The sequence below is a fragment of the Prinia subflava genome, chromosome 4, assembly GCF_021018805.1.
Source record: "Prinia subflava isolate CZ2003 ecotype Zambia chromosome 4, Cam_Psub_1.2, whole genome shotgun sequence".
In the NCBI taxonomy this organism is placed as follows: domain Eukaryota; kingdom Metazoa; phylum Chordata; class Aves; order Passeriformes; family Cisticolidae; genus Prinia; species Prinia subflava.
In genome coordinates, this window is record NC_086250.1 from 67775630 (window position 1) to 68869821 (window position 1094192).

Sequence of the window (1094192 nt, forward strand, 5' to 3'; positions counted from 1 at the left end):
TTCCGGAGCAGCATCAGTGTAAAGCAAACAACACTCAAGACCACAGCTGTTCTCTGCTGCCTTCCCTACCACGTAGCAACCTCAGATACTGGGGTTTCTGCTTATGACAGAAAGAATTTGGGCCAATCCCAGTGAGGAGGTGGATTATTGGTGTCACACACAAATAGGAGGAGCCAGGTTTTTAGTGCTGGTCTGCTCCCACGGGCAGTGAAAGCAGTGCTGTTGTACACAAGTGTAGACCTTGGCAAGAAACTCAAATCAAAATGCCATCTTGGATGCTTCATAGCCTCAGAGACAGGCCTGAGATAAAGTAAAATCCTGGGGCAAGGCATCTTCAAATTTGGCAGCACAGGTCTTAATTTTTTGAGATGCCAGGTCTGACTAGCACGGTAATAATTCCATCCAAACTCACAGCATTTCTTGGCATTTCCAGTGATGGGAGTGCTGCAGCTCCAGCCTGTGCCCCATTTGGAAATTTGGAGGAAATCCTCTTGGGTGTTATGCTTAGTCATGAGAAAATAAAATTATGACAAGGTCTGCTTGCATAAAAGAGACAAAATTGCTTCTCTTAAATGACAATTTCAAATGTTTATTTAAATGATAAAATTGCTTATTTTTAAAAAAATAACTAGGTGCTATTTCTTTAATTGGATAGTAATTTTAAAAACTGCAGTTGGAAAGGTGCACTTTGATGGGGAACCACAGGTTTGGGATTTTCACCACAGGTGAAACTGGTGGTCATGGTTGCCTTTTAATGTTTTCTAGATCAGTTTTGACACCACAAGTTCAGTACAGAAATGATAAACTTGGCTCTAAGAATGTCCACAACAGAAGGCTGAACCTGCTGCTGCTGGTGCCAACAGCAGTGCTCCTTTGAGCTAATTTAAGACTTCTCAGTGATTTTAGGGGACTTTGACTTGGTCTGCACATCAAGAGGATGCACGTGAAGAAAGAAACACAAATTCATGCCAAATAAGAGACTTGTGCCTGTCTTAGGTACACCGTTGTTTGTGGGTTTTTAGGGTTAAATATAATCAACGTCCTTCCACCACCTTTAAGCACATTACAGCCTTAGATCAGTTTAAGCTCTCTAAGATGACCTAAGGCCCTTACTCATCTTAGATGAGTAAAACACTGTCCTAAAACATGCAAAAGCAAGGGAGAGGAGGTGATAGACAGTTGCTGCCATTGCTGCTTTTCTCAGAGAGGGAGGAGGGAGTTTAAATTTCTGTCAGGTTTTTAACCATTTCTGTGAGGAGGAATGAACAATAGCTGATGTAGATGTGAATCCTCAACCTGCAATTAATTGCCTGAAGACCATCTGGTGCTTGGTTAAGCTCCCATGTGCTTATATTACTTGTGAGGTTTACAGATGCTAGCCAAACTCTTTAAGTTGCTCCACTTCCCTGGTTTTATTCTCATCAGAATAAACCTCAGAAGTTAGAGGACAATAGTTTTGACAACATGAGGCTGCTTGTTTCACTTTGGAAAAATTGCTATATAAGAGAATAATAACCAGGCTAAATACATCGCTTAGAGGCTGCTGTGCCATGTGTACATTGCAATAAATCTTTAAACCCAAGGTCGTAAATCACGGTCATATAAAAGTGTAGTGGGAGAAAAAAAAGCCCTATCACTGCCAAAGCAGGAGAGAGAGGAGTAACAAGGGGGTGTAGATGGATTTGGGCAATGGGAGAGCTGGCAGGACACAGACAGGGAGCAGGGAATAGATGAGAGATGGGCAGGAGGGGACAGGAGATGTTCCCAGGGACAAAAGTTAGAAAGGGCAAAACCACACAACCCACTCAGTTCCTGATGTTGAGCTCTGGGATCCCAAATGTGGTGCCAAGTCTCTGGTGCCAAGCACCCCGTGTGAAATCACTGAATATTCCATAACCTTAGGGAGCTGCATGGGCAACACAAGCCCTGCTCACACACTTCCTCTCTCAGTTGCTGGGCTGTGAAATTTGAGATTTGGCTCGGGATCCAACAGGCTGCACCCCACCAATGAGATAAGTACTGGTAAAATTCAGACCTGGAGCTTTGTCTAGTTAATTCGGCAGAATTGGCTTTGCACACTTGGGTTTTGAGGGGAATACTTTAAGACTTTACATCTCCAGAATTTATATTGGAAGAATATTGGGTGATGAAGTAAGGATGGAAAAGCTGTAAAAATATATTTTAAAAAAGGTTCCCAAAGACTTCCAATATGACACTGTAAAATCATTTAAATTGGAAAATATCTTTAAGATCATCGAGTCCCTGCACTCTCAAGGCCACCACTAATGTCCCCAAATGCCACATCTACATGTCATTTAAATACCTCCACGGCTGGTGACTCAGCCACTTCCCTGGGCAGCCTGTTCCAGTGCTTGACAACCCTTCAAGTAAAGAATTTTTTTCTGATATCCAATCTGAACCTCCCTTGGCACAACAAGAGGCCATTTCCTCTTGTTGTGTACCATATTACTTGGTGGAAGAGACAAACCCCCACTTGGCTACAGCCTCCTGTCAGGGAGCTGTAGAGAGCAATAAGGTCTTCCTGAGCCTCCTTTTCTCCAGGATAAACACCCCCTCAGCTCCTCCTCCTCCTCCTCAGACTGATGCTCCAGACCCTTCTCCAGCTCTGTCCCCTTCTCTGAACACACTCCAGCCCCTCAATGTCTTTCTTGTTGTGAGGAGCCCAAAACTGACCCCAGGATTTGTGGTGAGGGCTCACCAGTGCCAAGTGCAGGGGGACAATCACTGCCCTGGTCCTGCTGACCACACTGATGCTGATGTAGCCAGGACACCCTTTGCTTTCTTGGCCACCTGGGCCCACACTGGTGGCCAGTACAGGTTTGATTGGTTTTTGTTTGGTTTTTTTCCCGCAGGATTTCTCCCTTGCTCTGAACCGTTCAGCACAGGAAATACATCTGCACAGCAAAGGAACTGCCCAAAAAGTTCTCCTTCCTATTCCTGCTGGCCCACACGGGGCACTCAGGATGGATCTGCCCGGGGAGACAGGAACAGGCCAGCGGGAGCTGCGCTGCAGGCACACCGAGCCTCAGCGCTCGGGAAGATCAGATCCCCGGCGCCGCAAACCGAGTGCCCAAAATTAGCAAGCACGTTTGATCATTCTGGCCTTAATCTCTGTGTGGCTGAGTTCCCCAGCTGGGGATACAGCAGGAGCTCTGTGCAGATAAACCCATTAATATTGATCAGGCGCCGGGCTCCGCGCGGGCGCTCGCGAGGAAATTAACGTCGAAGGCAGCGTGCAGTTTGAGCAGCGTGTGCTAACGTGGCCCGCAGCAGCTCGCCAGATTAAAATAACCCCAAGTGATGGGGGATCAGATAATTAAAGGATGCTTCACTTTTGATGTGCAGAAAGGCCCGCATTGTGGCTGTGCAGGCTGTTAGTTCTGGTGTTTCCTGGCTGCCAAGAGTTTGACTTTATGACCTGACAGTCTTCCACAAGTGGGGTTACCCCCACGCCCTCAGGAAGGGAGGATTATCTGATCACACCTCTCTCTGCACCATCTCTGTGCATGTGCCTGCTGGTCTTCTCCACCCCCAACAAATTTTGGCTTTTGTACCCATTTCCATCACAGACCAGCCCAAAAAGAGGAGTCTGCTGAAAATGAGGAGTCTACTGAAATAAAAAGTCAGAGTAGAGAGAAGAGATACAGCTATTCCTCCCTGGAAAGACTTTCTGCCTTGTTTGGACATCAGCAAGCCTGGAGAGGATGCAAGTGCAGAAGAGGGTCCAGTGTGTAGGATGTGGGGCTCGGCTGGTTTAGCTGCCCACTGCACTGTTCTTCTTCCAATGGATTATCCAACAGGGAACTTGGCCTGTGAACCTCAAAATAGTATTTAGAAGCCAGATACTACTGCCTGTGAAGCATTCAGTAGTCACAGTTATGCTGACTGGAACTGTGGAAGAGCCTCTCTTCCCTCTCCAGCCTGTCCCATGCTTGCTCTGGATCCACATTCCCCTGAGGATGCACCACACCTCCTTAGCTTTGTGTGATTTCACTGTTAAGGCTGTAAATGCACTGTGAGCTCTCATCTTCCTGAGCTTGATGTGTTTATCTGAGCCATGTGAATGTTGCATCAACACAACTCACTTCCAGGGGTCACAGGCCAGAGTCATCCCCTCCAAAGGAGGTGACTTATTCTGGATGTCACCTCCACCTGCACGGAGGAGAAATGTCAATAGCCTCCAGCACCATCTCAACATACCAATGGAGCCAAATAATGAAAGTGGAGAAAAAAAATTAAATGACAGAGGCAGGGGAAGAAGATACGGAAAACAATTCACTTGCCTGCAAAGTAATCACTTTTTTCATTTAAGCAGAACACTCAGCTATCTTTCATATTGTTGTTGGTAAGGTCCTCTTAGAAGCTGGAAATTGATTTTTTTTTAATCTCCTCATTTTCTCTTTTTCCCATTTGGTGAACATTGCTATTTTTCCGGGTTTTTCACATGACTGAAATGAACTTGGCTCATTTTGTTCTTTCCTTCCACAGACATTACATTGGTGTATAACAACAGGAGAAGGAGCTTTGCTAATTAACTTCAGTCACCACATTAAGTCCAGGCTGACACATGTGAGGAGCAGCAGTGCCAACAGCCAGTGGTGGGCACATGGGACAAGAGCCAGAACAGAGTCCTGTTGCCCAAATCAACCCAAAAGAGGTGTTTTAGTTTTTGTTAATGGGCAGATTCCCCATCCCAATATGTTGTTTAGGTTTGCAACAGGGCTACGTTGCAGGGATGACAGTGGAAATGTGACAGAAATGTGACAGAAATGTTCCTGGGTATATCCTGTCCTCTTCCAGCCCTGAAATAGCTGAGTGAACCTTAGCAGGCCATGGGAAGCTGGAAATCCTCAAATCCAGGGAAGGACCAATTAAAATCTCATGAAGAAGTTGAAAGAAAAAAAAGCTAATGGGTAAAGAGCACCTACATGAGAAAGAGGATCCACTGGCTTGGAAGGGCAAAGTAGAGTTTCACATATGCATGAGCTTATTCAAATCTGAATTTCTGTTCTCTACATAAAATGTGATTTTGCAATGGGTTTAGACCATAGTGCTCCCTGGCAGACAGACCCCAAATTCTGTGGGTGCTTCAGGAAAAGCATGGGAGCTTCTTTCCTCCAGAGCAGAGCTGTGCCTGGAGCTCAGCTCTTCCTCCATGGAGGGTAAATATCTGATCTCAAACCCACCAGCTGCATTGACAGAGGACAACTAACACAGGGGATAATCCTATTCACAGGACCAGGCATTACTCAAGGAGCAGCTGTAAACCCGGGATGAACTTTTGGATCTAGGCTTAATCACTGTCTTGCTCCACACAGAGCAAACATCCCCATCAGCAAACAAGTGATGGAGCTTAGCTGAAGCTGCTCATGGGCTCAATCTGTGCCCTCCACTTTTTGGAAGCCATACTCCATTTACACAACATAATTACCAGATGAGCTGCCAAGCTAAGAAGAGATCCAGTTTTGTAATTGTAGCCAAAAGCCTCATTCACTGCCAGATCTGAAAAGAGAAGTTGCCTGTGTTTAGCAAAATCAAACATTTTTTGGAAAGTTTTACTGGAATTCCTGACTTTCAGGATGCCATGGCCAGTGTCAGCTGGTGAGATTCTTCCAACTGTGCAAATTCATGCCTGCTGGGATGTAAGCAGACTGTGAAAGGATCTCCAGAGGGTAAGTTATGCAGAGTTTGATGGTGAGGGAAAGGTTTTAGTAGAAAGGTGAACCTCATTTTTCAGAGCTTTATAATTCAGCTGGGAAAATGTGCTTTCACCTAATTGTTATGAAAGCTACAGCCCCATAAATGTTGTTACAAGGTGTTTAATCAAACCTGTGTCTCCAAGCATTGTGCCACTATGCAGGTGTCTTTCTCTGATGGAACTGGAGTTCACTTTGTGCTCTTTGAAAACTCATTTAATTGAATGGCATATTTTAGGCACTCTCCCTTAATTAAATTTGCACGGGCATAAAAAGTGAGGAAAGCCAGAATGCTTTATCCAGCTTTGCTCCTTTCATTTAGCAATACCACTTTTCCCCCCATCATCAAGCTGCCAAACTGTCTCTCAAGTCACTTGTGAGCTGAACAATGCCTTCACAGGTTCTTGTTTTCTTGCCTTCCCTCTTCTCCTACACATGCACGGGACTATGAGCAGTGGCTGCTGTGAACACTCTGCTCAACAGGCACATCAAACCCCAGCTGCTGTCACAAACAGGCTCCTCACTTCAATTTTGTGGTTATTTCTGCTGGAATGTGATGGTCTCTGTCCTATTTGCCATCAAGGCTCTTGATTTATCCTCGCTGCATGCTCTTTGATAAGCATCATCATCATCATCATCATTACTGAGGGGAAAACTGAGGTGCAGAGGAGCTGGTGGCCTCATCATCCCAGTCACTGGCATGTTTTAATCTGGTTTAATCTCACTGAGGTTCATGGGCCTTAACACAACCCTTCATAGACACCTGAACTTCAGTCCCTGTGTCATTTTGTCTGTGTCTCCAGCTAAACCAAAATCCTGGAGTGAATGTTACATGTCTTCACCAGCTGTTCTTCCACCTCACTCTGTCTGAGGTTAATTAAACAGTGGTGCCCCACGTCTCTCCATGGTTCTGGGATGTGCCTGTGAGGCTCCATGGTTGGGCTGGGGCCTTGCTCTGTGCAGGAGAGGTGAGCCAGGTCTCCCAGAAAGTGAGCACCAAAGCAGCTGTGGAAAGAGCCAGGAATCACTGGGCAAGAGCAACCTCCTGCCAGATCCCTACACTGCTCCAAATGCATCTCCCAGACCCATCTCTGTATTCCCACCACCTCATGAGGACACCACCTGACTGCATCCTCTCATACCTTCCTCTGCCCTTGTCTTCCTTCCTCTCCCAGATCCTAAATGGAGTAGTGTTTTTTCTCTTTTCTCCACCCACTGCATCTCCCAGCTGATCACCATCCCACCAGGCAGGAATCTTCACTCCCTGTTCCCATGGGTCACATTTTGAGTGGGACTGAGCAGTGTTTTACTGTGTCTGTGTCTTTCCAGTGCCTGTGCAGTCAGATAAGATCTAATCTGGGCTCTGCAGGCAGCAGAACACAGCTAGTGTGAGGTTTTACCTTGTGCAACACCATCTTCCTCACTGAGTTTTGCCATGTCCCCTTTACTAAATTCAGTCCCCTTTACTAAAAGCTGTCTGTCCTATGTGGCCTTTGTTCTGTCCCTGTTTAACCACACTTCAGAACTTGCCTGCTGGAGAGCGAGTTCTGTCCTGGTTCCATCTTCATGGTGAGACTTCAAATACTTGAGCAAAAGCTTCCCTTACAAAATGGACCTTGGTGGGCATTCTGCAGGAGAACTGAAGTGTGAACCTCACCTGTCCAACTGCCTTAAAGTACCAGGGCCCATCAGCTTCAGTGTCATTTGCAGACATGGTTTCACTTGAATCATTTCCATCCTCAGAAGTCAATGAACAGGTTGAGTTTTGGATGTCAACTATCCAGTTGTCAGCTGCTGTTGTCAGCTACTTCTATGTTTTAAAAAAATCATAGGGAAAAGTGGTAGTGTTCACCTGTTTATCTCCCATGTAAATTCCCATGCTCAAAGCCTGTTTCAAGACTAATGATGGCCCAGACTGCAGACCCTTGGAAACATTATCCTGCCTCATCCAGCTGGATTGTGTGCACCACAGGAATGTCATATAACTGGTTTTCACAGTTTAATCAGCCTTAGCTAAGAATGCTGGGCTGGGGTCAAATGATAAGGACCTGACAGGAGGGTCAGTATCTGACAGAGATACCTGAACAAGATAATCCCAGATCTGTGGGCAGGTGACTTCACCAGTGTGAGAAAAGCCTTGAAATTAGGGTCAGCTCATCCTACCCTTGTACACTTGCTTCCAGCCTTCTGCTAACTTGGGAAAACAAACATCACCCAGCATTGCAGGGACTGCCTGGAAAGATTCAGATTTCAGACTCCTTGGAGATGGTGCATGCACTGTTCATGTTCAGCCTTAGTTTTAGGTGTATCTGCTGTGCAGATAAGACCATTGCTCCCTGTCACAGTGGAACAACTGGGAAATCATGCTGTGGATGAAGGCCTGGAAAAAACAAAATGCATCTAAGCCAGACCCTGTGCTGACACCTACTGCTGCCTGTTCCTTAAAAACCTTGAATATCAGAGTCTGTTTGACCCAGCATATTTGACTCTTAATTTATGCAAATTGGAAAATGAACTTTGGAGCAGGCAGGGTTATTTTCCAACAAGAGCTCCTTTAGGTAGTGAAAAGGGCTGTTCCAGAAATGCCTGCCATTCTCCTGGAGAGGGATGCAACTCAATGATGCCACATGTCTTACTATAGCACTGTGACATGGGTCTGCTCATACCCTGGGTTACTCTGTGTTTGTCAGGGGCTGAGCACACAGGGTGGCTGTTCAGACAAACAGTTCCAGGAACCCACTGCACCAGCAAGCCTGGAATAGCCACATCTGTGATGTTTTTGAACCAACACAGGCTCATTTATTTTTCCTGTGACCTCCCAGCACAACAGCCCCATCTGCCCTGCCATTGCTTCCCACCCTCCAGCTCTGTGTCACTTCTTCTTCTAGGAGGAGCCTCTGCACTAACACACACAGCGCCTTGCTCTCCTTAAAAATCACCTCCCAGACAGAAAAAAAAGGTTCCTTTTTGCCAGAGAATCAGGTTGCCTTCAGAGAATATACTATGTGAGTGACAAAAGGGCTATTTTCACTTCTTTCCTATCTTTTCCTTACTCCTCTTAACATTCCTCCCTCATCTGCCTCTACGCTGTCATAAGAAAAACAACAACTTCTCCCTTAAGAGAAGTCTGGATTAATTTAGAAAAACCAAGCTGATAGCCACGTGGGCATGCATGTGTATGAGCAGGGGAATATTTTCCTGTTAGGGAGCAATTTTTATTCAAAAACCCCAAGGGGTGGCTGTGGTTTGGGGGCAGTGGCTGCATGGCCTGCCAGTGCAGGGGTAGATCTTGTGGGTGTCAGTTTGAGACTGCTTCTCCTTATGGCACATAGGGTATATATGGTATATATGGTAAATATGGTAAATATGGTATATATGGTAAATATGGTAGAGATTGTGGCTGGGGAAGTTCAATACCAGGCAACTTCCCATCCTGATTTTATCCAGCTGTGCCTGATGGTTCCCAGCTTCAGCATTCCAAGTGTCAAGCAGTGCCCAGCAGGTCTGAAGGTGGCACATCAACATCATCATCCCCTTTCCAGTGTCAGTTTGAAGCCAACACAGTGTGATCATGGTAAAATTCCAGTGGAGAATTCAAAATGCAGCCATTCCCAGTCTGGCATGGTGGAAATTTTAGAATTGTAAGGATCTAAATAAAGAGAAATTATGGAGATATTCATAACTAGTGCTACCTTTTACATACTGTACAGGAACAAGGGACATTTTGGGAAAGTTAATTAAAATTTAGTAAGAAAACACAATTCTTAGGACAGAATTCAGCATTTTTTCCATCCTTGGCTGCTCAGTCAAGTAAAGTGTGGCTGTGTGGGTACTCGAAGGATTTTCACAAAGTGCTGCTGCTCAGTATGGCAGGAGCAGAAAGGACCCTGTATTTATGGGCTTTAAGATAAACGCTTTTCTACCCATTTTCCCCTTTTCTAGCAATGCACTTTTTCACCATTATGACATTCTTTGGTTGGGCTTTTTTCAGCCTTGGTAAAATGGATTTTCATCCAAGGAAGCATCTTTTCTGCTGAATGGCTTGGCAGTGTGGCCTTGCTAGGGGTGCTCTGCCACCCTGTTACTTATTGATGCTAAAGCAGTATTAACCACAGCTAAAGGGTCCCACACAGCCTGTTTGTGCCTCTGATGTGCCCTGTGCTGAACTGAGAAATCAAGGACTTGCTGTGCTTCACCCTGCCCTCCCTGCGGGAGTGACGCTCCCAAAAACATTCCTCATTCAGCAGTTTCCTCAAAATTCTGCCTCCAGGCCTCCCTTGCTGCAAAAGCTACAACAAACATCATCTTCATTTTGCAGCTGAGGTGAAGCAGGGCTGTCCAGCCAGGATTGCTTTATATGAACTGGCTGCATGCTCCTCTTGTCCCCTGGAAATGCCTTGGGGTAAAAACATCACCTTTCTGATCATCACAGAATAGAGGGAGGAAAGTCATGGACCAAGGGCTTGTTCCTACACAGCAGGTGGCATTGCACAGGGAAAAAATAAAAAGGGATTTTTTTTTCAAACTTTACATAGATAAATTGCAAGCAGGAGCCAACAGCTGTGGTCCCAGCATCCCCCAAACACAGCCAGGCACCAGCATCCGTGGAGGAGATGATGCCAGAGGCAGCCAGGGCAGAGCCCTGTCACAGGGCTGGGGAAGGATGGATCCTAAGCAGGTTGTTTGAATGCAACACAGGGCTGCCTTTGAGTGCTTGGTAGATCAGCAGGAGGGCCTAAGGTTTATTTTTTATGCAAAAGCCCTGGTTTGCATGGAGAGCAGCCCCAGGTGGCACCGAGATAAATGTGAGCTGCTTCCCAAAACCATTTCCTGCACCTCCCCTGCTCCCCTCTGGCCTTCAGCTGGTGTTAAAAGAGCCACAGTGCTGCTCTTTGAATCACTGCTGCCTGTAAGGCTGTGGTCAGCATCTCAGAGCTGTGCTGATTTCTATCAGCAGAGAACATGATTCTTTAGGGGTTTTCTGAATGAGAGAAGACACGTGCTAAGAAGCACATTTGTTTCCACTTTTCTATCTGAAAGGCAACAATTCTTGTTTGGGGAGAAAGTCTAAAGCCCTGTTGGCAGCTCTTTCCTAATGCATAAAATAACAGTTTATTCTTCTAACCATAAGAAAATATTGTTTTGTTTTGGTTTTAGTTTTTTTGGGTTTTTCTTGTTGTTGGGGTTTTGGTTTGGTTTGTTTTTTTTGTTGTTTGTTTGGTTTTCTTTTTGTTTGTTTTTGTTTGGTTTGGTTTGGTTTTGTGTAGTTTTTTGTTTTTTTGTTTTTTGTGGGGTTTTGTTTGGGTTTTTTTTTTTCTCTTTATCCTGAGTGCCCAACTCTCACAGCAGGGACAATGAAATGACATCTCCTCTGATCTGCTCCCCAAGGAAGGCAGGGCAGCAAGTGTTGCCCATGCACTCCTTAACTCACTCTACAGGAAAAGTCCTGCTGCTGCTGCCATATATGCAGAACTCTGGAATTATCATGGCTACAGCCCCAGGAAACTGTGCTGGGGTATTGCTCAACAAGGATCAATATTTCTTTATAGATGCCATCAAGTTTTCCCAATGTTTTAGAGCATATCTAAGGAATGATGATGCTTTAGTAACTCAAGGACTGTGGCTGATGCAGATTCCAACAGAACTGATGCAGAATAGCTGTTCTGTTAGAAATCACAAAACCAAGAGCATTTATTAAAAAATCATTGGATTCTGGATATCTAAAACCTACGGCTGCTTTAGTGATTTAGTCCTTCTTCAGCGAGAAAAGCAGTACAACTGGTGCAGTGGTGCAACATCATTATATTTATATTAATTTCAATCAGAAAGGGAAAACACCCATCTGAAAGCTTTCATACTCCTATAAAATCTGAGACCAAGTTCGTGAACCAAACCTGAAATCTCCATGTTCCCAGCCTGTTCATGGGGCCTTTGTGCTGTGAGAGCTGTGCTGTGAATGCAATTTATTAAACTCAGTTCGTAGGACAGAAAGGGTTCTGTGGAACGCAGTGAGGGAAGGGTGGGAAAGGGGGAGGAAGGCACAGAGGTGCACAGACTGGGAGCATGAAAAAGCCAAAGAGGAAATTTTAAGAACTTGCAGAGATTTCAGACTTAGAAACAGCCAGAGGGGAATATCTGCTTCTCCCAGTTAGCTTTTGGGAGTTGTTAACTTATTGGCTAATATTAAACTGCTAAGTTATTGCTTCCCAAACAGGCTCCAGGAGCTGTGACAGGAGTGGTAGATGTGAAAATCTGGTCTGACACACCTGAGACCTTTGCAAACAGGCTCGATGCTGCAGGAGGAGCCACAGAGAAGCAGCAGTGCCAAGGGTGAGGGTTTATTCCAGAATGGTGAGGCTGGCCTTGCTCTGAGGTGAGCAGCCACCCTGCAACACCCCAAACTGAGGGCTCAGCCCACACCTGACTCTGTGGGAGTGACAAACCTCTGTGAGATGTCCAAGATGCCAGGGCAAGCATCACACTACAGAGCAAGCTCAGATCCAGACGCTGATGTGCTCCCAAAAATCCGTAGCTGTGGCCAGCCCCTGGCCACTCTGAGCCAGAAGCTCTGACACTGCTGTTGAGGGCTGCAAAAAGAGGTCCAAAATACATTCCCTTAGCAAATTTGCTTTGGCAGCCTCTTCCAGCACAGTCCCAACTTCTGGGATGTAGCCATTGCTTAGCTGACCTTCATTACTGTTCTCTGGGCATTAAGATTTCTGGGCATCAGGATTTCTGGGCATCAGGATTTCTGGGCATCAGGGTTTCTGGCTCCCTCTCTTTCCTCTCTCATCACTCTCCAGAGCAGAAGTTGGCTCCACACACACCTAATTTGCCTGATCAAGCGCAGAGGAACAAATCAATCACTTTAGACTGAAAATATGCTTTGCTTTCTTGTTTTTCCTGCCTTTTTTTTTTTCCCTTCATTTTTTTGGCTTATATACCACTGCACCAGGAATCACCTTTGTAGCACCTGTCCTCACCCTCAAGGACAGGTCAGTTCCCAGAGACTTTGGACTGGATGATGCCATCTCGTGGACAGCACCTCCAGCTGTGGAAATAAATTGGATTATTGCAGCATTCATTTACATCACGTAGCATGGTACCATGTAAATCTGCTCCTTCTCCCCTTGGGAATGAATCTTGGAGCAGGTGTGAGGTTTCTGCAGAGGGGGTCTGCTTCTCCAGGGTGGGTGGGCTGTGTTCTCTCCGTGTTTCCCGGGATTCCTCTATTTAAGAAACAAGCTCTTGCATAACTGTGCAGGAAGCCACGCACACATTCATAAACCATCTCCTCCCACACACCCCAGGCACAGCTAAAACACGCAAGCTGGAACAAGCAGCCACCTTACACTACCCTGGAGATACATAACTGCAAGGATATAGGCAATAACGCATATTTTATGCTTCCTTTTTAATTTTTTGATGTCAGAGCACCAAACCTGGAGTAATTAGGTTTGTATCCAACTCGCAAGAAATCTCGCTGTTGGGAAAGCTCAGCTCAGTAATTAGAAATTCATCACAGCAAAATGCACGGTGCCATTGTCTGGGACAGGATCCAGTTCAATAAAAATCTTCAGCAAAGTCAAATCACACACAAATATTGCTTGGACTGAGTTAACCATCTCTCTCTAGTTCCACTCTTCATTTTTACTCCTACATGTCATTCTACTAACTCTCTGTTCCTTATTTTTATTTCTCCTCTACAATCCCTCTTAATCCTAATAAACATCATCTGAATTTCAAACTACAGGAATTTACTGAAATGTGGCATTTGACAAAATTCAGCCTTTAGTTACCGAAGTACTAAATAATTGTCCTAATTTTCCCCAAATTTGTTATATTTATTTTTGCCAAAAGATGGTTTTATGGTACCAAAAAGAAAAAATATATTAATAGACCTGAAAGCTATTGTAAGAAAAATCATCAGGTAGGAAGAAAAATGTATAGGCTAGGATCTAAATGTCATAAATTGTACTTTAGTTAGTGTGGAAACCCAACATTCTGAAGATAGCAGGTATGATATTATCTCATCCTAATAGTATTTTGGGTTTCTTACTTAATTTAAAAATGTCTTTCACTTTATTGAAGGCAAAACATATCCAAACTGGGAGAATTGCCTTTAATTAGGAGAAGCAAGTGCTGGATCTATGAATGGAAGCATTTGTAGGAAGTATGCAGCCAGGATTATCCTATTTAACAAGCTGTTGGAGGCTCATGGAAAACGCTGTGAAATGTTATGGGCTGAGCACCAGCTCTGTGCATAGGACTGGGGGCAGAGTGATGGATGCAACTCCAGTGGGGGACAGGGATGGGAGAAAGGTGTGTGCAAAACACACCCCACATTTTAACCTCAAGGGCTTTTGTGACTGCTCTGCCTCCATCTGTGCCCACAAGTGGCCAATTTCTATCAATTTGGACAGCTAAAAATCAAATACATCAAACAGCTGCACGTTTTGTGAAAAACAATGGTTGGGCAGAGGAAAAGGAGAGCGTGGGATCAGTGCCTGCCCTAAGGAGCAGCAGTGTAAGGGCAGCAGGTGTCAGTTTTGCTTGTCCCTCTGGCTGACCAGAGAGCCCAGGCACAACTCAAAATTATCCACAGCACGTTGTGCCTTGCCCATGGCTGAGGGACACAGGGAGAAGTCTGAGGATGAGTTTAATACAAAAGACTCTGTGTAGGTACTGAGGATGCCAAGTTTGGAAACAGGAGTTTGTTTTCCTGCTATTTGCAGAACAATTTAGTGGGCTTATTTGGTTTAGCCTCTGTTTTGGCTCCTTCTGGTCTCTTTTCTACAGGGATACTCAGTCCTGCAGTTCTTGCCCCTGAGGATCCTCTCTCTGCACAGATTGTGGTTCTCTGGTGCAAGGTGTGTGCTGCAGACCTGACTCCCATAAAGGGATGGATATCACAGGAGATAAAAGCAAGCTGCAAAGTAATATCCCTTTAGGGAAGACCTCCTTTTCCCTGGTTTTAGCTGTGGTTTTCAGCCCATCACCACGGAGTCCCTGGAGGTCATGGATGCAATCTCAGCTGCCTGTAAGGGGTGACCAGAGCAAGCAGCACCAATTTCTCACCTGAACTACTGCACTTCTGCTGGAGAAGTTTCTGTGATTGAGAAAGGCTGAAAGCCATTATTTTTCCACGTTCTACAGCAGCCTCTTCCAGCCTGAATCTCTGTGTAACACACTCATCCTGCCACTGTGCCTCCTCCCTCTCCCCATGCTCCTTCCAGCCCAGAGATGGGTGGGAGAATGTTGGAGTTCTTGTCTCTTTCCAGCTCCAAGGCCAGGATAAAGATACACAGGAAATGCAGATGTCCAGTTCAATCTTGGAATGTTTATTATTTCATATCCAAGTTACAATTTCACAAGGTGTGAGCCCTGTCTAAGAAGGCAAGAAAATGGCTACTTCTAACTTGTTTCAAGGACTTTTAAACCATAAGCCAAACCAATTAAAGCTTGACACCTAAGTTATTTTTATTTATAATCCAATTAAAGATCATTCAATGTCCACAATGCGGGCTTTCACTGACCAACCAGAAAAGATCACCCAAACCTGAGAAGAAGGAGGAGGAAGAAAGTGAAGAAGAAGGACAAAGACAACACCCAAAGTCCTCCATCTTAACTCATGTGTATCACTACACACTAAAACCCCAAATCTAAGTTTTCACCCTGTGAGATCACACAATTCTATCCAAACTATACACACACACTGTTTCTGTGCTGTCACTCAATTCTTGAAGCCTTTTCCAAGGTCTTAGGTCAAACGAGGTGTTTACTTGAGCGTTGGCACCCCTCAACTCAGAAAGCTCAAAGTTTTCAGCCTTCAGGGTTCCAACAGGAGAAAACCACTTGAGCAGGCTCCTGTTGCTGAGGGAGACCCCTGCAGTGAGCACAGAGCATGAGGAGAACCTCCTGCCCAGGGGGAACCTCCTGCCCAGGGGGAACCTCCTGCCCAGGGGAGAACCTCCTGCCCAGGGAGAACCTCCTGCCCAGGGAGAACTTCCTGCCCAGGAGAACCTCCTGCCCAGGGGAACCTCCTGCCCAGGGGAGAACCTCCTGCCCAGGAGAACCTCCTGCCCAGGGGGAACCTCCTGCCCAGGGAGAACCTACTGCCCAGGGAGAACCTCCTGCCAAAGGAGAACCTCCTGCCCAAGGAGAACCTCCTGCCCAGGGAGCCCCTCCTGCCCAAGGAGAACCTCCTGCCCAGGGAGAACCTCCTGCCTGCGAGAACCTCCTGCCCAAGGAGAACCTCCTGCCCAAAGAGAACCTCCTGCCCAGGGAGAACCTCCTGCCCAGGGGGAACCTCCTGCCCAAGGAGAACCTCCTGCCCAGGGAGAACCTACTGCCCAGGGAGAACCTCCTGCCAAAGGAGAACCTCCTGCCCAAGGAGAACCTCCTGCCCAGGGAGCCCCTCCTGCCCAAGGAGAACCTCCTGCCCAGGGAGAACCTCCTGCCCGCGAGAACCTCCTGCCTGGAGAACCTCCTGCCCAGGGGGATCCTCCTGCCCACGAGAACCTCCTGCCCAAGGAGAACCTCCTGCCCAGGGAGAACCTCCTGCCCAGGGTGTCCCTCCTGCCCAAGGAGAACCTCCTGCCCAAGGAGAACCTCCTGCCCAGGGAGAACCTCCTGCCCAGGGGGAACCTCCTGCCCAAGGAGAACCTCCTGCCCAGGGTGTCCCTCCTGCCCAGGGGGAACCTCCTGCCCAAGGAGAACCTCCTGCCGAGGGGGAACCTCCTGCCCAAGGAGAACCTCCTGCCCAGGGGGAACCTCCTGCAGTCAGAAGTGCTTGCTGAAGAAGCCTCAGAGGAAGATGCCTCAGCAGCAGCACAGGGAGCTGTTCCCAGGCTCCAGAGGTTCCCAGCAGCTGGTTAATGCCATTCCAAACAGAAATTTGCCTCTCCAGCTATAAATGTCAGGCACCAGACTGATGGTTACACGTGGCAGTTGCGGGTCTCTAGAACAACTCAGGTTTCAGGGCTGAGTCCTATTTTTCTCCTGTATTAAATTTAAAGAGGGCTTTGCAACCATGAAGTCAATACAGCCCTGATCTCCTGATCTCCTGACACATGAAAGCTGCAGGCTGAATAACTTATTAGCATTCTCAATAATGAAAAACACTTCAATATTTAGGACTAGTGCAGATTTCCTACTGAAAAAAAATGTGAATAGCATTTGCAGCCATGTGCTCAAGGTAATAATTAAGGAGAATTATCTTGCTATATGTATTAAAACAACATAATTGAAGATTATATGTCCATATTAAAGAGAAGCAGATAATCTTTTGCTTAGAAAATTAACAGCATCTGCAGTAACTGACTCCATACCTGGAAGAATCTCAGGCTGAATAAGAAAAATGGGAACCAGATGCCCAAATATTACATACCAGTTTCTGTTCTCCACCTTGAGACCCCAGTGTGGAGCAAACTCAATCCTTGGGCAGTGCTCCAATTTCCTTCTCAGGTGCACATGGCAGAGGCTGTGTGCAGTGGGGGTCTCAGATGTTCACAGATTTGGGAAAAAATCCATTTTAGGAAAAAGATTTATGAAAAACCCTTTTTCCTAAAACACCAGGAGAAATGCTGAGCATGATCTGAGGAGCCAGATATAAAAAACTGGTTCTATTACTGATTGTCAAGGTATTTAAGATGTCGAATATTTTATTTAGAAATCCATGATGCTTCTCTAATGGCTTAGCCGGTAAATAAATCACAGGCACTGGAGGAGCCATCATCAATCACTGCTTAGGGCTATACAGGCCCGACTAGTGAAAAAGCAGCAATTAGCACTCATTACTTATTTCCAAGTCTTCTCCACGAAAAAGGGTCATCCAAAGCAAGTTAAAAGTGTCCAGTGTCAAAGTTCTTTGGCAGTTTAATGTTTCTGACTCAAACTCATTTGCAGTTTACCTGCAAGGTAGCAGAATGTAGGCAGGGCTTGTGCAGACTTGGGTTTGGGGGCTTATTTCTATAGTGACTCAGAAAAGAAATTTGTGCTGAAGGCGTTCCTGCCCTCGGGGCATTTTCAATACATATTTCTCATGGATTCATTACCCACTGCTACAGAAACCACTACAGCAGCTTTTCCTTCAGGAAAGCCTTTCAGAGCATCGCACTCCTGCCCATCTCTCCATCGAGCTGCCTGCTTTCATGATATTTAATACATTTGAGAAAGCTCTTGATGGAATTAGGTTAAAAATGGAGATCCATGATATATGATTCCATCATACTTTTTTGTTGTTGTTGTTCCTTTCTGGGGGTATTCACACTCCAAAGAACACCAAATCCCAAAGGGCAAACACTTTGAGACAGAGGCCTTTCAGCACGACACCTCCCTCCCTCTACGTGCATGATCCCATTGTGCATCTCCTTTTCAAAAGCTCTGCTATCCCTTTCCCAGGTGTATGCAAGTACAAAGGATACCAGACGAGCTTTCTTCCCCTTGCTGTGAGATGAGAGAGAAAAACCTGTCTCCAGGCGATCAGAATCTGTCACCAAGCCCACCGGGTCTTTTTGCAGCTCAGTGATGCCAATCAAATGGTTTCTATGAGAGACAAACTGCTATTCCTGGACTCTGGCTGACTTCTTGCCGTGGATCACTGCCTTCTGAAAAAGGAGAAAACCCAAATCCAAACCCAGTGCTGGGGCTGAATTTACTTTCCTCTTCAGCCCTGTGCATCGAGAAGGGTTGAACCAGCACATCCCCAAAAGAGAGAGGAAAGCACCGAGGGTTTCCACCTGGAGTCAGTGAAATCAAGCATGATTTCTAACATTTCAGCCTCTTTGAAAGGGCATGTGGCACCCCCCGGTGAGAACTGAAGTTTGGGGAAGGTTGTCTCACTGGATAAAGCAGAAATTTTCACACCTCACAGAAAGTGAGGGAATAGGATGAGGAAGGGTCTCAGGTAAGAGTGAGCATAATCAGCATTATTCCTGCAGATTCCTCAGACTCTATCTGTAGCTTGACTTAGAGCTGGGATTATTTTCTCCTCTGAGGACTCTCCCTGCTCACCTTTGCTATGTATTGGCTGATTTCTTTTAGAAACAACACAGAGCTCAGCCCTTTTCCCACACTGCAGAAGTTCGATTTTGCCTTTTCTAATGAATCACATTTTCTTGTGATAACAATGAACTGTCCCATGAGCAAAGATCTCACAGAGAAGAAAATCCTTCCTGACCCTGGACCCAGGGTACAAGTGGCAGGCAATAATTAGCCAAAACACACATTCAAGTGCCTCAGCAGTCCTGGATGGGAAGAAACATGAATTTGCAGAACAGCAGGGAGTGGAGGCAGCTCTTAGTACATTCCTGACCCCAAACCCAGCACACAAGGGACATCTTGCTGTCACAGAAGCAGCAGGCAACAACTTGGAAAACACAGCCAGAGGAGGCAGGTTTGCCCCTTCTACCCTGCACAGGCCTTCAAAGATGGTATCACAGGCTAAGCTGTTCCTTCTGGGATTAGAGCCTGACATCCAGTGCAGTTAGAAAAACATGTTTCATGATTACAGTCGTTTTTTCTAAGCAATTTGAGTTCAGTTGTCCACCATTTCTAGGGTGCTCCTTGCAGAAATCTGTCTGGCACTGGAGCATCTCTCCTGTGAGGAAAGGCAGAGAGAGCTGGGAGTGATCCATGTACAGAAGAGAAGGCTCAGGGGGGTCTTACAAATCTGCATAACTGTGGAAAGTGAAATATGAGTCAGCAATGTGTTCTGGCAGCCAGGAGGGCCAACCATGTCCGGGGATACATCACACACAGCATCACAGACAGGTAAGGACAGGATTGTCCTGCTCTGCTCTGAACTGGGGCAGCCTCACTTCAAGTCCTGGGGGCAGTTTTGGGCACCACAATGTAAGGAGGACCTCAAACTATTCAAGTGTGTCCAGAGGAGGGTGAAAGGTCTCAAGGGCAAGACTTCTGAGGAGCAGCTGAGGTCACTTGGTTTGTTCAGCTTGGAGGAGACTGAGGAGAGACCTCCCGGTCTGCTCCTCCCTCAAGGGAGGAGATGGAGGTGCAGGTCTCCCCTCTGGTGACCAGCAACAGCACATGAGGCAATGGAAGGAAGCTGCACTGGGGATGCTGCCCAGTCTGGACTCTGGGAGAAGCACTGGGGCACTGGGAGAGGCTCCCTGGGGAAGTGGTCACAGCACCAAGCCTGGCAGTATCCAAGGAGGGTCTGCATGATGCTCTCAGTCACACAATTTAGCTTGAAGTAGTCCTCTGAGGCACAGGGAGCAAGACTCAATGATCCTTGTGAAATCCTTCTAACTTGAATTATTCTGTGATTCTTTATTCAGTCTTGGCCGCTCTCCAATGGCCGATGTATTTCTTGCAACATTGTGCCCAAAGCCACGCATCTCACTCCACCATCCTCTCATCAAACAAAATAATCCCTCATTTTTTCCATCCCCCTCTCCTGCTAGCCCAGAATGACACCTGCCTTTATCCTCCCCCAACAGCTTATTATCACCTTGCATTTAATGGTCTCTACTGTAACTTATCCACTCCCACTGCACTGCTGCTCTGCCAGCTCTCACCCATTTAGACTCGAATGTCTGATTTCTCCTCCTAACTGCAGCTTTTTGTACTTGCCTTTATCAAATTTCTTCTCGTTATTTCAGGCCATTTTCCCTGTGTATTATGGCCATTTCAAATTCTGATACAAACCTCCAAAGTGCCTGAGTGTATTCTCAAGTCACTGCCAACCATGGATTTTTATACAGGCTATTTATTTCACCGCTCCAGCCACTAATGAAGCTATGGAAAAATACAGACCCTGAAATAAAATGTATGGTGGTCCCACAATGCCCTCTCTGGCTTCATACCAATAGCTATTCCAAGTGCAATTTTTTCTGCTAAATTGTGTTAATTTGCTTCATTTCTTCTTTTCCTTGAAAAAAAGAAAAAGTGTATAGTGAGGCAAAGAAAACATTAACAGATCAGTTTTCTCTGAATCATCCATCATTTTTTCTCCATCCACTCATTTTTTCACACTTAATCATGTGCCTTTCCTTGAGATTTCCGCAGTTTTCATTTTGATTGATCCTTACAGACCCCTGCTGTGCCATTTTCCCTTCACATTAGGACACTGCTGACGGGCCATTAAAAAAGCACCTCTCTTCTGTTATCCCACCCACCTCTCCCAAATGGATCCAGGCATCGACACCCACACTTAGCAAAACTGCCTTTTGAGGTCCTTATTCTGCTTCTCTCATCTCCCTGCTTTCTCCAGAGCACCAAATGCCAACTCCACAGCCATTTCCACCTGAATTACTTCTGACTTTTAAAGTTTTAAACTTCAAATAAGCCTGACTGCAACCCAGAACAGTTAACTCTAGAATAACAACACTCTGTACCTTCTGAAATACAAACTGTCCTCTGTAAAAAATTCTATTAACTCTCTGTCTTTTCAAGTCTTCCCATGTTAGGCACTTGCCCAACAGATTCTCAAGTATTGTTTGGAAATACTGGTGGATAAAAAATTGAGCACAAGCTGGCCACATGCACTTCCAGCCCAGAAAGCCAAACTGTCCTGGGCTGCATCCCCAGCACCGTGGGCAGCAGATCAAGGCAGGGGTTCTGTCCCTCTGCTCTGCTCTGGTGAGACCCCACCTGCAGTGCTGCATCCAGCTCTGGGGTCCCCAATACAGGAAAGATCTGGACCTGTTGGATCAGATCCAGAGGAAAGCCACAAAAACGATCCCATGGCTGGAACACCTATCCTTTGAGGAAAGGCTGGGGGAGGTGGGAAAAGCTCTGGGTAGACCCTATTGCAGCCTTTCAGTACTCAAAAGGGGCTTATAGAAAACATAGATTTGTACCAGGGCAAAGGGCTTTCAGTTTTAAACTGAAAGAGGATCACTTTGGATTGACATTAAGGAAGAAATTTTTCAAGATTAAGTTGCTGAGACACAGGAACAGATGCCCAGAGAAGTTGTGGTTGCCCCATTCCTGGAAGCGTTTGAGGACTAGAAGACATTTACCAGTCCTTTCCAACCCAAACCATTCCGTGATTCCCAGGCTTTATACACTGTTGGTGTTCAGCAAAGTGCCTCCGGCCTTTCCTGAGTGACAGTCTGTGATCCAGTGCTGCCGTTTATCTCCCCAAGTCACTGAAATGCACATCAATCATTTCTGACACATCCTGACGCTGAGTTCCTCCTGTGTATTCCTCACACTGGTGTACAGATGTTTTAGCTTCACATGTTCATTCTCTCTCCTGGATGTTACAGTCCCAGCTCCCATGAATAATTCATTTACGTCAATGAAGTGCTACAGTCTGTCAGGACAGTTGCACAGCAGAAACCAGGAGAGAACCCAAAATTTCAAGCCCCTCCACCAGCTGGATTTGAGCCCTAAAGACCAGAACCAAGCATTGATTATTCTTTCTCTTTTGGACAGAAATGCTGTTCAGGAGCCACAAGTCTCTCCTGGAAGCTCTTCCCTGAAGAAAGGTCCTGAGCAGTCAGTGTTTATGAGCAACCAGCCAACCAACCTTTCCCTACAAGCTGCCAAAGCACATCCTTGGCAGACGTCTGGCCAGCTGTTAGGAGGACCTTAGAGCAATCAAAACACTCTTGATACCCAGGTAGGACACCCATTGCAGCAACAGTTCACATGAAGAAATGTAGCAGGATACCTCCCTCCCCAAAAGAAAGAACCAAAAAACCCCAAACCAGACCTACTGCAGTGCCAATGTCATTATTGCTACAAAATCCTGTAATCACACAAAACTGCTTAAGGGCTCTTGAATCTTTGAGAAAGATTCAAGATTACACAAAATATAACAGCTATGGCAAGTAGTCTTATTTTAGCTCTATATAATGTCAGGATGACCACAAGTTGGAGATTTTCTCTTTACAGAAGTCATCAAATTCAAATAGAAGACACTTTTAATTCAAGATCCAGACAAGCTTTGGCTAAGGTAGATTTATTAAGCCTCTAAATACCAGTGTTGTTACCAAGTGTCCTTCATGAATCAAATGAATCAAGCTCTGTTTCTGTGTTACACTTCAGGTCCGCCTTCTCTTTGCTAAAAATATGTATTTTAGTTTAATATTACTTGTTGAAATAATGTTTAAAATGTAACATGTGTGAAATACAACCAGAATTGGTACTTTTGGCCTCTAAGGTTGCAATCAATTACCAGTTGCCAAGCTCATTTGTCTAATTCTGCCCTGTGCTCCTCTCTGGCTATTGGACCCCTCAAATTTGGAACATTTGTGAAAGCTGAACTCAGCCATGCACAAAGATACAGAAGGATTTTTACCGAGGTTTGTGCCATGCTATCACCCATCTCCACGCTGTCACTGATGTGTTTTGGGATCCTTTCACGTGGCAATGCTCACCTGAAAGGCTGAAACCAGGAGTGTCTAAGGGTCTCTGGTGCTCAAAAGAGCACCTGAACTGCATCTCACAGGGCACCTTTTCTCTGCATCCTGGACATGAGCAACAGGTTCGTGTATCTAACAAGGAGATAGATGAGATTTCTAGCTAAAGGTGCATTTATGTGGATTTTCACAATCTGTGCTCAGCATCCAAGTGCTACTGATTTTACTGAGATTCGGACCTGGATATTACTCCCCTACTTTTAGAGTTTAGGAGGGGGTTTTTAGGTATTATAAAGCACCACTCAAAAACGTGCCTTTGAAAGAGGGAGAAAAAAGTGGATAGAGAGAGGTTTTAAAATTCAGATCAGTATTATCCATGCTGCTGCTGCTGCTGCCACCAATTCTGATTTTAACATTTATCCAAGTAAGAGGCTGAGGGATGAGGAAAGGCCTGGACAATAGGTCTCCAAAGAGAACAAACAGCACGGACTGTCTGTAGTCTGAACCCCACAAGGACAGGAATATTACTCCAAATCCTGAACTAAGCCAGGACATGTTAACAACTGCTACTTATGGGGTTACAGGAATCCTGATCCCCACTATCCATCTGGGAGATTAAACATCACAAATACTGGCTGTGAAACAATGAGGACTTTTCCTTGGCACTCCTGGCAGAGCTGCAGCCCAAGAACTGAATCTCCCTGCTGGAGCCATCAGACACAGCCAGACTTCTGCAGGCTTTGGCAGGCACAGGAGCTGTGTAAAATGACTGCGTGTTACCTCCCCCTAAAACTTCTGTTTGTCATCTAGATGAGACTGCAAGCATCTTTACACTGTTTTAAGCATACAGTTATGAATATATAGTATACAGTTGGCCCTTACTCAGCAAATGGTGATGATACAATTTAATCCCATAAACCTGAACAACTGGAAATTTGTATTTTCAAATTTCTGCATCTGATGGCTAGAGGCAGAGACTGCTTTTATGATGGAATAGAAAAGTGTCATGTACTACTCAGTGTAAAATTGATCTGAAGCCTTTTTAATCTATCAACATCAGCTCCCTCAGCTCCCCAAAGGGAATATGTTTGTTAATTATTGTAGGAGATCAAAAGGGCATATAGAGTGAAAATTCTTTTAGAATAGGAATCTTTAATTTAACAGCCAAATAAAGTTCATTGTCTGGTTACCTGAAGTTGGGGAAAAAAGCAAAGTACATCTACATATTTAAATGGTAAGGATATGGTACTTTGGGGGACCTGATCCTGTAGATCTTATTTTTATATTGGGAATTGTTTCTGTACCAGTTCTGAACTTGGGATCACTATTTTTGCTCTGCTACCTTTCATGGTTCTTCACTACAACTAAGCCCAAAGGAAGCAGGACAAGTTCCTGTAACTCTAACCTGCAGTTCATTATCAGTGTTGGACAGCTTGGCTGAGCAGCCCGTGAATTCAGACTGGGCATCTGTCAGCATTTCACAGAAGAGGAAAACTCCAGCCTACCCACCTAACTGGACACTCCAGACTGCACAGGGTCCCAGCAAAGGGTCCTAAATATGTGAATATTCTGCCAAGACAGCTGAGAAAGTGGTAAATTAATTTGTAGAGCCCACGTGGAAGAGGTGGGAAACTATCTTCCAGGTTTAAACTAAGACTCTGTGTTTTTAAAGACAATACTTTGTAGTTTAGAAGAATTTATGAATCTATTGGAAGTTCCAGGGCATCATCTGTGTAGAGCAAGCGTAGTTAGATCATCACAACAGTAAGTTATCAGTAAGTTATGGCTAGAAACCTTAAAACAAAGATGAAAACTGTTAATTTTTTACAATATGAGGTTCCTACCCCCTTTAGAGAGATTTATACTCAAATTATCCCTCTGATGAGGGTGAGAAACACTCATCCAAAATCCTGCAGTATGGCAGCATTGGGTATAGCCCAGCCCTGAGTTAATGATCACCTAATGTGAATACAAAAAGCTTTTGAGAAGCAGGTTCCAATGCAGGGCAAACCTGTTCTGACTCCAGGAGCTTTCAGCTGTGATGTTTCATCAATGTGTGGATTCTTAATCTGCATAATCTTTAACTCGAGTAAGTTTTCATTCAAAAGTGAAGCTAAATGCAGTAAGTAATAATTTAACAACTCAGATTTAACATCCAAGAACAGATTGTAACCAAGCACCATTCCAATCTGACAGCAAAAGCAAGGCAAAGAAACACAAACAGCTTTATACACACACACAGAGTATCACATAACCGGTTTGAAATAGGAACCAATTTCCAGGGGTTATGAGCTCCTTCAAATGTCCTTTTGTTTCAGTGGGAACTCTGCACTGTTAATAAATTACTGATGCCATACAAACACCTATATCCAAAAGTCAGCTGGTGATTCACCTAAAACTGTCCTCCCCCACCTCCCAAACAACAGCAATTGGTAACAAGAGCTTCTGTTTCCCCAGATTTAGCCATGCTTCCCTTTATACAAAAAACATGAAGTACCAAATGAATATAGAATTTTAAGAGCTGAAAGAATAATTGCTTTCATAAGGAATTCGGAGATTTGACACAAAAGAAACAAGACTGAGTCTGCATATAAAATTATAGGTTGATGTTAATTATGTATATTAAAGTCACAGATGATGTCTAGTATGTAATCATGTTAAAAAAACATTTCAAGAAAGATTTACTATGAAATTAAATGAAATTTGGTGAAGTTAAATCAATTTTGTTGCTTTAGCAACTGTGAAAATATTATTTACTTTAAAAGCATTCAGAATTTCAAATTCCCAATATGTAAAATTTTCAAACCTTAAGTAGTCTGCTATAGCTATAGCTGTTCTCTGAAATACTAGCCCTTGAAACAAAGAAAAAAATCTCTTCTCCATTTTTTATTGTTTTTTTTTTTACATAAAGGATGAGAAGTGCTCCCAAAACAAAATCAATTTACAGTTTTCAAAGGTTACTACAGATAAAAATGTACATTCCTTTTTCTTTGTGACTACATATTAAGCAAGACTGTGCCCAAATTCAGAGAATGCTCCATGTTTTTACTGCACAAGCATTAGGTGTTGCCATATTTACACTGGGGAGTCCAAAGGCGTAGCTCAGTGGCATCAATCTTCACATTATGAAAAATGGAAAGGAGTTGTTCAGTTGCACTCAGGCTGTTGCTTCTTTGCACCTGGAATCCAGTGAGAACTCACCCTGACCTTTTGTGTTTCCCTGAAAAAGCTTCCCTACACTTTTGTATAAGCCAACAGACACAGAGGATGAACAGCTCTTCAGTTCTTTCATTGACTATAAAAAGCAGGTTTTCTTTAAATCAATAGTTTAATAGTTATGCTAAATACAGCTTATGCCACATTTCGTGCTTGTAATTCGATGTGATGCTCTTGGGTACCTCAGTCATCATCTTGCTGATTTCTTTTCTGTCAACAGAACAGGAGAGTTCAGCATGTTAGGACACAGTTATCTCAAGTAAGAGCACTAATAAATCATGACAAGTGTTCCAGATACAATGGATTAGACAGTGACTGCACTTCTAAGTCATTTTTTGGAACAGTAAGAGATAATGTTTCCAGCAAATGGAACAGAGCAATATCAACCCTCACTCTCACCACAGCTATAGGATTTTATTTCCAGTAAAGAACAAGATTTGCTTTGTCCATTAACTCATGGAATATATAAGAACCAGAAAATATCATGGTGGTGGCAAGAGTCAGTGATCCAGATGCAGGTAACCTGCCCTCCCTTCCCTGCTTTACAAAGATGTCATGTTTTCATGTCACTGTGCAATAAAAGAATGAAGAAAGCAGACTGAAAAAGGAACAACTCTTTCATGGTTTTTCCTAATATATTTTTCTTGTAACTTTTAAAGAAAAAAGTTAAAAACATTAAAAGTTAAAAGCATTAGCTCCAGGAATTCAAAAAGCACATTTTCATTCATACTACATTCATATTTACATTTCAGTAAGAAAGGAAACAGCTCAGTCCTACAGTACTTGTCAAACTACATTCCTTGCTTCCCATAAAAATAAAATTAATTAAGAGAAATGAGAGCAGTAAAAAGCTTGCTCTTCTTCACTTCAGAAACAATTAACCCAACAATACATTGTGTGATGGCTCCATACACTACTTTTTCTGTAATTATGTATTCTTTGTTAGTAACAAAAGCAGAGATCCAGGGACTTTGGTGTTTCCATCTGACAAAGGTGCAAGGTCAGAGATTTTTTTTCTGCTACCTCTTACCAGTTTCAGAAAGTCAATCAATTTGTGAACGTCCTCTCCTGTGGAAAGGTCCACAAAGTCCTTGGGCAGGCGGTAGCTCAGATAGGGACTGGGCTGGACGGTGACTTTGCTGTTTGTGCAGCGGAACACTGGATAATCCTTGGGAGATGAGACAAGAACAGTGGACATGAATAAAGTTAGAAATGTTTCTGGGACTCCTCCGTGAGACTGAGTCACGTTGCCAATGAGTTTATTTGGCATTCACTCAACTAAACTTGTGCTTTCTAAAAATTGTAGCTTTCTTATAAAACCTCTGCCCACTTAGGAGCAATTTAAAATGTCAAACATGCTAAACAGTCAAATAATGGCTTTCATTACCTCACTTTAAAGTTTCTGCAGTGCATCAGTTATTAATGTATTTAATAAATCCATGCTTATGACAGTGCTGTAATAATGCAGCTATAAGGAACTTTGGGCAATAGTATCTACATACATGTCTGGATAGAGAAAAATCTTTTTGATAGAATCCCTAAACTTGTCTTCAGTTTCCTTGCTTAAACACACTTGCAACTATAACCTTACTGAAATGATAATTTAAGCTTTCCAACCAATTTATTTACTGAAGGAAAAAATACCTCTATAAAAGGGCCAAAAATATCTCTAAATGCTCAATTGTAGCAACAGGTTTTGGGGAATGATATCATTTTCAGTTCAACACATTGACAAGCCATGCAATTGCCAGCTGTACAGCAATAAACAGCTTCATTTTACAAGAGATCAGCAACTTTGCACCAGATTCTGTGACTGGATGCAAGATGAAACATGAAGACAAGTTATTCTACTTTTCATCCAGGATTGCACTACAGAAAACAGTGTAAAGCATCTGGCAAAGAGAAAAAGAAATCCCAAAATGAAAATTCACGTGTCCCACAGACAGCTGTAGAATTTGGAATGTGTTTTAACAAAAGAGACAGCTTTTAGCAGGAGGGTTCATGGAATGGGTTTTTATACAGCAAGAGCCCCATGGTGAGACAGAGGCAATGGCCTGAATGACAGCCTGAAGTGGGGTTTGCCCTGTCAGTGTGTTATGAAAAGGGCCACAGGACTAAAGAAACTCCAGAATGTTAAAATCAGCTCAGTGAAGTTTGTCATTTCAGTGACCTGTAATGCAGTTCAACAGCTAGGAAATACAGAAAAACCCACACTGGCCAGCCAGCTCTCCTCAGAAAACAGCCAAGTGTTTCCCAAGATCCACTAACACAGCACTTTCTATCTCCAACCCAGCTGTCCAAGGACTCGTTGAGATGTCAGGACACAGTCTCAAGATGCAGTGAGAAAAAAAAGTTGGAATACAAAAAATGAAGAGTATTCCTCCCTTTCTGTATTAATGAGAAGTTACTCATTTTTACAGAGGAAATGCTGCTTGGAAGAGGGATGGAAAAGCCTTGTTCTGCAAGTCCTGGGAGTTCAACCAGAGGACAAGGCTTTGCCAAGGGTATTCCAGATGAGGCAGAGACAGAAGTTAAGCTTCTGCTTGTCTCCCCCAAGCATAAAACTGGAGATGTGAGGAACTGCATGACAGATATCAAGAGCCAAGCAGAAATTTAAATTATTATATAGAAAAGTAACAGATTTAAAAAAAAAACTGAAAGGAATGCATCAAAACTGAGTAAAAGCAGGTTTCAGGGCATCTTCTTTGCAATGGGGTCAAAGCTGCAATATGGGCTTGTGCTGTTTGAACTAAAAATTCCCTTGCAGGCATCTAAAACTGGCAGGTGATACTTGTTGAGATTAGCTACTAAGGTAGATTCTACTTACAAAGAGTTCACATTTCACATTTACTCCAATAGGATTTGCATCACATTTTGATTGTAACAGCAAAAGAAAGAAAAAAATAAGGCCATAAATCCTGTTGGATGTTATCCAGCCTCCCTCACCTGTTCTGTTGCTTCCCCTTCACTCTGGTCTCCTTTCAAGTTTTTTCCAGAGGTGAGTTCTTCCCATGTAAAGAGCAGGGAGTCTGTTACTTCCCCAAATGGGTTAAAATCTATTAACCAAATCTTACCCTGCAAAGGAACCACAGATGAATTAAAACAAACCACAGAATTAAAATAAAGCAAAAAAGGTAAAAAACCCCAACCAAAACACACATTTACTTAGATTATTGTATTATGCTTGGTCTTTAGATAAAAAAATGTCAAAATTGAAATTATCTGGTTTTAAGTACTTAAATTATTCTAACATCCTTTTCCTTATAGAGTTTTATATCACAGCAAGCTATGATGTGCTAATTTACTTTGATTTTTTTAAACAGAAGATCAGACAGAGCTCAAACAAACTGAGTGCAGATCTGTGCCAGGTGCTTTCAGACGAGCCCACAGAAGTTCTGGCTAATTCCCATGATCCACCAAGATCCCCAGAGAGAATGAACATGTAATAGGGGAGAGGCCCAATCAAAAACCACAAAAAACCCCAAACCCAAACCAAAACCAAACAAGCAAAAAACCCCTAAACCACCTAAATAGGGATTTTGCTTGTCATGAAAAACCACCTCAGCAATGCTGTACCATCCAGCAGTCTACAAAGCTGCTGTTCTTGGTCTTAGAAGGGACCCTAAAAACAGAGAGCAGGGTCTGCAAAATGCTAGTGGAGCTCATGAAAGCTCAAATATGCTGTACAGACATAGATAAATAAAGAATAACTTAAAGGCATTTTTAATATAGCCATTACTAGTAGTCCACACTAGATTCTACCTCATCTGTAGCAGATCTGTGTTTCAAACAGTTGTGGTAAGTGCACAACAACCCAACTGCTTTTCAACTGAAAAATGAAAGCAGAGACTAACAAGACATATTAGAAGTAACAGACGTGTGAGGGAGGCAGAAATAGTTTGTGTTCCTTGAGTCACTCCAAGATACAACCCCCAGCACAGGGCCATCTTCTCTTGCCCAAGGAAGTATCAACTATTCTAATAAAACTAAACGTTGTAATAAATTATAAGGAAATATGACTACAGCTGCTAGTAAAAATTTGCAAAACCAGTATTACATCTGGAAGAAATCAGTTCTCTCAAACAGGGAAGGAAAAAGTCAGGGAAGGAAAAGCTGAAGTAACATAAGCAAGGCTGAAGAGTTTGATGTGCTTGATGAACTGGAACTGGAAAACAAACCTGAAGACTCTGTAGCTACTAAACATTAATTTTGCTTTCTCCTCTTTTCCTTCATTTCTGAAGGATGTTCTTTCTTTCAAAGATCTTGCCTATCTTGACACAAACAGTAAATACATTCAGTTATTTACACTACAGCCATCTGGTTTCTAAGACACAAAGACACTTCTGAAGCATTGGCAGAGTAACCTGGAGACTGCCTGTCCCACCCACGCCACCTGAGCTACCCCACAGGCACTGACACACTGGGGAACCGATGGAAACCTGTGAGAGCCACAGCAGAAATGTTCTGCTGCCTCTGCTACCATTCACAGAGAGCTGCTTGTGCAGGTGTGGGGAGTCCCAGCAGAGATGAAACCAGTGGTTATGACTTGCAAACTGGAGCGTGTGGTTGCACACAGGCGTTCACAGGTGTCTGTCTCAGGGCAGGTCCACGGGGGACACCTCTCACAGAGCACATGGGAAGAAGCCAAAGCAAAGAAACAACAGTGCTGAAACCAGACAGCTACAAAAGAAACTACAAACTGGGGGACACAGACCTGAGTGTTTTTTTATTTGTTCTGGAAGGGTGAGCAAGCTCAGATCTGCATGGTTGAGCTGTAACACCTCTGCACTAATACTGCCACCATCAGAGCAGAGAGCCAAGCTCTGCTGCCATTTCCCATCCCTGGTCCTCCTCAAAGGCTGTCACAAATTCTCATGATAAGCAATCTTTTACTTTTGCTAATGGGGGTGTCTTGTTAGCTCCCAGGCAGCATGAGGAGGAATCTGTGGGTTTAGATTCATTCTATCACTCTAGAAAAACAAGTTAATGAACCAATTTAATCACAGACAGAAGCAATGGCTGGCAAGGTTCATTCTGCAGTTCAGAGAATCTTTCCTTGCATCAGAAAAATTTCTACTTAATACTTCCCTACGAAAAGCTTTCACAGAAATTCCTCTTCACTCCAAAAACATCCAGCTCAGTTTTTTCAAATGAACATTAACATCATTTCTCTAGACAATAAATGTACCTGGAAAAAACTGAAAATTGATTTTGAGACTACTGAAAGCAACACTTTTTTGTGAGCACCCAGCAGTGTTTCTCCACCTCTGCACACAGCAGTGCACCATCTACAGCAACAGCTGTTTCCTTGAGAAGGTCTTAAATCTGCACTGAGCTTTGCTAGCTGCAAATTGATGAGAAGTAGCAAAATAAACTGAATGTCTCTTTTCAGGGCTCATTAAAAGGAGTGTATATAACCCTGGGTCAGTAACCAAACTGCCTTTTCTTTAGATTAAATTCTGTCTCATGTCTTACATGCAATGTCATGATTTAAATACAGTTTCAGATAACTTGCACTGTGTATCTAAAAAGCAGCAGTAAGGCTAATTAGCTGCTATCTTTTGCCTGCTAGTAGTAACCTTTGTCATACAAGAGCACAGAAATGCATAAGCTGGGAAAAAAAGGTTGTGCATAAGTGGAGGGGGGAAAAATGCCCCTACATGTACTACATGGTGTTTTCTTCTCATTCTAAAAGAAGGAATCAATAGATTTACCACACCCTGTCAGCTTCATGCTTTGTTTTACTAAGGCAGGGTGCTGAAAGGAAATGCCCATGACAAAGCCTGTTTAAAGGAAGTTAAAGATAGGTAAAATGCAAACTTAACTGTTACATCTCCCTAACTCCAGCTGCACCTTCTTGCACAGTGACAACACTCACAAGGCACTGACAGAAGCACTGGTCTGCTCCTTAACAAGAGCTGAGAGCCAGCAGTGGTCTGGAGGCACTCCCTGCATTGCTCTCTTACCACAGTGACTTGTCTTGAACTTGGTTTGTTGTTCACACCTGGGAGACAGCAAAGAGCAACAGCAGAGCTGAGTCTCAGGCTTTTGTGAACTCCCACCTCCAACGCAGCCAGCAGGACCTGTGGCAGCCAACTCCAGTCTCTAAAGCAACTCAAGTGAGCAGGGGGAGGGGGCTGCTGTCGTCTACAACCATAACAACAACCTGCTTCTCCAAGCAGCATATTTAGAATTGAAAGGATTTAAAACAAGTAGACAGTGAACACTTCTCTCCTTCTGGAGGTGAGGTTGCTGTGCAACCAGCCTGATGAGGAGCACGGGCTCTGGAAATTAATCATGCTCACAATATTCTGCTGCTGCCTGTAACTCACACGCCGAGGGAGCGATGAATAACTCAGTTGCAAACCACAATAGTACGTGTGAAAGGAGGAGCATCTGACACACAAAGGGCTATCTGGCAGTTTACAAGACCTGAGGGTAGAAGGCACGGAGAGAAATCTACAAACAGATATATTTTATCTTGACAGATGAAGAAACACTGCTCATTTGAGATCCCACAGGCTGAAACCTTTTACTTAAATAATCTGTCTTCATGCCTGAGCTATGAGGCAGAGCACCTAATGGCAGAATCTGGTTCATTGCTCAAGTGCTGCTCCTCGTTTTCCCTGCCAGCATCCTCACACCTGTCTATCTGAGCCTGGGCAGGTAATTTCCATTACAGCATAGCTGCTCTAGCCCACAGCCTCGTTTTAGGTATCTACATTAAAAGCTGGGCTGAGAAATGGTACAGTCATTGTTTTCCACATGAGACACATTCCTGTTTTGTAAACTATGGCATGATTTACTGTTACACAATTACAAAATAGTTCAGCAACACTCAAAATGAGAATCGGGACTTACTACCAATACACTCAACTCAACTCTAATAAAGATTTTCTCCAGTCAAGCCTTTCAAGCACAATTCATCTGACCAAATATTTCTCTCCACTCACACTAAGAGAAGTCAAGGTTACTAGCTCTGATACTGGCACCTTCATAGAATTACTTAGGTTGGAAAAGTCCTTTAAGATCGTCACATCCAACCCTTAGCCCAGCACCTCTGTGTTCACCACTAAACCAGACCCCAAAGCACTATACCTACATGTCTTTCAAATATCTGAGGTGGGATGTTTCTCCCCAGCTCCATCACTATCTGGATGTTGAGGTCTCTGATCTGCCCAGCTCTCAGAACCACAGCTGGAGCAGATTGAAAAGAAAAAACTGGCTTCTATCTGTCACAAACTGGGCACATCACATTCATAACCTCTGCTGACAATTATCCCTTCCTATCCTAGACATCCAGATATGAACCATTTTCCAATCTTACAAGGATAATCTGAAGAAAGATTAAGGATAATTTTGATGAGTTCAAATGATGAAGTGAAAAAACACACACAGGGAAAAAGAAAGCCCAAGGAAATATTTGTCTTAAAAGAAAATGCCCCAAACCTGTTTGTGTGTTTGAAAGCTATTTGGATCATGCCCTTAATGAAGAGTCACAGAATGACTGAGTCCAACTCCTGGCCCTGCACAGGACAGCCCCATGAATCCCACCATGAGCCTGAGAACACCACCCATAACCAGCCCTGGACTGGCCAAGCAGTAGGACTTGATGACCATTGCAGGTCCCTTCCAACTGAAATAGTCTATTCTACTTTAAATTACTGCAGCAAGGACTCTCATGTCATAACAAAAACTAAGTTGCCTCTTGTAGATTCACAGAACTGAGAAAATTGCAGTCGAATCCTAAGTTCTGTGCTTTAGAACAGACAACTTCTCTGGAACATATTAATTAAGTAATTACTTCACTGGCACAGACATATTTACACCCCTAATCCTATTATTCTCCTACCACAGACAGCATTTAACATAGAAAAAGACCTGTGGAACAGAATAACATCAAGTAGGTTTTGCTTGGTGTTTTTTGTTTGGTTGGGGTTTTTACAACAGTGGCATTTTTTTGTTTGGTTGGTTGTTTTTTTCCAGGACCACTTTTAGGAAGACAAAGCTATTATTACTTGTTTCATTTTTGTAGCATTTCAATTTTTCACATAAGAAACAATTATATACTACCTATTGTTCACTTACCCTGCTGTCTCTGTACACATCAAAAACAACTGAAAAGGAGAAAAAAGAGTTAATAGTAAAAGATATATAATTTCACATAAGAAGTCTAAATCTGAATAGATACTTGTGTACACAGCACAATCTGCAAAGTCAATATGTCTGAAGAACTGCAAGCCAGAATTGGATATACTTCTAAGAGGGAGCTGAAATGTTTCAAAAACTACTGTTAATGCACTGGAAAATCAGCTGCTGGGTTTTTCCATTTAATGCTGGTTGCTTCTGTTGATTTTTCTCCCATGAAGAATATTTGATAAACTCTTAGCCCACAGAGCTTATATTTGACATTACTGCTGTTTTGTTTACAGCACAGCAGAGATGTTTCAGGGAAGGATCAAGGCTCCATTGTGCTGGACATGGCACAGTTAATAAGAGAAAGTTCCTGCTCCACACACATTAGGATTTCAGCAGCTAACAAGACAAACAGGTTGTAGGAACAAAGGGCTCGGTGGCAGTGAAATGGCCATGTTTGATGTCACCCAGAGCAGACACAGCACACCTAATATCAACAACTCCTTCACACAACCCCCTTGCCACTCAGTGACTGACTCAAAGCTGCCTTGCCTGGCTCCACTGTTGTTCCTCCCCCTGGCTTAATTAAACTTGACTCTGTATGTGCAGCTTTTCATCAGCTTCTGTTCTGTATGGTTAAACAAACTTTGAGTTGTCTTTCTATTGAGCTAGGGAAATCAACAGGGAAGCATTCAGGCATGGCTACATGCAAAAGTTTACCAGTTTAGCAGGAAGAAAGGGAAAAGAAAAAAATGAAAGATTTAGAAAAGCCTCAGACAAATGCTATATTGTTACTTCCTTCACTAATAAGGGAATATTTCAGCTAAGAGATTTCCCAATAGATGTGGATAAACTAAACTCAGGATATGACTGCAGAACACTTGAGTCTCAGGAAGCTGCCTGTCAGGAACAGGGATGTTGACTGATCACATCCATGCATGTAAAGCTTAATCTGACATTTCATGTGAAGCTGGCTGGGCTAAGGGCAAACCACAACTCCACAAAGCCAAAGCCAGTCACGTAGCTGGTTTTTACCATGCAGCCCAAAAATCCACACAGCCTTTGCACAGGCTGGGCTGCATCAATGTCAAAGTCACTCCAGGATTAAGTGCTCCATTCTCCCAGGAACACAAGCCCTCAGTGCAAAGGGGGGTACAGGAACCCCAGGATTTCTTCCCCAGCTGTTCAACTGAACTTAGTGCCTGCACCATATCCTCTCCTTAGTCATATCCCAAAGACATCCCTGCAACTGAGAGTTTCTATAGTGAGGCCTGTCAGTCCAAAGCAAACCCATGGCAACCACTGAGGTTAATGGATTTATTTGGATTCACTGGGATTCAGACTGATTACACTCTGATGACTGGTTCAGGACAGTCACAAACACTGAGAAAGAAGAAAACCTGAATTGTTCCCTCTCTTTAGGGATCACCTCAGAGCAGGAGTGTCCTGTGCCAGTGAGACTGTAGTGAAACTTCACCAGAAACTGCTCTCAACAGAGGGAAAGCCAAAGCCCAGCTCTGCACTATCGACACCTCCAGAGCACTGCTCTTACTGGGCTCTTATCAAAGGTATTTAGAAGGTTCTAACATAATTTAGAAGTATTTATAAAGCATTCACCCATCTGTTATCCTACTGCTCTGACTCTGCAATGCTTCAGCTGCTCTGACTCAACTCTTCCATCTGGAGATGCTACCAGACCAACTGGAAAAAGCAGAGCAAACAGCATCAAAATCCCCAATGAAACAAGAAGTCAGGAAAAAAGCTGTAATACCTTTCCTTTTAAAAGCAAACAAACAAGCAAACCCAGATTTTTACTGTTAACAACACATACGCTACCAGCAGTGGATCAAGGGAGATGATGGGGGATAAATGCAGCATGGTAAAAAAAAAAACCCACCCACAAAACCACAGAAAACATTTTCTGCATGGCATTTCTCTGCAGTTGGACCAGCATTTAGTGCCTAAGAATAAAAGGTTAACAAACCTTCATCCCAGAAGGTTGCCCTGAAACCTCCTTTTCCCTCAAGGCAATTCAGATGGCATCCTTTACATAAGATGACATTTCAGACCTTTCAGTTCACCAGACAGCCATTTCAGAGCCCAAATCTAGGCATAAATTTCCAAAAATAGTGCCCTGAATTCTTATCTATCAGTTGATTACATACCAGCTAAAATTACACTGGAACACAGAAGAAAATTAAAAGGCAGTAATCAGAATGCCAGATCTATATGACTGATCTTACTTCAAAATGTAATGGTCTTATTAAATAAGTGCACTATTCTACTGATCTTCTCCAAGCAGCAGTTCATGAGAACTTCTCTGGACTGAAACAGAGCAGCTTTGCTGAGTCAAATTATTAAGAATTTCAATATAACAGACTGGCACTTGAAGGTACCTTTTACAGACAGTTAGAAAGGACAGATTTATCTGACTGCTCTGATATCTCAGTAAAACAATTAATAATGTTAAAAACCCACCTAAAGGCTGAATTTTCATAGCTCTAGAGATGGCAATAGAACTGCCAGAAAATTCTTATGTTTATGGGTTTTACTAAGCTGAGGTTTGGTCCATGGCAGAGCTAATTTAAATTTCTTTATGCTGTTGTTCACCACTATTGATCACCCATCACAGTGCAACACCATTCAATTCTCACTAAACCATGTTAGAAAACTATTTCAAATCAAATTTGCAAAGGACTTCACATTTAAAGAACAAGACAATTTACTTGGACTGATTAGGTTTTATCAAATACTGTGGCCTTTATTCAAAGGTTTTGGCACCTAACCTGGTGTGCATTGATATTCTAAGAGAAATAATTAAAACTTCTTGAAAAAGAACTTAAAAATCCTTTATTCAAGGAATACATCAATAATTTAGCAGCAAACATCTGACAATATCTTTATAAACAAGTATTCCTCTCACTACTGAATGCCATTTGTCAAGGATCTCCTATCCCGCTTTTCTGGTATAAAAATCATTTTCAAGTATCAGGGGGAAAAGCCTGGGGGGAAAAAAAAATTGTGCCTTCTGAAAGGATCTTTCACTTATGTCTTGTGTTTTCTTGAAGAGCTCCAGCCTATTCCTTCAGGATTTTTTTGTTGCCAATGTAATTCCAAACCTTTGCTGTTCAACGTGCTGTAGCCACAAGAGCTTTTGGACTCTCCTAAGCTAAAGAGAACCAAGCCCTGTGAAAGCAAGAGCAATGAAGAGAGAAATGCATACCCACAGATACCCTCAAGATACTCACAGTCTTCATCCAAGAATTTATACTGTATGTGTTTCTTGAAAAACTCCTGTATGGATCTACAGATCTCCTCGTGTTGCTTAGAGATATGATCGTAGTACTGGGTGTAGTCCCTCTGTGATATACCTGTCAATAATTTCAGGTAATAATAATTATAAAGAGTTCTAAGAATGCAAAAAAACCCAACCAGGAAAAAAGCAGTTATCAGACACAGAAGATGGGGTTTTCCCAAGTTTTTACCATTATTAGTGACTTACTGTTTGGCTTTATTCTGCTATACTTGAAGTACTTCCATTAGGAATCTCTTCCTTGAACAGCTCTGTCCTAAATTTTGTAAACCTCATTTTATATGTACATATTTAGACTATTTTAAAGTGAATTTCAGGAAGAAATTTTGCCTGTGTTTAGGTTTCCAGCTCCTGTCTTTTCCTTTCAGTTTTATTCCCTTTGGGTACTCTGGTCAAAAACCTTGTTCTGCATATCACATGTAGGGGCCACAATTTGGAACCATGAAATGCCAGGCTTTGCTAAGCTTGCACATTAGCAAAGGTGATCCTTGGATAACACAGATTCTCATTTAACTGATTTTTTAATCAATTGTTTAATCAGCCTGTTTGATAAGGCACTGCAGGTGAAACTCTAAACCCCCAAACCAGTAGGATGACATGCAGGCCAGTACCTTAGTGCTCCCATTTGCTCCCTCAAGGGCTTTCTTGCCTATCTAGACAAACCATCCCTCCTACAAATTCTTAATTTCATACATTTGTCTACAAGACACTGGTGTAAAATGACATCAACAGGATTATACACTTGCATGCATGCTGAGTGACAAGAGTTCTCATACACCATGTGTCAACATAAAACATTGCAATACCCTGCTTGACAAATGCCAAATCCAAGACCTGCCCCATCACTGCAGAATGAGTAACTCAGGCTATTTACATACAAAGAGACAGAATTCCCCAAGGAAGATGTATCAGTGACATCAGTCTGCTGTTTTAACCATGCACAAAACATAGTTTTATTGTAAGACAATGCTGACTACTGCCAAAGATGTGTTCCTTTTTAAAGAGTTCACATAAAAAGTTTATTCTGTCAGTGGAACTTTGGATTCTTAATACCACTGCAAACCTTAACTTGAGTCTAAAAAACAAAAACCAAAATATGATGGCATCTAAGGGGATGCAGATGTGTAACAGGAAAATCATTCACTATACTGCAAGTATCATTCCTTAGTTTGACTGACAGGGTAATTAATTTTAAGAGTATGGGAACATATTGTGAAAAATCTTGGAACTATCTTCAGAAATGCAGCTGGAGTGCTAGCTAAGAAAAAAACCATATTGGCAGATCTACTAGGTTTCAAAACCTGGTCATGAAATGTACAGAGTGCTCAATTAGCCAATATAGAAATGCTTTGATGTACTTAAAAGTAAATATTACTATCTATCTATCTATATATATATATTCAATAATAAATCTGCATTCAAATGTTTTAGAGGTTATCACAGCAATGTGCATCTCTGTCAGTTGTGGTGTTCCAGCATCACAAAGCAGGACAGGATTCAGATCTCCTCCCTTCATAAAGCTGTCAGGGGCCATTAAGCAATGCAGACTTAATGGGAAATCTCTGCTGTTAGGAAGATAAACTCTGTTACAGAGAGCTGTAATACACTTGCAAGTGGCATAAATGGAGAGAAAATGGGAAGATGAGCATAGGAACACCAGAAGGAACAGCCAAATAAAACTGCTTAGGAGAATGGTGTGTGTTGACAGCACCTGGATTATTAGCACAGCTCAAATATCTGTGTGCAGCTCCACAGGAAACCCACATCAGGAAACCAAAAACAGGAGTGTGCTCTTAGAGGTTCACAGAGGTGGGACTGGATGGAGCAACAAACTGCTGACAGCTCCCAACAGGTACAAAAAGGCAAAACAAGCCCACACTCACCATGCTGAGAGAGGAGAAACAGTGAGAACTACATAACCAATAGCCCTGGCCTTCCATATCATCACAAGGAACCCTGGACAGACCACTTGTGGATATGGAGCTTGGTGCTTGTGAATTTGTAGGCATGAGAGAGCCAAAGTGAGCAAACCTGGTTTTATCTTAAAGAAAAAAAAAGAAATCACCTTCCTTCCTGTAGAGTCTCGATTTGCTCCATCACTGCTTTAACACTTCCTTGTTAGAAGAGTTCAGACAGAATGATTCAACCTTGCTCAGAACAAATGTGCACTAATCCTGTGCTATTTGAGTTTCTGTTCATCTCCAAAGATTTCGTGGTAGACCACACCAAAATCAAACTTCAGAGTAGTAATTAGCCTGAAATCAAACCCCTCAATTCAAGCACCTGTATGTGCACTGGGTATCTCATTTCCTGCTATAGTCAGCAGAGAATAGTCAACACAACCAGAGGAGTAAAACTGAGCTAAATTTACCCTAAAGTACCCTAAATTTACCCTACTCAGCTCCCACAACACATGCTCAAGCACAATCTGCCTGTTCTCCAGCTGCCAGAGGGGCTCTGTGCATGCTGTGGATGGAGACCCTGGCTCTTCAGTGCCACTTGAAATGTTTTACATTTAGGATTCTGCACCTGAGTAACAAAACAATAGGTTCCAACTAAGCTACACTGAATTTAATATGAGCTCAAGACACCTCCTGCACCTGTGGAGATGTTCTGACCTCCCTAACTTTCTGCATGTAATATCCACATGGGGTCATGTATTTGCAGCACAACTGCCTCTGTATTCATTTTGCATGTTGGAGATGATGCAATTTCCTTCTGAATATAAAAGACTCACTCATAAAACTGCCTTTGGTTGAAGTTTCTGAATTAAAAATTAAATTAAGAATATTCCTACTGTAATGGCAAGCACGCTGTGCCTGTCAGGCTTTCAAATACAGTGGAAAGTGAGATGTGGTAAACCACATTTTAAATTACAGAAAGAATAAACCATTAATTTTAGAAAGGAGGGGTGAAAAGAAAGCACTCTCTTTGGACTTAGCTCTCATTCAAGGAATCAGAGAAACTCCTCAAAATCCAATAATTTTGTTTTTAAGAAATTCCTTACCTAAAAGCTTGTTTTCCTTGACAAAGCATCTGAATTCTGCACCAGGGATTAGTTCACACCATTTGCGAAGAACAAGCTGTGGAGGAAAAACAAATGACAAAGCATTGTTTCAGAAAAGTAACAGCATCCTTTTGTCAGCAGGTCTGCCTTTTAGAGCTACAGTTTTCCTGTAATGATAAGATGACCACTGCTACTAGAAAACAAAACAATCTTAAATCTGCAGTTCACATCATCATCTTTGCCAATATTTCAAAACCATTAGATTTAATATTAATTTCAGAGAATCACAGAATGCTTTCAGTTGGATGGCATCTCTAAAGACCATATAGTCTAAAGTAGCTTTAAGTAGAAAGGTTCAGATTGGACATAAGGAGCCATGAGGACCATCAAGCACTGGAAGAGCTCCCTCAGAGGTTGTGCAGCCTCCACTCAGAGATTTTCAGACCAGACTTTATAAAATGCCAAGCAAGACAATATGATCTCATTCCTTACCCAGCTTTGAGCATGAAGATGGACTAGACATCTCCTGAGGTCATTTCCCACCTTAATTATCGTATGCTCTTCCACTTTGTACAGTATTTATAAATGTGAAATCATTTATGAAACAACTTCCAAGTTACATTAATGATAAAGCATGGAGAATAAAAACCCTGCTGTACAACACAACAAGTTTGTCATGGAATTGGCAGAAAGTTGCTCCCTAGTCAAAGGAGCTGATGAGCAGAATTAAATTTATCCAAATCAACCTCTATTCTGGTACACACCCAAGCAGAATTCTGTGACGCCTTTGAAGGCGCAAACCAGTTAAAATAAGGACACAGGACAGAAATAGAAAGCAAACTATTATAGTCAAGAGGACAGACTGCCTGGGAATTAAAGCATCTCTCTGGCACTTTCTCAAGTTTCTGTATTTCCTAAGCTGAAATATTCTGAAGGATTCGTGTTTTTGAAGGCCCCAGTTACAGCTACTGGATGCTGGAAACTCCTAAACCCTTTAAACTGCAGCAGAAAGCTTCAGTACCCAGAGATGACATTCCTAACTACAGTGTTAACATTAAACTCTTTGTTCCAACTTCTCAATGTCCTGTATCTTTAAAGCACACTTGCTAGTACTTTAAAATAAAACAAGGTTCATTCACTTTCAAAAAGCCCTTTAAGCCTACAGCATGATGACAAATGTTATATTTACATAAAAACTATTATTAGAGAGATGACTAGATGTTACCGTAAGAGCAGTAGCTCCACATTAACAGTTTAAAGCATCTCTAGCTGAACATTTTGATCTGGTAACAAACATAGGAAACAAGATGTGACAGACTAGTTCAGGATGTCCCCAGCCACTGCAGCAAGCCTCACCCTTGGTAACCTCAGTGTGATGTTCACAAGCAGCTCACCATCAAGAATATATGACTCTGAGCTACTGAGCTTGTCCTTCCTGTCACAACCTGACAGAAATGAGAGAACATTGCAAGGAAGCTTCTCAAGTCTGCCCTTTAGCCCACCTGATCTGCAATTAAATGAACTTCTTGTGACTTGCAGTGCTGAACCAGACTTCCCTTCATATCCAAAACAACATGAATAAAACAAACGTAACACATTTCACGGACAGAAACCCAACCACAAATGTCACCCAGCCTGTGAGCAATTCTTTTCAATTACTTAGGAATAATGCAAGGAGTCCTACCTCATAGTTCAGGGAAGGATCAGGGGAATCATCAGTACAGTGAATAAATCTGGAAAAGTAAGACACAAGTTTCAAAATCTACTTTACATGTAAGATTTTAGCCATAGTGAGAAAAATAACCCCCAACTGTGAATCTAAGAACTACTGTTAAATTACTTCCAATATGTACAAAGCAAGTAAATGCAATACATGACAACAACTCTCCTTCTGACAATTATCATGGGAAAAAACAGTATCATCACCTCTTATATCCTAGTGCAATTTGGAATCTGGACAGGGATGTGCCCAAAACATGTCTTGATTCACTGTTGATTTATTTCTGTTTGACTCAACAGTGCTGCTCCTTTCCCCTTGTACTGTTATGTTGGCATAACTGAATTCTCAAAAAACCCAATAAACTTGAGCAATCTAATCCAGTTTCACTGCAGCATGTTTTCCCAAGTACTTTTAATGTTTAACTTTGCAAACCACACAACAGAGACACATCATCATGCCTTACAGCAGCTCATTTCCATGAATAAAGGATGCAAAACAGTGCTGCTGCTCGGCACTCCTGATTCCATAGCATGGTATCTTTCTAAATTAAGAGCCTTAAGAAATATTCTTACAAATCTCTTGGGAGTGGGAATAAACAAAAACTGTTTCCACAACTTCAAGCAGATGTCAAGGGTTTGTCCCTTGTGAGGAGCTGACTCTGTCGGTTTCCTTTCAGGAGTTAGCAAGAATAGAGGCAGTTATAAGCCAAGTCAACTTCCATGTACCTTTTTGTCATTTTACAGTAAACCTTGCAATAGATTCTGTAATTTTCAAAAGGTATTCGCAGAAGAATACGTGGTTTTCTTCCAGTTCTACTCCCTGACCTTATTGGCAACAAACTACTTGGAAGCACAGAACTGTGTTAAGGGTCACTGCTGAGCAATAGTCCTAAATGCAATATTTATAGGATCTCCTTTTGGCAGTGAACTTCATTCAACAACCCAAAAGTCTCACATAAACACTGCATTTGTAGGACATGGCTGCCCAGCCCTTGGTTTGAAGTGAAGAGCTATTGTGAGGGTTCATTTTGTATGCTGCTAGCAGAAATAAATTTCACACATTTTAGTTTAGACTTTAATATCCACAACGCACAGAAAAGTAGGGCAATACAGGCAGGCTTTCCAAAAGCACAGTGATCAAACACATCATATATATATCTGTAAGCCTGTGTAAACAGATAACATCCTTCAACTACAGTTTAGATTCCCCGCAATTTTAAGATCTGGCAAGGCAACAGAAACAAACCCATGAGAGCTCACAGTTTTGCTAGACTCAGAATTCCTCCCTTACTAGAGTACATGCCTATCATGCTGAAGAAAATATCCCCCCCACACACAAAGCCAGTAATAAACTCTATCTACAAAGGCAGCTGAAGTCCAGCACATGGAGTTTTACAGTGCCTGCACACGAGGAGCTGAATTACCTCTCACAGACACCTTATCTGAAATTCGGGTACTGCAATCCACTTTATTCCAGTACCAGTCTTTTCCAGCAGTCAAAAAACCCAGCCTTATAATCAAAATTATTCCCTAACTCAACCCTCAAATATTTTAGGTAAGAGCTATGTGAGGAAGGATGGTTCCTCTTTCCTTGTAAGTGAGAAAATTAAATCCTTGGGTGCCATCCCAAGCCCCACAGACTGTGCAGGTATCACTGCCAAATCAAGCAAATAGGCAAAAATACTGCAAGACACATTAAGAGGGGTTTTTTTGAGCCTTAATGACACAGGAATGAGTACAAATAAGGAAAAAATGGCTGAACACTGCACAAGACAAAATAAACTCATCTTTTTGTAATCTAATTTTCCTTCTTAATATTATCATGAGTTTTCATTGACAAAAGGCCACTTTTGTTGGAGGAATAAATTTTGGGGGACAAGAGGTTGCAATTTTGTATTTCTTACCAGCTCATTGTAACATTTATTGCTGAGACCCATCTGAACTCATGTATTGGAGATGGGCTTTTGATCTCTAGAGGCACAATGCTAAGTGGGGTATCTTCAACCCACATCCTATTCAAGTTTGGATATACTTGTAAGAACAATCAGAAAGAAGTCAGGAACCCCAAATTGAGAAATGCCTGGGCTGTATTTTCTGAAGCATCTGCAAACTGTCATATTGAATACTGTGGGTGCAGGGATCAAACTCTTTTGCTGTGTTGTGGTCAACAGCAACTCTTTTTAACTTTTTAAAAGAGTTATACTTAGAAGTCAAGACCAGAAAGATCAAGATCTCTTTATATGTGGCAGCTCAGTGTCAAACTCCAAATGCAAACACTTGACCACAGGACATGCTACAAAAAGCCATTATGCAGGTCAGTTTTCAACACTGAGAAAAGCAATTTAATAAGGTTGGCAAGTTTCTCCAGTACCTATCCTGCTAAGAAAGCCATGAACTCATCTGCAAATCACTGAGATAATTGGGAACTATTATGAATATGATGAGAATTGTAAAATTTATTCTGTGCCTGATACTTTCCCGCTATTATCTCACAGTTTATTTTAAAACCTTATTAAATAAAAAAAAAAAAAAGGAGAAGCTTTTAACAGCCTTTGAACTGTATCTTTATTCCTTGAATATTAAACCTTGCTGGAACTTTGAGGCCTAAAAGATATAGGAAATTAATGCACCACTCAAAAGAGAATCTTGTACTACACCATAAATTGCTAGGAAAAATGGGCAAGAGTAAAACCTCAAGAAAAAAAATTGTCATCAAAGGTCTCATTTTTTACATCCTCTCGTGTGGAACTGCCTACCTTGAAACAATTTATGTTAAAGCTTAAACTAACAGCTCCTGCAAAAAGATACTGGAGTGCTAAGGCCCATTCTTCATGATCCAACACTGCCTCCTATGTTCTATTAGGAGAATGCAGGCTGTTGTTCCTCCACATCTCAAAAAACTTTGAAATTTCCCTACAATTCAATATTAAAAACATTAAATCTGGCATCAGAAATGTTGTCAGAATGCAGGGACATTATCACATCATTAGAAATACTGCTAATATTTCTACCAGTCTCAAGGTGAGCAATCAATCATGTTTTAACAAAACATAGTACACTCAATCTAATAAGGAAGAAAATTGTATTTTACACCAATGCATCCATCAGGGCTATACAGACCTTTTCACTCAAAAGTTTTAATCACTTAACAGAAATCCCAGTTAGAAAGGGATTTTTTTAATCACACATACTCAACACTAAATTTCTGAAAGCCTACATTACTGCCTGAAAAATTAACATCACACCACCCACAAGATTTTTTGAGAACTCAGCTAAGTAAAATACAATGCTGACTTTGAAGCAGAAACAACATCAACTGCATTAATGAGTACATTGCTCTGAAGTCTTTGTTAATTTATTTAAAATTAACATGCTGGAAAGGGAATTCATTAGTCTGAACTTTTCAACCAAGGTGTCCGCATTATGAGAGAATCCAAACTTTTAAAACAGTCAAAGCAATTTATTCATGCTCAGTATATCTGCACTGAGCCCATATTTTTAATTAGTTTGTATTAAAGCATTACACGGTTGAAGTTTTCTTGGAACTTGAGACAGTTGAGAATTACAACAAGGGTATTCCCTGACATGAACAATGTTTAGAGGCAGATAGGAAATGGGAGAGGAAGAAAAAGGCAAAGAAAGTGGTTTGCCTTAAGTCACTGGCTTAAATTTCTAGGTTAAAACTCAGATCGACAGATTGCCATTGCAGCATGTTTACCATACTATGACCCATGAAGTTGATATTTAAGTTCAGACAGTTGAACAGGACACAAAACAACAATAAAAAAGGGTATCCAGCATTTCAGCTGCTACTTAGGCAGCAAGAAACCTTTAGGCCATACTGAGTATTACTGACGAAGTAGAAATACAGTGTACTTCTCCCTCCAAGTAGTCCTTCCAAAGGATTTGGATGCATTATGTATGTAATTTTCATTTGTTCAGCACTTCAGGTTCTCATGCCAGCTACATTTTTAATTTCTGCTTGCTAAGGACTAGTGAACTGGCAGCTAATCAATAGTATAATTAAGGACGACCACTGTAAAGATTTAGCAATAATCATTGCACTGCTTGGGGACATTCTGTACAAATAACTTTGTAATTTAGAAATATCAGGTAGGGACTGGACAATAATATATGCTTTAATCAAGTATGACATATTCATAAATTACCAGATATACACAGAGACCAAGATGATTTCCCACAATCATGTCATAAGCTTTACTTAGTTGTGCTATCTGGTGGTCTTTCTCTGGACATCTTTATGCATGAGGACAGTAAATACAAACTTCATATTATTTAACATTCACAAAGGGATGATGCAAAGTGTACAGTTCTTTTCAGAATCCACAAGAATCAGTTCTGAAAGCCATTGTAACAAAAATTTTACTGCTCAACTCTGTGAGCAAGCTATCCTACAGACAGCTCACCTCTCATTAGGGGAAACCATGAAAAGCAACTCCTTGGGAAGGCACCAAAGGCTTCTGAGAAGTCACTCACCTCTGGCATGTAAACTAGAGATTTCTCATCTCCCCCTTTCCTTTCATCCTCTGTGATTCCAGAATCATGAATTCTCATTCTTCACAATTGTTTCCCAAGCCAAACATATATTTCAAACTGTTTTATCACTCCAATATCTTCTCCCCTCCTCCTCAGTCTCTTTCCCTGACATTGTAGGTTAGGGATGATGTAAAACCCAACATCAGAATTGGACTTACAACCTTGCTGTCATCAACCTCCCCTTTTTTATTTTTCATGTACCAAAAACTGGGGGATGAGAGTCTCATTAGAGTTGCAGGAATAAAAAAGAAGGCAGTTGCACAGCATTAATGTAACTGGTTTCACACTTAACAAAGGAAACTTTTATCAAGACATAAGCTACTTGACATGAAACTTATACCTGTAAACCCCCTATAAGGCACCTAGAACAATGGCTCTGCATTTGACTGAGTCTCCTAAAAAATTCTGTAATGTAAATAAGCATTGAATAATGACTGGAAAATAATCTCTCAGATACCAAGCCATGAACTTCCCCTTTCCTTTGAAATTCTGCTTGTCTGGGGGGAAAAAAAGTAACCATAGTAACAGAAATATTAACTCCAGTAATCTCATTTTCTTTCAGAAAAATGCTGTATTTTAGAAATGAGTGACATAAATCAATGAGATGCAGGTACTACAGGAGGAAACTGTTCCTATACAATTAAGTACTCCCTTATTGTGAGCAGATAAAAATCAACCCCAAGCACATCATATTTTTAATTTTATCTGTAATTGCTATCCTTATTCTCCCAGAATGTATTTGTTCCAAGAACTACAAGAACTTGGGTTCAGAACAAGCTCTAGAAATATGTCAAAAGAAGTCTTAAGCATCTTTGAGGCAGCCACACCAACCTCAACAGCTTTAAAATATGAAAAGGACACAGTAAAGTCACACTTATTAAAAAGTGGCACCAATAAGGAGGGTAACAGGTAAACTCCAAGAAGGGTGGGAAGACAACAAATCTCAAGAATACAACGTGACTTGCTGGAAAGGTAGTAAAAAATATATGATCTAATTCCATAGTGTCAAAGCACACTGATTGCATGTGCTACTTTAATGTCTTTGTGGTTTGCTTTTGGATTTTTCTGGCTGTGTGTAACTGGGATTGTCTGCTGGAAATCTACTTACGGCTGAGTGAGGTCACGAGTGATGAAGTCTGAACTCTTGAAGAGGAGGAAGATGTCACTGAGAGCTTTACATTTCAGAGAGCTGTTCATTGCTATCCAGTAGGCATCCTAAAGAAACACAGAGACTACCTGAAACACACCTTTATTAGCAGGAGGGACTGCAAACTTCAAGTCTATCTAAATATTATGCAACATTTGAAATACAAGCAGAAAAGTTTTTTTTTTTATTTTGAGGAAAACTTCATCAGTGGTTAAAAAAGAAAAATAGTTATTGTTTTTCCTATGAATACTCTGATGAAAGCAGTGCAAATTCATTTGCAAAATTAAGTTTTTGCCTTACTGCTTCCAGGAATTTTCTTGGAATGCTTGATTGAACACAATGTCTCTTGAGAACACAAAACAACATTTAGCTGCACTCATCCTTACGGTAAGAGTGCCTAAAATTAACTAGAGGAAAGTTTATTGCCTTTTGTTGAAACTGTGGCACTTTTCATCTTTATACCAGGTAAAGTCTTCAACTAGTATCCTGAACAAGAAGAGCCTGCTCATCACACAACCATCAGTGAGCAGGATACAGGTTTTAGATAAGAATCATCATGCATCAGCCTCCCTAAAAATGCACCATCACCATCTAGTGATAGAAAAGATATCAGTGACGTGGTGGATTCCACCTAGATTAAAGAGTATCATTTATCCTGTGTATCATTTCTTCCTTCATCAGAACCACTAGTCTCTTCTTCCCAAAGCATTGAGAGAAAACAAACACCAAACATTCTGTATGACAACATCTGTTACAAGTGTTGGGAGTCAGCATTCTTACCCTTGGAGCACTCCAGTTGAGTTTAGGAAAAACACTGCCACCCAAGGAACTTATTGCCTCCTGAACTTTAGCTGTGAACTCGGGAAATTCTGGTGCCTGAATGAAGAACAGCAGCAAAAATATAAATTTCAATACATTTAACAGTGAAGTGTAGCCATCTTCTAAATACTATCAGAAATACATATTGCATTAGAAATAAATCCAAAATCAGTGTGAACCCCAGATACATAGCATTCAATAAAATCACTGAAATAAATCACTTAATCAAATCTCAGATTTGATGGATTTATCAAATCCGTCATTTTTTCAATCAGAGAAAACTGGAAATGCTCCCAGTTCTAACTCTCATTACTAGCAAATATTGTGAATTTCAGGAGAAAACCCAAAAAGTGTAACAGTGACCATGACATGGCAAAAATACAAGGCAAATAACCAAACCTTAAATCCTTACCTGTTGGTTTATGTGCTATGGTAGATTATTGTAGACAAGTAAGATCCAGTAATATTTAAACTTACAAAGAGTGATTTCAGAATTAAACATACCTTTATCAATTCATAGGCAATTTGAGTGACAGTTGCTCATTTAAACTCCAGTTTTATAAAATGTTAGAAATATATTAATTGATCAGCTCTTAAATTTGGTCTTAAAGTAGCTGCTTAATAATATTGATGCAAAATAGAGGACACACTGCAAAGGCTGGACTAGAAAACCTTGCCTTGTAAAGAACATTGAAAATGTAAGACTGAGGTAAAAAGAAACCCAACTCTTCGGGTTGCTTCAAACTCTACCCTGAATGTGGTGCTACAGAAAAGAACAGGTTGCTGACCTTTAAAATAATATGAAAGCATATGTCAGATTTTTCATGTAACAGCATTTATAGAAAGAAGTATATAGGAACACTATTTCTGACTATTTTCAAACTCAATTCAAAAGTAACTTCTAGGCTAAAGCTAATTGATGTCTCTTAAACAACAAAACTCTCACAGCCATATGAGTGAATAAAAAACCTCATACATTCTGGCATCTCCTCACTGCAGCTTCCCAAAATGCAAACACTTAAAAAAACCTTCTCACATTTTAGTGCAGTGACCTAGAGTGAACTTCAAGCATTCTGAACCTTTCCTTCGTACACTACCTAGTCTCCATGGGAAACTACACTTGAAAAACTCAAAAAAACGCTTCTCTAATTTTATTTTTAGACTTTCAGTCCATTCTAGAAACTGTTTCTGCAAGAAGTAAAACTCTTCATCCACTGCATCCTGATCCAAGCTTCTCTTGTTTTGACAGGAATCAGGAGTCCTACTATATATGTAATACCAGCACACACTAAGCCTCCTTGGGAAGATGTTACCAATGTGGCATTTGATGAACACAAGGGGATAAATATATATATATATATACAAGAGGAAAGTTCTACAAGTGCATAAACAAGCTGGACTCCATCATTTCCTGAATTTTGAATGCCTGGCCTTGTAACCATTAATATTAATGCAAATTATTCTAAAAACAGAATTTTCTGCCCATTTCCCTCAAGAGGAAGATGTAGACTTACCTAGATACACTAGAGTCATTTGCCCTGTGCTCTTCTGACAGGTAAATACCTCTTAATTATTTATCTCCTTCTTGTGTTCTACATTATAACAGAACCTGGTGCAAAACTCTGGTTTATTACTTATTTAGCATTGTTACCATGAGCTTTGCAAACCATATGATGGATCCTAAAATCCTTGTTTGAAGTAATATACAATTTAAGGAATCTAGGTTATCAAAGGTTAAATATTTGAACTGAAGATTAATCAGAGTGCACAAATTTGCAATGTATTAGTTTTAAACTCTAGGCTATAAACTCTGTGCTAGCAGAAGCACCACTCAAAGGCACCTAATGCACCATGAGCTATTCCACACCCTGATGAACATTAGGGAGCTAAAGGACTGAAGTCACAGCATCGATGGCAGAAAAGTGCCTTAAGTATTTTAACTCTGACACTGACAGGGCAACAGCAAATTTCAAAAATAGATTCAAAAGAAAGACCAGGAAAGCCTGGTTTGCATTCATTATGATCTTGATTTCACATGCAAGGAGACCATAAAGACAGGAAAAGAATAGAGAGACAAGTACTTAGAAGAAATAATGGCACATCAAGAGAAGAGCTGTGAAGATTGAGCTGCAGGGGCTTCATTTCTTCTGCATCCAGTCTGATTAAATAATTTGGAGATACTTAAAGTGGTGAAAATGAAAGACAGCTATATTTAGAGCTGTACTGCAGCTCATTTCCTAGACTCTAACAAAAGTGTATGATTGTCAGCCATGAAGTAAAATGTTTTATTTTAGTTAAACAAAATTAAGCCAGTAAAGCTTTTTTGAAGTTACAGACATCTACACTGCCACCCATCTAAAATGGTCTGAAATATGTTAAATACACCAAGAAATATCTCTAACCAGCAACAGGTTTGTATCACAAAGCTGCAGAAAGGAAACTGCTGACAAACCACACTGAGCTTTTGCAGGACCTTACCTTAAGTGTTGTAGTGTTCTCATCATCTGACCACTGTTCAAAATAAGAACAAATGAAAGGTTACCCATTTCCTGAGCCATCCTACATAATTTATGAGAACATCAGAATTCATGCAGCCTTTTACAACATGTAGATCAAATCATTGCCCCAGACAGCATAATATCACCATATTACAATTCTTTTGGCTGTAAAGTAAGACAGGAAAAACAGTGTATATTCAGCAGAAATACTACTCTGAAGTACTGCTTAAAAGATACCTGTATGTATATTACAATTGTGATTTATGTCAGAAAGATGGACATTTCAGAACTCAATCTTCCCTATCTAACGCAGGTCTCCAGCTCCAGCACTTGCATCCTTAGATCCATGATCCATTAGTTTCACTTTTATCTCTTTTTCATCTCCTTGTTGTACCTTCTATCACCTTGTACTTACAGCATTTTTCAGTGTTTTCCCTCTAGAATTGTTTTCTGAGTTATTACAGCCTCAGAAACTTTCTACTCCAAATCTACTCCTAACTTTTTAGGGCATGAAACAGCATTAAGTTCAATTTCAACATTCCCCATTCATTATTACAAATGCCATTATCAGGAAATGAAAAATAAAAGCAGTCTTCTCTGAAAGAACATAGAAATATTTTAAACTTTCCCTGACTTCACAACACAAGTGTTCACATTTCTACACTTTTCATGGCAACTACCACATGATAATTATTTCTGTGAAGGACTCTCAGCACCTATAAATTACACAGAAAAAGTTATACATTCATATTTTTCTCTGGAGACTTGACATTAATTTGCATTTTACACTGACCTGTATCTCCTCTGCATCATCAGTCCCCTCCTGAGCATGACTTGGTGGATCTTCTCTGAAACAAAAAATTAACAGGAAAAAAAATTAAGCCTTGGAGTTTGACTTGAACATGTCCATTACATTTCCACAGCATTTCCAGCTCTTGATGTCTTCATAAGAAAATTAAACCTCAAGACCCTGTCAGAGAAAAATCAGCAAAATCAGTACTGAAAACTGAAGACCAAACAGCTGGCATTAGGCCTAGGTCTTCCCTGAACACTTTCCTTCTTTCAAATTAGCAGATCAGTTTTTGCTCTAAAACATCATAACTGAAGCTTTTCAACACCCTTTTAATGATTCTTTTCCAACTTTACTGTGCTCTGACACAAACAAATTTTGAACTTGTTTTTTTTTTCAATAAATTCAATTTAAATTATGCTTTGCCTCCATACTCCTTTTCCAAGTAAAAGATTCATAAACCTTGAGTATCAAATGTTGACCTGTGAATTTCTGGCTCTGAAAAGAGAATGTCCTCACACTCAGCACACAGACAAAAGAAGATCCTATGCAAAGTGGAGAGTGTAGCAAACAGGGCAAGGTCAAATGAACATCCCTGCCAAAAGTCAATTCTTAGCCAAGCTGAGTCTCTGCAGTCCCTCAATGCATTTCCATAGGGATTAAACCATCAATCCAGTTTTTGAGATCTGGAGGTCAGACAGGGTTGCACTGAAGGTTAGAAGAAATCTGGACCTTGACTCCAAGAAGATCACACTCATTTATAGCTAAGAAAATTCAACTTAAGAGTAAAAATGGTTTCTAAAAGGAATTTTAACTGCAAACATCTTAAAAATGTAATTTAAGTCAATCATACAGCTGTCCATTACTCCACTGAAGACAGCAAAATTGGAGAACACAGCTGTTAAGTCAAACCCTCAATTTCAGCTTTTCTGAGGGCTTATTAAAATAAACAGCTGCTGCTAAATAGATTGCACAATTCTGCAGAAGCAGGTAACAATACTATTTCTGATTCAAAATGGCTTAAAAAACAATTCTAATTTTCTGGATACCCTTTAATAAGAAAAAGAATTTAGAAATTAAAAATTAAAATTTAAACCCTTTCATCTTTACAGGGCATTTAAACAGCTTCAATTCTTGTATAAATTGATACCTGATAAATCAGACCAAGCTCCCTTTCACTCACAGCCTCACTGGTTGCTCTGCAAGGGGCAAACTAGCAGTTAGGGAATCATGGAGTGAGGACTGATTTCTGAGTTTGATCATTAACAAGATGCATGCAGCAACCATTTCACAGGGAAACCACACAGCGAGATCCTAGGCAGAAACAAAGAGCAAGGCCTGTGTTCTTAGCAGCTGTTCCTGCTGCTTATCCACCCCATTCCTCTCCATCCAAAATCCTGCCATGGATGCACATACAGGGCATTCAGCTGTGTCATATGCATGGATTACCCATATGCAAATGATTATGTAAAATGTTACTAATTATTGAGTTTGTATAGAGCTTTTTTTATTGAGAATTAAGCTCAGGTAATGTCACTTCACCCCTGGACAGGTCAAGCAAGTGAATTGGACCCAACCAGATCCAAAGAACCAAACACAAACTCAGCAGCTGAGCATCCCAGAGACTGCTACACCCCCCAAAGAAAGGTGGAGAAAAAATGAAAGGACTGTGCCCACTTGGTCTAGAATGAATTGTAGTTCAAGGATTTTAGGATCTGCTTCAGGCACCAGCAAATCCAGCTCTACTAACAACAGTCAGCCCATTCACGTGCTCACACAGTGTGAGGTTTACTGCAGTCACACTGGTCATATTTAAAAACTCATTATGCTCAATACAAAATGGCTTTAATACTTGGAAGCTGGGGAGAAAACACACTTTACCTTCCAGAAACCACCAGTGTTCCATCATCCAGCAAATATTCTTTCACATTCTCTGGCAGGGGAAGTATAACACTGGAAGAAATGTGAAAATCTCTTTATTACCTTATTATTACTTCTATAATAAAATCCTAGTAGAATGAAAGAATTTGGTTTTTTCATAGCACATACCTCAACAATACTATGTTTTATTCTCTAACATTAAGGAAGAGAATTCTCTTTCACCCATCTCTCACCCTCACCCAAAAAAGCAATGCCCATTTTCCCTCCAGGGAAGTATAGGACAAAAATTTTAGATGAAATACACAAAAAATGCCCCACTCCTTCAAAGCCCTAAGAAATTACAAGTAAAATTGTGTGCAGCTTGCAAGGAGAAAACATGTCGCTCAAACTAAAGGTTTTCCTTCTGAAATTCAAATCAAAATTTGCCTATGCCACCCTAAATGTTCCAAAAATGCAGGACTATCACTAAACTTACCAAAAACAAGCCTGTGTTAAACGCTAAGAAAGATAAAAGATGAAATGCTTTGATTACTAAAAGCATGATGTCAGCACTTTTTGATCCAACAGAGCAGCTATCTTGACTTTGCTAAGTAGTTCTTGTAAGTGTCTCATGACCTGCAGCAGCACCTCAGAAACTGCAGAATTTCCTATGCCTTCCAGAAATACACAGAAACACCAAGCTGGCCACTTGGGTTGGATCTAATCAGTCACAGTTTAAGCAGGAAAGTGGGAACAGCAGTGTGGATAGGAGGATTTGGATAATAGGAACAGTGTGGGTATCTCCTGACACTCAGCATGGAGTCCCACCAGGAGAGCAGGGAGCACAGGGGTACCTGGCCTGCCCCAGGGCTTCCCAAAACACTCCCTTGGGATGTAGAGACAAGACCCCAGCTCCTGGGACTGCAGCTGATGGCTCAATCAATCCTTCATCATCTCCACCTCTCCATCTCACCCAACCCTGCCCCAACACATGCTCATTTTTAGCCCACAGAATCCCAGAATGGGTCAGGTTGGAAGGGACCACAGCGCTCATCTGCTCTGGCCGCCCTGCTCAGGCAGCGCCATCCCAGAGCACACGGCTGTGTCCAGACACTTCTGGAATATCTCCAGTGAGGGAGACTCCACAGCATCTCTGGACAAGCTGTTCCAGTGCTCAGTCACTGCCCAGGACAGAAATTCTTCCTCAGGTTCAGGTGGAACTTGCTGGGCATCAGATTCTGCCCTTTGCCTTCTATTGCTGGGCACCACCAAGCACAGCCTGGTCCATCCTTTAGCACCCCTTCTTTAGATTTTTACATGCATTAATTAAGTCCCTCTCAGGCATCTCTTTTTCCTTCCAGTACCTGAAGGGAACTTGCAGGAAAGATGGAACAACACTATTTACAAGAGCTTGTAGTGACAGCACATGGGTTCAAATTGAGAGAGAGAGTCGGTTTACACATTAGGAAGAAATTCTTTCTTGTTAGGGTGGTGAGGCCCTCGCACAGATTGTCCAGAGAAGCTGTGGCTGCCCCATCCCAGGATGTGGCCAAGGCCGGGTTGGAAGGAGCTTGGAGCAACCTGGTCTAGGAAGGTGTCCTTGCCCATGGTAGCAGACTGGAACCAGATGATCTTTAAGGCCCCTCCTAACCCAAACCATTCTGTAATTCTCGAGGCTGAACAGGCCCAGTTCCCTCAGCTTTTCCAGTCCCTTAATCATGCTCGCAGCCCTGCACTGGACCCATTCCAGGAGCTCCGTGTCTCTCCTGCTCTGAGGAGCCCAAAAGCGTTCAGAGTACGCCAGGTGAGCCTGAGCAGGGCTGAGGGGAGGGCAGGACACTCTCCCTCGCCCCACACTCCTCCCCAGCCTCGCCCCACACCGCTCCCCCCCGGCCCGCACCGCCTCTCCCGGCCCCCGCCGCCCCTCACCGCCCACACCTGCGGATGGTGACGGCTTTGAAGAGCGGGTACCACACGGAGAACTGGCAGTGCGCCACCTGCTCCTTCTTCATCCTCCTCTTCCTCCTCCTCCTCCTCCTCAGCCCGGCCGCTCCGGAAGCTCCCGCTCCGCCCGGAACCTCCCGCGCAGCTCCGGGCGCCGCCCGGCGCCATCGCCGGCGCACAGGGCCCGGCTCCGCCCCCGCCGCCTCAGCGCTGCCGGCGCCGGCCCCGCTCGGCGGCCGCGCCCCGGAGCGTCCGCAGCGCTGCCTTTGCCCTGCCCTGCCCCGAGGAATAGCTGAGTAACGCGTTATCCTTTGAGATTCTGCTGTCCTCCCTGTGCCCGCGTGTGCCCTGCATGTAGCTGTTTCATAATCTCATAGGATGTTAAGGGGTTGGAAGGGACCTTAAAGATCCTCCTGTTCCAATCACCCCCTGCCGTGGGCAGGAACACTTCCCATGAGACCGGGTTGCTCAAGGCTTTGTCTGACCTGGCATCCACAGCTCCCTGGGCAATCTGTTCTAGTGTCTCACCACTCTCACAGTAAACGATTTCTTCCTAATATCTCACCTAAATTTCCCCTCTTTCAATTTGTTCCCGTTACTTCTTGTTCTATCACTACAGTTCTGATGAATAGGCCCTCTCCAGCTTCCATGTGGCTCCTTCAGGTACTGGAAGGTGCCCTGAGGTCTCCACAAACCTTCTCCAATTTTCTCAGCCTTTGTAGCAGAGTTGTTCCAGTTCCTTATCAACTTCTTGACCCGCTTTGGACTTGCTCCACCAGTTCCATGTCCTTGTTATGTTGGGGACACAGAACTGTGCACAGTGCTCCAGGTGGGCTCTCACAAGGCCAGGGGAGAGCGGCAGAATCCTTGGATGCAGCCCAGGACACCTTTGGCTTTCTGGGCTGTGAGCGCACATTGTCGGCTCGTGTTTTACCAACCGCTCTTTCATTTTTCATTTTCTTTCATTTGTTCAGTCCCAAGTTAAGCATTAACAGAGCAGTCTGGGGGATTTCTAAGCCCCGTGGTTCAGCTGTTGTGTCTGTGTGTCCCCTGCATGGCGCTGTTCCTATGTGATCTTTCCTCCTGTGCTCTCACGTCTTCCCTTTGGGGATGTCTCCCCTCAGCTGTTGGGGAGTTTGATAACACCTTGGAGCTGCCTCTAACCCTCTTCTGCTTGTGTGAGATAATCCTTGTTTGCTCTGCAGTTACTTGTCCATATTTTGTTTGGCACTCAGTGGGTCATCTATGCTTCTAGATAACCATGATAAAAATGAAACATTCTCCCCCTACTTTTCTCCTTCTCCTCAACTTAGTTGCTACTTAATTGATGTTGTTTCTAGAATCATAGCGCTAAAGTGCAAGTAACAAGTTTAAAGTACCAGAGGAGTTTTTATTGATGTGTATCTTGGAGTGCTGTTTGTTAAATCGTGCTTAAAATGTTGCCTGTGTCTCTTTTGCACACCCTTTATAAGAACATTTGTGTTTTGTTTGACCTGGAGTTTGCCATGGGATCCCCACCCTCAGTGCTGAGCTTCCATTAAATCTGGTTGCTGTCAGCTGGAATGTGTGTTTGGATCAGAGAATGTCTTCTGAAAAGTGATTTAGGAAAGCTAATCCATCTAAATATTAATATTGCAGTATAGGTCTGGTACTGATTCACAGAGCTCAGCTGACTTAAGATTTTAACTGTTGGGAAAGATAATTTGGAAACTGTAGAATGGCTGAAGGCTGCCTTGGAAGGAAGCCACTCAATAAAGGAATTAGGAATGGGAATAAAGTTACAGGTCTTATACATGGCATGGCTTTCTCAGCACAGAATTTGATCTCAGTTTGAAATAAGTGGAAGGAGCAGCATGATTTGCAGCAGTACACTGTAACACTGGGCACAAAAACTCTAGGCAAAGTAGAAAACATTATTTTCCCCCGTAATTGATAGTTTGAGTGCTGTTGATTCATGTTAAGGCAGCTGATGAATGTGGGCACTTTGACATATTCTTAGGATTGTGTTTATAACCATTAAAAATGTGTATTCTTAGAGCTCATGTAATCCTAAATCAGGCAGCCAGGTTCCCTACATTGAATTTTTAACTCAAATGAACTCATATTTATATGCAGTGGGAATTTTATGAGACAGAAGAACTGCAAGACAAGGCATGTTCTGAAAGCTAAATAGGCCTTTAGAAACCTCACATTTTAGTGTTAAATTTAATTTTCAGTTGCAGCTAATTTTGTTTATGAACAAAAGATGTTGCCATCGTTGACAGCATGACTAACATGAGATGCCAGAATTGCAGCCTGCGTTTATCCAAATGGTCTTTCAGCTTTCTGACAGCAGAAATTCTCACTCCTATACTGCCAACTGAATCTGGACAAAAATACTTTTTGGTGGAGCTTTTAAAAATGTCACTATACGTAGAGTTACTGCACCCACTTGTGGAGGAGACCCAAACTACAGAAGCTGGGATAGATCAGCGTTCCCCTCTCTTTGAAATGTTCACCCATTTTAGGTTTTAGTGATAATTCAAACCACTGAAACTGTATTTTGTTGTTGTTGTTTTAAGTAGCAAGTTACCACTGAATCTCTCAGGAGAGAGCAAGATGTGTTGAAAACAGGTTCTGCCATGAGATGAGGTTCTAGTATTTTATTTTCATGATACAACTATAGTAATCCATGTTTGAGAAGGATACACTGATATTTCTGCAGAAGGATTAGTGTGATCAATGGAACAGGATTTCCTGTGAGGGGAGAGTAAAAGAGGAAGACTTAGCCCAATCCCAAGACAACTTTAACAAGGCTATGGTTTACTCTCTGCTTCTTTGATATATTTATATTGACAATGCAAAAGGCTATAAATCTTTCCAAATGTAAGAGGTGAATTTGCTGTAGCTGGCTATGTAAGGTTTTTGTGTTTTTAAAGACATCACACAGATCCTCCTTTGTTTCTCCTGGGCTGTGCTTCTTTTGCATACATTTGGTGGAAAGCCTGATCTTGTGTTTGAGAGTCTCAGCATGAGACCATGTCCAGATAAAACTCTTCAATCCTAAGAGAAGGGAGTTCCAAACATTGGAACAGCTGACTGAACTGGAGTGGGATAGAAACTGGAGTATAAGCAACTGAACAATTTTTCATACATATAGTGGTAAGGTAGATAATAAAACTATGCAGTTTTGAAAGGGAGCTTCATTGCTTTAAGAGACTATTACAGAACATATTTTCAAAGGAACAGATTTTGGTTTAACAGGTCAGGGTTTCTTTTCAAGACTTACATTACATAAAACCAACCTGCACATTTTACCTCTATGACCTACTTCATCCAAAACCACTTTTTTAAGGCTTAACAAAGAGCCTGCCTTGTGTACAGACCAGGGAAATGGTTTCATGGACTTTAGTTTTACTCCTGCTGATAAACAGAAATATTTAGTTCCTTTTAACTACTTCCTGCAAGTAAATGTCACTCCAGTGTGTAAGAAAGCTGATTGTTCCTCTTTCGTGTTTCACAAGTGTGCAACAGATGTTACCATGAAAGGATAAAGATGAAGTAAAAAATGAAAGTGCAGAAGTTGGGTGTGACAGAGAAGGTTTTCACACACTTTGGTACTGTTCATTGCTAGAGACCACACAGAGCCTTATTAATCCATAGTCCATAGCTGAAGTCATGGAAAGATTCTTTTTGACTTTATGGAAAGTTTATGACCATCAATGCCATGGGTGATCGAGATCTTTAAGATTATCTCATCTCTCCTGGTGTTTAAACTGATTTGTTTCTTTTCTCTGGCTTTTGCTTATGATTCACAATGATTTTCAGGACTTCAGAATTGAGTTAATATCAGAGATGGTTTCCCTGGAATAAGTTCCTGTGCTGAAAGTGCCCTGTAGTTCCACAGTGACACAGGGTCAGTCTCTAATACTTTTTTTTTTCTGCTGCCTGCTATGTTTAGGCTGGAACTGGATGGAGAGAGTGCATAATTTCACTTTCCTGGAGATGCTAGCTGAGGCACTGGGCTGCAGGGGCAGAGCCTTGCTTTGGGCATTTTTTATTGCATTTTAATGCATTTTTTGCATGGTGCTGGGCACATCATGCCCAGTAAGAGACTGACATGCCATGGTCACACCAGCCCCACGTGCTGCACAGACTTGCAACAGACAGACGTGTAGATTTTTGACCTTGTTTTTTTTAGTGGAAGGGTTGAGTCATTTACATGTTTATTTGTGATGTAAGGTGGAGGTAGGTTCTAGTTCTGATTTTTAAGAGCAGGGAGTTTTTACCACTGAAGTCCTCTTGGTAGAAGGTTTTTTTTACACTTTGACAGAGGAGTGCACAGTCCTGTTGTCCAGACACTGTTTACAGAGCATTTCACCCAATTTGAAATGGATTAATTGTCTCTACAAGTGTCTGACATTTGAATAGTTAAGAAAAATAGTTAAGAAAAGTGTCTTCAGCCAGCATAGCTACCTGACAGCTGACAGGACTATGAAAACTACGCAAGTCAGGAATTTGACCCAAATTCACATTTCTCCTTTGAATTATTCAACTCTGAAATCACTGGGTGGAGCTCAAAACATGAATTGAACTTGCCATCACAAGTCCCTGACTTTCTCCAACAAGCTATATTTGTTAATTTACACTGCAGAAATGAACCTTTTAACTTTACACTGAAAGCAAATATTGATTTTGTTTCCTATATATCTGGACTTTGCACAGGAGGAGAAAAACCTGACATTCCTGAAAATGGCAGCTGAGACATCCACAGAAGTTGCAAAAACAGCTAAACAATCCGTCCTTAAGGAAGAGGTACAGCATGCTTGGGTTTGACATTTTGTTGTTAAATAACAATTATTTGTTTGTGAGTGCAGAGTACAAAATGCTAGAGTCTGTATGTTCATAAAAACCTATTCAGTAGACATTTCTTCCTGATTGTCAGAGAGGTTAAAAGATGTGACACTCCTCTTTATTGAAATAATTATACAAATTATCAATGAGGGGAGAGAAACCTACAGTGTTGCATTATTTTAAGCTGCTTCTCTATTTTTTAGATTTTGTATCTGTTTCTTGTATTGTCTCTTCAGGAGGTTTTTCAATGTTCAGAAATAATGTAGATAATCTCTGAGAGACTTTACAAATTGGTGGGTTATGAAACTCAACAGCAGTTTTCTCTTTCAGTTTTCTGTTTTTTAAGCTGGTGAACCACCAAGGGTTAGGATTGTGCTACATTATATGTTTTCTGAAAGGATTTGAATTTAGATAGTTGCTGTTTCAAAGACATCAGTAAGGAAGTAGTGAGAATAATATCAGTCCTAAGAAAGGATTCTGGAGGTACTTCATTCTTATTAGAAGCACTTTCACCCTAAGCTGCCTTTATTTGTTTCTGTTCCCTTTTAAGTGAACTCTTAAAAGTTAATCTTTGGTGCTAAGGCAGGTTTGGCAGTGTCCTGCTCTTGTTATAACACAAATGTGGTTTCTTTTATTTGTTCCTCATGGAGTGAACACTCTTGTAATTTCTTCCAGGTACCAAGGCATAAGGGAAGAAGAGATTTGTTTGGATTATGTTTTTTCTCTTGGGCATTTTTTAAATACAAATATTTCACAAGCATAAAGGATTTAAATTTTGTAATTTTTTGGGTTTTCTATTAAGAGCTGGGCTTTTTGCAGGCAGCATTTTCATTTTATCCTCTTTAGTTTGGTTTTGTATAGGTTCTTTATGGTTTTCTTTGGTTTGCTGTTGTTTGGGGGTATTTTGTAATGTTTCTTAGTTATTATCTTTTAAAACAATATACTCTTTGGAATCACTGGAAATTTGTAATTAGATCTTATATATTTTAAGCTATTTACTTTTTTCAATCATTTTGCGGGCTTAATACAGAGGAGTCTTTACCCTCTTTCTGCCAGTAGCTCTTATATCAGAAGTGATTCTGTAACTGTGCAGTAACAGTGTGGTCTGATGCTGGAATATGTTCCATGAAAGTAGGAGTTGATTTTACTTCATTCTTCCTTTTTCTGGGAAGGCACATTTATGTAGTTACATACAGATGGGTTTTGCCCATCAAAGTAATAGACAAAGCAATAAAAAGAACTCATTTTAAAACAAGTTACAGTAAAAGAAGACTAATATCTAAGGATTTTTCTCTTTTAAATTAGTTACATAAAAGAGGAGGAAATATCATAGGGAAAATAAACTCATTTAGTCCAGAAAAGACATTTAGTCATGGTGTTCATGCCAAGCACTCACTGAGCAGCTCTCAGAATCCTAAAGGGGCAGGTATAGATCACTCTCACAGCTGCAGAAAATAGCACTTACACAAAGCCACAGTCTGGGATCAGGGCAGAAAAAGTTTCAGGGTAGTTTGGTTTTCAGCGTTGTATTCTCAGCTTTTGGGCTGTGCTCTCTGCTAAGGGGGCACTCGTGAGCACCAGTGTAGCTAAGTCTGTGCAGCCCAGAGACCTTTTGGCAGCTGATGTATTACCCTTGCAAAATCCCACTAAAAAAGGAGGACTTTGCACTACATAAAATTTCACTGAATTCATCAAAACTTGGTTATAAAACTCATGTTAAGAGAAGCTACTGTCTTGGGGTTATTTTTTTATTCATATTCAAAAATTTAGAGCAATTTTTCTTTTCTGTATTAGGGACAGGAATGCTGTTGCACATTCCTGCATGTGTTGTGATACTGCAATTTGTCTTCAAAAGAACCTAAAAATACTTGTGTTGTTTCTCCCAATTCTTTCAGATTAATTTTATAATGTATTTAACAAAGAATTCTTTATTTTAGGTAATCGTAGAAAGACAATGGTTGAAGCTTGCAGAAACAACTTACACTGATCCCTTTGGGAAACCCAGGTAATTGCTTCTCTGGTATTCCACATTCCCATGGTACAGACTGGCCCCAGGCAGAGAACATGAGCATTACAAACACATCACTCCAAACAAGAGCTGTTCCTTGTGAGGTTCCTTCAGAGTTCCTTGCTGTTCAGAAGAGGAGAGAATCTTACTGCAGCAGATGTGCAAGCATTGGGATTGAATTTGGCTCCTAAATCCTCTTGGGCACACTGGACCTGGATTGTGCTGCATTTCCAGTTCTTTAGAAAGATGCTACACAGAAATTCTAGCTCTGTGACAATCAGAGAGTCCATCCTGTGGTTTTTCTGATTCTTCACTACAGGCTCCTTTTTCTCTGCTGGTGGTTGGTGCTGGATCTTGCATATTATTGACAAATTAATGTCCTCTTGTATGTAATAATTTCTATCCAATTCTTTTGTACTCTTCAGTTTTGCTGTATTTATGTAGGTGTTACAACATGGTTTTAGTTCCCTCCCCTGAATGTGTTAGGTTCTGTACTGATTGCTTTCTGTAGTAACTCCCAATCTATCAGCAGAGTATCCTCTTAAAATTAGCAAGATTGGATCTTCTGTGTAACTAAAATTTAATATTTTCTCTCTCCCCCCTTAAGCAGGCAAAAGAAAACTATGCTGCAGACATTTTGCAGTGCCAGTGTATCTCAGGGCCTGCCTATGGCCTGCTGCTTCTTACAGGACCTCACTGTGTGATGGTGCATTTTGCTTTAAATGAAAGTAATAAGAGTGGATGATAATTTACATATTCATTTGGGTTTTTTCTCTGTTTAAACAGAACTTGGGAAACTGTGAAGCGTACTGGCAACAAAAAGGGAGTTACAGCTGATGGTAAGAATTGGTGGCTTTTTCTGTTTGCATTTTTTCCCTGTGAAATTCCTTCTGATAAGCTGACAATGCAGATTTCGAGCTGATCTGTTCCTGAATGAATGAGGATGTGGAACAGGTGGCTTGGCAGAGCAGGCTGTACCCCTGAGCTAATGAAATGCTAACTAAAGTGCTGAAGAATCAGAACCTTACTGGTGGGATTGCTTGCCCAAGATCCTCATGTTCATTTTAAAATGATGGGGCACTTCCAGAGACATCAGGGGTGCCCTGACACAGAGCAGCTCACACACTGGTGATTGGGTCTGCTGTTAGGGGCCAAGGGCTCAAGGGGCTCTTTGGGACATGATTTAGACATGAAGAGTGTAGTAGAGAGTTCCCTACAGAGGCTTTCAGGCAGTTTCTGTAGGCAGGAGAGCCCTTCCCTGAGGCTCAGTCTTCCTTGGTATGTGTGCCTCCGGCTTGCTGGGGAGCTTTGAAGATCTCTCACCATGCATGATATGAGAGCTTCAATTCATCATCCAGGATTCTGGGGCAGGCACCAAAGCATTTAATGCTCAGAGTAGCAGTGAGTGGGTTCCTTTCCAGGTCTGGCACTAAAATCTCACTCTCTGCCACACTCACATTGCATGTGCTTGTGTCTCCCATGGCTGTGGTAGGTGTAGCAGTGATAGCAGTGCTGCAGAGAACCCTGCACTACGACTGCATTGTCCTGGTCAAACAGTTCAGGCCCCCAATCAATGGCTACTGCTTGGAATTTCCTGCAGGTAAGTGGCTGAAACACTGGGAGGAGTCACATATGGTTCAGTGTGTTTAGATGTGCCTGGAGTATCAATCTTTATGTATTTTATAGGTTAGGCTTGGTGATCTCCAAGGTCTTTTCCAATTTAGTTGATTCCATGATCTGAATGAAGCTCTACCTGGAAAACCATGCTGAGCTCCACATGCTATTCCAAAACAGGAATATTTGATAATGAAAAAACCCAAAAAAACCTTGGAGTTTGGGAAGATTGGAGAAAAATTCCCTCCACTTCTCCTTTCTCTAAGAGTCAAAGCATTCGGCTTCTTTCCCTCATGAGAATATTTAATGCCATTTTTGGGGAAGGCAGCATGATTCTGTAGATAATTGGTTAAGGATGTTGGCAGCAGCATAATGAATCCAGAGACTGGAATCCTTCCTAACACTTATCCCTCTATAGAGACAGAGTAGTTAGGATGTTTCCACTCTTCCATAAAGCTTGATTAGCTCTCAGGATGGATATTGCAGTTAAGTGGGAAGCTTTTAATTGTTTTTGTGTATTATGTGTCTCCCAGGCCTCATTGAGGAAAACGAGTCAGCAGAAAGTGCTGCCCTTCGAGAGCTGAAGGAAGAGACTGGGTACAAGGGGGAAGTCATTGAATGTACTCCAGGTCTTTGCTTTTTCTTATTTTTTCCCACCAAAACTAATTCTGTCTTGATGGCTGCTCTAAATGTCTGAAATGCTCTAAACCAAAGGGAAAATCCAAGCAGCAAAGCCTATGCAGATTAGCAGGGTAGCATCTCATGGCTGTAAAAGTGAAACTTTGGTCCCTGATGTGAATCAGTTGCTGAACTTCTGTCTGAAATAAGTTTGATATCTGTAGGGAGGAAATTGCTATCAATAAGGATCCTTTACACAACACCCAATTATTCAAGCTGTGATTTGGTATTTTAGTGTAAAGGTCTAAATTGCTGGACTTCTGTGAACAGCATCTGTGAACTTAGAAAGAAAGAGCTGCATGATGCAGAGGTCACCCTTCCATCAGCCATGAGGAGGTGACAATACTTGTGGAGAGGTGACAGTACTCAGGTTCTCCAGCTGGAAAGGAGGAGAGTAATGGGAGTAAATTCAGAGATCCTTTGGAACATGATTGTTCCAATCCTATGCTTCCCACATAAGATAAAATGAAGGCAAAATGAGGATCATAAATCAAAGTTGAGAAGGTAGGTGAGGCAGCTTAGGATTTTGAGGAAATGTCATTGCAGTTGAGTCTTGTCTCTCAGTTATAGGGTACAATTGCATGCTGGGGATTGGGAGAGGTTGGAGACAGGTGATGGCAAAATTAGACTCCAACAGACTGAGGAAGTCTGTAGGGATAATTTACAGTAAACCTTTAGTCTATTGAATGGCAAGTAAATTTGGCTGTGAAAACAAGTCTTGCCAGAGATCTGTAAAAGAGCTGAGAGTTACAGAAATTACTACTAAGAATATCTGAAGACAAAGTTTTTGCTATTCTTACAGCAGAAATGCCTGCCATATATATATTCTATTGTCTCAGATACATTTCTGTGGAAGCTTTTGTTAAAATGTCAAGGGGCCTGACTCCTGCTCTGAAAAATGAACCTCTCCTTGTGCTCGTTGGCAGCTCTGTGCTTGGACCCAGGAATGTCAAACAGCACAACGCACATCGTGAGCGTCATCATTAATGGAGACGAGGCTGAGAACACAAGGCCTAAGCAAAACCTTGGTGAGTCTTGTACCAGTTATTTGAAAATTTTGAGAAGATAACCAAACAATGGGTTTAAAACAACCCCACCACTGCATCTCTTCTGTCCTAGCTGATTTTGATATTGCACATCCTTCCAATCACATCCTGCAGTCTGGATGAGCAGAGTGTCTCTGCTGAATTCACTGGGGAAGCTCAGATGTGAAGTGTCAACTGTGGCACACTCAGAATAAAACATTTTGGTGCCAAATTTCATTGAGGGCCATGAGCACTTGTGAACCTAGATACTGCTCTCAGTTGTAGCTTCACTCTGGAAGTAATTGCACTCACAGTCAGCCATCAAATGCTTTTTAATTGTAATCTCTAGTGTATTTCAACCCCTTAACTCACTGCTTTTTTCACTTGCAGATGATGGAGGTACGTAATGTGACTGTGATCTCATTGACAATAAGGGCAAGCGTGATTCTTCGTATGGCAAGTTTTACTTAGAAAAAGTCAGTTAAAACTGGTTTCTATTTGTGCTTGGGTCATCTGACCCTAGTCAAACGTGCCTGAGGTTGACTTTGGCCTTGATGCAAATTCCTGTGGGGCATTATTGCATCAATTATCTTTCCCAGTATTGCACCTATAGCACCAGTCTTTCAGGAAATACAGATTACTGACCCCCCAACAGCTGTACGTCAAACCCTAAAGACAAGAAATCCAGAGAGACAGTGGAGGGGTAAACCAGCATAAATTAATTTTGAACAAACCCTTAGAGATGGTTTGGTCTTGAAATGCATCTCCAATCCATTTCTGTACCAGGAGAAGCCAAACAAGTTTTCTTCAACAATTTATTTTTGATTCTCAAAAGGAAGGTTTCTCTTTTTGGGATTCCTATCCTTCATAGCTACCAGCTACACTTTTTTCCCAACTGTTTTTCCAGCTTCTTTCTGCCTAACATGTTTTTTAGTAAGCCCAGTCACTGCCTTCCCCCATTTAATTGACCTTTTTTTGATATATGAAAGCTCACAACTTATGGATGGTGATGAGTATTCAGTCATTTTCCTTTCTAAACTGCAAGAAACAGGAAACAGAGGTAAATTTCTCTACTGTTCACTAATTTAAGGATGTGTAACCCTTTTTTCTTCTCTCCTAGAATTTGTGGAAGTTGTTTCACTTCCAAAGAATGACCTGCTGCAAAGGATTGATGGTAAGAGCTTTCAGACACGTTAAATGCACTAACATGAGCTTCAAGAATCCCTTCTCTTCTCAGGGCTCCTCATGTCATTTCTCACCCTAGCATACTGTATGTTAGGCAAAAAACATGAGAGACCTGGCCAGGTACGAGTCAGTGATAGCAGGAGGAGTTTGCAGTGTCTGGAATCCTACACATCTTCATTCTAGCAAGGACTTACATTTCTGTAAAGGTGAGGTTTTAACATCATCTCAAAATTGTTTTATTTTCAGAACTAGTGGCAGAGGAACATCTGGCAGTAGACGCCAGGGTTTATACGTACGCGTTGGCTCTGAAGCGCGCGGCAGAAAAACCGCTCCAAGTTCCTTTTATGAAGTTCTAGAACTGGACAATGAGAGATTTAATTGAAAACTGCCCAAGTTGGATGGCTTAGAAGAATAACTCTTTGTGTAATCAAGGTCCTTTGCTTAACATGTAGAGCAAAAAAAGTGTTTGTAGTAACAGTTCTGGTATTTTTATTTCGAATTATGTAACTGACAAAAGCATTTTTTTTCTAACTGCTCTATCAAGCCTTGACAGAATATCCATAATAAAAATACTGTTTAATTTTCAGAATGGCTCATTTCTCACTAGATTCCTCTCTGCACTTAAAATTCAGTATAGGAAAGATGCTCTAGGTAACTGTGGTTGGTGCTGTAACACCGTGGTTCCAAAGGAGGCAGAGGCAGAAGGGTGCGGGTCTCTGTCACTCTCACAGCACTCACACAGCTCCTAACACCTGGAGAGGGGAGAGCTCCTGGGGGTCTGCAACTTCCTTATGATGGGCAGCAGAGGGGCTGGAAATGATTTCTTCTCTAGTGGCCAGTGATAGGACCCAAGGGAATGGCCTGAAGTTGTGTCAGGGGCAGTTTAAGTTGGATGTTGGGAAAGAGTTCTTCACCCAGAGGGTGGCTGGGCACTGGAGTGGGCGGCTCAGGGAAGCGGCCACAGCGCTGAGCCTGACAGAGCTCAGGCTGTGTTTGGACAACACTCTTGGGCACATGGTGGGATTCTTGGGATGTCCTGCACAAGGCCAGGAGTTGGACTCAGTCTTGTGGGTCCCTTCCAACTCAAAAATCATATAATTTTGGAATATCCTATTAAGTAGTAATTTTCTGTGACAAGAGCAGGGACAGCAGCACAGGTACACTGTGTGCATGCTCTGGCTAAAGTAATTGAAATGGAAATTTTAGGAACTTCCTATTATGACTTAGACATGAAGATGATGTCTGCTTCTCCCAGCCCTAACTAAACTATGCAGAAAGAGAAAACTGGTTTGTTTGGTCTAAAATAATGATGGTGACACCACCAGCCACAGGTGCAAACCAGAACTGTGCAGGCCCAGCCAGGGGCTCCTGCTGAAGGATGAGGTCACTGGATGTGCCCTGAGAGGGCACAGCCTTGCAGTTTTCCCTCTCCCAAGGACACGTGTGTACCCAGGCTGCACCTTCATTCTTATCCCAAATAAACCCTCAGTGCATCTGCACACAGTGGGCTGCACTAATAATGCAAACAGCCACCACTGCTTAAAGGTTGGGATCTGAGAGTTTTAATAAACACACCTCAGAATCAGCCTTGCCTCTCTCTGAAATAGATGAGGATGAGTGTGCATAATCAGGGAGACTTTCTGAAACAGAAAATTGCTTAAGAGTTTCTTACATTCACAAAGAACACAAAGTTACTTTCAAGTTAAGAGTGAAAGAAGGCAGAAGAAATATGACATCAAAGGGAAAAAGTGATTACAGCAGAGGGAGGAATCTTTGGGATTTTTTTTTTTAAATTGTGGCAGCTAAAAATTAATTTGAATTATATCCTAGAAAGAAAAAAAGAGGAGAAAAGGGAGCCTTCTGGACCTACCTCCCTATCAAGGCATTGTAGAAACTACCAAAGAGTGCACACAAATTACAGCTGGCAGAGACAAGACTCAGGAGAGAGTTTAATTAAATAAGTTTATTGTCTAACGCGTACATTTGTTACATCGCCGCTGTAAAGTGCGACAAATTTTCAGCAGGAACTCGCCGTTCCCCCTTTTCCCTCCTACGAACCGCTTTAGGAACTCGTCCTTCAGACTCACAAAAGCAAGGTGGACATGGAGTTTGAGTGGCACAGTTTCCACAAGGACATGGTTGAACAGACCTGCTGGGCTGGGCCGCCCTGGCAGGTCCGGGACAGCCCAGGGTGAGATGAGTATCAGCCTGGTAAAGCGTTTGCCTGCCCCCCTCAGAGCTCAGAGAAAGGCGCCTGGCTGGAGGCACCCCAAAGGAACAACGAGTGCTGAGTTCAGTGGTGGGGAAATGCAAGTTAAAAAAGTACAAAAAATTAATGTCAAATACAGATATAAATCAATTTTGTCAGGGATACTGGCATGTGGCAATCTGAACTCAGGTATCTTTTTCTCCTATTAGGGACGGGGAAATTAATTTAACACTTTACTGCTGTGTGCAAAGACATTTACCACTCTCAAACTGATACTTGTTACCATCTCACCGTAGTGTCTGAACAGCAAGGTAGATGAATTGTTTCCAGCATTACAGGCAACACTAGATAATACTTAAACAAGATAATGTAAACTTTATTCTTAAGGCAGCTGGTACTAATGCTGCACACAGGCATTGCTCAATGCCCATTACAGTAATGGGACACGTAGCACTTGAAAACAAGTAAAAAGAAAATAGCATTATTGGACTAAATGACGCACGTTGTCAAAATACTTTCCCTTTCACACAAACCGTAAAATATTTGGACATCTAGAAAAATAATGCACCTACTCCTCCAACTTCAGCCTGTTCTTTTACAAATATTTCAAAATACTGATAAATAATAGTGACTGCAAGCAGAATGCCAGTGCCAGAGCCAATGGCTCCTAGAAAGTCAGCCAGTACTGAAAGGGCACCGATGCACAGACCACCAAATGCAGCTGCTGTAGGGATGTATCTGTAAGAAAGGGAAAAACAGGAAAGGAGAAGGTAATAATAGGTTTGTTTCTTTTACAAACATAGAAAAGATTCAGCTCAAAATCCCTCATTATGTCACTCAAAAAAAAGACAGTATAGGTTAATCTCTAATCTGCAGCTATAACTTCTTTAGCATAAGGAAGGCAACAGCTGAATGGGAAGGATCTTCCCTTTGGCAGTGCAAACAGGTATCAGACTCTTCTGACTGTCTCTGCTCTAGCTGACACTTCCCCAGCACTCTTCACCATCCAGCTGGAAGTCAGCATTTCCTTACCTGTTAAGCTCATGAACCATTGATGTGTCCCTGTGGCCTCTCATCACCATTTGCTGTTCTTTGAGTTGCTTGGCAACCTGCAAAAACCATTATTTTATGAAACTGCTGCAGTGTTTCACAGTCACTTGATGTTTACTGGGACAAACTGATCAGTCAGTAGCTGGTCAGTTCTAAACTAGCACTGTTTGAAAATGATTAAGGTAGAACACCTACATCTTTTGCTGATGAGCCAGACACCTCGATCCAAGTCTTGGAGAAGAATGCACAGGATCCCAACATAAATATTATATAAACTATTACATGGACAGGGTCCTCAAATATTGCACCCATGGATTCTGGAGGAGACAAGTAGTAGCACAGGCCACCAACAGGGTAAGAGCGAGCAGGGCCACCTCCACTGACATCCTGAGAGGGGAAGAAAAAGGCACTAAATTATTTTTCACAGACTTCCCACATTCCTATCCTGTCTTAATAGAGGAATTCCTCTTTGATGTTTGAAACAGCTTTTATATACAAACATTAAAAAAGCAAGTATTCCAGTTGGTTAAATACACAAGGATTCACATCAAAGCAAAAATGCAAATAATTCTGTGCAGATAAAATACTTACTGCCCACTGTCCCAGTAAGTTCACCAAGAAGTTGCCACTGAAACGAACAGACAACATCTGGGAAATGACGTAGAGGTTTGACACCAAGGCAGACTGCAGAATGATGGGAATGTTGGAGGTGTAGAACAGCTTGATGGGATAGCTGCTGTACTGCCCACGGTATCGTGCAGACTTGATGGGTAAATCCACTCGGAATCCCTGTGGGAAAGAACACAAATGCACCAGGGTTCACTTCTGAGACATGAGGTACTCCCAACAGGCACCAAAGCTATTCCTCACCATGCAGTTCTTGCTACATAAACAAGAACTGCAAGGTCTGAGATGGTAAAGCCCAAAGGCTTTCTGCTACAGTCTGGATTACAAATTTTAAGGATTTAAAAGTGTTACTGCTTGGTTGTATTACATTCTTTTCACATAAACATGGTTTCTCCTCTGTTAGCTGGTACTCCTGTAAAATACATTTTATAGATTAGAGGTTGATAAAAGCCTGTAGTGGCTCCCAACTGAACTAGACAGTTACCAGCAGGCTCTTCTGCAGAAAGCCCAGGCTCTGGTGTAGTTTTCTGGGGCAGGATCTTTTCTGAGTAGACTCAAGAAAAGCCACATGAATTTGAAAACCTCATGTTTTCTTTTTTTCTTCTCCCCCCTCCAAAACTCAGACTCAACAACTTAACAAAAAAATTTTTAAAGATCCCATTTTAGCCACCTACACCCTCTGAATCTCCATATGGATCCTCCTTTAGTGTTCATTTTAGTAGACACTTAGATTTAAAAAGAGACATTAATTAAATGTTTCAAGAAAATTAGGGAAAAACTGATAAGCTACAAACCCCAGAAAAGCAAAGCTCTCCAGCTCTGTCCAAAAGTATTATTTTCAGCCCATGATGAATATTAAGAATATTATTGGTGTGATGCAACCACTGCAGTACCGGAATCCATTTTATTAAAATATTCTCATAGTGTGTATGGCATTCAATGGAATGTGAGATTACACACTGAGTGCAAGTAGGCCTGGCTGTAAAATATTACAGCTTTACTGTCACAGAGGTAATAATTACTGAAATAACAACAATGGAATAAAAAAAAATCATTACTCAAAGCTAAGACACCTCAGTTAGCCTGGCTTAAACCTTCCCATCTTTTCCCAATGACTGCAGTGTCCAGGCACATGCACTCCTAGCTCTGCAGAGCTGCTCTGAGGGTTTTACCTGGAAATAGATGACTACAGCAAACACAAACACTGTGGCAATCAGGTTCATGAGGTTGGGCAGGTTCTGTCGGTAAAAAGCCTCCCGCAAAGCCCGGACCTTGTCAGTTCGTGTGGCCAGGAGATGGAACAGTGCAATCACAGCACCCTCAAACTCTGTTCCTGCATGAAGCAAGAAAGTGAAAGAAAGGTTCATCTCCAAATTAAAAACTTTTTTTTAAAAAGTACTTTTCTTTTGGAAATTTTAAGCATGACAAACAAAATCTGATACAATAGGACACGGATCCTGTTATAACAAATACGTCACAACACAGGACTCTTTTTTAGGTTATGGAATGTAGAATGATCTAAAAAACCATTATTCCTGGTTAGAAAAACAAAAATAAAAAAGCCCCATCATAGTCAAACACATGAAAGAATACTCTCTTCCTTTTTTTTCTGGGAGCAGGAGGATCTTCAAAAGGCAGAAATAATAAACAAGGTGAAAAATAGCTTTTAGAAGAACAATAATAAAAATGCAACAGAACTACTAAGAATTAGATTCAAATGAAAGCAGACTTTTTAAAAGCATTCAGGATTTCAAATGAATGCAGTAAATGAGTTAATTTCTTGATGCTATATATTAAGGTGCTATTTCAGAACAACCAGATGTTGTCAAAGACTGGCTGAGGAATGAAGAGACTACAGCCTCTGAAGAATCAAACCAGCTTAAATTCAGAGGCACCAACTACAAAAGCATCCCACAGCCACAAACGACAGCTGGATCACAAACAATCCTCTGAATGTACAGCATTTCCTATCTTCTCTATTTCCATGGACTAAGTGATGCTAAAACAAGATGATTTCAGTTTGGAAATCCAAAAATTTTCATTCAAAGGGCCTGAAGTCCCATTTTAACAACTGCTTTTCAAATCAGCAAAGGCAAACTTGTATTAATTTCATGTAAGTCAGACATTTTAATCTTCAATGTTGATTGGACAATTGACTTCAGAGCTAGTCACCCCACATTAGAAGTTTTTTTCAATGCCATCCAATAAACATCTGATAGTTTCTGTGTAGTATACACCCACTGAAAATGCTGTGACTGATTGTAACAGCACACATACCTCTGCCAGTGTTGATGGTAGTGGGACTGAAAGCTTTCCAGACAATGGTTTCACAGATATTGGTAGCAATAAACAGGGAAATACCAGACCCCAATCCATAACCTTTCTGTAGCAACTCATCTAGCAGCAACACAATCAAACCAGCCACAAACAGCTGTGAGAAAAGAAACAAAACTGAGCAGAAACAAGAATAAATCAAATCAAGAGTTGTGTTTTAATTCCCTGCTTCAGTATTTCCATGATGTTGGAGAGTGATCCTTAAGTCTTTCAACTAAATGTCATTCATGCAGTGTTTCTGACCTCTCTCAATGAGCTCTGTGCCTTTTTTCAAGGCAGACAGATCCAAAGTAATCAAACAGATTACTCAGTAATAACTTTTTTTCTTAAAAAGATGTTTAGGTTTGTGCATTTACTGTTCTGCTCTACAGGAGAATGTCCCAAAGCTGCAGCAGTGCCATTTAGTGAGAATTTCTCCACAGCACTGAAGAGCAGCCACTGTTTCCAAAGTCCACCAATTCCTGCATTTTTAATTAAGAACTGTTCCTACCTGAAATAGTTTTGATATTAATTATCCCAGCATTCTCCTCCTTTTTGGAATTTTAGAATTTCTCGTATGTAGACAGATACAAATAATGATGTTTTGCAGCATTAAAAATAAATTGAAGTCACCCAGACACAGAAAGCTTTTTCCTACCAGCTATGCTGTCTCTAACCAGCCTCAATTACACACAAAATAGCTCTTTACAAACCTGAATTATAATAAGAAGACAAATTCCAGCACCCATTTCAGCAGGATCTCCATACATTCCAGTCATAACATACACAATGGCTTGCCCAATGGTAATAATCATCCCAAATACTAAAACAAGAGAGAAAACAGATCCTTTAAAAAAATCTGAAATCACCTACTAAAGAAATCTCATCTCTAGTATCACTTGGGCAGGGTGCTTTCCCAAGAATAAAAAGACACTCAGTAGTTTTAATTGGAACAGTGCTTACATTTCTGAGCTCCATTGAACAAGGCTCTGTCTTTTGGAGTGTCACCAACTTCAATGATCTTTGCTCCTGCCAGCAGCTGCATGATCAAACCTGATGTCACAATGGGTGAGATACCCAATTCCATCAAAGTACCTAGAAAAGAAGAAAAATCAAAACAACTGCCAGTCCAGCCCCTCTCCTAAAGCATTAGGTTTCTTTAAAGATTCCTGGCCTAGAATGATTATTTCTAATAATGCTTCCAATATGTAAATTCCTGTCCAGGTATGAAAAACCAAAGACAGTTATGGCCTCACAAAAGGCTGCTGTGTTAAAACCTGTCATTTTGAAGGCAGCATGGAAAACCCACGTCGCTTTTAATTATAAATATTTTTGTGGAACCACACTAACACTGAAGGCCAATGCACACTGAAGCTCAGCTTTTCTGGCATATCCTCAAGGAACCTTTCCCTGGACAGCATCTTGTCCCTGGCTGTTTATTCTGTCAGTGCTTCAATGTCACATTTTCCCAAAGTTTAATTTTGCAGACCACAAAAATATGATGCAGATCCACAGTTTCTGAGAACACTGCCCTTGGAATCACTGGCTCTAGTTGAGAGTTTAGGATTAAATTAGTTCTTAACAAAATAAAGACAGTCATTAAGCAGCTCTTAACTCTGCCAACTCACTGATGCTGTGTCACTGAGGTACCAACTCCCAAATGTATACAATTCAAAGAGGGAAAGCATTAAAGTAATTATTATAATTTGGTTTACATACTTGTATCGTGGAGTTTCCATGTTAAATATTACATGACCTGTCATGGAAATCTCTATTCCTCCAGCAGCCAGAAAATTAGAATGTCAAAAACTTTAGCATTCACCTCACATCCTCCAATGACTTCTAATCAGTTGATTTAAGTGAAAACTCACTTTCCCACTCCTGCTTTTGATTGCTTTCAGTCTCTCTAGCCTTTTCTTGGCCACTGTTACTATTCTGTTTGGGTAGTGGACACTGATATTTAGTATCATACACTGCTAGGGATATACCAAACTCTGCAAACTCTGCAGGAGAATTTGAAGCAGAGAATTTCCTTACCTTACTATCCTCACCAGTGAGGATACAACTTGCTGATACAAAACACAATTTGCTACTCCTAAGCAAGCAGTACCTTCACATTAGAGGGTTCCAGTGATTTTCTTACTTCCAGCCAATTTTCCAAGCTACAGATGAGATCAGTGTCCTCATTTAGAGCCAGGCATGACTGGTCACCCATCTTAAGTTTCAGACTTCTAGCATTCGTTTGAATCTTATACATTTGGTTGTGTTCCACTTTGCTCCTCTAAAATTCATGAGTTTGGTTTTGCTAAAGTTTATGCCTAACCATCTCTATTATGCCTTTAGCTTTCCCACCTAGAAAATTACTCACCCATACACTGCCACATTATTATGAAGTGTAACTGACCTGCACAGGGGAGGCATTTCCTAATCAACACCCTTGTACTGCACATTAGTGCAGCTCTTAACTGGAAAGTCAGAATATTCCCTGTCCCACATATTAGTTAGAAAGAGACTGATCTAAAATCCTGAATGGACTCATCCCCAAACTTGTGAATCAATACTAATCTCCCCTGCATCTCAGAGAAATCCCATTCCTAACACGAAGCACTGCTCAAGTGCTGATTTTAATTCCATCTGTGCTAAGAACTTTACAAACAAACTTTACAACTTTACAGGTGTTCCAACCTGACATCTGGGTGGGGTGGAATTTAGGAGCCAACTGTTTTTCTCGTGGTCTGTTTATCCCAGTGGAGAAAGGAGTGAGTACCAACCTCTGTTTGATGCAAGAATGACTCGCATCCAATAGAAGGGGTCTGCAGAATCTGATGACATGATTCCAAACAAAGGGATCTGTCAAAGTGCACAAAAGCATTAAACAAATACAAACAATTAGCATGTATTAATACAAAATCTTAACATGTAATGATTCAACTGTTACATTGTTTAATTTCATTCTAATTAAACCAGAGGTTTTGACACCATCTCTTTTAATCCTCCAATTAATCCTGGGACATAATAGAGGACTAAACTAAGAGCCTTCCACAGGAAAAAGCAGCAACCCCCAAAAAGAAGTTTAAATATTTCATATTTAATTTCATATTTAATTTTCATATAAGAAATATGTTTTGAAATATCCCACATGGAAATGTCAATACTAGACACGTTCATACAAAACTTCCAATATTCTCTATGTCAATATTTGAGGGTTTTGAGCTCTTTAAAACTCTTCCTAATCACCAAAACAGTAGAGGAGGAATCCGGGCAATCTTAGAGATCAATTTCTGAAAACTCTAATCGGCACCATCTGTTTTCCTTATTCAACTACTATTATCTCTGATATAGATGCAAAATTCTAGTTATGAATACAACCAGCTGCTAGTAAACCCAGATAAACTACATGTTCTTCTAGCTCTGGTATCATTCCCACTTCCCCCTTCCAAAAATCAGATAGGTAAAAGAGCTGAGTTTCAGCCTTTAAACAGCCCTTCAGATCTGAGAACAAAAACTATTAAATTACTGCTCTGCAGTCTGGAATGGCTGCATTCATAAATGTAAGCTAAAAACCCTGACTCTGATGTACAGTTCATTTTGAATGCTGACCTCTTCCAAGAGGTCTATAAATTCTAAAAAATGTATAACAAGTAATACATGGATTCTCATTTTCTCCAGTATCCAGGTATTCTTTAAAGAAAAACAAAAATCCTCCACTGTTTACAAGCCCAACACAGGTTCTAGGAACGCCTACAACTATGAGTAATAAAGATCACATAAATGTTTACAAAGACAGGGGCTTTGGAAGGGTTCTAGCTAACAACTTTACCAGGATATTCACAAAAAACAAGTTCTAAATGTCAACTTAAACACTTCACAAAAACATTTTCCTGAAATCCTTCCAATCCATCAGCTTGTTGAAAAGGAATTTGGTAAAAAGTCACTTGATTTAGTTTTCACACTTGTGAGTGCTAAAATTTAAGTGTAACTATGAACAGAGGTTAAATAGTGCATTGAATTGCTGTTTGTTTATGCTGCTCAATAAATAATTACCTTGGCTGTTTACCCTGCAGCCACTATCATCATTTGAAAGGACCTTTGTAACAAGAAAAAAACGTTATGTATTTCTGAATAATAAATAAAGCATTAGTTTCTAAAAACATCTATGATCAACACTAAAAACTATTTCAGAGAACCAGGTTTTTTTTTGAAATGAACTTTAAATACTTTAACATAAAAATAAAAGCTGAAACCAGTAGGTCAACATGAACCAAGAACATGTCAGGCTTTCAGGGAATTTTTCTGTACAGAACACACGTTTTCTGAGCACAGACAACATCAACACCTACCTGGCAGCACACTAAGAAAATGAAGAGTGTGATGGCTGTCCATAGTACCTTCTCTCTGAACTGGATCTACAGGACAGAGAGGAGACACAAACATGTTCACTGTATGCACAACTTCTACTGCACTCTCACAACAGTACTAAATGCTGTTATCATTCAGAATTCAGTGCAAAGATATTGATCCAGAAAGCATCACTCCTCATTGGAATTTATTTTTAATATGATTTCAGATTTTAGAGAGAAAGACAAAGGTAACTTATGTGGGACTGGCAGACATTCAGTCACTAGAATATATTTTATCTACACTATTCTAATACAGTGGGTATTTACAGAAGAGCAACAGCACGGCTAAAATCATGAATTTACCAGAGCAAACATGAAAGATGAATGCAAAAAATTTATCTTCAGTACTCAGTGCTCTAGGCTTCAACAGAAGTTTTGTAAGGCTGGAAGTTTAAACTAAAGCACTATAAAGTTTTTAGAGGGATTGAACTGTTGTGAAGACACATGATTCAAACCAGAAGAACTGTGAATTTTCGACAGCAATTCAAAATATTTAGAATTAAGTTCTTCAAAGGGTGTTAGAGGAAGCTTTAAATTCATCATCATGTTCACGGACATACACCACAAAATGATTTTTAAATATTGATATTGTTTTCTTCCAAAATATTTTTATTGATGTAGGTTATATATCACTTTAAAAAGAATGCCAGACCAATGATCACTAGTCATTAATTCATTGAAGAGAATCTCAGAGGCACAAGATTTGAGGTGCCTGTAATTAGTGCCAGGTGCAAGATGAGAAGAATCACAAGATTTGAGCCAGAGGATTACTCAAAGCATGAGACAGAAAGAAATGCACTTGGAGAGGGCAGAGAGAGCTGAGATGCAGGGTTATGTTCAAGTTCCCACCTCTCCTCCAGGGACTGTGAACCTGAGGGTTAAGTGTGTTCACTGCAGGCAAGGGCAGAGCAGCTACTAAAACATGAACTAACACATAAGAGAAACACAGCAGAAATGGTTGGAGCTCTCTGCCTCCAACCACTGAATCTGCCTGTGGAGAAGTAACAAGAAAAAGGATTAGTGCCTGGTTTAAGAGGTACTGAACACCCACAAATGAGAAATTACAAACCAGTGCAGCAGCAGCACAGGTCCTCAAGTGAAAGAAAACCCAGTCTACGTCTTTGTAAGTGAAACCATGCACTTAGAAGCAAAATAATCTAGGTAATTTAATTTATTTCCTGTTACTGCCTCACTCTTAAAAGAGGACAGATGCTAAAAATACTTACAGCATGGAGTTATAAAAAGAAAAACAGTGACAGCAGCAAATAAATCCAAACAATACCTTGTGTTTGACTATGCAGTGCTGACCCACTTTACCAAGTCTGAACTCCCAATTCAGATTTTAAGCACAGACTTCTAAAACCAAAAATGCTTAACCAAATTATCTCTACAGCCTCACAGTTACACTTGGCTTCAGAGGCACCAGTAAAGGTCTAAAGTTGCTCTGGTTCTCTCCATAACTGTGTTGAATATGAGCATTAAAGGAATTCTGCATCACCTAAATCATAGTTATTCACAAAGAAAACAGTCTCTATGAGTCAAGACAACAAGAAAGAAAAAGTAGTCATCCAAATCCATATGCCAGGAATGGCAAAATACAGAGTGGTACCAAAATATTCCAGCCACAAATGCTAACAAGCACAGGCACAGTAAATTTCACCATCTGATCTGATTCAATTGGACATTTTCTTCCTTTGACATTTTTCTTAAATCATGTGAAAAGGAAGGGACTTAAGCATTACCATCTTGGTGCTCTGAACAGTGTGTTCTACTTAGCAAGTCTGTGCACGAGAGAAATATGAGCCCATTCTACTAACTACAAAAGTAGCAATCACTTTTGCTAATCAAGTTGGACAAAACACAAAAGCAACACTCCCTAGAGACAGAAGAAATCATTTTTCTCATCAACAAGAATGGCAAAATGATTCAGTGAGAGCCCAACTTAATCAAAACATCATCTTCACTTAACAATCAATACATGTTTAATGAAAATTAATCTCCTTTTCTATTTGGTTATCTAAAGTTCTTGTCCTGGCCTTAAACCAATTCACTAAAACCATTACTGGTCATATCTGCCCATCACAGCTTGCAAGAAAACAATAAATTACAGAGAATTAGAGTTACATGGAATGACCTAAATGACTTGATAAACTACACAGAAGCAAAGAACATGACTGAAAATGGTCAAAGGGCTCCTCAGCCTAGGAAAGATGTTCCTAATTACATTTTCACTTTAAATTTATACAAAGCTGGCAACTGGCAGCCATTGTCTAGACAGCGACCTGAATAGCAGTAAAGACAAAGTGACCCAAATAGACAGGACAGGAATCTTGGCACCTCTCTGGGCATCCTTCATCTGCTGATGGACAGCAAGGACAGGCCAAGCCCCTCTTCCTCTCTGGCAAATAACATCTGCCACTGAGCTTTACAGAAACATCAGTATCTGTAGGTTTGTGTCAGCTTTCTCTTCTCACAAGATAAAAATGGGATGGCTGTAACCATCTAATCACAGCTGTGCCACAAATCAGCACCAAAAGCTTGCACCAAGGTTCCCCACTGCAGAAACAAAGATGGGCACCTGCCAACCAGACCTGGTGAATCCAAGCCTTAGCATGGGGGTCTGGCTCTGGAGATTCCTGCTCTGAAAACACCTTTGTCTGAACTAAATAATTTGTTTCTAAACAAATTACTGTTGTCCCAAAGCTGAAGTATGCTGGAAAGCAACTAGATGGAGCAAAGAGCCAGGGGGTAAATCCCAGTCTTTTTAAAAAAATCAATTCCAGAGGGTCATAATCATAATTTTTTACTCTATCTTCTCCATTCAGTTTGGCAAGCTCAGCTATGGTCACTGGCACAAACACCTCTGCATCCAGTCCTAACCCTTGGGAACCTCTCATTAACCAAAGAGGATTCTCTGATATGGTATCATGCTCCCAGTTAAGCTTTCCCTTTTAAGAATATAAACCCCAACATTTAGCTCTTAAGGAATTTTCATGGAAGTCATGACAGTAGTCATGACAAGCCAATTTGTTACTCTAATTAGATTGTCATGTGAGGAATATGTGCGTGCTTGAGTTTTGAAAGCAAAAATGGTGTTTGGGGTTTTTTTTTTTTTGGACAAGGCAGGTTTCTTTCTGATCTGTTGGAAATTTCCTATCTTTCCATCTAGAAAATGTGCCAAGAAATGGGAGGGGTTTCAAGGGCTGGAGGACTAGAGATCAGCTGTAAGTGAACTGAGTTCATTGATCTCAGATCAAAGAAAAACACCAGAGAATGTCATGTAGGAGGTGAACAGGGTAATTACCTGAACTGTACCACAGACCACTCTCCCACCTCAGCAAGGTCAATCACAACTGTGGGTGTGGGAAAAACTTTATGGGAAGGCAAGAATTAAATTTGTGTTTCCTAATCTACAGAACAATCCTTTTCCCAGTAATATACAAGCCAGCTCAAAGCCAACAGTGGGATCCACAGGAAAACAAAGGCTGTCTCCTAACATATTAAAATAGATCACATAGAGCTGAAACTAAATAAACTTAGTCTAGAATTAAGATTTTTTTTTAAAAAAAAATGAGTTAGCATAAATAGCAAAGGGAACAACTTACCAGAATGGTGCTCAGAATTCATCATCACAGTAATGTTTTACCTTAACATGGGCTCCTCCCTGCTCCAAAGAATGTTCTACTTTAGAGCCCACTGTCTGTATCTGTATTGGAGCCTGGACTAGAATATCAGAATATTCCCACCTCTGGGAACTAATATAAGTAAGAATATAATGTGGCACTCACTTTTCTTTCCGGTTTCTGGATTTCAGGTAACACCGCACAGAATGGCTTAATAACTTCTAAGAATTTTACTGTTCCAGAAAAAAAACCAAACAAAATAAGACAGAAAAATATATTAACAAACATTTATGAACTTATAAAACTTCACAGAACTTTATTTAGCTTCCAAAACTGTCTGAAAACTAATACCCTCTTCTTGAAACAGCTGAAAACCAGGCAAAAAATGTGAAATAGAATTCTTGTTCTAACCAGATTTGGCCCATTCTTTTTTCCACAGCTGGAATAATTTTAGAGAAGTGGTGCTGTGTGTATCACCAGGACTGAACTGAATTGTATTCCAGCTAAAAATAAATGACCTAGTATCAGTTTGTGCTAGTTAAACACAGAATGATACCGACATCAAAAGGTATCCATGCAGAGATTAGAATTTTGTGTTTACTTAAGTGTTTAGCTGAAAAATGATTCAATCACTAAAATATGTTTAGAAATTGTAATTTAAATGAGTGGAACACTTATTCTGATTGGAATTTCAGGGGATTTTATTTTAGCTTTTAACACATCTCTCTTCACAGTTTCCCCTTTAAAAACACAGAAAAGCTCAACAGTCTGAGCTCTTTCTCTGGGGAAAAAAATGAAATTAATTTAGAAAAAAAAAAATCAAAGCGTATGTGCTTGGTGGGGAATTTACCCTCCAAAACTTGAACATCATTTCCAGCCCCGACACACTGGGATAGACATAAAAATCCACCATTGGTTCCTTTTCAAAGAGAATGCATTTATTACACTGTAGAATGCATTTATTACACAGTAAGTAACATTTTGGCTGTAGTGCCATGTTTATATGTCACACTCTCATCTGACATCTCCTCTATTTATCCCAAGCCCTCACACAGCTCGTTGGAAGGAGCACCTCACTCCACAGAGGGTGGTACAGCTCCGCTGTGAAGAAGATACCAGAGCATCGTGGAATGGGTCAGGTTGGAAGGGACCACAGCGCTCATCTGCTCCGGCCGCCCTGCCCAGGCAGCGCCATCCCAGAGCACACGGCTGTGTCCAGACACTTCTAGAATATCCCCGCCGGGCCCGCCGATCAGGGAGACTCCACAGCCTCTCTGGACAAGCTGTTCCAGTGTTCAGTCACTGCTCAGGACAGAAGTTCTTCCTCATGTTCAGGTGGAACTTGCTGGGCATCAATTTCTGCCCCCTGCATCTTGTCCTGTTGGGTGGCATCACTGAGCAGAGCCTGATCCATCCTCTTGACACCCGCCCTTTAGACTCTTATAGACACATATGTATGTGTATATATGCTACATACCTATATATAGTGTGTATATATATATAGTAGGGCGAGAGTAAAACAGGACACCCCACCACGAAGCAGTGCCCGGCCTCACGCCCTGCCCGGCAGCACCGACCCTGTGCGGGGAGCGGGTGCTCGGCACCGCCGGCCCTGCCTGCGGCGGCCCCCGGAGCACGGAGCCCCATCACCGGCCACGGGCCACCGGCCACGTCCTCCCCGCGCTGCCGGGGCCGCTGTCCCCCAGCCCGGGCCCCGGCCCGCTCCCTCCCGCCTCTGTCCGCACTCACTGCCCATGGCGGTGGCGGCCCGGCCGCGGTCCCAGCGCTGTCACCGTCTCTGTCGCCGCCGTCACGTGACGCGCGCTGCGGACGGGCCGTCCCTCCCCGCCCGGGGGGACGCGGCGGTGCCGCCCTCACGGAGCGCCCCCCGCGCCCTTCCCCAGGCGAGGGCGGCCGGATCGGCGGGCCCGGCGGGGAGCGGTGGCCGCCGCGGCGGGATCGGGCTGAGGGCGGGCAGGCGGCGGGGGAAGGAGCGCGCTCCCGGAGTGCTCCGCGCGGCGCGAGGGGCGGGCACGGCCCCTCACGGCCACCCCTCAGCCCTGCCCGAGCGCGGGAAACTGCCCGCCCCTCACGGCTCAGCCTGCGGGGCTTTGACGTTTCTGTGATGGTGTTGGTACTGCAGTACCAGGTGAAAAGCACAGGTTGAGCGGTTTGGTACCGAAGTGTTTTGTTAACAGCCCAATCCACCCGTACTGACAGATGGATGTGATAATTTCACGTGGTGAAAGGACATTGGGACACTGGAGCGTTTCCAAAGAAGGGCAACAGGGCTGGGAAAGGGTCTGAAGCACAAGTCCCACGAGGAACAGCTGAGGGAGCTGGGATTGCTCATTCTGGAGAAGTGGAGGCTCGGGCTGATCTCACTCTCTACAACTCCCTGACAGGAGACTGGTGGAGGTCAGACTCTGCTCCTGGCTAAGCAGCCACAGGATGAGAGGACACGGCCTCAAGCTCCACCAGGGGAGGTTCTGGTTGGGCATTGGTAGGAATTTCTTCACAGAAAGGTTGAATAGACATTGGAATGGGCTGCTCAGGGAGGTGGGGAAGTCACTGTCCCTGCGGGTGTTTAAGGAAAGCCTGGATGTGGCACTCAGAGCCATCATCTGGTTGACAAGGTGGTGATCAGTCATAAGTCCAACGGTTTTGGAGGTTTTTTCCAACTTAATTGATTTCGTGATTCTGTGATTCTCTGAAGTGAACCTGGAAACCTATTCCAATATCATCCCACAATCACCAAATGGGTATCATACCTACAAAGCTCTCAGTTACAACAGCCAGTGGTCTATAAAATTAGAATCATCAGAATTTACTGCAAGATTTAGATATGACAATTAAAAATAGGGTTTATTCTTTCTGAATAACTGATCTGATGCACAAGCTTGAATTTGTCCTGTATTAGGCTAAGTTACCAAAAGAGAACACAAAATGTGTGAAGTAGTAGGGCTCCTCCAAAACTTTGAATCTATAATTTGGATTGCACTCTGCATTCCTTAACAAATCCTCTTAATCAAGACCTTGCTACAATACCTAAACAACTTTGTTCAATAGCTTCCCTTTTCTGAAATCACTTAGAACTAAGTTTTTTCTTCCAGTTTTATATACTCATAATTTAACAAATACTAACGAGCAACTCCATAGCAATTACTTTCACCTAGAGTTCTTGTACAGTCTGACAAAGGTCTATAATTAATGGGGCTGGCAGTGCACTTGTAGATCATAATTTCCAAATAGCTGGGTGAGTAGCTAAGCTTCAGGAAGTTTCTTGGAATCACCCTTCGTTCAGATTTTTAGCCATACTTATTTGACAAGTTCATTAAAGTACAGGTTTTGTTGGCAAACTCTCCTAAGTCACTGGCCACCGTTTTGGCAATTTGGATAAAAGGTCCAGGAGGTTTCTTCAATCCACACTGACAAAGATGCACCACTTCAGGTGTGCTGAACAAATGTTTCTGGGTCACCTTCTTCACTAACAGAAGCAAAAAAAAATTGCAGTATTGTTTTCCTTGCTTATTCAAAATACTACTGTGCTCAGAATTTTCCAGCTTCGAAGTTCAGATTGTATTTTTTAAATCTAAACTAACATCACTAAAGATTACTTAGTATTTAGTATGTTACTAAAATATTTGTTTTTCTGGTGTGTTTTCTTTCTGAGAGCTTTTGCTGCCTTTAATGTACTGCTCAATTTAACAACTCATTCCTTCAATGTCTTTACTTTTTTCCTTCTAGACTTGCACTTCTCTCTGCAAATGCTGACACACCCCAATGCACAAATGCTGTAAGTCTCTTTCTAGTTAGCTCCTTGCTATCTACCAGCACATAAAGGTTCACTTCTCCTTGTGTTAATGACTCACAGAATTTTCTGTCCAAGGACTGGGACCTGTTCTGTTAGCCACTCAACCTGTGAGCATCTCAGGCACATGGTGTGGCACTAGGGGTGTCCTCTGCAGGGCCAGGAGCTGAACTCAGTGATCCTTGTGGGTCCCTTCCAACTGAGGATATTCCATGGTTCTATTTTAATTTCTGCTGCTCTTTTCCCCAAAGCAAAAGCAATCCAGCACTGTGCAGAGAAGAGCAAGGTGCACAGATGGAAAACAGCCTTGTGTGCATCCAAAATTGCTGGGAGAAACAGTGTTGGCCCCTCAGTCAGCAAGTGCTTTGCCTTGCTCCTGGGATCTGTTATCCATCACACAAGAGCAGTGTTCTGCAGGCAGTCTGCACCAGCTGATGGAGAAAAGCTGTGCTCAAGCTCTCCCTTCCTACCCCAGATCCCTGGGGAGCTCCATGGCACACCAGTGGGGCTGGGGGCACTGAGCTGAGCAGCACTACAGAAATAGCTCTGTCTCCCACCAGGAGGCTCAAACAGGGTTGGAACATTTGAGCATCCTTTATTTGGTTGGATAACCAGATCTGCACAGCCTGTGGGGGAATGGTGTGTAACAAGGTCAGGTCTGGGCCACATGAAACTCAAAACGCGGGGTCTGGTCTTCCCTTGTGTTCACTGTCACAGTGGAAAAGCTGTGGGTTTATGTAATCATCAGTGTGCAGTCAAGGCTGGTAACTGCGCTCTACAACTTCCTTGGCTACAGCTGCAGCCAAAGCAACGTTACTCTTCAGCCTCCTTTTTCTAGTTATCAGCAGAAATTTAAAGCAGAATATGCCTTGATTAGATAAAGCTGTTCAGGATGTGCAGGAGGTTGTGCAGTTTGCTAGAGCAAAGTGGGAGAAACATGATTCATGTTGCTATGATGGATGCACTAAAGCAGTGATGTGAAACATCACAGAACAGAGGCTACAGAGGTAACTTCTGGGTCATATGGAGTTAATGAACGAATGAATATGTGAATTAACTAGGATGAAATACTAAAGCAGGCTTCAGAAATGATTTTGGGAGCTGTCTCCCCAAGTGAATGCACTTGATCTTGCCTGTGGTCTGCTTTTTCTCACCTACCATGACTTTCCATCTGCAAGGATCTGGTTAAACCCTACTTGTTTCTTTTCAGAAATCTCTCTGGCTCACGGTGAGTTTGGATTACTTAAGCATTGATTGCACAGGTAATTGAAAAGAGCAATGAGGTGCCAACTTCACCCTGAAACCAGGAAAGGAAAAATGCTGGAAGAAATCCTGTGGTGGTGGGAATGCCGCTGTGCGGCAGTCAACACTGGGGTCAGCCTGGGATGCCTGTCTTCCATTTGGCATCATTATTCTCCCACTTAACCTCAATATTTTGGTCCTTTATCCTTTGTTTCCCAATAAAGACTGATTTCTTTCCCTTCTCCAGATGACAGCTATGCTGAAACCATCCCTTAGGATTTCTCACCCTCTGGGTGAGAAAAACAGTGGTGTCTGAAGCCTTCAGGAGCCATCCTGCATGGTCCCCACAATGGGAACCCTGCTTTAACAACCCATGCACTGAGAAGAGCACCAACAGCCACAACAGATTGCATTCCTGGCCCTCCAGAAAAGAAAAAAGATATAATCCACAACATTCTGCTATAGAAATGGCTCATTCCCAGACACGGGGAAGCATTTATTTGCTCAAGCAGTACTAACACTTCAGTGGAAAGAGAAGAAACAGAACCTGTTTCCACACATGCACCATCCCAGCAAACTGTCAAGTGCAAATAAGCAGCAAGATACAAGGTATTCCACAGTCACTCACCAATCTGTCCCCTGGACTGGATTTTCAATTTTATAAAGACTTTTAGTAGAAAATCGTATAAGAGAACAAGAAGTATCAGGAGTAACAGGCACTTGTCATTGTTAGGTGTTCCCCAACATGAAAAAATTGCTTCATCATTACCAAACTTATTCCACCTTTTTTTTTTTTTTTCCATTTTGGAGAACTAAGAGTCTTAAGGATCTGGCTTTTGTTCTTCACAGGAGGAGGCACTAAACATGACTGACATCAGCAGCAGTCCATCCACTGAAAACTTAGATAAATGTGTGGGTCAGAACTTCTTCCTGCTGCTTGTTGTGGAGGGTTCCAATGCCAACTGCTGGGGCTGGTAGAGGAGGTCTGCTCACAAGACGGAGCTGGAATTTGAGTTGTGGGGAAATGATTAATGAAGGACAGAAACAATTCTCAAGGTCCTGATGCCACAGTGATATCTGCTGTCAGGTAACTGGGCAGTCCCAGCTGGAAGTAATGCAGGAAGTTATCCCACATCTCCCAAAGACCATGGCTCCAAGGATGTTACAGTGAATGATCTGCCAGAGCAAATGGCACCTTTGCATTCTCCTCCTACTCCCCTACCCGGGATCTTTCATTATCCTGTCTAATTTGACTGAACACCAAATAATGCTCCAGTCCTGCTCTTCACCAGTGGTGCCATGAAGAGCAGAAGCAGATGAAATTAGAACACATATTTGGTTTAGGCATCAGGATTAGGTTTTTTGTTGTAAGCACCATAGAATTTTGCATTCAAGGAGAACTTCAAAGTTCCTTTTAAAGACTAAAACACCCTGGGGACATCTTACCTTAAGCCCCAGCTGCTTTTCAAACCGTGGAGACACAAAGGACCATGGACCCATGTTCTGTGGTTCTTCCTGACTCCAGATGAAGGCTAAAGGAAGGATAAGGGTATATAACAAATATACACATTTATCTTTTCAGCGGAGAAAGAACAGGTTGGGTTTTTTTATACACCATTAGGGTATACTGTGTGTATATTCTGCTTTTCTACTGCTGTTTTCAAAAGCTACTAAAAGGATTGGACTGCAAAGACCAATACAAAAAATATCTCAAATGCTCTGATTTGCTCTGATTTTTAGTGCTGCTTCTTGGAAGCTAACAGTAGCAGAGAAAAGAGTTCTTTTAACAAAAGTGATAAACATTTCTGAAACATCCCACTCCAGAAACACTTGGGGATGTATGAGGGGAAGAACAAAGAGGGAAAAGCCACTACAGCTCTTCATCTTAAAAGATAGACAACAGATTTAGTTCAGTACCTCAAAGAGACTAAAAACATAAAGTAGAAACCCGGCTGACCTTTTGCATGGCTGTATTTGCTCAACTCTTGCTGTAGAGCTTCCAGGGGGAAAGGACAGAGCTCTTCAAGTCTCAGAATAGCTGTGCTGTGCTGCTTCTCTCCCAGTGTTTCTCTTTGCTTCACCAGAGCGTAGTAATGCTTTCCAGAACACAGCACCACTTGAGTGACTCTAAAACCAAAAAAGAATGTTTCCAAGTTTAGTGTTTTACAGAAAGTTAATGCAGAACAGCTTCACATTTCCTACCAAAAAAAAACCCAGTCAAACTTTAAAGACAACTTCATAAAGCTAAATTGCTTGCCTAGGCTATCTTTTTTCCTCTTTGCCTTCCCTTCCCTCCAACAGTTGACAAACTAACTTTTGGGCACAGTATGCCAGAGGTCCTGTTTCTTCAGCAATTCTGGGAAAGTTACCTTACAATGGGATTGATCTTTCTTAGCTTTGACTATTAAAAATTAAACACCCAGTCAAAGCCAGTCATTTCTGCACTCTCTGTAGAAAATAAACCAGAGGGAGAAAAGTCCCTCCAGAGGACAATTCTCTGCCATGCCAAAGCAAGACTGCCTGCTGAGAGACACTACACCCTCCTGCAATCACAGAGGTCTTGGCTGCCTAATCTTACTGGAAAAAGCAATGAGATAAATACACCCTTTGTGCCTCACCATCCCATTTAAAAAACCCCAAGATGTTAAGGTACTTCCAGCCTTTTGATTGGAGGTCAGGAAGTGAAGAGGAAGGAGGCTCAGACTTGGGGCAAGGAGCAGATAAGAGGAAAAAAATTAAGGCTGAATTGGTCGTTGAGAACGGGATTCACTGTAATATCTGAAGGGAGAGAGATGTACACACACTTTGTTATTGCCCCACCTCATCAGATCAGGCATTCTAGCCCCAGAACAAAAAATCTAGATTTAGTTTTGGGCCACTCATGACAAGAAAGACATTGAGGTGCTGGAGCATGTCCAGAGAAGGGAATGGAACTGGTGAAGGGTCTGAAGCACAAATCCTGTGAGAAGCAGCTGAGGGAGCTGGGGGCCCTCAGCCTGGGGAAAAGGAGGCTCAGCAGGTGCCTTTTCACTCTCTACAACTCCCTGACAGGTTGTAAACAGGTGGGAGTTCATCTCTTCTCTCAGGTAACACAAATAGGACAAGAGGAAACAGCTTCAAGTTGCATCAGAGGAGGTTTAGATTGGATGTTAGGAAAAATTTCTTCACTGAAAGTCAAGCACTTGAACAGGCCTCCCAGGGCAGTGGTGGAGCCACCATCCTGGAGGAATTTAAATATCTGGATGTGACACTTGGGACATGGTTTAGTGGTGGACTTGGCAGTGCTGGGCTAAGATTGGACTTGATGATCTTCGGGGTCTTTCCCAATCTAAACAGGTCTATGATTCTATGATTCATGTCACAGCTGCTCCAGTGACTGTCAGCTAATGGACATGGTAGAGAATAGGACCCATCAAGTTGGTAACTACAGTCACAAACTCCCTGTGAGGCCAAGGGGTGACAGCCTAAACACTTCACTGCTTTGCAGACAGATGTGGTAACTACCAACAGTTACCAGAGAAAAAGGAGAAGTAAAACTAACCACAGTCACCCACCATAAAACATTTTCCCCTCAAAGTCGCCTCTTTCATATCACCTCAAATTTGAGCTGTTGGGTAGGAGAAAGGGACAGGACATCTCTTGAGCTTCTCCTCTAAGAAAGCAGAGCTACCTTTTAGGATCTACTGAGGAGTCACCAATGACAGGCTTGAACGTTGTCCCTGGGGCCATTTCTTCCAAACTTGATACAGCAGCCTACACAGGAGAAGAATTGGAAGTTACCAAATCTTGCTTCTTTTCCCTCAGGCTGGAGTCAAAAGGAACACTGAGACAGGGTTTTGGTAAGTACAAAATACACAGTCTTCCCTCTCCCTCATCTTCCTATTCCTAGTGAAAAATGGGTTGATGAGCTTCCCAAGAGCACCATCAGGTCAGGAAGGAACCCTGCTTCTAGGTCACCTCCACCCAGCTTTAATCCTCAACCTGGAGGATTAATCAATCCTTTTTGGCCCCAAAAAGGCAAAATTCCATTGATTTGTCCCCAAAACAGCAATCAGAGATCACAGAGGAAAAAGAAAGAGGGGAAGAGAGCACAAAAGAGGATAATGAGGAAAAAAAAAAGATGAAGAACATTTTTCAGCTTACTGGGAGCCTGAGTAACACTTTGGGAGAAGCAACAATGAGGGGTTTCCTGAAGTTTCGGACCATTTGCCGCCGGAGTAAATGGAAATATTGTGCTGGGGTGGTGGGATGCACAACTGACATGTTGACTTGGTCACCATCAACTCCCTCTTCTGAGCTGTCACACATCTGTGCAGGGGGAATACGGCAATACTTCATCAAAAGCAAGCAGTGAGATCAATATGCAAGAAAGAATCCAGGCACACAAGGCACACTGACCTGTACAGGAGCAGATTAGTAAAATAATCTAATTCAAGAGAGGAACAACTTCAGAGAAGAAATGGGTTTAGCAGTTAACTGGTAAGATTGTGTGTGAGGTGCCTCCTTTGAGCACTGACTGCAGGGCTGTGCAGGGGATGTGACACCCTGAGAGGTGTGCTGGGTACCTGTAAGAACCGCTCCATCCGGCAGGACGAGTGCTCAGGGCCTGCACCATCGTAGCCATGGGGGAGAAGAATTACTATCCCACTCTGCAGAAGCCACTTAGCCTCACCTAGAAACACAGAATGAGGAGGAAGGAAAGGATGATTTCCACAGAACATAAAGCCACAGAACACATTACCTTGCACCAACTACGCAGGAAAAAGAATAGCCAATTTCCACATCATTAAATACAAGCCTGGAACATGCTGCTGGCATTTTGCCCTGAGGTTCATTACATTGAAATAACACATGTAAGGTGATCTGAAGTTTCTGAAATCATCTGGTAGCTCTGGGCTCCTAGAAGAGTTGTCTCCACATGGAGCACATGACACAGTGAAATTTTAAAACTTCATCTCTGCAAGTGTGATCCCAGCGTTATCCTGTGAGCCAGTCCTGGCTAACACAGCAGTGCTCATTCCCCTGAGCTCTGCCAAACCTCCTGCACTGTACAAGAGAGAGTCAAATCCAGAAGGTAATTCATCCCAGCTTCAAATACATGTGGGTGGGATAAGAGGGCCTCTGATATTCCATCTGTGACTACAGAGGTTTTATATCTGAGCACTCAGAAAACACGTTAGAGACAAACTTAGTAAGGTGTTGCTGTGGGGTTTTTTTTGGTTTCTTTTAAATAATCACTATTTTCCTTCTTTATTGCTTCAGGAATTTTTCAGATGCTATAAAGCTATCAACCATATATACACACAGTAAAATACATATGGAGGAAGAAAGGCCATTAGTATAATTAATTGCCCTTTTGTAATGACTGTACTCTGCCAAGCAGTCTTTCATTTTAGATGTACTTCTTCAGAGAAAAGCTGCACAGAAGTCAGGACCTCCAGGCAAGCTCATAGGACTTCTTGAGAAAACAGAAATCTTTGCACAACATGTTGCCCTTTTACTTGAAAGAGAAAGGATTTTCTAAAAATGTGCATAACACAAATGATTAATTCTTAAATATTTTAGTTGCTTGTACACTCACCTCCAGAGATGAAAGTGTCAAATATTATCTGGGCTCCATTAAAGAAGTCTCCAAATTGAGCTTCCCAAATTGGCAGTAACTTAGGGCTCTCAATACTCATTCCATATTCAAACCCAAGCACAGCTTCTTCAGACAAGGGACTGTTACTCACCTAACAAAAGGAAATTGTTGGCAGGGGTGGATGAAGAAGAAGACAACCAAGGGTCAAGAAGCACTTGAACCAGGCAATCAGTGCAGAGGACACACACTCCTAAAGCCAATTGATAGGCATTGATTTTTTGCTTTTGAATGAAGGCACTGAAGAGGAAAAGAATAATATTTGATCTCTCAAGGAAAAGTAAACCCCTTTGTTAAAGGTGTAATTTGTAACAAAAAAGAACAGGGATGCCCTGACAGTCTTTATGTCTCGGTGTCTCGGTTTTGCCAGAACATACACTGTGCCTACATATGTCTCAGCAGCTTAAAGAAATGCATTGTTTCAGCACAATTTGAAGAAGGTTGTCTTGTGGGCCACAGAACCTACCTCTAGGAAACCCTTCTGGTCTGGGGACATGTGGTTCAGAGGAACGTAGGTATCATCTGTCTCTTGGCAAACCAGCATCGCGTGTCGTTGGCTAAAGGTTCCTCTGCCAACATCTTGTCCACTTAGTCTGATATTAAACCCTTGCCAAGCAATAAACACAACACCAGATCAGCAAGTCATGTAAAAAGAGAACAGGCAGGAAATAATTCTTTCTCTTGTTATATCTCTTTCTGGATTTCCCCTCATCAGCAACATCAAATCTGAGATGCAATTCTTAACCAGCAACAGCTCCAACTCTCAAGCACACAGATGTTCTGACATTATTTTGGGTAAAATGGCTCAATTTACTGAAGCAAACTGCAAAAAAAAAGTGCATTCTGTATCATATGTAAATGAAGATTTGAGTTCAGGCTAGGGAGGAGGAAGAAGAAATAGCAGCATAAAGCATGCAAAGTACTTGGGAGCTCCACTGATGTCAGCTGCACTGCTCATGTCCTCAGCTCTATGCACAAATGTTTTTGGGGAGTGAGAGGGAGCTACAGTTGTTTGAAGATATTTAAGACTCAGTCTACAAATATTAGTGACACATAGGATTCATATTTATCTTCTCTTAGACCATGCAAATTGTCAAATTTATACATCATAGCAATCTTTTTACTTAGAAACACCTAAGAAATCTAATGTTATCCTTTACTGACATTAAAGCAAAATTATTTTACTGTCTGCTGTCTAGTTGCCTCTTACCTTGGCTCAGCAGAGAACCAAATGCTAAAGTTTCAGCTGTTGCCCAGTCCAGCTTTTTTCCTTCCTCCATTTTCTGAACTCTTGACTAAGCAAATAAAGAACAAGAAAAAAATGACTATTTTGTCTTTTTCCATCTGCAGCTCTTTTGGTGGCACAGACTAATATCAGAAGCTAGGAAAAAACCAACACACTACAGAGAGAAATGCTATATTCCTGCAGCCATCTTAGGCTGGGTTAGAATACAGAGTCTGATCTCAGCACATCCTGAAGAAGGTTGCCTGAGGACCACAGAACCATAGGTGATCCACGTGTCACCTCTCAGTCAACAGACTGTGGACTGATGAATTAATCCTAGTCTGAAAATATTTAAAATCAGCACAGCACAGAGAGTAGTCTTGACAGACTTCTGGTCTGTCTGGTTAGCAGTGATGAAAGATAGCAGCTGTAAGTATTTCAGTCTCCAGAACTCTTCCCTGTTCTGGCCTGCAGAATTGCAGACAAATGATCAAACTGAGCTGTGGAGTTCTTGCCTTGGGCTGGGAAGATGAAAACATCAATCTTTTGAAATACTTAACTCACAACCTCTCTCTGGCTGCCAAGCAGACACCTGCACACATTCATCATCCATCAAAGGGAAACACTCACAAACTCCAAACTGATCCAAACCAAACACCAGCTTAGGAGCTATCAAACCCTGACTGCCAAACTTGGCCACATGTTGTCTAGTGTTTATATGTATGTCATAAAACACTCACTACTGGCTTTAGAAAGTGTGTACACTGTTGCCAGGGTCCTGAGTCATTCCTTCACAAAGTATTCATTCTAATTATCAACTATATAAATGTTAGTAAGGTATCATAATAGTTTCTTTCTATTTGTAAGAATAATAAACTGTATTTTCTGTAAGCTTTTTTCTTCATTGCTGTAAAATATTGTTGAAATAACAAACTAAAGTACATGGTCAGACCTAGGGGAAGAAGTCTTTCTTCAGAATTGGAGGAAAAACGGCATCATCTCAGCCTTGAAACAGAGTGAGCTGTTTTCCCTAGAGAATACCATGCTATTCTCTGCTGTGTTTAGACTTTTTCCTGTAACAGGCTGTACCTTGGAGCCATGGGATCAGAAGTATCATGATGCTCTACTCACCTGTGCATAGGTCTTCAGCAGGTGGCCGTGCATCTGGAGCTCTTCAGGCACCTCCACAGACTTGACTCCAATGAACTGCAGCAGAGGCACGGGCATGCCCGTGTCCCAGGTGGTGATTGTGGCAGAAGGCTCCATGAGGCCTTTCCAGTGAGCCTGCAGGTTGGTGGGAGGTGGGCTGTACGAGGTCATGTTGGTGAGGTGATCGTTCAGCTTCGAATAGCACGCGGTCTTTATCTCAGACACCTCAGCCTCAGTCATGAGCCCGGCAGCCGTGAGGTGTTCTGCGTACGTGTCTGGGATGCTCTTACGGGATCTGCCAGGGAGGGAATCAAACCACACACACACTAAGCCTGAAAACAGCGTCACAGGAGAACAAGGAAATACCACCCTACTACAGTCAAGTACCATGGAAAAGTCAAATAAATGCCGTCCCGGTGCATTATACTTATTTGCTTGGAGTTCACTTTTCTGGCATTTTCAGAAAGATAACAGTTCTCTTAGAGATGTGTTTTATAGTCCTTTGTTAAAAAAAGTAAAATAAAAAGTGCTATAGTCGGCAGTTACAAGTTAAGAAACTCCCTCTGTGTTACCATGCATATTTTCATCAGAGAAATTCACAGTAGGATTTCTGCACTGGAGAGAATCAAGGCAACCATTCCATAAACGCTTCACCTAAAATACCAGAATTCACTGGCAAGTGAATTTCTGTGTGTTTTTCTTCGGGGATAAGGATGGAATCTGAATACAATTAAATGCTTATAAAGATGACTCCCCACTGGAAGCAGCAGGACAAGGCAGAGAAGACAAACATTCACGCTGGCTTCCTGCCCATTCTCCCACATCATGCACGCTTCCCCATGGCACATGGAAGGCAACTTTGCCCTCTGATTACCAGTGGTCACAAATTTGAAACCCAAGAGCTAGGTCCAAGATTGTTCTCCAGAAAGCACCAAGCCACACATTCAAGAGCCAAGAGTAATGACTGCTCATTGACATCTTGTATGTGTAACAACCTGTGGATACATCAAAGGATCCCACACAGAAACTTCTGCTGCAGCAGCAAGACTTCAGGTGATGCAGATATGTCTTGGTGGTGCAACCCTTACCTGATGATTTTGTACATGCTGGGGTTGGTGAAGAAGGGCTCATCGAGCTCGTTGTGGCCCCACTGCCTGTAGCACAGCAAGTCCACGATGACATCCCTGCGGAAGTGGCGCTGGTACTCCACAGCCAGGCGTGTGGCACGGACCACTTCCTCAGGGTCATCGCCGTTCACATGGATAACTGCACAGCCAATGATTTTACCTGCCCAGGGGTTCAAAACACAACAGCAGTCACACCCAACCCCTTCCAAAGAAAGCAGGCACACATCTGCCCTGCTCTGCTGAAACTACAGACAACCCATGCAAAGGAAGTATAAGAAAAATAAATTAAAAAAATATGTTCTTTGGGATGAGAACGGGGGTAAGGAGAGGAGTCTTGCCTGAGAGAACATGCAATTAACCCAGCCCGTTGTATTTGTCAGTCTGAGCACAACTTCTTTACAAGCACTTTGTTCCCAAGGACTTTTTATACACTGTTCCTGCATCATATTAATCTGGTAGTGTACAGGAACTGGGACAGAACTACTTGATTGCTTCTTTTTCAAACAGAAATTGAGTTTTATATCCTTCTTATCCTAAGCTATCACAACTATGAATTCATACAGGCCAAAAGCAACTTTCTCCCTTATTAGAAGGGAGTATCATTCTGTCCACTGCTCCTCCAGGCAGAAAAATCACTTCATTAAAGAGAACTCTGTAAAATGTCAATATCTTAACACCCTCTCCTGTATGACAATTTGGCTGCAAGCAACAATGCTCCTTTTGTACTTTATCTGTCCAAATTCTGAGAAACTAAGATACTCCAGCCATTCCTGTCTCGTGTCAAGTTTCCCTCCCTAGCAAAATATTAAAGCTCAGCTACATAACAGCCCCTCCTCACTGACAGGTAAGAGGAAAGGAAAACTAAGGATGGAGGCAAGAAAACAAACCCAAACAAAAACAATCCATAACACAAAACCAGCCCAGGGAAAACAGTAATAAAATATGCTATCTACCTTATCAGATTTAATGAATGTACTTGATTGGTTTGATGAAACCATAAGGCAAATGCTTGATGTTAGGTCAAAAGCATACAAAAGTTTATTTTTACTTGTAGGAGTCATGTCCAAGATAACTACTATGTCTCTGATCTTACTGATAATATATCTGTTTATCACTAAGGAAGATCAGTCCAAAACAAATCTTCTAGTTCAGGCATAGAAAGGTCTTGAGCTTCATTTTTAAACTGAAAGCTCAGAAGACTCACATGACAACAAACAAAACAGCAAAAATGGAGGAGTATCTGACCTAAAAATCTTGCTCAGAAAACACACTGGGATGATTTTTATAAAATTTAACAAGATATATTTAAAATAAATCTGTTATATACTCTATTGCAGTACCTTTTTAAAAGCTGTCAATAATATGACAGAAACTGAGTTATCAAGACTTCACAGAAATGTTGCAATTATTTTATCACATCCTGTAAAAATATGACAAGATTTTCCCTTGATGTTTAGTCTTTGCCATAAAGCAGATAGGGGAGGGCATATTTTTAGCATTGGAATTGTTGCTAGTAGGAGGAAATAATAGTAATAATAATTTTAATTCCTACTCTACCATGAAACATGGAGTTATAATAATCTCTCCCTAGAGCTGACAGGCAGTTGCTATAAAAAGTCCATTGCACAGCTTACACTGGAGTTAAAAATCCTTTCTGACACAACAGGCAATCTCCCTTGTGATTCAAGCCTACCTACCAATGTCACTGCAGTACAGGGACGACCTTCCTCGCTCTGGAGGAGTGGTATAGCCCAGCTGGTTATTAACAATCAAATGGATGCTCCCACCAACTCTGAAATGTGGCAGATTAGAGAGGGTCAGTGTTTCAGGAACAATCCCTTGCCCAGAGAAAGCAGCATCGCCATGAACCTACATCAGGGAAGATGGAAAAGTCTCATTAGGAAACATTGGAGGAACAGCAAAATGAAAACCATAACTCTTTAAGTAAGACTTGCTACATTGGGTACATGGAACAGATAAATCAAAACCATAACTCATTAAGTAAGACCTGCTAAATTGGGTACATCGAACAGATACAGTTCCAGCTGGACCCACTTCTCAATCCCTTTCAGAATACTGTTTCCATGATTTGAGAGTTTATGAGCCTTATCACTAACACAAGGTCATAGCAGCCAACATATACATGAATGCCTGATGTAATCCCTGCCTAGAACTGACCTATAATCTCTAAAAACTGACCCACCAGTGCCCAGGTGACTGCAAGTTTCCTGGCTATGGCAAAGCTGCAGCAGTCAGAGGCAAGCCACTGACCCCTGAACAAAGGGAGCCATTCACCACAGCATTCACTGCACCTTTGCTGAAGCTGAGTGCCGGTGAACTGGGACTTATGCCCATTTCCACCTTACCAAACAGATAAGAACAGAAAAACAAGTGGAAAATGAACCAAATGGAAGCATGCAAAAACAAAAAAAAAACTTTCAGAAGGAATTAAAACCCAAGTTCTTAGCTACACTTCAGAATAGCAATAGTAAATAAATATTGCAAATTAAAAAAATAGATTGGAAGAGGAAGGGAGAATACTGTGATATCCAACCTAGCTTTCCAAAAAAGGCCAGAGGTACTGGAGTGAATATCATCTAACATTTCAATGTTTTGAAATGGGAGATAGTTCTGCATTGATGAATATGACCACAGAATGCAGACTCAGTCATTTGCAGATCAAAGTCCCTATGCAGATTGATGTACTTGCTTATTGAAACCAGGTGACAGTTCTGCTTTCTAGCTATGGAATAGTGGTTTCAAGCCTTAAGAGACTTCTGCAAGTACACCAAGATAACAGAGGTGCCATCAACCAGTGAAACAGCAGCACTGGGTTTTATACCATTCAAATACAGATTTTTAAGAGGTATCACAGCAAAGCAAAGGTAACTACTGCAAGAGAGACAAGCCAGCATCCCAACTCTATCCCTTACCATGCTACACTTGCTCCTGAAGTGTTGGGCTTTCACTTTTCCCTCCTGGTTTCTTCTGCTGCCTAAGAAGGCTACATATCTCGGTGATAGCATTTGAGTGAAGACCCTAAAACATCTGAGAAAACTTTATGGCCTTTAGCACATCCCAAAGCATTAAAGCCTAAAGACAGTGTGACTATCCAAATACACAAGACTGTTCATATGCATCTCAAACCCCAGAGGATTCAAGTCCTGTGGTGCAAGTAGGACTTTACTCATTCTACCAAAAAGATAGAGACAGTTTTTGCTAGGGCACTTTTTTCTCTGGGCTGCATTAGCAAAAAGCTAAAAGCAAGGTAATCATCAAGTTTAGTTCACCAAATGATGACCCTGAGGGTGGAATTTATTTCTGTGAGATCTTACTCTCAGATTTCATTTCAAATCATAAATATCAGTAGTTGCCTGATGTCCAGGAAGTGGAGTTAAGGTATGTGAGAAGGTGAAAAATAAATCACTCTCCAGCAGAGACAGACAATTAAATACTGCAGAGATGTCCATGGTAGTTAACCAAGAAGAGTTTTATAATCCTTACAAATTCTGAGCACACTGAAGTTCCAGAAGAGGAGACCTTCAGATCCTGGACAAAGAAGCTCACCACTGACAATGGCACCTTAACTCATCTTTACTCATTCTCCCCTCAAGCTCTGGTACTGAGGCTTGTGGAAGAAGAGAAAAAATGCCAGTATAAACCTCAATTTAGAGTTCTGACTGTCTACACTTATGTTTCTCAAGAGAAAGCACTGTAAAAACAGAAAGTTCAAAGACAAACTCCCAAAATAAGATTCTGAAACACAAGATGCCTGCTCATCTTTCTTCTCAATTAACTGAATGAGAGCAGTTAACAATTACAACTAAAATTTGCCTGTTTTCAATCCCACTTCTGTACCTTTTAAAGACACAATCACAAGTAATGACAGGCAGGCTACATGATACATTTTCTTCCTTTAGGAATACTTTGAATCAGTTTACTAACATGGAGGTGTTTAGCACAGAATCAAATGTTTCTCTTCTCTGCTATGCAATCCTCCCCACCACTTACCCCCACAAACCCTAAGAAGTGAAATTCTTCTTGGATAGGGAGGGTGCACATATCCTGAAGAATCTTTGTTTAAAGAGTCACAGTACTTTCATTACTACATGGTGAAGATCTACCATTATGAGAAAGAAACAACAGTATCTCCTCAAACTAAGACATAACTGCACTGAAAGATGGAGACATATTGGGCAGCAAAAGTTGGCTGCACTTGCAAGCTCTAAAGACTTTTTTCAAATAAAAAACTAAGAACCTCAACTTGCCCAGATTTTTTTGTATTCTCATGTCTGCTTTTTGACAATATCTGCACCCTTCCAGAAGAAAGCAAAACATTTTTTTAACTGAAATACGTTTTCACTCCTCCATGTAACTTCCTCCATATTTTTTATACTTTACAGAACATTTCTGCTCAACTTGTTTTTACTCCTAGCTTTAAAATGTTAAGAGTTCAATTCACTTGTTTTTCCAAGTTGAGGTCAATGCAAGAGAAGAAATTTTATCAAGGAACTATTTAGGATTGCTTCCACAGCTATACAAGTTCAAGGAGTAAAAACTAATTCCAGCAGAGTCTTCAAAAATGCCATGACAAAATGACAAAATTCTATATCTTCCTGAACATTTTGCAGCCTTGTTGACAGCTTTTCTCCAAACCCATTAATTTGAAAGAAGGCTTCCAGTGGCAGTTTAAATGCAAAAGTGAGGAAAGGCACACATGATTCTCAGTGGAGAATATTGCTAAAGTAAAGGGAAGTATCAGAATCAGTTATTCAGAACTCCTAGAAGTGCAATTATTTTAATGCCAGCATCGTCACAAATGCCACCTGGAAATCTTCCTTGACCTCCTCTTTCCCCATAAAGAAGATCCCATTTCTTTATATCATACATTAACTCAGTTTTGTTTGATATTTCTATGTACACTTTTGTTCACACTCTAGCCCAGTAAGTCTTACAAATATAAATCACAATATGTGAGCAAAATACCTGCAGGCAAATAACTTTGTCCCCAGGCTGTGCAGAACTCTCTGGGGAGTAATCGCCATCGAGCAGGGTCTGTTGCCTGGCTCGTGTCTTGCCCACAGCCACTGGGTTGATGGCTTCTAAGTGTGAGGGGTTGGGGAGCAAGGTGACGTGCACAGGTCTGTGGGAGCCAAAGTCCAGATCTACTGAAGATGTCAGGTGAGAGAGAACATCCCCAATGGCTGCTGAATTCTCTGGAAACTCACTCAAACCACGCATCTTGCGGAACATGAGCTGCGTGGAAACAGATTTGGTTAAAACCCTTTTCTGATTCACTGACATGTTGAAAGAAAAACACTCTCCCACTCCTGAAATTGCAAGGATGCTTCTAAGTAACAGCACATAAAACCCTTCATTAGAGTTCTTTTAACAGTCTCTTGCAGACAGTTCACTGAAGTGTTGATAGGAAGGGAGAACGCTCTCACACAGGTAACATTTTATTGCTCCAGCACTTACAACATGGCAAACTTTCAGGGGTTTATTGTACTGCAGATAAACCAGGCAACTGCCTGTGGTATCCCCTGAAAAATGGTTTATTCCCCCAAACCCCATCCAGGGTTCAGACCCCATTTCTGTCAAACCCAACTGTTATCTCATCCCACGCCCACCCCATGTCCATCATCCCAGACCCACCTCCCAGTTCTGGAATGTTCTCCCCAACTCTGTTCCCCATTTGGCAACATGTTCAAATCACACCTTCGTGTTTTCCCTGATTGGTTCTCCCGCTATGGGGGGATCCCATACCCCACCCCTGAAAGTTACTGATTGGTTCCTCATTTTTGTACCACCCCTCTTTAAAAAGCATTTCTTTGTTCTCTGTCTTATGGTGCCGGTTGCCTTCGGACATTAAAGGTGCTTCGGAACTGCCAACCCTTAAGACCCCGCGTGGTCCTTTATCAGCCCTCTGTCACCACCCCACTTCTTTTGGACCTTATCACAATCCACTCCAAGGTTTAGGAGTCCAGGATTGTGATAACTGCCCAGAGATTATAAATCTCTTACCTCAGGAGGAAGCTGAAGCAAGCCGGCGAGCAGATTGAGCCTTCCGCGGTGGGGCATTCCGATGATGACATCCGTGACCCCGCTGAACGCGCACATCTTGAACAGCTCGTGGAAGAAGCCCATCATGCTCTCTGCCCCTTCCCCGCCATACCGCTTCACTGTGGCAAACTTGGTGGCCAAGAAGTGATCAAACTCCTATTAAAAACAGGACAACTTCAGTATTAGGCTATTTCAAGCAGCAGCTTTCTGTTTCTAAAATTGAAACGTAATTTATGTTTAAACCCTTGAGGCATACAAATCTAAACATACCCCTGAAAAGTCTCAGCTCACTCTCCACCCACACAGTCTGAGACCAGAAGCTATGACGACTGTAAAAAATCAGCTTTTATCTCCTCCTAAGCAGAAAAATGTTGCATTGAGGACCAAACTTTCTCTGTCTCACATGGAAAGTGCTTCAAGAAGAACTGTAACATCAGACTAATTTAAAAAGTCCTTGGTAGTTTACCAGTTTTAGGTTGGAATTTAGGAATGGTGTTCTTTTACAGAACAAACCATAATGATCCTGAGATACAAAGTGCTAGCAAAGCAGAGTTTCATTTTGATTTACATTTGGCACAGTCCTTATTATATAGGTAGAATGCTTGAGAGAAGAAAAACAAATGAATCTGTATTCAGTCCATTTTCTTCTCGCTTCTCTCCATTTACCTCCTTCTAGAAAGCTCAAATAAGTAACCAAGTTTTGGAAGCACTGGAAATTTCTTTAGTTTTTGCAGCTGAAGACAGAATCTAAATTAAGTCTGTAAGTGAAAAGGGAAGAACTAAGCCACACCCAAAGATCTGAGCTAACTGCTAGTTGAGCAATATTCAGTTCTAAGGAATAATATACACAAAACTAATTACATATAAAAGCAGGGTTTTTTTCTGTCAGGGTTAAATTCTATACTCTTAGTATAGTTCTGGTCATATTGAAATTAAAGTAGAGCACATCAGGATCCCATTATCAACCTCCTGTGTCACCATCAAATTCCTCTAACTGCCAAAGAGGAGACAAAAAATACAAAGTGGGCCATATACTTCCATTTAGCCATTGGTAAATGTTACATTTAACACTCCTTCCTCTTGGAAAACTGGAAACAGGGACACTTTCACAGATCCTGCTCTTCTACCTTTCCAACCTTCACAGATCCTGCTCTTCTACCTTTCAATCCTTCTGGATAGCATGGGAAGAAAAGGGGAAAAAAATTAAAACTTTTCACAGTACAGAAGTATTGGAATAAATTTTCTCTATACATTTCAAAAGTGCATAAATATTTCGTTTCCTTACAGAAGGCACTGAACAAAGGTTCCTTGCTGAAAAGCACCATATCTGCCAGTGCTATATGATAAAACCTCAGTCCAGCTCTGATTTGTTCTTCCAAAACCCTGAGGGGCAGCATACTTTGAGGGCAATAACACAGATCAGCATGAGGGTGAGAAGAAAACACAGAACAGCTAAGCCAGAGCACAAGATTTCACAGAGCTCTGCTCAACATTGTGCTCCCATTAGTAACATTAACATGAGCTGTCAGATCATTAATCTAAGAGTATCTCACTTTTGAAGACTGATTATTCATAGGTTTATAGCATCATTATTTCAGTAATGGTTGGTAAGTAAATTCAGCAACAAACTCCAGTGAGATTTCCTGCATTGCACTGCTTCAGGCAAAACCTTGTACTTCCTCCTTCTGCACACTGTCAAAGCTTTTCAGAATAGTGATTGTTCTTTTTCTGCATGAATCATGTCCAGAATAGCAAAGGCTCCATGACAGACTCCATGACATTACAATGCAGTAACAGGGAACAAAGTACCTGGGACTCCAGCATCAGTTTGCACAAGTGCTTTTTCTCTTCAGGTGTAAATGCTTCTTGCTTCAGCTCTTCAAACCTTTTAGCAAACCATTCTCTCTCCTCCAAAGTTGGAAGCTGGCTTGTTTCTATGGAAATATGCCCACAGTATACGTGGTCAAGATAAGCCATCACATCTTCTACAGAAGCCTCCTCTTTTCCCATGTTTATAAGTCCTGGTGGGAAATAAATGTTATTAGTCACTTTGGGGGATGAGGGGGAAGCACTAAGGCCTGTTTTGGAGAAAATAAAGCAATGAGAGAGACCCTCCTCCTTTGTTTAAGGCCACAGCAAGGCTCTAAGAGAGCCAAGAAAAAACAGTTCTTGACTTCTGCCCCTGTACTTTCAAACCTTCATTATAGTGTTAAGTATTATGGTAAAAAATAGAATGTTACAGTAACACAAGAAATTAATGTTTAACCCCAGTAGTTGTAAGAACAAGTACAAATTTTCATGGTTTCCAAAGATGCTAGAAGGCAGCCTCTCACAGCACTACAATTTCTGCAACAGACAGATGTATGCTGAACTTGACAATTTTCTGTCTAACAGTTTTCATCACTGGTTGAGCCACCACTCAGTATCTGAGAGGCCACAGCCCCTCAATGAATCACCCATGAACAGAATTTGCTGTGATAAGGCTGTGGACTCACCTGTAGTAACGAGAGGACCCTGAAGAACTTCAGCCAGCTCTTGGATTTCAGGTACCATGTTCATAACAGCTCTGCCAGCAAACAGTGGGTTTATTTTGGCTGCTTTGTGGCCATGTTCAGCATAGGCAGTTATTAAACGAGCAAGAGAATGGTCAACTGAAACCAAAAAGAAAGCAGAACATTATCACACACATGCTCACATTAAATCCACTTACAGCATCAACACAGGAATGTTTTGTCTGCTGCAACCATCAAGGTTCTGGCTGGGAAGCAAGCTTTTTTATGCAGTTGTTTCTACCTTATTACCCCACAACAGCTCCCATCAGCAAACTGCTAAATCTGCTCCCCTATCCAATTTTCAAGCAAGTACAGTCTAGATTTCCCCTGCAGTTCCCCTCATAGCTTAGGCTTCTGTAAACATATGCAAAGCCACTTCATTTTGCTTCGAATCTCTTTACAACGGTGGCAAACCAAAACCACTACAAACAAGTAGGTCCAAGTCAAGAACAGCACATTACCAGTGTATAGTCTTATTTCCTAAGCCAACTCAATCCGATCACTTATTCTTCCTTGTTCCTTGCTGGAATGACAGGATTGGGTCTTAACAACAATCCAGGTCCCATGACTTCAAAAAAAACCAAAGTCTGTCTTCAGGAGCCAAGAGCATGTGCTGAGCCAAATGCAGTAAAAATTATTGACATGGGCAGAATGTGACCAGCTGAGAGGTCACACACACATCACTGTCACGGAGCACAGCCACAGACCAGGCTGATAAACTGCAAACAATAAGACATACTGCAAGCACAACCTGCTACAAATTAATGGCATGAACCAGCTCATAAAGCATTCCTAATGTAGAGGCATTTTTCATCCTGGTAAAAACACAGCACTGACAGTAGTCATGTCTGAAGGCTTTTGTTTTCCAAAACAATGCAATTCTCAGACCATATCACAAGGTTATTTCTCTGACACTTGTATTTCTATTGCCAACACTGCTCCAGCGTTTACAATCACAGTCAGCCCATTCAAAACAGGCCCTTTTCTCTACTGGGTTCTACAACTGAGGGACATAACCCAGACAGAAGGCTAACACTGCCCACAATGCTCTCAGCAAGGAGGCCTTCAAAAGCAATTTTTAAAATGTTACATAGAAATATGTTAATCATTAACAAGGAGGTTACTTTGTGACTGGCCTCGGTGTCCAGGAGCTACAAACTGATTTCACTCCGGCTTCTGGGCAAAGGGTTTAATTCCTACCAGAGTCGCCAGAGTAAAGTTACTGCAAGGACCACACTCCTACCTAGAAGAGTTTGCGGCTTGAAATCACATTTCTGCACTGTAAAACGGAGCTAAAAGCAACACAGCATTGCTACAGGAGAGAGTTACCTGTACTTAATCATGGAATCCTAAAATGTTAAGGGGTTGGAAGGGACCTTACAAGACCATCCTGTGCAAACCAACCCCTGGCCGTAGGCAGGGACACTTCCCACTAAACCAGACTGCTCAGAGTTTTATCCCATCTGGCTCTGAACACCGTCAGGGCTGGGGCATCCACAACCCGTTAAGTGTCTCACAAGCTCAGCTCGGCTAGTTCAAGCACCAGGATATAAAAGGAGAATGACAGACGCGTGGCAGAGGTACTCCATGGGCAGCAGAACTCTCCGAGAGCCCATCGCTGACGAACTTCAGCAGTCGGTGCTCTCACAGCCGCCTCAGCCCGTGGAGCGGGGCCAGGCACCCCAGGCGTGCACAAACCACAGCCAAGAGCTCTCGGAGCGGGTCTGCCCCGCTCTGCCCCGCCGGGAACAACACACGCAACCCCTCAGAGCGGCCGCTCCGCGCCCCGGCCCCGCTCCGGGGCAGCCCCCGCCGCTCTCCCTCAGCCCGGCGCGGCCCCGGGGGTGTCCGACCTGCTCTGCCGGCGCCGCGCTGCTCCTCGGCCCGCCCGCCCGCCGCCTTCCGCGGTTTGTAGCCGTAGACGCCGCGCTCGGTGCGGTACCAGCGCCTCGGGCCGCCCCGGCAGAGCGCGCAGCGCACGGCCCGAGCCCCCGCCGCGGCCGCCATGGCCATGGCCGCGCTGCCCCCGCCGCCGCCACCGCCCCCGGACCCGCCCCGAGCCCCGGGGGCGGCGCCCGCAGCGGGGCCGCCAGGGGCTCCTGCAGTGCCGGACGGAGCCGGACGGCGTGCGGTGTTCTGGACTCCAGAGAGGCAATCCGCAGTGCTGTGCCCGGCTCTGGGCTCCTCAGCGCAAGGGAGACAGAGAACGGCTGCGTTCCTTGAGGGAACCAGCGGAGCCACAGAGATGAGGAGGCCTCTGGAGCATCTCTCCTGTGAGGAGAGACTGCGGGAGCTGGGCCTGTTCAGTCTGGAAAAGACTGGGAGGAGATTTCATGAATGCAAGGAAATATCTCCAAGGCAGGTGCCAAGAGGATGGTGGCAGACTCTTTTCAGTAGTGCCCAGCAACAGGACCAGCAGCAATTGCCATAAAATAAAACCCAAGAAGTTCCACCTCAACACGAGGAAGAGCTTTTTGTTGAGAGTAGCAGAGCACTGTGACAGGCTGCTCAGGGGTGTTGTGAAGTCTCCTTCCTGGAGATATTCACAACACACATGGATGTGTTCCTGTGTCACCTGCTCCAGGTGACCCTGCCTTGGCAGGGGCTTGGACTGGATCATCTCCAGAGGTCCCTTCCAGCTCTGCTGTGGTGAGACCCCACCTGCAGTGCTGCATTCAGCTCTGGGCTCCTCAGCATAGGAGGGACATGGACCTGTTAGAGCAAATCCAGAGGAGGCCACCAAGATATGAGAGAGATGGAGCACCATTCCTATGAGGAAAGGCTGAGAGAATTGGGATTGTTCAGCCTGCAGAATATAAGGCGCCCATGTGACTTAATTGCTGCCTTCTATAGTACCTGAAGGGAGTCTGCAAGAAAAGATGGAGACAGATTTTTTACAAGAGCATGTAATGACAGGACAAGGAGGAATGGCTTCAAAGCAAAAGAGTGTAGGTTTAGATCAGGTATTAGGAGGATCTTCTTTGCTTTGAGCACGGTAAGGTACCAGAACAGGTTGTGCAGGGAAGCTGTGGATGCCCCACCTGTGGACGTGTCCAAGGACAGGTAGGATAGAGCTCTGATCAACCTGGAATAGTGGAAAATGTCCCTGCCCATGATCTTTAAATGTCCCTTTCAATATATCAACTTTTCTGTGATTTTGTAAACTTTGTGTGAATGCAGGCCTGGGGTACTGGCAAGTTCCATAGGCTTGGTTGTGCTCCTGTTGCCTTTGAAATGAGGAAATCAAAGAGTCTTTTTTGTCCAAACCAAACCATGGTATTTGCCTTTGGAACAGGTGGAACTGGATTTCGGAACTGAATCAATTCCAACACCCCTGTTGGTCTGGGATTATGATATTCACAGTTCTTGCATAGGGGCCACTTGTGTTTCTTGAGGCCTGTATAGTTGGGTTTATGCATATATATAAAACCCAGTTTCGGAGAAAAATGTGAAAATAAATGACCTTTAATGCTTCAAGGAGGCAAAAGGATACAGCAACAGAAGGAGATGTAGACATGTGGCTCATACAGTAAAGTGTAGTAGAAATGGGGCTGTGAATATTCATATTTTTTTAAATTAGAATGAAGGAATCTTGAAAATCATGCTGCAAGATTATGTGATTTTTTTTTTGAAGCTGACAGTGGAGAGGGAGAAAATATTGATATAGTTAAATATTTCCATTCTGTGCTTGGGGAAAAAGACAAATGTTGCAGGCAGATTGCAAGATGATGAAATACTTTTCCACAGTTCTTAAGCAAATACCAGTCAAACAGCAGATATCAATGTGGTTTTGCTTTGAATCAAATAGGCAGTTAGTTGACTATTTCCCAATTAGCACTGCTAGAAATATGTTTGAACATTAAAAATTTTCCAGTTTGTCCAATGAGATTTTTCAGTTATACAATGTGGATCTCAGAGAACTAATTGAATGTTTGTATACATAAGTTCACTTAAGTAAGGTGTAATAAAGTCTAAGCAGGTGTTTATGAAACATATATCTCATCAAGTCAACTTGTTAGGGTTTTTATGTGAATTAGAATCCAGTTAATAAAGATTTAAAGTACTTCACAGATTTGCCAGGATAATCATCTTGAGTAGGACACGATTACAAGCGGCATAAACATTGCTGTAGCTGTATCTAGGTCAAGGAAAGGTTTTGTTGACTTTGGTTCATGTCTAAATGTGAGAAGGTGGTGCCTGTGCCAGCAGAAACACCACTGCTGAGGGTGTAGGCAGAGTGACTCTCCCAGCCTGGCTCTTCTGGCACAAAGCCTGTCTTGGAGAAGGCTCCTGTGAGAGGTTGATTGAGTTGTACATGATGCTATCACTAAAAAAAAATAGAAATGCTCCAAAACTGAGGCTGTACATACTAAATAGTAAGTGTCTGACTACCTGGCTGAATAGAAAATCAGTAGCACTGGGAATATTTCTAAAGGAATTATCCCCCTTGCCACTCTGTAGTTAGAGCAACCCCAAAAAAAGCTGCCTACACCTTGAGTGCTGATGAAATTTGTCAGCTGGAGGTAAAGAGAGGTGACCTTGAATCTGAGAGTCAAGATGGAGATAAGCAAACAAGACTTATTTCAACAGGATGAGGTGAAAGCTGGCACACATTGAAGGAATATGTGCACTAAAATGTAGCTCCTTTCCAGGAAACAGTGGCTATAAATAACCTCCAAAAATCATGAGGAAAAAGCAGATGGGTCTAAAAAAATTATGTGAATATCCCCTCACTTGGAAAAGAAGATAATTTGCTGGATTTGGCTACAAGGAAATATAGAGGACACCTACAGATTCTACATTAGGCCACTATTTGGCACAATTTGAATACTGTGTGCAAGTTTGGTGCCAGTAATTGAGGAAACATCAAAAAATTGTGAAGAAGAGCTTCAGGAGTAAAAAAAAAAAATACATACTTTATGTCTGAGAACCAAGAAATGACATCTACCTGGTTTTGGTTTTGGTAAATGAGTACAAAAGCTTGATTAGTATGTGCACAAATTAAACAGGCACTTTAGGAGGAGCAGTTTTATGAAGTAACAAAGGTAAAACAAGATTTCCTCGCATGGCCTTTACAAGAGAGAGCCCTAACATAATTATAGATGTGGGAGTCTGGTATAAACACAGAAGGAGCTTTTCCTTTCCTTTCAAAACTCTAATGATCCTGCCTTTTATTCATGTTGGAAAGGGCAGCAACATTGTGCTTCAAAAGAAAATAAGCCAACATCTCTTGATGTAATGCCAGTGCCACTGGATCTTCACCCAAGTGTGTCCTAATTCCCCCTGAAAAGAGTAATCCAAAGGCACCCATTGACAGGCCAAAGGATTGGGGCCTTTGGAAAATTAAATGCCAACACTAACATGGATTTCCTCTCCCCCTTTTTACTATGTTCTGCCATGGATCTTCTCCACTCCAGTGACTCAGTTTAACCAACTTGATAGTTTAAGATATTTTGGCAAGCAAATGAGATCTTTGTGAGCAGGCACATGTGAATGATCTGTGCCAATAACAAACATGACTCCATCCTTTCAAACTTGTTCAAAAAAGAGATTTTCAGATACGTCTGCAGCAGGCAGGAGAGCTCTTCTCTGGAAAAAAAACCCAAAAAACCTGTCTAGTCCTGTACCAGTTGGCAGAACACACCTAAAGCTCTGCATCAGTAAACAGTGTCTTCTGTTGGGGCTGACTCTTGCCTCTGAATAAAAAGCAACTTTAACAGCTGAATAATCTCATTATGGGCACCCATGCCTGTGCCTGCTGTCACAGTCCAATATTGCTGAAGGCTTGTTCTAAGCCCAGAGGGGTGTAAAGGCTTTCCCAACCTAAAGAAAAAGCTTCTGTCAGAAGCTGGATTCAAAATGTAAAATAAACACCAGATTCTTACTCTGCAGCTCTGGGCTGTGCCAGCTTTTTCCAGCTTAGGGAGCTTTAGAATTGCCCAAGAGGTGATGCCATGCCCAGACGTGTAGGCAGAGAGGGTTTCCAACAAACCCAGGAGTTTTGTGCCACTAAATTCACCACTGTAAGATATCCTCAGATATCCAGGTGGGAACAGTGACTGGACAGGAGGGCAGAGAGACCAAATTTAGACTAGAAAACACACCCAATGACAGAATCACAGAATGACAGAATGGGTGGGTTTGGAAGGGACCTCTGGAGATGATCCAGTCCGACCCCCTGCCAAGGCAGGGTCACCTGGAGCAGGTGACACAGGAACACATCCATATGAGTTGTGAATGTCTCCAGAGAGGGAGACTCTGAGACCAGCCTGTCCCAGTGTTTTGCCACCCTCAATGTAAAGAAGTTCTTCCTCATTTGAGGTGAAATCTCTCTTGTTTTATTTTATGGCCAATGCTTTGTTGCTCAGCATCACTGAGATGAGCCTGGCACCATCCTCTTGGCACCTGCCTTGGAGATATTTCCTTGCATTCATGAAATCTTCTCCCAGTCTTTTCCAGACTGAACAGCCCCAGCTCCCGCAGTCTCTCCTCACAGGAGAGATGCTCCAGAGGCCTCCTCATCTCTGTGGCTCCGCTGGACCCTCTGCAGCCGCTCCTTGTCTCCCTTGCGCTGAGGAGCCCAGAGCTGGGCACAGTAACGGAGGCGCATTAAACCCCCCCTCAGGCAGTAATTGGCGTTCAGACACTGTCACCCCAATGTTTTATCACGGCGACGCATTAAATCCCCCCTCAGGCAGTAAGTGGTTTTCAGACACTGTCACCCCAATGTTTTATCACGGCGACGCCCGCGGGCCCCACCCGCGACATGACGGCCGTGACGCCTGGAGGACACAGACACGTCACCGCGGTGACGTCACGCGGGGCAAGAGCCGAGCCCTGCGTGGGGCCACCCAGGACGCGACATTCAGAGGCTCTTTCCCCCTCTCCCGCCGCTGTCAGGGACGCGGGGCCGAACCCCGTTCCTCCTCCATTCCCCTTCTCATTCCCGTTCCTCTTCCCCTTCCGCCTCCGCACTCCCGGTAACCCGTCCGCCGGCAGGACCCCGCGCGGGGCTGCCCTGCGCGCTGCCTAACCCCCGCCCCTCGGGGAGCGCCGCTCCGCGCCGCCCGCAGCCGCGGCTCCGCCGCCGTGAAGCGGCGCCGCTCCTCCCTTCGCGCCCGGGCGTGGCGGGGCGGGCGCGGCGGGCTCGGTCGGGGCGGCGCCGTGGGTCAGGCAGCGCGGCGGCGGCCCGGTCGCCGTGAGGGGAGAAGCGCTCGGGGGCCTCGGAGGGGCGGAGGAGGCGGTGGCGGCGGCGCCGGGCGGGCCCATGTCGGCACCGGGCACAGGTACCGCGGGCAGCGGCGGGACGGGAGGGCGGTGCCGAGGCAGGTGTGAGGAAGGGGTCTCGGCGACGGCGGGAGGAGGGCACAGGGGCCTGGCGAGGGCACGGGGAGGGGGTTCCGGAGGCGGAGGGGCCATGGGGCTCGGAGCGGGGAAGGCTCGGGCGGCGGTGCCGGAGAGCACGGGGAGAGGGAGGCCGGGAGGAGCGGAAGCCGCTGTTCCCGAGGTGCTGGTGCCATCCGGGAAAGGGCCCGGGCTGCGGGAGAGCGGGCGATTGGGGTGGTAGCCAAGGAGTCTTTTTATATTTAGTGCCTTGTCTATAGGCCTCTGTTTCACGGTGGAAAGCGCGTTCCTGCAAGTCTGGCAGCAAAACATTCTCTCCGAGAGGTACAGAAGCGAAAGTAAAAGTGCCCGGCTGTTCGGCAGGCCGGCCAGAAGATGTGTCAGTGGCCTGGAGTTGTCTCAGGGGAGGTTTGGGTGGGATATCAGGAAAAGGTTCTTCACCCAGAGGCTGGTTGGACACTGGCACAGGCTCCCCAGGGCAGTGGTCATAGCACCGAGCCTGTCTGAACTCCAGGAGTGTTTGGACAGTGCTCTCAGGACATGGTGTGACTCTTGGGGTGCCCTGTGCAGTGTCAGTAGTTGCACTTTGATGATCCTTGTGGGTCCTTTCCAAGTCAGGATATTCTGTGATTCTGTGAACCTTTGCTGCTGTTGTGTGGGGGACTCCCCTCTCTCTCTGCACTATGTTTTTTGTTTTTCTTTGTGCTGTGTCTCATCTTCCACTTCTGTAAGTTTATTTTTTCCTCATTGACCAGGGTATTTTTCTTGTGCACCTTCCCTTGCATTAAGAGAACCTTAATTGCATTTCAGTTCTTGAAACTTAAAATCTTCTAGTGGTGTGCTAACTAGTGATGGAGTAGTTTGTTACTCTTTGAGATTTTTCAGCCAGTCAGAGGTGGGACATCCTACCTACATTCATTATCTCCCATATCTCTTTTGTAGTAGAGTAGCTGCAGAAAGGACTCCTTATGTAATCCATTTAACTTCTAGTGAAAAATCTCATTGTGTTTAGTTTAATAGAACTATATCTCCTTCCCTCATACTTGTGTTTGCAGGGATGGGGATTCTGGATCATGTCACTGCAGGCTTTGAGAGTTGAATGTTTTTAATGACTTGAGAGGATTGCTTTGAGGGTGTTGATGTTTATGATGTTTATTCTTTTATTCTGAACTGTGAGTAGATGCATGATGCTGAATACCTTATATTACTCTCTCAAGAGTAAATACATAGATGATTTTTCTCAAATGTTACTTCTGTATTTCAAGACTATTTCTTAAGTCTCAGAGCTCAGAGTATCATGAACCCAGTCCTGTTCTTTCAAATTCCAAGATGATTGTTAAAAAAAAGTAGAAGCTTAAGTACAGTAAAAGTTGACTTAACTGCAAATGCATCAATGTACTTCAAATACTGAAAAATTAAGAGAAATAACTCGCTCTAATAGCATATTATCTGTAAGTGCTGATACTGAGAGGAAGGAGTGTTAAAGAATGTGTCACTCCAGAAATGGGCTGCCGAGAGACCAAAGGCATAGGGATGTCTGTCTTGTTTCTGTTTTCTCTGTCCCTCCTAACTTTCTGTTGTGAGTCTTGGTTTGTCCTGTCTATTGGCTTATGGAGTTCATGCCATTATTATGCCTTTTCATCAGTACATTCATGTAAATGTGAGATATTAAATAGAATACAGTTTCTTGTAATGATTCCATGCCATCTTGAGCCTCGTTTCCTATGGAAATGAGGCCCAGGTGAGCCAGCTGTTTCCATTTTTCCCTGTTTCCTACAACTTCTGGGAAAGTTGCCTATGGGACAGTTCTGCTGTCACAGGGGTAGCTTGGAGGCACCGCCTCCTCCTGCCCCCGGGCCTTTGGTGTCCGCACAAAGGAGCTGGCAGAGCCATCGGAAAGGTTTGGGAGATAAGGCGCTGTACACGTAGCAGGGAGTGAGAAGTATTGCAACATACCTGTTCTGGGATACAGAAGAGAAACCTACTGTAAAATGAGATTTTTGGGGTTTTTTTGGACTCCAGTGTTCACTGGGGAAAAGTGGATAATACTGCCTTGTGGTCAAAACCATAATGTGCCCAATTATGCTCCATCCCTTTTCTTTTTGTCCCATCTTCTCTGTTTTACTTTTATACAAGCAAACATCAGATACATCTTTAAAACAGAATGCTGGGTTCCTAAATTTAGTAAGAGCTCAAGTACCATAATGATTGTGGTAAATGACCCTGTTGTTAAAAGTTGTGTGTATAGCTGGATATTTTGTTCAGAGTATTGGAACTGTGATATGCTGTTCCAGCATTTGACATTATTCCCTCTTTGGTTAAGTACTGATTTCATAATAATACTGTTTTAAGATCAGTGGTTTTGGAATTCAAGTAGTTCTGAGATCTTGAGATCTGAAATTTTATAGTTGTAGGCATGCATTGGGGAGCTAAATGTGTTACTGCTTGTTTAAGCAATGCTGATTTGATTTCCATAAATCAGTGTCAGAGACATTTCTCTGTTGGTGCTGTTGCCAGTTGCTGCCAGAGGCCAAGTCATGAATAGGTTCCCCATTGGTAAGTTGTCACTGCCCTGGTATAAATACTAATACTTTGAATTTTTGCAGACCATTTTTGCTTGAGAAGTCCTGGACTAGCACCTTAAATATTGTAATACACAGTTTCATTTGGGTGGTTTAGACAGTATATGAATCTGTCATTTTGTTGTTTGGGAGATGGCAGAGGCAATGTGCAATGCTTATGAAGAAACATATCTTCTTTATTGTGAAGTCTTGTTTATAAACATATTTCAAAATAGTTAAAATTAATACCAGAAGCACTCTACATTAGATTGGAATACAAGTGTCTCATTACCCTCTCTGAGTAGATACAGGGAATTGGTGAATCTGGCATGTTTTCATAATCCACTGTAAAATGTTAGAAAGGCAAAAGTAGGGGTGGTGATTGGCAATCAAACTGGTATTACAAATAAAAACAAACTGATGGCTCTTTAGAAGTCATCACATGCAATGGTGTCCTATCAGTCCCACCTATACATGCATTTAACTTGAAGAATTAAATAGGTGAAAAGTATTTTTGGTTTTAAGAAATTAATTTCGCTTGAAGTAAGAGCCTAGGTGGTTCTAATTGCCCCTTGTGGTCCTGCCTGGCCACCTGGCCTGACATGAGTCAGCAGAATGCCCTTGCATTCTAGGCTGCAGCACCAGGAGTTAGCTGTAAGGCTGAAGAAGGTGAGTCTCCCCTCTACTCAGTACTTACCACATCCAGGTGAGGATTCTCTGTTCCTAAGAAAGGCCTTGACACTGAAATACGTCTGGTGGAAGATCACCAAGAACACAGGGAGGCTGGAGGACGTGATCTCTGAAGAGAAACAGAGAGAACTGGGTTCTTGATCTGTAAGAAGAGAGGGGGAAATCTTATTACTGTCTTAAAACAGCCTAATGGGAGAGCATAGTGAAGATGAGGCTGGCTTCTCAAAGCTGTGCAGGGATAGCATGAAAAGAAACACAGTAATGGGGCATGGCAGTTTCCAGGTTTGTATCAGGAAAAGCTTTTCTCAGTGTGCCCAGAGGGGGCATTGCTTCTCTGTTCCTGGACATACCAAAGCCTTAGCCAAGCCTCTGATCTGCTTGGATCTTCTGCTTGGATCTCCTTGGAGCAGGGGCTGAAGTAGGTGCTCATCACAGTTTCCTCCTAATCAAAATTGTCCTGTGATTTTACCCTTTTGTGTTCAGTATGTGTTACCTCTTGTGTCTTTAGCCAAATGAAACCAAAGCTTAGAGGACTGGAAACCCCAAAGAGGCTAAAGCTCCTACAAAAATGTTGGTTGAGTAGAAGGAGAGAGAAATTGTAGCCTTTGATAAGTCTTGATAATTGCAGCCTTTCTGATATTATTTCCGTTTGCTCTGCTGGCAGAGAGGTTTGTGCGTACAGCTTAGTCAGCGCTGCTCGCTCTTCAGCTGCCACTTGTGCTGAGTGCTGGAGATGCTGGGGAAACCTGGGCAGGGGTGAGAAAGGAAGGAAGGAAACAAGTTGAGGCCTTTTCACAGTGAAGATAACCAAGCATTGGAGCAGGTTGGCCAGAGGGCTTGTGCACTTTCTTTCCTTGATGCTTTTTAAGACTGATACAGTCCTGTCTGAACTCCTTACTGACCCAGCCTTGAGCAGGAGGTTGAATTACTTGAGTCCCATCTAACCTGCATTATCCTATGATCCTAAGTAGTGGTAGTGGAAGGGGGAGATTCTTAGGAGATGTGTAGAAAGGTCAGTGAGGTGCAGATGCATGCTGATGTATCAAGTATGCACTTATTTTTAAGTTGGGAGTACTTTGTTTTCATCAGTCTTGACTTACTTTTTTTCAGATGGACTTGTTTATGTTCAAGATCGTACATTCCTTGGGTTGTAGAAACTTCAAGATGCTTTTACTTCACAATTTATCCTCAAGACAACTTTTCAGAACAACATGCTTACAAAAGTATTAGTTTTTACCTGTCAGGTCCATTCCTTAGTTCAAGAAAACATAAACCTTTGTTCTGATGAGTCACGCATTTGTGATTTAAGTGTATATGGGTGGGCTGTGAAAAATGACTAAAATGTCAACAGCAATTTAAAAGTACTTGTTTTGCTGTGGTTCTGCAGGTTTGCCTGGGTAACACGATGCCAGCTGAGCGCAAAAAGCCAACAAATATGGAAGAAAAAGAACCTCAGTTAAATAATAAAGAAAAAGAATTTAGTGAAAGGCGACCCGTGAGCACCAGGGAGAAGCCAAAAGAAGATGTGAAGGTTGGCATGAAGAGAGAGACTTTAAAGGTTCCTGAAGATAAAAAGAAAAAAATGGAAGAGGATAAAAGGAAGAAGGAAGACAAGGAGCGAAAGAAAAAAGAAGATGATAAAGTAAAGGCAGAAGAGGAGCAAAAGAAGAAAGAAGAAGAAGAAAAAAAGAAACTTGAAGAAGAGGAGAAAAAGAAACAAGAGGAGGAAGAGAAAAAGAAACAAGAAGAAGAAGCTGCTCAACTGAAGTAAGTGATCTTTTAAAGGTTTAATTGTGCCAACTCTGGAGTTCTTTTATCAGGATTGTGATCAGAGTTATAAAAGATGAAGTGTTGGAGTTACTTTTAATAAGTTGCAAGTAGTGTTACCAATTTTACATTACTGTCTGATTGTGCTTTGTCTTCTAACAGGTTTTGAGTTTTCACTTGTAACCTGTGTTACTTTGGTCTCTGTTGTGGGGGTTTGATAATGTTCTGCGTGTGGTAACCATGGAAAGCACAACTGTGCTTGAGTAAATATTCTGATTTAACCCCAGCTGGCATCAGCCCCACTCAGCCCCTCTTTCCCCTCAACAGGATGGGGAAGAGAATCAAAAGAGTAAGAGTGAGAAATCTCATGGGTTGACATAAAGACAGTTCAGTAAAGCAGAAGCTGTGCAGGCAAGCAAACCAAAACAAGGAATTCATTCCCCACTTCCCCAGCAATCCCCAGAACAGCAGGGCTCTGTCAAATGTAGCAGCAACTTGGGAAGACAAATGCCATCACTCCTGTCACCCCTCCCCTTCCTTCTTTCCCCAAGTTTGTGTTGACCATGATATGGACTGGGATGTCCCCTGGGTCAGCTGGGGTCGCCTGTCCTGGCTGTGTCCCCTCCCAGCTCCTTGTGCAGCCTCAGACTCCTCCTTGGTGGGCTGGGCTGAGGAATACAAAAGGCCTTGAGTGTGTGTAAGCCCATCCCAGCAACAGTGAGAACACCCCTGTGTTATCAGCTCTGATTCCAGCACAAACCCAGAACACATAAAGGATACTCTGAAGAAAATGTACTCTGTCCCAGCCCAAACCAGAACAGTAAAGAAGCACAGATGCATTTCAGATGAAGTGTTATTGTCCAAAAATCGAGAATCCAGACTCTCAATTTAGACAGACAAACAGGTCTGTAGACTACATAACAGGAGCAAATCTGATGTGAGCAATGTCATTTCTTTTAGTCACAGACAACTCATACCTGGATGGCAAACTCAGAATGTAACCTGGCAGTTTAATATGTGATATTACCAAGACCATTTTTCTTAGTATGATATTCAGCAGTAGTACAGTGTTGAAGGTGGTATCTTTAGGCCAGTAAAGCTGAGATTCTGGTCATTCTGGGGTCTGAAATATTTCACTTTTAAGACTGAGGCAATGTCATACCCAAATTCTAGCTGGGGCAGATATATTTCACCTGTTTCAATTATTCTGTGTAGTCTGTATTCCAAAACTTCAGTGGTCTGGCAATAAAAAATTTTCTTTAAATGTGTAATACAGTAACCTGTTGAAAGGCTGTTTCCTCTTCAGGTGAAGAGTCAGAACTTCATCTCCATCTGTAGTAAATGGAGTTTCGTGTTTATATTTTCAAAGTCTGTTGGGATTAATATGTTCTGCATAGAAATATTTGAGAAATTTTGTTTTGTAACAAGTAGTACTTGCCCTTTGCAACACAAAGCTTTAGCTTTCTAGGATTAACTTAGTAGAAATTTAAGAGGAGAGTAAGGTGAAATTGTGTTAGAACTCCCAAAGGTTTTCCAACAGTGACCTTTTTTCCTTTGAACTGATACCCTGAGATTGAGGCTTCATAACAAAAATGACTAATTTTTATGTCCCATAGGGAGAAAGAGGAAGCACATCAGCTGCATCAGGAGGCTTGGGAGCGCCATCAGGCCAGAAAAGAGCTCCGCAGCAAAAACCAGAGCGCACCGGAGAGTCGTCCAGAGGAAAACTTTTTCAGCAGGCTGGACTCCAGTCTGAAGAAGAACACAGCTTTTGTTAAGAAGCTAAAAACCATTACAGAGCAACAAAGGGACTCCTTGTCCCATGACTTTAATAGCCTGAATTTGAGCAAATACATTGCAGAAGCGGTAGCTTCTATTGTGGAGGCCAAACTGAAAATATCCGACGTGAACTGCGCTGTGCACTTGTGTTCCCTCTTTCACCAGCGATACGCTGACTTTGCTCCTTCATTACTTCAGGCTTGGAAAAAACATTTTGAAGCAAGGAAAGAAGAGAAGACTCCCAACATTACCAAGTTAAGAACTGATCTGCGTTTCATTGCAGAATTGACAATAGTTGGGATTTTCACTGACAAGGAAGGTTTGTCTTTAATCTATGAGCAGCTTAAAAATATTATTAATGCCGATCGAGAATCCCACACTCACGTGTCTGTGGTTATCAGCTTTTGTCGGCACTGTGGAGATGACATTGCTGGTTTGGTACCAAGGAAAGTAAAAACTGTTGCAGAGAAGTTTAACTTGAGCTTTCCTCCTAGTGAGATAATTAGCCCAGAGAAACAACAACCCTTCCAGAATTTGTTGAAGGAATACTTTACATCTTTGACCAAACACCTGAAAAGGGACCACAGGGAGCTACAAAATATTGAAAGACAAAACAGGTGACAATTGAACGTTGTTTTTTACTTATGAATAAAAATTAGTTTATTTATGAAGTGCCTAGATTTGTTGCAGTATTTATGAACAAAGTCTGTTAGCAGTGTGTAGAAGATAAGTGTTCTGCAGTGTTTCTAAAATAGTTCTAAATTTGTCGGGAATACTTAAAAAGCAGAGACAAAACAGACTCTTTGAATATCTCTTAAAGGAAGGGGAGGTTGACCTTTAGCTGTAATTCTCTTTACTCTATTTGGTGCTGTTTCATTATCAGCATGAGAGCAATTCTGCTTTCCCAGCTGGTACTGTCCTTTTCCAGTTGGCACGATCTGATTTCTCCCTTTCCACCCACATGTATCTAACAAAGCATATGCCACAATTGCTTTGGCTTGTTTACTTTTTTTAGTGTACCAGAATGAAGGAAAAAATAGGTTAAATTAAGAAGGTATCTGTTACACTCCAAGGTGGACAAATAGATATTAAATAAATGTATTAAAATGTTGGCGGGCATAGAACATTTGATAAAAGTCCTCCTAAATATTTGTATGGAGTACTAATATTGCAGGATATGAATATGCAGACCTTGAGATCTGAATATTTTTTTCTGCCATGTTCACATTGTTTAATAATTGTTGGCTTTAAAGCATCCTGACTTCTCATCATTGGAGCCAGCATAAACCCAAATGCTATTCTTAAAACAGTCACTCTTAATTTTCTCTGGAAGCGTTCCAGTCAGATAGAAATGAACACATTACTGTGTATAGACACACAGTTCAGCTAAAAGGCTGGACATCCATCCAGAGTCAAATGTATGCTTGGAATGCATTAAATTTTTATGTTTCCAAAGCAAGAATCCATTGTGCTGATGGGTTTTGTGCTGCAGTCCTATCTGGTCTCAGCTGAGTGTTGAATTTCACAGGATCATAAACTGACTTTTACTGTTATTTCTACAAGTACCTTACTACTTCAAACTGACTTATGTGTAGTTTTTTTCAAAGTGAATGAATATGAACCTTTATATTTTCACAATTATCATTGTTCTGAGCACATTGGTTCTTGCTGGTGTTTCAGTGAGTGGATGTTACAAAGTCTTTATGATAGAAAATAGAGGGAAAAAGTTTGTGAGAGGTATAAAATATGTTCAAAAACCAAGAAAGAATGTAAATGATCTGGGAGAGAGAAATATACTTTAATATTTACTTGTACAACTGGATGCAAATGACTGGACAGAGCCTGAGCACCTTGTCACCTGAGTTATCCCTGTGAGCTTGGGGACAAAGCTGTGTTTGGGGAAGGAATGAGAAGAGCTATCATTTATCACTGCATTAAGAGAACTCTGCTATTTCTCTCTCTGAACTTCAGGGTGTTTATTTTAACTCCTTAATAACAGTTGAGGAATAAATTTTGTTAAATAAGACATCAAAAAACTTTCCTACCAGATTTTATCAGTTTACAACATCTGTGATAGATTGTTGGCATTTGCTTGTTAGGGAAGTGCAAGGCATGAGGAGGACAAGACAGAAATTTACTGAGTAAGAAGTCTGTGAGTATTAGAGAAATCTTCCTGAACTGTGGATTTTGAAAAAGTTATTGTGCATTTGATTCCTGACTTGCTTTTAAATTATTTTTTGTGGGTGGCAGTTCTTTGCAGTATTTTTTGTTTGGTTGGGTCGATTTAATTTGTTTTTTTTTAACCAGTTAATTGGATGAAGCAGTTCTCTGTATATTAAAAATCTGATCAATTTTGCTGTAGTTTTTATTCACAGTATCATTCCACAATCAATGAAATGAATAGGGAGTGAATTGTTCCCTTTTGTGCATCAACTGTGTCACATGTTTTAGGTTATGATATTTTATCAGGTAAATAACTCATCAGTTTATCTCTGTCAGGAAAATTACCATGAAATAATTTAAGCTGTACAATTTGGTTGAATTAATTGAAAATTGCTATGCTAAATTAACAGTGCTTTAGTGCTGTGTTACCTCTGGAATCATTTAGGCAAAATTAAAGCAGACTCAAGCATTGCTGTTTAAGTGAACAGTTAGGAAACACTCCTTGAGTTACACTTTAATATAGACATGGCACAGAACCTGGTGGTCATTTGGTTACACAGCTGAGGGCATAACAAAACTTGTCAGGCTGTGTCATTGGAAGGAAACACCTTGATTCCCAAATTCTGGAGAGAGTTTTCAAAAATAAGTGTTAGCTATGGAAAAAAATTTATCTTTTCTAAATTAAGGATGTTTTTAAGATGTGCTGAACTTGCCTTGTGCTTTTAACAGATGTAAATTAAGACAAGTACTGTGTGCTGTACTTGTCATTGTATTCAGAGGTGAACCATGCTTTTTAAAGTTTGCTTCGTTTGCTTCAGCTTCTTTGAATTTGTTAACACTTGTCTTCTTGGAACTGAAATTGAGAACTGAAAGTCTTGTACTATTGTTACAGCAGTTGGCTTTTTCTGGTTTTTAATAATAGCACAGAGCTTCAATGCTCATGTTTATAAAGCTGCTGGTTTAAAATATGTATGCAGTGGACAGTGGTTTCTGTGGAAAAGCTATGAATTGACACTTCATGTGTTTCCTGAATCCAAACTGAACTGCTGCACTTCCCAAATAGTCAGTGGTTATTTAATTTGTTAATTTTTCTCTGCTGTACTTTGCAGGAGCAGGCAATACATGTTAAATAAGTGTGTTTTGTCAGAGAAATAGAACTTTTTCCAGCATTAATACTTCTTGCTCTCTATCTAGACGCCTGTGTCCACTTCTGGTTCTGAGCAGGGGTTTTGTGCTCACCCTGTGAATGTGTACAAAGAAGACTTTTGTTTTACAATTAACCTGGAACAAGAAGACTGATATCCCTCAACTTAGACTGCTTTAACTATTTCAGAATTCTTATGCCACAAAATGCTTGTGTCCTTTGGCAAGACTGTGGCTGTTTGCCTATTGCATAATAAAAGCCTAATGGTAATGGAATCCTACAGAGGATAATGTAATGTACAACCTGCTTTGGGAATTGTGGCATTTGCACCTTTTTTCAGACTTCTGATGCTTTCATCTCAGGGCAGGGTGCCTGCTCAGTGGTTCCAGCACTTGTAAGCAGTGATTAGATTCCTTCAAATGCAAGTTAATTTTGACAACAGATTTCAATTTTAAAAGTTATTATTTGAAACGAGTATGAATAGTTTTGTAAGAGAAAATCAAGAGCAGCTGAAGAAACAAATGTAACTGCTTGTAATTTGGACCAATAGCCTTAAAATAACTTGGTTTGTTGGAAAGTCAGTGGGCTGCTTGCAAATGTTTTGACCCTCCTGGTGATTATAGCTCATGTAATCATTTAAACAATACAGAAATGGATTATTACAGCTTTTATCTAGCTTATTGATAAAGTTGAATATTTTATTTTACTATGTAAGTCCTTTTAGGACTTTCACAACCTAATCATGGCAGAGAGTGAGTGTTCCTTTCTCTTTGGACATGGAAGCTGGAGCTTCTGGGACTGTACTGTCCTCAGTGGGATGGAAGATTTGGAAAAATAAGTGTCACTTAAATGTTTGCTATCACAGTCTAAAATTGTTACAGTTCCCTCAAAGAGGGCAGGTTTGCTTTGCTCAGAGAAATTCCTAATGATTCAGCCTAGCTCAAATACATTTTAAGGAAAAAGGTGTTCTTACTGTAAGTTTGGTTTTTGTAGACGCATCCTCCACTCCAAAGGAGAGCTGAGCGAAGATCGACACAAGCAATATGAGGAATTTGCAATGTCCTATCAGAAGCTGTTGGCAAATTCTCAGTCTCTGGCTGATCTTTTGGATGAGAACATGCCTGACCTCCCCCAAGAGAAACCAACGCCCGAGGGTAAGCCAGGTTCTAAAGCAGGTCAGCAGAACCCTGGACTCGGCTTGGATGTGGTGGAAAAACTAACCAGGCCCTCTTACCATCGTGTTCTTTCTGCTGGTTTCATTTCATTCAGCCTTTCCCCCGAAGGATATCAGTTATTGAATAATACATTTTTTTTAATTAATTATGCCTAATATGTAACCATAACTATTGTATATTCTGTGTAGTTATGGAAGCCTAAGTAATATCTCTTTAGGTTTGTTTCTAGGGATAAAATAATAAATGGAAAATTAAAAATGTTTTTAACCTGATCCTTTCCTTTAATATTATGCAGTTTTTAGTATTTAAAAACTGTTAGAGTTTTAAAGGCTGATACTGTTAAAAAATAGGTTTGAAGTTTATTTTGGGTCATGATGTTATGGGCAGGAACATATTGTTAAACCAGATAACTCACTGGGTGTGGCTGTCTGGCCTCCTGAGCAAAAAGGGAGCTTTCAGTGCCTTTAGATTTAAATTTTGAGGTTCATTGAAGTGTTATTGAAATCATGAGTTCTTTTGCCTTAAATTATCTTGAACTTAAAAAAGCTATATTCTTGAATGCCTCTATATTAAGTTGTTCTTTTTAAACTTCCTTCTTAAAACTCTGTGGAGTACAGTTCATCATACTCAAAGGTCATCATACTCTTACTTTTAATGTTAATGTTATTGAAGTCTGTTATAACTTTCTAATACCACATAATGTGCTGCTTAGTTTTTCTTGATTTGACTTCTTCTGATTCTGTCTGTATTTTCAATCAAAATGAAATTTAGGATTTTAAGAGAATTTCTTGATATGTCTAATAGTAAGATTGAAATGTTAAAAACACTTTAAAGTATGTGTTGAAATATTTAGGTGAAAATAGAGGTAGTAATAAATAGTTTAACACCTTCCTAAAAGGACTCTTAATCCTTAAGGTGCATCCCCATAGAAGATTGTAAATTTGTGTAAATAAGTTTCTTATGGTTTCCCTTTTTTTGCAGAACATGGACCTGGTATTGATATTTTCACACCAGGAAAGCCTGGAGAATATGACCTGGAGGGGGGTATCTGGGAAGATGAAGATGCTAGAAACTTCTATGAGAATCTCATTGACTTGAAGGCTTTTGTGCCAGCAATTTTGTTTAAAGATAATGAAAAATATTCCCAGAACAAGGATTCCAGCAAAGATGAATCAAGAGGTAGGATGCTTAGATAACTATTTTCTTCAGCATATCTTGTCCAACAGATAAACAAACTTGATGGAAATAGTGAGTCTCTAATGAAATAATTCATGGTAATCAGGACAATACATCAATTTGGATGAATTTTTAGGGAATAAACTAGGTGAGGTAGAGATTGTATCTGGTTATCAAGGAAGAAAAAAGTAAATGCATTTTAATATTGTTAGAATTGTAAATTTCAAGTAATTGGAGGTTAACCAGTGTGGGTAAATACCAACTTTTCTGTGAGAAATGTGAAAAGTTTTCCCTTTTTTGCAGATGATAGTGTTTGGGGTTTTTTCACAGTTATTTTGTTAATAAATTATTAATGGTAGGTGACTTTGCCAGCATAAAATTTCACTAGATTAGAAGGCCTGGGTGGTTCCTCACTTCTGACACAGCTCTCAGTTCACAGCCAGGCATGTGCAGTCTTCAGGTGCAGTAGGATGAAAAGTCACCATCCCTGGCTCAAAGTGTAAAAGAAGATGCATTTTTGGAGAATTCTGACATTTCCCTATAAGGATCTTTAGATATTGGAGCAGCTTGCCCAGGGAGACTAGAGTCTCTGTCTTACTATTGTAAAATAACTGGAAAAGTAGCTGAGAAATCTGGTGTGAATAGTGTCCATTCACTTGGACCAAAAGGTTGAACTGGAGATACCACCAAACTCCATCCCAGACTAATTTTGTCTGTGATTCTAAACATGTTATTTGTTTGTGAGTCTGTATTTCCATATTATGTGTGCACTGTTTAGAAGTTGTCACACTCAGCTTTGAAATATTTTAGAATTTTAGTAAGTTTATCTGCCTTGAAATTTACTTTTTTAAAGAGGCATAGCCCGGATATGCAATTGGAAGGAGGCCTGAAAAAACAGGAAAATTCTGTAGGTAGTAATCCCTTGAAAAAATGGTCAGTGTTGGACCAGTGTTGTGGTCCAAGAAAAATATTAACTATTCTTTTCTGAATTTTTATCAGATTCAGATATTGTGTTCAATGAAACTAATAATCTTTATTTGATCTTTTGTATAGGATGTTATTTCATCAACACCTTCCTCCAGTTCTGCTTTTTCCTTTTTTTTCTTCATCTGTGTAAAAGATTTTCCATTAAGACACTAAAGAGATGTAGGTTCAGCAGCATTAATCTTTCTGTGTTCTAATAATGACTGTGTATATTTAACAGTTTGTTAGTATTAATTTGGTATTTCTGCTTAACTTGTAAATAGATTCAAAAGATGCCAAAGATAATAAGGAAGCAGCTGGGAATGAGGATCTGGAATTGGAGCTGGAGAACCTGGATATTAATGATGATGCACTGGAGTTGGACTGTGGAGATGAGGCAGAAGATCTTACAAAGAAGCTTCTTGATGAGCAAGGTAAAAAGAATTGGTTTTAAGAGTTCTTTTTCTTACTGATTTGGGTTTTTTTTTTAACTTGTTTGTGGATTTGTATGTTGCATTAAGGGCTATTTATTTATTTATCTATGAAACTAGTAGCTAGAAACTGGTAGGATTGTGATAAATGTTTTTGTAGCAGGTCATTCAGATACAAGTGAAAGTTATTTTAAAGATGTTTATGTAGTGAAAGTTACCAGTTCCTTCACACAACTTTTAAAAGTAAGCAAATATAAAGGCGGTTGCCTGAAAAGTGACTATAAAGAATGAATACTTAACAACTAATACTTAACAAATGTACTGTTTGGGGAATGTGTTGGTAAATGATTGTATTTCATAGCTTAAAGATGTCTGCTGCTTGTTTATTTCCCTCTGTTAGAACAAGAGGACGAAGAAGCCAGTACTGGATCTCATTTAAAACTCATAGTAGATGCTTTTCTTCAGCAGCTTCCAAACTGTGTCAACAGAGACCTCATAGACAAGGTATGGTCATAGTTACAGGTTTTGCAGTCTTAAAAGCCATAATGCTAGATCAGATAGAAAGGAAATAAAGATTTCCAACGTTGGAGTCTGACAGTAGCTGAATTCATTTTTAATCAGTCTGTATTCCTCTCAGTGAACGTGTTTTCTAACTATGCCAGTTCTAGCCAAAACTGAAGATTTGTCTTTATGGATATTTTTAAAGCAGTTGCATGTAGTAGGAATAGCTCTGTAAAAGTTGTGTTTAAACACCATTTTCTTGAAACACCACTTTCTTGAAAACCCCCTGTATTAAAGTGAAGTATTGCATTAACTTTCCTCTTTATAGGCAGCAATGGATTTTTGCATGAATATGAATACAAAAGCCAACAGGAGAAAACTGGTGCGAGCACTTTTCATAGTTCCTAGACAAAGGTAAGAACAGAAGGGCACCAAGCTTGATCCACTCATTAATTATTTCATTTAGCATGTGCATATATTTTTTAAAACCAGTGCAGATTCCATTTTTTTATTCCTGATGTGCACTTTTGGAGTGGCTTATGCTGAAACACCAAAGAAATATTTAGAATCAATAATCTACACTATGATACTTAGTCAAAAATTAAGGGTTTTCATAAGGATTTTTTCTGATACTTGGTGTTTACAGCATATCTTTTTTCATTACTTTTTTTGAACTGTGAAAATGACAGTATACCAAAAAGGGAGGATTTATTTAATTCAGGGCAGCTTGCACTTTTTTGTTTTAGATCCTGTGGACAGTTAGAGCACAGTATAGTTTGGAGGGAGGATTTCTTGTGATATATTAATTCTGATTCAGTACATGGCCATTGTAACAGCCAGTTCTAGGCCAGCCACTTTGATCCTGTCCTCTTTTGTCTGTCTACATCTGCCTGTGTAAAGCTCTTGCTGTTTCTCCTTGCCTCTGTGTAAGCAGATTTTCTGCACTTACAGGAAGAGCCCTGCTTCCAAAAATGGTTGCAAATATTCAACTAAAAACATTGAATTCATTGGAGGAATAATATATTTCTCTGTTCTCTGGTAAACTTGAACCTTAAATAAGTGAAATTATGAAGAAGTTGCTTTTCTTACTTCATCTTGCCCTGTTTCTTATGATAAGCTGGGATGCTGGATTTAATTTAAAGTGAATGTGATCATCTTGGAATTCTTGTTAGGAGTTTACACTGCTTTGATTCCATTACCTTTTAACACTGGGGGGAAAAACATAGCTTAAATATCTGTTTTGTCTCAACACCTGTGTAGACTGGCTTTGAAGAAACAGCCTTTGGTGCTTTGTTTTCCTTAAGTTTAATCACTGCTTGCTCTGTGTTTGGAGACTTTGGCAGAGGTCTGATTGTGCCTATCATATGAATTAATGACAGAGGAGGCAGGCAACTGATGATTTGTGTTAAATGTAACAAGGTGCTCTTCAGCCCAAATGCAGGTTAGAGAGGAAGTGACATTTCTGTTTATCAGCCTGCTGATAATGATGAAATGATGGAAAAAAAAAGAAATGCATCAAAACACAATGTGAGCAGGATTTCCTTTTCACAGCTTAGAACATCTACAGCAATGTAAATCAGCAGGAGCACTTAGACTTCTGTCTTCAGCTCTGCCATAATAGAGAACTTTCCATATTTGTAAAATAGAAGTGGCTTTTTGGCTGTTCTGTGACCATACAGTAATGTTTGTACCACTGCCCTGCATTGTTTCCTGGTGCTGTAGGTTCCAGATTGCTGAAATTGATTATTAACTCTTGGAATGCTTTTGGAAATCATTTATTCTCTTTGCATAATCTGCTAAATTGTGCTGGGTGACAGTGATCTGGAGGAACTTGTAGATGTGCACAGCAAAAGGAGGTACTTTCAAACAGGAGCAGCATGATAAGGCTTGTAAATTCAGCAGTGTGGTTTCATAGATGGCATGAAAGCAAAAGTTAAATTCCTGCTATATTGCACTGTTAAAAATGTGTCTGTGATCAGGCTGTACTATAAACAGAGTTAGAAAACTCCTAGAAGCATACATAATTTCCTCATTGCCACCCATTTGTCATCTTCCCAGTGGTAATTCCATTGCCCTGCAGATTTGTATTAAAAGTAATATTAACTTTAAACCCAGTAATTTTTCTGCTGGAACTCAACAGAGCAGGATGGATGGTGAGGTTGCCTGGAGGAGCTGTTACTTTTGTGACGGTTCTGGTCTCCAGTAGTTGGAACTAACATTGAAATGAATGGCTCAGCTGATCTTCTCACTGTTGGTCTTTAATTATAAATATGAAATTTTCCTAATATTAAGAAGCATTAACATTTGATGTACAATTTTTTTTAGTTCCTTTTCCTGCTGTCTGCTGTGGGCCCTACCTGACTAACGAATACTCAAGCTACCTTGATTCTTTTAAGATCTTTAGTTCAGTTGTGTTGATGTGCCTGCATTGGTAAGCCCATCTCTGGGCTTCTCAGCTGGAGAACAGGATATTGACTGAGCTGCTTGTTCTGAACACAAGCAGCTGGAATGTAAATACCAGCTGAACTGCCTATGGATGCAGACAATTTGAAAGGGCAACCTATCCCAATATTTAAGTAAACTGTATTGCTGCAGTTGGTAAAAGAGCAGTTCTGCTGTGTGTCTTCAAATCAACATTCATAATTCTTTCTGATGTAGAAAATTCTATATATTCTGTAGCACACTGCTTTGAGACTTTGTGTACTGTGCATTAACAAGGATTTTGCTCTGTGTATCACTTCACTGAGCTGTGATATGGTTTTACCTTCCATTATTGTTGTTCCATACTTGTTTTTACTAATCCAGGATTTTTTTGCAATATCTCTCTGGGATACTGTGGGAGAACTGTGCTTGTTATGCTGATGTTTTTGAGGAGGGTTTTTTGTGAAAGCTTCAGCAGAGCAATGTCCTTGAGGATTCAGATAAAGCAGTATGTTTTCCAAAATCATTTAATTTCCAAGCATATCAGTTAATGCTGTTTATGTTTAGCTGCTTTATTTGCAGCCATAATGAGGGATTTCAGTGACAGAATAAATTCTCTTTCTTCTCCTGAGATCACTTTTGGGAAATGTGCAGGCACAACAGTTTCATCAAGAAAGTGTAAAACTGGTTTTTTGTTTGAGGTATAGAACAGACACTGTGAAATCAATGTAATTATGTAGTGTTGCCAGGGAGCTTTTCTTGCTACCACTAGGGTTGGATAGATTGGGACAAATCAGGATTCTTTAGGACATAAAACTTAATTTGACAAAAAAGGCCGTTTCTTCCTCAATTCACTGTAAATCAGTGTTAGAATACATCTTTGCCCTGCTCTGTTGAATACTGATGAATGGATCACATTTACATTTTCAGCTGTGATTTGAACCTTCAACCCAACAGAACAGAAGGCCTTTTAAAAAGATTTTTCAATGCCAGTACACGAGTGGCTTTCACATTTGCATTGAAGGATTGATTTAAAAATAAATATTAGTCTTTTAATCTAGGACTGCAGACAGTGATTTAACCCATCCTGCTCACAGCTTCAGGACTTGGGTATAGTTCTTTTCTGTCTAACTGAAACATCTTCCTCTACATAGAATTATTTAGCTTTACCAGAATACTGCAGTTCTGTAAATGGTTTTCTTTTACTTCAATATGAGAAATCTGAGATCTCTTCTTCGGCTTTAAATTCCAAACAATTCTAGAAAAGTGATAAGCAGTATATAGGAGCTGTTGTGGCTTATGATATTTTCTGATGTTCCCATCTATGGTGATCTGTGAATTTGCAGTAAGAGATCAGTTGTTCATGTGGAGTTTTTTAGTGTTATTATTGGTTGTTCTTAATCTAGAACTTAGCTGCTGATTTTAACTCAAAAGCTGCATGCCTCCAGTGTAATTACTGTCAGCTTTTTATCCTGAGACTTCTCTGTCCCAAGGTCTTTTTGTTCAGTTGAACATATCAGTGTTTCAGTGGCCTGTTTCAGTTGAGGATAAAATTGAGGGATGTGCTTGAGATCAAAGAAGTTTTATGTCCTTGCAAACAAATAAAAGCTGAAAGTGCTTCCCTGGGAACATTCCAATTCCACATCATCCTTCTCTTCCACTGAGCAGTGTGGGTGGCACTTAGTACCTGTTCAGGCCCTGTGAATGCACTGCTTTTATCCAGTATGATTATGCTTGTGAGGCAGGAGTTCTGGCTCCATTGCTTCATTTTTTAAGCTGTCTTGTCTTGTAGAATCACAGAAATTAGGAAATGTACAAAATGCCTCCTTCACTTTCCTGGGCTTAAAATTTTGGATGCATCCATTTTAGAGAGATTGCAATTAGGACTTTGAGGAAAGTTTTTCTGTAAGTTGGGTTATGATTGGTTTTGTTTGTTTGAGCTTTTTTGTTTTAATAAACTGACATTTTAAATGATAGAAAAAAGATACGCTCTTAGATATTTTACTGACGTGTAGCTCATGTGAGCCTGAGAGCCAGAGTTGACTAGATTTCAGTCTGTGCTATGTGGTCTAAATGACAGTGGTCAGAAGTGGTGCTTTTTGCTGTGCTGGTGAATATTCAGGTGCCTGACGTGGACTTTAGAGAGTGACTGACTCATCCCTGATGCCAGATCTTGCTTTGTAATCAGAAGAGCAGGAAGAGAAAGCAATCCTGTGGGGGTTTATTAAAGTTCTTCCCCCTTCTCAAGAGAAAGAAATGCTTTTGGAGGGAACAACCAGTAGATGGTGCCACTGATACTGGAATGTCTCCACTGCTGAACATGAATTTTTATCTCCCCTGAGAGGGAATTAACTCAATTTCTGATTGCCAGTTTCAGCATAATTAACCCAAGGCTTTTCCTTATTATATTTCACCTATTTAGAAATACCCAGTGTCAGTATGCTTCCCCATGAAGAAACCTTTTGTCTCCTGCAAGGGAATAACAACAATGTGCTCTAAGACTTTAATTTTCCCCCAGGTATACTCAGTTTACAGAGATGAAATTATTAGCTCTCAGCAGGCAGGTACTTGTTGAGACCAGAATAAAACTTTATGGTATTTGTCTTAAAAGAGTTGCAATGCAGAAATCTCCTCAGTTAAAGACACCCTCTTAGTTGAGCCACAGTCCTCTCTTAGTTTAGCTTTTGTGGGTGTGTGTGAAGCAGTGAGACTTTCACTTCTCTCAAAGTTAATGGCTAAATGCTTAATAGCGTGGTAGTAACTTGCTGTGGGTAGTCAGCCTTGACTGTGTGTTCCAACAGGCTTGAAAAATGTAAATACTACTTCAGTTATTGATTAACAAAAGAGATAAAAACTGTTAAATAGGTAACTGAGATACCCACAATATTTCACCAGGAGTCTTGTGCCTTATCAGGAGTCTGCCTGGTTATGCTTTTGGGGGGAGCTGATGCTTCTAACTCACAATTTAAATACATAATTGTCTCTTTTTCTCTAAGTATTAAATGTCCTGGAAATTTGCTCCAGTGACATAGAATCAGAAAGGAGCCAGTAGTGATTGCTTTGTTTTGGGGTTTTTGCTTTGTGCCAAGCTCTATGTACTGTGCTTTTGGATTTTTTTTGTCAGCATATTTTTTCTTTTTCTTTTCCTTTCCTGAGCAACAGGGAAAACCTTAATCCTTCATAAAGTGTAAACTCAAGATGGATTTTTTCCTTACAGGCAATTTCTCACTAGAAGAATGCAAATTTAGGATGTTCCTCTCCACTTACTTTGGCTTGTTCTAGAGTTCATCTGTTTACTGCATTTACTGAACATTCTGAAAATAAACTGAAAATACTTCCTTCAGCTTGTTAAATGATATTATGAGGCCTGAGAGTACAGTTGGATTCTCTGCATTTAAAACTGATATATACACAGCTGGTTTGCATAAATGTGCAAAGGAAATGGGTGTGAAGGCATGTAATTAAGAGAGCAGGAAATAAGGAAATTCTACAGAAAACTTGGAAATATTACCATTTGTGGGAGTACTAGCAGAGTTTTTGGGAAAAGGATGACCACATCACTTCTGCTCAGCTTTGTTTTATGTAATAACTACTACATTGATTTAGAAGTTTCCCATCCTAAAAGTACAGATATTCTCTACCTTTCTGGTTATGTCTGCTGCTTTTCAGAAAAAATAGAAATACCTTGCTATAACCCATGTTCTTGTCTGTAACAACATTTTTTTTTTTGCATGTTGAGATGGATCTGAATTTTCTTTCTGTTTGGTAATTTATTGAAGGTCAGATTCTGTAGTTGATGGTATTCAGCATTTTACCTATGGCAGGAGTTGAAGAGGGAATTAACTACGAAATATTCCAACAGGATGTGGTGGTTTACTGTCTTGTGTTATTTTTAAATGATATTGCATTCTGAAGTGGGCCAGAAAATAGCATGTATGTAGTACTGTCAGTGCATTGATTCTTTTCACAAGTAAAATGGTATCCATATTTGTACACATAAATACATTTTCCTCTATAAATTGTCTGTTTTATCCTCTCCTTTGTTTGCAGATTGGATTTGCTACCATTTTATGCAAGACTGGTTGCCACATTGCATCCCTGTATGTCTGATGTAGCAGAGGATCTCTGTTCCATGCTGAAAGGGGATTTCAGGTTCCATGTATGTTCTGGTGATTTAGTTTTTTACTAAAACCAAATTAACCAATCTCATCAATCATCTTCTGGGGAAAAAACCCATTTTGTGTTGTGCAGATACTACTTCTAAAATTCAGTAAATATTTTTCTGTCAGCTCAGCCGTTTTAGAAAAGAGAGGAGAAATGTTTATAACTTTGTAAGTCCTTGTAAAAGAGAAGTTTTTGCAATGTTCCATATATGCTTACATATTTATATAAATGAACTGTACAACCCTTACAACAGAAGTTACAAAAATTAGAACCTCTGCTCCATCTGTGTTAAGAGTTTCCTGTAAATCAGTAACTTGCTTTTAAAAGGAGACCTGACCTATTCTAACATTTCTCACTACAAGGCTGCTGTTGTACTGATCATGATAATCATATAGTATTTAATTAAAATTAGATATTACGATTTTCATCTATCAAAATTTTCCACACAAATGTATATTTCAGTTTTGTTTCCTTCACTTTCTTTCAAGTGTTGTATCAAACTTGTTATGGTGCACAGTGATGATTCCTTCACCATTTTCTGAGTTTTGTGGCACAGATTTCAATTTTTTTTCTAATATTGACAATAAAAGTGTGTATAAATTGCTCAGACTTACTTGAATCTTAACTATGTTAAGCTAGCTTTCTCAGAAAAACCTTTTCATGTTGGGGAAATAGAGTTTTCTATTTTGCAGATAATGTTTAGATGTAGAGATATATTTGTGTTTTGCTCCTAAATTTATGCTGAATGTCAGTAACTTTAAAGGTTTGCACATTATTAAATCTGACTTGAAAAAGCCATCAATGTTTAATATTTCCTTGAGGACAGTACAAGTGGTCCAATTCACATAGAGACTTCTTACTGATTCTGAAAATATGGAATCTAAAATACTTTATCAGTACTTCACTGTGCAAAGGAGGAGGATCTATGGTTGTAGGTATATTAGAGGAATTAATTGTTTTGTGGGATGGGGAGATGGAGAAAAGAATTAAAAATCTTCTGAAGAAACAAGTCATAGGGAGAGTTTCAGGAAACCCAATGAGAAGTAAAGGTGGAGCTCGAGGAACCAAACTGATACCAAACACTGCTCAATTCCCAAGTGGATTTTGTGCCTGTTCAGATCAAAGTAATTTAGAAGAAGTGGGGATTTTTGAGAGCCTACAATCAATTTTTTGGTTGTTTTTTTAGGTAAGAAAAAAGGACCAGATCAACATTGAAACAAAGAATAAAACTGTGAGATTTATTGGTGAGCTTACCAAGTTTAAGATGTTCTCCAAAAACGATACTCTCCACTGTCTAAAGGTTGGTGTTGTGATAGTCCTGCACTCCTGTGTTTGCTGATAATGTATCCCCATTTTATTCCTTTTCACTTACCTGCTGCTGATATTACCTGAATTCATTACATGGGATGTTTTAAAGCCTGGTGTCTGTGGCTGCTGTGTATGAGGAGACTTTTATAGCTGCTATAGAAGTTAGAATGTTTTACCTCTTCTAATGGGAGGAATATATTGAAATAAACTTCTACATTTGGACGTAACCAAACTGCTCATCATTTTTTGCTAGTATGGCAGACATTACTACTTAGTAATCTCCTGTACATTACAAAACTTCCACAATGTTGAATTCAGTGAATGTTTTTGTGGAGAAAATAACAGTAAGGGAGAGGGAGGCAAAAAGCATTTCAGTGATGCAAGGAGAAGCTTTTTTGCCATTTTAGCAGCTGCTTTTGTTTGTTGAGGAACAAAACATCTCTGGGAAGCATTAATCTCTAGGCACATCATCTCACTTTGCATGCTGATAAACATTCAAACCTTGATGTCAAGTCCCAAATTAAAAATAGGTTTTAAAAAATAAAAGTGCCTTTAATAAAAGATGCATGAGACTCACAGCTTAACATCTTGTTGTGCTTAACTGTTACGCTTAACTGTTGATGCTTAACTTTCTATGTGATTAGTTTCTATTCACTGACTTGTTACATATCAAAGCTGAATTCCTAAATAAATCATAATCACTCATAATTTCAATTTTCTTGTCTATAAAATGCTGTAAAATGAAAGCTGTATTAATTATAGTTATTGACTTAAAACAGTGCAGTTAGGTGTGCTCTGAGGTAACTGTGCCCTTGTGCAGTATTATTGGGTAGTTTGGGTGAGGTTTTTCTGCCAGTCTTTCAAAATAACTCATTCTTCAGAAGCCTAAATTTGGGATCTATAGACTGTTGTTATAAGATTTTCAAAATGAGAATAATCTTTCTGTAAATACATACTAGATGCTTCTGTCAGACTTCTCTCATCACCATATTGAGATGGCTTGTACCTTGCTGGAAACCTGTGGAAGATTCCTCTTCAGATCACCAGAATCTCACTTAAGAACCAGTGTGCTTTTGGTAAGAGAAAACTTATTGTCTTGTAGGGGAGGGTGTCAGGTTCTGACTTAAAGCAATTACTTCTTTTTGAAACTATTCTCGAGAACTGCAGTTGACCTAAAAACCTCTTCATGACTTGAAAGAAAATGTAAAAAAAAGAATTCAATTTCTGAAGTAAAAAGCTATTGCTTTTGAACTACTAATAATTCAGAGACAGGGCAAACCCAGAGGACGAGATTGAAAGAATATTGTAGCTGTACCTGAACATGCCTGAAATAGTGTTTGAGGGGAAAAATAGTGGTGAGTGGAACCAGACATGATTTCAACTGGAAATGAAGACAATTGTGGAAGAGGTGATTTCTGTGTCCTGTATAATCATCTGGGGCTTTAAATGTGAAAAAAAAAGTTTATGAAGACACTAAGAGAAGCGGTTTTAGAAATAGAGATTGGGAATTAAAATAAGATTAGAATTGTGATCTGTAAATCTGGAGAAGTACTGGCAAAGAATTATAAATAACAAGAACTGAATAATATATTTACTGACTTGGGAGACAATCCTAAAATTCTTTGTCCAAGGCAGGAGACTGAGTCAGATATGGTTGAAGAAGACCTTCAAAGATAGATTCATTTTCTCTTAAACCAGTAGTCTCTCTTCTCATTCTCTACTTAATAGAGAAGCAGTTGCATACTTTGGTATATTGTTGTACAATTTATTTCAACAAAATACTGGTTTTTTCTGAACCTCTCTGAATGTCAGAACATCTGTTGAGGTAGTACAGTCACGAGAGGGAAGAGATGGGCAAATAACCTGCCAGTTCCTTGACTCTTGCTTTTTATATCTTGAAAGGTTGGAATCTCAATTTTCTAAAGGTTTGTAGCTGATGTGTTGTATTGTGAAATATATTCCTTTCCATAATCAAGTATTTTTCCCTTGAAAACCCCGTTCCATTGTCTTTAAAAGACATTTCACTTGTTGCCATCACTTCTTGGTAGTTAATAAAAATTTTAGAAGTTAGGAAAAATGAAATACTTATACCAGAGCTGGTTTTTGTAACTGCTTCTAGTGTTATGCACTACAAAAATGCTGACTGTTAGCTGGATTGCTGGAATCTGCTGGATGAATGCTAAACATGGCTTAACTGTGAAGTGCAAGACAAACCACAAACAGTTTGAATTACTGAGCCTTAAACCTCACAAGGTTTTGGATAAATAGTCTTTTCTTATGCATTAAGGAACCAGGAGAAGGTGGAAGATGGCAAATAACTTTGGAATTTCTATTTATTGAGATGTAAAATAGGCTAAATAGATTTATATCCTGCATCCATCCTAATAGCTGCATTTTCTAACATTTCCCTAAAAAACCTACAGAGATTAATTTTGACTTAAATAGTCTTATACAAATTGGATCATAGTCTTATGGTACAAGTTACTGTGAACTGTGGAATAGATTTCTCCCAAAGCAAGCTGATGAAAATCTTGTGGTAAAAATCTAAGCAATTGTAAAGCTGATCTACTCTTATGAGTAGAATTAAGGCCTCTTGATCCTCTAAATAATTTTTGGTTCTAATCTTTTCTGCTGATGATGTATTTTGTAATAAGATTCCAAACAGGCTGCGTGTCTCCTATTAAAGACAATGTTGCTTTGTCCTAGTGTGGAAGAAAGTCATAGTTAAGAATGGATTTTAAAAGTAATTAAGGAAAAATTACTCATTGAGAAATAAAGTGCTGTATAAGAGTGTCACAAATTTAGTGGCACTAAGTAATTTTTCTAGAGAACATTTAGTGATCATATTCTGGTTTTGTGCAACTACTTCATGTTTTGCAAATTATTTAGGGATTCTTCTTTTATTAAGACAATGTTTTTTTCTAGTAATGGTCTTCTTGGCACATCTTTCAAGTTCAGTGTCCTTTTTGTAATTTAAAATACTAATGTCAAACTAGATTGGCTTTAGGATTGATTTGTTGATAAATGAATTACTTGAATTGGAGATTTGAAAGAAGATCAGCTTCATCTTGATCTATGTTTCTGTAACATAAGCAAATTAAAATGTCAAATTCTTATACTGTTGTGATCTTGCAGAAAGAATATTTGAAATTCTGGTGTCAAAAGCTTCCTAATGCATTTCTAATCATTTAACTTAGACAATTGTCTTAAGCATTAGGGCCAGATCACTTGTGTTGATAAATATACAGAACTTAAGCTACACGGTGACTTCCTTCTTAGTGTGACTGCTTTATTGGTGGTGTTGAAACCGTGGGAGATGTTTCTGCAGGCAGAGGTTGTGGTAAAGTAAATGCAGTTCATGTAGAACTGTGTTAATTCACTAATAATAATAACAACAATGTGCTTCCAGGAAATTAAAAATTTCCATTTTTAACTGCCGGAATGAGTAGCAGGGCAGAACAGTGCAGGTATTAAAAGGAAGGAGGAGCTGAACAGTTTCAGATACCATCATATCTGATGTCTGAATGTCAGCCATTCTGAAATGCTTTCCAAAATTGGAATTCTTGAATGTTTAGGTTTTGATTAGTTACTTTTTTCTTTTTTTTTTCCCTAATGGTCACCAGATTTTCTTTTGAAATGCTTCTGCAATATGTGCTATGTGCAGAGAGATTTTGCTACTCACCAAGAAGAAAAACCCAAACAGTTTTAATATTTTGACATGGATAATTCAGTGTTGTTTGTGGTCTGTTTTTATCAAAGGAAAGAGAGAAACCTAATCTACAAATGTAATTCTTTACCTGTGTAGTTCTTAATTTTAGCCTAGTAAAATGAGGACCCAAAGTAGCTGATGAACTTAAAGCACTTCGGAGTGCAGGTCTTGCTTTTTTCTTGTGAATTGCATCAAGGTTTTTGTTACTGCAAACAGTGTAGTCTTATGATTTCTCTATCCTGCCTGTCTGTCTGATGCCTTAGCTGAAAAAGGACTGAAACAGTTCCTTGAAATGCTGAAGATTTTTAATAAGTTGAGATTAAGGCTAATACAATCCACTTACAGTTAGAACACACACTCAAGACTGCTCAAAACCCAATAAATTACAGTGATGTTGAGACTTCAGTTAGTGCATATTGTCTCTTCTGGGAAGAAACATTTTAATTATAAACTATGCTTTATAGTATAGTGTATGACTTTTTATAACAGGAAAATACACAAACTATGTAGGTTTAGGGGTTTAAAATGTTATTTGCAAGCCCTTTTGCCATTTTCTCTGTTCTGCTTCACTTTTACCCACTGCATTTTTCAGTTTATAATACAGCATTATCAATGCCTTTAAGGCAGCAAAGGTATATACTGTCTTGCTCTACCTAGAGAAGGTGAAAAATTTTCAAAGGTAACATTAACATGTATGACATGGTAAAGTTTGGGAATTTTCTACTCTTAAGTGTGTTTTCCCCCACATAAAAGAATTTATGGACTCAGTTGTTAAGTGCTGTACATCTGTGAGGTGCCGGTAGGAAAATGTGCTGCCACTGACAGAAATTTCCCCTGTGGAAAGGAACAGTCTCCCAGGGAAGCAAAGGAAAGACCATTTGTGTCGTGGAAAAGGTTAAGAATGAAATGCCTTAGGGTTGGTGTCAGATGGAGACCTTCCTGGTGATAGATGACTAAAATCCAGGAAGAAAATGACATTATTTGTTGGGTTACTGTGTTACACAAAGCTGCTCTTCCTCATTGAATTAGCAGCTGAAACTCGGGGTTAAGGAGCTGTTTGAGTGCATTGACATTTCAGCTGAACTGAATCACTGCCTTGTAAAAGAAATTTTAAATTATTCAGGTTTAGTGGAAAGGCCACCAGCATGAAAAGTACTGCTTTCTCACCAATAATCAATGGAGGTTTACACTCTTAGTTGGTTTACTGGACTGCCTGAATGGATATACTAACATTTGTGTGGGGACAAAACAATACTTACATATTAATTTTGTTTATCTTTTTGAAGTTTTAAATTACTGTGTAGCCAGCTTCCAGTAAATAATAAAGTTTAAACAAGTGTGGTTTCCTGATGAACCACCACAGAATGATTAGAATTGTAGCATTCTAATATTTAGAATATATAGGATCATATGATGTACAACAAAATTTAATGCAACTTGCAGAATTACACCTATATACATATAAATACACAGATACATACTAGAAAGTATTGAATAATGAAATTAGGCTCATCCTCAACTGTAAAAATCAGCCAAATTAGATCTACTATTTTAGTTGTACAGAATTTTTAGATAGAAGAAATTTTTAAACCCCACAAAATAAACTTTAATTTACATATCTGAAATGAAGTATGGAAAAAAGATTGTATTAAGTGAGGAAAAGCAGGACAGTCCTGATAATTAAGCACAGTAGTTAATGTTGACTCTTACAGAGTCAAAAATCAGACTTTTGTCTGATTTTTTTCTGAAACATTATTTTATATACTATTTTCCTTACAGTCAATTCTGCTTGAGTAAGCAGCAGCAATGGAACGTGGAATAAGGAAAATTCTGTTGTCTAAACCTTTGGAAATTCATATGAAGCCATCAAAAACTCTCTGGAGTTACATGCTGATGTAAAAAGTAGATTGCCAGTTTTATGATTCACTGTGTTTATGCCAAGATATCAGTATTTCAGCTACTTTAGTTAAATAAAATCTAGTTAAATAATGTTTTAAACAGAGTTTCTAGTAGTTTTATGAACTATGTATCTGAACAGTAGCATTAAGATTTAAAGTTAAATCTTAAATACTTCTCCAAAATCTTTTTTATCACAAGTGAAACATGATAAAAATAGGGATCATAAAGAAAAATTACCATGGAAAGAGCAACACAGAACCAGATATATGTACTTGGTCTTTTTTTCTCACTACCCAAGCTTTTAACTTTCCTGCAACCTTTCATATTTACTGTATCCCAAATGTAACTCTAAAAGCCTTTGGCTTGAAAATGTGGTATGTCAGCATCTCTAACTGGTCATTTGCATTTGTTTCCAGGAACAAATGATGAGGAAAAAACAAGCAATGCATCTTGATGCACGCTATGTTACAATGGTAGAAAATGCCTATTACTACTGTAATCCCCCTCCAGCTGAAAAAACTGTGAAGAAAAAACGTCCTCCTTTGCAGGAATATATCCGTAAGCTTCTTTACAAGGATCTCTCCAAGGTCACCACAGAGAAGGTAAATCCTTTCAAAATCTTTAATGCAGTTTTGACTGAAAGTGATGTAGTAGTAACTTGGGAAAAGGTTTGGGCAGAGCTATGGTTTTTTGCAAGGAAGAGGTATCATTTTTGTATTCATAAATAAAGTGGTTTTATTTCTTTTATTGGGACACATAGAAGCTCCAATTGTGGACCTGTGTTCACAACAGCATCAAATGCTGAACAAAGGGAGATTGAGATGGGAATCCTTGTGTTCTCTACATTGTGTTGGATGGGTAAGGGACAAAAGACTTCAGTTAAATACAGACTGTAAGAGCAAGGAAATCATGGAGCAGCCTTGGACAGCTGGATCAGTAGCTCAGGGACAGCAGTTGCTCTTCCATAGCCACTGCAGGTCTGGAGGATGCCTGGAAGGGAGAACAAGGTTGTTTGCACGTGCTTACAGGGACTTCATCCCAACCAGGAGAGAGGGGGGATGGCAGGGAGCATCTTGATATTTTACCTGCTAAAATGTGAAGCTTGTCTTAAAATTTGGTTTAGGTGCTGAGACAGATGCGCAAGCTGCCTTGGCAGGATGCAGAAGTTAAGGACTATGTTATATGCTGTATGATCAACATCTGGAATGTGAAATATAATAGTATTCACTGTGTAGCCAACCTCTTAGCAGGGTTGGTCCTTTACCAGGAGGATGTTGGAATTCATGTTGTGGATGGAGTGCTGGAGGATATTCGACTAGGAATGGAGGTAAATGCTCAGTATTCTTGCTAAGCTATGCTCATCTATTTATGTGGAAAGGAAAACAAAACAATTGTGCTTAAAGAAAGGAACCCTTGGATTCTCTGATTTTTTTTTTGTGTCTGATGACTTTTCTACCTCAGTTATTTGCTTTGTGTAGGTTTATTTAAATTAATAGAATAACTGTACCAAAAAAAAAGCCAACAAAACCAAACGAACAACATTACATAAGACAATTGTTTTGCCTCCCTTATCATAGTAAGGCCATAGAATTTATTCTTTGTTAGTGTAGACAGATTTACACAACATCAAGTAACTTTGGAGACCAGTCCATATTTTAAAAGCTGTTATAATTACAAGAATTCTTTGGATGATGAAAATTCATCACAGATTTAAGATGGAGTATATGCTAAATGTATTGGAACTTAAATACTAGCTGACCAGCTTTCATAACTACTTTTTAGTGTTTACTTTCATGTAATGTATGTAGCCATAAATAACCATCTTTTATTATAAGAAATTCTGTCAAATTTTTAATACACTTTTTTCCTTTGTAAAAGGTTGGTTGGGTTTGGATTTTTTAATTTTCTGTTTTGTCTGCACGATCGAGTGAATTTTCTTGTTCTTTTTTGATAAAGGTTAATCAACCAAAGTTCAACCAACGGCGGATCAGCAGTGCCAAGTTTTTGGGGGAGCTTTACAATTATCGAATGGTGGAGTCAGCTGTAATATTTAGAACTCTGTATTCCTTCACCTCATTTGGTGTGAACCCTGATGGCAGTCCTAGTCCCCTGGACCCTCCAGAACATCTTTTCAGAATCAGACTTGTCTGTACCATCCTCGATACCTGTGGGCAATATTTTGACAGAGGATCCAGCAAGCGAAAACTTGATTGCTTCCTTGTATATTTTCAGGTATTCTAAATTTTATGCAGAACTCTAAAGTTCTTCAACAAGCTAACATAAGTCACTCTAGTACATATTTATCTCATTGTTCTCTAGCAGTGTAATGTGTAGAATCTTTTCTGTCTGGTAGCAGTTTTACTTTCAAGTGATATGTTATGTTGAGTTATGTAAAATGATCAGGAGCCACTCATTGCTCACACTGGGATTTGCTGAACTTGAAGAAGAGAAGATTATTTAGGTTGCTGTCCTCAGCTAATGTTTTTTGTAGAGAACGAGGAGTCATGCACAGTGAAAGGATGAGAGGTAATGGGCACAAGTTGCAGCAAAGAAAGTTCTGATTCAATAAATGTAATGAAGTGGGGAAGAGATTTCATAATGAGTGTTTAAACACTGAAATGAGGAATTCCAGGCCATGGAATTCATGCTAAAACTTGCTGGAATTTATTTCTTTTTCTTTCTGCTTTTCTCTATAATGTATACTAAAACAAAGGTATTAAAAAATTAAAATTAAGGTGATAACTTATTTCAAACCTTAAGGATACAAATCACTCATCTGCACACAAGGTGTAAAATGATGTTTGGAAGTGTAGAACCTCAGAATAGTTTGGGCTGGAAGGAACCTCAAGGATCACCTTGTTCAAGCCCCCTGCCATGGGCAGGGACACCTCCCCCTAGACCAGGCTGCTCACGGCATCATATGGTCTAATTTTTAAATGCAAAAATAAATGTTTTAGGGAAGACATCATTATATTTCTGTTACACCTAATAATTTCAGCAAGGCTTCCTCCTGAGTATGTCATCTTTTAAGTAAGAGTCTGTTACTCATACTTCATTTTCAGATGCAGGTTTTGCAGCACCTTAGTTCTCAAGATCTACTGTTAGGTTCACTTAAAATCAGCATTTATTTTTTACAGTGTCACTGTAAGAGTTATATGTGAATTTGTTATAAAGCAAACTGGATAAGCCACTTGAAGCTGGCTGCAGTCTAAATATTTCTTTTTATTATGTTTCCCCCCCTTTTCCCATAAAATGCCTTTGGGGAAATAATTTTTTGAAAATATTTGGGGGAAGTAGTCAAAAGCTGGCTGGTTTGTAAGTGGTCATCTCTTGTACAAGGAGTTTACCCTGAGAAGGCACTTCCTTGCCAGGGCTTTTTTGTTCAGTCTTCATACTTACAACAGTAGTTATGATTCTTAATGTTTGTGATATCCATTGTTATCAAACAAGGTTTAGTGCTATCAAAATATCTAATAATTATATGAAATAGGAGAGTAGTGACATGAAAGCTTTTGTATTTTTTACTGTACAAACATGACATTTTAAACTTTGTAACTTAAATGGTTTATAAACATCAGTGTCCATATAATTGATTTCAATATTTGGTATTCTAGCGCTACGTGTGGTGGAAAAAAAGTCTGGATGTGTGGACAAAAGACCACCCTTTTCCTATAGACATAGACTACATGATCAGTGATACACTGGAACTGCTGAGACCAAAGATAAAGCTCTGCAATTCCCTGGAAGAAGCTGTCAGACAGGTGCAAGACTTGGAACGAGAATTCTTAATAAAATTGGGTAAGAAAATGTGCAAAGGGAATTAGGCATTTTTGACAATTCCTGTAGTTCTTAAAGTTGTCTTTTTATGATGGTAATAGGTAATTATTGTTATTGTTATGGTCATTTATTCTCATGATAAATATTTTTGTAACTTTTTTGCATGTTTCGTTCTAATCATTATATCTATGTATTCTAATCATTGAATCTCCATAACTCTAAACTAATAGATGTTGTAAAAAATAGTCAATATGAATACTCTTAATATAATAGTGTTTGGAGAGCAGAAGTGTTTGTGTATGTATTGATTTATGGAGTCACATGGTGCAAGTGATGAGGAAGACAATCATAAATTTAATCAAAAAATGTGGGAGAAATTTCAGGAGAAAATAGTTGGGCTGGCAGCACAGCTTAGTTGAAAATAAACTGATTAGCGAGCATCTAAAATTGTTATCATATTAACCTTTAAACCTCTTGTACATATCCATTCTTACAAAATGTTGGATACTACAGTGTTCATTACTTGTTAAATGAAGTTGTTTTCTAATCTTCAATTTTTATTTGAAAACAAGCTTGTTCATTAAAAGATCTTATATGTAATTTTTACACTTTTTAAATGTTAATTAGAGCACTTCACCTACTTGGACACATTCAATTTTTAAGAATAATCCTTTAATTCTGTGGAATGAATATGTCTAATAACCACATAAAAGGCTGCAACTTCTGTTTTAAGGGGAACTCTTTTTTTAATATGCTGTTTATTTGGCATTGAAATTCCTTGAAATTCCCTACGTAGTAACTGAAAAGCAAAATAGAATTCCACTGTGATGTGATCTAAATGCATGATTTTTATGCTTTCAAAATGATAACCAAGAAGAAATACACAAAGAGTTATTTAAACTGTAATATTGTTTTGGAAGGTACTCAACATTTCCTTCCTACAGATAACAGGAGCTTCACAAAACTTTACACTGACATCTGACCCTAAGTGCAGTTGGTGTAATGTCAAAAAAGGAATGACAGCCTGAACAGTGACTGTGTTGACTCCTCAGTAAATTCCTGGGAAATCTAGTGGCCTAGAAGTCTGACATCAGTAATCCTCTGGAGGATTAATTTGCTTTGTAAATTAAGAAAAAAAAAGAATATGAGAGCAGTAGTGTATGCTGGAAGTTTGGGGGTTTTGCACTGCATGACTTAAATATTGCAATAGTCATTCTCTAAAAACAGATCCTAATTTTTTTCCTGAATCAGAACCATGCTCAATTCTTAAAAACATTCTGATTGAAATCTATATCTAAGGCTCAACTGGACACTGAAACACTGGAAAAAGCTAAAATTAATTTTTTGCTTCTGTGGAAATGGTACAGATAATGGTGTCAGATTGAAGGATGCCTTACTGAAAGAAAGGAGATATTTATGTTTGATACTTTACACACAGAGTAAACTAAAACATCTTGAAGGACAGAAGGCACACAGGTCAGCAAGAGAAAAACTGCAAGATGAACTAAACACAGTGTAAGAATTGTGAGACCTGTCTGCAAGGAGGACGAGCACACCAGAGTACTTTGCTTTCCCAGAGATTTCAGAGCGGCACCTACATCCTCATAGGTTCAAGTACAGCCTCAGAGCATTAGGAGAGAGTCACAAAGGTTCATTACAGGCTGAGAAAATTGTTGTTTCTAAACTGTTAATTGGCAGTAGAGGGAAGTACTGCAGCAAAGACTGCAGGGGCTTCGTGTCTCTGGGTTCTGCTGGTTTTGTGCAGTCTCTTGTTTGGTACTCAGATTTTGTTGTGTGTTTCAGTAGGGTCCACATTTAATTTGAGGATATTTTGAGGCAGTTTGCACAGCTCTTTCTGTTCTCTTGGAGATTTTAAACATTCTCTCTAATGTTTTCCTGTGTTTCTGACAGGACATTATTACCCTTTATGTCTCAGTTAACTATATAGGAAATGTTTCATTCAAAAGTCAATTATTATGACCAGTCGGAAATTTTAGTGCTCAGTAACATTAGACTTTTGAGGTGATCTTCCACATTGAGTGGTTATATGTGTTCTAATGTTCCAAATCTTTCTCTTTTTCCAAATTTCAGGAATTGTGAATGACAAAGATTCCAAGGATTCCATTACAGAAGGAGAGAATCTGGAAGAGGATGAAGAAGAGGAGGAAGGTGGAGCAGAGACAGAGGAACAATCTGGGAATGAAAGTGAAGTAAATGAGCCAGAAGAAGAGGTGAACTTAATAATTTACCTTGCCTCATGTAAAAGAAGTGATTTTGATTGCTTGTTATTTTCTGAAGCCTCTCTAAGTCAGAGTTAGCAGGTGAAATCTGGGTGTGCCCAGCCCAGTCAGTACTGTGAGGATATTCCCATCCCAGTTCTGTGTGTGTGGAAAACTGAGTGTCTGAGGTTTATTCCTTATTTTGGCAGAGACTTGAACCTGACAGTTTTGCTCAGGGTAAATCCTGCTTCTCAAGAAGATTCCTTTAGCTTTTGGCATGAAAAAAATGCACTTTCAGATGACTCTTTATCTATTGTAGAAGCAAATGTATTGACTAAATGTCAATGCAGTCATTAGGAAAAACAACAGGTGTTTAGGGTATGCCTATGCAATATGAATAAATAAAAGATTTATGGGGCACAGTAAACCTTCCTTGTTTACTGTGCTAATAATATTTTCGGTCAAAAATGGTGGAGCCAATTAAAAAAACCACAAGTACACAGAAATTCTGACTTGTCACTATGACACAGCAAAGTTGGCATGATAATGGTATTGTTACAAGAAAATGAGTTCAAGGAAATAGAGAAAAGGTTTTTTCCATGTCCTTGGGCTGGTTGATTTACTAATAAGCTTTCTTTCAATAAATGTCTCTCAGCATTAAAGGTCCTGAAGTTTGGCTGGGTTTGTGCCTTCACCCATAAATTAGTATCAATAGAATGAGAAAGTTGCAGGGTGAGGAAGGCACCTCTGGAGACTTTTGTATTTCCCTTCTTTGAACTTCATGAGTTCTTGCCATTCCATTCCTGCTGCTTGTGGAGTTCCCTCTGAGTGGCAGCATGTATCAACCACAACTCCCAGTTTTCTGCTGTACATTTGTGAAATTAATAATAAAGCTGAGTGAGTTCAGCCTGAAACATTAAATAAAAGTCAAACCAAACAAATTTACAAAGACTTAACTAAGCAACATGCACAGTTTAGGAAAATGTTTGAGGAATTAGCTGTCCTTATTGTTTTAAAATAATCAGCAGTTACAATTGAATTTTTCAGGAGGGCTCTGACAATGAGGAAGAAGAGGGTGAAGAAGAGGAGGAAGAAAACACCGATTATCTCACAGACTCCAATAAGGAAAATGAAACTGATGAGGAGAATACAGTATGTATTGAGCTGGAGATAAGTGAATTGAATTTGCATCTTTGGTTTTCTTTACTCAATGTTTTTTGCCAGTGCAAAAACATATCATATTCATAACATATCTGGGAAAATACAGCAAGGAGACTTCCTGTTACTCTTTCAGATATATTTTATAGCTTATTTTCATGTTGGCAAACTTTGGTTACTACCTTTTGAAATTTTTTATGCTGTCAAATTTACTACAAACATGTTTTCACAAGGCCATGAGCTTTCACACATAGCTAGACTGGAAAATATTGTGTAAATGATAGTTTTGCAATGCCAGCAAAGTAGCAAACTGATAGGATGTAACAAGGTAAGCCAATTACACTTCACTAGATCTCAAAACAGAAAAGGAGACAAGCCAAGAAGTGCAAAATTCCTACAATACAAATTTGGGATTGACAGATTATAACGTTTGCAGCTAAAGAGCCCATCTGGTTGAGCCTGAATTGCAGTTACATAAGAAGGAAATAATGAACATTATAGAACAATGTGTTGGGGTGCTGACATCTGACATTTTTGTTGTCTTGTTGTGCTTTCCAAATAATTGAAGGGTAGCTTTTGTCTTGAAAATACCATCTAAATGTATGGACTTAATGGAAAATTGAATTTAAAAAGGTGTGTTAAGGATAGAGAGTTTTTCTTTTATTGTTGCCACATCATGAATGTGTTCATGCACCTCCACACGCACATACATATTCTGAATTTGTCAGAATTATGGGTGTTAATGTTATGGGTGACCATAAATCAGGAAATATGCCTTGCAAGAAAATAATCAAGGCTGAAAACTTCTTTCTTAAACAATTTGGTTCTACAAATCTTTTGATTTTGTATGATATAGAAGCAATAAGGATATTTTCCACTTCTAGACTGAAAATTCATATTTCTGAAACTAATGGACAATTTTTTCCCTTTGCAATAGGAAGTAATGATTAAAGGAGGAGGCCTGAAGCATGTCCCTTGTGCAGAGGATGAGGACTTCATTCAGGCCTTGGATAAAATGATGCTGGAAAATCTTCAGGTATAAATAGCTATTTTCTTTATGTAATGTACAGTTCAGCGTAGTTGATTTTTTTTATTAAAGTAAATAAGTGATTAATGCTTAGGTTACCATACTAAAGGAATGAAGAGGTTTTATTTCTTTGTTTTGGCCTCTTCTGTGCAGTTAACTTGTTTGGCTTTTAGCAAAATAGCTCTTAATTACATTGTTTGCCCAGTGAATGTACGACATACTGACATATATTTTACACAATGAATAATGAATGCAGCAGATACTGTGCAAAACTTCTGACTTTATCTTAGGTGATAATAGGCTTAAAATGCAGATACATTTAAATTTACATAAGCTTTTAGTACTTTGTTTTCTTAGTCCCATCTGGTAAATATTTCAATATTGAATATAGCAAGCCCTGTATAATAAATATATTACTAAGATGTACAAAAAAAATCTTGAATTAAGAATGTACGTTCTACAGTGTGTCTCATCAGGTGTCTAGATTTCTTTCCCTAAGAGATTGCCCTGTTACTTTCTTCTTCTCAAGCAAGGAAAGCAAAAGGAAAATATAGTAAGCTTATAAATGTATTTATATATAAACTTAATTTTCCTGGAAGGTTAAACGTTTTCTCAGTTGTGAAACTCTGACTGCTGCCAGCCTGACTGACTGTGTCAGCATGTGATCATTTATAGAATTCACTTTTTTCTCATAGCAAAGGAGTGGTGAATCTGTTAAAGTGCACCAGCTGGATGTTGCTATTCCTCTGCATCTCAAAAGTCAGCTGAAGAAGGGTCCCCCTCTGGCAGGGGGAGAAGGAGAGGCAGAGTCTGGGGACACGATGCCATTTGTCATGTTAACACGAAAAGGCAACAAACAGCAGGTAAGGTACAGATACTGCTTCAATAAATAAAGGCCTTTCACTTCAGAAAATGTAACACAGCATTTTTTATTTCTTCTTTAATTTCTCAAAATCAGATACAGACAACTTCATTTTGACACGTGAAAAATACCATATATAATTTCTTGGAATTCTTGGTTGTTAATAGAAATGATGCAGAAAAATTCTGTGGTCAGATTATACCATTACTATTTACATTTGGTGTTTCTACAAGTAAGTCAGTGGTATGTCTTGCATGTATTTTAGATATAGGTGTGGAAGGTGAAGAGAATGTGGTTGGTGGACTACCACTGAATATTGAAAGCAGTAGAAAGAAAAAGGAATATTCCAGAATCTTTAAGATTCTACAGCTTTTACTGAAAACTTTCAGCTTCAAATCAAGATACATGGTCATTGCTAAATTCCACTTCCTAAGTAACTGCCACTTGGCTGAATTTATTCAACTTGCCAAAAGAAAAAAATGTCATTATCCCTGAAGACACTGTTAGAGGACAATTCCAGAATGCACAGAGGGAATCTCTTGGAGAAACTGAAATGGGAATCAGGTTGATAAAACAAACTCACTCCTTGCTTCATGCAGCTAAGCTGTATGTTAGTCTTGGCTCTTTTCTCCAGTGTATGTTTGAATTTTCCTAGCTCAGCAAATGCACAGTACACAAATCTCTACCTAACACATTCCACATGTATTTCTTGCCATGGTTTAGGGCTTTTAAAGAGACTTTTTCATTTTGGTTGTATAATTTGATGATGAAAATAAATTACTCTGAATTTATATGCAAAGTATACCCGAGGAATTGTTTCATACCATGTTTCTGGTGTTTAGATCCATGTCATTATTTGATTTTTACATTTGTTCCCTAAATTGTGACAGTAATGTAGCTGTTGGGGTGTATAAACCTGAAGTATGCCCCTTCTCTTCCTTCATGTGAAACTTATTTCAAACATCCATGTAGGAAGTGGTTATTCTGTTTTCCTGGAACTTGAATGTGGTGTACAAAGTTGTACAAAAGCTCTGAGTGGGAGATTTTTAACTGTGGTCATTGGTCTGAGAAGGGGTTTAAGAGATCTCCATTTTTAAAAAATGTTGTTGAGCTTTTTCAGGATAATTTACTAGGAGTATCTGTAGTTACAAGGCTCTTCATATTCCATGTAAAGGGGAAAATATTGCAGAAATGTGACTTAGAAAGAAAGCAGAACTTGTTCAGGAGTTTTCCCTGCTCCTCCCCCAATATTTGGTTTTGGGAGTAGGCTCTTCCTGCCAAAACTCCTCTCAGTGTTTCTAGAAATGTAGAAAACAGTTGCTTTATAGACTACTTCAACTCTTGAATTAATGAAAGGCTTCTTTGTCCATAGTTCTGTATTCAGAAAAAAAATGTGTTTCAGTACAGAGTTTTAATAGAAAAATAAGCAGGAAAGAAGAGGTGGAGTTGAAAAGAAAATAATTATTCCTTCTTATGGTGCCTTATTTTAAATCTGCACGAGCAGAATGTGCAATGAGTTTTGAAGTGAGGGATGCATAGTTCACTGGTAAGTTATAGCTGTAAACTTGCAGCTTTTAAAAACAGTCAAAAGAAGTTTGCAGCAACCTGGGAGGCTGTAACTTCATCTGCACAGTCACCAGAGTGATAAATGACATCAGCCTGCTTGCTTGCTCTGCTGGTAATGATTACTTTGTCACTGGTGCTCTGAAACAAGAAATATTAGAAAAATGGGTTGTGCTGTGCTTCCTTACTGAGAGTAATATTTGGTAGTGGAGGTCCAGTTGCCAAATGCTCAGTTCACATGTCAGTGTCCACCCAGATTTTAGTGGAGCATTGACAAATAGGGTTTTTTTTAAGTAATACAAGAGCAACTAACTGGTATTAACCAGCTGTGTGTATCCCAATTAATGGTCAATGCAGGCTGATAGTGACAAGGATACAATATTTTATCCTCAAAACTTAGAAAACTAGTAGCAGTAGAGCTATTTGAAATAAGGATGATGGCATTGTGATTTGTCCATAAGCCATAAGAAAGCAAGGGGAAATAACAGCATCATAAGGGACCAGAGCTTGTATCTAATACCATTTGGTATTTCTGAACCAATAAGTTCTGTGCCAGGTAGGTATGAACTAAAATGAGATATAGACAGTAAAAAGAAAGTCAAGAAATTTGGTTACTAAGACAAAAGAGTTCCTTCCCTTTGAACGATTTTTAACAAAGCTCCATAAAATATATATTGGATTGGAATGGTTAACTCTCTCCCTGAATGGGAAATGTTTTATCTCATTTATATCTTCACGTCTTTATCTCATGGCATTTTTATAAAATCTGTAGTCTAGTCTTCTGAATAATGATTTTTGATCTTCCTTCAGTTTGCCATCTTTAAAGACAAATCTTCTGTCCTGCCCCCAGCTCACAGATTTGATGAGCGCTTTTTGAGACACCTCTTCAATATTTGCAAATCAGAAATGTTGCAGTTGCTCAGTAATCATCATATCCTGTAGTAATTGTCATCAGTGACTTGATTTCGGGTGGCAGCTGATTGCCTTGAGATAGTGACTCAGTGGTGTTTTGTTAATTGCCAGGCTGTTGTTTTCCTCTATCTGTTTCTCTCATTTACACCCTTCTATAGTTCACTTTTCTTTTTCTACTTGAAGCATCCCGTCTGGAAACACCAATCCCATTTAGCTGATAAATCCACAGGACAGAGAAAATATAAAGGACATAAAAATTAAAATGGATGAGGAGCTTAATGGTGAAGCTAAGGAATGATTTTTATCATGAAGTGCTGCTAATGGATTAGTTATTTGTGTAGTTTATGTAAAGTTCATTTGATGATATCTGGGAACCTGCACAGCCTGCTCAGCAATGAGTAACCAGAGCTTACACTGCTCTTGGAATTTCAACTTTCATTTCTATTCTTCCCTGCACACCTCAATAACAAGCTTGTATTTATATTCAATATAATGTGCTATTACCCTTGCCCCCTCCCCCCCAAAAAATCTCATCTAAATACATCTTGTAGTTGGTAGGGTTTAGGGATTTACTGTACCCAGGTTTTTCTCAGGTCTTTGCAAGAGTCTTTGTTTCAAGCACAGTTTATTTTCAAGTGCTTCACCTGAGTCTTCTCACACTCCTCACTCTGCTGCTGGTGGGGCATTACTCTCTGAGATACCTTGAGACTGTTCAGTGATTATTGCATTAAATACTAACCACAGGTGGTGAGGATTTTGCTTTTACTCTAAAGCTTCTCAGCAGAGGTTTTGATAATTTATTTTTCTCTGCAGCTTTTGACAGTGGAACAGAAAAGAGCACTTAGGAATTTACTTCTGTTTCTTTGGAAATAGATCTCCCATGATGAGTAACAAGGAACAAGATTCAGAGTAGTTCATGGAATATTGAGAGTGATTATCCTTAAATTCATTAAATTCTTATGGCACAGAAATGCTTATTTCTAAAGGACATGGAGTTGAAGGAGGAAGTGATATTTTTCTAAATGTTTGCAAACTTTAGCATTAAGGATTTTCTGAGAACTGTTGTTTCAATTGTGATAAAATTAAGAATTATTTCTCTGTTGTGGAACAATTGTAAAAAAAATTAGATATATAGAAGTAACAAATTGGATTTTCTGAGTCTGGGCAAAAAGAAATCACCTTCCCTATGCCTTCCTGAAAATATCAGCTGGATTTCCAGAGAGAGGATACTTCTGTGGGAGTGCCAAGCTTACCTGGTGTGTCTTATGGCAAATCAGATAATGGGTGTTTAAATCAGAATGTGGTGGGCACATTTGGGTATAGGGGAGGAGGAATCTGACACCGTGCTTGTCTCTAGAATAAGAAGCAGCACTGGGGAGCCAGAATTATTCTTAAAAACAAAAGTACTGGGATTTCCAGGGAATGTCTGAAAAGCTTGAAATGTTTTTCCTCTGTTATCACAAGGGGTGGCAGTAGGAATTCTGCTCAGAGGGCTTCACCTCTTCGGAAGGAAGAGACCTGAAGAGGGAGGTGCAGCTTTCTGAGCCCGCTGTGGTGCTTTTGTCTCAAGACCAGGGCAATTCCCTGTAGGCAAATCAGCTGGTATGGAAATAAGAAATAAAGCATATGGCTGTGCCTTCCTAGGGAAAGAGTAAGTTTTGTTCACATGAGTACTGTGTGCAGGAGGTTTTGGACTCAGCATTTTTTGTGTGTTCTCTGTGTCTTTAGCAGGTCTTGCATTTTCTCCCACTGCTTAATGTGAAATTGAGGTTCAAAACAAACCAACAAAACGCTTCACAGTAGAAACTTCTGTAGAAAGTACCTCATTGATATAACCTAGAAAAAACCACAGCATTTCTGTATTTTGGATTGTTTTGTATTGGTTGCGTTGTTTTCTCTGATGGGCACTTAAAAACTTCTTTTCATTTGCAGTTTAAGATCCTGAATGTGCCGATGTCTTCCCAACTTGCTGCAAACCATTGGAACCAGCAGCAGGCGGAACAGGAGGAGAGGATGAGGATGAAAAAGCTCACTTTGGATATCAATGAACGGCAGGAACAGGAGGACTATCAGGGTAAAAAATCATCAAGTATTTTGGTTTTGTTTTTGGGGCAGCCTTTGTGGATCTGCAGAAAGCATTATTTGTGATGATTAAGCAGCTAAAGTTCTAAATATTGATTTGCAGTGCTTATGGGAAACCTTATTTTGATTTTAGTCATTCATTGTTTCCTCCCTGGTCTTTATACTTGAAGAAGTTTTTGTGGGTGTGCCATGAAAAGGAATTTGCTAGTGGGTCTCAAATTTCAGCATTTCCATTTATTTTGGGAAAGGGGAAGAACTGAGATTGTTTTTTTAAAATTAAGATAATACAAAATCAATGTGATGTTTACTGCAGGATAGTTGAGTTGGATACAAGATGAATTTTGTGTAATTTAGGATCTGCTTTTAAGCTATTAATAGGTATTTTAGATATTAATAATATTTAGACTCCTTGCTGAGACTTGAAAGTCCTGAGGTAACCTTCACGTAAGAAATACAGAATGTTACCTAAGCTTCATATTGTAAAGGTTCTAGGAGTCCTCAAATCTGGAGCGTAAGCATATATTAACAAAATGAGGATTGTATACAGATTACATGATGAATTTACTTTTTTAAGACGTGTGAGTCAGGCGTTTTGGAACCTGGACAGATGGAAGCAAACAGGTAATATAGCAGATCATACAGTCCCCAGACAGGTGCACTGGATGTGTTTCACTGTTGGATGATTTGGTTTGGGTTGTGGTTTTTTTTCAGATTCAATTTTCCTTGGCTTACTCAGATAATAAACAAAGCCAGACCAATCAAACTGATGTCTTATGTTCCTGTTACCATTTAACATCCATCTCAAAAGTTTCTGCTCTGCTTTTTTTGGGGGAAGATGTTGTAGTCTGGTACTAATCACACTGTAAGTAGTTAATTAGCAGGAAATCTCATGTAAAGTATTTAGTGAAAGGTCATTATTCATCAAGAAGTGGGAAATTAAAGCAGGTCTAATTTTAAAACACTGTGGAATCCAGTACTTCTTGCAGAACTTTGATAGTACCAGAACTAAACTTGTCATTGTAAAAATGAGTATCTTCCAAAATGAGTGTCTGCAGAGCTCTGAAGTGGTAACACAATATATTCTTAGTGTTAAACGGGGTAATTAGGAACTTTCCTGAGACACTCTGCTTTTAAAAAGCCACTTGTGAAAAAGGAAGAGAGAGACTCTAGAATTAGACATTTTAGTGCTTCTCTCAGACTTTTTGTGGGTTTTTCCTCATTAGATACTTCTCATATTTCTATTGGTCAAGGCATTTGGGTTTTGTACCCTGTTGTATGACTTTGTTGATATCTAAAATGAACCTGTTTGATCTAAAATTTTATTGTGAGCAATTGTGCTTTTTATCCAAAAAAGGATCACATTGATTTATTTCTGTTGGCCGAAATCAGACAACCAATATGAATTGATAAGTGGAAATTGGCTTTTCTTTATTTTCTCATAGATTTTTGTTTAGTTGATATGTATAAAACAATCCAGGAAGGAAGTCAACACAAAAGAGAAAGGTTTTTCCGTAATTGACGTCCCTTTTTAAAACAGCTGTTGATGCATCTTATTAACCTGGGTAATATACAGAGTAAAACCAAACTAAGAAGGACCTTTTAATCTGGCTAAATTAAACAGGCCAAATTACATTCACCTTTGGAACAATTTTTTATTTAGATTTTGTGCAGTTGATTGTAACTTTTGGAAGAGTCATCCTGTCTGTGACAAGTTGGTACCTACCCACTGAATGAAAGTGTTGGGTTTATATTTCAGTTTTAAGCTTTGAAGTTACCGAGGGAGGAAGAATTCTCAGTTTCTGGAGGAATGCCTCAGGGTTGTCCCAGCGTTTGCTCATGTACTTGTTGTTCTTTTCATGTGCACAGGGTAGCTAATAGATGGGAATTCACAAATGTGCTTCAAAGTAATATCAGATAATGATTTCATGTTTCAGCAAAGCTCATTATATTACAAACATTTTTTAATTTAAAGAACTGTTAGGAACTTGGGTGGTTCTCTTGTTTAGACTGGTACTTTTCTGTGCAGATTATTTTTTTCTTCACTAAAAAACCAAGGAGGTGTGATGATGTGCCTTCAGCCTAGAAAACACAGTGCTCCCCTGCCATCTCTGCCTTCTGTCATCTTCTCCAGTTTTGAATTTCCCAGTCCCATATTTCCTTTCATCTGCTGTATAGGAGACAGAAGAGGCAGATGGGCACATCCTTGTTTGTTCACTGCTTGCTGCTCATCCCTGGCTGGCAGGGTACCCTGATCTGGTTTTCCTCCTGAGTCTCCTCACTGCCCACCCCCAGAGCTCTCTCCTGGCACACGAGGTTGTTTGGGATGCTGATGTTTCATGATGTTTGCAAACTTGCACTGTCAGTGTGTGCAGTGCTGCCTTTGCCAGGTGCTGAATTCAATGTACAGAACACAAATACAGGGGTCACTGACTGCCTGCACAGATATTGAATATTAAACCAGTCACAGTTTCTCCAAGACTGGGTGATAACTTTACTAAACGTTTCACCTGCACTTTGTAAATGGTGAGGGAACCTCATTAGAGTCTCAGGTTTGGCCCCACTGAGAGCAGTGTGTGTGCAGCAGGTGATAGGTGTGTGTCTCCAATGAGATTACCAGAGATTAGAGAACCAGACTGAGCAGACTTTCAAACGTAATCTGTTTAACAGCTTATTCCACTTTTCCCCTTCATTTATCCCATCTGTCTGTTTGCTGAGTAATGCAGATCCCTGCTCAGGTGGACTGAAGGAATACTTTCCATTAGATGTATTAACAGATTGGCAGAGGTTACCTCCTATGATGTATCTGTAATTATACTGGCTAGTTAATAAGCATTAATTTAGCCTGGTAAAGAAAGTAAAGAAACTTTTTTATCATTAAAAGATTAAATAAAGTTTTAGAAATAAGGTTTTACCAAATGTCAAAATAGATTAAATACTATTGTAGTTTAAATTGGCCAAAAGTTGGCTGTCCAGGGCTAAACTGGGTAGTGTAGGCTGCTTTTTGCACCCAGATTATTCCCACTGATGATAAAGTGAAAAACTCCATCCATGGGACAGCTGGTGCAATGTAGGTCAGCTGAGTCACCTTCTTCAGGTGCCTGTCCTCCCTGGAAAAGGATCCAATTATGCCAAGCTTAGACTTAAATGCCCAACTGGCAATACCTAATTTTAGGACAGGTTTCTAGCTGAGTCTTTTAATTGGCAGCAGCATTGTCCAGTTGTTACTATTCCAGGGATGTTTAATGTTGAGGCTGCTGATGCTGCTGTGAGTCTTTGTTCCTGATCATTGGTGAAGAAAGTGGTGACTGATGTGTTCAGAAAGAAAAGGTCTCAGGCCTTTTCTGGAGCATCTGTGATGAAAACCTTTGCTGGCAGTTCCTTCTGCAGGAACATCTGGAAATACAAGTTCATATTGTGGGGTTGCTTGGGTTTATCAAAGCTGTGGATGAAATTTGTAATTTTTGTAATTAACTTTTGTGGAATAGCTTGAGTGTTAACTCTACAGCAAAGCTAAGTGTAAATGGCAGTGAAATGTGCATATGGAAATTCCTATGTAAAGTGATGCATAGAAAATGCATTTAACTTTCTTCTATTTACTTTTCTTCTGTCTGAAATCCCAGAAATGCTACAGTCTCTGGCACAGCGTCCAGCTCCAGCAAATACTAATCGTGAGCGGCGGCCTCGTTACCAGCATCCGAAGGGAGCACCTAATGCAGATCTAATCTTTAAAACCGGTGGGAGGTAGGACAATCTTCCTTTAAATGTGGTAATTCTGGTTCTAGGCAAGTAATTACCTTCATAATTGAAACAGATAATGATCTCTGTAGTGAGTGCTTGGGCAGTCGTTTCTATTCTAAAGTATTCTCCTAAAATACCAAGCAGTGTTTTGTGCTTCTAACACAGTGTCTGTACCTCCCTGGCAGTTTGAAGCCAAAAGATTATTTTTCGGTTGTGAAATGGCTGCTAGCATCTGAACCTCTTTTTGTAGGGGAAAAGATGCCAGTCTGCTTTCTCCATGAGAGAGGGAGTGGATATTTTTTTTATATCTTAAGAAATTCTCCCTATGCTCTTTCTGTGAGGTGAATTTGACAGCTATTCCTCTGTATTTGATGCCGTGAAGGGAAAGTAAATATGGAAAAGGTGGGGAAGATGGAGAGGAACTTTCAATTTATAGTGTGCAAGAGCATATAAAAAAACAGCATTATCATGAAAAGAGTCATTCCCTATAGCTTAATAGTTGTTTTGAGGCTTTAGTATGTGCCTGTTCTCACTCAGAGTAAACTGGCAAATAAACAATTATATTAGGCCTGCAGCACACATTTGAGTACACAGAGTTTTGGGTAAAATGCAGACTTGCTTTCATGTTTCTCTTTGCAAGTTAATTTTGAAGGTGGATTGATGGGAGCAGCAACTGGGAAGGGACAGTTTACCTCTTAATGGGTCTGTCTTTACTGCAAATAAGTTCATGTAATGTACTATTTCTGTGTTACAGTAGCATTTCCAACTTCTTCATGGTACATTTGATAATGTCCTGATGATCACTCACTCCTTTGAGACCTCATACAGACGCTGCTTGTATAAAAAAAATTTTAAAGATTGCAGTTTAAAACAAATGCTGTTAAAAAAGGAACCTGATGTAACTCAGTAAAATGAGCAGTGGTTTCCATTTAGCTTTTTCATATCACTGTAACCTAATGCTGTTTTAGGAATACAGTGTGTTCTACACTGGATGGCCACAATACTTGCAGGTCTTTCTTTAACATCTGCAGCCTTCTGTTCTTTCGGGCATGAGCTGCATGATGCAATTATTCTTTAAATACAACAGCCAGACCATCTGTAGATTTCTTTTAAATGGTTTTCTTTAGAAAACTTTTTATATTCTGATGTTGTAGGGAAAATACAGGACTTCCCTGTGAAGTAGGTCAGACGTTATCCAGCAGTTTGAGCAGTGTTTGCTTATTCAAATGCCATGCACTTGCAGTTCTGATGTAGTTTTGTTTTATGGAGTTTGTTCTTTGTTCCTCTCAATCCATAAGCTCCCTGGAACAGAGAGCAGGAGGTTTGTTTGAGCAGGTATATTTTATTTGTTGTGTACTGCAGTGCCCTGCCTGGCAGTCATGCATCGGTGGGGCCATCTCAGCCTGCAGTAAGGGACTGGTACTTTTCTAACTCCATTTATGTATTAGGGACTGTGGGTCCACCAGTGGCTTCCCACTGGCACAAATTATCTGTTGCCTACACTCTCAGAGCCTCTGATTTGTAGGATATATTGAAAATTGTCCTCTGACTTTCAAGGTTGCACTGCAGTCTGTGCCCAGACCCCCTCATGCTTTGTTAAAAAGTTCCCCAGTGGATTGTGAGGATCTCACTGAGCAGATAGGATCAGAGCTGTTAATTTTCATATCTGTGTAGAGATATTCTACATTTCACATTCCTGCCTGGTAGAACCAATGGTGTAACACAGATGTTATCACTTCCATGGGGACACTGTGCTGTGTTGTTGCTGCTGCTTTGTACATGAACACAACTGAAATGTTGTTTCCTTGCAAAATAACTCAGACTTACTGGAAATAATAGTTTGCTGCTTTCTTTGAGGTATATGACTTTTTATTTTAAAATTCTTGAGGTCAGGGTTAGTCTAAGTAAATAAATCTGGTTGATTCTGCTGTAATATACAATGTGACAGGTTCTGATAGCTGAGGTAGGAATGAGGCCTTTCTTGAATTTCAGGGAGTGTTGAGAGTAGAGAAACTGATTTATTGTTTTTACCTTTGCTTTTGTGTTGCTAAACGGGTCCTAAGCACTGTGTTTCAGACACCTTTTTGGAAGTTAAATCCAAATTTACCTATTGTAACAGTTAATTTCAGAAATTAATGAAGGTAGCATTGAGTTCTTCCATATGTTTTTGGCCTTAAACAACTGGATCTCTCTAAGCAATTAGCCCTCTATGTGTAGTTTTTTAAAAAAGAGAAATCTTGTGCAGTTTTTACTTCATTTCTCCTCTGTTAATGTCCATCTTTTGTGCTAAAGTAAATGCAGTGATATTTACAAGCTTTGTCAGATTTCTTATTATTTAATATGTGCAAAATGCTGGATCAGAAATTGGAGTTTATTCCTGTTTGTTTGGAATTGCCTGCTTGTATTGCCTCAGGTTTTGAGATCTGCTGATCCTGTAAGGGAGAAATTCTTTCTGGGATTTGTACATTTAAGGCTGACTGACCTTAAAGATAATTTACTGTGACTCCATTAAAAGTTGAGTTCCTTGATTTGCTTCAGCAGAACTGGAAAGAAAACAATTTTCTCTCTTGCCTCCAGTTCTGTAGCATTTGTGTGTTAAGAGAGGCCTTTGGCTCTCAGGCTATTGAACTACTACCTTCAGGAAACAAAATTTACTAAAGTTTTTTTTTTCTTTTTTTTTGGTGATGGGATGATCATAGAAATAGACTTTCACCATTATGAACCGCTTCTTAAAATTATAAATTGGTTTTCCTTTGTTTAAGAGGATTGAGATCCATTAAATGGCTTGGTTTTAAAAGTGAAATAGAAATAACCACATTACATAAAATCGTTTTAAAAACATTGATTACCAAGAAAGCCAAATTTCTCCTTGTAATTCATCTGTTGTGAAGCAGGGCCTTACCAAGGATTTTATCTTGTTAAACCTCTCTTTATTAAAAGAAGTAGCCTCAAAATTTGCTGCTGTTTTGAAAGTATAGTATAGGGCCTGCCTGTGTCCAGAGTTTCCCTGGGGATGCAGGTACAGGCTGGCAAAGCAAATCATACTCAAGTTAAATGTTGAGCTCAGGTCTGCTGTTTACATCTGATTCTTATTTCTCTTTAACCCATTTAATAAAGGAAAATGAAGCTTAACAGTAATAACAGGATGCTGGGATTTTATTAGCTGAATATTCTCATCATAAAGAATATTGTATTAATGCTGAAAAATCACAGTTTGGATAATAAGGAGAAATGTGAATTTAACCTGATTTCCTGTTTCAGCTACTGGACCAACACAATTCATACATCGCCTGTCATGCTGTTGATGCATTGCCAATGCTGCTTTCTAAAGCTTTGAATTCATCTTACTGAGATGAGCCTCCCAAACACAGCTAAGAAATTCCAAACCCCTTCTCAGCTGTTTCATGGGAGGGAAGCAAAGGGAGGGATATGGGAGGGGGGCTCCAAATCCTGCAGCTGCTTCTGCTGGGCTGCACTGGAGCTGAACAGAAAAGAACAGAAAAGCCTCAGGTGCTTGGCTTGGCAAGATGGTGCTTGTGGAGCTCTGCAAGCCCTGGGTGTGAGTCTAACCCAGACAGCAAAGCTGGAGAGACACCTGATCACAGTTCAGTTAGAGAGAATGGAAAGCAAAATTGTATTTATAAGCCATGCTCAGTTAGAAAGACTCCTGTGTTTGAAAAGGTTCTTTCAATATAAATAATAACAACTACCTATCAAAAACCCCTGCAGCTTTGTGGAAAGCAGCTACCAATCCCCAAAACACCTCCCTGCTCCCATCCTAGTATACACACAGACTTGGATTTCACTTCGCCAGAGCATTTTATTTTTGATGAATACATGAGAATATAAAATAACTTGCAGAAGTTAAGATTCTGTACTTAGGTGAGTCCAGCTTTTGTGGTTTATTTGAATTTTGATGTTCACAGTATGGAATATGATAAATCAGATGTGATAGATTTTTATGGGCATCTTGGTGTTTTCTGTTGCTTTTTTGTGGTTTTGGGTGATTAGGAGAGAGAGAGCAAAGAGCAGGGAAGCTGAGATGAGTTGAGAAAAGCAAAGGAGGGAGTGAACTGGGAGAGGAGGTGTTTGGAAGTTTGTGAGGAGATTTGTGAAGAAATGCAGAGTGCTGTGGATTGGAGGACATGAAGAGATTAGGGATACATGTGAAATCCAACTTCAAAGGTCTCACATGTCAAGAAATAAAGAGATTTTTGTGATCTTGTGATGTCAGCAGCCTGCAGAAAGGAGTTGATTATTGACATTCTCCTGGGCACTTCTCAGTTTAAGCTGTGAAATTGTCCTGCTGACTGAGCTCTCCCAGCTTCCCCCGAGCCGTGGCTTTGTGATTATTTCATAGCCTATGGTGTGATGTCTCTGTGTTTTCATGGCTTGCAGTTTTCTGCTCCAGCCGTGGTTTGTTGCAGAGGTTCTGTGTGTTTCAGTGTTGGTGCTCAGCAGAGGTGTGAGAAGCAGACTGTATGAATTTCATACAAATTAATGTGTCAGTGGCAGGAAGGGGAGTGTGAGAGGAGACTGCAAGGAATTGATCCATTTTACACATAGAGCTCAAGATGGTTTTAATTACATCTATGTACTGAGTTTGACCTTACCAAATACAGGTTTGGATCAAGTTTACTAGGTCAGACACAAACGTGAAATACCTGGTTTGGGAAAAGCTGCTACTGCTATTTCTGGCAGCAGCAGCACGTTGCTGTAATCCCCTGAAACAGGGATGAGAGTCATTTTGACCAAGCTGGAGACATGCAGCCAGTCCCAGCCTTTTTCCTTCCCTCCCCATCAGCAGTAGAATTATTTTTTAAGGGGAGATGGAGAGTTAAAAACATGATCCTGCATTTCAGTAATGTCTGCCCTCAGTTGTAACATTCTGCAGGTGAGATGTCAGTCTACTAAATAAATGAAAATTGAAGTTCTTTGCTATTGAAAGCACATAGCCAGTGTTCCGATGTTGAGTGTGCCACAAAGAATTGGAATATTACATTATGTAACACTAAAAGGTGGTTAAAACCAAATAATAGAAGCAGTGCTGCAGTGAGTTCTAATGATGCAGCAGCTCAGGACTTCCTGGAAAAAATACACCACATTTTTATATAAACAAATACTGGGTATTAGAACAAAGCAATTCATACAAATACAAAATCACTGTGAAAGCTTCATCTGGTACAAGGGATGCTGAAATTACTAAGTCCAGTTAACATATCTGTAACATTTTTCCTGCAAGATCTTCAATAAAAACCAGGTTTAGATCAAATGATGTTCAACAAACACTGGAGGATTATACACTGCTGTAAAGAAACGTGAACTGTTGTGTTTACATGGTAAAAACCTACAGGGTGTGTAGCCCTGGAGCTTTCTGGGAATTGTAAACGTTGAAGTTTTATTTTGCTGTCTATTATTAATTTTAATTTGCAGCCTAAAATCAGCAGAAAAGGAGCCCAGATGCAGTAACTGCATTGTGCTAAAGTTAGTGACACTGAAAGGGGTGACCTTTCTGCTGCATTGCCCTGGTCTTGTTGAATCCCCTGCCTACAGACTGGTGTCATTCTTGAATACATTTGTGTGTTCTTAAGAGAATTAAATTTTTGTGGGTAGGGATGTGTTTCATGAACGAGGGATGGTGGAAGATTTAAATGCACCTGTCAGCTCTAAAAAAGGTTCTAACCAATAATTTGCCTATTGATAACCCTTTGTAACATTTCTACAGAATTTCTAAGCATTAAGAAACTGCACAGAAGGATGAAAACTATTTACAGTAACTCATTTTTTCAGCAAATTCTGTGTTTTCAGCCAACTACTGTAGTAGTAGTTGTAGCTTCAGTAGTTCAGCATCTCATCTGGGATGATAAGGTGCACATTGTGCCCCTGCTTTTGTCTGGTGTGGCCTTTTGAAATGGTTGTGCAGAAAAGAGAATTTGTAACTTTCTGTTAGAGGGTAAAGGAGTATCAGGACGAGTGGCAGCTGCTTTTGGGGGGCTGCAGAGCTCTGGGCACCCCAGGCTGACCTGACTCTCCTCTCTGTCCCTGCAGGAGACGCTGAGGCAGCCGCCGGTGCCATTTCATTAGGTCCTGTATCTCTGGTGTTGTGGAGTCCTCCAGCGATTCAACGAGAGCAGTGGACACATCTCAGCACGTCAGTCTAGAGCGTTCAGAACCGAAACCTGCGACAGGCTGGGGCCGTGGGGCACCAAGAGCAGCCTCCCCTCTCCCCCCCACCCCCCCAAAAAAAGCTTTTTGTTCTGGGAACCGCCTTGAGGGTTCATCTCCTCGTGGGAGCAGAAGCCAGCGAGCGAGATGGGGAACTCGCCCTGCGAGCGGCTCGGCGAGAGCGGTTCAGACGCTGACACTGGAACGGGAAGGGCTTTGGCAGCTCAGCGTGCAGGGAAATAAAGCTCTGAACTCGCCACAAGTTACCTTGTCTCCGACTCAAGCACTTGGTGTTGGAAGGATGTTCTTTGGGGGCTGCAAATCTACAGTAGGAAAACGTAGAGCTAATGGCAAAGTGCAGAAGAAAACCCTGCCGAGTAGGATAACCTCTCAAACACTCCTCAGCGAGGACGTTCTTGGTTAAGGAAGAGCCTTTTGCTGCCAGACGTGCCAGAAAGGGGGTGGGGAGGGGTGGAAAGCTGAAGGGCCAAGGAGGTAAAATGTCTGTTAAGGTTTAAAATAGAAAGTGAAGTTGATGAACACGGGGTGTTGACTCGTACTGCTTGGAACAGCCTGACACCAGCCTAAGGACAGGGATATAGTTGAGCCCATTGTATGTATCATTGAAAACCAAAACGTGCCAGTCAGCATAACAGGAGGATGTCAAGGAGTGGATCCAAATATTTTGTTGATCTTCATGGGTTGATAAGCCTCTGTGTCTATTGAAACAAACAAAAAATTAAAAAAAAAAAGATTTAAGTCTGGAAACAAGTAGAATTTTTATTTTTTTCCAAGTAGAAATGAGGTTTCTTGGTCTGTTTCTGACAATCTGTTATTTATTAGTGTAGGGTTTTGTTTGCTTTCAGGTAGAGGTAGTTCATTGAGTTAAAGAGCCCACCTGTATGTTACTACTAATTCTTTTTTCTAGCTCTTTTAAAATCCTTTTTACCACTGGTTTTGGTTTCTGCATGTAGGAAGAGAGACTTGTAAAATTGTAACATTTCATACAGAAATGCCGCCCGATCTTCACCAGCTTCAGAAATCTGACCTTTGCCAATGCTGCAATAAAGTGTTGTAATTTAGAGTCGGTGTCTGCCTCTTGACATTCACTTTGTTCTTTGGAAATGATGTTTTCAAGGGTTTGTGGTATATTGTGGCCTGCAGTCTGGACAGGAATTCCAGGTCTTTGGTTCAAGTCTTACTTGATTTTTTTCATATTTTTTTCTTTCCACATGAAATTCATGGGTACATTTATTAATCATATTTGTAACTCTGAGCTCCTCCAGGAACGACTCCTGCACCAATGTGACCGTATCCAGTGCTCAGATGTAATTTCCACTTCCCCAAAGAACAATGCCTGCCAATTCCTAATAGCAAATTAAGCATCTAATTGTGGTTCAGACTAGAGTCAGCTTCCTTTTCTTAACATGTTGCTTACTTTCAAAAGCATTTAATTTATCCAGATTGAGTAACTGCATAAAAATAAAATATTAGCTCTGTTTTATATGTGTCAATCCAATGCCTTGGATGGAATTGGGATCAATGGAAATGTCTTTATAAAATTATTTGCTAAAAATAGTTTAGGGTCAGCTGGGGATTTTCCTGACTTCAGGCTGAAATCAAAAAACAGTTCAGTGAAACCTTCTGAAGTTTAATTTTTAAATTAGTTATTCGAATGTTGTGCCAAATAAAAACCTCAAAGATCACTGTGAGTGAAATAATCAGGGTTGAATGTACAGGGCTGGTTGGGCTGGTTGCAGTAGGACAAAAAGTGATGGTTGTAAACTAAGAGGGTTGACCTAAATTAGATATAAGGAAGAAAATTTTTACAGTGAGGGTGATGAGACTCTGGCAGAGATTTCCCAGAGGTGGTAGATGCCCCATCCCTGGAGACACGCAAGATTTCAGGCTGATGTATTTGAAAGTGTCCCTGCTCATTGCAGGGCTGTTGAACTGGGTGACTTTAGCTTCCCTTCCAGCCCAACCCATTCCATGATGCACAGAAGCAGCCCCAGTTTGCATCCCCTTTATTCCCTGCCTTGCCCTGTGCTGCCCCCACATCCTGTGCTGTGGCTGGGTGCAGGTCCTGCTGCCTGCACAGCGGTTTCACCGCCTGATCCACTGCAGGTTTTGCTGCAGGGGCTGCAGGGCTCCCTCTCGTGTCTTTGGAACCCTTTGCCTTTAGAGGGCGTTTAATTAAAGTTGTAGGTGTGCAGCCTGGGATTGATGCAGAATGGGGAACAGCCTGTTTTGGTCAGTGTCTGTCACCTGTGAATATCAGATTTATATCTGATATATCTGAATATCTGCTGCTTTATCAGATTACAAGATGTTTATTTTAACTAATGAAATTATGTTTAATGTCGTTGCTTCTCTTTCCCTGCAGTGCAGTGACCCACGAGTGTGTCTGGTCACTGAGGAGTCATCCCAAATTCACTGGCACTGCTGGATGGGCAGAGGACGTTCCCTGGGAGCCTGGCTCGTGGGATGCTGGTTGAAGGTGCCCTTCATTTCTGCAGCAGTGTTCCTGACCCTGCAAGCAAGGAGTTAAGTCTAGAAAATGTACATAGATGAAGGAGAAACTGGTTTATGTCCTTGATTACGTAAAAGATTTCCATTATCTTATCATTGTGTGGAAGGAATTTGGGCTAAAGTCAGGGCTTGGCGTTCGGAGTTGTCTCCGCTGATGTGAGGCTCCTTGAGCTGACAAGACAAAGTGTGCTCTAGGTTTGTACTCAGCAATTGTGCCTTGGTTTTTGATGGTAACTTCCCAGATCTCTCAGGCCTCCAAAGCTCAAGGCAGGGGGATAGGAGGACAATGAATCCTTCCTGTCATAGGAGACAGGTTTGTGACCACCTGAGGAACCGGGATGTGCCTGAGCCCCCGTGACCTGATGGCTCTGAGGCCATGCCAGGCTCCTGTGAGCAATCTGCTGGAAGGGGTCCCTGCCCATGGCAGGGGGTGGAACTGGATGAGCTTTGAGGTCCCTTCCACCCCAAACCATTCCATGGTTTATGGTGCATCCCTTGAAAGCCTGTTGGAGCTGAGGTGCTGTGTTGGCCCTTGCTCTAGGATGGAGCCAGGGTGTCTGGGAAGCTCTGCAGCTGGAATTTGACCCAGGAATGTCAGTACTCACAGGCAACACCTTGAACTCCAGCTGATGCTATGGGGCATTTATCTCTACCTGCAATGATGTAATGTGATTAAAAGGTATAAATCTTTTTTCATGAATTGCTGAGGTGGCAGACTGGCTGTAATCTCAATTTCCCAGGCCTTCAGCATAAGAAATCTTCTGGGCTGTTTTTGTTATGTAGATACAAATGCAAAGCCCATCCATGCACGTGTGCCACAGCACACACTATTTTATGTATATTCAGGCTTAGAAAACCACCTCTATTGTGGAGTCTGCCTGCTTTCCTCAAGCTCTCAGCATTTTCCTTTGGCTGTTCCAGCAAAGCAGTGCCTGTGTGCTTGGCAGGGCAGCAGGATGGGCTGTGAGGAGCTGCTGTGTCCTCTCCAGGCTGAGTGAATATTTTCAGAATCAATCCATCCACAATGATGCCACGGGCCTGCTGTTACCCCTGATAGATACATCCATTTTCCCCTCATTTTTTCCTTGCTTTGAGCTGCATCACTAACTTGCTCCAGGCTGAGGTTTTCACTCTTCTGCCCTGCTGAAGGTGCTCCTCTGAGGTGACTTCACTGTGTGTTCTCAGAGCTCCACTATAAATAGGGTTTTTTCCAGCTACTCCTAAGGAAATCCCAGTGTACTGGGAATAGGAAATTATTTGAGCAGGAATCAAACAAATGAGCAAATGTCAAAATATTTACTTGCATTGTTTGAACTATAAACTTTGCTTTTAAGTTATGATCGGGGTGTGATTGTGCCCTTAAAACACTTTGTGTTTATGATGCTTTAGAAGAGCAAACAGTAAAAAAGCCTCTCTCCCTCCTTCCTTCCTTCCTTCCTTCCCTCCATTACCTGGATCCAAGCTGTCAGGCAAATAAAAAAATGGTTGAGACACTTGAAGAGGAGGAAGACATTTAGTTATTGCTAATGTTTATTTGTTCTTTGACATTTACCTGCAGGAAGAAAGTTTCTGTTGTGCAGGGGATAAAGGTGAGTGACGTTTACTGCTGAGAGCGAGTCATAGGCAACAGCCCAAGAGCTTGAAAACTTTGCTGTATTTACCCCTTAATTGTTTTGAGGGTGTTTTTTTCAATTTTTAAATTATTTACACTATATATTAGATGCATATGCACACCCATCTATCTGTTCATGGTGAGCTGCAAATCAGAAGTTCTCTCCTGGGAAGCAGGATTTGAATGTGTCTGTGAGGCGTTCAGAGCCCACCTGGAGGGAGGTTTGGGCTCGCTGCTGTGTTAATCCCAAATTGAATTGCTACAGGTTGCTGGAAGTGAAGATAAGCAGCTCATGAGAGGAGCCCAGAGGCAGCTGTGGCTGTTCTTAGCTCTGCTCTGAGCAGCTTTTCAAGCTCTGGCTTCCTCCTTGGGCTCAGGGCAGGAAGAGCCTTTTCCTGGGAGGAAGACACAGCTTCAGTCCATTCTCTGGGAATCCAGCTGAGCTGTTCCCAGAGACGGCGGCTCCTCACCCCTCCTGTGGCAGACTTCCTCTTCCAGGAGAAAGATGGACACAGAGCAGGACTTACACAGTCTAACTCTCCTACTGAAATATGTGAGAGGGGAAAATAAATCGAGTTTATTACCCAGGTTGATCCCAAATCCCACACCCATGAAAAGCAGGGGTTTATTATTGGCTGTGTCTTTGTAATATAAAATCAGAGCAGCTTTTGGGTTCAGAGAAGGCCTCACTGTTGCTGCAGGGTGACAAACTGCAAAGCCTCTGCCTTGGCCAGCACAGAGCCGAGGGGTTTGTTACAGGATGCACCAGGAATTGCACACAGTGCCCATTTCCTGGGCTCGAGCTCACTGGAAAACTCATGCCCATAAATAAAAATTAAACCTGATCAGGCAAACTAAAATCCATTTAGGAGGCAGGAAATGTTCCACAGTAATGAAGTTTGTGTCGTGAAGCCTGAAGACCTTGTGGATCCTCTGCTCTTGTGCAGGGCTGGATATTGGAAGCAGAAATGTACTGACAACTGTTTCCTAATAGATGTTTAAGTATGAAGAAGTAGTCTCCCCTCCTGCCACAAACAGCTTGCAGGGATACTGTTTTCCTTCTGGTGTCATTCCACCCTCTGAGCATCACTAAAATGCGTGGCTGATCTTCATTAATCAGAGTTTGAACAACTCAGGCACATGTGAGTCTGAGCTTCCAGGCTCCTGGCTTTTCTCCTGGGCTGGCAAGGAAATGCTACCAAAGGGGCAGGTGTGGTGGTGGGAGAGGAAGGGTGATTCAGGACTTCTCCACAAGCCTGGAAACCCGAAGGTCAAGCTCATCTCTGCTCTTTTGCCTTGGCTTAACGTCACGGCCCTTGTTTCTCAGCTGGGAAATGCAGCCCTTGCCCTTCCTTGTGGGCATGGATAAGCAAGCAGAGAACAGATAAAAAAGTTACACAATTTTCTGATGCTGACAATAACAGAATCTCAGGGAGTTAAGAGCTTCCTTTGAAATTACGGGAAAAAAATACATCATGAACATTTGAGGGTGAAGTTGACCTTCCCAGCCCTGTGAGGAAATGAGCAATCCCATCCCAGCAGAGAGCTCTGAGGCTGAATCAGGCAGGGAAGGGACTTGCACGGGAAGCCCCAGGCAGCAGTGAGAGGGGGATGCTGTGGAGCTGCCCTGGGCACGAGTTGGGCTGTGCCCAGGAGGGGCTGTGGGCTCCAGGGCTCCGTGCTGGCTCGCCAGGCTCTGGGAGGACGCTCACAGATGCTGCCACAACTGCACTGAGCTGCTGAATCCCTGCAGGGCTGAACAAGGCCTGGCTCAGGGACGTGGGACCCGCCAAGGGTCTGTGTGGGGCTTTAGCAGGGAGTGTGGGGACACTGGGAGGGCAGGGACGTGGGTTTGTGCATCACCTCAGAAAGAGCAGTGTGATCTTCAGCAGTAACCACTGAAGCAGTCATGCCCCAGCCCTGTGCCCAGATGCTTTTCCAGTAACTCCTGTAACATTCCACTTGCAAAGCAGGAAAGGGAGAGGAAGGATGTCCCGGCTCCTCTGCTCCAGCAGGCTCTGGGAAGGCGGATTCACTGGTGAGTGGGATGAAAGGCCCTGCTGAGCTGCACGTCCCACCCGCGCCTGCTCCAGGTGCCTCTGAGCTCCTGACAGCAAACAAATCAGAACTCCACAGTAGATAAGGTGAGACAGAGCCCTTTCCTTGTGCCCCGTGCAGTCCCAGGCTCAGGTGGCTGCTGGGGCACGTGGCAGGGCCGAGGTTGGAGGGCGCTGAACTGGGCGCAGCAATCACCGGGGCAGGACCGAGGCCAAACCCTCGGGCAGAGCTGGAGCAGCAGCCCCGGGCTGGCTGCAGCAGAGGCTGGGGGAAGTGGGGCTGCTCCCTGACTCTGAGGTTGAGCAAAGAATTTTATGTGTTTATTTTCTTTTAAATTCAAACCTTCAACATACTTAAAAACAACAAAAACGGGGAAAACCCCCCCAACCCCAACAAACTTCGCCCTTCAGGTGAGGACACTGTAGCAGCTGCATTTCTTTATGATACCGAGACACCCCTCTGAGAAGAAAATAATGGTCCTGGGTAAGAGTGCCTCAGCAGCTTTGGGAGCCACTCAGAATCAGTGTGTGATTCCTGGGGCTCTGTGAAATATTCATTAAAGCTCAGGGGCAGGTGCAAAGACCCATGAACAAAAGAGAAATTGAAGCTGAGTTGCTCCTTCAAGCCTGCCAGCTGGTTTATCTACCACTCCTTGTGCCTGCTCAGTTTAATCCCAAAGTTACTGAAGCCTCTCCTGGTGTTCTTTTTTTGGCCAGTTGGAAGTAGCAGCAGGTAATTGTGGCCTAGTGGAAAATAATCTTTCCTGGCAGTTCCCTTGAGGTAAGAAGACATCTGAACATTCGGTGATGTAGTCAGGGATGCACTGAGGACTTTTCAGGGAAGGCATTTCCTCATCTGGGAGGAGTCACCTCACATTGGAAGAGAAGCCCCGTTCTGGGGAAGAAAAAAGACCAAATAAAAACAAAACACACAAGACAAGGGTGTGTTCCCTTGGAAGGGTATGGCTCCATCCAGTCTAAGGACCCTCCTTACTGCAGAGGAAAAGATATTTATAGTTTGGAAATCAGCACTGGGATGAAGATTTGTCTCCCTTTGCCTCTATAAGTTCCAGGAATTAGCTGAGAGCAAGAGCAGGTGGAGGAGGGCTGATGAAATAAAGGCCTCCTCTCATTGAAAAGGTTTCAGAGTCTCTTGGGAGGCAACACTGAAACACAAAGGAGTTCAAGAAGGCTGGATATGCTTGTAAAAAGGGAATTTTAAAGGCACAGGAGCAGGTGATCCCACATGCTGAAAAATGTGCCAGCAGGGAAGGAGTCATAGCTGAACAGGGAGCTTTGGCTGGAACTGAGGGGAAAAAGGAATGTATTTGGAAGAAGGGGCAGGTAACTCAGAAGGAATTCAAGGGTATCAGGGTTATGCAAGGCTAAAGCTTAACTAGAACTTAATCTGGCTACTGCTGCAAAGGCCAAAAAAAAGTTTCCATAAATACATCAGCAGCAACAGGAGGGCTAAAAAGAATCTTCTTCCTTTACAGGATGCAGGAGGAAACACAGTGATAAAGGATGAGCAGAAGGCTGAGGTAGTGCCTGCCCTCTTTGCCTCAGTGTGTATTGGCAAGACCAGTTGTTCTTTGGGTCCTGGGACAGGGAGCAGAAGGAAGGCCTCAGAATCCAAGTTGACACGCCCTGTCCATGGGGGTGGTGGGATCCACCACCCACTGTGGTGTGGGAACCAGGGAGGTGCTCCCCAAGCCCCTTCCATCACCATTTTCCAGCAGTCCTGGCTAGGTGGGGTCAAGGTTGTAAATTGGTAAATGCGACACCGCTGTACAAGCAGGGCTGGAAGCAAAATCCCTGGAATTACAGGCTGGTGAGCCTGCCCTCAGTGCCAGGGAAGGTCACAGAGCAGATCATCCCCAGTGCCACCACACAGAATATGCAGGACCACCACAGGATCAGGCCCAGCCAGCAGGGACTTGGGAAAGGCAGGCAGTGCCTGCCCCACCTCATCTCCTTCTGTGACCCACCTGGGGATGGGGGAAGGCTGTGGACGTGGCTCCCTGCCCTTCAGCAAAGCCTTTGACACCATCTCCCACCTCCCTCTCTTGGAAAAGCTCTCAGGCCAGGGCTTGGACAGGAGCTCTCAGGGCTGGGTTACTCCTGCCTGCATGGCCAGGCCCAGGGAGCGGTGGGGAACACTGCTGGACCCAGGTGGCATCAGGTCACTGTGGTGTCACTCAGGGCTGGGGCTGGTTAACCCAGCCCTGGTTAACATCAATACTGATGAACTGCAGGGGAGGATGAAGGGAGGCTGCTCCATGGAGTTGGGCAGGAGTGCTGATCAGCAGGAGGGCAGGGAGGCTCTGCAGAAGGATTGGACTCAATGATCCTGGAGGTTTCTTCCCAGGTTTAGTCATTCTGTGATGGGGATAGGCTGGATTGATGGGCCAAGGGAATGAGGTTCAACACCACCAAGTGCCCTTGGGTCCCAACAACCCCCTGGATCCCTCCAGGCTGGGGAGGAGTGGCTGGGAAAGTGGCCAGTGGAAAGGGAGCTGGGGATGCCCAGGATGGGCCACTGCTGTCCCCGAGCTGTCCCAGTGCTGCTCCCTGCTCCAAGGCCCTTCCTTTGTCGCTGCCTCCAGAGCAATCCCACTGCAGCAGGAGCTGCTGTGCCTGAGCTGTGCTGCCCTGGCTCCCCCTCGGCCAGGAAGGGCAGTGAGCAGCCAGCTAAGGAAGGGCTGTGATTTCCACTTTGCTGGGTTCACCTGCACAACGCTCTGAGCTTGTTCAGCAGAGCTGGAAGTTACTCTGTGCCGAGACACAAACGAGACTAAAAACCTGCCCAAGCTGCTGGGTTAAAGCTACCACCTCCCTTCAGCCTCCTGCCTTCCCTGATCCCTCTGTGGATAACACTTGCTGAAGGTCTCTGTTATAGGGGAAAAACCAAATTCTGTATGTGTGTGTCTAAAACAGGAGTCAAAACATCCAAAGCTGCTTCCCTAAGCTGCAGCCACTTGAAAGGCTGCAGGTGCTGGGGCAGCTGTGAGGCTTCACCTGCAGCACGGGTGAGGCACTGGAACCTCCTTTAAGTTCCATTACAAACTGAGCCAAGTTAAATTCTCTCCCTCTGGCTGGAGCTGGACACAATTACAAAAGGCCACCTGCCCTGCCATGGCTGAGCCAGGTAGCTGAGCCCTGAGGCAGTCCTGGAAAGCTTGGAGACAAGGCTGCTGCCCCTGCTGCTGCTTTTTGGCTGCCACCACATCCAGCCTCAGGGATAAAAAAAAGTAGCTCAAGCAAATGGGAAGTATTTCTTTTTTTCTAGAGTGATTTCTATTCTCTCTAACACATGAGGTTTGGACAAATGCTCAACAACACCTGAAAGAAATCCTTCTTCAAAAGACAGAAAAGCAGCAAACACAGATGAGGGGATGGGTAGGAATGTCCTCTGACAGGGAACTTTGACCTGTGCAACAAGGAAGACTTCCACACTCAGCAGGACCACACTCATTTATGGTAACAGCCTTGGAAACAAAGATGTTATTCTTCTTTCACATATGAAATATTCCTCTTGGAAAGGTCATTTTAATAATGCAAAACATTGTGAGAGAGGGGCTTTTGTCTAATTCAAACAGTGTTCAGGATGAATTTCATTCCAAGGACCCTGATCACAGCTGCTGAAGCCCAGCAGTGAGAATACACATCTCTTGGCAGACATAGCCTTTTTGTTTTTTTTGGTCCCTCCTCCAGCACCTGCCATGACAGGGTTGGGCTCTGGCTCACACACATCCACAGTTGCAAAATGAAAGGTTATTAAATCACTATTAGCCATTAAGAAAAAGTCAACTCCCTCCTCCAAGAAAGAGTCATGCCACTGGGTGGCAAAGAACACAATGGCACCTCCCATCAGCCATCATTTCATTTGGTTTATTCTAGTTTAATAGATGATTTATCAGATTTGTGCAAGACAGTTACCTCTAGCACAAAGGGGAAGAAAGTAGAATCACAGCAACATATACACACAAAACAAGATACACAAAATAACGCTAAATTTATATACAGGTTATTAGCAGCTAGACTTAACTTCATTTAGTACATGGCTTTACTCACTACAGTTTTAGGCACAGAGAAGAATTTATCTGCTATGATGAAGGGCCACAATGAATACCTCGTTCCAAGTCCTCCCTGGGCAGAAACTGCTTTACCTAATGAAGATCAAACTCTCACTTCCCACCAGTTGAGGACACAGCCCTGCACAAAGGATGAGAGAACATGATCCAGCTAATTCAGCATACAGCAACTTTAGATATTAAATATCTGGGGTATTTTTAAGTAGGGTGACATTACACAGTTATTGAGCTGGACTGAATTTCAATGAAACAGTGTCAGGGTTTTCTTCCCCCCATTTGCTTTGCAAGGACTCTCAGCTGTAAACAACTCAAAGAAGAGCTGGCAAGAAATGATTAGATGTGCAGATTGCTTTGTATGTACTTCACATTCATAATGAAGAATTTGGTTTAACAGGATTTAAAGCACAAAGGCCATGAAACATTAATTTTACTTAGCAGGCTACGTTAATAACTTATGATGCATCATCCACATGTCAGCCTCCACTCCAGCCTGCACTGCAGCACGTGCTTGGGTGTATTTTCTGTGCTCCCTTGTCTTTCTGATTTAGGACTACAGACTCAGAGCCCAGCAGAACAAGCCTGTGCTTTACTTGCAGCACACAAACAGCCCTTTTCGTGTCAGCAGCACCCCTCACGTTTGATTATGCATGCCCAAGTGCTCTGCCAGCCCAGGAATGGCCACATATTTTAATTACTGATTGCTTCTGTATAGCAAGCCTGTCACATGATCAGGAACATGATCACTTACCCAGTGAAAACGCTGAAAAGAATAACTACATAACAGAACCAGCCAGATACCGTAACAACACAATTAAAAATTTAAGCAGCAAGCAGATAATTAAAAAAAAAAAACCAAAACAACTCTTAACTTATGAGGCAGGTTGAGAATGACACAAACATTTTTCCTTCACGACAGCTTCGTTTACAAGCACAGCTCAGCAAGTTTAAAACACTTTATCACAAGAAGTACAAACTTGTTTATCACAGTTATGTCAGAGCTCCTCGCCAAAGGGTGTGTCAGTTTCTGCTGGAGCCACCCCTCCTCTTCTCCAAGGTTTATTGCTCAGCTACTTTGGAGAAGGAGTGGGTTGGTCAAGGCCTTAGAAAGTGCAGAGAGTAAGTCAGTTTTTCCCTTTAGAAAAAAAAACCAAACCCAAAACAGTGAGAGATCAAACATGAAGGAATAACAAAAAAAAAATTGAGAGTTTGGCATTTGATTTAAAGTGGCTATTCTTGATGTTTTCAGGTAATACAAAAAGGGAAGGAGTTTCAGTGTGGAGGGGCAGCTTTGCCATATAAAAACCCCCAAAAACATACTAACACACAAATGTATTTCGGGACCATCTTTACCATCTTGTCTATTGAACAAAGGCAAAATGCCACCAACTTGGACCATTCAGGAATGATGTGCTCCTACATGCAGCTCTCCTGAAACTCCACATAGCCTCCAACAATTTTGGCTCTAACTTCTGTTATGCATTGGCAGGGCAGAATCAAATAAGGCTGTGAACAGAGGATTTTAGGGCTGTGAAACTACAGGAAGACCAAATGAAAGTTTCAGAAATAACTGAACTTATAATTTGTGTAGTACAGCTACAAAAAGCAGCAGTTCCTTGCCAGTAAGCCTAATGTAAAAGAGAAGACTTTTGACATACAGGTCTGGCTTTTGGTACAAAGTTAACTTGTTCCTATGGCTTCTCTGCTGCGAGGTCCTCCCTGGACAGAGCAGTTGGGGTCACAGATTGTCAGAGACTCTTTGGCTGTCAGTGTGAAATGCTGTGCTCGGGGCATTTCCTTGGGGCTTTCCTGGTGCCTTTCCCTGGACACGTGGCTTGCCCAGGCGTGAAGGAGAAGCAGGCTGGGAAGGGAGGGGAGACTCCAGGTGCAGCAGCAGTGAGGCAGTCACCCACTCAAAGCTTGGGCTGCACTGCCCAGGACAAGGCTGAAGCCACCCTGTGCACAGTTCTGAGTCAAGGGCAGAGTAAGGGAGCAGAAGACTCCACCTCTGGCAGGGCAAGAAGCCAAGCCAGATAACACAGACAACAGAAAGTCACAGAAAGGTGTCACACTGTCAGAAATTTCAGCTGTGACATCATCTCAAGCTCCCATGGACAGACAGACAGACAATAGGGGCAGGACAGACAGAGCTCTTTGTTTTGGCTTCAGAAAGAGCAAAAGCAGGATCTACCATTCAGTTTGCTATGTACAACAATACTGCACTGTACACTTCATTAACGAGATGCTGCCTGCTACAGTCCAGCATTAATTAAATAAAATTCCTCTTCATCACAAAGAGCAACAGATGAGTATCTCTGTAGGAAGGAGAGCCAAACCCCACTGCTGTACATGACCCTTCGTGGTGCCAGTCCTTCTGGGATAAACACAAGTGGCCATTCCACAGTGTCTAATACCTTCCTGGCTTGCCTGAAGCAGAGAACTTTCCCTTTTTTCTTCCAATCCACTTGATCCCAGTCCTGTTGGGACTGTTCTAGCACAAAGCGATGCTATGACTTTCCCCCCACTGCCACAACATTCCCATCCAAGTTATGCAGTCTCTTTCAGCAGTCCCAGTTTCCGGAGTGCCTCTCTCCTGGCTTCTTCAGTGGAGCCACGGCCAGAGAACTTCACCGTTATCCCTTGGGATCGAAATCCTGAAGGTCTAGGCAGCGAACCCGACCTCCTCCTCATGTCCAGGCTTACAGCAGGTTGTTTATAATCATTACAACTTTTCTCTGTGCTCTGCTGTGCACTGCCGACTTTGTTAGTGGCAAGAGCCACCTCTGGTTTGATTGTTACAGTTTTGCCCATAGGAAGGAAAGGGCTGGGCTCACTTTTTAAAACCTCGTGGATGTTTTGATATCCATTGGTAACAGCATCTGACTGCTTGGGCTGCACATCAAGCTGCTGAGTGCTCGGGGCATGGTCCACTCGGTCCTGAGCTGGCTTTCCCTTAACTAGACCAAGCTTTGTCAGGGCTTCATAGCGTGTTTGCTCAGAGGAGAGATCCCGTAAGGAAGAACTTCTGTTCCGTGACAAGAAATCGTTTCTGTGCAGCTTCTCCTCCAGTTCAGCTGCCAGAAGAGCTCCCCCGTTGATGTTGGCCAGCACCTGGGCCCGCCGCTCCTGGACGTTAACCGCTGCTCTGGAAATGGTCTCGCTGAATTCCTTGCCACTCACATTTGTTATGTTGATGTTGCTTGGGAACCGGTGCAGTTTGGGGGCGGGGGCAGGAGGGTGCTTGGGTGCTGTGGGATGATCACCGTTGGCTACCGGGGCTTTCTTCCTGTCGGAATTCCCTTCCTTGAGGGCGCCGGGGAAGCGTGCCCGGCTCTCCACCTGCTGCTCACAGATCTTCTGGGCCACGATGAGAGGAGTGGGGATGGAACGGAGCAACTTTGGGTGCTGCACTGGGGCAGGGGGTGGAGGAGGAAGAGGAAGAGTCTCAGACACCGTTGGTGGTGGTGCAGGGGGGTGTGGGGGAAGGTCAGCAGGTACAGCTGGCTGAGGGCTCTCGGCTCTCCGAGTGGCATCCAACACTAAAAGGTAAACCAGCAGAGACTGTCATTAATTCTTCACACAGAGCAGAATGCAAGCTAAAATGCTGCTTTTAGAAGCATTTCTCCCTTCCTTTCTAACTCAACCTCAGCCCATATAGCCAGAAGAAACTCTAACTGAAGTCCCAGCAATGGCATCTCATAGGCAATGCTATAGCTCAAATCACCACATTTACACTGTGTCACTATCATGGCCATCTCTCTGCCTTTCACTCACAGTCTGCATGTTTCTTCACTGTGCTTCAATGGCTGCTCCTTCGTAGGAGTTTTGCAGTTCTTATTTTTTATTAAAACAGCCAGAGAGGACACATTGTGTCCCACTGTGTGTCCTAGCTAGATAGATTCATTGTCCAAACAGAGAGAATGCACTCTACAGGGTGACAAAAACAATGTGCTATCTTGTCACAAACTCACTGACAGGATTGTGTGCCTTTCAATCCCATACAGAGTAACACTGAAAACAATCTGCTATCTTAAAACCCTTGGAGAAAAATCATAAAAAGCCTTGGAGAAGAGCAGAGCATGAACAGGTTGGTGAATACAGTCTGCCTTGTGGCAGTGACTGTGCACAACAGTGACAACTCAGTCTCCAGGCAGAGGACTGAGACAGCAAACCAACAACTTCAATAGATGCATGACCCCCGTGAGGGAAAAGGAAAAAGGAGGAAAGAAGTTACAGTAGCAGCAAGAATTTCAAAAACCCTAAGGCAAATTAAAATCACAATCCTTAGAGCTCCTGATGAGTAACAAATTTATCAATTAATTAAATTGTCAATAAAATGGACAATGTATCTTGAGGTAGCAAGGAAGGTACAGAATTTCTTTAGTTGTTTCTGTGGACAACTGGAATAAGTCAGGTCTGGATCAAAAAGAAAACCCATACTTGCAAGAAACAACTACCTGGTTCTGTATCTCTGCTGGGAGGGCCTTCATGGTCACTGCTCTCAGGTGTTGACTGCACTAAGTCAATGATATCTTCAGTCTCTGAGTGACTGGACACGTTTTCCTCTGTTGACCTTGGGGACTGACAGTGGATGCCACTGTCACGTAGGGCCATCTCCTCCAAGTCATCTTCTAAGGCATCTATGGTTTCTTCAAAGAACATGAGAACATCCTGTTCTTCATGAGTTAAGTATTTCAAGCTTTCATCATCCTATGGGGAAAAAAGAAAAAAAAAGAGAGATTGACACCTTCCCAAAGAGACATTTAGATATTACAATGCTACAGGACAAAAAAAAATTAAAAATCGGAAGAGTAGCAATTGGTGTTGCATCCTTTAGTTTAGCAAAGAAGTCTTCATTTGAGCTGTACAGAAGAAATTACTAAAAGATTATAAAAGCCATAAGAGCTACAACTCTTCCCCCAAATAAAAAAAAACCAAAAAACCCCACTCACCTAAAAAACCCCAACAACAACCACCACCAAACCAAAAAACCACAAACCAAAGCAGCCCTACACTCACCTGTGCCAAGGTTAGGATGGCTTCTCTGATTCCAAACTGGGGCAAACTGTGTTCTGTGTCAGATTCAGGGACAAGGCTTGGGGAACAACAAGGGAGGGAAAGGGTGCACTCAGGACAGTCCCAGAAATGGTTTGATTCCCTCTCAGCTCAAGTCCAAAGAGTGACTTGGCTTCTAGAGGCAAAGCTGGAGCTGAGAAGTGTCTCTGCCACTACAAACTATAAATTATCCAGAGGTACATAAGAGATTACAAAGAGGTAATAGTAAGGAAGGAGATTATTTCCAAAGATTTGAGTTACAGAAAGGAGAACCCAAGAATAAATATGAAGATCTGTTCCCTACAGTATAGTGCCTTGGGCTATTTTCTTCAGCAGGAAATAATCCTGTAGACCACAGAAGTGATAAATAATCGCTTGGATTATCCAGTCTTCATTTTCTCTGAGTCACTACTCTTAATTAACTTGATTAACACATTGTCATTATTCAAAGCTGGGCAGCAAAGCACTAACTTTTCCCTCCACCCTGGGAAACACTCACTTTTCCAGAAGCTTGAAGATGACAAAGAATGATTAAGAAAGGCACTGCATTAAAATAATGGATACAGGGGAGACATTTCCCAGGAGAGCTGTAAGTTCTGGAATGCAAGTATATATTGTTGAAAAGCAAGTGAGGTTTTCCCATTTCTGGACTGAATTTCTCTCCTTCCAAGCACATACTGTAAACTTTGCTGTCTCTAACTCAACAAGAAGCACCAAGGACACCTCATTGCACGTGCAGACAAGGTAAAAAGGCTACTTCTCAGTAGAGGGCTAGGACAATTTAGGTAAATACATAAAAGTATGCAGTACAAATATCCAAGAGGTAGCACGTTCTTGCTAGGGCAGCACAACTTGCTTCAAACTCACCATGCCTGTTCAGATCATCTTACATTAGATTAGACTAAAAAAACCTGTGTGCAGCTTGACCTGTTAACTCCTTGCACAAACAAAGCTTTTATCCTCATTCTCAGCATTAAAAATAAAAACAACGTAGCTCTGTAGCAAAGTAATGCCTATAGATTAAGAAATATAATGTGCTGCATTGTACCCAGTGGCAGTTGATCTCCAAGCACTCAGATGAGAAAATAAATGCTCTGAGGTTCTTAGCTGCCTTTGCCTGTGTGGCCAATAGAACATTTGGTGGGTGGGAAAGATGTACAAAGGTGTGGTTATTTCTGACTTAGTCTTACTATCCACAGTGTACTGTCAAAATAAGTAACTTATTCCAGCTTGCAGCAAAAATGCTACAAAAGCTAAAATTTGGATGCCATTTGCCACTGCTGGTTTAAAAGATGAACTTCAAAGGGTGACGTAGTCCACAGCTCACACCCACCACATGTCAGTTTTCAAAGGCCAAGGAAAGTTTTACAGCTGCACTTGAAAAGCAAGAGACAGACAAGCCTTCCTTTTTTGTTTTTTGGTTGGGTTTTTTGTGTGTGTGTGTGGTTTTTTCCTTAATGCATGTTGCAATCTCCTTCCTTCCCCACCCAAATACTCATAGGGCTGCTATGTCTAGTAGGCGAGAGAATGACAGGAAAGGAGCCCTTGTTAGGTAGCCTTGAGCTGAGCTGAACAGGACTCCAAGAACCTTTTGTCGAGGGTGAGCTCATTGCAAGAGCCAGACTTACACAGGCAAAGGAAGAGAAGAGGGGGCTGTGTTTAAGAAGGCACAGTGGCAACAAATCCAGAGTATGGTACAGGAATTACTGTGTGCACCTAAAAAACTGCTCCCACATGACCTTAACTTGTTTGGTCAAGAGCTGAGCAAAGAATAAAGCAAGGAAGCAAAGACTTCCAAAAGCACTTCCTTCCATCCTTTTCTGTGCTGCAAGACTGAACATTTTTCCATGCCAGGTAAGATTTGCAGGAGAGCTTTGCCTGATTTAACCATCCCTCATGGATCTTGCTGAAATGAGCAGTGTCCTTTTAGGTAAAGGATCTAAATTGAGTAACAATTCCTTTGCAAACACATTTGTAATAAATAGCATACCAAGATGTGAAAGGCCAACTTCATCCCTGTTAGCACAGGGATGTTCCATTTGTTTCCTCATGCAGTTTCCCTTCAAGATGATCAATGTCACATTTCATCAGAAAAAAAAAAAAAAACAAAACCAAAACCAACAGCTCTGGAGCGTAGGCAGTGTTAGGTCAGGGCACTGTACTGAGATGCAAGGCATCCAGTCTGGATAGAAACTCCCTCAGGCAAGGCATGTTTCAGTCTGCCAGCCAAGGAAACAATCCCATTTCAGACACACAATCACGGTGGAAAAAACCTACTCAGGCTGGTCAAACCAAAGGAGCTCAGAGATGTAAAGCATGCAGTGACTTGCTTTATTCCCACCTGTATTACTTGTATTGTAGTAAAGCCTTCAGAAAGATGGGAGGAATTTTTGTAAAGTAAAGGTGGCGGTTTTAACTAAGGCTACCAAGTCTATTTGCAATTAGTTCATTTTCTATATATTCCAGGTACTGGAACAGATCATATTCTTTCCAGGCTGGTTTTCCAGGCTTCCTTTTTTCTTGATGAATCTGTGTTTTTTAATAGTCAAAGAAAAGTCTTTTCAGCTACTTGGGTTATTCACCTCATAGTTTCCATCTACTCCCTACTTTTGATACACAAACACACCTCCCTAAACTGAATCTCACACACTTAACACCACAAACTTTAAAACTACTGTGAAAAGACAGCCTGAATTTGAAACTTGAATATTGTGCCCCAGCTTAAAATTATATTAAATTAGGAGGATTTAAAAGACTGCTTGGATAGAAGACATTTGGGATGCAAACAGCTGAAATAGCTGAGTATGCTCAGCTGACATTAATATTTTAGATTTCTGTGCGGCTAAAATTTCCTGCTTATGCCAAACAGGAAAGAGTCTGTTATAACAGTGTTTGGTATAAAAGAGGAAAAAAAAAGTAATAAGAGAAAGAAAAGAAGAATAGATTCTATTTCATAGAAAAGATTTGTTGATTCCTTTCCTACCTGTTCAAAACAATGACTCAATATCCAGAGGCCCACAACAATCCAGATCTAAAATCCTAAGACCAGTACAGCTTTGACAGAAACAGAACACCACAGGAAATCCCAAGACATCTGCAGCGCTTAAAAAAAAATCTTCCAAAACCTGCTAAGGAACCAAACTTCACTTAGCAAAATACCAGGAGAATGCCAGATTCAACTGATTTATCAATCACTGAAGAATTAATAGGCAAATTCCATGGGAAAGAAGTGACTGGATGCTTCTCTAAAGGGCCATGAAAGGATCAAACTAATGTGTAGTACAAAGGCCAGTGTAGCACCACCTGGGCCACAGTCTGTTAATAACAAGGCAATTCTAATGTTAGAAGGGGTGAAAAGGAAAGCCCTGCATGCAGGAACTGTATGAGAACATGTATAAAAGCTTTAGCACAGAAGAAGTCAAGTACCTCTGACTAGATTTACAAGAAATGAGATGGAATGGATTGTACTGTGCTGTTACTGAAGCTGAAAGCAAGTGAATTACAGAAGAACATGAACTACTACACAGGATCAGACCAAAAAGCCCATTTAGCTCAGTAGCCTTCAGCAGCTACGAGCACACAAGACTAGGGAGAGAGGCTGGGAGGGGTGTTGTGTATATTGGATGGACGTATTCTTTCCTCCCCTAAATCCTTCCAGTTTCCAGCAATATATGGCTTAAAGACTTCCCAGATTCATCGGCATCTGTGTATTTAATAGCCCTTAATGAGCTTTTCTAGCATGAATTCATCTTATTGTTTGAGCCATGGAAATGACTGGCATTCACAGCATTCTGTGGCAGGGAGTTCCAGAGTGTAATTGTGTGCTGTGGCAAAAAGTGCTTCCTCTACAACCCACTATCTGATGGTTTTAATAATACCATTTCATTTGGTGAAGAAGAACTATAATATTGAGTGCTGTTTTCTTCGGTTTACGAGCATAATTGTACCCGTGTGCTTCATAAGAGGTAGCAAAGCATATAATCAATAGGTCCGAAGTGAGGAAACAAATTATCTACAAGCACTTAAAAGATAAACTAGATGAGCTAAAATCATAAACTGACTAAATTACTCCTAACCTACTTTTAAAGAAAGCAAGCTGAATATCTACTTAAACTCTGAACACATCTCTTTTACAAACAAAATTAGGCTGATCAGCCTATAGAAATTAAAGGGATAAAGAAACTGTGTTAGAACAACATTGAGAAAAATGAGGAGACATTTCAGCCAAAGGTCACTAAATCAATTTCATTAAAAAATCAAATAATTTCACACCAAGTTAATTTCTTATGAGAAGGTTATTGACTCGACCAATAGGTACAAGCACATACCTTGATCTGAAACCTTTATAACACGGCCCCCAAAAATAAACTCACAGATGAACAAAAAATGATGCTGAGATGAAGTTACTGCAAGGCACCTGCACAATCTGTGATTCTGTCAGTTTAAGTGCCATAAAGAGGGAAAAAAATCTGCTGTTCAGGGATGCAGATCTCATTCTGGGATATATTAACCAGGGTGATGACATGACAGCACATCCTCATTTGGAACACAGAGTTCAGATTCAGTTGCTGAACTTTGGAAAGGATGCAGCCAAGCTGGGCAGGGTCCAGAACAAAGCAGGGAGTGTTGCAAACCTAGCTGCACAGGAAAGCTGAAATAATGGAGCATGTTATATTTAAAACAGGGGAGAATGAATGGGTGGTGGGCAGATGCAGCCCTGTGTCCCTGTGTATATTTTAACATATAAAAAGTTGACCACACATATAATCCCAACAAATGTTCTCCACATTCACTGAAGGTGAGACAAGCAGCAGTCAGCTTTCACACTACAGAAACTTTAATGCAAGTATTCCATGAAAAGTAGTGGAACACACAAAGAAAACACTCTGGAAGTTCAGGAATGCCTATCAGCATGGTTTAAAAAGCAGATTTGCCCACCTGCTTGAATAATCTCTATATACCAGATCCTGCCTTGAAGCACAATGATACAGTTTGTGCACAGAGCCCAAACTGCCTCCAGGATCTATATTCTCCCTAGCACACTTTACAGCAAGATCATTCCTTGCTAGGAGTCAGGCTCTTATTTTTCCAAGGCACACTGCTTCCAGGTCATACTAGTATCAGTTTAAAGTGGATGAAGCATTGCATAGCTCTCTCCACACCCTGGAAGGAATGGCTTCCACCTGCCCCAAGGCAGCTGTATCCATACAAAGTAAACAGACAGAAATTCTTCTCATTTTTTTGTGTATTGTTATTTGGCAAAGTCCTTGGACATGGTGAAAGGTCTTGTAGTACAGTAAAGCCTGTGGAGTATCAGTGTCAAGGAGGAAAAAGGCATTCATGTTATGAAAGGAGTCCATCTCAGGTCTTTCCCTTGAATGTACCTGAAGTGCAGCTCAGCATCACAAGACTCATTCAAATTGTGAGGAAAACAAGTGGCAGTAGCTAACAGACATGATCTGTCCTTTTCCAGAACCCCTAAATCCACACTGGATTCCCAGTGGATTCTCTTTGGGGAGGTTAAGGTAAAGAGATACCAACATGGTGCACTTAGAATTAGGTCTGTTGCATCTGAATTATCTGTACTGAACCAAAAAAAGGACAAGGATCATAACAATGGATTTTTAGGCTACAAGAGATATCACAACTACAAAACAACCAGGTCAGCCCTGAGTTAAATGAATGGGTGTGTGAAACAAAACACTGAGCCAGCTCAGAATACTCACAGCATACTTGCTCTTCATGTCTATGTAACAAACGTTCAGAATGTCACCTGTACTACACAAGGGATCCAGGAGTGACAAACCATCTTCACTGACTGGCTGACAAGTCTTGTTAGAGCTAGAGAGGAAGCTTGTTTGAAGAAATAACAATCAGAACAAGCAAAACCTCTTTTTTAGAGTCATGGCCTCTCCCAGTTTAAGCCATTTGATTAGTGATCAAATGAAATAGTCACTTGAACAAATTCTAGAGGTCACCAAAGCTCCAAAAAGAGTGGTGGTGAACTATGGCATTAACCAAGGATTTATCTGATCCAAAGGAAAAAAAAATTAAAAACCCAACAATGTGATCCACCAAGAATAACAAGAACTCACTATCCCTCAAAGTTATCCCTCAGTAAGACATGTTCAGATACAGAAGGTAAAGTACCAAAGTTGTAGCAACAGATCCAAGGCACTGACACAGCTCATTATTAATGCAGTTCCAATTAGCACAGCTCACTTCAGGTACAACCAGCACCTCTGCCATGGTTTTCACAGGTAGCACAACTGTCCTAGCACATTATTCAAACGTAGAAACTAAAGCAGTTACTCATGGCTGAGAATAGATACCCAGGCCAATGATCAGAGAGAAGCACTGAAAGAAGGATTGGCTTTAAGAAGCTGGTCTGTGCCTATTCAGTCAGTGGAACAAGACAAATTGTTTCAAAAAAATCCAAGACCTAGCTTTATCTTCGAATTAAGTGTCCTTAAATTGCTGCAACTGTATTTCATAGCAAGTTAATTCTTTTACCATATGTCAGGCAGTGTCATTCCAGCCTGGGTTTTGGAAGCTAGAATTGCCAAGAACAGAGTGTTTTTGTTTGCCCTCACCCTTGGATAAGCACAACTGATTCCATGCATAAAGAAAACACATTTCTCTCAAGCAGATGTATGGATTCCCTCTTTGTTAAAAAGACCCCAAAATATATGTGCAAATTCATGTCCTCATATGTAACAACTTTTATGGTTACTAACGTTCATCTGAAATGAAGATATCAAGGCACACATTCCTCTCATCTCAACTCAACCTGCTGTGACAGATTTGGCAGAATAAATCCAGAACTGAACATCTATAATTCCTATGGAAATACTCCTAAAAATACAGGCAGCATCTTGCTTTCCATTTAAAAAAATAAGTTTGGCTCAGAGGCCTGCAGTTGTCAAAGATTAGCTGAAAGCATCACTATATAGGTAAGAGAAGCTGAGAAATCTGGCAAACTTAAACTGAAGTGACAACAGCTGACTGGGAAGGATCCCACACACAGAATTTTAAGACCTTTTTAGCACAAGGCAATTGATGTCCATCTCCTAGTCATTCCTAAACTGACAACCAGTTCCCAGCAAGCGATGCCAGCACAGACAGGATGCAGGACCAGCCAGGAGTCAGCTAAACCAGCTGTGAGCAGTCAGCAAAGGCTAAAACCAGTCCAAGTGTTTGTCCCTATTATCACATCCCTGGGTTTGTTTGAATTCCACAGATGCAATACAAAGGTTATATTTAGTGACTAATGCAGTTTGACACTGAGAAGCTTAAGAGCCTGGTTTTTTACAATCAAGTAGGAAGAAACCTGCAGCAGTATGGGCCTGTCACTTCTTTCCTTTACAATGCCATTACAAGAACCCAAAAAATCAAAGCCAACCCTGACCTTTCTTGCCACATCTCTAGGTGAACAGATCCAGGAAAATGATAAATGAAGAGGCAGTTAGGTCTTTAGTTGCTGCTGTTTCAGAACCAGTGAAGGTCCAGTGTGGCTGAAAATACATCCCCTCCTTTCTCAGAACTGGCATAATAGAAATTCTTCATCTACACAAAGTCATCTATCCCTTTCTTCTCATTAGGCCATCAAAGCTTCTGCATCTTCTGAACTTTTATAACAAAACTACTGAGGCAAGAAGATAACGTCTCTAGCAGCATGTTCCAGCAATTAGGCAGAACAGGCAGAATTTCCTTCATGTTCAGTTTAACACAGACCCCTTCTCAAATTCAGAAAATGAAATGATGCCTGTACTGAGAAGAGTTTATATCATCCAACCTGTTACTCCACACATGCAAGCTGTCAGCCTTGTTGGACATGGCACCTACTCCACTGCTGGAAGAAGAATCATGGAAGGGGATCTGTAGCATCACAATTAAATTTGTTGGTACACAATTCAGTGTCTTCATGCACAAACTCAAACAGGACAAACGAAAGGCTCTGTGAACTGCTAATTCACAGGTCTGATGGGAATTGCCTAAGCCTGCAGCCAACTTTTACTCCATCTATAAATTACTGCATTACAGAGTAGGAAGAGATTCCAATTCCGGCTGATGCATCATCATATGGGTTATCACATGGCAGCATCTACCTGGACTAAGGGAATTTACGTCATTTTCTGACACAGCAGACCTGGGATGAAGCTGTACAAACAGACTGATTTATACATAGCTTTGTTATTCAATGCTGATTTTTTCAAATGTCCAGTCTTGTGCTTCTACTGCAGCTAAGAATAAAACCCAAGGAAACATAATTGACTATTACTGTGTTAACCTGGAAACTAGTGGTAGAGTAATAAGCAAAATTAACTTGCAATTCTGTGTAAAATTAAATTGTAGTTCTCTAGCAAAGTACTACTTCCACTCTAAAATTCTCTAAAATTCAACCAGCTTTCATAAAATAAACAACACACACTAACTTCCTGATTTAAATTGTATACTTAACCTCCCCCATGCCAATCCTTCACAACTTTTTTCTAGAACAGATCAAAAACAGTTAAGGATCTAAATTTCATCATCCTTGTTTTGTGTTTTAACTAGCAACACAAGCTGAAGGATACAGCGTCATGTTAACAGTAAGTATTTTCAGTAGAAACAACAAAAAAAAGGAACAGCTTTAGAATTGCCTCCAGGTGCCAGAAAGCTCACACAGTAGCACAAAACCATGAGTGTGTCTGAGCTATATAAATAAATACAGGTTTTGCCACTCACTCTTTCACAGAAAACTACCACAATTAAAAGGAAACTATCAGGGAGGGCAGAGGGAAAGAGACAGAAAGCCTAACTCTATGTTGAAGGCAAGAGAGAAATTTAGATTTCCAGTTAGGGCAAGCACGTTTATCAGAGTGCTCTTTCCTCAATTAAAAATGGATGCTTTTCAAATGGTTGGGATGATTAAAAAAAATATGGAAGGAACCATACCTGCTTTCTAGGCTTAGCCTGCCACAGTACAAAGTGTACTGTTGAGTTCCCTACCTGATTCACCCTGCTAATTGGGAAGAATGCAGAAGTGCATCCTACTCCCTCAGTTACTCACTCACTATTTAAATGGCCACACACTCATACTCACTAATGCCAGCACGGCTTTGTTTATGGTGACATATTTGTTACTCATCTAATTAAGGTGGAATAAGCTGAGACCTTTATACAGAAGCGTCAACAAAGAGATTAAACAAAAAGCAGTGTGCAGAACAACCACTATTCTTGAGATTTTTATGAGCTATTTAAGAAAGCAAGGGCAGAACAGCCCTTACTGCCATTCCTGGTTGGAAAGGCTGGAGAGGAGCACTCTCCAAGCTCTAAGAGACAATCAGACCAGAATAACAAGCTGTTATACCGAAGCTGAGAAGTTATTTCTGGCCTTTGAGTTTAACAACCGAGACAACACCAGCAACCACTTAGGATTAGAAATGGCAAAAATCAATCTTAATAGAACAAAAATCGCGTGATGTGGACAGAGCTATTAATGTAATCTGTATCACTATGCACAAGGCTCATTAAACACTTACCAAGGCAGGATTTCTGCACCTAGCTTGGCTGCCATGATTCTCCACGCTGCCAGCCCTTTCCATGCTCCCATGGGTGTGCTCCGGAGAGATTTCAGACGCCATTTCAGGAGAATCCACCAGCAGATTCCTAGGCATCACACCTTCTTGACTTACTGATCCTGACGCAGCACAGAATGCCATCAGTGTGTTACGTGGGGCTGCTTGCTTTATTCATGTCTGGGAACAGAGAACAATGTGGTATGGGGTTAAGTCTGCTTGTTAAAACACTTGAAAAGGAATGGAAAATAAATGGCAAAAAAAAAATCCCACACAAGTTAATAAAGGGCATATCTTTATGCCCTGAAACACTCCTATTGCTTAATGGGTATCTTTTAAAAAAGTTCTTGTTCAAAAATATGACTAAGAATCCAACATAAAAAGTTTCTGTAGCCCATCTCTCGTGCTTCCAAACCAGATGCCCACGGACAGTTCGAAGCAAGGTCTCTGCATATACCCTTGTCCTACAAATTCAGTTTGTGTTTTCCATTATGGCACATCATTAACAGTAACAAAATCCCACTGGCTGAGATACCAACTGGCCCAGCTCAAGTACCTTTATCATTATTTGGTTTTAAGCAAGAATTCTATTTATTGGATCATATGAGGGAAACAGAACCCATTCATTTCCTAACACTGCTGCAGTTAACTCGTGCTACTGAAGCAGTTCTATGCCACCTGCTTATGGTGAAAGATCCATGAGCAGAACTTGGAGCCATTTTTGTATCAGCGCATTAAAAATTGCATTTTAAAGCTTCCAGAGCTTTTATTTCACTCAGCCATGAAGAAACAGTACTTGTACATTTGGAAGACACTTACTGAAACAGACGTATGCACCAACACTCACTGGAGCAAAAGCCCCTGGTATTTTAAGCTTTCCCTGTGCCCAGAGTTCTGTTAAACCTCTGAATTGTCATCATCTCCCAAAACACTCTGGTAGAACTTTTATTATCAAGGACACAAATACAAAAGTCAGTGCACTAACACCATGAGCAGGGGGTAGACAAAACACAGAACCCAACACATTAAACCACCCTTTGCAATGAGCAATTGCCTTGCTTGCTAACACTCCACCTTTCCACCCACCCTGCCTGTGACCCGTGGACAGCAGTGACACATTCCTCAAAACAGCTGGCTCTGAGGTGCCACCTTATATGCAACCAGCTGGGAAATGGACACCGTTCCCCTGACACTGCACAAATTAAATGAGATGCTCCTGCTTCCCAAGTGCTTCTCCCTTTGTTACAGCCCAAGAGGCGACACGACACGAGAAGCAAAGTCAAGCCCGCATTTCCAATTCAATCGGATTGCTTCTCCTTGCTCCCCACAGCTGTGGGCTGAGAAACCAGAGCCTTCTGGTAAGCTGATTAGTGTTTCATAGCAGTGAGATAACATCTGCCAATACTGAGCAACAATTCCATCCTGCTGATCCCTCCTCCCAGGAGAGGGCTATGACATTACCAGAGGTGCGTGGCAGCACCAACGTGTCCTGTGGGAAAGTTCCCACACAATGTAGCTAGGCTGCAGTCCAGCAAGTCTTGGAAGCACATCCACAACCCAGAGCGCTGGGTTGCCACAACAAAAACATCTCAGAGCCCTTCTTATGAACATTAGGTCTAATGATCAAATTTAGTCTTACTTTTACACAAAAAGAATGTTCTTCCTTTTTTTTCCCCTATTAAGAACTTTATCAATGATACAATGCTTCCTCAGGATAATGGGCTTTAAGTGATGCCCAGAGAGGTAGAAACATGGTCCTGGTTTTTAAACTCTCAGGACAGGCAGACACAGGAGCACTGAGGCAGCTGCTGCAGAAAGCTAAACAGGAAAACGGCAGCCCAAGTGTGGAACACATCCTCCAACAGCAGCTCCATCTCCAACAAACCCCATGGTGCTGAAAAGCCACACACAAACACACCCACACAAGAAAATATATGCAATTTTTAGAAGCCAACACTATCAGTGAAAATCTTGACTCCTCTGAAATCGTACACATGAACAAACACACACAAATCCATATATGATTTTTAGAAGGCAAGACTATGGGAGAATCTTGACACCTCTGAAATTCACAGAAAAGTCCCACTGACTTCAGATTCCATCCTTTGGCTGTCAAGGTGATGTTCAGATGGAAAAGAAAGACCAGCAAGAGGTGAATACTTCTACTGACATTCAACACAAGGCAAATATTTCTCTTCAGCAATTTTAAGCTGCAGCATCAAATTTTTATCCAGGTGTCCCCCAATATAAACTGAATATGCCATGTTTGTTCAGTTCTTCAGTGATGCTATAGACAACTATGAGATTTCTAGAATTACACTCAAAACTATGAAGATTTTATGGACTATATTATGAAAGGTCACTGCTGCAGATTACAACAGATACCATAAATAAAATCCACATTTAAAGATTAACCAGGAGAAGATATTAATCAATGTTACCAAGAAACAAATCAAGAGGCCCAGATTTTGAGGGAGAAGTATTTAAGAAGTATTCTGCTTTTTCCAACAGCAGTACTTCAGTTTAACCAGGACTAAGTTCATGGGAGGCTATCTGCATTCAGGACAGCAGGAACACTCAGATTCAGCAGCAATAAACATTAAAGCCACGAACTCTAAATAACAACAAATAACTCTGCTCCCAGCAAGCTCCCATTACTCATTCTGGAGCTCCAGTTCAGATGTTTCACAAAGCTCCTGAACAGTGACTAAAGGCAGTGAATGTGACTGGTTCAGAGAGCCGCCCACACAAGAGCCAGTATCAAACATTACAGCACTGGTCCTGCTTTTGTGTTGGAAGCTGGGGCTTCTTTGGGAGTTTTACTCATTTCAGAAAACTTGGGAGCTGTGCAATGGCCTGTGAGCCAGCAGAAAAGGTGTGGGGGATGATTTTATTTCTCTTCTACCTTTTGCATCATCATTAACACATCAAAGGTACATGTCAATAAAATCATAATCCATTCAGATACATTATTTCTTCTCCCCTTTTCTGTGTTTTTTATGCTTTGAGAAACTCCTACACCTTTGTACAGTGTCTAGAGCAGCTAAAGCTGATGTGAGGCTGTCCAGCACTGCTGCAATACATACAGCATGTTTTACAGACAAATTCCTCTCCTAATCATGGTGAACAGTGAAGTCCCTTCATCCTCTTTATGTGATCTCTATTAAGTGAAAGACTTTATAAGTTTAAGATTGAAATAGCCAAGAATCTAATGAATTTCCAGACCCCACTGTCTGTTTCAGTAGGATTGCCAAGGTAACAAGCAGGGTTCAAAAATAAGGTAACCTTGCTCAGAGAGAGCAGGAACAGCAGGACGACAGGCAGCTGTTCCTCCTGACCTTCAGAGATGCATTAAAAATGAAAGTTGCTCGCAATGGGATTTGTTATTCAGTCATTGTAGCTGGGTATTTTCTAGCTTGGCTTAAGAGATGCGTGCCTTTACCATTAGGGATTAATAATAGAAAAATATCAGACCATGACACAGGAGTGCAGAAGTGTGACAGGAACAGTACTATTTGGAGAAAGGATCCCAGATATTAAACCAGAAATGCATTTTAGGGCAGATGTGATTCTATCATCTGAAGTGATCACTTCTTGGTTACAGCAAAGATAGCCTTTATGAGATATTTAGAACAATACAAGTCACATATCATGCCTGTTTTTAAGAGAGTAGAAGGAGGAAATTGAAAGATTCTAAAGTTAGCACTGAACTTCACCTCCCAAGATTTAATTTTGCTTTGACAGAGGCAAATAATTCAGAGAGAATGTATTAAGTTACCATCAAAGATAAGGTGCGGTCTGTCCTTTCAAATAGGATATGTTTATAGTTTTGCTGACTAAGGTTACTTCTTCACTGAAGCTGAATGTTAGCATTTACAAGGGACTTTTTCTATAGTAGCAGGAGATTGAAAGAATTTTTTATTAACAATCCTGTTTGAAGACTAGCTTAATAGGCAAAAAGATCAATCCCACAAAAGTGCAAGACATTTAAATGCTAAAAATCAACTGCTACGTAAGCCAGGAGCCAAAAGTCAGCAGACAGCACCAGGCCATTAACTGCACAACATACTTAAGGTGAGTTGACAATTTTTAGAAAATTATCATACATTTTTAAAAGGGTACAAGACCAGTCTGTCCCTTTCACTATGCATACAATTTCTAGAACACTCTTTGCATGAAACATTTCTCAAGATAGATTTCTAAGCCTCGTTGTACTCTGAGCATCACAAACTTTGCCTTTGTTCTTAACCAGCTCTTTCTCAGTGATTCAACTGAAACAGAAGAAGTGGCCTGTGAACTTCAGGCTGGTTTAATCTGTCAGCTGTGCACAGACACAGCAAAGCACACACTCAGTGCTGCACACACTGTCAGCTCCTTGCACTCCATGGTGGTGCCTGAGTTTGGAGAGTTAAGCATCTGTTGTCATTAGAAGTGTTACTATGGGATGGGTTTTATAAAAATGATGGTACAGGGACAGACTGGAAACCTTTATCAGCCTCTGGCAGTCAGCAGCAGAGCAGTAAAACAAGGCAAAGGAGAGGAGGAATTAATTCAGATTCCTTCCCAAAACAGGCCAGGTATTTGTGTCTAATAACCTCATGAATTTTTCCTTGTATTAAGTGCTCCTGCAACACACCTTTGACCAGCTGCACAAGACCAGAGCTGAACAAAACCAGCTGGCCCATGACATGTTTTCACTGAGCTGCTGCTGTTCCAAACTCCTCAAAACCTTCTGATGGTTAGTTTTGGTGGACACATTTCCCCCTTCTGACCGGGACTATCAGCAACTGAATTCTTCTTACGTCCTTCAGTATGTGAGTAAATCCTTGAGTTTTAGGGGTAACCCTACTCCTGTGATATACAGTAAGACTGAAGCTTTCTGGTAGATAACAGACTAAGTAACAGTGCTGCCCACAGAGGCCAAACCTCATAGGCAAGCTGACTAATTCCAGGAGTGCACAGGATAAACTGATGAGGCTTTGCTGAACATATAAGACCCACACAGAATCAGACAGTAAATTTATAAGCTGTTCTTACAGAAAGAAACAAAACACAACTGAAGTAACAACAAACAGCTGATGTTTAGGAACCAAGGTAAACCAAAACTGGCCAACATGGTTAAATTCTGCCTTTTCTTCTCCACATCACACATGTAGAAGCTTGTGATAACATTGAGTATGATTCACAGTCTTTATCTGCTTAAGAAAACCCCATGTGTTTGAAACAGTCATGGCTGTTTAATATCCAATAACCTGGAAATGTTCCTGCCCTTGTTCAGAGAGGAACTGTCACCACAGTATGGCCAACAAATAGAAATACTGACCATTAATAGAAAAAGAACAACAACAACAAAAAATACACAGACAAAGAATCCATGACAGTAAGGTCTGCTAAATGAGAGCCAGGCCAACAGCATTTTTATAGATACTTCCTTGGACATCAATATTGATTTGCAGAACAGGTGACAAGTAGGACTGAACAACGTTTAGCCAAGTGTGAACTCAGGGAGCTCTCAGGGCAGCCCATGACAGATATACAACTACATTGAAGTAATTATAGAGTGACAAAAACCACACAAGTATCCCAGAATTCAACGTATGTAACCCCAATATTTTGTTTTAAACTTTCTGGTTTCTGTGGCACATTTGTGACAATTCAAACTTTCCTCTACAGGCTGGGGAGCTACAAAATCCGTTAGTTTTAGAGCTAAAAACAAAGATTCTCTCAGTGCTCTAAATCTGGAAGCTGGAGCCTCAAGAAACACACTGAATGTCATTCATGCAACTTGCACTAGAATTTGTGAGAGTTGCCAACAGTGAAATAGCTAATCCTGTGTACATACATTTTTTGAAAGAACTAGATGGGCAAGGCACCAATTCAGCAAAATTTAAATCTGTCTGACTTCACTAGGACATTCTATCACACACTGAAATGGTTCGGTGAATTGGACCTCAAATGTAGCAACCACTTAAAAAGAAAGGAAACAATCACAAACTAACATTTTTACCACCTAAGTAATAATTCAATTACTACACTGAATTCTTCAAATCATGCTTTGCTCAGAAACAATGCCTAAGGTCACACCTTTGACCACTTTAATCCAAGCCTGATGATACCAGAAAATGAGGATTCCATACTGTGCTTCATTCTTAACTGGTCTTTCCAGATTTTTAAGAACATCCTTTTTACTGTTTTGAGACCCTATGATTTAGAGACTTTGTTACATACAACCAAGCCAGCACAAGAGCACAGCTCATCACTACCCTCATACTCCTCTTTGCAGTGTTTGGGAAACGCTCCTTCTTTTAAGGCAGTGGAATACCAGTGCAGGATTTGATGATGCTAAGCACATTAGTCCACCCTCAAAACAGAATTTATCAGGGTAAAAAAAAGGCATCTGTGATGCATGTGCCCACATATCTTTGCCTTTTCCCTTGTAAATAAACTCTGTTCCCAGTTCACTACATCAGCAACAGCCTCAGCTGAATCCTCTTGCCCGACACGAAGGCCAGTGGCAAAGGCTCCTATACAACATTTTGGATTAAACCACCAAAGATCCTTGAAGTGCTCACAGTTCCCACTCATGTACAGTGACAGAATCCCTTCCTGCCCCAACTAAAAATAAAACTACAGCCAGTGACAGGTAGTTACTTTTCTGTAGATTAAGGCTTTACCCACGGATAATGATAAGGATCTCACTGGTACTCTCCAGTTGAGATTTGATGACCAGTGGCTGCTCAGGGGGAGAACTGCATGTGATACCCAGAGCTGCCTCATCCAGTCCTGTATGGGGCTTTAAACACATCCAGGTGATGGCTGAGTGCTCCTCTGACTTCCTATGTCCTTATGGAAATTTCAACAAGGAAAACATCCCATTCTTTTCAAGTCACTCTTTTTAAATCCCCCCTGTTAACATCAGGGTGGTGCTATCTGTGACAGCCAACGCTTTAGAACCATGAAGTGTACATAAACAATTTCAGGCACAGACGCCTCTGTAATTAGTCAACTTCTGTCTTGTTACAGGTGCAGCATTGCCGGGGTTTAGGGTTTCATTATGTAACTGCTGCTACAGTCATAGCAATGGTGAGCCAAATCCTGTTTTACACAGTATTTAGGATAGCAAGACAATTTTCAGCCCCAGTACATCTGTGTCACGGTCTCACAACTGGATTTTATGCTGCTCTCCTATGTTTCTTTTTGTGACTGCTGTAGGGAAGAAAGCAGAGGACGTCTGAAGCACAAAACATGGCTGTTTACTTTAAAAATTAACTAATTTAGGACGTTTCATTCCTATGTCAGTACATAAAGGTCTGCCTGCCCAAGGTAAACAAAGCTGAAAACAGCACTGGCAAAACAGAGCAGTAGGCTCTGGGCCCTGGACTTTACTAGGTACAGGGGTAATGCATACACACCCAATTGAAAAGAATATATTTAAGCAGTTAGTTATACTGGAAATTAAAAGCACTCGCTTTTATTTTTTAATTAAAAAAAAAAAAAAGGAGAAGGGAGGATTTGGTAACAGTAACAGCCTGTCTGGCTGGCTTTGAAAGCCACATTCATATACTCATTTATTTTCATGCTCCAGTATTTCAGAAGGTCAGTCAGCCTGAGACTTGTCAACTGCTCAGGAGTTAAGTTGTTCCAGTTACTATATCCAACCAGCAGTCTGGCTGCCAACATTCTCGGTTAATATTTCTCTCAGAGGCATGCAGAGAAAAAAAGCAGCTATAACTAACAGGATGACAAGAGTGTTACTACTGACAAAACAGAGATGCAATATAGAAATCTCCCCGTTCCTTTCTAATGCCAGGCATTACTTGCACTTCTAGTCATAAAACTTCATTCTACTCATTCACTCCCTATTGTAAAACCCCCAAACAAATCACTGATAAGAAAGACACTGCTGGGAAAATCTGTTTCATTTCTGAGAAATAAGCAATATCTTCATTTCTTAGAGACCCAAGCAAGCAATATTTTTCCCCTCTTATTGTTTAAACATCAGCTCCCCCCTTATACAACAGTAATTCCTGCAAAGGAAGGAGAAAAGCCACAATCATAATTCTTTTAAGTAGTACTTGTACAAAGAAGGCCATCTACAATGCTGCATTAGTCAAGGATCTATGTCAAAGTCTTAAAATAATACCTTTTTATTAGCATAAGCCAGAAATTGCAAAAGCTTTTAAAGCTAAGACTTATGCTTTAGGGTTTGGAAAGAAGGCTTTTCTTCTGTCTTTCATAAAAGGGAGGGGAAAGGAAAAAACTGTTACATTTCCGATACTTGTTACAGCTTAAAATCCTTGGAAAAAGTTCAGAAATATTCATCTTATCTCTTGTCTTATCTCTTTCCTATTTCATCTGCATGTTTGTTACCACAGAAATCATCTCTTGCTACACCCATGCACAGGACCAAACACAAGAGCTCCACTTCCAGCAACCTCCTCTCGCTGCCACACTGAAACAAAAACTATTCAGGAAACATGCCCTTGAGATCCTGGATTACTGAAAATCCCGAGAATGTTTTTAAGGCTGTGCTTTCTCTTAACACGCACTAAACCTCACCCAAACCACCTAAGATTAAGATATTAAGAAGCACAAGCCATCTCATGCTTACCACCTCCAGATGGAAAAGGCACCTGACAGGGGGAAGGGGAAGAAAAGTCTCCTGAACGGGAATCTGCTCCTGTTTACACCAGCAGCTTTTCCAATGGAAACCCGAAATTGCAGACGGCCGAAAAGCAAAGAGGAGGCACAAAGGCAGCTGTTCCTCATCATCCTTAGTCAGGCAGGAACAGCACACATAAAAGTTTTACAGGTATGAAACCTTCACTCAAATATTTTTTTTAAAGTTGCCGATTAGCAGAGGCAAATTTTAGGTTACGCTACGGAAGAACAAGAAATCCACAGGGGTAAAAAAATTCCTAACAGCTCAACAGTGGGAAGCCAAGCCTCACACACGGCAGGGCAGCAGTTTGCTGACAGTTTTTCTCTTCTCCCCCTGTGTACCAAAAGTAACCCAAGCCCAAAGCTGCTCTACGGGGCTGAGCCGGTCCCGGTCCCTGTCCCCGGTCCCGCCCGCCGCCCAGAGCCCGCGCAGCGCACGGAGCACCCGGCGTCCCGGCCGCCGCTGCTCTTGGAACAGGAGGGACGAATAATTAAAAATCCATTAGTGAGTAATAAGAAAAACGCCGAAGCACTGCCGTGGCGGGCTGGCAGGGGCCAGCAGCTCCGCGGCCTCTCCCCGCAGCGAGACCGAGCCGGGGGCCGGCGGGGCGGTGCGAGCTCGTCCCCTCACGCCAGCGGACCCCAGAGGCGGGAGGGACGAGCCGGGGAGCCGGGAGAGCCAAGACCCCCGCAGCTGGGGACCCCCGCAGGGCGACAGGAGACCCCGAGGAGGGACCGCACTCACCGGCTTTGCGGTCCGCGCCTCTCCCAGCCGAGCGCTGAACGAGCCCGGGAGGAGGGCGGGCAGGTGGCCGGAGCAGCGCCGCGGGCTCCGCCGAGCTGCCGCCCCGAACTCATGCGCACTGCGCCGGCCGCCACCCACGGCGGGCGGATAAAGCGGCCGGGCGGTGGCTCAGCCCGGCCCGGCTCCGCCTCGCCCGGGCGGGACCGCCGCCTTTGTCCCGGCGCTCGGGGCAGGGCGTGAGGGAGGGAGTCTGCTCTTCCGAATCACAGCTGCGGTGCGGTCGGGGTGAGGGGCTGCGCTGCCCCAGGAGCGGAGCCCAGGGTGTTGGAGCTACGAAGTTCGTCAAGGATGTGGAGAAACTCACTTGTGAGGAAAGATGGGCCTGATCAGCCTCGGAAAGAGGTGACTGAGATGAGACTCATCAATGTCTATCAGTGTCTTAAAGGGAGGGTGTCAGAGGATGGATAAGGCTCTGCTCGGCAGTGCCACCCAGTAAAACAAGAGGCAAAGGGCAGAAACTGATGCCCAGGAACTTCCACCTGAACATGAGGAAGAATTTCTGTCCTATTTAGTGACCAAGCACTGGAATAGGTTGCCCGGAGAGGCTGTGGAGTCTCCCTTACCAGAAATACTCCAGAACTGTCTGGACACAATTCTGTGCTTCACTACCGTGATCCCTTCTGACCTGACCGATTCTGTGATTCTGTGTCCCACCACTGTGAGGGGGACAGGGGTCTCCACAGCCCTGTGAGGGCAGAGAGCTGGGTGCCATGGTGGGGACAGTGACACGTTTGGCTGCCTCAGAGAACCCTGAGGTAAAACCTGCCTCGAACATGCCCAGGGAAGTTGTGGATGGCCCATCCCTGGAGGGCCAGGATGGATGGGGCTCTGAGCAACCTGGTCTAGTTGAAGGTGTTGCCTGTTGCAAGGAGTTGGAACTGGGTGATCTTCAAGGCTTCCTTCCAACCCAAACCATTCTGTGAAGCATAAATTGTCTTGGATCCAGTGTCTGAGGGGCTTGTCCGTCCACTAAACTACTGAGAAATGGTGAAGGTAAAGGAATAAATGACTGTCACAATTGCCTGAGTCTGCTTCCTCAGTGGGGAAAAGGTTTACATGCCTTGTTAATCTGTGCCACCCATATACTTAAGAGCTCAATAACAAATATTGCCTATTTGTACTCTTATTTATTACTAATATATTGTCACAGTCAAAGGTATTTATCAAGTGATTGTGTCACCCTTTTAATTGTGTAAGGCTGCGGCAGCCAGCAAATTAACAATTGGACTTACATTACACTATAATAATTTCAAGCTGCTCTCAGAAATCATTATTTTTCACCCATGCTGTGGTGGCTGAAATATTCCTAATGGAAGAAGTACCTCAAAGTGTGGAAGATGGGAATGTTTCAAAAAGATACCTACCCAAATAAATGGCATAACAGAACAGGGAAGGGGGAGCTGCACAATGTGGGTCAATGAGGGTCAACAAGGTAAGACCATTCCCAGACCAACTTTTTTTCTCAAGTGTTCTCCAAAGCTACAGGAGCAGTGTCCAGGAGGAAAGCAAATGATTAAGACTCCAGTTATGTAATTTTTTGGTTATGTTAAAGCTGGTGCCTAATCTAAGCTGTTTGGTCATTCTACAGCCAAAGTCTACAGACTTTCCTCTCTCTTTCCAGCTTAAGCAAGGCTGGAGAAATCACAGTGTGAGGAAACCTGTCTCTAGGGGTTGTAGTGGTGAAGCCTGACCAGTCTCTTGTGTATCTCTCTTGACTGGAGGCCCAGTTTAGAGCTTGCTGATGTTGATGAATCCCATCTTTCTCTTTCATTCTTGGCTCTGGCAACAACTTGGTACAGGATCATATGCCTGTCCTGTGTAACAACTGTTACACAACAGCACAGGAGAGAAAAGCTCCTTATTTCATCAAGGAGCAAAGTGGGAGTGGTGTCTATTGCATATAGCATGGACACCCCAGCTAAGGAGAGCATCTCTGTTCTGGGAACATTTAATTCAAGAATATACTTAAAGGCAGGCATGTACTTCATAGATTCCCAGTGTGGGAACATCAATACACAGAGGGAGAGTGTTTTGAGATTCATCAAGGTGGAATGTTAGATAACTTCAATGTATTATTTTTACAATGTATTATATGCTAATTCAACCTGCCTGAGCTAAAGTCCTCCTTGCTAAGTAGGACATCATTCTGAGGAAGATTTTACAGTTCCAGGGCTTTATCAGCTCCACAGTGTTATTTTCTTTATTCCCCGATTTACTCTCATCATCTTGTAATATCAGGTGTAGTCTCACATTAAAAATGTGCACTGTCAAAGTTTTTCTACCCCAGGTGAGTCTAAAATAGTTTTTTCTCCTTTTGATCATCATTTGCATGTTTTTCCCCCTCTTTCCTCATTCTTCAGCATTACTGATTACTGATCCTGGCACCGAGTTTATTCTAGGAGACCAACTGTGTGTTGACACATTCTGTCCTGAAGGTGGGGAAATTTATGGAGCACAATCCCAAGTACACAGCCCATTACTGTGTATCATAGAGAACTTCCCTCCTCTGCTTGGTGAAAACTCGTTATACCAGTTTAAAAATATGTCAGGTATGCATCTCCTTCCTCCAGCATTAATCATTAATTAACATGTGATACTGACATTTCTGGTTGCTACTTAATGTAGCAAAACAGTATTTTATGTGCGTTTCTAATTTCTTCTATCATCCTTCAGCATCAGTGGAGGGTGACACATCCAGCTGTCAGTGTCAGTGCACTGGTAATGCTGCCCAAAACAGAGCCATGAGAACAAGCCCATGTTTATAAAACTCCTCTTGCCAATCTGATTCCTTTGCCTCATGTTACAGGCCAAAATTCATGTTTCTTCTCACAGAATGTGCTTATTGTATTTGCTGCTGCAAATAGCTGAGAGTAGACACACTGAACTAAGCAACTTTGATCAAAGAGAATCTTATTCACCTGTTTTGGACTTTTTTCACGAACAGTTTTCATTTTAGGTTTGTCTTTTCTTTTTCTCTGTATGTGTCCTGGATTTGATAAGAACTGGTAGAACTGAGCATTCAGAAAGAAAACTTAGACTGATGGGATGCTATCTATTATTTACTTGAATTTCAGTAGGCTTAGAAAGCTCCACAGTAAAGTTCAGAGCCCCTTGTGTGAGGCAGTGCAAAGTAAAAGAACAGGCAACAGATAGAAAAAATAGGGAAATAAATATGTACTGAGATATGAGATAACCATGAAAGAAACAGGGTTTAGCCAAAGTGAAGGTCGGGTTACATTTACAGTCATTATGGTTGACTTAGTGTTGTGATAAACATGGTATTATCATGACTTGTTATTTGCATAAGAGTGGCCACAGAAAGCCTCCAGACAAGAGCATGGCTTGTTGTACAAAGTCCTGTACCAACAGCAGGTCACTATTATTGTTTACAGTCAGTAGTTCCACATGAAATGTGCTCCAGGACTCATTCACACAACTTTTCCCCGTGATTGACCACTTCCTTTTTTTGGCAGGGCACTTACAACGAGAGCCAAAGGAAAGCTTCAGTGTCACAGCACTCCCTGCTTTTCAGTGCCCAGCTGGCAGAAAGCAATGAGATAAACTTACAGTAACTAAAATTTGGGGCTTTGCCTATGACTCAGTAGCAGTCAGATATCCCAGCCCAGATGTCACTGCTCCCTCCCTCCTGCCAGCTCTGTGGCATTTATTTTGTGGTCAGGCAGGTCTGCGTAGTGAAACAACTTAAACAAGACAAGATTGAAAGCTCCCTCCCCAAGTTTGCTGATGACACAAAACTGGGAGGTGAGGTGGACATGTGAGAAGTGACAACAATATTGCAGAGACACCTGGAGGGGCTGGGAGAGTGGACTAGCAAGAACTGTATGAAGTTTATTCAACAAGACAAGAGGCAAGGTCCTGCACCTGGGACAACATAACCCAAGAATACATTAGAGGCCAGGCTACACCTGGAGTACTGTGTTTGGTCCTGTTCTATGCAATTCAAGACACAATCAGATTGGAGAGGGTCCAAAGAAGGGCCACCAAGATGATCAAAAGGCTGGCGAGCCCTCAGTGTGAAGAAAGACAGAACCAGTTAGGTCTTTTCTGCCTGGAGAAGATTTTGGGGAGAACTTAACAGAGTATTCAGCACTTAAAGGGTTACTACAAAGAGAGTAGAGGTTCTCTCTTCTCAAGGATCCACATGGAGAAGACAAGTGGCAACAAATTGCTCAAGGAGAGGTTTCATCTTTATATGAAAATCATTTTTTATAGTGAGAACTGTCACTCACTGGAACAAACTCCCCAAGGAACCAGGTGGAGCTGGAGGTTTTCAAGATGTGACTGGACAGGGTGCTACGTAATCTCATCAAGGCTCCCATCTCCATGAAGGACTGACTTGATGATGTTTTGAGGCCACTTCTAGCCTGGGCTGTTCTATGATTCAGTGATTATTTTTGGGAGGTGCTCCTATCTTTTTTTTACTGAGATGTTTTTGCATTAGGTTTGGACTGACTGCTGTGGGACAAAAACTTTAGGTTGAGGGAGACAGATCTGCAACCAGATCCACTGCTGTAGAGACAGGAATATCTGTGTCTTTGAGCTGCAGTGAGCAACTTCCATCCCTCCCTCCCCTGGGTGATCAGGGTACCTGTGTGGAGAGTGAGACATGAGTTTGAACAGTCTGGTGGTTCAGAGACAACAGAGTCTTCTAGATGGGCACTTCCTAGACAAGCACTTGAGATACCATCACTTGCTGTGAAAAAGAGTCAAGACAGGACCTGTGGAGAGCAGAGACAGTCAGTATTTATTTGGTACTCTTTAGGAATAGCTTTAGTGCTTAGCCCTGTTTGTGATTAAGCCGAAGAATATCTAATTTCCAGGTTATGTTATAAATTAATTGAGAAATGGCCCTGAGGCTGCTGTGGCTCTTTGCCTGTACAGAAGCAGAGCTGGAGGCACTGTGAGCTGTATTTATTAACATCTCTCCAGCCAACCTTCAGAGTTTTCCTTCTGCCCTCTGGATATGCAGATTCCCTGCTGTCCCTTCCCTCTTCAGTACCTTATCTCTCCAGCTCACTGTCCCCAGTCCCTTCTGCCTCCCCTGCCAGCCCCCCACCCCACCCTCGGGACCTACCCTCTTCCCCAGAACTCTCCCTACTGCCTCTGTGGTTTCTTGCTGCTTCTCCATGAAGCCATGCCCCTCTTCCTTGCCTGATCCCAAAGGCACAGTAGTGAGTTGTCAGGAAGTCAGACCTAATTTCTCTCCTCTCCTTACTTCTGGTGTTGGTGCACCTCACTGGTGAGACAAGATTTGCAGGTACCAGGAGAAGGCTGCAGAGGAAGTTCCCTAATGAGTTGTGCTGCCTTCAGGCTTTGTCTGTAGTTCACCTGGGGGGAGAGAAAGGGGAGCTGGGGTGTATTTTTGGCTCTTAGTATCTCACTTTCATTTAAATTCTAGTTTCGGCCCCATAATCCTCTATTAGATCTAAACTTTCATCTTTACCTTCAGTAGCTCTGAGAGCAACTTCCCTTTTCCTGTGTTTTGTTTAGAGGGGGTGGGACAGCTTTCTACTGGTGTTGCAGTATCTGGTTAAAACTGGCCTGGTTTTAATAGCTGTCCCTTTAGCTTCAGCTATTTCAAACACATGTTTTCTGACATTTAATGATAAGTTTGTTCTCCCATATGTCCCAACGAGTATAAACAACCGGTTATTTTCCAGTGTCAGTGAGTTTGAAATTAATGCAACTCATTTTCCTTTGGGGAATGGAGACATATGTCACTGAATTGAATTATATCTTAATTGTATTATTTCCAAAGGGGAAAAGTGCAACTAGAATCAAAGAAATATAGAAAACTATTTATTCCAAGAGAGCATAAAATCCATATACTTTAAAATAAACCTGCCTTTTTAAATTGCTGTGGGTTTTTGTGATTTCTGCTTTTTTCTTTTTCTTATTTACCCTTTGTTTTTCTTTTCTTTTCTTTTTTTAAAATTTTAATTTCTGGTTTGATTTCTCTTAGAACTGGAAGTTAATTCTTCTAATGGTATTCCATTGGCCCATGATATGTGCCTGGATGATCTTAATTCCAGTTCCCAAGGTCAGGGTGTCCTGTGATCCAGCAAGCTGTATTTTATATTTCAGCTGTATTTTCTGTTTCAGCAGGACTGAATGGTTTATGGAGAAGGAGAGCAGGATGGAGGCGTTCCCTGTAGATCATGTTTGAGGGAAGGACCTGCCATTGTCATTCAGGATATTCTGGAAAGGAGTTCTGGTGGGCTGTGGGCTCTGCCCAGGGTCAACTTCAAGTCAGTGGAACAAATCCCAGTAATTTCATTAGGAGCTGAATCAGGCCTTTACTAGATCAGGAAAGGGGTTTAGACTTCTGTAGCAGAATGCAGATGGACTTTAGACATTTAAATTTCTTCTGCAATCCAAACAGTCTCTGCTTATCAGCCATTGAAACCTGCTTCTGCTTTATCTCTTCAGGAGCCTCTCAGTTTTCCATGGAAGTCCAGTGGCTGCAGGTGCTGTATGAGGCAAACAGAAAACTTCAGCACAAACTTAACTTTGTCCAACAGAGTGGCTCACACATTTTCCATCCTCAGTGTCCCTCAAGCTCAGAGTGTCCACAGTGTGTTTGAGGACACTCAGGGATATTTACTTGTGAACTTGGGTTCTGTGACTGTACCTCCATAAAAACTGAATTGGGGGATACCATTCATGGTTCAAAAAGTGAAAGCAGAGAGAAAAGCTTCTACTCAAGGTGCTACAACAAGAAGATGAAAGGAGGAAAGAGGGATGGAAATCCTCACCTCCAGATCTTCGGGGACAAATCATGTATTTTACATTGCCATTGACGGATAAAATAATTCCCCATCGTGGCAAGCCCCTAATCCCACAGGACAAGGCTATTAGAGGATAATCCTAACCTAAATTGCAACCCTGTGTTTGAGCACTGGTTCTCCTAATGCTCCAGGATACAATTACAGAGCAAGGCCTGGAAACCACAGCCTTTGTTCTGCCTTATTGCTTAATTGTTTAATGAAGTATTCACTTCATCTAAGTGAGTGCTTTGTAATTTTGTACTTGCATGCAGCTGGCAAGGGCAAAGAACTGGCTTTTTTACAGAATAACTTGTTCTTTTGGTGGAAGAAGGTACCATTAAAAATACTAGGCTCCAACAGTAAATAATTTGAGAGATCTCTCCATAAAAAGGAAATCTCACCCTTGAAAGTGAGGAATGAAAGCACATTTGTTACTGCTGGGTTTTTGTCCCTTTTCCTCCTTGATGCTGTGCAAAGACAGATGGAAGAGGCAGTGGGACAAGCAGTACCAGATCTTGCACTAACAGGTCTGTTCTGAGGTCATGACACTGCTACCATGTGCATCTCTCAGACTGGCATGGGAGACACCTTCCCAAATCAGGAAAAAAGAAGTAACCAAATAAGCCTTATATCAAGACAAGAGCAATACTCAGGCCCTTAAATAAGTGCAAAGTCACTACATGTAAGTGAAAATAACATGAAAAAAGTATTCTAAAAACTTCTATGGATTTCAACAGTCTTCCTGTTCTACTCTTGATAATATTCCTATGCTCAGGACAATGTGTCAGGCTCCAGCTCTTGAATAGTTCCCTGATGAAGGTCAAGTGCTCTGAGACATCTATTCCCTACCTGAGCTGTGGGTAGGCAGCTCTGTACCTCCCAGCATTTTGGGTGTTTTGATCTTTTGAAGTTTTTCTTCCTCTTTATAACTATAGAAGAAGCTTAGATCATTAGCTCTGGGCTTGGATATAATTTTTGGCTGGTGACCTGAGCTTCAGACACAGGATATCAGATTTGCAACAAGCTAGGGAGAGAGAATGACCCTGGGAACAGGAGAAAATAATTTGAACATTGGAGGCTTTTTTGAGTTCCAGCCATGCAGGATCCCCTGCAAATGCTAAATACCACAGAAACATTGCCAGTCTGTAATACCACGTTTTTCTTCAATAGCTGTGGAAGTGTTTTATGTATAACATCCACACAGACAGAAGAGATGAGGTCACCTGTTCATTAATCCCTTCCTCTCTTGCCAGCCCTGCCTCTTGGGAGGGACTGCCTGTGGATCCTTTCCTGGTTCTCACAAGGAAGGGTGGTGCTTCCCTGGGAGCACCTTGCTGGAGGGGTACAGCAATGAGAGGAGGGGTTCACTTGGTGCTTTCCATGCAGACTCCGCTGTAGGTGCTGTTCTTGTCAAGTCCATGGAATGCAGATGATGGGAAGGAAACCATCACTCAGTTGCATTTGAGGTACCAACACACAGAACAATATAGGGTACCTGGATGTGTATGGTAGATGCAAATATATATAGTTAATACATTGTTCTTGGCCCCCCAGAAGTGACAAATAGATTACTTTTAACTGCTATGTTCCATTTGAAAGCAAGTACTGGGCAAACATTTTGTTTGTCAGGACACTTTGTAACTTGTTTTCATGCAACTACCATTTTCAACATCATTTAACAAGTCATTATAGACCTTTTAATAAATTATAGTCATTAACCTTGCCTAGGGTAACTGAGGGCAAGATTTTAATTCAGGCAGTGAAGAGTCTGTCCTCTAGGCCTGTGTTCAAGATCACAAGAGTGTCAGAGCCAACATCAATTCAAGGACCAACAGGAACACACCTGGCTCACAGCCATCTGTTGTACCTTGACAGTGCTGCTGGTTCCTGCTCATGCCAGTGCACAGACACTTCTCAGGCTGTTGTTATCCGTGCTCACTCCAAGCTGCCTCTGTGACCTGTTCCTGCAGCTGGAAATGCTAAAGCCTGGGAAGACCCTGCTTCCTTTGCCTTTAAGGACATACCTGGCAGCTTCTCTGCAGGGAGTTTCCTGCAGAAGCAGGACTCTGACTCATGGCTGCTGGAGACACCTCCTGGAAGAGCTGTCATGGAATAGCCACAGGCAGTTGTGATTCAGGCCCGAGCAGTCTCATTAGCACCTGATTTCTTAATGGCATCCCGTATACACTTATATTACCAGCTATTTTTGTATCCTCCATGCAGCCAACCACCCTAACAGGAACTCTCTGTCCACATGAAAGAGTGTTTTGATTTTTTTTTTTTTAATAGGGAAACGCTGGGATAAACTTTCATTTAAACCTTTTAAAATTTGTTTATAATTAAGATGAAAAAAACCCTTGGCATAAAACTGATATTCTGTACGTTTTTTCCTAAAACCAACACTTTAACTTTGTTGAAGAAAAAATTCAAAGCAGGCTGCAGAAGTATTTATTAGGACATTTTTTGATTAAAATACTGTCTTGCCAGGTCTGTTGTCACTACTGTTTATCATTCTGAGGTAACATTTGCTTTTTCCTCCAAAATTTCAGTTGTTTGCTTTTAGGGATGTTACTGGTGGTGGCTCAATATCTGTGGCTACAGATGGCCATAGTCTGAAATAGCTCCTGCCTGAACCAGCTTCTCCCAGTCAGGGAAAGCTCAAAAGTGGCAGGGAGGAAAACAAAACCAAGAGCACAGGTCACCCCTGGCTCTGTGGGAGCACACCTGTGCAGCAGGGCTGAGCTGGCTGGTGGAAAAGGTGTTGAATCACAACTGCCTGGTCTGAGTGGAGCCTTTGTAGTGAAAACTGGCAGAGCACTTAAATTACATTTTCCACTCAATCCACTGGTGAGAGCTGTCCAGAAGCTCTGGGCACAAAGCTGGCATAACCTGTATGCCACTGCCATGGGCTCCTGCAGGTTTGGCCTGGGCTGGAGCCCACTTGTCACCTTATCGGTGTCCTTGTTGACCTGGCTGGGCTCGCTGCATTCCAGGGCTGGTCGTTCAATGTTGTTTGTTTGAATTCCTCTGCTGCTCCAGCACAGCCCACTGTACTGGCTCTCTTGGGGATTGAAGTTGTAGATTTCCCTCACTGTGATCGCTTTGAATAGTGAATGTGCTCCCCATCGTTCTCCTACCCCATGGGAATCTGGGGAGAATTGGCTGATAACTAGTGTTGTCTAAAATTCCAATTACTAAAAGTATCATGCTAGGTGGTCAAGGTCTCTTACTTTTCATGAAGCCAGGAGTAAAACTGAGGCTCAGATAGGGACACCTGGCATTTGTATTCTTTCATATTTACAACAGTGTAATGATTACCTTCACAGACTCTTGCAGAGTGCTCACCTGGCCTGAGGGATGGAATGACTCAGTAGGATATCTGCATTGCAATTGGAATATTGTTCCTGCTGGGAGAGAACTTGAGAGAATATTTTTATTTTTCAACAGCTCCTGCTGTGCCTTGGCATTTACAGTCCATCTGGACTAACACCTTCAGCAGTTTTTTCTCTGCCCAGCAGACTCTGGGCCAGCAGTGACAAGAACATTAGTTCATCACCAAGCTGTGAGTAGCACAGTTGATTAATTCTTATCATTCACTGCTTTTAGTGTGTCACACAGAACTTTAGAACTTCCTTTACAGCTGGGGAAACTGAGTCACAGAGAGAAGAGACGTTGCCACTTGGTTCACCTGTTAAGGTGGGTGGAAGAGGCAGCCCTGACATTCTGGCTGCTGAGCTCTGGCTGGGAGGCCATCCTCTGGATCCTATTCCTCAAAGCCTGAGGCATGGAGGCATGACTGTCACACTTCGCTCACCTCTTCTACCTGGCTTGCTGACACAGCCTCCTTGGAAGGTCGTTCTGAATCACTTGTTCCATCCAGAACCTCTTACCAATCTACACAAACCCATTTGGATCTAAACTTAAGACTCCCCAGGAAAGCCAGAACAGACAGTCTTGCCCAAACTGTGCTCAGCTGAATGGTGCAGCTGCCCAGACACTGCTGTGCTCCTCACAGGTGTATTCCTTAAAGCAGAACAGGGTCTCCTCCTGCTTCCAGAGATCTCCCCGGAATATTTTACTGAATTGTCTGTCTTGAATCAGATTGCAACTGGTCCTCCAATGTAATCAGTGAGGACGCAAAGGCAGGAAAAATGGGAGAAGAAAGCTCAGACCTCTGACTCGCAGGGCTCCCGTGCTGTTCTCACACGTGCTGTTCGGATAAACCGGAGGCTCATTCCCTGGGAGCAGTCCAGAAGGAAAACAAGGCTGGCAGCACCGCCTGGCGCGGGTACCGGGAGCAGCTCCGAGCTGCGAGCTGCCACTGCCCTCTGCCGACAGCTCGGTGTACGCTGCTCTCCCTGCACTGAGTGTTCTCTGTGCTACGGCAAACCAGGAGTTCTGGGCATCAGACAGAGATTTTTGGGGTTTATTGCTTGATTTTTTAATGTCCTTTCTCACTGTCGTAACTTAGATGCTACACATCAGTCAGTCAGCCAATCAATCAATCAATCAATCAGATATCAATCATCCCACATCAAATCCAAGTCCAGTGTAAGCTGTTGTGCAAGGCATGGAGTGTACGAGGAGTGAGAGCCAAATTTCCCCTGTAGAGGTTATGGTGTACAGGGACAAGTCAAATAAAATATAGTGGCAAACCCCAGCGATCAGCCCCATTTTACCTGTGTATCACTGAGTTACTGAAAGGTCTACCCAAGCCCACAAGAAGGCAGCTCTGGTTCCCTGCTGGAAGTCAGGTTAATTCAAAGCAGAACCACAAGTCCTGACTGCAAGGAGAATGGATCACACTGTTGGCATCTTGGTTTTTTTTGCTTTTCAATTTTTTTTCATCATGACATTAGATAGCTCCTTAGCTCACCCAAAGCTACAATTCAAATGTTGTTTGGGGGTAAAGCAGGCAGAAGCAATGACCTGTGATCAACAGAAGGTTGGACTGGACGGTCACATTTCTGTTCTGCCCCTGTCAGTTTGACCAAGGTCATACTGGAGTTTTGTGAGAAAGCCAGGAAATGAATCAGTTTTTTATTTGTTTTGGATTTGTCTGTTGTTATTTGTTTCTTCTGTCCAGAGTTTTACATTTTTTTCCCTTTTATTTATGTTTCAGAATTATCTATATGTAATTATTTCTATATTTATTTCTAGACATAACAAATTACGTATAAAAATACATTTAAATATTATAATGAATGGGTCAGAAAGGTCTAGGGCATTTAACAGGTGGGTTTTTAGCCCATGAACTGCCACTGAGCACTTTACCAACTTTACCAGTGGTTAATTCACTGTTTGGGTTCGTTATGAGCACTGAATAAATTTGTGTTGCATTTCAACCATCCAGTACCTCATAAAGATTTCAGGCTGTCAATGGAAATATTCTTGCTGCTTGCTCTGAATAAATGCTCATGTGGAAAAAGACTAAAAGCTTACAGGAACATCCACAGACAGCAAAGAAAAAGGACTTTTATCCTTGACAACTTCCATTTTACTGTAATCAGTACATAGTGGGGACTAAGTGTTTTTTCATGGGCTCTATAAAAAGATGAAGTCTTCTCTTGCTACTAGATAAATGTTATTCCCCATTTCAAGCAGCAAAGGCTTCTGATTTCAGTGATTCAGACCAGTTTCCAAGCCCATTCATGGGGAGGAGATATCAAAATCGAAATTCCTGAATTTTAGTGCCATCATTTTATGAAATAGATTATAGCCTGAATTATAGCAACTGTGAAAATAAATAATAGTAAATAAGTAATAGTATTGATAATTAATAATAGTCTCAGGCTAATGAATAAGGGGCTGATCATCCTTTCATGGTGCCAATGAAAAAGGGGTAAATTAGTTTTCCAGTCCTCTGTGTGGGTGCTCTGGAGAGCACCTCAGTGTTTCTCCTGCTGGGTCTTCTTTCAGAGAGCCAAATTCTCTCATTACCCTACTCTTCCATCTGTTATGGCTCAGATTTGTGGACCCATGTAAGAAGGAGTACTTTAGTCATGTAAGAATATTAGCATTCATTAAAACAAAATTAACCCCCAAGGAGGGAGAGAAAAAAAATCCAGAATAAAAGTTCTGACTTCACACTGAGGTCTCAAAACCAAATCAACAAACAAACAAAAAAATAAAGCACACTAGTGAGGTCCTGAAAGAGAAGGGAGATTAACTCAGAATTATTCACCATGTCTATATTTATACAATATCCTAACCTTCAGAGTGGGGATTTTTTAAATAGGATTAACTCCCTTAAACACCAGATGATAAAGTTTTATTCACATGAAGGATGTCTTTCATTAAACAGGTACAAGAAACAAAATATATCTAGACTGAAGAGCACATTAGGAGAATGATCTCATGTGTTCATTTCCTTTTTCCTTTCCCCTGTGTTCCATATATGATTTACTAATTCTTTATTGTTTCTTTCCAGAAGCATCACTCACTGTCTACACAGAGAATGATTTTGGGCCAGGAAGTGGAGAAGACCAAAGCAGGTATATACATCACTTTATCCTTGATGCTGACAGGGCAGAGTGGACAGGGAAAACATCACTCATCTTTCCAAACATGATTTCATCCAGTATAATTGTTTATAGGAAGACAGGTCTGGAATAAAACCCGAGTGCCACTTTGGAAGACCTCACACCTTCTCTGTCATCAGCAGCTGAGGCAGCCTGAATGTCAACATTCCCTTATTGCATGAATGTGTCCTTAGAAACTCCTTCAGGAGGCAGAGCTGCTTCTTCTCCCTCAGACATGGCCCATTACATCAGGGCTCCTGATGGGGCTCCAACGAGCCGAGTGACAGACTCAGACACTGCCATCCATGCCTGTGCTGCATTTCTGGGAGGGGACGTTCCCTCAGCAGGACTGGAGGACGAGATGGAGACCTAAATCTGTGTTAAATCCAACTGGTTAATCTGCACTGCCATGAAAGTAAGGTTAAAGAGTTGGTGGGAAAGTTTATTTTTAGTTAGTCCACAGCATTACAAGTCTTGGTTTTGGTAGGCTGAAAACACCATTCTGGCTCTAGGAGGGAAAATTAAATTCTCTCATATTAAGTAGCTTATGAACATTAGTCATTAATGAAACCCATTTTAGTAGTAGAAATTCCATTAATTTTTAATTATCTGGTTCTGTTTTAATTTATTTGTCTATAGCAACCATAATCAATAAAATATCCTACTATCAAGACTCCAGGATACAAATATTTAAAATAAGTGTTAATGCTTTAAAACTCGTAGCATGAAAATTACTACAGTTGGGCACATCAAAGTTGCATGAACTCTTTTCCTCTTTTCAAATATACAGTGGCATTAGGGGTATATTTCTATTTTCTTTTTAGAAAATCGATGGTTTTGACAAAAATAATTCCTAATATTGACCATAAGCATCCAGGAGATGGTACATCAGACTGTGGGGAGTGAGAAAGGTACAACTCTGATGGTTTTTCCTCCCTTTGCTAGTGTAAAGCAGGATGGGAATGCATTATTCAGCAGTGAAATTCAGAATTAGTATAATTGAGGAGCAATGCCAGTGGAATCAAGACAAATGAATCCTACTCATTGCAGTATGAAATTTGTCCTATAGCTTTAGGTCTTCATGGAAATTTAACCATTTGTCTAGTCTCCTTATTGCTCAGATAAAGCAGCCAGCATTTCCATGAGATTATTTAAATGTAGAATTATTAGAAAAGTTTGCAGCTACAGAGATAGATGGGTTTCACATAAAATCCCTGCTCTTTGTAGCAACCCAGTGTGATATTGAGAAAGATAATGGTCAGAAAGTACATTGCCAGGCTCCTAATGAGAAACTGTTGACGGTAGAATTACCCCAGCATTCATCAAAAAGCCAATAAATGTCAAGCAAGAGGCCTTTGATGCAGTAGCTCATAATTCCTGTTCAGAAGCCTTTGCAGTCACTTCAGGGCACGCCGTCATCCTGCATTTCTGCTGATTTTACAGGGAACTTTGTTCCTGAAGAAATCCAAGGAGCAGGTGTCAGCATTCTGAGTGCCACTGCTGCAGTGCCACGGGCTCACCGAGAGACCTCAGGCACAGCACATTTGGCCTCAATTTCCCCATCTGCAATACAGGAATGACAATACAGGAATTACCCAGAGGCAGTTCCGTGAAGGACACGGTGCTCCATCCAAATGCTCAGAAATCATGAGCTACACGGTAAAAACTCTGATGCTGACTCCTGCCAATGAGGTAGTCATGTATTTTTAATGTTAACTACGTCCAGCTTTTTGGCACTTTGCAGGACATATTTTCAAGCTCTCCCCTCCACAACTACAGGAGATTACTTCAAACCAACCCCAAACTAATTCTTACCCAGGCTGCTGAATTTTGGGCTGAGTGGCCTTAAGAAAACTCTATGAAGTTTATGTAAAAGCTTATATAAAATGTTCTTGGGCTCTGTGGAGCACAGAGGGTATAAATACCTTATCCATTACCCAAGTCCTCTGTTTAAATCTACTTTCAGTACATATTCCCTGAGTGATGTGGTGAGGCAGGTCATTGCCTGGTCCATGAATTAGGAATAGTCTTCTGCCATGTGTTATTTGTCACTGCTCCCTGGCTTTTCATTTGCCTTGTTCATGAGGGCAGCCTGAAGCTACATCACAAGTGACATGATCATATCCTCTAGATTTTGCCTTTGTATCTTTTCTAAAATTTCCAGGTAAAGGCTCAAGGCCTTTCCTCTAAGGCCACCATGGACTCTGAGGCAGTTCATTCCATTCATGCTGGCAATTCCTCGCATATCATGACTGGTTTCCATTCCAGCTGCTCCTGTATGTATGGATAGAAAATGTGTCCCTGTTGGTCATTTCCAAGGATAAACTGCATCCTAGAGGCTGTATGCAGATAGAGTTGCACTTAGTTTCCAGAGCCACATGCTGTTAGGATGACTTGAAACCAGGCTAATTACCTGGCAGACTTAGCTGCAGAGAGATTCTTTAATAAAAATGGAGGGGGTGACAAGGGATAGGCTCCTTGCTATTTTGGGACAAGCTCTTCCCTCAGGCAGCAGTACCCATGGTGGTAAGGCTCCCAATCTATCATTTGTTTCTTGGCTGTAGTACTTAATTAACAGCTCTGGAACTGCTCTGTTTCCCAGAAATAGACTGTAAATCCATTAAATTAAACAATAAGGGCAGATGTGAGCAAAAATAAAAAGCCCATGCAAGTCAGAAATGAAAAATTAAGTTGTTTTGTCAGTCTTCAGGGGCCAGTGTGAGAACATTATAAAACCTTCTGAAGCTTTTCTGTCTAGTGTTCAAGCAAGAGGGAAACATTCCTGTGGATGCCAACATTTTTAGAACTGATGACTGCTAATTAAAAAAGCACTACTGACAGAACAAGGCAGAGTGGTTTGAAACTGAAAGAGGATAGGTTTAGGTTGGATATTAGGAAGAAATTCTTTGAGGGTGGTGAGGCACTGAAACAGTTTTCCTGGAGAAGCTGTGGATGTCCCAGCCCTGGAAGTGTTCAAGGACAGCCTGAATGGGGCTTTGAGCAACCTGATCTAGTGGAAGGTGTCTCTGTCATAGGGCTGGAATTAGATGGTCTTTAATGTCCCTTCCAACCCAAACCATTCTAGGATGATCCTATGATTCTATAATTACATAATTACTTTACTACAAGAAATAGTACAAGTACGGTGAAAACTGAGTTAAAACAAAAATATATTTTCTCTTCACGATCTGAATAGAGTTAATAATAATGCTAAACCCTATCTTGTGTAGATGGCAATCAACTGCAGAAGAATTTCTGAATATCTGAAAGAGTGTGCTCATCTAAACTGTCACTCATGCTTGAAGATGGCCAGTGAAACCATTTTATTCCTGCAGTTAGCTGGAAAGGACACTGTTCTGCAAAAATCAAATAATGTACTTATTTCTAAAAGCCTGGAACAAAAGAGCCAGTTGAGATTTGCTGAGTAGTTGCAAGATGGCCATTAAATATAAATATTTTTAAAAACAATTTACTCTTTCCTAATGCTTTTAGAGCAGCATGTGGGAACAGAGTCTAAGTGCAGCATCTTACTGCATCAGAAAGGACATGATGAAGGTTATTGGGCTCCAGATTTAACTCTTCCATCTCGCAATTGCTCATAACAGTTTCTAACCTATATAAACTATGTGAGTTTGTAAAAAACTCACCCATCTTTCCTGGTGGTAACAACAAAAATTTATATTTTTAAAACAGCTAGTGCAAATCACGCACATTTTTCACATTTAATTTAATGTGAAACAGTTTAATGGTGAATTAAAGTTTAAGTTTCTGTTCTTAAAATTAAAACTTGCAGCAGAAATGAAAAGGTTATTCTTTTGAACCTGGACATGGAAAAGAGACTTGCTTTGTGGGGCTGTATATATCTAATTGATATTTCCACATCTGGAGTTTTAGTAGCCATAGGTAGGATTAATTTGATCTAACTGAAGTCTGCACCAAGCCCTTTAGGTTACTTCTACTGTCAACAAAGAAGAAAGGCCCATCCATACTGTGATTCACATGGTCTTGCTTAGATGTCTATTTAAGGATGAGATGGATGAGCCCTCATGATTTGGCTATGTGGAACTTCAGAAAAAATGTGTTTGCTGGGAGGTCATCCCAAGCTGATCACCATGGACTGATACCAAGGCTCCTTTCATCCAGTACTGCCATCAAGAACACATCCTCAGCAAACCTGCAGATTCTGTGAACTTGGGGCAATGGCTGATGCCCCAAATGGCCTGGCTTCAGTCCAAGCCAACCACGATCCAAGGAGAAATGCAAGTTTCTTCACCTGGGAAGAATAACCAATACAGGATACCAGAAGAGGAGTGGACTGGCAGGGCAGTCCCAAGGGATGCCTGGCTGAATCCAAGCCAGCAGTGCACTCCCATCACAGAGCAGACAACACACTCAGCACTATTCACAGACCAGCACATGGAGGGCCCGTTTTGCTCTCCTCTGCTCCAATCTGGTGAGACCATATTTAGGGTACAGCCCAGTTTTGGCACAACCAGTACAAAGGGGATGTAGAGAAACTGGAACTGGCCCACTGGAGGGGTACCAAACTGGTTACCCAGAGAACATGACCCACAGGGAGGGTGGAGGAAGCAGGGCTTGTCAGTCTGGCACAGAGAAATCTAAGTGTGGTCTAAATGCTGCCCGTGACTGCTTGAAGAGAATTACACAGATAATGGAGCAAAACTTTCTCAGTAATGCCAAATAGTGTAAACAGGGGGAATGGCCATAAAATGCTGCTTGAAGGCTCAGACTAGACATGAATAAAAAATTCACCTGGAGGGTTGCAACTGATTACCCAGGAGAGCAGCTGAAAAATTTTTTTGGAAGTTGTCAAGTCCTTAAATCCATGGCTGAACTGCTCCAGTGCTGGTAAACGCCCAGCTCTGAGCACAAGGATGGATTTCCCAACTAACACACCAGCCTGAAAGACAGCTGGGGCAGGACACTGCCTTCCACCCCAACCCATGCTCATCTTCCTGGAGTCAACAAAAATCCTTAGAGCTGGGATAAGTGCTTGAACTGATGGTGGCAAATCAGGATTTGTGGAGGACAAACAGCTGACACATACCGTTCACAGGAAGAAATGAGGAGCAATGGACAACTGTTACAGGCTTCTGTCTGTAACACTCAAACAGTCCCGGAATCCATTATTATATGTACTACCATCATCTCTGGAATGTGTCCAAGCCCTTCAATTCTCTATTAATAACAATAAATAGCAATTCTCATCCAGAACTATGAAGGGGAGGTTCTGAACAAGGTGATCTGAGCTCTCTCTCAGCCCCTGTGACTCCCTATGTAACCTGAGACACATTTTTGCAGCACAGAATTACTTCCAAAACCACAGATTAAATTCACTGCTAAGAAAACCCATTTTCTTTGATTTTTCTTAACATTTATTACATACTTAGAGTAAATTTATTGTGTCTGGCATTTGTAAGAAGAGAAATTTAACTTTCAGTAAGAATAAAAATATAGTTCCCAAAGGCAACTGCGTGAAGAATCATAAAGCATAGCTAAGGTTTGTTTAGAGACAGGATTCATTTCTTCTCCTCCTGAGAGTGTGACCAGACAGGTTTACGCTTCTGAACAAAGGCTTCAATGCCTTCCTGCCCATCTCTCAAAGTCAAATTATCTACCATGACCTTAGTAGTTATTTTGTAAGCAGTGTCAAGGTCCTGGCTTATCTGTCTGTAAAAGGTGGCTTTCCCCAAGGCCAGGACAGATTTGCTGCTTTCACATATCTTCTGAGAGATTTTCATGGTCTCTTCTTCCAGCTTGTCTTCTGGTACCACCTTGCTGACAAGCCCGTGCATTAAGGCTTCATGGGCAGAGAGAGGTTCACCTGTGAAAAGCATCTCCAGTGCCACCTGAACAAGGAAAAATACTGTATTAGGTCAACCCAACTGCCTCAGTGCTTTGGTTTGTCTGGGGAGTTTCAGCCTCCTCCTTCAAGTACAAGTTACTCTTTTCACAAATGATTTAAACCTTTTGGTCTTTTAAACTGCCAAGGATCTGTTAAGAGGTCTCAGCAAAGAGAAGGACTGGTCTCTTCAAATCTGCCCACTGATTCCAGCTGTCCTAGGCTGACACCCTTGGATTTCTCTTCAAAAGCCCACAGTCTCTAGTGATTGGTGTAGGAATTAAAAGAGAGGTGGATCATCTACAAAGTCAAATGACTGAACTTGGTATTTTAAGCTGGACATATGTGCAGTTTTTGAAAACACCTGTCCTAGTTTTAAGTTTAGTATGAGTGGTTTTAAATATGGACTTTTTATAGCTACATTATTTCAGTCTCCTGCTGCTTTCAGCATTTGGTGCTTCAGGTTTGAAACAAAAAAAAACCCCAAATAATCAGTGACTATTCCATGTTATGTATCAATAAAGATTGTTTTCCAAGACTCCTGATGCAACTGACCAATGCCTGAATCATAAAAGTTTATTATCCTCATTAGCATCTTTGCTCTGGTATCTACAAGCACTGGCAACATTTCTTTTGTTAAAAGGCAAAAATAGCAATTCTGGAAACTGTAGGGAATGTTCTTATTGCTTTGAAAAGTGGCACGGAGAAAAGTATTTCCCACACATTTTAAAAAGGTAATCCTACAGCCCAGAATTACCAATTCAGAAATAGCTACAACTGCACAGAAGAGCAGACTTGGAAAAATCCCCCATGGACTCTCTTTGAACAGGATGTCCCTGCAGATGGGAAATTTCAATTGAAGCTCTTATCCAGCAATGGGATGTGTGCAGTTCAGTCACTGCATCTCAGCAGAACCCTGCTGGGCTTGGACCGTCTGTCTGCATGAATCCAACTGGATCAGAACTTAAAACTTCTATTCTCAGTTATGGAAGCTTTATAGATGGTATTATTTTTTATGCTCTGAGAGATGTGCAGCCACAATCAGTAGGACATAAACCAGGAGGGGTTTAGATGCTATTTAAAGCATCTTGATCTACAGTCAGGCAGATCCTGCTGGCAGTGAAATGTCATTGCCTGGCAAGAATTGATGCCTCGCTGGGATTGTTACCCTGAACTTGCAGGGGTTTCCTCCTCAGAGGAGAACATCATTGGCTAAAGCCCTGAGCTGCCTGTTGGAAAAAAAACCAGGATTGCTGAGCTGGTGGGCTGCTGGGACGAGCTCGTGCTGGTTGGAGTCACATCAGTAGGAAGCTGCTTTTCCTAAACAAGAGCTCACCCTTTATTATTTTTCCCAGTGCAAAGAGTTATGGAGATGCCTTTTGAAATACAGTATTATGAATGTTGCACCGCAGGAAAAGAAAGTTTGGGCAATGGAACTAAAACTCCTAACATGGGAACCAACTTTTTGCAAAATCATGAAGACTATCTGGAAAGGAAGCTTACCTTTCTTGGAAGAGATCTGCCCAAGGCCACAGCTGGTGTGGAGCAGAACAGCCCAATGTTTACTCCAGGAGTAGCAAACTGAGATTTCTCACTTGCCACTGCGATGTCACAGCTTGCCACGAGCTGGCAGCCGGCTGCTGTAGCCAAGCCGTTTACTTTGGCAATCACTGGCACTGGAAGTTTCTGGATTAAAGTCATGACCTGCATGCACAAAAGACAGCAGTCAGTACAAAAATTCAGGAAGACACAATCTTGTTTTGGAAGCCATCAAAAGTACTTTCCTCCCTATTCACCAAAAAACCCTAAACTGTTGGATCTTGGCTCCTTTCTGATGAAAGGTTGATGAAGGGCCTGTAGCTTTCACACATGGCTTTTACAGCATTCCTTAAATATGGGCTTGGCAATGTCTTAGAGATCATTAGTACTGGAGGAGCTAGAACAAAAGGTTTCAAAGTACTCACTGTTGTCACACTGAGGAGGATTAGGGGTTAAATTCTAGCTCCACAACTATCAGAGGGGATTTTGCCATTCTCTCCAAAGGCTCCAGGATTCCCCACCTCCCTGACCTGTGTCTTTAACAAGAACTTGGACAACCATGCGTCAGGTCTTATTTCCACATTGTCTACTTGCTGTTTAAGCTGATCCTGAACTTTTAACTAAACAAATGCAGGAAAGAACATTTGACCACAAGTGACTTGAAGCTGGTTATCCCTAGACTTCCAGAAAAGACGTTGCTCACATACTCAGCTCCAAGGAACACTGGCTAAACGAAGGAATACACCCTGACTGTGCCCATTGTTGGAGACATGCACACTGGCATTTTAGCCCTTCTATTTACACATAGAGAAACCCAGGGAAAACACAATTTCACCAGGAACAGGCATTAAAATAGCAGAGCAGCAAAAATCAAGGAATCTGAAGGAATAATGTGTGCTTTAGCAAGCAGATGACCAATGCTGTCCCTCCTTAAACCAATGCTTGCTCTTAACACCAGGCAAAGGCAGAGGCACTCAAGAACTGCTTACCTCTGCACATAATTCAAACACTTGGGAATGATGCTTCACATCATCTTCACTTGACAGCTCCTTTAAATCATGGCCGGAACAAAATACAGGTCCTTCAGCTGCAAAGAATTTCAGGAAAACTCAGTCTGAATTAATAAAGAAATCAGGGGTTCCAGCATATCAGTGCCCCAGCTAAAGGGATGTCAGTGACATGTCAGTGTTCAAAAAGGAGTCTGGGGAGGGAGTTTTGAACAGATTTTCAAAATATAACTTGTGGTAACTTTAAATTGCTGCAATGCAACATTTAAGCACAGTAACACCCATTATCACTTTTCAAGGTCTCATTTCACTTCCATTACACTTAACTCAGTTACAAAGAATGCATTTCACCCCTCTGAGTCCAGTTTCGTGTAAGGCTCTTCAAAACATCTCCTGGGTACAACACAAACTTATCAGCTAGAGCAAGGCTGGAGTGCTCTGCTCTCACACTGATAAATATACTTAGTCCCTATTTATTGTACCCAGAATTAATTATTAACTTTTGCTAAATAAGCATCAATATTTTTTCTGTCATGGTGTTGAAGGTCACAATGGAAAAATAAAGAAAAAAGTTTATTCTGCTACAGGAAAACCAGAAGGGTTGTTAGAGTGTTTTCTCCACTACTAAACTGTCGTCTAGAGAACCCCCAAAAGTATGTTCAGGGTTTGGGCAGAAAAAGAGGAGGTTTTTGTGGAACTAAACTTTGGATTTGCCAAGATCAAAACACTCTAGACAGGTACACAATCAATGACAAGTTTTCCTTTGCCATGAGACTACCTGTCATTGGAACCAACCAATGTGATGCTTTCCAATCCTTCAGAACTCAGATATTTGCATGGATGTGGCATTTCCAGCTACACCTATGCAGACCAAACCTTACCTATGGATTTGTTTCTCATGAATCAGATTATTGAGACACAGTCTATCCAGAAATAACCACATAACTGTCATTCAACTCATGGGGTTGGCAATATATATCTGGGGAATAATTACATCTGCATTTGAATGTCATTGAAGAATCTGCTGCAAAGTCTGTGTTAAAGGCCCAAAGCATTCTCTGAAGAATCTTTTATTTTCTTGTTTTTTTTTTCTTTTGCGTTTTATTCAGCAGGGGACTCAGAAATAAACAGGAATATGCAATTTCTAAAAAACCAAATGCAATTGTGCTCACAAATTCCCAGAGCACTGTACTCCCAACGCTTCAGTGTTTTGCAGAATTTCTAACTGTTGTTTTAAATGAGGAATATGTATATCTAAACTCACCCCTGTGAAATCAGCTCTCTTCCACTCTTGTGTGAGTGCCCTAACACACAGAGTTTCCCCCTATATATAGGAAACAGCATGATCCTAAATTAATAAACCAATTTATCTGAGATGTTTGGTAAAGGGGCAAAGGAAGGTTATCTTAAAATAGCAGAGTAAAAAAAAGGTGGCTTAAGTAGGGCTCAAGTTTCATAATCTTTAAGAACTCTACAACTTAATGGAAGGAAACTGTAACAGGCTCTGAGAGGGGCTGTTTTACACCCGTGGGTCATGGGTGTCTGTGGTATTGGTGTAGAGATCTCTCCTTTACTAGAGTGTTTTTAAAATAGCTCTAACAAACGATTGGCAACGATGATGCTGATCCTGGCTCAGAGCAGGGAAACGGAGCACTGGATTTGCAGAAACCCTGTTTTTTATTAGTCTGTACCTGTCAACAGGGTAACAAGCGCCATCCTAGCTTCGCCTGTTCCTGCACAAAACTCCAGGGTGTGGATGTTAACGTTTTACTTTGATAACTCTTAGAACTTTTTTTGGTTTTTTTGGCTTTCGTTCTGTTTAAAGTATTCTTTACATACAATCTTAAAACCAATTAACCCTAACCCGAAATTACCGAGTGTAAACACACTTATACCCAGACTGAAATGCTGACATTTTGAAACGTGTTAATGCTTAGACATGTTGGCTAAAACCAAAGGCGTAACAAACCCCCGGTCAGTCGTTCACGCTGAGTTAGGAATGAGGAATGAAATACAGGAGAGGGGAAGCTGGGGTGAGTACACAGGAAGAGCGTGACAAGGGAGCTCTGCCGGGTGCAGACAGCCGCGGGAGACACGGCAGCATTAGGGAAACACACAGGTCCCTTCCTGCCCCGTTTCCTCGTTTCCCAGCCAGGTTTGTGTTTCAGCTCCGCGCTGCCGGTGTGTCCCCTGCCCGCCCGCCCGGGTGCGCGGTACCCGCGATGACGATGACGCGGAGCTCCCGGCTCTTCACGTCGTGCAGCAGGTCCCGCCGCAGGCTCTGCAGCATGGGCAGCGACAGCGCGTTCCGCCGCCGCGGGTTGTTCAGGACGATGGTGCTGCAAAACCCGGGAAACACAGCGGGGTTACGGTCACCGAGCTCCGGACGCGGCCGCGTCCCGGAGCCCCCGGCGCCCCCGCTCACCGCACGCCGCCCGCCTCCCGCCGCTCCGTCAGCGGCTCCGCCGGCGGGGCCCGCCCGGCTCCCGCGGCCGCGGCGCTGCTGAAGGCGGCCGTGAGGGGCCTGGGCAGCCGGCACAGCCGGGCCGCCATCGCTGCGGGTCGGGCCGGGCAGGGCGGGGGCGGAGCGGGCCGGGCGGGCGGAGCTCCGCAGAACCGGGGGGACAGCGTGGCCCACGGCTGAGCCCGGCCTGGATCCCAGAATCGATCCGGCTGGAAAAGAACACTGAGATCATCGAGTCCATCCTGTGCCCAAACACCACCTCGTCAACCCGACCACGGCACTGAGTGCCACTCCGGGTTTCCTTAAACGCCTCCAGGGATGGTGACTCCACCACCTCCCCGGGCAGCCCCAATGTCCAGTCACTCTTTCTATGAAGAAATTCTTCCTAATGTGCAACCCAAGCCTCTCCTGTCACAGCTTAAGATCGTGTCCTCTCGCTTTGTCGCTGGTTGTGTTGAAGGTGAGCCTGACCCCGACCTGGCTACAGCTTCCTGTCGAAGTTGTAGAGAGTGAAAAGGTCCCCCCAGAGCCTCCTTTTCTCCAGGCTGAGCCCCGCAGGTCCCTCAGCTGCTCCTCACAGGACTTGTGCTCCAGCCTCTTCCCCAGCTCCACTGCCCTTCTCTGAACCCCCTCCAGCACCTCAGTGCCCTTCCCGAGCTGAGGGGCCAGAGCTGGGCACAGCACTCGAGGTGTGGCTCTGCAGTGCCCATTTCCCTGGTGCTGCGGGACACATTATTCCCGGTACAGACCATCCACACAGAGCCGCCCTCGGTCCTGCCCTCAGACCTGACTCCCGCACCCTCCTGGGTGGGCAGTGGTATCATTCATGAGCACCTGGGGTGTTGGAGAGCAATCAGATATGTGATCATTTCTTCAGATTAACCTGAAGACATTAATGTGATAATCTTCAGATTCCACTGAGCACTTGCATCTGTGACCATGGGATGGAGATTAGGACTGTGCTGAGTGAACTTGTCAGTGGCACTGGGGTGGGATCTGTCATGACAGAGACGACAGCGGTGTCATGCAGAGAAAATGACATCGCTTTGAGGCCCAGAGTAACTGGCATGAGATGAAATTCAGTTCTGCAGGGCTACCTGGGAACTAAGAAGATCATAATTTATTCACTGGGAACTCATCATCTCAAAATTGTCATGGGAAAGGCCTTGCATGTTCTAATTGGTTCTACAGAGTCAGTCTGTAGTCCATATGATGCATTAATGAAGAAAAAAAGGCAAATGTGATTTTAAGATGTGGTTCAGTGATTTTAAACCTCAAATGTAATTTTAAAATTCAGAGTATTTTAGGTACATACAGGTACATTCATAGCTCCTCTTGAATATTGCTTATGCTTCTGGTCACCTGTGTTCCAGAAGCTAAAAGAGGGGCAGCCAAGTGGCTGAGGCAGCTAGGGAGCAATCTCATCTGCCAGGAGATGCTGACAGGCCAAAAGACCAAGCAGCCTTTTTCCACACAATATAGATACCCTAAAATGAGTAGATTTATGTCCAGCATATGCTCCTTGTAAATGTAAATCTGTGCTCCTGCTTCCTGATCTCCCTGTTCTTGTGAGTTGGTGCAAAGTACCTGTAGATTCCCAGATATGTCTCCAGTTTTCATCAGTGTCTGTTGAATCCCTGCAGCTTTTTTGACTGTAGTGGCAATTGAGGCTTCTCAGTTGTGAGCATCAGCCTCATAACAGGACCATTTGAATTTTGTGTTTAGTAATATATTTACTTACACAGATATGAACAGCTTGGTGTGGGGATGCACTTTCTGCTTACTGAATTTATGTTGCCTAACACAATGCCCCCTCAGATCCCCGGGCTTTGTGGCTCTACAGTAAGAGACACAATGGGTTTATGCACATTTATGTACATTTTTCAGTGTTGAAGGTCACTGTCAGACCTGAGAGCTAATTCTGCTCTGGGCTTTTCCCACGTGACCATTTTCTTTTCTCAGGGTTGTTTGTACCTCATGGTCATTCACGAAAAAGTTCTTCCAAAATTTACTTTTAATATGCTGTAGGAAACTGTAGAAAAAAATCCCATTTAAAAGCAAATGAGATCACCTTATATAGATCTCAGCAGTTTCAAAGTCCCTGCTTGTTGTGGCAAAGGCCAGCACACCGAGAACACGTGTTTGCTTGTTCTGGGAGGAATTCCCAGTCCCCTGAAACTCTGACTACTGACCTCTTTCAAAGTTGTGAATATCACCTGATTTTTTTTTCTTCCAGTTCCTTCTCTTTCTCCATCTGCTTGTGCCTTTTCTGTCCATCTCCAAGGAAAGAGTATTCTTATGGTCTTCTCCAAAAAGCTTATTTTTTATACAGTGTTTCCAGCTCTCTGGAAATTCAGTTCTTTTTAACTTTGATTGACAACCTCATGTTTCCTTTCACACCCACCCCCATTACAGATTGTTTTTTGGCTGCAGCTTCCCCAATGCATTTAGCAGACCTGCTGCTGCCTTCTCTGAGAAAGTACTGAAAAAACTTTCTGAGTTCAGGCAGATTTCCTCCTCAGAGCATTTGCCAGCAGCATTGTGGTTATGGCTGCGCTCACAGGTTCAGCTGGAGACAGCCAGAAGCCAGGATTGCAGGTACCAGACAGGGCTTTTCTAACCTTTAGCTGCATTGATCCTCATAAAAAATAAAAAGGGAAATGACAAAGGACATGACGTGACTTCATGCTTAGATTATTCCAGAAACTAGCAGGGTATCACACTGTGCAGGAAAAGATGTTTTGGGATTCAAGTGTGCTTAGCTGCTGTAAAGCTCTCTGTGCTCTCCACTGTGATGTTGCTAGATAGCATGCATGGACAATAAAGATACAGGATCCCTTCCTTTATGAAGCAAGGCATTTATTTGGTATATATTATCTTTATTTCCTTGGCTTTCAGCAAGCCCAGATGGGATATGAATCTTGCAGGAGCACCTGCTGCTGTAAATAGCAGGTCCACCCAGGGCAAAGGCAGACCTTGTTGGGATGCAGCTGAAATGTAAAATACATCCACATACACGTATGTAAATTAGTAAACTTATCCATAAAGACATTTCTATTAATTGGAATGCTATGATGAAAACTTGGGCCTGTTTTATGGAACATGAGGCAGACATATCCTTAGCAGAGTTTCATGCAAATTATCTCTTGTCAAACGTTGGCATTCCCAGAGGATCTTGTGACCTGATTTCAACACTGCTGAAGGCATTCAAATCCCACTGGGAGCCAGAGGGGTTTGGCACCTTTAGAACTCAAAGACTGCTTAATTCTGCTCAGGTGTGTAGTAGTTCCAGGATAACAGGGAGAGCAGGGTCCTGTTCTTGCACCCAGGCCAAGGAAAATCATTTATTTCTCTGCTTTGTAAATCCTGCTAGCAAAGAGATAGACTAGTGCATCATGGTTTCTCTGATGTGGAACCCTCCAGGACTGACTAAAGAAAAGATGAAAAAAGATTTTGCATTTTTGTTTCCATTTAGCAAGGGTTCTGAGCTGAGTCCCAGCACCACAGGATGGGTGCTCTCTGTGTAACATTTTTGTTGTGTCCTTAGACAATTTATGTTTTCTATATTGCTATTAGGATAAAAATAGCACAAAAAATTCAGGAAAATACTTAATTGTGCTGGTGTTTTCTAAGGGCATGAAACCCCTTTACTCTGTCCACACCTGGAATTGCCATGACTCTGCTACCAAACCTCCTTTGAGTCCTAGCCCTGGGTTTTGTTCTTTGAAAAGTCTGAAAAAGGTAATTTATATATCATCCTTCTCTCTATAGAGGCTCTAGTTAATAATTATGAAGTAGTAACTAAAAATCAGTTACAGGTTTAATGCATAGGAGACTATCGGAAATTTTAGCATGTACTTTAAGAGAAAGTTATGTATTTTTAAAAATACTGATTATTCTGCTAAAAGAAAGGTTTGAATCCAGTTTTAACTCCACAACTGCCATCGAGAATTTACAGCAGCCTGTGAACCAGGCTAATCACCTGCCAGTCAGGCTCAGATCAGGTCCTTCCCTGGCAGTACTGCTGCCTCCTGTCCTTACACTTAGCATTTCTTCAGCAAACAATCCAGTGTCCTGTTTGCTCTTGGCATGAAACATGAAGCTCCCGGAGTCACCTCTGCTGCAATGTTTTACAGTCACAGCTCAGAGCTCTTTCCCGGACACTGTGTGGCAGCACTGCTCCGTGTAATGAGTGCTGCTTATTTTCCCTTCTGCTTGTGAACCTTGATCGACCAGAGCCCTTTTGTCATTGCACCCATTCCTGCTCCTCTCCATTTGCTGTCTTTCACTTATCCTCCCCACACTCATCTTTTATCCTATATTATCCTCACTGTTAAAGTGATCCATATTTCCCTGGAATCTATTTAACATTAGAATTTTTTTTGTATGTGAGATTCTTAAGCTATGAACAATAACCAGAATTATAAAATATGTGAGGCTGTAACAGGCTTGGAAAAAAAGTGATATTTATTCCTTCCCTCAGAGGATCTAACCTGAGGTTCCCAATGTAGATGCTTAATCCTGGAAGACTCCCTACACAATCAGTAGAGACGTTCTCTGCCCTCAGGGCTGAGCAGTGTCCAAATCAGCTCTCTGCTCCCAGTGCCTCTCCAGGCTCCCCCTGCTCCCTGTCATTGCAGTGTTCGGGTTTAACCCCAGCTGGCGGCTCAGCCCCGTGCAGCCGCTCGCTCACTTCCCCCAACAGCATCAGGGAGAGAGTCAGAAAATTATGGGTTGACATAAAGGCAGCAAAAATGGTGCACACAGGCAAAGCCAAACAAGGAATTCATTCCCCACTTTTCATGGGCAGTCGGGTGTTCAGCCATGCCCAGGACAGCGGGGTTCTGCCACATGTAACAGTGACTTGGGAAGACAAATGGCATCACTCAAAATGTCCTTCCCCCAGTTTGACGTGCCAGTCATGATCCCATGTGGTCTGGGGTATCTCTGGGGTCAGCTGGGGTCAGCTGTCCTGGCTGTGTCCCCTCCCAGCTCCTTGGGCACCCCTGGTCTCCTCCTTGGTGGGGTGGGGTGAGGAGCACAAAAGGCTCCTTTACCACAAGCCTTGCCCAACAAGAACGAAAACATCCCTGATCTATCAACACTGATTCCAGCACAGATCCAAACCAGCCCCATGCAGGGTACTGTGAAGAAAACCAGCTCTGTGCCAGCCGAAATCATGAGCAGGGAACCAAGGCAAACCGGTCTGATGCCTCTTGCAGGGCATAAGAACTTTCTCCTCACCCACATGAAAGGTACAAATACTGACCTAAGCCCAGGGACCTCAGTGGAAGAAGGGAGTACCAGAACCCTCTCAGCCTAATGATTCTCTCACTATCTTAGGATTCACTTCCAGATGTCATTGCCTCTCTGCTGTAGTTACAGACAAAAACATTGCTGTGAATGAAGAGGTGAATTGTGGCTACTGTTTGGGGCCAAGAGCAAAAGTTTGCCTAAAGTTGTCTGTACTTGAGAACACCCTCTGTTGTGGTCTGGTTTTGCTCCAAGCTCCTTCTGCAAATGACAGTTCTCACCACAAAATTGACTGTCTACCCAGCTTGTCCCTGCCTTTGCTAGTAACTACTTGACTCTAGCAAAATACATTGAATTTTCTGGACTCTTCTGGTTCACCTGTTTCCTGTCCCTTGGCCAATTTTCAACTCGTTCCATTTTTCCTCAATCCTTTTCATCTCATTACAACCATCTTAGAACCAGGGGAAATATTCATTTTTCAATTAAATTGGATTTTTATCCAATAAGAATCCCAGACTCTTACAAATGAGCATGAGAATGACAGAATCCTAATAGTTAATGGTTCCTTGGCACCACCAACATTAGAAGCTGCACAGGGATAACAGAGACAACATCCACTGTGGGTAGGAAAGTATGAGTCCCAGAAAAAATTAGTTCAGTCAGGAGCTGAAGCCAGTCATGTCCACACCACTCTGGGGCAGGAGGAGGAGAAGGGGGAGGTTTTTATGTGTCCTTGCAACATTTCTTGCAAGGGGCTTGACACAGAACGCTGCTCATTACTGTGTTGGTGGTGAGTTACATATCTCAATGGTGTGTATTTGACCTTACCTTACATCTTCTCTCTGGTGCTGTGTCAGACGTGGCAGGCAGGAGGCAGCACAAGGAGCCACCGGGGAAGCCGCCAACTTGTGCCAACTTGCAAAAATGCTTGTGTGCATTTTCTTTGTGGAAGGAAATGCCGGGCTGCAGGTTGGGCTCAGACAATCCAGCTGGCCCCGACACTCTCACCACACACTTTCATCTTATCGAGGCCACACATGTCAAATTCACAGTGTGTTGGCACGAAGGAAGGAGCAATGGCCTGATCCAACACAGCTGTCTGATATTGTGGAGAAACATCCTGTAACTCTCTGTGTCAAAGTGCTCGTGGTTCCTGTTTCCAAGCAGAGGAAGCAGTAATACATAATGAGCAAAGAAAATTATTCTGTGTTTAGGAAATACTAACCCACAAATTAAAAGGGGCATTTTTATAATCAATTATTTTAGTTTTGAAGGAAAAAGAAAAAGCTTCAGGAAATTATGTCTGCCAGTCCCCTACATCTGTCAAGGAGATTGGAAGAGATGTTAAAAGTTGCAGGAAAATGATTGCTGAACTAGCAGACAGAAGTGGATGCTTGCCCTGAGGAAAAGGCTGCAGAGATGCTCTCTCTGGTGTGACCTCCTGACCAGTCCATGGGTGTGCCAGTTGACACACAGCACTCAGAGCCAGCCCTGCTCTCACCCAGCCAGGAGCTAGGGGCTGTGGAAGGGAGCTGTGACACAGGGTATTTGTGTTTGTGCCACACAGACACACTGGAGAGAGGATTTACATACGTGGGCTACTTCAGGTTACTTTGACAGTGAATGACAGAATTAAAATTAGCTGTAAACTAAAAAAAAGTGTTTACTAGTCCTGTAGTTGAAGAAAGAACCCGAGTTGATTGGATAAAAATCCCTAACACTCCGTGTTGCTTGCCCTCCTGCTTGCTCCCCATTCCTTCTGTCCTCCTGAGCAAATGTGCTGTGGTGGGAAGAGAGCAGGCTTTTGGCAGGTCAAACAGCAGTGCCCAGTGCGGTCTGTGGCTCTTCTCTAATTTGAGGTGGTAATTTGGGTCTCCAGTCTCTGTCTGGCCTTCAGTGTTCTTAGGAGAGGTGGATGCTTAAGGTCACTGAGAACCCCATCCTGGTGTTAAATGCAGCAGGAGGCACACAGCCTGATCCTATTTCCACAGGAAACCAGGCTAAAATAACCTTCACAATCTTGTTAAACTCCTACATTTAAAATGATGCCGTTGATTTCATGAACTACCTCCTGCACAACAGCAACACTACAGTGAACTAGAGATTTTCATCACTGTCCATCTGTTTTATTGAGAGCTGAACCAATTAGTACTGGAAAGATTCTTAATATGGCAATGGACTTATCAATTATCAATGAACATTTTAATGAACTAATCCCATTAGTGGGTTTTTAGAGTTTCATTTATTTTAAACAGCTGACTGACGAGTTTATCTTTGTTTTTATTTTCACTTTTTCATTCCACTTGTATGAGAAATTTGGGCTTGGGCTTCACAAGACAGCAGGAGAGACGTAGATGCTGATTTCTCCCTCTCCTCATCAGAGGCAAGGAAATCAAATGCTTCCTCGATTTACATCCTGCTTAATCCCACTGACATTAATTTACTTAAATCTAGGTATGTGATTTGTTCAATTAGATCTGTACAGTATGCAAAATATGAGGGTTTGGCTAGGTCTCTTTGAAGTAATGTAGTTTAATTTATGACTTATTTTTAAATATGGCCACCTGCTTTTCTCCTTCATCAGTGTTTATATGCATAGTTCGGGAGGAGGCAAAAGAAGACTGTTCCCAGGTAATAAATTTATCTAAATTTGGACTTCAGCGATCCTTGTGGGTCCCTTTGAACTCAGGAAATTCTATGATTCTATGATTATATATATATATATATATATTTAATTTCTTCTTGTTTCAGGAGTACCTTTTGTGCTTGGCATGTTCAGCTGTTGGAACCTAGGTGCCTCAGTTAACATTACTATTCCCAGCAGGAAACCTTCAGGGAGATGCACAGCACATATTTGGACATCTGAGATAAATGGAATAGGATTCTATGAATTAATTGCAGCTGTGAAGTTTTTCAAGTTCTTCACGTTTTTCGTGAACATACAGATCTGGTTGTTGACAGTGGCACAAAGTTTCATTAGAATTGCTGAGAATGGAAGAGTTTTGGACTTTGAAAGGCAGCTAAATCCCAGTTCAGTTTGAAGCCGGTGGCTGGATTCTTACAGATTTCACTGTCATCAGGTCTCCATCTGCCAGTTTGCTGGACCTGGCACAGCAATTTTCAAGCATTGACACCAGTGGCAACTCATGACAGGTCATGTAAGATCTACTTTCAGCTTTGCAGTGCCATCCAAATTGGACTAGATGATCTTTAAGGTCCTTTCCAACCAACACATTCTGTGATAATATCATCTGTACAGTCTCAGAGCCACAACAGTACAAAATGGATCTTAGACAGCACTTTGAATCCCCAGTGCTCCCAAAATTACAGAGGTCTATAATTGCACATACTGGAATATTTTGATACTGGAAGACAAACTACTTCTCTTCAGTGCACATTAGCACTAATCAGTTGTCTAGATCTGGACCAATGCATAGAAGTGAAATTACAGGGACATTAGCAAGGTAGATCATGTTTATTACACCAGTGCCTAAGGCTGAGCAAGTACAAAGCTCTCCCCAGCAGACATTGTACTCCCTGCTCCAAAAAATCTCAGAGCTGGAGAAAAGCAACTGAATGTGTCTGTAAAGAGAAGGTTGTAATTTGAGAGCAAGCAGGTAGTGCCTTGGTGATGTTAGAGTCAGTTTGAGAATACAAACAGAAAGAGGAGAGAAAGAAGAAGAGACACTGAGAAGAGGATTGTTGGAGTAACAGTTCCAGGACTGGAATGAAGCTGATGTAAGAGATTTTGAGCACAGGGGCTGGAACAACCAACCATGAATGTGGGTGAATGTTGAGCCAGCACTGCAGAGTGGCTCTGGGGGTGGCTGTCACTCCTGCCTTGAGAGCTGCTCTCATGGCTTGCTTCTTCCCCATCTGAGAGCTGGTTCCCCCAGAAATGGGGATTGTTCTCAGTATAGGTGTGCCACAGCATCTATAGTTAATTTCTTTCTTTTTTTTTCCTGAACTTCCTTTTTAAGCCGATTTAAAGAGTGAAACACAGAGAGCACACAGAGGGACATTTGCAATATTATGTTGAAAATACTGCCCCAGATTTCAAGTTTAGGAACCAAAGGTGGATATCCCCATGCTAAACTGGAGAAACTCTAATGCTGGTTTGAAATGAGATCTGGCTGCTCACAGCCTCATTGATGAGATGTTTTGATGCCCCCTTGTTTCTTCACTATATCAGCTCTAGGCCACCTCAGGATCTGACCTGTGCTGAGGGAATTCTCCTGTAACACACTGAGCTCTCCATCAGTTTCTTCCATCTGCTCAAGCAGGGATTAGAATTCCTCTCGAGGAATCCCCATTTTCTTTTTATAGCTTCACACTGATTCACCATGAGAAGGGGTTTAGTTAGGAGGAATGTTGCAGGCTCTGAACTACATCCTGCTCAGCTGCACACCTACAGCTTCCACTCATTTGTAAAAAAAGACTAACATGCATCCAAGAGGGTAATTTGGTTCTGTTCCTGTTATTAGACCTGCATGACTTGCTATTACTCAGAAATAGTTTCTGGCTTTCGGACACCTGTTATTATCATTAGAAGTCTTTATTACTCTTTGTAGGAAGAGGCAGGCTTTAGATGAATAATAATTCACCATATCCCCAAGTTCTACTGTTCCCTTTCCAGTTATGTCCAAACAGACAGCTGGAACAAAAAGCCAGTCTCCTTTCTTTGTATGTGCAGGTACTTTGTAGCATTCTGTCCAAGATTACAAATATACTAAAAAATGTGGAGTTTTTTTTACCTATTTCTTTGATCCAACTCCCGTTCCCCAAAAGGAATTCAAGCAATATCCAATCCTGCAATAAAAACTATAAAGAACAAAGTATTATTTTAATGCATTTTTAAAAAGTGTACTTGCTTAAAAACTTTAGGTGTAGTTGATCCAGCTGGGGGTAGGAGAATGCAGCGGATGAGCCCATCTCAGTGTCCCTTCTAGTTCTGTTTTCTATGATAATATGATTGGGAAGAGGATAATTGTCAGCAATATCCAGTGTGAACACAGGAGCAGATTTGAAGTGCTGCCTGATTGCAATGTATTTGTCTGACACTCATTATCATTGCATGAGAATGCTTTAATAAGCATTGAAAATACTCAGTTACATGGACCATCTCTGGCAAAAATAGACTGTCTGATATTTTGTGCTCTGTATAAATGCTAAGTGTTTAACACATGAACATGCAATGCTACCAGCTGAAAACACTAAAACCTGTAAATCCTTGATTTTTATTTGCAATAGAAATACCAAGAACCTTTCTGTTTTAAGATTCTTTAAGAATCTTTAATGTAAACACTTTATTTTCAGTATGGAGGAACAATGGCAAAGGATGTTTTTTTCTGTTCAAAAATAGATAACAACCTTATAATCATGAAAAGGACTAATGAGCCTCATCTTTTTCTACAAATGCAGATCCTGTTCTGGCACCTGAACATCTGAGTAGGAGGTAAGTGTATATTTAAAGACTAGATACCACACAGACAGAGCAGATTCCTGTTTGGTTCTTGGACTGGTTTATACTCAGTTCTCAGCACTTCAGATTATATTTTCCAAACACTTTACTTCTCTCCCTTTACTTCATCAAAGTCATTCAAATCTGGATTTTAAACCTGTGTTTCTACCAAGTTGTCTGGAAGCAGATTCATTTACCTAATGTAAAGGTGAGACTCAGCACGCAGATTAAGACACCTAAATTTAGGTGTCTGCACGTAGGTGCTGACCTGTGAGGTGGCACTGGGGCTCCTTAGCTTGACAGGGATCCAGAGTCACTCATGATCATCAGATCTGAGCAAATGCTTATGGAGCCACTTGCAGTGTCATCTATGGGAGTCTGGAGAGTGGGGCTTGGGGTGGCATCAATGCAGTCACCTGTAAATGTTGTGAATGAGCTGCCTCATGCCCTTTGAGTGCCCTCCAGCCCCCAGAATGGGAACCCTGACACCTGCTTCACACACAGGCACGTGCACTCTGGACATAAGGACCTTAACCTAAGGTTGAGTGAGATCCACCCCACCCAAAGGGGCTCCAGAGGAAGGGATCCTCTCAGCTGACTTCTTGCAGGAACCAGGCTGTAGAGGAGAGTTCAGAACTCTGGATGAGCAGTCTCACAAAAGCCATGCTTAGATTACACCTGTGGCCCTGTTTGTCTACAGCTTGCCTGGAGCCTCTGCACATACCAGGCTTTTTCCAGCTCTCCCACAAAGTCTAGACAAGAAGAAAAAAAAGATTTCTTTATGTACAATAAGGGTGTGGGGTGTGACCAACAATTCCTTCTTCCTATGGAAAAGACCTGGGGATGACTGATGCAGGACACAACATGATTGTCCTTTCCTATCTCAATGCAGCTGTTTCAGAACTAAATTATCAAGAAAAGGCTGATGCAGCTTGTGTGACAGATTTTCCTGACTGTGTGGAAAGTCCAGGGTGTATTTTAGGTGACGCATTTTGTGTCATTTAATTAACTGATACTGTAGCTATGTTTGCCCTGCCAGAGGATTTCTAAACTCTTTGTATCAACTAATTTTAGTTGAGAGACAGTACAATGAACTTACTCCATTTTCTGCATTTTCCCAAATTCAGATTTCCCCCTTTATCTTAACTGAAGCAGCAGCAGCCCTATGTATTTTCCATTACCTCCTCCCCTGCTTCTAATAAAAATTCAACTATGGGTCAAATCCTTGGCTGGAAAGAGTCTATACAGTCCAGGATCTGCTTTGTATAAAAAAAGTTACAAAAACAGGATGTGTTTTATTTTACTGGAGTGAACTTAATGGTCATGGGTCGTTTTCATTTAAGAGACAGTTTTTTCTCATGGTTTTCAAGTGTATTTTGTTTCTTAAATGACAGCAAGAATAAAATGCATTTTTCTCAGCATTTTTTCTTAAGGATCTTAAGGCACTTTGCTGGCAGTAATTTGCCAAATATTGCAGCCTCCCTATATAGTGAATATGTCACTGCTGGCCTTATCTGCTTTCTCAGCTTTCAGGCTTATTTCCCTCCAGTGGGAGGGAAGACCTGGGTGCTTTCCAATCTAGAATTATTAAGAGGACAGAAACACCATATATTTTTATGTACTTTTTTTTGTTTGTTTTTTAATCACTTGTATTTTTCTTCACATGTCTTCCCAAACTGAAAGCTTGGTAATGAAGGCTTATTCCTTTATTTCACTGACATACTATTCTTTTCCCATGTATTTAACTACTCCCCAGCAAGTCTCTGCTTTGTGCTGCTCCATTCATTCCCTCTGGAAGGGTTTTCAAGTTTTGAAAGTTCACCTCAGGAAGATTTCATAATAAGAACTCAAGGAAAATAATATAATCTTGCTTTAAAACACTTCCTTCCTCTGTTTTGCTGATGAATTATAACAATTCACAATACCATCTGGCCAGCAAGTGGTACAGAACTTATTTCATTCTTTTAACTCTATTTGTTTCTTTTGGTTGTAGTGCCCATAACATGAGGATTCCCCTGCTGCTGTTCTGTCATCAGACCCAGGGTACAACATCAGATCAAGATGTGCCCAAATATCTGGCACTGGGCTAGAAATAGCTCTAGCAAATGATCTGTAGACTTAGAACTATAACGTGAGTGACGTGGTGGAGGGCAAAATGCATGTCTGAATTTTCCAGCTTGATCCATTTGCTAAAATCAGAGGAAAATCTGAAGAGAAATCTGACCTTCTCTTTCTTAGGAGGATTTTGTAGAAACTTCTTAAGCTCATAAATTGAATTCAAAAGGAGAAAGGAACTTGTTTGTGAATCCAGTTTTGACATAACTCAGAATAATGAAAATAGAACTGGACAAGACATTTTGAAGAACTTTCTACAATCCCAGTTTTGAAGCATCTCAAAACACTTCATAAAGTTGAGTAGTGCTCAAGTTCAAGTCTAGGAAGGACAGGCTTCATCTCAAAACCTAAGTGACAAACTAAACATATTCCAGCTCTAAATTTGATCACACATGGATTGGGAGCATTAGTGGTGATACAGAGGGGAAGTGCCACACCTGAGCCTCCCCAGACCACCTACAGCACTCAGTGCATGAGCACAATGAGACCTCAGGGTTTCTAGGTCCTCCCTCCAAGCACATTTGGAGCACTTGTGAGTATCAGACTTTCAATACATAATTTGAGGCCTGATTCAGTGTGGATCACAAGGTGGTGCAATTTCAGTGAAACTACTGCTTCTTATCCTACAGCTGTTAATTTAATTCACTTGTGTGATTTTGAAAGACTCTGAAAATGAAGAATTACTCAAAACAATCTCTAGTGACTATGAATGTTCTTACAGCCCTTACCAGAAGGTGAATGTTGTGGTGTAAAGATACAGCAACAGGAATTCACTGTCTGTCCCATGAGCAGGTGCAGTCCTCAGGGTCAGTGTTGCTCCAGGCACAACTTGCTGACCGGTGTCATGCTTGGTGTTGATGTTTGATATAGATCTCTTGATCACCAGCTTCTTCATGTAAGCTGAGGCCAGACAATCAAAGGCAAAGACCAGTGTCACATTAATGACAGAGGGCATAAAGTTCTTAGAATTTATTTTTAGTTCACCAAACCACTCTAGTCCAGAGGTTAGATTATTTAAAGCAAGTGTTGCTGTACACCCAACACATGATATTTTCTCCCATGGTGCCTCAGTTCCACATGCTCATGTCAATTCCATGTGAACTACAGCATATTGCAAAGCTGTGTCGTATTCTTTTAATTTTTACACTGAAGGATTTCAAATGGAACCTAACATAATTAGATTACATGTAATCTCTTCCCATTTTGATCCTATTCTCGAGAGTGTTTGCAAAGGAGCTTACTTGAGTCTTAAATGCACAACTTGAACTCACTCTGACGGAGATGAATAAGAGCGGCACACTCTTAGGAAAACATCCTGATGTGCAGGACAAAGCCTCATGGCTTTATCCAGTGAAGTAGGTATTTCCGTGGCCAGTGTCCGCTTCAAAATCCTCGACACACAATTTTTTAAACTCCTGCACAAAATCTATAGCAAATTGATTCAGAGTCTTTCCTTATCCATTTGTCTCCTGAATCAACGTGGACTCCTATTAATACCTGCTTGTCCTGGGGCTTCCAGAGAGCCGTGTGGTTTCTATTCAGGTGTCAGCCATGGAGATAAACTGCAGTTCAGAAGGGTTTTCAAACAGCCATCACCTTCCTGGGAGTACATTAAAAGAGATTATGCGTTGCCAGACAGCAAGTCTTGTCAGGTCAGGGCAAAACAACATTTTAAGCCGATTGGCTCATATATCTCAAGGTATGTGTGTCCTTGCACAAATTCACTTTCCCCTCAACCCAGTATTTAAGAAAATCCACCTTTCATGATGTTGATCGATCTGAAGTGTGGTCAGATTGAATCCTGCTTATTATCTCGAGGTTACCAAAGGAAAAACATCTCCAGATGTGATAGTAAATTACTGGATTGTAAGGAAACTTTGAGGAACACAGCCTGTTATTTGGTAGTCGATGCCTCACCTTTCAGAAAGCTCTTTCTTGCATAAAAAGGATAAAGCATGTTTACAGTTCAAAGGTATTTGCTGAAACCTTGTGAAGCTTCATCCTGCTTTACAGCCTCAAGCTGGCTTTGTTTGCCAAAGGTGAGGGGTGCCTTTATCAGTGATGGTGCTGTGTGCAGGGGCCTTGGCTTCCCTACAGGATGAAATGGGGTACCTGGTGTAAACACCATCCACAGCAGGGTCTGTGAGCACACCCTCTTCACTAGCTGGGAGCCTGAGTAACCCCATGTCCCTGTGTTTGAGCAGCCTGGCCCTGGGAAATGCAGCAGTGGCCTTTCCTGGGAAATGAACTCTGTTCCTCATGGTGTGAAACAGCTTGAGGGAGCATGCCCACCCTCTCGTTGGCTTGTTTCACTCTATGGTTGCCATATGGGCTTAGTTAGGGAGAAGTGCGACAGGACTTCCACTTCCTTGGCAAGCTCTTGCTGCAGTTAAGGAAACCTTCACGCTGCTTTACCCCGAACAGGAGGCTGACCGAACACAGATGGCTCAAGGCAGAGGGGGAAGAACGTGTTTAAATGCAAAGCTCGACTTGCATCCCCCACTTCATGTTGTGCTACATAAATTCTACATGAAGCGGAGCTGGGAAAAGACTCTAAATATCACATTGCTGGAAAAAAATTATTTTGATCTTTCACAAGGAGCTTTACCTGAACGAACTGAATATATTTCTGCTCCATCAGCCATTCACATTTGTCTTTCTGCTGGTTTCAGCAGCAAATGGAAAAGGTCATAAAGATTTAACTTTTGCACTACATTAAACAAGTAATTACACCTTTTGCAGGATACACTATCACAGCACAGAGTATTGACACATTTTATTACAGGCTCCTGTTTTCATTCGCTTGTAACTTCATGAAAATGATTCCCCTTGAGGCTTTTAGATTTGCTGGTGTCTAAGAAATGATTCTATTTCTGTTAACTTTGATTTGCTTTTGACATTCTGGTGGTTATGAGTGAGTGATAATAAACTTTAATAATGACTGTGCTCTGAATGCTGACTCTGTAAATACTGTCATGAGATTCTTGGTTTCCTGTCTTACTGTAACTCTACATCAGATCTGCACTTTATAAAAATGTATCTTTCAGCTACTCTCCTGGAAAATCACAATAAGGCACACAAAAGATGAAGCTGACGTTTTCTTTTGTTGTACATCATTGCCAATAAGACCCAATTTTCTGTCTTATCTCTTCTTTTTCTTCATTTTATGTTCTACTTTTCCTTGATTTGAAAGCTGTATGATTTGATTATAGCTTTTCCCTCTCTTTCACCAAATCCCTTTGCCTTCTGCTGTGGGAACAGGATGAAATCCTGTTAACAAGAATCCAAAACTCAGGTTCACGCAAATATCCGGATTCATGTTTTAAAGCCCATCCCGTGCTTCAGTTTAGATACAGCCCCACGTGTCTTCTTCAGCCAGGCTTTCTGGATTTTGCATTTGCTGTGCACAGCCAATTGTGCACTCTCTATGTACTCAAGGTAGAAAAGCATCTCTGGAAAGTTCTATAACATAGGATATACATGTAAGTAACATATTTTTGGTGTTATGATGTTTTTCAATGCACTGAAAAACTACTTGGTATTAAGGATACCTTTAAAAAGGGAGGTTTGTACTGTATGAGTGCATTAAATGTTGTTCTGTGTGTAGTTTTCATAGATAAAGAATATTGAAAGCTAAATCAACATAGAAGAGAGAGAAAGAAGGAAATGAGAGAATATTGAAGTAACAGAATAAGACAGAAAGAGCTGAATAGGAAAAGGCAAGAAAATGCTAGAGGAGATAGAAAATTTGGGGAAAAAGGAAGGAGAAGTAAGAAAATCTGTCTTGACAGACAGAGGGGACAGAAATAGCCCCTTTCATCAGGCATCAAGCACAGCACACATTCAAATCTGATTCCCATGGCAGGAGCCACCAAAAGCAGGAAGAGAGGCCTGAATGGGTGAAACCTGAACCTCAACAAATCAGCAGAGCCTGTGGACAGTGGCACTGGCTGAGGGCAAAGCAAACAATCCCAACCAAAAGGAAAAGTCCTTTAGGCAGCCAGAAATAGTGAAGCAAAGGTAAACCCTGCTACGCCAAATCCCACCTGACTCCTGATTTTAACACAGCCCTTCCCATGTAATGCAGCATCTCCATGTGGGCTGATGCTCCCTTGTGTGTACAGGCAAAACTGCCTAAAGAGTTCTGCAGAGCTCCTGGAAACGGCAATGCCATGATCAGCAAAGGGATGGGCTGGAACTAACACCTGAAACCCACCACGTTCATTTTGGGGAAAATAAACAAAAGCAAACCCCGCAGGTGGTACAGCAGCTGAGTGCATTTAAGTTTATAAAATATTGAAGTTTAGGACTAGCTTTCTTGGGAATAAAGAAGAGGCAGAGCCACTCTATTAAAAAAAAGGCTTGTGGTTTTCCTGAAGAGATTGATAAAGGATTTAATCACTCCAGATCGCCTGTAAATTGTGCTGAGTTCTATCTGATCTGTGTTTAATAAATAAAAATAGATTAATTAATTACTTGTATTGCAATTTTACTCCTGGTTGTAATGTTGATCCCTTGTTCTCCACCTTTTGTACAGCTCCAGGGCCTGGAGTTGTTACTCAGAGGCATGTGGCACTAAGTGGGTGCCTCATCCAGCTCGTGGGATGCCACCTCAGAGCTCCTGGTACCCCTCAGAGCTCTCAGTTCCCCACAGGCACCAGGGACTCTCCTCCTGTCACTTGGCTGCAGGTGTAGCCTTGGAGTTATGCCCAGCTCCTCCATGTTCAAGTCATGATGTTCTCCTGCTGTGATGTCCCAAAGACTCCAAAGATAACTTTTATTTTGCAGAAAGAAGGAACGATTAAATGTTTTCCTTTACTGCCCTTGGCTGGAGCATGGAGGCAATTCAGAGCAGAGGGAAAGGGCCTGGCTGGGAACTGTGCTGGTTTCAGTTGCCTTGGGGAGCAGAGAGAGTTTGGGGTCAACATCTGTCCTCATCCAGGACTGCGATGTCCCCTACTCCAGGAGGAACAGGAGAGGTTCTCCATTTCCATTCTGTGATGTGAAGCTGTGTTTTATCCCTCTCCATTTCTAAATCCTGCTTGTTTTCCAGGTTCCTCATCTCCTTACACAATGGCTAAGTGTCCCACACTGAGGAGTGGGAGCTGTACCTGATCTGCTGGCTGCGTGAGTGATCCCTGTCCCTCCTGGCCTGGAGAGGTTTGGACACAACATCATCCCTTCTGCTGTGCCTAGGGGCTTGCCCACAGGAAACCAGAGCAGCATTTATCCTCTAAGAACTTCCTGGGGTAGTCATTCCTCCTCTCAACTCACATACCCAGAAAACCCACCAGGGCAGAGGTGGGTTTTCCATCCCAGCTCCTCATGTCTTCTCCATGCAGGTAAAACCACAGGCTACCTCGTGGAGTGTGTCCTCTCTCTTGAGCAGGGGGATGCCTGCTCCTAATAGCAAAGACTCAGGTTTGTACTGGTAGGGCATGGAAAATTCCCTCTTTAAGCTCTTGTAAAAGTGTCTGGTGGCCCTCTTTAACTTCCTCTCTTGAATTCCAGAAATCCTCCATCAGTCTTTCCATGGATGAGATGTAGGCCCATAATGGGGTGGAGATAGTTTCTTCATGTGCCTGGAGTCTCCAAACCAGAATGCCCACTTCTTCCTCTTCCTCCTTCCATGCCAACACTCCCAATGACTTGGCACACGACCACATGTTTTGTGTACAGTGGACGCTGTCTGTATTATTAGGGAATCGCTCGTTATCTGAAATGATTATCGCCAGCACAGCTAATTCTCTCAGGCATCAGGTACCTTCCAAGTGTTCCACTTGTCTTGGCTCACTGAAAAGTCTTCCTTGCAAAGGTATCTTTCCCTCACACTTGACAAGTGTTGCCTCCAGAGGCTGAGAGTTCCTGGTCCTTTCCTGATCCTCTGGCATCCCAGGGCAGGGATCGCAGTTGCTTGGCTTCATCACCATCCAGTGCTGCACTGTCAGTCATGATAAGTCTTGCCAAATATTCAATGATTTAAGTGGAAATAATCTTAAGAGAAATAATTAAAATCCCTTCCAAAGGGAGGAATTGTTGGAAATTATATCACTTTCCTAATTAATTTTTTAAGTAATTGTTTTAATTAATCAAAAGCAGTGTATCAGTCTTTAACAGTGTAATTTTCCACTTTAGCCAGCACGTCACTATGTTTGACAGACCTCTTGCCAGATCACCAAAACTTTCAGTTTTGTTAAACTAACCCTGAGAAGCGTCAATGAACAAAGGAAAGCTGGACACCAAGGATCCAAAATTTATGGCCCTCCAAGGACATACTGGAGTAATCAGGAGAGACTAACAAAGACATTACAGCCTATGCACTGTAGACTCTGTCAGGGAAAAAATTGATACAAAGGCTGAAAAATGTGGACTAATTAGCACTAGCAGCAAGAAACCAATAACTAATACAATAGTAATTAAGGAAGAGAATTATGCAATTCAGAACCAATGAACAAGAATTTGTTCGCTGAAAATGTGTGAGTGAAAAGTTTTGGAAATGGAGTGCATGTGGCTAGAGTGATCTGCTATGCACCCCAGCTGGGAATACAGTAATGCCTACTCCCCAGTACTACAAAATAAAGAGTTTGGGAGTTTGATTTATCCCGATGTTTTTGGTGTCGTGCTGAGGAGCGCAGATCTGGACACAGCAGAGAGGGTGTCCATGCTGAGGAGGGTCTCGGTGGCTCACGCAGCGCAGCCGAGCAGTCCCTGCGGCCCCGGGCCTGCTCCGTGTCCTTCCCCCTCACAGCCCCGGGCAGGCGCCTCGTCCCCAGCGCAAGATGGCGGCGGCGGCGGGTCAGCCCTGTGGGAGGGGCGGGGGCGGGGAGGGTTTCCATAGCGGCGGTGTCACATTGGGGCACTTCCCGGTCGGAGGCCGCCGGTCCCGGGGCAGCGAGCACGGACGCGCCGCTCGGGAAGGCGGCGGAGGGAGGCCCCGGGAAGAGGAGGAAGCTGAGCAAAGGTAAGGACAAGCCGGGACTTTGCTCCGGCCATTGTGCGGCCCGGGGGGTTGCCGGCTGGACCCGTCCACTGCGGGGGGTGCGGGGGGGGCCGCGCGTGTGTGTGGAGGTGCCGCGCCGGACCCTCCATTGAAGCGGGCGGGTTCCTCCCGGCTGAGGGGAGGCGGGCGCTACCATCCTCCCCCGGGGGGGGGGCCTGCACCCCCCGCGGGGCCGGGGAGGTGGAAGTGGCGGGAGCCGGCTCCCGCAGGGTACTGGGGTGCTCGGACTGTTCCATTCCCAGCGGAGGGGTGTGTGTGTGTTTTTGGAGGCTCCCCGCTCTTTCTGCTGGAGGGGGTGGCGCGCGGGGGACTGCGGGGGCTGCGGGACGCGGCGGAGCCGGGAGTGCTGGGGGAGCCCGGGGGAAGCCCTGGGGAAGCCCTGGAGATGCCCCTGGTCCCGTTGTAAGGTTGGAGTGAGGTGTGGGGGTGTGAGGGGCCGCAGTCAGAGCGGGGCTGGGGGTCCTGTGTGTGTGGGTGTGTGCTTGAGAGAGTCACGGCTGTAGGTCGGACACTTGGGGCCTCCTTGAGGCCCCCTTTTCTGGCCATGTGGGAGGCGACAGTGCCGCCCTAGTCGGGAGTAGGGAGGATTTCGATGGCTGAACCCTTTAATGTGGCTTTCTGGCACCGCTGCTCTCCCTGCTCTACCTGCTGCCTCCTCTGCTTTTTGTAATACTTCAGGTATGTGGTGGAAAGTACCAGGCTGGGACAGAGGGCGTCCCCCAGCCTGTGCTCAGCCCTGGTCTCCGTGGCCCTCTCCCAGCATTCAGTCTCCGCTGGGACTGCCAGCAAAGAGCCAGTTATTTTCAGGTGTTTCAGGTTCTTTCTGTGCCTGTAGAACACCACCGAAGCCACTGAACTGCCAGCTGAACGAGAGTCAAGTGGTGACTTAAAAGTCGCTGTCTCCAAACTCCTGTACCAGTTGTTCACCCGCATATGCTCGAGAATAACTTTCTTTGTGGCATTTACTGCTTGGAGGAGGCAGCTGCACTGAAAGCTGGCTGTGAGGGGAGCTGCTTTTCAGCTTTCGCCGAATTACAGTGGGGTGAAAACAAATCCACATCTGTCCTGTTCACAACAAATGTGTCTTGTGGAGGATCATTTCAGTTAGGATAATTATATTAAATAATTGTTTTCTGTGGTTTTCTAGCTTGCTGCGTGCCCTGCAATCTAGAGCTGCTGTGTGACAGTCGAAACTCCACCACCACCAGGCGTGTGTGTATTAAACGCAGCGGCCAATCAGCAGTGCCTGAAACTAAAGGCGATTTGCCTCAACTCTTTGTAGTGTAAATATTCCTGCTATGAACAAAGGAGGGTGTGTCGTTGGGCTTGTTTCATTTGTACTTCCATGTGCTTCCTCATCTGTGGCCAGTCAGTGATTCTGTGGAGGTTCTGAAACAGTCGCAATTTCACTTTGTTGTGAATTGTGCATTTGTGCTGTCTTGGGCATTTTATTGAGCTGGGGTGCTCAGAGGCTTGGTGCTATATTAGGCATTTTTGTTACGTTCTTTTTAATAACTGTGCTCTGAAGTGACTTAGTTTTGCTCCTTTTTAACTTTTACTGTCTCTGATTATAACTTTTAAGTTAATTCAGCTGAGATGCAGTGTAAAATAAGTATTTAGCAGAACTGCCTTTAACCAGCTGTTCCTCTGCCCTCTGATTATACAGCACAGAAACCACCAATTTCAAACTTAATGTTTTGCCAGCCAGCTATCTGTGCAACTCTAAACCACAGTGCTTCTGAAATCTCTATTTTCTGTGAGGGCTCATAACGTTTGATTTAAAGAGGATGGGAAATGACACTAAAATCCTGATTTGTGCATAGCAGACTCTCTTTAGACTGTTTTATCTTTGTGTGTTTAAACAGTTTTATGCTGCTCCTGTGATTCCTGATTCTTGGAAACTGAGGGTATAAATTAATGTTAATACCTTAATTTCTAAGTTAAACAGATACTACAGTAACACACACACACAGGCTAGACCTGAATCTTTAATTGCCAACTTAAAGGAAAATCTCTTCTCTGGGTAGAGTCAGACTGCATAGGAGTACAGTATGCTGTAATTTGCTTGCAATCTGGCTCCTGCTAATTATCCTGAAACAGATATTGGGTAAAAAAGAGGCCTGGCACAGCTATGGAAACAGGTAATTTAATGTATTATCAGTGTGTGTGAATTTGAAGTTGCAAAGAGCTTCACTCACTGCAGGTATTCCTTTCAAATCTCAGCTAAAATGCCTGAGTTTCACAGCTACTGAAGGTGATACTCCCAAGAGTGAGTAGATGTGTGTCACTAGAGGAAACATGGGATGGAATACAAGGGTTAGCTCTTCAGGAAAAGACAGAGATCAAAGGTATGTGTGGGTGGGTTGTTTTTTTGGTTTTTTTTTTTAATTTTTATTATAGGCTTGTTGAGTGTAAGGGAAAACAGAAAGAGTGTCAGACAGTGTTTTGAATTAAAAGTTTTTCCAAGATGGTGTCTTTCAGAAAGACACTGAACAGGTAATAGATTCTGTCTTTCTGTTTTGTGGTACTTGGTATTTCTGTACAGGAGAAAACCCTGTAAGCATTGAAATAAACCAGATTTGCTGAGAAAGCAAAGTGAAGACAGTTTAGTTTCTAACACACATCCCTAGGAAAAGAGTTGCTATTGCAATGCAACAGAAATCAGGGACTACCTGCTATTTGATAGTGTTGACTTTCAGTACTGTTTGCTATTGCTGTACTCAGAATTACAGATGAAAGGCAAAACTTTCCTTTTTAAAAAAAGTTATTTACAAGGGAAATTATATAAAACACACATGTAGCATTATTTCAGAGAACAACACTTGAATCTACCAGAAGTCTGCATTTGCTAAACAGATGCTGGCAATATAATATTTGGACACTGAAGGCAGTACAGGAGTAGCACTTTAGGGCTGGGAGTCGGAGGTCAGGTTGCTCTGGTGCACTGGAGCATTCACTTTTCACACTCTGTTTGGGTAGAGCAGAGTTTCTGTGTCGTCCCCATCTCATTTCCTCAGTGTTACGTGACGAGATTTTTATAAGCAATGAGGGTGCATAATTAAGCTATTATTAGCCTTAAGTGGTTTTCAGAGCTGCTGTTTTGTTTTTTCCTAATGAACAGCCTTTTCCTGTACATACACACAATAAAATGTCATGTAACACGGTGTCTCAGAGGCAAAGTATTGTTGGTTCATATTTACAAAACTAAGGTGAGAGAATGCCTTTGGAAAATCAAGTTGAATGGGAGTCCCAGGTCTTCCAGTTGATTATGCATAAGATTCAAGAAGAATTTGGGCCCAAAGGTAGTGAGAAACTGGTCAGAAGTGCTTTGGACTTGGTTTAAGGAATGTCTGATCCATTTAGTGTTCTTAACATAAGAGGTGTTATTAGCCCAGTAAATAATTAAATGTCGTGGAAGTTATATTTGCTAATTTTGACACCAGTAATGAAGAGGAAGCTGGCAAGGCTGCAGTTCTAATAATATGTTTTAGCAGACACTTCATTTTTGATTGGGCTGTGTGTGCTTAAATATTTAATTTAGCAGAGGTTCATGGAAAGTTGACAGGGCCTGCAGTTCAGACTGTTCTTCACTGATTGTAGAATCTCATGGCTTTGTGTTCATCTCTGCTTATTTAGAATGTTTTTGTGTGCATTTTTTTCAGCTGCTTTCTTTCCCTGCTGAGTCTCTTCCCTGTGTTACTTTTTCAGTGCAAAAAAGTTGGTTGTAATTTTCTGTCTGCAGCTTTACCAAAGGCTTCCTTCTGGCAGCTGGATTTCTTCTTTTCATGGTGTGTGTGGCTTTGATGTTTAATTTATTTTTTTTAAATTGTTTTAGCTGTTGATAAAGGAACCTTCTTGTGATGTCCTGTGGTAGTTCCTGTACTACTTGGCTGTGTGCTGTAGATCTGTAACAGTTATGTGAAGTCATAATTTAGGAAAAGTTGCATCTCTTCTTATGTCTTTTTGCATTTTACTTTGCTTTTTTTTTTTTGAGAATGAAGAGATCAGGAGAGTTGAGACTTGAAATCTGAGCATAAGATAACTGGCTGGATTAGCACAGGTGGTGAGGTTCAGCAGGTTCTAAATGGTTTTGAAAAGAGGAAATCTATCACATAATATTCCATAATTTACAGATAGTCTCTGTGCAGATATTAGAAGAATGTTGTATAGGTTAGTAGATTTGTTGGATTTCTTATTTTTATCTGAGCTGTGAAGTTTCATTTAACTGTTCTATCAGACTTGTATAAACTTGCTTTTAGCAGCAGGAGGGAGATTATATAATAAAATTTTCAAAATGTACTTGCTGTGCTGTCATTGTTGGAGATTAAGTCCTCTATATTTGGCTTCAGGGAGGGCCAGGCTTATTGTCAGTGAATCCATCTGCCCTACTTGGATATTTTTTTGAAATCGATGAGGAATTGATGGATCTGTAGGTTCATAGGTGCTGGAAATGGTAGCTTTTTCAGGTTTTGTTTCTGAGAAGAAAATGTTGGATGTCAGTGCCAACCTGTGCTCGTTTAGTAATCTTAATTGCATTTCTTGTGTTTTAAAAAGGGTTTTTTTTGCATCATTTTGCCAGCTGAGGTTGCTGAAGGAAAACAGTGCTTTGGAATTTTCAGTTACTATATCCATGTTGTAGTCTTGTACTTTTAACCTTTTAACTGCTCCCAAGAGATAACAAACATTATATTTTATAGAACTTTTTAAGTACATATTCAAGTTTATAATGTGACTGTTAGAAGAAGGTGCACGTTTTGAGTCGATAAACAGCTAAATATATCCATAAGCAGTAAAGCTCCCCAGTCATAACAAACACATCTTTGTTTTCCTTTTTTTTTTAACAAGGAGGATGAGAAGAGAGTAGGAAAGACAGTTTTTGTGTAAACATACATTCTAGTGATTTGAAGTTGAAAAAATTATTTCTATTTTTATTTTCCTCCCACCTTCAGGACATGTATACCTCTGAGAAACCTTCTCCAACAAGATACCTTGCTTCAAGACCTGTCTTGGATTATATACAAAGAAATTTCCAGTCATGAGTGAGTAGATTTCTTTCTTTCAGAAAAAAAAAACAAACCCTAGGTTGTAGTTTAGAAGAACTGTACACCTCTGGTAGGTTTTGGGAGTGGTTATTCCTCAAAAATGTTCTTACTGAATTTTGTGTCTGGAGTCCTGTAAAAATAACCAAAAAAAGCTGAGATTTGGCAAATGCCATTTTTAATCTGTAAATTTTTGGTCAATGTGTGCTCTGTAAGACTTCTCTGTAGTTTGGTCTCATTTTCAAGAAGTTGGGTTCTGTAACAAGATGATGTTTGTTTTATTCAGTATAAATAAAACATGTAACTGAGGGGAAAATGCCTTGGGTTTGCTAAGAACTCCAAAATTGATGACTGCCTAGTAAATTAAAATAACTAGTAAAAATCCAACATAAAATGAATGGGCTTCATTTTATAGGAAAAAAAATACATTACACAAATTCTAGTATAGAGGTTTGATCCCAGAGGAGTTCTGGCATGTATTGGAATGATCTGAGCCATGGAAGAGTGTGACTTAATATCTGTTATGGTGGAAAAAACCAGATGAAAGACACAGGAAGTTTTGGTTTAGGTCATATCTGATGGGTAAGATAACCTCTTTTTAGTGAACTCTTTTGAGTATTTCAAGGTTTTCATAAGTTTTGTAGATGTGAGACTTCTTCATGCAACTTTTGTCAGCAATGTTACTTGGCCTTGCCTCACATAGAAATAAGGATAAAACTTCATTTGCACAGGAACTGTTTTTATAACGTGGCTCAGCTTCAACTGTACTGAACATGCTGAAGGAAAAGCATCTTGTTCATAGGATAATTATATCCTGTGTTAGTAAAATAAGACCATTTGAGTTTCTGGGAGGAAGTGAGTAAAGAAAATTGTTGGTTAAATTTCTTGTCAAACTAAATGAAAAATGATTGTTCTTGACATCTGGAAATAAAAAAGAATGATGAAGGAAATGCTTGCTAAATGCAGCAGAGGAAAAATTCTTACACCAAGAAAAGGCCTGGAAGAATTGCTGAACTATAGAGTTCATGCTAGTGTAGATAGAACTATTTTAGTTTTTATACAGATTAATTTCTATTTTCTTTTATATTGCTGTTCAAACGTATTTACTTTCTGATGTTTAAGAATTTGCTGTATTGCACAGAGGTCAATTTTCCTGGCAGTTATTGAAGTACTGGAATATCCTGATTTGTCAAACACTGTAGGTGAATCTTCATTTGTTTTATAGAGCTTTTCATGTGCAGTCATTGCCTTATGTACAGTGTTACAGAAAACAAATAATTGACTCATGGTTGCTGTGTTAAGTGTGACTTCCAGGGCGCTGCTTCATGATGGTTTAGGTACAGCACAGAGAGACAGTGCTAGAGAAAAACACCCTTGGGTTTGCTCAGATTTTGAGCTGATTCCAGGCTGGAGGGTTGAGCTGTTTCATTAGGAAGAATGAAGAGCCTGATTCAAATGCAAGGCAACATTTTGGCAGTGCTTTTTGTGGTGCTCAGTGAGATGTTCTCCAGTGCAGGATGCTGCATTCTGGTGGTGGAGTGGATGCTGAAGCCTGTGCTGTGGTGGGCTTCAAGGGCACCTTGAAAAATATGATTTAGAGAAGATGTTTTGTGTTTGGCTGATGTTGAATTTCTTAGTTTATGGTTTACTTGAGAGAAACTTGAACTGTAAGCACAATCCTTAGTTTTGTGCTTCTCTTTCCTAAATATCTCAGTCAATAAGGTATCATATTTTATCAAGCTGCATTTATTTACATAATTCTGTATATATGTGCTTATTCACTAAATCTGTGAGTACCTAGAACAGCTAGATATATTAAAAATGGTGGCATCCTCTGGTATTCCTGAACTGTGCATCACCTTGTGTCATTCAAACAAAAAATCCATCTGAGGTAATCTCAGCCTGCAGAAGGCCACTAACAACTCCAGAGTGCTGTTATGTGCAGGCTACATGATTGAATCCTACCTGTTATTTTCTTGTAATGTACTTGATTCAATATATATTTCCATTGCTCAGTGTGAAGAGCTATGCTAGATGCTAAGTCCTAAAATGATGTAATCCTTCTTCTAGTATCTGTTCTAAATTTCTTCACAGGCAGATCATATCTATTTGGGTTTTTTGCCAACTTTATTCGCTAGCTTAAGTCACTTTTACCATATAATATTTGTTCATTACTATATAAAATTTGTTTCGTTTGTTTCTGTTAATATCCTGATACTTACGAAGCATATACTTGCTTATTTTTAAGGCAATGATCAGTTAATTTCTTTTTGAAAATGAATGAGAACTACTATTTTTGTTTAGCTTTTTTAATAGTTACCAGGTGTGTAAGTGGATGCTTTGGATCCTGTTGTACTGGATCATCCCGTGTTGGGAATTGCAAAGTTCACCATTCATGGTGGTAGTTTGTTGTTGAACAGTACAAAAAGTCTGTTAAAACTGAGGCAGTCTCTCAGTTAAGGCTTTTATTGCTCTGGAATAGCTTTGTGAATGTCTGTTTTCATAAATAAGGATAAGACAGATTTTTATTTGAAATTGTGCTTTTCCCCTGTATGCCTTATAGGACAGTGAGGTTATATCCTTAAAGGATTTATATTAGTATCAAGTATAGCTAAGTGAAGTTGATTATTGATTTGTTTTGTATTCAGAGATAACTTTTCAGAGAAATTCTGGTGGATGCAGCCTGCCTTCTGCACCACAGGAAGAGCTGATTTAATCTACATTTTCTCCAGATATTTAGTGGCCAGAAAATGTGCAGTGTCATGATAAATTCTTAATATTATAAGCTCTGCTCTTTATTTTGGGGGATTTTCCTGTGCTTTTCTGCTTTGAGGAAAGGTCAGTACAATTAAATTATTTGAGCTGCTGCAGTGAAACTGAAGGTTAGTGTACACTATTGCAACAAGCTGCTGACATCTTCATTTTTTCCCCTTAAATGTGTAAGATACAGTGTCAACGTATAATACAGAATATTTCTTTCCTGACTTAGTCTTTCTGCTTTTAGTTTTATTTCTAACACACTAAAAATTATATGCTGCATGCAGTTAGGAAGGTCACCTGCTTCTTAATGCTTCACTCCCATCAATTCAGGTTTCCTTTTGGTTTGGCTGAGGGTAGGAACAAATTTTGCATGAGAGAACACATTTTGAGAGATGCTGTGCAATGTAATCTTGCATTGTGCAATGGTTGGTGTGGCCTGGTAACGACGGGGGCAGTTTTTGCCTCAGCAGTTCAAATCAAGCCCACAGTGGTGTGATTAAAGGCTGCTTCTGTTTGATGGTTGGGTACATACCCTGACCTCTCATTACAGCTCTGGCTCTCTAGTCTCTGTTCACAGAGGAACCTCATGCTTTTGAGATTTCTAAAAACATAGATTTTTTTTTCTTTCCTTCTGTGTTGTTGTAGTGCATGTAAAGAAATGGTTTTGGCTGTCAATTTCCATGTTCACCAACAACGAACTTGGGAATCGAAACAAATCTTAAGGTCAGCCCTAACAGATGAAGAGGCAGTGCTGTGGTGAGTCCCTCTAGGCCAGGCTGGATGGGGCTGGGAGCAGCCTGGTCTGGTGGGAGGTGTCCCTGTCGATGGCAGGGGAATTGGAACTGGTGATTTTAAGGTCCCTTCCAACCCAAACCATTCTACACATTATTATTTCTGTGCTTGCAGCTGAGGGAGGTGTTCTGGGCATCTGTAGAGCTCCCTGTCCTAAGAAAAATCTGAGTTAAAGCTGGCTCATTTCCCCCCCTCACTCCCAGTCTCCCCTCCTGGTGTGTCAGAATGAATCTGTAGTGACCTGAGGACCAAGTCAAACTGCTCATAAAGTAAATACTGGGAGACAGACTTTTTGTTTGTTTTACCTGAAGTGTAAGTGGCTGTGCATTTTATGTATTGTGGGTAAAGTGTTCCAAATAATTTTCAAGCTGAATGATTTATGGAAGAGGCTTTGTAGTCATCACTTCTTAGCAGTGAGCTGAGATTGAATGAAAGAAAGGAAAAATTCTGATTCACCAAGATGACTTCAGGCTGGGGAAGGAAGCCTTACAAGTAAACTAAAATACCTTTACAATACATAATAATGAATAGTAAAAGGATGTCAGATTATTATGTTATATGCTAGGTTTTTGTTTGATTTTTGAACCATGAACCCTGAAAACCTAGTCATGAAATGCAAGTTTGAAACTACAGTTAATGAAGTGTTTTCACAATTGTGATTTCACAGCACAGTTATCCTCTAATCTGTATAAATACTGTGACTTGAGAAACAGAGAAGGTATTGTGACTCCTGGGTTATCTTTCCTGAAACAGTAATTCTCTATGAAAAACTGAAACTCTGAGTAATAAAGAATTGTTGGATACAGGGGACAAAGAGCCATAATGCAGATTTGCAGAAGGTGGCTTTGAAGACTTGATATGTTTGTAAAATTTTTTAAGAGTTAAATAGTAGTAACCCCCCTGCAACTCAGCTGTGTGAAAAAGAAGGAAACCCAGAAGACTTAAATAGTAAACTACTGTTATAATAGTATATTAGTGACCCCCTAAAAGTTGCTTCATTGATAATATCAGTGTTTAATTGTTCTTTTTTTATTGAAGCTGTCAAGGGAATTCACCACTGTAACTGTGGTGACACATGAGAATTTGGATCAGTAGCAGTACACCATTCACAGTGGGGTGTTGAAGCATGAAAAGGACATGTTGTTGTTTGGCTCTGGAATCTTGTAGGAGAACTTGTCACTTGGTCTTGCTTCACTGTTACTCTTCTGTGTTTTCTTAACTTTTCAGGTCTGTTTTCTTGGGGTACTGCTACTTGCTGCTCTATCTCCTTTATAGTGCAGCTTGCACCTGGTGAGACTGTCAGCAGCTGGGCTGGAGATAATTTTCTGACTCAAAATACAGATTGAGAGGTCAGAATTAATGAGTTACAGGAACCTGTATGGTCTTGACAAGGAAATTTCGAATGAAGTTTCATTAGAAAGGTCTGGGCTGCAAGAGCCAAGCCTGAACTCAGAGTCTTAAAATTTCATGACCTCTTTAAAATGTTGCCCATGCCTGTACTGGGTCTGTGTCCTTTGCCTGACTGAATTCCTGCATTCTTCTCGTTGCATGAGGCTGGCTGCAATTGGGTGGGCTCCCCAAGCTCTTGCCTAGGTCGCTGCATCCGTGGTTGCACTGCTGCCCTGCAGGGAGAGCAGGGCAGGATCAGTGGGTGAGATTCTGCTAAATGCTGTTTCTCCCTTGCTGGAAGTGTGCATGGAACTACAGCTTAAGTTGTTCAGGAATGTGGTAATCTTGGGCTTCCTCTATGCTAAGCAAGGAGAGGCATCTCCAGAGGGCTAATCAGATCTTGGATGACCCAGTTTCTTACCAATACTGTAATTAAACTGCTCCTCTGAATCCACAGGGTGCATGAGTAGCAATAACCCAAATACTTTGCACAAAACGGATGCATAACATGGGTGAAATGCAAACACATTAGTAGAAACTGGTTGTTTTAATATTTACATTTATTATGTTCGATTTTTATTTATTTGACTGACGTAATGATGCAGCTTCTGAGACCTTGAAATTTTTTTTTGCTCATAGTACAGCTATTTAAATAAATCAGAAGACAAATGAGAGCTTTTTGAAATTTATCTGTATTTAAACAGATTTAAAATGAATTTTTAAATTTGTTTTCATAATCCTTCCTTTATTTTTGGTCACATTTTAGGATGTTTACAACTGGTAAGTTGTTTCTTTCCTTGCACTTAAAATTTATTTTTAGGTCAAAGAGGCAGATAAGCAGTTTTTGAATTTTTTTCTATCATGTATTTACTTGAACAAAGTAAGTCTTCAATCTCCATGGTCTGAAGTGAAGTTGCATCTTTGCAGGAGGTTGCAGTTACAAAAAATGTCTTCATCATATCCAGGAGCTGTGTTTGCAGGTGATAGGTTCAAGTTCAGTAATGTTGCTTTTTATAGGACGCTGCTAACAGAGAGGTATTGTATAATATTTACTGTTTATTGAAATTAATTAATGTGTAGTGAAGTTAAATTTGTAAAACCCTTTGCATGCATTTCAGGAACATTGACTGAACATTTTTTAAAAGATGTTACATTTATTTTGAAATTGATTTTTCCATAAAGGGAACTTTGAATCTCTCTTCTTTCATTTGGGCTTTTTCCTAGCAGGTTGATGGGGCTTCTCTGAATAAATTAGTGCAACATGACACCTGCTTTTATAGAGGTGTAATTTCTGTTTGTAAACCAAAATGTTGGCACTGGCAGGAAACTATTGTTGGTTTTGAGCTGACAGGAGAGCTGTGGCAGGAAAATTATCATCATTAATGTTATTGGAGTTCCAGTGTTTTCATATACACACACTGTTGCCCAGATGTGTCCTTTTTGGGCACTTGCACTTCATGTTTATTCTGCTGTTTGTAGTGGAAGTTAAGATTGGATTGTTTACAAAATATTTACTTCATGCTACTCTAGCTGTGTGTGTCTCTAAAACAGCAAGGATGATAGAAAGATGGTTATGATAGTAATTTATGTATATTTAAACATTCATTACATGTTTTATTTGTGATATATATTTCATATAATTATTTTCTTTTACAATATAGAATTATATACCTACATAAAGTACATTAAAATTCTTTTATTTATGTGTTTATAGATGAAGAATCATCTTCTGCCATTTATCTGCCTCAATATTTTGATTGATGGCCAGTAAGGAGTGCTGAATTATTACAACTAATTGGCATACACAAGAGTACATGCTTTTGGCATGATAATATTCTCCCATTACATTGTTTTTTATTTAAATCTTAGTCTTTGGGCCTCTCTCTGTGCTCCTTTATATAGAACATTGCACAATGATGCCTTTATCGTGGGTCTTTGGTGCTCCTGCAGCAGAAGGGGTGAGTAGCACAAGAACACTGTAACCTTGTTCTCTGGAGTGAGTATCGAGTATCTGCCACTATGGAAGTAATCCATATTTCTGGGATGCTATTCATCCTGGGATAAGTTGAGAGTGGTATTCAAGTACATTCCAAAGGGGAAAGGATGCAGACTTTATTCCCAAAGATTTTATTCCCAAATAAAATAGATGAAAAACAGCAGTTGTGAGTGTAGATGTTTGGGTGGGTATCCCCTTCCCTGCACAAGGCACAGTCACAGACCAAGGTTGCAGTTACTGCACGAGGGCTTTTAGAGGCTGCAGTTTAAGCTCCCTAATGGTGGTATTTCCTGTTGAATCAAAGAATTCACACAACAGCTGAATGGGATGAAGGGTTAGAAATGGATTAAAGAAGAACTTTCCCAACAGCAGTGTTAAATGAGGTGTTCACAGGACTTTCCTTGCCTGTCATGAGTCATGTTGATTCTCACTTTCCGTACAAATGATTTAATAATATGCAGCAATGTGTAGGAAAAGTGAAGTACTGCTGCTCAGTGGTATAACTTTATCAGAGATTTGAAAAATAATTGAGCTGCAGTCTTATTTTATGTTGTTATTCATGCTCATATTCAAGAAACAAAGCACCTGATTTAAAAGATGTGTGGTTATTTTAAGCTAAATTGACTGTGTTTCAAGAAAAACTATTTTGACATGCTTTATCCAGCTGATGTAGGAAACAACTTCTCTGATTTGTAACACAGTTGGAAAATACTTGGGGTTGTTGCCAGAAGTGGGGTTATGTAAGTAATGTCAGTGAGATTATTGGCTCCATATTTGTTTAAATTTTAAGATCTTTTCTTTATTTAAACTATCCAGCCTGTTATCCTTTCACTGTTTACAAGGATGGCTGCAGATGTTTGTAGTAACAAAGTGGCTTCACTTAGGTGATACCCTATTGATCAGCTGATTATAAGGTGTGTTTAAGCTCTCATTGCAAAGGACCCTCTCCCCTATAATTAAGATACTTTAATTCCTGAAACTATGTGGGAGATGGCAAGATAGCACTGGAATTTTTTCAAGGCTATTGGTAAACCTGGAGCTATCCTGCTTAAAATTTCTGAAGCAAGCACAAAGCTGTGTAGAACTCCAAAATTCTGGTTTGGGAAGCTGGTGTGATGTGTTGTGTTCTTTCTTCTCTTTCTTTTTTTGCTCAGTTTTATTTTGTGTAACACAATGGTCTCCAGAATGGAAGGCATACCAACACGCTGTAGAACCTCAGTGTTTTTGGCCAGGATAGTCTTTAATCTAACTGCTCACTAATGTAAAAGGGCACTTTGTTTTAATAAAGCACTTTGGTTTGCCATAGGAGAGATTCTTGAATGCGGTCTTTCTGTTTTAGCCTTGAAAAGCTCTTTGAAAACCTGTCTGGTTCTGTGGTGGGGTGCTGAAAGCCTTACTCAGAGCTCTTTTGAGCACAAGTCAGGCTTGCCAGAATTTTGAGGGACATAGGGAAGTAGGTCTCTCACCAGAATGTTCCATTGAATTCAATATAAAGCTTTTTCCTTCTCTTTATTTCTTTGTAGTAGAATTTTATCCAGCATTATATGAGGAGTTGAATTTTGTGGTGCTACAGTGTCTGAGTTGTACAAGCAGTAAAATGGCATAACTCCCCCAAATTTAGCTTTGGAGGTGACACTTGTGGGCTGCAGCTCTGAGTTCTTGGAGTGATGCTGTGCTACAGCCACGCTTGTGGTCAGGCTGCTCTACAGACCCTGTTTGCCTTGGGAGCTTAGGCACAGTTACAGCTCATTTTGTATCTGCCTGCAAAAACTAGACAAGCTTTTAGCTACTTCTCTTCCCCAGTTGCATCAAATTACTGTAAGAATGTTTGAAGGATGTCATGGTGTTGGAGTACAGGAGAAAATAAACTTGGTCTGTTGCTTGCTGTGAAAAGATGAGGTACAAATTGAAAAGTGTCAATTTTGCTTTTTATTTCTTCCTCAGTTTCTTCCCTGCCCACCCCTGCTTTTGTATGTTAGTGCAGTGATAAAAATATTTGTACATTTTGCTTTAAGTATTTGGTACTAAAGTTTTCTTATTAGAGCAAAGGCTGATGAGTCACTTTTAGTGACATTTCAGTATTTATTTATTCCTTGTGCATTAAAACAAACGAAAAGAAATAATATTTATGTCAAACTCACTGTAGGGCTCTTGAGAGGTTTTTTTCCACCCTCTTAATGCAATCAATCTTTAAGTGGAACATCCATTGAGGAGAACTAACACAATTTATGGTTTTGTTTAACGCTGTATATTCAGTGGACTTACAGGATGATACAGCAAGGCCAGGTTACCTGGGTGTTATTCAGTGAAATTTAACAGGGATAAATCCATTGGAAGGGGGGATGATGACACTTCTGCTCCTTTAGCACTGCTGTAGTGCCAGGGGGAGTTAAAGTGCTGGGTTGCAGTGCCTGAATGTGATACTGGGTAGAGTGATGACCCTTCTTGTCTGGACCATGGCAGTTGTTGGCTGAAACTTGGCGTGATTTTAAATTCTCTGCAGCTGCAGAGAATGTAGGGAACAGTAAATACACTGCAATTTTCCATCTGCCAAAACTGAGACAGTGTTAGTAAGTTCCTCTGTCCTTGTCCATGGAATAAGCAGGAAAGGTGCTCTTCATCTGGATAAATTGTCTTAAGGTGAAGCTGACTAAAGAAATCTCAGATGGCCAAATTTTTCCACCATTTTTTATTGATCAGGGAATAGGAGAACTCTTCGACAGAGGAAGCATTTGTATGTTTTTATGGGAAATAGGATTGGATATGAGGGAAGTGGGACCTGCACTAAATAAATCCAGATGTAAGAACAGAGGCAAACCAGAGATAACCATAAAGGTAGCCACAACCAGCCACTTAGAAAACATCTCAAATGTAGCTCTAGCATTAACCTTAAGCAGTCACAGTTAATGTCATTGTTGTATTCAAGCACTAAGCTTGGGTTTTTAAAACAGGTTAGTTAAAATCTGTTTTGAAAGGCTGCATTTCTGAGTGAACGTAGAGGAGAGCAAGAGGCAGAAGTCTGAAAGTGAACAGGTAATGAATGGTATCTCCCATTAGAACACAACTGCAGGAAGCAAACAGAGCCAGCTACACTTCCTTTTAAAGGAGGGTGGTTCCCTTCTGCTCTGTGTGACCTTTGGGTTAATTTCTGTTGGCTACTTTTGAAATGTTGAATTTGTTCATCCTTTGAATGTCTCTCCTTAATACTTTTTTCATCACTAAGGTAGGTTGCATTTGTGGGATTAGGTACCACCTTAGTGTTAGGTTAGCCTATTACAGAGTATACAAAAACTTGTTTTGAAAGTTTTGATTTTTCTTGCAGAGACAGAAAGCCACACCATGTACTATTTGCTGCCCAAACTATGGCTGCAAATACATGGGCTTAATAAAAGTAATGTGTATTTTGCAGTGGACTAATAAGGTTTGATGTTCTTCCTGGTGCCTCTCTACAGCTGCATTTTATTACTCGGATTAAATGTATGTGCAGTGAAGGATTTAATCACACTAACAGATAGCAGTGCATAGAATTTTCTAGTTTTTCTTTGCCTCAGGGAGGTACAAGATTATTAGTCTCATTCATATCCTCTTCAAAAGGAAACCAAGTCAGGGTTTAAATTAAAAGCAAAGTTTTTATGTTTTGTCTTTCTTTGAATTGAACACACATTCATTTTTATCAGTCTGTGCCTGATTAAACTAATGAATGTACTTTGACTTCAGTATTAGCACATGCAAGTCAGTAATAGTTTTGGTTTTTGTTTAATATTGCAAGACCAAAAAAAGTCTTTAGTGTGGCTTCTTTCTGTGTGCTTGGGTTTGACAGAACATTTAATGGTATCCTTTAGCTTAAGATAAATTTGTTGATCAGCACTACAGCCATGACCCAAATCCAGGCAGTGGAAAATTGCTGCGTATTCTGTTTGAAATGCTGCAAATGCAGGAAATGCTGCATATTATTGGAGAATATATTTTAAATAGTTTTTGTTCTCGTAATTGCAACTTCATTAATATCTGATTTCTTTTTGAGACTTCTGGTATGGAACTTTTTTTTTCTCAGAAAAATCTTGATTTGCAGCTAAAGCTATATGAAAACTTGCCATCCAGTATGAGGAAGACTGAGAAATCCTGTGGGTTGTGTGCATTCACTGAGATGAGATCTTGTACTGCCATCCTCTTTCTTCTTACTGTTCAAAGAAAACCCACCAAACATTATTTTATCAATAATTTAAAGTAGATTGCTTAGATACAACCTTTTTTTGGGGGGAGTGGGGTGGAATTTCATTTACTTTGTTGTTGCTTTCTTGACCATTTCATGAGCCTTATGAAGTGACCATTTTGCCTTTGAAGGACATGGTGTGAGCGTGAGGAGAAAGAAATTTAATTATTTGAGGAATCTGTGATTATATTCTTACTCATTTTCATAATGCTTTGTAGCTTGCACATAGACCCAAAAGACATGAGTACCTCTGTATCTAAAGGAATTCTGCATTGCAGCCTGAGCTGTTCCTTTTGCCAGGTCTTTGTGGGTTAAATATCTAAGAGCTTTTGGAACCCTTTGAACTGTTGCTAAATGATGCAGTTTAGATGCACTTGTATGTCTAAATCTACAGTTCTACAGAAAAGATATGAGCAAAGAAGTAGCAACCATTTTCTCATGGAGGAGACAGGTATTAAACACATTTGTTTAAGGGAAGAAAAAACAAATAGTACATCTATACATGCTTTTTTCCTTTTTGTAAATTTTTTTTTGGAAGAGTGGATCAAGACTTTGAGCACAAACTTCTGATACTGATCTCTGTTAGTGTCTGGTGTCTGTTATCAGGGTGATAAAAGTGATTTACAGGAACAGGTCCCTTGGCTTCGTCGTGGCTCTAGAGCCACTTGCAGAATGTTTCCTAGCAAGAGCTGAGGGGGTGAAAACTGGTGCAAGAAGGGTGACAGTGAGAGCACTGAGCAGGGGTGGCATTGTGCAATGTGTAGTTTTCCTTCACTGTGTGCAGTAAGGTCTGTGGAATGTGGCTCTGTGTTTTTCTGTCTTCCTTTTTTTCCCAGTTATAGCATTTGTTTTTCTGTTTTGGATTTATAGGTTTTTTCCTGGAACAGGTAGAATTACTTTCATTGACCATTTATTGAAGTTTTCCATCATCTGAATTTAATGAACAGCTTTCTTGTGTGTTTAAAGTGTAAAGAAAAACAGACTTAAAAAAAATAGCTTTCTCTTGAAATGATTACTTTTCTAGCCTTAGATCAAGATGTCTTCTAGATAAGGCTCCTAGATCTGCCTCAGTTTCTTTTAAAAACTGCAGCCATAGTTTCATGCTTTAAAATTGGTAGTAAACCTGCCAGAAATGAAGAAGAAAGTATTCCTAAGTGGATGCAAATTCCATTGGATTAAGCAGTTACTGACTCTGAAGGACCATTGAGAAGACTGTGAGGATGTTTATTTATTCTTATGGATGCTTTGCAAAATGCATAGCCAAAAGCAGTCCTTTATGAAAAATGAACTCCTTAATAATAAATGGAGTTGTCACTGATGTAAACATTTTTACAAGCAAGGCTATCAGAATTTCACATAGGAATTCTATGTGAGCATTAAGTTTTCTTCTTTTTGCCTCTTTCATGCTTCAATGAATGATCTGTAGAAAATAATGAAGATTAAGAATTTAAGGATTCAGAGATTTATGGGGACAGTTAGTTATTGATCTGGAACTCTAGAATTCTCATCCAACTACAATAGGTTATTGAAAACAGTAAAAACTGTAGGCTTCAGTTCAGAGATTGGAAAATTAATTCAAATATTAGTGGAAAACAATAGATAACCTACCTCATAGCAGCTGTAGTAATAATTTGTATTATGATATATTGCCTGTCTTAGAGTTTATTATCGTAAAACAATTAGGGACTAATTTTGAAGACTGGTTGTGACAGGAAAAGTCAGAGAGGAGTATCATGAAACAAAATGTTTCTGGGAATAGTTAAGGTATTCGCCTTAGCTTTTGGATAGACTTCATCTGAATTCATTGTTTTTGCAAGAAATTGTCAGGTTTTCTTGTGAAGGGACTATGCAAATGTTCTTATAATATACTCTTCCTTTTATTTGATAGTTAAAGACTTTTACCTGATGCCTGACTTGTATTTCCTTAATCCTTTAATCTATTCTTGAAAACTTTTATCCCACATATGAGCTAGTGGTTCCTGATGGGAAAATCATTTTCATTTTCTGAGCCCCTTTTCTAAGATGGGAGGGATGCTGAAGCAGTTGAGGCAGTTGTGCCCTGTGTGGTTTCTGAAACTGCAGCTTTCAAAGCAAACATTCCAGTGGGTCATTAAGAGCAGGTGCCCTCGCTGTGGATGGCACTGGAGTTTTTACAGCCCCTGTTCCAGAGCCCTGCTGGGACAGCCCTGCCCAGAGAGCCCTGCTGACTCCACGGTGCTCAAACACCGAAGGGTGTTACAGCCTAGGAGGGAGGGTCCAAAGAGCAAATGCACCCTGGTTTCTTCCTGGTAAATCTTCTTCCCCTGCCTCTAAGGTCAGACTTTGCTCTATTGCAGAACTAACGTCACCAGAAGTGTTTTGTGTATTTATTTGCTTTCTAGAGGACTTAAGGCTTGATCCTGCTGCCATTGAAACGTTAGTGATAGAACTGCCCTGAGCTAGGACCTGCCTGGCCATTTTGTTATGGGCTCTCCATTCCTGGGGGTGTCAGGCCTGAAAGCTTGGCACCTTAACCATGTGTGGAGTCTAGCAGGTAGGGGAGAGGACATGATTCTTGCCATGGGGAGCACAGAGGAGGATGATGCAGTTTTCTGCAGAGATGTTGGGAATAATCAATTTACAGAATATCTGAATTCTGGACAGTTCAGGTTGATCGGAGATGGAAAAAGAACAGTGAGAGTAACTTTGCATCTCAACTCAAAAGTGTGCAGGGCTGTTGTTGCTATGAATGAAAGCCCTTGGGCCATTGCAGTGGGTTGGGTTTTTTTCTGTTAGTAGCTTGTACATCTTTCTGTAAACGAGGACACAACAAGCAGGCGCTTTTTGGGAAGCTGCAATGCTTCCTGGGAAAACCCCGAGGGTTCTTGATGGTTTTTTAATAGCCTAGACAGAATGCTGTGAATATATAAACATTACAGATTAGAAGAAGACAGTGAAAGAGAAAATATTAAGTCTTCCTCAGACTTAAATTCTGATCTTCCCCACCCCCTGTCAAATACCTTTGACAAATACCCACAGATCCATCCTTCTGCAGCATCATTTGTGCTGTAAATGTGTTACCTCCTGGCAATATGCTTCATGAAGAAGAACTGCTTCCAGAGATCAGTTAATTATAATTATGTTAACAGAAGCATTTTTATTCTGAATTATGATAGCTGACTAATCAGGATGCAGGTCATTTTTTTTATTATGCTTGGGAGTGATCAAGGGCTGTACACAGTGATCCATAAAACCCAATCTTGGTTAACTGTTCCTTTCAATATCAATGTGTTTCATCAGGTTGATAAAGTGCATGATTTCTGTGTTCCCTACAATTTTGAAGTCAAGGAGGAAAAGCAAAATCCAAGAACATCATCAAGCACATATTGCTTAGCAAGCTCTCTGTTGAAGAGGAAAAATGCTTGGCAGAGATCCATGGTCTATGCATTGAATATATAGCACTACTTTTTTTCTCAAACAGAATCTACTCAAATTGTTACACTAAATTTATGACATGGTTTCTTTGTGGTTCACCTTGTGTGTCAGAATTGCTGTGAACTTCCATCTGGCATATCCTTGCCCACAGTGGGTGTTTCATCAGGATGTGTGGTCTGAGAGGTGGCAATTGTACTGATTGTATGGAAGTACCAGTCAAAGATGAGAGTGAACTATAACCAAATTCTGACTCATAAGTAACAGATGAAATTATACAATTTAACTAGTTAGTGTGTTTTATTTCTAGAAGTCTTTTTGGTGTTGCCTCTGTACTAAAGCAGATTTAGTGTTACTGTCTTGGTGCCTAAATTGATTTGAGGAAAGACAAATAGCAGGCACCAGGCTTACTGTGTAATTCTTCAAAGTTTCAGTGATTTGTTGAAATTTCTTATTTATCGTGCCTGCTTCAGACTTGTACCATTTTCTTGATGTTGCATATGGAATGTACTTTACGTTTTCCTAAATTATTTTAAGGCTTTGTGAGTTTTTTCAGTTGTTTTCTACATGCCAATTGTCACAATAAAGAAGAGAGGGAAACTACTGTGCATACCAACTTTGGGAACTGTTTCACATTAAGGAAGGCAGGTGTGTGTGAAAATGTCTTCCAGTCCTGAAGTTCTTGTGTGTCTCCCTTTAAAAGGGAGGACAGGGACTTGTACCAGCATGGTAAGGAACAGGTTGGAAAAAAAGGGATTGTTTTCCTTTTTGCAGTTGGGAATAGGTACTGAAGTGCTTAATTTCTTCCTTTGAAAATAATTTTTCACTGAAGTAGGTACAAGTCACGCCTTCTACTCCTTTCTTCCTCTGTTCCCCCTTCCCAACTGTTAATCTTTGTCAGTCCCCCATCCTCTCCCTGTTCCAGCACTTGAGAACGTTGCTGTAGCAATGAGATAATTGAGTTTATTTAAAAATCAACTGCTGGATCTGCAAGGTGTGTTCCTGCTTTACAAGGCCAAGTGGATATTATTACTGAATATTTTATTCAACCGTAATCACTTCTTTTCATTCCTTTCTCCTCCTATCCATGTGTCAATATAGGCACTATCAAAAATGTAGTAGTTCTGTAGCAGTTGTGTTTTGAGCACCATTAACTTAGAAGTCAGTTTTTTTAGAGAAAATTTGCAATGTAGTATAGTTGCAAGTAATGATATTCCCTTAGTTTTATATCTTTGACTTGAAGATAAGGTGTTTGATTGCCTAACTAAATAAAAACCAAATCCATCATGGTGAGATAATCATGGAATAAGTTCTTCCAATGGCAGTTTTGAGCACTGAATTATTACAGATCTCCAGGTAAACTTTACTGCACAACCCTGCATTTTACATCTTATTTAAATGTTCTGAAATTGTAGTTGTACTATAGGATCTGCTGGTAGTGATCGTCTTCAAACCTCTCTAGATATAAAGTCATTGGTCTTAAACCTGGAATTTAACTTTAGGTCCAGGAGTTAAAAGTTATTCTTGATATAGGAAAGTTGAAGATTCTATCTAACATTTTGAAGAATCCTTTTTCAGGAAGGGATAAGTCATAGTTGCACATTGTGCCTACAAGCTTCCTCTTGGGTGGACACTTGAATGTTTGCAGAGTGGGAGAAGAACTCGGACAGCCTGGCAGGGAGAAGGATTTTACTTGTCTTTGTTTTGCCTAATCAAATAGGATAGAACTTGGGGTTGCTGTTCCTTCTGGCAGAGATAAATGGGCAGGCTGTGAATGACACTGACATAACAGACATAGTTTGTCATTCCTGTGCTCTGTGTGATTCAAGAGACTGACATGGACATGGATAAATACGCCAGTAAATCCTAAAGTCCGAAATGCTTGTGATGAGCAGCTGGAAATGGAAAAATGGGAAGATACGACCTCTTCTCCCCACCCCCCATCTAACACTTAAGCAATGGGAACAGAAGGTCTAAAGGCCAGAGAATGTGGCCTGTGGTTTGTTTTCATGTTACAATTTTCAGAACACATAGTTGGCTTCCTAAATTCATCTCTGTGTGTGCAAGGCCTCATAGTGCTGCATAGGAATTCGGTTTTCTGAAGTGTTCACAGAGCCTCTTCAGGCCTGACAGTTATTTAAAGTGATCACATAAAACATGATTTCTCATGTTGTTTTTTTTTTTGGGTTAACTCTGCAGAGGCTTTGACAAAAGGCACTTTGACAAAGGGGCTTTGTACATTTTCCAAATGTCATTAAAAAAGTCGTGTGGCATATACAGCAATCTGTGCCTCAAATTACCTGACAGAAGTAATGACAATACCTTTGCTGAAATAGTTCTCTGGGCCTCTGGTGGTGGGTGAGAGAATGCCTGAAATTCTCCCAGGATTTACAGCATGCGAATTCCTGTCACGTACAAGGGTGTCAGAGGTTTCTCTTCGAGGGGGGAGAAAAGGAACCCCGTGAATGTCTTTAGCAGGAGCTTGCCTGTGCCTGATGGAGTTTTTGCAGGCTGGATTTAATTTTAGTTCTGTTGGTGGGTCTGACGCTGGCTCTGCGCTGCTCCGGAGTCTTTCTTTAAGCAGTACGTGAAATTTCATGAATTGAGACTGACTTGAAAAGAGGATGCAGCCACACGTGTTAGTTACTGAGCCTAGGGGAGCACGCTGCATCTGTCAGCAGTCGTTTCAAGGTTGTTGTTTTTTTTTTTCTTTAGCTACTTTGTGAACGTTTCCTTTAAACTTTATTTAGAGAAATCAGTATGCATTCTCTGCAGTAAAAAATTCTAAAATGCTCTGTAGAAATACATTTAGGACTGCTTGCGGTTTTTTGTCTCCTTGTGCTGAAGTCACTTTAAATCCATCACCCCAGCCTGTAGAGTCGTCAGGCAGAAATCTTCCTGGGAAGGTAGATGAGTTCTTCCTGCATCACTTTTGCTTCAGCATACTGAAGACAGCCATGTAATAAGGTGGAGTAATGAAACCTGTTGGAATTTTAGAGGGGCATCTCATTCCTTTGATCTTGCTAACGAGCAATGATTCAAGTGCTGCAGATTGTAAAGGATCTGGTGTCGCCAGCAAGACGGAGAGCAGATGCTGCCAGGAAAGGTAAGAGCAGTTCTGGGATATGCTCGGTGTTCTCAGTGACTTGCTGTGAATCAGAAATATTTTGGAGTTTGCTTGTAGTTAAATTGCAGACTTGATGCTTAAAAATGCTCTTTGTTGTGGCACATACAGCTGCCATAATTTGGTTTAGAACTATATTAAGCCTAATTATTATCGTTTTTGCAACTGCTGCTTTCCCAAAGTGAATCCCAGTGACGTTTATTGTGCTGAAAATTGAGTTTGTCAGCATCTGTAACTGCTACTGTTGTACTGAATGTTTTCCTGTTTTGTTTTGTTTTGTTTTTATGGTAAAAATATTTTTGTTGTCAGGAGAGCTCAGGTTGTGAAAATAGCAGTTGTATTCTGTGTAATCCCATCAAAATAGTTTTTAAAGTCTTAATGCTCTAAAAAAATAGGCTTCTTTAGTGCTGATGGAAATGAGACTGGAAGTACACAGCTGCACTGCTGCCTAGGTTTTACAATTAGATTTTTTCTAGATTGCAACTGACTTCAAAATTCAAAATGCCTCTTGCAAGTGTATAAAAAACTACTTGAAATAATCAATGATTGTTTGAATGCAATTGATGTTAAATGCTGTTCTTGTTTACTTCAGTGTGTTGAACGTTGGTTTTTTCTTTGCTAAAGTAATGCCATCTTTTGTAGTATCGGGCACACATATCTAATGAGGGACTGATTAAACACTTCTTTTGTCTTTTACATCTTAATTATTTGCAACTGCTAAATCTTTGGTTTGTAGAGGAACTAAGTAATTTGTAGGGATAACTTAAAAATTTCATTCCTTTCTTACTAGAATTAATTTTCTAGGACCAGTTTATTTTGTATTGAATAGATTGTGAATAATTTAGGATTTACAGCATCTGCCTGTTACTGTGTCTTTTTTTTTTTGTTCTGCTCTTACATGTAATTTGTGGCTGTAGGCCAGTACATTTATTTCAAACCAAGTAACATCAGGCTGCTCTAATTATAACAAGTCAGTTAATGAAACACCTCTGTAAGTAAACAAAAGGAGTGAAGAGAGAACTGGGCTCAGCTCTTACCCTCTTATTCTGAAAGAAAAAAAGATAAGCTTCCTAATTACTTCCTTAGATTTTGCAGTGATTGGTTGAACATCCCTCCCAAGAATTGTATAGTTTCATCCCAGTGAATTACTGGACTTGAGCACTGTTCACTGTTCAGTTCTGATTTGTGCTGCTTCCAGAGAAGGATGAAGGGGGTGGAAGTTGTACTTGTCTGTTCTGCAATACTTCAGTCAGGCAGGGTTTTTATAGAACTACTGTAAGGACTGTTAAAAAAGATACAACATGGAAACCAAAAAAAAATTTATTTATAGGAACAGATTCAATGGAGTTGAAAGGGAAAGCTTTGAAGAACATGAGGAAATGCTCTTTCTAAGTTCTAAAGCTTTCAGGATTGGGTTTTTTTTCTGTTTGTTTTACTCCCTTGGTGAAAGACATTAATTTTGGTCAATGTTTGGGTGGTATTCTCAAGCTGCTACTAACTGAGCTGATGAGGTGTCAGCTCTTACAGAATCTGGTTGTGCATTTTGACAAGCAGTAACAACATCTTAACATTAAAAACATTCAAGTATTCCGAAGAAAACATTTACAAAAGATGCAAAGTGCTGACAGGTTCTGGTGATCGATACAGTAATTTGAGTAGACATTAGGTTTTCTTCTTCACAGCATGCAGCGTTGGGCATCTGGTGTACATGAAGGGCTGTATTCTGCAGAAATGACTCATTCTCAGTATTGTTCTCAGTAAATGGAAAAATGGACTTGTAAAAAAAGAGTTGCTAGGAAGCCCACTGTGAATGTGAGGTGAGTCCGCTGAGAAGTGAGGGATGAGGTGTGAAGTATTTACCAAAGTGCTTTCAAATTGGTGTTACTAAACTCTAAAGATCTTAAGTCCCACACTTCAGGTGCATCCTCCTCTTTCCCTTTAAAAAGTGTTTTCATTAGAATATAATTTCTTGGGAGGTAAATAAATGTTACAAAGGAGCACAGTGTATTAATTGCATATTTCATATGTAGTATCAAGTTAAAAACTTCTTTAAGACTGAAGGTCCTAACCAAGTAACTGCTTTTGTAAATAGCACGTAAGGCTGAGGGGAAAGGATTCCTCTGCCCTCCAATTTTCCCAAGATTTATTTTCAGACTAAGGCTTAGAAGCACAGTTAATAGCTAAGAGAGTGTCTTTTTGCATCCATCATTCAAAAGCAGAAGCTTGTTATAAGGTTTGCAGTAAGCACAGCTACGATGGAGATGAAAATTCAGTCCCTGCAGAGGAAATTCCTGCAGAATGCAGTTTAAAGGAACCCCATTACTAATGCTTCATGAGTTGAAATGTGGATTTAATGGGGTAGCTGAAGAGCCTGACAGAGTTGCGCAGTCTAATTTTGGTTTTTTATGGGCCAGTCTATTTTCACTGTGGCCATGACCTATGCCGCAGGTTAAGTTTTAATTAAAAATTAAATTTTCTCTGTCATAAGAGATTGATAAATAGGTGGTTTACAAGGACTAAATCCCACAAATAGTCAAGCAGTGTGAGCATGAGTGTCCACCTTGTCTCTCAGTGCAAGACCTGTGGTTCTGGTTTTGTCTTCAGTCTTTGGCTGCTGCAGCTGACATCAGAAAATCCTTCAGGAGGCCTGGGAGTCTTGCTTAGTGAATACCTGAAGTGAGCTAAACAGTAGGTTTTGATTTATAATGTCTCACATTTCCATTCAATTTTTAATCTTGTGCTGTTTAAAAATTCAATTACGCATTTTTTTTTTAGGAAAGAAAAGTTCTGTAATTGTTTTCCATAGTCTTCCAATTGCAATGAAGCTGAGTGTGTAAAGTTTGTTGTTTGGCTTTTATGGATTTAGTTTTTGGGAAACTCCAGATCCTTATCATATTTAGATAATATCAGTTTCATTAGAGGAAAAAATTGCCACAAATCATTTTTTTGTCAGAGGGGTAAACTTTACATGTCCTGTAAGTCTGAAGGTAAACATGGTGAAGAAATTTAAGTGGCTGCCATTATTTTATTTATAAAATTGAAAGTCTGCTTAGAATAAAATGGTAAATCATGCCAGTATAAAATTCTCTTGACAAGCATTCTAATTTGAAGCCAAACATTTTATGAGATCTGAAACCTTTCTGAATTTTAAAAAGTAGTTCAAACGTTACTTGTCTTAGAGAAATCCATGTCGAGTATAAATCTACTAATTATTTTCTTCTTTTCCATCACTAAAATTCTGGTTTAAAATTATTGAAGAAATATTCATGTTTACTTCTTTACTCTCTTCTTCCTCTTACAGATGGCTTCAGCAGAACTTAATTAGCGAGCATCACCTTGATGTTAGGATATAAAAAGAGACATTGTATTAAAACACTTCTAGCAGATGGGACAACTAAATTGAACTCACAGAATTAAAAAGAGATGCAAGTATTTCAGTGTGAGAGAGAGAGAAACTTGAGAGAAAACTGTTTGATTTCTTCTTTGTAATGGAATGCAAGAGGAGGGGCATATGTTTGGTCACTCCACTGTTTGGGCCTTCAAGTTATGTAAGTGTTGGGCTAGCCAAGGATAACTGTGTTTAAATTCATTAAATAAATGATGCTTGGGAAGTTGCTGCCTGGATTCAGTGCAGACAGCACTGTGGTGGTACCTTGTATTTCAGACTTACCCTTGACAAGAAATGAGCAGAGGTTTGTGGTCTGTTTCTGTGAGCATGGACTAAGTTGTTCAGTTGCAAGATGGGGAAAATAAATAAAGGTCCCACATCAAGTAGTTGTCGTGTTTTCTCTTTACTTTGGTGATAGTAGAGGAAAAGTGTAGATAAATGAAGTGCATTCCATTGAGACATCTATTGAGATATGGGAAACTTTCTTCAATCCTTTGATTTTTCCGTTTGTTGTAACATCTTTGCAAGGAAGGCTGAGAGGTTACCTGAATTTCTTATTTTACTTCTTCATATAATACTGTTATAATCCAGGTTGAGTATTTTAACTGATAAATGCTGGATTAGAAGGAAAGGTTTCTTTAGACTCCTATACCTATCCTTGAATTACTTCATTTTTTAAAGGAGACTGGCCAGAAGAGCCAAGTTAATAAAAATTAATGAGCTCTTCAGTGAGCTGCAAGCAGGGAGTTAAATCTAGGTGGTTTTTTTTTTGGTCATTAAATAGGAAATTCTGCCCAGAGCAGTCAAGATAATGTATTGTAGTCTGCAGCTCATCAGCACCAAGTACACAGCTTCAATTCATAATTTACTGTGACAAAGTTTCTACAGTTTGACAGAATTTAACTGTATTTCAACAGTTCTGACATTATTTGTGCTGAAGTTTCAGCTGTGGTTTCACAAATAATTAATACTGGCAGAAATTACTCCTGCCTTGCCTCTGCTGCTCACTTGGCCTCTTCTTCATCCCAGTTCAAATCCCCACACTGTTTCTTCTGCGTTTGTGTAGCCATGCAGGGGTTTGGAGGGGGACACTGTACTCTGCATTCTTGTGGAGCTACTGTTGATCACTTTAACTAATCCACTGCTGGTGCAGCTCCCCAAGGCTGAGCTCCAAGGAGGGGCCAGCAGGGGGATGTGAGGGAATCCATGGGCACAGCCTTCCTTCACTGGGACCAGTGGCCCAGGCTAGTGGGAAATGCTGGTGGGACTTCCTTCTGCTGGACCATGAGGGATTCACCTCAGGATGATACAGTCACAAGCAAGTAATAATACAGCTGGATCAGTGCATAGCTGGACACACAGTGACTCATCCAGAGTGTTTTTACACTTTTTACATTTTAAAATTACCTAATATACTCCATTTCTATGGCTGGCATTTGTTATGTCTCACTTCAAATAGTAGTAACTTTCATGTGTTACACATACAATAGTGGCTTTTCTATTGAATGTCTTATCCTGATATTTTATTACCTTTTTACTTTGTTTGAAATTTTCTTCTCTTTTGTGTGATGCCAGCTGCAGTGATTAAGAAAGGTCCTGGTGCTGCTGCACCATATGTAGCTGTTAATGGCTTACTTTAGTGGCTGTGCATTTGGTTATTAGGTAGGTAGCATCATTAAACAAAGTCTGCTGATGTTGTGTCTTGGGAATTGGTCTGTGGCACAACAAAATTAATACAGACAGCTCGAATTCATTTAGCTATGGAGGAACTGCAGAGAAAAGCACTACTTGCACTCTCTTTGTGTAGTAATGTTAGTGACCTGAAATGAGCTAATTTACAGGCAGGTAAGCACAGCAAAGGCAACTCCTCTTCAACTTCTTACCTTGATTTGTTATTCTAGTGTGTCTTGGGGTTATTTTTGGGAAGGTGTGACTCCAAACCTGTGAACTGTCAACTGTCATATTGTCAATAATCCTGAAATACAATTTTAGTGTTCTTACTTGTAGCACGTGGGAAATGTGTGAGCTTAATGTAAAATATTCCTATACAAGTAGGCTTGAAAAAGAAGCAAGAGTAGGGAAGAGTGGAGTAGGGTAATGGGAAGAGCACAGCAGGCTTGCAGAGATGTTTCTGCTAGATGGGACAGAAATCCAGTTCTGTATACATCAGCACAGCTGTTTTGGCATCACTGAAGCTTATCTGATTTACTGTGTGGGATCTGCAAACCCTGTCCTGCTTTCACTGCAGCAGGAGGCACCTGGCAGCTGGGTGAAAAGACCAGCTGAAAACAAGGTGGATTTGTTGGGTTCCTTGAAAGAAGACGACAATTAATGATTCATTCAAGTTTTTGCTTAACATTTGGGAAGATTGAATTGCCTGGTTTTGAGCTCGAGCTGGTAGGATGAGTGTGTTTGGTTTTCTGGTTTCAGTGATACTGCAGCTGAGACAAAGATTCTGTGTTGCCTGAGGCGTTTGTCCGCTTGTTTGCAGTAGAGCCAAGATCTCAACCCTGGATCTGAACATGTTCAAAAAGGTGTTTGTACCCTGTGTCTTTCATTCTCTACTGGCCCTTGTACTTCTATCAGTGTATCAGTAGTTGTAAATTTTACAACTAAGACATTTTAGTTTTGGTTTGGAGACTTTTGAAAAAAGGCTGGGAAGCTCTGCCTGAAGGATATGGGAAAACCAGCCACATTCTCAGTCTTGCATTTTCATAGTTCAGGTGAACATATTTTTCTGATCTTGATTTTTGTGAGATGCCAGTTGTGCATATGCTGGTTTCAATCATGTAAAACATTTTTCTTCTTGTTGACTGTCAAAGGGTAATTCTGATGTTATTTTACATGAGCAAGTATATTCCTTTCCTTGAAGAAAAGCTTTTGCTGTTGAGATGTGCACACTTCAAGCAGTGAGGGATCATCTAATTTTTTTTTTTTGTGTTAAGTTCTTAAGTTTTCAGTGTTTTATCCTCATGCTTATGGAATTTAGACTCCAATGTTATATATGAATGCTGATGTCCATGTTTGTTAATTGGGAAGCTGGTAGAGAATTTATTTAAAAAGCTTAAAAAAGGACAGATTTTTTGTTAAATTGCAGTGGATACGACTAAGCAGTGGTGCAGATATAAATGCTAATGTTTGCCTGTTTGTTTTCAATAACTTAAAATGTGGTGAATATTTCAGAGTGACATGGTCTCAGCTGGACGTTTTCTGCAACAAGTAATCATAGCAGTTGGGTGGTTTAGGCAGTGCTTTGGTATATATTGACATTCACAACTTCCATGCACATCTTACCTGGCTTCTTCAAAGTACTTTTGTCCTGTTGAGCTTCTAGCTCTTTTGGTATGGCTTATAAAGAAAACATCCAGACTTCTCCAATTGGCTATCAAAACATTTTTTTTTAGTTAATCCTGTCTAACAGCAAATAAAAATATTGGTTTTTCAGTGAATTAGCTTCCACTATTTCGTCCTCCTCATTGCAAGTCCAAGCAGTTTCTTCTAAAGGAAATTATCTGTCAGCATTAGTATTAAACTATCTATAAAAATGTTAATTTGAACTGAATTTCCAGATCAAACAGAAAACTTAATTAATTAGTCAGTTAATTAAATTCTTGGTGGAAATGAGAAAATAAGTACACAGATGCCCAAGACTGCTGCTGTCTCCTTGCTTATAAAGCAGCTAACGAAGCATTTTTAGCAATACCTGGAGGGGGCAGCTCCTTGGTGCAAATAATTTCCTCAAGGAACACATTCTCTCCCTTCTGTTTCATGTCCCAGGTGATGCAGGTTTTTCCCCTGCTGTTGTTTTCTGTATCATTATTACATGTCAGCACAAATAAAAGGAAATAGATGTGCAGACACTTGATTGCACACTCTTCTCTCCAGGAGATGGGCACAATTCCTGTGTCAGGTGTCACGGTCACTTAACTCTGCAGCCCAGGCTGGAGTATAAATGTTGGGACCTTCCCCAAGGGCTCCATGTGTGCACGTGGGCTTTGGTGTAAAATGAGTCTGGGCTGACTGGCCACAGCTCTGTGAGCAGATTCTGCCCACGTGGAGAAGCTCATGGATACTCAGCTTGTGGACTTTGGATACTCCTGTTTGCCAGTTACCACTGCTGGGTTTAAGGTGCTCTCTACTTCCGCTGGGAACAGCTCGAGTGCACACTTCACATGGAATTGGTGGTTTGAGCAATAACTGCAGGATAAGATTTCCCTGTTCCTTTAATCTCAGGGCTCTGAAGACCTCAGGAGTTTTGTTGCTTTTAAGCCAGGTATCACCCTGATTGACACAGTTTAAACCGTACTTCCTTGGGCAGTGAGAGCTGTGTGCTGCAGTTGATATTTTTCCCTCACTTCCCACTGTGTGTGTGGTACTGGGTTTGTTGTTTGTTTAGTGTGTTGTTTTTTTCTTTGTTTAACAGTAATTTTTTTTGTGCGGCGCTGTTGTGCTTTCTGAACAACACATTATCACGATCTGGATGCTCCCCTCCTATGGCACATTAGACACTGGACAGTTACAGTCTAATGCAGATATTAATGAAATGTAAGCGAAATACTAGGAAAAGCAGACTCCTTATTTCCCTGTGGTTTAATGCATCATTGAAAAATAGGTTTCTGTTAAAGGATCTAAAAATCAAATGTCTTTTTCTTAGCATTCATGCTATGGTGGTGTAAGTGATGGCTGCACCTTTTCTTCCTTGCACCACTGCAGGCACCAGTAGTATCTGGAGTGTTCAAATGTAACCTTTCTGCCTCTTTTTTTCCAAAAGCAAATAGCAAAGTCCTGTAAATTTTGTGAGCAAATCAGATCACAAAGAGGTTTCTGCATTTATCAGCTGGCAAATATTTTTATTCCCTGGAAAATGAAGGGAAAATCAGTTGCTTTTTCTTTTCCTTGATTTTTAGATGAGACGTTTTTCTTTTGAGGTCTACCTGATATATCAGCCAAGGTGAATATGTAAGCACTGGAAGAGGAACCTGAGTGTGAACAGGCAAGTTTCACCGTATCACTATGTGCTATTTTTTCCCCAAAATATTACGACTACAGGGCACTCTCCAAGCCCTTTTTTATCTCAACTTAGTCAGAAATATCTTTCAGAGGTTAAGGCTGAGTTTCAGATTTATTTTTTTTGGAAAGAAAAATTCTTCAAGGTTTTAATTAATAATTTTGGTTTACTGATTCCTGTCACAGTTAGAATGGAAATGAAGTTTTTGTTGCTAAGCCTCATTTTTTGAGTGGGAAATAGCAGGAGTCTGAAGGACACGGTTATAATGCAGTTCACAGGTCTCAGCTGGAATGTGAGAAGTTGCCTTGATCTGAGACTTCCTCTTGCTGATAGAAAAGGAAATACTGTTTGTGCTAATGAAGGGACTTCGGTAACTTGAATATGCTGTGATCTCACCTAGAGAAATATTTTCTGTTTCATTTCAAGTGACATTGTTTGGATTGGTGGAACAATTCCTCATCACTTTCAAGTGTTGGGTATTCCTGGGATGCTTCCAGGGCTCCCCAGTGTGCAGTGTACTGCTGATTTCAGGCGTTGCACTTTGCTGTGTGATGTAGAAATGGTTGTACTATTGCTCTGTGTCCTAATTTTCTTCCTCCTATCAAGAAAAAACCTGACTAATCCTTTCCTTTTTCTGATGACAGCTGTATGTTGAAAAGATTTTTAAATGTTTTGAAAAATTTCCCCATCTATGCTGCAGCTGCATCAAGTCTTGAAGCCACCGTGTCACATCAGTGGGTAAAAGAAAATGTTGTATTCACAGACTGTAGTGTGGATCACACATGGCACAAATCAAAGATATGTTTTTGTCAATTCTGTGCCGTGAATTAGTACCCTGGCTAGGTTTTGAAATACGTGGGATGAATGCTACTCTGGAGCTTGCCAAATCTATAGATGAAAAAGAAAATAAGCTACACAGACTCCAATTCCCACTACTATTTAGTTTATAGGCATTGGAATGACCTTCTAATCGGTGCAGTGATAATTGCCTGTTTTACATAATGTGCAAAGCTTTGCAGAGGAGTGTTTGTAGTGATGGAACATGTATTAAAAATCATTGTCTGGGAGCTAATAAGAATGTAAAGCCATTCTATAAATAGTGCAGATAAGCTCTAAAAGGAGGAATGAGCAAATATACTTAGGCAAATCAAAGGACAACTGTGCTGGGGCCCAGGCTGGGCATTTAACATAGCAGTGCCTCATGAGCTGTGTCCATGCTGGCAAGGAGCAGAGTGCAAAGCTGGGAGTCCAACATTCCTCTGTATTTTGGCATTTTTTTCCAGGCTAGATCAAACCTTGGCCTTATCCTTTGGGTAGAACGTAACTTGGAGGTAGGAGTGCATCTCCCAGATATTTGAACCTGGAAGGAATCCAGGTTTGCATACTTCCAGGTCTCTTCCCAGCACAAAGTGGAGAACAGTAAATAGAGATGATCTGGAGCTTTGCTCCTAAGCGCTCTTCCAATTTAGACTGAAATGCTATTTATAGAATTGCGTGGAACATCAGTAGTCTTTTATCCCAGATTTATGATCTTGGCATTGGATAGAATAGCCTAATGTGGTTTTTCTTGGAAATAAGTGGAATTTCTGGTAGGCTTGATATTTCAGGGGCAAAAACGGGATCAAGAGATTATGCACTAAGGCAATGAAGACTGACATTTATGACTTGGGTTTCTATATGCTCTGCATCTTGAGATTAAGTGCTCATTTAATGGCAGAGTTTCTGTTTGGCCACTGTGCTGGGCTTACATGGCAAGGTTTTGGTAGCTGGGGCTGCCTGTGTGAGGAGAGGCCAGGATCTGTCCCGGGTTGGGCACAGCCAGACACGGCTTGCTCCAAAACAGGCCCATCCTTGGCCTTGGCTCATCAGTGAAGCTGCTGACACCTCTGAGATAAGATAGTTAAGAAATGCTAAAAACCACAGTGCAGCAGTTGTGAGAGAGAAGAGAGATAAAAACACTTGGGAATCAACCCTGCAGACCCCAAGGTCAGTGGAGCAGCAGGAGGAGGTGTTCAAGCACCAGAGCAGAGTCAGTGGCAGCTCTGGAGAAGCCCATGGTGAGGCAGCTGTGCCCCTGCAGCCCCTGCAGGTCCATGGAGGGAGCAGAGATCCACCTGTAGCCCCTGGAGAGCCCTTGCTGGAGCCTGAAGGGAGCTCCTGGCAGAAACTGTGGCCCTGGAAGAGAAGCCCACTCCAGGAGAGGTTTTCTGGCAGGAGCAGCAGCTTGTGAAGGACTGTGTCCCTTTGGAGGGACCCCGTGCTGGAGCATGGGAGAGTGTCAGGATTACAGGGCACCAAAGCCCAAGTGTTACGGGCTGACCTATACTATTTTTAATTGCCAGTAAATTAGTTTTCCCAAGCCAAGTAGGTTTTTCTCATGAGTGTAATTGGTGAGTGACCTCCCTGTTTATCTTGATCCATGAGCTTTTTTCCTCTTTTCTTCTCCCCCAGTGGAGTAGGAGTGGGAGCAGCTCAGTGGGCACCTGGCAGCCAGCCAAGGGTCAACCCACTGCAGCAATGCTGAGGATATGGATAAACTGAAACTGTTCAAGCCTCTGTTCCTGTGAGTTCTCCCCAGTCCAGGGTCCCTGAAGCTTCCAGTGATGGCAGCATGAGCAAATTCAGCAGCTGGGCTTTTCTGTCCTGGGTTGCAGTGCACTCACATGATCCTGTTTACCAGCTCTGCCCAGAGCAGTAACTTCCAGCAGAGCGGGAGACAAAGAGCAATGGTGTGGTCAACAAGCACTGTAAATCCAGGACTGGATGTCTGAATGATGTCCTCCTGCCTTTTCCTTTATGCTATTTTAATGTACTCCTAGGAAAAATCTGTGCTTATAAAAAAAAGTTAATAAGCTTGGTAACATTTCCAGCTACTGGTGTGTAGTAATTGGTTTTGAAACAGTATTTACTGGTATGCCAGTGGACATTTTTGAGCAATTTTGGCTGGTAAGTGTTAGAAATTCTAAAGTCATTGCTACCATTAGGAAATGTCAACAAATTATCCCTTGCATCCTAGCTGTGATATAATTTCATGATATGAGGAGCTTGGAGAAGAGATAATCAAGTTAGGGCTAATGAGAATCCACTTGAATGTGAGGGGGACAAGGGGACACAACATTGATTTGACATATCTGAATCATTCCTGCTGCTGTTGAATTCCTATTTAATAGTTTGGTCTGGGCTTTGTTTATTTGACTAAGCTGCTGTGGCAATTCTGATTCCTTTTTAATCTCAAACAACTTTTCTGCAGTATTTTTTATTTTTCCTCTCAAACCTATTTTTACCTGCCTTTTATCTGTCATGCAGCTTTCATCAGTTGAGTTCAGAGTTCTGATTGGTGGGGAAACCTTTGTTTCCAATTAAAAAACAAAACCAAAACAACAACAAAAAAACCCACCCCAAAAAACGTAGAGGTTCATATTTAGGAGTAATTTATTTTAATACAGAGACATTACAGAATGGTTCCAACATGAAAACTATTGCAGCTCTTTTGTAATTTTAAATTATTTTTTCTTGCAATTCAAAAAAGCCTGCAGATGAGCTTGTTTCCCAAGCATTCTTTTGCATTCTGAGCCAAATGTGAAATGGCCTTCAATTAAAATTTGGGCTAAATCCTACAGTCCCATGTGACAAGCTGTAAATATTTGGTATTCTATTTATATGAGCAAAGAAGCTTGAATTTAAAATACTGATGGCTGAATGATGTATCAGGGAACTGATATTGCACTAGTAGTGACATTCCAGTTTCACTGAGGAATAGTTACCTCTGGGGTGTAAGAAAAAGAAATTGTCCTTGCTTGCCCTGAAGTGGCCACTGCTGTATCTCGCAGTCACATCATTACAGTGGTTTATAAATGTGGCAGTTCCCTGTGTCATATCCATACATCCTTAAATCTTTGAGGTATCTGAAAGGTGACTCCTTTATAAAGTTTTTTAAAAGAAGCTAATTTATACCTCATCTGTATTCTTTTTGTGCTGGTAAGTCCCAGTTATGTGTTGGAGAAAATTGTCCTTTTCAGAGCTACTTACAGTTCATAGACCTTTCCCACTAACTTGTGCCATAGCCTATTCTTCTCCATTTTTTTCTATTTCTTCTTCCTCTTATTAAGAATGTGCAGTTGTTTTGCATCCATATTTTGCCTCCATGAGTTTTCCTTTAGACTTTTGATTTTTTATTTCCTTTTTTCTTGAATTTCAGCATTGCTTGTGTAAGCAGAAAGATACCAAAATAGTGCTGATGTAATATACAGGTGCAAAGGAGGAGAACAGGTGCAAGGTGGTGGGAAAATTGGTTCTCAGATTTGATGGAATGTTGTAATCCCATACCCTTTACTGGTGATGACCTCTGCATGCTTTAACTTGACAGCTAATTATATTCTAGCAATTTGGTACATCATCCTGAAATGTCATTCCTTAGCTGAAACGTCACACTTCCTCCCCTTGGCTTTCTGTGTCCTCTTTTCTTATTGTTTGCATTTGTACCATCACTGCGTGTGACTTCTAACTTCTCCCTACTCTGTTCTCATGTCTGGGGAGGTGTTACATTACCAGAAAACAGTGACACAGGTCACTGCCTCGGGTCAGTGACACGGTGCCCAGCACTGTGGGCTGTGTTCAGGGTAAAGGTTGCAGTGTCCAAGCTGAGCAGCAGTGCTTGGGCTGTACTTCCATCAGCCTTCACCTTCATCTGCAGCATCAGAATAGATTTGGACCTCTCAAACAAGAGGAGAGCCTCTCATTGCATTCCTACCAAAGATTTTTTTTTAAATTTAGTATAGCCTGATTAGCTGAGTTTCAAATCCATGTATTTGTCTTGTGCCTTTGCTTAAAATGCCGTCTGTTTATCTGAGGAAAAGTGAGTTAGTCTTTGTTGGAGCTGGTGATTCAGTGAAACACCACCTGGGCTCAATAGCACCTGAAGAATAATGGCTGTTTGTGATACTGTTTTAATTGAGAGAGAACATCCCCAGGGTGTGCAGCTGACTCATTTTTCAGAGAAACCTGGCATCAGTGTGTCTGAGGTGGCCTGACTGTTACCCTGGGATTAAGCAGCCTCTTGTACCTCAGGTACAAAGTGCTCTCTGATGCTTTTGTTTTTCTACATTTATAGCATGTTATCACAGTAATGTGAACCACTGGTTCCTGTTGTCAGTGCTTAGGTTTTGTGTGCTCTTCCGAAACAGTGGGTGGTGGCAAATAGAGTATGTATGAGTAATTTTATAGTGTTTAATAGTTACACCCCTGGATTTTTCTCTGCCAGGGAATAAAGTGAGCTAGAGAAGGAGAAAGTGTAGGAATTCTGCTCACTATTTAGGTAGAGTAAGGTTGATACTGATGACTAATGCGCCATAAAAGCTGTTGTCTTTACTGTGGATTATAATAAAACAAATCTAAATTGAAAATTATATTGCTTCCTTTCCCCCAGCCTTAAGGGAGACTGAGTTGTTTGTAAATTCTTTCAAGAACTTGCTGTCATAACAAGAAATTTATTGTTAGATACAATGGTTTCGGAAAACTCTAAAACAGGAGAACTATTTGGTAGTTTTCCTTCACTTTCAGACTTGTGTGACAGCAGATGACAAGCAGTATGTCTGCTGAAAGGGAAGAGTTGATGAGAGACTGCTGGATTTTCATCCAGTTGGAAGCCGTTGGAGTGATAGCTCCTTATCCTTCCAAAATGTTGTAATTGAAGGAACATTTATTATCTTCATCCTCTTTGTTTCCCATCCTATTGCTAGACTTTTCAGGAATATGTTTGCAGAGATGGTTTTGGTTTACTGCATTACAGTAATGCAGTAAACCAAATGCAGTAACCAGGAGGATTTGGCCTTGTTTGTAGTAAAATCAGAAATGCAGTGTTGTCATTTTAACATGTACTGAAGAAATGTCTTCAGTGGTAAGAGGGAACCACAATTCATAACCAAAATATGTTTTTCCCTTGCAAGTAATTTTGGGTTTAACTTCACTGATGAAAATTTCACTGATGAATTTACTGAATTTCCATGTGGGGTTGATGGATTTCAGAATGAGTGTTGCCCCGCATGGGAAGGTTTCCTGCCTGACCACTGTGTCTACCTCTCCAAGTCAAGAAAAGGATTTAGAGACCATAAAGGCTCACGTAGAGATCTGACCTCTAAGTTTTCTCTCTGCACCTGATTTTAGTAAGAGCTCAAAGCTGTTGTCTAGTGAAGATTGGGTTGTTTGGTTCATACCTGGGTAACCAGTCAGCCCTGTTGCTCCTGGTCCGTCTGAGCTGCACAAATGAGAACTTGAACCCTCCACAAAGTGCTGAGTATCTTAATTGCCTGTCTGCAGGCTCAGCAGACAGTGGGTGGATGTGTTTAAATCCCAGCTGGTGCCCTTCCTCCTCCTCTCTGGTGGAGAGAACAGCTCATGCCTGCCCTAGGGGAGGGTTCTGCAGTGGCTCTGCTTTTCCCAGGGAACAGGATCCTGTTTGCCAGGTGCAGCTCCACAGGCTCAACCAAGTTGTGACTTCCTGTGGATTTGATTCTGTGGGTGACATGAAATCCACAGAGGTTGAGAGGGATCTGCTGGGATTGAAATGGGTTATATGGGCTGGACTGGAATCCATAAAAGGCTTTGTAACCTTGTTTTTTGTAGCCTGGAATAGGGATTTCCGAAGTACTGCATCAGTGTTTGTATTACATGAAGTAGGCTTTCTCAGTTTACTGAGTTTAAAACTGCTTTTTAAAATTTCAGGTAATTTTCTGTTGAGATATGAGAATCTGTGACAGTCAGATTTTTCTGGGTTATGGCTGGTTTGCTTTTGTTTGGCTTGTTTCTTTAACAGAGTATAGTGGTTTTAAATCAGATCATCATTAGTAGGTTCAGTGCATTATTGACTTCAGCATAAACAAATGGATTTTTTATTGATGCCTGTGTACAAGGCTTAGATTAGCATTAACATCATATTTGTTTTGCAGTATGAACCTGTTAAGGTGTTCACAGCATATGTTTGTAGTTCTTCATTTTGCATTGGTACTGAAATAAAGGTACTGATTTTTGTGAGAAGTAACATTGAAAACTTGATGGTGAGTTCGTGTCACTGAAGTACCTCAGTGCTTATCTTCTTCTAAGCCTGTAAAAAGAAACTGTTACTGATATGCCTGCTAATGCACTGATTAATACAGTTATTGTTTCTGTGCAACAGCAGTATAAATTAATAATAATGTTAAATCAACACTGGATATTTGTAAAATGTTTTCAGAATATCCAAAGAATGATCCAAATGGTGCTTCTTGCTGTGATCTCATACTTGAAGGAGATCTAGAACATCTCTGGAAAATTCTGTTCTGTCCATCAGAATCAAAGATTCAAACAAATGACTTTGCCTTTTTGTTTTGTGGTCTTTTTCTGCTACAGCTTGATGCCTCCTCTCAGCGGTGCTGACATCTCAGTGTTGTCTGTACTAACTGGAGTCAAAGGTTAGGGAAAAGGACCAAGACCTTTTTTGATACACTCTCCTAATTTTAGGGTTAGGTTGCATCTAATCTCTAATTTGGTGCTTCCTCTAGCAAAAAAAAAAAAAAAAGGTTATGGATATAATGTAGGCAGAAGGTTTTTTTTACTGATACAGTGTTCTGTAGATACACATCCAGAAGGTTTGTGATCTTTTTTTCTTCCTGCTTTCTCTCCGCCTTTGGGTTGCTTTATCCAAATTCTGAAGTTATTTTGTATTGACCAAGGTTTTAACTGAGCAAACTAGGTGGAGATAAACAAATTCATAAAGGTATTGCTAATTAGCAGCATGGATGCAGCCTGATGGTGATTTGGTGGGCATGGCACTGGGATTTATTGCAGCTGCTCTGCTGGGTTTTCCCTCAGCTTGGGGCTGGGACAGGCACACAGGACAGCCTTGGAGGCCCCAATTCCTGTTTCGCATGGGAAATGCCGTGGCTGTTTGCTTTGTTTTGTTTACCAGTCCTCAGTCAGTGAAACTGAAAACAACAGAACCTCCTTGTCTACCACTAACTTCCTTTTCTCATAGCAAAGATGAAGAAACTTCCCCCGGTTCTGCTGCCATTTGACAAACTTGTTTACCTTTTATCTGCTTGTCTCTTGCTCCTCCAGCCTTTCCTATAACTGCTTTATAAACACAAAAAACATGGATCTACTGCTGCCTGACACTTAAGATGATTTTATATCTTCAGAGGGGATTTTGGCATTTCTCTCCCTCTCTTAAATGTCATTTCAGTTTTTAATTAAATGAATGACAGATATTTTAAGTAGCCAGTTATTCAATTATTCTGTGCTGTGTAGACATGACTGCTACAAGCAGGCAGATACCTAAATTTGCCTTGATGTCTTTCTGTGGACTTACTCAAACTTCCCTCAGAGCCACCGTGAGAAGGTTTAGTGTCATACGAGCTTCTATGGTGCTGTTCAGACTTTTTGGAGGATTCCCTTAGAGGATCCTATTTGTACTTAAGGTATTATTACTGCAGTTAAAATGTTTATCTGCTCAAAGATGAGTAGCTCAGAGACAAGAGTAATTGGAGAAGGGAGGCTCAGGTTTAGTTGTGGACAGAGGCTGCAGGAGGTTTTCTCCCGCTTTTGGGCGAGGACTCCTCTCTGTGCGCTTCATGTTGTCCCTTCCAGGGGAAGACAGAAAAGTCAAAGGCTGGTGGTACATGTGCAGCTGGGGAGTAAAAGCTGCTGCTTTCAGGAGCTGCTCATGTGTTTTTCGTGGAAGTTTCCTTTTCCATCTCCCGTGGGGCCAGCGAGGTTTGGGCAGTGCCTGTTCAGCCCTGAGGCTGTGGGCGCTGGGCAGCCCGGGGGAGCTGCTGCTGCTGCGTCCCCGTGGCGCTGTTCAAGTTCTGCTCCTGCCACCTTCAGTCAGAGCCGGCGTTTTTCTGTGCTGGCTTGGAGCTCTTAATTCTTGTTAAGTGGCAGAATAGCATCTATTACAAAAACAAACCCTCCTTTTCTTCCTGTTGTAATCAGTTAAATCGGCTGTGTAATTAAATGATGAGCTGGACTGTGGGTATGTCAGTGTATTCAAAGCGGGTCTGTGTAGAAGAATGAATCTCTTTATTTGAGCCAGTATAAAATGATACCAATATAGATGAAATTTTGTAACTTGAGACCTGTTGTAGCTCCTCTAGCCCCACAGAAGAAGTAAACCAGCTTCCTCAAAAATTAAGAACTGCCTTCTTTTAAAAAACTTCATTCAGAGTCTGTATGAGTGTTGTCTTGGTGATGTTTTAAACTGGGAATAGACTTCACATCATTAACGCTGAATTTTAAAATATAATTATTGTTTGCTTCATTAATTTTGACTAATGCAGAGAGAAAAATGATTAATCAGGAGACTTCACATAATTAGTGCAGTATGGCAACTGACTACTTAAATATGTCTGTTAACATGGGAAACATAGCTCTTGTTATGAAATGTTCTACTTTGTGTCAGAATTGAAAGTATTAGCACCATTTTACTCTTTAAATTGATACTGCAAATCTTAGTGCTGTGAAAACATTCATACTCTACCAGTAATTATGATGTTCAAAACAGGAAATCTGAAATTATGTCAGAAATAATGTCAGCATTTCAGAGAATTTTTTAATGTTCTTTTGATTTATGTTGCTGGGAAAAATGATTTTTATATGTCATTCTGATCTATAGCATTGGGAAAGCGGAGAAGAAATTTATTGCAGAGAGCTGCTATGTTCAGTCTTGCTGAAAGATGGTTTTGCTTGTGTGTTTAGTAGCCTGTCATGGTTAAAAGAAGTATGAGCAGCGTCAGTGTACAGAAGGGATATTTTAGTTCTCAAAAGCCTCTGGGAACTGCAGACATAATATACTTTTAAAGTACAAGGGATCAAAAAACCCTGGTGTTTTCAGCTAAATTTGCTTATAAAATCATAACTAGTACCTGAAAAGCCACTGGTGTAAAAGGATGCTTTGACTTATATTAAGTTGAGGGTAAAATTCCTGAAAAAATTCTGCTTTTCATCTGTCGATACTGCTTCTGAGGTCAAGTGTCTGATCTTACCATATAATGCAGCAGATGATTTGCAGCATATTTTATTAAGACATAATTGTAAGGGCTAGGGCTAGTGCTGGGAAAGGTCATGGATTTCAGAGGGAGTGTGGGAGTAATACTCATGAGCTGTAGGTGAAACAGATTGTATGTTACAGTGGGATCAGTTCTAGCCACAGTAGGAGCTGTAAGAAATGTAATCTTTTGGTGGAAGACCATAAAATGATTTGCATGTAGTAGAAAAGCTGCTGTGTTTTTCCATGAAGGCTCTGTTTGTGTTGTTCCATGGCTGCTAGGTTATAACGTGTTCCACACACAAGGCTGGCTGTGTCCCCTGGAACAGCAGGATGCAGATCTGCTCCCATGAGCAAATCCCAATTTTCCAGCCCTGGAACACTGCTTGGAGGGCTGACATGGCTGAGCTCAGCAGTGTTTGCATCTCCTGAAAGAAAAACATGTAGGTGAGTGACCACTTCTTTGTGGCCACAATGCTGCTCTTTCATAGCACTGAGGAAAGAGAAAAATTATAATGAAAAGGCCAGATGCCAGCTACACCCTTGGGAAGAGAAGAACAAAGGATGACTGAAGCTTGGACATAAGACATGAGCTAGTTGTGGCACAAGTCAGACCAGTCTTTACACACTGGCAAGCCCCAAATTATACCCAGCCTGAGTTTTTACATTAAGTCTTCTAAGAGCTGCCATAAATGTTTCAGGTTGTGTTGACAGAGGTCTGGGCAGGAGGGTGCGTTTGCTTTGTCCTTTTTCTCTTTCAAGAAAGGAGCATTGTTCAAAATTGGGCTTACTCTTTTCAGTGTAGCTTGTTGAAAATTGGCAATTATGGTTTCTTCTGGCATTGCAGCTGATTATGTTAACCTTCAGCAAATTAATTATCTTTTGGCTCATGACTGCACACAACACTTTGTAAAATGGAATTACAGTAGAACCCTGCCAGGTCTTGTCACTCCACTTTGTAACCCTTGTGGGAACTTTCAGAAGGCTCAGTGAGGTGATGACATGAGCATTCCAACTGCACCTTCCAGCTGGTTAGGTGTGGGCATTGCTGATGGAGTGATCTAATTTTAAGGTGTAACTATTTACATGAAACACACAGAAAAACAAATTGTAAATTATGACTAATTAAATGGCCAAGTTGTATTTTATTAGAGTATGTTCTTTTTCTGTTTTATTCTGAGTTTTGTGCTTTCATTGCTTCATTAACAAAAAGTATTAGTAAGACTATGTTATTAAAATGATAGGCACATTGCAGTAAGTGATCAATATTGGTAGAGTTTTTCTGTAAGCCCTTTAGTGCATTGTTACTTAAAAGCAAGATAGACTATTTGATTTAAATTCTATGCAATACATAGACTCCTAAATTCTCATTTCATGTTTTGACACAGGCTTCCCTCTGTGGAATATTGCTTAGCAGGGCTGCCTTGATTTCCCTGCTATTGCTTTGAGTCCTTTGGGGATCACTTTAAAATTGATTTGAGAGGGTTTTTAGTAGCAGTTAATTCTACTAATTTCCAAAGTGACCATTTTCCACTGGTGAATCTGCAGTGTCTCATGATGTTGCAAACCTACAGGAGTTCTACCCTAGTGAAACTTGATTTTTCATTAAGATGAGAGTTCAGTCATGTTTCTTCAGGGAAGTTAAATCTTTACTTTCATATTTTTCACTCATTATTCCTCATGCTCTAAAACTAAAATAGCATGTACTCTGAATGCTGATTATTAAGAGGGGGAGGGGGCATGTGTTTTGCTGTTGCAATGGGCTTTTTTTAGTGCAGAGCATAATGCAATATATTGATTTTACAGAGAGTTTGACTCTTCTAGCTTTTTTCTTTTCTTTGGAATAGTGAGAAAGTTCATTCAAGCCAAAATCTTACCTTTTCTGTAAGTCTACCTGCAAAACCAGAAATACTAAACTTGAGAGACATAAGAGAAGTACAAGTATAGATATCTCTAGTATATCTTAAATATATAGGTGTGTGTATGTGTCAGTAATATGGCTTATTGCTGCCTGGGGTTAGTGTGTGGTAGAAGAGCAGCAGTGATGTTAAAAAGCAAATTGTTTTCGAGTGGTGAAGGGGTGAGGGACTTAACCTGGGACAAGTGCTTGTGTTCATTGCGTGAGTTCTTTTCATCCTCACCACAAATAGGCTCACAGATAAGGAAACAGAAAGGAGCTGGCTTTACAAAACCAGTTCAGTGGTTCTGTTATGAGCAAAGTGGAAGATGATTTCTGTGTAGCAAGAAGATTGCTTTTGTGTGTGTCAGCAGTAAGAAAATGCTGCTTTTGAGGGAAATGTGGTATTGGACATGGCACTGGCTTAGTCTAAACTCAGACTGATTGCAGAGACTAAACTATTGACACCTGGGCTTGGGTGGGATCCATGAGCAGTAATCAGTGGGAAAGACAAAGGAGCTGCTGCTCCTTTCCAGGCTCGGTGCTCTGCCAGACGATATGGGGAGGAAGGTTAAAACAATTGAAGGAACTGTTCCTTTTTCAGTCTCTGGGGAAAAAAGAATAGTCCAACACACTTAATCAGATCTCCTGTTCCTGGCATTTTAACACTTCTATGAGTGCAAGAAAACCACAAAAGGGTTGAGGCTGGAAGAGACCTCTGAAAGTCATCTGGTCCAACCCTGTGGTCAAGCAGGGCTGTGCAGAGGTGGTTGCCCAGGACCACGTCCAGACAAGTTATGAACATCTCCAAGGATGGAGAGAGATTTCCCAGCCTCCCTGGGTAACCTGTGCCAGTGCCACTGATCTATTTTCAGCCGGCTTCACAAGGTGTCTGATAATGTGTGTGCCCTGACTTGCTTAGGTCAGCATATGGAATTGGCTGGTTCCTGGCTGCAGGTATTGCACAGCAGCAGAATAGCTCTGTGAAGGGAGCACGTGTGAGGGCCAAAGTCTGTGCAGGAGAATGGTTTTGTGTGTTTGTCCTGGGGTATTTGGTATGGAGGTCTGTTTTACAGGTTTTACTCCTGAATTTTTGTACTTTCATCAACGAAAATGTTATTGCCAAGTTCAGATGTCCTAGGTGTTTCAAGTCCCCCAAAATATCTTGAACAGTAAAAGAATTTTGATCAGAAAATATGTAAAATCTCCATCCTTTAAGCAGGGAATGCCAGTTACAGAAATCGAAACTGTATTTGTAGAGTTACCTAATTTCGTGGTTTCTTAGGTAACAGGCCAGAAAGGGGGTACTTCAAGCCCCATTTCCAGTAAGTCCTTTCAGTAAGATGCTTTTCCTACAGCACTTGGAAAACACCAGTAAGAATTCTTGCCCGAGAGTATAACAGTGATGTGTTACAGGAGCCCTGGCCTCTGAGGCTGTTTGTTCAAACCCTTTTGTTTATTATGAGCTGGAATGCAGGGCTGTGGGCTGGGCTGGAGAACACCAGCGTGGTGCCTTCATGACACTTGGCATTAACAAATGGCATCTTTGTTCCAGCCTCTGCAGCTCCTGGAGCTGTAGAGGGGCTGTGTCTGGAAAAAGGAGCACGTGTCAAGTGGCTCAGTTGTGTGGAACAAATGCAGCAAGTGGAGGAGGAGAACTTTTCCCCTGGACATTTTCGATAAACACTGATTTAGAATATGGTCTAGAAGCAAACAGATTTACTTCATGAAGACTAAAACAGAGCTCTGCAAGGACTGGGAAGAAAGTGACAGTCTAAAGACTGGTAAAGTGTTGTGTAAAATTTTATGCCCTGCTCTTCAATTGTTTATAATGTGCAATTTTAATTCTCATTTCAAATGAGTGATAACTGTGTTTTAAATACGTAGTAATATTTAAGAGATATAATTATGTTTAGTGGTGGAAGAAAAGTAGCTCAGTTAACTTCCGGAAATACGTATTTCAGAGAAAGTGTTGCTGTGCAAAAGTGATTGTTTTTCTAACTAACTAGTTTATTTTATGTCAAAACTTCTTCTCTGTGTTAGAGGTTCTCTCTGCATGAAGAGAAAGTATAATAAATGATGCTTAATGCCTTTAGTTCAGAGCAGGTTTAGTATTGATGTGCAGGTATTTACCAAGATTCTTCCTTTTGAACATCGTGTACTCACAACAAAATACTACTAAGTGTACGTCATGGCCTTTATTTCGTTGTTTATGGGAATGAACTGGAAGGAAAATAAACAGCCTGAGTATTTAAAGGACTTTCTGCTATGACCAGAGACTTTGTTTATTGCTCTGATATGTGCTTTGAATGTGTAGATGCATAGCAGCTGGTGGTAGTGCCTGCAGACAGGAATTTGTGCCAGTGCAGTGCTTTGAGCAGTGGGATGTGTAATGTGCAAACAAGCAAGAATTTTAGTAAAATAATGGGAAACAAATTAACATTTTCAATTCTTTTGGGAGTTTCAGAGTGCTCTGCGGTTGGAGAGGCAATGATGGTGGGTTAAAGGACAAAAAAGGAAGAACAGCTTTTCAGAATTTGGAATAAGGTTGCACAGGACGCTGTTAGTATATTGAGCCTCAGCCCCATGGAAACAGGCATCACTTCTGATGGTGCTGGTCCACAGTGGGTGAGCCTGGGCCAGTGTGTGCCCAGGAAGGCCAATGGCATCCTGGCCTGGACCACCAATGGTGTGGCCACCAGGACCAGGGCTGTGGTTGTCCCCCTGTACTCAACACTGATGAGGCCACGCCTCGGATCCTGGGATGAGATTTGGCCCCCTTGTGACAAGAAGGACACTGAGGTGCTGGAGTGTGTCTGGAGAAGGGGAGGAGCTGTGATAGGGTCTGGAGCACAGGTCCTGTGAAGAGTGACTGAGGGAACTGAGGAGTGTTGATCCTGGAGAAAAGGAGGCTCAAGGGGAAACCTAGTGCTCTCCACAACTCCCTGACAGGAGGGTGTAGCCAGGCGGGGACTGGGTTCTTCTTGCAGGTAACAAATGACAGAGTGAGAGGAAATGATTTCAAGTTGCATTGAGGTGGTTTAGATTGGATATTAGGAAAAATTTCATTCCCAAAAGGATTGTCAAGCACTGGAAATAGGCTGTCTGGAGAAGTGGTGGAGTCACCATCCCTTGAGGTGTTTAAAAGCACTTGGTGCTTGGGGGCATGGTTTAGTGGTGGCTTGGCAGTGATGGGTTAATGGTTGGACCCAATGATCTTAAAAGTCTTTTCCAATCTAAACAAATCTGTGATTCTTCTTAAATTTGTGGCACATCTCTGAGAGGCAGTTTATTATACTGCTGCTGATGCATGAGCACTGCCATGTATGTTGTACCTACTACTCCTGCAGTGTAAGGAACTCACTGAAGCTCTTGGTGGTACTCATTTCATACTACCCTCATGAGGGAGCTACTCCATGGGTGTTACCTTTGACAGGTGAGCTACAGCCTAGCTGTTTTTTAGGCTGTTTCTGAGAGAACTGCCCTAGTGAGTTTTAGTAACCCCAAAGGCCATTCCTGTAAGTTGTATGACTACTTTTGTAGGGACTAGAGATGTGTGCTCAGTGGATTGCACTGGAGATCACTTTAAAAAAGGCTGTGCCTTACTGGTTTGCAGTTATGTAGCTGAACAGGATTATAATGAGGATCCATGGAGGATTACACAAACAATTCAAAGTACAGCTGCTTAGTAAACCTTGTAGAGCAGCAGCTTTTCTTTTTGTGGGAAAGGGCAGTGTTTTACTGTCTTCTGGCCATTCCTCCCTCAGCAGCAGCTGAGTTCTTCCAGGCTGTGATGAAAGCCAGGTGTAACTATGGGTTCTGTGTTGGTCACCCCAACCAGGAGCAGCCAAGCTGCTGCCAGGCTGTCACAGGCTGTCAGCTCTTTCTTGACTGCTGGAAACATTAGGGATGGTGCTGCCAGTTACCCTCCTTTATTCTGGAAAACTGAGTTACTGCAGGGACTGCAAGAGGGATTCTCAGTGTTTAACTCAGTGATTTAAATGAGTACAAAATTACATTACTGTAAATGTTTTTCCCCCTTCCTTCTCCCTACCCCCACCTTAAAATACACGTTTAGGTGGATTATAAGGGCTCCTTGGGTTGAGATTCTCTGGTGTCTATAGGTGACTACATCTACAGCTACTCTTTTTCCATGTGAAACGGAAGAGAGAAGATGGCATGAAAGCAAGAGTAAGGCTGGATTTTTTTTTAGTTTCGTCAGATCATCAAACCATAGCTCTGTTTCTTGCAAAATTTTCTATCCTTGAGAATCGTTTTAGTAAAATTCAGAATTTAATTTTTACATCTATTTGTAAGCCACAACCTTATTTTTTCTTTACTACTGTTCATTTTTATTTGGATCTGTTGTTTTGCTGTTAAATGTCACTTATGACAGTTAATCTCTTCCAGATAGTTTAGCATTCATTAACAGAGCATAGTGTTACATATTTTTAGTTTGCATTATGAAGAGATTCAGGACTCTTGGAAGTTTTTACAGTGAGAACAGCCATGGGAATAATCTCCCTGGGGGAGTGGTGGATTCCCCAAGACTGGACACTTGGGGATTCAGCTGAGCAAGGTGCTGGACTTTGTTAGACTGTGCTTTTGCCAAGAAGGCTTGGACTAGATGGTCCTTGATCCCTTCCAAACTGTCATTCTGTGATTGATGCTGGGCAGGATTTTAGCCATGCTGCTTTTGAGCCTTGTAAGCCTGACTGATTTTGGGGTGACTTGAAAGAGCTGTTTAGCATGCCATTGTTGACAGAATTTATCATCAGGTTATTGCTAATATATTTCCATATTTTTTAGTTCACATCAGTTTTTCATACTACTTAATTGACTCCATGTTAATGTCCACCTCATTTGAGGTGGCATTGTTTCCTGTATCATCTGTAATGCTAACTTTTAATTAGTAAATTTAATTATATTTGTTTCATTTTTAACTGCTTTCGCTGAGATAACACTGAATAAAACTGATAAGACTTTAGAATACCAGTTATTTGTCTTCAGTTTCATAGTAATGTATTTTTGTGCGGAAGAATTTTTCTTGTTCCCATATTTTTATCTTTTAGCTTGTACTTTTATCAGGAAGTAATGCGTAATTTTTAAGTTGGAGATATTTAAATATTTTGTCTTATAAGAAAAATCATGTTGAATGCTTTTCTCCCAAAATAAAACCTCTTGCCCCCATCTCAAGCTGTTTTCTGGGTTTTCAGTATCCATGGATTAATGAAACATTGAACTATCTCAGTGCAGCTGGAAGGTTAAGATGATTCTGGCAGAAAGCAAAGAGGATTACTTTAAAGGCAATGAATATGATAATTTACACACAAAATGTAATTGCATTGTCATGAGATACAGAACATGCCAAACTTTGATTCACACATTGCTTATGCAGAGGAAGGGATGGTAAGCCATGGCTGTGTTTTCAGCATAAATCAGGAACTTGCTTTCTAGTGCAAATACAGTGTGGCATTCTTTTAAGGAAAGGTTTAAACTTTTTTTATCTTACATTGTTATTCTGTTTGGGTGTTTGAAGACTTCTGCATGTCCTTTTGAGTGCATTTTAAAATAAAAATAGAAACCCTTTTTAGTTCTGTTTAAAAATGTATCAACTACATATTATGTGAATGTACTGACTACTGTGTATTACAATGTTGTCTGCTTATATTCAGCCCCACTCTTTCACTCTTTCTCAAATTAAATCTAATCTCTTCTATTTGGAAATTTGTGATAGGACTTTTTACCTATTTCTTAAAGCTCAGCAGCAGGTGTACTTTAAACAAGGGAGCTTTTCCCTACAGCTGTGCATTGGAGAAGAAGAGATTAGGCTCAGTCATTACTTGAAGTTGCTGAAGGAATGTCGGGTTTCTAAGGAAGTTAAAAATTTACTTTTTAAAACCCCATAATTTGTCTTCTGTAAAGACTTGCTGTAAGCACAGATCTGTCTTACAGAGTGAAACACAACTTAATTTTGGTTACAGTTCCTTTATCCGCTCACTTCGCAAGTAAAACCAGGGTTCATGCACTGCTTTTTGTCAGGGTTGATTTGGTAGCTGTAGTGGATGTCGTCAGTTCAGCAGACACTCTGTGTCAACTAGTAAAGATTAGGGAGCAGATTGTTGTAATTGTGCTGGGGGAGTAGACAGTGCAGGCATGTCCTGGCAGTGCTGTGGTGTCTGTGCCCCTGGGTGTGACAAGGCTGGGGAGGAGCTGTGTCGTGCTCAGAGCTCACATGGGCAGCCAGGGCAACAGAGCCTTGTGATGGCTGTAAAGCTGTGTCAGAGAAAAGCAGACCTGAGACCCAACTGCTTCGTGTCTTGAGTCCTCCTTCAGCTCAGGAATAAGGGTGGATCCAGCACTGAACTCACAGGAGCAGCAGTGCCCTGCTTGGACACACCAAAATCTGAGCAATACGGAATGATTCTACTCACCCCTTACCTTACAGGGAGGAAATGATTTGTTAGTGTTGAAGCTTAGAGGTGTGAAGCTTCCAAATATAGCAGATTGAATTATTTGTTATTTTTTTTTTCCTCACTCAAATAACTGTGTAAATAAATGAGTGCTGGTTCTGCTGCACACTGGATAAAATGACAGAGCTCTATGTATTCTTAGTAAACAGGAGTAATACGATTGGCAAATGGTGGTGACAAAGGGGAGAAGGTGAGGGTAACCAAGTGTGACTTGTGGGGATCATAAATGAAAGCTTTGAAGAAGCAGCCAGACTTTCCTTAGGGGAGGCTTGGGACAAGCAGTGCTGTTGTCTGAGTGCTGGTGCTGATGTCTGTGCTGGGTCATACCGAGGTTCTTTTAGTGTTCCCCTGGAGAAAGCTGGAGTGAAAGCAAGCAGAGACCATGTTAAATCTCTAACAGATGGTTTAGAAGGCCACCTTGGCACGACTTCTTGTCTAAATGTTGAGAAATATGTAGGTAACCTTTATTAAAAAAGCATTAGGTTTGAACAAATAATTGTGTTAATGTCATATGATAGAAAACTGTAATATCTGATCTGTTTTTCTATTTCATGGCCCAGATGGTTGGCATGTACAATTCCTGAAGTTCATTATGTTGCCATGAACTAGATAGTGAAAAAAACCCACATACTTGGAGTTATTTTTATAACAGTGTTAAATTGAAATATATTTTAAACATTTTTCAAGCCTTGCTTCATCTGAAGTTCATTGCTTTTTAATAATCAAAAGAATTCGACTCTTGAATCTTTCACAAACGTATTAATTAAAGCTGATTTACCTCACTGGTTTGATACAGTGATATTTGGGATATTGAAGTATGTTCTGTTGTTGGATATTCAAAACAACAACTTTTCCTTTCTTGGTGCTCTCTATTCCTGTCCATGTGCTAGAGGTGGTTTCTGCTCAGGGAACAGACTGAGCAAAACTTGAGCTCCACTCAGGTAGTAAATGTTGCATCTGCAGTATTCTCATGTCCAGTGCTTACTCACACACTATTTTTTTTCTTGCCTGTCAACCTTCCTGTTGTCATATCCTTACACTTATTCCAGCTCTGGGTTGCCCAAGTTGCAGTTCTGACACTGAAATGACATCCTTCCCTGTTTTCTGAGAAATGAATTTTAGACAATTTCTAAGAAGCCCTGCAGTATTTCTTCAGTATTCCAATATCTCTACAATTCTGTAAATGTGTCACAATTTTGTTTTAAGCCAGTAATGAATGTTTTTGCTTTCTTTGACTATTAGAATATTTGTGGAATTGCCAATTAGCAGCCTTTAGTACTTTCTTCAGTCTTTCAGTTAGTGGGTTGTGCAGAATTATTTTTTACTGTATTTAATATCTACATTGGTGGAAAATCAGAAATATTCTAAGCCAACAATTAAGATGCTGTGCAGTAACTGTACTTTGCTTTGAGCAGTATTCAGGACATACACCAAGGTCATATTTTGCTGTGACACAGTAATTTTTGCATTTCTCCATTGAATTAGTCTCCCTGAAGTTGATTTTCCAAGTATTTGGCTGCAGTTCTTTTTTCACAAGGGAGAAAATCTGAACAGCATTATTTTAATTCCTCTACAGGTGCAGATGCTGAGCAGGATGCTGCTATCAAACTTGCCCAGGAACGAGCAGAGATAGTTGCCAAGTATGACAGAGTAAGTGAACTTTTTAGTCATTTAAAAGACCTTTTGTAATGAATCCTAGTAATATGTCTGTTTAAAAAGTGAATCACGATTCCAGCTAGCTGTTGTTTAAAATACTCTGTTGAGTACTAATCTGATGTTTAATGATACACTGTCCTTGGGGTGAATGAAACTCTTCCTCCATGGGAGATATTCCAGATAATGACTCATTCTGGATAATCAACTCGTTTTTCAGGTGCATAGCAAGTTACTTTGGGACTATTTCAGACAGTGTGTTGTGTTAGAAGTAGTAGAAGTGGGGTGTTTGAGCATGCTCAGTGTATCTATGAGATCAGAAGGACTCTGATTTTACTTTTTGTTATTTAATCTTTGGTTATGGTAGTACAAACACTGAAATCATAGCAGAAAAAGGAAAAGATGAGTGAACTGTATTGTTTCTGATATTGTTGTGGAGAACTAAAAGAATTCTCTGGTCATGCCGTGTTTGTTCTTGGACCCCTTGTCAGGAACAGCCTGGCACAGAGTATGCTGAGAGTGCTTACCTGGTAGTCAGGTATTTTTGTAACACTTGTGGACTTTTTAAGTGTCATTGGAGTACAGAACAATGTTTGTTTGCAGAGTTCATGAAATGTTTTATGTGCCAGGCTTACTCATGGTTTGCATAGTGTGCAGTAAATGAGCGACTCATCTTGGAATAAGGAGAAACCTGCCTGTGTGGGGCTTGTGTGACACCAGGTGCTCCTGAAAGCTGCTCGGTCACTGCCATCCTCAGCTGGGCAGAGGAGGGAAAATACAACAAAAGGCTCCTGAGTTGGGATAAAGGCAGGGAGAGATCCTTCACCAATGGCTGTTGTGGGCAAAGCAGACCTGAGTTTAGAAAATCTGTTTAATTTATTACCAATCAAATCGGAGCAGGACAATAAGAAAATAAAAACTTGGTCTGAAACATTTTCTCCCCAACCCTCCCTTCTTCCTGGGCTTAGCTTTGCTCCCAGTTTTCTCCACCTCCTCCACCTGAGCAGCACAGAAGGCTGGGGAATGGGTGTCACCATGAGATTTCCTAGGTTCTGAGCGTTCATATTAAAGTAGAAGGTTTTCACCTTCTCACGCTCTCTCATATAAACAAGGAGATTGTGTTTGTAAATACTACCATTGTTTTCACATTTTTCTCCAAGGAGAGGAGGTTGTGTGATGGTCCTTTTGACCAATGTGGTTGAGAGGTGGGGATTCCACTCTCCAATCCATGGTCACCTTTCAAATCATATTTAAGAGCATGTAATAAACAAAGGTCAGACTGGCTCTGCCCTGCTTTTCTCTCACAACTTCCAACTCTCTGTGTGGTCATTTGAGCGTGGCTAACAGTGACAGAATGGGGAATAGGGACCTTGGTCAGTTCATGCCACGTTGTTTCTGTGACTCCCTCCTGCTTGGGGGTTTGACTCCTTAAACTCTTCCTTTTTTTCCATTGTGGGGTCCCTCCCACAGGCTGAAGTTCTCCATGAATTTCTTCAGTGTGGGTCCTTCCCATGGGCTGCAGTTCTTCATGAGCTGCTCCAGCCCTGGTCCCTCCATCAGGGTCAGTCCCTCAGGCACTGGTGCCCCAGCATGGGTCCCCCACGGGGTCACAGGTCCTGCCACCAGCCCTGCTCCAGTGTGGCCTGGGCCGTGGCCAGTGGCAGGTCCATATTGGACCTGGCTGCCTTTGTCTCTGTTGGATGTGGGGGAGGCTTCCAGCAGCTTCTCAGAGAAAGCACCCCTGGAATCCTCTGCTACTGAAACCAGGCCACACAAACCCAATGCACTTTGTGGCCTGAATTCATAGCCAGCAACCTGTGCATAGCCCATACCAGAAGTAGATAGAGCTGAAATGTAAAACTTAATGTAGATGTTAAACTTCTGCAAGCCTTTTGCAAGATTGGGAATTGGAGAGGAAGAATGGGACATGAGTGAATGCATAATTGAGGGAAAACTCAGTGCTGCATTGTTTGACAGCTGCTGCAAGTCAGCATGGACATTAACTCAGGAGTGTCTGCAGGATGTGCTCTTGTAGGAAAGATGAACTTGGGAAATGAAACGAGTAGAGGCCACTCTGGGGACCTTGATGGATTATTGTGGAGTTTAACAACAGGTGTGGGATTACTGTTACTCTGGTTGAAATGTATTCTGTGTGTAGCAGTGGCCAAAAGAGATTTTCTGTGATGAAAATACTGTTTGTAAGGGCTGGGATAGGTGTTCTGCTCTACTTTTTCCTGGCTGGTTAGTTTAGGATTGGTGTTCTCCTCCCCCTCCTCTAACCTCCTGTCACCATGTCCCAAAGTGTACCAAAGGTTATGCTTTCAGTGATTGAATGCTCTCATATGTGTCTTTATTCATTGTGTCATAACATATAATTTGGCTTTTTATTTTTTCCTTTCCTCTTAGGGACGTGAGGGTGCTCAGATTGAACCGTGGGAAGATGCTGACTACCATCTTTACAAAGTCACAGATAGATTTGGGTTTCTACAGTAAGTAGCAAGCTTGTAAAGAAAATAAGATTAAAAGTTTGCCACTATTAATATTCAGGCTCTTTATTGTATTATCTATTTGGTTAAAGTATTATTATGCCTTTAACAGATATTTTGGAAACTGCTGTGTAAGTGTTACTGCTGGCTAATCTTTCACTGTGCTTTTCAATTCAGTTTTCCATCTGGGTTTTTATTTCTGTAATTTGATCTTGCATAGGGAGTGAAATGTTTTAAAATATTTTATTGCGAAATGAAAATTGATAGTCTACAAAAAACATGTTTCAAGCTGAATTGCAGATAAGATTTTGGTTGTGAATAACTTAGTTGGATGTAAACAAACTTGAAGTTCTTGGAAGGATTTATAAAAAATTTGTTAAAATGTTTAATTTTAAAAAGATCCCAACACATTACTGAGCGTTTGTATAGGAGCAACAATGTATGTCAGTCCATCAAAGATTAGTGTCTTTTGGCTTCATATATTTTTTAACCTTATTGAAATCTCTGCTGATTTGGGACCTAATGTTGAATCAACTTTAAGTCAGAAAATGCCAGAGTTCAGATGCAATTCCCCTATAGGTGCCTCCTTTGTAACATAATCTGTTCCTTTTTGGCAAATAGAAGATTAGAGTATTAAATTGTATTAGGGTTTTTGTGGTTGGGAGATGTAAATATCCAGCTTGCAGAAGCTGAACACAAGCTGACTTGCTACTTTTGATGATACTGGGACTCTCTGAGGTTCTTGGTGTTTGGCATTTTTGTTTGAATGTATGAAATGCAGTTTAAATCCAAAAAAAATCAGTGATAAGTGGAAAACTTAGTAATGCCGTTGTAATTCATAGTATTGGGAGGGGGGATGTATATATGTATTCTACTTTTGGGGGACGTTTTTTCCTTCTCTTCCTTCCTTTTTGCAAAGTTGTTGTTTTTACAAGCTGTCAGTTAAAAGTCATCTTTCCCTGCACACTGCTTGTGCTTCATTGGGGTGAGTTAGTTTGATGTGTGACATTCAAAGAGATGTTCCACACACAGAGCTCCTTGTGCTGGTAAACCCCAACTGCAGCAGCCCATGCCTGCAGCTGTAGCATTCCTGATGGAGAAGGGATGTCAGAGTTATTGTATTTCCAGGGCAAAGTAGTGGAAGCCTCTTCAGGGTTCACCTGACTTTGGTATCCTTGTGAAGTCCTGCACTTTTCCTGTTGCTTGTGATATTTGCATTTTTATGCATTAGGGGTAGATTGTTACTCAAGTCCTCTCCACTTGCTGCTGCTGTCCAGTCAATACCCCCAGACCTGTTGCTCAGGAGCATCTTTACTCACCAATGCAGAATTAATTCTCTGTATAGTCAGCTTCAAGGGATGAAAGCTGAAAGATTTAAAATTACATAAAGACTGCACAGGTTAACAGTGTGTGCAGATAATCTCTTCACTAATTGTGCCTATTTGTAGCTTATCCATGTCTTGTTACAGGGCAGATTTCACCTGGGAGTGCTCTCAAGGCTGCTTTAGGATTGCTTAAGATAAATTCAATGTCTTGCAAATGATGTTTTTTATTTTCCTGAGAAGTAAAATATCTCCTAATAGAAGAAATATAATTAGGATAAATATATCAGCTTGCCCTGAAATGACAGTTTATATTGCACTATAGATTTTAAGTATGATCTGGGTCATGTGTGCTGTCATACTGGGCCTGCTGTGTCTGAAAGAAACTTCTGTTTTATGAGAGTTTGGAATGCAGCAGGATGTACCAAAAGCCTCAAAATTTATCACTCCTGAGAGCCAAAATTCCCTACAACCTCTCAGGTGTTTACAGTGTAAATTAGCAAACAGGCTGGTGCACATTGAAAACAAAATCTGGGAGCAGTACTAAATTTAGTGTCCCAGTTAAGGTCTACAGGGATTTGTAATCTTTTTAGTGACATCTTAAAATACTAAGAGGTGTCTTTTGTATCAGAAGGGTGCTGGGTGTGAGGAACCTGATACAAAATCAGGGTTTGTTTTCTCAAGTACAATTGTCTTTGATTACTATCAGTAGTTTTCTCTTTTTCCTTGTCTGCGTGCTGTTTGCAGCCTTCCTTGGCTCTGTGAAAGGGCATTCAAAGTTCAGCTGATTGTTAATAGGGCAGAAAAGATAATTTTGAGGGAATGAAGCACTCAGGCTGCATGTGTAACTTGGCACTGGGTAGGAGATGGGAGAATGTGGGGGCTAGAGACATTCCAAGAATAGTTTTGGTCTAGATCTGCAGTTCTTCTGGTGTCCCAGTGTCCTTATTTGTGTGTTAAACTGGGAATTTGTAAACTCGAGGGACGTGAAGACTTAGCACTTCTATTGTCTTCCTGTCATACCAGTAGAAGTGGGCTCAGGTTTTCTTCAGAGACCAGACTGAGAGGTAGAGGGAAGATGCCTTTTTATTTAACAGTGGAGAAATTGGATTGTGATTGGAAACAGATATAAAATTTCCTTTCTAGTAAAATATGTCTCTTTAACATATTTATAAGACCCTCAGTTGATGTATCTGGCATCTTTGGTCAATTCTAAGTGATGTAGTAGTTATTGTTTACAAGAGTTGGGTCCATCTTTACCCAATATTGTCTTAAATTTTTAGTAGCTGCTGCCTTGAAAACACAATTTAATTTGCTTGCTGAAGTACTTTATCTTGCAGTTCTGCAAATGAATGTGAATGTTCTAGTTAACTTTGGATATTAAAAGTAAAGTGGTGTGGACAGGCTATTAATATAGCTATTTAAAACAAACAAAAAAATAGCTGAGTTTATATTTAATGAATTTAGGGAACAAGAAAGTGTGTTCAGGGAGAAGTACCAGGGCATTATAAAAATGAGACTTATTTGAAATGCATAAGGGAAGTTTTAGAAGGAAGTTGGATGTGGGAAGAGGGTTTCAAGCAAAGCTAAGCTGTGAAATAACCTGTGGGGAGCCCAAGGGGACTGTGTCTTGAGGTGTTTAACATCAGATTGTACAAAACAAAATCCAGCTAGGAGGAGTTTGTTCAGTGGCAGTGACTAAATTGTAGCAGTTATGAGCTATTCTATTGAAAACATAAATTGTACAGTAGAGGCATGCAGGAACCAGGAAGATAAAACTCCCATTTTGAGCTAAATTGGAGAAAATTTGGCCTTTACCAGCTACTGTTGTTGCAAGGCTATAAGGAAGTGGTGAGTTGTGGTTTATTTAAGCCATGTGGTGTTGCCAGCAAACCAGACTCAACGTAGAGAATTTTTTTCATAATTTACTGCCAGATAACATGACATTCTGATTGCTGACTGCGAGGCTGGGTAGGAACCCTCCAAACCATAGCACTGTAACAGGCACCTAGAGGAAACACCTGTCTCCCCTCTGCCTCCCCTTCTTCCCTTGCTTTTTGTTGTGGGTTGGCCTTGGATCACCCCAGTTCCCTTGGTGAGGTGACAGGAGCTCCTGCACACAATGCCTTCTTTCTGCTGCTCCTGGTTTTTTACTTACTTTCTCCCTCTGCTCCTTGTGCCTTACATGTCTCCCCCACCCTGATGTGGTGTTCCTCCCACTGGGAGTCCATCTCCAGCCATGTTCTCAACATCCCCTTCCATGTGCCTCTCCAATTAGTGTTGTTCCTCTTAATTAATAGAGACTTGTTTCTACCAAGCACTGTTGATCTTCCTCGGTGTCACCTGATATACATGGTATAGTATATTAAATTAATTCATCAATTAAATACATTGACTATTCCTGTAACATGAAATAGCCTATGAAAAAAAAAAAAACACCTTCTTCACTTTTTTGATATTTCTTTCAGAGAATCCCATGTCAGGAAGCTTGTCTTACTCGTGACCACGAGTATTGACAGAGCAGACTGGTATATTTTATACAGGTGCAATGTGGTTACCAATAAACCTAAAAATATTTAAAGAAAAAAAAAGGGCAGCAGTATCCCTTCCCAGAAAAACCTCAGGCATGATCCTTACTCAATGCAATTTGTTTTCCTGTACAAATCTTGCTGCTGATTTCACATGATAGTGCAGGAATGCTGAGCAGTCAGGCTGATGTGAAAAGTGCCATTCAGTTTCAAAATGAACATTTTTTTCCTCTGAAGTCTAGCACCAGTGTCTGCATATACAATCTGCCAGTGTCTTGATAAGATTGGGTATTCTTTTCTAGAAAGGGCAGGAGTTGGATGCTTTGAGCTGTGGCTGCAGCTGATGGAAGTGCAGCAGCCCATCTCTGGGGACTCCCATAGGGCTCAGATAAGGCTTAGCCTGTAATAGATGACTTCTGCAATCAAGTATTTTAGGAATGGGAGAAATGCCTAAGATCTCATCACAGATAGTCATAACAAAAACTGTCTTAGCTGGTTTTGGAAGTGAAAATGGTGGAATGTGTTTGGTATTTATGAAAAATTAGGGGTTTGTTTGCTCAATTTTTCCCTATTTTTTTTTTCCCCTCTTGTTGGATATGTTGTATCTTTTTGGTCAACCCTGTGTGAATGTTGGCCCTGCACCCCACAAAAAAGCAGTTCTTCTCTGTCCTGTCTTGGAACCTGGCTAAATTTTAAATTAAATGTCCTCAATATTTTCAGTTTGGACTGTTCTTTCATCAGCCCTTTTCTTTACCTTGTAGATAACTTCTATTTGTGTTTTGTCTATCAGCAGTCATTGATAAGGGAATAACTTCAGGGAAAAAAAACCCTAAAGGAGTAACTGAGTATCTTGAAGCTCATAGCAGGCATTCCAGTAATGCCTCAGGATCTGGGATTTCCCCCTTCCCCCTCCTTGAATTATTTAGTTGATTTGGTGCTGCTTTGGAATGGCTAAAAAAGCTATTAAAATAAATACTTTATTCCTTGGGTGGTGACAAGTTCCCTACTACAACTAGGAATGTTCTAAAAGGTATTTTACTTATTTAAACTGACAGTTTATGTAATATCTATATAGATTTGTCTATTTAGAAGTGACAATTTTATGAGTTATTTTTATAGCTAAAAATTAATAAAGGTCTTAAGACAGTAAAAGAAAGCAAGAAATTGAAATGACACTGTTTTTGTAAGTAAATAAGTATTTAAGCTTTAACTGACTGTCGTTGAGGCACATACTCAAAGATGTATTTTTCATGAATATATCCTTGTATTTATTTTTTATGAAACTCTCCAGTTAACTACAAGGACAAAATAACTTGATTCCCTCCCCTTCCTCCCTGCCCCACATAATGTTAAGGTTGAATGGTCACAAGAGCATTGGCTGATTGAAGTTTGCAAAACAGCCCAAACTTTGTACGTGATCCTGAAGTGGGGTAGAAGCTGAGAACAGCATTTTGCAACTGTAAAGGTCAACACCAGTTTAAAGAGCTGATCCTCTTTGGGGCCTTTCAACACCAGGCCAAAAGTCAGAGCAGGATAAGCCAAACGGCCTTGGTGTCTTCCTAGAGTGGCACAGAAAGCTGAAATTTGAGCAAATCTGAGCAGCATCTTGCTGCCCTTAGGTCACCACACCAATACACCCCTGGTTGTTGTATCCACGTCCTGAGGGGCTTTGTACTGAAATTTATAAAGTGTTGAACAACATCCCTCTGAAGAAGAAAATTCAGCCAGGTTCATTTGTTTGGTGCCTGTTGGAACTACAGATTTCAGTCTTTCAATCATTTGGGGACCAAGCAAAAATATTTTTAAAAAATGTCCCACACTTTTCATTTTTAGCTGTAAATTAGGATTTGTTATCTGATCTTTTAAAGCATCCTTGTGTATATTCTTGATGATTCTTTTTTATTTCTCTCTCCATGTATCACCCTGCTGAGAGGGAGGTGTCTGTTTTCTTTTATAAAAATCGGTTCAAGAACACAGGTTTGCTTTTCTAAGTAAGATAAAAAAAGGGTTTTTGGAATTTGGGGCAGGTACAGCTCAAGTCTAAATTTTACTGCTCCTCATCGGGAAATACAGATTCTGACTTAAGTACTCTAACTAATACATTGTGGAAAGTGTTTAAAGTGTTCAGACCTTAATAGTTATGAAGTAGAAGTAACAGAAGAAACAGCATTTTATTTACTGCAACTTTCCAAAAACTTTTTTCTTTCCATTGTTCCCTGATGAATGCCAGCAGCAGAATTGTTCTCTTTAATTTTTGGTGATGAGCTGTGAAAATCATGGCAGACATGACATCCTTGAAAAAATTAAAAAATACTTTTATTTCTTCAACCTGGGCCATATGAGTTCTTTTCACTGCTATTATCAAGGTTTGTGTTAACTTATATTAATAATTGTTGTATTCTAGCAATAACGTATATTGTGACAATTTGTGATCTGACTTGGGCGATGCACTTTAAACTTGTTTTTCCTTTTACTGCCTGCTTAGTAAAGGGAAACTGGGGATGTGTATTTACTGTGGCAGATGCTGTTACGGTGATAAATATTCCAGGATCAGCATAGTGAGACTGGGCAGATTGGAGGTTTATTTTTCAAGGTTGTTCATGTGGGCTTTTATCCCCTAGAGATAAAGAGTGGTACAATAGAAGTCCTAGTGGTAGATAATACAGATGTGGTCTGCCCCTCACCCCATTCATGAGACTCTCTCCAGAATTTGGGTTAGATTCTTGTGCTGCTCCTGCAGTAACTCTATGCTGATTCTGGTGGAATTGTACCAATTCACAGCAGCTCAGAATGTGACTCATACCCTTGGTCTTTATCCCCTGAGCCTGTTAAGGCAGCGAAGGTGCTTTGAGAATAGTTTGCTAATGATGGAGATTATCACGTTGCCAGAGGCGCTTTTCAAATAGCAGAATTCATTCTTTCTTTTGCTGAGATGAGACCTACCTGCTCTTCTCCATCAGACTTCACTCTTTAAAAAAACACTTTGCATTTTTATTAGCTCCAATGCATTTCTACAGCATTCTCCAAAAATGAGTTAGGGGAGCAAAGGAACAGTGAGCTCAGTCAAGGATTGAGATACTCCATTAAATGTCTCCAAATGAAACTATTGATTTTTTTTTCCTCCAGTATTATTATTATACCCTGAATTTTTTGATAGGGAGCAATATGATGAGCAACCAGTTACCCCCTCTTGTATTCTGTTTCTTGGTAAATTGTATGTAGCCTTGCTGGAAATAGCCCTTGTCTCTGAAGCATTCTGTGTGCATTCCTTAGTATTTTCTCCTGTGTGCCTGTTGAAGCACATGTCCAAGAGCAATAACTCTTGTGCAGCTCTCCCTGCTGATTTGGGTGGGTGCACAAGTGAATTCTCTCCAGATAAGAGCTGTAAGGACAGGTCTCTGAGGGTTCTTGGCAGCAAAAGAAGTTATGCTGAGATTTTGAGTAATAGCAGTTAAAGAAAGAAAGAAACACGGCTGATGTAATTTGGTAATAATCAATGTAGCATTAAAAAAATAGGGCTTTTATATAATTTCAGATTTTTAGTAGGGGAGTCATAGAATCAGAGTTGGAAGAGAGTTAAGATCATCAAGACCAGCAGTAACCCAGCAGCATCCTGTAACCCCATAACCACTAAAGCACATCACCCAGTGCCAGATCCAGAAGCCTCTTAAACATCTCCAGGAATGTGACTCCACCACCTCCCCGGGCAAACTGTTCCAATGCCTGACCACCCTAAGAGTGAAACATTTTTTTCTAGTAATTTATCTAATCTCCTCTGCCTCAGTTTAAGGTCATTTCCTTTTAAGGCCATTAAATCTGCACAACTGATTTTAAGGAAAGAGCTCTAGGGCTACTAGAAAAGTTGCAAAGTTACTGTTCACAGCGACATGGAGCCAGGATTCTTAATTTTCTAGGCACAGTAAATACTGCCAAACACGTTAAGTGATGTGGTGATGTGCTAAAATAGCAATGAAATGTTTCTTCTTAACAGTTCAATTAAAAATGTCAATCTTACTGTATTTTATTTATGCTGGTCATTCAGCAGGGACTTGCTGTCATTTTCCTCTTCTCAGCTTTGTGAGACAGGGTCAGACCCTCTTGTCTAAAGAGTGGCTAAACTCTTCCTCTCTTGGGAAGAAGTGTGCCAAGTTCAGCCTCTTTCAGCTGCCAAAGTCAAATCTTTATTTAAAAAAAAGTTCAGATCTCTCTTATTAGAGAAATGCTGTGTTTCTCTTCTCTTTCTCCTAAATATACAAATATGCCTCATTTTGAATGTCTATAGTTTTTCATGAGGCATTATAAAGATTTACCATGGGAACTCTGCTGAATTCTCTTCTTTCTCTCCACTGGAATCTTGTATTATGTGCCATGGATTGTGCCTTCTAATATGTAATACACTTGCCTTGACTGATTTTGCTGCAGAATATTCATTGCTAATCATATTGAGGAACTGCTGTTAAAAAAAATGCAACCAACCAACCACAAATTTCAGCTCTATTTACCATTCTTTCCTTTTGCCCTAATATACCCTGAGGATGTCATCTTTGTTTAAGGAGAGAAGTGGTAGTTTTCTTGGGTTAGTTATTGAGATTCAAAATGCCTTTTTTTTTTTTTGGTCCATCTTCCTAGCATAGACAAAGCTGACAAAGCCTTTCTTTTTTTTTTTTCTTGCTTTCACAGGGAACTACTTCTAAAATAATATTTTAATTGCATTTCTGAAAAAAACCTGGTTTTAAAACACAGCAAACACATGGTTTATTGCTTATGGAATTCCTGATAAGTTGAAATGAATCCTTGTTTACTGTGCAGTTGTGAAGTGGTAAGGCTGCTTCAGAGAGCAGTGTAAATAGGTAATTTTATTTAAACATCCCTGACAGTGGAAGAGTTCATTGGCCCTGCTGTAAAACTTAGTCCTGTCCATTCTGACTGAGTTTACAGCTCTCCTTCCACAGTGGACAGTGAACACTGTTTGGGGATTTGTCTGCACTCTTGGTAGTGGTTGTGTTGTGAGTCTTCTCTTTGTGTTCATGCATTTGAACTTGTGTCCAAAAGCATGAGCTGTCTGTGGCAATTTGCAGTACTTGCTTCCTTTAAGTGAGGTCTTCTTTTGCAAGAGTATGTGGTCAGAAGTGTTGCTTTAGAAGGTGTTTTGGTTACTACAAGGAACTCCTCAGTGCCTTTGTTGTTCATTTTTCTCACACTTGCTATTTCAACAACTATTTGTCAGACTGGTGGGGAAAAGTTTATTGTTGTTTATTCAGAGCTTTTTTGTGAAAATTATCTAAACCAGATGTAGCAAAGGGGGAGGAACCAGACCCTCTCTGTGGTTGTCACCTGTGAGCTTTACAATTGCAGGTATTTGCACATCACTTGTGCTTTTAGTGGTAGGACTTCACCAGGAGAGGGAGGAAGTGCCTAGAGAAGTTAGGTGTCTAGAAGTTACCAATGAATTTTTCTGTGACTTGGACCGTGCATTTCATTTCTTTTGCAACAGTATTTAAGATGTTCTTCTCTCTAATTTTTTCTTGCCTTTCCCCTTGTGTTGTTGTGGTGATCTAGTGTGTGGTTCTTCTCTTACTTGCTTTTCAGGCATGTTCTTCTTTTGGAAGGAAGAAATGTTCTGTTGTTATTTGCTGTAATTCAGAATGGTATAGTCATTTTTTTCTTCCTAAATCTGTGTCACAGTGTTACTCCTTTCTTTGGCCTAGCTTTATTCTAAGCTTAGTCTTAGGACTAGAGTTGAAATGCGAATTTTAAATCCCTTCTTTCAGTTGAGTTAGTCCAGGCTGTCACTTCAGCAATCCCCTGCAGATACAGAAGGAAATGAAATGAATGCAGTCCTGCAGATTTGATGGCAAACACAAAAATAAGCTGCAGGATAATTCTGCCAACTAAGGACAAATAACGTGGTTTTTTGTTAACAGCTGCTGCTACTTGATTTGAGTAGAAGATCACCCAGTGTGTACTAGGAATTCATAAAGTACTTCCTTGTATGAAAGGAGCTATTAGGTAGCAGAACTGGAAAAAATGATTGACTATGTTAATATGGTTTAATTTATACAACATTCATAAAGCGATATGCAATGGTTTTGAGTTACTGCTTAAGCTCTAAAACATAATCATTATTACCTCATATATTTCCTACTAAATTTAGCATTTATAGAAGAGTAAAGTGACTGAATGTAGGGAATGGGCAGAGTGTGTTTCACTGGCACATGTTGTGAAGGATGCTAAATGGGAGACCCAGTTTTTAGAAGTGCAAAGATGCTGCTACTCTTGACCCAATGAAGGATCCACCAGAATAGAATTTGAGACCACTGAAGTTTATTTCCTCAAAGAAGCAAGTGGAGGTACATAATGCTTTGAGCTTCAGCAGTGCACAAGTGTTTATTGCTGGAACAATACCATCTCAGATAATTTATGTTGAAATACGCTTTGCATAGCACATGAATTTTAATGCAGATGAAGCTGCCAACATGCAAACCATGGATCGCTGTTAATTTATGGTGGAAGTGATCTGCACAGGAAGTAACCTTCCAGCAGTACTTCAAAACAGGAGATACATGTTTAAGGAGAAAATCCTAGGTGTTTTAGACATTTATCAAATACAAATTAGAAGCAAGGCATTCTCTTTCGTTTGTCTTTTAGACTCTTGAGAATTTGAAGGTAGCTTAGACTTAATTTTTATCTTTCTATAAAAACATGATTCTGAGGAGACATTTTTAACCTCAATGTTCATTTATGTACAATTAAAGTGACATCAAAAATCACTGGAAATGCTGATGTGCTCAATTAAGCAGATTATAGATTTTCTCAAAGGTTTTCTGATTCCATGCTGGGAAAACTTTCAAGTTTTTATATAGAACACGCCTTTTCACTAAAAACACAGGAAAGCATGTATTTTTAGCATTTGGCAGTGAAAACACAGTTCGATGTTTTTTGCTATGAATTTCTTGGTAAATTTTCATATTGGCAATAAAAACAGCAAAGTCGTCTTTCAGTTAGCAAAGTACTTTACTAAAAAGTCACCATTTTGAGATTTAGGTGAATTTGATAAAACTTTGATTTTATTTTATATCATCTCTCACAGTGCTCATTGCTTGAGACTTTCTGGACAGGAGCTACATGTTCATGGCACTGTGCTGTGCAAATTGGCAGCAATATCCACAGAATCCACAAATAATAATTGCAAATAAAACCTACTCACAAAATCACATGTGGTCCAACCTTTTGCCAGCATTAAATTCTTTCTTGCAGCATGTTTCCTGATAATTATATTGTGGAATGTCACACTGGCTTATCCCATATGTTAATTAATTGCTTTGGCTTGCTTACGCATTTTAACAAAACTTCTGAAAGCTGTTTTTTAATCTGCTGAAGTCACTACCCCCATACTGTGCAGGGGTTGTTTGGTGAAAATTCCAAGTGGATGATTACAGCAGCAGAGCTCCAATTATTTTAAGAGACAGACTCAGTCAAAATTGTGAATTTGTAACTAAATTGTGAGATAGAAAGTAGGAAGTGAGCCATAGAATTTTCTGTGAAAAACAACAGCTTTCTTACCTTCTCCTTAATATTTTCAGAAATCTTTTCTATGTAGCATTGATTTTGAAAATGACACTTTTGGTTTAATTTCCTTTAAAAAGCTGGAAGATTAAAGCAGTATTCATAGTCAGGATTCCTCTGCAAATTACCTTGAAGGTGTGATTCTGTTGCAAAGCACTGTTGTACAATCCATAATACCCCATATTGCCCTGACAGCTTTATGTGCCATGTATCAGACTCTGAGGGGGAGGCAGACCTAGTTGAACACCTCATTAGTGTGTTTACTGCTGTAGAATTGGTTTCCTAGTGTGAATATACTCATTTTTTTTGTGTCTAGTAAAGCCATTGACTCCTACAACTCACTCCTGACAAATCACACAATTTAAAACTGTGCCTATTTGGGAAGATTTACTTTTTCCTAATATATGTGGATACTGTAATGGTGCAAGCAGTTAGTTCAGCAATCTCAGTTCCATATTGTACAGCAAGGCAACTCCATTTGTGCTAAAGCTCTTTGAGCTCAGACACCTGTCAAGTGAATTCTTCCCTTCTCATACCTTCCCTGTGCATGGTCACTCTTACAGATTTATTTCATGTCACTTTTGGGTTTGAGTTTATACATTACTAATGTTTATGTGGATGCTTCCTCACAAATTTCTTCATCATGAAGATTTCAAAATGATACAGATGACTGTTTTCATTTTTTTTAAATACCTCCTTCAAAATAAGTCTCCTGGGTAATAGTATGTTTTCCTCATGGATTTAAACACTTAAAAATGTTACAAGCTAAATGCACAGCATTGGTTCTTCATGATTAACTCAATTAGACCATGAAGATCAGTGTTCTGCAAAAAACTTCTCCCACATTATATTTAAAATGTGATGCCAGATATGATTTTCAACTACTTTTCATTTAAAATGAAACTGCAGTGCTACAAGGTGATGCTGTTGAACTTAGAGGAGAGCATGAGAAAATGATTGAGTCATAGTTTGAAAAACCTTTTGCATAGGTACTGCTTTGCAGGCTCTATGAGTATTAAACTTCAATGTCTGTGTTACACTGGGTTCAGTAATATAGAAATATTGAATGTAATTGACTTTTTAATTAGATGACTTGTGTGTATCACAGTTATTCCCACAAATATTTCATGATAACAAGCCCCAAAGTTCTTCACAGTGCCCTGGCCAGTTCTGAAACAGAAATACAGCATGCCAAAAGATTTTGAATGTTACAATTCTTCAGGTAATTAAGCTTTGTACTTTTTTTGGTCTTATTGTGGTCAATTTTTGCCACCTTTTTTTTCCCCAATGAAAATTTTTTTGTCAGGCCTTGTCCAACTTGTAACTGTAAAGTAATGAATTGATCTTCTGGAATTTGGAGTTCTGTGGGGACTGTGTACCAAGGTTGATTATGGCACTAAATATCTTCCATCCTCAACTGAAGCTGTAAAGTATGGAGGAGGCTTTACATTTCTTAAACTTAAGCCACACCAGAAAATGCTCTGATTTGAGTCAGCAGGGAGCATACTTTGGATTTAAAAACAAATGTAGGAAAAGAATAAATCTGTTGAGTGTCTAATATAAGAAAGTCTTTCCTTGTGTTTGTATTGAACAAATACATCAAAGTGCTATTTAAAGATTTAAACAGCAGCAGTGGGTAGGGGACTGTAAGCTTGTTAAGTCTTAGACTTTTCAGTTTATTTCAACTACCACTGTTACTCAAGGAGGCTAATTACAACACGTGCTGCAATGGTCAAAACCATAAATCTGCATATTTAATCTTCTCAAGTGACAGATTTTTATGCATTTGACATAATTTTTTTAAAGTTTTCTTCAGACATCCATGAAAACCTGTGTTAGCTAGAAAGGTGGATTTAAAGATGCAAGATCCATTTGTTGCTTATAACATAATAAGAAAAAATCCCTTTCAGTCAGGTCTGATAAATGAAGTCTTGTCTTAGACCTTAGAGACCTCACCAGAAGGTAGAAGTAATCCAGACTGGAAGATGTGAAGATGGCTTTGGGCTGGTGCTGCAGATCACCACCAGTGAGGACCATGGGTAGAGATCCTGAGTTCCAGTCAAACCTTGGAATCCAGGATTTGCTTTCTTCCAGTGAGACGTCTTTGAGGAGCCTCCTTGTGGGATGACCATCAGGCACCTTACTGGAGCTGGGATTTGATCTTGCAGTGGTTTGCAGCTCCCAGACCTGGAGACAAGATCTGCAGCCTTTTCTTTAGTGCTGTAACTCCAGAGCTGCTTGGCAGTGACAGGCAGAGCCCTGGGCTGCAGTGGGGATCCTGTGTGGCTGCAGCTGGGAGCAGGGCACAGAGCAGGTGTAGTCATTGTTAATTCCTGCCTCATTCAACTGCTCATGTTACCTGTTCAGATTTTACTTTGGTGGGGACAGCAGAGTGTTAAGATCTTGTTTCTGCTAAGTGAGACCTTACTTTCATGACTTCAGTTAAAAGCATCCCTGTGACTCCTCTTTTGGATATCCAGGACAGTTCCAAGCTAATGATGTTAATCAGTTCTGTTCTCTCTGGATGCCCTAAATGAATATTACTTGAGCTATTAAAGGAAAACAGTCATCTTAGGGCAGGATATTGCTATGTTATGTAATACTGTTTACTATTTCCCATTATTATTTGGTGAAGTATGCAGATAAAAACCATGGAGAAATGCAAGTTTAAATAGACTGGGAATGATTGGAGAAGATTAATTTTGAAAATAAATAATTAAGGTGTAACAATATTAGATTGGCTTGGCTGGGGATGTAAGGGAAAGATGCATCATTATAAGGAAAAAATAGAAGGTACAATAACAGATTCATAGACATTAATTGATTTTGTGTCTGATTCTACCTAATAAAAGCAAATCCCTAAGGTTCTTCTGCATAGAAAAACACACTAAATGGAAATATATTTCTTTAAAATACCTTCAGGGGCTTGAGAGAGTTTGTGTGCCTGCACTGCCTTTCCTTCAGTCCTTGCAGGGTAGATTTTAATATTTACATCTGTGAATGTAAGGGCATAGTTGATGCTATCTTGTAAATGGAGAGGGAGATCTGCAGGAACTCCTGCATGTCCAGTGAGTCACTGAGCAGCCCCGGGCAATTCCTTTGGCTCTGTGCTGTTTGCCAGGTGCTCAGCAGCGTGTGGGGGAATAGAAACATGGGGCTGCCTCAGTGTGCTCCTGTGGAATGTCACTGTAGCTCTGTGGTATTAGTTCAGGGCTGTGCAGCTCAAAAAAATAACGAGCTATCTGGGCATGAATTTGATGATGGATTAATTTAATTTAGTGTCTGCTTCCCAGGACATGAGGGCTGCCTTTTCCTACTCAGGAGGTTCAGCCATGCCTTTTCTTTGTACATTGATGATAACTCACAAAATAAGCAGAGAGCAATTCCTTAATAAATTACTAAAACTCCTTCTCCTTTGTGAAAAATAAGATCTGCTTAATCTTTCCTGTGAGCAGCTTCCACCCAGTGTGAGGATAAGCTGTCAAGTGGTACCAGTTGAGCAGAGGAGCTGCTGTGGCCGGTGTGAGTCCATGGGGATGTGGAGCTGTCAGATCCTCGCCTCGCACGCTGCAGGCAGCACTGGAGGAAAAAGAGTTTGTTGTGTGCACAGCCAGCTGCTGGTGTGGCCTCTAGGGCTGCCAGGAGTGAGGCTGCTGTGGGAGGCTCGTGGGGGGTAGGCAGGGCCTGCTACTGCCACTGAAGAATTGGAGATTTTAGGTGATGTGAGAAGGCCTAGCAGTCTTTGTGCTTCAAGCCAAACAACCACCACCCCAAACAGATTGTATTAAATTGAAGTTTGTTTTCCCCTTTGCTTTTTCTTTCCCTTTGCTTTTTCTTTCCACTTCAAATAAGCTGAATTTCTAGGTGATATTTGGCATACAGAGGGCCTGCTTTCAGATGATTTAGTTGTATAAGAGCATGCACAGTACTGTAATTTTGTTAACATTTACAAATAGCACTGACTAGGGGTTGTTTCTAATGCGTTAGATGTTGATCAAGAGTTTTTTGATTATGCTGTTGCTCAGCAAGAGAACTTTGAAATATTTGTTAAGTGCTTCTAAAAGAACAAATTTTGCTTTTTGCAATGCTGCTCAAAAGCAAGACCTGGTTTTAGAATTAGTTTCTGAGCTGTGGACTGGAAACTTTGACTTGCTTGTGGCCCGTGTGAAGGTGTTGATGGGAGCAAGTTTTTCCATTAGATGAAGTGGTTCAAATGCATTTCTTTATTCTGTATTTCTTTATTCAAAATAACATCTGAATTGGAAGCAGCATCTTTGAAATGAGACTGAATTCAGATGAAGTGTTTTGCATCAGTGTTCTTACACTGACTGCAGCATTAACTCCTCTAGCCTTCCCCAAGGTCACTCTTGCACACTGGATCAGGTCTAAAATACTGGGGTTTAATAGCTTCTCTGTAGAAAGCTATAATGATGTGGGTATGAGGTTTTTTTCATAATATGAAGACTCAGTAGGAATTTTTAAAAGTATTTCACATATTTCCTGTGTTTTAGTCCCTTTCAAACATGGTTTTGTTGGGTGTGTTATTTATCTGACCTCTAGAGCAGAAGGGAGTTGCTTTTTACAACTGAGCTGCTGTGTTTTCAGAAGCTGCAGGGGAAGGCAGGCTCACTTGGCATCAAGGTGGTCAAGTTACTTTTGAGAGGAAAAGCACAAATTTCTTTGCTACAAAAAGCAGAAGTCAGAGGCCTCAGAATGAAAAGTAATAGAAAGTCTGAAGATGTATCAGGTCAAAGGTTGTTTTTCAGCTTTCAATTCCTAAACTTTTTAGACTTGGGGTACGAGGTGAAAAGACGTTAATTTTTAGTAGTAATTAGGTACCTAGTAACAAAACTCCTTTATTTTTTTCTGCTCCTTTCTGCCTGTTACTTCGAGTGAGATTAGTAGTTTCTAGAACGTGTGAGCTAACTCTCCTACGTCAAGCAAAGTCTCAGTGCCTTTGCTTGAGCACAGTAGTAAAGGAGGAAGCTTTTTTTGTTTGTTGGTAAATTAGCTAACAAGAGTATGGTGAAAGAAAACAAAACAAAAATCATTTGGGTTTCAGTTTAGTAGTGCAGCTCAGAGTGCTTTTACAGAAGAAAAAAAAATGTTTCCTTAAGCTATGCAATGCTTTTTGTAAGTTATGCAGCTACTTTGATTTAAAATCCCAGTTCTGTACTTAAAATATTAGTTCTTCTTTACAGTTCAGAATTCTTGTTCACTTGTTACTACAAATGGCTGCTGTAAGTGCTGACTTGTGAAAACCTATACAGAAATGATTTTATGCCAAGATCAACCAAGACTAATATAAACTTTGTCTTTGATTTCAGTCCAGAGGAGCTTCCTGTCCATGATGTGGTGATAGAAAAGGTAAGTCCACTGTCTTCCAGGTTTTTTTACTAGTAAGTAAACATTTACAGATATACAGCTTTTAAAACCGTAAATCATTGTGAAATGAGTTGATGAAGCATTTTATGATTTCCATTTCGAAAGAAGCACATTCCAAGTCCCCTAAGAACTGTCATCCTTGAGGCCACATCAGCTCCCCACAGATCCCTCGGGGCGCACTCGTTCTTAGTGTGCTCCTGTCAATGAGAGTGAATATTCCTCACCCATTATGTGTTCTAGAGAAGGAAATGGAGCTCCTTAAGAGCTCACAGCCAGCTCTGCCCTGAAAGAGTGAGAGCTGTGGTGTCCTGTGCCAGGAGCTGCCATCAGCTGAGCGGGGGATGGATGATGTCAGCGAGGTGGTGGCACTGACACCGTCCTGAGGAGCGTGGGGTGCTTTGCTGCTTTGGGACATGGTGACAAATATCCTGCTGCCACAACGGTGTGGTGACCTCCCCTGTAATGCTGAGTTGCTGAGCTGGGTGGATTCCAGGCATGCAGGTCCTGTTGGCAGCTGCTGTGTGTCCTAGTCCAAGAATCCTTCTGCTGCTGGAGGATTCTGGAGAAGTAGTTTGACAGCTGATGTGTGGGGAATGTGAAAAAATAACGGGGAAGTGAATTTCTGCTTGTCTGGACCTAATTACTGTTGGTGTTTCCCCTTGGTCAGTTGGGTCTATTGTTATCTCCAAGATCAAATCAAATCAGAAAACTCAAGGTATTTAAAGCTGTAAGTTTGAGATAGCCCTCTCGGCTGCACAAATCAGTGGATTACATGGAAAAAGGATGGAATAATTTATTTCGAGGCAGCTCATCTCCTTGAGTGTTAAGAGCAGCAGTGCTTCTGAAAATTAATTATTTTGTGCTTCAGTTATATACTGAAGCTAGTAAGGGGTGCTTACTGTAAAAGAGTAGAACTTGTCCCTTTTGTTTTGCCTTGGTTCATGTGTGGTTTTGCATACACAGCCTGAAATAGCTGCATTTTCCTGCCATGTTACATTTAATAACACAGTGAGTGTATGTATAATTTCATTTCCATCAGAAGGACACAGCAGGGGGGTGAGTCTCTGAGCAGAAATATTAGGCAGCTTGCAGCTACTATGGTAGATGTGTTTTGAAGCTCACTGTGGCTTTGTAGTTAGCCTTAAATTATTTGGGGGAAATAGTGTCTCAGTTCTCTGTCCCAAATTGTGTTCCTGCTGTCTGAAAGTGTCAGCATAGAAGCTGTATTTATGGAGTCAGTATTAAATTGCAAGTCTAATGTGTTTTTACAATCATCCAGTGATGCTCCTGCATTGGACTGGTTACACTCCTGATGGTATCCTGACCTCTGCTGGTCTGAGCTTTATCTGGCTCCTGTCAGCAGGATTTGAATCTTTGCAATTTTCAAGATACCATTCATAAGGATTACTGTGTTATGTTAATGTAGACTTAAGATTAAAAGCTTTCTGTACAATGTCTTTTGAAGTCGCTTGGAAGAACTATTTATGCTTTTGCCTTGTGAATTTTAATAAAATATTCCTAGCTCAAGTTTTCATTCCATTTGCAACTTATGTAAAAGGTTGATATCCTTGTGAATTTGGAATCTGTTCTTCAGATACAAAAAAACCTCTAGGCTGGAATTTGTGTGTATTTGTGTGTGTGTATTTTTGGTCATAGTACCTTTACTCTCCATTAAGAGTGATAATTAACTCATTTTGGTTCTTCATTACTTTGCTGCACATTTGATGCCTTCAATGCATCAAATCACTGTCCTACGTTATGAACTATTTAACCTTGAGATGAATATCTCAGATAAAACAAGGGGAGGGAAGATTTTTCTGGAGGAGGAAAAGACACAGAGAAGTGACCTCAGGAAATCTGGAGTCAGTGTCTGACTCTGATTTTGGAGTTTTGTGAAATGTTTTGTAAGTAATTTTTAGTTAGGTTTTGTCATTGATTTACTTGATTATAAATTCTCTGGGGAGCAGTTCAGCAAGTTGTGATTTTGTCTGAGGTTTCTGCTGAAGCATTGCTTTTAGCCTCAGCCCTGGGCACACACACTCTGTGTGGAGTGCTGCACACAGGATGGGTGCTTGCCAACTTCAGGATTTTTGTGTTTCACTTGTGCACTGTTTACTGACATGAGAGAGGAAACCAGCTCTGCTTCAGTTAGGGATTCTGTTACTCCCAATGGCAAAAATACTTCTAAGTGTGAAAGAAGGCAGATAAATGAAATTTTTTTTTTTTTTTTTTTGGTGACAACTACATGGAGCTTGTCTGAAAGAGCAGCAGCAGCACCCCTCTGCTCTGCAATGAGCTGCCTCAGATCTGTCTGTGTTTTCGGTGGTGTACCTGTTAGACATGAAAGTGAACATAATTCAGACAGGGAAGGAAATAGCTGAAAGTTTTCAACAACTGAACATAAAAATAATTGCTATTTTGACTACAGTAGCATCACTTGAGAATGGGTAAATTGATAAAAAGACATAAAAGCTTGAAGAAAGATACTATTGAAGTGAGCTTCTGGCTCAAAAGACCAAAAATCTTGAAAGCAGATCAAACATACAAACAAAAAGACTGTGGAAGCAGATCAGGTTTTATTTTTCTCACCAATTACATGAAGAACCTGTTGAGGGCAGAGACCTTTCCTGACTTTCTGTTATTCCTGCAGCCTAAACTATGCCTAAAGAGCAGCTGCTTTAAGAGATGTTGAAAATGCTGATTTCTTAAAGGGGTTGCAAGTGTGAAGGAGAATCAGAAACAGTGTTGTGAAATCTTGGAAGCAATAGTTTTTCTAGCCTTCCCCTCTAACATAAGTCTTAAGAAACATCTTTTTAAAAAAATTTAAAAGGCAAGTATTTGAGCTCTTACCCAATACAGCCAGAACCTGAACAGGAATGTGGGCAGCTGATTGCAACATGAGGAGTCAGATAAGGTTGAAAGAGTAGAGGCACTTCTTTCCCCGTAAAATTTTTATACTTGTGTCAGGTTTACAGAATTTGAATTCAAACAAAAATAACTTGAAAACCTAAACCAACTTATTTCCAGGACATTTTGTGGACCTATCATAGTTGGGATTGACCTAAACTCCACCAAGTTGTACTTCTGCTAATGCAAGGCTTTGAGCTCCTGGATTAAAGAAGTTCAGGAAGTTAAAGAACCCCATTTTATTGCATTGATAGCCAAGAAAGAATGCACAAATTCTGATGGGTAAAAGCTAGAAATAAAATTAGGATTCTATTGGGATAATTTTTTTTTTTTTTTAATTCTCCCACAACATTTTGGATGCAGTTGACTTTATAAATACTTAATGAAAGTATTAATAACTTTTCAGCATCCTGTGGAGCTTTAAAATTAAACTTTTATGTTGTTACCAGATTGAATCACTAACTATATGAATATCCTTGCTCTCTATATTAATACCTGAATTTGAAGTTGGAGGTAGAGGGGCTGTACTTTACAATAAAACAAAGTACTTGTTTATATTCAGCTCTGAAGACAAAGCAGTAGACACACGTATACATTTTTCTGCTTTAACCTTTCCAGTCTGGATCTTCTGCTCCAAAGCTTTATGAGAGAGTTGAAATAGTCTCATTAAAAACATGTAAAAACACACAGCTAACTATTAACTTTGTAATATAATCAGAGACACTTTGCAAAAATGTAAAACTGAGCTGTAAAAATAAATGCTAAAAGTCTTAACATTGGAGCTAACAAAATACAGATTTTTGGTTGTGTAGTGCCAAAGTGCCTTGAAGTTCCCTAGACTAATGGATGATTACTGATTCCAAGTGCTTGTTTGGTTCCTAAATTCGAGAAGTTGATGGCAGCTCTAGAAATATTTTCACAGACAGACACAGACAGTCTCTAAGGTAGTAGGGCTGTACTTGCTAAACTACTTTATATATACTTTATAAAGTATTTACTTAATTCTAGAAGATGGAGTTTGTTTTGGTTTGGATTCTCATTCTGTCACCTTGTCACTGAAATATTCTTGTCAGTAATGAAATCTAAGCAAATTTATCTTCCAAAGAAATCCTTGATGTTAATTTACAGGGTAATTCAGGTAAAAATGTGCCCTGCCAAGGAGGAGAATTATGGCAAGGATTTCTCATTTTTAATGTCTAAAAATTAAAGCTTATTCCAACTTCTGCTCCTGCACTGTAACTCTTGCATTTGTTTTTGTTCCTTTTTAACTTTGTGCCTTTTAAGAAGGGATGGTTTGTGTGATCACATGCAAGCCAGAAGCTAATTATTTTTAGGGCAAGTCTGGGTAAAGAAGATCATTTCAGAGACAACTAACTTTTAAGTGGCTTGCAGCAGAAATTATTTGCCTGAAAACTGAGTATAAAAACAAATAGAACTTGTAGGTGGTTTTTTTTTTTTCTTTTAAACTTGCCAAATATGTAAAAAAGAAACTTCTAGAAATCTTGTACTTAACCTCCTCATACAAAATAAAATTCACCCATACTGCTGAAAATAAGCAGCAGGTTTTTGGTTGGCTGGATTTTGGATGTTTTAAATGAACTGATGCTATTCTTTCCTTTTTCCAGATGACTCAATAACAAAATCATAATGGTCTGTTGTAATTTTTCTTGTTATTAAAAAAAACCCCATAAACAACTTCAAATGCATTCATTTTGGAGATACTAAAACTTTCTAATTCCTTTTCAGCAAAAGCAACTTGAAATTGAAAGAACTGCAAAATGGCTTAAGATGCTGAAAAGTTGGGAAAAATACAAGAATAGTGAAAAGGTAAGATTCTGCATGCTTTTGTCGTTGGGTGTCACTTCTGGAAGAATATATACCCTGAAATTAGATTGCCTGTGTTTGATACATGAAAAAAACCCCAAATCCACACTGAAAGAATAAGGTTTTTTGTTCTTCCAAAATAACCCACTAGTAATTTCCACAAAATTGGTGATCAAATGCAAGGAATTGTGGTTCGTGCGTTCATGTGTGCAGAATTATTTGTGGACAGAGTGGATTATGTCAGGTGTGACGTAAAGTGCTAAATATTTTACTTGCTTTAAAAGCTAGGTGGGGACTTTGATGTGAGCAGTTTATTTGCTGAAATTGTGGTCTTGGTCATCTTAAAATTATGGAAGAATTTCAGTTGGAAAAAAACTTGCTGGAGAGTCCGTATTCCCAACACTGGGTTCTGGGGAAGTTTCATAGCTGGTCTTGTGGCTGTTTAGTGGATAATGCACAGAATCCCAAATTCCTTCTTCTCTTCAACGCAGCTTAAGACTTGTATTTTCTGTTGTGGGTTCTGTTGGTGGTTTTTGATGCTGCTGATCCACCTGTTCTATGCAAGGACCAAGGGCAGCTGTTGCACATCCCAGGTTCCTGCCCTGATGAGTGGCCTGGACTGGCCTTACTCCCTTACTGGCCTTCTGCTCAAGTAAATTCTCTATTCAAAGCTGAGACCTTAGAAGAGAGAGATTGAGACTTGTTGGTCTGATGAGCAGAGAGCTGAGGTGCTACAAGCAGAGTAGAGAGAGGAAGATACTCAGCATGTTCCCTGCTCACCCTGTCTGCTCACTACCTCTCTCTTTGAGACTGGTAACTTTTTTGGTACAAACCAAAGCCAGTGGTTGATCTCTTTCAGGGTATAGCTCAGAATCTAGAAAGTCCATTTCCTTAAAATATGATGTAAATGCATGAAAAATAATTATTTGTTCCCAAAGTTTTGCTTATAATCCTACTTTATGTCCTGCCATTTTCTCTGGGAGAAGCTAGGGATCATAACACTTGTGACTTTGTTCTGTACATCTGACAGTAAAAGGATTTTAAAACAAATATGTTCCCAAGTCAGAAGGTAATAAAAAGCCCTGGAACAGCTACTTTGTTTGCAAAGAGAATGTTAATATGACATTTCAGGTAACACAGTAACCACATGTCATCTGGGAGCAGTGGTTGTGCTCTTCAGCCATTGGTGATGTCAGTCCATGAGACATTGACTTAAATAAATAATTCTCTCTTCACCAGGCATGCAGAAGGTCTAGCAGATCAGCTGAGCAGAAAGAGTTTCAGTTCATGTAACAAATTATAGACTGAACTATAAATAGTGGCTGGAATAATTCAATATGTTCATAAAGGGATGAACTTCGCTTGAGGCTAGGAAAAATTTTCACTCATTGTTGAACTCTAGTGAAGCACATGAGATTTAAAAAACAAGGGTGTTTTCCTTATTCTTTCTCAGATCATATGTGGTAAGTGAACCAGAAGATACAGAATAAAGAATGAGCCACCTCCTCCTCCTGAGCATCCAGTGGAAAGCCAGACATTATTTGTCACTGCTCTTAATGGAAAGCCTGGCTGTGTTCTCAGAGCTGTGTTCTCTTCCCAGTTAAAGACAATTTTTATCTGGAAGTGTGTTGGAAGAATGCACCAGCTTTCCAAGCTCAAGTTCTTGAAGCATGGAAGGAGTAGTTGGGAACAAGTTCCTGACTCTTGTTTCCTGTCTTCACTGGAGTGGATAATGTGGTTAATGTTAGAGGAACAAATTGCTGAAGAAAATGAACAGCCTGTGTGTTTGTTACAAGACTCACTTCACCTGAAACTGCCATGGTTTCTGTGCAGTCAGGTTCCTCCTGAAATGAGTGTTCTTTAGAAACAGCACTGAAGGGAACATTGCAGCAACAACAACAGTAATAATGTTGTAGGATTATAGATTGTAATTGTAGGGATGGCTTGGTTCTGGAAAATGGCATGTTTGAGACACACTTGTGTCAGAATAGGTAGGAAGGGAGACTCGGAGAAAGTGATGGGCCCAGGTACACAGCAGATATGTACAAAATACAGGACTTTGGACAGCCTGTTTGTGATGAGCCTTCAAAATATACAGCTAGGAGAGCTTTGCCTTGAAGGGATCTGTTCATACTGTACACACCCTGTAAATGAATCCATATATTTGATTCCATTATCCCAGATTGTCATGTGCTTAGCTACAAACCACAGTTTTCATTCAATACTCTTGCAGACCTGCCTATAGGCTGTTTCTTTTTTTTTTTTTTTTGTCATAACTTCACAAAGAGAAATAATGAGAAAACATTAACACACTGGTGGGTGTGTGTGTGCATTTGAGATGCTTCACTTTATTTCTTCTCCTGGTCTTGACTGCTGAAGAATATCTCAAGAAATAGATGAGGCCTGTGAGAACTTCACACTGTTTTCCCATCGGAACTCTTGTGCTAAACCTGGTAAAAAAGATGGGGTTGGGAATAGAGATTAGGAGTGTATGACCACAAGAAACTGGAAAAAGATGGAAGAATGATCATATTGAGACCAGAAATGTGCCAGGCTCTACCATATTTGGGTAATTAGATGGTAATTTGGGTTTAGAGGTAGTGAAGTATGACATAATAAAGTGAGCCCATGTACAGCTCCATAACAGAATCTGTAGAATCACAGAATCACAGAATGGCCTGGGGTGGAAGGGACCTTACTGATCGTCGAGTTCCAGCCCCCTGCCATGGGCAGGGCCATCTTCCACTAGAACACCTTCCTCAGAGCCCCACCCAGCCTGGCCTTGGACACTTCCTGGGATGGGGCAGCCACAGCTTCTCTGGGAACCTGTGCCAGGGTCTCACCACCCTCACAGGGAAGAATTCTTTCCTTATGTGTGAGGTTTTCTTGTTGTCTTGATGTCTGTGGCCAGATCTGATCTCACCAGGGCTTCAGCTCTCTAACCTGATCCCTGGGTACTCAGATGGTCCCTCTGTATTCCTCCAAACTGGCTGTCCTTGCTTCCCCCCTGTAAGCTTCCTTTTTCTGTTTGAGATTGTCCAGGCACTGCTGTTCATTCATAAGGGCCTCCTGGTGCTTTTGTCTGAGTCGCTCTTTGTGTTATAAAACTCCTTGATTCCTCTGTGGTTATTTAGGCATCTCTTTCAGTGCAGTTTTCATGTTTCTTATAGACACCACTGTGAAGTGTGTAACTGCCCTTGTGTCTTTGCTTGATTGATATTTGTCAAAATAAAGCTTTCATCTCCCCATCAGTCATTCCTTATGCAGGAAGTGTCACAGAGCAGCAAAGTTTGTGTTTCAGTGTGGTTCTTCTCTCGTTTGTGCTTTTATTTCCTATTTGTATTCCACTGCTTAGTAGTTCAGGGTACAATCAACCACCCACAGATAGTAAATCCTTCCTGGCTTAGTATGATCATAACTTTCAGGAAAGATTAAATAAAACTGTTATATGTTGTATTCCCATTTGAGTATTTCCACCAAAGTATTTCTGTCTTTCCCTGTCTGCCTTCATCTATTTGTGATTGAAGTTGCCTAAATTGAAGGGGAAAGGAAGAAGAGAAACAATCAGGGTAGCTGCCATTTCCAGCTGTTCTGGCATTCACACACAGTATAATAATCAAGTCTCCAATTCGTTTGGAGTCTGAACACAGAGCCTTAATGAAGAACCCTCTTTGCATTCCTGAGATTTTTGAATGAGATGGAGCTCCTCTCCTGTTTGCACTTTTTCTTCCTTTAATGCAATCCACAGAAGCTGAAGAACCTCTAAAGGCAGCAGCCTTTATAAATATATTTTCTTTTCATTATAAATATACTTTCTTGTGAGACTCATGATTTTAATTCTTGTGCTTCTCATCACTGATTCTTTTTGAGGTGACAGAGTCCCTTTGCTACTTGTGCAGCTCTTCCAGACAGCTGAGAAAGTTTCATTTTCAGGAAAACCAACTTGATATCTTGCAGGAGCAATGATGCCAGTTGCCACTCTTCAGGCCAGTGCTGTGTGACAGTGGCCTCATTTCTTTCCCAGAAACCAGTTTGATTTATGAGCTGGGGAGATGGGGGCCAGGCAGGAAGGGAAAGTTGTACATTTTCCAAGTGTTTCTGCATGTTGGACATCATGGCCTTCATTGAGATGATAGCTAATTTTTTTGTCTTCTTGCTTTGTAAGGGTTTTAGTTCATTCTGTATATTCAGTGTATTTATAGGTCCAATTTGTTTTTGCATGAGAAGCTCCTTTGAATTCCCAGGTGAAATGGTCTCATTTAGTGTTAGGTTCTCCTACCTACTTCAGGATTAACCATCTTATTAATAGTTGCAAGAGTTTGACTGCTGTCCTTGGCTGAATATCAGCTTAGATCTGCTAGAGAACTTAAATCTGTATTTTTATGTATCCTGTGTTTATACAATCATATTTATTGAGGTTCACCTTCTTTTTTCTATGTCCGGTGCTGATGGAAACATTCCAGATCCCATAACCCCATTCTTTGAATGATGAATGTTTTCACAGATGTGTGTGTTTATCTGAACTATGAGTTTATATGTATTTGTGTTTTGTTTTGAGTGATTATCCTAATCTTCACAAGTAATTTAAAATTAACTCAGTATTTCATCTTCCCAGAAGCAGAAGAAAAAAGAAACTTACTGAATTTTCTACTTTCTGTTTTAATTATTAATTTGGAGAGAGCAGAAAAGTAGATTAGCAAGTATATAGATACAAGCAGCATTTCTCAAGGCATTTTTATTCTGGTGTTACATAAGGACATAGAAGACAGCAGAGGGCACTAGCATGGTGCTTATGGTAAAGGCATTCAGCTAGCTAATAATCAGTGTACTCATTTATATTTTCTTTAACTGTTTGGTGCCTGTGTGATTACCAGGAATGATTTTTGCAGTGAAGTGTGTGCGAGTTCCCCCCACTCCCCAGGATGCAGCACAGCCCTGTCACTTTGACAAAACTGCAGCACTGCACAGGGTCACTGTGAAGGAAAGGCTGGGGCTGGAAGGGGCCTCTGGAGGTCACCTGGCCCAGCCCCCTGCTCGGGCAGGGCCACCTCCACCTGCCCAGGACCATTCTCTTGATGGCTTCTGAGAGTTGCAAGGTTGGGGACACCACAGCCTGACTGGGTGACCTGTGTCAGTGCTCTGTCACCCTCACAGTGAAAAAATGTTTCCTGCTGTTCAAAGGGAATCTCCAGTGTTTCAGTTTGTGCCCATTGCCTCTGGTTGTGTGACTGGGCACCACTGAACAGAGCCTGCCTCTGTACCTTTTGCACTTTCCCTTCAGGGTGGTGTAAAAGACAAATTGATAAGATCCCCCTTGAGCCTTCTTTGCTCCCATCTGAACAGTCCCAGCCCTCTCAGCCTCTCCTCATGGCAGAGATGGTCAAATCTCATCATCTCTTAGCCCTTTGCAATGTGTCCATGTCTGTCCTGTGTTGAGGAGCCCAGAACTGGACTCACCAGTGCTCAGCAGAGGGAAAGAATCATCTCCCTCAACGTCCTGGGAATACTTTTGTCTGATGCAACCCAGAATACCATTGATCATTTTTGCTTCAAGGGCAGTGCCCTGGCTCCTGCTCAACTTGGTGTCCACCAGGACCCTCAGGTCCTTTTTTTCTGAGCTCTTATCTGGCTGGTGACCCCTAGAATGGTTCCTGGGGTCGTTCCTTCCTAGGTGCAGGACTTTGCTCCTCTCCTTGTTGAGCTCCATGAGGTTCCTGGCAACCCATTTCTCCAGTTTGTTAACATCACTCTGGATGGAAGCACAACCCTCTTGGTGTATCAGCCACTCCTCTCAGTTTTCCACTGTGAAAATTTTCACACTTGTTTCCATGTTCTTGTTTGTACAGTGGAGCCTGTGCCATAACTAAGTGACATTTCTCTCTTCTGTATCAGGTAGTGAAAGTCTTTGGTCTTGTGTTCTGCTGAGTCTGTAGGCAGGATCTGGTAATGACTTGGGATGACTGAGAGCTTTTTCTCTGCCTCAATAAAAGAATAGATGGAACAGCAGAGTCAGCTGAACACAGATCTAAACTGGTTTGCAAGAAGCTGTGAATGTTATTGGGTTTATTCTGTCAGGTAGTGCAACAATTCAGAACTTAGCTACTAAAAATGTTTGCTTTCCTCCTATTTGGTTGGTTTTTAGTTTTTTTTTTGGCATAGCTGTAGTGGGCTCATGAAACTGCTCACTTCTCTGTCCTTTCTGCTCTTTTGAAGTTATATTTGCAACTCACTTTTCAAACTTTTCTGTGAAAAGTGCTTCCACAGTTCTCTGTCTCAGTTTTTACTTACTGCTTTAAGAGCTCTTCTAGCATTTGGCTGTTTCAATCTAGGCAGTGCAGAAGATGGGAAAACTGTAAATGCCATGAACTCCTCTGGAACTGGAGGTTCTTCTCCTTTAGTTTGATTTTTCAAAAAAACCCTGAACAACTCCACACTTTGGATGGATGGTTTGAATTGTTTTAATTCTGTTTGGATAAGAAGCTACTGTTGTAAAGACTTATTTCTGGTGTTTTATATCCATCTGACCTTCTCCCAAAATATGAATTTATACAACAGCAGTAGTCTTGAGAGTTTATTCTTCAACCAGTTGTCTTCATTAATAACCTTTTGTTCTTGGAGACATTTGAAAAGGAGTTAAACAATTATAACTAGCTGACAGAAATGTTTGTTGTGAGGGTACTCTGTTGCTGAACATGGGTCTGAGGAATAAAATGCCTGTCACTGAGGACACAGATCACTGCATTTTTTTCCCCACAGTTTTCCTCCAAATTTCCAGAAAAGATACTGCAAATTTGGCTCATTCTGCTTTCCAGTAGACAGGCTAATCTCTTCTTAGGACAACTCCATTGCAGTTGGGGATGTTTGGCTTTCAAAAGAGTAAATTTTCCTCTCTCCCACAAGCAGGTATCCTTGTATCTGGATTGACACACACTGAAATCCTGTGTGACCTGAGCTCAGGGTATCCATCTGTAGAGAAGCTGCTTTGGAGCTCTGGATGTTGCTCTTCATTTTTACAGAGGAATCTGTACTGGCACAGCTGTGCTCACACTGCTTTAGCATTTTTAATATTAATGCAGCAAAGTTTTCTTTATGAAGCACAACATTTTTTTTTTGTGGACAGCCTCCAGGATGGCTGTTGTATCTTATACAAGTTTGTTTTTCATTTGAAAAAGGAACAAGGGAAGAAACTCATAACCATGCGTGTGCAAGAGTTACAGATTCTGCAATCCAGACACAAATCCTTGCTGGCATTAAAGACACCTTTAAAGAGCCGATATTTTCCAAATGGCAGGAGGTTTGGAAATATATTGCAACAAGGGGTTCATTAATTTTCCAAAACTGGAGATGTGAAATACGTGAAGAGAAAAACAATCCTGTCTTTGAGGAGGATATTGCTTTTAAAATATTTCTTACTGCAAACTATAACTTTTATAAAAATGTGTAAAGGAAGTGGTAGCTTTGTCAGCTGAAATTTTTAAGGTCTAACTTCCATAGTAGCCTAAACATGAAGAAAAAAATTGGAGAATGGTTGTGTGTGGTTTGTTCTCTTTTAAACCTAATTGTCTCCCTGTGTAATCATTAAAATAATGGTAAAAATATAATTTCAGAAAGGTTAATTTTCTGTGTCAGAGTTTTCTTTTCAATTTTCCTTGTCTTAGATATGTCTTCAAAAGATGATAACACCTTTTTGTGTTCTTTTTTTTTTTTGCAAATGTTTTAATATGCATGTATGAGACTGATTATTAGTTTAGAAATAGAATGTGAGATCTGTTAGCTTTAGAAATGGCACATTCTGGTTTTTTGTCATCTCACAATTTGTTTCTTTGCATGCATACATCTGAGCATACTGTCGCAGTTTTAGAAGAATTCTAAAATCAGTTCTGCTTTTGGGTTTTACTGATAATTTTTAAAGCTTTGTGATTTTGCTGCTTGCTTTTTGCTATTTCTATTAATAGACCGTAATTACAGTGAGTTATTTGTGGCTTATCCTTGAATAGAGTGTTGCTAAGAATCTGATTTTTGGGATCTAAATGACCAAATTTGCTGAGCAAAGGTGATACAATTTTGATAGACCTTCCTACATGCAAAAGTCCTGCCTTGAAGGGGATGCTTGGCCTGTGTGTCTGTTTTGTCCCTGTACCTCTGGATTCCATCAGGAGATCCCAAATGACATTGCTGGCCACGTTCCTCAAATCACACTGAAACACTTTCTCCCCAGCAGGTCATCCCTTTCCTAGGGTGCTTGGTGTAATTGCATTTTTCTCTTTAGTGTGTTGTGCATCACTGTTCCTTTTATTCAGAGCATTGTAAGTTGTGCTGCATTTTTTCTTTTTTTTTTCAGTTTCATAGGAGAATTTATAAAGGGATCCCACTGCAGTTCAGAGGACAAGTCTGGTCTTTGTTGCTTGATGTTCCTAAGATGAAAGAAGAAATGAAAGACTTTTATAATGTGAGTTTGTAGAATTTCTACTTAATATTAATTTAAAAACATCAGATACTAAAGCTACAGGCTTTATGAAGTGTTAAAAAATTTTTTTGCTGTTATGCAGTGTTAAAAAAATAAATTAGAAATTACACTGCACTCTATTGCTTGTTTTAGCTAGGAAAAAGGCTGTGTTCAAAAGCTGAGCTGAGATTGAGTCTGAGTAGATGAGGAGTCTTGTGAAAGAGGACTGGTGTTGGTATTGATGTTATCTAAATGTTGGTATCTGTTACCTTCCTCATAATTCTTGCTTTTTATTCTAACAGGCTGATTTTTCTGACTGTTATATTTTAAGTTCCTCAATAAGTCTAGTGGGAGATCCAAAGGAGGTAAAACAGAGGTTATACTGAATAATGTGGTTCTGGGAAGGAATGCCAAGTTAAATTAGAAGCATTTAAAAATAGGTGAAATAATATTTAGGTATTATTAATGCCATCTAATGCTTGATGTAAAACAAAGAAATGTTTGTAGTTCAGATACAGGAAGAGTTTTTTCCATCATTATCTGATTTATTTGTGATATACTCATCTTGCTGCTCTCTATTTTTCTGGTTCCTGAAGTGATATTAACACTGCTCATTGGAAGTGTCACAAACTGCACACAAATTTAGAAGGATAATACATATTTGTTGTAGGTCAAACAGCTTCTTTCAGCTCTCTTTGCAGGGGAAAGACCAGTTCTTAACCTTCTGTCCTTCCTCTTTCTCAAACTTGGGGTAACTTTCTGTTCTCTCACATGACTGCAAGGGCTCAGGGTGCTTCTCTCCTTATATTCCATCAAATCTCAGGTGTTTAAAACTACAGATTTTCCCTTTGCTGCTTTTCTGTCTGTCTGGGGGACAAATCATTGCTGGGTGTTTAGTTTAAATTGTACTGAAAGCTGCACATAGCTGAGATTGTGGTTGGTGTTGTGTTGGTTCACTGATTTAAAAGTAATTCCTCATGTACGTACCTAAAGCTTCTGGTTGTGTACAACAGACTGGATGCATGTTATTGTTCCCTGTTTCATCCCTTAGTTCTTATTATTTTTTACTTTACTCATGTTTTCTTGCAACCAGAATCCATAGAATTTTGCCTTTTTGTCTGTGGTATTCTCTAATAGTCAGAAATAATGTTTTAAAAATACCATATTGAGTCTAGGGTCTTGCAAACTCAACTTTTATGGACAGAAGTAGAATAAATGAATGAGAGTCAAGAGAAAATTATTGTAAGTGTAGAAAATAAGGTGTCAGTCTAAACCTGTGCAGGTTTCTTAAGTATTCAATTACAAAAATGGATTTAATTATAAAACAGTAAAGCAAGTGCTAAAGTAGACATATTCTACAGCTATATTAGATTAGAACAGAAAGACAGAGGAAATTACTAGAGAAATGTCCATTATCTATATTTAGATAATAACTGGCAGCTATGTAGCTATTACTTCTGCTAGAGAAAAAGACAGGAAAAGTATGAAAACCACACTAAATCATTTGCTTAAAGCCTTGTCTAGAGCACTTGCATCTCAGGTTCTTTTTCCTGAGTAGCAAAATTAATTTTCTGTCTTTCTGTAGTGCTGTGCCTGCCTAAGAAATGGCAATAAGAAATTTGAAATGCTGAAACAGCCTTAAATATGGGTAGGGAATGATGTGTCAAAAAATGTGTATTATGGGATTGGTCTTTCTACATCTTTCCTCTGTGGCTGTTTCTTTCTCACAGAATTTGTACATGTATATGCTTATTTTGGAAGTTAAAACTGTTAATCTTGTGAGTTGCTGTTCTGTATTGTTTTAAATCACATGATGGCAATGAATTCAATATAGCTGTACAGTCAAGCAGGTTTCTGCTTTGTTAGAGTTCACAATTTTAAACTTCTGTTCTGTACTGTACTCCCAGAAATTGAAGTGTCAAGCACGAGGGTCTTCCCCAGACATTCGGCAAATTGACCTGGATGTGAACCGGACGTACAGAGACCACATCATGTTCCGGGACAGATATGGTGTCAAGTAAGTAAACTTTCATCTTCCCACAGATTTTAGCCTTCTTTGTATTCATCTTCTCCCAGTATCTAATTCGGAAAAAATAAAGCAGTATTTTTGTATGTGAGCATTTAATTATTTACAACTCTAAGCCGTAATGCTTTTGGATTTCTTCAAAATGGTTTTTGTTATTTTTTGCTGCCACTAGATGAGGAATATTAGGCAGCTGTCATCTTTAAAAATGCTTAATAGTGAAAAAAGTGGGATACAAACACCAGTATTGTTGCTTGCTTGCAGCATCAGCACCCTGCTGAGAAGAGGAGGGTATTTTTCTCCTTCTGTCTCTGTATTAGTTCAGTTTTTAATCTCCTTTTCTTGCCAAGGCAGATTTTATGGTAGTCTGCTGTTCTCAAAAAGGGGTACTCAGAGCTGTGGACTCTAATGTGATAATAAAAGCAACATTTTCTTACACTATTATTCTAGGTATTTTGTGGAAAAGTCCTAAATCAGGGGGATTCCTCTGCTGGCTGTAAGGAAGGAGCACAGAGCAGAGATTGCCATTGGGGATCTGTTAGTTTGTCACTGTAAAATGAGGCTCCAGCCTCATGTCCGGTACCTTGTTACAGTTTTCTTTGGTTACTGAAGAGTGGCTAAACTTCAGTTCTTCAAGAGGGTAAACCAAAATGCCACAATGCAGATGTTTTAATAAAATTCTCCAAGTATAAATCCACTTCCCAAAAGAAAATAAGCACCTTATGGCTTATGCTTTCTTTCTTTCATTGATTAGTAACAGGGAGAAAATTTCACTGAAAAAGGACAATATGTAAAGCTCTGCTGTTAAATTTTAGCAGTTTTACTTGTTGATGCAAGTAGGCATTCAGGTATCCAGATTCTCTCCTGAACAGGTGACAAAAAGTAGCTGTGAGTTTAAAAGTTGATTTTGAGAGCTCTCCACTGTTACTTTCATACACAGTTTGGAAAGAGCAGAGTTGTGCTGGCTGGTTTGGTGTTGTTTGGGGTTTTTTGGTTGGCTATCTTCACAGGTTAGACTGTTTTACAGAAAGCAAGGGACCTCTACAAAGCTCTTTGTAATTCTAGCTCTGAAGTATCCAGAGATAGCAGAGGGCTGAGCACAGGATGCTGAGCCAGAGTTAATATTGTTTTTCTTCAGTTTGACAGTAGCAGTCACTAGAGCAGACTTTAATTTCGGTGCCAAGATTAAGACACCTTTGTGGCTGCTTTGTGTATTTCACATCTTCACTTCTGCATCTCTCTTTGGAATCAATAACAGCTGTTAGTGTTCTGCAAGCACAGAAATCAGGTTTGGGGAATTTAAATTTCGGCATTCAGAATAAATCAGTGTTTGAAATGTCACCCATGCAATGTTTCACTTTACCTGTCTATAAAAATGTGCCACCACTCTCTTCTAAAGTATATTGATACTTTTTGAAACATGTCAACATACAAAATATCATAAAGGTACTAATTACAAAATGGTCTTGAAATCAGAAGCACTTATCATTGTGTACTGTGGTTTATCCTGTTCTTTAGTGCTTGACAAGCTAAATTGGGAAAACATGTTTCCAGACCCCAGTTCACTACTTCTGTGTTTTTCTATTTTTACAAAAGATAACGCTGTATTTTTTCATTTTCTGCTCTTATTTCTCCAGGCAACAATCTTTGTTCCATGTTTTAGCTGCATATTCCATATATAATACGGTAAGCTGTTCCTTCACACTTAAATCTGGTTTCTCTGAAAGTGCTGTAAGATAATAACTTGCATCTCCTTCTCCCTAAAAAAATTAAAAAACATTTCGGAGACCTTTGGAAGCACATAGAAATAAATTGTTTGTTGACATCTTTTGAGCTGAAGTTAAAACATCTGAATTATGAGTTTTATTGGACAGATCAAACCATGCTTACAATTTGGCTGAAGCCAGGGATTGTGACTAATAAGAATAATGAATTTGTGTTGTGCTGAAGTGTTATGTGACTGATATTTTCCCCCATTTTATTATCTGCCTTCCTTTCATTTGAATGATGGGGAGGAAAATACTGCAGGAAGATGCATGTTGGAGTCCACAGGTGTATTTCATAACCTGAAAGGTTCTAAAAATTTGAAATTAGTTTAAAATGTTGCATCTTCTTTTCATAAGCCCTTGGTCTTGGCTACAGTCCCAAATGGGGATTTATTTGAGTGGGGTTTCCAGACTGTATCATAAGGCTTAGAAGCTTATGTATTTTGAAGTGTCTTTTGGCTGTATGCTAAAAATAGAAGAAAAAGAAATGCCTTCATTTCCACATTTAACTGTGGTTTTAGTGCACTGTCCCCTCATTCCTTGGGCCTATTTTTAGCATTTTTATACATCTTCCATTTTATATCCATCAGCAACCCCCTAGAAGTCAATATAAAATATGTTAACTTTAGAAGAGGAAAGAGAAATTAAAGCAGCTACTTGAATTAAATACTGATTTGTTTGGGTTTTTTTAAAGTTCTAGGAAATGTAACCTTTCTGTCTAACTTTTTATACCTTCTATAATACATTGGACTGGTGTTTTCAAGTTGCATTAATAATTATGTTTAGAATCAATCATCAAAGTGTAATGGTGAGACTATTATAGTGAAGTTTTTATTTTGAACTTCTGTTGTATTTTTCCTCTTAATAGCAGTTCTAGCAGTGTAGGAGTTCTTACACTTTGGTTTTATCTCTAGAACAAAGTTGTGCTAAGAACTTGTAAACCTGAATAAACTTACTCAACATTTAAGTAATTGTCCTTACAAATACTTTACTGATGGGGTTATCTTAGCAGCTGAATGATAGTGACAGCTGGTTCCTACCATAAAATTCAAAATTAATAGCAGAGGAAGTACTCAAGTTCAGTTTTGGAACAATAAATTTTTCTTTGGGTTTATTACAGTTACTTGCTTCTGGGCTGCTAAAATTGAGCAAGTTTATAGTTACAGGTCACTCTTGAAAAATCCTGTGTTCCTCAGATGGTGCCCTGACTGTAAACCACAACAAAGCCAGATACTCTCACCCTCCATAAAACCCCCCAAATTACAACTAAATGAAAAATGCATCCATTGGACAAAAATACGATACAGTAACTTGAAAATACTAGTACTGACCAAAGGTTGTGTTCATCAGTAGTGAGTTCTAATGAGCACTCAATACTTCCAGGTTACTTTTCAGTTGGAAGGTTGTGCATCATCCCTCCTATCAATCAGTATTTTTAATGATTAAATATGAAGTGTGTTTGGTGGGAAGCTTTACCATCAGGACAGGCATCACCTTTCCTCCACTAACTCAAGGAAAAGCAAAAACCTCAAAACTATGAGGCTTTTGTTGCCAGCATTTTAATATTTCCACTGTATGTTTTTCAGGAGGTTGGATACTGTCAGGGAATGAGCCAGATCACAGCTTTGCTTCTGATGTACATGAATGAAGAAGATGCCTTCTGGGCCTTGGTGAAGCTTCTCTCTGGTCCAAAGCACGCTATGCATGGTATGGAGTTTCATGTCAGTGTATTTAGGTTTCAACCTCTCCTATTTAGGCTGTAAATTATTTGAAAATGAAACTATTCTGTTCTGATTGGTGAAAAATGAAACATAATGGGAGTTTTATACTTGGGGGAGGTATTGGATGTTACTGGAGCTCTCATCCATAAGAGAGAGTAATGGTTTTTATATGTGATATCTTTCAAATGGTTCTTAATGAAAATCAGATGGTTTCCTCTTCTCTTACTCTCTCAGGAAATGTAACCAATTGAAAACTGGTTATGTAGACATCCATACAGTAATAAAATAGTAGTAGAAACTTAATATAGAATGTGTTAAATAATACTGCAGCTGTGCTATCGTTGGGGAGGACGGGAATCTGCAGTAAAAAAATGGACTTGTAGAAAATGGACTTGTGTCTAGGCATGAACTTCAGGCTTCTCAGTTTTATCTCTACCTCACACAGAATTTCCTGCTCTCATGGTATTTTTGCTCTTATGTGATTGGTAGTGCTCTCTTTCCATGCCAGATTTAGTATGATCTATGCATATTCCATGGCTATTGGTATGGAACAAGTCCAGGAATTCCAAAACCTTTGTGATGTTACAGTTCTGGTGATTCAAAAAAGCTGTGGTTCTTGGAAGCCTGCAAAAGTAAATGCCATCCAGAACTTGGGCTTTTTAGCAAATTTCCAACAAGTTCTAGCTGGTTTTCCCTGCTGAAGAATTTCTCATTCTGTGGTATCTTCCTTCCCAAGCTTTTCATTGTTTCTGGATGTTCTCCACCCCCAAAACAAAGGGATAATATGGTATTTTGCTATTTACAGTTCTCCAAAACTATGGACTTGGGGAGATGAAAAACTGATGTCAATGTCATGAATGAAATTTTAAATTCATCAAATGTCAAAAGATTTTCTTGAAGCTTTACACAATGATAACACAGACTAAATACATTTAAAAAAAATCTATAGATTCCATAATAATCCAAACCTGTGCAACTGCAGCCATGTAGAATATTGAGCTCCTCAAAGCTCACAGAAAATTCTAGATATTTTGGGGGAAGTAAGTCCAAATCAGCTCCTTATTTACCAAATTATGTGCATGATAAACAAGAGGATAAACACAGGCAGATGGATTGCCTGAGATGCTGCAGACCTTCCTCCTTCCCTCCTTTATTCCTGCCACACACCTGTCAAGAGCTGGGAGAGGGAAGGAGGGAGCTTTGAGTAGCCCAAGGCTTGATGAGCTTCTCCACAGGGCGTGTGAGCATTGTGCCACAGCTTTATTGTACACACTGAAACTGTCTTGGCACTGCCTGTTAGGCAAGTTTGCATTTATAGATAGGTTGATAAAACTTTAATTATAATTCACATGTTCCAAATTTATCATTCCCAGTTTATTAAACGTTGCCAACTAGTCTAAGGTTCTGTTTTCAGCAGGCTGGACCAGATAATCTCCAGAAATCCCCTCCAACCTGAATTTCCTGTGATTCCTTGAATGTATCTGTTTTAAATGTCACCGTGCATCTGTAAAATATCACTGTAGATTCTGGAAAGGAAACTTTAAAACTAACTTAACTGATGTCATATTACAGTTTGCCCTTTCTATGTTCTTCTTTAGGGAAAGTAGCTTAAAGCGCTGTTTGTCAACTCGTTAAAGCTTAAGTAATTTCAATTCTAAAATGCCAATATCCATGAAGAAAAACTTTTAAGAGTTGCACTTGATGCCACTGGCCATCAGATAGTTCTCTGAAATGGGCATCTCCCTATGGAAATAGTGGGGTGGGCTTAATAAATTAAAGTAATAAATTAAGTAATAAAATTAGAATCATATTGGCAAGATTAGGATGGTTAAAAGCTGCTCCCCACAGACAAGGTTTTTCAAGTTTTTTTTTACTTTTACCTGTGATACAGCAACCTGGAATACTTTTTGGGTGCAGCCCATGAGGCAGACTAATTTCTAGTATAAAACCACTTGAAATCAAGAGATGAACTAGGCTTCTCTGGTATTTCATATTGTATGGGTGATGTGAAGTCTGTAAATGATAAAATACAGACATCTGACCCTGAAAATTATCTGCTTTTTTGGAAGCTCTTTCCATTGATCTTTCTGTAGTCTTAAAAATTCAAGATAATGAGTTGGTGTATGTAAATGTGAAAGAGCAACCTTGCATGGAAAAAGAACCTTTATTGTTATTGTTGATGGCTAATTAGCTTTGATGTAGTCACTGTTTACAGTAAGAAAAAAACCAAATGCCTTGCCTGTGTAACTGAAATTTCCTAATACGCAACCTGACATTTAAGGATTGTAGAATTTGCATTTGTATCTATGAAATAATAAAACTGTATGAATCTGAGGTAGTAAATCTTGTGTCTTAGTGACTGTGCACTGAATTGCAATTGATAACTAGAAAGACTTTACATTTTGGTTTGAGTCTTCAGTCATTCCTTTTTTTTTCCCCTCTCTCTTTTTTTTTTTTTTTTTTTTTTTTTTTTTTTTTTTTTTTTTTTTTTTTTTAAGTTTCATGGCTATCATGGGTCTATACTTGTTCTTCCAGTTTTCATACTGCTTAAAATATATGAGTTTTTTTGTAACTTTAACTCTGCTGATACCTCAACTGGAACAGAGTTTAGTGTTTTCCTTTTCCATGTGTAATCACTAAAACAATTAGATGGGGGTTTTTTATGCTCTTTGTTTCAGTTGTGTGAGCTCACAGTCTTTACTTATAGGATATAATCATGATATTTGTCTTGCTAGAATATCCCTCTTGTCTCTTTTATGGTCTTTTCTTCAATGCAGAGTTCTAGTAGATACCTATATTGTTTGCCCTTCTATCATGGATTTTCTGGGCCCTAATTTCAATTTTAGTGGGAGATGGTTGTGATTCTTTGTTTTGGTTTTCTTTTAGAGAATAATTTCAAATGTGGTTTCCACATGATCTTATATTGGTTTGACTAATGTAGGACTGATGGATCTGCTGTCATTTGTCATTCTGAGCTAATAATAGTCACTAAGGGAATGTATTGGTTGTAGCTATTTAGGCAGGAGTATGTGCATTTCTATATGGAGACATCAAAATATTGTTATGAATATCTGCTCAGATCCAGTGATCTTATAGAAGGATAATGTTCCTGGAGCCTTAATGGCTTTTTTTAATGTCATTTTATAGTACTAACGCCTGTTAAATGGTCAACTTCTTTTCTTAGGTTTTTTTATTCCTGGTTTCCCAAAGCTATTGAGGTTTCAGGAACATCATGACAAAATACTGAAGAAATTTTTGTCCAAACTTAAGCAGCATATGGTAAGTATTTATTTCATTATACAAGCAATGCTAATTTACAGCTTTCTACCTTGTTTCAGTTCAGGTGAACCCTCTAGATCAAGAGTACTCAAACCTCAGGAAAAAACGCGAAGTTTTAAGAGGCAGAAGTGCTGTTATTTTCATTATAGACAAAGTTATGATGCATCTTGACAAAGTTATGATAAAACTGGATCCTAAGAATGAATAATTTGGGTGTCTGTCTCACTTTGGTCCTCTGAGTTAAGGACAAGGTTCTTCTATTTGGCCTTGTGTGAGCATCTGTAAGCAAACTCATACTAGAATATTTTATCAGGGTTTTGTTGTATGCTTAACTTTGTGGTTCTCTGGACAGAGATGACTTTGGACCAACCAGTTTTAATCTCTGTTTAAAAAAATAACCTTTATAAGAGGGGTTAATGGTCATTTAAAAACACTTCTATTTTCATGAAGCTACATGTAGAGTTTTATCTCTTCTAATGCTCTTAAATAGAAAATAATACGCCTTTTTTAATATTGACTCTATTTATTCTAAGAAATAAATTATTTTTCTAATGGGAGAAAAAGGTCCTTCCAGTAGGCATCAAGAATTTCCTTTTTACATTGCTACTGCCAGAATCCATCTCCAGTTCTGAGAAGATGGTGTAAGGGATGCTCACTGGTAGCAACATCTTTTTGCTCATCTCTTCCTGTGAATGTGTCACTAAAATGAGCCAATATTAAGTCCTGAAAGACAAAAGTAAAGCCTGCACATAAACCACAGGGATTTGGCCCATTGCTTATTCAGTGTTTCTATAACTTCTGGAATTTGGTCCATAATTTTTTGAAACGCTGAATCTGGCAACATAGAATATGATGTTATCCCACAGTTAAAACTCAGGATTTCTTAACTTTTCAGCTTTTATTTCAGTGTTTCCTCTGCAGATGGAAAGCTGCAGAGAAGCTTTGGCAATCTTTGAATGGGTGTCATACCTCATGGATTATCTGTGATCTAGGGGAAATTAGGCTCCTTAATCAAGAAATAAAGTTCCTTATCAGCCTACATCATGTTAGAAGCCCAGTGGTCAAAGAATTTGGTTGTTTTCCAGTCATTTCTGGTGGATATGTATTTTTGTAAGGAGGTCTTTTCAGCTTTGGGCATGAATTGTCATCCTTGCTACAGAGAAATGAAAGACTTAATGGATCCAATGCCTAAACTTGGTTTGCTCCAGAATATTGATTTATTTTCTTGAGAGAGAATTTTATCCTCTGCTGCCTCCGTCCCCAGAACATGATAAAAGTCCAGAATGTATTAATACTTCAGCACCTCCAAATGCATGTTCTTGAAGTGGTGAAATTGATGAAGAAAAGCTATAAAAACCAGAAATTCCATCTGTTGGATTGAAGTAACAGTGTCCTATATAGTTTAATTAATTATTTGTGGTGACTATAGAGTACATTGGCCTCAAGGGGAAAATGTTTTTTCATGGACAATGCAAGGCATTAGTTGGATTTTTGAAAGTATTTTCCAACTTCTGTGCTGTTTGCAGGACTCCCAGGATATGCCCACCAGCTTTTACACAACCAAGTGGTTTTTCCAGTGTTTTCTTGATCGTGTGAGTATGTTTTTCTTTCTGTTGCTGTTTTTAATTGTGACTTGGGGCAGACTGTTTTCACAGCATTGCCTGATTCTGTCATTGCAGACTCCCTTTACATTAAGCCTCAGGATATGGGATATCTACATACTTGAAGGAGAGAGGATTCTCACTGCTATGTCTTACACAATTCTGAAACTGCACAGAAGTAAGAGATGTGTCAAACATTTGAAACTTAAACAGAGGTTCAGCTAGTTTTCTTCTCATTTTGTGTAATTTGACCTTAATGTGTGAAAATCTTAGTTTCCCATGTGCCTTATTGCTGCTTCTGGCAGATATTTTTAATTCTTTATGCAGAAAAAGTTAAAAATCTTTGCTGTATTGATGTGTGTGTGTTGTGGGTTGATCTTGGCTGGGTCCTGGTGCCCACCACCCTGCTCTGTCCCTCCCCTCCTCAGCAGGACTGGGGGAAGGAGAAAACAAGATGGACTTTTCTGAAAACCAGTGCACAGCACAGCACTGGGAGGGCAGCTGTGGGGAAACTTAACTCCATCTCAGCTGGGCCCAATGCAGTGTGATTGTCAAACAGAAGGATTTATTAGAGTAAGAAAGTTATTTGGGCCTGAAATCAGGTATGTTACTGACTAAACAGTGGGGAAGGGTGTGGTAGTTTCATGGTCTAGAAATGGCTTCTTAGCCCCCACAGGATTTAAATGAATCAAAAAAGTACACAGAGGATCAAGACTGTGCCACTAAATGCTGAAAATCTACCAAAAAATACCTCAGTAACGAGGAATCACCAGTCTGTGTCACTTTTTATACCATTGCTTGTCCAAGAGTGTAATTAAAATCCAGAATCTCTTGTCTGCCTGTGTGACCTTCTCCTTCATCTCTTGACTTTGGGTGAAGTAAAATAAAGATTTTGAACAGAACTGTCTAAAACATCTATGCCTGGTTCCCCAAAGTGACTTTGCATCCCAAGTTCCAAGGACCCAAAAAGCTTTTGAGGTGGATGTTGGCTTCTAAATTCTAAATTTGAGCATTTTTAAGGAGGATGCATTGTGGCTCAGCTTTTAAACACTCCTGAGGGACTTGGGCTTTCTGAGTGAAGTTGTTTGACTCTGTGTAAATGCAGAGGTGTGTGTGGGTCCATACAATCAATGTTGGAATTTCCTTGCTAATTTATCCTTTTTTAACTGTGGTGATCCTACCTCACTGTCTCACTGGGATGTTTTCATTAGTTTGCTCCTAAACAACTTTGACAAATGGAAAAGGTTGCCTTCTACATTATTGCACTTGAGAAAGCAAAACATTTAGAGGGAAATCATTAGGCTTAACATTTTGGTTTCTCTTCTTTATTTGCAAGTAGATACCTATTTGATTTTTTTTTTTTAATTCACCACTCTTTTCATGGGAAGACCTCAGGAAAAAGTCTGAGTGTGGATTTGCTTGCTTAGCAAGTACACATCAACTTCCTCCATGATCAAACACTGAGAGAACCTCACGGCAACAGAGGAGATGAGAGGGCTGGCAGAAAAGCTGGCAGAAGACAGATTTTGATTTGTTTTCCAGTTTCTTGTCTCCCCTCAAAAACACAGATGATACAGCTATTCAGTCAGTGTCATTGTGGAATACATGCCAAGAGCCTTTTTATTACAGCACCAAAACTTTTTGTTTATGATTTCCATATTGAAATGATACATCTGAAGCTTTTGATGACATGGGTATGTAGTTACAGCCTTGCAATCCACATGGTCTTACTGCTGTGTAAAAATGGAAAGAAAAATAATCTGATAACTGTAAAATGACTTTCAAAATATGACCTGAATTTTCAGAGAGCCTGAAGCAATGGTTCTGAAGTGTGAACTGCCATCATCGTTTCATTGGGAGTTAATTCAGTTGTGAATGAGGGTACTGTAAATAGCGATTTTTAAAATATTTTTCTGCTTTTCAGAGCTCCTAATAAGAGAGATGATGTATGTTGTACAGATCCACAGCAGTGGTTGTAAGTTGAGGATGCAGGCTGACAAATAAAGACCTGAAGCTGTTGGAGAAGGCTGAAGGAAGGGTGACTTGTAGTTAGTTTTCTGAAGATGTTCCTTTTTGGAAAACACCGTCCTAAGTAAAAAAATAATGTATAGAAAGGATTTCCGTGGCTACTAGCAAGTGAATTTACATGTATTTTTAGATTTTGGTTGTAGAAATCCATTATCTGCCTAATTAACAAGTGTTTTTCATTCTACTTTGAAAACAAAAGCACCTCATGACTAAAGTACATTTTTGAGTGTTCATTATCAAGATATCTTAATGTGTAATGTAATATTTTCTCCTTATATAGAGCATCTGATGAAGTTACAAATGGAAGAGCTTGTAGAATTTCTGCAGGAGTCTTTAGCCAAGGATTTCTTCTATGAAGATGACTTTGTAATAGAGCAGCTCCAAAATTCTATATCAGAATTGAAACGAGCAAAGCTGGATTTACCAGTAGCTGGTAAGAAAGTTGCGCATATGCAGAGCTAGATAATATGGAGTTATTCACACATTGGTAATTTTTAAAATGTTAATTAATGCTGTTGAAAACTGTGCAAATATTTTCCTCTTCATCACTGCATAGATTTGGGGAGTTTTTACCCAAAAATATTTTACAGTATAAAATCACCACTTTTCCTGTCATAAATTTCCTCATCTTTTGGTGTTTTCTTTACTGTTTTTAAGATAATGGCAAATCACTGTGAAAAATACTGTTCTGGTAATTTTATTAACTTGAATTTATAAAACCTTTCAGATAGAGTATCAAATATCAAAAGTGTCTGAAACACTGCATTGTCTGAGAATCCAGACTATTTTGTAGATTGATTAGATGTGGACCAAACTTCAGATCAAATAGCTTCTTCTGTTTGGCAAATCTAGATTTTTATTGTTTTCCAAGTGATAGACTAGCTGGTCTATCTATTTGCTGATAGTTTCCATTATTTCTTTTTAGTCTTTGTGCTTTTTGGTTGCAGATAAGGGATGGTTGTTTCAAATGGCCTTACTTATGAAATGTATAGAATCTCTTCTTCCTCTTAAGATTCAGTTCTCTTTTCTATGCCTATCTCCATAGTCTTTAATTAGAATTTTTCTTGTGATTATTCAGTCCTTTTACTTTATCCTTGCCAACTGTAGAAAAGTATGTGAGAAAATATTTTTTAGAAAATTACAAACGTGGCAGAATTTACCTTGAAGTAACTTTATTAAGTTGCTATGGTTAGCTTTCAGAAGTTAAGAAGTGTCAGAATAAAGATTGCCTGTCTAGCATTGTTGTCATAATTATTCTTTCATTAATTAACTTTCATTAATTAAATTTCTATTTTGTTGACATTATTTGTTGCACGCAGTATTGGGCTGTGTCAGAAATCCTCATCACAAGTAAATACCTGTTTTACCTGGTTCTTCAGATCTGCTCCTATACAGTCTAAACATGTTCTGTATATTTGTTTATTTTGGCTCTTCTCAGAGTTCCCATTTCTCTTGTTCCCTATTCCTGTATTTTACCCTGTTCCTGAATTTCTGTACAATCTGTCCAGCAGAATTTCTGCCACCCACAATAGGTCTAAGTCTACTTTCTGCCTTTGCCTTTTCATCTGTTGCTTCCCCTTTCTCACCTCAGCATTCCCATTTTACCATCTCTCCATCTTTTTCCTCAAGCTGAGTTTGTCTTGACTTTCTCTTCAGAAGTTGTTGCTCTTTGTCCCTACACTTCACTCAGGTGCTGCCTCAGGTGTCCTGTGCAGTGGGTGACAAATGTGACAGCTGTGTCCTCTGGCATCAGTTCCACACTGATGTTCCAAGGGATAGATCATGGCAGTCCTGTCTGTTCAGTCCTGAACTGTTTGAGCAGTGAGGGGGTTATCCCAACAACTTCAGTTGTTTGGAGATGCATAGATTTTTCTATGGATGTGGTAAAGTAAATTTTATCAGTGAAAAGTTCCACTTGAAACTGTGGTAGGGGAAGAATTGGGAAAGGTTTTTGTAGTTTGCTACTTGGTGGGGGTAGTGTATCTTCCAGCCTAGAAAATCACATCCATGTAAGTCAGACTAAGATTTTCTGTGGAAAATAGAAAGTTTACTGCAAATGTTCTTGATGCAGAAGGCAGAAAGTCTGTTCTTAAGTTACTTGTTTTAAGGCCTTTGTCTTTGTAGAACATAAAATGCCTTCAAGTGAAAGTTTGTTTGAGAATACTCTGGAGTTTCATAGAAAATTCCAGGAGGATTTAGGTGACCTAAGAGTCACCATCCTTGTGACAGAAAATGTGAGACTCACTCATTCTTCTTGTGGATACCAGCAGCAAAGAATGGTGACTGTCTTTTCTTCCCGAGACACTTTGGCAGTGGGATGTAGTTTGGTTTCACACCGTGCACCCTTAGGTGTAACTTCTGGTACAGGGAGCTGACAGCATGCCAAGTGTTCGGGCCACATTGATTCTTAACTTTGGTAGCTAAAGAAAAATCAGTAACAAATGTCTTCGGTGTGTTGTTTTTTTTCCCCTGAACATGGATGAGAAGGTTTAATACAATTTTAAAACAAGAAGAGCAAAGCCAAAGTGAAGAGTATTTTGGTACTGGAATTGAACTTTTTCCTTTTTCATTTCAGATTAACCTGGGCAAGCCTTTCTGTATGTTTTTGCTAGGGGTAGAAGGGAACATTATTTAACCTTTCACAGACTAAAAATAAAATGCCTTCATCCTAATCCTTGGGAATCCAGCTGATTTGTTTGCTGTCATCTCCACTTGAGTGAGGCTGCCTCATTTGTTCTTTGTATGAATTTCGTAAGCCTTTGGTTTTATTTTTTAAAATTTTCTGCACTCTCTTAATTTTGGTTTTATTCATCACTGTCTTCAAGCAGTATTCTTTTTCAGGTTCTGAACATTCTCTAGATATTCTGCTTTGCTCATATGTTGTGGCAGGTTGATCCTGGTAGGATACCAGCTGCCCTCTTCAGCTGGGCAGAGGAGAGAAAACAAAACAAGACTTGTGGGTCTAGATAAGGGCAGGGAGAGATCTCTCAGCAAATTGCCATCATGGGCAGAACAGACTTGACCTGAGGAAATTACCTGAGTTTATTATCAATTAAATTAGAATAGGATAGTGAGAAATAAAATTCTCATAAAAAACTTCCCCCACTCTTCCCTTTTTCATGAGTTCAACTTCACTCCCATTTTTGTTCTGCCTCCTCCTTCCCAGCAGCACAGGGGGCAGGGAATTAGGGGTCAGTTCATCATACATTGTTTCTGCTGCTTCTTCCTCCCCAGGTGAAGACTCCTCACACTCTCCCGTCCCACAGGCTGCCAATAGCTGGCCAGGCAACCTCCATTCAAATGTCTGGCTCTGCTCTCTTCACTACCTCGAATTTCACTGTTTTTCTTCTAATTTCTTCTCAAACATATGAAACTATGATATGTGATAGAGCCACAAAAATACCAGCCTGCTCATTTAAGTATTACTGTAGCCTGAGAAAATAATGTTTATTTTAGTTTTCTCAGCTGAAATCAAAGCACTGCTTCCTATCTTGCACTTTTTTTTTTTAACACTGAGCAGAAATTACACCTTTAAGAACTAAAGTAAAAGTGCATGTTAGGAAAAAGAAAAAAAAATCTTCATCTTGCAGTTGCATCAGTATCAGTCATCCAGGAATAGCAGTGAGCTAATTAAGCTCAGTGGAATTTTCCATCTGGCATCCTTTGTTAGGCTGTATAGATTTTCCTGCCCTAGTAGGGTAAGCTGCAGTAGGATATTAAAAGAGGTAATAACTTTTGTGTTACTTTAAAGTGGATGTCTATTTATGCCTGATGTAGCTTTCTCTGGCTCACTTCCTCCATGGCTTCTCTCGCTGAATTAAGGAGCTCCTTGTTCCCTTCAGAGCAGAGAAGGAAGGGACTTGTCTAACATTTTCTCACTGATAAAACCCTTAAAATGTCCAGCCAGAAGACATAGGTGTTAAGGGGATCCTGCTAATTTTGGATGCCAGTGAGCTGTTTTTGCCAATACCAGGGTTGTTTTGCATAAGGAAGGCCATGGATTCTTCTTCCTTTCTGTGCTGATTTCTAGTCGGGTACTGACCAGGGTAGGGTAGCAACTACAACCTCCAGAGGGTGGTTTGCAACTCCAGTGTTGTTCCTACAACCCAGGAGGGGCATCCCTCTGTTCCATGCCTCTGGAGACAGAGGGCTGTGTGGTAAGCACACCTCTTACTGGGGAGCTGTGCTGTTAGAGACCTTGGAGAAGGGAGGCTGTGACAGCTGTACATAGAAACTCTCCTTGAAGGTACCTCTCTGACACAGCTTCAAACAGAAGAAAAGGCATTTGGTATTTTCTAGATTGCCTGGAATGTGATGAAGGATGTCCACACCCTGGCTGGTTCTTGAAGAGCACTCTTACCTAAGTCTGTGTGACTTTACATATTCTCCTGGAGCCAGATCCAATTTAAATTCAACAATCTCTTCCTTAATTCAAGGGTGATGTTAAGACCATAATGAGAAGAATTTTCTTGGTATACATCATTGGTTTCCAAAATTCCTTGATGCAAATTGTTTCCTTGTCTGTTATTTAAAACAGCAGCTAAATCCTATAAATGCTCACAAGATATGGATAGAATTTCTAGCTTTGCTGCGATTTTTTCCTGTAGGACTACATGAATAATGCAATGCTTAATAAACAGTATTTATATATGGATAGATTTTTATAGTGTCTGACTTCAATAAACAGAAGTGCTTACCAGTGAAAGTTCCATATTAAAAATATGTTGCTGAAAATAGTTTATTAATCCAGTGTTTTGTAAACAAGACAGCCAGGCCCACCTTCAAGGTGTGAAGCCCCTCAGGTCTGTTCCTGAGACAGTTTCTCACCTGTGTTTTAATATAAGGGTCCTGAAAAGGGTGGGCAGGGGGGTCCTGGATTGGATTTTTATGACTGAAAGTTTAATAGACTTTGCAGAAGCTGAAGGCCTTAAATCAAAGGTAAAGGTCTTGTACCTTAATTTTAAAGCAATGTTGGCAAAGTTGGAATCTGCCTGTGTCCCTGTGATTAACTTTAAACTGCAGTTCTTCTAGTTTTCCCAATCTTTTCTGTATTCAGGGAAAAGTAGAAAAGTTTGAATCTTGCATTTGCCATAAGTTTTAAAATGTTCATCTGATATTTATCTTTGAGGTTACATGTTATTAAATTTATTATCAGTATCTTTTATGCAATGATCTATTTTACACAGTCATCTGTGATAGTGCAGAAATGTATACTACCTCAGTAATCTATTAAATAATGTCTGTTCTCTCCTGTTAATGAGCCTTTTGACAGCCAAAGCAATAGAAATGCGTAAATCAGCTCGACTATCCTGTTTCTGATGGTATCTTTCTTTTGGTTGTGTTTTGTTTCAGAGGAATTTTGGATTTTTCTCTTGTACTTCAAGAATACACAAGTAGCTATTTCAGACAATGCACTTTATGCTTTAATCAACTAAACTGTTTTTTCTGCCTTGTTTCTTGTGTGATGCAACTACTTTACAAGACTATGAACTAAAATAATACGTGGAGTTATACTAATATAGTAAAAATCCTTAGCAGTTTTAGACTTTGACTTTGCATCATTTAAAAATCTTTACTGTTTAGAACTTGCATGGTCTTTAAACACATGATCCAGATAGTTGTGTTGGTTATTGTTCATATTGCTGCTTAAAACTGACTTTTCAAGAAAGTTTATTTTCTGGAAGAAATGTGGAATTAGGAGTGTAAAGCAGTGGTTAATTTTGGAAATTTCGTTTTTACAAGGGCACCTTACAGATGTGCAACCTGTATCTTCTGGCTAATAACCAAATCTATTAAGATTTCTGTTGTTTATCTGAATGCAGATGTTTATAAAATTAGTTTTTCTTATTGTCAGTACTATAAAAGTGACACAGCTGCAGGAGAGGCAAAAAGTGCTTTTAGTTCTCCCTTGAAGTTGTCCAGCAGTATTTCATTTAGCAGCTCCTTTGCCAGTGATGGCATATACAGGAAGGAGGAGCAGAGGTTGACTTTCACACAGCAGCTTGAGCTTCTAGTGCAGGCACTTAAATTTCTTTAACTTTTTCTTGGACTTGTAAACTGAAGAAGATGGGATGTCACTGATGGAAAATAAACACAAAATTTCAAGATGTCATTTTAAGAGTTGTTTTTATGACCATTACCATCCTTGAAAATTGTGTTAGAAGAGTCAAAGTGCATGTATTCTGGTGCTGAAATTAAGGACTAGACTGTTATTCACTGGAGAGAGCACTTAAAGCACTTTACTCCAATTATATGTCTGCTCCTCGATGCACGAGGCTGTTAGTGCCTCCTGAAGCAATTATCTGTAAAAGTCTTGTAGTGGAGATCGACTTCCACTGGGTGGTGGCCAAGGCTTATTTGAGCAGGAGGAAGTCAAGAGACAAACTTTCTTTAATATGGCTTGTATTTCTTATCTTTTGGGGAACAGTCAGACCTGCTCGTATTTGCTTTGCTCCTTTTCATGTCAGGGTATATGTTTACCAACAGCAAACAAGCACCTGATTGTTCTTGTTTTGCTTAAATTGTCTTCCTCTACTTCCATTGCTCTCCTTCCTCACCCATTTCTCACCCTATTTCCTTTGTTTGCTTATTTTGTGCTATACTGCATAGAAGGCAACTAAATCACTACCTTTCTTTTAAAGGAGAAACAGAAAATCTATAGTTTCTGCTCTATAAATTTGGATACAAGCCATTATAGTGCTTGTTTTTGGGAAAAGCCAGTAACTAAACTGTCTACAAACCTACTCTGTTGAAGGAAGGAAGGAGAGAAGAATGAAAGTAGAAATATCCATATCTCACAGGAATACTGGCAACTTGAGAAAAAATCTCACTGCCCAGATCACTTCAGAGGACAAAGGGACATTCTGATGATTGTACAGGTCAAAATAGTCGCAGCTGAACAAGACAGCTTTTTCTTAACTTCTAGTTTTAAAATGCTTTCAATTCTTGTATGTAAACATCACAGATTGTATAGAAAAGCACTTGTTCCCAAAGTACTTCTTGTAGAATTCAACAGTTTCTCTGTTTCTCAGTCAGACAGATATGTCCAGACAGTGAATTAACTCAGATCTTGGATCATCAACACAAACAGATACTCAATTGAATTTCCTTTAAAACATCCAAATAAAATTTCTTTGTGCTCAAATCTGAGGAGTTTGAATAGTGAGTGTAGCTGAAGTACTGAAGGAGGTGGTTGAGAGCTGTGCATGAGGATTTAGGCAGATTTGGAGTGGAAAACTGATAGAGAAAAGAAATGGGGCTTGAAGGAATTGATGCTTTTGCATGCTTGTCTTGTGAGCTGCTCGTGTACCTCTTCAGGTAGAGATGTTTGTTGTTGGTTGGTTTCTTTTGTTTGCTTTGGCATTATGGTTTCTTTTCCTCAGCTTTTTGCTTTTATTACCTTTTTGCTTTCTTTCTTGCTAGCATGCTTTCATGCAGCATCATTGGTTTCTTGCTGTTATTGCTGATAGTGGATTGCTTAAAGCATTCCCAGACACAGTTGGCATGCCCTTTGTGCATTTGAAGAGTGTCCCATTGTAGTCATGTGCATGGTGGTAATTTGGTTATCCTCTGCTTGTTTATTTTGTTAATGTTTTTGGAACTTCAGGGGTTTTTGTTTGCTTGGGTTTTTTTTTAAGTTCTGGTTTCACTGGAAGTGGCAACTCTGTGTGTGGGTATTTATGTATGATCTGTACACTTAAATGTAAATTAAGTAGCCATTTTGCAGTTTGAAAAAATTCCCTTTAGAAGGTGATTGGTTTGCAAGATTTCTTTTTGCTGCAACATCATAGATCCTTATACAATTCCTTTCCTCCCAGTGCTTTTGATGTTTGGAGGTGATCAGTGCTGGAGCACCTTTGAACCAGAACAAGGCCAGCTCTGGTAGCCTTGATTCTTGAGCTGGTACCTCCAGCAGTGTGGCCTTGCTCAGTTCCACAAGCAGACGTGGGTGACTGAAAACCAGTGCCACTTGTTTGCGTTCAAGGTCAAGTTAAACCAAGTTTTGTGGAAGAGGTGGCTGAGGTTCAACCTGTATTTCTTCTTTTCACCACTGAGCCTTCGTTGTTCAGTATCTTGTTTTCCCTGACAGCACTAAGCTCTAGTGTTACCAGCCTATAAACACGCTATCATGCTGTTAAAATGCAGATGTTTTCCTCTAAATGTACTATTGCCTTGCAACAGTTTCCTTGTTATTCAGGATGTGAATTAATGTTGAGTTCTAACGATTTCATTACAGGCATGGCAAGATTTCATTTTACAGCTGTGATTCATGTTACAGGATACATCACCTAGACCATGCAGCCCCATATGCCTGGTTGTAGGGTGTTCCTTTGTCCTGAAATGAGAAGGAAAGAGGTGACACAAGGCAGCCTCGATAGAATTCAGTAAAAATGTCTGCAGTATTCTCACTTGGGTTTCTTAGAGCTTAATGGTAATTAGGAAACCTTAAGTGTGTGAAATTAAAAAGCAAAAACTCACACAAACCCCACCTTTATTGTGCAACCAAGCATGTTTAAAGGATCTTCTATTGCTCTGTAGGCATTTCTTAGAGTAAAAGCTGGGAGAAAATAAATCAGTTCATGCCTTTGATGACCCTGGGCAAATGAAGGAAGCATTGCAGCTACCAGAGGAACCGGTCTTCAGGTTCATATATATGACTAGAATATTTTAACTTCAGGTGTGGAAGAAAGGAAACACTTTTTCTAAAACATGTCTTCTGTGCAAGAACAGAAATTAAATAATTTAGCAATGTTGCAGAGCCATTTTCTTGTGCTATTCCATAACTGCTTTGGATCTGGAGGCTGTAAATGGATTAGCAGCCCATAAAAATTAGTTCTGTATGATTTAGATGGCAGGTTTTTGGTATGTGTGTTGTACATACCAAAGTATTGTTTCTTAATGCAGACTTCATGCTATTTTCACATTCAAGATTAGTAATACTGAAAGCACTGCAATCAATGGTTTAAGTATCAGGAATATTTATTATGTGCAAAATTCACTTTTATTTAGGAGACAAGATCTTCAGCTTTGCCTAATGGTGTATTTGAGGATGCAGATGGAATTAGGTGATACCAGTGCCTCTTGCCAAACAGAAGCAAGTTGAGAAAGTGAACTGCTGTTCATAAAGACTAAAGGACAGTTTTGGAGAGGCTGGTGCAGCAGTCTGTGTATTGCAGAGCTCTTAAATCACCTCTTGTACAGCACTCATGCAGCTCCTTCCTTTGTCCTCTCACCTGTTTCTCCAGGGGACACTCCCTGGCCTGGGAGTGCTGGTCTGAGAGCCCTGTTCCAAATCTTATTTGGGAATAGTGAGGGTCCAGATGGAAAGAGACCAAACATCAGATTTGTAATTCCAAGAGCCACTCACTGGAGCCTACTGCTGAGGCCTGGCCCCACCGTGTGTGCTATATCTGAAGTGAGGTTTCTGAAGTTATTTCTGAAGCAAAGTGTAGGTTTCCATATGACCTTTGGCCCTTATGAAGAAAAATCAAGGAAACACTAGTTTAACTGTTTGGCAAATCTAGGCTGTTACTATTAAGTGCATTTATTTCATTGTCTTGTTTGACATCACCATTGTGGTCTTCTCTGCTGTCCTCCCTGCAATGGCCTGACTGGCTCAAACTGAGTTTTTCTTTAGTTTATATAGCAACTGATCGGTGCTGGTAATTTGTTACACTGTTATAACAAATAACAGTGACCTTGGCTGCTGGCTTTCCTCTGTGTATCTGTATCATGAACCACTCATCAAAGACTGAGCTCCTGCTCATGCCTGTATAAATGAACATAGCTCACTTGTAACTACAGCACTTATCAGGGAGAGATATTTGTGTGTATTCACTCCTGTGAACCCTTATAGACAAAAAGAATTTAAATTACAAATAGCTAGAAAGTGAGGTTCTAATTCTCTGATCTCTGATGGGAAGAGATTCGACAGTCCTTGCCTTAGGAAGAAGCAGGGATTAGACAAAATTATTTTACCCACAGCCGTTTTATATAATTTATTTTGCATAGCATTTCAGCAAGGGTAGCCATTTCTTTTTTCCTCCTTACAACAAAGCTTCTGTTTATAAATAGATAAACAGTGAATAGAACCTGTTTGGTAATGCTGATTTAAAGCTTTTGTGGTTGTTTTTTTTCCTAATGCTGAACATCAAATGAATTAAATCTAGATGAATACATTTAATGAGAAGTGCATGACCATTTCTTCTTGTAATGAGAAAGTAATAGATTACACAAGTAAGTTATATGCAAGTAGATATGATAAAATACTTTGGCTGTGATTATGAAGGGTGTTGACTGCTTAGGAGAAAGATTGCAGGAGAACACTTTATGTGAATTGTTCTGTGAGCGGCATCAAGCCATGAATTCTTTATTGTTTCTGTGTGTAGGTGTGGGTTGCTCTGGGTCCCCACACAGTTGACATTTACCACTGGCTGTTGCAGTGTGTTGAGCTCCAGTCTGGGAGAACTTTCCATTCATGTCCTTGTTCTATAAATGATGTCCTCGTGTCCTGCAAAACCCATCCATGGAACACTCAGTTGAAACCATGACATAGCCAGTGTTGGTGTTGGGTTCAGTTGTTCTGTATTGACAGAAAGCTGAACTGAAAAAAAAGGTTCTGTGTATAGATCCTTTTACTGGAGGTTTTTAATACTGGGGATGAAATTTCTAGGCAACAAAGGGTTTAGGGGGAGCCAGGTCTTAATTGTGTAAACGTTAATGAGGAACTTTACCCAAAAACTGAAATGAGAGACAGTTCAAAGATGTTATCTGGGAGCTTTGTGCATGTGAGGGAGGAGCTGATGGTGTGGCTTTCTAGAGGTGAACATTAAAGGATGAATGAATGGAAAACAATTCCATACAGAGTAGGTACTGTAACCAACATGTCAGCTTGGAAAATGGGGTATTTTTCAGCAGTGTCATGATAGAGCAAAAGCTTGGTGAGATTGCATCAGCTGTAGGAAGGAATAACTGGTTGGGATGAGAGGCTAAAGAAAATCTGTGCTCGATGTCAGTGTACAGAAGAACCTTTGAGGTGTTCAGCAGAATGGTGACCCACAGAGAGGCCCAGTTAATTTCTAGCTATTTGTGCTTGTATGACAAACAGATGAAAGAAGGCTTCTGCACAAAGGTGAATTTATGTTATTCCTGTTCTTGTTTTAGGTAAAGAAGATGAATTTCCAAAGAAGCCATTGGGGCAGATTCCACCAGGACCTCTGCCTTCTGTGCTTAACTCCACTCCAGTGCTTAATGGACAGAACAGTACTGGTACACAAGCAGCAAGAAGGACAGAGAGAAGACCATCCATGGAAGAAGAACCAGAAAGTTCCTCAAATGACCGAAAAAGAATTAATTCTGTGGAGAAGAAACCTTCCTTAAAACAGCAAAAGATTCTACCAATAGAGACACAAAACAGTTTGCCTAAGAATGAGGTAGATACCAGAAAAAAGCCTCAGCCAACAGAACAAGACAACTCGAGTCTATACAATAATGCAGCTGCTAATCAAAATTCCAATGCTACTTCCAATACAAGAAGGGAATTTGTGCCTAAGTGGAATAAACCGTCTGACATAAAAATAATGGAAAAGACAATGAAACTCACTGCAGAGGTGAAAGGGAGGCCAGTAAACCATTCGGTTTTGGGCCCACCACCAAGTCCTGGAGAAGTGCAGCCTTTGAATGTAAAGCAAAAGGTGAGGGTTTTGGATGCTGATGAAGGTAAGCGAGGGTCTAATGCATCTCAGTATGACAATGTTTCAGAGGAGGAAACTGAGAATGAGACTCTTGTTGAAGAGATGCTTGAGAGAGCTCATCCGCAAAGTCCTGGGCATGTAGCATTTTCTAATAGTCCAAGAAAGCAAATGGAAAAAATACCAGCTCCATTAAAAATACCCAATAATTACACCTTCATTTCACAACCCAGATCTCCAAAATATGTGTCTCAGTCTGATGGTCCATCTCATGGACTGAATGTAAAACAGCCACTGCCAGGTTATAGTAATCCCCCTACTTACTATGGGAGTTCTCCAAAGCATGTTTCCAGTGTAGGCAATTCAAGTTCTGCACCCCTGCATTACCAAGGGAATCGGCCCAGCCCCTCTGGAAGGCCCTATGCTCCTTTTATGTCAGTAGATTATTCCCCAAATAAACTGCAAATGAATTCCCACCCTGCCAGTCGCCAAAATCCTCTTTCACCAGCCCCTGCTCACACAGAAGTCATTCCTGTTGATGCTTACACCAGCAACTCGAGGTCCTCCCCAGGGGTCAAGTTCATAATCCCTCCAGCAGATTATTTACCAGAGGAGAGAAAGAGGCCAGACGCCGCCTACATCTACAGACACGAACCCTACAGGCAGCCCTGGGGCCAAGACCTTAACAAAGGCCACTTGGATAATTTCCAGAAATACCAGCATTTCCAGTCAACACCTTTCCAAGACCGCAGTCTTCCTGCTGTTTCCGTGGATAGTCCAGTGAGATACAGGACTTCCCCAGCCTTTGAAGAGAATGGTTCCCCACAGTACCAATATCCAAGCCCGTCAGCTCAAGCCCAACACTATCGGAACAGAACTGATGGATTGTCTGTGCACGAGTCTGTGCTTCTCTGAGAATCTGTGCTTAGTAAAGTGGCAAGAACCAAAACCAGTTGAACAGTACTGTGTTAGTAGTATCCACCTCAGTTCTCTGGAGTGTGGGTGGTTCATGTGAGTTCAAAAATAACGACACTATTTCAGACATGTTTCAGACTTTGGTTGAAAGCTGGTGGAGTTCTTGGACTTGCATGGAAGCTACTGGAAGTGATCTAATGCACATAGACATAGCAATAAGCTCATATACATCATGTGGTCCATGCTGTTGTCGCTCCTTACATTTTAAATAACTTGTGTTACAATCCTTCTGCCTAAAACCTGTAACACACTGAAAAGTTTTATTTTAACTGACGTTGTTAATGCACTGTACAGATGTGTGTGCGTGTGTGCCTGTGTGAGTGTGCACTCACAGTACACAAACTCATACAGAAAAGAGCTAAAGAGTTTAAATTTAAATGCATTTAACTTTGGGCAAAGCTTGTGAAGTTCTTTTATTTCATATTAATTTTTCTTTGTAATTTATTTGAGAAGCCATTCATTTTGAATGGGATTTTTTTGTCATTTTTATACAGCTGCCTCAGCATCCCAGTATCTGTTCTGGGCAGGAGAGATGCTTTGGGATTATTAATTTAATCATATGTGAGAGTTAATTTCCTCTCCTTTGACTACTGTTTGTCATTTTCCTCAGCAGGAAGGAGCAGACAGGCAAAAGCAGAAAGCCAAAAATGTCTCTCTAATCTGGCTAAGAAATGGTGCTTAAATTCAGGGCAGTGTTTAGGGGTTTTTTAAGTGCATCAGAAGTGGAGAATTTATACCTTCTCACCCAAGTCTACCTTCAGAATGTCATTCTGTATATAAAAGACTGGAGCACAGTGAGACTAATGCCAGATACAGAAATGGTGCTGCACCCTTCACTTTTTGCCATGCTGTGCTGTCAGACTAAAACTGGTTGCAGGGCCAAATCTCACAGGTATCAGAGAATTGCACAGCTCGTTGACACCTCTGTGAAGTGCACGCAGGAGTTTGAGCTTTGCTCCAGGCTTGATATTCCCTGAGCTGTGTGAGTATGCAGTGTCCTTCTCCAAAGCTTTGTGGAGTGGATTCCGTTGTGTTTTGCCCTTTTCCCCCCAAGCTGCCGGCGGGTTCCTGTCTGTGGTGGGGCGTGTGCTGCTGTCGGGCTCGCGCTGCGCCGTGTTTCACACTAAAATGACCCTGACTGTTGTTAACAGGAACCTTAAACTCCTGCTGATGTAAGTAATTCTAATTAGTGTTTGCAGCCTTTTCTACTTTGTGTTTTCCTTTCTTTGACTGTGAATCGGGGGTGGAATTAAAAGCAGGCGAAGTGGCACACGTAGGATGGGGTCCTGCGAGCCGCAGGATGTGCTGACTTCTCACCGGGAGCTGAGGCAGAGGAGGGTCTCGCCAGGAGAGGTCCTTGGAGTGCTGAACAGAGAGGTTTCTCTAATATTGAAGTACTGAACATTGGTATCAACACCAGTTTGCAAGGTTGTCCTGTTCCCTTTTGTTTTGTAAGGTTTGTTAACTGAAAACATAGAAATGGATATTATTTTTTTTTTCCTTTAAAGAATGAGCTTTAGTGCCTATTATTGCTGCAGGTTGGCTCTGTAAGTTTTAAGGTACAGAAGTAAAACAATTTTTACAAATGGAAGTAACATTTACTTAGTATGTTTCAAAACTTTTTTTTTGTGTATATAACGTGTCTGATGTAATTTTTAATAACTGGGCAATTTTATATTTAAAAATTGCAAACTGCAGCAAATTAACTGTAGCCAAGCACTACACTGAAATCCTAGACTAAAATTGTGAAGATAAATATGACTTGGGCTTACTTTAGTTCTGATTGCTTACAGCAGCTTAGAAATGTATGTATATAATATTGTGGCTAAGTGTAATAATCTCAGTGTTTAATGATGATTCTGTAATTCATAACGAAGCTGTACAATTTATTTGTGCAAATGACATGAGGCTCCAAAATATGTATCAGCGTTAGTAAATACTGTAGATTTTTATATATAAAATATATACACACTATTTTCTTATTTCATCTGCAACAGTTTTATAACTGTGTACCCTATTTTGATGTGACTGTATTTTTAACATGTTAAAATAATAATAATTAAGCTTATGTTGTTTTGTCTTTCTTCTTAATTATTTTATTAGCGCCAACCAGGACTTCTGCTATTCTCAGCACAAATAACTGCTTTTCATAAATGAATCATGTGTATATATATGATATATCCTGTTTAATTTGTACATGTTTATTTTTAGACTAAGCAATGTGGATACAATCTATATGGTGGTTTTTCATTATTGCAGAAGTGGCAAGATTATTGATTCTATTTTATTACACTGCTAAACCTTAGCCTATCATTTGCAAAAGCTAGGAGCATAAACTGTGATCATAATTTTCTGGTTTTGTTCTAATAATCTCACCCAATACCAGTTTAAAAGAGAATTGTTGGTGTAGGGAATTTGCAATGTTGCATTGATCAAAGTGCAAAATAATAGTCTTGACTGTGGCTTCTGTCTCTCACATGTTTGGAGGATGCTGTTGAGTTGTTTTTTTTTCTTTAAAAAGCAAGCCAGCCTTATGTCATCTGATTGTAGTGCAAAATACATTCTTATTTTCATTTGGCTGGACAAACCAGACTCAAGGTACAGCCAGATTTGGATCTGTTATTCATACCAGTAACAAAATCCACTTACTGCAGAGTGAAGTGAGACACAGCTGTGCCAGTGCCATGCTGGTGAAGGGAGTCATCTCAGTGTCATGGGTTAGATATCCTCATAAGAGCTTTGCTGTCACTGTTTCCTTTGGTCTGAAAACAGTGGAGTGGTAAGTATCAACATAAAATAATTGAGACCTCTTTTTTCTTCCTATGGTTTCATGATTTTCCAAGATCTCTGCTTTGAGCTGCATAAACTGTAGGTTTCTTGTCCAAGTTAGTTGTCACGGCTTTCCATGTGGTTGATGAGACAAATTCACACAGGGATTTGGAGAATTAACACTGAAGACTAAGTAAGGAGACATGTCTAACTTCTGTATGGTAAAAGTTTAGTAAAAATAAATAATTAGAATTTAAAGGGAAAAAAAGTATCTTGAGTATAGGCTGTGGTTGCTTTTCTTTCATTTGGATGCTCTGCTAGATTAGATCTAGTGACTTCAGTGTGGTACTGAAGCATTTCAGTCTTGTGCAGTGAAAATTGTTGTGGCCATTGAAGAAAGACAGGAAGGACCATGGTATCTCTGGTACTCTTAACCTTTTTGGTGAGTGGGAGGTGATTGCAAGATCCAGATGCTTGCTTACCTGTATAACCAAGATTTGTTATGCACTGCAAGTAAAGACAGAAGCCATCCGTGCTCCTTCTTCCAGGGGAGGATTCTGGCATCAGGTTTGGTGATGAATCTGAATCTAAACATCCACTTGCCTGGGGAGCTAAGGAAAAGAATCTGAGCTCAGAAAAATTCTTTCCCGTTCCCCAGATCCATCTGTGGCCAGTTTGTAATACTTTGGGAAAGGCAACAATGAGGAAAGAGGAAACCTGCTTAGCCAGAAGTCTGTTAAGGAGAGTATTCCCTCCTACACCTGCAGATGACTACCTAAAGCCCTAAAGCATGATATTGTTTGCAATTGTTTCAAAATTATCAGACTGGAGTGGACAATCCTGTTTTCTCAGGGCCAAGATTTGTAAATGCCAGTTACCTCTGTAATATCTGTCAGCAGGATGAATCCCTTGTTGTAAAAGTAACTGCTCTATCCTCACTATCAGTAAAGTTTTAAGACAAATAGCCAGAGATTTTTGGAAATCATGGAGGATGCAGAAGAGAAGTACCTTATTGCTAGTTGAAGATACACCATTGTAATAAACCACAGAGTAATTCCAAAATTAGATGCAAACAGTAAACAACACTGAAATGTCAAAAGACAAAACAGCCTTCCAGTGTGGGGAAGCAAATCCAAAGCTTCCCTGAGGTACACACACATTTTCCAGGGAGATTTTTCTCAAGAATCCTATCCTGAATTTCACATCATCCTCAATATGACTTTGAAATGGACTTGCAAATTGCAGACTTTTTTTTTAATCTCCCCCTTGGGTGGCATTACACTGCATGCACAAAGAAGAATACTATTTAAAATATGCCATCAAACGCCCACCGTTCCATTTCCAGCAGGGAACATTCCACTTTCGATATTTCAGTGAGAGGAAAATATAATCTTTTTTTTTGTAGTCCTTTAAATACTGCATTTTTGTAAAGTTCTCTAAAGGTAGCATAGTTAGAGTTTAACAGCTACTTAACCAAGTATCGTTCAGGCTCCTCTTTAGATGGCATGAAGCTACTGCATAATTTGCTGCAGTTTCTTTTTTCTTTTGGGCAATATTAAGATAATCCAAATGCTTTTAGTGGCAGAATTGCAATGAGGAGATGACTAGGCCAACAATTGAAATTGGAAATATAATTGCAGTTGTTTTGGAACAGCCTTTAAGTGGTTGCCAGATCCTGGGAAAGACACCATTTTCTGGATTCTTTGTGCCAAGAGAAATTCTTACTGCAGCAGGGAACACGTAGGTCCCTCTCCTGAGTGATCTGGTTCTCTCTGCTCACACCAACTGCTTTTCTTTGTGCTTATGGAGTTAATGTGTTAGTAGAAAATCAATGGAAGTTTTAGAATGAATAATCAGAAAACAAAGCTGTCTCATTCTGACTTTTCTTCCTTTTTTGTTTGTTTTACTGATTTTATTGTCAGCCTTGTCAAGGTGAGCTGTGTGTGATGTGATTCTTCTGTCTTCTTTCTCTAATAATGTGCCAATGTGTGTTTTTCAGAGGCTTTGTGATGCCTTTTTGCTGCTGTTTGTGCTGTATGTCAGAGGTTATTGTTTGCCTCTTCATCTTTTCCTTTCTAGATTATGTGCAAATTAAGGAAGCAAAAATTATATTCTCAGTATTGCAGTTGGTCAGAAATCCTCTAGGAAGGGTAATTCCTGACAGAAAGCAATTTAATTTGGCAATTGATGAAGGATGCTCTGGGGTGGAGACTTTTGTACAAGTTTGTGGAATCCAAAGTCTAAGGTTGCTTTTGCTTGGGGTCAGGCACCAAAAACCATATTACACAGAGACCAAGGAAGAATTTTCTGCAAAATGCTGTGTCCTGCCACAGAAACATACTAGCTTGGAGCTGCAGCTGACCTCCTGCCAGTCTACTATGTTTGATTTGGTTAAGTAAATAACCCATTTCCTGGTAATGCATTGCTTTTGTCAGATTTTTCTGCTGGAGATGAGGTGAAGAATTGAAGCCTGGAGTGCCTGAGCTCCTCTCTGTAATTAGGAGGAGAACTGAAGTTGGCTTTTGGTTCAAACCATCCACTGCAATCATTGTATTTGTAAGTTCGGCAGTATCTTTTAGAATGATTTGTAGTATTGTCCCTTAGGACTTGGGTTTTTTCAATAACAGAAGGTCTGTTAGATTACTTTGTCTAATCTGTGCCTTCTTTTCAAACTTCCCTGTCCCGTATTTCCCCAAAGAGAACTCAGATCTGGGAATGACACCGTGGGTAGTAAGTGATTTCTAGTGCTACCCTCAGGTGGATTGGATGGTATTTTTTGGCATTTTAGCACTCAGTATGAAAACTGGGGTTTTGCAGTACAGCTAAGTGGAAAAGCTTTACTGCTGCAAAGTTCCCCTTGAACCCAGCAGCAATGTGTGTTTTGCAGTAAACTCACACATCTTTGAAGCAGAAGGGCTTGTTCTCAAAGATGGTGATGCTTAACTGCCTTAACTTTGGGAGTGAAGTTCAGTGCAAAGCTTGTTTCTAGCAACACCTGGGTTTTCTTCCTCTGAAATTTCACAGGGAAGAAAACCACAAGGGTCATCGAGTCCAGCTCTGTGCCCTGCACAGGACACCCCAAGAGAGCATTGTCCAAACACTTCTGGAACTCTGCCAGGCTTGTGACTACTTCCCTGCAGAGCCTGGTCCAGTGCCCAACCACCCTCTGAGTGAAAAACCTTTTCTACTCTCCAACCTAACCTCTCCTGACAACTTCAGGCCATTCCCTGTCACTGTCACCAACTGCAATGGGGCCTCCCCTCAGTCTCCTCCAGGCTGAACAGACCAAATGCCCTCAGCCACTCCCCATGTGGCCTCCAGACCCTTCACCATCCTTGTAGCCCTCCTTGGGATGCTCTCTAATAGTTTAACATCTCCCTTACACTGTGGTGCCCAAACCTGCACACAGTGCTCAAGGCTGGCAGTATTCTGGCTGAAACACATCATGGAGAACCTGTGCTCTCAGAGAGGGAGGAGTTGGGTGCATTCTGGAAGTCAGCAGTTTCAAATTCCTGGACAAAAGGAATTTGAAAACTAGGAATTTGCAAACTATTGAGAATTTAACGGATGCTATTCAATTGGTGACTGTGCTACATGTCACAGGTCTTTACAGGTTGTTTTTTGGGTTTTTTTTAATGCCATATGCAAATAATTGGGTTCAATAAATGTGTTGACATGAAGCAGACATAAAACTAAGCTTTGGTTCCCAAGCAAAGATCAGTTGAATAAAGACCTCTATGACAGACAAGAATTCACAATGCTTTGGCTTCCAATTCTTTGTTGAAATCTTCCTGGTTCCCAGAAGGTTTTCTTTGTGTTCAGTTATGTTTGAATCAATTTGCCTGTATTGTGATCCTTCAAAAAAAAACCCCAAAGCCAAAACAAAAACAACAAAAATCCCACCCCCAAACCCAGCTTCTTTTGTAAAACTAATTTCTGATCATCTACTGCTATCCCATCTGTTTGTCATCAGAAATTTTTACATGAGCATCTAGAACGTTGATGAAATATTAAATAAGATTGAGCCAAGAGTTAGTCCCTGGGGAAATCTTGTGGGAAAAGCCCCACCAAGCCCTATGAAGGTAACCTAGAATAAACTGGGTATTGTGTTTATATTAAAGTGGTTTTCAAACAGTCCCCTTGGCCTCAGTGTTCCTTAGAGGCAACTCACCCAATCAACCTTTCAGTCTCCAGAAAAACGACTGTGTTAGAAGATGTTTCTTTGATGTCATTTGTTCAGACTTTGTGTCTGGAACTCATGAAACCCTTCAGAATGAAGAAACCCTTTTTGTTCCCCAGGTTTTACTGTGTCAGATTTTTTTCCATCTGAGTTTTTTCAATTTCAGTAGAGATGTCCACCTGTTTGCTTCTCCAGTGCATGAGTTTTCTTTCAATTCTTGTGTCACCCTGTCATGAGCCTCATGCTTGGTGTCAATTCTTTGCGTTCTCCAATCCGTCTCAAAGTCTGTCTTCACATTGCAGTGCTGTCACTTTGCTTTGGAGAAAACATTGAAAAAGGGACCAAGTACATGATTTGGAGATCATAAAACAGAAATTATGAGTCTAAAAGCCAGTCATAAGCACTTTAGAAAGGTCTGTCTGGTGGCTGTGCTTGAGCAGCACCTGTATCATCATAAGTGATAGAGGTGCTTATCTATTACCCCGTTAATTGGAAGGGCTGGGATGATCCATGGCTTTGCTGAGCACTTTCCCCCAGTAATTTCTGGCTTGTGTGGGAGGTTGTGTCCATGATTTGACAATTTGATGCTGGTCAGCACACAGGAGCAAGTCAGCCTTTATTGGATGGCTGAGCACAGAATTCTCTCTCTATATTTTGTTGCATTTAGTGAATAAAGAAGGAATAGTTTCTCCTTGCCATAGAATGAGTATGCTCACAGCTACAGACAGTAGTTTGTGGCTGCTGGAGTTGTACAGAGCTATACCTGAATTTTTTTTTTAAGCTGTACATTGTGATTTTGCTGTGTAATGTGTAGAAGTGCAGCACTTACCTCTGGTGTGCTTTTTGCTGTGCAGTTGTGAGTCCAGGTGGGCAGTGTCCATCCTGCCTGCTCCCGTGGCTTTCCTGGTGGGCTCAGTTTCTCCTGGGCATGCCAAGTCTGGCAGGGGAAGAAATTAGCCCCTTGTCTGCTCTAAGTATTTATGGCTCCTCCTGGGTGCTGGTTGTGGGGTTTATTGGTTTTGCAACAAAGCTTTAGAATATATTCAATTTTCACATCTTCTCGTCCACCCCACTCTGTCCAAATTATGCCAAATACAAAAGGACGAGAGAAGAATCATGAATTCTGGAGTTAAACATCTGTGGACTTGACCTGCTAGAAGTTGTGCAGCTCTGTCTGCTCCCCACAGAGAAAAGTTCTGGTAGCTGAACTTCAGAAAGGAACAAAATAGTTTTGCTCTTTAAATGCCATTATAAAACCCCACGATTTCAGTGACTGGGTGGGGTGTCACGCTGGGCACACATTTATCATTGTAAATGTTATGTCTGAAAGGCTTTGAAATGCTTTCAGAACGTGTGATTTTGGGCACATAAGCAGATCACTTTTATTATAACCTTCATGTTACACTCAATAGGGTTGATCAGGTGATGTTTTTCCCTGTTCGTTTAAGTGGTTTCTTACAGAGGCCTTTGAGTTCCAGAATAATGTTCTGTGCAACCCTGATAATTACTTTGTTATTAACTGGAAGGCCAGACTTCCTTGTCTACCTCCCCTTTTAGAAGTGAATCATGTTCTGATATTAAAATGACCCTAAGCGGAGATCTCGAGTTTCCAGCTGGACTAATGGGGCTTGTAGGAAGGAAGCCAAACTTCCCTGACTGCTAATTATCCTTGGATTGGATTAATAAAGGAAAATTACTTAACTACCCATCCAAAGATGGAGAGTTAGCTGTACCTCTGAAAAGATTTGCCAGCTGCTAACAAGGTAGTTGAACTGGAATTGCCTTTTTTCAAGATACCTTGGGTGTATCCCCTGAGTGCTGTATGCAGAAGGATTCATCCTTGTGTGCACTGCTTGCTGGAAGGGCTCAGCAGAACCTTAGCTGGCAAGTTGGTCACCTCAGTAGATGTCTTTGGAGCTAAACCAAGGACTGTGTTTCCATCTACGAGCCTAACCCATGACCTGTGGAGGACATTAGGGGTTTATGAGGAACTTTTAAGGGGTTTATGTTCGGAAAAGGAAGGTAAGCTGTCTGAATTTCTGTCTTGCAAATCTTTCCTCTTTAAGCAATACAGCAGGAGTGAATTGCTGTGGGGTTGGAATTTTTTCCAGCCATAAGAGCAAACAGTGCTCAGACAGTGCTGAAGGAGCACTTTCCGTGATGATCTTCCTGTGAGGGAATTGCATTTAATTATTTTAAATTATTGAAACAGGCCAAAGAGTTGTATCCAACCTCTCAAGTGACTTAGTACCCACTATTCTTCACATATTTGAGGAGCCAATGTCCATGTTGCTTAGGAAGGCAAGTAAGAACTCCTGTCTTCATATTCTTGGCATCTGACAGATGCTCAGTTTTACCATTACACAGCTGAGCTACTTGACAAAACCTCCCCAGCCTGCATCTTCTGTCTGACACTTCCTTGCTAGTGTTGTTTATATGAAAAACCTTCAGCCCTTTTATTTTTAACTCCTGTGTTAATGATGGGGATGCTTAGGGAGAAATTCCCTCTTTGCTTCTTTTGCCTTCGCTGGGAAAAAATAATAAATGCTTGTCAGCCTAACAAGATTTAAAGTGCCTCCCCTGCTCTGCAACATTTAATTCCTGAGGTGTCTTTGTAACTGCACTTTGTTGTGCTGAACAGAAATTGTCAAATGCTTTCCATCACATCAACTTGTGGTAAGTCTAGTCTGCCCTTTTGGACTTATTTTTTGCTTGGGGCATTGTTTTTCAGTCACTGCCTGCTTCCTTTCTCTCCCAACTAGGAGCTGAATAGACCTAGAGTTTGCTGGTGCTTCTTTGAGGTGGGTGTACCTGGACCTCTAACTGCAGTGAGCTAACAAAAGAAAATGGGAATGGCTCTTTGAATTCAAAAAGCTTTATTAGAATGTCAGCTAGAATACTTAATTATCTTAATTAGAATTCAAAGCTGTGAAGAACATTCTTAAATATTTAAGCGCTCTCTGCCCTTGTCCATTAAGTCTCTTCCTGTGCAGATCTTTTCTTCCAATTCTTAAGTCAACCCAGCCATGTTTTTGGGGCTTATTGCAAGCTCTGAGCTGCCCCTCTCACCCACAGAGAGTTGTCCCCACGGGATGTTCACTCCCTGCCCCTCTCAGCAGGTTTTAAACCTCTCTGACGAGTCTTTTATTGCCAAGTTTCTGCTCTTGGCCCTTCCTGCTGCCAGACCACCCTCTGCTCGTGGAGCTCTGTCCTGTGCAGGCTCAGGCACAGTCAGGGACCTTCATTCTCTGCTGGCTGAGCTCTGCCCACCCCATCTCTGTCTCCTTGACCATGGGAACTGAGAATCCACCTGGCACAGAACCACAGCAAAGGCTGGGGCAGATTTGGATGGCCTGGTACCTGCCCAACCTTCCCTGCCTCTTGCCTGCAGCTGGAGAGTTCCTTCTGTCCTTGAGATGAAAGCTTTCCATGGTCCTCCAAGACTGTGAGTACAGACTGCATGAGCCCAGTGAGCCCAGCAGAGCTGGGATATTTCTGTGTGAGAGGATTTTCCATAAGCAGAGTGAAAAACCCATTAGTCTTTGCATGTTTGGTGCCTGAGATTAAAAATTTTGGCCAGGTCTTCATAACTGTTATTGATACATTTCATGCAGGGTTGGCACTGTACAAACAGCTCTTCCTGTGTCTGATTTCCATTTTTCTTTTAAATTACCTTTCTTTAATCTTCAGTTTCACTCAGTATTTGATTTTGTTTTGGTTTTTTTTGCATACACAGATATGGGATGATGCTTTTATTTCTTCTCAGAAGTACTGAACTAAGTTGGTTCTCTCTGAGTTTCTCCGTAGGATACCAAATATTTTCCTCTCCTCAATACAGATGAACCTGTTGCTCTGCAATACATTTATTAATTCAGAACGAAAAACTTTCTTGTTATTTTAATGGGAGTCTTTTCTGTAAAGATGTTGTTTAAAAGCATGTATTTGAAATGAGATTTTTATTGTCACTGCTCCAAGAGGACCCTCATAGCCTTGACATCTGAAGTCTTCCAGAAGCAGCTAAGTGGGCTCTGTGTTTGAAGTGGCAGCACAATGCAAAGATGTAGCAGGAGGGAAATGTATTGTGTTAATTCTAACAAACTTCAAGAAACTTATTATATCTATGAAAGTTCTTCACATCTTTGGTTCAGAGGTGTCAGATGTAAAGAGCGTTGAAATCAAGGACAAAGATGCCAACAAAGGCTTGTGTGAGGTAGAGGACCCAGACCTCCTTATGAAAGTGAGACAACTTCTCTTGGGCTTCTTTCAGAGAAATAACAATAATAACAATAATAAAAAGCCACTCAGCAACATCTCAGAACACAAAGGCTGAACGAGTCTCTGTCCTGTGAGACTGAAAGGATTATTTAATAGGTAATTAAACATAGTCAAGGACAGTTGGCATATGAGGTAGAATCTGTGTTTGTGACTTTGGTTGCTGGCTCAGGTCACCACTTGTCCCTAGACAGGCAGGATCAGGCTGTGAGTGCCCATTATATTTAGAGAGAAATTATTGACCTGCCTTGCCTGTGAGTTTGGGGTTTTTTAGTGATATTGGATGTGGGTTTTATGAGTAGCAGAAACTTTCCAGAATTACATCTATTATTTGGTTGTCAAAATGGGAAGAAATCAAGGGAACTTAGACATCTTGCTGTTCTCTGCTTCCAGCTGACTCATCTTAAAACTTAGAGCTAAAGAGGCCAAATCTTGTCTTGAAAAATAAATTTCCAGAGTAGAGAGTGGACTTACAAAGGCAGTGACTTCCAAAGAGCATTTGATGTCTTGTCTCTGCAAACTATTGACAGCTTGACTGATGCTATTCAGTGACTGTGCTACATGTCACAGGTATTTACAGTTTTTAATTTTTTTAATGCCATATGCAAATAATTGGGCTCAATAAGTGTGTTAACATGAAGCACCCATAAAACTAAGCTTTGGTTCCCAAGCAAAGACCAGTTGAATTGAGACCTCTATGACAGACAAGAGTTCACAATGCTTTGACTTCCAATTCTTTGTTGAAATCTTCCTGGTTCCCAGAAGGATTTCTTTGTGTTTAGTTGCGTTTGAATCAATTTGTCTGTATTGTGATCCTTCAAAAAAAAAAAAAAAAAAAATCCCAAAGCCAAAACAAAAACAACAAAAACCCCACCCCCAAACCCAGCTTCTTTTGTAAAACTAATTTCTGATCATCTACTCCTATCCCATCTGTTTGTCATCTACACAAATTTTTACATGAGCATCTAGAACATTGATAAAATATTAAATAAGATTGAGCCAAGATTGAGTCCCTGGGGAAATCTTGTGGGAAAAGCCCCACCAATTCCTATCTCCCACTAATGTGATTACACACACAATGTGAAGTTGCCTTTTGATATCAGTGTTTACAATTTCAACATTAATGTCCAACAATAAAGCTGTACCTGACACTTGGGATTTCTTTGTTTCAACTTGCCTTCTTTATTATGCTGAATTCTTGAAGTTTATAAAGTTTTCATTGAATTTTGTACTCTCCATTATTACTTGTCTGTATTTTCAAACCGACTGAAACTCTTTGCCATTTCCTGCTCTGCTTTTAATCTTTTCTTTTGTGAAGTATTTGTACTTTAAACTGTATGTATTTTGAGCAGATCACAACTTTTTAGGTTTCTGCTGGGTTTGGGTTTTTTTTTTGCTGTCAGGAGGGTGAAAGACCTTTACTTTTCCCCCAGAAACTCTGTATTTTGTTAGGTAGCTGCAGGCCATGTCCAACAATGCTTCCTTGTGACTGGTAGAGGGATATAGAGATATTATACATGAGATATAAGAAAAAGTTATATATTTCTTTACCTATTCCAGGTGTAAATATTTTAAAGACAGTAGACAGGTGTATGGCTCAAGTAGCATTTATCTGCAAGGAATATTTTGTGTAACATTTTCCATAATTATTATTTACACCCTCCTCCAGAGCTGGGGATCCAGCTGCACTCGTCACTGGAATGCACTGACAGTGTTAACAATACTTGTGCCAGGAAGATTTTCCTACCCTCCTCGTATTGCCAAAGGATTTATTATCCTTTACAGCCAATACTTCATGGACTTGTGTTATGAATGTTTGTTGTTTAGAATTTGTCACTGAGGAAAGGCCAGCTCCAGACGTGGCGCTCGAGATTTGTGATGCTGTGCAAAGCCCGAGTTATTTTTCATAATTATTAATATTGCTTTGGTGACAGTCCAAAGGTGAGTTGTATCTGCTCATCTCCAAATGACCCTGTGAAGATGAGCAACATTTGTAATGGTTTTGGTCAGTGGCTTCTTAGCTGCTCTAAGTAATTTCAGAGCCCAGCCAAGGGATTTACGTTTCCATAAACAGATCCCACCCGCAGAAACTGTCTGAGCAGGAGGGATCTGGAAGAACTGGCTGTTCCATCAGTGTGTCCAGAGTTTCCAGCACAGGAATAATCAGTACAGCTTGTCTGTGAACTGGGAAGACACCCCAGGTGGTGACATATAAAAAGGACACAGAGCATTCCCTTGCTATCAGAACATCTCTCTCTTCTGCTGCCATTGGGTGATGCATTTTAGAGAAGTTGTAGGGGTTTGCTCAGAAGTTTTTCTGAAATAATTTTATTGAGTGTCTTTCATTGGTTTAATTAAAACAAAAGCAAAAAACAAAACCAAACAAAACCAAAAAAAACCAAAAAACCAACTACAAAAACCAAACCAGATGCTTTTCCTCTTTCTTTTATATGAACTTTTAAAATTTCTTTTGTTCAGAATTACTGAAGGCTTTGGATTTGCTTTTTTTGAGCAAGGGAGGGGTGGGGGACATGGGCACATGAATGGAGGATTTTAATTTTTAACACTAACCTTAGATATTACCAAGCTTAATAAAACCTTCTCAATGGGGATTGCAGAATTGAAATAGGGTTTTTAGACCTTCAGCTGAGCAGGTGTCACCTTTGCTGATAGGAACAGTTTGGTTTGCTCCTGCTCCTGAACGAACTCTGAAAAGTAAGAGTCCAAACAAAGGGCTTTTTTGGGGAGGGGCAGAAATTTTTTAGATGCTCTTTTAGGAAGACTGGGTGATGATTTAGCTACTGGGATACAAAACCTTTAGGAACTGATAGCACCCACCTCTGGAGAGGAGGAGACTGTGTTGGCCGGACTTGACCTCAGCACACGCATCACCTACTCACTGTTGCACTCTTCTGGGAGTACCTGATAGTGCCATTCCCAGAGGTCCTGAAGATTGGAGCAGATGGAGATGGGGCATTTGTGGCCTAAGAAGAAAAGCAGGTGTTGCTGCAGGTCTTAGAGTGGGAAATGTACCTGGGGTACTTCCAGAATCCCATGGACATCCTGTATAAATTAATGGGAGGTTGAAGGAATACCATGTGGGTAAGGAAGAATTGGTTGCTTTGGAGGTTACAAAAATTTAAAGTTTCATCCAGTTCCAAGCTCCTGGCATTTGCTGTCTCGGAGGAGAAAGTGCTGGGGAGAGAGGATGCTGTAATGCTGCCAGGGTAGGAGAAGACACCTGGGCAGTTTCTTCAGGATCCATCCCTGGGGAGAAGCCACATGGCCAGGGCAGCAGTGTGAGTCCTCTCCTGTGCCAGCAGAGTGAAGGAGGAGGAAATGACTGTTCTGGCTTTGCAGTGGGGAGGAGTGGGAGTGTTTGTAGTGTGTGTGCTCAGGGACACAGCAAATCTGGAGTGGCTCAGTGGAGCTGTGTTGGGAGCCACAAGCTGCTCCCGAGGCAGGCTGCAGTGGGAAAACATCTTCCCAGCAAGAAAACCACTCCATCAGGAGCTAGAGGCAAGCTGGAGGACATGCAGCAGTCAAACCACCTGCCCAACAAACAGAATGGGGAATCTTGCACCAGATGTGATGGACAGCCCAGGAAAGGGAGAAGTTGTTATTGTCCTGACCCACTGGGGTTTTTTCAGACCTTTGAGAGGATTTTCCTTTGAAGACATTCGCCCTAATGTTTATATTTTCTGTCATCTCGTTTCTGCTTATGATTATTCACAGCAGCTCAAGGATGACTTCAGCAGGACCCCTGGGTCTGTGGTCACTTCCCTCAGGAGATGTTCCTGCTCTTGGAGGCAGTGTTGTGGTTTTATGAGAGCTCAGCTCTCTCCTCTAGAGCAGCCCAACTGGGGCCCAGGTGTGTTCTGCTCCTGCTCTGTCAGCAGGGATTTGAGGAAATGGATTTTTTCCCTGGTGAAATAGATGGACTACATTTGACATTTAAATTGTCATCCAGAATTAACCTGCTACTGAGATAACAGGAGGAGGACAGAGCAGCTTTCTCTTCCAGCTACACCCCCCCTCCCTGGATTTTCCTCCAGAGGCTTCAGTTTCTCCTCTGTATCCTTCTCCCTCTCCAACTTTGCATCAAGCCAGACCAAAAGAGCAGCAATACCTATATGAACATTCAATTAGTCCCATATTTAAATCTTGTCACTGTGACCTGGTGAATTATGCAAGGGGCTGGATACCAGAAATCAATTGAGCTCTAATTCCCAGCCCTGGCACTGGATCTCTCAGCATATTGCCACAGGCAAGTTATTTCAGCACATTTCTCTCTCCATTTCTTCCCTATAAATTGCACATGTTAACGTTAGGTGATGCAGCAGCATCACAGATGTACTGAGATGTTTGGGTAGAGGAATTACAGCAGTACATCCCACTCTTACATCGTGTGCCCAGGTCTTTGCATCAGATGTTTATTTAAAAATGCATCCACGGCAAAACATTTGCCAACCACCGGATGATTCAGGCTTTGTCTAACTTCTGTTAAAGAGACAAGGTCTGGAGAAAATCTTTCAAATTATCACATGAAAGACAGTTTAAGATGAAGAGGAGGTTACAAGAGAGTAAAATACTCAGTATTTTCTATCCCAAAAGCTAAGTTATCACTTACATGCAGTCCAGCACGATGGCAATTCAGAACCATGGGGGTCCTTATCTCCCGTGGCTCATGCAGAAATTATTGCATATGTTGTTAAGAACAGACTGAATCCAGTGTGAGAGGCTGCATCAGCGAGAAGGGTGCCATCACAGGCAGGGCCTTAGGATTTTTTTGAAGTTTTTTTCCACCTTGATGAAATGTTTTCAAGAATGGCTTTGTAAAAAGCCAGTGCCAAGTCGACAGTGCTCTTCAGTGAAGAATTCCTAATGCAAAGGAAATTTAAGGATGATAGAGAAAAAGGAAGTATTATAGCAGATTACAAGCCTTTCATGTGGGTTTCTTAGAAATGTTAGGTGAGTGCTTTGTCTCCTATTTGCTCTCTGTTGCTCCCAACCTGATTCTTCCCATCAAACTGCACTCACAGGTTAATTGCTGCACTTGGCACTTGTTATCCACTAATGGAGGGACACAAGTGACTTGTGGCAGAAACCTAAATGTTATTTATATAAAAAAGTACTGGAAAATATCTACTTGTGATCAGTGTTTCCTGAATGGTTTAAAATATCATCTGAGACAAAATTCTGTTCAGCATTTGAGCAGTGTGGTATTTTCATGGTGCAGCATTTGGGAGTCGTGGGAGAGCTGAAATGGGAACTCATGGAAGGCAAGGTCTTTAAGCTGCTTAGGTGACTGCATGAAATATCTTGCAAAAAGCACAGGGCAAGGAGGGAAGAATAAATTATATGGTTTAACTGTCCTTAATTTAAATTAAAGATGATAGCAGTGAAACTGAAATGTGTTTAGCCTGATAACTTCCCTCTAATGAAGCATCCTTGGTGTGGCTTCCCCAAATTCACTGTCAACATTGCTGAAACCTCCTTATGTCACCCAAACCTTGTTTGCATGTCCTTTCCCTCCAGCCCTTAGTGGAAACTTTCATCTGAATGTAAAACCCTTTGCTGTGAGGTGATTCATTGGGTAGGATGTGTAATGCTCTCGTTGGTCTCTGAATGTTTCAGCCAACTGATAAATAATCAAGAACCTTGAAGGTTCCTTTCTGTCTGTCTGTCTCCTCAGAGTGCTTTGTTTGACTCACAGTAATTCATGGTGAGTGCATTAAAGGCAATCACTGTAATGTCACAGACATGAATTACCACAGTACATTCTGTCACTTGGTGGCTTTTTCAATGCCAGGCTTATCCCAGGGTAGGGTGTGTTTGGGCTTGTTGCTGTTGTTGTAATTTTGCTCCTCTGCATTTTTAAATGTCCTAATTAATGAGTGAGACTGAAAAATATCAGAGTTTTACACATTCTTCCAAAATCCAAGTGCTATTCCCAATGAGGGATTTTTGGTTTATTTTTGAGTGGCCATGGCCCCTTTTTTCTTTCCCAACCTTATAATCTTAAATACAAACTTTTCAACCTTGATACCTTTGTTATTATTTTTGATTGCCCAGGTGAATGCAGTGAATGTCTGTGGAGCCAGGTCCTTGAAGAAGAGCTCTGCAAATTGGGTTTTTTCTCCTGGAAGGTCAGTCACTGAATCTCAGCCTAGGTTGGCCTCCCCTCCTTTTGCCTCCTGGCAGTGCTTGCATGTCAAATGATTGCACTCCTGAACCGTGAACTCCAAGGCCTGTGCTCCCACTGCTGCTTGGCAGGAAGAAGTGACTTTCTGTATGGAATTAAAGAGCCTCCTCCCTTCCTCTGATGTAAAAAATCATTTTAAAAAGACTTTTCCACCCCACTTCTTCTGAAGTTAGCGCTACACCCTGCAAGGCTGGCAGCCTCTGAAAACAATTAGAAAGAGACCCTTGAAGGCAGGATCTGGACAATCTTGCAAGAGACATAATTTTAATCTCATAGAATGTCTTGGCACACTGGGTGAAAGCAGGCTTTGTCCCTGGGATGAGAAATGATTAAAGCCAAATTCTGTCTTGCGGTGATTATGGAACAGGCTAAAGTACAGCACAAGGAATGGCTAAATTGGTTATCTTAATCCATGGTCTAATAGACTCTAAAGTACCTCTTTGAATAGGGACAGGAGAGATCATCTATTTGGGTGTCATCTGCATGCATGTCCTGACCACCCTGACCTGACTTACACCCCCAGGGGTCTCTTCTCCTCCGGCCTGGCTTTGGCCCACTGCCCTTGCTGGCATCTGTGGCTGTCCAGCACCTGCTCCTGCCTCCCCACACACACACAGACTCTTCACTGCCCACTGGTTTTTCCTGTGCAGCCTCTCCCTCTGCAGGCAGATGGCTTTGGGCAGGACATCCCACCCCCCTGTCTCCCCACGGGATGCTGCTTTGTACTCTGGCTGCACACCTACATTGCTGCTGCCTCTTTTGGCAACCTTTCAAAAAGCTCTTCAAGGACAAAGCTCCCAAAATACAAGAGAGAATCCTAAAAAGGCAAGTCCCCCTTCCTCTCATTTGATCTCATCCTAATAAATCAGAGTGAATACAAACCATTGTGCAGTAATTTTTACCTCTGTTTAATTTCTGCCAAGCCTCACTGGTTTGAGCTGGCCAGACCCAGAGATGGGCTGGGACCCCACCAGCCCTGTGAAGGGCAGGAGGTTTCACACAGGGATCACACTTTGTTTCTGAGGCAGCAACAAAGCATGTTGCTCCTGGTTTTCATCAGAGTGATTAGCCAAAACTATGGAATTTGGCAAAGCTGACTCAGGAGAGAAAGCCCAGGAGATTGTTGGCACAGTATGAATTTACAGATTACGTGTACAGGTCAGTTCCTAGGTGTCCAAGCAGAATCAACAGAAGAAATGTTTCTGACTAAAGCTCCAGACCTCTTTTGTCAGCACTACAACCCCAACCCCATCACACAGGTTCCTTTCCACACCTGAGAGATGAATGATGAAGGATTTGGGCTCCTTTAGCAACCAGGCTCAAGTTTTATCCACCTTGTCCATGTAAAATCCTTCCCAGACACCCAGAAAACACCTTCATCTGGTGTTCTTCAACCTCAAGAAGACTCAAACATGCCATGATTTCAGGTGAGGATGTGCCTTTGTGTTGGCTGCGGGTTTATTTGGACATCATTAATGAATGCATGCAAATCTGGACATTGAGGACATTTAGTGTGCTTTATGAAACCACAAATCATTTAAAAATGGGAACAAGGCAGCTGTTTTCCTAGCAGGGGGCTGGACTGGCCCTTCTAGGTGGTGGTCAGTGCTTGCAGTCTGTAATTCAGCCCAAAGCCATCTCTGCTGCACAGCTCTGTGGCAGTGTAGGTAAAAGAAGGAGCAGAGGTATCACCAGTCATTTGTTCTGATACAAGCCTCTGCCCAAATCCTGCATGTGTGAGTTGTCCTTTTTTGGTTGTTAGAGTTTCTGGTTGGTTTTCACGTTATGTTTTTGTGTGTGGGGTGTTGTGGGGTTTTTTTGTGGCTTTATTTTTTTTTAGGATTAGGTCACAGACCTTGGTCACTTAGATGTGTAGCAGTAACTACACAGGGACAAACACAATCTGGAGGTTTGCTGTTGCAAGGTTTAATGTGGTCTGGTACCCTGATTAGGGAGCTGTGGTGTTCAGAAGCCACTTGGCAATCAGTGGGTTGCTTTCATCATCTCTGTGCCCGACAAGGGTGTGAGGGAGGAGGAGATGTGGCTCTGAGATAAGGAGAAGCTTTTAATTCATTTCGTGGGTGACCTAAATTCAGCCCCTGTGGCCATCATGTCAATCCCACAGTCCTGTCTGCTAGATTACTGATTTAAGTAATGGTGACACGTGTATTTATCTAATGTCCTTCTCTGTGGCTTCAGGAAGGACATCTCAGGGGGAAAAAAAAGTTACTTGGAGATTTAATGACACTTGTCATCAGTTCTGTTTTCCATGAACTCTGGTTTATCCTAGCACTGAGAGAGCACCTGACAGCATGTGCCACAAAAATGTGATGTATTTATCCTGTGAGGGTGGCTTGTGTTGTGGGAGATCAGACATCCCTTCTGCTGCTGAGGCAGCAAACATGCAGAATTGGTACCTGACTTACTGAAAATAATGCAAAATGCAGACGTGGTGCCTGTACAGAGACTGGAAATCCCAGGCCTTTGTGCAGGGTCAGAGCTTTTATCAGGGCTGCACAATCATGCATCTCTCTCCTTCTCTCTCTCTCCAGCTTTAGGTTTCCTCCTGTGCTGCAGCAGTTTTGGGAGGTGAGGTGATGTGTCCCATCTCTGAAAGAGGTGTCTGAGCTCCTGGGTCGTGAGACAGAATCTGTGCAGAGCGTCCTCCCCTGGGCTTCAAACCCAAGGAAAAGCTGAGCCTGCTCAGGGAACTGAAGCTCAGAAAGACCTAATTTGCAGATCCCAACAGGCATGTACATGGCAGAGATGCAAACCTGCACAGTCCTGCTGAGATGACAACATTTCTGAGTGCAGCAGCAAAACTCCAGATAGCAGGGTAATTACAGTGGCAAAAATTATGTGTTTATGGCCCTTTAGGAGCCTCAGGTGATAAATGTTCTGTGGATTGCAACTCCCACATTTGAGTGCCCACACTCTGTCCACGTGTCCTGTGGTTCCTCGTGCCACCAGTGACACTTGGGCATGCAGGCTGCTCTAGTTCTGAATTAACTTCTCCAAAGTACTCCCAGTTTTCCTGTCTCCTCTCCACAGGTCAGGCCAGGCTCAGCAGTGACTCAGCAGCACACCTGCCCTTGCACACGTGCCTGAACATCTCCTGCTGCGTGCTTCATCTCCAGCACTGCCACCTCCTAAAGTTAGAAGCAAATAAAAGTCATGCTTCATGAAAATAAACCTCTATAATTTAGGTTTCCAGCACCACCTGGTCTTCCATCCTCTCCCCTAACCTCTTCCTGGAGAACATTTCCTGTGCTGATTGTATTAGTGTAGCACGGAGTGAAGTACAGTCAAAGGCTAATCTTTTTTGTGATTGAATATTAGATTCCTCATTTCAAGAGGCTCTTACAAACAGCTTTTTGTCAGACTGAGGGAAGGTGGCAAGGATGGAAGAGAACTTGAGGGAAAAGTACATGTCTCCTCCCAAGGGTTTTATTCTCTTTTCCTCCATAGCTTTTACATTATGGCAAATAGTGTAATTTAGAGTTGTAATTTCAAAAAAGATGTTCATTACTGAGAAAGCAGCTTGACCAAATCTTCCTCAGAAGACATTTAATTGACAATGTTTAGGACTGACCACACACCTGAGGTGGATTTCCAGCAATTCATCCTTGAAGCAGAAGAAAAGGAACAGAGGACAAAATGGACACAAATGAAAAACCTGGAGCTGCAGGATCTAAAACAGAGTAAACATGCAGCTGAATAATACTGATCCTGTGCTTCCTGTATCATCTCTAGAAGTGTATAAAATTACATGTTAAAATCCATTAACTGCTATTTTTGCAGGATGAAGATCCAGGACAAACACTGCTGCTCCTCAGGCAAAGCCAGTCCTTCACCCCTTATGCAGAAGGTGGGATCTTTCCAAGGGACCAGCCCTTCCAGGATTTTCCATTCCTATCTTAAAACAACCCTCTGCTCTTTCTTCTTTTAATCACTTTTAACAGCTCTATGAATTGCTCTCCTCTCCCTACTCCCAAAAGAATATATTTACATGCAGGTTAGAAAGGGTGGTGTCCAGAAGGGACCTGGCAGTTAAAGCAGAATATACACATGATGCAAATAAAATATAACAACACATAATACCTGTCTCCAATCACCACCCAGTTCTGGAGGGTCTGACTTTGATTATGTCTCTCCTTGCACTTTATGAGTCCTCTATATAAATGTTTGCTGCTGCTCAGCCTCAACAGTTGTAGTTTTTATGTTAGGTAAAAGCAGGAAAGGATACACTCTGAATCCTGGTTATTTTTGTTTATCGTGTGAAGGAGGATTTAAGATAAAGGTTCAGAACTGCCCTCTCTCAGAAAAGTAACTTGGTTTTGCTTGTGCTGCTGTCTAGAAAATAATGTGGGATTTGGGATGTTCATGACAATACTGGGCCAAGAAGTCAGCACAGCAAAGGGTCTCTTCTTTGTCACCTCACAATTAAAGCTCTTGCTGTGAATTTGGCAGGTAAAGGGGGGAGGGACCAAAGTATCTTCCTCTGCTGTTTGTGTGCCAGCTGTGTTTGTGTTCAACGTAGGTTTTAACACTGATAGCCAAGAGGAAAGGAGGATTCTGCCCAAAGACCCTGAGGAGATGGAGCTGCTTCCTGCAAGCCTGGGTGAGGAGCCTCCAGGAGAGGTGAGCTCAAGGTGTGTCCCTGTGTGCAGCATCCTCTGAGAGCTTGCACTGACCTGACTTTCTGCTCTGTGAGGTTTTTTTTGTGGGGGTGTCCTGACCTGACTTTCTGCTCTGTGAGTGGTTTTTTTTGTGGGGGTGCCCTGATCTCTCCCTGCCAGCTGGAGGTAAGGCAGCTTCTAGATTCACTCTCTGCAGTACAAAAGTCTCAAAACAAAACACTGTGTCACCTAATTGCCAGAGCTGAAATTATTTATGGACCTGGCCTTTGGAGTCAGAGCCTCAAACTTCTTTAATTACCTTTGGGGATCTGTGCACAGGATACCATGGTAATGAGAATAATATTTGGAATTCAAGTCTTGTCTAGTTGTGCTTTAGCAGCTGGAATGGGCAAGCAGCTGATTATGACCATAACAGAAATAATGCCAGAAACCTACATGCACAGAGTTTGGAGTGTTGGCTTTTTAATCAGATGCATAAAACTCTGGTTATCTTTCTTAAAGCCCTTCTGGAAACAAAATTTGGAAGGAAAGCTCCTGTTCAATATTCAATGTCCTTGTGCAGTGTGAATCTTTACCTATAAAGCTCCTCACCAAAGGAGGAAAGACTAGAATGTAAATTGAATTGTTGTCTTGATACTGCTATCTGGAACATTAATATACACCCACTAAAACCCAAAAACTGAGCATGCTAATTATTCCCATTACAGGACCATACCAACACTGCTGAAATTAGTCTGAATCTATCATTGCTTGATTCAAACTTTATAAAATCTCTGGGGACAACTTAAGCGTTTCAGGTGATTTGTTTCTCCGGGGAAGCCATCCAGGCTCGTTAGCAGACCATGGCAATTGTCAGAACTGATGATATCTGGAGGCAGTCGCTGTTTTCCAGACTCACCTCTCAGGATCCACGGAGGCACAGCTACACAGGACTCTCCACAGGATGATGTAAGGCTTGGAACCACACACAGCCCACATCCAGCCAGATCACAGCACAAATCTATCAGCCTCAGCCACGTGGCATTCATCTGAGCAAACAAACTGGTTGTCTAGCCTTGCTTTGGCACTACGGGGAAATTGGCACATCCAAGGCATGATTCATCTTGCCCTAAAGCTGATATCTAAAACAAGTCAGCTGAGCACGCTGTAAAAGTGCCTGTTTCCCTTCATGGCTACAAAGGATGGGAGGCTCAGAGAGGCACAGATGTCTCCAGCATGGATGTTTTGAATTAGGCAAGATGAATCCTGTCTATGCTGTATTTTTGTAAAATGCTTTGTGTGATGGATGCTCGGGTCTCAGATTGGAAGTACAAGTTCAATTATAAAGTACAGTGTCCTCAAGGGCCCTCGAAGAAATGTGTTTGCTCTCAGTGCAACCCTGACCCAAAGCCCTGCTGCATCTTTTCCCAGTATTTAGTGACTATAACTTGACAGACTCTTCACTGTTTAGTCCTCTCTTATAATTTCATTTAGCAACTGAATTCCAAGATTGAATGGATATTTTTAGAGTTTACTCACATAACTTTAAAATTGTTTGGACCAGGTAGCACAGACCTTTCCCCTTTCTTCCACAAAGAGCTGTAGGACTTGTAACAATGAAAACATGACTTTGCCCCAAAAGGCTATTTTCTTCATTTTTCCCTTCTCTTTGTTTTGTGTCATCCATAACATTTTGATTGTGCCACAGCTCAGAGGAGAAGTTTTTTGGAGTAGTTTGGAACATCTCGAGCTTTGATTTCTAATCAATTTCTACTAACAGCTATGCAAACCAGTATAACAAGCCAGGCCTTTTCTGTCTCTTTCTCTTTCTTGCATTTGGAAAAATAAATCTGAGCAGCGACGTGAGTCTTGTATAATTACTCTTCCATTTGTATTTCTAGACTTGTCAATCTGGCGAGCGCCACGGAGCGGGATTAAAAGCTTTCTCCTTCTCTCTCAATCAGAGATTCCATTTGCTTCCGTGTTTTACAGTAAATATAATCAGTTCAGCAGGAGATGGTTTTGTTCTCTGCAGTGATGCCTTCCTAGTCGAGGGAGTTCTTATTAGCAGCCCGGATGGGAAGTCAAGTGACAGGAGCCCCCCACACCGAGGGCGCTGCAGCTGCAGCAGAGGGATGGGGGCTGTGGGGCACCTGCAAATGTGTCCCCTCAGCAGGAACCCCAAAGATCTCTGCTGCTCCATTGCTGCTTGGGGTTTAGGGGCTCCAAATGAGGGTTGGAGTGAGACTCAAGCACTTTCCAGGTGGGAGCAGGTGGTGCTGTAAATGAGTTGCCAAAAACAGGCGGTGCAGATTAACCTCAGCTACTTTTTAGTCCCAAACTTGGGGTCTCTGGGAAGCTCCTCCAACCAGACACAAAAGGGAGTTTGGCCTTTTTGCCCTGGAAATGGCCCCAGTTTGGTGGGAAGAGGAGGTGCTGGATCATGGCAAGGTTTGGCTGTGGGATGGAGGGATGTGTGTTTGGCTGTGGAGGGCCATCAGTGTCGATTGCAAATTATTTAACTTACCGTAGAGGAGAGAAATAAAGGAATTTTTCAGTAGTGAAGAATTGTGTGGTGGGCATTTAGATATATCTAAATTTAGATAGCAGCAGAGTGGAGAGTTTAAATATTGCTCTCTGTGCATTTAAGCACCTGAATTCCACTGGCACCTCACTTAATTTGTGTTTGTCCTTTTTTTCACCCTTACTTGCAGGCTCTGTGCCTTGATTTCCAACACATAAACACAACACAAAATACAATAAAAAGAAATTGGAAACACTTTGGTTAAGCCTTGATGACAGCTGGTATGTAAATGCAAAGGCTTCAGACTGTCTCTCAGTACTGAGCAACCCTTAGCACTTGGTTGTTTGTAACTTTTGTATGGTCAGACCCACGGATGCCCCAGTGCTTTGGTGTTTTCACTGACTGCTTCATTTCCCACATCTGAACTTGAGAGCATTGTCTGGTTTCATGCAGTGTAAATCCTTTGCCAATCCTTCATTAGGCAAAAAGCAAACCTACCCCTAAGCCCCAAGGATTTGTTTTTCCCCCTCTATATCTTTTCCAACAACTTTAATCCCTTTATGGGGACAAAATTGTCTAATTTTTACTTACTGGCTTTGCAAAAGTCAACCTAAGAGTTGATATTTCTATTTTTTCCTGTTGTCACCACTAATAAATATTCTGTGGTGGGGCCTGAGCTGACAGCTGATGAAGAGACAGGGTGGCACAGAAATACTTGATCCTCTGTGGCTGTGCTGACAGCTGGTGTGGACTGGCACAGCTCCAGTGGAGATCTGGCCCCTGGTCCTGGACTCATACAGGGAATCCATCTGCAAAGGCAGAAGCCATTTCAGGGACTGCATTTCCCCTTCAGCCTGACAGGTTTTGATAGCTGATATCAGGGTGCTGTTGCACCCTAAAAGGTATTGTAGAAACTCATAATTAAGAGCAACCTTCCTTCATAAAACTCTTAACTTAAGCAAAGTATAAACAGGCATCAGAGGATGCAAGGGAAAAGCAGTCTGCTTTTCCAGGCAGGTGAGGTTTTCAACGTTGTGCTGTTGCTATCCAAAGAAGAAGGGTCGAAGCGAGGAGCTCGGGAGTGCTGAGTGTCAGGAGAGGTCCTGACAAGCAAGGAGAGGCTGCTGATACAGCTGGGCAGCCATCATCCCACCCTGTGCAGCATCCTGGGCAGCCAGCATCCCCCCTGGGCAGGCAGCATCCCACCCTGGGCTGACAGGATCCCACCATGGGCACCCAGCATCCCATCCCGGGCACCCAGCATCCCATCCCAGCAGCCAGCATCCCATCCTGGGCAGCCAGCATCCCACCCTGGGCTGACAGGATCCCACCATGGGCACCCAGCATCCCATCCCGGGCACCCAGCATCCCATCCCAGCAGCCAGCATCCCATCCCAGCAGCCAGCATCCCATCCCATGCAACCAGCATCCCACCCTGGGCAGGCAGCATCCCATCCCGGGCAGCATCCCTGGCAGGCAGCGTCCCATCCCGGGCAGCCAGCATCCCATCCCGGGCAGCATCCCTGGCAGGCAGCATCCCATCCCGGGCAGCACCCCGGGCAGGCAGCATCCCATCCCGCCCAGCGAGGCCACAAGCTGTTGCACAGCCCCTCGGCAGCCAAGAGCTGTGCGAGCCAGGCCCTGCGATCCCGGAGCCAGGCACTGCGCTCCAAGCGCTGCTCTCCAAGCCCTGCGCTCCAGGCTCTGCGCTCCAAGCACCGCGCTCCAGCTGCCGCCGGGAGGGGCCGCGGGCTCGGCCGGGCTTGGCAGCGCAGCCCCGCAGCCCCGGCCAAGCCGTGCCCCCGGAGAGCGCGGCCGCCGGCAGCGCTGCTGAGGCTCGCAGATAAAGAGGCTGTGCCGGGACCGCTTTCCACACAGCAATTAGCGGGAAGAGACGGCACCGAGCAAATATTGCAATTGCGGGTCCAGGAGGTGCCAATATGTTTCGCCGTTCCGCGATTGTGTTCTGGAGGCGGCAGCGGGGCTGCGGCACTGAAGGGTCTGTTCAGTTGGCATTTCTGCCGTAAACCCAATTTTTGAAAGGGGTTATAACTCGGCCGTTTTTAATTAACGAGGGGATTAAAGTTGGCACACGGGCACTGAAGGGCTGTTTGTTGCTGGTTTAATTTATTTTTTTAATCCAATCTGTTAGGCCTATCTCAAATAATATTCTTTGTTTCCACTTGCTAGGATTGACTTTAAAGACCTTTAAAGATCTCTGTGCATATGTGTGTGCTTATATCTCTGTGTGAGAGAAAGGAGTTTTAACAAGGTGAAGAACCACATCAGAGTAGGTGAGCAGGTTGCTGAAAGATCCCACATTCCCAAAGCTACCATAACTCATAGCAGCTATGGGCTGGAACAGGGAATGCAGAAGCAGTTGCAAATTTTTTGCTGAATTTTGCAGAACGTTGTCCACTCGGGACATGCAAAAACTTTTTTCCAAATTTAGGCATCATTTTTATGCTCTACACTTTGATAAATAGATACTAGAATTGCACAGTTTCAAAAAGAAGCAGGCAGCTGCTGGTAAGTCACTATTAGAATACACAAACCCATGCAAATACAATGATGCTATATGTAATGTAAATAGACTACATTATTATAAATCCCAAAAGCCATAGGACCATAAACCTCTCAACATCATAAAAATTTATTCCAGTTCTCTGTCATCCCAGCCACTGGAAAGTTTTCCCCTCACATTTAAACTGAATTTCCCTTTTCTTCATCCTATTAATTGTCCTATATGCCCCAGACCTGGAAACCAGACTGTCCCTTGCCTTTTTCAGCACACTTTTCATGTACCAGAAGGCCATTACCTCTTGGCAGTTCCTGCTTCTTTGAGCATTCCAGCTTTCCCAACACAGCCTCTGAAAATTCTCCCATCCTTTAAAAAACCTGTATCTCACCTCTTTCCAGCTGGTCCAGCCTTTCCGGGAGTGATGAAGATTTGGGGTGAAGTTTCAGCAGAGTTCTTGCTGCTGTCCCTTGGAGCTCAGCAATATTGCACCTCCCAGGCCCTCTGGTCTTTCAGGGGTGTTTTCTGCAGCATCACCCACAGATGACCACGACACGTGGAGGGTGCAACTGGACTTGTCAGGAGGAGTGGCAGGATCTCTGTGCTTCACACAAGCACCCAGTGGGAAGGGTCTGCAGCTGGCTGCATTTGGACTCTCGAGCTGGTCACTGATGGCTCCTTTGTTGCTCATAAGACCTGTGGTGAGTAGAGAGGTAAGAGTGAAGTGTAAGTCCCTCAGGCTCTACCCTGCTCTAGCCAGAATGCTGCTGGCCGTGTGAAGCACTTGCACAGTTGTAGAGCCTGCTCTTCACAGCACAGACACCCTTTGCTCTCACCAAAAGTCACATCCCACATCAGCAAGGCTGCAGGTTTAGCCCAGCTTTGGCCACAGCCTCTGGGCAGCCCCAGGAGTCGCTGAGCTGGTTTGGTAATCATCAAGAACTGCTTCCCTCTGTCTGTGGCTCCTGGCAGTTTGTTGGCCAGTGGCCATCCCAGCTGATGTCCATCTTCATCCTGGACCTGCTCTCCCACCTCTGTAGATAGGATGGAAATTCCCCATACAAAGCAGATGGGTAACAAAAGATGGGCTGTCCTCGTTCTAGAACTCAGGGTGGGTTTCAGCCTGAAGTGACAACTACAGTAGGTTTCTCTGTATATCCTGAAGTCTTTTGCTCCCATTATTTTCAGTGAAGATGAAGCTGATCTAGAGAGCAGCACAGTCAGGGCACAGCAGACACTCAGGGCTTCATTTGTTTGACCCAATGCAGTCAGTCCAGAAAATAAGTCTTGCTTTGGCCTCATGGCAGGGATAACCTGCCAGCCCCATGACCTAAGCTTAACTTTCAGTGGAGCTGACTTGTCTTGTGGGCTCTGTTTGGAACCCAGACACCAAAATCCCACAGTGTTATTTAAATCCAGTGCCTCAGAGCTGAGGTCTGGTATTGACATACCACCTCAACTCTTTCTCAGATAAAACACTCCAAACGGATGGGGTTTGGAGGATGCTTTGGTTTAATCTGCAGAGAAAATATTTTAGGTACAACATAGATGCTACATAGATTTCCATTGATTTTTGTAACCCTGCTCTCCCTCTACCTTGATGTGCAACTATGTGTGTTTCCAGACTCAGTTTTTGGACAGAAGCACAAGTCAAAAGCCACAGAAGTTGTTGAAGAAATCCACGTGCTTTGCTCAAGTCCTGCACCACCCCTGGCCACACCTGCAGACAGTGCAGAGGGCTCAGTTTAAATTCCCATAGTAGGAAAGGGGCTCTGTGTGAGCAGTGACCTCACCTCAGTGATCACTTCTGGCAGCACACACTCCCTCTGGGCTGATTTCACTCCATTCAGAGGTGACACAACACCCAGAGGTCCAGAGCACTGTTCAAGAAATGTTGCTGCCCTCTGCTCTCTGGTGGGAAAGTTCCTTGCAAAGCTTTGGTTCCTCTCTCCTGGTGGCATCTGAGTGGGAGGTGAGTGGCGAGAGCAGGGTGTTCCTTTCCTGTGAGGGCTGTGTCTGCTTTGGGGGTTTGGGGCTTTGGGGAAGGGTGTTTTTGCAGGAGGTGTGGCAGTCTGCAGGGGCTGGGGTTGTTTTTCTCCTGTGAATGCTCTGCCCCGAGCAATGAGGCCGAGGTTGGAAGGGGTGCAGCAATCACTGCTCCCCAGGGTGATGGGATTGTCACCCAGGGTGCTGCTGCTCCTGGGCTGTGTGTGCTTGTCAGCTGGAGTTTTTCTGCAATTTCCTTGATGGGAGCGTTGAGTGACATGCATTCCCTCGGGAGATATTTCCATGTTTTTATTCTTCTTCAGGCTTCCGTGACATTTCCCAAGTCTGGTTGCTGGAGCCTCAGGTTTCATCATCTGCTCAGGGTGCCAGCAGGGATAATTTGGCCCTTCAGCAGTGACTGTGTTTGGTTCTGCAGCTCATGGCATGCACAGTTTGGGAGTGGATTTCTCATGTAAAACCTCAAAACTCACAGTGGAAACCTCTGCCACCGGTCACAAGGTCCCACATAATTTTTTGCTCACGTGAAATTCCAATAATGGCTTGAAAATGAAGATTGAAAAGAAAACTAAAACTGCTTTTGCTTTCTTTTTAGGTAGAAATACATACAGGACTGAAATTTTCAAGCTTTCAATGACACACGAGGTACAAACACAATTCCAGGAATGCTGGCCAGTGGGAAAAGCACCACTCACTGTGGTAAAATCATGAGAGTTGACAACACCAGGCAGCAAAAAAAGCTACATAAAAAACTCTGTTATTCTGAGTGTGTTATCACTGCTTGCACTTCTCTGTCCTGAATATTGACATTAATTCAATTAATCAATATTGATTTGAAAATAATTTATTGATTTGATTAATTAATTAATATTGATTTAAAAAATTTGTGGTTGGCTGTGAAAGTTTACTTGTCCCTGGAGTTCAGATGTCTCTGATGACCCTGGTTGAGAGTGAAGGGTTGTTGATGGACAGATCATGGAGTTGTTCCATCTTTATCTCAGTGAAAGGAGAGAATGTCATGGTTTAACCCCAGCTGGCACCTAAGCTCCTCACAGCTGCTCATTCACTCCCACCCCCTGCCCCAATGGGGAGGAAAATTGGAAAAAAAGTAAAACTCATGATTGTGATAAGAAGAGTTTAATAATTGAAACAAAGTAAAATGTAATAATAATATTTATGATAACAATGATAATAACAGTAACAGAAAGGAGAGGGAGAGAGAGGAATAACACAGTGAAAATGGAAAGTGATGCAAAACACAATTGGTCACCACTTGCTGGCTGATGTCCAGCCTGTCCCCAAACAGGGATCACCCCTGGCCAGCTCTCCCCCAGTTCATACACTGAAAGGTCAGTGTGTTACCAGCATTGTTCTCATCCTAAATCCCAAACACAGCACTGTACCAGCTATGAGGAAGAAAATTAACTCTATCCCAGCTGAAAACAGGAGAAGCCACCTTTTCTAAAAAAAATATTTATTTATTTTATTTATTTGTTTTTGGGATTTTTTTTCAGTCTGAAAGTGCACCTACTCCAGTGGTTTGATTCTCAGGTTGCCCTGGGCCATCTGTGCTGTGCCCATAGGTGCAGGTTAATTTGTGCAGGTCAATTCCCCACCTTGTTCCCCCCAAAATGCAGCTCTGAGAGTGGTTTAATCCAAGAACCTCTTCTCACTTCTTCTTTTGACTCCACTGACATTGGTCCTCTCTGTCCTTGCATCCCTCTACAATGGACCCTGAGGTAGATTTTGAATATTTTCAGTAAATGGGGGTGGGATTGAATTAATTTCTTTCATTATTTCTGGCCAGAGGAAGAAAGAGTGATACAGGTACCTGGGATGTGCCACCAACCACTATGGAAAAAGATAAAACCTATCTTATCTATTATTGTTGCTTTTGTTATTGATATTATTATTATACTGAGAACCCACTGAGGCCCTTTTATTATGTTGTTAAAGTCAACGTTTTCCCTGTGCACTTCATTCTCCAACTTGGGAAAAATACAGAATTTTTGATAAAGTTACACTGATAATGCTGCTAATTAGTTTCTCATCTTTAAAAATTATGTCTGCAGGCAATGGGAGAGATCTCTTTGTTGCAGGACATTGCAGGCTGAAATGTCTGGATGCTTGATATCCTCTGCAGGGCTCTCACAACATGCTAATTTGTCCTTGCAGAAGAGTTCATTTTTATAGGTCTTTGCCAATGTATTTTACAAATCCATTATGTCAAAATAGGATCAGTCATGTGTGCACAAGATGCAGGCCTCCACCAACACATGTAGAGATGTGTGTGTGCACGTTCACCCATAAATACATTTAAAAAATTTAATCCATAGATATGTGTGTATGCATATATTTATGTACACCCACTGATATATTTATATTATTTCATATTATTTAATGAAATAAAATGTTTAATGAAATTAAATGTTAATTTTTAATAATTATCTAGAATATGTGCATACACACGAAATTTGACATCTATTTAGGAACTCAGCATGTGAATGGCTAATTTAACTCTTAGGGCTCAGCTCTTCTAGGGAACATTTCATTCTCATTTCATTTAAAATATATAGTTTACAGCCTCTATTCAACCCATACAGATTGCAAGCTGAAGTTGTATGCTTGCCTATGCATTTCCTAACACTTCCATCTGAACACTCATTATCATTTACTTTCAATAACTATCATCTGTCATTTTTGAAAGTTGCATAATAATGTGGTTGGTTCATATGAAAAGTGATGTTTGCTCTAAATTTGGCTATGATTTTGACATTGCTGTTAGGGTTTTTTTTCTAAGCTTGACACCCACAAGCTGAAAAGACAGGTGGTAAGTTTATTTTTTTAAACTTCCCTTTCAACACCTCCCCCCATAATTGAAAAAAACAAAAAGGCACATAGAACATTTTCAACATAATTACTGGAATTTCTATATTCCTTTCCAGCAAAATTTCACTGAGAAAAACGAGAAAGAAAAATGAGTTTTTTACCTCTTTGGATTAAAAAAATGTACTTTCCAGTTGCTGAGGATTTAAATTATTCCTTATCCAATGAAACCCATCAGTTGAAAGACTATTTCTTCCCTGGTCCTGATGTATGTCCTGGCTCCTCCTTTGTGTTGAGCCTGTGCATGATTATAAAAAATCAGGTTTTTCCCTCTCTCTTTCTCCAGATGCTGGAGCAAAGTAACAGAAGGGGCTCATGGTGTTACATCTTCACACAGCTGAGAAATGGGAATATCTTGTTCTGAGAAGCACCTTGTGTCTCCCAGAGCTGCCAGGAGCTACAAACTAAATGTTCCAAACACAGAGTCTTGTGGCAAATGTCCCAAACATGGAGTTCTGTTCTGCCCCAAAAAAATCCTCTTGAAACGGCTGAACTGGGTGGTTTTGTTCTCCATCTTTTTGAATTTTGAAAATAGTACATGGAAAATAAGTGGTTTCTAGCAGTTGAAAATCTGGGGTTAGAGAATTTTCAAGAACATTGGAAAAGGAGCCATGACATCTTTAACTAAGAACAACCCCAACAGGAATTTTTAAATATTTTTTAAAATTCAATTTGTTTCAATTTTTCTTTCTCTGTCCTGCCTTTGCCTTGGTTATCCTCCTGAAGAGCCAGCTGTGGCAGAAGGAAAAGTTTTGCTTATCTTTTCCTTCTTGTTTTCCAAGAAACTTACAAGCTGGTTGTGAATCACTCTGAAAACAATTCTGTTTTTATTGATGGGGCCAAAGCAAACAACAATCCTAAATGATGTTCTTTCCAGGACTGTCCTGACCAAGAACAAACAAGCTTTCCTAATTAGTTCAGTCCCTGCTCAATGGTAGTGTGAGGCCACATGGGAGCGTTCTGATGGTCTTGCTTCTATCTGGAGTCTTCAAATTTTGTGTGACAGCTGAAAATTGGTAAATCTCAGAGAAGGAAATATTAAACACTTGTGAGATTTTGGGGAGCTTTTTTTTCTTTCTTTTTTTTTCCAAACTCTTTACTGGACTCTACTCAGATCTGGGATTTCTTTGCCCTTTTCAGGGTGCAAACTGTTCCCTTCTCCAATCTCCCTGGTCATCCTGGGAAGGGTGTGAGGATGAGTGCGCAGGAATTTGGGGCCAGAGTGGGTTAATTTCTGTGGGGCCAGGGTGAGTTCAGCAAAGGTTGGCTGTGACCTGGAGCAGTTGCCAGCTCTTCTGTCACAGATGATCAGAGAGCTGCTTGTGACATTTTTCAGCTGTCAGGGAATACGTTATCCCAAATACCACAGGTAATTGCTTTTAGGTTTTGTTGTTTCTTTTTGCCAGAAGTTTTCTGCTGTAATGGGTGGGGATAAGGAAGTTCTGGTGCTGTACCCACGTTTCCCTGGACTCAAGCATGCCTGTTGCTTTTTCCCAGCTGAACTTGTGGGAGCTGCAGGAACATGTGCCTTGTTCAGGGGCACATCTGCACAGCCTGTTGGGGATGTGGTGAGTGGTGTCCCAGCTGCACAGCAGTGAAAACACGGGAGCATGTTGAGTTTTAGCAGCACTGGGCTGGCTTGGGGTGAGATGGGGCATGAACATTTGAGTGCAGGGCGAGCTGGAGAGGCTGGGAGTGGGTAGTGATGGGAAGGATGACTTTAGGGAGGGCTGGGTAGGATAATAAATGGTGAGGCTGCCAGCAGCAGAGACAGAAGGGGTTTTTGGATGAAAAGGCAATTATTTAATCAAAGGGGAAGTGGAGGGGAATAAATACCAGGGGAATGACAGGCTAGTGCTTTGGAGTTGCCTCCCTCTGACCAGTTGGACCCTGCCTGCCTGCCCTACCTGTCAGCTGCTGTCTCACACTGCCTGCCCTGCTGCCTCCACTGCTCCATTGCTCCTGCCTCTATTTCACCCAGTGGATTCTTGACTTTAGATTGACTGTTTGGCTGCCTGCTCTTCAGATCACCTTCTCCATCAGTTCCACCCTCCAGCTTATATATTGAATATATAATAAATGAAAATAACATTTGTTATTCTCACCCCCCCACTGCCCCTGCTGCTTTTCTCCTGAGATGTTTCACTGGCCCTGGTTAGTCCTGGACAGCCAAATCCTGACTCAGTTTTCACCAGACAGCCACATTTTATGTCTTTGTGGGCTAATCATGTCCCATCCCTGCACCCACTATGGCTGAGGATGGGTGGGCAGGCACTGAAGGTCACCCTGGTTCCTGACAGGGGTGGGAGGTTTGTTTGTGCTGGAACCCCTCCCAGCTGTCCATCTTTCATTTTTAATCTGATTCATTTTCAAGGACAAACCAGCCTGTCCTGGCCTCCATCAGTTGGGATGGCCTCTCCTCTGAGATCCTTAAGAGCCAGTCTTTGTACCTCAAGGCCAACTTGATAGAAAAGCCTTAGACAACTAAATCCATAATTAGACTTTAACTTAGCTCCACTCTTCCCTACTCTCCCAGTCTTGCTGACCTGAGGGCTGAGCCCACCTCTCTTCCAGCACAAAGGAAATGTTACAATGAGAGGAACTCTACTGCAAATAATGAAAACCTCTTCTAACAATGATCTGATTTTTTTCCAGGTATGAACTCCCCACCTTGAGCTCACAGGGAGCCCTGTACCCTGTGCCTTCTGTCTTGCTCATGGCCCTTGCACCACCGTGGGGCTGATTCCTGTGTGCCCCAGTGTGCCCGCACAACTTCTTGGGCTCAGCTGGAGAGGGAGATAGGAATGTTATTTTTGCCTTCTGTTGAGGAGTCTCTTCCACCTCTGGCTAGATCCCTTTTGCAGGAGTTTTTGTACTTGAGGCTTCACCAGAGGATAAAACCTGACTCCTCCCAGCGTGTCTCCCACCCCTGTACTCTACAGCTGAGAGCTTCATGTCTGGGTGATGTGGCAGAGAGCCTGGAAAGGGCAGAGCATCCCTTCCCAGTGGTGGGGCCACCCTGGGCAGCCCACAGCCACCACCAGCAGCTCAAGGGCTTGTGTTCACAGAGGAGGACGTGTCCTCCAAACAACTGCTGCTTGTTGGTTATGCAGAGCAGGTAATTTTTGTGTATCTATTAACAGCTAGAGGAAGGGCAGGGGATGTTTTTATCACTGAAGTGCTGTTTCTCCAGAGGGTTCCCTTGTGCAGCACACAGAGGCTCAGGGTTGTCTCACCTCCCTGTGAGCCCAGAGCAGGATGTGCAAAGATCCAGGAAATCCTGGCCAAAGGGCTCAAGCTGTGATGTTTGGTTGTGTTCAGAGGGAACTTAACATATTTAAACTGATCCTGCCATGCATTTTTTCACAGATAAGAGGTCTCCTCCCTGGGCAATGAGTGCATGGGGTGGTTGGGTATTGCCTGGGTCACTGAGGGTGTTTTTGCCCAGCTGCTTTCAGGCAGCAGGAGCTCTGCCTAGCAAAGGATGTCTTTAATCTGTGCCAGATTAACCACGGCCATGGGGCTTTGCTTTGTCAGGGCATGAATGGGATGGGATTTCAGGGCAGCCCACAGAGCCATGCACTCAGTGGAGCTGGCTCTATCTGCAAGGCTGAGGGAGAAACAAATCCTCTGGCTCCCAGATTTGCATAAGAGCTTTTGCTTCTCTAAAGAAAATTGGCTGTATTGGCCAGGACACTCACCTGAGCTCCCTTTTAGGTGAAAGAATGAATGCCAAACACATTAAATACTAATCATTTTCTCATCCCTGGAAGTGTTCAAAGCTAGGTTGGATGAGGCTTTGAGCAACTTGTTCTAGTGGAAGGTGTCTCTGCCCACAGCAGGGGGGTTGGAACTGGATGATCTTTAAGGTCCCTTCCAACCCAAACCATTCTGGGATTCTATTTTCATTCTAAGGCTGAGCCAATTATAATCAAACAAAAGAATGAAACATCAGGAATTAAAGCCCAGCCTTCATGCCTAGCCAGTCAAGGTACCAGCTGAGAGTCCTTTGCAACTAAAAGCAAGGAAAAAACATCAGAAGGTGAGATTCCATAAAAGACACACCAAAGTGGGGTTTGTGAGGCCTGGTCTTGCTGGTTGGTCTTTGCCATCTCTTTCCACTCTTTTCCTGACTCATATTTTTGGGCTCCAGATTCTTTTGTACATGGGATATCTCTTCCCATCCATCTGCAGAGTGTCTTGGAGTAGATCTCTGGGCTGTTGGTCTTATAAGCAGCATTTCTATTGCACTGAAAATGCTGCAAATCCCAAGTATTTTCAGAAACTGATAGAATCTAAAAACCAAATTATATTTCCCAAGATTTAACCTGAACTTGGTGAAAACATTTTGCCTTGAACTGTTCGTAACTGAAAGAGATCGGTCCTTTTAAAATGTGTATTTTTTGTTTTATTTTAAAATTTCACATAAAAATAATTTCCAGGCCAGAGAATCTGCTTCTGTTGAACATCAGTTTCCATTTCTGTTGCACAGTGACCCTGACACAGCCATCTCCAAGCTGCTTTTACCTGTGGCTGCAGATGGCTGGGTGGCAGATGTGTTCTCATCTGACAAGTGGCTGGATTTCAGCAGTGGAGTGAGACATCCCCAGTAGCCATTAAAGTCAATGTTCATCACCAGTTACTTTATTCTAGTGGCTTAGAGAGTGCAATTTTCATTTCTTGAAGAAGAAACTGCTGTAATCCTGTGTCTCCTCTGTCATATGAGAGTGTGATGGAGCTTCCATTAATCACTGTAAGCTGCTGAGAGATCATAAGCAGAAAAGTGCTTGAAAAAGCAAACTTATTTAAACATTACAAACTTCAATGAGAAAAACTCAAAATCACTGTAAAAATCAACTTTGAAATTGAAAGTTGTACTTACTTTATACTACTGGTATCTGGGAATTATGGATAGAAAAGAAGAGCAGATTCAGCCTCTGAGGGCTCACTGCATTAGCTTGATTGCTCTCTTAGCTCAAGCCAATGTCATCCAAAATATACCATCAAAAAGACATCAAAAGCAGCATTCTGGTCAAAAGTGACCAAATCCAAAATTCACATCTGAATTCACACTTCAGCTCTGGGCAGCAATACTCTAAAACACCAGGGTGATGGGACTTAGAAGATCTCTCCTAATGCTCAGTTCTTGTCTGGAAAAGACATTTTAGACGTTTCATTTCCTTAATGAAGAGATGGGAGTTGAAATCTGAATTTGTCTAAATTCCCTAAGAATCCTTTCTTGGTCTTACTTCTCCTTCAAGATGTGGTTTCCAGTCCCAGAACAGCAACAGATGGTAAGGAAAAAGATCAGCAATAGGAGAATGGGAAACAGCACTACAGAAACGAAAACCTTTATAACACCCATAAAGAGACCTGCATGCTGCAAGCCCCTGGGAGGGGGACATGCCATGCCTCTTATTTATCTACTCGAACAGGACATGGACTTTTTTACTACAGGAGTCATTTTTAGATTGTTCCTAAGAAATCAGGAGGTTGTGGGCAGCACCAGAACTCCTGATCTGAGGGGTCTTTTTCCAGAAGAAAACTGAGGATAATATCTGAGGGTCTCCATTCAAGACCCTGTGGCCAATATTCATGACCCTGTTGTCAGTACTTGCAAAATCCCCATGGGAGGAGTTGGGCAGTTTTGTTTCTTTTTTTCATTTTTTTTAAATTGCCTCTTGCTTATGGGCTGAGCCTCATTTAAACATGTTTGTTATTTGGAAGAATCTGCTAAATGGGCTTGTGGAAAACTCCCCCTTGGATTCAGCTCCCGTGGTGCTGCTGAGTGCCTGGCTCCAAGCACAAAGTGCACTATTTGTGCTGTGTCATCAGCTTCCTCTCTTGCTGGGGATTATTGCCTCTCCATGGCTGGATGCTCCTATCTTTTAAAGCACAACAATCAGGAATAAAGAATGTCAAATGAGAAATGAACTATGAAGGACAAATATTTCAATTCCTGTGCAAATAACCTGTCCTTGCTAGCCCTGGATGATAGTGAGAGAAAAAAAAAAAAGAGAAAACCATTATCCAAGTACCTGGATAAGCACACCGGTTTCATGTTTATTTATGAAAAATAAAGGCAACTCCTGGCCTTCAATCCTCAAAAGGATCATTGTCTTATCTAATTTGGTCTCCTCTGTAGGAAGCCTATTGTTTCCACCGTGTTTCCTGCGTGAAGCTTTGTCAGGTTTCCACTTCCTGTCATGGCTGGTTCAACCATGCAAATGAATTCCTACAACTCTGCATGACATGTCAGTTATTAAAGATTACCCTGGCAAGTCAGAAGAGCTTGGGAGTTCATGTTTGTGGCAGGGTGTAAGCCTGAGCACAGGTTTTGTGCCATCAGCTTGGCCTGTCCTGCAAAGCTTTTTCAAAGGCTGCAGGCCAGTCAGCCCTGATCACCAAAAACTTTGAAAGTCTTTGTCTCCTTGCTGTGGAGTGACTGATGACAGGCTGGTAGAGGAGATAAAAAGATCTGTCTGGGGCCCTGGCTAATTAAGAATTTACTGCTGCATCTTATGCTCTAAGTGCCAACAAGAGCAAACACAACATGTGGTTAGTTTATGACATATTGGTTTTCTTTGTCATATATGAATACCCAGAAAATAGCTTAAAAAAAGATAAAGTAATGGTGTTAGGAATAATTAAATCACACTGAACTAGAGGCTGGTAGCTGTGTGACACTGCTTCTGTTGAACTGTGTTTGGTCATTTATGATTTGTAAACGCAAATATTGCTGACTCTGGTAGTCCTTTGTAAAGAGGCCTGTTGCTTTTTTTTTGTCACTGAAAGAATAATACAGATAGATTTTGAACAGCTAGACTAAACCAGTTTTACCTGGCTCCCAAGCACAGGACAATGCTTCTGAAAGCTGCACTGCAGGCTCCCATTTGAATGAGGCTCTATTCTGGGAACAGAACAAACTAATTTCTCATTTTGCCATTTATTAGCCAATTGTGTGAAACCATTTTTCATCTTTTAATTCACTCTGCATTTGCAGGGTGTTCATCTTTCTGACCCTCAGGCCACATCATGCCTTACTACTTTCACCTCTAAAAAGAAAGAAGTGTGAGGAAAATCTACCTCTCCTCTGAAAGTGGGGGAAAGGCAGACAGAAAAGGCAGATTCCCACCTCGGTGAGCCTGGATGCTTGGTGTGTGTTGGCAGTTGTGTTTTCTGGGGAAGGACATGGCATTTTTCCTGCCCTCAGCCCCGGTGTGTAACAGAACTCAGGAACTGGAGCCTTTTTTCTCTTCTGCATTATCTGAAAGGAGTGATCATTAATTTCTAATTGCAGTACACACGGTGTAATCCCACTGCTGTCAGGCTCTGCTCTTGCTTACCCATGTGTAACCTCCAGGAGACACTTTATTACTCTTGATGGATGACCCTGGAAGAGCTCATCTTGACTTTCAGATCCTAAGCTGCATTTACAGCCCTGGAAGATGAGAATCTGGAGGAGAAACATTTTGCTAGTAGATAGAGCAAATGAACATACAATAAACCTCTGAGACACAGTAATCCCAGAAACCCATGGCACTATTAATAATGAGTCCCTTTCAAAGTGAAGCCACACTTCATGCCCCAAAGCCTCCAGAATTATGTTTGGGTAAACTGCAGACATCACATTCCTTGGAGGGCAATAGCTTGTATCTTCCATTTCTCTGATGCAACCTATTTTTTTTTTTCACTTTATCAGAGATGGATATGGTTCCCCTAAGAATCCTAATTTAAGTAGCTTCAATCTTTTTTCCACTTTACACTTATTGATCTTCTGGGCAGAATGGGCACTCTGGTTAGTGGAAAAATTTTTTAGGGCTTTGTAGTTAGTTTTTACTCTCAGGAAGGATCGTAGAATCACAGAATGGTTTGGGTTGGAAGGGGCTCTAAAGATCACTGAGTCCTAACCCTCCTGCCACAGGCAGGGACACCTTTCACTAGACCAAGCTGCTTCAAGCCCTTTGGAGGTCTGTGTGCTCAGGTTCCTGGTTTAATGGCCAATGCAGGGTTTGAGCTGGTCTGTGCCATCCCTGGTAGGGGCTCCAACAGCACTGGGAGCTGCTCATCTGCACTGAGTTCTCCCACACTCTGAGCTTAGAAACCAAATCCCAGCCCAGCCATCACAGCTCAGGTTCACAGAGCGTGAGGGATTCCCCTCCCCATCCAGGCATTGCAGAATCCCTCCCAACGTTTGGGGCTGCAGTGCCCACATCCCATTGAGGGAGTGGGGTGGGATCTTCTCCTGCTGCTGGATCCCCTGGCTGGAGTTTACAGCTGTGACTGTGTCAGCCACTGTTGTAATTGTCAGTTCAGCAGTTTTCAGGGTTTTAACAGACTGTATTTCTGAAAATTTGCCTTCCTGCTCTACAAGTGTTATTGATTATAATGTGTGCTGGGTTGCAGCTGGAACAGTAATATACTCATAATGGATTTAATTTTTTTTATTTTTTATATTTTAACCAGACTTGGGGGTTAAGTGGATACTACATTATTCCATTATTATAGCTACAATATTATTTTTCTTTAACCAGGATTGTTTATTATGCATGCAGTGAAGCACAAATGTGGAACAAATGAATCTGATATCAAATTAATGCTGTGATCAGGTTCCCCCCCTTCCCTCTTTAGTTGCCATAACAATCTGTGATCTTGAAGCAACAATAAAATTAGAATTGCATTAAAGGTGTTTACATCATGTACACTCTGTATCCCATTATTGTTTTTCACTGTAATAAAAGCATTGAGTGTTTGCTTTGGAATAGAACACTGTTACACTCTTGCCTTGCCATGTCTCACGTTGCTTTTTGCAGCCAAAACTTGTTTGCTTTTTTGTTTTGAGAACAGAGAAGGTTGTTCTGGGCTGAAACTTCTGGAGGAGGGATGATTAGGTTTTTTAAGAAAATGTTTGTCTTTCACTTGTAGGATGTAATTCTGGGTGTGCTACCTTGGGATTTCAGAACTTCAAAGAATTTCATCTCTGATTTTAAATGTGTGGCAAATCTCCACCCTGATGGCTGTGGAAAGTACATCTTCTAGTGGAAAGTATGTCTTCCAGCTCTTTTCCTTACTGACAAAAAGCAAATTAAAGCAAGAAGATTTGTCAGCATGTATGTGTGCGTGGGTCACATGCATGCGTACCAATGTGTGAATGAATTAACTTCCCCTCCTCACAACTGCACAAGCTTCTGCCCCTGGGGACAGGATGAAAGGAAAACATGACAGATGTTAGTCATATTGCGTGGTGCATGACTTTAAAGTGCTCTAGTAGTTCAGCTATGAGCGTTATGGAAAAACATTTCTGGAATAAAGAGATTATTATCTCAGGATCTGGGCTGTGCTGGGCACCACAGAGCTGCCTTACTGCTGTTCCTATCCTGCCTGGCACGTAATTCCTTGCTGTGACATCTTTCTGTGTAGCCTTTGTAGATAATTCTTGTGATAAATCTTTCTTCAGAAAAATGGAAGTTTTTCATTTTTGAATACATAACTTGATCACCGTATGCTGAGGCTGGACTTGAACAGGAATACCATGAGAAGATTTTCCTTCTCCACCTGGTAAGCCTGCTGTTCTCACGTGCAAACCACCTTTTGTATTTTTTTTTTTTTTTCAACTTTAGCCTCTGTTAGGAACACAGGTTCCATCTATTTATGAACATTGTATGTGATTATTTCCCTGATTAATCTGAATATAAGATGTGCAGCAACCAGCTAATTCTAAGGCCTTTCCTGGTGGCACTAGCACACCTTTGAATTCTTTATTTCAGATTCTGTACAACACAAAGGAGAATTCCTACACTGGGCGCAGGGATTTGGCAGGGGAGGGGGAGGGGCAGGATAAAAGAAAATAAAATGCCATGTAGGCTGAGAGAGGAATGTAGTTAGCTGTCATAAATCTCTGGAGACAAGATCTCTCCAGAGCTGGATTCATCTAGTGATCCCCTCACTGACTCCAGTCCTAAAGATCAAAGAGGGGTGGATTAAGTAGCATGTACTCTGCAGTGATGTGCTGCTGTTTGCAGTGATGTGCTGCTGGGGATTAGCGAGGGAGGAATCACCTAAATAAAAGATCACAGCACCACAGTGCAATTCTGACTGGAAAGGACCTTGTGAGGTCCTAGTTCAACGTGCTGCTCAAGGCTGGGCCAACTTCCCTGTTAGTTCAGGTTGCTTCAGGGCCATGCCTAGTTGAATTTTGAATGTCTCCAAGGTCAGGGATCTCACCTCCTCTCATGACTCCTGTTCCAGAGCTTAACTCCTTTCATGGTGAACTTTTCCTTTCCTGTATCTAATTGGAAGTTCCCTTCCTGCAAATTCTCGTGCCTGTCCTGTCCATGTAGCTTTTTGTCCTTTTGTTGTAGGCTCCTGAGGAACATCTGTCTCTGTCCACTTTGGGTTGTTGAACACAGCTGTGAGATCCCTTCCTCCCCTGCTTCCCCTGGAGCTGTCTCTCCTCCAGGATGAACAAACTCTCTGTCTCAGGAACACCACACACATCATGTGCTCCAGCTCCCTCAGCATCTTGGACAATCACCAAACTGGACTCACTCCAACTGGCTGACCTCTCTCTTGGTGGCCCAAAACTGGCTCCAGAGCTCCAGATGTGATCTCACAAGTACCAAATAAAAGTAAGTAATCAATTCCCCTGACCCACCTCTGGAGCAAAGGAGATGCTCTGGGATACCATTGCTACTGACACTGCAGAGCCTTTTGAAACTGGTGCCTGCTGTCAGTGCCAGTGACCTGCATAAATGATGGCCTTAGGCCTGTTCTCATTGTACAAAGTTCACACTGATCCAGGAAAAAAAAATCATTAATTGTTTCAAAAGAATCCAAAGACTTAATGATGCTGTGTGTGGGCTTTTACTGTGGCCTGTCAGGACGAGGGCTAAGGTTTTCCTTTTTCATGGGAGTTTCCAGCTGTCAGTGATGCTTCTTGGTCTGTTTTGGTGATGGTCCCTACGACCACACTCCTGGGCTGCAGGGGTTGCTGCCAGGGTAACTCAGCAGAGTTTCTTGGCTTTTGGGCATAGCTGCCATGGTGACTCACTGTAGGTTCTGGAAATAGTATTGGACCAGTTGGACACATGTTCCTAGCCAGGCTTTGCACTCAGGCATCTTCTCATCCCCTGGCCTGGGGCTCTGCCCTTACCCTCAGTTGTAAAGAGAGAACAGGAACAGTCTGTAACAGGAATGGGGCCCTTGCCCCGCGAATGTTTGAGGGCCATGAAGCATCCCTAGAAACCCTAAGTCAAGCTGCTGAGCAGTGTTCACACTGGCTGCTGTGCTCAGGCTGTCAGGACAGGGACCAGTCTGCCTCAGGTGCTCTTGGCAAGGGGAAGGGAAATGGGTGGGCTTTGCCTGGTGTAGCAGTGTGGCCAAGAGAGATGCTTTTAATTTTCATTAATGTGGCTGCTCAAATGTTTTTACCGATGCTGTGCTCAAGCTTTTCTTGGTACTGGTGACTAGGAAGAGCCAGCTGGGGCTGGGACAGGAGAGAGGAGAGCAGAGGATGCCTTGTGCTGGCTCTTGGATTGTGACCACTCAGAGGATGTGCTCATGCTGTGTCACACAACAGAGGCACCTCCAGGTTCCTCCAAGTGTGGCATGGTTTAGCCCTGTCAGTGTCACACTGTGCCCAAGAAAAATCTCATTGGCCTGACTTTGGAGAATGGAGATCTGTGCAGATGTGCCTATATTGTCTCCAAGACCTCAAATTTTGTTTTTGCATGAAGATCCATCTCCTTGGAGGTGGTGTGCTGGGTCACCTTGCCATCTGCCAGGGCATGGCAGAGGTGTGTGTGACTATCAAACCTTTGAGCTTCCACATTTTAGAGCAAATGCTTTACATCATGAGCATCTACTCTTCTGAGGAACCACACACACTGACAACTTGATCACTTTGTTCTTCTGATGACCCAAACCACGAGGTTTGATGCAACATTTTGACATACTCAGAGCTCTATTTGTGCCTTACTTTGGGTGACCTAGAGCTCCACAGAGCAGCTCTGAGGGTACTCCAGTGATTTGTAACATGTTTTCTAGTTGAGGACATGTATTTACTATGGTACAACAAATGAATGATTAATAGTTGCCATAGTGATAATGAGAACTTGAAGTCTTAGAGCATTACAGAGTCAAATGCAAGCCTTGGCACATCTTTGCTGCACAGCACTCATGGCAGGGTCCTGAAAATAGAGGCTCAGGAACCAGCATCACTTAGTAAGACTAATACTGTATGGAGAAAATCATTAAAAAATATAATATGCTTATTGAGAACTAAAAAAAAAAAAAAAAAAGGGGGGGCGGGGGAAGACAGTTCAGGTTTTTCACTATAAGAATATAAGAAGACATTAAATATTTTCAGAGGATTTTCTTTTTCTATTTTTTAAATTCAATTGAAAGCTACTGCTTTCACTGTTAACCTTCCCTATCTTCCCCTATCTTCTTTTCCCTGGCTCACTGAAATATTACATGGACAAAATCTTTGCTTTCTAAGATCCTGACAAAGCTTCTCTTTAATTCTAAGCACAACAATTTCTCCAAAAATTTACTCACCAGCCACCAGTAAGCAGTTTTTTTCAGGGATACACAGAATTTCTCCTACTATTATCTCTTGATATTCTGTGAAGGAAATGACATTCAGACATCCATGGGACACTGAAGTATATGAGGAGCTGCTGAAGATTACAGCTGTTTGTTCAAGCTCCCTCTGTATTGAACAGCTTGTGCTGCACAGTGCAGTGGCCAAAGAGGAGCTTGTTAGTGATGGCAGCTCGTGAAGTTAACCTGGGTGATGTGCCCTGGCAGTCTCAAACTGCTTCTCTAAAAATGGCAGTGTGCAGGAGGAGCTTTGGCTTGCTTATCCTCCACAGGGTCCTGTCACTTTGCTGCAACATTTACCCTGGAAGTGAAGAATCTCGAGAAGTATAAAAAATTTGGGGGGTCAATGTGGCAAAGCCCTCTGCTTCAGGATGCCTTCTGAAACCATCTCCAGACCAGACTTTCATAACCCACAGGGAAAAGTAGACTTGGTGGCCATTAGCTACTACAAGAATTAACTGAATGAGAGGGAAGGATTCTGAAACCACTGCAAGAACTGATTAAATGAGAGGGAAGGATTCTGAAACCACTGAAACATGCAGAAGAATTATTTGTCTTGCTGGTACACTGAGAAATTCCAGCTGAGGATCTGGAAGATGAGCCAATTGATATATCCAGGAGATCAGACAAGGAGCAAGGCAGGAGTTATTGTGCCAAACTAAAGAACATGCACAATCTTGTTTGGCATCAATATGCAGCCATTAGGCTCTGAGACAAAGGAAAAATGATGAGGAACTTTTTCCTTGTGTCACTTCCGCATCCTTCCATTCTCTCTGGGGCTTTTCTAGCTCTGAAGCATCAGGATTGTGTACTGTAAAATGGAGGTAAAATTGTTTTCCTTGCTCCCTCAGCCTATCATTGTGGGAATGTGTAGTTGCTGTCAGTTCTTTGGAGCACTCGAGTTCTGAAGGCACATTCTGTGCCTGGAGATACCAGCCAGTCCTCACCTCAACAGCAGTAAATTAGAGAAAAAATAAGAACACGCAGGGTGATAATTGAGAGACAACAAAGAGAAGTGGTTTTGGTGTCACCAGCAAGTAGCAAAGCATTAATTATTAGCCAGTACTGCTCTGCATGCCAGTGCAGAGTGGAGATTCAGTACCAGCAGCTATCTCCCATCAACTGAGACAGGCATCAAGCACCCCAAAATCTTGAAGATCTGTGAGTCTCTATCACCAGGTATTGCCATACATTGCCTCTACTTGGCCAAAAGTCTGAGCGTTGCTGCAGTGTTGGCACAGCCTCAGTCACTGTGAACTCATGTGACCCATGTGTGTAGGAGCCAAATCCACAGCCCACGTGTGCTCCACAGGTGGATTGCAATATTGTCTTTGCCACATGAGATGATCTTGTGCTCTGCCTTTCTAATTAGTCCCTCAGACAGGCAGGAATGGATGTTTGTAGTGGTAAAATGTCACGCTGTTGTATGTGACAGACTTTTCCTTTAATGATGGGTTTCACCCAAACCAACACCTGGTCACTGACAGCTCCTTTGGGCTGCCCACAGCACGCAGCCTCACCTGCTGTAGGGACCACTTCATCTGCAGCCACAGAGGGACAAGGTTGGATATCAGGAAAAATTTCTTCACTGAAAGAGTGGTTAAACACTGGAACAGGTTTTCCAGGGAGTGGTGGGGTCACCATCCCTAGAAGTGTTAAAAAGCTGAGTAGTTGTGTCCCTTCACAATATGTTTTACTGGGCATGGTGGTATTCAGTTGAAGGTTGGACTTGATGATCTTGGAGGTCTTTTCTCACCTTAATAATTTTATGATTATGTGAGAATAATCCTGACACACATAAATGGTGAATTTGCACGCTATTCCTGAGCTGTAAAATTTTCCAAAAAAGGGAAAAACGACCACTCCAATGAGAAGGTTTTTGTACAAATTTTTGTTCAATTAGCACAACTTGATTTATTGCTGGCTGAACTCTCAAACAGTCTGTAATTACAGACCACAACTGCAAAGTAGGAAGATTATGAAGGTTAAACATATCAAGTCTTTGCATGAAAAGGAAGTGATCAATGAGAGGAAAAAAAAAAAAAAAAAGGAGAGTTAATGAGAGATAAAAGGATTCAGGAGTGTGGCAGATCAGTTTGTGCTAGGACACTGTGTAATGAAAGAAGACAGCCCAGCAAATGAAAGCAGAAAACCCTGATCTTGCTCAGGGTGCCATTAAAAACTTAGATGTAGTCTTCACAAATAAATCTCATTTTAAGGGCTAGTGCTCTTTCTTTTCTTTCTCAAATTTACCTGCTGTGTTAATGCAGTGTCCTCTCACATTTGTTGTTGAAAATTAATTACTTGAGTAATAAGGAGATATAAAAAAATATCTTCAAACAGGTTATAAAAGGAGTTTTTTGCTGAAGGGAAGTTGCCCCCTGCATTTTAAGTTTGCAGCATGAATAAATCTCTTTGTGTTTGTGTTTCAGTGCTTTCTCACACACTGTGTCCCACCGTTGTGCCTAGAAGGGATAGAGAAATGCAGTCTTTTGGGCTGGCTAGCCTTGTCCCAGAAGGATTCCTCTTAAAGACCATTTTCTGCTCTTTGCAATCTTAAGTCCCATGGGAGGAGAAACTTCCTGTGCTGCCTCAGAGGCAGGCTTGCCCTCTATTACTTTTCACTTTAAGGAAATATTTTCCTGATCTTCAGCCTTTATGTCTCCCTTGCTTAATTCCTTCCCACTGCACCTACTTAGATTCCCTTGTACAATTCTAAATAATTAATCACCTCCTTCATTCATTTCAAATACTTGTTGAATACAGAGCAGAGACCAAGAATTCCTCATAGGAAGAAAAGGAATGGGAACTAGATGAGAGAGGACCAGTTGAGAGGCGAGGAATTGAGAAGGAACAATGCTCCAAGCATAAAATCCAAGCTACTGGTAAAAGAGATACAGGAGAGCTGCAGTGCCCCGTGGCTGATTCATGCTGCTTACTTTTGCATATTAATTTGGGAAGGCATAACACAGCTCCTCCTGGGCTCTTGAAGTGCTGTGCTCAGAGGAAGATGCCTTTGATGCCTGTCAGTCTGAAACAGCAGCAGTGCACAGGCAGGTCCCCAGGCAGGGCTGGGCAGCCGAACGTGAGACGAGGGTGGTGGTGAGTGCACCATGAACAAAAGCCCTGCAGCCATCTGGGTGCCCAAAAAGCCTTCAGCACGTGAAAGCTGCCAAGGTGAAGGCAGTCCTGCATGAGTACAGAAGCAGAACTCAGGAGAACTTCCAGCACACTGACTGTAATGCTCCTCACAAACTTGCTTTCCCAAGGACACGTGTGGGTTTGGCTGTACAAAATCCAGTTTGAAAGGTTGGGTTTTGGTGGTGGGTTTATATTATCATCACCATCACCATCACCATCACCATCACCATCACCATCACCATCACCATCACCATCACCATCACCATTATTATTATTATTATTATTATTATTATTATTATTATTACTATTATTATTATTATTATTTCCTTATACCTTGAGAGCTGATGATCCCAAATTTCTAGGTAAGCCCTGAAGTGCATTCCTAGGGCACAAGGGCTCCTTATCTGCAGAAGAAATGTCCCAGAGCACTGTGTCCATCCCAGTCAGGATTCTAAAGCCAGGTCTCTGCACCAGGATCCTTTCCTATTCCTCCTCCAGCAGAACGAGCAGCTTCTCCATGTGCATAATCGGTCAGGCTGGGGTGACCTGCTTGTGGTGATACCTCTCCCCCATTCCCAGTGTGCAGGGATGCTCAGAAAACCAAAAACTTCAGTTGCCTGAGCCCGAGGGCTGGCCACACTAAAGCTCTAATGTGTCAGCAGGCATTTTGGGACCAATCTTCTGGGCTGAACTCCACTCCAACTACCTACAGGGACAGTAGGTAGGAATATTTCTGTACTTTGACAAAGAAGTGAAGAGCAGTCAGCAAGCAGGGAGGTGCTCAACTGTTAACAGAACACAGTAAGGCTACAGGAGCTGAAGAAAATGAGTCTGGAGGAGAGGGGGGCGCTCTGAACCCCCCTATTAATCCTGTTTGCCCTCCATGCAAGGCCACAATCCAGCCAGTTGGTGTCGTTTCTGTGAGCTGTGAACTTTTTATTTATTCACACCTGGGAACATGACCTCTCATCCAGGAGCTCTGTTCCACCAGGAGTGGATTTATGGCTGGCATCTGTTCCTGCAGGAGGCACAGGAGGTGATTTATGGCAAAGAGACTCCGTTCTGACCCAGTGACAAGCCTTTTTGCAGAGATGCTGAAGATATAAACAGTCAGGCTGTGGCACAATGGTGGGTACAATTTCAGTAGTGGTGGTGCACTTACACTGCCCAGCCCCACTGCTGGTGGTCAGAGGCTGGCTGCAGCTGGAACTCTTTTACAAGACACAGGAACACTAAAAGGGAGGTACACGGGCTGGAATGGGACTGTGCCAGGGTTTTCTTTTTATTGGAAAGTGTGTTTTGGCATAGAGGAAAGCTGTCTAGTAAGCAAGCATTCCCAGTCATGCAGAAGGTGCTTGGAAGGGGACAGGCAAGAGCAATATCTCACATGGGAATTTGTGATAGTATTACTGGTGTAAGGCCCATGCAAATGACCATGGAATCCACTGGCTTGGCAAATGGTGTTTGCAGAAAAAAAAATTAAACTGACAGTACATCTGCCTGTTCCACCTAATTTTCTAGGCTTGTATGACCATTGTTTGGGACAGAAACCTGGGATGTGGGAAGGGGAGGAGAAACAGCCCTCCATGACCTCTCTGTCTCCCTGCACCTATGCTGGTCAAGGTCTTTGCACCTTTCTATCTAGCATATTCTCAGTCCCTGGCTGAGTGGTGCTGTTACTATTTCCCCTTTCCCTACCCACAGGTTTGCTAGAAACCTGAGGTTTGCTGAGGGTGTGTGGGTGAAAGGTGAATTTCAAAAAAAAGCTGGGGTCAGGACAGGAGAGCAGGAAGCCCAAAACCTTGTGCCACAAGTTGTGTTTGTGCCTGTGGAAAGGAAGAACCTTTTTAGCTGACTGCAGCAGACTGACACTGGTTGGCAAGGGAATGGGGTGAGTGGGTGTATTCCTGTCACTTGCAGCACAAGGATCTTGGATCACAGCTCTGCCACTATTGTGGACATCCACGAGCACTGGTAGGTGTTTGGACCAGTGAAGCATTGCCTGAGTGTGCTTCACAGCAGGGTGGTGAGCAGAGATCCCAGTTCTGATGCCCAGGGGTGCTCAGAATGGGCTCTGTGATATCCCAGTTCTGATGCCCAGGGGTGCTCAGAATGGGCTCTGTGATATCCCAGTTCTGATGCCCAGGGGTACTCAGAATGGGCTCTATGACTATGTGTGCCTGCTAGAGAACAGCCTGTTTCCTTTATTGGCACCTTCTGGAATTTCCTTTTTTTTAAAAAAATTATTTTCATCTTAAAGTAAAGGGAAAGGGGAGTGCTATCATAGTGTGCTGTCTGTCTCCTCAGCCTTGACTGACCTCAGGTTCACCCACATGTAGAAGGAGAAGTGCAACCAAAGGCAAATGCAACATTCATATTTCACACCACATCCCATCCTGAGTAGTTTGCAGATGACACAAAATTGGTGAGGGATGACCAAGGACGGGGCTGTCATTCAGAGCAAGTTCTGGAGGAGAGGGCCACCAGGAACTGTGTGAAATTCAGGAAGGATAAATGCAGGGACCCACAGCCAGGAGGGAAGAGGGGCTCGCAGTGGTAGAGGCTGTGGGTGTGTGTCCTGGTGGAAGGTCACCACAAGCCAGCAGTGAGCCCTGGCAGCAAACCAAGCCAACATCCCAGGCTGAATGGAGAGCAGCAGAGCCAGGACAGTGTGGGAAGTTATTATCACCCTTCTATCCCCCAAAAAACCCACCTGCTAAGTCATGTGCTACACCACACCTAGATACTGCATCCACTTTCTGGAGCCTCCATACAGGTAATGGACAAACTGGAGGGAGTTCAGGGGAGGGCTGGGCAGGCTCAAGCTGTCACCTGCCAGCAGAGGCTGAGGGAGCTGGGCTTGTTCAGCCTGGAGCAGAGACAGCTTGGGGGCACCTAAGAGTGGCACACTGCCCTGGTGTCTTTGGGGAACTTCTCAGAATGTTTTAGCAGGGCTTTTTGCAATGGCATCTGGCAGGTGTGAGGGGAAAAGGCATGACTCGCAACAGGAGAGGTATCAGGAAAGACATCTTCACCATGAGGACAGTCAAGCAGAGCAACAAATTGCTCAAGGAGTCTGTGCAAAAGTTTCCTGCTTTTTATTTTATTATTCTTTTGAACAGGAGGATACATGGTCTGGTGGTATGGGATGCTAAAGTGTATGGCATGATTACACCAGGATCAGAGACTCAAGTATCACTAATTATGTTATACTTTTGCCATATCCACAAGAAATAGAAGTGATCATTTCCTAGGGATCCAAGGCCAAAGGCTGCATAGGATGAAACTAATGCCAGAGGTGCTCTGTAGATCACGTATGTACAAGTCTTTGGGGGTCTGGCTTTCCTGTCAGAGGGATATTCTGCATACATCTATCCCCTAAAAAGCAGTTCCAGTGCAGCTGGTGTTTTTATTGGTATGGTACAATTCCCACTTAGGGCCTATGGGACATCACCTGGGGCTCATTTGTTAACAATAGGATTCACTGAATTTCACCTTCAGCTGTCTACAAATTAGACCCCTAGAGCTCAATTTTTCTTTAATAAATGCAGGAATCAATGCCATTTGAGTTGCCCCGGAGTATCCAACATGGCCCAGGTTTAGGAAAGTGAATATAGCCCTAAAGTGGGATTCAGCTCACAGATTCGTCCTGCTAAGCTTAGGGATCCTTAGCTGAATATCTTGATGCACCAGACTCCTACGTTTGTAGTATTTAGAGCCTTGAAATGGCCTAGGAGAGCTGGAGGTCATAAATGCCCTATTCATGCTGCATCATGTCTGCAAGCCCTTGGAACTGCAGAATTGTTTTGCTTGGAAAAGACCTTTATGATCATTGAGTCCAGCCATCAACCCGCCACTGTCCAGTGGCTGCAGTGAAGCAGTCAGCAGGGTATCCTTGGGCACTGGGGGCAGTAATTGAAGTCTCTAGAGAAAACTCCCTTGTGCTCCTGTTGTCTCTTACAGCCACTGGAAAGTCAGCAACACCTCCAGACAGCTCCCTCACTGCCTGGTCTTTGGCACACTGCTTCACGTGGGCATAATTGCCTGCAGGATGCATTTTGTTACCCTGACGAGTGGAGATGGCTGCAGGGTAAAGCAGCAGCTCGTTTCTGCTGGGCTGAGTTTGAGGTTCCTGAGCAGATGCATTGGTACCTCAGCAGCTCTGTGGCCTGTGTCAGACACCTCTGTGGGATCACCTTGGCCTGGAACAGAACCTCTGCTGTCACATGGATCAGCACAGCACCTTCCTCTGTTACTGCTGCTGCAGTATCAGGCCTGTTTGATTAAGATTTCTTCTGATTTCCAAATGACCTCTCTTCTCTAATAGGTATCTTCAGGTGGCACTGACTCTTCTCTGCTGCCTCCTTCAAAGCCAGAGGGCTTGAACTCACATGAACCAATGAAAGCAGCTGTGTCTGTTCAGAGGAGGATGCTGAATGAAAGGGGATTTTACCTTCACACATGCTTCCTATTGACCTTTAAATAATATATCACTTATAAACAAACATGCATTGCCCTGTGCTTCCACACTAAATGGGCAGCTCTGCCTGGGTGAGAAGGGCAGGACAACTACAAAATTTCTTTAGGTATGTTTATTTTATCATTGAACTTAGGCTTTGGGAGATGGAAAACTTCTGGTTATGCTGCAGAAAGAGAGATAATGTCTAAAATTATCTTCTTCCACATACCTACATGCCAGGAGAAGGACAAAAGGATGTGTGGCCTAACTCTGTAACACTCTGTTTAGCTACATTCAGCTAAGGATGTGGTAGTCCCAGGTAGCTGGGGCTGAGAATAGGACAGAAGCTCTGATCCATGGGCATATTTAATCCTTAGGCATATTTAATCACATCAGCAGAATCCTAGATGGGATGGGAAGTGTGACATTCTCATGTACTAATAAAAGACAAGAAGGATGGTCCAGCCCAAGGCTGGCTAGTTTGACATTACTTTGGCAAAATAATGGGCATATTGATACGGGTATAAAGATATTAAAGATAAAGTAAACAATTAATGCCAATCAACATGTTTTTTAAGGGAGGAAGGATTGTCAAACTGGATTTCATTCTTTGATCTGATTGTAGGTTTTGGCTGATAAAAGTAATTGCAAAGATGGAATATATTCTGACTTTTGTATGTTTGACAGCACAACAGATTCTGATTAAAAAATTAGCATTCTACCCTAGCAATGCAAGGCACATAAAATGGATTAAGAGTGGGTTGACACGTCAACAAAGAAGCTGTCAAAAGAGACTCACTGTAGGAGTGTGGGTTTTTTTAGAAGGGTCTGAATGCTATTGAATATTTTCAATAACGACTTGGAAGTAAATATCAAATACTGCTGATAACATTGGAAAATGTTGGAGGAGACTAGGAGTTATACAGAAATACTCTCAGTGTGCTTGTAAGGAAGCTTTCAAGTGGAAGAACAGGCAAGCAGACCACACACACAGGAACCTGGAGTGCAATGCATCCCAGAGGGATTTCAGCATCCCAAAGGAGCAGCCCCAAATAATTCTGCTAGTGTGGTGTTTTGTGGCTTTTGCTTCTTGTGTTTGGTGGGGCTGATGCTATCCCTGACTGTGTCATTCGGAGGAGTAGAGCAGGGATGAAAATTTTAATTTCTTCATGTTGCACCACTTGATATTGAAATAACATGTCTGGTTCTGGTAACTCAAATTTCGAAAGAACAGCGAGGAAAAAAGAAAAAGTTGCTGAAACAAAGCACACGAATTATTCAGGGACTGAAAAACCACTATTGTGTGTGAATGCTTCCAGAGCTTGATATATTTATTTAATGAACGAGGGATGAAAAGCAACTTGAGACCTGCTTATGAGTGCCTTTGGGGGGAAATGGCAGATGCAGAAGGGCTCTTTAATGTAGCAGAACTGAGCAAAGCCAAAACCTACAGAGAAAACATCTGCAGGAGCACGGGCAGGGATTCAGCAGATCGTGCACCTCTGGGAAGTGGTGGACTTTAGCCCCACCTCCCAGTGCCTTCAGACTAAGATTGAAATATTTTGATTGTGTATTTGTTGATCAAACATGGGGTGAGGGATAAAGTGTTGACCTACGTGTGAAAGATGAGACTTGGTGATTTACTGGTCCCCTCTAGCTCTCTACTGAAAGCCATGGAGCTGTGAGGCTGACAGTGGAAGGAGGGGGTGGACTCACCAGTTTCTTTCCTACAGGGCTTCATCTCTGCTCTTCCTCCTCCCTCTTTCCAAATTCCCTCCCTCCCTTCTGTGGTCTCCATCCTGAGGCACTACACAATGCTCAGAGTGAAATCTCTCAAGCTGTTGGTTGGAGGGACAGGAGAGAATGTTCAAAATTTTGCCTGGTATGTTCTCAGGAAGGTTTTCAGAAGGGAAAACATCAGCAGAACTTTGTGCCAGAAGTCAGCCCACTTTCCAAGCTGCCACTGTCTCCTTTTGCTGGCAACTCAGGAATTTATGCATGTCCTGTGAGTGAGGTGTCCCCAGAGCAGCCGGGGAGGCTGGGACATCAGTCCCTGAAGTGCTGTCTTGAGGAAACAAGTCTCTAAGATTCAAATGCTGCTTTGTTTATGAAATAAAGTCCACCAGACCTATTGCCAATTGTTTATGCTAAAGAGCACACTCCCATTAATGCTAATGGTGCTTTGGAGCATAAATCCTTGCTAATTGATATAGGAATGTATCCCAGAAGAATTTACTTTACTGCTGATTTAGCTGATAGATATAAATGTGTGAGAGGGAAATATTAGCATTCATGTAAAACAATTAGGTTATCAACAGGGGCAAATGATTCAGAAAATGACTGCAACTTTCCAGTTCCCTTTAATGGAAAAAAAAAAAAAAAAAGAAAGTCTGCTAATGAGGAAAATCAGAGGGAATACAAATATGAGCTAATCATTGCGATAACTTAATATTTGTGTTATATCAGCAGCCCTTAGAAACCAGGGCAGGGTTCCCACCTGAGCTCTGTGCTGGTGTGGGAGGGACAGGACCCTTCTGCTGCCCACCGAGGTAGATCTTCCCTGTGATCTCTCTGGTGGAGCAGTGATTTTGGCTTACAGGGCTGACACACCTGGCCACTGGATGTTGAGCTCAGTCATGTTCACTAAACAGGCATGAATAGAATGATACAAGCAGCAGATAGATTTCCACAATTTAATTTTTTTTTTCAGATAATATAATGGCATATGAAAAGTGAGGCAGTAATGCAGTTCAAAAGAAAAAAAGAAAGCAACCCCTCTCCCTCCCCTCCCCTCATTCTCCTGGATCTTTCTGCCAAAGGCTGACATTATTGAAAGTTTGATAAATACAAGAATTATGGCCATTTCCATAAAAATTGTTTAAAATCTACAATTTTGTGGCAAATATACAGCCATTGAAGGAATAATTTCTTTCAGTGTACTCAACAATTTTACCTATTCGATTCCCATTTAATTCATGGGTTTTGATGTGAAAATATTGTTTTTAAGAGAAGGCTCAATACAGGAAACGTACAGTAAGCCACAGATCTTCCCCAAAATGATGGTTTGACCTCCAGTGTGGAATCTGTGGAATTGTGAGCATATGGGTTTTCATTTTTTAACTCTAAACCTATCTAGAATCAGGAGGAAAAAAAGTCATATACCAAAAAGTACAGTATTGTATTGTTTTATGGCATTTTCTGATTCGCATATTTTAGCCATTTTTTGATTTTAGTGCAAGACCAAGCACATTCACTTCTGCAAATACAGAAAGAGATCAAAATTTCTGCATCTTAGAATCTTTTGCTGTAATTCACTGAATGGCAAGACTTTTCCTCCCCACAGATTTCAGTAAGCCTAATTTTCAAAGTCTCCATTATTAATGAAATATCAAGCGAATTAGTTAACATTTGCCTGGGCATGGTTAAAGACCTTATACCCAGGAAGATTTCATATAACAGAAAGCGCCCAACCCTAGAAACATTTTTTTTTCCATTTAATGCTCATAAAATTTTACAGACAACAGAATCCTTTCTTAAGCTTTATTTAAGAAATCGAATACTATTATAGTTCAATATATATAAGACACATCCAGTATTGTGTTCCTGATAGCAAGTGCATAGATTTTGTTAAGATATCATTTTTATATTTAATTTTTTTTATTTGTTACTCAGTAGCACGTTTCATGATCACACGAAGGGATATTCCCAGTGATTTTGCTAAGAGCATGAGAGAAAAAACAGAACACAGCAAAGTAGTGAAACTACAACAGAGATGAGGAACAAAAACGATCAGGCAAACTATCAGTACAGTCGATTCCTGATAAGTGAATAATCTGATTGCTTGGTCACAATGCTTTATTCACTTATCAGGAATGATTCACACTACATTTTGTTAAACTGTTTTCCTTAGCCTAATACCTAAGAGTCACACTGGGCAAAGGCACACACACTCTGGCAGGCTATTCTTTAATCAGCAAGTCTTGTGACAGTTTGGTAATTTCCCATGGCGATACACATATAGCTAACAAAGAGACATTTTGCTAACACTGCAAGGTGCCTTACATAATTGAAATTAAAAGCATGTGTTTAAGCAGGACAAACTGTTCAGCTGCATTGCTTTAAGGAACTCATTTCTCTCCCATTGTTGAAATTAAAAAAAAAGAAAAGAAAAAAAGAAAACCCTGTATCTTTCAGCCCTGAGTATTTAAAAGAAACCTAACTGCAGTACAAGTCTTTTTTTTTCAGTTGTATTTTTGGAAGAAAAGACCCTTCACAAAGCTCTAGTTTCTTTCCTAAGACCAAGTTTGGACGAAAAAAAAGAGAAAAGAAAATAAGAAAACATCCACAGCAAGCTAAAAAAAAAAACCCCAGAGAGCAATTCTGATTTATCCATCATGCAAGTCAAGACTTACTTAACTGAATCCACGGGTGTCAACATTCCCCAAATCGAGATCATAAGCTCTAGAAGTGTCAAAGACTCAGGGTATAGTCTGACCATCGGGTTCTGCTTTCCTGCCTGGGCTGTCTGCTACAGGCTCCTGTGGTTTTAGGTTAAACCTCGAGCTGCTTGGACCCCTGACCTCTGATAACAGACCCTGTGGGACGGCACTGGAGCTTGCTGGGGGCTCCGGACCCATCGCTTGTTTGCTTCTCATGGAAACGGAAAAGCGTAAAAAAGGAAAAAAAAAAAAAGTAGAAAAATAGATCGAGCAGTAACAACCAGGCCAACTCACAAGCCACCAGAAAATTTCAAAAGTCTTCCAAACGCAGGAACCAGTTTTGCTGCTGACACCACACGGATACACCCAGTGCGCCAGGACCTTGTTGGACGGTATTGATGGGGCTGTGTGTGTGTGTGAGCCAAAGCCAGAGCGCCAGAAAGACCAGGGGAGAGGAGACAAGAGGGAGGAGTGTCGTTTGGGTCTCATAAGAGCACTTTTAAGTGGTCTTCGATTCCTGAGCATCACAGAAAGTGGGACAAAGGAAAGGGATGGGGGCGTATGGCTTGAATTCCAGAGAGCACTTGCCAGTGCTTCTCTCTCCTCCTTGGGTTTGGTTGGTTTTGTTTTGTTTTTCCCCCCTCTCCAAATTGTAAGGTTTGTATCTGCGATCAGAGGAGAGAAGAGACTTTCTGTAAACCAGAACAACATAGATTTTTCTTTTGCAGCTTTTATTTCATCGTGGTAGATACCGCTTGGGGGAGAGCAGAGAGATTCTTGTGAGGAGGAAAAAATTATAGGAAAGGAAAGAATAAAAAAGCTTAAGAACCAAGTGTAAAAATAATGAGAAAAAAAGTGCTATGGTATTTCTTTAGTCCCTTTTGAGATTTCTGTAATACTATCAGCCAATGCTGAGAATGATCTGCTTTGTAAGCCCACAGCAAAAATATCACCCATTGGAACAACGGGGGATCTTTTTTCCATCATTTATTTCTCCTTTTTTTTTTCTTTTTTTATTTTGTTGGCTTTTTTTTTTACTTCCACTGGCTTTAGTACAAAGTCTTCCCATGTTCACTTGGATTTTGTTATGTTTTTTAAAGTATTATACGTACAACTGCCCATAATAAGCTTGATCACCTGGTAAGATTTTGCAGGCTCTCCCAGCCCTAGTTAAGACATGATTATTTTCTAGGGAGAGTTTGACTAATGGCATATGCCAACAGGTTACTGTGCAGTTTGGAAAAAACCCCAAGGCTATATCCTCCTTTTCTTGAATGTTTCATATGCTTCTGTAACGCAGTGGCAGAGTATTATTATTATTTTTTAACAACTAGGAAGAAATGATCTCCGTAATCCACATTATCCAGACTGACTGAAATGCCACAGCAAAAAAAAAAAAATCTTTTCAGGTGTCTTCTGTGTGTTTGTGTGCAGAAGGTTTTGCAGTTCGAAGGCTAACAAAAGCTACCTTCAATAGGACTTTGCAGGAAACTCATTTAAAATGTTTCCTGCTCCAAGAGATTATCCAAGTGATAAGGCATGACTAGGGGGAGGAAGAGAGAAAAAAAAAAAATCCAAAAAAAATCAAAGAAACCAGAACATGTCTAAAATGTACAAATCCTCTTTTGCCCCCCAATCAGCTATTCACTTAGGTGGAATCGACTGTATCTTTTGTACACAACCAACAAATAGAGAAAAAAAAAAACAGGCACGTGAAACAGTGAGGTGTGCAGATGTATTACCAACACAGAATGACCACCAACAATACAACACACAAAGTAGAGAGACAAGTATTAGGAAAATGGTTTAATATTGGAGACAGAAGCAAAAAACTGCATCACACAATAACATACGTTACAAAAATAAGTCTGACTGTTTCAACTACACGGTTATGTTCACAATGAGGACAGAAGAATCAGAAAAAACTCTGATCTAAACAGCAAAAAAGCAAACCCCTAACGTTTTAACTAATACATTTATCCACGCAAAGTGACCGAGTACTCCTAATTCTAATTACCTTATTGTGTAACTGCACGATACAGAATAAAAAGTGAAACTTACCGCTTTTGTTAAGACAAAATTCTAAACACTAGATATAAGCAAAGGGAAAAAAGAAATCAAGCCAAAGTTTTGAATTCTCGAAACAAAACCAACTCTCTTTCTACCGTCCAGAAATCAAACTTGAAAATCAGTCATGATCGAGGGGGCCCACGAGAGTAAGCCACAAAAATTTCCATTTGTTTTTTAATCTCCAGTATAAAAAGTTCCACTGGTACAAAATGCATAAGTACAATCAAGTTGTAGAAATAGGAAAGCCTGCTTTTTTTTGCCTTTTTTTGTTCTTTTTTTTTTTTTTTTTTTGGCTCAAATTCCATCAAACAACAAAATCCAAATGCATCAATAAAACAGAAACAATACTCAAATGGTCTTACAGTTTCCACTAGATTGCATTAACTTTGGCTTTTCTCAGACAATACTTAAAAACTAGTTTGTAATTCTAAACAAAATGATAGTATTATTAATCTACAAACAACAATTCCCACAGCACGAAAAAAACACAAATACATAGGTTTGTTTTTTTTTTCTTTTTGTATGACATTATCCAAAAAGGTAATGAAACTACAGGATATTTTTTTCTTTTTGTTAATTAGCACTTAAGATAATAAAAACAGAAACAGTAAAATGATTCCAGAGTAGCACAAGCCAAGGAACTGTAACCCCTATGGTGAAAGAAAGATGAACTTGTTACTCCTTTGAGGACTGCCATTTCATTGCAATTAGCTAATTTGTTTGATAAAGCAACTAGTCTAGTCTTTTGATTAGAATTTTGTAAAGCAATTTCCCTTGTTTTACTTCCTCTCTTATTAGGCCCTTGCACCCTTGCAGCTTTTTCCTTTCATTATTTTGAAAGAGAACTGGTAGATAATTTGCCTCCTAAGAGGTGTATGTTTGGGTTTTTTGTTTTGCATTTGATTTTCATTTTTTATTTTTGAATTTTATTTTTTTTTCCAGAGATGGACACTTGTCTAAGCAATGACTCATCTCCATTGCCTGGAAGTACAGAAACATTCCTTGTCTCCCACTGCTAAGCCAATGTCCCATGGAGTAATTCAGGGCAGCCTGATGCCGAGTTACACTGCCCAAGGACCAGAGGCACCGCTCTAACTGGACTGGAAAACCCACAGGACACACCAGGGCATCTACAAAAGCTTTGGAAATTTAGACGGTGGGTATGACGAGAAAAATTAGTGAAACAGTCTCTAAACAATCCAAATGATGATCTCATATTATATATATATGTACATATATATAATATAACGTACGTGAGATGATACTTCGAATACGCACAATTGCTGCAAGTAGTACAAAATAGCCCTCAAAGGGTGTAGGAAGGCCCCAGCAGTAGTAAAAACGTGAGAAAAGTATAGATCATTTATTTATAAGTGCATGTGCTATAAGAAGGAAACTTTTTTTGCATCACTAGAGGCTAGTCCTTTCCATCCCAGGGCTCTACATAAAGAAGCATTTAATTGGGGATGAGAGACAAGAGTGCACCAGCTGATGTTGCTCATATAGGGCTTCGTTTTTTAATTTTAGGTGGCTTCAGATATAAGCAGATAGAACTAGGAGGTGGAAGAAGGTATGGCACTTTATGACCTGTAGCAGGTACTGCTGCTCACACACATTGGATTGGCAATGAATTCGCTAAACCGGTGGCAAAGAACCGAATTTGGTTGTTGGTCACTGTTTGTGCGGTAGAAACGCAACCCAATCAGACTTACAAGGCAGTGAAAAGGGCTACCAGCATCTCTTTTCTGGCTCCTTACAAAGAGCTTCCTCCAGCAAACACCCACATTGGTCACACAGATACTCCCAGGGACCACGGGTACGAGTAAAGTTACTCCTCTCTGTATTTTATGAGTGTCTGCAGGAGTAAGCCAATATATTGCCGTGACAAATAATGGCAGATAACACCAAACATTACAGTGTATGTAAACTTTATCCATAAAAAGTAGTTTAACTGCAGTGCACACTGAATTTTCACCCAGGAAGATCTAGTGCATCTGATTTAAGCAAAAGTTCATTTATTTAAATTACAAAAATATTATTATTCTTTCTTTTTTTTTTCTCCTCAAGGTTTTCAAATGGTGGATTGACCACTCCTGACTGGGAGTGGCTCACACAATAGATAATTAAAGAATTGTTTTCTTTTTCTTTTATTTTATTAATACTGAATAGCATATTCCAGCAGCATATTAAAAGCTCTTTAAGAAAAGACAAAATCCCCAAAATCTAAAAAGGAAAACCACAAGTTAATTACGGTTTTAAATAATTTTAGTTATAGATACAGAAGAAATTTAGACAGCAGTAAAATATTTTTGTCCTTCAGATCTGCCCTGTGCATTGTTCTGATTTCAACCATGTATTAAATAAACCACAAAAAACTAAGTATATATATATTTATAGATATAGATATATATATAAAAATAAACAGCAAAATGGTGAATGTATAAAAGGTATTAACACTCAAGACAGCTCTGGGTGGAAAGGGTTAAAAGTTCAAAACTTTCTCACCTTAGAGGTTTCCATACAATATGAAGAAAATACATAGTGAGGTTTGCTTTCACAGCATTGATGTGTGCAGAGTGGTTAAAAAAGTGAAACATGGGCACTTATACAATGTTTTACAAAAAACATCAAAGAGAAATAACAAACAATAACAATTTCAGGCAACAAGACCACAGGATAGCAAGTTAACAAACTTTTTAACCTCTTTTTTTCTTTAAATATTAGGGATTTATACAAAACACATAATAAAATACCCATGTTATCAAATTACTTCACACAAGAAACACACTGAAGCTCTAGGAAGAAAGTACCTTTGGAATTTGGCACTATAATTTCACTGATTTTTTTTTTCTTTAAAAGAAAAACTGATCACATTTTGCTGAACACAAACACACCTAAATTGTTCACAATAAAAAAATGACATCAATGCGTCACAAGCCAACACAAACTTATTCTGGAATATTTTTTTTATTTTCACATGAAATTATTTTTTTTAAGCAAACAACTTTTTTTTGTGTTTTTTTTTGAATCTTCTTTTTGTTCTTGTTGTTCAAGTAAACCAATTTTAAACTTGTCTTTTTATAAACATAGAACACTTAAGACCATAAGACTCATGATGAAACCACAACTTAATTCACAGAAGCACCAACGTAACACATTTTACAGTAACCTTTCTTCTGTACATTGAAACAGTATAAAATATAGGTAATTTCATGTGCATTAAACCATGGATTGTCTAACTGTGAGTCAGTTCAGCAAAAGGTGACACAAGTAGGTAGCATTTGCCCTAAAACAGGGTAAATATTTTCTTATACTAATCTACAAAAAGTGGTTCTATATATATACTTTAATGAGAAAGTGAGCCACCTAAAATGGCCTTATCAAAAAACTTTACACTGCCTGAAAAATGTAAAAACTATTACAGACCTCTAGAGACTTAAAATCAGACAGTTTTATTTCTCAAACTGTTTTGGAAGTAGTCTGTTAGAAACCAACATTCTGTGCCTCTGGACACATATTGCTATTGTCACCAGTGACCAGGCAGAATGCCAATCCCTGTATAATACTTTCAAGTCTGTTTTTTTTTTTATTTTTTTTTTACGAAATGAAAAAAAAAAACAAAACAAAACCAAAAATCAACTAAGAGTAAAACCCAAAACAAAAAAACCCAAACAAAAATAAACAAAAACTCCAAGGAAAGAAGAAAACCAAAAACCAAAACTAAAAAAAAAAAAAATCAAAGGAAAGAAAGAAAAAACATTTTGCCACAGGTTGTTTTTAAATCCTATCATTAATTTATCTAATAATAAATTTCAGTCTTGCATGAATGCAGCAATGTTTTTTCACATTGACTTCCCAGAATTCATAGCTAGATGAGGTCACATGCAAATTTCAAAGGTCAAACTAGGTCAGTAGGAGAACCAAATATGATGTGAGGTCAGAAAGACATCAGAAACAATGACGGGACGATGAAACTTTTTTTTTTTTGAGACGCCACAGGGACATGCTAGGCAAACGATGGGCTAACGGGCATGGAGATGTCTAGGGAAAAAACAAGGAAGAGGAAAAAAGGTTACACAGAATCTATGCAGCACAAACAAAATCACTTTTATGGGTGCAGGAGAAAAACTAATGCAAATCTTTTATCAGTAGAGCCTACGAGCCGTTCACATAATTTGCATTAACTTACAATACTTGTCAACAAGAACACAATGGAACCCCAAAAGAATCCATCTGAAAGGAGTCAGAGAGAATGGATTCCTCTTTGGGGAGAAAAGAGAGGAAAGAACCAGTTTCTACAAATGCAACAGAAAGGTACAGGGAGAGGGGGGGAAAAAGGGTCAGACAACTGAACTTTAAACTAGGTAATGGAAACTACGAACAAAATAACCAGACAAATACAAACAAGAGGATAAAAGCATGAACTGCAAAGGGTGGAGGGTTCAACAGTGAAAAAGCGCCCATTCTTGGCACAATTACTCTAGAGACTACTTCAAAGGATCTAGCTAGCATAGAGAGCTGCTCTTTAGGTATCCAATAAGTTAACAATAGGCAATAAATAAATTCCATTATTTCTGAGGCAGTAAAAATTTTGTATAAAAATAGAAATGCTTTTTACAAATAAAATTTACAGGCCTGTGGCTTTCTTTTTTTTTATTATTATTAAATTTATCTCTCAAGAAACATCAAGTATTGTCACTCATTTTATTTTATTTTTTTTTATTTTAAACCCTGTAGCTTTAGAAACAGATCTCTAAATCTTTTTTACATTAATCCTTTCCAAAAAAACAAGAACTTAAAAAAAAATGAAATATAAAGACGACCAGTGTAAAATCAGACTAATATATAACAATACGTTGATTTGAACAGAAAAAAAAATCAGATCTTCTCAAAAAACAAGTTGATGTAGTGGAAAGACTTGTTTCAATTTTTTGTTGCAAAATAAGTGCTTCAACTGGCATGAGGCCATTTTGTTTAACCTATAAACTGCTGGTGCCACCCTGGTAAAATACGATCCATCCATAGAAAACAACTTTTATTGTGTGCTAATGGCACCAGGGTTCACAGAGTTAAATTGCACATTTTTTTTTTTGTGTCTGTGTGTGTGTGCTGTTTGGAATTTCAAGACGCTTATTTTTCTTTCAAAAAGGAGATAAATTATGCTGCAAAACAAAATACAGTAACACAACTCAGTAATTACTTGGCAAGGAAATGGGAGCCAAGTGTAGTAAGGACAAGTGGGGAGATGGAAGTGGTAACTGTAAAAATAACTGTCTCTTGGTGAAGGTTGGCTCTATGTTCTTTCTTAACCCCCCTGCAGAGGACAGGTTTGCTCATGGGACTTACCCTAAGAAAGCTAAAATAAGAGCAGTAAGCATCTGGGGTTAAGATCAGTAAGGTTTGCTGTCATTTTTGGAGCGTTTCAGCTGAACCTTCAAGCGTTTCATGCCAATCTGAAAGCCGTTCATAGCCTGGATAGCAGCTTGTGCAGAGACCGGATTGTCATAGCTAACAAAACCTGCGAGACACAGAACACAGGCGGGAGAGAAAGTCAACTCTAGGTTAGAACAAATGTCAGAAGGCATTTTGTTAGAATTTTATGATTGATATTTATTTGACATATTTACCTCGCTTTCAATTAGTTCTTTGATCGCATTACATATCCCATTTCCTGTCCCGTTTCCTTTTGCCTTCCTCTTTACCTTCATAATATTTCTTTACTAGCTGGGATGCAGTTGGCCAATTTTGGTGCAATGCAGTTTCCATTCTGTTATTTATCTACCTACCTTAGAGACTCAAGATACTTATTACTGTAACACTTTTCAGTGCAGTATCTACATACCTCCCAGTCTATTAGGAAGTGCTATTCAGGCCAGTCTGCAAAAGGGAAGCTGAAACAGCAAGCCTGGTTACAGAATCAACTCCCAAACTGCCTAAACCTAGTTTAGGTTTAACTCACACTTGGGTGTGAGTTCATGTGTGCCATGGAACACTCATCTCTTTGAGCTGTTTGGGCCTAGGACAGCTGCAATATTAATATTTTGTAATTTTACAGCTCCTTCCAGTTCAAGATCTCAGGGTACCTTAATGTTAGTTAATTCAGTCTCTTTGTCCCCAAAGGGGTACGCAAACATCAAAATTAAGCAGCATCATAAAGACAATGGTAGGGTTTGATGAGAACTCCAAGATCTGCTCCTTGCGTGTGAGCACTAACTAGGAGGATAATGTTTGCTTGGGTAATTCAGAATGGCTGGCCTGGCTCAGATTTCTTTTCCCTGGGAGACTGAAAATGTTCTATTCATAATATATTCAAATCTCCCTGATTCTGGAAGCTCAAAGTTCATTTTCATATCTGGGCCTCCCACTTGTAATTGCAAAGCTTTCCCAACTGCTGCTCTGCCTCTGCTCGGGCTAATTATTACTGTACTCAGCCTGCTGTTATGCATCTGCTTTGAAATGCTCCCTCTTCTTTCCACTTGAATTTGCCTTAACATATATCCCTTCACTCTCCTAAAGCTGGAATGCCACACACTTTGTCTTCACTCCTAACACCCAGGCTTCTCAGTGCCTCTCTTTCACCAACCAGCTTTATTCATTTGTGCTTAGTGTCTGTGTACTTCTTGGATTCATAACCTCTTTTACCATTACTTTAACCTATCCTTTTATGGCTTTTGCACTGCTGCCCCCTTCCAACTGCAGTCTGAGTGTTATTCACTTTCCCCACTGCATAAAATCCTCTCCCCTTATCAAAGTATCCTTGTCCAGCTCTCCTTCACAGATCATCCCTGTGGCTTCACCTTAAATCAACTTCACCAAACTACTTAGGTTAAGATTCTTCTCTGACAACTCAGGCTAACTTCTATTCCTTCTATTCAAAACCACCTCTCATTTAAATCTCTGCAGACCATCTCCTGGCCAAAGCCAGTATGCTCTAGCCATATTGTCCTGTGGTTGATTATTTGTTATCTCCTTAAGGGATAATAAATGTTCCTCCATATCTTCCTTGGTTTTAGCAACTTGCCACTTCCTTATTTTCTCCCTGAGATCATTCCCTCTTGAATTTATTGCCAAATCCTGAGGCGCTTCATCGCTCTCTCCGTCTCCTCCTTTCCCCTATTTGGTTCTAGAGATCATGTCTGTTCACATGACTCCAGTCATGATCTTAGCTCTATGTCCTGTGTCTCCTTCCACCAGCTCTAGGATTGCCACAGGGATAGAAAAGGGAACTAGCCTGAGTTGGGAGGCACTGTCCAGGCAGATGCTCCACAACTGAGCTATAGCTACTCCTACCTACCTTGACAATTCAGCATTTCCTTCACAGCTTTCCTGATCTTCAGTTTATTCCTTAAGTACACATTAGGGCTATGAACTTATCATCACTGTAGTTTCTTTCGTTCATACCTAGTTTTATCTACTTGGAAAGTAAGCAAGTGATCTAAACTAGTCACTTGGCTAGTCACAATCTGTGGATTGTGAATGAAGAGAAGGAAGCACACTGCTGGCATCAGCCCCTATCATTTAGTTGCTATTCTGATTCACAATTTGTCTCTTTACACAGAATGCAATACCTACATTAGCTTGTTACGATCTCATCTTCTTCCTTATTGAGAACCTTCATTTATTAAGCTTACTGAGGAATCTGGAATTCCTTCTCTTTATTTGTATTTTTCTGATTGCACCCATTCATGTTTCTTATTAATTCTCAAAGACCCTGTCATGACAACTCTGATTTTTGTTTTAGATTTTTGGGTATCTCTATAATCAGGATAAATAATTTTCAATCATTCAAGTAACAATTTTGTTGTAAGGCCGACTGCATTTCTGCACTGATGTAACTGGGTCCCCCCTACTCTGCTTTAGTTACATATTTAATTTTTCTTATTCTAAAGTTTGTGAAAGGCAAGAGATAAGCTTGAAGAGTGAAACCCTTTGTCTGCTTAATCAGAGCCCGTGGAGCCTGTGAGAACTCATGGAAAAGCACTTCCAGGTGCTGTCAGGACACTGTCCTGTCACCCTCATCACCATTTAATCCTTTGAGCATTCATTTTGGGTTGGACAAGAAAAGAAAATATGCCTAAGTCCTTTTTCTGCAAAGAAAAGGAACTTTTCGTTTTGTGAAGCAATTTTACATAAAGATTCATCACTGTCTATCACTCAGAATGGACCTTCCCATTTCTGCCAGTGGACAGACTTGCACAATCTTTACACCTTTTGGATGTTCAACCTGATCTCATCTGTAATTTGACTTCCTCCTCCTTTGGGCAGGAGATTGGAGACTCCAGAGTAGGAAGCCCTAAGCACGTGCAAACTATTACAATTACTATTACTATTATTACTACTATTACTGCTACAATTGACGAAAAGACCAAACCACAGCAACAAATAAAAAACCCAAACCCAAATTGTACCAAGTGCAATGACCACAATTCAGCAGAGAAATGGGTTCTTCAGTGGCACTATTCTCATAGTTTTTGGGTGGAAGGACAGAATAAAAAAAACCAAGTTTTTTGAAACACAAATATAGGACCAAAACAACAAACAGACTATTCTTGCAAATAAAGCTAAGGAGGTGCAGCCAGACTATGCCAGTACATTAAGCTAACAGGACTTAATTCTGGCTTTGCCTGTGATTTGCAGCATCACCAAATGGTCACCCAGTGAATCACTCAGCTTCATCTGCCACTTCTACATTTTGTTTTTAAAGCAGAGCTCCCTCTCTAGTGGCAGAGTATCTCAGATGCAAGACTGAGCAATGGAAATATCAGTGAAGGCTGCCTAAAACCAAAATGACAGAGGATTCCTCCATTTTCCCTTGAAGAAGATAACTTTGGTGCATCACTTTAAGTTAGGCAATTGTGTCCCACAAACCCAGAAAAATGTGTAAGAAGGTAATCAATGAGTAAAGGAAAATGCCCAAAAAGCAAGTGTGGGAAACGATCTGATGAACTGAGCCACCTGTCCAAACTAATTTACATTCTTGCAGCAGTCACCACAATTGCTGCACTTCGATTAACGTAGCTTGATTTGACATTTCATCAAGATTCCTGGAGACCTCAACAACGATTTTGTAACCCCAACATACTAACAGAACTGGCTCCAGATCAATGGGGAGTCCATTTCAATTCCACTTTTCAAATTTGCAAGTGCCTTGGGGACTGCTTTAACCCATTTTAGACACAGGCTATATTGGTCTAGATATGAGTGATTTTTTGTAAAGCCTAAAGAGGTGAATGCTTCAAAAATGAACTGAAAGACTGTGGGAAAATTCAGAATGAATATCACACTCTTTCTATGAGCTGAATCAACTGACTGTACTATCCAATCCTCTTTTGTCATATATACAGTTGCATTCCTTTACTCTGAGAAAGAATGGCAACTTTTAAGGAAATTCCAATATTTTATGTCTACCCCTATAAAACTCATGTTTAAGAGATTCCTTCCTCCTCCTAAATCCTCCTGTGTCTTGTATAAGAGCATAATTATTACACCCACACTCCAAAAGTTTACCACTCACATTGTCTGCTCCACTCCATCAAAGCACTGAACTGGTGCATCTCTGCTATTCCAGAGACATCAGCCCTCCTAATCAAGTCTAAAACTATTTTTATACCAACATACCATCTCATTCTCTGCTGTGATCCAATTTTCTGACAGCTCAAAGTATTCTCTGTAAAACTTGACACTGATCTTGTGAAGCCCTCTTCATCCCTGCCCTAAGGTAAGGGAGATGCCACCTTCCATAACACACTGGAACCCACCCACAACAGCTGGAGCTGCATATCTAGACATCAACTGTCTGCAAAATATTCTGAACTACTTGTACACACCATTCAGTCACTAATTGCAAAATCTTGTACTTAATTCAGAAGAAAGAAATTCCTGTAATGTAGAAGCAATGGGTTAAACACAGAGCTTTTTTTAAGTGGCTCAGCTATACAATAGAGAATAATTAGGTATCCATAAAAAGGCAATTTAATAGTATACTAAATGACATTTCCCCACATAGGGTGTAATTAGTTTCATGTACTTGACACATTCATGCGAGATGTCAGACTGGAAGATTATTATTGTTTTTTTCATATCCAATTTTTAGTTAGAAGTAGTTTGTCTGTGCATCTTCCTGCTCATTTGAGGATTAACAGTCCATTACTTTTGGAATGATTTTCCAGTATGACATTTCTAACACTGCTGTTAATTTTCTTTCCTGGCCCCTTTTCAGTATAATGCATGTGGCTTTTACTATTTGATTTATTAAATTTGACATACCAAAGCACTTGCTCAAATTGGTCTGTTTGTCAATGAAGACTTTAGCAGAGATAACATTTCCAAAAGGCATGAACATCTGCAGAATGTCCTGGTCTCCAAACTCCTGGGGGAGGTGGTAAATAAAGAGGTTTGCCCCTTCTGGACCTTTAGGAAAATAAAATAAATAAAAAAAAAGAAGTATGAAAACAGATATTACAAGTGCTACATTTAATCTGTTTTTCCATAATACTTACTGAAGCTGATGGTCAGAAAGCATTTCACTTTCCAACTCTGAAGGAACAAAAGCAAGTGGATCATCAAGGGAGCGCAGCTGAAATGCAGCTCTTTAGAGCATCCCATCTTGAAAAGTGTTTACTTTGAAAAGTGTTTATTTCATAACTCTACTAGAGAAGTAGTAATTTCATCCTCTAGGAATGAAAATCCTAGGAAATTCATCCTCTTTCTTCAATTTGCATGAGTGTCTTTCAGTATAATTAAGGTTAGCAAAACAAGTACAGAATGTATTGGCTCTCCCAATACCCCAAGAACTGCTCAAGGAGTCCTGCTGCTTCCAACACCTGCATGGGTTTGTCAGTTTAATTCCAGTTGCAGGAACTTATAAAAATGGAAGGAGGTGAGCTCAGATTTGAGTACCAGAGATTTAAACTCAAAGGGCAAGAAAATGGTGCAGATAGGAATAAAAATAATAATAATAATAAGCACACCTTGTGACTTAAAAGTCATTGAAGTCAGTGAGAAAAAGACATTCAGAATTAAATTTGTACTGACTCATTTCAAAATGAGCTTTTTTTAAAAATATAAATAGAAAGCTCTGTCTCTTGGCAGAAGCAAGTAAAGCAAGTCTTTTAAAGAAGTTCAAAATTATGCAGCTGGGTTGCAATTAAGTGGCTTTAGGCTCAGTTCAGTTTGCAAAGAAAGGTGTAAACTCAAAGGTGCTTTGAATATTTTTCTTACAGACAAGATATGAGATACATATTATTAAAGGTGTAGGTTGAAACATTCACCCTAGTCCTGAGAGCTTATTTTTTTGCCCTAGCTCAACAGCAACACACTGGAAACTAGGAATGGATGCCAGGAAGAGTGTGATATATGATGGAGCCAGATGTGGCCTCCCCATGCAGGCTCCAGCAGCGTAAGTGGTACACAAAGGGAACAAGCATTTCTGCTAAAAACACACCTAGAATAGCCTGATTACATATTCCCTTGCTTAATGGAACCTAAATGTGCCTCAGATGTGATGTCCTTGGTTTTCTGGAGAGGAAAGTGCTTATCAGATTTACAGAGTTCCTTCTGCCACAGAGCCAAGGAGCCTCACCTCTCCCACATTGAGAATCAGGCTGGCTGCTCTCTCTCAGCCTGAAGGAAAAGGTAGCAAAGCTTGCCCAAAAGCAGGAGATAAAGCAATTAGATTAAAAAAAAAAAAAAAAAGAGAGAGAGAGAGAGAGAGAAGAAAAATTTCTGGGGAGATGGGAAAAAAAAGATGAAAAAAACTTGTCACTTGTAACTTTTTTCTTCTTGGCACAAATAAACTATCATTCCCAGCAAATAATATTCTTTAAAATAGTAGGGGAAAAAATACTAAATAATATTTAAGAGCATATGAGGCAGTTCACTTTAAATGCTTTAGCATTTAATATTTATATAGCATATTTCTCTGGCACTTGTTTATCCTCAACCACTCCAGACTCTTCACAGTTCCATCAGAAATCATGGTAAGAGACAAAACATTGTTGTCGGTATTCAGTAGTGGAATTCATTCACTTGAACTTAACCACCTACTAACAGATACAAGATACATAACAAAAATACTGTGTTTTGAAAAGGATGCTGGCAACTCATAAAAATAAAAGATAAGCCTAAAGTTGATTTGAATGTTTTTGAACAGAAAAATATTACAATACTTAGAAAAAAATCAAGCTGTCCTTCACTATGTATCTTGCAATAACATCAAATAAACAATTTTTTTCTCATGTCAAGTAGTCTGTTGTCACTGACCAAAGGGCCTGAGGTGAAAGATAAATGCAGAAAAAAAAAAAAGGAAAAAAATATATAAAAAATTCCTTTTCATTTCAAACAATTCAAGCTTTTAGCAGCAAATGAAGGGAAGACTTCAGAGAAAATATACATTTTAACTCCAGTGTCCCTATACAATAACCAGCTGGGGGAATGCCAAATTTGTCTTCCTAGGAAACACATCCCACAATAGTACAAGATACTATTTCAACAGAGGATAAAAAAGATTTCTCTAAGGATATTATACTAGTTTTGTTTCCAAAGCTTATCCTTGGCAAGAACAGTGGTGACAACATAGATACAGTTTTAGAAAGCATGCAGTGTTTTCCTGTCTTTGTAGAATTATCTGGAAATTAGGACAGGAGAAAGCAATGAAAACAGAAACAACCTCCCTCAAAATGCCTGGGAAGTATGAAGGGGAACGGAAGATGGGAAAAGGGTAGCCTCATTTTCCTAAACACCTTGTAATTAGCATTCATTTATTCTTAGCAATAACTTCCTGAGGTTTATTTGCTGTTGGTGTGGGGAGAGGGGGGCAATCATTCACTTAGCTGCTTCCTCACAAGACCCACAATTAAGCAAAGAACCACTCAAAGTGAAAACGGATCTTGTCATCAGCTCAAAACCTTAATCAGATTAACTCCACTACGACAGAAAATGGAAACCAGAAGACAAAACCGCACCCACAGAGGGATGATTTTTGTTAGCGGCGCCTTTTTATATGGTAGTCGGTAAATGCTTTTATATAAGGCAGGGATGGGTGGCAAAGCACAACTTGAAGGACAGATGGCTGAAAAGTGAAACACATTAGAGGTTAAAGAAGGTGAGAGCGCTAAGTGTAAGAAAACTGCAGGAAGAAGAAATCACGGATTAGACTGCCCGAGGCCTTCTGTGAAGCCTCCAAGGAGGGAACAGGCAGTGCTGGGGCTGGGTTTGGCGGCGTGGGCTCTCACTTACCTTCCTTCTGGCTGCCCGCGGCGCTCTGCTGCTGCAGCAGGCTCTGGCTGTAGAGGGTGGGCAGCGCGGCGGCCGCGTACTGCTGGATTCCTGAGTAGGCCTGGGTGAGCGCGTCCATGGTGCCGGCCGTGCCGTTCGTCAGGCCCGTGGCGCCGAGTCCTCCGTTCAGGGCCGCCATACCTGAGAGCATTTGAGCAACTTTACAAAAAACCCAACAATAGAGAAAAGAAATTGCACTTGTTCATTAGTGCTTTCCGAAAGTCGTTGGTATTATACTGACACTGACAACGACAGCAGGGCATGCAGCTCGGCACTCCACCAAATGGGACTGAGGACAAGGAAACACGACTTTGGCATCAGGATCACTTCAGCACAAGGGTTGCACAGTCAAATGGACTCGCATGCAGCCTGCTACTGGCAAGTACTACAGCTCTGTGCTCCTGAGAGCCTCTCTGCTCATCCTCCTCGACACCTGTGCTTCTGCTGGGGGTGTCTGAGGCTGGCAGTGTGGGATCTATTTGACCTGTGTCCTTGTGAGAAAAGCAGTCTGTGAGGAAACCCACTCTCTCCAACCACGGTCTTCAGTAACAGGCTGTGACAACACCATATCAGAAGTGTTTTGCTTATACAGAGTAAGCAGAGAACCCTGATTAACTGCATTTTAAAACATGTCTTTTTCAACCTAAATGATTCTCTTATAACCCTCTGAACAGTTACAGGTTTTGTCCCTTAGGCTTGTGGTAGAAAGATGGACTGCGATGCTCTTTGCTTTACAACCTCCTCCTCTAGTTCCTGCAGTCACTCCACAAGGGATGAACAGCACAAACCCAAAGTGACTAAAAACATGTCATCCAGACCAGGCATCTTTCAAGAAGAAACAAAACCATTCATTTCTAGCAATGTTTTTCTTCACAAGGGAAGCAGAGTCACTTTTTTTTTAACTTCCAGCAATTCTATCCTGATAGGTAACAGAGTAATTTAACTGGGATGGCTGCTAAAGAGGAAATTTCAGATGGGATTGCTAGCTGTGCAGAAAATGACATCCCTCATCCATGCAAACAGTGTGGGCTGCATAAGGAGTTGTACTACTCTGATTTCATGGTGGACAAATTCCTGAGCTACAGCTTCCCTTCTTTGCTTCTATTGCTCAGCATGGCTCCTAAATGAGTTATGTTGAAGTTAACAGTGCTAGCACCGTCTTTCAGAAATTCCAGAAAACGTAAATTTGCTGTTGGAAGTTGAAGGCATGGCAGGGTTCAGAGCCCTGCTCATCTTCCACATGCCCAACCTGAGCCCAACTGTCAGGACTGAGAGCCAGGGTGTGTTTTCTGCACAATTAGCTATCCCAGCTCCCTAGTTTCTAGACGAACAGCTCAGGAACTACTTTAAGGGCTTAACAGACCCACAGAAGTTCAGAAGATCAGTCACCCGAAAAATGGGGGGGAGGCACCCAGAATCACCAGCAATCATTTCTTAGACATTGTGTAATGTTTTGATAGGAAAATGGTGAAGATGTGACTGGTCGAGTCATATTAAGACCCTGAAGTGAGGAATAGTAAAGAGCAGGAAAGGGCTTAATTTCAGAGCAATAATAAGGGTTGGTATGTAAATTGGGGAAAAGAGGGGAAATTAGGCAGATGATACTTTATGGTAAATTAATAATTAAATCTGTTTGACTGGGAAATAATCTTCCAGGAAGATGGCAGAAACCTTATCACATATAATTTAGATACAGGAAGAATACTGCAGGGAATTATCCATCATTGACAGAGGAGGATAAAGATGCTGACCCCAGTATCCTTCTGCTCTTATGTAGATTTGAAAAGCATATTCCTATGAGTCTCCAATAATCAGGACAATTGCTCAAGTGGCACCTTCTTGGCTCCACCAGAGTCTGTGCCAATTAAGAGAATTGTACTGCATAAATTATACCTTTTGATCTTACTATAATTTGTGTGACTAAACACTTGGCAGAGATGTGATATTCTTAGCCTTTCCTTAATAAAATGTCTCACTTTGAAGACTTCTCTTTCCCCTCCACCCCACTTCAGAGCATTGCTGTACCCTGATGGGACGTACTGTCTGCCCCTGCTTTGAATAAAAACTGCTGTCAGAGCTCAACAGACTGGGTATTTCTTGTATAATGGTTCCAGTTATAAAACTGTACTGGGTTTGGGTGGTAGTGGGGGGATGAAGGGAAGCTGCTGGAAGCCTCCCCTATGTCCTGCAGAGCCAGTGCCAGATGGCTCCAAGAAGGAGCCACCACTGGCCAAGTGACAGAGGTGACACCTTTGAGGTAACACGGCAAAGGAGAAAAAATCTCTGTGCAATGGTAACTGCAGCCAGAGAAGAGAGGAGTGAGAATGTGTGGGAGAAACAGTTCTTCAAGGTCAGTGGAGAAGGAGGGGCAGGAGGTGCTCCAGGCACTGGAGCTGAGGCTCCCCTGCAGCCCCTGGTGCAGCCCACGGTGAGGCAGCTGTGCCCTGCAGGACCTGGGGGTCCATGGGGAGCAGAGATCCACCTGCAGACGATGAAGGAGCCCACACCAGAGCAGGGGATGCCCAAAGGAGGCTGTGACCCCGTGGGAAGGCAGTGCTTCTGGCAGGACCTGTGGAGAGATGATTGCACTGGAGAAGGTTTGCTGTCAATACTTGTGACCCCGTTGGGGACCCACTCTGGAGCAGCCTGTTCCTGAAGGGAAATGCCATGGAACAGACCCACACTGGAGCAATTTGTGGAGTGCTGCAGCCTGTGGAAAGGGACCCACATTGCAGGAGCAGGTGAAGAACTCTCTCCTATGGGAGGGACCCCATACTGGGGCAGAGGAGCAGTGTGAGGAGTCCAACCCTGAGGAGGAAGGAGCTGCAGGAACAATGTGTGATGAACTGACTGCAACCCCCATTCCCTGTCCTCCTGCACCACAGAGGACAGTAGGTAGAGAATTCAGGAACACAGTTAAGCCTGGGAGGAAAGCAGGAGTGGGGAGAAAGTGTTTTTAAGATTTGGGTTAGTTTCTCATTACTCTACTCTGTTTTGATTGTTAATAAATTAAACTAATTTCCTCAAGTCAGGAGTGTTCTGCCTATGATGGAAGCTGGTTAAGTGATCTCTCCCTGCCCTTATCTCAGCTCACAAATTTTCTGTTATATTTTCTCTCCCCTGCCCAGTTCAGGAGGGGTAGTGATAGAGTGGCATTCAAAATATTATAACAATAATAATAACAAAACTATTATCAATAATAATTTTTATAATAAATTACATTTAATACACAATGTATTAATATATTAAATATTAGTAGTAATAATAATTTGATCCTGAGGTTGAATGTTTGCTCTGATGTTTTGTACTTAGGTTTGTGTCACTGCCTGCATGAGTGTACACACAGGGCTGGTAAAGTAAAGGCTCCTGATAAAGCAGCTTGTATCTCTCCTTTTATTAGAGTGTTGAAATAACTTGATAACAGAGGTAGCGTTAAGATACCGTGTTATCTTTCATGAGTCATTGGCCTATTAGTTAAACATGCTTTGTGCTGCAGTGGGCAGCATCCTCCCCCTCCTTTCCCCTGGAATCAATAGCACCTTCCCACCCAGAGGTTCCAGGTCAGCCATCAGACACCCCAGCCCACAGCACTGCTCCTGGGAAGGGCACAGCTCCTGCTGCCACAGCCCACGTGTGGCACACACCTCCCTCCTGGGCAAAACAGAGCTGCAGAAAGCGCCCAACACCTTTTCTGTTCTTACATTTTTATGAAATCTGCAAGGCCCAGCCGCTGTTACACATCTCTGCCATCTCTTTATTATCTCTACCAATGCACCTCAGTCACACACTGAACCCTGGTCCCTTCCTCCCTTCTGTGAAATAACCTTTTGGAGCCTCTCATCTGTGGCCTTCTACTTTTCTGAGTTTCTCTACATAATACAAAAGCAACAAAGCTTGGCAAGTCCAAAGGTCTCTCAAAGTGCTTTTCAAGCACCTTCAAATCTGTCATGAATAGTTTTATCTCTGTTTTGCAGATGTAAATAAGGGGGCAAAAAGGCTAAGTGACTGCCCTGGGGTCACACACAAATACTGTGTCATAGCTGTCCAGTATCCTGAAAGTATCCTTTCTTAATTGCAAAGAATCTCTTCCTCCCTCTTTTGTAATTTTTCCTCATAATTCATAATTCTTTTTATTACTTAGAATTCTTAAATTTACCTGCTCAAAGCCTAATCTCTTGCCATTCAAAGTTTTAGGTGTTTCAAGAATAATCGAGGGAAGACCCACACTTAGGTACAACTGCTGCCAAAACCTTGGAGACACTTAAACTTACCATACTCCACTTTATTTAAGGCCTCCAGACATGTTTTTAAAATGCTTCTCTCTACAATTACAGCACTATCAGCCTCCACTGCACAGCTTTTTTTCACAGACCCAGACAGGACTGAGAAAACAGATAAAAGTCTTCTAGTGAGCTCAGTGTGGAAGACATTCTCAGTGTGATTCTCAGGGCAGGATATGGCTTAGGCAGACCACCATCCTTCCAAACTTCTGCATAGATCAGTGCCCAAGCCCAGTGCCACTCTCTGATTAATTTTTGGGTTAAGCTCTGCTTGATTTGTGCTTTAGATTTTCTAATTCCCCAACCAGAAGCACGTCACTCAGTTCCCAATTTGCTGCACTGTTACTTCAGGAATGTCCATGGCCAGTGAATATTTTTCATGGCCCTGCTTATGGCAGTGGTATATGCCATGCCACTGTGGAACATCAGACTTACTGAACATGATGTTTCCCAAAGTCAATCTCCCAGGTGGGTTTGAGTGTGAATGACTGAGTCAGACATGGTCACCAGGAAAAGCCCCAAATTTTCATTAAAATAGACAGGGGAGGTTATTGCAATTTGAGCAATGCTTCACTATCATCAGCATCATAAGTACCAGGAAGTGATAATTAAATTCCCTTTTGAGGGTAACAGTGCCCTAATGCTGAGCTGTGAAGCAGTTTCCCCTCTTTAGCTCTCTCTCATGTATGCATATACGTAGACAGACATACCCACATACATTTTGTAAGCACTTTACACAGATCCATAAAAACATCCATGAAGAAGATTTGGGACTGCAGTCACTGTCAGTACAAGTCCATGGAAGCAATGGTGACTTAAAACAAACTGAAATTTGGTACCAGCTTGTGAATACATCATTAATACTTCGAATGACACATGCAGATAAATTTGCACACACATCATCTCAGAATATTTGCTGAGAAAACGTAAACTCTTTGCTTGCTGCCTAGCAAGGAGTGCTAAAAGGAGTGCAAGAGAAGGATTCCCACACAATGAGCTCACAGAATTCACTCCTGCTCATTTTTGATGAAGGGGGTACATTATGTTGGAGTGCTCCAGTGTGCCTGGGTTCTTAGTACTTGCAGAGGGGAAGGAGTGAGATGTCATATTTTCCTCTTGATATTGTGATTTTTTATACACCAAGTGAAGCACAATGACTGTTAATCAGAAAGGACATTTAAAGGTTTCTTACTCATGACAGGGTAGATCTCTCACGACAAGAGAGTAGAGGAGGTAAGTTAGCTTTCAATGCATGCCATTTCCAGTGGCTTTCTTTGACTCTAATGGACTAAGAAGGAAGGAAACTAACATTTGCCATTTTGGGACCTAATACTCATTTTTCTTAAGTTGTCTTTGAGCTGTATTTACAAAGAAAATACCAAGAAAATATTTACAAAGTTCTGTGTGAAGTGCACATGTCCTTGCCAGAAGCAAGTCCTGTTTTACACGAGACCCCATGCAACCATTCAACATTGCTACATGGACATCCATAAGCCCCCTTCCTTCCCAGCTCCCAACAATACCAACCAGAGATCACAGAACAAAAAGATTGGGTGAGCAGCCAAGTAACAGTGACAGAAAGGACATCATGCAGAGCATCAGAGTGAGCAAGAGATACTGAGGAGGACATCCATTCCTGAGGGTACATTATGATGGGTCATGGACTGGCAATGACCAAATAGATTCCTTGCATTGCAAAAGGAAATGCAAGGAGCAACAGCAGCTAAAGAAAAAAAAAAGAGGGAGGGGGGAAAAATGCAGCTGGGCAAATCTCTTCCATTACAGGCAAAGGTGAAGTCATCATAGCAGAAACAATAATTTTAAAAATCCTTCTTCTTCAAGAAAATCTAAGAACAAAGAAGAATGTTCTAACAACTACTGGCATCTACTTAGCTGGAGATGCCAGGGTTTGTTAAGATGTCACGGGATAGGTGTGTGTGCTCTGGCATTACAGGTGACTGACTGCATGTTCTCCTATACTTGCCAATTAAAAGCCAAAGACTTGCCTTCATTTTTAAAGCATGTTGCTCTAAAGTCAATTAGGTAATTCTCACAGATGTTTTAAAGGACAGTCTCTGTGGCAAACACTTTTCTTAGCACCACATTTCTAAGTGATGTTTTGTACATTGGGGTGATACACGTGTTGTCAGACTCCCTCAATGAAAAAGGAGCCTCTCCTATAACCTAGAAAACCCAAATCCCCAGTGACAATTCTTTTACTTTCTGTATGCACTGCAAGAAGAGGAGTCTTTACGCAGGGACACAAGGAAATTCACTTTGCAGAACAAACTGTGTGAAACTAAAAGACTCCAGAGAACTACATACGTAGTAGTAGTAGTAGTATGGAACTGAATCAGCTTGACCCCCTTATTTGGTGTAGAGATTAAAAATCATATTATCACTTTACAATGGATAGTTTTTGTGGCATGGTAATTGGGGAAGGCTGTCCACCACAGCAATAAATACTCACTGTTTACGGTACCTGCTAGTGCATTAATATTATTCAGTCCAACAGTGGCTCCAGCCAGTCCTTGGAGAGTACCCAGAGAAGTCAAAGAATTCATGGCCGCACCAGCTGTGGAATTAGCAGTTGATGCAGCCACTGAAAGGAAAAAAAAAGCAAAGCAAAATTAAGGCAACTAAGTTTATTTAATTTGTTTATTTAATTTGATCACAGAACAGCTTACAACCACACACAGGAGCACAACAGGGCTACTTGCAAGGAGGAGGGAAAAAGAAAATGAGACCAACAAGACCAATCTTGTTCAAGACATAGACAGCGTGAATGTCCATGGGAAGTGTTGATGAGTCTAGAACTGCAAATACTAGATCACAAAATTCAGCACTGTGCTATTATTTGCAAATATAATACCAAACCAGTATGTGTGGGATCACATACTCATTTTCAGATACATTTTCTCAGGATTTTGTCAATCAACCTAGCAATCCAGGTTGATCAGCTAACCAGGCTTTTAGGATTTTGCCACACTTCAAAGTCCATCATTAAACAAACAAGAATTACTCAGTAATTTTGTCATATAACAGATCACTGTTCTGGGCTCCAAATGTTCTCGGAGTGAATTTAATTTTTCTAAGTGAAGACACTATTCTCTAGGACATTGTATGAACTTCATTTAAAGACCTAAAGATTAGAATAAGAAGAATGATCAGGGAAATACAAAATGTAACTACAGTCCATTTTGGTGCAGGCTTTTATCCTGGCCTTTGTACATAGACAGTCATGTATATGCACCCCTGTGATACTGTATGTATTCCCAAAAGCTCTGCCAGAGGGGAAAAGGTGGAAAAAATGTCCTTGATGCTACAATGTCAAGGGAATGATGAAGGTGGGTGAGATGAATACACCTAAATTATGTGTTTAGGGAGAGAAAGACTCACTCTCATAAGAAAGTGATAAAAAGTAATCATCTGGGAAATGTTGGGTGAACTAGAAATACCTGTCTGTCTCACAGAAGGGCCTTGAATAATGAGTGCAGATTAAACACTTAACTCACAGGTAGGTAAAGGTATACCAGATGAATCACACTTCTAAAAGCTGCAGAAGCAATTAAGTTTTTAGTCCATCTCCTGAGCCCTATTTTTGTGTATCAGTCATAAAGACTTCCTTTTTTTTTCTGTTATAAAGTTGCATTATCTTAGGAAAAATGAACATTAAAAGTCAGAGTTTTGTTAATGATGTACTGGAGGCACATCATGTCTACAACCAGGCTTTTTTTGCTCCTATTCATTACCTAGCTATGAAATAGTTAATACCACTTTTATTTGATGCTTTTTTGGGCTGTCAAACACATCACATTACTCAGTGAACCCTCAAGAAAGTGAAGTCTCTAGAGCTGACAGGATCCAGTAAGGAAAGTAGAAGGTAACTTTTTCACTCTGTGGGTAAACCTTGAAGCTCTAACCTACAAATAACCTGCCTTTGCAACATGAAGACCCACCAAAGACAAGTTTTCACACTCTTGGGGCCTCAAAGTACAAAGAATATTCTTGCTGTGGGGCAAGAGAGATTTCTAGACTCTGTTATGCAGTCCTTGTCTCAGCATCTGCGATGTCAACACGAATAATTTTATATGTTGCAAACAGAAGCAGCTTTGATTATTCAATCTGTCCCCACAAAGCAATAAGAATCCAATAATGTCTTTGATTAAAAAAGTAATTAAAAAACAAGTTTAAAAAATCCCCTTTTTTCAGATAATGGGGCACCAACAGAGAAGAGAGGGAAAAAACAAAGTGAATTCCCTGGACTAACACCGGTCTGTGTTTCTGTCAATGTTCATTAGCAAATAATTTAAATTAAGTATATAAAACTCAAATCTGAAGGATCTGATTAGTTCTGACTGGACTAAATTCCATCCATTTTCTGTTTTAGAGGATTATTACCATTTTCTCTTGAGGAAACACATATAGTTAAGAAATGAGAGAAATGGGGACTAGGAAAGTGCCTGTAAATTACATTAAAGCTGGGGGCAAATAGCTCCCATGAACAAGAGCCATATGCTTATGTATTGTCAACACATCTGTTGGAGAAGGCAAAAAAATTCTGTTTAAAACCTTCCCTCTTGTGCAGCCCACAGAGAATTATGGGGGCTCTGCTCAAACATATGCTCCAGGGATGGTCAGTATCTGGGGCCAACATCTCTTTTCTTCTTTTTTTGGTATTAAGTTTCTCTATTCCATCAGGCAAATAACGAGCAGGTGCCTCAGTGCTTCTCCCACCTGAAGCTGCAATGCAGATTATCTAGTTTGCCTGAATAAAGACGTGGCACATACTCACTGTGCAATATTGGTTGAAGCCCTAAAGCACCTCAGGAATGAGTGTTATGTTGTGGTGGTATTTCTTCTGCTTAGCAGTGATCTGCCTCACAGATGCAGTGGGAAAATGCTCTTTCCTCTTTGGCTTAACACTTCTATGAGAAGAAAGAAACTGAACACATTTCAGTTTCCACCATCTTATTGAACAGGGGACGAATAGAAACAGAGGGAACTCCTTTTTTAGGGTGTTTGGAGAGATCAAGCAACCTCTGCATGAGGCTTCCTGAGAGACCCCACACTAATTAATTGAGACCTGCATGTATGGAATAAAGACGATGACAGTGATGAGCTAAAATATTACCATAAAAGGGCTATAAAAGGTCTAAAGTATTAACAGTGGTGAAAATTTCCAACAAAATGCTGTATAAAACCAACAGATGAAGCAATGGCATGCCCCGTTCCCCAGAAATCTAAAGGAAGATGAAACAAAAGTTAAAAGGTCCTACAAGACAGGTGTGAAGGCTTAGACCAGCTGAAAGTTTTTACTTTGTGTGCTCCCAGATGAAATCCATCTAGAGACAAGGACTATGCTTCTCCTGTCCTTTGCCATTTTCTAGTTCCTTTCAACTAAGAAATTGTAACATATATTAAACTGAAGGGAAAGAAGAAAAATCACATGCCTTCTGGTAACTGCAAATGACTGCACTACTTTGGGGGAACCTGTATAACTCTCCTGTGTCAGCAAAACTCTTGGGCCCCACAAATGCTCAGCGTGCTGGCAAAGGAAGAATAATTCACTGTCAGAACACTTTCTATATTTATGTCTTTTAGTTGTCCAGAAGACAAAAATAGATTGGTTACCTACATAATTTATAAATTGGGTTTTACCAGGTTCCTCTGACACCAAAGAAATAAAAAAAAAATTCACAGCTCCCTCCAGCCTCCACACCAGAACATTCATGGAATGTGCTGAGTTGGAAGGGACCCACAAGGATCATTAAGCCCAACTCCTGGCCATGCACAGGACACTCCAAGAGTCACACCCTGTGCCTGAGAGTGTTGTCCAAACACTTCTTGAACTCTGTCAGGCTCATTTCTGTGACCACTGCCCTGGGGAGCCTGGTCCAGTGCCCAACCACCCTCACCAAAAGGTGAAAAACTTTTTTCTGATATCTCACCTAACCCTTCCCTGGCACAGCTTCAGGGCATTCCCTTGGCTCCTGTCACTGGTCACCCCAGAGAGGTGCCTGCCCCTCCTCTTATTGTGCTTCCTCCATTTAACCAATGAAATTTTTGCAATCAGCTTCAAGCTTCAGGCCAAGAAACTTGGCCTTTTGTTCTTTGACAGAGCTCTTTTTGATACAGAGAACACTTTTTTATTTGGAGTGGTTGCTCTACATAATACAGATATTTGTGTTTAACTAGTAATGCTGCACTCATGGAGATTTTTAAGGCTGGAAGGAGTTGGCATTGTCAAATGTTCTCAAAACATTCCCTTCTGCCTATAAATGGTTAAAATCCCTTCAGGGTCAGTGTTTTTTGGGTTTTTTAACAGAAATATGAACCAGGAATGAGCCATTTCTCTTTAAAATTTTAATTTACATAACACTTCAACACCATTCCTAAAAACTATGCCAACCTCGAAAGACAACAGCTATTAGCATAGAAACTTTTGGCCATTCTTTTGGCTAGCTTATGTCAATAGAGTCATAATGATTTACATCATCTGGATTTGCCTCAGCTGTAAAACTAGATCCAGGATAACAGCATCTAGGAAAGGCAATGATGTGTAAATATTTCTTTGGCTTTGCTACACACACTGTGAATGGAATTAATTTCCCCACCTTTGGCAGTCTCGTTGTTAGTTTAAGCTAGTCTAGTCAAAACTAGACTGTTCCTGAGATTTACAGACCTCCAATTCAGACACCTTATCTTTAGATTTCTCTTTCAGGTTGGGCTGCATTGCCCTAAAGAGCACACGGATGAGCTCAGCTACCAGATGCTACTGGTGCCTTTCCCAGTTTTCCCTCAAACTTCTTGGGGTGCCCTGGATAAAGCAACTGCTATGATTTTTGTTGCAAGACTTTCTGCTTTTTCACAGCTGCTGCCTGTCTCTTAGAAAGCTGCATCTTGGAAGCACAGGCACATTTTTGTCATGCCTATTTACCTCCTACACCTCAGGCCAAGGAGTGCCCTTGGTAGAATTTCTTGCTATACTGAAACCACAGACCTGTGCTTGTCTGTAGTACAGCCCTGGGCAAATCCCACCCCTCTCATGCCTCAGGCCAATTGATAAAGTGAATCATAGAATCAGAGATTGGTTTGAATTGGAAGGCATCTTTAGAGATGGGCAATGAGTGATCTTCAACAAGAACAGGTTGCTCAAAACCCCATCCAACCTGACTGTGACTGTGTCCAGGAATGGGGCATTTACCACCTCTCTGGACAAGCTGTGCCAGTGTCTCACCACCCTCATAATAAAAATTTTCTTCCTTGTATCTAGTCTAATTCTACCCTCTTTTAGTTTAAAAGCATTGCCCCTTGCCCTATTTCTACAGACCCTGCTAAAAGGTTTGTCCTGGTCTTCCATGCAGGCCCACTTTAAGTACTGAAAGGCTGCAATAAAAGTCTCCCTGGAGCTTTCTCCAGGCTGAACAACCCCAACTCCCTCAGCCTTTCCTCACAGGAGATGTGATCCATCTCTCTGATCACCTTCAGGAATCCTTTTTCCACTGTGGAGGTCAGGGTATAGGAAGGCTGCTGAAGACAAAGAACTAAATAACCCATTCCCTGACTGTTGCACTGAAGGAAAGAACCTATTCCAGTCCCACATGTGCCACTATGTTTTAGCAGAGAAATGGTTTGCAGTGTGTAGTCAGGCTCATTCTTTCCTTAATTTTTTGGTAAATGTCTTAGTGAAAAAAAAAATAAAAATCCAATGACTTCTCAGGAAAGTCCTATACCACAAAAAAAAATCCCAGAGCTCTTGGAAACTCCCTGCCATATGTGCTAACTGGGCACTATTTATGGGCAGTGTAAACTGTGCCCTTCTCCATTCCTCTCCCCCTTGTCCTGTTCCCTTTCCTCCTCTTCCAACACGGGCATCCTGTCTGAAAATGATATACAAACTTCAAGTCTTGGAGTAAGATACTAAGCACATGAGGTGTTATAAACATTTTAAGTGACGTTTCTTATTGGAAACATTATTTTGGTTTAGGGCAGGACTAGTGGAGAGAATTGGTGAAGAAAAGCAAGGGCAGCTTCAGCTCTTTGTGGGCATGGGGAGTTGCTCTACACCCTGCCAACCCCATCCATGTGAAGAGCAGCTCTAATGTTTCTGGAGCAGAACCAGATTTCTGGTGCTGCAGGGCTTCATGCAGCTCCAAGACTGGCTTAACTATGCTGGGATTTTCCACACAGAGATCCACAATAGTAACTTTCCTTTACCAGATTTCCTTTAGGCAGCCCTTGGTTATACTCCACAACTGCCTGTCCCTACGAATGCATGGCACAACAGGAAACTCAGTGTTTAGTCTGGTATCAGCTACTTGCTTATCACCTCTCACCTGTGAACCACAGCTTTGCTCCTATTGGTTTACTTAATGGAGAGTTTAAATAACTCAGTGTTCAAAGTACTCCTTTTGCTCCAGTTAAGACGATGTAGTAGCGCACCAGGGATCAATACTGCCCACGAATTTTAGGTTCAGCATCTCTGTGACTAAGCATGAGACACTGCAGAGAAAAGGTTCTGTTTTGGGAGACACTCCTGGCAGATCTGTATTGGCAGTTGTCTAAGTCCAGAATCCTCTTTTTTGTACTGAATTTGGGTGTATTTCTGATTTTCTGCTGCCTTCCTAAGCTCACTGACTCCAAGGGCCAGATAAAATGGATCTGACACTGGTGCTGACTGCCATTCAGAGGAATCCAGATGGGCAGAACTGGCAAACAGGAACCTTATGAAATTTAACAAGGATAGATGCAAAGTCCTGCACCTGGGGAGGAATAATCCCTTTCAATAACACAGCTGGGGATGACTGAGCTGGGGACAAGCTTTGCTGAAAAGGACCTGTGAGGGTCTTGTGGGAGGTGACCATGAGCCAGCAGCATGAACTGGCAGCAAAGAAATCAAACAGCATCCTGGACTGTGGAAGAGGAGCCAGGAGATCCAGGTTTCCTCTTTACTCAGTGCTTGTTGTACCACATCTAAATGTTACATGCAGATTTGGGCTCCTCGTTGCAAGGAGAACATCGATCAGGTGGAGGGAGCTCAGTGGAAGGTCAGCAAGTTGGTCAGGGGCTCCAGCACTCAGGCTATAATGAGCTGGACTTGTTCAGGCTGGAGAAGACATGGCTCCAGGAGAACCTAAAGCACCCTCACAGTTCTTAAAAGGAGGTCATCCACTAGATAGATGGGACATGGAGGGAAGAGGAGCAGTACACTGAAACAAGGGAGGTTCCGTTCAGATATAATGAAAAACATCTGTACTGTGAGGATTGTCAAGCACAGAACAGATTACCCAGATTGCCCCATCCACGTCCTTGGAGGCTTTTAAGACTTGTTTGGATCAAGCCCTAAGCAACCTGATCTCACACGAGCAGGGAGTTGGGGCACAAACACCCCGAACGACCTTCCAACCTCAATTATTCTATGGGAATCAGAGCAGCGTAGGGAAAAAGTAGAAAATGTCAGCTCATACTAAGGCAGAATGAAAGAAGGCTGAAGCATGAAGATGTGTTGAAAACTGAACAGTAGAACCAGTTTCTGTTCTGTCTACAGAACAGAAAAAACAGGTCTGTTTACAGAAACGGAGGCTGACATTGAATATGCCACTTAACTCTCATCTGTGGTTTTGATTCTAGGCTGTCACAACTCCACTGTGTGGGCGAGGTTTCTAGGGCCCAATCTACATCTAACAAAAGAAGTTCTGACCTTGGATCTTTCCTTGAGGTTTTTGATTCCTCTTAGATTCAGCAATGTGCAACAGAAAATAAAATCACAGTAGAAGAATGTAAAGAAAGGATATAAGAAATCATACAAAGAGAGTAAAGGCCATTAAAAAAAAATATTTCTAACAGCTCCTCAGTCAGTGACAGAAAAAAAATTTAAGAGTTTATAAGAGAATTACAAGGACAAAGAATGAGAAATATTAAACCCAAAGTAGAAATCTCTAATCTAAGCCAGATGAATTTAAAATCTTTGTTTAGTACACAAAATCTCTTGGGTAAACAAAATGTGCCTTTGTCCCTTGCTTAGTCCGAGAGGGACAATAAAGCTAAGAGACAACACTGGATTTAAGGATAATCAGATTAAGGCTACACTCCCTGTTTTCTTTCTAATCTTTAGTTGCAATAACCAATGATGTTTGGATGTGTCTTGAAAACTGTATGTAAACACGAGGAACCTGCTGGCCTGACCGAAAGACTAAAGACATTGGACAAAGTTAGACACGGTCTGTGCAAAGCTTCCAACTCTGGTTTATGTTATCTTAGTTTTGTGGTGGTCCTCTCTTAAACAGAGAAGGGCACCCAGCTGTAGGAGACTCTTACGTAGATGGGAGTCTGGACACTAACCCAGAGTTAGGAGGGATTCTGCACAGGTCTGATCTTAAGGTCAATTGATTAAGGTGTGTTATCTTTATGTAACACTAACACCAGCTGGTTGTTTTGAAGAGATGGAGGCCACAGAGTTTTCTCCTAAACACACAAATGAAATGTCTCATGGAAAAGGGGAATGATTCAAATATAGTAATGCTGGGGGTTATGAAATGAGGATTATAAACACAGTGTGGGGGAGAAGTGGGCAAGTCAATCATGGTGCCCATGTGACATTGCTCTCAGGAATTTGCAGTGGTGTTTCTGGATGAAATGAGCACCTTCTACGGGCTCTGACTGCAGAAGGAACATTTTAAAGGGGAAGAATAATTAAGCAATGACAGAGGCATCATCATTATTAGATAATCACAACCCAGGGGCATTAGCAAACGTTGAGTGTCTCTAATCCCATGGGGTCTAATTATTCTGTGATAATAACCACACCTCCAAGTTTTAATTTATTCTTGTGGAGAATCTGGAGAGGGAGGGGGAGAAACAGGGGCATTTTAATATTTTTCCTAAAAGAAGATGCAGTTGGCCTTTCACTAGGGCTCATCAGTATTCTAATCTAACTAGGATATGTGATTGGCATTAAATTGTCTGCCCTTTACAGTGATCTCCAGCCAATCTGAGTATTCACCCTTGCACAAACTGCTGGTCTCGCTGTTGCTAACAGCACCAGCAGGCCCTGGTTCTATTTCTCGGGGCAGATTTTGGCAAAGGTGAGGCAGATTTTCCTGGTCTGGAGAGGTGTATTTTCCACAAGGTCCTCTGACAAACACATTGCCATTGGTATAGAGAAAGAAGTAAAAACTTTCACATTTTCTGATATCTCGGAAGTGCTGTCTGACATGTCAAAAAGGAAGACTCTAGGAAGTTTAAGTGCTCTGCTTGTGCTTGGATAGGATAAAATTAAAGTGACAGATACACTCTAGGGAAAGAGCACCAGAAAAGCAAGAGAGCAAGAAAGAGTCAGGGGAAACAAGAATGACAATATAGAAAGACATATACTACTATCACAGCCTTTCTCCTGTAAGTCAGTGCCCCTCTGCCTCTTCATTACTCACAGGTGAACTGTGCCCATGAAAGACTGTCCATTTCTTCTCAAGGAACAGGGAAAGAGAAGCAGCAGTGAGCAAAGGAGGAAGGGAGAACGCCTTCCACTCAACATCTGGTCTCTTTTTTGTATCTGTGTGCATGCATGTGCAAATGGCAGCAAGCATGACAGAGAGGGAGAGGGAGAGGAGAGGAAGGAATCTTTCCCAATGGCGATCCTTCTGCTCTGGCTTTCTGAAAACAGGTTTATATTTTATGAAGTCCTTTGTGAACACTGACTTATACAAGAACAAAAAAAAAAACCCAAGAAAACATAAAGAGATGAACCTATTCATTCAAACTCTTTGTAAATTCAGAAGCCAATTTTTCAACAATGGGAGAATAACTTTAGGCTCATAAATCCATACTATTCAGCACTGCATGGGTTTTTGAGAGCTAAGAAAGCTTGGGAGAACTGTAAATCATTTTAATCATTTGTTTGTGTTAACACCTAACTTGACATTTATGATTGTCATGAAATAACAGCGTCTACACCATGGACCTTCCACAGCAGTGCAAAGAAGAAGGAGAAAACAGAGAATGCAAAGGCATCACAGGTATGGCAGACAAACTTATTAATTGGTTATTTTTGTAGTTTTCTAGTCCTCTGTTCCATAGTTTTCCTCCAAACCTATCTATCTAGCAGAAGGAATATTAACAAACAAGGGTTTATTGACTGGGCATGTCTTTGTGAATCTAGGCTGGTTTTGTGAATCTTTGTGTTTCAGGGCACATTTTCCTATGAGATTTTGAAGATGACGAGAGAGAGAGAGAGAGAGAGAGAGTGAAAAACAAGTTAATACTCTGGGCCAATTCCATGCTGATGCTTCTGTTTTGTTGAAATGCATTTCTCAGTGAAGACCATCCAACTTTAGAGTAAACTGCAAGTTGTACCTCAATACTGTGCCTGCAACATGTTGTGCATTTTCCTCAGCACACCACAATGATAAATGGCCTTTGGTTTTGGGTGGGAATACTTTAAAGTGGCTCGGGAACAAAATAATCATGCCCAGTGGACTGGCTTGAGTTCAGCTTCATAGCTGACCATCAGATATTTCCAACTTTAACTCCAACTGAAATCAAACCTAATTGAATCACCACAGTATGAGGAAAACAAAGAAGAATCACTGAGCACTTATGACTCTGTTTTACTCAGTGGGGCCAAGGGCTGTGGCTGTGCTCGTTGAAGCACCACTGAGTTCACATCAAAGCCATTTCTACAGGGAACTTCCAGCTGTGCTCTCATGTTTATTACAGCTATCTCACACAATGTGGAGCAGGCTATTGTTCCGAGATGCATGCCCTGATGCTGAAATGACCTCCATGTGGAGCCACTTCAGAATACAGCCACTTACAAATCACTTTCCAAAGAATTTCTGATCTAAAATCAAGAAGGCTCTACTTGAGGCCAGGATCTCCTGCCTGGAGTACAGGTTCCTCCACATGGCCCCCGGTGTGCCTGCAACATCTTGGACACACTTTCAGAGCTAAGCATTGACAAACAACATGCAGTAGCATCTCTCCATTAAAAAAAAATAGAGAAGAAAAAAGAGTGTCAGCAGAGTCCAAGGCTATCATTCAAAGGAAGCAGTGTTCTTGTTCTCCAAGTGCTTACCACATGCATATATGCCAATTCAAATTCTCGTACATGGGAGAGGATGGCCTGATTCAACTTCTTTTTCACCTCTCTCATATATCTGTCTTAAGATCAGGTAAAGAGTCCTTGCAAGGTGTTTCTCTTCTCATTGCAACAAGATATTTCTGAAAGACTTGCTTCCTTCAGGCACTTAGGAGTCCTATCCATGGGATTCTAGAATAAAGATGAGCTAAACTATATATTGAAAATTTGAATTTGTATTTAAAGGAGTTATGAATCCTGAAGGTGCATGCAATTATTCCCATGGCAGATGGGTTTCTAAGCGGGGCGTGTAAGCACAACCTTATTGCAATAGCACATCCACAAAATGCAGTTGTTCACCCCTGGGAGCTGCAGAACTTGAGGATTATCTTGCCTCATGTAAAATTACTCAGCCAGGTCCTTTGCAGACCATTTGTAAAGTCATATTGAGTTCTCTATGACACTGGTTCTTTTCATCCATATTGCACATTTTTGTTCTGCAAACAGCAAAGGCTTTTTTACTTTACTTGGTTTTAAACTCATGCCATTGTTGGAGACACTTTTCTTTGGCCATTGCATAAAATAGTTCAGTAGCCCCATATTAAAGCAACTCATTCTTTTGAGTGAATGTTAAAACAATTAGGTTAAGACATTATTATTATTATTAATAATAATAATTTTAAATTAATTTTTTTCTATTAATTATAATTTTCTGCCTTGGGTAAATAGACCAGGAGTATCCATGGACACAAGCACAATCCAGTAGGATTGAAGGAACAGTGTTGGCAGTAGTTGAAAGCTCCTTCAAATGCATGAGTTTTCCTAAGATTTACATTATTTCCTGGGTATTATGAACTGCAGCATTTTCTGGGCTTGTAACTTCTTTTAAGATATATTACATATAAGCTCACATATCTACCTGTGTAGGCAAGCTGATATTATCATCTTTCTCTAGCAGAAAGCAACCCTGAATGAACTTCAAACAGTGCTTCCAACAGAAAGAAAAAAAGCTTTTTTTTTTTTACAAACTGGGATTCTTGTAGTTTGAAATAGAGATTAAGAGTGGGGTAGAGAGACACTTACAAAATATAATGTATTATACGTGTTATTTGTATACTGCAAGCAAAGTAAATCCTGAAATGTGCTAAGGCAATGGATTTAATACTTTAGGAAGATGATAATGTAATAATGTTTAAAAAACAAACATGTCTCCTGTTGAATTAGATCCTACTAATCCATGGTTTAGTACTGTATGCTGCTTCCTGAAAAAAAAAACAAACCAAAAAAACAAAACAAAACTCTAACAAAATTAACTAGCACAATGCTTGACTGAAAATATGCACATGTTTCTGCCCTTCAGTATTAATGGAATTCTGAGGAAACAGCTGGACATTTCTGTACCAAAAAGTCATAAATTGATAATGTTGATTCTAAAACAGATAAGGAGCTTTGCCAAAATGACCCCTACATTTGTCAGGCAGCCTGACACTGCTTCACAAAGCAGCTCTGCCCACCCTGAGCCCATTCAGTGCCTGAACCTCCCTGGGATCCTCCAGGCTGCACTGATGCACCTGCTCAGAAACCCTTCTGAGAGGAGAATGTACAAAGACCTGTTACATTTTAAGGGACAAATATGCAAACAGCAATGTGATATCCTGTCTGCTGCCATCAGCATCCTTCAGGTTATCACTGGCTCATTTTTCCAATGAGGACACCAGGGACAGACAGTGCTGTTCCAGGGAGGCTTCATGTGCATCCTCTCCTTTTACTGTACTGGGACTCTGGGAGATTCTTAGCCCCACTTCCACCTCTTTTCTTCTTTAGTAATTTAAAGCCACATTGAAGCATTATTAAAAATACAAATACAGGTCAAAAATACCTGCCCAGTTTCCTATTTTTGGCTCCAACTTGTGCTTGCATGCCTGCTTAAGGGTGGCCTAATTATCAGATTGGGTTTAGTACCCAATATATCTCTCCAAGAAGCAGCATAATCTCTGGGTAGTAAGAGCAGTCAAAATCAATTCACTTATTTAGGAGCCTAACCACAGACTCAGAAATTTAACACCATGTGTGTAAGACAGCTGACACACAACATTTCAGAAATACACTTGTCCTGTCACAAATATCCTTGAACTATGCAGTCCAATAACAGGCACTGGGATGTGGGTGTGCTAAGGTTTTCTTCCATAGCTTCCTTGAAAACATGTTTTTTTAAATATTGATGCTGAGGTCAGTGTTAAGGAATTGAAATTCTCTGTCCTCCAAGCACTAAGGTAACAATGCTATTTATATAACTAGACTTAAATACAAAATTTAAAAACATATGCTTGTGTTAAGTGTGTGTACTGTACGTACACTGTATTTTAAAACCTTTATTTAAGGTTTCAAACCTTTATTTAATGTCTTGTATTTATCAACTGTATCTTTATCCTAAAAACAATGAAAATCATACTAGGGAAGTTTTCTGTGTTCTGCAAAACTAATAAAGCTTATTTTAAATGATTTTACAATAACGGAACATGCATTAATTCCACATGAAATGGCACAAAAATAATCAATTTGTACTTCAGCACGATGAGTGCCATTCTGCATTTTAAACCGATCTTTTCCAACATGAAACATCTCCTTCAATTCAGTCTTTAGCAAACTGTCAGACCTTCCTACACACCTACTGGTAAGGTTATTTTTGGATCATCCTGGAAGCAAATCACAACTATCTCAGTGGGTGTACTGGCCTCTAACAAAATGTCACGGTGGCAGCCTTGCACCACTGATTGGAGAAAAACGTATTGTACTGAAGTGAACAAAAAGCAAATCTTCTAAGAATGGTTATTTGAACATTCTCCACTGCTTCTCAGCTGAAGCATCTTGTATATTCTATGAAATCTCTACCATTTCAACAATTGTGCTCACAACATGAACACCTTCAACTAAGAAAGACAATCTTCATACTAGATTAGGGGGTAGAGAAATAATGAGCCACAGATGATAGCTGTAAGTTATAATTCTCTGCTTTGGGCAGAGGAAAAGAATTAATTAATTCTTACAGGAAAGGCAGTGTAATCTTTTTTTTTTCTTTTTCAGTTTATTCTATACTTCATAGTCTTCCTTTTTTTGGGGACTGTTATTCTTCAATGTCAGCATCTGTCTGAAAAGGAGTATTTTTAGACCTTTGTGCTTAGGAGAATTTTTTTTTCCAGCGTAAGAGTTAATGGATGAATACTGATATAATATGACAAAAGCTGTGCTGGATTTTAAGAGGTCATTAAAGGAAAAAAGCCTCACTTTCTACCCTATCAGTATTTTTTCCCCAAATATTTCCTCTTAGGTTTACACAGCAGATAAACCTAAAGAGTTTTTTATTGAAGCATGAATAGCTAGTTCAGCTATGTGAATAAATAATAGTTTAGAGAATCAAACAATCATGAAAATGTCATGGAAAATGAAGGCTCCTAAGTCTGAAACTGAATTAGCTTCTGTTTTAGCAATTCTATCCCCCTACAGCTCAGAAATTACATTGTGTATGTTCATGCAGATAAATTTGGATATATAATTAGATGTTTCGTCTCTTCATTTACACACAGTAGGGCTTTCCTACTGGTTACTGAAGCAAACATTTATGTGTGAATTTGAAGAAACAAAATTGAAACGATCTCACAGAGGTTGTGGAATCTCCATCTTTGGAGATACTCAGACCTTGACTGGACATGGCTTTCACCAACCTGCTCTGAGTGATCCACATTTTACAGTGCTGTACCCAGCCTTGTACCACCCAGGACAGTCAGAATACACATTATTACCCTTGGGAAAATTAGGGTAGTGGGTCAGCTTGAAATGTCAGACAGTGTTAGAGACTGATACTTTGATTCTGAGCTTATATGTCCCTCCTTCACATCCACCTCCAGGCGTTCCCACCACCCACTGAATGAATCCTGCATCTCTGTAGGCTCTGGCATAGCAGCCTCCCTGCAAGCTCTTTGCTCGATGATCCATTCACAGGATGTGTCAAGGACAGTCTCTGGAGGAGAGAAATAATGTTCCTTACACTCAGCTGGGATTCATCCTGCCCAAATTGGGGTATTTACAGTGTAGACACCTACAGTTGAGGTAGTCCCTGCAAAATCCCTTCCCAGTTACAAGAAATGCAAACTTCCAGGTCCCCACCTAAATTGGGATATTTACAGTGTGGATACCTACAGTTGAGATAGTCCCTCCAAAATCCCTTCCCAGTTACAAGAAATGCAAACTTCCAGGTCCCCAACCAAAAGGAACTGAGACGAACCGCATGAGACAAACCTGGAGTCAGGTAAAAGCTACCCCAGCCCAAATCCTTGTGTTATGAAATGCTACAGGTACCTGCCTTTAAAATAGTATGAAATAGTACTGCTACCTGCCTTTAAAACTTTCTGTTTTAAAGATACTTTTTCTAAGTATCCTAAGCAAGTGAAATGAAAATAAAGTGAAGAATTAATTAACTAAATAGAGGTGATTAAAGTAAATAAAGGAAACAATTATCATATCAAAATAAAAGACAAGAAAGATGATTAAATGAGTCTTCAAAAGACCCATGAGAAACTCATGAAAGACATAATATGCCTTTACCTGGTTTTTAGTCTTTCATGATTTCATTTTAATTTTTATTCACTACCATCTGATAATTGCAAGAAACAGTTACTTTAACCATAGGCAATTTAAACCATTTTAATTTTTTTTCCAGGGCCAAGAGACAAAAGAACCTATTTATTGCCTGAAGGGATTTTTACTAAAATGAAAGCTTAATCTTTCATGTTTTTTTAAGCAAAGGCTTTTAAAAAATCATTTCTAACAATGCTGTGGGGAGACACTTCCATGGGTATGCAAAATTGAAATTATAAATTTACAATTATAAAAAAATTAATAGTTTGGGGGATTGTATTGTCTCTGTTCTTTCTGAATGAATACTCTTTCAAGCCTAAGAGAAAGTATTTAACACATGGAGGAGAACGAGTGTCCTTAGACTCATCTGCGGTCAAAGCTATTTAGTCAGAATGGATGAGAGAAAGATCACTGGAGTTCCATTTGTTTGGAAATCCTCAAATATCAGATGTGCCCCTGGCTCCTCACTCTTGGCCCATTTTTCTGTGTTGCCAATGCACTGAAGTTGGCCTGACCACCATCTCCTCTAGTGTGGTGCACTGAGGGTTGCTAATCTTATCTATGTAAAATTAAGCTTCAAGACGAATTTTCACTGAAGCTACCATATTTTGGGGCTCCTATGACACATGTTTACAAAGGACAGAACAAGAGCGGTTGGTCAAAGATTGATTCAGGGGAGATCTTCAGGGGAGATATATCTGGCTAGAAAAATGGATATGATTTATGTGGCTGCCATGCTTCAAGGCACACACTTATGCCCATCTCCATTCTGTGCAGTATTTTGCCTTTAACAACATCAAGAAAAGGATTAAATGTAAGCATCTACCTTTGCACTGCCCCAAATGTGGGCTGTTTTCTCAACTAAGAAATTCTAATTTAATGCATTATCTGGAGAGATGCAAACATTTCTTCCTAGGCTTAGTGCAGGCTTTGAAATCAGACAAAATAATTTACACTTATGAAACACAACAAACTGAAGTGTTCTATTAAAGGAAAACTAGAGCAAAAAAATACCCTTAAGGCCTCCAAACATCTCCACACTGAAAGGCAGATTTAAATGTTTTCTGCCAACATATTGCAAGTTTTAGTGGAAACACTTTGAGCTACTATGAAAAGCTTTATCAAACTAAATTCATTTTCCATGGAGCAGAGAAGAATCATTGAAGATATTATTCAGGTTTACAAAATGTGTAATAGGGTGGAGAATGTGGAACCAGATAAGGAAGGTTAAGCTGAAGAACATTTTAACAAGGCTTGATTTTAGGTTGGTTTTGCAACATAAATAGGTCAGTGGACCTATTAGAGATTTCTCAAGCTGTCCAATATTTGAAACACCTGTGTACAGGTACCATCTATGAGATTTTCAAAGGCAACTGACATTCTGAAGACACTATTTGAAAGGCTAAATGTCCAGAATTTTTTGAAAATAACACAAGTTCAATGTGCTAGCCAAAACCATTAACCTCTTTGGAAAAACCCTTGGTATCTGCTCTGCAATACCACCCTGAGCAATAGGAAGCTCTAGTTACCCCAAAGATTTATCTGCCCAGCCCAGTGGAAGCACCTCTCTACCATGGGCCTCTGCAGACCTGGACATCAGATAAAACCTCCCAGTAACTCAAGGATCCTCAAGATCAGGTTAAAGCAAGTCAGACAGGCTGGATAAGAAGACTTCTGTTGGAGAGGGAAAGAGAGAAATCAGGGCCTTAAGGTTGAATCCAGGTTCTGTGTGCACATGGCAAAACAAAGTGCATGACAGGAACATTCTGGTGCCACTGTGCTGCAGAGAGCCAAGAAAAAGGGAATTAATTTCCAGCCCCTCTGCACCATAGTGCAGTGCACTGAGTTGCCCTGGGAACTCCTGTCAGTGTGGGTCAAGATATGTTGTATGTGTCTTGGGAGGACAAGGCTGCTCAGACATTTATCAGCTAAACAGCAGAGATCTCACACGGCATGCATGAAATGCAGCATTTCTGCTTCTGTAAATGGGTGGCATTTAGACAGGTGTAACACAGAAACACTGACACTGGGAATAGCCTTTTGCCAAGTGCTAAGTCCCAACCCCAGGACAGAGGAAAGAGACTGCTCAGGCTTAAACAAAAAACCACATCCACAAGCCAAAATTATTTTCCCCCCACCTGCTTCTCAGAGATGTTCCTAATGAATATTATTTTTAGATCAAGGCGAGGCTCATGCCAGATACAGGAGAATTCTGCACAAACTTAGTACCAGCCAAGCTTCTTTCCATTTAACCTCTGTCCCAACCAAACAATAAAACTGTAATATAATGTGAGCCGTGTCTAGCACTAAAACCCAGCACCACACTCAGTCCCAGTTCTATTGTGCAGTGAAGACTGTTTTCCTTTCTGATGAGCTCAAACAATCTGCCATGAATTACTTTTTCATGGGGGATAAATACACACTTAAACAAGATTAAACACAAATGTTCTTTAGTGGTGTCTAAAATAATATGAATGTTTTTTAGAACAGCAATAAACACACTTCATGATGCAAATAATTACACCCTGCAGCCTTTATGTAACAATAAGTGGCCAAATTCTCTACTCAGCTACATCACTGTAAACCCAGAGTAACTACACTGAATCAACATCTCTCTCTGTGGATTCTGAAAATCCTGAAGTGTTACCTGATTCTGAATATGCCCCAGTTTCTTACTAGGGTTTTGGAGACATTAGACATTGCATGGCAGGAAATCCACATGGTGGTCATGGAGGCATTTCCACCTCTTATCCTGTCCCTTTTGCCCCCCTAAATCTGTCCTCTGCTTAGTGTAACAAAGTCAGTGGTGTATTCCTTGTACATCTGATATCAATTCTGTAACTGTGTACTCAGGACCAGAAGAAAGCTCAACTGAGATGCAGTAAGAGAAGGGAAAAAAAAAAAGACTTCACAAAAATTCATGAAGGGTAAAGGCAATATGTGCATGTGATGGGAATCAGTAAAATGAACCACCTCAGCTGATTTTCCTTTGGATGGGAAGAATTTGGTCATGTTCTGAATTCTTTGTGAAAAGGTAATTTCACCTTAAATTTCCCCATGCAATTGTTATTTTCACACAGAGTTTTTTAAGATGGGTCTGTTAGGCTTTAATGGCCCCTGAAATGAATCTGGAAAGGTGAACACGTCCACATTGGACCGCTTGAAAAAGCAGCTATTTCCTTGAAAATAACAGCAACAAAACCACATCCAGCTATTACAGGTTCCTCACGGTTTACACGAGCACGGAAGCTGTGACTAAAGGTGGAATCAGCATTTTAGCTACCCCCTCCCCCTTGACTGCCCCGTGGGTGTGCTGGAAGCAGCCCTCTGCTCTTACCAGGACTCGTGAGGGCTCCCAGAGCACCAGTCGTTGTGGAGAGAGGGTTTGCATTGGTGGTGGTGGCTGAGGTCTGGGCGGCGGCTGCTGCGGCTGCTAAAGTTGCCAAATTCTGTAATTGTAAAGCGTTCATGCCTGTGTGGAGAAGCAATAGGGTTAATTAAAACAGGTAATAGTCATCATCATCAACATCACCATCATCACAATCATCGAAAAGTGCTGTCTGTTCTCAATGGTCATGGAGCTTGGGGTGTACCTTGCCAATAAACTCAATTATTTTCATTCCTAAGACATCTATAATCTCAAACCACCTCTTACAGCTCCTGAAGAGTATTTCTCATCTCCCTAGCTTGGAGTTGAAACAATGCACCAAAGACACAAGCCTATACTTCAGGAAAATTAAACCTGGTTTGTGCCTCTTCTAAGGGAAGTGTAGAATTAAAAGTCATTTAAACTCTGCGTGAAGGTCAGGCACAATATTATTTCCTGACACAATGGGGGATGTAAAGAAGATAACTAGCATTTAAAACACATTCAGGACAGGGTCATATAATTGGGATGAATAAAATTTGTTTGCCATGTCTCCTCTGAATAAGGTTACACTGTGCAACAGCCAATAATTGTGCCCAATTTCCTTTTGATGGTTCATTTCTAAAAACATATATGAACTAAGTACATCAAATTAGTATCAGCCTGACCACAGATCCATCACTGAGACAGGGATTTTCAGGCTGTAAGCCCTGGACTATGATGCCAAGTCTACTGAGTCAATCTGTCCCTTCATTATTTTAAAAGATGCAGGGGAGATGGACCTTTATTTTGGTGGGAACCTTAAAGAAATGGAGGCATTTAAATTCAATTTAGATGGCAAGCAAAAGAGGACAAGAAATAAAGAGAACTTTAGTGAAATTGGAAAAAGATGATTAAGCAATCATCTGCCAGTGGCAGACATTTGCTTAAATCAGAGGGATTGGAGTTGGTCTCTCCAGAGGAATTAAAAAAAACCCCAACTTTTACCTTGGACTAGATAAAGTATTTGGGCACTGGCTCTAAGGTGAAATACCTCAGTAAGAGCTAAAATACAGATACGAGATGGTGCTAGCATTAACCAGACTGGATCCTTCTCAGGATCCCCTGAGTAAGACCAGCTGTCCCCAGGAGTGATGTTCAAACTGGGCATTTACACAAGGACTGAGACATGGTTTGGGTGGAAATGAGAGATCATCCTTTGGGTTTGGACATATGAAGGAGCTCTGTGAGGGCTTGAAGCCTCAATAGAGTTGACAAACCGCAAAAGCCCAAAAGACTAAAAGAGTTTTATTATCTTCCTGTAGTCCTGATAATACAAGTACAGTCACAAAAGGTTAGGTAGGAAGAGCAATGCCTTTTCCAGACCTAGTGATAGAGCTGGGAAGACTGCATAAGTGTTGGGGAACACTCAAAGAAGAGTCTGAATGCCTAGAAACTTGTCAGATCTTTTCTGAATGTTAGTTTGCCTGCAAGAGATACTTCTCCCTGGCACACTTGGTGTGCTCCTCAAACAGGGGAGCTTAACAACAACTTGGAGAAAATGAAAAAAAAGAGAGTTTAAATACAATACTTGGTAAGTATGTTTGAGAAGAAAAAAATGCAATGAAGGAGAGGTACTTTCTAGGAATTCAGAACTCCTGCAATAATGGAGAGTGATATTATTTTCAAACATAGGTATTGCAGACTCAGGTTAGTACAATCAATAATCTCCATAAAGAGGAATTCTTACTGTCACAGCATTAGGGACTGTGAAATGGACCTTGACATAAGCATCTATTTGTGAACAAAGCCCCAGATTTAAATACAGCAGGTTCTAACAGGCAGGCCAGGCCTCAGGTGAGCATTTGAGGTTCTAATGTGGGTGTCTCAGTCAATGCTCAAATTCAGTTCAGATGCTGGTGCTTTTAAAATTGTGACACAATTGAAATAGTGGGAGTTAAGATTTTAGTTGATCCAAGATACACCAGTTCATAGTCTGGAACGGGAAAAAGACACTTGGAGAGATTATGTGACCAAGAAAGCTCTTTAAGGTTTCTTTTGGAGGCTAAAGACCATCTTAAAAGATAAGGCTTTTCTCAAACATTACTAATCCAAACTATTTTGCAAGGCACAGTTCAGATAGAGATTCAGGTATCCAAACAACACAGTTTTATTTTTTTAAATTACTTGTCTGACTTACTGGCTTGCCTTGGGTATAAGTATTTTTTCCCCACTGAAGAATTATCTTGCTTTGATAGTAAGACTGCAGATATTTCAAATAAGATTTTGGGGATGGAAAAGACTTAAGCTGGGACCCAAATCTTTGTGAACAAAGCAGTCAGTAACCCTCAAAATGAGATGTGGAATTCATTTTCATCCTGGACTGATATGGGTCCTTAATTATAATATACCTTAGTACTTCATAAAGAGAATAAGTAATTCAGCAAAGTATCCAGCAAATATTGCTGATCTTCACTGAGGCAGTATTTTTGTGCCATTCTATAACAAGGATTTGGGAAAGCAGTGGGTTGCTCTCTTCCAGAGGAATGATTTTCTATCACCCACTGTTTAGTTATTCAACAAAAGGATCAGTCATAACCAGCTTATATTTCTTGTGTGGGGGGGTTTCTTTGGACTTTTAAATGGTATACATGGTAGGATTAAATAATTGTGATGAATACAGAAAAGTTCTAGGGGACAGCCTAGGCCAGACAAAGTCAACAAGCAGCAGAGCAAACAACTGCTCTCTCTGCACTCATGAATCACCCTTGCACCTCTGTGGATGCAAAACAAATACCACCACTGCCTCATTCCACAAAAACTTTTTGTTTTGTTTTTAATAGTAGAACATTTTCTGTATAAGCACAGGAGGAACTTATCAATTTGCAAATGAGTTTCAATGCCCAGAGAAAATGAACAAACAAGAGCTTGGTGGTGATGAAGTTGTCTCCCCACCCAACTGGTTTTACTGCAGCGGTGACATTGGTCACAAAACAGCCTGCAGATGTTGTAGGGTGTCAGCTTGTGTGTCTGCAGGAGAACCTGCTGGCTGTTGTCACACCTGAATGAGAAAAGGGCAGCAAAGACCCCCACAGAACTGAGCACCCAAACATGAGTGTCAGCAAGGGCTCGTGGCACACACTGTCACTCAGCATGCTCTAGAGCCCATTTTGTCAACAGTTTTATCACTTAATATGCATCCACTTTAGGATCCTCTGTCTGCTCAAACATCTGAAAAATAAGTCCTGTCATCACTGTTTCATGTTCCCCAGGCATTTTACCATCTCTGCTCCCTCTTTATTGGTTTCTACCATCAACTTGTCAGGAGTGTCAGCATCCCACTTGCTTGCACAAACTTGGAGGAGGGAAACCAAATGCTCTGAAGTCCCAGACCCCAAAAGTACTTTGCTTTCAAAAAGGGATTTTGGGTTCAATTGAATCTCAGCTAAGGTACAATTCTGCAGTTCTGTGGGATGAATCTGCTCTCTCATTCTCTCTCCTTTCACGCACACTCTTCACGCATTTCACATCCTACAGTTTTTTAAAACAGTCCCAAATCCCGCAACAGAGACGGACAGCAAATGAGTAGATGGATTTTATTTGAAAGTGCTGCTCACTCAGCAAATGCTCCTCTCTCTGAAGAAATGCAAATTGCTTAACGCTGAGGAACAGCCTCATAGGCAGAGCTGCACATGAAAAATGAATATCCTTCTGTAGAGGAAAAAAAAACCCTTCTGGGTAAGGAATAACTCTTGATCTTCATGATGGAGACAATGTTGGGAATTAAAGGGAAATGATTAAAAACCCCAGATTCACAATACAGTTTGATTCCATTTTTAATAACATGTATTTACCAATGTGCTATCAGCTTGGCAAATATTCAAGATCGTAAGGAAATTCAACTTTCATTTTGTTATTTGGCAGATTAAAAAAACAATTAAATTATGTACAAAACAGATGCACAGTATGCCTTACTTGAAACTTAAGATTTTTAAAAAAATTATTTATAAGGATAGGGGCATGAAAATTTAATTTAATGTTCACCTTAGGTAATTTTGTGTCTTATTGTTCACAGCAATTACCATAAATCTACATATCAATAAGTGAGAACAGATGTCAGTTGTTACAAGTGCTTGCCAATCAGGCCTGTTAAAAAGTGACAGATGGATGGTGATAGAACATTCTCATAAGGCCTATTAGCACATTCACAGGAAATTTTTGTAGTGCTGCACAGTCACAGATGCAGTTCTGTGAAAACACGGGAAATTTGAGAGCACGAGATTTACATTTTACAACTTCTTGTGCTGCCTCTGACACAAACTTTCATACAATGAAGTAATTTGCCTCGTTTCAGTCACTGCAGCTTTTCTCCTGTGATAACTGTAAATTTGGAATTATTGGGTATTTGTAGAGGAGGGAAGGGAGTCACAAGCCGTTCCTGAAGACTTTTTAGGCCTCATCAGCTCTTGGGTTTCTAAAACCATAATAAAATCATATTAGAAAATAGCTGAGATTTGCTTACTGCACAAATTCTTAAAAAAGGAAGGCACCAGCTACATTTAGTGACACAGTATGCACAGAGAGTTTAAAGTCAGTGGTGATTATCAGAACCAAATCTGATCGCTCCTAAGCAGTTCCCACTGACTTGACTTCCTTTGCTTTGGAAATTTTATCCTTCTCAATTATTAGGATTTATTCCTTCTGAATTAAATCCTGGCTGCAGCTTAAAAATGCGGATTAAGGTGAAATTGATCATCTCCAGGCTAAAAAGCAACTATTTGCTAACACTGCCATTTTGGATGCTGATGGCAAAATGTGTATAAAGGTCTGGAGGGCCAGGCTATTCCAGCAATATTCTAAGAATTAACTAGACAGGAGATCTAAGTGCCACCTCCATCAAACCATATATATTATGTAGCTTTTAGTAAAGCTGCTTATCTGAAAAGTGCTTGAGTTACCCTGACCAGTTAGTTTTTGATTGAGCAAAGCCCTTAAACCAACTTTTAAGTCCACAATTGATGCCCTGTATTTGAAGAGTATGTGCTAAATCTGACTGCAGGTTCACAGCATCATAGAATGGTTTGAATTGGAAGAGACTTTAAAGATCACCTAATTCCAACATCCTTAAGCCATTTATTGACTTATGTAGGATTTCAACCTATTTTCAGGTTATACATGCTCTAAACACATCCTGGCATCAACACACAAAGCAAGGGTGCTTTTGTCAGCTGAAACTTCTTCAGTCCTAGTGGGAAGGAGTCATCTGGTCTAACTTTGTCCAAAAAAAAAAAGTTATTCGCTCAGGGTCTTGCTACAGTCAAAGAAGAGAGAGGGGGCAAAGAAATCATCTGATTCTAAAAGAGAATCATAGAACCAATGACTCATAGAACATTTGGGTTGGAAGAGACCATAAAGACCATCTAGTTCCAACCTCCCTGCTATGAGCAGGGCCACTTTCCATTAGTCCAGGTTGCTCAAAGCCCAAAGCCCACCCTTCAAGGGACATCTTTCACCAGACCAGGTTGCTCCAAGCCCTGTTCCACTTGGCCTTGAACACTTCCAGGGTATTCACAGCTTTCTGGGCAAACTGTGCCAGGGTCTCACCACCCTCATAGCAAAGAATTTCTTCCTAATACATGTAGTATTTTCCCAATATCCATAAAACAGATTAAACCCAGCCTTGGCAGGATGAACCATTGCCTGGGAGTGACTCCCTCTTCACTGACATTGCAGGGAGATGGGATACCTATTTCCAAATTACTGAGGTTCACTTGGAAGACTTCCATCCACAGAGGGGTCAAGGCAATAAAAAGTCCCCTCACCCTCCATTTACTGGTCATGGAAAGCCCACACAGAGCTACTGACACTGTGCACAGACTTGGCCAAACTTGCACATTGTTGTGCACTTCTACCACCTGAATAAGCACATTTCCTAACTGCTAAGCACTGCTTTTTCCTCTCCTTCGAGAAGGAGCAATGTGTGAATTGTGAACAGGCTCACTTGCTGCCAACTCTCTAAAAATGCTAAACAGAGTTGTTTAATTTATTAGTTAAAAGAAGAAGAAGAAGAAAAAAAAGCAAGCTAATTTTATGTGTTAAAATAACTAGGACTATCAATGGAATTATTGTTACAAAAGCTGAATGTTTTTTGTCCCTGAGGTCAACATTTTCAAAATGGGTAGTTATCTTTAAGAAACAGCTATCTCCCTTGAGCTGGAAACAGTTTTTCAGTGACCTTTACTTTTAATATGACATCCCTAAAGAGGTCATAGCAGGAGAAATCCTCCTTCTGTATGGCTTTTCTGGAATGAAGCCATGCAAAAGTCAGAGGATATAAAGGATCCTTTGGCCAATGCAAAAGTGTAGAGCTTTTGTGCAGATGGTCCTGGCTTCCAACTGGTCCCTCCAGATCCACTGAGCCAATCCAACTATTAGAGGAAAATATTCAGAAAGCAGAACCTCACAGACTTTCTCTCACCCATCTGCTCCTACAGACCTTGCAACAGGAGGAAATCTGGCTTGGGTAGTGGAAGAAGGGTGGAATGGATAGAGCAGGGCTCAGAAAGGGCCAGAAGTTCAACCCAAAACACAACCAAACTGTGAGCAAACTTGGACAGGATTGGAAAAAATATATACATTGGAAAAATATGAAAAGTCCCAGGTGCAGAGGGCTTAGGGACCTGAAAGACAAAGAAAAACACATGGTTTCGCCTCCTGTATAACTTCAGAAAGCAAAATACACTATCTAGTCAATAAAATTAGGAGAAGCCCTTTGTGTCTTTATGAGTACTGCAATTTTTTCTGCGTCTTGAATGGTCACACATACAGAAATATCACTGTATGAACCAATATTTGTTCCTGCCAAAATATTTGACATTAATGGACTATAGAAAATCTTCCTAGATTATATATTGTTTAAATATTGAAAACATTGAAATATTTTCTACAATCATCCTAGCAATAATAAACCTCCTTTTACACTGTCTGTATAGTGATTCCCAAGCTCTTAAACAGGCAGTTTGCCTTAAATAACTGCAGCTTTTAGGACCTGCTCCAGAGCTAGCCAAGTTCAATTCAAACATTCAAGCAACATCAATCTCCTTTGAATTAAGCTTCCCATACAATTTGTATGTATTTGAAGGAGGAATTTTTGTTTGCTTGAAAGGTGTTAGCGTTTAATGTAGTTTTGTGTGTTGCAAGTGTTTAACGTAGCTTACATTGTCTTTTAAAGTAAGACAATCAAATCACATAATGTAATTCATCCACATTATTAGCCTTCCCCAAAGACAAAGTGTAGGCTAGACAGTGAGGCTGAAGAGGCATGTGAGAGGAAACACTGCCTTTAGATTAGCATTAGCCTTAGAAGATATCAGAGAAGGGGAGGGAAAGTGAGGAAGTGCTCACTATGAAATATACTCGTAAGGATGCATGTCCTTGCATGTTTTATACAGGACAATGAAGCAGACTTTGGCAAGGTAGAATTAGTGCCTGTAATCAAGACCACGGGATTACTGTAATACCAAAGGCACCACTGCCAGCTCTCCCAACTTTATTAGCAGTCTCAACATTTTACATTGTTTTCTTTGGCTTGACTCATGAAGTAGAATGATTTCATGAAAATCTCATTTTTCAATACAATTGAGATAACATTAAACTGCAGAATTAGGCATGGAACCTTAAAGCCTGGAAAGCTAAATGGCAAGCTACAGCTTTTTGTCTCTCAAATTTCAGGATCTCAAATTTTCATTAAACCAGTTTCATGATTTGCGTGGACTTCACACAATGCTGAATATACAGCAGAGTTAGTTGGCTGCTATAGCAAGAACAGTGTTCACTTTTGGACCTAATGCTGAGTGTTTAATGTCTGTATGTGGGAGAGTTCTTGAGAAAAATCCCCATTTTTCTTTGGACTGTATTCTCAGCTTACAAACGAACAAACAAACAAGCAAACTCCAATACTCTTCAATCACAAACACCTAAAAATCCCACTCCCTTCACCAAAATCAAACAACCACTGCTTTTGCAACATAAGAACTACTTTAACCAGTCTGAGGCATGGTATTAGGGAAAGAGAATTTAAAACTACACACTCAAGAGCAGTCTTTGCTCTGCTAGCAAAGAAAATTGCTTTGATTTAAGAAATAAGATCACTGAGCATAGCAAATAACTCTTCACATGTGCAGTGGGGTGTGTGCTGGGGCCCTTCTGTTCTGTAAAGACACAACACAAGCTTTAGCTGTACAAATAAACACTTGGAGATCCAAAGGGCCCTAATTTTGTACAAGAGGGTAGCTATATCAGAAGTCTTAATGTAGCAAACCGTGACTTCATCAAGATTTAAGCACAAAAGACATGCTAGAGCCCTGACATGGAAGTAAGGGTGGAATTTCAATGGCTCATGTGGCTTTTGATCAAAGTTTTAGTGTCTGAATTACATGGTAAGCACACCCATCGACTTCAAGGATAAAAGTTACACCCCTCAAACACGAAGTTCAAAGAACTTGAAAGCTGCAATGACGGATCTTCTTTAGCACCTCACTCAATTGTGTCTGGATTTTATTTCTCACTTTGAAATGTTATATTAATAGGCAAACTATATGCAATATGGAATTACATATTAGATCCTTTTTTGTGAAATGAACCTGTACAGCTTAAGTTAAAAAACTCTAGGCCTTCACAAAGGTTCAAAGATAGCTTCAGCTGGTAATGCAAGCCCTTGCTGCAGACACAGGACTACTTTCTATTTCTTTCATAAAACATAATATACAAATTGTTAATTCCAGATGCACTGCATGACATAGTACTGCCTGATTTCAAGGAGAGGACATGAACTCTCAGTTCGAACAGTGAAATAGTGCTTAGTCTTTCACACTTTCATGTAGAGATGCAGCTTGGAGAAAAATTTAATATCACTAATTTTACTTTGAACATGAAGATTTAAGAGTCACACATTTTGGGGAAAGAAGTTCAAGCTGTTTTGATAACACGAATACAAGATATAAAATACATTCTTTTTTCAAGAGAGGCAGTCAGTCATCAAATTATTCCATAGATGAGTGCATTAGCAATCGAATTTGCAGCTGAAAAAAGTATATCCTTCAAGTAACAATGATGTGCCACTATGATTTCTTAAGATGACTTTCTCTTGGTCTCAAGACCATATGATTTTGAGAGAATAAATCACATCCTGGATTGAAAGCCCATCCTGGAAATGCTTGACTAAAATTCTTAGTTTCAACACAGTTCTTGAAAACAAAGCTGAATCTTCACTAACAGTGAGAAATAGGCAACAAAAACTTCTAAGGTGCACACGATGCTATGGGTATCACATTATTTATCCCCAGTGTCCCAATTCTTTCATTTTGTAGACCTAATCAAATATGAAAACATTAAAACACAATCTTTGAGCTCAAAGCCACTTCCAAAACTGCCAAATATAAAACTGTTGCTGAACTGCTCTGTTCTGTTTATCATATTAAGATACATTATTTTGATGGAAAAAATGCTAGATTGCAAGTGTAACATAATAGAACCAGCAAGCACTGCCAGCAGGTCTGAGGAAGAGAGAATAATTCAGAGATATTGTCATCTGTAGGCCAATTTATATTGTCAGACAGCAGGTTCACATTATTCTCTGATGTCACTGCAATAATGGCATAATATAACGATTGAGCAAAGAATACCTGTGGGGTATAGCTATACAGTGTGGTATATATATATATACTTGTTAAAAGTATTTCAGGCTTCATTCAAAGCAGAACCAGAAGCAGCAAAAGACCAGGATTAAAAAAGGAATGAGAAATGGTGCTCATAAAGACTTCTGAATATTTTAGCCCTTGTTTTCTGATGATGAAGCAAGCGTAATGTTGTATTTCATTGATTCAGTGGGCTCATGATTAAAATAAACTAATGTAGCAATTTAGGGGGTTTGTGATTCTTTCTTTTTTTTTTTTTTTTCCTGTAACAAGAAGGAAAAAAAAAGCTTTTTAACAGTTCCTCACGGCAGGCATAATGTGCATCTGTGCTCTGATTTACTGCACATGCTGCCTTCTCTAGCATCATGTAAGTTACGATATCAGCATGGTAGGTCACACAGTGGGAATGACCTTTTGCTAATCACTACACATCAGTTACTACTGGCACACAGCTCATTACTAAGAAACCCTCCAACTAGCTGGCTTTCAAATCCGCTCGCACTTTGATTCTTTTTTCCCCTTTTCTTTCTTTCTTTTTTTCCTCCAGACTGAAGATTATACTTTTACATAAAATCTCTGTTGTGTAATTTTGCCAACTAGGGTTCCAAAGTCAAAAAGGCACCCAGTTAATTTTCTGTGATTATAAAAGGAGCCTGAAAATTTATACTGAAGGTAGGCCTGTAATCTTGGGTTTCATTAAAAAGGTCAGAACATTTTTCCTCACCACATATTATTAAAATGTTTGAGGGCTGCCATTAATTTGATTTTTCAGGACACAGAAATCTCACTGGAAATTAGAATGTAATCCTGCTGTTGCTTTCCTGACACTTTTCATAGGGCAGGATACGGCTGCAGGGACTAAGAGTTCTCCTGCAATTTACAATTGGTTACTCTGGCCAAATGGCAGGTGACTAATGCAAGACAAACTGTTTGCACAACCTGGGAGCACTGAGTTTAATTTCAGTCCTGCAAGAGGGGTGAAAGTGTTTCTATTGACGCTGAACCGTGAGCTGTCCCCTGCCAATACATCTGCCACATTTAATACACAACACGGCCCCCACCCCCTGACAATGTGATTATTAGAGCTGCAGAATTCAATAGCTTAAGAATACAAAACATAGCAGGAACAAAATGAAAGGGTTTTTAACTCACCAGCCATTTGCTGAATGCCGCTGAAGGCACCCAAGTTACTGGAGGAAGTTGCTTGCTGCAGGAGCTGCAAATGAACAACACAATACAGCAATCCATCTGCCAGTAATGTAACAAATGAAGAGAAAACTAAAACGACCTATCATTTCACATTTGGAATATTTCTGCTTTCCTTTACATTTATATAGTCTCTTGCTTCTGTCTGCTGTTGGAATGAACATCCCTAGAGTCAATGCTGTAAATCCATATTAATGTCTAATCTCTATTAAGAAACACAGAGACACAAGGGAAACTCAATAACATGGCTGCTTTAAAACAATTAATCAATTTATTCTTTTTAACAACCAGGTGTTAAATCTATTTAAACCAACATAGTGTGACTAATTACAACCCTCTGTAGTCTGGTAGTTACCATAACTCATCTCTGTCAATCATGGTCCATTCTTCTCCACCCCTGTCAATTGAGTTTTTTCTTTATTATATTTATGAATCAAGCACACAGATATTCATTAGACTGGTATTTGTATATATAGCAATTTAGCCTATCTCAGTATTAATTAGGCACTCTCAGTACCAATATATATTTTTAATTGCTGGGTAAATTGCTGTTTATATCACTATACCAAAACATTGTATGCACACAAATGATGTATTTATACAGACACAATATATATACATGGGCACATCCATTTAATAGAATCACAGAATGGCTTGGTTTGGAAGGGACCCTAAAGATCCTCCACTTTCAACTCCACTGTTCCAAGCAGGGACACCTTCCACTAGAGCAGGTTGCTCAAAGCCCCATCCAGCTTGGCCTTGAACACTCCCAGGGTTGGGGCAGCCTCAGTTTCTCTGGATAACCTGTGCCTCTCTCTCACCACCCTCACAGGAAACAACTTCTGAGTATCTCACCTAAAACTGCCTCCTCTCAGTTTAAAACCATTACCCCTTGTCCCATCACTAAATGCCCCTGTAAAAAGGTCCTTACTAGCTTTTTTGGAGGTTCCCTTCAGATATGGAAAACTCTAAGGTCCCAGGGGCTTCTCTTCTCCAGGCTGAACAGCCTCAACTCTTTCAGCCCTCTCTCCATAGCAGAAGTGCTTCAACCCTCTGATCACCTTTGTGGCCTCCTCTGGATCTGCTCCAACAGGTCCAGATCTTTCCTGTTGGGGACCCCAGAGCTGGATGCAGCACTGCAGGTGGGGTCTCACCAGAGCAGAGCAGAGCAGAGCAGAGCAGAGCAGAGCAGAGCAGAGCAGAGGGACAGAACCCCTGCCTTGATCTGCTGCCCACGGTGCTGGGGATACAGCCCAGGACAGTTTGGCTTTCTGGGCTGGAAGTGCACATTGACAGGTCGTGTTAAGCTTCTCAAGCACCAACACTTCCAAGTTCTCCTCAGGGCTGCTCTTGATCCATTCTCTTGTGCTTGGGATTGCCCTGATCCAGGGTCAGGACCTTGTACTTGACCTTGTATTTTGTGAGGGTTTATTTGCCTTACTTGGAACCATGAGGAATCCTCAAGTTATCGAAAAGCTCCTCAACCACACCTCTCAACTCCAGAGCCACAAAAGGCAGAGTCTCCCTCTCAGCTGTGATGAAGGGGAGCCTCTCTTGGCCATCCAGAACCAAAGACATGTGGCTGTGGATTTCAGATTTTCCAGCAGGGACAGCAGCTACCACCTGTTTCTCATCTTAAAAATGGACCAAGGGAAAGACAATTTTAAATTTATGGCTTTTCCTGGGCACATTCACTTTCTGTGTGAGGGGATATGAACCATGCATGTTTAGCATTGATAGGACCATGCATTAAAGCAAAAGCCATTTCCAAATGAAAATGTGGAAATTTGATGATTGAACCACAACATTCTAGTTTGTGGTCTGCACCATATGGACACAGCCCCTACACTGTTCAGCTGCCTATCTGTGCGCCCCTAAGGAAGAACCTAAATTTTATTCCAGCTATAAAAACCAGACTCAAACATTCAAAACTCCCCAAAAAACTAATGGAATCAAATTTTATTTACAGCGGAGGGGTTGGAACTAGATGACCTTTAAGGTCCCTTCCAACTCAAGTCTTTCTATGAATCTATGATTTGTTTTGCAGACAAACACACCAGAAGAAGACACACTGTGATCCTGGACAATTTAGCCATTTACTGCAGGGAGTTTAGTAGAACTGATTTACCATGGTCCTAAAATAAATAGAGTATAATACAGCCACTGCCTCTGAAATGAACTTACAGCTAGATATTGTGGTGTGAGTCCTCCAAGACCTGTGAGGTTTCCCCAAGTGGCAGTATTGAGCTGTTGCATCTGCTGAGCCAACTGCTGCTGCAAACGCCGCTGCTCCTTGTCCTTTTGGGTGTCAGCAAACTTCACCACGATTGGCGAAGAACAGCCCTGTGGTTGGACAGATCAGGAAAGACAGAAGGGTTAAATCACACTGGGTCACCCTCTCCTTGTGAGCTCAGCCACGTCCTGTAGGGCCACTGGCACTGGCACAACCAGATCGTTCACCCTCTCTTTGTGGCTGGCACGTGCAGGACCAAAACGCTAAGGTTTTCAGGTTCTTGGGAAAAGAGACCATGGAAAAATTATTGATTCCCCAGCTCTCTTTATAAAGCACCTTTCTTCAGGCTCTCTTTTCCTTCCAGCTATCAAAATTGCTGCCAGAGACAGCAAAGTGTACCAGTCCTCTTTAATTAAGCCTCACAGCTGATGAGACGGATGCGATGCTTTGTCTGCAGTCTGTTTCCGAGGCAGCGCCAAAGGGAGAGGTGTCCAACCTCGGTGCTGCCAGGGCCACACAGCCAGCACCGCCCTGCCACCGTGGCCTGGCCATGCCACATGCTCTGTGCAGCTGGCACGGGCACCCTAAAGAGACTGGGAGCAGCAAATTTACCCTGTGGGCACCAAGGACCCCCAGCCAATTCACCCACCTGCCGTCCGCTCCCAGGCATGCTTTGTACCAAGCACCCTTGAGATGGGTGAACAAAGAGCAGGATGAAGACCAAAAGGGCCTAGTTCTGGTGGTAGCAGCCCATTCCTGATGGCCACCATTTCTTCTATTGCTTCTATCAGCCTCTTGTTACATGGTATGGCAAGGCTGTAAGGTGCCTTAGGAAATAGGGAAGCTGTAAGAAAGAGCTAGAGGTCTGGTCTGCAGCCTACTCCTCAGCCATGGCTGAGGGACCCTTGGGAAGAAGTTGGAGGTCACAGACCATATGGACTTTTGAGGTAAACTGGAATTTTTCTTGGACTTCAAATTGGGCATTCCTGGGCAAAGTCACTGAGATGAGATGCGATTATGAAAGATGTCTCTGTTGATTTCTCTCTGGTTTTTTCCCCTGCTAGAAAATGTTTCATATTTTAACCTTTCAAGTCTTAATTTTTTCAGATCAAGAAAGCAAACTATATACTGCAATGATTCAGTTCTTCAAATTAATTCAAGCATTTTATGAGTCACCGAAACTGTCAATCCATTTCATACTGCTTTTCAACTTCACAGCATCCAATGAATAACTTCCCTTGGCATGCTTTGTTATACTAATTTCTTGTCTAACTTCAATGTGAACACAATGGCAGGAGTGATAAGTGACTCAAGTCCAAGAAACACAGCAGTGCTTTAGCCAAAGTGTATAGCGTGGGATGCAGAGTAGGGTTACACTTCACCTACTCTTCCCATGGCTGCTCTCACAACACTGTGAACATCTTCAGAAAAGTTCCTGTCCTCAATTATTTATGAAAAGCAGTCGTGTACCATTTCTCTGAAAATCCTTACACCAGGACAAGTGATAAAAATATTCCCAATCATCAGATGAAATTATGAAATAAACAATAATAATATCTCTCATACAAAGATCTCTCATCATCCCTCTGTTCCTTTAGAATTGTTAGAAAATCATCGCTTGTGGTTTATTATTCCACCTCCAATTCTTTTCCTGTGTGTTTCATTGTAAAAATGTCTTTCAGTGTTTCAGTGAGGAAGAAAAGAGATACATAACACTCCAGCAATCAAATAAAGATTATGAAGGAGTCGGCTTGTTACACAATTACATCTCTCTAGTGATTTTTATACTAATATTAAAAATAAGATCATTTAGAAGAAAAAAAAAAGAAAGAAAAAGGAGCCAGGGGGTAGAGGATGTGAGAGAGATTTTTCTGGTTTTGCTAATAAAAAAAACCCTGAGCTGTTTCTATCTTATACAAGGTTTGGTAACAGTGCACTAAGAACAACTGAAACTTATTGCCTTCTGCCTGCATGTACAGGAGAATCAAGTCTATTTCCAAAGAAATAGAAATGAGTATCAAAGGAAGAAATATTATATGGTTATTTCAGTTTTCAGTTCGGTAGTTCAACACTACAGCTGACATATTTATGAATTCTTAAATGTCAGTAAATTGTATAAAAACAATATCTCTGCAATTTATGAATCTATAATTCATTTCTTCACTGTCTGCTCTATATTTCATCACTTCATCTTTTTCAAGAAAGCAAACATTCTGAAGACTGAGATTATATCTAGCAAGTGGCTCTATATGAGAAAAGGGTTTTTATTGTTGTATCAAATTTACTCCATGATAACAAATTAGTGTGTTCTACTGGTGCTGCATTTGAATGACTTAAACAAACAAACAAAAACACTCCACAGAAAAGAAATAGAAGAGCAAACACTTTAGACCAGCAATTATATTTTAAAAATCAGTTGATTTAACCAGGTCAGTAAGTCAGGTGGAAAGAGCAGTAACTATTCTATGAGACGTGTTCATCTGGACTTAACAACCCCATTGTTCTTTCTTAGCCCCCTTTGAAAATTCATTTTGGTCAATGATGTGTGCTAAAGAACTGAAAACAATAAAAAATGAAAAAAAAAAATCTGTAGTAATTGCATTGAAATGCAATCGTGTACTACATATATTCCCCTAAGCCCACTTCTGTTGGCAAAAGAACATGAAACCAAAGTGTCCAAGGATATTTGTTTCAGGCTGAGGGTTGATATGTAACACTAGTCAACCCAATTTAACTTTTCACTAGAAGAGTACTGGCAAAAGTGAGCAAATTTTTTTATTTTTTTGCCTACAGGGTGATTCCTGTTATATGCACCTCTATTTTCTAGCTTGAGAGGAAGCTTCCAGCACACTCAAGGTGCTCCTCCCTTCCTCATTCAGTGGCTTCATATTCCATGACATTCAGTGCCATTTTCATCCCAACAGCTGGTGCTGCCTTCATATTTTTCTGTTGTCAGGTTGAGTCTCTCCTCCATGGAGAAAGAGGGTGCACGGCTTCTTTCCAAGAAGGGACTCAGCCTAAGCACAAATGACACAAAGACCCTGATGTTCAAAGGGCAAAATATTTGGAATTGCCTTGCCAATTTGGGGATCTCATTGATGATGTCTCTAAAGGCACTGAGAAGGATTTTAATCCAAAAGTAACTATTCTACAGAACTAATCTCATTAAGAGTATCCCGTCAAAATGCAGCCCCTTTTGGAGTGGTGCATACAACAGAGGAGTGGGAGAATTTGTCTGGGAGGTGTTATGTCTTTATTTTACCATCTTCAGAAGTAGAGCTGCGTAAAATTCATTTTGTTAGACGGAAAAATACATTAAAGCACATGGAAAATATCGGTAAAACACAGTATTACCAATAAGCATTTCCTTTTCACTTGGAATCAAACCCAGAAAAACATATAGATCTGAATTAATGGTGCAGTGCACGGCAGACAAATTACTACAGGTATTATTCCAGAGACTCAAAGTGGCAGTTTTTTCACAAGATACTGTCAGACTGCATAGACTGTATAACAGCAGCTTTCTAGTAAAGATAATTTCATTTATTCTCATCTCATTGGCAGATTCTCAACTAAAACTGTATACCCAGGGTCTAAAAATGCATTGCACTGAAAAGAAAACACATTGATTATAAAAGAAGCTCAACCAAATTCAAACGTGATGTTTGGAAAGACAATAGCTTTGCAATGCTGGCATCATTACTTGTACTATACAGGAAACAGTTAGTGACATTTTCATGCACTGGCTTGAATTTTATCTTCTCCTCCTCCTTGTCCTCTGTCCACCCTCCCACCCCTGGTCTCCCCCCTTGGCTCGTTACACAAAGCAGCTCAACGACATGACGCAATAATGATTGTTTAGCACCCAGCATGCTTTGGGAGACTAGAGCATTGCAAAGGAAAATCACTGAGAGAAAAAAAAAAAAAAATTGAAAGGTCCTGGTGGAAAAAGAAATAATAAAATTAAAAAAAAAAAAAAAGAAAGAAAGAAACAAGTGCACATAACATCAATGCCACCTCTGAGAAAAATCATCACTACACGAAGATACAGTATACATAATACAGTATAACATGCACTCTCCAGTGATAAGCTAGATCCAGAGTAAGTAAAGATTTCATACTTGTGCGGTTTTTTGTGCAAAATTCTGAAAGACCATGACAAAAATCACAGACTGAAAAAAGTTTTGAGATTGCCAGACAAGCCGTGGCATTCGATAACCACTCCAATGACCAGATCATTAGCCAGCAGCTAAAGTCCCATTAAGTGGATGAGTTTAAAGTTTTGAGTTGCTCATCATGATAAAACACGAGGCCATAGAGGCAGTTTGGAAGGGAGTGAAGAGTGTTGCTTGTGAGGGGCCAGCCACGATGGTGCTCTGCAGGAAGTGCCACACTCTGATATGCACTGTCATCATTAGCATTTTTATTGGCTACATGAATAAGGCAAAATAATATTAACTTAAAAAGAGATTCTATTTGCAGAAAAACACGTGCACTGGTAACTCAGTGTGGCCATGTTAAATCTCTCGAGCTTTTTCTCAGAGCAGTGCAAACCACAACACTTAGAAATCTATTTAAGGAAGCTAAGATTTTTCTTTAGGGGGAAAGTGTGTTAAAAATAGAGGTAATTTACTCATCAGAGATACTCTGAGTATGACTGAGGAGTGGTATTCACAACATTTTTATTTTCTGCTGAATGCCACTGAAAACAGGATTGAGAGCCGTGTTTGGATACCACACAGCAGCCTTATTGTGCTCTTTCAGGTGATTGAGAAAAATAAAACTTCACAAAGACAGGTATAGTGAGCTGGTAAAAAATTTAAATCTGTGATTGTCATGTGTCTGATCTGATCCAGGAGAGCATGGCTTTACCATTCGCAATCATTTGCACAAAGAAAACAAAGAAAGGGCAAATGATACAGTACTGTACCTCCATGGTCTGAGACTGGTGCATGGCTTTGATTGCATTCTGTGCCATTGCCCTTGTAGAAAATGTGACAAACGCACAGCCTGTGGGAACAAGGGGACAGGGAGCAGGAAAGACAAAAAACAACAAGACAAAAGGGTTGGACGCTTGTTAAACCAACACAGTCTACGAGAACGGCCACAAGACGACACTGTTCTCAGTAGTACATAAAAATAAACAACTTCTCTAGTTTATTTATTGACAGTGCTGACTTGCTAATCTGACCATAGATGAAAGAAAAAAAATTAAGTGAGGATGGGTGACAAGAAGGGTTTTTATTTAATTTTTTGTTTGTTTTGCTTTTTTTGTTTGTTTGTTTGTTCTGTTTTGTTACTGGTTTTGTTCTTTAGCCACAGGGTTTGAAATAAATAAGGTTTTTATGTAGCCTTTGGATTGCATATTTAAATTTATTCAGACCATGCATTAACAATTGCTTGCTCTGGCTTTTGTGTAGGTAAATTGTGGATAGTGAATAAGTGTCGGCATCACTGACAGCTGAACTGAGAATTAAATAAAGGGGTCCATAACATCACAAATTACTGTGATGCACCAGGAAGGATCATACAAATAAGAATGAGAAAAACTCCACGGTGTATCCTGTGACTATTTCTGAAAAGACTCAGACAAAATTCAGTAATATAAGTGGAATCTCAACATTTAATAAAATAAAATTTTAAAAATAAAAATCCTTATGGTATTTGCTTCTCTGAGTTCTAGGTACAAGTATAATTCTTTGATCTGTGAAAGCTACTGCCAGCTTGAACAATTCTGAAGCTATGTGCATGAATAACTGAAAAAATAACTCTTTTTTCCCCTTCTTCAGCCTTTAAAATCATAATGAAAAGCCAGTAGGCTAATGCCTGGGCTATTTTTCCACCCTTTTACTATTGTCAGCCATACCTACACTGGGCATGGTGCAGGTCAACGTCTTCAGTGCATGACTCACTGCCCTTTTGGCTAATAAAAACATTGCCTCCTGAGATTTACATTTTATTCTTCATGCACCCTTGGGCATCTTAAAGAAAAAGACTGTGAAATTAATGCAGATTCAGGCTGATTTTGTAATAATACCATGGCACACTAAAAGCTTAGCTAAAGCAACACAGACTTATTTCACTTGTGATCTCTAATGACTTTAAAAGTGCATTGATTTTCAGCTCCCTTAGCCTTGCACAGTTTGAACTTAGGTTTCAGAGAATAATTTAGTGTTCCACTCAATTTCCTCAAAACATTATTATTATTACTACTTAAAAGATTTCCAAATGAAGCAGATCTAAGCACTGAGAGGCTAAAGCATATTGTCATTTTAGAGCTAATGCATGAAAGCTACATTCTGGCATCAAAAATACAATATTGTTGCCCCTGTGGCCAATGGGCAAAATAAACCATTTTGCAATCCAGCAAGCAAGAGATTGTTTGGTTTATGCAAATCAATTTGAGGCATAGAATACCTTTTCTTTGTACCTCTGTGTGTACCTGGTAAGATTATCAAGTCAAGACTGTATTCACATTTTAATCAAACAACAGTAAGAGAAAGCAATGCCTGATCATTACCCAAAAGCACTACATCTAGTCATGAAAATAAAGTCAATGCATTTTTGCATCATGCGGTATATTTTTTCCTCTTTAATGTAAAGCCCCTTGATTCAAGAGAACCTAAGCTGGCTTATGTAGCTCTGGCTGATAGATGAGCATCATAAAATCAGAAATCAGATTTCTTTTACCCAAACTTCACCACAGCGTTGTGTCTCTATTTCTTAGGTAACAAAGCAGCTGATGATGTCTCATTTCTGTTTAGCCACACTGCATAATGCTATACTAGTCTTGTTCAGCAACAAATTTCTGTCAAAGAATCTGATGTAACAAACCATCTTTCTGTACAGCAATCTAGACAAAATGTGCAGTAGAAGGGTAAATAACCTGCAGTACTTCTCCTAGATTCCATATTGCTGCACTAAAGAGGCCCAAATTTACCATCAGTCTCAAAGTAATATAATTTCTTAATATAATTTCTGATGTTAGCATTATTCTTTTCTTGTCTTGCAAATTCAGTGGTGGATGAGCACAAATAGAGATTTACTGGAGGGCAGGCAAGGAACCCCATACAGAGCCTTGAATAATATTGTTGATAATGGTCAAGAAACTGCTTCATTCACTTCTTTGGCTCTCACTATCCAGGAGTGTGTACTAAAGTGACAACTACTGAATGGAGGTTTCAAATACATGAGAAGCATGTAAAATGTCGACAAAAATCAGTAAGACACAGTTTATGCATTTATCACAATTTCTCCCCAGCAGTTCTGCTGTAAGTAACTTACTGAGAAATGCTGCAATTAGCAGGTCTCAAAAGAAATGTGAATCAGCAGAGAAATACGGCTGCATTCCTCTCAAGATAATGCAGACTCCCCCCTCCCTCCCTTAGGCTTTCTCTCTTTTTAACCACAGGGCTCAGCTGTTGGGCACTTTCAGCTCCCAACACCCAAAGCCTTCCTCCCCATTCCTCAGCCCAAAACCATTTGCATGGGCGTAGTTGCCTTTGTCAAAGAGCAAAAAGACCTTTGTAGCAGATCTCTGTACCCATTTGAAAGAAACTTGTTCTTTGGGCAAGGGGAATGCCTGATGAATGAAGTTATGCAGCTTGAATATGAGCATTTGGAAGCAGCATTCCATAGAGAGGATGGGGCTGCATTTTAATTAGGGTTCGCCAGCCAGAGGCTACAAGGTTAAGTCCCCTTGTTATCTCCATTCAGCAGGCCATTTCCCACTGATGGACAGTGGCCATTCCCACAGTAAATCCCCAATTTACCTCAATAACATGGCAAAAATTCAGTAGGCAATGTTATTTCTAAATTATTTGAAAACCCAGACTTTAGGAGGTTGCCATTAAGTGCCCCAATTAAACATTTGTTAATTTAATCATCCTTCCAGACACTGCTACGTGTATTCACATTCAAGGGTTATTTTTCAGCTACCAAACCTGGACACTCACACACAATAACATTTATATATTTATTATGTGTGCATATATATTTTTATTATGCATGGAATATGGGATCCTATGTATTTCATTGTGTGAGAATTATGGAGTCCTTTCCTTCATGACCAGACTGCCACACCAGAGGGGAGTTAAGCTGACATCATAGGATCTGGTGAGTTAAACTCAATCACTTTGCATCTGTAATTTAGGTGTTGAGAAAAGCTGTTCTTCTGAAATGCTTGTATTTCCTGCCATGGTCAATGGCAGGACTTTGATTTTCCTCTGTGGGGCTCATATGCACTCGAGGAGGATGGTTTAGTTGGGCACCAAGAATTTAATAAGAAGTTGGTGTGCAAGGACACTGGATTTCATTTCTTTATGTTTCTGAAGGGGTGGGAAATCCCTTTCCAGCACACTCTCACTCACTGTATCACGTGGGTGCAGGTGGTCTTTTGGGAAACCGCTGCCAGCTTTAGGACTGTAAATCACAATTAAAGGAGGACAGGAATAATCAGATTTCATGCCTCGTAGTGCAAGGAAACAAGAAAGATTTTTGTGGTCTCTTACCTCATCCTATGAAACATGGCATTGATTGGCTTGCCACGGACCGAGGTGTTCCAGATCCACAGCTACAAGCAAACTACTTCTGTTCTACCCCACCAAGTCCTGATATTAAATTATTTCCTTCTTACTGGAGCTGTGAAGCTCTCTGGGAGGGAAAATATGGAGAGTGGGATACTTCTATAGCTAATGCCTTGAAATAACTTCATTTTGTACAACCAGCTACCTAGTGACCCCCAAAAATCAGATTGTTTTGTAAAAACAGCAACCTGCAAGACACCTCACACTTATTTATCAGCTCTGGTTTCAAAATGTCAGGGATCACTGACAGAAAGAAAAAAGGAGGCAGAAAGAAGATCTAAGAATTTTAGCTGCTTCTCCAAGACTGCCTTCTTACCCCCTACAGCAGATAAATGAGTGACTGGGGAAAGGCTGCTGGAAGTAATTTCCTTCTGCAGGCAGAATTGGTGTAAGGCACTCAGCCCTGGCATAGGAGAAATTTTGGAGCACATTAACACATCTGCCACATTGGCTGAGAGAACATCTAAATTCACAGGGTTGCTCCTTACCCTTCTCCCACTACAAAAATCAAAGAGATTTTTGAAAAATCTGTGAAATTCAATAGGCCTCCTCCTTGACCCTGGCCATCCCAAAACTAGGGCTTGCTGTCTGAGTGACTGAATAATTGAAATATTTTAAAAAGCTCAGCTCTGCCCCATTTCAGCTCCTGCTTCATGTGATTCTTTGCATCTCAGGCTTGCCTAGCCTGCTGAGAAACATTCAGTCAGCAGTTTTTGCACAGCCTAACACAACATCAATACCTGCAAGCTGCAAATGATGTAGAACATTTTTATGTATACAAGCCTCAGGTAAGGTTCGTACCTACACAAGAAACCTCCCTCATGAAACCAGTGTGGTCTACCAGAGGTTTTAAAGTGAAGCCAAAGGGAGATGCAAAAAGCAGAGACATTATTTTGGTTTTGGTTTTGACACAGAAGAAGACTTCAGAGATTTTCAAGGCCACCCAAGCAAACGCAGTGCTGCGAGTGGTGGCTGCACAGCTGGTGCTGTAATGGTTGCACCACAGCTTCCCAGAACACTGTAAACAAGTTTTTCTTCAATTTCTGTGGAGAAACAAAAGTGAAAAGCTGCCAAATACTCCTGCAAGGAGTAGTTGGGATCCTCTGAGATGAAAGCTTCTATTTAAAGAAAAGATAAGGCTTGGATAAAAAGCTATGGAAATTGAAGTGTGTTAAAAATAAGCTCTGGTTGGGTTAAAATGTTTCTAGCTGAGACTGCAAAGTAGACTTTTCCTTTCCTGTGCTAATACAGCCCAGTCTGAAGGAAGGAACATCCTGGAAAAAAGCCTTCCAATGAAGACACACAAAAATCTGTCTTGGTGGCTAAAATACATTCCATCTACAAACTAAATTGTACATCAAATTGTTTACCATAGTGATATTTGGTTGTTAAGTATTACCTAAGACACACAATGACAGGTCTGAGACCAAGTGCAGCAAGTCAGTCTATAGAAATTAATTTGACAAAGCCACAGTGAAGCTCTTCAGTTTATGCATATCAGGCACATAAAGGTAACAAGAGGCACATCCTGTAACTATGTCTCAGCTCTTCAGCTCTACTGACTTGACTATTGACAGGCTGTAGATTTTAAATTTCCTGAAGTTCACGGTTCCCTTGAGGCATTTCTAACTGGACACTCAATTACCCACCCTGCAAAGTACAGACTTCAGTAAGTGGAATTTACACAAACCCGGAATTAAATGGGTACCAAAGATCATATTCTCTAACTGTGCCTCGATGATCCTCTTGTTGGAATAAAGCCTCTTGCAAATTATTTTATTTCAGGATTGCCTATTGGGAGTCAATGCTACAAAACTGCAGTAATGGAAATCTGAGATGTAGTTACTGGCCAAAGGCCAACAGAGACATTGGTCAGTTGGATGTGTTTCTTCCCTCCCAGCTGCAAGAGAGTTTCAGCAAGGGAAAACAAAATTAAATGTGCTACAATGATTGGAAAAAATGAAAATGTTACCACATTGCAGCAAAAGGAATAAGGCACGGAGGAGCTTCTGAAGAGCTTTTGAAAACACAGCACCTCCACTGTCCTTGCTTCCCACCACTTACTGATACACAGTTCAGAAGGTGACTCCTGACCTGGGGTGTTCCCACAGCTGGCACTTTGTGTTGCTTTAGCTCAGAAAGGAGCAGTAAATATCCAGAGGAAAGAAAATCCCAGCACAGAAGTCTCCTCACCTTTCTTTCCCTGCAATTAATTGTGCTGCAAATACTAATTTTCTTTTACTAATTCATCAAGAATACCCTTGAATCTGAAAGTTCTGAATGGATTTTCAAGAAATTAAATTGCCTCACCATGGTGTAGCTCGCAATTCCATTTCTAACCTGCTCTTAAAGCAAAGAAAGAATGAGAAAAACAATCCTTGTAATCAATGTCTGCAGAAACGTTCACTTGTCCCATGTGCCTGGTGATGTTTCGTTAAAAAATCATACAATTAGGAGCCTAGAAAATGTAGAAAAATGCTTTTTGAGGTTTTGCACAATTTTCATGGTATATCCAACTCTCTCTACATATTATTAGCAGGTTTTTTCAGTGCATGCTATTAACCCAGTTGACATCTTTCTGGTATCTGACATATAAATCTGCACTTAGCAATACAGCAGAATAATTTGCTATGTGGTCCTTCTGTGATAAGGATAAGAGGATTTTTTTTATCATCATTACGGATGGTAATAATTCCTAGAGTGATACAGAGATATTGATCCACTGATCTAAAAAAAGCATTTTACAAAGGCAGAGGAGCATTGCTACCTGTATTTTTAAGCAACAGGATAACAGAGATGATGAGTGACCAACTCACCTATAGTCAATACAGCACATCAGTGGCACAGCTACACAGCAACAGATCAAACTTTGGTATTTCTGGCTATTTTTGAACACTCCAGCTCTTATTGCCTGCCTGTCTGTGTTGGCATCTGTGGTCATGTAGACATTACATAGTGCTGGGAGTCAGGAGGTCTGAAAGTTTCCCTAAGCCGTTTACAATAAGTGATTTAAAATCTTAATCATCTGAGGCAGTTCACTTCTACTTTTTCATGATAATGAAGCTTAGCACATGATATCACAATCATGAATTTTTGTAAAGCATACTTAGCTCTTCAGAAAAAGTGCTGGATTAAACAACCCTGCAGGCTGAACCCTTCTCTCTGAATAATGAATATCGTACAGGCAGTGGCAAGCTTCTTTAGATAGTCCCACAAACCCTGCTCAAGGGGCAGCCAGCCTCCGTGGCTGTTGGGTCCCTGGTTTCTTTATCTCTACAGCCAATAGGGTATTTTTATTTTTTAACACCTTTCACAGCTAGGAATTACTCACTGCCAGCCAGCTAATTTCACAGGGACTATCCCAGAGCCTTGGGAAGGCAATGCCTTTTGGTTGTTGCCTATTCTTGTAGCTGATAGAAATACAGCAAGTTACAGGTATAAACAATGATTATTTCTTAGATGCAGGAGTGAGTAACAATGAGGGAAAAACATGACTCAAGCTAAAAAAACCCCTCAGTTTCTTTAAAACACACTGCTCTACCACTGGAGCTCTGTATTACTACTTTAGTCACATTTTAGAGCTGAGCTTCAAACAGCTGACAATAGGAATTTGGAGTGGAAAAGGTGATGGTCCATTATCAATAGTGACAGCAATGGGTGTGACTTTATTAAAGTTCTGTCAACTCTTGGTCAGCAACTACAATAGAAATAAGAGCTCCATCTCCCTTTATGTCAGCACTTATCACACTCATCACAAAGTGTTACATTTTCCCTCAGTGCCACAGGAAGGGATTTCTCCTTGCTACTGGAGCCCATGTGGTACAATACAACCCTAAATCCTGCCTATGAGTTGACAGCAGACTGTCACCCTTCCAGTGGTAAAGCTGCTGATGTGAAGTAGACATGGGCTAAAATAAAAGTCAATTGAAAGGTTTTTAGTTTCATTAAGTAAAAAAAACCCCAAACCAAAACTGTTCTACTGAGCACTGTAACCTGGAGCTATTTCTTGCAACTATCTGCTGGTAATATAGATTATTTGGCTGAACCTTTTAAGAAAGCTTGAAAGCTGGCATAAATACCAAGGAAGATACTGTTCAAACTTTTCTCATCTGAGATACCATGAGGTGTACTTGTTATGCAATTGTAAAGAGATACCAAACAGTTTACTGGACCACATTTCCATCTCACTGCTGTGAGCACTGAGCTCCCAAAGGCTCTGGCATGGCAAGGTCAGTGTTTTCCTCAGACAGTGACTATTTTTCATTCAGCCCTCTGTGTCTAGGAGGGAAGCACATCTGGACGGGTGCTGAGAAAACAAATAATGTTTGTGGCAAAGGGAATTAACATCTTGGAAATGGTAACATGAATTAAAACTCATTAAGGATTGGAACTCTTTACAAAGATTTAACAGTGTAAATTCTCCCTCCAGAAGCAGTTTTTCACCTTGTGCTTTTTCAGTCAAGCTCCCTCCTCTGCAGATGTCCCTCAGCACTTTTCATTTCAACTGCAGTACCAACCATTTTCCCAACACTTTGCCTTCTCTCATGGAGTGGTGGTTTTGTGAAGCTGATAAAAATCTGCCTGAAAGCCTGGTTGGTGCAGCTGAACCCATTTTGAAGTGTGAACATGGGTGTGTAGAAAGCAATTCGAGTTTAACAAGGCATGAGGCATGAGGGCATGATGGAATATCAGGCGTGATTGTGACCGAAATGAACCCGAGTGGCACGGAGGATGCAGCTCTGCAGTGGTTACTGGTGTGTGACCTACCTGCACTGAGATCTTCAGTCTCCAGCAGGAGAGAACAGCACATTAACTCTACAGCTGTGCTGGCCAGCACACGACACTGCCCTGCCTGATGCGTTGGAGACGTGGCTTAGGAATCTCAGCTCCTGATTGTTGGGAGATTGCTGCTCACAGCAGAACAAAACTACCCCACCAACCTCCCTTACTCTGTTGGATTTCATAATTAGCTTTTCTATGCTCCTACTGCACTGAGTCTGTTGAATTAAAGCAAGTATGCAGAGGGATTTTTATGGATCCCAGGAAAGATCCATTTCTTTGTTGGGTAATGCTGACAAGTCAATTAAATCTTTTTTTGGGGCTCAAAACATCTGATGCGCAGATCTTGTTATTTCAGCAGTTAATTAGCTCCTTTCCCACTTGTGTCTTCCATCATCCCTTCCTTGTGCTGCTCACACAATGAAATCAGGGAAAATCAGAAATACTTATTTTGCCTCAGTGTTGGGTCTAGAAAGATAATGGCAACACTCGACTCCATCAGCAAATTCCTTATTGAGCTGCAACTTTAGACCTGTGCCCTAATCTTCCCCAAGGCAAAAGCCATGGTCATGAGGCTCTCCTTGCCTGAAGAGACTGCTGCACCCCAGCCCCAAAAATTTGGGGATCACAAACCTTAAATCTAAGTGCATAATATTCCTGAGACTCCCAATTTATTGCCAGAGTGTCTTTCCAACAAGTCCTTACTGTTCAGAAGTAGTTCAGTATGTGCTTCCAAGCAGTGCCATGATATGTAGGAATACCTGCACTTCCTTTGCTGAAATTTATAGGTGTTTTATAGAAACTGTGCCACCCACAAAACAAAAAACCCCATGCACAAATTGTTGCACAAAATTCTGTGGATCCTATTGCCTACTAGAAACAAGTAGATCCAGAAGTAAAGAAAAAAAATCTAAATCTATACCCGTATCTATATGCAAAGTGGGTGCTATTACCTTTTTCTACGCCTTTTGAAAATGTAATAAAATGCATAAACTGTGTACTTGCTATGTATTTGTTTTTTCCTATATATGTGATGTTTTTCACAGCTCCACAATTAAAATTACTTTACTCCCTGTGTCATTAAATGGCTGTGGCAGGTACAACAGCATAATCCTGCACTGAGACATGGGACTGTCCCTATTTCCTTTTCCACTCAGCCATCCCTGGCACTGATGTTTTGAGAAGGTTCATGCTCTGAGAATAAATTCAGGTCCATATACCATGGAGTTAATATGCAGTCTGTGTCATCAATATACATTTATCTTTCTGTCCAATAGGTTTTCAGAAGGCCTTTCCCTAAAAGGTACTTTTGCACTCAGAAGGGATCACTGGCTATTGAAATGTGTGCAGCATTTCATTTCCAAGTTCAGGCTGGCCACTTGACCACTCATGATGGTGATGCTTAACACCTCCGCCCTGGTTTCTGGGTTGTGGTAGAGGCATAAGATTTAAAAACTCTTTTTACAAACTTCTGTCCAGGCAATGCTCTCAGGTCCAAGCTAACCTCTTTGTTTCTCAGTTACAGAAGACCTATGTTTTGCATATAGTTACAGAAAACACAGGAATGGAGAAGATAATGCTACAACGAGGGCCAGTTCCCATCACCCTTCATGCCTTCAAGCAGTCATTTACAGTCCTTTTTTTAAATTTATTTCTTTTGACCTTGTGCTACAAAGCAGAAATGGGGTCAGGGGAGCAACTTTGATTTTGTGAGAGCAGAAAACTGAGGGTGTTTTCTCAGGGTGCAAAGGAACCTTTCCAGCTGACAAACAGGGTGATAACACAAGTTAATATGTTGGCACCGAGACCTTTCTGACACTGGAAATAAAAGGTGATAATTTCAGTCACTGTGAAAAGTTCATGTGGATACCTTCATCACGTGGGACGTATTACAGCGTAACCCCTCGCTGCAGACAGTGGCTCTGCCTACCTTGGTGTGACATAAAACTCCCAATTAGCACTTAAGGAAAGAGACTTTACAGCCTGCACACTCACCTCGGCTCAGCCCATCTGGTCCCCGAAGGATTCGGCATTCTTCTATCTGGCCGAACGGAGAAAACATCACCCTGATATCATTCTCATTACACTTCTTCGAAACCATTCCTATGAACAATTTTCTGTCTTCCACAGCTAGAAGATAAAAATAATGAATGAGCAAAGGCCATTTCATCTTTTTCCTGTGATCAATGCTTCATTACCACATCAAACCGAGCTCCAGTCATGTGAGTCTGGCTCTGTAACTGAAGACAAGTCCTAAGGCAAACACTTTATACTTACAACCTCCCTTCCCCCCTTTCTCCCCCACCTCAAATATCTCATATTTTTTCCTCTCTCTCTCCTTTTCCTAGTGGTGCCTACTGTTTATACAACATATTAATTGGCTGTCTTAGTCATTCTGCATACACCTCCCCTTCATGACTTCTAAAAGGAAAGTATCCTCTGTTAGAGACACTTTTAAAGATATCTTTGCATGGATTCTAATTCAGATAAATTCCCTCATCCCCCTCATGTGTGAAAGAAAGCATGATGGGGTGAGGGTGAAGAAGGGATTGTGCACGTAATGATACAAGCTAATGAAAAATATTCTTGAGGAATGTTTTGAGAGCAGCTCCTATCTGAGCTTTCAATTTCAGCCAACTTAATGCACGGCACTGGAAAGGCAAATGTGCAATGGCTCTGGAAAAAGAATGCATTAAATTTTTCTGCTGTTGTTTTTTCAGTGGCACAACCCTCTCCCCTTCAGGAGGACACAAGACTTATTTCAGGACATCACTTGAACACTCTTTGATGCGTAATGATGCTGAGTTTGCAAAAAAACTGCCATGAAAAATGTGCTTTACCTGAATTACTGGTAGCGTATTTCCTGCCTGCACTGTCACCAACAGCAGCACAAGCTGGACTGCTGCAGCAGGATGCACACAGTCCTATTAATCAAACTCAAATTTGCAGGTCTAAAGCTGGGAACTCTTGCCAAAAATGAAAGAGGTCATCAAAACTTAATTCACTCTGGAAAAACTTAAAAATGTTAACGCATCACCCATCTATATTAAACCAAAAATCTAAGTGCTTATTATACAGTACATACACCACTGCTTTCTTCTTCTCTGGAAATGGCATGTAAATCCAATTCCCTGTTAATGAGCAGACTGTCAGGGTTTGTGGGGAAGCAAAGAGGGAAGGAAAGCTTTACTCCAGAGAGTCTGCACTGCACTTACTTATTTCCATTATTGTGCAAATTATTTTTGTAATGAAGTATTTTCATTTCTGGGCTTACAAAAAAAAAAATTCCTCCCTTGCTCTCTAACTCTGTGTTAATATCAGTTTGTCATATGGAAAAAATTGCAGCTGAGGAAGAAGGAACTGCATCCATTTTTTTCTAGGATTTTATTTGTGTTATATTTCAACACTTCCAGTGCATTTAATAATTTCAAGAATAACAAGAAGAGGTTCATGTTTATTGATCACGAGAAGTGTTTGAAGTGATTTTCTCTTTAAATCGCCAACTTTAAAAAGTATTTGTAGCTTTTATACAAGCAAGCACCAAACCCATGCATTTTTCAGAACCCAAAACAGAGACCAGCCCCTGCAATCCCAGCTTCTCACTCTACAAGCTTGCAAGAAAATTGGTGTGAATTTAACACCCAGGGGAAGATGTTTTCTTCAGCGGAGATTCCTCAAGACTGAACATTTTCATTCACACTTTATACTGAGGTTCCACATGCAGGTGAACCCTCCAAAAGGGTTAAGGAATGATGAATTCATGGGATGAGCCAGTTATATACAGATTAGGAGTTGAATATGCTTGATTGCAAATAAGACCTGCAAGTTGGGATATTTATATATACATATACATATATATATGTCTTATTATGAAACTTGACATCTGATTCATAATATGTAGCTGACCTTGATGATGCTAATTATTATTTTAAGGGTGGGAAAGCTGAATTGCCTTGCTCACAGCTTCAAGAGGAGCGCAGGCAGCCACTTCTGCTGGTGGAAGGATGCCTGTAACCTGGCTGCAGACAATTCCTGTATTGCCTTGAGCAATCTTTTTGAGGAAGTTCCCTGGCCAGCCTGTCCCCTCGACAGCAGCCACAAACTATGGCCATAGTGCAGGAAAGGTTTTGAGACAAGAGATCCAGCTGGGCTGCCAGGCCTGGATTTCTCCACACCACAGACTGGTGCCAAGCACATTTCCAACATTGCCTTCTGCTCTGTGTTATGAACCTCTTATTTTGCGTCTCTGTGTCAGCTGTGTCAGATTTGGGTTGATCTTAAGCTTGAAATACAGTGTGCAGGTCTACCCTAAGGGTGACTAGGTTCCAACCTTCTTAAAAATAGCTGCTGGCTAAGTTGGACAAATGCCTACCACAGCATCCCAAAGGAGGTCCCTTGGGTCCCGCTTTGGTGCCAGGACAAAGCCTCAAACCAAAGAGATTCACATGGAGGCTCAAAAGAAATGAGATGTGAACAGAAGGCTTTGTTTTAATTTTCCAAAGAGTAGCAGGCGACAAACTCCCTATTGGCCTCCTTCGGGTTTGCTAGTAAACCTATAAATATGCCATTTAACTAACATGATTTGCAGGTTTGCAGCTTGAGGGTGATTTTATAGTAAATTAAACATCCAGCTCCTGTGTACTGTACATCTTAAAATGCAGATTTCATGAAGAATGCTCAGAGTACAGAAAACATATTGATATGATGACGTGCTCTGCATTCAGTGCCATTAGTCAGTGCTGATCAGTGTTGAAGCTTAAGAAAATTGTTATTCTTTTTCTGGCTAGAGGCCCAGCATAAAAAAACATTTAAAGTGACAATTGTCAAGATCAAAATGACATGTTTTCACTCCATCTGATAGAACATCTGATATTATTAGGCTGAAAGAGTTTTTAACAATATATTCCCACACAGAGAAAGGAATACTTTTCCACCTCGACAAGACTGATTTTCAGGAGTTATTTCTGCATTTTTGGTCAGCTGCTTCTTTCTTTCTAAAATGAATTCTTACCAGCCACACAGGCAAGGTTTGAGAATCAGCAAGAAGTGTGGGTCAAATGTATTTAGAGGTTAGCCAACTTCCCTCTGGATCTGCCAAGCCTGCAGATTTTCCTGTGGGTGTTGGATTTCTCCCACAGACTGTAAAATGAGGAGTCCAGCATTAAACACACAGGACCCAGCAAAGCACTGAGGCTGGGACAGGTGCCTCTTCTTAGGGAAAGGATGGCAGCCTAAACCCATCTGGCCTAACTTCAGTGACCTACAGGTTTGGTCTCAGCTCAACTGGCTGGTGGCAGTGCCGAGATCAGCTCCTTCAAAGAATGACAGATGCTCTCCCACGATGGCCTTTGTCATGGGAGTCTCTCCCCTGCTACTGACAGTAGATTACAGATTTTTGTATGTTGACTGAGTAGAGTGACAATGCTGTTACCCTCCAGCCAACTCCCAGATCTTGGGCATCATGATAACATCTAGATGTCCTGAGCTCCAGCTGCAGGGACAGGAGGAATAAATGAGCTCTGAGGAGCTGGACAAAGCTTGGGAGCTGTGAGTGCTTTGGGCAATGAGAGCAGGCAAAGAAGGCTGGGGGAAGGATAACAGTGTGCAAGGGCCAGCACTTGTGTGCACATATCTCAAAAGCACTTCACTGCTGCTTGATAACTCTCTCTCCCACCCTTAGGGCAGGTCTCAACAATTCAAAATCCAGAAAAAGAAAAACTTTTTTAGCATGTTTTTGACATCATTATTTCTGAACCTCGCTCATGGGCTTAGTTCAACTTTCTGACTATTTTACACCACTCTGGGGGAATGAAGCAGATACAACTGTTTGGAAGCAGCAGGTAGGGTGGGGTGCCTGAGTGCCCCTTCTTGATGGAGCAGAAGCAGCCAGAAGGTTGCAGTAAACAAGGCCTGAAATTCTGTTTACAGGAAGGAAAGTGTGAAACCCCACAGTTTCTTGATGGACACATTATGGGGTTCACCTTTAATCCATCCCAACACATCACAAACACAGGTTGGCCATGCTGCCAGGGCTGTTCCAGTGACACATCCAGTGCCAGCCTGCTGGATTTGGGGTGGGGTTTGCCAGAATGCAGGAACACTGCATGAAGAGGTACAGACACCTGTTTTAAAATGAGGTGAGTTGCTCTTGGAATCCTGTCAAGGCTAGCACTGCCATCACTGGCACGTGTGCCTGGGCATCGTGTTTGAACCCAGAACTCTGCCATAGCCATCAAAGTTATGAGAGATGAAGTCTGTCTCTGCTGGGGGGAGCTTTTCAAACTGAGCTTCCTGTCTTCTGACAGCACTACATCCAGAGTGCACAATAACATCCTGAAGGGTCTAATTTTTTAGCTTTACTCAATTTGCTTCAGTAATGAGCATTTCTTGCAGGCTGTATTAGATTGCTTGTGCTAACCCAGGAGGATAAAGGAGTGGAGATTATTTTGTGAGTGCTACAAAAGAATTAAACCCTGTATAATTGTGGGAGATCTCCCTGAAGATTCAACATAACTTTCCTTTTCACTCTTCTAAACCCCCTAAAATCTGAAAGATCAAAATGATAACTCTTTATTGTACAATTCTGAGGAGTCTGGTCAGACAAAGAGTGCATTTTCTCCCCAGAAGATGCCTTCTCTTTTGAGCAAATAGATAAATAGTTAATTATGTATAAATGATGTGGATGGTTGTTTTGTTTTGGTTCGGTTTTGGTTTTTAATCCCATATAGAAGGGAAGGGGTGAAATCAGACTTTTTATCCCTAGCTGTAAGCCTGTGAAAACCCCTTGCATACAATCTGTCAAAGTCACACCTGAATCCAGAGCTGCCTGCATTAATTATCAACTTTTCTACGTGTTAGTGCTAACATATGGCATCTAATTACTACCTCCAAATCAGCAGAGTTGTGCCACTTAGAATTTCAAAATTATTTTTTAAATTTTCCACTAATAAAATCAATAAAAATAAATTATAAGATGACTCAGCTACCCTCCTCCCTACCTTATTTTTTTTTAATAGAGAATTTTGTCTTTTTCCCTGAAGCAGTGATGCTTTGATCCATTTAAGAGCATACTGTCTGCAGGATATGTGCCTGAAAAAATTGACTGTGTTCAAATCCAGATCCAAGACATTTAAGCATTTGCAAATTGTAGCATGTTAATGGCCACAGACAACTTAGAGTCAAGCAGGTGTTTGAAAGTTTTTCAGCATTAGATTGGAGGAATCCCCTTTGTTTGAAAAAGGAAACATGTCCTTAAAAGGATAAATACTGTGAGTGATCGATCTAGCAATGGTGGAGCCTTCAAAGTTGAAAACATGGTGTTTTTTTTGGCAGAAAATTCTTAGCCAAAACTTTCTAGACAGGTCAAAACAAGCACAAAGGTAATCAGACCAGCACACACTACAAAACTCATCATCTGCAAATCTTCAAGAGATGTTATGTTTTTCAACAGTAAGAAGCTTTTCAGAATCCCCCATGTTAGAAAAATTAATTAAATCTGAGGGCAAGTCTTGCCCCATCAACTTGAGGTGCTAAAAGCTTGGTGGAAGAGATGAAGATTTGTGTCATCTGCATGAGCAGAGAAATGATTTAGACACACTGTGGCAGGGAAGGAGCCACTGGAACAGGTTGCCCAGAGGAGCTGAGGATGCCCAAGCCCTGGAAGTGTTCATGGCCAGGTTGGATGGGGCTCTGAGCAACCTGGGACAGGTGTGCTGGGGTGTTCCTTCCACACCCATCTCCCAGTTTCCATGAGGTGAGCTTGGCCTCTGGTGTCAAGGGACAGATTCCTCAGGTGATGTGGACATCTGAGGGCAGGAACAGTGACGGAAAAGGAGAAGCATTTCATCCTGGCTGTCTCTGGCTTGGATGCTCATTCAAAGCTTTTTCACAAGGGATCCAATATGGAGAGGGGGCATTTAATCACACAGCAAATACTGTTCTTTGAAAACCTCTGAGAGGACTTCTCCTTCCTCCCTAAGGAACATGAATAGATCTATCAATCCTTCACAAAAATGTATAAGCTCAGGAGAATTGTGGAGTTCGACTTGTCCTACACATCTTTCCACTAGAAATTTTTGACCAAGTAAATTTCTTTAACCTCTTTGCAAACTGAGAAACACCACTTTACCCATAAAGTCCAGTGGAATCCTCCCATAACTCAGAAATCAAAGAGATTCTAGTATTCCTCAAAAGCTCAACCACCATGGATCATGAAAACCAGGATGCCTTGGCATGTCTTTTTTCTTTTCCCCTTTGAACTTACCAATCTGGTTGAAGAGGTACAGTTTAGTTTGCTGTTGGCATGGATAATATACCTCCTCAGATGGATAGCCTGGAGCATATGGGAAACGTGCCAAACAAACCTCCACATTCCCCAATCCTGTTTTTTCTCCTTCTTCATCTTCAAGCTGCTCACAAACTGTCACCCACTCCATGAACCCCATGCCTACACCCTGCCTTTCTGAGGGGCTCTACCATTATTACCATCATTGTGGTATTAGTTTGTCTCCTGTTTCTCCAGGCAACTAAAAAAAAAAGTTCACCACCCCTCACATGCCTATCGAAAGTTCCCACACCCTTCAGGAGTCTAAATTTAAAAAGGTGTTTAATTTGACAGTTGGAACCCTTGAACCGACAATTTGTTTTTCCCCAAAAATACAAAGAAAGGCAAGGGAAAAAAAAAGTGAAGAAACCAATCTCTTGTGATTTTTGTGCTTGGAATAGATGCCAGAAAATGAGAGTATTCCCACAGTGCAGACAGGAGTTTCATGCAGATAACCCCAGACTAACAGCAGCAGCCAGGAGCCAACCTACCCTGCTTTCCAAGCAGGCGCTACTTGCAGAGAAAGACAGAATTTGCACAATTCCCCACAGTGTTTTTCCAATATGTTCAATCTCCTTTAGAAAGAAACACTTCAGGCAATGAACAAGTAACTCGCTGGGAGTCAATTTTGGCCCATTGCCTCTTATTTTTCTAATTTGCCAAGGAAATTGAGGTGAAATTTGTCTTTGAAAGAACGCAGAGAGGCCATACTTAGTTCAAAGGCTGCAGGCCAGCGTTCCTGTGCCTACAGGATAATTGTACCCACTGCTAGCACTAAATTCTAGAGACTGGAGTTTGGATTTCAACAGCAATGGTCTCCTTGACTGCAGTGGGGCCTGAAAAGTTCAGTCCTTCTGCCCATCCAGATGCCTTGGCCTCTATTCTGAGCACTCAGACAGCAAGAAATCACTGCTAAAAATATTTGGGAAAATTTTCTTCACCCAGAGGGTGGCTGGGCACTGGAACAGGCTCCCCAGAGCACTGGTCACAGCACCAGAGTGACAGAGGTCAAGGAGCATTTCGACAGTGCTGTTAAGCACATGGTAGGATTTTTGGGATTGTCCTGTGCAGGGCTAGGAATCAGACTTTGAGAATCCTCATGGATGGATATCCATCCTTTCCAGCTCAGAATATTCAACGATTCTGTGATTCCAACATGAGAGAGAGAACACCCCCTCCCATACAAATGGGTGACAGCTCATATTTCCTGTGCTCATGGCCACTTTTGTTTGGAAAGTCGTTATAATGGGAAACCTAGCATAAAAGGAAGTTTTAATTTCCTTCCAAACTTCATAATCCTTGGAGAAGCCTGAAAAAGGGATGCACTACAATTAGCAAAAAAAGAAGCCTTAAAAAAGCCTTGCGGAGAGATTTAGAGCCCAATCATAATTTACATTTGCAGGTATGTAGATCTCTAAGTGCACGGCTTCTGCCCTGATTACTAATTAATGAGGTGCAAAGATGCCTGTTGGAGGAACCAGCTCTGATTATGTGGGCCTTAAGGGAAAATGAAGCTCTTGCAATCTAAGAAGGCAGATGATATCTTTAACATATATTTTAGAAAATTACAGGAACAAATCAAGGGGCAAAATATACACGTATATATATTTATAAAGAATCACACGCCGCCAAGTTGCACTACCATTCGATTATCTTATTTCCCTGAATATATAAACCTGGCATGTTTAATAGATTTAGCTTGCCATCTATTTTGCATGTCATATACATCCACTTAGGCAGTACCCTAGTATTCCAAATGGATATTACTGTCTTTATAGCATTGATTTTTCAATCGTTTTGAGGAATAAGTATACAGAGAGCTCCAAAGTGGGCTTCTCAGCTCATAATGAGGCATATGATTAAAACCTAAATTTGGCTCAGATTCAGAATGGCATCATTCTGTAAAAAGGTAGTTCTGGCAAATGTTTAAGGCCAATTATGTACTTACATAGTGTGTTAACACAGGTATGCCTTTTTGTTTCTTTTATTTTTAGTTTTCAGCATTAACATTTTATCACCATCTCAGGTGCTCCCACATTACCTCACTGTTAGGAGAACCCCAGGGAAGGGTGTATGCAGGTCATGACATACAGCAGGTACAAAGAAGACTTTTTTTGAGGACATTTCCTTCCCTCTTTAAAGCAGAAGATAAAAGGGAGTTCAGAGCAGGTCAACGCCTTCCCAACATGTCAGCTGTAGGGAAACTGCCTATTATTTTCACCACAAAAAGAGTAAAGCAAAAACTCTCACAATGTTGTGCTTACTTTAGTTTAGAGAAAGACACAATTAAGTAAAAATAAATTGAACACGTACCATTTGACTTTTCACTATCTGCAGGTTTCATCTGAATAGGATGATGCATCTAAAAACAAAAATGAAAGAGAGTAAGGCAGGTTGGATAGTCATAAAAAATCAAGAGTGATGTTTTTAACGAAGGCCTAAAAAGAGATACGATTTAATATTAAACATGTTGAAATTATATAAGTTCAAAATAACACTGTATTATAGGCTTATAAGATAAAATAAAATGGTAAAGGGGTATTTTGTAATGAGGAAGTTTAAAAAAAAATCATTGGGCCCATAGGACTCATATAAATCTTTAATTTGCTGTATCTAGTTTCAGAAGACTGCTAAAGTTACAGCCCTCATTAGTTTATGGCATGCTTGGTTTCTGTTTTACCAACTTTTTTTTCCTTGAGCTCAACCACTGCCAAAACCAAGATGTAATTTTCAAGTAATTTAAGAACTAGCAAGCATTTCAAATGTACTCAGAGGAGTTGAATTTGACAAATGAACTTTGCTAGTAATTAAAAAACTGTGCTGATTCTTTCAGGACTGAAGAAGAAGAGATCTTGATTCCCAAAATAGCTTCCTGTAATTGTTTAGTATCTCATCTTTTTGTTTTAGAATACATTACACATTCATTCACAAAGCTTCCACCATGTCTCGTAACAATTCTGGCTTCCATAAAAACTCCAAATCCTTTTTCCTTTTCAACCTCTTCCTCCACTCATGCCCCTCTTACTGCAAAGGACACCAACCCCTGTGTGCAGTGTTCTGTGCTGAACATCCCACCTCGGCACACCTGGTCTGGTGTGTTCTCAGCTTTCTCTACTAAATGATACTGCTCCCATGCTGAATTGTTGATAGCTCCAATAAAATTTTTAAAACGGTGTTTTTCTTCCTTCAGGAATAATAACACCACAGCACTTGAGCTCCCTCAGGATCAGAGTTTTCCACAAGACATTGGTGATAGCCAGCCCTGTGGCCACTGTGGTGTGTTCAGGGAAATTTTATTACAGCTTCTCAAAAGCCTCCAGAACTGACCTCACACTGAGATTCAATGTGGGAGATATTTAAGTTTGCAAAAAAACCCCCCCATTTTTATTTCCTTTCTTGGGCTCTGCATAGTTACTGGGATTTGACTACACAAACGCTCCAGCAGCAGCAGGGCCACTGCCTTTTCTCTCCTCAGCAATTCCTTACCAATTCACGTGAACAGGTGAAAAAATGTATGCTCTTTCTACTTTTGTATCATTTTTCAGTGCAGTGCAGCTGCGTATTGCCTGAAAATGTCAGAGGCAATTCCATTTTTTTTACTAAAAGATTGCTATGACAAACTCTGGGAAACAAAAACAGCTGAGCAGGAGAGAACATCCATGCCCTCATATCAAATATGCTTTCAAAGCTGCACAGAAACCCACATCTGCATTGCTTTTGGTGAAGTAACGTAACCACCAGGGAAAAAGTTGCTGGATTCTTTAGAAAATATAAAATATTGCTGTGAATATTTCTGTTAGATTTACTCAAAGTCCAGAATGCTCCCTGTCCTTGCAAATCAATGTATTCCCTGTGCTGCTTGCACAACTCCCCACTGTGTCCTAGGGAAAGGCAAAGCCACAAGGTAGCTGTCGGGATGCATAAATTTTCTTCAGTTTCAACAATTCTGCTCTCTTTGAATCATTTGTTTCCTAAAAGGACTTTAATAGCCCAGCACTTGTCTGCCACCGCTCTTATTAAATCAGTTTTATAGAAAAAAGGGAACTCCTATCGTTCTCCATCTTCTTTAGTGCTTAAGATTTTTCTTGACATCAACAATACACTGGGCACTGCAGGAGACTCGAAATTCATGGGAATGTGAGGCAGCATGTCCACTCAGGAAGCAAAAACAGAAAGAAGAAAAAAGGTGTAACTTGCTCCACAAGGCCATTGCAGATTATTGATGTGGAGTGGTGAGAAAATAGAGGAAAGCAATGCAAGCATTGAAAATTCAGGAATATGCAGAATGTAAGAGGAAAAACCCAGCTCAATCTCAGGCCTTTTGTAGACAGAGAATCAATCTATTGCTCTTTGGGGATGCGTTTATGTGTCCCTAAGAGGAGATATTTTGAATAAGGACTAGTCTAACAACACTGAAAACCTCTCACTTTTCAAACTGCCTGAACCAGATAAGCCAACTTTAGACCAAATTCACATGAAGAAGTTATTTTTGCAGCCCATGGTTGCAACACAAAGATCAGTGTTACCTGACAAACACAAACACATATCCAAAGTCATCCTCTTCAGTCACACATCATTACCCCAAGTTCATTAACTCAGTAATCTGGTACATTCACGAAGAAAGAGGCAAGATTTAACATGATGCTTCAAAATGGGTTTTGACTTGATTTCAAAGTTCCTCCTAAAAACTCATGGTCCAAATTCTCTTCACACCATCAAGCTGAATTTGGAAGTGATGCCATTGCACTTAAAATTATTGACGCAAAACTAATAAAAGATCCAGCTCAGGCCTGGAGAGTTTAAACTGCACAACATCCCCAGAAAAATGGGATGTGATAGACAAACCTGGCTTCAGCAAGGAGGAAAGTGGAAAAATACCTTACTGACAGTTCCCTAACATGAGAGGGCTCATGTTGAAGCTTGTTTAACCCTGACCATCACCAATTGATACGTTAACAACCTTTAACACTAGATTCAATAAAACATGCCATTTATAACCTGAAATAGGTTTTACAGAGTCACTGGTTCGCATCTCATTATTAAACTCATTGCTGACCTCTAGAGACAACTGCCGTGACAATACATATTATAAGCTCTCCACCCATAAAATATTTAAAGGTAGGTGTAAAAAAGAAAAGAAAAGAATGACTCTCAAAGAAGTGTGTAGTGAATAAGAAAATTAAAGGGGCAGAGACAAAAGCTAAATAGGTACTATCCTTTCACTCTACAATGAGCAAAAGAGAAAATAATCTGTATGTTTTGTATCTTTCTTGTATAACTGCAGGCTATAAAATAATATAATAGCTGTGCTTTCCCAGGCCCTCCAAAAGATTATAGATGATATAAAACTGTTTCAAATTAGATGCCACTCACTAGAATCATGTCATCTACCGAAATGAAGGATTTCCCATCTTATCAGAAAGCTGTTATTGTAGCTATACATCACTTATGGATCTCAAGGTAAGTGATTTCTCAGTATGTCATGTTGTCACACAGAACAACAGGAAACATTTTCTTTTTTTCTTGGAGAAAGCTTTGCTTATGAAAATACAGTATTTATGAATGCACACTTACAATTAATAAAGAGGCGAGACTAAGAAAAATTACTTCAGCAAGTAATTTATTAACTTGAGCATCATCTTGTGCTCAGCACACCCACAGTAAAAGAGAACACAGCTCTCAGGCAAGTTTTTTCTGAGCATGGGCAGCTTCCCCTGGCAAGCACTGTGCACGGGGATGTCAAACCCAGGCTGGAGTATGGGCTGTGAGGAGCAACCTCTCCTCGTCAGTATTGCAGAGAGTTCTGCTGAACGCACTTGTGCAGCATGCAGGGCATGACCTGCCTTTCCCACCCTGCCCGTCGGTCTCAAAACACACCATGCCACTGCTTTACAGCTGAGAGCAGGCAAATGCCTGCTGCCCAAGGTTGCCAGTGCCTTGCGGCAGTGCTGGCAGCAACGTGGGGCTTCACTGCTGCTTGTGCTGTCACAGAGGCCACCCAAAGCCCGGGGCCAAGCATGTCACTGCCTCTCCTTGCGTGCATCCCAAGCAGGGGGGCTGAGGTAGTCCATGGCAATCAAAAAGGAAAAGAAACAGTTGTCAAACACACAGCTCTGAAAATTCCCCTGAAATTAATGAGAATCTGGCTGCTGGCTATGTCCAGGGCAGCAGCAGGACTGTGATATGGCCTAGACTTACAAAAGAATAGTTTTTTCCCCCTCTTTTTCCTGAATACCTCTTGCTGTATGTAAACATTACGTCATTAGGAAAAAAAAAAACCACAGCAAAGCAACCCAATGCATCTCAAAGGCATGCAACCTCTCCAGCTTTAGAGCCTCAAAGTCATCTTTTCAACAATAATAACAGTACATATTTACATTCTTGTCAAAGCCATGTGACATCTGCATGGGAGAAACAAGCCGGCTAAGAGTCTATTTCTGGCAAAAATATTGCAAGGAAATTAGATTAACCTGGGTGGAATTCTATCTGGGAATTTGGAGTCTGTCGTGGTGATTAAGTCATCATTTCTGTCAGATTACTCTAATCGGCTGTCAAATACGATTCCACAACCCCATCTGTAACTTGGCATCCTCGTTATTCAGTCGATGTTACCTTCTGTATACAAAACAAACACCAAACAAGGAGGTGTGTGCAGTCTAGCATTTAGCAGAGTCATTAGCTGTGATTACTATTGTGTGGTTGTACATTGCACAAGGCGATCAGCCCGTGGTTTGTTTTGTTTAGTCAGGGGATGCTTCAAATCAGGTATAATCTTAAACCTGAGGTGTCAGGGGTGGATGGGTAAGAACTGTCTCCAGGCATGGACGAGCATGGGATTGGCACACTCCAAGTCACCACTGCATCAACAGCCACTGCTTAAATCACATTTCAGACTTGTGAATATCTGTTTACTGGAAAGGCTTTTGGACACCTGCTTTCCAGCATTTTTCTGAAGAGAAATGGGCATTCAGATATTCTGGGTAGGCTAAAGAGTTCCTGAGAGCAGCAGTTTCTGTGAGTGAAGCAAGGTTTGTAGGAGGAGGCTGTTGGCACTCAAAATGGTCTGTATTGGCTGCTTTAAGATGTTAAACATGAGTATGTTAGTCTTACACAGGACTTTGGTGATTTAAAGCAGGAGATGCCTTTCAGTGAAGGTCAAGGAGCTGATATGCTCATTTTGCTGCAGCTGTGTTGAGTCTGTGAAATTTGGATACCCCTCAGCACCTCTGAAACTCTGGCTCCCTAGACTGAATTTTTTTTTATGGTTTATTGCAAAAGCAACTTCATACATGATTACTACATTTTTTAGCAGCTTTTTTTGTCCATTCCTGCCACCATGGATGCACGTGCCTCGCTCCTGTCATTCCTTGTGCCTTGAGGAAGGAAAACCACTTGGCAAGAAAGGACTCTGAATGCACATCAGACCTGCCCCCACCTTCACCCAGCTCAGTCAAAGTATGTCAGTCAAAGACCACCTCCTGAAATTCCTCTACAGTTATGCAGAATGTGACTTTTCACCATCAGAGTTGAGGGATTGTGTGTGGAGAATGTTATCCATGACTCCTCACTCCTTACCACTCCTGTCATCATCTTTCTATAATCCTTTAAAGCCACCAGCAGACTTCTACAGCTCTTAACCCTTTTCAGACCCATCCCCTTCCTTCCTTCCATCTGCCCTGGCCATAAATTTCTAGCCATGACCTAATTCAGTTTGTTCCTTACCTGTCACCCTCACAGACCACATCACAGAGAAACCCCACAAAAAATGGAGCTAAATCTCCCCCAAGCAAAGGGTAAATTTGAAGAACTCAGGTAACAACCAAACCAAACAAAAAGAGATAGGATTAAATGATGACAGCTTGCATGTATCTTGTCATTTCTACCACTTTGGGACTTGCTTCTTGCTAGCATTAATCACTGTTGAAGCCAAAGGGGACTTCTTTCATATTTTCTACATCTCAGAACTTTAAAATGTCAAGAGAGAATGTGGGAGAGAGAAGAAGAGACATTGGACCTTAATTAAACCCTAATATTCTTTCTGGGTAAAGGATTATAAATTCTGCAACTTTTGGAATCAATAGGAAAACCAAAGAGGAAGGAAATATTAAAAGGAGCAGCAGAGATAGTCTATGGGCTCAGAAGAAAAGCATCTAAAGAGGTACCAGCATGAAAACCAGTGGGAAAAAATTATGTTCTTTGCCTAACTCTGGTCTGAAAATTAATTCAAAGCTTTCTCCAAGCTCCTGATCCAATTAGTGAGTGCAGTTTAATTAGACCAGTAGTCTAAGGAAAAAAACAAGACCAACCAGGTTTTTGAGAACCTCTACTGAGTCTGAAAGTCAGAAGGGAATGTATTGACCTGCCAGAAGATCAGGGGAAGAAGAGGAAATACTCCATAAGCACCAGAGAATTAAATGATTTTCTGTGTCTTTAGAGACCATTGTTTTTCTGGACTATTATGTGCAGAGATTTATATATGTATACCCTATACCCCCTCCCCACCCCTCATTTCACTTTTAGCTCCCCAGTTTTTCCATAGGATCTTTCAGAGGAGCTCTTGAACACTAATTTCTCACATCATTTCATTGCCAGCTGGTTTTGCTTTTTTAAACCCTTGTGACTCACAAGTAATATGAGTTTCCCAGAAGTGAAAGAGGTGTATTTTCCTATCGAAAAGAACTGTTTAGAATGACTCCTCTAGGGTCAAACTAACTTGAATTACGCAGTCAATATCTGGCTAGCGCTTTGGGAACTTCTCTGGGAAACGGGGATAATCTCCAAGGCCAAATAAATACTAGTGAATAAAAGAGGCACAGGACTGCTCTCTGGATTTTAAAATAAGTGGTGTTGCACAGCTTGCATTTACACAGCTATACTCCTCCTTCCACTTGAAACAGGATAACCTTGTCCATACTGTCCAGTGGGAACAGTGTGTAGTCCATGTTATTCCTCCAATATATGCCCACACACCAGGCAGGAAAGTACTAACCAGCACCATGTTCCTGCTGGCTTCACCAGCACAGGCAGAGCTTTGGGTTCCCAGTATTGGCTGAAGTCATTCACCTTCGTTTATTCACAGATAAAAGGAGGACAAATGTGCATTTATCACTTAGACTCTCACAAATAAATGTAAAGCAGTTGCTGTAACTGCCTGAGCGATGGCATAGCTAGAAGATTGTTTGCTGTCATCCTTTCATAAATCCCAATTTAAGGGACTTAAGCTGTGTTAGGAATTCATACAATTTTAGTAGTATAAGAATGTGATCTGTTACTTGGCCTCCTAGATTATTGTCAGATGTATATACATGCTTTTTTTGGGGAGAGAGAGAGAGGGAGGGAGGGAGGAAAGGAGGAAGAGAGAGAGGCAAGAGAAAATGAATATTGCTGGTGGGTGCCAACTATAGTTCATGTGGTAATGCATAACATCATTATTTTCTATTTAGAGCACAGAAACAAGCATATAGCTTGCTTAAAACAAGTTGTTTTACCGGAGAACACTAAAACCACAGAAATTCAATGGCTTTTGGAAGCTTTCCAACTCAGTCATTTGCAATCCACCACACTCTGTGGTTTAAATTCAAGTTAAATTAAACATTAGTTGGGGAGACTAAAGCAGTACTGTGCTTTAAAATAATAATAAAATAACATTATTATTAATAATAATTATTATTATTATTCATCTAATGATCCCTTCCACAGTCACCCCTACATCCTGCTGTTCCTACATCTACTAATTAGGCTGTAGCATTAAGTCTCTTTTAAATGTTGTAGCCTCATATAGAAATTAAGAAGTTGGATATCTTAGAAGTGACCACTTCCTAGTGTATAAATAGTTACTGTTGCTCTTTTAGCAGTTCTCCTCCATTTACTCAATTCCTTAATTTCTTACCTCCCACACTAATGACAACAACTCCAGGACATAGGCGAGCCAAACGAAGTGGAGATAAAGGGGAGGTACGGCCAAAAATTGTCTCTTCAAAATCACATGGAAAGCCAAGTTATTAACTATCTTTTCTTCAAACAAATGAGCCTTTACAGAACCTATTCAATCCTAAAAATAGACATTAAGTGGGATTCTATAACTTGTTGGGAATAATGCCTTGGGGATATTTCGCATCATCCATGCTTAAAAAGCAAACCCATTAGACATCTGAGCAAAACATCAGATGATATTTTAACAGCAAGAGTTATCCATCTCATCGGCAGCAGCAATAACTTCTGTTGACATTTTGCCAATCAAAGTTTGCATGTCAGTGGGGCGGGGAGATGACTGAGGCCTCTCTGTGACATTAATTGGCTGGGTTTTAACACCCGTTCGAGGCGATCGCGGGGGGCAAAGTCTGCTGCCCAGGGCTGTGAGTGGAACGCCCAGCGCCACGCGGGGCAGCACGGCACGGCCTGGAAGGATGATCCAGAGGGAGGGAGCAGAGCTGCCCGCACTGCACCAAGCCCAAGCTCCTCACGCTCCAGTTGATCCCTCTCCCAACACCACTGCGAGGTACTCGCCTCTATCTCTGCAGCAGAAAGGAAGGAGATGGGAAAAAGGCATGGAGGATCCATGTGATACGTCTGGAGTTATTTCACAACTGAAGGCAAGTCTATCAAGCCAAAATCTTGTCATTTTATCATCAAGTGTAGGTAAGACATTATTTAGCAGGTGTACTCAGAATCACAGGATTACTAGGTTGGAAGAGACCTTCAAGATCATCGAGTCCAATCCATGCCCTAACACCTCAACTAAGCCTCAACTACTTGGCACAAGCAGAGTTATTTTTACAGTATTACTCCCTAGATTCACTATTTGAGAGGTGACACAGGAACCTGAAGCAGTGATCCAGGGCTGCTGGAGTAACCAAATTCCAGCCAAGCTGTTGTGGCTTTGGGATGTTAGCTAATAACTAATGCAACCTCGTTGTGCATTGGGTGGATTTGCCCAGCATGACCTAAGATGCCAGGACTCAATTCCCAGCATGACACAAGCCTTCCAGTCAGGGTCCCACTGGACATGACTCAAGTGTTCTGAAGATGTACTTTCTTCCATCTCCCCAGTTGGGCGTTTTTTTCCAGAAGTCAACAGGAGATTGAGACTTTAAAGGGAGTACTTTCCCTTCAAATCTAAGAACACCTCCTCCTCCCATATTAGTATTTGGAAAACAGAGCCAGAGCAAAGCCAAAACATGCTACCTATTAACTAATCTTCTATGTAAAGTCTTCCCATGGGAATGAAAGAGAGGTCCCTCAACCATCTCAAAAGGGGAAGGCAGCTAAGCAGAGACTTGTTCTTTTTTGAGTGGTCTGCAAAGGCAGATTTCACTTTTCTCCCAGAAAAAGATTTCACATTTCTCCCAGATTCCCCACTTAGGGTGCAATGACTCCTGAGGGCATTTTCATGGAATTTTGCCCTTCTCAGAAACTGTGAAAACTCGAGAAGAAGTCTCCATTTTAAAAAAGACCTTTCCTGCTGCCAAATGAAAATATTCAAGTAGCTCAGTCTGTGGTCACCATTTTAGGGTGCTAATGTTCAAGCCTGGTCCACAGGAAACCCCTCCCTGTCTACATAAATCCCTCTGATTCCACATCAACTTCTAAGATAATTTTTAGAAATTTGTTAAGAAAACAAAGCAATCCTCTACACTGTCCTTCTTCTCCTCCAAAAACTCAGTCCCAACCAAAAATAAAATAACTTTTCTTTTAGGGTACCAATAACTGTGAAGAAATTTTGTTTAAATCATAGGTATTTAAAAACATGCAATGGCTTTTGTAATGCAAATCACAAGCTCGGTTCTGAGAGAGGCCAAAGCGTGCAGGATATAAAATGCTTGTTTTGCAGGAGTTTTATTTAAAGATTTACACTGTTCTGTGCTTGCTTGTTCTCCTCTGTGAGCTATGCTCTGGGAAAACACCATGTGATTATGCTCATCAATATCCTCTACCTTTGCCAAGCTGGAATTCAGGAGATAACCCTTTAAAAGGAATGACTAGTGACAGCAACATTTCAGAAAGGCAAGAAAGCATAGTCAGGGGCTCCTCTGTTTCTTTCACAGCATTATCTCATCTACACTTATCTTCTTAATTTTTGGCTTTCATTCAATAAGAGAGAAACCAGCTTCAGCCACTCCCCCAGTTTCACATCATAGATTTTTCTGTTCATTTGCTAAGTGGTTCTTCTGCCTGACTCTTTCTGTAGCATGGAAGGTCACCTTGATTCAACAACGCTCTTGGGCTCCTCTTCTGACAGAAACTAGAGTCTATTATTTTGTACAAAACTCAAATTCTAGGCTATTTTTTTTAATGTAAAGCTTTTTTAAAGTTCTGTTGGAAAGCTCTCCTATTTGCATTACAATGTACCAGCAAGAACATCTTACACCTAAAAAGTGTGATTGAGAAAGTCTAAAATAAGCCCCAAAAGCATCAAAATTACAAAATCTATTGAAATTCTACCTTTTAAATTAGAGCAAAGGGTACAATATACAGAAAAAGTTGGCTCTGATGAAGTGGGGCCTTTTTCACTTTTCCCTTAGCAAAGGTACAGAGAAGTTCTGAGTCCAGAATACATTCACAATTCCCTCCTCCCCAGAAGGCAGACCAGCAATCAAATTCCTCCCTTTTACCAAACACAGACCAATCCAGATTTCTTCAAAGGTCATACATGAGCTCCAAACTACGTGTCAGCATACAAGCCCCTAAATATTGCAGGGAACAGCCAAATCATTCAGGTAGAAAAGAGGTTTTGAATGAAGATGTCAAAAATCCTACTCTCCTGACTGAGATCAGCTGGGGTAAGCAGTACCAGCTTTATTGTTTAACCAGCAGAGCCATAATATTTTACGCCAAATGAGGATATGGCTCATAAATTCTATTTAAGCTCCCCATGAGCTGAAGTTACAGGAATTTTCCACGACTATCCAGTATCAGCATCCAAACTCTCAGTGTTATGCCAATCGTCTGCACTGGTGAAATAATCTGGCTGTAGAGAGAGAATGAAAAAGCTCTATATTCCATCTATGAAAACAGAACCATACCGCCACAAGTCTACAGCCACAAGCACACACAAAAACACACTGCCCACACAAAAATATGAATCTCTAGTTGTGTATACATACAGTTACAAATACCAGTAAGAGTCACATTGAGCAACCATGTTAGTTTTAACCACCCTTCGTATGAACTCATTCTCTTTAATTTTTTAGCATCTCTGTATCTAATGTACTCTGCCAGTGCTTTCGTTGGGATAAGGAAAGTGGTTTGTATTCAAAATAAACAAGCACTATATATTTATAATGCTAATCTTCAGGAATTCTAATGCATTTGAATATTTCTGTCAATAGGTGTTTTGGAAAGGGAAATAAACAAAAAATAAATGGACAACATTAGCAGAAACATATATTTTGGAAGAATGAGTCAGTTCCAGCTGGCTGTGGTGTTTGGACCAAGTTGTGATTAAGATTTCATTAGTAAAAGTGCTAGGAAGAGTAAAGCCAAAATCAACCTGCCTCCACCCATCTGCAAAGCTCTGAACCAGCATCTGATCCTAAGCATGAACCTTAAAGTGTCCAGAGACTGAGCCCCTTGATTCTCTTGAAAAAAAGCAACAACACACCTCATTTAGTCTGTAAGCATCAGACTAAATGTGAAAACTTATCTTCTTTTACTATTGTACTCAATTAGAAATTTTCTCTGCCTATGCCCCGTGAGTAACATTTTTATGTGCAACTCGCCTAAAGGTCAAAGAAATCTCTTTGCAGGGATGGCTTCAGGTGGAACAGCTGGAGGCCACAGAGAACTATCAGGAAGGTCCTCTGATAAAACCAACTGAGCTAAAAACTTACATCCTACCTGCTCCAAAGGTAACATTTAGAGCTACTGGGAAGTCTTGAACTCCTGGTTTCTTGGCATACTCTCCTTTTTCTGAGAGAGGTTAATGCAGCCTGAGGGCTGTTGCAGTGTCAGTGAAGCTATAGCAGAGGGCAAGGAAGGCACAGGGAAAGAGGAATGGGTGCAATACAGAAATTTCCCCCACGTCACACCCTCTATTTTTGGCTCTCATGCCAACAGGAAGGAAGACAAGTAGCACACAATGAGGACTGTCAGCTATCAGGCCACTTTTAAACTGGGATAAATCCATGTCATTCTCTGCAAAACGAAGAGGGTCACAAGAGGCAAGGGACACGCCTGCCTGAGCAACCCCCAGAGCCCTCCAGACACAAGAGTATAAGCACAGCACTTAGACTGACTGTAGCTCTTACTTAGCAAGATCTTTCTTTTTGGTTAATCATATATTTTTGTACAAATAGGAGGATTCTATATTTACCCAGCATAGCAATTTCTTTCACTTCTTAGCAATCGGAGAAACGAGAGATGAAAATATCCAGCAGCTCATCTTGAATGGCTTAATGCCAATACAGGATTACTGCCTATCCCATATTTTCTAATACTTTCCTACCCCAAATGCCTGTAAGGACTGGGATTTAACTTTGTATCCTGTAGAAGATTATTCTAATTGAACAGATACTGGGTATTTTTACCTGATACTTGATCTAAGCTTTATTTCACCTCTTATGATGGTAAATCCTTGGTTCTGTGTACAACCAAAAATAATTCCCATTTCTCACTGGCATTTGGGCAGTACTTGGCCCTGGAGGAAATAAATGCACTATCTTCATGGATGCTGCTGCTGGGTGAGGTGCTCCCACAACAGCACTTATCCTCCTCTGTATTCTCTACAATATTTGAAACAAATATATTGTATAATAACACAGCACATTTTCCTCGAAGGTATTGTCAGGAATTTGCCACAAAATAGTATTAGTTGCTGTCTGGTGGATACTTGCTCAAGTGATGATCTAGAAAACAAACTCCCTTCAATCATTTGAGCCATTCACAGCTGAACGGAAACATAAAGGCGCCACATCCCTCACATCTCTGCATGAGGCTGCAATCCCTCTGAGTGATTCTGGCAGTGGTAAAGAACAGTGTTGTGTTTTCATGGTGGGATTAGGAGCCTCACTTGTGGAGGTACCAGGATCATAGGATGGTTTGGGTTGGAAGGGACCTTAAGGCTCCTCTTGCTCCAACCCCCCTGCCACGGGCAGGGGCACCTTCCACTACACCAGGTTGCTTGAAGTTCTTAGTTTAAAACTAATCTTATCTTCTGATTAGCGTCTTATTTTCCACAGTCTTACTTTCTTCAACCCACAATCCTATGTTCTCTATCTTGAAATCAGTGATAAGCTCCTATTCATACTTTCTTAGAGAACATTACAGAGTTCTAATTATTCCTTTCAGACACAAGCTTCTTTTTTAGTTTCTTTCTCTGCTCTTTCCCTGTGTCTCTCCTTCAGAAGAGAAAATTTCCACTCTCTGCAACTTGTAAGGGTTGCAAGTGGGAATGGGTGAGCATTCCTAGGATGAAGGATTGAGGCAGTGTATTAATGTGATTCCTGATACATTGTAAATTCCATCTGTAAAGAAGCAAAGTTCCTTATTTTAAGCCCTGCCTGCATATCCCCCCTCCCCCCCACAATGGCAGATAAACCATCTCCGAGTCACAATGGGGCGAGAGCTGGGATTGACTGCAGACTGCTTTAATGCCACTCTTAATGACAACTTGTGAAGATTAGGAAGTTGTCAGAATCAGATATCAGCAAAAGCTCCAGCTTGCTTTGTGAAGTCAGTCTGAATTAATTAATGGGTAGCTTTCCTTTGATATCGCTTTGATATTTGGCTGCAGCTGGATAAAAATCAACCACAAAGGAAGCTACATTTTGTTTACCACTGCTTAAGACTGTTTAGCTCAATGTGATTTTTTTTTTTCTTTTGCAGTTTTTGCTTTTTTAACTTCCCTGGCACAAGGCAATAGATACAGGCTTTTGTTAATAAATAGAGTTATGGTGGCTTTTTCAGTGACTGTTTCTCTCTGCTCCTGCAGATAGTCAGGCTACTGTCTGGTAGCAAAGCCATTACTGATTTCAGCTAAGCTGAAGCAGAAAAGATGGACCATTCCAAAAGTGAGACATTATAACAAATATTAACTTCCCCCTCCATTAGTGCTTTTCCTGTTAAAAGGTATTTGACACTTTAATTGTAGAATCACAGAATCATAAAATCATAGAACAATTGAATCATAGAAAGCTTTGGTTTGCAGGGGACCTTAAGAACCATTTAGTTTCAACCTCCTGGAATGGGCAAAGACACCTTCCACTAGACCAGGTCTGTCCAAGCCTTGCTCAACCTGGCCTTGAACACTTCCAGGGATGGGGCATCCACAGCTTCTCTGGGCAAACTGTGCCAGTGCCTCCCCACCCTCACTGTAAAGAATTTCTTCCCAATGTCTAATCTAAACCTCCTCTCTTTCAGTTTAAACCCATCCCCTGTGTCTTTTCAATAATATTTGCTCTCTGCTTTAGAGGGTGCTGACCTCTTCCTTCACACACTGACAGCCTAAAATGTAAGCTCTGCAACTTTGTGTCCTCTATGTCCTTCCAGGGTGGGAATTCACAGCCCATTTGAGCATCTCTAAAGGTTTTGGATGCCTACCAAGACAATCAGATGGACATGTCTGTACCCTAGACTGGTGCTTGCACCCAAATTAATCCCCATGTACTTCTGGCAGCCCCAGTGGCCCTGCTGGCCAGAGGAGGAAGGATTTCTCTGCACAGCACGGGGAAGAGCAGACAAAAAAGTGGCTCTTCCAACTAAGCTGATGAAGATGATAATTCCTTCCAGAGAATGAGCAGAAAACAGTCTCTGGGTCTGTGAAGAGTGTTTTTAATTAGGTAGATAATGATTGTCCAAAATGTGTTATTAGAGCAGGAGACTCAATCAAGCCACCCAGTTTTGCCTGGTTTTTGTACTATTATGGTCTTTTTGAGCACCACAGAGAAGACAGAACTTCTGTTTTCTCTCTTATCATGTACAGTGTCCCATCCAGCAGCACAGGGCACCTGCCCAGCGTGATTCATTATCTGGCTGAGATGGAGGAAATCTGGCTGGGGTAGCTTCCTGCACCACCACAGGAGTGCAAACACACAACGAGCCAGCACTGCATCCCTTCAACAGCAATGGACCACAGGGCAGAGGAGTTTGAAGGAAGCAGCACAGCTCACAGGGTTGGACACAATGGCAGGAGGATGCTGAACAAACATTCTCTCTGATATAAAATGCCATGAGGCCCAGGCTCCTTGGTCATAACATAACTCAGTGCCAAACACTGCTATCAAGGCAGGCAAATGGCATCCAAGGGCACCTCTAATGATGTTGCTTCCTGATGCCTGCAACTCTGTTTATGATTTGCCTTTCTAATTTCACTATTGTAGGAGTAGTCAGACAGCTAGGAAGGCTCCCTGAACTAGTTTTTCATTATGAAGACAATTTTAATAGCTCGTGTCGTGGTGCTAATGAGGCTGACTGAAGCACCTGTACTTTCTGTTCCAGACAACAGAAAACAGCTAACACCAGCAGGAGGATAAATAGCTGTTTAAGAGAGTGCCTAGGCTATTATCCTTAGCTAAGCACCCCACCTAAATCTTGGTGAGCTTTGCAATACCCTGGAGTACTCCGGTGATGGCCTCCCAATTTTCTTCAGAGATTTCAATTCTGAAGTGCACAGCAAAAGTTTCTCTAAGTCAGTGGTTTTTGGGTACCCAGCTTTAAAGAGATATCCTGTGAACTGATCCTCCACCCTCACTAAGTATGATGTTCTAAGTTGGACAAAAAGGTCTGGAGGGATTTTGCAAAGCGATGACCTCAACTGGTCAGAGTTAAGGAAACCAGAGGTAAATCCCAGTGTCACATACCAGAATGGTTTGGCCTTTAGGGGATGAGCTTCACATTAGTGATTTTTTTCTGAGGTCAAGCCATTATTATGCATTACTTACTTTCTATCCCAATATTATTATACTTCAAAGCTGTGGAAAAAAAAAATCTTGAACTACTCCAAGAGTTCTCTAAAAAGATGGTGTGCATCTAACTGCTTTTGCAGCTGGGCCAATGTGCTCTTGCTTCCCAGCAGGAAAAGCAACAACCTGATAAGAATGTTTAGGATCTAAACCAGCTCATTGATGCCCATGTCCTGGGCAGCTCTGCACCCTCCTGACACACCTCAGGTAATCACCTCCCCGAGTAAGGCAGGTCAAGATTTAGCCACCTTCTCTGAGTGCCTCAGCAATGGGTCTTCCTGCACTTCCATGTTCTTGGAGAGCCTCTTCCAAATGTTTGAAGCTTTTCCAAAGAACAAAATATTTACCAGATGGACTCATATCCAGGTATCACAGTACTTGAGTCACTGTCCTCAGTACCAGGCAACCAAGTGCTCTTCCTTGCTTTCTCTCACTCCCACCAGAATTTGATACTTTCATACAGTGGAGCAGCTTCAAGAGGAGAAATGGTGACCCTAATCTTAAGTAAGTCCAATGGTGAAGGCTCTGTTAGGTAAATCCAAGCTAAATCCTCTCAATAAACAAGGCAGAGAGGAACTGCATTCTCCTTGCAGGCCAGAAACTTATCCTAATGATGAGGCTGTGAATTTGGTGAAGGTAAATTTGACCGTCCACCCCTCAGTGAGAAAAAGGGACAATATATTTGTGAACTAAATGTTTTGCTAAATTTAGAGAATATATTTTCACTTGGTCAATATTCCCTTCTCTCTATGCCTGCCCAACACTCACCATTCTCCCATTAAGGTGTAAGTTCAGCTACTTACAGATATTTCACTGGGTTTCTAAGTCATTTTTTTCCATTTTATAAATCTGGGGCTGGGGATCCATTCTGTGTTTCACAGAAATGGTAAGTGCAAACCCAACTTTTCTACTAAGGTATCTGAACTTAGTGCAAATATTTATTTTCACTGAAATGGCAGAGTCAGTGCAACTTTTTTTTTTTTTCTGAGAGGCAGGGGTAGAAGTGATATTTTTGAATTAAAAAAAATACCCACATGTCTTCTGAGCTGGGCATAGTGTGTCATTAATTGGGTTCCTTTGCATAGTATTTTAAAGGAAGGAATGGGCCAGATTCACTTTCTCAACATCATTCAATGTCTTATAGCTCACTTCCTTGGAACAGATGCTCCCTGGGAATTCTCCTCTTTCCCATCTGGTTATTTTTATCATTTAAGCAGTTCTATACTCTTTGGATCCTTCATTAAACAGCATTTGGCCATACTATATGGGTACTGAATTAGTTTAATTTGTCATCATAAATCAATCACTGCAAAGCCTTAACTAAGTTAATTGCTCTTTGAATTCCCTTTCTGTTTGTCAAAATCTCTCAGAGTCACTGATATATCATATTCAGGCTATTATTCAAATCATATTGGATGATTACCTTTTTATTACAGGTAATTTTTACATAATGTTCATATAGTACTGACAAACTGGAAGGCTTAAAACAGAGAAAGGAACTGGATATTAAAACACTACTCCAGAAAGGAGAGTGTCAGGATTGTCATTAGAAAGGAGGTCATGATGTAAAGCAAGAACCAGAAATATATTTGGGGCTTTTTGCTTCTTGTTGGACAAATGGTATTTTATCAGAAAGTGAAGGAGGTTTCATTGTAAGACATCATGGGTGCCTGCCTTTGGACCAGATTATTCTGATTATTGTTTTTCATATTCTACTCCCTAAATGGAGTCTGGGGTTTGGGGTCTCCTTGCAGGCAGTACACAGCCTGTGGGCAAAATTCTCTCTAAGCCTGTCCTGCTTCCCTATGATTTAGAAAGTGTTTAATAAAACCAGTAGTGATTCCTACAATGTAAAAATTAAAAATGCTTTCCTCAACAATATCTGGCAAAAAAAAAGGAAGCCATGAATGTTTTACAAAAACAGTTCCTACAAACTCCACCTTGTTAAAATATCAAGAGCTTTCTCAAAATGGTATTTCTTCCTTGTTAAACCCATAATCAAATCCATTCATATGGCTAATGTCCTAATTTCATGCCAGAACTTCAATACAAATGGTTTGCTGCTATTGGAATATGTATATCCCACTTGAAATAAGAACCACGTAAACCAGGATTCTGTTAGAAGCATGAGAGTGCAGAGTGTGGGCTGTTAATTATATTTGTGATAACCTTAGGTAGGAGTATATATAGAAATGTATATAGGAAAGGAGTATATATATAAAATATAAAGACAACAAATAACCCTTACCATGTCCAATAAATCTAACTTCAAATACAGAACAAAGACTCCAAAGAGTTTTAGGTGCAGATTTTACAAATGGATGCCCATTGATTTCTGACGTCAAATAGCTTCTGCATTACATTAAAGGTGCATTTATTCAGCTATTTTGCTCCAAGAATCCAACCAACATATCTTGTGTTACCTATCTGCACTTAACCCTTGCCAGGAAATCCTGCCAGGTTCACTTGTCAGCAAAACAGAGCACATTCTGGTTTTAAAATAAAGCATATTAAAACTAAAACAAAGAACAAATGTCAGTGCCATGAAGGCAGTTAAAGCAGTCCCTGAATACAGCTCTTTGAGGTTTGCCCTCTATACAGAAGCCAATTTCCACTAAGCAGCAAATTAGAGCATGGAGGAACCAAGATTATTACATCTAAATGAAGGTACAGAATAAATTTAGATGGGTGGAATTTATTGGATTACTCTGTTTAGGGAATAGAAGTTAAACACCTCTAACGAAGCCATGAGATTCTTAATGAAGATGAGACTAGTTAAGGCCTCAGTTCTACATCTCATCCCAAAGAAGCCCATTTCTAAGATCATTATTACATTCAAATTGAGGTTTTCCCTTTTCTCCCTTCTGCCTCTTAAAACAAAATCCAAATGAACACTCCAAGAAAACCTGACTCTAAGCTGAATAATATAAACCACATCCCTATGAGCTATGAGAGTATCGGCAACCTGCTCTCAAGCTATGTTTGAAAAGACGTATCTGAAAATTCACATTGTTCATTTGCAAGACATAAAAGCTATTTGTGATGCCAACACCAAGTAAACAGAAGAGAACTGTCCCTGTTCTGTTGATCTGTATCATATATCAGAACAATATGCCTGCATTTCTCAAACACTGCATATCTACTTCTCTGCCTAGTAGCAATCATACATAACAAGTGGTATCTAAATACATATTTTGGGAAAGATAAAAGCTCCGATATATGGCAAGGAATATTATGACTAACAGAGAGATTATATTAATCATGAATAAAAAGATGATGTTTGATCCTACTTGTGCAGAAAGTTTTTAAAATTTATTTTAAAACATCTTTTAAATGAATTTCTATCCTCAGGAAAATGATTAAAACCAGAAAAGCCTTGAGATGTCAGCTGGTGACATGTTTTTCTTCTTTATCTTTCTTTTTTTGTTGTTGTTGCTGTGAAAAAAAAATCTGAGAGAATACAGCAAAGTGCATCATTAACTTCTTATTAATTTTATAATACAAAGGCAATTCAGTTAAAATAGTAGTGCTGCAACTTTAAATTACAGAACTAGCTTGGTATTTAATGAGAGATTTAGCACAGCGGGGTTTCTGTTAAATTAAGTTGTGCCTTCACATCACAGTGGGAAAACAGGTGTATATTGGTTTAGAATTATGGAAATGTTGACTAATTCCAAGGCTTGTAATCAAACAGCAAGGCACCCTGCAATATTTTCTTCCAAGATTCTGCATTAATCATTTATGTCTGGTCTTATTTTCTTCATGTCCACTAAAAGGGTGCAGCTCAAAGGAGCAGATCAAGCGCTGGTGTTTTCATGTCTCTGCTAAGGATGAGGTCCAGGCAAAAAAGCACAGATAGAGACATAGCACTGCAGGCTTTGCTCAAAAACCTACTTAAATTAAACTCAACATGCAGCCTTGGAAGGGGGATACATTTCACACTAACCCCCCACTTTTTTGGCTTCACCGGTGCTGATCCAAAACCTGCTTACCCAGCTACATGGAGCAAGAAATGGAGACTAAACCCAGAAATAATCCAGGCTCTGTCAGTAATGAACACAGAGCTATTCTCCTCCACACCTCTGCAGCAGTGCAGGTTACACCTGAGTGCAGGTAAAACACAGACGAGCTCCAACAGCCACAGCATCCCTGCAGCCCCCTGCTCCTGCCTCTGCCAGCTTTCCTTACCTTACACTAATAAATCACCTGCCTTTGCCTCGGATTTTCTTCCTGGGCTATTTAAGGATGCCTTATCTGATGCATGGTGGTATTACAGCAAAAGGGGAAGGCACAGATTCTTTGTTTCCAGGAGACACCTTATTACTGAACCTCCTACTGACCATGCCTTGCTTACTGGAAGCAAGCTGACACTTGATGCCCAGATGAACCTGATCCAAATTCATCCCTTGTTGTAGCTCTGACAGAAGATTGTCTCCATTTGCTCTGAGACTATTTCACACTCAGAACTGTCCACTACTGATTCCTGCTTGTTTGGTAAAAGCTGCTTAGCAGGCAAGAGGAACAATACAGAAATTGCTGAAATTCATGTAAGGAGAACCCTGCTAACGTGAGGCGTTTCCAGCACGTGTGCCACAACTTTAAAGCGTGCTTAAATGAAGTTATTTTGGGAATACACAGATGCAGCATAACAGCATCCCCATATATGCTGAATGTCAGCACACTGCACGTGCAAAATATAGAATCTGTTATATAATATATGCTGAATCATTCTGAAAGACAAGTAGTAGAAATGTATTCAAGTCATTTCTCTTTATTAAAGGCTTCCCTTTAAAAAGTAGGTATAACAACTTATCTCATAGTAAAATCCAAGCATCTCTGGCCGTATCAGGAGGATTTTTAAAGCCAAGGCCCCAGAGTCATGGGAATGCAATTTCTAGATTTCCTTAAAAGAGAACTTTGTAACCTCACAGTCAGGACAGGAAAAAACAGCCTAGAAAGATAATTTTTAAATGACAAAGAGCTAGAGAGGGCTTTAGGAAAAAAATGTATTTTTGAACTTTATTTTAAAACGATCAAAAGGTACACTAGTGCCTTTAACTGCTGCCTGCTCATTAGCTGTGCAAAAGTCAGGGAGAAAATGCTGCCCTGCACAAGTCAGATGCAATGCAGAGCTGAGGCAGCTTTGCCACCTGTATGTGGGGAGGTCAGAGAGGAATCTGCCCCTCTGAGTCACCCACTGGGATAAATAAGATCTCTCAAAACACAGCAAGCAGCTTGGGGCACTCAGGGAAGAACAGAGAAAACTAAAAGCAGCTGAGGGAGCTGGGTTTGTTTAGCCTGGAGAAAAGGATGCTTGGGGTGACCTTTTCACTCTCTTCAGCTCCCTGACAGGAGGGTGTAGCCAGGTGGGGGTCAGGCTCTGCCTCCAGGCAACCAGTGACAGGATGAGACGACACTGCCTCAAGCTGCACCCAGGGAGGTTCAAGTTGGACATCAGAATGAACTTCCTCACTGAAAGGGTGGTCAAGCATTGGAACACGCTGCCCAGGGAGTGGTGGAATCACCATCCTTAGAAGTGTTCAAAAAACAACTGGATGTGGCATTTAGTGCTGTGATTTAATTGACATTGTGGGGTTTGGTCAAAGGATGTGCGCGATGATCTTGGAGGTTTTTTCCAACCCTTATGACTCTGTAATTGTATGATTCTAAACAGACCCTGTCTACTTCTAAGAGGGGTGAGAAGTAATCTTGTAGTAGAACGAGCAGTTACTCAGTGAGTCGGTTTTGGTGCAACATTGAATTAGAGGGGTTAGAGAGTTCTCATCCAAGGGCTCGGTCTTTTCTGGTAGTGGGGATGGCAACCAACAACAGGGGTTGCAGAGCCAGAGGATGCTGAGGTTCAGCCTGAGCTTCAAAGGGGTCTCAAAGGGAATTGTCCCTCAGAGCCTTCCTTTCTCTCTCAAGGTTGGCACGTCTATTCTCTACACCCTAAATTGCTGAGACTCCCACTGGGAGGCTTGTAAAGTCATGAGACTGTCCCTTGCAAAGGCCAGTTACTGGAAAGCATCACTTGAAGTGCCGTAACTTCTCTCCTGTTTCCTGTGGCTGGCCTACCTTTGCAGATTTCCCCCCACCATTCCCAGCATTTTCCTTGCAAATGACAGAGAACTCCCATTTTACCTTTTACAGGGCTCATGGGTAACTGTCCCATGACAGCCCCTCTCTATACTTCTCATTTCCCTGACACATGAGGTGGCTCTCCTAACAGGAAATCACTTGCCTGAAGTGAACCAGCCAGATACAATTCTTCAAACACAGAGTGTCCAATTTCACACAGGGCATATAGAAACTAAAGGAGATATTTGCCATATAACTGTTAGTCCAGGCAATGCTCTATTTATTTACACAGTGTATTTATTTATTTTCATGTCTGTAACCAGACACTACAAACATACTTGAACACTTCTCCTACATCAAGAGGGAATATACCTCCATCCTTTATATTTTTTCTCTTCCATCCTCAAAGTATTCAGCAGAAAAAATGAAAATGGTGGTACAAGAAGATTTCAGAGTTAAGACATGCAATTACCAGTGATATACTTCCCTCTAGCCCTGTAATTTAAGTATAAAATATCATAGGAAAACACAGGATAGAGTTTGAAAACACAACCACAACTGTTCTGAACGCTGGTGCCAGTGGGAGCAGGTGGTGAGGAGAGGTGATGTCAGGAGGCAGGATGACTCTGTGCAAGCTGCTACATGGTACCAGACTCCACAGCACCCTGAGCTGTGTATTCAGGTTGTTTAGAAACCATGTGGATAAAGGGTGCATTTAACAAAGTTTGGCTGTGTTTTGTCTTTCCCTCTTCTCTCCCTTTTCAAACATGAAGCCCCAGTGGGGCAGTGTTTCTCTGCCACATGTTTTCCCTCCTCCCTCTCTTCCTCCCTCCCTCCCTCCCTCCCCCTTAAATAAATTTAAAAAAAGGTCCACGTTGCACTTTGGCCACTGTCTCTGGCCAGCAGGAATCAGTACAATTTCCAGCCAAAGGACTTTCTAGAGAACAGCAACTGCCTTTGGACATGATACCATTGCTACAGGACTGGCACCAACACAGGACAGACCATCAACTTAGCCACCCTCCTTGCAGAGATCAAGGTCATTTGGGGCACCAAGCAGCATCAAGAACAAAAGGGCTGTTTTTCTGGCAATAAAATAATTAGGATGAAAAAGTAAATGTACTCACCCCAGGTAAAGTTTTAATATTGTGCAGTGCATTCTGTGCCTCAAGAGCAGCTTTTCTTGTATAAAATGTTACGAAACAACAACCTATAGAGAGAAATGAAAAGCTTTCAGAAATTAGTGAGTATGATTTGTGAGAGTACAATAGGGAGGGAGAAAAAACAGTGGTTGAACAACACATTATGAAAGCTGGAAATGTGAATTATCCTGAGGCGCCTGAATGACATGAATAAAAGAAAGCTTGTACGGTTTAAAATAAAAAGTCCCCCCCTGTGCATTGCATCTATAGCACACCTGCATTGTTAGTGAGCTGTAATCACTTAGAAATTGTTAACCAAAATCCAATTGGCTTTGTACATTGTAAATAAGGTTATATTTTTCTGAAGGCTCCCCATTATACTTTGAATATAAGCAACATGGCAGGCTCAAGCAGCAGGAATTCATTGTTACATCCCAAGCAGAAAATTAAGCCAAAGCAGGACCTTATTTAAAGAGCCTTATACAAAAGAGCTGAGGTTGGTTTCCCCATTTCTTTGAGACCAGGCAGTACTGGAGGTGGAACACTCATCTCAGTTTCAAGAATGAAAAATAAGCTACAGGTGAATTTGCCACTGCTGGGATAGTGGAGGCTGCTGATGGCTGACAGCATTAAGGGAGGCTCTGCTCTCCCTACATTTGAATTTTCAGTAAAGTAGGTGCTTGTAGTTGCCTTAATCCAGTGGTTTCCCTTTTGACAGCAAGGTCCAGCCAGGTGGTGTGTGGGACCAAACATGGGTTGCTGTCCCTTTGTCCACTGCAAACATGAAAAACAGCTTTTGCTGCAGCACACACAAACCAGGCAGCTCAACACCAGCCCCAGGGTGAGGTCAGGGCTCACAGGCAGATCCTCAGGGAAGAGCTATAATGTCACAGGCAGGGGACAAAAAGCAAGGAGCAGGGTTTGCCCGTAATGCCCCACAGCAATGAAGTCTGCTCCACAGCTGCTGTGGGGAGAAGGAAAACATCCAGGGCAATGCTGGTTGGGGAGCAGAAGGGGCTCCTGAAATAAAAACCCACTTCACATGAAGCAGGACGGTACAGCTCTTACTGATGAATCAGAAAACAATCCTGCTCTCTTAATCACAGCCAGAGATTGGCTACAACTCCGGAGAAATGTCAAAACCAATCAGTAAATAAAAGAAACCCTGGCCCATGAGCCTTGGTGTTCCCTTGGAGGGTGACACAGATAAAATAATCTGTGCTTCAGGCAGTGAGCAAAGATGATGCTTGTATCAGCTCCCTAATGTTGGCCAAGGTGAAACATCCCAGCCCACCTGACATGCCTGCTTGTGTTCAACCCTGCAGCATCCCTGTAATGCCAAAGGACACGAGGAGAAGGTGTGCACAGCAACACACAGCAGGCATTGGAAGTAATCATGAGGAAGTGGCCTTGGAAGGAAGGGCTGAATCCAGAATGGCCCCTCCACTGCCCCTTGCTTGGCTCAAGCTGTGTATGGCATTGGGAATGCTCCCTCTGGCTCTGCAGCCAGGCCAGGCACAACCATTTCCTCAGTAACAAGCAAAGGTGACCGTGCATTCCCAGCTGGAACACAGCAAGTTTATCCCTAATACACAGAACCACTTGCAGGCACAGCAAAACATGGGCAGGCGGGTAATGCAGACTTAACACAGCTGAGAGGAACATTTTTCATACTGCCAACAGGTTCTTTAAAATTTCACACTTTACAATGGAGCTGGTTTAATAATTATTTCAGTAAGTGGAACATTGTTCGCAGGGATGTGGGCTAGAGACAGACACAGCCTGTTAAGGTTTGTGTTTCCTGTAAGTGTTTCTAAACCTTCTGTTTCACTGGAAAATTCTGAAAATCTGAATTACTTTACCCCAGACGAAAATGAGAAAAAAATCCAAGTTTGTGACATTTAATAGTGTGATTTTGAGATAATATCGCAATATTTTTCTATCCTGTCAGTCAGCTCTAAGTCTATCTTCTACTGTTTGTTCATTTGGTTTATTAGTTTTTTAATATAAGTATTTTTAACCAGGAGAAAGGATTCAGAGGGGAAAATACCAATACAACTTTGCAATTGCCATGTCCTTTTCCATGGGCCCAAAGAGTTTCATTTTAGATTTCAGCTCTGTGGGTTCATTCCGATAAGGAGAAATTTGAAATCTATTGGTTTATCATTCTTGGCACTACTTGAAAGAACTGCACTTGAAAGATGAATATGCTGTGAAATACCCTTTAACTGGTCGTTTTTGGGAAGTAATAGCTCAGGAGAGAAAAATGTTTCTGTGAATGAGGGCCGGAAGAAACAGTAGCTTAATGAGAAATGTGCAGATGTTTCAGGCAGGTCATCAGACCTTGACAAAAATAGAGACTTCTAAGCTCACAGACATCTGAAAATGTATATGGATAAAATTTTTCTCAGGATGCATTTAGCTCATTGCTTCTCAAATAAAACAAACCTCACAACAAGAGCTGGTTTGCTGTGGTTTGAGGGGAGCATGGACACCCACTTGTGGACACCTGAATTTGAAGGTATTTGCTACAGAGGTCAGGGCTGGACTCAAAAAAAAATAAGACAACAGAGAGGAATAGAAAATGCAATAGTCCCTGTTTCCCCATGGAAATGCTCAGCCTATGGATTTTCTAGAGGTGCTGCAGCCATGTTACACAAACTGCACTGAAGATGCCTCCAGCGTAAAATCCTTTTGGGTCAGTAAACAGAAAAAGAACCTAATTCAGTTTTTTTCCTGCAGGAATATTGGAGGGGAAGATGCCTGTCTAATAAGACAGGGCTAATCTGTGCTTTAGGACTGGTAGCTGTCCCTTGCTGAAAGGCAAAGAGGCAAGGACCCTCCTTCCTCCATTTTAGTAAAGAAAACGTAATACTGCCAAAGACAAATGAGTGGCCCAGCTGGAAGAGAAAAGTATGTTTCCTACTGAAAGAATGTTAAAAACTACAACCCTCCCCTTCAGGCCCCATGCACATATAATCTTTGTTTCATCACCAACCAACTCGACAGCAGCTTGAACCACAACTAGACTTTTCTGACATCCAAATAACTCAGAAACTGGCAGTGATAACCTTCTCCCCTCTTAGTCAGGACAACTTAAAAGGTGAATTGCTTTGTGGACATGGTTCTGCCAGTCCTCAACAGCCTGAAATACAGCCCAGTTTAACTCCACATGGGTTAGTGTATTCTTGCCCACAGGCAGAGGAGTTCTTGCTGCCAGTCAGTGCCTCCAGAGCAGCAAATCTCCCACGCTCTGCTAAGCTGGTTGTGCTCTACTTGGAACAGTATTTACTACAGCGTAAGGCATTTCTTCTTTGTACCTTGAAAAAAAATGCTGAATGAATCATGCAGATCCCTACAGTCCCTTAAGGACATCGGCAACAACTTCATGGCTATCCTGCCAGATGCTTGAACAGACTGGATAAAACCTGCCACTCCATGCTGCTCGGCATTTAATGGCAACAAATGGGATGCCTGAGAAACAGCAGCAGAAAACAGCCCTACTTCTCAAGGCATCTGACGAGCAAGCGCTGCCGTGTGGACACTACAATGCTCAACGTCAACACCTCATTAAAAAAAGGGAAAAGATCTCTTACTTCAGCTTGTTTTCACTCTCTCTCTTCTCCCCCCCTCCCCCTTTTTTTTTTCTTTTTTCAAAGGAAATTTAGTGCCAGAGAAAGACCTCAAGGTCCCAGCCATTGGGAGAGAGTTGACACATTCAATTCTCCATGACACATTCAATTCACAAGCCCTTGCTCAGGCTGCCAAAGGCACCAATTAGCACCAGTGGTAGAGATTTTATTTATTTAATTTCCACACAAACCTGTTTAGCAAGACAGTGACAGGGATAAACAGCCTCGTGTATGGCTAGAAACAGCATTACGTGAGTCACTGTCAAGATGGCAGCAATGGATTAGAGTGGAATCAAGCCATGGGTTCACTGAAGCTGCAGTTTAGAAGCAAGGAATAGGAAAAAGATCAAGTGGTGAGGACTTTCACACCACAGTAGCCATGGTTTTCTGCTGACAGTGAACTTGGGTTTCTGGAGGACTTTGTGAAACTACGACAAACTGCGGTTTTCACCATGAAACTTCAAGAAATGCCATTCCTCCTGCAAGCAAGAGCATTTTTTTGAAGAGCTGTTGAGAGTAACCCCATGCAATGGGGCTTCTCTTCCCCTGTGACTTCTGCTCTATGACCCAAATTTGCCTCCCAGCAGAGCAGTCATGGCTTTGTTAGTTAGTCACGGCTGCAAGATCCAGCTCTAAGACACCTCCAGGAGCTCCGCCATGCCATTATGTTCATCACTTTCTCCCAGTTCAAACACAGACTAATTATGCTGTGAGAGCTGTTTACATTCCTAATTTTGAACAACTAACAAAGGGAAGCTCTCCTCCACTTGAAGATGTGGCTTACACAGTCCTCGTTGGCATTTAATGGCACTGGGATCTGTGTAAGAGGCTTAATCTCTCAGCCAGGATTTCATGCCTGAATGAATACAGCAACCTCCATCTTGCTTCGGGTGAGAAAAAGTCTTTTAAAGCTCCCTAAACTGAATAGACAATTCCTGTGTTAAAGTTATCAAGAATTACACATGTGCATCTATAACCCTTGGATGTGGACAGGAATTAAAATACGTTCCACAAGATGCTCTGAGGTTTTGATTTGCTTGAAGAAAAATATTCTGCAATCTCCCAAGCCTGAAAATTTAACTTTTGGGAATTTAAAGAGAAAAGATACAGGACGGGCTGGAAAAAAAAAAGCCCAACCCATATTTATTGGTCTGATATGTTAGTTTCTTTAGTTTTCAACTGTCAAAATTTGTCAGTTTGGATCTCTTCTGTGTTGTGCATATTATCACCTGCTGCCAGTACCTGAACCCTGACCATGGGGTATAGAAATACAAGAGCTTATCAGGGCGCCTGCAACAACTTAAAAGTATGAAATTTGCTTTACCTTCTAGACTAATAAAATAAACACTTCAAAACAACTATAATGATTATCTGATGATTGAACTCTGCATTCTTTTAGCAAGTAATGGAATCCTGGCAGACAAATTCAATTCAAAATACATTCACATTCAGGACATCAACAAAGTCATCATGTTGTGAATTGAAAATTCCTTTAAAGGCTGCGTTTGAATTCTAAGGGGCTGACAGATCAAGGGACTGAAGGCCCTGGAAGGCTAAATGAGTGAAGTCCTGCTATGTTTCTTTCTTTCTTTCTGTGAATGAAGCTCACTTTTGTGTGTGCATTTGCAAGCAGAACAGGTGCTGGCTTCATACAAGCCTGGAATCTCAATGGTGACAGCAGCACAGTTCAAGCTAGTTTAAGTTAAGGAAGATTTCTTTTTCTTGTTTTTTCTCCCACTCCAAATGTTTCTCTCCTGCTTTCCACATTCACTCATCCACCACCAAAATTTAAACACTACACTAATACAGGGCAGCCTTTAACAAGGCCTCTTGCATTCCAGCCTTCCACCTGAACTCTGGAATACGTGCTCTGTACACCACAAAAGGTTGCCTGAACAGCGCGATTTGCAAACAAACACACCATGACCTGTAATGTCATTTTCCAAAAGCCAATTAAGACATCAAATCTCTTTTCCACTAAAGCCACTGAGAAGACCTTCAGCAAGGAGTTCAGGTGTGTGGTTGGGCAATGAGACTTTTAGCTTTGTTTACATATTATGCAGTGGAATAGGACCCTTGCCTGGCACTCCTATAGATCTTAGTGCAATTACCTAACCTGCACTGATGACACTGATCTAGTATTAAGAGTTTCAAGTCTTAGAGATTTTGATTGGGTGTTTCTATACAAAACCAGAGAAAACCATGAACTGTCTGAATAGCAAATTCCTGACAAAGACACCCAGAAATAAAAATCCAACTAGTTTTGAAACTCTGCTTATCAGAAGAAGAAGGTGGCTAAGGCAGGGATGTGTTTTGATTCCTACGTGCACCATCCTCATGCTCTGTTGTCTAGAGTCATTGGAGAGTAAGATGGAAAGGATTCACTCCTGAAGCCATCCCTGATGGAATTGCCGAGTACAGCAGAAACCAACCTTTAACGATGCCGCCTCCCAATTAGCTCAGGTTTGCTAATAGTTTGATATAATTGGCACCCTGATGGAAACCGTATTACCAGTCCTGTCACCAGCCAGGAAACCGCGCTGCCACTCTAATGACAGCACACATTATAGCAGTGCCACTTCTAATATTAATATATTAGCTGAATGTAGGCAAGGGCTCACATGTGAGAAGGATTCACAGCTGGGACGTGCCAAATTCCACCCTGTGCTCTATTTTTCCTCCTGGTTACAGCATTCAGGGCCCCAGTGCCCGGCCCCAGAGTGCCCCGCACCGCACCGCTGGCGTTAAAGCACAAATGCTCTGGGCTGGTAACAGCCCCGTAAATGGCCACTGAAAAATGATCCCACGGAGCTCAATTTTTTCTCTCCGTGCCTTGCAAGGTACGACGGCCTTTCTGTTAATTGGCCACAAGTCCTAGTTTGCTGTCAGCCTTCAGCTGCACGGGGGAGCTCTTTTGGAGGAGTCGCACTCTGTCATTCCTGTACCCTTGTGAATACAAATGCTCTCTATAAATGTCCTCTGCCTACAAAATGGAAGTGTTGGGGTTTTTTTACTCTTTTTTTTCCTCTTTTTTCCCCCCTCTTTTTTTTCTCTCCTTTTTTTTGACCTAGATTAAATTTGCTGCATTTTCAAGCCTTTTGGGAAAGCAACTAAGAACTAATATGCACTGGTTCATGTCCCACAACACTTCCCTACCCATTATTATGTAAATTTTGACTAAAGTGCGACACAGATAGAAAAGATATCAAGGGCAAAATTGCCAGAATCTACTTTTCTTGCTCTCTGAAATAAGCCACTTATATTAAACAGTTTTGAATGGCTAATAGCTGCATAAGTATCTGAAGATTTTCAATGTACCATTTTTCATATAGGACAATGACAGCTTTTGCAAATTCCTGCACTCTCCTGCTACCAGTGTAATGACTGGGAAGCGAGTGGCCAGCATGCTGGAATTCTCTGTTTTACTTCTGAAGGAAGGGGCCAACTTCCACACCTGCAGCTTGGCAACACTCATAGGATATCTGCACTAGGTGGTGATAAAGGAGCGCAAAAAAAAAAAAAAAAAAAAAAAAAAAGGCAGATGGAGATTATATGCTATACATGGTGGCAGGGTAAATAAATACACACAAACCAGGTTTATAGCACAAGGCAATTTTACGTCATTACAAACTAATCTGTGCCTAAAGAAACCATCCCTGTGTGCTGGGATGGAAGCTGAGCTTTGTTGGTCTGGGCTGAGTAGTGGACGAAAGACATTGCAACATAAAATCAGGAAGTGCTGTGAAGACAGAGCTGAGCAGCCAGTGGCACTGAACCTGCACATCAGCCCTGCATCAACACCCTGATCTGCAGGTGGCCTGGCCTGGAATGTTCCTCCTTTGCCAGCCCATCCAAGCACCCACCCAGGGTAAATCCCTAGGGAAAGCCATGGAAATGGATGGCTGTCAGCCAACCAACATCAGTGGGAAAATCAAAGCAGCAGCCCAGTGCCTCCTGTTGAGTTCATGTTTGGTCCTTTCACATTTCTAGATCTCGGGGTGGAGAGTAATTGGGATCTTATACATCAGTGGATATGGGTTACAATAAAGACTGCTTGTCAGAGCCTTTGGACAAGAAACTCTCAAGTAAGTAGGACAGCAAGAGGAGATGGAAGGGAAATGGCATTCCAGCCTCTAGCTTTGTGAGGGGCTGTCCCAGGGGAAGTTACTGCACTTCCCACTTGTAAAATGTAGGAAAAAATATACACAAAATACAAGATTTTTTTTTTAAAATTGAAATACTTTTAAACAAGGCCTGTTGCTATTTATATATATTGTAGCAAGAAAGAAATCTTGAAACTGGGGAGACATGGAACTGAAACAACAGAAAATGGAAATACAAACAATTATGTATTTCTTATACTGCCTTCCTGAAATTTCCCTTTTACCTTTTCTTTCTTCTTTTCCTTCTTCTTCTTGCATTAACGCTCCTTAATCTTAAATTCACTTTCTTCTTCCCTCAAATAAATTTGTATTCTTTTCTTTACAGTAGGTGGTTAATGTTTCTCTTCTCTTTGGCCAGGTAACAATTATTGACTTGAGTTTACTGGCTTTAAAATGAACTAACGTGTCCAAGTTAACCCCTAAATCTGATCATCTGCTAAATACGTCTTTGGGTGAAGTACAGAAAGAAGGTTCAGAGAACAGATGCTAAAAAAAAATGGAAATGCAAAATTAAGACATCCTCCCTTACTAATGCATTCTTGCAGCAGAAAACTGCTGTGACACTGTATTTCAGTTCAAAAAGACTCTACAAAGATCATGTTTACATAAATTAACATAGGCAGGGACACATCTTTCCCTGATGTCATTTCAAAAGCCCCATTGTCTCCAACCTTGGCACTCACTAGTAGCAAATCAAACTTCCCAGCACACATGTTTTATAGTCCTGGATTTCCTTCTATTTTTTCTTTCATTTGAATGCTTGAGAAAGATCACTGAAAACTGGCTTTTCCTGATAAGACTTCCAGATCAGTGCTCTGATGAAACCTCTAATTGCACTGTGACTTCTGAGAAGCCATTCGAATCCTAGTTCAACTAGGAGGCAACTCTGTAGGGAAAAATACTCAGAATAGAAGAGCTTTACCATAAAATTACCCCTTCAAAAGAATCAAATCTTTGAGAGTTATTTGCAATTTATAAACTTTCCCTATGAAAAACCTATGTTCTATACTGGAAATTATCTTTACTGGTTAAATGCCAAAGGCATCCTGGGCTGCATCAGGCAGAGCAGGTCATCCTTGCCCTCTGCTCAGCCCTGCTGAGACATAGATGCAGTTCTGGATTTTCTTCTTTTTTCCTGGTAAAGAGATGTGGACATACTGGAGACTGTCTAGTAAAGGACCATGAAGATGAGGAAGGGTCTGAAGCATCTCTCATATGAAAAGTAACTGAGAGAGCTGGGACTGCTCAGCCTGGAGAAGAAAATATTGGAGGAAGTGAAGCAGATAAAGCCTTCTAAGTGGTCCAGTGACAGGACAAGTGGCCATGGCCACAAATCAAAATACAGGAAATTCCATTTAAAAGTAAGGAACGACATTTTTATTCTAAGGGTGATCAAACACTGGCTTGCCCAAAATGTGTTGTGGACTCTCTCCATCCCTGGAGATATTAAAATCCTGCCTGGACACAGGTCTGCAAAACCTGCTGTAGATGGCCCTGCTCTGAGTTGGGGTTGGATAAGATGAATCCCAGAGGTTCTTTCTGACCTCAGCCAGCTTGTGATTCTGTGAAATGGCAATGAAGGAATTTAACTGGTTTCTGACAACATCCCTCCTAACACAGCTTAACTTTCCCAGAAATATATTGCAAGCTTATTTAACTCTAGCAGACAACATCAGTTAAATTACTTTTTATTGTTGTACCCATCGGTTGGGAATCAGCTCTCACTCACTAGCAAATTTCACACAGTAAATGAGTTTTTTTCACAGCAAGAACACAGGAATTAATATTTTCTTCTTTTTTTAAAGAAACAGAATCTGAGACCTTATAGCACCTTGCAGTACCTAAAGAGGACCAGGATATGGCTGGAGAGGGACTTTGACAAGGACAAGGGAGAATCTCTTCAGACTGAAAAAGGGCAGGTTTCAGTAGGGCATTAGGAAGAAATTCCTTATTGTGTGGGCAGTGAGACAGAGGAACAGGTTGCTCAGAGAAGCTGTGGATCCCCAGAAGTGTTCAAGGCCAGGCTGGATGGAGCTTTGAGCAACCTGGGATAGTGGAAGGTGTCCCTGCTCACAACAGGGTGGTTGGAACAAGATGATCTTTAAAGCCCCTTCCAACCCAAACCATTTAATGTTTCTATAATGATTCTTTGAACATCTCAGCACGGCAGATACTGTCAATAAAAACGTCTTGTGTCATTTCTTGTTTTTAGAAAAATATCACTACATTTAGGAATTCATGATAACACAATGCATTTTTTTTTAAGTTGCAGTTTATCTGGTCCTGTGGTATCTGACATGAAGTTTTTTTTGAACCCCACTGACAGCTCTAAACCTCTCAGCTTGTGTCTTCTAAGGACTGCATAGGAAAAGTCAGAACTAGCACTGCAAAAAGAAAAAAAAAAAAAAAAGAAAAGGCCCAAGGAAAAGGAGTTATAAAAGAGGGTACACAGTGGAAAGATTGCTATTGCTGACATTTCACTCATTTACAAAACAACAACAAAACCTCAACCCTACCAGAAACTTGGCAAGAACATTGTGCATGGGGGGTATTGTCAACATTTAGCTGGATTGGGAAGAGTTGGATATCGTTTTTGTAAGAAAATCTAAAATCTGACCTTGGATAACTCATTTCTAGGAATAGGGTGTTGAAGTTCCTCTGAAAATACCATTCAATGCCCATCTGAATCTTTCGATGCCTAAATGCTTTTGAACAATCTGGCCTTTCATCTCCCTGTGCTCTAGCTTTTCTTGTTAAATAGAAAGAATAAAATGTTCTGAGTTCAAAGAAATACTCTGAAGAAACTGTGAAAAAATAAAAATTGAGGTAAAAAGCCACAGCCACGGTAGTGACAATGAGTAACAGCAGAGCACTACGTGCCAGCGCTGCAGCCATCTGACTCACACTTGTCTGTCACACTTCCTCTGAAAGGTACCTTATAGGAAATGGAAGAAATCAATACAAGACATTTGAGATAGCTTATGGGATGCTTGAGTAGCATGGGAAGAAATTCTGGGATAAATTATTGCTTCTCAGTGCCCTGAACTGGAATCAACAATTAACTGTTTCCTCCAAATTCTCCCCTGCCCTGTATTTTGCTGCTTTTGGCCAAGTCACCAAATTGTGGGCTCTGTTCTCTGCTGGTGGAGGAACTGCCAAATCCTCCACTCTGAGTCATGATTGGCTACAGCTTACACACTATTTTAATGGCGATAATTATCAACCTTTTGGATTTTTTTTTCCCCTGATAAATAAATTTCCCCATCTTTAAAACTCGTGTCTAAATCCATTGTCTGAATCCGTCACACTCCCTGCTCCCTTTGCCCGAGACGCAGTCAAACACTTTCAGCTCTTTCTCGACTTCAACATCATGAACTCTTGCACATCTCTTATTGATTTCTAGGCATTCACAGCTTCACTCTCACAGGGTCACAGCACATGTCAAATCTTTCCTGCATTGCACCTTCAAGCAGTGTTTCATCTAAGGAGCTTCGCTTTGCCTGAACTTGTTAGCAGTGACACATTTGTTCCCCAATTAAGCTTTCTTTATAATAATAATAAAAATGAAATAGAAGCAATTCCTGGCAACTTTTCTATCTTTCTAGTCAGTTGAAACAATTTTATGCAGATGAAGATGCAGCTCCACAGAGCCTTTGAACTTTAAGCATCATCTTTACTTGGCTTTGAACTCTCAACAGGGCCCATGATCTTTCAAAGCAATGTACTCTGCTAGGGAAACTTCAAAACAGAGGGAAAAAGGCATGGTTAGAAAAAAATTGCAAAAGATGGTTTTTTTTTAATGCTTGATGCTCCTGGAAATAAATAAAAAACCCAACTGAGTGGTATCTGAAGAAGTGTATTCGGCACTCAAGTGTTTCCCTAATTAATTGTTTAGATGAGTGCTAAAATAAATGCAGCAGCAGCAAAGATAAACAAACCACTTTAGTAATAAAGCCATATATTTGTGCAGGCACACAAAAATAAATGGCAGCACTTAATGAGCACAAGCAATGAGAATGAAGAACACACTTCAGGTGGGGGATCTATGCTCAGAAAGCTCAAGCTCAAATGTATTTGAGAGGTATCTCACAACCACTGCCCAACCTGCCTCTCTTTTGCCTCTTGCACAGAATTTCGTTTTGCACAAACAGTGTAAAAATGCAAAGTGTCCTCATAAAGAATTATAGCTCATGTTTCACCTTACCTGGGCAGCCTCACCAGGGAAAGGAGAACACTTCTGGGGAGAGATTGCTTATCCTAGTTAATTATTATTCCTCTTTATTTTTGTCTGATGATTAACTAATGTAAAATCAATGAAGGGAGATACGGAATAGACATGTAACACATGTACTTCCAAAATGAGAGAGAAAAGCTGAGATGATTCATACAGTCTTTTCCTTCTGACTGGAAAACGAGCTAGCAAAATATTAATACTGGGGAAAAGTGTTATCTTGTATATCTAGGAAAGCAGTTTAAATAGAATTATACAGCTGTTAGAGGCAGGAAAATTCAGCTAAGCTCCTCTCCCACAGAGGACAGCATTACACTTCCACACATAATTCTTCCAAAGTTTTATCTTGTTCTATCTGTGGATTTCCCAGAATCAGACTTTCCATAATTTCCCCAAAAAACCTATTTCAAAATCTCACAAGAAGTATTTTAAATACGCTTTTCACAGTAAACACTTTCAGTTTTGCTTAATTTCCCACTGCTATTTATGTCTTGAAGACATTACGAAATAGTGCTATTACTTATCTTCATATAAATGATTTGACAAGCAGACCAAAACATAAAACCCCACACGCTTTAAAAATAAATATGTTATTCTCCCCAGAAGCCTTCATACAACTGACTGCTAACTTTTTGCAACTATCACCATGTATGCTCCGGAAAACTGATGAAAAAAATCTCTTCACGAATATTTAATATCTATTAAGGGAAGGGAATACTGAGACTCTGTTGGATGATCCATAGGACATGTTTTAAGTCTGTTAGTTAATACCAGTTCAGAGCAGCCCAAACAAGAGTACCATGATCTATAGGTCCTACGGCTCTCCAAAGATCAAGATGTGGCATTTAATCAGACCAAGATTTAAAATAAATCTCCAGCAGCCTGTTTTCAAGTTATGACAAGAGAAATACTTGGCTCTAGAGGTACAGGCTGTATGACATGATTGGCAACTTATCAGGACAAGAAGAGAAAGAAGCTGGATGATTGGCAACTTAATCACAGGGAGAAGGAAAAATAGAGAAAAGGAACAAAACGAGTGCCTAAACAGTGATGTGTTGGCTCCTGCGGCTGTCAAAGGTGGCCTTGAGCAGGCAGTGGCAGGAGGGCTTACACTGAAGCTTGTCTGCAGAGTAGATGAAACTATTCAGTGTTCCTTGGCATCAATAGCACGCGGCTCCTGAATGTATCTAATCACATTTGGAGAAGGAGGATTCTGCACGGTGCTCTCTGCAGGTCACCATGGCAGCCACAGGAACACGTCCAACAAAATATCACGGATGGCAGCCACCAAAAACCTCAGAGAGCTTTAGAACAAAGTCCCCAGTCTTAACTGCAAGCTAAAAAAATACAAAATAAAACCTTTGAGCAATCATATTTTGACACCAGAGGTCCTTCAGTTAACTTTACAATGTGATCTCGTTTATTGAACATGTTGTTAGTGTGTAAAATATCTCTGCTGAGCACAAACAATGCAAAGTTTTCCTGGATGGGAGCTGAGAAATGGTGGGTTACAGGTTAGACTGTTAAACAAGCCCTGCAACAACCAGTTCTTATTGGGAACAAGCATCGCTTGGTCTTTTCACAAAAATCTGTACTCATAAATGACTTGTATTTATCCTCAGAGTACAGTGGATCAATGGAGAAACTGCAAAATTATGCCCTAAAAACGTGAAGTTTCTTTTCCCACATGAAATGGGATATGGGGAAATAAGGATGTGCTTGGAGGGCAGTCCTGTTAATATTTGGGTCCCTATCTTGTACAATATTTTGGCTCCTGCTAAGACTTACTAGGCAAAACTTAAAGATAATTCCAAGCAATTTGAAATCGTCTATCGGACTTTGGCATTACTCACTCTTGCATTTTGTATGCCAGAGAGATAAACCATAATGTAGAGCAAAATCATTTCTGGAACTGCATATTGCACATTTTCACTATAAAGCATATCATAAGCTTTGACACAGAGATAACTAAGCGATTACTTGTCAACCTCCTCTCATTCCATCAGTCTTAAAAATTAGGATGAAAAAAGCTTTTCATGTGCAACAACAGGCTACATATTAGTCCTGCAGAGTTATAAAAAAATGTGGAACTAAATATCAGACAAGCCCAATTTAAAATGATGAAACACTTCTGAATTCTAAAACAATTAGGCTAATTTACAACACATGGCCTGATACACTGGAAGTTTTAATCCTTTTATTTTCCTTTTTAAAAGAGGGGACATTTTTTCATGCTAATCATAAATTAGTACAATCAAGACTTATTTCTTTTTTTGTCTGAATATTGTTCAAGAGCAATTCCTACACTTCCTAAAGAGGTTCGTGGAAGATTCATATTTTACCTGAGAAGAGATACACAGAAGTAAATTACAGAGTTAGAAAAGGCAAACCACAACTATAACTAAAGAAAAGCATCATCTCCTTTTTCTGTGCCTTATCAGTGATGCTGTGCTGCAAATTTACTCAGCTTTCACTGCTAGGGCCCTCATTTCTGCTGGTAAATCAGAGATCCTGGGGTGCTCTGAAGATTTATCAGATGAGAGTTGCAGTTATCTCCTCTACTCTTTGTGATGGTTCCTCCCAGAAAACACATGCATCCTGAATATTTCTGATCCCCCTGGGGATGAGATTTAAACAAACACTGACATTGGCAATGCAGCCCTGCTTGATCATGGTACTAAAAAGTCATTATGTGTGTTTCAATATCCACTCAGTTATTACCAGTTATTTAAGACAAAGAGAAAACTGGAGAAACTCTTTTCCTTACCACAAGGCAATGTTGGTGATGGCAGCAACATTGCTCAAAACCTACTCTGAAGAATATTTTGGCTCCTTTCTTACAGAATACTGGCATTTACAGTATAAAACATAAAACAAAAGATACAGGGAATTCAAACACTTTCAAGGCTGTCCCTTTTGCAACACACATGGACAATGCATTTTAAATGAAAGTTCTGTTTCTCTACACTTAAGGGTATTAATATTTTAGTATGACTGCATCTGTGAATGAAGACATTCAAAAAGCCATTATGTTTTCAACTTAAGTTAATAATAAGCCTATTTTTCCACCCACTCTCTGGCACAGCTGTAATGTTCTTGGCCTCAAGTGGGAGGCAATGTGGAACAAGGATTAGCAAGATGGATGATATACAACATACAGTGCCAGTTCATATAAAATATTACTAGATTGGAAATGACTGTTTACTGTCTCAGTGATTATATGATCACTTTTTTTCCTTCCAAAGAACATACAGGACGTGGCGCTCCTCTATGCCAATAAAGCTTAGTGCATAGCACCTGGGTAATGACAAATTAATTTTTGAACTAAGCCTGATGAAGGGGTCAGCCAAAACCCTAGGCAGAGCTTATCCCCAGTACTATTTTACAAGACAGAAAATGCATCGCTCCAATTCATCAATATTAGCACAGAAGAGAGATTATACAACAGAAAATAAATAAAATGGGCGGACAGAAACACCAAAAAAATGTTAGGACTGTGTGTGTTTACAGTACAATAAAAAAACATTTAATCTTTGAGTTGTGTGGGGGAGTTGGAAAGAGTGTCCCATGGTCCACTTCCAAATAAAATTGGACAAAACATTTAGGAATGCATTAAACAGAACAAGCATAGATTTGGCAGACAACAGGCTGGACGAACAAGCATGGGTTTTTTATTCAGGTTAGGTTTCCAAACCTGAGACCTTTGCATCCTGGAACTCAAAATCTCTCACCTGGTCTAAAGACCAACTCCTTTTGACAAAGGCCAACCATGAGCAGCCAGGGATGCTGAGCCCTGGATCCTGGCCCGTTCCTGCACAGTCTTACCTCAAACCAGAAACCACGTGGGTCAAGTGTTATGTCTGATCCAGTCATAAAACTTTAACCACAAAGTCAACACCAGTTGTTTAAATACCAAGTGCTCAGCAGTTCCCATCCCTTGGACTACTGGCCAAAGCCACTGCCAAAATATCAGCAATACTTCAGAGTTGAAAAATGTTTTCTTTAATAATTTTAGTGAGAGAGCACTTTCACATGAAAGTGTTTCTAACTGGCAAAATCATTTCTCATCCCTAAGCAAAGATCCTCTGAAAGCTGTGCGCACAACCCAAACCAACTCTGTTCTCATGTGGTTTATTGATTTAATAAAACATATAAACGGGCTGATATCATTATTATACCAGATGCAGATGATCTAGATTCACTGAACAAACTATTCCCACAAAATGTTTTCATTGAAATTAATGTTCACTCCTCCTTCCCCCACAAGCCAACACTGAGGCACTTTGAAATGCACATTAGCTACTTCAATAAATAAGTGAGCAATTCTTGGTTTTCTTAACCACGCAGGGCTTAAGTGGATGATCTCTCTGCATGCCCTGGATGATGAAAAAGACATTAAGTATTAGGATTTTTCCTGTTTGGGTAGCTCTGTGAGAGCAAGCTAAGTTTGCAGGCTCGCTCTCCCTATCATTTCCAAAGCGCCAGAGTTTCCATGAGCAGTGCCCCTCCCAGTCAGGCCACCAAAGCCTCAGCCCTCAGCCTTTTTTTTTGCATGGCTTTGTTCCAATACTGGGAGCAACTACCCAAAAGTTTGAAAGTCTGCTCCTTTGACACACTTGATCTGACAAGTGTAGAAGAAATGCTGTTAGATGAGAAGAAGAAGAAAAAAGCAAGAAGTCGGCACATTCCCTTCTCCTACTCACTCTCTAATGACCTTTGTGCTATTTTCTTTTAATTCTTATTTAAAATTTCAGCCCTTTACAGTAGGATCAGCAAGAACAGACCTTTGCTTCACCAAAGATGCACAAAGCCCTTTTGTTGAGGATATGGGTCCAAAACTGTGGCATCTGGGCTGTGCAGCTCTCAGTGCAGGCGCACTGTCAATCCTTCTTGTTCAGCTCAGCCATCAGTGTTTCAGGACAAAGATAATTCTACCAATCTGTTTGTACAGCACATTGTACAATCTGTTACGTGCATCTGCAATACAAACAGTAAATGATAATAAGAGCATGTGGACAAGGCTGGAGCCCCAGATTTTGGGTGCCTTTGTTGTCTGTGGCTCATGGATCCTGGTCTGCAGCTGCACTTTTGACTTGCTGCATGCACACAACCGTGGGCACTCGCCATGAAATCTAAATACTGCCTGTTCCTTATTAAAAATACCCAAATGGTGTTTTTCTCCCCTTCCTCCTATTTCAAGGGAGTAATTCGAAAGTTAAAACCATGACCATACCAATGGGAATGAGACACCAAAGTACCTTTTGTAATATCCTTCTCAAACACAAAACAAAGCCATGAAACTTAGGGAGAAAGAGGAACTGTTCGTGTCAGATGTTACCTAATGAATGTTCAGCCATGAATGCCACATACAAATGTATGAGAAAAAATGCCTACTCTTAAATAGAATGGTCCCCAAAATCACATCTGACCGCAACAGTAATAATGTTTCTCATCCTTACTAAATATTTGTCGTTTTTTTTTTTTGAAGACAGCAAACTCTGCTGACATTTCTGCACAGAACGTGGCACTCTGCTCCTTGCAGCACAGATTGCCAGACTGCTGCTTTACATGCTGATTTCTCTTTTGTGAACTGAGACCTTGAATACTTTCGCGGGGGGAGAAGCAGATCAATGATTTTTTAAGAGAGCTAAACAATTCCGTGTAATGAACATCAGTTTACACGGGCAATTACTCTTTCTTCTTCTCCCCCAAAACACCACGACAAAAACAAAGAGGAGATTGTAACTCCTTTGAATGGCATGTGCCTCACTGACTGTACCAGAATGCCACCCGCATGCAGAAATACCAGTGGGGGAAGTTCAGGAGTGACATGTGGCTTGTTAAAATATAAAATGCGTAGGTGCCATTTGATTCAGCCAACAATAAAGAAAGTTGTTGTAGAAACTATTGTACTGTTTCCCAATTTTCATAAAAGATTGGTTCAAACCCTCTTTCTTTGTTGCTTTTGTTGCTGAATGAATGGAGAATAAAAGGTGGGTTTTTTCTAGATTTCATGTATTCGCTTTTTAAAGAATGCATGTGAAATGAAAATAAAATAATATCAAACATAAAGGAGACGCAGGCTTCAATGGGAATTTTGACATTCAAAAACATTCTGCAAAAACATCCCATATATCACATTTTCTCCTTAATGGTTAAAACATAAGTGTCAGAAAACTATGGCTTTCTTTATCCCTGGTTTAAGCATGTCTCTGGCTATGTGTCCCTGCGTTTCCTCGTGTCTGAGTTTTCTGTTTATATCATATGAATATGTAAATGCAGCTCATTTGCATTTCTGCTTTTATGTAGGAAGTCACACAAAATACCTCCTTGGATCTCATTGTGGCACATCCATATAATGTGAGAGTCCTGCATTAATAACAGCATTAAAAATACCACCAGGATTATTCAATAAAATCCCTCTGCCCTCACTGCTGCTATTTGTGGAGGGCTTCCAAACCCCAACGTGGATCACCCCAAGTCCATCTTAAACACCCAGGCAATGCTTGGTTCCATCACTGCTGCAGCCGAGACCCAAACCAGGCACCCTCAAGCTGGGAAGGACACTCATGCCAAAATCACACCTTCCTCAGACCCTTGGGAAACCACTGGTCAGAGGAATTTCCTCGTGGAAGGGCTCGGTGATTCCATGCTCTGTGCATACACCAGTGCCTGTTCCCAGCTTCCAGCCTGTCCCTGCTCAGCAAAGCAGTGAAGGAAACGCTTTAATTTTAATCACTTGCTGAAGTCATCAGGACTGTGTGCTTAGTTGAGCAGGGGTCTTTATGAGCCAAATATTATTCTTAGTAATAAGGAGACCTGGCAATACACTAGATGGAGCTTTTGATAGTAAGTAACATTAATTCAATTAAATCCTCTTACAGCACACACTCTCCAGCTAATGCAGTTTACAGTGAAATTTTCTCTGGCACTCATTTAAATATAATTGCTGCACTTATCTTGTCATGAGGAAATTTCTGAAGGTTACTCGTACTGTGCATGTGTAAACCTACAAGCTACACTGACCTTTAGTTTTGAGATTTTTTTTTGAACTACTTAAACTGCAGCATCTAAATGATGATAATAATAATAATATAGTAATAGTAATAATTCCCTGCTTCCACACAGCACCTTTTAACTCAATATATGCCCAAGTGAGAACTAGCAAATAACACAGCATAGAAAAGCATCACATGCTAACTGGGAAAGAAAGCTAAAATTATTGGAAATGAAAAGGCTGGGAGATGACACATTTGGAAACCTGAATTTTCATAGAGCGTTTTGAACAGTTCTTCTGAAAAACATGAAGCTGCTTTCCATGTAGACAATTTCATATTTCATACACAAGCTGGCATTAATAGTAACTATGGGGCACTTGAGCACCATGCTTTGGCATCATCTTCTGCCTGAATCAGAAGAGAGGTTCACATCCATTGATCAAATAGACTGGTTTTGGTGACAGTCCCAGCTCTTTGCCTATAGGTAGCCCAGTGATATACTGGAAAGCAGTCTCAATGACTTGCAAAACTAGAAAAAGGGAAGTGCCAGCCAAAAAACCCCAGCAAACAAATCAAACCCCACCCAAACACAAAGTAAAACTTCAGGGTGTGTGCACAACTACCCATAAATAAAAAGTCTTGAGAGTTTAATGAAATATGGGAAGGACAAGTGTAGAGATAGAAAGAGAAAACTGCTGAATCTGATGGAAAAGAGCATTTTGGAAAGCCCTACCTATCCACAGGGGACATTTCAAACCCTGTCTTGGGTAAACCTTCCTTGACAGTTCTATCATAAGCTTTTTCTTGTCTTCTCTTTCTCACAACAAGAAGCATCCTCAAGTTAAAGATCTATCCAATTTTACTCTTTGAAATAGAGAAGAGGTAGTAATTTTGGGTTACTCTGCACTAAGCAGAGAATGCACACTGAAGTGCTGACAGCCATGGGAGGTGGGAAATACCAAATCTAAAGGGGAAAAAACAACTTCTGAGGCCACTCAACCTCTGTCCTGAGCTCAGCACTGCAAAAGGAAGACCTGCTGCTTAGCTTTTACTTCTCTCTATGCATGGGCAGGCATTTGGAAGGAATGATTTGACATGAAGTTTATTTGGCCACCAAGGCTCATCAAGACTTTTTCTTTCCTTTTTGGTATTAAATAAAAAGAGGGACCAAGGACCCTGCTTTCCACACCTGCATCCTCCTGCTCAGACTCAGATGCTTGTCACATTAAGAAACATCAAGTGATTTTGTTCAGCTCTTATGGCACACAGTAGCAGACGTTCAAGGGACTGCACAGCATTTTAAAACTCTTAAATAAAATGTGGGCTACAGGAGGCTCTCATTCAGAAGAAACATTTTCCCTTCCACTGAGAGTTCCCCCATGCTCTGGTGAAGTGAATTAAAATTGACACTGAGAAAAATCTAATTGAGCCAGAGACAACACAACACTTTTCACTATAGAAACTCAAGTCCTGGTGGAATTACTTGGGTTAATATAGTCCGTTTTAAATCTACAATGATTTTTATATCCCATGATCTGCAAATAATAAAGGAAGATTGTTGTTTAAGACTCATTGTATTAATTAGGGGGAGCATAGGAAGAGTGAGAGCTGGTGCCTTTGGGTCTGCTGCACACTTGTTTCCTAACTGCAGTTCTCATTAGATCTGATTAATATGTGAATAAACTAATGTAGATCTCACCTGGGCAGTGTTAACATAACAAAATCTTTGTGTCAACCAGCTCAGGGATTCACGCACTGAAAATGAAGGGAGCAGATTTGATTTAGGCAAAACGACACCAGCACAGAGAGGATATTATTCTCTGCCTGCTCAAAGTGACTCAAAAAATTTGGGGAAAGTCCCCCCAGGCCTCTGTATCTCAATTTTTCCTGCTGGTAAAAATGGGGTGATGATATTTGTCTCCCTTTGCAGCACACTTGGAGGTGTCTGGCTGAAGCAGCAGCCCTGCTCCTTACGGTGCCACACTCATCCTTGCAGCAAAAAGTTTCCTGCAGTCCATTATATTAATCTACTCCCTATTGTGGTACAGCTCCCTAAAATTGCAGTTGAAGGCATGACATCTTGAGCTACAAGGAGAGTTTAATTAATGTTTGAAACATAAATTTTCCCAATTCAGTTGGGTGAATAAGAGACACGGTTTATTAGGAAATGTCTTCCAGCTCTTTACAGCTCTTCTTAGTCCTCTAAAAGAATGCCTGAATTGGATGCAGTAGTTATTTTAAATTAAAACCACAAGGTAGTAGACACTGCAGTTTTCTCTTACACAAATAATAATGAATTTATGCACCACAGAGTTTATAATCTGCAGAGTGAAAGTCTAACGTCCCACTTAAAACTGCATACTCATGGGCATAGATTAGACAGTAATTAGGTTCAGTGAGAAACTGAAAAGATCCACTGGAAACATTCAAATTTAATTTATTCACTGGCTTGTCTCAGAGTGTTTTTATAAGCAATTAGAAAGACACAGATTCTTGAAAATGCATTCTTTCCCGAGACAGATGGACCAGGAGATTTATATGGCATACACAGCCTTCCACCCACAGCTCACTGGCTTGAGTTAAGCTCAAACCAGACTTAGAAGCCACTACCAGACTTTATCCTTGGGGAGTTATTTGCTATTCTTTTGAAATATGCTGACGGTTACAGTGCACTATGAAACCGATGTCTTAAAAAAGAGTAACACTACAACTGGCACAGCACATCCTTTTATAGCATCTCTGTCACTGGAGTCTGACACTGAGGATGTTGTGGGTCCTGCCAGACCCCAAACTGCCCTCTTGCTACCCTGTTCCCACAAAACCCCCCCCCCCCCCAAAAAACCACCAAAACAGGGTGACAAGGTCTAGTGCAGGGAAGATGGAAGTAATGAAATAGTAATTAATTTACACTGCTGTACATGCTGCACATATCTGCTTTTAATGCATTTCAAAATTATAAAGAATAGCAGACACCCTTTCAAGGCCCTCCTGGGGTTTAAATTTCATGTTAAGAACCAGCAAAATTGATGACATATTTATGCTAAAATGTTTTATGTGGTCTTTAGCTTTTTATTGTGACCCTTCATAGCAATATTTATGTCTCTCACATCATTTCAGCAGTGACAGAGAAATTCTTACTGCCTTGGAGTCTCGCCTTCTATCTTTTAAAGAGGAAATCTTCCTGCATTGTGAGTTTTAATTTTAGGCTGTTATTTATTTGTGCATACATGTGCACAGGCAGTTGTGACTGATTTTAGTGGGGTGAAAGGAACAGAAGATAAAAGCAATAAAATGCTGGTTTTGCAGTCGAAATGAGAGATTTGGAAGCTGCAGTACACCCAAAATCCATGTTCATAAGACTGCTTCCCAATTACAGTTCATTTTTCACACTGCTCAGTTGTCAAATGTTTTCTTCCTTTGAGCTCCTTGCTGAAGTGCGCAAAGAGTTTAGACCAGTTCCCACACCCTTTGCAAAATCTCCTCATTTGTTAGGAGCAAATGATTTTGATATTTGAACTGAATAGAGTAAGAAACACTACATAACAAGAGAAGGGTTGTGTGGTTTCTTTTGAAGCCATTGTCCTTTAACAAAAACTCACATTTTTCTCACGTAATGTTTCATTAACGAGCAGATAAATATTGTATGTTTTTTCAATTAATAGAAAATTGGAAGAGGAAAGAATTTCAGTGCCACAATGTCATGAAATGGTCGATTCTCATTGATGTGAGCTTTAATATGCAACTAAAGAAACTGGATACCATAAATATCAAACTGACAGTATCTGGCACTTTTATAGATGCATATATTTTAAATGTAGGCAGCAATCTTGAAAATACTTAAAACATGCCTGTGTTTTATGTCTGAGTATTATATCTATTGATTAATTCCTGCGTGCAAGTGTGTGCATGACTTGACTTAGATTTTCCATGCATTACAGTTTTTTGGCTTTGAGATTATATATTTGAGAAACTGAGGTTTGGCATACTATTCACATTCAACAAAGCAATTTGATTAGGTTTTTTTTTTTAATTTTACTGAAAGTTCAGGCTGTTTTAACTGCCTGCCTATGTGTGGTTCTTCTCCCAATGAAGTGATGTCAACACAAACAACATATTACATATTTATATTTTATGAACATTTGGGACTCCTTTTTAAAATTGCTCTAAAATATTCTACAAATAAAGCCTGGACGATGTGCTGAAGTTGTCAACATTACCACACGCCCAAACTGAAGTTCAAAAATTCCTTTTCAAACACCCCTTTACTGAAGTTGCCTTTCCCCTAAGTGTTTATCAGACATGAACATTAGAAAGAACCACAACTAAGAATATGAAGTCCTGCCTGCTCTTCTCATGGCTGGTCTGTACATGGGTTTTCTATCAATTTAACTAAAAAGATTAATGTAGTTAAAGTTTATGCATTTTTTTTCATCATAGATGTAATTAATAATGTGCTTATACAGTCTTAGCTTAATTTTTAAAATTCATATGCAGCTGTAAATCATAGTTAAGCTGCTATGAAACTGCAGCCAGTGAGCCCCAAAGTGATCTACTTTAATCCCTTAGAGATGTGTTATTTTTATTAACTTCTTACAGCAAAACCTAGAGTCCTCATTTCTGGACCAAGCTCCCACTGTGATAAATACCATAAAAATGAGGAGGAAAAAGATGCCTAAAATCCCCAAAAAGCTTTTTTCTGCTCCAGTCATTCATGCACTGTATATAGGAAATTTAGAAACAGGGGTAAAGGAAGGTTTCTGTGCTGCCTCTATATTTAAATACCACAACTGAAAAATCCTCTACCCAACTCCCTCCACCACCCTCTGCAACCACAGCCCCTTGTTCCTGTTACAGGGTCCTCACAAATATATTCCAATACTTCTGTCTGACTGGGTTAAATTTGCTGTGATAATTTTTGCTTTCAAAGGGGCTGACTTTCTTGCCATTGTCAGTGAAGGGAGTACACAGTGAGACTGATTTATGTGGGTAACAGGTTTGCAGTCAATGGGACGTTATCCTGATCCTCTCTTCAAAGCAATGCAAAAATATCAGGGGACACCAATCTCAGCCCCTCTTCGTGCTGTACATAGCCAAGCCACTGACAGCTTGGCACCTTGTCCTGTTTATGGGGAGAAACTGCACTTGGACACGGGGAGCAGTCGTGTCACATCCTGTTTCAGATGCATTATTTCAAAACACTAAATGGAAGCAAGCAAAAGGAAAGTTTCTTTTGGAACTCTTCTCACTGCTTCTTCTGGAAGACTTGAGAAGTCAATTTTTTTCTGTTGGCCTGCTGTTCCTCAGTCTTAAGTCTATGCGGTGCAATCCCTGGGTTTAATATTAATTGAAAGAGCTTATCTATTCCTGCCTTTGGTATGCACTTCAACATACTGCAGAAACTTCAATTGTATCCCCTTACAACTTTTTCTTTCTAAACCAAGGTACAGTCCTGTATTCTTCCTCAGCTTTTCCCCTTTTAGCTTTCTTGTAAGTCAATGTTTGAAGCCCTTTACAAGTTAACCTTTGCAGACCTTTCACCATGGCTCAACCCTTCCTGACTTCATACAAAATCATGCTGCTCTTCTCTGGACCTCTGCCCTTTTCTACAGAATGGTACTAAATATTGGTAACTGTAGTTTAAACATGATTAAAAAAATTCCTTCTTTAAGCAATGCAGTATTTCCTTGAAGGTTCTATTCAATGTTTCCATTTATACAGCTTCACATTTTCTGTGCCTTTTTGACCACACAGATACAAAATATCATCTCAGTCCTTTTATGATATGTGCACCCTTCGAATCCTCTCCTGCTCTCAAATCTTTGAAAAATGCACTCATTCAACACATGTGTTCACTCAAAATAAAATTTACTCTTCTTGCTCACGGTTCATTTTACCCAGCAGAATCTCTTTGTATTTGATTGCTTTCTCCAGGTTATCAGGTGGCTTCTCCCCTGTCTAGTCCCTTCTGCATGATCCAAAAAGTTGGATAACAAGTTGGTGGTTCATTCTGTCAAAGCCATTTACATAGAGAGTGAAAAAGTATTGATCTCCAATAACAGTCCCTGTTGCTCTCCAGTCATCATCCCCTCTCTTCCCCTGGCCCCAACCTTTCCCCATTCCAATCTGCCCTCGATCATCTACCCAGCTCCTTTCCCCATTTGGAAATGGGCCCTTCTCTGCTTCACCAGCAACTGCATGGATTAGTCTCCCGTGTGACACTCTGTGAAATGCCCCTGGGAAATCAGCTTGATTACACAGATGATTTCACACCTGTCCACTTTCACAGAAACGTCTTGAAAAACTCCATCAGATTTGTTGAGTAAGAATTACCTTTTCTAAAAATCAGCTCACATCTGGAATAAGTTCTATAATGCTATTTAGAACCCACTAAAATTATAGATTTAAGATTCCTTAAGGTTTAAATTTAAATGCCCTACATTCAGAAACTTCCAGTTAAAAACTGAACTTTATCATTCACTCTTCTTCCCCACTGTACTTGCATTTAATCACAATTGGCTTTTGCCAGTCTTTGTTGTGTGAAACATCTTATAGTGTACAATGCACCTGCTAAAAAATAACATGCAAGGCACTTTTTAATGCAGTGCAGGAAAAGATTTACCATGCAGAGTTGCATAGTAACAAAATATCTGTCAGCCACCATCACCAAAATTTAGTCTAACACACACATGCACAATGGCTGTGGTCCCATGTCCTGCCATTTCAACAGCAAATGTGCTCATGGTGCAACTCATCTGATCTCAGAGGTTAAACAGTGTTTACATGGGTCTGTGAAAGAATTAAAAGCACAGAATAACACAAGAAGTGTAGGGAAACCATGGCTCCTGGAGTGCTGGCTGAAGGGAACTTTTAAAGAGCATCTAGAACAGTTTTGCCGAATGCAATGTATTGGAACTGCCTGAAGGAGCAGAGGGTGCAATTGGCTGTGTGGTGTCACAGGGGCAGTCGAGGAACAAGGAACAGCTGGTTTTGCTGCAGGTTGGGACACTCAGGATGGGCATGTGTGACAAGGTGAGTGCCACAGCTCTGCTGCTGTGCAGGACTGCCCCAGTTCCCTTTTCTCCTGCTATACTGGGCACTGTGAGAGGGCCCTGCTGGAGGAGAGGAATTGTCCCCCTGCCTGCACCAGACTATTTTGGAGGGGCTAAATGGAGGCTGAAATGGTGCTAAAGCAAGCCAGGTAACTTCTGCCTCCTCTCTCTCTCTGTATGTAAGTACATATCCCTCTACTGCTCCTTGCCCACCTGGTCTCTCCTGTATGCAGCAGATGAATGCCTCATTATCAGATTCCTCTGCTCGCTTCCCGGTAGACTTAAATTACCATGTTAAATAGGATAATAATAAACACTGCCCTTTAACTACAGCACATCCTTGTTCACTCAGCAGCCTCCTTCTAATCTGATAAAGGGTCTGTAAAAGGCTGCAAGCAAACACAGAGCCAGTTGTTTCACAGGTGCCTCTCCCTGCTTTCTGCAGTGTGATTCCTGTGGCAGCACAAAGAGATTCAGGCTCACAAAGCTGGTTTAGGAGACCTTGATCCCTATAAGAATTATCAGGTATTGAAACAGAGGCAAAGTGCCAAAAGGACATAGAGGATCTGGCCCAAGACTCTTCTGCTGCATTTCAAAAGGCAAAAGTAGCCCTGTGCCATCTGCTTGCTTCAGCACTTGGACTGCAAAACCAAAGTAGCCAAGGAAATCTTTCCGGCTTAGAAAACAGTGGGGAGGAAGAGAGATCTTGGTGCAGTGCATGCTGCCTTCACACAGAACTTGCTTCATTTGAGGTATTAGAGAAACTCTTTTTAACAACTACCCTGGAAAAAAGTCAGCTATCCACCCAGAATCAATTATATAAAGGGAGCAAGCTGGACTGGGAACAGAGAGGGCCCATCTGCCCAGACTTTGAATCCCCTTAGCCCCCAGAAGCTGAAAGTGCCATTTATTTCAGTGGTACAGAATTTCCTGACCTGTTTTTTTCTTTGTTTTTTGGTATTTAATTTACTTAATTCCCTGGATTTCTCTTGTTGCAGAAAGAGGGAAAAGCCTTACAACACAACAGGAGATAAAAACAAAGTCAAATTACTTTGCTGAGCTCTTTCACACATCCAAAAGAAGCAGAGAAATGCAAGCCCTGGAAAGGATGAAGAATTTCCTAGAATGCAGCCATTCCTGAAGGTCCCCATTAATAAAGCCAAGCTTCAAGGTTTGCAGTAGTATCAATATATCTGTGGAATTAAGATGGCTTTCCTCTGGTTTTCCAGAGTGAGGTAAACTTGGCTTTCTACCTGTCCTCCTCCAGCCTCAGCTTTGCAGAGCTGGCAAGCAATACAAAAGAGGAGGAAAGACATGAACTAGGCCGTCTGTCGTTGGAGGGTATGAAAGACAGTCTGAATAACAGCAGGAAAGAGAGAAGCAGCCTATGGTTATTTTTGACAGAATTGGGAGAGACTCAGATTGCAGCTTCATAAACAGTTCATCAGAGAAAAACTCGGTCCAAATTAGAGGAGCCCCTTTGGCCAAGCTCACAGAAATACATAACCCTTGTCTGAGAAGAGAGAAATCTTTCAGAAAATCAAAATGCTTTTCTTTAAAGAGCAAAACCTAACTGCTCCCCCCCCGTGTGGTGTAGTAACACCAACTTGCACTCTTGTCATTGCAACTCATGGCTCGCAGCATATGCAGAAAGAGATTTCTGTGTTACAGCAGGCTGTGAATGTTCTGCCTGATACACAATCCCAACCATGCAATGAAATGGAAATTGGACATTTTCTACCTCACTCAACCACAAGGTCCCTTGATGGAGTGTTCTACAAAACTGGAGGTGATACAAAGAGTCAGCAGGCAGAAAAATGCCTGGAACAACCCAAATCCCAGCTCAAATAAAATAAATATAGTTGTTTTGTGTGGGTATTTACACAGAAGAGGAGTATGGAATTTCATTCCACCTCAGACATGTGATTTTTGGTGTTGTCCTGTACAGAGCCAGGAGTTGGACTTCGTGATCCTTGTGGGTCTCTTCCAGCTCAGAATATTCTATGATTCTGTGACCTCCAAACAAAAAATGAAAACTCTGTTTCTTTTCTAAATGCCAATTAGATAGTATAGGTGAAGTATTTCTCATGCATTGAGATGAAAAGAAAACTGTAGGATGTTTCTTAGGGCTATTTTTCAGTTTATTTGTTTCCAGCATTCTTAACATTCTCTCACACAGAATCTTTTGTTCAACTGGATTAAGAAAACAAAGATCATTCCCAGTCAAGAGATATCCACAAGGAACTCAAGAGGTTTCTAGCAACCTTTCTGGCAGATTCAGCCAGGAGGAAGGATAGAGCCAGCATGGAGATACAGTCCTTCAAAGCTTCCATGGGAAAAGCTGACCACCAGAGGAGCTTGCTGCTGGTGCCAGAGAAAAGTAAATCCGAAGGTTATTCTGCCTGTCTTCAGGATCAATTTCATTTACTGATTAATTAACACATAATGCCTGAAGTGACAAGCATAATCTCTGCATGGCTGAAAAGAGTCCAAGCAAAAAGTATCCCCCAAATCCAGCCTTTCAAAAAGAGTACAGTATATGGGGACTACAAACATTAATAATTAGCCCACAGTGATTTGCATGATCTATGCTTCATCCTTATGCCTCCCAGCTGCCTGATGGACAGGTACAGTGATTCCCAGAAATGGGTATCAATGGGTTTCTTCTGTCTCACCACAATGTCATTCTCACTTCATTTACTGCTTAGTGGGAAGGCATAGCTGGGACCCAGGAATCAGCTCCTTCCAAATGGACGAGTCTCAAAGTTCAGCACTTTAGTGGTTTAAACTAAGGAGGAGTTTGCTCATCCATAACAGCCTGGACTGCAGAAAATCCAGTTGTTTGACCTTTTAATGCTCTCCTATCCAGCATTACAAGAAAAAGACATTTGGTGAGGGCTCTGTGCTAACACAGTAGGGCGGTACATGGTACAATACATCAATCCTGGGAAACTGGGGAGGGGGCTGGAAGCAGAACTGCACTGAAACACTCCAACCAGAAATACTTTCTGCTTCTGAGTCACAGAGTCATGGAATGGTTTGGGTTGGCATGGACCTTAAAGAGCATCTAGTTCCAGCCCTCTTGCCATGGACAGGAACACCTTTCACTAGAGCAAGTTGTTCACACAACATAGCCTCGAACACTCCCAGGGATGGGGAAGGGGAAAGGGTGATCTAGTACAGACACTTGATTAGCAGGAAGCTACAGTGAGCTGGACCCCCTCCCTGACACTGGTGTGAGACCAATGCACCAAATCTTTTAACCAGAAGTGAGGGATGCAAGCAACCCAAAATTAACCACGGTCATTGAAAGCACCTGACTGCTTAAACCAGGCAGCAAGATGAAGGCACTGGGAGGATCCTCTGCCCAGCACCAGGGCAAGGAAGATAAGCTGAGCCTTGGCAGTGCTTTGCCCAAGGCACAGGAGCCCCCGAGGCTGTGCTGTGGTGCCTCCCACAGCAGCAGCCCCCTCTCATCTCCAGCGAGGGATATTTTGCTCTGTTAACTTTGCTGCGAGCCCACAAAATCATTCTGTGATATTCTCCATAGCGTGTGTGCTCTGAAGGTTTTCAGAGTCAGTGCCAGGAGTGCAGTAAGAAGGAATAACTGTCTAGCAGCCTTACAGCCAGGCACACACATGCACATCCAGTCCTGCCTCTGAGCCACGCTAATTATTTTTAACGGTGGCAACGCTCTCATGTACCAAACCTGAATGAAAATGTACAGCTAGGTAGGGAGAAAAATGCACTCTGTGAAACAAAATGCTCACTTTCAGTTCACATGTAAGCACGTGTCACACTTAAACAGTTATAATACACAAAACTCTCACATGCCCAACAAAGCACAGATATATGTAGTGAAAGAAAGGAATATAGTTAGGGACAAATACATGTGTATAGAAAAAATGCAAGAAGGAAAACTAATCCTTTCATTTAGAACAATATCAGTGCCAAAACCGAATCCCTTAACATGACTGCAGAAAAAAACTCAGATTTTGGAAAAAGGGCAGGGTGACTATTTGTAATTTTTATTGCTGCTGGAGCAATGATGTGGCAAGAACCCACCACTATAATTTTTTCCTTCTGTATCCTTAAAATAATTCCCACCTGGGGTGCAAAGAGAGGAAACTAAAGGAAATAGAAAATTATATTTTTCATGAGCTAATCCTGGGAAGCAACTGCTCAGGTTTCCACTTTTTTGGCAATGATAATTTAAACAAGGAGAGCGATATTTTCTTATTTTTTGCACAGTTGGAATGCATGCTTCCAGATAGCAGACAATTAAACTTGAGTTTCAGAAGAGGAGGAACGCAATATCCGATAGGTTTCAGGAGTCCTCTCCTCTTAGGACTGCTGCATAGCTCAACACAGCATACTACAAAACAAAGAGCTCAGATGCAAACCTCTTTGGGAATGCTGAAGGCAAGCAAGATCACCGGGAAAACAAGCAAACTGAAAGCAAAGAGAGGATAACTACTGTACCTTTACTTTGGGGAGGGTTCTGACTTCTGTCTCGGAGAACATTAATCTGGTAGACAGCTCCATAAGGCTCAAAAAGTTCTTTTAATTCTTTTTCTGACCACGAACGGGGAATCTGTCCAACAAACATCTTAATGGCATCTGGGTCTGGTTGGTCTGAATGATCCAAAGCTCCATTCATCTTGTTAGCTGTGCCGTTACTAGAAAGTGGAAAAGGAGATTAAAGGGAGAAGACAAGTTAGGAGACTATGCAGTTTTCATGTACACTAGATGCAGAAGATGATGTCAATTGGCACAAAACAGAAAAAAAAAAAAATCAGTATTTAATTAATAGCATAAGTATTACGGACAAACAACAATGCTATTACATTTTTCATCGAGTCTGGTTTTCTCTGCAGGCTGCTGCTTAATGTCATTATATAAGATGTGAGCGGCACAATACAACCTGGGACTTCTGCATTTTAAAGTAGAAGATAGTGGCAAATAAGTGCAGATTTCTCTCCATGGCTGTTGTAAACAGAACTGCAGTGAATTCTCACTAAACTGGCTACTGGCAGAAACAAGGCAGTGCGTGTGTCTGTGTGTGTGTGTTTTGTAATAAAGTCACATGAAAGGAGTATGAAACACTTGGCAATCTGTCAGATGACTAACGCAAGATGCCAGCGATGAATCTGCAGATTGTGTGAAGCATCCATGTGTGCATCAAATTAGTATGATATTGCCTAGAATGGAAAACACTCCAGCTATGTGGCTGGTTGCTGCCGATTAGTTGCCTACGCTCTTTAAAAAGGAAAAGCAGTCTGGAGACAGTTTTAAGTACATTGTTTATTGCTGTCATCAAAAAAAACCCCAAACCAAAACAAAGAACAATTCAAAAAGAGATGGCAAAACTGCCTACTTCATTGTGGAAATTAAAATGCTGCTTCAAAAAGTTTTTCTGCCCTGCAAAAGGAGGTCAGATTTTTGAACGTGTTCACCCCCTGTAAATTCTTAGCCTATCTGATCTCCAGATGTACATCCTACATCTAAGTTTGAAACAAATACACTCTTGCGGGGAAAAAGAACTTTGGAACAAAGAATAATCTGATCTGGGAGACAAATGATCTCCCAGATCAGGGTTTAGGAGGATTTCTACTCTTACACAGAAAATATATAATTTTAAATATTAAACAAAAGTAAAAATACATCACTCCCTCCCCCCTTCCCCCCCTTGCATTATCGATAATTAAGGATAGTAGTTTCAACTAATTACTTGGCAAGAAATTCCAAAAGTGCTGATGATTTCTGGATGTTCCAGTTTCAAGAAAGAACACTAATGATGCATGAATTTTCAAGCATCTCCCCATCTTTCCACCAGGGAGAGGGGGCAAATGGCCTGTATGCAGCAATGTCAGAAGCTGATCATGGCAGAATTCAGGCATTTCAGAGCCACCTGCCACTTTCAAAAAACTTGGTTTTAATTAGAATTTCTCTGTTTGATGATTGTTCAGGAGTGAATGCCCACCGGAGGACTTGGAAGAGCTCTGAATCTGCACAACCAGATGAAAATCATATTTTACATGTGAAAAAAAAAATCTAAGAGTGGTGAGAAGAAAACAACCCTGTGCAATTCCCCTGTCTCACAGCTATAACCTGTGTGAAGACAAATTATTTAGTTTCCTGTGTTTCATCTCCTTGAAAGCATAATTCACATTAATATGCCTGTATTAACTTTAGCACTTTGCCTGCTTACAGGCAGGAAGGAGAAAGTTATATTAAAGGCACATTTTACACCACCAGCAAGAAGTTTGATCATCCCTTGTGAAGTGCTTTCAACATGGATCAGCAGACAACAGCATTTATCACACTCATAAATGGCTAAAATTCCTGTCTATTCTAGCAGGAATCTTGCCTGAGTAAGAGATGCTAATATTTGGTCCAAACTTTTACATTACATTTCACGTACAAATATCTTGTCTTGCAAATGCTCTTGATTTTGAATAAGTTCTACAGGCCACAAGTTCACCTTTAGAAACTGAGACTTCTCCAGGCCTTAGAAACTGCATTTCCATACGAAGACAACACTTAAGCCAAACCAAGCCAACCATCCAACCACCCCCTTAAAATTTCTAAGAAACAGAAAAACCATGACTGACTCACTTGAGTGATACTTCATGGGAACAACTTTCTAGAATTTCATGGAGCTGTAGGCACCTACGTGACACTTAAACCTCTTGAAAATCACTCCATTATTTCTTTTCAATTCCTATTGCTTTACGTAAAACCCAACCTGTCAAACAATCTCCCTAGTAGGGAGGTTGAAAAATCCCTGACCCATAGCTTAAAATAACTGGGGAAAATGCTTATATGTTATTTTGAAAGAAAAGGTAGAAGTTTAGTTAAGCTCCCAGCTCTGCCCTGGGCTTGGTCAACTATTTTCTTTCATAAATTGGCTTGACTTTTCACTTCATTTATTCTCTGTGTTGTTTGTATTGAGTTCAGTTTTAAATTATGCCCTTCATCTGTTCTCTCTGTTGGATCCCTTCTTTAAGAAAGCCATACACAATTGCTACTTCAGCCCAAAATTGCAGCCAGGGTCATGTTTAATAAAGAGTAACAAGTTTATTCCTTTGCTTTTTCCTTTACCAAAAACACCTTTACCACCAAGAGCCCCACAATTTCCATTGCTAATCAGCCAATTTTTTAGGAAACCACAAAGCCAACCACTAATACCTGTTTTCTCAGGTTAATGGCCCTATTAGCATCAAGTTCTTGCTTTGAGCTAAAGGTTTAGGCACAGGTTTAGGCACAGGCCAAGCTCTCTTCTAATTGCACAAAATGTTTAAGCCCTTTATTTTGTTGGGACTGAAGTTGAATTACATGTATCATATTCTTTAAATGCTTTATTGGCTGAAGATGGTTAAAAGCTCTGACTCAAGGCATAGGTACCACGCACTATGAAGCAAAGTTCCAGGGGACAGGTTTTGTCACTCACTGCCTGCATTAACTTGAGGAAGTCATTAAAATTTCTCCAAACTAAATTCTGCCATCCATTGACAGCTCTGTCAATCCACTAACTCCTGCAGAGTTAGGGAAAAACCAAGCACAATTTAAGCTTTTCTTTAAAATACTTTTCTGCCACAAGGTAGGGACTTGACTGAGCTGCCAAGATTTTGGTGGTTTGACAGACAAGTTCAGGCCACAGAGGGGGCACTCATTTCTACAAACACAGCTGGGCTCCTTCCTAAACTGCACTTTGTTGATTTCAGTGCAAACCAAGGCTCTCAGACACCTCAGAGGGGGAATCCAAGTCTCACTGTTGGGATTTTGAGGAGCTCATGAACACTGTTGCATCAATGACACTTGCAGTAGTATCCTCACCCAGCTCTGGCAGCTGGTGTAGGACTAGAGCCAGTGCAGACAAAATGAACAAGTGAATAAAACAGCAAAGAGATAACAATGGGGAAAAACCACCTATTTTATAGATTCTGTGGATCTGATCCCTGCAGTGCCCTTGAAGGCTCCAGGGAGGAACAAAATTATACACCACACCTGCCTGATGGTTCAGTCGTCACAGAGCTTGTGGGGCCCAAAATCCAGCCAAATATGCTTGATCCTTTGCAAATGATATCTTCTAGAGATGAATTCCCTTATCTTCTCCTAGCTTTCATCCTCACCCAGTGGACACTACTGCTCTGCACTAAGACCTCTTGGCTGCTAACAGCTGTAGGGTTTTTATTAATTTCTCTTTGCCGACACAGCGGCTCTCAGAGGAAGTGGCTTCTTCCTTCCCTCATCTCCCCTTCTCCTGTACCCAAGAAGTAATAAGACAAAAGAGAAACTACATGTGAAACTTTGCAGAAGGAAGCAAAGCAATCCTTGTGAAAGCTTAGGACTTTCTTGAAAGCACAAGTGTACAGAGATAGCTGTGTGTAGGGGACACTAATGAGAATGAGATCTCCTGGCACTTACTGTCAGTGCCCAAATGATGAAAGAAAGAAAGAAAGAAAGGAAAGGAAAGGAAGGAAAGGAAAGGAAAGGAAAGGAAAGGAAAGGAAAGGAAAGGAAAGGAAAGGAAAGGAAAGGAAAGGAAAGGAAAGGAAAGGAAAGGAAAGGAAAGGAAAGGAAAGGAAAGGAAAGGAAAGGAAAGGAAAGGAAAGGAAAGGAAAGGAAAGGAAAGGAAAGGAAAGGAAAGGAAAGGAAAGGAAAGGAAAGGAAAGGAAAGGAAAGGAAAGGAAAGGAAAGGAAAGGAAAGGAAAGGAAAGGAAAGGAAAGGAAAGGAAAGGAAAGGAAAGGAAAGGAAGGAAAGGAGAAAGAGAGAGAGAAAGAGAGAGAGAAAGAGAGAGAGAAAGAGAGAGAGAGAGAGAAAGAGAGAGAGAGAGAAAGAAGAGAAAGAAAGAAGAGAAAGAAAGAAAGAAAGAAAGAAAGAAAGAAAGAAAGAAAGAAAGAAAGAAAGAAAGAAAGAAAGAAAGAAAGAAAGAAAGAAAGAAAGAAAGAAAGAAAGAAAGAAAGGAAGAAAGAAAGAAAGAAAGAAAGAAAGAAAGAAAGAAAGAAAGAAGGAAGAAAGGGAAAGAAAGAAAGAAAGAAAGGAAGAAAGGAAGAAAGGGAAAGAAAGAAAGAAAGAAAGAAAGAAAGAAAGAAAGAAAGAAAGAAAGAAAGAAAGAAAGAAAGAAAGAAAGAAAGAAAGAAAGAAAGAAAGAAAGAAAGAAAGAAAGAAAGAAAGAAAGAAAGAGAAAATAAAAGGAAAGAAAGAGAAAATAAAAGGAAAGAAAGAAAAGAAAGAATTAGATTATGTGGCTTGCTGGCTCTATGCTGTAGCAATCCTTCCCTCCATGGCCAATTTAGCCCATCGGACTCAGGGGTGACCCAGCACATCATCTTCACTGACAAGGTGTCATCTGTATCATAGAGAGCAGCCTGAGGGCAGAGATTAAGACACTGAGTCGCTGGCTGCTTGTGGTTGCTGCCAGAGCATCCTCTCTCTCAATTTGTGCCAATTTTTCTTCTAATAACCTAACTACCATTCCATCATTTCAGCAAGCTGACAAGGCCACTCTTGAGGAGCTAGAGATTGTTTTAATATCCCTGCTGCTTCAGCAGGAGCACTGGAAAAACCTAGTAGATGCCCTCTTGGTCTCTGCCATTCATATCTTTAATTACTGCAGGACTGCTAAAAGTAAATTGCCCACTCAGGACAGAGAGGTAGCCTTCAGAAATAACGTTTGAATCAAAACAGACTCTCTTAAATTCATCACTGCTAAGAGCTTTGGCATTAATCCACGTTCATTTCCATTAATGATCCCAGTGTCAAGTCAGGTGCTGAAAAACAGCTGTTAACGGGGACCAAACGGACTTACATGAGACCTGTTTGTCAAATCTATTTTTAACCCTACCCAGAACCTTCATACTGTTATTTTTTGGTTAATAAATGCTGCAATCCTCACCCTATTATTGTGGTTTTGCTGTTTTGCTGGGGATTTACCCTTTTCACGTTCTGTGGTATATTTGAATTCCCTCTAAGAGCCAACAGAACAAGAACATGATAACAAACGAGTTTCAAGTGTAATGACAACTAAATCCAACCCAGTGCAGAGGTATTTACAGGCACCAAGGTTTTACAGTAATAAAGCATTCACATCTGAGCTGTGGCATCACTGCCAGGATATCACACAAGCTGACAAAAGGGACAACACTCGTTTGAAGGCTTCTGACTGCTGTCAAGAGAGACAGCCAAGCATCACCTTACTGTACTCCAAAGATCATAATTGCTGGTTTACGAGCAAATTTTATCTGGAAGGACCCAAAAGGGCTTTATAAACTCATTGTTTAGAGGGGAATGACTTCATCGTAAGGTGACAGACGGCAGCTGTTTAATGACATGGAGCATTATCACACAACAATTTCAGCCAGGAAGGGTAGAACAATACTGTACCCAATTGAAAACTGCAGGGGGCTGCAATTTATAGACACAGAAGGTAATTACCTACATTGGATTTTGGCCAGCAAAATAAGGGCCAGAACCTCTGACAAGCAGAAAAAGAAGCTGTGCAACATTTTTAAGCTGTAAATGACCAGGTCTCTGTGTTTTTGGGGAAAAAAAGTCATCTCCAGATGCTTTCTGGCCCATCAGCTTTTTTGCAGCACACTTGCTCAAAAGGAGCTCAAAGGAAAGATGATGTTTCAAAAATCATTAACTGCTTCTTCTGCAGCGTGTTGTAGTTTTTGGCAGAACTATTAGACTCTAATAACACTTATAATTATTATTAAGTAACGCATATCCTAAACAGCAATTGCTAAATGACCTGACATCATGCCCAATGAAGAAAGAACTCATATGGCAGGATGTTCAGTCCTGCACAGGCAGTAAAGTCTACAAAATAATTATCTCCAGGCTTCCCTGCACCCATCAGCAGGGCTAACAACTGAGCAGCTGTAAGACTTGCAATCCATCTTCCAGCCCCATAAAGGCTTTTACAAAGAGATGAGCAATTCTTCATCCACCCAGCAGAGAGCAACCGCACTTGCACTCTCACACACACACGAATTACATGAAAATCCTGATGGCTTTTAATACCTGACATACAATGCTCAGATTTCATTCTTCTCAGTAGCTAATAAAACTCAAGTGCTTGTGTCAGCACTCAGTGGTAAATGCAAAGATGTTTTTCCTTGCGTTGCTTCCACATTGGCAGAAATTATCTCTAAAAGTGTAATTTTTCTTAAGACAGTGAGTTACTTTTTACTGCCCTGATAATTTAAAACCCACAGTCATTTTTCTGGTGAAAACAGAGATTTTTTGTAACTCAGCTTTGTTTACTCTCTCCATGTAGTAGATAATACAAACCATAAGAAGCCACTGTTAGTACAGGGAATACTTGCTTTCTGATTAATTCCAAATTTAGTACATGTAATCACTTTAATGCCTCAGTTGCACATTTTAGGTAAGAAGGTATTTTATCCCAGAAAAAAAAAAAATTGAGAATATGGGGGCGAAAAAAAATTCCTACTTTGAAAATGTTTTGATGGGCAATAAATTTGGGCTGGGAGAAGGAGCAGCAGAGGAAAGTTGCCTTTCAAATAGGTAGGTCAGGCTGCAGGATACTAAGGGCAATGTGAATTGGAAAAAGTACCAAATATAATAAGACTAGAGAAACATCAGAAGAGAGCTGATCCCACCTGAGATAAAGCATGTTATTTCTTAGAGGTATCGATGCAGATTCCTCACCAGCATCTCAGAAAGGAATCAAGGATACAAAAGGAAATCCTAGTAAGAGCTACATTAAAATGCAGTTCCCTTTTCAGCTGGAGGTGCACACTGGAGCACATACACTCCTTTGTGCTTTAAGGCTTCTTTCCTTCCTAAAATTAGGCCTCAGAGTTCCACTCTCCAAAGTTAAATATTCACCTCCAGAGGGGGGTGGCTCTTCAGGTGTTCAGCCTCTGCATTCCTGCACCACTTCTATTACAAACCACTTTGATTTATGGCAGGGGTTTCAGCTTAAACCCTGGATACCCCTTGTGTACATGTTTAAACCTACCAAAAGATGTTATTCTAATGTTGTGCTGTTGGTAATGCTTCCTGGAACCATAGAGGCAAGCAACTAACTTTGCAAAACCTTTATAGATCTGCTACGTCACACCTTCAATAAAACCCCTTACATGCAAACACACCTTAAAAAAACCACCTCCTACATGTTTCAGATCTCAACTTTTACTGCTGCTGTGTGAACCTTTTAAAAATCTATTTATTAAGCAAATTATTTTTCAGAACATGCAGTAGTACTTAATGATGTGCATGAGCTGTGAGTGGAGCAACTCATACAATTAAAATACATGTAAACAAGAATGAACGAGTGCAGAAGAGAAAGCAAATGGAGGAGAAGAGGTTTGTTTTTTTTAGAGTCTTCTATTTTGGAAACCAAAATATCACTGCTAGTTCATCTAAGAGCAGAAGCAAACAATTAAACACACCATCTATGCAAGTTTGAACTGGGCAGCATTTTTTTGTTTATGCTGGTAAAACTTTGTTTATGCTGGTGGCCTATTTTCAGTATCTTTAAAGATTTGCCTACAGTGGCCCATAGATTTTACTTAACTGAAATTGGTAGAAGCTCAACAGCCAGTGACAGATTCCTGCCCTTCAATGTCTGGAGAAAGTCAAAACCACCCCACCCTGCCTGCTTTGCATTCATTTCCCCTCTTATTCAAGTACAGAGGAGAATCACAAATTTCTGGGATACATGAGAAGAATGACTGAAAATAAGTACTTGAAGATATAAACCAAGAGCCCATGTAAGCCCCAACCCTTGTTCTTCCAGGCTGCTGTAGGCTTTGGGATATAATTAGTTCGAGGTTTGATGAGGTCTGCTAAACAATAATGTTCTGCAAAATAAAGCTCAGCTTAGGCAACCACACAACAGTTAATTTTTGCTTTCTGGGCAGAATTTGTTCTCTTCATTAAATGCTTGAACAAGATTGGGACTGCCTTTATCAGGTGTAAGGCAGGTGCATTTCTAAGAAAAGTTCCATGAGAGTTAAGACTCACAGAATCACAGAATGGTTTGGGTTGGAAGGGACCTTAAAGACCATCCATTCCAACTCCCCTTCCCTGGGCAGGGGAGCCTTTAACTAGACCTGGTTGCTCTAAGCCTGATCTTTGTCTTGAACATCTTCAGGAATGGAGCAGTCACAGCCTCTCTGGGCAGCCTGTGCCAGTGCCTCAACACCCTCACAATAAAGGATTTGTTCCTTATACCTAACCAAACCTGCCCTCTTCCAGCTTAAGGCCATTCACCCTTGTTCTATGCCCCATAAAAAGTTCAACAAATATTAAGTCATGACTTTTAACTATCTGTTTCTGATCAACTCCCAGAGGGGTACCTGCACATCTTGTTTTGACCTGGGATGTTAAGCAATAAAAAAGGCTTCTAATTTATCATTTTTCTGTGTCTAAACTAACCTCTGTTATGGCAACTACTGCAACTTACTGCTCCACTCTTGTGCTCCTCAACAACTTTTTTGCTAGTAACGTCTTTGGGGCATCTGTGCTCTGTCTAAAAGGGACTCTAGTTGAAAAGGGCTTTTTTCTCTCTGCATCACTGTAAGCTGGACAGTGAGAGTCAGCCTGTGTGCCTGAATAATTGCATTATAATTTTGGAGCATGGACTGATGATGTGCTTTTCCACATGAAGTTGAACCTGGAGTAGCTGACTGCTCAGTATTAATGGTGTGGATTATTAATGCCTTGCCTTGCTGATTACACACATTTGCAATGAAGCACACTTCTTCTTTCTGTGTGGCATTTATTAGTATTATTTTTTTAAAAAGCACAATGGTATTTGATTACACCCAAATGCTTATGTATTTGTGACATGTCAACAACTGAATTAGAATAGTACCAGCCTCTTAAAATTCGGGACACGTAGGACCATCTGTTTTCTTGTCAACAACCTCAGCCACTCTCTCCCCATTCCAAACACTTACTGCTCCAAATTTACAAAGTTGTTACTCAATTCCCTTTTTCCTTTGCCCTCCAAAAAACTTCAAAGGCTTCAAATTTTTTTTCTTTTACTTGATAATTACTGACATGGCTATTTCAGCAACTTTTGTTGCCACGCTGGCAATTATCTGCAAGTTCTTATGAGGTTTGCAAGGTCTTATCTAGTTTATGGCAAACTCTGTCCTGGAGTTGAGATGGAGGGCAAGGGAAAGGTGTTCCTCAAATATTTGTTTTGAAATGCAGCTATTTCTGTGTGCTAAAATCAACCAATTATTTAAAGAAGTAATTTACAGTCCAGTAAATTAGGACCCACATGTGTACGTACACACATGCTCAGGCCTGGTCCCAGCTGAACTCCACAAAGTGCAGGGAATCATTTTCATGTGCACAAAAGACACGTCCAAAGAGAAGGAGGCCAAGAGCTGCTTTACCTAAATAGCTTCCTTAAAAAGGGAATTGAAGATCACAGCCCTGCTCGTTTTAAGGGTGCAGCCAATTTTGTTTAGCCAGTTTTGGTTAGATTTCAAATAGGCTATTAAAGGAAGCTGTGACATTCAATTTTCTTACTTAAAACAAAAAAATCCTACAAAGCTCAGCCATGCTCTTCCCTTCTACAAATCTTAATATAAGAAAAGATAATTGTCCAAAGTGTGATGCAATTGTGATTTCAACAAGTTGAGCATCATTATAGCAAAATCCCCCTCAGCTGATTCCTTTTTTAAAACCATTTCTTCATTTTTTTGACACCACATCTGGCATATAGAATACAGATGATCATTTGTTTATATATCTGTCTAAATGCCTTTTCCAAACACAGCCAGATGGAGCCTTTCAAAATCAAATTAATTTCAGATTAATTCACTCTGGACCCACTCCAGTTTCATGACTCTTTGCTTTGAGGCACCATCGAAATTGATTTAGAGTCACGAACTTAAGAGAGCTCAAGTCCTTAGGTACAGAAAAAAAAGAGATCCTTCTTGCATACTGAAATATCAGCAAATCAAAAGAGTCCATGATCCTAAGTTTTGGCTCCTAAAAAAACCTCCACCAAATCAACATAAGAATGCCTTAGTCCACACAGTGCCAAATTCATATATAAAAGTCTTCATATTTCATTCCAGAAAAAAATCATTTTAGAATTTACATCTTCAATGCCTCCCTTGCTGAGTCCAATAAAATTTATTGCTCTAATTAAAAAGCAAAATAAAAAAGCGTTGCTCTAAACCTTGCAATAAGCAGTAGTCATGGAAAGATAGGAGACAGGTAATAAAAATCTCCACTGCAAGGGATTTATCTAAGGAACTATAAACAAATGTAGCCTGCAAACACTGTGGGCTTGCACACTGTCAATCCTCTGAGGATGCCTTTATTATCTCACTTGTTTCAATTGCAATTTGGGTTTCCATGGAGATGTAACAGTCAACTCTGGAAAATTATAAGATAAATGTCAGGCAGTGATAACGGTGTTAATGAAGCTTCATTGACAAGCAGAACTATGCTTCAAATAATAGGCATATTTCTATTAGCATATGTATAACCTGTCCAGAAAAAGAGAGGAAAAAAAAGCCCAACAACGGGGAAAGACAATATTAAAAAATTAAAAGGAAATTGTGTATATAGATGGTACAAGACATACAGTGGAACACTGCATCCACGTGAAAGGATGAATCCCTAACAAACAGAAGAGATGCGGAATCAAAATTTACTTTCCTGATTCTTCCTGAAATCTTTGCACTCAGCTACCAGGCTGAAAATGCTGGATTTTGCTGACACACACAGACACACTCCTGCATGGTGTGACTCCTCTTTCCTTACACGAGGATCTGCTTCACCAGGCCCTTTGAAGATCTCATCATGTGCAAGTATAGCTGTGGTGGGCTGTTAGGAAAATGCCAACCTTGGTGGAAACATGAGCAGAGCACACACCAGCATGGCCCCAGAGCTCTCAGGGGTCGTTCATGCTCAGATCAGGGTGGCTGCTCCACCACATCTTGATTTGTGGTGGTGGGTTTTTGTTAAGCTGTTTTGAGTTCTGTATCTCAATGGTTCTTCCCTGTTTCCCCCTGCCCGACCGGTGAGGTGCTGTCCAGGCATGTGTCCCCCTTTGTGTCTTTGTCTACCCCTCCTACCCCTGCCCTGTCCCTGAAAGCTTCGGTCAGTTGTCCATCTTTCCCCTGACCCAAGTTCTGGAAAAACCCCTGTCCATCTGTCCTGGGACCAACCACCTGCTTGTTCCACACCCCCCACCCCGGGTTTAAAAGTGGGTGCAGGCCTTGTCTTGCCCTCTTTTTTGTATCCCCCCTCTTGGGGAATAAACATCTCAGATTCATACAGAAGGCACAGAGAGCCTTCTCTAGCCCTTGCTCAGAAGTCTAGGCACTGCAACACCTGTTGCTGAAGGAGAACAGCCTTGGTGTGCACTGTTCCCTGAACCTGCTGGCACAGCCAGGAGTCAGAGCTAGCTGGGGTTCTGCCGGCCGTGTCATCGGTACACGATGAGTTTAACGTGGCCCTGCCGGGGCGAGCGCTTCAGGCGACAGCACGGCGTGGTCCTGACATGCTCCTGTGTTAAGCAAGCCTGTGAAAGCTGGAGAAGCTGCCAGGCATCTGTGAAGGGCTGTAGCCAACTTCTTCCTTCCCACAGATGGAATGGTTTTGGTGAACTGGAGGTCAAAGATGTGACAAAGCGGATTTCTGCAGAACAGAGGGAAATAAAGCTCATCCTGCTTTATTTCAATGAGTCAAGCTCTTCACTTGGCCAGGGTGGACTTCCACCCTGCCAGGGGAAGGGGAAAGAGTTTGGCTACACTTGTACCTGAGGGTTCATGTTGGGGGTTTATCAGAAGCTGGGAGTAGGGCAGGAGTGGGGCAATCCTACCCCAGAGAACCACATAAAATTTTTCATAGGTGGATAAAAAAAGCTAAGATATTCACTGCCTATTCATGAGGCAGTATTGCCTCTGTCAGGACAACCAAGAGGTGCTAGAGGTTGGTCCTCTCTCTTCTCATCCCACTATTTGGCCTTGGGAATTTTAGTTTCTTGCCTGCCTGTGTAATTTCTTCAGGTAAGTGTCAATCCTCCCATCTCTTCCTCTGTCTTTGAAAACAAGGTTCTGGTATTAGAAGAGCATTAGAGGGATTACAGATTAAATGGTGAAATGGAAAATCAGGATCAGGCTTGGTTCAACAGAAGAGGAAGGTGAAATCTTAAACATACAAGCAAACAAAGAAGAAAGTCTTTATTCCTCCAAATGCTTGATGTTAAAGCATGTGGGCAGGGAAAATTTCAGGAATTTTGGGGAAACTCTCAAATGTTACTAGAAAGTATAATCTTATGAAGCTGTAGCTCAACCAAACATCTGCATGTGGGACAGGAAACAAGCTGATTTTGCCATTTCAATGAAAATTACAGCTGGGGAGTGGGGTTGGGGGCAGAGTTTTTTGCTCTTTTCCCCCTTCTCTCCTCAAAACACCTCTGTTCCTCCTATCTTGTCTAAATTCTGTTTGTTTAGTAAAGGCAAACATGAATGTTGTCTGGAAAACACTTCCCAGTTCTCCAGGGAGAAGTCCAGACAGGTTTTAGGGGGCAGAAAAGGGAGTTGAAAAAGTGCTCAGTCTTTCTGACTGAGCAGATCAGCCCTCAGCTCTGATTAGATTGCTGGACAACGACAAAATCAATAGAAGGTTTTTTCCCTAAATAGTATTACAAGGAAGCTTAAAAAAAATCCAAAAGTTTCTCTTTTTCTGATTCTTTTCTAACTGCTCCTCAATATAACAAACAAGAAAAATCTAAGTACCTCATTAGATTTCTACTAAAATGTCAATAGTTAGAAAGTGATTTTCCTTAGTGAGTTTTCCACATACTTATAACTCACTCTAGTGCTTTTTGGGGGAGGAGGAAAACCTCTAATATTAGTGGTGGTTGATTCTATGTAGAAGGACAAGTACTTCTGCCAGCTTTGTGGAATACAGAATAATGAGTAAAACTTGAGTCTGGCTTCAACTTCAGATGGGCAAGACATACACTGGCTCCTGCCAGGGTCAAATGGTGGCAGAACCAAGTCCCACCAGAAGAGCAACCATGATTTGTAGATTAAAGAGAAGAAACTGGATGTGAAGGCACAATACTGAGCAATTTTTTTAAATGAAAAAACCCCCACGCGTGCGTTGTGTAACACATTGTCTGCACTGCAAACCAGGCCAAGTTGTCTTAATTTCTCACTTATTGAAATCTCTAAATTCCATTGCAATGTGTTTTCTAGCATCTTCAAAGGATTCGTTTTCCTTTGTATTTTGGATTACCAACAGTTTTACTTTTATGTCCAAAGAGAGACCTGCTATACAAAAGGTCAGTAGTAGCACTGGCAGCCAAGTAGTCAACAACAAGCCTGAGTTTTTAAAGTAAACCCTCATTATAGTTTAAGATTTTACTTAGTCCCTTATTTTTTCTCTATTATTGCAAATAAGATATTTTGCTCTGTCTGTTGTGCTGTTCTTTTGAAGCTCACAAGAAAATAAACAGCTACACATAATTAGGGAAGGAGCAACTCGCCCTTTAAAGGCATCATTCAAACAAACAAAATGAGAAAAACTGGTTTAAATTTTCCTAATAAACATACCCTGAAAAATCCTAACAAAAATACGCCCTAGCACACACACTTCCCAAGTCAGATGGCAGTCATTTATGGGGATGCTTTTGACTTCAAAGATCTTTTAATTGTGAGTTTGAAGGACACTCTGTGCAAATACAGCATTGGGAAAACAAAACAGGGGTGCCATTTGGAACTGTTTTGCCAAATGGAAAGGAAAATACAGCTTGAAAAGTTGCCAAAACCCGGTGTTTTTAAGGTAATCATAAATAATTGCAGTAGGAAAAATTTAAAATGATGAGATAACTTCTAAACTGTACTTTTTGGACAAAATCTTATCCTAATGGATATTTATTTGGTCTGGAGGTTTAATTCACAAGCAAAAATGAACCAAGCTCTTGGGGATTTGCTGACACTTTACAGAAGAAATGGGAAAAGAGGAGATGGGAAAAACCAGGAATACCATCCACATAATTTTGACCACCACATAATCTACAAAGACTCTTAACTCCAATACCCTTGTGCAAGAGAAAAGGTAGTTAAACAGTCGTGGATATATTTTTAAGCTCCCTGTAACATACTCGACCTGTGGAAACTTGGCCAGCTTAGGTTTGGCCGGCTGTCAGCGGCGGTGTGAAACGCAGTGTGATTTATAGAAATCTCTGTCATCACACCACAGGGTTAATTTCTTTCCTTCTTTTTTCTCTTTCCCTCCTGCCCCTGAAAGTGGAAAACTCTTATTTGTGATGACAAGTCTTTGGAAAGCTGGAGGATTAGTAACACCATGTGGTTCCCTAAGATCTCTAGCCCTTTTCCAACTGTTTTTCCATATACCTCCTCTCTGTATGGTCATCAGCACCTTCACTCAGCAGATGGAAAAAGGGAAGAACCTGCCCCAGGGCAGGTGGAGGGAGCAGGATGCTGGCAATGGAAGAATACAGCCTTGAAGCTCACATGTCTCAGCTGCCTGATACAAGAAACCGAGGGGAATCCAAGCATCAAATATGGGATTTTAATAATATGAGCATTTATTTTAATGATTTGAAGGCTGAACCTGCTGGGCTTGTCACTGTAAGTAAGAGATATGGAGAAAGAAACGATGAAGCCTGAATTTTCATTCTGACTGCCACCACTGGAGAGCCGTGGATTTGTGCTCACTCTGGTCTAAGGCAGGGAAGGATATCTGTGCCCTGGGCCCACACAGTCACTCGGGATAGGAAGCCACCAGCTGGGCAGCAGGTCAGCTCTGAACACTGAGCACAGAGCTTCACTCGAGCAATTGCAAATTCATTGAGAGTGGTATTACTCACAGATTATTTTAAGGCACATCAGCTTCCTTGCTATAACCATCCTTCAGAGAAGTCGAAATCTAATCGAAGAACAAAGCTGGGAAGTGTGTCTAATGGCAGAGAGCACAGAATTATGGAACAAAAAAGCTGTTTCTCAGCCACACTCTTTCATAAGTCTTTTCCCTTTCCTGTGCTTATCTCCCTCACCTTTGAATTACGATCCCATCCCAACAAAGAATTCTAAAACACTCAGAGGAAACCACTACGTAAATGCTGAACCGTTATGTTATTAAAAAAAAAAAAAAACACAACAACAATTACCCTTTCATGATATATTTTTTCTTTTAACTCGATGCAATTCTAATTTTTCTCTTAAAGGCAGTGTTTGAATATTATGAAATACAGCAGAAGTAAAGTACTTTCCAAAGCCACTCTTACTATTTGCATTGCAAGAGCATCTCTGAAGCCCCAAACAATGCTGCCTGCTTTCTAAGTAGCAGACCTAATTTTATTAGTAAGCCCAGATGTTTTCCTACTATTTTCATATGTTAGGAAACATGACACACTCACAGACTATTTTAATAGGTAGTTAAGAAATAAAGGGGAGAAGGGGACACACCAGGTCTGAGTTCACTTAGCCTACAAAGTCAGAATTTTTTTATTTACTTCTTTCTTTTTACCAAACACCTTCATTAATGAGCCCAAGATCTTTATGCTTCTTTAATTGTCTAGGCTTCCACCTTTCCATGATTGCACTGAATATCAATACAGCTGGCTGAAACAGTTGCTGCTCTACTAAGAAAGTCAGAGAATCTGGGGGGTTTCCTGGACAGAATGAGAATGTATTCCCTGAAGTTTCAAGGTAGAAGGGAATACAACTCTAATGTGCCAGCTCACTTCTCATTACTCTATATTTTCTAGGCATTTATCCAGTAGATGCCTTGCTATCCTTTCTTATTTAATTCAATGATGCATTCTTCCATAGAGTTGCACTAGGCTGACACATTAATTAAAACTACCTTGAAATATTAGCAGCTACATAGCATTTGATTGGTAGGAGAAAAATAGTTGGGTATGAAAATTACTATTAGCTTTTACATAAAATAAATTATTATTCAATAAATTTTAATTGCCTGGGGCATTTTTACGAACAACAGGGATTAGTGAATATAATGTATACAATACATTGTATATGTAACAGAATAATGAAGCCTGACAGAGTACTTTTGCTTGTTTCAGAGCACATACCCAGCTCAAATGGGGAAGGAACAGATTACAAGGAGCTTTCCCGTAGCCACACGCAGCTGTAAAAGCTCAGAGTCAGCAACAGCAGCGCACGGACAGTTAAATCAAAACTACAAATCCTGGAGGAGCCATTTCAGCTAAATCACAGCCTCTGATTCCTCATCCTATGTGGTCAATGGGCCTCCATTTCTTAAAAATGGGAGCACTGGTGGAGGTAGGAGGGAGGCTCCAGGAGCGCTGTTTTTGTGAGCTCTGTTCCACGAGTGCTGCAGAAATGTACACAAAGCTTTACAAATGACCTCATTTTTACTAGGAAAGGACAGCTCAGCTCTGTTCTACATTTTGCTGAACTGAAAGGAAGGCCCCACAGCCAAACTGTCATGTCTAATCATTGTGTTGCTGGAGAGTGTTTAAAACAAACAACTTTTTTCTTTTTTTTCCCCTCTCTTTTAATACAAAGCTGTGGAGCAATTGTGTTTTCAGAGGGTGGGAGCTGCATTTTCTATCACACAGCCAAGACACCAGAACAGCAATTTTTCCCGCTGCAATGAGCGAGGTTTATAAGGATAAATTTTCACCTCATTAATGATCTGAGCTGATTATTCCCTTCCCCCACTTTTCCTTTTAGGTCATGGATCAAATGTGACCCACTTTCCTTGAATGCTTTCCCACCATCTATTTTTCCCATTAGAGTAGAAAGCCAGTTGCTAAGGACACATTACAAAGCAGCCATGCAACCACTAAATATCTGCCCCCCAAACACACACACACATTTTTCTTCTCCCCTGCCTTTACGATATTTCCCCCCTCTCATCATCCACTCTCAACAAGATCCCTCTTTACATTCAGAAAAGCCAACAACAGAACTGCTTATAAGGACAGGCTTAGCACGAGAATAGGATTTTCTAATGACTACAGAGGCTCCTGGGGCCCTTCATATTTAAAAAAATATAAAGGCAGCAGCCTTGGTTTTTAATTACTCCTAATTCTAAATCTCATGGCCTTAAACACAATAGCTCTTTCAACTCAGGAAAAAAATGACACTAATCAGTAACAGAGTCCCCTGTGCAACCTGCTAGTCCTCTGCTGGCATTGCAATGCTTCCACTGCTATGATTTTTCAAGGTTGACCAATGAGTCAGCAAAGCCAAGACAACTTAAAAAGCATTAAATCATGCAACTGAAATGTTTCTTTCCAATACAGCACTGGATGGATTGCAATTAGCAAGGGGAATCACTACAAGGCAAATATTGTAAGAGCAGACAGAGAGAGAAATAGGGAATTAAAGGAGATGGTGCTAATTTTGCAACAAATGAGCCCCAGATGTTAAGGTATTTATGATTTAATATAGCCCATCTCACCAACCAGGTAAGGAATGTAATTAAAAACCATTGAAGTTCAGTTGCTGAAGCTCAACAGAAACAAAATGAAGATTTAATTCATCTGCTCTACTTCCCTCTGAGTAGCCAACTAATACTCCTACTTGGTGCAAAGTCCTGTGAAATGGAAGACCTGTGTTGTTCTACAGTGCTTTCCCTGAAAATCCTTCTCCTTGGCATTCATAAAAGAAAAGATGTCATTCTAAGTGTCTCACTGAAAAATTAAACAGAAGTATGTAACACTGAAGCTACTTGGATTTGTCTGACTGTTTCAGCTTTCTGTGTCATTTATTACACTTCCCAGTAGGATTGTGCAACACCTTGGTGTTTCTATAACCAATACTTCATTCCTTTAGCAAAGAGAGGTACACTATAAGATTAAATGTTTCACATATATAGATTCACATCTAAATGACAGTTACACAGTGGAGAATATTGGTGATTTGGTCACAGACCTGTATTTCTACTTCATACCACCCACTTTTTTTCCACAGAACATCCACAGCATCCTTTCTCCTAACTCTCACAGAGATGACAGAAATCATAACTGCAATGGGATTTTCCATTTAGCAGGATGATGAACACGTACATCAGAGCTGAACTGCGCCACTGACACTGTGGAAAGATTAGAGTCACGAGCATTGAAGCAAAATGAACCGTAAATACAATTACTGTTGAACTATCAACGAGCAAACTAAGCATGGGCTTCAAGCAGGGGCAGTCTAACAGCCTCCTGAAAAGAAGAATAAAATCCTGTTGATTGCAGGAGTCCCTGAATTCAGACAAAAATCTCCAGTTTTAGATTGCAGGAATAATAGTCCAAAAAACAGACTTTTACTCTGAATACCAGGTGAGCTGCCCACAAGAAAGATGACCCTGACATATGGCTGAGGCTTCCAGGCACCTCAAAAAGGAAGTCCATCAAGCTCCTTCCATGGGCACTGAAAGCATGGAAAGCTTCCATTGCCTGGAGGAAATTAAAGGGAAAACCCATCATTCTTCCATCTGAAAGCAAGCTGAAGCAAGCAACCAGACCTATTTTTCTGGACATTCAAAGAACTTTCCAGATTTTGACCAGACATTCTTATTTATACTACCCCCTATTCTTCTACTTTTCTTAATATTTACAGGGTTTTTTCCTATCACTTCTGAGTTGTCCTTAGCACACCTTTTGTTTGCATTTAATGCATTTGTTCATCATTAAACTGATGATTCCACTAAAAATACACCAATAAGAAAGGCAACCATGGCAGCTGGCCCTTATTACTGCATCATTTCTGGGCAGGATTCCGAAACCAGATTAAGTGACAGCAACTTCAAAGCATTTGAACATCAGGTTCCTAGCACCATGTTTTATCATTTTTGAACACTGATTGAATTCCCAACAGCTCCCTTCCAGTCTGAATAACTATTACCCAAAAATAAATATGCTGTAAACTGTTGATCTCTTTTCTCTTGACTGTTATTGCCAAATTGCTTTCAAGCACCTGTGGTATTCTCCAGCTGCCACTGCATGTTGCTCCTTTGCTTAACTTCATAAGAAGAAACACACGAGCCATATGCAGGAAAAAGTCATCTTATCCTTGAATCTTTCCAGTAGCCAAGGCAGAGCTGTCCTCTGGAGTGAGCTGGTTATCTGTTTACTTGATGAATTCTGAAAGACACTCAGCTTCCATATCCCCCAGCTGCCAACAGTGGCTGAGCTCCCACCAGAGCTCCTGTGCAAATCAAAGTAAGGACAGCGAGGCATCAATTTTGCCACTCAGTTCTATTCCAGAAGAGATGCCAGGCAGCAGCATTCAGCTGCTCTGTTTTGTTCTTTACTGCCTTCCATCATCATTCCACATACAAGCAGTGACTGTTTTCCAAAGGGAGACATGAGGAGCCAGGTTACAATGCAGAGAAGGACACTCATTACTGGAAATTAAAATCCTTAAACAAATCATCAACAGTGAAACAATCTCTGCTTCGATTACACTCTTAGCTAGCACATCCAGGCTTTTCTTGCTTTGGCCAGAAATACTGAAGCCATGATTGATCTAATCTGTAATCATGTTGTTTACTTCAAATTAGAGATAATATAAAAAGCATAACAGTGAGTATATGTATATTCATAGCAGCACTGCAGACAACCAAAAGGAACTCTATTTTATCCCTGCTGCTTTGCATTTTAGCCTCATTTCTTCCCCTTTTACAGTCTATGGTAAATACAATATTTGCTTTTAGAGTTCTGACTCTCTGGGGATTATAAAGGAAAAGTACTTAACACAGAGATTATCTTTCTGGTGTTGCACTGTACAAATGAAAATTGTTACATTAATGGCACTATACAGTCATGTTCAAACACCATTAAGTACCTCTCCAGAAAACCAAAGGAAAGGGAATGATGAACTCCAGCATAGTTCTGCCTCGACTTGCAAGTATATTTGTGTTTCTCCCTCCCTCACCATGCAAATGACTCTCTGGAAAGGAATCTTCAGACTTTCTTTTCCTTTCTTTAACACTTTATAGGCCACAACAAGAGTAACAGGGAATATTAATACTTAGGAAGCACAGACAGCAAATTCTCTGAAGAATACAAGGTCTGTAAAACTGTCACAAAACGTGCCCAAATATGGATTTACACTATCAGCTCAAATTGTGACCCACTTTCACACCTAAAAATCCCAAGCCTGGGTGTCTGCTCTGGGTTAAAAGAATGTAACAAACTTCCTTCAAACACACCAAGACTGACTACTTTGTTCTGTTGTACATTCCTCTTCCTCCATGGGTTTAAGGCTTATTTTTAGCTGCTTTAAATCCGAATGGGTCAGATGTATATCTGCTAATGAGTATTGGTAATTAAGGTTTCAAACCACACAGCAGCAATCCAACACTTTCATGTTGCTGATATCTCTCTATATTTGTGTATATTTTCAGAGCAACGTCTGAGAGTCCTATTTGATTCTATTTCATTAAGTTCTTCAAGGCCAAACTTACTTGTGAGAGCTCAAAATGTAACTAAGTGTAGATTTTTGTCCTTTTATTCTTCACAAACCTTTGCAACTGTTCTATATTTTACACTTTCACTTAGAAAAATTTAGAGATTTACATCCCAAGACTATAAATTCCAGTTATATTTTTTGTATTTTACCATGCAATAAAGTAGAAAACATAAAAGATTATTATTGAGATTATCATTAATATTATTTATGTATTCCAGTGCTTAGAAATACTACAGCAAGAACATTTACATGTGCTGAAGAAGCTTGATTATAAAGCTTGGCTAAACTTACTGGAAAAGCTGCAATCATAGCACAGTTACTTCCGAGAAAACATTTTGGGAAAACTCAGCATATTTCATTTTCCCCTCATAATCTAGAGATATCTGTCTAGCTTTGTCAAGTGCTTTGAAAGAGCACGTGAGAAAACTGGGAGTTTTACAGGTGCAAAATATGTCAAGGAATGTAAAAAGAAATGCTCTCCTTTCCCACAGATTTCAATTTCAGTTGTTCACAAGAATTAGCCAGGCCTCTGTGAGGTCTGCTCAAACACAATTTCATTTGTATGTGCCTGCTACCCCCTGCACAGTGTAGGAAATAAAGAAGAAATGAAAGAAAGCCTCAGCATATTCCTGAAATTAATTTTCATGATAGGAGCAATTGAGTCCATCTACTAAGGTACTTATAATTACATTACATTGCTACTTCGAAGAAAAATGGCTGGCTATATTCTAAGAAAATATTAACCCCATCAGCCCAATCACAAATCACTACATTTAATGTAATCTTCCTTTTATTAACACCCACAAGGTGCCCATTAGAGGCACCATCTCTGCTGTCCTAAATCATTTCTAATTATCGGACGAGCAAAAACGCGACGGAAATGTTATTTCACATCTTTGAATGAAAGGCTCTTTGCTTCCAAAAGACATGTCAGCACTGCATGATTTACTCCATGATTTTGTTTACTGCCTTCAACTTTCATTAGTGTTAAAAGAGCTAAGATTGTTTTCCTTACTGCTGAGATTTCCTAGGAGAGAAGAATCGCACAAATACTGAACTCTCCCCTGCCTGCAGTGGGCCAGGGAAGATAGAAGGTGAAAGACAGGGTGCAGCCTCCCATGGCTCTGCTGGTTTGGGTGGTTTTGTCACAGTTTTGGCTTTCTAGGGGATGGGAAAGGAAAAGGGCAGGAGCTGTGCCATGATTTCCTATGCCTTGTCCTACTCCTGCTTTGCCATCTCGCCCCTCTCCTGAGTCAGGTTTGGTTTAGACTCAAGGCTTTTCATTTGTCCCACATTCCTGCCATCCCAAAACAAAATAAGCAAGAATTTTAAACACCTAAAGGGCCTGAACTTGTTCCTTTATTCCTAGTAGTCTCTCATTGAGGTTTTTGTGTTCTTCTAAAGAGTGATTGTAATTAATGCTTGATAGATTTTTTCAGCAAAATATATTTTGTTACCTAATTTTAACTCTAAGATTTTGACTCAGTTTTCAAAAAAATACTAGGAGCGTTTTTCAGGAGTAAAACCTTCTAGCTGAAGAAAAAACCTATTTCCTAAATCATCAGTCACTGCAAGATTTATACATGTTTAATCCCATTCAGACACACATTAATACCCTCTCAAACTAAAACAAAGAAGCAAAGTATGACAACAACATATTACTAAAAAGAGGGAATTAAAAGAATTAATCTGGTATTTCACTACTGGAATTTTTGTGAGTGATGGCATCACAAGTCCCTGAGCATCCTGATCTCATTGGATCTGCTTTGATTTAGGGTTTGGAGCAGATGACCCAATTTCCCAATTTAAATTACTCAATGGTCTAGATATCAGAACCTGCAGAAAAATTCCTGGAGAAGGAAGAAATGATTTAGGAATTAAAATGTATTTCCTTGGAGGAGACAGGCTTATTTTTTTTTAAATCAGACTTGATATAATTTTCTCTTTGCAATATTATTTATTCCCTAGCTGTGCCATTATACATAAGTGAAGCCTGACTCTCCCACACAGAAAAGGTGGTACAGACACTGATCCCTCCAACCTCAAAAATGCTTCAAACTTCCAACTCTTTGCAGTTCAGTGCCTGCTGCTTGCTCCGTACACACATATTGCAGTATGTGATCAGGAAGCCCATGAAAACCATTCAATCATGGGAAGCAAGAGCTGGAATTTCTGGGGATGGCACTAATTTCCTCAGGCATTGGATGAATCATAACCCTTCAATATCTAGAAGAGTTATGATTCTATCTATCCATATCACGGATGTAACATACACCTTCTATTTAGAAGCTCTGTACATGATTCATTACTGTGACACAGATAGATAAGAGAATCTATGGCTTTGTCATCCAGGAATTGCACTATGGTACGATATTTTACTAGAGGAAATGCAAACATTATTCTGCTAAACCTTCTCTGTGCCATTCTACAATGTTGTTATTAACATTCACACACAACAATAAAAACTTATGGGTATTCACAAGCAGTTGTTATATCATTTATAAGACAATGATAAAGCTGAACACTATAATCGTAATTTGTCAAAATAGAAAAAAGGGTACAAATAGAAACCAAAATCAATTATTTAAACCATGATGAGGTACCAGAAAAAAGAACTGGTTTGCATCATTTAAATTGTGCAACTGGTGTGCATGGATATCCCGAAACCAAAAAGCCAAACACTAAAGCCGAGACTGTTGATGTGCATCTCCTCAGCCTATGTTAGAGTGAATGAATAAAGGTTTTAATGATGTGACTCATTACAAACAAAGTATTTGAAAAAATACTGTACTGATTCCCACTGTCACTGCCCTCACAGTGGTGGGTCAGAAAAAGAAGTAAGCAAGATTCCCCCAAGCTTCTCATTTTGACTGCAAACTGAAAACAACTTCCACAACCTTCTTTTAGCTTTCAGCCACTTGTCAATACTTTGCAAGAAATGGTAAATGATTTCTGGGCTGAATTCATCCATTGAAGACAGTAAGTAACAAGCTGTGAAATTTAGTAACTCTCTTTCACCTCTCTTTCTCCAGGGCTGGCCTTGAGCAGGGAAAAAAGCATGTTGCCAGAGAATCAGCTCTTCAAGGGCCAGACCATGCCTCAGCCCAGAAAGCACCGTAAGGGAACACATTCCCTGGCCTGATCTTCTATTTGAGCAGCCTGGGAGCCAGAAAAACCATCACACTGGCTGTATTCCTTCTGCACACAAACAGAACGGACACCTCTTATGTATGTGTAAACAAAACAAAATAAATCGTATTTTCTAAATATCATTTTGTAATCTGCTTCCACTCAGAATACACAATGCAGTCCAAAAGTGAAATGAAATATATACCTCATTTTTCAAAAATGAAAGGTGGTGATTACTTATTTGTATTTAATCTGTTGCTTACATCTTAAAAACATTGTGAGCATTATATCCAAATAAATATTTATCACTGTAGTAAGCCTTCCTCTAGTTGTTGGTTAGACTGTAAACCCAAACCATACCTTAGAAAGAGCTTAACTACAAACAAGCATCTCAGCAGCTCACTACGCAGGGAAGCAAGTCAAGCGAAAACCCAAATCAAGCGTCTCCCCTCTGAACAAAAACCTGGTGCAATTCACTTCAAACATGCCTCTCTCTTGGCTTCTGAAACACCACTTTGCTGCTCTCTTCTCAGTCCCCAGTCGCCTCTTTGCCAAATGTAACACATATTTATAAGAGGTTAAAATAGAAACAAAGCACTACCAACAACCAACCAAACAACCCAACACTGCATAAGGGGGAGGACAAACAGTGGAGCCAGACGCAGCAGCTTGCTTTTACTGTCTCTTTGCTCCTGGGAAACTGCAAAAGTGGCTTCTGAATATTAATTGAATAAGGAGCCGTGCAAATTCCAGCTGTTGCCCGTGCACTGGGGTCTGGAAGATGGGTGTTTTCTCAGCCCCCAGTTCCACTCCTGGACTCCCAGAAACCCTGCACATATGCAGCCCTGCAAGTTGCACAATTTAATTCTCTAGTCCATCTGCAGAACTCCAGCTTCTCTGACTCCCGTGGCACATCAGAATTGTGGAAAATGTGGCTGGGATAAGAACTATATTTAGGGAGGCTCTCCCCTACAAGCTGTGGGCAATAAAGCGACCATGTTGTTACAGAAGAACACATGATGCAACCCCCATTTTTGGGGGAATGTGTTTACCAAGCTGAAAGGCCATCAGGCAAGTTTGCTGGACAAGCATTGCCTCTCCTGATTTTTTTTTTGCTACTGGGTAGCTCAAACACAGGGAGCTCCAACACAAGTCATCACTGTCGATGGGAACTCTGTACTACCAGTGATGTCCAACATACAGGATCACCTGAAAGGACAGGGACATCACAGCTGGGGATCACTTACACCCAGACTCAGCTCGAAGGTGCCAAACCTAAGACAACACCAAATCTGTAAGAAGTGCTCACCTCTTCTTATGGAAATAAGGAAAAGACAAAAGGGGTGACACCTTTTAGGTGTCCCATGGCAAGTCCTTGCATCACTGACCAGTTTGAACTTCAAAGGACATGTGGAAGTACCAGTAAGTGAAATCAGTAAGGCCTTTAAAAAGATTTTTTAAATGGCTGGGGTCTTCATCATGTCACATTTTCTGGGTACTAGCCCAATTTAATTTGATTTTAAACTGTACTGTTTGATGAAATGTCCTGTTCTTTAGTTCAGTGAAGTCGAGACACAATAAATGGATTTTTAATGGATGAAAGTTCAATTTCTCTGGCAGCAGAGGCACATGAGGAAAAGAGGCACAATATACAAATGATGCACTCTGTGCTGACTTCCGACCCCAACCATTTCATGACAGGTATAAAAATTAAATACTGGGGGTGAGAGGACAGGGAAGAAAAAGGAGAGAGCTTTAAATGGCAGCAATGCTAATAGCCAAACAGCATATAAATTGTTTAGGAACAGAGGTTGATTTTCGGTTATAAAAACACTACAGCTGAAAAGAGCTAAGAATGTTATTTTTCTTTCCTTTATCTTCTTTTTATAGGTTAGCTACTATTTCTGTTCAGTGTTTGGCTTTCTACTTCAGAGCGTGTGGCTTAGTAAAGTCAAGTAAGGTGTTTGGAAGGGGGAGAAATGTAATGATATTATTAATCTCTGTATTATGTAGTAGAATCCTTGGTAGAATATATGCAGATAATTCTCTCCCTTGTTTCTATTCAGCAGAAAATAGTTCAACATTAGAAACATGGTTCAAGGCCATGTTTCCTCAGTCCTGTTGGAGAAATGAATCAGGAAACAAAAATAGCTCTGATGGTGCTCGTATTTATCAGGACTTGACTGAGCTGCATTAATTAAATAATGAATCTTTAACTGGAAATATGATGCTCTATATCTAAAGCTCTGAAGAACCATTAAGAATTATTTGAAAGCTCCAAAAATACTTCAAAAATCAATTAAATGTTATTAAAACTGAATACAAATTAAAGACCAAAGCACTCATTCCTGCCTATTTACCTCAGCTAGTTCAACTTTAAAACCTCTGCTCGCTTGCCAGATACAGATTGTGGCTTTTAACATACAATGTCAACAGATGCTTACTCCTGCTCAGTGGCTCTGGGCTAGAAAATGCTATTTTCAGTGTTTTCCCAGAGAGGAGGAAAGCATCAGCATTTAAAGGTATCCCCACAAATGTTTATGTTTGGAGCACTGGCACTGGATCTGCCAGCGGAGCCTTCCCACGACCTCACTTACTCATCATGAGGCAATATTTAATCTTCCAGCTTCACCCGGGAGGAGATACTCCAGTGTTTCTGTCTTTGAACACCACTTGTTATGGCAATTAATGAATTTCCTATCACCCATTGCTCCTGCCTGCTGCTCTGCCAGATGTCCCTGACCCTGCTGCTTCTCCTGATTCCAGCGGCTGTGGGGCTTTGGGGTTGGGCTTTTCCATCTCTGCATCTCTGTCATTTTTGTCCCTCAGAGATAATTTATTCCAACAGACAAGGCACTGGGCACACCCTGCCCTGGAAAAGCTGACCCCAGGGGCTGGCACTGGCCTTTGGGGGGCCACATGAAAGGCAGTGGTGCCTCTTGCCCTCTCCCATGAGTGCCAGTGGCTTTTAAGACACCTTCTCATCAAAACTTTGTGATGAGGGAGAAAATTTGCAGCTCTGAGAGTGTTGAGCATGTCAGATCTGGAATGAACTGGGACTTTCTACAGTGAACATCAACAGCACAAAACCAGATTTGTGGGGCTCTTCTCATTGCCTTAGGACCCCCCGATTATTCAAGATCCTGTGGTCTCACATGCCCCCAACGAGTATTCTGAGGTTCCTATTTGTTTAAGGACCTGTTTTCTCTGCTTGATTAAAACATTCCTGAGCTTTTCAGCAGAATAGTCATATTTAGCCTTAAACCTTCATTTCCCTAACAACTCCTTCAAGTACATACTGTGCTCAATTACAGTAAACCTACAAACATGAAGTTCCCTTTTCAGATGCATTCATTTGCATCTTGCATTAAATGGTTTGTAATAGAAACACATCATTCAAATGTTAACTGAAAATTATCATTCTTAATTCTCTCACACCTTTATAAATTTTTCAGCTCACCTGTCTTCTATTATAAAATGTAATCTGAGTAACTTTATTTTATTTATAACCAACAAAGTGCAGAAAAGCTAAGCAGAAGCTCTGTCAATATTTTTATGAGGTTTGGCACCTCCCCCTAGAGAAATTACTGAAGCTTTTTTCATGTTCACAACTAACTTCTTCACAGAAACAGTAATGTCTTTCCCCCTGCAGTCACAGCCAACAGCAACCTTTAAATTGCTGAGGGAAAGACATTTTGAGGTTTGAGAAACACTGTGCAGAAGGCACAAATCGCTGCCATCCTTAGAATATCTTTGTATATCCTAACCACAGGGAGTTCAATCCTGTATTACTGCAAAAATGTTATGCCAGGGGCTCCCTGTGGGCCTCTAGTCCAAAAATAAGTATTGATGTAATGTGCACCTAAGAGTTCACAAAATGCAGGTGCTAGAAGTGTCTGGAGCAGTGGTGATTCTTAGAGATGCTCTGGCAGTGTTGAGGCATCTCTGTTTCCAGGTAGAAAAAGAGGGCTGCACAAAATGAAATAAAATTAATCATTAGGCTAAGTTATGCAGCAAGTTCTAAGCCTGTTGTAGACAGTATTGTGCAGACCAGTGGTGTTTTATATTAGTGAGAAGTGTGGATAGAGTCAATGAATACACATTGCCAGCAAATGCTAAAGGAATGGGGAGACAAAGTGCTCTGGTGAGCTGCTACACCAATGAGAGAGGAAAATCCCCATTTTTGCTGCAGTGCAGCACTGCAAAGAGTTCTGGTATCTTTTAATTCTAGACAGATGTAACCCATGGACATCACAGAAGACCACAGTTTTACAGAAGATAGCCAGTCTTTGCTGTCATCCGTGATGAGAAAATCAGCTGGGAGAGACATCAAGTAGCTCCTCAAAATCCAAACACATTTTTGGTTTAGAAAAAAGCTGATAGTGGAGACTTGCTCCATTATTACTCTTGTGTAGCATTTCAGTTTAAAGATAGGTATCCAGAACACTTAATCTAGAGGGAGAAAAAGAGTAACACAGTGGACTAAATATTTCACCACCTTTAAAAGTAAACAGACGAAAGCAAACCTGCATCTCATTATTTTGGACTTAAATAAAAACCAATTCCTTAAGAGGTTTAAACATCCTTTGTAATGGTATGTTTTGCCTTATATCTTAAACTTTCCAACTCTGAGATAAAGGTGGGAATTGCATATCCAGGAAAAAGTAAAAGGAATAATATATACACATTCCACAAACGGATCCAGTTCTTCCCTTTTGAGTGGGCAAGTGTTACTCTTAACATTAGCAAAGCCAGCAATTTCTACAGAAATTCAGCCAATCAGTACATTCCCCATTCCAAGAAAAAAAGGAAATATTGATGAACTTAAAGTGCATTTTTCTCCTAGTTAAAAGTTGCACATGTTCAGATCTTTAACATCTGCATTTCCCAAAAGGACTCATTTTCTCTGGACTGTCAGATTTTGGTTATATGTTGTGCCATCTGAAACACGCAGAGCACAGCACTGTGTATATTCCACAACTGGGTTCTCCAGGCAATCAGGTGTAGTTCTGACTTATATTCTCCCAGTTTTAAATGAGTTTTCTTAACCAAACAGTATTGATGTGGCCAACTGCTGGAAACATAAGCTCAGATCCCAATCCCACTAGTCCTTAGATCAAATAAGAAACAGGTTAAACTGGCATTCTTATCACAGACCAGACAGTGATAAATATTAGTCTTAGGATTTCTGTTCAGATTCATACTAAACTCTGCCAGACATAGCTGTATATTGAAATACATATCCAAGAAAGTAAATTAAACAGAGTGACCTGCTTCCAAGCCGGTGTGCAATGCCCATCTTAAATCACACCTGTACCTAAATTTTTCCCACTTGTCTTACTCCTGACTCTCACACTAAATCCCTGAAAGCAGCTGAGTTGGTTTCCTCCCTGTCCAAATACTACATCTCAGAACACAAGCTGACAGCCTTCTGTGCATGAAAAATATTAAACATTTTAGCTCAGGAGATGATGCATGGAGCTTCTCAGAGGCAGTGAGAACTGGCTTTGGGGCTGCTACCAGGAAGATGATGGAACCTTGACAAAGCCTTACAAACCAATCCCATTAAATGTGGGATGCCATGAATCCCAGACTCCCTCTGTTCCTTCTTCAATGCAAGGTAGGACAGAGTAGTTTAAAGTCAGCACCTAACTCATGGTACACCTGCATGAAAAACCCTTTAAACCTTTAAAATGCCGAGTGTCTACAGGCAAGAGCCACTTGGAATTACAATAGTGAAGCCTGTGATTGAGGATATATTCTCCCAGCACAACTTCTGCCAAGAATTTACTGAGATTACAAATTTGTTGGAAAGAAATTTATGGAGGAATTGCTTTTTGGAGTCATCTTGAATTAATAAATAATAGGTATCTTTCTGAAATAGCTGTTTTAGAGCCACATACAGCTGGATGAAAACTAGCACTATGGTTCAATTTATTTACCATTAGTTTCTTTCTTTCTCTCTCTCTCTCTCTAAAGTCTAACACACAATTTCAGAATACTCTGAAAGCCTCCTTAATTTGCTTCTGTATTGTGTAAAGCAGATGTCCTGCCTTTGCAAACTGATTAGTAAGTGGTTTATATTATTCCAGTGGTTGTCATCATTATTGCAGAAATGTTGAGCAAGGCTGCTGTCTGCTGCTTTAAAAAAACATCTAGAATGACAGACTGTCTCTTTCAGAAGTGATTCAGGTGTGCAAAACACACGTTTCTGGAGGAAAAAGACCAAATAAAATTCTGTGAGGCAGCCCATCATGTTTCAGGTGGAGGGGTATCTCCAGGATCACAGCAGATAGAGCATAAAACCAGCACAGGCTCTGGACCGTGACTCATGACCCCAGTCATTCCAGGCCCTTGTACACTACTGGAAATTTGGTCTTTGACAAATCCTTTTCCCGGCAAAAAAATCTCAGCTGTATTATCCTAGTAGCCCCTAAAACGTTTGAGGCACCCTTCTGTAGTGCCCACTCTTCTTCCATCACCTATGAAAGGCTGCCCACAGATGAAGATTTTTGGCAGCTCCAATTGTCCACAAGGTCCAGCTGGGTGGGTCTTGTCAGGAGTTGCACAGGCAGCTTAACATTCACATTAATTGTTTCTGTTGGAGAGGGTGAAACAAGTCTGGGTCTCTTATATGTTTGTTCATCAAGTGACTGAAGTTGATTGAGATCTCTGAATATTACTGCACCAGAAATTAATGCTAATTATATCTTTAAAAGGTTAGATATGTTAATTCTGCTTCTAGATGTCCTGACAATCTGAAAAGCAAAAAGAAAGGTGGGAATTTAGTTGATTCTGAAGATATACTTCACCACTGGCTCATCCCATAGAAACCAGGAAGTTTTTCCTTTTCCATGTCCAAACTTAGAGTGCAACAGAGGTGGCTACAAATACTTATATCCTGCAAGAACCACAATTTACTACTGCAGTCATTGCAAAATACAGCCATGTGGTTTTTGCTTCTGCAGGATGTGACAAAAAATTCTAACTTGCTCACTTTGGCTCACAAGTTGTGCAGACCTCAAGGACATTTCATTTGGGTTTTTTTGGTTTAACTTCACACAAATGGTTCTCAAAGCAGGAGGAACTGACCCCTTCTCTTTTGTCAGCATTCAAATTTCCTGACTGTATTGTTAAACAGAGAGAGCCTGTGTCAGCACACATTCACAGGGTAATTTTGGTTGGAAGGGACAACTTGAGGTCACCTGGCCAAGCCACCCTCAGAGCAGGGCCAACTAGATCAGGTTGCTCAGGGCTGTGCAGATATTTCAGTATCTCCAAGGACAGTCTCCCTGGGTTCCTGTTACAATATTTGACCACACCATGGTCGAAATATTTTCTTTTATCAACAGTTGCCTTTCCATGCTAACACCTTGTGCTTGTTGACTCCTGACCTATTTACTCCATGTACCTCTGTGAAAAGAAAGTGTCTTGCTCTGTTGTACTTGTAACCTGTCAATAAATAGTTCAGAACACCTTTAGGATTTCCCTTTCCCCTTCTTTGCCAGGATAAGGCAGCTCTTTGAGCCACTCCTTCTGCATCATGTATTCCACATCCCTAATTATCTTGGTGTCCCTCCACCAAACTCCTCCCAGCAGCCCTTGTACAGTGTCTTGTCCTGGGGAGCTGAAAGGGTATATGCAGGGTATAGATATGGACAGGTATCAAATGGAGAAACAATCCCTTCTCCTGACCTGTTGCCTACCCTTTTAGGACACCCTAATATTGTCCTTCTGTGCTGCAAGGGTGCAAAACCAACTCCTGTGCCACTTTCTGTCCAGTCAGACCCTCCCCCAGGGCTATTCCTGCATGGAAAATGATCTTTAAGTCCCATGGAAAGACACACATGCACAAAAGGTTAGACAGATTGCAATCATTGTTAGAATCAAAATAAATCCATAAGCATAATACCTAATCTCTGCATGATGAGATCAAGGGCAGAAGATATATAAATATTTAGGTTGGAAGGGACTTTTAAAGATCACCTTGTTCCAACACCCCTGCCACGGACAGGGACCCCTTGCACCAGACCAGGATCCTCAGAGCCCCATCCAACCTGGCCTTGGACACTTCCAGAGAATGGGTTGCCAACAACCTGTTTGGGCAACAAGATGGCAAGCCAAAGCAAAGTGTGGCAACTTGTACACAGCCCTAGATAACTAAATATTATTAAATCTGGACAAATATTTCCACCAAACTCCTCGCACACAAAAGATACAATTCAATTATCTTGTCTTAGCCTCTAATTTGACCCAGAAATACACAGAGTATTATTTCAAAGCCACTTTTGGACAGTAACATCAAGACAAATTATTCTTCTTAAGACAAAGCAGAAGACACTCTCTATGCCTCATGCAGAAGTGAATCAAAGGTCCAGATTCTGACACACTCCCCATCTCTGCACATTTTCAAAGTACAAGCACAGAGCCAAACTTGGATTTTAAAATGAGTCACTCATAACCAGCAGTTCACAGCATGTTGAAGCCTTTCAGAAGTATCTTTAAAAAAAGAAAAAGCATTTTCTAAAATACTTCAACAGAATTTTTATCTTGGGAGTCCAAGAAAGCATTAGGAGGTAAAAATCTCAATTTTTCTTCCACTACGAATGTCCTCCGCATTTTAAAGACAAACCAGCTTTCCAGTTACATACAAACTCAAGAATAACTCTAGCTGCTAAATCAAATTTCTGATACATAAAATAATCTTCAAAATGTGTCGAAGCACCCCAAATGAATGCAGTCCTGCCTGCAGAGGACTAGAAAAATTCAAGAGCACTGTTTTTTACCTCAGATTACCCATTCTCTTTAGAAAACCAGTTTCTCAGAGAGAGTGCAAACTTGTCCATCTACTGAGGTAGATTCAGTAAGGGTAAACATAGATTTTCAAGCATCCCTTAATCGATTGAAATTTTGGTGGGATTTGGGTTTTTTTTTTTGTACTTTGATCCATGTTACAAAATTATACCGATGAACAATTTTTGCTCTTCCCTTCTGTTAGCAGCTAACCTGACCTAAGTTGCAGGACTGACACCAAAATCTGCCTCCTAATATTTTGCTAATCTAATTTGTTCCAAGATCAGCCTCTCTTGCAGATGCACGTACGCATGTGTGTATATGTGGTATAAAATACACTCAAACAACCACTTCCACAAAGAGCATACACCTTCTTGGCTGACAAAATTCTGACTCTTTTCATTTAGGACTGGGAGCAAGCAGCTTTTCTCTAGACATTCCTCTACTTGTAAACAACATACCTTTAATAAAAAACACCCTGAAATTTAAAGGCTACCATAAAAAATGCCAACATTTTCACTACCCTTTTGTTTCAAACAGCACAAGTAGCTAGCCCAGACATTTCAGTGCAGCCATTAAATCCGAATGCCTTTTGAGGCAGAATTCTATGAATGCACTCTGGCTTATAAAAAATGTATTAGATGATAGCTCTGAAAAAGGCTCTGAGGCGTAACATGGTCTATCATGTTGTGCATGCATGAGTTAGCTTTTACAAGATCAGAACCAGAAGCGAAGATGAATGCTATTCATTGTAAGCCCAAAGCTTTGGAAGTTCAGTATCGCAGCGCTCGGGGGCGAGTACTAGAGCTATTCAAAAAAAAAGGACATTCTTTAAAGAATCGTCCAGCTTTTAAATGTTTGGCACATGTGCCCACCCTCGGTTCTTGATAGCATGGAGCTGGGGCTGCAGCTGAACAGGCAGAAGGCCACTGCCTGCTGACCACTTCTCCCTGCTCCCCACAGCCCCACCGAGCTGAATTTGATACGAGAAGGTCAGCAGTGTTCTTGTTAGTAGGTTTTAGAAAGTCAAATATCACTTGACAGAAGAAAAGGAATGACTTCACACCGGGTGTAAAGAGGAACAATTCTGGCAAGGACTCATCCACTTACTGTCAAAGAAAATTACATACAATTTACTATTTTGACATTCTGGAGTGTGTTCGACACATTATTAGGATTTGGAGGTCTTAAAGAGAAGCAATTCAAATGAGCATTAAACTAAATGGATTTTCTTTGATGAAATAATGATAAATAATAATACAGATGACTTTGGTTGTTTGCAAAATAGCTTGTTCATAGTCAGCTGCCCGCATTATTTTGAAAATATCCCAAAGTTCAGGACAAACCTTTTTTTCAGCTGCTGGATGCCTTAAGGAGCTAACAATAAGTTATTATTCTTATTATTCAAACTATTACATGTAGTATGTGACAACATACCTGGATAAAATCGCACAGAATCCTGAGAAAATGTACATTTCAATAATTAGCTTTGCATTTTGCTGCTGACTCCAAGCAACTCAGGACCACAGCCGACAAAAGCCTCGACGTGGCAATGTCCCCACAAATGTGGGGACAGACGTCTGCTCTGTGTTTTCCCTTGTGAGCCAATTGCTCCTCCCTGATGTGTGGGCTGTGGCTTTCTGAGTAGCTCTGAGGAGTGGGATCAGCCAATGTTCGGCACACGGAGAAATTCCGTACCATCCTCCTCTCCAAAAATACCTCCTGCTGCCGCCAGAGCTGCTCAGCAGTGATGAATAGCTGAAGGGACAAGCAGGTCTCTAAATTTGCTTCATATCTGACAGCCCTTCATCAGATATGGGTAATGGATCCTGCTTGCTCCAGACTACTGTACACTGCAAGGCACTTTCGCACCGCGAGGATACACGCACGCGGTATGGGCTTCCTAATGATCGCGGCTCTTTTCTTCCCCATTAACTCAAGCTGATTACACATTAAAAAGCTGTTAGTAAATTTTGAAACGTTACTAATTCAGGCAAAAAAAAAAAAAAAAAAAAGAGGGCATGTTTGGTCTTCAAATGCACCTCCACGCCTCTATCAGAGAAGGTCTCAATTGACTTCTAGGGATTTGCCTCGAGTGTTGAAAGTGTGCGCATCTTATAAATGCACACAGCTAATTATCTTCAATGACTTTAGCAGATTCACTCACTTAATACATGGGTATGTCTTTCCTGGGTATACAGCATTACAGAATTTTATTTCCTGAAGGTCATTTGATGACTTTATGTGATTTTTTTTTTATGTTTGTGTGTGTGCATTCTTAATAAGGTCCCATTTCTGAATCAGGAAAAAGAGCACTCAGTGAGACAAAGCGTATTTACTGCATATCTAGGGATCTCCAGATTGGCAATTATATCATAATTGTTTTTAAATTCTAAAAATGGGGGTGGAGTGGGGAGGTAAGAGATAATTAAGTCACATGAACAGGACCCAAATTGCATTTGCTCTCATTTTTGTTGTGAACAATATCAGTTTAATTGAATCATCTGTAATTCTTCTTACTTATTTTTTTTCGGCCTGCAGGGATGCACACGAGACATTATGAAAGGCTGGCTGGCAAATGTCTTGAGAGCAGAGATTGCAAGTGTCCATAGGATTTTCCAGAAATCGGAAGACAAGATATGCCCACGTGTGTGTGTGTGTGTGTGTGTGTGTGTGAGCACACAAATGTGCCAGGGAGGGTGGAGAGGAGGGATGGCCTCTGGCAAATTCGTGTCTGTCAGCTAGCAAACCTTGATTTCACTATTAATGTCACGGTTCAGCACACAAAAGCTTTCAGCAAGCATCAGCTGTGCTGCACACACACACACTCTCATATATGTGTGTATATATATGTGTGTATATATATATATATATATATATATGTACACACACACTGGCTGCCTTCAGTCAAGCTGGCCTGTCATATTTAATGCATCACTGAAAAAATGGAATGGGCAGAATCCTTCCTAACTTGATTAGCAAAGCATTTTTCAGTAATAATTGATTTGACTAACATTAGTTTATGTGTTTTAAATAAAGAGAAAATCTTCATGATTTAAATGGCTTTGGTTAACAGAGGAGACCCTTGCTGATCTGAAATCAAATCATGTTGCTTGCAGTTAACACTATAACTACAGAAAAAGCTAAGGAAATAATAATGGCACCTAATCCATAATCTTTCTAGTGCAAAATAAGGATTCCAGCATATTTAGGGGCTTCATGAACTGAAACACCATCCCTAAAAAACTGCATTGCTGAATAAGAGTGGAGCAACTAATCTACCTGGAGCTGTGCAAAGCATTTGACACTGTCCTACACAGCACCCTTGTCTCTAAACTGGATTAGATGGATGGGCCACCCAGTGGATAAGGAACAGGCTGGATGGTTGCACTCAGAGTTGCAGTCAGTACCTTGACATCTGAATGGGGACTAGTGACAAGTGGCGTTTCTCAGGAGTCAGAATTGTGACAATCATCTTGTTTGGTGATATGGACAGTGGATTGAGTGCAGCCTCAGCAAGTCTGCAGAGCTGTGTGGTGTGGTTGACAAGCAAGAGGGAAGGGAGAACATCCAGAGGGACCTGGACATGTTGCCACATGCAAACCTCCTGAAGTTCAACAAGGCTGAGTGCAAGATCCTGCACATGAGGGCAATCCCAATCCCAAACACAGGGATGGGCAGAGAATGCCCTGGGGAGAACATGTGGGGGTGTTGGTGGACAGAAAGCTCAAAGTGTCAATGTGCAGTCACAACCCTGGAAGCCAAACGTGTCCTGGGCTGCACTGTAAGGACGAGGACCTGCTGGAGCAAGTCAAGAGGAGGCCATGGAGATGCTCAGAGGGCTGGAGCACCTCTGCTATGGAAAAAGGCTGAGAGAGTTTGGGTTCTTCAGACTGCAGAAGAGAAGGCTCTGGGGAGACCCTAAGGCACCTTCCAGTACTTAAAGGGAGCCCACAATAAAGCTAGAGAGGGATTTCTGACAAGGCTTCTAGTGACAGAACAAAGGGTAATGGCTTTAAACGGAATGAAGTAAGTTTGGATTGGATATCAGGAAGAAATTCTTTACTGTGAGGGTGGTAAGGCAATGGAATATATTGCCCAGACAACCTTTGGGTCCCCCATTCCTGCAGGTATTCAAGGCCAGGTTGGATGTGGCTTGAATCAGCCTGGTCTAGGGGAAGGTGTCCCTTTATGGTTGAAACTAGAGCATATTTAAGGTCTCTTTTAACACAAACTGTTCTATGACACTCTTACAGATAGCCATGCATAATTCTCCTTTTACAGACTGAGTAATCTGACCAAGGTAATAACCTAGGTCTGAGGCAAAGGACTGAAATTAATCTGGGTCTGCTGAGTCTCTTAATAGCGCTGTAACCACCAAACACTCTGTCCCCGTATCTTTTCATTACAGCTTATTTTAAGTGTAAGTTTTCGACATTGGGCTGTGGCATTCTTGGTTCCCCAGACAGTAAGCAGCAAGCTAGTGAAATCTTTAAAATAAAAAATGCATTTCCTTCCTTTCACTTGCACTAAAGATTATGGGAGTATTTTTACTTCCCTATCTAAAACACTTCTATGAAAATTTTGCTAGTCATTGGAGAGTTTTGTTTCTTATTTGGTTATAAAATATGAGGTCACATTTTGCTCTCCTTTACACCAAAATGAATTTATAATAATGCAAAGGAAAAGAGGAAATCGCTACCAGCCTCACTGCCCAGGTAGGTTAACATTGTTTCTGACAGTCCTAGAAAACTGTGCAGAGCCAAAGTCCACACCATAAATAGCTCCTGTGACAAAGGCGTTTTGTAAGCGACACCTTTAATGATCTGGCTATTTATAGGTTTCAAACCAGGACAAATGATGGATTCCTTGGCAGACGCTTATCCTTACCCTTGCTAAGTGTATGGGGAGGGAGGAGGAGAAGGTCTGAGCATATTTTTTTACTTTAGCCTCTGCTATCAGCTACTGAGCAAGGACTACCTGCTGAGTGGACTGATGGTGAGCAGGATGACATGCAAAGCCTAGGAGCCTGCCAGGAGCACTGACATCCATCTGTACCAACGAGCTGCATTTGGAAAACAAGAGATCCTGGAATGGGTTTTCAGTGCTGCTAAGCACACCCAGCCCAAGCTAGAGCCAATGTGCTCAGCTCCCAGTCAGCCATCCAGAAGATGAAGTCAAGTATCAGAAGTGTTCAACATAAACAATCCCAACAAAATCAGTTGAGTCTGCTGGATGTTGAATGACCTGCAACACTAAGTTGCTCATTTAGGTGTCTAAATACAAACCAACAGATGACAGGTTCTTTTGAAGTCGAGTCTTTTGAGTCTCCCCAAACCCTTAAAGAAATGATTTGACATCTCTTTAGTTGCAACAAGGGAGCTCGAGGTGCAGGGAGTAAACTCATGAATGCTTCTGCACTCTGAACACCTTAAGGGCCGATTCGTACAGATACTCCAGCCTATCAAGCCCCGACATAAAACTGCTGCCAGAAAATATTCCTCAGCTTTCTACACTAGCAACTATCCAGTTGTTTCATTAGACTGGTCACAGGCTAGAAAAACCTCAAAGGACATAGCTGTAAACATTCCTGAACAAACCCATAGGGTGGACAAAACTGATTCTTGCAGAAGAAATACTGGAGTGGGAAGTAGTTAAGAGAACAGCTGCAGAACAGGGCATTAAGTCAGCTCCACTGCAGTCAGAATGAACAAAGGCTTTTTGCTACACTCTAATACACACACATAATATGACTCGCTTTATTAGAGTCTTTAGAAATCACGACCCTTCTAATACAAGGCAGTGTTGCTCAGTAAGCAACATGGACAAGAGCCCAAAAATCAAACAAGCACGCTTCTATATACTCCAGTAATTTGCCATTTTACTTAGCTTAATGAATTTTACAGTGCCTAGGAGAATAGAAATGATGGGTTATGAATTCAACGATATATCCTCAGATGCCACTTAGAAAGGCAGACATGGAGTACTCTGTGCTTTTCTGTGTTTATGGACGTGCATAAATATGTGTATATACATATATACAAACATGCTATATATATGTTACATATGTGTGTATGTCCATATATGTTTACATAAGAAACCAGGTTCTGAGTTATGAAATAAAAGGTCATTAGACATGGTTCCAGTACAAGCGTGATTGAACTAAGATACTGCAAACAACCCTCAAATCACTCCCGACCCTGAAGAGTATTGCTCTTTTTAGTGCAATATTTAATGCAGTTTAAGTGAAGCTGGTAAGATAATGGTGCTGCAGTGAACAGTAATTGTGGACAGGATACACATAATATCAAAATAAAGTGAAATCAGAAAAGAAGTCAGCCTGTAACAACCTATGTTAATATGGCTTCTACCTTTTTTCTGTAGGCAGATGAAGATGCTGATACAGATCATTAATGCTCCTAAATTGTCATCATGTTAAGGTCAGTAGTAGTGTTTGAGGTTGTTTGATCACATCATCATGAAATGCTCCTGAAGTGTGCTGTACCTTTTTTCTTTTTTAATGTCTGGTTTCACTCACCCTTGACCACCTTTGTTCTATTCTAAATCATGACAGAGATGGATTGAGAGAAAATGAAACAAAGTCCAAGACACACCTGCTGCATCAGATCCTTGAAAATATTGAAGAGAACGTTTGCAGAGGGCCCTTAACTGCAAAAACCAACAAATATACCAAAGCCCCATATATTCCCCCTTGCTCCCCTTTTCTGTCTCTGAAAATAGAAGTTGGTAATGAGGTTCCAAAAATTAATGGGCTTTGCACACTTTGAACCCCCCAAACCTCACCCACGAAGAAAGAGGAAGGAGTGAAGTCCAAAGGTGATCATTGGCTACCTGGGGGTTGCACTGGGAATGGAACAGAAGCTCCTGACAGGTTCAGGGAACCCAGGAGGCCAATTCCCAGCAGGTGAGAGGGGCAATGTCTAAAACAGGCTACATGTGTGCTCTGAGGCTGCTCCTGGGCTCCTGTAAACAGGGAGACATGCCCTGGGTGGAGTGGCATGCTCAGGAGAGATGCTTCTAGCCATGGTGGGAGGACCATGAGAGTCACAGCAAAGGACCAGAGGGACAGGAGGGGACCCCTGGTATGAGCAAGCTGCAGACATGATAGAAGAGTGCTCTAAGAACCCAAAGGGTTTCTTGTTCAATTTTCCAGGAGCCCAGAAAGCTGGTGCCTGAAAGAACTCAGCCCTTGAAACTCATAGTGAGAAATGGAAAACAGGTTTTTCGAACATAAAATTCAAATTTTTGAGAAAGCTTGCTTTAAACAGACAACCATCAGATCCTGACTGACTTGGGCTCACAACAGAGCAGCATTAGCTCAGCAGTGAACTCACTGTGTGTCGCTGGCTGCCATCAGCAGATGTATTTTACAGGTGTTTAGTTTTGCTCACTCGCATCTAAGCAATTTCATGATTTAAAAATCAAAGCTGATTGACTGAAACAAAAAGTTTGAAAAAGTCCCATTTTCCAAGCTTATTGCAGAAAAATGCCTTGTCTTCTAGGAAGCGACTAATGGTATGCATAAATGATTTTCCCATTTCAGGAAAAACGTGAAATCTCAAAGTGCTAAGAATTGCTTCTGATGGTCCAGAAGACACATCCCTTCTCACCCCATATTCATTTGTAAATGTAAAAGCCTTAATGAGTAAAGCATCATAATTTCCAATTCTAACCTTATTCTCTTCTCTGAGGTAAGAACAGAAAAATAACATCATCTGGTTTCACCCAATGTGTAGAATTGCTCCTTCTCTACGTAATGCTGTATTACATTCATGACAATAATAATTCACCATATTTGAGCTAAAAGGTGGTCACAGCACCCTCAGGAACCCTAGGAAAATCCATAGCAAGTAAAGCACCACTACAATCCAGTCTGAGAATGATCTGTCCAGTAATGTCGTCTATCCATATCTCAGTGGTTCCTAACTCTGCTTAATTAAAATGCTCATTACCTATGCTTTTAGAACTTTCAGCATCTCTAGAATTGCTCTGTACAGTATAACCTTGGGTTTTAAGGAAGATGAAGAACTGTCATAATTTTAAATACCCCATCAGAGAAATCTCCAGCCGTAACCCAAGCCACAGGTAGTCTTTGTATCCAGTGCAGCGGAGAGACAACTTCAGCATAAAATGCACCACCAGTGATGGCACTATCTGGTATTCAGCACACAATTTCACAGGGTGTATGAAACAAAGTCTGAAGCAAAGACAGGCAAAACCAATATTGAATTTGTATTTTCAAATTACATGTTTTTTTCTAATTTGATACACAGAAATAAGTGACATTGTCTGGCTGGCAGTTCCCAGTGATTTAACCACAGCTTCATTACTGGAATTGCAATGCAGCATTGTCGGATTAAGCTGTTTCCAGTGTTATTTAGTTCTGCTAGAGAACTTTGCATGCAAATCCATTGTCTTAACTGTTATGTTCTTAAACTACTTTTGTGATAAACTCTCTTTCTTAAAACTCCATGCAATTTCCCGGTTTGCTCCTGACACTGCTCCCATGTCTCCAGCCTCTAAGTTCATTAATCATTCTTGTGATGTTTCTTCTGCTGGCTAGGATTATCCCAGAGAGTTATTTGGGTATAAGAAAGCAAATGAACTTGAATAAGAGGTCAAAGGCTAAGACTGGCATAAGCTGTCTTGGGTAAATGACATAACTTTACCTAACCAACTGTTTATCCACAAAAAGCAGTCACAGCATAGACAGAGACACCTCTTGCCCTCCACTCTAGCCTTAGAACAGGCACACCAGACTCTCAGCAGTCATTGCTTGGGCTCTGCTTCCTTTCCTTAACTTTCCTTCTCTTGAAGTTCAAGGTTTGCCAAGGCTACAATCAAAACCATCCTGGGTCTGCTCCCTATGATAACCATAGGGAATCCTGCAGGTATGACCAAACACAAGGAAAACGAACCAGAAGCTACAAATCTGTAGATGATGCTCTGAGAAAGGCAGAAAAATGGTTTGGTTTGGGTTGTGCTTCTCTTTGCTAGATGAACCCCTCTCATCTAGCTCAGCTTTGCTTGAGCCACCTTGGAAGCAAGCACAGAATTCTCTCAGCCCTTCTGATTCAAGCTCAAACTATTAATTTTAAAAGAGAAGAAGCAAAGAACTTGTTCACAGATGATTTTCAGCTGGAGCCAGAAGACAAAAGTAAAGGAAAATAAAATGTCAAAACTTTTGATTCATGTCTCTCAGTAAACATTTTTCTGTAATTTCACTATTATTTTCAAAAGCCCTGAATTTAACTCTTCCAGCTCCCCCAAACTGACCCAAGAAATAATGGTCTTCCTCCTAAAGACTTGTTCTTTAATCACTTTAGTTGCTGTCTTCTGCACACTCAGGAATGGTGTTCTCAGCAGTGACAGTCAAAGAACAATGTAATTGTTCTATACAGAATACTGTTTCTCAGTAGAGAAATGAGAAATCTCTGGATTTATAGAATCTACAGCATTTTATCTGTCTTCTGACTGATAGGCAAAAGTTTACAATGGCTTGTAGCATTGTGAAAACCAAATCAAATAAAAGAGGGCGGGTGCTCGAATCAACTCCTTATACACCTTGATTTTAGAAATCATTCATGAAACACTGAACACAACATTATCTGAACATAAATACAGCCTCAGTATACTTTGTTGGCAGTGACAGCCAAAATCAATATTGGAGACCAAATGCCAACAGTAAAAGGGTATGTCAGTCAGTATTTCACTGACTAACTGCCCTTATCTGAAGCTCTCATGCTTCACTGGGTGAAAATACAGCCATTGATCTTAGTGTCACAACTCAAATTCTTCATATATCAACTAGTTTCCCTCCCAGCCCCCCTTCTGAGCTGAATTTCTGGGCCACTATTTATTTTTATGATCAATATTTCTATCACTCTCACATGAACTACACTTTTATTATATTAACCTTTAAGTACAATTTTTAACATATCTGTTTGGTGTAATGTCACACGTTTTAACTCAACATCTCTTTTACAATTGCCAGAGATACAGATGAAGTCCAGGTTTCTTTAAGTGTTTGTGGCAAAACTACTCTGATTAGTAGATAAATCCACCCTGTGCAGCTCTCTGTGGCTGTGCAGGTGTGCTTTCAAGGATTCAGCTTCCCTTTCCAGGAATTCACAGCTCAGCTGGAAGAAATTTTTCTCTGAAGAGTTTTTCTTAGCAATTGATCTGACTGCTTTACCTTAAAGCACTTAAGTGTTGGAAATTAGCATGACAAAAATCCAGCCATGCAAACAGTCCTATGTCTGAAGGAGATTGACTGTTCTGCTAAACAATCCCGAGTACTAGGAGAGGGTTTAATGTGTGTAGTGTATATGGATCAGGTCTCTGGCTTGCTTCGTGGTCTCTGAATTTCACCTTTCCTGTTTGCAAATATGAAGTACAGCCTACTTTGGTTAATTACTTTGGATTTAAAAATCAATGAAACCATATTCCAGAAGTAGTAAATGTAATTGTCTGATCTACATTAAATGCTCTGTGAGATTACTCATTAATAAAGTAGTTGAAGTTAAATGCTCTGAGATCTTTAAATAAAAAAGCATAAGATGGATGATAAAAAATATACAGACATTATAAAATAAATTACTGTCTTAGGGAATAAGTTTTAAACTAAAAATTTGAGGGAAATTATTAAAAACCGCAATAAAACTCTCTCCTTCTCTGTTACTGTAACATAACACTTCTCACTGGCTCGTTCACTCAACTTAGTGAAAATTACAGCAAACTATTACTCCTGTCTATCTTGGAACTAATAAAAACAGGGTAATTCCTTTACTATTTGACTATCAGAGATAGAATCCTTGAGCTATGTGGGTTTTACTGCTCCAGAGACCTTTTCAATCTTACTTTAAGAACTATCAGAAACTAAAATTAGTGAGACACACAAAGCAATGCAAAGACTATTTTGGTTTTCTAAAATTATTATTATTTAAAGTTTCATTGCATTATGTTAGGACTACAGTTTTAATGCAGAAGTTGATGTCTCCCAAAGGAAATCATTCTACCCCAAAATGTTTCATCAATTATTGCGTTGTTCCATCATTATCCAAATTGTCAAAGCAATTTCATTATAAATCCCACATAAAGTAGCACTAAGGGGTAATGGCAAAATGGCTTTGGTCCCTGTAGGACCATCTCAAGAAAAATAATTTCAGGCAGAGAGGAAACAGCGCTTTGTTCTTGTGCTGTGGGAGGGAAGTTCTTCTTTCTTGGCGACGCCTCCATGACACAAAAATCCCCACGAACGGCGACTGCTTCAGCAAAAAGCAGGGAAAACTGCAGGCTATACACGAGTTGGTTCATTTAGGGATCCCACAGCAAAGGTTTAATGATAACGGGACTGACTGGAGCTGGATATGTAAAGAGGCTTAATTTCTCAGCTGCAGGGAGCTCTTCAGGGGAAGGAGGGGGTGGGAGGATGGGAGGGGAAAAGAAGGAGAGTGTGCCCACAGCCGGCGTGCACAGACGGGTAGGATGGAGACGTCTGATTGTACATAAATAACCTCTCAGCTACTGCCAAAGTTTTCCTTTATCTGTCCAAAGCTGTGGATTTAGCATTAGCGCACAGCCTTCAGAAAGATGTCTGAGCTGCTTTCTCTACTGGAAGACATAAAGGTATAAAAGGTGAGGATTTCCTTCAGAGCAGGGAGAAGTAATGAAAATACATATTTTTTAAAATTAATTCTGCAGAGTTAGAATATTAATTGCACAGCATCCTTGTACATAGGTCATGAGGAACGTTTTTATGGTTATAAAGCTCTTTTGGGTGAAGGAGTGGCAGAAAAGGTGCAAAGTCTAAAGGAAATATAAATAAATAAAAGGATAAGGAGAACTCTACAGACCATGAAATACCCACTCATGCACCAGATAAAATAAAATATCTCCAGACTGCAAACAGTTCAGAAGAAATGTAAAACATGAATATACAAAGAAAGTGATCCTGTTTTAACTGATGAACACAAAGAGAGACAATAAAGTGGTTGCTGGTTGGGGGAATTTTCATTCTATTTCTGGCTCTTATAAAGGAAGATCACTTCTCTGTGCCACAACAGAAGAATAAGAAAAATTACTACAGAACTGCACAAGGGAATTTTTGAGGCTTACTTACCATTTAATGAAGGGTTTGAGGTTCTTGTGTGAACACCACCACAACAGACACTAATATTAATTAAAGACCAATTTTTATATATGACCTTCATCCAACTATATTTACTATAGCTTATTCCAAAGTTGTCTACTGCCAAGTCATACTGTCCCTGAGCTATTGTCTCTGCCAAAGGCAGTGCCACCCCAAACATGAGAATTACACAGTAGCTCCTGGTACTGTTAAGTAGAGTGTGGCTGGACCTTCAAGAAGACTGACAGGAACTTTTCTGCCTTCCACCTTACAATACAGACATTTAATTTTGGCACACAGATACAGATTGAAAAAAAAAAAAGAAAAAAGAAAGAAAAAGAAAAGAAAAAAAGAAAGAAAAAGCCAAAGCCCTTTCTTTGCCCCAGTTAAGTACAAGTCCTACGTGCCACTGTGCACACAGACCAACCTCCCTTTGCTTTCAAGTTACTCTTCCTGTTTACAGAGAGAGAATAAGTATGAAACCAAACCCCAGAGTAGGATGTTAAAACCACACTCAACATTTTGCAAACCAGCTTCAGGTCAGCTCCTGTTTTTGAGTCATTTGGGTTTTCCCTTACTGTGCTCAAGACCTCGGAGCTTCTTATCATTGACAGCCATAAAGAAAACCATGTTAAAAAAAAAAAAAAAAAAAAAGAAGAAGAAAATAAAATATATACACAGATTATAGCTGTGGGTCCCATAATCAGGGACCAGATTCCTTGTTGGTGATAAGGGTTCATCAGGGACCTGGTACCACACTCTCATTTGGGCCACTCCAAACCACCATGACTTCTACACATCTATGGATGGATTTCCAAATCTCTCCAAAATGTCCACTGCTCTGGAGCAGCTGAAGCACCATTATAAATGGTGATTTTTCACCATTTATAATAGCCAAGGAGCACTCTGATGAATACAGTTTAAATATGGGATATACTGAGGGAGAGAGGGAAGAAAATAATTGATATCGAACCAACCGGCACTGTTCATCAACATGCTTCATGTCATCCCTAAAAGCACAATTTTAAATGAAAAAAGTAATACATGCAGCAATTAGATACCAGTAGGGTGTGACAGGTCACTAACCAAGAGCAGATTGCAGTGAACCAGGGGGAAAGGAAAGACAGATTACAAAATATCAATAAAACTAACGTGACTCTCGTTGATGGGATTAACTCTCTCAGACCAGAAGCTGTAGCAAAAGGCAAAGTTGATATTGTGTTCATTGTCAATTCCCCATCTGTACTTGTCACATGAAATGGTCGTTTTGCCAATCTTTTTTTGCTGGAAAAAATATTTTGAAGAACTAAGAAACAATACTTCAAAGGGAAAAAATCAATTCTGACAGTGGTGAGACAGGCCTCTGTCACGGGTGATAAGAAAAAGGACATTAAAAAAATGTAGATATTTATATCACATGACACAAAGCACTTTTCTACAGACATGTCCAATTTGAGTTACTTTATTGCACAGTTAAGGTGATGGCATATGTTATCATTTTTCCCCAAGAGCAGAAAGAGATACTTACATTTCAGCATGTGAAATATGCTATCACCAGGCAGGTTGGAAGGAACTGTATTCAATTTCTACAACCACAGTTTCGTGAGCTGGCATTTTATGCACCCTAAGCAAAGGGTGAGCACACTGAATTTGAAGGATTTCACTTCTCTGGTTACATGTTTTCAAATCTGTTTTAAAGCAGCACATAATGCTGGTGATAAATTTTGGTCAAGTGGGGCATTGAATTTATTAAATTTCCTTTTTTTAAAAATAAATTAGTTCAAAACCTACTCTCATGTTTATATCTAAGAATACTGGAATGCTGGAATGTGGAGAATATACTCTATCAATCTATTTCTAAATGCAAAGCATGGAGAGGAAAACAGAAATCCTTTTAATTAGTTCTTAACTTGCTTTTTGAGTAACACATATGCAGGGGTTTCAATTGTATTTTCTCTTATTGTTAGTACTTGTGAACACTTGTGGTTCATTGACTGAGCCTCATTACCCCTAGAGATTGTTTGTTCATCTGTTTGTCAGAATTTAATTACTGGAGCACAACCACTGGTATAAGGACGTTCATGCACGAGCCTAATATTTTTCTCTCCTCCATCTAATGTAGGCTTATTTTCTCTCTAAAAAATTGCTATTAATCAGCTTATCACTGTGCAGAACAGCACATGTTGTATGAGAAGGAGGGGTCTATCAGAGGCACAAATGCTGTTCTGCAGCCATCTCTGAAAATCTGCTTTCTCAAGCAAATGGACGAAGATCTCAGCAACTCCAGACTTTTTATTCAGAAACACAAAGTCAATGGCTCTGCTGTACTATCTGATCACAAACTCTGCTTTCCAGCTGCACTGCTGAAGCAGAACTCCCCTGAAAAATGCAAGGGCAGCACTACAGGTGACCAGAAGGAATCACAGCTGACTTCTTGGAGGCAGCAGCAGTGTGCTGTGCTGCCCACTTGTCCTTCACCAGTAACCTCTGCCTGCAGTCCCCCCACAAAATGACTCCTTACAAATCCAGCTCAGAATACACTGTGCAAATCTCACATACCTCTACAGTTCCAAATATGTAGCTCTAAATTATACACCTGCATCTGTATATTCAAACAGACAAGAAACCAAAGCTCACAGCTTCACCTTTTTTTTTCACCTATGGAGGAAACCACAGGTTCACATTTCACCAGGCTGTCACCCAGCTTGAGTGATTACCTGCAAACATGTACCACAAAAATGAGGGCAAAATGAGTAAGAACCTGCCTACCATATTTCAACTAATGGAATGGCCTTAAGGCCCAAATTTCCAAAACCTAGACAAAGTATAACTTTTTATCTTGAAGAAACTATTTTCAAGTAATTGCAAAGCCTTTCTTAATAAGCATGCAACAAAAATGTTGTATTAACCTTTTCCTCTTGAACATCCTCAACTGTTGAAACACACTAAGTCTTAAAAGAAATCAACCTACAGAAAAGGAATGGTATTTCAGTAAGACATAACTATTCTTCTGCCACAGTTCTGACTGTTTTCTAGGTAGGAAGACCAATTTTTACCATTTGTTAACACACATTCAAGCTAAACATAAGCAAGTCACAGTGAGTATTAACACACATCAAAGTCAAAGTGAACCATTTGATATCCACAGAGAGTACAGTTTAATTTTTGAATTTTCTTTAGCATTTATTGTGGAAACATACCTCTCAAACTGAATCCAAACCGGCATCTTGCCCCTATTTTACAATCACCATAAATGAGAATGGTCTGCTAGTACTGCTATTTTAATGGCACTACTTAGCAGCATTCAAGGGTATAGAGTAGGACTCAAGAGGCTGAGAATCCTATTTGAATGTATAATAAAGAAGCATCTGAAATTTTACTAGGTTTATTAAATTGTTTATGGCTATTTGGTAGTAGCTGTTAAATTAATCATCCTAAAAAAATAATAAAAGGAGAAAGAAAAGAATAGGTAACACCGGCTATTATCACAGTTTTTATAGAGTCTAATAACAATGCAACACTTTATTTTAAAAGCCCTGATTCTCCGAATCTTATTTATATGGGTATCTTGCCTTTCATTTTCATATAAAACAGCCGTTGAATAAAGCTCAGAGTGACATGAATTGTTAAGGTTCAGATATCAATAGGCAACTAAAAAGGATGCAACTATTTTAAAAATTTCTCAGTTTTTAAGCCTCTGAAAATCTTGTGACATCTGATTCATGAATTTCAGAGTGGCTACACTGACATCTCCACTTCAAAGCTTTCTTTTTTCACCACATATCTAGACTGCAAAAATTAATTTCCTGAATCTTCTGAGTCATTTCATTTAACAATTTAAGACACAAACAAAGCAGGCGGCCCTTCCACTGCCCGCTGCGGCGAGTCAAATTGTGCAGATAAACAAAATGATTACCAGGGCATGCAGGAGGGAGAGAGTCAAAGAGCTGCCTTTACTGGTTGCTTAAAAACACAATCAAATTAATTGCCAAATAGTTGTCTGCACTGTCTGGTCTCAGGGCAATTTGGAAATAAAAGGATACGTGGTGCACAGGACACACACACACACACCCACCTGTATGGGCATGGGAGGAGAGGGAGCAGGAAGGGAATAGCTCAGGTTTATCTCAGGTTTTTTTTCCATCCCATGGACCTGCAAAGGTTCATTGCAACAGCACAGGTACACCCATCCACTCCTTAAGAGGTTTGGGGTTTTTTGCTGGTTTTTTTTTTTTTAGGCTCATTTGTTTTCTTAATAATTCAACCCACATATTTGTGTTTCTTCCAAAACAAAATGATATAAACTGGAAACATTTTAAAAAATTCTCCTCCACAGCTAATTACTGATGCTGAGGATTAACATTCTGTGGCACTTCAGCTTTAGTTACTTTCTCTAATTAATGTCATATTTGCAAAGATCTATAAAAACACTGTTTAGGTAAATGATGTGCATTCATTAACTATTTAAAGCCTGTGTCTATTTTTTTAAAGTATTTGGAATGCCTCGTGAAATTTCTACAAGTAACCTTTAAAGCCTGAAGGGATCTGTAGGGGCTTTAAATAAAAGCCAAAATTTCATTAATTGTTCAGACAAAAGGTGCTTCTGTCAGGCATGTTGAGAACCCTTCAAAAATGCACACATGCATTTATTTCTCAATACTTACATGAGAAAAATTTGATCCTCCTGTGCAAAATAAGAACTTCTGTGACAATGTCTAAGAGTGACCACACAGTAACAACATCCAAGCTGTTATTAATAGGAGTGTGTGGGTCAGGGTGGTTTCCTTGCTCTGGGTGGGCAGACAAACCATCTCCAATGTCCTTTTCCTGCACCACAGAGCACAGCCCACAAGGTGAAGGCACCTTTTTTGTGTATCTTTGTGCAAACTGTGAAACATGGAGCAGCTTTTTGGTGACACAGGATTCTCTGAAAGCCAAGACATACAGATATTGCCACTGCAATGGAGTAAGATGGGTTTTTTTGAAGACTACCTGCCTATTTACAGCCCTGGTGTGGGCTTGGCTGTTACAGTTTGAACACTTGTCAGTGAGCCAGCTGAACCACAGGAAACCCTCAGTACTTGTCGTGGCCTGTTCAGCTTAAAATAAATGTTGACATTTCAGTAAATGCTTTTCTTGAGAGGGTTAACAACCACCATCACTGTGGTCCCCTCAAGGCTAAGGCATCCTTGGGATTTTTATAGCAAATGTATCTTTTTGACCCTGGTTTTTTTTCCAAATGCATTTTTACCATTGTGACAACAGACAGCGCTACAAAGGGAGAAACTGCACTGGGCATGAGGAAGGAGATGACAAACCCCATCCAGGCCAGGTGGTGTCAAACAGGCTGGTTTGGAAGGCTGTGATGATGCCTTTGGGTCACAGAGCCAGACAATGGCCACAGGCCCTGATGCACACAGAGCATTGCAAACCTGTGTGATGGTTGGGCACGTGCTCAACCCAGCACAAGTCAAACACCAGACTGTTCAACAAATTTCTTCTATTTTTTAGGTTTTTTTGAGGAAAAGCTGTGTGCAGTCCTGACCTCTGCCTGGGACAGGGGACACACACAGAGGGAAGAAAGTCAGGTCCCTCTGTCCTCTCTAACTTCTGCCTCCTTGCAATGGTAAACAAAACCTCTTACTGTTTGGCAAAGAAGAGGTTGTTTTAAATACAAAATTTTTGGACCAAGTTCTCATTGGAGAAGGACTGTAAATCTGACAGTAAGCTCACCTGCCCTCCAGCACTCCCACCAAAGACAAGACGACCACAATGAGATTAAACATGATAGTCCATCTCCTGCAGATTAGAAATACCTTTTGTGGTAACTTGTAAAGTAGGTATCACAGCAGGACAGCTGTGGAAACAGGAGTTGTGTTCCCTTCCTTGCTTCCCCCCCAGCTTAGTGCAACTCACTTTGTTCATCTGAGCCCCACCACCACTGCTGGTTTCCACGGGGGAGCTCAGCCAGTACAAACCAGTCACAAACCAGTTCGACATCAGGGGGCTGCAGGTGGCTTCTCCTGCCATCCCTAAAGCCCTGTTCTGACTGCACACCACACTTTGTGTGTGCACACTGCACACTGCTGCAGGCTGGAGATTGCAAAAAGCAATGGCAACAGGAACAGTTCTGGTGAGAAAATTAACCACATGCATATTTGTAGGACTCAGTCTTACACAGTACAAGCTGTAGCTAAAAATGAAAGAAAATCAGTGAAAAATATGAATTTATATAAGTGTGCATAATTCAAAAAACCCCTTACTCCTAATTTTCAACCTTTGGAATATGTAGAAAATATTCTGTAAAGAATGGGACAATTTAGCACAGCATTTACAATCGTAAATGCTTTCTTCAATAGAAACAAAGGACCTGTAATCACACTGAAAGGCATTTTAAAAGACAGCAGAGCTTGTGTCTGACCCAAGAAAGTAGGTAGATCTCCACTGCCTGTTAATCAAAGAGAACTAAATGAGAAGAGAGATAACTGTAGGAGTAAGGGATAGATACAATGAATAGCCTGAAAGATTAAAAGCAGATCGAATTCAGTTATTACTTTTGCAGAAATATCAAAGCTTAATTATGCTGTTTTCACACATCATTATTTGACTTACTGTAGAATTAAAACGAACACAATTAATAAATACAAAGTATTCAGTTAAAACAGAAGCACGGGGAACCTTTCTACAACTGCAGCTAAATTGTTGCGGTGCTTTTTCCGCCCTCCTATATCATTTGTATCTTGAATATATTAGCTTGGAGATAGGCATAAAGAATTTCATTATTATCAGTCACATTATAAAAGCAGTCTCTGTATAAACACGTTGGATCACTCTGGCAGATACATCTAAGATAGGCTGCAAAAATTCAAGAGCAGGATATAGAACAGCACAGAGCACTATCCATAAAACACTCCCCTCTTGATCGCCATTTAATTACAGTGTCTACTTGGTTTCCTTCTCAAATTCTTTCCCTCTTCCACCTCTTCTGCTAAAACCCTGAGTGTAACACATGGTTGTGATGGTTTTAGTGGCACATCACTTGGCTGGGACCCCTTTCTAAGTATTAAGAATTCCAAGGGACAGGCTTGTCACGCCCAGGAGTTTTCACCTGCTTCAACAAACTGACACCATCACCACAGCATCACACCGCCTTCACAGCACTATAAATAATGAGCTGCACAGCAATGATCCCTCTAAACTTCTGCTTATACTCTCTCCTTCCACTGGAAAAAGGAAACCTCACATCTGACTGCTAAGCAAGACAGTTACCAACTAAAATCAGCATTTAAAAATATCTAAAAATTCAATTTTACTACAGTCACTTGAAACATGTATGATCCAAAGGCATCTTCCAGTACTGTAATTGCTGTTTTACTTAAAACCATTGAGAGGTCAATCTGACAACTGAAAATATACTTTTGTTTTTCAAAATGACTCACAGAGAAGCAGGGGGAGAGGTCGAGGAAGAGACAAATGTTAAACCAACTCTACCTAAACTCCTTGCAAATCTCTAAATACATTTTCCTCTGCTCTACTTTCAAAAATCCCATTCTACTTCCTACATTACAATAACACTCTCTTCTTGCCATTAATATTGTGTTCGGTGAAATGCTAATATTTTTCAGTTCACTGTCAGAGAGAACTAAATCTACAGCCAGCTAATCTGCCATAAAGTCATGTTTTATACACATGACTACAAATTGAGTTTTACACTCCATGGAAAGCAATCTTCCATCTTTAAGGGTATCATGAGACAGAGAATTAGATCTATTCTTCTGGCATTACTAAATCATAAGATGAAATATAATTTGACGTGCAAATGATATTGTAAACCCAAGGCAATGAAGCACTGAGAATATTTTTAGTACTAAACTTACTTGTTTGTTCAGTATTAAGAGTCTTTTTGAGAAAATTAGCCTCCATTTATAATGGCAACAGCATTACATAAACTTTTTTTCCATAACACAGGTCCTAGTCTAGAGACTGAGAGCTTGTATAAATTTATTTCTAAATTGGGCATCTGAGTTTAAACATGTGTTTCTCATCTTTTAAGCTCCTGAGATGTGAGCACTGGGAGTCTGTCACAACTACAACTTCTATTTCAGATACTCAGGGTAACGTGTTTTGAATCTGGATGTATTTAGAGCTGCTTTCACTTGTCAAGTTTCCAAACAACTTAAAAATAACCAGCCAATTTATTTTTCGGTTTACATTGGGAACGGGGTTTTGGTCACTTAATCCCACTGAAGAATGCATGGGAACACTGACAAAGTGCTTATGGAGATGATTTTTCAGGTAAAAGGAGATACCACTGGAAGGACTGTTAAGTGCTGCCTCCATACAATAGTAGTTGTTACCTTGAAAGATGGAAATGATCCCTCCAGAACCAACCTTGCCACTTAGTTGTATTTATAACCCCATTTTAGCAAGGTCTGGAGGAGGACCAGTTTCTCCTTGTAAGCCTTTGGGTACTTGAACCCAAAATGCCTTAATACAGTACTGTCCTCTCCATCATCAGTTAAAGAGATGCCAAGATGTCCCAATATCCATATTCTGGCCTTGCTTAACTCTATTCTTTGCCAGTTTAGCCCAGAAATCCTAGTTTAAACCAGAAGGGTCAGTATCTCCTTTTGTACCACTATATCTGCATAACAAAGAAAGAAAAGAAAAGCCTTTCTAATGCTTTTTCAAGATTAAAAAGAAGGCAGTAGTATCAGACTAAGACTGTGTAAACAACACAAACGTTGTCCTTCAGGAATGATGTTATCCATGGTTACTGGTTATTTGTGGTGTTCATTCCTTTTCAACCCAGGTGAGTGGCAAGTTACATCAAGTCCACCTTCTACTCTACTGTGTTGACCTTCTTGCATGTTGGTGCTCTCTTCCATACTTCCAGAAGAAGCAAATGGTCAGCAAGTGTCAATTCTCACCCAAAAAATAGCCTTCTAAAGAAACAACCCCTACATTCTGATGATCTCCTTCAACAAAAGACAAAGACACTCCCACTTCTGGAGGTAATCGCAAGTGGCACAACCTGAACTGCAAAGCTCCAGCTGCCCTCCAGCACTGACTCCTGGCTCTTTGGGGAAATCAGCCAGGCAGGGCAGTGGAAGGAGAATGATTATAAGTGACTCCGTATCACTTTGCATCCATTGCTATGCTAATTTGTGTACAGAATAGGAAATTACAGCCAATGTCAAACACGGCGTTTAGTTTGCTGCACGTATTGACATTGATGGAATTGTATCACGTGGCACCCACATCACCAAACACATTCCTTTTCGTGGAGAAATGAATGAGAAAATATTGCTAATTGAGACACAGGAGCACCTTATGGCAGATTAAACACTCGCTACAAACAACTCTTTGATGTTTATATAAAGTATTTTTTCAAGAATAAACAAGATCACTCTTTCACCAAGAGCAACACTTTGAATTTAAAATAATTCCTTTCATCAGAAGACTGTGGAACATTTAAAAAATATGGTGGAGCATTATAGGTATGGTTTTATACAGGGTGAAACTGAGCCCAAGAGAGATTAAGGGAGTTATTTGAATTTTTCCCAGACAGTTAAGAATACAACCCATTTATCCTGGTTTCAAATAACAAGACTGTGCTGATATAAAAGGAAAAGTTCAAGCCAAAATGCACTTCTTTTTGACATTGTCTTATAAAGTTCTTTGCAGAAGTCTGAAGAAAGCAAACTCTGAACACGAAAGTCAAATATACAGGATCCTTTGTCCACTTGAACTTAGATGATTGTGAATGTTTTAACTACTTTTTCCTCCACTTTTTAAAACATTCTTCACCTCTTTGCCAGAAGTTATTTTGCCTGTGGATATGATTAACGTGTATGTATTTAAGAACAGAGACACAACATGCAGTGCAAGCTATTAAAAGCCTGTGATACTTTATAGATGGGTATTATGCATGCAAAACAATTACAGAAATGGAATTGCTCAAACAATGGGCACAGCAGAAAAAAGAAACAGATTCAAATTTCAAGTTGTTCTTTTTTCAGCTCTGAAAGATGATACATGTGTTCTTTTCTAATAAATTTTAAGGAAATGAATCCTGAGTACTTGATACAAAGGGAGGAGGAGGAACCGTGAACAAGAAGAAGAAACACGCCCTAAAGCTGTTCAGTTGTTGCTCTGTGAAACCCTTTCCACTCACACAAAACTGCTATTTTGGTGCTCCAGGTCACAGAGCAAAATCCTGGGGCTTTGAGAGCTTTTGGACACATGGAGGGAGGGAGGGAGAAGAAAGGTGGCCAAATGGGTATGTGGGTGAAGATGAGGGCAATCAAATCTCATGCTTTACACTGTGTAAGAGGAAGGCTCAGCTGTGAATAGAGCTTTACACTTCTGAAACTTCAATCAGCAGAACCTACTCTTAAGTATCAGGTTAAGGTCACTACAATTACAAAGATATAAAAAGTACTGGTCTATTTCTGAGAAAAAATCTTTTATTTTCTTTCTCACTTGCTTATTCTTTACTTTATCCTTTATCCTTTAAAACTGATTGCATTTAAACCATAATATTTTGTATTTTTTTTTTCAAAACTCAATATGTCTCCTATATTTTTCTGTTGTTTGAACACTCAGTTTTAAGGTAATCAAGGTATCTATGAGCTGAAGCACAGCCTGGGTATTAAAGCACCTCTGCTATTCTTACTGAAAGGATCATACATGGTCTTACTCTAAATATGATGTTTTTCACAGATCTCTTATGCTGGCAGATTTCGGTTGTATTTGAGAAAAGTTGGTAAACAGGTGAAGACCATGTCAAATCAGAATGAAGGTTTTCTTTGATAACTCTGGTTTCAAAGGAAGGCTTTGGGAAGATACAAGAAACAGAAGGAATCAGTAGTATAAATTATAAATATTAAATTGTTTGCAATTCAGGGTATTTCTTAGCTGCTCCTATTTTCCCCTGTCTACAGGAGCATGCATGAAGGTTGCAGCTGCAGACTGCTTTATCTCCCACAAAACTCTCAGGAAGGAAATCTCATCTACTTCAGGCTATAAATAAATAAATGAATTTCTTGATTCAAACAGAGACATCATAAAGTAAAGGGAAACCCTCCCCCACAAATCAAGAAACCCAAACCCCATCTTTTCATAACAGTCACTGCTCGACTTGTTTCAGTCCAGTTCATTGCTATTCATACCCATCCTTTTTCTATAAATATTTGTCTTGCATTTGTCAAGACTTATATTTAAAAAATGAAATTCTATTTGGGGTTTTACAGTATGGGAGGCTATTACATATACATTATCCTTATGTGCATGATTGGGGAGAATAGATGATTTGTGAAGTTATCTATTATGGGGAATAATCAAGATTAATGAGCCCTATGGCACTTGCTGAATGCCTCCAGAGATTTATTACTCAGGTTGTTCGTTTTTCTTGTTATGTTGGTGCTGTCAAGAGTCCTATAACAAATGCAAACACAGACGTGTATTAATTGCAAATGTGAAACAAGGCTACTGTGATGTTGCTAAATACTCACAGCTCTGCTGTTTGTACAGCATCTCCACTGGCTGTAGGATTTCTTATCTGCCAGGTTTCTGATTAACTTTCCATTATGGTATAAAATGCAGTATTTTAAACACTTAAAAAGATAAAGTGGGAGGGGATTAAAGAGGAGAGGGAATTCTGTTTCTTTTCCATCTTGCTCCTAATAATGCAAACTCTGGGCAGAACTGAGTGACAGAGGCTTGGGCTTTTCCTGAAAGGCTCTGCAGACAACTCTGGAAGACCTGATTTTATCATAGATACCTTTCAATATAAGACTTTTCAAACTCAAGTTATTGTAGCAAAAATTAACTTCCTTGAGAAGCACATGAACTCTGTCTAAAGGTGCCATTACAACACACACCTTTCAAGATATTAATGTTGCTTTCTTCTGCTGACATTCCTGTTTTTCCATGGAGCTGCCTGAAAACTCCATAGTATCAACAGGAGAATCACTGTGACCCCTGAGCCTATGAGGATATTTAGTAAAAGCTCAGTGTGTCCTGGGAAATTTAAATAGATGCACTTCTCTGAATATAAAAATGCTCAAGAATTGCTCCTTGTTTATTTTAAACAGTCTTTTTCCTCCTCATCAATGCCATGGAGCTACACAGCCATCAGGAGTTGCCACGCTTAACAGATCCCATCCATCCTGAATGGATAGAATTACAATATTACAAAAAATATATATTTTTTAAAAAAGGCCATTCTGAAAAAAAACCAATAAAAGGGAAGGATCAGCATTACCTTAAATATTCCCAGCACTGCATTTAAGTTCAAGTAACACAACAGAGACTTAAATGAATGACAAAACAGTTCATGAGTGCTGAGGAAATGACAGCATGTGTATCCCAGTGTCACAGCTTTATTCCCAGAGGAAGCAGTCACTCTGCCAGTTTTCTCCTTCATTAACACGGATGTGGACAGACACCTTATCCCTTCCAACCTCCTCCCACTGGATTTACACAAGGGCCAGTTCCCAACTGCAGAAATTCACAGGCCTCTCCTGTGCTCTCTGGTGTGAGCTCAAACCAGAAGGTGTAGAATTTTCATGTTTATGCATTCATATAGAAAAACACATTTCTACCTCCCAGGCAGATGTTTCTCTTATTCACCCTGCTGGCATCAACACAGACTGTGTGGGATGATGCTAATAACTCAGCACTATTAGTGTACAGGAGGGTAAAATAACGTAGCAGAACAGTGATATCATGAAAATATATCTAGTTCTCTCTCAAAATAGCCCAGTATATGAGGACCTAAAAAGACCTGCCAAATTCCTCCCTAGTGGAAAAGACATTCAACAACATCTATTTAAAACAAACATGTAGGTGCAACTTGAGGTTTGGAAGCCACCGCGTTTCAGTTTGAAAGCATATGGGAGAGGCTACAGGAAAAAATAGAATAAAATATTTGAACACTCACTATTATTTTGTTTATTTTCATTTATACATTTTCTCTGTGTTTTGTGGAATCAGGCTACTAGGCTAGGTCAACATTCAGTTTGTTGTTGTAAAGCTGTTCACGTGCTTTTACACAGCTTCTGCTGCAATTTAAATAGCTGTTAAAAAAAGATGTAATCCTCTTTTTGAGTCACACTTAAGTGAAACTGCATCACAGTCTAGCTACTAAGCATTGCTCCAGGAAGAGAAGCCCTCTGTCTGTCCCTTGGAAAATAATTGAACATAAAATCTCAAATCCTCCTCTTGCTGGACTCCCTACTCTTTACTTTCATGACTCTCCAGATTCAGAAGCCAAACGTTTTTGGTGGAAGTTGTCATGCTTTTGTGAAACCTGCAGGGGTGCTTTGGATGCAGCACAAGAGGCATTAGCAGTAGAAACAAACACCTAAAAATGCAACATGTAGCAAGTCCTGTAAGAAAAGGATATTCTTTTCATTAAATATCTACAAGCACTAGTTTTAATTCGGATCAGAAGCAAAATACAGCAGTGGTTTGTTTCATTTAGGTCTGAAGTTGGTACCTAAATAATTTGCCATGCAGGGGGAATAGGGTCTTGTAAGATTTAGAAATGCAAATTAGAGAGTCAGCCCTGATTTGTAATCTGCTTTCATTTCTCTTTTAAGATTATGAAAAAATGCAAAAGCCTAGCGATATACAACAAGGAAATAATAGCATAGTCCCACATGATTTTTTTTCCAAAAATTAGCTCAAATAGATGTGCATTTATTGGCAGATTAAAAACAAACAAAGAACAAAACCCAAAAAAACAAACAACAAGCAAACCCCATGTTATTAAATAGCTCAAGAACCAATGCAGTTCTTTGCCTTTGGGTGCTACTCTGTCTTACAATGAAACAAGTTTTTGTGTACTTGCTCCCTAGACTGATAGGTACTGTCTGAACAGCAATTTCCCCATCTCCTTAAGTGTTAACCATTTGCAGCAGTAATTTATATAACTTCAGGCAGTAAGTTAACATGAGACAGCTCTTGCAGAGAAAATTCAGAAATATGCAAAAGCAGAGACAATCATTCCTGCTCTCGTGCACGCGGTGTTAGCGATCCAGGGGAAAACCCGTTCTGTCTGTTTGGAAAACTGGGGGCAGAAGAAGCCTCACTGCAGGTTTATGTCTTAATATCTTAGCAGCCTGCCAGGGGACTGTGGCTGCCCAAAGCACTGAGACAGTGGCAGGCAGATTCTGCCACCATCCAGGCAAGATGTCATGCAGTGCAGGTTGGATTCCCTGAGAAGAAGGGACAGAAAATTCCTTAAATCAACACACATTGCCAACTGGCAGAAACAACATTACTTCTCTTTAAAGCATTTTCTTTCAAAGACTTCTCAAAGTGTGAACAACTCCAGACCAAGCTTCATTGATAAGTTGTTATGGGAATATCTACCAATTTGAGATCTTATCTTCTCCATATCCTCCCAAAAATACCTGGAGGTTCCTCTGAAGCCTGCTTGTCTCCAGGCTGAACAAGACCAAGTCCCTTGCATGGCATGACAAGAAGACAAGAAGCAACATATTCAATTTAAAAGGAGAGTATCCCACTGAATAGAAGTAAAAATATTTTCCCCATGAGGACAGTCAGCCATTGGAACAGGCTGCCCAGAGACACCGTGCAGTCTCTGGGAGAGGTTTTTAAGACACAGTTGTATCAAAACCAGAGTCTGATTTCACAGCTGACCCAGCTCTGAGCAGGAGGTTGGACTGGAGATCTCCTGAGGGACCTTCCAACCTCAGCTACCATGTGATCCTACTACTGCTACCAACAGCAGGAGCAATACCTTATGAAAATGAGAAGTGACAAGAGAAAGCCATCACATCATGGGGGATGAAACTGAAATATCAGAGAGTATGAAACAAGTGAATTCTTCTTCCAGGGGCAGCATAACCACAGCTCGTGCAGCAGCTCAGTCTTACGTGACATGATAGAAAAGTATCACAGTTTTTTAGTGTTGATAAATAATATGCTACTTACTAGCAAAGAACAATTGTTTTGCAGAGACTAAATAGCACCAGATCATCTGAGATTTCATTCAAAAGAAAAAATCTGTCTCACTTTGCTATAAATGATGATTTGCAGCAATTAGGGATTGAGACTTTTTGTTCTCTGAAAATGCCATACTAGATGTAGGAATGAGTGATGGATATTTTATAGTGCCTGATAACCTATGCATCCTAAGAAGATACAAGATTTCTCTGCACCTAGAAACAGAGGAGAGGCCTCAATGTAGGTTACATCAAACTGCAGATTCAGCTCATACTTAAAATATGGTAAAGTTATTCTGGAAGAGCTGATATTACATATGCATGACAAAACCATAAAAGAGAAAACTAAAACAAGGTAACATACATTTGAAGGGAAAAGTTCTTGCAGAGCAGCACCCTCCACTCTTTAAGATATACAATTAAATATGCAGTAACAAAAGTAGGAGTCATCCCGAACATCACATCACAGTGGTTGAAGCTACAGAAATCTTTTAGCAGCCCCCAAGGAAGTGCAGTTGGAGTAATTTCATATTCTGTGTAGCATCTGCGAACACCAGTGAGGTCAAATTTTTGCAGACCCTTTAGTTCTTCTTCCATAGGAGAAGCTACTGCAGACAGTGAGAGGAAAACCCCACTAGTGAAAACTAAATGTGTACTTTGGAACCACTTCCCGTTCAAATGACTTGCAAGACAGAGACTAAATTATAAACAGCCTGAGACAAGAGATTCTAACTTGTAGCTGTTGGCCAGTTTGATTGGAGGTTCAATTCCACATTTTAAACACTTTAAAAACCAGATAAGTTGGGCAGACACCACCAGAGTATCTTTACTCTGATGTGCTTCAAAGTCCAGGGACCATCAGTGAATAGCTCAAACTTATGAATCATCTCCAAGCTACATAAGTCAGAGTAAAAAAGAATTTTTTTTTTTTTATTCTCAATGAGATTTTCCCAAGATCTAACCACTGTGTTACTCTTAAACATTTTAACTATGTCAATGCTTTCACTACAATTCAAACTCTATGGTGGGGTCACACAGCTGGCAAGACAGACCAAGGACTACATGAACCATGTGGAAGTGCAAAAGGCTCACACATGCCAGAAGGGAGCTTTGTGTGACTCCAGAGAAAGGCATACAGATGACAAGAAGATGTGGCTTATTCAGCCAGGTTTCATTTCGTAATAAAGCCTGGAAATTCAGAAATTTTATAATGTTTGTAAGAACATCTCTGCAGGCTGCCTGTCTGCTGTCTCTGTCTCTTTAACAATGCATAATAAAATCATATTTAAGATATATGTATTTTTCAATTGAGAAGTTGATGCAATAATCAAAAGTGAGTGACTAAAAATAAAGAATAGCAAGCCAGCAGATGCAGAGGGACTCTGCACAGAGCCCTGACTGCTTGCAAGTTTTCAAATCATATACACAAGGTCCCTCCACCTTTACTGTGCACATTAAAATGGGTATTTCCAAGACTGACTGGAAATATTCAACCCCTTTCCTGAGATACCCAACAATACTGCCAAAAAGCACCACTGCACAAAGAAATAAGGCTTATAAACCATCTAATGCAAATTAATTTTTCCGTGCTATGCTTTTCATTCTGCGTATGTCCACACCTGTGCTGTACTTTCAGGTGGTGTATCGCAGTTTCCAGAACAAGCACCACCCTGATCAGAATACACCACCTTGCCTTTTAACTTTGCCTTCTTTTTCTCCAGGCATTCTGAACACAGGAGCAGTAAGGATCACAATTCCACTGCAAGACACAACCTATGCTTCACAGATGGGAAAATTAAGGCACTAATGCTCAGATGGGTTTCACTGAGCCTCGGTAAACACCACATTAGTAAACCAGACACTTTCCCTTCTTTCTACAGTCAATAACAAGAAACAAGGGGACCAGACATCCCTGCCAAAGATTTTTAGGTAAATGGTCTTCTCTCTCTGGTTCTGTGAGCTGTGGAGAGTATTAACTCTGTTTTACATACTTTCTGCACAGAAATGCCTCAAGGGAGAGTGGTAGCATCAACCAGACACTTCTTCTATCTACTAAAAATCTCACTTAGCCCCTGCAGGACTTTCCTCACTGCCATGCAGTAGGACAAAAAAAGTTTTAAATCTGTAAACACACCCCATCAGAGAAGAAGTGCTAGGTCACCAGCAGATAAAGGAATAAAAGCAGGACTCAACTCCCAGACTCCACTTTCAAATGCCAGATCATGTATTTTTTAAATCCTCTTTAGCTTCTATATTCATCTTCATGCCAAATGGTACAGTCTGACTGACACTGACCTTTCATGTATAGGAAGCTACACAGAGAGAAATGATGTGGTCATTAAATTACTAGTTTCTAAAATTTTGGCCGGAATTAAGATCCAATATTAAATCAGTTAAATAAGATTGTCAAAAAGAATGAAAAAATGACCAATATATATTAAATATCTGGCCTTTTCTTGCACTTTTTTTCCCCCCAAGTTTTCCCATCTATTCTTGGCCATTAGAAAAAGGTGGTAAACATAATTCCCTATTTTCTCAGCAAAATCTATAGTCTTGTCATAATGTGAACAAAGGACATTTTTTTCTTTCTTTCAGTGGTTTGATGGACTAAAGAAAAAAAAGTCTTAGAAAATGTCTGCCAAGAACTGATGGAGGAAAAAAAATTGTGGGCAATCCAAAGAGAAAGAATATAGTGAAAGTGGCTCAGAGTCTTTAAACAGGAGCGAGAGCTTTGAGCCTGGTGCACACAGGTCAGTCAGCACTTTCAGAACTTAAGAAAAGTATTTTGAGGGAGATGAAATAACTGTGCAATGATGCTGTGGCAGGCACTGTTTCATTAGAAGAAGAGATGAAAAATGTTTTGATCAAAGTAGTTTTGTCTTTCTATGCTTGCTAGAACCACCAAAACACAGAGCAGGAGTGGATGTAGTCCCAGTTTGCAGCACTACAGAACTGGCTGGAAGCATCAGCAAATTTGGATGATTTGGGGAGCTTTTCTGTTATTTTGTTTTATTGCCTTTAAATATCAAGTACTACCTACACCCACAGACTATGTTAAACTGGAATACAAATCTGCTAAATCTCATGGGCTGTACAACATTTGGATCTTACATATCTTAAAAGTACCACAAACCATGCAAACCCCCTCCATAAGTAACAACTAAATCATTCTCAGAGGATCCTTGGGGCTTTTACCACTGCCCATAAGTAAACTGAGGCACAGACACACAAAAAAGTCTTCTCTGAAGGCTTGTGAGCTCTGCAGGTGGAGCTGGAGCTACAACTCACCAGGGACTTCTCTCCTGTTCCTTATCCAGCAGGCTTCACCTTATAGGCTGTTTCCCAAAAAGCAATCCTCCAGAGCACACATTTTTACAGCTTTTAATAATTTTTGGGCCTGGATTCTCTATAAAAAACAACTGAGGCAAAAGGTAGACTGACAGCCTACATGGTGAGCATTCACTGAAGCAACGACAGGAGTGTCTGGGTGTGGGGACACTGGGAGATGCAGACCTGGGATGCAGCATCCACCCCCAAGCAGAGGGGAATAGGCCCAGAGTGATGGAGATGCTGGGCCTGGTTTCAGTGCTGCACAAGGAATGGTTATCATACAACAGAATCACAGAATGCTTTGGGCTGAACCCTAAAAATCATCTTGTTCCAAACCCCCTGCCATGGGCAGGGACACCTTCCACGAGATCAGGTTCCTCCAAGCCTCATCTAACCTGTCCTTGAAGACTTCCAAAGATGGGGAATCCACAACTTCACTGGGCAACCTGCTCCTGTGTCTCACTGTCCTTACAGGAAAGGATTTCTTCCTCATATTTAATGTAAACACATCTAATGTCCTCTTTGAGCTTAAAGCAATTTCCCTGTTCCATATCACTACATGTCCCTGTCAAAAGTCCCTCCCCAGCTCTCTCCAGTCCCCCTTTAGGTACTGGAAGGTGCAATGAGGTCTCCCCAGAGCCTTCTCTCCCCAGGATAACAAAGCCCCAACTCTCTCAGCCTTTCTCAAAGTGAGGTGCTCCATTCCTCTGATCATCTTGGTTGTCCTCCTCTGGAGTCACTCCAAGAGGTCTGTATATCATGGTCCTTCCCCTTATCCCATCCTTTAAATACATGCAGTTCCATTTGTTTACTACTCTAAACCCTCTGACTTAGTTCCTTTTTGCCAGTGCTGCCCAACACAACAGGATCCTGATCCCTTGTTTGAGCCCAAGAGCTGTCGTGAAACAACAGCTTTAATCTGTTTTATCCGGTCCCAGTAAATGAAGTTTTAGCAGGTATTTTTTGCCTGCTCTGCCAACTAGATACTTCATAAAGTGAAACAGAATCTCTGCTTCCTTCAGGGCACCTGCTTTCAATTACAGGAAACATACGGCACCTTCAGATTTTTCAGCTTTCAACATCTGTGCTTTGCAGGTACGATTTGTTGCATTCAAATTACTGCTAAAGCTGCAGAATGGTGTCGAGCTTTCAGGGACGTGCTTCAGAAACACTAGAGATGGACAGAAAGTAATGGCTGCTTGCAATTGCTTCTTAATGACTGATTAATGCCTGTTCTGAAGCAAATCCTTTAAATTGTTTAGAAATCTCACCTTGTTCCTCTTGGAAAGTCCATTCAGCCTCAGCTTGATTAGAAACATCACCTCTACCCTGCAGCAGACGAACACACTGGCACTGCTATCCAGCCAAATTCACCAGTCTCACACCTTACTCCGAAAGATAACGCTATAAATAATGTCTCTAAAAGGGAAAACAGCCTATTATATCAGTCAGGCACAGCTGGTCACCGCGCTGGCATGAGACAGTGACAGCTACCAGTTTAATTCTGCACTAGGTTAAACCTGTCAGTCAGGGACACACACATGCACAGAGATTTATACATTCCCATCTTTTCCAAACAGGACTGGTGCATACAAACAAAACCAGCAAATCTGAGCAAAGCCTCAGGACTTCTCCAGGCTGGTGCAGGATGACATAAACCTGAGTGTCTGTGCCTAGACACATCCAGGTGCACCAGTGGATGGCAAGAATCCCAGCATAACCACCACCGTGGTGCTCCCTGCTGCTGCTGCCAGGCCAACCTGCTGGCTCCTTGTTTCACTTATTATCACATCACAGCCAGTGCTTGCCAAATCACAGAAGCTAAAATAGAACTTCATTGCTGCTTCCACTGGGTCTAGCTCAGGAAAACCTTGCTGGTTCTCTGGAACACCACCCTGAAGCCCCAGGGTCTAACCAGGAGACAGAAGGAGGTAAGGAGAAGCAGCAGAATGAATGATGAACACTACTGTTACAAGGGAAAATTACTGTTACAAGGAACATTTTCTAATCTAGACCTGAAGGAATGGATTTTCATGGATGGATGGATGACAGATCTGTGGCAGAACAGGACTCATGGGAATACAGTGTGGAATAAAGTCTCCAGGATCAAATCCAGTTGCTTTGCTATATACTAAAGGTTACTGGGGTATTTAGGTATTTACACTCTTTAGTATATTATATTCATATGTTTGTATTCTTTTATGATTTATAACTACATGATATGATTTCATATTTATTTACAAGGGTCATCCTTCTCCTTAAGGTGAATTTAGATCCATGGAACTTCACTGAGCTCAAAATCACAGGAGATTACTATGGAGGTATCTGTGCTGTGCCTCTCCTTCACCTGTTCCCTGTGTAAGCAGCTGATAGGGCTGTGTATGTGAGAGAAATTAGGAACAGAGAAGAAATCAATTGTTATGCTTAGAGAAATCCTATCTTAAGAGAATGCATTTAGACTTGAAAATACTTAGAAAAGGAAACTAGAAAACAACTTTGGTTTAGTTAATGTAAGGCAAATCTCCCAAACTAATGCACACAAAACTTTCCAGTCCATAAGTCTTTTAAATCAGCTACTTTTGTGTAGGTTTGTACCACAGTAATGAGCAGAACATTGTGGCACCTACTAGTTTGTTTTATACCTTTTGGATTCAGCTCTGGACTCCTGTTTCCTCCAATTCTGCTTCAGGAGACTGAAGCAGTAGGATGGGATCCAGGTTCATCTTTGCATTCCAGGCAAGCTACACCTCCTACATTTGGTTCAGGACTTTTTCTAATTTAATTATGTTTGCACTTGGATGTAAGTTAAGTCACAGCTCAACCATTAACTGTTCTCTGCTATGGCATCCATCCTCTATATTTGACTTCACTAACTGCCTAATGTTTTGCAGTGAGTTTCCGATGAGTATGTGTTTGCAGATTTTCATGACAGACTAATAACACCAAAGGAGGCTCCAGGAACATTTTAAATAAATATTATGTGTATATTTTGTCAACAGTGTCTGCCTACCAGCACCTTTGGAGCTACATCATCTTTTCTAGAATACGTTTGCATTCTGTTTGTTCTAACTGGTGTGGTCCATTGCTACAGAACAAACTTTAATTTGATTAAAACATTATGCACACCATAGTTCCAGGACAGACAGTCATGTGGTTTTGAAGAGGCAGCAGTTTCTATTTCTGTCTTGCAAAATTCTGCTTGCCATCATTAGGTATTTCTTCATTAATCATAATGAATAATGAGTAGATGGAGGCCTTTACCTGGGCCAGGAACTTTTTAAGGCATTTTGAGAAACTATGTGTTCTCCTGCCTTTGTCTTCTCCCTTCTCTATTGTTATTCCCTATTTAGGCCTAGGATGGATGGCTGGAATGTAGGTCCAGCTGCAAATTATTTGAATTTGCAGCAGCTTTAGAGCAGGCATCTTCCCTTACTGTGTCAGGAGATGACAGAACATCAATTCAGGGAAGATGCTCGAGCTTGGTGGAGAGCAGATGTTAGGCATCTTAACTTTTTCTAGTAATTTATTATATTGTCATCTTTTCGGCTGCTATCAGCAGATGGTTTAACAGTTTGGAGTGGTAGCCAAACTGAAAAGAATTGAGTAGTGCCACTGAGCACATTAGACAGACAAGACCTGATTAGGGCGTTATCTTCTCATCCAAAATATGAAAATTGAATTCCACACTCGGCCATTTGGACATGTCTCATTTGATGTACAACAACAGCACAATCTAAACTGTAGCAGTCATCTATATATTCCATATATGAAATAAATTTAAGCTAAGCTAGTTACTAGTAACAGCTGTGAAAGCACAGGCTCTGAAACTCATCTGCTGCAGACAAATCTCTAATCTCTTTGGCTCAGATTTATTAAATTTATGTGTGTGGGATTTCCTGTTTAGTCCGTGAAGAGAAATAATCATTTTAGAGGGCAATTCAGACTTCAGGTGGACTAAAATTGAGGTAGAAATGTCTTTCCATTGACTACAGAGGCATCCTAGGGCAACTGTAGATAAATATTCTATCTGTAAAGGAGGATAACAGCTTTGTCACAGCAATATCATGAAGATGAATAGAATACATATGGCTTGGAATAATGATAGCAATTATCTACCTCAGTTAGATAAAATTTCTTGTTTTCTGTTGAACTTGCCTGCTAATACTACACCAATATACACCTGCTCTGTAAAGGCAAAGTACTCCCTTGCTATTTCAACAGTTTAAGGTGTTGCTACAAACCCAAGACCAGAAAGGACATCCTGTGTCACCCAGCCAGTAAGGGTACACCCCAATAATGATCTCATTCAGGTCCTGTAGCCCAGTGATGCCAGTAATAGGACACAGACTCTGTGCTGAGCCTGCACATCCTCAGCCCCAGGCATGTCAGTCTTGCTTGTATTGCCCAAACTGGAGCTTCTTTTCAGCAGCTTTAGCTGCAGCAGCAATTTTCTTAATGGCCAGGTGGCTATTGCCTGATATATTTTGCTTTTGCTTGTCTTTGCATAATGATGGGGTTTATGTGCACTTTTTATACAGACAGTAGTAACTCACAGTTACTCTGCAGAGGATGAAATATTTATGATCCCAAGGTAACAACAGAGTGCAGAAGAACACAGAGCTGGTATCATAACGGAGACCTCTGAGGAGGCTGCACAAGGGACAGTGCAGAGGAGTGAGGCACGAGCAGATATTAGACAGGGCACAGCCTGACACTCAAGACCCCAGGGCTACAAAAATTCCCCTGCAGCTGCTTAACAAAATGCAAATCTGTGGGTTTAGGGTAGGACAGAGAAAGTATCCATAATATGTAAGATGTCACACACATACTGAATGGGTGGTGTTGCAATCCAAGGGAGAATGGGCAAGGTGTAAAATAATGTTAGAAAACATAAAAAAAACCCATTAAAACAGCCAGAAGTAGAGCCCAGAATGAGGATTAAACCATCAATATCATGTTCATAACAGCTAAAAAGTAAGAAGAAATCCCCACCGTCAACTCCCAAAGATTACCTCAGTATCTAATTGCCCTCACCACTTCTCAGCTCCAAAAATTAAAGCTCTTTGAGTAAGAATAAGCAAAACCTCATATAGGAGTAGACACTCAAAAAATGTCTATATCCATCTCAAATGTATTATTGATGCTTTCCTCCATCATAACAGAGTTCTTTCTTTTCTCTTAATAAGTAGATCTGGATTAATCATAATAATAATAATAATAACAACAATGATAACAACAACAACAACAATAACCTTTGATGAGACCATTAAGATCTCATATACACTAACAGCTAATGCTTGCCTCTTACACAGGGAGCATGTTTCACTTGCCTGTAAGAAGATTTTAAATCTGAAAATGCTCACTATTAAAGCTACCCTCTTGCCTTCATTCTTCTTCCAAGACTGCCAGACCAGAAACTCACAGCTCTGACCAAGAAAAAAAAAAAGGCAAAAAACCTACTAATTTTTTAGCATGAATCTGACCAGTACTCTCTTGTTCTTCACTGTAATTGTTTACTTTTTCCATATACTTGCACAGTGATCACACTCCTGTTAGGCACTGCAGAGCCTAATCAAGACAAAATATTTCTAGCCTCCACTTGTAGGAGTCATGGCCTCTCACATATTTTATTTTTTCTTCACAGAGGAAACCCCAGCGCAGAAACAGAGCTTATTCAGGAAGTTTACAGTGAGACCTGATGTGACAGTTAGGAGGAAAAGCGCAGCAATGACAATTTTGTGCTGATTTCAAACATTTGGGTTTGCTGCAGTAGTTGTTGAGTAGTAACAAAGCAAATTGCAAATACCATAACAATCACGATAATATGTTAATAGTTTTAATTGAAGTAATTTCTGCAGACAATAAGAATTATACCCTAATGTGTTAATTAATATGATTAGGAAATGTTGTGAGAATGAGTATGTGAAATGATATCAGGCGTTATCTGGGAAGGGGCTGGCTCCTCTGAGCTCTCCTCGAGGTGAGATTTATAGACGTTAACACACAAGGTAAACAGCTGTTTCGATTTTAGTTATAATGAACATTAACTCCACATCCCCATTTCTGCTTAATTAAACCTCTGTCTCTGCAACCGATCAGGAGCAGACAGCAAAGGTAACAGGCACTAATTGGGCCCTGTGCAATTTCAGCCTCAGCTTGGAGCCCAAGTGGTCTGTCTGAACCAAAAAACTCCTGCAAAATATGAAAGTTTCTCTGCTGCTCCTCTCTCCAGCACTCCCAAAAATTGATTCACTCAAAGCCAAACAATGTATATGCATCATTACAAAAAAAAAAAAAAGGATCATACAAAAGCACTGCAAAATGTACGATGTGAAAGAATAAATTAAATGCCTTTTTACTGCCATGCAGGTTGTCACTTCCTTATTATTTCTTATACAATGTCAAGTAATAAAAAAACCTGAACCCCTAACGAACTCAAGAAAAGACTCTCAGGAAACCTCCTGCTGGACATCTGACAGCCAGCTCCTGGGCATTTTGATTAATCTTCCCCCTCCCCAAGAGAGGATCACCACTGTGTCAGCACAGAGTTAACCACAGAACTATGGAAGAGACAGAGAAGGAGATAGCAAGCAACCTGCTCCTTAAAAACATGTAAAACCCTGATGGGATGCATCTACTAAAAGAGAAAGCCTCAGGAACCGTGGTGCTGTTCCCCAAAAGTGTTCTGAAGAGCCCATAGCCTCCCTGTACAAAATGTCCCTCCCTCACCAGCACCAAAGCAGCTCCATCTGAGAGGAACTGGACATGACAGAGCACAGACTGCTCCTACCACACTCACTGAGCGAAAAAACGAAAATAGAAGGACTTATGCCCCAGAGAACACCAGATAATTTTACATTATTCTGTTAATGAATCTTTAAGACAAGAAAGAGTAAGAAAATGATTGAAATACCTCACAGCCCCTCAGATGTGGAAGTGACAGCTGCAGCCTTTCTTCAAGTGCCTCACTTCACGAGCATGCTCCTCAAGGTTTCTTTCCGACCTACAACCTTTATCTGAGCTTCCTTTGTGGCTCAGCAATACAAAAAACTGTCGCTCAGTCCTTACGCCGAAACCACCCGCTCTCCCTGGCTAACTTTTTGTTCCCCCCACAGCTGAAAGCTGCAAGCTCACAAATGCAGTAGGCAAAAGCTAAGGAAAACACCCTGTGGTTCTCTACAAACACACAAAAAACATTTAATACAAAAATGCACTTTAACTTGCGGCGCAGTAAAAGGCAGTTGGGATTTACATGCACAACGAGGTTCATCTTCAAAAAGCACCATTTTGTAGCTCTCAGAAGGAAGTGGTAAATACTGTGCACGTTCTCACCCCTTCATGGGAGGCTGGCTACCTACGCCCTGAACTGAGAGCAGACCTTAAGCATAAATCACTTAATTGCTCGTTTTATTTGATACCCAAGTAGCTCATGCTAATAAAGTTAAGCATTAAAGAATTACAATGTGACAAATTATACGCCCATCTCATAAAAAAAAATATTACTGAAACAGAGCTGGGTCTGAAAGGCTCTCGACAACGTACAGCGTATGGCTAATTTTAGAAGATTCCTCAATCACTGGAGAGTTTGCAGTGTACACAGCCAAGCCAGCTCAATCAACTGGCTTCTATCTCCATGACTCCAGGTCACATTATCTCATGAATGAACTGTTATGTAGGTCAGTCAAGAGTCATCTAATTGAATGCACATTTCAGCCTTGGCATTTATGCTCCAGATATCAAAGATGTAGACAATTGGGTAAGTCAAAAGAAAATATGAAGGAAGGGGCTGTGATAATTAGGCTTTGTTTCAGACAACAGGCATGGGAACAGATGCTAGCAGAAACTTGTATTTAGCCATTTTCGTTCTAACTGGATATAATGCAGGTGGGAAAGTGCAGGAGCAACAGGCTCAGTAGAGCCAGGAGCTTTGCTGGGTCACAGGTTGGAATTTAGTCACAAATCAAGCTCTGTCCTGCTGAGGTCCCTCAGCTTGGCTGGGAGGTGCATTGGTCTCTGCTGAGGCATGTGCCAAATACGTGTCTGCTTACTTGCAGTAACTGACACCGCCGAGTCTCCTCACACAGGCCCCCGAGCGGTCATCAGGAAGGAATATTTTTGGTTGTTCCCAAACCAAGGTGGATTCTAGACAACAACATAACTGAAAGTTTCCATTCTCCATTGCCAATCTGAGTCATGCTTGTACCTAAATGTTTTGAAGAGCAAGGTCTGCGGGGAGACTTCCCAGCATGGCTCATGAACTGCTTATTTAGCTTTGCAAGCAGAAAACTGCTGTAAAATACACTAGAGTAGTAATCCTGGTAATATTTAGGTAAAATGAAGAATATCAGACTGGAGATGCATGATGAAACTAAAGTGAAAGGATTCTTGCTTTATAGAAATGCTTTGGCAGACATTTCTTTTCACTTCCCCTTCAATCCAAGCTATTCTAATTTAGACGCAAAAACAAAATTGCAACTGATTAAAATTGGGTTGGCGGTAGTTCCCTCATGAGGAAACACAGAGCTCACAATCAGATAAAAGCCAAGCTGTCTAAATGCAGCCCTGCCTGTACTTTATAGCGGTGACCCAGCAGCTATTTACTAGTTATTTGTGTATTTTCATTTTTCAGAAACAGCTCACAAAGGATTTTCTCCTTCTTTGTGCTCCCCCAACTTTAAAAATAATTTCTGGAGTACAAAGGGTTAAAACTAGTGAAGTGAAAGCAAAATGCCCAAGGCCAAGTTTTCCTGCAGCCTGCCTACTTGGTTGCATTTTCATCTCCTGTGTCCTGACAGCTGTTATCTTCAAGTGTGCTTCGACATGCCCACTGCTGTTCCAGCAGTCTTTTTGTTCACCTCAGAGCTTTTAAGAGCTTTAAAACCTTGATGCATGCAGGTTGTAGAAGAGGGATGCAAGAAATAACACCTATTATATGGGAGGTATCTTTTGCTGTCTTGTACCCCACCTGCTTCAAAACAGGGGTTCTTTTAAAGATTCCAATGTATCTGAAAAAAATAAAAATAACAATAAAGTAACCCTCCATATAGCCCTTTGTAACCTGCTCCCCATCTCAAAAAAGCGCCTTTGCTCCAATGTTCTCACGTCCTACCAACAACTGCTTTGCACACACATACTGTGACTCTTAGGAGGATGTGAAAGTAGGTACAAACATCTGTTAATTAAGTCTCAATTTGCACATGAGATGAGTAATACATGAATTTTACAAATGGGTACGTTGAAGCACACAGCAGTGGATAAAGCTGGCCAACTTGAGTACAAGATAGAAGGAGGGAGACCAAGTTTCCTTGTTCTGGCTACTATTGCTGCAAATAAAATAAAAATAAGATAAAGGCTATATAAATGCACCTGAGATGTTGCTGACTTCTACTTTGTAAAAGACAAAGTCAGAATAACTTTCCAGAAAATAAACAGAGGTATTCACACAAACAAAACTAGTTATTGATGAATAAAATTGCATCAGGTCCAATTTGCAAAACAGAGTATTAATGTATTTTTAATGGCTGAACCAAGGGAAGGTCATTATACAAAGTTTTAATTCTAGTACATTAGTGCTGCATTTATACATTAGCAGTTAATGTGATAATGTCAAACTCTCCACTTGTTGTGACACCATAAAAAATACAAGATGTTTTATATTCTTTTGGACAAAAAAAATTACTCAGAGCTATTATTAAGCTTTCTTTTTCCAGCCATTGGGAGATTGTTTATGCCAATGTATCAATTTTATATACAAGATTAAAACTACAATGGCAGGGCAACAGATCTGAAAAATGTAAATCTTGGGTAAACTGCACAATCAACAAAGGCAGAGAGGGTTTTGCTGTTGTTTTTCAGTTGTGGTTGTTGCTGTGTTTTGTTTTGTCTTTTTTTTTTTTTTTTTGCAAATGAAATCATTTTAATGCTCCTTGACCTGTAAATGCCATTTTTAATGGAATGCAGGAAATAAATTAATAGCAGTGAAAAAACAAAAGTGAATGTGAAAGTCAGCTTGAGGAAACAGCCTCTTCAGCAGAGAGGGTTTCTGGATTCTTGAAAAGTCACATGCAAAGTTCTGACACTCAGCACTGTTACAATTGGCTGATACTGCTCAGTGCTAATTTTGGGTAGTTCAGGATCAAAATTCAATGTGTTGAGTCCAGTATGCAGCCATGGTGTATATCCACCAAAGGCAAAGCATCCTCCTAGGATTAGCACTTACAGAACAGACTACTCCCCTGAAGATCATGCCCAGATCTTCCTTATACGTAGCTTCTAAACCAAGATGGTTGTGTCTTATACTACAAAATTTTTAGCTTTCCCCCTCCAGCCTGTCTTCCTTGTTCACTTTCTGTAGATTATCATTTAGCAACATGAAAATTTCCTGAAGGTAATTACCTGGCTGCAATTCAAGACATTCATAAAAACTGCAGTTTCCTTTGGCAAGCAGCTGTGCTTGGGCATGAACACAGGTCAGGTGAACCTGTGCAGGCTCTGCCACAGCCCTTGCTCTGCTTTTGACTTGTCTCTTGCTTCCTACAACTGCTTTTGCCCCACTTGGGGGTTTGGCAGGGGCCCTGTGTTTCTCAGGAGTTACCTGCTGCCTCTTGGATTGATTTTTCTGCCCCCAGAGCTATGGCAGATGATCTGCAGCGTGGATGATGCTGGGCTGTTGGGAAGCCCTGTGGTGTGGCTGGGGCTCATCACCTCTGCAAGCACATGGTGGCAATTTTGCTAAACCACATCCTAATCAAAAAAGGGAAACTAGGCCACAGTCTTTGCTTTCACTAGTAAGCAGGTGGGGGTTTTGTTCCTTTCCTGATAATTTGTCTTCCTGGCAACTCTCACCTTTTCTCAGGGACTGGCCCGATTAACCACAGCAAACTATCCCAATTGAAGGCAGGTTTAGCTTTGCTGCAGTCAGACTAAGAATATTAGAGAATTTTGACCACTGTGCTCAGGCCAGCATGGAGCTGATTAGAGCAGAAATCCTCAAACGTTCCTGAGTTTGAGTCAAAGATGCCACCAAAAATTGGACCAAAGCACTGTTGGATCACACCTGGGTTTCCTCGTCTTCAGACAGCTGCATCTGTGGCCCTGACCACCACAGATCACTGCCTTTATTATTTTTATTCTTTTATGAAATGGCTTTTTCCCCAAACCCCCTAAAAGCTATTAATGGAAACCACGTAAGTTTTCATTAATTTACATTATCTTTCCCATGATTCTCCTGCCCCATTTCTTTCATCCACACTGTTAAAAAACTGCCATACCTTCAGTGCAGTAACTGTTTATAGTTACTTTACCTTTCAAATACTTTCTCTGTTCTCACAGTTTGATTTTTTTGTTTGTTTTGGAGGCAGGTGCTTATAGACTTACAGACACAGTGAAGTTGCATCAATGTTTTGAGGATTGTTTGAACCTCTAGTCACTTTAGCTGCATAGGTGGATGGAATATTTCAAAGATTTCTTCCTTTTTAACAGATATCCAGTGCTATCAGCCCTTCTTGTAGGCATTGAATTCATATTGCTATCACTCTGAAAGAGATTACACTAATTCTCTTGCCTGAAAAAGTATGCAAAATAAAACAAAATTTATCAGTAAAGAAGCAGCTGACATCTTCATGGTGCCCACTAAACTATTAACTAAGCGTGCAAATGGACAGCATACAATAAAAGACCTTATTTTGGAACAATTTATGCAATTATGAATATGTAAGTTGTTTTCTCATGTTCTGGTTTGACCTCTGCTTACTGAAATGTTGACAAGGACACATATTCTGACTGCAAGTCATGTTTTTGATGGATCCAAAATACTCAGTACAAATCAAAATCTAAACTGGAAGGACACAACAATTATATTGCAGGGGAGCCTTGGATTTCCCTTCTAAAAAGGCAAAGTATGTTTCCAGTCTATGTGGCTTCAAAGGAAAAAAAAAATAAAACGTGAAAGATAGTTCCTAAGACAAAGAAATATATATGGTTACATTTTAAGTTCTTTTGTGTCTCAGAAATCTGGCATTTCTCAATCAACTTAAAGACTTCTAAAGTCATGATATTATTTCTAATCACCTGAACTCAGCAGCATCTTCCCATTTTGCAATGGGAACTTGTTTTAGCTTTCTCTAAGCCCTTTGACTGTTTTAATTTGCAGGGACACATGAATGAAAGCTTTCTTTGCTAAACACACTGTAAGCTCCATCCAACACAAAGACCTGTTGAGCTGTTTTATGTCAAAGTCTGATGAGGAAGCTGTCCTGGTGGGACTGACTGTGGAACAATTGTGCATATTTTAATTTATTTAGCTTTTAAACACACAACTTCATGGAAATGCAAAATTTGCCCCTGCATCCCCCCAAAAGGCAGCCTGAGGAAAGCATGCAGATAACAGGATATGGTACAGAATGGTGCATCTCCAGCACTCCAGTACTGAGGTAAGCAAGGTGATTAGTATCATGGAAAGAAATCAGAAAGCAGGAGACTAAAAGGGAATAGAATAAAATAAATTTTTAAAAAAACCACCCAACCACATTTATCTGCCTAAGTTCCATCAATACCCAACCTGCACAAATTTACTCCTGGCTCCTTTTACTGTGGAAGTTTTACACCAGAGCTGTTTGTTGCACTGGGGAAAATACAGCTGGAAAAGAGATAAGAAAGGCATGAAAATGGAAGGCCTTCTGACAAGCAGGCTTGGCTTTGTACAAGGATCACGTTACACGGGATAAATCAAGTGTAATGGTATGCGGTTGGGGCAGGTAAAGACAGGAGCACTAAGGAGTACAGCTGTGGTTTAATGCTTTCCTCAGCACGCTGGCAGCAGGGTTTTCTTATCAACCCAGGCTCCCTGACTATCACAAACCTGAGCCAGCCAGGAAAAATTTCCATTAACGAATATTTATAGGGCAAAAGGTTAACTAATACAGAAAAGCGGGGCTGAACTTGCTGCAGAACACAGTCAGGGAAAGAAATCCAGAAGAAGGAGAAAAGGCTGGATTTTGGTACAGAGCAAAGGCTAGGAACAAGTTTATTAAAAAAAAAAAAACCTAGGACTTAAAATTCAAACTGAAAGCAGGAGGTAGCATGAAAACTTCTAGAGAAAACCCAAAATTTCTAGTGAAAAATGAGATTATTGAATATCCAACTACGGCCAGCAGAACTAGGTATTCTAAAAGGGCCTGGTTCTGAGCACTGGTTACTAGCTGTATGAAGAGTGAAAAAAAAAAAATCTTTTAAAATGGTATTTTTAAGCTCTTCATTATTTTGGGAAGGACAGAGATAATAAAGGTGATTGTAGAGAATTATATTGGTATTTCTTCCCCACAACTACACAACTTAGATATAGGACACGATGATCAACTACATAAAATTAAAAGATTCACAAAACTTAACAGAACTAGGATACTTGGGATTGGAAAATTTTTGGAAATTGGTATATTGATTTTAAAAAGATACTTTAAGCTTTTAAAAGCAGAACTTGAATACAGTGCACCGAAGGCTATAAAATTTTCCAATTTTTAGCCTAAGACTTTTGACAAGTTAATAAAGAAGACAAAAATGTCATATTTCTTTTTTTCTTTAAGGTGCTTATACACTTGAAATGAAGACACAGCACATATCAAACTTCCTTTTCACTTGAGTGTCTCAGTGGGGTTTCTTTTTAACCCTATGATCTTGCAATGAAATTAGTAAGCAGAAACTCATTATTAGATTTACCAAAAGCTAAGTCTTAACTGATGAGACCCAGATGGAAAGCATTACATTAATACTGTAGTTTGAATCTAAACGTTAAAAACAGGAAACCAACTGAAAATTCAGTTTGGTCATGTTTTTAACACCTTCTTGCTAAGCTTAATACTTTTGCATTGTGCAATAGAAATTACTGGGCAGCAACTGCAACACCACTGCCTGAATTCCGACAGATGGACCAAAGTTCCAACAGCAGTATTTAAATTTTTGAATTTTCAAATACTTTACATATTGCTACATTGTCTCAAAGCCACTATAGAAAACTGAGAAGTAGGTTCATGTGTGATTGAAAAAAATCATAGAATTGGAATTGGAGATAGCTGTATTAGTAGCTATTCACACAGAATTTATGTGAAAATAAAATACTTCTGGAAAGTTGGAGAAGGACAAGCTATTTACAAGCTATTATATTCCTGAGGTTTTGACACAACATTTGTCATTTTGCAGGGGTTCTGGAAGGCTTTCCCACCACACCAGTACAGTAAGATTCTCTTCTCCCTCTCACGCAGCTCTGCAGACCTTAAAGCTCAAAATGAGCACAGATCCCAAGGAAGGCACATGCTCATGGCTGCAGGCACCTGTGGCGTGGTGCATTCTGTCTTCATGCTGGAACAGAGTTCCACATGTGAGAGTGAAGCACAAGGCAGCACGAGACTCCTGTGAGTCACCACCACAGCAGCACTCTCCTTTCTTGGCCCCCAAAATATTTGGATTATGGGAAAACCAGTTCCCAGTGTACTGCACCACACAGGCCTGCTCTGTAAACCTACTTTGAACAAGGATTTATGCAGGAAAATGCTCATGAGCTGAAGGCTAAATCTTCCTGGAGGCATGCACCAGGTCTTCTCTTCATCTGCCAAAAAGTCAGGGAGGTTTTGTAAGAGGGGATAATGCAGGTGTTTTCTAGTTCTTGATATTTTCCTGTTCCTTCAGCAGGGTGTTGAAAAATGCAGTGCCTTTTGCTAGCTGCATGAGCAAGAAAGTCTCTGGACAGATCTTTAGGAAATAGGTTTGCCATTCACCAAAGACTCAGCAAGGGCAAGATTGTCTCTCCCAGCCACACTGCTGCCTCTCCCTGGACTCTCTCCACCCTGCATAATGCTCACACATAGAAGAGCAGAAAACATCCATCTCTTCCATTGCACAGCACCATCAGCTTTGGAAGACCCCAAAAAACATGAAGGGAAAGAAAAAGAACCTGAAAGTACAGAGATAAAAAATGGAAAGCAGCTGAAAGTGTTTATTTCAAAACTTGAGTATTTAAAGCATCACTCCCTTTTGCCCCCTCCAGTTAATGAAGGGACAGGCAAGGTGGGCTGCCTCTGCCAGAAGATGGGAACCTGGCAGATCCCCTGGACTGTTCTTTCACCTGCAGGGCCAGAGACAGCAGAGACCACCCTGAGCTCAGGCCTGATCCAGCTGCTAATATTGCCTCATCTTAACAAGAACACCCAACAACTGATGGACATGAACTTTTTTCTGACGTGCATCCCTCCCACAAACACCAACCAGACGCCTACCATGGCTCCAGTTATCTGCTCTGAGCAGAGAGTTCTTGTACAAGTCCAGTCTAAGGCATCACGAAGCAACAATTTTTAGCACAAGAGCAAAGCTCTTCACCAAATCTGGTCCTTCTTAAGACTGTTTCCTCCTACAACCAAACCAACTCGTACACCCTCATGTGGCTACAACCTCCCAACACAGCTTGAATGCTACTGCAAAAGGTTTGGCTGCCTCCACAGATCACCCACGACACTCGTGGTAGGTGGTAAAGAAGAATGGGCTGCACATGGCCCAACAACAAATCCAGGGATCCTGAGGAAGAACAGCAAGTGCAGAAAAAAGAAAGTAGCATTTTTATACTGAGGTTAACATTTAAAATGTCTATTTCAGAGAGGCTGCATTAGGTTTATGCAGCAAAGCGAGCACCTGGTGTTAGTACACTGGCTTTTCAAGAACTATATCTAAAAATAAATTATGTGATTCAGTTTTACTGAGGAAAAAAAAAAAAAAAAAGCCAAAAAACCAAGCACAGAGCCACAAAGGGACACAATCAACAAGCAAATAAAATACCTTGGTGAGGTAAATATGGAATATAAAACCAAGCCACCACCCCGAAGAGGCCCAAGGAACTCTTATGTCAGTGGCCCCCCAGAGCAGCAGCTGTCCTCACCAGGAGCTATCAGGAAATCTGGCTCACCCTGGCCCCTACCTGGCAGCAGCAGAGCAGACATATGCAAGGCATGGCAGACAAGAATTCAAGAAATAAAACTACTACAGCCTATACTACTACAGCCAGCCTTCTAAAACCTCCCACTCCCTCCCCATAGGAAACCAGAAGTATGACACTCACTCTTTGATTGTTTTTCCCCCAATAACGAAGTTTAGCACTTCTGAGAAACACCCAGAATAATGTTGCTTCAGAAAGTGCAAGTAAATAACAAGCAGTATCTTCCAGCCCACAGGGTAATAAGTTACACCCGAATCCTATTTAGCACTTTACATAATTCACAGTTTCTCTGGTTACATACTTTGTCAAATATGACATCCAGCTGGGAAAGTTGGTCCACTTTATTGTCATATGGCAATTGCTAGCTTTATATCATCCAAATATCAATTAAAAAGCAAAAACAGAATTGTAAGACAGCTATCTTTGCATTTTCATGTCACACTGGCATACATGCAGACAAACACTTGCTGTCATTCAAGGAGGAAAAATAACCCTGCCTGAAATGTAAACCAACTTTACCATGCTAGGCAGCAAGTGTAATTTCCAAAACCTTGAGAAAGAGAACAATGAACAGACATACTTAAATTCTGTATCAGCTATTTTAATGGTGCAGTTTTTCAGATAACAAAAATTAAATCATAATATGCTGTCAAATAATAGATCTAGCTCCCAGAAGTGAACATGCCAGCATTTTAAAAATACAGCATATGGATATTAAGCCTTTGTGGATACATATGCACTTAGCAAATATTAGAAAAATCAATCAGAATCAAAATGCAAACTCGCTCAAATGACTAGATGCCTTGTGTTATTAATTTCTAATTCTAATTGCTTGATTTCATTCATCAGCATTTATATGTGCACCAGTACAGTACTAGGGCAGTTAAAATTAAACAAATCCCATTCTTTTCCCAGAAAAGTAATGGACTCTAACAGTTGTTTTATTGCAATGAGATATTAACATGTAATTCTACTCCTAACTCCAGGTTATAATCTAAGTGGATCCATTGATCACTTGCAAAAGGCAACAAAAAGAAAGTTTTGCTTTATGCTGATGGCAAATAAAATCCTGACCAGATTGTCCATTAGTGTCAGTGGAAATCCATCCAGTATCGAAGTACCACACAAATATTTTGCCACTGGCTAAGTCAGAATTGTGGCACACAAAAAGTAAAAAATACCAGAAAAGGCCACATAATAAATGTACAACAAACCCATGTAGCTTTATACAAATGTAGCAAATTCATTACAAAGGATTTTCCCTCCCACAAAATAAATAGAAAAAAATCCAGAGGAAAAGATATGTATCTGAGTTACTGAGGTATCTATACTATTTTTCATGCCTAGCCCTCACAGCAGGTTACAAGTGTAAGTGGAATCATCTGTAACCTACAGATGGACAGAATAAGGTTAACTAGGGCAACAGAGAAAGTCAGCAACATACTCCACTGAAAAAATTGCCTCTAACATGCACTGTATTAACAAACAGCCTTTGGAAAAAGTAAATTTGACACCCATGGGGGAAAAAAAAAGTTTAATTAATTAGTGGGGTGTACCACTATCCATTTAATGCACGCAGATCCCTATGGTTTAAATCTGAAGTTACATATGTGTATTGTATACACACAGAGTGAGGCAGTTTAGAGGGGAAAAATGGAAATTAGATGAGGAAAAAAAAATTGTGCTCCTTAACTCAAGCACTAAAATCACTACAAAAGAGTAACAGCTATGAAATATTTAAGAGTCAACATTAATATCATTAGACTTCAAAGGATATCACCTTCTCAGCGCCAGCTTCTTGCATTGATCATCTGCAGAATGAGCAGCTTCACATCAGTTTGTTTGCAGAAGCTTCTTCCAAACCACATCAGCCAGAAATGAAACACTGGGATCCTCTAAAAGCCAAAAAATGCCCTTGCAGAGATCGGCTCTGCACCTTCTCAAGCCCACCCCTGTATTTCTCAGGAACTTTGTCAATAATTTAATATTTCCACGAGGAGAATAGTAACGCTCTTTAAGTACAAGAAGATGTTAAATGCTAACAAGGAGAAAAGAGACTTTTGAACATGAAAGTTATACATTTGCAAAGCCTTCTTCCAGTTTTCACATGGTCTTTTCTCAATATGTAACTGCGGTGGGTAGAACAGCAGTAAACATTTAAAACTGCATTGCATTATTGTGCATAATAAGAGCTTGACATTTTTATTTTCTCCAAGGAGAAGCACTGCCTATATGCTCTCTAGTGGATGAACAGGGTTTTTACAAGGTCCCTCCTTCCCCCTCCTTTAAATGTGATCAAATATGAATTGAAAGGCTTTTATTCTGCCAGAATCCCAGTCCAAGGTTTTGTGTTTCTCTAGCAACAATGACACACTAACAGCTGAAACAGGGCAGAGAGCAGCTTCTCCTCCATCTCTCCACTGTGTCAGGTGCCACCTGCGTCAGGGGAGGGGGAACACCACGGAACTTTTGACCTGGACACTGTCAAGGACCAAGGGTAGATGGATTACTATGAAATTCTTTTAATATATGTTTTGAAGAGTACGTTTGCCATGGGTATCCATACAGGAAGTCCTTCAGAGGCAATTCCAGAACTGCACAAGTAACTGCATGCATCCACAAATCAAACACCGAGTTACTACGGTATGAATTCACCAAGGAGGAGTTCCTCCCCTGCTCCCTGCCCTTGCATCCCTTCTGCACCACACTTCTCCAGGGCTCAGAAGTCCCAGCTAGAAGGAACAGGGCTGTAAACAAATTGTTTCCTAGAAAGAGCTTGTTTCTCACAGTGAAAGCATGTTGGGGAGGGCTGCAAGGAGAAGGGACCCAAGTGTGACCTAAATAAAGGCCACCACGGTTTCACAAAAAATTGCTCCCTCATGCAAAATAGCCAGCAGTTGGGAAATTCGTATCATGATTCAAGACTAAGCACTGCAGCAAAAATAGGTATTTGTGCTTTAACCATTCCTGGGTAAACTGAAGGCTTTTGGCTCCAGGAGCAATGGCCTTTCATCAGTCTGTTAAAGCAAGCTACCCTAAAGATTATCAGAGTTTTCCCATTTTAGCAGAGGAATCCTGCAAGAAATCCTCTCCCCTCCCAGACAGCAGGTGCACAGGCTGCAAGAGCCCATTTTCCTTTAGATTAGCTGTATGCACCACTTCTTAAAAATTTATAAATCACTTAGCTTTCCAAGAGCCAAATTCCCAATGGAGTAACTGGAATTACAGCCATGCTAGCAGTAAAGGAGGAGAGAGTTTGTTAGAGTTGGCATAATACAGTGAATGATACTATAAATTACTTTAGGAAATGGCTGCTAATGCCCTTTCTGTGCAGGCTTGGGGGATTGCAGACTATCTCTGCAGTCCACTTCTGTGGAAATTAAGGAATTTTTGTCATCTGAATGGATAATATAGGCTTCTGCTCATCTGAAAGCATTTTTTCCACCTAGAGGGCATAATCACCAATTGCATCTAGAGAATATAAATTTAATTATTTTTATTAGCTAATATGTTTTCTCTCAGCAAGGAAAAAATATGCACTCTCAGAACTATTATCAGAAATTAGCATGTTCACCACAAACAGCTAATCCTTGTTGAGGAGACACTTCTTGGGACAGGTCCTTAGAGCCAACACATGAAGAGGACCTGAAGGAGGCTTTGATGAGCAGTGAAAAAACCAAAACTGTAACAACAAAGAAAACCCTGAAACCTTTCTTCGTTCCTTCTCATCTCACCTTTTCTTTTCTTCCTGACTCTGATTTCTGAATTTTAAAAGTCTTCAAAAATATATTTTTCTATTTTGTGCATTCTGCACACTGAAAGCCGTGTACCTCTCCCTTTTTAGCTTTTGAAGTCTGGCATTTTTGTAGACTGCCTTACTCCAGGACTTCAATTTTGTTTTGCTTTGAAAATATTCATTAAAACAGCACATTTTTTAAAATGCCTCCCTTTCTTGGTTTCTACCCACACCCCTAGGTCTTTCCACGTGTCATCTTGCCCCATCTCAGATGCCTGAGGCGGTGTAAGTCACACGGTTGGCTCCTTCTCTAATCAGTGGACAGAAACTGGCCCTCCAAGGCCACTTTTTCACCAGCTGTACACCAGTGGCTCAGGAAGAGATGAACATCCAGCCCTGGGGTGCCCTTTCTCCTTGACCAAGGGGCACAGAAGAACCCAAGATTACAGACTCAGATTTCTGAGTTGGCTGCTTGAGCCAGGGTCAGTAATTCCTGTTTTAACTCCTAAGTGTCTGTGATCCATATGCAGGAAACCACCTCTGTGACACAACCAAGCATGGCATGGGGTGAATCCCTCCAGCACTGTGGGGAGATGCTGATGCAGCTGGGCACGACGGAGTTCTGCTAATGAGCACCCCAATATCCCCATGGGCAGCAAAGAGACATCAGTGCTGGCATTCTGCAGCAGGCACAGCTCTGCTGGGGCCTGGCACTTGGGTGGTTCACTCCACAGCCTCTGCCACCCTGCCTTTTGTCAGCACAACCCGTGGCAGCCAGGATTAAAGCCTGCTGAAGGTGAACCTCTGAAAGCAGCACAGACACAACCCTGGGTCTATTCAGTGCCAGGAACCACCTGCTTTGCATTGCATTCTCTTGAAAATGCAACCATCCGTCAGGTTTGTCTTTTCCTTGCAAGCATCTCTAGGGGAGGGGTAGAAACAGGAGTGCTGCAGTGTGACTTTCCTCCAGCTCCAACTTTTCCCCCCTCTCTTCTCCCTCTCTCTGCTCCAGAGAGGTGCTGCCTGACCCGAGAGCTGCAACCAAAGCTGTGCTGCAGCACCTGTGTGCAGGGTGAATCAGCACCTTTTCCCCCCAAAAAAAGGCTGCTAGGGGAGCTGGGGCAGTTACATAAGGCTGCAGCAGCTCCGGAAAGTTGATGTCAGAGAGATGAGGCAAGAGCAGCACTGGCAAAGCTCATCAGGAGACAGAGGTGCCTCTCACAGAGGCCTCGCCAGGTAACCCTTGACGGTGAAGTGCCACGCTGAGCAGTAACTCACATTCCTCATCTCTTTACAGCAAAGGCCGAATGACTTCCGGCCCTGTGAGAGGTGGTGGAGTTGGAGCTCCCTTTCCACTCCCAGCCATGTGCAGGAAGCAGCTGCTAATTGTCCAACAGCTCCGGAGTGATGAGGGGGGCTGACAACCCCTCCGAGGCATGTCCCGTCACCTCCAAAGCCTGAGACAAGGGAACCAGGCTGCACCTTGCTACAGGAGCTGTGTAACTCCTTAAGCATCCCTGAAGGCATCATTATATCCACTGTCATTAGGGCTCTCTCTGCTCTATGGGAAGGGAAAAGGTGACTAATGACTGCCATAGGAGAACACCCAGCTAAACGCTGCACCTTACCCGCTGCACTCCAAGCTAGAGCTGGATCATTTCAAAACACTCAAACTGTCAGCCCTCTATCACATATTATTTTAATTGACTGCCATTTCGGAAACATCTTCCAACCTGGGAGTTTGTATCCTACTTCCAGTCTGCAAAGTCATCACAAATCCTCCTGAGCATTTTCCATATTCCTCGGTTTTTAGGTTTTTGCATTTATATTTATTTCCGAGACTTCTTGCAAAGCTCCCCTCAAAGGGGGCTGGAATTTGCTAGCATGGCATGCATATTTGTACAGCAATGCTGACCACATTCACAAGAGACTGACTGTGATCACTAACACAAGAGACAGGAGGATTTTCCATGTGACTTTTTTTTCTCCTGTATTGGTTTTGAGTGGTTTTGTATTTTGTTGGATTTTTTTTAATCACAATGTAGTAATCACAAACCCTGGGAGGAGATTTACTATCCACAGATACTATCCCTGAGGCTGCCCTTTTTTACACCTTTAAACACATACAGAAAACCTGTTCTTCACTCCCTGCCAGGTTCTTTCTGCTTCACCACTCCCAACATGTTCCTTTTTCATCACTCCCTCCCCCTTCCCGCTCATTTGTTTTAGTAGTTCTTCCCCAGGACTCTGCAATTCTTCAAACAGTTCTTTTTGGAGGGCAGCACCTCCTTGACTACACTAAAATCCCTCCTGAAACACATCTGCTGAACTGCTTGTAAGAAGTTAGTTCTGAAAATTGTGTCTCTCTTTATATTTTTCCAAGCCCAAATTCACCTACCCAGGTGCACCCTAGACTTCAGCTGGGAGCAACGGATTGAGAATGGGGGGAGAAACATCTCTGGTGGATCATTCTGAACACCTAAGATTTAATGTAATGGAACTATTAATAATATATAAGAAAAGAATTATCCAGAGCTTCTTAGTCGGAAAAATCTACAGCTCAAGTCCCATCTGAATCAAAGAAAGATTTTTTTTTCCCTGTTCACTGGGACATGAATTAATACCAAGTACATAACCTACATTTCCAGCTGAACGTGCAGCATTGCATACAGCCCTCGCTTTATATTTTAGTTCCATCTTCCAAGTATAATCGTCTTAAACTTGCACTGAAATGCACTTGTCATTTGCTGCCCATTGTGACAAACGTCAAGGCTTTTTTTTTTTTTCTTTTTTAAATCCTGTTCCCTGTTCTGTTGTTCTGAGTCATTAACCCCATCTCCAATTTTAGTATTTACAGCCCTAAATTGGATGGATGGCTTGTTTTTAGCACAGCAGCCCTGATCACAATTGCTGGTGTCTCTCTTTCTCTTAATTTTCAGCAGGATGTGCACAGGGTTGAATTCTCCAAGTGGCGGGAGGCAAAGTGCTTAATGTACGACCCGGACCACATCCTCAGCCCTGGACTCAGTGGGGCCCTACATCATTAAAATTAGGCACTTAGTTAAACGCTTTGCCGAATCAGTGCCAACAGCCCAGAGCCTGAAAGCCCTGAGCACCTTCTTTAAGAGCAGATCTTCTCCCCCCTCCACTCCAGTGCAACCGAAAAGTTTCCAGCGCACACACGAACTTATCTTTGCTCTCTCTCAAACCGTGTCTACTTCAAGCTTCTAATCTTGTGGCTTTTTATCTTATTCATTGCTCCCTGAATGTGGAATTCACTATCTATTTTCAAAAGGGAAGTAAGTACAACCACTGTTTCCTAGACAACAGAAGAGCAAAATTAACTCTTCCCTCACCCCTCCCAAAACACAGACAGAAATATCAAGTTTTGCTGTGAACCACAGCAAAGAGGAGCTACCTCTGAAATAACTGAGGTTATAATGCAGCGCATGGGGGGAAAAGAGAGTGCCACTCTGCTATGTCACAAAAACAAACCTTGCCTTTCACTCCACAGACTTTCACAAGCAAAACACAATTAACCTTGGCTACACAATCCACAAACTCATCTTGACTTATGGTAATTAGAGCAAAGAAAAAATTCCAAAAATTTTACTCATCTAGCATGGGTAAAAATTCCTGGTTTTGCAGCAGGGCACAAAAATAGAAATTTAAAGTTGATTGTCTTTGGGTGACATTTCTGTACATGCCAGCAGTGATCTCTTCTCTGAGGTCACCAGTGACAAACCCCAAGGGAATGGCCCAAAGTAGTGGCAGGGGAGGTTTAAGCTGGATATCAGGAAAAGGTTCTTCACCCAGAGGGTGGTTGGGCACTGGCACAGGCTCCCCAGGGCAGTGGTCACAGCACTGAGCCTGACAGAGCTCAAGAAGTGTTTGGACAGTGCTCTCAAGTACAGGGTGTGACTCTTGGGGTGTCCTGTGCAGGGACAGGAGTTGGACTCAATGATCCTTGTGGGCCCCTTCCAACTCAGCATATTCTGTGATTCTGAGATGTAAATCACAGAGATGCAAAGAAACAAAGTTCAAATTAAGCTGAATCTACCATCTTGATAACTCTGTGATGGGTGGTCATCCATCAGGATTACTGCTCAGGCTAAACTTCTCTATAACCTGGAATCCAGTGATGTCTCATGCTGGGCAACCTGTACCTGCTTTTATATTATGTCCTTGTGAAACTCCTGGTCTGGACCACTCTGAGGTGACACTAAAAGAGAATAAGCATTTTTAGACACCAATAAAACAAAACTGTTTCAACTTGTTTTATATTTTAGTGCTTTGCAGTTAGTTTTATGGAGCCTTGAGAATCCTGAAGTCTTTTCATGGTTGTGTTCTGTAGACATTTGCTTGGGTTGTGCCCATGCACAGCCCTGTAGCCCAGAACAGGGCGAGCCTTGAGACAAGCCACAATCAAATAAAAGTGATTTGGGGGAATGTTTCTAAGAGATGTGAAGAAGAGATTAATTTTCTGTTGCCAGGGAAAACTCTGAAGGCACCATACAAGTCCTCTGCAGGTGTGTATTGTGCAATAGCACAGTCTGCAAGCCTGATACATGGTCATAGCATGGCTCATGTAGCTCATGGATGCTTTCAAGGAAAACATCTACAGGGTAAAGAGCATTTGCAGACTGACTGGAACAGGAAACATGAGAACACTCTATTATTGAGTTGTATAGTTGAGAACTTGGTAATATCAGCACCTCTTCAGCTTCCCAGAAGTCAGTACCACACGGTGTCTGGTGTGAGGAAGAGAGATAACAAATCTCTTCCTATACACACATGTTTGGGGCTTTTTGCTCCCTTCCCCTAGCCCCAGTGTACAGCACCAAAATCCATCGTGCTTCCCAGCCTCCTTCCCTTTACCAAAAACGTTGATGCTTGTGTACAGTTGCATTGGTAAATGAGGAAAGAAAGAAACAACAAAGGAGAAAGAAAAAAACCCTCTAAGTGTATGTCATAAAGGAGGGAAGAAACAGGTTTCTTAATAGTTACCTACTCATGTAGTGCTTAAATAAACGCTTGGACACAACATATTCATATAAACTGTATTAGAGCACTTGTACATACATATATTCAGGCACATTTTCCTCCTTTCCAGGCCACACAAATCTGCAAGCTGCCCTGAATGTCAGAGACATCCAGAGAGGGCTGCAGATAAGAATTTTAGACTTAAAAGTACAACTCACAAAATGCATTATTTGGCTGTCAAACCAGGACTTGCTAAATTAATGAAGCATTTTAATTCCCAGATCAACAGAAGCAAAGTTAATTTTGTGAAAGTGTGCTAGATTCCAAACCTATTACTATTAAGACTAACTTAAACCTCATCTACATTCTTCAGGGAACAGGAAAGGAGAATAAACAGAGGTGAAATTAAGCACAAATGTGAAGTGGTTGGGTTTTTTGATTTTTTTTTCTTTTTTTTTTTTTTTTTTTCTTTTTTTTTTTTTTTTTTAACTGCAGTAATTTTGAGGAAAGAAACTTAGAGGCCTGTTAGCACTAATTCCTAATAGACTGGTCCATTTTCCTGCAGCCTATCAGATGCCATTTCCTTCATGCACACTTATTTTTTTTTCCCTTTCACTCTACAACGACTAGCAAATGCATTTGGTTTTGCAGAGGTTAAGCCTATATTTCCCAAATTATTATTTGTCTTGTAGGAGCTATTCAGACCTTTCATGGATCAGGGTCCTCAGAATTAGGTTTTGTATAAACACAGTACAAGGAAATGGCCTTTTCTCCAAAAATCTTTCACAGTCTCAGGTCTCAAATGAGTCTGAAATGAGAAACAAATCTACTGAATGGAAAGAAGAAATGCAGAACTTGATGTATAGCCTCCCTTTAAAGGAACAATTTTACTTTATGTTTGGAAAAGGTAGGATGAATTTGATGTTCTAAGACAGAAAGTCTTGGGAAAGGGGGGCAGTGATGAGAGGAGACGAGAAATGATCTCTACAGGCCAGGGAAGATTTCATTTTGAAGAATTCTCTTGCACTATCCTTGTGAGTTCTGAGCTCAGTGGCTTTGAGAGGAATGGAAAGGCCCTACTCTTTCTGGTGCTGCACAAGAAATCACCAAACAATTTGGCAAGCAGGTGACTTGGTTGACATGAAGAAACCAAGGTTCAAGTTTCTCACTCAAATCAGGCCAGTCCAGAGAGTGGCCCAGTTGGTAGCTTGCTAGCTTCACCTAGATCCATCTCTTTCTCACCTGCTTCCACCCCTGAGCAAAGGACTGTTCCTTGACAGAAAGCTGGTGGACTTCCATAAAACCAGCTGGGTAACACAGACATTTTGTAAAGAGAATATTATCACCAGGAGTTCCCAAACCACATAAACCCCAAATCTTCATCTTCACTTTCAGCATTTGACAAAGAGCTTCTGAGACAAGCCTGCATTTGGGATGCTCCTTTTGCTTTTCCTGAGCCTTCTGCTTTCTAGCTGGCTCTAGGGCTCAGCCTGGACAAATGGGACCAGCCAATTAACACCACATTCTTCACCTAACTTGACTCCAATCAAGATGGATTACATAAAGACAAACCTGACACAAAAATCTGGTCTCGTTTCTGTGCGACACACAGGTGTCCCACCAGGCCCTTCAAAGGAAAAGGCCTGAGTAAATATTTGACAAATCCAAGATTTACCAGCCCCACTTGGGCATTTTGATCAATGGGTGTCTCTAGGATAAGAAAAAGTGGGACCTGAAGGGGCAAATGCCCTTCATGTGGCAACCATGGAAGAACTGTTATCTTTTTAGACTGCATTAATCCCACAAAAGAAGGGACTCACAAAAATACTTTCAGGGATAGGAATCCAGATCTGGGTTCCCTCTACAGACACCAGACAAAAAGTTCCCCAGATGGAATGCAGAGCACCAACATTTGGCTCCAGCAAGACATTTCAGAACTCGATCCTCTCATTTTCCAGTGATTATGGAGGATGCCAAAAAAGATAATCCTCCTTGCAAATGTCTCCAAAGGCTCCAGGCTGGATTGAAAGGATGGTTTTATATTAAGATGAGAGCACAGATTCAGCTTTGCTGGGCTTCAATATCAAATTTTCTTTACCAAGACATTGACACACTTCATAAAAATGTTCAGGGCTCCTCAGAGAAAAAGCACTAAGTTAAAACTAAACCATCACTACTTCCATAGAAAATGAATATGAGATTTAACAATGTATTTCTGTGCTTGCAAAAATGGGTAGGAAGACTAAAATAATTGTCCTGATTTTCAGGGTCTAACTTTAGACACCCAAATTTGAAAATTTAGGTCATGTGACAGTCTACACTATTTAAATCTCATCCTCTGGATTACTGCAACATGAAGCCACCTTTTACTGTCCCTGTGGTTGTGATTTTTAAATGAAAACTGTTTAGGGTAAGAAGTTTTTCCCCGTATTAAAATGTTCTGAAAACTCCACCATCATATTCATCAGCACTAGGAACGACAGCAGCTTCAAACTTGGGGCATTTTATTTTGGAGAATTAACCATTAAGAAAGGCCTCTGTGTGCCTGGAAATGCAGAACCTTTGCCAAGTTTATCAATAGACAGAGGCAAAATTGCTGTCAACCTGACCTGGACAATTGCAAAGGGTTCATTATTCATGCTCATTCAATTTCTGGCCGTTTTGCTGAGACAAGGATGATACTCAGTGCCAATTGAGATGGTGGTTTGGAGATGGACACTTTCCCACTATAAACTGGACCACATCCACTGGCTTATTTCAACACTGAACAGCTGTTGCAAGAAAAAAAAAATCCTGATCCAAGCCAGTGTCCCAGAGGTAAGGGATCCTGTAAAAAGAAATGGTATTCAGATGTAATGTTCATAAAATTATGTTTCAATTTAAATGGCAGTTTGGGAATAGAGAAATACAAAGACTTCTTTTAACCCTTTGCTTTCTAACTTTGAAAACAGCCAAGCTCATAAAACTGTGACCTCAAAATCCTGTTCTCTCATGCAGTTTGCTGCATGAAGTTTCAAAGGAGGGACAGACTTTCCAGAGCGTGTAACTAAGAAGCAAAGGTAAGGAGGAAAAGCTATTAAAAAACATCCCTTATAAGTGGGGGGTTTGAATGGTACTCTCAAAATTGCATTTATGGTGAACCATAATATTTTAAGGGTGTGCCACTACTATGTGAACATAATCCCAATTCTTTGGTATTGATTACATAATAAAGATATGTGACAGCTTTTTGCAAACATTTGCATTCATTATTTCCCACTATTATTCAGGTCAAGTATCTTTATCACTAAAGCTGTAGAATAAACCTTATTTATTTTGGTACATCTGTTTGCTCCCTAGAGAGAAAATGGCACACACAATTAGAAATCTAAAAAAACCTATTTTGCTTGCATTTTCTATGCATATTTAAAGAACTTTCCAAGAATACAACAGTCGGAAAATGGGAGAAATCGCATTTCCTTTGAATCATTCATGTAGTTCTACGCCCTGAACATAAACAGTTTCTTCTTTAGTTGTTCTTATTCATGTAATAGACCACCTGTCATACTGCAACAGCATCACAGTAGTTTCCAGAAGTCCAGTAATGTCAGAAACACAGGAATACAACAATCCCCAGCTTGCCTATCTACCTTGGTTTCAGAAAGCTGAGTACACATGATGGTAGTGGAAAACACCTGAAGTGAGCATTGTCATGCTGGAAAATGCCTACCCTGTTGTGTACATCCTTCTTACTGCTCTGGTTTTCATACTCTGGCCTGGTCACTCATCTACAGCTGCTGTGGTAACACCTGTCCTAAAGTTATACCCAAGGTTTTGTCTTTCTCTGTGCCCTTTTAGGGCTAAGGAACTCTTGAGCAGCTGAACTGCAGAAGGACTTATTTGGAAACATCTTCGTGATGTCCTGAGACTCAGAAGCCATGAAGTGCCTTCTGGGACAGGGTCTCCCACATGGTTTCTGAGCTCCAGAAAGCACAACCTTTATCTAAGTGCAGTCACATATGGTTGAAACTGTCTTTGGTTGAAACTTTGCGAGGAAAAACTACGCAAGAATGCTTTAATTACCCATGCAGCATATTGCATGCTCATATTAACGATGCCTTTACTTCTGCAACACAAAAACAGGAGGTGCAAAGAGGTTTAGAAATGCTGTAGGATTTCATATCACAGCATCAACCACGATGTGGTTTCTGAACAGACCAGCCTCCAGCTCCTCAAAAAACCCCACTCTGTGAGGTTCCATCTTAGTGGTATCCAAAATGCAGCTGAAAGGCTCCTATTCCTTCTTAATCCAAAGACCTGTATAGGACATAATTTTGAAATAACCAGGGAAGAAAACACAAACTGAAAAGACAGTCCTTCCTCCAGCATCTGCCAGTTTGTTTATCTGCCTCTGCTTGAGCTGCTTGGCGAAACACAAGGCATATAATGCTGTCAAAAATCAAACCCAAATCCAAATCCATTGGGATGGCAAAGGACCAAGATGCTGGGAACCAGGCATCTCCTGGCCTCTGCCAGTGCCATCCAATGAGCCTGGATGCATCTCCTGTCATTCAGGTGTGCTTTGCACATAATTGTTCACATTCCAACAATTTTTTGCTTGCTAAGACAGGGCCTTGTGTGTCTTTGTAGTATGCTTGGATAGGGTGAAGAGGAAAAGGAACCCACAGGCATCCTGTGACCATCAAAATGCAAAATGTTAATAGCTTCCAATAATTCAGTCTACCTTCACCAAGTAAAGACAAACATCAGAAAATCAGGAGAAAAAGAAAACTCCTGCTCTTGGCTTCTCTAAAGAAGACTAAATCAAGCATATAAGGTCCTAGTTTCGCTCGGATAGGGTTAATTTTCCTCCCAGCAGCTGGTGCAGTGCTGTGTTTTGGATTTAGGATGAGAATAATGTTGATAACTTACTGCTCTTCTGGTGGTGGCTAAGCAGGGTTTACACCAACTCACAAAGACTTTTCAGCCCACCTGTGACGTGGCTGGGGGGCACAGCGAGCTGGGAGGGGACACAGTAGGGACAGCCTACCCCAAGTGTCCAAAGGGACATTCCACACTCTGTGGTGCTGTGTATAAAAGTGTATAAACTGGAGGCAAAGCTGGCTGGGGGCTGCTGCTCAGGAACTGGCTGGGCTTCAGTTAGGTGGTGGTGAGAAATTCCATTGTGCATCACATTTGTTCTATATTCTTTTATTACTGTAATATTTTTTTCCCTGTTAAAGTATCTCAACCTATGAATTTTCCTTCCAGCTCCCTATTCTTTCCCCCATTCCACTGGGGGCAGAGGAGGAACAAGCAAGTGGGTTAAACCACATTCTCTAAGTTGCTCCTTCTTAGATTTGCAAGACAGGTGTTATCTCTCTTGGAGAGAGAGAAGAGAAGCTAGCATACCCCAGAAGTAAAAAACACACAGGAACAGTTGAAATGCACATGCTATTGGATGGATTATCTTTAGGTCTCATATACAGTCATCTCAAAAGGAATACATCCTCCACAAATGTAAACATTCTCTTCCAGGGTTGTACTTGTTTAACATCCACTGCTGAATGTTATTGTTCCTCACGTATTGCAGTGACACAGTTGCAGTTAAGCAAACACCACTACTGCACAAGAGGGTTGGTTTTAATACAAGCAAATGAATTAAACTAGACATAAGCAGGTTATGAAATAATGAGGGAGTTGCCAAGAATCAAAGAAGAGATTGAATTTAACCATTATTAAAATGACAAAACTTGGGATCACCAACTGTAAACAATTTTCATCACCTAATTAAACAGCCCATTAGTGTTTTCAAAAGAGATGGCTGGCGGTGGCCACTCAGAAAAACTGTTGACTTTGCAATGGTTTGTGCTCTGAGTTAATGGAGTTGATTTCAAACAAGCACTTCCCCTATGCAATTCATTACAATCACATTAAATCCTCTGTGTAATGCTGCTCACTCTGGAATCCAACCTGAGCCTGCAGTGCCCAGCACTGGGGCTGCATCTGGCTGCAGCACCAACCACCCCAGGGATGCACAGAGCACAGGAGGGGGTGAGAGCACAGCCCATCACCTCAACAACCCTGCTGGATGAAGATTACTTAGTGTGCAAAATAATAATAAATACATATGTGTATGTATATATATATATATATATACATACACACGCATACATATATATATACACACACACACATATATATACACACATATATGAAGCTGGGTTTAGGGGCAGGGAAGAAACAAGGGAAGAAACACCACACATCTAATTTTGATTGCATTCTTACACTGGGTCAAACAATATGAAATGACCAAGCAGAATCTGAAGTGCGTTTTATGAAGTTACACTGCCAATGAAAAAAATGAAAAACCCTAGAGAAAAGTTAATTTCTATAAAAATTTTGAAGCAGGTTGAGCCCCCACTGACACGGAATTTTGCAGTTGTGACGAATGTTCCTGTCCAAAGTTTCTCAGAAGTCTCTAACCACCCATGGACATCAATTTAGAAACAATCACAGAATAGTTTTGTTATGAAAGGATCTTAAAGATCAAGTCCAGTCTCACTGTCATGGGGCAGGGACACTTTCTACGAGACCAGGTTGTTCATAGCTCCATCCACTCTGGCCTTGAAAATTTCCAGGGATGGGACATCTTCAACTTCTCTGGGCAGCTTGTTCCAGGGCCTCAACATCCTCTCAGTAAAGACTTTCTTTCTAACATCTAATCTAAACCTGGATGCTCTCAGTTTAAAGCCATTATCCTTTGCAGTCCCTTGTTCAAAGTCCTGCTCCAGCTCTCTTGTAGCCCCTTTTGGTACTGAAAGGTGCTAAAAGGCCTCCCAAAAGCCAGGCTTCTCCAGACTGAACAACTCTCTCAATTTTTCTTCTAGTGAAGGGCTTAACCAAGACTCCTGGAGTATGTGTGCAATCCCAGTCACCTGCTGAAGTGGTTTGCCAAATGCTTCAGTGTGATCTGTGGCAGAAAATTCAAACACTGATATTCCCTTCTGAGCCACCACCCATGCCAGGAAAGATGAAAAGAGCAAGATTTGCCAGTGGCACGAACAAGGTACTGTAAAAGTTCCCTGGCTATCCACAGAGAACAAAAAATTAAAGAGGGCGAAGATTTGTTAAACTGCTCCAAATTATTGTGAGTCATTGTTTAGAACAAGCATTTTCCTGTCTTTATCTCTCTTAAATAGAACTGTATCTGAAAATATATTTGTTTATGCAAATTGGACATCCCTCTCCTATTTGAATTAGCACCATAAGTACATTCTGTATCAGTGCAGACATACTTGATGTATTTAATGTCAACACTACTAGCAATGATGGAGATTGGAAATACTGCTCTGCTTGTTGGCCATGGAATAAATTTGCCAAACAGAATCACTGTAGCTCTAGAGTTTAAATTAATGCAAGCAACACTGTTATCAGTCGTCTTTAGCCTGCCACTCTTAGCTTCTAACAGAAACATTTAGGAATAGGAAGCATTACATCTGGCTACAGCTGCATATTACATGGTCCATTGAGACTTAGATGCTGATGGCTGAACTGAATAACAAACAGCTGGGTATAAATGCAAAGATCAGGGAATCATAAGAAAATGCTTGTACGGTATCTTTGAAGCCTCAAACACAATGATACTGTATTAGTGCTATTAGCATCACAGAATGGAATAGCCTGAGGATCAGCTTTCAGCTCCTCAGTGAGGGGAAACAGAAACTTTAAGGCAGGTAGTGGCAGACTCCTTTCTGACTACTGTAATATTTATATTCAAACAGTGTATTTTACTAAAAAGCTGGTTGTGAAACATCAATCCTGTTTGCAGTGCCAGGCAAAAGTCAGCCTTCCTCAGGAGTTATGGGACATAATTCCTCTCCATCCTTGGGAAAGTCCTGAGAATCTTTTAGAAGTAGCAAACATATTTTCAGTGCCATTGGAAATTTACGATACAAATATCTGAGATGGGACAAGCTTGATTCAATGCAGCCACAAGCCAATTTACTGAAAATTGTCTTCCACTCCCCCATAGGTCTAAGAATTGCTAAGAAGGAAAAGCAAGTAGCAGAGTTTTGGTGTGGCCACAGTGATGGGTCTTTCCCATCTGTCCTTCAGGTGCTCACAGAACACGAGCTGCTGTGCCATCCTTGCAACTCAGCAGCTTCCAGTGGAAGAGGGTTTTATTTTTGAGATAAAGAACAAATGAGTGTTATTCTATTAAATTTACTATACAGACTGCACGTTGTCAGGAGTGACACTTGACGCGACTGTCTGGCCTACAAAGCAACAGTACAGAAAGCATCAAAAGACCTCTCGAAGGCAACTGAAGAACAAAGACAAAAAATCCTGAGTGTGGCAGGAGAGAAGACCTAAAAATTGTCACTAATTGGCATAAGGGAAGAAAAAATAGCTTGCAGACCCTTTTATAAATAGACTGCTTGTTCAGAAAGTGAATGTGAGTAGTCTGGACTTGTAAAACCTAGAAACCTGTTTTCCTGCCTAATGGGACATCCTACAGCTCAAAGGGCACTTTGTTAACTCTTGTCCAACTCTACCAGAATTGGCAGGGAGGGGAATGCCTGGGGAAGGGGATAAGTACCCAAGATAAGTGAATATAGGTGTATAACAAGAAAAAATGAGGAGCCCCTCTCCTTGTAGCTCCTCTCACAGAACTCGTGTCTCCCTGTACTGAAGGTCGTTAGTGAATGTTCCCATCTCAGGAATATGGCGACTCACATTTCTGAAGTAGTTTAAATATCAAAGAGATCTCCCCAAAGATTTCCTGAAAGCCCAAGGAGACATAATTTTGATTCCTCAGACAAGACTGAACAGGCTTGAAAACACATTTTGGATTCCAGTGAGGAAACAAATATTCAGGAGGATGGCAGAGATGATTCGTTGAGTAAATGTAACGCTGGGTGGTGTTGCAAGCAGAGAAAGAATACACAATTCCAGCCTGCCAGAGTTAAGATGGCAGACTTATGATAAAGAGGCAAGAGAGAAAAAAATATTCTTTAAAGAGAAATGGATAGTTTTACAAATATATCACAGTTCTTGGGCCTCAGGGGATGATGGAAAAGGTGTGAGGTGACATGGTATAGAAGAACACCACACATAAGAAGCAGGCAGAAACACAGAACTTTGCATCTTGTCAGAAATCCATCATAAAAGTAAAAGCAAAGTGGGTTATTTTCACTAATTGGAATACCAGAGCCCTTTGATCTGTCCGGGTCTTGATATTGTTATGTAAGGAGAAATTCCCACCACGATGCCAAAGTGGGTTTAACTTCAGCAAAGTTGCTTCAGCTTCTCTACTGGAAACAGCTTCTGCCAATGTTGAAGACAGCTCTGAGAATTCAGGAGCATTAAAGAGGCTAATGTACTTGAGCTTTGTTCTAATTACTTTTCTTAATAAGTTTTGCTGGACCACTAAGAATAGATGCTGTCCTGGGAACTCCAGCACTGCGTTCCTGGGCATAACTTGCAGCAATCAGTGAGCAGAACTTGGAGGCAGAATTACCAACTTGGGCAGCAACTGCAGAAAGTATGTGGCTCTAGCTGCCCTTACTGTCACCTGACTGCAATATGATGTTGCCCAGAGCCCTTCCCACATAAAGTTAGACGGTCATAAACAGATACCTAGTAAAGGTTACACTATTTCATCTAAATTGTTTTGAGAATTGATTTTAATAATAACTGCGAACCCAGGGAGGACAACGAAATTATTACTTCCTTTAGAATAATAAAAAAGAACCAGCTTGAAAGGAAATAAGTGAATACATGCTAATTTTAGTACAGACTTTCTGTGTTTCACAATAAATTCCTACATTCCTGCATCTAGTCTCATGGATTTACAGGCATTCAGGACCATCCCTTATTTATCTATTTATTAGCATTGATGTGATCATTCAACACCTCTATGCACACTCCTCAATGCAGTAAGTAATAGAACCAATAACAACGTGTCTTTCTATTCAAAGGCATTTATCTCCCTGGTATCAGAGACAAACTCCACTTTCAGAGAACATTCAAATGCCACACTTATTGGAGGGAAAACTCCACTCAGAACTGAAGTTCATAAGAGCAAAATGAAGGCATGGGTGTTATGAACACAGGTGATTGATGCACTGTGATTTCATTAATTTCTACTCTAAAAAACATATTACAGGAGTTCAAGATTAGCTGTCTCCACCTGGAAACTTTTATATAAGTTTCCACTGCTTGTTTTACACAGGAAATCAAGGATATGTATTCTCCTTTCTATTTCTGGTTCTTCAGCTGCTGGAATAAAGATGGTAACACTGATGCAGGGAAGAGATGCTTTATTGAGATGTGCAGTTTGAGCAGCAGCACTAAAACTCCTCAGTGTTCAGAACATAATGAAAACAGCATTTTCAGTATTGTTGTTTTCCTCCTGAAAAACATGGCTGCTCCACAGCATGGTGTGGTAGGATGTTTCCACACCCATGTTATGATCTGTCTAATAAATCTTTTAATGTTGCCACCAGTTGTGAATTAAATCTCAAACTCATGGAAATATTGTAAATAAGCAAACAGAGTAATTACTCCAACTTTATTTATACAGATTGGAATTACAAATTTTAGTTTGACTGGTTTCAATGGCAAGCTAGTAGAAATAACAGCACTAGCTTGATTATCAAAAGGCCTTAATTTTCAGTGAAAATGCTCTACTGCAGGCTAACAGTGCTGGTTTCCTGTATCTGAAAGCTACAGTACTGGGCCTTATAGTTTGATTTTTATAAGCCTTATAATGAGGGTGGAGAGCATATACATTCCATTCTTCAGCTGCATTTTTGTTCCACAAAGACTGCAATTTTCAGTCTCTTGAAAATGTAATTATAGATAATGTTTGCATCAGTGGCAAGAACACAATGAGCACATGGGGCATGAAAACTCCACTCAAATCACATCCTCTTAGGTTACGAAGCTTGTCCTCTGCCAAGAGTGGAGGCATTTCAACTAGCTAATGTTCAGTATGAAAAGGGTTGTGGTTTATACTAACCCCTACATACATTCCGCTTTTACTTTTCCCATTATTCTACTCTTTGCATGGGGAACCTAAATAAACCAGAACAAAGATAAATTGGAGTTATTTGAAAACCTGAAGTCTATAAAAAAAATTTGAAATACAGTGGCTAAAAATGTAGAGGTGTACACCTCAGTACACCTTGTTCAAATGATCGCGCCTTTTGCAGTTGCAAAAGTAAATCTAGATCAGAACAAGAAGATAGCAAGTGAAAAGGTATCAATGTTTCATGAGGGGAAGTCACTTTGAGACAAATCAACCAGCTTCAGTTTAGAAATGGGACTGAAGGCTGCTCCAAGCCCAACATGATCAAGAATTTCAGAAAGAGAAATCAAGTATTTGATTTGTTCAGAAGACCAAGAAGTATGAACTATTTTAGGGTAAAATGAAATATATGTATCTGATATTTAAAAAAATAGTATCAGAGTTCTGCTCATTGTAAGTTAATTATATCGTAAATAAAAGTGATTTTTGCTTCTCTATTCAGCATCTGCCTCAGTAGTAAACCAGAATCAGTCTGAGACCCAAGTGATCTTGATGCTACTGTTGTGCTTCCTTCAACATATCCATCCCTTGGAGTGCCTTGAGCTCCTTGACTAAGAAAATAAAGCTGCTTTCTAAACAATGTCTCACATACAGAAAGAAGAACCTACACAGTGTCCCCAAGTCCCTGTGGGGGAGGAACAGGGAGACCCAGAGCTTGATGCCACAGAATATTCCAACCAGCACAAGGGATGAGAACAGGGGGCATTCAGCCAGCAGAGAACCTCCTCTCTCTAAAGCCCACAATTTAACTGCAAGTGTTCTGATGTCGTTGAACTTACCATTGTAACAGATCAAGATGACTTTTTAAAAAGAATTAAGAAAAATAAAAATAGGAGGATAAATCAACACCTTTAAAGCCCTGAAGTCAAATCAGGATAACCCCACAACACACTGTTATAAGCCCTAACTCTCTCTCCCTTTCCATAACTTTCTCTCCATTTCAAAGAGCACCGTCATTCTTAGCGTTAGGAGCCAGTGCTTGCACTAATTGTGAGTCCTAGCATGCAGCTACCAAAATACTTGTCTTCCAGCAACCCCGGGGAGAAGCACACAGTTGTGTTTCATAAGCAAAGAGGAGAATCAGACTTAAGCTCTTGTCACACTGAATATGTCCAATCAACATAAATTCTTTGTCTTTATTTGTTCGCGGTGCGTTTGGATGACAGATACAGAGTGCTTTGAAATCAAAGGGAGCCTGCCCATCGACTCAACGAGCTTTGGATTCAGTCCTTAATTTATTTATAACAACCAGTCTTTCTGGAACCTGAATATTTGAGCTGATTCTAAGCCACTTGTTTTCACTGAGTTTCACCACCAGTTTCGTTGTATCTGTATCAAACACTCTAAGTCAAGTGCTTAGAGAAAAGGTTGCAATCTACTGAGGCCTCTGTGTAAGACACAGCATCCCCCAGCTTGGTGCTGTTATCTATTTATTGTAAAGGCAAATGCTGTTAATGATGGAAGTCTCACCTAAGCACCTCAATGTTGAAGAAAATGCTCACACACAAGGTCTGTCAAAGCTGTAATTTGGGAGGATTGCTTAAAATTTAAGTCCTACTGAGCCTAACCAGGACTTCTCTCAGTGCTCAATATTCCTGGCTGAAACTCCCCAGCTTGTCACATGGAATTAACAGATGCCCTTGAGAAAGGCATGTTACGTAGATCCACAGTGATTTGCATCGGGTAAGTAGGGCAACTTGTGGTTGTGGGAAAAAAGAAAACAACATGATAGTATCGTATTTGGTTCACAACTTGTAGACAAGACTGTTTAAAAAACAGAGCTGAGAGAACCTACTAAAACATCCACTACAAAAATATAAGAAAAACTACTATACTTTTTGAAGCAACGGATCCTCAGAAGAACTAGAAAATCACAGTCAGGGCTGATAATTCCAGTCAGCTGGGTCAATGAACCCAGACCAGAAATGCTGGTCATGCTTTCAGGGACTTTCAAAATTTGAATCACTATCTGGACAGTAAGAATATAAAATCATTAAGCACTTCAGATCTAAGTTCTAGGTGGTTCTCTCCAAGTTCAATAGGTTTCTCTTACTTATCAAAGAAGGAAGAAAACAAAGTAAGTGTTTTGCAGGTATTTGTGGGAACTTCTTTCACCAGAGAAGCAGGGAAGGAATCACAGTGGTGTTTTTGTGGATATTGAAAGGATAGTGATAAGGGAGAGCAAAGCAAGGTGGTTCTTAACTCACAAGGTAGAAAAGGGCAGGGAAGGCTGCTTGCTTGAAACATGGATGGATCAGAGCAGGCTGAAGGCTCCCAGCATTTTAAATAAACATAAGCAGGGAAAAATGCATATTTCAGGGACAGAGAAAAATATGGCATGAAGTGGTAAGAGACTGGAAAAAGAGTTTTAGCTATGTTGATGGATTTTTAAAGTGCTATGCTAAGGTTCTTCACTGATAAAAAAATAGTCCAGCTAGATCTATGAGGGGTTTCATTATTTACAGCATATTATGGAATTGAATAAAAAGGCTCTGTTTGCTGTTCTTGGCAATGTGATTATTTGCTGTTAAATATTTACACCTTTTTTTTTTTTTTTTTTTTTTGCCCAAAGAGTTTTGGGAAAGAAGAGGGAAGTTGATTTATTTTTAAGTTTCCATGAAGCCTTCCAGGTTCACATCCAGAAATTATCAGCAGCATTTTTGCATTTTCTGGGATGTGGGGCTTTGCTAAGCTTAAAAATAAAACCTTCACTCCTGTTAACACAAATGATGCTCCACTTTTTAAATATAACATTAATTTTAAATGATTATTTTCTCTGCTAAGTAATCCCGAATTTGCATCTTATATGCAAGCCTTGCCTAAATACACACCTCTTTCTGCTCCATAATATTCAATTTACCCAGAGGCCAGGCATCTCTTAACTCCAAATTCACTATTTATGTGTGGCTCCAAACCAAACAGGAAAATCAGAGGCCTGAGTGGCTGAAGTCAGCAGCAGTCCTCTCCACTGCCTTTCCCCACTTGAGAAGAAATGGAGAGCCAAGGGGTGCTCAGAGACCTTCAAATTCTCTGAAGGCCACCAAAGTAAAGAAGTCTAAGCAGCCCCTGATGTGGAGGTGAGGACAGAGAGAGCAAAGAGGCACAGAATCAGCCAAATAGTCTCCAGCTCCTGCAGAGATTCCAGGTAGCAATAAGGGCATCTGAGCAAGCTGAAAATTGCTCCTTTCTGCATTCCAGAGTGTATCTCTTGCTACATTTGGCCTGCTGTTCATCAAGACAGACAGACAGGCAGCAACGAGGCTGCTGCAGGACCTCTTCCCAAATCCAAGAAACTGCATGCAGGGGAAGAAAAAGTGACTTGAAGGAGCCTGGAATAATACTTTGAAAACACAGAGATCAGCCAGTGTTCTTGAAGACTCCTTGGGCAACATTAAGCCTTGTAAGCAATATTTCTTGCTGGAAAATAGGTCTCACTCCCATGTCAATGATGGTTTCAAAGGATGGGTTTGCATAGGATCTGAAGAGTTGCTATCTTACATTCCAATGACAATGAGAACTCTTTGTCAACATCTGTACGGCCACATTGAACCAGTCATTGCAGGAAGAAAAAAAGGCTCAAAAATACCCAGAATCTGACCCTAAATCATTATGTTGTACAATACATACTAAGCTATATATACCAAGCTTCGTCCTATTCCAGTGAAATACCCTAGAAACGGCAAAAACATGGGAATGGTAAGAAGAAGATACAGAAACTCTCAGCTTTTCCTACTCTACACAGCCTTGTCTTGAAGATAAATAAATGTGGTCTACCAAGTGAGATATTAGGCTTCACTTAGGGGGACAATGAAATCAGGCAAACTCAATTGTTTTAAAAATCTGTAATATAGTGCTGGACTTTCTTCAACTATATCCGAGCACAGTTATGAAGCTGCTGCATTTACTCTCTTCTCCACAGGCAACAAACCAACTTAAAAGGGCAAGTTGTACTCTATCTTCTGCAGCCAAACAATAGAAATAGCTGTGAAAGCTGAGAGCCCTCAGGCAGTCAGATGAATCCTTCTCTCTGGCAAAGGGGAAAAGATTTGACAAGAGGAGTGGAACCCCCCCTGCCCCAACTTGAGATGTGCGAACACGCCTCAAAAGAATACCTGCCTAACTCAAACTGACTTATCTTCCATTCCATCATCAAGACAGGCACTCTGCTAGCAAGGTAGAACAGTATCTGGAAAGTTATTTGCCTCATGTTTTTCCATGATGAAGTTCGCTCTGAGGCAAGCAATGAGAAAAAGGCTGCAAAAACCACGTACACGACTGCAATTCATCGTTGAGAGCTGGACAGCCTGGCACGGGATGCAAAGCCCAGAATTATGCATTCCTCATTCAAGCCAAGCTCCTGGAAACCCATCGGAAGTTTGGCTTGAACACGGACTACAGGCTATAGCTGGTAATAAAACATCAGATAATAGTGCTCTGCGTGTCCAGAGAGGTTCTCTTTTTCTAAGAATTGCTTCACTTGTCATTGATTTTTCCACATCCTGCAAAAATTAAATGCTAATTTTATTCCTTCCTCTTCCCCCTGGTCCCCTCCCACTCAATACTGATCTCCAGGAGGAGCTGGCAACACTGAACCTGCCAGAAAAAGCCAGTGCTCACCTGGCAATCCTAAAAATTCAGTGCTTTGAGGAAGAAGTTGAATGACGTGGGTCAGATTAGGACAAGGGGAATGACTTCTGCATTTTTTTCCTGGAGAGATCATTTAGATCATCTGTGGTTATTCCTTAATTCAGCATTTCTGGTTTTGTGGTCAAATCTCTGAATATCTTCCCAATCAAGATATTTTCTGGAATCAATTTTAAAGACTAAACGCATACCTAAAGTAATAGTCACTGGGATTTCCTGAACTCTTTTTCTGTATTTCTTTTTTGTTTTCATGTTTGTTTGCCTGGTTTTTGTTTAATGTAGTTTGGATAGGGCCAATAGAATAAGAGAAACCAGTTTCTAAGCAATAAGATCTTGGAAGAAGAAATTAAACTGAATTAAGAAAAAAATTGAAAGTTCATTTACTGACAAATGAAATTAACAGCTTTTCTATCTGTTAATAGAGACATTGCAGACAAAATAAAAGAGCATTTTTATCTCCCTGGAAAACACAACTAGGGGATCAAGTTTACTAAAACTCACGGTGAAATCAAGACAAACCACAGTCCTGTGACTTGCAACCTCTAGAGCATCTTGTATGACAACCAGGTATAGAACAGGGTTTTCTTTAAGCAATAGCCACCAGGCATGGAATATGTTTGACAACATTTCAAACTCCTAATGCTTGTTCTACATTCCATCTGTGTGGAAATATATATAAAAAAAAAAAAAATAAAAGCATTTATTGATAAAGGGCAGAACCAGATGTCTCTCTCACTAGCAATGAATTGCAGGCGAAGGCTGACAGAGCCAAGCAATTGAATGAGCCAGGAAAAAAAAAAAGGCAGAAGAAGGGAATAGATCATTTGATTTTGTAGATTTTCAAATGCAGTTATCCTCTCCAAGAAGCTAATAATTTAAACACCAGCTAAAGAGTGTTTGTATCTGGATATCCCTCTCAAAATCTCCACTGTTGTCTAGGAGTGAGTACATTTAAGTGGAAAGACATTGAAAAAAATCTGTAAATGAATGTTGCAATGAATTGCTACCTATGACTGCTGGGACAGTGTTAGGCTTTTCTGTTAGTGTGACATTTTCTTTGTCACACTAACCCACTAGGATAAAATAAAATAATAATAATAATACTAATGTTTAAAAAATAACAATAAAAAAAATCAGTAGATCATTAATGCCATTTCCCTGAAAGAGCAATAGCTACATATCTGGAATAACCATGGTTGTAAATTCTAAAACCTCAGGGTAAGATTCACACAACAATTTAAGAAATTAACAGAGATGTGAAAATCATAAAGCAAAATTCTCAGGTTGCAGTTGTTTTTTCCCTGTAAAAGCCTGAAGTGGCTCACTATGCAGAGGCTGAGGGGAAATCAAGGACATAAATTCCCTGCATGTTCCCCTGCAGAGGATGAGCCCATCCCTGATGCAGTGGGGAGCAGGAGGAGCTGGGCACAGCTGGGCATGGTGTTTCCTTCCAGGGTAAGCTGGACACAGCTCTCTGCTTCCAGACTAAGCTGAGCAGAAGTGGGCAGGAGCACACCCCTTCCAGCCTCACCAAAGGCTGGAGCACTCACAGGCATGGACTAAGCCTCTCCACAGCACTGTGCCCCAAGTCCTGCCCTCAGCTGTGACAATATGCTGCCCCTGATAGAAAGTGATGGGTAAACTCACAAAACATAGCCCAGGAGGCCAGTGCAGGATCTCTCTCACAGCTCTTACACCAATGTTTGTTTCGGAGCATTGTTTTTGAACTTGACTTTAAGTATTGCCACCACTTGGTAGGCGAGGGAGAAGCCATCCCAGGGCAGAGAACACACTCAAGATACTCAGATTCTTCAGCTGAGTCGTAAGAGGCAAGAGAACGCAGCTGTTCTCATCCATATAAACTATTTTTTCATATTTGTGTAAATGGAAAGAAAAAAAAAATCACCAAACAGGCACTATTGGTACAGTAGGCAACTCCTTTGTGAATTGGCTCATTTAGGCATTCATTTAAATACAGTAATTAAGATTTAACACAAAACAGAAGCTGCTTTCAGATGTCATTTTGAAGGCCAGATGATCTCCTCTTTATTAATATTATAATTTTAAACTATTGTCAGCTGAATTTTCAAGAATCAAGCTGTGAGCAGAGAGAATACACTACTGAAGTGTGTCCTATTTACGTAACCCAGCCTCAATGAAAATGAGAGATTGATTATAAATCTGTTATACAGAGGATGGAGAACTGCACCACTAAATGTCAGGGTGCTTCATCTGGACATTAGGAGGGATTTTATACCTTCAGCATCTGCCATTCACCTTTTCTATTTAATACCATATGGAAGAACACAACAGCGTTTGAGGCAACATATTTCTGAAAACCTTTATGAGAAAGCCAGCAGCTTACTGCAAATGAAAAATGAAATCCTGAAGGGAGCACAAGCACTTCTCCTCCTTTCCACAGCCACGGAGAACGCAAGAACGCGTTGGAAAGCAATTAAAGTATGATGATTCTAAAGGGGAATAATTATTTCACAATTACTTGAGAACATTACATTTATTGCTCCAATTAGTTTTTATTTTCCAAACAGGCATTCTTGTTGCTGCATTTTTCTTGTACCTGTGAAGGTTTTTCTTGTTCTCCCACTTCTTTGCTAAGGAAAGCTCAGCCTTGCTCTCTACGTATATTTCCTATTTTGTGACTTCAGCCTCTGGTCAACCTTACCCTGCCACCAATTTGTTTTAATCAAAGGAAATCATGTCAAGAGATGCAATATACTTTGCAACTATATGAACACACAGGAAATAATCCCCTATTGGAAACACAGTGTGTGGAAACAAATAAAAAGAAAGAAAACCAAAACGTTGCCTCTACATCAGTAAGAAAGAAGTTTTTATTTGCTTAAACTATAAAACAATAATTTTTCTGTAGAATGTTGGCTGGCCCAGGTGTACTGTTCCTATTCCAGGTGCTTTTAAAAAAGAAAAGATTTTGTACACCTTTCGCCTGTATTGGTTTGGTCAAATATTTTTATACGAATCCATGAATTAATCATGAAATTTGAACAGTCCAAATGCTCCAAAGATATCAAACATCCTAAAATGCCAATGAAATATTTAGAGTTATCAAAGTTGTTAGAGCAATCATAACTGATGATTAATTTGGATGATGAATACGTGTGGAGGAGGCTTAAAACTTGTGAGATCGTATCATAGGAAGTGAAAGATATATTTAAATATTGATGTGCTGAGAGTTATCGTAGGTTCACTTCTGAATGAGATTCTAGAAAAGATGATGGGGAGAAGGACACCATGAAATTGTAATTATTTAATAGACATCCAAAGATTTATTTTCCTTTCTGAAGCTTTTTGAAGCTCCTTGGCAACAGTCAAAAAAATTTCTTCTTTTTTTGCTTTGCTTTTCCTCAGTAGTGGCCCAAGGAACCTGTCACACAGGTAACTTAAGTAAAAGTCATAATACTTAAAATAAAGCTATTGCTGAATCAAAGTTAGAATAAAATGCCAGTATAAGGATGAGGCTGTGGTCTTAAAAATACTCAACTGTCTGTTTTCAGTTAGGAAATCATGATTTGATATTCTAGAAACAAAAAAGACCAGAGAGTGGAAAAATTATTTTTGACAGGATATTAAATTTCCCTGCAGTTACATTTAAAAAACATAATTTTGTTATCTCCAGTTTTTTGCTTAAAAAAAAAAAAAAAAAAAAAAAAAAAAGTCAGTCCTATATTGCAGGTTTACTGCTGAAAATGAAGTTCTGGATTTCAAAGTGCAAGCATGTCCTGTGGATGATGACATTTCTTATTTACTGAAGAGCAAATACAAACAAAAAGTATCAAAAACTGATCTTCACTGGCATTTTAATCAGCATATTGCACTTATATCTGATTTTGACTCATTTTTGATTAGAAGAGAAAGAAATTCAAAGGCTAAATATGTTTTCACATTATTGCCTTGTAACCCATGCAGTTGAATGTGCACTCTTGAGGCATAATGTATTTTACTGGCATTACAACTGGCTACCAAAAATTAAAGTAAAATTTGAGTTTGTTTCAGTAGTAACAAACACTGATACTCATTTACATTAAAGGTAATCCCAGGCACTGAAATGTGGAACATGGAATGGCAAAATCTTCTGTGGTATTGCAGAAATCAGCATGGGGGGGGTTACAACGGTGAGTATTTAATCCTCAAAGCAACCACTTCACAATCATCCAGTTGGCGTGTACATGTAAGCCAGTGAAATCAGCAAATTACATTGAACTCAGATTTTATAACCTCACTCCATAGCCATTAACCCTCTCCTGCCCTGTCCAAATACACACACACATTTCATCTATACGTTTCACCTACATGTATCTGTGTATTTTCCTCAGAACTGCCTCTTCCCCGCAGTGCACAACAGCAGTCAAACAATTCCTGATCCTTCCCAGAGCATTCACCAAGCAAGGGCTCTTTGCAGGCATGGTTAGAGCATCCAGCTTGCCATCTGTCCTCAAGAACAGAAGTTCATGCATTTTTATGCTTCATATCCTAGAGTATCTATTTTCCAATGCCATGTCATTAATTAATTTTTACGAGTAAATTGCCATTCAGTCACTAACCAGGTACACTGATGCCATGCATACAGTTTAATTATACACAGTCATGCTCAGTGTATCTGATGTTCTATTTTATTTCTGCTTCGCTATATAGTAACAGCAGCAAAATTTGAAGCAAGCATCATTTAAGAGCCATTAACATTCTCACAGAGGTAAAAGCATTTTAACTTTGCAATATCAGGCTGGCAGTTAACTTTCACACTAGATATGCACTGAAAGTTATTCCTTGAAAATTCCCCTTTTTCTCTCTCATTGAGATAACGGATGATTCTGAAAATAAATCCCCTTACAAATAATTTTGAATCGTGCAAAGAAGAAGTGCAAGTCATATTGAATGCTACCAATTTCCCAAAACTTCTGATATGCCACCAGCATATTAAAAAAAAAAAAAAATCCAGTTTTGCCAATTTGTGCTGTGAAAGAGAACCGTTATACATACATTTTGCTAATTGCCTTGCTCTAAAATAGGAAATTCCTTTCTGCTGAGGGCTGAACTGAGCTCCACGGAGTGGCCGGAGCAGATGGCGAGGTTAAAAGTTTTGAGCAGCGCGGTAACCGGGAGCGCGCTCCGCGCCACCCCGGTAGCGCTGCTGGCGGCTCCCCGCCCGCCTGGGGGGCAGCTGGAGGGCAGGGGGCTCGTGTGCCCCCGACCCCTGATGCGTAATCAAACTGCATCCTCGTCAGCACTGATTAGTCCAGAGAGTTGGGGACTTGCGAGTAAATGCGTGTCACCACTTGGCTAAGGAGGACAAGATAAAGATGGTTTTGAACAGCGAGTGGCGGAGTGTTAGAAAGGCAGTGTAGCAAAGCTCTCACACGCAGCATTTGGGTTCAAGGCTGTTTGTGTTAGGAAGAGAGGCTCCCTGAGTTCATGGCAATTTAGCCTCAATATTAATTTGCATGCATGACACATGATCCCTTGAAATCATGCCGTCTCCACAATTACTTAGACCAGGAGCAAAGCAAGGTTTGGTTAATACAAGGAAGCACATCACATCACGACCACTGATGATACAGGAGATAAAGTTTTTTTTTCCTTCAAGAGATTACTTAGTCACCCCTCCCCCCAAAAAAATGCATGAGGAACCAGCACCAACCCTACAAGGTGTGCACTTAACAACTCCATTATCAAACTTCTGTATTTCAAGATCCAGTTAGCAGCTGACATTCCTCTAGACTAATTTTTGTATCTTTGGACACACATTAAGCTCTGCATCTAATGACCAATGACTGAGTTTCAGGCTGTGTTAAAATATATTATGGATGCTTCATGGAGAGAAGGAGTATGAAGAGAGCAATGCAAAAGAAAGAATATGACGTGGTACTCCCCCACCTCGAGGGGCAGATTGGAGATAAAGTTATATAAGCTTAAGTGACAACAGGGCATCATCAGCCACAGTTAATAATGCCTTTGAGCTTGGAGATATTTGTTAGCAGGATCTTTTCTGACTGCCTAGGACAGCAGGTAGAAAGTCTAATCAAAGCTGAGATAATGAAAACAAGGGGAAATTTGGCTGTGGCAGGTCCCTACAGAGGGCTGCAGAGCAAGGAGATACCAATGTTCAGCTGCTACTTCGTATCCCAATGGTCAAACCTCTGCGATTTTTCTGCAAAACAGGCGAAACTGACAGCACTTTCCCAAAACTGACTAATGCCAACAAAACCCGAGATTCTACAATGGGAAGAGCAAAACACAGCACAGAAGTTTTTCGAATTTAAGATCACAAATTTAAGACAAGAGGCAGTCAGAATTGGCACACTTCGATGTCCTTCAAAGACTGTAAAAATAGTGTAAGTCATCTGCACCCCCCTGACTCTTGCCCCTCTCCCACACACTCACTAAACCTCAGCTGTCTGAACAACTGGCCACCACTGAATATCTCCATGCAGAGCACTGCTGGTGCAAGGGAAAGCATTCCACCTCAGAGAAAGTTTGGTTGCCAGTAAAAAAGGCAATAAAAGTCTGAATAGCCTTAGATGGGGGCACAGTTTGCAACCTGATTTGTGCAAATTGCAGGTGACACTCTCTGCTGCACACACGGGTTTATTTACACTTGTAACTTAAGCGCTGCCTCAACCAGAACAGCTTCAGTGCAGAGCCAATGCCAAACCTCTCGCTTCATTCTAATGTAACTCAAACCTCGTTTGTCATCCTGATAAAAGAAGAAAAAGCAACAAAATAAAAGATATCCTGGATACTGTAAAATAATGCAGCACAGTCCTCACACTTCGTATCTTTCAGCAGATGGCTATTTCATCATTTCTACCTTTTATTTTTTCATACAAGGCTTAGGTTACCTGAAAATACCTGTCAATTGGCAGTGCCCAAGAGGATGATAATAGAAACTTTCAGACCGAGATTAACAGAGCAGAGCCGGGCTAGGGGAATACTTCTCCTTCTGAAATTCCAGCATTCAGCGCCTTCCAATACATCCCATCCCCACTTCTACTGCACGTAAAACAACCATCCTCACCCTAATTAACACTCTCCGTACCAGGCAGCTGTCGGGGACGGTATGGGAGGGGGCGGGGGGGGGCGAAAAAAGCCAGATCCCTGCGTTCTGCCTGGTACTCCCAGTGGATGCTTAGTATTTCATCTGAATTTGAAAACTGCTGAAAATTTGCAAGGGCATTTTTATTCTGCCGGGGAGGGGTGAGAAGACACGGGTGGGTCCGGGCTGGGTGCAGGGGACAGGTGTCTGTGCAGGGCTCCGCTGGGCACGGAGGGGAGAGAGCGCTCAGCTACGCGCGACCGCTGCGCGTTTCTCCACGTTGCATCATCATCATCATCATCAGCGGCAGCCGATAACCCCCCGCGCCCGCCGGCACCGACCTGCGGGACGCTGAACACCCCAGGAGGGGGCACGGCACGGAGACCACCAAGTGACTTGGGGAGGAGGGGGTGGCTGGGGGTAGGAGCCCCCCTTCTCCTCCCGCGGAAGGGCGGGCGGTGCGGAAGGAGCCGGCCGAAGCCCCGCGCCCCGCGGCGGGGGCTCGGTGCCGGGCGGAACCCGGAGCGGGGCGGGGTGGGGGAGACCCGGCGGCAGCCCCGCCGCCACTTACATTCTGTCAGAGACCAGCAAGCGACCGTCGACCATCATCTCCGGAAGGAAATCCAGCTTGAACGAAGAAGTCATGCTGGGCTCCGGGGGCGCCGCGGCGGTCGGCGGGAGGATGCGGCGGGGCGCGGCGGATCCCACAACTGCGCCGGGCGGCGGAGCGGCAGGCACAGGTGCGGAGGCCTCCCCGCGGCAGCCGCCAGCCCCGGCAGTTGTCACATTTCTCTCCCCCTCTCGGTTTTTTCCGCCAATCCCCTCCGAAATCGACTGCTGAGGCAACTGTCGGTGGAGCGCCAGGTGCTGAGCGGGGAGGCGGAGCCATCTCCCCGCTGCGGCTCCCCGTTAACCCCTGCGCCCCCGCCGCCCCGGGAGAGGCCTATTGCCGCCGCCGGGCCGGGGGCTGCCCGCCCGGGACTCCGCCGCTCCGCCCGGCCCCGCTCCGGGGGCGGCGGGACCCGCCCGCGGCCCCGCGGCGCTGCCCGGCCCCGCGGCCGTGCGGGGGGAGCCGAGCCCGGCCCCGGCCCCCGCAGCCCCGGGCGGGCGCTGCCCACGAGGGCTCCGCTGGGGCACGGCCGGAGCCGAGCTGGGGGCACTGGGAGGGTTTGGTCAGGTTGTGGGTGCAGGCTGTCTGCACGCTCAAACTCCTGCCATTGAGACCTTGGCAGTGTTTTAAATGCTCAGAGTGATGTTACTGGCTGGAGAGAGACTGGTAGTAACTCTGTCCTCACTGATCGGAAAGAGGGATTTAAATAAGTTAATGACGGCAAATCCTTTCTCGTGGCTGTAACCTCCCAAAAAACCCGCTCCCAACCTCGCTGCTCTCAGAGTTGGCCACACACAGAAGTGTCACCTCTGAGACGCACACAAAATTCCACACATACAAATAGCTGGAGGCTCCCCCCCCATGCCACCGCCCCCTGAAAATCTGTATAAATTTTCCTTTCCATCTCCAAGACCTACTTGCTTCAACACAAAGCCGCTCCAGGCAAAAGAATATTAACATATTTACGAAGATTACTAGGTGATCTGAGCAGTCTAGACAGACAGAACGTTCCTCTCCATTGTGTGTGCTTCTCCATCTGAATCTCTCTCTAGGTTTTATAATTTGATTTGTTATGGATAGTCAACACTTGCAAAAAGTAACAAATGCAAATTAAAACCTACTATGCTTAAACTTTTAAAAGAGCAATCTAATATAAAATTTAAATATACCCAAAAACTGTGTTATCAGTCAGGCCAACTTTTATTTAAATTTTGACCATCATTGTTTTGATAGGGAAAAAAAATACAGGACAGGCAAGTTTTTTAGAGTCCAGTTTATTGCACTAAGAGACTTCTCAATTTTAAACAGTTAAAAAGGAAGAAAAAACCCTCAGGCTGCTAAAATTTTTGCCTACTTTGCAAGTCTAAAGAAAGAAAAGGTTCACTTGGCCCTCAGCATAATCCCCGTAGGACAGCTGCAATCCTGAACAGATATCTATAGTGTTATTAATCTGCTCTGCTCTATATGTTCACATACTGTCCTCATCACCATGGCACCTAAACATCCACATAGAAAGAAAGGCACAAAAGCAAAGCTATGGCCCCTCTTTACTAAATTCATGGTGATTCCTTTACGCCACCCATCCATCACAGCGTAGGACTGACCATACAGTGGATAAAAAAAAATTAAGTGAAAAGTCCAAATGAAAGGAGAAACCAGCACAACTTTCTCCAGCTGGATGCAGCCACCTGGTTTTTGATCTGAGGCCTCCATGGTGGTTAATCCGGCCCAGAGCAGAGTTGGATTAACTTTCAATTTCAAAATCTTGCCACTGCAGAAGGGACAGATTTTAGCTCAGAAGAAATACAGGCTGCTCAGTGAGGATGAAGATATTCTTCTAACTAAGAAGTCTCCACCCCCACTTCGCCCTGTGCAGCTGGATCTGCACCTCTTCATCCTGAGTTTTTTTGGTACATGCTAAATCTGAGGGACTTCAGTCTCACCAGCCTGTCACTGCTAAGGACCACAGTCACTGCTGCTGACTGAAAAGCAAATCCACGCTTCACACAGGATGCAAAGAGGGAGGAGGAGAGGATCACAAATAATTTTGCTTAAAATATGCATATGGAATAGAGAGATCTTTATAAATTTGCCCCATTATGCAAGGTGTAAGTGCTTAAAAATGCTTCATTAAAACGTATGTTCTTTTGAAATATTTATTTTCCTTTTAATTACATGTGAATTAGCTGGAAGAAGCTGTAGGGAAGCCCTCTTACTGACTTAAGCCTTCTCAGCAGTTTGTTAAATTCTAGCCTCAAATCCCTTGAGGGAATAGTGGATTCAAAGCAGCTTTTAATCATACTATAAGGAGGGTGAAGTAGTATGTAAGTAGGTCATAGAGAAAGCATTACAAGTGCATAGGTTATTGCTTTATTTAACAACTACAGTGTAACACACTTTTCAAAGCACATTTGCTTTTGCCATTTAAAAGTTAGAAACAGGAACAGGGTCAAATGCAAAAAAGAAACCCTCTCCATAAAAGATACTGAGATATGACTCAAGGAGAGCTTAGAGGGAAAAACTGCATTCGAATAATTTGGTTCTCAGACATAAATTATGTAGTGTCTATGTATGAATTAACTCCCCATGGCAGAGGGTAAGTGGTAGGAAACAAAAAACCCTGAATGTTTCACGCACTGTTACAGGCTCAGCTCTGCTATTTGTAACATTAATGGCAGATTCTTGACCAGCACACGTGCGCAAAATAGCAGCTTTTGCTAAAAATTAAGGGAAAAGTGGAAGCTCTGATGTGTTGCTACAGCACAGAGGGAAATGGGGAGCAAGAGTGGCAAGTGAAACTGCATTTATTTTCACAGCATAAATCAGACAATGGCTCTAAACACTGGCTTAGAGGAGCTGCATTATTGCTGCCCTCCAGTATTAAGCTTTTTCAACTGGTGGAGCATATGGCAATTTCGAGGGAGGAACCTAGAATTTGGAATCATCAATTCTCGGGCTTTAATCCTATTCCAGCTACAAATGCTGCCTCCTATCCCTCCTCCCCTCATTTCAGAGGCCCAGACCTTGTTTGGCTCGTTTACTCTTTGTCCCTCAGTTTCTCCATCCCTCTGAGTGGGGCAGATGAAGCTGTTCCACCTCACCTTTGCAGATTAGTCACCGTTCAAGTGGCTTTTTAAACACAGAGCTACATACAATTTCTCCAAACAATTCAACCTTTGAAAACTGCCCACCTCTTCAGAGAAAAAATCAAAACCAACCAAAAAAAAACCCCACACGAAGTTCAGCTGTAGAAGGCCAGGATTGAGCAGGGACTTGTCGTGTGTATGAGCTCACTCTGACATCACTGCCTGTGGCTTCATTCAGCGAGTGGCAAAGAGAGCAGACACCCCCTTCCCTTCCAGATGCCAAAGCCAAATCCAGTGTGGAGCTCACATCATGTCCCCTCTTCAGACCCCCTCCTCAGCCTCTCCTTAATTCCCATTCTTTTAATCAATTTGCCCCCCAGTTTTGGGCCAAGGAAATGCTACCGTTGGAAGCACTTCAAGGGAAAGTTTCTGAATGACTTCACTCTCTCCCAAGCCTGCAAGGCAGTATGAAGAGAGTTCAAATCCTCTGCTTTATTCCCCCCTAAGCCAATGAACATGCTTGGGATTCAGCTTATCTCTGGCATCAAAGCAAGTTTCTAACAGAGGCAGCAGAAGCAGAGCTCAGCGACAGAGGTGTAAATTTGGAGTGGGCTCAAATGACTCCAGTGGAATCACTCAGGATCTTCCACTAATGCGAGGGAGAGCAGGAATCTGGTCCAGCTAGAGTTAGTGAATGCAAACCAGGTGGTTGCTATCTTTCACAAAGAAATAACCTTCCAGGCAAGCCACGAGCCTGGAAGTAATGGCGTGACCAGGAGCAGGCAGTGCAGCATTTTGTTGTGTGTGGTGGGATGTGAGCCTACCTGCCTATAAGGGAGGGAGCCCATCAGCCTAACTCTTAGTAGCAGACTTCTGGAGGGGCAGGAAAGGGAGGGGGCATGAAGAAAAAGCAAAGCAAAGCACACCAACACTTGGGCAGAACTACAGAACCGTGTAGAAATCATTAACAAAGCAAAAAGTAATGGATTTCCTTGAATGGTAAAAAGTAGTGGATTCAATTCTACACCATTTTACCATTTGTGATTACCTGGAACAAAACTGTCTTTGTCAGTTATGTCTAATATTGGAATAACATTTTGAATTACAAAGCCTTAACCTTTCAGTAGGGATTTTGTATTTACAAAACCAAACACACAACAACAGTCTTCCACTCATTCTGAGAAATAAAATAACTTGCGTATAACTGAGATCCTTTTAAAAAGAAAATGGAAATATTGGTTAAAGCTGGTCAATGAATTTTACGTATTTAAAATAGTGCTTGTGAGGTTTCCTCCGCTTCCGTAGGCTACTGTAGCTCACCAGTAATCTTCAGAAATAAACGTCATTTAAAATTAGCCCAGTGAAAAGGTCCCTCAAATTAAGCATTTCTAGAGCTTTCACTTGAAGCGCATTGATATTATGTAAACTTGGTTGCTATAGTAAAACTTCCCACTCACTTCTCTTTTTTTTCTCCCTTCCTATTTTATACCAGTGATGAGGTGATTTCATCCCACTGTGGGTAAAGGGCCTTTGTTCCCTTTTGTGGGTAATAACTCAATTTTTCCGAAAACAATTAGGCAACATATCGTGGCACAGGGCAGATGCTACATGGAATGGAGGGGTTTTGGAAAGACCTTTAATTTAGAGGAACACCCTCCTTTGTGAGGAGGGTGTTTCTCTAAATACCAATACCTAGGACACTCAATCATGATCCTCAGGTCCAATCCTGCATGGGGCTAGTGCTGGGCAGAAGGTGCCCAGTAACCTCTGCTCCAGCAGGGCTGTTCCTGGGCTCAGCACTACGTTTAGAGAATAGTGAAGTAAAGCAGTAACAAGCAAATTTTTGCATGACCAGGTCTTACCATCCTGTTGTTTATTTGCAGTCCTGTTGAAGAGCATCACTGTTGATCCACCTTTGTGTTAGTGCCTTGTGCATATAGACACAAGACCCAGGCTTCAGTCAACCCAGTCTTATCTTGACTTGGTAACAGACAATGATGGTTTTTTAATTTTTCTTTTCCTTTTTTTTTTTTTTTAAATGGGCTACCTTGTCTTCTCACCTGCTAGCTATCAACAACCACTACCCAAAATGAAGAGAAACTGGGGTACTGCAAGCGCTGGGCAGACCTGATTTCCTACTAGAGAGCAGACATGTTATTTGTGGTAAAAAAAGACACCCTGGAAGAGGGAACTGAGTATTCTCAGATTTGGCTATTATATTATCTTCATGTGAAAACCTATGACTTAGGACAGGAGAAATCATGCATCTGGTGCTCTTGTCTGTGTTGCTCCATCCTCACAATATGCAAAACCACCTCAAAGAGCAGAGGAAAAATCCCACTGTAACAAAAAACCTTTCCTGCCATCTACATCCACAGGAGGAAATACTGGAGACACAAAAATCTCTTTCATTTTATATAAATTTGACTTTTCTGGAGATTTTTGCCCATCTGGAGAGGCTGGTTATTGGGAGAGAGGCAGGACGAGGGAAGTAGGTGGTGAGGATGGCCTGGATCAGGAGGTGATGCTGGAGAGCATCTCCAAATCCAGAAGCCACGGGCAAAGGGTGTGAAGTTCTAATGTGGCATCAGCAAAGAAAGAATGTGGGTAAGGGACATCAAAAGAAACAAGAAGCCAAAAGGAGACTTATTTTTTAAAACAAAATGTAAAGACATCTGAGGGGTTTATTACAATATCTGCCTTTACCTACTGCACTCCACTTCTAACAGCAAGATCTACAAGAGCTTAACCTTCGTCCTCCATTCTCATTCACTTCTACCAGGTGTTTTTCTTTCTTTTGCACTGCAAATGATTGGATTTCACTTTAAACTCAAATTGTGGCATCCTTAAGGTAGGAAATTTCACAGGTCTTCTTTTTCCATTTGTTCATGAAATGCCTAGCACACATGTCAATCCTCAAAAACAACAATCACCCTGAAAATATGCAAAGTAGCTATCTTTGTTTCCTAGACAGAAACCATTAAATATCAGACATGAAGGAAATAAGGAAAAGGCTCCTGCAGTAACTGTAAGGAATTTGGGTGTGCAGAAAACTGCACCATGCCTGGGTTTAGTGGTTTGGATTTTCCCCCCTTAAATGAATGGTGTAAGAGTTGCCACATAAGCCAGATCAAAATGCCCACCTAGCGCATGACCCTGTCTCTGAAAAGGGGTGGAAAGAGAAAGAGCATGAATATGGCAAGTGATCCTTCATCCCTTCCAGCAGCTGGTGGCTGAGGGATTTCCTAGAGTCAAGAATGGCATCTGAACCAAGATGTTTAACAAGCTCAAGGCACCGATTCAGTTTTCCCACAAATTCTCTGTCTGAAAGGAATGTTGATGAAGTCACCTGTTTAATTTTCCCAGAAATACCTGTTAAATGTGCTGTTCTTAAAAATTTCAGAGATTTGGAGCTCAGTACAACAAAGAGGAATGTTGATTTCTGAACCAAAACATTTAACCCAACCTAGTGTCTACCTTACAATGTTTTGCTTTGAAAGGTCACAATAATTCATCTGCAACTTTTAAAGAAAAACTCAACCCCTTGATACAAAAACTTTGTAAGGGACAAGTGCTGGAACCATGAGGTTCCTGGGGCAGGCATCTGGTTAGGCATTGTTTTGTGGGAAAGGCTCTTTAGGAAAAAAATTTGGTCACTTTGGATTGCTTTATTCAGGGGTGGGGGTTAACTGAGTTTAATGTATGTTCATCAGCCGTGCACAGACAAATCTCCATATGATTCATTGGAGCAGCACTGCAGAACACCTGGTGTTGCCAATGCAGTTCTGTTAGTGTTTTGTTATTTTTAAAGGGAGTTACATAACTCTCTAATTAAAATTAAATGTGGGCTGAAATGATGCAGGCAAATTCTCAAGCTTAAGAGTGAGCTTCTTCCTCACAGTTTAGCAGAAGATAAATCTTTTTTAGGCAGAAGAGAAGGAAAATGAAATCAGGAGGTTGTACTGTTGAATTTAGAATCTCGAAAATTTTAAGTTTTCTGATAGTTCCCTGTTTCTTTTCTAGAGGCCTTCAGTCCCTCAGATGCTAACCTGCAGCTTGCAGGGAGGGTAGGTGCAGGATTTGAATCTTAAATTCACTCTGTAGTGCAGCCATCCTATCATCCACAGGTATCTGCACGTGCAAGGTTCAGTTTCCAGATGATCTGTGTTTGAGTACCCTCACTTTTCTCTCCTCTATTTGTAACTTCCCCTGTCCTCTCCGTGATTTTCTAGATTTTTTTTTCCCCTTCCTCAAACTCTCTGCTCTCTCTTCCTCCTGGTGACAGACTGTTGTCTGGCATCCTCAAGGGCTGCTCTTGAGGATGACCTGCTGATTTGCTGCCATGGGAACCCCGGAGCAAGGACAGCATTTACCCCTCACACACCGAAGGGCACAAGCAACAGTTCCCTGGGCTGCCCTTCTCGCTGGTTAAAGTTTGCCCTCCTCTGTTTCACAAGGGGCATTGGAAAGCTGTGCCCTAAACAGAAAGAGCTTTGCAGCCTCTGCAGTGTCCAGCAGCAGCTGAATTATTCAGAGGAAAGTGGAAAAGTCTAAAAGCCAATGTGAGCATGCAAATTGCTTCTCAAAACTCGTGGAGAAAAAGCTTTGGCAGCAAAGCATGAGAGTTGAGAAAAACCCTCTCTCACATGGAACGGCAAAAAGAATTATATTCATGTAAGTGCTGTATTTAAAACTTCCTGAGCGATTTTATTGGTAATCTTATTCCTTTGAATCAGAGAGAGTTAACTTAAAAAGAGGTTGTTTTACCTGAATAAGGGACGCAGGATAACATCAGCACACTGAGTATGATGCACAGAGAGATAGGCAACTAGTTCTCTCAATTTCCTCACTCCCAAACACAATTCTGGGTGTTTTAATTGAAATAGAAGGATCATTTTTACTTGGCTGCATTTTACAGGGCAGCTTGTGATCCATGCTGTGTCAGCCTTGTCAGTGCACTGGCAGATTTACAGCCCCATGGTACTTTCCTGCAAGCACAGGCTCATAACAGCCTAATCCAGTAACGTGGGCTTAATGCACATTATAATTTCACGAACCACCTAGAAAGTGTGTGCAAACCAGAGAGTCGGTGCTTTCCAGAAATGTCATTTTAGTCATTAGTTTAGAAATGCTGAAGATGGGTCTGACTGATATTAGCCCACGGAATGGCCACTGATCCTTACACTATCAGAGAAAATAAAGTTGTGCGTGTGAACAGCTGAAATCCTTTCTACATCCTGCTTGAGCTGATTACTAGTTATGCTATCTCAGTCTCAAGACTGGAGTGAGAGATGAGAAAATTAGAGTCCAGATCAAGATTTACACAAAATTTGGGAGAATTCCTGCCCACTTCCATCTAATAAAGATAGTTAACCTTCAGTGCATCATTAACTTGCTGAGAACAGTACTAAAGCGACTTTAATTGACACATTTACTTCTGCTGCAGGGTGAAATAACAGAAGCAAAACAAAACGTAAAAAAATAAAAAAGACAAAAATAAAAAAATTAGGCCTTTTGCCACAGCAAGAATGTTGAAGGAGAAAAAAAAATCCTTTTTTATTTCCTCTGTGAGGATGCCAGCAGTCTTGTTTTATAAACTCCAGTGATTCATCACCATCCCAGGCAGCCAATCATTCTGCAGGTCAAGTAGAAATGGGCTGTAGAGCCAGCAACTCCTGCTGCCCTGATAATGCATGTCATTCCAGGCATGGCGACATGCTTTCTCAACAACTGCCATTTTCAGTTACCTTTTCTATGGCTGACATACAAGTAAATGTGTTGGAAGCAGTAAAACAGTCATAGGAAAGCAGTTGCAAAGATAAATAGCACCTGCACGTGATAATCTCTAATGTCATTAGGAAGGAAAGAAGGATGTGTTTTGAAATAGAATTTCTCTCCTCTGAAAGCATCACTTGACTTGGGGGGGTTATGTGTGTGTGACTGAGAGGGGGGTTTCTGTATTTTTTTTTGCCTTGAATTAACATCCAGACATTCGTCTTGGTTATAACCTTAAGAGATATAACTAGGGGAAAAAGGAGAAAAAAAAGGCAAAACCCAACAACAACAAAAACCAATGCAAAACCCAAACACTCAGCATTAAATATAAAATCTTCTTGCAAGTCACTTGTGAGAAAGATTTTGTACAGCTGGATTTTGTTTGAATTCAGTAATGCTCACTTTAAGAAACACAACTGCTCTAATTGAGGGAAAAGAAAAGGATTTTCTTCAGTTGTTTCTTTTCAGTCTTTATTCATTATCAGCTAACTTAAATTTCATTAACTACCTCTTCAATAACTGTCCTCTGAATCATATGTAGTTGAAGACTGTTTTGCTGATGGAAACCGAGTGGGAGTTTTAAGGGCACGGGATTATAGAAATCCACACCCTCAATGAAAAATGTTTAAACTTAAGTGCATACATGTATGCATGCATGCAGATCTATATGTGTATTAGTAACAGAGCATGTGTAATTTATGTACATGTACTATGTAAAGTCCCTGTGTCTGAACACAAATGGAGAAAAAAAACCCAAACAAAACTGTTCCAAATAACAGTGCAGGAACCAGATTTCAAATGCATAAGATTATCCATATTAATTTATGGTAATCTACAAATGAATGCAGCAGAGACAGTACAGGTTATCCAAAATGGTACTTGCATTTATTGAGAGACGACCACAAAATATCTTCACGACAGATTTAGTTGCGTCTTCTAATACCCCCTGAATTAATATAATGCAAAATACGAAGTACAAGCTATGTTTCCCCTTTGGAGTGACTGGCTCTTGAAATGCCAAAGGAAAGCCAAACGTTTCCCTCCACACAAAGTCCTCTTAGACATCTTGCTTTCAGATTTCATCAACTTAGGTGTTTTCAGGGCTGTAAGCAGTGAACTTTCCATCAGCAGCATCTTCAGCTAATTAACCCTCCTGATTACAATAATTAGTATTGATTCACTCCTGAATGACTTCTTAAGTATTCAAGCACAATCTACACTTGCAGTAAAACTTCTAGATATGAATATTAATTGAACACTTGCTTTGTTTTTCAGCCCCAAAGGTATAGTTTGCAATCTTATATAGAAGAGAACCATAGAATGGTTTGGGTTGAAAGGGACCTTTAAAGGTCATCTTCTTCCAACTCCCATGCCATGAGCCATGCCATGCCACAGCTTCAAGTGGATCGGGTTGCTCAGAGCTGTGTCCATTGGCTGTCAGTGTTTCCAGGGATGGGGCAGCCACCACCTCTCTGTGAAAGCTGTTCCAGCGTTTCACCAGCCTCATTGTGAAAAATTTCCTCTTTATGTCTAGCCTGAATCAACACTGTTTTAGTTTAAAGCCACTATCCCATGTCCCATTGCAACAGGCCCTGCTAAAAAAATCTTTCCTGTAAGCCCCCTTTAGGTACTGAAAGGCTGCTCTAACATCTCCCTGGATCCTTTCCTTCTCCACAGGTCTTTCAGCCTGTCTCCTTCCAGACTGACCATTTTTGTGGCCTTCCTCTGGATCCAATCCAACAGTTCCATGTTGAGGACTTGTTGAGGACTCCAGACTTGGAAGAGGTGCTACAGGTGGAATCTCATGAAGGCGTGGTAGAGGGAGAGAATCACCTCCCTCCACCTGCTGGCCACCCTTCTCCTGGTGCAGCCCAGAACACAATTGGCTTCCTGGGCTGTGAGTGCATGCTGCCAGCTCACATCCAGCTTTTCACCCCAAGTCTTTATCTGCAGGGAGGGTCTCAATCCCTTCATACGTAAATTTGATAACAGAAACACGTCAGTGTCATCCTCTCTTAACAAAGAAAATATTAACATGTTGATGATTGTGGTTCATGAATGTGAAAGCAAATAAATAAATAAAAAAACCCACACAAATACTCCAGGCTAATAAACCAATATAATTCAATTTCATATCCCTATGGAAGCATGGAAAGCCAAGCCCCAGGCTAAGATCTATCTTGCTCTTTCTCTAACAGGTAGGACTGAGGGTGTTCATTTTGACATTACACCTGGTCATTGCAAGAACAAATAACTACTCATGCAGAGTCTGAATTACCTCTCTTAGCTCTGTCGTGGAAACAGATGTTGCCAAGTTTGACAACTGCAAGGCACCACATTGCTTTGTGAATGGGTGAGATTCAAAACAGGCAGCCCTGAGGACACCTCCAATGTTCAGGCATGAGATCTCTAAACCTATGCAGTCTTTCAAAAGCCATTACTTTCATTAAACATGCTAAGAAATTACTTGTGTTACAGCTTTGCTTTACCTTCTTTGATGTTAATAATAATTGTTATGGCTCAGAAAGCAATATTTCAGTAAATACGCATAGAAAGATTTTCCCTTTTTTTGAGTAGGATTCACACAAACTAATTCAAAAATCAGTCTTTGATGTGAATGCAATGTGAGAAAATACCCTTCAAAAAAACCAAAGTAATTTTCAATCCAAGACAAAAAAAAGAAGAAATCATTGTGTATGTCTTTTATGCAAGATTTCATCTGAATGCATAGAAACTACAGTAAGTTTGGTAGGAACTCACCTGTGAGCAGAGGAACAATTATAAGTATTGAATAGTCCTTAAAAGTGGTGGTGGGTTTGCTGCTCAGGTGTCTGTTGGTGGCTGCTACAGAAGTGGCATTCACGCTGCTCTGGGCTATCCCTAAAGGGGCATTTCCACGGAACTGGGAGAGACTCACTTTATTGCCACTCACAAAGGGCAGTAGCTGCTAGAAAGCTCAGGCTGCTGCAACATGACACGATAAAAAAATAACTTTATAAAAACATGCCGCTGTTTCCCCTCTCCAGTTCAGGCAGAGCAGAGCAGTTATGAATGAGTTAATGTTTGTCTTGAAAGAAGTTCTCCAAGGAAGTGAATTATGTCATGGTCCCATAATATTAAACACCATCCTTGCTTTCTTCATGTTTATGCACAACACACAGCATGCAAATGCTACCTGATAATCCATAACCTCTTGGCTTCTCAAGTATTTTATGTGATATTACCTTTTTGTTCACATAAACTCTTTGCTATTGATTTACACCATCTCAAGACTCAAGAGAAGATACAATGACAAAAAAAATGCAAAACAGCATAGCAAGTATTCAGTCTCCCCACCAAACATTTTTGTGTTGAAATACATGCTTTAGAGGGCTCTGACTGCCACCGATAAATCCTTAATGTCTTTTTGTTTTAATTAAGGGGTCCAAGAGACCCCTCAACCCATATAAATAATGCACTAGAGTCCAGTTTTCAAAAAAAGCACAAAATCTCTACTATTAATTGATCAAAGCAAAAACCAGAAGCCACTGATAAATAAATCTTTTCTCATAAAATCATTAAGCTTATTGCTAAAAGCAATACATTTACTTAACGTGTAAAGTATTTAAAGACTTTAAACAGTTTAAGAAACTCCAGAGTAATGACAATTCATTTTATTTAAGACATAAGCTGCTGTCCAAGTAGTAACTCGAAATTTTTCAAAAGCTTTGTAACAATTTCTTCTCACAATGCATAAGGTTCATTTTGCCAGATTCAAACCCAAAATTGGTAACTGTTTTAATGCTACACTATGATTCTCTAAACAGAAAGATAATTTAAGAAATGTCATATGAATAATTTGTTTGATTTGGGGATAGGAATCATTCAGGTAAATTATTCTGTCTGACCTTTAAAATTCTAACATATAAAACATTATAAAAATGGAAAGTCGCACGGGCTCCCACTTTGAGATCTGATTTATCATTTTTATTGCATTTTCATTACCTAAACAAAATTAGAAACAGTATCTTCAAAACAGCAGTTAAAGTTGATACGATCGGGCATAAAATCAAGTGAGGACACATTTGGCAAGTATGTATTTGCCAGATTGACAGCAGTATTGTAAGCTTTCAGAATCAATAAGTTTTCTCAGCACAGTTAAAGGAGAGGTTAGTAATAAATCTGCAACTTAATGCAATAGCCATAATTGTAAAATAGAAACCTCCCCCTCTCTGCACTATTAGCACCAGATATCAACTGAAACAACCACCACAAAACAGGCAACGCACTTTATATTGTACTGTATACACAAAAAGATTAAGGGAAATGAAAAAGGGGCTGAGAAAAAGAAAGGAAAAAAACCCCAAAACAACCCAAACCACCCCATCGCCAGACATACATTAAGCTAGTTTGACAACACCATTGTTCAGCTGTCCCATTGTCAGACCAAAAGATGTATTCAATGCTACAATGTCTGCTAGCAAATAAACAAAAGACTACATTTTTCAAAGCGGGGTGCCAATTCCAGCATAATTCTGTGTGTGAGGGTGCGTGTGTGCGTGTCTGCGTGTTGTGTTTCTCTGAAAAGAGTAGTCGATGCTGGCCTCCTGCTAAACCTGGGAGCATTATTAGAGAATAGATGTGCAATCCCACATTAGAGGAGTATTTAGGTATTTTTAAAACATCTTCGAGCGGTAGAGACAATAGGTACAGCATTAGTAACTATTTACATAGGCTAAGTGAAAATTAAAGTGGTATTTAGGGCACTAGCTCTAATATGGAGTCTCCCTGAGCTTTTTCCATGCTTATTCCATGCCCAGTGCATAATAATGAAGCAGGCAGAAATATTGCAAAGGAGGTGATAAAAGAAATGCCAGCTCTCTTTTAGGAAGGGTAAAAAAAAAAAAAAAAAGAGAAAAGAAAAGATAAATATATTTATTTTTTCACCTCCTTGCCCTCTCCATACATTTGCCGTTATACACGAAATGCATGACCCAAACTAGTGGAAAATGCTGCTCGCACCCAGCAATGCCTGTCTTTTCCTTTAAATAGGGAAACTACTTAATACACAGCACGATTATAGTTGCAGCGGGCCCAGGCAACTCGAAAGCACGCGTTAAAACAAAGGAGACAACATACCTTAAAAGCAGCTCCTCATTTCTCATAGTAACAGCGGATTTGGGACAGCGCATGCTTTCTGCACCGATATTCTCAACAAAAGCCAGTTCAGAAGTGCGCTCAAACATCAATGCCACAGTAGCTACTCACTAATGGCTACTCTTTCTCTCTTTCTCTCTCTAGTCAGACGCTGAGTGGTGGAGCAAAGGGGCCCCTGCAGATTCACTAAGCAGAAATAATCCTCTCTGACAAGTTATGTTGTCTGGGCATATTTTACATTAATGCACTGTGCTGCCTATAGGGGTCTTGTTTGCGTTCACTCTAGCCTAGCTGGTGTTAGCTCTCTTAATTACCAGCCAAAAAAAAAAGAAAAAATTAGCAACATTCCCCCCACCCCCCCCGCGTTAAAACAAGAATAACAATGTGTATATATGTATGTACACATACATATCTTTGTGTATAAAACTGAAAGAAAAGAGGGGGGGAAATCCATGGACAAATGAGGAAAAGCTTTCCCCCTCTGGAAGGATGCATGTTTGGTATGGATCTTTTGTTTGCCCTGCGAACTCAGTGAATACAGTGGCAAAGAGATGCTGTGGCTTGTGAGGCTTGTGCACTTTAAGGGAATTGGGTTAGAGGCTCTTTCTGGGGCTCTGGAGTCGCAGCTGGAGCTTCTGCTCTCTCCCTCCTTCTCTTCCCTGTTCAAGGCTGAGTGGCTTTATGGGACCTGCCAGCTCACATCAGAGGGACTGGGGAGTATTAATGCAGGCACCTGGGGATCTTCCTCAAGTTTTCATTTTTCTTTGGCAATTTTAACCCCCGAGAAACACAAGTCCAAAATGCCTCCAATTTTAACCCCTCCAAAACACAACTCGGTTACCAAGTAACTGAGTTTGCTTTAACCCAGACCTTTACGCTTGGCTTTGGCACAGTTCTGGCGGATGGGGAAGGATGTTGCATTATTCAATGATTTACTCACTTCCTATGTATGAAAGGAACTATAGTGTGACACAGATTTCAGGGAAACAGCCTCTTTGGCCCTGTTTGGGAGATCCGCCATGTGATTTGTAGGAGCAGGTTGTGGTCTTCCCAGTCGCTAGGGTAGTCAAAGAGAGGTTTATTTTCATGTCTTGTTTTCAGCTTCTGCTGGGTAAATCTTTAAACTGTGCAGATACTTTTGAGTCAGGAGGATGGTTGTTTTTTTTTTTTATTTTTTATTTTCTTGTATTATTTTAATTTTTTTTTAATGTACATCAGATACTTGAGCAGGTGCTTATTTAGTAGACTGAAAAAGTCAACAAGTCCTTGATGCTCTTTTCAGTCAAAAGCTTTTCTGCACCACTGTGGCAGAAAATGTATCTTAAAAATGGCTGTAATTTCCTCTCAGGTCATGTTAACTTGAGGTGCAAAACTCAATAAACATGAATTGTCTAAAATTGACAACTTGTCAAAAAGTCCAGTCAGGCTAAGAATTAATCTACACTTCAAAATTTGAATCCAGCTTTTGTGGACTTCTGACTATCTGTGGCTGGTCCAAAGCTCTTTCCCTACATTATATACTACTGCCTTAGAATATACTGCTACAATATCCTGATGCAGTGCTACTGCTGCTAATTCCTTAACAGAAGTTGGTATTTAGGGGCTTGATCTTTAAACTTGAGTCTGGGAAGGAAGGCAAAGAGAGAGCAATCACCAGGATAAATACACTAGTAGCAAGATGTTGCCTTTCTGATGGCTGCTGTAAACTTCTATTAAGGTCATAAATTGTTTGCAACAGAAACAATCCTTTTGTTCTACACTTCTCATTGAGCACTGTGAAACCTTGGGATTAGTTTCAGTCACTCTGATGTAATATTTGTCAAATGACTAAAAGACAAATTAAAAAAAAACAGTCCTGGACATAATCTACTTTTAATGGTGTAGAGAGAAAGAGAGCAGCTTAGGAAACATGGGTATCATGAAGGACTGCAGGTTAAGAGAAGACAGGTTTCAATTTGCTTCCCTTTTCATCTGCAAAACATGACTGGGATCCTAGTTGGTCTTGCAATAAAAAATAATAAATCATTTTAATGATTAGCAAGTCAAACCAATTCCATGTTAAAATGTCATGCTCCAAGGTCAACTGAGACAACATAGCTTGTACTTCATGCTAAAAATATCTGAACAGTCATGGAAGGCAGCCAGGAAAATACTCAACCAACATGACAAATCCCATACCTCCTGCCCCAAATACTAAATCCATTACTACCATTTCAGGCATGGCCACCAGCACTCCAGATTTCAGCTCCTTTACTGTTCAACTCCAAATGACTTGTGCCCAGCACAACTCACCCTGGTGCTCGGGCTGCTCCAGAGCAGTCTCGGGCTGCCGAGGCCGATGTACGAGCAAATACCGGGGTGTGCTACGGAGCACACAGCTGAACGGGAAGTGCCAAACACTCTGATGAACTGCTACAGTTTTCAAAAAATATGGCAAGGGTCAGCATCTTAAGACACTACCAGCGGAGGGAACAAAGCTTTCTTTTCAGGCTGGAGCAGAATGGCTCACACAGAGCCCTTTGGTGGGGAATCAATGGGCTTCTGTTGGGCGGCTCCACGCAGTTGCAAGTTCTTGATCATTTCTGCACTTAGGAAGAAGGAGAAGCCAGCAGCAACAGGAGACAAAGTGAAGTGTTATGGAAGGACTCATCTTCAGCCAAAGGAATAAATAAAAATTAAAAGAAAAAAATAAAATGAAATCTACAAAGCAGTGACACAGGCAGACGGAAAGAACCTACACTTTCTATCACACATAATGAAACGTCTGACAGAACAACATCTGCAGAGGGATCACAGCTGCTGAGGATGAGAGGGAATATGAGTATTATTTTTCAATTCTAAGATGTACTAAGCAGGAGTGCCTTTAAAATAATATGGCTGAAGGGGAGATTAAACCAGATGCACAGGGCTATCTGGCTTCTTTCAGGATGAAAGTCCAGCTGTGGGTTTAAATTCAACATTTAATATGAAAATTGATTATAGATTCTTAACTGATATGCATATATTGCAGACTACTCTTCACAAATTACATACAGTGGAAATTTAATAATTTCATTGCCCTGTATTTTATGGAAACCCAAGCCTTCCATGTATGGCCTATGAGTTTGCTAAACTAATTATGTGATGCTGCGAATCTTTGAAATGCAACAGGAATAACAGTCATTTACACAGGCAAAATGATCAAAACTTCAGAGGCAAACCAGTAACAACAACTAATTTATACCAATTAAAAATGTTCCTTCTGCTCTCTAGTTCTAGTTCAAATTATTTCCTGACCATTCCATTTGTTTACAATGTTTTAAAAGTATTCAGAAGCTCAAACTATACTGGCATTTTGCTACATTAAGTGGTGTTTCTACCAGCCCAGAGGTGGACTAGATTTCATGACAGAGAAATGGTGGACAAATGTCCAGGACAATGGACCAAAAATCATGAGTGCAATCATGAGAGGAATAGAAAGCCTTGATTCATGTCCCCATTTTACCAAGTGTCCCCGTGTCAGATCTCATGCAAACCAATTAACCTCTTGCTCGCATCTCCATCTTTAAAATGAAAAAATCCAATAAACTCCAGAGCAATGTGACCATAATACAGAACACTCCAAGATGTATAAATCAGTGCATTATTGTGGCTTGCACAAACATTTAAAATACGACTTCTCCTCACAAAAGGCACTTGCAGTCCAAGTCAGTTATCTGCTGTTCTGTGCAGTCATTTAGGTTCAAATCACATTTGTTTTGTATAGGTGTGAAAAGCTACACTTTAATCTGATAGCATTTTACTGTTTTAGGTGGTTAAATCCCATCTTTGAAGCTGAGCAATTAGCCTAAGCTAGTCATCTAGGGTTTCTCTATTGTCACTGTGGGGAGATTAGTTATACTAAAGAGCATTACCACATCTCTCCGTTGACTACAAAGGGATTAGATCCCTAAATTTTAAATGCATATATTAGGCAAGACCAATCCCACCTAAGTGCCTAAAGCAAAGGTGAGAACTCCCCTGTTCCTGTTTCAGCATCACCAGCGTGTGTCTGTCCCTGTGCTCCACAGCTCTGCCATGGCCCTGGGCACCCCATGGCTGATCTGCAAGTGCAGCTCAGACACCTTGAGCCTGCCTGGCACTTCCAGATAGCTGCAACCTGGCTGCAGGATATCTGCAGCTGCAACCTGCCTGCAGGATGTCTGCAGCTGCAACATGCCTGCAGGATGTCTGCAGCTGCAACCTGCCTGCAGGATGTGTGCAGCAATCAAGTTGTCCCTGGGCAAGACTGCCACATCTGAAGCAGACTGGTCCAGAGGAGGGAAATGAAGATGCTCAGAGGGCTGGAGCACCTCTCCTGTGAAGACAGGCTGGGAGATCTGGAGTTATTTCCTTGTGGAGAAGAGAAGGCTTCAGGAAGACCTTACAGCACCTTCCAGTGCTTGAGGGGGCCCACAAGAAATCAGGAGAGGGATTTTGAGCAATGGCATGTTGTGATGAGACAAGAGGCAATGGCTTTACACTGAAAGAGGGCAGGGGTAGATTAGCTATTAGGATGATATTTTTTATATTGTGAGGGTGATGAGGCACTGGAGCAGGTTCCTCAGAAAAGCTGTGGCTGCCCCATCCCTTGAGTTGTTCAAGGTCAGGCTGGATGTGGCTCTGAAGAAACTTGTCCAGTGGAAAGTGTCCTTATACATGGCAGAACAGTGGAACACAATGATCTTTAAGGTCCTTTCAAACCCAAACCATTCTGTGATTCTATGACCTGTAATAATTTACACCTATGCAAAGTTTGAAGTAGAAAGAAAATTGGCCTCAGCTTCAGAAGTGGAGCCTTTCCAACATGCTTTCAGAAAGCAGACAGTTCATTTAGTTATCTTCTGCTAAAATCTAGAATAATGAGTAACTCATTCCCCGCAGCTTTTGTGTTATTGGAAATAGTGGAACACAAGCCCAGGTATTATTGTTAGAATCATTTTACTCTGGATCACTTAATTGGTGAATGTGGATAGCAAAGAATTGGCTGTAACTCAAAAGGCTGTATCTCATCACGCTTTACCTCTGCTCTAATTGAAACTTTTGTTCATTTTTACCTGGAACAAATCATCACATTTTTGTCTCTGCTTCCTCTGTTGATTTTGGGTTTTGATTATACAGCCTTTAACATAGAGGGAGATGGGAGATCAATTGTTGTCCTCGGCTTCAGTGATCAGAGGCTAGGCTATTAGGCTATTAAGCATCTAGGCTGTTATTTTTATCAGGAGAGCAGAAACACTGACATTTGCTATTTGCATTATGCACATATATACAGGTGGAAACATTTCTTTGCTGTTCCAGGCTATGAAAACACAAGTCACAGAGACTCAGATCCTTACCTCTCAGTATCTAAATACAATTTCATGGTGAATTCATATTGACCTGCTTTAGAGCCATTCATGCAAATGTGGGCAGGTCTTCAGGACAGGTACTACCTCTGTATACCTTGAACATACTCACAGTATCTTTGTGCTCAGGAAAAGGAAGTTAAGTTTCAAGCTCTTGCAGTAGAGATACAACAAAAAAACCTCACTTTTTTTTTTTTTTTTTTTCCTCCCCCCCACAAAACCACTCTAAAATTTACCCCATTTCCTTCTGTCTGTTTTGTTAGATACTTTGGATTATATGCCTAGATTTTTTGTCTGAGTCATAGGAGTGGCAGTTACAGTTGGTCTGCATGATGCAAAAGATCTTTTCTAATGTTTTTCACGTGGGAATATCCAAAGAGCATCATGAAAATTAAATAGCACAGATAGAAGACACAGGAGTGTAAAATGCTGCATAAATGTTGAAGATTAACACTTGGACAGCAGGGTAATAAAAAGTTTTTCATTTAAAGCATATAGCAGGACTGGTACCCACTGCTTGTCTGCAGCAGAAAAGGTGTGTGCTGCCTCCCTGGACATTCAGCAGTGCTGACTCTGCATCTCAGCATCTGGGAGACAGAAGGAACAAACCTTTCCTATTTACCTAGAAGATGTGCTTTATTGCTTCCCCCACAGCTGTCAGGGAAGGGGGCAAAACTTGTAGTTTGTGCAGTTCACAAATTCTGCCAGAGAAATGCACTTCAGTGTGTTTTTGAAAGACAATACATCACTCAAAACAACTGGCCAGGCTGCGGTTGCAGATGTGGCTACTCTACAAAGGAAATAAAATATTTGGAAAGATCTACATGTCATGAGAACATCTGGCCCGCAACTAAAGGGAAGGAGGAGAAAGCTGATCAAAAGAGTGAAGACTAACAGAAGGGCAACAGAGCACCAGATCTGAGAGAAAGAGAGAGAAAAGGCAGAGAGAGAACAAACGCAGCTGGTTACAGAACCATTTATTTTCTGCTTTAATTTAAAATCTATTTAAAGCATAAGCAGAACCTGCTCTGTCTAAACAGGAATATCTTTATTTTGCACTTGTAGTAATGCCAAGATCATGACTTTAATGATGTGGGATATCAAGGACCTTGAGTTCTTGGGAGCACAATCTGAGGAAAGTGAACTTGCACAATATATACAAGTGTATGAGCTGTTTGTATTAACACATATCAATGAACATGAAAAATGTTAATAATTACAGATGAGAATTTAATGGCTACTCATCCTCTTAAGCTAAAATTAGAAATAGAACCATATTTAACATTTCTATTGAATCTATTTTAAAAAGATCTTATGGTGCTCTACACAGAAGGTTCATTTCACACATCCATGAAATGCATCCAACAAGTAGGGATGAAAGTGGATATTTAAAAACAAGCTATCACCAGAGAGAGTGATGCTGAACAGAAACTCACATACAAGTAAAAAAGGGAAAGGAGTCTAATTTCTGGGATCTGGCATCTAGATGAGTGAATGCATCTACCAAGAGAACATCTGGGAATGAATGGGGAGTGAGAAGTGGACCTTACACTATCCAACGTGAAATAAAGGCTGATGGGGAACACTCATCATCCACCAAGTTTCCTGAAAAGGTAGGTAATATGGCACTGTCCTATGTGGAAGGGAAACAAACTGAAACTTGAATAATACAAATCAGATTAATTGATCTTTGGTTATAAATACTGGTTGAGGATGCTTGATTCATTACCTGGTACTAGTCTGATTTTCTGTTTAAAAATGCTCTGAAGGGAAGGAAATGTATCACTTCTATAGAGTTGACATAAAAATAAAACTAATAGCTACAAAATAATTTTTACTATTTTAAAGATGAATTAGCACATTAAAAATGAAATGTTTCCTCAGCTGTTATCCTCACTAATCAGTTTTATTTTACTATTGAAAAATAAAATCTCCACACTCTTTTAATACTTTAAACTCTCTCTCTAACATTTTTTTTTGTTCAAAGGACACTCTTCCTTTCTTCCTTTTTTGTCTTTAAAAATCTATTAGCATTGATTAAAATGAAAGAGCTAGGATATAAATCTTCAGTTAGATTTACAACACATTTTTCTTTGACCTTTCTCATGTCATCTGACACTCGACAGTTTCGTGCAAGATGTTAAAAATGACTAGTGATTTTTCGTGATTCTAAGTGCCCAAACTCAGAGAGTTTTGTAGGGCCTGTAATTCAGAGTTAAGATCTTCGTTTGTGGGAAGGAAGAAATAAATCAGACCCTGTGAAAACCCCCAGAAGATGGATGCATTTCAAAACCTTTGAGGAAAATTCTGTACAAACTGAGATTCTAAGGCAAAGGAATTCCTTAAAATGTCGGAGCACAAATTTTTGAAGAATAAGTCATCTCTACTTAGTTATTTTTATTTAAAAGAAGTAACTAAGATCTTTATGAGGGGATCAAATGCGCCCTCAGTAAGTTCGCAGACGACGCTGGGTTGGGTGGGGGTGTTGATCTGCTGGGGGGTAGAAAGGCAGAGCCTGGACAGGCTGGGTTGATCACCCGAGGCCAATTGTATGAGATTTGACAAGGCAATGTGCAGGGTCCTGTCCTTAGGTCACAACAACCCCACACAGTGCCACAGACGTGGGGAAGAGTGGCTGGAAAGCTGCCCAGTGGAAAAGGACCTGGGCTGGCTGGTTGACAGTGGCTGAACATCAGCTGGAATGTGCCCAGGTGGCCAAAAAGGCCAGGGCATCCTGGCCTGTGTCAGCAATAGTGAGGCCAGCAGGACCTGGGAAAGGATTGTCCCCTCGTGGTCAGCACTGGGGAGGCCACAGCCTGAATCCTGAGGTCAGTTTTGGGCCCCTCACTACAATAGGGACAGTGAGGTGCTGGAGTGTGTCCAGAGAAGGGAACGGAGCTGGGGTAGGGTCTGGAGCACAAGTCCTGTGAGGAGCAGCTGAGGGAGCTGGGGATATTTACTGCAGAGAAAAAAAAGGTTCAGGGGTGACTTTCTCACTCCACAGCTCCTTACAGGAGTGGTCAGGTGGGGTTGGGCTCTTCCCCAAGTAACAAGGAACAGGAAAAAAGAGCCTCAGTTTGTACCAGGGGAGGTTTAGGTTGGATATTAGGAAAAACTTCTTCACAGAAAGGGTTATCAAGCACTGGATCAGGCTCTCTGGGGAAGCGGTAGTCACCATTCCTGGAGAGATTTAAAAGACATAGAGATGTGGGATCTGGGGACATGATTTAATGGTGAGCTTGGCAGTACTGGGTTAATGCTTTGATTTGATGATCTTCTCCAACCTATGTAATTCTATGATTCTAAAGTCAAATTTGCTTTTATTAGTTCTGTCATGCAACTAAAATATTAAACATACAATTTTTTAATAGTGAGCTAACTAGGGGATATTGTTTAAGGATATCTTGCTGAGATGGAGTGTCAAGAGTAGTAGGAGTACCAGAACCTCAGCGAAGCAATGGAAGCAACACAAGAAGTCGGGTAAGCCCACTCACAAATAGCTTTTTGTCATGGCAGGTAGGCTGTGCACAGTAGTTGAACCTTTCAGTGGATGATGTATCTGTATCCTAAGCCACAGAGTGAGAAAAGCTCAAGCAAAACTAAGCTCTCTCATGAAGATATGATTCCAGTTTGTGATCAAACTGGATCCTAATTCTGAGTCCCAAAGTGCTGTACTTTGCATGCCAAAAGTCTTTGTGTAGCCAGTTCCTTCACACATGCTTTGGTCTGATTAGTGCCATTTAAGTTTGGGAACTTAACAAAGAAGCCCAAAAGCATAATCAATCCCCTTTGACTTCCAACTCAATTCCAGTTCAACCCACTATGGATCTTCCTCTGAAGCACAGGAGAGTTAGGGTCAACCTCAGCATCTCAACTAAGCATAAATAACTGAATGTGAGACTTCTCTATCTACTTGGTCTAAAAATTCTGTTTCTGGAATAATATTTAGGCAGTGGTTGCAGACATGGCCCTATCATCCTGTCTTAAAATTGGCTGTGCACTGTGCCCCTGGTTCTTTCTAAGCCTGCTGCAACAAAGATATGTGTGAACTACAGATGGACAAGTGGCAGCTCCAAAGACCCTTGAGATTACCCTCTGTGAATAAAGAGGAAATACAAGAGACTCACTCTCAGACACCTTGCACACCACGCAACTGTTAAATGCTTTTCATTCAAAGAAAAAGGCAAAAGATCAGCCATATACATTTTATGTACCACCTCACCATAGCCAAAACCCACTAGCCTTCTTAGCATCTCATTTCCCATAACCAGATGCACAGATAACATTTGTCAAAAACAATTTCTGTGTCATCAGCAGTGGGTTTCTCACAACACACACCACGTTGCTCACACGACAGGCTCATGGAGCCCCAGGAGACTTTGTGAAATGAAATGGCTGCAGAGGGAATGGCTGGAGGCCTGAAGGGGCACACAAGAAAATGAGTAATTTGCCTAAATTCCTTCCAGTAAGGAAATGCTGCAGAGCTGCAGAGATATCTGTGCTTTTGGGATATCTGGCTGTGTTCTTGAATCATTTGGCACAACCCATGGTCAGTGCACGCAGCCCTGTGGGACCCTGTCCACATTCAGCCCTTCAGTGCTAGCAGAGTGCTTGATGCTCCAGCAAAACCTGTGCTCTGATCTTTACGAGTGCCAAGAAGTCTGTTAAAGTGTTTATATATTGCAACATTAAAGGCTTGGTAAATTGCCACATCATTTTGTGCTTTCAATGCTTCCAAATCCACATCATTCATCTTTCTCCTGCAAGGCCAAGCCCCGCCAAACTTGCTGAACGCACTTAGCTCCAAATTAACACCCTGTAAAAACAGTTCCTCCCTTCTTCTCAAATGCTGTTATATGTAAAATCTACACCCAAAGTTAATTTCTTGCTGACCTTGTGCTGATTAATGCAAATTAAATTACATGCTAATTGCCCCAAATGGTTTGCATGCAGCCCAGAAATCAGTTCTTTTTGATGGTGGTAAAACATATTTGCGATTTTTTACACAATGGTTACATTAAGTCATTGTTAGTCTTACAGCATCTTAAAAAGTCAGATGGTTTTCTGGCACCTTTTAGAAAGCAAGGGAAAAAATAACCTAGGAAAAAACATTATTAAGTTCTGATCCAGTCTTGTAGAAACCTCACTTGTACCTCATGGGAGGAATTTTATGGCTCGTTCAGAGCTCAGGTTCCAAGATGCATTTTACAAAACCTTGAGCCAGTTTTGTTAAACCCGTCACTCCCTAATCCCCTTGTGCTTGTCAGCAGAGCACACAGGCACTTGATTTTGGACGTCTGATTTGATAAAGGGTGGGGGAGGAAGGGAGGGAAACAGGGACTGCTGTTTTAGATAGATCCTACAATATTCTTGCAATTTAAGAGACAACAAGGAATATTTCAAACAGTGATGCTGGGCAGAGAAGCCCTTAGAAAGGGGCTGTGTATTGTGTTTCAGGGTATCAAGGTTGTTTAGGTACCAAGTGTAAATCCCAGTCATCAGACCTGATGTTTGATGGTTTTCTGAGGCTCTGGTTGGCATTTTGCAGGGGGATCAAATGCAACAGCAGATAGTGCTTAGATCCTCAGCAGTCCCAGGAGTGGCTGACATCTATACTACAAATGCAATTTGCATTTACATCCAGCAGTGGGGATAAAAAACATAATTTGATTGATGTCATGAGGAAGCTAGGGAAAAAAAAGACCCCTAACCATTGTGTTCTCCAAGAGAGCAGTGTCTTCTTCACAGGCACTGCCATGAGTTGTCACGCTCCACTCCATAGTTTATCCCAAAGCAGGTTTATAAGGTTATGCACATTTTATAGAAGAAATGGTGACACAGAAATGTGAAAATGGATTGTCCCCATGCAGAATGAGGCAGGGCTGAAAACTGATTTAACTGGGAGAAGATGAAAACACCCACCTGAACACTCAAGTCTAAGGAGGATTTAAGCCCCCTCTGTCCTATCCATGAGCAATACATGCCCAAACTTTAAAAGCACACACCAGCTATTCCACATGCTCCCACTCACACAGAGCATCCTTAGCCTGGCAGCAGGACATGAGATCTGGCAGCAAACAGCCCAAATTCCACAATACCCACGCTCTAAACATTAGATCATAGCAAGGACAAGGGAGATGAAAGACATGCACCATGGTTATTCCCATTCTACTCATCCAAGGAATGATCAAGTAGGACAAACTGATAAGAGATGGCATATATGTGGTAAACCTTAGTGGATCTGACATCTAAGAATGTTCACACACTTGATTTTTTTTGTAGTCTTTTCCATTATTGTTCCAATTTTGATACAGTTTCTCCCTTCCTTCCCTAATACCCAAGTCCCTGTTTGACCTGATTTTGGTAGCAAGCCTCCTCCTATCTTAGATATTCTTGACTTTGACTTCTGTTAGAAGCTAAGGCTGCCAAAATCCCTGCCCTCTGCCCTAAAGAGGGTACAATTCACTTGATTTTAACTATGAGTCAAAGAAGCTTAACAGACAATACCTGAGCAATACTCCTCAATTCAGAGATGAAAGTGTGGCCACCACCACCAAGAGCTCTGCTCCACAGCATCAACCCTGAGGGGTCTGTGCTGGTGAGTAATAAAAGTCTTCTCTCTCCAAAGTGTCTCCTGAGCAGAGATTGTCGTGTCACACTCTGTTAAATTATGTGTGATGGGTCTGTCTCTAGGATTACTCTGTAGAAGAGACGGCTTGGAGGCTGCCAGATTCATTAAACATCTTCAGTGGGACTTCATGGGGGCCTTTCACTTACCCTGAACAAACAACAAACACACCCTTTGTGCTCAAGAACAAAGGGAGTTTTTGCACTTTTGTTTGATGTCAGTCACAACTGGAGATTAAAGCTTCTGCTCTGTGGATTTCAAAGTTGTTTCCCCCCTCCAAAGCTGCTCCTCTCGCTTTTTGCTAGGCACTTCAAAAAGGTTTACAGCTATAAAAACCCAAACAGAACAATATTAATAACAATCAGCTTCAGAAATGCTACGCTTTTTTGGCATTTGAATGCATTTCACTCATAAATACAACTGAGAAAACGAAGTGCAGGAGTAACATATGCAGGAACTCTGTTATTCTTAATCATATTGCATCAGGGACTGGAAAACTGGATTTGTGAAAAGGAATTTCTGCGTTAAAATTGAAGCATGGTAGGGTCTGACCCACTGAATAAAATATCCATCTCTTCTGAATCTTGATTTGGGGAAGAACTCTTTTTTGTTTTCCTAGCAAAGGATGCAAATGGGGAAACATATTAAGCCTCCACAAACCCCAAGTCATGGCTTTCCTTAAAGCTCTGAAAGCTCCATGCTCTGATGAGAGTCAGAAATGGATGTTCACTAGTACATCCTACAGATGGCTTAATTTTGGATGCCACTTCAGAACTGTGCAGTATGTACCTGTCACTGAACACCCATCTTTCAGAAAAAGCATCCTAAACTAAGCAGGAAGATGTCCAGGGAAAGGTTACACCTCTTGTCATCTCAGGGACAAACATTCCCATCTAACAGGGGAACTTCAGCAAGAGTCCAGCACCCTCACGTGTCACTCCAGGATTATCTAAACGGAAGCAAAGAGAGCTGCTACAAAAGGTGAAGAAAGAAGAGTAGGTATTACCCAGCTTGGGAAAGAAACAAATCACATCAGGAAATCAAAAGGACCCTTTGGAATGTCACAACGAGCATCCAAAATTAATGCTTTGATTGTATAGGGACCTCTTTCTCACCTCTGATCTGTAATGCTTAATAATTTTGAGAAGGAGCAGCAGGAGTGAGTGGCTGATGGAAAATGCCTTTCAAAGCAAAGGACTAAGTGTTTCTACAGTTTATCTGGGCAAAAAGTTGCACATTTTAGCTCTCCCAGATCTAAAGCCTCTTTAACGACTGCATGAGTATGATTTTATGTTTCTTATAATTTTACCATAATCCATCAGTGAGGAAAAAATGCCTCTGCTTCCTACCTAAAACAACAGATTTTATGGAACATGGTTTGTTGTTTTTTTCCCCCCTCAAGTAAATCTTTCTCTACTGCCTTTGAACTAGGTGCCTGTTCAGTCTTCTAGATCTTTCTCACATTGACACCATACCCCCTGTATATTTATTTCTTAGAGAAGTTGAGCCACATGACTTGTTACGTGCTTTTCACCAGATGCCAGAGCATGGCTGATCAGAAAACATATAGAAATGTGTTCAGTGATTTAAAATATGCCAGACCAGAGGTTAATAGAAGCAGGAGTGGATTTGATTTCTCATTTAAAGCCCTTTCTCTTCCAGTCACGTTTAGAAGTGTTGAAACTGTCAAAAAATTGTGATATTTGGAACTTTTTTCATGAAATACCATAGTAAACTTTATAAATCTGAGCAATTAGGGGATGATTGGTCAAATCCTCTGAGGGCATGATTTTTGCTTGCCAGTTCTTGCACTGGTCCATCTGATGGCAGCCAAGTATCTTATGTGCAGCATCTACATTTTCTGATTATACTATATAAAGAACAGGAGATAAAACATATTTCAAGTTCTTTGTGTTTGATTATTTAAGAGAAGACTATAAATTTTACAATTACTCAGAGGCCCACCTTTCTTCAGTTGCTTAGTAGTTTCAGTATGAAATGATCTAATTATCACAAGCAGCAGTAAACATGGTTAAATCCTCGATTTTGTGTCAGCATACTCTCCTTCAGACATAAATTATGCAGAAAGCCTCACCAAAAGTTATGAGCTGATGTGTATTGGTAGCACAGTGCCTTAATGCACAACAGCCCCATCATTAATATTAGGCTTGCTTTAAATAATGAAACAAAAATAAAAATGTTTCCCAGAGGACACAAACCATAAAGATGTAAAGTTGGAGTGTAGGCAAGAAAACAAGTTGTGTAGTTCAGAGCATCTTCATAAGCATTAAGCAAGCAGCCAGGGGATGTACTCGAGGGGTTTCAATTCCACAGGAGCTTTCCCATTCACTTCTGTGTAGTTTAATATTGGAGTTGATCATATTGAAGTTCATTGTTACAATCTAAGGCAGTTTTACAATTTGCAGATCACTCATGCTGCAGGTTTCTTACTGTACCATAGTGTCTTAATCTCCCTTTTCCAGTTCATAAAGCTACACTGGGAGGGGGAGAGGGAAAGATTCTACTTAAAAATGGGGATAGCTGTTATAGGTGTGGGGCTAGGAAATGTGCCTGGACCCAAGTTGCCCACTGATGGCAATTCAGGGAGGGCAGATGGCAAGTGGAAGAAACGAGAACACACACAGAGTGAGAGTCATATCCTGACCAGTCAGGATGAAGCCAGGGAGGGCAGACAGATCTGGTAGGACAGAAATGCTCAGAGACCCCACCATTTAAATGCTTGCTGAGGTGGAAGCACAGGAGTGCTGTAGAGACGTTTTGCGAGAAGTTTTCTGAGATCATGTATGACTTCTCTCATCAGCTTCGTCAGCTCTCATTGCTTCTACCCCAGTGCACTTCTAACCCATGAGCACAGGGTATTTGCCCAGAATAAATGAGAGCTGGCACCCCAGGTTCCGTGTATCACCAATGCTTGGGTGTCTCTCAAGGTTGGCCAGGTGACTGTCCCCCTGGGCTGAAGGGCATCCAACTGCTCTCCATTTGATCAGGGCTGGAAAGAAAAACTTGCCAAGTTTATGTGCTTATGTGCTTGGATTGAGGCAGAGTGCAAGGAAATAGGCAGACAACAGCACAGCATGGAAAATCCAATCCTTGGCCTTAGTGCCAGGCAGGATAAAAGACATTCTATGCTTTTCCAGAGTCTGAAATTCATACAGCATAGATCATTTCAAGAAGTCAAAGGGTTCTGGCCTCGAGGAAAGGGTTATCTAACATTTCATAATAGTTAAAGAATCTATTCCATATTCTGCCTAGTGCAGTTCAACTTCACTTCATTGCAAAGTTCTTTGAAGCCCTTGACCTCTACTTTCTGAAACAGAAGAAGGGTAGGAAAACATATATTCAAAACAGATTATGATATTCAGCTGCTCCTAGAAAATTCTCTATGCAGCACCAGTAGATCAAATTATTTTCATTATATCGTTTGGTCACAAAGAATAGTGACATAATTAGGGAGCTAAATAGCAACAGTTTCCTTCTGGTAAATTTGCTGTAGCTAATTTTGTTAATAAGACTGATAATTGTTTTACGCTCATTCGATATGTTGAGTTTACCTAATACTAAAACCAATCAGAACCTTTAAATTAATTTTTGTTTCATTTCGAAAGGAATCAATGTCATTAATAATCATAAAAGGAGTGCCGAGTCAGAGGATGATAAATCTCCTTTGGGCTTATTTGACTTTCATATTTATGGTTTGGATAAGGTTATTATGAAGGAATTTTCAAGAAATGATTGAGGAGCAAAGGGAGGAGAGTGAGCTAGGAAATATTAAGCTTGGATGCTGAAGAATCCATGCAACCAGTCTGATTTCTTCAAGTTCTGCAGAGTTAAGCATGGGGAAAGTGTTCAAAACAAAACAAACTGCTCAGACTGCCAGGCTGCAGAACCCTAAGATGTGCAATTTTCAAACCAATATGTCCAAGTGGATTTGCAACAAAACAAGAGGGGAGATCTAGGGCACAGAACTGATGGGATTATGCCTTCCTGGCACTGGTGGGTTTGCTTTTAAAGCACTTGCAAAAGCATTCATTCATACTCGTGTTGCCTTTGTTGTATTTCTAGCTTCACTGCAAAAACTTACCACATGGCAGCTATTTGAGCCACACTTCTACGAGTGGCTCTGTGGTAATGTGGTGAAAATGTGCCCAGTTTTCACAAAGCCAGTGCTGCCCACGTCACTTTTTACATACTTTGACAGGATAAGGTCAATGCCCACTGGCTCTGCAAGGAGTGGAGGATGTCACTGAAGTTGCTGCTGTCACTGTAAGGTTCCAGCTCGGCTTTGGGAGGTGGCAGTCCTTGGTCCCTGTGCCAAGGAACTCCACGCTCACTCACTCACTCACTCACTCACTCACTCACTCACTCACTCACTCACTCACTCACTCACTCACTCACTCACTCACCATTAACTCCATTCTTTAAAATCAGCACAATCAGTGTTCCCAGTTTAAGTGCAGTACTGGATTTTTACTGTTGTGTTGAAAGGGAAAACACATGGCATGTTATGCTGAGATGTCGGTAATCAGAATTTTTTCCTAGAACTCATCGTGCTTTCTGCTGAAGAGGATTTTAATAAAACCTGAAAGCAAGCCATGCTTGAATGTGGGTCTGAATTCTGCCTGTGTCTTGCTTTGGTTATTGAAGCAATCTCCCAAACTTTAGATCTGTGATGTGGGTAGCAAATTCTCTTCTGCATCCATCCCACTTTAACACTATACCCACAGAAACAGAGCAACAAAAACCAGACACCCCCTCAACAGAGTCTGTTACAACTGCCTAACATCAAACCAGCTCTCAGCAGCCTGCTTTGGGGGAAGATGTCCTTGCCTATGGCAGCAGGTTGGGAACTAACTAGATGATCTTTAGGGCCCCCTACAACAACAGACAATTTTATGATTCTACCTTTCTGCTATGAAGCACCAAATAAATGTTTTCTGAATGTATATGATGGAACACGTCATTGATAAAATAACAAAACGTAGATTATATTAAAATAGAAAAAAATTCACCAAGAGTCTTACAAAACCATCCTTTGTCTTTTCTCATATCTTTTAAGAGACAAACCTATCAAAGAAAAATGTTATGATAATGTATTACCATGCTGAGTTAATTGTCAGTTGCAAGTTACTTAAGTGTACCTTAATGATATGTTTAAAGCCTTATTTTCAACTCTAATAGCTATTAATGGTAGCAAGAGAAAATGAAACCAATTTTCCCTAACTTAAAGTAGAGCTCTATTAAGCATAAGTGAACAAGATTCTAAATATAACAAATTCTTTAGGTGTTTCAGCTAATGGGAACCCACACTGTCCATATTTCAGTCTAGCTACATACTACTTCCCAGGAAGCACTTACATAAAATCATGCAGTATCGAGTGTGTCAGTATCACAGAAGCTTGATTTGTTATTTCAAATAATATGAAATCATTCCCAAAGACCAAAACATCTGAACTGAAGGGAGAATGAAATTCCCAGAGGATTAGTTCAGTATGAAAACCCATGGAGACATTGAATCTGGTTTTGAAGGATTCCCTTCTCCTCAGACAGAGAACAGCATTTCATAGATAGTTGACCTCATGGATGCAAAGCTAAATATAGCTTTAAAGTTCCTAATAGCATTCAGAATGTCTAGAGTATAGGAACTCATCACAGAAATATTTTTGAGTGCCACAAAGTCCATCCCCAGATAATCTCCACTTATTTCAATTGCTTTACCACAATCTTCTATCTGCCTCCAGACAAATTAGTTGGTTTTTCCTGTCTTGTGTGAGTTAAAAGAATATTACAGTCTTGAATAATTTTTTTGTCGCATAAGTAAAGCAATATGACCAATTTAAGACAGAAAAATCATCAGCCTAGCTGACCTTCAGTCCTGGAGAACCCACAGGTGTGAGCAACTAATTGCAAGGTGTTTGCACATTTTTCTAGAAAAGATGTTCTTTCCTAACTCATAATTTAAAATAAATAAGATTGAACCTTTTCAATGGGAAATGGCACAGATGACAGCATGACATCTTCCACACTATCCCATGCTGGTCTTTCAAACCTGATAATTTCATTAAGGTATTTAAGTGTCCAATAATTTCATAATAAAACACAAAGAGAAAATTGTTAGTTATGTGAAAATCGGCCCTTGTCAGTCATTACAGGTTCAGCAACTTTCCTTTACATGACAAAAAAAAAATTTGTACTTTCATTACTGATTTGCTTCTTGCATTAGCACTTCTGAAACAGGCCTGTGAAACCTAATTCCTCCTATTCCATTTTCATTAAGAAAAAAAATTGCAAGTCATCTTCTGTACCATGGGAGCAAGGTACTCGTTAGGAAAAGCTGTTTCACTCAATCATCAGGTTTCAATATTCTCAAATTAAGCTTCTCCTAAATCTTACAGCTATATACTTCACTTCAGTAAAATCACTCAAAATGGGGAGATTTTTAATGTCAGAGATGTTGCAGTGTTAAATCTTCTTTGTGACTATTCTGTTGTGAAAGGTCTCAGAAATGTGGCATGAACCTCCCAAATGAAAATACACGCTTATGTTTATGGATTTTAAAGGCTAAATTAAGGCTGTTATTTTTTTTTTCCTTTATGGAGTTTAAAATCAAGCATCACATAGAACCAGACAAGCTTTATAACCAAATATCTCTACATCTACACATCTGAAAGAACATATGTGTAGTTGTTTGATGCTGCCTGCTGAACGAACAACATAAACCTCCAAAGAGAAGGTAAACAGGTAAACTCCCCTGAACCTGAACAATCCTACCACGTGCAACACATGCTGGAGGCAGTGGTGGCTGCATGAAAGATTAAATAATGAATGTGATTCCTAGAAGTAGGGGCATACCTTTTTTTTTGTTGGTTTTTTTTTTTTTTTCCTGGAAGAGAACTCTGTGCTATTTTTCTCATGTAAAAGAGTGCAATATTCTTGGTATATATGCTCCCAGAATTTATTAAGATTAATAAAGTAGACAGTAGTCATGCAAGACTTCCAGCATTAGCTGCCAAATTGCTCTCCTCTTTGTAAGGAAGGTCTCACCTGAGTAAGGATTTGAAACTTGGATGTTCGCATTAAAAAATCTGATTTATTTGTTAACCAAGCTTTCCAGGTCCATTTGGGCTCTTGCTGGCATTAGGCTGCAAAATAATGGGTCAAAGTTCAAATGTTCCCTTCCTATGGAAGCCTTTACAAAAGGAGAGAGATTTACACCAAGACAAAGCAGTGTTCACACTCACTACTGTTATTGTCTTTAAACCCTTGCCAAAAAAGCTGCAGATTTTCACCCGTGAAGTGAAAGAACAGAAGAGAGGAAGGAGGAAATGTTATGCTGTGTAAACAAATACTCTACCTGAAGGGGAATAAAAAAAGCACCAAAAATGCAGTCAAATATTTACACTTGTGAAGATTCAGGCAAAACATCAAATCAAGCTGTACTGTTAAGAGCCCTGTTCTCTTCCTGTCTTTTTTTTTTTTTTTTTTTTTCTTTTTTTTGCTTCCTTTTGTCTGTCCTTTTCTGCTACTCCTTTTTTGCATTGAGAGCTGCAGATACAGAGAAAGATCATCTACAACACGACAGAGATGGAGCTGGCAGTGGCTGTGGGTTCCAGGATGGCCAAGGATCAAACTTGTGGAAGGAGTTACAACAGCCTGGATGAACCCTTTATAAAATCCATTCATGTTCCTAAAAATACAACCAAAATTTTTGGTATCCCGGGTCTTTGGTTTTCTTCTTGTGTGTTTTACAAACTGATTTAATTCTTTTGGAAGCCACATCCTTCCTTTAAAGTGAATAGTTTGTAAGGTCTAATTTTTTTTGTTGATTTTTGTTTTGTGTGGAAAATTAGGTCCCAAGTCTTTGGAGGTATGTCAAGCTGTATTTCAAGTGGACATTTGGTGCAGAAAAGGTCTGGATTAAAGGTGCCCAAAATACTATAGAGTTTTCTTAAGGTCATTTCATAAAGTGTCTGATAATCACAGTAACACAAACACTCTCCTGCTGGAGTCTGTCTACCACCTAACTTCAGGGTAATTGCTCCTCAGCTGGGGAAGAAAGTGAAGCAAACAACACAGTATTATTATTATTATTTTAACAAAAAGGATCTCAAATCAATATTTCATAATGGTATCAAACCGTTCTTGACAGAGGGTTATACTCCCCTTGACCAAACCAGCAGCACTATTTTAAAATAGCCAAAAGAACTGGTTTTGAATATGTTTTGGGGAAATAAAAAATAAACAAGAATTTCCAATTGTTTTCCATCTGAATCTATTTATTTCCCTTTCCACTGCTATTTTCAAAAAACATCACCAAATAATTAAAACATTCAAAGAATATATTTAGAATACTGTCACCTAGGAAGATAACATCTTAGAAAGGGATTTCTCTGTATATACAGATATTTGATAGTTTCCATACCACCATATCTGTCTGTGTGTTTCATTCTGAAACAAAAACTAATTTCATAATAAGCAACTAGGGCTAGAAACAAGTTTCAGTGGGTCACCCTTAATCCCCTCTCATCTCTCACTAAATCAGGCACTTGCTTCAAAAAATACCTAATTGCCAAAACAAAACAATTAGTAATATCGAACAAAGCATTGTCTTTCCACACTCTCCCTCTGGTACATCAACATTCTTCTGCCTGTCTCACAGATTTTCAGATGCTCTGACTGTCCGCTCCTCTTAAAGATCATTGAAAGCATTAATACCTCAGAAGATCTGAAAAATTAGGGCTGCAATTGGGCAGCTGTAATTAGTGGACACTTCTGAAGTGTTGGGCATTTCAAAAGTTTCACAGGAGTTGTGTGCACAGTTGCCACACTTTAAAAAAGGTTTTTGTTTGTTTGGTTGGTTTTGTGTTTTGTTTGGTTGGGTTTTTTTACTTTTTTTGTTCTAGTAGAGAAGAAATAGCAGAAGTCTAGAGAAGTCAAGGATGGCATGGCTATCAGTGCTGCTCTGCGTAGAAGAGCTGCAGACACAGACTGATCTATTTTTTTTGCAACATAATAGATGAGATTTTCCAAAGAGCCCCAAGAGGCACAAAAGCAAACCAGGAGCAGTGACACCAGCTGCCCTACACAGTGCACACAAGTGCTCACAGCAGACACTTTGCCTCATTGTCTGGCCTCAAATCTGAATCCTCCCCCCTCACCATCCTCTGATGCACCTATGGCAGGAGCAGCTGGTAGCTCAACACCCCAGATTGCTCTTTGCAGAGAAAGGGAGGCCACCATCTCCCCTTTGCCTGCAGTAAGGACAAGGTTAGCAGGTTTTATTTCATGTTACCTTGAATAAACCCACTCCTAGAAAGGGCACCAGCACAGTTTGGGGGTCAGTCAAAGCCCTGTGCTCAAGCTCCTCTGTGAGCACTGCAAAGCAGAAACCCCTATTTGGTACTGAAATATATATAGGCAATGTTCCCACTAACTCACACACATATCACCTCTGTGTTCCAGACATCATGTGCAGGGAGCTGAATATAGGTGTAAATTCTTTCCTACAGCTGCTTTATATTCCAGAGAGACATAAAAAAGACTTTAATGTAGAAGATAATCACCCTTCTCATTCCCACACTCGTGTGAGTATTATGTGAACAAACTCCTGAGAAAAATGTGTTATGGAAACTTTATGTGTTGAGCAGCTTTACTGTTACCCATAAAACAGCTTTACAGCAGTGTCAGTGATTTTCTTTGGTATATTAGTTTTATTATTGTAGCCCCCATTGTCCCTCCTCATGCACAAGGATCACCTTAAAGACCAAAGAGCCTACAATTTTCCTTAATTATATCAGTATAAATAAGATTAGAAGTTTGTTCTGTTGCTTCATTTCCCAGCACACTGTTAGTGTCAGTTTAGGTAACTTTTCAAGTGATTCTTTCACAATGAAATTCAATGGACTTATTAAAGTTCAATATGTTTTAATATTATACTTTCAAGAAAGGAGCAAGTCTTTTTCCTCTGATGTAATTTATTTTGTAGCAAATGGGTTATTCCACATCAAGGGGCACACTTTAACATTTTTGTTGGCAACACAGACAGTGGATTGAATACAAACCTCAGGAAGTTTGTCCCCAACACTGAGCAGTGTGGGGGGCAACATCCCCCTGGACATCCAGTCAACATCCTGGAGGAAAGGGATGTCATCCAGAGGGACCTGGACAGGCTTGAGGGATGGAACTGTGCAAACCTCATGAAGTTCTACAAGTTGCACCTGAGTCAGGGCCATCCCAAGCACAAGCACAGGCTGGGCAGAGAATGGATTGAGAGCAGCCCTGGGGAGAAGAACTTGGGGGTGTCAGGGGACACAAAGCTCAACATGACCCAGCAAGGTGTGCTCACATCCCCAGAAAGCCAAATGTGTCCTGGGCTGAATCAGGAGAAATGTGACCAGCAGGTCAAGGGAGGTGATGCTGCTCCTCTACTCTGGTAGGGTCTGGGACCTGGAAGAAAGACACATCTCATGTTCCCAAAAAGGACAAGTCCAGAGCAGGCCATGAAGATGATCACAATGCTGGAGCACCTCCTATGAAGAAAGGCCGAGAGAATTGGAATTCTTGAGTCTGGAGAGGAGAAGGCTCTGAGGAGATCTTATAGCACCTTCCAGTACCAAGAAGGGGTTTGTAAGAGAGGTGGAGAAGGACTTTTTATAAGGGGCTTGAAGTGACAGCACTATGGGCAATGGCTTCAAACTGACAGAGGGCAGTTTAGATTAGATATTAGGAAGAAATTCTTTGCTTTGAGGGTGTTGAGACACTGGTACATGTTGCCCAGAGAATTTGTAAATGTACCATCCTTGGAAGTGTTGAAGGCCAAGTTGGGCAGGGCTTGGAGCAATCTGGGATACTGGAAGGTGTCCCTGGCCATGGCAGGGGGGTAGGAATAGATGATCTTTAAGGTTCCTTCCAACCCAAATTATTCTGTAGTATTATGAATTACAACAATGTAATAAATGTAATCCTTTCCCTTTCTGTGGTAAACTAACCAACCAACCAACACACCCAAACATTTCTTTCCTGAAAGCTCAGTTCCTCAACTCAACCCCCAGAATTTAGAATTTATATTCTTCCAACTATTCAAAGTTTATCCAGGTATCCAGATACTTCACTACCCATGAAACCCAAGGGAAATTATACAGGGATTGGCTTCACAGTTATTGCAATTTGACATGGTGCTTTTCAACCTCCAGAGTCTCAGTTCTTACTTGAATTACACAGATAGGTTTAGTGGTACTAATGAAGTCACTGTCAGTTTATAGAGATGTAAAACTATGAACAAATTCTGCCCCAAACCCAACCAGTACAGAGACATGTCCTATCAGTGGAGGCTGAACCTCTACTTGTACACTAGTGTCATTTTGTATACCAAATTGTTTTAAAATTGAAAAAACACTAATTTTATTAAGTTAGAAGGATGTAAACTTCTAGGCTGTAAAGAGAGACTTGAATCTCTAAATATTCTCCATTTTCTTATAACCAGATTGAGAAGGAGCATTAGATCTTTTGAAGCTGCTCTTAAGCAAAGTAAGAATTATATATGTAATACATCATCACATCTGATGGTTTATTTAATGCAGCTATTCATCTCTTCAAATTATCATGAAGTTAAAGAAAAAAACCCAGTCAGTCTCCACTTTTTTGCTACCCACCTTAATTGCTTAATACTTTCAATAGTCATTCCCTAGATCTTCTCATTCCTACCTGTAGCAGTGAGGAGCAATGCAGCCTATATTAATCTCATTCAGGCATCACTTACTGCCACTTATATAATTGCATTCTAGACAAGAAAAAGGATTTTGGAGTCTGAAAGTCATCAATATCTCATTTTTATGTGTGCTCCAGACATGAGGAGCATCACTATGTAGGGCTAAGAATAAAACCAGCATTAGAAATAACAATCTGGCCTTTGGTCTGTTGCAAACCCTTCTCTGCTGCAAGGTCCGATTTTTGCTATAATTCTAAAAATAGGTCCCTGAAGCATGAACACCAATTAGATAGCTACAAACCATTCCCTTCCCAACAAAACCAAAAGCAAGCAAGCAAAAACAAAAACAAAACAAAACAACCAAAAAACCAACCAAAAAACAAAAAAACCTAACCAAAAAACTTAAACAACAATCCAAACCCAAACCAAACCAAAAATAAACCCACCCTACTATAGAATAGCCACTGCAGACTATTGCACGTAGTTCAGGAGTAAATCCAGCACCAAGAGAGTGCAATTCCAGCACAATCACAGCAGGATTTGTTTACTACATCCCTCTCTGCATTCTGATGAAAATGACATGGTAAAGTTCACAGAACTATCAAAAAACTTTATACTTTAAAAACTAGAAAGCGAGGGAGCAGTCACAGGGGTTGTCACTGTCTTGGTAAAGTCTTGCTTTCCCCAGAAGTGTGCTGACTTCATTCACTGTGTCACCTCCCCAGGCTTTGATCCTGACAGCATCTCTCTGAACCAGGCTCCCTAATTTTACCAGGTGTGTGCATACATTCATCTTCAAACTGTTGATAAAGTACATGACTGTTGTCTGGATGTGATCTTAGATCTGCAACTTCTTTGTAGGGCAGGTTCACATTATAATCATGCAAAGCAGCTTAGAAATAAGGTTTTGAAGAAAGAGATCTTAATAATTAATTCTGTCTACATAAGTCCCCTACATCACTTGTAAAATCAGTATATTAATTAGTGCTGTTTGTGGCAGTTTTACAGGAATAACAGCTTTCTCTCCCTGGTGCACTTGTAGGAAAGCCTTGTGCCTCTGCACGTCCTTCTCTCCTGTGATTGCACCCCTAGAGCAGCTAATAATTTTGTTTCAGAAAACCACAGCATTGGAAAAGCATTTCAATGAAATTTTAATGCTCAGTAATTGGTAAAGATTCACCAGGGTTTAGTCATATTTTTATACCTACACCTGTATCTCTGCCCAAGACAGTAAGAGTCACCTGAAAGACACTTGTTACAGTACAAACTGGTTAGTAGCTAAATCAAAAATAGCTTTTATTAACTGTCATTTCAGAAGGATTCCATTTCAGCTGCAAGGACTCTCATGTTTATGAACATACCACAAAACCCTGACCAGTTTATGTTTATTTATGTCCATAAGTTGCTACAAATAAAAAAATTGGTTCTAAGATATAACAGTACAATGGCTATTCTCCAGCAGCCTTCAAAAATCCCCAGGATTTTAATTGAAGAGGCCTTTTTTTGTTTCTTTGTTTGTTTTTTGGTTTTTTTTAAAGCTGTATAATGCAAGAGGAAGAAGTTGAAAGAAAAATGTTTGCTCAGTTCAAACAGCATCACATGATGGTACGTTCAGGATGGCATGCCTTTGAAAAAGCACAGTCAAAAGTCTGAAGGCTTCAGTATATTCTTCATCTGATATCTGTTTTGGATAAGACTTATAAAAGACACTCTGCTCTTTGATCAGGGAGTTATATTTAGAAGAACTACATGAGCCAAATTATTTTTCCAACAGATTCATGCCTTGTTTTCTGTCCACTGACTACCCAAATAGGTCCCTGGATGGTGATAAATGAAGGCAGTTGCTTTAAAAAGCAGAAAAAAAGACGAAAGCATGGCCCATCACTAATCAGATAAAGCAAGAGATATTATTTATACTGAGGGTGTACTGTTTTCACCTAGCTTCAGAGGCCTCAGTTTCTCAAAACACTGCGTTCATCTCTAAAGGCAGCGAGACTTAAACAAATGCTGACATGCTTTGCTGAAACATGGCCTTGAACCAACAGTCAAATTAAAAAAGTGCAGAAGACATCAGGCATCCTTTGAATTTTATTCCTACTTAATGGACAGACAGGCAGAGGAATAGATAAGATACGTGACTGGAATGTGCAAGGAGCTGGGAATACAAAACAGAGAATCTGGTTCCAACATCTTTTGCAATACTACTGGGGTGCCCTATTTTTATTATTTTTTTCCCTTTAAGATAACCTATAAATCTCTTATGGTAAGAAATGATTTTTGTCATATTGCAATGACTAGCAGATGATCCTCATGGAAATCAAAGAACTATGTCTTGCATTTTTAATCCAATGGTAAAAAGCCAAGCTACCATGTTACCCTGTTCTCCACGGCCTGAAAGTTTTGCAGAATACCAGGACTGCTGGAATTTCTACAGTCTGCTATCACATTGCTGTCTGTGCAGCATAGAAGGACAAATTTCAACATGATAGGAAGTCATCTCAGGGTCTTCAGAGAGCTCATTGTTGGTTTCTAATAAACAGAATGTTAAAATTTCCCATCTACCTCTATGCAAACAGAACCTCATCTTAAGACAGGAGACCTCTTTCAGCCTATGAATCTTTGGATATATTTTTACTTTGTCATACCTCTTTAGTATTCTAATTCCATGGATTCTTATAAAGACAGCTTTAAAAGATTTGAGTCTTTTGTTTTTTTTTTTAATAACCATAATTAATAAAATGAACAAACTCCTAGAAAATGGTCTGAATGACATACTGAACCACAGGTCAGAAATAACACACATACACACAAATTTTTCGAAGTCTCAGTTGCAAGAAAAATTGACAGCCATTTCATACCATATCTAACACTGAAATATGGTAGTGATTAATAAATAATAATAATAAAAAAAAGTTCAGTAACTCTGAAAATCAAATTATTTTTAAAATTATCTCTTAACATTTCCCTGAATTTCTTGGCACAGAGAAATCACCTGAACTATTTATTTTAGTGGAGCAAAAACACTTTAGAGCAGCCTGAGGATGTGACAGGTTCGAGGTCTATTATTACACTTGGATTTAACCAGATAGAACAGCTTTCAAAGTACATTACTGATAAGGGATGGTTTGATACGAACAGCCTAACTTTATTAGAGGCTCAGCTGATTCTGAGGCCCAGAAATAAGGTAGCTGAAAATCCCTCCTGTTATCTTTGATAACTTCAGCGCTGTATGAGAACAGGAGACTGATGAGATTCTGATAAATAACAATGGGCATTAGAGGAGGGAAATCAGTTATGTGCGTTGTCATGAACAGATTTCCCAGTTTTTGAGTACAAGGATATTCACTTCCTAAACATCAGCAGATTTGAAATCCCAAAGCAAGGAAAACTTAAATATTTAGAATCACTGTAAACCCAACATGGTATTAAAAAAGGAACAGAACCCCCTGTTTGTCTGAAGCCTTTCCAAGCTTTTATGACAGACCAGCTGAGGAGCTTCTTGCCTTGCTGTCTTCACTGCATGTACTTGGGAGCTCAATTGGATATGGTTATTAAATATTTCCCACCTTTAACAATCAGAACTCCAAAGACCCATTAAACTGATGAAGTTAAAGACGACAACCTTAAGTGCGAAACATTAAAAAAAAAAAAAGAAAAAAGTTGCATTCTTGACTAAAGCAGGCAGAGTTACTTACAAGGAAGGCTAATCCATTCGACCTGCTAAAGCTATATTTCACATTTGATTAAAAACATGCCACTCTAAGTACACAGAAAAGGCTGGAGCATGACGGAGTCGGGCCACTCCTGCTCTAGCCAATATTTTCTGTGAACTTGCCGGGAACTGGCAGAAACATTAATCTTCTTTCCACCCCCTCTCTCCCCCCGTTAAATCCTCTGCTAGGAAAACACTCTCTCGTGAAGCCCGTGGGGAAGATGTCCCTGCTGAGACAGGATAAAAGACTCTTACATGACTCTTACTAGCCTGTATGGGTCCATCAGTGGCTCATATCCAGGAAAACAATCTTATAGTCTGTTGATCTGTGAAAGAGCCCTCCACAGATTGCAAGCGACGAGCCAGCCCCGTCTAGTTCCCGCTATAAACACACCTTTGCAAAATAAACGTGTGACTGCTCTTTGTGGTAATGGTTTACTGGGTTCTGTTATCACTGTGATCACAGAGAGCTAAAAAGATAGAAAGGACTGTTGAAAAATATATCTTACTTTTTTTTTAGTGCCCTGTATATTCTTAACTCTTTTTTAAATTCCCCGGTGTTGTAGGACGCTAAATGCACTGGAAATTCAAATTGGCATCTAGCATCCAAATCACTGAAAAAAGAAGTGCAGCAGACTAGAAAATGAAAGAAGAAGCCAAAAGGCAAAAAACTCTAAGCACAGCTGCTGGCATATTTCCCCCTTCTCTCTCCTGTTTTGCAAGTCACACTATTTTCTAATTTGCAATGAAAGAAATTAACCTGTAACAGAATGTCACAGTCTCTGCCACACAACAGGGGTTTATTGCATTTAAGCTTCAGAAAAAATTAATCATAACTTGCAAATAAGAAGTGTATTCTCTTAATGATTTAATGGTGCCAGCTCCTTTTCTTGTATTGAATCTGTTGAACAATTTTACAACAACTAAAGAAACTTTTCCCAACACTCGAAATATGTTTTTTTTTTCTTTTATTAATGAAGTATATCTGGGCCACTCCACAATTTAACCTCTTGTTGCATTTCCAAGGCTTCGCATCCTTTAATCTGGTGTAGCAATAGATGAATTTATTACTGGTTAGTGCTGTCTTGAATAGAAAATGTCAGTCACTGGAGCATTTTGGGATTATAGAATCACAGAAAAAATTGGATTAGAATGGACCTTAAAGATCATCTTGTTCCAATCCCCTGCTGTGAGCAGGGACACCTTCCAGTAGACCAGACTGTTCAACATCCCATCCAGCCTGGCTTTGAACACAAGAGTTGAAGGGATGTATCTCAAAATCAAATTTTATATTTATTTGGCCTACCTCATCAATCTTAAAAAAAAAAAAAAAAAAGAAAACAAAACAACAACAACAACAACAACAACAAAAAAACCTCTCAATAGGCTGTTGAGATTGCCTGGGAGAGAATACACCTTTTTTGAAATGGAGCTGATAAGACTTCAAAACCATGAATAGCTTATAGACCTGGTTACCTCGAATGCCTTTGGTCAGATGTGTCTCTGAAGGGGTAAGAGTCTACTATTATATGTATGATAATTTCTTAACAATGCTACTGGAAATTTGTAAGTCTAGGTAAAAGCCCCAAAGTAACCAAAACCCCAAATCCTAGCACAAGAGGATAAGTTTCAATTGAAAGGATCTCATGGCCATCCTGTACTGCTTTAGGACAACACTAAATTTTTGCAGGTACTTAGAGCTGGAATAATCTAGACTAAAGCAATAACCCTAACTTCACCCCATTATTTAATTATGCAAATATTAACAATGGGACCAAAGAAAGCAGTATGTGAGGAACTTCAGATATTGTGTATGAGGAGCTTCAGATATGTAAACCTTATCAGAACTGCAAACATCTCTTTTTTAGGGCTCCACAGTACAAGTAGAAAAATAACATGTCCCCATGAAACCACCCTGAACAAAGCCAGCCTAAGAGAACTTCCTTTGTACATGTCTCTGACATTTCATAATTATTTGAGGTAAAGTTTTCATCATTTCAAGGGTTCAATGATACAGAAATGGGGCAAAACTAATTTGTGAAACAGTTCAGACGTCTAGTTCTTTTGGATTTAAAAGCTTTTGTCTCCATTATCCACTATAAAGGATGGTCTTGATTCCAAAATGTAGCCCCAATAAAGTTAAGACCCCCCCCTTTCCTCTGTAAAAGAATTAAATGCTTTTGATTTAGCTATGAGTGCCTGTGAACAAAAGATAGATTTTTCAGAAGTACTTGAGTTGCTAAATCTTCTGGGAACCAGAAATTTATTGGTAGTGACTAGGATACGAGCCCCTAAATGCTTAAATGTTTTTCTGCTATAAACACAAGTTGTTTTGAAAACTGTACTAAATCCAGTGCTTCCCTTTCTGTCTGTGAAATGTAATTGCTACAGGCTCACTGGAGAGAGGATTTTTACTGGGCCACAGTTTAGTAAAGCTTATCTGCACAAACACACAGGTAAATTAAGCCGGTTTGACTTGGAAAAGCAACACCACATTTCAGTTTTGTCATTACACTTTCAAATAGGAGGGGGAGCAATGCTGTGGTATGAAGCCAGTATGTGGCTTATTTTGAAGGTATGGCAAACTAACAAAATAAAGTGAAAAGCAACTAAGGAACAAAATGGTGGAGGGGGAAACCATGCATTTTGATTTGTGGCAGTTCTTCTGATGGGATAAATTCAGTCCACTACATCCTATTCTTATAGATTTTAATTTTACAAAGATGAATAAAGAGTGAAGTTTTCCATCAGGGCACACTGATGAATTATAACCCTGTGTATCCTGACCCTGCTTTAACTGCATTTCCAAAATCCTAATGTCATCACTTACCCAAACAGACTATATTGCAATACCTGAGATATTGCTGGGTCTTTTTTATAGCTTTAGTTGCTCAACGATCATTTTCCTCTAGCTTATAAAGATTATCTATGCATTCATATTCCATAATTCTACCTTTCAGAGCTATAAAGAGTTTAATTTTGATTTCTTTGAAACCAACTTCATGAAAACTGTTTGACCATAAAAACTAATTAGCAAAGACTCTCAGTGTTAATCTTGTGCAATAGACTATAGCTGGAGGATGCAAAAAGACCATTTCTTCCATAATAACTGCAGCATTTCATCATCTTAAGCTACACAGCAATGTAAAGGTAATGACATTTTTATTTTATCTTTTTATGATGGGACTCATCAATACCACTATCCATTTTCATTTTTTTTCTAACATCTGCTTGCAATATCCAAGCAAACTCTCTAGAGGATCACACAATAATTTTCAGATGCTAGTACACTGAAAATGAGGATTTTGAGATCCCAAGAAACATTGATGGCATGCAGTCTAATAATACAAATGTTAGCTCTGCCTTTGAATTATTTGCATTACAGGCAGTTTAAAAAGACCTCATAAGAATGGTGCAAGACAAAGGAGATGGCTCCATTTTCTGAGGCAAGGGAACTTCTGTATTTAACAATGGGGGTGGTCTTTGAGCTTGAAAGAAACAAAGAAAACCTTTCCCTGGGTTGGAAGGGACCTAAAAGCTAAAATCACCTAGTTCCAGCTTCCCTTCTTAGTGGGGTTTGCTCCAGTTGTGCCAAGCTGATGAACCAACTTTCAAGGAACTTTCAAGAAAGAAAATCTTGGATGGCAAATCTGATACAACACACATCCTGGGGGACAAACAATTTGCAGCAAATAATAGCAACGTGATTTCTGACTTATCCTCTAGGAAAAACCAAAGAAGCTGTAACAATCACAACCCTTCTGTGGCTTGTATCGCCCTTGGAGACTTAAGGAATTAAAGTTTTTTAACAGCAGTTACCTGAAACTGCCTTGTTCACAAAGACCAGAGCAGCTCAGATCTTCAGACTTTGGTGGCTGCATCAGTACTTCTTAGGGAAAATCCTGAGAAGCTTCACTACCCATCATGTAAGTCCTATTTTGCTTGCAATTAATTCTTTTTTATTGTTTGATATTTGCAGAGTACCAACAGTGTTCTGCACCAGCAGGTAAAGGCATGAAGAGAAATTCCTTGTCACAAAGAGATTGCCATTTAGATACACAGTGCACTGACAAAGGAGAGCGTAATGGGAAGCAAAGAGTGCACAGAGTAATTGAATGATGCATTTAAGCATACATTTTGTTATCTCTGTGGGGTTTTATGTTTGTTTTCTTTTTGACTTATTGAATTCGGTGTTCATACTTTTCAATCATTCATTAGCTAAACAGTTCTCTTGTGGTTTGAGTAGATTAGGAAATGAGGACTGGGACAAGCTAAAACTAGGAAAAAGGTGGGTATTTTGTTAAGCAGAGGCAGCTCACATCACTTCTGGAATACTTCTTGCTGCTTACCTATCAGCATTTGCCAGGGATCTGCCTGATGGAGGCTCTGCCCTGCAGGATTGGTTTGTTCTTGATGCCAGTCAGTGCAGCCTGTACAGACAAGGTGGTTTCCTGCAGACACTGCAAGTTGCCCAGCCAAAACCCAGACAACCAAATCACTGGGATTTGGTACATAAAATGAACATAGGCAGAATCTGCCTAATTAACTTGACAGATCATGGAAAATGCGTGATTTTATTTTAGCAGGTGTCTGTCTGTTAGATATTATCCTGTGAGACAGCACAATGGAAGGGATTTATGTTTTTGGTTGGTTTTTTTCCTTGTAAAGAGTCAAAGAGCAAGTTGTTTTCATGTGACTTTTAGACCTTTTCCCCATTGCTCAAGAAACAATCCATACAACCTATTTTAAATATCTTCCTTGGGAAAAGTTTTGGGAAAGTGTCTTTTTTTCCTCTTATGACCATAAAAGAAGCACTGAACAGCCATTCCAGATGAGGACATCTGCAGAGCTGGTATCAAACATGCAGGTACAACATGGCGTTCAGATTTATGGAATATCTGAATCAATAATCCATGGGAACCATGGGTCAACAAATATTTCAAGTCTAAAACAATGCCAAATCTCCACAGACCCCTTCCAGTTGGTTTATCTGATAAGTATTCACTAACAGTCTAGAGATGAGATGGTATTTGAAATATACAATGTTAAGAAAAAAAGATAAATATTAAACATGCACAAAACATTTGGAAAATTCCAAGTGTTTAAAGTAAATTTATCCACCAAAAGGTAGACTTTACAATGTGCTACCCTAATTTAAAGAAAGTTAACAGTAAAATGAAGAGGTTGAGTATGCCAAGCTATGATGACCTGACTGTCTCACAGCTAGGACAAGAAAATATCTACAAGAATGATTTTTTCCCTTTTTAAAGTTTCTATATAAGCAAAACTTCTCCCAGGCAAGGCAAGAAAAGTTTGGCCATTTCTTCAGTATAAAATGCAGAAAAAAAAAATCTATTTGGAAATCTTACATGGAGAGTCTTAATTAGCCAATAAAGTTGTACTTGTAACTATATTACATATTACAAACCCTTGGGATAAAAATCACCTTTCCCTGTATGCTTGTCCCCTATTGCGAAAAAAATATCCCAACCCACCAACCTGACTCTTCTAAGTTTTCACCATCCTACTATTAGAATATTACAATGAAAATAAAACCTTCATGCTAAAAATATAAGTACAATGTACATTCGGGGTCTCCAAAAGCAGGCTGAAATCTTATTAGTCCATATTATTCCTTCCTGCTGGGGCAGAATTCTATGTAAGTCTTACATCCTCAGAAATGTCAGCTCAGGTTCAGTTCTGACTTTTAAACACCAGTGATGCCCGATCACCTTTCCACATTGCATTCACAAAGAAAAAAAGTTTTCAGGACAGTACAGGTGATTTAGATACAGCTTAAAATGGAAGACACTGAAGTCACCTACATTTATATTCGATGCTGATGTAAACCACAGCATGTAACATTTCTAGTTGCTACACACAAATCTGTCTGGACATTTGGTGGACTCTCCTGTCCATACCTTGTTTCAGGGGCCAATTATCCCTGGCAAGGTGATTGTCATTATATGCCAAGAGGTCCTCAGCTGGTGCATTAGACTGTATAAGTGGGAAAGCATCCTCATATTTAGGATAACTGTGGTCTTTCAACTATTTTTGCAACATTTTGTTTCAGATACACACAGAAGTAAATCAGTAATCTCAGAGCATGCTTATCCAACAGGTTTGGGACTTCTTCTCAAAGGATCAGTTTAATTAAGTGTGGGGGATTTTTTAAAATCTCATTTCATAAGACTGTTGTTTTGGGGTTTTTTGTTTTTTTTGTTTTTTTTTTTAATGGAGAACGAAAAAAAAAAACCAACCAAACAACTTCCAAAACAAGTATCTCACATTCTGAAAGCTCTTTTTGGAACATATGGTCTTATCCTTCAGAAATTATGTGTTCTCTTGACACAGGCTGTGACAATCAAGTTGCACATGAAGTACTGCTATATTATAATTACTCGGTTATGCCAGGCTTTTCAACAAAACTTTCCCAGAAGTTCCTGTCACTCAATTTTTAAAGTGCATTCAGAGATTTGAAGCTTTAATGAGCCTTGATAGAGTTAAGTAAAGGTCCCACCCAGCCTGTGAAGGCAATCTCTGCTCCTTGCTGAGTGCCTTGGCAACAGCCAGCCACAGGCAAGAAATACCCAGTCTTAGGCAACTTCCAGGGAATTCAGAAAGCTTCAATCTAGAAACAAAATAGCCCATGAAAACGGCATCAGCTCACACCCATCTCCTGGGAACAGATGGATCCATGACATAAAGCTTTGTGAACCGAGGATGGAGCCAGGCGGAAGCGTGGTACCATGTTACAAACTCTGCTTGCATTTCCTCAACACCTTCCTATAAAAAGACTCATTATTGACATTATGTTAATACATTTCATGAGGGTCACCTCGTAGCCTCTTAACTTAATAATGGAGTGAATTTGGCTGCTGTATTAGCTGGTGCCCATGTGAGTAGCATTTTAAATCTAAATCTGAATTTAGTCCGTATGGAATTTACATCTCTCCCAGATCAATTTTGTAAACCCTGTGTTTTAGAGAGCTGTGCCCAGTCACTTCTCAGTGAGGTGCAGGATTTCTGATTTTCTCAGCTCTCTTTGCCATTCTCTTTCCAAAATCCAATGACTCCTCTCCCAAGGCTGCGTACGAAAGAAAAAAATAATTGCAGTACTAAGCTCTGACAGCTCACTTCAGCTTAACAAACAAAGCTGCATTGATCATATACATCCCCTAATGAGAAGTAAATACAGTTCAGGGCTGGACATATTCTGAACAAGCCTGTGCTCAGAGGTGCTGCCCTGGCCCACGGTCTGGAGCTGCAGAAAGCAACGAATCTTCAGCCAGGGCCTGGCATCGCTGCAGACTGGATCCACAGATGGGAGCTCTTCATGGGTCAGCAGCCTCCAAACCTCCCACTCCACAAGATGCAAATAGATCCTCTGAACACACCAAGGAGATTAGCAGAGAAATAATTCCAGCCCGTGGCCAGATATCCATCCTGGGGACCTGCCAGACTTTCTACTCAGCCAATCCATTTTTAAAGACAGCGTCTTATTAGCGCCTTACAGTTCTTGAATTACTTTGTCGAGTCTTTCTAATGAGACAGCAATCTGTCCAAGGGTATTAAGAGAAGTAAATGATAGACCTTTACTTTCTGATTTGATTACACAGGTGTATTCAAAGGTTAGAGGAATGACAGCAGACTGGAAGACAGGAAATCTCACTCGGAGCAGTTGTTGGCTACGTTATTTGAGGGAACAGTCTTGCAAATAGCGGAATTTTGGCATTAAAGAGAACGATGATCTTTTCTTCTATTCTTTCTGAATATACTGCAGCTTCCCTAACAGGGAATAGCTACAGTATATTCGCTTTCCTCTTCCAGTGAACCTCAGTACAATCTTCGGTCTTACATTACAGAACTTTCAGTATTCATATGCAATCTAAACAAATTCAAACCATCTGCATCAGCTCTTTTTCTCCTATTTGCATTTTACTGACCTCTAATTAAACCAGTTCAGCAAGGTGCAATTCTTAAATGCACTTTTCTAGTTCTGCTTCCTTACATACAAGCAATATCAAGAGGTAATTATGTATTTTATTAATAACTAACGCTCAAAATGACACATGACATTCTCACTTTATCATAGCCTACAATTCATATGCCTTACTTTTGCCAAATGTTACCACACAGTGGGTCATGTTCATCATTACAGGGTATTATTTCAAGAAAATCAAAACTGTAATCCCAGTCTCACTGGAACAATGGCAAAGACAAAAGTGGAACTTTTCTCCCTTAACTCCACTTGTCTCCAACATGGACTTATCCATGGGAACCCTGATGCATGAGCTCCTGTTTGAGTCAGCAGTGAAAACAGGCAGGAATGATTCATGTCACTCCAATATGGAACTGTGGGATGAGTCCCTTCACCTGAGAAGGTGGAGAGCCCAAGCTTGGCTTGCTTCAAAGGCAAGTAGGCATTGCACAAACACCAGCTATGAATCATGAAAGTGGGGAAACACATGGAAACTCAACATTTCCAACAGAAATGAGACTGTTAGCATTTTCACTTCCAGACCAGAAAGTTTAGAATTTATATTTAAAATTTTTATTGCATGCACTTCCCATCTTCTTTTTTAGTTGCTTATTTTTTCTAAGTGTACCTCCCATAGAAAAACTCAGTCAGAAACCTCCATTCATAGCAGGTTTTTTAAATTGCAAAGCAAAAGGACATCTTCAAAGCAACCATTTTATGTAAAGCACAACAGAAAGGATACACTGAAAATGAGAAGCTTCTACCACAAGAGCATGAAGAGGACCTTAGTTTTCACTCCTCATGTGTGGTTTGGGTCCAGACCTTCAAGAACAAGGTCCTGCCTGCCTGGATCATGCATTTGGGTCACAGCCATGAGGCATCATGGCAAAAGCAGCACACCCTGTCCAAGCTGCTGCTGCAGGAGCATCCCAGTATCCTCCAACAGCCTCCCCAAGACACAGCAGGCTGGGTTCCTTCAGTCTGTGGATGTGGGGATTTGTGAAAACAGACAGTAAAAATCATTCCCAGCTGACAATTTTCCTCTAGCATCAGAAGTGCATCCAACGCAAGGATTGGATGTGCTTTATTTCTATTTCTTTTTTGTCTTTCAGTGTAGAACTCTGTGTTTCCTGAACTCAGGCTCTTCCCCAGCAAACTACCATCAGCTGAGCAGTGTCATGTGGCTGCTCTTCTCCCCAGCTCCCTGGTCATGGGAGCACAAGTCACAGGTTATAACATTAATCTGTGCAACCTCTGCCCAAACCTACAAGATTCACACAAGCTCTGGAAGAAAGAAACCACGCCAAAGCAGAGAAATCTCTCTGTGCCACATCCCTTTGATGCCGTCCATCAATCCAGCAACATTTCGGTAATAACATATTGCGTGCAGAGACAAAAACCCACACTGTAAATAATAGTCTTGTTACAAATTTGTAAACATAGCTAAAAAGCAATAATACCTCCCTTCACTGCTTGTTTTTGGAACAGCTGCTGTCACTGTTGCAGACCATCTGCAGACAGGAAGGTAACTTAGCAAATACTTCCAAAATCCTTCTGCTTAATGAGCAGGTAAGGAGTGACAATCAAAAGCAGAGATCCAGCAAGAGATGCTCAGGCTTCTGAGTTCCCACACTTTTAGCTCTTAGAGCTAATTTAAAGCTTTGTTGATGAATTTGACCTGGGTTGGTTAAAGCCAACACGGCTCAACTGCCCTGCTGCTTCTGCAAGCATTTCCATGAGCACCAGAGGGATGCAGTTTAACTCAATTCCTCTCTATCCAGCCTTTAAAATAAGTGGTTTTATTTTTAAATATGAAGATCAGTCATTTGCTCCATCTGATCTCAGAAGATTTGCTGCTTGGCTTCCTACCGAGCTCTCCTGAGTTCACCCTCCGGATTCTGATGCAGGGCAATACATCCTGATGGCTTTGCAAGGAATGAGACACAGACAAGGAAAGAAAAGGAAAGGGGCTGGGATGTGTAGAAAAGTGCTTGTTGTATGGGCAGCAGGAGGCAGCTCCAGGCGTGGGAGGTGAGAGAAGGCAGCACGCTGGGAGTGGGAGAAGGCTACAAAGAAAGTCAGCTTTGAGAGAGGAGAGTGAGGAACATAAGGAATATCACAGTGTGTGGGATGAGATGAGAACAGGGATGTAGGTTTTTGGAGAACTTTAAAACAATTATAGGTTTTTACCATGGGAGGTTCTGTTTGACTAGATCACAGCACTTGCTTCCTTGTTACGTGCCTTGAATTGAAGCTTTCTTTGAAAGAGCTTGCTAACACTATTCCATACTTTCAATTAACATTTTATTTAAATGCTTTAAGATAGTTTCTAGATATATTAAAAGCTTACTGATGAAATCTTGAATATAATTTACATATCTAAGTCACATTTGCATTCAATAACAAGACAGCTTTCCAGTATGGAGCACGCCATCATTAGCCCCCTTTACTAGCATCTTGCTGAATTTCCCTAGCTGCAGCATTCATTTCAAATTCAAAAGGCTACAGATTTAGATGGGGGAAAAGAAAAAGCAATAGTGATATCAGTGATAGTCATCTTTTCCAAATTTTAGGGGAATGCATTGTAGAGCACCATTTAACATGTACATAGTTCATCCACCCCTTGGACATATCCTCAGGAGTTTCACAAGAGACACAAGTCTATTTTTTATTTTAATATTCCTTGCCACTGAAAAGAAGAGAAGAAAGTGTTCATACCTTTCCTACAAATAAAGCAGAGTGTCAGTATCTTTCCACAGTACATCTGCATACTTCCTCGGGGGATTTTTCATTATAAAATCATATCTCAGTTATCAAGTCTCAGTGCCATAAAGCGCATATGGGATGTGTGATAAAAGCCCTTTTTTCTTTTCTTTTTAATTTTTTTTTTCAATCAGGAAACACTGGTAAAAGAGACTGGTGGTGAAGCAGATTTTTTTAGGAAAGCACATTTTGGGAATTTCTACATGTAATGAAGTCTAAAAAACCTGGTGTGAGAAGCAAATGATGACTGATGCATTGATGCCTGGGAGCAGCAGCCCACTGGTGAGTGTTGCACAGGCAGTACTAGACAGAGGAAAATTGTGTGCAACTCTCTCTTGTTACTCTGAGATGTTCTCACATAGCAGAATATTACCAAAGATGGGTTTGATGGAGGTTTTGGGCTTTTTGTTTTGTCTTGTGTGTCTTTTTCTCATATTAGTGTGATTTTTCTCATCTTAGACTTGATGCTTCACCATAAGATTTATAGAGACCATAAATCCTATAAGCCTCTAGAAGGTCAGAAGAGACCAGCTTTGATGAATGCAAAATATGGGGCAAAGGGGAGAGAATCTGTGGCCTTTCCTTATTTATTGGTAGTCTTTATTTCCTTATTTATTGTTTCTTGTGAACTCTAGACACAATTCTTTAAATCTGTACTTTGTCTTACAGAATTAAATTAATACAAAGCTAGATTTATGAAAGGAAATTTGTGTTTTGATTTTTTGATTAATCCAAAGAAAACATCACAGCAGAAAGTGAGAAGAAAACTGGACATTCCTATCTCTTGAAAAGGTAGCATAGGAGGAGTTATAAAAGCCTTAAAAGCACAGAAAACAAGGATGGAAAGAATTGCCTTATTCTCTGAAAAGAGGTTTGTGTTGGGGTTGAGAATATTTTCTTCAGATGTTTCTTTCCAAGACTGCTTTTCTCAACTTTGCCAGCCTGTTTTACACTGCAGATGCCAGATAATTCCAGATGAAGAGACAAACCACTGGCTTTCTCCTGAACAACATCTTTTACACTGCTCTAGAGATAAACAGCTCCTGCCCCGTGTTTTCTATTATCCAGAACCATTAACAAAGCCCCACAGCACTCCATAAGCTAATAGAATATCACCTACTTCAGATTAAAAAAAATGGAAAACCTCCTAGAGAACAGCAACCAAACTCACATGCCAGACTTTCAACATCTGCCTGAGCTTTGAATTCTTTTTCAAATGGGTGAATAACTAAAAATGTCTGCTGTGTCCCTGGCACAGTAAGATGAATTCGTGGTGGGAATTTTTTCCCCATTTATGTCACATTACCTGATGGAGCTGCTGAAAGAAGTCAGTCACTCACTGACAAGACAAAATGGAAGGCAGAAGAAATGAGGTTGAGTCTCTGGCTGCCTTGCTCTAGCTATACAGCACTACAAGAAGTACAGCTGACAAAGGTTTTCTCAGTTCTTTAAAGAAACTTTTAATTTATTTCATTTTTAAAAAAATCTCCTCAAGTCCTTGCCATTCATCAGACATGCTTTTTTTTTTTTTTTTTTTTTTTTTACAGAAAAACTTCAAGCAATCAGTCTAAAACCCCTGCATTAATTCTGAGAGGTTCAGAGACTGGGGAAGTACTGGGGTTGTGGCACGAGTTCACGCATAGCTCCACCAAATCAATATCCCCTTTAAACCACATTGCTCTTTTTCACCTTGCAAGTTTTGAAAGAGAAGACATAAGTTGCTGCTTTAACTGAATGTTTTTCTCATATGATTTCTTTTCCTATTTCTGCATGTGCTGCAGTATCCCAAGGGATTCTGTGGGGTTTTTTTTTCCTGCTCCAGCTACAGAACTCTTATTTCCAGAGGCATTCTCCATAACACAGAGGGAAAGCATCAGCACTACATCATTTCTATAGGAGAAAGCTAACAAGAAATGCCAATTAAAAGTTTCTGCTACTGTACACTCAATTCATAGTGGAATGAATACTGTCTTTGGAAATAGGAGGCAGCTGTCAAACACAGCTCTGGACACAATAGTGCAGCTCCTCTGAAGGATAGGTCATGGGGGGAAATCAATAAATAAAGTACCTTCATCATTAATCATTTTCGAATTTTTAAATCAGCCAGAGCATTTACAAGTTATCCATCAGGTTTCTTTTCCTTTCCAGTGCTCAGCTTGCAGCCCGTGCTTTGGTTGCACAAGTTTCTGCTGATCCCAGGACCTGCTGCAGCAGCGAGCCCAGAGCTCCTCTGGGGTCAGAGGGGCAATATCTGTTCTGTTATTAGAGAAATTACTCAGGGCAATTTCACAGTTCAGCAAAACGGACTTATTGCTTGTATGCACTGTGTGTGCATGCCTTAACAAGCACTTAAAGTTTTTCTACCTTTGTTCCTTCGTGCAAACATTCATCTTCAGCAGTCTTAGAAATGTTAGTGTGGCTTCTTTTCCTGCTTAACTTTAACAAGGAATTTCTACCTTGCATATAATAAGGTTTCTAAGGAGTTGGACTTCCCACCTCTGCTATAAATTCAGAGGCAAAAAGTAAACTCTATGCTTTAGAGAAAAACAAAAAAAAAGTAACAGGTGGCTTTTTAGTAACCTTATTACTTTTATTATTACATTCTGAATATTCAGTGTTAGCAGCAACCATCTCTTCTTGCGGATTTCTTTCCAAATTCAATTGCTCTGTCCCTGTTATCTCTGCAGAAATAAACAGGGGCAGGACCAAGGAAAAGCAATGCTATTTCTGCGATATTTTATTTTACTTATTCTCAATGAAAATGTCTTTTTTACAGCTGCACAGCCTATAATGTCAGATCCAAGCAATCAGCTAAAAAAAACCAACCCACAGTCACTTTGCAGGTTTGAAATAAAAAAGAAAAAAATAAAAGAAGAAAAAAGAGAAAGAAATCAATTCATGTTGTCACAGCCTATCTAGAGTCATATTGTCTCCAGCCATTGATAGAAAATGAGAACATCTGGGGATTCAATTACTCATGACATGAATAATAATATTTCATTTTTGTTAAATGAAACTTTATAGTTGCAGGAACTTCTGCTTACTGCTCCATGCAATCCTGGAATAAAATCTGCCAGCAAATGTAACAAGCCACAGTTCCTTTGGCAACCAGGAGCACATCAGGGTAGGTGCATCTGCATCCCCCAACAGAAAAGCTTCAAAAAGAAACCAAATTTTGAACAGCTAGTTAAAAGATGGGCTCCTGAGCTCCAAGCACAGAAGGTTTCTTAAATGTCACAGACCTTTTTAAGATCTTGAATTAATAGCCTGGTTCAGAAAAGCACATTTATCCTTTGAACCAAAGTCAGTGGTACCTGCAGTTGTCCAGTACCTTCAATTAACCAAAACCATACCTCTAAATACTATTGGAGCCATTTAGGGCCTTCTTTTAAGCTTCCAGTTTATGATTCTCAGTTCATGTTTCAAGGAATGTTACCAAAACTGAGTTGCTATGTGTTTATTCTTCTTTCTGGATCAAGTAGAGCTGTCTATAGTCTCAGTGGCAATGCTGGGATCAAATCAGAGGATATTCATCTCACAGCAATGAGTAAGTAGCAATACTCATGCTAAAATTGCACTGACTTGTGCAATCACTTTGGTGTCAGCAGGACTGTTCTTCAAAATTGAGCGTGTGAGCCATTGTGGCATTTGTGTCTAAAAGTTCAGAAGCAAAATACACAGAGAGGACCGAAAGATTTTAGGGTTGTTTTTTTCTGTGCCAGGTAAAGCCCAGTCTTGTTTTCCCTCTTTCTTTCTCCATGGGCATTCATCAAGGTTAGATCACAGCAAAAAGCCATGATTTGCACCCACTTTACATCACAGCTCTGCAGAGCCTTAAACGTTCCCTGCACAAAATGATGCAGGAGCTCTGAAAGTTCCAAAGGGTCTGGATGAAAAATATTTTCCATTATAACCAAGCTATGAGAAGCACCACACTGGCACTTTGCTGCTGTAGAAATGCTGTGTAGGGCACAACTTGCAAAATGCTCTGGGAGAATGCACACAGGAAAGTGGGGTAGGTCCTCTGTGGCTCCAAACCAGCAAAACCTCCCTGCCAGTAGAATTACCATGATGAGGCACGGCTCCCAACTTGGGAGTTTGGGGCTCAGAGTCTGCTGCTGACCACAGGAAAACCTCAGGGGCTGCCTGCTTCCAATGACAAGATATAACCAGAAAAATGGGCATCACCTCACAGAAGCAATCTCGAGTCAGCACCCTCAAAAAATAAAAAAAAGCCAGGCAGCAATTACTGCTTGCGGGTCTCGCGTCTGGCTTTATGCAACACTTCTAGTCCCACTGCGCTCGTTGCCTTTTAAAATGTGTAACATTTATGGACTCCAGTAAAAATGTTTTTAATATAATGTAGATGAAGTATAAAGTGTTAACCTTGAACACCAGGGAATGCATTCGGGTTTTTTTTTTTTAAAGCCTCTTTCAATAATTTACAGAGAATTGTCTAAGATTTGCTTTTAGTTTATAGCAAATCTTTTGGAAACATTCAAATAGTTGCAATTTTTGTAAATGCTACAATAGCAGTGATTTCATAAATAAAAGCAATGCTCAGAAGGCAGAGAATGTTGAAGAAAGCATTAAACCAGAGTCTCTGCTGTCTTAGGGAGAGCAGTGTGGGTTTCCTGACATTGCTCCATCCATGTTCTTGCTGCTGCTCTTCTGGGACCAATGACAATTATGGTGCTCAGAATTCTGCATATGAGCTGTTCACTTCTAACTATTTATGAAACATATGATATAATACTCTATATTATATAATAAATGACATATGCCTTGTTCATGTTACAGCAAAGGTATTAAGATAGAGCTTCTCTGCCATGTTAACAAATCTCCACTTCGTTTGCTGGTTTACTTCTCCAGAACCTGCTGTGTGAACAATTCTCTTTCCCCCAAAGATGTATATTTACATCTGGAGTTATTCCCACAAGTTTTGTCCTTTACACTGAATTTGTAAATAACATTATTCTGATGGTTTTAAGGGCTAAAGCCACACTTAAGCAAAGGATACATACAAAGCACAAACTTGGAACACAAGTATTTCGACTGAGCTGGGAAATGGAGTGAGGAGGGGAAAACAGGCTTAGTATTTTAAGTTGATTTTATTTGCTGCTTTTTGCACTGGAATGGCATCTCAAATCCATCTGCAGTGGTGCCTTTCTCATCTTCATTCAAACTCCTTTTCAAAGGCTCATTTTTTTGAGCAAACCCAAGATATACCATTCTTCTGTCAGTCAAATGTTCTCAACAGGCCAATGTAAATTTAACTTAAACCAGCAAGATATTGCTGTTAAATGGGACAGATAATGAACCTAAATAACTGCCCAATCTTGTTAGTGTGGCCCTCATACACCTTCTGTGTTTCTTCAAGCCTTGCTGCTTAGCATTCATGCTGCCTGATTTGAGACTAAAATTAGATTATAGGAGTGCGTGCTTTTTACAAGAGGTCTTCTATTTGTTCCATAAAGTATTTAGTACTCTTTAGGCACTGTATAAATAAAAATAATCGCGATCTTGGAATTCACCTTCAGGAATGGAAATGAAGAGATCTAAGTCCTTTCATTTCTACTGCACATTATCCTCATTGGGCACGTTTAGCAATGCTTTGTAAGACAAGTTAAAAAGATGCTTGGAAGCCTGGTTAAGATGAATAACAGAAAAAAAAAAAGATGGGAAAATGTCTCTAGTTTTAGAGCTTCACAATGGGGAATAAAAACAAAAGCTCTACTAGACTTTTAAGATTAAAATCTGCTGTCAAATTCATTAATGTCTGTGAGAGATGCCTATAAGTGCTGGGGAAAAATGATTGTGGGTTCCAAAACCAGGACTCTGAGTAAAATCACTTACACTCAGTTTTAAGATTCAAAGTCTACTTTGAATCTATATTGGTATAATTAGGAACCATTTCAGGGCTGCTGTGATTTCTGAGGGCTCTGCACTGTGAGAAAAGTTCCTACATTCTGGGTCAGAGCTGTAGCAAGTCCAACAATGATTTCTGTCTGACTCTCCCCCCTCCTTCCCAGGATCTATATTTAGGACATCAGTACGAAATATTGAAAGTTTTTTTGAGGTTAAGCATGCCAATGTCCTCAAAACTCCAGCAGGCATCAGCTTACGTCACTTGGCACTTTAACACTTAGAAAAGTCAGGCTGCTCACCTTAAATTAAAGCTATCATCAGGTGAAACATTTAGTCTGTGCTATTCCCCCAGGCTCCATTTTAAGGCAATAGACAAAGAAAAACAATTCCCAAGGATATTCACCTTGTCCTGAGATGAGGTACACTGAATGAGGTACTCATTTCTCTCCATTTCTCCCCCGGTTCTTTCGAGAGAGGACTTTTGTAATAGCTAAATTTAGTCAATATGAATCCTGCCATTGGTATCCTTGTAATTTTTGAACGCGAGTCATCAGTAAGCACATATGGATAATCACCTCTATGCTCCTTAGGCTCCTCTTAAGATTTTAAAAATATCTCTTTAGAAAGGGATCAGATTGCACATAAGTGTGTTCTAAGGTTATCATTAGCTGTAAAACACATATTTCAAAATGGCTGTAAAACAACAAAAAGAGACATGCCAACAGCTACTCCAAGGAATAGCTCCATGTTGCATTTTAAGGATACTGAAGCTTTACTTAGGAACAATAAAAATCAGACTAGTGAAGAAAGCTCATGTATTATTTCCTCAAAACCTCTAGATTCTCTTACAATAACATCAAAATTGTTATCATCCCAAATAATTACTATACTTCATATACCAGTGCCTCAAAGACCAAGCACCATGAGGGCATTCTTCTGTAGCAGATACAATGGGGTATAGATAGCCCTGCTTCAAGTACAGAAAAGCAACTCAAAGGCTAAATGAAAGAAGAAATGCTTCAAAATGAGCATCTGAGAGAAGAGAAAGGTCAAACATGAGATTCTTATAATTTTTTTTTTTTTTTTTTTTTTTTTTAAATAAGGGAGTGATTAGTTAAATTCAAGTCTCATTTCAAAATAACTACTTTCTTCAGAAAATAGCAGGCATCCAAATTATGGAAAATCTGCTCTTTAAGACAGTTGACTTGAGAACATTTAAATATCGAGGGCTGAAATCTTTTTCTTTTCTTTTTAATGATGAGGTTTAGGAAAAGATAGAAGATGATATCATTTCCAAAGGCTAGCTCTGGATTTCTGCATATAGTTTGACATTCAAAATATTTTAATGTTATCATCTAGCACTGCCTGCCATCCGGGATGAGCAATGTTTTCTTGACCAATTATTTATATGCCTCTAAAACAAGAGTGAGTTTTGAGAAAGGATTTATCTGAAGGTGGAAAGCAAAACTTCTCCATTAGAAGAGAGGATCACAAATGGACTGTGCCAAATACCTGCTTTACTTAAGGGAGAATAAAGGCTCAGTAAATGTTATGTGAGGGTATGGAAAATTCTGTCATAGTTTGGCAGAGACATGTCTGGTGTAGGCGGGTGGGCGTTCAAGCCTGACATAATTGGCAAAGAAGCACAAGTGACATGAGAGGACATGAAAACACGAGGGGTGAAAGGTATGACCTGGTGTTCTCAGAGGGAGAGAAGTTGCTTGCCAGAATATCTCAGCTGGGAGGGAACCAGAAGTGCAAACACAGAAGGTAACCCCAGCTCCCACCGTCCATGCAAACCCAGTGAAGACAGCAGCTGACCTGGCAGGTTGGTCTTCAGACCATGCCCCTGTTACTGTCAGGAAAAAATCCTTTTCATTTCATAGTAATTAAAATGTTCATAGATGTTTTATTAACTCACTCTACAGAACCACATAGATTTTATAATTCATCCAAGCACTTACAAGTAGTTACTTGTGTTAGGCTGTCAAGAGAGAAATGATTCAAAACCTTGTGTACTGAGCTTCTTGGAAGACATATCATTCCCTAACACAATGGTATTAGAAAGACTGCTGACAGATAGTGATCAAGAGATTTCATTTTGCTTGTCATATGGTGGGTTGTCAATTCTTCTTTTTGCTTTAGATAAAAGCTTAGTTGCATTAGATTTCAATAATGGGGAAGTTGCAGGTTAACATTTTTCAAAAGCAGCAAAGTGACTTCAGTACTTAAATTCTATTTTCAAAATGCTGTAGACACCTGAGAACAGAACTCTCTACAGTAAAGGGAAGTAAGGTATTATTAAAGAAATCTATGGAATGGTGGAGAATAAAACCCCAACTCAAGAGGGACAAAGTTTGTACCCTGCTCCAGACCACAGGGTTAATATATATTAAGTTTGTAGATGACTACATTCAAGGACAAGCCAAAGATTTACATTTCCATTTTGAACATGCTTGTTTTAACATTAATGTATTCACTGCGGATTTCCTCCTAGAGTTCTAAAAAATTTCTGAACGTTAATTTTAAGATAGTCTTCACCTCAAAATACAAGATTCTCTCAGTTTTGCTCAAGATTTAAGCAGGTGATGCAGTGATATTTCTACAAAATTTTCCATTAAAAATATATATGCAAATTATTGGCTTGATTTTTCCCCCCTTATTTTAACAGCTTAGAGGAGGAAATGGCCATTTAAACTTTACTCCCCCCTTGAGTGAAATGAAAAATTGAGCCAGTACATGAAAAAGGAAAAGTAGCCCAGATTTTCCTTCTGTTAATACTAACCTAGCATTAAGCAAATAAATAATCCATGCGGTTAGTCCATATTTAAAATATTTGTTCTTCTTTAAATATAAAGTAACTTTCACAGAAACAAACAGAAGTGGCTGGAGACTGAGATCCTTCCTTTGAAACTGAAGCCGAGTATTTTCTCCTTTAAGCTCCAAACATCCCCTCCCTCGTGCCCACAGGGTTTCACACTGTGCTCCAGGACTCTGTTCATTCACTGCTGCCCTCGGCTGCTGAGCTCACAGGATGGCCCAGGAAAGGCTGGCTGCAAGCTTCAGCTTCCCCAGGATTTTAGAAGTTTATTTCCATTCATTAATTATCGTTTTTAAATGGTGAATCTTCACGTTAAACTGTATTTTTTCTAATACTTTTAGTTTGCTCTGTTATTGCAGGTACTGAGTATGAAATGTTGAGAGCAAACACAGTGTGAAACAGAACTGCCATGGCAGCTATAGAGCATCTAAAAGGGAAAAAAAAAATAGGCCAGACCTTTATTAAATTTTAAAAGTATGCCTTCACTACAGTCTTGTAAAGATCCAAATAGGGTATTCAAATCTCTAGAGATCACCAGTATAATTTCTTTATCATGTTCCATTTAAAATTTAATTATGTAGTCTACAACAAGAAGTATCTGAGTACTCTAAATAGGTCATGCAATGAACAACTTAATATTATTGTAAAGTTTTCCTTGTGAAGATCTCTTCTTTGATGTGCTGTTGCACACAGAAAGCCTTTCTTCGAAAAAACAATATACATTCATAGCTATAATAATGTCATTTAATATAAAAATTGTAAAGCTTCTTTATCACATTTTAAGTCTGAATTTTCAATTCATTCTCTAGCCTGAGCTTCCTGAAATCATCAGAAATAACTGGTAAATTAGAACTGACACAATATAATTGTACTGAATATTTTTATATCTTTTTACTGGCAAAGTTAATCTATTATCTTTCCTACTAAATGATGTCCACCAACTCACATTTTTCTATTTTTGCCTATCAGTGATACACATACTTTAGTGGCAAGAGGAAGGGTTATTTCTTCCTCCTTTAAATATAATCATTAGAGAACCATCAGCAGTATTTAATGGAAAATGAATATATTAAAAAGCCACATTTACCAAGACACTTTGTTATATTTGCCTTTTTTTTTAAAAAAAATGCACATATGTAACCTCTCTTGGTTACTACTGAGATGAGAAAATATTCAAAATATACTCCTTTGTACTTCTGACTAATTACAGGTCTTTATGGGAGTGAATCCCTAATTCCACCTCTTTGACTGAATTATGAAAAAATCAGAAGGAGTTTTTGAGGCTTTTTTTAAACGATTACAACAACAACAATAAATAATTAATGGCACCAATGCCTAAACTTTCTTGACAGCCAGACAAAATATTCCAAGTACAGACACATCTGGTCACATTTACACCACTTGCAGTGAAAACGCTTTCACCAGGTTTGTGAGCACGTGCAAATGATTTAATCAATCCTACCACAAATATATCCAAGAGCCATTGCTGCTCTGGGAAAAGTCATTTTGTTTGCCTGGACAATGGAGAGTTGGATTTCCAGAGTTACAGGGGGCTTGCTCGGCCCCACTGCATCAAATACAGAGATGGGAATCCCAGCAATGACGGGAAAGTGGTTTTTAATTCCGTCATTCCAAGGTGTAGCACCTAAGATTTTGTGTTCTGTAAAGTGGTTTCAGGGTAAAGGTGGAAGAAGATGTGAGGAAATTAGACTATTTCACTGTTATGAATTAATAATAGCAAAACGAGTCACTTGACGTTTGAAAGAAGAACAAAAAATATTAGATTAATACATCACAACATAAGATTAAAAGCCCCAAGGAGCTGTTTGCTTAGAGAAATTCAGGAACAGGTGAATCCTGGAGAAGGCTGGAGGACAAGCCAACCTGTGCCTAGCTGGAAACATTTGTTTTAAATCATGACAAGATCATTTGGTTTAATATTTATAACACAATTACAATGCCTTGTGCACATTGCTGGTATAATCTGATTTTACTTGTGACATCTTACTGCAGTTGAAATTAAAGCCTTGTGGTAATAATTCAAAAAGCACATTTAGACAATCATTAATGGCAAGTATGAAACGGGATGTTTATTCAAGCACTTATGTGTCTCATTTTAACTTTAATTTGAAGTGGAATTCATTTCTGCAGTGTAAGGACTCCATGTTTCCAGTATATTAGTTCTATAATACCTCACCAAGTGCAGTGAAACTGGAAATATTTTAGCACTAAAACCAATAAAAGATACAGCTAAGCATCAATATTGAGATTCCTGGCCTAGGAGGTGGCTGCTCTGCTGAATTTTAATTTTTTTACTATTTTTTTTTCTTTTGTTTTTCCTTTTCTTTTTCCTTTTTTGGGGAGGTGGGGATGGGATGTGTGTATGAAGAAATGCAATTATTTTGCAAGGAAGATGAGCAAAATCTCTGGTGTCAGGTAGGCCTGATCACTGGTCAGCTCTTCAAACACATGGCAAAATTTCAGCAGCATATTTTCCTGCACAACCACAGAGACCAAGTGCCAGTAAGCCATAAAAAGAAATGTATCTATTAAATGAACAAATAATATAAATCACATAAATTTGCATGTACAGAACAAAGGGGTACATTACACAGGGAGAAGTCATCATATATAGTGAAAATATATGTTTTTACAGCTGATCAATATGAAAAAGTCAAATAATATACACCACACACCCTCTAAAGAAAGGTGGATATATTTCTCTGCCTTAGAATCAGAAGCAACTTGCATGTATTACCATGCTTAAAGAAAATTGTCCTTCCTGTTGAAATATTCTTTTAATGTTATATATTGTCTGAACTACAACTTTAATCAGAGGATAGCAAAACCCCCCAAAACTATAACCCCACTAAAAGCCCCAGCACCTCAGAGAGCAAAACCAGTGGCAGAAGGTACAAGAGGACTGAGAACATCTTTTTTTAACTCACCAGGCATTGCTGCTAAGTGACAGATTACCATATCAGATTTTTTTGTTTCCCTTCTCTCCACCCTTTTCTCTATCTGCATGATTACAGCATTTTATCGTATCCTCTGACAATATGTAGACAGGTCTCTCTTCAAAAACCTCTATTGCAGCTTGGGAGTCTTGTCTAGTTCTATTATTTTATGAAAAGCATAGAAGAATTTGGTCTAAGCTGCTCTCCTGCTTTCCAAATGAAAATGCCTTAAGATCATAGATTTTTTTTTCCCCTCCTACCTCCAAGTTTCCCTCCTCTCATCCCTCAGGTGAAATGTAAAGCAAAAGCCAAACCACCTGCCACGGGTGTAATTGCACAGCTGGAAGGAAGCCACAGCTGGGATTTTCCTCATCAGGTGCACAACTGTGCTGAGCCTCAAAGCAACTTCCCCCTGTTGCTTTGAGCTCTGTGGGCTTGGCTGTGCCAGCATTTCAGTGTCACTTGTCTGTCTGTGGCATGCAGGGAGCACTCTCCTCTCTGCACCCCCAGTTCTCAGTATCCCAGCAGTTTTCCCCAGGAAAAGGATCATGTTCTGGCTCCAAAGGTCGTGCCTCTTTCAGCACCTTCCAGACATCGACACACAGATGCAGTTCAGAGCAACTTGCTTACCTTGGTAATGTCCCAGATAACTCAGAGGCAGTCTCTCTGAAAGACACAAAGGGAGGAAAACTTAGTTTGTGTTTTAAACAGCTATAAAATTTTTAAGATGCCTTTGTACTGCTTGTGTTTTATAGGAGTGCAGGCACACACATCCACAGCTCCGTCCGTGAACGCGTCACTGGCGGCTGCGATGCCCCCCTGATCATACACAAAGGAATGTGAAAAAGCAGATGATGGAGTGTGATCTAAGGATCTATCAGAATCGACTTCTCCGTGGTACAATTACTCATTTTTTTAGGCATAAAATTATCACTGTTTCAAATGCCAGCACTGCATGATCTTACAGAGACAAAACGTAGCACCGGGCCAATTTTCCAGTGGAAAATGTTCCTTTTTATTTCAGTGCTGCAGCAAAAGCAAGGCATTACACAGTTCTACAGTCAGGTTATGCACTGAGAAAATACCATGTTAATGTTAAATCTTCTTATGCTGGTCTTAAACAGCAGTTATTTTCCAAATATGTGACTTTTTGTCCAATTTACTTGTCTGAAACCCTTTTGTGGGTGTGCAATTTGTTTGAGGGAAGCTGAGTGCGAGATAGTGAAAGTGGGCTAATGTAGTGGTATGTCACATTAAAGCATAATTAAATACATTACCATTACCTATGTACAGTCCTTAAAATACATCCCCTTGTATGTCCTTATTTCCCTCCCCAGCAAATTTGCCTAAACCTTATCCAAGAATCAGGAAAACAGCTGGATAACTCAATTTCTCATTCCTCTCCCATACATAGGACCTTAAAAAAACAGCAAGAAGGCACAAGAGACTTCAATGCCTTAGACTTGACCAGATGCCCATCTCATTCCACAGTTTTCTTGTCCATTTATAAAATTTACATCATCTATACAAATTTTTTATGTGAAAGGTAACTGGTTAGTTCATACCCTGTTTGCTTCAGCTGAGGTAGAAACTGCAAAATTTCACATCTGTAGATGGAACTCTGGATATGGAACAATTCTCAACATAATATTTTCTTATTATTTACATATTATTACATATTATTACATTCTTATTCCATCCACTTTTATAGTTGGAGGGGATTTTTTTGTAAGGGGAGGTGGTAGTAATCAAGATAGGTCCCAAAGTCTTCCTTGCCTTTCCAAAACTATGATCTAGAGATGAGTTTGTGGTGAAACAACCTTATACATAATTGTTGCAAGAGTATGAACATTATATATAGAGACTGAACCTCAAAGGCTAATTTGTTTATGAATCCAAAGGAAAAAAACACTAGAGAGATGTATTTTTGAAGGCTCTTCTAGAGTTTCCTCATGTTCTGAAATCACTTTTCTTGATGGGGCAACTACAGAGTTAATATATTAAAACCACAATAATTCATAACTCCTCTTCAGAAGATCTCTCTAGACCTTTCTTGTGCATTTTTGGCACAACTGTGAGCAGCTATGACTGTCTAATTTTTTTAATTATAATTTTTTTTTTTTTTTTTGGACATCCCACAGTGACACCAGGCTTTTTCCTTAATGGTTACACTGACAATTGTAGTCACCATTACAGTGTCAGAGGAAATGAAATGGTCTCTCTAAACGTGCATGGCTTTGCATTTTCAGAGTCTCTATCTCCAAGCTGTGCAGTTTGCTGGGCACAGAAGGTTGCCTTAAACCTCCCAGTGCTTTGCTTCAAAAGGCACAGATCAGAACTGTGTTCAGTGGTTGCAAAGAAGATTAAGCAAGAAATAAAAGATGGTTCACACCGTTTAGTTCCATGCATCATTCAACAACAGTCCAGCAGATATTTAAGCCCCCTCAGAAAAAAACAGTTCCCACCCCAGCTAAGGCAGACAGGTACATATTTAGCATATTTAGTCTGTGATGAACAAAGTCCATGATGTAAATGACATCAAAGGTGAGAGCCAGGAGCAAGAGCAAGGGAATGTAAAGAGATAAGAAAAAGAAATTAGAGTAGAGCAGGACAGAATCAGTTTCTATGGGGTTATTTGATTCAGCTGAACATTTTAGATATTTTATTTTCACTAAACTCCTGCACATTTGTATCACACTGCCTTATTTTCCAAGCTCTACTCATGACTTATACTGTTCAAAAAATTAATATGATATTTTTTGTAACTTATCAAAGAACTGAATCACTAAATGGTTCCAACAGTCAGGACATTTTCCCCTTCCACTGCTAATCCCAGACATCATCTCTTTTTATTGAAATTTTTTTTTTGAAGGAAAGAACCTGGATCTGGGCATCTCTTTGTTTCATCTTCTAAAGGGGCTCCATAGCCTTTAGCTACCCATTACTGTTCCAATAACAGAATGGCACAAACCAAATTGCTTTAGGGTATGGCAGCACATTTTATAAAATAGCAATTGCTCATCCAGCTTAAAGAGACAACCAGGCAAATCACGGGTGGGTGCTGCAGGAAGCATCAAGAAGCAGAATCACGTAGGTTTAAAAGAGGATGTTCAACTGGAACCACACTGTCAGTTCCTGAGCAGAACAGTGAGCGATTGGTGCATCTAAATTTCTAAAGATTTTCATTCTTGTTAAATAACCCTCTCTACAAGGGATATTAGCATTGTGGAAACAATTATTAAATAGTCGATGCAGTGGTAAAAAATCTGAATGTGATCAGAATGTTAAACAGAGACACTGCAGGTCTTTAACATACATTTTTAATGTAATTAATTTTGTTGCAGATTTGACATTTGGTCAGGTCAAATTCCATTTCTGAGCAAAAATACGTAAGGTAGTGATTTTTGAAATACAGATCCAACTCAAATAAAACTTAAACTCACAAGTAAATGTCTGATTAGTTCCCAGCTATCTGAAAATTTCACTGCTTCTCATCAACTCAGTAAACACTTCTACCATAAAAACAAATTAACCCCACCTTAGGTTATGAAACTAAAAATATGATTTCCCAGAAAACAAACACAATTATCCCCACCATGCCATTAAAAATAAATGGTACATGGACTGCTGAAGATGATTAATGTCCACGGTAAGTGTTCCTATAAATATCAGGAATTGAAACACCATATATTTCATGGGAGTTTTAAAAAAAATCTTTTGGAGCAAATTACTAAACAAGAAAATCCTTAAAGTTTGTTTAAAGATAATAGATCATTCTGTAGTCATTCAAGAAACCGAAACTAGATATACACAACCAATTTTCAGACCCCTAATACCCCCCAATGACACACACAATAAATATAACTCACAATTTAATGTATCTACATGAAACAAAAAATCTTGGATGAAAACAAGAAGATAATATTCAAAGGGAGAATGAATATAAGATCACGTAATTTTACATCCTGCTTGTGATATGAGAGGATGACCTTGAAAAAGAGTGAGGATGTAAACTTGAATGCTTTGTCAGAGCTGCCCTGAATTCCACTGAAATCCAATGCAAATGGGATGAGCTCAAGAGTGCTAAGGCAAGGAGAGGACCTGGCTGAGGACCCTGGAAAAGCTGTGATGAGGAGAATGGCATTATGGAAGAGTAGGGCAGCATTCCCCGGAAGGCCATTTACAATTTGCAAGCATTTTGTGTTCAGCTGCAAGGGACAGATTTGGGGCAACCTGATCTGTACATGTGGAAGATGTAGGTGCTGTTGAAACCAGGAGAGTGCTGGGTGGGAATTCTGCACCCCAAAATATTGCACCCTCCCATGGGGGCTGCCAAAGAAGTAAAGTTAAAAATCATTTCTGAGACCTGTGAGGAGCTTTCACCTACTGCAGAGGCTCTGTATTCTCAAGAGGACCGTGTAACTCTTCCCAAAGCCCAGAGAGCCAGTGTGGGTGAACCAAGCACCACACATGCATTTTGTCATTTCTCTCTGCAGGCTGAGAAATCCTGCCCGTAGGATTGGAGTAGGATGTATACCAAAGCAGAAAAGTATAAATATTTTAGTCAAAACCTTACAGTGAAGTGGAAGTGGGAAGAGCTGCATAAAGATCAGCAAACAGACTTTACTGCCTAATAGTTCTGTTTAAAGAGAGTTGTTCAGGAAAACTCTTCATAATATCTGGAAAGTGTTGTGTTTATATTAAATGTTTTGTTCACTGAGAAATCATATGGTTCTCTGCTCTCTGAGGCTGACTGGCAGCTGTTGTTACCCACCTACATGCAGGATTTGGCACAACACAGCTCTGAAGTTTGACTCTGGAGCATTTTGCAGTTTGCCCAAAAAAGCTGTGGCTGCCCCATCCCTGGAAGTGATGACAAGGCCAGGTTGGATGGGGCTTGGAGCAGCCTGGGATAGTGGAAGGTGTCCCTGCCCATGGCAGGAAACTGGGATTGAGATGATCTTTAAAGTCCCTTCCAACCGAAACCATTTGATGATTTTTGCTGTGTTTCTGCAGCGATGTAAACTGAGGCACAAGAGACAGGGCAGGTTTTAAAGGGCAGCTGAGGTCATCTGGGCTAAAGGCACCCCAGTAACCTGAGCAAGTACTGAGTTCAAACCATGCGAGTCAAGGCCACACTTAAAAATCATCTTTTAGTTCTGTGGGATCATGACCCTTAGTGATTTGGAAGCTTTAGGTCTCCACAGAGAGCAATTTCTGTTCTGGAAAGGAAAGCATATGGATCCTAGCTACGCAATCTGTCGGGGTGCTGGGGAAGATGCAAAAAGAGGCAGCAACACATTCCTGCAATCGTGTCACCGTTCTTCCTTTTTCCATCTCACACTTTGGGGAGAGGATAAAGCCCGCCCACGGCACACAAGGCACATGAGGATAAGGGCAAAGCTGGAGAAGGGATCTGCATGGTGTGCTGGTCAGAATGCAGCTCAAATGCAAGCAGAAAACTCTCAGGATGCAGAACAGGGGGGTCTCCAAATTTGGGAAGAGTGGTGTCCTAACCCTGAAGTCTTGGATTTAGGCATCAGAACCAGAAGTCAACATTGCAACACGGAGGCTTAAAAGGTCCTGTCTTTTCCAGGACAGGTGAACACGACCTCTTTGATTCCCTGGGATGTCCAGAAGCAGAAATTTCCATTGCTCGTGCTCATTTTCCTTAAAGCACAAAAAACCCCCAATAGGTTAAGCTGATATTTCTGATTTGGGTGAAACATTCAACCCTTCACTAAACAGAGTCCTACCACTGAGCATTGATCTTCCTGGGAGGGATATATTTGTAAACAGAAAAAAGTACACGTTGAAGAAAAATGATGTATTTGGATGATCACTTGAAAAGTTACAGGTTTTTTCCAGGAATATCCAGTGGGCATAACTGGATAATGCCAAGAGTGCTGATGTATACAACAAATTGCAATGCTGTTGATAACTAGGAAGTTCTACCTCGAAATATTTCCAAATATTTCATAACCATAAGTTGTTCTTTGCTTTGCCCCAGGGGCAAATCTGACTTGCCAGGACAAACAACTCACCAGTGCTTTTGATCACTTTTTCCTGGCTCTGCCTACACACAGACACTGCACCACTGACTGAGTAACACAAGAAAATTGGGGTGGAGAAGGCTCCAAAATTTGTTGTTGAACAACACCCCACAGCCAGACCACCAAAAAACTTTTTTAATTGTAGGGTCCACAATTGCAGACATGTTCTCTGGTCCTAAATATGCATCAGCAATACGGCAAAAGACAGCCACTAATTGTCAGTACAAAGCACAACTAAAGAAAATTTTACAAAGGGATGGGAAGGATTTTCCACTCAAAGCAGGGGAGAACAGCTGAAGAGGAACTTTAAATTAGCTTTAAAAGGAGGGTTGTATCAGGAGGAATATAATTACTTTCTTGGAGTTTCACCAAGACTTGGGAGTCAATGCCTCTACTCTTGCAGAATGGTGCAGTGGGATTTTTAATGACCACAAATGGTCAGGACATTGATTTCACATTCCAGGTGAAAAATGGCACCTCCAAAGACACATTGTTGTCTCTGCTCTTCCTAAGATCACACTGGGGACTGCATCTGCCTTGACTTGGAAGAATTAATAGTGTGTATTGAAATGCCATGGTGAGACAGAAGATATTTCACTGGTCCTAAATTGGACAGTATCTCAGATTTGTTAGCGTGCAGCAACATAAACTGGCTACATTTGGATACAATATAGGGTTTAAATTCTGGATGCAGTTTTGCTACGATTAATTTGATAGATTTCAGGGAAGGCTTTGTTTATTTCTCATCACATGCTCTTTACATATCTTTTTGGTAGAAGTGTTCCCTATGCCAACTAGATATCAAAATGGTCAAAACCAATTTCATCTTTTAAAATGCTTAAACTATTAAAAACTATTAAGATTTCAAACTGGTACTTCTGTAAGTATTTTATCTTTCACACAGTAAGCAGCAAATAAATACAATGCCATGTTATATCTTCACACTGAGCTTAGCTATCTAACAAGGATCACACATTTGCAGCAGAAATTCTGCATAAACAGTCTGAATGTGCTATTTAAGTACAAGCTAAATACTCTTTTTTTAGGAAGTGATGTAACAAGTTCATATGTAAAAATCTATTTCTATGCAATGTGACATTCTGCAAGATTAGCTGACTGAGATAAAGGACATGAGCAAACATGCTTGTTGTTTTCTCCCATGATTATTTTTAAAAGCTACATTTTCAGTATTCTAAATTTGCAACTTCTGAATTTTTTATTCCTCCTTAGGTATGTGGAAAGAAATCTCTATGTAGTCAGTGATAACCACCTGCCATGAAAACTGTTCAAATTCAGTGTACATCCTGTGTACAAATAACACCCCAAATAAAACCTGTCATCATCCTTGTGACTAATTTATGTATTTTATATAAAATTAAGTTTTTATTTACCCTTCACCCCAACATCTTTGAAGACAACATCATTATAACTTACAAGTCAAAGCATAATTCAGGCCAAATTCTCACTCCTTGCAATTTAACTACCACTCCCAGCTAAGATTTTGGCTCCTTGTCTAACTACCCACCAAGGACATCACATGAAACTTCTATCTCATACATCTTTTGCTCTGCTGTTACAGAGCAAGATAGAAATTAATAGCTGGGGAAACACAGCAGTGCCCATTTCAGAGCCTGGTAGTGGGGGCATGGATGGGATGCAGTTCAGCCAGGGTCATCAGGGAGAAATGTCAGGGCATGGAGAGGAAATGAAGATCCCACTCTGATGCTTTGCTCCAAGGTCAGACCCTGCCTTTGTGGATGTGGCTGTTGCCATGTGTCTTCTCAGGAAAGTGGTGCATTTTGAAAGCTAACAGCTTGGAAATGAAGAAAGAAAGCACTGTGGGTACAGGGTTTGTCTCTCTAGGACACAGCAAGCAGCAGGAAGAGCATGGGGGAGATGGGGGAGAATCCACCATGGCACTGACTCCAACACCCTCATCCTGTCAGTACAGGAAGAGAAAGAAATGGTGCACAGGCCTCAGGGAGCTCAGCAGGAGGAAAATACCCTCTGTCTCTCTCCAAAATGAGAAGAAAGATCATCCAAAACAGAGCAGATGTTCCTCCCCATATGCTCATTGAACCTGCTGTAATCTCCCAGGGTAGAAAATCTTGTACATTTGGTATCTGACTGACCTGTAGCTCATGCTGCACTGCCACTGGTGCAGTGTTACTTTACCATCATCTCTTCTCACTGTGCCAAGGAAAGGAGGGGAATCACACCCAAAGTCTCAGCAGCAACTTTGGGTCAAGCTTGGTTGTACAAATATAGAACTGCAGGAGAATTCTGGGCCATGTGCTAATTCTACAGAAGTATGGAATCATAAAATGGTTTGGGCTGGAATATCGTCCCATGGGCAGGGAATCTTCTACTAGACCAGGTTGCTGAAAGCCCTTTTCAACCTGGCCTTGAAAACTTCCAGGGATGGGACAGCCACAGCTTCTCTGGGCTGCCTGTGCCAGGGCCTTCCCACTCTGATAGGGAAGGATTTCTTCCTAATATCTGACATAAATCTACCCTCTTCAGTTTAAATCTGTTACCCCTTCTGTCACAACACTCCCCAGTGAAGAGTCCCTCCTTCTCTTTCTTGTAGATCCTTTCTGGTAGTGGAAGGTGCTATAGGGCTGCATGGAGCCTTCTCTTCTCCAGGCTGGGCAACCCCAAGAAGTCACACATTCACAAGATTGCAGGAGTTATATGCAAAAAGACATAAAAATTATTCAAGTTCTATAGACTGTGAGAGCCTAGGTTACTCCTTTAGTTTCTGACATGTTGTACAGGGCTTCAATAAGTATCTTCAGATATTTAAGAATTTGCCGTACTTGTGTAGGGTGAAGGGCCCAGTTATGTGTACAATTTACACAAGTGTCTTTATGATGAGCTACTGGTTGGGTCAAAAGCTGATGTCTTCAGTGATGAATGCCAAAAAGAAAAAGGCACCCAAACAACAGTTTTCTGTTGAATGCCCACACCTCACTCTTCCTGCCCATATCTCCCTCACAAATCTCACAATGCAAACAGTTCAGAATTCTGGTGTGCCCTGGTGTCAGATGTTTTCACAAATATACACAAACTTCAAGCCACTCAAAAAGTTTGGAGGCTTTATTTAAATGTATTTCAGAGAAGTAACTCTTGATTCTGTGCGAAGAAATGCCAGGCTTGGAAATGGCAACTCATCCTGGTCTCAAAATTCTTCACTGAAGCTAAACAACTTGGATACTTCAGCTATTATGTATTCAAATAGTTACTCATTTTCTTAGCCAGTGCAGACTGGGCTGAGATGGGCATTTGGGGATCTCTGAAGTTTTGTGAGGGAAGGACTCCTAGAACAAAGTGAGATTCTAAGTATAGGTACCTTGGGAGAACCAGCATAAGTTAGGAAGGGGGTGGTCATGTTTGCCCAGTTCAGTGTGCAAAAATACAGGAATGGCATCGGCAACTACCAGGGGGAAAGAACACCACAAACAAAACCAAATAAATTAAACAACAACAACAACAAAACAAACCAAACAAAAAAAACCCCACCACCTCCACAAAAACCCCAAAAAAACCCCCCAAAACCAAAAAACTGCACCAACACCAAAAGAACCCTGCTGAAAATCCCACAAATCTCCAGCCTTTGAGTGAGTGCAGGCTCTTCCCACTCTCAGTTTTGAGAGCGGTGCACCCTCATTGTATTTTTCCACTCAGAAGGAGCAAATTCAAGAAATTCCTCAAGATCAACTCCTGCTGATCTTCCACAGGGTGGGAGGGGTGCTGAGCATGGCCACACACTGTAGCATGGGCAGATGCAAACTCGTCTGCCTACCCTGCCAGCTATGGAAACAGAAACCAGCTCTGATAAATGCTGCCACTACCTTAACCCTGCCTCTGGAGAAGCATTCAATGGCTTTGGAAAAGCCTTCTCTCCTCCAGTGCTGTTTTCATCAGGATACAGGAACTACTGAAAATGGCTTGTCTACCTGGAACGTGAATGTTGCCAGTGTTTCCTTCAGATGTTTGTCCATATTGTCTTTTCATCCACCTGCAGGAACGGTTACTTCCTTTTTGTAGTTGTTAATCAAGGGTAAATTTACTTCCTAGCTCCTCTCTGTCCTGACATCTCTGCCTTGTAATCTAAAATACAACGATGCCAGGTTGAAATATGGGATGGAATAGGAAAAATGTTGGAAGGATTCTGAACAAGCCTGCTAGTAAGGAGTCTGTGTCCCATTAGCTGCAGATCAAAACAGTCCTCATACTATTTCCATAAATACTGTGGTATCTTCTGGAGTGTCTCAGCACAAACTGCAACAGATGTTGGACGTTATTATTTCTTCATTCTTGCACATTTGTTGTTCATCTGTTATTTTTTGTATCTTTTTTTTCCCTCTTGCCACCTGTCCTCTCACAAATCAGAAATGTTAAAAACAACACAATCAACTTTTGTTCTTATTGGTCTGTCTACCACTGCCCAAAATTAATGGGATAGGAAAAGCAAACAGATAAAGATCTAACTCTCTGTCTTATTTCTGACCTTAAAAGGATGGGTTGAGTTTATTTTTGACAACCCTAACCAGAGAGAATAAATCTGCTGAGCTGTCCACCTCAGAAAATGGAAGTACACAAGAACCATTGTTCTCTAACAAGTTCATAAATGTTACTGAACAGTATAGCAATAGTGTTGTGAAATTACGATATAAAGTGTTTTAAAGTGTAAGTTAAGAGTGGTATAAATCTACAAGCAAGCCCTTTTCTCCCCAGCCACATCCAAACCCGAAGATGTTAAGATATTCTTTAATGGCAAAAACTATTAGACTGCAATATGTAGCAGGTTCATCTATTAATCATCAGACCATTTATGTTCTGTAATTCTACCGCAGTTAAATAACATGGACTACTAAGTACCTGAATCGGCTATTAGCAACCATTCCTGCTCATTAAAACTCACTTATTTAGACTCTAGCAATGGTAAATGTAACCAGCCCTGGAGGAGTGTCACAGTGCTTGGAAATGGCACATTAAGTTTCATTTACCCAGCTACACTCGAAGGCAGAGGGGGAAGGGAAAAATACAGTGACGGTCCGTAACAAAGCTCAGAAGCTTTTTGAAGCTGCATTAAGAAAATGACAAATCTTACAAAGAGAGCCATAAAGCTTCCTCAAGTACAACAGTTCGGCAAGGAGCTATTTATCATAGTTTGTTGAAAAGACTCCTACGTTTGATACTATTGGACTGTGAGAGATGATTATTAAATGTAATTACAGAAATAATAGTTTATTGCAGAGCATAAGCAACACTGTATTAACAAAGAGGAGTGAGGAACATGTTCAGCATTTGCAATGGTATCATTAACTTTTCTGGGAACACATACACAAATGTATTTGAATCTATGTTGGCTTCTACTAACCAACCATCTACTATCCTTCAAGAATTTCTGATCTGGGTCAATGTATCTGCCTATACTTGGAGTGAGAAAACGAGAGCCAAAGTGGATTTCTGTTTGGGTGTCAGCTTTTATTCCTTTCCTACTTAACACAGATTTATTAAAAAAACAATCACAGCCTGCTGTCAAGAAATACTGCTCACATTTGCTTATTAGCAGCCCTGTAATAGATACATTTTTGCTACAGTGCTGCCATTTGAAGTGAATGATTTATTTAGAACATGCCAGTTATCACAAGATTCTCTACCCAGTAGAACAACAAGTTTTGATTTCTTATTGCTACCTGCAGGAATGAGTTTAATTTCTATTATACATACACCTCAGCACATTTGCTTTTGTACCCAGCCTTCAATTTTACCTTTTCTTCTTTCTGTGAGTGATTCCACCCAATTTCTTTTCACTCTTGAATATATCTGCCACTCACTGCTTGTGCATTATTGTCCATCTTGGTGAAACTCCCTTTTTTAACCATACAGTTCCTTCAGAGAGCCTTCTCTGCTGATTTGGGGTAGGCATCCACACTTTTCCCAAACGACAAAGGCAAAAAAACTTAGAAGCACAGCTTCTTACAACTAGGGCTATGTTTTGTGCCAGCAAGCAGGGCAACAAACCAACCCTATGTCAGCAGTTCAGAAGATCCCTGCTGGTCCACCAACTTTTAGGCTAAATTGATGCTGGCCCAACATCGAAACATTTTGAAAAACTCTGTTTTGGAAAGAAGGCATTCAGTGACAGATGGGTTTTATTTATTTTTGGGTAAAAGGAACAGCTTAAAACAGGTTGGGAACATGGGAGAGCATCCTGGCATATCAAGACAAAGGCTGAAAGCATCTGACATACTAAAGAGATGCAGAAATTATCACCACGAGACCACGCACGGGTTCATCGATAACGTGGTGCACACTGACCCCTGCTCTTTCAGTAATGATCTGTTTTGCAGCAGGAAATGCAGCCAGCAGTTTTGAAGCTCAGCAGCTTCCTTTAAGCAGCTGTACTCCCTCTTTAGTTCACTGTGTAACGACAGCTTAATGTTCTACAGGCAAGGCTGCACTCAGAAACAGGAGCTGCGTGCACTCAGCTGAAAGAAAGAAGTGGGGCTGTAAATCAGGTGCAAGAGAAGAAATCAGAGTCTACCTTCAGGCATTCGCATTTCTGGATTTTGTTCAAAGAAGCATTTTCACACTATCTAAAGACTCATGGGTTACATTTTTGAGGGGTTTGAATCTAAAAAAGACTTGTGGATAGATTGCTAACAAAGATTTCCAACCATGCTGCAGAATCCTCGGGAGCTCGGTACTGCTTATATTGAGATGCTTAAGGAAAAAGCCTCTCTAACTATCTATCTGCATCAGGAGATGCACAAGGGCATTCAGGAAAATCTCCCCTGGTCCCACCACATCACTGGTGTAAAAGAAAACAAGTTTTCCTTTTGAAGGTTTTTGACTCCTTTGTCACAAACAAATCATTGCTGCAGCGCTTTCCAGCGGACAATTATCTTGACACAATAGCCATAAAGATAAAATAAAATCAACATGGATGGAATTTGAAGTAGGAGACCTAAATTATACTTAACTATATTCATAAAACTGCGTCTCTTCTTAAAGTTGCTCTGCACACTACACTTATGCCAGGATCTCTTAATCTGCTGCTGTGGTCTTGTACAATTACAGTTAGCTATAATTAAGAACAATTACTACTTTTATTTCTCCTCTTGTTCTTTAAAAAGCACAGTTGTAATAAAACTTCCCCCCTCCTTTTTTTTTTTTTTTTTTTTTTTTTTTTTTTTTTTTTTTTTTAAGGTGAATATAATTATACATCCCTATAACATCTCAAATAATTAGTTTCTTCTGGAACAATTTTCATTTTAACTGTCAGATCTGCCATCTATAGTCAATAGAACACATTGTAAAAAAATTCTATTATTAACCTTTTTTCACCCTATAAATCTGCAAAAGAACTTGAAGAAATTGAGGAATTCATTGCTTAAAAATTGAAAGGCCAAATGCAACTAACACTCCTTCCCCAACAATACCTTCTTAATCATGCTGAAACATTATTATTATTATTATTGTACTGGCTAACTGTAACAATAATAAATTTAAGCTGGATATAAAAGGTATTTGGCATCTCTCTATATTTTATAGGCTACTTTCCAGCCCTATTCTCATAAAAGAATCTCTCTACTGTATCTTTGTTTAGAATCTTCCCGTGATTACTAACCATGCAGACTGCAGGGAAAAGTAATTAAGTTTAATAGAAGCCACCCTCATTTTTGAAGCTGCCCTCAATTTAAGCCATAGAAGGAGAGTAATTAAATTTAATGCGTGCCACAGCTTTTAAATGAAGATATGGCATGTAAAATTCTCTCACTCTGTAACACGTCTTTTCCAAACACTGCAAAATAAGTGTTGTGATGCAAAAAGATAGCAAATTACAACCACCAAGTGATGTTAAGCTTTCTTTTTCTACTGGCCATCTCTTCCTAAGTGGGAGAGCCTTTGTGTAGATCAAGAACAACGTAGTCTAAATCATTGGAATTGGGAAGCCTGCAGTGGCTTTTCCTATATTATCTGCTTTGATTAACTTTAGATGAAACTTGAAGCAGGGCCCACCTTTTACAGGTTTCTAACAGGTGTAACAGGTTTCCAGCCACAGCACAGACCTCTGGAACAGACATTGTTTGCCAAAAAGATCCTCCCCCAAAGTAGCTGCAGTAGAAGCAGGGGCTAATGATACCAATTTCCAGACACAGTCACAGATCCCCCAGGTATGATTTCAGTCTTAAGTCACCAGAAGAAAAAACCAATGAAATTAGATAAGGCTCAGTTATTTTCACAAACGATAATCATACTGCTTTTACATAAAAATTCAAATTACAAACCAGGACTAGTGAAAATATTTCACCCTTGCAAAGAGGAACTTACTGAATGAGGAGCTCTGAGACCGAAAGAGAGTAATTTCCCTTCCCCAGCACTGCAGCTCTCTCTATATGTTTAAACAAATGTTTCCTTGCAGAGAATCACACAAGTTTCATCAACTGCTTTAACATAAACAGGGAATTTAAAGGCTTGAACTACCATACAAAAGGGACTATAGATGCCTGACAGTCTTTGTTCAGAGGGTTAGACCAAGATGCTAAATTTATAATTAGTTCACAAAAGAGCTCCTCAACTTCTTCCATGCAGCCTCCTCTCTTGAATACATATTTCTACCTGCTGCTAGGCTTGAACAAAACTTCTGGGCTGAAAATGAGACCAGATTTGAAAAGACAAAACCTGGGACATATTTTCAAAAGTCCAAAGGTTCCCCCAAAACATAAGGGAGTGTAAAGAAATGAGAAAGAAAGAAATAGTAGGGGAAATAAACAAAGAGAGAATAAAATAGATCATCTGTTTCACTTTTAAAATCCACCACAAATCTGCCATGTACTTTCTCAACAGAGGGGTTGAACACTGCATTTCAGCAGTGCAGAGAAATGCCACCTCTACCCCTGATGCACACCCAGCACTGCAGGGTCACCTCTGTACACAGGTGAGACTCACACATTTCATCTGGTGTTCATTTCTTCACCAGATTATCAAAAGTGAACTCTCATTTTAGTAAACAAGAGGCAACCAGGGTTTCATGTCTGTCTCCCTGACAAAGCCCATGATCCTCTATCCATTAATCCACAGACTCTTCAATAGGCAGATCCACACTTCAAATCTTGAAACCACTGCTAATATAAATTGCAGGCAATTTGAGAAAAAGAGTCTGAATTTGTAGCTATTTTTAGCTTGAAAGAAAAAAGATATTTGTTTATCCATATCATGACTAAAAAAAGTTGATTTTTTTTGGTTTTAAAGTAACAAAATAGTGACAAAATTGCTGTTTAAATTCTAATTTTTACTCAATTATATATTAAAGTGATCCTACCAGATGCTGGAACTAAAGCAATATGATTTAGCTATATTTATATCTAAGCTGCAAAACATTTCAACATTTACAAAGAGAAGAAAGTTCTCTGCTAATGCCAGAAGAAGAATAAACTCATATGCCATTGCACATGATGGCTCTTAATAGCTGGCACAGGGAGAGGAGAAATGTCTCTATAACAACGGTATCAAGGAAACGTGAGTGGCAAATACCACATCACAACAAGAAAATTTAAAAAAAGGGTTTGTGGACAGTGTTGACATGAGGACACAACATCCACATGCTCTCAAATGCTCGGGATGGAATTAAACCAAGGCAAGCAGTGGTCTGTCTCCTCCTCAACCCTAATCTGAAATGCCTCTTCCCATCCAAACCACCTGCTGTTCATGCCTTCTGCTTTTCTCACACATTTCCCAATCAATACTTAGGCCCTTCTGCTGCTGGCTACCAAAAAGACAACTCCCACTCTCCCCCAATATGCCCTCAGGAGTTTTGGCAGAAATGTGAGTTGTTGACTGGCTGGCCAGAGGATTAGGGAGAAAAAAATTAAACCAAACACAAAATCAAATCTTCTGGAGCCTCTCTCCTCAATTCCCACCCACAGTGATTGCTAGGCTTAAAATACAACCCCCATCCCTCCTCTCATCCTCTCTTTGAAGGCTCTGGGTCTCGTGGGGTCCTGCAGCAATTGGCAAGTGCTCCAAATGTTGGTGGGATGCAGCTCAGCCTGTGATGCCAGAGCAGCAAGGCTACCCCAGGGCACCGGCATGGTTAAAAATTGAAACAGAGCAAACGGGAAATTTTCTAACAAATGCTTCGAGATTATGGAGCACACGTTACAGCTGTAACCACCCACAGTTCCCTCCTACAGAACAGAAACACTGACAGCAAAAGCCATTCACTGCAGAAGCTGAAAAATAACAAAAAATGCGGCAGTAAGGATGAAATTGAAGCCTGTAGGTATTTTCTGCAAGAACTTCTGCAAAGAAAGATGGGAAGTTTGTGAGACACAACAGAAGAGAAAGCACAGTCTTGGTTTGCAGGTTCATGAGATGTGCCAGGACTGCTGTGCAGACCTGCACTAGTTAGGGTGTTATCACCCATTTCTTACTCAAGAAAGAAATTATATTTTACTGCAAAATGGTGCAATAGTGGGCGGGAAGGGAAGGACAGCCTCTTCTTTTTGTTATTAAAAATAGCTAAACTAGACAAAACCTCAGATAACCTTAGTTAAAAAAATTTCCAGGTCTCCAAGGACAATGGAGAAAAGATCAGGGATTCAGTGTGGCATTCAGCAGGGAGAAGGGCTGAGCCTTCTGAAATGCTCTTGAAAAAGAAAAAATAAAAGATAAGATAAAATAAAAGCAAAAGTATATGCTTTCCACCATGGAACTAATTTTTTGTGTTCACTACTTGCAGCGATCATTCAGCTCTATGGATCAAAAAAATCCTACTGCTACCAATGTGCGTGGTCAATCAGCAGGATATTCTGTTTCAAATATGAGATCTGAAGTTGTTTCTTTGATTCTTTTTCAAAAGTGCGACATAATTTTCCCCTTCTCCCAGTGCCAGTCATGTTCAGGTAAATGTTACAGCTTCTGCAAGTGCAAATTAAAGACAATTATAACCTGACTAACCTACCCCATCATTAAAATGCCTGGCACAACTCATTTGCCCATGGAGTGGAGATTTGCTGCTATGATATTCACTTGAGTAGGGAAATGCTGGTCTTTAGATGCTGTGGACATGCTGATGGTTCTGATCAAAGAAGACAAAAATGAGAGTGCTTATTTGTCCCTCTAGGAAGGAGCACTGCAGCATAAGTGGATGAATTTGCTGTCGTGTTAGTCACTAATACTCTTTGAGGGAATAGCTTCCATCTGTTCCAAAAACAGCACCACAACACACGTGTTTAGGAAAATTAAAGATTTATCTTTCTGGTACCAAGAGCTTGCAGTGGCCACACCAGCTGCACGAGGGAAAAAATAGGACCAGTGAGTTAAGAGCCTTAATAGAAACACCTTGGGGGTACTGTACTTCCAACTGATATTAGGGTTCCTTATGTGTGAGCTCCAGCTTAAGTCATCACACCTCCATGGCAGGTGGAAATTGGGTTCAACTCACAGAGCTGTAAACAAATCAATGCCAAAGGGAAAAGTACTGAGAGGAAGGAAAAGTAACAATCAGCAGAAGTCCTTTAAAAGCAGTCTCAAATGCAGAGAGCAGAAACCTCCAGCCCAACCCTCCTGTCCACAGCAGACAGCTCAACAACAGCTTATTTCCAGATGGGGAGTCTGTATTAGTGAGAACTCCCTACAGTTGCTTTATATTATATATAAATTATAGTCTCCTTGCGCCAGAAGCAACTCTTTTTGTTGCATTTACAGACAGCAAGAGCACAGCTACAGCTTTGAGGTGATGCTGTAAGCGTTTCAATAGGAAAAAAAAAAAAAAAAAGAACCAAACGAGAAATGTTTCAATAGAAGTAAAAATTTCCTTATTGAAGTTTTCGCCTATTTAAAGTCTTTACTTGTTTAGGTTTAAAATTTTATAGTAGAGACAAAAGGACAGGGACATTTTCCCCCAGCTCAATTTTTCAAGGAGGAGGAGAATCAGAACAATTCTGCCAGCCTGCTGAGAGGTGCAAAGCTTCCTCAGATATTATTAGTTTATGAAGCCATGGGCAAAGCTCTCCATATACAAAGGATGTGGGAGGTGTGGAGTGCACTGGCCTATTTGAGGAATGGGGACAATTCATATGAATGGCTTGCAACCACCTGAAATCCTTAATAAAGCCCTGATATCCAAGGGCTGAAGCATTTGCTTACGTTAGTGGGCCAGATTGCCATCAGTGAAATTTGAGCCAGAAGACAAATCCCACAAACAAAACCCCCACTCCTTTTTCATTGAAGCATGACCTTTTCATTTCACAAAATGTGTGTCAACTTAAATCTTGTCAGCCCGACCCCAATCTGTCCTCTTCCCTGAGTCTGTGGAGCTCTTTGCAGAAGCCATTCCCACCCCAGGCTACGATCTCGTCACATCTCATAAGTGAAACGGGGCCAGGTCTTTCCAGGAGACACCTCTGAGGGAACCCCAGATGCTTCAGGAAGTTCTTGGTGGTGACTCCCACACATAACGTGCCTTGGATTAACACCAAATCCACGCCCCACAGCAACACCAAGGCCATAAGGCTTCTAAACCCTTTGTATTTTAAATAGGGAGGACTAGAAATTAGAATCACTTTTTATAAACTTCAGAGACATCTCCCCATATGCACAACAGTGACAGTTACATTATCATCTGTCAGCTGTTGAAGTTCTCCCCTCATACTGTGACATTATCAACATCCACGAGATTCTGCCAATCTTTTAATAAAAAAGAAAAAAAAATCAAACCCACAAAAAGCCTCCAGAACTCAGCAAGTTGACTGTTCTTGCTTTTTTCCTTCCACTGCTGTGGTTTACCTCCATACCTCCACATCCTTTCCTGACAGAAGTCTCAGTGGCCCTTCCTTGTTTTGCTTCCAATAATGTGCCTTTTTAATTTTGTTCTATTTTCAGATCTTTTCTAGTTTGGTTTAGTCCCAATACTCGGTTCACAGTCACCTCCTCCTGCTTTTTCACTCGCCTTTTTACATCATGTTCCTCTTCCCCAGCTTGCTTTATTCTGGCAGTTCTGGTCTGTCTTCATACACTTGCCCCCAGAAATACAGTTTCCTGTTTCACCTCCCCTGCTATCAATCAATAAAATTCAAACACAAGTATTTTATCCATTTCACAAAACTTTTTCAGTTGATCATAAAGCCCAATTTTCCCCCAAACCATATTGGCAGTGAATCTGGAATACACATAACAACCCAGTGCACAAAGTACCAATGTACTGCAATATTCAGCTATAACAAATTGGCACTTCAATTCCTTCTTACTTCATTTCTGTGTGCCACAGACTGCTCAGAGAGAAGTTGTTTTGACATAGACTGCACCCTCCCTCCAATTCAGCAAGTGACAAACACACAATATCCCAGAAGATAAGGCCAAGTGGGAAGTTGGTACATAAGAACAGTCAGTAATTTTATGTATGACTCTTATAAGGACTCAGCAAAGGTATTAGCTATGTTGTTAATGGTTTTAATCTTTCAGTGCTGTTTATCAGTGCTGTTTATCACTGACTTAGGATGGAGAAAAAAAAGATTAACAAGTATAAGAGAGCTTGATCCTTCAAAAAGGAACTTTCACCAGAAAAAAGAAAAATGTGGGAAAAAGATCAATTTTCAAAGTGAGTCATGGAAATCATAAATTCCTCTACTCTGTTTTAAAGTGTTTTCTACACCAACAAAAGCCCAGATCTGTCTTGTTGAGCTGTATAAAGCAAGCCAGCACAGTGAATTGTAGCTTTTTAGCTATCACTAAATAAGCTCTACTTGTTAGGTTTCTAATCACAGGCTTTCCACTGTTTTCTTTGGTTATTATGTGAGATGCATTCACAGGGATCTCAAAGAACAGTTGGAGCACTACAGATATAGTACGTGTGTTCTCTGAAATTTCATTATGTATAGATTAACACCTCCTAACAGGCACCATCCCACACAATGGCAGTCAGAAGCAGAGAACAACAACAAAAAAAGCAAAGCCATAGACTTCAGACTGAAATATTTCCTTGGCTTAGGTTTGTTTTTCGAGCTGAGTTTCCATACATGAAGAATTAATACCTTTACACTTATTTTTTTAACAAGCTGTAGATCTTTCTTTTGCCTATTATTTCTCTGAAAGCAAACAAAGATTTTTATCCAGTGATTAGGAATTGAAAAGATAAATGAAAACAGATCATGCCTTTACCAGCCTCCTGTGTTTTCACTAGGAAAAAAAAAATCACTGAGAACTTCACAAAACTTCTACTCTGCCAGGCGATTGCAAGAGCTGAGAAATAACTTGTCCAATCACAATATTAGCATTCACAGGAAGCTCCAGAAATTACACATACACACAGAGGGTTATTTAACTGCACGTTCTTTCATTTCCCCTGGATGAAATCGCTACCACGGTACAAAGAGGTGTAATTAATTGGCACTGCAAACAGTCACAGACACACACAGGCAGCACCAGCCTGTCTGACCTGCTCCTGTGCTCAACCACTTTAAGCACACAGACCATTTAATTGGGGGCATTTCCTTGCCCTCCCCATCTCCAAAGTCCATCCAGAAATAATAATTGACTCTGAATTTGGTTTTCCAGCTGCATTTTGTGTCCAAGGTAGGGCTGCTCCAGCTCATAATCATTTTAGATTGTAGAATTCTTGATGGAAAAGAATGTTAAGATTATTAAATCCAGCCATTAATGTGGCACTGCCAAGCCCACCACTAATCATGTCCCCAAGTGCCACATATCTTTTAAATCTCTCCAGGGATGGTGACTCCACCACTGCTCTGGGCAGCCTGTTCCAATGCCTGACAACCCTTTCAGTGAAGAAATATTTCCTAAGATTGAGGCTAAACCTCCCCTGCTGCAAGTTAAGGCCATTTTCTCTTGCTCTATCACTTTTTACTTGGGAGAGGAGACCAACCCTCGCCTCCTGCACCTCCTGTCAGGGATTGGTAGAGAGTGATTGAGTCACCCCTTGAGCCTCTTTTTCTCCAGGTTGAGCCCATTTGGCTGTCCCCCTGTAGGACTTGTGTTCCAGACCCTTCCCCAGCTCTGTTCCTTTCTCTGGACAAGCTCCAGCCCCTTAATATCTTTCCTGCAGTGAGGGGCCCAAAACTGAACATGGGATCCATGTGAGGTGTGGCCTCACCAGTGCCAAGTACAGGGGCCAATCTTACTGTTAAAGCCTGAGGCAAAGAAGGCAATAAATACCTCAGTCTTTTCCTCATCCTTCATCACTATATTTTCCCCTGCATCCAATAAAGGTTGGAGATTCTCCTCAGCCCTTTTGCTGTTGTTGCTAATGAATTTATAGAAACATTTTTATTGCCTATTATGGCAGTAACCAGATTAATTTCTAACTGGCTTTTGGCCCTTTTGATTTTTCTCCTTGTGTAACCTCTCAACAACCTTTTACTCCTCCTGCATTGCTTGTATCTTCTTCCAAAGGTCACAAACCCTCCTTTTTTATCTCTGAGTTCCAGCTAAACCTCTCTGTTCAGCCAGGTCAGCCTTCCCCCAGCTTGTCTTTTGACATATAGGGACATCCTGTTCTTGTGCATTTAGGATTTCCTTCTTGAAGAATGTCCAGCCTTCCTGGTCAACTTTGCTCTACAGGACTGCCTCCCTCTCAACCACGGCCATAAACAGGCCAAAGCTTGCTCTGCAGAGCAGTTCTGCTGACCCCTCTCCTTACTCCAAGGATCTAAAGCTATCATTTTGTGATCACTGTGCCCAAGATGGCCTCAGACCACCACATCACCCATGAGTCATTCTCTGTTCTCAAACCACAGGTCCAGAGGGGCACCTTTCCTCACCAGCTGTGTCAGAAAGCTCTTCCACACATTCCAGGGACCTCCTAGACTGCTTCCTCTCTGCTGTACTTTATTTCTGGTGTACACGTGGGTAAGTTGCAGTCCCCCATGAGAACACGAGCTAGTAATTGTGAGATTTTCCCAGCTCCTTATTAAATGCTTTGTCTCTCTCTTCATCCTGGTTGGGTGACTTAGAACAGAAACCCACCAGGACTTGGGAGATATTCCCAGCTCCTTATTAAATGCTTTGTCTCTCTGTTAATCCTGGTTGGGTGACCTAGAACAGAAACCCACCAGGACTTCTGCCTAACTGACCTTTCCCCTGATTCTTACCCATAAACACTCAACCCTGTCATCACCGAGAGCCAGACAATCAATACACTCCCTAACCTTGCCCATCACCTCTCTTTGCCCATCGTTTCTGAACACTTTATTGCCAAGCATTGCAGCACTCCAGTTGTGGGTGTCATCCCAGCACATTTCTGTGATGGCAATGAAGTCATGGTTTTCCTGCTACTCCCTGGATTCCAGCTCCTCCTGTGTGCTGCCCATGCTGCAGGCATTGGTGAAGGTGCTGTTCCTTTGGGCTGCTGATCCCACCACCCCTGTGGACAGAAACCCTAACACTCTGTGACCATTCTTAGGCACTTCCTTGGTTTCTAATACATCAATTGTGTTTTTGCTACCACATGGATTTCCACCCCCTGAGAAGGCAGAACAAAGGACCTCAGAACACAATCCAGCATTGGTGTGCTACCCCAAGCTTATCTCTTGTGAGTGTGATTTTATCCCCTTTCCTCTTCAAATCTGGTTTAAACTCCTTTCAGTGAGCCTTGCTGACTCCTGTGCGAAGTTCCTTTCCTGCTGTGAGACAGGTGTAACCACACTGTTTTCAGGAGGCCTTGTGTAACATAAACAGATCCATGATCAAAACCTCCAAATTCTGCCAGAAATACCAGGCTCAGGGCCAGGTATTGATATGCTGGCTCTTCCAGTTTCTTCCCTCATCATTCCTTCTGATTGGAAGGATATGGGAGAGCACTACCTGTGCTCCTAGTTTCTTACCCATTTGTTCCAAGGCCCTGAAGTCTCTTTCAACCACCTTCAAACTTCTTGTTTAATTTTTTAAAAATTGTTTCCTACCTGAAAAATCAATACTGAATAGTAATCACATCCTGGCTTGTACCAGACCCCAGCCAGACTAGGGAATTGTTCATGCCCCTGTGCTTGGGCCCCACAGGGTGCTTAGACAGCGAATTGTGCCATATCTGCTCCTATGATCCAGCCAAACACAAAAGTGGGAGAAAGACAAGGGGTCTGGTGAGTGGCAGAACCAAAGGGGCCTCGTTACCCTTTGATTCATGTGACAAAGTCGCCCTCCCATGAAAATATTGAATACCTAATAAAGGTTGATATCCTGACTTCACCTTGTAGAGGCCACTTTTTCTCCTCTGCAGTGCCCACTGTCTTCATGGAAGTGGCAGAAATTTAATATATCTGAGACCTCTGTGCCTGTCGAATTTGGTTATACTGTATTAACTGGTGTAAAAAGCCACAGAGACAAGAGAAGGAAAAATCAGGGCTGACAGACAATTCAACTATAAAATCTCTGCATCTTCAGTGAATGTGAGGGGGAGAAAAAAAATAAAAAGACGGGGAAGGGGGAGAGGTTCAGAGAGAAGAGAAGAGAAGAGAAGAGAAGAGAAGAGAAGAGAAGAGAAGAGAAGAGAAGAGAAGAGAAGAGAAGAGAAGAGAAGAGAAGAGAAGAGAAGAGAAGAGAAGAGAAGAGAAGAGAAGAGAAGAGAAGAGAAGAGAAGAGAAGAGAAGAGAAGAGAAGAGAAGAGAAGAGAAGAGAAGAGAAGTAAATTAAAACCTGGCTCCCACAACAGGTCAGGAATAACCACACACCAGATTTTTCCTGCGGTCATTAATTTACATGCAAACCCTTTACTGCAACGTCAAAGGATCAAGAGTATCTTGCACTGAAGGAGGGCAGTAAAACCACCCCAAATATGAGAAGAAGGGCCAAAACAAGGTAAACCCAGATCTCAAATACCATAGGAAAACCCAAAACTCTTCTCTGACTGACAGCAGACAAGCCTTGGATCAACTGACCACCAGTCTGCCTACGATCAATGCTTTGGGCAGACTATGGTGAGTGTATCACCAAATAAGAAAAAATTAAAGCAGTTACTACAGGTTAAGTGTGAACTCTGCACAGCCAATATGGCCCAGCAATTTTACCTGGGGAGCCCTAAACAACAGTGGCTACCAAAACTCCATCCATGTGCTTAATTTCTCTTTGCTTGTGCTACAAGGAACAAAGCTCTTGAGCACGTGGTTAACTTTAGCACTCGGCAGCTGCAAATGAAGGGGGGAAAAAAAAAAGCTTTTACACTTAAGAGCTCATGATTTGTTAATCTTTCTGCTGCCTCTGGGCCTTTGCGAAGAGAAAAAAATCTGAAAGGAAAAAACCCCACCAATTTTAATTCTGAGCTTCTCTGTGAATATAAAGTTGGTCGCTTTGAATTCTGTCATAAACCGTTGCATTTAAGCGTATAAAATTGTACACCAGGAGAACAGGCCCCTTTATTCCCTCCACTTGCTGTGGATGTAAGCAGAGGATCCAGCCTGTGCACAGAGCTCTAGTGTGAAACCTCCCACCAGCAGCAAGACTCCAGCACCATTTTTTGATCACAGCAGATCAGCAGGATGGCTAAAAATCTTTGCTGATGCTGCAGAATAAAAGAAAAAAGAAGGGGGGAAAAACCCCAGCATTTGAAATCCAGGCCTGATCACACAAAGCTGGCAGGATTCACCCCAATTTCAGAAGGATTTGCTGAACAGGAGGCTGGTGCCTTGGTTCAGCCTCGCACGCCTCGGCTGGGCCAAGACACACCGTCTGCTTCCCAGCAGCTCCTGCTGAAAGCCCGTGGGAGTTCTGCCTCCAGAGTGACAGCGTGATGTGGCCCATTGTCCTCCACAAAGGGAGCGCCTACACTTTTAATGGATGTCATTTCAGTCAGGCATTGTGGGTAAATGAGAGAAAAAAAAAAATTTAAAAATGCAGCTAAGTGAGTTTGGAGCTGAGGATTTGATCTGCATTCATTAGTCATCAGCATTCCCAGAGATAAAAGAGGATGCTGATTAACCTGCGGGAATTTTGACCTATCCCCGTATGAGCCTTGCATTGCTGTCTCTTATTTCTGCTTCATCTTAGTGGGTGCAATGCTCTCCCCCATTCACTGAGAGAGGAGGAAGGTCCATTCTGGTACATTAGCAGAGACAGAGATTTAAGACGTGCAGCTATATCATCCCACTGCAAACTTAATAAATAATCTACAAATACTTCACCTGGCTGGAAAATTTCCAGACATGGAAAATTTCCAGACAATGTTTTTTATACTTCATTATTTCCAAGTGAATCTCTCAGAAAGAGAAGGTTAGCACCTATAAACGTATATTGTGCCGATACAAATACATATTCTATTCTCCTATTAGATCGATTTCTAAGTCAATTTGAAGAGTGCAAATTATTTTGGTGCAGTATACATCATTGCAAAACTCATTATGGGATTTCCTGTGCACCTGAAGCCAGACAAAATGCCCTAAATGATCTTGCTTAGACAGTCTGAAGTTAAACTCTCTGTTTTCTTCCCTCTTTTTGTTTGTTTGTTTGTTTTTAATTTATGCTTTGCCATATTCATCATTGCTTCCCATCAGAGCAGTTGACATGGGTTATTGCATTACATATGCCAGCAGACAGACTCCTACCTCTTATAGACTGCTGCCTACATACTACAAATGTTTATTATTCTCAATGCACCAAGTGCCAGCTAAATCAATAGTTCAAAAGCTTTGTTCAATTCAAATGGACTTTACAAAGTGCTGCACAGTAATAAACACATGCAGGCACAAGGTTTCCCCAATTGCTTACATGACACAACTCTTAAAGCATAAAGTAATATAACCACCACATTTTTTCTGACTATGCAGAGTCCCAGTTAAGTCAAGAAAGAAATTATCCTATTAATCACAGGTAAATGGGGTGTACTGGCAGTGGCACATAGTAAAATAAGTGACAAAAGAGAAATACAGTGACAAAAATCCTCACAGAGATCACTCCTAATGTGTTGGGCACTCTAATGATTTGGACTGGTCTCCATTTCCTACTCAGCAAAATTTCCTCACATTAGTGGTTTTAGAGGTACTTTTTTTAGAGAGTTAAAGGAACCATCAAGACTAAAAATGGCCACTAAGTTGCAATGAAAGCAATTAACTTTCTTCTCCTGTGCCTCCTGGTCCCCACTAATGGTCCTGATTCACAAATCACGTCGTTGGTTTGCATGAAGTTTTACTGAACCAAGATCAGGACCAAGAGATATTCAGCACCAGGACAGGCACTCTCATGAATGGACTGAACGAGCCAGGCAAACGGGTAAGAGTTCCACATGACCTGCAATTAATTCAGTCTGGCTTATTTATACAGAGATGGTGGAAGATCTTAAACTTTTGCCCTAAATCATTTAACATCACTGAGCTCAATCCAAGTCCAAGCCCAGCTGAATGTTTAAAGTAAAATGGATCTCAAAGATCCTTAAAACTCAAGGATTTGCTCAAATTTATTCAGGCTTTATTAAAATTCCATGCAAAATAAGTATAATAATGACTACTGGGCAATTCACCCTTTCTTTTTCCTGTTCTATTTGCATATTTCAGTCAAAACAGAGCAATGACTCCAGCTCTTTTAGAAAAGTTGGCAAAAGAGTTATCAGCCAGGGACGGCATTGTAAGTACCAGCCTGCCCACTTTCTATCAATCAGATACTACTGGCAGAGCAATAAAGAAAGAGTGAGATAAGAGGAAACATCTGTCAAGCAACATCCTAGACAGGCGAGAAAGAAGGAAAGCAGCCTGGAAGAAGAACAGGATAACAACAAAAAATTACCAGCAAGTAATTTTCCCAGTGTTGTACATTCCTTTCTCTCCCACTCTGTGAATAGAAATTGGTCAGATAGCCCCAGTAGTGAGTTTGCTATTCGAGGGAACTTCTGGCAGAAAGGATTTTTTAGTGACAGATCGTGTCTGAGGAGCCACACTTTGGCTGGTTTGACAGCTTTCAAGGCAGTTTCCCAGCACTTGAGCCACTTGAAGGAGGCATGACACTTCACATTTACAGGGTGCACGTTAGCCAGCAGCAGCCAAGCTGATGTGCACAAAACACAGCAGTCCTTCCCCCCAAGAAAAAAAATTACCTCAAGGCTTTGGTCACTTCTACGTGCACTTGAAGCACGAGAATGATTACTCTTTTTATACAAAACTAAAGGCAGAAAAGGTGATGTCTGGAGGCATCTCTAACAGCTGCATGGAAAAAAAATCTTATTTTCTTGAGGTTGTTTTGAGTAGCCATGGGATGAGCAGGCTGTTGAGTGCCTTGTGGTTATCACAAAACATTTTGGGTAGTAGGGGGAGAAGAGCTTGAGTTGTCCACCAATAGAGATTAAATGTTGAGAGATCAAGGAAAAGAGGTAAACTTCATTCTGATGTATGTAAAAAAGATAAATTTGACAGACAGCTATACAAGCTTCCAATATTCTTTCAATTCTGAAGCTCCTTTTATTCAAGTTTATTTATTTTCATAAGAAGCTATTTAGGGCTGAACTTGCCACAGCATAGGAAAGGTGGGTCTGATAAATACAGGGAACTGTGTTTGTTGCTTTTTTCTTTTACTTTTATATTAGTTCTTGACATATTTTATTTTAGAACTAGTAATAAAAGTAAAAAGAAAAAAATGCATTACGTAATTGACTACTAAACTGAGGATAACAATTAATTCCTGTCCCTTGCACTATCTTCCTTCTATCACTGGTCCTGCCTTATAATATAATTAAGATATTATAGAAATTATATATTATAATATACTATAATAAGAAAAAAATCCACCCCAAATTAAACAAAACTGTACCCTCTACAGTGCTGAGTTTTCTCCAAATTTGCTTTTGGTTAGGACATACTTAGACTGGAATCTCTTATGAGTGTCACTCTGGCTGCTTACACAAATAAATAGACTAAATGAGAATGAAATAGACAGGATCTTTTCTCCCCTTCAGTTAATAAGGAAACAGCTTATAAATACGAGAATACAAGGCATTTTAATTTAAAGATGACAAAAAAACAAGACATGAAGTATACCTAAATTTGAACTGTCAGCTCACCCACACTGCAAGACAGAAACCATGAGTTTCAGGCTGGGGTTGAATAAGATTTCATGCTTACCCAGGTCAAAATCATAAAATTTTTAAATGTATGTTTTGGAAAGATAGGATACAGGATTATCAGCTCCTTCACTTTTATTGCAAATCCCATGGGAGCACTTAGCAGCATGCTTTTTTTTTGTTGTGTGTGTTTTTGTTTTTTTTTGTTTTTTTTTTTTTTTTTTTTTTTTTTTGCTTTGAAAAAAGTTTTTAAGATTTCCTTTAACTGAGGAAAAAAACCCCCACCCAAACAAACAACAACAAAAAATCAGAAAAAACCCCCCCACCCAAAACAAAACCATGAAAAAACCCAAACCAAATTAGCAACTTAACATCCCTGTATATTTCAAGCATTTGAAAGAACATCTTCCTAATTTCTTCTGAGGAGCCATGCCATAATGTTTTGATGAGAATCTCCTAACAGCCTCATTACCTGTGCTGGAATGGATGGACTGCAGTCCTCATCCAGACAGTGTCTGCTTTGCTAAGCACATTTTTGGCTCTGCCATCACTTGGGAGAAAGCAGGTATTTTTTTTGGACACTGGAGGAAAGACAGCAGCTGGTTTTCAGAGTGACAATATCTTAGGGTGCAACCACGGCTGTCACCGTGGATCTGAGTCATGAGGACCTGGCTCACTGCAGAATGGGTGCTACTTACAGGAGTTCAACAACTTCCAGCATCTATTTACTCCTTGTTTAGGAGTCTGGGATTGCAGTAAACCATGAGTTTCCCTTAAGACACTCATTCCTCAGAGTTTACTAGGTTTGGATTTCTCCAGTGTTTTCTACCTCGGGGATTTTCGTGTTTTTAAAAGTTTCCCACAAAAGGCCACAGTTGGCAGTTAAAATATCCATTCAGGGTTCCTCCCTGCCTCACTCCAACTCCTTTCCTCTCACCTCTTGAAGAGGAAATAAAAGCAGCATGTCAGCTGAAAAAGTCCTGCATCCATGGGTCCTCCTTCGGCTGCATTATGGGAAGTGACAGTGTTTATTTTCCATTAAGAGGAAGTGCATTGCTGTGCATGGAAGGAATTAATTGCTTTCCTTTGATTACCTAAAGGCTGACCACCTGTGGGTACAATCAGCATTGTTTTCCTCTCTTGATGTAAACAAGAAAGTAATTGAAAGCCTGATGTGCACCCAGCAGTATAAAAAAAGAGTAGGAAGTGTAGCAGCACTTTGGCCTGCCTTATTCTCTCCAGTTGCTACAGATAAAGGATTTAGTATTTAAAACAAAGGGTGATTTTTCTTACAAATTGGGGTGATCTCAGTTACCAAACTGACATTATGTTCTTGAAACTGTCTGAGGAAGCCCTTTGTTCTCAGAGCCACAGAGTCACATTCAGCCATAGGCAGGTGTCAAAAAGGTACCTCAAAGCTCAGCCCAGGCTCTTGCTCACTAGCAGCTCAGGCACTGTGGGATTTGCAGCTACTGGGACCTTTGCCTGCACTTGATACAAGTTCTCAAGGTTTTCAAAAGTTTTCACTAGTTTTTACAAAGCAAATTACACGAGGACTCTGAAGAACTGTAAATTATACAGAGCTTGCAGTGGAACATTAGCCCTGAAACCCTGTATAAGCTGACACTGAAACATGCTCACAGCAATAAAAAGAGCAAGACTGAATAGGTGGTAAGAAAGCCAGCTTTGTTTCCTTCCTGGCTCCAGTCATGTACCTTACAGTCCAATCAAATTAAATGGCAAATTCAAGTGGCTACTTCACATCATAATCTAAGAGAAAGAAATAAAATTATTTAAAAACACACAGATTTTGCACAAAAAAAGTAGTTAGTGATGACTGTTGTTTACTGAGTCAAGGGCCTTATCAGATCCAGGTACAGTATCTCAGTACTGCCATCCCATCTACTGGACAACACATTTTTACTGCATTGAGAGAACTGAAAAAATCCTCACATGGAGATTTGTTGGGAGGAAGTCTGTGTGTTTGGACATGCAGATAATATCTGAGCACAGATTGGGTAACAGCAAAAAGCAAACCACTCTTCTTTTATTGTCTCACCAGTCAGGCAGATGGATGAGTTCTCTCAACATATTCCATTCTGGATGCTTTCCTTGAGCCTTTTCTGCACCAGCAGGGGCAGTTTCCAAAACATAGGCTACAGGCACATGACCCAAAGTTTTGCAATACAATAAATTCAGTGAGAAAACATGGAAGATAAATTATCATCCAAGTGGACAATATTTATTTGTTTTCATTACAGCTCAGAGTAGCCAGCTCAAAGAGTTCTCTCCGCAGGCAAGTCCTAATACACCACTTCAGTGTGGACATGGTGGGAGGATGCTGTTTTGTCTTGAAAGACACACACAGAGGTGTGAAGGGGAAGGTGGGAAGAGCACTTGAATCACAGTAACATAAACACAGAGTCCCCATATTTACAAAGCCCAGGGGGAAACGGGATTTTTTCGTTCCACAAAAGTAACTTTCAGCACAACACTGTCTACCCAGAAGTGTGAAGTGAAGTTTCAGGCACCAAGGTACCATATAGCTATAAGAAAATTAGAGAGAGCCCAGAAGACATCAGAAAAATGGTCCAAGTTTCAAATGCTATGACCTACAGGTAGCAAGAAATGGAAGAGCTAAGAGTGATGTGATGATCTGGAGAGTAGATGGGCAAGAGAAGCTTCAGCACCTTCAAAAGCTACAGATCCACTTCTGTATCCTTCAAATACAGGAAAGGCTGCTACAAAATGAGGAGAAAAATCCTGTCACTGAGCTCCGGTGACAGGAATGCAGAATTCACATAAATAGACATATTAGTGGCAAAGTCTGACATACATGTTACCAGTGTCATAGGTAGGCATAAAGGTTAGATCTCAGTAAACACTCACTTTCTTTATGGCCCCTGGACCTTTATTTCACATGCATGAATTTAAATCCTACAGTCCAAGGCCATGCTGCTGTCCTATAAAAGTTTTTGACAGCTTAGCAGATGTAGGGAGGCATCTACAATGGAGGCAGACTGCAAGGAGAAGGGAAGAAGTAATTACTCACCTGCAGCTCAAAGATTTCCATGTTATATGCAGGACAAGATTCAGAATGAGGCAAGAAGTTACATGATGGCAGAGGTATTTTTTTACATTGGAAAACTAAGATTTGTGGGAGCTGAATTTCTACAAAAGGTGCAAAAAAATCTCTCTGCAAATTCCATAGAATAAAATATAGATTATGGGGAGTAGTAAGAAGAATGCACAGTACCCAAATGATGGAAGAGATCTTAAAATGCTGCCGCATACACAAGATAAAAAAAAATCACAGGTCAACAGTAAATAAGTTTTTATTCTTTCACAATTATTAAGGTGGTCTGGATATCAATTTTTTACACAGATTAATATAGATTCTGATCTGAAAATCTTTTCATGGCTGCTGAAGCAGTAACCATGGACAGGACAGCTGTGTTATTGCTCATGCAATGGCAAGTACATACATCATATTTCACCTAGTGTGATTGTTCACTGCTCTGTCCAATACTGCTCTCCTGCCAACACTGAATTTTTGCCAGTTTTCTTTTTTTTTCCTCAGCTGATTTATTCACCCCAAAGCCAGATCTTTTAGCTAAAACAAAATCAAAGTGAAATCATCTGCTTCTCCAATTTCAACAGCTGTACATTCCAGTTTTGCAGGGAAGGAGAAGAGAAGAAAGTATCCTGCTGTTATCTACTAAAGGCAAGACACCTTACAGATAAGAAGCACCTTCAACAAGCATGGGTAAGTCCCTGATACTTTCTGGAAAACAATCTAGTGACAGGTCAGTGGATCAATGTTTTCCTTGCTGGGGTCAATACTGAGCAGTGTAGGATTTGTATGGGCAATCAGGTAGTTGATTAGATGCCGTGGTGATCACTAATGCTCAAGCTATTTACCTCTGAGTGAGTGTTCAGGGAATGCTGCAAATGCTCTCTTGTTGGAGGGAATCACAGGGTGAACTTTTTATAAAGTGCCCTTCTGACACCCTACTCTCAGAGCTTTGACTAAAAGTATTTTATGTATTTTATGTTTGAAATATCAAGATGAAACAGATTTTAATTCCTTTCTGGACTAGGAATTCAGAGGGAGGTCATAATAGATTGTTGTGATTAGAAAAAGAAATGGGAAAACTCTGAAGCAAAAGTTTTATGAATATATTATAGGTTTACCTCACTTACATCCCTATAAATTAGCAAGATTTAAGGTGGCCCAGTTCACCAAGCAGAGCTATTGCTTAGGTGCAAGTAGCAGCCCCTGAAACAGATCTCTATTGCAGCTGCATTTAAAAAAATGGACAAATCGAGGCACAGGAAATTAAATCATTCTGCACAGATCACAGACACCGTTTGTGACATTTGACATGGAAACCTGACCCTGAGCACCAGCCTAGGAACACGAGCCAAGAACTTGAGGAGGGCTTGGCAAGGCTCTCAGCATGCAGGCGCTTACAGGCAGGGACCTCTTCACCTCTGGAGGAGAATTACGGTTTTAGGTAATGCCCGTGTCCAATTTCTGCTGAAGTCAGTTACACACGAATAAATGACCCCTTTAGTTCCACACAGAGCCTGCAAAGAGCTTAAAATTAAAAAAAAAAAAAAAAAAAAAAAAAAAAAAAAAAAAAAAAAAAAAGAGGAAAAGGAAAGAAAAGGAAAAAAGCGTGCAGATAGAAGGAAGGATACAAAGGCCATCCCGCAGCACAAAAACAGAACAATTAAGTTTTACAAGCTCTTTTCCCCTGCACCCCTTCTGATTAATGACCATGCTTTACTTGCCTTAAGGAGTGGGCCCAAGGCTTGTGTATCAGTTTTTACAATCTGTTTTTAATATGGAAAGATAATAACTGTGCAAAATGGAGCAGGCTGTATAAAAATTCTCTCTGCAAATGTGATTACACATAAAACCCATAAAAATTGTACAAAGCGATAGATGAACCAAAACTGAACAGCTGTAGTTTTTCATTATTTTGGAACTGAGCAGAAAGAGTGTATGTATAGAGAGTGACTTCAATTTTTTTAATCTTCTGGACTTAATTGAATTATACATCTGCTGGGAATTCAAAATTTCAGGAGGAATATCACATTTCTGCTAAATTGAATTCTATATTGCTGAAATGAAGACCCGCCTGTGAAATATTAGCAATAAGGTTGATATATTTCAATAAACCCCTAGCAGTATAGTTCAAAATAATGTGGCACAGTTATAGAGAGATACACATATATAAAACTTATTACAACTAAGATCACTTGTAAGCTCAAGATATTTTTAGCCCAGAGGGCAAATTAAATAAAGTGTCATGGCTTTTATGTTTATTTGAGGCATTAGACAAATAAATTAATGGCTTAACCACTTCATGGGTGCTGCAGAACCACTTCTTGCATGGCTCTGCTCTTTTTTGTAAAATGTTTTTATTTCTGAAGAAGAGAAAAAAACCCCAAAATCAAACCCCAAACCCTGAAGTGCTCCAATTCTAATGTGGCTAGAGAGTTCAATATTTTCTAGGGGAAAAAAAGAAGAAGAAGATGTGCTTGGATATTTCTCAAACAGTGCAACACAGACAAAAAAGAATGGATGAGCTTTGCAGACAGCACACAATTCTGGATGTGGCATAAAGCACTACTACCAAAGCATTTTTTTGAAGATATATTAAGCTGTTTTATAGTGTGAAGAAGTCATCTTAAAACGGTTTAGTTTTATTTAAGAGAGAAACAACATGGAGGAAAATGGAGAAGACAGGTGAAAACCGCAGTGAAGATTAACCATGTACTTGAGGTGACAGAAATAACCTCCTCGATTCAGCTGAATGCTATACCTGCTGCTGAGAGAGGCTCTGGCCCTTGTAGGTTCTCCATCACAGCCAACACCTCTATGATGGCAAATGGTTTGCACACAATCTCGATGAACCAGAACCAATCAAGCTGTGGCAGGGTTACTTAAACTCCTGCTGGTGACCAGTTCAGCCCTGCAAGAACGTTGGGCTGGGGCATTCCCTTCCTCCTGTGATTTCAAAGAAAATGCCCTAAGGTGTTATAAGCTCCAAGGGGAACATTACCAAGATGGGAACATCTGTGTCTGGGGCTAAAATGCTACATTTTGGGGGAATTCAGTACATGGTCTGATTGAGCAGGTGCAGTGAGACCTGATCTAACACGTCCCAGGTGAATTAATTCCACTTCTACCCTGCATGGTGCTGTCTGCAAATCCCATAAAAATTGTAGGGTTAAAACAAAGAACACCCCTCAAATGCTGGATTATCTGCAGTGCATCAGTATGGCTGCTACAAACAGCCCAAATTGCAACATATTTTAATAAACTCTCTTTTCACTTGGTGTAGTTTAAATAGAAGGTGTCACTAAAAGAGTTGTGTTTACTAGCTAAAGAGAAGGAAAATGAGTAATGTAAGACATTACCAACATTATTGTTAAAGATGCCAATGTTTTTGGTTTTTTTGGAAAGGGTCAAGAGAACTTGCTAAATTCTCCCTGAAGATACACATACACCAAAAAAAATTGCTATTGCAACAGAACTTAACTAATAAACATTGATTGTGCTCATTGACTGCTGCAAATTGTATTAAATATTAACAGCAACATTTTGTATATTTTATATTACTCATGAAAGTTTTATACCTTTGCCCTACAGCAGCCATAGATTTTACATAAGCTCGCAATGCAAGTGGCAAATTATTAAGTAGTGCTGGGCACTTCTATAAATATTAGCTGCACATTATTATAAACAGATATGATGACTTTATTTATATCTGTTTGGGCTGGGAGGGTGGTGAGGCCCTGGCACAGGTTGCCCAGTGAAGTGTGGATGCCCCATTCCTGGAAGTGTCTGAAACAGGGAAGATGAGCTTTCAGCATCCTGGTCTAGTGGAAGGTGCCCCATGGCAGGGGCTGTTGGAACTAGTTGGCCTTTAAGACCCTTTCCAACCCAAACTGTTCCATGATTCCATGATGAGAAGGTTATTTCCAAACCCAGCAGACTCCGAACCTGGAATTGCTGCCTTGGAACTTGATAGCAGTGCCTGAAAGTCCCAGGTGCTGAAGTCACTGGGCACTGAGACTGCTGCTGGGCACATCATTTCTGTGAGACCAGCTCTGGGTGCACTGTGCCTTGTCTGGGGATATTGTGTCTTTTTTGATAAGGGCTGTGGAAAACTCGAGTGGTGCCTGCAGGTCTGGGGCACTCTGGGGACAGTGGCCATGCCATCACCTTGCAGCAAGGCACCACACCACCCTTGGAGGGAGGGCAAGCACAAACTGGACATAAAATCTGCTGAAAGGCTGTGGACACCTTCACTGACCTTCAAAGAGAAAAAAATTCTAAGGAATATCATCATTTTTTCACAGTGGCTCACCACCTTTATGCTTTCCACTAAAAATCACTCCAAGCACTCCTGCAAACAGCCCAGCTTAAAGCATCCACCCCTGCAGAGGACAGGAACAGCTGTGAAACAGCACACATGCCACAGAGAAATGTATCTAATCCAAACTGTGAGGGAGCTGAGCTAGGGAAATCATTATCCTTCCTGGAACGCTGCCAGGACACGGCCAGCGTGTGTGAGTGTGTCACACACCCACCACAGCACCAAAATAAAGAGGAATTCTACTGATTACATGTGACTAGGACTTAAAGCACTCTTATCTTGGAGAATGATAGCTAAATGGAGGGTCCTCTTTTCTATTATCTTAGCTTTTTTTTTTTTTTTTTTTTTTTTTTTTTTTTTTTTTTTTTTTTTTAAATGACAGCAATTGGAAAAATTGTTCTGCTAACATGTTTTTTCCAAAGGGATAGTTTTAAAGGAGAAACAGTGGTGTCCAGGTTTTATTAATTAGTCTGGAAAAGCAATTTAGATGATGGGACATCTGCAGATAACAATAGCTCATTTCAGTCTGTTTTCATAAATGGAAGGTTTCTCTTCTCTCTACTCTCCAATACATCTCACCCTTAAATTATTTTTCTCTTGTCTGTTTCTTTTTTTTTTTTTAACAAAATAGAGACCCAAGAATTAAAAAACACACTAACCTGAAGTGAAAATTATATCAATTAAAGTTTTTTTGTAACGAGTAGAGATCAGAGGCAAAAGCATTTTCTTTTTCTTTAAGCAACATAAAAACTTTGAAAATCAGACACGAAAGATTTTGAAAGGTTCAGATAACCAGTCAAGGGATGTCACTGACTTTGGATTTCAGCTCTAAGCAAAATACAAGTTAGCCTCTTTTTTGAGGCACATTCCTTTTCAAGGCACTAATTCCACAGAATACATTTTTAAGGTGACCTCCTCTATAGAGAAGGGACAAATCCACACCCTGGTGATGAGGGGATTTTTGTAGTGTCTAGTTTGCTTTTTTATTTTCCTGTGCTCCATTTCATAACCATTGGGGCACATTTCAGCTCTCCTATGCCCTACTTTTTCTACTACCGTCCAAATTTAGGCAGAGACAATTACACACAACTTTTATAATTAGTTTATATAACTTCTGAGGAGCACAGAAAAAAAAAAAAACCCCAACCACCAAAGAACAAAAAACAAACAAAAAAACCCCCATACTATGCATCCCCCCTGAAAAAAACCCCAAGCAACAAACTACCAAATAACCCCAGAAAGTCAGACTCTGTCTCCATTCCTGCTACTATGTGATTCATTATAGTCTTTTACCTATTTCCACAAAATATTGGAAAATATATTACTCCCTACTGCTCGAGAACTGAAGGGGAAGTGTTTCACACAAGCACGGGTAGCAGACCAGAGGGCATGCTCATTCCTGCCAGAGAATTTGACAGGTTCAGTAAACTATTTATGTACCTGTACACAACACCTCCAGACACAGACAGTGAACCGAGTGGATTCAACCATCTTTACTACTGGCCTGTAAGTAAATTAAATCTGCATCCTGACCATATTGCCTGGAAGAGGTTATTCAATTATTTACAGGGCAATAACAGGTAACAGCACTTTACAGCAGTTGGTAGACAGCTACTGTACAGTTTTGAACTAAGAAAATATGAACTGTGGCAGCCAGGATACATTAGAAAAGAGTAAAAAAATACCCTGCAAACCCAGAAGTATTTCTCATAGTGTTTTTCTCCAAGGCTCCTCAAGTCCCTGTGTCATAGCTATCCTTGTCACACAGTCAGCAGAACATGAAGCATCTGAAAACAGGATATTGCTGGAATACCATCTGATCACAGAATTTGAAGGTTGCCCTGTTTCATCCTTAAAGCCCATTTTCAGGGACTCAGGTTACCTCTGTTTCCCCTTTTCAAGCCTCTGAGTACATCCTCAGTTTCAAGGGTCAAGAAGAACTGGAATATGAGTAGCAAGAAACTGAAATCCTGACCAGGCCAGGAATTTAAGAGTCTAAAAGAATTTGGCAGCAATGTCACTTTAAATAGACTTGTAACCACCTGGACAAATCTCCTTGGATGCTCTTGCTTTCTAAAGTTGCCATCTTCCTCAGATAACAGCAGAAAAAAAACCCAGAGTTCTTTCCCTGTGTCTTCCACACTCTGCTTTGCTCCAGACAAGCATTTACCATTGGAAGGTACTTTGGGACACTCTTTGCATGAGAAATTTGAAGTCAAGCTGTGCTGTAGCCCTGTTTAGAGCTAGGTGTCCACATGTCTGCATGCAGCCCCACGTGCTGCACAGCAGCCAGCTGGAACAGGCCACACAGGGATTTACAGAGTTCTTGGAGAATTAACACGCTGGTACAGGATGCAGGAATTATCAGGGAGATGGGAACTGCGAGTGCCCAAAGCCACAGGAGGAGCTGAAGGTCCCTGCTGGCTTTCTGCCCAGGATTCAGGGCAGGGAGTGGGATCACATTAAGCACATGCAGCACAGCTCTGGCTGACAAGCAGGGGCTCCTTCTCCTTACTGAGGGATTGCTGCTGAACAGCAAGTTGCAAACAAATTGGGGTTTCAGATCTGGGTTCCATTAATCAGATATATCCCTTGATGAATGTGGCCACAGCTCTCTGCACCCCAGCTCAGATCTTACCATGCTTGGCTCCACCAGCTGGCTCTGTAGTGGGCTTTTTCTTACCTTCAATTCTGCAGCTTTATATTTCTGAAAGTGTCACTGGCAGGCATGAACTGTGGCTCTCACTCTGATCACAGCAGAATCCCAGCCCTACATGTCAAGTCACCTGCCATCTCTGTACAGTGCATTTAATTAAGGGGCATTGTGTGGAAGTAGGAGCTGGGAGAAAAAAAGTTGAATTTGCCCTAATTGCACATCAAAATAAAAAATTATGCTTATTGAGAGAAATCAATGTAAAAGCCCTTTCTCTGAAGAGTGAACATAGGGCTAAATCCTCGGGCTCATTTATTTCAATCAGGAAGAGAAATGATTGTTAAACAAAGTTCCCAAAGTTCAATTTTTTCACTTCCATATAATAACATTTTCCCACTGCTAGCTGAAGTGATGCAGAGGGCTTGTGCTTTTCCATATTACATTTCTTGGAAAGTTTATTTGTTTGTCAGTGAAATTTTTTACTGGCAAGAAACTATTAGTTTACTGTTTGAGGAAATTTTTCAGAAGTTTCCAGGTGGGTTGATCCTCTACTCTGGCTGACCACAGAGGAGGCATCACCTTTTTTGCAGCACATGTTTACATACCTAAATTATCATATGCTTTGGTATTTTTTTAGATATACTGGTGACATACAAGGTGTTTGGGTTTTTTTTTTTTCAGGATTTGAAGAAGGACTTTAAGGGCTATAGATAGTACGTTTCCTTTTCCTGTAGAAATATTCACCATCCCCTTAGATCATGTAAACTTTCCCCTCCCATCAGTAGAGAAGCTCCCACCATGACCAAAGGATTGCCACTTTGCCCAACTGCAGCTGTTCCAGTTTGAAGCAACACTCCCTGATTTAACACTCCTTGCTCTCTTCAGAGCAAGCCAGAGAGTTACAAATACAGATAATGCAGTTCTGGAAAGGGAAAATGGAAGAAGTTTTACATGATGGGCTGTGCACCCTAATCACAAAGACAGGCAGAGCTAAAAGTTGTGGTGAGTGCTTCAGTGTAAAACACACCTCTGACTGAAAACTTTAGAGGAATATTTCATGGACAGAATAAAGGACCCAAAAGAGGCTCTGACCCCCAGCTGCAGTTAAAATGTTTATTCCAAGTAGTGTCCAGAAGGAAAGAGGGCGTGCACAGAGGGACAGGATCTTTTCTCAGCTCTTGCCGGGGAGGGGCAGTTTAAGACACAGCCAATAGAGTCAGAAAGGGGAAGGAGGGTTTAACAACATAGTACAAGCTCTAGGGGTCCCTGAGGGAAGAGAAACCATTCCCACAGGGGAATGTAACATCTGACCTTTTGTCTTTTCTAAAACTTAAAAATCTAAAGTGCTTGAAGGGTTTTATTTGGAAAAATCAGAAAAATCACTCAACAGTTAGTGAAATCACGAATTAAAATCAGGTATCATCATACCTTTTCATTGGTGTATAAGCACAAGTATTTAAGAAACCCTCTACACTGATAAAAAATATGTTTAATTAATAAGATATTCCTACTTCTCAGGCAGGGTCCTCTACAGTGAGACACATCTCAATTCTGAATTTAAACTATTTGGGTATGATATTGGAAATAAATGCTGAAAACACAGTAATGCATTAAGCGTGGAAGATAAAACACTGTGCGCAGCCATGAGAATTGAACTTACTCTCTTTGCAATAAGATTGTTTTATCTCCCTGGATTCACAGGACTTGGTTAAGAGCTGGGTGGGCTTACAGGTGTTAAACTAGCCATGGGCAGGCTATTATGGCTTCTCCAAATGCAGAGGAAATATTTTTCTACTTCACAGCAGGAGCTGCATGCATGAAAAATCTCAGGCAAATTGGATTTATCTGACTTTACTTTTCTTCTTCAGTGAAGATGTGGAAAGATGATGATTAAGCAAGCAGTTTGCTCTTACATTTTCATTCCAAATTGTTTCCACAGGCTCAAGTCTCAAATGACATGTGCCTTTTTTGGCTTGTCTAATGTTGGAGTAAGTAGATCTGTGCATCCCTCTCCACTCCCTGAAAGACTAAAATTAGGTTTCATGGCTTGAGATTGCCTGGATGACTTGGATTCCACTTCAGCTTCTCTTTTGCATAGATAACTGCAGTAATGTTCTTTTCTAGGACAGACTTGCTGCTTGGAGTTTCTCAGACTCATCACAGGACTGAAAAAAACCTTTGCATTACATCCAAGACAGAGAAGTTCATAGGAAAAGAATAAAACAGCACTTGTCTTCAAATTGTTTGGGACTGACTGCTACAAATCCATTTTAAAGAGAGGACAAAAAAGAAGCAGCCTCTCAAATTGCAACACATTTTAAACTATTTGCCCTTTGGCCTGTTGGTGGATGCTGGATGTTATAAATGCAGCCACACAGGACAGCCCTGATAAACACAGGCTGCAATCCTGGTGATGTCTGTCTCTGCAAGACACTTTAACAGAGCTGACTTTGCTTTTCAAAAGTATTAGCACTGATGAAAGCAGATCTAAAAAGTAAAAAAACCAAACCAAACCAAACCAACAAATAAAAAACCCAACAAAAAACAACAAAAACCCCCAAACCAACAAAAAACCAAAAACCAGAAAACCAAAGCCAACCAAAACAACAAAAAACCCCTTAAGAAACCACTCTCCCCCAGTCCCAATCCAACAAGGAATTTAATTTTCTCTCTTAAACATAAATAGTTTTGAATCCCTCTCTAAAGAGAAAAAAAGCTGTAGGTAAAAAGTAAAAAAAAGGATTCACCATTAATGAATACTGCATGAACTTTTTAAAATCCTCTCATCCTGCCACGAGCAAGATTCTGTACTAAAAACACCCTTATCCTGAAAAACACGAACAACACAGTATTATGAATTAGTGGATTTTTACAACTGAACTGTGAGCACTTCAGCTCAGGAAATGAAAACAAATATTATTTAATATTAAGACTCCTGTGCTGCTTAATGACTTAAGCCCAAACCTACACATTAAAGCACCATGTAGAGTCCTCCATTCTGTCAGAATTTGTCCTTCTCTCTCACTCATGTGCTTCGGGTATAAGTATTGGACTTCTTCAAAGCTGAGTGTCTGGCTCCAATCAGTTCTCCAGGAAGGGAAAAGACCACCTGTAGCAGCCTGACTGGGCTCCCTCACACCCAGCTCACATTCCAGGAACCACGTTCCAGCTACAAAAACTCCTTTCTGAAACACATCTTCTGATATAGAACCTCTCACTTCTTAAAAGGAGGATGTTAGCAGCTTCATAACCTACATATATTATCTTATTTTAAAGACATGAAACCCCCTACTTGTGCTGAAATTGCTTCTAAGTGACAAATATGAATAATCTCCAAGGACTTTTGCCTTTTGCTTTTCAATGATTTCCTTATACTCATTGCAATTTATTTTAATTAAATTGTAATATGCTCTGAATTTAGGTGCTTTTGTACAGAGCCCAGCACAGTGGCAGACAAGTCTGTCTGGGTTTTCTGAGCCTAGCAGTTTACATGAGAATTTATAGACAGAGACACCCCGTTTATATATCTCTCCACTATTTTTCTTAAGTACCCTTGAGCGAAAAAAAGAAGAAAATTACAAAGTAAAGATCTAATTTTAAAAAAGGGTTTGGCAGAACAAGCAACGACCAAATCAGCCTCCTTGTATTAAGCTGTCTTCAGGGAGTGCTTTTTTTTTTCTTTTGTGACTGTGAATTACTGTTTTTAATATAAAACCATAATCGTGTTAGTTGTTTGTACAAAGTGATGCAGCTGCCGTGTTCCATCCAATCCAAGGACAGCATCCCTCATGTCCAAAAGCTTTTTGCTCCTACCTTGCCATTGGAACTGGCATAATCAACCATGGAAACAGCCCAAAGCTCAACACACCCCACTTCTGTTCTATTCTTAAAGTACAAGGAGAACTGGACTCATTCATATTTTGGAGGATGAATTGGATTGTGAATAAATCTACCCTGCCCTTGAAGTTAAGAGCACATCAGGAAAGCACTTTTAGAACCCCATCCAAGTGCTATTGAGTTATGTCTTTATAATACTTCATTATTATCATCCTGATTTTCTAATCCTGTACAGAGGCCCCCAAGATACTAAATAATTTCTTCAGGGTCACACAAGATGCCTATGCCAGCTTGGAATGGGAACCCTGATTCATATGGATTCCAAGTCCTATGCCTTGACCTGGTCTGATCTATTGATTAACCATGTGGTCTTGTCTCTTTATCAGTCAGAAGAGCAATTAAACTCTGGTCCTTGCAATGAAAGGAGCTGAATACCATTTAAAGGCAATCAAATAATCCAAAGCTATTTGGTTATTGCTTCTGATATTTGTTCTGGAGGAGTAATGAAAGCTAGAAACTCTAAAAGGAAGGTTTGAGACATCCATTTCCTCTCACTTTAGACACTGTGTCAGGCCACACATTAACACATACAGGACTTCAGGTTAGTTATACAAAAAGCAGTTGTATGGCATTGCCAGGTTTCACTAAGAAGAAAAACAAACAAACAAACAGGTCAAAAAGTATGCTGCATGGCAAAAATTTGGACAAACAGGCTTGATTTATTCTTGACTAGGGCATTTGGGAGAGCTGTCAGTCATGAACAGGTTTCTTTTACTTATCTCTGATTGTTTTGCATCAAGCAAAATGCTAAAGCCAAACACTATTGGCAGTGATCAATATTAATTTTATTTTTATTCTGACAGCCTTGCAGTCACAGTGGCTAAAGAAGGTCTTTACCTGTGTACTTGGTTTCCCCTGTATTGTTTCCTAAAGCTATATAGTTTCTCTATGGATAGACTTTAGACAGAGTGTTTTAGTTGTTGTGGGGTTTTTTGTTTATTTATTTATTAAACATAAGAGCCACTGCTGCTGGCAATGTAAAGAATGGGAAAACCTCTCAGATTTTGGAAGCTCCAGGTCAGACCTGGAGAAAGGCTAATAGCTTCTACGGAAGAAAAGCAGCAGGCAAGTTGGCTTTCACTTTGCAAAAAATTAGATACATACTTCCTAATTATTTTTTCTCTGGATTTTCACATCTGATACACAACACACCAAGGCCCTTGCAGAGAGCAAGTTGAGTTAACTTAGTGTTTCCATGTCTAACTTAGGGCAATAAGAGACATCCAAGAAAGAGCTATTGATTTACTCATATTTTTCAATTCTTTCCCAGTAGCACAGACTACTCACTGCTTTTGGTTGCCATCTAACAATAACCAAAACGACATGTTAGCCACAAGGCTAAGAAAATGTGAAGTGATGTGAATAGCTTTTCAATTGTTCATTGTCTGAATAACTGCTTGATACAGCAGAACTGCAATTACAGTTGGAATTTTGCTCCATGTCCTTTGCTACATTTTTGTCACCATGCCCCATTTGATCTGAACCCTTTGAGCTCTCACATTCTGGGATTTCTGGATTCCTACCCTTAATCACCTATAACTTCATGGAAGTCAGAAAGAATTGTGTTTGGTGGAGGGATGGTAACTTCTGAAAGGGGACAGGCAAGTCCAGTAAAATGTGATCTGGTTGTGACCCCTCTTTGTTTTCTACTTCCATATCACTCACAAAGCTTTGTCCCAATCACTGAAAACCAGCACAGACTGCTGCCTACTTCTCAGCCATTCTCAAAGCCATCAAAAATAACCTGCATAGCCGTGGAGAAGCCCTGGCTTTATTTTAAAGTTGAATTTGAACTAGTAGAAGACTGACAGCTTTTCAGCTGGAAATTACTGATGGAGCCCACCATTGAGATAGGCAGCAGAGAAATGTAGCTAAAACTCTGACTTTTGGAGTAACCCAACCTTGATCTCTCTTCTGAGGCAGGGAAACTATTTTTTGTGAAGTATCAACTTATGGGACAGGACTGAAACAGGCCCCATCCCTGGAAGTATTCAAGGACAGGTTGGAAGGGGTCCTGAGCAACCTGGTCTAGTGGGTGGCATTCCTCCCATGGCCAGGGGATTAGAAATAGATGATCTTTAGGGTCACTTCCAACCCAAACAAAATATGATTCTATGAGATATCATGTTTTTTCACAAGGCCATTACCTCCAACCTGAGTTTTCACCACCTGGCCTCTGGAAAATTTTCTCAGATCCATCAGCCTGTGAAACCTCTGTTGGCTAAACCTCTCCAGCCAGTCTGGCTGGTGTGAAGGAAGATGGTTGAATTACAATACTTTCTGCTGTTTATCTCCTCCAACACCAAAATACCAATACTGTAACTATTTTTCAAAATTGGACTGTTAGTGTTTTGAAACCAAATGTTTCAGAGTTCCTACTGATCAAATAATGTTTTCATATATCTGATCATTTCTTCCACCAGTGGTGCTGCCTTTTCACCTGCTGAGAAGGCCAGCACAACATACAGCTCTTGTTGCAGTTAAGTCATCTATCATTTTGTGATGTTCCTCTACAACCAAGACGTGCCTTCAGTGGAGCTTCCAAGCATCCTGAAATGCAGCAGTCTCATTAAATTACTTTCATGATCTGCTCTACAAGGATGGATTTCCTGGCACAGACCAATAGGGCAGCAATGTCTTGTTGCCCTGCAGGTTTTGACGCTGATGGCTGGAATCAAGCCACCTCCGCTGGGCTCGCTCCCAGACACCAGCAGGATGAGCGGCACTGCGCCCATGTGGGGAAGAGGGAAAGAGAAGAGGTCACTGAGCAGTGGCACTCCAGCACCAGGGCCAGAACACAAATGTTTACCCCAAGTCAGGAGTGTTCCCTCCCTGTCGGAGGGCGGGCTCTCCACGGGCCGCGCGCGGCGCCGTCACCGGGCGGGAGGCCCACGCAGTGTGACAGCCACGTCACTCCGGTGCCACACGCCTCTTTACACATGATCACACTGGCTGACACACGTGCAGAGCCAGAGGATTTGAACAGGTGAGGAGTGAAGGGGCCAAGAGCAGGTATAAACAAGGCTGCCAAGCTGACATGCTGCATTAACAGCAGGGGCTTGAGGAGTCTTCCACTGTGTGTCAAGGATAAAGGGATCTCCAGTGCATCTCCTGACCTGGACTGCATTCACACGCCTGGCTGAGACTGGCACTGGCTGTCAAGGGTAGAGGTCATCTGGCACCAAAAAGGAGGTGAGGAGCCAAAAGCAGCTAGACCTTATGAAGCCTATTTGCTTTCATACCAATGTCTAAAGAAAAGTGCCCCCAAAATAGATAACAATTCCCTCAAGACATCCTTCTCCTGGTGTTACCTGCAGTGGGTGACAGACAACTCTGCTACAGCTGGTAATTGGATCCCAGAGAGTGTCCTGTGTATTTTCCCCACTGTTTACTAACATTCATTATTTGTAGGACAGTAGTTTCCCACAGTTCTTATTCTTTTTTTAACAGTGAACAACAAAGCAGAATTGCCATTTAGACAGAGGTCACCACAATGGATTCATCAGTTCTGCCCATCTGGGCAAACTTGAAGAAACATGTCTGCAAAGTTTTCCCCCAAATAAATAATACTAATCTTTTTTGGTTTTTTTTTCTTTCTTACTAATTCCTCAAGCCCTAGAAGCATGTGCCCTTTTGAAAATGGGCAAGACAGCTGTGGGGTTGGTATTAACAAATACATTCAACTTGGTCTTTCACTGTGTGGTAAACTCCTTAATTTCTTCAAATATCAAATTTCTCCATAAAAATGAAAAGGAAAAATTCCAAAAATTATCTAAAAATCTGTGGGCCTAGCATACTCAAGTTGTAACAGACAAATATTTCAACCAACAATAAGTAATTTACTCTCTTCTTTCTCTGAGCTTGGCAAAAGACCTTCTTACTGTGCCACCCAAAGGACTGGAAACATTAAACTAAATTAAAGCAACTTTTCTTCCTTTCTCCCCCTGGATAAACATGTTTTCATAAACTGAGCTTTCAAACATTGCTAGTCCTCACCTAATAGTAATCCTACAGACAGGATTTAATCTGTGGATAGATTTTGCTAACATTAAGAAAAAAAGCACAAACAAAACAAAACAAAACCCAAAGCCACAGCCTTTCAGTGCATAGGCAAAATATACTTCCATGCCTCAGATTTTGTTATTATTTAGAATTTTATTATGTTTAATGCTCTCTCTATAGATATATAACATGTCATTAAATAGAATCATCACTCAATGATTAAAGCAGAAATTTTGGGCTAGAATGCCCACCTGAGGAAGGAAGTGTGTTCTGCACAGTAGTTCTATGTTATTCACCCTTGTGAGTGGAGTCTGGGACTGAGTTATAAAAAAATCCATATTAAAAAAGTAATAGTAGTAGTAAGTAAGAATATATATGAGATGCCAATGTCTACAGGCCTAAAATGAGAACCAGGTCTGATTGTGTTGAATGCTGCATAAAACACATCACAGGAGAAACTCCATCTTTTGCAATTTTAATAGAAAAGAAGAAAAAAAAAAACTGGAAAGGAAACAGCCAGGAAAAAAAAAGGTGAAGACGTGACAACGTGACACATACCAGGCAGAGGCTAAACCATGACTAGATGGAATAAAGGCAGCTGGGATTTTAAATCATCTATATTTATTAGATCATATATTGCTAAGATTACTGTCTCATGGGAAAAAGAGGTGAGAGACGTAATAATGCCAATGATGATTAAAAAAAAATCCAACTTGACATTCAGAGCCCGGGCTGAACATGCAGTTAAAATAGGAAGCTGGTGTTCCCTTACATACTCAAATTCCTGCAATAACACACTAAGAAGTTTGAGCCATCTACTCCACAGCCTCAAAAGCCTCAAGTAACTGTATTTTCCAGACACTGATACTGCACCATAACAGAAATTTTAGTGCCTGTGCAAACTACAAGGTGTTCCTGCAGTGCAGCCCATCTTAAAAACTCTGCAGCAAGATATGTGATTTGACCATCCATTAAGAGGCAATTCCTTCACATCCTGTAGCACAAATAGTCTAATTAAGCCTGTAATTTGGGAGACTCCTCTGTTAATCAGAAATGTATCCCTTCTATGAATCAAAAATGCAAATTTGAAAGGAAAATTATGTTTCCTATGGGATCCCCTCCCAGCAAAATAAAAACTGTAGACAGAAAGAAAATTCACAATTTTACTAATTTTCTCTTACTGTTGTCCTTCCTGTGGTGCAGGTATTAATTACAGCCAACCCCAGGCATTTAACTATAAAACACAGATACAATTTAAACTTCTCCTTCTTGAAAAAACCTAAACCTTCTGAGCCTGTTTTCAGAACAACAAAATAGGTGATGAGATCAAATAAAAAGGGCTTTTTACCTGAAATGTACTTAACAGTGTGATTTTATATAGAAAGAAAATTAGTTTTACTTGCAAAGATTTAATCCGAACATATATTCACAATGTATAGCAGGAAAATTCAGTCTTCTGACATCTGATAGCACAGGCATGTACAACGATGCAACATTGTGATGTATGTAACATATGATCTCACAATGTGTCAAGAAAGCTCAGAATATTTTCATTAAAATACTTATAATTGGCTATAAAGTTCAGTTTTAAAAGATGTCACAATAGGCACAAAGATAACAACACAGCTTGGTATTACTTTAATTTTGATTTAACAATGTGCAGCTCAGCACAAAATCTCCTTCTGATTTCCCTTCAATAGTGCAGAACTTGTCATTTAATCTTACTTCAATAAAATATGCCTGACATCAAGATCCATATACATTGCTTTCAATACTGCCTATAAACACATCTCTCTGCTTTGTTTTAAATGGAACCTCAGGGTACAAAGCAATACAACACAGAAATAATTGTGTCATTTTATGGTTGTGAAAGCCATGCAACGTTAAAAGCACAGCTCAACAAATTGGAATGATACAAACATCTTTATTACACACAACTTTAAGAGATATATATACTTTTAAATTCATGTCCTCATGATGAAAGAGCTAATGAAGAGATGAAAGGAAAACAGAGGTTATTTTCAGAGAATTAAAATGCTCAGCATGGCCCAGAGACAGCAATAATATAAAAATGTACATCTAGGGACTTAGTAAATTCACCTAAACAGGCTGGCATCTGCATGAATGGAAACACAATTGCTTTTAATATCGAGCCGTCAGCCTGTTGTGTTTCATAACGACAAAGGAAATTCAGACACGGCACGGGAATCGCTCCGTGATTGCAGGGGAAGCACAGGAAAATGCTGCCTCCATTTTACTCTGTGCAAAACTGCTGGAGTTTTCATGGCACAGGAGCCTTTTCCATTCTGACAAAATCGAAATCACAATTAAAAAATTAATAGTAAAACCACCCCCCCAAAAACCCCCTCACAACCAAAGATGGACTTTGAACTGCCAGTGAGAAGCATTTGTTCTACATACTGCCCGTGGTCAGAAGCTTAGAGTTACTAATCCTTTTTGCCCAAGCACCTTTTCTTTGAATCATTATGTTCCTAGAGGTAAAGACCAGTGCCCACAGCCCTGGAGGAAAGGGCTTAGCTGGAAAGCAGCAGCTAGAAGAGGAAGGATAACTTTGTGTGTATTGCAGCGGGCTTTTCTCCACAAGACCTGGATTACCATTTTCATTTTTGACTGAGGATTTCCATGTCACCTTGGGCAAGGTACCTAATTATAGCCATTCATAACACAGTAACAACTATTCCCTTTCTCTTTCGCATCCCCCAGCCATACTCTCTCACAGAGGAGCACGTGTTGGATAAAGCACATCCACTGCCAAGCACCACAAATCCCTTTGTCTGCTTCCAACCCTAAGCATCACATTTTCAGTCATCAACTCACTTGTTAACACCCAGGGCCCATCAGGACAACTGCTGAAATATGTGCTAGAGAAACTTTTTCGCTTCTTCCAGTGTTTCTGTTGTTTTTGTCAGATTTGTTTTTAGGTTTTTTTTTAAATTTAATTTGTTTTAAAAAGCTAGTTTGATGGAATGAAGAACTAGTAAAAAAAACCCCAACCAAAAAAACAAAAAAATCCAACAACAACAAAAACCCAAACAAGCAAACAAACAAACCTCAAAAACCCAAAGAGATGAAATTACAAAGAACAAAGTATTCTTGTGAAAATTTTTGGTGGAAAGTGGCCCCTTGCCACAAGACAGGCCCTGGAGCATGTCCAGAGAAGGGCAATGGAGGTGGGGAAGTGTGTGGAGCACACATCTGGTAAGGAGCAGCTGAGGGCATGGGATTTGTTTATCTTGGAGAAAAGGATGCTGGGGGGGACCACATCACTCCCTACAGCTCCCTGACAGGAGGGTGTAGCCAGGTGGGGTCAGGCCCTGCTCCCAGGCAGACAGGGTCAGGATGAGAGGACATGGCCCCAAGTACCACCAAGGGAGATTGAGGTTGGATTTTGGGAAAAATTGCATTGCTGAAAATGTGGGTAAGCCCTGGGACAGGATTTCCAGGGAAGTGCTGGATTCACCATTCCTAGAAGTGTTCCACATAATGACTGGACCTGACACTTTGAAATATGATTGGTGGGCATGTAAGTATGCTGTTAAACGTATTTTTGTGCAAACTTGGAGGCCTTTTCCAAGCTGACTGGTTCTGTGATTCAGCCTCAGTGTCCAGTGCCCAGTCTCAGTTCTGGACTCCATTTATTAGGTAGATCATGGCAGTCCTGCCTGTGTCTCCTGGGGGTGATATGGACATACACTGGCCCAGCTTTCCTCAATACCCTGCTATACCCATCACACACCTTTCAAAGGGAAGGTTTTCCTCCCAGTGAGGAGATGTTTTCCCTCATTCACTTGCTTCAGACTACGAGCACCGTATGTCTATAGTCAATTCCACTATAAAAGAGAACTACAGCTTCTTTGAAAGAAACAATCAGACACTGGTTTGATGTAAGATGACGTGAAGTCCCTCCTTGCCTTGGACTATTTTCTCAGACATAAGCAAACTCCAGACTCTATCATCTTTCCTTTTCACAGCCCACTCAAGTCCAACAGATATAATTATGTGAAGAATGTCTGTAATTTTTAAGTTTCTGACTATGCCATCATTCTTTGAAGCAAAACTGAGCTGCGTTTGCATCCAGCATCCCCCAGAGCTCTCATGAGTCAGTGGAAGAGCTTGCCCTGCATCCTCACAGATCCTATCCCATTTATCAATAATTTGTAGCCAGATACACAGAAGATCCCTTTTTCCATTATCCCACTTGGGACAAAACAGTTCAAGAGGCATTGATCAAATGTAGATGTGATAAAAGAAGTGACGCTGTCTCTTTCACCACAATCCTCCATACTGTTTAAATTGGAATAACTCAGATTTTCCATCTTAGATTTTTTTTCCAAGAGAAAGCAGCAAGAGAATCATTGTTTTGGCCTCAAGGCATTCATCAAGCCCTCTCATTTCTTTCTAGAGTTCAGCAGAGTAGCCACTTTATCTGCTGTGTGATTGGATAGATTTTTTTTTTTCCCCAGGAAGATACTTCATTTTAGTGTATATGGAAGGTATATTGCACATAGAAACCAGGGGAATAGAGTAGCAAGGCACTAAATCTATCTGCTAAAGAACATTTATTCAAAGACAACCACAAGGCTCAATCTAATTGACAATTTCTGCTTGGGGCCCACGATTAAAATACGAATTCTGCTGCAGGTAAGAACAGGAAAGAACTAGCACTGCCATTGGCAAGAACTTGCACAAGAGCTGTCACGACCAGCAGTTATCACCAATTTGCTTTTAGCACCTCGTATTAATCAAGATGTGATGAAAAAAGGCTTCAACTCAAAAGCAGGGTGGAACCCAGGGGACAAAGGTGTTAGGGAGTGCAGGAACAGGGGGTTTGTTACAAGTTTTCTCTGGAATGTATCTTGGATATCTTAAATTTATGCACGTGTAAATTGCTGGGTTTTACAAAACACTTTAGGCACGCAAAGCCACACATTGCCTGCTACTGCTCTGTATAACCTCATCAATTCAATGAGATTCTGCATAAAGATTTTCTTCCCTTTGTGTCATCTCTGTGAAAAGAAGAAACAGTAGGCAGAGGAGTTAAGAGTCTATTTCTGTTTTTGAAGAGTTCTCTGTCAATTAACCCCAACAGATGCTAACTATGCCGTGCATTTGCTGTGACTCACCGACTGAAGCATTTTCTGAACCCAACGGTTGAGGCAGCAAATATTTAATACGATTTAAAGCCAGCAAACTGTGGAAAGGAAATGTGGTTCACTGACCGTATTCATCCAAGAAAATTCCAACACTTCGCATCTGCACCGATTTCTTTCACTGCTGGAAAAGATCCTTGTGTGCCCCACCTGCTTTCTCTCACCACCTTGGTGTGTGTGAATGGTGGTGTCCCCTCCCAGTTTAATGATGCATTTTCCTGGTCATTGCTCCTGCCAAACTCCTTTTACAGGTAATACCTGCAGCACAGTCAGTCCTTCATGAATTGAATCTAGCTCACTTAAATGTTGATATCCAACCTAACTGAAAATAATAACAGTATATGTAGTTGCCTTTTTTTTTTTCTTTTTTTTTCTTTTTTTTTTTTTCTTTTTAGAGAAATGAAAAGCTGAGCCTTCACCAGCTGCTTAAGTATGTGCCAGAGTTTGTGGCAGATTTTGAAAATCACACTGAACTTAATGGGGACACTGTCTGCTCAGACACCTCTCTAAGAATCACTGAAAATCACACACACACACACACACACACACACACACACACAAAAGCCATGTAAATTAAACTCTTCTTGTGTTCATGTCTTCATTTGACAGAAAGAAATTACAGTCAGGCATTTGGTCAATAATTACATGAATAAAAATTTCTAATACAGAGACTCTCATAAAGAAAAAGCCAACCTGAACTAATATTGCTCTGGAGCCAGGATTACTGTTGCAGAGTAGTTTCACTTAACCTAATTAAAAAGGTTTTTGTTGTTAGACAGACATAGTTATGTGTTTTAAAGTCCATCCTAGTTTAATGGACTCAGAGCTGATGCTGGTCTGCTTTTAATGACGATTTTGCTTTGAAAGTTCAGTGTCTAAATCACCACTGAAATTTAACTACAGATGACATGAAGCTCTAACAATTTGTGACTTTCTCTTTTATATTTTACCTTGAGAGCCCCACATGTGTGATTTGAGACCAAATGGTTCTGCTCAGTGCCTAAACTGTCTTTATAAGGTTATTTTCCTGTGCTTGTTGGGCTAATACAGCTACAATATGTCCAAGCCACCATAAAGAATCATACTTAGGGGTCTGTTATGTGCATTCAGCTCAGGTTTGTGATGGTTTGTGACTAATTTCAATTAATATTTGGAGAAGAAAATGAACTAAGGATGGTGAGAAAATAGGGGAAGGAGAAGAGAGACTTCCCATTCTAACTTCATCAGTGATGAAGGCTATAGGGAGAACCTGCTGGAGGAGAGAAGGACCTATGCTAGGAGGAGTCTCAAAGCCCTGAGAAAATAAGATGGAAAATGATTCATTACCTTAATGTAGAAATTTCCTGCACCCATCATCCTTTATTCCAACCTCAAGATACAGGGTTTTACACCTACTTTCCCATGTTTTTCATTTGCAAAGTTAAGCAATTTTAAAACAGTTTGTAATTTCCTTTCAATAAGAGTTCACTTTCTAGGATGTAGAGCTATCCAGTTGATTGGGTTTTTTTTTTCCTTTAAATGGGTTAGATGCAAAATACATACACAAATCTTATCAAAAGACTTAAAGCATGGAAAGTTTATCTGTGTACTCACTAACAGCTGCAACACCATTCATACACATTTTTGAGAGGAAACCAATTATGTCACCAACTTATTTGCTTCTCTGAGGACTCTTTTCCCCCAGCTAACAACCCTTGATGGATTATTTGAGGAAAAAATCGGGGGGTTTAGTTTGAACCCAAGAGCACCCAAGAAAGCTGGAAGGTGATTAGAGTAAGGTTTAAGAGTTCAAAGAAAAACATGCTATTTAATACCATATAAAATAATTTCAGCTCCAAGACCTAATCAGTAACGTGTGTAATGAATGCTACCTACTCTTCACAGAGTATGATTTAATTCCAAGTGTTTCGAGTTTATTTGTACTTTTTAGAAGAGGACTGGCATTGAAAAGACAGCCACCTCCTCTGGAAAATTCATATGATTATATTGCTGCTTACAATGCCTGCTGTAAACAGCATTTATGGAACTCCTGTAATCCCACATCATCTCTGAGCCTGTACATCATGTGTATCCATGACATGTTTAAATCTAGGAACCAGAATTCCTTTGTGCTTTGGCAAGTGCTGCATAACCCCACATAAGGAGTGACCTTACACACATGAATATATACATATATGGGCTTGAATATCTGCTCATATTTAAGCAGACCATGTACAGAGGCACAAGAAGTTTGGAAAGGAAGGAAATTCAGTTTTACCTTCCTTTACAGCTCACATTCTACACTCAGGCTACATTCGCAAGGTCTCCACATCCCTGGCAGGGGTCAGGGGTTGTGCTGGTCCTTCCTGTGCCACTGCTCACTGTTACCCATCTTGAGCATCACCAGCTGTCTCCAGGCATTCCCCAACATTTATCTCTGCTTATTTTCCTCAGGAATTCCTCTACAACTTGTTTCAGCTTCCAGATCTTTTCATCTTCTTCTTTCTAAGCCTTCTTTCCCTCCTCCTTTTCTCCAAGATCAGGGGCCAGAGGCCACAAATGTCTCATTTTCAGTGGATCTTTGAATAACCTCCTCCAGTGGAAAGTGTCTCTGCTCATAGCAGGGGTGATGGAACTAGACAAGTTTTAAGGTCCCTTCCAACCCAATTCTGTGAAAACAGTTTAAGTGCAGAAGGACAAGAAGTGATCAGCTTGCTAATTGATGCATCAGTGCTATCTCTATTAATTAGAGATTTAGCACATTCCACTTTTTCCTTAAGTCTGGGAGTAAATGAAAAAATTACAAGCTGCCTGTAGCAGTTGCTAAAAGGAAACAACAGGTTTTAATGCTTGGCAGTTCAAAAGTTCAAGTTTGGACATTCACTCCCCCACAAATCCCAATTATCTTGCTCATGTTAGCATTAATGATTTTTTTTTTTTTGGCTGCAACTGTTGTCAAACATGTATTAACTCATCTCCTGCAAGTACTTCACTGCAAAGTCACATGGTTTGGAGCAGGATAATGATAAAAATCTGTCTGTATTTAACTACAATGCTTGTTTACAGATTACATGTATGTTATGATAAGATTGTTGTTCTCTGCTGTTTTTATTAAGAGGTGTAAGGCAGGCATTAATCTCCTGATTTATGAGTATCAGCACTATGCACTAACTCTCCCTCTGCTAGATAACCTGTTGAGCTGCTGCTACATTTCATAAGAATCCCCACAAGGCAGTAAGCATAACTCATAAGCTAGATACATCCCTCCCCTCCAAAATACCAAACACATTTAATCATGCCCACAAATATTAGCTTTAGCTTTATGTAAGCCTCAAATGAGCACACAAATCTTACTATCACTATTTGAAGTCTAAAATAACTGGCAGGATTCCCAAGTAAGTCATTGTGATTTTGGAGAACACTGAGAAATTCAAGCAAAGCAGTAAAACACAGCCTGCCCCAAACAAGCAAATACATTCCTCTGCCAAACCAAAGTTCGCAGGAAAGTTAAACACAGGATTAGAAACAATTGAGACTCATGGAGAAGAAATGTCAGGAGAGGTTTCCAACCTAATCAAAGTGCACCTCCCCAGACTGAGGGCTGTTTCTGGTATGATATGCCTGTGTGAAACTCAATCATCAAAACTCTTTCAAGTCAAGAACCAAGAATGGTTAAAGGTGGCCAACATCTCGAAGGAGATGCCTGAGCAAAATAAATCTTAAAAACTTCCCAACCAATGTTGTAATTTTGGACCGTGTAGATCGTAAAAAAAAAGCTCACAAAACCAGTGCTTCAGCTAATCTCAGGATGCAGGAAAAAGGCCAGACTCTCTTAGGAGCTCAAATGCCAAAAAATGAGAGCATGAAGGATTTTTGAATCACTAGCCATCACTTTTCCTGTCTCAGCCACTGCCAGTGAGCAAGAGGATCGTTTGAAAACTTGGCTATAGACCCTCATTTTCATTTTGTTTCTTTTAAACAAATACTTCAGCCTAACAATCTCCAGGACAAACACAGGGAAAAAAAAAAAAAAAAGAGAAAGAAAAAAAAAGTCCCCACCCAGCACTGCCTGACTATTAAGACCTTGGTTTGGCACAGAGCTTTCTTTGACAAATAAAGGCACAAATATATTACCTTCATACATAATCTGGGGACATGCAGCTAAAATTGATTAACACTGGTATGGAGTCTTAAAAATAACAGGTCTTTAAAACAGCAAGCCATGAGCATGAGAATACAAAAGAACTAGAGCTAAACTATTTTAAATGACATAAAATCTTTCTGTGGAGCACACTGTCAGAAACCTTTGCAAGCTGATTTCTTCTGTGGGTGTTGGGCAGGAGTTTTATTTGGTTTCCTTGGTGCACATTTGAAAGGACCATGAAAATTTGGCCCAGAAATGGGACTGATGCTTCCCATTTGGTACCAGGAAACATTTATATTACACATAGCCCAGAGTGAGGGAAAAAACATCACAGCTGAAGCAGAAGTGAAAGTTTGGTCAGAAGCTGATGTGGATTTTAGAAGAGTAGTTTCTATATCACTGGGAAGACAGAAATCTTTGTGTGGTTCCTTTTTCAAAAGCTCATGCGCTGACAACTATTTAAAAAAAAAAAAAAAAAAAAAAAAAAAAAAAAAAAAAAAAGCCTTAATGCAAGTTCTAATATTGTGCAACAATCTTAAGGTAAAGAAAGTTCCACAATATGATTTCATATACATTTAAAAAGAGCATATTGGCAAATTTCTGCATGTTTATCTTCTGACTGAAAAAAAGCTTATTGACCTTAAGTGTCTTTGTGTGCACAGGATCATCTGTGCCTTTTCCCTGTGTATTTACAGACCAGAAATCCCCATTCACAAAATCATTTTTCTTAGAGCCAAGGAAATTTTTTAATGATGAAAACTGACAGCACTGGATTCATTATCTCCTAAAGATTCCCCAACACCAGGATAATGGGCAGCACCATTGCCCTGACACAAATATCAAACTCATAATGTAGGACCTTGGGCTGTTACTGCTGTTTCCCACCTCCTCCTACCACTGACAACACTGCACAGAAAATCAAAGTTCACAATTTGTATTGTTGCTCTCTCAAACAAATGAGAATCATAATAATGAATGAAGACTTGAGGGGGAGAAAAGAAAGAGTAAACCCCAATTTTTTCTAAACTTTACCAACTATGTTTATGTAAAAAATGTTTTGATTCTGTTTGCAGTTAAAAGTTGCACTTTTTCCACAGGAGGGAAAGAAGGATTGCTCAAACCCAGCTATTTGCAAAGAAGGAAGGCAAAGCTGCAAAGCAGCGGGAGTTTAAAGGGACAATTGAGTTAAGAATCTTTCCTGCAATTTGATTCAGTTCACCACAAGCTTAAGAGCCACTCAAAGGTTCAACTCAGGTTTTGATTTGACCCCTCAAATTTGGCATTTACGGACTTAGGTTGAATGTTGATGATTTCAGAGTGGGATGAGCACTGCATCCCCTTTCCACCCTGTTCAGGAATCAGATGTGTAAATATAGTCACACACGAATGTCAGCTTAATCCCTCCCACCTTTTTTGAACTTCTTGTTCAGCTTCTGAGATGCTTGGCAAGGAGGTGGTAATCTCAAAAGTACTAAATTGTCTTAAGCCTCCTGAAAATAAGCAGTCAGATAGAGAAAGAAAACCTCTCAAACACACTGCTTCAACAAGGACATTTTTAATCCTCTATAACATCAACACCCTATTCCTCCCCACAGTACTCAAAAAAAACCCCAAAGCAGACCCTCCTCTCCAAGAAAAATCCCAAAATAAAACCCAAAGCAAATGAAATAATCAAAAAGATAAATAAAATAATAATAATGAAAAGAAAAAGCAAAATCTCCACTAAACAATCCTAAAATTGAAACAACCAGAAACAGCAAAAAATCCCAAAGCAGGACCCCCCTGGCCCCCACCAAGTATGAATCTGCATCTGATTCAGCATGACACAATCCAACCAAGATATATACACACTACCCCCAGAAAAAGGAAGCAGATTCCAAGGACTCTAGCTCTTGCATAATAAAATTTTCATTCTTAATGTGTAAAAATAATAGGGAGAAAAAATAACTTGCAATACTAATTGAATAAACCTTGGTCGAACATACAGGTCCTTCCTTACAAAAAATGGAATTAAATTAAAACCAAAACTATATCAAAATTATATCAAGGCTCTCTGTGAACATAACTGACAATATTTTAAGTGCATTATCCAACTTCAGAGAATTTGAATTGCAACCTACAAAAGATTGTTATCTTGAAATCTTCAGGACCCTGTATTTTCTGGTCAGTCTGATCTGATCCTTTACCTCAGAGAGAGGTCTGCATTTAGCTTTGATCACCATCACATCAAGCTCCCAGGAATTAAATGAGAATCTTGTTACATTAAAATAAAGTTGTTTATAATCAGCCATGCACAAGCTGTTGGTATGGCTAGCTGCCACACAAATCAAGGTTAAAACAGACCAGGCTCACAGATGAAATATAACTAATATGACATTATTCCTTCAGACATTTGGTTAGGCTGACAAATTTGTAACTCCGTAATTTACACAATGTCCCCATGACATGTGGCAGTACAGCTATTGTGTACTGAGATTTTTATCATGGGAAGGGGGAGAGAGGGAAGTCTACATTTTCCTTATGCAAATCTTTCCCATAACAATGTCAGAATACATGCTGACCTGCTAAAGTGTACAATTTACCTATCTGGGAGTACACAAAGTCCAAACGATGATGGATAATTATTTTAATTCAATGCAAAATTACCTAGTGAAACTCATTGGTCCAAAAAGTTGTTAAGACTCTGCATACAATGATGTTAAAAAAAAAAAAAAAAAAAGAGTATGTTCTTTAGTAACATAAGGCTTGAAAGGTTTGCTCTTTTTTCTAACATTGCATCAATAAAGTAAATGTTGTTAGAATTCAGTAGTAGGTAGGGAAATTCAATGAGTAAGATTTTAACGCTCTTGTATAACAGCAATTGTCTCATTGAATCAGACAGGAGTTGGTTTTATGTGACCTTCCATCCCTAAGAGGTACAAAAAGCCTCCATGGATAGAGATATGTTGCCAAATAAGGAAAGATTCTCCTTGACCTCAGACAGTAGTTGGCCAAAACATGAGGACTTATATCCTTCCCCATTCATTTTAATCCTATCTGATTGTAGATGTTCTCATCACCCAGAAAAATGTAACTTTTTCCAATTGTCACGATTTGGCCTTCAGAGTATCTACTGGCACAGTGTCCTGAGAGCTGATTGCCATGTGGGTTATTGGTGTTAAATCTTTCAAAAGGTTTTTTTTTCTCCTTTGCGTTATGAAAAAATTCAAACAACACAAGCCTCAAGTCACCATTTCTGAATAGCACTGGCTATTCTGTGCAACTCTTTGCTTCCCTGATTAAACTCTCCTCAGAAGGGAGCCCTTCTGGGTCTGAAACTTTCAGCTAACTCCTGCTGGAACCCTTTGGTTCAAGCACATTTTTTGCCATCTTCCTGAAGGAATTCAAAATTGGCAGCTCCCACTGAGGCGATACACAGATACCATATATAGGTAACTGCTCTGTTCCAGATCATCACATCTTAAGGGCCTGTCATACATACTGATTATGCAGCTCCCTCCCTGCAAAGCTGATTTTATTCCACAGTGCCACACTAAGCTTCCAGCTGCTGAAGAAATAAAACATGCCCAACCCTTTGCTGCGGAGCTCGTTCTGCTTCCCCATCCCACTTTCACCATGTAGATTTGTGCAAACTTCCTGTGTGGTCTGACTGCTGGTGTGTATTATAAGAAAAAATGAGGCAGGGGGAAGAAAAAAATAATGCAGAACTTGTTCTTTCCTCCAGATTGTCACATTTTATGGTGTTGCAATCTGGAGCCCAACGTTATTTCATGTCCAAATCCCAAATTCGCTGTATACATGGCTCATCTGCATCAACACACCTTATTTTCCTCCTGTTGTTATAGACTATATTTTCATAATAACTGCTACATTTAATCTACATCATGAATTGCCCATACAGGATGTACAATTAGCATTGTAATAACTTGCAGAGTTTTTAATGGGAAAACAAGGCAAAAATTTGTACAGTCAGATTAATACAGGTACACAATACATTCAAGCTGGGTTTCTGTACTTTTAAGGGCATCTTGTTTTAAGGTGCTTTATTTTTCTTGAACAGTGGTTATAATTTTGTTTGTTTTTTTTTTCCTCTTTTTGTTTGTTTGATTGATTTGTTTTGTTGGTTTTTTTTCCCCCCTCTGCAAATTAACAGAGGTCTTCTCCTAGGACATTTTTTATATGATGCATGCCCAGTAAACATCAGTAATTGCAACAAAAATAATTCTGGCCAAGGTAATTTCTCATGAGCATGTGTGTGTATAGGACAGAATTATGCCTCCTGGACCTGCATCTTCATCCATGCCCATTCTTCTTTTTACCTTTATCCAACCACACAAATATGAACAACATAATTTTCTTTGCAGCAGATCAGATTTTTTGGGGGGTTATTTTGTCATGGCAAGACTAATTGCCTATTTCTGTTGCTGGAAACTCTGCTCTGCTTGGTTGTACAGTATCTGCAGATAAGATGCACGAGAAAGGATATGAACTACAATAACTGCATTCTAGACTCAGAAAAATTCAAATTGTTGTTTACTATAGAAACTATTGCTACAGAAGGTACTTTTAAGGGACCTCTCAGTGAGTAACTTGCTTTTTCTCTTGGGTATCAAGAGCTGAAAATGCTTTTAAGTTTTTATTATGAAAAATGTTGAGAGCAAAGATGAGGAAACCACAAAGTCCACATAAAATAGTGGTCTAGCCGATTTTGGGGCATCATGTACCAGGACTCTGCAGTTACACTTAGAATAACTGCATGCACGATGTAGGCTCCCACCAACCACAGATTTTAATCAATCTCCTGCTAAACAGAGCAACTTGCTGCCCACAGATGTAGCTGTGACTCTCAGTGAACAGCAGGGATATCTAAACTCAGTTAGGAGCAGTCCCAGAGCTAGATGTACAAAATCACGTTGTTCTGGGTTAAAAATGCAAACAGCTTATGCAGGAATGAGAAAAAAACCCTCAAAAAACCAACAACCAACCTCCCCCCCAAACCAAACCCAAACTTCCACCCCCACCACATTTACAAAAATCAGGAAAGTTTCAGTTCAAATAGGTAGCAAAAAACCCCAAAAAACAAAAAACAAACAACTTTGCAACACAGCAAATTTGGTTTCTTCTGTCACTGTTTCCCAATGATTTAAAGTTCATATGCAACTTATGTAGTTAGTTTATTCAGCTTGTCTGCAGCCTACGATGTCATGGGTTTAAGTTTGTTCATAGATTATGGTAAATTTATTAGTCTACTTGAAGGCTAACTAAAGAGCAAAGAGTTGGGTCATCTGTTTCTTTTAAACACAGGAACAAATAGCTAGAAAATTAAAACAATGTAATTTTATTCCCAAGAGGTTTTTAGAGTCCAGACTTCAGACAGAGTAAAACTGGGCATCAAAAACACAAGCTGGAATTAATTAATACAGTAAGTTCTTTGACCGAGGTATTTTTTTCTTCTATTAGATCCAGAAACTTTATGTATAAGAAGAAAGATGTTGTCTTCTGCAAAACACATGGGCTCCAAATCCAAGTTACTCTAAGAGTAGATCTTGCTCAATGGAGCTTTGTCAGTTTGAGTCAGCTGGAAATCTAACCCCAAAAGTCACATAAAAGACCCTGCCAATTAATTCCTCTTGGAGTCAATGAAAGTTTACATCAGTATTTAAACACTTTTCTCCCCGTCACCCCATTTGAGACCTTTAATACCTATCTCCCCCTTCCAAGCTCGTAATTCCTCCCAGGCTACATAAATCCTTTATTTTTGGCATCTCCAGCCGAAACCTGACCCCAGTCAACAACATTTCACAACTCTTGGCAAGGTCAGTTTTTCCAACAAGGGGGAAGTCCAAGGACTACAGAGACCCCCCCAAGTCTCTGCAGTGCCAGAAACACTGAAGTTCTTCCCCAAGAGCACACCAGGGCAGAGAGGATGTCCAGTGATGATGTGCCAAGTTAGCCAACATTCCCAGCACCTCTAATGAAAGGGCACATAAAAATTAAGGTTCAAATACCTAACAGAGATCATGGACCCAGTACCTCTTCAAATAAGCTGTATGGAAATCTGTGCAAACCTCACAGTAACTAGAAACCACCTCTGATTAATATGTAGTAACCCCTTGCTTGCTTAAAACAAAGATTAATTACATCCTAAGAGATCGAGATATTAAATTCATCACAGAAATGCATTAAGGTGATTTTAGTTACTATTTGCAAAATTAGTTAGTCTCAGCTTGAGATCTGCCACTGCCTGCTAGTTCAGGATTAGTGTAACAGGTAGAGTTGTGCTCGGATGACACATGGAGATTAATTAAATAGTGGATTTATAGCCTATTCTTTGTGGAGAACGGTTATTAAGACTACATATTTTTCAGAATTGAAATGTCCAGTATTTCAAAGGCTCATTTGAGTCCTTTCTATAAGATTACTGTTTTCTGTGGGACCTGGAAACCAAGAATCCAATATAAAATTCAGAATATCAAAACTAAAGGAAAAACCCCTAACCTCTCCTCCTTTTAAAGCTTTCCATGGTATCTTACAAATCCTTGGGTGGAATATCCTTAATCAAATCACTCAAAAGTCCTACCAAGATTTTGAACCCCAGCAAAGCTCTGGTTCCATTCATCTACTAATTTAATACATAAATGTACTGAGCCATTCAGGTATGTTAAACTGAAAATCAGTCTTCTACTACTGAAGAGTATTGCAAAATTACCCGAATAAGTACATTAATTCTTTAACAGATAAAAATTATCTATACACCGTGTTTCTAGAAGATAACTGGCTACAGGCAATTTAACTTGATATCTGGAGAAAAAAAAAAAATCCAACACAACTGACATGAAAAATTTTTCCAATAATCTGAAATCCATCCATTCCACAAAAGAGAGAGTACAGCTCTGATAATCACTGAGCCTTCCAATATTTTTGCCTCTCGAAAAATCTTCACTTTTAAAACTCAGCTGTAAAAAGCAAATGAACTACAACAAAAAAAGTAAATGTCTGCATATCAACAGGTGTTCAGTAACAAAGTGACCCACTTTGTTGATCCAGCTTGGGATCAGCTCAAGAACAAGTGTCCTATAGTGAATGATCACAACATCCCTCTATATTCAAGGAATGCATGAACTTACCCAAATGAGGAAAAAAAAAGAGGAATTTCTATCACTTGTGGTGAAGCATGAGGAAGTACACACAATCAAAGCAAAAAAAAATCTGAGAAAGTTATATAAAAATGCAATTAATATAAGATTAGGTTTGGAGGTTTTTTTCAATTAAGGAAAATTAGAGTATAATCAGTAGCAGCACGTTCAGCTGCTCCTATAAAAAAGGTTGGATGGTAACATTTAGGTTATAGTAAGGGTTTTTTTAAGTGCCACAGAGCATTTTTCAGGAATATTAGAGCTCCTGAAGTCTGAACAGGTTTGTTGGGAGACACAGATACCCACCAGACAACACCCAAAGGGAACAGTTGGGGTATTTTCCTAAGAGATAAGAAATTAATTTCTTGCACAGGTCAAGCAAAGGAAAATCTTAGCAACACAGACTACAAATCTCTCTGGTTTCACCTTCCTGTTCTCCTTCCCTGGTAGAGCATCTTGGGACTAGCAGAGGTGCAAGAGATCTTTAATGAAGCTCTCTTCAAAAAAACCCCAAAGCCTAACAACTCCTTGGAAAAAAAGATGGTGAGTACAAGGAATTTGTGTGGCACATCCTTGGTGCTATCTTGCAAAGGCAGAAATAATGAAGAAAGGGTTTTAGTAAACAAGCAAGGAATTACTTACTCTCAAAAGAATTACATTCTAGTTTCAGTTAAATAAATTATTTTTATGAGGGCAGGTGATGAAAAGCCCAGCTGAAGGCTGAGCCCCCCAGTGATGTGGGTTTTTTAGGACAGAGCTGTACGTCTGTATAGCCATGAAAATCTTATAGCCAAAGTAAATGAGACAGGTATAAACAAGTCCATTTTACCTCTGGGAACTGGGGCACACAGAGATTATCTAATACTTCCAAACTAGCACAGAAAGCCTGGGAAAAGCATGAAATTACAACCTCATCTCTCAAGGACAATGTAAGGCTGCCACTGCCCAGTTACCTTTCCTATGTACAGGCAACCTCCTCCTTATTTCAGTTCCCCTGAGTGCAGAACTAGACAAAGCTTAAAACTTGAATGGGTGGGTTAGGAAAGACCTGCAGGAGTACGTTAGGACTGCCACTGCTTTAAGAGATGAAGACAATGAAATGGCAGGTGAAAACATCATTAAGTAATGTGTGCAGGAAAGGATGATCCTGCTTTTCCCTGCATCCTGCAACGTGTGCTCCTGTGTAACAGGGTGTGAGTAACCACCAGTCAGGAATGAAATTCTGGGGTATAATAGATGAGGAAACAACACAACCTCCACCTCCTCCCAAGAGGAGGGAACATGAAGTCAGTGGCTCAAGGCCTTAGCAGGGAATGCACTCCCAACACTTTCCACATGTCCCAAAACATGGATACAAGACAAATTTACATGCAGAAGAGCCCTTCCAGTGCTTTGTTTTGTTAGCAACTGCCAGCAGTGTGCCAAACCACAGAGTTTCTTTGCTGACAGATGTTCTGGACTCAAAACTGCAAAACCAGTCAGATCTATCCATGGAGGAAGGAACCATCAAGGAAAAGCCACAGCTGCTGGCACAAGTCCCTGAGCTGCAGATCACTGGTGGCTGGCAGAGTGTTACTGCACCTCACTGTCACAGACTCTGGCTAGACAGCTGTGCTGCTGGTACAGTAATTTCATGTTATGTTTTAGGGGTTGGGGCAATTTAAATAATTAGGCAAAGGAACATGGCAGAAGCAGTAAGTAAACCTCTTTGTGAGAGATCATTCATTTGAATTGGATGTTTAAATCCCCCATAAAGCACCTGGAAGATTTAACAACTCATGTCCAAATGAACAAGATGTAATGAGCTTGTACACAGGCTCGATATGAAAAGTGGATTGTTTTTAGCAAAACGGTGGAGAATAAGCTCTTATTGAAAGGAGTGATAGTGAATTTTAATCAGGGGAAAATGAAGATGCAAGAATAAATCTGTACAGGCTTAGAGGAGGACTGGATGACTTTCTCAGCCATCAGCAATGGATGCAGGAGTGTGTTAGGTTCTAATCTGCTGTTCTCTTTTATCTTCTTGCATCATCCCATAGGTCCTGTCTTTTTAAGAGAAAACAAAAACCAAAAACCTAACAAAAACAAATCAAGAAAAGCTGCCCATATTGTTATTTGTGCAAAGGAAGCACAAATAAGAAAACATGGAAAAAAAATTAAAAATTCATACTTCAAGACAGCTGGCCCTAATTTTTCATCCCAGTATTATTCACTTGAGTGATTGTAGAGTTACACATTCAAACTGAGAGCAGAAGAATCCACACTGTTTTGCTGCTCGTATTTAGCTTATCAGAACTTGGCAACACCACCATCCCCCTGGTGATTCTCATCTGTGTCAAGACTTGGGACGTGTGACCCTCACTAACATCCCTTTCAATGCCATCTCTGACACCATCTGTATTTTTGGACTGGTAAACTGGAGAGCCATTGCTAAAATGTGTTTTTAGTTATTACAAAATACACACACCCTCTTTCCACGCTTATTTAATTTTTTTTAACCAAGCATCTTGTGGCAATTATGAGGGAATTTGTATTCTCCACTGACATCTGAAATTCCATTTTCTGTATTTCATGGTGGCGATGGAGTCCAGCATTATGTCCCTGGGCCAAGATTTCAGGGCTTGTTTTCTTTTGTTTTTTGAGTACTGGATGAAGAGAACATTGTCCAGGTCCTTAGAGTAAAGCATAAATGAAATATTTTCTTTCTTTCTAAGCAGTTATGTGTTGGGGGGTACATGCATTAACTGGTCTGTTCAGATACTGAATACAATACAGAATGCCTTATCTTAAGCTTTGCTCAATTTATTGTTCTGTGCCCACAGCCAAATTTGAGCTGCCGTGTCTGCTTTCCTCCCCACCCTCCCCAGTTTGAACATTTTGAAGCTGTTTAACCCACCTCCACTCCCAGGGAATCACAGGGGTGGATGTAGGGACAGGACTATTTGCCCAAAACTGGTCATAATGCACTCACAGACACAGCTGAAATTGCTCCTCCTGGACTGATTTGCCAAGCAATGAAAAACACTTTTTTTTTTTTTGTCTTTTTCCTGAAAAGCCAAACCATTAGCAGGCTGTTTGGATGGTGTATGTGGTGGAAAAAGACATTTTGGAGAGAACATTTGAATGGGTGCATCCGCCTGACACATGACGCGCTGCAAACAAGATGTTCCCAACTCCGCCAGCCAAGTTGGACAGGCCGGTTCAATAGGACTTGTGAAATTCCAGTCATCTGCATGCAGAGCAGACACCAAGATTCCCTGCTTCCCAGGCTAGGGGCTGAGCACTCCTCTGAGTAAAAACTCCTACTCTTTCCTTGGATTTCACCTTGAGGTTGCAAAGTCAAGTTAAAACCGGCTTTTAATTTTTAATTTTTTTTTTCCTAGCAATGTGCTGTGGAAAGGTCACATATTTCTTCAGACAGGAATGCAAAGGGATACAAGGTCTTTCCTGCATAGGTAACTCATATGATTTATAGTGCTGAATTTAGCCTTGTTGGAGCCAAATTAAGGCAGAAGAACAACAGAGGAGATGTGGCCTTGAGGAATTCAATTTTTTCCTCCTTTTTGCCAGGCTACTGCTTTGCTTTTGCTGCTGTAGGGGCCCAGAGCACAGGTTGCTTCAGGAACCATTGTCTCTGTCACATATGAGGAACAAAACCACATGCCAGAAGTTGTAAACAGGGATAAGAGACTTTTCTGGAATCAAGGTAGCAGTTTTTGGTCTATCTTATACACTAGAGGGTCTCAATCCCAACTCCCATCTCATTTTGAAGAGGGTAAATGAGATTTCTGTGTCTGCAGAGGGCTGGGTGAACACACTCTGCTTGCTGGGAAGGTTTTGAAGGATTTTTTTCTTTTTTGAAGTCTTGAAGTTTTACCAATCTCTCCTGGCTCCAAGGAGTACAACAGGACATGGTGCTTACTGCAGTCACACTGTGAACAGGGAGATCAGGCAATGGTGTGTTCATGTCACAACACAGATCTTATGCTGGGAGCTTATCCCAGAGGGGACAACAGGAGGGAAAAATCCCAAAACAAATCTATGTGTTCTCTTTCCAGTAACTTTGCTACTCAGACCACTCTGAACAAATCCAGTGGAAGAAAATGCACATTAAACTGTGTTTAGAGCTCTTGCACCCAGAGGAAGCTGAGACTTACCAGAAGTTATTGCAGCTCTCACTGTCCTACTCCAGACACAACCAAAGAGGGAGGCCTGATGTAATATTATATATACACACATCATATTGCTATTTATTTTGTACCTCTGCTAGCTCTCCCAGCTTAGCTGGGTGAAGTCCAGCAAAAATCCCACTGTGCTCCAGCACCACCTCTCCCTCCTTTTAGACTTCACCACCAGCCACAGCCTTGTCTGTTGTTATAGTTCCTTCATTCCCTTCATTAATTCCATTCCCTTCATTATTTCCTTTCCCTTCATCCATTCCTTTCCCTTCATTATTACCTCTATTCAGAGGTCAAAGGAAGTGGTTCCAGAGGGTTTGGGGAGCAGGGCAGAGGAGCCAGAGCTCAGCTGACATGGGGGTAACCAGCACCAAGGCTGCTCTGAGCCCCTGGGGATTATTTAATCCCAATGTAAATATTCCCACCTGCTGCCTCCACAGGATCTGCATCCTTCAGCCTTCTCCCAGCTAATCAGGCCTCAAACTGTGATGGAGCCACAGAATAAATTACAGGGGTGCAAAAAGTAATCAAAATTGAGAATTTACCAGTGTAGGACACTAGTGCAGAGCTGGTGGTGGCATTTGCTACATCAACTCATTTGAGTCTGAAAGAATTGGTTTGTGCACCAAAATAAACACACAGAAACATTTCTCTGTTTCTTGTAAATATTAGCTACGAGCTTCTTTGGGGACACACTAAATCCAGGAACTTCAGAGTCCTCAAACAGGTTGGAAATTGGCCCACAGAAGAGAAACTAAAATTTATAAGGAGAGGTAGAAGTGGCATTGCAGTTGAATAAGTCACTAGCCATATGAGCTATGTGATGACTTCTAGCTCTTTTTCTTTTTTCTTTCAGTGATCATTCTGCTCATATTACCTATTGCCTTTTCCCACCTCTTAACCTTCTACATCCTGCAGTGGCGCTGCACAATGTCACATCTGTGCAGAGCTGCTGCTCTGATCATACACAGAAACCACACAGAAATGTCCACACTTAATCACATTTTTGACCTACTCTGTGTCCATACAGCTGCAGTCTCCAGATTCACACACAAAGTTGGGAAACTTCAGGCATCCTGTAGGGAAAAAGTGCCTGGGAGATATTTCTTTTAGAGGCATGTAAAATGGTTTTTTTTAAGGAAACAGGATTCTTCAAGAGGGCAACATTGCCTCCTCCTTAAATCTTCTTGACTTTCTGTGGGCCTGACATTGGTCTGAATTTAGGCTTCAGGCTCTGCCAGTGTCTGTGTGAAAGGCAAGTGAGCAACTTTTTCATGTTGGCCTGAGAAATCTTAAGGAGGAATTCAAACAAACCTTGGGAAGTGAGAAACCATTTGCAGGTGGTGTCTTTCCAACATGTTTATTGGAAAGAAATGTTTACTAAAGGGTGTAGACGCTGAATAACCAATCGTGTTCTTTGTACTGAACTACTCTATAAAAGTAGAATTTAGAAGAATAAAGTTTGCTCTCATTTTTACCATCATGGAGAGTCATGTTCTTATTTCTGTGCCGTCCGAAAACCATAGCAACAACTTTCATGTCCTCTGTGTCATCCTTCAGCTCTGCACAAACCTGGCATCACCTGACTTGTCTCAGGAGCGCTCAGAAATAGTCTCACAGAGGTAGATAAATCTCAAAAGAGTTCCTAGAATAGCACTTCAGGAGCACACACACTGTAAGGGTGACACGAATGGGACTCAGCAGAGGCTCCTCAGTGGCACTGGGGAGTGTCAGGAGCCAGCCCAGCCCCGCTCTCTGCGGTGCCACTCCCTGCCCTGCCCTCCATCCCTCAGCCCATGCTGCAGCCAGCATCCACCCTTCTGGAGTCAAACACTAACTCTTCGTTCTGTGCTGACAGCCCCCAAAACACCCCGAGAAAAAAACCAAAATAAACTCCCAATAACCCCCCCCGTGCCAAATCTCACATTGCAGGCGAGGGCGGAGGGTCTCAGTGACCAGCCCTGCACAGAGGCTCAGAAAAGGGTCTGAGGATTTTAAACTCTTAAAATAGAAAGTTCAGTGAGGGAAAAAAACCCTTAGTCATGTAAGTAGACTTTATACTTTGAAGTGTTGTTTTTCCTCTTTCAGTTCAGAGCGCAGTAGGTTTTTAAAAAAAGTTGTATCAAGAATCTAAAGTATACTTTAAAATATTACTGTTCCATATATAGCATAATAATATCACAATTCACAGCCTGCAATCCTTACAATTTAGCCAAGAAATTATTAGGTGCAGGCAGCTTCGTGTTTTGCAAAAAAAAGCTGAGAGGTATCTACGCAACTTTATATTTAAGTGATTTTATAATTTTACCATCTACACTCCCAGATGTTTCCACTGTCTTACTGAAGTTTCTGCAAACCATCTGCAAACTTTTATACGCCTGGATTCTCAATAAGGCAAAACAAGGCACTTACAGCAGCATTAAACACAGACATTTAACACTGTGGATCTTCAAAATCTGCAGCAAACATTAATGGGGATATTTCCCCCCCTTATCATTTTTTAGCAGGTCAATTTACCATTTTTCACTATGCAAATTGAAAAACCCCCAAACATTAGTGCTGAAGGTAAACAAGAAGCAACTTTTAAGTGCCCAGCACATGTTTTAAGAGAGGCAACAAAGTGTGGAAGTTTCAACAACAACATGAAGCAAGCACTTCAGTCCCCCTTCCTTCCCCCAAGATTATTTTCCACTTCTTGATCAACTTTCATGCTGTTTGTTTTTGCTTCTCTGGAGTTTTCCATTCATTTCCATGCAGAGCACAGCAAGGAAAGCAGAGAGTTAACACTGCAGTTGCAACTGGTGTGAGCCTTTACTATTAACTTGAATTTACAGAGCAACCTCTCCTTAAAAAGAAATAAGAAAAAAAAAATAAAAAGAATTCCTCTCTGCACTGTAACACTGAGAAGTATATTTAAAAATTCTCTCTCGGGTCTCTCTAAACATCTGTTCAAAGGTTTTGCTGTATCTTTAAAGGGCTCTAATTACCAGAAACTCCTTTTTTACTTAAGCCCAGGGCTCGCATTTCGATTAAAACTCAAGCTCCAGTTAATTTAGGGCTAAACCCAAAATGCCTGTACCAAACAGAAGAAAACATAGGCCTACCTTAAAACTTTCCAGCTTTTCAGAGGATCCAAGTCAGAGATTATAGACACCATTGTAGGAATAGCAATAATAAAATACGTATATTAAAAATGAAAAAAATAAAAAAGAAGAAAAACCACGGCAGGGAAGGCTAACCACAAAAGCAGCAAGTACTCTACTCAGTGTGGGAATGACAACAAACCCAGCACAGCTCTTCCTCCTTCTCAAGCTGATAAGCACTTGTCCCAGCTTCTCTCCACCCCCAAAATCAATCTTGTGCTATATTGCTTCACAGTCCCAGTTTCATTTCTTCACCACTACCTTTTAAAGCCCTTGTAATCTGCTCCAACTGATCAAATTTGACCTTTTTGTAGTCCACTTTATTCCAAGCACAGCCCTCAGTTAAATCTCTCTTTATTAACACCGTCCTTCTTGGCTTTCTTTTGGAACAAACACAGCTCAAGCTCGAAGCCTCAAGTCTTTGCCAGCAATCATTTACAGATTACTGCAAGCTGCACTCTTCTCCTTTTGGGTATTTCCTTCTACCTTTGAGGTTTGTTTTTATATTATTTTCTGAGGGTTGTTGGTGGTCTCCCTTCCCCTGTTCTGTGCAGGTTGGAGTTTGACACTTTTAAAGGAGGGACTTTCTGCTGCAACTCCTCTCCCACCCTTCCCTCCTCCCCTTGTCCCTCACCCCCAGATGGAGAGACAGACACGCATTAAAAGCAGTTCACAACCTTTAGAATACAGAATAATCTTTCTCCCCCCTCTCTGTTCTTTAAACATATTAGAATTGATAGACTTAAACACAGAAGCTGTGCTTGAAATGCACTGATCTAAAGCAAGACTGCTATTATGGAGGAATAATAAAAAGTCTAATCATGCAAAGCCAGATGTAACCCTTTGGATGTTAGAAAGGGGAGAAGGTGTCTATATAGTTCCATTAAATCAATTTATTTTTTTACTGCTTAAAAAATAAATGGTAAGGCATCCTCCAGATTACTGTGGTGATCTGAAAAGTTGTGCAACTGCTGATAGTGTGTATTTACTTGGGAAAATCGACTTGATTGGCTTCTTTTGTGCTTCTGTAATACTTTTGACATTGATTTTCCTCTATTTAAATATTTCTCTTGCATTTTTTTCCCTTCTAAATGTTTTCCATTCATCCTGAAAATGACTGTAACCTCCCTTTGAGCTCCGCCAATTCATTAGGATTTCTGGAAATTCCCAAATTAAAATTCTTTTTTTTTGGGGGGGAGGAAGCAAAACAGTACCTTATGAAGTGTTCAGTCAGAACCAAACTACCCCAATTGGTAGATACTTCCACTTTGATATTTATATCACAGGCATATGCTCCTGGTTTCCTTCTGCCACTAGTTCTCTCTCTCTCAGAAAGGAAAAAAAAAGAAAAAAAAAGAAAAAAAAAAAAAGAGTTAAGCTCAGCCTTTGTATATTAAAAGAATCAGTAATATGGTGGTCACAGGGAGATTTGGGAGATCTGGAAGTGTGTGACAAACCCATGTCTATTAATACTCATAATAAGACATAATAAACCTTAAAGTTTTCTATTGCCTCCTTCTTTGGTGAGATAAAATCGAGTTGTGCCTAAACCATTTTGAGGCTCCCTGGTCTGCTGTGAGCTGCCTTTGGGCAGCCTGAACCCCCCTGCCTGCTGCACAAAGGCAGCACAGTCCTGCCCTGGCCAGAAGGTGACACTGAGGCTTCCCACTGCCCAAAAAAAGAGAATGTGACCACTCTGCCTTGTCAGACAGCAGCCAGCTGAAAGTGGTCAGACAGAAACAACCAGTTTTAGATTACCCAGATACAAAATGCCTTCTTTGCTCAAAGGCCAGAGCATCACTGACCCCTCATTTAGGAGAAACACGGAGTCACCTCCTGCCTCCCTCTCTGCCTCAGCCAGGGAAAGCTCCTGGCTCAGCCCTTGGGGTCAAATCTCTTGATCAGTTTATCAAGCCAGGCCTCAAGTTCAGACTTTGGAATTTTACATCCTCCCCCAGGCAATGCTTCCAACAGTTTTGCTTTGTCTCAGAGGGGTGTAGGGAGGATAAACACGTCAGAGACAGCTGATGGTGAGATTGCAGGTGCAGATCTGGGGCAGGAGGGTGGAGGACAGCTGGGGGTTACAGAGGTTCCACCTCTCTCTTAGAGCCAGAGGGGCACAGGGTGTTTCTCACCTGATACACACATATCTCTGAGCAGCTCTCCAGAGATAAGGCTTGTATCCAGCTCTGGAAACTTCGGGTCTTCTATTTATTTAACTACAGGAGGTGAGCAAGATGCTTGTAATGGAAAATTAAATTCAGTTTTTTCTTTGTGGAACTGAGGAAACTTTTTTTTTTTTTTTTTTTTTTTTTTTTTTTTTTTTTTTTTTTTTTTAGTATGGAAAGCAAATAAAAAGAGATTGGTCAATGTCTCTTTTTTCCTCCCAAAAGTTTGTAAACAACTGTTATAGATGTTAATCCCTTGTTTGAGGCTGGGGAGGACATCAATGATTGCAACACACTGCCTTTACTCTCTCCCCTGTTGCCACGTTTGCTGGTTTTAGAGCTACATTCACCTATTTTCCTATGTAAACTTCTCACTGAATATTTTATATTGTGCAAACACATTGATGACCAGGCTTGAATTAAGAAAAGTTTCAAGCTTGGCCTACAAAGAAAATAAAAATCAAAATACCCTGACCTCTCGTGACACAGTGACAAGCCAAGTTTGTGTTCTTGTCACATCCTGTTGCAGGTCAAGGTGAGAAAAAGGCAAATGCTCTGTCTTTATACCCCACTGCACCAAGATGCTCAGTGTCTTACTCTGTTCATCCCAAAATTCCACAAACTATGTCTATTTCAAGAATTTTATCTCTAACAAGTACATCTTATACTTTCCATACATACATTTTTCACTGTCTTCCCACAGAAAATGCTCCATTATTTCTGCCAACATATCCACATGAGAACTATACTGTAGGAGTAAATATACTTCTTCCTTTCCCTTTTGTGCTTATTGTGGTTATTTCTATTTTTTTTAATCACAAATTCTTGTGCCTGGATCAAAAGCCATGTCTCCATCTTGCAGGACCTTGCTGGCATTTTGCCAGCTTTTTCTACAACACTGAGGACAGCAACTATAAACCTTCTAAAAATAAAACTACGAGATCAAGTTCAGCACAGAGGAACTTGCGACAGGCAATGGATTTTCCAAAACAGCTTCACGTGTTTCACAGGGGCATGTAGCTATAGTAGGAGAAAACAAATAAAAAAGAAACAGAAACTCACTGTAAAATTATTTTAACTCTTGTGCTTAGATAGCAGACTCCAGCCCAGCTTTTAGGCAAATGTTTTTTTCTCTTAGGGTTGAGGTCTTTGTATTTAAAATTTTATTTTTATGCTTTGAGTAAAGAAGTTTCCTATGATCTTCAGCTTGTTTGCCAGGAAACCGCCAGCACATCTGTGAAATATTACTTAAGCAAATTTATTACAGCTAGCCAGAAGGCAACAACCCCCAAAATTTGCTCTACCTGCTGAAATCCAACCTATTGTGTAATTTGGGTCTTTCATGCCATGACACGTTCCCCCAGTGAGAACTTATCGGTTCTCAGTTAATATGATAAAGAAGTATAAGCTTTCCAAGATTTTGAGTCATGTTAAAGTAAATATATATATATACTTTTGAAAACAGCATTCCTGTATACACACATACACAAAAGGATCTCTAAGCAATGTCATCATCCTTAGTTTAGACAGCTGTGGAGCCAAAAAAGTTCCAGATCAGCTAGCTACAAACATTTGAAGGTCAAGTACAGGACAAAGCATTTAAAAAAGCAAAAGTAGTTATGGCTACTGAGCATTAGAAAGATGATTTTATGCCATGAGGTATTTCTTTCCCCTCCCAGCTCTTTCCTTACCAGAATTCTATTGGACTGAGACCTCCATAGCGCTGGGCAGGACAATAAACCAAGTATAGTAAGCAGTTTGGGTTTGTTATTTAATCTTCTTTCAAGGGTGTTATCTCACTCAAAATATTTTAGGAGCCAAGGAAGGTCTGCCAGAGCACAACCTTTTAGTCAGGGTGCCCAGCAGCCTGGTTATCAGGCAATAATAGAGAAATAAATAACCTTCTAGCATCTTCCCAATACATATTTTCCGTTGCTCTTTCATACAAAGCAATATTAAGTTATTTGAAAGAAATCTTGGTCTTTTACCAGGAAAACCTCACTCTCCCTGGGGAGCCTGTTGTTAAACAAAAGCTCAGCTATTAAAGAGTGGCCTCCAACTCCAGGGCTGCTGTTGGGGGCTGATAAAGGCTCTTCTCCAGACTGCCTCATGCTGTCCCTCCCCATCAGCCTTGTCACCCCCCTGCCTCTCCTCCTAGTCCCTAATGCCTCGCCTTTTAAGCAATGGAGTGACTAATTGAAAATGCATTCCAGTGCTTTACAAGCAGCTTTTTCTTTCTTGCTGACCAGCCAAATGTTTTAAAGTTGGCAAGATGTTGTTTTAACTTGGGAACTTGAGCACTTGTTCATGGCCTGGATGTGTGAAAAAATTCTGGCTGAATTCAATAATTCTGATGGAAAAAAATAATTAAAGATCTTACTCCTAGAACTGGTATAAGTAAGTCCAAGCATTACTATGAATATTTAAAGCTAGTCCATTCCTTCTTGGTGAAATACATAATTTGGGAGACAAGAAATTTTTAGTCCCAAATCTAAGAAATTAACAAAGCCATGCACTGGTGCTTGTACAGAACCAGAGGAAAAGCAGCCACAAACAGGCATAAATCCAGCTGACAATTACTCTTTGGGAATTGGGAACTGTAACCAAAACACCCCGGAGACAGCAGTGGCTGATTCACTGCAGGTCAATGGCCAACTGGGCTGGGATTCAGCACATCTTATCACACACTGTAACTTAGAAGTTGGCTTCATCCAGCAGCTGCAGAGATTGAAGGGTTTTGTTTCCTTGCTGATTGTACAAAGCCTGCGCTTTAACAGTTAATCATTAATCTAAAATTGCATAAATGTGTCTCATACTTATCGACGTCTCACTTTTACAGTCTGCAGAGACAAACTTTCAAGAGATGGTATTTTTTTTTTAATCCTGATTGTATTTTTAATGGATTTTCAAGTAGTTTCAGGTTTTGCTCATGACAACTGCAGCAATAAAAAGCCTCACGAACAAAGATGTGTTTTGTGTCTATTCACCTAGCAGAAAATCACTATTACGACAAACTTCGTTACAAGAGAAATGCTTTCCAGACAAAGTCATCCCCAAACTCCCATCAGCCTAATTGTTTTTAAGGTGTTTGTAGTTCACTTTAAACAGCATATGAGCCAAACATTTATGTCCTCTGCTGAATTTCTCTTTGCTGGCCAGCGGGAAGGTTTCTTCGTTCTGCAGCACTGGCAGAGTGAGAACACTTCTGTAGTCTGAGGCAGGGCTTGCCCTTCCTCACCCAACAGAAAGAATGAAAGAGAAGAAAAGCTCCTTGTATTTGCCAGACATGTTCAAAAAGGGCTCCTTGCACACCCCAATCTGCTTCTTTCATTCCATTTGGCAGAGTCAGGGGTCAGATTTGGTGCAGAGGAGAAACGCAGCCGTTAACTGTTCCAGCGCCACAGCAGACTGAGGAGCCAGAGCTGACTCTGCCTGTCTTTTCCTTTCCATTCTTTTGGTGTCAGGTCATACAGTGAACACCAAGAGGTCCTTATGAAGCCTTATGAAAAGGTTATTGTTCAGGCTGCCTTCATAATGTAGCCCAGAAAATAAAAACTTTGGTAATGACCTTAATAAGTGCTTTGTTGTGAAGGCCATGTTTTCACATGGACCACAGCTGCATTTGTACAGCCCCAATGCCATCTCATGCAGCGTTGGAGAATAAATCCAAGGGTAATTAATTTATGCTGAATGCATACTGTAAAATGTTTAGGAAACCATTTCCAAAGAGACAGAACAAAATTAGTGGCTCCACTTCCATATCTGTCTTTTAATAGACTCTTCAAATATTTACCTCTGGTTTTCTATCTATCACAGAAGTTCAATGAATAAGATGATTATTGGTAAGGGACTAGGTAGAGATATTCAGTTAATTCCTCTCTCTGTCTTTCTTCTTGACATTGAGAAAACTGTTTTTGTATCTGTGCCCTACTTTCCCATCTGGGAGGGACAGACACCACCCTAGCAATCTACAGAGCAGAACACTAGGAACTTAATAGAAGACACAAAAATTGGCAGCTTTATGAAATTCCCTCCTTTCCAAGACCGTTTTAAGCACAAATCAACTGAAATACTGGTTCATCATTCAGTGTAAAAGAACATGATCTGTTGAGACAGATGGCTTCCACCACTTCAAAAATTAAAGAGTTGCTGTAGCAAAGTAAGGAACCTCTGAAGCTTTACAGAAGAGATCTATACCATACCCCTTAGAAAGAAAATGATTTAAAAGCTCCGAAGTCCTAGAGAGAAATAAGGGGAAAAATAGCAAAAGGGAATAATTATTCAATTAGGAAAATGGTGAAATAAATGGCCCATTTCTGATATTCATATTTATTAAAGTACATTCAGGCACATGATTTTGAAGGTGTCAACCACAAACACCTATTTTATGCACTGAGATCATATCTGTTAAAAGAGAGAGAGATACAAGGTCCCTTGTGACAGAGTGCTTTGCTATTGACCTAAAGACGATGACATGTAAGTAAGGAAGGAGAAAATGCTTCAGATGTCAGAGCAATCCCATACGTGTTTCATACAAAGGCACAGAGGGACATCCTTTAGCCTGTGTCTGAACTGCACCAGCGCAGGCTGAGCTCACCCTGATGCTGATGAGGATTCAGGATTTGCTGTACTCACTGGAGATAACAAAGTTTCATTTTCCCTTCCTATTACTAAGGCTGGGAAGAGCTGACAAAACAGGAAGGCAACTTTTTGCCATAACAGCTGGCAGGAGATTTTTATAGACACAAAAACCAATTAAATGTCCTGATTCTGGGCATGTAACTCCCCTGGAGCCTTTGTTTAGAAGTGCTTATCTGCTTGCATAGGCACAAGCATCCACAAATCCACGTATAGGTGTGTGTGTGTATCCAAACAAAACACCACGGAGTGCACTGAAATGAGCTGTTGCTCTCCTGAGGAAAAACTCAACATGTTATCCCTGTGAAAACAGTACAGGAGAGAGTTTCATAACAGTATTACTTCATCAATAGAAGGCTGGCATTAAATTCAGTTCTAAAGGACAGCTTATCCATAGAAGAAGTTCACTCTAAAGGTCCTAATTCAGGGAAAGTCAGAGAAAGCCTTTTTCTGATGTATTGAATGCAGTTGTTTACCTTATCTAAAGAAACTTCTTTAATTTCTGAAAAAGCAGTAGCACATTTTTTCCCCTTTCTGAGGACCACTCATATTAAAAAGGAGCATCACCTAAACATTCATTCATTCATTCATTCATTCATTCATTCCCATGTTGGTCATTCCATTACTTCCTACACCTGTTCATAAAAGTTTTGTATCTTTCAAAGCATTAATAGCTATTGTAGCCCAGGTTAAATTATTTATATATGACAAGTCAGAGTCACACATATAATTTATTTATGGGAGATACTTCCTTTCCATTCAGAAATACCCAAAGTCTCATGCCAGACTTTTCTCTCTTGCTGACCTCATTTACACAAGCCCAAGCAGGTTAGTGATTTTTCTCCCAGACAAGGCCTAGGCTGTGATTCCAATAAAGAGAAGCACAGGTCCCCATGTTGAAAATAAAACATTTTTATTGCTTTCTAAACCTCGGGCATAAACATTCATTGCTTCATCTGACAAAATCCAACCAATAAAGACTGCAAAAAGAGTGAGATTAATAGAAGCAGCTTTCTAGAACATAGCACTACCCTCTAGACACTGGAAGTCTTGAAAATTGCACATCGTAAAGTTTGGTCTGTAGAAGAGCAAGGAAAATACCCTTCTTTCCTTATTTGAGTGTTCAGCCTAAGCAAATCCACACTTCTCTGGAAGCTGCAGGACCTAATACAGGCTGAGCCCCCCATGTCTAGACTGGATTTGTTGCTAATAATTCATGGGGTGTCCTTGGGAAACTTCCTTCATTTCACAGGTTCCTGTTATAACAGGCCTGCACAGATCAGTAGATCATAAAATCACAGAAGGCCTTGGATTGGAAGAGACCTTAAAGATCATCTTATCCCACCCCCCTGCCATGGACAGGGAACCTTCCACCAGAATAGGTTGCTCAGAGCCCAATCCTGAGCAACCTGGCCCTGGACATTCCCAGGGATGGGGCAGCCACAGCCTCTCTGGGCAACCTGTGCCAGGGCCTCACCACCTTTTATAGTAAAAAGAAAAATCTACCTAACATCCAATTTAATTCTACCTCTTTCAGCTTCCCATCTTACATTTCACTGCTCCCCCATCTGACAAATTTAGAGGACTGAATTACAAATTGTCTCTGTTGCTCAACAGCTGGGAAGGAGTTCAGTCTCTGCCTGAGGAAACCAGGAGGTGAAGATGGCAGGTTCTTCAGATAATTTACCTTTCTGTTTTAGTTTGTAGCTTGTCTGCAAATGAGAAGTTCCAGCTGTTGCTAATTATTCCTTACCCAGTAGTTTGAGAAAGCTTTTTCCTCTTGTAGTGTCTAGTCACTAACGTGGCTGCTTTAAGTACCCCCAAGACTTCTTTTATTTTTTCTTTTAGTTACCATCTCCTTGAGAAGTAAGCAACCTTCTTTTCAGATTATGGATGCTGAATCTAAAATTCGTGCTCATTTCATGATGTCAGTTTTGAGTTCAAGGTTCATGTTGATGTTGTAGATGTCACAGCCTGACACGACACTGGGCCTAAAACTTCTCCCAAAACTCAATCATCCAGCTGAGGCCTCTTTGGGGTATTCATTGGCTGTGTTCCACCCAGTTAACCTGTGCTCTGTTGGTCATGAACAGGCACAACCTTCCCTAGACTGTCAAGGGATGCAAAATAAAAAACCTTGAGTGCCATTTTGCACTGTAATGTCATAAGGGAACAGCATTTTAAAAAGAGCTCCCAGGTTACATTTGTAACATTCTCATTAGTCTTATTATTGCCAAATATTTTGTGTCTTATATTTCCCCTTTTGCTGACAGCCTGTGCATACATGGGCCAGCCCAACTGCCTTTTTTGAACTGACATAACCTTTACCATGGCCATGGCAGGGCAAATAAAAATTCCTCTTCAGGGCAGATTAACCCAATCTACATATTTAAGAAAATCTATTCCCAATAAATGTTTCTAGATATTTACATTTGTATGGATTAGAAACAAAATTCATTATCCTTGCGTGATAGGAACAAATAATTCTGCTGTGTTTCAAATACAGAACCAAAATATCTGTCACCCAGGATCTAGAGAAACCCATTGCCCACCTCCATCTTTCCTGATGTGCTATTGAAAATTTTACCTCTGGATAGTGATGACCTATACCAAGAGTTCATACACAGAATGAAGTAGGAAAGTACTTTAAATGAAACTATTTTAAAAGATTGTTCAGTCCAGCATGGAGAAGCAGTGCCATTTTTTATCCTTACCTGTACATGCTGAATATTTTCCAGCTCTTGCTGAAGCAAAAATCTACTCCCATCTTCCACCTGGCCCCTCTCCCCCACCATCAGATGTGAAAATGGCTTTTGTGAAACCACCTTAAACTGCTATTCCAAACAATTTTGTGACCAAAATTGTCATGGGAAGATATCCTGACCTGGGTGTCAGGACACCTGGAATGGAGAAACAACACTTGAACATTAACATAGCACAGAATCTTTTCTTTCTGCTGTAAACCCTGGCACAAGACTGGAGGAATAGTAGCTGCAGCTTCATCAGCCATCGAGTTTGGCAGAAAGGAGAGCTTTACCAAGATCAATGAAGTGTTTCTGATCAGGATTTATTCTGTAGGTCTGCTCAGAGGAGGAGGAAAGGGAAGGTGCTCTCCCCTCTGCAAGCACTGCATGTGAATTTATTGAGAGCTGTCACCTGAAGCTGAGAGACTAAATTCAGTGTGTGTGGACACTCTTTGAAAAACTGCCAAAGGCTTCAGAAATAGGAACATAAATTGAAGGTGAACAAAACTGCAATTGAATCTATCTCCAGCAAATATAATTAAGAAAATAACCTAGTGAATGAAAAATACATTGGACTTTTAGAAATCATGTCATTTTCAATAATACAAGAAAAGGGTTCCTAAAGGCAGGAATTCCCAAATTGGAGAGTGATAGAAGAACCATTTTGAAGTAAATAGGCTATCCCAGAGCCAAAGACTGTTCCTGCCTTACCATCAACAATACCAGTGTGTGGCAATAATGTTCACAGTCCCCTGAGCTACAGCACTGCTGTTTGCTCTTGGCACACCTTCAGCTTTTCCCACTTGGTCGTAGTCCTGACAGCCACCCCCTGCTCTGCCTCTGGCTTCTCTATTACAGCCTGATGTATTTCATAAATTTTCATTTTTCCCTATTCCTCCATTTCCCCCCTCATTTTGCTGTATCTCTATCTAATATTGCTGTCCATACCACTGGGATGGCATAAGCTTCCAGCCAAAGGTATCCTCTTTCCTCACTGTGGAATTATGATAATCTAATAAACCATGAATAAAGAACTGTCTATTTTCCAATCAGTTTCATTCAGAATTCTTCTCCTTTGGAAAATTATCTCTTTGAAAGCACCAGTATGTGAATGACTAGCAGGTATGTACTCAGTTTGCTGTACTGAATGTAATCGTGTCATGATCATTCATCCTTAGGCAACACAGTCTAGGGACAAATCCATCTTTATCCAGCATAATGAAGTCCAGGAGAGACTTTGTTTGCATCGAGCACAATATCATTTATGTTTGAAACTTAAAAACCCCAAACAAATCGTCATCGATTATTTGCTACCAAGTGCATGGACATAGCAGCCTTGACTCAGAAAATGAAATGATTGAATCCTAGAATGAGCTGGGTTGGAAGGGACCTTAAAGATGGTCACAAACCAACCCTGGCATCCTGGACAGGGACAGTTTCCATCAGATTGCTCAGTCTCCTGTCCCACTCCCTTGAACACTCCCAGTGATGGGGCCGTCTCCCATCACGCCTCGATTCTCCTCCGTGTATTGCTGAGTGATGCTTGTGGAATAACAGAATAACACATCCTGGGGTTTGATCTGTGTCTCTTGCTTGAAATAGCTGAGTGAAGTTTGGTTTTGGCTAAAATCAGCACAAGGGAGACACCTTTGCATCACCACATCCCTGTTGGGTGTGCCCTCTCAGTCCTGCCAGTGCAGGTGCAGGCCGTGGGTTTAGTGCTTCTCCTGCCATCCACGGTCCATGACCTTACTGACCTGCACAGATCTTCCCAGCACCAGCCTCTGGGCACTTCCTATTCCACTCATTCCTTAATTCCACAAATGATTCCATTTCAAGCACCCTGTTTTGGCAAGCATGTTTTACAGAGACCCATTTTTCAGATTCTTCTTTTTGAGCAAGCTGGTGTGACCTCATGGCTGTCCCAGCTTTGATTAGAGACCTTCTGAGGTCCTTTCCAACCCCAGTCATCCTATGATCTTTTTATTTTTTTCTCCCACTCCAGCCATTTTAGGCTGTTTATGGGTAGAGATAATAAATCTGTTTATTCAAATCAGCAGTCTGTCAACAAGATAACTGTATTAGATTTTTTAAATACAAATTTCCAGTTCCCTTGATTTTATTCACAGTACAGAAAAGAATTACCTCACGTAAGAAATAAGAAAATGTATTTCATTGATAAGCAGGTAAAGTTTTGAGTTTGGACTGCCTGGACCATCACCTATCCTTCTAAATAAGCTAGTTTAAAATCCTCTTGGCTGTTCCAGCTATGATTTGACTGAAACACCAGCACTGTGTTTATGGTTTACCAGCTGAGGGTCAGGCTGACAGTGGGGAATGGGGGGGACTGATCTCCAGTAGATCTCAGCCAGGTTGTGTCTTTCACAAACCTGTAAATGAGGCTTTTTCCCAACATTCCTCAATCCCTGAAAGGTCTGCTCTGCTGTGGCTGTAGCATGCCAGAGCCACCCTGATGTGCCCTGACTGCCACTCTCCAGCTTGCCACATTACTGAGATAATATGGGGGGCAACATCTGCTCCCCTGCATCCTTCCAGGGCTCAAGGAGCAAGATGTGGTGATGAGATTATTAAAAAAAAAAAAAAAAAAAAAAAAAAAAAAAAAGGAAGAGAACAGGAAAACAAAGGCACATGTTGGGATCTTTTGAGGATTGTGCAGCAGCGGAGGCGCACGCGGGGATCTGGGGGATGAATCATTTCAGGCAGGCACAAACTTTCCCCACCACTTCCCCACCTTACATGAAAGGAAAGGAGCCAGACCATCTGGACAGCTCTGTGGGAGCAGAGCCTGCAGAGAGGACTGAGCTGGAAACAAAGCAAAACAACTTCCTCTGCAGGCCTTCCCCAGCTCACTCATCAGCAGCCATCAGCTGATCTACATCAACCAGCACTTGCAGCAATTAACCCTTATCAACACTCTCCAAATGGAAAAGAAGGTTAAACCAAAGAAGGACAAAATATTATGAGAAGGGTGAAGTTAAATTAAACCTGTGATGGAGTTTCAGGGCTGTTGCCATTGAGACCAAGAGAAATTTGCCACAGAACACACAGCACAGGTTGGAAAGTGCTGTAAGGATTCCGTGTCCTGCTGCTGTCACTGCACTATACTAAATTTGCACAGGGTTTAGAAGTTACATTTGAAATAGAAATTCATGGGAGAGGCAACTAAACAAGCAGGATAATATGCCATCAGAAAAAGTAGATGTGCAGAGCTTGACAATTTGTATGAAAATCCCAAGACAACTTCCTCATTGATCAGATTTGTATTGCTACACAAATCTTCCTCTGTGGAGACTACTGAGAAGCAGTCAAAATTAACATTTGTTCTTTTATTATTAGACTATAAAATTTTCAACTTTCATAGCTTCCTCAATTATCACTTTCCATTAGCTCCATTACCCAATCTAACTATTATTTTTCCTGCAATGATTTCAGTTTTGAATTACCCAGCAGTAAAACATACAATAGAAAGAAACTGGCAATTGTTGTATAGAATTATGCTATTTATTCAGGAATGTGTGAACCTATCTCATATTAAACACAGGCTAAAAAGGGAAAAAATGGCTTAAAATTTCTGTAAATGTTACCAAATATTTGACCACACCTGTTCCCACATGAAATATATTCTCTCCCACACCACAATATTTATTGCCTATGAAGACTATTAAGGAAAGATTTATTCTAGTTGACACTAGGCAGTAGTTAAGATATAAACTGTTGGCTAAAACTATAAATTACCATGCTTCTAAAATGACAAAGGACCTTTCCACACAGCTTAATAAATGGTAGAATTTCTGATACACAATTCCTGTATTCAGTCATTTCAAGCAGATGCATGTAAGTAAAGGACTGCTGGTTTCATCAAAACCATGACAACTTGATGAGACCAGGTCTGTTAATTTTGAGTTTTGACATTCAGGCTTTATAAATTATATCTGTATAATTTTGGGAAATTATAATGGAATGTGACAACCGTCATTGCTTCCCTGCCCTGGATTGCTGCAGAAAGTGGCTGTGTCCACCTATACCCATCCAAGTAGATTTAGAATATCTTAAATTTAAAAATTCATGGTGGGAAAATTACTATTTAAATAAAAAATATTTTAGTTACCTCTGTAATGATCTGTACTAATAGAGTTTTAAACTACTAGGAAGCTTTGGAGTTTTAAAGCAAAGAGAATATAGGGGTCAGAAAAAATATTATAGTCTTCAGATTAAATGAATGTCATAAGAATGTATTTTTAAGAGAAAACATTAGTAGCTTCATATAAATTGTCTTTCCTTTTAACAGACATGTTAAGTTATGATGTAGAGTGGGTCTCTGCTGTTCAGTAAACCAAGAAATAGAAATTCAGGTATGTGCCATGACAGAGGTAAATTTCTGTTGTCTCTAATTTGGCAGAAATATAGAAAATGTAGATAGAGCATGAAAGTCTCTCTGTGAAGCTGGGCACTGGTACACCTCAAACCCTAATTAGTTTATTGATTAAGTCTGTAAAGATGGTGTCCTGTTAACAAAAAGGATATGTTATCCATCCTTTGCCTATTGTAGTGCTGTAGCTGTTCCAGCAAGCTTAGCATATGGATTTATACACTTGTCTCTACAGTCCATTTATAAACAAGTAGCTCAGAGGATTTAGCTAACCCCCATCTGGTTACTTGAAAAGCAGAAGTGCAAAAATATCAAAGTAACAGAAATAAAAATCATTTTAACTGGTCTCCATCTGGCAATTTTAATAATGGAAATGCTAAGTTGTAAAATGTGGCAGCTATCCAGGGTTTGTGCAAAAAAGAAAAACCGTGCTTAAAAACACATTTTAAAAAGTCAAGACAGGCTAGATAAGAGTTTAGCTGAGGGTCGACTAACTTCAATATCACAGAAATCTGAGTCACATTTACCCTAGCACAGAAAAAGCACATTTCCTGTTAAACACTGGGGCTTGCAGCACTTTCTTCTGGGTTGGAGACAGAGGTTGAACAAGGAGATTTCTAAAATACCTCCTTCTGCAACTGAAGGTGTGACATTAATTAAAAATTTTCAAACTCTTTTACATTCTGAAAAAATTTTCTTTTAGTCTTTGGTAGCTGAAAGGGTGAAGGTGGCTCAGGAAGGGCCAGACCTTGGGCTCCTTTGCAAGAATAAAAGAGAACAAACTCTCGCTGACTACTTTTAGTTGAATCTCACAAACCAGATTTGCATACTCCATTAGGAAACTTGGATGCTGAAATCATCAGTGCTACAACATTTAATGTGATATATTTTCAAAGTTAGGCTAAAACCTTTGCACAGCAGGTTTGGAATGATCATGGTTTGCATTTTTCTTCTTCTTTTTTTTCGTTCTTCCCACTTCTCACTTTTGTTTTGTTTCACTTTGAATACTTCACAGTGTTTGTATTTTGAAAGCTGGCCTATTTTCCCTCACAAAGCAGATTCAGTTTGTGGTATAAATGCTAAATCAGCATGTGTCAAACTTGTTAAACCTTTTTTATGCCAGGCCTTGAAGGACCTGATAAAATAAAGCTGTAAAGATATACATTTTAATAAAACATTATTCATGCACTGTTAGTCCACAAAATATTCTCATGTACTATATAGAAATGAAAAGCAGCATTTCTCTGGCCTAGAGCTAACTTTTTATGACTCCCTTGGTAATTTTTCCTTCTTCAATACTACTTTATTTATTTATTTTACCATAAGCCTCCAGAAAAGGGGTGGCATTTTTCTCAACACTTTTGCATGTGAGGTGTTTTTTTTTTCCCTGACCTTTTACATCATCTATAGAATAATTTAATAGGGATGTGGAAACCAGGCAGAGCAACTGCTGGGAGCAAAATATGCTGATCAAAACCCAGAGAGAGCAGCTCTGTCGAGAACACAACTGTGGTTGTGTGGTTCAGACACTGACTTGGGAGTCACGAGATCTGGGCTTTCTTCCTTAATCTGCCTGACCTCTCTGAGTGATACCAGCTCTCTGTTTGCTCAGCAGGAATGATAATATTTACATTCTCCCATTCTTTTGTCTATTAAAATGATAGGTGACTTGAGATCCTACTGTCTTTTGTAGTGCTCCTCCACGGTGCAGTTATTCCAGCTGATGTTTTCAGGTATTACTGTAAAGGTAAAAATGCACAAGAGGGACCCAAGCATCCCTGCCCTCATGTGTGACTGCACTACTGCAGCTCTGAGGAAGAGAGCCCTGAGACAAGGAGGACTCCAGTGCTGGCCTGTAGGCAAAGCCAAGCCTTTGTGTGCTTAAATACTGGAGCACGAGGTTCTATATTTCACAAAATCATAGAATTATTTAGGTTGAAAGGGATCTTAAATACCTTCCACTAGGCCAGGTTGCTCAAGGCCCCATCCAAGATGGGCCTTGAACATTTCCAGGGACAAGAGACCCACAACATTTCACAGTCTGCAGGTCCTCAAATGCACTGGAATGTCTCAGGTATGCAGTACTGGCAGCATCCTGCAGGCTTTCTGAAGGTATTCCCTGGAAGGTGCAGTGTTTAATGATGTAGAGTCATCTCTTGCTCTCATTCAAGGAACCTCTTTCATCAGTCTGGTTTTCCTCTCTTTGGACCATTTTCACAATTGTGACTCACATCTTTCTGCCAGCCATTCATTCAACTGTATCAGGGAATGTGAACTCTTTGGTACTCTGTCGTGGGTTATGTAATCAAAAAAAGTTTATTTTATTTTTCCATCTGTTGAGACCGGTTGGGGAGATATTTTCTTTATCTCTTGTATAGCCTCTTTCCTCCTGACTCCAGGGGGGAGGGGGCGGGTATCTTCTGTTAATGGGCAGCTGTTAAAACCAGCTGGGGCAGTGTTCTTTATCTCTTCCAACACCCATCCTCCCTCCAGGGGGATATCTGCTGTTAATGGGCCATCGAGGCTCACTGCATGGCTGATAAAATTACATCATCCCACTGGGAGATGCTCCACCCAGGGGGAGGAGCCCAGCATTCCTACCTGGATAAAACCTGAGATTCAGATCACCAGGTCAGCCTGTTTGCTCTGGATTCCCAGTTCAAGACCAAACCCTTCTCACCACCACTGGACCCTTCTACAGTATCATCTCTACTCCAACAGAACCACATCTGTCACTCCAGGAGGATTTATTTGGACTGCTTCCAACACCCTGACCAGGGTGTCAGGTCATATTTGTGACTCTGACAGGGTTTCTAAGATTTTTCTTTGTCTGCTTGCTTGTTTTTTTCTATTACTACATTTGTATTTTTAATATTCCTAGTAAAGAACTGTTATTCCTATTCACAAATCTTTGCCCGAAAGCCTTTAATTGCAAAATTGTAATAATTTGGAGAGAGGGGGTTTTACATTCTCCATTACAAGGGAAACTCCAGTTTTCCCTGGCAGACCCCTGTCTTTCCAAACCAAAACCTACTCTCAAGGGCATCATCAGATTTCCAGGCTCTGGGAATGTACAGACCTACAGGCCTTCCAAAATTTGATCCCCTGGATGTCTCCTTCAGTAAATGGTTTTCCTACAAAGGGTCCTCTGTTAGAAGAGCAGCTACCATAGAGAATTCCAGCCCCACTAGACCTAAGCTTCTTTCCACACTCACTGCTTTTTGGAAATCAGTACAACTTCTATGGATATTTACTTCCTTTTGTCCTTGCTGACCATGCTGCAGCTGACTGAATGACCAATAGTCAAAATTAACATCTGGACTGATAAAGATTTCTTCTTTAAGAATTTCTCTTCTGAGGCAGTTGCTGTGCAAATATCAAGGACTGTAGCTGGGTTAACTACAAAACCATAGAAAACCACAAGGATTGAAGGAGATAATTATCTTTAATACAGCATGACAAAGTATAATTTTCTCTTATTATGCAAAAATGAGGTGCATGGAGCAAAAGGCAGAACTGCTGTTGGTAATGTAGTTCATCTCCTCCACTGTAGGCACTGGTAGCACAGAGCAGCTTATTCTTTCTTTTTCTCCCCATGCCTGAGAGTATTTTTTCCTGTCTTGAAGGAGTCCCACTGTTCTTCCCTGCCTTCCACACCTGCTCTCTTCTTCTTTGCTGAGCTACAAAGTAAAACAATAAACATTCAAGGCACAAAAATTCACAATGTTTGGCTCCCAGTACTCAGAAACTGACAAAGCGAGAAGGAAGGGAAGAACTTTTTCTAACTGAGCCTCGAGTTCCTCCTTCAGCAGATGAACTGCTCAAATATAAAAGTTTAATCCATATTCTGCCCTGTTTAGAGGTATTTTGGGCTGTGGATTTCAGTGGGATTCTTGCCAAAAGAACAGGCAAGCAAGGAGTGCTGGCTGACTGTGCAAAAGGGAGCAGGAAAGAGTCCTAGGGTTTGGGAGGTGGGTTTTGCATGCTGGGAGATTAATGCAAGCCACTTAGCATCTCCTTCCTCCCCCCTTGCTGTGCTGTAGGTTCAGGAGGAACAATGACATTTTTCTCCTTTGTGCTGATTTGAAAGCTGCTGATGAAAACTGCTGCTTAAGGATTAGTTAGTAATGTACAGAGGAAATTTTTGGAGGGGGAAAAAAAGAAGAACAGTAAATATGCCTTTCAGTCCAAATGTATATGGCTTTTTTTTTAAGGCAGAATAAGATCCTCTTTCTCAGAAAAATGACATTTCCAGAAAAAAGAAATCACTTTTTTTTTTTTTTTTTTTTTTCTCTTCCTACTGCAAGAACATGTATGGAAAATTCCTGGCAAGTTCTGAAAAAGAAATTAATTCCTTGTTTTGCTAAACATGTATTTATACAATGATTATACAATTCACAAGCAAAGATGCTCTTAACAGAAAAGATGGGTTGATTTACCATATCCCTGGCAGTGAAGCTGTTGTTACCTTTGCTGCTGCTCAGAGAAATCTCAACAGGTCATAATGTTCCACTGTGTGTCTCAGACCTGAAGGAGCAAGGGAATTCTCATTCATTTAAAGATACTGCAGTACTGCCTCCATAAATCCGCTCAATGGGACGAGATGTGGGCCTAGCTCAATGAGGCACAGACAGTGTTTTATACCATGTTTTCAAGCTTCATTCTAAATAGTCATTGATTTTGTGGGTATACATCAGATTTTTATGTTCTCCTGGATATCATTGTCTACAATTTCATCCTTTGCTTTACAAGGAGCACAAATTGACTGGCACCCAGATTACATCCTACGACATCCATCTACTGTGTTTTAGGATCTTGCTATAAAGCAATAAAGCACTTTTATTTCATATAAAGAATGATTTATACTGAAGTTAATGCCTTAAGTGTAACACATCCACACTGGGTAATGTTATCACAGCATATATTTCTTCTCTAAGAGTTAACCAACAATCCAACTTGCTTTTGCAATGAATGTTTACATAATGTAAAACAGCCTCTTTGATACTAATAGAAATAAATGGCTGAAAGGACACAAAAAATGGAGAGCTTTTGCTTACTATTTAACTTCTTTCAAATAGCAGTGCTGTGTGAAATTCTAATACACTTTCTGCAACAGTCAGACAGTAAAATGTTTCAAAGATTAGAAAATCACTTAAAAATGTAATTAATACAGGAGCACAATTCTCTGTGTTTCGTAAGATATGATGCATTTAGTGTAGCAAATAAAACATAGCATAGGACAGTCATCCACGTGTATTATATTTCTAATCCATTAAAGTATGTACATAGATTTACTGTATTTGCCTTACAAACTCTGTATTTTCTGCTCTGGATTTTGAAGAGTGACGTTTAATTTAATTTTACTGCTTCTTTGCTGTCATTGAGGGTTTTTTAGTTAATTTCTTCCGAAAATTCATAGTTTTAAGCTGACAGTAATAAACCTGGAAATGAAATATATAGGAATATGTCCTAAAAAAGTTTATCTTCTTCATGATTTCTAGTATAACAAGTAGAGAGGGAGAAGAGGATGTTGTCTAGTTCAAGCTTCTACTTACTCAAGGTCAAGTTTACTTTTCCATGGACAGTGTCTTGGTTTTGGTGCCTTAATCTTCATACTGATATTTGATTAAAGGTTCCAGACTAGAAAGATGCTCTTGTTTTCAGCAGTCAGCTGCACCCTGAGCAAAATCTGTGCATTGATGCTTTGAAATGATGGTGTGTTTCCTGGGGGATCTCAGCTTCTGAAGCCATTATTATGTTTCTGTCTGCTTCATGAAAGTTTTGTCATGAGACAGTGTTGTTTTGCTCATTTCAGAGGAACTCGATTTTTAAGGATTTCAAAATTGTCAGCACTTCTGAAAGTTTGACACTTGCCTGAAGTTACTTTGCATAAACACTAAGATGCTCCCACAGTTAATACACTAAAAACTTCAGGTCAGGGCAAAAAAAGCTTTTGTGAGAAGTCTAGAGCAATCTGGAACATACTTTATAAATTGTATTTCTACTTTTCAGTTCTATGTGGTGGTCTTAATATTTTCCATACCTTTACATCCTGAAATCCAATTTCTGAGTCCAGTAAGGAAAAGAAGAATCAAAATTCTGAAAATGGTGTTTTCTACAGTTCTCCTCACTCTTGCACAGGAGTATTGTTGTGAGACCAAGGAAGATGCTATGCCACAAAGTTAAAGAAAAAAAAAATCACACTGCAGACTTTCACAATATCAATAAAGATGAAAGCCTCCATAAATTTTATTGAATCTGAGTCTTCTGACTTTGAAGATATTTATTCAGGCCAAATAACTCTCCTAAAGAGAGTGCCTGGCCAGAGTGATGAACAATATGAAGTAGATAATTGCAAGATTAAGTCTGCAAGCACACTCAGAAGCCTAATTCCTTTTCATTGGACACCATGGAGACTTAAAAGGATAATATTTAAGACAACTGATAAGTCAGCAAAGAGGAGGAAAATTAATGATGGGAAAGAAATTAGAAAATAGATGGTGTTTGGAAAACCATAAATAATTATATATTTAGAGCTGCATTTTGGGACTTAATATGTCAGTGTTATGAGCATGGTGACAATGTGCTGGGGTGTTGGTAAGGAGCGGAGTTAAAAGGAAGCAGACACAGACTCTACATGGCAGAGTTATCCTAGGTAGGGAGGAGGTGGTGATGCCTTAAGTTTGAGCTTCCCTGTTTTTCAGATTCTGTGCTGCCCGGGGGTGCAGTTCTGAGCCTCACACTCAGTGTCACTCAGCTCTGCACAGAGCAGAGAGACAAAACAAATCCTTTTCCTGCTGGAGACCAAGGACAAGGAGTACAAGTTTCAGGCCCAAAAGCACAAACAATGGTGGAGTGAAGAGAGAAACAAGAAGGATGGGACCTCACAACCTGAAGCTGTAATTGGACAATTAAACCCCAATATGCAAATGGACCAAAACTTATAAAAGGGTGAGTCCTCATGACTGGTTGTCCATTTTGGGACCTTCTAAGTCCACCTTGGGTGCAGCCCTGGTCAGGCTCTTGTCCTACCCAAGGTGTACCCTAAAGGCTTTTCAATAAATACCTCCTTTATTCTCTAGCTTTGTGCAGTCTCTGTTCCAGGTCAGCCCTCCCAAGGCATCAGTGGCTGTGGTACTCAGTGATCAGCAGGACCAACCCAGCTGAGCTTTGTGAGCTTTGTGAGCTTTGTGCTCACAGCTCTGCCCTGCCTCTGCTGCCCAGCACTGTAAAAACCCTGAGCAGCTGAACCTGCTGAGAGCAGGACCTGGTTGGATGAGGTCCCTTCTAGCCTGAATTAACACAGGAACTCGTCCATGGAAAGATGACAAGGGAAAACTGCCTTGGACAGCTTGGCACAAGGCTGGGACACACGTATGTGAACTAAAAGCCTACTTAGAGTTGTACCTGACAGAGGAACACCAGAGAGGTGGAAAGGCAGACAAAATGTGGCCTCTTTTCTTCTTTCTAACCATTCATGTGCTTTCAGGCCTTAATTATAACATGTTCAATCTGATGTTAATTCTGTGTGAGCTGCTGTGGAGTGGGTGAACAATACTTTCCATTAAGGTGTCGGGGTCAATGATATGGGTAATTAGCTAGCTCTGTGGTTCAATACATTAATTTTCTCTGAAGTAGTAGTAAAACATATGTTGGCTCTTGGTAACCTCAGTGTAGGTGTTGCAACCTTGTAATGGATGTGGATGCAATAACCTGCTTGAGCTTGTCTACTTGAGATGAGGTGTTTTCTTAAGTGATGATGATGAATGCTGTTCTTCCAGGGAGTCAGGGAATGTCATTAAACCAGCTAATATTTTGCTTCCCTCCCATGCAGAGCTAGTATTGCTAAAGGGCAGCAGTGCTGTCAAATCCTCATAGGCTTGGGAAGGGAATAAAGCAGAGAGAAAACAGGATGAAAAAAGTAGATAAAGGGCCTAAGGTGAATTCAAGCCTTATACACGGTACGTTGAGTTGTTTTGTTTGCTTGTTTTTTTCCCTTTCTCAGTAAAAGTAGTTCAGTAGTTATGGGGTTTTCTTTCAGCAGCAGCACACCCCTCCACACTCCTCTGTCACTAACAGAGTTCATTGTCTATCAATAAAAGCATTTCAGATCTCTCTAGACCTGGAGACACCAGGCAGAGTTATTAGTTCTTCTCCAGCTTATTCCAAGGTGCCAGAGTTCAAAATGAAAATGTACAGATTGCTGATAGCCATGCCAGGGCTGGGGAACTGCACAGATCCATCCCTGCATCAGTTTCTACAACTACATAAACACAAACCAGCACATCCAAGGATATCAAATTGAGAATGAACGCCTGTGCAAAGCATTTTTGTCTGTGACAGGCCCTTAGAAACCAGAGGGCAAATTCTCTGCTGATGTAATTAGCACAGTGTTGTTAAACTCCATGGACCTGTACCAGTTTACAGACTCATGAGATTTGACCCCATTACTTTATTTAGTGACACTTAGAGTAATTTCAAATTGTCAAGTCTGCACTGCTATATTCCAACAAGTAATACCTTTAAACTCTGCTAACTTTTCCTCATCTAAAAATTATGCAGATAATTGCCTTTCTTTTATGATAAAACTTAAACCTTGAAAGAAGATGATCTTTGAGTTTTCTGTGCAGCAGTTTATATCCCAAAGAACACCAACGTGGTTTAGAGACTCTGAGGCACAATTTTTCACTTTGCAAGCATAACTGCTGGTGGGAGAAATACAACAATCATTTTATTGAGATAGGAGACAAATATATTTAGATAGGAAACACAAACAGTGAAGTTTCCCTCCTTGACACTCTTGGCAGGTGAAAAGAGGTTTCTTCGTCTTACAAATTCAACAAAACCCAGCAAGGCTGTGTTATATTTTGTGACCTTAGGAGAATGGCTTTCTTCTCTGATGACTTGGAAGACAACATCTGTTATGAGGAATCACTGGTGTCTTGATGCACAAAAATGTCTTTTTGGCTTCTCCTGTGGGTAACACCTTGGCTATTTCAGAAGACACAGTAAATTCACATCTGATGTTGCATAGGCTCATTTGTAGACTCATCTCCTGGGCTGCATCAAAAGAATTGTGACCAGCAGGTCAAGGGAGGGAATTCTCCCTTGCTCTGCTCTCATGAGACCCCATCTGCATGCTGCATGCAGCTCTCAGATTTCCAACACAGAAAGAACGTGAACCTGTTGGAATGAGACCAGAAAAGGCCACAAAGATGATCATAAGGATGGGGCACCTCTCCTAGGAAGACAGGATGAGAGAATTGGGGTGTTCATCCTGGAGAAAAGTCTCCATGGAGAATTCACTGCAGCAGTTTTGTTCATGGGCAAAGTACCACAGTGACAGAACAAGGGTTAAGCTGAAGGAGGGGAGGTGTAGCTTAGGTGTTAGGAGGGAATTCTTCCATGTGAGGGTGGGAAGGCACAGGTTATCCAAAGCTTTCTGTCCCATCCCTGGAAGTGTTCAAGGCCAGGTTGGCCAGGGCCTGGACCAAACTGATCCACTGTCCCTGCCCATGGCAGGGGGGTTGGAGCTGGATGATGTTTAAGGTCCCTTCCAACCTAAACCATTCTGTGTTTCTGTGAATCTGTGCATTTCCCTGAGAAGGGGAATGTGCTGCTGTTAGGTAAAACCTCTTTCTCCAAAAGAGAGTTGGGAATTTAAAAGGAGAAAATTGGAACAGATCACGTGTCTGCAAGGGAGGAACGGCTCAGTGATGGCTAATAAAGGTACTGAGGAGATGAAAACCCTTTAACAGAATACAAACCTCTGTTCTACAGAGATCTGAAGCAGTCTTATGGAGTTAACAACATACAGCCTATTTGTGCGTGCTGCCCTTCTGATGTACACAGTCCTATCTCCAAGCCAAACTTCTCTAAATGGCAGGTAACCTAAAAAAATTCCAATTAGAGATATTCTGGGGTTTAATTTCCCTTATTGCTCTGAATGGCACAAATGGTGTTCTCTGCTTATGTGATCTTGAACTGTAAGATGAAACACGCTCTGATGTAAAAATGAAATATCATTATTTTTGCAAGCTTTTTAATATTTCCCACTCATCTCCAACCAGTCTGGTCATTCAGTTCCTCTGTAATAAGGAAACAATACAAGTTTAGGCTTCTGTACTTCTGGTAAAGCATGACCCAAATTCATATAATAACACAGGTTAAAAGCCACTAAAAGCGTTTGACTTTACCTAAAAGAATTTTAAAATGTTAATGTGCAGTCCTTTCTTTCATGCTCAGTTTCACCCCTGGGAAAGGCTGAAGAAGCCCTTGCTGTGTCCTGTGCCCAGTGACTTGGAACTTAGAACCAGAAAATCTTAGAATGTGTTGAGTTGGAAGGAACTCATCAGGATAACCAAGTCCAACTCCTGACTCAGTGCAGGGCACCCCAAGAATCACACCCTTATTAAATTTCATGTGGTTGGTGATTGCTCATCTCTCTAATTTGCCAAGGTCTCCTAGTTTGCAGGCTAGCCTAGCCAGCACTGTAAATAAATATTTCAAGATATAATTTTTCATTTTTCTCACATAGTTCTGCCAGAAATTCCTCTGAATAATCTTTAACTGGAGAAAAACCTTTCTGTCATCTGCCAATGTCTCCTGCTTATCCATTCTGCACATCATTAGCAAATGCATTCTGTTTATGACTCTGAGTGGTGAACCTTTGTCCTCTATTGTGTTAATGGTTGGAGAAATAAGGAAAGGATGTTTGGAAGGAACATCAAGGGGTCATTCTTTCACCCCAGGCAGGATTAGCTCTCTCTGAACTAATCTTAAAATGTGTTTATCTAAACTGCTCCTGAGGTCTTTGGTGGAGGAGATTCAGAATCTTCTCAGGCAACCTGTTTAATCATTTTTACCACTAAAAAGTTCTTCCAGTGTCTCACATAAATATCCCTTTCTGCAATTTAGAGCACATTATTTCTTTTCACATAGAAAATGGGTACCTACAACAATTCAATCTTCTCTTTTCAGCCACTTTCTATGTATTTGAAGACTACTAATCTTGTCTTTTCTCTTGAGGAAGCAATCTCAATTCCTTTATTTCTAATAGGTCAAGTTTCTACACCCCTAATCACTCTGCTCTTCCTTTACCTGATGCAAATATTTCTTGAAATGCAAACTGCAGAGGGAACACCACGCTTCAGCTACGACCTCATTCATGCCAAATAGAGCAGAAAGATTATGTCATGTATCTTACAGAGATTATTTCTGGTTGTACATCCCCTAATAGTATTTGGCTTTTCTGCAAAAGTGTCACTTTGCTGATAGCATTAATTTCAGAGATCCTCTCTTATCTTATTCTCCATCACTGCTCTTTTTCTGCAGGGCTGCTGATCAGCCATTTGTTCCCTGAAGTCACCTTAGGTGTTTCAGAGTGAATGTGCAAATTGTTGAGCTCCTTTGGAATTCTTACCCTCCCAAGTGGTTGGGCTCCTTTTCAGTGACTTGGCATATTCTGTCCTAACAAATACTCTTTATTTTCTTCCATGTGGCTTGAGTACAGATTTCCAACCATTTCCTTGTCCATTTTATAGTAGTTTAATGCAGCCAATATTTTCTTCCTTATCATGATGGTGTCAGGTGAAATATTGTCAGGCACCTCACTGAAGTGGAGACATACACATCTACTGCTTCTGCCCTATCCACAAACATGTTACCCTCTCAAAAGAGGAAGAGGGTTTAACAGGATTTCTTTCTGAATCTATTGGGCCTGGAGTCCATTTCCCCACTGCTGCCCTCACAGTGTTCTGGTGCCCAGGAAGGTGCTGATAGCTCCAGTGTTTGGGAACTGCTGAGCAGAGCTGGCACAGCACCAGCCCTGCCTCTCCAACATTCCCCTTCACCAGCAGGCTGGGGGTGGACAAGATCCTGTGAGGGGACACAGCCAGGACTCACAGCCTGGCCCAAACTGCCCAAAGGGACATTCCATATGGCATCTGCCCAGCAGTAAAATCCAAGACAAAAGGAGGAGTTGGGAATTTCACTATTATGATATTCTTCTCCCACATCTGTTTCCCAGGAAGTGGCTGGGCTGATGGAATTGGAGAATAAATATTTGTTTTCCTTTGGTTCCATGCACAGCCTTTGATTTTGCTTTATTAAACGGCCTTTATCTTGACTCATAAGGGGGCTTTTTCCATCTTATTCCCCCTTCCCCCTTGTGTCCTGCTGAGGAGGGGGTGATGAGGAGGTTTGGTGGGCTCCTGCATCCAGCCAAGGTCAACCCACCATACTGACAAATCCATGCTGGCTGTCACTCATCTTTGTGTTATCTCCTAGGGGCTTAAAAATTGTTTGCTTGATTATTTGCTCCTGGATTTTTCTAGGAGTTGAAGTTAAGCTGACAAATCCACCCTCTTTTCCCCCTTTTTAAAGATAGTCTCAATAATTGCACTTTTCCAGTATTCTGGACACCCTCTCCCATAAGCTCTCTCAGATAACCAGTGACAGCTCTGAGATTGTCCCAAATGCTCTTTTTTTCTGATAGTGCTCACCTTGGGGTGTATTTCCTGAGGCTCAGTGGCCATGAAAATACATAACTAATATAAGCACTTAGTATCAGTTTTTCTCATTTTTTCATGCCTTAATTGCTTTGCACATTTCATTACATCAATCTCTTTAATGGGGGCAGAAGCAAAAGTGGCAGTAGACACTGTGGGTTGTTTGGGTGTTTCTGTCCATAGATTTCCTACTCAGATTGGCAGCAAAAAAATCTATTTTTGCTCTTCTTGAGTTTTCCAAATTTTGAACGGTTTACTCTCATACTGGATTCTGTCTTTGACCTGGATATTTCTGATTTAGCCCATGATTACTTTGTGTTGTTTTTTTTAATGGCCTCCCATGAGGTCTCTGACAAAAGCTTTTGAAAAAACCAAATAGGTTATGTCAGTTGTGGTTTTAGTAATCTGGCTCAGTGATGTTATAAACACTCATCTGCCACATTTAAATAAAGAGTTAAGGCATTTCAGGCACTGATATATTTCCATGTGATATCAAAAGGCATTTCTGATCACACAGATCTTCAAACATTTATTTATATTTACTTTTAATAAGCACCATAAAACCAGTTTCAACAAGAAGAAATTTAATTGCATCATTGCATTTGATCAGATGAGCATCCTGTTCATTATAAAGACTTCCCTATAAATAAACATAGAAAATACAAATTAAACTTCCTCGTTAAAATGCATGCAACTTAACATCTCAATTCTTTCTTTACCTGTTGTGAACTGAATTTTTCTCTGGCATAATGTACATGCTGAAATGTTGTGATGCATATTTACATAAAAATCCTGCTAATACGTCTCCTGACTTTGAGATGTGCCCCCATTTCAGCCATCAGTGTTACTACACTGATGAAAACCACTTGCACTCAGCAAAGCTGATGAGACCGCTGAAAACTGGGAGAGAACATAAAACAGGAGTTCCATTTTGCTTATAACATAAATATTTTAATTCAGTCCAAGCTTTCCAGGAATATGTCAGTCCAAATTTGCAAATTTTGAGTTACTGACATTTGTATCCCCAAAGGACTTCATAATTTTTAGCATTCTGGTGCACTTAGACCTTATCAGTTGCAAGAGTTAAAACATTTTGCATTTCTGCTCTCTAAACTGTGTGGATTGTGTAGGAAAGCCCAAACAGCACAAATGTACTGTTTCCAATAGCTGTTAATGGTGTGGAGAGAACACAGGAGTGGGACACTAAACTAATCAGTGGTATTGGACATTGGTGAGTAGAAACCACTGTATTAGTGCCTAAACTGTGCAGTGATCCATATCTTCTAATTCTGGGAGATAGTTATGTTAAATTGATTTGAAAATAAGTGGATAGAATCATTATGCCTACATTTATAGCTAAGCTGATGGAAATCAGATGGATTTTAGTTTTGCAATGCACCTCATAAATTGATGCTGAAAATCCCAATAGACTTCACTGCCTGCTTTCTGTCCACCCAATAAACTGTGATTATTGGATCCTGATGACATTTGTTCTGAGATATACTAAAATGAATTGACATAAACCTACACAAAAAAGCATGCTGAAGCAACTTGGAGATGTAGGAACATGTAGAGCTTATAATCAACTGAGGTATGTGGTCCAAGGAAGGATTGCCATGGAGCCATGCATATACACTGAAAAGCATGGTTTCTCAAAAAGCAAACTCAAAGTCATGCAGGATTGCCTAGGATTAATTCTGGAAATTACATTCCATTTATAAAAATAACTTTCAGAACAGAATAAAGCCCTCAGAGAGTTCAGGAGACAAGCAACAAAATGAGACACAGTAAAGCAGAAAGTTGTGTCCTGGTGGCAAACACGAGGCTGGTTTATTTCTGAGACATCAAGAGAAGCTCCTCATGAGTGGAGGCACTGGGAATACCTTACTACAAACTCCTGGGCAATGAATTAAGGGGTTTATTAGATAATTGCACCTGAATTTGTTTTTCATAGAAAAACCCACATGGTAAAAATAATAAGGACAATAGGTGTAAATAATAAGAGGTAATTCTTTACATTATGTAAGCTTTTCCTAAAGAGTCAGTGCTAAATTTTTACTGCTTGTATCAATTTCCAATTCAGGCCAATGCAATATGCGATATCCTACTCTCACTATTGAAGAAACACTGATTTAATAAATAATAGAAGTGTGGCTACAGATCCACAGAAACGCAAGGAAGCCTTAAATCTCTGAAATAATAAATATCCTACTGGCATCAGTGTGACTTAGGAATTCAGTGCCCTTGGGAAAAGAAGTGTGGAATTTAATGGATTTTTTTTTCTCTTGAGAAATATTTTCCCAAATAATGCTTTTAAGCTTTTCCTCAATATGTTCAGCCAGAAAAGAAGAATTTATTGAATTTTAGAACTCCTAATTTAAACTTTGACTTATTTTAATATAAAAAATAATTAAAAATAAAAGACTTTCAGGCAAATAGTTTTTCTGTTACTTCTAGGTAGTCAATGTTCAAGTATTGCCAAAGTAGAAAAGAAATCAATCTATACCTCTGATAGAGGTTTCTTTTAATATAAGTGGGTATTAAAATTGTCTACACTTCCTGCCCCTACATCCATCTCCTTCTTCTGGAACCTGTGCTACCTGTGGATGATTTAGCAGCTGTACCCTTGTCTGAAATCCTGCCTTTGCTTGGGCTGACACCTGGCAATTCCTGGGTCCATGCAAAGAGCATCTTCTTGGCCCAGACATCTTCCTGCTACTCCATAACTCCAGAAACTCTTGGTATTCCTTTGGCACCACTCAAACTGAAATTGTTGGGACTCTGTAATTTTGATTCCTGTGACATCTACAGTGTTAGTGCCACATCATATATGTCATTAAGCCTGGCAAGACAGTGAGTTTCCAGCTCTGGAGCTGCTGAATGACAGCAGGGCTGTCCTGCTGTTTGTGGTGAGGAACCCCTGAAGTAGGGTACATATCAGAAACAGCATTGGTATGAACAAACTGTTTTCCAAATTAGCTGAAATGCTGAGCTAATCTGTTCTCTAAGCCAATAAAAATACATATTTTCAATAAGAGTACATTGAGAAACTCTTATTAGTTTAACCACGTGCATCAGGCAGCATCTCCCTTGTTAGCAGTTTGGTATAACAGACGTAAAGTCACTGGAACAGAACATGTTTACAGGGTAAATATCTCCCACTTTGAAAATAAATATCTTGGCTTTGGCTCAGCATTTACTTAGCAATGGGAAACTGCTGTCCTGTGACAGCGTTCCATTTCATTGACATTATCTCCTAATGATGTTATAAGTGGGGATAAGTGAACCTCAGAAGGTTCACAGGTTCAATTTTCATTAGGATAAGCATCTAGAAACTTTGAAAACTTATGGACTGTTATTCCAGCTATGTTTGTTTATCCTGTTTTCTGGTAAGTGCTTGTCTTTCTTGGTCCTAACCTCCTAAAAATCTCCCCCAGGTAATCTCTGTGTCCCTGTTTCCCACCAGAGGATGTGGCTGGTGTGGCTCTGTGAGACCCTGTGCAGGTTTGCTCTGCTGAGGGCACTACATTTCCTGGATTTATTCAGTGAAATAAATAAGATCACAAAAGTATTTTCTCTCAATAACCTTCAGTCTGAGGCCACGGCACAGCCATTTCCTGCAGCACACATGGCTGGTGACACACACAGATGGCCCAGGGTTGATGCCTTGGTTTCAGGCATTCAGCATAAACACCTCATTTTTGTTCCCTTTGCAACCACAGGAGGAGTCAGCTGATGCTGGAAGGGACTCGAATTCACCTGACCTTGATGGAGTTTGTCTGGAAGGGTTTTGTCCTTGTTCTCACATTTTCTTTACAGTTAAGTTCATCTGCCTCTAGTGCTGTCCATGAATCATTTCCTTTCCTGTGAGCCTACCTAAGCAGAACCATTGTTTTAAAAAAAATTGTGGGGTTCTTTGCTATAGTCAAGGAAGACGACAGCCTTGAAACTACTTGTCTGATACCTACAAACAGTGGATTTCTCCTCCTTCCTCTAACTGATGACTTAACCTGTTTTTTTCCCCTATCATGATGATACCCTTACAGTCTATACTTAGAGTGCATACTTTTGTTTTGAAGCAAATTTTAGAAGCTGCTATTTTTCCTCTTATTTCAAGTCTTATCCTTTCAAACTACCCATTTCAAATGTCTACATCCTACCCAAGTTTACTCACTATTATTTTTGTCACGAATTGGAAGTAAATTATGTTTAAGCAAGGCTGGTGATTTAGAGTGTCTCAGTTCTTAAGGTTCCAACTTGTGAAATCTTATGGTTGATCAGCACTTCTTATCCTGAGCAGCAAACCCATCAAAGAGCCTCAAACTGGCTACTCCAGCCAGGGGTGGGAAGCGTTAAAAGTACATTTAACTTTAAAAGTTAAAAGGATCTTTCAGGAAAATTAGTCTACAAAACTGTTCCTTTATTTCTCCTAAAACTTTCTGTCTCACACAGGTGTTCCACTCATCAGGATGCATGCATTAATCAAAATAAACAGCTTGTGGATGGGGCACACCGACATAATAGATGTACTTAACTCCAATTAAACCAAGCAGTGGGCACTGTAACCTCTCTCTGCCGGCGCTGAGGCAGCGCATACAAATTAAGTGAGGCAGGTTTGCTGCTGACCACTCAGTACAGTCTGGGCACTTAACACCAGCTCAGGGGCCAGGATCCCTGGGCTTCAACATTTGATTGGGAAAATCTTAATGAAAAAAAAAGGAAGAGGGTTAAAACTTAATGTTTTAGATCCCCAAATAAGAGTGTGTACCTTGGAAGTCAAAGACAACAAGTGCTGCTTTCCAATCTTTCTGATGTGTGTCTATAGATTTATAATGCTGTTGCCAAGTCCTGTGATTTAATGTCATGCAAAAGACAGAAAAAAATTTGTCTTTTATTAAAACTATGAATTTTCAGGTCCATAAGACCTTGAAGAAAAGCACAAAAATGCAACTCGAATGTGCACGATAAATTAAAGAAACAATGAAAGAGTGAATCTTGTATTTTCTCTTTAAGTCTTATGTTCAATAAGATGCAGCAAAAAGAATAATATTATGTCTGTATATAATATATATTTATAATATAATAGATGTCCATAAGAATGAGACATTATTGGTCTGGTGTATGATCTGAGCTTTGTCAAACACTGAGACCGTGCCACAGACTGATAACATCCTATTATTCCTATTGAAACAGTTATTTTTCCTATCATCTCACCTCCACCTCTTGTGTTTACTGTGAAATATGGTCTTCCTCAGCAATAAAGATTCATATACCTGTGGTTATTTTGTCATTTATATGCAGTTCTTTCGTAGCTTGTTTTAATCTCTGTTTTAGGGGCTGTTCTGTTTACTACATGGCATTGATTTTTGAATTAAACTCAGCAAAAAGTGTTACTACATCAACTATATCTTTGAATATTTGAATATATTTGTTTGCTTAAGCATTTGCTTAGTCACACAGCTTTGAGGATTTAAATATAATGTTTGTAATTGACAAATGACTTTTTTCTTGGTGGATTCTAATTGCTTATAGCCCAGTGGGAAATTGCTACTATATATATATTGATTTTCTTTTTTTAAACTAAGAATCAGTATTTTAAAAAATAAAACAGGAGGTAATACTTCATAAACCAGTGTTCAATCTGAAAACCCAGTTGGAAGTAATGGAACTAAAAATTTAAAATTATGCCTGTAAGAGTCAGAATTATTTGGTGTACCTCTTACCTGTAATACTTCAGATCCACTGTTATAGATATAATGAAATTCTTAGTTGCAATGCCCTGAAGAACATATTGAAATAGTAATGAAAGCAATAAGAACAGTAACAATATGGTAAATACTCTTTTCAATATGGAAAAAATACCAAAGAGTTTCCTGTATCTGCAGATTGAAACCTGTCCCTTTGGTTCTATCTCACTCTCCATATGATCTTTAATAGTTTGAGCATGGTGATTGTGAAGAATATTAAAAAATTATCATTTCACAGGACAAATTACAGCGTGAAAATAAGGTGATAAGGTGCTTGCAATGGCATGCAGCTCTTTGTTGAGAAACCTTTGCTATTCCTCATGTTGATATTGCCTTTCAGAGGTCAGCATAACAATAGTTGCTTTGATTTTTTAATACACACACACTGTTCTGTGTAAGTACATATTGATTTAAATAATACTAGAAAATTCTGATCTTAATCAAGAGCATGCAACAGAAACAGTACAAATGACCCAGCAGTAACTAAATAAATAAACCTTATTGCACTTTGCTATCTCAAAAATCTATATGTGTTTCACCCCCCAATTTCAGAAACAGAGAAAATAGAGAAAGTTCCAAACAAAAATTTGCATGGAATAACAAGACAGAACACATTTAGATTCTGTGTGGAAACAACGCTGGAGAAAATAAACACTGTTGTCTGTGCTTCAAAAACCAACAGCTTGATTTTCCTATAAACACTAATCACATACATATTAGGTTATTATATTGGAAGCAGAGACTCCTGGAATAGTTTATCTTGGTTGCACATTTCCTTACATAAATAGGAACCATTCCTTTCAGGCTAACCAGGGTTGGAAATGTCAGATTCCTTTTGAGTTTTGAGAGCTTTTATGGGGTAGTGGGAAGGTATGGGAAATGTACCAAAAGCTCACAGTCACTAGCAAATCTTGGGAGCTATATCATACAGACAAACTGTATTCTTAATCCCTCTCTGTTCCATAAAAAGAAGGGCAAATATTTACTTTTTCCTGAGTTTTTTTTTGGCTGCTGCAGAAAATATGCTTGAGATTGCCACAGGTATTCAAAGAAAGGATGTCTGTCATTTCTGAAGGTTTCAGTGCCAGCCTGCAGTTTTTAACAAAGGGATATGGCACCTTTCATAGACCCTGAGTCTAAATAGGAATAAAAAGGGATTTAGTGACTCTGGGACCCATAGCAACCGATCCTGCTGTATCAGGCAGCACTCATGACACCTTCACCAATTCTAGCCTAACTAATGATGGATGAAGAGACAGGCAGGTGACAGTGCCACCCTCTCCCACTCTATCACAGGGGCTACAAAGCAACTGTTATGCACAGGCAAACCTCCTGGCTAATGCTCCCATTGCCTATTTGCATTTCTGTTCCACACAACTCAGATTGGTTTTACTGCATCAAAGTTACCCTGATTGCATGTTCTGCTGAAGAAACAGCAGCTGCTTCAAAACTGAAATAATTAGGTGTTATTTCAGGGGCAAAGACTAAAGTGGGAATGTCCACTGGAGGAACGAAAGGTGAACATGGCAGGGAAAAAACACTCCAGTTTGAAATTACCATGACTGGTTGTCACTTTCAATGACTATATTTGCCCTGTTTACATTTTATCAAAATTCTTTGCCTCCCCTTTTAAGGCACTGAGCAGCACTAAAATCAATGAGACTGAAGGTGTTGGAGAGAAATTTTTACAGGGCATGTAGTAACAGAACAAGAGAGAATGTCTTCAAGCTGAAAGATGGTGTTCTTAGATTAGATTAGGAAGGAATTAATCTTCATGAGGGTGGTGGAACACTGGAGCAGGTTGCTCAGAGAAGTGGTGGAGGCACATCCCTGGGAATGTTCAAAGCCAGGGATGAGGCTCTGAGAGTCCTGGTTTAGTGGAAGGTGCCCCTGCCCATCTCCCTGCAGGGGAGTTGGGACTGGGTGATTTGAAGGCCCCTTCCAACCCAAACCATTCTATGGTGATTCTATGATAATGACTACATTAGAGAAATTATTGACTTCCTGCAGGATCAGCTCTCAGGGCTGAGATAATAGCAAAGGAAAAATGCTTTTAGCTCTATCACATTGCTAACACTGTACAGGAGGTGCAGATAGCATTAATTTCTCCCTGAAATACTGTTTTCTCCTCTACCAATGGGATTTTTCATCTTTATCTGAGCCATATTTAGTGAGAGGCAAAGCTCATCCTGGATCACTGTAGTACAAGTCATAATCACCTATGATTCCTTGAGCAGAACATTTTGCATTTGCAGGTGAGTCATTACTGCATTATGTTCACATTCAGAAGTGCTGCCCATGATGAAAAATCCCTTGTGCCAGGCACAAACACTAAAATAGAACCCTTTCATTTAAGTTTACAACTTGTGTGGGTAAGAAAAATCAGACCTAGGAGAAAAATAGGTAAATTTAATATTGGATGAATTCCACTTTGTGCTGATGGTAGATTTTTGGATGGGGATTATCTTCTTCAATTGAGAAAGGCCATCCTCTGTTCCTTATCTTAATGTGGCTTGGGAAAAACTTAAACACTATCCTAGGTAACTGAACTGCACAGGAGGAGGGTGTGCTGCTCTTGCAAAGACAAACTCTTTCTGCAAGCATATTTTTCCCTGTCCAATGTTGAGCCAGTTTTAGGCTTCTTGAAACCCACAATCCCATTTTTCAATTAATTTTTCCTCCATTTTAATGCCAGTCTTCAAAGTCTACTGTATCAAACCAGCTTCGCTCAACATATTACAAAACAGAGGAATAACTTAGGTTTTTGTTCCAGAACCAAGGACATATTTTAATTTAAATCTGCCTTCATTAAATACCTTTATTAACTCATGGAAAATAGAGTTGCTAAGTCTCCAAGCCTGTCTCTAAAATCTCACTGCCAGATGCATTAACTTAAGCAAACCCAGCAACATCAGCTTTTATATCTTTTTTTCCACTTCCAAATCAACTTTCAGAAATTAAAGCTTCTACCCTTTGACAGTTCATTCAAAGACCTTTAAAGGTGAACTCTAAAAATGACTTCCAGTTTGACCTGAGCAGAGATACTGGGATTTAGAGAGTGCAATTGATAGGATTAGTACTTCTCTCTAGCTATCCAAGTTAAGACAATTAAAACAGGAAACAGTGAAAATAGAGTAAGGTAGAAGATCCAGGGAATAACCTCTTAAGCTTAGCTATAAATTATCTAACAATTTCTCTGCTATATGTTTTTCTATCCACATCTTTTCTGAACAAAAGGCTAGACATAACCAACAGGCAGTTCAGTAATTTGTACCCTAAGCTATAACACATCACAGTTAGAGTGCAAATGGCACTCTTAGGGTACAAGAAATGTGTGCGGGTAACAGGCAAGCAAAATTAAATGAGAGTCTTGCTGACTGGAAGGTGAGATCTGTTAGAGTCTCAAGAGCTTCCTCAGGGAGCTGGTGGGAGCTCTGTAGCTTTGGTCATTTAAATCAGAATGAACATTTTAACACAGAATATACTTCAGGGAGCCATCAGTGATATTTAAAGCATCATTTGCAATACATCTAATACACCAGGATTTTGTAAAACCAATATGAAATAGTGGGTGAGAGAAACTAAGAAAAAAACACCTGGAAACAAGATTATACAGGTCCCATTTCAGCAATGGAAAATCATGTCCCCCTCTTCCAGCCAATAAATTTACAAGGCTGTCCTATAACTATAAGGCTGCTTTAGCCCTTGGGGATGTGCCTGCAAGCCTTTGTGCTGTCCCAGACCTCACCAGTGAAGGACCCTGGTGCAGCAGCAGCAAAGCTTCCATGTACTCTGGCAAAAATACAAACAAGTCACATATTTGATTGTGAAGGCTGGTCATGGGGTAATACAGAGAGTTGTAAATCTCATAATTTCTTTCATGACTTCCTCCTTGTTGTAGTAAAAGTGGGCTGAAATGTGTTCTATGTCTTGCACCTCCAGAAAGGATCTAATATTCCTTTGGGATGAAAAAGGACCCAAATTTTGGAGGTAAACAAAACTGAGTGACCCCTGCAATCCCTGGGCAAATCACATTTAGAGTCCACAGGGTTTGGATTTTTTTTTCACTGAAAGCTGAACTTTTGTGTCAAAGTTTTATTTTTCTTCCAAACAAATAGTCTTCTCTAAGACAGAACAAGAGAATATCCAGAGCCTGGGTAGGATGTCACTGAAGTGAATTTGTGCATGGTTTAATTTGTTTTTAAAATAACCCAATTAGGCATATTCCACGTATGGAACTTTGCACATTAGGAAGAGTCCTACTGGAGCCAACAACAGCATCCTGTGCCATTGGCACCTCCTGGAGGCAGGGGACTGGGAATAGGATCTCTGTTTCCTTGGAGATCCCATGCTTTGAAACTGTTCAAGCAGTATCAGAATCTTCTGCCTGTAATACCTTAATCGTTTCCACAGAAAACATCTAATATATATTAAGATATCACATGAAGGATGAAGCCTTTAGATAACCAGTAAATAACAGGGAGTTAACAGCTCCTGCCATTCTGGTTTCATGGGACTAAGGCTGAAGGAGACAAAAATGGACTAAGAAGCTAATATGAGATTTTTCATATTTTATGCTTGAAAACATTTTAATTTCAGATTTCAAAATAGTGTAGCATATATAAATACAATCAGTAGACTATGCAGAAGATACACTCTTCAAAAGAAGAAATAAGTTCCTTTGAGAAACATGTCATTATTACTCTAAGGCAAATTAATTTTATTAATATCAGATGAGAGCAAGGTTACAATTCCTTGGTTTTCTTTGGGCACAGCCATGTTATTAAAACACCACAGAGAAACCTCTGGTGTGGAAGAAGCTTATTTTGGCTTTCCAGATTTGCATCCCTGATAGGAAGTCAGGTGACTCAGAGACTCCAATCAATCAGTGTGAGCTTTCTCACGGCTCCCGTGGCTGTGGGATTTGGGAACCACCACGGAGTTCAAGCACTTCCTATTCATGAGAATTCCAGCTCAGGCATGGCTACAAACCCAACAGCTGCCCAAGGACTGCCTGCGAAATCCAAACGCCCTCTCACAAAGGGCAGCAGATGTAATTGGAGCCCAGTGTGAAAAGGGTGACTTATTCACCGCTGCCTTTTGTCTGCAGTGTTTGGAGTCAAAGGCATGACCAAGGAAGATGTCCCACGGAGGCCAGCTGTCTGGATTCATGCCAAAAATTTACATTTCCTTGTGTTGCTTGTGGGAGAAAGGGCTGATATAACCTGTTATACAAAATGCACAGCGCAAAGAGAGCTCTCTGAAAACAATTTATCCTGCCTTGAGGAAAAAAAATATAATAGCAATTATTATTTATGAAGTATTAATAAATATTTTTGAAAGGTTTCCTTTTTTTCCAGGTTATGACTGCAAATCTTAAAAATCTGTTGTCTGATTTTTTTCCCCCAGCCCAAACCTGCAAATTTTACCTAATAGGGACATTCCATTTCACAAGTAGGAGCTTTCCATCAAAAGAGAGTCTGAAAAAAAATTTTAACTGCTCTAATTAGACTCCACCAGGAATTATTCTAAATATCTTATAGCTTCAGAAAATTACATTAATGAACACTTGGATGCTGTAGTCCTCCAACACCCTCATATGCCCTCAGTGAAATAAGACAGTTTTTATTCTGTCACTTATGCCTATAAATGTCTACAAAACTAATTCTCTGATGGTGAAAAAATGCCATGAAAATACAACTAAAAATTGATGCTAGCTGCTGGACTTCTTTGGCCAGATGTTGAAAACCTTCTGACTCCAACTAAAGGACAAACTGGTCTCCGTTATCCAGATGCCAGTAAATGGAGATAAAAATGAGAGACAATACTAGAACAGCACCCAGACTCCCATGTTTAGTGCTTCACTGAGCCAAACGTGATGTCTGGTATGTTACACATCTTGAAAAATATATTTTGTTTCTAATTGGATGGTGTTATAGCAGATATAGAAACAAAGAATGGTTGAAGTTGGAAGGGGCCTCTGGAGGTCAGGAAGTGCCTGGTTTCACCCTGTATTTCCCTCCTTTTTGTCTTTGAGTTTGGCCAGGAACAGATCGTTCATCCATGCAGGGCTCCTGGCATTTTTGTCTGCTTTTGTGTTTGATGGCATGGAACCCTCCTTAACTTGGATGAGGCAATCCTCCAATATGAAACAGATTTCTTGGGCCCTCCTTCCCTCCAAGGCCTCTTCTCCTGAGACTTTTTTGAGCAGATCTCTGAGGATGCTGAAGTTTGTCCTTACACAATCCATCATTGTGAGCTTGCTTTTCACCCTGCTTTCAGCTCCCAGGTTCCTGAGCTCCAGCCAAGGCTGCCTTTGACTTTCAGATGCCCAGCAAGCCCCTCAGTGTTGGTCCTTATGAGGTCCAGGAGGACTCAGCTTCTTGCTTGGAGGATTTTATCATCAGTGTAATCCAGGAACCTCCTGGATTGCTTATGCCTGTTGTGTTGTCCCTCCAGGAGATAACTTCTCAATTTACATTTTCTCTAAATTAGGACTCCCAGACTCTGCCAGTTTTGAGGGTGTTTCCCTGCTAAGCAGAATCTTTCTGTAGGAGAGCTGTCAGGATGGGTCATGGCCCTTGCAGAAGGTTTTTTGTCTCAGTTTTGTAAAAGCAGTCACTGACAGTTTGGGAAAGGGCACAGCAAAATCAACCTCAATTAACAGGCACAAAAAATAGTCTAAGCTGGTTAGAACAGGAGGGATGCTATTTTTGATCAGTTCAGTAAACAAGGTAGTTTTGCCATCATCCAAAGAACTGTAGATAATTTTCTATTTGTGCAGATGGAAATGGAACAATTGGAAAGTTCAAGGTGAATGCCCAACGCTTTTTTTTTCTTTTGAGACAACTAAGAGAAAAAGTGAACATCCTAATTATGTCCAGAGAAGAAAAAAAGCAATTAAATATAATTCCAGTATGATTCCAGACATGAAGTTATGTCAAACTCACAAATAGCCCTGCTAGACGTAAGCAGGGACCTGTAGGCAGGCCCAGGTTAAATCAGAGTGTGATTCAGGTTGAGAAAACTTGTCACCTCTACTGAGACTCTCTAGTGGTTCAAAAAATTAATTAGGGAGGGGAAAGAAGACTAATGATTTTCAGAAAGTAGGTGTTTCTCAGCAGCCCTGATTTCCAGCCTGTTGGGCTTGCATGTGGAAAACAAGACATTCAGTCAAGTGCTGTTATGTAAGGGAAGTTCTTAGGCAGCACTCCATACACAGTGTAAGTTCTGCAGGCAGAGTGTTTTAAGCACTTGGAAACTGCAGAAGATGGATATGGACTCTTCCTAAATCCATATACCTTTGAAAACAGGAATAAAAAGAAGTATCAGTGTAAGTAACATTAAGAGGTGAGAGGCAAGGTTTATAGGGAGAGGTAATATCTTTTATTAGAATAACTGATAGTGCCGGAAAAAAACAATCTTTACAGAACAAAAGCTCCTTAAAGCTGGTCTGTTTCTTTTCACTTCTGTTAGTTTGTTTCAGAAAAGACATTATTTCTTCCTACAAGTCCCATCTCTCTTCTATGCTCAGGTAATCACTTCAAAAAAGGTATTTCACTTTGTTTAAATGTTTCTGAGTACTCAAAGCTGTTTTCTGCTTGGTGAATAAGTGTTTACACTTAAAGTAGTGGGTACATGGAGGGTTGTGATTTGAATAGGGCTGAGATCTGCCCTTTAAAGAGCAACAGGGAAAAAAAGGGATGAAAACGTATTTTTAAAAAAAATTTTAACACTAGTTTTTCTGGAAAACAATGATTTTGGTTTACTCAGCTTTGGAATCTTTGGATTGTTAATGTTAGAAAAGATCTGTAAGATCACCAAATCCAACCCTTGAAGCAGCTCTGGCAAGTCCACCACCAAACCATGGCCAAGCACCACATCTACACGTTTTATGAAGGTCTTCAGGATGATGATGCCACCACTTCACTGGGCAGCCTATGCTAGGGCTTGGCAACCCTTGTGGTGAAGAAATTTGTCCTAATATTCAATTTAAACCTTCCCTGGCACAGCTTGAGGGCTTTGCTCCTTGTACTATGGCTTGCTACTTGAGAGCAGAGCTCAGTCCCCACCTGGCTGCACACCCAGGGAGTGTGAATTCAGGGAGTTCTAGAGGTCAATAAAGGCCTCTTTTCTTCAAAACTCTCCTTTTCTCCAGGCTGAGGCCCCCAGCTCCCTCAGCTGCTCCTCACAGGATTTGTGCTCCAGCCCCTTTCCCAGCTCTTTTGCCTTTCTTGGACATTCTCCAGCCCTCAATGTCTCCTGGTGAGGGGCCAAAACTGAACATGGGATTTGAGGTGTGGCTCCTCAACGCTGAGGACAGGAACCCAATCACTGCCCTGGTGCTGCTGGCCACCTTTTCTTTGGTACAAGGCAGGTGCAGGAGGGTGCTGCTCCTCATGAGAGAAGGCCCAAGAAGCTAATGCTGAGTATCTTCCACCCAGCGAAACTCAGAGCATGTTGTCGAGATGATTTGATTAAATTCTGATGCCTGTTGCAGGTTCACAAGTGTTTTGAACCATGGTAACAGAAGTGCTGAAACTCATATGCCAGAGAATGTTATGCAAGAGTAGCAGAGTACACAATAGCATATTCTCCTACTTGTATGGATGGATCCATTTTCCTAAGTTGTGGGGAACATAAAATCCAGTTTCTCATAAGAAGTGGGAAATTTTCATGTTAGTATGCTTCATATATTTATTTTAGTTAACTTTTTAACTGACACTAATGTCTCTTAAGGTTGGGTTACAGTATCAAGGCAGGCTGAAAAGCTACCAATTGATGGCCACTGTGGTTGGCACACATTTCATTTGCCTATTCATATTTATCTAGCAGATGCCCACATCTGAGCTATCACTGTGGCCTCTCTCCAGAGCTAATGGTGAAGAGCAGGTATTTTTAGGCTGTAGCTAAAATGAATCTATTTTAAAGATTTATTTTCAGAAGAGTTAAACTGTGGCTGTGGAGCATATTTTTCTTTGTATTCTGTAAGGGTGGCGAAGAGTGGGGATGAACAGCTGAGATGCTTTCTATACATTGTAGATGCCTTTACTGATCAGATGAAACCCATCTTCTACTGCCAAGATATATCAGCCCATCAAGGAATGACTTCTTCTTTAGAGCTCAATCCCTTTTCATCTGCTCTGTCTGTGGTATTCAAATGTTTTATGCACACTATGTCATCCCTCTGAAAACCTCATGAATGTTATCTTTTATTTATGCCTCCAGAATTGCTGTTGATTATATTATGGCAATGTCTTGAAGACTTAAACAAGATCAGGGCCATCTCTGCTAGTCACTGTCCAAGCAGAGTGAAAGGCAGGCACCCAGAATTTCTGAGCTTGAGTTATATCTCCATTCCACACTCTGGCAAGGTCTAAATTTGTGTGGAAGCTCCTCCCCACAGCTGCTGCCCTGGGTTCTGTAGAAAGGAGAGTTTGTGGCACAGCATGGCCCAAGGTATGAGACTGCAGACAGCAGCCCTGGTCTGCCACAGCACAGTTGTGCACAGCAGCTCTGATTTGGCTGGGAATGAGACCCTGCCCAAGAGGGAAAATGAGCTAAAAGATTGGATTGTGTCACCCTGCTGCTTATGAACAGGAGGAGATGAGCCACAGAGACACTGATCCCCCCACAAAGTTGTTAGAAGGGTTGGAAATAGAAGTCATCTTTTAACCTGCAAGACACTCTTCTTTGATCATGCACACATTTTGTTGTTTAGTCTTAAACACCTTGCCCAGCACCACAGAACAGCTGTGAGACAAAGCTATAACCCAGGAATTATGACACAGAGTTTTTGCTGAGACTTGAGTTATAAAATCTGCAAACCTGTGGGAAAAGGATCTAAAACATATCGAGTGCATTCAATTCCTGCACTTGCTTTGAGAACTCTAAATGGGAAAGAAATACTCCAATAAGTTTCTTTAAAAAATAATGGGCAAAGCCTACTCCTTTAAAATGTGTGCTGGTATATTAAAATGTGGAGTTCAGAACTGTTGCATGATGTATAGTGCATAGACATGAATGACTCTTGATATTTGATTGTTTTATTACTTCCATCTGAGCTAACCTTCATTACTGGGATTTTACAAATTTAAGGACTTGCCAGTATGCTTGCCAGTTAAATAAAGGGCACATCTAAGGTCTCTGAACATCTGGTCCAAACACTTAATCATCTTGTTGCATGAAGGCTGGTATTTTTATCTTGTACCCTGATTGGGCCTGCATAATTTTTTTTTCACAAATTGGTATTTAAACCTCAAAACCTTTAGCTAACTACATCTGTCATTGATATTTTATTGTTTAATTTCTTTTTATAGAGCCAAATTACATCTCTCCCACATACAGCTTGCACTTTACATGTCTAATTTGTCGACATGTTCTATAATGATAATTTCATTGATTTAGAAAGTGACATTATGAGCAACATATGTTCAGTTTAGCAGTAAACCTTGTTAAAGCAATAATGTTCCATTCTTCCCCCCACTCTCCCCAAATTCAAATATAACCCACATTAGGAGGCAGCTGAGTCATTTAACTGCTTTGATTCTTGTAAATATAGAAACCTGCTAGCTGTTTAGCTTTACACTTTGGCTGCATATATTTCCTACTTTGGGTTGCTAGGAAAGGACAGTGCTGAGATTAATTGTGCTACAGTAGTTGGTCTAAAAGCACGATATGTATTCATTTCCTCTGGAAAAAAACACTTGGAAGGCAAAAATTCTCCCTTGGAAAAAAAACAAAACCAAAACCAAAAAACTCAGAACCAACCAGAACTTGCACATAAAAAGGATATAATTGAGGAACATCAATTCATAGACAATAATGAGGAGATGTCCTATTACTTTCTCCCAATTATCCTTAATATAATCATCAAGAAACAGACCTATTTTCATATTACTTGTGAAAGAGCTAAGTAATAAAAAGGAATTATTTTTATAGACTCTAGAGCTAGTTGAATGCTTTGCCATCTGTACTGGTGTAGGGTCTTTCCCTGAAGTGTTTAAAACCTGACTACATTTTGATCTGTTAAAACAGAGTTTAGTGATTTCGGGATTAGTCTGAAACATCATGCTGGAATCTCAGCTCAGTTTTTGCAAAGACATTTTACAAATACTTCACAAATCACTACAAAACCCACTGAAGCCTATAATGCAATTAGCTAAAAAAGGCACAGATCTCTTCTGAAGAATGTAAGGAAAGGGAATAATAATACACAGGAAGTCACATGTTGTTTCAATTTTGAAAAGGGAATCCACATTAAAAATAGCCAGAGAAAACAATTATTACAGTGTAGTGGCCCAAGAAGAGGTCTGAGTCAGGAGACTTGTCAACAGAGGTGTTATCTCCATGTTGTGAATGCACTTGACTTCAGCAGATCACTTTTACCTATGGGTCAAGTGTCAAGAAGGGATGACAAGAGACCTTTTCCTCTCTTGATTGTCCCACTCTCTCTGTCTCAGGTACCAAAAAAGAAAAAAAAAAAAGCCACAACAAAAAAATGTCTCTGTTCATTTTCTATACACAAATTCCCTTCAAGGGATTTTGTAAGGATCAATTTCAGAATATACGTTAGAGGTGAAAATCTCTTTACTTATTTATGAAAGCTTTTGCTGTGTGACTGTATTTTTCACTCTAAGTGGGTTGTTATTAAGTGAAACAGGCATGACTATGCTTCATTCACCATCTGGACTAACACTGTAAGTTCTCTTCTAAGACTTTCAAATCTTTTCACATCGCATTTGAATGGATTAATAACACATACACTGGGGAGAATATTTCTCTTGATGTGGTTTTGAAACTTTATTCTTGCTACTGAATTTTCAAATACACGAGATCATTGCACCTTGAAGTGTCTTTTTTTTTCCATTTTCATCCACTGTCTTTCTGTTTTTTCATTCTTTTTGCTTCTCTCTCTCTCCCCTCCACCCATTAAATAGAAGGTTTCTAAAGAAATGTGGTGTTTTTCCCTCTAGAGGAAAGAGTACTAACAGGTATATATGCAATACTTGTTTCTATCAAGAGCAATCTACAAATTCTAGAATAAATCACACATTTCTTTTCACAATTTCTCTGAAAAGAAGGATTTTGTCAGAAGATTTCTGTCAGAATGAAGGTAATAAAACCTTTCTCCACCATGAAAAGAAGTGACTTTCATTACTTCAATATTAGGGGAGAAAAAGTGTTTTTACTTTACTCCACCATGAAAAGAAGTGACTTTCATTATTTCAGTATTAGGGGAGAAAAAGTGTTTTTACTTTACACTACTTAAAACAAACTAAAAATCTCAGAGGAGATAAGGCAGCCAGCAATTTTCACACTGAATATTTCAGGTTGCTAACTTGCATGGAGATGGATGAACAGCCTTGCCCTTCATAAATTAATCTCAAATTAGTTGCCACATGCTCACAGCTTTGGGTAAAGCATCTCTATTTTTCCTGTGTAAAAGTGATGCTTTTGAGAGCAGAACATTTTCCTCTCAGTTTACTTAATTTAGGGAAAAAGAATAAAATGATTTATGTGAAAGAGAAAACAGTTTCTATCTCTCTGCATTCCTATGTGTTTTAAATATTAGTCCCCAATAAGCAGGGTCAAGTCTTGCCCTGAGGCACAGTATGCTACAGGATTAGCAGCATGTTTACATCTGAAATGGTTGTAACTTTTTGGATGTATTGTTCTTTTTATCATTGCTCTTGGCATTTTTTTCACACCCTATCACACAAAACGTTGAAGTCACATTGGCTTCCTTATGTTAGCATTATACTCTCTTATTAACATAGAAGCAAAACCTCTTTATTAATAAAGTGCTAGAATACAAATTTATACCTGCTTAACTGGTGATTCAATTAACCAGATATATCTGAAGAGTCAAATTTCAACACAAGAAAGACAGAATCACAGAATCACAGAATGACTGGGTTGGAAGAGACCTTTGAGATCATTGAGTCCAACCCAGCCCTAACACCTCAACTAAACCATGTCACCAGTGCCACATCCAGTCTTTCTTTAAACACATCCAGGGATGGTGACTCCACCAACTCCCCAGGCAGACCATTCCAGTACTTCATCACTCTTTTCTGTAAAAAAGTTTTTCCTAATATCCAACCTGTACTTCCCTTGGCACAGCTTAAGTCTGTGTCCTCTTGTTCTGTCAGTGCTGCCTGGAGAAAGAGGCCAACCCCCACCTGACCACAGACACCTTTCAGGAGGTTGTAGAGAGTGATATGGTCACCCCTGAGTCTTCTTTTCTCCATGCTGAACAACCCCAGCTCCCTCAGTTGTTCCTCGTGAGGTTTGTGTTCCAAGACAAATACTGATTTGTTATCATATATGATGATGGATATGACAGAGTGATGGCACTGGGGTTTCATAGATGCATAGAATAGCCTGAGTTGGATGTGACCCACAAGGAGTTCAGCTCCTGCCCCTGCATGGGACAGCCCCAAGAGTTACACCCTGTGCCTGTGAGTGTTCAAATGTTTGTTGGTCTCTGTCAGGCTCTGTGCTGTGACCACTTCCCTGGGGAGCCTCTTCCAGTGCCCAGCCACCCTCTGGGTGAAGAACCTTTTCCTGATATCCCACCTTACCCTCCCCTGACACAACTTCAGGCCATTCCTTTGGGCCCTTTCCCTGGTCACCAGAGAGAAGAGATCAGTGCCTGCCCCTCGTCTTCCCTTCATGAGGAATTTGTGACTGCACTGAGGTCTATCCACAGTCTCCTCTCCTCCAGGTGGAACACACCAAGGGGGCTCAGCCCCTCCTCCTATGACTTCTCCTCAAGGCCTTTCACCACCTTCATGGCCTTTGGACACTTTCTAGTACCCCTATATCCCACTCGTATTGCTTTAGTGGAGAGCCATCTACAGTGACACAGAAAAGCAAATTTATGAAATCACTGTGGGCAAACTGCTTCCATTTTTTTTTTTTTTATTTTGAATCCTATACTGTACCATTTAACAATGCTTTGGGATTTCTGGGCATTCTTGTGCAGGACTCTCTTTAACTAGAGTTCTGCAAGTCTCCCACGTAATCTCACATGCTGGCTCACATTGCTTGTTTCGGGCAAATGAAAAATCCTTTCTTCTGGTTTCAGCTTGAAGATCAAAAAAACTGTGAAAGCACGTTATTTTTAAGAGCATGACATATTTTGAAGGCATTGTGTCAAGCAGTGTAATCCATCTGGGGTGCACAAAACCCTCCTGGAAAATCCCAGGTTTGTACAGCAGACCAAACACTGCAGTGGGAGACAGATTAACACTGGCTGTAGCAAAGCCTTTCACCCGGAGACAACCCATTAAAACCTTGCCTTGATAATGAACAGGATATATTTTCACCTGAAACCTGTCAATGAGTTCTGTGTAAAAGAAGTTGAATGCACTCAATAGGAGTTTTAGCAGAGAGTTTGTCCCATTTCAAAAATATCACAGTCTAAAGAAAATCAAATGGATCTAGATTCTGAGTTGTTTTCCATGCAAAGATCAGATCTCGTGGTTCAGACTTGAAGAAAACAGCTTGAGACAACAACTCAGCACCCAGCTCTAAATGTGTGTGGGCACTTTGTGAATTATCAGGAACTTTTTGCAGCCATGAGGATGTGGAGGCATAAATGAGACAAGGCATAGGAGGAGTGGTAATCTTTGTTTTGGTCAACTGGTGTATTTCTGCTCACCTTTGGCTTTAGCAGGTCTCTGGAGTAACCTTATTATTGTATATACACTAAATCTTCTCACAGATTTATGTTTTGTCAAGCATAAGGGCAGTTTTAATACATAAATGCTCACATTCAAATAAAACAGCTGAAGACTTCCTGTCTTACAGTTTGTTTTCTTAGATGGGGTGTGTTACTGAACACTCAATTTTTTCCAGAATATTCTGGTCACTGCTTCCCTTATCCTCAGGACATAATAGCACTTCCTCTTCTTCAAGTGGTAGATTTCAAACTCACTAACCCCACTGTCAGTCAGTGGGACCTTTTGTTTAAAACTCTTCCATGAAATACAGGAAAAATATTTAACTGGCTTACCCTTTATTTGCTGAAGTTGTCTAATAACAACAAAATATCTTGTCATTACCCTTTGAGGAATATGACTCCAGCTCTCCATCACAGATCTTCAAAGTGCTCAAAAGATGGAGTGCTAGAGGGGGCTCTTGGGAGCCCCATCTTAAGAAATCCTCCTCCACCTCAAGAGTAGGTGGGAATTTTTCTGTCTCTGATGGAGTCCACCCCCTCTTTGTCTGCAGCTAACTCTTCACCAGAGAAGACTTATCCTTGGGGTTTTGAAAAATGCTTCTGAAAAGCAAATTGTTATTGCCTTTGGAATAGCCACACCACAAAGAAGGATTTTGCTTCCTCCCTTGTTTCAAAGAGCATAAGTGATTTAAGCAACATGTTTAACTGACAGGCAAAATAGTCATAGTTGAAGTGCATGGATTTCATCTGTTTGGCAAGAGGTGTATTTGAATCATTGGTCTATCTCAGTTGTGAGGCATTCTGAGTGTGTTTGTGTGTGTGTCTGTGTAGAAGACCTTTAAAAGCCTTGGCAGGACACTGGGCATAAATCTGAACCACCTTGCACTGTCCAAAATTTTTCTGTGACAGAACACAGAACTATACTTTGAACTAGTTCAGCTTTGTTCTAGTTCTTTGTAAAACTTTGTTCGAATTCAAAGATTCTTCCAAGACCTTTGCCAATTCTTCGTATGTTTTATAATGAAAATACTAAAGGCTAATATCTGTATACATAACTTACATCCAAAGGTCTTGTGGCATGAAGCCTCTACTGTCAGCAAAATGTGTGTTGGTCGGGATTTTTTAAAGACATTCAATATCCATGAAATATTTCAGACAAAGCATGTTTTTATTAAAAATGTTACTAAACAGATAGAACTTTTCCTTAAGATTTTAGCCAAATTTTGCACTGCTCCAATCATCCAGTCTGAAAGCTTTTAACTGAAAATTTGCAGTCAGATCAACTTGAAAGTTGATTTACCAAATCTTTCCAGCTGCGTTCATTTGAGAACAGATCACATTTAGATAAGAAGGAAGTAATTGAAGAAATGTGTAGATGTTTGAGTATTTGCTATTATTACTTCTACCCCTTACCCACCCCGTGAAGAAGTACAATAAGAGATGAGGATGTCTGAGTCCTTCTGTTGCAGGACTGAGTCTACCATCCGCAAATGGAATTTTTCCATATGTCACTTAAAGTAAAAAATGGAATTTCAACACGCAGCTGATGTTCCAGTTTCATAACTAAAGGCAGTGCCTGGTCCTGCCTGTAGTTAGGGGCACGTATTAAGTTGCAAGCTCTTACAAAAGAGCTTTTATTCAAAAATCCATAAGGATCATTGGATGCAAAGCATCTGCTTGCTTTTCAGCAGTGCATAACTGTAAAAAGGGACCCCAAAATGGTTTTCCACTTGTCAAATCCTTTGGTCTCTTCATCCTCTTGTGTCATTTGGAGCAGTTTCTCAGCTGCTCTGACCTGTCTCTCACTGCAACAGAACCCTCATGATACCAGAAAACTCCCATTAATTTATCTACACATCCCATTTCTATGCAATCCTTTTTTCTCCCAAGATGGGACAGTTCCTTTTTCAGCCCTCAAAAAGACATGAATGACAAGCAGATTATCTAATATATGTATTTAAAAGGAGAAAATAATCTTTATGGCTTTAATTTCAAAACTTTGGCACAAAAACATTGGTCAAAGCCTAGAAATAGCAGCTCTGAGATTTATGTATCTCTGTATATGTGTATATATATATATACACACACATATATTTTTGTCTCTAAGTTGCTACTGAATATTTAATGGTTGAGTATAGAGTAGTTTCAACTTCCCAATTATTTTGTTGTCAATTAAGAGAGATAAATTATATCAACTACAAGCAAACACATAATTAATATTTTAAGAGTTGTCTACATTTGGGACTGGCCTAGGCCCTGGCTCAGTCTTTTGAATGGAAGTTTTATTTAACATCATTATCAAGTGAAATACATCAGTTTTCAGATGAAGTGGGTTATTTATCAATTTTTCCATTTTCTCTCTGAGAAACTAAAAAAGCTTAAAATTCAGATCCAGCAGTGTACCCTTAACAGATTAATGTCTACCTATTCCACTGGAAGTGTTCAAGGCCAGGTTGGATGGGGCTTGGAACAACCTGGGATAGTGGAAAATGTCCTTGCCCATGGCAGGGGAGTTGGAGATAGATAAAGTTTAAGGTCTCTTTCAAAAAAAACATTCTGTGGTTCTGTGATTCAATGAACTGTCCCATCTCTGACTTTAACAGTAGCATAATAGATTTGTTTGTCTTGCATTAATTGGTGCATTATCTGCACTTAAATACAGTTTCTAGAAAAGCAATCCTTATAGACAATTCCGTACCCAGCCATGACAGAAATAGCACCTTTACCTCTTCCTCATGCAGTGAGAGGCTCTTTCACCCTGGAGTTTTGGAAGCACGGCTCTGCATCTTGATTTTCCCAGCTAGGGGAGAATTAGCAGTGAAGAAATCTGCTACCTCTTATGGGAGAGAAGCTTTGCCAGCAGACAAACCACAGTGAAAGGAACTGCAAAAATTGATGTTCAGATGAAGAGAAAGTTGGCTCTGTCAGCCTCTGGACTCACCACACCATTGTCAGTCTACAGGTGCTTTGCTGATGTGCAGAGCAGAGCACCACACCTGCAGGAGAGTGTGAGCAGCAGCCACACCTACACCTGCAGGGAAAATCATCCTGGTATTTCTGTCTCTCCAGCTGCACTCTTCCTCGGGGAAGAGTGAGCAGAAGGTCTCCAGCCCAGCAGTGCAAAGGGGGGAAGCTGCATATGAGATCTGAAGGGGTTACCCCAATTCATCCCATGCAAATGGGTGCAAATTCATGCAGTGCTTAATATGGCTGCAAAGCCACTGCCCTGGAAGTTAGTAAGATGGAGCCTTCAATTCCATGGAAATTGTTGTCAAATTTGGGAGAGGATGTTTCTGTGCAGTGAGCATCTCATAGAATCACAGAATCAGAAAACAGTTTGGGTTAAAACTGACCTTAAAGATCATCATGTTCCAGCCCCATGCCATGGGCAGGGACACCTTCCACTATCCCAGGGTGCTCCAAGTCCCATCCAACCTGGCCTTGGACACTTCCAGAAATCCAGGGGCATCCACAGCTTCTCTGGGCATCCACAGCTTCTCTGGGCATCCTGTGCCAGGGCCTCACCATCCTCACAGGGAAGAATTTATCTCTAATATCTCATTACAATCTATCATCTTTCCATTTAAAGCTCTTACCTGTCTATCTCCTGAGGGCACGTTTTCCCTTACCTGCCCAGCTGTCTCCTAGGCTGAATCCATATGGAAAAGCTGAAGAAGATGTTAGGACAGATTGTCCTCCTTTCAGCAGTTTTTGCTTAGATGCTACCCAGTGCTTTTTTATCCTATTTTCCTCCTGTTTGTCCATTGAAACACTCAGTGAATTTGTTTTCTATGGACAAAAGTACTCATTTATTATATGAATTGAATTCCTGAATTTTAAAGTAAGCTGAAATGATGCCTTGAACATCAAGATGGATTTGTACTTGTAGGAGACGCTGAGAAACCTCGTGTTACTTTTTTGTAATACTGAAATCCCTGCAGACGTCAGGTCCTCCTGCTCAAAAGATGGATATACTTATATTCCTCATACATATTGTATATATCTGCAGCCATCTAAATCCTTGGATGTCTCTTGAATTAAACAGCCATTTTGCATTATAATTCATGTACATTATACTTCTTATTTGCTGTGCAAATTAAACTCTCAAACCACTGTGAAGTTCATGCCTACCAGGATATCAATGTTTTCTACATATCCCGGTGGAATGTGTTGCAAAATATTCCTCCATCTTCCAAATGAGTAGGAAGAAGCACATCATAAATGATATATTTACCTGCATATCCATAAGATAGAAAGACACCATGGTGTGAATTTTATCTGTAGGTGCAGTACAACACATAATGAAAATTGGTGATGGGCCTGCTGAAAATGGACACAGACTTAAAAGTGATTTTTTAGACCAATTTATTCATAAGTTGTAGACACTTTTTCATCAAAACTAGTCAGATATATTTTTACACTCTTCCATCTTCAGCTCTTCCTCTAATAATTCTGGTTGATTTTACAAAGATCTTCCTAGAATTTCCCTTGTATTGTGCAGCCAGGGAGAAAGGACTTCTCCACACTGCAGCATTTGCACAGCACACTTGCTGCAATCCAGTCTTACTTATATATTCAACATGAAGTTCAGCACCCAAACAGCCTAAAATACAGTGGCAAGACTATATGTAGATCACCCAGGATCCTGAAAATGCTTAGACATGAGGAAGCTTTGAAGATTCACTTTGATCTGCACTTTAATACTAATGCTCATTAAAAAAAAAACCACTTCTAGCATCTGGATTAAGTAACTTCATGCATCAGAGGAGGGAGTGGTTACAGCATTTACAGATTATGCTCTATGAAGCTAATGTAGATATTAAGAAGTATTTATGGATTTTATTTTCATAGATGGTAGCTATTATTGAGTTATGACTTGGCAGGCACAGCCTGATTTTGGCATTTTTATTTTCTGTACTGCAATTTACATTTGCAGAGTGCCTAAGGTCTGAGACAGAGACCTTAATAAGTCAGCAAAAAATCAATGTGAAATGAACAGAGGCCATAAAAAGTAATGTATGAACAAGATAGATCATTAATGATATAAAATCCTGTCTAAGTAGCAAAGGATAACTTCAAAGCACTGCAGAAACATATTTTGAAAGGCAATGTTTTGTATGTTTGACTACAATTTTCAGGAGTCATGTTCTTTTGATAAATTTCTTGACCATAATTTGATTATGTTTTGTCCTTCTGTCTCTCCAGCATGGATAAAGAAAGATTGGGCTTTTCCTCCCAAACTCAATGGAGTTGTAAAACCCAAAGAGGAACAGCAGCCTGTTTTTTGCATCATCCAGTTACGAATCCAGAGAGAAGAATTTATTTTTAGGGGGTTGAAACATCATCAGTGTCCACTTCTGAATAAAAGAGGATAAGAATAAATAAGTACAAAATATTCTGCTTCTCTTAATATGTAAAGCAAAGAAATTATCTGAATATCATATTTGTGCTAACATTTCCATTTATGCCTTGCATACGAGTTCCAAACAATGCAGTGTTTAGGATGTGATTTCCCACTTATCTAGAAATGCTGAAGGCTGCAAATGGGCACAGTCCATCTCTTCCTCCCATTGCCAACCCAGCCAGGGTGTTCCCATCACTGACCTGGTGAGCAAGGTCAGTGGGTGAATTTTAAACAAAACTGATCTTGAAAACAGAGTTTGGCATTGAATCCCCATTCAATACAAGCTTTAGTCTATGAAGATTTAGGGAATTTACTAATGATGGGACATGAGAAAGTGGTCTGAAGCTGCATGAGGGGAGGATCAGGTTGCACATCAGGAGCAAAGTGTTCACTGAAAGGGTTGCCAAACTCTGGAAAGGGTTGCCTTGAGAAACAGTGGAGTTGCCATCCCTGGAGGTATTCCAGAAGCAGCTTGTTATGGAATTAGGTGTTATGATTTAGTAGATGTGGTGATGTTGAGTCAAAGGTTGGACTTGATCTTGAAGGTCTTTTCCAAGCTAAAATGAATCTATGATTCTGTGATTCTATGAATGCATGGGGAAAGAGGAACAATTCCTTTTGGTGACAAACCCAGCTTAGTTATTATATCGAGTTACACCAAAAGTTATCAGGGGACAAATATCTCCATGGCCTTTGCAGCAGAGCAGTTGTAGCTAAGATACAGAAGCACAGTCATAGGCAGAGTTTCCAGTGGTATACATGAATGTAGGGAGGACGTAATTTCCATTACTGTTAATCTAAAAATATGAGCCAAAATAGTATTCAATTTTGTCTCTGCTGTTTGATGCATAATCCTGATACCCTGTTAAAAAAATTGAAACCCTCTCCTGTAAATCAACTGCATAAACAAAACAGAAGGCAAAGAAATTTGTCTCATAATTTCAACTGCTAAAATATTTGTTGTTTCTTTAGAGATTATTGCCTTGGCTTCCTCTGTAGTCAGCGGAGAGAGATAACTTCAGAGGAAAACAATTCTGTATATCAGACGTGTGTCCTAGCAGGGATCAGCTGTCCCTGCAGAAAGCTCATTTACTCCCCATAGTAACTTCTGGATGGTTGAAGTCACAGTAAACGAATCCAAACTGAGTGACTGCACAGGAGAGTTAATGAAGGTGTGCAAGCACAAAGTTCTGACAAATGCTCAGAGAAATACTGAAAGATTAAAGAGGCAGGTGTAAAAAATACATTAATCCTTCAGTTACAGGAGTCTTAGGTGCTATTCGTAGCAAAAGCTGCAAGAAATGTAAGAAATGTTTTATAAGGTTGATGGTGCATTTTAACAAGATGATATAATCTGCAGATCATCAGTGTTGACAAGGTTCCTAAAAAGTGTTTTTTTATTTTGCACTAAACAACTTTTTTAAGCGTCTATAAAAAGTTAGAAAATACCTTGTAAAGAATTAGACACCTGCTGTTTTTAGTAAGAAAGTTCAACCAACTTTAACTAAGGTAAAGGGAATTATGCCAGAAATAAGGTACTTAAATTCTAATCAGGCTTCTTATAAACTTCATGTTTTCTATATCTTTGCTTTCTGACAGATATAAACACCATTATCCTTTGAGGGCTGATGCAGAACAGGAATTCTATTATGCACTATATTTAAGCAAAGAAATACAATTATTTAGAGTTCGTATAGACTTAGTGCACAAATAGCATTGATGTTATCTCACCTAGATTTTTTTTAGAACCCCAGTTTTTCATCTCAAGTAACAAGAATTACTCATTTTAATAATCTCTAGACAGTCCGATGAAAATAAGACCAGTTATCTTGCTGATATAGTAGATGCCAGGAAAAGAAACCATCATGATACAAAACATAGATTCTGAGCAAGTTTCATCAGTTCCAATGAAATAAGGGAATTGTCATGAGAAGCAAAGACTGAGGCTGAGAAAATGCTGTTCCTTGCTTAGGAGTGCTCTGCCTGCAATCACAAAGAGGCATGAAGGTTTTGGGTATCCACTCTGACATGCTCATTTGTATAGAAAGTGATCAAAGGCATGACAGTAAGTGAATCAAACACAGCAACTAACTAATGAACTGTGCTGGTCTAGAAGCCAAAATATCCTTAGGGGGGAAAAAAGCCAACATTTAATTATAAATTAATATATCACGGCATCTGGATGCGGCAGTGATTCGTGGCAGACATTCTGAGGCTCAGATTTCTCATTTACACTCAGTAGCATCCCACCACCCATGGCCACTCAGCCTCAGGAGTTATCTCCTCAGATTCTTCCAGGATTAGCAGGATGCGTGGGATATACAGCTTGGAAAGGGTGTGCACAGCAGCCCTCTCCGTGAGACAAAGCACCAGGGTGGACGAATGCACCAGGCAGTCTGAGAGTCTGTGTCAAGCCTGAGGTAATGTCTGTGTTATCACAAGACAAGAGGCCGCTGAAAATGTCTTTAATAAGGAAGAGCAGGGGAAAGTTGGCGACATGTGGTTCTTAAAAATCTGCATCATTTAATACAGAATACTATATCTATATTAGGTACGGGATCTTGGCTGATTTCCAGAGGGATAATTGGATTCCTACTACTGAGACAGAGGTCGCCTTCACTTCCCATCCTAAATGGTGTGGTTTGAGCAGCTCCCACAGTTTACTCTGAGTCAGTGGAGGGAAAAAGTTCCTTAAATATATAACCCTTTCTGACACATGGGTTCTGTGATGATGCTTCACAGGTTCTTGATCCTGTCCAATTTGAAGGCATTTTTGCTTGTCACAGTGTCAAATAAGTATGAAAATTTTACCTGCATATGCCCCTGAGTCTACCTACATGTAAACAGCATGGAGATAGTTAGAGGTAGTGCTTTGGCATCATGGTTCTGCAACACAATGTCCATTAATAATCGTGACAGGTATTTCTATGAATGTAGCACTTAGTAGGGCAAAGGATTCAGAAAGAAAAGCTGTTAAAGTCTGAGTAACTAAGGAATAAGTGACAATTTTACACCATTAAAGAAGTGATTTTCACTCACTAGGGGAATGATGGGCTCTTCCAGACATATGTGGGTTAGTATAACTACAGACTGAGCAAAATCCTGTCAAAACCAGAAAAGACTAAAAAGTCAAAACTAAACTTTTTAAGTTTAGTTCCTACCAGATTACAAAAAGAAACAAGAGTAATAAAAGGAATATCTGATGTATTAGGACCTTCTTGGCAGTATAATACAGGAACAGCAATAGTCATATGTGGAAAGTGTCCTATTTACAAACTTCGTTGGATAAATTGAGGAATAATGTTTGTGGAAGCACATGGGCCAACTCTTTTCCTGTTTCAAAGCTCAGAAAATTATTGTGCTGCTCCCTCTGAGCAGTAACAAGGGGCAAGCCTTGCCCCAGGAGAGGTGGTTCCCAAATAGCAACACAGTGACTATCATAGAAGATATTTTTTCTTTGCTGTGTCTATTTATTGCACCAAACACAAAGCAGCAGAGATGTAACCAGGACCCACATGTAGAAACAGCAGAGAGGGAAGTTTCCATCAGGTGTTTTAGTGCTTTGGGCTTGGCTAGGTTTTTTTCTAGGCTTTTTCATAGATAGCTGCTATTTGCTGCCTGTCACCTCCTCACTGTGCCTCATGACAAGCAGCAATCACAAAAGTTTGTTCAAAGCTCTACCCAACATCTGCACTGGGCTCCAACAAAGGGCAGCTCAGGGGGAGGGACAGAATTCTTGCTGATATCTGTCCAAACACTGGCCTGCCTGTGGCAGTCCCATTGCATCCCATCGGCTGCATTTTTCTGCACTGAAAGGTCATGGATAATTACAGAGCCGGGCCCTGTAATTTTTCATTCAGGAATTAAGTAACGATAATTGCTAAATATCACTTGGGAGGAAAAAGGGGTAGATTGAGTACATAAAGGCCATGCTCAAGAAACAGAGCATATCTATCAAAGGAAATAATTCTTTGAAGTTATAACTGTATACTGTGAAAACCTAAATGCTAGCTCTGACATGAATGGGTTTCCATCAGAAGTGCAGAAGGAAGCAAATACCCATTAAATGTCCTATCTTCTGCTAAAGACAACTTTTAGACCTGGGTTTTAGAGAGAGCAGTTTTAACAACACCCATATGAGTGTTTGAAGAGGTAGTGGCTCACTGTGGGTTGAAGGTAATTGAGCATCTGCAACCATCTGGAATGTCCATTTATAGATAATTTAAGGATCCTGTTGGAATTACTGAATTCCCAACATGTGCAATATCTTCATGATAGAGTCACATTTTCAGACTTAAGTTTCACTGAAGTTTTCTAAGCTGCTTTTGCACACGACTTTTTTTTTTCTCTGAGATGTGAAATTTTAGCTTGCTTGTGTCTGATTGAAACAGCATAGCAAACCTCACTTTCTGTTTTTCGTCATTTTGGTACTGTTTTGTTTCTCTCCCTTGCTGCATTCCCATGCATTCAGTGGGAACCATTCCCTTCAGTTTCATGGCTCCATACCACCTGCAGCCTTGCCTATCACCTCTCTCTTCACACCTACACCTTGTCTGCTGTCATGCATCCATCTTCTTCTGCCCTCCCACTTTCACTGCCATACAAATTTTAAAGCAAATTCACATAAATATCATCACCCCATTTTCTTCCTCAAAATTCACCTTTAACACATTTACAAAAAGCTTGCCACATGCTAACACAGCTAGTCATTGTGTTACCAAAGAGCCTCATTATTTCTTCATATTTTCCTATCTAACTGCTGACTCTTTGTATTTGTAAAATGCACACTTTCTTGGGGCCATCAAGCGTCTTTTTGTTCTCTTTGTGATTTGTTTTCTCCAGCTAGAAAACTGCTTTAAATGTTCCATTTGTTTCCATTTTCTGATGTCTTTTACCTTCAGGTTCACGTAAAATACACCAGAAAAGTAAATTATTAATTCTGGTGTAGGGCAGCTGGGGAGGACTCATCCTTTTGTATCACTATCCACTCAAACAGGACACCCATGAGTAAAGAGTTGGATATAATGCATTGGAATCAGTCTGACTGGAATATCTGCTTACAAAATAGGAAACAGTCCACTGGGCCACTGAATCCAATCTGCTCATCACAGGCACCCACACCATATAATCCCTTTCAAAAACTATTTAATGCCCCTTCTTAAAACCCACTAGATTCCCCGTTTCCTTTATTATTCTTTCTGGAAGACTGTATAAGAATCTTACTCACCAGAGGATTAGAAAACTTATCTAATTTCCAGCCTAAATTTATTCATGGGCAATTTATAACTATTTGTTCTTGGACCAACATTGTTCTTTAGTTTAAGCAGTTTTTCTCCCTGGTGTTTACCCACCTGATAAGTTTATAGAGAGCAATCACATCCTGTCTTCGTCTGTGTTTTGCAAGGCTAAACAAGCCAAACTCTCTCTGTGTCCTTCTGCAAGGAAATGCTCTGCTCCTGTGCTCATCCTGGCAGCCTGCTGGTGTCTGCCCATGTCTGAAGGCACGTTCCTCACACAGGAGTGATCAGAGCTGCACTCTGCTCTCCTAGAGTGAAATAAATCCCCCTGTAGCCCCCACAATGTTCCAAGGCTAGCTCAAACCTTACAGGGCTTTGGAGGAATATTTCATGCACAGGACAAAGGATTCCAAAAGAGGCTCTGACCCCCAGATAAAGTTCAAGACGTTTATTCCAGGTGGTGACCAGAGGGGAAAGAGGATGAGTGTGGAAGGAGAGGGTTTTATCTGAGCTTCTTCCAGGGAGGGGCAATTGGACACAGCCAATAGGGTCCGAAAGGGGAGAAAGGGTTAAACTACATGGTTACAGGCTCTAGGGGTCCCTGAGGGGGGAGAAACCATTTCTCTGGGGAATGTAACACTAGAGAGGCCCAAACAGCACAAAAAGTGCCCAAACAGCATGGCAAGAATAGCTGAAATAATTCTCCTCACAGCCTTTTCCACACTTGTATCCAACCACACCAGTAACACTGGGATCTCTATAACTTTTTTCCAGTCCCATAGTTCTTTCACTGTTTTACCCACTTTGTCTCTTTTTAGATGACCTTCCTTACAGTTTCTATATTAATTCAACCTTTTTCCAACAGAATAATGATTTTCTGTCTATCACCAGAGGAAATAGCTTTGTGAATTTCAAATTCCTCTTATTCCTCTTAACTAGACAGGCATCCTACCACTGACAATACTATATTTGTGTAGGGTTTTTTTTAATTTCCTTTTCCTTCAGAACTTTTTTTTTGCTATTTTCTACCAAATATTTACTCAACTATGATGCCATTTGAAATTTATGGTTTTCCAAAATCAGTTTCTTAATTATGGAATTAACAGTAACTATTTCCTAGAGATATTGTACTTAACTGGCTTAACAGGTTCCTCATGTGTGATTGTACATGTTGCTACTATTTGAGTCATGTGCTTGTAATTATAATGGCCTGACCTCTCAGCTGGAGATTTGTTTCTCACCTTTTCCAGCTGCAACTATTAATTTTAAGATCATAATTTTTATTAAGCAATCTTTCTTTGCTTCTGTATTCTGTGTCTGGTTTCCAAACAGATCTCAAGGTCTTGGGCATTTTGTGCTAAGTAGCAGCTTTTATAAGGAGTTTTGTCAGATTTGTTTGTGAGTTGCTCAAATCAGTTCAAATCCAGTGTGTAATTTCAAACCTTTTCTCTTTTTAACCTTTACAAAGGACAGTGTCAGAATTTGACAAATATTTTGTCTGATTCAGTCTTAGGAAGTATATCTGGCACAGTCAGAATGGAGGAAAGACCCACAGATGATTAAAAAGTCCAAAAATATATCTGCTTTTTATTTATTTTATAGCTCTGCAGTACTAAGTCAATACAAGAGGGACCTAATTTCTCCACTAACCTTGTCTAATGAAGATTGAAATTTAATAAACATGTAAGAAAACTACATCACCATGAACTAAGAGACTTCAAAATATGACATTTAGTTCATTATTTATTAACCTATCCCCCAGGAACATGACAGAGGGAATGCAGACTATTCATATTAGAAGCTGTTTCATCTCTAAGAGATAATGGAGGCCCTATTTCCTTTGCACAAGATTTATATACTAAAGAGGAAACGAGATGTAAAATTTATACCACTCATGATTTCTTTTTTCCCACAGAAGCTAGAAAGAACATTCCCTTACAGACTTAATGTGGTTAGAGTTGTAGGCTTTAAAAGTACATGTTTATAAAAATCAGAATTTCCTATCCAGGAAAAAAATTAACAAATGTACATGTGGTAAAACAAAAGCAATAGAGAAATATCCCTTCAGACATTAAAATACTATGGAAAATACATAGTTAAAAGAATGAAGATTAGACACCTAAATGTGCCAAACCAACTCTATTACCAAAATTTGGAGAATAACTGAGCTATAATAATCACCTCCAGCCAGACATAGAAAATACACTTCTGATGCAGTATGGCTACTCCTATTTCTCTTCAATGTATTTAATTTTCATATCCTGGATTAAAAATAATTCAAGACTCACTCTGATGAGAATCACAGCTCACTGAGTAACCATAAAACAGAATAATTTTTACTCATTCTGGAATGACTCTGAATTTCAGCAGTGTGACCCGGGTCAGAGTTTGGCACACAATATTAACTTCCATATCTGTAATCCTCTTTTACAAATTACTGACTCTGTCCTGCAAACTGAGCCCAAATGGCAACTTTTGTGCCTAATGGCAGTATCCCCAAAATCTGCAGAGTTTCAGCAAAGAGGAGAAAAGGGTTTGCTGACACACATTAACTGCAGAGGGCAGATCACATTTTTGGAAACAATTCTGTGCTAAGTTGTTGCTAAGTAGACCTGCCATCTCAAAAAAAATATGCCTTGCATCATTAAAATGCAAGTTCTAAAACATGAATTTGAGCCACTAGAAATGAGTTCATGTGTCCATGTGCGCTAGACTTCCTTCTTGTTACAGGGAATGATCTACAAAATAAAAATTCATTCCACTAAACTGCTTTGATTCCAAGGTCCAGGAAGGTACCTGGCTTACTTTTTCTCATTGTCAATGAAAATGAGACAGCAAATTAAAGGTACAATTGTAAGAAAAAGTTACAAAGACAGGACACAAATTACTTTAATACCTTACCAACTGAGCCACTGGTACTTCACAATTCATGAACAAATTTTCTATTACTACAGAGTCATGCTTTTATTGACTGGTATAAATACACCATTTGTATCTTTTTTCATCCTGCTGTGTTTCTATTTTATTGGAAGTGTCCTGTAACAGGTATAACATCAGCTCAGATTACCAAGAAATCTATAAAATAGCTTCCTGCTACTACCTTTGGTGCAGATTGAAAGAATACATTATGATCCCACTGAGTAAATGATAAAAGCTGTTATTCACAGGCAAACATGATTTATCCTCACCTGTTCAAGATGCTGAATGTACCCACTTTATTATTAAATTATGAAAACATTTCACTCACATTGATTAGGAACACAGATACATTATTAAAGAGAGGCTATTAGGAAGCATGTGTTTCAAATTTAAGTTCTGAGGTTTGTGACTCATGGCAGGACCACAAATATTTCATGCAAATGGGAGTGGACAGATACAGCTTCATAAATGTTCCATTGTGGCACCAGAAATACGTGATAACATTTTTTTATTATTGATTATAAATTTGAAAATGACATTGCCTGGTTCAAATTAAGTTTCCACTCAGTGCAGCTTGTACATTAAATACAGGGAAAACTGTAAAAGAAAATTGGATTTTAAAAAATGATGATTTCTATTTCTTTAATAGAGAAGAGCCTTTTTTTTTTCTCCTCTGGTTCACTCTTGGGTTATAAGACATCCCTTTTAAGACATCTTTCTCTTATGACTAGTTACCAACTGTAGAAATAATTTCTCTGTAAAGTTGCTGTTTATTTATTCAACACATAGGGCAATTAATTAGAACCATGAAAGGTATGAAAACAAATGGGGTCTATTGATCTTAGTACAATATATGATGACTAAAATTGTGAAAAGCATTTAATTTTAAGCAAATAATGTTTTTAACAAAAACAACAGGTCAAAACCTGAGAGGTTTGAAAACCTTATCATGGGTACCTCTTAGTCAACCCCAGACACAGGAGATTTGTCCCTCTACTCACCAAATACAGAAGATACAATAATGCCATTGTCAAGACAATTAGACTAAGCATTTGGATTAAATCTGTGTGATATTATCTCAGAGAGGCTCAGATTTGAAGTGTTCATAGAAAACGTCTGTAAGTGTGGGTGTGTGTATATGTGTGCACATTTATTTTTTACATTTAAAAGGGAAGCATATGGAAAAATATTATTCTGAGTGCTGAGGCCCTGTGTGCTGAATAATTTATGTCCTCCCTGTCTTCTTCTGGTTCCCTTCACACTAATGACTGGTTTAACGCTGATGTACATCAATTTACAACATAACAATGTAGCTTTGGATTACTTTCAAGTCCAGATTGCTTTAAAAAGCAATAAGAATACGTGGAGGCATAAGAGCTTTGCAACTAGCAGTGACAGGATTCATACCAGGCCTTGGACAAGTTCTGTATTATTAGTTGTGAATTCTTTCTGGTTTTATTGAAGTTATCTTTTTAATATTGCATTAGTTTTGAAGGATAAAATGTGAAAAATATTTTTTGTATTTTCTTTTGCAGAAAAGCTGCTCAGAAGCTGCCTGTTGTATTCACTTTAACTCCTTGCCTCCTACCTCCTATCTAATACCATCAACATTTTGTGTTCTTTCATCTAAATGCTGACTTTTAAAATCCTTGCTGGGCACTTACAGTAGATAAAATGATGATGTTTGCAATGCCCAGTGGTGAAACTTTACAAATATCCCAGCTATCTCTTTGCAATTTTTACAATTGCCTGATGAAATCTAATGACCCTATGGCTCTCTTACCTTTTTTTGATAGGGAATCTTCTAAATCCATTTGATGAGAACCCTGCAAGTTATGTCTTAACTGTCTTTTCACAAATGCAAGATAAAAGCCTTCTCTAGTTCAACTACTAAAAGACTGAATCATTGCTCATCATTTAAAGCCTCATCTTTGTTATATAAAATCCTAACAAAGTTGATTTGTATCAACTGAGTTGTATTATATTTACATTGATTTTATGGACTGTAGTAACAATTTATTGTTCCTTTGGTACTGTACGAAGAGAACACTAAAAGTCACACGTAATGCTTGGAACTAACCTTGATCTCTGAAAGCAGCTGGAAGTATAATCTTGTTCATTTCAATGATGATAGGGTAAAGTATATAGTTTATTGCTTCTAGGCTCATTTAATTCACCTGGCTTTCCTCAAAGAGGTCTTGCAAGGTGTCACAGCAAAACCATAAAAGATGTGCATTATTTCCAGATTGGTGATGTGAATGCCACATCAATCCCACACAAGACTGCTACAAAGCAGGTAGTGTAGTGGATGGGAGTCTCTGCATCTTTAGCAGAGTAACATTTTTACTCCATTTAACCTATTTCCTTCTCACTCAGAAAGATGAATGTCAGATTGTGAACCTGCCACTGAAAGAGAAAAAAGTGCACAGGCTTGGACAAGGCACCATGTGTTGGTTTAAAAAGTGTTTGATCCATTAAGCACATCCTACAGCTGAAGACAGGGTGAAATATCCTCTCCCTTTCCCCCCTTCTGTTGTGTCCCTTGTGGATGTGTGATGCACACCTCTCTTCATCACAGCCCATCCCCTGAGGAGCTGGGGCAAGACTCATTAGGGTCCCTGAGTTTTTGTGTGCTCTGCATGGCAGGAGGACTGTGATGGAGGACTGGTAGAGACACAAGGTATCTGAATTATTTCATGTAAAGAAAGATGAAGTGGAAGAAAAAAAACAGGTGACTGTCTCCTCAGAATAGTGAACTGGCAATTCACACCTCAGGTCAATACTAAGCAGGGTGCAGAACTACAGTATTGCCTTGTTATCATTCAGATATTTTTACATGACAAGAAAATTACACTATTTAGTCTGGGGCAGTGCAAGAGAAAATCAAGTTATCATTACCAGTCGTGACTTTTTTTGTTACCCTTGTGTGGGGGAGCAAAAATGCTCTTTCTGTGGGCTGAAAATTATTTACTGTGTGATCATTCTCTCACCATTATTTTCCCTCATGCTGGAGCAGTAGTTTAAACTGTATAGTTTAAAAACCTAATACCTTCTTGGTAAGGAAAATTCTTGTCTCTGTTCTACCTAAAAAATTACATCAGGAGTGTCATTTTTCACATTCCACTGGGATGGCAATAAAGACTTCACTGAACTTCAAAAGGAGCTTTTGGAGCCAAATATTCACCCAATGCAAGGCAGGCTGGCAGGACACACTTAATGAAACATGGTGGTTTATCCTAGCCAAGGATTTTGTCTTTCTCAAAAGTGAATCTTTCTAGGGCTATGTAAGTTGGTAAATCCAGTTATGTTTATTGCCAATGACAAAATCAAAATATCTCTACACTACTCTGTCTAAAGAGCTGAACAGAAAAGGGTGACTAAGGGCAGGTTTGCATACTTGAAAGAAACCAGAATAAATGTAGAATAAGTAGAAAAGATAAGTGGAGCATCCCAGGGGTTAATGATGAGGCCAGTGATGTGTAGCAGCTTAATTAATGGTCTGGTTAATGAGACAAAGTGCACACTTAACAAATTTACAGATTTTACAGAACTGAGATGAGTGATGGATGCACCAGTTGGTTGTGGTGCCATTCAGAAAATACTCAGCAGGCTGGAGAAATGGGATAACCTGGATCTCATGAAGACACCAAAAGGAAACATGGAGGTCCACACACAGGGAGGAACAACTCCAGATACCAGCACATTCTGGGGTTCAAACAGTCCAAAAGCAGCTTGGAAAAGAAGGTCCTGTGGGCCCTGTGGACCTCCAAGCTGACCATGAACCAATGGTGCACTCTTGTGGCAAACCAGGCCTTTGGTTTCCCCAGCTGCAGTGGGCAGAACGTGTCCAGCAGGTCCAGGGAGGAGATCCTGCCCCTCTCCTCAGCAGTGTGGACACCTCTGGAGTGCTGTGCTCACCTCTGTGCTTCCCAAAACGAGACAGACACTGATGGGCTGGAGGATCTCCAGCAAATGGCCATAGAGTTGTTTAAAGAATTGGAGCACCTCCTAAACAGGGAGAGGCAGGGAGAGCTGGGGTTATCCAGCCTGTAGAGAAGAAGGCTCAGGTGACTGAACAGGAAGCCACAGACCCATGTTGAAGTACATGAAATTCCATTTAAACTCTTTTACTGTGAGTGTCATGAAACTGGAGCAGGTTGCTCAGAAGGGTTGTGGAGGCTCCACCTTTCGGGAGAGTCAAAAACATTTCCGGGCATAGTCTTGGATCATCTGCAGTAATTGACTCTGTTTTAAACAGGGGATTTAACAGAATAGAATCATAGGATGGTTTTGGATAGAAGGGACCTTGAAGATTATTTTGTTCCAACCCCTCTGCCACTGGCAGAGACAGCTTCCACTAGACCAGAGCCCTATCCAACATGGGGATTGAACAATTGAACAATTCCAACTCAACTAAAAGGTGTCCATATCTCTTTCAACTGCAACTATACAGTGATTCTGCAACATAAAATCTTTAATGTGAGGAAAATATGATTTAATTGATCATCATGTAATTTTATCAACTGAGGTTTATTTCCTTCCAGCTAATGTTTCATTATCTCAAAGACATTTGCAGAACTGCAATTGCAGAACTTCAGAATGTCCAAAGCAAAATCTGCATGAGTCATTCCAGGTTTCAAAATCCTACACTGTTGAAATATGGCCACATTTCTCTTTAAAAGGAGGGAGACCACAGACCTGTACAAATCTACTCCTCTGATAGACAACATCAATGACAATTTTAAAGAATTTAATGATGTTTAGGATGACAATATCAGTTAATGTATAATTGCAAACTGTAGAAAGCAGAAGACTTGATACAAGCTTAATTTGTTAGAACATGTTTTGCAGCCATAGCAAATTTACTAGATGTATAGTCAAATTTGGTTGAAGTTAAATTGGCCATGCATCTTGATTCTTGGTTAAATTTTTTCAGCTGCATACTCCTAAACGAGTATAAGTAATAATAATAAAAAAGCTGGTACAAGCTGAAGCCTGCAGCTTATATCTCATTATAAATTGCACTTCAGATTTTCTAAACTAATTGTTAAATTTAGAACTAGCAATTAGCACTGCACAACATTTACCAACAGAATTAACTGTATCACTTGCTATCAAGCCCAATTACATTTTCAAATATCCCAGACTGGTAGCTCTGATGCATTCTAAGAAAATAAAACCTAGAAATGGTCCAACGGCAAATTGTTGTGACAAGATTCACAATAGGAAATGGCTTTTTTTTCTGTTTCTGTTTTGGGTAAAAGTGCGCTCTTATTGGTTAAAAATGCAATCTTACCTGAGCAGTGTGAAATGTTATCACAGGCTGGTGGAAATAAAATGTAAATAGTTACTTTGTAAGAGTTCCACCACTTGAGAATTGTATGTAGCAACTTGATAGTTTTGAGGAGTCCTTATTAGCAAGTACATGAACATTGCCAGGAGATGCTACCTGGTGCTGCTTTTTAGTGTGATAGGGTATGAATCTGAGAGCTTCAAAAGATATTTTCCACAAACCTACAGAGCAACTCACAGCTGGATTTCCTGCTGTGTTTGCTTAGTAGAGCCAACCCTTAGGAAGTTTTTTGCTCTGAAACTGTATCAAGACCAAAATTCAAAGCCACTTACTCCTGATAAACCATTCAGAAGCACAGAGTTGAACTAAATTCACTTGCTTTCTAGGCAGAAGGAGTGAAAGGCCTTAAAGCTGCAATAAGATGAGTCAGTCATATTTTGATACTTGATTATATCTGCTTGATTAACAGATTCTCAGTGGGAAAGAGCTCTCTACAGGTGTGCTGGGGTGTGGATCCCAATAGTTGGCACAGATATGACACCACCCTCACCTGCCAGCTCATGGTCAGCTTGTCACCCACCAAGATTCCCAGGTCCTTCTCTGCAGAGTTGCTCTCTGCTTGATCAAACTCCAGCCTGTCCTGGTGCTTGGGGTTATTCCTCCCAAGGTGCAGGACCCTACACTTGCCCCTGTAGAACATCATTAGGTTTCTCTACACCCAATTCTCCAGCCTACTAAGGTCCCTCTGAATGGCAGCACAACCTTCAAGACACTACCCCATTTTCATGTCACCAGCTGAGGGAGTGTTCTATCCCCTCATCCAGGTTGTGGGTAAACACATGAAATATGGCTGGACAAGAGAATTCAAATGAGTATTGATCCCTGGGGAATGCCACTGACTACAGGCCTCCAGGTACAGGAGGACTACAGCCCCTCAGCTGGATTCTGCTCTGCTGATCACAACCCTCTGAGCTCTGCCATTCAGCCTCACTGCCCATTCATCCAACCCTCATTTCCTCAGCTCACCTATGAGGATGTCCTGGCAGTGTCAAAATCCTGCTAAGGCTGAGGTAGACAACATGCACTGCTCTCCACTCACCCACCCTGCCTTGCCATCACAGAAGACTGTCTGACTGGTCAAGCATGAGTTCCCCTTGGTGAATCCATGCTGACTACTCCTGATGACCTTCTTTTCTTCTACATGCTTGGTGATGGCCTCCAGAACAAGCTGTTCTATCACCTTTCCAGGGATGGAGGTGAGGCTGACTGGCTGTTTTTTTCCTGGGTCCTGTTTGCCCTTTTTGAAGATGGGAGGAGCGTTGGCCTTTCTCCAGGCACCAGGCACCTCTCCTGTTTGCCATGACTTTCAGTGATGTTTGCAAGTGGCTCAGCAACCTCTGCCAGCCCCTTCCACACCCATGGATGCATCCCACCAGGGCCCATGGGTCTGTCTAACTGACCTCTAACCTAACCCTTAATGACCAAGGGGAATCTTTCTTTCTCCCCAATTCTTCCCTTATCTCTGAGGTCTGAGATTACCGAGGGATGACCTCATTTGCATTCTAAAATCTTTCAATGTAAAGGGCCAACCTTGTCCTAGGACTTGTTTATGTTTCCTTTCCATCTTCTACCATCCTTGTCCTTCTCTTGGTTGTATTGGGATAATCCCAATGCCTGTGCCTTTAAACCTGGCACTGTTCAATACCTCCATTTTTCCTCAACTCCAGATCTCTATTGAAAGAGTTCTCTACCTTTGATATTCTCTTCCAAATCTTCTGACTTTATAAACCTATTCTCTCAAAATGAAAAGAAGCCGCATGACCTTATGGATAATATCTTTTCCCTTTTTCCTCACCTCCTTGTTCTCATACCTATGACCTGGGACTTTTCCAGGATAAGAGCTCTGGGAGCACATTTTCAGAAAGAGAGATGTGATGTACTTTCCTAACATTCAATCACTTAAAAGTACCCAAATGTCCTGTGTACACTCTAAAGCATAATAACCCTGTTCTGAGTCCCAGAAATACTGATGGAACTTCACATATGATGTGCCATTTTCATATTAAAGATTTATTCAGGAGAAACGTCCCATACAGTGTGTTTAAAATTTATTTCCATTTTTTGGCCATTGTGTATCACAGGATTTCTCTCCTGTATTAAAATAGTCAATGAATGATACATGCAGTGCAGTAAAACCCCCATTTACTGTTATTCCAAGATGTATTGATTTACATGTGGTTCTGCTCAACCCTTTTTAGTCTGACTAGATGAAGAAGCTTGGCATGACAACCTTTGGAAGATCGTGTGATCTAACTTCAGATGTCTGCAGTGTCAATATCTAGACCCTAACTAATTTCCATTACCTGACTTAGTGGTTACAGGGAAAAATAGACATCATTAGAATGCAGTTCATATCTAGCAGTACATTACAGGATGTGAATCATGCCCTGAAAACAATTATATTTTTTTTGAATGTAAAGTGAATTGAGGATAATTGTCCCAAGAAGCCTACAATTAGTCTGACAAATCCCTCCACAACTTTTAAAAAGAACGAGCTTACCTAAGAGGAATGAGATTTCAAAGGCAAAAAGAGAAGGTCTGCCAAGTGTTGCATCTAGACAGCACACACAATTATTTAGGGAGCAAAATGCAAATGGGAAGTTGCAATTTTTGAAGGTCATCAAAGGTTGTGTTATGTGTTTTCCTGAAATCCCAAGTAGTTATCTAAGTTCGAGGTTTAGTCTCTTAGAACCTTTTCACAGATAAAGAAGAGAAACAGGCTGTTTCAGAAAGTGGTTTTGGCTCAGGACTTTGGTATAAAAACTAAACTTAGATAGGCAGGACCTGCCTCTGGAAGCCCTTTTCTGTTGACTCTATGAAGGATGTTTTGGCATAATTTGACAATTGGCTCAAATTTGATGTGTAATCTGTAGACCTGAATCCCACTTTTAATGTGTATGGGGTGAACATGTGTTTTTTCATGAGTAGAGACTGATGTTATAAGGCTTCTACACCAAGAAATCAAATGCACATTCATAGTCTTATTTTAATCTCTTGGAATATGGACCATGTTTTGGCAAGGTCAGGTTGTTTAGAAGAAGGTAATTGTGTCTCCATAGTGCATAATAATATAACTGCCTTTACACTCTAGGTTATTATATATTTTAAATTATTATTTATTATTATTATTATTGTTATTGTTATTATTGTTATTATTATTATATTTTCACTAGAAACCAGAACTTCAATGGAGGATATTGCTATAAATGAAGGTGAAACCAAATAAGGCTTGTAAAGCTACTTTCCTGCACTTCTACACAATATACCTCAGGAATTTCAGCCTATCATCATCACAACCAAGCAGCAAATTGTATTTGATTATTGAGATTTTTTCAGAATACTTTTAAGACTTCAAAACTGCAGGCAGCAAAGAGTCTAACACATCTGTAGGGAAGAAGTGACGGTTAATTACACTCTGAGTATCTTATTTCTACCTCTGAATTTGTCAAGCTTCATCTTCCATTGCCTGGATCTTGTTATATACTTTTCTGCTAAATTAAAGAGTCAATGAATATCAGAAATTCTTCCCTCTGCAAGTATTAGACTCTGATCAAGTCGGTTAACTTCCCCTTATTAAGTTAAATAGCTTGAGATTCTCTCACTTTAATTACTGTACAAGCTCAGACTTTGCACTAAGTACCTGTTACAGCAATTCAAATCAATGAAAACCCCTGAAAAAATATGAACTTACATGCTACAAAAATAAAGCAGAATAAGAATAAAAGAAATCTTTCCTGACCATCCTTCTTCTCTTTTCTGAATAGAGGAGAGACACAAGAGAAATTACAATGGTAACAACAAATGACATGGGGAAATTTACTGTGTACCCAAACTAAGGAAAAGATAGTCAAAAACTAAGGAGAAAAAGTGAAAAACTAAGAAAGGGAAGGTCAAAATGACAGGAAAACAGCATAGAAAAAAATAATAGTGTTTTCTGTTTATGAATATTCTCTTTCAACTTATGACACAATTCTACACCAATGAGTAAAATTTCCTGAGAAGTGTGTGTTTTGTAGAAGTAACATTACAAGGGACTAGTATGCAAAGAAGGAAAAATGCAGCACTGAGAGAAATTTTAATAAATGAGATCTTTTTTTCATTCTATGTAATAAACACATTTTAAAAAGCTGAAAATAGTGGGATGATTCAATTAAACTCGAATTTGGTATGCCTTCAAGATCTTTTGATGGATAGACAGATGAAACTTAGGTCAACACACCTAAAATCAGTGCACCCATTGTAGTGAAATGGAACACGTCTCTGAGTTATTCAAGCTAGAATAGATAAACAGATAGGATTATGTAGCTGCTGTTGTCTTGGTACCATTAGTTATGTTTTTCATAGCTTTGGTTTCCACAGCAGCAATATATCCTCATAAAATCCTAAAATCAGTCCAAATAATTTTTGTTTACAATCAGTCAAACCTTGCTATGGGATAAATATTTGAGTTACAGGTTTTAATTTGAGTTTCATGAGTGCTTTTCTTTCAATCTGTGCCCATTATTGTTGGAATGGATAAAGAAGGAGAGTGCCTGGGTTACCAGGAGATGCTGCAAATCAGAGACAAACAATTATGCCTGAAGAGCACATCATCACAGGGTGACAGCATTGTCTGGAATCTTAGTGGAGCAATGGATGTCAGGTGCTGGTTTTCCAATAGCTGCATCCAGAGTCCACAGAAATTAGTGGGAAACTTTGAAAGGTGCTGTTTTGGGGGTTTAGCTATTGGAAATTCCCAAACAAACCCAAACATCTAAATTCATTTAATAGATTCATTTAATGTCTGATACTTCACAAACCAGAATTTACAACACAGTGAGTTAGGACAGAGCAAACGACTCAAAATCCCTCAAAATTCTGAGCCAGTTGAATTTTGGCACCCATGAGCAGCACAGCACTCCTTGATGGAGTTTTTCAGTGGCTTTAGTGTACGTTTGGATCAACAGCAAACCCCACATTTGAACCTGGATAACATGTTGGCATTATGGTAACGAGGCTCGACGAGCATCTGGGCAGTGATTTGGCTCATGGAAAGGGAAGGTTGGTAGTGAGCAGCCTCAAATGGCTGACCTCGTTTTGACATGCACATTACAGGCCATCATCAAATTTGACTGTAACTAAGTGCCAGGGGCTTCCAGCAAGCTGTTCTGAGGTTGTTCATTTGGAGTCCAAAATGAATAACTTTAATACGGCTCGTTCCTGCAGTACCACATGTTTTCAAAGCACTAACATGATTTGCAGGAAATTTAAAACTGTGCAGAGTTATCACACAGACTGGACTTCCTCCACTTTGTCAAGCGGAGTTATTTGTCTAGAGAGAAGATGTTGGACAAGGTTTGAAGGGAAGCTGCTGGTGTTCAAAGGACAGACTTACAGGGTTTCATGGGTTCATTCTGTGCCAATATTCGATTGAAGAATTTTCTACATCAAACATCAGACACCGATCAGCAAAAATTCTAACATCTGGATTTAATAGTTAACAATATTTTCAAGACTGCTTCTTTTCCATCCCTAAGACCTTTTGGTGTTGTCCCTAGGTGGGAAGAGCAGCAAGCTTAACACATAGCGTGACACTTGAAGCTGCTATTGGAAAACAACAGGAATAATCTAGATAATGCACCAAGAAGCTATTCCTGTATGTTTTGTGACTGGAGAAAACACACAGATGTGTCATTTTACTCCTGTAGAAAAACAAGAATCTGTTTTTACATCAGCTTTGAAGAAGATTGGAGGATATCTGACACACAATATACTGGCATCAAAAAGAATCCGTATTCACCTCATTGCATTGCATTTAGAAAGGCAAGGTAAATTACATTCAGTTTAAACTTCATGAAGCTGCTTCTTCATTTTGAACTGGGATAGTAGAGACTAATTCCAGGGGCTGCTGTAAGAAGGTAGCCTAAATTCTTTCATTGTATGAGTGCATGACACTAGGCTCCTTAAATGACACTTGATGTGAATGTATGAATCAAACTGAAGGATCACATTTGGCTTCAGATTTAGACTTTAAATATTGAAAATACAGAATTCCATTAGGTGTGTTCCCATCCCACACAAGGATGAAACATTTGTTAAAGTTAGTTCATCTTATGTGGATACAATGGCCTTTTAGATACCCATAGTGGAGTGAGAAATGTATACCTAAGAGAGGAATCTTCATCTCACAATGAATCCTAACCCAAAGTTTGCCACAAACCGGATTGCATCATTTACATTAGTGTTTTCACTGTCCACAGACAGGAATAATAATTAATAATAATAATAATAATAATAATAATAATAATATAGTAACAGCAATGACAACAATTAATATTCTTTTGCACATTGTTAAACTGGTGAACAGATTTGTCTACCACATAAAGATTATCTGTAGGCTGATGTCAAACAAATTTAGCCCTGACACAGAGATAAGTTCAGTTTTCCTGAACCAAACACTGTCTGGACTGTCACATTTCCTTTGCAGTTATGCTAAGCCCAGAGGATGCAGATATTAAATCTGTCTTTGTTGCTAATTTGGTTTTCCAGTTTGAGTCCATCCTAAGCATATCTCTTACTTCTACCATATGTCCCTGACCCCGAGTACAAAAAAGCTGCAGTAATAAAAAATATTATTAATACAGTAGGCAGAGGTGAGGTTAACATCACGAGATATTTTGGTCAGAAACTGTGCTGCACTGGTTTCACCTTAAAAGAGAATAAATCTCCCATATAATAAGCTATATTAGCAACAACAAGAAAAAATTTTGAGTAAACATTCATAGATCATGGCTGAACTATGATAATGTAGAGTTGAGAAAATATGGTCTAGTCTGCTTAAAAATCTGGCCATGCTGCTGTGCACTAACAAGTTTCTCAAGCAGGAAATGATGGAAAGCTCCACTGATCTCAAATAACTCAATTGTTTTTCCTTTCTAATCAAATATCTTCATAGTGAGGGACCAAAAATGCATCATTCAGCATGCAATGTGGCTGTGAAAGCATGAAATATGGCACTTCACTGTTAATGTAATATTAAAGATTAAAAATGTTTATTACCTGTTATTCTTCTCTTAATTGTTTTGTGTGGAGAAAAATAGAAGTTGCTGCTTTAATGCATAAAACCCCACAATGTGCATTCATAGCAGAGAGTAAAGTGTTGGGGCTATGAAAATTATGTAAATGATGAATTCCAGTGAAAGAACTTTCAAACCCTTAGGGTCTTCAAACAGCATTAATTCAAGAAATTAGATACAAAATTTAACTTTTTCATGCTAATAATGATTTCATAAGGAAAAACTCGTTAGTAAAGGTGACAAATATAAAGTTCTATTCAACATTTAAATTCAGGAATCTTAGTATGCGCCCCTGGGATATATTTACTCAGCCAATGACTCTGATGTTATTAAGTAATTTATTTGAGAAAGTCTCCATTCATGAGTTTACATAAGAACAATATCAGGTTTACAAAGGCTTGTGTTGTCAGTTTAGCAAATACCTAATTCACAATGACTTTTGCTTAAGATTTTCATTAGGTTGTTCAATATTGTTTGATCATTTAATGTCAGCTTCATAAGATCGTAATTTTCCCTATATGAAAAGAGGAAATTAAAAGGAGAAATAAATTAAAAAGTGTGACCTAAACTTAAATTTAAATCAGCTTTGCCACAAAAGAGAGAACAGTGTCAGCACTTGTGATTATACTGTGCTTGGGTATAAATTATCCACACTCAGCAATTTAACATTTTGCTATGTTATATTTCTATGCCATCAATACCAAAAAATATACATTGAAAGATCTGAAATGTTGCATTATGGTTCAATTTTTCAGGACTGATTAGTCATGCGACGGTCTCAATTTCTGGCAGCATTAGTTAGAGGGTTCATTAATTACATAGGAAACAAAACCATCCTAAATCTCTCAATTTCTATCCCTCTTTGTGCTGTAATCTATGGCCTCCAGCCAGTGTTGTGGCAATAAGCAAATGACAATTCCTGCAAGTCAAGGAGCAGAGACAAATAGCACAAGATCTGAAAATTGAGATGGTCAAAATAGTCAACAGACTGTTTGTCTTCCTACAGCAAATGCTGGTTCATCACTACAGAACAATTTCCCAGGAAACAAAATGATTTTACTCAACTTTCTAATGAAATAAAGGCAAGCCTTGAAGTCTTCATTGTCTTCTGGCTAGATCATTGACCATCACTCCTCGGAGATCTCCCTGATCCCCAGGCTCTGTCATGGGGCTGTGCTGGAGGAGCTTTGATACAAGAAGTGTTTGAAAGCACTGCTGGTTCCTGTTACAAGTTGCCTCCATCACTTTTTCTCCTCCTCAGAATAGTTCTTGCTCCCCCATCACCATGGTTCCTGCACTCAGGTGTCTTTCCACCCTTGACTCAAACTTATTCAGGCTAAAATGGCAACACATCAACCTTTGTGTTTCCATGTGAGAGATTCAATCTGTGTTCCAAGGCTTGTCTCTTTCCTTTCATTGCAACACCCTAAGACAGCTGAATCTTCAAGTACAACCTGCCTAAGTGCTAAATATTTTGCTCTGCAGCAGAACCAAACCCTGGCCTACATCTGGCCAGAAAGAAAATATTATCCAAATAGAAGCCCACATTACAGAAATTACTAAATTTTGTCACATTTGGCTGGAATATGAAGCACTTGGAGGATCTGATTGAGACATGAGAAGGCAAAAGTCTTTTTCTGGCAACAGATCCCATGAGAAATGAAAATACCATGTACAAATAAAACATGCAGAATTATGCAATGACTCTCTTGACTGTAACCCACCTTTCCACTAACCTAGATGGCTGTTTAATCTTTAACTTCTGTTCTTAACAGAATATATACATAATGACAGGGAACAGGCAGGTCAAGTTAGATTTGGTCATATTTATTAACACGTGTCACTCAGTTGTAACTGCATTTGTATGTTCTCTGGCAAAGTGGTTCTCTGACATTTTAAGGACTCCTGAAATGCAGAAGGGCTCTAATCTATATAAAAATAATCTCCATTGGTGAGTTGGATAGTCAACTAGAGTGGGTACTCTAAGAGAAATCACTAGGCCCGAAATGTAATGATCTTGGAAAGGACTTTCTTTCAAGGTAGGAGCTCTCAGGAGGAAATCAAAGGTCCTCATTGGAAAACTGAGAATAGAGGAGATGAGAAATGATACAGAATTAGGCAAGAATTCATAAGTAAAGGAGGATGTTGAAACTATGAAGTTATTTTACTGGATCAGTATTAAGGTGCAATTTGTGTAAGGGAGAGAAGGCAGCTAGAAATGATTTCCATACACAGAGAGGAGAGACAAGAGGGATTTGGCAGCATAATCTCTGAAAGAAAGTTAATAAGGGGAAGTATCTGGAAGAAAGTAAAAAAAAAATCAGTATATGCAGTGCTTACAGATAGGTTACCATTCGCCAAGAAATATCCATGTGATTAATGCTGAAAAATAAAAGCAGGAAGCAGGAAACACAGATGGAAGGGGTTAATACTTTTGTAATAAGAGCCATCCACACATTTAGGAGGATAGGTTTTATTTCTCCAGAAACACCACTGAAGTTTTTATTATTAAAGCATTAGGTAAAACTGAAGTTTGCAGCACAAACAGAAGTAGAAGGACTGGTTTCATACAAGTTATAAGAACACAAGAGGACAGTTTAATCTGCATAATGCAGGAAGCAAATACAGGGATTGCAGAAAGTGGTAAAGACTCATTATTCCCTTCCCTTCTTCAAGGCTAAAGATTGGCTCTTCATGGTACTGGTGGGTTTTGCTACCTTCCTACTAATATCTTAATTAGTACACACTTAAAATGAAGTCTTTTTGATGGCTCTTAATTTGAGTTGGATGCAACGTTAGTGAGTTTTTTCATATTTATAAGGATCTCATCCTTATGCTATTCCAACTGGACTGTAAAGAGCTGCTCCTCAGACTCAAGGAGTTAGGATTGATTCAAGTGGAGGAAATTGAGGAACAAGGCCTGACACATCTCTCTTCACAACAAACCCCCCAAAAAGTGCTACTTTAGCATAAGACTTGAAACAGAATCAACCCCAGCAAGTAATGACCACCAGTCTGTAATTCATTTGGAAAACCAAAGTGGAAGAAATAATATTTATCCATTGGATGAAATGACCAAGTATTTCCCAGCAAAATTAATCCTAAATATCGTTAGACCAGTTTCCCTTGCGGGATCAATCAATTAATTGATCTGTCTTTATTTATATCTGTGTATATATAAATATATATGTATATCCTACAAAGGGTGCTGGGGTTTCCAGTAAAGAACACAGCACATATTTACAGAATTATGATGTAACCTGGGTGGTTAGAGCACATTATTTAAGGAAACTAGCTATGATTTATAGCAGCAAATAAATAAGACAAAATTTGTTTAATATACCTCAGCATTAGGTTTCTCGTGCATTAATTGTCTCCAAAGTCTGTTCCATTTGTTATCTAACAAGGTATGCTCCATTATTATTTTTATCCAGTTCATTGCTTCATTCTATCTGTTCTTTCAAAATTAGCTTGTCTAATCAGAAACTGCTTTGGCTGGTAGTTCATTTCACATAAAAAGGAGGAATTCTTGTTTACTGAGAGAGTAATTGGATTAGAATTTTGAAGAGAAAGAAATATAGATCGTAATAAATTATTTCGTAAAAAATACATGGGAGCACGAAAACTAGAAACCCAAGACAAATTAAAAGCTCTAATGAATGAAAAGGCTTTAAATAGAACATGAAACTGGAAAGAATAATTCATCATTGTAACTTACCTACTCCTTGTTATTCTGTTGAAAAGAGCTGAATATCTAAGGAAAGAAGAAAAAAAAATGTATTTACCAAATGATGGTCAAGCAAATATTTATATTAACTGTCACTTTTCTTCTAGCTCTTAAGCTCTTGTAAATGTAATTAAGCCTTTATTACAGAAAGAAAAAGTAAAATTTAACCACGTTTGGTAGTCCACAATTCCATGTCAGTTATTTATGAAATTCTGTTGATAAGTTTGCATGATGATAGACTATACCAAAGTTGCATGCATGACTTTGTTGCCTGCATCAGTATATATTTAAGTGAAAACAACAGAATGCAGAAATTATTTTCCAAACACTGATCAATATACTGAAGGTGTTTATAGAGCTGGTCCATTATGTAAGTTTTATTGCTTATCCACATTTCAATTCATATCAAACTGTAGAACTATTTTTTTTTCTTACTATCTAAAAACATTTTGTTTCTAATCCTGCTCTTTTTTATGTGTGTGTTTTATTTTTTTTTTACTTTTAACAAGTAAAACTATGGGTATTAAAGATATGAGAAGTAATGGACGAGAACTATAAAATTTGTCTAAAGGAAAATAAAACACACTGAAAAGAACAAGTGACATTGTTGCAAACAAGGTTTTAGAAGTTAGAATATATATTAAATTGTGTTATGTTATGTTACATTATGTAACTGTATTATATACAGTAGAAAAATTGAATGATTGTTACAAAATTCTGAAGTACTAGGGAAAACTTGGCTCTCACCTGTTCAGCTGAATAACACCTTGAGCTCTTTCTGTTTGTAGACCTAACAAAAAAGAATTACAAGATTAAATTAAATACACTAAATTATGTGAACAAAATTGTTATAGATTTACATTTATTTAGCCTGATTTTATTTATCTGAAAATCATTCAGGTTTTCCTTTTCTTTGAATTGCTTTTATGATACCAATTCAAGCTTTGATCTTAAATTACACTTTTGGGGCCTGAAGTAATAACAATTTTGGATTACAAGGATCCAGTTCTTATCTACCTACCAAACAGGTTGTTTGTAGTGCAGTTTGTTCAGTGAATAAACTCAAATTTAGCACAGGGAGATTGATAAAGGTAATCAGCAAATACCGTATTGGCTTAGAATAAAGATGAAAGCAAAATGCACCTGACTCAGTAAAGATAGGAGTTAAATGCCAGATTATCCACATAAATGTGTCAGTAAAGGAATTTCATGCATGACAGATGCTAGAATGGGCATTAAAATGGTCAGGACAAAAATCATTAAGTGCCCCAATAATGCACATTGGGCTAAAGCATACGTAGAATGTCACAGGCAAATTCCCTCCAACTTCAAAAAGTTATTTGCATGCTCAGAGTCGGGCTTTTATGTGAATGAGATAAAAACATTAGTAGACACTCGAGGTGTCTAGTCTACGTTTAGAAAGCAAAACCTTATCATTCTACCAACACCATGAAACTCAAAAGGTGTCATGGAGAGACTGGATGGAATTTTATTCCTTTCAAAGAAAAAGGCAGCTAGAGAGGATGATAGCCATAACCCAGGTCCTACACAGGACTTGCCCATCAAAGCTGCAAGGAAAGAAAATTACTGATGTACTGAGAGGCAGGTACTGTTGCTATTCCTGTGGTGACTGATGTGGAGCTTTGTTGAAGAAAATGATATTATAGAATCATAAAATGGTTTGGGTTGGAAAGGACTATTAAAATTCATCTGCTCCAACAACTTTGCAATGAGCAGGGGCACCTTCTACTGGATCAGGTAGCTCAGAGCCCAGTGCAGCCTGGCCTTGACTGATTCCAGGGATGGAATCATCTCACTTGAAAAATGAAGTTTTGATAGCTGAGTCAATGGCTACTTAAGAGAACATAGGGATTGAACAGCATTTGGGTATGGGAAACACAGAAAAATTGCTGTTGTTCAGTCAATATGAAACATTTAAAGCAGAGAATTTCCCTTCCTTAATCTAAATACAGAGTAGCCTTGTACCTGCTCTCCAGCTTCAGATCACATGAGAAAGAAGTTTGACAATGATGTAGAGGCTCAGGCTACCCCAGTCATAAGCTTTAGGCTTCTGATTCAGGACAGGGAAAGCATAATCCTACTTGAATATGCAGTCCATGAAAATCCTCAGCTAAACACTGGTGAGAGGAAGTCCCAAAATGCAAAGTAAACTGTAAAAAGTACCAGAAGGGTTCTGAATTTTGCTGTTTGTGTTAAAGTGATCCAAGTTGAGCATGCTAAAAGAAAGGGTGAAATTACCAAGGATTTTATTACTGAAAAGATAATATTACGCTCAGAATTATTGGCATGTATTTTTTAGACTGGTGGTTTTTTTATATTTTTATGTTTGGATATGCACTGTTGTGGCTTGAAAATCTCCCAAAATTAAATTTTCTGGAGTGGTGCCTATGAGTTGTTTCCTTTATTAATTAAGTGAGCCATGAACCACAAGTCCCTTTTCCTCCCCCACTGGCTGTTCCGTTTATGTGTATCCATTTCTTGTCTTTCCCCTTTGCCTCCTGTCTGTCTGCTGTGCCCTTTTAGATCCTGCAGGGTCCAGCCCTTCCTTGCCTGCCCACACAGAACCAGCCTCTCAAAAGGGCTCTTCAATACCACCACAATGAAGGTTAAGCCAGGATAAATAAAATCCCCACAAGCCAACTGTGAACTGATTCTTGTGGTGCAGTCCCAGTCTTTGACTGACTCACACCAGAAATCAGATGAGAGCATATTTTACATATCTAAAAAAATTAAATTAGATCAATTTTGTTTTAAACCTGGATAATATGACACTCAGAGGATTCCTTGAACAACAGCTCTGCAACAAATTCATCTGTCTGCCTACTACATTCAAAAAATTGATTTTCTTTTCCTGAATGGAAAACTTTCTTTGAAAAGAATAATTAAATTTATGACACACTCTGTGAGTGTTCTGCATCTGATTCTGAGGTTTTAGAATCTTTAAAATCAATAATATAATAATTTTAATTTGGCTTAATTTTGTAGGGCATGTGAGCTTGTAATTTTCAAAGATTATGAGATATGGAAGTGGTCCAGGACTAAGTCCTCTGAGTCATCTGACTTCAAGTTTGTCTGTTTTGGGCTTCTCAGTCTGTCTGATCAAAACATTCCAGGGTTTGAATCAACCTTCATAGTTCAGTCAAACAGAGTCAGAATTTTGCTCTGAACTGTCTGAGACCACCAGTCTGTGAAGAAAAATCATCACGTTATTATAAAACAGATACAGTCCAATAACAAATCCGGAGATTTAAACCCATAAAGCTTGGGGCTATAACCACTACCTCACCAGTGAGCTCTGTAATATCCCCATTCCCACATCTCCTTCCTCAACAATTTATTCTTGCTCCAGGTAAGCTTTAAGAAACTCTTCAGCAGCACTAAAAGCTTCATGCAGTTCAGGGACATAACAGGTTAGCTAGTCTGGGCTACAGGTATTCCAATATAACCCTTTGTGTTGGCACCTTAGTTATTTATTGGTGCCTGAAATCCCTTTTCCTTTCAAGTAAGAGTTCCTCCACAACAGCCCCATGCAGCACCCATGGTACAATAAGAGGACATGGCCTCAAGCTGCACCAGGGGAGGTTCAGGTTGGACATCAGGAAGAATTTCCTCACTGAAAGGGTGGCCAAGCATTGGAAAGGGTTGCCCAGGGAAGTGGTGGATTCACTATCTCCCTGGGAATGTCCAAGAAATGCTCAATGTGGCACTTAGTGCTGTGGTTTAGTTGACATGGTGGTGTTCGTTCAAGGGTTGGGCTCGATGATCTCAGAGACATTTTCCAGCCTTTATTCTGTGACTCTAAGATGCACTCTAACATCAGCACAGTGATGATAACTCCAGCTGAGATAGTCTGGTTACTTTTGGCTATCAGAGTTCACTGATTGAGGATCTTTGATTCAATTTAGTCACTCAATTACATAATTCTTAGAATTGCAGGGAAAAAAATTAGGGTGGAAGGAGATCATCTGGTCCAGTGCTCATGTGTTGCTCCCATTAAATGAAGTTTCTTTGATAAACTGCCACAAAATTTGACTCTAAGTGCATTTCTCACCTCTTGTAAATGCAAATTAAGCTGTGTCAGACTGTCCCGATGGTGATTTAGGAGTATCTGCCTGATTTTACAAGAGTGCAGCGTGCAGAAGGTCAGATTACACGGGCCAGCTGGCCAGAAGTGTGTCAGCCACGTGCAGTCCCATCAGCATGTCCACAGCCAGCACTCCTGGGGAGGAGTTCTCAGGCTGCACAGAAGACATCCCATACTGCTAATAATCCATAGCTAGAGGCAAAGGTTAAATGCTGAGCATTATTGTGATACAGAGCTTTATACTTCACTTAACTAATTGAATTTGGTTAATTAACAATTTGCACACCTGGAGAGAAATATAAAATCTATTGTACTGTTCAGTATCCTGCTTAAATTGGAAATTACCTATACATCCCCTAGTCATATTAAATAGGATTTACTTTGGACACAATTGCTGTTAACAACTATATAGGGGTTGTTTTTTTTCAGAGCTCCATTTTCTAGACTGGCACTTTGGTAAAATTTTTTTATCCTTACACACACCTGAAAATAAATGAAATCCAGAAAAGTTAGATTGAAGTATTTTTATTATTGATTTTAAACTGTGCTTCTCTGTGCATAACCTAAATTGTCACCCAGACACAAAAGTGAGAGACAGAAACGTGCCAGCCTATTTCACATTCAAAGCAGACACACCAGAGTCACAAAACCAGATTGTTTTGCCCGTAACTGGAAGGCTGAAGAGAAAAATCTCATTAAGATTGGTATATGGAAGGAGGTTTACAAGCCATGCATATCCATGAACAGGTTAGTTTAAATGCCTGAGAAATAGATGGCTTTTCAAATATGTGGCTGACAGTCATGGGCTCAGAAATACAAACCAAGATGAACTAAAAACTTGATATTCAGAAATAGATCTGTCTGGGAAATGGTGTTATGGAGAAATGAATCTGCATTCCAGGAAGACTGCTGCTTAAGACCAGTTCTGATCTTCCCATGATTTGGTAACATGAGTTTATCCCTGGCATCCCGGTGGATTTGGGCCTGATGCGTGTGCTCTCACACAGCACCCCTGAAAATCTGATTTGCATGAAGTAATGCTTGCCTAAGGTATTTAAAAGATTTGTCAACAGGAGGAATATTACTGCAGAAGGAATATTCAAAAGGCTTAGGCTTTCATGCAGTGCACTCTCTAAAATCACACTTTACATGCTCGTGAGAGTAAAGCACATCTTTCCAGTGGTTTTTTCCAATAGCAAGTAGTTGGTGCCATTTTCTGATTTTGTTTGGTTATAATTGTCTGCTATATATATTATTTACCCCTCTTGCTTTCTAAACCCTCTCAATGCCGGGTAACTGCATACATGTAGAGGGGGAAACAGAAATTACCCTTGATATTTGCTGCCAGCCCTTAGGCTTCTCCTGAAACCTGAGAGGAAAAAAACCCCAAGACCAGTTTCTAACAGCCTTGATTTTGTAGTTTGGACTGGTATCTCATGGGTATTTACTCAATAATTCATCTGAAAAATGAAGAATTGCCTTATTGAATGAATCTCCCAGCAGTTAATTGTTTGCCTGTATCCTCTGATAAGACCACATTGGCCTTGACTGGATACTGAAAACAGCATAGATGTATAAATTCATTTATTTAATTATTAATTCAAGGTTAGAACACTAACACAAAAGTCAACACAAGCTATTGCTATGAAGATATTAAGCAATCAAAATATTCTGGTTTTATACTGAATAAGTTCCTAATAAACAGCACACAGATCAAATATAGAAGAATAAAAGACACAAAATCATTGCAAATTAAGTCAATTTTTCATTAACTTTGTCACATATGAACTCAGGTACGTTTGAAATTTGAAGTCATTGTAGTGCATTCAAAACATAATGCAAAAATTTCCATGACTTCAATAGAATCTCTGTTGTATTTGTAAGTGAACTCTCCAGTGGCTAAAATAATATCTGTAAATGCCCATGAATTTTAACCCAAAACGTGTCAGCCTGGCATGATTAAAAGCTTTAGATTCTCAAAGAGCAGCATGACTAAAGAAGGACGGTAGCCTTGAGTGGCACCTCACTGGTTTCATTTGCCAGTATTGTTATTTTCCAAGGTAATATTTGATTTACAAGAAAAATGCTTTTAAGTCCCACAGTAAGTCCTACAATGTAGCCACAAGTATAAAATCCTCAAATTGCCTTCATTTGTCAAATGCTAAAGCCCTACCTGAGACTATTCAGTGGCAAAGTAGGAATCTAATGATGTCAGCAGGAAGGAGGGAGGTTAGATTTATAGAGGTTTCAGAGGCGATACCTCTTGTCTCTCCTCCTTTGTCCCCCTCCTGACTCCCTTTAATTCAGCACTTTGACCACAGTAATGCAGTTAAGCTTCAGTTTATGGCACAGATGCCTCATAAGTCCAGTCTCCATGATTTCATTGAAAGCTCTCTCACGTTAGTAGTTTGAATTGATTTTAAATTCCAAATTATTAGTGAAGACGTTGAAATACAGAGCTTTAATGTTAACCCAGCTTTCCCCTTATGCTACCCTTTCCCTCCCAAACTGTCATGGTTTTTCCCTTGCTTACACGATAGTTTTTTTTCTTGGCTGTAGCTAAGGTTCAAACACAGAATGAAGGCATTTTTGGATGGACATAATAATGAATGCAACCTGCATTTGAAATAAATTAGACATGAATGTCAGCAATAGTTTATGGACAGGTGATTACCCCAAACTAATGTTTTCTATTTTTGTTCATTTAATATAATTCCAAGTTAACAGATATTATCAGTAAAAACCTTAGGTGGTCATTCACAGACTGTGGTCATGGGAGTCTCCTAGCACAGGACTGTTTTAGTAAACATTGTCCAAGAGCTATGGACTGCCAGGTGCAAAAATCTGATTGTCCTAAATAAGCTAAGTGTTGTTTTTAGTAGTTGACTTCATTTTGTAAAGATCCTAGCTCAAGCACAGTCAAGGTTTTGTCTACCATTTGTTTCAGGAGTCTGGATCAGATCCTTAAATCAGAGCCAAATGTGAATAAAAGCAGTAAATTCTTTGGCAATAAATCCTCAGTAATCTGCATTACTCAAAGACGGGACCTGCTGGAACATCTTCATAACATTATTTTGCCTTCCTTCCCCTCATGTGCAGCATATTGCAGTAATCAATTAACATGATGGAATATTCTTGTGCTGGGACCTTCTTGTAACTCCCATATGGTCAGAATTTAATCTTAATAGCTCTGATTTTTTTTTTTTTTTTTAAGAAGCTGAACCCATCCTGCACATTTAGTGATGATGGAAAAGTAAGATTTAGTGGATTTCAACCTCTTTGTTTTGGGGTTAATGTTTTGGAGAGGTTAGGATGACTGAGCATTGTTTATCTGCATGTAAAGCACCAAAGTGGGCAAGCAGAAATGGGGGTGCCCACTTGCACCTCTTGCATTTGAATATGGCCTTGCTGTAACTCTTTAGAGCAATCACATAAGGAAAGTTGTTGATCTCTTGATCTTATTTAAATAATTTATTCTTGCCCATCTCAATGCACCCTTTGTTTGCCTTTGTAACTCAAAAGACTGATTCCACTGTAATAAAGTAGGAAGTTCTGGTTTATAACCTGAGTAATACCAGATAGACCTTGGTTCATACAAAGAAAGGACAGTAGCTGATCTCGTGTCTCTTTCTGATTTTAAGGGTTCTCCAGAAAGGTTTAAAAGTGTTGCAGAGTTATAACTTCAAGCTTGTCTGAGTGCACTCACAATGATTATAAAGTTAAATCCCTAGAGGACCATGACTCTGCAACCAGTAACATCAAAGCTCACTGACCAAAGTCCTCTGCAGGAGGAATGTATATGTATATGTACTTAATATACAATACTCTTGTAATAAAATTTATTAGAAAAAAAATTTTTTTAAGCTTAATATCAAATTGGCCTTCCATGTTCTTTAGGTTTTCCTATATTGAACAAGAAAATACAACACAATCCATACTGGTCTTTCTCAATAGATATGGGGGAGTGCAGAAAATGCTTGGTCCATGCATATTCCAGCAGAGGGTGGCAGCACACTGCCACACTCCCACAGCAAAGGAACAGTTGTGCAGTAATATTTATGCCTTCTGTCTTCAAGGGAAGAATACATCCTGCAGATGAATATGTTTTGGGAGATGGGAGATGGGAATTGGACTGGGAAAGTAATCCCCAAATCACTTCAGTGACCTTGCTCAATCCACTCAATCTCCATCTCTCTTTCATCTGAAATATTTTTCTTCTGTAATTACCATCGGCTGATGACTACAAACCATTATAAAACTCCTGAGAATAATCGTCTATGAGAATGAATATGGATATCTGAAAATGGGAATCTCTCCTGATTAACTAATGATACCAGAACCATTAACTTCATCACTAACAGCAGTGTTAAGAAGGATAAACTCTGGAAGGCAAAAAGGGACACTCTGTGGCAGGCAGGATTTCCATGGCACTGTGGACATTCTAATGGTCTCCTGCCTTTCCTCAGTCCAGTTTTGCTACTTTGTTAGCAGAATATCCTTCAAAATTTGAAAGACCTTGTCATCTCTTCAGTAGAATGTGGATTTCTCAGTTACTGTCTTAGCCTTCCCGTCAGTTTGTGTTTTCTTAAAGCAGTTGGGAAATTGTTCATAAGCCAGCAGAAGGGGCAGGATGATTTTTTTTTTTCCTTTTGGAAAAATCTTCTGGTTGACAGAAAAAGTAGAAACTGGTGCAGCCTACTTTAAGTTACTGCAGTAAAAATACTTTAACACATTGTCAAACTTCAGACCTTGGTGACTCGAGTCTCTATATTTTTTGGATGTGAAGAAATTTCAGTGTAAGAAGAAAGCAGTGTATAACAGGAAGAAATGCTCCTGCATTATGCAAATAATGAAAATTTATTTGTATACAGAGCATGATTTCTTTAATGCGCTTTTATTTCCCCTCAAGAATTCAAACCAAAGGATTATACAGGTCAAGAAGAACTTGAAGAACAAAAGCCATTCATGATCAAGCTCTCAATATGGACTTACATTAGTAAAAACATTTGAATAACATTTTTATAATAGTAATCTAAGTAGCTTATGTTAACTTCTCTAGTAACCAAAGCCAAGAATAATTTTCATTCTTTCAGTAGACATTCATTATTTAATTATGGAAAATATGGAGGCAGTGTTCTGGAACTTCTTTTTATTAAGAGGAAAGAAGAGGGAAACATGCCAGGAAATTTAGGTGAGGAATGACATGCCCCTTCTCAAAAATAAGATATTTTTTCAGAGAATTAAGGAAATTAAATAATTCCAGTCAAAACTGTTCTCAATAATAATAATTCCTTACCTTGATCTACCTTAGTAGATTTCAAAGTGTTTGAGATATTTAAGAGTAACCTTCTCACCTATGAGTAGCTTCCTCTATAACTTGTAACATCCCCAGCTATTTCTACAGGAGGTGACATGATTTTCAGCAGGGTTTTTAACTGGCTATTAATGAGCATGAAGTGATGAAATATGAAAAAAAAATAGCCAGAAGCTCAGAAACTTTGTCTGGTTATCATTAAGATTACTTTATGTATTAGTTTAGGAGTCTTTGAGGGAGAGGGGAACAGGGTGTGCAGTGCTGGAGTCCTTAATGGCTCCTCTGCACTATTGAATCCTTCCTGGTTAATAGAAAGCCCCGTAGCAGAATTTTATTGAAGAATAAACTGGACTATAGGAGAAAAAGGAATTTTTAGAGCATTCATTTTAATGAAATAAAAATAACTGGGAAAGAGTGAGAGTTTCTTGAGAAGAACCGGCTTGTCTCAGAGCAGAATAGATTAAAAATCTGTTTCACTCATATAACTCTGAAAATCCATGACTGAAAACTCTAGCCTTGCAAAGTTACAATACATCATGAGAAAAAGGTGAGTCAATGTGTAATGTTTCAATTATAGGGTTCTCAAGAGTACACAGGTGGTGTAATAAATAAGGTCATGGTCTTTCCATCAGCAGTATCCCTGGTATTTCTGCAGTTGTTATTAATGGAAAACAATAATATTTATGATTGTTAAAAGGCCAAAGTTCAGAGGGGATCAATCTAATATTCTGGGAGGTAAATAGATAAAGATTTGTTGTGTAATGAGTACTTATGGTATTTATATGATCTGGGCTGTGTGATGGTCATCCAGACCATGAGGATGATCAATATATGCAATACTTGGTAGTAGTGACTTTTAAAATATCCTCTCCCACCCATGCAATGGCATTATTACTTCAAACAAGTGTTTTTAAACACAGACTTTTTTTCTTTTCCTCATTCTTGACCTTCTTGTGATACAACAAATTGAATAGATTCCCAGTAAGGCCACCCACCAAATCTGCTAGATTTGGTGCCCTGATCTGAGAGTTTGTGGAGTTGATTCTATTCATACCTTTGTTATCATCTTTACTTGTTAGTCTATTCCCCTCATCTTTCCACATCTGTATTCCACCTCCACAGATTTTATTTCCCACTTTGCTCTATCTGTTTAGACTAGAGCTCCTACAGGCTCTTCTCTTTTGCTGCTGTTGTGGCTTTGGCCTGAGCCAAAACTAATATTCAGAGCCTTGAAAGGAAATTTCCACTAGGAATTAAAAATGATTGTAAGTTCAGGTGACTCCTTGATTTCTTCCACTCGTGCATCTGTTACTGTAACAAGTGTGAAATGTGTTAGTGATGTGACAGAGCATTTTCTGGCACAAAATATATTCTAGAGTGGACACTGCTCCCATGGAATAGGAATGTGACTTTTAAGGGCCCTGCAACTTAAGAATCACCTAGAGAAAACATCTGCTTGACTAGAAAGGTAGGAATAGACTGAGAAAGGAAGTGCTACAAAATCTTAATTTTCCATTCTTATCTCAGATTTCTTTATTTCCTAGACACTGAGAAAATTCCAGAAGGAAAATCACCCATAGTAGAGGAGTAGAAAAACTGGCACTGAAGGAGCTCAAGTTCACTTTAGACATAAACAGCCTAACAAGGACTTCTGCACTGGTGGTTCAGTGAAAGAGTCTGCATGTCCCTTGTCCAGGGGATTCCAGGCAGGAGGGGCTCAGTGTCCATGGCTATCCATCCACGGTGGGGATCTATTTTATCTTCCTTTCCTGGTGTCTCCTGCCTCTGTTAACTCTGATATTAAACTGGAAAATTCTCTGAAGTACCACCCTCTACTTTCTTATTGGCAGTTCTGTGGCAAACTTCTGAAACCTGACTGCTCCTGTCCTTTAGTGGATGTTACACGTGGATAAGCTACTCCCAGAGGGTTTGTAGAGGGACATGCAACAGCTTCAAGGAAAAAGCAGAATGTCATTTCAGCTCTTTAATTTTCAAGATGGCAAATATAAGACAGATAGGATTTTCAACCTCCCCATACCTAATAATTTCCTAGCAAAATATAGTTGGCTCATTATTTTGAGGATATTTTGAATGTATTCAGATACATTTATCACTCAGGTTACTCATTGAATACACACTCCTGCTATGGATTATTACTGAAGGAGCCTTATCTTTTTTATTTCCTGATCTTGTGCCATAAAATTCCTAACCTTTTTGTTGTATTAATGTAATTATTTTTTGCATTTACAATTTTTATCCTTATATAAAATGTAGTTAAAGAAGCCTCTGGGATTTATAGAGTAAGCTAATAGTATTGACAGATCTGGTGTCCTTTTACCTCTAAGGTCTTCTCTACTAAGTTACAAAATAGAGGGTGCTTTTAATCACCTATTTAAAGCTAGAAGAGTATTCTGAGAGTTAATTGCTATTATATTATAATTCAGGAGAAAGGAAAAAAAACAAAACTATTTTGTAATCATTGATCTTCTATATCATCAAATCCAAGATACTCTTAATTAGGCAGAGAACTAGATATGGTTAACACAAATATGCAGCACTATCACATTGTACAGCTACTCTTCCCCTGCCTTGCCTGCTGCAGAAGGGGAGCAAGCTCTTTTGTTCAATGAAAAATGCCCATCAAAACTCAGAGAAAGCCAATAGAGATGGTGTTGTCCAACTTTATCTACCTGTCATTAAGAGTTTTGAAAAGAGACAAAAATGTTGAATTCTTTTTGACATATTCTAAATCATTACTGATTTGTTGACACTCACACGGTTGCTTTGGTGGCAACAGAGGAAAATTTTCAAAGTGGTTGTCAGACAAGAGGAAGATGTATTTGTGAGTGGAAAAGACAAAAGGGAAAATAGATTTACAGAATATACAGAAAGTTGCTTTCATTTATTTTTTCCCCTTCAAGTGTTTTTTTAACTAAGAAATGCCACATGCTCTAAAGAAATGTATGAGACAAACACAAGAAAACTGCTCACAAAATTCCATTTTTTTCTATTTCTGTTCCAGGAACACCTTCCTCATCACAGGAGTGTTAATTTCATCTGGTTGACAGCTGTGGAAATAACCCATGTATTTAAGCAGCAAAAACAGAGATAGGAACATTCACACAATGAAATCTATTTTCTATTTGAATCTAAAATCTAAGTGCTGTCCCTTTAAAGGAGACCTCGCTATCTTGATAAAGAAAACTAATGACATGGCCTTTCTGGGGCTAGTCACATAATAGCCATGGTGACAAGGACCTCTATCACAGAATAAAGCAGAAGATAAATGAGATTTTTCTAATATCCATTTCACCCATTGTTCACAAGTGTCATGCGATACAGCTTCTATTTATCATGAGATAGTAGATACTGGGCACTACTTTGTAAAGGAAACCTAAATTGCAATTGTGTTATTAAAAGCCTGTAAATACTCTTTACTCCTTCCTGTTCATTTTGTAACTGTGTCAAAACAAGTGGGTTTTGTTTCATTATTATTATGTTTTATTTATTTAAAGGACGTAAAGGACATCACTTATATTTATACTGGATGTCCACACAGCTTTTAGCAATAAAATGAGAATACATGTTTCAGTCAGCTTGCCTGAAAACTAGTCCCGCTTGCCCCAAGAGGAAGGGTATTTCATCTAGACTTCCTTCTCTCAGCTCTCTAGAGCTCTTTACAGACTCAAAGAAGCACAGAATGGGTCAGGTTGGAAGGGACCACAGTGGCTCATCTGGTCCAACCTCCTTGCTCATGCAAACTTATCCCAGAGCACACAGGACAGGATTGTGTCGAGACAGTTCTGGAATATCTCCAGCGAGGGAGACTCCACAGCCTCTCTGGACAAGCTGTTCCAGTGCTCGGTCACTGCTCAGGGCAGAAATTCTTCCTCATGTTCTGGTGGAACTTCCTGGGCATCAGATTCTGCCCTTTGTGTCTCGTCCTATTCCTTGTCACCACTGAGCAGAGCCTGATCCATGCTCTGACACCTCACTGCAGGTACTGATAGCCATGGACGAGGTCTCCTCTCAGCTGCCTCTTCTTGAGCTTGAGCAGTCCTAGCTCCCTCAGCCTTTCCTTATCAGAGAGATGCTCCAGTCCCTTCATCACCTTTGTAACTCTCCACTGGACCTGTTCCAGGAATTCCATGTCTCTCTTGTCCTGAGGAGCCCAGAACTGGACAGAGCACTCCAGATGTGCCTCACCAGGGCTGAGCAGAGGGGCAGGGTCACCTCCCTCATCCTGCTGGCAATGCTCTTCCTAATGCACCTCAGGACACCATTGACCTTCTTGGCCACAGGGGCTCCTGAACAGCTTGTTGCCACCAGGACCAGCCTGTACTGGTGGCCACCTGGAGTTCCTGCCTGAGATCCACTTACCTGCTATATTTATCTGATCACCAAGACCTAAGCCTTCAAAGATAATGTAACCTCCCATGCAAATCAAGCACATGGTGATATTCAGTGTGTTGGAAGTCACACACATCAACAGCCTGAAACAGTCAGAAATCTGAGCCCCCAGTCTTAGCTTAATCTGTGGAAGTGAAGCAGCTGTACTGACACTTCAGCATCAGTGATATCATTTAGACATTGATTATTCTGATAAACAGAATGGGGCTTGACCCACTGCACTTCAAAGAGAGAACAGTACTGGGGAATGAGATGTGGAGGAAAAGAAGTTCAGAAACAAAGGATGTAGGGAGAAAGGGGTGGTGAGGTGAAAGAGCAGCCAAGAGGAAAGATGTGTAATGTGGTTAAAACTGCAGTTCAATGTACAATTACTACACTGTGCCAGAATTGTCCCTTCATCAGAGTGACAATGAAAGGAAGCTTCTGTGCAAAACAGAGATGATTTATACCCCAGTCTATTGACCCAGTTTCAAAATTTGATCTTCACTCTTATCTGAATGGCTATGCTTTGTCCCTGGGGCTTTTCAAACCCCCTGGTACTTTGCAGCAGGCACTGAATTTCTTTCTTATGTACTTTTCATTCAAATAAATTGTTGGAAAACTGTGTAAGATTTTGATTACTGTTTCAAAGCATGGAAGGGTCTGTATAATTTACAACCTGTGCAGCTTTACTCTTCTATGGTCACCTCTGGGGTGTTAGGCAGGCCAACAAACTATCAGCAAACAGTTTTCTGCATAACTTGAGAGGAAGGGAAAAATTCTAGCCATGGATATTGGCACAAATCCACTCTCATGAAAACTCTCACTAAATCTTTAATGTCCAGGGAGAACACCTGAAAAAGCCAATGCTTAAAACACTGACTCGCAAATTGGATCCTCAATTTAGCTACAAATTTCCATTGTGACCAAGGAATTGTGCTTGATTTGTGTGTCTCTGCTTCTCTAAAAAGAGGATAAAGTTTTCTGCTTCCTGTTTGAAGCTGTAAGCTCTTGGCAGTTGGGGTGGAAAATACTTTGCCCAAATAAAACATCTATAAAGATAACAGCAATAGCTGTCTCTCAGGCAATGCTTTTCATCTGCAGATATTAATGCAGTCTGCAAAGTATCATTATCTTAATTTATAAAAGCAGAAACTGAGGCACAGGAAGGGAAAATTACATGTCCAAGGTCATGACAGGAACATCAGTCTGATCTCCCAATCCCCTCATTTCTGTGCTTTACTATGTCCCACAGTGATGCCTTTCTGGGACACATGGAGTAATAGTGATGATAATGAGCACACAGATATCTCCTTTGAAAGGTCTCATCATATATCTGCCTGCATGCAACTCAATTTATACACCTTGGAAGGATGAAGGCTGAGTCAATATAGCATTAATGCAATACCCTGATGGCTGTTAGCTTCAAAGACATCTTTTTCATGAGAAACAAGACTTTGAAAGGAGAGCAGTCACGATACACGTAAGTGCCACCTTTTAAATTATGATCAAAGTTGAAAGGTAGTGTAAAGTTGTCAAGAGACCTATATATTGGTTTATTGACTGTATTTACTAGATCCATTGTGTCATGCACAGCGTTTCTAGCCTGCACACTCTTGTGATAGGTTAGGAGAAGAGGAATTGTCTGTTTTTACTCTTGGGACATGGAATGGAATGGAACAAAGAACAGCAACGCAGCTCAGATGCTGTAATGACCAGAAGAGACTTGACCAAGTTCCTAGTACTGACCTAGACTTACAGAGGGTCACCAGTCTGTCAGTGATGTGAGATTCCTGGCTACCCTTTGGATCTGGGCCATAATATTGTAAGCCTTGTTCTGTCTACTGCATCAGCTTCTGTCTCTAATAGCCTTTCACACCTCTAAAACTTCCCATATCTCCTTAGAATTCTTGGGTTTAGGTTAAATGAACCTGAAAAAAAATTACACTGTTATCAATACTCTTTGAGATCTTTCCAGAAGAACTAAAACCAGCCAAAGAACTGCAGCAGAGATTTTTACAGGTATTATCTTGTCCTTTGGAGTGGTTTCTGTCCCTCTGGGAGCTGTGTCATCTTTGGTTTCAGTGGACAGCCTTTACTGCTTTGCTGAGGTTTTAATGGAGACACATTACTACAATACAATCTAAAACAGAGCAGAACTCCCTGAAAACTCTGCTTGTTATCTCTCTCTAATTTGATAACAAGCCACTGCTGATGAATAACTGAATGATTTTGCCCCTTCCCTCTTCTAATTTTCCTGGTGAGAATATCACATAAAGCAATGTGAAAAACAGTACAAAAAAAATCAAAAGATCTGCTTTGAACTGCTTCCCCTTTGTCACCAAACCTTCCCATCCTAGTAGGTGGCATCTAGACTGTTTTGACACAATTTCTGCTTGATGAATTTATGCTAACGTTTGTAAGTACCTAGATGACTACTACCTAGTATTTCCACTAAGTAGTTCTTAGGGAATAACAGGGTGGGAGACATTGTAGGTGTTGTCTTCAGCAGTTGGGCCCCTTGAGACTGTTCAGAAGGAGGAACAAACGGGAAGGAAGAGGTCAGAGCTCTGCAGAGTGACAGGGAAAAGCAGGATTTGCCACTTGGCCTGTCATAAGCTGGGTAAGGAAAAAGGGTGATGGAAAGCACATCTGGGGCTGCCTTAGGAGAAGAAATTAGGAGCTGTTCAGCTTTTTTAAGGATGATTATTTAAAAGATAGTGACCAACAGAAGGGACTACAAGAAATACTAATGATGGAGTAAGTCTGAAAAGTCACACCTGGGGGATGCATCAGTTAGATGGACATTAATTAATGTTTAATATCTGAATCACAGTCCCACAGGAGCAAGAACCATCCCATGTGCAGTGTGTGTTTCTTTGAACTTGCCCCAATAACAAATATATCATATCAATAATTTTTCCTGTACATGCACACTGCAAAGCATTCTAATGCAAATACCTGTAAGTCTGAGGGGGGATGAACACAAAACATACAGAGAAAGTTGTATTACTGCATGCTGGAAGGCTCTCAGATACTGTGTTAGAAGTGGTGTAACAGATGAATGGAACTGGAGTTTTCCAAGAAAAACTTCCCTGGGGAAAAAGTCACAACTAAAATTTTCTGCAACTTTATCTAAGACAGTTTGGAAGGCCTTGCCATAGACAAAAATACAACACCATGAATTGAAAATTATATTAGTCTTTAAGAGAAAATCAAGATGTTTAGGTGTCATATTTTGTTACCCAGTGAGACTTTCATAACTTTCATGCCAATCACCAAGAGACAATACAAAGAAAGTAATATTTGCTTCTAGACAATACATATTTTAGTGGTTTATGACTAATTATAAACCTAGAAAGGTGCTGTGTGTGACACTATTGAAGCTTATTCATCACAACAATGTCAGAGGAAGCAATTTCTGGAAATGTAGTTTGTTATTTGGTTTGTCTTGAGTTATAAAGTGGAATAGAGAACTACTTCAAACCCCCTGCAGTTTGAACAGATTTCTGCTGAACACAGAAAAGATATTATGATTTGCATGTGCAATACAGATTGAAGAAGTTTCTTGGCAGGGCAAATGAGCTCTTGGCTACTGCTTTGGGGCTATTATGGCATCCAAATGATCCATTTGAAAGCTACTTCTTGTATTCTCTGCTATACAGTAGGAGAATGTTGTGCAGTTTCCTCTGTGGGCACAAGGTAGACAGGAGTTATTGGTCATCCAGAGTGCACTCTTGGTCTTATAAAACATTGTACATGGATATCTCAAAGCAAAGAAACTAGAAAGATGCTTGGGGGATATTTAGTGTTATCTGCACGTGATACTTGTCTCCATAGGTGATTTACCAGGACCTGAGCACAGGATGATCAGAACTGAGAACACAACCTGCCCTGACAGGAGGTGTCAAGGCACAGCTCTGTGTGTGCTGCAGCCACACAATCACAGCCTGGCTGGGGTTGGGAGGGACCTTAAAGAACATCTGGTTCCATCTTCCCTGCTGTGGACACTCCTGTGCCTCCACAGTTCAGGGCTTTCCCACACACACTCAGTAAATTAAACAAATATGCACAGGAGAGGGGAAGAAATAAAACCATAATTTTGTTGGAGATCATCACAGGCAAATTCAAAGACACATTACAAGATGCTTATTAGAGTACAGAAAGAGAGAAGGAGCTCTTTCTTCACAGGGTTTGAGCCTGAGCGTCTTTTCAGAACCGACAAGAGAAAATAATGTTGTGTTAAAGAGGTAAACAAACAACTCTGCTAGCTCTCATGGTTTTATATCAGGTCTTGCAATATTTGATTTTTTTCCCCTAGCTTAATGACTCCAGTGACTTGAAAAGAATATCTGTTTTCATTTCTTTATGGTTGTGGGAAAAATCTTTTCTCACCTCAAGAAACTTTAAAACTGTAATATCTCAAGAACTGGGAAGGAAGCAAAAAGCCTGCAGACAAAAAGACTATTAAAAGAACTTTTTCGAGTGAACTCATGATTTTTTATTGCTTGGAGTCAGCAACATGGGGAGGTATTGTGTGCTGTTTCAGTGCTAAGAAATGATTTCTCTCTATACTGACCTGGGTGTTTTTTTAAGCTGCTGTGTCTGAAGCTGCTAATAAAACATTATCCTCAGAAAACAAGTTAACATGTTTTAAAACTCTGCTGCAATTACAGTCTTGGTGTTCAGCTTCTGTGAAAAGAAATTCCTCTCATTTTGTTTTGGAGGAGTTGTGTGGAAAGCACAGTGCCAGAGCCTGGGCTGGCAGAGCAGTGGCTGAGATGGAATTCAGTCTGTGGTGCAGAGGGGTCTGAAACCTCCCAGGGCAGCAGAGTCAGTGAGCCACTGTGGCCACAGGGAGAGCCCAGCAACCTGGAATCTGCTATGCATGGCTACATGGATGTTGTGAGGATTTAATTAACACTTGGAAAGGGTTCTGAGGTCCTCAGATGACAAGGTTTACAGAACTCCAAATGACTGTTATTATATCCCCTCTGTGTTTGTGGTGGCAGATCGCCAGCAAGAAGAAATGTTCAACCAAACCCAGGCATTTTTCCCAAAACCTTTGTTATTCTAGGCTACTGTTGGAAAAAACGGTGGATCTGTATCCAATTTAGTGAGTGTAAATTACAAGTGGCTTTGTTGGGATCCCTCTGTACTTTTGAGCATGATACACATAGCCAACAGCAAGCTGTCTTGATGCCCGAGTATATACTTATTACCCAGCTAAATCAGAGAACTGGGTGAAATCTCTAATATTTGAGTAAAACCCATCTATCTGTGACACTTCTTTGATAGAGAATACCACAAACAAATAATTTCCTCCATCTGCAACTTGGCTATTTTTGAAAACAATGTTCATCTTGTCAGACCCCAGCATATATGCTGAAAACAAAACCCAAACAAAACAAAACCCTCTCAAAGCAATGCATTGCATGTGACATTTGTTTCTACCCTGGGAGAAGTTGAACAATAAATAACAGATCTTAATCAGGGGCCTTAAGGTTTGATATGAAACTACTCAGATATTGTGATAATAATTTTTAGAACATCTCTATAATAGATTCTCCTATTCCAGATGCATCTTCATGTATATAAATCCATGAGGATCTGTTGCAACTCAGGTTATTCTGTGATTCTTTGAGTGTGCTATATCTTCACAAAAAGTGGACAGAAAGGTTTTTCTAGCAAAAGAGTCAGCAATAAAACAAACTTCATGCAATTAGGCCTTCCTTTCGAGGGGCACAACTGCATTCACTAACCAGTGAGTTCTGTAGGTAGCAGCTATTTTCAGTCCTGCCTTTCTCAGGAGAAAGGACCCAGTTAATGCATAAATATACATGTATGTGGAGAGCATTAAATCCTCCTTTCCAGCAAACTTCCTCTCACAATTTATCCAGCTTAACTGATATTGATGTGACTCATATGTTTCTATTGTGTTTTTATGCTAAAAACATTTCTAAAGTGTAAACACATACAATTATATTGCAGATGACTGATTCATTGCTTTTTCCAAATTGATCTATACCACCATGCAAGGCTATTAACATAACCAAACTCTGGATCTGATTTTATTGCAGAACTCAAAGCTGCTTAAAAAAAAAAAGTAGATACAGAAATGTTAATATATTCAGCAGAAGGTATTTTAAATAAATATCTGTCAGATAGTTAAATCTAGAGTCTCCCTAGTGTTAATTATGGAGCAATCAGAAGAGGACAGGGAAAAGAATATTTATTGCAGGTTGAAAAGCCAGTTATTAGGTCTGTATCACAGCAAGCCATGTGGACTTTAGAAACTGTCTTTCTGATGATGGATTGACTTCTTTATAAATATTTTTCAACCCATATTTGAATTAAGGATAGTGATAACTGGCAGGGAGCAATTCAAAAGCAATTAAAAGCCATGGACAGACGAAATACTCATCTAAAGCAAAGAATTCCATCATTTTCCCAGCTTCAAAGAGAAAAATAAAATCTTTCACAGTCAATGAGGACCCAATAACCTGAAAACTATACTTTCATTCAGCCCAAACACAAGAGGCATTTTGACAGCTAGTTTCCCTTAGCTTCCATGGAACTTCTAATTCCAAAGACATGTATGGCTTTCCAGGATCTACAGTTACAAATGTGTTGGTTAGAACTGAAGTTTTCATCTGTGCCTAGGGAATTTTGGAGCAAATATATCTGACTTATCTCAATTTAGATCTACATCTCACATCTGCATGACCAGAACCAGATGCTGAAAATTAGCAAAATTAGCAAAGTGGCAAAGTCGTGATTCTTGTGTGAGGTTTGTGATGAACAAAACTGATAAAACTTCTCACCTGCTCAAACAGAATTACATTTTTACTTATCAAAAGGAAGTTGTGTGCAAAGAAAGGTGCAGCATTTGCTATCCCCAATGCTGCCTTGTGTAAGCTTGTTACCAATTGTCCTGAACTCAGTAGGAAACCTGTGGTTCAAACCAGGTGAGACACAAAAAAATAAACATTTCTGGCAGAAATTGCGGAAAAATTCCGACGTAGGATTTCATTTTTGGGGGACCTGTGATTTGCAAGAAATCAAATATTAAAAATGAAGTTAATATAACTGCTGTCTTCCTAGTGCAGTCCTGGCTACCGTGAAAAGCAAAGTACCACCTTCCTGCATGGTTGGAAAACCCACTGATAATTTACAGGAAATGAAGAGCTGTCTTTGCTGTCTTTGCACCCCAGTTCTCACCAGAACCAAAGACGTGGCTGCAGTGACAAATGCAGTCTCCCCCTGCTGCACATCTGTGTTTTTAACACCAAAGGCATGCAGTGAAAAAGACCTCTTTTTGCTTTCCCATTTCCATTACAGAAAAATGTCATTCTTGAGTATTCTGCAGCATTAAAGTCACAAAATCCAAAAGTACTGTATCCAAAACCATGAATATAATGCATAGTGATTTCACAGTGCATCCACACTCCAAAATGCAGTCTACTGATGCTGACAGAAAATACTACACATACAGAAATGGACCAGACTGTAGGGTGCCTGACAGCAGCAAGATTTGATGATTTTGGTCTTTCTGAGCAAAACTTATCCCAGCTGATACATTGGTAAGAGCTTTTTACATTGGTAATGGCAGTGTCTCTGTATTTCCTGCATAATTCCCTCTTCTCCAAGGTAGAGGCCACATTAAAATAGACATACAGATTACTATCCAGGCTTGCTGTTCTTTTCATGTGAATTTTTTCCATCTTATATATCACAAGCCACTGTTCTCCCATCATGAGCCAGTGCTGAAGTTGATTGCTGATGGAATTTAGAACTCAAGGGCTAGCAAAGCTCATTGTTTTAAAGACTCTTTTAAATCTGATTTTCCAGGTGTCCATTAGACAATTGGCATGAGCATGCTCCCATAAAAAGTTTAATTCTTTCTCTTGGACAGCAAAGCAACTGCTGAGATGCTTAGCCACTTACATTTTAAAGGACATCTCATTTGATGTGTGATTCTTCTGTGGTTAGTTAAGTCTTTGTTATTCTTTTTGTCCCATTGAAGACTCTTAGGAGATTCAGTGTTACATGAGTATATCTTACGTGTTGCTTGAAATTAATGGGATTGTGGATTTTAAAACCACAGGAGACAATTATGATTAACTAGTTCAAGCTCTGCCTAGTCTGAGTTCCTGCACAGCACGGGCCATACTTCATCCAGGGATTTCTGTCTGAAGCCCAGCTATGTGTTGTTAGACTAAGATGTTTGTTTTATAAGCACATCTGATTGTGATTTAAGGACTACAATAACACTTAGTAATTTGCCCCAGTAACATATCTCATTATACTATTAAAAAATAAATGAATTCCCCTTTATTCCTAGTTTGAACTTTTTGATTTCAGCATGCAATTACTAGACCTTTCCCTACCTCTGTCTGCTAGATTAAAGGCCCCTTCAAACTCAGCATAAGTACTTGTACAAATGGAGAGTGTGATTTAAGTTACTTGGAAATCTGTTCATTTGAGCAGCTAAACAGAAAATCCCTTTGCTGCCAGTGTTTAACAGGTTTCCTTAGTGCTGAGTTGTTTTTTTTGTCTGAGGCTTTTGCAGAAAAAATACTGTTTTAGGGAACACAATATTGTTAATTTATTGATTTTTTTTTTTTTTGAAGAACAGTCAGGTCAGCCGAGCAGCTTTCAGCAGAAGTGTCACAGTTGCAGACAACTAAAAGAGGAATCCCTGAATTGTCTTATTCTCCCTTCTAACATCAATAATGGGTGATGTTCCAGCCATAGGCAGGGACACCTGGCTTCTCCAAACCCCATCCAGCTGTCCCTGAACACTGATAACTTAAAAGATCTGGGAACTGCTGGAGGCTCTGCCACCCCAAGGACACCAAAGGGCATCTCAAGGGACCCTGAGTGTTTTTCTGAGCAGCAGAATCCTACCTGGTGTACCTGAGCAGTGAGTTGTAGAGATCTGAGCTAGCAATAGGGGCTCATTCTGGAGTCACTAGGGAGAAATGGGCCCCTCCACAAGATAACCCCTTTGACCTAAAAATGTGACAGTTTTGCAGAAAATTACTGGCTCTTAAGGAGCTGTCCTTTCTTTCTGCAGACTATGCAGGGAACATGCGTGATACAGAGAAGCAATTGTTAGATACCTGATTTAAGGACCATGAACTTTGTCCTCTGTGACCCTCACTTGTGTCCTTTGAGATGAAATTTCATGTTTTACTTGGGAGTAGCCCTAAGCCATTTACACAAGGTTTCTGTCCTTCCATGAAAGAAGTGGTCATGACATTAAAAGACAAACACCAGAACTGATTACCATCCATATCTGACATACATTAAAAACTAACTGAATATTAATTTACAAGACAAAGCATGCCATAATGGGCTGTCAATATATTCAATTTAACATGTACAACACATGACCAAAGAAAGCCACCCAGGGGATTGTGCTGCCTGGATTCTTCAATAAAATGGCAACCTTTAGATGTATTAAATATACATTCTGGGGAGGGGGTGGTAAAAAAAGAGGTAAGAATGAAAATCTATAGCTGAGAGAAACACAAGCCCAGAGGGAAAATTCAAGATCTGTTTATGTGTAATTGGGTTTTGCTTTGTGAAAATCTTGACAGCTAGAGGAGCTGCCTCATTGCATGAGACTGTTAATCACATTCAGGGATCTACATGCTGCTAACTGCATACAAAATTCCTGGAGATTTACAGCCTTTGCTCTGGTTTTACCTCATTTACACCACATATCACCTTATAGATGTATCTCAGCACATGTGTGGGATTTAAATTTGAGAATTATCTCAGTATCTTAATGACTAATCTTGAATGATGAAACTGTGAGTCCAGCACTGTTGCACACCCTGAAGTAATTTGAGTTGTGACAGTCTGTAATTCATACTGTAAATCAGTGAAACTGGAGACATATTTTTTAATTTGGCTTAGGCACATGTGTGTGCTGGATTAATAAAAATCAGTACAGACAGACAAAATTTTGTATTAACATGTTAGTTATAGCATAGTTTCATAATCAGTAGTTTGCAAGTTAAGTTACAGCACATCTGTAAAGGGAGGGCTACAGCCTGAGCAGAAAATCAACAACACTCCAAAATATCAGCATATTATGATCCTTCTTACTTCAACAGCAAAAAAAAAAGAGAACATCAATGAGCTATGGATTGGATACCAGTGAGCTTCATCCTTCCAGAGTCTCTGTGAGCTTCAAATTCTGTGCTATTTGCATCTCTGTTGTCCTTTCCTATTTACATTTCCTTGCTCTGCCTAAAAGACCTTGCTTCCTCATCACTGCTCATTCTGATATTTTGTTCCTTAGAATACTCCAAACCTGAATAATTAGGGAGTTCTGTGATGTAGGTTTGAGCTCCCTCTGGCTGAGGATGTTTAACCACAGTCTACCTTCCAAAATTTCCACCCAAGGCCCATCCTTAAAAACAGCTATTCCAAATCATTAAATTAAGGGGTGTCAGCAGATAATGACTGAAAAAACCAGATGACAGGACATGAGATTTGAGGGATACTTTATTGAGGATTTCAATGTCAAATATTAACACTGCCTTATGGAACATTTGGGAATGTAAACCCTGGGAAAACAGAAGCTGGAGAAGAGGGGACAGCAAATCCACCTTAGTTTGCACCAACTATGTATGATTGATGCCTCTTAAAATGTAGAGCCAAGTTCAAGTTTAAATGCAAAATTCTTCCAGTTTAGAGTGTTCTGAGTGAGAATATCTTGAAGATGAAGCATTCTATGCCTGCTAGTGCAAGTCATGGGCCAGAAATCAGAGTTTATGAGGAAAGCCTGTGGAAAGTGGTTACACAAGGGATTTCCACCTTGACTTGGAAGCTTTTGTTCTTGCCTTTTGTTCTTACAGGAATATAAATGAAGCAATGGAAAGGTATTCTCATCCAAAATGCTTCATGCCCTGACACCATGCAAAGCTGTGAGGCACCCAAATTATCCATTCCCAGCCTTGGGGTCTCTCTGGCCACATCAGCACAGTGCAAAACCAGAAATTACAGCAAGAAATGTCTTCCAACACTGCACAGCGAGCATTTCTGAGCATGTTTGGACAATTAAATCTGCTACTGAGTAAGGAGATACCTGATGAATGTGGTCATCTTTTCTGGTAGACTCCCTGGAAATCAGGAAGACTGGATCATTGAGTGGGATTTAAATTTTTGAAGCCTTAGTTCTGATTTAGGTGGAACAGGGATTTAGGCATTCCAGTTCACACTGTCTATTTAGACAGTAAGCTCCTCACAGGAGTGATCTTCAGATCTGAAGACATCTGTCAGCATTTAACAATTAAATAGGAAGGTCTTGGTTAAAACAGAAGGGTAAGAAAAAATTCAGGATTCCACTCTAGATGAGGAGACTTACAGGATGCTGGATGTGTATTCTGCCACACATCATCTGGCCAGCTTTAGAAATGTCACTTTTCTTTCTTATTTCTCAGCTTCTCTGTAGAGAATGAAGGAAAATTTTCATTCTTGCAATTGTTGTGTGTGTAATATATGTATTATTCTTTAGAAATACCAACACACTAGAGAGAAGCAGCTAATATAAAACCTTGGATGAAAAGCTTTTATGCTAAACAGAACTTCAGATTAGCCTCTATGCTTAAATTTCCAAGTGTAAAAAATTGAGATAATACTCTTGCTTATAGTCTACAAGGGATTTTGAGTTCTGGAGAGGATGGGAGCTTATGTAAGTATGATATATGCAATGATGTATGTCACATAAACAGAGCCTACATAAGACTTCATGAAACACTTGGAACTACACACTGTAGGTAGACAGTGCCTTAATTTCCTTTTTTTTTTTGAATTTCACAACAAACAATTGGCACCAGTACAGATTAAATCACTTTTTTCCCCAAATCCTTTAAAAAATAATTAAAACCTGGAAAATACTTAGGTAGGACAACCCTTTAATGCAATCAGTTACTAAAATAACTCCAAAAGCTGCCATTGTGATCAAGGTTTTCAGCAATCCCTTAGCTGTGTCCGAAATACTTTCATACAGCATTTGTTTTTCATCTCTGTTTAAAAAGTGGACACTGACATTAAAGCCTGTTGCAGACAAGGTCTGAAGGAGAATCCAGTCCAATGCCTAGCACAAAACTGAGAAGTAGAACAGTGTTGATTTCATAGTTACTGGGTAATATTAAAAAAAAAATGCAAAAAAAGCCAACAAAACCGATAATAATTATAAAACCAAACAAGCAAAACAAACCAAACAAACCCCCAAAACCCCACCCCAAACTAAATTTTTATAGAATTCAGTGCTTTGAGCTCATTAAAATAGTAAAACAAAGAAAGAAGTCATAACAACTTGTCTGAATAATGAAATAAGAGCAGCAGTTTCTACATTAGTATAGTGGGAGGAAAAACATCTCTGGTTTGGGGAATTTTGTCAGTTGTAGAGAGAACGGTGGGATGCAAATATCTAATGAACATATATATAGTGCACATTTGTTGTTAGCTCCTTAACTCAATATACTCTTAGCATTCAAAATGTTTATATGTAGCTTTTTCTCCAAGTGAACACACTATAATTGTATGGAAAAATACCCCCAAATATAAATGGTGAGGAAAACATGGAAAAAGAGAAGAGATGTGTGTGATGGGTGAAGAATTCTGCAGATATTTTAGGATAGTGTTTGGGAAGACTGTCTTCAAAAGGCACCTCCAGAAGATTAATCCCATCTCCATGTAAGAGTTTAAACGAGTTATTTTGTTGAGGTGCTTGTTGCTGTCCATTGAATTCAAAGGGAGCCCTACAATAACAATCTCTGTAAGTTTTAAAATTTCTCTGAACACCTGAAAGCCTCACAGCCCTCCTCCAACCGCTCTGTTGTTTTAGATGTCTGACAAAGACACACAGGGCACTGAGCACAACTTGGCTTCCCTGCAGAGCTCGGAGGGTGAAGCCCCAGTAACTTGGGAGACATCCAATTGTGAACCTGAAAGCTGCAGAACTGGTCAAGAATCTACCAAAAAAAAAGGTTCCCAAAGAAACAAGAATTGTTCAAACACACAACAGAATTGACAGGAAATATGCTCTCACAAAACAAGTAAAAGCAAACTCCAAAACTCTTAATAACCGGGTGACTAAGGAATGAATCTGAGTTATGTAAATTGAAGTTCAGATTCCTGATTTGAATTAGGTACAGGGAAAAATTCCTTTTATCACCCTACTGGAATACCCTATTAATGTCCTATGAGGACTGTCTCTACGTCTTTGAAAATCTTTACAGTCTTAGTTTAATTTTTGTTTGGAACACATGAATTTCTGGAATCTTGTAACTTTTTTCCCCAAGCACAACTCCTGCTCACTGTAACCATAACTTATCAGGCAGCCAACAAGGAAAAAAGAAGCCAAACCCATATTAAATTCTGCTGCATCTAGACAAGAAATATATACTGGGACTGATCCAAAAGCCACTTAAAAGCATGAAACATTCTATGGGGTTGGATTGTGCACAGATAAATTTCACATGTATGCATACAGTGCTTATAGATATACAGTATGCAAGCTACACCAATTTTTCCTGAATACTGAGATATATATCAGTCTAACAGAACAGTTCAGATTAAAAATAAAGTAATTTTTTTAATATATTAAATTATCTCTGCACATCTAAATGCCATTCCAACAAGCAGAGATGACATGTTTATGTACAACTCTTTATGAAAAGTAGGTGCCATTTGTTTATGCCAATGAGAGACAGGGAGAAGTACATATATGAACAGGTATATAAATTCATTAAATTGCTTTTTATGTGCACATCCTCAAACGGAAATTTGCAATTTGCCAATCCATCTTCTTCTGGACTGCTTCCAATATTGCAGCAGTGGTGAGAAATCCAGAAATCATTATCCAGCCTTCAATCAATATCTTACAGGCTGGGCTAACTTCCTTTATCTTAATGGTTAGATAGTGACTGGCAAGAGCAATAACACTGAGATAAGACTGGATTCATATCGCTCCTTGTCAACATTCTTGGCACGCTGCTCGTTTTTTATTCTTGAATAGAGACCCAATCAATCCTAACTCCTAAAATTACCGGTGGCAATGCCTGGAATGTTGTAGAAGCTTTAATGATATCTCAGTTTTAGAGACGTTTGGCTCTCACGACTTTTTATAGAACAGCTTGCTGAAGGATAAGCTTATTTAATTCAGACAGAGAAACATATTTCATGAGGTGTTCTCACATCACTGAAGACGTGTGTGAAAGGTTGTTTGTCACTGCTGTCTTTGCTTAGTCCATTGCTAGGGTATCACATCTGCCCTCTGTGAGATTCTGGTCTGGGAGGGAGTGAAATATTTGTTAATAGCAGGTAAAGGTGGGTCTAAGGAGATGAGAACATTTGGTTCTCATCTACTCCAACACCCAGAACTTTAAGGCTATGAACATCTTCAGTAAATTATTCTCCAGCCTTGTAGCATTCAGGGGCTCTACCTGAAGGTCACAATAAGTCCCAGCTCTGCCATGTTCCCTGCACCAGGCTCTGCTGCAGCTGGCTGTGGATGTCAGGGATGGTGTTTACACCCTTAGGTCACTCAACCAACCCAGTCTGTGGGTGCTGGCTCTGAACTTCACTCAGGAACACCTTATTTTTTAATTTTCTTTTTCTGAAGTACCCATTGCAGCCACCCTGATAGTGAACATGTTAACATGACACCCATTAAAGAATTATTTGGCCAAATGCAAGGAAGGGAATTATTTCACTTGTTAAATAAATGACTCAAGGGGTAGGAAAAATAGGGAAGAGAAATGACTCCCCCTAAAATACAGCTCACAGTCATCATGCCTGGCTTCTTTCTGCTAAAAATGAAAGGTATACTCAGTTCAATTTACTTCAACATCTTAACACTCATTTGGGATGTGAGAAATGCAGGCTACTAACCCATAAAAACAAACACACTTCTCACAAGGATTTTAGGATGGTAGACTGCCCTGGAAATTTTCAGGATGATGTTTTGTTTTATAAATTCACCTTGTATTTGTTAATTAAACTTTTTTTGTTGTTGTTTTTGAAAGGAAAAGGACTTCGTGACTCTTTGGTAGAAAGCAGTATTAGTCTTTCATCATTTGAAAGGCAGGTAACAATATCTAGAAAAAAACCCAAAAATGGATACAAGGCTATCTTCCTAATTAAACACTAAGACTGCAGTATAGAGTCTCACACCACACTGTAAATATGAAATTAGGGATCCTAGATGAAATGTCAGAAGCTTTTCGTTATGAGTTTATATCAGCAACTTGATTATCATATTGATTCTGCATATCAATGAGATAACATCCCACAGTGTTTATTCTTCACCCAATTGCTTTCTTGAACATAATAAAATTAAATCCAATATGATATTAAATGTAAACATACAGTGATATTATATGTAAATATCCATTTAAATATCTCTCTGCTTATTGATATTCAAATTCTCTCTGCAAGTGTAACATTGCTAACTACAATAATATATTTTTCAACCTTCATCCAGGGACTGGAACTAAAAAGAGGATAATCTATTTCTATTCCTTTCCATAATAACATTGCATTATTTATGTAGAAGAAAATGAAAATAGTAAGTCTATTCTGCCTGCACTACGCTTCTTAGTTGATCCCTCCTGACTGGTCTTGGAAAGCAGAATGGAAAAAAAGAATGTGATGCACATGCTAAACTGGTGCTGGCCAGACTGAGCAGACAATTTTTACCTTGCCCTCCACAAATCAAGAGCTATATTTAGACTGTAAACTCCTGACCCAGGCAACCTCTTTGTTCTGTGTTTGTACTGAGACCAATGCTATGGGGCCCTGTCCTTGTCACTGGACTCTTGTGTAACACAGTAAAACAACTAAATACAAGTTATTTTCTGTTTTGTGGAACTGGAGGCCTTGGTGTTGGGGGTTTCTTTTGTGCAGTGACATTGTGTGTTCTCAGGATGTTCAGCAGTGACTCAGAACATGATCCTGTGCTGTAACAACACCATCATTACTGCTGCCACTTGTACCCACAGGTGGGAGCCTGAATCCCATTTTTCTGTGAACTGGTGCATTTGTCCTTTTATTCCTCTGTGCTATTGAGTATTTGAAGTCACCAGCCTATGCCAGCTCCCTAGAAAACCTTGTCTTTTTTCTTTCTATGCTGATTTGGTTCAAATACCTACCCAGATCTTCCATTATTAAAATACAAGTAAAAAACTTGACAGACTGATTGAATGGTTACAGTTGGAAAGGGACATCAAAGCCCATCTGTTTCCAAGGCCCTGCCATGGACAAGGACACCTTCCACTAGATCAGGTTGCTTCAACCTGCCTTGAACACTTCCAGCTACTACTTCATGTTTTTAATAAAATATATATAAGCCAATTGCAATTATCAAAATATTTATTTTTTTTCAAGGTAGTAAATAACAACAGATTTGACATTGTATTTCTCCAGTACAAAGTCAACAGGTGTCAGACAGTTTTTATTTTGAAGATTTCTTATTCAACAAAGCAAACAGAATAAGGGAGAATGTTAGAATCTCTAAAAAGCTTTCACTTAATTAATAATAACAGAAATGTAACTGTTTAGCAAAAATACTCAAAAGAGCACTGGAAAAATTGTTCCAAATAAAACAACTTATATCCCACTCGAAAGGACTGAATCCTCCTTACTTGAATTTCTGTCTGTGTCTTTTTACTTCTTGCATGGATAAGGGGGAAGCTGAATCAGTCCATCAAAACTTCACAGTTCAAAACTAATCAATGGAGTAGTTGAGCAAATTTTTATTCCATTCAGAACTGAACCCAAAGATAACTGGTGATTTAACAAGAACTAATCATGAGCTGGAAAAAGAAAAGGTTTCTTTTTTGTGTTGTTTCACAACTTCATGTAATTACACATCTGAAATAAAAATTATGGCTGTGGACTCATGTTTGGTACTTTGCCTCTTAATACATGATATTACACTTGACTTCTCCTTTTGCAATGTCAGTAGATAAGAACATAATTGCTTTCTTTGTCTAATCTTGCCTTTGTGCTCCAAGCTTGCCATTTTACATAAGACTATTTTCCATGTTGTAGTGGTCTATGTGTTTCTACTTTAACCATCCTCAGAGCTTACTGTCACTTTCTACTTCATAAATACTGAATATAATATCTCTCAAATGCTTTATTAGATTGGTTGTCTTAATCAAATTCTGTGAAATTAATATGTAATCTGGATATTGTTGTTAGCCTCAACACAGACATTTTTTTGGCCTGAGAGCAGTATTTCTCTAAGAAAATTTTTCCTATTAGAGACATTTCTTTTGTTATAAATTGCTCCTTAAAGATACTTGATGTTTTATTTTGAGATATCAACCTATTTGTAAGTTCCTGGAAAATTATAATGAGAACTAACCCACAGCTAATTGCCCAACTCACGTATTATATAATACAGAAACTGCTGTAGAGAATCATTATTTGATGTTGCAGATCATGTCGTAAATGTTTGGTTGATTTTTGATGGTATCAGAAGAATTTGAGTGGCGGAGGTAAATGTGTTTGCCCAACATATAATTAATGAAATGGGTGATGTTTGTTAAACACCACATATCTGAGACTTAACAAAAAGAAAAGAAAAGAAAAGAAAAGAAAAGAAAAGAAAAGAAAAGAAAAGAAAAGAAAAGAAAAGAAAAGAAAAGAAAACAAAAGAAAAGAAAAGAAAAGAGAAAAGAAAAGAAAAGAAAAGAAAAGAAAAGAAAAGAAAAGAAAAGAAAAGAAAAGAAAAGAAAAGAAAAGAAAAGAAAAGAAAAGAAAAGAAAAGAAAAGAAAAGAAAAGAAAAGAAAAGAAAAGAAAAGAAAAGAAAAGAAAAGAAAAGAAAAGAAAAGAAAAGAGGATACTTTCAATTTGCAGAGTTTACTTTTTGTTTACTAATTTTTATATAATTATGGGCCAGTCAAGATTACCCAGATGAAAATGTATAATCCCTGGGAGTGATGAGTATACCTTAAATGACTGCTGGCAGCAAGGAAAAAAAGTATATCAGTATTGCACTGTGAACCATACAAGCTTAAAATTAAAAAAATCTCATCTTCTATGGGCTAAATTTTTGCTCTCATATACCTATCAAAGGGAATTTATAACAAAGAATTGATCCTAAATACTTTGGCTATAAAGAAGAAGTAGAAAGGGATTTAGTTCATGGAAAGGTTTGGCTTCACATTTTGATTTCAGCAAACCAAATAACCTCACCTGATCCCTCCACTTTCTCTGAAGAAGTCCTGACTTCCCATGAAATTGTGAGCATTATTGAAGGATTGAAACTTGATAAGGTGTGGGGGCTGGGGGCATGGAGTGTTTGTCTGGGGAATATTGTGTGCTTAGAGATTCAGCTCAGGGTGTCTGTGAGATGAGGATTGCTCTAGAAAACTGCCAGAAGTTTTGTCTTCAAATCTCAACTCTTTGGACTTCTGAAAGGTTGAGAGCTTTTATTTTCTCCAATTCTGTCTGCAAAGCAGACTATTTCCTGTTTTTTGAAGAGTTGTAAATAGGCTGATATGACTGGGTAGACATTCATTATGAAAGCTGTAACAATAATTAAAACTGTTTTCTATTGTATCTTTTCAGTTTTAGGAGTAGTGATTAAAAATGTATTGAACTGTTTTAAGATCCAAAAGGCACAATTTTAAAAAACAAAAACTTGTGAGTGTAGCAAGATCATTGAGGTCCTTAGGAATGTACAGCTGGAAGAAAAATATGAGAGACACCTTGTAAAAGATAAACTGTGATGCCATTTTTCAATTCGGGAGCCCAGATCACAGTAATTCCAGCACAATGCAGGAATGTTAGGAATGGTTATTGATTGCTGATAATTCCTTCTGTCCCCAGTGCCTCTCTGGTGACTTCTCTGCTGGTAACTCAAGACAGGCTGAACACAGATAGCACTGCATGGCTCATTTCCATACAGATGAACTCTGTCACCTTCCAAAACCATCCTGGCTGCACCTCAGACTGCCCCAGCACAACTGGGTGCCAGATTTGTGTGGAAGAAATGATGTTGAGAGCCCAAAACTATTGCAAAGCCATCCTGTATCTGAACTCAGCTGCTCCTGTGCACCACTGGTCCCTGGAAGGAATTGGACTCTTTCAAGGAAAAATCCTCCCTTTACTCTGATAGTCCAGGCTGAGCTCTCCATCACTCAGTTCCTGCTTCATGGGTATTGCTGTGCCTGGGAAACAGAGGAGTCACCTGAGGAAAGATGCTTGTGGCACCTCATAAAACTTGGCATCTAGAGACACAGGAAGGGTGATGTCCATGTGATGCCTTTGATTGGAACTGGACTGAAAAACCTCCCGAGCACAGAAATTAAGCCAAAGGCCCAGATTTGAAAGCTAACACAGGCAATTAATAACTCCTTAGGCACAGCTTAGTGGCACAGGGCACAAGTGGGATATAAAACACCACCAGACAGCTCTTCCACTATGGCTTTCACCCAGGAAAACCCAGGTAGTTTGAGGAGGTCAGCCAGATTCAATCGATGGGAAAGCTGGGGTTGGGACTTGTGTGGTACTAACTGAAGTTGTCATTTAAATGAAACACTTTGCTTAGATTAAAAAAAACAACCCCAAACACAGGGAAAGTAATTCTCTCTGCATTTTGTTGTCCTCTTTGTTCATTTTTCACCTTTTGAAGCTGTACAAAAGCATCTTGGCATTTTCAGTATGATTAACACAGCCCCAGAATGGATTTGAAGTCAGAGGGTAGCTTGTCCTAAGATTGCTTTTAAAGAATAACATGTATTGTTTTGAGGTGTCAGCAGTGTTGTGCATCGTGCACTAAGCTCTCCCCTGTCTTGCTGTGTTTAAGGGGATTTCAGAGCAGATATTTTAAATCCAGGTGCACAAGTCAGAGTTCACATGTACAGCAAAGCAATTAACTTGCTGCAGGGTGGAAGGAGGCAAAATTTACAGGTATATAGAGCCAAAGAGGTTTTACTGGATCTTAACAGATTCAGTGGCTTTAATAGGTGAGTGTAGAGCAGAAATACTTGGTTTGGGAGTTTAGGGTGGTTTAGGAGCATTTGGATTTTAACTCTGTTTCTACTGTATAGCCCGGACTACAGTCACCTTGACTTTTTACACATTGTCACCTCCCTTGCCAAAACATCACCAAAACATCAGCTGAGCATTTTTCATGGTGATATTTTGAGAAAGGTGATAAAATACTTGCTATTACATGCATTTCAGAGTGAAATTTCTGACCAGTTCTGCAGAACGATTTTGGATTATGCAATTTTTATGCCTTCCTTGAGTTTTATGGCAGGTTCCAGATGAAAGCCCTGGAAGTAATTCTTTCTGTTGTTACATCTTTATTATAAGTAGCATTGATGACTCCACTTTAAGACTGAGCAAACACAAATAAAAATGGAGAGATGAAGAAGATATGTGGTTTTGCACTACAGACCATATAACACAAATAAATTAATGATTTTACACGTGATCTGTAGAACCTGCTTCACTCACCAATAATAAAGGTTATAGATTTGTTTTCATATTTCTAAAAATTGATTTGTAAACATTTTATACAGAATTTCCTGCCCATTAAGAGGTATGAAATTACACATCATCCGAAAAATCCCAAGAAAACTATTTTATTTACATCAGAGTCAATCAAAAAACCAAAAGAATTTATCTGAACACTTACAAATATATTTTCTTTCAGTTGTTTTTATTGAAAGAACCTTTTGTGACTATTAATAGCTTTCATATAACATCAGTTTCAGCAGCCTGACCTGACTCCAGACACAAAGTTAAATGTAAACTAATGAGCACTTAACTTTCCATTACATAAATGGACATTTATCAGATGACAAATTAAAACCAATAAGACACCAAGACAAATGTGCTGTCAACAGCATTAAGATGGGTCATTTTCACTACTCCTCTCAACTGTACATTAATAAGCATTCCCTAGTGCAGTGTATTCAGGGCTTTGATATTGATTTTTCCAGCAGTCCAAGACAAGTCAAAGTTTCTCCACACAGCATGGTGTTGAATCCCACAAGAAATATGGTAAATGTGAGTGTGATTTTGAAGCCATGATGACTAGAGAAGTCAAATATGTATAAAAGATATTTAAGGAGAGCATACAAAAAATACAGGGTATTTTATTTTGTACTTAGGCTCATTTTCAGAAATGTGTCTCCAGATATTTCAGCATTGTGAACACACTAAATATTCAGGCAGTGCAGAAATGAAAAGGTTAGTCTCTGTGCTCTATTTAAAAAGAACGAATAAAAGAAAGAGTTTAAGGCAGTTTGCTTTAGTTCGCTTTACAGCTAATTGATTTAATGCACGCAGTTTAACTGCAAACTTAGGAAGTTTTCATTTTTACTTGACAAAGCCTTTAATTTCTTCAAGAAGCAAATTCCTAACAGGAGATGATCAGTTTAGTCATGCCTCTGAACAACATTTTTACAGAATGAGAATGCAACTCCTACTGATGTTAACCCTTGCCTGAATCCTGGGAATAACATCTCAGCCTTTAATGAGCAAATGCCACATGTGATAAGAAGCCTCTGATGATGAGCTGCAAAAAATACAGGTTATAATTGAGCAATGAGATCTAGCCAAGTGGAAGACATTTGTGGAGTGGATTGTGGATGCAGTTAATGATTCTTAGTGCTCACTGCCTGCGTTCATCATGCCAGGAAGAGGCAGAGTTCATTGGCTGTCAGAAGCAGAGGCTGGAGAATGGAGAGATGTGGGATTTCTGCCACTGACTCACTAAGTGAACATGTGAAATCACTTAACCTATGATTAACAAGGCACCTGTATGAACAGCCATTGAAATTTGGTAAATTAGTGTCATAATTTAATGCAGGGAATTACATATGAATCTACATACTGGGGCTAGGAAAAGTGAAGAGAAGAAAACTGAAATCAGCCTGTTGATACTGAGGGATAGGGGCAATTTTAATGTGTGGATGACACCCAGACACACTGAATAGGTGAGGCCTTAAAACACATAAGGACTGGTGTATCCATAACCAGCTGCTATTGGCAGCATGAGGAATTTTCTGTTAAGGTGGGCAGGTTGAACTGTTTTTCTTTAGGGCTAGAAAACCCTAATTGTGGGGAAACAGCATAAATTCTAATTTCTAGGGAGAAAAAAGTAATGCTTTTTTAACTTTAAAGATTAGAAATATGTTAATTTGTAGAGTCAGAAACTCAAAGTGGGATTGATGTGACAAAAGGTGAGTGTTTGAGCTCGTGCTTTGGAGCATTGAGAATCTGGGCTCCATGAGAGTCAGTGGAGATCAGGGGCAAGGCTTGTCTAATGAAATGTAGCTGTCTAAAATAGGATGAGACACTTGGATGTATTGACTGTCTCTCTCTGCTAAGGGAGTTTGGAGTTACTTGGTGAAATGTTGAAACCAATTTGTCTGTGTACATCCAGAAACCCCTGTGTGGTTGGATGAATTCCACCTTGTGCAACACACACATAAAAAAAAAAAAAACCAAACCTGTCCAATATTTTACATTTCTTTTGTTTTATAGATAACCCTTAAAACACTTTCAGGAGCAGCTTGTACTTTTTAGTTAGTATTTACTGTATTCAGTCTGAGATACTTCAGTGGGGTCCAATCACCTGTGGGTAGAGACCCATGGTCTGCCAAAAACCAAGTTCATTTAAGGCAGATAGATGAAGACAGACTAGATTCTACAAGTGCATTATAGTTTTGCACATAAACCCAGTTAAGAGCATAAATACACCCCAGAATGAGTTGCTGGAGTTGGAAACTACTCCCAGCTTTGTGCAGCTATCTGTATGAAAATCTTCCCTGTAATTTCAGCTTCACAAAGCCAAAAAAAGCCTTCTATCTATTTGAACTTTCTTAGCAAAAGATTGGTTTAATCTTAAAAATAACTTCATGGCCATTCATAGAAAATAATTCCATCACTTGCAATGCATTTTTAAGGACTCAGGATCTGTGTTTGACATGTGTGGATAGTGGAGAAGTTTTGACCTTTTCTCTCTTAACCACCCCATGATAGGGAATGTAGGAAATATTTCCTGCTATCACCTGAATTCCCATCAAACTTTAGCCTCTCTCTGGAATTAATTAAGGACGTTTGTGTAATTAGCCCTTGCCTGGTGATGTGTTTCCAGAGGAGGTGCTTGGGTGTCTGTGGATGTGACACAGCAGGTTCCTGGGGGGCTGTGGAGCAGTGGAAGCAGTGAGCATTGTTTTCAGCATCAGGACATTGTGTTTGCCATTGCAACTCACTTCACACTTTAATGTTAGCTAGTTCTTTAAATGACAAGATTTAGGAACATTAGACTGAAATCTGGTGGGATTTTCCCCCCACATTTCCTTATTTGTAGAAATATAACAACTTGCTGATTGATGCTTTCTCTACGTGGTCACTCCAGAAAAAAAAATGTAGTATGCTGACAGGCTGAAATGTAGCACATTAAAGTGAGTATTTTTACTTTATTTTGGAAATTGGCACAGTCTGCCTAAGTGCTCTGTTTGGAAAAGGAGTCAAATATTCCTTTAAGAAAAACCTCATGGTAAGGAAATCCTTGTCTCTGTTTTACATTGGAGACTAATAAAGCTTTCTACCCTTTAACTATTCTTTAACTGTTTGGGTTCATCCTTTAAAGCAGGCTGCTGCTGTCCTGCCTGTTGTGACTCACCAGACTGGTTTGATATGCTGCTGAGTGTTCTTGGAAAGAACTTGTAATATATCTATTTTTTAGCCAAATCAAAAGCAGTGCTAGTGGTCTTTCTAAGGATGATATACAACTCTGGGAAACATGAAAAACCTTTCTGAGGACCAAATATTTACCTCCAGACAGTCTAGACAGTACTAGGAATCAGGTGTTTCTAAAGCTTCCCTGAGGGAGGTTTTTTGGGTGTTGTGACTTTGCAGAGCATTTCCATTTCAATAGACACACTGCATCCACATTTGTGACCAGGAGAAACACAGAAATGTCTCTGGAAAAGGCTGTGATCTCATGAAGGGATGTCTCAGAGAGGATTTCTGCATCCATACAGAGAAGGTCAAAAGCATTGAGGCTCTGCACGACTCTGCACATTCCCAGGAATGCCTGGCATGTCTCTCTTTGCCTGTGGGGAGGCCTGGGAAAACAAATACTTTTACTTCTTCCTTTGCCAGGGTAAACCAACCATGGAGGCTGGAGGAAACTGAGCAGCTTTTTCCTTCAATTATGGCAGAGCACTGGTGAGGGCGAGGATTTCCTGTGATGAAGTGAGAAAATTCCCCAGGTCCCAGGTCCTGCACTGGGCTCTGTACAAGCTGGCAATGCTTGGGATGTGCTGCACAGGGAGCTCAAAACCTCCACTGTTTGCTCTTGAAGTACCTGCTTTCAGTAGCTTCTCCCTGAACCGTTTGCAAATGTACACAAGCTTTTCTTTGAAGGACACTTCAATTCCCAAGTTGGCTCAGACAGACTTGGGAATGAGTAGATGACCTTGCAGTCTTTACAGTTTTCAGGGTTTTCTCCTCCTCCTCTTTTTCCTAAGCTGTGTCACCAGTACTGAAACCCCCCTTTTCTAGGCACATCTCCATTACTGCAGAAATGTGGTGTTACATTTTAGGTCTCACAGGCACAAACCCAGGGGTTGTGTTGAGAGGTGATGATGGTGGCAGTGCCTTGTCTCACCTCCACCACGAGCCCACACAACACGGGATAATTGGCCCTTCCCACCTGGCCATAACTGAGCAGGATTTGAGGTTTTGGACCAGCCTCTGTCCTGCTTTGGCTGTCTGAGCAGTTCTCCTGGATGGCTGTTTTAACTGAAAGACTGATTTTGGTGTTCTGAAGATCATCTCCATTCAGATATGAGTAACTCCACAAACCAGTTGAACAGGTAGCACAACATCTGAATGAACCAGTAAATATTAGCATGAATCATCATGAATTCTCATTAGCCACAAGCTGTTAATTAGCTATGACCTCTATGTGGCACATGTACAAATATCTCTTCCAGACCTCTCTCTTAATAGTCACAGAATCATAAGATCACAGAATGTTTTGGCTTGGAAGGACCCTAAAGTTCATCCAATTCCAACACCCCTGCCATAGGCAGGGACACCTTGCACTATCCCAGGTTGCTTCAAGCCCCATCCAACCTGGCCTTGGACACTTCCAGGGATGGAGCAGCCACAGCTTCTCTGGGCAACTTGTTCTCTAGAATTCCAGTGTCTCACCACCCTCTGAATAAAGAATTCATTCCTGATAACTCATCTAAATTTCTCCTCTTTTAGTGTAAACTCATTTCCCCCTTGTCCTATCACTGTTTGTCCTGCTGACACTGCTTTTTGATGGAGCACCACTGATTTGTGGGGTACCCAAATCTGTCCAGGTTGGCCATGAACAGTGTGTAAAACCAGAAGGGTAACTTGCCATAACATTTCTGTGACCCTAAGCCTTCACCAGTTATCTGGCTCTTTGTTTCTATTCTCCAGGAAAAGCTTCCTAAGGCAAATGTGTCTGAAGGCAAGGCAGCAGAAGGGGAAAAAAGCCTTCATGGTTTGGGCTTAAATTTGTATAATTTCATGGATGTTCTGAACTGACCACCAAAATGACATCATCTTGTAGTATCTTGTCTTACCAAGACCAGCCCTTGACAGCTCCTGGCAGAACAGGAACAACCTCAGAGAGAGATGGAAAAGGGGAGGTAATTTCTTTTCTCCTGTACTGATTAATTTGCAAACAGATTAGACAATCCCAAAGCTTAAGATCTCCTCAGCTCTCCCAAATACTGCTTACATTTATTATTATTACTACCCCAGTTATTCTTGTTAGTTTAACACCATATCTAAACATCCCAAGTTAATTTTGAAGGGAGTGTGGATGGAAATGTGAGGGGTTTATTTATTTTTAATAAGGATAAGCTCAGGCATTAGAAACCAACTCTGTTTTCCCAGTTTTCGTATCAGTCCCCAAGCATGCTTCTACCACCACCTTACAAACTCAGACTGACACCGAGCTGATAAATTGACAGAAAGTATCAAATGTCAGCTAGGGCTCTGATTCCCTCTGGAGGCTCTTGGGAACAAAGTATGAACAGATTGTTCATGCCAGAATACCTCATTATTTTAAGCAAATTGACTTTCTTATTGACTACATTGAAAGGTTGTACACTACTTATAATTACCAGTTCTACTTAATTTTCTTTTGTAAAAAGGTCTGTACTCTCTACTTGACAGTATTATTTTGATTAACCTACTTTTTGCCCCAAGAGACCATTTAATATTTAAAAAAGAATGTCTTGATTTTACAGATGTATAGCACATGCACATGATTATTGTTATAATCACCCATATCTAATCTAAATGGTGAAGTGCATTACACTACATTTTGCAATGAACTGTGAGATTTTGTAGTGCTGGTGAGGTTAACAGCAGTATGCACATTAAAAAAAAAAAAAAGAAAAAAAAAAAGTCCTGCAACTGCAGGAGCACAAAGAGCATTTTGAGCAATCTACCAGAAAATACAACGGTGTGATGTGAAGCAAGAAGATTAGAGGATGTGTTTCACACCCCTTGATTTCAGTTTGTGACTATTTTATGATCACTCTATTTGGCTGATGTTTTATTATTATTATTATAATAATAATAACATGATATATTAATTTTTGCATTCTCTCCGCTGCTGCTCTCAAATCCAACTTTCTCCCACCTCCAGTTTCACAGTGACAGAGTAATGTGAACTGATTACAGTTTGGCCTGGTCAGATATGGTCAAGGTAATTGCTGGAAACAGCTTCTTGGCTTTTTGAGATATGAGAAAGGCATTGAAAAGAACCTGCTGATGCAGAAACATCTACCTGGAATGAGGGCCAGTGAAATGTCACTTGCAATCCCATTAGAGTGATCCTGGTTGACTACCTCACACTGCCCTAAAGGAAGAATTTGCTCTCCACACTAGTTCATTGAAAAATAGGGGAAAAAATTATGACTGGTCCAATAAAAATGAGGCTGTCAAGGGTCTAAAGCCAAACATTGTACTCTCTTGTGTTCATAATTTTTTTTTCTTCTAGATTTTTCTTTCCTTGTATTCTCACAAAGCAGTGTGACTCCCTGCTGGCATTAGAGTCCAGTTCTGATGCTATTTCAAATTGATATTTCAAGCCAAGAAATTCAAACCCAAACTTTAATATGTTCCACATATCAATTTTCTCTTGACACATTAACAAGTCTCTGTGAAATGCTGTTATATTTTGACACATGGCTTCATAAAAGTGACCTCTTCCTATTCAGATATTGGCCCTTACTCTGTTTATCCTGTTGACAGGAAAAAAGTCTTGATTTGATTAGAGAAATAAAGTCAAAAGTGAAGACCAAATTAGAATGTATTTTCACCATTAGAAGGTAAAACTCTGCTTGCAGGATCTTTATTACTGGTAATGAGGCAAGAAGGAAGAAGAACCCTGCTTGGTTTTCAGATTGCAGGCTGTGTTTGTGAGAGGGGGAAGAGAAAATAAGCCTCTTTTCACTCACCAACTGAGAAAATTGGATCTGGAATCCATCGGGAAAAGATATATAGGAACCTACAATGTCATTTTACTGTCACTTTTCAGACAACAAGCACTTTTGGGGAGCTCCAGTCAGAGTTTGGAAGAATGATCCAATAAACCACATGCACTCCTAGGGCTGTTGTGCTAGGGAGTGAGTGACTGCAATTAAAATGACCCTCAGATGCTTCAGAATAAGATTTCAGAGGTTTATAGAGAGAATACTTTAAAAAGTTCAGCTGTTTTCCTGCTGCAGAATGATCAGCTACCTCTAGAGGAATGGGTATGCCCTGCTAAGCAAATTATCAGCTGAAGGCACAGGGCTCTCATTGAGGAGCCAGAGATCTGTAGCCATTGCACTGGGACAGACTAAAGAAACTCATTATTTTTTTGTAACTGCTTTGCCACAAATTTCTAAACCCAAAACATAGGGAAATAATTGGCTCCTGGTAATTTTTCATGAAAATGACACAAAATGATAAGAATTGCACTTTCACACCCTGTATGTGTTTGATTTAACTTATGCAATCAGAAAATAGGGAATCTGTGGATTGATGCAAATCTTCTGGTTTTTAGTTGTAACACCACAAACATGAGGATTATATGGGCAAGTAGGGCAAGGTTCAAACCAAGCTGTAGAAAACGAAATTGGGTTGTGGGTAAAATTTATATTCTGGGATGTTGTACTTTCATGACTGTTTAAATGCCATTCTTTGTGGAAAGTTACTTTGTGGAGGTAATTTCTGAACAACTTGTATTTCTCCTTTTTAACCAGATCAGAAATACCATGTAGCTATTTGTGGGCTATCTGCTATCTAAATTTCATGTAAACTAATGAGACAACTTCTCAGCTGCTTGAGTTGCCCAGGTTGGTAGGTTCAAAAAGAGTGTATTTACCTCCCTTTGGCATAAGGGAATTCCTCATTAAAAAAATAAAATAAAATAATTAAAAAATTTTTAAAAAATCTATATAGATAATTTTTTTAACTTGAGTTTATTTTACAACTTTTTTATTTACAATTTAGTGATCCCTTAGTCAATACAGTTGAAAGAATCTGGGGAGAAATTCAGCTCATCTGAAAGTAGACTAAGTTCCTTAAAATAGGTTTCTAGTGCCACCTGATGCATCCTTGAGGATCTGAGTTGCACCAGGAGACTGGCATATATAACACAAAATGTATGATTCCTGGAGCTTTCCAGAACACTGTCTGGAGGATATTCTGGATGCCTGAATCCTTCCCAAACAGCACCACAAAAGTGTCATTTTTGTGGGCACTGAGGTTGGATCCCACATCTCCAAGAGCTACAGTGGAAACTGAGGCACACAGCCCAGCTTAGTCTTATGTGTAGATCTTGACATTTAGGAGTTTTGACCTGAGCTGAATTCTGCTTGCCTTCCCAGGGTTGTGAAGCTCTGCAATTCCAAATGAAATGAGATGCTTATCTGCATCTTGTAAATATTGGGATTTTTTTGGGAGGGGGAAAAGTTCAGTCACATCCATTTGGCTATGGCAAGTCTGGTGGGAGACCAGGTGGGAACTGTAAGCCTGGGAGCAGGCAGCAACAAGCAGTGCATGGAAAAGTCTGTGCTGAAAATGTCCAAAATCCTACCTCTTACTCCGAGTTTTATAGTGCATCTGTGAAATGTCACTTTACTAACGCTAAAATATATTCTGCAATTGCAGTTATGCTCTAAAAATATATATAAGTATATAAAGTAAGTATATAAAAGCGAGTGTTCCTTATTGAATGAACGAGAATTTACTGTCATCTAGGGTGCCATACTGTTTAGATCTTGTAGGTATCTCTGTGCTGACCTAGCTGTGAATATACAGAGGTGTGACTGTGTGTCTAAAATCACAGAGGGTGCATGGGTAGTAGGCATACCTGTACACAAGAATTATTAGGAGTTATGCAAAATGCACCTGAAAAGAAGCATCTCCTCAGAGGCATAGTGGCAGCAGTAATAAATCAGGTCAGTGCAGCTCTCTGTGCTGGCGTGTTGCTTTTCAGGGGGGCAGCTTGTCGCTGTCACCATGCTGAAATGACCACACAGAGACTTGGAACTTTGCAGAGATCAGGGCAAGGGCCAAAAAGCCTGATTTGTTTATTTATATTATATATTGTAGAAAGGTGACTGTGGATTGGAGGGTGGAATTCGCACCTCTCAACCACATTGGTCAAAAGGACTGTCAATCAACACTCTCCTCTCATCAAGAGACATGCAAAACAATGACAGTGTTTACAAGAAACAATCTCTTGTTTGTGTGAACAGAGCATGAGAAGTGAAAACTTCTACTTTAATATGAAAGCTCATGTGATAAATGAAGTGGAATAATTCGTGTTACGGTATATATAAAATGTGATGTAGAAAAATTGTTTTGTGAAATAAACTGTACAAGCAGGTCGGGTATGAAGCCGACAAATTTTAGGATGGACAACACCCAAAGCCAGAAATCCAGGAGAAACAATATCCCTACTGGGAACTCGGGAAACACAACATTAACAACAGAAAAAAGGGTGGACCAAGATCAGAATCAGTCCTCCAGTGTGGTGAAACTGTGAAGCACTCTGCCATCAGGGTTGAGATGGATCAGGGAAAATGCTTCCCCATTCATGATTTCATTTTCCCATTCATGCTCCTGAGGAATGGACTTAATATTCATTTTCCCTCAGAAGCCCCATTCAGCAGACTGGACGGCAGAAATGAATATGAAGAAGAAAGACTGAAGACAAAGAACTGTGGGGAAATACTCTGCCACCGGCAAAATAAACTGTATAAAAAAGAACCCCAAAAAGGACTAAATTCATGAACAGGGGGAGTTATGGTGTGATAGAGTCTGTAGCTAAGGTTCACCCAGTGCCGATACCAGGTCTCGACACTGAACTTCCGATTGCTGGCTTGCCTAAAATTTTTGTTCTTCAATTCTTTAATTAATAAAATATTTTGTTAATTGGAGTTGGCTAGACATTCATAACAGCTCAGAAAACTGGAAAAACTCATGGTGACAGCAGCTCTGCTCTTTGCGCTTAAATGTTAACAGGGGAGCCAGGCTTTTACTACATCTGTGCTGCAGACACGTGTGTGCAGAGGGGCAGTTACATAACCCAGCAGCTCCAGCAGCTCCTGTGCAGCCCAGCTCTAACAGACCTACCTGTGCTTTCCTGCCCTTGTGCCCCTGTTAAGGCCCACACCTGTGACCTTCAGAGAGGTGGAGCCAACATGTCAGGAGACAGAGAGGAAGAAACATCAGGTTTGCAAAAAACCTGTTGAAAAGGCTTGTTATCCTATTCTCATGTGCAAGAAGAATGGGGGAGACTTTCTGTGAGGGCATGTAGGGATGGGATAAGGGGGAATGGGTTTAAACAGAAAGAGAGCAGGTTTAGGTTAGATGTCAGGAAGAAATACTTTATTGTGAGGGTGGTAAAGCCCTGGAACAGATTACCCGGACAAGCTGTGGGTGCCCCATCCCTGGAAGTGTTCAAGGCCAGGCTGGTTTGGGCTTTGAGCAACCTGAGATTGTGGAAGCTGTCCCTGCCCATCTCATGGGATTGGAATTCAATGGTCTTTAAGGTCTCTTCAAACCCAAACCATTCTATGATTCCATGAGTCCATAATTCATATGGAATTTACATGGGAATCTCTTTCATGAAAATCCAGCTGCACGTAAGTGCACTGTACATCCAGAAACTGGGATTCTGTTGTTTTGTCTGACATTACTGATGGTAGAAGCAGGCACGCTGCTGGCTTTTGGTGTGTCAGATCCTCGCTGTGCTCTGCAAGCCACGTGTGTCTCACCAAGTGCACACTTACCCACGCTGGCTTGTCAAAGCAGCTCAGCCTGCACAGAAAGACATGGCCTCAGCGGGAGAAAATTAAGGTCATTTCCATCATTGAGCATTGAGGGTGATAGCAGGAATAACAGCAGAGTGTATACCTTGGATCCTGGGATGTTGTTCTGCCCACAGGGATGTGGACTATTTAGCTTACTTTCCAAAATGGCCAATAGACAGTAACAACTTCTGACTGACTCATAGCTCTGGAGGTCCAAGTATCAATTTATTGAGCAGTCTGGTTCCTGATGCATTCATAAAGATAGTATCTTATAAGTGACTAAAAAATACCTTAAATATATTTAATTTTTTTTCTATTCACTGGCATCTGTGTCTTTTCAGAGACAGCAAATCTGGGGGCTTTCCAGGATTTGGAAATGTAGCAATTCCCTTTGCATTCAAAGCGTTTCACAGTACACAAAAGCCCAATATGCCATGATGGCATTTTATTATGTTCACTTTACCCATGGTACAAAAATTGTCTTGAGGACTGCCTTTGTACACCTATTTTGTCAAGTGCAACATCGTGACCTTGCTTTCTGGAACCAGCTCAGGAATCGGACTGGGATAGTTGAATAAAATGCAGTCCACCAAAAGGAAAATATATGGTGGAAAACTTCTCTTCAGGAACTGTGTAACTGGGAGGTCTGTGAGATGGTCAGGGGCTCAGAAATTAGGCTCAGAAAGAGTGTGTTTCTTTTAGGAAGCAAGAGGCACTTCCACACTCTAACAAACTTTTCTAACTTAGGTTTTGTTGTTGCCTTCTTTCCAGCTCAGTAATTGAGGCATCTCATTTTCACTTTGAAAGCAAAAATTCCTAGATTCAAATTGCAGATGAACTGGTTCCATCTCAGCTGTCTTGGAGGCATTTAAATACCACATAGAAAAATGCACTTTAAAATCCAGATGCTCCTTCTGCGTGTGTGCAGGAGGAGCTTATGACCCCCAGGATGTCCCGAGCCAAGTTCCACCAGAATCACACAGTATCTGACCAGGGCTGCTCCTGTCCCACACACCAAATATCTGTAATTAAGAGCCAATCATATTCTCTTCCCCAGCCATTCCCAGCCTCTGCTTCAATTCCTGGGCTTGAGAAATATCCAGTATGGATTCTGAACTTGTTGTTTCACTCCTCCTTCTTTTTGTCATTTTATGCAATTCATCTGCTGGGTCTATCAAAGATAAACTAGCACAAATCAATGAAAAAGATTTCAATCTTAATTGCCACTAATTCGTAATGGACTAATTAACTGAACACACTGTATCCTACAAAGCTTCTGTCCTTTGTTCTGCAGTTTTACTGTGCCATGTTTAATTGATTCTGGTAGCAGCCTATAATGGACTGCAAGAGCTCTCTTCATAAAATAATAAAATAAAAAGAAATTGTAAAAAGGGCTGACTGAATTGCATATGAAAAAAGGCACGTTTCCAGCAGCTGGATGGAAATGTATCTTGTAAATTTTACCTTGGCTCGTAAAGCAAACACCTTTTACAACAATCTGCTCTACCACCCCCTCCTGTACAAAGCCAGCAGATAAGATTTATTGGAGAGATGTAAGAAAGAGATAAGGATACATTTAAATTGCTCTGAACTAAACTGTGATCCTAATAGCAGTGGCATAAAGACAGGCAATTGCCTGAAAGATGTCCCAGCATCATCAAAGGTATATAGTGTTGCTGCCTGAGCACATGCCTGCTCCTCTTACAGAAAAACCTGTGGAATTATTCATTCTTCTGAATGTTGCATCAGAAGAAGAATAAATGATGATATTTTATTAGGGCACTGTGATTTATTAGAACATTCAGACTCTTTCACTGGTTTTTTTTTACAGATTTTAGACAGCTCACAAAACTCTGCCTATAACTGGACAAAGTTAGTTGTCACTCAACACTGCTTTTTATTTTGCCATTTGGCTGATACTTAACCCTCCTTAGCTAGGTTTCAAAAGATCTTAAAGATATTTTTTTTTCACCAGTTAAATGAAATGCTGTGCTCCAAGGTCCTTATTCCTTCCCGTGTGTCACATTTCTCTTTACACAACTGCAGAACTCTTTTGCGTAATTTATTTAAAAAATTATTTTTTTTTTTAACTCTGCTCACTTCAGAAATCTGAGATATGGTGCAAAAGCAGCACGGTTAGAGCTGAAATACTGAATTATTCTGGTGAGACATGGGCTGGAGGTGCCTATGATGGGATAAGAAAATCTTATGCAGGTTTTTCAGCTGGAGAAAATGTACCATGGAAAGACACAAATGAATCAGACAGAAAAAAAGATAATGAGCTATTAAGGCTGTTGAAAGGAAAATTCAATTGACTGTCATCTTTATACAAATTGTGAGAGTCAGGCTTGAAGTTACAGTGAAGAGGTCTGAGAGAGCAGAGATAATACTGCTAAAGTGCAGGGTTTTTTGGTGCTTTTTAGCATAGCCTTGTCCCATGTGTTAAATTACAGCCCTGTCCTACTTTCCCTTTGAGCAGCACCACGGAGATGCATTTTCATTTACTTGTTCCTTAGTGGTGTGTAACATCCACTTTGTGCAGAGATGCAAATAAATGTAAAAAGTGCAGGGAAATAGTGAACCCGAATCTTTGTGCCTTGTTTTGAGCTGAGACCCTCTCCTTTCAAGCTCTGCTCCCTTTCTCTGAGTGCCTTCTACCTTTTCATATTCAGATCATGCCTCATTTAGCTGAATTACTCAGGCCACCTTAGATTAATTATGCAATTTGGCACTGATGCTGCTGATCTACCCCTTTCTGAGTGCTGTGTCAAAGAAGTCATAATATAAGCAGGATTTAAGCAGATATCTGCTAGCAAACAAGAACACAGACTAGGAAATCTGGTATTTGCTATCACCTTGTTTTTTGTGATGAATTAGTGGATGTACTAAAATAATGATCCTGTGCATGTGCAATTTTGCTCCACATTTTCCAAGCCCCATCCCTTCAATTCAAACTCCCATCCTCATTAATTTTCAGTGTGTGGTTCTGAGATTCAACTGAGAAAAGAGATCCCAAATATTTGCATAGAAACCTATGCTGTCATAAAAAAGTCTTTGAATAAGAGAAATCAATGTTTTTTAAAATATTATCTTCTTTTGTAGGCATTGCAAGTTAACCTGTCCCCAGAAATCCTAATCCAGCGACACATTTAAGCATCTACTTGCTTTAATCAGCTGCAGCAGTGAATAGGATCCTTGAAATGCTTAAATTTCAGCATATACTTAAGTTTCATGCTCAGTTAAATTTCTGCTGTATTATGTCAATGCTAAAGAGTGTCAGAGCTTAGAAAATCACAATCACATTAAAGCTGGATTCTTCCCTTTGCTTGCCTTTTTATTGTATGTTTAATATGTAACATTAATATTTATAAGCATATGGAAGGCATATTTACAAGCACTTCCCTGTAAATAAGATACTTGGAATTATTATAGCGTTTCTTGGTTTTATTTTTCTTCATCATTTTATGGTGTCTTTTCCCCCTTTCAGTAGTGTTTTCCTGAACTTTTACACTTTAGCTTTACCATTCTTTTATTTCACCGAAAGAAGCAGCATCATTATTTCTTTTCTCGTTTTGAGCTGTTCTCTCTGTTTGTTTCCATTGACTTATTTCACCTTTTCTTCTTTAGTCTATTTAATTCAGTGTTTTCTACACTTTTGGCTTGTATTCCAATTTTCTTTTACTTTCTCTTTTTCATATCTTTCATGTTTTTTTTCTAGTTCTGTTGCTTTGCCTGGATTCTGATGTGCATCAATAGTGACAGATAATTGGTAAATAATGTAGCATTTTCCTTGGCAAAGACCACCATGAGAAAGTCATCCAACATTTCTGAGAGGGAGGGCTTAGGAAGTGGAATGCAAAAAAAAATGTACCCAAAAGATACTTTTCAATGTCAGACCTATAAAAATCTGCATATCTACAGGAGTAAAGATTTTAATTCCAAAGCAGAATCTTTACCCACAAAGAAACACAGAAATTACCTTGCTGTATATTTAATTTCTGGGGAATGATTTGCAAGCATTAGAAACCTTCATCCATTGGTTTTACCCTTTGCTGGTTGGAGGTGAAAATGGGAATGTTAAAAGCCTTAGCATATCAATGATCCAAAAAGAGCCTAAAAATCCCCCATTGTGGTGAAGTTTATTGTCTCATTGAAAGCTGTGACACCTGAAGGCTATTTTATCAGGTTCTGAGGGAACAAGAACCTTGCAGTTGTTTAATAGATGTTTTTAATGTTTATTCAGTTGTCCTCTTAAAACCAGGAGGAGGAAGACGATTTTTACCATGCTTCACGCTAGTAGTGGTTGGAAGTATTTTGGACAAAGTTAAAAAAAACAAGAAATTAGATGTGTCAGTCCAGATGCAGCCCCCTGTGAGCCACCTCTGGTGCAGCTTTGGCTGTGAGGCAGGATAGCACTTAAAGCCAGACACCGTGGAGATATGAGGCCCTCACTCCTGGGCAAGTCTTCCTGGGTGATTTGCCCTAAACCCAGGGAATTTATGAAATCTCTGCTGCAGTCCTCTAAATCCGATATCCTTGTAGAAATACGTGTAGCCAGGCTGCCAATTTCAATGCCTCTTGAGAGCTTCTACTCTGCAGAAAATTCTGGCATAAAACATTTTAGGATAGATTCAGTCTCTTTTTCCAAAAGGAAAAGGATTTTCTTACAAACTGGAAGCATTGACTTTTGTCTAAATTGTCCTTAATACCACCCATTCAGAATCATATTAAAAAATAATAAGAGCAGCAGATTGTTCTCACACTGTTCTTAAGTATAAGATGATAATTACGTATATTCCCAGGGTAGAAAAAAGCAAACCTCTTATGTTCCAGTCCTGACCCTCCCTTTAATATGTTACATTACCCAGATTAAATTGCATAACCTCTCTGTCCTTTAGATTAGCCTTCTGCAAGAGTATGGAATACCATGCCTTGAAACATTTTTCATTAGTATTTAGTGACAAAAGTATGATTTTAATGCTTAAAATTTGCCCCCCTTTTTTTCTTAACAAGGAAATGTGAGGAATGTGGGGATGGGATATTTTTAAAATTGGCATGGCAAGTCTTTCAGTGGAATCCTAACCTGTAATGCTGGCTCTCTAAAGGGATCACCAGCTGCTGCAGCAAGCCTAATTAAAGCAAATATTGAATCAGACAAGTTTTACATGGATGTATAGTATATTGGTTTTTGATTATTCAACGAGAATTTCGACTAACCTTGTTTTCACTGACCTGTAAGAAAAAATTTATTCCCTTTAGGCTTACTATAGTGAAATCTCATAATTCCTCATTTCCACACATGAATACTCTCATCTTCCCTGAGAAATCCTTGCAATTTGTGTAGAAAAAGGTGCCTTTCAAAGTCAGGATTGAAACAAGAAATACAAGAAATGAGGAAAAAAAAAATCCCTCTGGCTTGAAAAATATCTTGGGTTCTATTTATGATTCTGCATATGCCCAGGACAGCTATAAATGTTTTGACCACAAATTCGATGTAAACTATGTCTTGAGTTAAAGTCTGTCTTGTGATAATACCTGGGGCTTAGTCTGCCTGGCAGCTGGAGATAATCAAAGCCTTGCTTTGGATAGAATCAGAGAAACAATCTATATTTTGTCACTGATGCTTCAGTGCAAATAAGCAAGTAGGACATGGAGGCAATGCTACCTTTTCGTTTTAGAGGGTGTGCTTTAGAGCTGCCTAACACATCGTTTAACATCCATTCTGGAATGCAGCATTCTTAGCTTAACACTGAACATTCATTTCTGCCTGAATCTGTCTGAATTCTTCCTTCAGCCAGAGACTAACCTGCATCCTATTGTACTGGGCAAACGTGGAGTGCAGATGTCTCTCCCAAATGGACTCTTTCCTCCAGAGCCTCATGCACCACCAAACAAAATAATCAGTGTCAGAGGTACAAGGCAATCATTTTATCTAAAGCCACCCACTCCTCTTTTGTTTTCCTGAGAAAATGGTGTGCTTTTTATTTTACATCCTCCTCTTCAGATCTGCAGATGTGAAACTTTAAATGCAGGGTATTAAAAAAAAAAAACAACATGAAAATTACAGAGCTTTGCAGTCAAGCACTATGTGTCTGCAATTCTACAAGAGAAGAGCAGAGATAATTTTACATGTTACTTACAGACATCCATGTGATACAAAGAAAAATAATAACCTTTTCCACAAAAGAAAGTCAAAGATTGCTATCTGCGTTTAATACCAAATACTAGAAAATGAAAAGTGCATTAGTTTCTATGAAATAGATAAGCCTTTAAAATGACACTCTAAAGGGACATTTCTGTGAATAAAGCAAACTGTAAACAGAATATCAGAAAATGCTTCTGAGCTGCTAGATCCAGCAGAGGTAGACACAAGAAATGATACAATGTGAACTCTAAACTTGTCAGAAATGGGTACTGTATTGGAAAACCAGCCAGAGGAACAATCCATTAGAAAATCCTCGAAAATCTAAGAAGAGTCCCCTCCGTGTCTAATTCTACAGTTATCTGATAAAAAACCTGGTACATTGCATCCTGCTGTCATACCTTGCTCTTTTTCGGTTTAATCATAGATTGCAGTTAAAACTGTGCCTGCAAAACTCAGTTTTTCTTCGATGGGACAGAAATTCCCACTCTGATACAAAATTATTCCTGGTATAGGATATATTTGGCCTTCTATCTGACATACTCAGAAATAAAAATGGGTATATTTTCTTTCTGCAAATGTCAGGTTTATTATAAGCTTAATATATTATTGTTATTAATTGGTTTTCAGTAGCACTCAGAAGTCCCAGCAGAGCCTGAGAAACAAAGGAAGATATATTCTTTGTCCCAGAGATATGAAAGGATAGCAATAAAAAGGGAAACAAAGACAGAGATTTGTCTAAGACTGAAATCAGTGAATGGTCTTGGCTGGGTCCTTAGGTGTCCTGATCCCCATGGATTTTCTGCAAACCACCACTTTTTTGTCAAAGTGTTTTATGGCACCAAACTGTGAAGCAGAGCCACTGGAGTGAGGCCTGGAGTTCTGAAGAATAAATGTGTTCAGAGTTCTGGGAAGATAAGATAATCCGTATGCCTTCAAAGGCACATGGACCAGAAGTACATTTATTTAGACTCACATTAATTTAGATTGACATAAAATTTAGAATATACAACACCTCAGGAATAATTGACACCCTTACCTGTATGTTTAGCACAAGGAAAAACTGATTGTGCAGCTTTTCCATGGAAAGTAATTTACTGCTTTGCTGATTTACAGTCTCTCAAAGTGGGACAGTGCTGCACTGGGGGATGAGGCACAGTTTTCCCAGAGAATCTGTGGATGCCCCATCCCTGGAATTGTTAAAGGCCAGGTTGGACTGGGCTCTGAAACCATTTGTGCCTGGAGAGCTGCTGATTTTGAGGAGGGGATGAGCTCTCTGGTGGGTACTAAAGGAGCCTATGGTGACTGGAATGAAATTCCACTGAAGATGAAATACCGGGGCCGAGTCAAGCTAGAGAACCTTTGGAAGAATAAGGAAATATGGCTTATGACAAACAAATGAAGGAAATTAATAACCTGTTGTGGGAGCAGTAGTGGTCCTCAGATACCAAAATAACTGCTCCAGTGTGAAGATGGGGATTCTATTCCTCAGGCCAGTTCTGGAAAGGGTTAGAAATGAGTTTCAATCAAAGCAAAGACATTAGGGGATAAAATCCCTAAACAAACCCTCTTTTGAGCTGTGGACAGGGGAACATTGAGCAGACTGTCTGGGACACTGTGATGACTCCACCTCTGGAAATCTATGAGGAGACCTTAAACAAGCATCTGTCAGGACTAATACATCTGCTGCTGATGCCTCTTAGGGCAGGAGATAGCCTCTGAGATCCCTCCCATCCATATGAGGCTATGACACAGAGAAGAATAATTCACTTTTTATATTTGCAGAGATGTGAAAATAAATAATAACTGAAAGTCTAATCTTAGCAAAACTCAGAAGTCTAGGGGAAACACATATAAATCATTGGTACTAAAATAATTTACACTGCATTGCAAAGGTGCTCAGCACCTAGATAGTTAGGCAGCTTTTCATAATACCTCAACTGCAATTCAAATGTCAAGTCAAAACAGACTTGCCAAGTCTACCAACCAACAATTTTGAGATTTTCTAGGTGAACTGCCATATGATTTTTGAAAAATAGAGCAAATAAGGAGGAGAAATAGTCACTCCTAACTTGTAAGGTGTCAGACCTTTGACTGTACGTGATCCATCATTGTGACAAAGACAACATTATATTAATTTACAGGGAATTTTATTGCTGAATCTACTTACTGCATAGTCAGTGCTACAATTTTGCATAGCCAGGCATCCACACATAGGGAAGAAATGGATATTTGAAGTATCTCTCCCCCCAAATAGCCCATGTTAGTTACCAGCATCAGTGCTATTTACTCTGGGAGCAAGCACTTGAACAAAACAGAGGCTGCCTACAACAGATTAAGAACAGATTAAAAACATTTGTTTTAAAAAGGTTAAACTGCATATGAATAATTTATTCAAAATGCTCCATGTAATTAGCAATACAGGAATTATTTGGTAATAACTAAACCATTACTGTGCACTTTCTGCATGAGCATAACAGCCTCTGCTGCCTGTCTGTGAAGGTGGTATGAGAATTCAGCAGCAGTTTCTCAGATAACTGCTTTTGCACAAGCACTTTTGGTGCTGCTGAAGCTATTTTGGCTCGATTAACAGCACCAGGTGCCCTACATAAGAATATTATTTTTAATTGGTTTTAATGCTTCTTTCACTGATTGGTATGAGTTCAAACCCTGTCCTGGGGGGTTTGAGCTACAATACTTGTGCTAAGGCTTTACAGTTACCTTTCTCAGGGTGATGCCTAAATAGTGCATCTCTTTTGCTGGCATATCCACATTTATCTCAGGTTCTGAAATGCTTTTAGTCATAATTTAAAAGCTTCTTTCTGTGATGGCCATCACCCTTAGGTTTATAAGGCTTTTATTGTGGCACCCCATTAGAGCTATTGTTTGTTCTTTTATTCGCCTTCATTCAGTGCATGTGTGGGTGAAGGGGCTGACAGACATTTGGCTTGTTTTGAGTGCTCCCATCTGTGCTTCACAGAGTGCACAGAAGATCAGGGAGGTGAAGGAAGAGCAAGGACAAAGAATGGTCTAAAATCTTGGACAGAAATTTCTCAGGAAGCAGCAAGTGGCAAAAGTTGAACTAAGGTACAAGGCAAATTCTTCCTTAGACATTTTCAAATAAAGCTCCTAATTTCAGAAGCACAGACCATTTTTGGTTCCTCAAATGTCACTGGGTGATGAATACAGAAACTTCCAGATGTTTTATTCATCTCCAGTTTAGGCTTTATCAAACTTGACTGAACCTGTTTGTCTCAACACCATCACCATCCTTTGTTATTTGGGTGCATATGGTGGGATCTCAGGGTTCTAAAGTTTCCAGGATTCTAAATCTCAGATCTGTGGACATACATCAATGCTTAACTCCAGATGCTGTACTTCAAAAGAACCTTGTCTGGTGTAGTCAGGGGTTTGGAGATGTTGGAACAATGTCCAATAAGGCATTTAAAGCTCTCTGCTCTCTGGTGGAGAGGTCTAGACCCTAACACTGGCCTACCAAAGGGAGAAATCTGATTTAAGGGAGAGTATGGGTTAAAGGGCAAGCCAGGAAGGGCATGATGCAGCAGGCAGCATAAAAAGAAATGAGAGACAAACCTCAGCCAGATTAATACTGGACTTTTGGCTGGACATAAGCACAGGACAGAGAACAGAGAGATAATAGGGTTTTACTGTCCAACTGAGGTAAAGCTGCCCCATGGCAAAGGCCAGGTTCTCAACAGCTTCTCTGATTTTGATGTAGTGTGGCATTAAGGATTAGGCATTGTTGTGAGGTGCAGGAAAAAAATGTTCAAGATCAGTCCAAATGGAGCCCAAACTTGACTTTTCACTTAAGACTCATGGAATAGCCTGGATTGGAAAGGATTTTAAGCATCATCTGGTTCCTCCTGTCATGGGCAGGGGCACCTTCCACTAGACCAAGTTGCTCAGAGCCCCATCCTACCAGGCCATGGACTCTTCCAGAGATGGGGCAGCCACAGCTTCCCTGGGCAACCTGTGCTAGGGCCTCAGCACCTTCAGAGGAAAGAATTTTTTGGTAATATCTAATCTAAACCTATTATCTTTCAGTTTGAATTCATTCCCCCTTGTCCTGTCACTCCATGCACTTGTAAATAGTCTTCCTCCACCTTTCTTGCAGGTTCTCTTCATAGTTTAGTCTCTTTCCAAGGCTCAACAATCTTTCCCACCCTTTAACACAGATGGGATGACACCAACACAAAGATCAGTTATCTACTAGGGTGCCATAAACTAAAAATGTCCATAAAGACACTTGTGAGCAGTTTTGACCTGTAATATTTTTGGTCCTTGCTGATTGCTTTGTTTTTACTCCTCCTAAAACTTAGTGAAAACTTAATGCATACATCTCTGTGAAGGTTGAGGATCAATTAAACTGTTCGTTTTGCCAAACATTGTCAAACAATTATAAGCACACTTAGAGCTTCTTTGCTGTCACCCATTGCTCAGTGCCATGAAAGCCTGAAAAACACTTTGCAGATATCTGAGTGTTGTTGTTTACATGCTGAAACCTAAGATGAAACCGTGGGCTCTGTCTTGGGTTGAAAAATGTAATCAAAAATGTGTATTCTATTTTCATCTGTTGAAGCCAGTTGGGAGATATTGTTCCTTATCTCTTGTAACTCCAGGGGGAGAAGAGGGCGATGCCTTCTGTTAATGGACACCTGATAACACCAGATAAGGCAGGGCCTCCTTATCTCTTCCTGCACCCATCCTCCTCCAAGGGACATCCCCTGTGAATGGGCCATTGAAGGCTCTCACAGGACTGATAACATCACCTCATCCCATTGGGAGATGCTCCACCCAGCGGGAGGAGCCAAAGCCTTTCCACCGGGATAAAACAGCAATCCCAAACACCAATTTAGCTGGTTTTACACTAAATTCTTGGGGGAATACTGGACCCATCTCACCAGCACTGGACCCTTTCTTTCTACAGGATCATCTCTACTTCACAGAAAAACATCTGTTACTCCAGGAGGACTTATTTGGACTTCCAACACCCTGACAACAACAGGGTGTCAGGTCGTATCTCTGACTCTGTCAGGGTTTTCTAGGACTTTTGTTTGTTTGCTTGTTTGTTTTTTTGTACCACTGCATTTGTGTTTTTTGATATTCCTAGTAAACAACTGTTATTCCTATTCCTATATTTTTGTCTGAATGCCCCTAATTGCAAAATTGTAATAATTTGGAGGGAGGGGTTTTTACATTTTCCATTCCAAGGGAAACTCCAGCTTTCCCTGACAGATACCTGTCCTTCCAAACCAAGACAGCCCAATTTTGAAAAGAAATGAGTTCACAAGGCCTGATTCCAGGTGGTGGAAGAACTTTGTTGGTCTCTGAAGGTGCAGGATATAATAACCCACAGAACATCCTAAAAGGAGGCACTGATGAACATTACTGAAATTGCCTTTGTTTTTCTCCTTCTTTCTAAAATTCATATCCATGCTGCTTCTCTTGAAGGAACATGTATGGACGAGCCTAAATTTAGAAATGTAAAGAACTGCAGACAACTATAATAAAGGAGGCCCAAGGAAGACACAGCAGAGTTCTCCCTTGGAAACGAGCAGTGTTGCTGTGCATTATATCTTGCTGTCAGCTTTACATTTCAGAGCTGAGCATGACACCTCAAGCATGCCCGCTAAACCAAATTTGAATAAAAATTCATATTACAGCAATTCTGCTACCAGGAAACCTCTATTAACAATGCCCAGTTTTGCTCCAATGTACATCCCCCATGCTTTAGTGTCTTGCAGTCTGTGTTATTTCCTTCTGTGTGTCCGTAGGCCTGCTAAGATTTATAGCATTTAACCATTCCATTGACACCACGTTGGAAAAGAAATCACTGCAAACATGATGAATGTACATGAAAATCTCTCCTGTAAGAAAGCAGAGGAAACTTCTTTTTTGCAATATATTGTATGTAAAGCAGATCCTAATGCTGCTTTGAATGTTTCATGGGGTTTTTGATAACATCTGGTTTACCTCTACTATCTACAGCATCAATAAAAAATGTTCTTCAATATATAAGTTAAAAAATACCAGAGAACTAAGTTGTAGGTTTGAGATAGTGATGAATTCTGCAAGTTCAGTCCCTTTGGTACTTTCAGGGAGATGTAATGAGAAAAAAAAAAAACAACTTTAAAAACCAAAAGTCATGTTCACAGACTACTTTTAATCACCTCTTTAGATCTTATCTTTTTGGCTGATGAGGTAAATTTAATTTATTATCTGGGAAGAAGACTTTTGGAAAGAACTTAGGCCTCATTTGCTCCTTATGGCCACTGCTGTCTGGGGTCTTGAGCACTTTTTCTGTCTTGAGGGAATTCTGTTGTGCTGAGGGAATAAAAAGCACATTCATAGCCCTTTACAAAATGAGGTTCTTTGCATTGGTTGCATCTGCATTAGAGATAAATTTCAGGGCCATGTCATAAATATAATGGTGTACGTGTGCATATCTCCCTTAAAATGCCTCATTATAGGTCTCACCTCAGCACACCTCAGCTGGGATCACTTTCTTAATTCTGTGTTAAAAAGAATTTCTTTCAGGTCATATACTCATAGCTACACGAATAAAATTACAAAAGTAGATTTTAGAGAATTACCATGTGTAGTCTGTGGTTAAAATATTAGCTATTAAGTCATTTAAGGGCCCAGAAAAAAAAAAAATCAATCCTTCCTGCTAAGTGTTCAGTTTAAAAAAAAAAGCAAACTTGTCTAATACATGTCATATATGAGTGATGTTAAAAGTCTCTCTACTGAGAAGCTGATCAGAAATACTAAGTGAAACTGTAATTTCTTCCACACTAATTAACTTGATTCTCCATTAGGATGTCCTTGTAAAACAGAAAGGAAGCAACCCTTCAGTTGTACTTCATCTAAGAAACTTATGTTTCCCAACTTTTGTCACATTTTATAGCTTTGAATTGTATATATTTTATATATTTTTCTGTCTAAGAATCAGCATGATTTTCCAGTATAAAATTAATAAAACAATCTCTAGTTCAAGAGAATCTCGTAGCAAGATTTCAGCATGTAAGATCCAGCTTTGTATTCAGAGCACAATACTTCAAACCTAAGTGATAATGGATTGACTTCTAACAAGCATCCATTACCCTGTTCTAAATATTAAAGCACACACAGTGGCAAACCCCCAGACTACAAAGCCTCATCATGCAAGAGCATCTCACTCTTTGTTTACAACTTCCCCTCATACCTTTGGTTTCCCTACTGCTCAACCAGAAACTCTGTTTTGGTAACAGCTTGTTGAGAGAACTCTGTGTTTTCCTGGAATGTACTTGAAGAAGATTAATGAGTCTTACTAAGATGCCAAGTCAATCTGCTCCCTGCTGTCAATCACCTCCCATAGAACAAGTTTCTCTGTCTCTCTGGCTATATTTTCATGCAGATACCTTGCAAAAGCTTAATTAAAACACTAACCACAACAAATTGTGAAATATACTGCAGAACACTATTTAATAAAAAATTGGATATGTATTAGATAAGCCTTTTTTATGAAGAACTTTTCCTTTAAAGGGTCAGTGAAGACAAGGGAAGAATAAACAATATGAACAGTTTGAGAGTGTTATGATTTGATTTTCATTTCTGCTCTTGGATGTTTCAGCCTATTGTAAAGAAGTGTTATCTTCTTGCAACATCCTACTTGACTATTCTCTAAGAATAAATAATTTACATTAAAAAAATACAATATTGCACTTAGCTTGGCAGCTGGAAGAGGAGGGTAGAGGTGAAGAAATTTTGTAAAGAGGGGATACAGAAGACAAATTTTACAAGACTGACTTTCCATGGCAGCAAGCAATAAGGGATCAGTCTCTACTACTACATCCATTTTTCAAGAAAGAAATTAAGAAAAAGTGTGGCAATTTCTCATTCTCTTGTATTCTGTGGAGTTCCAATGTGTGCTATCACTGGTGCAAGTTAAAAGCTGTAGGGTGGTATAGTGCTACCTACCTTACAGTACATAAAATCTGAAAAAGTATAGCCTTCAAGTCTGAAAGGGCTGAATTTGCCATATTCCAGGATATCTATCTATCTATCTATCTATCTATCTATCTATCTCCAGTATATATATATATATATATATATATATGTATATATATATATGTATATATATATATATATATATCTCCATGAGTTATACAGAGCACACATGAATTAGCCAGCCCAGTCAGAGCTGACACAGTGGATGGAACCTTCAAGAAGGCCGTAATGGGAGCCAGGAGAACCCCATGGAGAAGTCAGTAAAGTTTGGGGAAAATAGTGAAGGGAAATAGTGAAGAGGTGGAGCTGAAGGAAAGAGAAAAAAAATGGAAATTTATTTGTGGAAGACTGAAGACCACTTAAAGAGGGCAAACCCCTGAAAGTCTGAAACTCCTTCCTGTTTTCATTACTCAAGTTTTGCAGTAATTAAGTGGTATCCTCATAAAATAAAATCTTAAAAGAAAAATATTTAAAGTGTAAAAATATGTAGAGATATATGTGTATATTTCTAGAACAGATTGTTAACAACAGTAATTTCTCTTGTCCACTGGAGTAGGTCAGCTTCTAATCTGTTTTCTAGTTAGCAAAGTCATTCAAATGGTATGAAAATTCAGAAGGGCCCAGAAAAACATGAAGAGTTAAGGAACTGCACACACTTTCAACGCTGAAACATATTTATTTTTTTATCATAAACAGTAAATGTTGGTGAATTGGCCTAATATGAGAACATTAAGAACAAGGAATGATTATAGTTTTTATGATTATGTTATATTACATTATTGAGGGAAAAAAACAGCAGTCACGTGGCCTTTTGCAGAGAAATATGTGTTTTCCCCACATATCACAGTCATTGGAAAAGAAGGACTATCCCCATCTTTTGTAGTGGTTGGAAGCCCAGTCCAAAATACTGAAAATGTTTTCACTGAACAAAATTCCTGCAGGGTCATGGAGCTTTGTCCCCTATTACAATGGCTACTGGTAGGATCTCCGGGATGGTCCAGCACTTGAAAGCTTCATTCTGGCTTTTAATATCCATAGGCCAGGAAATTCTGATAGATCCAGGCTGCTGTCAGCTGATTTTATTAGGTTGATTCCCATAGTTCTTTTGGATGCAGGCTCTTACTTTAGTCCTCTAGTTGTCTTGAAGTTTCTCTGCTAGATGATCTCCTTTTGGTCCACTTGAGCAAGCTGAATTTTTATTATGAAAGTATCCTGGATCAATGGCTCTCCTTTCTAGATATCTGTGAGTAAAAGCAAAAAAACACCACAAAACAAAAACAAAAAACCACAACTAAACAAACAAACGAACAAACAAAACCAAAACAAAAAAACTAACAAAAAACCACAACCAAACAAAACAACCATGCAATTCATTTGCATGATTAAGAAGACAGAAGATAATATACCACATCAATATGCAAACAGGGACTAGTGAAGTTTTAAGTAATTAATGGTCTGAAGAAATTTGGGTGGGAGGCATCAGTTCCTGAAATTATCATGGAAAGTTTTAATACTTTGAGACTTAAGAAAGGGAACATGCTATTGCTGCACTTGTCATGCCCAGAGTGCCACATCCATCTGGTCCTTTGGCAATCCACGAGCTCCTCATTCTCATGCCCCCTCTTCTGTTCCCTTCACCAGAATGTTCTCACCAAAGCCATCTCTTGGGCTTTGGAAGAGATCTGGCTGTGCCTGGAGAGGTCTGGGAGGATTATGTCTTGGATGATGCCACCAGGTCTTTGTTTGGAAGTGGGATGAGCCAGAGATGTGTTGAGAATCCCTTGATGAGGCGGCCCCAGGACTTCTGTTGGACACTCAGCTCTACCCTGCTGGCAGGAGTCTGTGAACACTGAAGCATTCCATGGTCATCAGCCATATAAACATCTTGTGAAAATCATCTTAAAAATCAAGAGTGCATCTCAGCCCTGGCTGGTTCAGTCCTTTCTCTAAAGGTAAATCTTTCTTCACCTTCTGTTTCTGAACCGAGCACTGTTCTGTTGACAGAAGCCTCAGTCTCAGTCTGGCTTCTCAAAGTAATGTTTTGTTTTCCAGAGAGTTTTTCCATTGGTCTTCTCAGACAGAAACCAACTCCATGGTTCAATCTAAGGCCAACTTCAGTCCTTCCCCATGGCTTTCTGTTACTGCAACAGTGGGTGCAGAACTCCTTCACAAGGGGTCTGCTGGAAACAAATGTTCTTGGCACCGATGGAGCAAGAGAGGTTTTGACAATGCTGTTAAATCTACAGGACACGTAAAGACAGAACCTGAGTGCAACAACACCACCATGAAGAGCTTTTCCTCTCAGTTTGCCTACCTAGGACACTGTGGGTTCAAGATGGAAAATAAAGGCAACTTGGGAATCTGGACTGCATTGCAAACTCAAACCTAAGTATGTGTGATGGCTTTGGCATGATTTATGTTACTTGATTATGTTACTTTGACTTGATTTATGTTACTGGTGGCATGTAAACATAGGGAATAACTGAGGAATAAGAAAGAGTTGTCTCTTCAGATGTTTCATCCATCAGGAATGCAGAGCAGGGGGTACTGAGGGAGATCTTGGAAGGAGCTGCAGAGTCCACAGTTCTCTGCTGAATCCAGCAAGGGAGCAGTTTGTTTCCTCCAAGGTTCCCAGGACTTATTGGACTTCTCTCCTAGGTTATAGTTCCCTTTTCACCTTTAATATTAGCAGTAAAAACTTCTCTTGTTGAGTGTAGAATGACATTACAAGAGTTTATTGAGAAAGTCTACATATGCATTTCTTCCCTGAAATTTCAAGTGTGACATCCTGAGAAAAGATTTACAAATCACATATTCACAAATTCACAGAATATTCTAGGTTGGTGTTCTTTTTTTTTTTTTTTTTTTTCTCCCTCATTTTTGATGCTTTGAACTGGGATTTTTACTCTCAAAACCAGAAAATGTTCTTATTGACAACAGTGCCTGAGGCACAGACCATTTGAAACACCATATACAACAAAAAGAACTTTGATAATTTAATTTTTGTGTTGAATAACTGGAGATGCCCACCACATGCCTATATATGCTACATGTTTGTGTTGAACAGTGTGGATATCTGGTATGTGAGTTTAATGTAGAAACTGCTCTCTAAATTGTTGATTATATCCTTAGGCAGCTTCTAGTGAATTAATAGGACTAGTGAATTGGTAAAAATAATCATGAATCCAAATTTGCACAGTGCTGTCAAGAATAAAGATTTACCTTAAAGGTGGTAAGTTTTAAGTGAGCAAGTTAAAAAACATAAAATATAAAGTATGATATGAAAAACACTAGCAAATCTAAATTATCATTAAACCACTCCTCAGAAAATTAATCCACATTTATGGTCACACTATTCAACACCATCAAGGGAAGGCCAGACATTTCCCAGCCATACAAAAGGTTATAAGAAGAAATATCCACCTCTCATTCCCAAACTGGTTCTCATTCTTCCTGGAAGACACTTTTTTTGTAATCAAGAGGGATCAATACCTTGACTTATCTCAATAACATATTTAAGCAAGTCACAAACCTCTGCAATGGAAGTTAACGAGGTCTGACTGTCCAGGGGATTTTTAAGAACTCATTTTTCTTTAGTAAGGTGAGAGAAGTTCTGCTTAATTCCAACTTTTCCCTCTCTGTCCTGTAACAGAACAAGTATATTAAATTGACCCAGAATTACCTGTTCTACTGAAAAAAAAAAACAACCAAAAAAGGACAGGGAAAAAGCCAGATATGTTCTCTATTTGCTATTTGCCTTACTGCCTGATAAACAAGAGGAAAACAACTCAGATGTGCCAGGTGCAAGGTTCCTGCTGCTTTTCTGTGAAATTTAAAGACGAGACTTCAGTAAAGGCCATTCAATAAATATCTGCTGCAGCTAATCAGAGCAATCTGAATGCTGGAACTAGCTTTGCATGTCTGCAATGGGACAAATCAGATACCTGCTTATAGCACTCCAGAGTTTCCAACACTTGGGCTCTAAAAGGCATAATCAAAATGTTTCATGAGGTGTAACTTGCACAACTTAATAATTAAAGAAATGTCTTAGACTCTGTGCACGTGCTCCAGCAGGAATGGTGCCACTCAGAAATAAATTGCATGTCTGCTTAAGATTCTTCCCTAGCAGGATGAGAATCTGTCCAGTAAAATGATACCAACTTAATTTGCCATAGTACTAATTTACATTGCCATTAATGAGAACACAAGTTTTAAATCACAGACATGGAAGTACTATTGTGCATCCAGCTTATTTCGACTCCACTCAGGGTGATAAGGCATTCTCTAGACAATTGTAATTATGAGTAATTTGTGAAAGTAATAAGAACTGCTTTTTATTATAGGCAATAAAAATCAATTCTTCATTCAATTATCTTTCCTGGCTATGATATGATAGCTGCCCTGAGTGAGTGCAACAGGAAAAAAAAATAGCTGAGCTGAGTCCTAAGGAAAATAACTATTAAAGAAAAATACAATAGCACTAATAAAAAAAATCTAAGAATATTTAATCTCCATTTCAACTTCTTGTCACAGAGACATGATAATAAATGCCTGACAATATTGCTATAATCCTTTTTCTTTAAGACACCAAATTCACGTATGTCAACATTATTTTAAACATAAGACCAATTTCTTTGATTCAGGAGGATAATTCTCGTAGTTAAGAGGCAGCAAAAATATAAGACTTCGTAGAATCAGAATGGTGGTGAAGAAAAACATTTTAGATATAATTAGTTTTCATGCAGTAAAACTTGTTGAATTAGAAGTTAAACGTTAGCTCCAATTTTAGGAGGAATTAGAGCTTAAAATCACAGATACCTTCTATTTAATAATACACAGGGTTTTATGCAGGAATGTTTTTCACACAGGAATGTGTCTGGGGAAAAATCTCTCTTTTTGATTTGTGTTTTTCTTTTTAATTTCAAACTTTTCAATTAGAAGGGTGTGGAAACAAAATTAAACAAGTGCTTTTGCAGAAAAAAAGCCATTTAATAAAATGATTTTGTATCTTTTGAATCATTTTTTCCTACCATTTTGGTTTCAGGGCTATTGAAACTGAGGAAAAAGAGTGTTGGATTTCCTTTTGAAGGGGAGACTTAATTTTGTTTATTATAGTTTCCTCATCTGCCAGAAGTGTGAGATTTTCGTGGAAGTGATAAATTGAGCCTCCAGGAAGATTTGAGGATGGGTCACTTTACCCTGATAACTTTGCTTTCCCTTCTTGATAAGAAAAAGACATGGTACATGTGTTTGAATTTGTATCTGGAATATTAGAAATGAACAAAAACTTTTAATGGGCAAACTATTCAAGGATTGTATGAATCAAAAAGATTTTTGGGGAGCTCATTTTTTACCAGATCTCTAGCCTAGCATATCTCTGTTCAGACAGCAGTGAACATCAGCTTTGGTCAGGAGAACTTTATTAAAACAAATCCATATAAACTACATGGTCTGGGTCATCTTGTCCTCAGCCTTTCTCAACTCTTCAACTGTTTACTTGTACTCCTTCTTCTTTTCAATTGTATTTTAAAAATTTACCTCGTTCTCTTGAGTTCTGTATGTCACTTACATGGAAGGGATCAGTGAGAAATTTTCTGATTAATATTTATAAAAAATTTCTTGTTTGTGAAAATTTTTGAATGTTGAATTTTATGATGTCATGGTAACCTCAAGTTTGTAGTCAAGTTTTCAGATCCTTCTCTGAAGAGAGCTCTGTAAATTGGCAACCTGTACCTATAGCAACAGAAATGCACATCCTTCTGTTACATTTTCCAACCAAGCTTTTTCTTGGGAAAAGCTTCTCAAAGCACTGCTGTTAGAGGAACATTCAGTTCAAAAGTGAAGAAGCAAACTGGAGTAAACTGGAGTATAAACTTGCTGCCATCAGTAATTGATCTTGATTCCCTTTAATTGTTCATGCAATTCTGATTCTAATCAGATAAATTTCGAGTAAGGTATCAACATGAAATATTTAGGCTTTTAGGAAAAAATCAGGGTAAAATGCTATAGTGAATATTCTATTTTCAGAGCATTATGTGTCCAGCTCTAGTGTCAACAGCAGGCCATACTCTCCTGCCTCTAGAAGTGATTCTGAAGAAGGCTGACATAACCTAACCCCAAAAACTCTCCAATGCAAATTTACTGCCATAAAAATGGGTGCTCATTATACAGGCAAGATCCAGTTTTAATATTGGCAGGTGTAATGAAATCTTCCTCTGCATCACAGTTCCTGAGCTATACCATCCTTGTTATTGCACTCCTGAAACTCTCTTAAGTAGAGAACTCAGCATTTGCATAAATTCCCTGAAGATCTACGAAGAAAATGTTCCAGGGCCCTCAGGGGCTAAGTGTGTCTGGTGAAGTATATGAATAAATCTGTCAGTTTTGAATCATTAGGAATGGATGGCTTTAGGGTTGATTTTAAATGGGTGCCAGTATATCTCAGGATTTTTACTAAAGACAGAGGATGGGCAGGAGAAGCTGATATTATTCTCCTTGTTTGGATAGGGTTAATGAGAGTGTTACCAGGAATTGTGTGTGAGTTATGGAATCAGAGAATCACAGAATCCTTTAGGTTGAAAAAGACCTTTAAGATCATCAAATCCAGCCATTAACCCAGCACTGCCAAGTGACCACTAAACCATGTCCCTAAGCACCACATCTACAAAGTAAGTAATTTGTAAATCCAAGTTAATGGCATTAACACAGAAAGAACAGACACCCAAGCAGTTCTGCTGATGTCATACCATTTTCTCCTATTTTGTTGCAAGCAGTCTAGGTGACAAATCATTCCTGGATCTGTTTGCATTTCTATTTTTTCCCTATGAATTAAAGACAAATTATATAGGTGGATAGAAGGTAGAATTTTAAAGCATTGAATTTAAAGGTAAATATGAAATATTGGTAAAATTCTTATGAAAGTTAATGATTTGCCTTCTCTTAGAAGCCTGAACTTTCAGACTGAATTACATAGATTATGACCAAAAGACCTCTCAGTCCCTAAGGTAAGGAAGGATGGTCTTGTATCATCAGCCACAGGTTTGAATGTGTGTGATATTATATACATTTAGGTGAACAGCCTCAAAAAAGTCCAAAGATCCATTCATTAACAGTTTAGGTCTGATGGGTTGACACACTGAGCACTTCAGCCTACACATTATTTGACCTGGAGTTAAAGTGAAAAACATTTCTGAAAGTCAAAGTTGGTTGGCTGCTGTAGGGCTCACAGAACAAAAGTAGCAAAAGGCCCCTCATGTGCTAACTGAGCTGCCCTAAGATGCTTAAACCAGCAGAGCTAAACACAGAAATACAATTACAGTGTGATCTGAAAGGCAAAAGGCTGGGGGCAAGAAAAAATTCTTTGTCTTCTCTGGCTTTCTCTGACACTGAGGAAGACCTTACTGTTCCTTGCCATCAAAATATTTCTCTCAGACTCAATATTTTGGGGGAGTGGTACTCAAATGAGGCTTTCCAGGAAGTCATCTCCAGGCTCTGTCCTCTCCAGGCTGCCCCAGAGGACTGGTTTGCCCTTGAGCTGTGCAGGGAGGTGAGGAAGTCCCCAGTGTGACACCCCTGGGGATGGACTGTGAAGCTGCATTCTGTAATGGTGCTCCTTGGATACGATATATATCCAAACACATATATAATAATACAAAAAACCCCAACAAAACAAAAAACAACAAAAACCAAACAAGTTCTGAGCTTTAGAAACAAGGGAGAGCACATAGATTGCCCGTGAAACTGTGCATTCATATTTTGTATCAGCAAATTACATTGAGACCTTGTCCAAGAATAAGTGTTGTGTTATAAGATGGTCAGATATTCTAGGTTTTCTGGAACATTCCCCACCTGCTTACATGCAGCAGTCAGACTCATGGACATGGCCCATGCTGGCTTTTAAGACAAATCCAATCCTGCTGCACACAATCAGCTCTTACAGTGATGCATCCATTAAAAAGGCTTCAAGGTGCTAATCCAGAGCAATCTTTTCCCTTTTGACAATTGTTAAGAAAGAAAAAGTACAATTCCTTGGTAACTACACAGATCTGCAGAAATCAGATATTTCCCTTTCCTATTACTGTCACCCTGAAGATTCCATTTTCTTTAGGGAAACCTCAAGAGGCAGTAATCTAGTTTTGAACTATTGCCATTACCTCTCTTAGCTGCCTAGATAACACTGCAAACTGGGATATTTTTATTGTTTAAAATACATTAAAAAATGATCAAAAAATCACAGGTGCAGGAAAACCAAGAACAATATAGAGATGGTTGCAGTCACATTAAGAACTCTGAGCTTATCCAGTTTTTCCTGAGGAACACAAATAGACACAACTATGATAAGAAGTTTTAAAAGAATATTTTATGTATAGTCTGTAATCTGTTTATTAGATATCTCATTTTGAATAAAGTAAATTTATTATAAACTAATAATTTAATACAAACAAAATACCTGTGAGTTTCTGTGTCTATTTTTTTTTTGGTATCCCATTAAATGGAGATTTCTATTAGACAGACTGCTAATTGTGTCCTGACATTTTCATCCAGTTTTTTAAGTAGTTTTTGGCAGCTATGCATTTCCAGTAAAAGCAGGCTCCAGTGAAAAAACACCAATTCTTCTTAAATATGGCATTCTGAGAAAATATCTCCTTTTCTTTCTTTTCCTTGAAATTATACTAATGCAGATTTCCATCAGAAAAGAGCCTGGGCTCCTGCCAGATTATCTGAGAGAAGCTCACATCATCTCTGGCTCTGGGAGACTTCAGCTAATCGAGGTGTTTGGACACATGGGCTGCTTTATCCAGGTTTTAAAAAGTTCTGCCCTTCCTAGAAAATGGGGAATAACCTAGAAATACTCCCCAGACAGCATAAGGACTGTGTGGGGTAGAAGATGAAAAGAAGGAAGCTAGAAAAAGATTTGAGGAGTCAGAGATTTCATCTGACCCAGACAAGACTTGTCTTCATGGACTTGTCTCATCCTCAGCTGGAAAGCTCTGAATTTCCCCCATTCTTTTGTCTAGTACAACACTGATTGGTACCTTTCAGCTTTTCTGGAGTTCTGGAAATACCAAAGTGAGCCTCAAGGACCACAGCTCTAGGGTCTTTGAAGCTCACAGAATCCCTCAGATCCTCCATATAGTTGTGCAAGGAGGGCTTGATTCCCTTATTTCTAGTCCATTGTTTGATTTTATCCACATATATACAGAGCCTACCTTTGGTTTTTACGGATATTTCCCCTTAAAGTAACGAAGAAAAAAAAGGAAAAAAGGAAAAGGGAAATGGAAAAACAAACCAGACACTTATGACTGATTAATTTTCTTTTGACACATTGTTTGCCTAATGCTGTATTGGAATAGGATAACATTTGCATGAACAAGAAATCCATGAACATGGGCTTTTAATAATCAAACTGCTAGCTTAAGTGTCATAGCAGTGTTTGGGTGATTAATGAAAGGTGTTTATAGCACCACTTATTCTGTTTCATTTCAGCAACTGTGCAAAACTCCTTACAGGGTGTATGACATGTCGCTCCCTTTATAGAGCAGTCTCCATATGTTCATTAAGGTGGAAAAAAATAAGGAAGCTAAATGCAGGTGTCAGCTGAAACCTGCAGAGGATCACTGCTTCATTGGTTTGTGCTTTCTTCTTTGATTTGCAATTAACATATTTCAGGACTTCAGACACGTTTTGCCTGTTGTCCCTGGGGTACCATCGCTCCCTTTGTGTGGTTTGATTTCTTTCCTGCTTTTTATTTTTGCTTTTTAAGTATTACATTTTTACTGACACAAAGAAAAATATCTGAGGGCATAAAGTATTCTTCTGCATCCACCTGCCATGGGATGCCAAATTAGGATATTTGCTTCTTCCCTGCTTTTTTTTTTTTAAATCACACAGTTGTCTTAATGCTGAGGACCTTGAAATCCCTTGGGAAGACCATCTGAAATAAGGAATAAAAACAATCCAGGCTTCCCATCACAACTGCAAATTGAAAAATAAGCACACACCATGTTCACTCCCTTTACTGAGACACTTTCTGGAGCCTGTATTTAATGATGAAATGCAGCAGGTTTTGTATTTGTAGGGTAAGTAATGAGGTGCATTATGTGGGAGTGAACTACTGCAGCCATCCTGAAAGAATCAAGTGTGGCAAAGTTTCAGAAAATCTCTGACTGCACCCCCCTCCCCTTCCCTTTGCCTTCTGTTGCCTCCTCCTCCCTTCTTGGCCACCCCTGCTGTGTTGCAACAAAGGACTGAGCAGTATTATTTTTGGTGGGGCTTCTACCCTGACTTGCAAGGTTAAGAACCGGAGAAAAGCAGCTTAAAAAACATCTTCTATGGGGGACTCCAATTTCTTATCCTCATGAGAGTGAGAGTTGAGAAAGCTGATGTCTGGGCAGAGCTACCAAAGGTCATTCTTTCTGTCCTCAAGCTGGCCAGAAATCCAGATGAGAAACTCCTTTTGCACATTGGGAACCCTTGTGCTGGTATTTGAAAGGAGTGAGTTGTCATGCTTAGCATTTGCATGTTCAGAAACTAGTGCTCCTACTCAGAGGGGGAGGTTAGTCATCCAAATTCCTGGGGAGAGGGAGGAAGCTAGTTACATTTACAGGAGCCAATGTACTAACCAAAAACATGGAAACAGAGAGATATGGATAGGTGCCATGGGTGAGTGAAGACATTTTTTCAGGATTCAGTGTTATCTCACAGACTTTCTACATCCTTTGCTGTTTATGCCAGTAGAAATGTCAGTACAGTAAAAGGATGCATCATCCATTTCTTGGACATGATAACATCAGCAGGGCTCATTTCTGTGCTCTTCACATGGCTTCCTTTTGAAGGTGCCTGCCTCAGATTTTTAATATCAGTTTCATCTATAAATATCGAACTGCATTACACACTCTTGTGTGTGTACATGTCCTTTAATTCTTTTACAACTCAGCTGATTTAATTGCTATGATCAAGGAAGGGAATCATAAGAATTGTTCTCCTGTTTTCACTCTCAGGCCATTTCCTTATCCAATATAATCCTAGATCGTCCTTAAAGTATTAGAGAAACTGGAACTTGCTGGAGAAAATATGAGCTACCCCTTTCTGAAACACTCTAGTCCATTTCTATCTCCTAACTGCAAGCTGGTTTAAATGCTGAAGCTTCTAAGGTGCTAAATTTGCTTCAACCATTACTATTATTGTTGAGGAGGTAAGAAAGAGAAAACATTTAAACAGAGGAAAACCTTAACATTTCTTTTGACTAGAAAAACTTGCTATGTTTTATGTTGTATGCCAATTGAACGAGGCATGGATGTTAGAATTCAGTGTTCTTATGTTGAACCTGATTTGTGTTTATACAAGGCAACATTTTGCAGAAGTCTCATACTGTAAAAATACTGTAAAAATACTGTAAAAATACAGCTGTGGCTGCCATGACATGGATATATAAGTGTGAGGATACTCATTATTCCAGCTGCTTTTTATAACTGATGTTTAAGATCCTCCCCAATAAAATTATTAAGCTCATTATAATAGTTCAGGTAAGAGATCTGCATGTTAAAGAGCTGAGATTACATTGGACTGGTCTATCTGTACAAAGTTGCTGGTTGTCAAAAGGGCCTAGGTACAAATGTTGGTATTTTTTTTTCATCCAGAGAGAGTGTCCAGACTATGAAACAAAAGATATTTGAGCCTGGGTATTCTCTTCTTAGCTTATCAGCAATTTGGAAATGATAAATGCATATGTGCCATAAAATGCTAAAGAATGATCTGAGCTCATTTTCCTCTTGAGGATATTTCAAACCAGGACCTTTGAAGATAGCCTGATAGAAATTTATATATTCTTTATTGGATCTTTAATGACTTGCTGTCCCTCTAATTGTTGTTTATGCTTATTTTCATCTAATATCCCATTTGACTGATTCTGTGCTCAAATATTTCCATTTTCTTCTTGTCTGGCTTGGTAAGGAAAGTGGGAATGGAAATGGAGATAAAAAACCCTGCAAGTTTGTTTTCAGGCTGTCTTTCCTTTGGGGCATAACTTGTTGGTGAATGATGTCCGCTGTTACAACAGCTCAAAAATACAGAACATCTCTTTACATAACAAGGTCTTAAACAGATTTCAGAAATGCTATTTGCAGGGAGTAGTGTAAGCCTGGGTGCACTCAGCTGTCTGTATTACACTTTCCCTCTTTAAAAGCAGTATTTAAACACACTGTGGCCACAGTAATTTATGGAGCAAACCCTGAAAAATTCTAAATCAGGATTAGTGTCTATTAACTCTATTAAGTTCTATTTGGCAGTCAACCAAAGTGTCAACTGAGCTCACATTCTTCTTTATCCGGTAACTAACACTGGAGAAGGCTCATGTTCAGTATCAAGTGGAAAAAGGTGTCCAGGGTAATGCTGCAACTATTAGGCCAAATTCTCTGCTGGCATAACTCACAGTATTTCCAAGCCAGATCTTTCAGAATAACCTGCCTGTCTCAAATTAATTTTTCGTATTCACTTTTTAATAAGCAACTTTCCAAGCAATGAGGGTTTTTTAGCTGCATGACTCCTATTAAAGTCAATAGGAGCCATGTGGCTAAAACCCTATGTGATGCTTGAATTTATTGGAAATTGGCATCTGCCGCTGAGAGCTCTTCTATTGTTTGGTCTTCCTGCCCAATCATCACTTTCTGCCTGGCCATGTAGCCCCTTGTGCTCCTACTTGCTGGAATCTCCATGCCTAACCTTTCTATTCCTTCCCCAATGTCCTTTCACACTAAAAATAAAAGTGCCTCCTCTGTAGAATCATTAGTGCCTCATGCCCTTTTGTTTGGATCTCCCGTGCGTGGCCCCTTTGTCCGGCCTGGGCTGTTGCTGAACTTTGCTGTTGGCTGCTCTGAATCGCTGCATTGTTCCTGCAATCACTCACGTGTGCACAGTGCTGCAGGATCTGTGTGGATGAAAGGTGCTCTGCACAAAAAAGCCTGGCTCCTTTCAATTTCATTCTGAAACGATAGGGGTTAAAACGCCGTCAAGTGGCTCTGATATCATTGGTTTACTAAAAAAATGAGCTTCTAGCAGGTGTTATCAATTATTACCCAGGAATTTCTTGCTTCCCCAAAATGATGTTATTCAGCTGGAAATATGTTCCACTGCAATTTCTCTGAGAAGCTTTAATCAGTGTGAATGTGGGCTGCAAAATCAACCCTTGGAGCATTGTTGTAGGATTTACTCACCAATAACTGAAAGCAGTGTCTATTTTGTTAAAAATACCAAAACAACTTTTTGCTTGGTTCCCTATACCTTTTATATGGACATGCGTGTGGACAGTTTTCTAATTTGTATATTTATTATAGAACCATAGAATGATTTGGGTTGGAAGGGACCCTAGAGATCACCAAGTTCCAACCCCCCTGCCATGGGAAGGGACACCTCTACCAGAGCCAAACCCAAACCATTCTGTGATTCTGTTCTTCTGTGGCTCAGTAATGAAGGTTTATTCTTCTCCCAAAAGTGTCTGTGAACATCTGAATTAAAAAAAAAAAAAAAAAAAAAAAAAGTTCAATGGCAGTCTATTAGAGTTTACAAACATAGGATGTATAGGAATGTACATGAAAATTGCTAATGATTGAGTCTGAGTGTAGTACAGCTGTACAATAAAAGGTAGAGGCTGTCCAGTATTCTAAAGAGAAAGTGAAATTCAGATTCCTTCAGGCACTATATTTGAAAAAAAGTAATCTTAACATTGAAAATCAAATCTTTCAGGTAGCACTAGTAAAGCAACTTGCCAGCCAGTCTGACTAAAGTAAGATGAAGATTATCCTCAAGGAAGATCTTGAAGAGCTACAGAGCAACTGAACAAATCCAGAACTCTTTCTGGGACAGTTATTGTTGAAAACCTCATATTTTAACATGGATGTACTACACAAGAAAACCTGCAGTGTTTTGCTGTAAGAAAATTTTTCATTTATTCAGGATATCACAGACTGAAAAATCTTTAAAAATATCTTCTTTTTATTCATTGAGTGGTTTCAATGGTTATCCAGGGATCCCAGATCTTCAGAAACTTATTTGTCTATCAGAGGTGCAGCACTTGTGGTGCAAATGTCAGTCCCTGAACATGCTTCATTGCCCTCATTATTTGGGAGTGTGCTAAGATAAAAGGAGTCCTTTTCTCTTATGCCTCTTTCCTCCTCAGTCTTGCTTCTGTTACAACCATAATAACGTTAGTGGTAAGTGCTGTGACCATCTTTCATGGTTTACCTTGGAAAAAATAGATTCATGCCTTTAGTACATTTTCTTGGTCAGGCTGCTGCTGGCCAAACGAAATTGCAAGTGTGTTCCCATTTGACAGGGTTTGGAATGACCTTTGCTCATTTTCCACAGGATTTTCTGTGGAACATTTACCATAGCCATGTTTATCAAAGTAGGGTTTTTTTCAGATTTTCCATTTTTTTGAAGTCCAGTGTTTGGCCTGAGAAATACTTTGTTAGTAAACAAAAGACACCAGAAACAATCAAAGGTAAAATGTGAGAGATAAACACATGAAGCAAAAGTGCTGATAGTAAAATTAACATTTTGGAAAGGAAAAGTGTTTCAGAGATGTGTTTTTGAAGAAAAAATAAAGAAATTTTCATCAAGAAAAATATTTTGTATGGCATAAATCTGACCTGAGCTAAATTTGAAGTGCCCTGGAGAAAGCAAAAATCTGTGCCACACCATGCAACATCCAAACTAAGCAATCCCCAGATAAAAGATTTAGCACAAAGTTAGTTTTAAACTAAAGAAGACCAGCACTTTAATCTTTTTGCTTGATTTCCCTTTCAAACACAGTCATCCATTTAGTTCCCTGCTGTCCTCATGAAGAATTTCCTTACGATGAAATCAGGGTTCGGAGATTTATTATGCAACGAGCAGAGCAGGTTCAAGCTGATAAAGGCTTCCTGGGTGAGTGAAGGATGCTTAATGCCAGGAAAGATACTCTTTTAATGTGAGGTTCTTGACCATTTATTACATAAAAATGTTAATCTGATAGTGTTTTTAATCTGCTTGTTATCAGCGGTGGCTGCTTGGTGTTAAAGACAAGATAAAAGGCAGAGCTGAAGAAGCAGATTTGGGGAGCACTCTCTCAGTTAACATGCTGGATGCAACACACACCTGCCTCCATTTATCTGCTCTTCCAGAGTGAGGAGGAGAGGGATTAGGGCTGTGATAAGGCACAGCCTGGTGGGCTGATTGGGCAGCGGAGAGCGCGCGCTGAAAGGACACCGCGCCAGAGATAAGCCGCGATAAATGTCGGGACAGCCATTTCCCAGGAGGCTCTGCAGAGCCGAGGATTTGCTTTGCATGCCGTGTCAAAGGGTTCTCCAAAAGCAGAATATTTAATCCTTCCTCACTCATCCACACCTCCCTCCCGCCTCACAGGCTGCTGTGTGACCCGCAGGATTTATGGAGCCAAGCTTCCTGCGGATTTTGGGTCTGTGTTGTGCCCTGGGCTGGCTCCAGCTAATGTATGGGCTGGTCCACCCTGTGAAATCTTGGCAGACAAAAGACACTGTGATTAGTCCTGCCTTTTGTGCGTACAAAACCAATTGCTGGTGTAAAATATAGAGTGACTGTCAAACTGGGCTGAAGTCTCTCGTGGAGTCGGGAGTTATTGGCGGCCTGGAGGACAAGCACTTATCACATAAACCCTGTATTCTGAGAAGACCAAGAGAAAGGTTATCTCTATCTGGAAGACAAAAACACAACCTTTTTCTTGCAGGATTTGGGTCAGCAGTAAAGTTTTCCGATTTGAATTGACACAAATATCTTCAATCAGTCAAGTAGCTGGATAGCAAAGAGCTTGAATCCCTCACATTGCAGAAAATGTGGGGGATTAAAATCATTGACCCTAGGATGAAGTTATGACCAGTCCAAGCTTTTCTTGCCTGAGGAGACATGAACTCATTTCCTGCACTAAATCCCACATATTTCCCACAATCTAGTAGACTACCATAGCAACCAGCCACATTTTTACTTTGGGATGATCTGCTTTTTTACCCAAAAGAGATATTTACAGTTATCATTGCTGCTGAAATCAATAAAAAAGTCTCCTTTGGCAATGCAAACTCACACTGCTGAGAAACTTCCAGCAATGTCGTGGGCTGACGGTAAGTTCACACAGCATTTGGTCTGAATGGGTACAGCCTGTGCAGGCACAAGCACACTGTGTTACTGTGACTTCAGCAGGAGCCATGGATGCACAAGCTGGGTGCATCTAGGAGCAACCTACACATTAGGCAAATGCAACATTTGAAATGACTTTGAAGTCTGCACATGCTTTGGTGTAGTGTGGATGTGGACTGGTCAGTCACAGACAAATGGGTAGAGCTGGATGGATGCTGTGCAGGTGCTGCCCAGCATCTCCTACTCAGTGGATTACCAGAAATCCTGAATCTCACCTTGCAGTCAAGTAGGATTTCTCTAATTTCGAGCAGTCTGGTCTAGTGGAAGTTGTCCCTGCCCATGGCAGGTGGGTTGGAACTAGAAAACATTCGAGGTCCCTTTCCAAACCAAACTATTCTAGAATTCTATCCACATATGCTAAACCCGAGGGAGATACATATTAGCAGTCCTACATCATAGGCATTTGTGTTTATGAGGGAAACAATTGTTAGAGGGAACAAAACTCCCAAAGGCAGAACAAAACAAATGACAACTCAAGTGCTTGGTGCTTAGTCAGACATTCACTTGCTGATCCACTCAACTGCATTTAAAAATGAGTGTGTGTTGGGGAGGTGTGTAACTGATATCCAGAAAACCCAGAGTTCTGCATTTCCCCCAAAAGCAATATTAGCAGAAGAGTTCACCAAAGGAGCTGGGCAATGCCTTGGTGTAAAGACTGCTTAAATTAGGGTTTTCTCGTGAATTCAAATCTGGAAGCTCCTTGATCAAGCACCAGATAAAGAAACATGTATTGATGCTGCTTTTAGATTGAGAACTTCAATCTTTTCACCACACCAACTCAGGAACCATGTGTCTAGACAGGATGTGATCACTGTTAGACTGAGCTCTAGTTGATCTGAAGACTTAAAGTCCTGCCATATTAGTTTAATCTTGGGACACCAAAAAATGTGTCTAATGGTCATAGCACCAAGCTTCCCAGAGTGCAAGGAGTATTTTGACAATGCTCTTAGGCACATTAGGTGATTCTTGGACTTGTTCTGTGCAAGGACAGGAGTTGGACTGATGATCCTCCTGAATCCCTTCCAACTCAGGATACTCTATGATTCTACCATGGGTACAAACCTTTGGTCTCGGACAGAGGAGTAACAAGATTGATGATTACAAAACAAACTGGCAAATTCCCAATACTGACCTTCTATAGATGATCTCAACTAAGCCTGCATTCCCTCCCCAGGCAGTCATCCGAATAAATAGACTCTACCTAAATGGACTAGAATTGCTGGAGCAGCAGAAGTACTTTGTATGACAGAAGATTTAGTTTCTCTGAGTTAATGGAGACTGTTAGCAGATGAATCCCAACTGATCTCCAGTGGTAGGACACAAGGAGGAGAGAAGAAAAGCAGTCACAGACACAAAGCCCATAACTTTATACATCAAGTCCTACATCCAAAAGCAAATTGGAAGTCAGTGCAAGCTGCAGTGAATTGGGGTAACGTGTGTTGTTCGCCAGTTCTGCTAAGTAAGCAATCAATATATTTACTCCCTGGGTAGAATACAATTTTGCTGTTGTGACAGTGCCACTTCTACTACTCTGTGAAGAAAAATGACTCCATGGAGTCCATGATCCCTATCTGGTCAGAGCCTCCACTCTTTGGAAGATATTTTTAAAGGTAACTGAAAATCATAATGAACATTTGCACTGATCCAAAGCCAAGAAATTCAGACACACAATAGAATTCAATGGCAAGTGATTAGCCCAACATATTTTACTGAGATACAGCCAAATTATCTGGATGGTTTCAGCAGCATGCATCACTTCTGCAACCCTTACATGTAGCAGACAGTTTCCAGTGGATTGAGATGAAATTCAGCTTTTTGCTGGATTTTGCTTCATATGGTTTTTAAAGGAAAATCTTGTCAGTTTTTGTTATTGCTGTTGTTGTTGGGTTTTGTTTTTCTTTCTTTTTTTTTTTTTTACTGTTCATGTGTATTCAGGTATCTGGCTTTATTTGAATGTTCTGAATGCAAATTTATCTACTCACAGAGCTCAGGCTAATCATCTGATAGCAGTCACAAGGTACTTTTCTATCTCATTAGCAGTGGAGAAGGGAAAGAAGAAAGGAAGGTGGGAGTCATCAGGAATGGACACTGACTTACAGCTAGAAGTGAAAAGAAATCATGCTGATGAGATGTTTTTGCAAACCTACACCTTGGACAGGAATTTTCTGCATCCTCTGTAGGATACTGTGGGAAGATGAGAGAAACAGAAGAGAAGAGTCTCTTTGCAGGGAATCTCTTTAAAGACTTTGTAAAATCATGGCAAAACCAGCCTAAAGCAATAGTCTACTTTTTTTGACCATTTCATTTTGTTATTGGGAGATTAATGAGAGGATTTTGAAGCAGAAGATTAATGTGGTCTATTCTTGTAAGCTGCTCCCCTCCTCATAAATCTCCCATTATTACATACACACTAAGCAGCGTGTTACTTCACCTTCTGTGAGACACAAGTCCACCAACAGATCTCTTTCATTTGCTCCCCTGTACTTCCCAGAGGTCAATATCCTAATTAAATAATACCTACACCTCTCCCAACTGATATCCTCTTCTCCTCTGGCAAAACCTCACCACCACTAGTGAACAAAGACGCTAAGAAAGGAAAAAAAGATTGAACTCATGGAAGTATCAAGATCAACCCCTGAGAGAACAGATATTTAAATACAGTGTGGAAATCAACTGAAATTGTGGAAAATTAATAAGAGTTTGATTTTTGCTTCTCTCTCACTTGTAAGTTTTGTACTTAATTTTCTCCTTTTTGTCTTGGGAGGGGTGGATTCACTGTTTTTTCATCCTCAATCTCTTGCTCTAAAGAAGTCCACAAGGTAACATCACAGATGGCCACCACCACCTCAGCTGTCAAAGGGAAAGCTCCCATAAGAGGAAGAGCTGAGAGCCCAGGTGGACTCTCATGTGCTTGAACTTCAGGCAGCATTGCAGTTATAGTCCAAATGCAGAGGAGAGCAGACACATCTCTCTAAACACCTCATCACTGCATTCTCACAGCGTGCCTGGGAGCAGAAGAAATCATAGCTGCATTTTGATGTTACACGAAGATAAAGAACCAGCTAGATGAAGTGATTTATTTAGGGTCACTCAGAACATCTCTAGTTGAATCAGAAACAGAGCTTCAGTACCTGGAGCCCTGTTCCAGTTAACAGTTGTATCTGCCCAGGTGACAGACTACACTTTCACTCCACAGAATAACAAAATCAACTCTCCTGAATACACCCTGTTAGAAACGTTGTCCCCTGTAGCAAGATTGCAAGAGATTCACAAGCCTCCTACGTGCACAGAGACCAGAACAACCCTGCCAAATGTTGTCCTAAATTATTCTTGTGTAAAATTCATTGGGTACAAAACAGGAATAGTAGAAAAGGCAGAAGGAGATGAGCTGTTCTTGAAAGTTTTTTCTTATTATGCAAACACAGAGTCCAAAGATTTTCCAGGGAATTGTTGTGTTAAATAGCCACAGTTGTAAATGGTGAATTCATAAATGAATACAAATGTGTAGCTGTCATAACTGGCAGATGACACTTCCTGAAGGATAAGCTTGTACTCTTCCCCAGCGAAGGCGGCAAGCAAGAGTTTCATCTCCTGAGACTTCTAATGTACAAATTCTTTGGCAATTCCTCCTAAGGCGGAACTGTTTTTAATTTAGAAGACGTCAACCTACTTGTACTAGTGGGAGAAATTAATAAGGCAAGGATGCAGGTTGGCTGTACTGTAATACTGAGTAGATATGTCTCCATTAATTGCAGGATTGGCTGTGTTCACTTAAAAGCTGTTCTGTCTCAGAGCTTGATCGTGTTGCCTGTGCTCAGATAAAATTCCCTCGAGCTTCTAACACCTTTGCTGCTGCTGACCCCTCAGGGGTGGGTTTGTTTCATGTCTGCATGCTTCACATGCTGAACCCTATATTTCTTCTCTCTGTATGGCACAGATATGAATATAGATAACCATATGTCCTCTAATACTAAGCTGTGTTTGCCCTAATCCATCCTAGACATTTATAAAGGCAATTAAAACAAAGAGAATCGAAAAGCCATATTCAAGTGACTTGCATTATAAACAAGTCTTTGGATTTATATTTTCCCCTGCTTGTTATAACCAGACTCTACATGAAGCATCACTAAAACCATCTAAACTAAACCCTGATCAGACACGGGCATTTCATGTTGCCTGAATACAGCCTTGATAAATGGGGCAGAGTAAGTCTGTGACAAAAAACAAAAGAGAAACGAAGAAGAGAAAAGAAAAGAAAAGAAAAGAAAAGAAAAGAAAAGAAAAGAAAAGAAAAGAAAAGAAAAGAAAAGAAAAGAAAAGAAAAGAAAAGAAAAGAAAAGAAAAGAAAAGAAAAGAAAAGAAAAGAAAAGAAAAGAAAAGAAAAGAAAAGAAAAGAAAAGAAAAGAAAAGAAAAGAAAAGAAAAGAAAAAAGAAAAGAGAAAAATAGATGTTTAAATTCACATTTCAACTCTCAGCCCAGTACTTTTCTACCAACTTTGTGACTTTTCTCTACCTGAACTCATCCAAAGGCCCTGTGCAGGAGAGAGGGGGCATTTAGTGGAGTTATCAGCTCATCCTTCAAGCTGGAGGAAAACCCTTGTCTAAAGGACTGGCTGCAGTGTTTAGGCTTGCAGATATTCTGGCAGATTTACAATGTGTGCATGTACATAAGGATAACCACAGTCCTTCAGGTTTCCCTATCCACTTCTTTGCATGATTATTCCACCCCAGGAAACAATCTGTTATCTGCTGGACTGATGTATTCCCCCCATTTAGTGACTCTATTCATGTTAGTAAGTGAATGATGTTCTCTAAATACCAGACACATATTATGTACAATTAACTTCCTAAATCTGTTAGGGTAACAAAACCTTGCCAGAATTAATGCTGTACTCCCCACACATAACCTATATAAATGTTTTTAAATTAAATCAAATAATAATAATAAAAAAGGTAAAAAGAAGACACTTTAATTCTTTAGTGAAATTCAGTACAGTTCAACACACTCCCAGGCAGTGGGTATTTTTTGCATTTTTTTTTTTTCTGAATAGGGATGAACTCTTCCCTTGTGTACAAAAGGAGAAGATATTAAATTTTGGATGGTGCTGTATTAAAGAACAGAATTCAAAAGGTGCACTAACATCAGAAATTTACCAAGAGTTTTGTTTAGAAGGTGATCTTGTACTAACCTAAGTACTCTCAAGAATAGTTTAAGCAAATGGAAAACAAAGTATACTAAGTTGCAATCAGCTCATTTAGTATTATTTGAATATTTGTTTTAACTGAATTTGAATTGAGATTTCTAGTCAGGTTTTGATCTTAGGTAGCTTAAAATGTAGTCAGTGAAATTACCCCAGATTCTCACTGACATCACTAAAATAAATTTTCACTTGTTTGGTTGATTTTTTTCTGGCTATTGGAAAACTCTGCATAAATGCTGTCAGCTTTTCAAGGGGAACAATGTTATAACATAACATTTCACATATTACAAAAAAACCCCCAAACAACCCACCTTTATAGAACTTCTTTCTTTATGGTATAAGTTGTCTGAAGGATGTGCAATCAATACTTTGCAAAAATGAACCATATTCTCTTTAAAAAATAGGACCAACCTTTCAGGTCTGCAATTATTTGAGTAACAGAGGAAATTTCACACTCCTAAGCAGGAGCTTGCCATTGACTTACAATTATATCCTTTTATAGTGTGGTCTAGTATTTGAGATGACACCAGACCAAGACTCAGATGTTTCACTGAATTATTTATGACCTGGGACAGATACACCTGCTCTCCCTGCCTTTCTCACTTCTCACTCTTTGTATGTCACTCTTTTTCAATGGGACCTGTTTAGGTACCGATTTCTTTCTTTATGTGCAAGATCAAGAACCAAGAAGCCCTGGCTTTAAGCAGAAAATCTAAAAAAGAAATATAAACAATAAACAACACCCACTACACAGTACAAATGGCTGCAAAATGGTACATAGAGAAACAATGTGGAAAAAATTAATTTGAGATATTTAAGGTTCAGAAAATTTGATGATTCAGTCTAATTGGGTGCATTAAACAAACTATATTCAAGGGATATGCTCCTGGCATGCTGTAAAAGCCTTATTTTCCCCTTTTTAAAATGAGAAATCTGGTTAATTAAATTTACTTTCTAAACAGCTTGTATTACAACAGTAGAAAATGACAGATGTCTTTCATAAAATTAGTCATATTGTGGTAATTTTCCCCTCTACCCCAAACATGGTGCCATTCTGGGCATATTTTCTCCTGTTAAAAAGCTATCTGTCATAATTGGTAATGAGTTCTATGCAAAAATTTTCTGAAAGAAAAGGTGTTCTGTGTGAAATGTAGAAAAGTTTCCCTGTGACAGATTTTCTCATTGCCACTTTATTCTGTGGGCTGCTTGCTGCTATCAGAAAACTGCATAATTTTAAAGGCTTATACTTATAAAGGCCAATCATGTATTAATTCATTTGGTATTCATTGAGAGACCTTTAATCATGATGGATTAATTTATTATAAATGCGGATATAATATGTTATTTCATAATATCACTACTGTAATTTAGCAATTAAACAGTCTGTTATTATTTCAATCACTGTCCAGATCTGTATCATGATACAGTGTTTTGCTTCATTGTGAATTATTTTATATTACATATAGGACAATGGATTTTTTGGAGAGTAAACCTTTGGGAAAGCAGACATATATAAGATAATACTTGGCTCTGATATTCTGCTTTGTCTCTGAGATGATTTGTCTGAAATACTTAGAGCCAGTCAGAAGCTTGCAGAGATTACAGGTCTGAGCCAAAGCTGGCTGAAGTCAATGATGCACTCAGCACCTTGGATCCTTTTGTGAGTGAGAGGGGTGTAAATACCAGGAAAAGAGGATGTGGAGAGGTCAAAAATCAGGCAGGTGCACCAATTAAATGCAATCTGAGCTAACAAGCAGAAATGGTCAGATATTAGAAAATTTAACCTGTATTTTGAAAATTTAACCTGTTGTTTTTTGAAAGTTGGGCAAGTGCTGACCTGTACTCCTGTTCCACTAGACAGACAAATACAGAGCTTCCCAAAGGACCTGGGATGAGGCCATTTTGCCTCCATTCTTAAACTGCATTCTTTCACAGTTCTTTTGCCTTCTGATGCTTTCAGCTCAGAAGAATTGGTGCAGATTTATGCTGATCCAATTTTACCAGTGTGTGATGTTCAAATGCTACTGTGACCCACATGGAAAGGCCCTGGGGAGAATCTGGACCAGAAGAATAATTTCCTTGTTACAGATGTGCAAACTGTGGTGCTTGCAAAAGAGATACCTTGCTTTGGTACAAGATCTTTGGAAGGATAAGAGGCAGAATTTCTGGAAAATGATACTCAACCATCTCCCTTTGTTCTAATCATTTGGCCTCATTTCTTTGTCCAGCATCTGCTGTTTTCATGTTGGAATTGACATCATAGCAGCATACAACTGCTACAACTGCATCCACTGCCAAAAATTCTAAAGCTTTTCTTTTCTTTTCTTTTTCAAGAGCGGGGGGAAAGGTGGTAGAAGTTGCCAAGTCTGTATCTCTGGCTGGACACTGGAGAACAAATTGATCTGTTACATTGAGCTCATTTTTTAACCTCCCTCTATTGACATTTAAGTAACTGATTCTTCTCCATCATTGTTAGCTGTCTTTTTTCTTGCCTGTCAAGAGGTTGCTAAATTAAGATTCACAGCCCAGGATAGTTTTCATATGAACCCAAAAGAAGTCAATATGTTTACTCAGATAAATGGTTATTTTACTAGGTAGTGTAAAATGCATAATTTTCTGTGGTATATAAAGCCATGAACCACAATCCATCATGAGTGACTCATTTAATCTCTGATGTATCAATGGATGCCTTCTTCAAAGAGAAATCTGGAATAAGTGGTTCACATTAGGAGATCTGGAAAAAAAGCTGCACAGGCAGCAAGTGAATAGACCAGATTCAAAATGATGGTAATGTATCCTCAATCATAAGAAAGAGATCACAAAATCCTGTTAAACCCTCCAGTGTATCACCCTCCCTTTCCAAGATTCACACCCTCAAAAGCATTTTCTGCTGCTTTTCCTTCTCACATTTGGACTGGATAACAGAGCTATCTGCAACCAGAGATGAGGAGCATTTTTACAGGCTAACAAATCTACTAGAACCAATGGTTTTAATCTCTCCTTGGCTACAAAATCAAATCCAAGTTCTCTGCAGGTGCAAATGGGATCTGCTCCACTGCCTTAGGTGGAGTTTCACTCATTTACGCCATTAAAGAATTTGGCACTGAGGATGTTGAGATCAAAAGGTTCCAGTTGGCAAGGAGATGTGCAGAAGAGAATCTGTCTGGGGAAATATTCTGAGAAGACTTATCTGTCCTGTGAAAAGAGAACTTACCTCTCCCCAGAGGAGTCTGGTATTGATAAATCCAAATTATACCAAATTTTGGGACACCTCCTCTGACCCTGCTAATTTTAAACTGGACAGTTTGGAAAGCCTGCCAAACCCCCGCAGAAGGAAAGGAAATTGCTGTGCTCCTCTATGTGCATTTTCACATCATCACTTCATATGCATATTTTATGCTTTTATTTTCCCCTGACATAACAATTACTGGTGGTCTGTATTGTTCATTTAATAAAACTAGGTTTGGAACATATTCTGCCATAGCTGCTTGCACAACACACACCCAAAGAAGTATCATTATTAGTAGATGTGTCTGCATGGTGCCACTACTCCGTTGCCAGAAGCAAATTTCACCTAATTTGGAGTTCCTGCACATGCAACAAAGTCTTTGCCATTATTGTTTCAGAGACAACTAAGAAAGATCTGTTTGTTTGTTAGTAATAATTTTGGGAAATACAGGAAGCAGTGAAACATAGACTCATTTAGAAAAAATTGTCGTGAGTGAAAAAATTAAAGTGAGTAGAATAACACAATCCCCAGTCCCTCACCCTCCCTTGCTCTGGTAAATGTATGCAGCTGACTTTTCAAAAGGACAGAATCAGTATATTTACACTTTTATGTCTTTGGATGCATGTTCAGAATCCAATCTGCTCCTGGTCAAGGGCATATTGATGAGTACCTGGAGTGTTTATTTGGATGGACGTGCTTGGTCTGAAAGCCAGCTCCACTCCAGCAGCCCTTAGCCATTCTCAGTAGCTCTGTATCAACAGTCAACCTGCTTTCCTCTAAGGAAGGCATAATGCTTGCCTCAGCCCACACCCTTTCAGGCAGCAGGATGATTCTGCACCAGGTTGGATCTGGTGCTTGTCCAAGGCACTGTCCTGTGTCCATCAGTGGAACTTGGTGGATGCCTAGAGCAGGCTGTAAGATCACACCAAGCTCACAGTACTTTCCCATCTTCCCAAACTTCCTGGCTCAGGGATGCTCTGTAGATGTTTCAGCACAGAGTTTTTATTACACAGGTTAAAATATGCTTTTATACTTGAAAGCATCCTACTTAACCTGTACAGGCACCTGCCAGCAATTATTCCCACCTCCTCTTTTCAGGTCCCCTCTAACAGGGTAAAGTCTGAGACTGCACCTGGTTGAAGTTCAAATCAGAGTCTGTGAGTATTCTGGGAAGGACTTTCCCTTTGATCTGTGTTTCTACTTGTTATACCTACACTAATGTAAGGATCCAGACTGGGAACATGGCCCAAGGACCATTTCCTGACCATTCACAGGCCTTTATTCAATAGCCTGCTCCCCTGCAGAGCTCTGGGTTGGGCCAAATGTCACTCTCTAAAACATTCCAGGTTTTGGGCTGGGGGACAGCAGGTACCACAGGCAGGTTGGATGCTGGCAGTTCTGCCTGGGCTGGAGGAGTGTGTGTGGAAGGACAGGAGCTGCACCAGCTCAACAGCACGTGGGGCTGCAGGCTGGTCCTTGGCTCTTTTCTTCCCAGGACTGACAGAACCCTAGAGACTTGTCCACAACATATTCACCAGCAGCAACATAAACCACTGCTGTCACCAGGATTTTCAAAATCAATTTTATCACCTTCCTAAGAACAAGTTTTCTTGCTCTGGAAAATGAATTTTAAGGCAATGAATAAGCTGCATAAAGAAAAGTGGAGGCATGGAGGATCTTTCAAGATGGTCCCCAAACTAGTTTTGCAGCATGTGAAAATTAGTTCCTTTTGAAGTGTTTCCTGCTCTGCTTCAATGTCATTTATTCTGTCCTAATGTATTTTGTGAAAGTCAAGCAGAGAAATACATTTATATAAGACAAACCACTAGTAAGGGTCGTAGACTTCCATTTTTATTTTAATAAAATCTTTGAAGACTAATTCATACAATTTGTGAATCACACTTCATGAGAAAAACTTCCCAGAGGTTTTTATAATTTGAGGTATGAAGCTGACTGGAAATACCAGAAGAAAAAGAACTGCTTCTGTATGCTCACTCTTGTATTCAACCAAAGACAAGTAGCTACATCACAAAAGTATATTCTTATACTGATGAGAGAGAAGAACATAAAGAAATTTAAACTATGACAGTGTTTTTCTGCTTTATGGTGCTCAGTTTGTCTTTGTATACAGAAAGGGTTGATTATCCCTGTCTAAATTATACAGATTTTTCTTAGATAAACACATCAGCTGATGATTTTTCTATCTTTTTGCAAAAGAAGGTATCTGTTCAGTAAATTAGGAAATGTCCTGAAAGGCAAAAAAAATGTAGCTGAGAAAAGGAGTACAAGGACAGAGTATTGCCTTCCAGAAAATCACTTTATTGGCTTATTTGAAATCAGAGTTCTTGATTCTGCTGCAAAGAAGCAGCAGCTGGATCATTGTATGTCAGCAGTCAGAACTGGGGAATGTCTCACACAGAGGCACAGTATGGAACATTATGGATGTCTAAATGCTCATATTCTTTATTAAATCTGTTACTACCTGTCTGCACAAAACTTTCAACTGCTCCATCCATGCTGTAACCAGATTTTAAACCTTTTGAACCAAAACAGGGTGCTTTGCTGCAGGAATGCAGTTAACCTCTGCTATATCCTTATGGAATATGGTTATCCCCAGTGTAGGAATTCCTGCCTGAGATTATTTTGTCTGTGTGGTGTTAAAAAGTTGTATATGTTGGATCACTAACTTCTATTATATTTAAAGATTAGTGGGGCTCTAGGGGCTATTTACCATTCTGGGGCAGATGCTCAGCAGACTTCAAGGGATCACTCTGATTTATACCAGCAGAAGTTTTGCCATGCTTATGTGAGTGGAACTGAAGTTGTTCTCAAGAAAACTGAAAATGAGCACTAATGTTCAAAGCCCTACATTTTAGCGTAGTTCTGTTTTGGCTTGTGTGCCCAAAACAAGATAGCTGCTGGGTTTATTAAAGTGTGCCTATTTTTCCTCTGTTTATCCATAATTAATTTGCTAATAAAGATTTCAGCTGTGGTGGAGTCTTTATCCTACCATAACAGGAGCTCCTGGCTTCATAACTTCACTGGAGCAGCCCACATGATGAATATGAGCTGAAGAATAGAAGCCAAATCCTTCTAGGCTCTGTATATTTGTGCTTGCCAGAAAAATTATGGCCAGTCAAAGGAGCAGGAGATGGAAAGTAGCCACCTCTGCTTTGGCTCTTCTCAGAGCCCACTGAGGCCACTGTGCAAGCCTTTATACTTGGACCTACATAAGTACCTTCTGAAGCTGGATACTGGAATTGGGGGGCAGCAGGGACTGCTTATTTATGAGTTACTTAGCAGGCCCTGATGTAGCAGTTGCCATAAGGCATAGCCTCAATGCAGCTTATTCATACTCCTGGCAAAAGTTATCCTCCTGGGAAGTCGTGTTGCTGGCCAGAAAACAAGAATACTTTACTGCCTCTCTCGCAGAGTGTGAGTATATTCACTCTGGGGGCAGTTTTAGCATTTGGCCCTGTGCCTGGACATCATTACAACTGGGCACTTGCACTGCACACAGCCAAGCTGACCAGAGCCTGTGCTGAAAAGATTACATTCTCCCAAACCAATATTTTCAATTTGGCCCTCATGCTTCTGACAGCAGGAAACTTTTGGAAACACCACAGGCTGTTTTTGCTGTAAACAGCATTACCTGAAAAAATTCTGGTGAATATCAAGAGGTTTCATGAAAACAGGAGGATGCAGAAATGCTGTCCCCTCTAGTGAGGTGGGATGAGCTGAAGTGAAGCAGTTAAACAATATGTGCTCCACATGGCACAAAAGCTCAAACTGCATTTAAGCAGCTCTTCTAAAAAAGCACCTGGTTAAAAAGTTTGGGGTAAACCATCAGAACTTAGTTTAAATACAGAGAAGAATATTTTCGTACTTACACTGCAGCTTTACTTTTATAAATTTAAAAACATCATCTTGCCTAGAAATGGGACTAACAACAGACAGCAGCACCACGTGTGAGCATACCCTGAATCTAAAGGGGGAGGGAGCTTTGGGTTTCAAGATGCAAGTACTCCTATTCATGTCACAACTGCAGTAAAGTGCTTGGCTATATCTGGGCATAAAGGAATATAAAGCAGCTAAAAAAAGAGAAAGGGTGAAAATCTGAATATCACTGCATTTATGGCATCTTGTGGTGTTGGATTTCTAGAAACTGTATTTGTTAGTTTTCTTGGCAGAGGCAACTGACTGGAAAAAATGTGATGATACTCCAGCAACAAAACATTTTCTTACTTGCTGAGCTTAAAACATTTCTGTGGTTGCAGTGGCTTCTATGGGACTATTCCCATACCATAATCTTAAGCACATAATTAAGGGCTTTACTGGATCAGTGCCTGAAAAACCAATGTTGATTTCTACTGAATGCACATTATGTTAGGGACCATTTGTAAGCTCATTAAAATGAACAGAAAGGATCCAGCAGATGCTGGGCCAAGCCTGGTCTCAGGACTTTCATCAGAGAAACAACGTTGTCCCTTGTTTACACTTTCACAGGTCACTGAGTTCCCAGACTTTGAGCCATTGATTACATCGTATTATCAATTAAGTGAGAGATTTGCCATCAACTTAAATGGGTACAGGCTAGAACATAAGGAAATAAACAGCAGAATCATGTTCAGTTTGTGATTCTGGGTATTGGGTACTTAAAAACAAACAAAAAATCAGACATGCTCATGAATTCATGGACACTGAATAGTCTCTGCTTTAGTGCACTGTGTGTACCATGCAATGTGTTTGGGAATGGACATTGCATTTCTTTGGAACAACATTGGACTTTTACCCTTCCTCCCCTTCCTTCAATCCCCAGACTCATAAATCCTCCATTTGTCTCACCTGTAGCTACAATAAAGCTGTTCTCAATGGCATTAACATCTGCCATGGTCATTCTTCTGGGGTGAGAAAGGCAGAACATTTTCATTGCTCGTTCATTTGTGAACACTAGTTAAGTAAAGCTGTCACTTGTGTCCAATTATGGGTGAGTATTTTATAGCACAGTCTCCTTCCTAAAGCTAAACTGACACGGCCAAGCCCCATTTTATAGGCATTCTTAAATTCTTTCAAGCCATATTTAAAATCCTTATGCTCAGAGATGGCAGGTGCCATGTGTTTTCACAGCTACATTAACAAATGCAATTTTGTGGCAACTTGACCACGCCACTGAAGCAGTAAATTTCTGTAATCTCTGTGGTTAAGAATTTCACACAGGACTTTGCTGGGAATGTGTAAAAGCCCATTAGTACAGGAGCATGATGAAGATAAAATTAAAATACCTTTACAGTAAAAGGCAAAAAAAGAGTGAAGTCTGGGGATTTTTTTTCTGCTAGAGCAATGAAATGTGTCAGAGGAAAATGCTGAAAGAGAAAAAAGTGAGCTCACCCAGCCTACTCTCCTTCTCAAATGACTGCCACCAATTTAGGTGAGAAGAGGTAATTTGGCTTACACAAATGCTAACACAGGCTTATCCTAAAGCATAACTGGGATGCAAAACTTTATAAATATCTTTTCCAAACCCTTGCTCCCTGTTGCATATTGTCCTCACAAATGTTTTTGCAGGCTTAGGGAGATGATAGCCAAAACCTCCCTGGTCCCGAGCACGTGCAGGGTGCAATGGTGCATCTGCACACCAGGGCTTCACTCACAGGATCTGCATTTTCCAGCATGAGCTCTGCTATTGGAGCTGGGACACCTTGGTGCTGCTCAGGGCAGCCCAAGACCCCCCAGCTCCAGCACCTCAGTCCCTGTGAGGGTTGGGAACATAATTTGCCACTCCCAGAACCAGAGGGTCTGTGCAGCACAATTACATCATTGACTTGCTGCTTTGGAAAGGGGTCTGTGCTGAAAAATGGGGCTAATTCCACTTTCTGTTCTCCTGAACATTTCACCCAGCTCCTCGGGACTCCACAGTGAGTCTGAGGGATACCACTGCCAGAGGAGAGTTTTGTACACTGAAACAGACCTAGGACTGAGCTTCTGATCTCCAGCAGATCCTGAGACAGATGTTAGATTTTGCAAGAAGGTATCTCAATTACCAGCAGAAAGCAGATGAAAACCAGCACTTGAATCCTGCACAAATTCATGCACTATTTTTTTTTCTGACCTGTAAGTCATTTCAGCAGATATTTCCCAGATTTCCTATAAAATCATGTGAGCTATAGATTTTTTTTTTCTTTAAGAAAGAAAGATATGATTCCAGCATAATCACTTCACTCCAGGGATTGGATCTCTTGGAAAGTAAAGAAAACAAACTGCTCAGAATGCAATACTAGCCAGGGAGGGAATTGCATTATGGATTACTCACAGACTTCTTCAGCAGGTTTTACCACAGGGTTTGGGCAAAACTCGTAAAGAGCACAGATCAAACAAGAAAACATCTTTGAATGCCTATAGTTTGTTGTGAGACAGAAGTGCTCTGAAAGATACACTTAGCAGCTCACTCAATCTCTTAAGACTTCACACAAGCACGCAGGGTTGGGGAGATCAGCTCACAGGCTTCTGCACGCTGTGTGGCTGCACTGAAACCAAAAAGGCTATTCACAGAGTGGCCCTTTGAAGTCAGGGCACTTTTGTCATTGATTTTGAGAGGCCCAGGATTTCATTCGCAGTGTGCAAGGTTAAGCATGTGTGTAAGTCCTTGCAGGATCAAGGCTTAAATGTGTAAACCTGTTCAGCAAGAGTACCCAGCCTTTAATGTCCTGTGAATGTGGTCTCTCTTACTTTGTGACACTGGATAGGCAGCCTTGCTCCTGAGAGAAAAAGCTTCATTTGGTATGCACATGTCCTTCATAATTCAGGGACTTGGAGTGCAAAGAAAGGTGCACTTTTCTTAGAGGAGAAGAAAGGTGTTGGCAGAGCCAGGAGCTGCTTGTTACTGGGGCACCTATGGAAAACATCAGCTGCATCAGATTGATTAAGAGCCACTATTAATTGATACTTCTGTCTCTTGTTATCCAAAATGCAGTCCACAGGCCTTCTGGACTGCTCATTGTGTTAGTGGCTGGTGCAGAGTTTACACATTAATCATTGGAGACAGCAAGTGTGTAAGGGACCCAGTCCTGTGTTCAGAGCTCTGTTATTGTGTGAGCAGTTCAAGTGCATCATAACACCTTTTCTGCTGCCTTCAAAATCTGGCTTTTCCCACTGTCTGAATAAAGATTATTTCTGCAAAACATTTCAGAGCTCAGTTTCAGAATAGAGCTACCTCAACCATGTGTGATGATCATAGGATCATTAAAGTTGGAAAATACCCCCAGGATCATCAAGCCCAACCTACCAACCCAATACCACCATATTGAGAAGTGGGTCAACAACTGAGTGGACAATCAACCATTTTATGCTTAAATGAATGGCAAAATCCAGTTTCTCTGATTTAAACCAAACCTACAATTTATCTTTAAGATGCTGAATGTTACCTCAGTGAAGAGAGGAATGAGTCTTAAACAGAGACCACGTTTGTCTGATGGTAGAATGTGCTCCTATTGTTGAATGTCTCACCTTTCTAGTGGGGTTTTATGTGTCCAAGAGCCATACTATGTGTTTATATCACAGAATCACAGAATATTCTGAGTTGGAAAGGGCCCACAGAGATCATCATGTCCAGCTCATAAGTTTATGTCCCATTCAGGGATTGATCCACAACCTTGGCATTATTAATACCATGCTCTAATATACACATTAATATATATTTATGTGCTGACATATTTGCCTTTTAAATAAACCAGATTTTCCTTGACTATAAGCCTGAGTGATGCTGATTATGGTCATCCTTGGGCATCAGTTCCTCTAGGCCTTGCAAGCAAGGCTGCTCTGATGCTGCCTCCCTCAGGCCCTTTTAACCTTCTGCTCAGGTGGGCTGTGACCCATCAGCATCACCCACAGCCCTTCATGCCACATACCACGGACTTGGGCATGAAAACAATTGGGTGGGGCCAGCGCAGGGCCAAGAGGACACAAAAAGCCCCTCCACAGATGGCCAGGTGGGCTACAGATGTCACTCTTAACACAGCTTTAAGCTGTAAAAATTTAGGAAGACAAAGTATCAGTCTGAAAGGTTTCAAATGCACAAAGTGTCCTCTGGATAAGGGAATTCACACCAGGAGCATCAACTCATTATAATAGTGGTGCCTAAAATGGGCAGACTTCATCACACTCATGGAGTTTCCTGAGTTTGGGATTTTTTACAGCATTGCAGCATGACTTTTAAATGCCTCTGGTCTACTAAGTGGAGCAAATAAACCAATCACATCACCTCCTTTCACTAGATCAGTTCAGCCTAATAAAATTAACCACGAGGAACAAGATTAATTAGAAGTTAAACACATTGCCTGGAATGCACTTGTGACAGCTTCCCTCCAGCAGCCCCGGAGGACTAATGATGTATATGAGTGACATTGTGTCAGTGATATATGGGTGTGCCTATGCAAGCCAGCCCTAACTTCACTACATCAGCCTTGTTTGAAGCCCACTGGCAGCTATATGAGGCTTGATAAGTCAATAGTTTTTCAACATATGTAATTTATGGAGTTTTAAGTCCTCTGTCTTCATGAAGCAGCTACAAGAGATATCTAAAGTAAGGAAGGCAACAGTTGAGAAAATTTGAGGAGGAGAGGAAGTTACATGCTCTGAGTTTTGAATATGTCTTTCCATGGGATTGTAAGAAAACAGATGTTAAAAAAGCACCTGTTTGTTTTCTTTGACTGCAATGAGAGCCAGAGGTGGCTCACTCACAAATAGGTGTCTACATGATAGGCACCTAAATTTGGATGAGATGAATCTTGCCCAAATGCCACGGACAGAGAGCCGTCACTTCTGTGGGTAATGCTGAGGAAGTTGGAGGTTCCAGACTGAGAAGGCAAATTAAAAAAATGTATATAAATATATATATATATATGCAGAGCTTTTGGGTTGCTCCCTCTTTGTTGCCATTCCCAAGGAAGATGATAATATGTCTCTTTAACAGTATGAGTTGGAAAGATGTGGCCTCAAGAACTCTCAGAGCACATCAGGGCAGGAACTGAGTTTCCAGGCCATGGGACATGCAAAGCAACCCGAGAAAGGCTCTGGGTGATGATAATTATAGCCTAGAAATGAACTCTCTGGGCTTCTTGTTCTCTTTTCACTATGTTTCCTTATTGCTATTATTTTACTGTTTAGCTTAATAGATAAAATACTTATTTATTTTCTTAATGCCTATCTAGTGATCTGAGAAATACTGTGAGCTCTATTTCCTTGGGCGTGATGAGAGTCATTAGGAGGTTTTAGATTATTTTTAGGGTTCTCTATAGTCTACACAGGGCTGGGAGCCCCAAGGACTCTGCAGTGAGTGATGTGCAGGGATGTGCACATCACAAGGAGATGAAGGACAGGTGACTGGCTGCCAGACTTGTGGGAGAGGTGTTTTTAGGCAAGTGGTAGCCCAATATTTTATCAGTCAGGTAGTGGGGGAGGATCAGAGGCTCGGGGTCACTCTGAGCCTATGTACAGTCTTCTTGCAAGAGTGGTTCTTGCTGAAAGAAAACCATGGCTAATCTGTTAAATCAAATGGAAACACAGCAAGCCCCTTACAATGACATAAATCATTTGCAGTTAGAAGAGAAATCTAAGACTATTTTACTCCTAGAATGAAATGGAATAATCTATAGTGGTTAAAATCTGAGAATTTTACAAAGATTCTATCACACTCGAGCTGTCCAGAAATGCAATGTTAATAAACAGTCTGTTTAGGGAAGGAGGTGCTATGGCATTCTTTAGTAAATCTTCAGAGTCCTGAGAAAAATCTGGGAATCTGGCTTCTCCCAGGAGAAGAGCACTGATGAAATCCCACCATTATTGCCCATGGCAAGTCTGTGATTTACCTTAATTTCACCTGCTGTGTGCAACTCAGACTTGCAGTGACTTTATATGGAACTTTAAAGATGTGGAAGAAATACAGAATTATGCCAGCTTTTTGCTGTAAAGGAAATTCACAGTTATGTTATCAAAGTTTCTAATTATAAAATTTCTTTAATATTTTATTAGTAGGAGGGGAGGGAAGATGCTAAAACTTATGATATTTCACTAGTAAGATTATGCGTTGATTTCTGATTGGTTGACAGGACCCTAATAATAAACCTCATAATTTTATACTACATTCCTCCAGTGATGATAGAAATTCTTTGTGCATAATAGCACCATTTCTATTCAGGAATCTTGTTAACAGTTGTAAACTCAGATTATCATTTTTATTAGCCTAGTGTTTTCTTATTTCTCTGTTACTGACAGGAAATTACAGCAAGTTTTCTGGTTTTCTGGCTTGCTTTTCTTTTCTTTTCTTTTCTTTTTTTTTTTTTTTTTTTTTTTTTTTGTTACAATGAAAGCAGTTGCATTCAACTAGAAATTTCCAAGCACTGAATAGAGGACAGTTTTGCTAGAAGCAACCAGCAACTTAAAGTGCACAGATTAATTAAACCCCCACATATTTAAAGACTAAATTCAGAGATAATGTAGACTGGTATATTGAGTTAGGGTGATTGGTTTTTTTAGTTAAATGTACAGATACCAGCTTTTTTTGTAGTTTAAGAATTTAGGAATCCCTTCTTGCCATAAATCTCAGCATCTAAGTTCAACTGTACTGTGTTTTCATATTGCCTCATTACAGTAATTTTGACATCACCTCTGTGGCCAAAGACCCCTGGCTGAAGTCAGAATCTCCTCCCTGCAGCCTCACCCATGGCTGGGATGCCAACCATGGACAGTGGGAACCAACCACCATGGGCTTCTCATGACTTTGGCTGATTAGGAAGCTCAGATGAGAGTATTGGTAGTTGTTTCACCCCATTAGGCCACTTGAGCATTGTAAAAGCACTGTTTCTGGGAGAATGTGAGACTATAAATGCATAATTTACTGACAACAGCCTACAGTTTATTCATATTACATCAGATACGCTTCTAACTGTCAGTTGATACTGAGTGAATAAAAACTTATTTCCATAACAAGAACACTGAATTCAACCCTTTTCTTCTCTGGTTATAAATGGATGGGAGTTTAGGATTACAAAGGACAAAGCCTAATTTTCTGGGCCTTGCAGACCTTGGTGTTGGTGTGGGGGAAGGCAGGTTTTCAGGGCAAAAGCAAGATGTGGGAGATTCAACGACCTCATTTCACAAGCCAACAGCATTTTCTGCACAAGCAAAGTAAACCTTCAGGAAAGTATTGCAGTGCTTGAAAGTGAGACTGAAATAGGGAGTGATGAACTTCTGCAAGTGCAGCCCCCTTAACCCTCTGCCCTAACAAAGTTTCTGTGAAAGGATGTGATTTTCCATGTGGCACTGGCACGTTCTCTCCCCCTCTCCTTTGACAAGGAAAGGTCTCTGTGTTCAATCCCACTCCACTCTCCTTGCACAACTTCTCTCATGAAATCACATTATGCATTTGGCAAAACAAACCCTTGAGTCTGGAAAGTCTGATGTATCAATATGCAGATTATTAGTTTCAAGGATATGTCTTTAAAAAAATTAAGGAAAAGAGCTTTCAATGAGATAGAGGACTAATTCACACTGGTTTTCTAACTCTATTCAATTTCTCCTAAATCCCCCATCCTATGTTCAAAAAGTTTTCATCAGCATGACCACAAGACAGTAACTAAGTGTAAAGATAGTGTTTATTCTGAATACTACAGTAAAAGCTGCAGGATCCTGCCTAAAGTGCAACATGAATTAATTGCAGTTGAGAAAACAGAGATAGTTCAGCAAACATAAGATCCAGTCCTGCCAGTACTCAGCAATTTCCTCTCAAATACAGGACAAGCTCAGCCTTCCTGTTGATTTCAGTAGATGTTCTAGCATTTATTACTTGGCAGAACAACATTCAGAAAGCCTGATAAAAACACATCACCTTATAAGTTTTGTAAGCTTAAATACAAAGCAAAAGCAAAACACATCATTTGCTAAAAAAACCAAAATTATAATGTGCTAGTATCAGAAAAAGTCTAGAAAGGAGACCTTGGAAATCAGGGGTCTTACAAGTCAGGAATGTAATGTGTATAACAGAGATCTGATTGTGTCTGGCAGGCTGGTATTCATAGGAGGTGATCCACAGCATCAAACTCATTCCCTACACAAGCAACGCCTGGTATTTAATCTCAAACTTTGTCAGCTTCCTGCAATTAGCTACTACAATGGTATGACAAGGTATGGAGTGGAACACCCCTTCCCCCCTTCTCCAGAGGAAAAATGCAAGGGACAGCAAGAACTTTACCCAGAATCGGACAACAATAAATCCTGGCTACACTGACCCCACCTGATGCAAGCAGAAAAATATTTATTTACTTTTTAAAAAAGTTTCAGTGCTGCACTTCCCTGCCTAGTAAACAGCTGAACAGGCAAGACCATCTCCTCCACCCCCATCTCCACCCCCCTGAGGTATCAGTGCTTCAGGCAACGTTCAGAGGGGAAAAAAAATAATCCCAAACACAAACCCCCCAACTCAAGTATCGGCTCTGATAGGAGCATGGAACAGTAACCAAAAAACAATCAAGTCCTCATTGTCATAGTGCGACAATCACAGCATCTCTTCTGTTGAGCAAATAGTCAATTCATAGGGAGAAAAGCATCGTGAGGACAGACACGAGAGCTGGTATTACCCATTTTAAGTAATAGGAGAAGGTCACATATCAAGCCGTTACACCTTTTCATTACATCCTAACCCTCCACAGCAGGGGAACCACACTTATGACTGCGTTAGATATACAAAAGCTTTCAGCTCCAAAAAAGGAAGAGAAAAGATGAGGAAAGGAAAAAATAAATTAAATTCATCTTACCAGCACGTTACGGCACCAACTTGCTTGAAGGAACGTTGCCTTTACAGGTTTCTCTTTTAATTATCCTGGAAGCAGAAGGGGAAAAAAAAAGAAGACGACGAAGCAGGGTTGTTAAATTAGTGTGTGCTTGAATCTTTTCAGTTTGTCGCAGAGTAGAAAAATACCAAAAAAAAAAAAAAAAAAAAAAAGAAGAGAAAAAAAAAAAGGAAAGGGCACTCAAAGAAAGAAAAAAAGCAAAAGAAAGCTCAGTAATTTAAATTTGCTGTCAGTTCAGGCAGCATCGCTCTGTCCCGCCCCTCTTCCCACTGGGTTCTACTACCTGCAGGGCTGCAACTGACAGCTACTGTGCAAACAAAAAAAAAGGCAAAAAGCATGCTGGGACCATGCTGTCTGCTGTCTGAGCCTCTCTCCACTTCTGATGACTGAAAATCATTAGTGAAAAGGTTCTGTTGTTGTTTGCTGAGATTTTTAAGTTAGGTTCTTTGCATGAAATTTAATTTATTTTTAATTGATGCGGTGCGGCACGTGACACAAACTGGTGGTTGTGTTTCTCAGCTCTCCTCAGAAAGGAAACTAACCTGAACAGATTGATTTTAATAGTATGGTATATGGAGAATACTCACAGACATTTAATGTGTTTCATTTTGCAGGGATGCAGTCAACCCTCCCTGTAACACCTTGCACAAAAATTCTTATTTGAAGGGAAAGTCAGGAAAATACTTCAACAGAAAGCAGTTAGAACTCTGGCACTCAAAAAAGTTGCCAGCATTGTTTTCACTCTGCTTTTAAGTTTTCCTTTAAACTTTTTCAAATAATTTTGAGAACAAAAAGTAAGAGAAGTCAGAGGCATAATGAGCAACCAGCACAACACTTGTGTGAAAAGGACGGGCTAATAATCCCAGTACATAAAAAGCTGGCTTTAACCAGATGTTTGAAACCATTTTTGAAAGTCTGTTCTCCTGACTATTGGCAGACTGCATACATCATATGAGTGTGAACTATCTGATGAAAACTAACAAGAAAAACAAGTACAAAAGCTAAAAATGCCATTTTTAATAGCTATTTTAACTGTTGTTAACAGGCTTGTAGTAACAAGGCTAAAATTGTCCTCTCAAAACAAAGATAAGCATAATATATAACTTCTAAATATAAATGTATTCAGCGAAATATGGTTCCTGCCTAATTATAAAATAAAATTAAAAGAGTGAAATGATGTTTTTCCCTAATATTTTAGTAGTAATTCCTTGAATCACACCACAGTAAATACACAACATTTGTATTCAGTTATAGCTCTACTTATGTGTGTAACCATAATATAAAAAAGCTGAAATGTTTAAACTTAATTTAATTAATCTGAGTTTTCACTCAAAGTTTGCATTGGAAGTGATGCATGCATGCTGAACATGCTACCATAGACAACTGGCTTCTAAATAGATTTTTAAAAACCCTGCAGATACAACCCCCTGAAGCCCTTCCTAGTCAAAGTAGATCCCATGAGGTGATTCCTATGACCAGGAGTTGCACAACAGGGCTGCAGGGTCTGCCCCACAGCCTTCTAAGGCTCCTGCTCATGAACATCCAGCCACAATAAACAGGTACCACAGTCAAATTTAAAGTTGTTTTTCTTCTCTTTTAAAGTCTCCAGACTCTTTTAACAGGGGACGACCTGAAGCCGTTTCCATTCTTGGCAGAAATCTCCCGCCATTTCAGACAAGAGGAATAATTTGCCATGGTCAAGAACCATCTATTTCCAAAGTTCACCAAGATCTCATAGCAGACTTGGGCTGTCTGCAAAAACTTTTGCCATTCCCTGTGGATTCAGTACCAGCACAGAAGAAAAAGACAGCATAGAGAGTTATCTTCAAAATTTAAATAAAAATACATAAGGACAGTGAATGTAATTCAGAGGAAGGGCAACAGTCCATTTCCCCAGCAGTAAGAGCAAAAATGCTGCTTTTTTTCTCTCACTATAATTTGTTCTCTTTTACACTTATGTTCCTTTAAAGACCTAATTATGTGCTTATAAACTATGTTAATATAAGTTTTCATCCAAGTTCTGCGTCTCCTGCCTCCTTTTGTTTCAAAACAAACATTCCTCCTTTTTGTTCCTTGTTAAGAAATAAAAATGGCAAAAGGTTAAAAAATCAAGATTTCTTGATGCTTTGACAGCATTTAATCCTTATTTTGGTATCTTCATGCACATGAAGACACACATGATCAATTTCAAAATTCCATTAAATCCAACGAACTTATTATTCCTCTATATCTCCCTGCAAAAGTCAAGGGAGAACTGTTTTTAATGCACTTGGCATTTTAAACAAGGCACTCAGACCTTCAAAAGAGAAATAATTGAACTTTGCCTTTAAAGGAATACAGTAGTACACTAAATAACAAAACCCGAAAAAATCTGGATTTAGCAAGGGGTGCCTTCAAGGCAGAAATTTGACTAACTGGTCGAGAAAATTCACAAAAACTCATAAATTCAAACATTTATAGAAACAACTCACAATATTAAGTTGAAATAAAAAAAGTGGTAAAATAAGCCATTAATATCAATCTTTTCTCCTGTAATGTAGAACATGAGAAAACACAGGAACAAATGCTGACGTGTTTAGAAGTTGGTGGAAGTTTCATTCATTTTATCTTTTTAGAAATGCTGTGTGTTAAAATTAACCATTCAGTGTCTCTGTTAATATCTAATTTTGATAAAGGGTCATAAGCTTTGGACTGAAGAAGTAAATTAGGTATTATGCAGAAAAACAGGCAACCAGAGGGCATAGTTCTTAGAACCTGGAATAGTTTGTGTTGGAATGGGAAAGATAATTATTTTTTTTTTATTTGTGGTTCCATAGTCAGTTTTTAACGAATCAGTCATGTTAGAGAAGCAGTAATTAACAGAGGTTTCCTGCTATATAATGCAATGGAAAGTATCTAATTAACCTTTGTATCCTCTACAAAACGCCATCAAATGAAGCATTTTCTGGTGTTGTTCTAGTAAGGAACATTTTTGCCTTTAACTCCAGTGGAGTTATTGATGGTTTCTTTTGTTTCTTTGTTGTTGTTTGTTTGTTGGTTTTTTTCCCACAAGTTTTGATGCCATTGATCACCAAAGATTAGCTCCTAAAAAACACAGAAACCATTTTGTAAATTTCAATTATTTAAAGAACTCAACACCCAGAACCAAACAATCCAGCAAATCTTTAAACTCCTTTTTGTACTACAGCTAAAAAGGCTCTGCTATACTGTGATGGGAAAAGGGTTGAGGAAGAGGTTTAAGTGTGAGATTATTTCCAGGATTAAAAACAAGACTTGTAAATTAAAAATACCAAATGAGACCAAAAAGATCCCTTTCCTCCTCTAATAAAGTCTTCCTTTGTAGCCAGATCTATGCAAGTGGCCTCACTTAAATAAATAAACCCCTGTGTCTTCCTGCTCACTCAGCTCTTCTAAAACCCTTCACCTCTGTAAAGGGAATTTTGAGAAGGTGTGAATTATAGAGACGAGAGAGATAAATGTAATTTTGTGTAAACTCCTTTGTTAGAGGGAGACTTGGGAATAAACATGGGCCATACAGCCAGCTATGATTTTCAGCTTGGGGTAGTTGCACATCTTAAGATTTACACCATGTATTAATTATGTCAAAGCAATGCCCAGCCTCCACTGGCTTCCCATACCGTATTTCTTTGTGTACAAGCTAAGCCCTCTTTTACACTAATTGCTTTCTCCTGCAGCTTTAAATTGAGGGTGGTTTTCTCATACATTTAATTGCTTTCCTCTGCAGCTCGCAAGGAAAAGGTAGTTGAAGGTGGCTTCTAAACAAAGATATACTGTAATTAAAAGCTTTTTAAAAGAGAGCTTTTCTGTACAGCACCTGCTGTTAATGGAGTACATTGTGTACAGTTCTGTGGGGTCTTTGAATGCAGTGAATTATTTCAGAAGTAGTGTGTTGTTGGAGGATTTTTACATCTGATGCGGTGACCTATATATGTTAATCATTGATGCTGGGGAAAGAAAAGAAAAGGAGACTTCTCCCTTCCCCAGGCAAATCCAGCCCATGAAAATGGTTTGGTAAAGTGGAAACTACGGTTTTATACTTCTGATCACCTTGTGGATAGCAATCACTCAATTTCATTTTTTTTCCCAGCTGTAAAAAACAGCTTGCTACAATTTCCTTTAAAAGATCATGATTTTATACCACGTAGTTTTGCTTACCAAAATTCCTTCTCCAGGAAGAAAAGATTCTGCAGTTTATGTGATTTAATAAATGACAGTTACACATCTTAGTCCTTCCCTGTTGCCTTGCCTTGGGTTGAATCCATTTTTCATACCTGTGTTTCTGTCCCCTCGGTACATCCTGTTGTCTTGCAATCAATGGCAGCTGACTTAAAAAAGAAATCTCTCCAGAGTTTAATCCTTTGATAAATTAATCCATCCTTGTGTGTTAGCCTTCCAAATGTTCATTTCTTTAGAATACTTTGTGGTGTGAAAGTAAAGCCCTAAGACAAGAAAGATGCTGTGTATAAATTCCTGCTCTTTTCACAGAAGAAATAATGTGGAAAATAAGGGTGCCAGCTTATTCATAATGTGTTTTGGGGTTTGCTTTGATGTTTGGTTTCATTCAATGGGTGGTAACTGATGATTCAATGGAAATAATAGCTAAGCAGAGAAAGAAAATTGCTCAGCAATTTAGCAATGTTGCAATAACAGCCTTGGCTCCAAGGTGAAAGGGGATGTTTTCCACAGTGGTGTAAATAGGAAAAGGAGAAGAGATAACCACACTCTCATTACCAACATTAAGTCCAGGTGTTCATAACTGACTCCTGTATTTTCTTCTTTACAGCCTCTGTGCAGAAAGGGACTTATTAAAGTGCTCAGGAGTTATTTGGATATTTCTCATTGCTATAGGGAAAGAAATGGAAAAGGCATATGCTAGGGCCATATTGAGGTGGTCAACACCAAAACTTTACAGGAGCTGCTTATCTTGTGTTATAGGAAATGCCACAATAAATCAGACAGCAATGGGCCCTAAATATTTTAACGGAGGTCACCACAAATGCATATTTTAAATTTTTTTTCTGATACGTATCTGCATATACCTCCAGCATGTTCTCCCCAGAAGAACAGCTTCCAGACTCATTCAAGTGTATTTTCACAATACACACTCATTAATAATTCATTCTTGCACCAGCACTGACCTATTGTTATTTACTGAGACTGCATAAAATGGCTCCCAAAGTTCAGAGTCCAACACCTTTTGATGCCAAGCTGTCCATAGCTCCTCCAACTGAAAGAACTTCTCAGTTCAGGCACTATCTGTTACCTAAATACACTTTTCTCCAAGGTTCAAGCAACCTGTTAACAAAGCAGTTGCACCTTCTTTAGCCACACCTTTACTAGGCTGTAATCTTGGGGGTCTCTAACTCTTTAGGATTGTGAAGCTTATTCCCTGGCAAGCATCACTCCATCCTCTCAGATGCTAAATTAACGTCCAAGAATGTGATCACTCTGATGGGATCAGCTGTTTCTTCTGCTGCCAAGACACTCCAAATGCTCTGGCAGCTTCCCCAAATGTGCTTAGCAAACCCTGAGATGGGCCCTAGGAGTGCCTGCTCCTCCAAAAGGCACCGCAAGTGCGGCGCTGACCCTCACACCTGTCTGGTGTGTCTGCACCTTGCTGAAAAAAACTGGGAGAAATCCAAGAGGAATTCAGGAAGTAGGGGTTGTCAGCTCCTGAAGGAACAGCTTTTAGCTTTGAACACCTTTTAGCTTTGGAGCTCAAAACTTAAGAGGTGAGAAATATGCAAATATGCAGGCAAAAGACAAGATTTGGTATTTGTTGAGCCTGCCTGTGAAATCTTCTTTATCTTTTGCAATCTTTACAAGAGGATCAGGGAATATCAGACCAGTGAAAGAGGTATTATTTGCAGGCCTAAGAACAGTGCTTGTCAAAGTTTCATGATGTTTCCTTTTATATAGTCCTGTTTTCAGCTGTTTATGACTTTTTATCACACTACATTCTACACACTACATTAAATTTTTCTCTGCTTTGCATCTGCCTTTGATTGCTGGAAATCTTCAGTCAAATCAGCCCAGTTTTAGTGGAGAACCAGGCCAGGGCAAAAGCATCCTGAGAAGACAGTTGCATTTTCTTTAGGGAGGTCTATAAATATTGTGTTGCTGACAAGATTCAAGGAGGGACTTAAAATTTGTCCATGGGGTGACAATTATGTCAGGGACAACAAGAAAAATACATCCATAAAATTATAAAAATGAGGGCTCTTCTGAAGAAGGTAACAAGAGCATGGACATGCATGACTGGAATTACTGGTTGTCCCTTAATTTGGGCACTTCAGGAAACAAGTTTTAGGCCCAGAGAAGCTGTGGATGCCTCACACCTGGAAGCATTCAAGGCCAGGTTGGAGGGGGCTTTGATGAAGCTGGGCTGGTGGAAGGTGTCCCTGCCTGTAGCAGCAGGGTTGGAATTGGATGATCTTTGTGGTCACTTCCAATCCAAACTGTTCTGTGATTGTTTGATATGGATTTTTGCAATGCTCCTTGGTTTCAAGTCTGACACTCACTTCATTCACTACCGTGGATATGGCCATGAGCACTTAAACTGCTCTTAGAAAAGGCTCTAAAATTAAAAACAAGGAAGCAAGGATGGATGGAGGCAACACATTAGGAGGGCAAATCTGGAAATTGTTCAGGTGGGCAGAAGAAGATGGGAGGAAAAAATGTCTGGAAAAAAAGAACTAAAACTGAGATGCTTCTGCAGAAGAGGATGGGTTGGTTATGTAGGACTTGTCTGGAAGCAAGGCATGAGGGATTGGCTCAGACATGGACCTGCACTGTCAGAAATAGGCTGCATTGATAAAGAGAAGTGACTGTGCAATGAAGGACATTATGGCCAGTGCTATATAATGTTGCACTGGTCACCACAGTTTTGGAGGAAGAAATGAATCACTACAATGATCTTAACCATAGTTTCTCCTAGCTTTTTGAAGTGTTCAGTTGCTATAAGCACTTATGTTCTTGGACAGCATTTTTCTTTGCTAGGAACTTTACAGATTCCTGATGTTGTCCCTTGTTTGAGGTCCTTGGTGTTATTGAAAATACGAGTTAATTATAATAAAAGAAAACATAATAATCAGCCAAATCCCATTAAACTCTTAACTGGTTTCTGTGCCTGCTACTTACTTGGTCCTCTGAGTCTCTTCTGACAGCAGAGCTTTGCCTTGAAGGGCAAGAACACTCCATCTGTTGAGCTCTGAGGGTGCAAATGCACTTAAAAAGGAAAATATTTGTCTCTTTGGTGTATATGAGAGGCTGGAAGACCCAGCGTTGCCTGCACTGGAAATGGATAATCTCCATCTCCCTCATGGCTAGCTGTGCACAAATTGTGTCATCTTGTACACAAAGGGCAGATCCGATTGGGGCATATGTTATCGTATAGCTGCAGTCACACAGAGGCCCTCAACATGAATACCATTAAAATGTGAAATGCTCATAGATTATTTTAGGCTTCACAGAGAGCCGTCACAGCGACTGCAATAAATTAGAGCAGTTGCCAGGCACTTGTGTGTCAGTGCACCCTAGCTGTGGCTGCACAGGCTGCAGTGTGCCTCCGCTGTGCTGCCACCGGCGCCTTCCCGGGGCACAGCTCACGCCTGTGCCCCCCTCCCTGCAGGAATTGCCTTCCAGAGGTGTTCCTGGGGTCTCCTGCTCAGGGCTAGGGAGACACACAGCAGGGCAAAATATGTGCAACCTATCTGAGCAAGCTGTATTTTTAAACCTCACAAGTTTCCAGCCTAACTCCCATCCCGGATCCCTTCGCTGTCTGATGAGGCAGAGGCAGAATGGGATTTTCCTGATGGCGAGTGTGAGAACCAGAGATCATTTTGCCTCATGTACCATCAGAAATCCCTGTCCCTTTTATGGTTAAATGATCATTTGCCATGAAGCAGAGAGAGCAAAGACCTTCAGCACGGACATATCCAGGTGCAACAGCACTACTGGTCTATAGTTAATTTTTTATGTTACCTGTGCAAGATTAGGTAACATAAAAAGTGGTAATAATAAAAATAATTAGGTAATAATAATAAAAAATAAGTAACATAAAAAATAGGTAACTATGTTGTATTTACCATAAGTAATGAAGCACATAGATTTTGGTTTTAACCAAACCTGATTTGGTTTTAAAAGCAGCAAGTGATTTTTGTTTTAACTGTATTTGTTTCAATTCAATTGTTGAGTTTAGATAATTCAATTAGTTATTAACAGCACTGAGGATAGATTTTTTTTAAGATTTGGCCTTACAAATGAAAGTCAGTAACCATTCTTAAGTGTTGTACATAAAATAGGAATCTCTCACTGAAATGGTAGAACCTGCATTCGTCAGAGGGGGGAAAAAAGTACATAAATTAGGTGTAAATTTTAATCAATCTGAAAATTTTTATTTACTGGGAAAGTGTTCTGGACTGTGACATATTTAATAAAAAACTATCAGTTCAGAATTAAGATCATTTGAAAACAAATATAACTTGTTTAACTAAACAAAACAATATATAAAATTTAAAATGCAACATCAGTACGTATATAATATTTCATTATATAAAATCTCTTTTGGATACAGAAGTTTTCACACACTGACAGCAGTTTTGGTAAATGTTTGGTACTATGTCCCTGATATCAGCATGTAAGGAAAGTCTTAAAGATATTTAATAACTTTTCTATGCTGGAAAAGAAGGTCATGGACAGGAAAAATTTTGGATCTCTGAACACAAAGCACATTTCCTTTGAATGCACTACTATTGTTTTATTTCCAGAGGTGTACAGGTGGAGCTGTAAATAACAAAGTCACCAACTAGGGCTGATCTTCAGTCATATGCAGTGATCACTAATATTTATTAGACTAATGTGACTTGACCATAAAACTCCCTATCTGAATGAAAACATTGGAGGGATCCCCTTCAGGAGACTGGATGAGTTTGAAACAAAACTTTCCTAGAAATCATATTTTATCTAATGGGAAAGCTCAAGTCAGTAGGAAATACCACAAGAGACAAGTGAGGAAGATTTGCTGTACTATGTAGTTTTCTTTCCAATTTTACCAAAGTTTATTACTGCACAGCTCTAAAATTGCCTGCTCCTTCCTTCAAATGCCTGAAGTGCTAAAGATAATGTTTTCTCTACATGTGGCTACTACACTGACTACTAGATCTTGATTCTGATCTCTCTAAATTCATCTTTTTCTCTTTGGCCAACTACAATGGAAGTATTAGTAAAAGAGGAAAATATTCATTTCTGGAGGGTCGTGCCCACTTTCACATCATTTATTCAAGTTCTCTTTTACAAGACTTATTCAACAACTTCTTTATTGGGGCCTCAGAAAACAATTATCCCTGAAGGGCATGAAAAAAAGAAAAAAATCTTCTCTCCTTGTACTTTGCCCTCTGGTACTGAGTGCTTTCATTTAGAGATGCTCTGCCAGATATTGCCACGCACAAAACTCGGGCGTTTCATCTTGTTTTATGACACTCCTGAATTTTGCCTAAGTCTTTAACTCAAACAATATTTTTTTTCTTTCTGCTTCACACTGCAAATTTATCTCTAACTTAAAAGTTTTCTCTCACCTCAGATCTCTTTCAATAACTCTGCATTTCAGGCTCTTTTTACCTTCCTCCCTTTGCTACTCAACATTAATTATTTTTTCTCTGGTGGGATTAGCTTGCAATTTTCTAGGCTAAACACAATTTTGCTTTAAGCCCAGATTCCTAACCTATTCAGGTCCTCCTGCATTATTTCAGTGGGGTTGATAACCTTTACTGATTCTAGTACCATCTGCAACTTTCATTAGTATTCTGTTAGCTCTTTTCCCCTGGACAAAAATGAAGACATTAAGGCCTGACCTGACTCCTGCAGTATCTGCTAGATACCTCCCAGCAACTTTCAACTTTGTTTTGCACTACCCATCAATTAGAACCCTGTAGGCAGATTTTGGTGTAAGTGACAAGAAAAAAATGACTGGGTGGAGAAACAGTGATGGCCTTGACTCCCTGTAAGCCCTGGCCAGCAACAACAAAGACATCCCAGAATTATCAACACTATTTCCAGCACAAATCCAAATAATATCCTCATACCAGCTACTGTGAAGAAACTAATTCTACCTCAGCCAAACTCAACACAATTCTTATCAAATTCCTCTGAAATATTGTACAATCCTGCTTATTTACAGTATCTGTAAATATTGTTTTAGTAGATAACAATAGTTGAAGGCTCATTTGCCTTTTTCTGTTGTAGAATGAGGTCTGGGAGTACCTAGACCTCAGTCTTTGAAAGAACTTCAGTTAAAGGGGGTTGCTGAATGCTTCTTGAAGAGCTGGGCCTTCCTCCAGGAGGCAGGGCAAGAAATTGCCAGTGGTCCATATTCTGTTGCCCTTTGGCTGCACATGCAAAGTCCTCATTGCCCTGACAGGAGAAGGAGTGAGGCATGTAGGGACCAACTGAGCTATGGTGCACTGTACTGTGAAATCCTCAAAGGAATCCCCCAAATTTTCATAAGTCTTTTCAGTATTCCTGTGCTCCTGTGGATCTGTGCATTCCCCAAAATTACCAAGGAGGCCCAACTCTTCCATTTCAGGAAGTTTATAGATGCTCACACACAAGGACCAAGGGTACACACACATTTAGGGACAAATCCCAGGCAAAGTGGTTTACCTACAGCTCTATATCAGGCCAGCATGTTCTGGAAGCTTGCTGCTGCTGAAGGTTACCTTCCAGCTTTCCAGAAATTTCTTGCTTTTCAGCACACCCTCGTGTTGCATTTTCAGGACACTGCAGCAAGATGGAATGGCTCAGGGATGTTCAGTCCATGTGTTCCACATAGAAAACTACTTTGGAAATGGTGCACAGCCATCTGTATTGGCTTGGGCTGGAATGTTCAGATTTCTGTCATGTAGAAGATGAAAGTTTAGCCTCAGCCTTTACCACAGCCTAGTCTGGCTTAACATTTTCAGATGTTTAAGTCAGTGTGAAGCAAGAAGTTTCCCTCACAGAGCTTTGATCTGAAAGGTTGTTTTGGTGCTCTAGTTGGGTAAAGGGAGGGCTAATAGACCATGGCATCAGCCTCCTACTGAGAACTCCTCTTCATGCTCCCCATAATACCAGACCAGTTGGACCATGCTGCTGACTCCCTCAAGAGCAGCTTTAGTGGAAGGGAGATAATAAATGCTAAACCCACCGTCTAATGGATGTTATCTCACTGATCCCTGTGCAGGAATACAGGTTTAGAATCACTGCAGCATCAAATTCAGCCTTGCTATTTGTAAAAAGTCAGAGTGCAGATGGCTCTTGCAGAGATGGAGAAAGTATGTTAATCTATGTAGAAACTTCCCAGTGTTACTGGCTGCTTGGCTAATGGTCAGGGTTACTTTTTAATGCCACATTGGGATGTGCATCTGGTGGCTGCACAGACTAAAGAAATAGAGTAGTCTCTACATGGCTGTAGATGTTGCTGTAGGAGAGGTTTCTTCTCCTGTCTCATGCAAGGACATCACCAATCCATGGCTGGACTTGATGGACCTGTGAGGCACCTGCTCGCTAGGGCACCTGGAGAAGTCCAGTGCCCTGGTATCCCAAACGTGTGTGTCAGTGTTTCAGAGCCATCCTGGATAACTGAGGAAACTCTCTTTGCAGCTAGGGGAGCCTTGGGAGGCTCCTAGGTGACCCAAGGCTGTGAGTGTGGAGTGGCTGTTCTCTGAGTGCTGGCTGAGGAAAGAGCAACTTCACTGTTCTCAGCCTCTGTGAGTGAGGGGAGCGATGGTGCTCCTCCCAGAAAATGGAAGGATTTTCTTATATATCAGAAATACTCTATTGGATACACAATGAAGCACGTCCTTTCTCCTGCTCAGAACAGGCTCTCATCCTAAATCTCACCTCTCTCCTTTCAAAGGAGACGGTCAGAAGGAATTTCCCTACTCACACTGAATTTCATACTAGGCACTCCTGCTGTTTCCCTGGCTACAAGAGAGCTCCAAGTCAAAGGCTTGTAGGGTATGCCTAAATTGGGTTGACCCCTTTGGAGACTGTCATCCAAAATGAAGTCAAATCAAGCCTTACACTAATAATTTAGAGACTTTGTACCCCATAAAAACCAAACTGAAAAAAACCCCTCTGTAATGTTAACAATAACATTGACTGATCTCTCTCAGAAAAATATAGAATTGCTACCTATACTACCAGTATAGGTATTACAAATATTATCACTATTAAAGATTTTAATTAGAAAAAGGTAGTGAAGTCCACAAGGAAATTTTCCTTAAATAATAACAATGAGTGGTTTGTTTAAAACAGAACTTATTAAAAGGAGGGCTGAACAAACTGTCATTAATAAACCTGTTAACCTATTTAATAATTTACCTATTTTCTAAATTAAATTGAAACACTTTCACAATCTCCACTTTTAAATTACTCACTTTAAACACTTTGATTTATTTCTGGATGTATAACTAAGTCTTTTCTGAAGACTCAAAGATACTGAGAACAAATGTGAAGTGTTTTAGCAACAGGTTAATCAGCAAAAAAGCAGTACAGGAATCTGCAACATTTGTGTTAAGAGTAGCTTGGTTGATGCACGACTAGAGGAGGGACACAACAATCACCTGATTGTTGGACCATCTCCCCACGAGGAAAAGCTGAAAAACCTGGGGTTGTTCAGCCTGGAGAAGAGAAAATTCCACAAGACTTTGTTGCAGCCTTTCAGCACTTCATGGGGCTTGTAAGAGAGATGGTGACAAATCTTTTAGTGAAGAGAAGTAGTAGTGAAAGAACAAGGGATAATGGCATTAAACTAAAAGAGGGTGTATTCAGACTAGACATAGGGAAGAAATTGTTTACAATGAGGGTGATAACACACAGGCACAGAGAAGCTGTGGCTCCCATCCCAGGAAGTGTCCAGGGCCAGGTTGGACAGGGCCTGAGCAACCTGGGATAGTGGAAGGTGTCTCTTTAATGGTCGCTCCCAACCCCAATTATTCTGTGATAATATAGTCCATTACCTTAAAAATGGAGCTCTTACAGTAATGTGGGAGTTTTCTTTTGTACATAATCAATTTGATCAGTTTCCAAAAATCCACAGTTTTAAGAGACTCTATTAGTTCTTTTCCCAGGAATCTTTCCCTGAACATGCCAAAGCCAAATTTATCACCATTGTAACCCAGTGTGACTGGGAGAATTACATTGGAGGGAGATCAGGGTCCTGTGCTTTTAACAGCATTTCAAAAAACTACACTTTGGAGAGGCAGCCCTGGGGTTTTTTCATGTCAGTCTTTTATTTTTTTAATTCTCTCTCTTCTTTACATTGTGGAAATGATGAGGAAATTGCTTCTGTGCTATTATGCAAAACCTTATTTGTCAATCTCTTCAAAAAATCAGGAAATATTTGAGAAAGCTGGGGAGGAAGTTCATACCAGCTTTAGCTAATCTGCAGAAAATCCGGCCTACATGACTCCCGTGTCACTGCTGCTCCTTTCATCTATTCTTTATAAGGAATTTATTGAACTTTAATTAATATGAAAAATTCAAGTTTTCATCTGATTTAAATGTGACTGACTTCATGCTGCTACTAAAAGTGGAACAAAGTCCAAGTGTGGTGAAAACAATGCTGAATATCTGGATTCAAGAGAGAATCTCAGAGCCCACAGAAAGTGTAATCTTACAGATCTGTAATGCCGTGTAACAGATAAGTAGAGGAATGCCAGAAAGTCATTTATATAGATCTCTGTGATAAGGATAAGAGAGTGACACATGAAATATCTATATTATCCTTAGCCTGAAAAGTTTTCTGAAAGCTAATCTCACTCTTTCTAGTCAGGTTGCAGCTTGTTGGAGGCCAGGATATGAATTAATGCTGTCTGAGTTCAAAACAGAGAAGAGACATTCCATGGAATAAAATGAAATACCTCTATCCTCTTTTGAGGATGAGCAGCATGGGGACTCTTTAGGGTCTGAGATGTAGGAAGAATAAAATGCTGGTGCCTGTGTTTCAAAGCGCTGCAGAATCTATATTTTGATTTAACTCGTTTCCAAAGCAAACCCCAAAATTTGGATTTAGGTACACAAGCCATGTAACAACCAGACTAATCCACAGGAAAATACTGAACAATAGAATGATCTCTCTAGAAATTAGATATTTTAATCAGGACTGCAGTCATGTGTCTGTGTCTCCACAGAGATCCTGCTTGAAAATCAGAACTGATAAATGCTGTCCTGGTTTTTTTTCCTCCAGATGGATAAGCACCTCAGATTTTATTCCCTCTCCAATCTGTACAGATTTGAATTGTCATTTAAAAGTGATGTCTTTCAAAAGTGTTCAACAGTAGAAAAACACCCCCAAAACTCTCATGATGATGACACCTCCAAGTGAGATTTAATCTGAGGCTGTGGAGCTCAGGAGGCACAGCTCCCCCAGTTTGCACACCCCGTGTCTGGCAGGACTGTCACCTCAGAGGAAGTCCTGGCTGCCATGGAGACACAACTGGAATGATGTTAATCTGGATACATCTACCCAGGAGAGCCACCCACCTCCAGATTGCAAAGGAGAGAGAAACACCTGCATCCAAAGGCAGAATTATTTGCTTGGATACCTGTTGGTTTCTTCCTGTATTAAGTTCCACATATCTGTTTCTACAAGACTAGCTGCTGTTATGGTTGGCTGAAGCCAGGGAGAAAAGTGTGGAAAAATAAGTGTGAAAGCAATTATTAAAGACTGGTGCTTAAAGTGAGTGACTGAAATCTACCTCTAAGGATTCTTTGAACTCCACAGGTGTGCATCATTTTGGTGGGAAGAGAGTAGTGCTAAGATCAGATGAACTGAACCTCAAAGTGTATTTCTCCCTATTCACTGTATGAACCTCTAGAGGGATTTAAATGGTTTTGTGGTGGACTTGGCAGTGCTGGGTCAATGTTTGGACTTAATGTCCTTAAAAGTTGTATCCAACCTAAAAAAGTCTATTATTCTAATTGGTCTTGTGATATTAGTGGCAGCTCCTGTAGCACTGTGATAGTCCCTTCCTTGAGCTGCAGGACCTGTTTCCTTAAAATAGAGCAGGAAAAAAAAAAAGAAAAAAGGTTTATTTCCTTGATGTTCTTGGTAGATTTTTCAGTTGTATTAGGAGTCACTAAAGCAGCATCTTCAGCGTATTTACAATACAAAGAGCTAAACCTTGATATAAATTTTTGGGTGCACCATTAATATTTTCTAGGCAAACAATATCACTTCAGGGGGATCTGAGCATATTTTAAACAAAATACCTTTTAGTACCTGCAAAGAGCTTTCCCAGGTTGAAACAAGGCTGAAACCTTCTCCCAGAGCCCTCAGATGTCAGCAGGGAGGGAAAGGTTAATAATGCTCACGTACATCTAATGCTCAGCTTTAGTCCAGTACCATGCTAAAGCCAAGAGGCTTTTGGGCTCAGCAATCCATCCTGTGATTGCCCACTTGGAGCAAAATGTTATGAGGTATTGGCCTTGCTTTTTGTAGCAAAATCAAAGCTGTAGCTCCCTCATATTTGAACTTGAAATGAGTTTGACTAAGAATTCTAAAAAAAAATCATCTCATGCTGAATTAAAAATATAGGAATATATACATATTATTATTCCAGCACCTTGATACAGGATGGAAGTAGAATAATGAAATCCTTGATGTGTTACTAAGATGTTTGAGGAAAAGTTTTCTGCACACAAAGGTCTTAAGTCTAAAAATTTGACAAGAAAATATCAGTGTCTTGGTGTTTACCACACTTAATTAATCCCTGCCATTTTTTTTAAATATTATTTTACATGTTTTAAATATTGTCCCATTAATATTTTGAAATAATTCTCACTGTTTTGCGGCATCTGTGGCTCAAATTGTGCCAATAGAGCAAGAACCATCCTAAAAGTTCTTTCTCTCCAAAACCTGACAGAAAAAACATGTGTGTACATAGTGGCTCACATGGTGGAAAGAGATTTAAAAGTTTTGAGAATTTTGTGTGGGTTTTTTCCCCACAACAAGGAAAATTTAAAGGTGGAGCTACTGACAGATTAATTTGCAATACTTGTCATACACATTCCGAAAACTGAGCAAAGCTATCATTTTGTTACTCTCAGAAAGGCATTGAAAAAACCTTTGAAACTATTAGTGGAATTAAATAAGTCATAAATTATTTGTTTCAGGTGTGCAACAAAACCTCTCAGAATAAAGAAAATCCAAATAAACATACAAACAAACATTGAAGTCTTAACTAAGATCTCACCTCTAAACCTTTTAATTGTGGATGGGAAATATTTATTCCAGTTGGAACAATTTTAAAAGCTGTTGTGTGGATGCTTCTCTCTTACAGTGTCATGAAGCAATTTTTTTCTTTTCTGCAACAGTTTAAACGCAGTATTATAAAATATTTTACTACCAGTGAAAGTATATTGCATTTGACTAGACTAAAGAAAATCACTGTTCTACTTGAAAGTGGAACCAGGCAGGCAAAATCAGACAAAGATCTTCTCACACAGGTGTTGCTTTTAGGTGATTTTAGTTGAATTAGGATTTTATTCATGCTGCTTTTATAAGAGGAGATGCAGGAGACTTCTTTCAAGATTTTTCTGCTGAGGCAAAAGGAACAGGCATTTTGAAGTTATATTAATGTAAAAGGGAAGGCAGGATGTGCATCTGATGCGGGCTGAAATCCTGGGAGAGGTGAAATTTTTGTGGGTGTTATGAGAGAAGGTAACAGTGGCAGAGATGATTCTTTGCCAGTTTATGAACTTATATATTCAGGATGCTCTATGGAAAAGCTCTCCTGGATAAATGGCCTATGGGTTGTCTGTGGTGTATCAGGTCTGGGTATAGAACATCTCAAAGGATAATCCAAAGGCATCCTGTGGATAATCCATTTCTGCAGTGCACCACTATGCTCCTTCTGAAAAACAATGCAAAGTGAGATAAATGGCCCTGTTAGTCCACTTCTAAAGACATAAAACTGCCCTTCTCTCTGTTTGGAAATTCAGGGAGCTGCAGGTCTCCCTAAAGAATCACAGGTTATGTGTGACAGACCCTACAGAGCAGGGAGGGTGGTGGTAAACTGGCAAGAGCAGGTTCTCCTCACATTGTAGAAGAGCCACAGGTGGGAAATAAGTGCTAAGTGAGGATTTTGAAAGCATTTGAGACAAAAGTCATTGCATTTGCATTGTACTGCAGCTAGGCATCATCTTATTTCCATGCTGTGTGTTGCTGGTCACGCAGCACTCAATGGAGTGCCTCCAGTTTTATCAAGAATGTGAAAAACTGTGTATGATTTTCTGGTGGCAGATTATTGTCCACTTCAGTCTCATACAGAAGGGCTCTTGCCAAAGGTGATGCCCCACACTATGCAAAGAGAGATCTCAGCATAAATTCACAAGATGGTTTGGAAGGTGCAATACTGCCTGCCAGGCCAGCAGGAGGGCAAAGATTATAGCCAGCAGCTCTGTTCCCCCACTTATGAACTTATGAGAGTACTTTTTTCCCCTGAGTGTGTAACAGAATGAGATATCCAGCAAGTACAGCACAAGGCTGGCTGTTGTCTTGCCAAGTCCTTTAGAATTGTTTCTCTTATTTGACAGCTATGCCTACATACATTGCAAATGAAGGATGCCCATGAATGCTAGGTTTTATAAATTTATTTAATTCAGCTCTTGTTACTGAAAGCATAGTAGGGCTTCAGCAAAAACAAAACATCTGTGGTCCTTGACAGAGCAACTTAAAGAGAGAGATGAAAGCTTTCAAGGCATGAAACATGTAAGAGAATTAATTGAAACAGGTGGTTGCAGCTAAATGGTGCTGTTTAAACTTTAGCATTTCATGGATCAGTAGGAAATTTTACCTGACTACAGTTTTAGACATGCTTCAGAAGCCACAACCAGGGGCTTTAGTTGTAAGTCTTTGCTGGAATTTAGAAGCCTGTTCATACTCTGCTGATATTTGAGCTGGCAAATAAAGGAAAGAGTCAGACCACACTGTTTAGAAACACAAATTACACAAAACCTCCTTGCATTATATAATTGTGTTCGGTGCCATATACTTTAGCTAATTTATCTCTGTAGTTGTTCTGAATTTAGACTTTCTTCATCCATCTTACTGCCTAAACAATGAGATATTTTCCTGTGTGCTCCAAAGGCACACAGCAAGACCTGGTTTTTGTTGTTTATAACAATAGGTTTGAAAATGGAGTTTAATAGATTTATGAATGACATCATTTCACAGGGTCAACCTAAATCCGTAAGGGACTGTTTTCAATGATGAACTTTTCTGTTCTCTTTCTATTACTGCAAGGACAATGCACAGGATACGGCTCCTGTTCATTTGGCTTCCAGCATCACTCAATGTCTGAGCACTTGAACAATCAGAAGGGACACGTTAAACAAGTTGCAAGTTATAAAGTCATCAATTACAATATATAAAGTGGATTTTAAAAATAGTACAAGACAAGCTATTTAAAAATGTTTAATGTTGTTGGTTACTGTGAGGTGTATCTTCCTTTTGTGTGTCTACCTTGATTTACTAAGAACAAATGTTTATTATTACAGATCTCTCCGGGGCTGGAAGATTAAGAACAAGCAATCAATACTGAATGGTCACTTTTGTAGTCTTCCCTGGAGCTCCAGGTGTCCACAGAATTGTAGAAGGGCTTGGGTTGGAAGGCATCTTAAAAATCCTCTAGTTCCATGCGGCAAACCCCCTTCCTTACACTAGCCCAGGTTGCTCAGAGTCCCAGCCAATCTGGCCTTGAACACTTCCAGGGATGGGGCATCCACAAATTCTCTGGGCAACCTGTGCCAGGGCCTCATAACCCACTGAGTAAAAAGTTTTCGCTTAACACCCAATCTAAATATCTTTTAGTTTAAAACCATTTCTCCTTACCCTATCATTATCTGTCTTTGGAAAATAACTACTCAAGAGACACATCCAGTCCTGCAGCTATAACTGTGTGTGACAAACGATTAATGGCAACAAGAAGAGGAAAAAACAGATATTCAACCTTAAATACTGTCTTCCAAGCCAAGTCCCCCACCCTGGATGCCTTTGAACATAGATGAGCTTTGCAGCTGCCTCAGTTATCCCCAGGCTGGGTTGAGGGCTCAGGCACCAAGGGAGGTTCTCAGGCTGCAGAAGCCTGATCAGATCCCTCACTTCAGGTGGGGAGGAGCAGTGCAGGGGACCAGGCTTTAGAAGGTCAAGCCAACAGCAAAGGTTAAGCCCAGTGTCTTTCTGACAACCTCAGAAGCAAAAGCCTGTGTGAGCAGATAGGCCTCCAGCATTCCCTGGAAAGCCGGCTCCTTAGCTGATATAAATCTGCAGAGTTGTGCTGGTGTCAGTGGGGTTATTTGTCAGCTGAGTACTGGTCCCCTGTGAGCACCAAACTGCTTCGCTGGGCAGGAGGAAGAAAGAAGTTCACTGTCTGAACTGTGCTGAAAATCCTCCAGATTTAACCCCTTCCCACCAAAACCCAGGGGCACTTGGATCAGGCTGAGCAAACCTCCAGCAAGTACAATGCCCTGTGAGAGGCACTGGGAGGAGTTTAGGATCCAAGGCACAGCCAGATTCACACAGCTGTGCAAAACCTGAATGGGACCAGGGAGGAACTGGAAGCAGCTGTGAGGAGAGGCTGGAAAGGCTCCCTGGAAGATGTGTGGAGGTGTCAGCGGGCAGGATCAGGTCACAGATGTGGTTTGCAAGGCGCTCTGCTGCAACGCTCATCAGGCCCACACACTCAGAGCAGCTGAGTGGGGCAGGTCTTTGGAGCAAACCCCAAAAGGAGCCTGCTGTGTCAGACAGGTGCTGCACAAGGAGACTCTGTGTGGTTTGCCAACAGGCACGAGGAGAGGGCTTATCCTGGAATCACAGCACTCATTTGCAGGAGGGTGAAGTTCAAGCTCGATCGCGGCACTTTCTGAATTTTAAATACACTGACACAGATCTTATGCTGTTTCAGCACCAATAATGGCATCAGAATTATTTATAAGGTGACAGGATGGACAACGCAAAATCCAGCTCAAAACATAAAATAGGCCAAGGGTTTTGACTTTCTCAGTGGTTATACTGACAAACAACCCTTTATAAATAACTGAACCAGCAGCTGTCTTCCCAGTTATTAATTGGCTCCCATACAGCTGATGGCCTTGCATAAGATCTTTTCAAAGAGAATGCAAAATTCAATTGAAAATAATCTTTTGGGTGCACTTAAGATGTTCTTTCATGGTGTATAAGGTTGCTTTAATCCATTTGAGGAGCTGGCTAACTTTAAAAGTATTATTGAAGGAGGACTGACATATAATACAATGATTCAATCCCAAAATTTGCTGATCCAGCCAAAACCTATTGATACTAGACCTACAAAAGGCAAATTAATTAGAAAATGCAAATTAATCTAAGGAAAGAAGACTACACCTAACTTGATTTTCTATTTTTTAAAGCTAATTCATGTACTCCAAGCTTGTAAGGAAATATTCAAAATGCCATTTCAGAAAATGCCAGCTGTGTAATTGAATAATGTGTAATGTGTTCATCATGCTTGAGCTCGTGGAGACACCTAGAAAAAACACATGCTGCCTATGTGCTGAACAGAACAGAAATACGTTATTTTCTAAAAAAACCTCTCAAGGATTGACAGCAAACTTTTGTGGTGCCAGGTACACAATGTACGCTACTGGCCCCATGAAATATGAAAGGGTAAGTTATCCCCAGAATTACACTCAGTAGCTCCAGCTGGTCTTATTCTGCCCTGAATACTCCCGTTCAAAGATTTCACAGTGACAGCAACACAAAAAGTATTTTTGGAACTTGTCTTTTGTTATTTTAATAAAATACTGAGAATTGCATTTGATTCTTCTAAGAGATTTTCACATCATTGATCTTCACCCAGAAACAAATGAAATCTACAAAATTAGACAGTGTAATTTTTTTTAATCGGATACAACAAGATCATGCAGTGGTTCTAGAGCCAAACAAAACAAAACAAAACAAAACAAAGAGGACATCTCTATTTTTTGCTAGGGAAACTGTATCACATTTTTATCACTTGCCATTTCCTGACATGCACTGTGACATACATAAAGGTGGCCCAGTCCTGCAACGTGCTTGTAAGACTGAATGTCAAGTGATTATATTTTTGTTAGGTGGTTTTCAAATATGAATCGTCTGGTTTTGGTTTTGCCTGTGTGAGTTGTGTTCATGATTAAAGTAGAGAAGAACAAAACCAAACCAACAAGAGAAATGGGTAGTGGAGATATAGAACATAAAAGTATATAAACTTGAGATCTTCCAAGGACTATAACATGACAAATCTATAGATAGTGACTCCTGTGAAAATCAGGTATCCGTGAATCTTTAAAAACCGTCTTGGCTTGCAGTATGTAACCAAAAGTGTGTATTCTATTTGCCATCTGTCGAAGCCGGCTGGGGAGGTGTTTTTCTTTATCTCTTGTATAACCCATTCCTCATAACTCTGGGGGTGGGGGGTGTGTGGGATATCTGCTGTTAATGGGCCATCGAGGCTCACTGCATGGCTGATAAAATTACATCATCCCAATGGGAGATGCTCCACCCAGAGGGAGGAGCCCAGCATTCCTACCTGGATAAAACCTGAGATTTGGAACTCCAGGACAGCCTGTTTGCACTGGATTCCCAGAGGAAGACCAGACTGATCTCATCACCACTGGACCCTTCTACAGGATCATCTCTGCTCCAACAGAACCACATCTGTGACTCCAGGAGGATTTATTTGGACTGCTCCCAGCACCCTGACCAACAGGATGTCAAGTTGTATTCTCACTCTGTCAGTGTTTCTAGGGGTTTTTTTTTGTTTGCTTGTTTTTTGTTCTACTAGATTTGTATTTTTAATATTCCTAGTAAAGAACTGTTGTTCCTATTCCCATATCCTTTCCTGAAAGCCCCTTGATTGCAAAATTATAATAATTTGGAGAAGGGTGGGGGGGTTACATTCTCCATTCCAAGGGATGCTCCAGCTATCCCTGGCAGACACCTGTCTTTCCAAACCTAGACAAAAACTTATCTTTTTTTTTTCCTTCCTGAAGTTCTCAGTTCTCAGGGAAATAACCAACACAAGGCACTTAGAAGTCAAAATTCAAAAATTTTCTTACATCAGGTGAGGAGACACCTGGGAGCTGGAGACCGAGATGCTGAAAATAAATTACAACTTGTCTCCCTTAAAGGGTGGGAGTCCCAAAGAATGCCCAGTCTGTCCTTGGAGATTTTTGATGGACTTCTGAGCTTTGTGCTAACACAGTCACCTCTGCTCGTAATCCTAATTAATTCCAAAGGGGAATGCTTGGTTGTTGCTGAGATTAAGTCTTCCTCCTCAAATCCACCATGGATGAATTACATGCAAGAGAGAGTTCCCATCCTGCACAGATACCTCTATTTGAATTGACACTGAACTGCTTCCTCAGGCAGGAATTCCTGGAATTAAGGTGCAATATGTGCATGCACCATCGCATTCATCCACACAAATATGTGGTTACACCTTGCTTGACACCAACTTACATTTCCAAGCTTTATGATTGCAAGCCTTGCTCAGGAATGAAGTTTTTTATGGTTATCCAGACTGCAGCATATGTTAACAAGGATATGAGGTAATAATTATAAAGCTTATTCTATCTTTATGTCTTTACTTTCGAAGTGACAAAGAAATACATGATTCAAAGTGCTGTATTTAAATTTGGGATGTCTGTTAGTATTCCTTGTACCTATTCCTTATGCTTTCTTAATGCTGGAATTGTCACATTGCTGTGTTAACCAGGTCCATTAGTGTAGGATTCACCCTAATTAGGGTGAAATTCTTCTTGTGTGATATCGGCTCTCTCAAAATTTTGCATCTTAGCAAGTTCCTTGGTTACCCCTGCTGTTGGCAGAGAGAGGCACCTCCAGGAGACAGTTCATCTCGGTGTCTTGGATGGTGATATGCTTCAAAGATAAATTCTCTGTGTTCTCTGAGCAGAATTAGAAGGTGTTAGAGTTGAGAGAATGTCTTTGCTTCCTCCAAGTAGGAGTCTCTGCGCTATCTGACCAGTGATTTGCTTGGTGTTATAAAGGCCAAAATAATCAAGTCCTTGCATCAAAGACCATCAAAGAGTTAAAAGCTCTGTGTTTATGAGTCATTAGAGCCCTAGGATCAATGGCAAGTGTGGTTTTATAGAGCATAAGGTATCCCAATAATCAGATTTAGGGCCCTATTCCTAAATTAGGCATCCTGTTTTGAAAATGTTGGTTTTAGCCTCTAGTTTCCAGTTCAACCACCTATTTAATACTTCACATGCCTACGTCAAAGAAGTGCTGTGAGAATTAATTAATTTTTGTAAGGATCTTTGAGATTTTCAGATAAGAGGTACTATACTATTTAAGTGCCAAGTATTACTACGTTACTGAAGAGACTTATCACAGAAAAGGTTAAGGTCAATTAACATTTTCTTGCCATTTATGCATATATTTTCAGATCACAAAAAGTAACTGGTGTCAATTTAGTTAATTTCACTTGTATTCATTTTCAAAGGAGTTATTTATAATTGATATAAGTTGAAGACTCAGGGACTATCAAAATGGCAATAAATTATACCCTCCTTATAAGCTTCTAACACCCTATGGTTTTTGACTGCTTTGTTTTAATTGAAATGTGAGTGTTTCAATTAGACATTATAATTAAAAAGTTTCAGGATCAAATTATGCATCTTTTAAAAAATGGCTCAGGCAAGCACCAAAAAAACCCAACACAAAAGCTCTCTATGAGTGCTTGGAAGCTGTATAGACAATGCTTCTCTAGGGTTTCGAGTATCAAATCTGCAGTTTAATTGAAGCAGCAAAAAGGTGGTTGCCTTTTTTTTTTTTAATTTTTTTATTTTTCCCACAAAAACTATTGCTTTTCTAGATATCTAAAAAAAGGGACATTTAATTGATGGACTGTAAAGAAATCTCTCCTGAAAATCACATTTAAACACACAAATGTTCTCACACGCATTACTGCAATCTTAAAGGACTCATGCTAAAATTATTCAGAGAATGTCAAGACCCTCAAATTCTAAAAAAAAAATTGTCAGGATTTGGGTAATTTTTAGAGAAAAAAAGCTGTGAGATTCAAGCTGAGACATCTACATCAAACTAACTACCCTGTAAATCCCTTCTGTTACACATGGAATATTACAATTCTCTAATTAAAACTATTCCATCTTGCCATCATATTGTAGTTAAGATCTTGCTTTACAATCTGACCATTAAGGCTGCTTGAGTTAAAAAATAGAAAAAAAGATAAAGTCTAGTCAAGAACATTTTCATAAATAAACAACAAACACAGTTAATCACTGTGCTGCTTCTAGAGGGGTCATGTTATTGGAGTGTTCAATAAGCCAGGTGTTTTCCAAAAATACTTTTGAATCCTGAAAGTATTGAGCATAAATGTTTAAATAGATATATATTTGCTGTTCTCTAATTTAGTACTATACCATTCATTCATTCCATTTACAAAAATGTTTTGGGAAACTCTCAAATGAATTAGGTGACTAGTCACACCTGGATTTTCTTTAAATCATTCTCTTTCTTCTTTAATTGTATTATAATCCCAAAGGGTGCAAACATTAGCTTGGTTACTGATTTTGTGAGAGCAGGTGCTAATATTTTGTTTCCATTTGAAAAATGAGTGATGTTGTGATTTACTTATGCAACTCACAGAATCACAACCACAAAGATCTCTGAGTTCTGCACAGGACACCCCAAGGGTCACACCCTGTACCTGTGAGGGTTGTCCAAACACTTTTTGAACTCTGCCAGGCTGGTGCTGTGACCACTGCCCTGAGGAGCCTGGTCCAGTGCCCAAACATGCTCTGGGTGAAAAAACCTTCTTCTATTACCAAACCTAAATGTCCCCTGACACAGCTTCAGGCCATTCCCTTGGGCCCTTTCCCTGGTCACCAGACAGAAGAGATCTGTGTCTGCCCTTCCTCTTCCCCACACAAGGAAGTTGTCAGTGCAGTGAGGTCTCCCTTCAGTCTCTTTTCCAGGCTGAGCAGACTAAGTGCCCTCAGCCTCCTCCTTTGACATGTTCTCAATGCTCTTCACCATCTTTCATCCCCTCCTTTGGATGTTCTCTAATGCTTTAATAGCTTTCTTTTATTGTGGTGCCCAGAACTGCACACAGGACTTGAGGTGAGTCCTCCCCAGCACAGGGTAGGGTGGGAGAGTAGAGCTAAGGCTTAAGCAAGTGGGGTTTACTCATGGAGTAGAGGATCTAGGATAAAAAAAATCTTTAAATATCTTTAAAAAGCTGAGGAGGAATTTCAAGAACTATGTGATATATATCAGAAAGATAAGGAAAAGTAATTTAGTCGTGAAAAATGCTGAGATTCCCATATCTTCATTAGTCTCACTGGAGGAAAAAAGTCAAGTAGACTTTCAAGTAAAAAAGCCTGGAATTTATATTTTAGTACTTAATCAGCTCCAGAATAACTGATGTAATAAATAATGTTAAAATTACTTGTATAATAATTCCTTAATGTTGTTTTTTTTTCTGACTGCCATGCAGAGGCAGGTAAAACCTTCAGCTCCTCCACACTGACCTTCTGTACATCAGGAAACATTTTACTGTGCCTGAATTGAACACTACTGAAATTTGTTTGACTGCCACAAAGACATCTATGCTTGACTTGAAGACACCAGAAGACAGAGGAACCAACACTTCCATTGGTAATTTGTTCCACTGTTCAATCCCTTTCCCTGTTTACAGCAGGTACCCACTTTGTACTTTGGATTTGGCTTGGCTCAGCATTGCTCTGTTACAGCTCTCTCTGCTATGTGAAATAGATATTTAAACCTCTGGTTTCCTGCTCCTGGGTATATTTATCACATCACCTCTCAACCTCCCTGCAAGCCAGGGCTGTGCATGTGGAGTTGTTCCCAGGGAAGAGCATGGAGTTAATCGAGAGAGGACAGCCATTCTCAAATGAACCTGGGAAGCTGTCCTGGGAAAAAGCTATCTCACCTCTACAAGAAATTACCTTCAATGGGAAACCAACTAATATTGTACTGGTCAAAGCAGATTTCCCTGGGTTTGAGGAGTTGTGTCCTGTAGCCACAATGTTTTTCACAAGGCAAGCAAACTCATACAGGATGCATGCATATATGGACTTAAACAAAAGAAATCCTGTAACTCCTTTAATTAGGGAAATTAAAGATGTTGCTTTCTAACATGAGGGGTTTTTTTGTAGATTCACCTTCTAAAAAAAATTATAAATCCTACAAGAGCAAGTAAGATTATTTGGCTACTAATGCCACATAAATATTTAGAATATTTTGCTTCTCAAATATTTGCAATTGTTCTTCTGGCCCAATAACTCACTGTGACTTTATATTGAGTTGCTGTTACACTGCAGCACTATATAATTTTAGGGTTAGTGGTTTACCAGGATGCAATCCCCAATTTTGTAATGTTCCTCACATTAACGTGTTCAGCTAAATATATAGGTGAAAATATCTTTTTTTCTTTGAATGGACTCTGCTTGTCAGATTGTTCTGCAGGAAATCCTTGTCACTAGCGTTATCTATCATTCTGCCAATAATTACCTATTTTTTGGCAGTTGTATCATGTTTACTTCTCCATCACTATGGAAACACTGAATTTTCTCAGCCCTAATATAGATTCCTGCAGAATCCTACTAGAAATGCTTTCACAGAGTGAAATGATTTCTGTAAGTATTTTTTTCTGATGTCCATTTAATCTTCAACGTTTAAAGGATTTTCTGTGAAGCTATTCTTTTATCACAGTATTACTTGGTACTTTTCAAAAGAATAAGCCTATGGGTATTTATAGGCCATTTATTATGGACTTTGTCAGAATTTGGGCACCAGAGCACAAAACAGCTACTCAGACTCTTATTCAGGCTTGTGGCATCACAAACCAACACTGGTTTGTTTTTTTTTTCTCTTGGAAAATTTTTTCTTTTCTAAAGTAGAATGTAGACTTTAAATGCCACTCTCCTCCTTAATCATAACAGAGAACAAATCTACTCAAAATGAGATCTTGCTTTGGAGACATTTCTCTTGATACTCCAAAATTCCAGAACCCTTCAAACTCAGTATGTTCTTTGAAATCTACTTCAGCTAAGGTGCTTCTTTGGAGATGTTTTAGTTTAGGCATCAAATGAACTTTCTGCTCCAAATGGATGGCCAGGGCTGACTCAGCAGCTCTCACTTTTCCAGAAGAAGGAGTTCTCACTTTTCTCATCTTTCCACCTCCCCATGCCAGCTCCCAGCCACATGCTCCAGCTGTTCTCCACACACTGGCTCTGACATTTGTCTGAGCTCTTGATGAGTCATTTCACGCATTAAAGCAGGAAAAAATGAGCCCAGCAAAAAAGTGAATAAATTCAAGTTAGGTTTTTGCAAGCTGAATTAGCTCACCAAAGGGTCAGATAAGCTCTGCAGATAGAAGGAAATGGCTTGAAATGGAAGGAGTTGGGAAAAGAGAGGACAATCTAAGGGAGGGAAGATCAATACTGTCTTTTAGGCAACAGAAATGTGTTGGGTTGACTTAGAGCACCTGTCTGTGTGCAGCCTTTGACAGCAATTTACACAACTCTTTTGGACCAAGGATTTACACACTGCCTAAACCCATCTGAAGAATTATATGAAGCAGGTATTGGAAATCTCCTTGTGAGGTCATTTTAGGCATTGTAAAACCTAATATAAATACCAAAAGTAATAAGTTTCATCTCTTAATTATCCATACCAAACTCAAAGTCTCATCAAAGATGACATTCAAATTTGTACAAGATCTTTATTTGCATTAATTAGTGCTGGCTGAAATTTCATTGTTTGAATTTACATCTACTTAATTCCTTTTTCCTTTTTACATATCTTACATAACTTCATGTCACTCTGTCAACCCTTAAGCTTACCAGATGATTCCTTGCATCCTTTCTGAATATTGTCACATAAATATTTTTTTCAGTCTTGACATATTTTCTGATATTCCAGGATGCATTAAGAATATGTTATTAACTGAAATGCAATGCAATTAGTATTTCATTGAATAAATGTAGTGTGTGAGTTGTCTGTTGATAGAAAACGTAATAAATATTAGGTGTTGTGTTATGTACTCTTCAGTTATTACTGAATTAAGAAATGTTTCTTCTTTCTCAAACTGAATCTCCTATTCCATCATAATATATATAATTTCCTTAAATGACTGCCTTCTGAATGAATTCCGCCTGTTTTTAAGACTTGAAAACTTTATCCCAGGGGAGAACACATACAAACCCTCAAAATCTTCTCAAAACTGAGAGGGAATGACATTTCTCTTGGGTTTTCATGGGATGAGAAGAGTAGTGATGGGAAGTCAGAATATCTCTGATTATTAATGCATAAATTAAAGAAATGGTTGTACTTTTACAGGAGAGTTATGCTGTCTCAGGTCTTTAAAGGATTAAGAAAACTGTTACAACAAGGGAAAAACTGAGCTAGGATTAGACCATGAGTATTACTGTATTGCACAATACTTCCAAATTAAGTCATATAACAGCGCAATGAACTTTTCAGGTCATTGATTTCCTGTACATTCTTGTTAGGATACTGTAATAGGTGGTCAGAAAGAATCAAAACAGAAAAAAAAAAAAAAAAGAGGCAACAGAAATAACTGAAAAGTGTTGAAATAATTGCAGCAAGCAGTGGCCCAATGAGCTACAGAACACTTTCATCTCCCTTCTTCTTTCAGAGATTCATTACTTCAGACTATTAGTAAAAGATGGGTGCAAACAAGAGTGCTTTTAAAAAAAAAAAAAAAAGATCATGCAGCAGAATCTTGAATGACCAGCAGCAGGAAAGCTGGTTATCATAATTTGCAAGCCATAATTCTCTGCAAAAGAACAGCTATATTTAAATTCAGTGACTTAACCAAGAATATCAGTTTCAAAGGCAAGAAAGTAGAAAGAGTATCCTTATAGTCCTTGGAGGACTTCAAGAATCCCTTCTAAGCCCGCTCTCCCTTTCTACATTCTATCATAGCATAGGAATTCCACAATGATTTATAAAAGAAAGACTTTCAAAGGCACAAATGGGAGTCAGGTGTCCGATTTCCATCGACTCAGGCACCCAACTCCCATTTGTATTTTAAGAAAATCCTCCCTTAGAGACATGAAATATAAAGTAGCAAAGTAACTTGTATTCTAAGGCCAGGAACGTTTGCCTTAATTTTTCACATAGAGTTCCATTTTGGCTTCTTTTGATTTGTTATCAAAGCCAATGGAATTCTGCATTTTAAAAAAGAAAGACTGGGTGATCTAATATCTTTGACATTGCTGGTTTCTGTCATGCACACAGTGGGATGTTAAATATGAAACCAAGTAATTTAAAGACAATTCCCCTCTTTCAGTCTGTCCTCTTATTTTTGCTTTTTAAAACAAATGTATAGTTTAAAAGGAATAAAAAACAAGCCAGCTGACACACTTTGGAGTCAACTGAAGGAAAAGATGTACAGTAGGAGAATAGATAACTTGGCCAAAAATTTAAACAAGTGTAAACAGCATTCTTATCTAACATATTTTTTAAATTTGGGATTTTCTCTGTTGCTGTTCTTGCTGGGTTTTTATATTTGTAGGAAGGAAAATGTGCTAAAATTATTTTTTTGGTTTGAATTAAATACAGAATTTTTAATTTAAAAGTTCTTATTTGTATTACCTGTTTTTAGCAAAACTTATGCACTTCAGAATTTTTTTTTAAAAATGGATAAAGAAAAAATTCCAATGAAGTATTTTTACCAGTTCCCTTCCTCTTTTTAAGGAATTCTGCTAAATAGAGTCAACTGCAATCTTTCTGGGTCCAGAGATGGATTTCAGCAGTTCTCCCACACAGTAAAAAAAGGTGCAAAAATTATACTTTTTTTGTCTGAGATGTGTCTTCGTTAACACGCACCAAATCAAAAATCCACCAAAAATACTGTTTTCAGACTAGATCTCATCTTCACCTTTGTTTTGTAATATTTTTTCTCCTGCCAAACTATTCAACAGGATGACAAAACAAAAAGCACAGAAAGTATTGCTGCCCTTCTTACTTCTATATGGCAGAGAAATTTTATACCCACATTTCTCTCTCTCAATCATTCTGCATCCATTCATAGGATCAGGTGGAAGGGACTTCTGGAGGATGTCTAGATGCCCCCTGAGGTTTGAGCTGGGTCACCAAGACTGTTGGCTGGGACAGCATCCAGATTCCATTGAAATATCCCCAAGGATGGAGATTTCACAACTTCTCTGGTCACCCTTTTTGCCTGATCAGATTCATTCATGTCCCCCACTTCAATAGCAACCAGAGGCCTCCTTGTTAAGTGGCACCAGGACACAATTCAGGTGACAAATCTTTCCAAAGATCACGCCATGTAGGAAATGTGGATGAAATCACACCTTGTTTTGTCTTTTCCTTGCACAGTCCTTCCTTAGTACTTCAGCAAGTTTATACCTCTCTCATGGCTCTTGTGCAGGTTTAAAGCTTACAGCTCATACCAGAACCCTCTCTGGAACACTGTCACAGGTTTGTTTCCTTATTCACGTGTTCAGAGCTGAAAAAACCCAAATATCTCAAACCTTACACCAATGAATTAACAATAAATCTTAAGGCCACAGCTATGCCACCCTTTCCCCAGAATGACAGCCACATGAAGAAGGCTGTGGAGGTGGGGAGGCTTGGCAAGCCCCAAGTGGACACTGGGGTGAGGGCCAGAAGTTGCTCCCAGGACAAGGTTACTTAACCGTGTCCTTACAGCCTGGGAGGAGGAAGCAGAAAGCAGAAAGTTGCTGATCTAACAGGACTCACTCACAGGTGTAATTCTCCACCCCGAAAATGACTGATCTTTGCTTGCCCAAAGTCACTGTTTAATCCTTCAGTCTATTTTCTTTTCCTTCCGTCAAAGAATGAGGGAAGGACACTTTTGACAATACAGCAACCTGAGTCATCCCTACAATGAAGGAAACTCAAGTGCAGGAAGATGGTGAAAGAAGTTTTTGGTGGGTGAATCAATTGTATCTTCAGTTCAAACAACAGTGATTAATTTGTGTGGGTCTAAAAAAGGAAGGGAATCCACTCAGGGAGTGAGGAAGTGTCAAGATAATGCACATTATCTGCCTTGAGAGTATTCTTGATGCTTAGAAATGCTGCATAGACATGCAGTTATCTCTTCTTGGTTTCTCTAAGGGATGCAGAGTCTACATTTCATCAATATTAGGACATTTCCATAAAAGAAGACTCTAAACAAAATGCAGCTGCTGTGTTTAACAAAGGTGTGTTTTACCTTTGAAATATTAGAGAAACAATTTAATTTTTCATCCAGAAGCCCACTGAGTTTGAAAGGAGTCAGAGCTCAAAATTGTATATCTTATTGCCTCTTTTGTATGGAATAAAAGTGCCAATGGGTTAGAAACTTGCTTTAATTCAGGGAGAGAGAGGCATCAACAACAACAAGATCAAGACAAGAAATCCCAGTGCAAAGGTCAAAAGTCCTGAACACAAGGGAATAAACCATTACATTCAGAGGTACATTTTAAAAGGAGAAAAGATGCTAACAATCGGCCCCAAAACAATTTGAAATCAATAAGTATGTCAGACAAAAGATGTAATGGAAGTCACGCTGTTTTATATATTACTTTAAAACATTATAAAACATTAAAACAGCAAAAAAAAATCTTAAATTTTGATCCTGTTATAAAACAATATAGAAATTGATTTTTTTTTTTTGTAAGGAAAGGAATAAGAGGAAAAGAAACAACACAAAAGAAAGAAAGAAAGAAAAAAAGAAAAAGAAAAAAAGAAAACAAACAAACAAACAAAACAACCACCAGCTGTTTCCTGGCCAAGGAAACCACAGGGGCTCTTACTCTGTACTACAGGAAATGGCCAACTTCCCAGGGTAGTTTAAGTCCCCTGCAGCCTGCAGAGTCAGCAGAGATGGTCATTTATGAACCAGTGGGGTTTTGTTAGAAGTTTGTTTGTCTTTCAGTGAAACCACCTGCCTTGTGACTGGATTGTTTGAGCTATAAATGGAGGAGAAGTGCGTCAAATTCTTTCAGAATGAAACACAAAAATGTGGGTAGTGGGAAGAGAGAGAAAGAAGGTGTAGGTCAGCTTTTTGACACTGAGAGATGAAGACTGGGAAATATTCTGTTTATTTTTTATGCTGTAGAATGTGGAGTAAGCAAACCTCCAAAAAAGCATTCCTCACCCACCCCCTGTAAGGCCATGCTCAGATGATGGGAACTTTATAGAACCTGACCTCCTTCTTTTGCTGCCCTTCTTCCTTCCGAATTAACAAGTTTGGACCCCTAAAGGGAAATTTTATTCAGTCTGTTCAAAATACAGATATTTGAATTCTTAACCAGTATATATGTTACTTTCTCTCTAAAGTGCCCAATTGTGTTTTAAACTCTATATATATTAAAAAAAAAAAAATCTTCATTTTTTACAGACAGTGAGTCCTCCTGGCCAATCCTGCTCTTTCTGCTTGTTTGTTTAAACCAGAGTGCTACTTTCCATTCATTTCACACTGCTTGCCTTTCAATTTCACAGTGCCTTCTAGCTGAGTTTGTAAAGTTGCCACTAAGGAGCCCTGCTCTAAGTCTTTGCATGGAAAGACAACAGGAAATGTTCACAGAATTCACACTCTTTTCCCACTGCAACATATCCTGGCAGATGTGTTAGTTACCACAGCAACAATTAAGACTAGTTTTTTACTTTTTTTAATAATAAGATTTTTAAATAATAATGAAACATTTTCAGATAAATATGTGTCTCAGATTTAAATTATGCAATGTAAAGATCTTCTTCATGATATGCTTTTGCTAATATTTAAAAGGGTATAAGATAAGATATTGGGTGATTTGGATTTTATGTACCTTTATATTCTCCCTCAGATTGGGGCTTTCATGACATTGGCGTGTTTCTGATGATGTAAAGCTTGTTGCCCATCCAGGCTGGATGTTTGCCTCATTGACTCATCTTTTGGCACACAGGGACAGTCTTTTTCTGTGCCCTCAAGATCTCTGTTTTGAAGCACATCCATCTTTCCTGGACTCCTTTGTTTTTAAGGGCTTCTTCCCAATGAACTCTCTGAATAACTCTCTCTCTCCTTCTAAATAGAGAACTCTCTCTCCCTCCTAAATAGGCCAAAGTCTGCCCTCAAAGTCTAATGTAAAAGTCTTATTGATGTTCCTCCTGATTTCACCAAATATCAAGAACCCTACAATTTCATGATCATTGTGCCCCAATCAGCCTCCAACCACCTCATCTCCCACCAGCCCATCTCTATTTGTAAACAACAGATCTAACACAGTCCCTCCCCTCGTGGGCTCACTCACCAGCTGTGACACAAAGTTATCCTCCACACACTCTAAGAACTTCCTGCACTGCCTCTTTTCTGCTGTATTAAGTTCCCAGCAGATGTCTGGTAGTTTGAAGTCACTACAAGAACAAGGGCTGGTGGTGAAACATTCTTCAGCTGCTTGTAGGATAAATTGTCCACCTCTTCTTCCTGTTTGGGTGAACAATAACAGACTCTCAGTAGGATGTCAGCCTTGTTGGCCTTCCCCTTAATTCTTACCCACAGGCATTCAACTCCATTGTCACTTGTTTCAATACCTATGGCATCAAAAGCATCCCTAGTAACAAAGGGCCACCCTTCTACCTCTCCTCCCTTCCCTGTCTCTTCTGGAGAGCTTGTAGCCATCCAGTGCAGTGCTCCAGTTACATGAATCATCCCACCACGTTTCTGTGATGGCAAATACATCCCAGCTTTGCTGTTGTACCACGGCCTCCAGCTCTTGTTTGTTACCCATGCTGTGTGCATTGGTGTACATGCACCTCAGCTGGATTACTGATTTCACCCTTAACTCAGGCTCACCACCCTTGGGCCTGCTTCCAGACAGCCCAGCTGCATCTTCTTCCCCCTTCAAACCTAGTCTAAAGCCCTCTCAATGAGTTCTGGCAGTTCATGAGATAAAATCCTTCTGCCCTTAACAGAGAGATGGAGCCCATGCAGTTCTAGCAGGCCAGGTGCTGTAAAGGTTGCCCCATGATCAAAGAACCCAAAACTCTGCCGAGGACACCAACCCTCGAGCCCCTTTTTGATAATGTGGCTCTCCTATTCCTTTCATTGTTTTTCTCTACTACCAGAGGGACTGACCAGAACACTGCCTGCTCTCCTGGCCTATCAGCCACTTGACCCAGCATCCTAAAATCCCTTTAATTGCCCTGACATACTCCTATTTTCAGTCTCATCACTTCCAGCCTGGAGTATCAGCAGTGGGTAAAAATCAGAGGGCTGAATCAGCCCAGGGAGTCTCTCAGTGATATCCCATACCCAGGCCCCAGGGAGTCAGCAGAGCTCCCTGTGAGATGGGTCCAGGTGACATATGGGGCCCTCTGCTCTCTCAGAAGGGAATCACCCACTACAACCACCCTTCTTTTCTTTTTAATGTCAGAGAGGCTGATCTGTCTGACAGATCTGACAGATGAAGTGTTACTGGGAGCTCAGTGGGCAGATCATTTTCTTCTACATCCTCTGGCTGACCTCTGGAGCCAGGGCCTCATACCTATTCTGAAGTGGCACCTGGGTAGGTGATGGGTGTAGGGAGGAATTTTTATTACCTCCCTGAGCAGGGATCCATTTCCACTCCCCTTTATCCACCAGGTGCCCTCCTATGGCCTGACAGTGGGAGACACAAGTGAGCCTCCCTCAAGGATGGAAGGGCAGAACTCCACCAGTCTGTTTCCATTTCACTTTCCTTGATACTCCTTAGTCTTTCTGCTTCCTCCCTAAGCTTGGCCAATGTCACAGACAACATGAAAAGAACTGCACGAGGACACACTGATGAGTAAAGCAGGAAAAGGGTGAGTTTATTTACAAAACTCAATTTTATACATTTCTCAAGGTGCCCATGGATTGGAGGATGGAATCCCACCTCTCAAACCACATTGGTCAAGCCAACTGTCCATCAACTTTCTTCTCCTACTTAATATGTAAACAATGAAGGACAGTTAGCAAAACATGGTGATTGTTTATAGTAGAAAGAGTGATAAAGTAGAAATTCTGACTCCAATATGAAGGACAATTCAGAAGGCTTAGAAAAGTTTTCAAAAACAGGGTGACAGGCCACCAGTGAAAGGAGATCATTCACTTGTTCACATCACCTGCAGGCTTCTTCTGCAATGCCCCTGGTACCACTGATAAGCTCAAACACCCAAATCAGCTGACCAGCAGAAACACAACAAACTAAAAACTCCACTAGCAGGAGGAAACCTGCAACCCTGCCTGCTTGCCCTGTCTGCACGAACTGCAGCAGAAACCACGGTGCCAAACCCTCAGAACTGTGCCATGCTCCTGTTTGCCTGCTCCTGTTTGCTCCCTAGAGCCCTCTTTTAATCACCCCAGCCTCACCAGAGGAAAGCCCCACCCTGCACCCGTGTGGCTAATGAGAACAATTGAAAGGAAGTTGTAGTAAAAGTTATTGTTCTGGAAAGAAACAATGATGATCAGTTGAGAAAAAATAATTGAAAAAGGAAAGACTGTGAGATGAATCAAGAAACCAGGCATGGATCAAAGTCTTCTACAGGAATGTAAATACTGAGAAACTCCACTCAGGTCACAGATCGTGGACTCAAGTGTCCAAAAAATGTGTCAGAGTGGTGCTTAGGGATATGGTTTAGTGCTGGATCTAGCAGTGTTTGACTAATGTTTGGACATTATGACCTTAGAGGTCTTTTCCAACATAAATGGTTCTGTGACTCCGACTGAGTGTAAGGGAAGCAGGGAGGGCTGCAGTCCACATCCCAGTTACTCCAGCCGTGCTTGTAGCCACATCTACAGCCTGGTTCCTCCTGCCTTTTTCTCTGGTTGCATTATGCTGTGTACATGCAGTCAAGGTGTCCTGTTTTGACAGGGTTTGCCTCATTAGTTTCAGCCAAAATCAAAGTTTATGACCATCCTTCCCATCCCCAGTGTAAGGCCCTCCCCAACAGTTTGGCAAAACATTGGGCAGAAATGTGAAAATTGGTCCTGTCTTTTGCCAGCACTCCTCATTTGTCAAAGAAGAAGTCCAGGCACTGTACCTAAAGAAAAACTTGTTTTCTATTCCTCATTCTGTTGTTTTGCTTGGTAAGAAAGAGTGACTTGGTAAAACCCGCTCTTGCTTTGCAGCAACAGCCACAGAGTAGTTGTGTATAAATAATCCCGTGAGTGCCTGCACAAATGGAAATATGAATCTGTATTGGGAGTGTGATGGAGAAGCATAGTCATTAATTAGGTGCCACAATCCTTTAGTGCCAGGAAGAACAAGCCATTACTGAGTTTGAAGTGATCCTCATGTTTCCTACAATAACACCGTACGGCTGGAAAACTCGGCTTGTATCCAACTAATAGCTCCTGAAAAAAGAGACGACATATTTTTTAACCTTTCCAAAACACACTTGCTAACATACTCTAATGCTTGAGAGTATATAAGGTCAGCTGAAACAGCAGCCTTTACATTTAAAACAGATGTGCCTGTATATAGCAGTGAAGGAATGTACAGCTTCAGGTTTTGTGTAACAAGCACTTTCCAGCTCTTTGCCATTTTGACACAGCTTACACACAGGACTGCTTTGGAGTGGGATATTCAGCGTGTATTCATAGAGATGATTAAAAAAATTACCTTATGCACAGCTGTCTGCAAAGGCTGGCACATAAAGACAACCACCCTAACTAAACACATTATTCTTTGCAGTCTCAGTTCCTCCCATTTCCTTGCTTAGTTGCACTGGATCAGGGGAGTTACCAAGACTGAAGTTACCAGAACCAGAACTCTGGTACCATAAGGGTACCAATGGCACCCTTAGCTTGCCAGCTCATCACTGCTGGGTCACCTGTGCTCTGCAGTGAGAGGTGGAGAGGAATTACTCCACAGCCTTTTCTTGCCCATGTGCTGTGCAAAGCTGAGGTTAAGTAGGCACTTGGCTTCTTCTATTGTGTGTGCCTGAACCCAGTTTTTGAGTAGCCACAGCAGAGACACACAGAGGAAAACCAAGTTATGATCCAAGCCTTCACAGAATCAGGGAATCATAGAATATTCTGATCTGGAAGGGACCCACAAGGATCATAGAATTCAACACCTGTCCCTGCACAGGACAGTCCCAAGAGTCACATCATGTCCCTGAGAGCATTGTCCAAACACTCCTTGAGCTCTGTCAGGCTCAGTGCTGTGACCACTGCCCTGGGGAGCCTGTTCCAGTGCCTAAACACCCTCTGGGGAAAAGAATGTTTTTCCAATATCCAATCTAAATGTCCCCTGAAACAGTTTCAAGCCATTTCATGAGGTCCTGTCACTGGTCACTGGAGTGAAAAGATCAGTGCCTGACCCTTCTCTTCCCCACACGAGGAAACCTTTTGGATTTATAATTCACCACACCTCGAAATTTCCCAACCATAGTAAAGAGTCCCGGTCTTCTGCTTCTTTGACATCACAAGAGGACATTTAAAAACCTTTATGAAATAATGCTGACACCACAATTTCATACAGTGTTGATGAAAGATCAATCCTACCCATTCAAGGTGTGCTTTGTAGAGGAAAGGGGCAATGTGTGGGCCTTGGGAGGCCCGAGCTTGGTAGAGCTGTATTGCCATGAGGGCAATCTCTGAACAGGCACAGATACCCCTTCCCCTTCTGGTTAAAACTGACATAAATTAGAGAACAAGAACAGAGCTCAGAGAAGAGCTGTAGTACAGTGCTGGTGGCACTGTGAGAATCTTGGTTTTCTCTTATCTGTCTGTGGTACAAAAGAGTTTGGTCTAAATTTAAAAGCTGATTAAAGAACCAGGCTCAGCTCCATGTGCTGGTGAAGTGCACCCCCCTAACCAGTGCAGAAGAACAGAGTGGTTTCTCAAAACATTTTCTTGGCCATAAGAACCAGACACCCATTGAGCAATGGGGTCATTTCCTCATGCAGTGCATTTTAGGGAGGCTTCTCCTCCCACCTGAACATCTGTGAGTGCATCCAGCTCCTCTGTGTGTGTGTGTGTGATGATACTGACCCAAAAACTGGTACTCGGAGGGATGGAATCTTCTCCGTAAACACATAGAGAAGCTCAGGATGGCTCTTTGCAGACTCAAAAGGAAAGATGATATCCACACAAAAACTTAGGAGGAATTGTTCTTCGAGGCACTTTACACTGCAAAATATAGCAAAATCCTGTGAGATTTTCCTGGGGTTCCAAGTCGGCCTAAGACAAAAGGCGAGTCATGAAAACTGGAAAATTCATGACTTTCACACAACCTCTAGCATCCAACTGAGCTATATATCCAAAATCTACAGTTTGAACAGAACTTTAATGTCTTGGATAGGATATTCTGGCACTTTGGACCCAAATCGGTTCTCTTTCTGTTAGGTGGCCTGGAAGCAGCTGGTAAAATTTGCAACATCAAAACTTGGTTTTCGTTGCTTTATTAATGCCAGAGGAACTAATGTTCCATTTAAAATTAACTAGATCTCTTTGGACTTCTGTGTGCACAGATTCTGGGCTTTTCCCGTGGAAATGAAGATGAGTAACAGAAAAAAGAGGCAAAATTAAATAGGCTGGGATAAATTGAGGAAGAAAATCAAATATTTGTTAACTGGTTCTTAAAAGCTTTTAAATAAAGTTAGGTGAAATCCTAAGAAAGAAACAACAAAGGCAGGACAGCAAAGCAAGGCAAGCAAAGCAGCAGGAGAAACAGAGGCTAGGCATCACTTTTTCTTTGTCAAGCTATTACTGTCTCTTTGTGGCAGAAGGACTGGAAGAATAAAAGTAAATGTCAGATCAGTTATGCTGATTTCTGTCTATTGCAGGTATTTTTCTGGTCTTCATTATCATAGTATCATAACACTTTCCCGTCTATCTATTTATCCTCACGACACCTCTCTGAGGTAGGGCACTGCTATTATTTCTATTATACAGCTGCAGTGAGCTTGGGTAATGGAGCAGATTCTTAGCTGGCATAAATTGTCACAGCTCCATTAACTCCGGTGTGAGAGGACTTCTTGGGGTTTAGGATCCACACTAAATGAATCTCCCTTCCCCCTGGAAGCCAGGGGAAGAGAGAGGCAGCAAGCCCTCAGGTTTTCCAAGCTCTTAACTACCTCCCTGCCCAGAAGACCATCCTGCCTCTGTTTAGATAATCTGTGATCTTCGGGCCGAGCCCTGCTGGCTTTATCCTTGCAGGAAAAGTCAATGAAGTCTGCATGGAATTATTCACACAAAGCCTGCAGGGCAGAGCTCGTTAGGTGGCAGGGATTGGGCACCCCAGGAAGGCTGAAGCTGTAGGAACACCCCACACCCCCTGATGTACCTGACTTTGGAGAATTACAGGAATAAAACACGGAACTGTCAAGTGACAGGCAGTGCAGGGTGGAAAACAGAAGGAGCACAGAGAAGTGTGCAAACACACAGGGATTCTGATGTGGAATGAAACCAAGACGTAGCAAGAAAGTTTGAATAAAAGCCACACAAATTATTTACTTTCCTCAAGCCTAATTCAAACAAATCAACAAGATGAGAAAATTGAAAGGAGAAAAGACAGTGAGCTGTGTTTCTCACAATACAGGTGTCTCAACTCTAATGAGTCCACAGGATTTGAGCTGGTATCATGAATATCGCCAGGAGTGATTATAGCTGGTAAAAGTAGACCAGAGAGAGAGACGTGCCTGTGTGTGTCTTGGGCTGTAATTAAAGCCATAAGCCATCAGCAGCAAAGAGGCCAGCTGCAGCATTTCAAACCTTTCCTACCCTAGCATTAAAAATAGACTGTGGCACAATAATAATAATAACAAAAAAGTCTACCCAAAATAATTCCCCCCCAAAAAAATCACACATCTGATTACTATAATTGATTTCTCTTCTAGATATGAATAAATGACCCAGGCTAAATGCCAGTTCCTTGCAAAGAATTTCATTTAAGCTTCAGTGAATTGAAAGGCTCAACCAGACTCAACATTTCCAACTTCCTAGCAAGTAGCAGAAAATCTACCTGACAGTTGCCATGGAAACATGAACAGGAAGAGCTAACCACCAGCCTATAAATCCACAGAGAAACCTTTCTTAATTGGAAGGCCTTTAACCCACACATTTTTCTCATAGCTGCAGAGCTTATTTCTAAAGAGATTATTAAATTCCTCAATTGACTTATGAAGGATGCTTCCCACTATATTACTGTGCTCTGGGTTGCTCATTCTTTATATCCGTTTCCAAAATTACAAAGCAGAGCTAGGATGATAAAAGTTAACACAGATGTTTCAATGAAAAATCCATATGATGTTCTGAAAATAACTTCAGTGGTAATGTTCTAGTAAAAAAAAATAACCAACCAAAAAAACCCCAACAAACAACATACCAGAAAACCTACCATAAAAATAATAAGTTCAAGAATTGACATGGCACTAAAGAGATGAGATATCCCAACTTTCTGTGCTCTGGGTTATAGGAAAGATTTTTTTAAATGGAAGGATTTCAGTGGGAAATATAACAAATTATGTGAGGAATCCTTGCTTAAGTGTATGAATGTTAATTATACAAATGCCCACACACAAGCACACACATTATCACACTAGCAAATATATGTGCAAATAATCCAATTTTAAAGAAAATATGAACAGACTTGCTCATGCTTAGGTAATTTTCTTCAGCATTTTGAAGATTTCATCATTGTTTTGGTAGAGAAATCACACATTAGGTAGTTTCTGTGCCTTGGCTTTCTGCAGTGCCATTCTCCCATCCAGGAGTGGCTGAACTTTTTGAAAGGCTGGCAGCTACTTTGGGGTTGAGACTGTTGCCTCATTTCTAAGAAATTCAGCAGCCCCATGTAGTTAAATACATTTCTCTTCTCCCATCTCTCCTAGCCAGAGAGGGAATAATCAGATGCAGGCTCAGAAAGTCTTTTTTGCTAGGTTTTTTTAGATAATCAAATATTTGTTTTGTTTGGTTAAGTGGGAAAATTCTTCTTTTTCCCTGCATTATGCCACGTTTTAATATTTTTATTCCTCATCTCCAGATTCTAAGGACAATAGGAAAAAAATGACCTGTACTATACACCAAGAAGTTATTCCTAGTTCAGTCAGTTGGAGTACAATTGATTCCTGCTGATTTCAGTGGAATTAGGATTCTGCTCATTTTGTGCTTGGAAATAGAAAGAGAGAGGGGAGAAAAGAGATGGAAAAAAGCCTTTTTTTTTAAAAAAAAAAAAAAAAAAAAAAAAAAAAAAAAAAAAAAAAAAAGCCTAGAACTTGGATGAAACATTTAGCCCTTGCTCCTCCAGTATCATAAATCTCTTTTAGAAACTGAAGCACTCTAGGGCAGGTGGAGCGTCAGCCACAGATGCTCTTCCAAGGTAACACTGGTGCCAAAAATAATGGTGTAGCAGTGTGGAATGGGATCGAGCACCATGCCAGGGTGAGAGCCACATACTCATCACCTCAACCATGCTCTGGCTCCTTCTGCAAACAGAACTACTCTTTGAAGCCTGAATTTTTAGCAGGTCACACTGCTGGGAGCACCAGAAGAAGAAGTGAAGACAGGCCTGGAGTAAACCTGTTGTCATTTACCAGCTGGGTGGAACCAACTTTCAATGGGATTTATTCACTCTGAATGACCCTCGTGCCACTCCTACATTCCACCTGCAACTTCTGGTACCAACAACCTTGTGCAAAACCCCTGTTTTAAGGAGATTCCTTTTATCCAAGGGGTATTTAGACACTTTTATTGCTGAGCCTTTACATGACATGTCAGCACCTATATAGGGGAGAAACCTGGGTGTTTCAAATCAGTTTAAAACAACAGTGGACTCACCCTTCTCTATGCCTTCTGTGGTAGTTTTAGAAGGAAATCTGAGCTATCCAGAAATCATCCAGGGAATTACAAGGCTGGTGGGTACCAGGCAGAAAAGATTCTCCCACAATGAGGATCAAATAAGACACACACAAATTACTTAACAATCAGAGGGCAAAACGCTGCCACTAAAGTGTTTCCACTCCTCCTTGTCAAATCACCTCAGTTTTAACTTGACTTGTTTTCCTCCTTGTACCCTTTTCCATCCCTGAGCCTCTCTTGAATGAGTACAGACACAATATTTGCTGGCTGTGTGTATAGTAAGCAAATGGCCAAATGGGTCTGCTTCATGGAAAAAAAAAGCCACATGTTCTCAGGCATGCAAGGTTTTAAATGTATTTTTTGTGTTGCAAAGGATTAAAACATGACTCTGTTTCCCTACCTGCCCTAAATGAAACTGAACATTCACATGATGTCACCACAGTCCTTGCATGAATGGGACTGACTGAATTTCATTTCTCAGTGCCAAGTAACACTGTGTAAATACTTTGGAGTAAATTAACACAATGAACATTATATTCTGTTGCCTGAATGATTGTTTTCCTCCCCTCCCCATATCGTTCTTATTATTAGAATTGTTGTATGACTGAGAGAATCTCTTGAGGGACAAGCTAGCTTTGCTTAACAACTGCTTCTCCAAGTCCATCAGGCTGGCAACTGCAAGCCTATGATTAGCTTAATAAAAATGGAGGGAAAATTATAAAGTGAATGGAAAATACTAAAGGTGCTGTGAAACAAAACCATAATTGGGTAGCAATACTCCAGCGATGACAGCTAGAAAGCATCTGCTCCCTGCAGCATCCTAAAGTGTTTGCAAAGTCTGCAGAATTCTACAGAAAAATCCACAGACATGTAGTCTCCATGCCTACAGGGATTTGCAATACCCTAGAGAGTTTTTAAGGGATTTTTTAAGTGACTTAACTTTTATTTTTATCCTTTTTTTTTTTTTTTTCTCCCCTAGCTGTCTGTCTTGTTCGCAGATCTGGGTGGTGTGTTCAGCAGATTGCTGTTTTCTATTGCTCCCTGTACACCTGTTTTCTACCATGGAGGATACAGGGACTCCATTAAAGGAGACAAGGTTTCTGTTCCAAAGAGCTTGTTCTCAAAGGGCCAGACTCTCAGGCCACCTGACACCCTGGCAGTATTTCTTCCTTTCTGTGCAGGCAGTGGGTCTTGAGGGAACAGCATGAAGCTCTGTCAGTGGAGGTTTAGGTTGGGCATTAGAAAAAAAGGTTTTTCACCCAGAGGGTGGCTGGGCACTGCTCCCCAGGGCAGTGGTCACATCACCAAGCCTGACAGAGTTCAAGAAAGGTTATGCCAGCACTCTCAGGTGCATGATGTGATTTTTGGTGTTGACCTTTGAAGGGCCAGGAGCTGGATTTTGATGATCCTTGTGGGTTCCCTTCAGCTGAGGATATTCTATGATTCCATTACATTTCCTAAGCTATTTCCTAGCCAGAAACTCCAATTAATTCTTTATCTTGTAGATGTTATTGAAAGAAAATTATGTCCTCCTTTTGACCTCATATGGTTACTTGGCTTATATCCACATCTGCAGCACTTGAGCTGTCAAGATCTCTAGATGGTTTTAAGAACTTTTAGCTCACCAGCCAACATATGGTGGTAATCTTCATTTTGGCCCAGATTAGTAAGGAAGTCCAGGCACCTTCATTTTTTTTCTGCTAATCTGAGAAATAAGAATCCTGTGTTGCATGCTGTTTCATGGCAGGGAATGCGATTTCAGTGTTTGTTTTCCTTTTCTTCATCAACACTGAGCTGCTAACAGAAATCCCATCAAAGCATGTTTTTTATTACGTGACAGGTGACTTCCACAATAATTTTACATTTCTCTCTCTTGTCCTCAAAACCAGTTCAACCGTGTTTGATATTTTCAGTGCCATTTGATACCTTCTGCTGCTAATTCCAAAAAAAAAGTGTAAAACTTCCAGACTCAGTCTTTAAATATTTCTCTTCCATCAACAAGGTCAGGCACAAGGCTCTGGGAAAGAAGGAGCAACAAGGGAGAGTGATTTTTCAAGGCTAAATTTTTTATAATCATGGAATTGTTGGGATTAAAAGGAACCTTTAAGGATCACCCAGTTCAACCCCATGTAATGAGCTGGATCAGGTTGCCCAGAGTCCCATCCAGCCTGGCCTTGGATGTGTCCAGAGAAGGGGAATCCTCCACCTCTCTGGGCAACCTGTCACCATCATTACAGTGAAAAGCTTCTTCCTTATGTCTGGTCTGAATAAATCCTATTTCAGTTTAAAACCATTATCCCTTGTCCTGTCACTACAGACTCTGCTAAAAGTTGTGTCCCAGTTTATCTTATTTGTCCCCTTGAAGCCCTGGAATCCTTCTCTGAGGTGTCATTGGAAGTTTTTCTTCTCCAGGTTGGAAAACCCCAGTTATGCCATTTTTTTCCTCATAGGAGAGGTGTTCCAGACCTCTGATCACTGTTGTGTCTCTCCTCTGGACTGCTCAGGTTCAGAGTAAAGACTAGGATAGTTTGGTTCACAAAAGGATAATTTAAGAGCTGATACTATAAAGAAACTTTAGATATTATTGAGAATATAGTCACTCAAGAGAGGGCAGATGGACTATGAGAAAATAAATTTTGGAGATTAGTAATCATTTCATGTGAGAACGTTTAGCCAGGATCCTTAAAATGTAATGAAATGCACTAAAACCAGCATGTACAGGAAAGTAAGAGGAATGCTGAATATTTTCCTACAAATATACAAAATATACTTCTGGTCTGTAAGATGCCACAATGTGTAAATGTATAACTTGGAGGAAAAGATGGAAAATTGCAATTTGCTCCTGTTGGAGCTCTGTAGCATTCCTCCATTTTGCTCCCAGCTTTCTGAATGATTTCAAGTGATCTGTCTAAGGAAATCAATGGCTATTGACAAGTTCTGTAATTACATTTACAAGCCAAGATTCTTAGCCCTCTGACACTTATTTAAGCGATATACATACCTTCTAACCTCTTTTGCTCATGATCACCAATGTATGGATCTGAGCCAAAAATCAAATCACGTCCCAAAACAGCCACTTGCCTTTCTGCACAACAGTGCTGTGACTTGGGATCCTTGCACTGCCACAGTGACAGAAGAGCTGAGTGGAAAATGCAGCTGATTGTCATAAATATTCCAAATTCATGCTAAATTTGCCATGTGGGCTTGGCAGAGTTGGCAGAGTTTGAACTGGGTTCACAGATCAGTCCTGAAAAGGACTGGTCAGTCTTTCTGTCTGATAGATCTCTCTGTGGCTGGAATAAATACTGATGAGGAAGGAAAACAAGATACAGACTAAACTTTTCCCACATATTCTTGCCACTTAGAATGTTGCCTGAAGCACCAGAGCTGTGTTTCTCTGGCATTGCTATCTCAGCTGTCCTCATTAGAGCCATTTGTGTTGTATGAAACACTTCAATATTTTCTTAAACGATGAAAAATAAGACATTTGCTGAGTAATTAAGGTACTGAACCAGGACTTGGGACAAAGGTTCCAGTGTTTATTTCATTAAATGCTTAAATTTCAGAGATCAAATGAAACCCTTCAGGAGTTCTTTTAATACCTGAAGGGAGCCTACAAGAGAACTGTAGAGGGAGTTTTTACAAGGGCTTGTAGTACTGACAGGATGAGGAGAAATGTCTTTAAGTGGAGAAAAGGAAGATTTAGATCAGATATTGGGAAGGAATTCTTGCCTGTGAGGAAAGTGAGGCCCTGGCACAGATTGAGTAGCCCAGAGAAGCTGTGAGTGCCCCATCCCTGGAAGTGTTCAAGGCCAGGTTGGACAGGGCTTGGAGTAACCTGGGCTAGTGGAAGGTGTCCCTGCCCATGATTGAAGGACAGGGTGATCTTTAAGGTCTGTTCCAACACAAACCGTTCTATGACTCTGTAAATCTGTATTTCTGTACAAAACCTCAGCAGATACATGCCCAGTACATCAGAGTCCATGGCTGGGTTACACTCTGCTGGTGACATTGGAGTGAAAACCCCTAAGGAGAATTGGGAGTGGGTACCCAATTCTGACAGCTGCCAACACCTTTGGCCACTCTGCCTTTGGGTAGCAGAATCATTGTACAGTAGTTGGCTGCATTGTCAATCTACTTTGTCAAACTAGATGATAAAATTTACTGGGAAGAATGAATCTGAAAAAAGAATTTGGGTCCCATTAACTTTAAAAACCAGTCTGTATTTCTGGTAAGCTTTATATTCATTCATAGAAAAACAAAAGCTTGCAATATCAATCCATGTTTTATTGACAAGTCTTCCAAAAACTTTCAAAATATGTGCCTGAAAACTATTCCTGCATGGTCCCCAGGTGAGGTGACTTTTCTACTGATCACTGCCCTTCTGAAACTCATTACTATCACCTAAATCCAGCAGAAATACACTAAACTCCAAATGCCTCAGCTCTGAATCAGTGGAAAGAGTGAAGCCTGTGCAAGAGATGATCAGAGAAGCACAAATATCCTGAGTACCTGGTAGCATCTGCTACCAGAAGCAGTTCCTGCACCACTAGCAACTGCTACTAAAGCCCTTTCTGCTTAGTAACTCTTGATACCTGACAGCATCTCTTGCTCAGTGTGCAGAATGATGATTTTACCTGCCATAAGTGAAGATACTCTGCAGGAGGAAAAATAAATTGTTACATGTTTTTGGGTTTCATTAGTTTTCTTCGCTCTCCTACATGAAGGCTTTTGTAAAATTCCAAAGTACTTTATTATTATTATTATTATTTTACACATAAACTGTTGCTTCAAACAGATACTAAATATTCAAAATAGAATCCAAAATAGTTTCATGAAGCTGGAGGATTACTAAGCTAATTCCTGTATTGGAAACTTCCTCCACAGCAACCAGTATGTGCTGCCAATAAATCACAGGTGTCCACAGTGCATAAACAGGTGAAAGAAATAAAATGTGACATGTTTGATAGCTTTGAGGTGTGCAAACCTAAGGGTGTGTGCCTATACATTTGGCAAGGCTACTTATCTTTTGAGAGATCTGCAAGACAGAAACAAAATCCACCCCACCATAAAGCTGGAAAGAACCTCACTGTTATAAAGGAGGCTCTATGGACTCTGCAAGTAAACTCTCAGCTTTCAGAAATGGGTATTTTGTGCTCTCTTTTCCTTTAGTTAGTGTGTGCAACAAGGGAAAAGTGATAAAGTGGTAAGTAGGGTTAGTATCCTGCTCTGAGACTTGGCAGTGCAGTGAGTGGAGGGAGATGCAAAAGGGGAAGAATTTGGGCCAAAGCTATTTTCCGTTTTAAGTGACAAAATTATATTGTCTCAATATTGGAAATGTCACTATTTCAATAATTTTTTTTTATGTTATGCCATCTGATCAAAGGTGAAGACCACCTCAAGTGCAAGTTAAATGTTAATGCTTTTTCTTTTTGTACACTGGCTTTCTGAACATTTACAGAGCAGCTGTGCTTCTTTGCATTTCAATGATAAGTTGAGCCATTTCAAAAGAAAACAGAATCAATTAAGAACTTCACATTCTGGGTTAGGTTGGTTTATTTTAAATGCTGCACACTGTGGCCAGGGTGTAGAGCAGATGGGTCACAGTTCCTGTGAGCCTATAATTTTCTGTTTCATCTCCAGAGCAGGGCATGTACTTTTTCCCTTGAAAACTCCAGTTTGCCTCTGTTTTGGTGGAAATCCTTTCTTGCAGATTGGATGTGAGGCTTTGTGTCATTCTGTGCCTTGTTCTCCTTTAGATGAGTTATCTCTAATTGAAATTTTCAATTCTGTTCATCCCTTCCATCTACTTCTTTCATAATTTCCTGGTGCATCCCCATTTTAAGAGCCAATTTGGACCATCCCACTGAAGTGTTAGCTCTGAAGAGTTTATCTCTCAGGTTTCCCTTGAGATTCACTCCCAGCTCCTCAGAGATGATTTTCTCATGGATTACACTCACACCACCTTCAGTTTGAGTTGCTTTTTTTTATTTACTAACATATCCTGCTGGTCAAGTATATTCTACCCCATGGCAAAAACAAACAAACAAACAAAAATTCTTTGAAACAAGTGAAAGAGGCTGGTTTTTTTTTACTGGTTCTTAAAGGCTCTTTCACCTCCCCTCTGAATAACTTTGGCTCCTGACCCCGTTGGATTTAACACAGATGCACAGACTAGGTGAAAACGAGATATTAACACACAGCTTGGGGAAAACCCTGACAGAGGTCTGAGTTCCTTTAGGCTTTTTTTTTTCCCCACTGAACACCCTCCTGTTTCAGTGCAGATGTAAATCTGGATAGCAACACCACATGCTGGCCCTTCTCTATTAGAGCCATCAAGGCACACCACTCTTTTGTTTATCTGGACCTTACTGGGTCCAGAGTTTCTCAAGAAGTTTATGCAAATTAAACAACAAAACTTAGCCATGCTACCTTTTTTTTTTCCTGGGTTTTTTTGTTACTTTATTTTATTTTGTTTTATTTGTTCATTCCCATTACATTGCATAATATTTTCCATTACTCTTGTTGCAAGGCTGAGCACACAGAGAAAGGTGTTTGCCACATTTCCAAGACACATCTGTTGGGAACTTTGTTTTTTTGCTGTGTACATGGACAGTAAATATGCCTGTTCCTTTGGTATGGAAATCATCTTCAGGCTGTACCATCAATATTCATTCCATATCACACCAATTAACAAACTGTGAATAATTGGGAACTAAACATGAATGCATGAAGGACCATGATCACCCAGGTAGTGACTAATAGGGACTTGTTTGAAGTAATCACACAGAGATTTAATTTTAATATGGTTGATTTGGGTTTTTTATTTTCCAGAAAGTTTTCTCAATGTTAATTAAACAATTTAGCTCATATTCAATTTTTTTAGGAAAGTGTAATTGTTTTAAAAAGCTGCCTTTAATCACAAGAGTAGATTATTCAATCAATAACAAAATGCTTGATTTTGTTATCATCATACTCTGTATGTAAAATGATGTTTTAAATACCTTTTATACATTTCAATATAATCAAAATTATGCTTTGTATTTCAAAGAGTTACTCATCTGCATGGATAACACTGTAAAAAGAAAAAGCATGAAAATTACTAAACAAACCCAAAATTCTCCAAAAATTGCTTACCTGCACTATTTCTTTGTATTTTAATTTCACAACAGCTTCTTTGAAATTACAAAGTGAAATAGGGTAAAGAGCATGAAAAGCTGTCTCTTGTGGCTTTTTTACAACTTTAAGGAGAGCCCATATCTAAGCTGGACCCAAGAATCATCAATTTAGATGCAAGAAAGTCAACAAACCTCAAATAATGTCACAATTTTCAGGAGTCCCAGCTGAGGCTCAGCACAGTCCATAATGTAACAAGGTTAAAGGAGGCAGTTTTGTGCTTTTTTTTTGATTACTTCCCACAACATTACCTGCATGGAACGACACCTGATATGCTGGCAATCTTTCTCTAAATAAATATTCAGATTTAGAAATGATTTATCATATTTATTTAACTAATCAGTATTTCCCATTCTTACTGGCTTGACATTTAAGCAAAGCAGAGCTCCCAATTGTGGCCTTAAAGAATCACTGTCTCACATTTTTACCATGAGTCATTCAAATTATTTTTAATGGCACAACAGTTTGAATCAAGAAACTTTGTCAGCTGCAGTCTATGGGGAGGGCTTCCCCACCCCCCCTTTTTTTTTTTTTTTAATGATAGTTTCTAACTTACAACTTCAGAGTGGGAGCTTTTAGTTTTTTAAGTTTTTATATATTATATTTCATATTATATATTGTATATAATATATATTGTACTTTCAATATTTTTATGCTTTTATCATTTTGGTTTTAATACCATGCCTTATATTCCATATTTCATTAGATTTCAATCCCTCATTTCATTTTATTTAATTATCTTAGTTTCGGTTTTGGGGTGGTTTTTTGTTTGTTTATTTTCCAGCTGAAGTGATCCAAAGAAGTTCCCCTGAAAAGACAGATTTCTTTCAGTCATAACATGGTCAAATAATGACGTTTTCTCTGTTCCACTTTTGGAAAGCAGGAATATAGAGATGCCTGCTTTCCCAAGATATTATAATGTTTGATTTCTTTCAAAGGAGCTGTGCAAGAGCTCACAACACTCATTTTTCAACAGCATCAGTTGCTAAGACTTTGAGGTCAGAGATATAGAGCTGATACTGAAATAAATCCAGAGCATTGCTCTGGAGTTTACAACACACCTCCCTACCAGCACTGGCTTTGGAAGTACATAATTAAGCCAGAACACGTGGGTAAACTTCATAAATTTGGGGAATGTTGCCCTCCCAAGTAAAAGGAGGCCTTGAGAAGAGATTGGAAACTGAATAGAGAGGAATCTTTTTGAAGTTGTTATTTTCTTATACCAAACTAACGAGTCAGACGTGCAGTTATTCTTCATCAGGCCACATTTGAATTATCAGGTAGTGACCAGCAGCACAGTTCCAGAGCTGTGGAAGGACTGCTGGAAGATGTAGATCCAGCCTTGGGGAAGGTGCTGGCAGGATGTGCCAAGCTGCAGAAATATTCAAGGCAGGATGAGAATGTTAAATGGGAAAACAAGTTGCAACTGCTCTTGACAGATTCACCAGCAGGAGAGGACGCTGGGAAGCACAAGGTCACAGCAAAGTGAGGGGTCTGGGAGAGGTGCTGTAGAATAAACAGCAAGGAAATGTCAAAGAAAAGCAGCTGCTTGAGGAATGGGAACATGTACAGACCCAGACAACAGCCAGCATTTAGAAATGAATGCTGTTTTGCAGGAGTTTTCAGCCCTGAGTAGCAGGGACAAGAAGAACATCTCACGACTCAGTGCCCAGGAGAGCAGGCAGTGACAGGGCTTGCAGGGACAGGCAGCACCTTTCAACAGGCCAGCACAGACAGTCACAAAAAAAGACAAGTTCTCCTGCTCCCAGACCTTCTTCCAGGGGACAGAGCTGGCAGTGACACGGAGGAGATCTGTACAGGGCTTGGCTGAAGAATGCTGAAGGAAAGAAATTATTTTTTCATTAAAAAATAATGAAATGCTTATAAATTATACACAAAACATAGATCACTTAGGGGAAAAAAAGTGAATGGGAAATGTAAATACATAGAGGAAAGACAAATATAATTGAGAATGCATAGCATGAAACCAATTCTGAGTAAAGAATTACGTGATCTGAAGTTTTTCTTTAACGGGAACCGATCAAGTCTGTTATAGTTACAGGAATAAAATGGCAATATTTGGTTTAAAAACATGTTTAGCCTAGGTTTGATTCAGAGAGTGTACAGACTGAAGAAACCTAGGAAATGTAATAATGCAAATATAAGAAACAATTATCCAGTCTCAGAAGTAATAGAGAATAAATTTGCAGGGACTGCAGCAAAGGAGGAGGCATTGCAGGAAACCTTCAAGGCTATCAGTGTAAGATGGGATGGGAATTACAAAATATATCCACTGCATCTTTCTCATTTAAATGAGAACTTTCTGTAGCTGATGATGTAGTGCTTAGAGGTACTGGTGCCCAGACTGAATATTATGATAACCTGATGTGATTCATGATTGCAGAGAGGTGTAGAAGAAAAATGCTACGTTGAACTATGGATTGCTGGGGTTCCTGATTGATGGCTCATCCCTACAAACATCAGGGAGCTGATGCCTTGGGAAGGCTGACCTGGAGCAGAGACTGCACAGAGTTACAGAATAAAGTAGATATTTATTGAAAGGCCTTTAGGGTACACCTTGGGCAGGACAAGAGCCTGGCCAGGTTTACACCCAAGGTGGGCCCAAAATGGTCACAAAATGGACAAATGGTCACGAGGTCTCACACTTTTATAAGTTTTGGTTCATTTGCATATTGGGATTTAATTGTCCAGTTACAGCTTCAGTTTGTGAGGTCCCATCCTTGTTCCTCCCTTCACTCCAGCGTTGTTTGTGCTTGGTCCTCAGCAGGAAAAGGATTTGTTTCGTCTCCCTGCTCTGTGAAGAGCTGACTGACACTCAGTGTGAGGCTCAGAACTGCACCCCTGGGCAGCACAGAACCTGAAAAACATGAAAGTTAAACTAAAGGCATCACAGTCCAGGGGCAACAGGGCAGGGGGAGGAAAGCCTGAGTGCTTCACTCAGAGAAAAGATGCCCTACCCTGGCTCCTCCTGGGGCTGTCCCCAGAGAAAAACATCCCCAAGGACTGGAGAGGGCACCCATCAAGAGCCAACAGCTTCTGGATCACCTTGCAGACTGGCAGGGTCATGGAACTCATGATCTGAGTCAAGGGAAAGGACGCTTGGGCTCATGCAGGGCTTATTCTAAGGTGGAAAACAGCATTTAAATAATCAATTACTATTCCCACTAAGATGAGATTGTATCCTTGAGGGGTTTAACACGAAATTAAGTCACAGGAAGTTACAGGCAGAATTAGAGATATATTTAACCAGCAAGGTATTACAGAACTCTCAATAAGAGGGATGGTCTGCAGCTTCATAGAACTTGAAAGCATGAGAGAATTATGCATTCCAAAGTGAAAGGAGCCACCCAAATATACTTATTAAATTGTCTGGCAAAAAAAAATAAAGTTATATTTAGAGTGTTTTTAATTAAATTTTTGATATCTCAAAGAGACCTATAATTTGTCCTTACAAATTTAGCTTTTAAAAATTGCAGTGAAAAGTTATTTTCTTAAAAAAAAAAAAAAGAGCATAGTTCTTTCTGGTTTCTCTCATCCTGCAGCAGAAGCCTGAGCAGATCTTTTGAATACACTCAAAACCACTGGTAAAAGAGTGGACTGAACCTGTAGTGTTGCCAGTTTTGATGCCTTTGGGATGCCTCTGGCATGCAGAATGGTGTTGCCTGGTTTTGGGAGGGCAATTTCTCCTTACTCTCACAAAATACTCGAGCCATCAGCCCTCCCTCTCCCACCCTGAAGGAAAGTGCCAGGACATGAGCCAAGTCCGGGTTGTGTAAAAGGAACCTGCAGAGAGAAAAAAAAATAGATTGTGAAGAGCCACTAAATATCAAAGTACAATGATGGAGAGAGAGGCAGAATTGATCCTCAGGAGCCTGGCCAGAACAATTCCTTACAGGCTTAGTGGCAACTGCTTGGACTGTGCCATAAGAAATTGGAACCCTGAATTTTAATTTGCCCAGAGAAGCTGTGGCTGCCCCATCCCTGGAAATGTCCAAGGCCAGGTTGGATGGGGTTTGGAGCAACCTGGGATAGTGAAAGGTGTCTCTGCCAATGGCAAGGGGAGTTGAAGGAAATGATCTTTAAGGTCCTTTCCAATCCAAACCACTTTATGATTCCATGAAAGGCAATAGAAGAAAGAAATGTAGTGAAAATAACATTGTGTCTGAGAACTGAGCTGTGAGAGCAGATATGAGGTGGTAACACAGAGGAAAAACTAGTAAATAAACAAAAAACTTATGATGTTAGAGATATCTGTTAAAGTCATGATCTTAAGAAACCTTTACATGCAGGCCACTTTTTTTTTTTTTTTTTTACACTGATGGTGGTGGAAGTTACTTCTTGCTAGGAATACTGGGGTTTAATATAATTTTGAAAAGAGACCTCCTAAATAGGAAAAATTTATAATCTAAGTGCCTTGGAAAACAGGACCTGGCCACCAGTTTGGCAAGTTGGCAGCTCTCCTGAGCCAGAATTCATTTTGGTATTTTCAAAGGAAAGAAATGTGAAAAACTAAGACAAAAACCTCTTAAGGGCAGCACCATGAGGGTGTTGAAAAATGTTTCAACAGTGGGGTAAGAAATGGAAATATTTAAAGCAAGGCTCTTATGAGCAGATGGATGAGGGGAGAGGAGCTCTGAAACAGTAAATGAGCAAAGATAGGCACTAAATGGACAAAATCAGTGCTCTGCTCATTTTTTTTCACTGTGAAGGTGAAACAAAGCTGCTGTAAAGTACTTGAACAGGCCATTGGCCTTTGGCTGCCCTGTGCTTCACATAAAATTGAGAGAAAACAGTGACAGGGCTCGGCTTATTTGATGTTGTAATAGCTCAGAAGACCAAGCATTAGTCTTATTTTCATTCCTCCAAGTCCTTCCTTTGGTGTCTTTTCCCCCTCACAGAGATTAAATAGACCAGAAACCAGCACAGCCATGCAAACCCTGCTCTCACCCCACTCTTAAGTGGCACAGGCAGCCAAACCACAACTACTCTAGACCTTCACCTGATCTGAAACCTTTGCAGACCTAAATTGTCACATCAAGACTGTAGCTATTTTCCCTCTCTGGCCACCCTCTCATGCTGCTGCCACTCAGCTTCACCCTCTCCTCCTAAAAAGCTCAAAAAAGGGTGGAAGAACCTGTCATTTCTAGAAAACCTGGCAGAAATGCTAAGAGGGGGGGGGGTAGGGGGGGAGGATTCTGGCAGCTCCAGTGCCTCCCATTTCCGTCCCTCCCACTTTTGTGTTCCTCTCCCAGCCTGTCAGATCACACAGGAGACAACAATAAAGACTAAGGAGTTTTCCACCCTCCATGGCACCTTCCCTGTCACCATTGCAGGAAGAGGTTATTAGAGTGATAAATCATGCAAACCCAAATCAGCCAAACAAAGCTACGAAAAGACAGCAGAGACAACAGAATGGGGAGGGGAAAGCACAAGGAGAAGTTCAATATCCTATTGTCCAGAGGAGAAAAGAAAACAGATAAAAACAATGCAGAACAAAAAAGGACTCAAGCAGGGAGGGGCTTACAAACAATAGACTTCACAAACAAAGAAATCTATAAAGGGATATAAAAATACACTGTCTGCATTTCTAGTTCTATTTCACCCTGCTTTGAGGACTGCAACTGATTTAGTGAGTTGCTGAACACTTTTTTCCACTGCAAGGTAGGAATTAGTGGTGGAGGGAGGAAAGATAATGAACTCATCTAAATGGATATTGTGATACTGTGCCTTGATTTCAATGGATACAGATATGCTAATGAATAAAATTACCTAAAATCCTGCATGTGGGTGGATCACACAGAATCATAGAATCATTAGTGTTGGAACAGACTTCTAGGATAATCAAGTCTAAACATTAACCTAGCACTGCCAAGTCCAGCACTAAACCATGTCCCCAGGTGCCACATCCACACATCTTTTAAATCCCTCTAGGGATGGATGATGGCTCCACCACATCTCTGGGCAATGTTTCACTACTTAACAACCCTTGTGGTGAACAAAGTTTTCCTAATATTCAGTCTAAACCTAACCTGGCACACAAGAGGGCATTTCCTCTTGTCCTGCCACTTGTTACGTGTGAGAAGAGGCCAAATCCCACCTCACTGCAACCTTCTTTCAGGGAGTTGTAGAAAGTAATAATGTCCCTCTAGAGCTTCTTTTCTCTCCAGGTTAAAATCCCCCAGGTCTCTCAGCTTCTTCTTATCAGGCTTCCTTTCCTAATCATTGACAGGATTAAACTTTGCACATCCCCCAAAGCAGGAAGGTCAAATTCAGATTTCATACTTGAATCTGTCCCTGAGCTGGGCATGGACATGACTCAAAAACGGGTCAATTGTACCTGCACAGTGGCAGGGATGGTAATTCCTCAGTCTCTGAGCTTGTGCCATGGCCTTGCTTTATTTACTAATGTTGAGGTGGCTGGTAAGAACAGCAATGAGAACACAGTAGCAAAAGTGGGATGACTAATACACACTGAGACATGGAAATGGAAATTAGGAAGAAACAAAAACTCAGAGGGTTTAAGAGAAGTCACAGTGACCCAGTGTGTCTGATTTACAAAACAAAATAAGGAGTTGTGGAACCAATAGTACAAAATCCCTAAGGCATAGTTAGTTGAAGATATAGGGATTTTTTTTTCAGAAAGTAGCAATAAAAAAGATTCAACTCACTACAAACTTGTAAGTTCTGCCTGAGCAGGATAAAAACATTGAAACAAATCTCAAAGGAAAAAAAATTACAATTTTCAGAAAAAATTTATATGGAATTAAAATGAAATTTGGGGTGCCAAGGGCAGTTCTTGCTGGAATAACCTATTTGCTTCTCATTTATTAAAAAATCCCATACTGCACTGATTCCCTCTGCAAAGGAGCATAAAAGTTAAAGCTGAAAGATAAACCAGGAACCACTGAAGAAGGAGTAGAACTGTGGGGTTGCCCAGAGACCATTTAGCAACAAGTACTCCTGAGACTGGAAATTTTCAGCCTGAAGGAAGGCTGAGAGAGGAGCCTGAAGAGCAATCCTAATTAACTTTTACTAGCAATCCTGGCATAACAAGTACACCAATAAAGCTTACTGATGACACTGAGAGGTTCAGAGAATCTGCAAGGAGCAACTGGGTGAGCATGAAAACCAGAGAAGTAGCAATTTAATGAAATTCAGTAGTGCTGAGGGCCAGGGCATGCATCTGGGGGCCAATAGCAAAAATGCTTCAAGAAATACCATGTTCAGTTGGAAATGCCCAGTGGAAGTTGCTGTGACCATACAAACACTGCTCAAATGTAATGACAGGGAACAAGATCCTGCTAAGACAGGAGGCACTGGTCTTATATCTCAAAGGGAAGAAATCCAGTCTCCCAGTTTAGAGGAGCAGTGTGGACATCTGAGGAACTGGGAAAAGCTTCCTGAGTAATCATAACCTGTCATTAATCATCCTGAGATAGCTAGTTCATCCTCAAGCTATTTTAATTTGAGTTACTATTGCAAAAAACTTCAGAAACAATATAAATATCTAATTAAAATCTAGCCATGGTTTGGTTTTGGGAAGCTCTGTTTCCTACAGCATAAAACATCCAAGAAATCTTGAGAGGCTCAAGTCTGAGCCTGTCCCATTTATAGGTTTGCTGGGCTACTTTGGATAAGTTGGTCATGGCTTTGCATTTCTGAAGAGGATTTGATGGTATTTATTAGTTCTATATTTAAAGATTCACTGCTAAAGAATGACCTCTCAGGTGTTACTTTTGTCAGAAACACAAATATCTCAGTTATCTGTAGGGAATGTGTTGTAACACTTAAAATTATTTATTTTTTGAACTTATTCCTCACCTGGCAGTCAAGGTACTTACCTGGAACATGTCCATATCTATCTAGGCAAATAAAACAGGGTTAAAAATGACTTTCAGTCCTCCTGTAACCAACAGAATTCTCTCTCTTTTGATTTTGGTCCTGTGCTAATTAAACCTCTCCCAGTCATTGAACTTCCCCAGCAGGAGAAGGGACTATTTATGACCAGAACCCAGCCCCATGGGCAGTTTTGGTAATAACCACTCCATTTGGTGGGCTGAAAAATATATGTAGTAAGAGTGTGAGGCACAGAAAAGGTCTTGGAAGCAAAAAAAAAAGTTCCTGGGGCTGTTTTATTGGGTTATACAGATACCACTGCAGTGTCCAGGGGCTGGCACTGCAGATGGCCTGGTTGTCCTGAGGATGAACCTGAAATCCTCACCTGGGTTTCCTCAGACCACCCTGGGCTGGAGGAGTGGCAGATGCAAGTGCATTTTGCTCAGGTGCTACACCCACAGGAGCCTAAACATCTTGATTGCAAGAGCTGTCAGAAGAAACCTTGGAAAAAGTAGTGAAAACCAGGAAAAATGAGCTTGACAGATATCAAAAGACTCCACTATTCTTTAAGCAGGAGGGGTAGGTTTTAATGCCAGGCCTCAAGCAAGAGACTGCTTGCCTAATTACCAGAGAAAGTGAAAGCAGCTGCTGCTAAAGACTCCAAGTTAGAGGCAAATGGTGAACTGAGGCATGGAGAAGTTAAGTGGTTTGCCTTAGGCCATGGAGGGAAGTGGTGTCAGATCCAAGATTAAAAATCACGAGTTTTTCTCATCCATTTCCAAGCTCAGATCACTAAAGCATACCATCTGGACATGCGTGCATAAGTATTTGGGTCTGTCTATCATTCCTATCCATCTTTAAAATAAACTTATAACCTCTTACTGTTTCAAATAATTTCCAGGAAAATGCTGTTTTATTTAAATGTAGTTTCTTGCACAGCTAATATTTCAGAAAAGTAATTCAGGATTAATGTGGTGCCACAGCCACTGGAAAAAAAAAAAAACAACATATGATCCAACAGGTAAGGATTTGGATTTTTTTGAACCATAAAACAAAAGCTGTTTAGTTCAAAATGATAGAAAAATAGACACAGCAAGTTACCTTCAGCTTGTTACTGAAGCAGTATTTTTTGAAAGATGGGGAAGAAGTGAAGTGAGATAGGAAACTTTGGTACTGCAGTAATTTAGCAAAGAGCAGCAACAAAAACACCCTCTCAAATACAGGCAGCACAAAATAAACTCCAAGTAATGCTACCTCAAAACACTCTCCATAGTAACATAACATTTTTATCCCTATTACCAATGTCGAGGACTTTGTGGTTCCAAACCAACCCAGACTCATAAAAAAGATCTAAAGCAATATTTGGACCCGGCTTCTCAACCTTTTTGTTTTAGTTTTGCTTGAGAGACACAGGTGATGAGCTCTTGGACCCCTTGGCAGCCTTTTGCTATTCAACATTTATAAGAATCCTTTTTGTGCCAAAACCTACTGATATGATTTCTCCCTTATATTTAAAGTCCTTTCTTTATGACTTGCATTCTACTAGGGCATGGGAAAAAAACTTTAAACACAAATCAGTTCTTATGGATGGAGAGATGTTTGGATATTCCAGTTGGATTAGAAAAGGGATAAGATCTGTCCACTTTCCCCATGAAACTTTGGGGTCCAAAGCAAACCAAATCAAGTTTCAAAAATAGCAACTTGGCATCAAAATAATTCAATTCCTGTAATTCACATCGTCTCATTATGCAAATCTGCTACAGACTTACTCTCATCTAAAGGTTCTGTGCCAGTTTTGGCTGGGGTAGAGTTAATTTTCTTCACAGTGGCTGGTATGGGGCTACATTTTGGATTTGTGCTGAGCACGGGGTTGATACTACAGAGGTGTTTTTGTTATTGCTGAGCAGGGCTTTCAAGAGGCTGCGTGGGGCTCGGCTGCTGGCTGGGGTTAAGGTATGGCAGGTTCTTATGCAGAACAGAGCTTGAAAATCGTCTGTGAGTGTTGAACACAACATCACTTAGATGTGACATATTGATGGCTGATGTCAGGATCTCCCCAGGCTGGAGAAATAGCCGGTGACAGCCTGGCAAATGCAACAACAAAAGCATCTCCCTGAAAAGGAGGGGAGGATGCAGCTGGCGGAACCAGGGAGCTTCTGCAGTTCCCCATTATTTCATGTGACGGATGGATTTTTGGCTATCTGCTCTGGGTAATAAAGGCACAGCAGCTCTACGTGGATTGCTCATTTGGGCACATGTACTTACACCTGCAAGCACACAGACACACCACCTTTGATAAATGCAGGTACATAAACCCCAGCTCCAGGACGAAATCTCAGTGCAGCAAAACGCTTCAGCATTTACTCAAATCCCATTGCAGTATAAAGCCGTTGCTTAAGAAATTTCCAAAATTGTGGCTAGTACCATTATCACTGCAGTCAGTCTTCCTATTGATTTCAATAAGCTTTAGGTTGGTCCCTTGATATCAATATTCTGGATCTACGTCCAGAGATAGCATTGCAAAAACAAAGCCTAAGAATTTCTTCTCTCCCACAGTCCTCAAGAGATAAGTTCAGCTAATCACTGGATCAGAAACAGCAACACACAATTTTTTCCTTAATAAATTCAATGAACTGAAGCATTTCGAGAGTCAGAAAAGTGGTGTGAGAAAAAACCCAAAGCACTATCCCCATGTATTTATATATATATATGCAAACACATATATATATATATATATACACATATATACTCTTCATCCTCCAAGCAGAACATTCTTTAAAATGTTAAAATATTTTATAAAATTGCCCTTATTGTTCCAGCATTTTACAGTCTTGAAAATTATTATTTTCTATGCTGGGGAAAATATGAGAAGGGGAAAACAAGGCAAACATTTTACTGTTTATACTTTAACTGGCTTGGTTTAAAATGGATTTACTTTGCACATTGTTTGAGCACTTAGAATATTTGTAATGCTGTAAAGGTGCTTAGTGACAGAAAAATAATACATAGCTGCCTGCCTGTGACAACATTTTAGTAATTCTTTAAGGCATTGGAACAGGTTTTAACGCTACATCCTGCAACAACAATCCCTGAGAGGATATTTACGGAGTAGATACCTAAGTTAGGAGATTTGTATACTGTGTCTCTCTTTATACTGACTGGGGTGAGAAAACCTCCTCCAGAGAGCAGTTCTGAAAAGAAGCAGAGTTTAAGGGCCCTGAATGTGCTAGCAAAATCATTCCCAGCAAAAGCTTTAGAGAATATTCCGAATTGCAGCATTTATTTAAAGGTTTGGAGTTTGGAGTTGAAGCACACAAAGGTGAAAACAAAGTTTGTTCTTATTTCTGCACGGAATCTCTTCTTCTCTTGAGAATGTCATGTAGTCTTTAATGATTGTGTGGAACACCAACATTCTTAGTTTTTAAGCAAGTTCTTTTAAGGGCTAAATATTTTCTGTGAAGTGTTTTGTTAAGTTAAAGTGCTGAAGCATAGTTAGGCTGAAAAGCTTCGTGTTTCAAGTAAAATGTCTCAGAGCATCCACTCCAAAATGACAAAGGACAGAACTGAAGTTGCCTGACTCTCATTTGAACCTCCAGCTGCAGCATGTGATGTGATGCTGCTGCTTTGTTTGATGCCTCATCTTTCCTCAGAGAAAATACTTGTCCATTGCCTACAGCCAACAGCCTATCGATACATTTTGAGGATCACAGCACATTTTTTACAAGGGAAAAAATATGCTTTTGTCCAGAAACATGTGTTTGGGAGAGTAGAAATGTTGTTAGCTTGGAAATTCAGAAAATCTTGCTGCAGCACACACAGAAATCAAGACACTTCCTAAAAGTGCATCTCAGGACTGTGAGCTCCTTGTCAGCTTATGTGGAGTCCCAGAAATAAAAAATAAACTTAGCACAATTATTTTTCTTCTTACAGCCACATAAAGAAAATTAGAAATTTATGAATGACAAGAACAAAAATAGTGAAAAATGTGAAGAAGATTATGTTAACTGAGCAATGTCTTAAGATCCCACCAAAGTCTGAGTCCCAATGCCGTAAGCATCTTGCAACGTTTAGTCCATATCTCTACAAATTGACTAATTTTGTTTTGTTTATGGAGGTTGACATGTGGTAATAATTTACATGTGTAAATATTTCTGATATATAAATGAGGAAAGCAGAGTGAAGTTGAGATAAAAGTTTTAAGCACAGTCTAAGGAGAAACACCCATAAATCACACATTTAAGTAAAAAACAAAACAAACCCAAACAACCCAATACAGAAAACCCCACCTGACAAACATACACAATAGAAGGAATGACTGAATATATTACTAAATGAGAAGCGTGTCAAAATGCATTAGAATGTATTGCAAAATCAAGTACGTCTCCCTTTGAACCATATTTCAACATCTGCAACTGTGTAATGTGGTAAATGACATATATCACCTGCTGATTGAAACACATCACCTGGTGAAACAACAATCAATCTGTGTGTCTGGAATGCATCTCTCCTCCTAATAAATTAAATGCAGAGCAAGCTGAAGCTGATGCAGCAGTTACCGAATTATGCACGGTGAGAACTGAGCTCATTTTACCAGCTACTGAATCTGAAACCTGAAGAGCTGGAACTGATGCAGCCCATCAGACACATCAGCTTTCTGGGAAGTGTCAATCATAGGGGCAGGTTGAAGCTGCTGCCAGAAAATGTTTAGGTCAACAAGGCTCTCAGTAACAGCCATTTGTTTCAGCTGATGCCAAAGGTTCAGGATCAGGGCAGGACTGCCAAGATCCCAAACATCTGGAGTTTGATACTCAAGCCTGTGTGACTGTTCAGTGTAAAGGGAGAGGTGTTGAAAAGCCCATTTAAACACGCTTTAGTTTAATGGAGCAGGGGAGAGCCGTCTATTGTGTCTTTTAACTTGCTGAAGATGGGTGAGATGAAAAGTGGTGGGATGAACAGCAGTGTGGTTTTCATTTTTTTAAGAAATAGAGGATCATTCAGCAGTACAAATAACATTTGTCAGTCACATGCAAACTTCTTTCCACATCTTGTGAAAGGGATATATCTATATACATGAATACCTATACGTACATATTTATACATGTATATAAGGTAAAGCAAAAAGCTTCATATTTGGTTTTGTGTTCTCCAAGTGTCATGGAAAACTGTGATGTCACAACATCAAAATGAATGCAAACCGGCTTTGCACTTGAGTCTTGCACCTTTTCAGGCAACCTGGTCCATCTTCATCCTCACAGTGAAGAATTTCTTCCTATTATTCAGTCTAAACTTGCCTTATTTAGGTTTAGATCCAGTTCCCCTTGTCCTATCACCACATGCCCTTGTAAACAATCTCTCTTCAGCTTTCTTGCAAACCCCCTTCAGGTACTGAAAAGCTACAATAATAAGGGGTCACCCCAGAGCCTTCTCTGCTCCAGGCTGAGCAATCCCAATCCCCTCAGCCTTTCTGCATAAAATTATGTGGACAATTTCATTCTTGATACCACTGGATGGCCAGTTTTGTTGAACTTTTAGTCAATTGTTCATTTTTACTTGTTGAAATACCATGTGTGTGCAAAATAAGTTGGTTGTTTAAGCTAATTGACTCAGGGTGGTTTTCCTCCTTCTGACAACAAATGCTGATTTAAGGAGAAAACTAAGTGTAAGTAAGTTAGAGTCTATCAGGAAAATTCTCTGAAGTCATTGACTACTTAACTGATCAATAGGGATGAAAAATCTCAAAGCTATCATTTGCTGAAAGACAAATTCCTGGATCCCAAATGACGTAGAAAAGCGGCTTCAGCAAAAGTCCAAGGTGTCTGTGTCATGAGTCTACACAGGTCTGTCTCCAAGGCTTTTAATTAGGATTAATATTGTACATTCTGTTAAAGTAAATTAAGACTAATTCCATGAAGTGGGGGATGCTGAAGGGAAGTGATAACCTTAAATTAATTTACCTTTAAGAAAAGACCTGGGGAGAAAAACAAAGTTGCTTTGTTGCATTGGGCAAGAATGGCATGTTTTAAAGGAGTTTTGCTTTTCTGGAATTCACATAAGGGTCTAATCAGACTTCTGGTTTCTGCCACATTAACCTAAAATTCTCAGGGTAAAAAATCACCTTGCCCTGTCTATACTCCTGACAAAACACAATGTGGAAAGATGTTGATCCTTTTAGAAGTTCAGAGATGATTCCTTTATGGGTCATGGCTCCAGCTGTGGATAATGGCAAAGTGTTTCCTCCTTCCCAAATCCTCAGCACCAGCCTGGGAATGTTCAGGACTGGCAAAACCTCTACGAGGCTCTGTGTGACAGCAGGAGGCCTTCAGCATTTCCAACAGCTTGGCAAATAAAGCATGAGTCACATTCCCCTTGTGACTTTGCTCCAGTTTAATTATTTCTTTGTTTCTGCAGTAAAAATTTGAAGGGACAAATAATGGCCGGTTCCAGATGCTACCAATTTTCAGGAATGGTTTTTGGGCTTTGAAGTAGCTGGGAATCAAAGTCCCACAGCTGTAGCTGGTAGAAATCTCTGAAATACTGGATTTCAGGCTTATTTTAGGTACACCCCACCCTGGCCTGGTGGCTGGGAGAGAAGAAGTTGTGAAAGAGACTGTAATCCTCCAAGTCTCAATCTGCCTCATGGTCTTCTTCTCACCCACAGAAAATGCAGCAGCACACCACCCTCAGCTTCTCCCACGGCTTCAGCTCTGCTGCTCCAGGGATGGACGGATGTGGGAGAATGGGAAACAGGTCTGACCCATTTCTTCCTTTGTGAAGGATGTATAAAATGGGCAGGAGGAGAGAAGGAATGCCTTTTGCTCAGGAAAGTGAAATACCACCTAGACAAGGAGGAAGGTCTGATTTTGTATCTGTCTTCCTGACCAGGGAGTATCCATCACCTTCCAGGACTGAGCCCGGAGAGAGAACCACGATTTAACAAAATCAAATGAGTGAGAAGGATTATACATTTCCATTTAACTGGGAGCTAGACACATCCTCGGCAACACAGAAAGGGATTTACAACTTTTAACGAGCAACACTCTGTAAAAATAAAATTACTTCAAGCACAGCATTAAAGCTTTTCTCAGAAAAGCTCTAATGTAAATTTTATATGGAGCACACAACTGTACTTGCATTTGTTATTTGAATTTGTTATTTTATTAAAAAGTAGAGCCTAATCAGGATTGCCTAGTTTCAGGGAGAAAGGCAATGGGATTAAATATGAAATAACAGTTGGTTTAGGATTCCTACCCACTCAGGAGGCTTCAGAAATGTTCTGTCATTTTCTAGAGATTTATATATTAAAAGTGTCTGCCCCATCATAATCACTTAACATGCTTTAAAAAGCACATAAACACATGGGGGGGTTTCATTATGGCATATGGGAGAGAGATTTTTCTCAGCATTGGTCCAATTTTACTCCCATTATTGTCAAATGCTAAATGTCCCACGGACATCAGGGGGAGCCGAGCCTTTTGAAAAAAGCTGTGCTTTATAAAAAGCATAAAGCAAGCAATCTGCAGGAAATATAGATTTCCAGTAAGCTGGGGACCAGGTCTAGACTCAAACAAATAATATCAGAAGGTATCTCCCATCAGGAGAATTTTTTTTCAGTGGCAAAAGGAGACAAAGTTCAGATGGAGAGTTTGTGGTCCCAAGATTGATCGAGGATTTTTTTTTTTCCTTTCAATGGCCATAATTTTGAAGAGATTGTGTCTTTTCTTTATCACCCCTCTTATTCTTCCTCCAATTTCTCTTTTCTCACACCCACACGGAGGACTTCTAAACCTCAGCACGAGTCTGATAATATCTTCTCCTCTTTAATGTGTGTTTCTGTGGAAGGGAGAATCAGCAGCTATTAGCAGCTTGTCACTGAATGCTGCATGAGGCTCTTTGTAGTATCCAATTGCACGGGAAAACACAGTTTAACAGGCAATCATTGCAGCAGCCATGCTGAATGCATAGAAGAGGCATCGTCCCAGTCAGAGGTGGGTGAGAGAGCCTCAGATTCAAGGCTCAAGGTTTCCTCACTGGCAGAGGTAGGTGGGAGCAGAGCCCAGCACTGGGTCCATGGCTTACGAATGTTAAGTCATTTTTTTTTTCTGAAATTAGATTTCACTCCCATGTCACATCCACTGGCTTATACATAAGGGTTGTTAATATGTTTCATCAAGCTTTTGGCACCACCATGGTGAAATTCCACTTTTATGGCTCAAAAAACCCAGTGTCTCCTCTGACCTCCTGCATAAAGGTCCTGTGAAGAGTCTGGAGCACGAGTCCTGTGAGGAGCAGCTGAATGAGCTGGGGGTGTTCACCCTAGAGAAAAAGAGGCTCAGGGGTGACCTTATTGCCCTCGACATCTCTCTGACAGGAGGCTGTACCCAGGTGGAGATCAATCTCTTTTCCTGGGTAACAAAGGACAGGGCAAGAGGAAAAGGACTCAGATTGCACAAGGGAAGGTTTAGGCTGGATATCAGGAAAATTTTCTTCATGGAAAGTGTTATAAACGCCAGGACAAATTTATTGCCAAATTCAATAGTTTGGTTTATTAACATCCAAATCACAAAATTTAGAATCAAATTATAACAATTTCAAACAATAAAAACAAAACAATACGAACCCCACGAACAGCAAACTTACTTGACCGAAGTTCTCCCGGGAAAAGTAGAGCCAAGGGTGACCCCAGAGACACAGGACCTGGCAGCCTTGTCTCTAGCTGGGTTCACAAACTTGCCCACCTAAAGACCCAACTTAAATACACTTAGTTTCCCCCTCGGCAACTTTCCTCCCATTGTTTCTCTAATCATCGACCATTAACTTTATTTACATTAATTCCCGAAAGGGTCCCCGGGCACATTCAAATGCTAATGTCCAGAGTTAGTCCTTGCTTTGAGTAACTGTCGTAGAGGTGTGTGATGACCGGTGTAAGTCCTCGCTGGCACGTCTTTGCTGGCACGTAGCGTTTGACCTGTTGCGAGTCCCAATGAGTTGAGCTGCACGTAGGCAGGGGCAAGTCGTTCTCACCTTCCATTTTTGGAACCCGGAAGATCAGGGAGGTGCTTTACAGAAATTCATACAATATATATCACAGTTCCCAATCTATAATTATTTATAAAACATGAATTAAATAACCATATTTCCCACAACTCCCCCATTTCTTTTCTTTTGTCAATAATTTTAATTCATGTTTTGTATTTAACTTAATTGTTTTCCTCTCTCGAGTTTCCCGTTCCTTGGAGAAACACCTGACCAGCGATTCCTGAACCATGTTTGCCTTTTCTGCTTTTCTTCTATCTTTCCAATTCCCATGTCCCTGACTGCCTTTGAGTGCCAGCTAGTTACTTGTGTCTTAACAGGGGTAACTTTTTGGAGGAGCCTTATGTCACACTCCCTAGAGTGATCCGCAGAAGCTTCCCTCTGTCTGGCCCAGCGTCTGTCGGGTTGCAACCGAACAACGGGGAAGTTTTCTCTTCGCGACAGCAGGGGCTCTCTGCTCGGACCCTCGGGGTGGTTCGGACGGCACACCTCCTTTTTTAAAAATTCCCCACCGAGATTACTTTACTTGCTCTGCCACCCACGGCACTACATTAGTTCGACGGCACTCCGTGGCTAACACTTGGGCCTTTAGATCCAATTTTCCCTTTAACCCCTTTTCGTATATTGAATACCACCCGGGATACTTTGGTTCTATCAATCCCAAACGTGTGGCACAGTTTAAGAATCGCATAGTCAGAGTCTGTTTTTCCTCAGAACACCTGGGGCATAACCCCAGCGGCCCCCCCACCCCCACTTGCAGTGCACCACCCAAATTTCAAGACAATAATTGTATTTGAAATGGATATATGGATTGCAGGGGGGCATCCAGGTTCAGAGCAGCGCATGGATATTTCTTCTGCCATTTGTTTCTGATATCCTGGGGTTGGAGTTCTTTCTCTTTAAATTTCTGGAGCTCCGGATTCACCCTTCCTGATGTTCTAACACCTTCCTTCTGGTTACCCTTCCCTCTCTCAGTCCTCCTTGTCGGGTGGTTATTAAGTTTCCTTTGAGGCTCCTCTAGGCTGCAGCTTAATGTTTCCAGGGTGTTGGCATCCTCGGTGCAGCCGGACCCTCAGATCTCCGGGGGAAGAGATGACCTTCCATTCGGGGTTTTCCCTCGGGGCTGTTAGTTTCTTAACCCTGGAGGCGTGTGTCCAGCCTCTTTCAGCTGTTCGGATGGCTGTATCTGTAGTTAAAAGGACAAGAAAGGGTCCCTCCCAATGAGGGGTTAATGACACCGCTTTCCAAGCTCTGATCAGTACTTTACCTCCTGGTTGTATCTCATGAATATACATCGAAATCCTGCAACTTCCTCAGATTGAATTTACCTAATACAAAATTCCAAACCAGCCCAATACTACAAGAATATTGTATAAAGAGAATCCCTGTCATGTCTACCATTCAGAAAATCTGAATATTAGAACAAGTTATCTAATAGTACATTCACACCTTTACCATAAAAACAATTTTGTCCCTGGATCACTATGATTCTCACCTCACTATCCACCCAATGTACCATACCATCCAGAATTTTTCCCCTTTTTTGTACTGTTACAGGAAAAATCAGAAAGAAAATTTTACTTCTTATTAAACATACAAACAATTCTTTTTACATCCTACCAATACTTCTGACAGTGTCCACTGGATATATAGCGAGCAAACAATAAACACTAAGACTACTCCAAATCCCATAGTATTAACACAGGTTTTAGCTTTTTAAAGAAAAATTCAGTTTAAAAAATCATAGATGAGCACAAACAATTTGGGCTTATTTCAAGAATCAAACTCAGCACATTCAGAGTGATTTGGCATACAAACAAACATTCATAAAACCCAGTATCCTACAATGCTCGGTGACAACAGCAGTTTCCAGGACAATCAGCTGTTAAGGTTACACACATCCTCACTCAGTTTCTACAGCCTCAGTGTAATGAGTCTGCACTGCTGCTAATTAACTGAACTACAAATTTATATTCCAGACCCCTACTCAGCACATTCTCAGATACACACAGCCAAAAGAAGGACGCAACTTGAGTGAGACAATGAGACCACCTTGTCCCTATTTTCGATGTGCACCCTGCCATGGCCATTCTCACTCAGCCTCCAAGAAGCATCTGCCTTCACAACTGCTTCTCACCCTTGCTTCAGCCACCCCTAATGATCAGCAAAATTAACACAATTCCAGAAGCACTATCGGACCTTTCAGCTCTGCTGTTAGCTTGATGGCGACACTTCTTATTTTGGTTTGTAATTCCACTGCCTCGTAGCAATTGTGACTACACTCCTCAGATCCTCCCCAGGACCGAAACTGGGCGGGGTTTCAAGCAGCAGCAGTACGGAGTTCTAACTCCGGGGAATTTACCAGAATTGCCTCATATTTCAATAGCCGGGATTCAGTAAGCCATTTAAAACATACCCCACCGGTTTCCTGGCTCCCGCCCACTCCTGTGTAAGAACTCCATACGCCGTGTGATTGCTAACATCCACGAAAAGCTGGAACTCCCGGTTAATATACCGGGGCAGTTCCCATCAACTACTCGTGCAGATCCGTCTACAAACCATTTCTCACAGACAGGATCAGCTGCAGACCCCTATTTCAGCGTGGCAAGATACAATCCTGCAGCAGTAGCTGAAGTGACTTCTTCCCTTCATCAGAGAGCCAATTCAAACAGTCAGTGAGTAGTACAACTTAATAAAGGATAACTTTAAGCAAAATTTGTACAAATTAAGAGAAAAACTTAAGACCTCACCCATAATCCTGGGGGAGTATTTTAACAAGACAGAAAAAAACAAAGCACACCAAATAGAAGAAACTATTACAAAGAGCAGAACTTACTCTGTAATAAACCATACATTACTTAAATTCGGAACTTAAAACCCAGAAGTTTTCCAAAGCCAGGAGTCACTGTAAACATCAGGCCCCGGTAATCAGACAGCTTTATCTAGTACAATTATCAGAACATTAACACTACTGCTTTTTACTTCAGTCCAAAAAAACTTCACAAACTTAGCCTTTCTTAACAAACAAACTCGAGATAACTTGTGCCTAATTCCCAAAGTAAAGCTCCTGTATTTGCTATACATTCTTGCGTATTATTAAACTTAAATACACAAGCAAACACCGACCAAACTTAACACCGGTGACAAAATGCTGCCTCTCATACATCACTTACTCTCCACCAGAAAAACACAGGCACCAGGGCAACCTCAAGGTTCACATCCTCCAAATTGAGGAGCAAGTAAGAAGACATAATATCAAAGGGACAACACAAACCATCTAAAATTAAGAATCCCGGTTCCCAACTAGATAAAATACATACAGAATAGGAACTGCAAAGAATAAAGAAAAATCCTGTAACTACCAACACAGAGAATTATACCACTTTCCCAACTTAATACTAGAATCCTGACTCCAATTACCATTCCAACACTATCTCGACAGAAAGATTTAGTTTCCTGCCTCTCAACAGCCGCTTTAATTTGGACTTCACCGGCCACATGCTTCAACCTTTTGAAAGAAAAACTGAAACACACAAAACCCTTGCAGTACACTGTCTGCCAACACAAATGCCATATTCCTGCTCAAGCTGACAATCCGAATTCAAAATGTAGCAATTGTTTCAAACATAGACGAGCTACATCCACCATACTATCAACCTTTTGATTTGCACAAAATCCTCACATACAGTAGACAGACAACTAAAAGGAAGATATATTTTCAGCTTTTCAAGAACAAACACCTAGGTATTTCCTACGCATAAGTATAGCTCCCATTCTTGGTCTCTTCTCTCAATACTTTTATCTATTTTTGCTTCTTATTTCGCCTTACAGGGCGGTTTTCTGCCCCGGGCAGCCTTGTCTAATCACTTTAAAACTGCCGCTTTCCTTCGTCTCCCGGCAACCATGGACTGACTCGCCCTGCCGCTTGCGGGAAGGGGCGGGTTTCGTTCCATTCCCACGTTAGTGAAAAGAAAAAGAAAAAAAACAACTCCGCCGATCTCGTCCAGGAGAAAAAAAACTCTTAAAGCAAAATACACAACTCTAGGGAGTCTCCAAAATGTATTCAGCCTGAAGTAAAAGATCTACCACCACCAAGGAAAAGAGTAGGCAAGATTCCTTTTAATCCCTTTTCTATCTTTTTCTCCTTTTGCAGACTCACGTGAATTTTCGCATTTCTAATTTGCACGCTTCCCAACACCACTAGTTATTCTCTAATGCATTCCAATTCACCTTTGGTAATTTCTGTTTTGCTCTACTGTCAAATTTCTTACGGGAATGCTTCTTTTCCCCCATTTTTCCTCCCGGGCCATTCTTGCTCTCACACCAACTGTCCCACCCCGAATCCCTCCCGGGCTCTTCAAGATCTCCTTCGGGGGTCCTGGTTTTAGCCAGGGCTCTAACTGGTATATACCTGTCTGGTTTATTCTTCCACCCTTCGTTTTCCTTACCCTTCTTCTCTTTTTCTCCATATTTTAGCGTCGGTGGCCGAGGTGCGGGGTCAGGACCAGAAACGGGGGCAGGATTCCCTCTCGGGAATCTCCTTGAACGGGAGGGAGGTTTCTGGAGTGGCCGCTGAGCTCGGGGCTCCGCATGGGTCTCGGATGGCAGTGTTAACTCTGCCCCTGAGAAGGCCGGGGAGGAGGAAGTGGTAGGGGTAGGGGCTGGCAGGACGGGGGCCACCGAGCCGTGAGAGAAGTTTATCCCGTAGTCCAGTTCATTCCGTGTTTCCCTTTCCTCAGAACACAGCTTTACTCGTACCTCATACCATAACAGAACATATGCCAATTCCTCAAATTCTCTCCTTTTCTTCTTCGCTACATGTTCCCACAGAGCTTCCCACGCCCATTCGTCAAAAGTACCAAACACAGGCCATATAATATTAGGTCCTATCTCCTTTCCTCCCCAAACATTCATACACAAATAAATCATCCGATCTTTAGATGCTCCTCTCCTAATTGGGCATTCTTGCCAACCTTGCAACAACTTTCCTAATGGACTTTTCCGAGGAATTTCAAGATCAGCCCTCGCTGAGGTTTCCCTTAAAGAATCCTCCCGATCTCTGCTGAGATCTGATCCCATACTCCCCGTGGCACAGAAGTTATGGGATACCAAAAATTAAATCCCGAGTTTCCGAACTCGATGCCGTTAACTTAATGATCCAGCGGATGACCGTTCCGTGGATGTTCGGTTAACGGCGGGGCTCTGTAACCGCCACCGAAAAAATTAAGCGACCCCCCTGGTCGCGGTCAAGAAGGCTTACTCGTCCCCGAACTCAAAAAGGGACGTCCTCTTTCCTTCAGGACCCCTGGTGACCTCCCCCACCCCGTCGGGTAGCACTCACACACGAAGCGAAATATCACACGTTCCAATCGCTTCCCCGTCGGTCGGCCGTGTCCCTCGCGGGAGCAGCGGAAACGCGACCTTAAGGTCCGCTCTCGCTTCGTGATAAATCACGTCTCATTCACACACACACTCACACACACATACACGTTCTCAAGCACTTGGTCACCCCCACTCAACCACGCTATACTTACGGTCCTTTTCCTGCGTGGATTCTTCGTGCACTTAGATTTTTACGAGTGAAACAATACCGCGGTTCCAGGGGAAAACCCCTGCTGAGTTCCCGAGCCCCCCCAAGCTAGCTTGTCCTAATGCCTAATCCCTTTGCTGTTGTGGGTTCTGGGTTCGTAAAGCCAGTTCGTTCTTCCGGACTTACCCGCTCTGCCAGGCCGCTTTTTACGGCGGGGCGCCCCCCGGTCAGAAGCAGGGATCCGTAGAATATTCAAAACTGGCCCCGCTGTTGGGCGTCAAAATTGTTATAAACGCCAGGACAAATTTATTGCCAAATTCAATAGTTTGGTTTATTAACATCCAAATCACAAAATTTAGAATCAAATTATAACAATTTCAAACAATAAAAACAAAACAATACGAACCCCACGAACAGCAAACTTACTTGACCGAAGTTCTCCCGGGAAAAGTAGAGCCAAGGGTGACCCCAGAGACACAGGACCTGGCAGCCTTGTCTCTAGCTGGGTTCACAAACTTGCCCACCTAAAGACCCAACTTAAATACACTTAGTTTCCCCCTCGGCAACTTTCCTCCCATTGTTTCTCTAATCATCGACCATTAACTTTATTTACATTAATTCCCGAAAGGGTCCCCGGGCACATTCAAATGCTAATGTCCAGAGTTAGTCCTTGCTTTGAGTAACTGTCGTAGAGGTGTGTGATGACCGGTGTAAGTCCTCGCTGGCACGTCTTTGCTGGCACGTAGCGTTTGACCTGTTGCGAGTCCCAATGAGTTGAGCTGCACGTAGGCAGGGGCAAGTCGTTCTCACCTTCCATTTTTGGAACCCGGAAGATCAGGGAGGTGCTTTACAGAAATTCATACAATATATATCACAGTTCCCAATCCATAATTATTTATAAAACATGAATTAAATAACCATATTTCCCACAAAAGGGTTATCAAGCACTGGAACAGGCTGCCCAAGAGGGTGGTGGAGTCACCATCCCTGGAGGTGTTTAAGACGTGTAGGCAATTGGGGACATGTTCTAGTGGTGGATTTGGTAGTGTTGGGTTAATGGTTGCACTCCATGATCTTAGCAGTATTTTCCAACTTAAATGGTTCTGTGATTCTGTAGATGAATCACAGAATGATGCATTTTGTAGATCACAAAATGATGCACAGTTATTCCTGTGCTGAGCCTGACCAATGGCTTCTGGCTGAGTGAGATGTCTTTCAGAAAGACAATGATGTCTGATTTCAAAGTCTTCAAAGGGAGGGAAACCCAGCACTTTTCATATGAAATAATTCTGATAGTTTACAGTTAATATTGTTAAAATCCTAGCCTATCTCATTTGAATTTGCCTTGCTTCCATTCCTAGTTTTGGAATTTTGTTGTGCCTTTAGTATTAGATTAAGCCTGCACTTACAGAAAGCCGTGCAGTCAGAGCTCTCACTACAGCACTCGTGTTTGAATCAGTTTTTGTTGCCTACTCTGCAATTACAAAACTTTTTATCAGGAGCTTGGACAACACTTATTTCTGCCATTGTAACCCAAACCTTCCTGTCACTAGCAAGCCTTTAAGGAATGAAGTGTTTGGTCCTTTTCTGCTCCTCACTGAATGCCAAAAAACAGATACAGCATGGGGGTGGTTCTGCTTAAGCTCACACAGACAGCATTCAGGCTCCGAAAGAAAACCCACAGTTGCATACAAATAGACTGTAATTTATGTTGGGAATCTGAAATCTGATTAGAAAAGGAACTAAAGGGAAACTCCTGGTTCCTTCACTTTTCTAAAAATGACTAAAAGCAATTAAAAATATGCCCTGGTTGTGCATTTAGCATTTGGGCTTTATGTAAATTGCTTTTTTTCTGGGCAAACCAGAAGAGAATGCATTGACAAGTTTAACACCGTGTAACTGAAAAAAAAAAAAGGTAAATGCAATTATTTCATTCCTGCTTCTTACAATGAGCATAAAACAAGACAATAAACTTACTGGAGGTAAGCACATTAGTGGAAATATGGGTGTTATTCTGGTGCACATCATTTGGGTGATCCTGGGCTTAGGTACAGATGCAGGGAAATAAGGAAGATACCAATATTTGGTTTGATCTGTAAAACATTTCGAAGTGAAATCCAGCCCTTCAAGAGTTAGATTACAAATTTACTGACAGAAATACAGAGTATTTCAGCTTGACTCAAGGGGTTTTATGCCTAACCTATAGTGTCTAATAAAATGGTGACTGTTACCTACTGGTTACCCAATTTGGTTTGAAATCATCTACTTTCCTTCAGTGCAACACTTCCAGGAATGATTTTATTGTATTTAAGAATAATAAAAGTGGCTTGTTTGCATTTGGTGATATTTCTAGATAGAAGAGCCTGGAAATTCACTTCTCTTTGAGACTCTTTCTCATTTGTAGGAAAATAAAGTATGTTTCTTCCTCATGCAGGTACTAGATGGATGCTTTTGAGATGCTGAGATATTACAGAGGCACCCAGTCTCAGAAGTGAGAGAGAATATGGAGTCATCCAGCACAGCAATCCTTGGAAATGAAATAAATTCTGTCATTTATTATTTTTTTCCCAATAACATCTGGACATGGTGATAAGGGATCCACTATGTGACGAGCTGTAGCCGGTGTAATGGAAAAACTCCCCACCCCTCTATGAGGTTTGTTTCCTGGATTTAAAGATGAAAGACAACTGATGGATTTGGAAAATGTGGAAAAGCATAAAAACAACAAAACCTTCATGTAAACATGGTAAGTAGGGATCACAGCCACAGCTGCATAAAGCAATTTGGAGCTCATTTGGGACGCCTGTTACACTCAGTCCCTCCCACATCTCTGTGGTTCTTTTAGTGCACTCTCTACAACAGGCAGGAGCTTGATGGCCAGGTGAGGTGTGTGTGGGCCTGGTTTGCTATGCTAAATGACATTCAGGTTTGGGCAGGTGTTGGCAGAAGGCTTTGCAGACAGAGCACACATCTAAAATTGTGCTTAGAAGGTGCTGCTGTGCTGAGTTGATGTGTCCCACCAGATGTGCCACAGGCCTGGTGTGCTGACAAAGTGAAGGAGATTTTATGTGAAACCTTTGTTACCTGCCTGTGGGCCATGGAGCAAGAGTGGGTGTGTTTGCAAAAGAATGAGTGGCATTACCATGTCAGCAAATATTCCTTGTAGATATGAGTTTGTTCAGGCCAGTTCAGAAAGCAAAACATCATGGAAAAAAGAAAAAAGGTTGAGAGTCATAAAGGCAAGTGCTCTTACTTATGGAATAGAGATGACTTGAAAAGTTTTGTTCCATTGGGGAAAAAATAGGAAAAATAACACAAAAACCCCATTCCACAATATCAATACCAAGCAGTGCTTATTTTCATCTAATTTTCAAGTGGGTTTTGTTTTATATTCAGTAGAGCTGTAGACCGAGAGAGGCTTTGACATCCGATTGAAATGCACCATACACAAAGGTTAAAGGACCTTTCCTGGGGAAAAGCTCAAGAGCCCTTCAACTGCTGCCTCCTTGACTTGTATTTCCTACTTAATATACCCTGTCTTACTACTGCTTACTCTGTATTCATCTGAACTTAGCATCATGCATGTTCTGTTTCTGCCCTTTTGCTTGATAAAGCTTCAGAACCAGCAGGCTGGGAGAGTGAGAGTGCAGCCTCGAGCTGTGGAGAGTAAATGGCAGTGGGCAGCACTTTGGGCTGGGGCAGCGAGGGCTCGCTGTAACAGAGCATAAATTGACAGAGAGGTGTTGGCAGTTTACCACTGCTATGATAGCTGCTGTAAAAGTATGTTCCTAGGTGCAAGAAACACTTAATGAAATGCCCTGACCTGTGTTATGTGGGAGGTTGGAGTAGATAAATGTAACAATGCTCTAAGAATTAGTCTGTGAACTATGGATATTGCCATGAAAAAGCCTTATGAGCAGAAATGGAGAATGGCAGCATCCCCCAGAATGAGCAATAAAAAGCAAACTACAAATCTCTTTAGCACTCTGTTCTATTATCTAACTTAACCACCATCTGTTGCATTCAATATATTTCTCAGCCTCAGGTTTCTGCAATCAGTCTTGGATTTGTGATGCGTTTCCCAAATTGGTGAAATAAAAATGGATTGGCCCAAATGAGAAGCAGCACATAAGACTACTAATTATCAACAATCTATATTTCAGCATCAGATTTGCTGGGGCAATTTCTTCTCTCTACTGCTCTCATTCATGGCAGCAATGCAGAAAGAAATTATATTTAAGGAGTTTATCTTTACCAGTAACAAAATTTTCCTGATTGTAATGAAGATACTTGTTGAATATTGATATAAAATAACACTCTATTTTTCTTCACTGCAATTATGGAAATGACTAAATTTAGGGAGAAAGTAGAGTCTATCTGAAGGTTTCATTAATGTCTGAATATTATAGAAAAAAGTTTGTATCTCTTCTAAAAGAAACCTTCAATACCTGGAATACAGAGGATGGGGGTGAAATTAAATTAATTCCTCTGCTAACCCAGCAAGTGTATTGATAATGTACTGCATGATTACTTAAAATGTCATTATCAAAATGAATTTTATTAAGGTTTTATACTGCCATCTAGTATCTAAGCACCTCCTTCATATATTCAAGGTTAATAGAGAAATGCCTTTTTGGGATTTTTGGAGTATCAGTCTCTTGGTTTCTGAAGAGAGGAATAACTTGATTTAATTCAAGTGAGTAAGATACAAGAACTTCTCTTACCATTTTCTTAACACTGCAATCTGCACTGATACTGTTTTGCTATAAGACTTTTAAAATCAGGGGCCACATCCTTCCATGTCCTATGCAAGTAAATTTTTTTCATCATTCAGGATCAAGCCCTAATATGATTGGATTAAACTCCTGGTGATTCTGATTGGAATTGAAAGACTCCTTCATATCACCAGCCTGGGAAAAACTAAATGACAAATGGCATTTTTCCAAGGAATGGGTGTTAAAGTGGGTAAAATCAGTAAAGTGAAGGGACTGGACTCCTCAAACAGTGCAATTTCTTAATCCTTCACTGTCATAATAAGAAACAAAAGTCTTCATTTTATTCCTAGTGTACATTCAGACCTCCTGAACTTAAAGCAAATAGTGAGTGGTGAAACTTTTCTGGCCGTATTACAGGCTGGCTAATCAGTGCCTATTATACTGTAAAAGGCTCTGCTGATGTTCCTCTTAGAGTTTTACCCAGTAACACACCTACCATCTGACACTGTGCAATTAGCCTGCACTTCTAGGGCCTGCCAGAAACAGCAATAACACTGCATCAGAGGAAGATCATTATCCCAGGCACCTCACAGACACTAAATATGCACAGTTCTGCTGCACTTGCAGCCCACGAAGGATGAAGGCACCAATAACTGTGAGGTGTTCAGCCATTCATTTGCATTGTTTCAAGGAAAGCCTGGCCTGTCAGGACTTCCCACTAGCAGGCATGAAAGAAAGAATAAAAATAAAAACCTACCAATGTTTTAGGCCTTTTTAATTTTTTTTTTCCCCTGTCCTCACAGAAGTGGTGAATTAGTTCATTCGTTTGGGGCAAGTGAAAGATTCAGGATCAGCAGAGTGTGGCTGGGTTCCCTCAGTGTGTGTCAGTGTTTTTCAGACCCTGGGCTGTGTTTTTAATGCCTGTCCTCACATAAAAGACACAATCTTTCCTTTAGTGCTCACTTTGCCAGGAATACTGCAGGTGGGGAAGGGGAACCCGGGGAGCAGGGTGTGCCCCTGGATGCTGCAGGATGAGCCAGGCTGGTGCCCAGCTCCCAAACCTGTTTATAGGAGGCTCCCGTGGTGGCTCAGAGGGTTTTACCCCCATGTTTAGTGCACTGCAAACAGCAGCCTGAAGCTTTCTTTCCACATTTTATACAACATTTCCCTGCCAGACTGCTCGGACTCAAAGATTACCAGGTTGAGGATCTCAGCACTGCAGAAGAAAATCCTCTTTGTGCTTCCAGACCCCTATGTACTCTGCAGTGGTGTGTTACCTTTGATTTCCATGATTGCAGAACACAAACGAGGACAAAATAATACCAAAATAATACAAAAATTGCTGCAAACTTAAATATCAACACGATTTCCCACTTGTTTAGTAAGAACCATGGGCTGCTTTAACTGGGAAAATCCTTGCTGCAGTCAGCCCTGGGATATTCCCTGGAGGTCCTTGCTACCCCTGTGATGGAAACTGGAGTCTCTTATAATAATTTCTTTGCTGTGCTGAGGATAAAAAAAAAAGCCAAAAGCTGAGGATTAAAGATCCATCTTACAGCAATTGTTAATCTAACTTTCATTAACAGTTAAAACTCTTGCAGGGGGAATATATGAAAATTACTGCTTTCCAAGTGGATCTGTTAATTATTATTAGTCAGTATACTTATTAGGCACCGACGGAAACTTGGCACTCAATAGCTACCTATTAAACTATGTTAGAGAACATCATATTAATGTTTAATATAAAAACTGCATGAATCATCTGTTCTTTTAACACTGGGCTGTATCTTCAGCGGGCATGAGTCAGTCCAACACCAGCAAGAGAGCTGGTCAGTTTTTGCAGCCTAGAATCTGGTTTAACATTTGCTACATGAAGAACAGGGTGACATTTCCTCTCTTTTAACTTTCTACAGAAATTTGGAGTTTGTTCCCTTTTCTGTCACCCATCTGGCAGAATTGTAATTAACAGAATTTAGAGCCATGACACTGAATCTGTTAGACAGTCACACAATCAGGAGAATTTGCAGTGTAATTAATAGATGCAGGGGACATGATCTGTTTAAGATCGCAGGGTCTTGGAAGCTGTACTAACTCAGATAATTCAGGCTGTGCTGCCTTGTTTCTAAATAACTCCCTCTTTTAAATAGGACATCCTCCCATGTGCTCTTTACACTTAAATCTGCAGCTGTGTCAAGACAAAAAATGCAATGTGATCAGCATCCTTCAGCCTGCACTCAGACCAAAGTTAACATCTTGGTTCACGTCAATGTAGACAAACTCTTGAAGATCAAACAGGAATAGCCTGAGAAGTTATTGCCTCTGAGTTCCCACCCTTCAGCTGGAATGTGCTCTTGCACTTTGCTCAGTGTAATAAAGAACATGTATGAGGCCCTGGCATGGATTGCCCAGAGAAGCTGTGGCTGCTCCATCCCTGGAGGTGCTCAAGGCCAGGTTGGATGGGGGTCTGAGCAATCTGGTCTAGTGGAAGGTGTCCCTGCCCATTGCAGGGGATTGGATTTAAGTGATCTTTAAGGTCTGTTCCTGTCCAAGCCATTCTGTGACAAATCATCCTCCATTCCTGCACTTCTCTTGGAAGCTCAGTAATTACCACCTGCTGAGTGCTGGTTTTGTTAATAGGACAATGTTGCCAAAACCCACTTCAGATCAACTTTAAGCCCTTGTCTTCCTGCCCTAAACTGTGCTGACATTCTGGCTCCAAAGGAAAGCTGTTTTCCTTTAAGAATTTAGACCATATTAACTCAACGAGAGGTAAATACCCATAATTTTGCAGCTCAGTTCAGGCTTTGTGACCTTGCCAGCTGTGAGCTGCAGATATTTGTCAGAATTCTAGGGCTATGCATTTTTCATCACTTGCAGTAATTTAACAATTGCACAAATCAGTTCAGTATTTTATTCCTAGTTCATTTATTTATGACAATACTGAAGGGAAAGCATTAGGTACTGTCCCTGAAATCTCAAATACAATCACATGGAGATTAAGCTGTGCACAAATACATTCATCCAAATGCAAATATATGCCTTTGTTCATAGGGCCCAATCCTAATTTGTGCATAACATATTACTTTAAATAATAATTTTCACTAGGACAAAAGTTTCACAGCCCAGCTTGTAATGAGGGATGGTGAATAGACTTTGTGAGAAAAGCAAACAAAACCAAAAACTTGATATACATGTTCTGGAGGACACTAGTGTAAAACAACTAAATCTATATGATTTGTTTAGTTTAATTTAAGGACTGCAACTGAGGGATCTAATTCAAGAGTTTAGGCAGGTTTAGACTTCCTGTAAGGTTCATGTAGAGAAAAGTTCATCCAAGGTCTGATTTGAGCCCTATGAAATCTAGATAATTCTCTAATGAAGAATATCTCCTGACTTTGAAAACAAGAGGGTTATGTAATGGCTACATTCATGACTTATGGATACCTCAGTTTAATACTTGATGTTAACATTAGATGAACACATGATCACAGATCAGTAGCAAAGCTTAAGACTTTTCTGAGAACATTAGTGAATCTTGGTTAACATCTATAGAACACAAGAAGCTCCAGGTGTGGTCTCAGCAGTGCTGAGGAGAAGGGAAGGATCACTGCTGTCAACCTGCTGGAAATAGTATATCAAATGCAGCCCAGGACACCATTAATCTTCTTTGCTGCAAGGACACCTTTCTGGCTCCAGTTCAACTTGGTTTCCACCAGGATCCACGTGTCCTTTTCTGTCAGTCTGCTTGCCTTCTGGGCAGCCCCCAGCATGTGCTGGTGCCTGGGGTTGTTCCTTCCCAGGTGCAGGATTTTGTACTTGTTGAGCTCCAGAGGTTCTTATCATCTCATTTCTCCAGCTTTCAACGTCCCTCTGGATGGCAGCACATTCCTCTGGCGTATCAGCATCTCCTCCTGGTTCTCCATCACCTGCAGACTTGCTGAGGGGACGCTCTACAACCAAATCAGTAATGAAAATGTTATGCAGGACTGGACCCTGTGTTACTCCCAGGGTACACTGGCCTCCAAATCAAGTTTGTTTCACTGATCCCCCTTCCCTGGACTGCCTTTCTGCCAGTTTTCAACCCACCTCACCACTCATCCAGCCACACATCAACAGCTTAGAAGCAAAGAATAGTTTAGGCTAGAAAAGACCTTCAAAATCTTTGTGCTTGTATAAATGGGGAGTTCTAGTATCAAGACAGAAAGAGACAAAATTGAAATAAAATGCCTTTTAACAGAAACGTTGACTTTGGGAAATAATCAAATATGCATTACCAGCCTCTCTGATTGGCTGTGAATGTTATGGAACTTCCTTGTTTATATATTTCATGTGATGAATTTCTAAATGATTAACTACAGAGACACAGATATGTAATGAACAGATGTGTAAGAGGATGCTATGTTTCTGTGAGCGTAGCATAATTACAGAAAACCTCTCAACCCTCTTAAAATAATCATCGTATAAGTGGTTTCCTCTTAAAATCAAATGTTTTGAGAATATATACATGTACTAGATATATGAATATATATATATGTATATGAAAATACTATAAAGACATCAAATCTTTTCTCTACCCAGAGTCTCAACTTCAATTTCAAATGCCTCCCTGCTAAAGTGTTCACTTTTTGTTTTGCTAGTGGCTGAATGTCAGTTTGAGCTGGTCAAATAGCAGGTGCAGAACAGGAAGGAAATTGTTTTAGGAAGGCTGGGCTTGAATCCTGCTCTCTGCTGAGCTTCCCAGAGTCTGGAAGTTGAGTGCTTCCTGCCCAGGATGGCACAGCACCAGGCTTAAGCCTTACACAGGGAGCTTGAACAGTGATCTGTAAGGAAACAGGTACTTGACAAACTCATCTTTTTAGCACTGTGGCAAAAAAAGTACAAGCAAGGAAGGTTCATTCTTTGATTTCAAAGAAATAGCTTCCAAAATATATCTTCTACAGAAGAAAATAATTGTTTAAATATTATGGTGGTGTGTCAAATATAAAATATCATTGGCTTCTTTAAACCATTTTAATGCTTGTAGATCAGCTCAGGATTTGTCCAGGAAGATGCTCAGTTTGAGAGTTGTATTTTGGAAGCTCCAGTCTTCCTTGTCCCTTCAGTGGGCAGCTGTTATTATACACTGAATTCATGTTGCCTCTAGTTTTATCCTCAAGAGGCTGTAATTCCACTGAGAAGGAAATTCAGCTCATGTTCTAATAGGAAAAATTCAGAAGAGCAAGAAGGCAAAGCAGCCATGTGGCAACTTTTAATACCACTAGTTTAACACAATTAAAACGCAACTGTGCTTTAGGAAGACCAAATATTTATTTCTGGAAGGAAAGGGGTGATTTTCTCTAAATCAGTAAATTAAAAAGTCACTATGAATGATTCCATTGGTTAAAAGCTGCACACAGAAAAACCAAATCCAGTGTAAAACCATATGAAATGTTCTTTTTATGAGCAGCAATAAAACATTCAGTTTTCAACAAAGAAAATCTTTTGGGCTCTTTGAGGAACAGCCTCCCTTATCTCAGCCTCCCAAGATGGACTGGACTAGCAGAGTTAAGGATCACTTTGTGGCCATGCAGGATGGATTGTGTCTGGGTTATGTCTGCTTGCACCCTGTTGGGCATCAGACGTCACATCCTTACAAATGGCTGAGGCCATTCTCCCCACAAAGGGGGAAGCTCCCTCTTGGCTTTGTTCTGGCTCCAAACAGGACCTCAAGGGGGAAAGTTGGGCTCTTCAAGGAAAATAAGAGCTCAGGAGATGGTGAGAAAGGCTTGTTGATACAGGGAGAAGGCACAGACAGAGAGGCTGTCTGAGGTTTGTCTACTGGGAGAAAGAAGGTGCCACACCATCACATGAAGACTTGTAGGGAAGGGAGAAAAGACTTCCTGGGGACCCAGAAGGGACAGGCTGGGATCTGCTGCAGCTCAGCTGCTAAAGAGCCTGAAACCAAGACTCTCTCCCACAGGGGGAGTTTTCTTTAGAACAGAGAGAAAAGAAATCACGCATCTTAGTTTCTGTTGTAAGAAAAATATGTTTCAGAGCTTACAGAGCCTTCTGGTGCTTGTGGGAAAGCACTCTTAAGGAAAGAGTCAAGTCTCAAACCTCTGTCTGAATCAATGCCCTGGCACAGCAAAAATTCTTTGCCACTTTTATGCCTTAGCACTTCCATCTGCAGGAAGGGAATTTATCAGCTGCACAAGGCTGCTGCAAATAGAATTAATTGATGTTTGTACAGTGTTTTGCAAGGGCAGCATTTTATTGTTGCTTATTTGTTTATCCATCAACCCATGTTAGTCTTTCATCTCTGTAATAATACTCTGCAAATAGTAGATTTCTTCAAATAGGATAAAATCAGGGCATTGAGCATAAAAACACACTGCTTATATGTATTGACCATGGGAAGAATGTTTCCATACATTTCCATAGAAATGTTAGGGAAAAGAAAAAATAAAAGAATCCCACTATGAAACACAGTTTGGATCTTAAACAAAAAGCTACATTGATGCCTTTTTATTTTCACTTAAATCACTATTAATTTAAAAAAAAAAAGTGACAAGAAGTTAATACACATTAAAATTATAGGAAAGAACAGAATAGTGACCTCCAGAAGGGAAAGGAAATTCCACTGGTCACCGTCAGTGTGGTTTATTTCCCCTAACTATGCTGTCTGCAGGTTCAGTGCCCAACCTCCATTAACTAGCCACACCAATGGAAGTGACCATTGAGCCCATTTCTTTAGACATGATTTGTTTTGGGAGGCCCTTGAGATAGAGCTCTGGATCAAAAGGATAAACAGTTCCTAGCATTTAGTAACTAGCATTTAGGATTACATTTGAGCCACACAAATCTGAATCTGTAGGCAAAATCAAAGGGGAAATGCTGCTCCCTCTCCCAGTGTTGAGTTGGAGTGGCTGCTGCTCGCTGTGATCTGTGGATTGTCCTGCAATCACAAGGAGCAGGCAGTGTTTGTAAGCAACCTGAACTCAACCCAAATTGCCAACGTGCTGAATAACTCATACAATTCTGTTTCAGGAGCACAGCAGCCTTCAGACTGCTTCTGGAATCAGCCAGCTCAAAAGCCATGCAGTAGTCAATATAGGAATTCAATTTCTCATTATTTTTCTCATACTTTTCTTTATACCTTCAGGTTTTTTTTCAAACCTTCTACAATTTTTAAAGAGTTTTTATTGCTGTTTGTTTGCCTGCTTGCTTTTGATTTTGTTCTGTTGTTTTGGGGTTTTGTTCTGTGTGGTTTCTAGAACTGATCAGTGTATTCCAGTAGAGTTCACACCCATCCAACAGAAGAAATGCCTTTTTGTACATATTCTGAATTTCATAGAGGTGTGTAATCCATGGCTTGTACTAATATTTAACTGCAATAACACAACCAGGGTTTCTACATAGATGACAGACTGCTGTGCCCCCAGTTTCCTGCTATTGGATTCAATAGCTGTGTAGAAGCTTTACATTCTTTGTCACACATCTGTGTCCTTGTTGCCTGCACTGTTTGCTTCTGACCGACCAATCAAGCAATCAAGGTCTCTTTGTTTCCTGTGTACCCCTGCCCAACCATTAAATGGTTTGCAATTCAATTATTGTGTATTAAAACTCGGAATGTATTGTATTAATAACTGTAATACAATTACCATTCTGAGTCAAAGTCAATTAATGCCTATGTGACTGTCAGTGGTTCTCCTGAACCATGAGAGTAAGAACTGAGATGCAGATCCTTAAAGGGCCTGGTAAGAAGGACATGACTTTTATGGGTTTATATGTGTTTAGTATTGCTGTTTATAGCAGCCTTCTAGTACCTAAAATGGGACTACAAGAAGGCTGGAGAGGGACTTTTTGCAGGATTATGTAATGATAGAACAAGAGGAATGGCTTTAAACTCAAAGATAGTAGACTAATTTCAGATATTAAGAATAAAGTCTTTACTGTGAGGGCAGTGAGGCACAGGTTGCCCAGAAAAGTTGTGGATGCCCCAACCTTGGAATTGTTCAAGTCTGGGTTGGATGGGACTTGGAGCAACCTGATCTAGTAAAAGTTGTCCTTGCCCATGGCAGAAGGTTGGAACTTGCTGGTTTTTAAGAACCCTTCCAACCCAAGCCATTCTGTGTTTCTATGGTCAATAGGATTAAATTGTTGAATATAGCCCTGAAAATAAAATTTCATCTTCTTCATTCAAACTTCAATTCATGGCCCACAAACAGATTTTGATTATTTCATAGTTTTAAGAACTGGAGTATTCATTTTAGACTCAACCTATTCTGGTGGAAACTCACAAACACAACCAGTTTGTAACTCATAATGGGGAAAGGGCTGCTGTTAGATTGTGGATCTGGATTTTTTTATTATTATTTCTAATCATTAGCATTTAATGACATGGTGGCATTTAATGGCATCATGACATTTAATCCTGTGTCACTATCAAGCTATATTTCTTTCCAGTGATGTCAGGTGCTTGAGGATGTTTCATAGCTCACAGTTCCAGGAGCACCATAAACTTCATTCTTTTCCCTCAGAAACTGAAAAAACTGAAAAAAACGAGAAGCTGAAAAAATTGCAGATAATTTTTGGCAGTAGATTCAGAACTTGTATTTTTCTCCCCACTGATAATACAGGATCAAAATCAACAATGTCATCTGTTACATTTTGAAATTGACTTCACACACAGTATTTACTCTTGAAAACCAACATTGCTCCTTCCTTACTCGTGTTGGGGATTCCTCCAGAAACACCAAACTCTCTTTATTTGGAAGATAGAGCCACAAGCTCTGACAGAAGCACTACAGAGGACAATATAGTGGCTCTTTTCCTTTTAGGTTTGATCTTAGGAAAACAATGCACATTACAGCAATGTAAAAATATCATTCTTCTGAGAAAATTATTTGTTTTTTCTTGAAAATGCGGAAGCATAGCAGGAATTTCTAGGTTTTCACATTTCAGCATACAGGTCATAATGCATACAGTAAAGATAAAATTGCAGGAAGAAATCAATTCTGTTATCGTTTTAAATGTATGGTTCACTACAAGTAAACATATGTTTCTCTTTCTCCTTTTTTGTGCACTGTAATGAAGTTTTAGGTAATAAAATGTGTTGCCTGAAGATAAGAAGTACTATCTAAAATACATTTCTGTCAATTAAATTGTCTTCTATTACTTCCATTGAAGCGCTAGTGGACTTCTGATTTGACTGATTTTTAAGAATACTGAAGAACACAAGTCATTTGAATTGGAATGCTCACTGCTAATTTATGGTGTTTAACCATAACAGAGATAGAACATAATACTTGGGAAATTGCTTTTTATTATGAATGAGTTCTTAGCATTTAACTTTTTGCTGTTTTATAAAGCTATATCTGCCAGAGAACCTTCCATTTTAACTTGTACTGTTTGTCTTCTTATTTAGTGTTTTGTCCCAGTAATTAACTATAAAATTTGCAATGAAATAAGGCTGAGGAACTATCCTCTCATACGTTCAACTCTCTTTAATGACTTCATTGAGATAATCCAATACTTAAATGCCAATGAATTTGAGATGCTTTAAAGGTTATAATGAACTAGCACTTATTTCAATGCACACTGTGGTGAGCAAGTGTCCTTGCAAATGTGTAGCTCATGTAATAATTTCTGCCATAAGAGAAATAACCTATGAAAATTAAGTGCCATGGACATTTAACATTGTGCCATATGAACATTACCAGGCAGTGCAAGTAACACAAACACATTTTTCCTCTAGGTTTAAATTCTCTTCTGTTCTCTTTCAATAACTCTGAAGCCTCAAAGGATTTGTTGTGTCTTTACATTGGTGTCTTAGAGGAAGGGGTTATTTCAGACTTTGTCTCTCTGCATGCTGCCCTAGAGAGCACATGGAAACCTTCACAACCCAAAACCTGAAAGTGACAGTGTAGGTGAATGGCTGTCTGGAAAGAGGACTAATCTTTTGAAGGTGCTGGTACTGCTCACATGATTTCTAGTTGTGTGGGACAGTTGGCAAAATCCACATTAATCTCACTAAATTTTAGCTTTCTGGAAGTTACACGATTTACCTCTTCTAACTGTATAAATCTCTTTAAAAAGGGTCTAGATACAAGCTGATCCTTGCCATCAGTGAAGAGAAATACTTCCAATATTTCTACCTTTCTGTATCTGAGTGAGGCTGTGGACTCCCCATCCCTGGAAATGTTCAAGGCCAGGTTGGAGGGGACTCTGAGTAACCTGGTCTAGAGGAAGTTGTCCCTGCACATGGCAGGAGATTTGAACTGGATAAGATTCAAGATCCCTTCCAACCCAAGACATTCGATGACTCCATGATTAGGAAGAGAGGAATCAAAAGTTTCTGTTCTTTCTACTGGCTTATATAAAGGAAATCTGCACAGTCCCCTCAGGTAAGGAGGCCTGCATTGGATCTCTGTGTTTCCTCAGGCAAAGTCCATCCTTAGTATCTGCTCCAAATTGGAGCCTGAGCTCTTTTGATAGCAGACAGGAGAATTAATTTTACACAGGATTTGTTTCGGGATTAATACAAATTGTAGTATAGGATGAATCACCTTTGGAACTGCCTTTTTTAATCATGTAAAGGAGGAGCCTAGATAGCTGCCTTAGACTGGGTATTTTTTAGATAACTATAATTAAATGAAACGGATCTGAGCCTAGAGGACATCACCTACAGACTCAGAATACAATGTGCATTTCATGTTTCTGTTGGTGGCAGCAGGTCGTCTAAAGATCAGAAAGATACAATCCCTTCCCTGTCCTGATTTTGCCTATTACAGTAAAATCAAAATGGGCAGAGGAGGAAGGAAGAGAGGTGGTGGCAGGCGGGGGAATAAGCAGTAAAGATAGAAAATTGCTCAGGTCTACTGTGACCACCCCCAGTTGCAGTACAATTGCAGCCTGAGGACGGCAACAAAAGCTGTGAATAGTTGCTCTGTCTCTGTGGAAGCAGATGGTGGGGATTGTGGCTCTCTCAAGTGCTGATGGCTTCCCTTGAGCAACACCTTTTTAACTTTTTTTTAACGTTACAGAAATCAGACATTTATTTTAAGTGTGCAAAAATGTAACCTTCCTTTCAGCTTCGAAGGAAAGGTGCAGTGGGATCACCTCATTATCTTGTGTGAATATGACTGCAGGAGATATTTGCTAAATATATATATATATCTATACATACATGTATGTAAAAAGTGAATACTTGCTCATATATTCCTTCTTCCTTTTGCAACCCCTCATTATTCTCCCTGTGCTTTAAAAACAAAGAAGAATACAGAAAGATAATTTCTTATGTTGGGCTCTCATCATAAATACACACAAAAAAAAAAAAAAAAAAGTGAAACTAAGTTTATTTGAGATGAGATATTAAAACTAAAATATTTACAAATATTTACTGGCACATATAGAAGAAGAAAAAATTTTTTAAAACCTTATTAAAAAATAGAATATTGCATGCTTACATTTTATGCATCTCCAAATAAACAGACATCTTAGAGATGTCTAGTTTTCAGAAGACAGAGGAATGTCTGTTTTCCATTGGAAAATGAGACTGCTTGAGGCATCTCACTTTAGCCCCCTTAGGGCTTCTCTATTTGTATAAGTAAAAATCAAAACAGTGGAACTCACTACAAAAATCAAGAATGTCTAGAGAAAATATTAATATTAGAGATGCAATTAATCTAAAATGCTAGCAGCCCACAGGATGTGACAGCTTATGTAAGCTTGGAGTCTTTCCTTTAATCTTTGTGAAACCAACACTTTGAAGGCAGTTTAATCAAGATATTGCAAGAGCACTGTTTCAGGAATGAGTATAAATTAAAATTTTTCCAAAAAAGAAAAATTTGAAAAAAACTTGTTGCAAGCTTAGATTGTAGATAACTATTAAAAAAAAAAATCACTCAAGCTATAAAAGTTTATATTTATTTTTTCAGAAGTCATTAACTGAAGAGGAATAACACTGAATTTTTAAGAAATGCTGAAGGCAATGTGAAGGAGTAAAATAGAATGCAAAAAAGAAACTTTTTGTTCCCTTTGCTACTGACAGAGTTATATAACAGATAACACAGTATTATTTAACTTCCACAAGTTTATCTATTCTTTCCTATGAACTACACCAACAGGGCTGAGATAAAGCATAGAGAAAGGCGTTGATCACTTCTGCTTCCTCTTCTCACCCCTCAATATCTGTTTCCGTCCCCTTTTTTTTCCCCTGAAATCCTCAAGGAACTCATTGCAGATACATGGTCCCAAGAGATAATAATCTTGCCATAAAGGATTATTCTTTTTAGCTAAAAATGATGTTACCTGCTTGATTGCTTCCATTGCAAACCCCTCCTTTCTAAGAGCAGAGAGAGCTCAAGGAGTGAGTGATGTTGAGGCATCTGAGCTGGTGGTGACTTCAGGTTCTTCCTCTCTTCTCAGTGCTATAGCTGAAATGAGAGTCTGAGTAAAGGTGGCAAGGAATCAGAAGAACTGCCAGATTATTCTCCCAAGGGCTGCCAAGATCCTGGAACGTGTGGCAGGATGAGTGGACCTTGAGCTCGGCAGTACAACTGCGACTTCTGCAGTATTCAAGCTTCTGTCTCTCAATTCATGGGGAACTCTGAGCCTAGAAATCTGCAGGACAGAAAGCTTGGAATCCCAGGTTTCTACAATAAATTCTGGGATAGGGACATTTTCACAGAAAGCTACTAAATCAACATTTTCTGGAGAAATATTGCTGCTTTCAGCTATCAATGCACATTAGTAGGAATAAGGAAAGAAGCAATAGAGGACCCTTGGAGGATGCAGTTGTTTGGAACACTCCTTGAGCCCTTCTTGGAGCTCAAAAGATTTTCACATGCTTTTGCCCTAAGAGTTTGAGTTTTACAATGTGTGTGGAATAAAGATAAAAGTTTTCACTGTTATTACATTATCTGTACCAAAAATGATGGCAAATGTATTCTAGCCTGTAATATGAAGGCCAGACAGGCTTCAATCACCCTTTCTTTGTGTGCATACAACATTTCCTGTTTCCTTCTGAAATTTTAAACATTCAAAAAATGTGAAACTATCTTCCTTCTCCTTACCTCAAGTACACAACAAGGAATTTTCACTGGCCCAGACTGCACGACCTTTCTGAGATGCTCTTTATCACTTCCTCCCTCTGTGTTACTCTGTTTACTCTTGGTGCTTTGAGCTACTTTTAATTAATTATATTGAATCCAGAAGTAATCATATAGTTTGGTGAAAATGCAATCATAAACCAATCTCATTGTACTTGTTCTATTTTATTCAGAATTTAGTCAATAAATAACCATGTGCCCTTTGGGTCACGAAGTTATATGCGATCATGGTACTTCACTCTCAGAGTTTCTACAGCTCACAACAGACTCCAAATTCTTAATTTAAAACAAAATCATGCTTACATAGCTTGGGGAAATATCCTTTCTAAAAGTGAAAATTGAGGATATTAAAATATTGATTAGATTACAGCTCAGAGATATATATCACATAAACTTTCCAAAGGCTGACTGTGTAGAAACTGGAACATCAGTCATCACTGTAAACTCAGGATGTCAAGCTCATCTCAGTGTGTGTAGATATCCAGCTGTGTATATGTCTAGATCTGAACTCTGTGGTCCAGTATGCACCTGAAATTCTTTTATACTCATAGAGAGAACAGGTACTTAAAATACATGTTTCATCTGTTTTATTGTGGATGGCTACCTCAGGATGAGTTAAGTGCCCATTTCTCTCCCAGGTCTCTCAGAGTCAAAAAACTTCCATCTAGTTCAGGTACAGACAATTACTTTGTAGACAGTTACAATTAGGTAAGTGAAAACCTGCCTGAAGTGTCTAAAAGCACGAATGAATTTTTCTTTACAGCCTCTGTTCTTCAGGAGAAAAAATTGTTATCTCTGGCATGGAAAAATTTTAAGTTTCATGCATGGAGAACACAGATAGAAAGAATTAAAGGTTCAGTTCCAGAGGTACTGAGGTTCTGATACTCTAGTTTCTGTGAAGGAAAATCACACAGGAAAGTGCTTCACAGAGATCTCTGGGATATCTAAGATCCCAATGCCCGGACACAGATAACAACTAAACTAAAGCCTTGCCTTGACCTCTTGCTCTACAACTCAGTACATTTCAGCAATATGAGGTACAAGGTGTGATGATCAGCAGGGAACTAAAACTGTAGAAGTAAATGTTAAAGGAAAACATGAAAAACTAGTCTCAACTTTTCCATATTGAGTGCTAAAATTAGTTCTTGCCATTGAGGAATGTGATCTTGAAATTGCAATGACTAGTTGAATGAAAAACATAGTGGTTAATGATAGTCAAAAATTTAATTGCAAAAGTAATTAAGAATTATTAGGAAAAAAAATTAAAAGGCAATAAAAAAGTAATAAAATAAAATCCCACCATGAAGCACAGTGGAGTCACCCTTCATACAACATACAGTAAATGGTTTCACTGTGTGTGCTTGATTCATAAATTTGAAATGGTTCACAAATTTTGATTGGATACCTTAGGGATAAAGTATTCTTTCTTTGATGGAAAAAGCTAAAAGGATGAAGATTACCATGTGAAAATGCATGATATTACATGGAAAATTAATTTGCATATCAATGTAATTTAAAAATGCTTGCTAGTCCTACTCTAAATTTCTCCTAGAACATCAAGACAATAACAGTGAAAATAATAATTAGTACTAGGAGACACTGTTCAGTGTTGCATTTCACCAATATTCAGAGAAAATTTCACTTGCGTTCACTGGGTACAATTTTTTAAGTCTTCCAATGTTAAGATACATCATTCTCTTTTCTTCAATTTTAAGTATTTTTTGATTTTGGATTATTCTAAGGAAAGGGTGCAAGATTTTCAGGTATTTTAAATTTATACAGCTTTGCAGGATTCTTTTGTCATGTGACTACTGACACTACTGAGAATCTGGCTAGACATTTTTATTAATTTTTTTATTTTTTCAAACTTTTTTTTTTTATCCTTGCCTGTAAACAAGACATTCTTGCAAAGAAAATGATCTAACTGTTCCTTGCCCAGTTTCAAAAGACTGTTTTATCTTATAGTGGTGTTCTACTACAATGAGAGAATCACGTACCAGATCACAGGGATCCTCTGTGAGGCTTTTGTGTCAGCCACAGCTGCATCTTTACTGTGCTGCTGTTTGGGTACGCCAAACAAGAATAAAGAACACAGACCCCAAAATCAATAAAGAAGGAGAAATCACTTCTGATTACTGACACTTTAAAAACCTAATAGCATGAATTAATTTTTTTTACAGCTTCTGTTCTTATGAATTTATGAATTCTCTTTATGAATTCTCTGCTAGACTCCAAAGACTTTTTCTCAGCTGAGAATGAGATAACAGATCTAGACACTGCTTTGGTGGGTCTTCTTTGTGCAGGCTGAAGATATTTCAGATGTTTTTTCATTTTTGAGCCTCCTTCCTGTTGGTCGATGCTTTCCTGGCCCCAGGGCCACGTCAGACTGTGGAGTTTCCTCCAAAGCAGAAGCATTGCTGGGTTTCCTCCAGCAACAACCAGGCTGAAGGAGCAGGATGGAGACAGAAATATGTGATAAAATACACTCACGTGGAGTCAGCTGTGAGCCCAAATGTGAGTTACTGCAGTGGTGCATGCTCTCATCTGAACAAGGATCTCCTGTGCCCAGGTTGTGCACAACACATGGAACTGTGGAATACTCACTGCACTCATGTCACACCCTGCCAGAGGAATATCACAGCACTGGATCCTTTTATTTCTATTAAGTGTTCAGAGTTAAACCTAATAATTTTGGTACCATTTCATTTTATGCAGTAGCCATAAAAATTTCATCATTTCATACTTACGTGCTAATGGTTGGTAATACTGTATATGGCAGTAAAAATAAAATGAAATAACACCTAATCCACAAATTGGATGAACGATAATCACATTTTAATGTTACAAAATACCTCACTACATGGAAGATGTTAGGTATTTTTCCAGCTTTGGGTAGGTTTTTACAATATATTAAAAATATACGGATGTATGAGTGAATTAGAGAGATCAGAAAAAAAAATTGTAAGTATCTATATTTCTTGAAAAAAAACACCCCTACAATGAATAAGTAGAACTCAAACATAAAGTTAAATGTGAGTTTAAGGGCTGAGCTGAGCTGGATTTTAATAATTCTGTCTTCTTGGTGTCTTCACTGTAGGTATGAGCAGGATGCTGTTACCTCCTCCTGAAGCTGTTCCTTCTCCAGGCCAAACAATCCCAACTCCCCCAGCATCATCTGATTACCCCAGTTCCTGCTCTCCCCCACTCAGTGGTGACCTACCACTGAATTCATGCCAATTTTTACCAATGCCTTTCTCTTTTGGTGTCCCAGTGGCACAATTGCAGCTGTGGGCTTGTGGCTGCAGATTAGTGAGGAATATCACTTTTCTCCAGCTCCTGGCTCTGCTCCTGTACCAGCAATCCAGAGCACTGCTGGCAGGGTGTGCTGATGTTTCTTGCTTAGCTATTTGCCCACCGGCACCTCCAAGTCCTTTTTGGCAGAGCTGCTCCCCAGCTGTCCAGTGATTATTCATATAACCTGCAGAATTTTGCATTTTCCCCCTGTTCAATTTCATGAAGTTCCTGTTGGCCTTGTCCTACAACCTCTTTAGATCCCTCTGAGTTGCACCATTTCCCCTGACCCCAAGGACTGGTCCCCAGTGCTGCCTTAGGACATTTGTGAAACTGAACAAAAATAAAATAGCTACATAGCATTTCACATCTTTCCACACAAAGCAGCATTTTTTTACCACAGTAAAAAGTCCTTAGTTAAGATGTTATAGATTCCCTGGGTTTGAGAAATTTTGCATTTTGGTTCAGGCCCTCTTAGTTCACTAGTTGAGCTTGCCACAAAAGCAGTATGTAGTGCCTCAGTGCCTCAGTGACTTGAGAAATATATCTTTAAGTGCACCAAAAAAAGAAAAAAAAAGTTCCAAGGAAAAACACTTGGATCCTCTCCTGCAGCCACTGCTAAAGCGAACAGTGAATAAAAGAGAAGAAAACAAAGCATCACAAAGGAAAAATCAGTTCCTCTTATGTCTTCATCATAGCTGACTAAAGTTGGATTTCAAAGTACTTTTCAAGCTGTTTGGATACACATCAACTTGTAAGGGTAAAGGGAAGAAAAAAGGAAAGGAAAGAAGCTCACTAGCTTTTCAGCCCTGAGCGCCAATGAATTATATTTTTCCCCATGTTTCCTTGCAAGTCTGCTCTCTCTTTTTAGTGCAGTTTTATTTATGTGGCAAAGTATTAGCTCAGCAGTAAGCTAACAGCCACATGGAGTTATGAGAGGACACATTTGACTTTTCTGCTGAAACACAATATTCTCTATGAAACAATAGTTTGTACAGACGAAATAATGGTTCCTGGGAGACCAAATGTCTCAGGGGGCTGGAATGTGCAATTGGGCTTTCATTTTCTACCTCAGCACTTTGCATGTCAACCAGATTAGCAATGACCTGAAATTCCCATCTCACACTGTAGCTGTTCCTGGTGCTTTGCTGTTTTTAAGGGAGCACTGGAATGAGCTGCTGCTTCTCATGTAGGGAACAGAAGGAGAAATCAAAACATTTCCAAGATAACAAATATAATATAATAAATATAATTAATATAATAAAATCACATATAATCACATAGAATACAATATAATAATATATAATATAATCATATATAATATAATCATATATAATATAATCATATATAATATAATCATATGAGAATAAAATCATAGAATTGTTAAGGTAGGAGAAGTCCTCTCAGATCACTGAGTCCACCACTCCTTGGACTTGGCCATCCAGCCGTTTTTTTTTACCCTGTGAAGAGTACACCCTCATCTGAGAGGTTTTGCTACAGCACAAATAAAAGCTTTGCTGAAACCCTTAGTTTAAAATGTCGAGTCCCTGAGGAGAATCTCTCAATGCTCCCGTGAGGCCATTTGGGCTGTTCTCCTGCAGAGCCATGTCCTGACCATGGCATTATCAGATACCTCACCCACAAGTTTCCTAATTCCCTGTCACATGCCAAACCAGGTCATGAAATAACAGTAGGAAAAAGCAAGCCCAAGGTCATTCAGTGAAGGTAATAGCTGTACGTGGTTTTTATCACCAGAGTTGGCTGAAGTGAAAACTCCTGAGTCCTCCAAAGAGCTCTAAGTAAAATTCCTGTATAAACTGAACAGCAACTGAACCATTCAAAACCATCCATCTGTCTGGACTGCCCGTGTGTGGCTCGTTGTGGTTTGAGCTGTTTTGCAGAGGATACAGAGAACAGTGCTTTAAGAAGTGTTAAGAGGAAGTGCCTGTAACCTGTGTGTAACCTCCTTGTCAGGTGGCCTGTTTACCAGCTGTACTACAGAAAGGGATTTTAGGCTTAGTCTCACAGTGTTCTTGTTATATTTAGCCGCAACAGGAGCTTAAATTTAGTTATCCTAAGTTTAGTTGGTCTAAGCTCCTTTTGTAATCCATGGAGAGACAGAGAGGTGTTCAGGAGCATGTGTCTTAATCTAAAATAAGTGTTCACAATGAGAAGGTTCATTTGCCTTTTGGAAGCAGTTATTCCTTTCCATTTCCTAAAGAAAGACTGCAGACAACTGGCACAGACAAAGCAAAAAATGTTTTAGTTAGTTTATATGGCATGATATTAGGTGAAACACACCCCTAGCTTCTCAAAACCTTCATTGTGTTCTTGAGGTCCCTTTTGCTTTACAGAGACATCTCAAAAAGAGTTCAAGGCAAACTGGTTTTTCACAGACAACATAAACCTGTCTCAATGGTAGCAGTTTGTACCTCTGTAATGGAAAAGAAATCCATTAGACAGATGGAATTCATAGGGCAAAAATAATGATAAAAGATTTGCAGAGCAGGATGGAATAATTTCAGGGAAGGGTCATGGAACCTAAAGTGGTTTTCAGTACCTTTGAATATCCAGAACTCACTGCTACAGCATTAATGTTTTCAGTGTAAGACACACCTACCTCCCTGCTGCACACCTTTCTGCTTAACAATCTGTTACTCCAAGGCCTGTGTGTCTGTCACAGAATAGGCAGTTGCAGTTTTGGTTGAGGAATCCAAGCCTTACTGAGTGTGTCTTGAGTTTCCCAAACTTTTTGGAATAAAACAGCACCAACAACAGTGAGAGAATGTGGAATATTCGTACAGTAACTGGCAACCTGGAGCAGTTTCTAAGTAGGTGTTTATTCCCCTGTGGTGTGGGGAAAAATCACAGTCTCTGTAAGGGTAAGGTGGCCCTACATAACATTTTTTCAGTTAAATCTTGCTAAGCAAAAATCAAACTTTCTGATAGCCTCCTCAAGGTCTTTCTAAACTTTAAAGTTCACAGGTTTTCTTTTCATGCCATGCACCTCTTTCTCTAGACTTGGTATAAATTTTTCTCAGTATAAAACTTACCTGGTAGATAGAGTGGATGCATTTCAGAAAAGGATTTTGAAATGGGCAAGAATAGGAGTTGTAAAGATTTTATGCTCTTCCCATCACCCAGTGCCTTTTCCTGTGACACCTCTCAGGGAGAACCACCCCTCAGCCTGATGGTGAGATGCCTCCTTAGCATCCAGACGATGTCTTCTTTTTAATAAACAGTCGGGGAGTTGGACAAGAGAGCAGCTTAGAGCAAGCATGGCAGAAATAGCAGCAGACAGATCCAATTTCTCCGAGAATGCTTGAATACCTGGTTATAATAGAGCTAAATTTTATCTGTTGTAGTGTTCTGATGTGTGTATTGACTTGTTTTCCTTTGTGCCAAAAACTTTTGTGGTGTCTTCATTATCAGAGCTTGTGGAACAGGGCAGCAGTTGTTTGAACTCAGTCTGTGTCTTTGAATTTGTCAGGCACAAGAGGACAATTGCGTGACACTATTCTTCAATTTTAAGTGACAGTAGGTATGTTCAGACTGTCTGTGTGATCTGGATCAGAACCAAGGGCTTTGTGATCTTCTGTCCAAAGTTGTCACTACATTTAGAGAAATCTAAATGTGTCGCAGAGACGTTCAAAGTGATTAACAATACCCACAAGCAAGTGATAAAAGTCATTACACTTGGGCTTCCTATCTGCTCCTGAGGTAATAGCTGCAGGAGCAGGCTGCTGACTGAGTCGAAAAGGCAGCAGCTTCTCAGCTTGTCCTGGCAGTGAGGCAGAAGGAGCAAAATTCCTCACTGTCTCCTTGTTCCTCGATTTTCTACCATTAAAAGAGTCATTTTCAGCAGGATCACAGAGGCCTTCTGATGGTGTCCCACACCCTATTGTGGTCTTTGTGATGTGGGAAGTAAGAGTTCTACGTGGACTTATATATATCTTCCAATTTTTGGTTGTTTACCTTTGTTGAGGACACAGGTCTCATTTTGGTTGCTGTTTTCTTCCTCACTGAGATTCAGATCTGCTTTTCTGACACTTTTCCTTACCAAAGGTGTATTCAGCCTACATCCCAGCTGGATGCAAAACCCTGTGCATCCAATACAGCAATAAAGAGATTTAATCTAGATGGTTTGGGTGGTCCTTTAGCAATACTTGCCTTCCTGAGGCAATCACTGGAGGTAGATATTTGACATAATCAATCCTCTGGCCACCTGCTACTCTTCATAGACCATCCATAGGCCATCCATAAATCTGAGAAATAAGGTCTTGGACTGCTGCCTCCAGGGCTATGCACCTAAAATTCCACTGCCTGTCAATCCCAGGTAGTCGACAGTACAAATATTAGATCTTACTCTGTGTCATATCCTACAGCCCTAAAGTTTGAGGCTGGAGGGACACCCATGAACTTCATTCCAAACCAACAGGAACCTTGTCATAATAATCCAAAATTCCCCAGGTTGCACAGTGATAACTTGTCTCTTACAAAAAGCTGTAATTTTATTATTTCCTGTAAAAAAGAGGGCACTGGCAGTTTTCAACACTTAAGATTCTCCTGCCTCCCCAGTTTGTCTTGTCATTGTTAAATCTTATCTCCACTTCTTTGTTTCCACTATTCTTTTTAAAGAATCATAATTGGTAAGATTATCCTTGCTATGAGAATAATTAGCTAAAGCTTTTTGACACATTCAATGGGGAACATTGCATTTTAAGCAGCAGGCACTGAAACACTAAACAATACTGCTTTCAATAGGACCATAGAGAAGAGGCTCAGGTGAAACAATTGCTAATTTTAGCATCTTGAACTTTGTACCTATATAGAAGAAAATTAATCTCACAGTAGTTTTTGGCTGTGAAATAGACAAAGCACTTTGGCCTCCTTTTAAAATAAACCTTTGATATCTTCAGTGATGGGAGATGGTTGCAGAGTGAATCATCCCCTGATGTGTCCAAAAGAACCTTGCTCTTACAAGAAGAGGGTGTTGGATACCTCTCCTCTGTGGCTGGGTAAGTCAAAACCAGGCAATATCACATCTCAAAAAAAAAAAAAACAAAAAAAAAAAAAACAAAAAAACCTGATGGAATTGTAAGAGCTCTAGCATTGAAAAATCTGTTCCATGTTTAACAAAACTGATTGCAAGTGCAAGGAACAGGTACACAAAGGTACCTTTATGATATTTGGGTGGCGTCAGGTACGCCTTGATATCTGCTTAAACATCCCTCCCCTACTGAATGTTATAAGAATTTACAGTACCTTTGGCAAGACTGTTTTGAGACAGTCACTTGTTCATTTTCCTGATGTATTTCAGTTTTCTAGAAAGGGCACTAGAAAATCTGTAGGCCTGAGAAGGTTGCTTGGGATAAGTGGATTATGGTGATGAATTGGCTTAAAAATCATCCTATTAACAATATGGCTGTGATGAGCCTTTTTTCTTAGTTAAAAAAAAAAAGAGAATGAGAATGTGATAATTCTATTTAAAAAGGAGGTTTTACCTGCTTGCTAGAACTAATTTTGGTCAGCAGTGAGTTGCAGTGGTGTTATATAACTCAGGGTTCTACCATAGTAAGTAAATTATGATGTAAGCTTGATGGAACTAATTGCTATTAATTTACATAACTGTCACCTTAATAAATTGGAAAATAATGTTAAGAAATTATTTTAAAATAGCATTATTACATCAAAAATATAAACTAAAAGTGGCTTTATTAATGAAATTATTACCTTTGCAGGTTTTCCTAGGTTGTTGTTTCTTCCATGAAATGTTATGCTAAAGAAAGCAGAAAAATAACTTTGATTTTAGCAACAAAGAACACTGAGTTAATTTCTACTTAAATAATTCTCTGACTTCTATACTGATATGTGAAGCAAACTAAGTAAAGCTAAGGAGCATTATTCAGACCCTCATTAAACTGAAAGCTAGTATGGGCTTAAATATAGACCGTAGGATTTGAATTCCCAAAATGTGGTTATAACAGCTTCAGCCATAGGTTAGGACTTTAAAAAAACCTGAATTCACTGTTTGCCATCCTGGTTTATTCAGCTGTGCATTGTGGTACCTCAGCAGTCCAGGTAGGAAACATCTCCTCAGGGAATAAGCATCTCAGGACTGCTTTTTTTTCATTTAAATGTTTAGCAGAAAAGAAATCCAGCTTCCTGCCCTGAACTATTCACATAGTTATTGAAAGAAGAAATAAGAAATGTCAGTCTGTTTGAAGCGCATTATAGGACTGAGAAATATTTGATCAGTTCCTGGAATTGCTGCATCTGTTCTGCAAACTTGAGCAGATTATTTGATTCTTTGTGTCTTAATGACTGTAAGTGTAACTGGGGGCAAATCTTGTTTTAGTCTCAAGTAAGATTACATATCCCCAAAGCAAGTCTTCAATTCTTCGCTCATCACAGCTAATTGTGTTGCAAATTCCATAGTGCAAGGATTAATTATTATTATGTGCTTTTCATCTGGCATGTTGGGCCATAACTGTGCTACCAGAGTATAAACAAAGTACAGCAAAATCACAGATGCTTTAGATCCCCAGAAGAAGACTAAAATTTTATCAAATGTTCTTGGTTCTTGAGTCTTAATTCTTAATTCTGCTTCACTCTTCCAGATACTTAATTCTGTTTTGTTCTGCCAGAATATTTGCTACTTCCATAACTCTCTTCAATTTTGCGTAAATTATATAATCGTTAATTATCTCAGATATTTTGCACCCACTGATGATTTGTCCACAAAGAAATGTGCAGTTTACTCCTGACTTCATGCCCAGTTGATCGCCCTTCTAAACCAGAGATTACCAGAACCTGTGCTGTATTATTAAGAGGACACTCAGTTTCAGAATACAACTGAACTGCCTTGCCTTTTTCTTTCTTTGGAAGGTGTGTTCAGGGTTCTCCCCTGTTAGAGATGCTTTTCAACTTCTGTCACTATTTTGACATTTTGATGCATCGCTGGGGAATGCTGAAATAGTTGGTTTGACACTGGTGTCACAACCTTCCATCTTTGCGTGAAAGCATCTATTACTGTATTTCCACATCTAACCACGATCTAGACACTCATGACAAACCACAATAGTCATGTTAGCCCAAGTGAAGGAGGGAAAAAGAAAACCTTCACAGCTCACTGGAAAATCACCTTCACCCTGCTAAAGCAAGATGTGAGTGCTGATGTTTCACAGAGTCCCTCGGAACAAAGGCGACTCTCTGTGCTAAAGGATAGTGGCACATGATGTGAAAAAAAACCAACCAGAGTGACATTTTTGGCTACATGGGGAAAAAGAATTGCAGAAAGAATGGCTGTGCACTAGAATAGGTTGGATGGGTTTGTGGAATGTCCATTCTTGGAAATTTTCATAGCTCACCTGGAAAATATTCCAGTCAAATTTATCTAGTGTCAAAATTAACACTCCGTTGGGCAAGGGAGTTGGATTAGATGAGGCACAGTCTGCCCAAAGTATTGTATGATTCCAGGATTTGTTCTGCCTCTCTGTTTGAGGACAGGGAACACTTCCATGACTGGCTTTGACTGAGTGTCTAACTTTCAGATGATTATACTACATGAGATAAATCCCACTCTAAGGCTGAGGGTACTTGGAAGAATGTAAGGGAAATGTGAGAATTAATGCAATAAAAAAGACACAGTTCAACTATCATGACAGGAACCTATGTGCTCACACATGGCAGAGGCCACCAGGAAAGATAAAATTCAGAAATTGGGTGTGGAGAATATGCACTATGATCTCTGACACCATTAGCACTAGAATTAAGTAATGTGAAAAAGTGTGATGAAAAATTATTGTCCTTGGTACCAGAAGGCTTGTATCAAAGCCAGCTTCTATAGCAGGTGAGATGCAACCCTCTCTCTTGGCAGAATTGAGTCTTCCTGGTGAAAAAAATAATTTATTCCCATCTTATGGAACGGATGTTTCTTTGAAGACAGTTCAGTTTATTTTCTCTCTATAAAAGCAGCAGAGAGAGAAAAACATTTCAACAGCACAGGACAGTCCATTTCACATCTGCCTCTACTTCTGGACATGTTTCTTTCTACCCACTCACCACATGAGGGAATTAAGACAGCCATGATTCTATTTTAATTCCCTTAGGAACATAAAGGGAGATGTAGCAAAGGCCACTGTGTGCATTAAGAATTAGTGCAGAGTAGATACTTCGGTGTAACTTCATATTCTTACTTAGTGAGCATTGATTTCTCCATGCAGGTCCCCCCTGAGCTTTCCATGTTTCAACACTTTGTGGATGCCCTTGTGTGTTATCTTGAAGAGAAATTAATTGCATTTACCAGGTGAAATGTAAAGGAAAGCACCTAAAAATGTGGTATACTGCTATTACTTTAAATTGCTCCTTAATTTTTAAATCATCTGAAAAACTCAGAATATTTTTTTCCTTCTCAGTAGTTATTTATGGACTTTTATTTGACTGTTTTACACCCAGCAATGTTTCTATGGTTTCCTTCTGGTAGGTTTTTTTGGAATATTTTTTGAAAACTTGGCAGCCATACAGCATTTCTTTATATTGTGCATGCAAACTATCAGATTTTTAATGAGGTAGCTGTGAAAATCTCAGAACCAAAGACACAGAAAAACTACTGTTCAGAATTCTGCCTTGTCTCACAAAAAGCAAAAAGAGGACACATCCTGCACACCACTCAGTTTATAAGCTCAGACTGGATAATCAGAGCAAATTTTTAAGTTTGAAGCTCAGCCCTCTTTCTCTGCTCCTGTAACTTGCTGTCACTCGTTACATCACCCATAAAATTATTAGGCAAGATCCTTGGGCCACTAATTATTTATTTGTTCTGCAAAATGCCCAGCTCATTAAAGCAGCTAAATTGAATAATAATGTTGGTGAGACAGTGGGTGGCTTTGATAGATCCAGTTTGCTGTCAGAAGGAATTGCTTGCAAAACATACTTAGATTTAACATAACATCATGGAGTGTCTTACTGCCCCGCTTTTCAGAAAGGGGGGAGATAAATTTGTGATATTGAACACTATTTTAGATATGGATGGTTTTTGCAGCTCTTAAAAAATCACGCTTAATTTAGAATTTTCCTAAGCAGGAATTATAACCTCCACTTCAGGTATAGACAGCAACAGGAGAGTCTGATTATTCTACCTATTGGCATATCTGCTCTAGCTTTACTTCAGATTATCTTGCTAAAAATAGAAGTCTGTCAACTACCATTATTCCTTCATTTTTCTATGTGTAGAATGTGTGTGGTTTCTTGCTTTTAGATGTAGTTGCACCACTGGGGTTTATCTTCATTACTGATATTGCTGAATTCAGGGCTGAGATTTCTTTAAAATTGGGCATATTTTAGTCAATATATTGCAAGACCCTACCTCTTTTCCCACACCACAGTAGAGTTTGTCATCACCTGTTTCATCTAAGTGTGACTCCAATCAGGCATCAGCCCAAAAGTGGGAAAGATTTTGATTCATACCCTTCAAAAAATAACTGGCATTTTGAATTTTCTTTACCTGGTTCTTCTGGAATAACCTTTCCTAGTGGAATTCACAGGAATATGAGGTTTCTTGGTACTAGTTCAGTATCTTTGGCATTTAACTGCAGCAATTCTGTATTCAGATGCACAGATTTGCAATTATAGTCATTGTAGGAGATAAAATATTGATCCTTCTGCATATTAGTGTGCATGCTGGTACTTGATTTTGGGAATATGTTAGCGTGAAAGATCTCAAAATGATGCAGTCAATTGCAGAGGCAACCATTGGTGTCTTCAGTTTCCTAATTTTGTATTTCTTTGTGAATAGTCTGTGATTACAAAGATATCAATCCTATCCTTTCAAATGTAACTCTGTATGTTGCTTAAAACAGTTGTCAATATTAAAAAGAAATGGTTAATGTATTCCTTGCTGTGCATTTCAATATCTACTCACCATTAAATTCCTACTGGTCAAATTTCCATTTGGTGCATTGGCTAAAAACATTTGTTAGACTGACAGACATGGATATAATTTATAGATTTCTAAGAAAACAGGGAACATACAAAATATAGCTCTTTACAGTAATAGTCAAGAATGTGAGCCAATAAATGGATGTACTTGGATGTACTCTGCAAAGTTTTGGTGTCTTATTCACAATTATTTGATGAAGGTTTTTAGCTTTTTAAACTAATATTTCTCATTGACTGTGAAACTAACAGCAGCTTGGGAGAAGAAGGCAGAGCAATAAACAGCACCTGTTTTACAGAAAAAAAATTACTGGAATTAAACTCTTTCTAATGTAGAAAACAATCAAATGGAAATTTATCCAACAATAACAACAAAAAAGTGTTCAAAGATGATTAATCTTAGAAGTCTGTTGCACTAGCTCTGGCTCTAAAGGGTAAAGAGCTTCATATTGACATTTGACAAAGCTAATTTTAGTAACTGATAATTGATGGATGTTTTTCTAGCCTAATCTGGTTGCTTGATCTCTTGATCTCTGCTCTGTCTCCAAATAAGGTCCATTTATTTAATTTTACCCAGCAGCCCGATTATGCACCATAAGCGTATTTCCATTAATTAAAAATTGAAATGTCTAATAGTTTCTGTGTCCTTTTGCTAGAGATATAAATGCAAAAGAATAGGATAGGCACAGTACCAAAATGCTCACAAAATCACCCAGAAATACAGAGATAAAGTAAGGCAGCTGAATTCTCCCATTGACTAGAACTGTCTAGGTGGAACACAGGTCATGGTCTTGTCAACAGGGCTGCACCCAATATCAAGAGAACTGCAGTATAAACCCAGAGAAGTTTTTTTTTTTTTTTTTAATGAAAGAGGGAAGAATTAGCAGACAGTGAAACTGGGAGAATGGGGGCCAGGCAATGAAATATATAAAATACATGCAAGTGTGACACTTGGGAACATGGTTCAGTGGCAGCCTGGGCAGTGCTGAGTTTATGGTTTAAGTTAATGGTTTTAAAGGTCTTTTCCAAAATAATCATTTTAGATCGTCCTCACTGGTACCTGCCCCACCCTTTAGCAGTCAGAACCTTTAGGAGCTCTACAGGCTCTACAAGCAGATTTCAGGTTTTCATGTTCTCAGAGATGCAGTTTTCTGGACAGGACCACTCTGAGGTTTGGATCCATGAGGAATCATCCCTCCCCTGCCCCACAGTTTCCTTGGGCCCTGCTTGGTTTTGTCCCACAAGCAAACCACAAGTTTTGCACTTCAGGCTCCCAGGTGGGAGATGCACACCGTGTCCTGCTCCTCCTGGGAGGTTATCAAAAGGCTTTGTGCAGGAGCCCACTTGACTCTATGAAAGCAGAGAGATTTTCTGTAATCAGAGCTGAGTACCCCTTTTTTCTGCTGGTTTGAAGTGGGAGCTCTTTGGAAGATGATTTTTACTGTGTTGCTATCATTGCCTAAGTAGGGGCACAGTCATTAGTAATAGAAAGTAAACACTATTAAAAGGGGGTGGGGGAGCAACCACTGTAAGCAGGCCAACCTTCAAGTAGCAATTTTAATGAAAAAAATGTGAATGATAATGGACTAAGGATCTGAATCCATACACATAACAGAAAATATTTGCAATGACGGATAGGAGAAGGAATTTTAATGTTTGAGAAATCCATTCTGCTAACATCAAACCAGAGCTGGTTGATGTTTTTCCATTGACAGGGAAATTAAATGGACAAAATTTGTTTGCTGAAGGGACTACTTGATTTTCTAGTTTCCACTGAAATGACCCCTTTCTCCTATATACCATGGCAGTTTCAATAACATTTTGAATGAAACCTTGTGCCATGACTCAAGGATTGCTTCAGAGTTTTGTTAATGTGTGTTAATAAATTGCCCCCATAGCACTGATGAGGTAAAACAAACGTTTTGGGAGTTGCAATGCAGAGGTCTCTCAAAAACCTATTTTATTTGTGTCTATGCATGATCCTGGCCCCACACAGGTAAAATAGCATTACCTAAATACCCAGCAAGGGGCCTGAGTGTTTTAGCCAATATTTAAAGGTAGTCAATTTTTTAATTACAGTGAAATCATTAGAAATAACAGTCTGATTATATCCACAAATTATTTAAACAAAACAAAAACAAAACCAAAAACCCTAAACAATCTAGAAGTCATTTCAATTTTCTGAATACAATTTAGGACTGGAGCATTTTTCACATTCCTTTTCTTTATTTTTTCCCTTCTTCTTGCTCTGTCTTTTCTCCTCTTTTTCTGTTATTTCCTCTGTGAAGTAAACAAAAATTCTAAAAATGTGTTCTTTAAAATTCTGACTTTTGCCAAGGATTTCCAGTAAGAAAAGAATTGAAAAAATAGAAATAAATGGGGGAAAATGACATCCATAGTCTAAAGATTCCAGGCAGCCAAAATATTGCTGTTTCCATTTTAATCACAATGACACTTGAGATGGTGTTGAAAATTTTCAGTTCCAGCCCAGAATAAACTAACTCTTGTGGTGGGAACATTAATTTCAAATTGAAGTGATTTTTTTTTGGACTAACACATTGTATTTTTATTGAGATATCATCATAGAATTGTTTTCTTAATGGAAACTGGAATTTAAAAAAACAGTAACTGAGATAGTTGACCTATTTTTCAGAGTGCAACAGCTTCTTTTTATTTTTATAATTGAGTTGATGCTGAATTTTGGGATACTTTTCTGGATCTATCACTTTACTCTCAAAAAGACATTGAGAAAATAAATAAAGACATTTTACAGAAACTGAGTAATATATATGTAAGGGAATTAATTTTGTTTTAGAAAGTATACAAAACATTAACCCCTTGAATGATAAAGAATATCTTATAAGGGTCAACATTTGAGATGGTGTGGTTGCTAGGAAACTATCACTAAAACTGGTCAGGAGAGCAAATGTTTCATTTCAAATCAGACTATTAATTAGTGTGCAGGTACTATAAAATAGATCAGGTATCTGTTGATGGAAGAGTATCTATGGAAAAGACCAGGATTCAGTTAAATTTTTTCTGTGGAAATCAAACAACCTCCACAGGTACAGAGAGTTCTCTTCATTGGTTAAAATATATCTGCAAAAGCAAAAAAAAAAATTAGTAAGGAGTCTAACCCTGATGAAAAATGCATTTTGCTTGTTTTTACATTCATTAATTGTATTACATAAAGAACACAAAATAAAAGACTTCAGTTTGTAAAAACCACAGCTGCAGACTTTGTCATGAGTGTGAAGATTAGAACTGTTCAAAATTACTTCGGAAGTGGAAAAAAAAAAATATTATTAGAAGTAGAAATTAAAGGATGAATTCTCAGGTAAGGTGACTGCACAGTGAGAGAAATTTGGGCAGATTCAATAAAAACTGAGCAGGGTTTGGACTTCTTCGTGGGTTGGGGATACGGCCCCACGCTAAGAGCTCGATTTCTCCTGTTTGTCAAAGCACAAAACCTCCCCCAAATCCCCCGTGCAGCCTCGTTCCTCAGCTGTTTGCACCAGCAGCACTTGTAGAGGGTGATCAGGATGTCACCAAAGGCTGGGGAGGGATTGACATCCCAGGAGTGGCACCCTGGGTGACGGGGGCTCAGGCAGGGGCTGGGGGCAGTGACACCCGAGGAGCATCTCATGTTCCAGCTGGGAGAGAAGGAGGAAAGGAACCCAGGAGCACACCTTTCAAACCTGACACTGATGAATGATTTAAGTCCCTGCTTATCCTTCAAAAAATTAAATGCTGGTGGTGAATTTTTAAAAGTGCTTCCTGCCAAATGAGAATAGTCTATGGCTTCTAGCAGCCTTCGTAAATGACATCCGAGCTTTGATCAATTATAATATTGCCATGTTTATTTACTGGATATAAGGTTGCATGCTCAGTGTTAAATTCAGAAAAAAAAAGTGATTTAAAAATGTTTTCTGGGGCAGAATTGTTTAATATTTAATCCTTATTGCTGACAATACCCTTTCCAGGGTATGAAATATACTGTTTGCAAATCTCAACACAAATCTAGCAAAACTAGTAAAAAAATCCCCCAAAAAACCAAACCCAATTCTGCACTGTTTAAAGCATTCCATTTTAATAAGTATACTTTTGAAAAGATTCCCCTGTTTTCTTCCAAATTCTGAAGACTGTGAGCTTTATTAAAGTTTTCTTAAGGCTTTAAAAATCTGCATAGAATTTAATCGTGCAAATGAATGGAAGTTTGCAATATTTGTATCACAAAGATTTCTGTCAAAAACCCGCAGTTGGAAATAACATGCTGTTTGTCGTGTAATTGTTACTATTCACTAAAGCAGAAAAAGCAAGTGCAGAGAGCTAAAGAACTGACAGCCTAGTCATTTAAAACTACAGGTTGTCTCCTGGATGACAATAGTTTTCCAAGTAGAGCCTAACCCATGCCGAGAAGTTGCTTGCTGGAAGTATATGTAGGATAATATTTTAACACTTTAGTTGAACAGAGATTTTTTCCCTTAAAAAAAAATAAGGAAATGTTACTCAGAAAATGTGCAGAAGGCAAGAATGACATGCTATCTCCTTTGTCTTTTACTTCACAATGGTTATTTATGCCCAAGTTCTAAATTCTAGATTAATTAGATTAATTATGGAAGTTGATTTAAACCCGAGCTGTGAAGCAGCATAGAGGAATTTAAGACAGACCAGTTTTCTGTACTGGAAAACCTCTGTGACTTCAGATTTCTGGGCAATAATCTCCCACCTACAAAACAAAGATGAAAATTCCTGCTTGTCTGTTAGGTAAAATTGGAACTGGGGGAAAATATTATTTTTATAAGATTGTGGAAATGGGTAAATGACAGATGAAGTGACTATTTTTTAAACATAGGTAAGAAGAAATATGTGTATGTTTTCATTAAAATGATGAGCAGATGGCCTTTATTTTTTCATTTGATAATATAAAAATAACAATACTCTGTAAAAACAGATACTTTGGCTGGCAATATTATGATCTATGGCTTTTTTTTAGCATAAGCATACCCTCCAACTGAATTTACAGGCAAGTGTTCTTGTCTGATTCACAGTGATTCTATTAAAATTGTTAAGGATTAGATCTAGTTGATCAGCAGTGACTCGGTGGAATTAACATTTTTTATTACAATTGGATAATTAATGGTTGAAGCTGGGATTTGCACAAAGACAGGTGAATCCCCCACTGAAAACCAAACAAAGAAAGGACCCTCAAGGGTGACTTCGTGTAGCTCAAAGAGAGTTTGGAGAGGTTTAACAAAACCTCAAACAATAGACAAGAGCTTTGGAAAATGCTATTCCTAGAATTGCAGTGAAATAAAAAAAAACCCCACAAATCAAAACCAACAAACCACCTTCTTTGAATAGATGGGTTTTCTTTGCTTTGTGCTAACAAAGCACGTTATATTAACAAATCCCTGGAGATGCTGTAGTAACTCCAGCTCGATTTGAAGGTAAGAAATAAAGCACATTAGATTCCAAGAGGATTTGCAAAGCCCTCAGCAGTTTTGTCCCAACTGCTACTACTATTTATTTTGTGTATTTGCTCTTCCTGGTTCATCCCATCTAGCTTTAGGCACCCAAATTGAACCCCTGGTAGTGAGGCAGGTTCTTGTCTCAGGAGAATTCAGTTGTCCTCTGAAGTTGCTGATTTTTTCTGTTGACCAGAGAGAAAGCTGGAACTCCTACCTCAGGTATGTCATTTTAAGTGACAGTCCAATCTTTAGTGGTTTGCTCATGGTTATGCAGGTCATAGGTTCTCAGAGAACTTCTGTTTTATTCATACATTACCTGACTGTATTTTTCATTAGATGTTGCCGTACATGTAATGTTTGCTTCAAGTTCTGTTGGTGTCAACTGTATTAATTTCGGGATTTTATGTGCGTTTGAATTTGGATCTCTGAAATTTTTAAGTATTTTTTGCACTGACTTCAAGGGCAGCAGGGTGAGATCCTATCCATCCTTTGAACTTTCAAGCCCTTTAAAAATTAAACAAATAACAACATAAGGATAATGAAGGATAATTTTTTCTGACCATGAGCAAGAGATTTTAATAAAGCTGGATTTGATGATAACTACATTTTCCTGTCTGCTTTTGTGCAAATATCTTTATACCAGGCACAGAGAATTTAGAGGGTACACAAGCAATAATGGGTTTGGGTCTGCTTGGAGGTACCCAAGGATGCTCTTGTCCTTCTTGGCCAGACATAAATTTCTATTTCATCAATAAATAAATGAAATCTCCATAATATAGCCCTGTGCTGTGTGAATAGTGCAAACAGAATACTGTTTGCCACTTAGTTATGAAATATTTCAAACAGCAAAGGGTGTTTTTAAAAGCTCTTTAAAACCATACATATTTATGTCTAACTGACCAAAGAATAGAGCAAACTGGCTAGCACATAATTTTTTCTCTATGACATCAGACATTACAACAAAGTAAAAAAAAAGACTGGCATGTCTTCACTTATTACAAGTACAGAAAAAGTAATTCTATATAATTAATTCTGAAAGTAAGGTTTATATGTGTTACTAAAGACAAGACATTCGTTCCCTGCTTTATTCTACATATTTCTTTGCTTTCAGCAAAAGTAATCTTTCTTTGAAATACCATGGAAACAAGCAAATATGCCTCATTAAATTTTCCTTGCAGGGAAGAAGAAGGAAAAAAAAACCAAAACAGAAAAAGCAGAGAATTTTAAAATCATGAAGTGGGAACGAATAACATAGAAAGGGTGATTAGATTGCTCTTCTTAATTCTTTCAGGCATAGAAGGATAATTTGTTGGGGAGAAAAACACTGCAACAACTTACTTCTTGAATTCCTTCACTTGTAGTTGGACTGATTTCCAGTTGAATACTGCAGTATTACTTCACATTTTACAGTCTAGCTCATCACTGCAAGATGTGAATTATAGCTGATAACCAACTTCCCCTTACTATAGCTAAAATAATAAAAGCTTTTAATATAATTTTAAACAGATTTTCAAAATATTCCTTTAAAATTATATTTTAAAATTTAAACTTTACATAAATTAATATATATCTGACATTTAATACACAGATAGATAGGTTTAGAACTTGCTATCAAAAACAGGGCCAGATTTCCAATGAGACAACACTAAATTCAGTAAAGCTATGCTAATGTACAGCAGTTGAGGACTCAGATAAGGAAAAGTTATTAAACCAGAATGCACTCTTTCATAATGGATTTAAAATTGCTTTTTAATTAGAAATAATTTTAATTTTCAGCAACACACCTTTCTCTGTCTTCACATGTCATTGAGACTCCAATGAATTGGTTGTGGAAGATCCACACATCATTGTTAGAACCTTGTTTACCCAAAACTTGTCCTGTAGCTTAGCTAAGGTGATGCTTGAGGAACATGTCTTGAAATTAAACTCCAGTCTTCAAAATATCCCCACAATCTTAAAGTCAGCTTGGTAGTGAAAGGGATATTGATTTAGCTGAGTTAGTATTTTGCACCCTGAAATCACCTTAACAGAAGCAAGATCAATAAATTACTTTCTCAGATCAGCCTGTGTTTTTATTTAGCTGGCGGGAGGTGTAATTCATTTCCCAACGTGTTAATTTCTAACAGTGCAAAGACAAAGGGCCCTCAAGACCCCTTTACACTGAGACACCTCAAAACTACAGGGAGAAAGAATGCCAGCTGCCAAGCAGTGAGAGCCTGGAGACAACCAGAGAACGCCCAGAGACAGAGGATGCCTGCACACCGTAAGGGCTGTGGGAGCCAGCACATCCCACTGCTCCTGGAGCTCTTGTATCTGGGCCGTGTCCCCACTTAGAACAGCCCTGCACCACCCCTTGGGAAAAAGGTTTCACCACCCCTTGGGAAAAAAGCTGAGAAGGCCAAAGTTGGTGAATTAGCTGAGTGAGGAAGAGCCAGACTTCATCCATGCATGGCCTTCCTTGGAATGGTGGCCACCTTCTCACATCCAGACAGCTCCAGTTAAACAACACCCAAAGAGTTTTTCCCACTGAAGGCCCCAATTTCTATCTGTCTAAAGCAGATTTATGCAAGCAGTGATCCAGTTCCTGTATTAATCCCAGGCCATTTTCAGAGGAATACAATGTTTGAGGGGTAGGTAACAGATTAAGCAAAAATGTACCGATGAACAAAATCTAGAAATTGATTTCCAATGGAAGGCTTAAAAAACCCTAACAAACATTCCCTCCAGAGGATCATAAATGTAACAGCATTAACCCTGTGCCAAGAAAAGTGATAGATCTATTCAAGCAAAGAAATAAGTCACGTCAAAAAAATATCCACGTTTTGAAAATAATTTGGTAAAGCATCTCAAGCTGTTCAGCCCTGCTGCAGCCACATTGCTGAAGGGTGGTAAAGGCAATAATTGTCTCGGGTTTCCTGCTATGTCGCTGCCTTTTTGCTGATCCACTAAATCCAAAATTTCATTGTCTCCAGCAGGGAAACAAGTGCCTGCAACAACATTCTCAAGTGCCCGTAGACCAGGAGAGCACTGGGGGTACACCACGGCCCAACAGGTCTTCAAATAATTGGTCAAAAATATTGTGTGGGATTTTTTATTCAGAAAGTTATTCAGGTTTTATAATTCTATTCTGATGACTGAAAATTACAGTTCTCAGAGGCAGAAAGAAAAATCATCTGTACCTTCAATGAAGGTTGCTCTTTATGAAAGGCAAAGGTGTTAGTCTGAAGATTTTAATGGTAAAATGTGTTACTCTGGTTATCTGACTTCCTACATGACAAATATCCCTTTATAACCCATGCATTTAAGCTTGATATTTTTGGTTGAACTAGAGCACATCCTAGTGTTAGGGAGAGATTAGTGGAGAGACCTTCATTCTTGATGGCAAAATTTGATGCAAATAAAGAGAGGATGAGAGGGCTTCAGTTGGGAAGAGAAGGTTTAGAGGCATCTTACCAATGTGCCCAAAGATGTGGGAGTAAGAAAGACAGAGAACAGGCTCAGGACAACAGGCAGAGAGCACAAATTCAAATGGAGAAAATTCCATGTAAATTTAGGAATATCAGGTTTCTTGTATGGGTGGTCAAATGCCCAACAGATTGGCCACGTTGCAAGTTCCTGTTCTTGGGGATATTCAGGTCTCCTCTGGATTTAGCCCTGAACAAGCTGCTGCAAAAGATTATTTTTGAGCAGGAGTGTTGAACAAGATGCTCTCCAAAGGCCCTTTCCAACTTCAACAGTCTTGTATTCCTGTATGAAACACTTCTTCCTGTAATCTAATAACCAACAGCAGATAACAGCTAATTACCCTCCAGGAAAAAAAAATAAATTGGGTTTTATTTCCTATTTAATTTTATCTTCAATTTCTAGCTGTTGGATCTTGGCTCATGTCTGGCCACTTGATTAGAGAGCTCTCTTCTAGCCTCTCTTTAGGTACTCTCAGATCAAGCCACCTGTTAACCTTCTTTCTGATAAGCCAAAGGGTATTTCCACAAATAAATACTCCATGTTCTTGGTTAAAATGGAAATTGAGCCCTTAATCTAGTCAATTTGCAGGAGCAGGTACTTTACTGTCCAAGTGCAATCTGAACAGATTCTGACTGTTGAACTCACATCCCTCACTGTCTCCTCCATCTTGTAATGAGCCAAGATAATAACATGCAAAAAAAAAAAAATCCCCCAAAGCCACAAAATCGCCTCTCCCACCTAAAAATGATCCCTACTTCTAAAGCCAAGAAGAGATAATAAGCATTATGTTAGGTATATTAGAATATTTTTCAGATTTTCACATGATGTACAGATGACTTGGGAAAGAGCCAGTTCTGAAAAAGGTCAGTTTTAGGGGCTAAGTTGCAAAATCTACCCAGTTCATCTTTGAATTTTTTTTCCCTGATTTTTGGCAAGAAATATGTTTACATTATTACTGGCTGTCTAAAATAATATAAACAGACAGTAATAACTGAAGATTTACCCAGTTTGAGGAGTAAAGAATAATACGCAACTTAAGCATATTGAATAGGCAAACTACTTTGCCATTTTACACTACTGAAAGTAAAGCTACTGAAATCAGTGGTGCTGTGCAGCTTAAATAGTTGAAAAAAATCAGCAATGCATCAAGCCCAGTAGAAAATAACAAAAAACATCCAGAAACAGGGAGATTCCTTTAGGCTTTATACTGAGTTTATACTCCTTATTTCCATCAGACATATTCTTTTGTTGATAGGGCTCTGAGTGTTATAGAAAAAAAGGTGATTTGAAAATATGTTTCATTTTTATGTAAACTGTGTAAATTAGTGTTTAATTAGTGTTCACAGCAATGGGCTTTGTGGCAAAACTTGAGTGTGCTGTTGATTAATGTCAGCTATGAGTTGGTGCAGGAGCCTGAGTATCAGAGCTTCTCTTTGAGTTCATTCCCAAAGTCCATCTTTAATTTGGACTGAAATTTAAAGACTCCTGCTATGTACAATACATACTGCTTACCAAAACAACATTTAATCACTTTCTTCAATCAAATATTTTATGTTGATTCTCTTCAGCTTTTTATTTCTTCTACTTTTACTTAACCTTCACATAATCTCTACATAACAAGAGTAACAATGAATAATTCAATGGTTAATCACAGCCTTGCTGCCTATGCCAGGATCAGTGGGGTTTTTGTTACTCTTTATCATTCAAAAATGGTGGAAGAGATTTTATTTGCTGTTTGTTCCTGCACCTGTCTATTCCTCTCCAAAAATGAAGTTTATTGTTTTCTTAGTTTCTTTGTGTAAAAATCCCAGTTCAATTAGATTACCTTTTTAGGAAGGATGGAAGATATAAAAGTACAGCTGCTGAAGCAATTAGCAGAGCAGCATGACATGAGCAAGCCTAGAGCTATTGGAAACTCACCTGGCTTCAGATGCCATTATAAACTCAGAGTTTGGTTCGGGTCACTGGGAGGGACAGGACATGTTGGAGCAGAATCAAATTTGCTGGTGAGCTCCTCTCCATGACAGGAGCCATTTTTAAGCCCTTCATACTTGAAATAGATCTATTCCAACATTTGGGGTGAAATCCATGTCCAGGTTAATGCAGGTATCTACATGTTGCTCTCTAAATGTTGCTGAGCTGGGTCTGTTTGCATCATTTTTGGAGCAGATCAAGCTGATATGACAGCCTAGAAAATGCAATGTTCATTTGACCTGCCTTTGTGTGTCTAGTTTCAGGTGAGCTGAGCTGCACAGTGTATTTAGGAGGTGACAGCTCCAACTAAACTGAATCACCTCAGGGCATCCTAAATGGCATCAGACCTCCATACTGGGGGAGCTGAACACCCTTTTTGTTTGTGTTTCCTGAAACCAGTCTTTCTCTGTTCCCCTCGTTCCTTTCTACATATTTGGCATTAACCTTAATCCCATTTTACATTACAAATCAGCAGGATCAGAATTATTCAATGTTAAGAATCATGGATAATCTAAATTTTAAATCTAACAAAAATTTTGCTGTAGTGGATTCCCAAAGCCTCCTCAGGTTAAATAAGCACAGTCACATGATTAAGATTATGATCTTCTCCAGCTACTTTGTTTCCTTTAGTGGGGACTTTAATTCCAGGAGAGATAATAAACAATGTCCACAACTGAAAAGATAATAAATCTCATCATAAATCAATAAAGAAACTTTTTGAGGAAAGACATTCCCCTGTTTTCATTTTACAGAAAGTGAAAAAAGACAGAGAACAATAAATGAGCAGGGACACTTAGGAGACAGTTAGCCAGGAACTCAATTGAATCCCTTGAAACCTGTTTTCCTGCCTCAACCACCAGCCCATGTACTTCCTCAGGCCTCTGCTCAGTTTCTCAGCAATAACAACAATTAGGAAAAGCACAGAAATCACTTAATTAATCTCCATAGAATTTTTTGTTGCTCAGCAGGATGTGGGAGAGAAGAAATGAGAAAAGAGTGAGCAGAAGTGAAGGAAGAAAAAACACAGTAACTGAGAGTTTCAGGCAGTGGTCTAAGCTCTGGGGAACAGAGGTTAAGTCACTGCTTGGTATAATTTGCAGTAACATGAGGTGAAAAACTCTTCAGGCAAAGTGAATATCCATGAATCTGACCTCCTCTGCTTTCTGGATAGACAGACTTATATTTAGGGATAATCTCCTACACAATTGTGGTCCTTTACCACAGTGCAGAGAAAAAAAAAAAAAAAAAAAGAAAAAGGAGGTGACAGGGGACTTAAAACAGCTTCTGTAACATGAAATTGGTGTCCTTCATTCTCATCATCAGTGCTGAGCTCCAATTCCAGAGAAAGGATGAGCTTGCAGCAGCTCCCACATGTATTTGTTCTGAAGTTGTGCTAGGTCATCTGCTGCTCTCAGCTACAGATGTATTTTGCAGTGGCAGCCAAATAAAGGTCATTTGTCAGAGCACAGTGAGAGTGGGGTGATTACTGGGCCTTGATTACTACTGTAATACAAATAAAGAATATTAATAAGCTAAATTACATTCTGAGTCCTTTTACTGTAGTTTTGCAAGAAGAAAAAAAAAGCCGACTAGATTGTGAATGCATTTCACTAATGGTAATGAATATTTATTACTTTTGAAGAAGAAGAAGACTGTGTCAGGGTGCTGCATAGCCCTCTGTATCAATGGTTTATCCTCACATTTTTCTTCCCATCAACTGTCTTCATCAAGGTCTGAAGGAAATACTTTTCATTTCAGGCTGCACAGATAATACACATTCTGTCAGAAAAGTCCTGGGACAATGCACAACATTTCCAAACCCTGTGATAAAGCTGTTGAAAAATCCCAAAGTTTCCAGTCTGTGTTTGGTCCATTAGAGACTGAGGACACTGGAAGGGGAAGTGACATTCCCAGTGTTTCATTTGGTCTAGGATAAGTAGGAGCTGTGCTGGTTTTGGCTGATGTAGAGTTAGTTTTCTTCACAGCAGCCAGTCTGGGGCTGTGGTTTGGATTAGTGCTGAAATGGTGTTGATAATACAGTGGTGTTTTCATTATTTTCATTTTCATTACAGCTGTGTAAGCTGGGCAGAGCTTACACAGAGTCCTGGCCTTTCCACCAGCGAGGGGCTGGGGGTGCATTAGGAGATGGGAGGGGACACAGCTGGGCCAGCTGACCCCACTGACCCCACGGATATCCCAGAGCACACAGGGTCATGGGCACTTCAGAAATCTTGGGAGAAAAGAGAGAAAGGGGCGGGGAGGAAGAGGGGCAGGGGACATTTTTACAGATGGCATTTGCATTCCCAAGTTACTGGTACATTTGATGGAGCCCCATTTTCCTGGGGATGGCTAAACACCCTCTGACCATGGGAAATGGGCAATGAATTCCTTGTTTTGATGTGCTTGTGCACAGTTTTTGCTTTACCTATTGAACTGTCTGTACCTCAAACCATGGGTTTTCTCACTTTTACCCTTGAAATTCCCTCCCTTACCTCAGTGTTGAGGGACTTGAATGTGCAGCTTTGTGGGGCTGGGCTGGCTGGGGTTAAACCACAACAGGGCAAAAAGGTCCTTTGCCATAGGCACCTTCAGGAATAATCCAAAAACTTATCATATGAGCACATCTCTCCAGAACTCTCTCTTATGAATATTTTAGCAGAACAGGAAGAGTTGGTGACCCTTGATACCTTTTCATGGAACTAATAAACTGTCAAAAGGCTTTTTTTTTTTTTCCCTTTCAGCAGGAATTAGGTTTCCAACTTCCAGTGACTCAGTCCTTCCAGAGAGCAGTCTTTTCTTACAGTGTCTGGATTGTCTCTTGCATTCAATGTAAGATCCAACAATTTTGGGAAAAAATGTAAGAAAAATACCAATAAAAAGGATGGCCTGTAGTGGTGAAAGAAGCACTTTTTAAAGTTCCTTTTGCAGGTTTAAAAAGAACTAGCTTGGATTCAGATGCTTTGCTTTAATATTCCATGCCTAAGTGAAAGGCAAATACATACCATAACATTTTTGTTCATGCTTGTTTACTCAATAATGTGCCTTTTTGTTAAAGGCAGAAATGATGCAAGACTCCCAGAAGACCCTTTTTGTTATTGATAATTTATTTTTTAATATTTCCCTTTTTTAAGACTTCATAAAAGGTTTGAGGTATTTTTTCCCAGTTACTTTAAAGCTGTCTGTAGAAAAGGCTGATTTTTTTTCCTGCTTGGGATTTCCAGGGACAAATTGAGATTTGTTAAGTTAAAATACTCAGGGAAAGAAACAGAATTAACTTTCTTGAGTTTTAACTTTAATAATCACCAGCTTATTAGATACTTCAAAACAACCCCTCTTTGGTGTCTATTTCCACATTTTACTTTTCTGCATAACTGTCTGGTGCAGTTGTGTCTAAACAACAGCAATTTCCCTTAGCACAAAACCTTTTGTATAAATGAGATCACTCAACATTATAAACCCAAGCAGTGAAAAAAGCAAGGTTCAAAGCCCAAAGAACTTAAATTCCTGTAGTGAATAAGCAGAGTGACCACTGGAGTATCACATAAAGATAAAAATGTGGATCTGCAGTATGCACAAGTTCCAGGGAAGGTTGAAAGTTCTCTTCAACAGAAGTGATGCAGTAGAAACACAATTTATATATCAATGTTTTCCACTGGGAAGGCCATCTGATCAGCTACTTCTGATGTGCTGGAGAGTCAGAATGGGCACCCAAGTTGTGCAGGGACTGAGTGTACCCAGTTCCCACTCTCATGGTGCCTCAGTGAGTCTTGGGGTTCTGCAGTATTGTCCCTGACACCTACCATGTAATAATTATGCAACCATACTTCCTGATTTTTCTGCAAGGTGATACATGACCGGGTAAATTCTGACTGCAAAAAAAACCCCCAAAAAAACCCAAAAAACCCACAACCCTGTGACAGCTCAGATCACAACAAAAGAGATTTTAATGTTTATGCCTTTGCCATTTAGTTAGATGATTTTTAATGCATCTAAGGGAATTTTATTTACATGTCTGGTTGGGTTGTATTGTACATAGCATCACCCAAGTCCTAGTGCTCTGTTACACATTTACCCTGTCAGGCCCACTTCCAAAGATTTACTCAGGCTGACAGTTTGTATTCTGCACTCTGAGATCCCTGGGCATGTTATATGGGCACAGAACCAAACATTAGTTCCAGAACACTCCAGTGTGTATTTTTTTAAGAGAAAGAGGTCTTATGTAAAAATAAGTTATTTCTGCGGTTAAGAAACTTTCCTACTGGCCCAGTTATATCTGTGACCTTCTCAGTTTTTGTGAACACTGTAAGAAACTCTCTAGTTTCTAATTAAAAGTTTTTATGATACTGTATCAATTATCCTCTACTTCTTGCCTTCATCCTTCCTCCCCAAAACCACCAAACAAATGCTCTCTTCCCACGACAGCTGGATATTGAGGGCATTTGTTGAGAGTATGTCTAAAGCCTCTCTGCAGCCCATGGAACTTTAGCACATGTTTAACTGCTGTACTAAATTGCATTGTATGGATCTGATCCAAAGCCTATTGATGTCAAAGGAAGAAAAGCTCCCATGGACTTCAGTTAGATTTTGATCGGGCTTTTTTTTTTAAGGGAAAATGATTATGCACTTTTACTTTTAAACATTTATGATGAAAAGCGTCAGCAAACAAAAATTTATGAATAGGCTCCTACAAAACAAAAGTGTCAGGAGCTGAAATACTGGGGCAGATGGGCTTTCAAGATCTGTCACTCCACCAGCATTGTACAGTTTAAAGGCACTGCATGCACTCAGTTTTCTGAGAGGGTGTGTGGACAAGAAACTGTTCTCATTCATTACTTTTTTAGCGAGAGAAATTTGATCTTGGAGCCAGATGATGACTAGGACCTTTTGCACAATGTTTTGTGTTCATCATTCATTGCACTGATATAATTCTGATAAACTTTCTGAAAGAAGATTTTAGGCCTTTAATGTGCCCTGCATTTCTGTTTAAAACCAAGAAATTCCTATTTAAGATTCCACCACATTCAAAGTTTAACATATACGCTAATAATGTATCTTTCTCATATACAGCTTTAGGTTTTTTTATTTAATTAAATAAATTTAAAGGAGTTTTAAGATAGAAATCCTCAGTTGTATGAACGGAGTAGAACTATAATGACATGAAGCTCTCTCAGAAGAGAGTTAGGTTCGGTATTAGTAAAGTTTTTTTACCCAGAGGGTGGCTGGTCATTGGAAAAGGCTCCCCATGGCAGTGGTCACAGCAGTGAGCCTGACAGAGCTCATGGAGTGTTTGGACAACACTCACAGGCACAGGCTGTGACTCCTGGGGTGTGCTACACAAGCCCAAGAGCTAGATCAATAATCCCTGCGAGTCCCTTCCAACTCAGGACATTCTATGTTCTGTTTTTGCAAATCAGAAAGAGATAAGTCTGGTCAGTGGAAGAACTGGGAATGGAAAGTTCTTATCTTGAGCTTCATGCCCCATCTTCCTGAGAACTTTGCTTCCTTCCTGCATTCAGCACACCAACGCCTGCCTGCTTCTCATCTGATTTTAAATAGAACTGAAATGCCCAATTCTGGAGTTAATCAGCTAAGGTTGTTCCTGGGGGCAGCTCATTCATCCCTGGATGTCTTTCTCCTCCAACCATAAATACAATTGCACTCTTGGGGCATTAGCTAAACACTGAAAAGCACACAGGATGTATATGGAGCAAAGTATTTGCAGCATGTACTTTTAGGATAAGAATGGCTGTAAGCAGAAAAGATCACTTGCACCATTACCAACAAATCAAGCAAAAAAGGGTCTGGGGAAGGACAAAACCCATAGGCTGGGAACCCAACTTCACTGATGGAAGACATCTATAGCTGTGGAGCTAGTGAGAAAGTTTCTAAACATTGGCAGAAAATTTCTTTTCCAATTGCACCAGATAAAGAATTTTATTTGACTTGTATTTCCATGGAAATAAACATTTTTGTACACCTAAAATGTCACTGGCTGTTACCTTACAATAAAATCTAGACTTGTGAAGAGTTTATTACCTATGCTTTTTACAACATTAACTTTGGCTTATTTTTATTTGTTTTCCTTTGGAAACTTTCTTTTTAGAATGATTTTAGCACAACTCTGATGAATTGTAGGAAATTAAAGATGATACAGGATAGTATTATTTTATAGAGTAGAAATATTAAAATAGTTGTATCTTAATGATAAATGTATGCATTCAATTCCTATGCAATGTGCTAATTCAATAGGCAGTATTACAACTGTGTGTGCCCTGTAAGAATTTATCAAAATGATGACATTTATAGCCACAACTATCGCAAAGTTGAAGGAAATTAATAATGCTTGAAAACAATATTTAAGTCTTTTAAGTAATTTTGCATACCTAAAAATTGGAAAACCATGTTGATCAGAGTTAATATTTCTATAGAACTTTTGATACTCATCTGTATTTAGTAGTAGAGGGTATATGAACTACTATAATATCTTCATCTGCTCATAATTTTGATGTTATTTTTTTTCAAATTTATTTAATCTAACTTCATTTTGGTATTTTCCCCCCTAATTGTCTGTGCCATATTATTTAATTTATTCTTCTTTAAATTAGTCAAAGGAGCTGTTTTTATCTAAATACACACATATATGGATAAGTTCCCACTTTAAAAGATAAAGTAAGTTTTTAAATTCACTACAACACAAAATGTTATTTTCACTACATATTATAAACCACTCCCTGGAATATAACATAATCTTGAATTCCCTTTAGCAGTTTCCAACATCCACATCAATCTTGTATCAGAGAAAATATGACAGAATCAATATTGTGATGATAAACTGTAAAAAATTGCTTTTGTCTGTATTCAGTAGAAATCACAAGTGGTCTGATTCAGCATGGGAATGCTGGAACCAACTTCTTAAAATGAACAGTCTGTTGCAAAATAAAACTAAGCTTGTGTTAGGAGGAAGTGAGTTTATTTCATTCTTTGTTATTAAACAACCTTTTTATTCTCTTTCACTTACACAGTCTCCCTTACTGGATTAAGATTTTTTTTCCTGATAAATGAGTTAATTTGGGATTGTGACTGATACACTGCAGCTAATGTCCATCATAACACAAAATATCCCAGCAGTATTCCATGAGCAAATCCTCTATATGGGCTTTGGAGCATGTTCTGACAAATATTGGCACCCACTGTGGCTAAAACACCAGTTGTGTGGTAATCCTCTCTAAAACTAATAAAAACCACTTGATTTGGAATATGGAGATACAACTCTTCCATTACTGATCTACTGGAAAATCGTTACTAACCAAGATTACCTGTTACCCACACAAGAAAGAGACAAAATAAGCAGCAGTTTCAGAAACTTTCCCATCCTCATTGCCCTTCTCTGGAGAGGCTCCAGCCCCTCAATGCCTCCCTTGTCATGAAGGGTCCAAGCCTGACCCCAGGATTTGAGGTACAATGCCGTGTTCAAAGTTTGGTGCCACCACACATCAAGTGGTGGCAATGCAGATGGATCATCCAGAAGACATCAAAGGCAGAAGATGCATTTTGTGCTTAGATATTTACCTTTTGCTGATTGAAACCCCTCAAATGGAAAGTGTTTTTTTTTATCCTACCGTGGAATCAATCAAAAATTTTGATTGCAAAAGTGAAAGTGCAGTATCCACAGCCCAGTGTAAGGAAAGGCAAAGCTGAGAAATGATACTGCTGAGCACAACTCCCTGTTCTGGTGTCTCCAGATGGCTCTCTCAGACAATTCTGAAGTGGCTTTGATCCCAGCTCTGTGCTGAGCTGTCAGGACAAAGACAATGTGCAGAATTAGGGCTGTTCTAACGATCCAGTCACTTGCACATGCAGGGGAACCTGGGCCTTTTGAACACTCTGTTGTCCACAGGCTCTTAAAAGTGTCAGTCAGCGATATAGATCTAGCCAGACTACACACTGCCTGACAGCACAAGCCTGATTTGGGGAAAAAATAAATCCACAGAGCAAACAGATAGGGTAGAATTAATCTCTTTTACTTCTAGCTTTCAAAAAGTGATCTGTCTAGTGTAAACTAGTCCTCTAATTGCCTTCTAAAGTTAATGGAGAGAGAAAACATATTGACATTTCCTATGTGACTCGGGATACATTATGCAACATGAGCTTGTTGAAAATGCTAGTTCAGGTATTTTCTGTTCAAATGACATTAGGTTATCTCCATTCACACAGAGATGATATGTAGCAAAGCCTTCTGTTTATTCTCTGAATGATGTACAAGACTTGATTTGTGCCGTTCCTGTTTTGCTTCTAACTTATTTAAGGTGAATTAATCTTCCCTAATTTAGATGCCTTATACCTACAGCTGAACTAGAAGCCCAGACTTCATTTAATATTCACACACAAATCTGCATTTTTGGAACCTGTTTATATGGATTGTTAGAAAACATGTTTTAGGATTAAAATAAACTTCTGAAAGCCAGCAATTTCTCCTCACTCATTAGAAATGAGAATAAATGTACAGCTCAGGTTGATATAAGTGTCTGAAGTCAGATGAGATTAAACCCTCCCCTTAAGTTTGTCCTTTGCCATGGTCTACCATTGCACTTCATGAGCTGCTGACTTGGTTCATAACTTGTGTGAACAGCAAAAAGTCGAAAAGAAGGAAAAATGAAAACGTCACTGAAGTCACTAAAGGATGACAGAAGAAAATTATATTACTTGCTTTTTAATAAGGAGTGACATTTTGTGCTGGCTCTTACCAGCTCTCTTTTAGGAATCAGTACAGCATAATTTTTTCCTCTCTTCTTTCATATCACAGTTAACCTATGTGCAAATAGGGAATAATCTAAAACTCTACAGAGACCCTGTGGTTATTTCACTGCTTGCATAGTCATGACAGCTCGTGCTCTGGGACTTGAGTATTAGCAAGGTTAAGACAGTCTTTTCTTCCAAGGGTAAATGTGGTTGCCAGCAGGGTGGAATCTCAGAAGATTCAAAAGAAGTCTGCAATGATGACAAAATGGAGGCACCTTGGACTACTATATTCCACACCATTAACACTTAGAGTTTAGAGACTTGAGGAAATGACTTAACTGTGATGATCTTAGATGAGCCAGTGGAGCTAAAAATCTTGGAATGGATAGAGAATGCTTGAGAACTTGGTTAAAATGTGAACAGGGAGTATTTAATCTAAAATTCCGAGTTGAGTTTACGATGAAATGTAAATTGACATGAGAAAATCTGTCTAGAGGTACAAAAAAAATATCTTCCCATACCCAAGAAGTTGCTTAAATTAGTATCATAGAATATCTTGAGTTTGAAGAGATCCACAAGGGTCAAGGAAGTTCAGCTCCTGGCCCTGCCCTAAACAGCCCCCAAATGAGATTATATTAATAGATTAATTGACTGTAGAAGGGTTCTAGATAATTAAACATGATGCTAAACTCCTAGAAGGATATGTCTGACAATACAGTAACACCCATGTTTTTGATGAAGATTTATGAGAAGGTTTTATCAGTAATTCTTGGAGACCACAGCTGCTAAATAGACGCAACCCAATGGAAATTCTTGTTCTGACACCTGGGTTATTGACAGTGCCACACACAGCCTTAGGTTTACATTGTAGGAGCCATCAGGAAACCAAGTGTAATAATCTATTTGGGGAATCTTCACAATGCAGCTAAACACCTTGGGAAAGCTTTATATCAGGTGAGGATTTGGAACTGTGATTTGTTATTCATGTGCATAGTGTGACTGGGGTGATCCATGACAGGCAACAGTTTTTTGTTCAGGCAAGGGAATATGTGGCCCCTGCTTCCTTTTAGATTAAGTGGATCCCACAGATCCCATATCAATCTCCCACTTGTGTTTTGCTGCCCCAGAGAGAGCTACATCCCACAGAAGTTCTCCCTATGGATTTGAGATGCAGCAATGGGAAAGAAAGAGTAATGAGCCAACACCGAGGTAAAAAAGAACATTTCCTGTGGAAATGTACAGTTCCTCCAACAGGGCATGTACACATCTCTGTGCTCAGTAACCTAAAAAGTACAAGCTCGGTTTTATGGAAGTGTTGAGGTGGCTTCAATTTCCTTTTGGTTGTGAAAGGATGGATTAATTCCACAAGGTTTTTATACTGCACCAGTTAATGAAATAGCTCTCACAAACACAAACGGCCAGTAAAGAAAAAGCTTGTAAAAAAAAAAAAAAAAAAGAAAATCCTTTCAAATCCAGAGAGCATGAGAAATAACGACTCGCGACAAAAGGAGAAAAACATAAAGTTTATCTGTAAGTGAAATACATGCAGGCACTACTGCAAAGGAATTTAAATGTGTATATAATGAGCAGCTACACACGCACAAAAGTAGCTGTCACACACTATATAGTATGCATAAAAGCTCCAACAAGTTGCACGGTGTGAGGAGCGGTTGCTTCTGGATCAGCGCACAGTCATTTAGCGGTTCTATCAAGCTGACAGCGAGCGCACCGGGCCCGACACACATGGCTGCCCAAGAAGAGTGTCTCTGGATGTCAGCCTGGTGTACGTCAATGAAACAAGGGTAGAGCAGAATCAAAACAAGTTAACAAACCAGCACTGAGCTTGTTTCTGCCACAATAACAGGGCCATGGGCTAGCCGAGGCTTTCTTTATAAAACTTGTAAGGCCGTGTCAGTGACCGCGGAACCGCTGACCCGCGGATGCTGGATGCAGGCAGGATGAAAGGGTTGCTTTTCTTTATCTAAATTCTTCTTTTTTTTTTTTTTTTTTTACCTTCTGAATTTCTAGGTGTCTCACACTCTGTTCTGAGGTGACTGAAATGCTGGTTATTGTTCTCCCCCAACCTTCAAAATAAATCCTCCTTTGTTTGCCCATGTTGGGTAAACACCATTCAAGATCTGGGCTAACAAGCATTGTTGGGTAGTCACTCCTGATCATTTTAGTTGTCCTTTTGAAGGCTTTGGATTTATTTTATGGTTTTACTGTTCTGTGTCAACCACAAGATCAATTGTCTGCAATGAATCCATTGTTTAATGTGTATCAGGTACCATCTCTGTCACCAGAAATCTTGACTGGGCCATTTTCATGGACAGTCTGGAGAGTGAGGATATGATTTAATTTGATTAGCAGATAAAATTATTTCAGGACAGGAATAAGGGAAAAATGCAGGGAAAATGGGCTGTGAGTTTCTTTTTTCTTTTTTTTTTTTTTGGTAGTTGATACTATGCACATCCTACTACCACAGCAAGGTAGGAATCAAAGCTGGAACTTGGTAAGGCTATTTGCCTGGAAGGAACTTTCCTTTACAAATCGTTATTTGTGGATTTTTTTTTCCCCTATATTATTTTCTAAACAAATAATTTAATTTTCAGGGTGGACAGCTGTAATTATGCCTGGAGTAAAGGCACCTGAACCAGCTGTAAATTAAAACTAGTTTAATATCAAGTTCAGCACGGACTAACAGACTGGACTTCATAGGAATTGTGGCCAGCCCATGATGACATCTCCAACAACAGAACTGTTGTAAACATCAGTTTGGCTGATTCAAAGCCATGTCAAGGATTAAACTGCAGTGCCACAGTGACCTCTAATTCAACTGATATGTATTTCTAATATTTTCCTCTCTTGAGAACTTACGTTCCCTCTTCTCACTGCCAAAATGCTCCCTGGCCTGCCAGAAGCTCATTGCAAAAGTCACAATTGTTCAAATCATGCCCTGATTTTGAATTGAATTACTTAAATGTTTGGAAAATTATAGTCGATAGTCCCCAAGACCCAAAGTTCTAGCAACACAGTCAGTGGAGCATGCTGTCATATCCAGCTTCAATGAATTTTAGAAGGAACACACTAATTAAAAAATAATGTGCTGTGCACGTATAATTTTAATGTTGAAAGCAGAAAATGCACAGGGCACCTTGATCATATGGGAAACACTTAGTTTTAAGGTCTGTTAAAGAGTTTAAGATTAAAAGGATTCCTATAAGTTCAGACTAATAAACACAATCACAAATACATCTCCACATCTGCTCCATTTTCACAACTGAATTAAGGAACATTTTCCCCCCAATGAGTTTAATTAACTCTAAGAACAAGCTAAATTAGTTTAAAAGGCAATTAAAATGCAAGCGTATAAATTGTAATTAAAACTGCATGCTGTTTATAGATATTTTTTTCTAAATATTTAAAGAAGATATTTTCCAAATGAAAAAACAGAAGTTCTACAATCAGTAAATAATTCAATACAGAAAAATAAAAAAAAAAATCTTACACATGTAGATAAAAAAAATAATCTAATTTGTTAGAAATTAATATTGTAGAATATTGTATTAGCATCCCACTGGAAAATAATGATAATTTGCTTTTCAGAGGTGTTTTTTTTCTTAAGGTGAGATGAGATTGGTTCTCCATTTTATTGGGTCTGGGGATATCAGATTTATTGGGATGTGTTAAATATCTCTAAGTCAGTTTTGCCTGAACTTTACTTCTGGCACTGCCAGGTTAATGTTTAGACTTGATGATCTTAGAGGCATTTTAAAACCTCAGTGATTCTCTGATTCTTTCTGCATTTGATGTGGTCAGTGTTTTTGCACTGGGCACTGCTCTTTTTCCTTTATACATTCTTTCCCTTCACCTGTGTCCATAATCTTGAGGGCATCCCCTTATTGGTGTCCTCAGATATGTCTCAGATCTTTAACCAGCTTTTAAGAGGTGATTTTTCTCTCCTCTATTCCCTTTGAGCAAGGCAGCTGATGTGAGGGGAGCACACACTGTCCCTGGCACCCCAAAAGGATTTCAGGGTTCCCTGGTGCCTCACACGGGGCAGTCACACAGCCATGCCCACAGGGGAATCACTTCAGCTCTCTGTGCTCATCTTCTCTGCTGGCCAAACACATTTCGGTGGATTGGCACCTGCCTCTGAGTTTGGGGCATTCCTGGGAAGATCACACCAGACAGAAATTGCTACAAGTGGTAAAAGCACCGTGAGTGAGGATACATCTGTCAGAACGTGAATAATTGCATGAATATCCATTATAAAAATATGGCACTCTGGGGATTTCTAAACATTCCCCTCAGACATCACATAACCTGTGGGGCTGTCTTTGAGTGAGTAATGGTGATCACAGACTGTTGCAAACTGAAACATTGTGTTATTTGTTCCCTTGCAGCTTAATATTGTCAGAAGGAAAATTCCTACTGAACGTATGGCAGGCAGGATTCAAATATCACAGGAAAGGGCTCACAAGTTGTTGAGATTCAGCTGTAGAACTAAGAAATAAACTACATGTTTAATAATGACTACAAAAAAAAATCAGAGTTGGAATTTCAATGATTAATGTGACTAACTGAAACCTAGGTTTAGTTTTGATTTTGTTTTCATGTTTCAAAATTAAAAATCTGATTAAGCAGTCTCACCTAATTTTTGTGAAACTACTGTGATAGGTTTCTGACTGCAATAAACTATATTCAGCCAGAGTCATTTTTATCTGAGAATAAGGACTTTTATTGAAAATCAGAAATTCAGGTTGCAATAGTACACTTAAAATATCTTTCACAGTTCCCAATTTTTACAGCTTAGAGTGACTGAAGTTCATGAAAGTGTAGGAGTTCTAAAGGATTTGAGACAGTTTAAAAATCTGTCATTTGTTAGCTTTTTAAAAGAAAGATACATGAATATAAAGAATAAGATAACAGCACAAAAGGGCTTTGTAACTGCCAATGAAACAAACCTGCATATTTCACTAGAGATATAAATGTTACAGTCTTAAATAAAAAATGGATAGAAAATGAATGACTTGTTCTTTCAGTCTTCAAATTGGTGGATTTGAAGGGGTTAGTCTTGTTTCTAAATCCAGAGAATCTTTCTTGTTTGTCTTAAATGATCAAAAAAAGATAAGAGCATTCAGGTGGAAAGATGTCTACTGTGTATAATAGGAATAGTTTGATTTTTCAGCACAACCCTTATTCATAGCAGGGATACTTCATAAGAAGCTTATGAAATTCTATTTTAATCCACCAGCCAATTTCCATTTTCAACTGTTTGTGAAACAACACAGAAATTTCACTGGAAAAACTGGTTCAAAAAAGACCCCTAAATATACCAAACTAATTGTGACTGGGTTCTGATTTGAATTGACCTGCAGTTTGTGGTACTCTTCTCCAGGAAAGAATGTTAAATCTGGTCCATCTTTAAATAAAACCAATCACTCAGGGCACACACACGGACCACCAGGAAGGAAAAATCCTAATTGCATCAGCGTGTTGACAAGTTACAGGACACATAAAGAGAATCAAGCATGTCTCAGTCGCTGTGCCCCAGGGAAAACCCAATGTAGATTCAAGAAATAATGAAGCAGTGCCAATAATATCATTTATGCTACCACAAAGGAGGAAAGAAGTGTCATGCTTATATGTACTATAGGGACAGAATTAAATTCCTGCTTTAAATCCAATTTGTTTTTGTTACCTGGATATTTAGACAGAAGTGTTATAGATGGCATAATTGACATTTAGTGAAGCATCAGATATTGTGTATTGTCCAGCATAACTAAACTGATAGCCTGGATAATTTGCAACATTTTTCCTATCAAAAATATATCTTAGAGTATTGATTACTGTAATTAAATTAACAATAACACACTGCTTTTGTTTATCATTATATCTTAGATATAATGGATATATCAGATATAAATGGCCTTGGAGAAAGCTTTTGGAATAACTCCTAAATCTTAAATCAGAAAGTTTGCTACCACTGAAATGTTGTTTCCCTGTAAGGTTTACTGAAATGGGTATTTTTCATTTTAAAATCAAGCTGTGAAATCTAGGGAATAAAAGAGAAAAGGAAAACCAGTGAGATTTTTTTTTCAGAAACTTAGGTAAATTCTGTATCTGCAGTTAAATACAAAAAAATGGCTTTTAAATTTTTTTTACAGCTGCAGCCTTATTTTCTTCTTTTCCCCATTACTTTCTTGTAATCTGGGATATCTGTATTAACTTTATCCATTTATTTAAGGTCTTTTAGGAAACTAAGGATGGAGTAATTGTTCCATATTTCCAAGAGGTTGAAAATGCCAAATGTTCTAAAGTTGTCTCCTCTAGCTGTTGGAATATCTTTGCTTGAGGATTGGATTTTTTATTAGGGACCTTTTTTTCACAGTGAGCTTGTAATTGTGAAAATAAAAATGTCCCCTTGACCTTCATCTGACAAAGGGAAAGTTTTGACAAAGACCTCAGAAAAGTGACATGAGAACACCTCTATCATAGTAAGCATGTATCCATTCATAATTGAGAGAAAACCTTCATTTATTCAGAGCCTTATTTAGAATCTCATTATCTTCTTCTAGCCTTTGATAATAGGGTCATGGGTTGCTAGAATACACTTTGAGTTTTAAAGTAAAATGCAAATTAACAGTGTGCTTTCTCTCACCATTTATGTGAACTTTATTTCTACAAGCACACCACAGCCTCATAATGACTGCTGCTCAATGCCCACAGAAGTTTTCATCCTGTGTGACTACAGAGAATTGAACCAAAAGGCCTAAATGAAAGTCATTTAGTGGAAACAATCCCATTGATTCCCTCCAACTTCAGGAGTATGATCTTAAATCATCACATTTATGTACGGAATTTGCAGAGTACACACTGGAAAGAGACTCCTGGTAATGGAAGACAAATTGTCTCACTATTGTGGTGTTTTTCATAGAATTAAAACCTTAGAGTGCCAATTATGTGTAGAAGTGCTTCTTCTCTTGCAAAGCTTTAATTTGTCAAGTTAAATGGTTTTTTCAAAACTGAAAATAAATTTGCTTTTCATAGAGAAGCTTTGAACTCAGTAAGACCTAGAGAAGAGCTTATGTGCCCAGAAACCTGTCTATTTTTTTCCAGCAGTGTCAGTTGGGGTGATAAGAAATATTATCTCTCAAGATTTAATTGAAGAGCAACCACAATGTCATATAGTGGGAAACTGGGGATCTCCATCTATTCAGTTCTTTGAAGAGTAGATTATTTGCACTCTTCATGCACAGAGAGAAGATGTTTTTTACAGTAAATAACTCACTAATCTAGCATGTCAGGATCCAGTAGGTGGGTGCTGAAACTAGACAGATTCAGATTGGAAATAAGACATCAATTTTTAACAGTTAGGAAAAATTGCATCAGCTTCCAAAGTGAGATAGGTGTTTAAGATAGGAGGGATGAATCATGCTCTCAGGATGTGTCTCTCCCTTGGTTGTTGACAGACCCCAGATAACCAGGGCAGATGTCTAACTTTCAGAGGGATAAAGCTAGGTGAGATAAATCTGAGTTCCTTAAATTGAGATAATATTCTGTGTGTTTCTTTGTTGTTTAATAACCACAGCAATCAACAGTTTGGTTGTAGAATTTTGAATATTGCTGTGCTTTTAATAACTGGGGTAAGTTTAGGAAGAATTAAACGTCCCAAAGTATTTGACTACATCTGTGCAATAAAATGCATTCACTTAGAAATGGGGATTACAGTCCTTATGATTTTTAAATCACTCTCCAGCTTACCTCTAGAACAGAGCAGATCAGATTTGCTAAATCAAATCATCTGAATGGTATTTGCATGACTGATTTCTAAAAGCATTAAATTGACAGAGAAGGGAGCATGAGTTATGCATTTAATACAGATTTGCTAATGATAATGATGGTCACGCGACTTTCAAATTATGTACCACAGAGATTGTTCATGATCTCACCACACTGATTTTTTTTCTTTTTTTTTTTTTTTTTCTTTCAATGTTTCTTTTTCAGGGCATGAAGATGGAGAATATCACTGAGGCTCAGCAAATATATACAAATATATAATTATGAATCATTGTATAAGACAGAAGGAAAATTCTCTTGGGGTTTGGATGACTTCTGACAAGGAATGTTGAGTGAGACCTAAGAAGTTACCTGTTTGTTTCCTAAAACAGGAGGAAAATGCGTATACTTATATCTGTTTTGATTGTTCTCTACATAAGGAACATAAACCATATAGGTACAAGAACATTTTAACCTCAGTCTTATATGAAAGTGTGAAAGTCTTCCCCATGAGAAGGTTCTTGCTTGTAACACAGAAATTATTTCATTATCAAGGGGTACAATTCAGTTCCCTCTCTCCCAGAAGACATTTCTAAACAACCATGTTAAAAAATCAGGCTCCACACTATGTGCTGACTTCATGATTCTTGTTTATTTGGGCACCTGTATCCCAAATTTATGGCCTTGAGGTCAGAAAAGTGCCTTAGGAAATGGAAAATGTGTGTAGGAGATTTTAAGTCTAGGAGAATTGAAACTCCCAATTTTGGCAGGTAACAAGCTGGGCTACAGATGTTTAAGGCCACTGAGAAAAGACCTCTCCCTTTCTATTTTGCCATGTGCCCAAACTCAGAAAGGAATGGGAAGTCAGGTATATATGCAATTAAGTGATTGTAAAGAGCCTTTTCTCTAGACTTATCTGGCTCCATATAGACACCAAATTTTCTGTATTTATTGTATCAGGACATCTTGGATAATTGCACAAACTGCAATTTTACTCACATAAATATGACTAGACATGAAACATCTATTTATTTATTCTATGGAGTTTTTGATAGTCTCTACTTTGTCACCTGAAATCACCTTTTGTGTCTGGTTTCTGGATACTACAAGCTGCAAATGCAAGGTAGACTTTGAACTTTCCCCTGTCTCAATTCTGCAGTCATGGAATAAAAGCGTTAATCTGGTCATTTGGGGTGAGGTATTCTTCTAAAAAATTGTTTAGAAAACATGTCTCTAAGGTGCTTCTGGTTGCAGTTGTCTATAATGCAATTATAGAAGAGATTTTTAAAAAAATTATTAGCAATTTGCATTCTCTAAACAAAGATGCTTGAACATATTCCTCTTTTCAGAGCATAGGATTTCACAGCTAACTAAAAAAGGTAGAAACCTAAAATAAACAGTCTGCTTTTAATATTTAGGCTTGTATTACCAAAAAAATCCCACCTTTATGAGCAGTAATGCACCTTAAAATAAATGTTCAAAGCCTCTTAAGATACTCAGAATGCTTTATTCTTCAGCCACTTAATGTAGCCAAAGCCACAGTGGTCATATGAGGGGTTTATTCCTACATTAATTTGCAAACAGCCTTTACATTGACATTGAAGGTCTGATTATTAAAGCCTTGGAAGATGTGGAAGGATCCTTGTAGACACTTCTGTGGTGAGGACCTGGGATGGATATGGAGATGTTTCCACAGTCAGTCACTTGCAGAAGGGACAAGTCCCTTCTTCTTGAGGTAAATATCAGGATACGAATGGTTACAGCTTCCCTCTGATGGAAATGCTCTTTGGAGAATTTTGTATTTAAATGATATTCTTAATATATAGGAAAATAGTACCCCCACACTGTCACATGAGAAAAATAAAAGCTTTTTTTTTTCCCTAACAAAATAACTTTTTTATGGAAGTGTATTAAAATTGACTTTCAATGGGCTGAACAAGGTACAAATCACAGAGAACATCAGGATGTAATTACACACTTATAGAGAAGTCTACCATGAAAAGGAGAGGTTTTGTTGTAGTTTTTTCCCCCCCTGAAAAATGAAAATGACAAGCTTAAATTGTGAAGTCTACTGTGCACAATCAAGTGTGAGGAAGTATCAGCTCACGAATCATTAACAGTCCCAGTTCCACGAGCAGAACATTATCAGCTCTATGAGTCTGAACAAAACAATTGTCAGCTGCCACCCTCTCTCAACTAGACAATTAAAAATTTCATGTAGTGCAAAGTGAAAAAGTGAGATTAAGCTCAGCAAAGCTCTTGCCCAGCAGATGCAGAAAGGTCTGCACCCTGCCCAAGTGCAGCCCCTTCCAGGGGACACGCAGGAAGATCAGCATTGGCATTCAGGGGTGGGCTGAGCATGGCTGTGAGGACACCTGGGTGCTCTCCACGGGCTTGAGGAAGGTGATTCTGGGCAAACCCTGCCCTGCTGCTGGGGCGAGGGTGAAAGCAGCAGAGCAGAGGCAACATCTGCCTTGAACTCACGCCAGCTTGGAGAACATGGAAGTGTTTTGAGGCAGATGGGACTCATTTCACTGCTGTTTAATATAAAGTTAGCAGCTTTTCAGGAAAATATTAATTGGAGTCCTTGTTACCTGTGCAGCTCAGCAGAGAAGAGGAGCCCTCCAGCTGGTGAGGCACACTCTTCCATGTGCAGGCTGTGTGTGTAAATGCATTTGCAGTTGCACTCCTATTGTATTTCCTTGTATGGATTGCTTTTCAGCTTTCCTGCTAGGGAAGAAAAGTCTCTCTGCGCTGCTTAGCCCCCTCAAACATCAAAGCACAGCACCAAACAGGATCTAGGCCTTACCTTACTGCGTTCAAGTTTATCCATCTGTGAAATTAGTATAATAGCATTGTTCTGCCTCACAGGGATATTGTGCATCTGCTTGTTTCTAAAGTGATGCTCCAGGCGTGTTTTTTAACTGCTTTCAGTTTCCAGAGTGCTTGGTTGGCCTTGGACAATAAGAAGAATGTGTTAACTTTGGTTGTTGAATAGATTCCTGCACAGGGCTGTGAGCCAAGGGCTGAGTGGGACCTGGGAAAGCTTCCTTTGGCTGCTGCAGGGGACCACTGATATGGAATCAAAGGATCAAAGAATGGTTTGGATTGAAAGACACCCTAGAGATCATCCAGTTCCACCCCTGCCATAGGCAGGGACACCTTCCACTCTCCCAGGTTGCTCCAAGCCTGTCCAACCTGGCCTTGGACACTTCCTGGGATGGGGCAGCCACTGCTGCTTTGAACAAACTCCTGCAGTGCTTCATCACCCTCATCACAAAGGACTTCTTGCAAATATCCAATTTAACCCTGCCCTATGGCATTTTAAAGCCATTGCAGCTCCACTGCTGTTCCCATCTCACATTTTGTGCAGCAACACGGGCCTTTGCAGCAGAACTCACAGGGGTTTGTGGACCTTCCCTTCTCTTGGGCAGGAACACTTCGAAGACCCTTAGGAAACAGCATCACTCAGGTGAATATTGAATGGAGAATTACAAGTATGTTGGCAGCCATCACTGCAGGAGGGTGTGTTAAAAAACAACCAGCCTCTGAGAGACCCCAAGATCAACACAAAGAACATTTCTTTTTCAACTGAAAAAATAGGTTGGAGCCCACCTATGACTCTATGAGTCAGCCTCATTTCCTGATAAGTGTTTTATGTTACTAACATTCAATTACACTGCAAGTTATTTAGGGCAGAATAGATGTTTACGCCTGTGAAAGTTTAGTGCAGCGAGACGTTTGTTCTGAAGCTACTGGAAGATGAATAATGGTGCTAATAACAATAACATATTTAAATCAGAAAGTGCATTTGTTCATTTGTATTCTCAGATCTCTGATCAGCGCTTCTCAAGAGCTTCTTGCTCCATATTTTTACTTAATGGAACTGTATTCCTCAGACAAGCTGCTGTGAAGGCTGTTTACTTAATAAGTGAGTTGCCTGCCTGAGTCAGAGCCGGGAGAGAAAAGGAGAGAGAAAACACCAGCCAGCTGAAAAGCCAGGAGAAAGCAGCAGACAAAGATGGTTTTGCAACCCATATCTCCCTTTGGGCTATTCATGCAAAATTGTTTATTTCACTTCTGCAAAACTGGGTCTCCCTTTTTTTGGAATGACATTTCTGCCAATTTCAAGGTATTTATAGCATGGAGACATTCTGTTTGATTCCCTCTGTATTCCTTATTGACACAACAATGCTGATCCCCTTGGTGTTCAATGTAAGAACAACCAGGGGGTTTCTCTTTGAACACTGGGGAGCTCAGTATCTATAACCTCAACTTTTGATAAGGGATGAGTCTCTCCCCTTCTGGAAAGACAAGGTCCAATGTAAAAAAAAAAAAAAAATCAGATTTTCAGAACTGAAGAACTAATTCTATTTGTTTTCCATCTTGCTTTAGGTGTTGTTTTGCATTTTCATACCTTTCTTTTGTGGATGGCAAGAAGCAGAAGCTAATCTTTTACTAAATAAAAATTGATTCTTGCATAACAGGACTCCTGGAGCTAGGCGTGTTGGAATAAAAAGAAAAGCAAATTTTGAGCCTCATGAGCAACAGTAGCATCATATCATTAAATTCATGTCAGCTGAGAGTTTGAAGTAATATTTCAAAGGAACCAAAAGTTTCTAAGAGATCAGGTTCTATTAATGAAAACAATTAAATGTTTATGTATCATCTGTCTCTAGGAGAAAATTAAGGACACAACCAATTTCCTAGGAGATATGAGCTGTTGGGTTTTTAAAGATTTCAGCTAAGGGTTTTATGCTGCTGCAGCCATGTAACCACCTCTGAAAACCAGACCTTGTGTCATTTTTAAATGGAAGTTTAATGGCTTTTATGATTTATCTTTCAAGCCTTTGATTGTAAGCTTCATCATAATTTTATTTTTAATCCCAGTCTGTTCCAAAGACTGCAAGTGATCTCCCATCCTAGAGAGTCCGTCCCACCAATCAGTAACCACTGAACACCCAACATTTAATTGGTTTGAACAATTTTTGGAGTGACTTGCATCTTTTGCAAGGCTGTTTTCCCCTATATAATTTTGGGGGTTTTTTATGTATCAAGCTAAACAAAGAAACATTAGAATTTTAAATTGTGCTTTCAGCTTGAAAGCCAGTCTCTTAATTTGATGTGCCTTATTAAATTAGGAATTAAGATATAAATACAATTCACAGCAAATACTCCATAGAGCACATATCTAACACTGTGTACAGGGAGTAAAAGAAAAACATGGTATGAGCAATTTCAACTATTCAAATGACTAATAATTGTCCTTTTGTTACAGGATCATGTGAATTTTCAGTTCTTCACTTCAGGCTTCATTCACATTACATCTGTTTTGTGTGAATTTTCACATATTTTGTTTTATCCTCAAAAAATCTGAGGACAACCATCTTAGACTGTAGATTAATCATTTAATATATTACTTTTATTTTACCTGGATTAGTGGTAAAGCCATATTTGCTGAACTGAAGTGTATTAATCAGATCTCAGAGAACATTTTTTTTCTGCCTGTATGATCTGCATATTTAAATTTCATTTGCTCTCTGAGAAACCTGTCAAAGTCTTTTATTATATCTTTAACATCCTTTCACTCAAATTAAATATATTCCATTATATCTTCAGTGAAGTAGAAATACTCTGAGACTTGCACAAGTTTTAATTGAACATTTTTAACAGTATATTTAATGCCAAAAAATGGTTTAAGTAACAGGTTTTTTTCTTTTTTTAGTAAAGCTACTGGAATGATAAATTCTTGATTGTCCAATAGGTTTATTTTAAAAGTTTTCTTCTCATGGTGCATGAATTTAAATCTCTGAAATAATTTCAAACTTATATCTCAAATTCTTAGACATTTGGGAAGAGAAGCAAATGATGGGAATTAAAACTCTGATGTTTAAATGATTTGTTTAAATTAGGTTCTAAATATGCTACTTCTGCATTTAAAAATGAGCATCTGGAGAATGCATCAGGCTTTCCTTTATTGCTCACATCTTTCAGTTTTTATAACCTGATACACGTCTCTCACAGCTGATCATAAGTATTAGGGATCATCAAAAAAGGGATTTTTAGAAAGCTGAAAAAACTCTGCTCTTCCCTATCTCATCTCTTTTGTGAAAATCTTTAATTAAAATATTTACCAGCAAAGCAACCAAAATCAATATGAAATTATAAATATTTCATACGTTCCACACAGGCTTTCAAAAATGTTCTTTTCCTTAATATTCTGGGAATATTCATTAGGTTTGAGATAAATATTAATTTCACATGAAATTCATAATGTAAGAAAGTGAAAATTATCCAGATAACTGACATATTTCCTGTGTATAGAAAACAACCATCTCAAGACATGTATTTGTTTCAGCACTGTATTTGTCATTTGGTGCCTGGTGGTAGGACCAGGGGCAACAGGGACAAAATCAAAACACAGGATTGTTCCCTCTGGGCTTTAAGGAAACACTTTTTGACTGAGAGAGTGACCAAGCGCTGGCAGAGGTTGGCCAGAGAGGTCATGGCATCTCCTACCCTGCAGATATTCAGAAGTCATCTGGAGATAATCCTGGGCCACTGGCTCCAGATGGCCCTGCTTGAGCAGGGGGACTGGAGCACTTGTCCTCCCAAGGTCCCTTCAAATGGAGCCACTCTGTGATTCCTTTGGTATGGGATTACATTAAAAAAAAAAAAAAATCAAATTTTATGCCTCCATTCAAATAGTGCAAAGCAAAATGATCAGAAGTGTCCATTGGTCCTGGATGCAACCATAGATGAGAAAACTGAAGAACCACAGAAGGGTTTGAGTTGGAAGAGAGTTTAAAAATTATCTAGTTCCAGGTCAATTGCCATGGGCAGGGATGCCACCACTGTCTCAGGTTGCTGCAAGCCCCATCCAGTCTGGCCTTGAGCACTTCCAGGGATGGGGCAGCCACAGCTTGAATGAGCAACTTGTGCCAGAGTCTCACCACCCTCACAGTAAAGATCCTTATTAATTTCTCTCTGATATCCAATCTAAACATACTGTCCTTCCATTCAAAGCCAGAGCTTTTTGCCTTTTGGAAGCTTTTTCTGTATCTTCAGTGTTAAAAAAGAATAGTAAAAAAATGCATTAGATGAAAGTTCTATTCTGGCTTATGGTCTATAAGCAAAGAGTGCCTGGGTTTTCCAAAAGTTTTCTTTGCCTTACTGAGGATCACACAGATATTTTGTGGCAGATCCAACTCAAACATACAAAGACCTGTTTTAGATTTCACCATATGCCTAAATTGGACTTTATTACAGTAATTTTTATTACAGTAATGCTGCTGCTGCTTCAACTTCACTTTGCCCTTCAATAGAACTCCTCAACATTTTACCCTGGGTCATTTTATTTATGTCCTCTGCCTTCATACCTTCTTGCATCCCTGCAAGCAACTTCCATGTGTGAAACCTTATGGTGAGATATGAGACAGTCCTGCCCCAAGAACAGGGCACAGGGATGCTGTGGGCTGGGGACACTGTGAAGAGCTGCCAAAATGATGAGATTTCAGGGACCTCTCTGTGGTGCATTGAGAGGTGTGTCCAGGAGACACACTCACAACATCAATAGTTAATCCATCCGTGAGGCAGCCAGGACAGTTGTAATGTAAATCTTCAGCCTAGCTGGTCTCTTAACCTTTGTCAACAAAGTGGCAGCAAGGAATTCATGGGGATTTCATATTCCATGACTGGGATTCATCTCACCTAACTCCAGGCATGGAATTGAGAGTTATCAAAACCTGTTAGTCACTCAGGAATTACAGGATGAGTTTTTCTTAAAATAAAGAAATAAAAGGCAATTCCATCAGGCAGTTTAGACAAGTGCTCCGGATAGCTGCAATG

The 1094192-nt window shown here is 40.3% G+C and overlaps 9 protein-coding genes and 3 long non-coding RNA genes across 27 annotated transcripts; 5 read left to right on the forward strand and 7 right to left on the reverse strand.

The window, feature by feature from the left end:
* Nucleotides 1-25918: 25918 nt before the first annotated feature.
* On the reverse strand, nucleotides 25919-56246 carry CDC123 (cell division cycle 123). Its single transcript, XM_063397042.1, has 13 exons — nucleotides 56051-56246; nucleotides 54134-54205; nucleotides 52256-52310; nucleotides 51443-51475; nucleotides 48926-49021; nucleotides 48107-48213; nucleotides 42407-42455; nucleotides 40723-40798; nucleotides 37651-37773; nucleotides 34355-34383; nucleotides 29213-29341; nucleotides 27297-27434; nucleotides 25919-26476 (listed from the first exon to the last, which is right to left on the reverse strand). Exons 1-13 carry the CDS (start codon nucleotides 56122-56124, stop codon nucleotides 26450-26452), a joined length of 1008 nt encoding a protein of 335 aa, XP_063253112.1. The 5' UTR covers nucleotides 56125-56246; the 3' UTR covers nucleotides 25919-26449.
* NUDT5 (nudix hydrolase 5) lies at nucleotides 56216-66273 on the forward strand. The gene is made up of 7 exons (XM_063397043.1): nucleotides 56216-56352; nucleotides 60761-60850; nucleotides 62827-62894; nucleotides 63684-63736; nucleotides 64390-64497; nucleotides 65045-65140; nucleotides 66116-66273. Exons 2-7 carry the CDS (start codon nucleotides 60788-60790, stop codon nucleotides 66256-66258), a joined length of 531 nt encoding a protein of 176 aa, XP_063253113.1. The 5' UTR covers nucleotides 56216-56352; nucleotides 60761-60787; the 3' UTR covers nucleotides 66259-66273.
* A 3074-nt stretch (nucleotides 66274-69347) lies between these two features.
* Nucleotides 69348-83769, reverse strand: SEC61A2 (SEC61 translocon subunit alpha 2). Of its 3 annotated transcripts, XM_063397040.1 has the most exons (13): nucleotides 83371-83765; nucleotides 81787-81854; nucleotides 78848-78989; nucleotides 77939-78004; nucleotides 76370-76448; nucleotides 74562-74693; nucleotides 74312-74421; nucleotides 73563-73716; nucleotides 72458-72618; nucleotides 71250-71447; nucleotides 70854-71045; nucleotides 70641-70717; nucleotides 69348-70346 (listed from the first exon to the last, which is right to left on the reverse strand). In XM_063397040.1, the coding sequence occupies exons 5-13, from the start codon at nucleotides 76428-76430 to the stop codon at nucleotides 70160-70162; spliced, it is 1272 nt and encodes a 423-aa protein (XP_063253110.1). In that variant the 5' UTR covers nucleotides 76431-76448; nucleotides 77939-78004; nucleotides 78848-78989; nucleotides 81787-81854; nucleotides 83371-83765; the 3' UTR covers nucleotides 69348-70159. The 3 variants fall into 3 exon arrangements, with proteins under 3 accessions (XP_063253110.1, XP_063253109.1, XP_063253111.1); XM_063397039.1 differs by lacking the exon at nucleotides 78848-78989 and having other exon boundaries at nucleotides 83371-83769; XM_063397041.1 differs by lacking the exon at nucleotides 83371-83765 and having other exon boundaries at nucleotides 78848-78925.
* A 3359-nt stretch (nucleotides 83770-87128) lies between these two features.
* On the reverse strand, nucleotides 87129-106475 carry DHTKD1 (dehydrogenase E1 and transketolase domain containing 1). The gene is made up of 17 exons (XM_063397044.1): nucleotides 106282-106475; nucleotides 104372-104527; nucleotides 103686-103897; nucleotides 101838-102032; nucleotides 100800-101069; nucleotides 97511-97682; nucleotides 95775-95973; nucleotides 94669-94981; nucleotides 93523-93607; nucleotides 92779-92918; nucleotides 92256-92406; nucleotides 91240-91346; nucleotides 90818-90982; nucleotides 90345-90427; nucleotides 88632-88801; nucleotides 88121-88206; nucleotides 87129-87676 (listed from the first exon to the last, which is right to left on the reverse strand). The coding sequence occupies exons 1-17, from the start codon at nucleotides 106439-106441 to the stop codon at nucleotides 87575-87577; spliced, it is 2766 nt and encodes a 921-aa protein (XP_063253114.1). The 5' UTR covers nucleotides 106442-106475; the 3' UTR covers nucleotides 87129-87574.
* Nucleotides 106476-110796: 4321 nt separating this feature from the next.
* Nucleotides 110797-164212, forward strand: UPF2 (UPF2 regulator of nonsense mediated mRNA decay). 5 transcript variants are annotated; one of them, XM_063397046.1, is made up of 23 exons: nucleotides 110797-111714; nucleotides 112033-112096; nucleotides 116411-116790; nucleotides 118407-119186; nucleotides 122870-123030; nucleotides 124033-124230; nucleotides 125475-125624; nucleotides 126022-126125; nucleotides 126451-126536; nucleotides 132594-132702; nucleotides 133894-134007; nucleotides 134975-135091; nucleotides 140040-140225; nucleotides 140747-140950; nucleotides 141580-141855; nucleotides 143238-143421; nucleotides 145492-145631; nucleotides 146667-146771; nucleotides 147715-147813; nucleotides 148500-148667; nucleotides 153074-153215; nucleotides 156844-156964; nucleotides 163010-164212. In XM_063397046.1, exons 3-23 carry the CDS (start codon nucleotides 116429-116431, stop codon nucleotides 163017-163019), a joined length of 3816 nt encoding a protein of 1271 aa, XP_063253116.1. In that variant the 5' UTR covers nucleotides 110797-111714; nucleotides 112033-112096; nucleotides 116411-116428; the 3' UTR covers nucleotides 163020-164212. The 5 variants fall into 5 exon arrangements, with proteins under 5 accessions (XP_063253116.1, XP_063253119.1, XP_063253120.1 ...); XM_063397049.1 differs by lacking the exon at nucleotides 112033-112096 and having other exon boundaries at nucleotides 110797-111753; XM_063397045.1 differs by lacking the exon at nucleotides 112033-112096 and having other exon boundaries at nucleotides 110798-111714.
* An 8985-nt stretch (nucleotides 164213-173197) lies between these two features.
* PROSER2 (proline and serine rich 2) lies at nucleotides 173198-197597 on the reverse strand. Of its 2 annotated transcripts, none has more exons than XM_063397052.1 (4): nucleotides 197440-197597; nucleotides 187998-188213; nucleotides 177876-178128; nucleotides 173198-176957 (listed from the first exon to the last, which is right to left on the reverse strand). In XM_063397052.1, the coding sequence occupies exons 2-4, from the start codon at nucleotides 188175-188177 to the stop codon at nucleotides 175966-175968; spliced, it is 1425 nt and encodes a 474-aa protein (XP_063253122.1). In that variant the 5' UTR covers nucleotides 188178-188213; nucleotides 197440-197597; the 3' UTR covers nucleotides 173198-175965. The 2 variants fall into 2 exon arrangements, with proteins under 2 accessions (XP_063253122.1, XP_063253121.1); XM_063397051.1 differs by having other exon boundaries at nucleotides 177873-178128.
* Nucleotides 197598-216181: 18584 nt separating this feature from the next.
* Nucleotides 216182-221816, reverse strand: ECHDC3 (enoyl-CoA hydratase domain containing 3). The gene is made up of 5 exons (XM_063397059.1): nucleotides 221643-221816; nucleotides 221435-221556; nucleotides 219200-219297; nucleotides 218175-218375; nucleotides 216182-216678 (listed from the first exon to the last, which is right to left on the reverse strand). Exons 1-5 carry the CDS (start codon nucleotides 221768-221770, stop codon nucleotides 216349-216351), a joined length of 879 nt encoding a protein of 292 aa, XP_063253129.1. The 5' UTR covers nucleotides 221771-221816; the 3' UTR covers nucleotides 216182-216348.
* Nucleotides 221817-221961: 145 nt separating this feature from the next.
* LOC134550395 (uncharacterized) lies at nucleotides 221962-241270 on the forward strand. 2 transcript variants are annotated; one of them, XR_010080325.1, is made up of 3 exons: nucleotides 221962-222141; nucleotides 232356-232389; nucleotides 239564-241270. It is a non-coding gene; the product is annotated as an uncharacterized LOC134550395 (long non-coding RNA). The 2 variants fall into 2 exon arrangements; XR_010080324.1 differs by lacking the exon at nucleotides 239564-241270 and adding an exon at nucleotides 234389-237877.
* Nucleotides 241271-241314: 44 nt separating this feature from the next.
* On the forward strand, nucleotides 241315-352283 carry USP6NL (USP6 N-terminal like). Of its 5 annotated transcripts, none has more exons than XM_063397054.1 (15): nucleotides 241315-241471; nucleotides 246460-246549; nucleotides 292592-292665; nucleotides 295075-295157; nucleotides 311898-311937; nucleotides 316609-316689; nucleotides 325028-325135; nucleotides 327040-327149; nucleotides 328793-328841; nucleotides 330508-330628; nucleotides 333827-333921; nucleotides 335448-335513; nucleotides 335601-335700; nucleotides 337831-337983; nucleotides 348714-352283. In XM_063397054.1, the coding sequence occupies exons 2-15, from the start codon at nucleotides 246546-246548 to the stop codon at nucleotides 350153-350155; spliced, it is 2526 nt and encodes an 841-aa protein (XP_063253124.1). In that variant the 5' UTR covers nucleotides 241315-241471; nucleotides 246460-246545; the 3' UTR covers nucleotides 350156-352283. The 5 variants fall into 5 exon arrangements, with proteins under 5 accessions (XP_063253124.1, XP_063253125.1, XP_063253128.1 ...); XM_063397055.1 differs by lacking the exon at nucleotides 241315-241471 and adding an exon at nucleotides 241822-241917; XM_063397058.1 differs by lacking the exon at nucleotides 241315-241471 and adding an exon at nucleotides 241888-241912.
* Nucleotides 351673-384853, reverse strand: LOC134550394 (uncharacterized). Its single transcript, XR_010080323.1, has 3 exons — nucleotides 382297-384853; nucleotides 377694-377998; nucleotides 351673-353595 (listed from the first exon to the last, which is right to left on the reverse strand). It is a non-coding gene; the product is annotated as an uncharacterized LOC134550394 (long non-coding RNA).
* On the forward strand, nucleotides 368705-374194 carry LOC134550393 (uncharacterized). Its single transcript, XR_010080322.1, has 3 exons — nucleotides 368705-369068; nucleotides 370194-370477; nucleotides 370693-374194. It is a non-coding gene; the product is annotated as an uncharacterized LOC134550393 (long non-coding RNA).
* A 22044-nt stretch (nucleotides 384854-406897) lies between the features above and the next one.
* On the reverse strand, nucleotides 406898-783698 carry CELF2 (CUGBP Elav-like family member 2). Of its 4 annotated transcripts, none has more exons than XM_063397060.1 (15): nucleotides 782981-783698; nucleotides 713894-713929; nucleotides 538012-538208; nucleotides 507442-507524; nucleotides 484653-484701; nucleotides 476012-476146; nucleotides 465583-465662; nucleotides 460604-460762; nucleotides 458366-458429; nucleotides 447510-447644; nucleotides 428930-429061; nucleotides 422141-422320; nucleotides 419171-419314; nucleotides 414251-414422; nucleotides 406898-412945 (listed from the first exon to the last, which is right to left on the reverse strand). In XM_063397060.1, the coding sequence occupies exons 1-14, from the start codon at nucleotides 783031-783033 to the stop codon at nucleotides 414295-414297; spliced, it is 1575 nt and encodes a 524-aa protein (XP_063253130.1). In that variant the 5' UTR covers nucleotides 783034-783698; the 3' UTR covers nucleotides 406898-412945; nucleotides 414251-414294. The 4 variants fall into 4 exon arrangements, with proteins under 4 accessions (XP_063253130.1, XP_063253131.1, XP_063253132.1 ...); XM_063397061.1 differs by having other exon boundaries at nucleotides 428942-429061; nucleotides 782981-783694; XM_063397062.1 differs by lacking the exons at nucleotides 713894-713929; nucleotides 782981-783698 and adding an exon at nucleotides 649407-649722.
* Between the last annotated feature and the right edge of the window lie 310494 nt (nucleotides 783699-1094192).

Bases quoted from the DNA above. Each gene is read 5' to 3' on its own strand.
- CDC123 (XM_063397042.1), bottom strand. From the start codon at position 56,124: ATGAAGAAGGAGCAGGTGGCGCACTGCCAGTTCTCCGTGTGGTACCCG. The intron at 52,311-54,133 runs GTAAAGTGTGTT...TTTTTGTTTCAG, and splicing joins ACACTGGTGGTTTCTGGAAG to AGAAGATCCACCAAGTCATG. The intron at 27,435-29,212 runs GTGAGGGAGGCT...TCATCTCCCAAG, and splicing joins AAGGGGAAGCAACAGAACAG to GATTATCCAGTGTTCCGCTG.
- NUDT5 (XM_063397043.1), top strand. From the start codon at position 60,788: ATGGCAGCTGAGACATCCACAGAAGTTGCAAAAACAGCTAAACAATCC. The intron at 62,895-63,683 runs GTAATTGCTTCT...CTGTTTAAACAG, and splicing joins GATCCCTTTGGGAAACCCAG to AACTTGGGAAACTGTGAAGC. The intron at 64,498-65,044 runs GTAAGTGGCTGA...TGTGTCTCCCAG, and splicing joins CTGCTTGGAATTTCCTGCAG to GCCTCATTGAGGAAAACGAG.
- SEC61A2 (XM_063397039.1), bottom strand. The intron at 74,694-76,369 runs GTTGGTACTCAC...CTTCTTTTCTAG, and splicing joins CATTCTTGCATCAAACAGAG to GTACTTTGATGGAATTGGGT. The intron at 70,347-70,640 runs GTAAGGAAATGC...CCTTTCTTACAG, and splicing joins ATGGTTCATGAGCTTAACAG to ATACATCCCTACAGCAGCTG.
- DHTKD1 (XM_063397044.1), bottom strand. From the start codon at position 106,441: ATGGCCATGGCGGCCGCGGCGGGGGCTCGGGCCGTGCGCTGCGCGCTC. The intron at 92,919-93,522 runs GTAAGAGGCAAC...TTGCTTGGCAAG, and splicing joins TGGTTCTCTGCTGAGCCAAG to GGTTTAATATCAGACTAAGT. The intron at 88,207-88,631 runs GTCAGCCGGGTT...TCCTTCCTTTAG, and splicing joins CAAATACAGCCATGCAAAAG to CCTTCATCTGGAGTCAGGAA.
- UPF2 (XM_063397049.1), top strand. From the start codon at position 116,429: ATGCCAGCTGAGCGCAAAAAGCCAACAAATATGGAAGAAAAAGAACCT. The intron at 116,791-118,406 runs GTAAGTGATCTT...TATGTCCCATAG, and splicing joins GAAGAAGCTGCTCAACTGAA to GGAGAAAGAGGAAGCACATC. The intron at 145,632-146,666 runs GTGAACTTAATA...TGAATTTTTCAG, and splicing joins TAAATGAGCCAGAAGAAGAG to GAGGGCTCTGACAATGAGGA.
- PROSER2 (XM_063397051.1), bottom strand. From the start codon at position 188,177: ATGGCATTCTGTGCTGCGTCAGGATCAGTAAGTCAAGAAGGTGTGATG. The intron at 178,129-187,997 runs GTAAGTGTTTAA...TTTTCCCCATAG, and splicing joins GGTGCAGAAATCCTGCCTTG to GATGATGAAAGCTTGAAATA. The intron at 176,958-177,872 runs GTTGTTTCTTGC...TTTACCTTTTAG, and splicing joins CAGAGATACAGAACCAGGTA to TGTTGGATGCCACTCGGAGA.
- ECHDC3 (XM_063397059.1), bottom strand. From the start codon at position 221,770: ATGGCGGCCCGGCTGTGCCGGCTGCCCAGGCCCCTCACGGCCGCCTTC. The intron at 218,376-219,199 runs GTAAGCAGTTCT...TTGTGCATGCAG, and splicing joins TGTTTGAATTATGTGCAGAG to GTCATGACTTTAATCCAGAA. The intron at 216,679-218,174 runs GTAAGCTTCCTT...TTCCTTGTTCAG, and splicing joins GCAGATCTCTTCCAAGAAAG to GTGGCACTGGAGATGCTTTT.
- USP6NL (XM_063397053.1), top strand. From the start codon at position 286,269: ATGAAGACTAAAACAGAGCTCTGCAAGGACTGGGAAGAAAGTGACAGT. The intron at 328,842-330,507 runs GTAAGCTGTTCC...TATGTTTTTCAG, and splicing joins CATATTCCATATATAATACG to GAGGTTGGATACTGTCAGGG. The intron at 333,922-335,447 runs GTAAGTATTTAT...TGCTGTTTGCAG, and splicing joins CCAAACTTAAGCAGCATATG to GACTCCCAGGATATGCCCAC.
- CELF2 (XM_063397060.1), bottom strand. From the start codon at position 783,033: ATGGTGTCTATAATCTCTGACTTGGATCCTCTGAAAAGCTGGAAAGTT. The intron at 713,930-782,980 runs GTAGGCCTATGT...TGTGTCTTTCAG, and splicing joins AAAAGCTGGAAAGTTTTAAG to AGAGACTGCCTCTGAGTTAT. The intron at 476,147-484,652 runs GTACGTGTTCAA...TTTATCTTCTAG, and splicing joins AGATAGTGAAAAGTCAAATG to CTGTGGAAGACAGAAAATTG.